At 51.9% G+C, this 1,081,367-nt stretch overlaps 20 protein-coding genes, 2 long non-coding RNA genes, 82 other non-coding genes and 1 pseudogene across 140 annotated transcripts; 51 read left to right on the forward strand and 54 right to left on the reverse strand.

The window, feature by feature from the left end:
- Positions 1–301: 301 nt before the first annotated feature.
- LOC142821591 (uncharacterized) lies at positions 302–94,504 on the reverse strand. Of its 4 annotated transcripts, none has more exons than XM_075912997.1 (10): positions 94,383–94,501; positions 92,658–93,117; positions 91,190–91,285; positions 90,382–90,600; positions 90,156–90,178; positions 89,339–89,454; positions 88,705–88,764; positions 86,165–86,365; positions 79,661–79,774; positions 76,194–79,371 (listed from the first exon to the last, which is right to left on the reverse strand). In XM_075912997.1, the coding sequence occupies exons 1-10, from the start codon at positions 94,394–94,396 to the stop codon at positions 78,188–78,190; spliced, it is 2,487 nt and encodes an 828-aa protein (XP_075769112.1). In that variant the 5' UTR covers positions 94,397–94,501; the 3' UTR covers positions 76,194–78,187. The 4 variants fall into 4 exon arrangements, with proteins under 4 accessions (XP_075769110.1, XP_075769113.1, XP_075769112.1 ...); XM_075912996.1 differs by having other exon boundaries at positions 76,194–79,374; positions 94,383–94,500; XM_075912995.1 differs by lacking the exons at positions 76,194–79,371; positions 79,661–79,774; positions 86,165–86,365; positions 88,705–88,764 and adding exons at positions 302–3,665; positions 5,293–5,493; positions 7,453–7,512 and having other exon boundaries at positions 94,383–94,504.
- On the forward strand, positions 23,535–40,587 carry LOC102462031 (uncharacterized). 6 transcript variants are annotated; one of them, XM_075913088.1, is made up of 10 exons: positions 23,733–23,803; positions 24,020–24,194; positions 25,195–25,671; positions 27,584–27,679; positions 31,262–31,492; positions 31,793–31,815; positions 32,493–32,608; positions 33,153–33,212; positions 34,616–34,720; positions 35,027–40,587. In XM_075913088.1, exons 2-10 carry the CDS (start codon positions 24,150–24,152, stop codon positions 36,115–36,117), a joined length of 2,244 nt encoding a protein of 747 aa, XP_075769203.1. In that variant the 5' UTR covers positions 23,733–23,803; positions 24,020–24,149; the 3' UTR covers positions 36,118–40,587. The 6 variants fall into 6 exon arrangements, with proteins under 6 accessions (XP_075769205.1, XP_075769202.1, XP_075769203.1 ...); XM_075913087.1 differs by lacking the exon at positions 24,020–24,194 and having other exon boundaries at positions 23,538–23,803; XM_075913089.1 differs by lacking the exon at positions 23,733–23,803 and having other exon boundaries at positions 24,010–24,194.
- Positions 42,932–43,004, reverse strand: TRNAK-UUU (transfer RNA lysine (anticodon UUU)). Its single transcript has one exon. It is a non-coding gene; the product is annotated as a tRNA-Lys (tRNA).
- Positions 51,470–51,551, forward strand: TRNAS-AGA (transfer RNA serine (anticodon AGA)). The gene has a single exon. It is a non-coding gene; the product is annotated as a tRNA-Ser (tRNA).
- On the reverse strand, positions 53,188–53,260 carry TRNAL-GAG (transfer RNA leucine (anticodon GAG)). Its single transcript has one exon. It is a non-coding gene; the product is annotated as a tRNA-Leu (tRNA).
- On the reverse strand, positions 67,694–67,775 carry TRNAS-UGA (transfer RNA serine (anticodon UGA)). Its single transcript has one exon. It is a non-coding gene; the product is annotated as a tRNA-Ser (tRNA).
- TRNAF-GAA (transfer RNA phenylalanine (anticodon GAA)) lies at positions 75,070–75,142 on the forward strand. Its single transcript has one exon. It is a non-coding gene; the product is annotated as a tRNA-Phe (tRNA).
- Positions 94,505–95,880: 1,376 nt separating the features above from the next.
- On the forward strand, positions 95,881–103,545 carry LOC142821640 (zinc finger protein RFP-like). Its single transcript, XM_075913222.1, has 4 exons — positions 95,881–96,565; positions 99,341–99,551; positions 100,251–100,310; positions 101,442–103,545. Exons 1-4 carry the CDS (start codon positions 96,314–96,316, stop codon positions 101,660–101,662), a joined length of 744 nt encoding a protein of 247 aa, XP_075769337.1. The 5' UTR covers positions 95,881–96,313; the 3' UTR covers positions 101,663–103,545.
- Positions 103,546–105,816: 2,271 nt separating this feature from the next.
- Positions 105,817–105,898, forward strand: TRNAF-AAA (transfer RNA phenylalanine (anticodon AAA)). The gene has a single exon. It is a non-coding gene; the product is annotated as a tRNA-Phe (tRNA).
- A 3,104-nt stretch (positions 105,899–109,002) lies between these two features.
- On the forward strand, positions 109,003–109,111 carry TRNAL-CAA (transfer RNA leucine (anticodon CAA)). The gene is made up of 2 exons: positions 109,003–109,040; positions 109,066–109,111. It is a non-coding gene; the product is annotated as a tRNA-Leu (tRNA).
- A 2,692-nt stretch (positions 109,112–111,803) lies between these two features.
- On the reverse strand, positions 111,804–111,875 carry TRNAG-UCC (transfer RNA glycine (anticodon UCC)). Its single transcript has one exon. It is a non-coding gene; the product is annotated as a tRNA-Gly (tRNA).
- Positions 111,876–132,215: 20,340 nt separating this feature from the next.
- On the forward strand, positions 132,216–159,479 carry LOC142821602 (uncharacterized). The gene is made up of 9 exons (XM_075913084.1): positions 132,216–132,434; positions 132,761–133,227; positions 135,650–135,880; positions 136,193–136,215; positions 136,915–137,030; positions 138,201–138,260; positions 140,201–140,401; positions 156,331–156,444; positions 156,734–159,479. Exons 1-9 carry the CDS (start codon positions 132,320–132,322, stop codon positions 157,741–157,743), a joined length of 2,337 nt encoding a protein of 778 aa, XP_075769199.1. The 5' UTR covers positions 132,216–132,319; the 3' UTR covers positions 157,744–159,479.
- Positions 159,480–178,451: 18,972 nt separating this feature from the next.
- LOC142821638 (zinc finger protein RFP-like) lies at positions 178,452–183,885 on the reverse strand. 2 transcript variants are annotated; one of them, XM_075913217.1, is made up of 6 exons: positions 183,139–183,885; positions 182,767–182,789; positions 181,937–182,049; positions 181,210–181,230; positions 180,935–180,961; positions 178,452–180,219 (listed from the first exon to the last, which is right to left on the reverse strand). In XM_075913217.1, the coding sequence occupies exons 1-6, from the start codon at positions 183,415–183,417 to the stop codon at positions 179,660–179,662; spliced, it is 1,023 nt and encodes a 340-aa protein (XP_075769332.1). In that variant the 5' UTR covers positions 183,418–183,885; the 3' UTR covers positions 178,452–179,659. The 2 variants fall into 2 exon arrangements, with proteins under 2 accessions (XP_075769332.1, XP_075769333.1); XM_075913218.1 differs by lacking the exon at positions 180,935–180,961.
- An 8,683-nt stretch (positions 183,886–192,568) lies between these two features.
- Positions 192,569–200,062, reverse strand: LOC142821643 (E3 ubiquitin-protein ligase TRIM39-like; annotated as a pseudogene).
- Positions 200,063–220,068: 20,006 nt separating this feature from the next.
- Positions 220,069–220,283, forward strand: LOC142821665 (small nucleolar RNA U3). Its single transcript, XR_012898353.1, has one exon. It is a non-coding gene; the product is annotated as a small nucleolar RNA U3 (small nucleolar RNA).
- Positions 220,284–236,980: 16,697 nt separating this feature from the next.
- Positions 236,981–251,843, reverse strand: LOC142821649 (uncharacterized). 2 transcript variants are annotated; one of them, XR_012898336.1, is made up of 3 exons: positions 251,765–251,843; positions 241,549–241,762; positions 236,981–241,353 (listed from the first exon to the last, which is right to left on the reverse strand). It is a non-coding gene; the product is annotated as an uncharacterized LOC142821649 (long non-coding RNA). The 2 variants fall into 2 exon arrangements; XR_012898337.1 differs by lacking the exon at positions 251,765–251,843 and adding an exon at positions 243,791–245,089.
- Positions 251,844–293,062: 41,219 nt separating this feature from the next.
- On the forward strand, positions 293,063–300,179 carry LOC112544309 (uncharacterized). Its single transcript, XM_075913111.1, has 3 exons — positions 293,063–293,827; positions 295,064–295,177; positions 295,475–300,179. Exons 1-3 carry the CDS (start codon positions 293,641–293,643, stop codon positions 297,244–297,246), a joined length of 2,073 nt encoding a protein of 690 aa, XP_075769226.1. The 5' UTR covers positions 293,063–293,640; the 3' UTR covers positions 297,247–300,179.
- Positions 300,180–329,115: 28,936 nt separating this feature from the next.
- LOC142821672 (small nucleolar RNA U3) lies at positions 329,116–329,331 on the reverse strand. The gene has a single exon (XR_012898360.1). It is a non-coding gene; the product is annotated as a small nucleolar RNA U3 (small nucleolar RNA).
- Positions 329,332–330,855: 1,524 nt separating this feature from the next.
- Positions 330,856–330,937, reverse strand: TRNAS-AGA (transfer RNA serine (anticodon AGA)). The gene has a single exon. It is a non-coding gene; the product is annotated as a tRNA-Ser (tRNA).
- A 512-nt stretch (positions 330,938–331,449) lies between these two features.
- Positions 331,450–331,521, reverse strand: TRNAG-UCC (transfer RNA glycine (anticodon UCC)). Its single transcript has one exon. It is a non-coding gene; the product is annotated as a tRNA-Gly (tRNA).
- Positions 331,522–388,989: 57,468 nt separating this feature from the next.
- Positions 388,990–389,071, forward strand: TRNAL-CAA (transfer RNA leucine (anticodon CAA)). Its single transcript has one exon. It is a non-coding gene; the product is annotated as a tRNA-Ser (tRNA).
- A 16,936-nt stretch (positions 389,072–406,007) lies between these two features.
- Positions 406,008–406,087, forward strand: TRNAT-UGU (transfer RNA threonine (anticodon UGU)). Its single transcript is given in 2 exon segments — positions 406,008–406,045; positions 406,052–406,087. It is a non-coding gene; the product is annotated as a tRNA-Thr (tRNA).
- Positions 406,088–408,852: 2,765 nt separating this feature from the next.
- TRNAS-AGA (transfer RNA serine (anticodon AGA)) lies at positions 408,853–408,934 on the reverse strand. The gene has a single exon. It is a non-coding gene; the product is annotated as a tRNA-Ser (tRNA).
- Positions 408,935–424,906: 15,972 nt separating this feature from the next.
- On the forward strand, positions 424,907–424,980 carry TRNAI-AAU (transfer RNA isoleucine (anticodon AAU)). The gene has a single exon. It is a non-coding gene; the product is annotated as a tRNA-Ile (tRNA).
- Positions 424,981–427,351: 2,371 nt separating this feature from the next.
- On the reverse strand, positions 427,352–427,445 carry TRNAI-UAU (transfer RNA isoleucine (anticodon UAU)). Its single transcript has 2 exons — positions 427,408–427,445; positions 427,352–427,387 (listed from the first exon to the last, which is right to left on the reverse strand). It is a non-coding gene; the product is annotated as a tRNA-Ile (tRNA).
- A 3,259-nt stretch (positions 427,446–430,704) lies between these two features.
- Positions 430,705–430,776, reverse strand: TRNAE-CUC (transfer RNA glutamic acid (anticodon CUC)). The gene has a single exon. It is a non-coding gene; the product is annotated as a tRNA-Glu (tRNA).
- A 3,548-nt stretch (positions 430,777–434,324) lies between these two features.
- On the reverse strand, positions 434,325–434,402 carry TRNAK-CUU (transfer RNA lysine (anticodon CUU)). The gene has a single exon. It is a non-coding gene; the product is annotated as a tRNA-Lys (tRNA).
- A 2,150-nt stretch (positions 434,403–436,552) lies between these two features.
- Positions 436,553–436,625, forward strand: TRNAV-AAC (transfer RNA valine (anticodon AAC)). The gene has a single exon. It is a non-coding gene; the product is annotated as a tRNA-Val (tRNA).
- Positions 436,626–441,588: 4,963 nt separating this feature from the next.
- Positions 441,589–462,869, reverse strand: LOC102450750 (E3 ubiquitin-protein ligase TRIM39-like). Its single transcript, XM_075913235.1, has 7 exons — positions 462,668–462,869; positions 453,091–453,216; positions 451,329–451,857; positions 447,240–447,335; positions 446,023–446,253; positions 445,329–445,497; positions 441,589–442,403 (listed from the first exon to the last, which is right to left on the reverse strand). Coding segments are annotated over exons 1-7 (1,710 nt in total). The 5' UTR covers positions 462,670–462,869; the 3' UTR covers positions 441,589–441,846.
- A 570-nt stretch (positions 462,870–463,439) lies between these two features.
- Positions 463,440–463,521, reverse strand: TRNAS-ACU (transfer RNA serine (anticodon ACU)). Its single transcript has one exon. It is a non-coding gene; the product is annotated as a tRNA-Ser (tRNA).
- Positions 463,522–477,975: 14,454 nt separating this feature from the next.
- On the reverse strand, positions 477,976–872,264 carry LOC142821626 (zinc finger protein RFP-like). 3 transcript variants are annotated; one of them, XM_075913185.1, is made up of 8 exons: positions 872,185–872,264; positions 870,188–870,623; positions 482,525–482,620; positions 481,878–482,108; positions 481,744–481,766; positions 481,010–481,125; positions 479,959–480,018; positions 477,976–479,070 (listed from the first exon to the last, which is right to left on the reverse strand). In XM_075913185.1, the coding sequence occupies exons 2-8, from the start codon at positions 870,608–870,610 to the stop codon at positions 478,556–478,558; spliced, it is 1,464 nt and encodes a 487-aa protein (XP_075769300.1). In that variant the 5' UTR covers positions 870,611–870,623; positions 872,185–872,264; the 3' UTR covers positions 477,976–478,555. The 3 variants fall into 3 exon arrangements, with proteins under 3 accessions (XP_075769300.1, XP_075769301.1, XP_075769303.1); XM_075913186.1 differs by lacking the exon at positions 872,185–872,264 and having other exon boundaries at positions 870,188–871,999; XM_075913188.1 differs by lacking the exons at positions 870,188–870,623; positions 872,185–872,264 and adding an exon at positions 484,552–485,130.
- Positions 486,307–500,787, forward strand: LOC102453250 (uncharacterized). Of its 3 annotated transcripts, none has more exons than XM_075913003.1 (10): positions 486,307–486,807; positions 487,223–487,678; positions 491,234–491,329; positions 491,880–492,110; positions 492,417–492,439; positions 493,130–493,242; positions 493,805–493,864; positions 495,819–496,019; positions 497,470–497,565; positions 497,850–500,787. In XM_075913003.1, exons 1-10 carry the CDS (start codon positions 486,703–486,705, stop codon positions 499,292–499,294), a joined length of 2,826 nt encoding a protein of 941 aa, XP_075769118.1. In that variant the 5' UTR covers positions 486,307–486,702; the 3' UTR covers positions 499,295–500,787. The 3 variants fall into 3 exon arrangements, with proteins under 3 accessions (XP_075769118.1, XP_075769117.1, XP_075769116.1); XM_075913002.1 differs by having other exon boundaries at positions 486,308–486,807; positions 497,452–497,565; positions 497,853–500,787; XM_075913001.1 differs by having other exon boundaries at positions 486,309–486,807; positions 497,452–497,565.
- On the reverse strand, positions 514,457–514,529 carry TRNAV-AAC (transfer RNA valine (anticodon AAC)). Its single transcript has one exon. It is a non-coding gene; the product is annotated as a tRNA-Val (tRNA).
- Positions 521,371–521,475, forward strand: TRNAR-UCU (transfer RNA arginine (anticodon UCU)). The gene is made up of 2 exons: positions 521,371–521,407; positions 521,440–521,475. It is a non-coding gene; the product is annotated as a tRNA-Arg (tRNA).
- On the reverse strand, positions 524,620–524,834 carry LOC142821662 (small nucleolar RNA U3). Its single transcript, XR_012898350.1, has one exon. It is a non-coding gene; the product is annotated as a small nucleolar RNA U3 (small nucleolar RNA).
- On the reverse strand, positions 533,175–533,246 carry TRNAG-UCC (transfer RNA glycine (anticodon UCC)). Its single transcript has one exon. It is a non-coding gene; the product is annotated as a tRNA-Gly (tRNA).
- On the reverse strand, positions 534,449–534,521 carry TRNAF-GAA (transfer RNA phenylalanine (anticodon GAA)). The gene has a single exon. It is a non-coding gene; the product is annotated as a tRNA-Phe (tRNA).
- TRNAC-GCA (transfer RNA cysteine (anticodon GCA)) lies at positions 536,539–536,610 on the reverse strand. Its single transcript has one exon. It is a non-coding gene; the product is annotated as a tRNA-Cys (tRNA).
- On the reverse strand, positions 536,956–537,027 carry TRNAG-UCC (transfer RNA glycine (anticodon UCC)). Its single transcript has one exon. It is a non-coding gene; the product is annotated as a tRNA-Gly (tRNA).
- TRNAI-AAU (transfer RNA isoleucine (anticodon AAU)) lies at positions 541,081–541,154 on the forward strand. Its single transcript has one exon. It is a non-coding gene; the product is annotated as a tRNA-Ile (tRNA).
- On the forward strand, positions 547,909–547,982 carry TRNAT-UGU (transfer RNA threonine (anticodon UGU)). Its single transcript has one exon. It is a non-coding gene; the product is annotated as a tRNA-Thr (tRNA).
- On the reverse strand, positions 556,680–571,521 carry LOC142821598 (uncharacterized). Its single transcript, XM_075913066.1, has 9 exons — positions 571,429–571,521; positions 570,074–570,518; positions 568,051–568,146; positions 567,242–567,472; positions 566,910–566,932; positions 566,090–566,205; positions 565,449–565,508; positions 560,053–560,166; positions 556,680–559,746 (listed from the first exon to the last, which is right to left on the reverse strand). Exons 2-9 carry the CDS (start codon positions 570,443–570,445, stop codon positions 558,329–558,331), a joined length of 2,430 nt encoding a protein of 809 aa, XP_075769181.1. The 5' UTR covers positions 570,446–570,518; positions 571,429–571,521; the 3' UTR covers positions 556,680–558,328.
- LOC142821616 (uncharacterized) lies at positions 570,951–585,180 on the forward strand. Of its 5 annotated transcripts, none has more exons than XM_075913156.1 (8): positions 570,951–571,130; positions 571,939–572,055; positions 574,794–574,816; positions 575,518–575,633; positions 576,203–576,262; positions 578,762–578,962; positions 580,197–580,310; positions 580,600–585,180. In XM_075913156.1, exons 1-8 carry the CDS (start codon positions 570,984–570,986, stop codon positions 581,451–581,453), a joined length of 1,632 nt encoding a protein of 543 aa, XP_075769271.1. In that variant the 5' UTR covers positions 570,951–570,983; the 3' UTR covers positions 581,454–585,180. The 5 variants fall into 5 exon arrangements, with proteins under 5 accessions (XP_075769271.1, XP_075769270.1, XP_075769272.1 ...); XM_075913155.1 differs by having other exon boundaries at positions 570,953–571,130; positions 580,597–585,180; XM_075913158.1 differs by lacking the exon at positions 570,951–571,130 and adding an exon at positions 571,138–571,391 and having other exon boundaries at positions 580,597–585,180.
- TRNAS-UGA (transfer RNA serine (anticodon UGA)) lies at positions 592,736–592,817 on the forward strand. The gene has a single exon. It is a non-coding gene; the product is annotated as a tRNA-Ser (tRNA).
- On the reverse strand, positions 602,395–602,467 carry TRNAF-GAA (transfer RNA phenylalanine (anticodon GAA)). The gene has a single exon. It is a non-coding gene; the product is annotated as a tRNA-Phe (tRNA).
- Positions 609,476–609,548, forward strand: TRNAK-CUU (transfer RNA lysine (anticodon CUU)). Its single transcript has one exon. It is a non-coding gene; the product is annotated as a tRNA-Lys (tRNA).
- On the forward strand, positions 622,539–622,620 carry TRNAA-AGC (transfer RNA alanine (anticodon AGC)). Its single transcript has one exon. It is a non-coding gene; the product is annotated as a tRNA-Ala (tRNA).
- TRNAS-GCU (transfer RNA serine (anticodon GCU)) lies at positions 634,639–634,721 on the forward strand. The gene has a single exon. It is a non-coding gene; the product is annotated as a tRNA-Ser (tRNA).
- Positions 653,090–667,539, forward strand: LOC102451259 (uncharacterized). Of its 7 annotated transcripts, none has more exons than XM_075913029.1 (5): positions 653,090–653,526; positions 654,129–654,188; positions 657,711–657,911; positions 662,167–662,367; positions 663,981–667,539. In XM_075913029.1, the coding sequence occupies exons 3-5, from the start codon at positions 657,725–657,727 to the stop codon at positions 666,011–666,013; spliced, it is 2,421 nt and encodes an 806-aa protein (XP_075769144.1). In that variant the 5' UTR covers positions 653,090–653,526; positions 654,129–654,188; positions 657,711–657,724; the 3' UTR covers positions 666,014–667,539. The 7 variants fall into 7 exon arrangements, with proteins under 7 accessions (XP_075769144.1, XP_075769143.1, XP_075769146.1 ...); XM_075913027.1 differs by having other exon boundaries at positions 653,103–653,229; positions 653,504–654,188; XM_075913028.1 differs by having other exon boundaries at positions 653,090–654,188; positions 663,984–667,539.
- Positions 675,238–675,319, reverse strand: TRNAS-GCU (transfer RNA serine (anticodon GCU)). Its single transcript has one exon. It is a non-coding gene; the product is annotated as a tRNA-Ser (tRNA).
- On the forward strand, positions 683,904–683,976 carry TRNAF-GAA (transfer RNA phenylalanine (anticodon GAA)). Its single transcript has one exon. It is a non-coding gene; the product is annotated as a tRNA-Phe (tRNA).
- Positions 690,125–690,197, reverse strand: TRNAK-UUU (transfer RNA lysine (anticodon UUU)). Its single transcript has one exon. It is a non-coding gene; the product is annotated as a tRNA-Lys (tRNA).
- Positions 694,567–694,640, reverse strand: TRNAI-AAU (transfer RNA isoleucine (anticodon AAU)). The gene has a single exon. It is a non-coding gene; the product is annotated as a tRNA-Ile (tRNA).
- TRNAS-AGA (transfer RNA serine (anticodon AGA)) lies at positions 700,277–700,358 on the forward strand. Its single transcript has one exon. It is a non-coding gene; the product is annotated as a tRNA-Ser (tRNA).
- TRNAL-CAA (transfer RNA leucine (anticodon CAA)) lies at positions 709,133–709,241 on the forward strand. Its single transcript has 2 exons — positions 709,133–709,170; positions 709,203–709,241. It is a non-coding gene; the product is annotated as a tRNA-Leu (tRNA).
- On the reverse strand, positions 711,747–711,820 carry TRNAR-CCU (transfer RNA arginine (anticodon CCU)). The gene has a single exon. It is a non-coding gene; the product is annotated as a tRNA-Arg (tRNA).
- TRNAA-CGC (transfer RNA alanine (anticodon CGC)) lies at positions 712,979–713,051 on the reverse strand. The gene has a single exon. It is a non-coding gene; the product is annotated as a tRNA-Ala (tRNA).
- TRNAC-GCA (transfer RNA cysteine (anticodon GCA)) lies at positions 718,421–718,492 on the forward strand. The gene has a single exon. It is a non-coding gene; the product is annotated as a tRNA-Cys (tRNA).
- On the forward strand, positions 726,461–726,565 carry TRNAK-UUU (transfer RNA lysine (anticodon UUU)). Its single transcript has 2 exons — positions 726,461–726,497; positions 726,530–726,565. It is a non-coding gene; the product is annotated as a tRNA-Lys (tRNA).
- LOC142821614 (uncharacterized) lies at positions 733,283–747,829 on the reverse strand. The gene is made up of 4 exons (XM_075913153.1): positions 746,120–747,829; positions 743,905–744,105; positions 740,221–740,421; positions 733,283–738,884 (listed from the first exon to the last, which is right to left on the reverse strand). The coding sequence occupies exons 2-4, from the start codon at positions 744,089–744,091 to the stop codon at positions 737,611–737,613; spliced, it is 1,662 nt and encodes a 553-aa protein (XP_075769268.1). The 5' UTR covers positions 744,092–744,105; positions 746,120–747,829; the 3' UTR covers positions 733,283–737,610.
- On the reverse strand, positions 765,513–765,593 carry TRNAS-GCU (transfer RNA serine (anticodon GCU)). Its single transcript has one exon. It is a non-coding gene; the product is annotated as a tRNA-Ser (tRNA).
- TRNAS-GCU (transfer RNA serine (anticodon GCU)) lies at positions 797,347–797,428 on the forward strand. Its single transcript has one exon. It is a non-coding gene; the product is annotated as a tRNA-Ser (tRNA).
- Positions 807,826–817,069, forward strand: LOC142818215 (uncharacterized). Its single transcript, XM_075913183.1, has 4 exons — positions 807,826–809,074; positions 811,040–811,240; positions 812,475–812,588; positions 813,470–817,069. Exons 1-4 carry the CDS (start codon positions 808,951–808,953, stop codon positions 814,510–814,512), a joined length of 1,482 nt encoding a protein of 493 aa, XP_075769298.1. The 5' UTR covers positions 807,826–808,950; the 3' UTR covers positions 814,513–817,069.
- Positions 826,885–826,966, reverse strand: TRNAF-AAA (transfer RNA phenylalanine (anticodon AAA)). The gene has a single exon. It is a non-coding gene; the product is annotated as a tRNA-Phe (tRNA).
- TRNAF-GAA (transfer RNA phenylalanine (anticodon GAA)) lies at positions 829,810–829,882 on the forward strand. The gene has a single exon. It is a non-coding gene; the product is annotated as a tRNA-Phe (tRNA).
- TRNAI-GAU (transfer RNA isoleucine (anticodon GAU)) lies at positions 840,736–840,808 on the forward strand. Its single transcript has one exon. It is a non-coding gene; the product is annotated as a tRNA-Ile (tRNA).
- TRNAS-GCU (transfer RNA serine (anticodon GCU)) lies at positions 852,026–852,107 on the forward strand. Its single transcript has one exon. It is a non-coding gene; the product is annotated as a tRNA-Ser (tRNA).
- On the reverse strand, positions 862,695–866,612 carry LOC142821648 (uncharacterized). The gene is made up of 3 exons (XR_012898335.1): positions 866,189–866,612; positions 865,355–865,470; positions 862,695–862,714 (listed from the first exon to the last, which is right to left on the reverse strand). It is a non-coding gene; the product is annotated as an uncharacterized LOC142821648 (long non-coding RNA).
- A 5,603-nt stretch (positions 872,265–877,867) lies between the features above and the next one.
- LOC142821625 (zinc finger protein RFP-like) lies at positions 877,868–888,186 on the reverse strand. Its single transcript, XM_075913184.1, has 7 exons — positions 887,701–888,186; positions 884,679–884,774; positions 884,028–884,258; positions 883,700–883,722; positions 882,867–882,982; positions 879,807–879,866; positions 877,868–878,910 (listed from the first exon to the last, which is right to left on the reverse strand). Exons 1-7 carry the CDS (start codon positions 888,127–888,129, stop codon positions 878,399–878,401), a joined length of 1,467 nt encoding a protein of 488 aa, XP_075769299.1. The 5' UTR covers positions 888,130–888,186; the 3' UTR covers positions 877,868–878,398.
- A 1,795-nt stretch (positions 888,187–889,981) lies between these two features.
- On the forward strand, positions 889,982–909,375 carry LOC142821600 (uncharacterized). Its single transcript, XM_075913077.1, has 9 exons — positions 889,982–890,971; positions 894,287–894,382; positions 894,925–895,155; positions 895,466–895,488; positions 896,176–896,288; positions 896,835–896,894; positions 898,806–899,006; positions 903,198–903,311; positions 903,608–909,375. Exons 1-9 carry the CDS (start codon positions 890,600–890,602, stop codon positions 904,765–904,767), a joined length of 2,370 nt encoding a protein of 789 aa, XP_075769192.1. The 5' UTR covers positions 889,982–890,599; the 3' UTR covers positions 904,768–909,375.
- Positions 909,376–912,266: 2,891 nt separating this feature from the next.
- On the forward strand, positions 912,267–912,339 carry TRNAK-CUU (transfer RNA lysine (anticodon CUU)). Its single transcript has one exon. It is a non-coding gene; the product is annotated as a tRNA-Lys (tRNA).
- Positions 912,340–918,703: 6,364 nt separating this feature from the next.
- TRNAL-UAA (transfer RNA leucine (anticodon UAA)) lies at positions 918,704–918,786 on the reverse strand. Its single transcript has one exon. It is a non-coding gene; the product is annotated as a tRNA-Leu (tRNA).
- A 7,448-nt stretch (positions 918,787–926,234) lies between these two features.
- Positions 926,235–926,308, forward strand: TRNAI-AAU (transfer RNA isoleucine (anticodon AAU)). Its single transcript has one exon. It is a non-coding gene; the product is annotated as a tRNA-Ile (tRNA).
- A 2,124-nt stretch (positions 926,309–928,432) lies between these two features.
- Positions 928,433–928,505, forward strand: TRNAK-CUU (transfer RNA lysine (anticodon CUU)). Its single transcript has one exon. It is a non-coding gene; the product is annotated as a tRNA-Lys (tRNA).
- A 2,777-nt stretch (positions 928,506–931,282) lies between these two features.
- Positions 931,283–931,364, forward strand: TRNAS-GCU (transfer RNA serine (anticodon GCU)). The gene has a single exon. It is a non-coding gene; the product is annotated as a tRNA-Ser (tRNA).
- Positions 931,365–937,885: 6,521 nt separating this feature from the next.
- Positions 937,886–937,967, forward strand: TRNAS-AGA (transfer RNA serine (anticodon AGA)). The gene has a single exon. It is a non-coding gene; the product is annotated as a tRNA-Ser (tRNA).
- A 3,650-nt stretch (positions 937,968–941,617) lies between these two features.
- Positions 941,618–941,833, forward strand: LOC142821677 (small nucleolar RNA U3). The gene has a single exon (XR_012898365.1). It is a non-coding gene; the product is annotated as a small nucleolar RNA U3 (small nucleolar RNA).
- A 2,284-nt stretch (positions 941,834–944,117) lies between these two features.
- Positions 944,118–944,199, forward strand: TRNAS-CGA (transfer RNA serine (anticodon CGA)). Its single transcript has one exon. It is a non-coding gene; the product is annotated as a tRNA-Ser (tRNA).
- A 1,046-nt stretch (positions 944,200–945,245) lies between these two features.
- TRNAF-GAA (transfer RNA phenylalanine (anticodon GAA)) lies at positions 945,246–945,318 on the reverse strand. Its single transcript has one exon. It is a non-coding gene; the product is annotated as a tRNA-Phe (tRNA).
- A 5,703-nt stretch (positions 945,319–951,021) lies between these two features.
- On the reverse strand, positions 951,022–951,130 carry TRNAL-CAA (transfer RNA leucine (anticodon CAA)). The gene is made up of 2 exons: positions 951,093–951,130; positions 951,022–951,067 (listed from the first exon to the last, which is right to left on the reverse strand). It is a non-coding gene; the product is annotated as a tRNA-Leu (tRNA).
- Positions 951,131–957,058: 5,928 nt separating this feature from the next.
- TRNAT-UGU (transfer RNA threonine (anticodon UGU)) lies at positions 957,059–957,132 on the forward strand. Its single transcript has one exon. It is a non-coding gene; the product is annotated as a tRNA-Thr (tRNA).
- Positions 957,133–957,841: 709 nt separating this feature from the next.
- TRNAS-AGA (transfer RNA serine (anticodon AGA)) lies at positions 957,842–957,923 on the reverse strand. Its single transcript has one exon. It is a non-coding gene; the product is annotated as a tRNA-Ser (tRNA).
- A 2,950-nt stretch (positions 957,924–960,873) lies between these two features.
- On the forward strand, positions 960,874–960,947 carry TRNAI-AAU (transfer RNA isoleucine (anticodon AAU)). Its single transcript has one exon. It is a non-coding gene; the product is annotated as a tRNA-Ile (tRNA).
- Positions 960,948–964,705: 3,758 nt separating this feature from the next.
- TRNAS-GCU (transfer RNA serine (anticodon GCU)) lies at positions 964,706–964,787 on the reverse strand. Its single transcript has one exon. It is a non-coding gene; the product is annotated as a tRNA-Ser (tRNA).
- A 5,166-nt stretch (positions 964,788–969,953) lies between these two features.
- TRNAF-GAA (transfer RNA phenylalanine (anticodon GAA)) lies at positions 969,954–970,026 on the forward strand. The gene has a single exon. It is a non-coding gene; the product is annotated as a tRNA-Phe (tRNA).
- Positions 970,027–971,035: 1,009 nt separating this feature from the next.
- Positions 971,036–971,144, reverse strand: TRNAL-CAA (transfer RNA leucine (anticodon CAA)). The gene is made up of 2 exons: positions 971,107–971,144; positions 971,036–971,074 (listed from the first exon to the last, which is right to left on the reverse strand). It is a non-coding gene; the product is annotated as a tRNA-Leu (tRNA).
- A 1,399-nt stretch (positions 971,145–972,543) lies between these two features.
- Positions 972,544–972,617, forward strand: TRNAT-CGU (transfer RNA threonine (anticodon CGU)). Its single transcript has one exon. It is a non-coding gene; the product is annotated as a tRNA-Thr (tRNA).
- A 1,402-nt stretch (positions 972,618–974,019) lies between these two features.
- Positions 974,020–991,885, reverse strand: LOC142821593 (uncharacterized). Of its 13 annotated transcripts, none has more exons than XM_075913004.1 (12): positions 991,441–991,885; positions 990,620–991,067; positions 990,187–990,282; positions 984,653–984,883; positions 984,291–984,313; positions 983,493–983,608; positions 982,880–982,939; positions 980,976–981,176; positions 978,258–978,371; positions 977,776–977,961; positions 975,954–976,061; positions 974,020–975,673 (listed from the first exon to the last, which is right to left on the reverse strand). In XM_075913004.1, exons 2-12 carry the CDS (start codon positions 990,989–990,991, stop codon positions 974,367–974,369), a joined length of 2,814 nt encoding a protein of 937 aa, XP_075769119.1. In that variant the 5' UTR covers positions 990,992–991,067; positions 991,441–991,885; the 3' UTR covers positions 974,020–974,366. The 13 variants fall into 13 exon arrangements, with proteins under 13 accessions (XP_075769119.1, XP_075769122.1, XP_075769121.1 ...); XM_075913007.1 differs by having other exon boundaries at positions 974,020–975,670; positions 991,441–991,882; XM_075913006.1 differs by lacking the exon at positions 991,441–991,885 and adding an exon at positions 991,354–991,432.
- Positions 991,886–995,680: 3,795 nt separating this feature from the next.
- Positions 995,681–1,001,152, forward strand: LOC142821473 (zinc finger protein RFP-like). Its single transcript, XM_075912472.1, has 3 exons — positions 995,681–995,930; positions 998,508–998,567; positions 999,457–1,001,152. Exons 1-3 carry the CDS (start codon positions 995,681–995,683, stop codon positions 999,981–999,983), a joined length of 837 nt encoding a protein of 278 aa, XP_075768587.1. The 3' UTR covers positions 999,984–1,001,152.
- Positions 1,001,153–1,005,107: 3,955 nt separating this feature from the next.
- Positions 1,005,108–1,005,323, reverse strand: LOC142821661 (small nucleolar RNA U3). The gene has a single exon (XR_012898349.1). It is a non-coding gene; the product is annotated as a small nucleolar RNA U3 (small nucleolar RNA).
- A 2,956-nt stretch (positions 1,005,324–1,008,279) lies between these two features.
- On the reverse strand, positions 1,008,280–1,008,362 carry TRNAF-AAA (transfer RNA phenylalanine (anticodon AAA)). The gene has a single exon. It is a non-coding gene; the product is annotated as a tRNA-Phe (tRNA).
- A 4,510-nt stretch (positions 1,008,363–1,012,872) lies between these two features.
- Positions 1,012,873–1,012,945, reverse strand: TRNAV-AAC (transfer RNA valine (anticodon AAC)). The gene has a single exon. It is a non-coding gene; the product is annotated as a tRNA-Val (tRNA).
- A 10,842-nt stretch (positions 1,012,946–1,023,787) lies between these two features.
- Positions 1,023,788–1,023,861, forward strand: TRNAT-CGU (transfer RNA threonine (anticodon CGU)). The gene has a single exon. It is a non-coding gene; the product is annotated as a tRNA-Thr (tRNA).
- A 608-nt stretch (positions 1,023,862–1,024,469) lies between these two features.
- LOC142821590 (uncharacterized) lies at positions 1,024,470–1,044,558 on the reverse strand. The gene is made up of 10 exons (XM_075912994.1): positions 1,044,159–1,044,558; positions 1,043,417–1,043,872; positions 1,037,363–1,037,458; positions 1,036,581–1,036,811; positions 1,036,252–1,036,274; positions 1,035,449–1,035,561; positions 1,034,826–1,034,885; positions 1,032,697–1,032,897; positions 1,031,356–1,031,469; positions 1,024,470–1,031,067 (listed from the first exon to the last, which is right to left on the reverse strand). The coding sequence occupies exons 2-10, from the start codon at positions 1,043,786–1,043,788 to the stop codon at positions 1,029,209–1,029,211; spliced, it is 3,069 nt and encodes a 1,022-aa protein (XP_075769109.1). The 5' UTR covers positions 1,043,789–1,043,872; positions 1,044,159–1,044,558; the 3' UTR covers positions 1,024,470–1,029,208.
- On the reverse strand, positions 1,025,414–1,025,498 carry TRNAS-UGA (transfer RNA serine (anticodon UGA)). The gene has a single exon. It is a non-coding gene; the product is annotated as a tRNA-Ser (tRNA).
- Positions 1,039,446–1,039,519, forward strand: TRNAT-UGU (transfer RNA threonine (anticodon UGU)). The gene has a single exon. It is a non-coding gene; the product is annotated as a tRNA-Thr (tRNA).
- Positions 1,041,073–1,041,157, reverse strand: TRNAS-UGA (transfer RNA serine (anticodon UGA)). The gene has a single exon. It is a non-coding gene; the product is annotated as a tRNA-Ser (tRNA).
- A 2,467-nt stretch (positions 1,044,559–1,047,025) lies between the features above and the next one.
- Positions 1,047,026–1,048,550, forward strand: LOC142821474 (butyrophilin subfamily 2 member A2-like). The gene has a single exon (XM_075912473.1). It carries the CDS (start codon positions 1,047,026–1,047,028, stop codon positions 1,047,596–1,047,598), a length of 573 nt encoding a protein of 190 aa, XP_075768588.1. The 3' UTR covers positions 1,047,599–1,048,550.
- A 9,459-nt stretch (positions 1,048,551–1,058,009) lies between these two features.
- On the forward strand, positions 1,058,010–1,058,118 carry TRNAL-CAA (transfer RNA leucine (anticodon CAA)). Its single transcript has 2 exons — positions 1,058,010–1,058,047; positions 1,058,073–1,058,118. It is a non-coding gene; the product is annotated as a tRNA-Leu (tRNA).
- A 1,440-nt stretch (positions 1,058,119–1,059,558) lies between these two features.
- Positions 1,059,559–1,059,631, reverse strand: TRNAA-AGC (transfer RNA alanine (anticodon AGC)). Its single transcript has one exon. It is a non-coding gene; the product is annotated as a tRNA-Ala (tRNA).
- A 954-nt stretch (positions 1,059,632–1,060,585) lies between these two features.
- TRNAM-CAU (transfer RNA methionine (anticodon CAU)) lies at positions 1,060,586–1,060,659 on the reverse strand. Its single transcript has one exon. It is a non-coding gene; the product is annotated as a tRNA-Met (tRNA).
- Positions 1,060,660–1,063,466: 2,807 nt separating this feature from the next.
- Positions 1,063,467–1,063,551, forward strand: TRNAS-AGA (transfer RNA serine (anticodon AGA)). Its single transcript has one exon. It is a non-coding gene; the product is annotated as a tRNA-Ser (tRNA).
- A 1,773-nt stretch (positions 1,063,552–1,065,324) lies between these two features.
- On the reverse strand, positions 1,065,325–1,065,398 carry TRNAT-AGU (transfer RNA threonine (anticodon AGU)). Its single transcript has one exon. It is a non-coding gene; the product is annotated as a tRNA-Thr (tRNA).
- Positions 1,065,399–1,069,370: 3,972 nt separating this feature from the next.
- On the reverse strand, positions 1,069,371–1,069,442 carry TRNAC-GCA (transfer RNA cysteine (anticodon GCA)). Its single transcript has one exon. It is a non-coding gene; the product is annotated as a tRNA-Cys (tRNA).
- Positions 1,069,443–1,071,295: 1,853 nt separating this feature from the next.
- On the reverse strand, positions 1,071,296–1,071,367 carry TRNAE-UUC (transfer RNA glutamic acid (anticodon UUC)). The gene has a single exon. It is a non-coding gene; the product is annotated as a tRNA-Glu (tRNA).
- Between the last annotated feature and the right edge of the window lie 10,000 nt (positions 1,071,368–1,081,367).

Below are 1,081,367 nucleotides of genomic sequence, written 5' to 3' on the forward strand. Positions count from 1 at the left end.
ATTGCTCAAAACCAGGACTGCTGACAGCCCTTGACTGGAGACCTTTCCAAAATAGGCCACAAACCAGTCACACTGAGCACTTCAGCTGCCAATCCAGCCTGCAGGAAGCCTCATGAGCAAAACACCTCAGATACCCCAGCTCTTTCTATGCCACAATAAGCCTTGGGCTTACACACAGGTGAGGGGTTATACAGCCCAACCTCTCCAACCCAGAACAGATGCATCCGGTTCCAAAGAACCAGCCATGAATTCCTGGTCAATTTATACTTTAGATCTTACTCACCAGATCACAGTGGACCAATCCTTTAGAATCTAAATGTTTATTAATAAAAGACAGAAAAGGTTGAGAGTAAGGCTGTTAAGGAGAATACATTATATACATCAATCAGCAAGTTCTTGTTGCAGTATCTTAGTGGAGATGTTACAAACTACTAGCATAAGTCTTTGGGGTACATCGTATGTCAGGATGGGTCAGCAATCCTTCCAGTGTCTCTGTCCTTAGAAAGACTACATCTGGGATAAGTAGCAAGACTGAAGACAAGATGGAGCCTCCCTCATGGCATTTGATATTCATTTCTGGTGTCTCCCAAGCTAAAGCTAGTTACATGATCAAGTGACCTGTTTCATATGCCAGCAGCCATTGTGCTCTGGCTGCTTTGCAGCTTTCCACACGCATTCTTCAGGTGTGTATTGGCCACCTTGAGAACTATTGTCTTTGGAGTTATACTGACTAGCATAGTCACTCATAGGACATTCCGCCCTCATGACAGGCAGTCCAGACACAGCATCAGCAGAGCCAATAGTCATAACTCCCCATGCAAACTCCAAACAAGTATACAAATACCATACACAGAATCACCACAATATCAGTTTTTGAATGACACCTCACACGGCCAACTTTGTACCAAATCTGGGGCAAACAGTCCCCCGTGATCACAGCAGTTATCTGTATGATCACCTTAAAATCCAATAACGTGACAGGGGCCTCAAGAAAGGGTTGGGGTCTTGAGGAAGGGTCTGGGATGCGGAAGCAGGCAGGTGTCTGGCCAGGGGGAAGATGCAATGTGTGGCCAAGAGAGAGGGTGCAAGAAAAAAGGAGGGTGTCAGTGCAAGCTGGGGGTGCTGGCTGCTGGGGGAAAGGGAATTGAGGTGATTGGGAGGGAGTGTCTGGGAAGGACAGCAAATATTACCTGGCTTTGGGCCCGCTTGCAGCAACATCTCCAGTCACACTGTCTTGGTCACCCCAGAGGGAGGCTCTACTGCTGCAGCAGCAGCCACACAGACTAGGACCAGCCCCAGACACCAGATGCATCACTACTGCACCCATTCAGTCCAGGGCTGGAGGTGTTGCTACTGCAGCCATGCAGCTCAGGAAAAGCCCCAGAGGCACCCCTGACATGGCCATGTGGTCCTGGAGGCCAGCAGTGCAGTGGCAGCAGTGCCTCTAGAGCCGGGCTCAGGTTGTGTGGCAAAGACTCAGCCTAGCACTGCCTCCTCTCTGGTGGCTACAAAGCACGAAGAGGGGATGGGGCTAAGCTCCTTCACCCTCAGCACATGCTCATTTTGAGATGGGGCCTGGCACTGCCTTGTGGACAGGATCAAAGTCTTAGGAAGGCTGGATTCTACTAACAGAAAATTTTGCTCACCCCCACTATAGGGTTTCTCACCTGTGTGGGATCAACTACATGCAAGAAGCCTTGAACTCTTGCTATAGCATATCCCAAAGTCAAAGCAGTTAAAGGATTTCTCTCCTGTGAGAGTTCTCATGGATAACAGGGTGTGACCTCTGACAAACATATTCTACAGTGAAAGCAGGTGAATAGCTTCTTCCATATGGGTTTTCCTATGTCTTACAAGGGTTGAGGTGTAACGGAAGCTTTTCCCACAATCAGAGCAGCTGAAGGGTTTCTCTCCTGTGTGGGCTCTCCTATGGCTAACAAGATATGACCTGTCACTGAAGCTTTTCCCACAGTCAGAGCAGCTGAAGGGTTTCTCTCCTGTGTGGACTCTCCTATGTCTAACAAGGTATGACCTGTGACTGAAGCTTTTCCCACAGTCAGAGCAGCTGAAGGGTTTCTCTCCCGTGTGAACTCTCATATGGATAACAAGGTGTGACCTCTGACTAAAGCTTTTCCCACAGTCAGAGCAGCTGAAAGGTTTCTCTCCTGTGTGAACTCTCCTATGGATAACAAGCTGTGACCGGTCATTGAATCTTTTCCCACAGTCAGAGCAACTGAAGGGTTTCTCTCCCTTGTGAGCTCTCCTATGGATAACAAGGCATGACCTCCGACTGAAGCTTCTCCCACAGTCAGAGCAGCTGAAAGGTTTCTCCCCTGTGTGGGCTCTCCAATGGATAACAAGGTGAGACCTCTGACTGAAACTTTTCCTACAGTCAGAGCAGCTGAAGGGTTTCTCTCCTGTGTGGGCTCTCCTATGGATAACAAGCTGCGACCTCCGACTGAATCTTTTCCCACAGTCAGAGCAGCTGAAAGGTTTCTCTCCTGTGTGGGCTCTCCTATGGATAACAAGCTGTGACGTGTCACTGAAGCTTTTCCCACAGTCAGAGCAGCTGAAGGGTTTCTCGCCTGTGTGGGCTCTCCTATGGATAACAAGGTGTGACCTCTGACTGAAGCTTTTCCCACAGTCAGAGCAGCTGAAGTGTTTCTCTCCCGTGTGAACTCTCCTATGGATAACAAGCTGTGACCGGTCATTGAATCTTTTCCCACAATCAGAGCAGCTGAAGGGTTTCTCTCCCGTGTGAACTCTCCTATGGATAACAAGGCATGACCTCCGACTGAAGCTTTTTCCACAGTCAGAGCAGCTGAAAGGTTTCTCCCCTGTGTGGGCTCTCCTATGGATAACAAGGTGTGACCTCTGACTGAAACTTTTCCCACAGTCAGAGCAGCTGAAGGGTTTCTCTCCTGTGTGGGCTCTCCTATGGATAACAAGCTGTGACCTGTCACTGAAACTTTTCCCACAGTCAGAGCAGCTGAAAGGTTTCTCTCTTGTGTGGGCTCTTCTATGGATAACAAGCTGTGACCTTCGACTGAAGCTTTTCCCACAGTCAGAGCAGCTGAAAGGTTTCTCTCCAGTGTGGGCTCTCCTATGTCTAACAAGGTTTGACCTATGACTGAAGCTTTTCCCACAGTCAGAGCAGCTGAAGGGTTTCTCCCCTGTGTGGGCTCTCCTATGGGTAACAAGCTGTGACCTCCGACTGAAGCTTTTCCCACAGTCAGAGCAGCTGAAGGGTTTCTCTCCTGTGTGGGATCTCCTATGTCTAACAAAGTTTGACCGGTCATTGAATCTTTTCCCACAGTCAGAGCAGCTGAAGGGTTTCTCTCCTGTGTGGGTTCTTTCATGTTTAATAGGAGTTACACAGTCACTCCAAGCACAAGTTGAATGTTGATGGGGGATTTTCTTTTGAACAGTTTCTGTGTTTGTTTTCAACCTTCTGCTCCTCTGACTGAATTTATCCTGTCCTGCTTCTAGATGGTTTCCCTGTTGCCTTTGTAGACTACACTGACTCTCACGAGTCTCTCCTTGCTCAGGACTCTGAGAAACATGCCCTTCAGATCTTTCCACTAACACCCCACATGGAGCCATTCGCTCAGGTCCTTCCTCCTGAAGACTCCTCTCAGTGTTCTCATTCAGCATCCCATCACCTGCTGGGATAGAGAGAGAAACCACACGGGAGTCTTTCCCTGTGCTGAGCTGAAATAAAAATTCTGAATGGTGAATAGAAAATGCGGGACAAGCCCAAAGAATGGTTGGAAACATACAATAATCATGAGCTGAGTTCACCCTGCACCCCCATAACTCTTTCCCCACCCAGCACTCTCAGCGTGGAGTTGAAGACAGGCTGAAGGGCCATTCAGACTTGATGAAAACACACAATCAACATCTGCTATGAGAACACAGAAATTGGTTTGAGTCAGTTTAGCTGATATCTCATCTGTGTGGGTGTCACTAATGATTTCCCCTCTCTCACAGCCTTGGAGATCCGGGATCTGCAGCTCTTCCCTTCGCACCACCCAGGAGAGCACATGAGCTTTGGAGACTGGAAATCCTATTTCGGGAGCAATTAACCAAGTACTGATCTTGTTCATTAAGGTCTGTGCCATTCCTGCTTCCAAAGCCAGGATCTGAGTCTCCTACCCAGACAGGCTCCTTCCCCACCTTCCAGAGACTGGTCTCTGGCTGGTACAAGATCCCAGGATACACTAATTCCATACTACCCCTGTACAACTACCATGTTGGGAATAGCCCAGCTGACTCCCGTGGGGAACTGAGCGCTCTGCTGCACTCTTACAGGATACAACTCAGTCTCCTTTAGGGCCTGTTCCATACTTGGGCAGGAGAGGAACACACTGCTCATAAGGGGAGAGCTCTAGGACTTTCAGGACTGACAGACGCCCCTAGCCAGGACTCATATTTGAGCTGACACGTCAGGTCTCTAGGGCAGGGAGGGAAAGGATCCAGCAGAGATCTAGAGCCCTATGGGCTCTACCTACAAAGCTCTTGGCTGGGGGATGGAATTGCCCTGCTCTTGGGCTCAGGTGCTCTACTTGAGCCAGAAGGAGGCAGGGGAATTGTCTGATCAGGAAAATGAATCCTTGGCTGGCCACTTCAAGCCCTGCCTATGGTCCATACTCCTGATCCTGACTGACTGTGCCATGGTGGGCCCTGTCAGCTGCCCACAATAGCGGACAGTCCTGCTGACAGCCAGGGCAGTGCTGGCCTGTTCCTGTGGCCAGCCAAGGTGGAGACAGGTTGGGCTGCTTCTCTGCTGCTTTTAGATGCTCCTGCAGCTCAGCTCCCCTTCTGCAGCCTTGGTTCTACTCTGCCAGCAGCAGTAGCCCTCCTCTTGTGGCCAGTCGAGCCTGCCATTTTGTGCCCCTCTGGCTTGCACAGAATCTACCAGAGGAAGGGAAGGACTCTGAGTTGGTGCCTTCCTTCCAGGGACTCAGCACAATAGCACAAGGGGACCCTGCAGACGCTAAGAGCAGCTGCGCCCAGCCCCACAACTCTGGTACCTGCCTGGGCCCTTCCACTGACACCTCCGGCCAAGGCACAACATGGGCAAGAGGGTTGGAACCACAATGAGACCTTGGCTGTGGGAAGAGCAGCACCACTATTATGTCACCGAGTCACCTCTCACGCAGGAGCCAGGATTACTGGGGCACATACTGCTGATATTGGGGGTTTGGGCAATAAAGGACCCTGAACCAAACCCAACCCAGCTGCTCCAGAGCCCACCCAGCTTTTGTTACACAAGGGGACAGGAATCCTCACCCAGCCAGCTCACAGCCTCGTAATTCTCCTGCATCACATCCCTGTAGAGGGCTCTCTGGCCTGGGTCCAACAGAGCCCATTCCTCCTCAGAGAAATACACAGCCACCTCCTCGAAGCTCACTGGCTCCACCACGGCCATTTCCTGTCCCTGGCTCTGCAGGCCAGGGGCTGAGCTGGCATCAGACATGGGTGTTCTGTAGCCTGTCAGGAGGAGAAGGGGAATTGAAGACATTTCAAAAAGGGTTTTAATCCTTTCCACACCCAATTCTGCCCAGACTCTGTCCCTGGTGGAAAACATGCTGGACTCTATGCTGAGTCTGGATATTCCATAAACACCACACACAAGTTAGATCCGAAAGCCGTATTTATTTCTCTCAATACCTGGCTTGAGTTACATTACTTTGCCTGCAACAATGGATTCAGTTCTCAGCACCCAGTGTTTCTGCTAAACAAGCCACATATTCATCTGCCTGGACATGGACATAGATTTAATTTAATTTGGGCTGCAGTATTTATAATCCTTCATCTTCCTACATTGATTTGCAGCCCAAACTTTGGTTCTCTCATCTGACACAGACTTTATAAACTCTCTCCACAACAGAGAGGAAGTGAAGTTAATATGAGTATTCATATACATATTATTAAACACATGTGCTGAATGTTTACAGGAGAAGACCTTAAAATTCATGGATTCATGGCATCAGAAGATATCCTTAGCCATGCAGTCTGTCCACTCTGTGGCACAAGCCATTACACCTAGCCCAGCTACCCATGCACAAAGCTCTGTTTCCCCACAGCATATTTTGTAGAAAGTTGCCCAGTGTTGATATGAAGACATCAAGAGATGGAGAACCCATCAGTTCTTTGCTCATGTGTTTCAGCAGCTAATCCTCTTACCCATCAAATAGTTGTGCCTCTTCTCTAGCCTGAAATTCTCTGACTGCAGCTTTCAGTTATTGACTCTCACTGAACTGTATCCACTAGACCAGGGGTGGGCAATTCATTTTATTTGGGGGGGGGGGGGGGGGCGGGGAGAGAGACTCCAAGATTTTGGAAAGTGGTTGAGAGCTGCACTCTTCCAAGACATTAAGTAGGAAATACAGTGTATGGGATGGATATTGGGAGAAGAAGGGAGCTATGGGTAAAGGGTTGGGATGCAGGAGTGAAAGAGGGTTCTGGGAAGGAGTTTGAGTGAAGAAGGCAGGTGTGATCTGGGGCACTGGATTAGCCAACTACTCATGAGATATTTAAAATAAAGTTAATTTAGAGAAGAAGCTAAGTGGACAAATAAGGGGATGAGGGTTACTTGGATGCAGGAAAAGAACAAAGAGTTTGGGTATGTGGAGTGGGAGGCAGGAGTGGGGGGGCAGAGAACTAGATGGGGAAGGGAGAGGTTGGGGTGCCAGAGGCAAGCTTTGGCCAGGAGACTTACCTGAGTGACTCCCGACCAGCAGCCAAGCACCTCTCTGAGGCAGGCAGGGAGCCTGCTCAACCCTCACACCGGCCACGGAGCCATGTGGGTGTGTGAATAACTATGAGCCGGAGCTGAGGGGGCACAGTGCTTCCTTTCTGGCCAGAAACCAGCCAATGAGATTGTCCTGGGGGTAGAAGCAGTGCCTGTAGCCTTCCCTCTTCACCTCTGGGCTCACCTTCACTTTGAGTGGCTTGCAGGTGGGAAGTGGCAAGCATGGAACTAGCCCATAGCTCGTTAAGCATCAGTGGGCCGCATCCGATGGCCTGGCGAGCTAGATAGGCTGTATTTTGCCCAGGCCTGCACTAGACTGAAGAGCCCTTGTGTATCCAGAAGTTTCTCGCCATGAACAAACTGATACTGTGGAAACCAGTCAGCTCTCAGCCTATTTATTGTTTGAAACCAACCCCATATTGAAACTGACTGAGCAGTGAAATCTGAGCCTGAAGGTGCCATCCGTTGTGTGCTTTAACTTCACCCATTTAGCATCACACCTTGTAGATCAGTGTTTCTCAAAGTGTCTGCAGGTCCCCATGCAGTGCCCCTGAGCTCCTCACTGATCACTGGGTGATTTAGGGCTGTGTGCACCGTGGTCACTGGGTTTGGTTGGTAACTTCAATGACAATCCCATGAAGATGTTTTCACAGGAATTTTCTCATCATTTAAAGAATTTCCACCAACAAACTCACCTTGTCTGAAAGCTCCCAGGGATTTTCCTCTTGCTCTCTCCAGTGCAGAGGGCAGAGTGTCTGGTGGGGGAAGGGATAAGAGAAGTGAGATTCCAGGCTCTCCTATTTATAATAATGTCCCCATTCTGAACTCTGCGTTTCAATTGTATCAGAGACCAGACAGACACACACTCAAATGTTTAGTATGAAAAGGTCTGAAACTTTCCGTGTCCTTTCTCGCTTGGGCACCTCCCAGCAATGGAGCCAACATCTCTGCAGCCACATCCCCGCCCCAGGAGACACAAACTGAAAGTGAGATTTACTTTTCCCTCCTCATCCCCTCCCACCTGGTTTCTCTCAGTCACTTACCACCTCTTGTCATAAGCTAGAGCTGCGCTGGGGGAAGATGTTGCCATGACATTAACTTTACCTATTTTGATCCCTTGACACCAACGGGAGGCTCAGAGTTTGTAAACCCCTGGCTCTATTTGCAAGCAGTTGACTCTGTTTGCTCAGTGCCTCTAAGGAGAGCAGCATGATGGGGCCGTCATTCTCCATGTGGGAATTGAGGCAGGGGATGGTTGGCTTCAGAGGCCAGATTCAATAGTTTCTAATAGTTAAACAACTTTCCCCTACTCCATCCCTTCTAGGTACTTTTGGATTCCCTCAGAGTCTCCGACAGCGCATATGTTTTCTGGGAGAAAGCATTAACTTGTTCTTTCAGTTCAGGGGAAATCTCTTCTGGCAGCTGGAACTGCCCCGTCTCACACCTGGACAGAAACAATTCAATGTGATTGTATTTCATTTACAGATGATAAGATTTGGCTAGTGAGTCTCAGTTCTAACAGGCCTGGACTTAGAATTCCTTGAATTCCTCCAGCCTGAGAGCAGGGGCAACACAGTCCATGGCTATGCAACCTTCGTCCCACTGCTGTTCTTCACCTCTGGCCCGGAGAGACGAGCTGGGGACAAAAGTGGAATTGAGTTTCAATGGCTAATTCACTCTTTAGCTTCCAGGCAATGAGGGACAGGATGTTCCCAGGTGAGGGGCGGCAGGAATCTGCTTACTAGGAACCATACTGAGACACCAGCTTCTCCCTCCCCTGCTCCTTCCACACATGTCTCCAAACAGCCCTCAGATAGGACAGACTCTGGGTCCCTGCTGTCCTGGTCTAAATGTGCCCAGTGCCCAGCAGACACAGACCCATATTCCAGCCCCACAGTCCTGAGGCAGCCAGTCCCCAGGGAGGTGACAGCTCTAGGAAATATCTGAAGTCAAACTGTGCCCCTGAATGGGGAATTCCAGAGTCTGCTGTGCAAGGATGAGACCCTCAGAATTAAGTGAGTCAGAGACATTTCTATCCAACATCTGGCTATAGAGCCCTGGGGAGATGTTGAACCAACATCAGCTCCAAGCTCTTTCCCAGCGCTGTACAGTATGACAGGAGTGCGAGCCACCTACCTGCTCAATCTGTTTCTGACACCCTAGAGAAAAGAGACAGAAAAGAATCTCAGCTGCACTGGACACATACAAGGAAGGCATTTTGCAAATATGAGGAAAACACGCCCTGGCCTGGCCCCAGGGCCATAGATTTTGTGGGGAAAATCAAATAACTCCAATTGTGTCTAAGGGGGGACTGTGCAGAAATCAAAACTCTCTAAAAGAAAACTGCTGTAAGGGTTAAGTTTTCCAGACCTCTCTCCCTGTATCGGAGTGAAATCAAATTAACTCTAATCAAAGACCCTTACAAATGCCTCTCTCAAATTCATGGATACTCCTAGTCTGTCACAAATTATCATGTATACTCTTATCTTTGTCACAGTTTGCCTTGTAAGACTACTCACTCCACATTCTTATGTGCCTTTGTTTTGTAAAACTTACTTCTAGCACTCCTGGGGTGAACAGAAGTCTCAGAGTGCTTCTGCTGAGACTTTGATATGTTAAAGAAAAACAATCCACAACTGAACTGTCTAAGCATTCTGTATAAAGGATCCAAAAACCTGTAACTCAGGGCTGACTGCTATTGCTCTGCTGCCAGCTTGCATGCATGCATAATAAAGTTTTCCCTTCTAGATTTCTCTCCTGCCTCACTGATTTGATTTGACCTCCGGCCTCGAACCCTTCTGGGGGCTCTGTACCCCAGGGGAGTGAGATTTCCCCCTCAATTTGGTGTCAGAAGTGGGATGGCTTGGAACTCCAGTTGGAAAGGCTGACGACGGGGAACGGGAATGGACTACAGCGCGCATCTGAAGGGTAAGGGATCCATTTAAAATCCCCCAGTCCGCCTCCCTGTTCTCGTCACCAGCTGGACCAGCTGGCGGTAAGAGTCATCTTTTATTTAAAATTTTTTTGTTAAGAGGCTTGGGGGAAAATTTAAAACGAAAACACTGGATATAGCCAAATAGGGGTTGGATTTTGTTGTTGTTGCTGACTGATTGGTGGCGAGTCCAAGTGCATGGTTTTGAGTGAGTGAAGTCCAGAAGGGGACCGCAGCCGCACCAGTGCTGTCAGTGTCACTGAACAGCTACTGAAAGCAAGGGCGGTTTCCCCCGGCACATAAGGAGTGTGAGTGAAGCTGACAGTTTGTGTGGACTCCCACGCTATCCTTGGAGAAGGTAGTACTGTTGGGCTCCTGTGCTGTTCTTCGATAGGACAGTGCTAACATGGGTGGGATTGCTCCCTCAAGTCTGTCTCCGACTGAAGGGAAAGGTTTCTCACAGCCTGGGTCTCCCTTGTCTCAGATGATAAGAATTTACAGTCAGCTAGGTAAATTGCCGGCAGGTTTGAAACTAAGGAGACTTAAGGAATTAATGAACATTTGGAATGGCTATACTCAGGGGAATTCCCAGAATACATGGCCACTGGAGGGTAGTTTTGATTTAACTAAGCTTGCTTATCTTAGAGTTTTCCTCGAGGAAAAACATCCTAACCAGATGGAATATTGGTGCCTCTGGGAGGATGTGGCAGTAAAAAAAAAAAAAAAAAAAAAAAAAGAATCAGAGCATTATGGGCTAGCCAAAAAGATTCTATTGAAATGCTGCAGCAAGAATTGGCTACTCTAAAGAAACAGCTTGATTCCCCAGATGTGCCATCTGCACCCCCACCCCCTTTGGACCCTTGTCAGCTGAACATTCTTTCCTGTTATCTCCCTGTTCTCTTGTAAACCTTATGGGATGTGACTTGTTGAGTAAATTGGGTGCAAACCTTCTCTGTAGAGAGGAAGGGATATTTGTTGACCTTTCCCCCCCCCCCCCCCCCCCGTCAGGCTCCAAATTTGATGGCATTACTACTCTCAGAGGAATCTGATGAGACCTCAGGACATACACCCCTCCTGGAGCTCTCAGATGTCCCAGAGACATTGTGGGCAGCCCACGCAAATGAAGTAGGGTTGCTAGCCTCTACAACACCAGTGCAAATAACATACAGACACAACAAGCCTTTCCCAAGGGTACCCCTGTATCTATTGTCTAGGGAGGCACAAGAGGGCATTAAGCCTGTAATCTCTTCCCTCCTTGAACAAGGGATACTTGTTTATACAACTTCACCATGTAATACACCTATACCTGTGAAAAAGAAAATCTATAGATTTGTACAAGACCTTAGAGCCATTAATAAATTTGTAATCCCTAGATTTCCAGTAGTACCTAACCTGGTTTTCTGTAATAGATTTATGTTCTGCCTTCTTTTCTATTCCAGTGCATAAGAATTCCCAATTTCTCTTTTTGCCTTTTCCTTTCAGGGTCATCAATTAACCTGAACATGTTTTCCCCAAAGTTATTGTGAAAACCCTACTCTGTTTTCTCAGGGTTTTTTTTTTTAAAGCTGACCTTAATTCTCTCTCTCTTCCCTGCAGTTCTGTGTTGGTTCAGTATGTTAATGATGTGTTAATTGCTAGTAAAACTGAGGGAGGATGTAAAACTGATACCTCGTATGTTTTAAAGTGTCATGCTGAAAAGGCTCACAAGGCTTCCAAAGCCAAATTGCAAGTTGTAAAACAAAGAGTTCAGTACTTGGGACATTTACTTGCTGCAGGATATTGCAGACAATGGATTCCTAACTTTTCTGAACTCACCAGACCCCAGAATGTGAATCTGCTTTCCTTTCCCTTAAAACTCTTCTGCACAGTGGGCTTATCTAATTATAGCAAGACCTTTACTCTGTTTTGTCATGAACAGGATGGAATTGCAGCTGGAGTTCTCTGTCAACCCTTTTGGACCCACACCTCGTCCAGTAGCTTATTTTTCTGCAACACTGGACTCAGTAGCCCGTGGGTTCCCACCTTGCCTGATGGCAGTTGCAGCTACTGCTGACCTTACAGGTCCTTCATGCTGTCTCTGCTCTCTTACAGCAATACCGCACCCAGCACCTGTCTGTTCAGAGACAAACCCTGTATAAGAATGCTATCCTCTCTTCCCCAAATGTGGTAATTCAAAGATGTAAGATGTAATGTACTTAACCCAGCTACTCTTTCTCCTTTACCCTCTAATGGTAAAGCACATACCCATAACTGTGAAGAATTGCTTGAGCACTGCGTAAAACCTCCCCAAAAAAATTTGTCTGATCAACCGCTGGAAAATACAAATCTTGTATTGTATACTGATGGCTCATGTAAAAGAAATTTAGTTGGTAAAGTAGAGGCTGGATATGCAGTGGTCTCAGATAATGATGTTTTAGAGGCCTTTTCTCTTCCAGGAATCAAAATCAGCTCAGTCTGCTGAGCTCATCGCTTTAATTCATGCTTGCCTTTTAGCTTCCGGACAGTCTGCTGCCATTTATACTGATTCAAAGTATGCTTTCTCTGTCATGCCACAGAACAAATTTGGAAACAACAAGGTTTCCTTACCTCTTCTGGCTCCCCTATCTCTCATGGTCCCCTTATCTCCCAACTCCTTGATGCCATTCAGCTACCCACATCCCTCTCTATTACCCATTGCCCGGCCCACACAGGTGCCACTGATCCTGTTTCTCTGGGTAATGGGAGTGCTGATGCAGCAGCCAGACATGCAGCAGCACATGGACCTCTGACTCCCTTTCAGATTCTGGTCTCTCTTTCTCTCCCTGTTTCTTTGCAGGACCTGATAGAACTACAGCAAGCTGCTCAACCTGCAGAGAAAAACCTTTGGGAGAAAACAGGCTGCTCCTTATCCCCAGCTGGGATGATTGCACCTGATGGCTGCCCAGTCACCCCAAAAATCTCTCACACGGCAGCTTGCTCAGGTGTCTCATCAAATGACACACATGAGTAAAAGGGGGGTGGCTTCACAGATCCTAAAACAATGGTACACCCCAGGCGTGCACCTAGAAGCTGCAAGGGTATCTAATTCATATGTGATGTGTAAGCAGTTTAATGTTGCAGGAGGAGAAAAAAAAAAACAGCTACAAGTGCCACCCCATAGCCAGAAGGACCATTTCAATTTTTGCAAGTACACTTTATTGAGCTTCCCAAGTGTATGAACTATCAGTATTGTCTTGTTATAGTATGCTTGTTTAGTGGCTGGATTGAAAGTGTTCCTTGCAGAAAAGCAGATGCTGTGACTGTAGCAAAGAAGTCACTAACTGAGATCATTCCTAGGTTTGGAATACCCTTACGAATTGATTCTGACAGAGGGAGCCACTTTACTGCATCCCTTATGATGGCCATCTGCAAGGCTTTAAATATCTCTCAACAGTTCCATACCCCATACCACCCACAGGCTAGCGGCCACACGGAAAGAAGAAACCTAGACATAAAACGACGGTTAGGAAAGGTCTGCGCTGACACTGGACTGAAGTGGCCAGAGGCCCTACCTTTAGTACTAATGCATCTTAGAAATACACCTAACAGAAAACACAATCTCACACCTTATGAAATAGCCCCACTGCCATGGGTTGGCCAAAGACTATCTTCCCCAAGAGTTGTAAAAAGCCTAAGTGAGGAGTTCGACTCCCTGACTGAGTATGTTATCCAACTAACTAAGCTTGCTTCTAGCTTGCACCTTCAGATGAAGGAAGCCCTCCCAGTACCTACTGATGTACCGTGCCACAACATCCAACCAGGCGACTACGTGTTCGTGAAGGAACATCGCAGAAAGAATTCCCTGACAGCCCGGTGGAAAGGACCGTTCCAATTGCTGCTCATCACCCACACAGCAGTAAAGATGAAGGAGTGCCCCTCGTGGATCCACGCAAGTCATGTACGCTGAACTGCAGATCCAACAGAGCTGATTGACCCCGTCACCCAGGACCCCTCCCCGGAGGAATCACCTGAGGACAAGGTTCAGCGGACCGAGGCGGCAGACTCTCAAACCAGACTGTCACCAAACTGGCCTCCACCAGGAGCTTCAAGATACAACCTGAGAGGTAGGACTGTGCCAGAAAAGACCTCCAGGTGAGCCTGGCGCCCTGTAGCTCTCACAAAGGGGAATCCATTCCAGTATTGAGTGAACTAAGAGTCTACGAAATCTCAAAGAGTGCCTGCAGAGGCAAGCCAAACAATACTAACTGATTAAGTTTAGTTAAAAGACTGCCTTGCTAGTTGCTAGCTAATTACTATATTATTATTATTATCCTTTCTACTTTAGAGATTTAAGATACTATAATAGGATGGAGATTGTTCTCCTTCTTTTAGTAGTCAGAATAGCCTTAGTATATAACTTTCCCCACCTTTATTGGGAAGCCCTGCAAAAGGTTGTGTCCCTCACCAATACAAGTGACTGTTGGATATGTGAACAGCTTATAAAAGGCTCTGAAGGCCTTTTACCATTACAGTTTATCCCAACTCCTGCCTCCCTGTGGACCAGACCCCTAAAATTCAGATTTACTGGTAGTCAGTACTCTACAGGAGAGCGGGAGTGGGTAGATGCCCAGAATGATAACACTGTACCAGAAGTACATAGTCATGGGGGAAACAGGCAGATTTGGCATAAAAATCTAATTGCCTCAGGAATTCCCCTAACTCAAGCATTACATCCATCAGGGACTATGTTTCCCTTATGTTTTGAAAACAAATTTGGCACTGGTAAAGATCTGGGGTGGATCCCAGAAAATACCTGCTATCGTAAAGTAAGGTTAAATCCAGGGAATGGGCAATGGGTCATTTACCCAGCAGATAAAGAAAACCTCCCTCTAAGGTGCAAATTACCCATCACCTTCCACATGACCAATACATATACCTATCCTCTGAACAACATTACTATCAAACCCATAAGTTTTAACTCCCCCTTGTGGGCAAATGAAACTCAAAATTGGTATAATCACTCCTTGTTCATAATTGTGGACAATGGAGCCGTATCTGCCAACTCCAGGAAGGCACCAGAATGCTCAAATGAGTCCCTAATCGATAGCACGGCCCTGGAACGGATTCATCTTGTCACCTTTTGTGCAAATAACCTGAGGCAGAGCCACAATGCCTCAGGATGGCCTCAGTTCCATAGGTGCTGTGATCCTCTCTATATAAAACAAGGCATAAGGATTGAAGGCACGTGGTATAGGGATAACATTTTAACTCTGATCCTCAGTGAGCCTGGTATGTTTTTCATATGTGGAAACTTTGCTTATAAGGCCTTACCACCTGGGTGGAAGGGCAGATGCATTATAGGCTACGTAGCCCCGGTAGCAGAATTAGTTAAAGATCTCCAGGCAGATACCATTACAAACCTAGGCAGTTTTGTACACAGAGTAAAGCGTGATACACCCAATGATATAAACCCATTAGTAGAACGGCCCACTCTTTTCCATTCCATTGTACGTGCTATACTTCCAGTCTTGGGTGTTAATGAATTGGAACGTGCCATTCGCAACATCTCTAGGGTACTGGAACAGAGCTTTAATGCTACCTCAGAAGCTATCCAATCCCTAGAAAGGGAAATAAATTCTGTAGCAAAACTAGCCATTCAAAATTGACAAGCACTGGACTTACTCCTGGCTCAGCAAGGAGGAGTGTGTGCTATTGTTAACACCTCCTGCTGTTTCTATGTTAATAAATCAGGCATTCTAGAACAAGATCTTTTGAAAATAAAGTCAGTAATCAAGGTGTTAAAAAGGACCGGTGAAATCCAAGAATGGGATCCCTTGAACTGGCTCCCAGATATTGGAGGGTGGTTTGGAGGAACCTTAAAAGCCTTGCTGAAATATCTGATAATCATTATTGTCATATTTGTGATAATATATGTGCTCATTAACTGTTGCATTACCTGCACCAAAGGTACTTTGAGACAGTGCAATAACATATCCCAAAGATATGCTCACAACCAAACCAGAGAGGTATTGAGGATGGAAAATTTGGGAGATGGGGATGGGCTAAGCATCCTAGCAGAAGAAGGATACCTAAGAATGTCCAGGATAAACTTTGAGTAATACTCCAATAGGAGTATTAAAGGGGGGAATTGTGGGGAAAATCAAATAACTCCAATTGTGTCTAAGGGGGGACTGTGCAGAAATCAAAACTCTCTAAAAGAAAACTGCTGTAAGGGTTAACTTTTCCAGACCTCTCTCTCTGTATCAGAGTGAAATCAAATGAACTCTAATCAAAGACCCTTACAAATGCCTCTCTCAAATTCATGGATACTCCTAGTCTGTCACAAATTATCACGTATACTCTTATCTTTGTCACAGTTTGCCTTGTAAGACTACTCACTCCACAATCTCATGTGCCTTTGTTTTGTAAAACTTACTTCTAGCACTCCTGGGGTGAACAGAAGTCTCAGAGTACTTCTGCTGAGACTTTGATATGTTGAAGAAAAACAATCCACAACTGAACTGTCTAAGCATTCTGTATAAAGGATCCAAAAACCTGTAACTCAGGGCTGACTGCTACTGCTCTGCTGCCAGCCTGCATGCATGCATAATAAAGTTTTCCCTTCTAGATTTCTCTCCTGCCTCACTGATTTGATTTGACCTCCAGCCTCGAACCCTTCTAAGGGCTCTGTACCCCAGGGGAGTGAGATTTCCCCCTCAATTCTGTGACCTAATGGGGCTTTCCCATCTCTAATAGCTCTGTGCCTGTGACTCTGCAAAGCACAACAGTCACTCACATGGCAGCAATGCACACGCCGAGTTACACCCAGATCGGATGGCTGGACCCCAGCACTTGTGCCTGCATAGTGGGTCTCCCTAGCTGAGGGGCAGAAGTTATGAGGTGTGGGAGAGGGGAGCTGTGAGGGGATGGGGGCAGGGCGAGAGGGGGAGGGATGAAGGAGGCAGGTGTCCAGTTTGGGACTGGAAGCCCCTGGCCCAACAGGCTCCTGGAGATGCCAGGCAGCGTCACTGGCCCAGGCTGTCAAACACCCAATTTGCAGCTCCACAGGCTCCCTACCAGCCCCTGTGCAGCCTATGTGGAAGTCCCTGGGTCGGCATGTCCAGCTCTTAGCGTTGGAGCAAATGGGGGGGGAGGAGATCAGCTGGGCCAGGGCAAGGCAAGAACCACTCTTGGGCAGCACGGTGAACAGGGTTGGCCACTGACCAGGTTCCCTAACTTTAATCCAAGCCCCTTCCCTTCTGCCTCCCCTCGCGCCCAGTTCCTCCAGTGCCTGGCTGGAACAGCTGCCCCACTGCCAGCCCTGCTGGTGCAGTCATGGGGCCAAGTGCAGGGGAATCCTCAGGTGTGGAGAGCAGATGGGGGCTGGATGCGGAGGCTGGAGTGCAGGGGCAGGAGAGAGGGATGGACCAGAGGATGTCTGTCTCGGGGGTGGAGTTACAGCTTCCCCTAGGATCCCCTCAATGTATTGTTCCCAGCATGGTATATCAATTGCGGGACATATTAATGTGGCTTGGGTTTTTTTTTTGGCGGGGGGGGGAGAGGAGGTGTCTTTCAATTGTGTTTTCAATTACAGGGTTTCATGTTGATAAGCTGAATTTCAGAAAACTAAAGACATCCCTGACAGCGATAACAACCGTGAAAAAATTGTACCAAAACACCTACATTGAGCCTGCCACTTGCAGAATCTAATTTCATTTATAGATGTGGTACAAGAAGAATCAAATGACATCTAACAAAAGATGGCCAGGCCCACTTTTGCCAGATGCTAAGCACTATAAATTAAAATTGAACACTCAGCAATTGGAGCAAAAATGGTGGAAGCAGAATGCAAGCCACAGTTCATTAGGCCATGCCAGAAAGAATGGAACTCTGTGTTCATGGCTGTGGAGAGAATTCGGTGCATACTGAATGAACGAGGAGAAGGGTCCATAAGAAATGTGTTCCCAGAACTCCAAATTAGTATGTAAGGCACAGTTCTTCACTTTATGCTTTTCTTTTTGTTAAAAAAAAACAAAAACAAAAACAAAAAAACGCTGATCCTTCAGGAAGGATGGGCTCCACCTAAACCAGAGTGGAACCAGACTGCTGGCACTAAACATTAAAAAGGCCGTAGAGCAGTTTTTAAACTACAAGATGGGGGAAAGCCGATTGGTGCGGAGATACACGTAAATCGGAGAGAGACTTCTCTTAGATGAGAATCCATTGATAGAGATTCTCTAAGCTGTAGTCAGAAAGAGAGGAGGGGAGAGCGCAAACCAAGTGCCAGAGCAGATAAACAACCACATACAAAGGAATCCAATGCATCAGGGAAGGGCAGACAAATAAGCAGTGGAAAATTTTTAAAGTGTTTGTACACAAATGCTAGGAGTCTGACTAATAAGATGGGTGAACTGGAGTACTTCATATTAAATGAGGAGATTGACATAATAGGCATCAGTGAAACCTGGTGGAATGAGGAAAATCTGTGGGACACAATCATACCGGGATATAAAATATATCGAAAGGATAGAGCAGGCCGGGTGGGTGGCGGAGTGGTACTGTATGTGAAAGACAATGTAGAATCAAATGAAATAAAAATATTAAGTGAATCAACATGTTCCATAGAATCGCTATGGATAGTAATTCCATGCTCCAATAGTAAGAAATTAGCAGTAGGGATATATTATCAACCACCTGACCAAGACAGCGATACGGATATGGAAATGCTGAGGGAGATTAGAGAGGCTACCAAAATAGAGAACTCTATAATAATGGGGGATTTTAATTACCCCCAGATTGACTGGACACATGTCACCTCAGGAAGAGAACCAGAGATAAAATTTCTCAATGGCTTAAATCACTGCTTCCTGGAGCAGCTGGTGCAGGAACCCACAAGGGGAGAGGCAATTCTCAATTTAGTCCTGAGTGGAGAGCAGGATCAGATCCAGGAAATAACCATTACAGGACCACTTGGGAATAGTGACCATAATATAATAACATTCAACCTTCCTGTGGCGGGAAGAACGCCTCAGCAGTCCAGCACCCTGGCATTTAATTTCAAAAAGGGGAATTACACAAAAATGAGGACGTTAGTTAAACAGAAATTAAAAGGCACAGTGACTAGAGACAAATCCCTGAAAGCTGCATGGAAACTTTTTAAAGACACCATAATAGAGGCCCAACTTAAATGTATACCCCAAATTAAAAAACATAGCAAGAGACCTAAAACAGTGTCACCGTGGCTTAACCACCATGTAAAGGAAGCAGTGAGGGACAAAAAGGTATCTTTTAAGAAGTGGAAGTCCAATCCTAGTGAGATAAATAGAAAGGAACATAAACACTGTCAAATCAAGTGTAAAACTGTAATAAGAAAAGCAAAAAAAGATTTTGAGGAACAGCTAGCCAAAAACTCAAAAAGAAATAAAATGTTTTTTAAGTACATTAGAAACAGAAAGCCTGTTAAAAAACCTGTGGGTCCCTGTAGATGATAGAGCTATAAAAGGAGCAATCAAGGACGATAAAGCCATTGCAGAGAAACTAAGTGATTTCTTTGCTTCAGTCTTCACGGCTGAGGACGTTGGGGAGATTCCCGAATCTGCACCGTCCTTTGTGGGTGATGAATCTGAGGAACTGTCCCGGATTGAAATGTCATTAGAGGAGGTTTTGGAACAAATAGAAAAACTTAATGTTAACAAATCTCCGGGACTGGATGGCATTCATCCAAGGGTTCTAAAAGAACTCAAATGGGAAATTGCTGAGCTATTATCTGTGGATACTAACTTATCCTTTAAATCGGCTTCCGTACCTAATGACTGGAAGGTAGCCAACGTGACACCAATATTTAAAAAGGGCTCTAGAGGCGATCCTGGCAATTACAGACCGGTAAGTCTAACTTCAGTACCGGGCAAATTAGTCAAAACAATAGTAAAGAATAAAATTGTGAAGCATGTAGAAGAACATAATTTGTTGGACAAAAATCAGCATGGTTTCTGTAAAGGGAAATCCTATCTTACTAATCTATTACAGTTCTTTAAAGGGGTTAACAAGCATGCGGATAAGGGTGATCCAGTAGATATAGTATACTTGGATTTTCAGAAAGCCTTTGACACGGTCCCTCACCAAAGGCTCTTGTGTAAATTACATGGCCATGAGATAAGAGGGAAGATCCTTTCTTGGATTGAGAACTGGTTAAAAGACAGGAAACAAAGAGTAGGAACAAATGGTAAATTTTCAGATTGGAGAGGGGTAACTAGTGGTGTCCTCCAAGGGTGAGTCATCAGACCAATCCTTTTCAACTTATTCATAAATGATCTGGAGAAAGGGGTAAGCAGTGAGGTAGTAAAGTTTGCGGATGATACCAAACTGTTTAGGACAGTCAAGACAGAAGCAGACTGTGTGGGACTCCAAGAAGATCTCACCAAACTGAGTGATTGGGCGGCAAAATGGCAAATGAAATTTAATGTGAATAAGTGTAAAGTAATGCACATCGGGAAAAATAACCCCAACTATACGTACAGTATGATGGGGGCTAATTTGGCTATGACAAATCAGGAAAGGGATCTTGGAGTTATCATGGACAGTTCTCTGAAAACTTCCACACAGTGTGCAGCGGCAGTCAAAAAGGCAAATAGGATGCTAGGAATTATTAGGAAAGGGATAGAAAATAAGACCCAGAATATCTTACTGCCCCTGTACAAAACTATGGTATGCCCACATCTTGAATATTGTGTACAGCTGTGGTCTCCTCACCTCAAAAAAGATATTTTGGCCTTGGAAAGGGTTCATAAAAGGGCAACTAAAATGATTAGGGGTTTGGAATGGGTCCCATATGAGGAGAGGTTAAAGTGACTGGGACTTTTCAATTTAGAAAAGAGGTGACTGAGGAGGGATATGATAGAGGTCTATAAAATCATGAGTGGTGTGGAGAGGGCAGATAAAGAAAAGTTATTTATTAGTTCCCTAAATAGAAGAACTAGAGGACACCAAATGAAATTAATAGGTAGCAGGTTAAAACTAATAAAAGAAAGTTCTTCTTCACACAGCGTGTAGTCAACCTGTGGAACTCCTTGCCAGAGGAGGCTGTGAAGGCTAGGACTATAATAGAGTTTAAAGAGAAGCTAGATAATTTCATGGCGGTTAGGTCCATAAAAGGCTATTAGCCAGGGGATAAAATGGTGTCCTTGGCCTCTGTTTGTCAGAGGCTGGATAGAGATGGCAGGAGACAAATGGCTTGATCATTGTCTTCGGTCCACCCTCTCTGGGGCACCTGGTGTTGGCCGCTGTCGGTGGACAGGATATTGGGCTAGAAGGACCTTTGGTCTGACCCAGTACGGCCGTTCTTATGTTCTTAAGTTATTCTGTATTTTTATTAACATTACGTATTAGCTGTTCGACAGGCTGAATCTAGCAGAGCTGGTTTTATTGGCAGAATATGCCATGGTTATGGGCCCATTGGTGAAAGCACTACATATTATGCAAGCACAGATAAGCACACTAATGGAATGGATGCTGCATAAATTATACCAACTTCAGGGGGTAGCAGAGTTTGTTTTTTTCACTTTATGCAGTACAGACTAACAGTCTGGTAGCACTTTATAGATTAACAAAACATATATGTGGTATCACGAGCTTTCGTGGGCACAGCCCACTTCTTCAGATGACTGGAGCTTTGAGTTTAGGCTGTGCAGAGCCAAAATAAATACATCTGTACAGCCTAAACTCACAACTCTGGTCATCTGAAGTAATGGGCTGTGCCCACGAAAGCTCATAATCCCATCTATATGTTTTGTTTTCTATAAAGTGCTACCAGACCATTTGTTGCTTTTTAAGTTTAAATTATACTTGATGGTTTCAAAACTGCAAAGGAACAAGATGCCCTCTTGAGGCCACTGGTAGATGGACTTTAGTGCACCATTCAGAAATGTTTGGTGAAATAATTGAAGACCTGGAGCTAATAGCAACGGACATCTTGATGCCAAATATTAGGACCACTTGGAACACGCATGAAACTGGGATTAGAAAAGGTAAGACTGTCATTTTAGACAAATGAAACTACAAAGAAGTTTGATGGGTATTTGGCTTCTTCAGGAGAGACCATGGAGCTGCTGCACTCTTTTTCTATAATTAGGGAGCTGTGCACCAGGGCCAACAGACCTCTGTCTCCATCAGCTGCCTGTGAGAGATTCTTCCGTGTATGGACTCATTTTTTCATAGACAAGCAAGGACTAGTCAATTTGAAAAAAGATGCTCCTATGGTTGAACAAATATTTTGGAAATTCATCATTACAAAGGAAAAAAGCACACTGTGAATGTGGACAAAATAAATACATTTCTGTAATCTGACTTGTATTTAATTTGGCCCCTCTTCATCTTTATAAATGAAGGCAGTGACTATCGTTAAATTCCATCATTGAAAAATTTATAGTATATGTGTACATATAACACAGAATTATTATAAGTGTTTATATAGCGTGTGTGTGTTAGTGGTGACCTGCAAGAACTCGGGTGGTTAGGCATAGCGTTCCATAGGACAACTACTTTTTACTTTTGCATACTTAATTACAATTAAGATATGATACTTTTGAACTTTCACTGAAGTAGTTTTACAGAATATTACTTTGATTTGTACTTACATTTGTTTCAAAGTAGCAGGACTTTCAGTTGCATTGCACAGAGTAGTTACAGTACAAGGCATTGCATTTGCACAGAGAAAAACAATGAAAATAGGTTGCAGAGACGGGAGAGCAATTCTGTGAATCCCGGGAATAAGACAAGAGAAAAGTGATGAGACTCTGTCCTGTCTTTAGCTCCCTTTTTATATTTTAAACAACAACTTTCAAATGCAGCAAGCACAAACATACACTCAGGACCAGGCGAAGTGCGGGGGGGGGGGGGTCTGCAGCAAGCACAAACATACACTCAGGACCAGGCGAAGTGCGGGGGGGGGGGGGGGTCTGCAGCCTCCTGAGCCTGCTCAGCACCTCCCAGGTGAATAAGGGATTAAAATAAATGTTGAAGCAAATAAAAAGGCCCCTCGTGCCTCATTCCCACTGGGGAAGCTGCTTTAACCCTCCTGCCCTGCACTTTTTCCCTGATGCCCACCCCCTCACCACTGTCTGCCCCTATTACCCTCATGCCCGTGCCCTCACACATGCCTTGCTCCATCCCCACCTTCCTCACACCCACCCCTCCTTTCGAGCCTTCTCCCAGCACCTCCCCCTCCCCCCTAACCCCCAATACCCTTCCCCTCTCCTCTCGCAGCATCACCCTGTCCCCCCTCCCACTAACACCACCCCGCCTGCCCTTTTCCTCAGTGTTTCCACTTGGGCATTTGTCCTCTTTCTCCTCCTAACCTCCCCTCAGACTTTGCTCTCGCTGTTCTAGAGTTTACCTGGCGCCCCTCCCCCCACCAGACCTGAGTCCACGTGGAGCCGCGATCCCCCTCGTGACACTCACAGCGCGCGGGCAAAGACGGTCAAGGGCTGCGCCAAAACAGCTGCGCATGCGCAGTGCCCGAGCAGGAGCCCACAGTGGCACCGCCTCTTAGGTGAGCATCCCCCGTCCCCCTCCGCGCGCAGCCCCGGGACCACGCTGGGCAGAAGCCGGGACTGGCCCATGGGGGCATCTCTCGGCCTCGGCCCCTGCCCCGCAACAAAGGGCCGATCCCAGCGCCCGCGCGCGCACCCGGCTCAGCCTCCCCGCGCAGCCACGTGGGGCCCAGAGCGAACCCTGCAACCCCAGCAGCGCGCGCCGGCCCCGCCCACCTCGGGACACGCCCCCGCTCCCAGCCCGGCAGGTAGGGAATCCCCCGGGTCGCTACACGCGCTGCACAAGCCCCGCCCCACCTGCGAGCCAGCCCGGGCTCCGGGAACCGGAAGTAGCCTCTGGCGGTGGGGGGGGGGCGTGGCGAAGCAGCGCCCGGTCTGAGCTAAGCCCTGGCGCTGGAGTCTGACGGGCCGCCCCATTCTACTCCGCCGCGGTCGGGTTTTCGGCGGGTCCCGCCCATCGCTCCGCGCGCGGTCAGGGAAAGGGACCAGACTTCGCCGCGGTTACTGCACATGCGCCGCGCTCCCTGGGCCGGGAGCCGTTGTGAGGGGCCGTTGGGACCGTTACTCGCTGCGGGGCGAGGGACTGTGACCCGCCGTCCTGCGCTGCTGGTGGGTCCGGCGCTGGGTATCGGGGGCGGGTCCGGCTGGGCAATGGCCCCCCCCCTTCGGGCTCTTGGCGCTTCCTGATGCTCGCCCTGGCCTGGGGGGGGAGCTGAGTGGTGCCGGGCGCATAGCCGGGCTGTGAGGGGGCTGCAGAGTGTGCGGTGGTGGGAGGGGCCCGAGCCTGAGGGGCACAGCGCTGGGGCTTAGCTCTCGGTGTTGCAGAGTTTACCTGGCGCCCCTCTCCCGACCAGACCTGAGTCTGCCCAGAGTCTGAGTCCACGCGAAGCCGCCTCGGGACACTCACAGCGCGCGGACAGAGAGACTGGCAAGGACTGCGCCAGAAGCGCCGCGCATGCGCAGTGCCCGGGCAGGGGCCCACAGGGGCACCACCTCTCGAGTGAGCATCCCCCCGCCCCCCTCCGCTCGCCGCCCCGGGACCAACCAATCGCGCTGGGCGGAAGCCGGGACTGGCCCACGTGGGCATCTTTTGCCCCCCCCCCAACAAAGGGCCGGTCCCAGCGCTCCGCGCGCGCACCCGCCGCAGCTTCCCCCCGCCCGCGCATCCACGTGGGGCCCGGAGCGAACCCTGCAACCCCAGCAGCGCGCGCCGGCCCCGCCCACCTCGGGGCGCCCCCAGCTCCCAGCCCGGCAGGGAGGGGAGGGAATCTCCCGGGTCGCTACACGCGCTGCAAAAGCCCCGCCCCACCTGCGAGCCGGCCCGGGCTCCGAGAAGCGGAAGTAGCCTCAGGCCGGGGGCGTGGCCAAGCAGCGCCCGGTCTGAGCTAAGACCTGGCGCTGGAGTCTGATCGGAGTCACGGACCTACTGCGCATGCGCGGTCTGACGGGCCGCCCCATTCTACTCCGCCGCGGCCGGGTTTCCGGCGGGCAAGGAAAGGGACCAGACTTCGCCGCGGTTACTGCGCATGCGCTGCGCTCGCTGAGCCGGGAGCCGTTGTGAGGGGCCGTTGGGGTCGTTATTCGTGGCGGGGCGGGGGAGGTCGCATCCCGGCGTGAGGGAGTTGGGGGGACGGGCTGTGACCCGCTGTCCTGCGCTGCTGGTGGGTCTGGCGCTGGGTATCGGGGGGGCGGGTCCGGCTGGGCAATGGCCTCCCCCGCTGCTGCGTCGCCCCCTCTCTCTCTTGGGCTGTTGGCGCTTCCTGATGCTCGGAGGGGGGAGCTGGGTGGTACCGGGCGCACAGCGGAGCTGTGAGGGGGGGCTGCAGAGTGCGGGGGGGGGGGGATTTGAACACAGGGTGGGGAGGGGTCCTGTCCTGAGGGGCGCAGTTCTGACAGGGGCAGTTAGCGGGGGAGGCCCAATGGAGACCCTGCAGGGGGGGAGCGAAGCTTTTGGGCCTTTTTCGGTTTTTAATTTTGATGGGGTTTTTTTTTGCCCTCAGTGCCGGTACCTCACGGCTCCGCCCCCCTGGACCTGCCCCCCCTCTCCCCCCATTGCTGAGCTCAGGAATGTGACACGGCCCCGGTCCCCCAGCCCAGAGGCAGCCATGGCTGCAGAGAGCCCCGTGGAAAGTGTCCGGGAGGAAGCGCCGTGTCCCGTCTGTCTGGAGGATTTCACAGCCCCTGTCACTCTGGAGTGTGGGCACAATTTCTGCCAGGCCATCCTCAGCCCTGAAGGCAGAGACACTGAGCAGCAGGGACCCCTCTGGCCCAAACGGCAGCTGGTAAACATGGTGGAACTAGCCAAGCCGCTGAGTTTCCAGTCATCAAAGAAAGCAAGATGGGACGGGGTGTGCGGGGAGCACCAAGAGGCTCTGAAACTGTTCTGTGAAGAGGATCAAACTCCCATCCGTGTGGTGTGTGACAGATCCCAGGCTCACATGGCGGTACCCTTACAGGAAGCTGCCCAGGAGTACAAGGTACAGAGTGGCTGTCCAGTGTGATGGGAAATAACATTAGGTTTTAATTACAGGCTAATTTCACTGACTGTTACCAGACACAGATGTGAACCAACCAGTGTAAAGCAGTGGTCTCCAGCCTTTTTAAAGTATCACTTTTTGAATTTAAGTGCAATCTAGGATCTACCTCAAACCCAAATACCCTTGCACCACCTCCTATGTGACCCTTTTCCGAGGCCCCGTCTCTGCTCACTGCATCCCTTCTCCCTCCCCGATCCTTTTTCCCTTTCATCAGGCAGGGGCCGAGGGTTGGAGTGCAGGAGGGGGTTCACGCTCTGTAAGGGAGTTTGAGTTCAGGGGGCTTAGGGTTAGAGAAGAGACTTGGGGTGCGGGAGAGGTACATGACTAGGACAGGTTTTCAGGATACAGGCTCCAGCTGCACACTGCTTACCACAGGTGGCTCCTCTGTGGTGGTGCAGTGGGCTAAGGAAGGCTCACCCCTGCACCACTCTCAAAAGCATCCTACAGACTCCCTCTGTTTGTGGAGGTAGACTGCAGGGTGGGAGAAGGAAACAGCTCTGAGGCAAAGGGCAGGAGATGTGCAGCAGCAGGGAGAGGGGGCAGCTGAAATGCTGCACTTGATAGCCTCTTAGCCAAACCAGTCAAGATCACCTGTCAGAGGCTCCAAGATCTACCTGTGGATCCCGATCTGCTGGTTGGTGACCACTTCTGTAAAGCCTTCATGATCCAAGAGATGCAGTAAAAAGTAAATGTTCTGGCTTTGTGGCAACTTATGTCAAGTCTTTACAGATACCTGATGTAGGAATTGTTTCTCTGAGGCTCTAAATCCTGAAACCTGACTCTCACTGGTGGCGAGAGGGGTGTTTGCACAAGGGAAGGTGTTAATAATCAGAGAGGTTTAGATTACAGGAGCTACAGGCCACTCTGTCAGTCAGCTGCCTTGGGACTGGAGAAGAGGAGGTCACAAGCTGCTACTGATTGGATGAACAGGAATAATAATCTGTCATTTGCCTTATAGATCCGCAATGACATCTGGGCCCTGCACAATAACCAGCACGGGAAAGTCCCTGCTCTGAGCAGGTCACAGTCCAGTTAGACAAACTGTAGGAAGGGAAGGTGGGGCAGCAAGTTGCTCATAGTCGCCAAACACATCAGGGGTAGAGTTTGGTCCTGAACCCTGGTCCAATTGTTAGACTACACTGCTCCCTGTCCCTCAGCATCACTGGACAGTGATGAAGTGTGGCTATTAGGAGAGAAAGATGCCTTGATAAAGCCCTGGGCTCAGCAGGAAGAAGAGGTTTCCCACTGGGATGCTGAACTTTAGGGCTGCTCCGTGAGGGGTTAAACTCTGATGCAGCAGTTGGCAGTAGATGAGGTTGCTGGGCTGGATGCTGTGTTCAAACTGGTTAACTGATGAGCTAATGTTTATCGGTGCCAATTACAAGTTAAACTCCCCACTGCCTCTGAAGTGCCCACTTGTCTCTGGCAGCTTACGTCAGTCTGCAGTTGCTGGGCGTTCCCATTGGCCAGCAGTTCTTGTGGCCACCCTGGCAGACCTCACAAGAGATCCCTGGCCCCAGGAGAGACCATTTCCGCTACCAACCCTGCTTGTCAGCAGGTTAAAAAATACTGTCACTGATAAAATTGTAATCGGTTACTTGATTAGTATTGTTAACCACCTGCATCATTCTTTATGAAGGTGCCACCACTGATCTGTCCTCCACCCTCACAGGTATCCTGCTGCATCCGCAGTCTCCTCCTGTGTATTTTTCTATGGACAAAGCTATGTCCAGGGCTGAGTCCCTACTGGACAGGGGCAGAGCTCCACAAAACTGGGACTCTATTAAAGGTAGACAAATAGGCTCCCAACATCTAATGTGGTTTGCCCTCGTGCTTATTTCTGTTTCTCCAGGAAAATTTGGAGACTCATTTGAAGACTCTAAGGAAGGAGAGAGAAAAGCTGCTGAGAAGGAAAACAACAGCAGAAGGGAAAAGCCAGGAGTATCTGGTAAGTGCTTGCGGCTATGAACCAGCAGGGACTGGCAGTGGGAGAGCTGTGTTAGGAGGCAGACTCCTGTGTGGCCTTGGTGAGGTTGGGCTCGTTTGTGTTTCTCCTGGATCATGAATTGCTGGGTGAGATCCATGTGTAGAAAGGCCTTGAGCATCCATGTCAGTGCATGAGTTAATGTCCAACCTTTGTGGCTTCCCCAGACATCCTCCCCAGGTGAGCTGAATGTGCCCCTGAAGGACTGTCTGCTCACTTGGAGCATTTATATGTTTTCTTCTTTTTCCTCCATGGGTATCTGTCAGGCTGGTACTGAGTCCTGCCTCCTGGTGCTCTGGATATGAATTCCCAGAGTCCATGAAGAACAAAAGATGCTGCCCATGATGGACATGGAAACATCCCTTTCAGAAGGACACGGGGCAAAGGAGATCATAGAATCATAGGACTGGAAGGGACCTCAAGAGGTCATCAAGTCCAGCCCCCCGCCCTCAAGGCAGGACCAAGCTCCATCTACACCATCCCTGACAGATGTCTATCTAACCTGTTCTTAAATATCTCCAGAGAGGGAGATTCCACCACCTTCCTGGGCAATTTATTCCAATATTTGACCACCCTGACAGTTAGGAATTTTTTCCTAATGTCCAATCTAAACCTCCCCTGCTGCACTTTAAGCCCATTACTCCTGGTCCTGTCCTCAGAAACCAAGAGGAACAAGTTTTCTCCTTCCTCCTTGTGACACCCTTTTAGATATTTGAAAACCGCTATCATGTCCCCCCTTAATCTTCTTTTTTCCAAACTAAACAAGCCCAGTTCATGAAGCCTGGCTTCATAGGTCATGTTCTCTAGACCTTTAATCATTCTTGTCGCTCTTCTCTGTACCCTTTCCAATTTCTCCACATCTTTCTTGAAATGTGGCGCCCAGAACTGGACACAGTACTCCAGCTGAGGCCTAACTAGTGCAGAGTAGAGCGGCAGAATGACTTCACGAGTTTTGCTTACAACACACCTGTTGATACAACCTAGAATCATATTTGCTTTTTTTGCAACAGCATCACACTGTTCACTCATATTCAACTTGTGGTCCACTATGACCCCTAGATCCCTTTCTGCCATGCTCCTTCCTAGACAGTCGCTTCCCATCTTGTATGTATGCAACTGATTGTTCCTTCCTAAGTGGAGCACTTTGCATTTCTCTTTATTAAACCTCATCCTGTTTACCTATGACCATTTCTCTAACTTGCTAAGGTCATTTTGAATTATGTCCCTATCCTCCAAAGAAGTCGCAACCCCACCCAGTTTGGTATCATCTGCAAACTTAATAAGCGTACTCTCTATCCCAATATCTACATCATTGATGAAGATATTGAACAGTACGGGTCCCAAAACAGACCCTTGAGGAACTCCACTTGTTATCCCTTTCCAGCAGGATTTAGAACTGTTAACAACAACTCTCTGACTACGGTTATCCAGCCAATTATGCACCCACCTTATCGTGGCCCTATCTAAGTTATCTTTGCCTAGTTTATCAATAAGAATATCATGCAAGACCGTATCAAATGCCTTACTAAAGTCTAGGTATATGACATCCACCGCTTCTCCCTTATCCAGAAGGCTCGTTATCTTATCAAAGAAAGCTATCAGATTAGTTTGGCATGACTTGTTCTTCACAAACCCATGCTGGCTATTCCCTATCACTTTATTACCTTCCAAGTGTTTGCATATGATTTCCTTAATTACCTGCTCCATTATCTTCCCTGGGACAGACGTTAAACTGACCGGTCTATAGATTCCTGGGTTGTTCTTATTCCCCTTTTTATAGATGGGCACAATATTTGCCCTTTTCCAGTCTTCTGGAATCTCCCCTGTCTGCCATGATTTTTCAAAGATCATAGCTAAAGGCTCAGATACCTCCTCTATCAGCTCCTTGAGTATCCTGGGATGCATTTCATCAGGACCTGGTGACTTGCTGACATCTAACTTTCCTAAGTGATTTTTAACTTGTTCTTTGTGTATCCTATCTTCTAAACTTACCCTCTCTCTCCTTGTATTCACTACGTTAGGCACACCTCCAGACTTCTCGGTGAAGACCGAAACACAGAAGTCATTGAGCATCTGCGCCATTTCCAAGTTTCCTGTTACTGCTTCTCCCTCCTCGCTAAGCAGTGGGCCTACCCTGTCCTTGGTCTTCCTCTTGCTTTTTATGTATTTATAAAAGGTCTTCTTGTTTCCCTTTATGCCTGTAGCTAGTTTGATCTCATTTTGTGCCTTTGCCTTTCTAATCTTGCCCCTGCATTCCCGTGTTGCTTGCCTATATTCATCCTTTGTTAGTTGTCCTAGTTTCCATTTTTTATATGACTCCTTTTTTATTTTGAGATCGTGCAAGATCTCCTTGTTAAGCCAAGCTGGTCTTTTGCCATATTTTCTATCTTTCCTACACAGCGGAATTGTTTGCTTTTGGGCCCTTAACAACGTCCCTTTGAAATACTTCCAACTCTCCTCAGTTGTTTTTCCCTTCAGTCTTGCTTCCCATGGGACCTTACCTACAAGTTCTCTGAGCTTATCAAAATCTGCCTTCCTGAAATCCATTACCTCAATTGTGCTGGTCTCCCTTCTACCTTTCCTTAAGATCATGAACTCTATTATTTCGTGATCACTGTCCCCTATACTGTCTTCCACTTTCAAGTTCTCAACTAGTTCCTCCCTATTTGTTAAAACCAAATCCAGAACAGCTTCTCCTCTGGTAGCTTTTTCAACCTTCTGAAACAAAAAGTTGTCTCCAATGCAGTCCAGAAACTTATTGGATAGCCTGTGCCTCGCTGTGTTAGTTTCCCAACATATGTCTGAATAGTTGAAGTCCCCCATCACCACCAAATCTTGGGCTTTAGATAGTTTTGTTAATTGTTTAAAAAAGGCCTCATCCACCTCTTCCACCTGGCTAGGTGGCCTGTAGTAGACTCCTAGCATGATATCACCCTCGTTTTTTACCCCTTTTAGCTTAACCCAGAGACTCTCTACACAGCTATCTCCTACGTTCATCTCCACTTCAGTCCAAGTGTGTACATTTTTAATATACAAGGCAACCCCTCCTCCCTTTTTTCCCTGTCTGTCCTTCCTGAGCAAGCCGTACCCTTCCATACCAACATTCCAATCATGCGTCCCATCCCACCAGGTTTCTGTAATACCAATGATGATATAGTTGTATTTATTGGTTAGCAATTCCAGTTCTTCCTGCTTATTACCCATACTTCTCGCATTTGTATATAGGCATCTAAGATACTGATTTGATCTTGCCTCCCTGTTGTGCCCTGACCCTCCTTTCTCCTTGCCATTATAGGCCGTAGTCCCCCCCATTTCCAACCTATCTCCCAGTCCCGCACATGCAGCACTTACCTGTGGGCTTTGTTCACCTGCCCCCGACAAACCTAGTTGCTGGAAGAGACACATCTGCCTAGTAATCACAAAGAGTCAAATGTTGCAAATTTTAGGGTTTTCCAAGCAATTCTCCCTACTGCACACTTAGCTCCCCGTGAAAGGGCCGTGGGCTCCATCCATGCCCCTGACTAGCCCTTTCCCTGTTTTACACAGAAATGGACCCAAGACAAGAGGCAGATGATTGTGGCTGAGTTTCAGCAGCTGCTGCAGTTTCTGGAGGAACAAAAGCAGCGACTCCTAGCCCAGCTGGAGAAATTAGATGAAGAGATTGGAAGGTTCCAGATTGACACTGTCAGGAACCTCTCTGTGCAGATTTCCTGCATCAGCGAGGGGATTGGGGAGCTGGAGGGGACATGTCAGAAGCCAGCAAGTGAATTCCTGCAGGTGAGACTGGGGGACAAACATCCCAGCTCCTCACACAGCGAAGGGGGGCTCCTGAATCACAAGTGCTGGGTCCCAGTTGTCAGATCTCAGTGTATCACCTTGTGCATTGCTGCCATGTGAATGACTCTTGTGCTTTGTACAGTTACAGGCACAGATCTATTGGAGATGGCAAAGCCCCATTCGCTCAGGGGATCCATGTTCCTTGGGCTAGGGCAGGGCCTCTTCCCATGTTTGCAAAATCCCTTCTGTGAAGTCCCCTGTGTGTGTCCAGTGGGGCTGAGATTCTTTTCTTTTTTCTAGGTCATAAGAAGCACCCTGAGTAGGTACGTGGCTCTCACTCTCCTCACACTGCACAGAGCAGGGAAAAGGCTTGGAGGAGATGTTAGCACCACATCTCCCCAGAGCTCTACAGCCAGATGTTAGACATGAATATCTCTGATACATTTGATTCCGAAGGTCTCATCCTCGCACTTGACACTCTGGAATTCCCCATTCAGGGCACAGTCTGACCTGAAGTGTTTCTTAGAGCTGTCACCTCCTTGGGGATTGGTTGCCACAGGACTGTCACTGCTGGGCACTGAGCACATTCAGCCCAGGACAGCAGGGATCAAGAGTCTATCCCACTCGAGGGCTGTTTGGAGACCAGTGTGAAGGGAGCTGGGTTGAGGGGAGCGGGTGTCTCAGTGTAGTCCCTAGTGGACAGATTCCTTCAGCCCTTCACATGGGAACCTCCTGTCCCTCAGCTTCTGGAGGCCGAGTGAGTTGGCCATGGAGACTCTATTCTCCTTTACTCCCCAAGCCAGTCTCCCCAGGCCGGAAGTGAAGAACTGAAATGGGATCTTTGAGGGGAAGGTTGCATGGCCATGGCATGTGTTGTCCCTGCTCTCAGGCTGGGAGAATTGGAGGAATTCTAACTCCAGGCCTGTTAGAGCTGAGACTTACTAGCCAGAACTTATCAGCAGTAAACGACGTACAATCACATGGAATTGTTTCTGTCCAGGTGTAAGATGGGGCAATTCCACCTGCCAGAAGAGATTTCCCCTGAACTAGAAGAACAAGTCAGAGGTTTCTCCCAAAAAACGATTGCTCTATCAGAGACTCTGAGGGAGTTCAAAGGTACCTGGAAGGGATGGATGAGGGGAAAGCGGTTCAAGTATCTGAGACTATTGAACCTGGGCTTTGAAGCCAACCTTCCCCTGCCTCAGTTCCCATGTGAAGAATGACGACCCCATCATTCTGCTCTCCTTAGAGGCACTGAGCGAACAGACCCAACTGCCTGCAGATAGAGCCAGGGGTTTGCAAACTCTGAACCTCCCATTCAGAGATCAAAATGGCTAAAGTTACTGTGATGGCCACATGTTCTGCCACCACAGCTCCAGGTTATGGTAAGAGGCAGTAAGTGAATGAGCAACCTAGTGGGAGGGGGTGAGCAGGTAAATCTCATTTACAGCTTGTCTCTCCTGGGACAGGTGTGAGGCTGCAGGGATATTGGCTCCATTGCTGGGAGGTGCCCCAGTGAGAGGAAATGAAAGTTTCAGACTCTTTCATACTAAATACCTGAGTGTGAGTCTGATAGAAATGAAATGCAGAGTTCAGAGTGGGACATTGTTATAAATAGGAGAGCCTGGAATCTCACCTCTCTTATCTCTTCCCCCACTAGACACTCTGCCCTCTGCACTGGAGAGAGCAAGAGGAAAATGCCTTGGAGCTTTCAGACAAGGTAAGTTTGCTGGTGGAAATTCTTTGTGATGTGAGAATTCCTGTGAAAACATCTTCATGGGATTGTCATTGTTGTTACCAACCAAACCCAGCGACCACAGTGCACAAAGCCCTAAATCACCCAGTGATCAGTGAGGAGCCCCAGGGGTGCTGCATGGGGATCTGTGGACATTTGGAGAAACACTGGTCTATAGGTTTGTGATGCTAAAGGGGTGAAGTTAAATCAGAAAACGGACAGCACCTTCAGGCTCAGATTTCACTGCTCAGTTTCAATATGGGGTTGGTTTCAAACAATAAATAGGGTGCAAGGCTCTGACACCCAATCTCCCTCCTAGACCCCTCTATCTGTCTGGCATCCCAAACCGTTACCAGAAGCATCCTCCTTCTCTCAATGCCCATCCCGGATCCTCCATTTCGTGCATTTATGTCATGGAAAAGTGCAGCTCTCAGCCACTTTCTATTTCCCCCCTGAAAATTTGGCCCACCTCTTTGAATGGATACAGCTCAGTGAGAGCCAGTAATTGAAAGCTGATGCCAGACTATTTCAGACAAGAAAAGAGGCACAAATGTTTGATAGGGAAGCGGTTTAGCTGCTAAAACAATTGAACAAAGAATTGGTGGATTCTCCCATCTCTTGATGTCTTCAAATCACTGGGAGACTTTCTAGAAAATATACTATGGGGAAACAGAGCTTTGTGCCTGGGTAACCGGACTAAGGGTAATGGCTTGTGCCACTGAGGGGGTCAGACTGCATAACTGAGGATATCTTCTGATCCCATGAATCTTAAGATCTCATCCTGCATACACTCAGCACAAGTGTTTAGTACTAAGCACACGTATTTAATAATAACACCACCATTCAGATGCTTAACTTCACTGATTCTCTGTTGTGGAAAGGGTTTATAACGTCTCTGTGAGATGAGAGCAAAGTTTGTGCTGCAAATCTGTGAATGAAGACTAAGGATTTTAAATACAGCAGCCTGCATTTAACCTATGTCCATGTTCAGGCAGATGAATATGTGGCTTGTTATCAGAAACACTGGGTGCTGAGAACTGGATCCCATTGTTGTAGACATAGTAATCTTGTAACTCAAGCCAGGTACGGAGGGAAATGAATATGGATTTGGGATCTAAGCTGTTAATGGAATATCTAGAGTACAGCAGAACGCTTAGCTGCCCTGGGGAATGAGCTGGGCCATTCCCAAGGTGGGGGAGTGATGCATCTTTACTGCAGGTGAGTGTGTCCTGGGATCTTGTACCAGCCAGAGCCCAGTCTCTACAAGGTGGGGAAATGAGCCTCTGTGGGTGGGTGACTGAGATCTCAGCTCTGGAAGCAGTATTGGGAAAGACCTTAATGAACAAGATCAGCACTTGGTTTTTTTGCTCTCCAAACACGATTTCCAGTCTCTGAAACTGATGTGATCTCCTGGGTGGAGCGAGAGGAGGAGTTGTGGGTCCCAGATCCTCTGAGCTGTGAGGAAGGGGAGATCATCAGCAACACCCAGACAGGTGAGCAATCAGTTAAACTGACTCAGAAGCCAATTTCTGTCTCCTTATAACAGATGTAACTTGTGTGTTTTCATGAAGTCTGACTGACTGTTCAGCTTGTCTTCAACTCCAGTCAGAGTGTGGTGAGCGAGGAAAGGCTGGGTTCTCTTCTCTGTGGAAGGGTTGTGAAGGAGGACAGCGAACTCAGCTCATGATAATTTGACCATTATTTGAGCGTGTATCCCCTTTTCTATTCCACTTTTAGAGTTTCCTTTCAGTTCATCGTGGAGAATAACTCCTGTCTGGATCATTTCTCTATTCCAACAGGTGACGGGACACTGACTGAGAACCATGAAAAGAGTCTTCAGCAGCAAGGACTGGAGCAAGTGTCTCCATGTGGACTAATATTGAGACGATCTGAAGGATATGTTTTCCAGATACGTGAGCAAGGAGAGAGCTGTGAGAGTCAGCATAGCCCAAAAGAGCAGCAGGGAAACTATCTAGGAGAGGGACAGGCTAACTCCGGTAGCAGGACCACAGGGGAGAAAAGAAACACAGAAACCATTCAACAGGAAATCCCCCATCAACAGTCACCCTGCACGTGTAGTGACTGTGAAATTCTTCCTGAACATCAAAGGGTCCATACGGGAGAGAAGCCCTTCAAGTGCTCTGACTCTGGGAAAAGCTTCAGTGAGCACTCACACTTTACAAACCATCAGAAAATACATACAAGAGACACACCCCATAACTGCTCTGACTGTGGGAAAAATTTTAGTACAAACTCACAATTTGTTATCCATAGGATGGCTCACACAGGAGAGAAGCCTTTCAATTGCTCTGTGTGTGGGAAAAGCTTCAGTCAGAAGTCAAACCTTGTTACCCATAGGAGGACCCACACAGGAGAGAAACCCTTCAATTGCTCTGACTGCGGGAAAAACTTCAGTAGTAGCTCATACCTTGTTACCCATAGAAGGAGCCACACCGGGGAGAAACCTTTCAATTGCTCTGACTGCGAGAAAAGCTTCACTCAGATTTCACACCTTGTTAGACATAGGATGACCCACACAGGAGAGAAACCTTTCTATTGCTCTGACTGTGGGAAAAGCTTCACTAGAGGCTCACACCTTGTTACCCATAGGAGGATCCACACAGGAGAGAAACCCTTCTATTGCTCTGACTGTGGGAAAAGCTTCACTAGAGGCTCATACCTTGTTACCCATAGGAGGATCCACACAGGAGAGAAACCTTTCAATTGCTCTGACTGCGGGAAAAGCTTCAGTCACCGCACAAGCCTTTTAAACCATAAGAGGACCCACACAGGAAAGAAACGTTTCAGTTGCTCTGACAGTGGAAAAAGCTTCAGTCAGTTTTCCTGCGTTACTAGTCATCAGAATACATACAAGAGAGTCGCCTTATAAAATCTCTGATTGCAGAAAAGGCTTCAAACACAGGTCAGACTTTGTTAAAGATTAGACAGTCCGCAGAGGGGAGAAAACCATTAAGTTATTTTTACTGTGGGGAAAGCTTCAGTCAGAGCTCAAATCATCTTAGCCTTTGTAGGACCCACAGAGGGGAGAAACGTGTAACCCGAGTTCCCTTTAAGCTGCCCAGCCAGGTGGCCTCCTGGGGTACTGACCTGTCCACTGCCACTCACCTTTCTGCTCTCTGGGGCTTCTCACCACCCGGTCCTGCTGGGGCAGCTCCTCAGTCTCCCCTGGCCAAGGCCCCGAGCTGAGATTCCCGCCCCCACCCCTGCCTCTGAGCAGCGGTACAGAGGCTGAACCTCTTCAGGTCTGAGGAGAGAGCAGTTTAGGGCCCAGCTTCCTGGGATAGCACTCCCCAAATGGGATCAAACCCCAAAGAATGGGGTAATCCCCATTTAGCAAAGAAAGGGGAATGCTCCCATAGGTATTGCTCCCATAGGTAGTAATTGTTTACACTAGGCTTGATAATAAGTAAAAGTGGTTTTATTAAGTATAAGCTGTAGGATTTAAGTGGTGATAAGTGAGAACAGGCAGAGCAAAGCAGATTACAAACTCAAAGGTAACAAATGCATCTGACAAAGTGGGTCTTTGCCCACAAAAGCTTATGCTCCAACACTTCAGTTAGTCTATAAGGTGCCACCGGACTCCTCGCCGCTTTTGCAGATTCAGACTAACACAGCTACCCCTCTGATAACTTATCAGAATGTTCATTGTATTTTAACCATATGCTAGCCTTTGCCACAAGCTCTGTGTGGAGTTTAAGCAATGACAGTGGTCAGTATTTCTCAGCAGTAGGGCTGGAGCAAAGGAAGGTGCGGGGGGGGGCATGACAGCTGCCCTGACACTGTGACATCTCCCCCTGCCCCCCAGAGATGCCCCTGTCTGCAGGTTTCTAGTCTCCCAGCCAAAGCCCTCCAGGCCAGGTACAGCTGAGCTGGGCCAGCTACAGCCTGGCCACTGGGCTGCTATCTCAGTGCAGACATACCCAGAGCGATTCCTTTTGAGTTGGTGTCTCAGGGAGTCTCTCCACTTTCCAGCCCCCCCATGTGTGAGTGCTGCTCTCTGGGGGCAGGGCCGACCTGAGCCATTCTTGCACCCTGAGCAGCGGGCGCGTGCTGCATGCACGCTTCCGCCCAAGGGTGGCAACCTATGGGGGGCACCTGATGCGGCGTCCCTTACTCCTTCAATCAGGTGCCTCCATAGGTTGGTGCTCATGCGTTAATCTGGCCCTGGCTGAGGGTGCAAGTGCCAGGCTGAGCGGGGTGGGGATGGGGGCAAGAGTTTGTATTTGTTTCTCCTTTGCAAATAAAGCAGATGGTTAGTTTCTCCCACTCCTGAGCGCCACTTGTGGCTTCTTGCACAAGAAAACATACACGCTGCCATGTGTGTGCTGTGCTTTTGTGCAAGAGTGCCCATGGCAGTGTAGGCGCTCTCTTGCGCAAGAAAGCTCTGATGGCCATTTTAGCCATAGGGCTTTCTTGCACAAGAAATCCCTGCTGAGCGTCCACACTGCCCTCTTGTGTAAGAGCTCCTGTGGAAGAGGGCTTACACCTGTTAAAAAGGAGCATTGCGCAAGAAGCCCTCTCTTACCACGCCGTATTGTAATTTTCCTTGAGCAAGAGCAGGTGGGCAGTGTGGACACTTTGCGGATTCTTTCCCAAGAACGGCTGTACTTGCTCAAGAAGCTGTGAGTGTAGACATAGCGCGGGTGTCCTTTGTTCTGCAGTAACTGGCTCCCACCATCCCATGGCTGCTGCCGGAGATTCCCAGCTGGGAACCCCTCTCCTGGAGGCTGGGGCTTGGGCCATTCTATGCAGGAAACCCAGGGCTGGATTAAGGCATGGGCTAGCCGGGCAGCTGCCCGGGGTGCCTGATATAAGGGGTGCTGTGTGCCCCTTACAGCTAATAACTGCCAGCAGGCACCACACGCCCCTATTGCGAGCTGCAGCAGGTCTCACTAGCCACCCTGCAGTGGTCACCTGAGGTTAACCCCCGCAGCGCTGGCCAGCAGCACCCTTCCCCCCGCGGCTGCGGGGCCCTGCATGGCCAGGCTCAGCCTGCTCCTGGCAGCACCAGGCTGAGCACTAGCAGCGGTGGCTGGGCAAGGCACGTGCCTCCTGCCGCTGCCAGCTCCACGTGCCTTCTCCCACATTACGGGGGCGGGGGGGGGGGGGAGAGCTGGGCCATGCATGTGCCCTTCCCCAACCCAGGGTGCTGGAATGGCTCGGTCTGGCCCCGAGGAAACCCCCTCCAAGGGGGAAGCAGGGATGTTGCTGTGGTGTCCCTGAGAACAGTCATCCCACTCATCTGTTGACCCAGTGGATAGCAGCCTGTGGCTCATTTCCCCTTCCTCACCTGGGCGGGGACACGGTCTCCTGTTTCTCAGGGGGCTCTGACCAGTGGGCTGAGACCGGGCTTGGCAGAAATCTTTCCCAGAGACACACAGGCTGGAGAGATGTTTGTGGGGAAGCATTTTGTAAATGTCGATGGAGGTAAACTATTCTTGCAAGTGGGGGGTTTGACGCTTTCAAGTACAAATTTCCTCTGTCCTATTGTTTCTACTCTGTGGTGTTATCCCATTTGTCTGCCATGCAAAAGGTCTGTGTCAAACCCAGGCGGAAAGAGCCCCCCTCTTTCTCCATTCAATTCCTTCTCTGATCCCTCAGGCCCACTCCTGTCTCTCTCACAGCCCCAGCTACTTTGCTTTCTGCTCTGGTGTGTACCCTTCCCTGGCGCTATAATACCATGGGAAGGGATCCTTTGCCAGCTTCTTAACTAGTAGCTCATTCAGGGCATGTTTACGCAGCAGGGCAAAAGTCAAACTAAGATGCACAACTTCAGCTACTTATTTGTGTAGCTGAAGTCAAAATAGCTTAACTTTCTTTTGGTGCCATTGACAGGAAGAGACCTTTCTCTTTGACTTCCCTTACTCTTCATGAAATGGGGGTTACTGGAGTGAGAGTAGGAAGTCTGCCAACTTGTACTTAATTGGAAATAACAGCTTGCTGTATAGACAGGCACTTTCTTTCCAAATAATACTCCAGTGTAGATATGCTCTAATTGTCCCATCACAGAGCTGATGCTGAAGGACAGGAAACTACAGAGTGCTGAAGGGGACTAATCAGATACTGAGGGGTTTTTCCCCTCCTCTTTTTTGGTTTTGGGAAATTGCTTCTGCTCTCCTACAAGGCTGGAAATGTCAGTTCATGTCCTCCCTCCTGGGTTCTACTAGAGAAATCAGAGACTTTTCCTATTTGAGAGCTGGAGAAAGCTAAGACTGAATTGCCTTGTATGCAGACTCTATAACTGAAGGGAGGGCATTGTCTAGTATAGGGCTTGAACCTATGACTCTGAAATTAAGAGTCACATATTCTACCAACTGAGCTAGCCACTCTGTGCGGTGTCCCTATTGCAATATCCTGTCACAGGATAGAGGATCAGAGTGTTCTCAAATGCTTGATTCAAGGCTCTGTCCTGTCCCCAATGGGGCGCTCTGGTCTGTGTGGGTAGGCCTAGGCACACTGGCCTCTTTTACCACAAGAATGGCCCCATTTCAGTCTCAGGTAACAGGAGTAGAGTCCGTAGCAGCAAGGAAAGGTTCCCTGAGTGAAACGAGGCAGAAATGCCATGTCTCACATCCTGCAGCAACCCTTTCTGCCCTGGCAGGCACTGCCCTTTCTCGCACTGGCCTGGGCCTGGCCTTCCTCTCCTCCCAGCACCACAGAAAGCCCCTTCGCATGAGCCTGGAAAAGCTAGAGGCCGAGGCCTGTTGCCCCCGAGAGGCTTGTGCCTTGGCCTCCTCTGCCCATGGCAACCAGGTCTCCCAGCTGCCCCCTGTGCGCTGCTGGCCAAAGGAGGCAGCAAGGCAGGAGTGGGAAGAAACAAGTCCTGCTGAGGCCAACAGCACAGGCTTAAGTATCCAGCCCCAGCACAAAATCTTCAGTCTGGCCTATGTTGCTAACTCCTGCTCCTGCACAAGCTCAGAAGGGAGGAGGAAGCCCTGTTGCCTCAGGCCGGAGGAGGTGACAGGAGGCCTCCTCTCACAGCCTTACACTTTGCTTCCATGTCGGCTAGGGTTGCCAGGTATCCAGTTCTGAACCGGACTGTCCAGTATTTGAGCTTTCGGTTCGGGAAACAAACTCAGAAAAAGTAATTGAGGAAATACAAATGTCGGGTATTTTCTAAATAAGCTGGAATGTAGATTGTGAGGTATTGTCAAGTGAGTCCAATATTTCTGTTGGACCATCTGGCAACCCTAATGCCAGCAATCGCAGGGGCCAGGGAGCTCCCTGATTGGCCGCAGCCTCAGCCACTTCCTGCTCCATGGCCCAGGCCCAGGCAGTCCAGGTGGGTCTCTGTGGGGCCCCGAGACATTTTGTTTGCTGTTGTCCAGGTGCAGGGGGCCCAGATTCTGCAACACTCACAGGCGGGGGCTGGTTTGATGCTATTTTAGCGGGTTTGAGGTTAGGTCAAGGTGGCTGGCGGTCGACATGGCGCACTGAGACCCAGGGGAAACAAGCAGCTGGAATCTCTTGCTGCCAGCATCTTGCCTCCTAGCTTCTGCCATGTCAGCAGCAGCCACAGCCCCTTTCATCCACTGGATCAGCACGGGAAGGGAGGCAGGAATGGGGCCAAGCCATTCCATTCACAGTGCACTACATCATACCCTGCACGTGCAGGCTGCCTGCACACAGTATCCCAGCCTGCACATGCTAGCCGCCAGCCGCTGAGCACAGGCAGTGGCTCCGGCAGCGCCGAGGGCTTCATGTGCGGTGGCAGCTCACATTTTCCTAAGTCCTTCTGGGACACTGACGAGGCCTCCCCTGGCCACCCATGGAACTGCTGATTCAGGAAAATCCTGATTGGGGAGGATTGTTGGGAAGAAGGAAACCACAAGCCTGGAGTAGGTGCAGAGGCTGCTGTGACTAGCACTGGCAAGGCAGGGCTCTGACTGCAATTGCTGGGACAGGAGAGCCAGCACCACATGCCCTTGTGATTCCCTGGGGGTATCAGCACCTGGAGAGCCTGAGGGTGCAACCTCTGCAGCTCCTGCAGCCATGGAGAGTGAGGTTCTGTGGGCATCAGGTGCTTCTCACTTATGGGTTCCTTCTTTCCAACACTTCTCCAATCAGCCTTTGGGGAGAGGCTCTAGCATGCACATCTCCCTGCTAGGGCTGTAGAGTTGCCTTTGAGGTTTGGCACAGTTGGGGGGAGGGAGAAGTGCAGCAAACATTGATCATCTAGCTTGTAAATTCCTTGGTCCTAGGGTTTGGGGTTGGAGTCCCCCGGAGGGGACCTGGCTTTCTTCAATTTGTTCCCTTCCTGAGGGCACAGAATTAAGGAGAGAGAATTTCTTAACCCCACAGCAATTGGAGTTGGCCAAGGAGTTAGTGTCAATATTTAAGTGGAGGCAAGGAAACCCTCAGGGGTGTTTCTGTGTGTTTGCAGACCGAAGTTCATTCAAGTGGTTTATTTTTTTCTGGACCTGCCCAGAGCACCCCCTAGAGACTCTGAAACAAAGAAGACATATGAGAAGAACCCAGCTTTCTTCCTTTTGCTGTGAAATGGATGGATCTAGCTCAGGTTTTACTCAAGGGATCCGTCTGTTTGTGAAGTACCTGTGACAGCACCACTGCTCCTCAGCCCCTCATCAGCAATGCCATGTACTTGGGGGAGCAGTTGCCCCGAGACTTGTAGAAGGGACAACCTGGACCAGCCACAGTTAGTCAGGCTCCCTTTGATAGCTCAGCTGGCAGAGCGGCAGACTGTAGTGTGTGCTTGACAAGTGGTTCTTAGGTCGCTGGTTCAACTTCAGTTTGAAGGAGTGATTGTTCTCCCTCTGGCCTGGCCTTAACAGAAAGCAACCAAGGTGGTTGCCTTGGGTCCATGTCTTCAGAGCCCTCCCCTTCAATTGACAAAAAGATTGTAGGTACAAGCTGCCAATTAAATTTCTTGGGCATGCAGGTTCTGTCCACACACAAAAGTTCTTTAGGAACAATGGCTGCTATTCCACAACAACAATGCAAGAGTCTACACAGCAATTCTGTTATTTTGAAATAATTCTGAAATAACGGCTTATTCCGACTTCTGCAAACCTCATTCTACGAAGAATAACACCTATTCCAATTAGCTATTTTAAGAAAAGGCCTGTGTAGATTTGCCATGGCTGATAGTTTGAAATAGCCCCTCCCTGGGGCCATTCTAAGTTATTCTTCCTGGGGCTCTAAATCGAGGTAGCTCGTCTACACTGGGGAGCCTGCCTCGGATTATTCTGAGGTTTCCCTGCAGTGTAGACGTGCTAGTTCGAAATAAGCTATTTTGGAATAACTATTCAAGAACAGCTTATTCCAAAATAAATGTTCAGTGTAGTCGTAGCCAGAAAGATGAAGCAGCAGGAGGGAAGCCAGGAGTCCAGAAGGCCAGCCTGAAAACTCTATTATTCCATATGGCTACACACAGAGATTTGTAGCTCAAAGCTGGAGCTGCTGTGGAAGGAGGTGAAGCTACAGAAGCTGACGGGGGACAATCAGTGGGCGGAGGGTTATTTTTTCTCCTCTCTGGGCTGATGTGGTGAGAACTGAAGAGAAGAAAATCCTCTTCCCTTCTCAGAGGATAGAAAGTACAGCTTGTTCCCCTCTTTCTGGTTCTACTAAAGCTGGACCCCAGGACTAGACTTTTTCTTTCTAAAACCCTGGTGAAAGCTGAATGAATTGCTTGTAGACTTAGAATGTGAGTTAAAGAACAGCATCACCTAGCATGGGGCTTGAACCCATGACCCTGAGATTAAAAGTTTCATGCTCTGCCAACTGAGCTACCCAGGCTCTATGCTGCAGTATTTCCCCATCACAGGGCCATCTCTCAAATGACAGGTAAAGAGGCCCATTGCAGGATTTCTTTTAGCGCAGCAGCAAGGGGAGATGGAGGAAAATCAACCCCCTTTCCAAGCTTTGTTCTCACGGCATCAAGTGTGCTGCAGAGAAAGCCCTTGTGTGTTAAAGGGCATTGGGGAGCCCAGAGCAGAGGAATCCCCTCAACACACGCAGTCCCAGCCCCCAGCCTCCTCCACATCCCGAATCCTGTGCCCTGACTTCTCTACCTTCCACATCCTCACCCCTTTCTTGCACAAGAGAGCATCCACACTGCCATGAGATCTCTTGCACAAAAGCACAGCGCGCACGTGGAAGTATGGATGTTTTCTTGCGCACAACTTGTTGCACAAGAACCCTTGCGCAAGATGTTCTTGCGCAAGAAGCCGCGAGTGTAGACATAGCCAATGGCAGCACCTCCAGCCTCTGGGAGGTCTGTATCCTTTGCTGCAAGGGGACACAAAACCAGGTAAGGTTCCCCTCCGATGCCCAGATCCCCCAAGACTCGGCAGCCCCAGCTTGCTCCAACACCTTCCGTTCTCCCCACCCTCTCTCCTGGTCACACACGGCACCTCTTGGTGCGTCTCAAGTCAGGCCCTGCAAGGAGCCACCGGGGCAGGAGCCAGCCCTTGGAGCTCGGCTTGTACCGGAACCAGCAGTTTCCCACCATGTCTCGCTTGAGAAGAGGTGACTTTTTTCCCTTCTTCTCACCTCACGTCTCCCTTGTCTCCGTTCCCTTCAAAGGTCTCCTCCACGTCAGGACCTGCCTCCTCATGGCACTGCCCCTCTGCCGCTGGGCTGGGAGTGGGAGATCCCACAGTCTGCATTTGGGCTGAGAAGTCTCACTGGGACTCATCTGTTGATGGGTTAGTCAGCCCGATGACCAGCTGGATCCATTCCGTAGTGCTGCCCGAGAGGGAACTTTCCCAATCTCCATTGGTGTTTCCTGGGGCTTTGTGTAGGGGATTGGGCTTGGCCATCTTCTCTGCTGGAAATGCCTCTTCTTTGGAAAGCAGCTCCCAGGAGTTCATGGAACTTCTTCTCAGCTTGGGAAAGGGACAAGCAAGGGGCGATGGGACAGGGGGTTATGTGATGATGACAGGGGTGCAGAATCTGGGAATGGAGGGATCACTCAATAACTGTCTGTCCTGAGGATTCCCTCGGGACAATGAAATTGGCTGCTGTTGTGAGACAGGATCCTGGGCTAGTTGGACAACTGGCATGGCCCATTCTGGCTGCTTTGATGTTCTATTTGGCTGTTAGTGTCCCCTCTGGGCAAGGGAGAATGGACCCTCCCCCCCACCCCGCCATCCTGAAGTGGATAGGAAATGACCTGTGAAAGGCTAGTGTAGGTGAGCAAAGTCCTTAGTTTTCTGTTTCCCTGATGGTCTAGTGGTTAGGGTTCAGCACTCTCACTGCTGTGGCCTGGGTTTGATTCTGAGTCGGGGAAACCAGCTGTAACTTTTGCAAAACACGTCCCTAGTCAATTTTCTTGCCACGTTACAGCAGCTGAGACCCAAGAGGTTAACTCAGGGCCCCTTTCCCACCTCTCCCTCACTGCTAAAAAATTGGTTTAATGGCACCAGCAGCCTTCCAGAACAACCCCCCCACCCCCAAGTACCAGCCCTTCCCTCCCCCTTGGTTGGGCACTGTGTGGACTCAGGCCTCCCTGGTGCCAACCTAAGGGCTCTGGAGAGGACAGGGCAGCTCCAGGGGCAGAGTCCTTTTTTCTGCAGTAGTTCAAAACCAGACCCTTGGTTTGAACTAAAGTTACTCCTCATTTTTTGCCCTCTGTGCCTCCCTCCCCTCCCCGAACACACCCAACACACTCCCTTCCCACTTTCTTCTCTCAGTTCTCCTGCTGGTAACACAAACAGGACTTTGCCCTGTTGAAAGAACAAACTCTGGCTGTGTCTACATTGGCACCCTTTTCTGTAAAAGGAATGCTAATGAGACACTTCGGAATTGAAAATGCCGCAGGGGATTTAAATATCCCCCGCGGCATTTGCATGAACATGGCTGCCGCTTTTTTCTGGCTCGGGGTTTTGCCGGAGAAAAGCGCCAGTCTAGACGGGATCTTGCGGAAAATAAACCCTTTTCCGGAAGATCCCTTATTCCTACTATCAAGTAGGAATAAGTAAGGGCTAAGGCTGGCACCTTCCTCTGATGGTCCCACTGCCTCATGTCAGCAGTGCTGAGGGGTGGCTCCAGGAGGAGAAGCTGGTTCAGGGGAACTTGAGCTGCTGGGCCACTGAAGCAGGCCACCAGCAGCAGCCCTCTGTGCAGGGGACATATGCTCCAGGCCTCCTGGTTATATTGAGTCTCCCCGTGTGGCTTGGGCTCCAGAGCCTGCCCCCCAGCTGGTGCCTTGAGGTAGCCACTGCAGCAGCAGGAATTTGGGCATCAGTTCCCCTGCTTTTGGGGACAGGAAGCCAGGCCAAGGCCCTTTTAGCCACTGGGGCTGTGCAGGCTGGAGCCACCCCCTACCCAATCTCTGCATTGCTACCTGCAAAGCACATATTTTTGCTTGTTTCTGCTTCCCTGTCCATAGCAAGCAACTAAAGGAAGGGAAGTCACCAAACCAAACACCCCTGTGGCCAGCACGGGCCTTGAACCCATGACCTCAGTGTTATTAGCACCACACTCTAACCAACTGAGCTTGCTGGCCTACAGAAATGCAATTCACCAGTGGCCCTTTCAAGAAAGGCGCCTGAGACTGCTGCTGGGCCTTCTCTGCAGCTGCCAATGGCTCTTCTCTGATAGGGCCACTAGCGACTCATTCTCGTGTGCTGGCTAGTCCGGCTGGTTTGAGGGTTGGTCAAGGTGGCTGGTGGCTGGCAGACCCTTGACACCAACCACCCCTCACTCAACTGGGCCAAACTGGTGCCCCAGTTCATGCTCACTGGGACCTGTTTTACTTGGTTTCCTTCCACCCAGATCCCCCTTCTTCTCCTGGGCTGCGAGGAGCATCACAGGGATCGTTTCTCATATCCTAGCACAGGGCCATCTGTCCAGTGACAGGAGACGGGGCTGGTTTCAGGATTTCTTTTAGCGCAGCATCAAGCAAGAGGAGATGGAGGAAAATCAACCCCGTTTGCAAGCTTTGTGTGACAGGAGGGGTGTGAGCTGCGGAGCCTGCCCCCCAGAAGGTGCGTTTGATTGCACCCAGCGGCAGCAAGAATTCAGGCCCTCAGGCCAGTGCATTGGGGACAACGTGTGAGCCCTTCCATGAGCATTTTCTGCTCCCACTGAGGAAGGCAGCTGAACAGGACTGGCCTGCAGCCCATGTCCCTTTCAGCCCCAGGTGCAGGAGGTAACAGAGCGGGGAGGACAGTCCATGGCCAGAGCCTCCTACCAGCAGTCTGGCCCTGCGCAGAGTCTGTGCATGACGAAGTTCTCCCAGCAGGGCGATGGCCTGTTCTCTGCAAAGTGCTCAGCCTGTTTCATTGCTTTGCAGGAACGAGTGGGATCTATGCGCCCTCTTCCTCACTGACAGGAGTGTCTTCCTCCCTTGGTTTCACACAGGGTCTGTTCTCCTTCTAGGGAGGAATGCAAATCCAGATGAGTGAAATTGCAAATGAAACATGGATTTGAACTTCCTGAGCTTCATTTGCATAATTTCAAACACCAAATCCAAGTGAGACCCACTAAATCAAACGCAGAGGCCACCCCCACCAGCACTGCATTGAAGCCTTTGCATTTCCATTTGTGCCACATTCTGGGTCCTGCCCAGCTGCCTTCCCCAGTGGGAGGAGAAAATGCTCATGGAAGGGCTTTTTCCAGAGGAGCAGTGTAGTGTAGACATAGCCTGAGTGTTGCTCAGCACTAGTAGGAGACAGGGAGGGGCAAAACGGTCTAACGGCACCTGCAGCCTTTCAGAACAACCCCCAGCCCCAACCCCAAGGACCAGCCCTTCCCTCCACCCTCCCTGGGATCTGTTGGACAGGTCCTGACGCAGGCATGGGTGAGCCCGGTAGCTGCCCAGAATGCCAACCAATGTGGGATGCCTGATGGCAGATGCATCCCTTACAGCTGCCATCAGGTGTCGTGTGCCCAGCTCCCGCAGCACCTTCTTACCCGCATCCCTGTGGTGCAGGCCAGCAATGCTCTCCCACCACAGACGCAGGCCCCACACGGGCCAGGCCTGCTGCTGGGAATTGTTTGGATTCAAGCCCACCCCAGTGTCAGCCTAAGGATTGCTGGTCTATAAAAGCTGCCTTGGAAGTGAGGAAGCAGTTAAAGTGACTCTGATGGGACTTGAAACCACAACCTTTGAATATCTAAATAGGCTTACCCCACCTCCCTGCAACTTAGAAGTCCAACATACTTTCCATTGCACCACAGAGCCTGAAGGATTGCTGAGCTTGATATCTCCACTTTGCTTTGTAGCATGTAAATTGCTGGGGGAAAAGAAATGGGAGGTAGGTCTGTCTCTTTTAGGAGAGCAGGTAGAAAGAGGGAGGGGGCCACTGAGCCCCCGCCAGAGAAAATAAGAGATAAGAACTGACCTGCACCTGGAGAATGTGATCCCACTGCATCTTGCAAGCTAAGCAAGTGCTCTACCTGCTGAACTAGCTCTCCTACCTGTGAGAAGTGTATCTGCCTCACCTACCTTGTTCCAGAGCTGCCCAAGGCTCCTTTCTGAAAGGGCCACTTGTGGGACTGACACACGTGTGCCGGCTAGCTCAGAGGTTTATGACGTGGTGCTCATACCACACAGACGTGTCTTAAGAGCAAGCCCCTTGTTTCAAACCATAACGGGCTCGCTATTCCGACGTCCCTGCAAACTTCATGGCACGAGGAGTGAGGGGCATTTCGGAATAGCAATTTATTTAGAAATAAGTGCTGTGTAGCCAGTGCTAAATTACAAAATAAACTATTTCAAAATTGACTCGAAATAAGCTACTTAATTACATCGCTTATTCTGAGCTATGGAACACACCCCTAGTGAGTTAGAGTCCAGCTCTGCCCCCAGCTCCCTGAGCACCCACCCACGTACTGACTCCCTCGCTGCCATGGGGCTGTTTGCATTGGCCTCTTCTCTCTGTAGCCAGGCTTCAGCCAGGACTGAGACCCAGGCAGGAGAATGTGATGCGGCTCCCTGCACCTGGGCCCTGTATTTCTCATCCCTTCAGAGACAGATGACTGTACATTATGAAATGTTGTTGTTGTTGCCTTGGAAACTCCCCACAGACCTTCCCCTGGGGGCCCTGGCAGCCGCTCACATTGCACAGCTTTCTTCAAGGTGAGGGTGCTGTGTAGATACAGCCAGCCTGTTGAGGACTAGCCTGCTGGGGGGAGGCTCTGGCCACTTCCTTTCCTTGTCTCTCTCAGACTGTGTCTACACTGCAGGGCTACGTCTATACTGCAGGCTTTTTGTGCAAGAGCAGCTGTTCTTGCCCAAAACCTTGCAGTGTTTACACTGCAGGCACATTTTTGCTCAAGTAAATTTATAGTTCAGCATCAGACAACAGGTCTTCTTGCGCAAGTTATTCCTCTCCCCATTGGGAATAAGCCCTCTTGCGCAATCACTCATCCACAAGGATTCAGTGTGAACAGGCAACAGGGGTCTCTTACTCAAGAAAGCCCTATGGCTAAAACGGCAATCAGAGCTTTCTTGGCAGGAGAGCGTCCACACTGCCATGGGCTCTCTTACAGAAAAGCACTTCTCTTGTGCAAAAGCATATGGCAGTGTGGACGCACTGTTACACAAGACCTTTTGCACAAGAATTCTTGCACAAAACAGTTCTTGAGCAAGAAGCCTGCAGGGTAGGTGTAGCCAGGGGGTGTCTGGGTTTGTTATGAGCACTGAGCTTTGTACAACAGCCCAGGGAACATTGTGAAAAGGCAAAACTTTCCCGTCCTGGGTGTCCCCGGCCAGCCAGCGAGTGGCACAAAGGTTCCTTGAAGCACTGACTTTAGCTGATTTGAAACAAACCCCTGCATCTGAGAGGTCATTAAGGCGATGGACTGTTCAAATCCCATTCTCACAATGTGCTTGCAGCCCTCTCTCTAGCCTCTCCCAGAGGTTCAGTGCCAGCTCCTTCTGAAACCCTGCCTGCCCCAGCCCCTCCCACTGCAGCCTGGGGAAAGGGGAAATCTCCACAGAGACACTCCCAGATGGGACCCTCAATCCCTTCTGCCCTCAAGGGGAAACCTCACAAAGGAGACTCCAGGCAGCCAGGCCATGGGGGGGGGTCTCTGAGATTCCTGCAGCCTGTCCCACCTGGCTGTTGCCATGGTCCCTCTGTGAGGTCACTGCCTCCCAACCAATGAGCTGAGGTGCTGCACAAGGCCCTTGTGATGTCACTGCTGCCTCCCAGGGCTCATGTCCTGCCCCTTGGCATGTGTGAGCTGCTCCTCCCCCCCTCACTCAGGGCTGGTTCTGGGGCTCAAGCAGGGAACATCAGAGGATGCTCAGGGGGCCACATTGCTAGGCCAGGGGCCCTCCTGTGGGGCTGTGAGTGTTGCTGTCCCTGCTGTACAGACACGGCCATAGAGCCTCAGGAGGCTGCAGTGGTGGGAGACACTTCCCTAGTTTCGGGAGGGAGACGAGATGTCAAGGCCCATGACTCAGAGCCAGCTACCCATGCCCATGGAAAGCTGATATTCAGAGGGGTGTGATCAGCCCTTCCTGTGTATCTGGCTTCTTCAAAGGGGCTTAATCAGGATCTAAAAGTTGAAGAAGGGACATTTAGAAGGGTGAATTTCTTTCCCTGACAATGTTTTCTGTGTGCCCTGGTGGCCTAATGGACAAGGCATTGGCCTCCTAAGCCAGGATTGTGGGTTCACCTGGGTGACAGTTTCCTGTCACTGACAAGGAGTTTACTCTTCTCTCAGCAAGGATGCTCCACAGTGGCTGTCTCCCTCTCAGCAGAAGCTGTTCAGACCCCTCACTAGCAAATGCTGGTGTTAGGTGCAGCTCTGAGTGCTTAAAGCCCTGGTATTCGAAGTCAGAATGAAGGGGCATGTTTTGCTCTGGAAGGCCCAGGAGTGACATCCAGAGGGAGGTGGCTGTAGCAGAGCAGGGTCTGTCTGGAGACAAAGCGGAGCCTGGGGATGAGAAGGCCCATGAGAGACAGACTCCAGAGCTGTGGGGGACTCTGCACTCAGAGAACATAACATATGAGCGGCAGTACTGGGGTCAGATCAAAGGTCCATCTAGCCCAGTAGCCTGTCTGCCTACAGTGGCCAGCACCAGGTGCCCCGGGGGGGGGGGGGGGGGGTGGGCCGAAGACAATGGTCAAGCGATTTGTCTCCTGCCATCCGTCTCCAGCCTCTGACAAACAGAGGCCAGGGACACCATTCCTACCCCCTGGCTACTAGCCTTTTATGGACCTAACCTCCATGAAATTATCTAACATATGGCCCAATGGCTGATGGCCTTGCAGAGAAAGGCCACTTCCCCCCTCCTGCATCCTAGACCAAGTCAGACCCAAAGTCAATGGCAGGGGTATGTGAGGGCAGGTCCTGCTCTGGGGAAGCACCGCAGCACTGTGCATACTGTGAGAAACTGGACTGAATCCCAGGGCGTGGGGAGCCCCCTGTCTCCAGGGAGAGTTGTGGAGTCTGGGATGGAGACACCTGGGCAGCAGTGGCTGCAGCTTCAGGATGACAATGCTGCTGACCTGCAGCACCAGGGGATGCAGGAGGACTCCCAAACGTTTTCAGGCAGTGGGGAGGGAACATCAGGTGAGTGCTGGGAGGTTGCAACACCCAGGACATGTCTATAATTGCACCCTCTTTTAGGAGAGGGATGTAAATGGAGACATTTGAAATTGTAAATGAAACCAGGATTTAAATATCCTGCGCTACATTTGCATAATCACATCTGGGCGCTGTTTCAAAATACTTTACATTGAAATAAAAAACATAGTTTAGGTGCAGTTATTTGGGGAGAAAACCCTTCTTCCGAAATAACCCTTAAACACTCCCCTCTGGTCTGTACCTAACGGCAGCATCAGCGTTTGCTAGTCGGGGCTCTGGACAGCACCTGCACAGAGGGAGATGGCAACTGCGGGACACCCTGACCAACTGTCCCAATGTCTCACAGCAGAAAAGAAAACAAAAGAGGCCAATGCAAACATCCCCAGGGCAGCCAGGGAGTCAGCACGTCGGTGGGAGGGGCAGGGAGCTGGGGGCAGAGCTGGGCTCTAACTCCCTGGATGATCTTGGACTGTTCAGTGAACCTCTCCCCGTCTCCATGACCCTGTCTGTACAGCAGGGACAGCAACACTCACAGCCCCACAGGAGAGGGTTGGTTTGGTGCTTAACCCCACGGCCCAGCAAGGAGCCCCAAACTCCCCCAGTGTGCTGGGAGCCAGGTTTGCTGTGTGAATTCTGTGGGGCAGGTGAGGTCAGGCCTGGGCACTGGGATTAGTTACCAGTTTCCCTGGCCCTGGGGCACTGTTGAGCTCACAGCTGTGGTGGCTGCGTGGTTAAGGAGTTGGACTAGAAATCCAATAGGGTTTCCCTGTGCAGGTTCAAATCCTGCTCACAGTGAGGCCTGTGTTTTGGCCACACCGCTAACCACGGCAACAAGCTGTACAACCCCTGAGCCACTCTCCTGGTCCCCAGTCAATCCCTTTCTGCACCTTTCTGAGAGGGACACGGGGCATGGTGCCTCATTGTGGGTCCCTGAGCTCTAGGGAAACTCAGCCTCTGCCCCTTGCCCAGCACCCCATGGCTCAGCCCTACCCCTGGGGGCTGCCCTGCTCCAGTGTGTGATAGGAGTTGAGTGAGAGGATGGAGCTTCTGCGCCTGCCCCCAAAGGTCCATCCATAAAATGTTGGGGATATGATGTGGGTCACTCCTCCCGAGGCACACAGCCCCCCACCCCCCACCCCGCCCTGTGTTGGGAGCAAAGGGTCTAAAGAAGTATTGCGGGGGGGGGGGGGGGGTCTTGTTTCCTGCTCTTGCTCTGCCTCTTACCCCAAGGCCTTGGCCAAAGAATTAGTAACAGAATATTTGTCCAAATTTATGTACAGAAAAAAACTGACAAGCATGTTTCTGTGGGGTAGTGGTTATTGTGTTTGCTTAATGTGCAGAAGGCTCCTGCTTCAAAGCCAAGCAGAAACTGGGAAAAGGGGTTCTGCTCTTATTTGTGGCTCCCCAGGTAAACACAGCTCTTGCTGCTTGGGATAAGCCCAACTCCAGGCTGAGTAAACCAAGGAACAGCAGGAGCCCTGTCCCAGGAGGGGAGGGTCCAGTGTGTGTGAGGTTGTTGCCCAGACAGACAGCCCCAGGCTGGGAGGACAGAGCTGCCTGAAATCTCGGCTACACCTAGATTGGCATGATTTTCCGGAAATGCTTTTAATGGAAAAGTTTTTCGTTAAAAGCATTTTTGGAAAAGCGCGTCTAGACTGGCACGGACGCTTTTCCGCAAAAGCACTTTTTGCGGAAAAGCGTCCATAGCCAATCTAGACGCGCTTTTGCGCCAAAAAGCCCCGCTCGTTATTTTCTCAATCGGGGCTTTTTTGCGGAAAACAAATCTCAGCTGTCTACACTGGCCCTTTTGCGCAAAAGGGACTTTTTCCTGAACAGGAGCAGCATAGTATTTCCGCAAGAAGCACTGATTTCTTACAGTAGGAACTCAGTGCTTTTGGGGGAAATTCAAGTGGCCAGTTAGACCAGTTAGACTGCTGGCAAGTTTTTCTGAAAAAGCAGCTGATTTTTTGGAAAAACTGGCCCATCTAGACACAGTCCTCCTCAGGCAGGCACACAGGTGTTAACAACATGCTCATGCAGTGCCATGTTCCAGCCAAGCAGGAGTGTTTCTTGTGGTGTCACCTGATTCCCCCAAACTGTAGCCTTTGTACCTGCCCCCTGACAGGGCACAGCTCCAGGCTGCAGCTCAGTTTTTCTCCTGCAGGGCACCTGCCTGACAGCTCTAGCACTCCTCACACCCAGGGGGGTACATTGGTGCTAACAACCTGCTCATGTGGTGCCATCTCCCAGCAAGGCCAACAGGGAGTGTTTCTTAGGGTACCACCTGATTTCCTGCAAGTGTAGCCCTTGTACCTTCCCCCTGGCAGGATAGATACCCAAGCTGTAGCTCAACTTTCCTCCTATAGGGTAGCTTGTGATGACAGCTCTAAGCAAACCCACCAACCCGAAGTTATTAACCCGTATTAGCATATGCCAAAGCCTGGGATTGAACGAGGGACCTTCAGTTTCTCAGTCTAACACTCTTCCAACTGAGCTACTTCAGCTGTTACAAAAAGCCTGTCTGGCCTGTAATTCTCTGTCTGGGATGTTTGGCAGCCGGGCCGCATGTCGTCATGCCCTGCCCAGGAAGGCGAGACTGGCCTTTCCACAGCGCCCCTCCCCCACAGCCAGAGCCAAGGTTCCCTCTAAGCCAGGTCTGGGCAATACAGGCTAGCGGGCTGGATCCAGCCCATTAAGACACTCCCTGCTTGCCCCACCCCCACACACTGCTGAGAACAGGGACTGCTGGGCCGTTGGTGTCCCTGCTCCCAGCACAATCCAATTGGTTGGCTTCTGGCCACATGAAGCACCGTCCCCCCGCCACTCAGGGTCTTATTCATCAACCCAAATGCCCCTGCAGCCTGTGTGGGGGCAGGGCAGACAGGCTGCCTGAGAAATCTGCTGGGCTGCTGGCCAGGAGTGAGCCAGGTAAATCTCCCAGTCAGAGCCTGACTCTGGAACCCCAGCCCCTCCCTTCCCTAAACCCATTGGTACCCCACGTAAACCAAACCCTCTGCCCCCCCCGAACCCTCACCCCTCCCAGATCCTGCACCCCAAACCTCTGCCCCCGGTCACAACCCAACCCTCTGCAACCGTCCCTGCACGCCAGTCCTCTGCCCCAAGCTCCTGTCTGCACCAACCTGCATCCCAGACCCCTACCTCCTCCGTTAATAGCATGGAAACCTGCAGCGTTCCTGCACAGGGAGCGGTTCCCAGTTCTTCCCCACCCCTGCTCTAACCTGTGCAGCAGCCCAGCCCCACAACTGCTTAATGAGCCCTGCCCATCTAGGGGCTCAGGACTCTGCCCACGGAGCTGCCATGTCCTCTCCAGAGCCCTTACACAGGCACCGGGGAGGCCTGAGTCCAGGCAGTGCCCAGAGGAGCCCAGCAGAGGCAGGGGGAAGGTCTGGTACTTAGGGTGGGGCCGGGGGCTGTTCTGAAAGGCTCAGTGTCAGTCTGAGCATCCGTCCTGCTCTGGGACATGTCTCTGTGGCAGGAACCTGCCCAGGCGGCTCTCGCAGTGAGGCCCCTCCCTGGCAGCACCGAGCAGTGAGAGCTGAGTGAAGGCTCCATGACTGTGTCAGAGGGAGGCTCCAAGGGGCCCAGGCCTGGTGGGTCATTTCTCCATGTTACTGAGTGGGGCCTGGGGCCAGTTCTGGGTTGTCTCCTTCAACAACCAAACTGAACCAATGGATCTTGTGCCGACCTGACACTGCGCTGGGCTAGTGCTGTGTGTGCCATAGAGCTTCCTGTAGCGCTGCCCATGCAGGAGAGGGGAGGAGCAGTTTGAGTCACCCAGCTCAGCCCCTTCTGAAAATGGCAGGTACTGTCTTAGCAGTGAGGGAGAGGTGGGAAAGGTGCCATGAGTTAACCTCCTGGGTCACAGCTGCTGTAACATGTGGTGAGAAAAATGACTAGGGAGCAGTTATGTGAAAGTTGAGGACAGTTTCCCTGACTGGGAATTGAACTCAGGCCACAACAGTGAGAGGGCTGGAGCCTAAGCACTAGACCACCAGGAACAAGCCGCTTTGCTCACCTACACTAGTCATTCACAGGCCATTTTCTGTCCACTTCAGGATTGGAACAGCCAAAAAGAAAATCAAAGCAGCCAGACTGGGCCATGCCAGTTGTCCAACTAGCCCAGGATCCTGTCTCATGACAGCAGCCAATTGCATAGTCCCAAGGGAATCCTCAGGACAGATGGTTATTAAGTGATCCCTCCATTCCCAGCTTCTGGAATACACCAGCTAGGGACACCTGCCCTGTCCATCCTGGTTAAATGCCATAGATTGACCTTTCCTGAATTAAATTATCCAGTTCTGTTTTGGACCTTGTAGATTTCACCTTTGCAACATCTTCTGGCAAGGAGTTCCACTGGGCACAAAAATGCTTCCTTTTTAATTTGGTTACTTACCAGTTTCATTCTGTCACCCTGGTTCTAAGTAGGTGAAAAATAATTTCTTATTTGCTTTCTGCACCCCTGTTATCATTACATAAACCCCTGTCCCATCGCCCCTTGCTTGTCCGATTCCCAAGCTGTAAAGAAGAAGTTCCATGAACTCATGGGAGCTGCTTTCCAAAGAAGAGGCATTTCCAGCAGAGAAGATGCCAACCCCAATCCCCCTACACAGAGCCCCAGGAAATACCAATGGAGATTGGGAAAGCTCCCTTTCGGGCAGCACTACACAATGGATCCATCTAGCCATCGGGCTGACTAACCCATCAACAGATGAGTCCCAGAGAGACTTCTCAGCCCAAGTGCAGAGACTGTGGAGTCTCCCACTCCCAGCCCAGTGGCAGAGGGGCAGCGCCCTGAGGAGGTGGGTCCTGAGGCAGAGGAGACCTTTGAAGGGAACAGAGACAAGGGAGACATGAGGTAGAAGAAGGGGGAAAAGTCACCTCTTCTCAAGCGAGATGTGGTGGGAAACTGCTGGTTCCTGTGCAAGCCGAGCTCCGAGGGCTGGTTCCTGCCCCTGGGTCTCCTTGCAGGGCCTGGCTTGAGAAGCACCAAGAAGTGCCGTGTGTGGCCAGGAGAGAGGGTGGGGAGAACGGAAGGTGTTGGAGCAATCTGGGGCTGCCGGGTCTTGGGGGATCTGGGAATCGGGGGGAACCTTACCTGGTTTTGTGTCCCCTTGCAGCAAAGGCTACAGACATCCCAGGGGCTGGAGGTGCTGCCATTGGCCTTGGACTATGTGGCTGCAATGCCCTGGTCCCTGCCAAGGCACCACTGAGGAGCCTCAACCCCAGCGCTGCCTCCTCCCATCTCAGCCTAACCTGCCTAGGGTTATGTCTACACTCGCGGCTTCTTGCACAAATAATATGCAAATGAGGCTAGGCGTGGAATATTGCCGAGCCTCATTTGCATACCTAATGAGCCACCATTTTTTTCAGAAGAGGCTCTTGTGCCAGAAGGAGCGTCTACACTGCCCCTTCTTGCGCAGGAAATACCTCTTGCACAATGCCGTTCTTCCTGAAAAGTAATAGGTGTAACGGCAACATGCAAGAGGGTTTTTCTTGCACCAGAAGGGACAGTGTAGACAGCTCCTTCTTGTGCAAGAGCCTCTTCCACAAAAATGGTGGCTCATTAGGTATGCAAATGAGGCTCAGCGATCTTCCATGCTTAGCCTCATTTGCATATTACGCAAGAAGCCGTGAGTGTAGACATAGCCTAGCTGTCTGCCCCGTTCTCCTGATGATCAGCATACACATACCACCCTGCACTAGGGGGCAAGCCCTGGGACTGTCTTGTGGGTACCAAAGGGAGCCGCAATAGGAGAAGATTTTTTGTTTCTGCCTGGCTTTGAGTCAGTGACTTTCTGCCCATTAAGCAAACATGAAAGCCACGACACCACAGAAACAGCCGTAAGTGCATCTTCTTCGGTACTTTAATGTAGATAAATATTCTGTTACTAAAGGTCTGTCTGCACTTGATTATGCCTTCGAGAGAGGAATGCAAATGTAGACATCCAAAGTTGCAAATGAAGTGGAGATTTAAATATCCCGTGTTTCATTTGCATAATCGTGGACTGGCGCTATTGCGAAATAGCACTATTGCGAGAGAAAAAACGTGGATATTTCGAAGGAAAATCCTTCCCTCAAAACAACCCTTACTCCTCAAAACATGAGGTTTCTAAGGAGTAAAGAGTCTGAAGAGTTCAGGTGCCTTCGATGGAACGTTTGGAGCCCTGTGCCGGGACCGTTCACAGCCGCTCTGCGCACAGGCCCCAGCGCCTGGAGGGACACACCCAGTGAGATTCAGGGCTTTACCCTCCACCCTGCTAGATTTATTCCCCTCGCTCTGCGGGAGGGAAAGGCTAGAGCAGGGGTCTGGGGGGTGCCTGGCTCCAGGGGAGGGTTAGAGCCAGGAACCGGGTATTCAAACTTCTGACGTCTTTCCTTCCCTGTGGGTGGGCAGTGGGTGCATTGGTCAGATTTGGGGCTTCAAGTGTCTCTGCTCTGTGAGGACTGTGGGAGCTGGTGTTTGGTGGGGTGGGCAGGGAAAGGAAGGGATTCTGGGAAGCAGGATTCCTGGGTTTCTTTTCTAGCCAGGCCACCTCTTCCCCCCGTGCCTTTAACTCCACATTGTTTACTTGTATTTCAGTTAATTTCCTATGGGCAGTTTTGTTTGATTTGTTAACATTGTGAAGCCAATTTCTGCTGAGACATGTTTTAGTAGTTAAATTCCTGGACTGCCATTGCTCATTAAAAGTGCTGTCATATGGTTGGAAATGGGGAAAATATTGCATTTTATTAACATCAGCAGAACTGACTTACATAGGGCGTGTGTGTTGTGTAGTCTTGCCTTAATCTTTGTATTCACACCCATCAGTGTGAAAGAAGATATTTGCATATATATTTGCATATACAGACAACTGTGGATAATTCCCTGTAATATTATCACTCTCATATAACTTTGTATTAAGATCGTCTCCTTTTAGATATATCTCTAAGTGTTCTTCTAGAATCTCGGTAACATTTCTCCTATAACTTTGTATTAAGAGAAACTTTCCTTTTTAAGAAAAAAATGTCTTTTGAGCTCTCCCCTTTCCTTGATTGCCCTGTTGAAATGAATGAGGTGTGAATGGAGAATGAAAGGGGAGCACCTCCAGCAGCAGTTGCCAGGGTGGAGAGGGTCTGGGAGCCAGATCCAAGACAATACCTGTAAAGTGAACTCATTAAGAAGACTGGACAGACAGACTCCTTGGGAGTCAAGCAGCAAGTGCCTGTCCTTGGAAGAACTCTCTCTGAAGCAGCATTAGGAAAGGCGAAGTGATGACTAATTGGCTGCATGGGAGGGATAAATAGGAAGTGTCTTGCAGAGCAACCCTGGGTTTTCGCCTTGTCAACATGGGAACATCGATCCGGATCAGCAGAATCCCGGCAGCACTTTTCCAATGGAGCTAATTCTACCCCACCTGCAACCTCTCTCCAGTGCTCCTACCACTGCCTGGCTCAGGAGGGCTGGTGTCCAGCAGTTCTCTGCCCCAGTGTAGCTGGCTTTTGGGGAGAGCAAGTAGGAAGTGAGAAGGGGGCTACTAGACCAGTAAAAAGCACATGGGGTCTAGTTCCATCACTGGAGAACATGAGCATTGATCCCACTACCTCTTGCACACAAAGTGAGCACTCTACCACTTGAGCTAATTCCACTGCTATATTAGACCTTGGGCCTTCTTGGAGGCTCTTCCCTTCTCCACAGGGATGTCTATCTTCTAGTTCAGATAGTCAAGGGAAAGGAGAAGGCTCCAACAAGGCTCCTCCTCACACTCATGCTTGTGACCCTCATTCTCTCTGGCTTTAAGGGCAGATCTCAGGAAGGAGACTCTTTGTAGCAAAGTCTCTGAGAGGGCCCCTGCCCTGCAGCCTGTCCCACCTGGCTACTATCTGTGATGTCATCACTTCCCAACCTCCTTTAGCCAATAAGCTGAGGGGCTGCAACAGGACCTTGTGATGTCACTGCCACACCCACCCCTGCCCTGAAGGGCTAATGTCCTGCCCCAGGCAGCCCCTTTGCATTTGTAGATTTGTAGAATAGTGATAGAAATGTAGCCGTGTTAGTCTGGGGTAGCTGAAGCAAAATGCAGGACAATGTAGCACTTTAAAGACTAACAAGATGGTTTATTAGATGATGAGCTTTCGTGGGCCAGACCCGGGACTGTTATATTTGGCACTATCCCTTGGGCAGGGGGAGGCTCAAGGAAGGAAGTGGCAGGAGGGGTTGTGATAGGACAGTACCTGTAAGAAATTACAGAGGAGAGTGGGAGGCTCAGGGAAGGGATTTGGGGGGCATATGGGTGAGGTAGGACTCAGAATACAGAAGTCAGGATTCAGGATGAGCACTGAGGGGATAAATGGGACTAGAATCCCAGCTCCCTCTGCTCTGGGCTCCCTGAGGCCTGTTATCAAACAAGGGATTTCTCTGCAGTGCACTGAGGAGAGAAACTCCTGAGAAGGTGACATGGACTGATCTGGGTGCAGACAACCAAGGGGGTGGGGGGGTGTTCAGTAAATCTACATGTGACTAGATCTGTCTAGCAGCCACCGGGGCAGGGTGCTTCATCCATGGCAGCAGTGACTCTGAGGAAGGGTTGGGGGCTAATCAGATGAACATGAGTGTCCAAGGCTGGGCAGAAATGGATGAGGGGATGTCACAGGCACTAACACATCAAGAGGTAGAGAGAGGCCCCTGCTGCACTTCCAGACATGCCACAGCCTGGATAGAACCAGGGATTTTAATCTAAGGCACTTGCCACTGAGCTGCTGCCAACAGGCCAGGGGAGGAAGGCCAGGACAAGGTCCTTTTAGCCACTGGGTCTGTGCAGGCTGGAGCCTCCTCCTACCAGATCTCTGGCCTGAGTCCTGCAAAGCCTCCAACAGGAGTCTGGGCCTGACTCATCTGGCTTCCCCAGGCTGGCACCCATGGGCATTCTCAGCTGATGTCACCCCCTCTGTCATGTGGGAGTTGGGCTCATCCTAGGCAGCAACACTTTCCTGGTTTCGGGAGGGAGACGAGACGTCAAGGCCCATGACTCGGAGCCAGCTACAGATGCCCATGGAAAGCTGATTTTCAGAGGGGTGTGATCAGTGCTTCCTGTGTATCTGGCTTCTTCAAAGGGGCTTAATTGGGACCTAAAAGTTGAAGAAGGGACATTTAGAAGGGTGAATTTCTGTCTCAAGAGCTGTTTTTTGTGTCCCCCAGTGGCTTAATGAATAGGGCACTGACCTCCTAAGCCAGGGATTGTGGGTTTAAGTCCCACCTGCGGTGGTTGTTGCCTCTCACTAACAAAGAGCTTAACTTATTCTGCTCTCTGAGACAATTTGCAAGGATGCTCAACAGTGGTGGTTCTCTCTCTATAGAAGCTTTTCAGACCCCTCACTAGCAAATGCTGGTGTTAAGTGCAGATCTGAGTGCTAAAAGCTGAGGTGTCAGAGTGAAGGTGCACATTTCTCTCTAGAAGGGCCAGGAGTGACAGCCAGAGGGAGGTGGCTGTAGCAGAGCAGGGTCTGTCTGGAGACAAAGCGGAGCCTGAGGGTGAGAAGGCCCATGAGAGGCAGAGACTCCAGAGCAGTGGGGGAGGGGGCTAGTGATCTGGTCTGGCAAATGGCCAAAAAATCCCCAGGCCCTGAGCATGGTGCGGGCGAGGCCCCGCCTGCCTGGTGGGGTTTGGGGGGTGGAGAAGCTGTGAAGCTCTGTGAGTGGATAAGGTCCCTGGCTGAGCTGCGCCACCTGCCGTGTGTGTGACTCAAACTGTCCCTTGTCCCCTTTTATGTGTCTGTTGCACTTCCAGCATCTTTCCTCAGGCACATTCATCCGGCAAAGACCCCCCCAGGGATCTTGTATCTTCCTTTGTGCCGCTCAGACACAGACACAGCACAAGGGTTTTCCTGCAGCCACCGGCCCCAGCCCCTCTCTCCAGGGAACTGCAGCCTCTCCGGCCAGGCAGCTGCTCCCAGCATTCAGGAGGCATCAGGCGGAGAAAAAACCGTCTGACACAGTGCTGCCCGGGAGGGGCCTCACTGCTAGTCGCTGTCACCAATATAGAAGGCGTGTGCCCGTTTGCTGGGGGGGAGAAGGGTCCCCTGACCCCATAGCTCCAAGTGGCGAGGGGTGGAGGGACATGGGACCCTATATCTTCTGATAGGAGGGACCCTGACCCCTCATCTCCTGATGCAGTTTCAGTTTTTCCCTGGCGGATGCTCCAGACATGAGGGATGCCAGCACACTGGCCCAGCCCAAGCCGGCAGTGATGGTTTTTACACATGCAGGGAAATGCCCCGGCTTCTTACCCTCATAGAGCTGCCGCCTCTCCGGGAGGCGGATGAACTGCAGGTGTGGGACAGCTCCCTGCCAGCAGGGACAGCAGCCAAGGCACCAAATATCGCTGGGTCTGCAACCAGTGTTGGGAACTGGGCAGGGAACAGGAGGATTTTGTGTCACACATGTCTCAGGTAGGACGGACCCTCACTGAGCCCAGACTGTGACTGGCCCTAGCCAGGAATGTGTCTGGGGATGGCTTGTGACACTCTAAGTCCATGTCTACACTGGGCGTAAGAGCGACGCTGCCACGGTCGATGTTCTGGGCTCTAGGGAAGACAGGCTGATTGGAACTGAGCTGTGCAGAGTCTTGTAAAGGGAACCGCAACTTCTCTGGGTATTTGTTGACTTTTATATGTGGGTTTATTAGAAGGGACCTTGTGGGCTCTGGAACAAGGTGGGTGGGGCAGGAAAAATGCTTACAGGTAGGGGAATTAGCTCAAGTGGTAGAGCACTCGCTTTGCATGTGAGAAGCAGTGCAATTGATACCCTCATTCTCCAGTAATAGATGTTTGCTGCTTCCTCCTTATTACAGGCAGAGCCAGCCAGGGGCTACTTCCCTCTTCCATAAGGCAAGGGGCTGCTTTCCACAGTGCAGGGGGTGTCATGTTTGCCTCACAGGGAGCAGTTTCTTGGCTAAAAGTCAGGCAGGCAAAGTCCAGCCTGTAACACCCAGTGGAGGGGATTCACCTGTCTGTGGAGGGCAGACTTGGGAACTTGGCTGCCAGCTGCTTAGCACATCCGGACACAGAAGAATCCCAAGATTTGGTTCTGCCAGGCTCCAGTTTCCCCTCTTCAGTTTCTTTTCAACTCCCTGCAAACTGCCTCCCAGCTGTGGGTGAGGCTGTGTGTGTGTGTGTGAAGCCAGCTGTGCTTTGGATGATTTTGTTAATTGTTTAAAAAGCCTCATGCACCTCTTCTGCCTGGGGAGGTTTCTCTAATAGATGCCTAGTGTGACATCACCCTGGGATTTTACCCCTTTAACCTCACCCAGAGACTCCCGGCAAGTACACTCCTGTGTCAAGTGTACGCATGTTTCATATCTAAGGAAACTCCTCCTCCCTTTTTCCTGCCAGTCCTTCCCGAGCAAGCTGTACCCTTCTGTGCCAATATTCCAATATAGTATTATCTCACCAAGTCCCTGTGATACCAACTTCTTCCTGCTTATTACCCATAGTCCTGTGTGTCTATACCAGCATCTAAGACACAGATTAGATTTTGCTTCCCAGTGGTCCCGCGTCCCTCCTTTATCTCTGCTGTTACAGCCCCTGCTCTCTCCCATTTCTGGCCCATCTCCCAGGTGTCCATGTTGTTCACTTCCTGTGGGCTTTGGGCACCTGCCCCCATCAAACCTAGTTTAAAGCCTCCTCACTAGGTTAGCCAGTCTGCACCCAAATACTCTTCCCTTCCTCGACAGGTGAACCCCGTCCCTGCTGAGCAGCCCTTCCTGCAACAGCATCCCATGGGCAAGGAAGCCAAAGCCCCCTGCCCATGCAGCTGTAGTTCTCTGTGCCCAGGGGGCCAGACACCACCTGGGCTCAATGGCAGGAGGGAAGTGGGGAATGGCTGCACGTTGGGAGTCAACACGTCTGGAACCACACACCTCTCCCCTCAGCCTTTTCCTGAACCAGCAGTTCCATGGGTGGCCAGGGGAGGCCTCTTCTGACACCCAGAAGGGCATAAGTAAATGTGAGCAAAGGTTACAACAAAACACCACTGGGAGTTGAACCCAGGATCTCCTGTTTAAGGAGTAGGTGCTTTAGCCAACTAAGCCATGATGCCTTCCTCCAAAGTCTTTTTAAAATGGCTGCAGCAGTAACTGAACCCAGGAGCTGCTGTTTATTAGGCAAGTGCTTTAGCCAGCTAAGCCAGGTGCCCTACTCAGACCCACCTCTAAACTGTTCTACTGCATGGTCCCAGACAACACCATTGTTTCACAAAGTTCGGCCATTCCCCATTTCCCTCCTGCCTTCCCACCCTGGTGGTGTCTGGCTCCCTGAGCACAAAAGGCTACAGATAAGTGGGCAGAGGCTCTAACATGCACATCTCCTCCAGCCGCTGGGACTATGGAGTTGCCTTTGAGGTTCTGCAGGGTTGGGGGAGGGTAAAATGCAGCAAACTTCTATTATCTGGCTTGTAAACACCTTGTTCTCAGGGTTTAGGTTGGAGTCCCCGGCTTCCTTCAGTTTGGTCCCTTCCTGAGGGCACAAAATTGACAACAGAGAATTCTTTTGCCCTACAGCAATCTCTGTTGGCCAAAGGGTTAGCAACCAAATATTTTCCCAAGTTTAAATGCAGAATCAGAAAACCCTACAAAGTGTGTTTCTGTGGTGTAGTGATTATCACATTTGCCTAACACTCCAAAGGTCCCTGGTTCAAAAACACAGGGTCTTCTCTTATCGCGGTTCCCCTTGGTGCCCACAATGCAGTACCAGGGCCTGTCCCCGGGTGCAGGAATGGGTGGCCTGTATGCTGGCTTTCAAGAGCATGTGGGAGACAGCTAAACAAGTTAGGCTGAGGAGGGAGGGTTGGGGCTGAGACTTCTCAGCAGTCCCTTACCAGGAACCAGGTAATTGCAGCCACCCAGTCCAGGGCCCACCCTCGAAGTGCAGCTGTGCACATGATGTCCTGCCTCATGCCCAGACCCCAGCCACCAAATTCCCCTCAATATCTTCCCACCCAGCACCCTCAACTTGCTTTGACACACTCCCTTGTTCCTGCTCCCTCTATCCTGGCCAGACACCCCACCCTGCTCCTTCATCCACGTTCCTTCTGCACGCTTTCTCCCGGCCACACGCAACTCCTTGGTGCTTCTCAAGCCAGGCCCTGCAAGGAGCCATCAGGCAGGAACCAGCCCTTGGAGCTCAGCTTGCACCGGATCTGGTAGTTTCCCACCACATCTCACCTGGGAAGAGGTGACTCGTTCCCCTTCCTTCTTACCTTACGTCTCCGTTCCCTTCAAAGGTCTCCGCTGCCTCAGGACCCACCTCCTCAGGGCGCTGCCCCTCTGCCACTGGGCTGGGAGTGGGAGACTCTACAGTCTCTGCACTTGGGCTGAGAAGTCTCACTGGGACTCGTCTGTTGATGGCGTTAGCCTGATGGCCAGCCGGGTCCATTCCGTAGCGCTGCCCGAGAGGGAGCTTTACAAGTGCCCAGTGTCCATTGGTATTTTCTGGGGCTCTGTGTAGGGGATTGGGCTTGGCCATCTTTTCCACGGGAAATGCCTCTTCTAAGAACAGCAGCTCCCAGGAGTTCATGGAACTTCTTCTTCTCAGCTTGGGAAAGGAATGACTAAGGGGCGATGGGACAGAGTTTTATGTAATGATGACAGGGGTACAGAAAGCAAGAAGAATTTTTTTCTCCTACTCAAGATCCCGGGTGACAGAATGAAACTGGTAAGTAACCAAATTAAAAATAAATCAAAAGGAAGCATTTTTGCACCCAGTAGAACTCCTTGCCAGAAGATGTTCTGAAGGTGAAATCTACAAGAAGGTCCAAAAAAGAACGGGATAATTTAATGCAGGAAAGGTCAATCAATGGCATTTAACCAGGATGGACAGGGAAGGTGTCCCTAGCTGGTGTATTCCGGAAGCTGAGAATGGGCAATGGAAATGGCTGCTGTCGTGAGACAGGATCCTGGGCTAGTTGGACAACTGGCATGGCCCAGTCTGGCTGTTCTGATGTTCTGTTTGGTTTCTGTTCTTGTCCTCTTTGGGCAATGGAAAATGGACCCTCATCCTGAAGGAGACAGAAAGTGGCCTGTGAAAGGCTAGTGTAGGTAAGGAAAGATGTCTATTTATGTGTCCCTGATGGTCTAGTGGCTAGGCTTCAGCACTGCCAGTACTGATGGCTGGGTTCAATTCCCAGTCACAGAAGCCAGCCTTGTTTTTCACATGACAAGGTTCACTCAGGGCCCCTCTCCCTCACTGCCAAGAAAGCACCTGCCATTTTCAAAAGCCCTTCAGAAGGGGCAGAGCTGGGTGACTCAAACGGCCCCTTCCCCTCTCCCATGTGGGCAGCCCTGCAGGAAGCTCTGTGGCGCACACAGAACTAGCCTAGCGCAGTTTCAGGTTGGCACAAGATCCATTGGTTCAGTTTTGTTTTTGAAGGAGACAACCCAGAACTGGCTCCTGCCCCCACTCAGTAACCTGGGGAAATGACCCACCAGGCCTGGGCACCTTGGAGCCTCCCTCTGACACAGTCATGGAGCCCCCCCCCCGGTCCTGCCTCCCCCCTTCACTCAGCCCATTAAGCAGCTGTGGGGCTAGGCTGCTGCACAGCTTAGGGCAGGGGTGCGCAATGACTTTTGATGGGGAACCGCTCCCAGGGCTGCACTTTTCCATGCTATTAACGGAGGAGGTGGGGGTCTGGGATGCAGATTGGTGCAGACAGGAACTTGGGGCAGAGGACCGAGGTGCAGGAACGGTTGCAGGGGGTTGGGTTGTGACCTGAGGCAGAGGATTGGGGTGCAGGATCTGGGAGGGGTGCGGTTTTGGGAGGGGGGCAGAGGCTTGCGTTTACATGGGGTACCAGTGGGTTGAAGGAAGGGAGGGGCTGGGGTGCAAGAGACAGGCTCTGGCTGAGAGAGTTACGTGGCTCATGGCCAGTAGCCCAGCACATTTCTCAGGTAGCTACTTCCCTGCCCCCACACAGGCTCCCAACCTCCATTAGCCAATAAGCTGAGGGGCTGCAAAAGGCCCTTGTGATGTCACTGCCACACACACCCCCTGCCCTCCAGGGCTAATGTTCTGCCCCAGGCAGCCCCTTTGCATGGGTGAGCTGCTCCCAGGGGTGAAAGTGACACATTTCTTACAGGGACTGTCCTTGGGTGGGGGGAGGCTCCACACAGAAATGTGGGGGGTTTTAGTAAAGCTATGTGTGAATGGATCCATCTAGCAACCACTGGGAGCCACACGCACAGGAGTTTTTTGTGCAAGCACAAGATGCAGTGGAGAGACCAGAGTATCCCATTGAGAGAAAGAGAGTTGCTTGAGTCTGGCGCCTTAGACCACTCAGCCACTCTGACACATGCAGCTGAAGTTTTCTTATATGTGTGAGCTGCTCGGTGAGGCTAAGGGGGCCCCTCTCTTTCCCCATCTAACAGCTGCTCTGCAGCACAGCTGGGTTAATCCACACTCACCTTCACTCACCATTGTGAGGTGTTTTGCAGTGAGCTGACAAGAAGGCTATGTCTGTACTCGTGGCTTCTTGCACAAGTAATATGCAAATGAGGCTAAATGTGGAATATCACCAAGCCTAATTTGCATAGTTAATGAGCCACCATATTTGCAGAAGAAGCTCTTGTGCCAGAAGGAGCTGTCTACACTGCCCCTTCTAGCGCAACGAAAACCCTCTTGTGGAATGCCGTTACACCGATTATTTTTAGGACATCACAAGGGCCTTTTGCAGCCCCTCAGCTTATTGGCCTAAATGAGATTGGGAGGCAGTGACCTCACAGAAAGTCCATGACAATGGCCAGGTGGGACAGGCTGCAGGGCAGGGGCCCTCTCAGAAATGCCCCCCAGACTTTGCTGCAGGGAGTCTCCTTTTTGAGATCTGCGCTTGAGGCCAGAGAGAAAATGAGGGTCACAAACAAGAGTGTGAGGAGGAGCCTCATTGGAGTGTTCTCCTTTCCCTCGACTAACTGACCTGGAAGACAGACATCCCCGTGGAGAAGGTCAGAGTCACCAAGAAATTTAGCATTTGCCTATCAGGGGAGTTAACTCAAGTGGTAGAATGCTTGCTTAGCCTGTGAGAGGCAGTGGGAATGATACCTGCATTCTCCAATGGTATGTGGTACCTATTTTTTTCACAAGCAGAGCCATTCAGAGGGCCAAGAGCCTCCAGTGGCCCCTCTCCTTTCCTACTCACTCACCCCAAAAGCCAGCCATGGCTTAGTTCCAAATCAGTAAATCTTATTGCACAAGGGATAAGGCCTCTTCCAAAATAGCTATTTTGAAATAGTGGTAGTGTGGATGCTCCACTGCTGCTATTTCAAAATAGCTCCTGCCCAGGGCCAATCAAAGTCATTACTCCCCAATGCCTCCTGGGGCTCTAAGTCGATGTAGAGCGGCCACTGGCAGTTTCTTGTGCAACAACTCTTTTGCGGAATAGTTCTTGTGCAAAAGGTCTTGCACAAGAGAGCATCCACACTGCCATGTGCTTTTGTGCAAGAGATGTGCTCTTCCGCAAGAGCATCCATAGCAATGTGGATGCTCTCTTGTGCAAGAAAGCGCTGATGGCCATTTCAGATAGGGGCTTCTTGTGCAAGAAATTCATGTTGCCTGTCGACACTGCCCTCTTGTGGAAGAGCTCTTGCACAAGAGGGTTTATTCCTCATTGGGAGAGGAATAATTCTTCTGGAAGAAGACCTGTTTTCTGATGCTGTACTGTAAATTTACTTGCACAAGAACATGCATGCAGTATAGACGCTCTGCAAGTTTTTGTGCAAAAAGCCTGCAGCATAGACATAACCCCCAAGATGGATTGCAGCAGAAATCTCCACCTGAGTGAAGACATGGCCTAATGGTGCAATTAGTTAGACATCAACACTAATAGTCCCACTGCTGGTAACTCACAGAGGCCCTTGTTGCCCTAGGAAGGGGTGTGGCCACAACAAAGAGCTTGTTGTAAGCAGGATTTGAACCTGTACCATGAAACCCTATTGGATTTCAAGTCCAATGCCTTAACCACTTGGCCATGACAGCTACATATAGCAGAGGATCAGAGAAATTGGTAAATAATTCCAGTGCGCAGTCCTAACGTCACCTGCCATAGAATTCACACAGCAAACCATTTCAACAGCTGTGCAGAGGAGTTCTGGCTTTTATCATCTTAGGCTGCCTTGGAGGTGAGTCTGCTTCAAGGTCTTCTCTCCTCCTCCTTGGTCTTCCTTTCCCTTTTCCTTCCTCTTCTCTTCTCCCCTTTTCCTTCTTCTTGCTGGTCTCCTTCTTGGACCCCAGTTTATATAGAGAAACTCAATACTGCTTAGTTCTTCCTTAACCAATTCTTTTAGTATAATTTCACTAACCAAACATAACATACTGTAACAGAATTACCTAACCAATTAAACTCACCGCCTTAGTTGATTTATACCTAGCAAAATCAATTATACAGCAGACAGAAACAGATCCAAACCAGACATTGATCACACAGAAAAACAACAGGAAAGTGAGGACAACAATCATAGAATGCCCATTTCACAACCACAACTATTGGTAAGCAGTCTTTTGCCAGACAAAATGCTGTTAAGTTTTCTCTACTCACCGTGAGATCTGTTTCCTGCCTGATGACAGTGGGTGCCACTAGGATAAGACCCCCCCCCAGCCTTGTGTAACACTATTTAAATGTCATATAGCTGGAATATGAGCATGTGACTCCAGGCTTTACAACTAATTGCTCCATCTGGCTGCAGAAGAAGGCTTCAGTTTAGACCTACTGAATACGTACACAACTTCCAATAGGGTTACAGAAAAACCACAGTGCTACATAGGACCTTTCCAGGCCAAAGATAGCAGGATCCACAAGCACAGACAAATGGAGGTAAGTACAACTGCGAAGGGACTCACAACCTTAATCTTTTGATCCGAAGTCAGACACCTTATCCTTTAGGGCACACAGTCTTGTGTTGGCTACGATTGGACTTCCTGAAATCTGTAAGTAGGGAGTAGTCTCCCTAGTCCATCAGGTTTTATTATTTTCCTTGTTTGGGGGTTTAGAAATCACGTCTGAGCTGGTGAATTATTCTTATTTTGTGTAACTAAGGATTGCAGCCCAGGGATTTTTCCTGAATCTATGTTACTTCATGGCTCTCTACCACCTAGGCTATCTCCATACTGCACCTCTCTTCTGCAAAAGTACATACAAATGAAGTACTGATTAGCATATTGCCATGCTCATTTGCATAATTAATTGGGGTCTGTTTTTGCACAAGAGGCTTTTGCACAAGAGGATCTGTGTAGACTGGGGCTCTTCCTGCTTCCCCTGGCTCCAGGCTGGCTTTGGGCCTCTTTCCTGTCAACCCCATGGGGCCAGGGGAAATGCAGGGGGCTATTTCAGAGTCTGGTTGGGGGCTGTGACCTGTCCATGCAGTGATGGGAGAGGGAAGAGTGTCACATGGCTTCTACTAGAGCTGGAGGGAGGGAGCCAGGAGAGCAGCGGCAGCCTGAGAGCTGAGAGTCCCAGGTGCCCACCAAAAACATCAGCTGTTTGTCCCATGCTGCAAGGGGCAGCACTCAGGGCTCTGAACTTTGCAGCCTGAGTTCAACTGTCAGTGGGATTTTCCTAGGCTGGTTGTTGCAAAGCCCTCCCGCTTTAGGTTTCTTGTTCTCAGGCTGGTGAGAAGAGATTTTTGTGCCTTCTTCTGGGTGTCTGGTGCCCACTGGCGCTCGGTCTCTCATCCGGCAGGCTCAGATGTGCTGGGGCCATGCCTGGCTAGAGATGCAGGGGGCTGAGTTTGTGTTTCTTGCTCCTTCCCCTGATGCCCTCAGGTCTGGTCCTGACCTGCCAGGCTCTGCTTATTGCCCCCTGGCCTCTGCTAACCCATCCATTGGGTGTGGACCTATTGGGATCTGTCTGGGAGAGTGAGCAGCACAAATGAGAGGCTGGCCCAAGATTCACTCAGTCTGTTTGTTTTTTTGTGGATCTGCTTCTCCTGCACCCCTAGAGAAATTGGGTGTGTCTAGACTACTGAGTTTTGTCGACAAAAGTGGACTTCTGTCGACAAAACTATACCTGCGTCTACACTACCGCTGAGTTCTGTCGACATAATGTCGACAGAACTCAGCAGTTTTGTCGACGCTGGTAAACCTCATTTTACGAGGCATTACACCTTCTGTCGACAGAGTTCTGTGGACAGAAGGTGTTATTGCCTGTAGGGTTGCGTATAGACTACAGGGTTTTGTCGACAAAGCAGCTTGCTTTGTCGACAGAACTACAAAACCCTGTAGTCTAGACGTACCCATTGAAACACAGGAGAAGCAGCCAACTATTTTACTTTTGCTGTAACATGAATGGATCTAGCTCAGGGGTCCTTCTGCACGTGAAGCACCCCTCTGCTCCTGGGTTCTTCTGCCCCTCACCTGCGAAACCATCCACTTGGGGGAGCAATTGCCCTGACACTTGTAGTTGGGCCATCATGGACAAACCAGTGGCACTCAGGCACCTTTTGATAGCTCAGATGGTAGAGTGGCAGACTGTAATGTGTGCTTAGCAAGTTATCCTTAGGTTGCACTGCAATTGACAAAAAGATTGTGGGTACGAGCTACCAATCACATTTCTTGGCCTGCACAGGCCTTGAGACACTTCCCAGACTGATGGGGAATGGCTGCACTTTGGAATTGAAAGGTGTTGTCTGGGACCATAAATTAGAACAGTTTTGGAGACTTTTCTTTTTTCAGAAAATGCTTTTCTGACATTTGGCTGGTCTACACGGGCCCAAATGTGGGGAAAATCTGCTCTTTGGGAAGAGCCCTTATTCCTAATAAAATGAGGAATACAGGGCTTCCGAAAGGACACACCCACTGTTTTGGAAACTGATCTCAAAAAGTTGACCCATTCAATGGACACGGCAGAGTTTTTCACAAATACAAAAGATATCCTGGAAAAGCTCGATATTTGGCATATAGCCAAGAAGGGTATCTGTATTGGAGGTGTAACCAAAGAGGGCACCATGGCTTAGCTAGCTAAAGCACCTGCCTTGTAAGAAGAAGATCCTGGGTTTAAATCCCAGTGATGCCTTGCTGTAGCTTTTGCTCATGTTTTCCTGCGTCCTTCTGGGGCCTCCCCTGGTCATCCGTGGAACTGCTGATTGGGGAGGGATATTGGGAAGAAGAAAAGCACAACCCTGGAGCGGGTGGAGAGGCTGCTGTGACTGGCACTGGCAAGGCAGGGCTCTGACTGCAATTGCTGAGACAGGAGAACCAGAGCCACACACCCTTGTGATTCCCTGGGGCTGTCAGCGCCCAGAGATCCTGCCAGGGCACGAAAGAGGGATTTAAATATGCTGCACTTCATTTGCATATTCGCACATCAGTGCTATTTGAAAATACTTTATTTTGAAAATATAGTATTAAATATGAAATAAGCGTATCTCAACAGCCTTTTGTATTTCAAAATAAAGTATTTTGAAATACAAAATGCTGTTGGGATATGCTTATATCAGGAGACAACGCTTCCTCAGAAATAACCCTTAAACCGCATTTTATAAGGATTAAGGGTGATTTTGAAAGAAGGGTTTTCTTTCGAAATAACTGCGTCTAGACAGCGCCTGTTCTTTTAAAATAGCGTGTTTTGAAATAGCAGCCAGATGTGATTATGCAAATCCCCACTTTATTTGCAATTTCACTCAGCTGAATTTGCATTTGTCTCTCAAAAGAGGAATGATGAGTAGACAAACCCTCACAAAGGGGAGATGCAGAGATCAGAATTTCCCACCTCCCTCAGCTTGTTTGGCTCCTTTGCCCCATTTCCTCCCTCCCTGCCTGAGCTGACCCAATGGCTGAAAGGGACAGCAGCTGCTGATTGGTCGGGGTGGAGGGAGAATATGGGCAAGAAGACCCTGGAAGCAAGACGGACCAAGGTCCAACTCTTTCTGTGCCACTCGGCCTTAGATCCTGGCCACCCAGCATTCACTCTGATGAGGCCATTATCTGTGAAGGGGGAATTTTCACTGATAGTCTCCTCTGAGCTGAAATCCCAGCTGCCACAGGATTTACTGGAAGGGGACAGCCCAGTAAGGACTGAAAACCACTGCTCTGGATGATGTTTGAATTCACAACCTCAGCATGTCTCCTATGCGCACTGCCTTATAAGTACTGTGCATTGATCCACTGCGCCACTGGAGCAGATGTTTGAGAGTTTTCTCCAAAATCCTTACATTGAAAAAGTTAGCACAAAGTAGAACTGAGCAAGAGAGGCAAGAAGATCAATATTCAAGGATTTACACAAACCAACACTTCCCCCGTAGGAGCCATTGAGATTTGAACTCAGCTTGTAGGATTCAAACTCCTGAACCCTGCCCCTTACACTAGGGGACCAACACAACACTCTGTGCTTGAGGTTCTCAGCTGGTAGCTGGTACCCTACTGTCCTTGCTTTTTCCATTCAGCTGCTTCACCTCTCCAGACCATGCCCCATTTGTATGCAGCCTCATGGGAATGAGCTGGCTCCCTCTCTGCAGAAGAAAGAGAAACATTGCCCTGTCCCTCCTGCTTAGCTGGCTGGCCCTAGATAAGGTCACATGAGATTATCCAAATACATCCCCATTGCCACTGTCCCATATCTAGGGCCAGCAGTAGGTGGGCATTAATCAAAGAGGCAACAACTCACAAGAAGGAATCAGGTGATCTTGATTTATCTTTGCCAAGCTGTGGCCATACCCAGCAAGGTAAGGATCAAACACAGGAATAACACCAGCTCAGCAGATATGTTCCTGTCCTAAGTTGTCACATGCTAAAGCCTGGGATTGAACCAGGGATCTTTAGATCTTCAGTGTAATGTTTTCCCCACTGAGCTACTTTGGCTGTTGGATGTGGATTTCTCTGGCCTCTAATTCTCTATCTGGGATGTTTGGCAGCCGTGCTGCACAAAACAGACATCATCATGCCCTGCCCAGGAAGGCCGGACTGGCCTTTCTACAGCATCCCTCCCCCACAGCCTACATTCCCTCTAAGCCAGGAAGCCAGGCCTGGGCAATATAGGCCAGTGGGCTGGATCCAGCCCATGAAGCCACCCAATATGGCAGCAAGACCCCTCAGGCAGATTCCCTGCTTCCTCTGCCCCCCACACACAGCTGAGAGAAGGGGCTGCATGGCCCTTTGTTTTTCATAGCTGAAGCCCTGGCACATCCCAACAAGCTCTTATTCACCCAGCCATACAACCTGTGCTGCCCATGCAGGGAAGGAGCTGCCTGAGAATTGTGCTTGGCAGGTCTCCCAGCCACAGCCTGCCTCTGGCACCCCAGCACCTCCACCTCCCTTCCCTCAACCCACTGGCACTCCCTGTGACAGAAAAGGGCAAAGACCAGACAGGTTTCATGACAAGGCTGGTTTCCCTGACTGGGAACCGAACCCAGGCCACAGCAGTGAAAGGGCTGAATCTTAGCTACTAGACCATCAGGAAGACAAGCACCTGCACAGCTTGCTCAGCTACACTGGCTCTTCTAAGGCCACTTTCTGTCCCTTTCAGGATGTGGGTCCATTCTCAGAGAAGGCGTGAGATGCCTACGTATTTTGCAGCTCCAGGTTCTACTAGAAGGTGCCTCCCAGCACTTTTCCCCTGACCTCATTCTCAGGGCTGGAGACGTGGACCTGCCCCTGTGCATCGTTGGGGATGCCGCCTGCCCTTTGCTCCCTGGGCTGATGAAGCCCTACAAAGGATAGCCCTAAAGCAAGGATCGTATCTCAGGCAGGCTCAGCAGGGCCCGTATTGGTGTGGAGGGTCCTTTAAAGAGAGATTCCGCTGTCTGCTCCCCTGGCTGGAGCTTGGCGAGTCGAACGTCCCCCAAGTGTCCTCCAGAATAATTGTGAGAACAAGGCGGAAACATTCCTGCCCCCCTGCACAGCTGGCCTGATCACTCCAACCCTGCTGCTTCAGCCCCCTGCCAGTCTCATTCCTACTCTTCCCTGCCGCCCCATCTTTTAAGTGGCATACCGGGCAATGTTCTCATGATGATCTGACAACCCTTCAATGACGGGAATGCCCAGCCTCTTCTTCTTAGTCACCCAGCCTGCCTCTTTCTAGTACAAACTCCCTGTGACAAAGGCAGAGTTACAAGCAGCTCAAACTCTGTGGCATTTAAGAGCAGCCTCTGGAGTCAGATCCTGCAGCTTTAAGCAGAGCTCCAGCATGAAATCCAGGGAGTTCAAACTCTCCCACTGCCTTGCCAGTCACAGTGGCCTCTGCAACCACTCCAGGCTTGTGGTTTCCTTCTTCTCAACATTCCTCCCCAATCAGCCTTTTCCTGAACCAGCAGTTCTATGGGTGGCCAGGGGAGGTCTTCTCTGTGTCTCAGAAGGACTTAGGAAAATGTGAACAAAGACTACAACAAGGTACCACTGAGAGTTGCATCCTAGATCTCTTGTTCACAAGGCAGGTGCTTTAACCAGCTAAGCCATGGTGCCTTCCCTGGACAAGGCTGTTCTGGTTTATGGTCCAGGACAACACTTTGGACTCAAAAAATGAGGAGTAACATTAGTTCGAACCAAGGGCTTTGGTTTGAACTACCGCGTTGAGGCACGCAATTCCTGGTTCAAATCAGCTGTAATTTGGACTAGCGAGCCGGGTGAGATCTTGCTAATGAAGCAGGGGATATTTAAATCTCCACTTCATTAGCAATTTTGGTCACCTACATTTGCATCTCTAGTGCGAACTAGGAAGCAAATGTAGACGTACCCAAACAGCCCTCCAAACTGAGCCCATTAAATAACAGAATATTTAATTTCCATCATAAAGTGTAACAACTATTTCATTTCATGTAGCAAAATGAATCATCATAGCTTGTTTGCTAAATCAAGATGGACAATTTTGTTTTATGTCTCAAAGGAACAATTCCCGTAAGATACAAAATAGCTATGGAATGTGTTGCAGTGTTAATGTTCTTTTTATTTGATTTCATACTAAATACACGAAGTCACGTACCTTGTTAACTATCCTTTGTTTCAGTATTTTTTCTTCTATCAAATTATAAAACTATATTTAGCTAAGCTCTTTGTGAGTAACTGGCAGGTACCACAGTAGCACACATCTGCACAAGCGCAAACAACCTCACTAGTGGCGCACATTGTGAAACTCACTTCACCCATTGGCAGCCGCAGTCCTTTCAGCCATTGGGACACCCTGAGAAAAGCAGCAGGAATGGGGTCAAGTGTGAGTCAGGCTGAGGGGGGCAGGCAAAACTCATCTTGCCTTGCAGGGCCTCAGAGAGCAGCATCTCTCTTGTATACTGCCACAGAAAAAAACATTCCTGAGAGAAGTGTTGGCCTTAGAAAACTGCAGGCAGTTGCCAAAGTAGTTCAGTAGAGAGAGTGTTAGACTGAAGATTTGAAGGGTCCTGGTTCAATCCCTGGCTTTGGCAGAAGCTTTTCTCGAGATGGCTTAGTCTGTTTTGGCAACTCTGGTAAGCAAACAACTGGGCTATGTCTACACTTTTGGGTTCTTGTGCAAGAAGTTTTGAGCAAGAACACGTCCACACTGCCTTGTGTGAGCTGTGCTTTTGTGCAAGAGCATACATGGCGGTGTGGATGCTCTCTTGTGCAAGAACTTTCCAATGGCCATTTTAGCCATAGGGCTTTCTTGCATAAGAAACCCCTGCCAAGCGTCCACACTGCCCTCTTATCCAAGAGCCCCTGTGCAAGAGAGCTTACACCTGTTAAAAAAGAGCACAGCTCTTGCACAAGAAACCCTCTCTTACCACACCATACTGTAAATCTTCTTGTGCAAGAGCAGGAGGGCAGCGTGGACGCTCTGCGGATTCTTGCACAAGAACAGCCATTCTTGCACAAGAACCCGCCAGTATAGACATAGCTCTACAGTCGAGTTCAAAGGCTGTATCAAGAGGCCGGGAATGAAATCATAAAGACGATATTTCAGGGTTAGAAACTGGAGAGGGGATTTTATGCCACCTCAGAGATTGTTGACACAGTAGAACAGGGCTCTTGGCTTCAGCTGCTCCCAGCTGTCGTGGAATAAACACACGCTAGCTTTAGGGTTCAAGACAGACAAAACCACCTTAATAATCCAGCTTGGGGGGGGGGGGGTTGTTACAGATGGAAGGGAGTCACCCCGTACCAATACAAGCCCCTTCCTCACACTCAAATGCCTGAGATATTTATACCTTCTTACAAAGTCACAGTGGAAATTTACAGAGAAAAGAGAATGTAAGGCACTTTATCCTTAAATGGTACTCTCTGCTTGACCCGATAAAGTGCAAACAGTGCGATTTTTTGTTTAACAGCATTGTGGTTTCTTGCTCAACTTGCTTAGGAAGCTCGCTTCTGATGCAGGACGCACGGTGTACGGTTCAATCTTTGGCCAGGCTAGCGAGGACTACCTCCACAGTATGTATTGGACTTAAATATTTTACTTAATTTAAAATAAAGTTTGATCAATTAACATGAGAAAGTTAAAAGGTTTAATCTCTTTAATAATTTAAATGCAACTACCCAGATGCAGACCTAGCAAAAAGGCTTGACTAATTATGTAATTAACAGTGAGTTTCCATTAGCAACAGTAATCTACAGAAGGTTTGCAGAGGGCAGGGCTGTGATTGGCCGGGTCGGGCCAGGCCAGGCCTAAGCACGGCTGAGGGAATCCACTCGGGAAATTGCTGACAGCCCTTGACTGAAGACCTTTCCAAAACAGGCCACAAACCAGTCACACTGAGCACTTCAGCTGCCAATCCAGCCTGCAGGAAGCCTCATGAGCAAAACCCCTCAGATACCTCAGCTCTTCCTATGCCACAATCAGCCCTGGGATTACACACAGGTGAGGGGTTATACAGCCCAATCTCTCCAACCCAGAACAGATCCACCCCATTCCAAAGAACCAGCCATGAATCCCTGGTCAATTTATACTTTAGATTTTACCCACAAGATCACAGTGGACCAATCCTTTAGAATCTAAAGGTTTATTAATAAAAGAAAGAAAAGGTTGAGAATAAGGCTGTTAAGGAGAATACATTGTATACATCAATCAGCAAGTTCTTGATGCAGAATCTTAGCAGAGATGTTACAAACTGCTAGCATAAAAGTCTTTGGCGCACATTGTATGTCAGGATGGGTCAGCAATCCTTCCAGTGTCTCTGTCCTTAGCAAGGCTGCATCTGAGATAAGTAGCAAGACTGAAGACAAGATAGAGCCCCCCTCATGGCATTTGATATTCATTTCTGGTGTCTCCCAAGCTGGAGCTAGTTACATGGTCAAGTGACCTGTTTCATATGCCAGCAGTAATTGTGCTTTGGCTGCTTTGCAGCTTTCCACACGCATTCCTCAGCTGTGTATTGGCCACCCTGAGAGCCATTGTCCTTGGAGCCATACGGATTAGCATAGTAACTCATTGCACATTCCTTCCTCATGACAGGCAGTCCATACACAGCGTCAGCAGAGCCCATAGTCATAACTCCCCATACAAACTCCAAACAAGTACATGAATACCACACATAGAATCAGCACAATATCAGCTTTCATTTGACACCTCGCATGGCCCACTCTATACAAAATTTGTGGCAAACAGTTTCCCGTGAGTATAGCAATGATCTTAAGGTGAGTATGCTCACCTTAAAATCCAATAAAGTGACAGGGGCCTCAAGAAAGGGTTGGGGTCTTGAAGAAGGATCTGGGATGCAGAAGCAGGCAGGTGTCTGGCCTGGGGGAAGGTGCAGTGTCTGGCCAGGAGAGAGGGTGCAAGAAAAAAGGAGGGTGTCAGTGCAAGCTGGGGGTCCTGGCTCCTGGAGGGAAGGGAATTGAGGAGATTGGGAGGGAGTGTCTGGGAAGGACAGCAAATATTACCTGGCTTTGGGACCCCTTGCAGCAACATCTCCAGCCACACTGTCCTGGTCACCCCGGAAGGAGGCTCTACTGCTGCAGCAGCAACCACACAGAATAGGACCAGCCCCGGACACCAGAGGTACCAATACTGCACCCATTCAGTCCATGGCTGGAGGTGTTGCTGCTACAGCCACGCAGCCCAGGAACAGCCCCAGAGGCACCCCTGATATGGCCATGTGGCCCTTGAGCCCAGCAGTGCAGTGGCAACAGTGCCTCTAGTGTTGGCCTCAGGTTGGGTGGCAAAGACTCATCTTAGCACTGCCTCCTCTCTAGTGGCCACAAAGCATGAAGAGGGGGTGGGGCTAAGCTCCTTCTCCCTCAGTACATCTTCATTTGGAGGTGGGGCCTGGCACTGCCTTGTGGACAAGATCAAAGTCTTAGGAAGGCTGGATTCTGCAAAAAGAGAAAATTTTGCTCACCTCCACTATAGTGCTTCTCACCTGTGTGGGTTCAACTATATGTAACAAGGCATGAACTCTCACTATAGCATTTCCCAAAGTCAGAGCAGTTAAAGGATTTCTCTCCTGTGAGAGTTCTCATAGATAACAAGGTGTGACCTCTGACTGCAGCATTTCCTACAGTGAGAGCAGGTGAATAGCTTCTTCCGTATGGGTTTTCCTATGTCTAACAAGGGTCGAGGTCTGACTGAAGCTTTTTCCACAGTCAGAGCAGCTGAAGGGTTTCTGTCCTGTGTGGGCTCTCCCATGTCTAACAAGATATGACCGCCGACTGAAGCTTTTCCCACAGTCAGAGCAGCTGAAGGGTTTCTCTCCTGTGTGGGCTCTCCTATGCCTAACAAGACTTGAGGCCTGACTGAAGTTTTTCCCGCAATCAGAGCAGATGAAGGGTTTCTCTCCCGTGTGAACTCTCCTATGGATAACAAGCTGTGACCGGTTACTGAATCTTTTCCCACAGTCGGAGCAACTGAAGGGTTTCTCTCCTGTGTGGGCTCTCCTATGGATAACAAGGTGTGACCGGTGACTGAAGCTTTTCCCACAGTCAAAGCAGCTGAAGGGTTTCTCTCCCGTGTGAACTCTCCTGTGGATAACAAGATGTGACCTTCGACTGAAGCTTTTCCCACAGTCCGAGCAGCTGAAGGGTTTCTCCCCTGTGTGGGCTCTCCTATGGATAACAAGGGTTGAGGTATCACTGAAGCTTTTCCCACAGTCAGAGCAGCTGAAGGGTTTCTCTCCCGTGTGAACTCTCCTATGTCTAACAAGGTGTGACTTGAGACTGAAGCTTTTCCTACAGTCAGAGCAGCTGAAAGGTTTCTCTCCCGTGTGAACTCTCCTATGAATAGCAAGGTGTGACAGGTCATTGAATCTTTTCCCACAGTCAGAGCAACTGAAGGGTTTCTCCCCTGTGTAGGCTCTCCTATGGGTAACAAGGGTTGAGGTATTTCTGAAGTTTTTTCCACAGTCCGAGCAGCTGAAGGGTTTCTCTCCTGTTTGGGCTCTTTCATGCTTAATACGAGTTGCACTGTCACTGCAAGCACAAGGTGAATGGGGGATTTTCTTTTGAACAGTTTCTGTGTTTGTTTTCAACCTTCTGATCCTCTGACTGGATTTATCCTGTCCTGCTCCTGGATGGTTTCCCTGCTGCCTTTGTAGACTACGCTGACTCTCACAAGTCTCTCCTTGCTCAGGACTCTGAGAAACATGCCCTTCAGATCTTTCCACTAATACCCCACATGGAGCCATTCGCTCAGGTCCTTCCTCCTGAAGACTCCTCTCACTGTTCTCATTCAGTATCCCATCACCTGCTGGGATGGAGAGAGAAACCACACAGGAGTCATTCCCTGTGCTGAGCTGAAAGAAAAATTCTGAATGGTGAACAGAAAATGGGGAACAAACCCAAAGAATGGCTGGAAAGATTCAATAATCATGAGCTGAGTTCACCCTGTTCCCCCATCACTCTTTCCCCACCCAGCACTCTCAGACTGGAGTTGAGACAGGCTGAAGGGCCAGTCAGACTTGATGATAACACACAACCAACATCTGCTATGCAAACACAGAAATTGGTCTGAGTCAGTTTAGCTGATTTCTCACCTGTGTGGGAGTCACTGATGATCTCCCCTTCCTCACAGCCTTGGAGATCCGGGGTCTGCAGCTCTTCCCTTCGCTCCACCCAGGAAAGCACATGAGCTTTGGAGACTGGAAATCCTATTTCGGGAGCAATTAACCAAGTGCTGATCTTGTTCATTAAGGTCTGTGCCATTCCTGCTTCCAAAGCTAGGATCTGAGTCTCCTATCCAGACAGGCTCCTTCCCCACCTTCCAGAGACTGGTCTCTGGCTGGTACAAGATCCCAGGATACACTAATTCCATCCTCCCCCCACCCTACCACCATATTGGGAATAACCCAGCAGACTCCCATGGAGAACTGGGCGCTCTGCTGCACTCATAGACTCAGACTTTAAGGTCAGAAGGGACCATTATGATCATCTAGTCTGACCCCCTGCACAGTGCAGGCCACAAAATCTCACCCACCCCTCCTAGAATAATCCTCTCACCTATATCTCAGATATTGAAGCCTTCAAATACTTTGAAGACCCCAAGATGCAGAGAATCCTCTAGCTGTGATCTGTACCCCATGCTACAGAGGAAGGCGAAAAACCTCCAGGGCCTCTGCCAATCTACCCTGGAGGAAAATTCCTTCCCGACCCCAAATATGGCGATCAGCTAAACCCTGAGCATGTGGGCAAGACTCATCAGCCAGACACCCAGAAAGTTCTCTATAATAACTCCTATCATCCCTCCATTGACCTATTTCCCACTGATAATGAATGGTCAATTAGATACCAAGATCCTGTTATCCCATCAAACCATCCCCTTCATAAACCCATCTAGTTTAATCTTGAAGCCAGATAGATCTTTTGCCCCCACTACCCTTGGAAGGCCGTTCCAGAACTTCACTCCTCTAATGGTTAGAAACCTTTGTCTAATCTCAAGTCTAAACTTCCTACTAGCCAGCTTATATCCATTTGTTCTTGTGTCCACATTGGTATTAAACTTAAATAATTCCTCTCCCTCCCTGGTATTTATCCCTCTAATATATTTAAAAAGTGCAATCATGTCCCCCCTCAGCCTTCTTTTGGTTAAAGTAAACAAGCCAAGCTCCTTGAGTCTCCTTTCATAAGACAGGTTTTCCATTCCTCGGATCATCCTAGTGGCCCTTCTTTGTACCTGTTCCAGTTTGAATTCATCCTTCTTAAACATGGGAGACCAGAACTGCACACAGTATTCCAAATGGGGTCTCACCAATGCCTTGTATAATGGCACTAACACCTCCTTATCCCTACTGGAAATACCTCGCCTAATACATCCCAAGATCGTATTAGCCTTTTTCACGGCCATGTCACAATGGCGGCTCATAGTCATTCTATAATCAACCAGGACTCCGAGGTCCTTCTCCTCCTCCGTTACTTCCAACTGATGTGTCCCCAGCTTGTAACTAAAATTCTTGTTATTAATCCCTAAATGCATAACCTTACACTTCTCACTATTAAATTTCATCCTATTGCTATCACTCCAATTTACAAGATCATCCAGATCTTCCTGTATGATATCCCGATCCTTTTCTGAATTGGCAATAGCTCCCAACTGTGTGTCATCTGCAAATTTTATTAGGACACTTCCACTTTTGGTGCCAAAATCAGCAATTAAAAGATTAAATAAAATTGGCCCCAAAACTGATCCCTGAGGAACTCCGCTAGTAACCTTCCTCCAACCTGACAGTTCACCTTTCAGTATGACCCGCTGTAATCTCCCCTTTAACCAGTTGCTTATCCACCTCTCAACTTTCATATTAATCCCTATCTTTTCCAATTTAACCAATAATTCCCCATGTGGTACTGTATCAAATGCCTTACTAAATTCAAGGTAGATTAGATCCACTGCATTTCCTTTATCTAAAAAATCTGTTACTTTCTCAAAAAAGGAAATCAGGTTGGTTTGGCACAATCTACCTTTTGTAAAACCATGTTGTAATTTGTCCCAATTGCCATTAGCCTCAATGTCTCTAACTACTTTCTCCTTCAAAATTTTTTCCAGGATCTTACATACTAGAGATGTCAAACTAACAGGCCTATAGTTACCCGGATCACTTTTTTTCCCCTTTCTTAAAAATCGGAACTATATTAGTACATGGTACAACCTCTGAGTTTAGAGATGTATTAAAATTTTTTGCTAATGGAGTTGCAAGTTCATGTGCCAGTTCCTTTAATATTCTTGGATGAAGATTATCTGGGCCCCCCGATTTACTCCCATTAAGCTGTTCAAGTTTGGCTTTTACCTCGGATATGGTAATATCTACCTCCATATCTTTAGTCCCATTTGTTAAGTTACCATTATCCCTAAGCTCTTCATTAGCCTCATTAAAGACTGAAGCAAAGTATTTGTTCAAATATTGGGCTATTCCTAGATTATCCTTAACCTCCACTCCATCCTTAGTAATTAGCGGTCCTACTTCTTTTGTTTTTTTCCTATTTATATGGCTATAAAACCTTTTACTATTGGTTTTAATTCCCTTTGCAAGGTCCAACTCTACGTGACTTTTAGCCTCTCTCACTTTATCCCTACATGCTCTAACCTCAATAAGGTAGCTTTCTTTACTGATCCCTCCCATTTTCCACTCCTTATATGCTTTCTGCTTTTTCTTAATCACCTCTCTGAGATGCTTGCTCATCCAGCTTGGTCTAACACACCTGCCTATAAATTTCTTCCCTTTTCTAGGGATACAGGCTTCTGACAGCTTCTGCAACTTTAACTTAAAATAATTCCAGGCCTCCTCCACTTTAAGATCCATAATTTTTTTAGTCCAATCAACTTCCCTAACTAATTTCCTTAATTTACTAAAGTTAGCCCTTTTGAAATCAAAAACCCTAGTCTCAGATTTATTTTTGTTTATCCTTCCATTTAATTTAAACTGAATTAGCTCATGATCACTTGAGCCAAGGTTGTCTCCTACAACCATTTCATCTATGAGGTCCTCGCTACTCACCAAAACCAAATCTAAAACAGCATCCCCCCTTGTTGAAGCAAAATGCAGGACAATGTAGCACTTTAAAGACTAACAAGATGGTTTATTAGATGATGAGCTTTCGTGGGCCTGACCCACTTCCTCAGATCAAATAGTGGAAGAAAGTAGTCACAACCATATATACCAAAGGATACAATTAAAAAAAATGAACAAATATGAAAAGGACAAATCACATTGCAGAACAGAAGGGGGATGCGGGGGGGTGGGAAGGGGGAGGAAGGAAGGTAAGTGTCTGTGAATTGCTGATATTAAAGGTAGGGAGAGTGGGATGTTTGTGAGTTAATGGTATTACAGGTGATAATTGGGGAAACTGTCTTGGTAATGGGTGAGAAAGTTCAAAGTCTTGTTAAGTCCTTGTTGACAAGTGTCGAATTTTAACATGAATGACAGTTCAGAGGATTCCCTTTCAAGTGCAGATGTAAAAGGTCTTTGTAGCAGAATGCAGGTGGCTAAGTCATTTAGAGAGTGTCCTTTCTGGTTAAAGTGGCAAGAAACTGTTTTCTCTTTGTGATCTTGTCTGATATCTGTTTTGTGGGCATTAATCCTTTGGCGAAGTGTCTGAGATGTTTGTCCAATGTACATAGCAGCCAACCAACCAACCCTTGTTGGTTCAGCAACTACTTGATGAAGAAATTCATCAGCTATCACATCTAGGAAAATCTGAGCCCTATTATTATTACTAGCACTTGTTCTCCAGTCTATATGTGGAAAGTTGAAATCTCCCAGGATTACACAGTTTCTATGAGTATTTACTTCATTAAAAACATTAAAGAGGTCTCTATCCATATCCAAATTGGATCCTGGTGGTCTATAACACACTCCAAGCACTATCCCAGGGGAGGATCTGATAGTTTTCTTCCCCAATGTGATTTCTGCCCAACGGACTCTGTCTTCTCCATTCCATCACTTTTTATTTCTTTACAATCTTCCTCATCTTTGATATACAATGTGACTCTACCACCTTTATTTCTGTCTTTCCTAAACAGCACATACCCTTCAATACCTGTACTCCAGTCATGCCTAGTATTCCACCATGTTTCTGTTATTCCTATAACATCTGGTTTCACTTCCTGGACCAATAGCTCTAGTTCCTCCTTTTTGTTACCTAGGCTCCTCACATTGGTGTACAAACATCTTAATTTTTGCTGTTTGGCCTCATTCACATTCTTTACCCAATTTGGCACAGACATTATACCTCCAATATGACCTATTAGACTAGTATCCACCCCACCCTTCCTCATTCAATTTGCAGGATACAACTCAGTCTCCCTTAGGGCCTGTTCCATACTTGGGCAGGAGAGTAACACACTGCTCATAAGGGGAGAGCTCTAGGATTTTCAGGAATGACAGATACCCCTAGCCAGGACTCAGATTTGAGCTGCCACATGAGGTCACTAGGGCTGGGAGGGAAAGGATCCAGCAGAGATCTAGAGCCCTATGGGCTCTGCCCACAGAGCTCTTAGCTTGGGGCTGGACTTGTCCTGCTCTTGGGCTCAGATGCTCTACTTGAGCCAGAAGGAGGCAGGGGAATTGTCTGATCAGGAGAATGAATTCTTAGTTGGCCACTTCAGGCCCTGCCTATGCTCCATATTCCTGATCCTGACTGACTGTGCCTGGGTGCCCACAACAGCTGTCAGCCCTGCAGACAGCCAGGGCAGTGCCGGCCTGTTCCTGTGGCCAGCCAAGGTGGAGACAGGCTGGGCTTCTTCTCTGCTGCTCATAGATGCTCCTGCTGTTCAGCTCCTTCTGCAGCCTTGGTTCGACTCTGCCAGCAGCAGCAACCCTCCTTTTGTGGCCAGTCGGGCCTGCCATTTGGTGCCCCCCTGGCTTGCACAGAATCTACCAGACGCAGGGAAGGACTCTGAGTTGGTGCCTTCCTTCCAGGGGCTCAGCACAATAACACAAGGGGCCCTGCAGACACAGAGGCTGTGTCTAGAGTGGCCAGTTTTTCCCGGATAATCAGCCACTTTTCCAGAAAAACTAGCCAGCTGTCTACACTGGCCGCATGAATTTCCACAAAAGCACTGACTTCCTACTGTAAGAAATCAGTGCTTTTTGCGGAAATACTATGCTGCTCCCGTTCGGGCAAAAGTCCCTTTTGCACAAAAGTTGTGCGCAAAAGGGTCAATGGAGACAGCTGAGTTTTGTTTTGCGCAAAAAAGCCCCGATCGCGAAAATGGCAATCAGGGCTTTTTTGTGCAAAAGCGCGTCTAGATTGGCCACGGATGCTTTTCCGCAAAAAGCGTCCGTGCCAATCTAGACACTTTTCCGAAAATGCTTTTAACGGAAAACTTTTCTGTTAAAAGCATTTCCGGAAAATCATGCCAGTCTAGATGTAACCTAAGGGTGTGTCTAAACTACATGGCTCTGTCAATGGAGACATGTAGATGAGGCTGATCGGCAAAGGGAAATGAAGCCACAATTTTAACAATCACGGATTCATTTAAATTTCAATGGCTGCCCCGCTCTGCTGATCAACTGCTTGTCAGCAGATCGGGGCAGTCTAGATGCTCCCCTGTTGACAGGAAAGCCCTTTGTCGACCTCCCCGGTAAACCTCATCCCACGAGGCATAACGGGGAGGTCGACAAAGGGCTTGCTTGTCAACAGGGGAGCATCTAGACTGCCCTGATCTGCTGACAAACAGCTGATCAGCAGAGCGGGGCAGCCATTGAAATTTAAATGAAACCGCTGTGACATAGTGTGGGTACCTTGTTGGTTGCTATGCTGGGCGGTGGGCTGTGGGTGACCCCCTGGCTGCTGTCTGTAGCACAGCCCAGCAGGGTAGGGGGTGAGTTATTATGCAAGGGGCGCCGAACCTGTCTGACCAGTTACCTCCCAGGGAGTGTAACTAAAGAAGGAGAGCGAAGTCAGCCCTGGCAGGGGGGCAGGGCTGGAGGAGAGTCAAGTAGTTTCTGTTGGGGATGATGGAGGCAGCCTAGGGAAGGAACTGGAATTTAGGAGCCCAATCTCCCCCATCTCTAGGGGGGCTGAGGCATCCTAGGCCTGCCCTGTAACCCGATTACATCTATGCTGTACTGTATCCTGGAGACACAATAAACTCCCTCTATTCTACTGGCTGGTGGAGTCTGTTTGTGCCACTAAGGGGGGGCAGCAGTCGGGGAAACGCCGATGCGTCGTAACAGCTGCGATTGTTTAAATCGCGGCTTCATTTCCCTCTGCCTATCAGCCTCATCTACATGGCTCCGTCGATGGAGCCATGTAGTTTAGACGCACCCTAAGAGCAGCTGCACCCAGCCCTACAACTCTGGTACCTGCCGTTCCTGCCTGGGCCCTTCCACTGACACCTCCGGCCAAGGCACAACATGGGCATGATGGTGGGAACCACAAAGAGACCTTGGCTGTGAGAAGAGCAGCACCGCTATTATGTCACCGAACCTCCTCTCACACAGGAGCCAGGATTACTGGGGCAATGAGGGACCCTGAACCAAACCCAACCCAGCTGCTCCAGAGCCCACCCAGCTTTTGTTACACAAGGGGACAGGAATCCTCACCCAGCCAGCTCACAGCCTCGTAATTCTCCTGCATCACATCCCTGTAGAGGGCTCTCTGGCCCGGGTCCAGCAGAGCCCATTCCTCTTCAGAGAAATACACAGCCACCTCCTCGAAGATCACCGGCTCCGCCACGGACATTTCCTGTCCCTGGCTCTGCAGGCCAGGGGCTGAGCTGGAGTCAGACATGGGTGTTCTGCAGCCTGGCAGGGGGAGAAGGGGAATTGGAGACATTTCAGAAGGGGCTTTAATCCTTTCCACACCCCCATTCCACTCAGACTCTGTCCCTGGTGACACATGTGCTAGATTCTGCCATTGTGGGCAAAAGCTTTCATCTAGATATTCCATGAACAGGAGTTAGATCCCAAATCCACATTCATTTCTCTCTGTACCTGACTTGAATTACAACATTACTGCATCTGTAACAATGGGATTTAGTTCTCAGCACCCAGCGTTTCTGATAACAAGCCACATATTCATCTGCCTGAACATGGACATAGGTTAAATGCAGGCTGCTGTATTTAAAACCCTTAGTCTTCATTCATGGATTTGCAGCACAAACTTTGCTCTCTTATCTGACAAAGACAATATAAAGCCTTTTCACAACAGAGTCAGTGAAATTACCACCACCATTCAAATACTTATTAAATACGTGCGCTGAGTGTTTGCAGGATGAGATCTTAAGATTCATGTGATCAGAAGATATCCTTAATCATGAAGTCGGACCCCCTGAGTGGCACAAGCCATTACACTCAGTCCAGTTATCCAGGCACAAAGCTCCATTTCGTTTAGAGAACATGACCTATGAAGCCAGGCTTCATGAACTGGGCTTGTTTAGTTTGGAAAAAAGAAGATTAAGGGGGGACATGATAGCGGTTTTCAAATATCTAAAAGGGTGTCACAAGGAGGAAGGCGAAAATTTGTTCCTCTTGGTTTCTGAGAACAGGACAAGGAGTAATGGGCTTAAAGTGCAGCAGGGGAGGTTTAGATTGGACATTAGGAAAAAATTCCTAACTGTCAGGGTGGTCAAATATTGGAATAAATTGCCAAGGGAGGTGGTGGAATCTCCCTCTCTGGAGATATTTAAGAACAGGTTAGAGAGACATTGTCAGGGATGGTGTAGACGGAGCTTGATCCTGCCTTGAGGGCGGGGGGCTGGACTCGATGACCTCTCAAGGTCCCTTCCAGTCCTATTATTCTATGATTCCCCAAAGTGTATTTTCTAGAAAGTCCCCATGATTTGAAGACATCAAGAAATGGAGAATCCACCAGTTCTTTGCTCATTTGTTTCAGCAGCAAATCTTCTTCCCTATCAAACATTCGTGCCTCTTTTCTAGCCTGAAATAGTCTGCCTTCAGCTGTCCCTTATTGGCTCTCACTGAGCCTTATCCACACGAGAGCATGGGTGATTCAATTTGATGGGGGGCCAAATGCAAAGTGGCTGAGAGCTGCACTCTTCCATGACATTAATGCAGGAAATGCAGAGTTTGGGATGGATGCTGGGACAAAGAGGAAGTTTGGGGCAAGGATTTGGGATGCAAGACAAGATAGAGGGGTCTAAGAGGGAGTTTGGGTGAAGGAGGCAGGCTGTGATCTAGGATACTGGATTAGCTAACTATTCATTATGTAAATTAAAGTTACTTTAAATATCTAAGTGGTTGAGTGGACAAATAAGGGGCTGTGGGTTTCTGACCACAGAGAGCTCTTGCATTGATAGCTGCAGCAGGAGGACAGAGTTTGGGTATGCAGAGTGTGGGGCAGGAGTGGGGAGCAGAGATTAGGAGGGGAAGGGAGAGGTTGGGGTGTCAGAGGTAAGCTCTGAACAGGAGCCTTATCTGAGTGACTCCTGAGCAGAGGCCAAGCACCTCAGGCAGGCAGGGAGCCTGCTCGACCCTCTCACAGACTGCAGGGCCCTGTGGGTGTGTAAATACTTATGACCCAAAGGGGAAGGGGCGCAGTGCTTTGTTTCTGGCCATAAACCAGCGAATAAGATTGTTCTGGGGGTGGAAGCAATGTCTGAACCCTTTCCTCCTCCCTTCTAGGCTCACAGTTTTTTTCTGAGTGGCTTGCAGATGGAGAGTGGCATCTGTGGGCTGGATCAAATGGCTTGGTCGGGTGGATCAGACCCATGGACTGTATTTTGCCCAGGCCTGCACTAGACGCAACAGCCCTTGGGAATCCAGCAGTTTCTTGCCTTGAACTACCTGATATAGTAGAAGCCTGGCAGCTCTCAGCCTTTCACCCTATTTATTGTTTGAAACCAATCCAATATTGAAAATGAGTAGTGAAATCTGAGCCTGAAGGCGTCATTCTTTGTGTGCTTTAACTTCACCCCTTTAGCATCACAAACCCATAGACCAGTGTTTCTCCAACTATCCACAGGCCCCCATACAGTGCCCCGGGGCTCCTCACTGATCAGTGTATGTGATTTAGGTCTGCGTCCACTATGGTCGCCGTTGTTGGTAACTTTATTGAAAACCCCATGAAGATGTTTCCACTGGAATTTTTTCATCATTTAAAGTCTCTCCACCTGCACACTCACCTTGTCTGAGAGCTCCCAGGGATTTTCCTCTTGCTGTCTCCAGTGCAGAGGGCAGAGTGTCTGGTGGGGGAAGGGATAAGAGAGGTGAGATTCCAGGCTCTCCTGTTTATAACAATGTCCCTATGCTGAACTCTGCATTTCAATTGTATCAGAGACCAGACAGAGACAATCACATTGAATTGTTTCAGGAATTTAATATGAAAGTCTAAACTTTCATTTCCTCTCTCACTCGGGCACCTCCCAGCTATGGAACCAACATCCCTGCAGCCTCACACCTGTCCCAGGAGAGAGAAGCTGTAAATGAGATTTACTCTTCTCTCCTCACCCCCTCCCACTTGGTTTCTCATTCACTTACTGCTTCTTATCATAACCTGGAGCTGTGGTGGTGGGACACATTGCCATCACAGTAACTTTGGCCATTTTGATCTCTGAATGGGAGGTTCAGAGTTTGCAGATCCCTGGATTTATCTGCAAGCAGTTGGGTCTGTTCGCTCAGTGTCTCTGCTGTCCTTAGTGTGATGGGGCCGTCATTCTCCATGTGGGAATTGAGGCAGGGGAAGGTTGGCTTCAGAGGCCAGATTCAATGATCTCAGATACTTGAACCACTTTCCTCTCATCCATCCCTTCTAGGTACCTTTGAACTGCCTCAGAGTCTCCGACAGAGCAATCGTTTTCAGGGAGAAACCTCTGACTTGTTCTTCCAGTTCAGGAGAAATCTCCTCTGGCAGCTGGAACTGCCCCATCTCACACCTGGACAGAAACAATTCAATGTGATTGTATTTCATTTACTGCTGATAAGTTCTGGCTAGTAAGTCTCAGCTCTAATAGGCCTGGAGTTAGAATTCCTGCAATTCTCCCAGGCTGAGAGCAGGGACAACATATCCCATGGCCATGAAACCTTCCCCTGAAAGGCCCCACTGCAGTTCTTCAGTTCTGGCCTGGGGAGACTGTCTGGGGGACAAAAGGGGAATTAAGTCTTCATGGCCAACTCACTCCTTGGCCTCCAGACACTGAAAGACAAGAGGTTCCCAGGTGAAAGGGTGAAGCAATCTGTCCACTAGGGACTAAAATGAGACACCAGCTCCTCCCTCCCCAGCTCCTTCCACACAGGTCTCCAAACAGCCCTCAGTTGGGACAGACTCTTGGTCCTTGCTGCCATGGGCTGACTGTGCCCAGTGCCCAGCAGCAACAAGCCCATGTTCCACACCACAGTCCTGAGGTAGCCAGTCCCCAGGGAGGGGACAGCTCCAGGAAACACTTGAGGTCAGACTGTTCCCTGAATGGGGAATCCCAGAGTCTGCTGTGAAAGGGTGAGACTCTCAGAATTCAATGCGTCAGAGATATTCGTATCTAACTTCTGCCTCTTAGAGCCCTGGGGAGATGTGGTGCTAACATCAGCTCCAAGCTCTTTCCCTGAGCTGTGCAGCGTGAGGGGAGTGAGAGCCACATACCTACTTAGGGTGCTTCTGATGTCCTAGAAAAAAAAAGACACAGAAAAGACTCTCAGCCCCATTGGACACACACACAGGGGACCTCAGGGAAGGGATTTTGCAAACATGGGAAGAGAGCCCCTGCCCTGGAGTTACACCCAGATCTGACAGCTGGACCTCAGCACTTGTGATATAGGAGCCTCCCTTCCCTGTGTGGAGAGCTGGGACCTTTCTCCCTCAGTCTCACCTGCAGGAATTCACTCGCTGGCTTCTGAGACATCCCCTCCCGCTCACTGATCCGGGAAATTTGCACAGAGAGTTTCCTGACAGTGTCAGTCTGGAGCCTCCCAATCTCCTCATCCAGCTTCTTCAGCTGGGCCAGCAGGAGTCTCTCTTGTTCCTCTAGGAACTGCTGCAGCTGCTGAAACTCAGCCACAATCATCTGCCTCTCTGCTTGGGTCCATTTCTGTATGAAAGCAGGGAAAGGGCTGGTCAGGGGCATGAATGGAGCCCAGGGCCCTTTCATGGAGAGCTGAGTGCGCAGCAGAGAGAATTTCTTGGAAAAGCCTAAAATGTGACACATTTGACTCTACTTTGTGGTTACTAGGCAGAGGTGGCTCTCCCAGCATCTCCTTTGGGCCCTGTGTCCCTCTGAAAGGGATGTTCCTATGTCTGTCATGGGCAGCAACTTTTATTATTCATGGGCTCTGGAAATTCAGACCCTGAGCAGCACGAGGCAGGACTCAGCACCAGCCTGACAGAGATAACCAGGAAGGAAAAAGAAGAAAACATGTTAATACACCAAGTGATCAGACAGCCCTTCAGGGGGACATTCAGCTCACTTGGGGAGGATGTCTGGGAAAACCACAAAGACTGGACATTAACTCATGCACTGACATGGAAGCTCAGGGCCTGTCTACACATGGATCTCACCCAGCAATTCACCATCCAGGAGAAACACAAACAAGCCCAACATTACCAAGGCCAAACAGGAGTCTGCCTCCTAACAGCCCTCCCACGGCCAGTCCCTGCTAGTTCAAACCGCAGGCACCTACCAGATACTCCTGGCGTTTCCCTTCTGCTGTTGTTCTCCTTCTCAGCAGCTTCTCTCTCTCCTCCCTCAGAGTCTTCAAATGAGTCTCCAATTTTTCCTGAAGAAACAGATATAAGCACGAGGGCAAACCCCATTAGATGTTGAGAGCCCATTTATCTGCCTTTAAGAGAGTCCCAGTTTTGTGGATCTCTGCCTTTGTCCAGCAGGGACTCAGCCCTGGACTTGGTTGTGTCCATAGAAAAAGACACAAGAAGCGACTGAGGATGCAGCAGGACACCTACGAGGGTAGGGGAAGGATCAGTGGTGGCACCTTTATAAAGAATGATGCAGGTGGGGAATAGGGAGGTAAAAATGCTTAACAATACTAATCATGTAACTGATTACAATTTTATCAGTAAAAGGAGTTTTTTAACCTGCTGACAGGTAGGGCTGGTAGCAGAAATGGGCTCTCCTGGGCCGGGGATCTCTCGCGAGGTCTGCCGGGGGTGGCCACAAGGACTGCTGGCTAATGGGAACTCCCAGCAGCTGCAGACTGATGTTAGCTGCCAGAGGGAAGCAGGCACTGCTGGGGCAGTGGGGAGTTTAACCAGTAACTAGCACTGATAAGCATTAGCTCTTCAGTTAACCAGTTTGAACTCTTGCTACAATCCAGTTGACTCCTAGTTGTGTCTGGCATGGACCTGCACTTCCTGAAGTTCTGCTATGGGTGGACTGAAGGCGCTCGGGGCCCCACACAGCATGCAGCCCAGCAACCTTATCTAGTGCAGACAGCTGCATTGGAGTTTAACCCCTCATACAGAACCTCAGAAGTTCGGCATCTCTATTAGAAACCTTCACTCCCTGCTGGACATAGGGCTTTATCAAGGCATCTTTCCCTCCTAAACGGCCACACTTCATCACTGTTCAGTGATGCTGAGGGGCAGGGAGCAGTGTAAGTCTAACAGGGTATGGGGCTAAACTCTATCCCTGATGTGCCTGGCGACTATGAGCGACTAGGTGCTGCCCCACCTTCACTTCCCACAGTCTGTCTAACTGGACTGTGACCTGCTCAGAGAAGGAACTTTCCCTTGCTGGATGTTGTGCAGGTCTCAGCTGCCATTGCAGGTCTATAAGGCCAATGACAGATTGTTCCACCGATCAATAACAGCTTGTAACCTCCTCTTCTCCAGTCCCAAAGCAGCTCACTGATAGAGTGGCCTGTACCTCCTGTGATCTAAACCTCTCTGATTGTTAACACCTTCCCTTGTGCAAACACCCCTCCTCTTACCAGTGAGGGCGGGGTTTCAGGATTCACAGCCCCAGAGAAACATTTCACACATCGGGTATCTTGACGTAAGTTGCCACAAAGCCAGAGCATTTACTTTTTACAGCATCTCTTGTAGGCTTTACTGAGCTGTGTCACAACGGTGCCCAGTAACTGTTAGTGAAATAATGCTGTAATTAAAACACACTGGACATTAACTCTGTACCTTGTACTCCTGGGCAGCTTCCTCTATGGGCACCACCGTGTGAGCCTGGGATCTGTCATACACCACACAGATGGGAGTTTGATTCTCTTCACAGAACCACTTCAGAGCCTCCTGGTGCTCCCCGTACACCCCATCAAATCTTGCTCTCTCTGCTGCCTGGAAACTCAGTGGCTTGGGTAGTTCCATCACATTTGCCAGCTGCCAGTTAGGTCGGAGGGGTCCCTGCTGCTCAGTGTCTCTGCCCTGAGGGCTGAGGGGGGCCTGGCAGAAATTGTGCCCACACTCCAGAGTGACAGGGGCTGTGAAATCCTCCAGACAGATGGGATGCGGCGCTTCCTCCCAGACACTTTCCACGGGGCTTTCTGCAGCCATGGCTGCCTCTGGGCTGGGGGACTGGGGCAGTGTCACTTCCCTGACCTCAGCAATAAAGGGGCAGGTCCAGGGATGTGAGGCACCAGCACTGAGGATTAAAAAAAAAAATAATCAAAATTAAAAAACGAAAAAGCCCCAAAAGCTTCGCTCAACCCCCACCGCCAGGGCCTCCCCTGGGCCCCTCATTCACTTGCCCCAGCCAGACCCCCGTCTCTGCGCCCCTCAGGGCAGGGCCCCTCCTCACCCTGTGTTAATATCTCCGCCCCCCGCACACTCTGCAGACCCCTCGCAGCCCCTATGTGCACCCCCGGTCCGCCCTGAGCCCGGCGGGAGAATCAGGAAGCCCGATGGAGGGACGGCGGGGGGGGGGGGGGGCGATGCCTAACGCCGCCTCCCCCCGTCGCTCACGCCGGGCCGCCCCCTCCGCGCTGGGCTAACCCCGCAGCAAGTAACGGCGCCAACGGCTCCTCACAACGGGTCCTGCCTCAGTGCGCGCGGCGCGTGACGTTAGTGCGGATGCCGCGCAATGAACAAGGGCTGAGCGGGGCGGGGACGCACTAAAATCCGGCTGCGGGGTGTAGAATGGAGCGGGCGCGGTCAGACCGCGCATGCGCAGCGGGCTAGTGACTCCGCTCAGAGTCCCGCGCCCGGGGTTTAGCTCAGCCCGCGAGCTGCCCGGCCACGCCCCCAACGCCGCGGGGCCCCACGTGGCTTCCGCGTCTGGGAGCCAGGCCGGGGCGAGATTCTCCAGGCCCCGGGGCAGCCGCTCCCCGCGTGTCTGTGCCGAGAGCAGCTCCCCTGGGGCGGGCACCGGCTCTGCGGGGGGAGCCTCCCGCGGGACAGCGGAGCGGCCCCGAACCAGCTGCTGCGCTGGGGGCCCGGAGGGGGGAGGGTCCAGAGCCCCGCGCTGGGGCCAAGGGCGCTGCAGATTGTGAGCCCGCGCTGCGAACGGGCTGCGGGTCCCCCCCGCACAGACCGACCCGGGCAGAGAGGATCGCGCGGCGCTTGGGGGGGGGGGTAGGAGTGGGGGGCGGGAGAATCGAGCGCAAGGGAACGTGCCGCCTCTGCAAAGGGAACTTGTATCCCCCTAATTTCCCCCTCCAACCTCCCTCTCCCGAGGTGTCCCCCCCGCAGTCTCGTTCCCTTGTAGCGGCCCCCGCCGCAGTGCAACCCCTGCCCCTCCCCCCGCCTCCTCCTGCGCCCCCAGCACGCCCCGTGGCAGCCACTGGCTCCCGCAGGAGCCCAACGGACCCCGCCCCCCACTGTGGTCCCTTGGGCTCTTGCTCTCGCTCCGACTGACAAAGGTTCCCCGGGCTGTCACGCTCCAGTGAAGCAGAATTGCCCCCTCCCCACCGTGGCCGCGTCATCAGTGACGTAAAATGCTCCGCCCTTTGCTCTCCCGCCTGGTGACGGGAATTCCCCGGCCCCGCTGTCCCGCCGGGAGTGACTGGGCCGCCCAGAGCCGCCGAGCGCAGGGGGCCAGGGACTCGGAAGGGGGCGGGGCCGGGGCTCCACCAACCAATGAGAGCGCGGTGGCTCAGTGACGCGCCTGCCCCCACCTCTGGCGCGAGACACGGACACGCCTCTCGGGCCGGTGGGACGGGAGCGCGCGGACTCGGCGGGGCCCGGGCCGCAGAACGTGTCACCTGAACGTTCCACCCAGGCCCAGGAGGAGCCGGGCTGCTTGAGAACTTCCTGTCCTTGTGGGGCCTCGGCTTGGCCTGTGGAGAGTCACAGAACAGTTTGTGGTTTAATAATAAAGATTTTCCTGTTTGAATCTCAGTGTCTGTCACTGAATAAAAACCAGGACTGTGCAGCACTTTAAAGACTAACAAGATGGTTTATTAGATGATGAGCTTTTGTGGGCCAGACCCACTTCCTCAGATCAAATAGTGGAAGAAAATAGTCACAGCCATATATACCAAAGGACACAATTTAAAAAAAATGGGACTACCTATAGATAACCACCTAACCTCAAGATGATTCTTACCAACATGCACAGGACATACCACACTAATACCAACCCTGGTACCTTCCCTTGCAACAAACCCCGTTGCCAGCTTTGTCCACATATTCACTCTGCTGATACCATTATTGAACCTAACCAAGTGAGTTATAAGATCAAGAACACATATTCCTGCGCATCCAGAAATATAATTTATGCTATCATGTGCCAAAAGTGTCCGTCTGCTATGTACGCTGGACAAACATCTCAGACACTTCGCCAAAGGATCAATGCCCAAAACAGATATTAGACAGGATCACAAAGAAAAAACAGTTTCTTGCCATTTCAACCAGAAAGGACACTGTCTCAACGACTTAATTACCTGCATCCTGCTTCAAAAGCCTTTTAAATCTGCACTTGAAAGGGAATCCTCTTAACTGTCATTCATGCTAAAATTTGACACTCTATGCGTGGGTCTCAACAAAGACACTAACTATTTTACCCATTACAAAGATAGCTTCCTCAATTATCACCTCTAATACCATTAGCTCAAAGACATTTACCTTTCCCCACCTCTAATACCATTAGCTCACAGACATTTACCTTCCCCCCCCCCCCGCATCCCCCTTCTGTTCTGAAATGTGATTTGTCCTTTTCATATGTGTTCATTTTTTAAAATTGTATCCTTTAGTATATATGGTTGTGACTATTTTCTTCCACTATTTGATCTGAGGAAGTGGGTCTGGCCCACAAAAGCTCATTATCTAATAAACCATCTTATTAGTCTTTAAAGTGCTACATAGTCCTGTATTTTGTTTCAGCTACACCAGTCTAACACGGCTACATTTCTATCACTATGTCACTGAATAGTTATTGTCTGAGCCGAGTATTGCCTGCCCCTCCCCCTAGCATTTCCCACCGCTGTGAAAATCGAGCATGGTAAAACTGCAACTGGGAGCATGTAACTAGATCCATATAAATACTCAACTGTTACTTTATCTGTCAACATCAGACATCAAACAATGAATTCTGCACAAGATTCACTCTCGCTCCTTATTGGCACAGTTCTGGGAACTGAGCAGCCCAGCCTGGTGGATTCTGGGGAACATGTGATGCCCCAGAGACTCGCCACACCAGATCAGAGGTAGGTGCTAGAGCCAGAGTGTGGGACATTGATCACCAAAGCCTCAGGGCTGGGATGTCTCCTGCTGGCTCTTCCCCTTCCAGGAAATAGCCTGAGTCAGCTCCACAGAGGAGAACAGCCCATTGTTGCTGGAGGCAGGTAGAGCCTGAGCGCAGGAAATCGAAACTGATCCTCTTCCCCAGCCCAGAGGGAGCCATGGCCGCAGTGAGCACTGTGGAAAGTCTCAGAATCGAAGTGACTTGTCCTGTTTGCCTGGAGTATTTCACGGATCCGGTGGTCACAGCCTGTGGGCACAATTTCTGTCGCGCCTGCCTCAGCCAGTGCTGGGAGGGACCCGGCCCAACTAACCTCTGCCCACAGTGCAGGGACCCTGTGCAGCAAGGACCTCTCCCGCCCAACAGGCAGCTGGCGAACGTGGTGGAACTAGTCAAACAGCTCAGTTTGCAGGTAATGAAGGGAGCGGGCATGGGCAGGATGTGTGGGGAGCACCAGGAAGTGCTGAAGCTGTTCTGTGAGGAGGATCAAGCCCCATCTGTGTAGTCTGCAGAGAGTCCTGGGGGCAGCAAGCGCACACGGTGCTGCCCATCTTCTGGGGAATTACTCTGAGTTTGAGTCACTGACTAATTTCCCTGACTGTTCTATGGCCCAGTGCGACTCACCAACCAGCTGAAGCCTGCCTGGCTCAGGAGAGGGTGGGACAAAAGAAATGCTCTGGCGGGGGGGGGAACGGCGGGCCAAATTCCAAGTCTTTAAAGACACCTGATGTGAGAAACTTCTCTGAGATGCTCAGCGGAATCCTTCTGAAACCAGCCCTCTATGGGGGAAATGAGAGCCTGTTACTGAATGGGAGGGATATGGATCAGTGGCAGGCTGGCTATGGGAATGTGCTGTCTTCAGACTGGAGAAGGGAGGTTACAAGCTGCTGTTGTTGTTACAAATGTGATGACTAGAATTTAATGTTATTACTTGTGTTTGCATCACAGTATCCCTTACAGGCCCCACATGAGATCCAGGCTCTGCACAAAACAAAACCAGGGACAATCCCTGCCCTGAGCTGTTTACAGTCTAGATAGACAAACGTTGGGAAGGAAAACTGAGGTACAAAGCAGGGGGAGAGGGGGTGAAAGAGAGGAAGAAAGGTGAATGAGCTAGGAGGTTAGTAGCTGATGTCAGTCTAGAACTATCCCCCCAATTTTTCCAGGTACATTTTATGATCCTAACCAATAGGCCATGCTGCCACCTCAGGTGCAGGGTTGAAACATATTTATTAGGAGAGAAAGATGCCCAGTAAGTTGAGGCAGTTTCCCACTGGGATGCTGAACTCCTGGACTGTGTCTAGACTGAAAAACTTGCCTGCTGTCTACATTGGCTGCTTGAATTTCTGCAAAAGCACTGACGATCTCATGTAAGATTGTCAGTGCATTTGCGGAAAAACTATGCTGCTCTTGTTCAGGCAAAAGTCTTTTTCCGAAAGACTTTTGCGCAAAAGGTCCAATGTAGACAGCAGAGATTTCCTTTCCGCAAAAAAGCCCGATCACGAAAATGGCAATCAGGGCTTTTTTGCGGAAAAGCGCATCTAGATTGGCCACGGACGCTTTTTCGCAAAAAGTGCTTTTGTGGAAAAGCATCCTGCCAATCTAGATGCTCTTTTCCAAAAATGCTTTTAACGGAAAACTTTTCCGTTAAAAGCATTTCCGGAAAATCATGCCAGTGTAGACGTAGCCTGTGTGGGACCATGAGCACCTTGAGTCCACCTTCAACAGGGTTCCAGGCAGCACAGGACCGTGCTGGGATCTGACTCGGTTGGAGCAAAACTACCCCCAGGCTGGAGCTGCCCGGTGCCAGTCTGACCTGTGCCAGGCAGCCTTTGGGAATCTCCCAGAATGCACTGCTGCCAGGAGCTGTACCAGGCACTGCGGCAGTGGGTACCTGCCCCGAGGGTATTACCACTGCAGGGCAACACTGGGGCAAACCCCAGCCACCCTGAACAGAAATCAGTGTGTTTAATTAAGGGAATTACTGACCCATCCCCAGAGCACAGGACATGCCCACGCCTGTCTGCTGGGCCTCCCCCACCTGCATTGGTCGGCCTCTGTGGGCCTGTCCCTGCCTCTGTCAGACCATCCCCACCTACATCATTCTGTGTGGAGGTGCCACCCCCTCCTGCCCCCACCCTCACAGGTGTCCTGCTGCAGCCTCAGTCTCCTCAGCTAAGGCTACACTGTAGCCTTCTTCTGGAAAAACTTATACAACTGAAGCACAGTGTGGAATATCGCTGTGCTTCATTTGCATAATTAATTAGCATCCGCTTTTGCACAAGAGGCTTTTGCGCAAAAAGGAGCTGTGTAGATAGCAGATAGAGGCAGCAAAGTGCGGGGGGGGGGGAAAAGGGGGACTTAAAAGCAGCAGAGATGCACAGCTAGGCCTGGTTTGAAACACCAAGGCAGCGTTCAAAGGGGCAGCACTGCTGAGCTCATCCCTGGCTCGGTGTTTCAAAGTGGCAGTGCTGCATAGCTGATTCCAGGCTCAGCTGAGCATCGCTGCGCATGTGGAGCCCGGGGTCAGCTGAGGACTCCTCAGCTGATCTCGGGTTCTACGTGGCATTTCAAAGCAGCAGTGCAGCATGGAGCCCGGGGTCAGCAGAGGACTCTGACTCCCGCTGGGGACTCTTGTGTATTTCAAAGCTGGCACCCACCTGCAGCCCGGAGTCAGCGGGACTTCCCACCTACCCTGGTCTGCATGCGGAGTTCTGCATTCCTCTTCTGAAATGTACTAGAACCGCAGCGGGAGCTCTTTTACATTTAACAGGAGGAATGCAGGAGTGCCTATCAACTAATCGAGTGGTCGATGGAAATTCCATCGACTACTCAACTAGACAATTAACCACTAGTTAACCACTAGTTAGCATCCTGAGTTTCTCCATGATCTTGGTGGTCCTTGTGGACAGGCCCTGAACTTCCATGGCAGGGGATAAGTTAATGTCCAGCCCTGGTGGCTTTCCCAGAAATCCTCCGCCAGCGGAAACATGGAAACATCTCTTTCAGAGGGATACAGGGGCCAAAGGGGAAACCGAGACGCCTCAGCCTAGTACCCATAGGGTGGAGCCAAGTGTCAGAAATCTGTTGGTTTGCTAAGTTCTCCCTGCTGCGCACTCAGCTCCTCATGAAAGGGCCCCGGGCTCCATCCATGTCCCCGACCAGCCCGTTCCCTGTTTTCACACAGAAACAGACACAAGTCGAGAGGCAGAAGATTGTGGCCGAGTTTCAGCAGTTGCCGCAGTTCCTGGGGAAACAAAAGCGACTCCTGCTGGCCCAGCTGGAGAAGCTGGACGAGGAGACTGGGAGGCTCCAGACTGACACTGAACTGGAAGAACAAGTCAGGTGTTTCTCCCAGAAAACCACTGCGCTGTCAGAGACTCTGAGGGAGTTCACAGGTACCTAGAAGGAATTGGGGAGGGGAGAGTCAATAAAGCATCTGAGGGGAAACAGTGATCTACAGAAACGCCCCTCTGTTCAATTAGCTGTTTTAACTCAACTGCTAATTCAAATCCTGGGAGATCGACAGCAGCAGCCTCGATCTTCTCTGCAGTGTAGACATGCCCCAAAGCTACTTCTAGACTGCCATGATTTTCCAGAAATGCTTTTAACAGAAAAGTTTTCTGTTAAAAGCATTTTTGGAAAAGAGTGTCTAGATTGGCACGGATGCTTTTCCTCAAGAGCACTTTTTGCGGAAAAGTGTCTGTGGCCAATCTAGATGCGCTTTTCCGCAAAAAAGCCCCGATCACCATTTTTGAGATTGGGGCTTTTTTGTGCAAAACAAATCTGAGCTGTCTACAGAAAGTTTTGCGCAAAAGGGACTTTTGCCTGAATGAGAGCAGCACGTTATTTCCGCAAAAAGCACTGATTTCTTACAGTAGGAAGTCAGTGCTTTTGCGGAAATTCAAGCGGCCAGTGTAAACAGCTGGCAAGTTTTTCCAGAAATAGGCTAATTTTCCGGAAAAACTGGCGAGTCTAGACACAGCCCAAGTGTGTGTCTGCTATAATGAAAACCCAGGTCTGTGTGTTAGTATTGGGGATGTTGTGCACAATATGGACTTGTGAAATCTCACCTCTCTTACTCCTTTCCCCACCAGACAAGCTGCCCTCTGTCCTGGAAGGAGGAGGAGGGAACTTCCTGGGAGCTTTCAGACAGGGTGAGGTTTTAAATGGAGACTGAAAACACCTTCCTGAGCTTGTAGCTCAAGTCACCAACCAAACCCCCAGCGACCATGACAGGCAGAGCCCCAAACCTGGCCACTGAGCGGTGAGGAGCCCCAGAGGCGGTGGATCAGAAGGACAAGGGGGCATGTCCTTTAAGAAATGGGATGGTTGGACTCCTCCACACATTTTAATATTGGCACAGTTTGCGGGCAGGGGACTTTGCAGGCAGGGGCTGCGCTTCGTGTCGGGGCAGCTGATCAGCGCAGCCCCTCCTTGGGCACCAGCCTCTGCCCTGTGCTGGCCCCTCCCAGAGACCCCACCCCAGATCCTCTTCCCCAGAGGCCCTGCCCCCGGCCAGGCCAGAAGCCAGAGCTGGGCTTCCCCCATTGAGCCCGGCTGCCCTGAAGAGCCTCCACTGCCCTGGGGGTGACTAATGCCCAGGCCCTGCTCTCTGGGGTGAGGCGGCTCTTCCCCCGCGCTGCTCCCTCCCTTCTGTGCCCTGGGCAGGGGGTGGAGGCTGCAGCAGGGGAGGGAGTTTCCCTCTGGGGGGTTAAAGCTGGTACCTGCCTCCTCTGTCCCCCTCCCCCACTGGACCCTCCTGCTCTAGGCCTGGCCCTGGGGATGGAGCAGCCCGAGCTGGGGGCAGGAGGCTGCAGCCTCTGCACACAAATGAGAAGCTAATGAAGCGGGTCCCATTGCCCAGGCTGAGGCCCAGTGACAGCTCGGCTTAGTCTCAGGCTAGGTCTTCACTACATTTTTTTTTCTTCAAAAAAGGTATGGAAACTGTGCTCTGCAATTTGTGCACATTTTTCCGATTGTTTTTTTGGAAGATGTTTTTCTGAAATTTGGCCTCCTACACGGAATGAAATGAGGAATGCAGGTCTTCCAAGAGATTGCATCTGCTCTTCCAACAAAAGTGTCAGAAGAGCAGACCTGTTTTCTGGATGCATCAGAGATAGAAAAACTCCATAGTCTAGACATAGCCTAGGGACCCACGTCAGAGGCAACTCCCTGGGGCCCAGGCCTGTCCCAGATACAACAGGGCTGCTGGGGAGGGTGAGAAATGGCCCCCGCTGCCCCCAGGGCTGAGCTCTGCCCCTCACACCCTGATTCTCTCTCCCCAGCAATGGTGACTCTGGATCCAGACACGGCAAATCCTGACCTCGTCCTGTCTGAGGATTGGAAAAGTGTGAAATGGGAACGTACATGTCAGCCACTGCTCGACAACCCGGAGAGATTTGACTCTGTGTACTGTGTGCTAGGTTGTGCTTGGGGAGACATTGCTGGGAGGTGGAGTCTGGGGATAGGAAAGATTGGGCTGTGGGGGTGGCCAGAGAGTCTGTAATCAGGAAGGGACGGATCAGTCGTAGCCCTGAGGGGGGGATCTGGGCTGTACAGTGGTGGGGGGGTTTCTTCCAGGCTCTCACTGACCCTGAGGTGACCCCACTGCAACTGAGCACTCCCCACAGGATCCGGGTTTGTCTGGACTGTGACCGGGGGCAGGTGACTTTTATCGATGCTGATGCTGAGGCCCCAATCTTCACTTTCCCGCCGGGCTCCCTCCCTGAGGAGAGAATCCGACCGTGGTTCTGGGTGGGGTTTAAATCCCAGCTCTGACTGTCCCTGAGATCAGCCTCTCTAGGCCTCACGCCGCCCAGTCTCTAGAACCTTGGAGTCCCATCTGCCTAGCCCCTGCTCCTCATCTCTATGACGTATGGAAGCTGCTCCCCTCCATCCCTGCAAGAGAAGACCCCCTCGGGCTCCAGGAGGAGCAGAGGAGCAAAGGTGGGGGCTGGGCAGGGGCAGAACTAACAGCCGGGCGGGGGACAGGCAGAGGTTGTAACAAGATGATTTTTCGGTAGCCGTATTGGAAAGCCTGTAGCTATTTGGTAGGTCTAGACTACCGCCTTCTTCTGCAGCCAGACTGAAGAGCAGCAGCCATTAGTTGTAAAGCCAGGAACCACATGCTCACATTCTGTCTAAATTTTATGCTATTACCAATAGTTGTGGTTGTGGAATCCTCATTCTATGATTCTTGTGCTCACTTTCCTATTGTTTGTCTGTGTGGCATCTGTCTGGTTTGTATCGGTTTCTTTGTGCTATATAGTTAATTTTGCTAGGTGAAAATCAACCAAGGTGGTAGAGTGTGATTGGTTAGGCAATTCTGTTACCATATGTTATTATTGGTTAGTAAAATTATACTAAAATAATTGGTTAAGGTGAGCAGGACTCAGATTTCACTATATAAACTGGGGTCCAAGAAGGAGACAAGCAAGTAAAAGTAATAGAAGCAAAAGGACAGAAGAAGAAAGGGAAAAAGCAAGAAAAGCAAAAGGGAAACAAGAACAGAGAGGAACACCCAGAAGAAGGGGGAAGACCTGGAAGACGAATTCCCCTCCAAGATATGGCGTCTAAGATGCGGTGGGCAAACATTTTTTGCTTTGGGCCACATCTGAAGGGCTGTGGCCTCAAGCAGAAGGGTCAAGATACTTCCCTGCTTCCCCATCCACAGACTATGATTGGTCTGGAGGTGGGGGAGAGCATAAAGTCTTTGTCCCCCCACAGAGGTTCCCCTAGGGGCCCATTTCCCGGTTCGGGAGGAGACTTCACACACGCTCCCTTCTGCCCCCAGGCCAATCAGGGCTTGGGGGCAGGGGAGCATGCAAAGACTCCTCCCATCCTGCCAGGAGCATGTGGTGCTTCTAAGCGCTGCACGCTCCTGACATGGGGAGGAAACTTCATGTGCTTCCCCCATCCCCAAGTCCTGATTGGCCTGGGGGCGGGGGAGTGGCAGGGACTCTGTGGGCCGAATCAACCCACTTGGTGGGCTGTATCTGGCCCACAGGGGCCCTTTTGCCCACCCCGACCTAAGACCAGAACTGCCAGGATTCTGCTGCACGACCGCGACATGTAGCAGCTAAGATCCAGAGTGACTGACCTTGCCTGGCCAACAGGGGAAGTCTGCCTGCCTGACACTGTATTCTGCTTGCTTGAGAATTGTCAATAAATAGAGGATAAGGATATTATTCTGTAAGGCTCTTTCAGTGGCAAAAGATCCTGCAAATCCGCAGGAAGTTCCACCCGTCACCCTGAGTGGGTGTGTAAATAAACAGGGTTGCACCTTTATCACATTATTGGATTTTAAGGGGAGCAGCCAGATCACTGCTGCGCCCACAGCGGGGTATTTGCCCCAAAGTCTGTACAAAGGGGGCCATGTGAGGTGTCAAATAAAAGCTTCTGTTTTACTGAGTCTATGTGTGCTCTTCATGTGCTTGTATGATCTCTGTATGCGGAGTTATGAATATGCTCTCTGTGCTGGTATTGGGCCTGGACTGCCTGTCATGAGGAAGGAATGACCAATGAATGATGATGCTAACTAGCACAACCGTAAGCACAATGGCTCTCAAGATGCCCAATACACACCTGAGGAATGCATCTGGGAACATGCAAACCAGCCAGGGCATAATGGATGCCAGTATGTGAAACAGACAGCTGGCAGTATGTGTTGTAGATATAGATCTTGTTGTTATAGTAACTGAGTTAGGTCACTTGGGCTTGTTCTAGTTAGTTCTGTGCTCTGCAATAAAATGGACACTAGCAACTACTCAAGCTCTCTGTATTTCCACTGATCTTAGTTTCAGTTTGCACAGTGTAGCTGTCAGTTCTTACCCCCACCTTCCAGAACAGCCAAAAAAATGTTTGTTTTCTTACATTGACTTCTACTTTTTTGTTCCTGGAGGCAGCACAGGTATCCTACCCTTGTTGCCACTTGTTATGTTGTGTGGAGTTTCACAGAATAGGAAGAAATCAGTGGAAATACAGAGAACTTGAGTAGGTGCTAGTGTTAGTAATTGCCTATGGAAATACAGCTCACAAGTGGCCCTTTCAAGAAAGGTGCCTCAGAAAGTTGCAGGGATGTCTCTGCAGGTGCCAAGGGCTCTTCTCTGACAGGGCCACTAGCGACTCACTGTGATGTGGGCTGGCTAGTCCAGCTGGTTTGAGGTTTGGTCAAGGTGGCTGGCGGTCGACATGGCGCACTGAGACCCAGGGGAAACCAGCAGCTGGAATCTCTTGCTGCCAGCATCTTGCTACCCAGCTTCTGCCCAGTCAGCAGCAGCCACAGCCCCTTTCGACCACTGGATCAGCAGGGAAAGGGAGGCAGGAATGGGGCCACGCCATTCTGCTCACAGCGCACATCATATCCTGCACATGCAGGCTGCCTGCACACAGTATCCCAGCCTGCACATGCTAACAGCCGGCCGCTGAGCCCAGGGAGTGGCTCCGGCAGCGGTGAGGGCTTCACATTTTCCTAGGTTCTCCTGGGATACAGAAGAGGCCTCCCCTGGCCACCCATGGAACTGCTGGTTCAGGAAAAGGCTGATTGGGGAGGAGCATTGGGAAGAAGGAAACCACAAGCCTGGAGCAGGTACAGAGGCTGCTGTGACTGGCACAGCAGGGCTCTGACTGAAATTGCCAGAATTTCTTGCACCAAAGACCCCTACAGCTACAATGGCCATTAGAGCTTTCTTTCACAATGTGCTCTTTATAAGGAGATAAACCAACTCATAGTGTAGCAGGAAATGAAACCAGTTTCCTGCTTGAGTAAGAATGTAGATATATATTTCACTTGTGAAAGGGTCAAGCAGGCAAGTAGGAAGTGTAACCCGCCTATTGTTAAGCAAGTGAATAAATGTAACAAACAACTGTAACCTCAGAGTCAGCAGGTTTGCATAGTGCAGCTAACCTTATTTGGAGATAAACCTGACTTCCAAGGATATTAGAAGCAAAATAAGGTAACCAATCATGTTAAGGCACATAAACCAGGAAGGATGTTAACCCTATAAGACCCCTTGCTTACCTGATGCTAGGGGTCGGCTTTGCTTTGAGCACTGGGCTCCTTAGCCGAACCTTGCTTGCAAGCAATAAAATTGAGTTGGACCCAGCCTGAAAGTGTGACTCTCTTCTGTGGGCAAATTAGACTAGCCTCCAGGGGACGAACCTTGCAAATTTATGCAACAATAGAGCAGAACAGTACCTTGAACCATCCCTGGCAGATTTGCCCCAGACTCCTAGGTAATCCCCTCTTGGGTTGAACTCACAGCTGTGGGTTTAGGAGGCCAATGCTCAAACCACTGACCTATTCCTCCCTTTTGGGCCAAAGCGCATGGCCGTGTGGATGTGCTCTTGAGCAAGAGCAGTTCTTGGGCCAGAAGTCTGCAGTGTAGATGAGGTCTAAAGTTGTTCAATGTGCCCCAGGCCTGGAATTGTGCTGCAGCTGCCTCCCTCGCTACTGTCGCTGGCTCCGTGTGCACTGGCTTTCTGTATGGGTGCTGGCAGGGGGTGGGAGGTGGCGGGTACCGATGGGTAATGGGTGCCAAGGCACATACAGAGAAGCCAGCGCCTGCATCTCTGCAAGTGACCTCACTGTGCACACCTCAGCCAAGGAGTTAGTAACAGAATTTTTCTCCACATTTATGTACTGGAGAAGAGTCTCTCACAGCTGTGGTGGCCGAGTGGTTAAGGTGTTGGATTAAAAATCCAATAGGGTTTCCCTGTGCAGGTTCAAATCTTGCTCACAGCGAGGCCTGTGTTTTGGCCGCACCCCTCACCAGGGCAACAAGCTGTACAACCCCTGAGATGCTCTCCCAGTCTGCCGCTGTCAGAGCGATGCCTGGGACGGTGCCTTGTGCTGCGGTCTCAGGCAAACTCTCTGGTCCTGCCCCTTCCCCACCACTGCATGGCTCAGCCCTATTCCTGGGGGCTGCTCTGCTCTGGAGTGTGACTGGAGCTGGGTGAGAGGTTGGGGAGTCTGGGCCTGTCCCCAAAGGTCCATCCATACAGGGAAGGTGACGTGGGTCACCCCTCCTGCATCACCAAGCCCCTGCCACCTTCCCAGTGTTGGGAGCAAAGGTCTAGAGAAGTAGCGGGGGGGGGGGGGGGGTGTCTTATTCCCTGCTCTTGCTCGGCCTTTTCCCCCAAAGCATTGGCCAAGAGTTAGTAGCAGACTATTTGTCCAAATTTAAGTCCAGCAGAACTTTTCCTAGGTGTTTCTGTGCTGTCGTGGTTATCGTCTTTGTCTAGGACACAAAAGGCCCCTGGTTGAAACGCAGGCTCTTCCCTTATTGCAGCTCCCCTGGGTGCCCAGGTAAGTGCAGCTGCTGCTGCCTGGGATGAGCCCAACTCCCACATGACAGAGGGGGTGACATCAGCTGAGAATGCCCATGGGTGTCAGCCTGGGGAAGCCCGATGAGTCAGGCCAGGCACCTGTTGGAGGCTTTGCAGGAAGGAAAGGTAGGAGGAGGCTCGAGCCTGCACAGACCAGTGGCTGAAAGGGCCTTGTCCTGGCCTTCCTCCCCTGACCTGTCAGCAGAAGCTCAGGGGCAAGTGCCTTAGATTAAAATCCCTGGTTCTATCCAGGCTGTGGCATGTCTGGAAGCGCAGCAGGGGCCTCTCTCTACCTCTTGATGTGCTAGTGCCTGTGACGTCCCCTCATCCATTTCTGCCCAGCCTCGGACACTCATGTTCATCTGATTAGCCCCCAACCCTTCCTCAGAGTCACTGCTGCCTTGGCTGAAGCCCCGTGATGGATCTAGTCACATGTAGATATATTGAACACCCCCCTCTCTTGGTTGCCTGCACCCAGATCAGTCTAATAAATAATTATTAGAGATTGCCTATCTCCTAGAACTGGAAGGGACCTTAAAAAGTCATCAAACCCTGTCCCCTGCCTTCACAGGAGGACCAAGTACCATTCCTGACAAATTTTTGCCTCAAATGGCCTCTGCAAGGATTGAACTCACAACCCTGGGTTTAGTAGGCCAATGCTCAAACCACTGAACTATCCCTCCCACCATTTTGGCATTTCAGGGGTTTCTCTCCACAGTGCCCTGCAGAGAAAGCCCTTGGTCCTGCTGTCAAGGCAGGGGACTGTACTTGTACTTAATGACCTTTCAAGGTCTCTTCCAGCTCTAGGAGACAGGCAATCTCCATTAATTATTATACGGGGAGATGGAGGGAATTCAACCCCCCCTTTGGAAGCTTTGTTCTCATGGCACCAAGTATGACAAGAGGGGTGTGAACTGGGGAGGGTGCCCCCCCACCCAGAAGGGAATTTGGGTGCCCCCGGGGGCAACAAGAATTCAGGCCCTCAGGGCCAGTGCATTGGGGACAATCTGTGAGCCCTTGCATGAGCATTCTCTCCTCCCACTGGGGAAGGCAACTGGGCAGGACCAGCCTGCAGCCCACGTCCCTTTCAGCCCCAGGTGCAGGAGGTAACAGAGAGGGGAGGAAAGTCCATGGCCAGAGTCTCCTCCCAGCAGTCTGGCCCTGCGCAGAGTCTGTGCATGATGGAGCCTCCCCCAGCAGGAATCTGGCCTGTTCTCTGCAAAATGCTCAGCCTGTTTCATTCCTTTGCAGGAACGAGTGGGATCCATGCGCCCTGTTCCCCAGTGACAAGTGTGTGTCCTCTCCCCCCTTTCCACAGACACAGCAGGCCAGGGGGTCATGCACCTGCAGTGGCCCCTTCCTACGTGGCCTCCTACAAAGCCAGGATGAAAAGCTGTTGGGTCCCAGCCCTCCTGGGCCAGGCCGTGGCAGGAGCACTGACTGGAGACAGGTTCCAGGTGGAGCAGAATTAGCTCAAATGGAAAAGTGTAGCTGACCCAGTGGCCAAAAGGGGCTGCACCTGCTGCTGGCAGGGAAGAAGCTGGGAGGGAAAGTGCTGGCAGCAAGAGATTCCTGCTGTCTCTTTGCCCTGGGTCTCAGTGCGCCATGCCGGCTGCCAGCCACCTTGACCAAACCTCAAACCCGCTGGACTAGCCAGCCCACGTCACAGTGAGTCGCTAGTGGCCCTGTCAGAGAAGAGCCATTGGCAGCTGCAGAGATATCCCAGTGGTCTGCGGTGCCTTTCTTGAAAGGGCCACTTGTGAGCTATATGTACATAGATGGGCTAGCTCAGTTGGTTAGTGTGTGGTGCTAATAATGCCAAGGTTGTGGGTTCAAGCCCTATGCTGGCCACAGGGTTGTTTGGTTTGGTGACTTGCTGAGTTTTGTTGTTAAAGGAGACAACACAGAACTGGCTCCAGCCCCCACTCAGTAACCTGGGGAAATGACCCACCAGGCCTGGGCCCCTCAGAGAGGCAATGATTCCCCACTGGCCAGGGCAGAGCCTCCTTCTCACACAGTTATGGAGCCTCCTCCCCCTTCACTCAGCTCTCACTGCTCGGTGCTGCCACGGAGGGGCCTCACTGCGAGAGCCACCTGGGCAGGTTCCTGCCACAGAGACACGTCCCAGAGCAGGACGGATGCTCAGACCGACACTGAGTGTTGCTCAGTGCTGGGGTGAGACAGGGAAGGAAAAAAGGGTCTAACGGCGCCTGCAGCCTTTCAGAACAGCCCCCGGCCCCATCCCAAGTACCAACCCTGCTCAGGATCCCCAAGGGCACTGACACAGACTCCCTGGCACAGGACAATCCCAGGCCTCGGTTCTGCCGGCCAGAGTTTTCCCCTCTTCTCTTTCCTGTCAGCTCCCTGTAAAACACCTCACAACGGTAGATGAGGGTGAGTGTGGATAAACCCAGCTGTGCTGTAGAGCAGCTGTTAGGTGGGGAAAGAGAGGTGCTCCTGCTGCTGCCCCGAGCAACTCACACACGTAAGAAAACTGCGGTTGAATATCTTTACACAGTTGTCAGGATGGCTGAGTGGTCTAAGGTGCCAGACTCAAGGTTCTGTCTTTCCCTCAGTTGGGTGTTCTGGTCTCCAAATGGAGGTGTGGTTTCAAATCCCACTCCTGACATATCTTCCTTTTTATAGCTAGAGAAATGATCTCATTTCAATGACTCCCCTGGCATTGCAGGATCCCTTGCTCAGCATTTCTCTCAGGCTGCATCTACACAGCAGCGTTCCTAGGGAATAATGGTCATTACACTGCAATAACAATGGAAGCGTCTACACAGCAATTCCATTATTCCGACTTCTGTAACGCTCCATCCAGACCAGTGGTCTGAGGAGCCAGGAGGTTTCCAGGCTGCAGACAGACAAGCCCACAGGCAAAGACAAAGTGGAGTCGTTGGGACTTCAGCCCAGCAGGGTCTCTGTGTGGCTCCCAGACCTTTTGTTTCCCATTTCCAGGGGCACACATTCAGCAACACTCACAGGCCCCACACCAGGGGGCTGGTTTGATGCTTCACCCCACGGCCTAGCAACGAGCCCCCAAACTTCCCCTGTTCTAAGAGCCCGGTTTGCTGTGTGAATTTTGTGTGGCAGGTGACATCAGGCCTGGGCATTGGGATTATCTGCCAGTTCCCCTGGCCCTGTGGCTTTGCTGTCTTCACATCTGTGATGGCCAAGTGGTCAAGGTGTTGATCTAGAAATCCAATAGGGTTTCCCTGAAAAAGTTCTAAGCCTGCTCATAACGAGGCCTGTGCTTTGGTCACTCCCCCTGCTAGTGTAACTCTTCTGCCAGGTAGTGTTGGCAGCAGCCAGGGCTGGGTTCGATGTCTAGGGGTTTCTCTTCGTTCATCTCACACAAAACTGGCTTGAGCCCCCACCCAGCAGCCTGGGAAATCCATCCCCTCCCCCCTGAGTACCTCGAGGAGGCGATGCTTCCCCACTCGCCAGCACAGAGTCTGAATGTAGAAAAGAAAGTTTTAATGAAAGAGGGTGAGAAGTAACGTGGCATTCACCTGGGAAAATAACACAAGCAGGGTTCAGAACCAACCCACAAATAAGTCTCGGCTCAAGTGGCTTGAGCAATGTCCTTTGCCAGCAATGTAAGTCCAGCCATGTACGTGTCCCACTCACATGCCCAAAGTTTCTCTATACCCCACTCACAGTTGCTGCCCTTGCTCAGGGCAGATAAGAGCTCAGGAATGATTTTCAGAGTTCACCTCCCACTCTTGGAGGGAGTGGGCATAGAAGGCATCTCACCCACTCTGCTGGCCACCCGCCACTGCTCCTACTGGCTTACCGCCAGCTACTCCCACCAGCTATCCTGCTGGCCACCTGCCACTGTTCCTACTGGCCACCCACCAACTACCTTTTCTTGCCCCTTGTCACTGTTCACCCTGCTGGCTGCTTGCTCCTGCCAGCTGCTGCTTCTACAATGGGGATGGGTCTGGCTCTGGGCTAAACCCAGTGATTTCTGCTCTTTGTCAGTTTCCTTGGTGATTTCAGTTCTTGGCCCCCCACTTAGGCTGGACAAAAGATTCCAGCCCCCACTGGAATAATATTTCAAAATAACAAAGAGATTCCTTAAGGAGTCTGTTCTAGGTCTATCATTAGAATGGGTAGTGGGGGAGGGAGAGGCAGAATGAACCCGTCTCATAGCTCATGGCTGGAGGACATGTGGGCTGCTGATTCATGCTCCTTCCCCCCACACCCAGAGTCCACTCCACTTGAGTCTGGAAGGGGAAGGCTCGTCCACCCCAGACTTTTTTCAATGACAGTGTCTCTCCTGCAAGCACTGGTGTCATATTTTACAATTCCTACAGTTAGAGATAAAATGGTTTGTGACCCCACGACAGCCAAATTAGTTACAATACTCCACATTCCATTCTCACAACTGATCCTCCATCAGGCCTACAGCACTGGCTGAACTGGATTTACATAGCCACAGCCCGGATTCCTTTCCCAGCCCAGCATGAGCTGTATTTACAAATCAACAGTTGATTATCTTGCAGGGCTACACAACTGAAGGAGTGTCTCCACACCTAGGACTGCTCTCCCCTTTCAGCTGGCTGTATTGGAAACAGTGGTTCAGACCTTGTTTACTTCTGCAGTGTAGACATACCATGAATGAGTGGGGGTGATACAGAGGGAGCAGCTCAAACATGCCAAAGGGTTGGCCAGTAGCGGACATGAGCTCTGCGAGGCAGCAGTGACATCACAAGGGCCTTGGGCAGCAACTCAGCTCATTGGTTGGGAGGCAGTGACCTCACAGAGGGTCCATGACAACAGCCTGGTGGGACGGCAATCTGAGACTACACACTACAGGGTGTTTGAGCTGCTCCCCATGAAAAGCGGTGAGAGGGAGCCCTTGGCTGTGGGACCCACTTGTGCCTGTTGTTCAGGGTTAAATAAGATCTCCCCCAGGAGGTTGCCTGTTCCCTTTCCACCTTGCATTGGCTGGGAATCAAATCAAGCAAGGGGCAGCAAATGCCAGGCACCGTCATTGTCTGGGCCACAGATAAAGACCCTCTTGGAGCTGTGATCTGAGGAGGAGTCTCTGCAGGCCCTGTAGTCCATGCGGAGGAATGTGGACATGTATTGCCAAATGGCTGATGGCCTTGCAAAGAAAGGCCACCTCCCTCCTACTCCCACATTCTAGACCAAGTCAGAGCCAAGGTCAAGGAATTGAATCAGGGGTATGTTAGGGAAGCACCCTTTACTGTGCATACTCTCAGGGTGAAAAGCGGTGAGGTGCAGCCTACAGCTGCAGGACCCATTAGTGCCTGTTTTTTCAGGGTTAAAGTAAAACCTCAACTTAGTGCATTGGCTGGGAATTGAACCCAGGTCAACTGTTGGGAAGGCAACTATGCTCACCACTATACCACCAATGCCTGTGCAAACAGCCATTTGCAAAACTAGTGAGGGAAACTCATATCTGCCATGACACGAGGTGGAGGTGAGAGGGTGCTTGTGTGCTTTGGGTAAAGCCTAACTTCTTGGCCGTTTGGCTAAGATCAGGAGTGGTGATGCTGGGGTAGTGGCTGCCCTGCACTCTCCGTGGTGTGAGGAGCCGGGTGGAAAAGGAGTCCCAGAGGTTGTTGGGTGGGAGAGTAGAGTTTGTCAGACTTAGGGCTAAGCTCTAGAGCAGCCAAGGGGGAAGTGGCTTCTGGATACTCTGTATGGCCCGGGAATCAGGACCAAGAGCTGTTCTCGTGTTTGTTGCTGTAAAATGTTTTCTCGGTTGTTTGCCTAAGATCGAGCGCTTCTGCCTTCTGGAGAGCCATGTCACAGGCACAAGCCTCCAGAGACCCCTTCAGGGACACATTACAGGACCAAGCAAGGGGCAGCAAATGCCAGGCACTGTCATTGTCTGGGCCAGAGATAAAGTCCCTCTTGGAGCTGTGATCCCAGGAGGAGTCCCTGCAGTCCAGGCGGAGGAATGCGGATATTTATGGCCGAATGGCTGATGGCCTTGCAAAGAAAGGCCACCTCCCACCCTGCATCCTAGACCAAGTCAGAGCCAAGGTTAAGGAATTGCAGGAGGGGTATATGGGGCCCCATGAGGGCAGGTCCCGCTCTGGGGAAGCACCGCAGCACTGTGCATACTGTGAGGAACTGGACTGAATCCTGAGGTGTGGGGAGCCTCTGTCTCCAGGGATAGTTGTGGAGTCTGGGATGGAGACACCTGGGCAGCAGCAGCTGCAGCTTCAAGATGATGACGCTGATGACCTGCTGCTCCAGGACGAGGAGGAGGATTCCAGAAGCTTTGTGACCTTCGCCCTGGAGCCGGTCCCCCAGACGCAGGAGGACTCCCAAACGTCTTCAGACAGCAGGGACGGAACATCAGGTGAGTGCTGGAGGTTGCAACACACAAGACATGTCTATACTTGCACCCTCTTTCCAGAGACGGATGCAAATTGAGACATTCAAAATTGTAAATGAAACCAGGATTTAAATATCCCGTGCTACATTTGTATAATTGCGTCCGGGCGATATTTCAAAATACTTTATTTTGAAATAAAAAACACTGTTTAGATGCAGTTATTTTGGGAGAAAACCCTTCTTCCGAAATAACTCTTAAACATTCCCCTCTGGTCTGGACCTAACAGCAGTGTCAGCGTTTGCTAGTCAGGGCTCAGGACAGCACCTGCACAGAGGGAGATGGCAACTGCGGGATGCCCTGGCTAACTGTGCCAATGTCTCACAGCAGAAAAGAAAACAGAAGAGGCCAATGCAAACAGCCCCTGGCAGAGAGGGAGTCAGCACATCAGTGGGTGGGGCAGGGAGCAGAGCTGGGCTCTAACTCACTGGGTGACCGTGGCCCATTCAGTGAACCTCTCCCTGTCTCCGTGGCCCTGTCTGTACAGCAGGGACAGCAACACTCACAGGCCCACAGGAGGGGGCTGGTTTGTTGCTTCACCCCATGGCTCAGCAACAAGCCCCCCAAACTCTCCCTGTGCTCAGTGAATTCTGTGGGGCAGGTGCTGTCAGGCCTGGGCACTGGAATTATTTATCAGTTTCCCTGGCCCTGGGGCAATGCCATGTTCACAGCTGTGATGGCCGAGTGGTTAAGACGTTGGATTAGAAAGCCAATAGGGTTTCCCTGCACAGCTTCAAATCCTGCTCACAACGAGGCCTGAGTTTCTAAGACAACCCCAACCAAGGCAACAAGCTTCACAACCCCTGAAACACTCTCCCTAGTCAATGCCTTTCTGAGAGGGGCATGGTGCCTCATTATGGGTCCCTGAGTTCTAGAGAAACTCTCAGCTCCTGCATCCCCTGCCCTGTGCCCAGCACTCCATGGCTCATCCCTGCCCCTGAAGGCTGCACTGCTCCAGTGTGTGATAGGAGTTGAGTGAGAGGATGGGGTGTCTGGACCTGCCCCCAAAGGTCCATCCATAAAATGTTGGGGATATGATGTGGGTCACTCCTCCCCAGGCAGACAGCTCCCCCTGCTCTCCCACTGTTGGGAACAATGATCTAGAGAAGTACTGCAGGGGGGGCTTGTGTTCCCTGCTCTTGCTCTGCCTCTTCCCCCAAGGCCTTGGCCAAAGAATTGATAACAGAATATTTGTGAAAGTTTCTGTGGGTAGTGGTTACCATGTTTGCTTAAGATGTATCTTCTTTAGAGCTCTTAGGCCTGAGTCCAGGCAGTGCCCGGTAGAGCCCGGGAAGGGCTGGGATGTGGGGGTGGGGCCGGGGGCTGTTCTGAAAGGCTCAGTGTCGGTCTGAGCATCCGTCCTGCTCTGGGACGTGTCTCTGTGGCAGGAACCTGCCCAGGCGGCTCTCGCAGTGAGGCCCCTCCCTGGCAGCACCAAGCAGTGAGAGCTGAGTGAAGGGGGAGGCAGGCCCAGGGGGAGAAGGCTCCATGACTGTGTCAGAGGGAGGCTCTACCCTGGCCAGTGGGGAATCGTTGCCTCTCCGAGGGGCCCGGGGCCCAGGCCTGGTGGGTCATTTCCCCAGGTTACTGAGTGGGGGCTGGAGCCAGTTCTGGGTTGTCTCCTTCAACAACCAAACTGAACCAATGGATCTTGTGCGCTGGGCTAGTGCTGTGTGTGCCACAGAGCTTCCTGCAGGGCTGCCCACATGGGAGAGGGGAGGGGCAGTTTGAGTCACCCAGCTCTGCCTCTTCTGAAAATGGCAAGTGTTGTCTTAGCAGTGAGGGAGAGGTGGGAAGGAGCCTGAAGTAACCTCTTGGGTCACAGCTGCTGTAACATGTGACAATGAGGTGAGAAAAACGACTAGGGAGCTGTTATGTGAAAGTTGAGGTTGGCTTCCCTGACTGGGAATCAAAACCAGGCCACAGCAGTGAGAAGGCTAGAGCCTAACCACTAGACCACCAGGGACACATGAAATATATTTCTTTGCTCACATGCACTAGCCTTTCATAGGTCATTTCCTGTCCACTTCAGGATGGCGGGGTCAGGGGGAGGGGGTCCATTCTCCCTTGCCCAGAGGGGACAAGAACAGCCAAACAGAGCATCAAAGCAACCAGACTGGGCCATGCCAGTTGTCCAACTAGCCCAGGATCCCGTCTCAAGACAGCAGCCAATTTCATTGTCCCAAGGGAATCCTCAGGACAGACAGTTATTAAGTGATCCCTCCCATTGCCCATTCCCAGCTTCTGGAATACACCAGCTAGGGACACCTGCCCTGTCCATCCTGGTTAAATGTCATTGATTGTGGCCCCCAGGGATTTCCAAAGTTGAGAACCCTGCTTTAAGGGTTCTTATTAATGTCAAGAACCTCAAACAATGTAAAGCCACAGTGTGATGGAACTGGAAAGGAAAATATTCCCACTAGAAGGAATTTCTTCCAAGGGGGAATCTTGGAGTTGAACGAAGGACCACTTGATGTGCAGTTAAACACTCTACCACTGGGATACACCCCCATAGAAGCAAGCTACTGCACACAGTATTGGGAACTGAGCAGGAAACAAGATGCTTTTCCATAACACACATCTCAGGTGGGAGGGACCCTCGCTGACCTCAGATTGTGACTGGTCCTAACAAGGGATTTGCCCTGGAAGCAGCAGAGCTGGGGCAGGACAGAGAGGCCTGAGCAATGAGGGGGCTGGAGGGAAAACAGGAGAACAGAGGCCAGCCTGAGCACTGAGAGACCCAGGTGCCACCCTTGGGTGTCAGCTGTAGGTGCTATGGTATAAGGGGCATTGTGGGATTAAAAGTTGGGGCAGCAGGAAAGGGGCCGGCCCCTCAGCACCAGCGAGCAGGTGGGAGAAGATGGGAGTGAATCCTGCTTCCTCTCATGGGCAAAGGCAGCACTTTTCCAATGGAGCTAATTCTGCCCCACCTGCAACCTGCCTCCAGTGCTCCTGCCACTTCCTGGCCCAGGAGGGCTGGTGTCCAGCAGCTCTCTGCCCCAACATTGCTGGATTTTGGGGAGAGCAAGTAGAAAGTCTGGGGGAGGTGCAACAGGAGCCAAATAGCCCCCTGGCTGACTCTGATGATAAAAAGAAAAATTGGGATTTTCCTCCTTATTGGAGAAGGGGGGCATCAATCCCACTATCTCTTGCATGCAAAGAAAGCAGTTTGAGCTAACTCCCCTGCTATACTAGCAGGGGCTTTCTTGGAAGCTCTTACCTTCTCCACAGAAACATCGGCCTTCTAGGTCAATTAGTTGTGAGAAAAAAGAAGGCTCCAAAAAGGCCACAAGGGCAACTCTCAAGGAGACTCCCTGCAGCAAAGCCATGGGGGGGGGGGGGGGCTCTGAGATGGCCCCTGCCCTGCAGCTGGTCCCACCTGGCCATTGTCATGGACTCTCTGTGAGGTCATCACCTCCCAACCTCCTTTAGCCAATAAGCTGAGGGGGCTGCAAAAGGTCCTTGTGATGTCACTGCCACACCCACCCTTGCCCTCCAGGGCTAATGTCCTGCCCCAGGCAGCCCCTTTGCATGGCCGAGCTGCTCCCAGGGGTGAAAGTGACAAATTTCTTACAGGGACTGTTCTATTGGGCACAACCCCTTGGGCTGGGGGAGGCTTAAGACAGGAAGTTGGGGGAGGGGTTGTGATAGGACAGTACCTGTAAGAAATTACAGTGTGGAGTGGAGTGTGGGAGGCTCAAGGCAGGGATCTGGGGATTGTGTGTTGGGGGTGGGGCTCAGGGCAGGGGTGAGGATGTGGAAGGGTAGAGAAGTCAGGGCACAGGATTAGGTATGTGGGGGGGGGGGCTTGGGGCTGGGATTGTGTGTGTGTGTTGAGGGGATCAATGGGTCTAGAATCCCAGCTCCCTCTGCTCCGGGCTCCCTGAGGCCCTTTAACACACAAGGGCTTTCTCTGCAGTGCACTGAGGAGAGGAACCCCTGAGCCAGTGATGCCGCTTTGCCCAGGTTGGCAGGGACAGAAAGCAGGCCGGGTGCCCAGTAACCCCAGACAGATGTGCACATCTGCATGTGAGCAGCAGCTTTTGTGGGACTCTAGAAATCTCCCCCTAGATCTAATTCCCCACGTGCCCGGCACCAGTCAAAGCCAGGGCTCCGGGGTCTCAAGCAGAACACAGGGGGAGGTGGATACGTGTCTATTTGAGGCAAGTTCCTCACTCCCACGTCCCAGACACGTACTGTGGCACAAAGACCAACGGTCCCTCCACAAAGTGTGTCACAGGGATAAGTGTTAGCCCGGGAACAAGTACAGCCCTGCAGAAGAGACACCCCTGGTATGGAGCCAACAAGCCCAGGAGCCGCACAACTCAGGATCCCCAGGCACACTGACACAGACTCCCTGGCACAGGACAATCCCAAGCCTCAGTTCTGCTGGCCAGCAGTTTCCCCTCTTCCGTTTCTTGTCAGCTCCCTGCAAAACACCTCACAAGGGTGAGTGGGGATAAACCCAGCTGTGCTGTAGAGTGGCTGTTAGGTGGGGAAAGAGAGGGGCCCCCTCCACCTCCCCGAGCAACTCACACATGTAAGAAAACTGCATTTGAGGTGTTTGTATGGGTGTCAGGATTGCAGAGTGGTTTAAGGTGCCAGACTGAAGGACCTGTCTTTCTATTTGTTGTGTGTTCTAGTCTCCAAATGGAGGTGTGGGTTCCAATCCCACTCCTGGCACATCCTCTGTTTTATATTTAGAGAGGTGACCTCATTTCCCCATCTCCCCTGACATTGTAGGAGCCCTTCCTCAGCATTTCTCTTAGGCTGCATCTACACAGCAGTGTTACTTGGGCATAACGGCCATTACATTGCAATAACAATGGGAGTGTCTACACAGCAATTCCATTATTCTGACGTCTGTAACGCTCCATCCAGACCAGTGGTCTGAGGAGCCAGGAGGTTTCCAGGCTGCAGACAGACAAGCCCACAGGCAAAGACAAAGCAAAGTACCAGCCACTTCCTGCTTAGCCCTGCAGGGTCTCTGTGTGGCCCCAGATCTTTTGTTTGTCATTCCCCAGGTGCAGGGGGCCAGATTCAGCAACACTCACAGGCCCCACAGGAGGAGGCTGGTTTGATGCTTCACCCCACGGCCCAGCAATGAGCCCCCAAACTCCCCCTGTGCTCGGGGAGCCAGGTTTGCCATGTGAATTGTGTGGGGGCAGGTAACATCAGGCCTGGGCACTGGGATTATTTACCAGTTTCCCTGGGGGCCCTGCTGTTTTCACAGCACAAATATCTTTCCCATCACCCCTTAGTCGTCCCTTTCCCAAGCTGAGAAGAAGAAGTTCCATGAACTCCTGGGAGCTGCTGTTCCAAAGAAGAGGCAATTCCTGTGGAAAAGATGGCCAAGCCCAATCCCTTACACAGAGCCCCAGAAAATACCAATGGACACTGGGCACTTGTAAAGCTCCCTCTCGGGCAGCGCTACGGAATGGATCCGGCTGGCCATTGGGCTGACTAATGCCATCAACAGACAAGTCCCCGTGAGACTTCTCAGCCCACGTGCAGAGACTGTGGAGTCTCCCACTCCCAGCCCAGTGGCAGAGGGGCAGCGCCCTGAGGAGACGGGTCCCGAGGCAGGGGAGACCTTTGAGGGGAACGGAGACGTAAGGTAAGAAGGAAGGAGAACAAGTCACCTCTTCTCAGGTGAGATGTGGTGGGAAACTACCAGATCCGGTGCAAGCTGAGCTCCAAGGGCTGGTTCCTCCTCCTGGTGGCTCCTTGCAGGGCCTGGCTTGAGAAGCACCAAGGAGTCGTGTGTGGCCAGGAGAAAGGGTGCAGAAGGAACGTGGATGAAGGAGCAGGGCGGCGGAGCAGGAAGAAGGGAGGGTGTCAAAGGAAGCTGGGGGTGCTGGGTGGGAAGAAAGTGAGGGGAACGGGGTGGCTGGGGTCTGGTCATGAGGTGGGACATTATGTGGCTTTGTGTCCACTTGCACCAAAGGCGACAGCCACACTGCCCCGAAGGTGCACAGCCACAGTAGTGGCACTTCCAGGGTGGGCCCTGGACTGTGTGGCCGCAATGACCTGGTCTCAGGCAAGGCACCGCTGAGAAGTCTCAGCCCCAGCCCTGCATCCTCCTATCTCAGCTTAACTTGTTTAGCTGCCTCCCACACGCTCATGAAAGCCAGCACACAGGCTGCCCAACTCTGCACCAGGGGGCAGGCCCTGGAACTGCTTTGTGGGCACCCAGGGGAACCGCAATAAGAGAAGACGCTGTGTTTCTGCCTCGTTTTGTACCAGGGACTTTTTGCGTGCTAGACAGCTGTGATAACCACTACACCACAGAAACACACTTAACAGTGTTTTCTGCTACTGCACTTAAGCTTGGGCAAATATTCGGTTCCTAACCCTTTGTCCAACAGAGATTGCTGCAGGGCAAAGGAATTCTCTGTTGTCAATTTTGTGCCCTCAGGAAGGGACCAAACTGAAGGACGCCGGGCCCCAGCCTGGGGACTCCAACCTAAACCCTGAGACCAAGGGGTTTGCAAGACAGATGATCAACATTTGCTCCATTTTGCCCTCCCCAAACCTTGCAAAACCTCAGAGGCAACTCTGCAGTCCAGGGCTGGGGGAGATGTGCATGTTAGAACCTCTGCCCACTGAGCTGTAGCTTTCTGTGCCCAGGGAGCCAGACACCAGCAGGGTGGGAAGGCAGGAGGGAAATGCGGAATGGCCGAACTTTGAGAGACAATGATGTTGTCTGGGATCATACAGTAGAACAGTTTAGAGATAGGTCTGAGTAGGGCACAGTGGCGTAGCTGGCTAAAGCACTTGCCTAATAAACAGCAGCTCCTCAGTTCAGTTACTTATGCCTTTCCGGGACACAGAAGAGGCCTCCCCTGGCCACCCATGGAACTGTGGGTTCAGGAAAAGGCTGACTGGAGAGGTATGTGGGGAAGAAGGAAACCACAAGCCCCAAGAGGTTTCTCCCTGACAGGTGAGAAGCTCATGATGCCCACGTACCCTGACTCTCCATGGCTGCAGGAGCTGCCGAGGTTGCACCCTCAGACTCTCTAGATGTTGATACCCCCAGGGAATCACAAGGGCACTTGGCACTGGCTCTCCAGTCCCAGCAATTGCAGTCAGAGCTCTGCCTTGCCAGTGCCAGTCACAGAAGCCTCTGCACCCGCTCCAGGCTTGTGGTTTCCTTCTTCCCAACACTCCTCCCCAATCAGCCTTTTCCTGAACTAGCAGTTCCATGGGTGGCCACGTCTGTGTCCCAGCAGGGCATAGGAAAATGTGAGCAAAGGCCACAAGGCACCACTGGAAGTTGAACCCAGGATCTCCTGTTTATGAGACAGGTGCTTTAGCTAACTAAGCCATGGTGCCCTCATCCAAGCTCTTTTTAAAATGGCTCTTTATGTTTCCACACAACACTTTTGACTCCCAAAATGTAGCCATTCCCCATTTCCCTCCAGCCATAGCGCCCAGGCCATGTCTGGCCACCTGGGCACAGAAAGCTACAGCTCCATCTGCAGGGGGCTTTGGCTTCCTTGCCCATGGGATGCTGTGGCAGGAAAGGCTGCTCAGCAGGGATGGGGTTCACCTGTGGAGGAAGGGAAGAGTATTTGGGTGCAGACTGGCTAACCTAGTGAGGAGGCTTTAAACTAGGTTTGATGGGGGCAGGTGCCCAAACCCCACATGTAAGTGAACAACATGGACACCTGGGGGATGGGCCAGAAATGGGAGGGAGCAGGGGCTGTAACTGCAGAGATAAAGGAGGGATGTGGGACCACTGGGAAACAAAATCTAATCTGTGTCTTAGGTGCTGGTACAGATACACAGGACTATGGGTAATAGGCAGGAAGAAGTTGGTATCACCGGGACTTGGTGGGATAATACAAGACTGGAATTTTGGCACAGAAGGGTTCAGATTGTTCAGTAAAGGTAGGCAGAGAAAAAGGGAGGAGGAGTTTCCATAGATATGAAACATGTGAACACTTGGCCTGAGGCAGAGATGGACACACACTCAGCCTCACCCACAGCCGGAAGGCAGTTTGCAGGGAGCTGAAAAGAAACAGAAGAGGGGAAACTGGAGCCTGGCAGAACCAAGTCTTGGGATTCTTCTGTGCCCAGATGTGCTAAGCATCTGGCAGCCAAGCTCCCAATTGCTGGTCTGTTCCTGCTATCCACAGGCAGGCCAATCCCCTCCTCTGGGTGTTACAGGCTGGACTTTGCCTGCCTGACGTTTAGCCAGGGAACTGCTCCCTGTACTGTGGAAACCAGCTCATTGCCTTATAGGAAGAGGGAAGGAGCCGTTAGAAGCACTTAGCCCCTGGCTCGCTCTGTCTGTGATAAAAAGGAACAAAGGTTTATAACTGAAGAATGTGGGTATCCATCCCACTGCCTCTTGCATGCAAAGTGAGCACTCTACCACTTGAGCTAATTCCCCCATCTGTGTGCACTTTTCCTGCCCCCACCCACCTTGTTCCAGAGTCCACAACATCCCTTCTGATAAACCCTCATATAAAACTCAGCAAATATCCAGAGAAATTGCGGTTCCCTTTACAAGAGTCTGCACAGCTCAGTTCCAATCAGCCGGTCTTCCCTAGAGCCCGGAACATCGACCGCGGCAGCGTCGCTCTTACGCCCAGTGTAGACACGGCCTTAGAGTGTCACAAACCAGCCCCGGGCACATTCCTGGCTAGGACCAGTCACAGTCTGGGCTTAGTGAGGGTCCGTCCTACCTGAGACGTGTGTGACACAAAAGCCTCCTGTTCCCTGCCCAGTTCCCAACATTGGCTGCAGACCCAGCGATATTTGGTGCCTTGGCTGCTGTCCCTGCTGGCAGGGAGCTGTCCCGCACCCGCAATTCATCCACCTCCCAGAGAGGCAGCAGCTCTGTGAGGGGGAGAAGCCGGGGAATTTCCCTGTGTGTGTAAAACCATCACTGCCGGCCCAGGCTGGGCCAGTGCGCTGGCATCCCTCATGTCTGGAGCATCCACCAGGGAGAAACTGAAACTGCATCAGGAGATAAAGGGTCAGGTCTCTCCTGGCAGAAGCTATAGGGCTTGGGGTCCATTCACCCCTCTCTAGAAGGAGCTATAGGGTCAGGGGTCTCCCCCAGCAGGAGCCAATGGGTGCCATGGGGGCTCTCACACACACACACAGGTGCACACACCCTCAATATCAGTGCCCAGGGCAAAACTCGCTCGGCTCCTGGAACAGGAACAGTGACTAGCAGAGAGGCCCCTCCCTGGCAGCACCGTGTCAGATGGTTTCTTCTCGGCCTGGTGCCTCCTGAATGCTGGGAGCAGCTGCCTGGCCCGAGGGGCTGCAGTTCCCTGGAGAGAGGGGCTGGGGCCGGTGGCTGCAGGAAAACCCTTCTGCTGTGTCTGCGGCTGAGCGGCACAAAGGAAGATACAAGATCCCTGGGGGGGTCTTTGCCGGATGAATGTGCCTGAGGAAAGACGCTGGAAGCGCAACAGACACACAAAAGGAGACGAGGGACAGTTTGAGTCACACACACGGCAGGGGGCGCAGCTCAACCAGGGACCTTATCCACTCACAGAGCTTCACAGCTTCTCCACCCCCCAAACCCACAGGCAAACTGCCCCATGGGTCTCGCCCGCACCATGCTCAGGGTCTGGGGATTCTCTGTCAGTTTGCCAGACCAAATAACTAGCTCCCCCCCCACTGCTCTGGAGTCTCTGCCTCTCATGGGCCTTCTCATCCTCAGGCTCCGCTTTGTCTCCAGACAGACCCTGCTCTGCTACAGCCACCTCCCTCTGGCTGTCACTCCTGGGCCTTCTAGAGCAAAACGCACCCCTTCATTCTGACTTTGGATACTGTCAGCCGACCGTCAGGCCAGTGAGTGATGTGTGTGTGTGTACTATACACCCGAGACTTCAACTGCTGAGACTGGGGTCCCTCGCAGTGGGCAACCTGGAAGAGGTTGATGGGCGCCCCAATGAGTGTACAGGAAGAGCTTATTACACTTCAGATTTCAGCTGCTAGAATTCATAATTCCTTTGCAGCGGGCAGCCTCGGGGAGGCTGAGAAGCGCCCCAACGGATTTTGCCACCTGGGTGTGACACAAATCCAAACGCCCAAGCTCTCCCTATATCTGTCCCTTTATGACCGGCTGAAGTTCTTTTAAATTGTGCTTGGTTCTATTACAGCAACTGAAGGAGTCAGGTTAAAGCTTAAACAGTTACAGGTTTATTTGAGGAAGCTTATAAATCATGTGGTTGCAATGGCTATTGTTCTATTTCTTAACTGCTGGCAAATATATATATATATATATATAGAGAGAGAGATCTTAAAAAAATGGTTACAAGGAAAATAAAGATAGAAAATAGAAAATAATGGTACCAAATGACAGCTTAATCTTTAAAGAGCTCTATTCTATGCATGCACTAAAACAAAAGGACACATATAGGTACAATTTTTACCCCTTTCTGCGTCACTCGGTCCCAGTGTGTCAGGCCAGGATCGGTCCCTCAATTCCTCGGAAAGACGAAAATACGAGGTGGGTGTCCCCGTGGACGTCAAACACCTAACCTGACCAGCAGATAGAGGGCAGATTGACACTCAAAGTGAGTGTGTGCTGGACCTATCTTATATACCCATTGGGTCACGTATTTTCTCTTTCTTGTCTGTAATGCCAAATGATGCTGGTCTGTCTTTTGTGAGACCAGTTCTTACAAGGGAGTTGTGAACTTAATTTACACTTGTAAGAGAGAATTGAGATGATTAAATTGGAAGTACTGGACGTTCTTTTCTCAGTGGGAAATTCCTCTCCCAGGGACTGTGTGTGTTCGAATCAACATAGGTGCCAGCCGGGCACTTCTTGCAGCCTCGAGCTTAGCTTATTTCCTTAATCATTACTCAGAGTCAGAGAACACTCGCATATCCTGGTCTCGCATCAAAGCAGATCAAAGCTTGATGGCTATGCTGATCTTCTTATTGTTCCTTCTCTGCTCTGTATACAGACATCTCAGAGGGCAAGCAAGATTGTTTGAGATGGGGGGGCTGTCTGGCTACATCTTGGGAATAGTGATCATAATATAATAACATTCAACATTCCTGTGGTGGGAAGAAAACCTCAGCAATCCAGCACCCTGGCATTTAATTTCAAAAAGGGGAATTACACAAAAATGAGGAGGTTAGTTAAACAGAAATTAAAAGGCACAGTGACTAGAGCCAAATCCCTGAAAGCTGCATGGAAACTTTTTAAAGACACCATAATAGAGGCCAACTTAAATGTATACCCCAAATTAAAAAACACAGCAAGAGACCTAAAACAGTGTCACCGTGGCTTGCCCGCCATGTAAAAGAAGCAGTGAGGAACAAAAAGGCATCTTTTAAAATTGGAAGTCCAATCCTAGTGAGATAAATAGAAAGGAACATAAACACTGTCAAATCAGGTGTAAAACTGTAATAAGAAAAGCAAAAAAAGATGAATCTGAGGAACTGTCCCGGATTGAAGTGTCATTGGAGGAGGTTTTGGAACACATAGAAAAACGTAATGTTAACAAATCTCCGGGACCAGATGGCATTCATCCAAGGGTTCTAAAAGAACTCAAATGGGAAATTGCTGAGCTATTATCTGTGGTTTTAACCTATCCTTTAAATAGGCTTCCGTACCTAATGACTGGAAGGTAGCCAACGTAACACCAATATTTAAAAAGGGATCTAGAGGCGATCCTGGCAATTACAGACCGGTAAGTCTAACTTCAGTACCGGGCAAATTAGTCGAAACAATCGTAAAGAATAAAATTGTGAAGCATGTAGAAGAACATAATTTGTTGGACAAAAATCAGCATGGTTTCTGTAAAGGGAAATCCTGTCTTACTAATCTATTAGAGTTCTTTGAAGGGATTAACAAGCATGCAGATAAGGGAGATCCAGTAGATATAGTATACTTGGATTTTCAGAAAGCCTTTTACTTACCAAAGGCTCTTGTGTAAATCACATGGCCATGGGATAAGAGGGAAGGTCCTTTCTTGGATTGCAAACTGGTTAAAAGACAGGAAACAAAGGGTAGGAATAAATGGTAAATTTTCAGATTGGAGAGGGGTAACTAGTGGTGTCCCCCAAGGGTTAGTCCTGGGACCAATCCTTTTCAACTTATTCATAAATGATCAGGAGAAAGGGGTAAGCAGTGAGGTAGTAAACTTTGCAGATGATACCAAACTGTTTAGGATAGTCAAGACAGAAGCAGACTGTGAGGGACTCCAAGAAGATCTCACCAAACTCAGTGATTGGGCAGCAAAATGGCAAATGAAATTTAATGTGGATAAGTGTAAAGTAATGCACATTGGGAAAAATAACCCCAACTATATGTACAGTATGATGGGGGCTAATTTGGCTACGACAAATCAGGAAAGGGAACTTGGAGTTATCGTGGACAGTTCTCTGAAAAATTCCACACAGTGTGCAGCAGTGGTCAAAAAGGCAAATAGGATGCTAGGAATTATTAGGAAAGGGATAGAAAATAAGACCCAGAACATCTTACCGCCCCTGTATAAAACTATGCCTGCCTGGCCATCCTGTGTGAGACTCTCCCACTGAGGCCCTGCCCCACAACCCCCCTCTCTCCACCGGGACACAGGTGCAGCCGCACACCCAGCAGGGGTCGCTCCACAGACATGTGGGGGGGGAGGAGGCGGGCCAGGATCGAGGGGCAGGGCCTCTGCAGCCATAGGCCCGCCCGCGAAACTCACGCATGCACGACGCGGGGCTCTCCCAGCCGCCGGGAGCAGCGGGAGCGCCCGGGAGCCAATGAGGCGCCGCGGAGGGAACAAACAAACAAACAGCCCCGCCCCCCGGGGAAGGCAGAGCCCCGCCCCCACGGCCAGAGAACCCCTCCCCTGCGTTAACTACCCAGCCCCGCCCACCTCGCTCCGCTCCACCGAAGCAGCACTGAGAACTGCCTGAGGGTGCGTGGTGCATGTGCAGTGACCGCAACAACATTCGCTGCCTCCCTCCACTCGCTCGCGGAGTGAGACGCTGCTGCGGGATGGGCGGGGCCTGAGCAGGGGCGGGGAGTGACGGGCGGGGGAGCACGAAAACCCGGCCCCGGCCGTATGGAATGGAGGAGGTCGCGCATGCGCAGGTCAGTGACTCTGCTGCGAATCCAGCACCAGGGCTTAGGTCAGACTGGGAGCTTCCTGGCCACACCCTCTCCTGCTGCTCTGCCCTGCTCCTGAGTTCTGCCCCACGCGTGTCCCTGACTGCATCCGCCCCTCCCCCCCCCCCCCGCTGCAGCTGCGGGGCGATGGCTCCAGCTCCTCTGGGTTCTTGTGGAGTCAGATTAACCTGCCCCGGGGCTGTAGCAACCCCCCCCCCCCATGATTCTCTGTTGGCCTGTTGCTGCTGGGGGCTGGGATCACACCTGCCCCCCCCCCTTTGCTGCTTCTCCTGTTCCTGCCCCCTCCTGCCTCTCTCCAGCTTTTCCTGCAGGGCTGGGTGCTCCTGGTGGGCTGGGACATTCCCATTCTCTGCCCCATGTGCTGCCCCCCCTCACCTGTCACCAGCCCCTAGGGCAGGGGTGCAATGTTCCCACGGATACGCCTGTCATAATGAGCGACCTCTGTTTTTGCCCATCCTCCTCGGGGGTACCAGCGCAGGAGGCCAAGGGCCCCTCCCACTGTTGAATGTGGACAGGTCTGGCCTGGCCTCTTTCTCCCCAGACACCCCTGCTCCTCCCCATTCCCCCTGGGCTCTGCCCCCCACCCTGGCCAGAAGCTGGAGCCCTGCCCAGACAGGAGAAGCCCAGGGGTGCCAATGCAGCTGGGGCCATCAGAGGACCATGCTTGGGGAAGGAGGGCTCAAAAGCTGCCCCTGGCTGATGGGCCAGACATAGCAGCCCCTGCCTAGCACAGATGGAGGGTCCATGAATCGCCACCACTGCCCAGACAGCTCTTACTGTGACGTGAATGGGGTCAGAACCACAGGGGCAGTTGGGGGGAGCCTCAGACTCTCCACCTGCCCTGGGTGGGGACATGGACTGGGGCTGCTCATGGGCCCCCCACCAGTGTTCCCTGTAAGCTGAGCACTTAGCCACTCAGGAGAGATTCAGGTGCTGCCCAGGTGATTAACAGAGCCCCCCCCCAGTCAGCAGCCTGTGTTTCTATGGGTGGTGCACATCTGCACCTACCTTGGTGCACACAACAGCATTTGTTCTACACATGTATGGAAACAAATTTGAGGGAACCCTCCTCCCCTCCCCCGCAGGACAGCCTGAGTGGCAGACAGCCTGCTCCCTCCCTAAGCTCCCCAACACTCTGGTATCTGCCCGTCCCAAAGCAGCGTTTGCCCCAAGTCACTGGCACCTCCCGGCTGAAAGCAAACCCAGCACCTGCAGCCTGTCCTATGGCACCGTCATGAATGATTTACTGGCCCAGAGAAGGGAAGGAGAGTTACTCACAGGGCGAACGCAGCAGCTGGACACACGCACATGGTGCTCTCCTGCCTGGCCCAAGGGAATAGAGGCGCCTCTGGTGAACCAGCTCCGTGTGTCTGTAGCTGGCTGCTGGCTTGGCATGTGCCAGTGCCCAGGAGGCCTGGGGACTGGGCATGAGCTGGCACCAGGATGGGCAGGGTCACCCAGGCCTACATGTCTATGGTGAGCAGTTGTGCAATGCACTGACCGTCATGGGGAGCCATGTCACATTGCTGGAGGGGCTCATGAATCCCTGGGGTGTGAGATCCTCGTCCACTCCTGTGCCTGCCTGGTGGGGGACTGAGCCAGGGTCTCCCTAGCTGAGGGGCAAAAGTTATGAGAGGTGGGAGAGGGGAGCTGTGAGGGGATGGGGGCAGGGCGAGAGGGGGAGGGATGCGGGAGGCAGGTGTCCAGTTTGGGACTGGAAGCCCCTGGCCCAACAGGTTCCTGGAGATGCCAGGCCGCACCACTGGCCCAGGCTGTCGAACATCCAGTTTGTGGCTCCATAGGCTCCCTACCAGCCCTTGTGCAGCTCATGGGGAAGTCCCTGAGTTGGCATATCCGGCTCTTAGCATTGGAGCAACTGGGGGTGGGGGAGGGGCATCAGCTGGGCTAGGGCAGAGCAAGAACTGCTCTTGGGCAGCACAATGAGTAGGGCTGGCCACTGACCAGGCTCCCTAACCCTATCCCGAGCCCCTTCCCTTCCCTTCCCTTCCCTTCTGTCTCCCCCCCCGCACCCAATTCCTCCAGAGCCGGGCTGGAACGGCTGCCCCACTGCCAGCCCTGCTGCTTGGCATGGTGCAGTCATGGGCCAAAGGGCAGGGGAGTACTCAGGTGTGGAGAGCAGATGGGGGCTGGATGGGGGGGCAGGGAGTGCAGGGGGCTGGAGAGATGGATGGCCCAGAAAGGCTGTGTTTACACTGGCATGATCTTGCACAAATACTCCTTTACGCAAGAGGTCTTGTGTTAAAGTATTTGCGCAAGAGAGCATCTACACTGGCATGTGCCTTTGCGCAAGAGATGTGCTTTTAGCCATCAGGCTTTCTTGCACAATAAATTCTTGTTGCCTGTCTACACTGGCCTCTTGCACAAGAAAAGTTGTGCAAGAGGGCTTATTCCTGAGCGGGAGCATCATAGTTCTTGCAGAAGAAGCACTGATTTCACACATTAGAACGTCAGTGTTCTTGTGCAAGAACTCCCCGCCAGTGTAGAGGCAGCATATTTTTGCGCAAAAGTGGCTGCTTTGGCGCAAGATCATGCCAATGTAGACACAGCCAGGATGTCTGGCTCAGAAGGGGGGGGGGGTGTCACAGTTTTCCCCAGGCTCTCCTCAATTTATTGTTCACAGCGTGGTACATCAGTTGGGGGACACATTAATGTGGCTTGGGGGTTTTTTGGGGGGGGGGAAGGAAGAAAGTGTCTCTCAACTGTGTTTTCAACAACAGGGTTTCATGTTGATAAGCTGAATTTCACAAAACTGAAGACGTCCCGGATAGAGATAACAGCCGTGAATACATTGTAGCAAAACACCAACATTGAGCCTGCCACTTGCAGAACCTAGTTTCATTTATAGATGTGGTACAGGAAGAATTAAATGACCCCTAACAAAAGATGGCCAGGTCCACTTTTGCCAGATGCTAAGCACTATGAAATAAAACTGAACACTCAGCAATTGGAGTAAAAATGGTGGAAGCAGAACACAAGCCGCAGTTCATTTGGCCAAGCCAGAAAAGATGGATCGCTGTGTTCTCATGGCTGTGGAGAGAATTTGGTGCATACTGAATGAACAAGGAGAAGGGTTCATGAGAAATGTGTTCCCAGAACTCCAAATTAGTATGTAAGGCGCAGTTCTTCACTTTATACTTTTCTTTTTGTTAAAAAAACAATCCCTGATCATTCTGTATTTTTATTAACATTATGTATTGACTGTTAGACAGACTGAATCCAGCAGGGCTGGTTTTATTGACAGAATATGCCATGGTTGTGGGCCCAGTGCTGAAGGCACTAAATATTCTCCAAGCACAGATATGCACAGTAATGGAATGGATGCTGTGTAAATTATACCAGCTCCAGGGGGTAGCTGAGTTAGTATGATTGTCAGTGTTCTTGTGCAAATACTATGCTGCTCCCATTCGGGCAAAAGCCCTCGGCCAGTGTAGACAGCTCAGGACTGCTTTGTGCAAAAAAGCCTCATGGCTAAAACGGCGATTGGGGCTTTCTTGCGCAAAACCACATCTGGATTGGCACGGACGCTTTTCCACAAAAAGTGCTTTTGCGCAAAAGCGTCCGTGCCAATCTAGACGCTCTTTTCCGCAAATGCTTTTAAAAGAAAAACTTTTCCATTAAAAGCATTTGCAGAAAATCATGTCAGTCTAGACGTAGCCGATGGTTTCAAACTGCAAAGGAACAACATGCCCTCTTGAGGACACTGGTAGATGGACTCCAGTGTGCCATTCAGAAATGTTTTGGTGAAATAATTGAGGACCTGGAGCTAATAAGAGCTGACATCTTGATGCCAAATGTTAGGACCACTTGGAACAAGCATGAAACTGGGATTAGAAAAGGTAAGAGACTATGTCATTTTAGACAAATGAAACTGCAAAGAAGCCTCATCAGGTGACACCATGGATCTGTTGCACTCTTTTTCTAGAATTAGAGAGCTGTGCACTGGGGCCAACAGAACTCTGTCTCCATCAGCTGCCTGTGAGAGAGTCTTCCGTATGATGGACTCATATTTTTTCATAGAAGAGCAAGGATTGGTACATTTGAAAAAAAAATGCTCATATAGTTGAACAAACATTTTGGAAATTAATCATTACAATGGAAAAATGCACACCGTGAATGTGGACAAAATAAATACATTTCTGTAATCTGACTTGTATTTAATTTGGTCCCTCTTCATCTTTATAAATGAAGGCAGTGAGTATCGTTAAATTCCATCATTGAAAAATGTATAGTATAGGTGTGCATATAATATAGAATTATATTATAAGTGTTTATATAGCGTGTGTGTGTATTAATGATGACCTGCAAGAACTCGGGAGGTTAAGCATAGGGTTCCATAGGACAACCAATTTTTACTTGTGCATACTTACGTACAATTAAGATATGATGCCTACACCCCACCATCAACCTCAGCCTGGACCATTCTACGTGAGAGATCCATTTCCTGGACACCACAGTACAAATCACCAATGGAATATTAGACACCACTCTCTACAGAAAACCCACTGACTCATAGTTACCTACATGCTTCCAGCTCCCATCCAGAACACACCGTACGATCCATCATCTATAGCCAAGCCCTTCGATACAACCGCATCTGCTCTAATGCCACTGACAGAGACCAGAAACTTCAGGATCTCTACCAAGCATTTATAAACCTAAACTACCCACCCGGAGAAATAAAAAAGCAAATTGAAAGAGCCAGACGAATACCTAGAAACCATCTACTTCAAGATAGACCCAAGAAAACCAACAATAGAACACCACTTGTCATCACCTACAACCCCCAACTTAAACCTGTCCAATACATTATCAATAAACTACAGCCTATACTGGAAGAGGATACCAAACTCCAAGAGGTTCTGGGAGATAGATCCATAGTCTCCTATAGACAACCACTTAACCTCAAGATGATTCTTACCAACAACCACAGGACATACCACACTAATACCAACCCTGGTACCTTCCCTTGCAACAAACCCCGTTGCCAGCTTTGTCCACATATTCACTCTGCTGATACCATTATTGGACCTAACCAAGTGAGTTATAAGATCAAGAACACATATTCCTGCGCATCCAGAAATATAATCTATGCTATCATGTGCCGAAAGTGTCCGTCTGCTATGTACATTGGACAAACGTCTCAGACACTTCGCCAAAGGATCAATGCCCACAAAACAGATATCAGACAGGATCACAAAGGAAAAACAGTCTCTTGCCATTTCAACCAGAAAGGACACTCTCTCAATGACTTAATTACCTGCATCCTGCTTCAAAAGCCTTTTAAAACTGCACTTGAAAGGGAATCCTCTGAACTGTTATTCATGCTAAAATTCAACACTGCATGGGGGTCTTAACAAAGACTCTAGTTATCTTACCCATTACAAAGATAGATTCTCCAATTATCACCTCTAATACCATTAGCTCACAGACATTTACCTTCCCCCCCACCCCCTTCTGTTCTGAAATGTGATTTGTCCTTTTCATGTGTGTTCATTGTTTTAATTGTGTCCTTTGGTATATATGGTTGTGACTATTTTCTTCCACTATTTGATCTGAGGAAGTGGGTCTGGCCCACGAAAGCTCATCAACTAATAAACCATCTTGTTAGTCTTTAAAGTGCTGCATTGTCCTGCATTTTGCCCCTTGGGAAAGGCAAAACTCACAGCGCGTGGGCAGAGACCGGCAAGGGCGGCACGAGAACCGCTGCGCACGCGCAGTGCCCAGATACGCGCTCACAGCGGTACAATCTCTCAGGGGAGCATCCCCCTCACCCTCCGCGGCGCCCCGGGACCAACCAGACCCGCTGGGCAGAAGCCGGGACTGGCCCACGTGGGCGCCTCTCGGCCCCGCCCCCGCAACAAAGGCCCTCCCCCGGCCCCTGCGCAGCCACGAGGGGCCCAGAGCGAACCCTGCAGCCCCAGCAGCGCGCGCCGGCCCCGCCCAATTCGGGACACCCCCTCCCCCCCACGTGCGGCCCAGCTCGGCACCTCCCCGCTCGGGACACCACCCTCAGGTCGGAGCCCGTCAGTGAGGGATCCCCCGCCCCCTGTGTTGTTACCCGCGCTGCAAAAGCCCCGCCCCTCATGCGGGCCGGCCCGGGCTCCGAGAGGCGGAAGTAGCCCGTTGATTTCCCCCCCCCTCCGAGGGGGCGTGACCAGGCAGCTCCCGGTCAGAGCTAAGACCTGCGGCAGGAGTCGGATCGGTTTTACGGACCTGCTGCGCATGCGCGGTGTGACGCCCCCCCCCCATTCGGCGTCGCCGCTGTCACTCCCGGCCCTGCTCAGGCCCCGCCGCTAAGGGGAAGGTAGCGGAGCTCGTTGCGGTTGCTGCGCATGCGCCGCGCTCCCTGGGCCGGGAGCCGTTGGGGCCGTTACTCGCTCGGGGAGGGGCTGAGGGAGGCCGCATCCCGGCGTCAGGGAGCTGGGAGAGGGGCCGTGCTGAGTTCGGGTGAGTCCGGCGCTGGGGATCGGGGCATCGCCTCGGGCCGGCCCCAGCGCTGCCCCCCCCCCCCCCCCCCCCCGCCTCTGCGGTCGCGTCACAAACATTCAGCCCCGCGCGTGTTGTTCCTCCTTCGGGCTGTTGGTGCCTCCTGATGCGGGGGGGGTGGGGGGGGATTTGAACACAGGGTGAGGAGGGGCCCTGGCATGAAGTGTGCAGAGACGGGGGGGGGGGGGGGCGCAGGAAGCTGAGGGGCCAAGGGGAGGCCCTGGAGGGTGAGCGAAGCTTTGGGGGATTTTTTCTGGTTTTAAATTTTGATTTTTTTGTATCCTCAGTGCTGGTGCCTCGGACAGCTGCTCCCCGGACCTGCCCCCCCATTGCTGAGCACAGGACAGTGACACGGCCCCGGTCCCCCAGCCCAGAGGCAGCCATGGCTGCAGAGAACCTCGTGGAAAGTGTCCGGGAGGAAGCGCCGCGTCCCGTCTGTCTGGAGGATTTCACAGCCCCTGTCACTCTGGAGTGTGGGCACAATTCCTGCCAGGCCCCCCTTAGCTCTCAGGGCAGAGACACTGAGCAGCAGGGACCCCTCCAGCCCAACTGGCAGCTGGTAAAGGTGGTGGAACTAGCCAAGCCGCTGAGTTCCCAGGCAGCAAAGAGAGCAACATGGGGCAGAGTGTGTGGGGAGCACCAGGAGGCTCCAAAGCTGTTCTGCAAAGAGGAGCAAGCTCCCATCTGTGTGGTGTGTGGCAGATCCCCAACTCACATGGTGGTGCCCTTTCAGAAAGCTGCTCAGGAGTACAAGGTACAAAGTTGCTGTCCAGTGTGATGGGAAATAACATTTGGTTTTAATTACAGGCTAATTTCACTGACTGTTACTGGGTACAGGTGTGACACGGCTCGTTAAAGCCTTCATGGTACAAGAAATGCTGTAAAAAGTAAATGCTCTGGCTTTGTGGCAAGTATGTCAAATACCTGATGTGGGAAATGTGTCTCTGAGGCTCTAAATCCTGAAACCCAGCCCTCACTGGTGACAGGAGGGGTACTTGTACAAGGTAAAGTGTTAACAATCAGAGCAGTTTAGATTGCAGGAGGTACAGGCCACTCTGTCAGTGAGCTGCCTTGGGACTAGAGAAGAGGAGGTTACAAGCTGTTACTGATTGGATGAACAGGAACAATAATCTGTCATTTGCCTTATAGATCCATAATGGAATCTGGGCCCTGCACAATACCCAGCAAGGGAAAGTCCCTGCTCTGAGCAGGTGTCAGTCCAGTTAGACAAACTGTGGGAAAGGAATGTGGGGCAGCAAGTTGCTCATAGTCACCAAACATGTCAGGGATAGAGTTCGGTCCTGAACCCTGGTTCAACTGTTAGACTACACTGCTCCCTGTCCCTCAGCATCACTGAATAGTGATGAAGTGTGGCCCTTTAAGAGAGAAAGATGCCTTGATAAAACCTTAGGCCCAGCAGGGAGAAGAGGTTTCCCACTGGGATGCTGAACTTCTGGGGGTTAAACTCCGATGCATGAACTGGCAGTAGATGAGGTTGCTGGGCTGGATGCTGTGTGGGGCCCATAGCAGGGCTTCAGGAAGTGCAGGTCCATGCCAAATACAACTAGGATTCAGTTGGATTGTAGCAAGAGTTCAAACTGGTTAACTGCTCATGTTTATCACTTCCAGTTACTGGTTAAACTTCCCACTGCCCCAGCAGTACCCCCTTGCCTCTGGCAACTAACATCAGTCTGCAGCTGCTTGGAGTTCCCATTGGCCAGGAGCAGTTCTTGTGGTCACCCCTGGCAGACCTCATGAGAGATCCCTGGCCCCAGGAGAGCCCGTTTCTTCTACCAGCTCTGCCTGGCAGCAGGTTAAAAAATACTGTCACTTGTAAAATTGTAATCTGTTACACCAGGGGTTCTCAAACCTTGTGATACCGTGACCCACTAAAAAAAAAAGTTGGGGGGGGGGGAGCCAAAGTTGTTAAGCAAAAATTGCACCAGTTTGTGACTGCACCCACCCCTCCCCTGAGCCAAGCCCCCCCAGCACCCTCCCATCCCAGTGCACTCCCTCCTCCCCCTGAGGCAGGTATCCTCAGTGTCTGGAGCTGCACTCCAATCAAATCTTCCCCCCTCCCCTCGTAGAGCCAGGCATGGAGAAAGAATCTTACTTTTAAAAGTGTCTGCTTCTGCCGCTGGCCCGCTGCCTCAGCTAGCAGCTTGCAGGGGAAGCATCATGTGGCAAGCTGCTGGTCTCTGCTGGTCAGGTGTTACCCAGCCCGGCACCAGGCAACTGCCCCCTTCTCCCCCTCCTCCTCTTCACTAGATTCTGTGGTACTCCTCACTCCCCTGCCAGATGTAGCTGGGGAAAATTGACTGGGCAGTGTCGGGAGATGCCGGGAAGACACAAATGGAAAAAAAACCAACCAACCAACCAACCAACCAAAAATCGGATCCAGCTGCGACCCCCCCCCCCCCGTAAGTTGGTCGCGACCCACAGTTTGAGAAACGCTGGGTTACATGATGAGGGTTGTTAACCACCTGCATCCTTGTGCCACCACCCTTGCAGGTGTCCTGCTGCATCCGCAGTCTCCTCCTGTGTCTCTTTCTATGGACAAAGCCACGTTCAGGGCTGAGTCCCTGCCGGTCGGGGCAGAGCTTCACAAAATTGGGACTCTCTTAAAGGCAGACAAAGGGGCTCCCAACATCTGATGGGGTTTGCCCTCATGCTGATTTCCATTTTTTCAGGAAAAATTGGAGACTCATTTGAAAACTATGAGGGAGGAGAGAGAAAAGCTACTGAGAAGGAAAACAACAGCAGAAGGGAAAAGCCAGGCCCTGAGCATCCGTGTCAGTGCATGAATTAATGTCCAGCCGTTGTGGCTTTCCCAGACATGCTCCCCAAGTGAGCTGAATGTCCCTCTGAAGGGCTGTCTGCTCACTTGGTTCATTAACATGTTTGCTGCTTTTTCCTCCGTGGGTATCTCTATCAGGCTGGTGCTGAGTCCTGCCTCCTGCTGCTCTGGTTCTGAATGGGAATATCCCTTTCAGAGGGACATGGGCCAGAGGAGATGCTGGGAGAGACGCCTCTACCTAGTAATCACAAAGTAGAGTCAAATGTTACAAATTGTAGGGTTTTCCAATAAATTCTTCCTGCTGCACACTCAGCTCCCCATGAAAGGGCTCTGGGCTCCATCCATGCCCCTGATCAGCCCTTTCCCTGTTTTCATACAGAAATGGACCAAAGCAGAGAGGCAGATGATTGTGGCTGAGTTTCAGCAGCTGTGGCAGTTCCTGGAGGAACAAGAACAACTCCTGCTGGCCCAGCTGGAGAAGCTGGATGAGGAGGTTTGGAGGTTCCAGACTGACACTGTCAGGAAACTCTCTGTGCAGATTTCCTGTCTCAGTGAGTTGATCGGTGAGCTGGAGGGGAAGTGTCAGAAGCCAGCAAGTGAATTCCTGCAGGTGAGACTGAGGGAGAAACATCCCAGCTCCTCACATAGGGAAGGGAGGCTCCTAAATCACAAGTGCTGGAGCCCAGCTGTCCAGATCTCAGTGTAACACCTTGTGCATTGCTGCCATGTGAATGACTCTTGTGCTTTGTAGAGTTACAGGCACAGATCTATTAGAGATGGCAAAGCCCCATTTGCTCAGGGGATCCATGTTCCTGGGGCCAGGGCATGGCCTCTCTTCCCATGTCTGTAAATCCCTTCCCTAAGATCCCCTGTGTGTCCAATGGGGCTGAGATTCTTTTCTGTGTCTTCTTTTCTTTTCTAGGACATCAGAAGCACCCTGAGCAGGTATGTGGCTCTCACTCTCTTCACACTTCATGGAGCAGGGAAAGGGCTTGGAGCGGATGTTAGCACCACATCTCCCCAGAGCTCTACAGCCAGATGTTAGACATGAATATCTCGGACTCATTTAATTCTGAGGGTCTCATCCTCGCACTTTAGACTCTGGAATTCCCCATTCAGGGCAGAGTCTGACCTCAAGTGTTTCCTAGAGCTTTCACCTCCCTGGAGACTGGCTGCCTTAGGACTGTGGGGTGGGACATGGGCCTGTCACTGCTGGGTATTGGGCACATTCAGCCCAGGGCAGCAGGGACTAAGAGTCTGTCCCTCCCGAGGGCTGTTTGGAGACCTGTGTGGAAGGAGCTGGGGAGAGGGGAGCTGGTGTCTCAGTCTAATCCCTACTGGACAAATTCCTTCAGCCCTTCATGTGGGAACCTCCTTTCCCTTAGTGTCTGGAGGCCAAGGAGTGAGTTGGCCATGGACACTATTCCCCTTTACTCCCCCAGCCAGTCTCCCCCGGGCTGGAAGTGAAGAACAGAAATGGGACCTTTGAGGGGAAGGTTGCATGGCTATGGGATATGTTGTCCCTGTTCTCAGGCTGGGAGAATTGGAGGAATTCTAATACCAGGCCTGTTAGAGCTGAGACTTACTAGCCAGAACTTACCAGCAGTAAACGAAATACAATCACATTGAATTGTTTCTGTCCAGGTGTGAGACGGGGCAATTCCAGCTGCCGGAAGAGATTTCCCCTGAACTAGAAGAACAAGTCAGAGGTTTCTCCCAGAAAACGATTGCTCTGTCGGAGACTCTGAGGCAGTTCAAAGGTACCTAGAAGGGATGGATGAGGGGAAAGAGGTTCAGGTATCTGAGACTATTGAATCTGGCCTCTGAAGCCAACCTCCCCCTGCCTCAATTCACACACAGAGAATGACGGCCCCATCACTCTGCTGTCCATAGAGGCTCTGAGCGAACAGACCCAACTGCTTGCAGATAGAGCCAGGGGTTTGCAAACTCTGAAGCTCCCATTCTGAGATCAAAATATTTAAAGTTACTGTGATGGCAACATGTTCCGCCACCACAGCTCCAGGTTATGATGATAAGCAATAAGTGTGTAGGGAATAATTCCAGACCTACTGGGTGCAGGTGAAAAAAAGCAGAGGATTTATTGTACATCAGCGCTGGTAGAGTACCACCTAGGGGTTAACCTGGTTAGCACTAACTTAATCAAAATATGCATTAGGTTATATAGGCAGCAGATGGACAGAGGGGAAGTGATTTGATATGTTTAGTGGCAGAAACATAATGAGCACGTAAGCTAATAAACTACAAGGTTATTCAGTATCTCCACTCATTGCCAATTAAACATGTTATCAATAATAGAAGTAGTTATTCCTAACATGCTAAATGAGCCAATATAAACAAAGGCCCGTTGGATGGCAACTCTGTCGGCTGGAAATATAATACGTCTACTGCAGGGGTGATATTTGGGATCTAAGCTTATTTTTAAGGAATAAAGAAGACAGTGAAAATAATTCCTGTGCAGTTTTAGGCATCAGTCTGGGCCTTATCAGAGTGAGGCCTTCTTGTAATGTGGTAGCCAGGGCGACCAGGGTCAAGTTAACTGCTTATGCAGTAAATTCTCAGGCCTTGAATTTAGGATTTGAATGGCGGTTCTCAGCAAGATACCATGGACTGCCTCAGTTTGCCCCTACAAAGGGAATGAGAAGCCAAGAGGGAGGGGGTGAGGAGGGAAGAGTAAATCTCATTTACAGCTTTTCTCTCCTGGGATAGGGGTGAGGCTGCAGGGATATTGGCTCCATTGCTGGGAGGTGCCCGAGTTAGAAAGCAAATGACAATTTCAGACTCTTTCATACTAAATACCTGAGTGTGGTTGTCTGGTCTCTGATACAAGTGAAATGCAGAGTTCAGCGTGGGGACATTGTTATAAATAGGAGAGCCTGGAATCTCACTTCTCTTATCCCTTCGCCCACTAGACACTCTGCCCTCTGCACTGGAGAGAGCAGGAGGAAAATCCCTGGGAGCTTTCAGACAAGGTGAGTTTGCAGGTGGAAGTTCTTTAAATGATGAGAAATTCCTGTGAAAACATCTTCATGAGATTGTCATTAAAGTTACCAACCAAACCCAGCAACCACGGTGCACACAGCCCTAAATCTCAGCCATTGATCAGTGAGGAGACCCAGAGGCACTGCATGGAGACCTATGGACACTTGGAGAAACACTGGTCTGGGTTTGTGATGCTAAAAGGGTAAATTTAAAGCACACAAAGGATAGCACCTTCCGGCTCAGATTTCACTGCTCAGTCAATTTCAATATGGGGTTGGTTTCAAACAATAAATAGGCTGAAAGGCTGAGAACTGACTGGCTTCCATGGTATCAGTTTGTTCAATGCAAGAAACTGGTGGATGCCCAAGGGCTGTTAAGTCTAGTGCAGGCCTGCACAAAATGGGTCCATGGGTCAGATCAGCCCATGGGTCAGATCCACCCCACCAAACCATCGGATCCAACCCACGAACACCACTCCCCATCTGAAAGCCACTCAGAAAGTGACTGTGAGCCCAGAGGGGAGGGGGGAAGGCTTCAGGCGCTGCTGCCACCCCCAGGACAATCTCATTGGCAGGTTTCTGACCAGAAACAAAGCACTGTGCCAGCTCCCCTCTGGATCATAATTATTCACACACGCACATGGCCCTGCAGCCTGAGAGAGGGTTGGACAGGCTCCCTGCCTGCCTGAGGTGCTTGGCCTGTGGCCAGGAGTCACTCAGATAAGTCTCCTGTCCAGAGTTTGCCTCTGACACCCCAACCTCTCCCTTCTCTTCCTCATCTCTGCTCCCCACTCCTGCCCCCCGCTTTGCATACCCAAACTCTGTCCTCCTCCTGCAGCTATATTTGCAAGACCTCTCAGTGATCAGAAACCCACAGCCCCTTATTTGTCCACTAAATGACTTCTCTAAATTAAAATTACTTTAAATATATAATGAGTAGTTGGCTAATCCAGTATCCTATATCACAGCCTGCCTCCTTCACCCAAACTCCCTCCTACATGCCCCTCATCTGTCCTGCATCCCAAACCCTTACCCCAAGGGTCCTCCTCCCAACACGCATCCCAGATCCTGCATTAATGTCATGAAAGAGTGCAGCTCTCAGCCACATTCCATTTGGCCCCCCATCAAAATGAATTGCTCACCCCATCGAGTGGATTGGCTCCCACAGAGCCATGTAAGTGAAAGCTGAAGCCAGACTATTTCAGACAAGAAAAGAGGCACAAATGTTTGATAGGGAAGAGAATTTGCTGTTGAAACAAATGATCAAAGACCTGGTGGATTCTCCATCTTTTGAGGTCTTCAGATCCCTGGGGGACTTTCTAGAAAATACACTGTGGGGAAACAGCTTTGTGCCTGGGTAACTGGACTGAGTGTAATGGCTTGTGACACTGAGGAGGTCAGACTGCATGACTAAGGATATCTTCTGATCCCATGAATCCATGAATTTTAAGATCTCATCCTGCTAACACTCAGCACGTGTTTAATAATAAGCATCTGAATGGTGATGTTAACTTTACTGACTCTCTGTTTTGGAAAGGGTTTATAACGTCTCTGTCAGATGAGAGAGCAAAGTTTGTGCTGCAAATCCATGAATGAAGACTAAGGGTTTTAAATACAGCAGCCTGCATTTAATCTATGTCCATGTCCAGGCAGATGAATACGTGGCTTATCAGAAACACTGGGTGCCGATAACTATATCCCATTGTTGCAGACACAGTAATGTTGTAACTCAAGCCAGATACGGAGAGAAATGAATATGGATTTGGGATCTAACTTGTGTGCGCTGTTTATGGAATATCTAGACTAAAGCTTTTGCCCACAATGGCAGAGTCTAGCACATGTCACGAGGAACAGAATCTGGGGAGAATTGGGGTGTGGAAAGGATTAAAGCCCCTTCTGAATTGTCTCCAATTCCCCTTCTCCCCCTCCAGGCTGCAGAACACCCATGTCTGATTCCAGCTCAGCCTCCAGCCTGCAGAGCCAGGGACAGGAAATGGCCGTGGCGGAGCCGGTGAGCTTCCAGGAGGTGGCTGTATATTTCTCTGAGGAGGAATGGGCTCTGCTGGACCCGGGCCAGAGAGCCCTCTACAGGGATGTGATGCAGGAGAATTATGAGGCTGTGACCTGGCTGGGTAAGGATTCCTGTCCCCTTGTGTAACAGAAGCTGGGTGGGCTCTGGAGCAGCTGGGTTGGGTTTGGTTCAGGTTAATTCATTGCCTCTGCCCCCAATGTCAGGAGTATCTGCCCCAATAATCCTGACAGTGAAATACTGTCCCTTCCGTTTCCCCTCCCAGGGAAAGCAGGTTCAGGGAGATAAGAATGATGCTGCTCTTCCCACAGTTAAGGTCTCAGTGCGCTTCCTTCCTGTCTTGCCCATTTTATGCCTTGACTGGAGGTGTGAGTAGAAAGGCTCAGGCAGGAACAGCAAGTACCAGAGTTCTGGGTCTGGCTGCTCTTAGTGCCTGCAGGTTCCCCTTGTTGGCAGTGTGCTGAGCCAATGGAAGCAGGGTGCAGGTCCCAGAGTCCTTCCCTACCTGTAGCTAATCTCTGACTTGCTGGTTCTTGCCAGTGGGAGGGGCTGGATGCTGGGGCTGAGGAAGGTTGGATGAGGCAGTTCATGCTCTGCAAGTGTTTTGTGGGAAGTGGCTCGATAGTAGATAAATGTGAGCAGGGCTCTGCTTGCATTTCAGGCACAGGCTGGGTTTCCTTACAAAAGTTCAGTTTCATTGTCTCTGGGGCTCACTTGCCTCTGCGTGCAATGGAAATAAATCACATCATCTGTTTTGTCTTTTTAGAGTGAAATATCTTCCAGTAGGGACTTTTTCTTCCTGTGTGAATGTCTGGCTTCATGCTCAGATGACCTGCGTTCAGCTCTCTGCCCGTCTCAGACTGCCTGTGTGACCTTAGAATCATAGAACCATAGAGGTGGAAGAGATCTCAGAAGGTCATCAAGTCCAGCCCCCTGCCCTGGGCAGGACCAGTCCTAGCTAAATCAACCTAGCCAGGGCTTTCTCAGGCCAGTCTTAAAAACCTCTAGGGATGGAGACTCCACTACTTCCCTAGGTAACCCATTCCAGTGCTTCACTACTCTTAGAGAAATAGTTTTTCCTCATATTCAACCTGGACCTCTCCCACCTCAACTTGAGACCATTGCTCCTTGTTCTGCCATCCGTCACTACTGAGAATATCCTTTCTCCAGCCTCCTTCAAACCTCCCTTCAGGAAATTGAAGGCTGCTGTTAAATCCCCCCTCACTCTTTGCTTCTGCAGACTAAACAGACCCAACTCCCTCAGCCTCTCCTCATAAGTCATATGCTCCAGCTCCCTAATCATTTTGGTTACCCTCTGCTGGACCATCTCCAATGTGTCCACATCCTTTTTGTAGTGGGGGGCCTAGAACTGGACAATACTCCAGATGTGGCCTCACCAGTGCCAAATAAAGGGGAATAATCACATCTCTGGATCTGCTGGCAATGCTCCTCTTAATGTAACCTAATACACCATTAGCTTTCTTGGCTACAAGGATACATTGTTGACTCTCATCCAGCTTTTCATCCACTGTAATCCCCAGGTCCTTTTCTGAAGAATTACTACTTAGCCGGTTGGTCCCCAGCCTGTAACAATGCTTCAGATTCTTCCGTCCCAAGTGCAGGACTCTGCACTTGTCTTTGTTGAACGTCATCAGATTTCTTGTGGCCCATACCTCCAATTTGTCTGGCACTCTGGACCCTATATCTGCCCTCGAGCATGCCTACCTCTCCCCCTAGCTTAGTATCATCTGCAAACTTGCTGAAGATGCAATCCATTCCCTCATCCAGGTCATTAATAAAGATGTTGAACAAAACCGGTCCTAGAACCAAACGTTGGTGCACTCTGCTAGTAAGTGACCGCCATCCTGATATTGAGCCGTTGATCACTACCCCCTGGGCCCGACCTTCTAGCCAGTTTTTTATCCATCTTGCCATCCATTTATCCAATTCACATTCCCTTAACATGGTGGCAAGAATATTGTGGGAGACTATATCAAAAGCCTTGCTAAAGTCAAGGTATATCACATCCACTGACTTTCCCATGTCTACAGAGCCAGTTACCTCATCATAGAAGCTTATCAGGTTGGTCAGGCACGACTTGCTCTTTGTGAATCCATGCTGACTATTCCTGATCACTTTCCCCTCTTTCAAGTGCCTAAAAATGGATTCCTTAAGGATCCCTTCCATGATTTTTCCAGGGACCGAGGTAATACTCGCCTATACTTCTCTGGATAGTCCTTCTTCCCTCTTTTGAAGATGGGCACTACATTTGCCTTTTTCCAATAATCCGGGATTTCTCAACCTCCACCTCTTTTTCAAAGATAATGGCCAAAGCCTCCTCAAAGACATTTGCCAACTCCCTCAGTACCCTCGGATGCATTAAGTCCAGACCCATGGATTTGTGTATGTCTAGTTTTTCTAAATAGTTCCTAACCTGTTCTTTACCCACCAAGGGCTGTCCATCTTCATCCCATCTTGCGTCACTTAGTGCATTAGTCTGGGAACTGACCTTGTCCGTGAATACAGAAGCAAAGAAAGCATTGAGTACTTCAGCTTACCTCTCATCATCTGTCACTAGATTACCTCCTTCATCCAGTAGGGGCCCCACACCTTGTCCGATCACCTTCTTGCTAACATGCCTGTAGAAATATTTCTTGTTATCCTTCACATCCTTTGCCAGTCACAATTCCAATGTGTTTTTGCCTTCCTGATAAACCCCTGGCATTCTCGAGCTATACATTTATTTCCCTACCTGGTCATTTGTCCAAGTTTCCACTTTTTGTAAGCTCCCTTTTTGTGCTTAAGTTCACCAAGGATTTCCCCTGTAAGCCAATCCGGTCTCCTACCATGTTTGCGTCTCTTGCTACACATCGGGATGGTTTCTTTCTGTGCCTTCAGTAAGGATTCTTTAAAATATTGCCAGCGCTCCTGGACTCCTTTCCCCTTCATGTTAGCATTCCAGGGGATTTCTGCCCATCAGGTCTCTGAGGGAGTCAGTCTGATTTTCTGAAGTCCAAGGTGTGTATTTTACTACTCTCTTTTCTTCCTTTGGTAAGGATACTGAAATCTACCATCTCATGATCACTGCTTCCCAGGTTGTCTGCCACCTCTACTTCCCCTATTACTTCCTCCCTGTTTGTGAGCAGAAGGTCAAGTTGTGCATGGCCCCTGGTTGGATTCTTCAGCACTTGTACCAAGAAGTTATCCCCAACATTCTCCAAAAACTTCCTGGATTGCCTGGATACTGCTATATTGGTCTCCCAGCAGATGTCAGGGTGATTAAAGTCCCCCATGAGAACCAGGGTCTGCGATCTGGAAGCTTCTCTCAGTTGTCCAAAGAGAGCCTCATCTACCTCATCCACCTGATTCGGTGGCCTGTAGTAGACCCCAACCACAACATCACTGCTGTTGTTTGCACCTTTAATCTTAACCCATAGACTCTCAACAGGCTTTTTTCCCCTCTATATACTGGAGTTCTGAGCAATCATAGTGCTCTTACATATAATGCAATTCCTCCTCCTTTTCTCCCCTGCCTGTTCTTCCTGAACAGTTTATATCCTTCCATGACAGTGCTCCAGTCAAGCGAGTCATCCCACCAAGTCTGTTATCCCAATTAAATCATATTTCTTGGACTGGGCCAGGACCTCCAGTTCTTCCTGTTTGTTGCCCAGGCTTCTCTCATTGGTGTACAACTCAGATAACCAGTTGATTGCCCTACCTTCTCCATTCGAATCAGGGGTCCTCCTTTGTTGCTCATTACTCTTTGCATTCCTTCCCAGTATCTGACTTTCCCACTCCACTCAGGGTTTTGGTCACCATCCCCCAATGAACCTAGTTTAAAGCCCTTCTCACTAGGTTTGCAAGCCTTCCCACGAAGATGCTTCTTCCTCTCTTTGTTAGGTGGATCCCATCTCTTCCTAATAATCCTTGTGCTCGGAACAGAGTCCCATGGTCGAAGAAACCAAAGCCTTCTCTCCGACACCACTTGCGCAACCATGCATTTACTTTCTCAATTCGAAGATCCCTGCCCAGTCCTTTCCCTTCAACAGGGAGGATGGACGAGAACACCACTTGTGCTCCGAATTCTCTGATCCTTCTTCCCAGTGCTACATAATCCACAGTAACCCGCTCAAGGTCATTCTTAGCCATATCATTAGTTCCCACATGGAGAAGCAGGAAGGGGTATGATCTGAAGGTTTGATCAGTTTTGTAAGACTCTTAGTTGCATCCTGAATTCAAGCTCCCAGTAAGCAGCACACCTCAGTCCCTCTTAGAAGAGACTCCCCAACCACCACCACCCGTCGTCTTCTTATGGGGGTGGTGGTTGTGGAACCCCCATCCCTAGGACTGTGCATCCCATGCCTTGCAGTAGATGGTGTTCTCTTCCTTCTTGTGAGGTCCCTTCCAAAGCATTCACCACCAAAGAGCCTGAAAGTGATTACTTACCTTTATAGCATTGGGGGATTCCTGTGCTGGCCTTTTTCCCCCTCCTAGACATTACATGCTGCCAGTTCTCTTTCTAGTTCTGTACTGCCCTCTTGACTCTTCCACCTGCCGTTTTTCCAGGATTAAATGCTGCCTTCTATCGAGGAAGTCTTCGTCCTCTCTGATCTAGCGTAGGGTCGACACTTGGGCCTTCAGTCTTCAAGTCCCATGGAGTACGTCTACACTTGCTCCCTATCTTAAGATAGGGATGCAAATGTAGGCGACCAAAATTGCTAATGAAGCTGGGATTTAAATATTCCGTGCTTCATTAGCATGATTACGCCCATGTGCTAGTTCGAATCACAGCTGGTTGGAACCAGGAGCTGGGATGTGGTAGTTCAAACCAAAGCCTTTGGTTCGAACTAACATTACTCCCTGTGTGCGATCACCTCTCTCTTTAATAGCTATTATAGTGCGTCCTTGTTTCTCAGGGCTGGGAAGGGTACCTACACTAAAGAGGGGTGATGCTTAGCTCCATATGAGCATCCCGATAGCACAATGGAGTCCTGATTTACACCAGAATTCCCAGGTGCTGCTGTGATTTGATAATTTTGCTTCCTGCAGCGCCATATGAATTGCTGCTAGTGCCACAGTGTTGTTATGGCTGTTCAGGGCAGCTCTTTCTGGAGCTCTGATGCCAGTGACACTGGCAGAGCGTGCGGCTTGCCCATGCAGCACAGCCTAGGGTTGCCACTAAGAAAAACCCAGACTCCATTCGGATGCTCAAAGCACTCAGCCAAGTTTGTGGAAAGGAGCAGGGTGCTAGTGTCCCAGCTCCTCAGGCACAAGTACAGTGAGACTTGTCCCAACCCAATAACAGTACCAGTACAGTCAGCAGTCGGAATGCTGCCTCTCAGCCAGTATCAACATGCCCCTTCTGTGACTTTTCTCATATAGTGTGTGACAAAGTCCCTTGGTAGCTCCCTGGGGTTCTGTGCTTCTTGGCAGATACTTGGGCACCTCAGAGACTCACAGGGCCCCCTTTGTTGCCCTGGGATTTCCCTAGAGGCAAGGGTCCCCACTTACCAAGTTATTCTCATCACAGGCTAGTCATTGGGGTTCAGCTTTGCTCTGCTCTCTTTGTGCCATGCCCCACCCCTCCTGCTGCCTGAGATGAATCCTTTTATGGGAACCCGGAGGCCTTAATTGGCAGCAGGTGCTTAATTAACTCCAGCTGCAAGCTGCCTCCCAATTAGGCCTCTATTTAATATCCTGGCTGCTGGGCTGTGTTCAGGTGAGGCTAATTTAGACACCAGAAGGCATTAACTCACCTTCTAGTATGGCTGCCTTCTGTAGGCTTTTGTAAACCTTCCATGAGGCCTCGGTAGCTCCCTGCTTTTGGGGTGCTGTATTTTCTCCTGCACTCCTCTGCTCTTCTTCCTTTTGGAGAGGGGATGTCTCTCCGTTAGTTCGATTAACTTTCATAGGCGCTACAATAGCGTTTCGCTAGTTCGAACTTAATTCGAACTAGCAGAGCGCTTAGTTCGAACTAGGAAAACCTCATTTTACGAGGATTAAGCCTAGTTCGAACTAGCTAGTTCGAATTAAGGGGTGTGTAGACACTTAATTCGAACTAGGGGGAGGCTAGCCCTCCCCAGGTTTCCCTGGTGGCCATTCTGGCCAACACCAGGGAAACTCGTCTGCCCCCCTCCCGGTCCCGGACCCCTTAAAGGGGCACGGGCTGGGTACGGTGCCCGTGCCAGGTGCAAGCCTGCCAGCACCCAGCCAGCAGACCCTGCACCTAGCACGGATCGAGCCACCCACCCGATGCCCCCCCAGCCCTCCCCCTCTTCCCGGGACCAGGCTGGTGGCTCCCGGGAGCTTTCCTGGGACCGCTAGAGGCGGGCACCCGCCTGGGCTAGTGCAGACATCGTGGACCTCGTCCACGATCTCCGCACTAGGCACAGGAAAGTGGCCGTCTAGGGCAGGAGAGCTGCCAGCCTGGCCACTCAGGAGCAGGTGTGCAAGAGAATCAAGGGGGTCCACTGAGACCCCCGACCCTGAGCCCTGAGCTTACAATGGCCGTCCTGGGTCAGACCAAAGGTCCATCTAGCCTAGTAGCCTGTCTGCTGACAGCGGCCAACCCTAGGGACCCTGGAGGGGATGGACCGAAGACAGTGACCAAGCCATTTGTCTCGTGCCATCCCTCTCTAGCCTTCCACAAACCTTCGCCAGGGACACCACTCCTACCCCCTGGCTAATAGCACTCCATGGACCCAACCTCCATGACTTGATCTCACTTCCCTTTAAACTCTTTTCTAGTTCTAGCCTTCACAGCCTCCTGCAGCAAGGAGTTCCACAGGTTGACTCTTCGCTTTGTGAAGAACAACTTTCTGTTACTAGTTTGAAGCCTGCTACCCATTCCTTTCCTTTGGTGTCCTCTAGCCCTTCTTTATGGGAACTAATGAAGAACTTTTCTGTATGCACCCTCTCCACCCAACTCCTGCTTTTAGAGACCTCTATCCTGTCCCCCCTCCGTCTCCTCTTTTCTAAGCTGAAAAGTCCCAGTCTCTTTAGCTTTTCTTCATATGGGATCTGTTCCCAACCCCTGATCATTTTAGTTGCCCTCCCCTCTCCCAGCCTCTCTCTTCCCCTCTCCCACCTCCTTTTCCCAGTCTCCCTCAGTTTTGTTCAATAAAGACATTCCATTTTGGAAGACACGTTATCTTTATTTTGTACATCAAGAAGAGGGGCTAGGGAAGGGTAAGTGGAAGGAGGTGAGGGAGGAATGGGGCATGAGCCCCCGATAGGGAGGACTGGGCTGGCTCTGTGGGCTTCTGGGGGTGGAAGCTCTCCTGCAGCCCCCCAACTGTCCCCCTCTCCCCAGATGGCAGCCTGCGGCAAGTGCCGCCGGGCTGATGGCCAAGTGCTGTGATGTGCCCAGTGTGGGTACTCCGGGCACTCCAAGCCAGGACTGCTTTGCAAGCGGGGCACCCCTGAGAACTGTCTGTCCGGGGTGGGGGTCGGGACCCTTTAAGCACAGCCCGTGGCTAGCCTGAGACAGCATCTCCACGCTCTAAGTCCTCCTCTGATGCCCTGCCGGCACTGCTTCCGGCCATCCTGGTTCAGGGTCCACTTAATGTGGACATGCTAGTTCGAATTAGCAAAACGCTAATTCGAGCTAGTTTTTTAGTCTGGATCCGTTAGTTCAAATTAGCTTAGTTCGAATTAACTAATTCGAACTAAGTTAATTCGAATTAACGTTGTAGTGTAGACATACCCTTCAGTACCAGGCAAAGTAGTCAAAATAATAGTAAAGAATACAATTATCAGGCACGTAGAAGAATATAATTTGTTGGACAAAAGTCAGCATGGTTCCTGTAAAGGGAAATCATGTTTTACTAATCTATCAGAGTTCTTTGAAGAGGTTAACAAACATGCAGACAAGGGGGATCCAGTAGATATAGTATATTTGGATTTTCAGAAAGCCTTTGATAAGGTCCCTCACCAAAGGCTCTTTTGTAAATTACATTGTCATGGGATAAGAGGGAAGGTCCTTTCTTGGATTGAGAACTGGTTAAAGACAGGAAACAAAGGGTAGGAATAAATGGTAAATTTTCAGAATGGAGAGGGGTAAATAGTGGTGTCCCGTAAGGGTCAGTCCTGGGACCAATGCAGTTCAACTTATTCATAAATGATCTTGAGAAAGGGGTAAGCAGTGAGGTGGTAAAGTTTGCAGATGATACCAAACTGTTTAAGATCGTCAAGACAGAAGCAGACTGTGAGGAACTCCAAAAAGATCTCACCAAACTGAGTGATTGGGCAACAAAATGACAAATGAAGTTTAATGTGGATAAGTGTAAAATGCACGTTGGGAAAAATAACCCCAACTATACATACAGTATGATGGGGGGCTAATTTGGCTATGACAGATCAGGAAAGAGATCTTGGAGTTATCGTGGACAGTTCTCTGAAAACTTCCACACAGTGTGCAGTGGCGGTCAAAAAGGCAAATAGGATGTTAGGAATTATTAAGAAAGAGGTAGAAAATAAGACACAGAATATCTTACTGCCCCTATATAAAACTATGGTGTGCCCACATCTTGAAGACTGTGTACAGATGTGGTCTCCTCACCTCAAAAAAGATATTTTGGCCTTGTAAAGGGTTCAGAAGAGGTCAGCTAAAATGATTAGGGGTTTGAAACGGGTCCCATATAAAAAGAGGTTAACGCGACTGGGACTTTTCAGTTTAGAAAAGAGGAGACTGAGGGGGGATATGATAGAGGTCTATAAAATCATGAGTGGTGTGGAGAGGGCAAATAAAGAAAAGTTACTTATTAGTTCCCATAATAGAAAAACTAGAGGACACCACGTGAAGTTAATGGGTAGCAGGTTTAAAACTAATAAAAGAAATTTGTTCTTCACACAGCGTGTTGTCAACCTGTGGAACTCCTTGTTAGAGGAGGCTGTGAAGGCTAGGACTATAACAGAGTTTAAAGAGAAGCTAGATAATTTCATGGAGGTTAGGTCCATAAAAGGCAATTAGCTAGGGGATGAATTGGTGTCCCTGGCCTCTGTTTGTCAGAGGCTGGAGAGGGATGGCAGGAGAAAATCGCTTGATCATTGTCTTCGGTCCACCCTCTCTGGGGCACCTGTTGGCAGACAGGCTACTGGGCTCGATGGACCTTTGGTCTGACCCAGTATGGCCGTTCTTATGACCTATCTCAGGGGGACGTGTCCCTTTCCCCTGCTCCCCAGTCCCCGTCCTCTCTTACCCTCCCACTGCTGCTCTTGTCCCCTGGCTCTTTCACCATTCAGGCCCAGCCCTTTTACTCCAAGGGTTGGGAACTTTCTATGAGGAGGTGCCGTAAGTATGCCCGGTGTTGTACCCCACCTACTGAGGGGGAGGACAACCTCTTTCAACCTATGGAAATGGACTCTGGAGCCATCCCTCCCTCTCAGCCCCTGGACACTTCACAGCACCGTGGGGCAGTTGAGGTGACCACGGAGGTTGCAGGAGAGGTGAACTCCCTCCCAGGGTCCCTACAAGAAGGGGAAGCCATGGAGGTGGCTCCCACTGTCCCCGCCTCCACTGAGGGGGCAGCAGCTGACCTTGACACCGACAAAGATCACCCTCTGGTGGCGGGCAGTGGGCTCGCCTTCCTCTGTTAGGAGATGGAGACTTTGAGGTTGACCCTGGTTGCCTCAGAGGGGGATTACCATGCCGTAGAAGGACAACAACAACTATCCTCTACTTTCCCCCTCCGACCCGCTGCTATCCCTTCTCCCTGCCTCTGAGTTACCCAAGGGTGCGACTGTCTGCTCGGCCATCAGCAACACTTTGGCTGTGACCATCAAAACCCTGGAGGTTCTCAGTCGGCAGGAGCAACCGTTACTGTCCATCACCCCCGACACTGAGGTCTCTGGTGCTGCACCTTCTGGCACTGGAGCCCAGCGCTGGGGAGATGTTACCTATCCCTACTGCTGCCATTGATTCACTGCCCTGCAAGGAGGCACCGCATCCTGGCACCTCCTCTGCTGAGGCTTCTTGCCCTGCTCCCTTTCCTAGCCCCTGCTGCACTCTTCTCCCTGTTCAGTCCCCCTTCCAATTGAGCTTCCAAGCCCTCTTCCTGCTCCTCTCGTCCTTGTCTTTTCCCTAATACCCCACCACTTCCTCCCACTACTCCCCTTCCTCCCTTTCCTGATCTTTTGCTTGACCTCTTTTCCTCCCCTTATTTTGTTGCTGCTGCCCCCAGGGTTGCCATGTTCAGTCCAGATACTGGCCCGCGAGAGGCGGTTTTCGTTGCTCCTGCTCCCAGCCCATTTGGGGCTGTTCTCCCTCTGCCACTGTCTTCTCAGCAGGAACTCCAGAGGCCCTGCATCCCTGTGTTGATGGGTTGTGGGGCTCACAGAGGGGTCTGGCCCCAAGGCGTTTGAGGGCCTGAAGCCAGACGTGCTGAAGGGCGAGATGCATGTTTTCTTGGAAGACATTAGTGGCTCCAAGAACAAGGTTGCTCTCACCCTTCAGCGCTGGGGAGATTTCTATCTTGCCTTACAAATGGTAAGGGCCCTCTTGGGGGAGGGTAAAGGGACTGGGCGGTGGGAGGCTACGCACTACCAGCGGGTCCGCAGCTTCCGTGACGCCCTACTCACTTTCGGATACGGTCATGGTTTCCTGCGGGGTCGAATCGGGGCCGCTGACACTCCTGCCGGCGAGGATCTTCCCCAGCCCTCTTGATGCTGGCGCTCATCCTTACCACTTTAAAAACCTGGGGCTGCGGGTTGGATCTCCACAGATGTCAGGTACACTCTTCCTTCGGGGGGGGGGGGGTACTCTGTCATGTTCTGCAGGAGACCCATACGATTCCAGCCGCCGAGGCTAGCTGGCAGCTGGAGTGGGGGGACAGGGTTTATTTCAGCCACCTGTCAGCCCGTCAAGCTGGGTTGGCTACCCTGTTGTTCCCGAACCTGCAGCCCTAGATACTACAGACCGCTGTGGTCATGCTGGGTCACCTGCTGCATCTCCGGGTTTGGACAGAGGGGCTGACATTAAATCTCGTTAACGTCTATGCCCCGATGTCCAGCCCAAAGAGGCTATGCTTCTATCAGTGGGCATCTGTCTTCCTTGAATCCTCGTGAATGCCTGGTCCTGAGTGGAAATTTCAACTGTACCTCAAGGATCGGGACCATATGGGGACCGAGCAGTGCCCAGCCACAACAGATGTCCTCAGGGAGATAATAGGCCATCACCCCCTGGTGGACATCTGGCGGGACCTCCACCTGGGCGGGGACATGGTGTTTACCTATGTCTGGGTGGTGGGTTATCGGTCTTTCCACTCCTAGTTGGACCACTTTTATCTTTCTTGTCGTCATCTCTTCCGGGCCCACTCCTGGAGTATTAGGCCGGCCCCATTCTCGGACCAGCAATTTGTGGCCATGACGGGCTCTCTTTCCTCAGAGAGGCCAGGGCTGGCCTACTGGCAATTCAATAACAGCTTGCTGGAGGATGCAGGCTTTGTAGCATCCTTCTGGGAGTTCTGGCTGGTCTGGCACTGGTGACAGTGCATCTGTTCCTTGGCACGGCAGTGGTGGAATGTGGGGAAGGTGCGCACATGGCTCTTCTGCCATGATTCCACTCGGGGGGGGGGGCAGCCAGGGGAGGGATGTGGCAATAGAGCAGTTGGAATGGGAGGTCTTTGAGCCAGAGAGGTGGCTGGCCACTGACCCTGGAGATCCATCCCTCTGTGGAGCATACCAGGAGAAGCAGGAGGAACTCCGGGCCCTCGAGGACCTTTGGCCCGGGGTGCCTTTGTTCATTCTTGCATCTCCTGAAGGAGATGGATTGTGGTTCCCTCTTCTTCTACACCCTGGAGAAAGAAGAGTGCTAAAAAGCACATTGTTTGCCTTCTGGCATAGGATGGCACCCCCCTCACTGATCCGGTGGAGATGCGCGAGAGGGCTCATGCCTTCTATCCCTCTCTGTTTTCCCCGGATCCAGCCAATGCCCACAGTGTTCTCTGGAATGAACTCCTGACGGTCAGCATGGGCAGTCGGGACCAGCTAGAGCTATGCCTCTCTCTGGCCCAGTTCTCGGAAGCCCTCCATCTCATGCCTACCTGTAAATCCCTGGACATGGATGGACTGACCATGGAGTTCTACCACGTGTTCTGGGACATCTTCGGCCCGTACCTTGCTAGCTTTTGGGCTCATTCCTTGGAGAACGGAGTCTTCCCTATATTGTGCAGGCGAGCCATGCTTGCCTTGCCTAAGAGGGGGGACCTCCACGATCTGAGGAATTGGTGTCCCATCTTGCTCCTCAGCATAGACTATAAAATCTTTGCCAAAGCCATTTCCCTAACACTAAAGTCTGTGCTGGTGGATGTGGTCCTTCCGGACAAGACCTACACCATCCGGGGATGTACCATCTGTTACAGCCTCTTCCTGGTCTGGGATCTTCTAGAGCTAGGGATTTGGGATGGTTTGTCGTTCATCCTCCTGTCCTTGGATCAGGAGAAGGTGTTCGACTGGATGAACCATGGGTCCCATTTTGTGGGGTTTCTCCAGGTGCTGTACGCCTCCGCAGAGTGCTTGGTCAAGCTCAGCTGGACCCTAACCACACTGGTCAGCTTCGAGGAGTATGTCACGGCTGTCTGCTGTCAGGCCAGCTGTACGGTCTGGCCCTGGAGCCCTTCCTCCGTTTCCTTTGCAAGAGGTCGATGGGGTTGGTGCTTCACGAGCCAGAGACGAGTCTGATCCTGTCGATGTATGCTATCAACATGCTCCTCTTGGTCCAGGATCCGGGCGACCTGGCAAGGGTGGAGGCTTGCCAAGCCATCTCCTTGATGGCCTCCTCTGCCCGGGTCAATTCAATCAAGAGCTCTGGCCTAGTGGTAGGGGCTGGGTGGTAGGCGGGCTCCCTCCCAACCATACTTCAGGCCATCAAGTGGAGCACGGGTCCGCTGCTCTATCTAGGTGTTTTTCTTTCTGCCATGCATACCTCTCTGCCGGAGAACAGGCAAGGTTTAGAGTTCAGCGTGGTTGAATGGTAGCAGAGATGGACAGGCCTCCTCTGGTTCCTCTCTGACCGTGGGAGAGCACTGGTGCTTAACCAATTGGGCAGTCCATGCTCTGGCACTGTCTCAACACCCTGGTCCCATCCCCAGGTTTCCTGGCTCATATCCAGCAGCTAATGCTGCATTTTTTTCTGGCCAGGACTGCACTGGATCTCTGCAGGGGTTCTCTATCTCCCCCTGGAGGAGGGAGGGCAGGGCCTGATGTGTTTTGCATACGTGGGTTCATGTCCTCCACCTCCGGACCCTGCAGAGACTCCTATTTGATTCAGGTAGTCCGGCGTGGAACACACTTGTGCATGCTTTCCTTTGCCACTTCTGAGACCTCCAATATGACAGGCAGCTCCTTTATTTGAGAAGTCTTCTGTGAGACCTCTCCAGGCTGCCGGCCTTCTACCAGGACCTCCTTTGAACCTGGAAGCTGTTTGTGGCAACCAGGTTCTTAGGAGCCACTATGGGGGCAGACCTCCTCGTGGAGCCCTTGCTACGCAATTCCCATCTACATGTGCAGGCTGCGGAGTTCCCCTCGGTGCACCAGAGTTTGGTCCTGGCAGAAGTCACCAGAGTCAGAGACCTCCTGGACTACGACCGGGGAGACTGGGTGGATCCTCGGGCGCTCGCTCAGCGCATGGGGCTCGCCACCTTATGTACTCTCCTGCGCATACTTCAGGGAGTAAAGGACACTTTGCTGCCCACTGCTCGGGTGTACCTAAGCAGGGTCCTGCGAAAGGGTGCACCCTGCCCACCTCTCACCCCCGGCCCTCCTGATTTCTCCATCAGCCCCCATCCACATGTGCCTTCCCGACCACCTCCCCCTTGTCACCCAAGCTGGCTGCACGTTGCAGCCGGTCCCCTTCTGAACCATGCCAAAGAATCACCTGTACACACTTATGCTTCACGCTTCACTTCCCCACCCTCATGTCCCACCCAGACACCAAGTGGCGGGAGCTCCTACCACCAATAGAGGGTGGGGAGCCCCAGTGGGCCAGCCTCTATTCGAGCTTGGTTCCATGGCCCCCTGGGGACATCAGCTGGAGAATCCTGCATGGTGTGGAGAGCACAGGCATGTACTTGGTGCGGTTCACCCCTGTTGCCAAGACTTGCCTCTTCTGTGGCATGAGTGAGACCTTGGCACGCATCTACCTCTAGTGTGCTAGGTTACAGCCCCTCTTTTGTTTCCTCTAGAACCTTCTGTTGAGGTTTGGGCTACACTTTTCACCCCACTGGTTAATTTATACGCACCCTATTCGTGGCCCCACAAAGCGGTGGGACCTCCTGTGCAACCTCCTCATGGCTATCGCCAATTTGGCAATCTACAAAACCAGGGAGAGGAGGTTGGCTGGTGGAGGGGTGTGTCACTGTGGGGCCTATTTCCATTCCTGTATCCGATGATGTATCCGGGCAGAGTTCCAATGGGCAGTGTCCACTGGCTGACTTGAGACCTTCGGAGGGCAGAGGGTGCTGTCTGGGGTTCTCTGCTAGGTATCCCCATATGGTTCCCTCTATTTTAGCCCTTTGACCCTCACACCCATCCCTGTTTTCTCATTATTTGTCCTGTGTAATCAGTTGGTTTTCTGGGCTCTATAAACCCTCCCTGTAGGCTGGGCGGAGGTCCTTTAGATGTGGGCATACTAACGCCAGTCCACCTTCCGGACACCAAATAGTATCAGTCATGTAGTTTGCAGGCTGTATTCTGACACATTTGACACAAGATGCATGTTGCATTCCGTGTGTTGCTACCCCCTTAGCCTTCTGCCTGTTTTTTTGAGCAAAACATCCATATCCATTATCCCCTCATCCTGCTCATGTGCGCAAGAGTCAGTGACTTTCTGAGCCATCTCTTAGGACTGTGTGTTTGCAGTTGCTGTGGAGATCTGTGTGTTGATTGGCCTCCTCCTGCTCAGGAATGTGCTTGCCTGGTTAGTTGGCACCCTTTGCCCCACCATTCTGCCAATGCCTGCCTATTCTAGTTCAAAAATAGGGACATAAACAAGATAATCATAGTCATCCCATTAGAACATTCACATTGACATGGCACATTTCAACAAAAGTTTCTTGCAGTTGTGTAACAGCAGTAGCACAATGATCTCCATAGTCACATCACAGGTGGATCATCTGAACACTAAATGAAGGTCCGAGAATGGGTGGGGCTGAAGCTATGAGGAACACACTCAGAAGGTGTAAAGGTGATAGATTCTGTTCAGCCCTGGAGGGGCACCAGATCAAAGGTCAGGCTCGCCACAAGAGCCCGACTGGGAAACCACACAAAGGCTGCTGCTGGCAGAGTAGAAGCGAGGCTGCAGAGGGGGAGCTGAGCAACAGCCGCAAGCACCAGAGAAGCAGCACGGCCCAGCTCTGCCCTGGCTTGCCCGGTGAGAAGCCTAGCACCACCCTGGGCAGCCATGGGAATGGCAGCTGTTGTGGACGCTGGCAGGGCCAACCAGATGCAGGCAATTGGGGTCAGGAGTGTGGCGCATAGGCAGGACCTGAAGCAACCAGCCAAGTTTCACTTAAATGCTCAGGCAACTTTCTCTGCCACCTCCTACCCCAAGTAGAGCATCTGAGCCAAAGATCAGGGCAAGCCCAGCCCACCAGCCAGGAGTCTTGTGGACAGAGGCTTGGGGAGCTAGAGATCTGCTGGGTCCTCTATGTGGCTGCTGCAGTCTGAGCCCTGCCTGGGGACCTTGGTGTCAGACCTGCAAGCCCTCACTAGAGCTCCCCTTCTGAGCAGTGTGTTCCTGTCCAGCCAAGCGGATGGAACGGGCTGTGAGGGGGACTGAGTTGTACCCTAGAGATTGCAGCAGAGTGCTCAGCTCCCCATGGGAATGAGCTGGGCCATTCCCAAGGCAGGAGGTAGGGGTGATTCACCTTTACTGCAGGTGAGTATGTCCTGGGCTCTTGTCCAGCCAGAGCCCAGCCTCTGCAAGGTGGGAAAGGAGCCGCTCTGGGTGGGTGACTCGGATCCTGGCTTTGGAAGCAGTAATGGCACAGACCTTAATGAACAAGATCAACACTTGGTTCATTGCTCTCCAAACAGGATTTCCAGTCTCTGAAACTGATGTGGTCTCCTGGGTGAAGCGAGAGGAGGAGTTGCGGGTCTCAGATCCTCAGAGCTGTCAGGAAGGAGAGAGCATCAGCCACACCCAGACAGGTGAGCAATCAGTTAAACTGACTCAAACCAATTTCTGTCTCTGAGATGTAACTTGTGTGTTTTTATGAAGTCTGTCTGTTAGCTTGTCTTCAACTCTAGTCAGCCTGTGGTGGGTGTGTCAAGGCTGGTTTCTCTCCTCTGTGGAAGGGTTGTGAAGGAGGAGGATGAACTCAGCTCATGATAATTCAACCATTATTTGAGAGTATCCCCCTTTTTTTATTCCTCTTTTTTTCCTTTGAGGTTATCATGGAGAATAACTCCTGTCTGGATTATTTCTCTATCCCAACAGGTGAGGGGATGCTGACTGAGAACTATAAGAGTCTTCAGCAGGAAGGACTTGAGCAAATGGCTTTATGTGGGATGTTATTGGGAAGATCTGAAGGACATGTTTTCCAGATATGTGAGCAAGGAGAGAGCTGTAAGATTCAGCATAGCCCAGAAAGACAGCAGGGAAACCATCCAGAAGAGGGACAGGGTAAATCCAGTCCTAGGAGTAGAGGGAAGAAAAGAAACACAGAAACTGTTCAACAGAAAATCCCCCATCAACAGTCACCCTGCTCTTATAGTGACTGTGAAACTCTTATTGAACATCAAAGAGCCCACACAGGAGAGAAGCCCTTCAAGTGCTCTGACTCTGGGAAAAGCTTCAGTGAGCACTCACACTTTATGAACCATCGGAAAATACATACAAGAGAGAGACCCCATCACTGCTCTGACTGTGGGAAAAGCTTCCATAGAAGCTCTTACCTTGTTATCCATAGGAGGACTCACACCGGAGAGAAACCTTTCAATTGCTCTGACTGTGGGAAAAGCTTCAATAGAAGCTCAAACCTTGTTACCCATAGGATGACCCACACAGGAGAGAAACCTTTCAATTGCTCTGACTGTGGGAAAAACTTCATTACCAGCTCAAATCTTGTTACCCATAGGAGGACCCACACAGGAGAGAGACCTTACAATTGCTCTGACTGTGGGAAAAACTTCATTAGCAGCTCAGACCTTGTTACCCATAGGAGGACCCACACAGGAGAGAAACCTTTCAGTTGCTCTGACTGCGGGAAAAGCTTCAATAGAAGCTCAAACCTTGTTACCCATAGGATGACCCACACAGGAAAGAAACCTTTCAATTGCTCTGACTGTGGGAAAAACTTCATTAGCAGCTCAAATCTTGTTACCCATAGGAGGACTCACACAGGAGAGAAACCTTTCAATTGCTCTTACTGTGGGAAAAACTTCATTAGCAGCTCAAAGCTTGTTACCCATAGGAGGACCCACATAAGAGAGAAACCTTTGCTCTGACTGCGGGAAAAGCTACAATAAAAGTTCAGACCTTGTTACCCATAGGAGGACCCACACAGAAGAGAAACCTTTCAATTCCTCTGATGGCAGGAAAAGCTTCAGTCAGAAGTCAAACCTTTTTAGACATAGGAGGACCCACACAGGAGAGAAACTCTTGACCTGCTCTGACTGTAGGAAAAGCTGCAGTAGAAGCTCATACTTTGTTAAACACAGGATGATCCACACAAGAGATAAACCTTTCAGTTGCTCTGATTGTAGAGAAAAGCTTCAGTAAAAGCTCAGATCTTGGTACCCGTAGGAGAACCCACACAGGAAAGAGACCCTTCAGCTGCTCTGACTGCAGGAAAAGGTTAAGTCAGTACTCCTGCGTTACTAGCCATCCGATAATATATACAAGAGTCACCTCATAACATCTCTGATTGCAGAAAAGGCTTCAAACACAGGTTAGACTTTGTTAAACATAAGACAACCCACAGAGGAGAGAAAATCATTCAGCTGCTCTGACTGGGGGGAAGCTTCAGTCAGAGCTCAAATCTTATTAGCCTTTGGAGGACTCATAGAGGGCATAAATCTGAGTTCCCTTTAGCCTGTGTGGCCGGTTGGCTGTGACACAGACTATTAAATGCCATGCAAGCTTATAGGGCTTTGGTGGGGAGAGATACCTCTATCTACTGGTCTCAACCTTGACCCAGACATGCCGTGGCTGGAGGACAGTTGGCTATCCCATGACCCCAGCCCCAGATCTGCCATGGCAGGGAGAAGTGTGTTTTTCTCCTCCTCCTTCACAGTAGCACTTAAGCTGGGGGAGCGAGAGCTTGTGGGAGTCTTCTCTCCTCATTATCGGCAAGGAATCCAGTGGCACCTTATAAACTAACAGAAGTGTTGGAGCATAAGCTTTTGTAGGCAGACCCAGTTCATCAGATGCATGTGATGAAGTGGGTCTTTGCCCACGAAAGCTTATGCTCAGTCTAACACTTCTGTTAGTCTATAAGGTGCCACAGGACTCCTTGCCGCTTTTGCAAATTCAGACTAACACGGCTACCCCTCTGATACTTCTCTCCTCATTGTAGCCTTTCAGTGACCTGCATGTCAATTCCCTCCTTCTTTGAGATCACACCCCCACCTGAAGCCCTCAACTAGTATTCCTTGTAAAATTTTCCATCCAGGAGTAGAGCGAGTTTTTTCTTGTGCACACTAAGTAACATTCTGTGCACTTGTTTGGGTGTGTGTCACTGTGGCACACGAGTTACTGAGAAGTTTTGCACACGCATGTATTTTATACACACACACACACACACACACTTCAAATTGTTATGGAAGAAAAATACTGAAACAAAAGGTAATGTAGAAGCTATTTTATGTTTAGCTAGAAGCCATCTTGTATATCAGAAACCATTTCAGCTTTTCTCTCAAGCGCGTAGACCAGAGTGAACTTTCTGTCACCCCGTGAGAAGAGGCCTACAGGATGGGCTATTGGTATGTGTTAATTGGGCTGGTTGGGACAGGAGATATACTCCCTCGTACCTGTCCGCCATCTTGTTGATAAGGCTTTGTTTTTCCAAATTTAATTGAGGATTTCTGTAATTGGATGCCCTGACATCAGACTGTTTGGCTAAGGGAATAAAGATACTAGGATTGATTGTATTAGCAGCCTTACTGGGCCCAGCTCTGCTGTGACCACGTTTGGCTCATGCTGTGCTTTATTAATTAATAAAGCTGTTTGTTAGCTGCCTAAACACAGAGGAGCGTGTTTTTGCTTCGACAGTAATTACCAATGTGCATGACCCTGAACACATGCACCCTGAAAACTTTCCCGCTTGGCGCCCGGTTTCATTCCCACCCAGCCTTGATCCACTGTTCCTGCATCCATGAGTTCCCCATCTGCTGCATCTGCACTCTTTACCACTAATCCTGCATTGTGCCCTCTTTGCCTGTAACTTCTGCAGTGTGCCCTTCATCCCAACCACTCCACTTTCCTCCCAGTCTAATCCAGTGAAAGTGTACTGATTTGTAAAGCATAAAAAATGAATGCACCATCCCTCGCCATTGACTCTAAAGCTCATTCTGCAGTTGCAAGTTAATGACACTCAGAAAGTGAATTTAAGGATATCACCAGAAAATTTCTTCCAGCTCTTTTTCTTCAGTCTACATTACTACACTGTATATAGGATGTAGAATCAATAATTAGATTTCTTATAGTATCTGCATGCTTTAGCCTTCTCTGAAACACAGAAAAGTCCCTTTAATATGTCATCAATAGAAAATAATCAACATCCATTAAGAAAGTTTTAGTTGCTTGTGTGAGAGAGAGGGAGATTGAGAGAAATAAGTTCCATGAGGAGAAAAATAGTCATTGGCACAATCAACGCTATTGACGTGACTGATGCCTTCACAAGTGACAAGACTATAGGGGATCAGAGAATTGTTCTTGAGATTATTTAGGCTCTTAAATATGAACAGGAGACAGAACACTTCTCTAGTCATTTGCTGCCTATTTTATCCCTCAGATAACCTGCAGATTTACATTTTGAGATCCCGAGATGGAACTCTTTAGTGAAGTGGAATTGGAACCAGACTTCCTCACCACTCGGCCCTGGTTGCTAGAGCAGCCCCGTCCCTCACCACCATGTGGCCCTGGCTTTGGCTGCTGGAGCAGCTACTGGAGTGACCCCCACCACCACGTGGCTCTGGGCTGGGGCCACTGAAGCACGTCCTGCCTGTGATGCCACTATGGCTCAAGCCCTGGCCAAGTCTGCCAAAGCATACACTGCCCACAACACAGCTATGGCTCTGGCTCCAGCCAGGCTGCTGGAGCAGGCCCTGACTGTGGCTCTTGCCCTTCCCTTGTCTGGGGCCGCTAAAACAAGCGCTGTCTCCCACAGAGCCCACCCTGGAGCAGTTCAATAGTCACTGAATGGCTTTGCTTTAGAGGTGGGTGGACCTCAACCTTAGAGGGAATCCTGCCCTCAGCCCTCCACACTCAAAACCTCTATTTCATCCCTGAGGTGCTCAACCCCAGGCCCACCCCAGAGCCAGCCCTCACTCCTCTGTTCTCCAACTCTTTGCCCCAACCCTAGATCCCTTCCCACAATCCAAATTCCCTGAGCCTCACTCCTGCTCCATGAACTTTCTTTTTTTGAACCAATACAGAGATTGTGTCTCTCATATTCCCTGCCTGTGGATACCCTGTCATGTGGTTGTGCTGTTTTCAGTTGTCCAGCAGAGCCACTTTTATTAACTAAACCCGGCTCCTTACTTAACAGAAGCATCACCACCTGAGCAAAAGTCTGAGAGTAGGGTCCTTGATTAACACAAGTCCCACCTTCTTCCAGCCAGGGCTCCCTAGTGAGGGGCTCAAATCAACAAACACATCCTGCCGGGCTAAGGTCCCCTGAGAAATGTCCTTAACAAGTGCACAGCCTTCTTGGCTCAAGTCCAATAACAGGGTACTCTTAGCCTGGGCTAGCAAAGGCGTAAGCCCCTGGGTTGGAAGGAGGGGGACATGGGCCCTTCCTTTCTACCGGGGCCCGAAGAGCAGGGAAATAGTCTGCTGACAGTGGCCAGCACCAGGTACCCCAGAGAGGGTTGACCAAAGACAATGATCAAGCGATTTGTCTCCTGCCATCCTTCTCCAAGCTTTGACAAACAGAGGCCAGGGACACCATTTCTATCCCCTGGTTAATAGACTTTTATGGATCCTAACCTCCATGAAATTATCTAGCTTCTCTTTAAACTCTGTTATAGCCCTAGCCTTCACAGCCTCCTTTGGAAAGGAGTTCCATAGGTTGACTACACGCTGTGTGAAGAACTTTCTTTTATTAGTTTTAAACCTGCTACCCATTAACTTCATTTGGTGTCCTCTAGTTCTTCTATTATGGGAACTAATAAATAACTTTTCTTTATTCGCCCTCTCCACACCACTCATGATATATCTCTATCATATCCCCTCTCAGTCTCCTTTTTTCTAAACTGAAAAGTCCCAGTCGCTTTAACCTTTCCTCATATGGGACCAGTTCCAAACCCCTAATCATTTTAGTTGCCCTTTTCTGAACCCTTTCCAAGGCCAAACTATCTTTTTTGAGGTGAGGAAACCACATCTGTACACAGTATTCAAGATGTGGGTGTACCATAGTTTTATATAGGGGCAGTAAGATATTCTGTGTCTTATTTTCTCTCCCTTTCTTAATAATTCCTAGCATCCTATTTGCCTTTTTAACTGCCCCTGCACACTGTGTGGAAGTTTTCAGAGAACTGTCCACAATAACTCCAAGATATCTTTCCTGATTTGTCATAGCCAGATTAGCCCCCATCATACTGTACATATAGTTGGGGTTATTTTTCCCGATGTGCATTACTTTACACGTATCCACGTTAAATTTCATTTGCCATTTTGTTTCCCAATCACTCAGTTTGGTGTGATCTTTTTGGAGTCCCTCACTGTCTGCTTCTGTCTTGACTAACCTAAACAGTTTGGTATCATCTGCAAACTTTACCACCTCACTGCTTAGCCTTTCTCCAGATCATTTATGAATAAGTTGAAAAGGATCTCAGCCTTCACCAGGGTCTTAGAAAGAAAAAGTCTAGTCCTGGGGCCCAGCTTTAGTAGAATCAAAGTGAGAACAAACTGCAATTTCCATCTTTTGTGGAGAAGGGAAGACAATTTTCTTTCTCAGTTCTATCCACATCAACCCAGGGAGGAGAAAAAATAACTCTCCACCAGCTGATTGTCCCGTCAGCTTCTGTAGCTTCACCTCCTTCTACAGAAGCTCCAGCTTTGAGCTACAGATATTAAGGGGCTGGTGAGGAAATGAGGAGCTGGCAGCTCAGGTTAGTCGCTTCCATGAGAACAAGAGGCGGAGTGTTCACAAGGTGCATTCCCCTCCCCAGCAGAGCAGGGTGTTAGAAAGAGCTAGTAACAGAATCGTCATCCACATTTTGCCCTCAGTTTGTTTCTGTGGTGTAGTGGTTATTATGTTTGCTTAACAGGTCAAGGGTCCCTGGTTTAAAGCCAGGCAGAAACAGGGTCTTCTCTTATTGCTGCTCCCCTTGGTGCCCAGGTAAGCATACCTCCTGCTACCTGGACTAAGCCCAACTTCCACGTGACAGAGGGGGGTGACATCAGCTGAGAATGCCCCTTGGTGCCAACCTTGGGAAGTGAGATGAGTTAGGCCAGGAACATGTTGGAGGCTTGTGTCTTGGCCTCTCCTGCCCTGGGAGGTTGGTGTATGGGGCTGGCTCCTGGTGCCTCCCTTATGCTCAAGGAGGAAGTGAGGCAGGAATGGGGCAGAGGAGGGAGGCCAAGCTGAGGGAGGCAGGAGAAAAGCTCAACATCTCAGTAAGACTTAGTAGGGTGAGCAGAGCCCCTCCCCCTTCCCCGCTTTGTTCTGCCAAAACCAGTGGGGTGGGGCTGGCTGTGGGGAGGCAGAGTCCTGTGCCTGTCTCAGGGTATCCCAGAGAGGCTCCTTGCAGCCCAGGAGAAGAAGGGGGCTCTAAGTGGAAGGAAAAGAAGCAAAGCTGGTCCCAGTGGGCCTGGGCTAGGGCTCCAGTTTGGCCCAGCTAAGTCACAGGTGTCTTGTGTTGGTCCCATGGTGTGAAAGGCAGCACTCAGGACTCTGAATCCTGCAATCAGAGTTCAAATCTCAGTGGGACCAGCTGATGCTGGGCTGGTTTCTATGCTCTTATTATTACAAACTCTTCAAAATCCATCTTTGGCTTCCTTTCCTGCAGGCTCCCTGCAGAGGAGTTTGTGCCCCCTGCTGTGAGCCTGAAAACACCTTCTCCCTTGGCAGGTCTGTCTCTTGTCTGGCAGCCTGTGAGGGGCTGGGGTTCTGGAGATGCAGGGTCAGGCCTATGCATGGATGCAGACAGCAAGGGCTCGTCTACATTGGCCCCTTTTCCAGAAGGGGCATGTTAATTTCACAGGTCGTAATAGGGAAATCCGCGGGGGATTTAAATATCCCCTGCGGTATTTAAATAAAAATGTCCGCCGCTTTTTTCCAGCTTTTAGAAAAGCCGGAAAAGAGCGTCTACACTGGCCCCAATCCTCCGGAAAAAAAGCCCTTTTCCGGAGAATCTTATTCCTACTTTGAAGTAGGTTACAGGCAGTCCCCGAGTTACCTGGATCCGACTTATGTCGGATCCGCAGTTACGAACGGGGCTTTTCTCGCCCCTGAGGATGGGAGCGGTGGGACGCCCAGATACGCCGCGTCCTCCGGGGCGAGAAAAGCTGCTCCGCGTCTCCCTGGTCTGCTGGGGGGGGGGCGCAGTTAGTGTGCCCCCTGGCCCCTCCCCCAGCAGACCAGGCTTTTCTTGCCAACGACGCCTGAGGTAGAGCAGCTGGGGCGCTGCCGGGTAGGTCCCTGCAGCGCCTCTCCTCGGTGCTACTGGACCAACCTGGCAGCACCCCAGCTGCTCTGCCCCAGGCGTCCCCAAGTCAGCTGCTGCTGAAACTGAGCAGCGGCTGACTACAGGAAGCCCGAGGCAGAGTTGCTCTGCCCCGGCTTCCTGGAATCAGCTGTTAATCAGTTTCAGCAGCGGCTGACTTGGGGACACCTGGGGTAGAGCAGCTGGGGTGCTGCCGGGTTGGTCCCCGCAGCGCTGAGGTGCGGCGCTGCGGGGACCTACTCAGCAGCGCCCCAGCTGCTCTGTCCCAGGCGTCCAAATTCAGCCGCTGTTGAAACTGATCAGCGGCTGATTCCAGGAAGCCCAGGGCAGAGCAACTCTGCCTCAGCCTGTTCTGTAAAAGGTGCCCTGGAAATAAGAAAGCAGCTAATGTGACTCGAACTCACAACCTTTGAATGTCTAGTTGGGCTCACACTGGGCATTACAACTTAGAAGTCCAACATGCTTTCCATTGCACCACAGAGCCTGACATGCTTCTAAGCTTGCTATCACCACTCTCTGCAGCATGACAATTGCTGGGGGGAAAAAAAGGGGAGGCGGGTCTATCTCTTTTGGGAGAGCAGGCAGGAGAATGTGACCTGGCTCCCTGCACCTGGGCCCTGCATTTTTCATCGCTTCAGAGACACTTGTTAGTGGAGGAATAAATCACAGTCACATGAGTGTAGATTAGGAAACTTTGTTGCTGTTGTTGTCATGGAAACTCCCCACAGACCTTCCCCTGGGCAGCCCACTCACATTGCACAGATTACTTCAAGATCAGGGTGCTGTGTAGATGCATCCAGCCTGTTGAAGGCCAGCCTCCTGCGGGGAGGCTCTGGCCACCTCCTTTCCTCTCCTCTCTCAGGCTGGGTCTATACTGCAGGCTTTTTGTGCAAGAGCAGCTGTTCTTGTGCAAAAATATGCAGAGCATCTACAGTGCATGCACGGTCTTGCACAAGGAAATTTACAGTAAAGCGTCAGAAAACAGGGTTTCTTGTGCAAGAGTTATTCCACTCCCCATGAGGAATAAGCCCTCTTGCACAAGAACTTGTCCACAAGGAGGCAGTGTGGACAGGCAACGGGTTTCTTGCTCAAGAAAGCCCTAGAGCTAAAATGGCCATCAGAGCTTTCTTGCGCAAGAGAGCATCCACACTGTCATGGGCGCTCTTGCAGAAAAGCACGTCTCTTGTGCAAAAGGACATGGCAGTGTGGACGTGCTGTTGCACAAGATCTTTTGCACAAGAACTCTTGCACAAAACAGTTCTTGCACATGAAGCCTGCAGGGTTGATTGTAGCCAGGGGGGATTTTGGGTTTGTTACCAGCACTGAGCTTTGTACAGTAGCCCAGGGAACATTGTGAAAAGGCAAAACCTTCCCACCCTGGGTGTCCCTGGCCAGCCAGTGAGTGGCAGAAAGATTCCCTGAAGTGATGACTTTGTGTGGTTTAAGCAAATTCTGCAGAACATAGATGTAGCCGAGTGGTTAAGGTGATGGATTGCTAATGCATTGTGCTCTGCATGCATGGGTTCAAATCCCATCTGAACTGAGTTTTGACATGACAGTTCTCTTTCTCTTGCTTCTCCCAGAAGTTCAGTGGCAACCCCTCCTGTACCCCTGCCTGCCCCAGGCCCTCCCACTGCAGCCTGGGGAAAGGGGAAATCTCCACAGAGACACTCCCAGATGGGACCCTCAATCCCTTCTGCCCTCAAGGGGAAACCTCACAAAGGACATGCCAGGCCATGGGGGCCTCTGAGATTGCCCCAGCCCTGCAGCCTGTCCCACCTGGCTGTTGCCAGGGACCCTCTGTGAGGTCACTGCCTCTCAACCAATGAGCTGAGGTGCTGCAAAAGGTCCTTGTGATGTCACTGCTCCCTTGCAGGCTCATGTTCCTGGGCAGCCGCTTGACATGTCAGCTGCTCTCCCTGTGTTCCCCAAGTCACTCAGGGATGGTTCTGGGGCTCAAACAGGGAACATCAGAGGCTGCTCATGGTGCCACATGCCCCCAAGGTCACTTTTTAAATGTCAGGGCAAGCCAGGATCTATCCTGTCCCTTCCCCAAGACCCCATCCCTTTGTTAAGCCCCTGCCCTGTCCAAACCTTTCCATGGACTATCCATTGCTAATGGACACTCACTACTAATGACATAATTACACCCGAGACATTTTGCTAGGGCTGCAGCTGGGGAGAAATAATTAAACAGATTAAGCATTTGAACTGTCTCATGTTAGCTGATCAAACTTTGTGTTAAATAAAGGAAAACATTACGGCTAGCACAAAACGTTTCAGTGTTGTTTTATTTATGGCAGGGGTGGGGAATGTTTTTTGAGTCAGGGGCCATTGATTCACAGAAAAAACAGGGGCCACAAAAGTGAGAAACAAAAAAAAACTCTTTCAAAGGCCCCCAGCGTTTACTGATGTGGCCCCCAACTTAGACACCTCACACCTCTGGTGTTCCAGCCCCCATGGCGTGAGGGGAAGGGACAGGGAGGACTGAGGTTCAGATTTACTTTTCTGGGGTTCCAGAGCCAATGGATTTTGTGGACCCGCTCAGGCTCTGGGTTGGGGACAACTCTGAGGGGTTCGATGGCCCAGGTTCCCTCTAAGTTGTGTGGCAGCTCAGCCCAGCAGCTGCTTAATGACCCCGCCAAGCCAGGGGCTCAGGACTCTGTGCATGGAGCTGCCTGCCTGAAGGAAAGACACTTCCCCCTCAGCTACAGCAGCAGCTAAACTCTCCCAGCCAGCCGGACCCTCCTGCCAGTCAAGTCTCACTGCCCGTTCTCTTCCCCCCCATTGGCAGCCACCCGGCCCACAGGAAACAGCCGCACAAGTGGCCCTTTCAGAAAGGAGCCTCGGGCAGCAGCAGGGGTGTTGTGGGCTCTGGAGCAAGGTGTGTGGGGCAGGACAGTGGTTTATACGTTAGGGAATTAGCTCAAGTAACAGAGCACTTGCTTAGTATGTGTGAGGTAGTGGGATCAATACCTGTATTTTCCAGGGTTAGTGGAATCCCTACTTTCCTGTTCACAGGCAGAGCCAGCTGGGTGGCCTAAAGGTTGCCAGTGGCCCCTTGGTCTCTCCAAAAGCCAGCCCCACTGAGGCAGGAAGCTGCTGGGCCATGTCCTGGAGACAATTTGCAGGTGGAGCAGAATTCCCCATTGGAAAAGTACTGCCTTTGTTCCATGGGCTGTGCTGTGTGGAACAAAACCCATGTCCAGCTGGGGAGGAACGGTGGCAATCCATCTTCTGGTGTTTGATTTAGCAAGTCCAACTAAGACTCACCAAATCAAACTCAGAGGGACAGGGCTCCCCCACCAGCTTCCAGCACTTCTGCTCTTTGCTCCCTTTGGCTTCCTGCTGGGGGGCACCGCTAAGCTGAACTGGAGGAAGTTGCCTCCAGCTACATACAGAGGGATGGTGGAAAGAGGAGACACATTGGCCAGACACCACTGGGGGCTGCCTCCCTCCCTCTGCTCTGCCCTCTGGCAAGGAGGGACAGTTCCAGCAGTGTCGCGGGGGGAGGAAGATGGGGATTTTATCATCTTCACCCCCACACACCCTGCCTGGAGCACCCATAGCCTGTGACTCCCCTTCACCCACCTGTCTGGGGCAGGGCCTGTGGGACTCTCCGGGCTCCTCCCCAAGGGCCCTAAATCAGTCTGAGGGTAGAAGGTCCTGCCCCCATCCCAGCACCATTGCCAAGCCCTCAAGGGAGAAACGGCCCAGTGCTCGGGTTCCTCTTATTATTTTAACACGCTGAGCCACAGGGTTTGATTTGGTGGGTCTGGGCTTCAAGCCCCTGTTTGCACTGCCACCAGCACATTAGCTACATTGGATTATCTCCCCATTTCTCCCTCTGCCCGAGGGAGCCTGGAACGGGCAGATGTGAAGAGTTGGGCTTTGGGTATGTGCATCTGGGTGAGCCACAAATTCAATGTCACATTCGCAGGACCGTGAATTCAGGTGAATTGGAACCTTAAGAAGCCGGCTGGGCTGAGTGACCTGCTGTGAGCAGAACCTACTGGGCTGGGTGCCACTCCGGCTTTCAGGCCAAAGGGGACTGTGTTAATGCCACAGTGAGAGTAAAGGCAGGAATAGGCCAATCTCATTCCTGGAGCCCCTGGGCAGTGAGAACAAGCCCTTTGGCTCAAACCAAAGAACCAAGCACAGGCCTTACGAACCTTGTGGTAGCGAGTGTTGAATTTGTAACAAGGAGCCTCTTTCTCCCAAGTGTTCATCTGGTATCATAATTTCATATGGAAACTACTCTGCATTGCTGCACAAGTGACACTACTTCCACCCGCTACTGTGCAGAACCTGGAGGATTTGCTGTAGGCTGCAAGACAGAGTCCTCAGTCGCCTCTACATCATCTCAAAAGGGTTCTCTGTGTGGCCCACTAGACTGTTTCCTATTGTCCACGGACAAGAGTAACCAAATTCCAGCACAATTACATGTCCCACAGGTGGGGGCTGGTTTGATGCTGAATCCTATGGATCAACTATGAGACCCCCACACTCTCCCTGAGCTCTGGGAGCCAGGTTTACAGGTTGAATTCTGTGTGGCAGGTGACTTCAGGGGAAAAAAAAAAAAAAAAAGAGAGAGAGAGAGAAAGAAGCCTTGCATCTCCCTGGTGGTCTAGTGGCTAGGATTCAGCACTTTCCCTGCTGTGGCCTGGGTTTGATTCCCAGTCATGGAAAACAAACTTATCTATTCCAATGCAAACTGGCAAGTCTTCCCTCTCCTTTAATGGGTGATGTTACACCACCTATGACACAATGGTGGCTCATGACTGTACCCCTTCCAACCTCACCCAGACAACACCTGTCATTGACACAGGCCTTTCAGAAAGGGCAGAGTTCTGTGATGCAAACTGCCCTTCTCCTCTCACATGGGGGCAGCCCTGCAGGAAGCTCTGTGGTGCACTAGCCCAGCGCAAGTCAGATTGGCATAAGATCCATTGGCTCAGATTGATTGTTGAAGGAGACAACACACAACTGGCTCCAGCCCCCACTCCGTAACCTGGGGAAATGACACATCAGCCCTGGCACCTTGGAGAGGCAACAATTCTCCACTGGCCAGGGCAGAGCCTCCCTTTGACACAGTCTTCTCCCCCTGGTCCTGCCTGCCTCTTTCCCCCTCTCTGAGCTCTCAGGGTATGTCTACATTACAGAGGTTTGTCGGAAAAACAGCCATTTTGCCCGACAAAACTTGAGGAACATCCACACTGCAACTGTGTTCTTCTGCAAGAAAATTGAAAGATCAGAGGGGCTTTTCTGGCATTGGTAATCCTCATTCTACGAGGAAGAAGCCTTTTTGTGACAGAGCGCTTTCAGAAAAAGACGTGTGCAGTGGGGGAAGAAAGTTCTTTCGGAAGAGGAGGAAAGGGGAAAAAGCACAGCTACCCTGGTGACAGCTCTGTCCTTAGTAATCACAACTGAAATGCGAGATAGCGTCCATCAACATGGACTCTCTCTGTTGAAAAAGCAGATTGCTTTTTCGATGCACTTTTGCAATGTGGATGTTCTCTTCCAGAAGAATTGGTTTTTTGGAAGATCCCTTCTGAAAAAAGCTTCTTCCAAAATAAGCCTGTAGTCGAGATGGAGCCTCAGGATTCATCTACAAAGCACACGTCAAAAAACACTATTTTGAAAAAAAAAATTCAATAGCTTGTTTTGAAACAGCACATCCATACTACAGGGAAGCCTCAAAATTAGTCCAAGGAAGGTTCCCTAATGTGGATGTGCTACCTCAACTTAGAGCTATAGGAAGCACTGGGGAGTAATTACTTTCAACGACCCTGGGCAGGAGCTATTTCCAAATAGCAGCAGTGAAGGATCCACACTACGGCTGTTTTGAAATAGCTATTTTGGAAGCGGCATTATTCCTCGTGCAATGACGTTTACAGGTTTGGAAATAAGCTATGGATGGCTTTTGGGGAGAGCAAGTAGGAAGAGGGCAGGGCCACTGGAGGCAGTTGGTGCTCTGGCTGGCTCTTCTGTGAAAAGGAAAAAAGGGAACTCCCCCCATGAATGGAGAACATGGATATCAAACCCCCTGCTTCTTATATACAAAGCAAGCACTTTACCACTCATGCTAATTCCCCAGCTCTACGACAACAAAGTTTTTTGGCGACTCTTAACTCCTCTACAGCGCCCTCTGTCTTCTAGGTTGGTGTTTCTCAACCAGTGGTATGAGTACCCTCAGAGGTACTTGAGACAAGTTTTTTTTTTGGAGGGGGGGAGGTGCCTTAACACAACCGAAATATGGAAAAAACTGAATTTTTGTTTTAAATTTTCCAGCACTTTATTATTTTTGTACTTTTTACACCCAAAAAGTTCATCACCAGCCCGGCTACAATAAAGTTGATTAAACAAATGTGTTGCAATGGTAGAAAAATTGTGTGTGTGTCTGAAAACTATAGCTACTGGGGGCACTCATAATTTTTTTGAGAAAGGGGATACTTACAATTTTTTTTAAAAAAGGGGTACATTATAAAAAAAGGTTGAGAAACACTGTTCTAGGTCAGTTAGTTGAGGAAAAGGAGAAGGCTCCAATGAGGCTCCTCCTCACACTCGTGCTTGGGACCCTCATTCTCTCTCTGGCCTCAAGGGCAGATCTCAAGAAGGAGACTCCCTGTAGCAAATTCATGGGGGGGTCTCTGAGATGGCCCCTGCCCTGCAGCCTGTCCCACCTGGTCATTGTTATGGACTCCGTGGCTATGTCTACACTGGCAGATTCTTGTGCAAGGAACCCAACGCAGTGCTTTACCACTCTTACTAGGGAAATAGCTTCTCCAACTGCAACCTCCTCACTGTAACTTGAGACCCTTGTTCTGCCATCTGTCACCACAACAGCCTCTTCAGATCCTCCCGATAAGTAGTTACAGGCTGCTATCAAATCCCCCCTCACTCTTGTCTTCTCTTGTCTTCTCTTCCCCAGACTAAACAAGCCCTTCTAACTTGTGTGGAGCCCTGAAGTGATTTCTCTGTGGGTCAGAAGCCCCCCAACCCAAAAAATGTTCCCCACCCCTGAATTGAAGGGAAGCCAGGAGTGCAACGTGTCACTCAGAGGTACCCATAGAATACCCTGATTGCAGGTACCATGGTGTAAGGAGCAGCTTTCAGGACTCCGAATCCTACAAGCTGAGTTCACATCTCAGTAGGACCTGCTGGTAAAATGTTAATTTGCTGCAAATCCTTGGGAATCAAAGGTTTTGGATTCCTTGTCATTAAATGCCCCAGAGTGAGTCTTTGCCCCCTGCTGGGTAACTGGTGCCCAGTAGAGTTAGGTGTTTGGTCCGGCTGGGTCAGTGAAAGGGGCGGGGTCAATTGATAATTGTCTGTTCTGAGGATTCCCTCCGGGGCAATGGAATTGGCTGCTGTCAGGAGACAGGATCCTGGGCTAGATGGAACTTTGGGCTGACCCAGTCTGGCTGTTCTGTTTGCTTTCTGGTCTTGTCCCCTCTGGGCCAGGAAGAACGGCTCTGCACAAGAGGGATTTTTCGCGCAAGAAGAAGCAGTGTAGACAGCGCCTTCTTGTGCAAAAGCCCGTGCTGCAAAAATGGTGACTCATTAGGTATGTAAATGAGACATGGCAATATTTATCCCTGCACCTCATTTGCATATCTGATTGCACAACAATACGCAGTGTAGACGTAGCCCAACTGATTTCATGAAGGATCAGTCTGACCTTCCTGGTCTTATGTAGACCAAGCCCAAAAGTGCAGCCCAAGAAACATGACTGGCAGTGAGTACCCACAATCATCTTGTCAATTACAGAGCAGGGCTGATGGACCTAAGGCCACCACCTTCATCACTTGGGCTGGAGGGAAAAAGAGCTGGAATCAAACCAGCAATCTACGGACACTTGCCAAGCACACACTACAGTCCTCCGCTCTGCCAGCTGAACTATCAAAGGGGGCATGGGCATTATTGGTTTGTCCAGGTTGGCCCTTCTACAAGTGCCAGGGCAAGTGCTCCCTCAAATGGACAGCATCACAGAAAGGGGCTGAAGAACTCAGCAGTACAGGGGTTGTCACAGGTACTTCACGTGCAGATGGACCCCCCTAAGCAAAACCTGACCTAGATCCATCCCTGTCACAGCAAAAGGAAGAAAGTTGGGTTCTTCTCATGTGACTGTTTTGTCCCAGAGTCTCTAGGGAAACAGGAGGGACAGACCACAAAAAACAAACCACTTGAGTGAACCTTGGTCCAGCCTCTCACTTGTGCTGCTCTCTCTCCCAGACAGTTCCTATGCCCAAGGCAATAGCTCCACAACCGACGTATGTTGAGGCGATTAACCTCAGCCTAGAGCCAGCACAGGGGCTACGTCTACACTGGCGCGTTCTCACACAAAAACTCTTTTGCGGAAGAGTTCTTCTGCAAAACCTCTTCTACAAGAGAGCATCTACACTGGCATGTGCCTTTGTGCAAGAGATGTGTTTTTGCACAAGAGCATCCATGCCAGTGTAGATGCTCTCTTGCACAAGAAAGCTCTGATGGCCATTTTAACCATAGGGCTTTCTTGCGCAAGAAATTCATGTTGGCTGTCTACACTGGCCTCTTCTGGAAGAGCTCTTGTGCAATAGGGCTTATTCCTGAGTGGGAGCATCAGAGTTCTTGCGCAAGAAGCCCTAATTTTATACATTAGAATGTCAGTTTACTTGCGCAAGAACACACGGCCAGTGTAGACAGGCAGCAAGTTTTTGCACAAGAGCAGCCACTTTTGCGCCAGAACACGCCAATGTAGACACAGCCCGGGAGTAGAACAGGTTTCTTTACCTTTCTCAGAAGCTGGGAACACACATTCTCTGAGGCCTGGTCCCGAGACTCCCTCCCTTTAGTGCCAGACCCAGGCAGCTGCTGGGACCAGACGTGAGGGCATCAGGGGAAGCTGCAAGAAACACATAGGGTACGTCTAGACTACAGGCTTTTGTCGACAGAAGTTTTGTCGACAGATTCTGTCGACAAAGATTCTGTCGACAAAGAGCGTCTAGACTACATTCAGTTCTGTCAACGAAGCAAGCTGCTTTGTCGACAAAACCCTGTAGTCTAGACGCAACCCTAAATGCAATAACACCTTCTGTCGACAGAACTCTGTCGACAGAATGCGTTATGCCTCGTAAAATGAGGTTTACCAGCGTCGACAAAACTGCTGAGTTCTGTCAACGTTATGTCGACAGAACACAGCGGTAGTGTAGACGCAGGTATAGTTTTGTCGACAAAAGTGGACTTTTGTCGACAAAACTCTATAGTCTAGACACACCCAAACTCAGCCCTCTGCATCTCTAGCCAGCCTGGCAGGTTCCACAGATCCAGCCTCAAGACCAAGCACCAGGGGGCATTAGACACCCAGCAGGGAACACAAAATTTTATTTTTTCACCAGCCCAGGGAAAAAGAAGCCAAAGCACATGAAGTAAGAGAGTTTTGTAGCAACCAGCCTAGGAAGGTCCCACTGAGAGTTGAACTCCAATTGCAGAGTTCAGAGCCCTGAGTGCTGCCCATTACTCCATGGGACCTACAGATGCTGTTTTTGATGGACACCTATGACTCTCAGCTCTCAGGCTGCCTCTGCTCTCCTGGCTTCCTTCCAGCTGCCCCATCCCAGCTGCTTGTTTATTTTTTGTTTTTATTTCAATACCAGCTCTAGTAGAAGCCGTGTGACACTCTCCCCTCCCCCATCATGGCATGCAAAGGTCGCTGCCCCCAACCAGACTCTGAAATGGCCCCCTGCTTCGCCCTGACCCAATGGGGCTGAGAGGAAAGAGACTGGAGCCAGGGGAAGCAGGAGGCAGGGAGATCCCCAATCTACACAGATCCTTCTTGCGCAAAAGGCTCTTGTGCAAAAACAGACCCCCCCAATAATATGCAAATGAGCATGGCAATATGTTAATCTGTGCTTCATTTGCATAAGCTTTTGCAGAAGAGAGCTGCAGTATGGCGATAGCCTAGGTGGTAGAGAGCCATGAAGACTCAGGAAAAATCCCTGGGTTGCAATCCTTAGTTTCACAAAATAAGAATAATTCACCAGCTCAGATGTGATTTCTAAACCCCCAAACAAGGAAAATAATAAAACCCGGTGGACTAAATAGACTTTTCCCTGCTCACACATTTCAAGAAGTCCAATTCCAAGCAAGCCAAGACTGTGTGGCCTAAAGGATAATGCATCTGATTTTAGATCAGAAGAGTGAGTGGCTGAGTCCTTTTGCACTTGCATTTACCTGGATTTGTCTGTGCTTGCAGGATTGGAAAGGTCCTCTGGAACAAGATGGCTTTTCTGTAGCCCTAATGGAAGGCCTGTAGCTATTCAGTAGGTCTAAACTAAAGCCTTCTTCTGCCGCCAGACTGAAGAGCAGCTAAATCAAAGCCAGAGGGTTCTTGCTGTTTGCTACCAGCCTACTTCCACTGTGAGGGCACCACCAAGCTCAAATGACCTTAAAACCAACTCCAGATACAGGTGGGGGGATGGTGGAAAGAAGAGACACATTGGCTTGGCAACAAGGTACCACTGGGAATTGAACCCAGGATCTTCTACTTAAAAGACAGGCACCTTAGCCAATTAAGCCATGGTGCCCTCCTTAAAAACAGCCCAAAAAGCTGTTCTACTTTATGGTCCCAGACACCTCCTTCCCATTCCAAAGTGCAGCCGTCACAGCCGGATTGAGAGGTGGGCAAGCCGGGCAGCTGCCTGGGGCACCAACTGATGAGGGGCGCCTGATGGCAGCTGTAAGGGGCACGCCACATCCCTTATAGCTGCCATCAGGCGCTGCATGCCCGGTTCCCGCAGTGCCGGCCCTCTCTCCCATCCCCGCGGCACCAACCAGCAGCACCCTTCCCCCCATGGCCACGGGGCCCTGCATGGCCTGGTGCGCACACCAACAGCAATGGCCGGGCCGGGCTGGGCAGTGCATGTGCCCTGCGCCCTGGGGGAAGGCCTGCGCACCCTGTGGAGGCGGGTCCGCACATGCACCGTGAGCCCGGGGGCGGCGCCACGCACCCAGGCCCGGGGCACCAAAATGGCTAGGGCCAGCCCTGGCAGCCGTTCCCCTCCAGCTCTTGCCATGACTCAAGGTCTGCGCAGCCCAAGACATTTGATTGGCAGCTGGTACCCAAAGGCTTTTTGTCAATTATAGCACCAGGCCCCACAGGGACAGACCCAAGGCAGCCGCCTGGTCCTAAGGCCGGGCCTGCAGCCAGGGGGAGGGAGAAGAATCTCTCCTTTCAGCAAGAGCCCCTGTTGCATAAATTTGCAAGGTTCGTCACCTGGAGGCTAGTCTAATTTGCCCACAGAAGAGAGTCACACTTTCAGGCTGGGTCCAACTCAATTTTATTGCTTGCAAGCAAGGTTTGGCTAAGGAGCTCAGTGCTCAAAGCAAAGCCGACCCCGGGCGTTGGCTAAACATCCTTTTTATACTTTCTTTAACTTTCTTATCTAACTTGGCATGTCTTGATTTGTTAGCTTAGCTTCGTGTTGCAGCATTATTGGTTAGCATACTTCAACTTTATTCCACTCAGTAACAACCACCAGTATAGCTTACTTAGGCAATTAGCAAATTCCCTGACTCATGTAGTACTTGAGAAATGGGTTTGAACAGCTAGTTCCTCTTTTACTACAGCTTCTAAAACATGCACAATCAGCTAAATGATACGTGCTGTTTCAAGCTTAAGCAATGGAAGGGGGAAGAAGCACACTTAGTTTTTACTACACCCCCGAAGGGGACGGCCTTCCAGGGGAGGGGCAGAGGAACCCAGCAGCACAGTCTCACCGGCGCTTCACGCACAGAAGGACCCTTGAGTGATCCAGGCAGAAACGCTGCATCTCGCTCCCTGCAGCTCCCCTTGCTGCCCTGGCAGGAGCTGAGCCTTCTCGCACCGGCCTGAGCCTGGCATCCCTACCCCACCTGGCACCACAGAAAGCCCCTTGGAGTGAGCCTAGGCAAGCTCTGAGAGGCTTGTGCCTTGGCCTCCTCTGCCCTTGGTGCCGGCTCTCCCGGCTGCCCCCTGAGCGCTGCTGGCCAAAGGAGGCAGCAAGGCAGGAGAGGGGGGAAGAAGCAAGTCCCACTAAGGCCGACAGCTCGGGCTTAAGCCTCCAGCCCCAGCACGAAACCTTCAGCTGGGCCTGTGTCGTTCTTTCCTGACCCCGCATAAGCTCACAGGGGGAATGTGCCCCATGTTCCATCCCTGCACCAGGCCTGGGCAGGCGGGCTCAGCCTCTCAAGCAGCCCACAGGGCCTGTAAGGGATGGACTGAGAGCAGGGCCCCACTGACACGCCCCCGTCCTGCCCCACTGGCCTGCGTGAAGTGCTGGCACGGGACAGGCAGGAACGGCAGCCAGGGAGAAAGCAGCTTGGACTGACGGGTGAGTCTCACTTGCTGACCAGACTCCCAGGCCCTGAGCTCTGGGGCCAGCCCGAGAGGGAGGGCATGAAGAAATTCCAGAGGGGGAGGGGGAAGAGGTGACCCAGCCCTCCCCCCATCAAGCTTTTTTCTTTTTTGCTCAAGTTTTGCTGTTATTTTGGAGGGGGGGGGCATGAGGGCATGATGCTGAAAGGTTTGGGAACCATTGCAAGGGGACAACCCAGCAGAGACTAAATGTGAGTGCTCCAGGTGAGGTTTGAACTCACAACCTCAGCATGTCTCCTACAAGTACTGCCTTATAAGTACTGTGCGCTGACCCATTGCACCACTGGAAAAGATACTTAAAATGTTTCTTCAAAGTCCTTAGATTGAAAAAGTCAAGAAGCACAAAGTGGAACTGAAGTTTTTGCTGTGCCCTCGTTCCTTCTTTTCACAGGCAGAGCCAGGGGGCTCCGTGCATCCAGAGACCCCTCCCTCTTCCTCACTGGTCTTTGAAAAAACCCCACCCTAGTGGGGCACAAGGCTGCTGGGTCTGGTGGAAGCCAGCGCACGAGAGATGAGTTGCAAGTGGGTTAGTGCTCCCTTTGCGCATGAGAGGTAGCAGGATTCACTCCCATCTTCTCCCATCTGCTCGCTGGTGCTCAGGGGCCGGCCCCTTTCCTGCTGCCCCAACTCTTATTCCCACAATATACTTTGTGCAGGGGCCATTGGTCTTTGCTCCAAGGCGTGTGGCTGGGAGCCAGGACCCAGGACCCTTCCCAAAATATACAAATCTTCCCTCCCCTCCTCTGTTCTGCTCACACTCTCTGGCTGCCTCCAGCATGGGCTGAGCTCAGGAGTCAGGCCACCTGCCCTGCAGCTGTGATGGCATCAGGCACCTGAGCATAAGTCTGCTAAGTCTGCTGACAAAGCTCTATTGGGCCTTAGACAAGCAAAACTGCCCTTAGTGAACCTCAAGACAAGGAAGCCAAAGAACATGGAACACAATGACCTCTCAACAACCACCCCAAGTGCTGCAGGTCCCACTGAGATTTGAACTCAGCTTGCAATGTTCAGAGACCCAAGTGTGGCCCCTTACACCATGGGACCTAGGCTGTAATAAACATCTGGGATACTCAGGTCTCAGACTGACCTCTGCACTTCTGGCTTCCCCCAAGCTTCTTCATCTCTCAGGACTCTCTGGCTACGTCTACATGGCTCATTTATTTTGGAATAAGCTATTCTGGAACAGCTTATTTCAAAATAGCACGTGAACACTGCAGGGAACCCTCAAAATGAGTCTGAGGAGGCTTCCCTAATGTAGACATGCTTCCCTGATTTAGAGCCCTAGGTGGAATAACTTAGAATGGCCCTGGGGAAGGGCTATTTCGAAATAGCAGAAGTGGAGCATCTACACAGGCCTCATTTTGAAATAGCTATTTTAGAATAGGCCTTATTCTTCGTACAATGAGGTTTACAGCAGTCAGAATATGCTGTCCGTTATTTCAGAGTTATTTCAAAATAATGGAATTGCTGTGTAGACGCTCACATTGTTATTTTGGAATAACGGCCATTGTTCCAAAATAACTTTTCTGTGTGGACAGAACCTCTGTCCTGCCCCAGCTCTGCTGCTTTCATAACAAACTCCTTGTTAGGACCAGTCACAATCTGGAGTCAGTGAGGGTCCATCCCACCCGAGACGTATGTTCTACAAAAGCCTCTTGTTTTCTACACACTTCTCAATACTGGCTGCAGACACCACTCTCACATGGGGGTGTAGCTCAGTAGTGAAGTGTTTGACTGCAGATCAAATGCCCCCTGCGAGAGTGCCTACTTAATGAGGACATTCACCTTTCCAGGATTTCCATTGTATGTGAACTCTTTAACTGAATCCAAACCCTTAGGCTACAGCTACACTGCAGGCTTTTTGCACAAGAACAACTGTTCTTGCACAAAAATGTGCAGAGCACTGCACGAGGGTTCTTGCACAAGTAAATTTACAATACAACGTTGGAAAACAGGGATTCTTCCAGAAGTTATTCCTTTCCCAACAAACAATAAACCCTCTTGCACAAGAGCTCTTCCACCAGAGGGCAGTGTAGACAGGCAACATGAATTTCTTGTGGAAGAAACCCGTATAGCTAAAATGCCCATCAGAGTTTTCTTGCACAAGAGATTGTCCACACTGCCATGGATGCTCTTGCACAAAAGCACATCTCTTGCACAAAAAGCACATGGCAGTGCTCTTGTGAAAGACCTCTTGCACAAGAATGCTTGTGCAAAGCAGTTCTTACACAAGAAGGCTGCAGTGTAGACGTAGCCGTTGTGTTATGATGGTGTTTAGGGTCAGTAACTGGGGCCACTAAATGGTGCCTGTGACCTGTGACCTAGGGATCCATGTTGGATCCCCTCAGGCACTGGCCACTCAGAGAATGGTCAGAACTGGATTGTCCTGCCAAGTGGCATGCAGGTTCCTGAAAATAAGTGGTGGAATGGGTCTGCACAAGAGGGTTTTTTGTGCAAGAAGGAGTAGTGCAAACAGCTCCTTCTTGCACAAAAGCCTGTGCTGCAAAAATGATGTCTCATTGGGTATGCAAATGAGGTGTGGCAATATTCATTCCCACACCTCATTTGCATATCTTATCGCACAACAGTGTGCAGTGTAGATACAGCCAAGGAAGCCAAACACTGGCATTACCTGTCTGTCTCTGTCTGTGGGGTCAGAGCAAATCCAGTTGTATCATAGGGCTTGGCCAAAGCGCCTTAAGTAAAGCACTTAGGTAACTCAGGAAACAACTAATAGTCTCGTAGCACCTCAGAGACTAACCAAACATGCAGATGGGATCATGAGCTTTTGTAGGCACAGCCCACTTCTCATGAAAGCACATGATCCCATCTACATGTTTGGTTAGTCTCTAAGGGGCTGCAAGACTATTTGTTGTTTTTTAAGTTTTTCCTAGTACAGACTAACTCGGCTCCCCCTCTGAAGCTTGTGGGTTATAATGGCCAGGTGAAGCTGACCATCTCCAAAGAAGCACTGCAAGCAGGGCCAGCCAGCTGGGCATTAGAGGGGTTGTAGCAGTTCCCCCAGCTCACAGACTACACCGTAGGAGTGACAATCCATTGCAGATGCCTTTCAGATCATCCCTATGAGAACAGGTCTGAGATCTGGTCAGCAGAAAGGCTCTGCCATGGGGGTCACTGTCAGGGACAGAGAATCCCTTCAGCCTCACCTAGGACTGGGCAGATTGTCAGGGGAGCTGCGTTTCTACCCTGAGCATTATGACCAGGATAGAAATAAGGGTGGAGCGTCCTGGAGAAGGTGTCGGCGAAGGTGAAGAGATGGGACCTGTCAGTCACATTGTAAAACGAGATCTCGCCCGCCTCGTAGTCCAGGAAAATCCCCACCTGGCTGGGCCTAGCGCTCACGGGGAGGGGGGTGAATGGGCAGGTGAGGGCCTCATATTCCCCGTTCCTCAGCCACACAGCCCAGTGTCCATCTTCAGGTGATAGTGTGACCGACTCCTTCCTGTTCACAGATTCCCTGCAAACCCCCAGAGTCCATCTAGGTTTGTCTCCCACCTCCACCTCCCAGTAATGCCTCCCGCCCGCGTACCCCTCGGCACCCAGGACACAAGCACAAGGATCAAATCTCCCAGGAGTGTCAGGCACAACGTGGCGCGTGTCTCCACATCTCACACGTTTCTGATCCTCCGACAGGATGAGTTTGGGATGGGCCGTGTCTGGATCCAGAGTCACATCCACTAAGGAAAGAGTCACAGAGTCAGGGCTGAGGGCAGGAGCTGGTCCCTCAGACCAAAGGGAAATTAACCTGCCTCCCCATTAATTGTGTCAGGAGTTGATACAACATAAAGAGAGGCAGGGGCAGCTGCCATAAGGAGGGGAAAGATAGATGGGGGGCAGGTGAGGAGGAGACCCAGAGGAACAATGGAAGGGGAGTGGAGACAGGAAGGGGAAGAGGGGCAGGACAAAGAGGAGAGAATGGGCAGGTGCCAGGAACATGGAAGAAGGGCGAGCACTAGAGGGAGCAGAAGGAAAGAGGAAGAAGACATTAGGGGACAAATGGACAAGCAGGCACCAGGAAGGAGAGGGGGCTAAAGAGAGGAGCAGGAACCAGGAGGGCAGAGGGGTAGTGAGGACAAGAGTGGGAACCAAAGGGCAGAGGTGATAGAACACAGGACGTTCCAAAGGACAGAGGGGACAGGTTCAGGGAGGACGGGGACTCACATCCCCAGGGCAAGGCTGGGATCATGATGCCACTCCGACCCCCTGTCTGTGGGGTCCCTGAACAGGGTGGGCCCAAGGGTCTGGTGTTATTGCTCCCCCTCCCCCAGGGGCCGGGCCATCTCCCAGGCCTGGGGCACTGGCAGAGCACTGGGGGGGCGGGGGGAGTGCAGGGAGTCAGTCTCGCCCCAGGGCAGGAGCTGGAGTCACTGACACCAGAGTGAGACCAGTTACCTGCAAATACTCGGGCTCGCCTGAGTCCTGGAACAAGCAGAGAGAGCGGTGAGAATTCCCACTGCACAGCCCTCAGAGCAGGAATGTCATGGCCCCTCCCTCTGCCCCAGTTCCCCACAGAGCAGGGTCCCACTGCCTCCGACTCCTCTCGGCTGCCCACGCTCCCCGGCTGGGCTCCCCTCGCGCCTGCTCAGCCCAGGGGCTGCTCTGGGCGGGGGAACAGGCTCCCAGCAGCTGCCGTGCCCGGCCCTAGGGCAGTGCCCCGGGATCCTCACCTGTATCCTCAGCCAGTGCCCCTGAAAGGGAAGAGAAAAACCCGTCACTGGCGGGGGCAGTGCCTAGGGATCACAGCCCAGCTCTGCCCCACGCTGCCAGAGGGCCCTGGGGAGTAAGGCCCGGGAGCCAGCTTCTCTCAGGCATTTCCCCCCTCCCAGCCATGCAGACAGGCCCCTGGGATTTCACATGCACCCACACAGGGGAGGTGCCCAACTCCTATGGGCACCAGTGGGAGTTAGGGGCCCAAGCTGTTCTGGGGCTTCTGAAACTCCCGCCAGGCACCTGCCTAGCTCTGAGCGTCTGGCCCAAGGGGTTCAGACACCGGGTCCAGGTGCGTGGCTGGTGTCAGCCAGGGAGGCTCCATGAACGTCCAGGGAGCTGGGACTCAGGCCCTGAGTCTGTGACAAAGTCTCTCATGGCAACCAGCTCCCAGGGTTCCCTGGAAAGCTTCCCTTGCCCCTCGGCCCACACAGGCTGGGCTGGGGGACCCTCTGCTTGGCAGCAGGAGGGGGTGGCCACAGGGTCCGGGGCAGCGGGGGAGGCACCTTCACTCCCCGTGAGTGTTCTCCGCCAGTCGCATCCCGCTGGGATCCTGCCGTTCTGCTCACAGCAGCCTCTGGACTCAGGAACTCGTCAGCCCCTCAGGAGCAGTCCCTGGGGTCCCAGCTGGGCCTTTCTACACCCCCATACAGTGAGAGAGGAACCCTCAACAGCACCGCCCCGTACCCAGGAATCCCGTCACGGCCCCCTGGAGACTGTTCTCTCCTGGGAAGTCCCGGATTCTCCGCTCCAGCTCCGGGCACTTGGGTGCCGGATGCAGCGACGTCGCCTCCTCGCCCCTGCAGAGACACGAGGGTGTTATTGGCCTCCTGTCTCGGCCCCTCAAAGCCAGACAGGGGAGCAGGTGGGGGCTGGGCCACAGGCAGAGCTCACAGGGCCCTGACCTCGGCTGCCCAGGGAGTTTTTCCTGCCATGCCTGGCCTGGGGCCTCTCTCCAGCCAGAGGGAAAACAGCCCAGGCAACACCAGGCCCAGCTCCCACACACCTGGCCCAGCCTATGTGCCCCAAAGAGGCCTGGCTGGGAGAGGGGCCCATTCTCCAGACCCAGCTGCTCCTCAGTTTCTCCGCTCGGCCCCCAGGGGCCTGGTCACTCCCCATGGAGTGGGGGCTCTGGGATGGGGACACTCTCCCCAAGGCCTATCCTGGGACATTCAGCTCTTTCCCCACAGCTCCCCCCTCCTCCACGAGCTATGCCAAAGCTGGGGGCAGGTCCCAGCTGGGTCCTTGGGGTGACCGGCCTCAGCTCTATTAATATTCCCCTGAGCCAGCGCAGCCCCCAGGGAGGGTTCCCCAGCCCAGAGCTTTGGGGGCAGTCCCCTCCCAGGGTGCCTCACACCCCCACAGTGGCAGTGGCCCTAGGACGGTGGGTACGGAGGAGGCAGGGTTCAGAGGGTGAGACAGGCCCATGGTGGCAGGCTGTGGCTGGATTCTCAGCCCGTGCTCTGAGCCTGCTACCAGCATGACGGGGGTGGGGGGTAGATGGAGCCCGGACGTACCTGCTCTCAGTGCTTCTCATGCCCTAGAGAGGAAGGAGACAGAGCAGAGAGTCAGTGCCCATGGCCCAGCCCAGCCCCAGAGGGCTCACGCTGCTCCCCTGCCCCACAGGCTGCTCCCCCAGGTGGGAGACCCACTGAAGGGCTGTGCTAGGAGCCAAGCCCTTTTCACCAGCTGCTTTGCAGGGGGCCAGGCCCACTTTTTCACCAGCCTTCCCAATGGGCCAAACTCCTGCCTCTCTGCAGCCCTGGAGCCCTGCCCCTGCAGCTGCCCCTGGGCCCTGCTCTCTGCGCTGAGTTACCCTGTGAGCCCCCAGTGACTCAGGGGCATCTCCTCCCCACACTGGTCTCCAGGCATGTCTGACCCCGTCTCACCTGAAGCAATTCCAGTGCCAGCTGCCAACACGTCTCCTCCAGCTCCGAGATCAGGGCGCTGAGCCGGGAAATCTCCTCGCCCAGGCGGCTGGCATGTTCCTCCCTCCTCCTCCCAATCTCCTCATCCAGCTCTCCCAGCTGGGTCAGCAGGAGGCACTCTCGCTCCGCCAGGAACTGCCGCAGCTGCTCCCACTCCCAGCCCACCAGCTGTCGCTCCACGTCCATCTGCCTCTGGGTACGCAGAGCAGGCGGGGCCAGGACGTGGGTGAGCTGGGCCATGGGAAGTGGCAGAGCCTTGTCCGGGCTGCAGGGAGCGTTTCACTCAGTGTCTTTTCCAGGCCGGCTGGGCCTGTCCCAGGGCTTGTCCCCAGGCAAAAGTGTCACCAAAAATCACCCCAACCCTCGTCACTTTACCAAAAAAATGAGGTGCAGCCCAGGCCTTGGGAAATAGTCTCCTCAGCCTGACCCAGCCACATCTGGGCACGCAGCAGTTTGACAGGCCTCGTTCCTGCCCTCCGCAGTAGAGAGGCAGAGCCAGAGGCTGCTCCCAGACAGGCAGGGATGAACCCACAGACACCAGTGGAAACTAACGCCATGACCCCCCAGGAGCCTGACCCCCTTCCCCTGTGCAAAGTGGCTGGGCAGGGCCGGGCACCTACCAGGAGCCTCTCGCTCTCCTTGGCCCAGTCAGATTCCAGGCCCCGGAGCGCGACTCTCTCCTCCCACAGATGCTGCAGGTGGCTCAGGATTTGCTCCTGCAAACACAGACAGCGGTGCTGGGGGCTGCTTGGGGCCACTGGCTCCTGCCCAGGGAGAACAGCACCACGAAGCAGTGAGGCTGGGGAAGCAGGTCCCCCCCTCTCCAGCCCACGGTAACTCCCCAGCAGCACTGCTGAGCCTGGCCCAGTGCCCATGTGGCTAGGACCTGCTCTCAAGCAGGCCCCTGGCTCTACGCAGGGCAGGGCAGGGCAGGGCAGGGCAGGGCAGGGCAGGGCAGACATATGCAGGGGGCTCTGCACTGCAGAGAAACTGCCCCTGTAACTCCCCACCCTGCAGAGCCTGGTCCCTACCTTGTACTCCTGGGCAGCCTCCTCGATGGGCACCACCGTGTGTGCGCGGTGCTCCCAGGACCTGTCACACACCACACAGATGGGGGCCTGATCCTCCTGGCAGAAGAGCTTCAGGGCCTCCTGGTGCCTCTCGCACGCTGGCTTCCCATCGGGCACTGGCCCTGCCGGGAGCCACAGGCATTTCACCAGCTCCACCAGGTTGCCCAGCTGGTAGTTGGGATGCAGGTGTCTCTGCAGGATGGTCTCTCTGCACTGGGGGCAGGAGAAGTTGGGCTCCAACTCCCCCCAGCACCGGCTGAGGCAGGTCTGGCAGAAGTTATGTCCACACTCGATGGTCACCGGGTCTGTGAAATACTCCAGGCAGATGGGACATGTTGCCCCGTCCTGGAAGCTCCCGGCCAGGTTGCTGGCAGCCATGGCCTCCCCCTCCCAGTGGGTTGGTTTCGTTTCCCGATCGGAAGAAGCAGTGCAGCCTGTTCCAGCTGCTTTTTTTTCTCCTAAATAGGTTGCACAACTGGGAGCCAATCACACTTGCCAGACAAAAATGAAGAAAGAAAAAAAGCTCCACAGAAGTCAGAGCCCCAGGCATGCCCCCAAACGAGCACAAAGCTACCTAAGAAAATTCCCGGGCAGATACAGACACAGAACCTTGCCTGTTTAAAAGTCTCAGGGGGAGCCGTGTTAGTCTGTAACTAAAAGAAACTTAAACATCAAGTTTTCATGGGCACCACCCACTGCTCCATGTTTGCCGTCTGAGGCAGTGGGCTGTGCCACAGAAGCTCATGACACTCTCCAGACTTTTTGCTAGTCTCTCAGGGTACGTCTACACTACAACGTTAATTCGAACTAACTTAGTTCGAATTAGTTAATTCGAACTAAGCTAATTCGAACTAACGGATCCAGACTAAAAAACTAGTTCGAATTAGCGTTTTGCTAATTCGAACTAGCATGTCCACATTAAGTGGACCCTGAACCAGGCTTAAGGATGGCCGGAAGCAGTGCCGGCAGGGCATCAGAGGAGGACTTAGAGCGTGGAGATGCTGTCTCAGGCTAGCCGAGGGCTGTGTTTAAAGGGTCCCGACCCCCACCCCGGACAGACAGTTCTCAGGGGTGCCCCGCTTGCAAAGCAGTCCTGGCTTGGATTGCTCGAAGTACCCACACTGGGCACATCACAGCACTCGGCCATCAGCCCGGCTGCACTTGCCGCAGGCTGCCATCTGGGGAGAGGGGGCAATTGGGGGGCTGCAGGAGAGCTTCCACCCCCAGAAGCCCGCAGAGCCAGCCCAGTCCTCCCCATCGGGGGCGCGTACCCCATTCCTCCCTCACCTCTTTCCACTTACCCTTCCCTAGCCCCTTTTCTTGATGTACAAAATAAAGGACAATTGTGTTCAAAAATGGAATCTGTCTTTATTGAACAAAACTGGGGGAGACTGGGAAAAGGAGGTGGGAGAGGGGAAGAGAGAGGGTGGGAGAGGGGAGGGCAACTAAAATGATCAGGGGTTGGGAACAGGTCCCATATGAAGAGAGGCTAAAGAGACTGGGACTTTTCAGCTTAGAAAAGAGGAGACGGAGGGGGGACAGGATAGAGGTCTCTAAAAGCAGGAGTTGGGTGGAGAGGGTGCATACAGAAAAGTTTTTCATTAGTTCCCATAATAGAAGGACTAGAGGACACCAAAGGAAAGGAATGGTTAGCAGGCTTCAAACTAGTAACAAAGTTGTTCTTCACAAAGCAAAGAGTCAACCTGTGGAACTCCTTGCTCCAGGAGGCTGTGAAGGCTAGAACTAGAACAGAGTTTAAAGGGAAGTGAGATCAAGTCATGGAGGTTGGGTCCATGGAGTGCTATTAGCCAGGGGGTAGGAGTGGTGTCCCTGCCCAAGGTTTGTGGAAGGCTGGAGAGGGATGGCATGAGACAAATGGCTTGGTCACTGTCTTCAGTCCATCCCCTCCAGGGTCCCTAGGGTTGGCCGCTGTTGGCAGACAGGCTACTGGGCTAGATGGACCTTTGGTCTGACCCAGGATGGCCATTGTAAGCTCAGGGCTCAGGGTCGGGGGTCTCAGTGGACCACCTTGATTTTCATGCACACCTGCTCCTGGGTGGCCAGGCTGGCAGCTCTCCTGCCCTAGCCGGCCACTTTCCTGTGCCTAGTGCGGAGGTTGTGGATGAGGTCCACGATGTCCGCACTAGCCCAGGCGGGTGCCCACCTCTTGCGGTCCTGGGCAAACTCCCGGGAGCCGCCAGCCTGGTCCCAGGAAGAGGGGGAGGGCTGGGGGGCATCGGGTGGGTGGCTCGATCCGTGCCAGGTGCAGGGTCTGCTGGCTGGGTGCTGGCAGGCTTGCACCTGGCACGGGCACTGTAGCCAGCCCGTTCCCCTTTAAGGGGTCCGGGGCCGGGAGGGGGCAGACAAGTTTCCCTGGTGTTGGCCAGAGTGGCCACCAGGGAAAGCTGGGGAGGGCTAGCCTCCCACTAGTTCGAATTAAGGGGCTACACACCCCTTAATTCGAACTAGCTAGTTCGAACTAGTCTTAATCCTCGTAAAATGAGGTTTTTCTAGTTCGAACTAAGCGCTCCGCTAGTTCGAATTAAATTCGAACTAGCGGAGCGCTAGTGTAGCGCCTATTAAAGTTAGTTCGAACTAACGTCTGTTAGTTCGAACTAACTTTGTAGTGTAGACATACCCTCAGATGCTACAGGGCCTGGGGTTTCTTAAGGCACCCAGAAGCCGGCGCTGCTCCCGTTTATAGGCGTAGGCAGGAGCTGAAGGATTGTCCCTTACAGTGAGCGGGGAGTGGGGCTTGGGGAGGGACCCTGGGGTGTCTATGTAGATAGTCTGCTCCTGCTTTGCTTGGGTGTGTCACTGTCTGGCGGATGCAGTGGGGTTTTGCTCAGTGTCATCAACAGGCTGGTCCCACGGCCATTGTCAGTTTCTGAGAGAAAATCCACTCAGGTTTGGGGGTTTCCTCACAACTTTTAAATGCAGCATCATCCCCTTTCTGGAGGGAAGCTGTTGTCCTGAATCATGCTCCTTGTTGGGGGGGGGGGGGGGGAGGAAGAGCTAAAGGGTAGGAGGATTAAACCCCTCCCCCCATTTATCCTTCATGTTTCACCATCAAATTCTGTTCCCTTTCGCACCCAAAAAAAGCAGGGTGCTGCTGAGGCATGTGACTCACCCCATCATCAATGATCATCAGAGCCAGGACCCATTTGGGGACCAGTGTCTCCCAGCTGCTAAGGCAGGACTGCCCCCCCCCCCCCAACTAGCTGTTTTACTTCCCCAGGTAGGTTGGAGAATGGGCATGTTAAGGGCACCAGCACTCCAGGGGGCTGCTCTCTGCTTTGTTGCCTTGTTTCCCTAGGCAGGACCCGGAGTGGCCACAGACGCCTGCTCCAGCCCCTCCTGTTCCCCTCCCCTCGGGCCCCACAAGCTCAGGACAGTGGGCCACAGGGAGTCGCTGCCCCAGCACTCAGACAGGCAAGTGGCCGCTCTGTGCCAGTGACCAAGACTCAGCTGCAATTTGCCCTTCCCAGTTGCTCCCCCCACCCCCGTCCAACCCCACCGCTGTTCCCCCCCAACTGCCCTGAAACCTTCTGGCTCCACCCCCCACCCCGTGATTATGGGACACCCCAGGGCTCCCTGCTGCCCAGGTTGGGGGGGGGCACTTCCCAGTGATGCACCTCATTGTGATCCGACCCCCCCTCAGTTTGCCCTTTTCCCGCCCCTCCAGCCTTGCCCCCCTCAGTTATCAGAGTCACTCTGTCCCCCCCATCTCCTCCTGACACGGGCTGTGACCCCGCTTTGGGTGAAAAAGTGTAGGGAGCCCTGAGCTAGAAGGTCCACAGGCAGCTGGGGAACAGCAATGGAGGGGGGGCTGGGTTGGGGGAGGGGGGCAGCAGTTGGGACAGGCAAACCCACAGAGCAGCCACATGCCCACGCAGCCCTGGGGCTACTGGTCCTGAGCTTGTGGGGCCAGACAGGAAGGGAACATGAGGGACTGGAGCAGGCGTGTGGCCACTCTGGGTCCTGCCCAGGGGAAGAGGGCAGTGAAGCAAAGAGCAGCCCCCTGGAGTGGCTCCCCTCACCCCCATTCTCCACCCCACCTGGGGCAGTAAAACAGCCTGTTGGGCTGGGCAGCCCGGCCTTAGCAGTTGGGAGACACCGATCCCCAAATGGGCTCCTGGCTCTGATGGTCATTAATGACAGGACGAATCACATTCCTCTGCAGTACACTGCTTTTGTTGGGTGCAAAGGGGAACAGAATTTGTTTCACAATCATTGGGGGCAATGGGGGGGGGTTAAGCCTTCTCTCTTCTCCCCCCAAGAAGGAAAATGAATCAGTGAAACAAAGTGCATGTTAATGGAGGCATGAACCAGGCCTGGATGTTTGTGACGAAGCCGACAATCCAGCAGGGTCTGTAAAGGAAGCCCGAGAAGGGGAGGCGCCTTCTCTGCAGCCCAGTTGCAAAACTGGGCCCAGGTTGCCAGGCCTGCCTGCCTGGTCACAGGATTTGGACTCCCTAGAGGAACTTGCTTCACCCTTCCAAACAGGCTGTTTCTGCGGAGGCAGCCAAGCAGCAGCTGCACCATGAGGTGGAGTGACACCAGCCTACGGTGCAACTGGAAATCGTGGTCATGAGAGAACAGGTCTGCACATTGCAGGATAGGACATGGAGGGAGATGCCGGACTCATCAGCAGCCTGTGCCAATCATGGCTCAGACACACCAGAGCCATCAGGATGAGCTGCATCTGGTCCAGCTGGATCTTCAGCTGGACCATGATGATGAGAGGGATCAAGAGGAACACAGACACCAGACCCCGCCCAAGAGAGGAAGCCGGCAATGGAGAGGAAGTCTTTGCTCAGACCCACAGCAAGCACCTGTCCCAGCTCACAACCCTTCTTCACCCAAACTCCTGCCCAGACCCCACCCTCCCTCCTGCACCCTAGTCTTCTGCCCTGAGCTCCCTTCTGCACCCAACCTCCATCCCATCCCCCAGCCCTTTACATAGAAAAGTGCAGCCCCTGACCAAAATCTTGGAGTGGCCGCTCCCATCAAAAATTATTGCCCACCCCAGGTTTGTTGCAAGGTGTAACCATGCATCACCGTACTGAGGACCCACTGATCTGATGTTAAGGACTCCCAGGCTGGGAGGAAGGGCAGCGCATGGTGAGTAAATGCAGAGAGGAAGGATCTGGGAGCAGAGTGATACGTCGTCCTCAGGGAGACCCTCAAAAAGGGCATTTGCCCAAAGGTTTGGGATGAGTCGAGCTTGACTGAACGGGAGCCTGGGGCTGTTTGCTCAGTCGCCTCCTGGCATGAGGCAGCTCCTGGCGGGCGCAGCCTCCTTGGCCTGGGCCGGCTGTAGCTTAAGCCGCTAACAGGAAGATCCAGGGATGTGTCCCAGCCCAGCATCCTCAGGGTTGTGTGGAAGTCTGTAAGGCCATGGAGCTTTGTATGGTTCGGCTCCGCAAACAGGGCTTGCCCATCACGGGGCAGGTTTTGCATTGATGGCTGGGCCTCTGCAGGGAGACCAGAGAGTAGCAGCCAAGATGACCACCATGGCCATGGTACAAGCCGCAAAGCCCACTGCTTCCAATGCGCCTGGAGCACCCCCCTTGCTGCTGGGTCCCCTCCTCAGAGAAAGCCCAGAATTCCTCCCCACAGGCTGCAGGGAGGGCAGGCTCACCCTGGGACATGGCCGGCCATGGATTAACCTTGCTGTGGATTAACCAAGGGGCCTGGTGGTTTGCGACCCAAACCTGTTGATGAATAAACTGTTCAGCCCGCCACGAGTCACCAGTCCTGGGAGTGCTGGAGTTCCAGTCCCCCGTATGGCGCTCCTGCTGGGGCGAGTGTCTCATTGGGGTACACCATGTCACTGGCAAGCCTCTGTGCCCTGCTGCCCCACCTGGGGCCCTCTCCTGGCTATGGGTCTTCTGCCTGCCTGCAGCATGTTGGCTACGAGGGGGACGTTCTGCCCATGATACTGCGTGTGAAATTACTAGGGGATGTTTGATTTAGGGATGGTGGGAGGCACAGGCAGAACACCGGGCGCTCTGTGGGAATGTGGCCTCACCCCTGGCTATGCAGAATCTAGTGTTTTTCCAGAGTAAAATCAGACACCTGCTTGCCACTCTGGGGCTGTCACTTCCTCACCGTGTTCCTTCTTCAGAGCCTCTGTCTCATCCTTCCTGAGCAAACCCAGGGCTTCCTGGAATGTCACCTGCAGGAGACAATGTCAGCAACAAGAGCCTGAAACTTACAGGGGTGAACAAAATATCCCCATGCAGATGTCATACCAGGGACATCTCCACCAGGGCAGAGATGGCAAAAGAGACCTGCAGGGTTCAATGATCCTTAATGAATATGGAGGGAACCCAGATTTCTATCTTGTACCCCTGGGCAGCCTCCTTCATAGGGACTGAGCCCCAAGACCTGCCCCGGCCTGCAGCCCACAGGGTTAGGAGCTGTAATGGACTGGTCTCTTGCACCCCGCCCATGTTTGGGGGGGGGCAATAAAGTCCCCTCGTACCGAGGGACCACTGACCCGCCTTTGGTATAGCGGCAGGGGCCAGTCGCAAGGTGGGTCGCACGGGGGGACCGGGGAGGGGACTTGGGCCCTCCCTCTCTCTGAGTCCCAGCCCAGGGCCCTAAGGCAGGGGAAGCTCTCCCTTGCCAATGGAGGGGGTTGAGTCCCCTTAACCCTCCATTCATGGGGTCCGCGGCCCTGCCTTGGGCCTTCTCTCCCCGGTTCGGGTCAGTCAACCCCCCATTGCGGTGAGAGACTCACTGCCCGCTGCCGCCTCCAAGCTTCCACTGGGGTTTTCGGCTCCTCCGGTGCCCCCCCCCCGACTCCTGTCCCTCCTGGCCCTTTTGAAAGGGCTGCCATTGCGTGTCCCCTCTAGGCTCCGCCCCCGGCTGCATCACCCAGCTCCCCAGGAGTCCCGAGGTGACATCACGGGTGACGTCATCTGAGCGCACCGGTCTGGGCTGCGGCCCCACCACCACAGCCGTATCCGCAGCGGGCGGAGCGGTCTCGGGCTCCCCCGCGGCTCCCCCGCTGCTCCTGACCATGCGGGGCAGCGGGATGAGACCGGCTGCCTCGTCACAGGAGCCGATCCGCGTCACAGCTGTTTTAAACTCCCATGGAATTTCTCACACAACTGTCCCTTCTGGGGTGACAGCTGGAGACAAGCCCTAGAACTGCTCCACCAGCTCCTAATGGGGTCAACCAGGAATAGGCAGCACAAGGCCAGCAGTGTTCCTGAGATGTGATTGGCCCAGCACAGCCAAGAAAACAACCCTCAGCTATTGCATTTCTGTTTAAAATCAAACTCACATTTCACATTGCAGAGGAAGATTCATACAATTGGGCTATGTCTACACACGTGGCTTCTTGCGCAAGTATGGCCATTCTTGCGCAAGAAGATTTACAGTACGGTGCGGTAAGAGGGGGCTCCTTGCGCAAGAGCTACGCTCTTTTTTTACAGGTGTAAGCCCTCTTGCACAGGAGCTCTTGCACAAGAGGGCAGTGTGGACGCTGGACAGGGACTTCTTGCGCAAGAGAGCGTCCACACTGCTATGGGCATTCTTGCGCAAAAACACAGCTCGCACATGGCAGTGTGGACGTTTTCTTGCACAAGACCTCTTGCACAAGAAACCTTGCGCAAGATGATCTTGCGTAAGAAGCCGCCAGTGTAGACATAGCCTTGCTTGCTGCCATATTTTCATATGCAAATATTCTTATCCAAGTATGGGCCTCGCATGCTGAAGACAGTTTTATGGGAAGAGTCTCTCTAAGAGGTTGTGGAATCTCCATCTCTGGAGATATTTAAGAGTAGGTTAGATAAATGTCTATCAGTGATGATCTAGACGGTATTTGGTCCTGCCATGAGGGCAGGGGACTGGACTTGATGACCTCTTGAGGTCCCTTCCAGTCTTAGTAATCTATGATTCAGCTTAATCTTCCCCTTTACGAAACAAGGGGAACAACAAGCAGCATCGGAACTTTGTGTCACCTAGAAACCAGTTCACTGGATGAACTAAACATGGCTCTATCTGCCGGTGATCGTAGGGGATTTATTTTCAAATAATCCAGGTCATTTTTGGGCATCATGTCAGAAACTGCCCATCGTGAATGAAACTTCTAAATTAAATTACGACTCGGAAAACAGAACCAAAGACTAACACGGCTACCCCTCTGATACTTGAGAACCAAAGCTGACCTTCCAATGCCGTGTGATACGTCTTCCCCCAGCCTTTGCTTGTTCGGTAGCCAATATCTCACTCAAGAAATTGGCCCAATCAGTCACTTTTATCACAGAGCATTGCAGGGGGGTGGGACCCGGAGCAATCTGGATGAATTTGTTTTAGACACTTTATTTTCTTTGTGCACTAAATAGCCATCTTGTTACCTTGTGACAACAATATATTGTAACCGGGACCATTGGTATTTCTGTCTATGTTACACGGGGATCCCACAATAGTAGAAAATTCTGACAGCAGGGTCCCAGTTTGTCACCATATGCTGCCCTGAGCCAGGGAGTGGGGAAGGGAAACAGGCAGAAAACTTGGACAGAGCAGAACAAAACAGCTGTAAAAGAGGGGAACAAAATCTGCTGGGCTCTGTCCCATGAGTGGGGGCTCCAGTGACCCAGCCTGGGCCCATCCCTCACCCAGCCCTTCACCAGCTCATCCCTCCCCTCCCTCCATCGTGTTGGGACCAGCTCCCCCAACACAGAGGTGAGTTCACAGCACAGAGCAGCCCCTACAGCAGCGGTTCCCAATCTTTCCCAGATGGAGACCTATTTTACCAATTTAGGAAGACTTTAGGTGACACTGGGCTCCTCTGCCCCGCTCTGTCATTTCTGCTGGGGCTCTTCCTCCTTGGGGGAGAGTTTACCCTCTCCCCATTGCTGGCCACAGCAGTTACCCCGACATTGTGTCCGCACGGATCTTGTCCCTACACCCACCACCACAGCCCCCGCACCCATACAGCCAGCTGCCTTCTCCTCCACTACCCCAGCTGCTGACTCTCCCACCCCCTTCTCTGCCCCTCTCCCCTCCCTCAGCTCACTGGCCTGGAGCTGGAAACAGAGAGGAAGGTGGTGGTGGAGGGGGGGAGGTGATGTCTCTGGTCCCATCTCCATGGGAACAGGCTTGGGGTCAGTGCTGAGAAGGGGGTTGCTGGTTCCAGCTACACAACAGCCTGGGGTCACACTCTGAGATCAACCCCCGGCACTGGATTTAGGGGGTGCGGTGAAGACCCCCCCAAATAGAATGCAGGCTGCTCTGCAGTCACCCCAGTGCTCTATCCAGATGGGAAGAGCAAAGGGAGCTGATTGGAGAATGTCTCCCATTGACTCCGCATGGTGCATACCCCCACCCAGGGCAGCGGGAGGGGAGAGTCTCAGTTGGCCGCACTGCCATTCCCTCGGGCCTGGGCCAGAATCGGCCAGATGGTCAGGGGAGCTGCATTTGCACCATTATCACTGTAACCAGTGTAGAAATACGGGCGGAGCATCCCGGAGAAGGTGTTGGTGAAGGTGGAGAGATGGAACCTGTCAGTCACATTGTAAAATGAGACCTCGCCTGCCTCGTAGTCCAGGAAAACCCCCACCCGACTGGGCCTGGCGCTCATGGGAAGGGGAGTGGAGGGGGAGGTGCAGGCCTCGTATTCCCCATCCCTCAGCAACATAACCCAGTATCCATTCCCAGGTGAATTTTCACTCTCCCCCTTCCTGCTCACAGATTCCCTGCAGACCCCCAGTTCCCACTCAGGCTTGTCTCCCACCTCCACCTCCCAGTAAAGTCTCCCGCCTGCGAACCCCTCGGTGCCCAGAACTTCAGGGTAAGTAACAAATCTCTCGGGGGTGTTGGGCAGAGCCTGGCGCCTGTTTCTGTGTCTCACACTTTTCCGATCCTCAGACAGGACGAGGTAGCGATTTGCCGTGTCTGGATCCAGCGTCACGTCCACTGGGGAGAGAGTCACAGGGTGTGTCTAGACTACATGCCTCCTTCGACGGAGGCATGTAGATTAGCCAGATCGGAAGAGGGAAATGAAGCCGCGATTAAAATAATCGCGGCTTCATTTAAATTTAAATGGCTGCCCCGATCTGCCGATCAGCTGTTTGTCGGCAGATCGGGGGAGTCTGGACGCGATGCCCCGACAAAGAAGCCTTTCTTCATCGACACAGGTAAGCCTGGTTTCACGAGGCTTACCTGTGTCGATGAAGAAAGGCTTCTTTGTCGGGGCATCGCGTCCAGACTCCCCCGATCTGCCGACAAACAGCTGATCGGCAGATCGGGGCAGCCATTTAAATTTAAATGAAGCCGCGATTATTTTAATCGCGGCTTCATTTCCCTCTTCCGATCTGGCTAATCTACATGCCTCCGTCGAAGGAGGCATGTAGTCTAGACACACCCACAGAGTCAGTGCGGGGGCAGGGGCTGGTCCCTGGGCTCAGAGTGAAATTAACCTGCCTCCCCATTAATTTCTCGGGGGGGGGGGTTGTCTGAGGGGAGTCAGGGCCCCTCTGCCTGTGAGGAGACAATGAGGAGGGGAAGGGCAGGAAAGGGGGGCAGGGTGGGAAGGAGACAGTGTGTGTGGGGGGAGGGAACTGGCTGATGCTGGGAGAGGGAAGGGGAGGGGCAGGTGACAGGAACAGAAGGGGGCCATGGGGCACAAGAGGAGCAGCACCATAAGGGCTGTGATGGGTGAAGGGATGGTGGGTTCCTAGACCCACTCCCCTGGAGGGTGAATTTCCTCAGAAACCACCCCCCCGAATTTCCTCAGAACCCCCCCCCCCCGTTACAGGCAGTGTTGCCTATTTAGAACAGACACAGCCTGTGGGAAAACACCTGTGGCTGAGAGTGCAGGGCGGGTGTGACAGCAGGGCCTGGACGAGCTCTCCCAGCTGCTGTCTGTGCCGGTACCAGTGGGGCTGGTCCGGATGCCCTGGACAATCGGCTCGTTTCCTGCTGGTTTGGAAGCAGGGTCTGCATGAGACCCCCTGACAGCCGGGTAGGGGAGGTGCCAGGTTCAGCCTGTGTTGCCAGGGACACACCTGCTCTGCCTGGGGCCCACCCCACAGAGCTGGGCTGCCCGGGGCTGGGCATAAACCACTGAGGTGCCATGTGGGGCCAGGAAATGTTGGGACCCTTTTAGTGTCTGAGTGACGGGCAGCAGCAGAGCTGGACTGGGCGTGCCTGGGGGAGGGGACCCACCCTCCAGCGTCTCATTTTTGCAATGGTTTGCCAGGGCTAAGCCCCGGCCCATCTGGACCCAGTGGTTCCCAGCCCTGCCCCAGGGTTCTTGCTGCATCAGTTCGGAAAATAACAAACGTGCTGGTGCCCGGCTCCTCTCCCCTGACATGTTAAGTCCTGGCCACCCCCAGCTGCCCTGTGCTGGGGGGGCGGGGCAGGGGGAGAAGTTCAGCCCCACCATCTACCCAGCCATGTTTAATGCTGCAAGACAAACCCCACCAGCTGGTGTCCATCATGCCGGCTCTGTGGCTCGCCAAGGAGGCTGACAGCAGCACGGCCCAGACACACTCCAGCCCGTGGGACATTCGCTCTCCCAAGCGGGTGTCTGGCCAGGAACCCAGCACACTGCACGGAAGAGGGTCAGAGGGAGAGGCCAGCCAGGGATTTCAGATGCCCCACGGCTTATCTGCAATACCTGACCCACCCCAGACTCACAGCTTGGCCGTTTGGGGCACTGGAGCGGCCTGAAAGGACTCCACTGAGAAATGATGCAGCCAGCAGTGCTAGGGCACAGCTGGCTCTCTGGGCCAGGGCTCTGGGGCAGAAGGTAAATGGGATTCAGCATTTCTGAGGGTCCCAGAAGCGGGGTATGACAGGAGCTCGGACTGGGCTAGTGAACAGCTCTGCCATGTGCAGGCCCACGTGCCAGGTTCTTACTGGACCTGCCCAAGCAAGAGGAGCAGCCCAGTGACAAGCTACGGGGGCCACTGGCAGAGCAGGACAGAAGCCCCCAGCTCCCGGAATGAAACAGCTCGATGTCCCAGGAGCTCCACTCACCTGCAAATCTGTTCAGAGCTTCCCTCATATCAAGACAAATTTTATATCCGTCCTGCAGGCCAGTAGAAACGGGTTAGGGTCCCTGGAGCTTCATGTTTTCACTCCTAGGAAGCAAATGTCCCAGCATCATCAGCTGCTCTGCACCGGCATCACCGCAGGGCCCCCACCAGGAATAGGAGGGCAGCAAAAATGGGACACGCACCTGCTCAATGTGCTTTTCACGTCCTGAAAGGAGAAAGAGAATCGATGCTCTGTATTAGCATTGGGGGCATGAAATGGAGCACTTTCCATTCTGGGCACCAACTTTTCATGGAGAAAATAAATTAACACTTTTGGGCTTCATTGGTTTGATGGGAAAATCTCCTCCACTGTTTTCCATTAGCACTTGTTTCATTTGTATAAGTGAGGCAGGAATTTAGCTCAGTAGCTTTCCTTCCTAGGGACCCAGCCCATCCGTATCTGTGTTTAGCGACTGTGCTGAGCTCATTGTTCTGGACTCACAGCAGGGATGGGTTTAGCCCCGTATCATTTTGCATCATCCACATAGCACATTTACTCTCACTCCTGGGCTCCAAACCCATGGATCCGAGCTGTAATTCTGGCTGGAGGAAGAGTTTTGACGCCGTCTCACCTTCAGCAGCTCAGCAACCGGCTGCTGACACTTCCCCTCGATCTCTGCGATCAGCTGCTGCAGAGAGGAGCTTTGCTGGGAGAGTTTGGAGACATTTTCCTGTAGCCACGGCAGAGTCTCCCTCTCCTCCTCCGCCAGCCTCTGCAGAAGCAGCTGCTCCTCCTCCTTCAGCAGCGCGTGCAGCTTGTTAAATTCACCGGCAATCGTCACTCGCTTTGCCTGCGCTGTCCTCTGGAGAAAGGAAAAGAGAGGAAACCACAGGCCAGATGCCCATGAAGCAGGGAGAATCAGATCTGTGAGAGGTTGTACAGATAATTACTTCTTTAGGAAACACACCAGGAGGTTTCAGCGAGGTAGCTGTGTCAGGCTGCTTCAGCAAACACAGCAAGGAATCCATATTCCTTGTTGTTTGTATCATAAAGGGCTGGTTTTAGCTCAGAGTGAAAGGGCCTGTTCCGCAGCTGGGTTGTCCAGGGGGCTAGGTAAAGCCACAGTCTGTTATTGCAGGTGGCATGGGATGGCCAGAGGGAGAGGGAAGAAATTGAGGGAACAGGAGAGATTTACAGGGGGCTGCACAGGGCATCCATGGGGAAGGAGAGTTGGGTGCACAGGGCTGGGCACACACACACCAAGAGGACCCGTCACAGCAGGATATGGGCGATGCTCATTCTTGACAACAGGCTCCCAGGGCTGCCATGTTCAGGTCATGGGGCTGGTGCCAATAGCTCTTTGGGTGTGGTCCAGGGGCTCACATGGGTGTTGGGCCTTTGTAGCATTGCCAGGGCTGGCTTTGGCCTCACCCAACCCAGCCATGTGCCCTGTGCCCATGCGTCCAGCAACCAGCCAGTGTCCTCCTCACACCCTACACCCCTAGCGGGGCTCTCTCTGTAACAGGCCGGGGAACCAGACGTTCATGCCCCGGCTACAGACAAGGCCAGGGAAGGTCACAGGAGCAGCAGCAGGTGACTGGGATGATGGGTCCACACGATGGCAGCAGAGGCTGGGATCCAACCTGTTCTGGTCACTCGGGAGGGGGGGGGGAGAAAGGGAAGAGGGTCCCATCGCAGTGGCCTTGATCTGCTAGAGTAGGTTCACAGGCTTGTCCTGGCTCTTTCTGTCTCCTTCACCCCTGGAGGTCCTGCCGGGGGAAGAGCTCGGGGAGAGAAACCCAGACACCCACCTGCCACTCTATGGTTTTTTCCTTCTCTTTAGACGTCAGCGCCTCGGCCTTCTTCAGCTGATTCCTGAGCAGGCCCAGGGCCCCCTGGAGTTTCTACTGCCGGGCACAAACAGCCAATGGGCAGCGAGCGCTGTACACACCGGCCTTCCACACACAAGTGGGGACCCAGCCTGGAACGAGGCAGCCACTCGGCTCTGCCATCCCCAAAGGCACCCTGGGAGCAGAGATACCCGGCTCCGAGCAGGGGCTCTGCTTCTTGCAGCCACTCAGGGCATCTCCATCCCCGGCTACGTCTACACTGGCCCCTTTTCCGGAAGGGGCATGTTAATTTCAGCGATCGCAATAGGGAAATCCGCGGGGGATTTAAATATCCCCCGCGGCATTTAAATAAAAATGTCCGCCGCTTTTTTCCGGCTTTTAGAAAAGCCGGAAAAGAACGTCTACACTGGCCCCGATCCTCCGGAAAAAGCACCCTTTTCCGGAGGATCTTATTCCTACTTCGAAGTAGGAATAAGATCCTCCGGAAAAGGGCGCTTTTTCCGGAGGATCGGGGCCAGTGTAGACGCTCTTTTCCGGCTTTTCTAAAAGCCGGAAAAAAGCGGCGGACATTTTTATTTAAATGCCGCGGGGGATATTTAAATCTCCCGCGGATTTCCCTATTGCGATCGCTGAAATTAACATGCCCCTTCCGGAAAAGGGGCCAGTGTAGACGTAGCCCCCGTGTGCCCAGGTTCCCAGAGGGCCTCCCTCACAACAAAGGTCTCTCACCAGTGCAGCCTCATTACCCGTGCAGGACGGCGCTGTGATGGGGCTGGAGACCGGCTAGGGACAAGGGAGCCCTCGGTCTGGGGGAGCAGAGATCTGTAACTGTGACTGCTCCTGGGCTGTGGTAACCTGACGTTCTCATCCCCTTGGGCGGCCCGTGATTCATTCGCTCAGCACAGCACCGTGCTGTGCGACGGCTGCAAAATCCCCATTAACCAGTGAAACATCCAGTTAACCTAACACTTGGCCAGTTAACCAGACTACGCGGGACCTCACTGCTGGCTCCGGCCCCTGCACCTACTGGGGACAGAGGCTGCTCCAGCAGGGACACTGAGGACGTCCCTGCTCCAACTCTGCCGCGCTATGGTCTTCCGGATAGCTGTGCCCAGCGTCACTGCGGTAGCAGAGTGACTCCGGCCACGGTTACTACACTTCTCCGTACCATGGAGAAGGGGGGGCCCCAGCTAAGAGAGGGTGGCAGGGCAGAGCAGGCTGCCGGGACACTTCAGATCCCACCACCACAGGAAGAGCGGGAATGCGGCCGACCCCCTGCTGTTGCCCCACATCAGACCACCCAGTGACACCTGGCTCATGTCAGAGGACAATGGGGCGGAGCAGGAGTTGGAATTGGGGGGAGGGGTGGAGCAGAGGCAGGATGCAGCTGGGGGGCAGGGGGTGTCCTAGATCCCATATCCCTTTGGGGACAGCCCTGGCTGTAGAGTCAGCACCGACATAATTAGGTTGATGTTATGGTGACATGGGCAGCTCACACCGCAGGGAGCGCCAAGGTCCAGAACCCGCCCCGCAGAGCCTGGTCCCTACCTTGCACTCCTGGGCAGCCTCCTCGATGGGCAACACCTTGTGCGCTTGGTGTGCCCGGGACTCTCTGCAGATCACGCAGATGGGGACTTGATCCTCCTGGCAGAAGAGCTTCAGGGCCTCCTGGTGCCTCTCGCACCCTGGCTGAGCCTCAGGCGCTGGCCCCGCCGGGAGCCGCAGGTGTTTCACCAGCTCCACCAGGTTCCCCAGCTGGTGGTTGGGCCGCAGGTGTCTCTGTGGTACAGTCTCTCTGCACTGGAGGCAGGAGAAGTTGGGCTCCGACTCCCCCCAGCACTGGCTGAGGCAGGCCTGGCAGAAGTTGTGCCCACACTCAATGGTCACTGGGTCTGTGAAATACTCCAGGCAGATGGGACACGTCACCTCGTCCTGGAAACTGCTGGCCAGCTACCCGGCAGCCATGACCCCTCCGCAACCATGCTCTGCAGGTTGGTTTTGTTTCCCAATCAGAGTAAGCAGCGTCTGGGATGTACATCCCCCACCAGGCAGTAGCTGCCCTTGATCTGACATTGGGGACACCCAAAGCGGGGTCACAGCCAGTGTCAAGGAGGCAGCTGGGGGGGCACAGAGCGAGTAGTAACGGGAGGGCAGGAGTATCCGACAGTCAGGCAGAAAAGGGCAAACTGCGGGGGGGTCGGATCAAAACAGAGTTAGTCACTGGGAACCGCTGAGATACCCACACCCCTCCCCCCATGCCTGGCTCAGCCTCTGACCCAGGCAGGAGGGAGCCCAGGGGAAGGGGGGGAGATGGATCCAGAAGACTCCAGGGCAGTGGGAGGAACAGCAGCGGGGGAGGGGCAGCAGCTGAGATGGGCAAAGTAGGGCTGAGTCTCAGTGGGGAGGGTGGCTCTGCCCTCAACCCCAGTGACCCAGTTGTGCCCTGTCGCTGGCACAGAACAGCCACGTGCCTGCCCAGGCACTGGCTGTGTCTGAGAACTGGGGGCAGCCACCCCCTGGTGCTGTGTGGCCTGAGGGCAGGGGAACGCGAGGGGCTGGAGCAGGTGTCTGTGGCCACTCTGGGTCCTGCCCAGGGAAACGGGGCAGCAAAGCAGACAGCAGCCAAATGTGGTGGTGGTGCCCTTATCACCCCTGTTCTCCACCCCACCTGAGGCAGTAAAACAGCCTGTTGGGGGGGGGCAGCCCTGCCTTAGCAGCTGGGAGACACTGGTCCCCAAATGGGTCCTGGCTTTGATGATTATTAGTGATGGGTGAGTCACATACATGCCTCAGCAGCACCCCAGTATTATTCGAACTAGGAGGGTAATGTAGGCATACCGCACTTGCAAATGAAGCCCGGGATTTGAATTTCCCGGGCTTCATTTGCATAAGCGGGGCTCTGCCATTTTTAAATCCCCGCTCGTTCGAACCCTGTGCCGTGCGGCTACACGCGGCACGAACTAGGTAGTTCGAACTGGGCTTCCTAGTTCGAACTACCGTTACTCCTCATTCCACAAACATCTCAGACACTTCGCCAAAGGATTAATGCCCACAAAACAGATATCAGACAAGATCACAAAGAAAAAACAGTTTCTTGCCATTTTAACCAGAAAGGACACTCTCTCAATGACTTAACCACCTGCATTCTGCTACAAAGACCTTTTACATCTGCACTTGAAAGGGAATCCTCTGAACTGTCATTCATGTTAAAATTCGACACTCTCCGGGAAGGAATGAACAAACACTCAAACTATCTTACCCATTACCAAGATAGCTTCCCCAATTATCACCTCTAATACCATTAGCTCACAAATATCCCACTCTCCTAACCTCTAATATCATCAATTCACAGACACTTACCTTCCTTCCTTCCCCCCCCCCGCATCCCCCTCCTATTCTGAAATGTGATTTGTCCTTTTCATATGTGTTCATTTTTTTTAATTGTATCCTTTGGTATATATGGTTGTGACTATTTTCTTCCACTATTTGATCTGAGGAAATGGGTCTGGCCCATGAAAGCTCATCATCTAATAAACCATCTTGTTAGTCTTTAAAGTGCTACATTGTCCTGCATTTTGCTTCAGCTATCCCAGACTAACACGGCTACATTTCTATCCCTGAGGAGGGCACCATGGCTCAGTTGGCTTTTCCTGATCCAGCAGTTCCATGGGTGGCCAGGGGAGGCCTCTTCTATGTCCCAGGAGGACCTAGGAAAATGTGAGCTGCCACTGCACATGAAGCCCTCGCCGCTGCCGGAGCCACTCCCTGTGCTCAGCGGCCGGCTGCTAGCATGTGCAGGCTGGGATGCTGTGTGCAGACAGCCTGCACGTGCAGGATATGATGTAGTGCACTGTGAGCGGAATGGCGTGGCCCCATTCCCGACTCCCTTCCTGCGCTGATCCAGTGGTCGAAAGTGGCTGTGGCTGCTGCTGACAGGGAAGTAGCTGGGAGGCAAGATGCTGGCAGCAAGAGATTCTGGTTGCCTCTTTTCCCTGGGTCTCACTGCGCCATGCCAGCCGCCAGCCACCTTGACTGAACCTCAGACCAGCTGGACTAGCCAGCCCACATCACAGTGAGTCGCTAGTGGCCCCGTCAGAGAAGAGCCATTGGCAGCTGCAGAGATTTCTCTGCAGCTGTGTGAGACACCTTTCTTGAAAGGGCCACTTGTGAGTTGCACTTTCGTTGGTCCGCTAGCTCAGTTGGTTAGAGTGTGGCACTACTAACACCAAGGTCAGGAGTTCAAGCCACAGCGTTGTTTGGTTTAGTGACTTGCCTCCTGCTATGGAGAGGGAAACAAGCAAAAGGTTCAGGTGTTTGCAGGACTCAGGCCAGAGAACTGGTAGGAGAAGGTTCCAACCTGCACAGACCCACTGGCTGAAAGGGCCTTGGCCTGGCTGGCTTCCCCCAATAGCAGGGAAAACTCTTTTTTTCCCTCCATTGTCCCCAGTGGGGTGACCTGATGCCCAAATTCCTGCTGTAGCAGTGGCTGCCCTAAGGCTCCCTGCAGGGGGCAGGCTCCCTAGCACAAGGCACAGAGGGAGACTCAATAGCTGTGTCTACGTTGGCCAGTTTTTCTGGAAAATCAGCTGCTTTTCCGGAAAAATTTGCCAGCTATCTACACTGGCCACTTGAATTTCCGCAAAAGCACTGACTTCCTACTGTAAGAAATCACTGCTTCTTGCAGAAATACTATGCTGCTCCCGTTCGGGCAAAAGTCCCTTTTGCGAAAAACTTTTGCACAAAAGGGCCAGTGTAGACAGTTGAGATTTGTTTTGTGCAAAAAAGCCCCGATCGCAAAAATGGCAATCGGGGCTTTTTTGCGCAAAAGTGCGTCTAGATTGGTCACGGACGCTTTTCTGCAAAAAGTGCTTTTGCAGAAAAGCATCCATGCCAATCTAGACCCTCTTTTCCGAAAATGCTTTTAACAGAAAACTTTTCCGTTAAAAGCATTTCCAGAAAATCATGCCAGTCTAGACGTAGCCCCAGCATGAGGTAAGAAATTGTCTCTCATGAATCTCATAGACTCATAGACTCATAGACTTTAAGGTCAGAAGGGACCATTATGATCATCTAGTCTGACCCCCTGCACAGTGCAGGCCACAGAATCTCACCCACCCCTCTTAGAATAATCCTCTCACCTATGTCTCAGATATTGAAGCCTTCAAATACTTTGAAGGCCCCAACATGCAGAGAGTCCTTCAGCTGTGATCTGTGCCCAATGCTACAGAGGAAGGCGAAAAACCTCCAGGGCCTCTGCCAATCTACCCTGGAGGAAAATTCCTTCCTGACCCCAAATATGGCGATCAGCTAAACCCTGAGCATGTGGGCAAGACTCACCAGCCAGACACCCAGAAAGTTCCCTATAGCAACTCCTATCATCCCTCCATTGACCTATTTCCAACTGATAATGAATGGTCAATTAGTTACCAAGATCATGTTATTTCATCCAACCATCCCCTTATCATAGAATCATAGAACTGGAAGAGACCTCAGAAGGTCGTCAAGTCCAGCCCTCCGCTCTAGGCAGGACCAATCCCATCTAAATCAACCCGGCCAGGGCTTTGTCAAGCCGAGACTTAAACACCTCTAGGGATAGAGACTCCACTACTTCCCTAGGTAACCCATTCCAATGCTTCACTACCCTCCTAGTAAAATAGTTTTTCCTAATATCCAATCTGGACCTCTCCCACCACAACTTGAGACCATTGCTCCTTGTTCTGCCATCTGTCACTACTGAGAACAGCCTCTCTCCATCCTCTTTGGAACCTCCCTTCAGGAAGTTGAAGGCTGCTATCAAGTCCCCCCTCACTCTTCGCTTCTGCAGACTAAACAGACCCAACTCCCTCAGCCTCTCCTCATAAGTCATATGCTCCAGCTCCCTAATCATTTTGGTTGCCCTCCGCTGGACCCTCTCCAATGCGTCCACATCCTTTTTGTAGTGGGGGGCCCAGAACTGGACACAGTACTCCAGAAGTGGCCTCACCAAAGCCGAATAAAGGGGAATAATGACATCTCTGGATCTGCTGGCAATGCTCCTCTTAATGCATCCTAATATGCCATTAGCCTTCTTGGCTACAAGGGCACACTGTTGACTCATATCTAGCTTCTCATCCACTGTAACCCCCAGGTCCTTTTCTGCAGAAATACTACTTAACTGGTTGGTCCCCAGCCTGTAACTATGCTTGAGATTCTTCCGTCCCAAGTGCAGGACTCTACACTTGTCTTTGTTGAATCTCATGAGATTTCTAGTGGCCCAATCCTCCAATTTGTCTAAGTCACTCTGGACCCTATCTCTGCCCTCAAGCGTATCTACCTCTCCCCCTAGCTTAGTGTCATCTGCAAACTTGCTGAGGGTGCAATCTATCCCCTCATCCAGGTCATTAATAAAGATATTGAACAAAACCGGTCCTAGAACTGAACCTTGGGGCACTCCACTAGAAACCGACCGCCATCCTGACATCGAACCGTTGATCACTACCCGCTGGGCCCGGCCTTCTAGCCATCTTTCTATCCATCTTACCGTCCATTTATCCAATCCGCATTCCCTTAACTTGCTGGCAAGAATATTGTGGGAGACCGTATCAAAAGCCTTGCTAAAGTCAAGGTATATAACATCCACTGACTTTCCCATGTCCACTGAGCCAGTTACCTCATCATAGAAGCTAATCAGATTGGTCAAGCACTACTTGCCCTTTGTGAATCCATGCTGACTATTCCTGATCACTTTCCTCTCATTCAAGTGTCTCAAAATGGATTCCTTTAGGATTCCTTCCATGATTTTTCCAGGAACTGAGGTAAGACTGACCGGCCTATAGTTCCCTGGATCGTCCTTCTTCCCTTTTTTGAAGATGGGCACTACATTTGCCTTTTTCCAATCATCCGGGATTTCGCCCGATCTCCACGACTTTTCAAAGATAATGGCCAAAGACTCCTCAATGACATTTGCCAACTCCTTCAGTACCCTTGGGTGCATTAAGTCTGGACCCATGGATTTGTGTACGTTTAGTTTTTCTAAATAGTTCCTAACCTGTTCTTTACCCACCAAGGGCTGTCCATCTTCTTCCCATCTTGCGTCGCTTAGCACAGAAGTCCAGGAGCCGACCTTGTCCGTGAATACAGAGGCAAAGAAAGCATTGAGTACTTCGGCTTTCCTCACATCCTCTGTCACTAGGTTACCTCCTTCATCCATTAGGGACTGCACACCCTCTCTGATCACCTTCTTCTTGTTGACATGCCTGTAGAAACCTTTCTTGTTATCCTTCACATCCTTAGCCAGTCGCAACTCCATTTGCGCTTTCGCCTTCCTGATAATCCCCCGGCATTCTCGAACTATACATTTAAACTCCTCCCTAGTCATTTGTCCAAGTTTCCACTTTTTGTAAGCTTCCTTTTTGTGCTTAAGTACACCAAGGATTTCCCCTGTAAGCCAATCCGGTCTCCTACCAGGTTTGCCTCTCTTGCTACGCATCGGGATGGTTTCTTTCTGTGCCTTCAATAAGGCTTCTTTAAAATACTGCCAGCTGTCCTGGACTCCTTTCCCCTTCATGTTAAAATCCCAGGGGATTCTTTCCATCAGATCTCTGAGGGAGTCAAAATCTGCTTTTTTGAAGTCCAAGGTGTGTATTTTACTACTCTCTTTCCTTCCTTTGGTCAGGATCCTGAAATCTACCATCTCATGATCACTGCTTCCCAGGTTGTCACCCACCTCTACGTCCCCTATTAGTTCCTCCCTGTTTGTGAGGAGAAGGTCAAGCTGTGCACGGCCCCTGGTCGGATCCTTCAGCACTTGTACCAAGAAGTTATCCCCAACATTCTCCAAAAACTTCCTGGATTGCCTGTGTACTGCCGTATTGGTTTCCCAACAGATGTCAGGGTGATTAAAGTCCCCCATGAGAACCAGGGCCTGCGATCTGGAAGCTTCGCTCAGTTGTTCGAAGAAAGCCTCATCTACCTCATCCACCTGGTTCGGTGGCCTGTAGCAGACACCAACCACAACATCACTGCTGTTTGCTCCTTTAAATCTGACCCATAGACTTTCAACAAGTTTTTCTCCCTCTTTATACTGGAGTTCAGAGCAATCATAGTGCTCTCTTACATATAGTGCAACTCCTCCTCCTTTTCTTCCCTGCCTATTCTTCCTGAACAATCTATACCCTTCCATGACAGCGCTCCAGTCATGCGAGTCATCCCACCAAGTCTCTGTTATCACAATTAAATCATATTTCTTGGTCTGGGCCAGGGCCTCCAGTTCTTCCTGCTTGTTGCCCAGGCTTCTTGCATTAGTGTACAAACACTTCAGGTAACCAGTTGATTGCACTATCTTCTCCATTTGAAACTGGGGTCCTCCTTTCTCGCTCCTTGCTCTATGCATTTCTTCCCGGTATCTGACTTTCCCACTCCCCTCAGGGTTTTGGTCACCGTCCCCCGACGAACCTAGTTTAAAGCCCTCCTCACTAGGTTTGGAAGCCTGCCCGCGAAGATGCTCCTTCCTCTCTTCGTTAGGTGGATTCCATCTCTTCCTAACAATCCTTGCGCCCGGAACAGAGTCCCATGGTCGAAGAAACCAAAGCCCTCTCTGCGACACCACCTGTGCAACCACGCATTTACGTCCTCAATTCGACGATCCCTGCCCAGTCCTTTCGCTTCAACAGGGAGGATGGACGAGAACACCACTTGCTCTCCAAAGTCTTGGATCCTTCTTCCTAGCGCTACATAATCCGCAGCAACCCGCTCAAGGTCATTCTTGGCCGTATCATTCGTTCCTACATGGAGAAGCAGGAAGGGGTAGCGATCTGAAGGTTTGATCAGCTTGCTAAGCCTCTCAGTGACATCCCGAATGTGAGCTCCCGGTAAGCAGCACACCTCTCGGGATTCCAGGTCCGGACGGCAGAGGGATGGCTCAGTCCCTCTTAGGAGGGAGTCCCCGACCACCACCACCCGTCGTTTCCTTTTGGGGGTGGTGGCTGTAGAACCCCCATCCCTAGGACTACGCATCCCATGCCTTTCAGTAGATAGTGCTCCCTTCTGGTTTCTACCTTGTGAGGTCCCTTCCAGAGCTTTCAGCACTGCAGAGCCTGTGGAGAGAGCTTGAAAGCGATTGCTTACCTCTATAGCATCGGGGGAATCCCGTGCTGGCCTTTTTCCCCTTCTAGAAGTTACATGCTGCCAGTTCTCTTCTTGGTCGCGTACTGCCCTCACTGGCTCCTCTGCCTGCCATGCTTGAAGGATCAATTGCTGCCTTCTATCGAGGAAGTCTTCATCCTCTCTGATCAAGCGTAAGGTCGACACTTGGGCCTCCAGTCCTCTAATTTTTTCTTCCAAAATCTCGACCAGCTTGCACTTGGTGCAGATGAAATCCGTTCTTTCTTCCGGGAGGAAGACAAACATGGCACACGCCGTGCAGGTAACAACAGCAGCAGACGCATCATCAACCATCGCTGCTGTCCTGGAGAAGGGATTTAAAAAGAAAGACAAGAGAACCTCCCGCCCTTCCCTCTCCCCTTGCGAACTCCCTCTCAAAACTCCCTGTTAGCAATCACCTGTTCGCAAGCTCCTTGGTCGCTTGCCCACTGCCTTATAAAGCCCCTCCCCCTACCAAGGCTCAGCCAATCAGCAGAGGCTTCTAGAATTCAACTTTAATTAGAAGCCAACAGTTTCCACCTGCCAATCACAGCCCCTACCAATCACAGCACAAACTCTATCAAGGGGAAGGGGGGAAGGGAAAAAAAAAAAACCACAAACCACCACACACCAAACAAACACAAGCTCTGCACACACTAAGAAAGCCCCAATAACAAAACACACTTCCCTCAAGAGTCCTGTATCTGCTTCTCCTTCACCTGGAGAACTCCCTCTCAAAACTCCCTGTTAGCAATCACCTGTTCGCAATCTAAGGGGAAGGAAGGCAAAGCAGTGGAAGTGGGAAGTGGGAGGGTTTTGCAGCCAAACACTAGCAGTCCCCACTGAGATTTGGACTCAGCTTGCAGGACTCCCAGGCCAAAGTGCTGCTCCTTACACCATGGGACCTACACTCAACACCACTTCCTCAGCTCATGCCCACTGGGACCAGCTTTGCTTGTTTTCCTTCCACCCAGAGCCCCCTTCTTCTCCTGGGCTGCAAGGGGCATCCCTCGGACAAACCCAGCCCCACCCCCACAGGATTTGGTAGAACAAGAGGGAGGGTTCTCCTCAACCACTGAGTCCCAGAGCCTCTGGTTTGCCTCCCTCAGCTTGGCTTCCATTCTCTGTCCTATTCCTGCCTTGCTTCCTCCTTGGGCCAATCTCACAAGGAGGCACCAGGAAGAGCTGTCCCCATACCTAGCCACAAGATGGGCAGCAAGACCTGAACTTTCCTGGGCACCAAGAGGAGCTGCAATGAAAGCAGACCATCTGTTCCTGCCTGGCTGTGAACCAGGGACTTTTTAACATGTGAGGCACATCATACCCGCTACTCCACAGAAAGCCACGAAAGTGCTTAAACTTGGATAACTATTCTGTTACTAACTCTTTTTCCAGCACCATGATGGGGAGGGGAAAACACCTTTGAATGGAAAATTGCTGTGAGCTCTGAGTCTGGCAATTAATCCCTATAATTAGTATAAACAATTAGTAACACACATACTAAATGGAAACAAATCTGCCTACAACAAGTCACAGCTAGAGAGATCTCTGAAAACATCCACTCCATGTGCAGCCACAAATGGGATGTTAGAAATTATTTTAAAAGGCCTTGACAATAAGACAGTGACTATCATATTACATCTCTATAAATCCATGCTGTACCCACAACTTGAGCACTGACTGGAAATGTGGTTGCCTTATGCCCCTCTCCCCCTGAAAAAAAACCATATCTTGGCATTGGAAACTTCAGACAAGCACAACAAAAATGATGAAAGGGTTGGATCAGCTGCCACATGAGGAGAGAGTGGGACTTTTCATCTTAGAAAGATGGAGACAAAGTGGAAATAAAATAGAGGTCTATAAATCATGGCTGTTGCTGAGACTGTAAATAAGCAAAGGTATTTTTCTTGTTCCCATAATAGAAGAACTAAGGATGCACCATGATATTAGCAGGTTAAAAACAAACAAAAGGAAGTATTTCTTCACACAACGCACAGTCAACCTGTGGAACTCCTTGTCAGAGGATGTTGTGAAGACCAGGACTATAAGGGCATGTGTATACTTGGAAACTATTTTGAAATTGCTTAAATCAATATAATAACTTCCAGTCTAAGAAAATAGAAATAGTGTGACCTCAGTATGGGGAAGCCTCAGATTTAGTCCGAGGCAGGCTCTGTTAATGTTCATTTCTGGGGGCATGGAATTAAAAACAGAGAAGCAAGGCTGGGAGCAGCTGAAGCCAAGAGCCCTGTTCTACTGCGGCAACAATCTCCGAGGTGGCATGAAATCCCCTCTCCAGTTTCTAACCCTGAAATATCATCATCTTTATTATGTCATTCCCACCCTCTTGATACAGTCTTTGAACTCTGACTGCAGATATTGGCCTGCCAGAGATGAAGAGATGCCAAAAGAGACTAAGCCTTCTGCCAGACCCCAGGATTGAACCAAGGACCTTTAGATCTTCAGTCTAATGCGCTCCCAACTGAGCTACTTCAGCAACTGCTTCAAGGGGTCTGAGGCCCATGCTTCTCTTAGGCATGTTCTCTCCGCACCAATATACAAGCGAGATGCTGCTGCCAGTAGCCCTGCAAGGCAATATGAGCTTTGCCTGCCCCCCTCAGACTGCCTTGCACTTGGCCCCATTCCTGCCTCTCTTCCCGGGGTGTTCCAGTGGCTGAAAGGGACTGTGGCTGCCAATGCAGGGAAGAAGATGCGTGGGGGGTCATGTTCCCTCTGAGACTTTCCATCCATGGGCGGAGTGAGTTTTCATAATGTGCACCACTAGTGAGGTTGTTTGGGCTTGTGCAGATGTGCAGATGTGGGCTACTGTGGTACCCGCAAGTTACTCAGAAACAGCTTAGCTAAATATAGCTTTATAATTTTATAGAAGAAAAAATACTGAAACAAGGGATGTCATTCCTGGCCACTTGGTACAGCCTTCGAACTCTGACTGCAGGGCTGGTCTACACTGGGAGGTTCTTGCGCAAGAAATCCTGAAACCGGCCCCTTCTCCTGTCACTGGAGAGATGGAAATGGGGCCGTTCCTTGTGGGGAAAGAAGTGGGTGTGTCAGGAGGGGGATTTGAGCTCAAACCTCTCCACTACCCATAGTCCTGTGTGTCTATACCAGCATCTAAGACACAGATTAGATTTTGCTTCCCAGTGGTCCCGCATACCTCCTTTATCTCTGCGGTTACAGCCCCTGCTCTCTCCCATTTCTGGCCCATCTCCCAGGTGTCCATGTTGTTTACTTACCTGTGCGCTTTGGGCACCTGCCCCCATCAAACCTAGTTTAAAGCCTCCTCGATAGGTTAGCCAGTCTGCACCCAAATACTCTTCCCTTCCTCAACAGGTGAACCCCGTCCCTGCTGAGCAGCCCTTCCTGCAACAGCATCCCATGGGCAAGGCAGCCAAAGCCCCCTGCACACGGAACTGTAACTTTCTGTGCCCAGGGGGCCAGATACAGCCTGGGCTTGATGGCTGTGGGGAATGGGGAACGTCTGCACTTTGGGAGTCAAAAGTGTTGTGTGGAAACATAAAGAACCATTTTAAAAAGACTTTGGAGGAGGGCATTATGGCTCAGTTGGCTAAAACACCTGCTTCATAAACAGGAGATCCTGGGTTCAAGTCCCAATGGTGCCTTTCTAGTACATAGAAGAGGCCTCCCCTGGTCACTGATGGAACTGCTGGCTCAAGAAAAGGCTGATTGGGGAGGAGTGTTGGGAAGAAAGAAACCACAAGCCTGGAGCAGGTGCAGAGGCTGCTGTGACTGGCACTGGCAGGCAGGGCTCTGACTGTACTTGCTGAGACAGGAAAGCCAGCCCCACACATCCTTGTGATTTCCTGAGGGGGTCAGGACCCAAGAGAGCATGAGGGTGCAACCTCTGCAGCCATGGAGAGTCAGGGTCTGTGAGCATGAGGAGCTTCTCACCTGGGGGGGAGAAACCTCTTGGGTCTTGTGGTTTCCTTCTTCTCCACTCAGCCTTTTCCTGAACCAGCAGTTCCGTAGGTGGCCAGGGGAGGAGGGGAAAACTCTGGCCGGAAGAACTGAGGCTTGGGATTCTCCTGTGCCAGGGAGTCTGTGTCAGTGCACCTGGGGATCCTTAGCAGGTGGCTCCTGGGCCTGTTGGCTCCAGACCAGGGGTGTCTCCTCTGCAGGGTGATGCTTGTTCCCAGGGCTAACGCTTATCCCTGGGACACACTTTGTGCAGGGACCGTTGGTCTTTGTGCCACAGTTTATGTCTGGGACATGGGAGTGAGGAACCTGCCTCAAATAGATACGTATCCGCCCCCCGCAGTGAGACTCCGGAGCCCTGGCTTTGACTGGTGCCTGGCTCGTGGGGAATTAGATCTAGGGGGAGATTTCTAGAATCCCACAATAGCTGCTGCTCACATGCAGATGTGCACATCTGACTGGGGTTACTGGGCACCCGGCCTTCCTTCTGTCCCTGCCAACCTGGGCAAAGCGGCATCACTGCCTCAGGGGTTCCCCTACTCAGTACGCTGGAGAGAAAGCCCTTGTGTGTTAAAGGGCCCCAGGGAGCCCAGAGCAGAGGGAGCTGGGAATCTAGTCTCATTGATCCCCTCAACACACACACACACACAGTCCCAGCCCCAAGCCTCCACCATATCCCTAATCCTGTGCCCTGACTTCTGTAACCTCCCACATCCTCTCCCCTGCCTGAGCCCCACCCCCCACTCACAAGTTCCCCAAACCCCTACTTTGAGCCTCCCATCTTCCACTCCACAATGTAATTTCTTATAGAGATAGAAATGTAGCCGTGTTAGTCTAGGGTAGCTGAAACAAAATACAGGACTATGTAGCACTTTAAAGACTAACAAGATGGTTTATTAGATGATGAGCTTTCGTGGGCCAGACCCGAAGTGTGTCTGGCCCATGAAAGCTCATCTAATAAACCATCTTGTTAGTCTTTAAAGTGCTATAGTCCTGTATTTAATTTCTTACAGGTACTGTCCTATCACAACCCCTCCCCCAACTTCCTGTCTTAAGCCTCACCCTCATGCAAGGGATGGTGCCCAATAGAACAGTCCCCGTAAGAAATGTGTCACTTTCACCCCTGGGAGCAGCTCAGCCAGGCAAAGGGGCTGCCTGGGGCAGGACATTAGCCCTGGAGGGCAGGGGTGGGTGTGGCAGTGACATCACAAGGGCCTTTTGCAGCCCCTCAGCTTATTGGCTAAAGGAGGTTGGGAGGTGATGACCTCACAGAGAGTCCATGACAATGGCCAGGTGGGACAGGCTGCAGGGCAGAGGAAACCTCAGAGATTTTGTTGCAAGGAGTCTCAGAGCCCCCCATGGCTTTGCTGCAGGGAGTCTCCTGGTTGAGATCTGACCTCGAGGCCAGAGAGAGAATGAGGGTCACAAGCACTAGTGTGAGGAGGAGCCTCGTTGGAGCCTTCTCCTTTCCCTCCACTGACTGATGTAGAAGTCAGACGTCCCCGTGGAGAAGGGAAGAGCCTCCAAGAGGGGCTATGTTGATACAGCAGGGGAATTAGCTCAAGTGGTAGAGTGCTTGCTTAGCATGCAACAGGCAGTGGGATCAATGCCCACATTCTCCACTAATGGGGCAAATCCCCATTTTTCTTCTCACACATAGAGCCAGCCAGGGGGCTAAATGTCTCCAGTGGCCCCTCCCTCTTCCTACTTTGTCTCCCCAAAAGCCAGTCAGGCTGGGGTAGAAAGCTGCTGGCACTCAGCCTTCCATTGTCTGGCGGTGACAGAAGCAATGGAGACAGGCCCCAGGGGGCAGAGTTGCCTCCTGGGAAAGTGCCTGCTACACAGGGGAGAGGCAGCAGCTCCCTCCACATGGTCTCCAGCTGGATCCCTGGGGGTGGAGCTTTGGCTGCTTCCTTGCTGGCCTAACAAGAGAGCTCTTTGCCCCGCCTCTATGAACTCCTCACAAAGCTGATTGGCTGGCTGAGAATGCCACTCAAGGACACAATCACTCAGCTCCCTGGCATGCTTTGAGTGATGGAGCAGACTGACAGGAGGTGTCGGTGGAGCAGGTCACCAGCCCAGCCCCTGAGCTCAGCCCATGCGGGAGGCAGCCAGGCAGGAGTCAGAGCTGGGCAGGGCCAGGGGATGGGAAAGGGGCGAGTCAGAGAACAGAGACAGGGCAGCAGTAAAGAACATCCACAAACCCAGCCCAACTGCTTGTCCGGCTGCCATGCGAACCACGACTCCATCCACCACCAGTCCACAGTGCTTTCCCCAGCCCCACTGGGCTACTGCTGAGTGCGCCACAGAGCGTCCTGTAGTGTTGCCCATGCAGGAGAGGGGAGGGGCAGTTTGAGTCACCCAGCTCTGCCCCTTCTGAAAATGACAAGTGTTGTCTTAGCAGTGAGGGAGAGGGGGAAAAGGGGCCCTGAGGTAAACTCTTGGGTCACAGCTGCTGTAACATTTGGTAATGAGGTGAGAAAAATGACTAGGCAGTTGTTATGTGAAAGTTCAGGCTGGCTTCCCTGACTGAGAATCAAACCCAGACCAGAGCAGTAAGAGTGCTGGATCCTAAACACTAGACCACCAGGGACACATGAAACAAGCTCCTTTGCTCACATACACTAGCCTTTCACAGGCCATTTTCTGTCCACTTCAGGATGCGGGAGAGGGTCCATTCTCCCTTGCCCAGAGGGGACAAGAACAGCCAAACAGAACATCAAAGCAACAAGACTGGGCCATGCCAGTTGTCCAACTAGCCCAGGATCCTGTCTCAGGACAGCAGCCAATTTCATTGTCCCAAGGGAATCCTCAGCACGGACAATTATTACATGATCCCTCCCATCACCCATTCCCAGCTTCTGGAATACACCAGCTAGGGACACCTGCCCTGTCCATCCTGGTGAAATGCCATTCATTGTGGCCCCCTGGGTTTCCAAAGTTGAGTAGCTCTGCATTAAGGGTTCTTATTAATGTCAAGAACCTCAAGCAATGTAAAGCCAGAGTGTGATGGAACTGGAAAGGAAAATATTGCCACTAGAAGGAATTTTCTCCAAGGTGGTACTTGGCTTTGAACCAAGGTCCGCTTGATGCGCAGTTAAACACTCTACCACTGAATTACACCCTCCACGGAAACAGATATATGCAGCCACTGTTGGGAACAGGGCAGGGAACAAGAGGCTTTTGTGTAACACACATCTCAGATGGGACAGATCCTCACTGACCCCAGATTGTGACTGGTCCTAACAAGGGATTTGCCCTGAAAGCAGCAGAGCTGGGGCAGGACAGAGAGTCCTGAGTGATGAAGGGGATGGAGGGAAGCCAGGAGAACAGAGACCAGCCTGATAGCTGAGAGCCCCAGGTGCCACCCTTGGGTGTCAGCTGTAGGTACCATGGTGTAAGGGGCATTGTGGGAATAAGAGTTGGGGCAGCAGGAAAGGGGCCAGCCCCTCACCACCAGCGAGCTGGTGGGAGAAGATGGGAGGGAATCCTGCTTCCTCTCATGTGCAAAGGCAGCACTTTTCCAATGCAGCTAATTCTGCCCTACCTGCAACCTGTCTCCAGTGCTCCTGCCACTGTCTGGCCCAGGAGAGCTGGTGTCCAGCAGCTCTCTGCCTCAACATGGCTGGATTTTGGGGAGAGCAAGTAGAAAGGGGGGGTGGCTATTGGAGCCACTTAGCCCCCTGGCTGGCTCTGACAATAAAAAGAAAAATTGGGATTTTCCCCCTTATTGGAGAATGGGGGCATAAATCCTAGTATTTCCTGCATGCAAAGAAAGCACTTTGAGCTAACTCTCCTGCTATATTAGCAGGGGCCTTCCTGGAGGTTCTTACCTTCTCTACAGAGACGTCTGCCTTCTAGGTCAGTTAGTCGTGGGAAAGGAGAAGGCTCCAAAAAGGCCACAAGGGCAACTCTCAAGGAGACTCCCTACAGCAAAGCCATGGGGGGGGGGGGGGTCTCTGAGATGGCCCCTGCCCTGCAGCCTGTCCCACCTGGCCATTGTCATGGACTCTCTGTGAGGTCACTGCCTCCCAAACTCCATTACCCAGTAAGCTGAGGGGCAGCAAAAGGTCCTTGTGATGTCACTGACACACCCCTGCCCTCCAGGGCTAATGTCCTGCCCCAGGCAGCCCCTTTGCCTGGCTGAGCTGCTCCCAGGGGTGAAAGTGACACATTTCTTACAGGGACTGTTCTATTGGGCACCACCCGTTGGGCGGGGGGAGGCAGGGAGTTACAGGCACATCGCTTGCTCCCAGAGCACTGGGACGACCATGGAGCAGGACTCAGTGGCCAGTTTGTGGTACCCAGGGCTTCAGAATGGAAGTCAGAGCCCTGCCTTGCTAGTGCCAGTCACAGCAACCTCTGCACCAGCTCCAGGCTTGTGGTTTCCTTCTTCCCAACGTTCCTTTCCAATCAGCCTTTTCCTGAACCAGCAGTTCCATGGGTGGTCAGGGGAGGCCTCTTCTGTGTTCCAGAAGGACATAGGAAAATGGGAGCAAAGACTACAACAAGGCATCAATTTCCCTCAGCCTAGAGCCAGCGAAGGGAGTAGAACAGGTTTCTTCACCTTTCTCAGAAGCTGGGAACACACATTCTCTGAGGCCCCGTCCTGAGACTCCCTCCCTTTAGTGCAAGGGAGCACTAGGCAGAGCCTGGCAGCTGCTGGAAACAGATGTGAGAACATCAGCGAGAAACACAAACTCAGCCCCCTGCATTTCTAGCCAGGCTGGTAGGTTCCATGGCCCCAGCACATCCCAGCCTTCTGCTGAGCCAGCCAGACACAACACCATGCGCCACTGGGCATTAGACACCCAGCAGGAGGCACAAAGTTCTCTTCTCATCAGCCTGAGTGCAAGGAAGCTAAAGCACATGGAATGGGAGGGTTTTGCAGCAACCAGACAATGAAAGTACCAGTGAAATTTGAACTCAGATTGTAGAATTCAGAGTCCTGAATGCTGCCCCTACACCATGGGACCAACAGAAAGCCTGTAAAGTGAAGAGGCCCAGGGCCAAACTGGAGTCAAGGGAAGCAGGAGTCAGGAAGAGCCCCAGTCTACACAGCTACTTTTTGTGCAAAAATGGACCCTAATTAATTATGCAACTAAAGCATGGCAATATGCTTAAGCATGGCAATCAGCGCTTAATTTCCATATACTTTTGTGGAAGAGAGGTGCAGTATAGAGATATCCTAGGTGGTAGAGAGCCATGAAGAGACATAGACTCAGGAAAAACCCTGTGCTGCAATCCTTAGTTAAACCAATTAAAAATAATTCACCAGTTCAGACATGATTTCTAAGCCCCCACACAAGGAAAATAATAAAACCAGATGGCCTCTCTAGACTACTCCCTACTTACACATGTCTAGCTACCCATTGCTAAGATGGCATGGCCTAATGGATAAGGTATCTGACTTTGGATCAGAAGATTGAGGGTATGTGCTCCTTTACAGTCGTGTTTTGTGTGCTTGGGGTCCTGCTACCTTGTACCTGCAACAATATGGTTTTTTTATAGTCCTCTTGCAAGGCCTGTAGCTATTTGGTGAGCCTAAACTAAAGCATTCTTCTGTAGCCAGACTGAAGAGCGGCAGCAATGAGCTGTAAAGTATAGAGTCACATTCAATCTAAATGACATTTAAATAGTGTCACACTAGACCATGAGATCTAGGGGTCCGATCCTAATGACACCCACTGTCACCAAGGAAGAAACAGATCTCAGGATGGGTAGAGAAAACTTAGGTAACAGCATTTTGTCTGGCATAAAATTGCTTATCAATAGTTGTGTTTGTGCAATTGGCATTCTAGGATTATTGTCCTCACTTTCCTATTGTTTGTCTGTGTGATCGCTGTCTGAATTGTAGCTGTTTCTGTCTGCTGTATAATTAATTTTGCTGGGGGAAAATCAATAAAGGTGATGGAGTATGATTGGTTAGGTAAATCATAATAGTATGTTAGCTTTGGTTAGTAAAATCATATTAAAAGAATTAGTTAAGCAGGACTCAATTTCCACTATATAAACTGGTGTCCAAGGAGACCAGGGAGAAGAAGGAAAAGAGGACAAGAGAAGAGGAAGAAGGAGGGAAAGGAAGGAAGAAGACCATGAAGGAGGGGGGAAGACCTGGAAGCAGAACTCACCTCCAAGTCAGCCTCAGACCAGAGCAGCCAGGACCTGCTGCATGACCATTGAAATGGTTTGCTGTGTGAATTCTGTGGGTCAGGTGATGTCAGGCCTGGGCACTGAGAATATTTACCAGTTTCCCGGGCTCATTTTTTCCTGCAGCTGTGATGGCTGAGTGGTTAGAGAAAAGAAACTGTACCCCCAGTAAAAAAGTTTGGCCAGGCCGCTTTTGTTATAGTGGGCTGCAGTACTCCTTGAGAGAAACCGGCCGCACCCTTCCTGCATACCATTGCCTTTAGAAAAAGGGAAGGTGTAAAAAGGGGAAAATAGCCTCAGATTCTCCTGCCTGTCACCTTGGTGTGAGAACTGCAGGGCTTACCTGGTCGCATGAAACCTGCAGTTTCGGCCCAACCCCTGGGACACAGACCCCCCCACTTGGTGACCATTGGGCCATATATGGTAATATGCAAGCACGGGAAAGCAATGTGCAGATTTGGGGATAAATACCCATCGCACAGTTCGCTCGAAGAGGTCTTCACAACACACGTACCACTGTGCATGTGCCTTCTCGTATACTTCAAAGCGCTGCCGGCTTGATCAACCGACCAGCCACCTCCCCCGACTCTCGGGCTTAACCAAGGACTTCGCAACCGAACCGATATCTGTGAAATGTTCCATGTGCTGTGTAAGTTGGTATGTATGATTTGATTTTTTCTTGTTGTATAAGCTTAGTGTTGTAGTTGTTTTTGGGTAGTACATAGAGTTTGTAGTTATCACTGTTATTTAATTAGAGTAGCTGGATATTTTAAGATTAGACACTATTTCCCTTGCCATTCCCATCCTTACATCTCTGACACGTTTAACTAGAAATCATAGAATAAATACTGTAAATTTATTATCAACACGGTCTATTAAAAATCTTAGAATAAATACTATAAATTCACCACTGTCATAAATAAATATTTTTTATTTGATAAAACTGTCCACCTGGTTCTGTCCTTCCCCCTTTGGGCATGCATCATCAGACCTGTGATTCTCACGACATGGTTAAGGCGTTGGACTCGAAATCCAATAAGGTTTCCCTGTGCAGGTTCAAATCCTGCTCACAGTGAGGCCTGTGTTTTGGCCACACCCCTTCCTAGGGCAAGATGGTACCCAAACCCTGAGAAGAACATGCCTGTCCCATCAGAAAGGACACATGGAGAAGGCAACAGAGGCTACAAAAGCAGGAGAGAACATGGATTGCAGGGTCCTGCCTAACAATAGGAAAACCAGTCTGGCTTTCAGCAGAGCCACCTCTCCATGGACACAGCCAGGGGACCAAGTGCCTCCAGTGGCCCCTTCCTCTCCCCAAAAGCCAGCCCTGGTTGGGGAGAAAGATGCTGGGCCCAGCGGCCTCCCTTCACCTAGCAGAGGTAGAAGTGATGGAGACAGGCCCCGGGGGCTGAGTTGTTCATGTGAGGAACAGAGACTGGGCAGCACAAAAGAACACCCATGAATGTCAGTGAGAGGCAGAGGTGGCAAAGTGGCAGCAGCATATTTCACCGTAAGGGACCTACAACTGGTGTCTTGGGCAACTGGGACACACTGCTCTCCTGCCTTCCCTCCATCAGCTTCATCTCAGGACTCTCCGTCCTGCCCCAGCTCTGCTGCTTTCAGGGCAAATCCCTTCTTAGGACCAGTCACAATCTGGGGGTCAGTGAGAGTCCATCCTACCTGAGGTGTGTGGGGTACGAAGGCCTCTTGTTCCCTTCTCAGCTCTTAACGCTGCAAACATCAGGGAGTGTAGCTCAGTGTTAGAGCGTTTGACTGCAAGTTGTAGGCTTGTTGGTTCAAATCCAACTGACCATTTATTTCTCCAATTCAATTATATTCTAGGTTTCTATTTTTTGGATTCTTTAAATGAATACAAATTCTTACTGCTGTCCTGTGCCAATGCACATAAACCAGACAAACCTGTCCCTCAGCTGGAGCCAGCTCAAACCTGCTGTGTGTCTGGATTCTGTTTCCATCCTTTCAACAAGGGTGTGATTTGGAAGCCCAATGGCAGGTCCTTGGTCTCCACAGGCTGTGCTGTGCAGAAGAACAAGAACCAGGGTCTGCAGAAATACTAGGTTTGAATGACAAGATGTTGATGCAGTTTATTAAAAGGCTTCTTCCTTGGCAAAGGCATTGTGTTTGTGGATTGGGTATTTTTTGGATGACTGGGTGCTTGCAGATGCAGCTGTGCTTTAGCAAATAAGAATGATACAAGTTGTGAGTAACCCAGCACTTCTGGAAATGGGAGTGGAGTAAAAAGTACAATATTTTCTAAAAAATCCCAACTTGATTAAACGTCAAAGTGTGACAAAAGTAAATTATTTGAGAAAAGTACAAATACCCAAAAAAGGTCTTGAGTCGTGTAATCAAGTATTTCTACTTACTTTCCACCTCTGCCTGGCATGCAGGGGTTCTTGGACCCTTGCTGGTCTGCAGATTGGCAGTTTGTTACCTCTGACTTAGAGGAGCCTCAGGAACTGCAGTTTCAGGAAGAAACAGCAAGAGATTTTGATTGGCTGCCAGGTGCTCCACATGCTAATCAGGAGGCATGTTTCTGTAAACAGGGACACAGAGCATATTCTAATATACAGATTTCTAAATCTGGTGGAGTGTGTTTGAATGGGACAAGCACTTTGCTAATATTATTTCTGTTCTTGAATTTTCTAAGTGTTCTGTGAAAACATTCCCCATGAGGAGAAAGTGAATGCACATGAGGGTGGGTGTGTTGCAAACAGAGGCCTGTTAAGACTGTACTTTCAAGGATCATTTCTATAGTTGGTAACTAAAGAAATATAGCTGAAAGTGATTGGTCTTGCTAACCATGAGAATGAGTGACAGTGTTTTCTTTGAGCAGGAAACAAGCAGACAGTGTTGCTTTAATGTAATAGTTGTCTGCTATTGATGATTGCTCATTCTTTCCTTTTGGGAAGCTGGAGGAAGAAAGAACAGGCTGAATGGTTGGTTATTGTCAAAAAGTTAAGTTAGTTTTGAAGTAGAGAAGAGCAGGGATTTCACTTTATCATTCTGTCCCAGCTTTTCTTTAATTCCTGGATTTAATTGTACTATTTGGCTATGTCTACACTGGCATGATTTTGTGCAAAACTTGCTGCCTGTCCACACTGGCAGGGAATACTTGCGCAAGAACACTGACATTCTAATGTGTGAAATCAATGCTGCTTGGACAAGAGCTATGAGGCTCCTGCTCTGGAATAAGCCCTCTTCTGCAAGTGTTCTTGCGCAAGAGGCCAGTGTAGACAGGCAACATGAATTTCTTGCGCAAAAAAGCCCCGTGGTTAAAATGGCACATTTTTTTTACACAAAGGCACATGCCAGTGTAGACCTCTTGCTCAAATACTCTAATGCAAAAATTCTTGTGTTAAAGAGTATTTGTGCAAAATCTTGCTGGCAGTAGCCAATTACTCTAATGCAGGGGTAAGGAATGGTGCCCCTGGCCTCTGTCAAAGGCTGGAGAAGGATGGCAGGAGACAAATTGCTTGATAATGATCTTTGGTCCACCCCCTCTGGGGCACCTGGTACTAGCCACTGTCGAAAAACAGGATACTAGGCTAGGTGGATCTTTGGTCTGACCCAGTATGGCCGTTCTTATGTTAAAGTTTGATCTGTGTTTGAAGCCTTTTCTGCAATCAGAGCTGTTATGAGGTGACTCTCTTGTATGTTTTATCTGATGGTTAGTAGGGCAGGAGCACCGACTAAAGATTTCCCTGCAGTCAGAGCAGGTAAAGGGTTTCTCTCCTGTGTGGTTTCTTCTATGTCTACCAAGCACTGACTTCTGACTGAAGCGTCTCCCGCAGTCAAAGCAGCTGAATGATTTCTCTCCTGTGTGGGTTCTCCTATGTCTAACAAGGTCTGATCTCTCCATAAAGCTTTTCCCACAGTCAGAGCAATTGAAAGGTTTCTCTCCTGTGTGCGTTCTTCTGTGGATAACAAGGTGTGAGTTGCAACTGAAGCTTTTCTTACAGTCAGAGCAATTGAAAGGTTTGTCTTCTGTGTGGGTCCTCCTATGTCTTACAAGCTGATTGCTTCTACTGAAGCCTTTCCCACAATCAGAGCAGTTATGGGGTGTCTCTCTTGTATGTATTTTCTGATGGTTTGTAAAGTGAGAGTGCTGACTGAGGCTTTTCCCAGAGTGAGAGAACTTAAAGGGCTTCTCTCTCATATGGGCTCTTTGAAGTTCAATAAGAGTTTCACCATCACTACAAATGCAGGGTGACTGTTGATAGGGGATTTTCTGTTCAACAGTTTCTGTGTTTCTTTTCTCCCCTCTGCTCCCGTGACTGGAATTACCCTGTCCCTCTCCTGGATGGTTTCCATGCTGCCTTTCTGGTCTATGCTGACTTTCTTAAGTCTCTCCCTGCTCATGTATCTGGGAAACATGCCCTTCAGATCTTCCCACTAACACCCCACATGGAGCCATTTGCTCAGGTCCTTCCTCCTGAAGACTCTGATCACTGTTCTCATTCAGCATCCCATCACCTGCTGGGATGGAGAGAGAAAGCACACAGGAGTCATTCCCTGAGCTGAACTGAAAGAAAAATTCTGAGTGGTGAACAGAAAATGGGGGAGAAACCCAAAGAATGGCTGGAAAGATTCAATAATCATGAGCTGAGTTCACCCTGCTCTCCCATAACTCTTTCCCCAACCAGCACTCTCAGACTGGAGTTGAGACAGGCTGAAGAACCAGTCAGACTTGATGAAAACACACAACCTACATCTGCTATGCAAACACAGACATTGGTTTGAGTCAGTTTAGCTGATTTCTCACCTGTGTGGGTGTCACTTATAATCTCCCCTTCCTCACAGCCTTGGAGATCTGGGATCAGCAGCTCTTCCCTTCGCTCCACCCAGGAGATCACATGAGCTTTGGAGACTGGAAATCCTATTCGGGGAGCAATTAACCAAGTGCTGATCTTGTTCATTAAGGTCTGTGCCATTACTGCTTCCAAAGCCAGGATCTGAGTCTCCTCCCCAGACAGGCTCCTTCCCCACCTTCCAGAGACTGGTCTCTGGCTGGTACAAGATCCCAGGACACACTAATTCCATCCTCCCCCCACCCACTACCATATTGGGAATAGCCCAGCTGACTCCCATGGGGAACTGAGCGCTCTGCTGCACTCTTACAGGATACAACTCAATCTCCTTTAGGGCCTGTCCCATACTTGGGCAGGAAAGGAACACACTGCTCATAAGGAGAGAACTCTAAGACTTTCAGGACTGACAGACGCCCCTACCCAGGACTCATATTTGAGCTGACACATGTTAGGTCTCTGGGGCTGGGAGGGAAAGGATCCTGCAGAGCTCTAGAGCCCTATTGGCTCTGCCCACAAAGCTCTTGGCTGGGGGCTGGAATTGCCCTGCTCTTGGGCTCAGATGCTCTACTTGAGCCAGAAGGAGGCAGGGGAATTGTCTGATCAGGAAAATGAATCCTTGGCTGGCCACTTCAGGCCCTGCCTATGGTCAACACTCCTGATCCTGACTGACTGGTGGGCCCTGTCAGCAGCCCACAACAGCTGTCAGTCCTGCAGACAGCAAGGGCAGTGCCGGCCTGTTCCTGTGGCCAGCCAAGGTGGAGACAGGATGGGCTGCCTCTCTGCTGCTTTTAGATGCTCCTGCAGCTTAGCTCCCCTTCTGCAGTCTTGGTTCTACTCTGCCAGCAACAGCGGCCCTCCTCTTGTGGCCAATCGGGCCTGCAATTTGGTGCTTCTCTGGCTTGCACAGAATCTACCAGAGGCAGGGAAGGACTCTGAGTTGGCGTCTTCCTTCCAGGGGCTCAGAACAATACCACAAGGGGACCCTGCAGACGCTAAGAGCAGCTGCAGCCAGCCCCACAACTCTGGTCCCTGCCGTTCCTGCCTGGGCCCTTCCACTGACACCTCCGGCCAAGGCACAACATGGGCAAGATGGCTGGACCCACAATGAGACCTTCGCTGTGGGAAGAGCAGCACCGCTATTATGTCACTGAACCACCTCTCACACAGGAGTCAGGATTACTGGGGCAGATAATGCTGATATTGGGGGTTCGGGCAATGAGGGAGCCTTAACCAAACCCAACCCAGCTGCTCCAGAACCCACCCAGCTTTTGTTACACAAGGAGACAGGAATCCTCACCCAGCCAGCTCACAGCCTCGTAATTCTCCGGCATCACATCCCTGTAGAGTGTTCTCTGGCCCGGGTCCAGCAGAGCCCATTCCTCCTCAGAGAAATACACAGCCACCTCCTCGAAGGTCACCGGCTCTGCCACGGTCATTTCCTGTCCCCACCTCTGCAGGCTAGGGGCTGAGCTGGAGTCAGACATGGGTGTTCTGCAGCCTGTCGGGGAGAAGGAGAATCGGAGACATTTCAAAAAGGGCTTTAATAATTTCCACACCAAAATTTACTCACACCAAAATAATTATACCCACCAGGAGACATTACATTGCTGGGGGAATATTATCAATGTCTCCCTTGGTCACAGACCTTTGTTTGGCATTAGTAATGCCTCTATTGTCTCCTTAAACTTTAGTCAGTTTCCAGAGAGCAGCGCCTGGTACAATAATTCCCTCTTTATAGTTCCCAGCACCAGACACATCTACCACCCCACACTGGTGTATAACAATAGCCTGCTACCTGGCCAGTGTGCTAGGGCAGACCTTTTTCGACCAGATCAGATCCTACAGGATCTGTTGTTCCCTCTCCAGTGCTCCATCATTAATAGCAGCTATTGTGCTGTGTACCATGCCCCTAAAGAAAGGCCCATGGGAAGGGGGTGGTATAAGGTACCATATTCCCCTATCCTTAACAAAGAACCTGGACTATTTTTCATCTGTGGGGTAAAGGCTTAGAAATACCTGCCAGTGGATTGGACAGGACGGTGTTCCCTAGGACATGCTGTGCCTGGAGGATTAACGGTACACCCAAACATTGCAGCTCCAGGTATTACAAACCTTGGAAGCTTCCTGCATCGATCCAAGAGGAAATTTACTATTAACCCTCTTGTGAGATGCCCCACAGGTTTTCATCGATTTACCCGTGCATTACTGCCTTGTTGTAGCTGAACTTGAAGAAGCCATAGAAAATTGGTTAGGGCAACTAGAAATAGCTTTCAATCACACTGCAGATGCCCTAGACCTGCTCAACGAGCAGATCCAATCAGTGGCCCGCTTTGCCCTGCAAAATAGGATAGCTTTAGATGCAATTTTGGCTCAACAAGGAGGAGTCTGTGCTGTAATTAATAAGTCTTGCTGTTTCTATGTAAATCATTCAGGGCAGATTGAACAGGATGTGTCTGCCATAAAAGGTGAAGTTAAAGTGTTACATGCCGTAACTAAAGATGGAGAAATCTCATGGCTAAGTTGGGGTATGTCTACACTACAAAGTTAGTTCGAACTAACGGACGTTAGTTCAAACTAACTTTCCTAGGCGCTACACTAGCGCTCCGCTAGTTCGAATTTGAATCAAACTAACGGAGCGCTTAGTTCGAACTAGGTAAACCTCATTTTACGAGGACTAACGCCTAGTTCGAACTAGCTAGTTCGAACTAAGGGCTGTGTAGCCCTTTAGTTCAAACTAGTGGGAGACTAGCCCTCCCCAGGTTTCCCTGGTGGCCACTCTGGCCAACACCAGGGAAACTCTATGCCCCCCTCCGGCCCCGGACCCCTTAAAGGGGCACGGGCTGGCTATGGTGCCCGTGCCAGGTGCAAGCCTGCCAGCACCCAGCTAGCAGACTCTGCACCTGGCATGGCACAGAGCCACCCACCCGATGCCCCCCAGCCCACCCCCTCTTGCCGGGACCAGGCTGGCGGCTCCCGGGAGCAGCAAGGAGTTCCGCAGGTTAACTATTTGCTTTGTGAACAACAACATTCTCTTACTAGTTTGAAGCCTGCTACCCATTCCTTTCCTTTGGTGTCCTCTAGTCCTTCTTTATGGGAACTCAGGAAGAACTTTTCTGTATGCACCCTCTCCACCCAACCCCTGCTTTTAGAGACCTCTATCCTGTCCCCCCTCCGTCTCCTCTTTTCTAAGCTGAACAGTCCCAATCTCTGTAGCCTTTCTTCATCTGGGACCTGTTCCCAACCCCTGATCATGTTAGTTGTCCTCCCTTCTCCCAGCCTTTCTCTTCCCCTCTCCGACCTCCTTTTCCCAGTCTCCCCCAGTTTTTTTCAATAAAGACAGAGTCAATGTTGGAAGAAACGTTATCTTTATTTTGTACATCAATAAGAAGGGGGGCTAGGGAAGGGTAAGTGGAAGGAGGTGAGGGAGGAATGGGGTATGAGCCCCCGATGGGGACGACTGGGCTGGCTCTGCGGGCTTCTGGGGGTGGAAGCTCTCCTGCAGCCCCCCGATTGCCCCCTCTCCCCAGATGGCAGCCTGCGGCAAGTGCAGCCGGGCTGATGTCCGAGTGGTGTGATGTGCCCAGTGTGGGTACTCCGGGCACTCCAAGCCAGAACTTCTTTGCAAGCGGGGCACCCCTTAGAACTGTGTGTCCGGGGTGGGGGTCGGGACCCTTTAAGCGCAGCCCTCGGCTAGCCTGAGACAGCAGCTCCATGCTCTAAGTCCTCCTTTTATGCCCTGCCGGCACTGCTTCCGGCCATCCTTAAGCCCTGTTCAGAGTCCACTCAATGTGGACTTGCTAGTTCGAATTAGCAAAACGCTAATTCAAACTAGTTTTTAGTTCTAGATGCGTTAGTTCTAATTAGCTTAGTTCGAATTAACTAATTCGAACTAAGTTAGTTCGAACTAGCGCTGTAGTGTAGACGTACCCTTGGTTAGCCCAACAGCTGGGACTCTCCTTAACTCCTTTCCTACATTCTATCATAACCACTGTTTTGATTATTTTGATTGTAGTAATTGCCTTTTGTATAATATTGTGTGTTGTAAGATACTAGGTTAATGCAGCCATTTCCTCTGCGCACATTCGATATACAGCGCTGGGAAAAGATCCCAGCCAATTCCTTGACCACAAGCACTCTAATCAGGCCATTGGGTACTTTTAGATTCCTCCAAGGTGGGCAAGAGGTGCTGGCACTCCATTGTCTTGCATTCCCAGGACTGGTGTGTCGTATCAGGGGATGGAATGTAGCTAGACAGCCCCCCCCCATCACATCCATCTTGTTTGCCCCTCTGATGTGCCTGGAGAATGCAGGGCAGAGATGAGCAATAAAATCAGCATAGCCTTTGAAGCCTCGATGCGAGGCCAGGCTATGCCGGCTCATCTGACCCTGGGTAAGCTGAAAACATAGATATGAGAAAGAACGATTAAGGCAATAAGTAACTAACTAACATCCGTTAGTTTGAACTAACTTTGTAGTGTAGACATACCCCCACCAGTGCAAATTTAGTTCACAACTCCCTTGTAAGAACTGGTGTCACAAAGACGGACCAGCACCATTTGGCATCACAGATAAGAAAGAGAAATACGGGACCCCATGGTTATAAAGATGGGTCCAGCAGCACACTCACTTTGAGCGTCAATCTACCATCTATATGCTGGTCGGGTTAGGTGATTGACCTCCCGAGGTCCACGGGGATGCACACCTCGTATTTCGTCTTTTCGAGGAATTGAGGGACCGATCCTGGCCTGACACGCTGGGATCGAGCGATGCAGAAGGGGGTAAAAATTGTACCCATATGTGTCCTTTTGTTTTAGTGCATGCATAGAATAGAGCTCTTTAAAGATTAAGCTGTCACTTGGTACCATTATTTCTATTTTCTATCTTCCTTCTTCCTATGTAACCATAAGATCTGTATTTGCTAGCAGTTAAGAAATAGAGCAATAGGCATTGTAACCATATGATTTATAAGCTTCTTTAATAAACCTGTAACTGTTTAAGCTGTAACCTGACTCCTTCAGTTGCTGTAATAGAACCAAGCACAATTTAAAAGAACTTGAGCAGGTCATAAGGGACAGATATAGGAAGAGCTGGGTCATTTGGATCATGTCGCTTCCAGAGGACAGATCTGTAGGGACATCTCTCAGTCTTCCCTAGGCTGCCCACTGCAAAGGGATCCTGTATCCTAGCAGTTAAAATCTGAGATGTAATAAGCTCTTCCTATAAACTCTGGGGCGTCTGTCAGCCTGTTGGCTGCCCTCCGCGAAGGGATCCCAATCCTAGCAGACTAAGACACGGATGTTAAACTCCTCGGGATGCCCGTCTGTCTCTACTAAACTGCTCACTATGCCGGGGCCTTGTGTCCCAGCAGTTGAAGACTCGAGTGTGACACGCACACACACACACACACACACACACACTGCCCTGACCATCGGCTGACACAGGCGGAGAAGGGGAATTGAAGACATTTCAAAAAGGGCTTTAATCCTTTCCACACCCCAATTCTGCCCAGGCTCTGTTGCTGGTGACACACATGCTGGACTCTGCAGTTTTGGGCAAATGCTGAGTCTAGATATTCCATAAACACCACACATGAGTTAGATCAGAAAGCCACATTTATTTTTCTCAATATCTGGCTTCAGTTACATTACCTTGCCTGCAACAATGGGATTCAGTTCTTAGCACCCAATGTTTCTGCTAACAAGCCACATATTCATCTGCCTGAACATGGACATAGGTTTAATTTAATTTGGGCTGCAGTATTTATAATCCTTACTCTTCATGCATTGATTTGCAGCCCAAACTTTGGTTCTCTCATCTGACAGAGACTGTATATACTCTCTCCACAACAGAGAAGAAGTGAAGTTAATATGAGTATTCAGATGCATATTATTAAAAACGTGTGCTGAGTGTTTGCAGGATAAGACCTTAAAATTCATGAATTCAAGGCATCAGAAGCTATCCTTAGTCATGCAGTCTGTCCCCTCTGTGGCACAAGCCATTACACTTAGCCCAGCTACCCAGGCGCAAAGCTCTGTTCCCCCACAGCATGTTTTCTAGAAAGTCGCCTAGTGTTGATATGAAGCCATCAAGAGATGGAGAACCCACCAGTTCTTTGCTCATTTGTTTCAGCAGCGAATCCTCTTACCCATCAAATATTTGTGCCTTTTCTCTAGCCTGAAATTTTCCAGCTGCAGCTTTCAGTTATTGGCTCTCACTGAACTATATCCATTAGACCAGGGATATAGTGGATGGCGGGGGAGGGGAGGGAAGAACTCCAAGATTTTGGAAAGTGGTTGAGAGCTGCACTCTTCCAAGACATTAAGCAGGAAATAAAGCGTATGGGATGGACAGTGGAAGGAGTTTGGGTGAAGGAGGCACATGTGATTTGGAGCACTGGATTAGCAAACTACTCATGAGATATTTAAAGAAAAGTTAATTTAGAGAAGTGGCTGAGTGGACAAATAAGGGCTGAGGGTTTCTGACCATGAAGAGCTTGCATACTTGAATGCAAGAAGAGAACAAAGCGTTTGGGTATGTGGAGTGGGGGGCAGGAGTGGGGGGCAGAAAATTAGGAGGGGGAGAGAGAGGTTGGGGTGCCAGAGGCAGGATTTAGCCAGGAGACTTACCTGAGTGACTCCCAGCCAGCAGCCAAGCACCTCTCTGAGGCAGGCAGGGAGCCTGCCCAACCCTCGCACAGGCTGCGGGGCCATGTTAGTGTGTGAATAACTATGAGCCGGAGGGGAGGAGGCACGGTGCTTCCTTTCTGGCCAGACACCAGCCAATGAGATTGTCCTGGGGGTGGAAGCAGTGCCTGAAACTTTCCCCCTTCACCTCCAGGCTCACCTTCGCTTTTAGTGGCTTGCAGGTGGGAAGTGGCAAGCACGGAAGAAGCCCATTGCTCGCCAAGCATCAGTGGGCCAGATCCGATGGCCTGGCGAGCTAGATACGGGGCTGTATTTTGCCCAGGCCTGCACTAGACTAAAGAGCCCTTGGGGATACAGCAGTTTCTTACCATGAACAAACCGATACCGTGGAAGCCAGACAGCTCCCAGCCTTTCAGCCTATTTATTGTTTGAAGCCAACCCCATATTGACACTGACCGAGCTGCGAAATCCGAGCCTGAAGATGCCGTCTGTTGTGTGCTTGAACTTCACCCCTTTAGCATCACACCCCGTAGATCAGTGATTATCAAAGTGTTCACAGGTCCCCATGCAGTGCCCCTGGGTCTCCTCACTGATCAGTGGGTGAGATTTAGGGCTGTGTGCACCGTGGTCACTGGGTTTGGTTGGTAACTTCAATGACAATCCCATGAAGATGTTTTCACTGGAATTTTCTCATTTAAAGAATCTCCACCTGCAAACTCACCCTGTCTGAACGCTCCCAGGGATTTTCCTCTTGCTCTCTCCAGTGCCAAGGGCAGAGTGTCTGGAGGGGGAAGAGATAAGGGAGGTGAGATTCCAGGCTCTCCTCTTTATAACAATGTCCCCATGCTGAACTCTGCATTTCACTTGTATCAGAGACCAGAGACAAACTCCAGTGTTTAGTATGAAAAGGTCTGAAACCTCCCGTGTCCTCTCTCGCTTGGGCACCTCCCAACAATGGAGCCAACATCTCTGCAGCCTCATCCCCGCCCCAGGAGACACAAACTGAAAGTGAGATTTACTTTTCCCTCCTCATCCCCTCACCTGGTTTCTCTGTCACTTACCACCTCTCGTCATAACCTAGAGCTGCGCTGGGGGAACACGTTGTTATGACATTAACTTTACCTATTTTGATCCCTTGACACCAAGGGGAGGTTTAGAGTTTGCAAACCCCTGGCTTTATTTGCAAGCAGTTGGGTCTGTTTGCTCAGTGCCTCTAAGAAGAGCAGCATGATGGGGCCGTCATTCTCCATGTGGGAATTGAGACAGGGGAAGGTTGGCTTTAGAGGCCAGATTCAATAGTTTCTAATACCTTTATTATTGAGTCTTGGGGGCCAATCCTTCACTCCTTGCCCTGGGCTGAATGTGCCCAGTGCCCAGCAGTGACAGACCCATATTCCAGCCCCACAGTCCTGAGGCAGCCAGTCCCCGGGTAGGTGACAGCTCTAGGAAATATCTGAAGTCAGACTGTGCCACTGAATGGGGAATTCCAGAGTCTGCTGTGTGAGGGTGAGACCCTCAGAATTAAGTGAGTGAGGGTATGTCTACACTACCCCGCTAGTTCAAACTAGCGGGCTAATGTATGCATACCGAACTTGCTAATGAAGCCCGGGATTTGAATTTCCCGGGCTTCATTAGCATAAAGCCGGCTCCGCCATTTTTAAAAGCCGGCTAGTGCGAACCCCGTGCCGCACGGCTACACGCGGCACAGGCTAGATAGTTCGAACTACGTAGCCATTCCAATCTATCTGTACACCTTGTTCCACGAGGCGTACAGATAGTTCAGAATAACTACGTAGTTCGAACTATCTAGCCCGTGCCGCATGTAGCCGCGCGGCACGGGGTTCGCACTAGCCGGCTTTTAAAAATGGCAGAGCCGGCTTTATGCTAATGAAGCCCGGGAAATTTAAATCCCGGGCTTCATTAGCAAGTTCGGTATGCATACATTAGCCCGCTAGTTCGAACTAGCGGGGTAGTGTAGACATACCCTCAGAGACATTTCTATCCAACATCTGGCTGTAGAGCCCTGGGGAGATGTGGTGCCAACATCAGCTCCAAGCTCTTTCCCTGTGCTGTGCAGTGTGACAGGAGTGCGAGCTACCTACCTGCTCAAGTTGTTTCTGACGTCCTAGAGTAAAGAGACAGAAAAGAATCTCAGCTGCACTGGGCACACACAGGGAAGGCATTTTGCAAATATGGAGAAGAGACGCCCTGACCTGGCCCCAGGGCCATAGATTCTGTGAGCTAATGGGGCTTTGCCATCTCCAACAGGTCTGTGCCTGTGACTCTGCAAAGCACAAGAGTCACTCGCATGGTAGCAATGCACATTCTGAGTTACACCCAGATCTGAGGGCTGGACCTCAACGCTTGTGATTCAGGAACCTCCCTTCCCTGGGTATGTCTACACTACAAAGTTAGTTCAAACTAACATCCGTTAGTTCGAACTAACTTTCATAGGCGCTACACTAGCACGCCGCTAGTTCGAATTTAATTCGAACTAGCGGAGCGCTTAGTTCGAACTAGGAAAACCTCATTTTACGAGGATTAAGCCTAGTTCGAACTAGCTACTTCGAATTAAGGGGTGTGTAGCCCCTTAATTCGAACTAGTGGGAGGCTAGCCCTCCCCAGCTTTCCCTGGTGGCCACTCTGGCCAACACCAGGGAAACTCTCTGCCCTCCTCCCGGCCCCAGACCCCTTAAAGGGGCACGGGCTGGCTACGGTGTCCGTGCCAGGTGCAAGCCTGCCAGCACCCACCCAGCAGACCCTGCACCTGGCACGGATCGAGCCACCCACCCGATGCCCCCCAGCCCTCCCCCTCTTCCCGGGACCAGGCTGGCAGCTCCCGGGAGCTTGCCCAGGACCGCAAGCGGCGGGCACCCACCTGGGCTAGTGCAGACATCTTGGACCTCATCCACGATCTCCACACTAGGCACAGGAAAGTGGCCAGCTATGGCAGGAGAGCTGCCAGCCTGGCCACCCAGGAGACGTGTGCAAGAGAATCAAAGGGGGCCACTGATACCCCCAACCCTGAGCTTACAATGGCCGTGCTGGGTCAGACCAAAGGTCCATCTAGCCCAGTAGCCTGTCTGCCGTCAGCGGCCAACCCTAGGGACCCTGGAGGGGATGAACTGAAGACAGTGACCAAGCCATTTGTATCGTGCCATCCCTCTCCAGCCTTCCACAAACCTTGGACAGGGACACCACTCCTACCCCCTGGCTAATAGCACTCCATGGACCCAACCTCCATGACTTGATCTCACTTCCCTTTAAACTCTGTTCTAGTTGTAGCCTTCACAGCCTCCTGCAGCAAGGAGTTCCACAGGTTGACTCTTTGCTTTGTGAAGAACAACTTTGTTACTAGTTTGAAGCCCGCTACCCATTCCTTTCCTTTGGTGTCCTCTAGTCCTTCTTTATGGGAACTAATGAAGAACTTTTCTGTATGCACCCTCTCCACCCAACCCCTGCTTTTAGAGACCTCTATCCTGTCCCCTCCTCCGTCTCCTCTTTTCTAAGCTGAAAAGTCCCAGTCTCTTTAGCCTCTCTTCATATGGGACCTGTTCCCAACCCCTGATCATTTTAGTTGCCCTCCCCTCTCCCACCCTCTCTCTTCCCCTCTCCCACCTCCTTTTCCCAGTCTCCCCCAGCTTTGTTCAATAAAGACAGATTCCATTTTGGAAGACACGTTATCTTTATTTTGTACATCAAGAAGAGGGGCTAGGGAGGGGTAAGTGGAAGGAGGTGAGGGAGGAATGGGGTATGAGCCCCCGATGGGGAGGACTGGGCTGGCTCTGTGGGCTTCTGGGGGTGGAAGCTCTCCTGCAGCCCCCCAATTGCCCCCTCTCCCCAGATGGCAGCCTGCAGCAAGTACAGCCTGTCTGATGACCGAGTGCTGTGATGTGCCCAGTGTGGGTACTCTGGGCACTCCAAGCCAGGACTGCTTTGCAAGCGGGGCACCCCTGAGAACTGTCTGTTCGGGGTGGGGGTCGGGACCCTTTAAGCACAGCCCTCGGCTAGCCTGAGACAGCATCTCCACGCTCTAAGTCCTCCTCTGATGCCCTGCCGGCACTGCTTCCTGCCATCCTTAAGCCCATTTCAGGGTCCACTTAATGTGGACATGCTAGTTCGAATTAGCAAAACGCTAATTCGAACTAGTTTTTTAGTCTGGATCCGTTAGTTCGAATTAGCTTAGTTCGAATTAACGTTGTAGTGTAGACATACCCCCTGTGTGGGAAGCTGGGATGTTTTTCCCTCTGTCTCTCCTGCAGGAATTCACTCGCTGGCTTCTGACACTTCCCCTCCAACTCACTGATCCGCTTGCTGTGACGGGAAATCTGTGCGGAGAGTTTTCCGTCAGCGTCAGTCTGGAGCCTTCCAATCTGCTCATTCAGCTTCTCCAGCCGGGCCAGCAGGAGTCGCTCTTGTTCCTCCAGGAACGGCCGCAGCTGTTGAAACTCGGCCACTATCTTCGGCCTCTCGGCTTGTGTCGAGCGAGAGCGTCTGGAAGCACGAACAACCAGAGACAGACGGGCCCGACAGGCCCTGCACAGAACGTGCAACATTCAGCCACAGAGGGGGCAGCAGCGAGCAGCCTGAGGCCCCTGCCCGGCCGGAGCAGCCCCCCACAGGCAGCACAGGAAGGTGGGTCACAGCACCGCCCCCCCAGCCCAGCTGTGCCTCTCCCCCAACTCCCATAAGCCGAGCTGCAGCCCCCCCTCACCATGCCTGGCCAACTCCCCCCCGCCTGTGTGAGCCCCTCTCACAACCCCCCCCCCACTGAGGCCCTGCCCCACAACCCTCCTCCCCTTGCCGGAACAAAGGCGCAGCCACGCACCCAGCAAGGGCCGCTCCACAGACACAGGAGGAGGCAGGTCAGGAGCAAGGCCCCCGGCAGCCATAGGCCCACCCGTGAAACTCATGCATGTGCGGCACGGGGTTCTTCCAGCCTCCGTGAGAAGCGGGAGCACCCGGGAGCCAATGAGGCACCGCGGAGGGAAACAAAGAAAGAAAGAAAGAAACAAACAGCCCCGCTCCCCCAGCCACACAGAGCCCCGCCCCCAGGGCACCCCCAGTGTTAACTACCCAACCCCGCCCACCTCGCTCTGCTCCCCGCTTCTCTGAAGCAGCGCGGCGAATAAGGGCACCAAGGACTGCCTGAGGGCACGTGGCGCATGCTCAGTGACCGTAGCAAAGTTCGATGCCTCCCTCTACTCACTCGCGGAGTCAGACGATGCTGCGGGCCGGGAGTGATGGGTGGGAAAGTACGAAAACTCGGCCCCGGCGCTAACGAATGGAGGGGCCTGATGAGATCGCGCATGTGCAGACAGTCAGTGACTCTGCTATGAGTCCAGTGCCAGCGCTTAGGTCAGACCGGGAGCTTCCTGGTCACTCACCCTCTCCCCAGCAAGTCCCTGGGGGTATGTCTACACTACAGTGCTATTTCAAATTAACTTAGTTTGAATTAGTTAATTCGAACTAAGCTAATTTGAAATAGCACATCTAGACTTAAAAACTAGTTCGAATTAGCATTTTGCTAATTCGAACTAGCGCGTCCTACCGGTTCCGGCAGGGCATCAGGTCAGTAGTTGCTTTGTGTGGCTGCTGTCTGAGGCTATCTGAGGCTCATGCTTAAAGGGACCCCCCTGGAGAGCCAGTTCTCAGCTTTTCCGCTTGCTTGCCTACCTTGCCGAGGGACAGGTGTGACGGACTGGGCCGTGTCTGGGCACTACTGAGGGCATCCGCTCAGGGCGAATTGCTCAAATCCGGGGCTCCTTACAGCCCCCAGACTGGTGACCTCTCCAAACAGGCCACAAACCAGTGCCACAGAGTGCTTCAGCTGCCTGCCTGAAGCCTCAAGAGCAAAACCCCTCCAACACCCCAGCAGTATCTGTGCCCCAGATGGCCCTGGGCCTATACACAGGTGGGGGGGTCCTAGCACCCAATCCCACCTACCCCGAACAAGTTCTGTCCAGTTCCAAGAAACCAGCCACAGATCCCTGGTCAATTTACCCTCTGGACCTTACCCACAAATCACGCTGGGCCAATCCTTTAGAATCTAAAACTAAAGGTTTATTATCACAAGAAAGAAAAGCCTGAGAGTCAGGTTGTTAAAGAATAGTACGTTACATGCACCGAATCTCCCAGGGTATGTCTACACTACAGCGCTAATTCGAACTAACGTAGTTCGAATTAGTTAATTTGAACTAAGCTAATGCGAACTAGCGCATCTAGAACTAAACACTAGTTCGAATTAGCGTTTTGCTAATTCGAACTAGCGCGTCCACACTGATTGGACGCAGGGGGGCATTTAAGGGCAGCTGAAACCGGTTCTGGCAGGGCATCAGGTCAGTAGTTGCTTTGTGTGGCTGCTGTCTGAGGCTCAGCTTAAAGGGACCCCCCCTGGACAGCCGGTTCTCCTCTTTTCCTGCTTGCTTGCCAACCTCGCCGAGGGACAGCAAAGCATTGGTCTCTGTGCCCGTCTGTGTCGGTGCTTCCCTTCAGGGGGGCCGCCGCAGGTGGCAACGTGGAGCCACAACTCGCCCTGCACCTTCTGGTGCACTTTCTGGACTTGCTGCTGCAAGCCTGCCAGCAATGGCTCGAGGCTGCCTGGCACCACCTGGTGCACGTCAGCCCCCTGCCTCTCCGCCTGGCCGCCCTGGGGGCCGTGGAGGAGCCGCGGCGGTGTCCCGGCACCGGCGTGCCCCGCCGCGTCTGGCGTCTGGACACCAGCACCGACTGGTGGGACTGCATCCTCCTGGAGTGCTGGGAGGACCGACAGTGGACCCAGAACTTCAGGATGAGGAGGGACACCTTCCTGGAGCTCTGCAAGTGGCTCGCCCCTGCCCTGCGCAGAAGGGACACTTGCATGAGGCCCGCCATCCCCCTCCAGAAGCGTGTGGCCATCGCCCTCTGGAAGCTCTCCATGCCGGACAGCTACCGATCCGTTGGGAACCAGTTCGGCGTGGGGAGATCCACCGTCGGAGCGGTGCTCATGCAGATATGGCACTCGTCGGCCACCGAGCCGGGGGGGAGGAGGGCTGCGAGGAGGGGATGGGCCGCCCCAGGGACAAAGGGGGGACGGGAGGAGGCGAAAGCGCCCCGCACCGGAGGGGTCAGGCTGTCCCGGCTGTACTACATGCCGCCAGGGGGGTTGCTACCGGGAGTGGGGCGCGGGGCACTGCCAGGGCACGAATGCTCCCAGCCACCCGGGCGCCCCACTGATTGGCGCTTTGCTGTGTCTCTCTCCGCAGGTGGTCAAGGCCATCAACCGGGTGCTGCTCTGCAGGGTGGTCCGCCTCGCCGACCCGGACGCCATCATCCGGGGCTTCGGCGCCCTCGGCTTCCCCAACTGCAGGGGGGCCGTCGACGGGACGCACATCCCCATCCGTGCCCTGGAACACCAGGCATCCTGGTACGTCAACCGCAAGGGGTACTTCTCTGTGATCCTGCAGGCCGACTGTGACCACCGGGGACAGTTCACGGACATTAATGTGGGCTGGTCTGGCAAAACACACGACGCCCGGGTATACTGCAACTCCTCCGTGTGCCAGGGGCTGCAGGCTGGGACCTTCTTCCCCGACCGCCACATCAGGGTCGGGGACGTGGACATGCCCGTGTGCCTGGTGGGGGATGCCGCCTACCCACTGCAGCCCTGGCTCATGAAGCCCTACACGGGGCACCTCAATCCCTCTCGCCAGGCCTTCAATGCCAGGCTGACCAGGGCCCACATCGTGGTGGAGGGGGCCTTCGGGCGACTGAAAGCCCGCTTTCGATGCCTCCTCACTCGTCTGGACCTGGCCGAGCACAACATCCCTCCTGTGGTGGCAGCATGTTGTGTGCTCCACAATTTGTGTGAGCAGAAGGGGGAGGCTTTCCTGCCAGCCTGGATGGCTGAGGCTGACCACGTGGCTGGACACTACGGTCAGCCCCGCACCGCCGCCATCCGGGAAGCCCAGCAGGGGGCCGTCCGGATCCGGGAAGCCCTGCGGGAGAGCTTCCTGGTGGAGGAGGAGGACTGACCTCTCCCTTGCATGCCCCACTGGGGCCTTCTTCCACCCTACCCCCCTTCCCCTTTCCCCTCCCTATCTACTGTAAAATAAAGACACCTGTTTTTCAAACAAAAACGTCTGTTTATTTAACATAAGTGGGGTGGGGGGAGAGAGGGGGGAGGGTGAGAGAGGGGAGGGGGAAATCTGGGACGAGGGAGCTGGAAGGGGAGGGAAGGGAGGAAGGGAAAGGAAAGCTCAGTGGTGGGAGTCCGGCTGCCTCTCCCGTCTCGCCACACTGCGGGTCCGGGGGCGTCGGTGGGAAATGGTTGTGGGGGGGGGGCAGGAGGGACAGGGGGTGTGGAGGAAGCAGGAGCGGGAGCAGGAGGGGGAGAAAGAGGAGCAGGGGGAGCAGGAGGAGAAGGGGGAGCAGGAGGAGCAGGGGGAGGAGGAAATGGGAAGCGGTCGAGCAGGCTCTGGAGGTGGCCTCGCAGGGCACGGCCCTGCTCCTCCAGGGCCTCCAGACTCCTCCGGCGCAGCCTCAGGTCCTCCTGGACCCAGTGGTCCTGGGTGCGGAGCTGGTGGTCCATGAACCGGAGGTGCCGCCTTTGGTACTCCTCCTCGTTCCTGGCTCTCCTGCTTGCCCGGGCACGGGCAGCTGCTGCAGGCAGTGTGGTGCACCCTGCAGGCCCAGGTGCTGCAGCTGTGGTGCAACAAGACCAGCGGTCAATTACCCCAGGGGCCCAGGTGTGTGAAACCCAGCTCCCCTCTGCAAGGCCAGGGCCCCTGCAGGATCCCCAGCTGCTGCTCCTTGGTGGGCAAGGCCCAGGCGCACGGTCCCGGGGCTCCCTCTCGCCCCAGCCCCCCGTACACATAAGGGGAACACGATGGTACTCACAGGTGGATGCCTCCCCAGCCTCGGACAACACAGGCGAACGGCTCTGTGGGGTGCCTCGGGGGTCCCGGGTCCTGGGCAGGCTGGCGGCAGGCTCCTGGCTCTTAGAGCCCTCCTCCTCCTCCTCCTCCGTCTCCAGGAGCGGGCCCTCTGCCCCGGGGTCTATCACGTCCCGGGGGGGCAGGGACGGCATGAGCCCCCAGAAGGCGGTCCAGGGCGTGGAAGTGGGGGCAGGCCTCCGGGTCGGCCCCTGGCTGGCAGGCCCGGGAGTAGGACTGCCGCAGGTCCTTAATTTTGCACCGGGCCTGCTCCCGGCTGCGCTAGTGGCCCCTGGCAGCCAGGCTGGCAGCCATGCGGCCATAGACGGCCGTGTTCCTGTGGCTAGTGCGGAGATTGTGGACATTGGAGGTTTCCCCCCAAACCTTGATGAGGTCCATGATCTCCGCACTTGACCAAGCGGGCGCCTGCCTTTTGCGCCCCCGGGCAGGCTCCTCGGAGCCGCCAGGCTGGTCCTGGGGAGCAGTGGAGGGCTGGGTGTCCTCGGGTGGCTGGCTCATGGTGTGGCCTTGCAACTGGCACAAATTGTGTAGCCAGCCCGTGCCCCTTTAAGGGCTCCGGGGCCGGGAGGGGGGCAATAGAGTTTCCCTGGTGTTGGCCAGAGTGGCCACCAGGGAAACCTGGGAAGTCTTAGCCTCCCACTAGTTTGAATTAAGGGTCTACACAGCCCTTAATTCGAACTAGGTAGTTCGAACTAGGCTTAATCCTCGTAAAATGAGGTTTACCTAGTTCGAACTAAGCGCTCCGTTAGTTCGAATTAAGTTTGAACTAACAGAGCGCTAGTGTAGCGCCTAGGAAAGTTAGTTCGAACTAACGGACATTAGTTCGAACTAAATTTGTAGTGTAGACATACCCCCAATCCTCGATGCAGGCTCTAGCAGAGATGTTACAGCTGCTGGTTTAAAAGTTCTTGTTGCACATCCTAGGGTCAGGATGGGTTCACAGGTCTTCCGGGCTCTTCGATCCCTGCAGTGCTGCCTCTGGGATGAAGTGCTGAGCTGAGAACAAAATGGCATCGACCACATGGCCTCTTTATACCTCCTTCCTGGCCTCTTCTTGTATGTAGCAGGTCACCTGGTCAGAGGCCAATCTCTGTGTTTCCTGCTGGCTGCTCTCAGGTGACAGCCCCCATTCTTTGGGTGTGTCCATAGCCCATTGAGAGCCATTGTTCCACAGGGCCTCAGTAATTAGCATGTCCACAGGCTCGGCCCTGCCCAATGCTTAACCACATGCAGGGAAATCTTCAGTGTCCATACAAGTACATGCTCATATTTGCACACACAAACATTATACAAACACAAGAACAGCATACATAGGATTATCAGATAATAAGTTTCTATTCAATACCTCACATGGCCCCCTCCTATACCATTTTTGGGGCCAACACTCCCACCTATGGGTGCATCAGTGATCTGGCTGCTCCCCTCAAGATCCAGCAACGTGACAACAGCAAAGCATTTTTTCTCTGCGCCTGTCTGTGTCAGTGCTTCCCTTTGGAGACGCCATCGCAGTTGGCAACATGGAGCCAGAGCTCGCCCTGGGCTTTCTGGTGCAGTTTTTGGACTTGCTGCTGCAAGCCTGCCAGCAATGGCTGGAGGCTGCCTGGCACCATCTGGTGCACGTCAGCCCCCTGCCTCTCCGCCTGGCCTCCCTGGAGGCCGTGAAGGAGCCGCAGCAGCACCCAGACGCCGGCGTGCCTGCCGCATCTGGCGTCTGGACACCAGCAGGGACTGGTGGGACCCCATCATCCTGGAGCGCTGGGGAGACAGATAGTGGACCCAGAACTTCAGGATGAAGAGGGACACCTTCCTGGAGCTCTGCGAGTGGCTCGCCCCTGCTCTGCGCAGAAGGGACACTCAGATGAGGCCTGCCATCCCCCTCCAGAAGCGTGTGGCCATCGTCCTCTGGAAGCTCTCCACGCTGGACAGCTACCGATCCGTCGGGAACCAGTTCGGCGTGGGGAGATCCACCGTCGGAGCAGTGCTCATACAGGTATGGTTCTCACCGGCCACTGGGCTGAGGGGGAGGGGGACTGCAAGGAGGGGATGGGCTGCCCCAGGGAAAATGGAGGGGAGGAGGCGAAAGTGCCCTGCACCGGAGGGGTCGGTCTGTCCCAGCCGTACTACATGCTGCCCGCGGGGGTTGCTTCTGGGAGTTGGGCGCGGGGCAGTGCCAGGGCACGAACAGTCCCAGCCACCTGGGCGCCCCAGTGATTCGCAGTTTGCTGTGTCCCTCTGCAGGTGGTCAAGGCCATCAACCGGGTGCTGCTCCGCAGGGTGGTCCGCCTTGCTGACCCGGACGCCGTCATCCGGGGCTTCGGCGCCCTCGGCTTCCCCAACTGCGGGGAGGGGCCATCGACAGGACACACATCCCCATCCGTGCCCCTGAACACCAGGCCTCCCAGTACATCAACCGAAAGGGGTACTTCTCCGTGCTTCTGCAGGCCGTGTGTGATCACCGGAGACAGTTCACAGACATTAATGTGGGCTGGTCCAGCAAGGGACACAATGCACGGGTGTACTGGAACTCCTCCGTGTGCCAGAGGCTGCAGGCCAGGACCTTCTTCCCCGACCGCCACGTCAGGGCCTACCCCCTACAGCCCTGGCTCATGAAGCCCTACACAGGGCACCTCAACCCCTCCTGCCAGGCCTTCAATGCCAGGCTCACCAGGGCCCGCATCGTGGTGGAGGGGGCCTTCGGACAATTGAAAGCACGATTTAGGTGCTTCCTCACCCGCCTTGACCTCGCCGAGCACAATATCCCTCCCGTGGTGGCAGCATGTTGTGTGCTGCACAATTTGTGTGAGAGGAAGGGGGAGGCTTTCCTGCCAGCTTGGATGGCTGAGGCTGACCTCATGACTGGCCACTATGCTCAGCCCTGCACCGCCGCCATCTGGGAAGCCCAGCGGGGGGCCGTCCGGATCCGGGAAGCACTGCGGGAGAGCTTCCAGGTGGAGGAGGAGGACTGAACTCTCCCTGCATGCCCCACTGGGGCCTTCTTCCACCCTTCCCTCCTTCCCCTCCCTAACCCCCCTTCCTAATGTCAAATAAAGACACCTGTTTTAACAATCAAAATCTCATTTTATTTTACATAACTGGGGTGGGGGGAGGGAGGAGTGAGTGTGGGAGAGGAGAGGGGAAACCTGGGAGGTAGGAGCTGGAAAGGGGGAGGAAGGGGAGGAAGGGAAGGGAAAGCTCAGGCATAGGAGTCCTGCTGGCTCTCCTGTCTCGCAGCACTGCAGGTGTGGGGGTGTCGGGGGGGATTGGGTGTGGAGGGTGGGGCAGGAGGGACAGGGGGTGCGGAGGAAGCGGGAGGGGGAGCAGGAGTGGGAGGAGGAGCGAGAACTGGGACGGCCGCAGGGGTCGGTGCAGGAGGAGGCAGGAACCTGTCCACCAGGGTCTGGAGGTGGCCTCTGAGGGCACGGCCCTGCTCCTCCAGTGCCTCCAAACTCCGCTGCCACAGCTGCAGGTCCTCCCGGACCCAGTGGTCCTGGGTGCGGAGCTGGTGATCCAGGAACCTCAGGCACTGCCGCTGGTACTCCTCCTGGTTCCTGGCATGCCTGCTGGCCCGGGTGCGGGTGACTGTTGCGGGGGAGGGGTGCGTGCTGCAGTCCCAGGTGCTGCGGCTGTGGTGAAAGAAGAGCAGCGGTCAATTCTCCCTGGGGACAAGGTGGGTGAAACCCAGCCCCACTCTACAAGGCCAGGGCCCCTGCATGACACCCAGCTGCTGCTCCATGGTGGGCAAGGCCCAGGTGCATGGTCCCTGGGCTCCCTCTCTGACCACCCCGCCATACACATAAGGGGAGCATGATGGTACTCACATGTGGAGGCCTCCCCGGCCTCAGATGACACAGGCGATGTGCTCTGTGGGGTGCCTCGGGGGTCCTGGGTCTTAGGCAGGCTCCTTGCAGGCTCCTGGCTCTTGGCGTCCTCCTGCTTCTCCTCCTCCATGTCCGGGACAGGTCCCTCTGCCCCAGGGTCGATCACCATCCGGGGGGCATGGACAGCGTAAGCCCCCAGGATGCGGTCCAGGGCCTGAAAGTGGGGGTAGGCCTCTGGGTTGGCCCCTGGCTGGCATGCCCTGGAGTAGGACTGCCACAGGTCCTTGATTTTACAGCGGACCTGCTCCCGGGTCCGCAGGTATCCTCTGGCGGCCAGGCTGTCAGCCATGCGGCTGTAGACAGCTGCGTTCCTGTGGCTAGTGCGGAGATCGTGGACATTGGAGGCCTCCCCCCAAACCTTGATGAGGTCCACGATCTCCGCACTTGACCAGGCGGGCGCCTGCCTCTTGCGGACCCGGGCAGGCTCCTGTGAGCCACCAGCCTGGTCCTGGGAAGAGGCAGAGGGCTGGGTGGCAACGGGTGACTGGCTCAGGAGTGCCAGGTGCAGGGTCTGCTGGCTGGGTGCTGGCAGGCTTGCAACTGGCACAAACACTGAAGCCAGACCGTGGCCCTTTAAGGGCTCCGGGGCCGGGAGTGGGGCAGAAGAGTTTCCCTGGTGTTAGCCAGAGTGGCCACCAGGGAAAGCTGGGAAGGGCTAGCCTCCCACTAGTTCGAATTAAGTGGCTACAGAGCCCTTAATTCAAACTACTTAATTCAAACTAGGCGTTAGTCCTCGTGGAATGAGGTTTACCTAGTTCAAATTAAGCGCTCCGCTAGTTCGAATTAAGTTCAAACTAGCCGTTTGTATGTGTAGCGCATATCAAAGTTAATTTGAACTAACGTCTGTTAGTTCAAATTAACTTTGTAGTGTAAACATACCCTGGCTTCTCTGCCTGGCTCCTGGGCTCTGCCCCACGTGTGTCCCTGGCTGCCCCCCCCCCCCCACGGGCCATGGAGCTGCGGGGCAATGGCTCCAGCTCCTCTGGGTTCCTGTGGAGTTGGATTGACCCACCCCCAGATGTGGGAACCGCCATTCCCCCAATAGCAACCCCCCCCCCCCCCGTGATTCTGTGCTGGCCTGTTGCTGCTGGGGGCTGGTATCACACCTGACCGCCCCCTTTGTTACTTCTCTTGTTTCCAGCCCCACAGCCCCTGGGCCGCGCTGGGACCTGGGACATTCCCACCCCAGTGCGGTCCCTCTCCCCTCTGGCCCAGGGACACAGGCTGGGGGGGGGGGGGGTCTGTTAGTTTCCCCTCCTGCCTCTCTCCAGCTTTTCCTCCAGGGATGGGTGGGCCTCATGTGCTGCTGCCCCACTCTGCCCCACCCCACACACTGGTCACCAGCCCCTAGGGCAGGGGTGCAATGTTCTGACGGATATGGGATACGCCTGTCACAATGAGCGACCTCTGCCTTTGCCCATAACCCTCGGGGCCTCGGGACCTCATTCTACGAGGTGTACAGATAGTTTAGATTAGAAGCCTAATCCGAACTATCTAGTCCGTGCCGCGTGTAGCCGTGCGGCACGGGGTTCGCCCTAGCCGGCTTTTAAAAATGGCGGCGCCGGCTTTATGCTAATGAAGCCCGGGAAATTCAAATCTCGGGCTTCATTAGCAAGTTCGGTATGCATACATTACCCCCCTAGTTCGAACTAGGGGGGTAGTGTAGACATACCCTTACTGTGATTTGAATGGGGTAAGAACCACAGGGGCAGTTGAGTGGAGCCTCAGACTTTCCACGTGCTCTGGCTGGGGGCGGGGACATGGGATGGGGCTGCTCATGGGCCCCCCTCCAGTGTTCCCTGTAAGCTGAGTGCTTGGGCAGCCACTCAGGAGCAATTCAGGTGCTGCCCAGCTGATCAGCAGAGTCCCCACAGCCAGCTGCCTGGGTTTTAGTGGTGCACATCTGCACCTGCCTTAGTGCATAGAACAACATTTATTCCGCACATATATGGAAATACATTTGAGGGAACCCTGCCCCTGCCCTAGCAGGACAGCCTGAGTGACAGATAGCCTGCTCCCTCCCCAAGCTCCACAACGCTCTGGTTTCTGCCCGTCCCAAAGGAGCATTTGCCCCAAGTCACGGGCACCTCCTGGCTGAAAGCAAACCCAGCGCCTGCAGCCAGTCCTATGGCACCATCACCAATGATTTACTGGCCCAGAGAAGGGAAGGAGAGTTACTCACAGGGCGAACGCAGCAGCCGGAAACAGGCACATGCACACGGCGCACTCCTGCCTGGCCCAAAGGAATAGAGGCGCCTCTGGTGAACCAGCTCGGTGCGTTCTGTAGCACCAGCCCACCAGCTGCAGATCTCTCAGTTTGTGCTCAACCCTCCTCTGACAGCCATACCCCTCCCTTCCTGCCCTACCCCCAGTGTCTAAGCCTGGGAGAGAGAAAGTTCTTTCTGCCCTGGCTCGTTCTTCCCTCCCCCAGAGCTCACACTGATAAGAGGGTTTGGGGCCGGCTCCTCTTCAAGGGCAGGCAGAGGAGGGGAGCAGCCAACAGAGTCTTATGCTCCAGGCTAGCTTGTCTGGTGTCTGGAGCTCCCTGTGCCAGGCAGGAGATGCCCCCTCCCCTGTCCCCTGGACACACCAGGGTCTCACACTTGGCTGTGCCCCTCTCCTGGCCTTGGGCTGCTCCCAGTGTCACAACAAACCCTCATCCAGCCTCTGAGAAACACCGAATCCTCGCCCAGCGCCACAGGCACAGCCAGTCCCAGGGGTCAGCACCGACAGCCACCCCCCAGTATTTCCCAGAGTATTTCCCAGCCCTGTCTCTGCCAGTCCAAGGCCTGTTTTAACCACATGGACACCCCAGGGAGCCAACTGGCTGCCGGCTGGCATGTGCCAGTGTCCAGGGAGGTTTGGGGCCTGGGCAGGAGCTGGCATCTGGACGGGGGGAGGAGGAGGCAGCATCACAATGTCCCTGCATATCAGGTCTACACCCACTGATACCCCATCAGCACAAAGTGTCTGTGCAGGCCCCACACCTGAGCCCCCTGCCCGCTGCTCCTATTTCAGTCACGTCCCCGCCCGCCTTCCCCTCGCTGTGTCTGCGCCAGAGTCGTGCCGGCGCCGGGCTCCCCAGAGGCTACAGAAGGGAAATAAAACCCCTGCGCAGCTGGGAGGAAAGGCCTGGGGGCCACATACACCAGCCCTGAGGGGCTGAGACCAATCGCCAGGCACCTCACTGACCAGCGCCTGCCCAGTCACAGGACGCGCCGGGACCCACCCAGCTTGAGCTGGGCCCATGAGCTCCCTGGGTAAGGAAACGGGAGAGACACCCCCTCAGAATGGGCCCCACACACACCAGCGTGCGAGCAGGGAGCCACCGGAGCCAGCCAACGGGAGCCCCCCACAGAGCATGTGACCTAAGTCCTGGCTCTCATGGAGCTTGGTGACTAATTCCCTGCTGCAATAGACAGGTGCTGAACTCAGCCTAGGAACCCCTCTCCTGGGGCCAGAGGCCTGTAGCCAGACATGATCCCCATCTTGTTCCTCCTCCCCCCTCTCCCCTCCCCAGAGAGCAAGAGAAAGGCAGTCAGCCTTTGATGCCCTGAGAACACAGATGTGCTGCCTGTCCCTGACTCTACTATAAATAGAAACCAGACAGTAAATGGGCTAGCTGACGACCCAGGGCCTCCCGCCACCCTGATGGTTAGTACCAGTAATTGACACGCCCGCACTGTCCCAGGAGAGGAATCTTTGCCCATCACATACCAGAAGTGCCTATTGTCCACACTTTCCCAGGTGTGAATTATGCTTTGCACCCTTCGTGGGAAACTTGGCATTCAAAGCCATTTTTCCTAATTGGCCACTTGAGACCAGGAAGAAGCCTACATGACCCAAGGGGTATAAAGAGGGCTTTAGTAGCCCACCCCATTTGAGCTCCAATCACCTACACCTGCTGGCAGGTATTGATTGTCTCCCGAGGTCCGTGGGATGCCCAACCTCACCCTACTTCTTCCCGAGGGATTGAGGGAAAGACGCTGGCCACGCCAAGTCTGGAATGCAGGGGTGAGAATTATACCTGCAATGTGTTTCTTTATGTGTACACTTTAATTGTTACTATGTTATAAGTTTAGTTCCTCTATTACAGTTTAAGTCAAACTGCTTCATCTCTATTGTAAAACTGCCTTTGGTAAGGTCACTTAGCTATAAACTGTGGAACCCAATTAACTTGTCAATCAAACTGCCGGGAGTCTTTGTATCTATCTGTAAACTGCAATAAACACTTAACTTCTATTAGAACCCCTGTTCCCTTCTATGTAAATGCCGGTATCTTGTTAGTCTGTCAATCACACTTAAGAAAACTTCCTCCTTAATGGAAGCACTCCGAGTGGCCATTTTGTTTCATTGGAAACTAGCAGTCAGCAATTATCCAATCAGACCACAGGAAAATCATTAGCTTGTCAATCAAAGGTGCAACAGCCATTTTGCTTCATTTATAAATTGGGCGGCCATTTATAAAGCCCCGAGAAACCATTTTTCTGTCAATCAAATCCCCGCGGTTTGCTTTCGGACCGCTGCGTAAATTAAAGTGAAAATAAGTTGGTGCCCTCATTCACTTTATATATATATATATATATATATATATATATATATATATATATATATATATATATATATATATATTGAACCAAGTTTTCTCTATTTTCTTTCTTCTTTCTCCTGCAAATAAGCCAGTGCATGTCAAGTTTCTGACTTTAACCCATGCTGCTGTACCTGAACCAAACAAAAACAAAAGAATTCCAGCCGGTCATAAGGGACAGATACAGGGAAAGCTTTAGCATTGGATCATGTCGCTTCCAGAGGACAGAGCCATTGGGGCATCTCTCAGCCTCCCTAGGCTACCCGCTGCGAAGGGATCGTGTATCCTAGCAATAAAAATCTGAGGTTTAATAAGCTCTCCCTGTAAACTTCTTGGGGCACCCATCAACCTTCTCCAGGTTGCCTGCTGTGAAGGGACCCCAGTCCCAGCAGTTGAAGTCTCGGGTGTATAACACACACACACACACACACCACTCACTGCCCTGACCACTGGCTGACCGGGGCCCAGTCACCCTCGCTGCACCCTGGGCCAAGGAATTAGGCTGGAGCCTCACACACCTGGAGTGGGCAGAGGAGGGAGTGGGGCCCACCTGAGAGCTTTCAGCCCCCGGATTAGCTCCTGGGGTGCAGGATCCTCATCTCCTTCTGTCTCTGCCGGGTGGGGAAACTGAGGCAGGGTCTCCGTAGCTGGGGGCAGAAGTTATGAGGGTGGTGGAGGAGTGTTGTGAGGGGATGGGGGCAGGGCAAGGGTGGGGGGAGGGATGAGGGAGGCAGGTGTCTGGTTTAGGACAGGAAGCCCCTGGCCCAACAGGCTCCTGGAAGCGTCAGGCAGCACCGCTGGCCGGGCTGTGGAATGTCTGGTTTGCGGTTCTTCAGGCTCCCTGCCAGGCCCTGCACAGCCTGTGGGCAGCCCCTGAGCTGGCATGTCTGGCTCTTTGCATTAGGACAATTGGGGGGTGGGGAATGTGCTACCCACTGCCTGCCCACAAGTACGGCCCCATCGACTGGGCCAGGGCTGGGCAGGAACTTCTCCTGTGCAGTGCGGCGAGCAGGGCTGGCCATTGGCGAGGCTCCCAGGGAGGCACCCCGGCCCCTCTCTTCTGCCCCCCGCCCATTCCCCCAGAGACTGGCTGGCGAGATTGCCCCAATGCCAGCCCCACTGCTCGGCGTGGTGCAGTCATGAGGCCAAGGGCAGGAGTGTCCTTGGATGTGGGGAGCAGATGGGAGTTGGGTGGGGGGCCTGGAGTGCGGAGGGAAGGATAGGGGGATGCGTCAGGCCATGTTTGGCTTGTGGGGGGGTACAGCCTCTCTCAGGCTTCTCTACCTGCCCCGCCCCTCAATTTCTGTTCCCAGCATGGCCCTTGGACCTAAAAGTTTTCCAAGCCCTGAACTAGCACCACTGGAGTGTTCAGAAGCGTGGCCCCTTCCCACCCCCGCTGAGTCACTCCTCCTCCCACCTCCTGCCCCACTCCCTCACTACTCATCCCACCTCCTGCCCCACCTTCCTCACTTCTTCTCCCTCCCTATTCTACCCCCTTCCTCACCCCCTCACTGCCTCCCTCCCTATCCAACCTCCTGTCCCATCTCACCCACTGTGTCTCTGCCTGTCCCCGCACTCTGAGATGCGGATTCACAGACCCCAAACTCCTGGGTGCTGGCAAAGGGGCAACAGACGCATGTGCCTTAACTCGTGCCCCAGCACACGACAAAAACGAGAAGGGGGCCAGGTGGCAGCTGGGGAGGGGCACCCCACACAGCCCTGAGCAGCCACCTGCTGAGCTCTGAGCAAGGCTAGTCCAGGGGTGGGCAAACTTCTGGCTTGTGAGCCACGTCGGGTACGGAAACTATGGAGAGCTGGGGGGGGGAGGCTGTTCCCCTCCCCAAAGAGCCAGGCTTATCATGGTCCCTCCCCCTGACTCCCTGGGGCCCCACCCTCTAGCCAATCCCCCCTGCACCCTCCGACTGCCCCCGAGATCCCCAAGTCCTACTGAGCCCCTGTACTCCAAGGTCCCTGACTGCCCCTTTGGGACCCCAGCCTGCTACCCATCCTGCTGTGCTCTTGGCCCTGTGACCACCACCCCTGGCCCCTGCTTCCTGTCCAGCCCCCTTCCCCTTCTCCTTGGCCCCCACCCATGGGAATCCTACTTCCTTTTCACACCCCCACGCCCTGCCCCTGATCATCCCAGAATCCCCACCCCCTCCCCCTGCGCACTGTGGGCCCTGGTCTCAAATTGGACACCTGGTCACTCTGGTCCCTGGTCAGTGCAAGGTGACCACCCTGTGTCCCCGTCACTCTGGGTTGGGAGAGGCCTCGCCGCTGTTCTCATTGCAGCCCAGCATGGGCTGCTGTTCCTGGACAGCCCCTGGCTGGAATGTGCCAGTCTCAGTCTTGGCTGAGCCCTGGCTACCGAGAGAAGAGGCCAACGCAAACAGCCCACAGGCAGCCAGGGAGTCAGCACATCGGGGGGTGGGGCAGGGAGCTGGGGGCAGAGCTGGGCTCTAACTCACTGGGGGTATGTCTACACTAGCCTCCTAGTTTGAACTAGGAGGGTAATGTAGGCATACCACACTTGCAAATGAAGCCCGGGATTTGAATTTGAATTTCCCGGGCTTCATTTGCATAACCCTGTGCCGCGCGCCTACATGCGGCACGAACTAGGTAGTTCGAACTAGGCTTCCTAGTTCGAACTACCGTTACTCCTCATTCCACGAGGAGCCTAGTTCGAACTTCCTAGTTCGTGCCGCATGTAGCCGCGCAGCACAGGGTTCGAACGAGCGGGGATTTAAAAATGGTGGAGCCCCGCTTATGCAAATGAAGCCCGGGAAATTCAAATCCCGGGCTTCATTTGCAAGTGCGGTATGCCTACATTACCCCGCTAGTTCGAACTAGCGGGGTAGTGTAGACATACCCATAAGGACTAAAGCAACAGAAGCAAAATGCAGGATAATGTAGCACTTTAAAGACCAACAAGATGGTTTATTAGGTGATGAGTTTTCGTGGGCTAGACCCATTTCCTCAGATCAAATAGTGGAAGAAAATAGTCACAACCATATATACCAAAGGATACAATTAAAAAAAATGAACACATATGAAAAGGACAAATCACATTTCAGAACAGGAGGGGAATGCGGGGGGGGGGGGGGTGGGAGGGAGGAAGGAAGGTAAGTGTCTGTGAATTGATGATATTAGAGGTGGGGAGAGTGGAATGTCTGTGAGCTAATGGTATTAGAGGTGATAATTGGGGAAGCTATCTTGGTAATGGGTAAGATAGTTTGAGTGTTTGTTCATTCCTTCCCGGAGAGTGTCCCCGCGGGTCCCTGCAGCCCCAGCCCCGCCCCTCAGACCGACCAGCACTGAGGCGGGAGGGGGTGGGGGCTGGTCACGTGTCAGTATCGGCACGCGCTGGGTGGGTGGAGGAGACCCCGCATGTCGACTGGCGGGAGCCGAACAGCAGCGCGCGCCAGCCCAGCCCCCCGGCACGTGGCGCTGCCTCCCCAGCCCGGCTGTGACGAAACCCCGCCCCCCATTGTTACATGCGGGGCGGGGCCGAGATGGGGGCGGGGTTGGGGCAGCCGCCGGGCCGGACCCACGCGAGGGGGGGGGCGTTTGCAGGGGCCGCAGCCAGCGCGGCTTGGGGGGGGGTCACACATCAGGGGGCGGGGCCAGGACATCGGGGTGCAGGGGGCGGGGCTGGGCTCTGGGAGCTCTGGTGCGGGAGGGGCTGGGGGTGCAGAGTGTGGGGCAGGAGCTGGGGGCAGGCTCTGGGCTGGGGGAGATATGGCGCGAGCGGTGCGGTACTTTCCTGCCCCCCCCGGTGAAGGGGGCAGTTTGGGGGAGTTTACAAAGGGGGCTGGGTCCATTTCACACCCGTTTCCAAGGCTCCCTCCCTGCTCCGGGCTCGGCTGCTCAGCCTGCCCCCCCCAACTCTTCACCCAGCCCCAGAATTATCCCCGCCCCGATTCCCCGCGCCCCACAGGCCCACAGCCCCGCCCCCTTCGCACCCGCCCTCCCCCAACTCTGCACCCAGCCCCACAATTATTCCCCGCCCCGATTCCCCGCGCCCCAAAGGCCCACAGCCCTGCCCCTTCACACTCTCCCCCCGCCGGTTCCCCTTCTCCCCAGGGGCTGCGAGGAGCGAGGGCGCCTGCAAGTCCCCGCCTGTGTCCCCGCTGCTCCGCCCGACGCCCCCTGGGTCCTAGCGCCCTGCGATCTCTGGGCTCTTTGCCCCACGCGTGTGCCTGGCTTCGCAGCTGCTCCCCCCTGCGGGCCATGGAGCTGCGGGGCGATGGCTCCTGCTCCTGTGGGTTCTTGTGGAGTCAATTAACCTGCCCCGGGCTGTAGGAACCCCCCCCCCAGTTCCTCTGCCCCCCAGGACTCCCTGCTGTGGGGGTTGCTACTGGGAGCTGGTATCACACCTGCCTCCTGCCCTTTGCTGATTCTGCTGGTCACTGCACCCTGCAGCCCCCTGGACAGTGCGCTGGGAGCTGGGACATTCCCACCCCAGTGGGGCCCCTCTCCCCACTCACTGGCCCAGGGGTACAGGTGGGGATGGGGAGGTGCATCTGTCAGTTTCCCCTCCTGCCTCTCTCCAGCCTTTGCTCCAGGGCTGGGAGCTGAGACATTACCAGCCCCACCTGCTGTTGCCCATCCCTGCCCCACCCCACATGTCGCTAGCCCCTAGGTCAGGGGGTGCAATGTTGCCATGGATACAGGACACTCCTGTCACAATGAGCAACCTCTGCCTTTGCCCATCCCCCGGGGGGGGGGCCCAGAACAGGAGGCCAAGGGCCCCCCCCCAGTGTTGAATGTGGACAGGTCTGGCCTGGCCTCTTCTTCCCAGACGCCCCTGCCCCTCCCCATTCCCCCTGCGCTCTGCCCCCGCCCCACCCTGGCCAGAAGCTGGAGCCCTGCCCAGAGAGGAGAAGCCCTGAGATGCCAATGCAGCTGGGGCCATCACAGGACCATCCACCTGGGGATGGGGGGGCTCAAAAGCTGCCCCTGGCTGATGGACCGGTCCTAGCAGCCCCTGCCCAGGGCACATGGAGGGTCCATGGATGCCCCCCACTGCCCAGCCAGCTCTTACTGTAATGTGAATGGGGTAAGGACCACAGGGGCAGTTGTAGGGAGCCTCAGACTCCACCTGCCCTGGGCGGGGGTGTGGACATGGGCTGGGGTTGCTCATGGGCCCCCCACCAATGTTCCCTGTAAGCTGAGCACTTTAGCAGCCACTCAGGAGAGATTCAGGTGCTGCCCAGGTGATTAGCAGAGCCTCCCCCCATCCCCCCACCCCAGGCAGCAGCCTGTGTTTCTATGGGTGGTGCACATCTGCACCTGCCTTGGTGCACACAACAACATTTATTCTACACATAGGGAGAAATAAATTCAAGGGAACCCTCCTCCCCCCACCCCAGCAGGACACCCTGAGTGAGAGACAGCCTGCTCCCTCCCCAATTCCCCCAACACTCTGGTTTCTGCCCATCCCAAAGGAGCATTTGCCCCAAGTCACTGGCACCTCCCGGCCGAAAGCAAACCCAGTGCCTGCAGCCAGTCCTATGGCACCGTCACCAATGATTTACTGGCCCAGAGAAGGGAAGGAAAGTTACTCACAGGAGAACACAGCAGCCGGACACGCACACACACACGGTGCGCTCCTACCTGGCCCAAGGGAATAGAGGCGCCTCTGGTGAGCCAGCTTGGTGTGGGGCCACTGCAGATCCCTCAGTTTGTACCTAACCCTCCACTCAGCACCATCCCCCTCCCTCCCTGGCCCACACCCAGCATCTAAGCCCAGTAGAGAGAAAGTTCTTCCTGCCCTGGCTTGTCCTTCCCTCCCCCAGAGCTCACACTGATAAGAGGAATGTTCGGGGCACGACTCCTCTTCTAGGGCACAAGGAGGAGGGAGGGAAGCAACCAACAGAGTATTTTGCTCACAATTCTCCTGCCTAGCTTCTCTGGGGTCTGGAGCTTCTTGTGCCAGGCAGGAGATGCCCCCTCCCTATCCCCACAGACACACCAGGGTCTCACACTTGGCTCTTCCCATCTCCTGGTCTTGGGCTGGTCCTGGTGTCATAACAAACCCTCGTCCAGCCCCTAAGAATCACCGAACTCTCACCTAGTGCCACAGGCACAGCCAGTCCCAGGGGGTCAGCACCAGCCGCCACCCCACAATATTTCCCACAGCCCAGCCCCAGCCCCATTTCTGCCAGAGCAATGCTTGTTTTAACTGCACGGACAGCCCAGGGAGCCAGCTGGCTGCTGGCCCCACATGTGCCAGTGACCAGCCTCTCTGCCCTCTCCCGAGTTAATGTCCCACATGTTGGGTTAATGCAACTGTAGGATAGTTGGGTTTGGTGGGGGCCAAACTAATCCCTGTTGGTAGGAGGATGGTGGGAAAAGCCCTTGGAGAGGGGTGACATGACACCGTTTACTTCTGGTCATGTGTCCATCTTGCTCCAGCGCCGGGCTCCCCAGCAGCTGCAGAAGGGAAATAAACCCCCGTGCACAGCCAGGAGGAAAGGCCAGGGGGCCACATTTTCTGCAAGAGCACACATAGCATTGTGGACGCTCTCCTGCGCAGGAAAGCTCTGATGGCCATTTTAGCTGTAGGGCTTTCTTGAGCAAGAAACCACTGTGGCCCGTCCACACTGCCTCCTTGTGGACGAGTTCTTGAGCAAGAGGGCTTATTCTTCATGGGGAGAGGAATAACTCTTGCGCAAGAAGCCCTGTTGTCTGATGCTGTACTATAAAGTTACTTGTGCAAGAACATCCCTGTAGTGTAGACGCTCTGCAAGTTTTTGGACAAGAACAGCTGCTCTTACGCAAAAAGCCTGCAGCGTAGACGTAGCCCTGCAGTGTAGACACAGCCTGAGAGAGATGAGGAAAGGAAGTGGCCAGAGCCTCCCCCCAGTAGGCTGGTCCTCAACAGGGTGGGTGCATTTACTTAGCACCCTCACCTTGAAGTGAGCTGTGCAATGTGAGCGGGCTGCCCAGGGTCCCCAGGGGAAGGTCTGTGGGAAGTTTCCAAGGCAACAGCAACAACAAAGTTTCATAATCTACACTCATGTGACTGTGATTTATTCCTCCACTAGCAAGTGTCTCTGAAGGGATGAGAAATGCAGGGCCCAGGTGCAGGGAGCCGGGTCACATTCTCCTTCCTGAGTCTCAGTCCTGGCTGAAGCCTGACTAATGAGAGAAGAGGCCAATGGAAACAGCCCCATGGCAGCAAGGGAGTCAGTATGTGGAGCAGGGAGCTAGGGGCAGATCTGGGCTCTAACTCACTAGGGGTGCGTCCCACAGCTCCACATAAGCAATGACATTGTGTAGCTTATTTCGAGTCAATTTTGAAATATCTTATTTTGTAATTCGGCGCTGCCTACACAGCACTTAGTTCGAAATAAATCGCAATTCCAAAACATCCCTCCCTCCTCGTGCCCTGAGGTTTACAGGGATGTCGGAATAGCGAGCCCCTTATGGTTTGAATAAGGGGCTTGCTCTTAAGACGTGTCTGTGTGATACGAGCACCACGTTCCAAACCTCCGAGCTAGCCGGCCCATGGGTGTCAGTCTCACAAGTGGCCCTTTCAGAAAGCAGCCTTGAGCAGCTGCAGGGATATTGAAGGGAAAGTACAGAGCAGGGATCGTCGAATTGAGGACGTAAATGCATGGTTGATCAGGTGGTGTAGCAGAGAGGGCTTTGGTTTCTTCGACCATGGGACTCTGTTCCAGACACAAGGATTGTTAGGAAGAGATGGAATCCACCTAACGAAGAGAAGAAGGAGCATCTTCGTGGGCAGGCTTGCAAACATAGTGAGAGGGCTTTAAACTAGGTTCGTCGGGGGACGGTGACCAAAACCCTGAGGGGAGTGGGAAAGTTGGATACCGGGAAGAAATGCAGAGAGGAAGGGGCAAGAAAGGAGGACCCCTGTTTCGAATGGAGGAGATAGGGCAATCAACTGGTTACCGGAAGTGTTTGTACACTAATGCGAGAAGCCTGGGCAACAAACAGGAAGACCTGGAGGCCCTGGCCCAGTCCAAGAAATATGATTTAATTGTGATAACAGAGACTTGGTGGGATGACTCGCATGACTGGAGCGCTGTCATGGAAGGGTATAGACTGTTCCTGAAGAACAGGCAGGGGAGACAAGGAGGAGGAGTTGCACTATAGGTAAGAGAGCACTACGATTGCTCTGAACTCCAGTATAAAGAGGGAGAAAAACCTGTTGAGAGTCTGTGGGTTAAGTTTAAAGGAGCAAACAACAGCAGTGATGTTGTGATTGGTGTCTGCTACAGGCCACCGAATCAGGTGGATGAGGTAGATTAGGCTTTCTTCGGACAACTGAGAGAAGCTTCCAGATCGCAGGCCCTGGTTCTCATGGGGGACTTTAATCACCCTGACATCTGTTTGGAAACCAATATGGCAGTACACAGGCAATGCAGGAAGTTTTTGGAGAATATTGGGGATAACTTCTTGACACAAGTGCTGAAGGATCTGACCAGGGGCCGTGCGCAGCTTGACCTTCTGCTCACAAACAGGGAGGAACTAATAGGGGAAGTGGAGGTGGGTGACAACCTGGGAAGCAGTGACCAAAGATGGTAGATGGTAGATTTCAGGATCCTGACCAAAGGAAGAAAAGAGACTAGTAAAATACACACCTTGGACTTCAAAAAAGCAGATTTTAACTCCCTCAGAGATCTGATGGGCAGAATCCCCTGGGATGCTAACATGAAGGGGAAAGGAGTCCAGGACAGCTGGCAGTATTTTAAAGAAGCCTTATTGAAGGCACAGAAAGAAACCATCCCGACGCGTAGCAAGAGAGGCAAACATGGTAGGAGACCGGATTGGCTTACAGGGGAAATCCTTGGTGAACTTAAGCACAAAAAGGAAGCTTACAAAAAGTGGAAACTTGGACAAATGACCAGGGAGGCGTTTAAAGGTATAGCTCGAGAATGCCAGGGGGTTATCAGGAAGGTGAAAGCGCAAATGGAATTGCGACTGGCTAAGGATGTGAAGGATAACAAGAAAGATTTCTACAGGCATATTAACAAGAAGAAGGTGATCAGAGAGGGTGTGTGGCCCCTCATGGATGAAGGAGGTAACCTAGTGACAGATGATGTGGGGAAAGCTCAATGCTTTCTTTGCCTCTGTATTCACGGACAAGGTCGGCTCTTGGACTTCTGAGCTAAGTGATGCAAGATGGAATGAAGATGGACAGCCCGTGGTGGGTAAAGAACAGGTTAGGAACTATTTAGAAAAGCTAAACGTACACAAATCCATGGGTCCAGACTTAATGCATCAGAGGGTACTGAGGGAGTTGGCAAATGTCATTGAGGAGCCTTTTGCTATTATCTTTGAAAAGTCGTGGAGATCGGGAGAAATCCCGGATGATTGGAAAAAGGCAAATGTAGTGCCCATCTTCAAAAAAGGGAAGAAGGACGATCCAGGGAACTATAGGCCCATCAGTCTTACCTCAGTTCCTGGAAAAATCATGGAAGGGGTCCTTAAGGAATTCATTTTGAGGCACTTGGATGAGAAGAAAGTGATTAGGAATAGTCAGCATGCATTCCCAAAGGACAAGTCGGGCCTGACCAATCTGATTAGCTTCTATGATGCGGTAACTGGCTCGGTGGACGTGGGAAACTCAGTGGATGTTATATACCTTGACTTTAGCAAGGCTTTTGATACGGTCTCCCACAATATTCTTGCCAGCAAGTTAAGGGAATGTGGACTGGATAAATGGACGGTAAGATGGATAGAAAGATGGCTAGAAGGTCAGGCCCAGCGGGTAGTGATCAACGTCTCGGTGTCAGGATGGCAGTCATTTTCTAGCGGAGTGCCCCAAGGTTCGGTTCTAGGACCGGTTTTGTTCAATATCTTTATTAATGACCTGGATGAGGGGATGGATTGCACCCTCACCAAGTTTGCAGATGACACGAAGCTGGGGGGAGAGGTAGATACACTTAAGGGCAGAGATAGGGTCCAGAGTGACTTAGATAAATTGGAGGATTGGGCCACTAGAAATCTGATGGGGTTCAACAAGGACAAGTGCAGAGTCCTGCACTTGGGACGGAAGAATCCCAAGCATAGTTACAAGCTGGGGACCAACCAGTTAAGTAGTAGTTCTACAGAAAAGGACCTAGGAGTTAAAGTGGATGAGAAGCTGGATATGAGTCAACAGTGTGCCCTTGTAGCCAAGAAGACTAATGGCATATTAGGTTGCATTAAGAGGAGCATTGCCAGCAGATCCAGAGATGTCATTATTCCCCTTTATTCGGCTTTGGTGAGGCCACCTCTGGAGTATTGTGTCCAGTTCTGGGCCCCCCACTACAAAAAGGATGTGGACGCATTGGAGAGGGTCCAGCGGAGGGCAACCAAAATGATTAGGGGGCTGGAGCATATGACTTATGAGGAGAGGCAGAGGGACTTGGGTCTATTTAGTCTGCAGAAGTGAAGAGTGAGGGGGAATTTGATAGCAGCCTTCAGCTTCCTGAAGGGAGGTTCCAAAGAGGATGGAGAGAGGCTGTTCTCAGTAGTGACAGATGGCAGAACAAGGAGCAATGGTCTCAAGTTGTGGTGGGAGAGGTCCAAGTTGGATATTAGGGAAAACTATTTCACTAGGAGGGTGGTGAAGCACTGGAATGCGTTACCTAGAGAAGTAGTGGAGTCTCCATCCCTAGAGGTGTTTAAGTCTCAGCTTGACAAAGCCGGGTTGATTTAGTTGGGATTGGTCCTGCCTAGATCAGGGGGCTGGATTTGATGGGTTTTACCCCTTGTAACCTCATCCAGAGACTCCCGACAAGTCTGTCTCCTATGTCCATCTCCGCCTCAGTTCAAATGTTCGCAATGCATGTACTGTGCGGCAGACAGGGGTGCTGGGATGCGGAGGCCTCACCCGTGGGCAGATGCTACAGTGTTGGGCAGAAGGAAACCACAAGCCTGGACCGGGTGCAGAGGCTGCTGTGACTGGCACTGGTAAGGCAGGGCTCTGACTGCAATTGCTGGGACAGGAGAGCAAGTACCACATACCCTTGTCATTCCCTGAGGGGATCAGCACCTAGAGAGCCTGAGGGTGCAACCTCTGCAGCTTCTGCAGCCATAGAGAGTCAGGGTATATGGGCATCAGGAGCTTCTCACTTGTGGGGGAAAAACCTCTTGGGACTTGTGGTTTCCTTCTTCCCCACACACCTCTCCACTCAGCCTTTTCCTGAAGCCTCTTCTATGTCCCATAAGGGCATAAGTAAATGTGAGCAAAGGGTCCAACAAGGCACCACCAGTAATTGAACCCAAGATCCCCTGTTTACTAGGCAAACACTTTAGCCAGATAAGCCATGGTGCCCTATTTTGAGCCACCTGTCAACTGTTCTACTGTATGGTCCCAGACAACACCATTGCATGGCAAAGTTCAGCCATTCCCCATTTCATTCCTGCCTTCTCACCCTGCTGCTGTCTGGCTCCCTGGGCACAGAAGGCTACAGCTCAGTGGGCAGAGGCTCTAACATGCACATCTCCCCCAGCCGCTGGGACTGTAGAGTTGCCTTTGAGGTTTTGCAGGGTTGTGTGAGGAAGAAATGGGGCAAACTTTGATTATCCAGCTTGTAGACCCCTTGGTCTCAGGGTTTAGGTTGGAGTCCCCAGGTAGGGGCCCGGCCTCCTTCAGTTTGGTCCCTTCCTGACAGCAGAGAATTCCTTTGCCCTGCACCAATCTCTGTTGGCCAAAGGGTTAGCAACCGAATATTTGCCCAAGTTTAAGTGCAGCAGCAGAAGATGGTGCTAAGTGTGTTTCTGTGGCGTAGTGGTTACCACATTTGCTGAACGTGGAAAAGGACCCTGGTTTAAAACCAGGCAAAAACATGGCGTCTTCTCTTATTGCGGTTCTACTTGATGCCCACAAGGCAGTTTCAGGGCCTGCCCTTTGGTGCAGGGATGGGCTGCCTGTGTGCTGGCTTTCAGGAGCATGTGGGAGTCAGATAAACAGGTTAGGCTGAAATTGGAGGAGGCAGGGATGGGGCTGAGACTTCTCAGCAGTGCTTGGCCTGGGACCAAGTGGTTGCAGCTGCATGGTCCAGGGCCCACTGTGGAAGTGCCACTAGTGTGGCTGTTGCTGTAAGGTGACACAAAGCCATATAGGTTGTGTCTACTACACCAGCACCATCAGCCCCATTGCTGGTAACTTTCAGAGGCCCTTGTTGCTTTAGGAAGTGGTGTGGCCTAAACACAGACCTTGCTGTGAGCAGGATTTGAACCTAGGCAGGGAAACTCTATTGGGCTTCTAATCCAGCACCTTAACCACTCAGCCATCACAGCTACAGTAAAACAAGCTGGTAAATAATCCCAGTGTGCAGGCTTAATGTCAACTGCCATAGAATTCACACAGCAAACCATTTCAACAGCTGTGCAGAGGAGTTCTGGCTGTTGTGGTGTTAGGCTGCCTTGGAGGTGAGTTCTGCTTCAAGGTCTTCTCTCCTCCTTCTTGGTCTTCCTTTCCCTTTTCCTTCCTCTTCTCTTCTCCCCTTTTCCTTCTTCTTGCTGGGCTCCTTCTTGGATCCCAGTTTATATAGAGAAACTCAATACTGCTTAGTTCTTCCTTAACCAATTATTTTAGTAAAATTTCACTCACCAAACATAACATACTGTATCAGAATGACCTAACCAATCATACCCCACTGCCTTAGTTGATTTACACCTAGCAAAATCAATTATACAGCAGACAGAAACAGATCCAAACCAGACTATCACACAGACAAACATCAGGAAAGTGATGCCAAGAAGCATAGAATGCCAATTGCACAACCACAACTATTGGTAAGCAGTCTTTTGCCAGACAAAAATGCTGTCAATTGAGTTTTTACTACCCACCTTGAGATCTGCTTCTTCCCTGGTGACAGTGGGTGCCACTAGGATAAGATCCCTTCTCACAGCCTAGTGTGCCACTATTTCAATGTCATTTAGATGGAATGTGAGCATGTGACTCCAGGCTTTACAGCTAATTGCTGCTGCTCTTCAGTGTGGCTGCAGAAAAAGGCTTCAGTTTAGATCCGTGGTCACCAACCCGTCGATTGCGATCTACTGGTCGATCACAAGGCCTCGACCAGTCGACGGAGAGGTGTTCGAACACTCCCACCTCCCATTTTCCCCCCACCTCTAAGAAGCCCCACTAACTACATCTAGTGTAGTTTGGCTTCCCGCGGGGTGGATGGAAGTCCTGTCTGAAGCCCACGTCACTTCCGGGGGTTCCAGAAGTGCTCGGGCTGCTCCCCTCCCACAGCTCTGTTGCGTGCTGGGGGAGGAGACGTCGGCCCTGGAGGAGGAGTGCAGCGGTTTCCCTGTGCCGTTAGTGCTGCAGGGGTGAGCAGAGCGCAGGGGTTTCCCTGCACTGCAGGAGCAGGGGGTCGGCCCTGGGGTTTGTCCACACTGCAGGAGGGGAGGGGGTTGGCCAAGCCATGCCATGCCGTGGGAGGGGGGTTTGGCCCCGGGGCAGGCGCCCATAGGAGTTGGGTTGGCCAGGCTGGGCCACACCGCGCTGCGGGAGGGGGTTGGCCCCGGGGCAAGTGCCTGCGGGGGTTGGCCGTGTTGTGGGAGGGAGCTGGCCATGCCGCACCGCACCATGGGAGAGGGGATTTGGCTCCGGGTCAGGCACACGCAGGGTTTCCCTGCACCAGAGGGACGGGGGGGAGTCGGGCCCGGAGAAGGCATGTGCTGGCTTCCCTCAGGGTGGGGTGGGGGAGAATCCTAGGAGGAGGCAGATTCAGGGGACTCTTTGCTGCCACTGGCCCCCCGCCCCCTGTCCACACTCCCCGCTCCCCAGAGCCCACTCCCCTTTCCTGAGCCACAGAACTGTCCCCACTCTCCTGTCCCCAGCTACAAAATTCTGTTCCCACTCCCCTGTCCCCAGCTACAGAACTCTGTCCCTATTCCCGTCCCCACAGGCACTCTGTCCCCTGCTGCAGAAACCTGTCCTCTGCCCTCCCAGCACCCTGTCCCCAGCCACAGAACTCTGTCCCCACAAAATGTATAATTATAAATGCTTCATTGTAGATTTAAATAGCATGAATAAAAACCAGACCATTTATTTCAAAACTATAAACACGTGATTTTAATTTTATATATCGCATAATTTAAAAATAAACTGTTTATCAGAGTGTGTCAGTGGGGGCTAGGGATAGCAAGTGATGGACAGTAGGAGAATAGAGAGGGCAGGGCTTCAAGGAAGGGGCGGGGTGGTAGATCTTTGCCTGTTCTGAGATTTAAAAAGTGATATTGGTTGTAAGAAGGTTGGAGACCACTGTTTTAGACACAGGGCTTCCAATAGGGGTACAGAAAAGCCACATTGTTATATAGAACCTTTCAAGGTCAAAGACAGCAGGATCCAGAAGCACAGACAAAGGTAGGTAAACATAACTGCAAAGGGAGTTGAACCTTCAATCTTTTTATTCAAAGTCAGACACCTTGTCCTTTAGGCCATGAAGTCTTACCTTACTTAGGAATGAACTTCTTGAAATGTGTAAGTAGAGAAACATCTCCCAACTCCATCAGGTTTTATCATTTTCCTTGTTTGGGGGTTTAGAAATCACGTCTGAGCTGGTGAATTATTCTTATTGTGTGTAACTAAGGATTGGAGCCCAGGGATTTTTCCTGAGTCTATGTTACTTCATGGCTCTCTACCACCTAGGCTATCTCCATACTGCATCTCTCCTCCGCAAAAGCTTATGCAAATGAAGCACAGATTAGCATATTGCATAATTAATTGGGGTCTGTTTTTGCACAAGAGGGTTTTGCACAAGAAGGAACTGTGTAGACTGGGGCTCTTCCTGCTTTCTGCTTCCCCCGGCTCTAGCCTGGCCTTGGCCTCTTTCCTGTCAGCCCCATGGGACCAGGGGAAATGCAGGGGCCATTTCAGAGTCTGGTTGGGGGCAGCGATCTGTCCGTGCTGTGATGGGGGAGAGGAGTGTGTCACACGGCTTTTGCTAGAGCTGGTATTTAAATAAAAAACAAAAAATAAACAAGCAGCTGGGATGGGGCAGCTGGAGGGAGCCAGGAGAGCAGAGGCAGCCTGAGAGCTGAGAGTCCCAGGTGATCACACAAAGCATCAGCTGTTTGTCCCATGGCACAAGGGGCAGCACTTAGGGATCTGAACTTTGCAACTTGAGTTCAACTGTCAGTGGGATTTTCCTAGGCTGGTTGTTGCAAAACCCTCCTGCTTTAGGTTTCTTGTTCTCAGGCTGGTAAGAAGAGATTTTTGTGCCTTCTGCTGGGTGTCTAATGCATATTGGCGCTCGGTCTCTCATCCGGCTGGCTCAGATGAGCTGGGGCCAGGAAACCTAACAGGCTGGCTAGAGATTCGGGGGGCTGAGTTTATGTTTGTCACTGCTTCCCCTGATGCCCTCAGGTCCGGTCCCAGCAGCTGCCAGGCTCTGCCTATTGCCCCCTGGCCTCTACTAACCCACATGTTGGGTGTGGAGCTATTGCCTTGGGCGTAAGAACAGTCTGGGAGAGTGAGCAGCACAGGTGAGAGGCTAGAACAAGATTCACTCAACTGGTTTGGTTCTTTTGGGTCTGCCCCTAGAGACATTGAAAGAAAATGATCCAGGAGAAGAACCCAGCTATTTTACTTTTGCTGTGACATAAATGGATCTAGCTCAGGGGTCCTTCTGCATGTGAAGCACCCCTGTGCTCCTGGGTTCTTCTGTCCCTCGCCTGCGATGCCATCCACTTGGGGGAGCACTTGCCCTGACACTTGTAGATGGGCCAACATGTATAAATGAGCATTACTCAGGCACCCTTCGGTAGCTCAGCTGGTACACTTGCAGACTGTAGTGCCTGCTTCGCAAGTGATCTTTAGATAGCAGTGAAACTGACAAAAAGATTGTGGGTGCCAACTGCCAATCACATTTCTTGGGCTGCACAGGTCTTGAGACCCCCTCCAAGGCTGGAGGAAAATGGGGAATGGCTGTACTTTGGGATGCAAAGGTGTCTGCAACCATCAATTAGAACAGTTTTAGAGACACTTATCGTTTTTCAGAAGAAGCTTTTCTGACATTTGGCCCATCTACAAAACCTCCTCTTTGAGAAGAGCCCTTATTCCTAATAAAATGAGAACACCGAAAGAACACGCCCACTGTTTTGGAAACGGATCTCAAAAAGTTGACCCATTCCATGGACGCGGCAGAGTTTTTCACAGATACAAAAGGTATCCTGGAAAAGCTCAATATTTGGCATATAGCCAAGAAGGGTATCTGTATTGAGGCTGCAGCTAAAAAGGGCAGCGTGGCTTAGCTGGCTAAAGCACCTACCTTGTAAGCAAGAGATCCTTGGTTCAAATCCTAGTGGTACCTTGTTATAGCCTTTGCTTGTGTCTTTCTGGGACTCAGAAGAGACCTCCCCTGGCCACCCATGAATTCCTGCTGGCAAGGGAGGGGTTGCTGATATCAGGATGTTTCCCTCCCCAACCCTGGAACTCTTGCCCCCCAGCTTCACAGAGAGGGGGACACAACAGGGCCTGGAATAGAAGGAGCAGCCTGGCAGCTCTGATTATGCTCAGCAACCTTATAGGGGCACCAGACATCCTGTCACTCATGCACTGCATGTGCCTGTCACTCACACACACACTGTCTTGTCACATGTTCTGCCCCAACACACACTTGGGTGAAGGTGTTACTTTTTTATTGCTGCCTCCATCACTTCTGCCTCTGCCAGGTGAAAGGAGGCTGCTTGGGCCCTGCCGAGCGTCCACGCTGCCCTTTTGCGCAAGAGCTCCTGAGCAAGAGGGCTTACACCTGTTAAAAATGAGCATTGCTCTTACACAAGAAGTCCTCCCTTACCACACCGTACTGTAAATCTTCTTGTGCAGGAGCAGACGGGCAGTGTGGACGCTTTCCGGAAGAACAGCTGTTCTTGTGCAATAATCCGCCAGTGTAGACGTAGCCCAGGTGTTCCTGCAGATGGGACGGGAGGGTTCTATGCTGTGCCAGGGGGTGGGTAGCTTTGTTACCTCAGTTTGTGTGTTTATTGGTTGTGTGGAGGGGAAATTGTGAAGTAGTGTGTTATGAGTCCTGATTAAACCAGACTAAGGCAGTTGGTTCAAACCATCTATCTTAGTTCAAAGCAAGAAAGTTTGCCAGTTGGAAGTTTACTGCCTTTCCAAATTGTACATGGTACTAGTGCTCTGCACCCCATTCTAATTCTTTGCACTCGGTACCAAATGTTGTGCACACGGCACAAATTGCTCTGCACTTGGCTCAAAATAGCTGCACACGGTTCAGAATGTTATGCACCCCACCCGCAAAAGAGTGCACTCAGCACCTTTGGAATCTTCCCGCCGGAGAGTGCTTAAATACCCCAGTTCAGTAGTGGTTCAGGTTCCTTTTTTCTTGCTGGGTTCCTGATTGTGTTTGGTTCTGTAGAATGTCTCTCTGTGGTAGCGTAAATGGTAGAATTAGTGAGAGAGTGTGAGCTTAGTCAGTGTAGTGTTTGTGTGAGTGTGGTGGGATCTATTTTTGGGTTTTTTATGCCTGTGGAGAATTCCTGGGTGAAAACCATTTGGATCCCATTGGATTATTACCGGAGAGTGGAAGGCCTTCGACTTATAGTCCATATCCCGTCCATCATCAGACCAGAGGGCCTGATCCTGAAGGGATCTCCTCGCTGTTCCTCTGCCACGACTTGCAACTAGCCAAGGCATAGAGGTCGTGAGTGCCTCAGCTGTTCTAGGCCACGTGAATGTAATGTATAGTCCTATTGTTTAGGGGTCTTTACTATCTACTTTGTCTTCGGGGATAGGGAGGATTATAGAGTTATTGTTACATGCTGTTCCATCTTAAATTTATAATATATGGTTTGGACCCAAATTGTGACTCGGCGTTTTATTTGGAAAACCACGCGACGGTGATAGATATGGCCACGAGTAATTGGCCTCAGGTGATCCTTTTTTTGGGACTTGGGATATTTACCATCTGCACTACAAATCAGGGCATGTCTAATATTAGGTTTAAATTAATCGTTACTGCGTCCCATGGTAACACTGCAGAGACGTCGCTGCAGGTGCCTGAAGAGCCTTTCTGAAAGGGCCACTTATGAGCTGGCTTTCACTAGATGCCCTACCTCAGTTGGTTAGAGCATGGTGCTAATAATGCCAAGGTTGTGGGTTCAAGCCCCATGCTGCCCACAGGCACATTTGTCTACTTTTAGCTGTCTGCTATGGACAGGGAAGTAGAAAGCAGGCCAGAGAGCTGGTAGGAGGAGGCTTGAGCCTGCACAGACCCAGTGGCTAAAAGGACCTTGTCCTGGCCTGCTTTCCCCAATAGGAGGGAAAACTCTTCTCTTCCCTCCATTGTCCCCAATGGGGTGGCCTGATGCCCAAATTCCTACTGCTGCAGTGGCTGGCCCAAGGTTCTTCAGCACAAGTCACAGAGGGAGGCTCAATATTTCCAGAAGGCCTGGAGCACGTGCCTGGCACACAGAGCTGCTGCCAACTGCCTGGTCACCTGCTTCAGTGGCCCAGCAACCCCCCGAATCCAAACTGCTCCTGCTCAGGTCCCTCCTGAACCTGCACCTGCCCCTGCTCCTGCGGCTTCTCCTCCTGGAGCCTCCCCATGGCTGCTGAGGCCCCTGCACACGAGGCAGTGGGACCACCCAAGGCTGACGCCAGTCCCAGCACCATCCCTGAGCCCCACATCCCCTTCCTCCCCTTTCCGCCATCCTCCTCCCCAGTTCTACATTCCCCACATCAAAATCAGAGAGTTTGTTCTTTGCACAGGGAGAAGTCCTGTTTGTGTTACCAGCAGGGGAAGGGGGAGAGGAAAGTGGGAAGAGCGGGCAGGAGAAAGGGGGGGGGGTAGGGGAGGCACAGAGAAATATGCCGGCATCACGCTCCTTCTCTGAGAATGGCCCCACGTTCTGAAGGGAACAGAAAGTGGCCTGCGAAGGGCGAGTGTAGCTGAGCAAATAAGTGTGCTTCTTGTTTCCCTGGCGGGTTAGTGGCTAGGGGTCAGCACTTTGCGTGCTGTGGCTGGGCTTTGATTCCCAGTCAGGGAAAACAGCCTCATCTGTAGTCATAAAATTGGCCAAGTATTTGCTCTTCCCATCAATGCTGGGGGGGTGGGAGGGCCTGGGGTGCCAAAGACAGGCTCTGGCTGGGTGACTCCTGGCCAGCAGCCAAGAACATTTCTGAGGCAGCTGCTTCCCTCCCTCTGCTGTGCAGAGACTTGTAGTTCCTGGAAGTGGGGCTGTCTCCCCTCCTTTGCCTTGGGCCCATTTGGCCATGGTTCAAGGGGGTTGCTGATTCTGTAAAAGCCGACTGGCTGGGATCTTTGGGAGATCCTCAAGCCACATGTAGCCAGCGTACCCCCGCCCCCTTGTCCTGTCCTGGGGAGCCAGACACTGCCAGGGCTGGAAGGAAATGGGGAATGGCTGCACATTGGGAGTCAAAGGTGTTGTCTAACACCATAGGGTAGAAAAGTTTCACCAAACTGCAAGAAGAGAGCACCATGGCTTAGCTGGCTCAAGTTATTGTTCAGCAAACACAAGATCCTGGGTTCAACTCCCAGTGGTGCCTGTTGGAAGCCCTTGCTCACATTTTCCTATGTGCTTCTGGGACACAGAAGAGGCCTCCCCTGGCAACCCATGGAACTGCTGGTTCAGGAAAAGGCTGATTGGAGAGGAGTATTGGGAAGAAGGAAACCACAAGTGAGAAGCACCTGATGCCCACAGACCCTCACTCTCTGGAGCTGCAGAGGTTGCACTTGCAGGATCTCTGGGCACTGACACCCCCAGGGAATCACAAGGGTGTGTGGTGCTGACTCTCCTGTCCTACCAATTGCAGTCAGAGCCCTGCCTTGCCAGTGCCAATCACAGCAGCCTCTGCACCAGTACCAGGCTTGTTGTTTCCTTCTTCCCAACACTCCTCCCCAATCAGCCTTTTCCTGAACCAGCAGTTCCATGGGTGGCCAGGGGGAGACCTCTTCTGTGTCCCAGAAGCACATAGGAAAATGTGAACAAAGGCTTCCAAAAGGCACCACTGGGAGTTGAAGCCAGGACTTTCAACTTACAAGGTAGGCACTTTAGCCAGCTAGGCTATGATGCCCTTTTTGGCAGCAGTCCCAATACAGATACCTTTCTTTGCTATATGCCAAATATTGAGCTTTTCCAGGTTACCTTTTGTATCTGTGAAAAACTTTGCTGCGTCCATGGAATGGGTCGACTTTTTGAGATCAGTTTCCAAAAAAGTGAGCGTGGTTTTTGGAAGGCCTGTATTCCTCATTTCATTAGGAGTAAGGGCTCTTCCCGAAGAGGAGGTTTTCCCTACATTTGGGCCTGTGTAGATGGGCCAAATATCAGAAAAGTCTATTTTGAAAAAAGTGTCTCTAAAACTGTGCTAATTTATGGTCCCAGACAACACCTTTGAATTCCAAAGTGCAGCCCTTCTTTATTTTAATCCAGCCTTCACGGGGTCTCAAGGCCTGTGCAGCCCAAGAAATGCGATTAGCAGCTCAGACGCACAATCTTTTCGTCAATTGCAGTACAACCTAAGGATTACTTGCCAAGCACACACTACAGTCTGCAACTCTACCAGCTTGGCCCGTGTACAAGTGTCAGGGCAAGTCCTCCCCCAAGTGGAACACAGGGAAACTTCCCATGCAGAAGGACCCTGAGCTACATCCATTCATGTCACAGCAAAAGTAAAATAGTTGGGTTCTTCTCCTGGGTCTTTTTTTGTTTCAGTGTTTCTAGAAGTGCAGGAGGGGCGGATCCAAAAAAACCAAACTGATTGAGTAAATCTTGTTCTACCCTCTCATTTGTGCTGCTCACTCTCCCAGACTGTTCCTACGCCCAAGGCAATAGCTCCACACCCAACATGTGGGTTAGCAGAGGCCAGGGGGCAATAGGCAGAGCCTGGCACCAGCTGGGACTGGACCTGAGGGCATCAGGGGAAGCAGAGAGAAACACAAACTCAGCCCCCTGCAGCTCTAGCCAGCCTGGTAGGTTCCAGGGCCCCAGCTCATCTGAGCCAGCCGGATGAGAGACCGAGCGCCAATATGCATTAGACACCCAGCAGAAGGCACAAAAATCTCTTCTCACCAGCCTGAGAACAAGACACCAGAAACAGGAAGGTTTCGCAACAACCAGCCTAGGAAAATCCCACTGACATGTGAACTCAGGTTGTGAAGTTCAGAGCCATGAGCACTGCCCTGTAGGACAAACAGCTGATGTTTTTGGTGGGCACCTGTGACTCTCAGCTCTCAGGCTGCCTCTGCTCTCCTGGCTCCCTCCAGCTGCCCCATCCCAGCTGCTTGTTTATTTTTTGTTTTTTATTTAAATACCAGCTCTAGCAAAAGCCGTGTGACACACTCCTCTCCCCCATCACAGCACGGACAGATCGCTGCCCCCAACCAGACTCTGAAATGGCCCCTGCATTTCCCCTGGTCCCATGGGGCCGACAGGAAAGAGGCCAAGGCCAGTCTAGAGCCGGGGGAAGAGCCCCAGTCTACACAGTTCCTTCTTGTGCAAAACCCTCTTGTGCAAAAACGGACCCCAATTAATTATGCAAATGAGCATGGCAATATGCTAATCTGTGCTTCATTTGCATAAGCTTTTGTGGAAGAGAGGTGCAGTATGGAGATAGCCTCGGTGGTTCATAGCCATGAAGTAACATCGACTCAGGAAAATCCCTGGGCTGCAATCCTTAGTTACACAAAATAAGAACAATTCACCAGCTCAGACGTGATTTCTAAACCCCCAAACAAGGAAAATAATAAAACCTGATGGACTAGGGAGATGTTTCTCTACCTACACATTTCAACCCTAAGTAAGGCAAGAGTGTGTGGCCTAAAGGACAAGGTGTCTGACTTTACATTAAAAAAAATTGAGGGTTGAAGTCCCTTTGCGGTTGTGTTTACCTACCTTTGTCCGTGCTTCTGGATGCTGCTGTCTTTGGCCTGGAAAGGTTCTATATAACAATGTGGCTTTTCTGTAACCCTGTTGGAAGCCCTGTAACTATTCAGTAGGTCTAAAGCAGTGATCTCCAACCTTCTTACACCCAAGATCACTTTTTAAATCTCAGAACAGGCGACGATCTACAGCCTTCCTTGAAGCCCCGCCCTCTCTATTCTCCTGTCCATCACTTGCTATCCCCAGCCCTCACTGACACACTCTGATAAACAGTTTATTTTTAAATTATGCCATACATTAAATTAAAATCAGGTGTTTATAGTTATGAAATAAATGGTCTGTTTTTTATTCATGATATTTAAATCTAAAATGAAGCATTTATAATTATACATTTTGTGGGGACAGAGTTCTGCGGCTGGGGGCAGAGTAGAGGAAACAGGGTGCTGGGAGGGCAGAGGACAGGGTGCCAGTGGGGACAGAGTTCGGGGAGTGGGGATGGGAATGGGGACAGAGTTCTGTAGCTGGGGACAGGGGAGTGGGGTCTGGGGAGGGGTAGTGTGGACAGAGGGCGGGGGGGCCAGTGGCAGCAGAGAGTCCCCTGCATCTGCTTCTTCCTAGGATTCTCCCCCCCCCCCCCGCCCCGAGGGAAGCCAGCACGTGCCTCCTCCAGGCCCGACACCCCCCTCCCTTGTGGTGCAGGGAAACCCCGCGTGTGCCTGACCCGGAGCCAAATCCCCTCTCCCACAGCATAGCCAACCCCCTACCACAGTACGGCCAACCCCCACAGGCACCTGCCCCAGGGCCAAACCCCCCTCCCGCAGTGCGGTCTGGCCTAGCCTGGCAAACCCAACCCCCATGGGCACCTGCCCCGGGGCAACCCCTGCGCTCTACTCACCTCTCCAGTGCTAGCAGCACAGGGAAACCGCCGCACTCCTCTCCCAGGGCCGACGCCCCATACCCCAGCATGCAACAGAGCTGTGGGAGGGGAGCAGCCCGTGCACTTCTGGAACCCTCGCAAGTGACATTGGCTTCAGACAGGACTTCCATCTACTCTGCGGGAAGCCAGCACTACACTAGAGGTAGGTAGTGGGGCTTCTCAAGGGTGGGTGGAAAGTGGGGATGGGGGTGCCCAAACACCTCACAATCAACTGGTTGAGGCCTTGTGATCGACCAGTCGATCGCAATCGACGGGTTGGTGACCACGGATCTAAACTGAAGCCTTTTTCTGAAGCCACACTGAAGAGCAGCAGCAATTAGCTGTAAAGCCTGGAGTCACATGCTCACATTCCATCTAAATGACATTGAAATAGTGGCACACTAGGCTGTGAGAAGGGATCTTATCCTAGTGGCACCCACTGTCACCAGGGAAGAAGCAGATCTCAAGGTGGGTAGTAAAAACTCAATTGACAGCATTTTTGTCTGGCAAAAGACTGCTTACCAATAGTTGTGGTTGTGCAATTGGCATTCTATGCTTCTTGGCATCACTTTCCTGATGTTTGTCTGTGTGATAGTCTGGTTTGGATCTGTTTCTGTCTGCTGTATAATTGATTTTGCTAGGTGTAAATCAACTAAGGCAGTGGGGTATGATTGGTTAGGTCATTCTGATACAGTATGTTATGTTTGGTGAGTGAAATTTTACTAAAATAATTGGTTAAGGAAGAACTAAGCAGTATTGAGTTTCTCTATATAAACTGGGATCCAAGAAGGAGCCCAGCAAGAAGAAGGAAAAGGGGAGAAGAGAAGAGGAAGGAAAAGGGAAAGGAAGACCAAGAAGGAGGAGAGAAGACCTTGAAGCAGAACTCACCTCCAAGGCAGCCTAACACCACAACAGCCAGAACTCCTCTGCACAGCTGTTGAAATGGTTTGCTGTGTGAATTCTATGGCAGTTGACATTAAGCCTGCACACTGGGATTATTTACCAGCTTGTTTTACTGTAGCTGTGATGGCTGAGTGGTTAAGGTGCTGGATTAGAAGCCCAATAGAGTTTCCCTGCCTAGGTTCAAATCCTGCTCACAGCAAGGTCTGTGTTTAGGCCACACCACTTCCTAAAGCAACAAGGGCCTCTGAAAGTTACCAGCAATGGGGCTGATGGTGCTGGTGTAGTAGACACAACCTATATGGCTTTGTGTCACCTTACAGCAACAGCCACACTAGTGGCACTTCCACAGTGGGCCCTGGACCATGCAGCTGCAACCACTTGGTCCCAGGCCAAGCACTGCTGAGAAGTCTCAGCCCCATCCCTGCCTCCTCCAATTTCAGCCTAACCTGTTTATCTGACTCCCACATGCTCCTGAAAGCCAGCACACAGGCAGCCCATCCCTGCACCAAAGGGCAGGCCCTGAAACTGCCTTGTGGGCATCAAGTAGAACCGCAATAAGAGAAGACGCCATGTTTTTGCCTGGTTTTAAACCAGGGTCCTTTTCCACGTTCAGCAAATGTGGTAACCACTACGCCACAGAAACACACTTAGCACCATCTTCTGCTGCTGCACTTAAACTTGGGCAAATATTCGGTTGCTAACCCTTTGGCCAACAGAGATTGGTGCAGGGCAAAGGAATTCTCTGCTGTCAGGAAGGGACCAAACTGAAGGAGGCCGGGCCCCTACCTGGGGACTCCAACCTAAACCCTGAGACCAAGGGGTCTACAAGCTGGATAATCAAAGTTTGCCCCATTTCTTCCTCACACAACCCTGCAAAACCTCAAAGGCAACTCTACAGTCCCAGCGGCTGGGGGAGATGTGCATGTTAGAGCCTCTGCCCACTGAGCTGTAGCCTTCTGTGCCCAGGGAGCCAGACAGCAGCAGGGTGAGAAGGCAGGAATGAAATGGGGAATGGCTGAACTTTGCCATGCAATGGTGTTGTCTGGGACCATACAGTAGAACAGTTGACAGGTGGCTCAAAATAGGGCACCATGGCTTATCTGGCTAAAGTGTTTGCCTAGTAAACAGGGGATCTTGGGTTCAATTACTGGTGGTGCCTTGTTGGACCCTTTGCTCACATTTACTTATGCCCTTATGGGACATAGAAGAGGCTTCAGGAAAAGGCTGAGTGGAGAGGTGTGTGGGGAAGAAGGAAACCACAAGTCCCAAGAGGTTTTTCCCCCACAAGTGAGAAGCTCCTGATGCCCATATACCCTGACTCTCTATGGCTGCAGAAGCTGCAGAGGTTGCACCCTCAGGCTCTCTAGGTGCTGATCCCCTCAGGGAATGACAAGGGTATGTGGTACTTGCTCTCCTGTCCCAGCAATTGCAGTCAGAGCCCTGCCTTACCAGTGCCAGTCACAGCAGCCTCTGCACCCGGTCCAGGCTTGTGGTTTCCTTCTGCCCAACACTGTAGCATCTGCCCACGGGTGAGGCCTCCGCATCCCAGCACCCCTGTCTGCCGCACAGTACATGCATTGCGAACATTTGAACTGAGGCGGAGATGGACATAGGAGACAGACTTGTCGGGAGTCTCTGGATGAGGTTACAAGGGGTAAAACCCATCAAATCCAGCCCCCTGATCTAGGCAGGACCAATCCCAACTAAATCAACCCGGCTTTGTCAAGCTGAGACTTAAACACCTCTAGGGATGGAGACTCCACTACTTCTCTAGGTAACGCATTCCAGTGCTTCACCACCCTCCTAGTGAAATAGTTTTCCCTAATATCCAACTTGGACCTCTCCCACCACAACTTGAGACCATTGCTCCTTGTTCTGCCATCTGTCACTACTGAGAACAGCCTCTCTCCATCCTCTTTGGAACCTCCCTTCAGGAAGCTGAAGGCTGCTATCAAATTCCCCCTCACTCTTCACTTCTGCAGACTAAATAGACCCAAGTCCCTCTGCCTCTCCTCATAAGTCATATGCTCCAGCCCCCTAATCATTTTGGTTGCCCTCCGCTGGACCCTCTCCAATGCGTCCACATCCTTTTTGTAGTGGGGGGCCCAGAACTGGACACAATACTCCAGAGGTGGCCTCACCAAAGCCGAATAAAGGGGAATAATGACATCTCTGGATCTGCTGGCAATGCTCCTCTTAATGCAACCTAATATGCCATTAGCCTTCTTGGCTACAAGAGCACACTGTTGACTCATATCCAGCTTCTCATCCACTTTAACTCCTAGGTCCTTTTCTGCAGAACTACTACTTAACTGGTTGGTCCCCAGCTTGTAACTATGCTTGGGATTCTTCCGTCCCAAGGGCAGGACTCTGCACTTGTCCTTGTTGAACCCCATCAGATTTCTAGTGGCCCAATCCTCCAATTTATCTAAGTCACTCTGGACCCTATCTCTGCCCTTAAGTGTATCTACCTCTCCCCCCAGCTTCGTGTCATCTGCAAACTTGGTGAGGGTGCAATCCATCCCCTCATCCAGGTCATTAATAAAGATATTGAACAAAACCGGTCCTAGAACCGAACCTTGGGGCACTCCGCTAGAAAATGACTGCCATCCTGACACCGAGACGTTGATCACTACCCGCTGGGCCTGACCTTCTAGCCATCTTTCTATCCATCTTACCGTCCATTTATCCAGTCCACATTCCCTTAACTTGCTGGCAAGAATATTGTGGGAGACCGTATCAAAAGCCTTGCTAAAGTCAAGGTATATAACATCCACTGAGTTTCCCACGTCCACCGAGCCAGTTACCGCATCATAGAAGCTAATCAGATTGGTCAGGCCCGACTTGTCCTTTGGGAATGCATGCTGACTATTCCTAATCACTTTCCTCTCATCCAAGTGCCTCAAAATGAATTCTTTAAGGACCCCTTCCATGATTTTTCCAGGAACTGAGGTAAGACTGATGGGCCTATAGTTCCCTGGATCGTCCTTCTTCCCTTTTTTGAAGATGGGCACTACATTTGCCTTTTTCCAATCATCCGGGATTTCTCCCGATCTCCACGACTTTTCAAAGATAATAGCAAAAGGCTCCTCAATGACATTTGCCAACTCCCTCAGTACCCTCTGATGCATTAAGTCCGGACCCATGGATTTGTGTACGTTTAGCTTTTCTAAATAGTTCCTAACCTGTTCTTTACCCACCACGGGCTGTCCATCTTCATTCCATCTTGCGTCACTTAGCTCAGAAGTCCAGGAGCCGACCTTGTCCGTGAATACAGAGGCAAAGAAAGCATTGAGCTTTCCCCACATCATCTGTCACTAGGTTACCTCCTTCATCCATGAGGGGCCACACACCCTCTCTGATCACCTTCTTCTTGTTAATATGCCTGTAGAAATCTTTCTTGTTATCCTTCACATCCTTAGCCAGTCGCAATTCCATTTGCGCTTTCACCTTCCTGATAACCCCCTGGCATTCTCGAGCTATACCTTTAAACGCCTCCCTGGTCATTTGTCCAAGTTTCCACTTTTTGTAAGCTCTGGCGGTGTCTGGCCCCCTGGGCACAGAAAACTACAGCTCGGTGGGCAAGGGGCTTTGGCTTCCTTGCCCATGGGATGTTGTTGTAGGAAGGGCTGCTCAGCAGGGACGGGGTTCACCTGTCGAGGAAGGGAAGAGTATTTGGGTGCAGACTGGCTCACCTAGTGAGGAGGCTTTAAACTAGGTTTGATGGGGCAGGTGCCCAAAGCCCACAGGTAAGTGAACAACATGGACACCTGGGAGATGGGGCAGAAATGGGAGAGAGCAGGGGCTGTAACCGCAAGATAAAGGAGGGACGCGGGACCACTGGGAAGCAAAATCTAATCTGTGTCTTAGATGCTGGTATAGGCACGGGAACTATGGGTAATAAGCAGGAAGAAGTTGGTATCACAGGGACGTGGTGGGATAATACAGGACTGGGATATTGGCACTGAAGGGTACAGATTGCTCAGGAAGGACTGGAAGCGAAAAAGGGAGGAGGAGTTTCCTTCTCTATGCATATAGCCAAGAAGGGTATCTGTATTGAGACTGATCACCACAGACATGCAGGCCTGTGTGATGCTGCTCCCCCTCCTGCACGGGTTCCTATGGGCGGCAGGTTTGTATAATTTTTGGTAGTGCCTCATTAGCCACGCCTCTGGAGATAACACGCTTGGGGCAAGATGGACACATGACCAGAAGTAAACGGTGTCATGTCACCCCTCTCCAAGGGCTTTTCCCACCATCCTCCTACCAAAAGGGATTAGTTTGGCCCTCACCAACCCCCCCTCATGCAACTATCCTACAGTTGCATTAACCCAACGTGTGGGACATTAACTTGGGGGAGGGCGGAGAGGCTGGGGCAAGTGTTCTGTCTGAGGCTATGTCTACACTCGCGGCTTCTTGTGCAAGTACAGCCGTTCTTGTGCAAGAAACCACAGAGTATCCACAGTGCCTGCCTGCACTTGAGCAAGGAAATTTACAGAGAGGGCATCTTCCATAAGAGCTACGCTCTTTTCTAACAGGTGTAAGCTCTCTTACGCAAGAGGGCAGTGTGGATGCTCGGCAGGATTTCTTGCGCAAGAAACCTCTATGGCTAAAATGGACATCGCTTTCTTGCGCAAGAGAGCGTCCACACTGCCATGGATGCTCTTGTGCAAAAGCACAATTTGCACATGGCAGTGCGGATATGTTCTTGTGCAAGACTTCTTGCACAAGATCCCTTGCGCAAGATGTTATTGTGCAAGAAACCTCCGGTGTAGACATAGCCTAAGAGTTTCCTCCCATGAGCAGAATGAATTTTGTGTTGTGCACCAGTACTGAGGTCATGTGGCTTGTTTGGATGTGCCACTGTGGCACCCAAGTTATTAATACATATTTTTAAACCTTTCCCTTTTCTCGCTGCTGCCATGTCTCCTCCCCTTGTTCCATCAGTTCCCCTGGTGCCTACTGCCACCCCCCCCCAACCCCTCATCCTCCTATGCTGTCCTGACTCCTTCCCTTCTCACTGCCTTCGGCCTGCCCCCCTCCACCAGCCCTTCTCTGCCCCTTGTTCCCACTCTTCCAGTAGCCCCACTCTGACCATGTGAGCTACCCCTCCTCATCCTCTCTCCTACCACCTCCCTCTACACACCTGCCCTGCCTCTCTCCTATGGTGCTGGTCCCTCCCTGCAGGTGTCTGCCCTTCTGCTTCACCCCCAGAATCCCCTGGCACCTGCACCCTCCTGGTGCCTCCCCCTTCCCTCACTGCCCGTGCCCACTTTGTCCTATTTTTCCCTGATGCCCAACCCCTCACCACCCTCTGTCCCCATTCCCCTCATGCCCCTGTGCTCTCACACATGATTTGCTCCATCCCTGCCTTCCTCATGCCCACTCCCTCTTTCAAACCGTCTCCCAGCACCTGCCTCTCCACCTCCAGCCCCCAATACCCTTCCCCTCTCCTCTCCCAGCATCACCCTGTCCCCCTCCCACTGACACCTCCCCTCCTGCCCTTTCCCTCATTGTCTGCACTTGGCCCCCTGGAATTTGTCTCTTCTCCACCCTGTCCTTTGGTACCTTCCCCTTTCGTCTCCTGACCTGCCCCCTTCCCCTCAGCACAAGCCCCTTCCTCTCCCAGCCCTTCCCCCTATTTTTCCCCTTCCCCTACCTTCTGCCTTCCAGTTTGCGGGGTAGCAGGGCTGGAGTCTGCAATCAGGCCCTGCTGCCCCACTGTCTGTCAAGGGGACATAGGCCGTTCCTTCTAGGGCTGCAGAGTCTGGGTGTCCGCTCAGCAGGGTTGCTTGCCGGGTCCTGGCAGAAGAGTGGGCACTTCCCTGAGCTCACCCCACAGGCCCGGGGCCTGGGTGGACTCCCTTGCCCTTGACTGCCATGTCACCGGCGTTTAAAATACCCGGCATTGCGTGAGCATGCACCGCAAAGGTGCGGGGCTGCCCGCCGTGCCCACTCACTGTAGCATCTGCCCACGGGTGAGGCCTCCGCATCCCAGCACCCCTGTCTGCCGCACAGTGCATGCATGCACAGCAAGGGCACAGGGGCAGGGCCAGCCTGCCGCGACAGCTTGCCGTGGCGTGACCAGTGTCCTCCATCACATTGGGGCTGTGGGCGCCCTGTTACAAGTCTCCTCCTGGGATGCTCTGGGGCTGGGGGTGGGGGGAGGAGCAATATTCAGAGCCAGGGGAGAGACCCAGCTCCAAATATTGCTGGAGCACGGCCACCACGAGCCCATATAACTTGCCACCCATGCGGGTGCCAGCTTATGTCTCTCTGGTCACTGGCACATGTGGGGCCAGCAGCCAGGTGGCTCCCTGGGCTGTCCGTGCAGTTAAAACAAGCATTGCACTGGCAGAAACGGGGGAAGGGGCTGGGCTGTGGGAAATATTGGGGGGTGGCTGCCAGTGCTGACTCCCTGGGACTGGCTGTGCCTGTTGCACTGGGTGAGAGTTCAGTGTTTCTTAGGGGCTGGACGAGGGTTTGTTATGACACCAGGACCAGCTCAAGGCCAGGAGAGGGGCAGAGCCAAGTGTGAGAACCTGATGTGTCTGTGGGGGTGGGGGTGGGGGGCATCTCCTGCCTGGCACAAGAAGCTCCAGACCCCAGAGAAGCTAGGCAGGAGAATTGTGAGCAAAATTCTCTGTTGGTTGCTTCCCTCCCTCCTCCTTGTGCCCTGGAAGAGGAGCCGTGCCCCAAACATTCCTCTTATCAGTGTGAGCTTATCAGTGGGAGGGAAGGACAAGCCAGGGCAGGAAAAACTTTCTCTCTACTGGGCTTAGATGCTGGGTTTGGGCCAGGGAGGGAGGGGGATGGTGCTGAGGGGAGGGTTAGGTACAAACTGAGGGATCTGCAGTGGCCCCACACCGAGCTAGCTCACCAGAGGCGCCTCTATTCCCAAGGACCAGGCAGGAGCGCACCGTGTGTGTGTCCAGCTGCTGCGTTCTCCCTGTGAGTAACTCTCCTTCCCTTCTCTGGGCCAGTAAATCATTGGTGATGGTGCCATAGGACTGGCTGCAGGCGCTGGGTTTGCTTTCAGCCCAGAGGTGCCAGTGACTTGGGGCAAATGCTCCTTTGGGATGGGCAGAAACCAGAGTGTTATGGGGCTTGGGGAGGGGCAGATGTTATGAGGGCAGGGGAGGGGAGCTGTGAGGGGATGGGGGTAGGGGGAGGGATGAGGGAGGCAGGTGTTTGGTTTGGGACTGGAAACCCCTGGTCCAACAGGCTCCTGGAGGCGCCAGGCAGCACCGCTGGCCGCGGTGTTGAATGTCTGGTTTGTGGCTCCGCAGGCTCCCTGCCAGCCCCTGCACAGCCCATGGGGCAGCCCCTGAGCCAGCATGGCCAGCTCTTAGCATTGGGGTAGCTGGAGCGGGGGGCATGTGCTCCCCATTGGCTGGGCCAGGGCCAGGCAGGAACTGCTCCTGGGCAGTGTGGTGAGCAGGGCTGGCCCCTGTCCAGGCTCCCTGGGGAGGCACCTCCAGCCCCTCCCCTTGCACCCAGTTCCCCCAGAGCCTGGCTGGCATGGCTGCCCCACTGCTAGCCCCACTGCTTGGCATGGTGCAGTCATGGGGCCAAGGGAAGGAGTGTCCTTGGGTGTGGGGATCAGATGAGAGTTGGAGGGGGCCTGGAGTGCAGAGGGCAGGACGGAGGGATACGGGATGTTCCAGGCCATGTCTGGCTTTAGTCACAGGTATCCCCAGGCTCCCTGACCTGCTCTGCACCCCATTTCTGCTTCCAGCATGACCCTTGGTCCAAAAAGTTTGTCAAGCCCTGAACTAGCACCATGCTCATCCCCTTATGACCCACAGTGCACCCCCCCCCATCCTACCCCACCCCCTCTCTGCCTGCTGGGATGTCCTGAGACAGGCACAGGACTCTGCCTCCCTGCAGCCAGCCCCATCCCACGGGGTTCTGGCAGAACAAAGGGGGGGCTCTGGTCACCCCCCTGAGTTTCTGCCCCCCCTCAACTTGGCTTTCCTCCTCTCCCCCGCTCTTCTTTGGGCAAGTTCCTTGCGAGGAGCCAGCCCCATCTGCCAGCCTCCCAGGGCAGGAGAGGCCAAACCACAAGCCTACCACAGGTGCCTGGCCTGACTCATCTCATTTCCCCAGACTGGCACCCAGGGGCATTCTCAACTCATGTCACCCCCTCTATCACACAGGAGTTGGGTTTATCCCAAGTGCAGGCTGGGCAGCAGGAGCTGCCCTTACCTGGGCACCAAGGGGAGCCACCACAAAGGAAGACCCTGGCTATGTCTAGACTGGTATGATTTTCTGGAAATGCTTTTAACGGAAAAGTTTTCCATTAAAAGCATTTTCAGAAAAGTGTGTCTAGATTGGCACAGACACTTTTCTGCAAAAGCACTTTTTGCGGAAAAGTGTCTGTGGCCAATCTAGATGCGCTTTTCCTCAAAAAAGCCCCGATCGCCATTTTCGTGATCGGAGCTTTTTTGCGGAAAAGAAATCTCTGCTGTCTACACTGGCCCTTTTGCGCAAAAGTCTTTCGGAAAAAGACTTTTGCCTGAACGGGAGCAGCATAGTATTTCTGCAAAAGCACTGACAATCTTACACGAGATCGTCAGTGCTTTTGCGGAAATTTAAACGGCCAGTGTAGACAGCTGGCAAGTTTTTCCACAAAAGCAGATGATTTTGCAGAAATCTTGCCAATCTAGACACAAGCCCTGTGTTTATACCTGGCTTTGAACCAAGGACCTTTTGCATATTAAACAAATATGATAACCACTACACCACAGAAACACACTTTGGCTATGTTTAGACTGGCATGATTTTCCACAAATGCTTTTAACGGAAAAGGTCTTCCGTTAAAAGCATTTGCAGAAAAGAGCATCTAGATTGGCACGGACATGCCAATCTAGACGCGGTTTTGCACAAGAAAGCCCTGATCGCCATTTTAGCCATCGGGGCTTTTTTGCTCAAAACACTTCTTAGCTGTCTACACTGGCCCTCTTGCGCAAATACATTTGCACAAGAGGGCTTTTTCCTGAACGGGAGCAGCATAGTATTTGTGCAAGAACACTGACAATCTTACATGAGATCGTCAGTGTTCTTGCTGACGTCAGTGTTCTTGCGCAAATTCAAGAGGCCAGTGTAGACAGCTGGCAAGTTTTTCCGGAAAAGCGGCTGTTTTTGCGGAAAAGCTTGCCAGTCTAGACGCAGCTTTGGGTGTCAAGAAACACCCCTTTATGGCCTTCTACTGCTGGATTTAAATTTGGACTAATATTCTGTTACTAATTCTTTGGCCAAGGTCTTGGGGAGAAGAGGCAGAGCAAGAGCAGGGAACAAGAAACCCCCTCACCCCCACTACTTCTCTAGACATTCACTCCCAACACTGGGGAGGGGGGGGCGCATGTCATATCCCCATCATTTTCCCCTTGCAGGGATGGACCTTTGGGGCAGGCCCAGACTCCCTGGCCTCTCACTGACCTTCTGTCACCTGCACAGAGAAACCCTGCTGGATTTTTAGTCACACACCTTAACCACTTGGCCAGCACAGCTGTGAATGCAACAGGGCCCCAGGGCCAGGGAAACTGGTAAATAATCCCAGTGCCCAGGCCTGACGTCATCTGCCCCACAGAATTCACACAGCAAACCTGGCTCCCAACACACAGGGGCAGTTTGGGGGCTCGTTCCTGGGCCATGTGGGTGAAGCATCAAACCAGCCCCCTCCTGTGGGGCTGTGAGTGTTGCTGTCCCTGCTGTACAGACAGGGACATGGAGGCAGGGAGAGGTTCACTGAACAGACCAAGGTCACACAGTGAGTTAGAGCCCAGCTCTGCCCCCAGCTCCCTGCCCCACCCACCGATGTGCTGACTCCCTCGCTGCCAGGGGCTATTGGCATTGGCCTCTTCTCTCGGTAGCCAGGGTTCAGCCAGGACTGAGACTGGCACATTCCAGCCAGGGGCTGCCCAGGTCTGCAATGAGAACAGCGGCCAGGCCTCGCCCAACCCAGAGTGACGGGTGCAGGCCTTAGGCCTGCTGACTCCATGTTTCTGACCCTCGAGTGCCGTACCTCGGTGTTTTCGTACCTCAGTACCTTCGGTGGTCTGGACTGTCAGTGTCAGCGTCGTCTGGTCAGGGTTGTCCTGGTGCGCTCCTGACAGGACCTTTACTCCATCGGTGATAATAAACTTTCGGCTGCGTGCGTAACAATCGGTACTCCCTTTATCTAGAGTGTTAGACCCCGTGCACTTGGGTCAACACAAGAGATATCTGAGAGGCCCCGGAAACCACAGATGCAGGCAAGGATTGAAATCAATCGAGCAGGTTTATTGTCAAATGCGAAGCTCTACCAGTTGGTAACAGAGATCAGTACAATGTTACACCACTGGGCACTATGGCCCACGTTGACAAGGTACCAACACCAGGCAGGCCTATTGCCATATAACAGGTATTAACAGCAGTTAGTCAAAGTTAAGCTACTGTGCATTCTGTAAGTTTAGGCAATGACACCTGCAGTTCAGGCGCCTAGTGCGCCCCCCCGCTCCCCCCCCAAGGTCGGCCGGAGAGCACCCTCTGCGGTGTCCTTTTATAGACAGGTACAAAAAACTTTCATCATTTCTTTACGTACCAGGTTACCACCCTCTGTTGCCTAGTTACTGTTGCATAAATTGCAAGGTTCGTCCCCTGGAGGCTAGTCTAATTTGCCCACAGAAGAGAGTCACACTTTCAGGCTGGGTCCAACTCAATTTTATTGTTTACAAACAATGGTCAGCCAAGGAGCTATTGCTCAAAGCAAAGCCGACCCCGGGCGTTGGCTAGTTAACTTCTTATATAGACTCTTAAAACTGTCGCGTATGGTGTGCTAAAACATAATTGGCTATTTTAACTTTGCTCTTAACTTCCTTCTCAAGCTTGGTTCATTACCAAATAAGGCTTGGTACAGCATACAATAGCGCTTATAGAACAAGTATAGCAATTCTCGGAAGTTGCAGACTTAACAAGTACAACAATTCTCAGAAGTTGCAGACTTAAACGTGGAGCGTGCAGTTCTATTTTTACTCAATGGAGATGGGTTTAGCTTTCTGCTACATTACCACCCCTCATCTTATGGAAGGGGGGCTTACTTACTATCCTTCATGCTGTCAATCTCGACCCGGTCCTGAACCTAGGTCGGTATGTGCATTAGTTTTTAGGGAGTTTTTGTACCAAGACATTTCTTATTAAGATGTTCCATTACTCCCCTCTGGCTTACAGTCTGTACCCAGTGCCTCCCTGTGTCCTTCCATGCTCGACCTAACTTACACAATTGCACAGTTATCAATAGGGCTTCTTTCTTGGCTCCTGTTACTGAACCAAAGTCTTGCTCACTAAATTGCAGGCCTGTTGCTGTTTTAGGCCTGCTGACTCCATGTTACTGACCCTCAACTTACTACGTTCCCCCACTTTTTGTCCTTTTATGGGGAGGATGTTTACCCATCGTCCCGGAAAAGCATAATGTATGAACTGAAGGTGACCCAGTGGGCTAAACACTGTCATGTGGACACCTTTGTTGGACCATTCACACACTCATGCCCCATCTGTCCCTTAGTCTGCACATTCCCTCGTACGACTGATGGACAGATTTTATTTTCCAATTCTGTTAGGTCCCTTATGGTGGGCTTGGGAATGTTAGACCCGGGACCATACTGAAGAATGCAGGGTTTTTGTTTTGTTTTGGTTTGGTTTTTTTACTGAGTTTTAACAGGTCTCAAATAATTAATATGGAAATGGTGTATTTTTTGTAGAATATTTAGGCATATTTACACAGTGTGTATATGTATAAAAGGCATAACCTTATAACCATTTGTAACTTGGTATTGTGATTTGGCTCGTGTGGTATTGCTGATAGCCACACACACCAATTAGGGCATGTATAGTTACCGTTTTTACTATTCTTAATAATAGACTGAGTGTTTTTTAGTGATTTTAAATGTTGGTATAAGCATTGTTAGAGTGTGTCTCACAAGATTATATATATAAGAAGCAAAACAGAAATTTGGAGTAGTGACATTATAAATGAGGCCTTTTATAATAAATGTTTTGTACTCCATTACTACCCAGTGCTGTCCATTCATGTTATACATCAGCCTTACTGCTGGTGGTCACCCTCTGCAATAGACTTTTCTATGCAGGAACCAGGAATGGCTAGCATCTCTGTTCCAGTGGTTGCAGTGCTCTGTGACACCAGTCAATTGTTTCTTATGGATTATGTCTTCCAGACAACTTACTGAATGGACAGTAACCTGTTTATTAATTATTGCTGTGTCAGGATTCGGTATTGGTCCCAGACACCGAACAAAATTGTTTGGAATAATATGTGCCTCAGTTTGGGTCCAATGTCACTGATCCAAATCATGACGGGTAATAACAGGGTTTTATTTTTTAACTCAAGTTGTAGTTTTATACACTTAATTTTCTTTTGTGATTCTTTCTCTATTTTTTTAAACCCTTTTTTATGTTTGCTTCTAGTTGTTGATTTTTCACCTATTATGGCTAAACAATTTAGTAGTGCTATGCACATTGTAAATTATGTACAGCAAAAAAAAAAAAATACAATAATAATACAGTGATACAGCAACAATAGTGGTACAGCAAACAACAATTGGTTTTACATAATAGCTAAGTTTAAATGAACTAACAATGATTTCGAGCTGATTGCCAACTTAATTGTCCATATATGGGACATTGAAGTGAACCATCTTTTATTTATAAAGTACTTCATTTTTCTTCTCTTTTCTTGATGCTTAGGCATTTCTTCACTGTGTCCTGGTATCTTTTAGGGTATGTCTACACTACAATGTTAGTTCGAACTAACGGACGTTAGTTCGAACTAACATTCATAGCCGCTACACTAGCGCTCCGCTAGTTCGAATTTGAATCGAACTAGCGGAGCGCTTAGTTCGAACTAGGAAAACCTCATTTTACGAGGATTAAGCCTAGTTCGAACTTACTAGTTCGAATTAAGGGGTGTGTAGCCCCTTAATTTGAACTAGTGGGAGGCTAGCCCTCCCCAGGTTTCCCTGGTGGCCACTCTGGCCAACACCAGGGAAACTCTATGCCCCCCTCCCGGCCCCAGACCCCTTAAAGGGGCACGGGCTGGCTACGGTGCCCGTGCCAGGTGCAAGCCTGCCAGCACCCAGCCAGCAGACCCTGCACCTGGCACAGCACAGAGCCACCCACCCGATGTCCCCCAGCCCACCCCCTCTTCCCGGGACCAGGCTGGCGGCTCCCGGGAGCTTGCCCTGGACCGCAAGAGGCGGGCACCTTCCTGGGCTAGTGCGGACATCGTGGACCTCATCCACGATCTCCGCACTAGGCACAGGAAAGTGGCCGTCTAGGGCAGGAGAGCTGCCAGCCTGGCCACCCAGGAGCAGGTGTGCATGAAAATCAAGGGGGTCCACTGAGACCCACGACCCTGAGCCCTGAGCTTACAATGGCCGTCCTGGGTCAGACCAAAGGTCCATCTAGCCCAGTAGCCTGTCTGCCGACAGCGGCCAACCCTAGGGACCCTGGAGGGGATGGACCGAAGACAGTGACCAAGCCATTTGTCTCATGCCATCCCTCTCCAGCCTTCCACAAACTTTGGGCAGGGACACTACTCCTACCCCCTGGCTAATAGCACTCCATGGACCCAACCTCCATGACTTGATCTCACTTCTCTTTAAACTCTGTTCTAGTTGTAGCCTTCACAGCCTCCTGCAGCAAGGAGTTCCACAGGTTGACTCTTTGCTTTGTGAAGAACAACTTTCTGTTACTAGTTTGAAGCCTGCTACCCATTCCTTTCCTTTGGTGTCCTCTAGTCCTTCTATTATGGTAATTAATGAAGAACTTTTCTTTATGCACCCTCTCCACCCCACTCATGCTTTTATAGACCTCTATCCGATCCCCCCTCAGTCTCCTCTTTTCTAAGCTGAGAAGTCCCAGTCTCTTCAGCCTCTCTTCATATGGGACCTGTTCCAAACCTCTGATCATTTTACTTGCTCTCCCCTCTCCCACCCTCTCTCTTCCCCTCTCCCACATCCGCTTCCCAGTCTCCCCGAGTTTTGTTCAATAAAGAGAGATTCTATTTTTGACCACACATTTTCTTTATTTCGTACATCAGGAAGGGGGGCTAGGGAAGGGTAAGTGGAAGGAGGTGAGGGAGGAATGGGGTACGAGCCCCCGATGGGGAGGACTGGGTTGGCTCTGTGGGCTCCTCGGGGTGGAAGCTCTCCTGCAGCCCCCCAATTGCCCCCTCTCCCCAGATGGCAGCCTGCGGCAAGTGCAGCCGGTCTGATGGCCGAGTGCTGTGATGTGCCCAGTGTGGGCACTCACGGCACTCCAAGACAGGACTGCTTTGCAAGCGGGGCAACCCTGAGAACTGTCTGTCCGGGGTGGGGGTCGGATCCCTTTAAGCACAGCCCTCGGCTAGCCTGAGGCAGCAGCTCCATGCTCTAAGTCCTCATCTGATGCCCTGCCGGCACTGCTTCCGGCCATCCTTAACCCCGGTTCAGGGTCCACTTAATGTGGACATGCTAGTTCGAATTAGCAAAACGCTAATTCGAACTAGTTTTTTAGTCTGGATGCGTTAGTTCGAATTAGCTTAGTTCGAATTAGCACTGTAGTGTAGACATACCCTGAGCGAACAGATCCAACTGCTTGCAAATAGAGATAGGGGTTTGCAAACTCTGAACCTCCCCTTGGTGTCAAGGGATCAAAATAGGTAAAGTTAATGTCATAACAACGTGTTCCCCCAGCGCAGCTCTTGGTTATGACGAGAGGTGGTAAGTGACTGAGAGAAACCAGGTGAGAGGGGATGAGGTGGGAAAAGTAAATCTCACTTTCAGTTTGTGTCTCCTGGAGCGGGGATGAGGCTGCAGAGATGTTGGCTCCATTTCTGGGAGGTGCCCAAGCGAGAGAGGACACAGGTTTCAGACCTTTTCATACCTAACACTTGTCTGGTCTCTGATACAAGTGAAATGCAGAGTTCAGCGTGGGGACATTGTTATAAAGAGGAGAGCCTGGAATCTCACCTCCCTTATCCCTTCCCCCACCAGACACTCTGCCCTCGGCACTGGAGAGAGCAAGAGGAAAATCCCTGGGAGCTGTCAGACAAGGTGAGTTTGCAGGTGGAGATTCTTTAAATGAGAAAATTCCAGTGAAAACATCTTCACGGGATTGTCATTGAAGTTACCAACCAAACCCAGTGACCACTGTGCACACAGCCCTACATCTCACCCAGGGTATGTCTACACTACCCCGCTAGTTCGAACTAGGTGGAACGAGGTGTACCGGTAGTTCGGAATAGGAAGCCTAGTTCAAACTACCTAGTTCGAGCCCCATGTAGCCGCGCTGCACGGGGTACGAACCAGCGGGGTTTTAAAAATGTCGGCTCCCCGCTTATGCAAATGAAGCCCGGGAAATTCAAATCCCGGGCTGCATTTGCAAGTGCGGTATGCCTACATTACCCTCCTAGTTCGAACTAGGAGGGTAGTGTAGACATACCCCCACAGATCAGTGAGGAGCCTCAGGGGCACTGCATGGGGACCTGCAGACACTTTGAGAATCACTGATCTACGGGGTGTGATGCTAAAGGCGTGAAGTTAAACCATACAACGGATGGCACCTTCAGGCTCAGATTTCACTGCTCGGCCAGTTTCAATATGGGGTTGGTTTCAAACAATAAAAAGGCTGAAAGGCTGAGAGCTGTCTGGCTTCCATGGTATCAGTTTGTTCATGGTGAGAAACCGCTGGATCCCCAAGGGCTCTTCGGTTTAGTGCAATCCTGGGCAAAATACAGCCCATGGGCCGTATCTAGCTCGCCAGGCCATTAGATCTGGGCCACTGATGCTTGGCGACCCATGGGCTTCTTCCATGCTTGCCACTACCCACCCTCAAGCCACTAAAAGCGAAGGTGAGCCTGGACGTGAAGCTGGAAGGCGGCAGGCACTGCTTCCACCCCCAGGACAATCTCATTGGCTGGTTTCTGGCCAGAAAGGAAGCACTGTGCCCCCTCCCCTCCGGCTCATAGTTATTCACACACCCACATGGCCCTGCAGCCTTTGCAAGGATTGGGCAGGCTCCCTGCCTGTCTCAGAGAGGTGCTTGGCTGCTGTTCGGGAGTCACTCAGGTAAGTCTCCTGGCTAAAGCCTGCCTCTGGCACCCCAACCTCTTTCTGCCCCCTCCCCACTCCTGCCCCCCACTCCACATACCCAAACTCTTTGTTCTCTTCCTGCATTCAAGTATGCAAAAAACTCTTCATGGTCAGAAACCCTCAGCCCCTTATTTCTCCACTCAGCTGGTTCTCTAAATTAACTTTTCTTTAAATATCTCATGAGTAGTTTGCTAATCCAGTGCTCCAAATCACACCAGCCTCCTTCACCCAAACTCCTTCCCAGACCCCTCTTTCCCTCCTGCATCCCAAACCGTCACCCAAAACTCCCTTCTTCTTTCACTGTCCATCCCATACGCTGTATTTCCTGCTTAATGTCTTGGAAGATTGCAGCTCTCAACCACTTTCCAAAATCTTGGAGTTCTTCCCTCCCCTCCCCCATCATCAAAATGAATTGCTCACCTCTGGTCTAGTGGATATAGTTCAGTGAGAGCTAATAACTGAAAGCTACAGCCGGAGAATTTCAGGCTAGAGAGGAGGCACAACTATTTGATGGGTAAGAGGATTAGCTGCTGAAACAAATGAGCAAAGAAGTGGTGGGTTCTCCAGCTCCTGATGTCTTCATATCAACACTGGGTGACTTTCTAGAAAACATGCTGTGGGGGAACAGAGCTTTGTGCCTGGGTAGCTGGGCTACGTATAATGGCTTGTGCCACAGAGGGGACAGACTGCATGGCTAATGATTGCTTCTGATGCCATGAATTCATGAATTTTAAGGTCTTATCCTGCAAACACTCAGCACACGTGTTTAGTATCTCTGGATACTGACTAAAGTTTAAGGAGACAATAGAGGCATTACTAATGCCAAACAAAGGTCTGTGACCAAGGGAGACATTGATAATAATCCCCCAGCAATTTAATGTCTCCTGGTGGGTATAATTATTTTGGTGTGAGTACATTTTGGTGTGGAAAGGATTAAATCCCTTTTTGAAATATCTCCGATTCTCCTTCTCCCCGACAGGCTGCAGAACACCCATGTCTGACTCCAGCTCAGCCCCTGGCCTGCAGAGCCAGGGACAGGAAATGGCTGTGGCAGAGCCGGTGAGCTTCAAGGAGGTGGCTGTGTGTTTCTCTGAGGAGGAATGGGCTTTGCTGGACCTGGGCCAGAGAGCCCTCTACAGGGATGTGATGCAGGAGAATTATGAGGCTGTGAGCTGGCTGGGTGAGGATTCCTGTCCCCTTGTGTAACAGAAGCTGGGTGGGCTCTGGAGCAGATGGGTTGGGTTTGGTTCAGGGTCCCTCATTGCCCAACCCCCCAGTATCAGCAGTATCTGCCCCAGTAATCCTGGCTCCTGTGTGAGAGGAGGTTCAGTGACATAATAGTGGTGCTGCTCTTCCCACAGCCAAGGTCTCATTGAGGTTCCCACCATCTTGCCCATGTTGTGCCTTGGTCAGAGGTGTCAGTGGAAGGGCCCAGGCAGGAATGGCAGGTATCAGAGTTGTGGGGCTGGGTGTAGCTGCTCTTAGTGTCTTCAGGTCCCCTTGTGCTTGTGCCGCAGAGGGGACAAACTGCATGACTAAGGACCGCTTCTGATGCCATGAATTCATGAATTTTAAGGTCTTATCCTGCAAACACTCAGCACACGTGTATAATAATATGCATCTGAATATGCGTATTAACTTCACTTCATCTCTGTTGTGGAAAGAGTTTATAAAGTCTGTGTCAGATGAGAGAACCAAAGTTTGGGCTGCAAATCAATGCACGAAGACTAAGGATTATAAATACTGCAGCCCAAATTCAATTAAACCTATCTCCATGTTCAGGCAGATGAATATGTGGCTTGTTAGCAGCAACATTAGGTGCTGAGAACTGAATCCCATTGTTGCAGGCAGGGTAATGTAACTGAAGCCAGATATTGAGAAAAATAAATATGGCTTTCCGATCTAACTCATGTGTGGTGTTTATGGAATATCTAGACTCAGCGATTGCCCAAAACTGCAGAGTTCAGCATGTGTGTCACCAGCAACAGAGCCTGGGCAGAATTGGGGTGTGGAAAGGATTAAAGCCCTTTTTGAAATGTCTCCAATTCCCCTTCTCCCCCTGTGTCAGCCGATGGTCAGGGCAGTGTGTGTGTGTGTGTGTGTGTGTGTGTGTGTGTGTGTGTGTGTGTGTTACACCTGAGTCTTCAACTGCTGGGACACAAGGCCCTGTCACAGTGGGCAGTCTAGGAGAGACTGACGGGTGCCCTGAGGAGTTTAACATCCGTGTCTTAGTCTGCTAGGATCGGGATCCCTTCGCAGAAGGCAGCCAACAGGCTAACAGATGCCCCAGAATTTATAGGAAGAGCTTATTAACATCTCAGATTTTAACTGCTAGGATACAGGATCCTGTCGCAGTGGGCAGCCTAGGGAAGACTGAGAGATGCCCCTACAGATCTGTCCTCTGGAAGCGACACGATCCAAATGCCCCAGCTCTTCCTATATATGTCCCTTATGACCGGCTGAAGTTCTTTTAAATTGTGCTTGGTTCTATTACAGCAACTGTGGGCGTCAGGTTACAGCTTAAACAGTTACAGGTTTATTAAAGAAGCTTATAAATCCTATGGTTACAATGGCTATTGCTCTATTTCTTAACTGCTAGCAAATACAGATCTTATGGTCACACAGGATCAGTAAAGAAAGCTACCTTGTTGAGGTTAGAGCATGCAGGGACAAAGTGAGAAAGGCTAAAAGTCAGGTAGAGTTGGACCTTGCAAAGGGAATTAAAACCAATAGTAAAAGGTTTTATAGCCATATAAATAGGAAAAAAAACAAAAAAAGAAGAAGTAGGACCACTAATTACTAAGGATGGAGTGGAGGTTAAGGATAATCTAGGAATGGCCCAATATTTGAACAAATACTTTGCTTCAGTCTTTAATGAGGCTAATGAAGAGCTTAGGGATAATGGTAAGTTAACAAATGGGACTAAAGATATGGAGGTAGATATTACCATATCCAAGGTAAAAGCCAAACTTGAACAGCTTAATGGGAGTAAATCGGGGGGCCCAGATAATCTCCATCCAAAAATATTAAAGGAACTGGCACATGAACTTGCAAGTCCATTAACACAAATTTTTAATAAATCTCTAAACTCAGGGGTTGTACCATTTGACTGGAGAATTGCTAATATAGTTCCGATTTTTAAGAAAGGGAAAAAAAGCAACCCGGGTAACTATAGGCCTGTTAGTTTGACATCTGTAGTATGTAAGATCCTGGAAAAAATTTTGAAGGAGAAAGTAGTTAGAGACATTGAGGCTAATGGCAATTGGGACAAATTACAACATGGTTTTACAAAAGGTAGATTGTGCCAAACCAACCTGATCTCCTTTTTTGAGAAAGTAACAGATTTTTTAGATAAAGGAAATGCAATGGATCTAATCTACCTCGACTTTAGTAAGGCATTTGATACAGTACCACATGGGGAATTATTGGTTAAATTGGAAAAGATAGGGATTAATATGAAAGTTGAGAGGTGGATAAGCAACTGGTTAAAGGGGAGACTACAGCGGGTCATACTGAAAGGTGAACTGTCAGGTTGGAGGAAGGTTACTAGCGGAGGTCCTCAGGGATCAGTTTTGGGGCCAATTTTATTTAATCTTTTTATTGCTGATCTTGGCACCAAAAGTGGAAGTGTCCTAATAAAATTTGCAGATGACACAAAGTTGGGAGCTATTGCCAATTCAGAAAAGGATCGGGATATCATACAGGAAGATCTGGATGATCTTGTAAATTGGAGTGATAGCAATAGGATGAAATTTAATAGTGAGAAGTGTAAGGTTATGCATTTAGGGATTAATAACAAGCATTTTAGTTATAAGCTGGGGACACTTCAGTTGGAAGTAACGGAGGAGGAGAAGGACCTCAGAGTCCTGGTTGATTATAGAATGACTATGAGCTGCCATTGTGACATGGCCGTGAAAAAGGCAAATATGATCTTGGGATGTATTAGGCGAGGTATTTCCAGTAGGGATAAGGAGGTGTTAGTGCCATTATACAAGGCACTGGTGAGACCCCATTTGGAATACTGTGTGCAGTTCTGGTCTCCCATGTTTAAGAAGGATGAATTCAAACTGGAACAGGTACAAAGAAGGGCCACTAGGATGATCCGAGGAATGGAATACCTGTCTTATGAAAGGAGACTCAAGGAGCTTGGCTTGTTTACCTTAACCAAAAGAAGGCTGAGGGGGGACATGAGTGCACTCTTTAAATATATTAGAGGGATAAATACCAGGGAGGGAGAGGAATTATTTAAGTTTAATACCAATGTGGACACAAGAACAAATGGATATAAGCTGGCTAGTAGGAAGTTTAGACTTGAGATTAGATGAAGGTTTCTAACCATTAGAGGAGTGAGGTTCTGGAACGGCCTTCCAAGGGAAGTAGTGGGGGCAAAAGATCTATCTGGCTTCAAGATTAAACTAGATGGGTTTATGAAGGGGATGGTTTGATGAGATAACATGATCTTGGTAACTCAGGGTATGTCTACACTACCCCCGTAGTTTGCCTCGTGGAACGAGGTGTACATCTAGTTCGGATTAGGAAGCCTAATCCAAACTAGCTAGTTTGTGCCGCGTGTAGCCGCGCGGCACGCAGTCTGAACTAGCCGGCATTTAAAAATGGCGCCGGCCGGCTTTATGCAAATGAAGCCCGGGAAATTCAAATCCCTGGCTTCATTTGCAACTCTGTATGACTACATTACCCCCCCTAGTTCGAGCTAGGGGGGTAGTGTAGACATACCCTAATTGACCATTAATTATCAGTGGGAAATAGGTTAATGGAGGGATGATAGGAATTACTAGAGAACTTTCTGGGTATCTGGCTGATGAGTCTTGTCCACATGCTCAGGGTTTAGCTGATCGCCATATTTGGGGTCGGGAAGGAATTTTCCTCCAGGGTAGATTGGCAGTGGCCCTGGAGGTTTTTCGCCTTCCTCTGTAGCATGGAGTACAGATCACAGCTAGAGGATTCTCTGCATCTTGGGGTCTTCAAAGTATTTGAGGGCTTCAGTACCTGAAATATAGGTGAGAGGATTATTCTGGGAGGGGTGGGTGAGATTCTGTGGCCTGCACTGTGCAGGGGGTCAGACTAGATGATCATAATGGTCCCTTCTGACCTTAAAGTCTATGGCTATGTCTATACTGGCATGAATTTCCGGAAATGCTTAAAACAGAATAGTTTTCGTTATAAGTATTTCCAGAAAAAGAGCGTCTACATTGGCAGGCTGCTTTTCCGGAAAAGCCCTTTTTCCGGAAAAGCATCTGTGGCCAATGTATACGTGCTTTTCCAGAAAAGAGCCCCGATCGTCATTTTCGCGATTAGGGCTTTTTTCCGGAAAAGACTACTGGGCTGTCTACACTGGCCCTTTTCCGGAACAGTGTTCCGGAATAAGGACTTATGCCCGAGCGGGAGCAGCGTAGCTTTTCCGGAATAGCGTCTGATTTTGTACAGTAGAGCGTCGTTGCTTTTCCGGAAATTCAAGGGCCAGTGTAGACAGCTCGCAGCTTATTCCGGAAAAGCGGCTGATTTTCCGGAGTAAGTGGCCCAGTGTAGACACAGCCCCCGTGTCTATGAATCTATGAGGAAGAAGGAAGATAGAAAATAGAAATAATGGTACCAAGTGACAGCTTAATCTTTAAAGAGTTCTATTCTATGCATGCACTAAAACAAAAGGACACATACGGGTACAATTTTTACCCCTTTCTGCATCGCTCGGTCCCAGCGTGTCAGGCCAGTATCGGTCCCTCAATTCCTCAGAAAGACGAAATATGAGGTGGGCATTCCCGTGGACCTCGGGAGGTCAATCACCTAACCCGACCAGCAGATAGATAGATGGTAGATAGATGCTCAAAGTGAGTGTGCTGCTGGACCCATCTTTATACCCATTGGGTCACGTATTTCTCTTTCTTATCTGCGATGCCAAATGGTGCTGGTCCATCTTTGTGACACCAGTTCTTACAAGGGAGTTGTGAACTAAATTTGCACTTGTAAGAGAGAGAACTAAATTAGGAGAACTGGGCATTCTTTTCTCAGTGGGAGATTCCTCTCCCAGGGACGACTGTATCTGATCGTATGACTATAGGTGCCAGCCAGGGCAGTTCTCGCAGCCTCAAGGTCAGCTTATTGCCTTAATCGTTCTTTCTCATATCTATGTTTTCAGCTTACCCAGGGTCAGATGAGCTGGCATATCCTGGCCTCGCATCAAGGCTTCAAAGGCTATGCTGATTTTATTGCTTCTTTCTGCCCTGCATTCTCCAGGCACTTCAGAGGGGCAAACAAGATGGATGTGATGTGGGGGCCTGTCTGGCTACATTCCACCCCCTGATACAACACACCAGTCCCGGGAATGCAAGATGATGGTGTGCCAGCACCTCTTGCCCACCTTGAAGGAATCTAAAAGTACCCAGTGGCCTGATTAGAGGGCTTGGGGTCGAGGAATTGGCTGGGATCTTTTCCCAGCGCTGTATATCAAATGTGCGCAGAGGAAATGGCTTCATTAACCAAGCATCTTACAACACACAATATTATACAAAAGGCAATTACAACAATCAAAATAATCAAAACAGTGGTTATGATAGAATGTAGGAAAGGTGTTAAGGAGAGTCCCAGCTGTTGGGCTAAGCAACTTAGCCATGAGATTTCTCCATCTTTAGTTACAGCGTGTAACACTTTAACTGCATCTTTTATGGCAGACACATCCTGTTCAATCTGCCCTGACTGATTTACATAGAAACAGCAAGACTGATTAATTACAGCACAGACTCCTCCTTGTTGAGCGAAAATTGCATCTAATGCTATCCTATTTTGCAGGGCAAAGTGGACCACTGATTGGATCTGCTCGTTGAGCAGGCCTAGGGCATCTGCAATGTGGTTGAAAGCTATTTCTAGTTGCCCTGACACATTTACTATGGCTTGTTCAAGTTCAGCTACACCAAGGCAGAAATGCACGGGCAAATCGAAGAAAACCTGTGGGGCGTCTCACAAGAGGGTTAATAGTAAATTTCCTCTTGGATCGATGCAGAAAGCTTCCAAGGTTTGTAATACCTGGAGCTGTAATGTATGGGTGTACCGTTAATCCTCTAGGCACCGCATGTCCTAGGGAACACCAACCTGTCCAACCCACTGGCAGGTATTTCTAAGCCTTTACCCCACAGATGAAAAAGAGTCCAGGTTCTTTGTTAAGGATAGGGGAATATGGTCCCTTATACCACCCTCTTCCCATGGGCCTTTCTTTAGGGGCATGATACACAGTACAATAGCTGCTATTAATGATGGAGCACTGGACAGCGAACAACAGATCCTGTAGGATCTGATCTGGTTGAAAAAGGTCTGCCCTAGCACACTGGCCAGGTAGCAGGCTATTCTTATATACCAGTGTGGGGTTGTAGATGTGTCTGGTGCTGGGAACTATAAAGAGGGAATTATTGTACCAGGCACTGCTCTCTGGATACTGACTAAAGTTTAAGGAGACAATAGAGGCATTACTAATGCCAAACAAAGGTCTGTGACCAAGGGAGACATTAATAATATTCCCCCAGCAATTTAATGTCTCCTGGTGGGTATAATTATTTTGGTGTGAGTAAATTTTGGTGTGGAAAGGATTAAAGCCCTTTTTGAAATGTGTCCAATTCCCCTTCTTCCCGACAGGCTGCAGAACACCCATGTCTGACTCCAGCTCAGCCCCTGGCCTGCAGAGGCGGGGACAGGAAATGGCTGTGGCAGAGCCAGTGACCTTCGAGGAGGTGGCTGTGTATTTCTCTGAGGAGGAATGGGCTTTGCTGGACCTGGGCCAGAGAGCCCTCTACAGGGATGTGATGCAGGAGAATTATGATGCTGTGAGCTGGCTGGGTGAGGATTCCTGTCCCCTTGTGTAACAGAAGCTGGGTAGGCTCTGGAGCAGCTGGGTTGGGTTTGGTTCAGGGTCTCTCATTGCCTGAACCCCCAATATCAGCAGTATCTGCCCCAGTAATCCTGGCTCCTGTGTGAGAGGCCGTTCAGTGACAAATAGTGGTGCTGCTCTTCCCACAACCAAGGTCTCATTGTTGTTCCAGCCATCTTTCCCATGTTGTGCCTTTGCCAGAGGTGTCAGTGGAAGGGCCCAGGCAGGAATGGCAGATATCAGAGTTGTGGGGCTGGGTGCAGCTGCTCTTAGTGTCTGCAGGGTCCACTTGTGCTATTGTGCTGAGCTCCTGGAAGGAAGGTACCAACTCAGAGTCCTTCCCTGCCTATAGTAGATTCTGTGTAAGCCAGAGAGGCACCAAATGGCAGGCCCAACTGGCCACAAGAGGAAGGCTGCTGCTGCTGGCAGAGTAGATTCAAGGCTTCAGAAGGGGAGCTGAGCTGCAGGAGCATCTACGAGCAGCAGAGAAGCAGCCCATCCAGTCCCCACTTTGGCTGGCCACAGGAACAGACCAACACTGCCCTGACTGTCTGCAGGACTGACCGCTGTTGTGGGCAGCTGACAGGTCCCACCATGGCACAGTCAGTCAGGATCAGGAGTGTGAACCATAGGCAGGGCCTGAAGTGGCCAGCCAAGGATTCAATTTCCCGATCAGAGAATTACCCTGGCCTCCTTCTGGCTCAAGTAGAGCATCTAAGCCCAAGAGCAGGGCAAGTCCAGCCCCCAGCTAAGAGCTTTGTGGGCAGAGCCCATAGGGATCTAGAGCTCTGCTGGATCCTGTCCTTCCCAGCACTAGAGACCTGACATATCGCAGCTCAAATATGAGTCCTGGCTAGATGCGTCTGTCAGTCCTGAAAGTCTTAGAACTCTCCCCTTATGAGCAGTGTGTTCCTGTCCTGCCCAAGTATGCAACAGGCCCTAAGGGAGACTGAGTTGTATCCTGCAGAGTGCAGCAGAGCACACAGTTCCTCATGGGAGTCTGCTGGGCTATTCCCAACATGGTAGTGGTGCAGGGGGAGGATGGAATTAGTGTGTCCTGGGATCTTGTACCAACCAGAGACCAGTCTCTGGAAGGTTGGGAAGGAGCCTGTCTGGATAGGAGACTCAGATCCTGGCTTTGGAAGCAGGAATGGCACAGACCTTAATGAACAAGATCACCACTTGGTTAATTGCTCCCCAAATAGGATCTCCAGTCTCCAAAGTTCATGTGCTCTCCTGGGTGGAGCAAAGGGAAGAGATGCAGATCCTGGATCTCCAAGGATGTGAGGAAGGGGAGATCATCAGTGACACCCACACAGGTGAGAAATCAGCTAAAGTGACTCAAACCAATTTCTGAGTTTGCATAGCAGATGTTGGTTGTGTGTTTTCATCAAGTCTGACTGGCCCTTCAGCCTGTCTTCAACTACAATCTGAGAGTGCTGGGTGGGGAATGAGTTATGGGGGTGCAGGGTGAACTCAGCTCATGATTATTGAATCTTTCCAGCCATTCTTTGGGTTTGTACCCCATTTTGTCCCCCCAGCTGTTCACCATTCAGAATTTTTCTTTCAGCTCAGCTCAGATAATGACTCCTGTGTGCTTTCTCTCTCCATTCCAGTAGGTGATGGGATACTGAATGAGAACAGTGAGAGGAGTCTTCAGGAGGAAGGACCTGAACAAATGGCTCCATGTGCGGTGTTAGTGGGAAGATCTGAAGGGCATGTTTCTCAGAGTCCTGAGCAAGGAGAGACTTGTGAGAGTCAGCGTAGTCTACAAAGGCAGCAGGGAAACCATCCAGGAGCAGGACAGGATAAATCCAGTCACAGGAGCAGAAGGTTGAAAACAAACACCGAAACTGTTCAAATGAAAATCCCCCATCAACATTCACCTTGTTCTTGCAGTGACTATGCAACTCTTATTAAACATGAAAGAGCCCACACAGGAGAGAAACCCTTCAGCTGTTCTGAGTGTGGGAAAAGCTTCTGTCACAAGTCACAGCTTGTTATCCATAAGAGAGACCACACAGGGGAGAAACCCTTCAGATGCTCTGACTGTGGGAAAAGATTCAATTACCGGTCAGATCTTGTTAGACATAGAAGAGTTCACACGGGGGAGAAACCCTTCAGTTGCTCTGACTGTGGGAAAAGCTTCAGTCGGAGGTCACACTTTGTCATCCATAGGAGAGTTCACATGGGAGAGAAACCCTTCATCTGCTCTGACTGTGGGAAAAGCTTCAGTCAGCGGTCATATCTTGTTAGACATAGTAGAGTTCACACGGGAGAGAAACCCTTCAGCTGCTCTGACTGTGGGAAAAGCTTCAGTCTCAAGTCACACCTTGTTAGACATAGGAGAATCCACACAGGAGAGAAACCCTTCAGCTGCCCTGACTGTGGGAAAAGCTTCAATCAGATCTCAACCCTTGTTATCCATAGGAGAGTCCACACCGGAAAGAACCCCTTCATCTGCTCTGACTGTGGGAAAAGCTTCAGTCGGAGTTCACACCTTGTTATCCATACGAGAGTTCACACGGGAGAGAAACCCTTCAGCTGCTCTGACTGTGGGAAAAGCTTCAGTCACAAGTCACACCTTATAATTCATAAGAGAGACCACACAGGGGAGAAACCCTTCAGATGCTCTGACTGTGGGAAAAGTTTCAATCACCGGTCAGAGCTTGTTAGACATAGAAGAGTTCACACGGGGGAGAAACCCTTCAGCTGCTCTGACTGTGGGAAAAGCTTCAGAGTCAAGTCACACCTTGTTAGACATAGGAGAGTCCACACAGGAGAGAAACCCTTCAGCTGCTCTGACTGTGGTAAAAGCTTCAGTCGGCAGTCATACCTTCTTACCCATAGGAGAGCCCACACAGGAGAGAAACCCTTCAGCTGCTCTGACTGTGGGAAAAGCTTCAGTCACAAGTCACACCTTCTTATTCATAAGAGAGACCACACAGGGGAGAAACCCTTCAGCTGCTCTGACTGTGGGAAAAGTTTCAATCACCGGTCAGAGCTTGTTAGACATAGAAGAGTTCACACGGGGGAGAAACCCTTCAGCTGCTCTGACTGTGGGAAAAGCTTCAGAGTCAAGTCACACCTTGTTAGACATAGGAGAGTCCACACAGGAGAGAAACCCTTCAGCTGCTCTGACTGTGGTAAAAGCTTCAGTCGGCAGTCATACCTTCTTACCCATAGGAGAGCCCACACAGGAGAGAAACCCTTCAGCTGCTCTGACTGTGGGAAAAGCTTCAGACTCAAGTCACACCTTGTTATCCATAGGAGAGTTCACACAGGAGAGAAACCCTTCAGCTGCTCTGACTGTGGGAAAAGCTTCAGTCACAAGTTACACCTTCTTATTCATAAGAGAGACCATACAGGAGAGAAACTCTTCAGCTGATCTGACTGCGGTAAAAGCTTCAGTCAGACCTCAACCCTTGTTATCCATAGGAGAGCCCACACAGGCGAGAAACCCTTAAGCTGATCTGACTGTGGGAAAAGCTTCAGTCAGAATTCATACCTTGTCATCCATAGGAGGAGTCACACAGGGGATAAACCGTTCAGCTGCTCTGACTGTGGGAAAAGCTTCAGTCAGACCTCAACCCTTGTAAGACATAGGAAAACCCATACGGACGAAGCTATTCACCTGCTCTCACTGTAGCAAATGCTGCAGTCATAGGTCACACCTTGTTATCCATGAGAACTCTCACAGGAGAGAAATCCTTTAACTGCTCTCACTTTGGGAAATGCTATAGCGATAGTTCAAGCCTTGTTGCATGTAGTTGAATCCACATAGGTGAGAAACCCTATAGTGGTGGTGAGCAAAATTTTTCTCTGTTGACAGAATCCAGCCTGCCTAAGGCTTTGATCCTGTTCACAAGGCAGTGCCAGGTCCCACCTCCAAATGAAGATGTACTGAGGGGGAAGGAGCTTAGCCCCACCCCCTCTTCATGCTTTGTAACCACTAGGGTGTGTCTAGACTACAGGATTTTGTCGACAAAAGTGGACTTTTGTTGACAAAACTATACCTGCATCCACACTGCCTTTGAGTTATATCGACATAACATTGACAAAACTCAGCAGTTTTGTTGACGTATGTAAACCTCATTCTACAAGGAATACTGCCTTTTGTCGACAGAGTTCTGTCGATAGAAGGCATTATTGCATCTACACTGTCCTTTGCGTCCACACTGTTATGTCAACAAAGCAGCTTGCTTTGTCGACAGAACTGGATGTAGTCTAGACACTCTATGTTGACATAAGTTTTGTCGACAGATTCTGTCGACAAAACTTATGTCGATGTAAGCCTGTAGTCTAGACATACCCTTAGAGAGGAGGCAGCGCTTGGCTGAGTCTTTGCTATACAACCTGAGGCCAGCACTAGAGGCCACATGACCATGTCAGGGGTGCCTCTGGGGCTGGTCCTGGGCTGCATGGCTGAAGCAGCAATACCTCCAGCCCTGGACTGAATGGGTGCAGTAGTGGTGCCTCTGTTGTCCTGGGCTGGTTGTAGTCTGTGTGGCTGCTGCTGCAGCAGTTGAGCCTCCCTCCAGTGTGACCAGAACAGTGTGACTGGAGATGTTGCTGCCAGGAGGCCCAAAGCCAGGTAATATTTGCTGTCCTTTCCAGACACTCCCTCCCAATCACTTCAATTCCCTTTCTCCCAGCGGCCAGCATCCCCAATTTGCACTGACACCCTCCTTTTTTCTTGCACCCTTTCTCCTGGCCACACATTGCATCTTCCCCCTGGCCAGACACCTGCCTGCTTCTGCATCCCAGATCCTTCCTCAAGTCCCCAACCCTTTCTTAAGGCCCCTGTCACATTATTAGATTTTAAGGTGAGCATACTCACTTTAAGATCATTGCTGTGCTCACGGGAAACTGTTTGCCCCAAATTTGGTACAGAGTGGGCCATGCGAGGTGTCAAATGAAAGCTGATATTGTGCTAATTCTATGTGTGCTATTCATGTACTTGTTTGGAGTTTGTATGAGGAGTTACGACTATGGGCTCTGCTGATGCTGTGTATGGACTGCCTGTCATGAGGAAGGAATGTCCAATGAGTGACTATGCTAATCAGTATGGCTCCAAGGACAATGGTTCTCAAGGTGGCCAGTACACAGCTGAGGAATGCGTGTGGAAAGCTGCAAAGCAGCCAGGGCACAATGGCTGCTGGCATATGAAACAGACAGGACACTTGAACATGTGATTATCTCCAGCTTGGGAGACACCAGAAATGAATATCAAACGCCATGAGGGGGGCTCCATCTTGTCTTCAGTCTTGCTACTTATCCCAGAGGCAGCCTTGCTAAGGACAGAGACACAGGAAGGATTGCTGACCCATCCTGACATACGATGTACACCAAAGACTTTTATGCTAGCAGTTTCTAACATCTCTGCTAAGATCCTGCATCAAGAACTTGCTGATTGATGTATACAATGTATTCTCCTTAACAACCTTACTCTCAACCTTTTCTTTCTTGTATTAATAAACCTTTAGATTCTAAAGGATTGGTCCACTGTGATCTGGTGGGTAAGATCTAAAGTATAAATTGACCAGGGATTCATGGCTGGTTCTTTGGAATGGGGTGGATCTGTTCTGGGTTGGAGAGATTGGGCTGTATAACCCCTCACCTTTGTGTAATCCCAGGGCTGATTGTGGCATAGGAAGAGCTGGTGTATCTGAGGGGTTTTGCTCATGAGGCTTCCTGCAGGATGGATTGGCAGCTGAAGTGCTCAGTGTGACTGGTTTGTGGCCTATTTTGGAAAGGTATCCAGTCAAGGACTGTCAGCAGTTCTGGTTTTGAGCAATTTGCCCTGAGTGGATTCCATCAGCAGTGCTCAGGCCTGGTCCGGCCCAGCCAATCACAGCCCTGCCCTCTCCAAACCTTCTGTAGATTACTGTTGCTAATGGAAACTCACTGTTAATTACATAATTAGTCAAGCCATTTTGCTAGGACTGCATCTGGGCAGTTGCATTTAAATTATTAAAGAGATTAAACTTTTTAACTTTCTCATGTTAGTTGATCAAACTTTATTTTAAATCAAGTACAATACATACTGTGGAGGTAGGCCTCACTAGCCTGGGCAAAGACTGAACCGTACGCAGTGCATCCTGCATCAGAAGTGAGCTTCCTAAGCAAGTTGAGCAAGAAACCACAATGCTGTTAAACAAACAAACAAAAAATCGCGCTGCTTGCACTTTGTTATCGGGTCAAGCAGATGTTACCATCTAAGAGTAAAGTGCCTTACTTTCTCTTTTCTCTGTAAATTTCCACTGTGACTTTGTAAGAAGGTATAAATATCTCAGGCGTTTGAGTGTGAAGAGGGGCTTGTATCGGTAAGGGGTAACTCCCTGCCATCTGCAACACCCCCCCCCCCAGCTGGGATATTAAAATGGTTTTGTCTGACTTGAACCCTAAAGCTAGCGTGCGTTTATTCCATGACAATTCTGATGCCATGACTCAGATCCACACATCCTGCTTTTCGCTCGGGAAAAACCATAGGCACTCTCTACCTAACTCCAGGCACTGCAAGCAAGGTGAGGGCCTTTTAAATCCCTACTTTGAGAATCAGTAGAGGGTTTCCTGTTGGCTTCAGGAGCTTGGTGGAATTGCTGGATCTGAACTTTTAAACTCAGGTCAGTTCAAAACCAGTGTGCCTGCTTAAAGAATCCCCACAGTTCTGTCAGGAATTTGGAAATTAGAACATTCTGGAGGGAGAGTCTGGTATATAAATCCGGTTGTTAAATCATGCATTTGTTGAGTGTGTGAATGTATCTGACTGAGTGCATGATTCCTGAGAAATGAGTGTTGAGTCTTATCACCTCCCTGGAATAGACTCCTGGGGCATCCATCAGCCACCGTGGCTGCCCGCTGCGAAGGAGCAACCAGCTCTAGCAGTTGAAGTCTTGGATGGTATGAGGTCTCAGTGGTGACTAACCCCATTTACCCCTCCCTGTCTCTAGCTACATCCCGTTACCGGGGGGTCAGGATCACCTCAGCGACAGAAATCGCGAGATTTTGCCTTGGTAGTGATGGGTCAGGATCACCTCAGTGACAGAAATCACGGGATGATGCCTGGACACTGCAGACTTCCCCACTATTGTAGCTATGTTTCCCTGTGTAAATGAGGTAATAGGTACTGGACAGTCAAAGGAGATTCCCATTCCCCCTTAAGGGGACTCCAGCATACTATATGTATGTGCATTGCTCTCCTAAAACTTGCAAGTTCCTGGATAAGTGGGATGTGTACACATAAAATGATTCATCTAGACAGTTTCTGGTGAAAGGTACTTTTAATATAGGTAAAATAGTGCACTTGAAGGGTGCCTTGGATTCCAGAGGATCTAAGATACCCAGGTTCAATGGGATGCCTTTTTCAATTGGTATGAGGAGGTGTCCAAAAGGAAAACTGAATCTCAAATTAGGAGTATAAAAGACTCAGAAAAAAACAAAACAAAAAATAAAAAAGAAATCTTAAATTACATTTAAAACAAATCAAGAAAAATTGGCTACTCTTTGAAATCCGATCTGCAGTGGTATAAGAAAACATCCAAGCGCTTAAATAAATCCCAGGTAGGGAGTCTAAAGGACTCTCCCCAAAAATTAAAAAGTCAATTGAAATCTTTTAAAACAATCAAATTTAAACATTTGGCTACAGACAATTTGTTAAATCTACTAAAAAAAAGAGAGATAAGAAGAAATTCTATTAACACTTACCTTTGCTGGTTTCCCCATCTACAATAGCTGTTATGTAAATGTACTTCTTTGTGCTTTCCTTTACCCTCCTCCTTGTCTATTGTCAAGTACACTTGGTCCCTTCTGATGAAGTTACCAATAAAAATGCCTTTGCTGATCAATCAGCAAAGAATGCGGCCCTTTCTGGACTTCAGGCTCCTAAACGTGTTCTTGTCTGCCCTTCTGTAGCCCAGCCAATGTAGGCGTCCCTCACAGAACTGGCTGGGCTACGAGACAAGGCACCTGAGACTGAAAAAGCTGACTGGCTGTGGCGGGGCTTCTTGTTGCACCCTGACTCACTCCGGCTGCCTGGTTGTGCCTCAAACCCTCCTGCTCTACCTTGTTCGTGTGCCCCACTTGGTGGCCCACACGAACACAGGGGGGATGATTGCCACGGTGCAGCAGGATTGGTTCGCCCCGCATTTCCCTGCTGTGGCGACACAGTACTGCAATACTTGCTCTATCTGTTTAGCTCATAACATTGGACAAAGGGTAAAAACTAAAATTGCAGCACACCCCTCACTGTGGGGACCCTTTGTGAATTTACAAATGGATTTTGTACAAATGCCTACATCTTGTGGATATGAGTACCTTCTTGTAATCATTAATATGTTATCGGGATGGGTAGAAGCTTATCCTTATAAACATGCTGATGCTACTATGGTTGCCAAGAAACTCCTCAGAGAATTAATCCCCCGGTTCGGAGTGCCTCTTTCTTTAGACAGTAACTGGGGAACTCATTTCACAAGACAAGTAGTTCAAAAGGTATGTGCTGTTCTAGGAATCCAACAGCATTTACACTGTATGTACCATCCACAGTCCAGTGGAGCGGTAGAAAGAAAAAACTCTGACCTAAAGACCAAATTAGCTAAAATCTGTGAGGACTCTGACCTTAATTGGCCAGATGCATTACCTTTGGCCTTAATGTATATCGGGGTACAGGGAATAGGAAACATGGGTTATCTCCCCACAAAATTTTAACCTGTAGACCTGTGAGATTATTTCACTGTAAAGCCTTAATGAAATGTGTAGGGTCTATTCACACTCAGGCCAAGGAAGCCCTTCTTGAACCTGCATCGGAGCCATGTCATCCTTTAGAGCGTGGAGACTGGGTCTACATCAAGGCACACCAGCGGAAAAATGCCCTCCAACCTCACTGGAAAGGGCCTTACCAAGTCCCACTAACACTGCTGTAAAATGTGAAGGACTCCAGAGCTGGGTACATGCATTGCACTTCAAAGAGATACCTCCCCCGGTTGATCTACATCCGTTCTCAGCTACTGCACCTCCAATTGCAGCAGACTCAGTTATACATTCTACAGAGACAGAGTCTCCACAATATAACTTATGATCACGAAGGAAAGAGGACTTAATAATCCCCACGACTGAATTGTTTGGTACAAGATTTGTCATTTTCATGATTCTGGGAGTTATAGGAGTTTATTATTGGAATATATATATTCCATATATATATACATATATATATTTCAATAACAAACTCCTATATCTCCCAGAATCATGAAAACGACAAATCTTGTACCAAACAATTCAGTCGTGGGGATTATTAAGTCCTCTTTCCTTTGTGGATATAAATATATATTCCACATGCAGGGCCACGTAGGCAAGCAGAGCTTCAGAGTCTCAACGTGTGGATGAGACGATGGTGTAGGCAAGAGGGGTTTGGATCTATTAGGCACTAGGGACACTTTTGGGAGAGGGGGGAGCCAATAAAGGAAGGTTGGGCTCCATCTAAACCAGGGTGGAACCAGACTGCTGGCACTAAACATTAAAAAGGCCATAGAGCAGTTTTTAAACTAAGAGATGGCGGAAAGCCGATTGGTGCGGAGATGCATGTAAATTGGATGGAGAATTCTCTTAGAGAATCCATTGATAGAGATTCTCTAAGCTGTAGTCAGAAAGAGAGGAGGGGAGAGGACAAACCATGGGCCATAGTAGACAAACAACTACATATAAAGGAATCCAATGCATCAGGGAAGGGCAGACAAATAAGCAGTGGCAAATTTTTAAAGTGCTGTTACACAAATGCTAGGAGTCTGACTAATAAGATGGGTGAACTAGAGTACCTCGTATTAAAGGAGGAGATTGACATAATAGGCATGACTGAAACCTGGTGGAATGAGGAAAATCTGTGGGACACAATCATACCAGGATATAAAATATATTGGAAGGATAGAGCAGGCCGGGTGGGTGGCGGAGTGGCACTGTATGTGAAAGATAATGGAGAATCAAATGAAATAAAAATATTAAATGAAGTAATAGGTTCAATAGAATCGCTATGGATAGTAATTCCATGCTCCAATAATAAGAAATTAGCAGTAGGGATATATTATCGACCACCTGACCAGGACAGCGATACTGGCATTGAAATGCTGAGGGAGATTAGAGAGGCTACCAAAATAAAGAACTCTATAATAATGGGGGATTTTAATTATCCCCATATTGACTGGATACATGTCACTGCCGGAAGAGAAGCAGAGAGAAAATTTCTCAATGGCTTAAATGGCTGCTTCTTGGAGCAGCTGGTACAGGAACCCACAAGAGGAGAGGCAATTCTTGATTTAGACCTGAGCGGAGCGCAGGATCAGGTCCAGGAGATAACCGTTACAGGACTGCTTGGGAATAGTGAAGGGGAAATCTCGCTCCCCTGGGGTACAGAGCCCCCAGAAGGGTTCGAGGCCGGAGGTCAAATCAGTGAGGCAGGAGAGAAATCTAGAAGGAAAAACTTTATGATGCATGCATGCAGGCTGTCACACCAAGAGTGAAAAGCAGCCCTGAAATACAGGTTTAGGTATCCTATATACAGAATGCTTAGACAGTTCAGTTGTTGATTGTTATTCTTTAACATATCAAAGTCTCAGCAGAAGTACTCTGAAACTTCTGTTCACCCCAGGAGTGCTAGAAGTAAGTTTTACAAAACAAAGGCACATGAGAATGTGGAGTGGAGAAGTCTACAAGGCAAACTGTGACAAAGATAAGGGTTTACATGACAAATTGTGACAGACTAGGAGTATCCATGAACTTGAGATAGGCATTGTAAGGGTCTTGATTAGAGCTAATTTGATTTCTCTGTTACAGGGAGAGAGGCCTGGAAAACTTTTTAACCCTTACAGCAGTTTTCTTTTAGAGAGTTTTGATTTCCTGCACAGTCCCCCCTTAGACACAATTGGATTTATTTGATTTTTCCTCCCACAATTTTTTGATTTCCTGCACAGTCCCCACTTAGACACAATTGGAGTTATTTGATTTTTTCTCCCACAATAGTGACCATAACATAATAACATTTAACATTCCTGTGGTGGGAAGAACACTTCAGCAGTCCAGCACTCTGGCGTTTAATTTCAAAAAGGGGAATTACACAAAAATGAGGAGGTTAGTTAAACAGAAATTAAAAGACACTGTGACTAGAGCCAAATCCCTGCAAGCTGCATGGAAACTTGTTAAAGACACCATAATAGAGGCCCAACTTAAATGTATACCCCAAATTAAAAAACATAGCAAGAGACCTAAAAAAGAGTCACTGTGGCTTAACCACCATGTAAAAGAAGCAATGAAGGACAAAAAGGCATCTTTTAAGAAGTGGAAGTCCAGTCCTAATGAGATAAATAGAAAGGAACATGAACACTGTCAGATCAAGTGTAAAACTGTAATAAGAAAAGCAAAAATAGATTTTGAGGAACAACTAGCCAAAAACTCAAAAGGAAATAACAAAATGTTTTTTAAGTACATTAGAAGCAGGAAGCTTGCTAAAAAAAACCTGTGGGTCCCCTAGATGATTGAGATATAAAAGGAGAAATCAAGGACCCTAAAGCCATTGTGGAGAAACTAAATGATTTCTTTGCTTCAGTTTTCATGGCTGAGGATGTTAGGGAAATTCCCAAATCTGTACCATCCTTTGTGGGTGATGAATCTGAGGAACTGTCCTGGATTGAAGTGTCACTAGAGGAGGTTTTGGAACAAATAGAAAAACTTAATGTTAACAAATCTCCGGGATTGGAATGCATTCATCCAAGGGTTCTAAAAGAACTCAAATGGGAATTTGCTGAACTATTATCTGTGGTTTGTAACCTATCCTTTAAATCGGCTTCCGTACCTGATGGCTGGAAGGTAGCTAATGTGCACCATTAACATATCGCTACATGAAATGAAATGGAAATTAAATATTCTGTTATTTAATGGGCTCAGTTCAGAGTGCTGTTTGGGTATGTCTACATTTGCTCCCTAGTTCGGACTAGAGATGCAAGTGTAATCGACTGAAATTGCTAATGAAGCAGAGAATTAAATATCCCCTGCTTCATTAGCAAGATCTCTCCCGGCGCGCTAGTCCAAATCACAGCTGATTTGAACCAGGAAGTGCGTGCCTGGACGCAGTAGTTCAAACCAAAGCCCTTGGTTCGAACTAATGTTACTCCTCATGTTTTGAGTCCAAGGTGTTGTCCTGGACCATAAACCAGAACAGCCCTGTCCAGGGAAGGCACCATGGCTTAGCTGGCTAAAGCACCTGCCTTGTGAACAAAAGATCTGGGGTGCAACTCTCAGTGGTACCTTGTTGTAGTATTTGCTCACGTTTTCTTAAGTCCTTCTGAAACAGAGAAGAGGCCTCCACTGGCCACCCTTAGAACTGCTGGTTCAGAGAAAGGCTGATTGGGGAGGAATGTTGGGAAAAAGGAAATCACAAGCCTGGAGTGGTTGCAGAGGCCCCTCTGACTGGCAAGGCAGTGGGAGAGTTTGAGCTCCCTGGATTTCATACTGGAGCTCTGCTTAAAGCTGCAGGATCTGACTCCAGAGGCTGCTCTTAAATGCAACAGAGTTGAGCTGCTTGCAGCTCTGCCTTTGGGAGAGGGAGTTTGTACTAGAAAGAGGCAGGCTAGGTGACTAAGAACAAGAGGCTGGGCATTCCCGTCATTGAAGCATTGTTAGATCGTCATGAGAACATTGCCCGGTACACCACTTAAAAGATGGGACCTCAGGGAAGAGTAGGAATGAGACTGGGAGGAGGCTGAAGCAGCAGGGTTGGCGTGACCAGGCCACCTGTGCTGGGGGCAGGAATGTCTCCGCCTTGTTCTCACAACTATTCTGGAGGACACTTGGGTGATGTTCGACTTGCCAAGGTGCAGCCAGGGGAGCAGACAGCAGAATCTCTCTTTAAGGGGCCTGAAGGCCCCTCCACACCAATGCGGGCCCTGCTGAGCCTGCCTGAGAAACGTTCTTTGCTTTAGGGCTGTCCTGTGTAGGGCTTCATCAGCCCAGGGAGCAAATGGCAGGTGGCATCCCCCACTATGCACAGGGGCAGGTCCACGTCTCTGGCCCTGAAAGTAGGGTCAGGGGAAAAGTTCTGGGAGTCATCTTCTGGTAGAACATGGAACTGCAAAATACGCCGGCATCACGCGCTTTCACTGAGAATGGACCCATGTCCTGGAGGGGGACAGAAAGTGGCCTGAGAAGAGCTAGTGTAGCTGAGCAAGCAGCATAGCTCCTTGTCTCCCAGTGGCTAAGATTTGCCACTTTTGCTGCTGTGGCCTGGGTTTGATTCCTAGTCAGGGAAACCAGCCTTGTCATGAAACCTGCCTGGCTTTTGTCCTTCCTATCATAGGAAGTGCCAGTGGGTTGAAGGAAGGGAGAGGCTAGGGTGCCAGCGGCAGGCTCTCACTGGGAGACCTGCCAAGCACAATTCTCAGGTAGCTCCTTCCCTGCGTGGGTGGTGCAGGTTGTATGCCTGGGTGAATAAGAGCTTTCTGGGATGTGCCAGGGCTTCAAGCAGGCAGCTCCCATTGACTGCAAGTGGGGACCAGACATGAAGCCTTTTCTTTTACAGCTGTGAAAAACAAAGGGCCCTGCAGCCTCTTCTCTCAGCTGTGTGTGGCGGGCAGGGGAAGCAGGGAATCTTGTCTGAGGCTTCTTGCTGCATTGGCAGGCCAGATCTGGTGGCTTGATGGTGGCTTGATGGGCTGGATACAGCCCACTGGCCTATACTGCTTAGGCCTGGCTTAGAGGGAGGGCTTGGTTCTGCACTGTGAGGGAGGGGTGCTGTGGAAAGGCCAGTCTTGCCTTCCTGGGCAGGGAATGACAATGTCCATTTTGTGCAGCTCAGCTGCCCAACATCCCAGATAGAGAATTAGAGGCCAGAGGGGTCCCTATCCAGCAGCCAAAGTAGCTCACTTAGGAGAGCATTATGCTGAAGATCTAAAGGTCCCTGGTTCAATCCCAGACTTTAGTATATGACAACATAAGGAAGGAACACATTTGCTGAGGTGGTGTTACTCCTTACTCCTGTGTTTGATCCTTCCCTTGCTAGCTATGGCCACAGCTTGGCAAGGACAAATCAAGTTCATCTGATTAGCCCTGTCCCTGACTTCTTCCTGTGAGTTGTTGCCTCTTTGACTAATGCCCATCCACTGCTGGCCCTAGATATGGAACAGTGGCTATGGAGATGTATTTGGATAATCTCATGTGACCTTATCTGGGGCCAGCTAGCTAAGTAGGAGGGACAGGGCAATGTTTCTCCTTCTGCAGAGAGGGAGCCAGCTCATTCCCATGAGGCTGCATACAAATGGAGCAGGGTCTGGAGAGGTGAAGCAGCTGAATGGAAAAAGCAAGCGCAGTAGAGTATCAACTACCAGCTGAAAACCTCAAGCACAGCACAGTGTGATGGTCCCATAGAGTAAGGGGCAGGGTTCAGGAGTCTGAATCCTACAAGCTGAGTTCAATTCTCAGTGGGTCCCACTGGAGAAAGGTTGGTTTGTGTAAATCCTTGAATATTGATCTTCTTGCCTCTCTCACTCAGTTCTACTTTGTTCTTCTTCACTTTCTCAATGTAAGGACTTTGGAGGAAACTCTCAAACATCTGCTCCAGTGGCGCAATGGGTCAGTGCACAGTATTTATAAAGCAGTGCGAATAGGAGACATGCTGAGGTTGTGACTTCAAACCTCACCCAGAGCAGTGGTTTTTAGTCCCTACTGGGCTGTCCTCTTCCAGTGAACCCTGTGGGAGCTGGGATTCCAGCTCAGAGGAGACTCAGTCAAAATTCCCCCTTCACAGATTATGGCCTCAGAGTGAATGCTGGGTGGCCAGAATCTAAGGCCAAGTGACACAGAAAGAGTTGGACCTTGGTCCTTCTTGCTTCCAGGGTCTTGTTGCCCATCTTCTCCCCCAACCCCCTACCCATCAGCAGCTGCTGTCCCTTTCAGCCATTGGGTCAGCTCAGGCAGGGAGGCAGGAAATGGGGCAAAGGAACCAGACAAGCTGAGGGAGGCAGGAAAATTCTGATCTCTGCATCTCCCTTGCGTGAGGGTTTCTCTACACGTCATTCCTCTTTTGAGAGAGAAATGCAAATTCAGCTGAATTAAATTGCAAATGAAGCAGGGATTTGCATAATCACGTCTGACCGCTATTTTGAAGTACCCTATTTTGAAAGAACAGGCTCTGTCTAGATGCAGTTATTTTGAAAGAAAACCCTTTCAAAATCACCCTTACTCCTTATAAAATGTGGTTTAAGGGTTATGTCTGAGGAAGGGTTTTCTCCCAAAATAAGCGTAGGCTGGTGCTATTTTGAAATACTTTATTTTGAAATACAAAACGCTGTTGAGATACGTTTATTTCGTATTTAATACTATATTTTCAAAATAAAGTATTTTCAAATAGCACTGGAGTGTGAATATGCAAATGAAGTGCAGGATATTTAAATCCCAGTTTCATTTACAATTTCATGTGTCTACATTTGCATCCTTGGCAGGATCTCAGGGCGCTGAGAACCCCAGTGAATCACAAGGGTGTGTGGCGCTGGCTCTCCTGTCCCAGCAATTGCAGTCAGAGCCCTGCCTTGCCAGTGCCAGTCACAGCAGCCTCTGCACCGGCTCTAGGCTTGTGGTTTCTTTCTTTCCAACATCCCTCCCCAATCAGCAGTTCCATGGGTGGCCAGGGGAGGCCTCTTCTGTGTCCCAGAAGGACGCAGGAAAACATAAGCAAAGGCTACAGCAAGGCACCACTGGGATTTGAATCCAGGAGTTCCTGCTTACAAGGAAAGCATTTAAGCCTGCTAAGCTATGGTGCCCTTTTTGGCTAGTTCCTTTCCCCCCCAAGACAAATTCCCTTCTTGGCTATATACCAATTATCGAGCTTTTCCGGGATATCTTTTGTATCTGTGAAAAACGCTGCCGTGTCCATGGAATGGGTCAACTTTTTGAGATCAGTTTCCAAAACAGTGGGCATGTGCTTTTGGAAGCCCTGTATTCCTCATTTTATTAGGAATAAGGGCTCGTCCCAAAGAGAAGGTTTTCCCCACATTTGGGCCCATGCAGATGGGCCAAATGTCAGAAAAGCCTCTTCTGAAAAAAGAAAAGTGTCTCTAAAACTGTTCTAATCCATGGTCCCAGACAACACTTTTGAATTCCAAAGTGCAGCCATTCCCCGTCAGTCTGAGAGGGGAATGAAGGCCGATGCAGCCCAAGATATGCAATTGATAGCTCATACCCACAATCTTTTTGTCAATTGCAGTGCAACCTAAGGATAACTTGCTAAGCACACACTACAGTCTGCCGCTCTACCAGCTGAGCTATTGAAGGGTGCCCAAGTGCCACTGGTTTGTCCATGTTGGCCCATCTACAAGTGTCAGAGCAAGTGCTCCCCCAGGTGGATGGTATCACAGGCGAGGGGCAGAAGAACCCAGGAGCACAGGGGTGCTTCACATGCAGAAGGACCCCTGAGCTAGATCCATTCATGTCACAGCAAAAGTAAAATAGTTGGGTTCTTCTCCTGTGTCTTTTTTTGTTTCAATTTCTCTAGGGGTACAGGAGGGGCAGATCCACAAAAAAAAATGGATTGAGTGAATCTTGGGCCAGACCCTCACTTGTGCTGCTCGCTCTCCCAGACAGATCCCAAGGCAATAGCTCCATGCCCAATGGATGGGTTAGCAGAGGCCAGGGGGCAATAGGCAGAGCCTGGCAGCTGCTGGGAACAGACCTGAGGGCATCAGAGGAAGCAGCAAGAACCACAACCTCAGCCCCCTGCATCTCTAGCCAGTCTGGTAGGTTCCAGGGCCCCAGCTCATCTGAGCCAGCCAGATGAGAGACCAAATGCCAGTGGGCACCAGACATCCAGAAGGCACAAAAATCTCTTCTCACCAGCCAGAGGACAAGAAACCTAAAGCAGGAGGGTTTTGCAACAACCAGCCTAGGAAAATCCCACTGACAGTTGAACTCAAGTTGCAAAGTTCAAAGCCCTGAGTGCTGCCCCTTGCAGCATGGGACAAACAGCTGATGTTTTTGGTGGGCACCTGTGACTCTCAGCTCTCAGGCTGCCTCTGCTCTCCTGGCTCCTTCCAGCTGCCCCATCCCAGCTGCTTGTTTATTTTTTGTTTTTATTTAAATACCAGCTCTAGTAAAAGCCGTGTGACACTCTTCCCTCCCCCATCACAGCATGGACAGGTCACTGCCCCCAACCAGACTCCGAAATGGCTCCCTGCATTTCCCCTGACCCCATGGGGTTGACAGGAAAGAGGCCCAAGGCCAGCCTGGAGCCAGAGGAAGCAGGAAGAGCCCCAGTCTACACAGATCCTCTTGTGCAAAAGCCTCTTGTGCAAAAACAGACCCCAATTAATTCTGCAAATGAGCATGGCAATATGCTAATCAGTACTTCATTTGTATGAACTTTTGCAGAAGAGAGATGTAGTATGGAGATAACCTAGGTGGTAGAGAGCCATGAAGTAACATAGACTCAGGAAAAATCCCTGGGCTGCAATCCTTAGTTACACACAATAAGAATAATTCACCAGCTCAAACGTGATTTCTAAATCCCCAAACAAGGAAAATAATAAAACCTGATGGACTAGGGAGACTACTCCCTACTTACACATTTCAAGAAGTCCAATCCTAAAGAACCCAAGAGTGTGTGGCTTAATGGATAAGGTGTCTGACTACAGATCAAAAGGTTGAGGGTTCAAGTCCCTTTGCTGTTGTGTTTACCTCCATTTGTCTGTGCTTGTGGATCCTGCTATCTTTGGTCTGGAAAGGTCTTATGGAGCACTGTAGTTTCTCTGTAACCCTGTTGAAAGGCCTTTAGGTATTCAGTAGGTCTAAACTGAAGCCTTCTTCTGCAGCTAGATGGAAGAGCAGCAGCAATTAGCTGTAAAGCCTGGAGTTACATGCTCATATTCCAGCTAAATAACACAAGAGGGGGGGGGAGTGTTTTATCTTAGTGGCGCCCACTGTCATCAGGCAAGAAGCAGATCTCAAGGTGTATGGAGAAAACTTAACAGCATTTTGTCTGGCATAAGACTGCTTACCAGTAGTTGTGTTTGTGCAATGGGCATTCTCTGATTCTTGTCCTCACTTTCTTGTTGTTTGTCTGTGTGATAGTCTGGTTTGGATCTGTTTCTGTCTGCTGTGTCCCGGTGCCAACCCCCGACCCACGCAGGGAAGCCCCGTGTGAATGCCTGGCCCGGGGCCAACCGCCCTGCACGCCTCCTGCGGGGCTGACTCACCCCTCCTGTGTGGTGCAGGGAGCCGATGCTCCCTCCCACAGTACACCCTGCAGAACAGCTAGCGCACTTCTGGAATCGACGGAAGTGGCGCTAAGCTGCGGGACTTCTGTCCATCCCCGGGAAGCTGACGCTACCTCCATTTTCACTTGAGGTAAGTAGTGAGGCTTTTCTGGGGTTGGAGGGAAATGGGGACGGGGCAGACAGGAAGCCTCACGAGCGACTGGTCAAGGCCTTGCGATCAACCAGTAGATCGACCTGTTGGTGACCATTTTCAGGGCACCTTTTACAGACCAGGCAATCCTTAGGGTGACACTGGGGTAGGCTTGAGTCCAGACAGTTCCCAGCAGCAGGGCCGGCCCTTGTGGGGATGCGCGGTTGTGGGAGGAGGGCATTGCTGGCCTGTGGTGCAGGGATGCAGGCAGGCTGGGGCTGTGGGAGCTGGGCACAAGACACCTGATGACAGCTCTAATGGATGCCGCATGCCCCTTACATCTGCCATCAGGCGCCCCATCAGATCCATTCACATATAGCTTCACTGAAGCCCCCCTCATTGGCCTGCACCCAGGTCAGTCCATATCACTGGCTCAGGGGTTTCTCTCCCCAGCGTGCTGCAGAGAAAGCCCTTGTGTGTTAAAGGGCCCCAGAGAGCCCAGAGCAGAGGGAGCTGAGATTCTAGTCTCATTGATCCCCTCAACACACACATACAGTCCCAGCCCCAAGCCTCCCCCATATCCCTAGTCCTGTGCCCTGACTTCTCTACCCTCCCACATCCTCACCTCTGCCCTGAGCCCCCCCTCACTCTCACACATGCCCCAAATCCCTGCCCTGAGTCACTCTGAGTTACTCACACTCCACATTTTAATTTCTTACAGGTACTGTCCTATCACAACCCCTCCCCCAACTTCCTGCCTTGAGCCTCCCCCCGCCCAAAGGGCGGTGCCCAATAGAACAGTCCCTGTAAGAAATGTGTCACTTTCACCCCTGGAAGCAGCTCAGCCATGCAAAGGGGCTGCCTGGGGCAGGGCATTAGCCCTGGAGGGCAGGGGTGAGTGTGGCAGTGACATCACAAGGGCCTTTCGCAGCACCACATCTTATTGGCTAATGGAGGTTGGGAGGTAATGTCCTCACAGAGAGTCCATGACAATAGCCAGGTGCGACAGGCTGCAGGGCAGGGGCCATCTCAGAGCCCCCCCATGGCTTTGCTGCAGGGAGTCTCCTTGAGATCTGCCCTTGAGGCCTTTTTGGAGCCTTCTCCTTTCCCACGACTAACTGACCTAGAAGGCCGACATCCCTGTGGAGAAGGGAAGAGCCTCCAAGAAGGGTGGCTCTACCATAGCAGGGGAATTAGCTCAATTGGTAGCATGCTCACTTCGCATGTGATAGGTAGGGGGATCAATGCCCACATTCTCCAGTGGTGGGGGCAAGCCCCATTCTACTCCTTACTGGCAGAGCCAGCCAGGGGGCTAAGTGGGTCCAGTAGCCCCATTTCCTACTTACTCTTCCCAAAAGCCAGCCATGCTGGGGCAGAGAGCTGCTGGAGGACACCAGCCCTCCTGGGCCAGACAGTGGCAGGAGCACTGGAGACAGGTTGCAGGTGGGGCAGAATTAGCTCCCCTGGAAAAGTGCTGCCCCTGCGCATGAGAGGTAGCAGGATTCACTCCCACCTGCTTGCGGGGCCAGCCCCTTTCCTGCTTCCCCAACTCTTATTCCCACCATGCACTTTGTGCAGGGGCCAAGGCACCTGGCTGGGAGCCAGGACTCAGTACCTTTTCCCAAAATATACGAATCCCCTCCGCCCCCAATCCTCTGTTCTGCTCACACAGGAGGCACAATGATTCCCACAGCACATGCCAAGGGCTGCAACTTAACTGTGGTTGTGTTATGCTTAAAAAAAGCACCCGGGATTTTTTTCAGAGGGATAAGGCAACATGCCACATTTATTGAACATACATAGATTAATCAATGTTTATCATATGCATATGACACATCACACTCATGCACTCTCACACACATACAAGCACACTCTGTCTGGTTCTGTGGTCACCAAAAGGTGGATCGCGATCTACTGGTCGATTGCGAGGCCTCGACCAATCGCCCGTGAGGCGTCCTGTCTGCTCCACCCCCATTTCCCTCCCACCCCTGAGAAGCCCCAATACTTACCTCAAGTGAAAATGGAGGTAGTGTCGGCTTCCCGGGGATGGACAGAAGTCCTGCAGATTAGCGCCACTTCCGGTGATTCCAGAAGTGTGTTAGCTGCTCTGCCGGGTGTACTGCGGGAGGGAGCATCGGCTCCCTGCACCGCACAGGAGGGATGAGTCAGCCCCGCGGGAGGCACGCAGGGGGTTTCCCGGTGTGCGCAGGGTGGTTGGTCCCGGGGTAGGCGTGCGCGCACGGGGCTTCCCAGCACGGGGTGGGGGGTTGGCGCCAGGACAAGCATGCACGGGTTTTCCCTGCACCGGGGAGTGCGTTCTTGGTGAGTGACCCTTAGGCTGCTCTGCAATTGACAAAAAGATTGTGGGTATGCGTTGCTAACCACATTTCTTGGGCTGCACACGGCTTGAGACTCCTTCAAGGCTAGTGGGGAATGGCTGCACTTTGGAATTCAAATGTGTTGTCTGGGACCATAAATTAGAACAGTTTTGGAGACACTTTTTTTTTCAGAAGAGGCTTTTCTGACATTTGGCCCATCTACACAGGCCCAAATGTGGAGAAAACCTCCTCTTTCAGAAGAGTCCTTATTCCTAATAAAATGAGGAATACAGGGCTTCCAAAAGAACACGCCCACTTTTTTGGAAATAGATCTAAAAAGTTGACCTGTTCCAGAGTTTTTCCCAGATACAAAAGTTATCCTGGAAAAGCGCTATATTGGGGCTGTAGCCAAGAAGGGCACCATGGTTTAGCTGGTTAAAACCCTTGCCTTGTAAGCAAGAGATCCTAGGTTTAAATCCCTGTGGTGCCTTGCTATAGCCTTTACTCAAGTTTTCCTGTCCCCTTCTGGGACACAGAAAAGGCCTCCCCTGGCCACCCATGGAACTGCTGGTTCAGGAAAAGGCTGATTGGGGAGGAGTTTTGAGAAGAAGGAAACCACAAGCCTGGAGCTGGTGCAGAGGCTGCTGTGGCTGGCACTGGCAAGGCAGGGCTCTGACTGCAATTGCTGGGACTGGAGAGCCAGCGCCAAGTGCCTTTGTGATTCCCTGGGGGTGTCAGTGCCCAGAGAACCTATGAGGGATGCAAATATAGACACTCAAAATTGTAAATGAAGCTGGGATTTAAATATCCTGCACTTCATTTGCATATTCACAGACCGGTGCTATTTCAAAATACTTTATTTTGAAATAAAAAACACTGTTGAGATACGCTTATTGCGGGAGAAAACCCTTCGTCAGAAATAACCCTTAAACATCATTTTATAAGGAGTAAGGGGGATTTTAAAAGAAGGGTTTTCTCTTGAAAGAACTGTGTCTAGACAGCGCCTGTTATTTCAAACTAGCATATTTCAAAATAGCAGCCAGAGATGATTATGCAAATCCCCACTTAATTTGCAATGTCACTCAGCTGAATTTGCATTTCTCTCATGAAAGAGGAATGACGTGTAGACAAATCCTCACATGGGGAGATGCAGAGATCAGAATTTTCCTGCTTCCCTCAGCTTGTCCCATTTCCTGCCTTCCTGCCAGAGCTGACCCAGTGGCTGAAAGGGACAGCAGCTGCTACTGACGACTGGGAAGAGGAGAAGATGGGCAACAAGACCCTGGAAACCACTTGGCCTTACATCCTGGCCACCCACCATTTAGTCTGATGAGGCAATAATATGTGAAGGGGGAATTTTGACTGACAGACTCCTCTGAGCTGGAATCCCAGCTCCCACAGCAATCAGTGGAAAGGGGCAGCCCAGTAGGGACTGAAAACCACTGCTCCAGGGGAGGTTTGAATTCACAACCTCAGTATGTCTCCTATACGCACTGCTTTATAAATACTGTGCACTGACCCATTGCATCACTGGAGCAGATGTTTGAGAATTTCTCCAAAGTCCTTACATTGAGAAAGTGAAGAAGCACAAAGTAGAATTGAGCCAGAGGGGCAAGAAGATCAATATTCAAGGATTTACACAAACCAACCATTCCCCAGCAGGTCCCCCTGAGAATTGAACTCAGCTTGTAAGATTCAAGCTCCTGACCCCTTCCCCTTACACTATGGGACCATCACATAGTGATGTGATGCTTGAGGTTCTCAAGCATAGTGATGTGATGCATAGTGTGCTTGAGGTTCTCAGCTGGTAACTGATACACTGATCACCTTGTTTCTTCCATTCAGCTGTGTCACCTCTCCAGACCCTGCCCCATCTGTATGTGGGCTCATGGGAATGAGCTGGCTCCCTCTCCGGCAGAGGAAAGAGAAACGTTGCCATGTCCCTCCTCCTTAGCTGGCTGGCCCCAGGTAAGGTCACATGAGATTATCCAAACACATCTGCATCAGCCCACAGCCCTGTTCCATAACAGGGCCAGCACTGGGTGGGCAGTAGTCAAGGAGAAAGTGACTCACAGGAAGAAGTCAGGGGCGGGGCTAATGAGGTGATCTTGATTTGTCAATGCCAAGTCCGAACTAGGGAGCAAATGTAAACGTACACAAACAGCACTCCGAACTGAGCCCATTAAATAACAGAATATTTAAGTTCCATCATAAAGTGTAACAACTATTTCATTTCATGTAGCGATATGAATCATCATAGCTTGTTTGCTAAATCAAGAAAATGGACAATTTTGTTTTATGCCTCAAAGGAACAGATCCGTGTAAGATACCGAATGGCTACGGAATGTGTTGCAGTGTTAATGTTCTTTGTATTTGATTTCATATTAAATACATAAAGTCATGTACCTTGTTAATTATCCCTTGTTTCGATATTTTTTCTTCTATAAAATTATAAAACTGTATTTAGCTAAGCTGTTTGTGAGTAACTGGTGGGTACCACAGTAGCACACATCCGCACAAGCCCAAACGACCTCACTAGTGGCACACATTATGAAACTCACTCCGCCCATGGATGGAAAATCTCACAGGGAACACTGCCCTGCACCCATCCCCGTTGGCAGCTACAGTCCCTTTCAGCCACTAGGACACCCCGGGGAGAGAGGCAGGAATGGGGCCAAGTGCAAGTCAGACTGAGGGGGGCAGGCAAAACTCATCTTGCCTTGCAGGACCACTGGCAGCAGCATCTCTCTTGTATACTGCTGTGGAGAAAAACGTGCCTGAGAGAAGTGTCAGCTTCAGACTCTTTGAGACAGTTCCTGAAGTAGCTCAGTTGGGCGAGAGTTAGACTGAAGATCTAAAGGTCCCTGGTTCAATTCTGGGCTTTGGCAGAAGCCTTTGCCAATATGGCTTAGTCTATTTTGACATCTCTCCATGGGCTCATCTACACTGGCCCTTTTTCCGAAAGGGGCATGCTAATTTCACAGGTCGTAATAGGGAAATCCGCGGGGGATTTAAATATCCCCTGCGGCATTTAAATAAAAATGTCCGCCGCTTTTTTCCGGCTTTTAGAAAAGCCGGAAAAGAGCATCTACACTGGCCCCGATCCTCTGGAAAAAAGCCCTTTTCCGGAGGATCTCTTATTCCTATTGGCAAGTTGAACATCCCCCAAGTGGTGGTGGCCTGCAGTGTCCTCCAGAGTAGTTGTGAGCACAAGGGGGAGTCATTCCTGCCATGGTGTGGGCCAGAGGCTGAGCAGCTCGCAAGGGCCCTTCAGCAGCACACTGCTGCCATCCAGCAGGACCATCGAGGGCTTGTGCATCCGAGGCCCTGACGGAGAGTTCCAGACAAGGACAACTGAGACTCTCCTCCTAACAGTTCTCTGGCCTGAGTCCTGCAAACCCCTCAGCCTTTTGCTGCTTCCCTGGCCATAGCAGGAGGCAAAATCAGGGCAAGTCAACAAATCAAGCAACCTTGTGGTCAGCACAGGGCTTGAATCCACAACCTTGATGTTATTAACACCATGCTCTAACCAACTCAGCTAGGCAACCCTATGGGAACATCAGCAATGCAAGAGTCTACACAGCAATTCCGTTATTTTGAAACAATTCTGAAGTAACAGACGGCTTATTCCGACTTCTGCAAACCTCGTTCTACGAAGAATAACGCCTATTCCAAATTAGCTATTTCAAAATAAGGCCTGTGTAGATGCACCACTGCTGCTAATTTGAACTAGTCCCTCCGCAGGGCCATTCTAAGTTATTCTTTCTGAGGCTCTAAATCGAGGTAGCTCGTCTACACTGGGGAGCCTGCCTCTGACTATTCTGAGGTTTCCCTGCAGTGTAGATGTGCTAGTTCAAAATAAGCTATTTTGGAATCACTATTCAAGAACAGCTTATTCCAAAATAAATGTGTGGTGTAGTCATAGCCAGTTATAGCCTTCATCTGTGTAAGGTGTGGTACCAGTTACGGCACAGGAGAAACTGAAGGGTTGCTCTTCAGTGTGGATTCTCCTAAGTCTAAAACGGTCTGAACTGTCACTGAAGGTTTTTTCATACTCAGGACAGTTACAGATTATTCCACTGAATTTTTGCCACACGTGTGCAGAATGAGTTTTGTTAAGGGTAAATGAGGGGGGTTCTTGCACCCTGCACTGTGGTCGGCAGAGGCATAACATTCTGGGGTGAGACGGCCTCACTGCATCAGCCCTGCTGTGTGTGCTCCCAGGCAGTGGAGGCAAATCTACCTCCTTTTAGGACCTCGGGAAGGATGGTGGCAGGAAAGCATGTGTGCATGCCTGGTTATGTTCAGCCATGCTGGCGTTCTCCTGGCAGGAACTATAAATGTTCCCAGACTGCTGGGAGAGGAGAGTCAAGAGGAGGCACATTCAGCATAGAGGTGGAAAGGATATGGCGGCCTGCCTTTAGCAAGCTGGTCCACCAACCCCGAGCAGGGATTGCCTGGCGAGGAATGCCATGGGTGCAGTTACACAAAGTGTTCCATTGAATTTTTCCCACAAATGTGCAGCATGAGTTTTGTTAGGGGTAATCATAGGGAGGGAATGTGTGACACACCATTTCTGTATTGGTACAAAAAAGGAAGCTTATGTGACAGGCTCAAAGGTTTGGATTGTGGGAAGGGATTTAGCGCTGAGGCAAAAAGTTGGGATGCAGAGGTGTGAAGGCTGGCTCTGAGGTGGGACTGGGGATGAGAGTCTCACAGATGAGAGAGTAACATTCCACAAGGAGTAACAGCTAATTTGAGTTAGGGGTTTACTTTGAACTCCTGTTTCACTGCTGCATGTAGATGCAGGTAGTTATTCTGGACTAGTCGGTTTCCAAAATGGCGACCTCCTGGGAACATGCTAATGAAGCGTGGGATATTTAAATCCTGTGCTTCATTTGCAATTTTGGTTGCCAGGAGCTAGTGTAGACATACCCAGAGAGAGTTGCAGTGTGGAGAGTTGAGGGCACTGTTCCCTCTAAGGTTGAAACCCACCCACCACGGAAACAGAGCCACGCAGTGGCTACTGAACTGCTCCAGGGCAGGCTGTGTGGCAGACAGCACTTCTTATAGCAGCCCTGGCCCGGGGCCAGGCCCAGGGCAAAAGCAGCAGTGTGCGCTTGCCCCAGCAGCCTCACTGGAACCAGAGCTGCAGCTGTGTTGTGGGTGGTGTGCACTTTGGTGGCCTTGGCCAGGGACTGGGCTGCAGCAGCATCACAGACAGTGAGAGCTTCAGCGGCCCTGGCCCAGAGACATGAGGTGGTGAAGTCACTCCAGCAGTCACACATGGTGGTGAGGCACTGATCTGCTCTAGCGACTGGGGCCATGTGTTGAGGAAGTCTGGTTCCAGCTCCACTTCACTGAAGAGCTCCATCTCAGGATTTGAAAATGTAAATCTGCAGATTACCTGAGGGATTAAATAGATGGCAAAAGACTAGATAAATGTTCTGTGCCCCATTCATATTTAAGAGCCTAAACCATGTCAAGGAGAACAATTCTCTCTGACCCTCTCGAGTCCTGTCACTTGCGAAGGCATCAATCACATCAAGAGTGTTGATTGACGACTATTTTTCTCCCCATGGAAGTTATTTCCCTCAATCTCACTCTCACATACACACACTGTGTAGAAGCAACTAAAACTTTCTTAATGGATGTTGATTATTTTCCATTGATGCTAAATCAATATGCAATTGATGATGACATATTAAAGGGACTTAATATGACTTCGATGATTCACATGTGTCTAAAGCATGCAGATACTATAAGAAATAATCCAATTATTGAGTACAGGCAGTCCCCGGGTTACGTACAAGATAGGGACTGTAGGTTTGTTCTTAAGTTGAATTTGTATGTAAGTCGGAACTGGTACATATTGTAGGGGAAACTCTAGCCAAACATTTTTTTTAGTTTTGGATAGCATAGGGAAAGGTTAACTCCCCTCTAATGTTTGTTTTGCTGTCTGTTCCCCTGTTCAGAAGATTTCACATCTATTTCTGTCCCTGTGACAAACTCAGGACTAAAGGAGTAACTCATCAAATACCAAACAGCTCTGCACCATGCTTTGAGCTAATAGCTTTATTTCCACATACCACCCAGGGTTCTAGGAGGAGGGTCCTTTTTTTGCTAACACAATGAGGCCAGCACTTTGTTTGTTTTGGTGGAGTCTTTGTTTGCCCAGGGAGCCCAGCATGTATAGGGGGAGGAGGGGCGGAGAGGCTGCTTTTGTCTGCTGTTCGGCAGCCTGTTGCTCAGGGGAGGGGGCAGCCTGTTGCTGGCAGGGGGGGAGAGGGGAGGCGTGCAGGATGCGAGGCCGCGGGGGGGGGGGGCAGCGGGCGTGGGGAGGCACTTTTCCTCTGCCCGGCAGCTCTGCGGGATCCCTGTCCCTGTGGCCAGCTGCTGCAGGCAGAGGCCAGTTGGAGCCGGCCGAAGAGGAGGAGGAGGTGGATTCTAGGACCCAGGTGAGCGAGCCCCGGGGACGCTGCTGCGCTCCGGGAGCCAGCATGTATAGAGGGGAGGAGGGGCAGAGAGGCTGCTTTTGTCTGTTCGGCAGCCTGTTGCTCAGGGGAGGGGGCAGCCTGTTGCTGGCAGGGGGGTGGGGGGGGGCAGCGGGCGTGGGGAGGCACTTTTCCTCTGCCCGGCAGCTCTGCGGGACCCCAGTCGGAGCCGGCCCGAGGAGGAGGAGGATCCTAGGACCCAGGTGAGCGAGCCCCGGGAATGCTGCTGTGCATGTGCGGGAGTTGCCTCACCCCGTTCGTATCTAGGGATCCGACGTAAGTCGGATCCACGTAAGTCGGGGACTGCCTGTATATGTTCTATATACAATGTAGTAATGTGGACTGAAGAAAAAGAGCTGGATGAAGTTTTCTGGTGATATCCCTAAATTCATCTTCTGAATATCATTAACTTGCAACTGCAGAATGAGCTTTAGAGTCCATGACGAAGGATGGTGCATTAATTTTGTATGCTTTACAAATTACTACACTTTGACTGGATTAGACTGGGAGGAAAGTGCAGGGGCTGGGTTGAAGGGGACACTGCAAAAGTAGGGGCAAAGGGCTAGTGGTAAAGGATGCACAGGATGGGGGGCTCATGGATGCAGGAACGGTGAAGCAAGGCTGGGTGGGAATGAGACTGGGTGCCAAGCTGGGAAGTCTTCAGTGTGTGTGCGCGCGCGCGCAGGGTCATGCACCTTGTTAATTTTCCTTTGTTTCAGGATTTTTCCTTTCTTAATTGATCTTTTGTGTGTGTACACACACACACATGTACACACACACACACACGTACATCTGTGTGCAAAAATTCTCAGTAACTCGTTGGTTCCACAGGGCCACAAATCAGAACAAGTGCACAGAATGTCACTATGTCATTGTTGGTGCACAAGAAAAAAACCTCACTCTACTCCTGCATGGAAAATCTTAGAGGGAATACTGGTTGAGGGCTCCAGCTGGGGGTGTGATCTCAAAGATGGAGGGGACTGACAGTTAGGTCACTGAAAGGCTACACCGAGAACAGAAGAATTCCATGAGCTCTTGCTCCCACAGCTTAGGTGCTATTGTAAAGCAGGAGGAGGGAGACACACCTCTCCCTGCCATAGTAGCTCTGGGGCTGGTGCCAGGGCTGTGGGATAGCCAACTGTCCTCTGGTCATGGCAGGTTTGAGGCAAGATTGAGACCAGTGGGTTGAAGTACCTCTCCCCACCAAAGCCCTATAAGCTTGCATGGCATTTAATAGGCACAACCACCTGATCAATAGCTTAAAGGGAACTCAAGTGATAGGTTTCTCCCCTCTGTGGTTCTCCAATGGCTAACAAGATTTGAGCTAACTGAAGCTTTCCCCACAGTAAGAGCAGCAAAATAGTTTTCTCTCCTCTGTGTTAAACATTGTCTTATGTTTAACAAAGTCTGACCTGTGTTTGAAGCCTTTTCTGCAATCAGAGCTGTTAAGAGGTGAGTCTCTTGTATGTATTATCTGATAGCTAGTAACACAGGAGCACTGACTGAAGCTTTTCCTGCAGTCAGAGCAGCCGAATGATTGCTATCCTGTATGGATTCTCCCATGACTAATAAGATGAGAGCTCCTCCTGAACCTTTTCCCAGTCAGAGCAAACCTTTTCCCAGTCAGAGCAGATGAAGGGTGTCTCTCCTGTGTGGTTTCTTTTATGTCTAACAAGGTGTGAGCTTCTACTGAAGCTTTTCCCACAGTCACAACAATCAAAAGGTTTCTCTCCTGTGTGGGTCCTCCTGTGTTTAACAAAGCTTGAACTCGTACTGAAGCTCTTCCCACAGTAAGAGCAGGTAAAGGGTTTCTCTCCTGTGTTTACCAAGGTCTGATCTTATACTGAAGCTCTTCCCACAATCAGAGCACGTAAAGGGTTTCTCTCCTGTGTGGGTCCTCCTGTGGTTACCAAGGTTTGAACTCGTATTGAAGCTTTTCCCACAGTCAGAGCAGGTAAAGGGTTTCTCTCCTTTATGGATTCTGCTATGTCTACCAAGCTGTGACCTACGCCTGAAGCTTTTCCCACAGTCAGAGCAGGTAAAGGGTTTCTCACCTGTGTGTGTTCTCCAATGGATAACAAGGTTTGACTTGCAGCTGTAGCTTTTCTCACAGTTAGAGCATGTTGAACAAGGTGTGAGTTTTTACTGAAGCTTTTCCCACAGTCAGAGCAGGTAAAGGGTTTCTCTCCTTTATGGATTCTGCTATGTCTACCAAGCTGTGACCTACGACTGAAGCTTTTTCCACAGTCAGAGCATTTGAAGGGCTTCTCTCCTGTGTGGGTTGTTTGATGTTCAATAAGAGTTTCACAGTCACTACAAATGCAGGGTGACTATTGATGGGGGATTTTCTGTCGAATGGTTTCTGTGTTTCTTTTCTCCCCTCTGCTCCTGTGACTGGCATTACACTGTCCCTCTCCTGGATGGTTTCCCTGCTGCCTTTCTGGGCTATGTTGACTCTCACATCTCTCTCCTTGCTCACGTATCTGGAAAACATGCCCTTCAGATCTTCCCAATAACATACCACATGGAGCCACTTGCTCCAGTCCTTCCTGCTGAAGACTCTTCTCATAGTTCTCAGTCAGCATCCTCTCACCTGCTGGGACAGAGAGAGAATCCAGACAGGAGTTATTCTTCATGATGATCTAAAAGAGAAAACTAAAAGAGGAATAGAAAAAGGGACACTCTCAAGTAATGGTTGTATTATCAGGAGCTGAGTTCATCATTCTTCACAACACTTCCACAGAGGAGAGAACCCAGCCTTTCCCCATCCACCACGCATTGACTTGAGCTGAAGACAGGCTGAATAGTCAGACTTCATGAAAACACACAAGTTAGACCTGCTATAAACCAGTTTCTGAGTCAGCCCTAGGGAGGGCTGGCAGGGCTGACACCAAGGCCTCCAGACAGGGCTCAGACTGTAGCGGCCACATGCCAGGTCACTAGGTCTTGGAGAGGAAGGACTAGCTCTAGCCCCCCAAGGCTTTGTCCACAAAGCTCCTGGCTGGTGGGCTGGGCTCCCCCTGCTCTTTGGCTCAGATTTTCTACTTGGGCCAGGAGGAGGTAGAGGAAGTTCTCTGAGCAGCTAAGTTCCCGCGGCTGCCCAGGGTGGCGCTAGGCTTCTGCAGCAACAAGCCAGGGTGGAGCTGGGCCGTGCTGCTTCTCTGATGCTTATGGCTGTTACTCAGCTCCCCATCTGTAGCCTTGGTTCTACTCTGGGAAACCACACAAAGGCTGCTGCTGGCAGTCTGCCTCTTCTGGTGGGCCTGCCCTTCGATTTGGGGCTGCTCCAGGAAGGCACAGAATCTACCACATTTGCACCTTGTGAGCACCTTCCCCTCAGCTATGCCTCCACCCCTTCTCGGACCTGAATTTAGTGTTCAGAACAGCCACCTGTGATGTGACCATGGAGATCATTGTGCTACCACTGTTACACAATCGCAAGAAAGCTTGTGCGAAGTGTGCTGTGTGCCGAGTCAATGGGAAAATTCCGATCTGATGACTATGATTATCTTGTTTATGTCCATTTTTTAATTAAAACAAGCCAGACTTTGGCAGAATGGTGGAGCACTGGTACCACCTAACCAAGAAATCACATTCCTGAGCAGGAGGAGGGCAAACAACACACGGCTCTCTGCAGTAACTGCAAACACACAGTCCTAACAGATAGCTCACTGACCCTTGTGCACATGAACAGGATGAGGGGATAATGGATATGGATGTTTTGTTCAAACAAACAGGCAGAAGGCCAAAGGGGGTAGAAACACATGGAACGCAATATGCATTTTGTTTGCGTCAATGTGAGAGGAGGGGAAAAGTCACAGGAGGGGCATGTTGATACTGGCTGAGGGGCAGTGTTCTAGCTGGTGACTGAGCTGGTACCATTATTGGGTTGAGACAAGTCTCACTATACCTGTGCCTGAGGAGCTGGGACACTGGCACCCTGCTCCTTTCACAATAAACCTGGCCGAGTGCCTTAGTCTCCGAATGGAGCCTGGGTCTTTCTTAGCGGCAACCCTGTGGTATGCTGCATGGATACGCTGCACGCTCTGACAGTGCCGCTGGAATCAAGGCTCCAGAAAGAGCCGCCCTGAATAAGCCATATAAATGCTCCGTGGTGCTAGCAGCAATTCTAATGGTACTGCAGTCACTGAAGGAAGCAAAATTATCAATCACAGCACCACCTGGCAACTCTGGTGTAAATCAGGACCCCATTGTGCTATCGCAGTGCTCATATGGAGCTAAGCATCACCCCTCTTTAGTGTAGGTATCCTTCCCAGCCCTGAGAAACAGGGACACTCTATAAAAGCTAGTAAAAGAAATGACCACACGCAGAGAGTCTAAGAGACTTGATCAAGGTCACACAGGAAGACTGTGATGGGCAGAGAACTGAACACAGGTCTCCTGAGCACAAAGCCAGACATTCACACAAGAAGAAAAAATCCCTACCCGAAGATATTTCACTCTAGAAACACAACACAGATGACGTGATTTATCTCCATTGCACATAGAAACAAGTGAGCCCCAGAGAGAATGAAGCTGATCTTTTGAAAGGAAACCCAGCCTGTGCCTGAAATGCAAGGAGAGCTCTGCTCACGTTTCTCTACTACAGAGCTACCTCAAACAAAATACTCACAGAGCGTGAACTGCCTCACCCACTCTCCCTCAGCCCCAGCATCCAGCCCCTCCCACTGGCAAGTACCAGCATGTCACAGAGATTAGTTACAGGCAGGGAAGGACTCTAGGAACTGCACCCTCCTTCCAGTGGCTGAGCTCACTGCCACATGGGGACCCTGCAGCCACTAACAGCAGCCAGACCCAGACCTCTGGTACCTGCTGTTCCTGCCTGAGCCCTTCCACTCACACCTCTGGTCAAGGCACAAGATGGGCAAGCTAGGGGGAAGCGCAGCGAGACCTTAGGTGTGGGAAGAGCCACACCATTGTCACATCCCTGAACCTGCTTTCCCTGGGAGGGGGTACGGAGGGGACAGTCTTTCATACAAGAGCCAGGATTATTATGGCAGATACTCCTGACATTGGGGGCAGAGGCAATGAATAACCCTGAACCAAACCCAACCCAGATGCTCCAGAGCCCACCCAGCTGCTGTTACCCAAGGGGACAGGAATCCTTACTCAGCCAGTTCACAGCCTCATAATTCTCCTGCATCACATCCCTGTAGAGGGCTCTCTGGCCCGGATCCAGCAGAGCCCATTCCTCCTCAGAGAAATACACAGCCACCTCCTCGAAGCTCACAGGCTCCGCCATGGCCATTTCCTGTCCCTGGCTCTGCAGGCCAGGAGCTGAGCTGGAGTCAGACATCGGTGTTCTGCAGCCTGGCAGGGGGAGAAGAGGAATTGGAGACAGTTCAGAAGAGGCTTTAATCCTTTCCACGCCCCCATTCTGCCCAGACTTTGTCCGTGGTGACACACATGCTAGACTCTGCCATTGTGGGCAAAAGTTTTAGTCTAGATATTCCATAAACAGCACACAGGAGTTAGACCCCAAATACACATTCATTTCTGTCTGTACCTGGCTTGTGTTACAACATTACTGCGTCTGTAACAATGGGATTTAGTTCTCAGCACTCAGTGTTTCTGATAACAAGCCACATATTCATCTGCCTGACCATGGACGTAGGTTAAATGTAGGCTGCTGTATTTAAAATCCTTAGTCTTTGATTCATTGATTTGCAGCACAAACTTTGCTCTCTCATCTGAAAGACACAACAGAGTCAGTGAAATTAACACCACCATTCAGATGCTTACAGGCAGTCCCCGGGTTACATACAAGTTGAATTTGTACGCAAGTCGGAACTGGCGTCCAGATTCAGCCGCTGGTTGCTCTGCCTCGGGCTTCCTGGAATCAACTGCTGGTCAGTTTCAGCAGCGGCTGACTTTGGGACGCCTGGGGAAGAGCAGCTGGGGTGCTGCCGGGTTGGTCCAGTAGCACCAAGGAGCGGCACTGCGGGACCAACCAGGCAGCCCCCAGCTGCTCTTCCTGGTCTGCTGGGGGGGGGCGGGCTTCTTCATAGAATGAGGATTACCAGTGCTGGAAAAACCCCTCCGTTCTTTCAATTTTCTTACAGAAGAACGTGTTTGTAGTGTGGACATAACTCAAGGTGTGTTGGAAAAATGGCTGTTTTTCTGACAAAACTCTGTAGTGTAGATGCACTCATAGTGGGGAGGGGTAACAGCTCCTTGGGGATGGCAAATGGGCTTCTGTAGCCACATACACCCTAGCATGTATGTTCTAGAGCAGGGCTACTCAACACGAAGTCGGTGGGCAGCCTCTTTGTTTGCGGCCCTCAGCGGGGCTCAACACATGGCCTGCTGTTGGGAGCCAAAACAAAAAAGTAGTCCCTCCCTCCAGCCCCAGGGATGGGAGGAGGAAGAACCCCTGGGGCTGCAGCAGGAGCAGATGTGAGGGCTGGGCAGGGACAGAACTAACAGCCGGGCTGGGGACAGGTGGAGGTGGGGGCTGAGCAGGGACAGAACTAACAGCCGGGCTGGGGACAGGCGGAGGTGGGGGCTGAGCAGGGACAGAACTAACAGCTGGGCTGGGGACAGGCGGAGGTGGGGGCTGAGCAGGGACAGAACTAACAGCCAGGCTGGGGACAGGTGGAGGTGGGTGTTGGGCAGGGACAGAACTAACAACCGGGCTGGTGACAGGCAGAGGTGAGGGCTGGGCAGGGACGGAACTAACAGCCAGGCTGGGGACAGGCAGAGGTGAGGGTTGGGCAGGGATAGAACTAACAGCCGGGCTGGGGACAGGCGGAGGTGGGGGCTGAGCAGGGACAGAACTAACAGCTGGGCTGGGGACAGGCGGAGATGGGGATGGCAGGACACAGAATTAGTCAGTTCTTGTTTGGGAGGTTGGGGAGAAGCTGAAAGCTCTGCAGCTGCAGGGAATGATTTGTACCAATCTGTGTCCTGAGATCTCATTGACAGGGCTTGACAAACCCCGGCAAGAGCCACTTGCCAGCGCCGCACGGCGCATGTGCCAGACCAGCACTGTGCAGGCGCAAAGCCCAGTGAATGGAGCGCATGGAGCGACCAGCTGAAATCCATGCACCATGGATGAGTAGATTCAGCGGTTTGTCTAGCCCTGCTCATTGGGGTCTCCCAGCCAGATGTTTGGGGGGGTTGGCAGGGTTCAAAGGGAGGGGGCTTGGCAATAGTAGCGAGCAGGGGGCACAGCCCACTAGTTTAATCATAAAATGTTATTTGAGTGTCAGAATGAGTGCAAATAGCAAGGAAAGAATGTGTTCTTTTAAGGAGGCTTTGCAAAAGGAATATCCTTTTTTAAAGAAACTTGCCAATCCACACAACATTTTGCAGCTGTTATAGTTGTAAGGAAAGATTGCTTATGGTGAGAAATTTGACATCACCTTTATATTCAATGAAAGATACATCAGTTAGTTGTCCGCTCTGTAGCTTCCAGTGCTTCAGTGAAGAAATGTATTATAAAAGATGATTCTGTTAAAATTGAGTTTGTGGCAATGCCAGGAGCAGGAGCGGCCCGAGGCCGGCTGTAGCAGCTGGCGCCCCAGGCAGAAAGCACAATCAACGCTCCCACCTGCACGGCTGTCAACTGCCATGACGTCATCATCAGGTGCCCGGGCCAGCAACACTCTAGGCAACTGCCTAGTCTGCCAAGGCTCATGGGCCGCCCTTGGCCAGGAGTAATTATATAACAGACCATAACACACTATCAGTTTCAGATCTTTTGAGTGGACCGCTAAGATAACTTCCCCAAACAATGGTCTTGCACAAGAGACCAGTGTAGACAGGCAACATCAATTTCTTGCACAAGAAAGCCCGATGGCTAAAATGGCCATCAGAGCTTTTTTGAGCAAGAGAGCATCTACACTGGCACATGCCAGTGTAGATGCTCTTTTGTGCAAATGTTTTAATGCAAAAACTCTTGCATTAAAAGTATTTGTGCAAAATCATACCATTGTAGATGTAGCCTACAAGTAAATCCAGGAATTAAACAGAAGCTAAGACAAGATGATGAAGTGAAATCCCTGCTCCTCTCTACTGCAAAACTAATTTTGAACTTTTTGACAATAGCTAACCACTCAGTCTGTGCTCTCTTGCTCCAGCTTCCCAACAGGAAAAAAGGAACAATCATCAAAAGCAGACAACAATTATAGTAAAGCAACACTGTCTGCTTGCTTTGTACTCAGCAGACAACATTATCACTCATCCCCACGGTTAGCAAGACCAACTACTTTCAGCTGCATTTCTCTAGTTACCAACTATAGAAATGATTCCTGAAAGTACAGTCTTAACAGCAGCCTGCTCGCTACACACCCACACTCATGTGCATTCACTTTCTCCTCATGAGGAATGTTTTCACACAACACTTAGAAAACTAAAGAACAGAAATAATCTCAGCAAAGTGCTTGTCCCATTCAAACACACTCCACCAGGTTTAGAAATCTGTATATTAGAATATGCTCTGTGTCCCTGTTTACAGAAACATGCCTCCTGATTAGCATGTGGAGCACCTGGCAGCCAATCAAAATCTCCTGCTGTTTCTTCCTGAAACTGCAGTTCCTGGGGCTCCTCTAAGTCAGTGGTAACAAACTGCCAGTCTGCAGACCAGCAAGGGGCCAAGAACCCCTGCCTGCCGGGCAGAGATGGAAAATACTAAGTAGAAATACTTGATCACACTACGCAAGACCTTTTTTGGGTATTTGTACTTTACTCAAGTAATTTATTTTTGTCACACTTTGATTTTTATTCAAGTTATTTTATTTTTTTAGACAATATTGTACTTTTTACTCCACTCCCATGTCCAGAGGCGCTGGGTTACTCACGACTCGCATCGTTCTGATTTGCTAAAGCCCAGCTGCATGTGCAAGCACCAGTCATCCAAGAAATAGCCAATCCACAAGCACAATGCCCCTGCCAAGGAAGAAGCCTTTTAATAGCTGCTCCAACACCTTGTCATTCAAACCCAGTATCCCTGCAGGCCCTGCCAGCCTGAGACCTGAGCGAGCAGGGCGGCTGCCCAGGGCTCCGTGCTGAGGGGGTGATATGAGCAGTCTCATGTGACCTTACCTGGGGCCAGGCAGCTAAACAGGAGGGAACCCAGCAGCCGGGGTCAGGGGGGACAGAGGCACTTACTTGTGTCGGGTGAATCCTCTGCTCTGGTGGGAGCAGCAGCAGGGTGGGTGGGTGCCGGGGGCAGGGGCTCCCCATTCTCCCTGGGACAGAGGCCCCTGTGGAAGCCCTGTGGGGGGAGGTGGGGCAGGCTGTGCTGGAAGAGGCTGGGGGTGGCCGGCTGAGAGGGGTGGGGATTGAAGAAGCGTCTGTGTGGGCACTTGGGCAGCCAGCTCGTCAGTGAGCAGCAGAGCACACGGGCCCGTCGCCCCCCAGCTGAGCCCCTCAGCTGCTCTCCCAGGGCTGTGGATGACCAGCCTGCACTGCTGCCAGCCCGGGCTCAGCTCTGTCCGTGACCTGCCCAGCCGCCTCCCTGCCAGGGGCTGCAGACGTGTCTGCTGGGGTAGAGAGGAGGGACATGTCTGCCCCGCCAATGTGAGGCGTGCGCCTTTGGGACAGAGAATTTCTGTCCCGTCTCCTTGTTTCTTGCTTGGGGACGGGCACTGATGACAGGTGCTGTGGAGGTTAATGCAGCCCCAGGGAACTGCTGCAGCCTGCCAGGAACCAGACACACAGGAAGTGCCTGATGGCAGCTGCCCCACTAGCTCACCCCTTAATCCAGTCCTGATGCCAGCAGTAACAGCCCCACTGCTGGTAACTCATAGAGGCCCTTGCTGCCCGAGGAAGAGGGCAAAACACAGACCTCGCTGTAAGCAGGATTTAAACCTGCACAGGGAAACCCTATTGGATTTCTAGTCCAACACCTTAACCACTCAGCCATCACAGCTCTGGGCAAAGTGAAGCCAGGGAAACTGGTAAATAATCCCAGTGCACAGGCCTAACGTCACCCACCATAGAATTCACACAGCAAACCCTTTCAACAGTTGTGCAGTGGAGTCCTGACTGTTTTGGTCTTAGGTTGCCTTGGAGGTGAGTTCTGCTTCAAGGCCTTCTCTCCTCTTTCTTGGTCTTCCTTTCCCTTTTCCTTCCTCTTCTCTTCTCTCCTTTTCCTTCTTCTTGCTGGTCTCCTTCTTGGACCCCAGTTTATAAAGAGAAATTCAAGTACCGCTTAGTTCTACCTTAACCAATTATTTTAGTATAATTTCACTATCCAGTCATAACTTACTGTAACAGAATTACCTAAAAAGCATTGCTTCTTGGCCGTTTGGCTAAGATTGAGCACTTCCTGCCTCTCAGAGAGGAATAAAAGTGGCAAGAGGCAGCAGGACCCACTTGTGCCTGTTGTTTCAGGGTTAAAGTAGAAGGTATGCAAGGAATTGTGCAGCTACTGCCCCACATTGCATTGCCTGGGAATTGAACCCAGGTCAACTACTTGGAAGGTAGCTATGCTCACCACTATACCACCAATGCCTGTGCCAACCATGTCTGTAAAAATTAGTGAGGGAAGTCCACATCTGCCATGAAGCGCACTTGAGGGAAGAGGGTGCCCATGTGGTCTGGGGTAAAGCATAACCTCTTGCCCGATTGGCTAAAATCGGGGGGGGGGGGGGTGATGTTGGGCAGTAACAGCCTTGTGGCTCTCTGTGGTGTGAGGGATTGGCTGGCATAGGAGTCCCAGAGGTTTCTGGGTGGGCAAGTACAGCTTCTTGTCCCTTGGGCTAAGTTCAAGAGCAGCAAAGGGAGGTGGCTGCCAGACACTCTGCATGGCCCAGAGGTACAGACCAAGAGCTGCCCTCATGTTTTTTGTCATAGTGTTTCTCGGCCATTTGGCTAAGATGGAGCGCTTCCTGCCTCTTGCAGAGCCATGTCACAGGCACAAGCCCCCAGAGACCCCTCTGGCCCTTCCATGGACACAGCACAGGACCAAGCAAGGGGCACCAAGTGCCAGGCACTGTCATGGTCCAGGCCAGAGATAAAGCTGTGGTTCAAGGAGGAGTCTGCAGACCTGGCAATCCAGGTGGAGGAATGTGGATATTTATGGCCAAATGGCTGATGGCCTTGCAAAGAAAGGCCACCTCCCCCTCCCCAGACCAAGTCAGAGCCATGGTCAAGGAATTGTAGCAGGGGTACGTGAGGACCCGTGAGCACAGCTCCTGCTCTGGGGAAGCACCACAGCACTGTGCATACTGTGAGGAACTGGACCAAGTCCTGGGGGTTGGAGAATCCTGTCTCCAGGGACAGTTGTGGAGTCTGGGATGGAGACACCTGGGCAGCAGCAGCTGCAGCTTCAGGACAACAACCCTGCTGACCAGCAGCTCCAGGATAAGGAGGAGAATTCCAGGAACGTTGTGACCCTCACCCTGGAACTGGTCCCCCAGATACAGGAGGCTTCCCAAATGTCTTTGGGCACCCAGGAGGGAACATCAGGTGAGTGCTGTGAGGTGGCAACACACACAGGGCAGGCGGGAGCACAGAGGATGATGCGCTATCATGACACGTCATGCTGATCGTAGGTTGGGGGACACCACACATGTCTGACCCCATAGAGGGCCGTCCCCCCCCCCCCCATGTGTGCAAGGCACCACCTGCTCCTGCAGAAAGTGCTGCCAGCGGCTAATTTCCTAACACTGGATGCAAGCAAGCAAGTGTAATGGGGATGTAGCTCAGTGGTAAAGTATTTGACTACAGGCAACGTGATCCCTGGTTTAACTCCAAGTGCCCCCTGAATGGTTGATCAACTTCATTGAAACTTGTGCATCTCCAGTTGTATCACAGTCTAGATTTCTGCGGTGCAGAGATTACTACAACCCCCAATGTGTTCCTGTGTCAATGCACATAAACCAGGCAAACCCATCTCAACTGAAACAAGTTCAAATCTGCTTTGTGTCTCATTTCTATTCCCATCAATTCAGCAAGGGTGTGATCTGAAGGTCCTTGGTCTACCTGGGCTATGCTGCGCAGAAGAACAAGAATCACACCCAGTGGGGGAGGAATGTCCACAATCAATCTTCTGGAGTTTGATTTAGCAAGTCCAACTAAGACTCACTAAATCAAATCCAGAGGGTACCCCACCAGTTTCCAGGACTTCTGCTCTTTGCTCCGTTTGGGTTCCTGCAGTAGGGACACAACCAGACTCAACTAACAGAGGCCAACTCTAGCTATGTAGGGTATGTTTACACTTGTACACTCTTTCCAAAAAGAGATGCAAATGTAAAGATTGGAAATTGTAAATGAAGCCACCAGGGACACATACAATGGGCCTGCAGAAAAATGAAAGAGCTGAGCACTTTGCAGAGAACAGGCCAGAGCCCTGCTGGGAGAGGCTCTGCTGGGAGAGGCTCCATCATGCACAGACTCTGCGCCGAGCCAGACTGCTGGAGGAGGCTCTGGCCATGGACTTTCCTCCACTCTGTTACCTCCTGCACCTGGGGCTGAAAGGGACGTGGGCTGCAGGCTGGTCCTGCCCAGCTGCCTTCCCCAGTGGGAGCAGAAAATGCTCATGGAAGGGCTCACACGTTGTCCCCAATGCACTGGCCTGAGGGCCTGAATTCTTGATGCACCTGGGTGCACCCAAATTCCCCTTCTGGGGGGGCAGGCTTCCCAGCTCACACCCCTCCTGTCACACAAAGCTTGCAAACGGGGTTGATTTTCCTCCATCTCCCCTTGCTTTCTGCTGCGCTAAAAGAAATCCTGAAACCAGCCCCGTCTCCTGTCACTGGACAGATGGCCCTGTGCTGGGATATGAGAAACCATCCCAGTGATGCTCCTCGCAGCCCAGGAGAAGAAGGGGGCTCTGAGTGGAAGGAACCCAAGTAAAACAGGTCCCAGTGGGCATGAGCTGGGGCACTAGTTTGGCCCAGTTGAGTGAGGGGAGGTTGGTTCCATGGTGTCAAGGGCAGCGCTTAGGACTCTGCTGCTGCTGACAGCGAAGAAGCTGGGAGGCAAGGTGCTGGCAGCAAGAGATTCCGGCTGCCTCTTTGCCCTGGGTCTGCCGGCCGCCAGCCACCTTGACCAACCCTCAAACCAGCTGGACTAGCCAGCCCACGTCACAGTGAGTCACTAGTGGCCCTGTCAGAGAAGAGCCATTGGCAGCTGCAGAGACGGCCCTTCAGCTGCCTACGGCGCCTTTCCTCAAAGGGCCACTGGTGAGCTCTAGGTCTGTTGGCCAGCTAACTCAGTTGGTTAGGGCATGGTGCTAATAATGCCAAGGTGATGGGTTCAAGCCCCATGCTGGCCACAAGGGTGTTTGGTTTGGTGACTTCCCTTCCTTTAGCTGCCTGCTATGGACAGGGAAGTAGAGACAGGCAAGAGGCTGAGACCTTTTCAGGAAACAGGCCAGAGAGCTGGTAGGAGGAGGCTTGAGCCTGCACAGACCCAGTGGCTAAAAGGGCCTTGCCCTGACCTGCTTTCCCGAATAGGAAGGAAAATCTTTCTCCTCCCTCCATTGTCCTCAATGGCGTTGCCTGATGCCCAAATTCCTGCTGCTGCAGTGGCTGGCCCAAGGCTCTTCATCACAAGTCACAGAGGGAGGCTCAATATTTCCAGAAGGCCTGGAGCACGTGCCTGGCACACAGAGCTGCTGCCAACTGCCTGGTCACGTGCTTCAGTGGCCCAGCAGCCTCCCTGAACCCAAACTGCTTCTGCTCAGGTCCCATCTGAACCTGCCCTTGCCCCTGCTCCTGCGGCTTCTCCTCCTGGAGCATCCCCATGGCTGCCGAGGCCCCTGCACATGAGGCAGTGGGACCACCCAAGGCTGACGCCAGTCCCAGCACCATCCCTGAGCCCCACTTCCCCCTTCTTCCCCTTTCTGCCATCCTCCTCCCCAGTTCTACATTCCCCACATCAAAATCAGAGAGTTTGTTCTTTGCACAGGGAGAAGTCCTGTTTGTGTTACCAGCAGGGGAAGGGGGAGAGGAAAGTGGGAAGAGCGGGCAGGAGAAAGGGGGGGGGGGTAAGGGAGGCACAGAGAAATACGCCGGCATCACGCGCCTTCTCTGAGAATGGCCCCACGTTCTGAAGGGAACAGAAAGTGGCCTGCGAAGGGCGAGTGTAGCTGAGCAAATAAGTGTGCTTCTTGTTTCCCTGGCGGGTTAGTGGCTAGGGGTCAGCACTGTGCGTGCTGTGGCCGGGCTTTGATTCCCAGTCAGAGAAAACAGCCTCATCTGTAGTCATAAAATTGGCCAAGTATTTGCTCTTCCCATCAGTGCTGGGGGGGTGGGAGGGCCTGGGGTGCCAAAGACAGGCTCTGGCTGGGTGACTCCTGGCCAGCAGCCAAGAATATTTCTGAGGCAGCTGCTTCCCTCCCTCTGCTGTGCAGAGACTTGTAGTTCCTGGAAGTGGGGCTGTCTCCCCTCCTTTGCCTTGGGCCCATTTGGCCATGGTTCAAGGGGGTTGCTGATTCTGTAAAAGCTGCCCTGGTAATGAAGAAACAGCTAAAGTGACACTGGCAAGAATTTGAACCTTTGAATGAGTAACTGGCCTAGCTCACACTGAATGGTGTGGCTTAGACTTGCCCCACACTGCTACACAGCCCACAACCCTCTTGTGCTGCTTCACAGCCCGGTGATGACTGGGGTAGAGGAAAGGGATGCCCTGAGCCAGAATCTGTGTTGGGGAGAAACTGAACTGAGCCCGCTTGCCCAGCGCTGCTCATGCCCCCAGGCCCTGCCTCCTGCCCTCCACTCTTAACTTTCTTACAGATGCTGTTTTATCACACCCCTCTCACCCCCAGCCTGACCGTCCTGCCCCACTTCCCAAAGGAGCCCTTGTGTGGCCATGGACAGAGGCTGCACTGGGGGATTGGCCCTGACTGCCCAGTATCTTGTGATGCCGGTGGCAGAGCACAATCTGGTCTGGAAGCAGCTGTAGCAGACATTAGGGGGTGCAGGAGTGGTCTGAGGCCGGTTGCGGCAGCTGACGCCCCAGGCAGAAGGTGCGATTGGCACCCGTGCCTGTACAGCTGTGATGTAATCACAGGGCGCCCTGGCAGTCATGACATCATCATCGTGCGCACGGGCTGGCAGCGCTCTAGGCAACTGCCTATTTCCCCAGGCTCACGGGCTGTCACTGAGGGGGTACAGAGCTGACTGGCTGGGATTTTTGTGAGATCCTCAAGCCACATGTAGCCAGCTTCCCCCCACCCCCTTGCCCTGTCCTGGGGAGCCAGACACTGCCAGAGCTGGAAGGAAATGGGGAATGGCTGCACGCTGGGAGTCAAAGGTGTAGTCTGGGACCATAGAGTAGAAAAGTTTCACCAAACTGCATGCAGAGAGCACCATGGCTTAGCTGGCTCAAGCTACTGTCTAGCAAACACAAGATCCTGGGTTCAACTCCCAGTGGTGCTTGTTGGAAGTGTTTGTTTACATTTTCCTATGTGCTTCTGGGACACAGAAGAGGCCTCCCCTGGCCACCCATGGAACTGCTGGTTCAGGAAAAGGCTGATTGGAGAAGAGAGTTGGAAAGAAGGAAACCACAAGTGAGAAGCACCTGATGCCCACAGACCCTCACTCTCCATGGCTGTAGGAGCTGCAGAGGTTGCACTCACAGGATCTCTGGGCACTGACACCCCCAGGGAATCACAAGGGAGTGTACTGCAGGCTCTGCTGTCCCAGCAATTGCAGTCAGAGCCCTGCCTTGCCAGTGCCAGTCACAGCAGCCTCTGCACCCGTGCCAGGCTTGTGGTTTCCTTCTTCCCAACACTCCTCCCCAGTCAGCCTTTTCCTGAACCAGCAGTTTGATCAGTGGCCAGGGGAAGCCTTTTCTGTCACAGGAAGAAAATGTGATCAAAGGCTACAACAAGTCACCAATGGGATTTGAACCCAGGATTGCTTGTTTATAAGGCAGCTGCTTTAGCCAGCTAGGCCACAGTGCCCTCTGGAGCAACATCCCCAACACAGATACCCTTCTTGGCTATATGCCAAATATTGAGTTTTTCCAGGATACCTTTTGTATCTCTGAAAAACCTCTGCCACATCCATGGAGATCAGTTTCCAAAAAAGTGGGCGTGTTTTTTGGAAGGCCTGTATTCCTCATTTTAGTAGGAATAAGGGCTCTTCTGAAAGAGGAGGTTTTCCCTACATTTGGGCCTGTGTAGATGGGCCAAATGTCAGAAAAGCCTATTCTGAAAAAAGTGTCTCTAAAACTGTGCTAATTTATGGTCTCAGACAACACCTTTGAATTCCAAAGTGCAGCCCTTCTTTATTTTAATCCAGCCTTCAAGGGGTCTCAAGGCCCGTGCATCCCAAGAAATGCAATTAGCAGCTCAGACCCATAATCTTTTTGTCAATTGCAGTACAACCTAAGGATTACTTGCCAAGCACGCACTACAGTCTGCAACTCTACCAGCTGAGCTAGTGAAGGACGCCTGAGTGAGGCCACTGGTTTGTCCATGTTGGCCCATCTACAAGTGTCAGGGCAAGTGCTCCCCCAAGTGGATGTCGTCGCAGGCGAGGGGCAGAAGAACCCTGGAGCACAGGGGTGCTTCACATGCAGAAGGACCCCAGAGCTAGATCCATTTATGCCACAGCAAAAATAAAATAGCTGGGTTCTTCTCATGGGTCTTTTTTTGTTTCAATGTCTCTAGGGGTGCAGAAGGGGCAGACCCAAAAGAACCAAACCATTTGAGTGAATCTTGGTCCAGCCTCTCACTTGTGCTGCTCGCTCTCCCAGACTGTTCCTACGCCCAAGGCAATAGCTCCACACCCAACATGTGGGTTAGCAGAGGCCAGGGGGCAATAGGCAGAGCCTGGCAGCTGCTGGGACTGGACCTGAGGGCATCAGGGGAAGCAGCAAAAACACAACCTCAGCCCCCTGCATCTCTAGCCAGGCTGGTAGGTTCCAGGGCCCCAGCTCATCGGAGCCTGCTGGATGAGAGACCAAGCGCCAGTGGGCAGTAGACACCCAGAGGAAGGCACAAAAATCTCTTCTCACCAGCCTGAGAACAAGACACCTAAAGCGGGAGGGTTTTGCAACAACCAGCCTAGGAAAATCCCACCGACAGTTCAACTCAGGTTGCAAAGTTCAGATCCCTGAGTGCTGCCCCTTGCACCATGGGACAAACAGCTGATGCTTTTGGTGGGCCCCTGGGACTCTCAGCTCTCAGGCTGCCTCTGCTCTCCTGGCTCCCTCCAGCTGCCCCATCCCAGCTGCTTATTTATTGTTTTGTTTTTATTTAAGGCTTGTTTATTTTTTGTTTTTATTTAAGTACCAGCTCTAGAAGAAGCTGTGTGACACTCTTCCCTCCCCCATCACGGCATGGACAGGTTGCCACCCCTAACCAGACTCTGAAATGGCCCCTGCATTTCCCCTGGCCCCATGGGGCTGTCAGGAAAGAGCCCAAGGCCAGGCTGCAGCCAGGGGAAGCAGGTGGCAGGAAGAGCCCCAGTCTACCTAGCTCCTTTTTGTGCAAAAGCCTCTTGTGCAAAAATAGACCTCAATTAATTATGCAAATGAACATGGCAATATGCTAATCTGTGCTTCATTTGCATAAGCTTTTGGGGAAGAGAGATGCAGTATGGCGATAGCCTAGGTGGTAGAGAGCCATGAAGTAACATAGACTCAGGAAAATCCCTGGGCTGCAATGCTTAGTTACACACAATAAGAATAATTCATCAGCTCAGACGTGATTTCTAAACCCCCAAACAAGGAAAATAATAAAACCTGATGGACTAGGGAGACTTTTCCCTACCTACACATTTCAAGAAATTCAAGCCTGAGTAGCACAAGACTGCATGGCCTAAAGGACAAGATGTCTGGCTTCATGTCAGAAGATTGAGGGTTTGAGTCCCTTTGCAGTTGTATTTATCTACCTTCATCTGTGCTTCTGGATCCTGCTGTCCTTGGCCTGGAAAGGTCCTATGTAACACTAAGGCTTTTCTGTAACTCAATTGGAAGCCCTGTAACTATTCAGTAGGTCTAAAGCAGTGGTCTCCAACCTTCTTACACCCAAGATCACTTTTTAAATCGCAGAACAGGTGAAGATCTACCGCCCCGCCCCTTCCTTGAAGTCCCGCCCTCTCTATTCTCCACCTGTCCATCACTTGCTATCCCTAGCCCTCACTGACACACTCTGATAAAGTTTATTTTTAAATTATGCGATATATAAAATTAAAATCAGGTGTTTATAGTTATGAAATAAATGGTCTGTTTTTTATTCATGCTATTTAAATCTAAAATGAAGCATTTATAATTATACATTTTGTGGGGACAGAGTTCTGCGGCTGGGGGCAGGGGAGAAGGAACAGGGTCCTGGGAGGGCAGAGGACAGGGTTCTGCAGCAGGGGACAGGGTGCCAGTTGGGACAGAGTTCAAGGAGTGGGGACGGGAATGAGGACAGAGTTCTGTAGCTGGGGACAGAGGAGTGGGGCCAGAGTTCTGTGGCTCGGGACAGGGGAGTGGGTTCTGGGGAGCGGGTAGTGTGGACAGGAGGTAGGGGGCCAGTGGCAGCAAAGTCCCCTGCATCTGCCTCCTCCTAGGATTCTCCCTCCCCCCCACCCCGGCTCCAAGGGAAGTCAGCACGTGCCTCCTCTGGGCCCGACTCCCCCCCGCCCCTGTGGTGCAGGGAAACCCCACGTGTGCCTGACCTGGAGCCAAATCCCCTCTCCCATGGCGTGGTGCGGCATGGCCAACCCCCTCCCACAGCACGACCAACCCCCATGGGTGCCTGCCCCTGGGCAACCCCTGCGCTCTACTCACCCCTCCAGCGCTAGCAGCACAGGGAAACTGCCGTACTCCTCCTCCAGGGCCGATGCCCCCTCCCCCAGCACGCAACAGAGCTGTGGGAGGGGAGCAGCCCGTGCACTTCTGGAACCCCCGGAAGTGACGTGGGCTTCAGACAGGACTTCCATCCACTCCACGGGAAGCCAGCACTACACTAGAGGTAAGTAGTGAGGCTTCTCAGGGACGGGGGGAAAATGGGGGTGGGGGTGCCCAAACACCTCGCAATCAACTGGTCGAGGCCTTGTGATTGACCAGTCGATCGCGATTGACGGGTTGGTGACCACGGGTCTAAACTGAAGCTTTTTTCTGCAGCCACACTGAAGAGCAGCAGCAATTAGCTGTAAAGCCTGGAGTCACATGCTCACATTCCATCTAAATGACATTGAAATAGTGTCACACTAGGCTGTGAGAAGGGATCTTATCCTAGTGACACCCACTGTCACCAGGGAAGAAGCAGATCTCAAGGTGGGTAGAGAAAACTCAATTAACAGCATTTTGTCTGGCAAAAGACTGCTTACCAAAAGTTGTGGGTGTGCAATTGGCATTCTATGCTTCTTGGCCTCACTTTCCTGTTGTTTGTCTGTGTGATAGTCTGGTTTGGATCTGTTTCTGTCTGCTGTGTAATTGAGTTTGCTAGGTGTAAATCAACTAAGGCAGTGTGGTATGATTGGTTAGGTAATTCTGTTACAGTATGTTCTGATTGGTGAGTGAAATTTTACTAAAATAATTGGTTAAGGAAGAACTAAGCAGTATTGAGTTTCTCTATATAAACAGGGGTCCAAGAAGGAGATCAGCAAGAAGAAGGAAAAGGGGAGAAGAGAAGAGGAAGGAAAAGGGAAAGGAAGACCAAGAAGGAGGAGAGAAGTCCTTGAAGCAGAACTCACCTCCAAGGCAGCCTAAGACCAGCACAGACAGGACTCCTCTGCACAGCTGGGGCTCGTCTACATTGGCCCCTTTTCCGGAAGGGGCATGGTAATTTTTGAGATCGTAATAGGGAAATCCACGGGGGATTTAAATATCCCCCGCGGCATTTAAATAAAAATGTCCGCCGCTTTTTTCCAGCTTTTAGAAAAGCCGGAAAAGAGCATCTACACTGGCCAGATCCTCCGGAAAAAAGCCCTTTTCCGGAGGATCTCTTATTCCTACTTCAAAGTAGAATTGGATTTCTAGTCCAACACCTTAATCACTTGGCCATCACAGCTATGGGTAAACAAACTGGTGAATAATCCCAATGTGCAGGCTTAACATCACCTGCCACAGAATTCACACAGCAAACCATTTCAACAGGGCTACGTCTACACTGGCCCCTTTTCCGGAAGGGGCATGGTAATTTTTGAGATCGTAATAGGGAAATCCGCGGGGGATATTTCAAAGTAGGAATAAGAGATCCTCCGGAAAAGGGCTTTTTTCCAGAGGATCTGGCCAGTGTAGACGCTCTTTTCCGGCTTTTCTAAAAGCCGGAAAAAAGCGGCGGACATTTTTATTTAAATGCCGCGGGGGATACTTAAATCCCCCGCAGATTTCCCTATTACGATCTCAAAAATTACCATGCCCCTTCCGGAAAAGGAGATGTGCATGTCAGAGCCTCTGCCCACTGAGCTGTAGCCTTCTGTGCCCAGGGAGCCAGACAACAGCAGGGTGAGAAGGCAGGAATGAAATGGGGAATGGCTGAACTTTGCCATGCAATGGTGTTGTCTGGGACCATACAGTAGAACAGTTGACAGATGGATCAATATAGGGCACCATGGCTTAGCTGGCTAAAGCATTTGCCTAGTAAACAGGGGATCTTGGGTTCAATTGCTGGTGGTACCTCGTTGGAGCCTTTGCTCACATATACTTATGCCCTTCTGGGACACAGAAGAGGCCTCTACTGGCCTCTCATGGAACTGCTGGCTCAGGAAAAGGCTGAGTGGAGAGGTGTATGCGGAAGAAGGAAACCACAAGTCCCAAGAGGTTTCTCCCCCACAGGAGAGAAGCACCTGATGCCCACAGATCCTGACTCTCCATGGCTGCAGGAGCTGCAGAGGTTGAATCCTCAGGCTCTCTAGGTGCTGATCCCCTCAGGGAATGACAAGGGTGTGTGGTGCTGGCTCTCCTGACCCAGCAATTGCAGTCAGAGCCCTGCCTTGCCAGTGCCAGTCACAGCAGCCTCTGCACCCGCTCCAGGCTTGTGGTTTCCTTCTGCCCAACACTCCTCCACAATCAGCCTTTTCCTGAACCAGCAGTTCCATGGGTGGCCTGAGGAGGCCTCTTCTGTGTCCACAAGGACATAGGAAAAGGTGAACAAAGGCTGCAACAAGGTACCACTGGGAGTCAAACCCAGACTGTTCTGTTTACAAGGCAGATGCTTTAGCCAACTAAGCCATGGTGCCCTCCTCCAAAGTCTCTTTAAAATGGCTCTTTATGTTTCCAGTCAACACCTTTGCCTCCCAAAGTGCAGCCATTCCCCATTTCCCTCCAGCCCTGGCGGTGTCTGGCTCCCCGGGCACAGAAAGCTACAGCTCTGTGGGCAGGGGGCTTTGGCTTCCTTGCCCATGGGATGCTGTTGCAGGAAGGGCTGCTCAGCAGGGACGGGGTTCACCTGTCGAGCAAGGGAAGAGTATTTGGGTGCAGACTGGCTCACCTAGTGGGGAGGCTTTAAACTAGGTTTGATGGGGGCAGGTGCCCAAAGCCCACAGGTAAATGAACAACATGGACACCTGGGAGATGGGGCAGAAATGGGAGAGAGCAGGGGCTGTAACAGCAGAGATAAAGGAAGGATGCGGGACCACTGGGAAGCAAAATCTAATCTGTGTCTTAAATGCTGGTATATACACACGGGAACTATGGGTAATAAGCAGGAAGTAGTTGGTATCACAGGGACGTGGTGGGATAATACACGACTGGAATATTGGCACAGAAGGGTACAGATTGCTCGGGATGGACTGGCAGGGAAAAAGGGAGGAGGAGTTTCCTTATCTATGAAACGTGCGAACACTTGAGCTGAGGCGGAGATGGACACAGGAGACAGACTTGTCGGGAGTCTCTGTGTGAGGTTACAAGGGGTAAAACCCAATAGTGATATATCACGCTAGGCATCTATTACAGACACCTCCCCAGGCAGAAGAGGTGTTTGAGGCTTTTTAAACAATTAACAAAATCATCCCAAGCGCAGCTGGTTTCACACACACTCAGCCTCACCCACAGCTGGAAGGCAGTTTGCAGGGAGCTGAAAAGAAACTGGCTGGTAGAACCAAGTCTTGGGATTCTTTTGTGTCCAGATGTGCTAAGCAGCTGGCAGGCAAGATCCCAAGTGCTGGTCTGTTCCCACCCTCCCCAGGCAGGCGAATCCCCTCCCCTGGGTGTTACAGGCTCCACTTTACCTACGGAGCTGTTGCATGTGAGGCAAACGTGACACCCACTGCACTGCAGAAAGCAGCCCCCTGCCTTTTGGGAAGAGACCCCTGAAAGCGCTTAGCCCTCTGGCTCACTAAACAGCTTAGCCCTGTGGCAGCTAAACAAGTTAGGCTGAGAGTGGAGGAGGCAGGGCTGGGGCTGAGACTTCTCAGTGGTGCCTTGCCTGAGACCAGATTGTGGTGGCCACACAGTCCAGGGCCCGCCCTGAAGTGTCACTGCTGTGGCTGTGCACCTTCGGGGCAGTGTGGCTGTGGCCTTTGCTGCAAGGGGACACAAAGGCACAGCATGTTCTGCCTCATGCCCAGACCCCAGCCACCCCATTCCCCTCACTTTCTTCCCAACCAGCCCCTCCAGCTTGCTTGCACACCGCCCCTTTTTCCTGCTCCCTCAATCCTGGCCAGACACTCCACCCTGCCCCTGCATCCACGTTCCTTCTGCACCCTTCACCTGGCCACACACGGCTCGTTGGCGCGTCTCAAGCCAGGCCCTGCAAGGAGCCACCAGGCAGGAACCAGCCCTTGGAGCTCATCTTGCACCGGATCTGGTAGATTCCCACCACATCTCACCTGAGAAGAGGTGACTTGTTCTCCTTCCTTCTGACCTTACGTCTCCATTCCCTTCAAAGGTCTCCGCTGCCTCGGGACCCGCCTCCTCAGGGCACTGCCCCCCTCTGCCACTGGGCTGGGAGTAGGAGACGCCACGGTCTCTGCACTTGGGCTGAGAAGTCTCACTGGGACTCGTCTGTTGATGGGTTAGTCAGCCCGATGGCCAGCTGGATCCATTCTGTAGCGCTGCCCGAGAGGGAGCTTTACAAGTGCCCAGTGTCCTCTGGTATTTCTGGGGCTCTGTGTAGGGGATTGGGCTTGGCCATATTTTCCATGGGAAATGCCTCTTCTTTGGAACAGCAGCTCCCAGGAATTCATGGAACTTCTTCTTCTCAGCTTGGGAAAGAGACGACTCAGGGGCGATGGGACAGAGTTTTGTGTAATGATGACAGGGGTGCAGAAAACAATAAGAATTTTTTTTCTCCTACTGAAGATCCCGGGTGAGAGACTGAAACTGGTAAGTAACCAAATTAAAAATAAACCAAAAGGAAGCATTTTTGCACCCAGTGGAACTCCTTGCCAGAGGCTGCTGCGAAGGTGAAATCTACAAGAAAGTCCAAAACAGAACTGGATAATTTAATGCAGCAAAGGTCAATCGATGGCATTAAACCAGGATGGACAGGGCAGGTGTCCCTAGCTGGTGTATACCAGAAGCTGAGAATGGGTGACGGGAGGGATCACTTAACAATTGTCTGTCCTGAGAATTCCCATTGTGCAATGAAATTGGCTGCTGTCATGAGACAGGATCCTGGGCTAGTTGTGCAACTGGCATGGCCCAGTCTGGCTGTTCTGTTTGGTTTTTGTTCTTGTCACCTCTGGGCAATAGAAAATGGACCCCTGTCCTGAAGGGGACAGAAAGTGGCCTATGAAAGGCTAATGTAGGTAAGGAAAGAAATGCATTCATGTGTCCCTGATGGTCTAGTGGGTAGAATTTGGTGTGCTCACTACTGAGGTCTGGGTTCAATTCCCAGTCAGGGAAACCAGTTTCACATGACAACTGCCCACTCATTCATCTTACCTCATTGTTACAGCAGCTGTGACCCAAGAGATTAATTGAGGGCCCTTTTCCCACCTCTCTGTCTTCTAGGTTGTTTAGCTGGTGGGAGAGGAGAGGAGAAGGCTCCAACCAGGCTCCTCCTCACACTCATACTTGTGACTCCCATTCTCTCTCTGGCCTCAGGAGTAGACTCCTTGCAGCAAAGCTGTGGGGGTGTCTCTTAGATGGCCCCTGCCCTGCAGCCTGTCCCACCTGCCCATTGTCATGGACTCTGTGAGGTCATCACCTCCCAACATCCTTTAGCCAATAAGATGAGGGGCTGCAAAAGGCCCTTGTGATGTCACTGCCACACCCACCCCTACACTCCAGGACTAATGTCCTGCCCCATGCAGCCCCTTTGCATGGCCGAGCTGCTCCCAGGGGTGAAAGTGACACATTTCTTACAGGGACTGTTCTACTGGGCACCAGCCCTTGGGCTGGGGGAGGTTCAAGGCAGAAATGAGGGGGGGGTTCAGTAAAGCTACATGTGAATGGATCCATCTAGCAACCACTGCCAGCCACACGCGGGGGAGGGGGGGAAGGTTTTTGTGCAAGTGAAACATGCAGTGGAGACATACTGGGAGAGAAGGGCAAGGGCAAGGGGTGGAAGGCAGGTATAGTTGGTGCCAAAGTAGCTCAGTTGGGTGAGCATTAGACTGAAGATCTAAAGATACCTGGTTCTATCCTGGACCTTGGCAAAATCCTTTGTTCTTGAGGCAGCCCAAGGGAGGGCTCTGGGGTCTCAGACTGGGGGGCTCTCAGCAAACTGGGCTCTCAGAGCACAGGGGAAGTTTGGGGGTTTGTTGCTTGTCTTCTGAGTTTGTCCCATTTCCTGCCTCTTTTTCTGAGCTGACCCAGAGGCTGAAAGGGACGGTGGCTGCTGATGGGTGGGGAAGGGGGGAGAAGATGGACAGGAAGGACCCAGCAGAAAGAGGGTCAAGGGTCCAAACCTCTCTGTGCCAGTTGGCCTCACATCGTGGCCACCCAGCAATCGCTCTGATGAGGCCATCACTGTGGGCCTAGGTGAGCTAGGCAGCTGCCTATGGCACCACTAACCAGGGTGCCCGATGATGACATCACAGGCATTGACAGCTGTGCAGGCAGGGGGGCCGATTGCACCGCCCCGCCCAGGGCACCAGCTGCTGCAGCTGGCTTCCGGCTGCTCCTGGAGGCCATAACATGTGAAGGGGGAATTTTCACTGCTCCTGTCCTCTGGGGTGAAATCCCAGCACCACCAGGGTTCAATGCTAGAAGACAGCCCAGCAGGGGCTGAAAACCACTGCTCCAGGTGAGGTTTGAATTCACAACCTCAGTATGTCCCTTGGGTGCACTGCAGGCCGACCCATTGTGCCACTGGAGCTGCTTTTGGAAACAGTTTCTTCAAAGTCCTTAGATTGAAAAAGTAAAGAAGCACAATGTGGACTTGAAGGAGAGGGGCAAGAAGATTGACTCTCACAGATTTGCACAAACCAACACCTCACCAGTAGGCCCCACTGTTGATGGGTTAGTCAGCCCAATTTGGACTCAGATTGCAGAAATCAAAGTCCTGCTCCTTACACCATGGGACCATTATACTGCCCCATGTTTGAGTTTCTCAGCTGATAGCTGATACTCTGCTCTCTTTGCTTTCTCCATTCAGTGGCTTCACCTCTCCAGACCCTGCCCATCTGTATGTGGTCTCATGGGAACTATCTGGCTCCATCTCCAGGCTCCATCTCCAGCAGAGGAAGGAGAAATGTTGCCATGTGTTATACCCGTTGGCAGCATACAGACCCCAGCCCTAGGTCCCCCCTGCCCTGAGCTCCATGGAACAGGGAGAAACTCCAGGAGATGGTTCCCCTGGGATCATATCTCACATGGATCCAAAGGCTGAGAGGACCCAGACCCACCCTGTGGCCAGGAATGCTTGTTCCTAGAAGCTCCCACCTAGAAAGGACTCAGCTGGGGGGGGGGGGGGGGGGGGGGGCAGGTGTCAGGAAGAAACTGGGGAGGAATTGGATGGCAGAGGAGTTACAGAAGTTTCTGAGAGAGAGCAGGTGCAGCTTCTTGGCTCTTGGGCTAAGTTCAAGAGCAGGAAACTGGCTCCCAGACACTCTGCATGGCTCATGGCCAAGAGCTGTTCTCATGTTTCAGGTGGTCAAGTGTAGCTTCTCCACCATTTGGCTGTGATCAAGCACTTCCTGCCTATTGGAAAAGCAGTTCCCAGCTGTGGGACCCACTTGTGGGGGTTAAAGTGAAACCTCTGTAAGTGGCTTCATTGCTCCTTCTTCCCTTTGCATTGGCTGGGAATTGAACCCAGGTCAACTGCTTGGAAGGCAGCTTGGCTCATCACTATACCACCAATGCCTGTGCTTGTTTCCTGCCATGGTTGTGGAGTCTGGGATGGAGATTCAGGACGACAACCCTGATGACCAGCAGTTCCAGGATGAGGATTCCAGGAACGTTGTGACCCTCACCCTGGAACCGGTCCCCCAGATGCAGGAGGCCTCCCAGACATCTTCGGGTATGCGGGAGGGCACATCAGGTGAGTGCTGTGAGGTGGCAACACACACAGGGCAGGGAGGCGGGAGCTCAGGGGGTGATGCGCTATCGTGAGGCATCATGCTGATCATAGGTTAGGGAACACCACACATGACCAACCCCATAGAGGGCCGACCTCCCCCCGCCATGTGTGCATGGCACCACCTGCCCCTGCAGACAGTACTGCCAGAGAGTAATTTCCCAAGACTTGAGGTAAAGATAGATGGGAAATAGGGGTGTAGTTCAGTGGTAGAGTGGTAGAGGAGAGCAGTGTGGACATACCCTGTGTGAAAAGGAGGGAAGAGGACACTGCTGTCAGTGAGGAGCAGGGCGCATGGATCCCATTCCTTCCTGCAAAAAACTGAACCAGCTGAGCACTTTGCAGAGAACAAACCAGAGCCCTGCTGTGAGAGGCTCCATCATGCACAGACTCTGTGCAGAGCCAGACTGCCGGTAGGAGGCTCTGGCCATGGACTTTCCTCTCCCTTCTGCCCCCTGCACTCCAGGTCCTCCCATCCAGCCCCGGTCTGCTCCCCACACTTGACAGCTCCCCTGCCCTTGGCCCCATGACTGCACCAGCCAGGCTCTAGGGGGAAGTGGGTCTGAAGGGGGCAGAAGGGGAGGGTCTAGGCGCTTCCATTCTCAAACTGGACACCTGCCCCCCTCCCCTGCCATCATAACATCATAACATCTGCCCCACAGCTAGGGAACCCTGGCTCACTCCCCCCAGCACAGCCAGGAGGGGACAAGGACCCCACACTCCAGAGGCTAATCCAGGGGCTGAAAGCTCTCACGTGGGCTCCACCCCCTCTGCTCACTCTGGGTCTGTGAGGCCCCAACCTTGCTCCTTGGCCCAGGGGGCAGCGAGGGGCCAGAGCCGCCTGGCCCCAGGAGGGGGGTTCTTAGGCCGAGCTCAGCACCTGCCTGTAGCGGGGAATTAGGCAACAAGCTCCATGAGAGCCAGGACTTAGGTCACATGCTCTGTGGGGGGCTCCCATTGGCTGGCTCCGGCGGCTCCCTGCTCGCACGCTGGTGTGTGTGGGGCCCATTCTGAGGGGGCATCTCTCCCCTTTCCCTGCCCAGGGAGTCCACAGGCCCAGCTCAGGCTGGGTTGGTCCCGGCGTGTCCTGTGACTGGGCAGGTGCTGGTCAGTGAGATGCCTGGCGATCAGTCTCAGCCCCTCAGGGCCGGTGAATGTGGCCCCCAGGCCTTTCCTCCCAGCTGCTCACGGGGGTTTATTTCCCTTCTGCAGCCTCTGGGGAGCCCGACGCCGGCGCGACTCTGGCGCAGACACAGCGAGGGGAAGGCAGGCGGGGACGTGACTGAAATAAGAGCAGCGGGCAGGGGTCTCAGGCGTGGGGCCAGCGCAGACACTTTGTGCTGCGGGGGTGTTAGTGGGGGTAGCCCTGGCAATGTGGCAACGGGGCGGTGTGAGGAACAAGGGGAGATTTTCCGCCCAAGAGCCTGTTGGGAAGGGATTCGTCAGCCCATCCAGTGCTGTAACATGGCTCCCCGTGACGGTCAGTGTGCGGTGTGTCGCACAGCTGCTCACCACAGACATGCAGGCCTGTGTGATGCTGCTCCCCCTCCTGCACGGGTGCCCATGGGCGGCGGGTTTGTGTAATTTTTTTGTGTAATGTAGTGCCTCATTAGCCACGCCTCTGGACGTAACACGCTTGGGGCAAGATGGACACACGACCAGAAGTAAACGGTGTCATGTCACCCCTCTCCAAGGGCTTTTCCCACCATCCTCCTACCAACATAGATTAGTTTGGCCCCCACCAAACCCCCCTCATGCAACTATCCTACAGTTGCATTAACCCAACATGTGGGACATTAACTCGGGGGGGGGGGGGGGGGAGGACGGAGAGGCTGGGGCAAGTGTTCTGTCTGAGGCTATATCTACACTCACGGCTTCTTGTGCAAGTACAGCCGTTCTTGTGCAAGAAGCCACAGAGTATCCACAGTGCTTGCCTGCTCTTGAGCAAGGAAATTTACAGTACGGCGTGGTAAGAGAGGGCATCCTGCACAAAAGCTACGCTCTTTTCTAACAGGTGTAAGCTCTCTTGTGCAAGAGGGCAGTGTGGATGCTTGGCAGGGATTTCTTGCGCAAGAAACCTCTATGGCTAAAATGGACATCGCTTTCTTGCGTAAGAGAGCGTCCACACTGCCATGGATGCTCTTGTGCAAAAGCACAATTCGCACAATGCAGTGCAGATATGTTCTTGTGCAAGACTTCTTGCACAAGAACCCTTGCGCAAGATGTTATTGTGCAAGAAACCTCTGGTGTAGACATAGCCTAAGAGTTTCCTCCCATGAGCAGAATGAATTTTGTGTTGTGCACCAGTACTGAGGTCATGTGGCTTGTTTGGATGTGCCACTGTGGCACCCAAGTTATTAATACATATTTTTAAACCTTTCCCTTTTCTCGCTGCTGCCATGTCTCCTCCCCTTGTTCCATCAGCTCCCCTGGTGCCTGCTGCCCCCCCCCCCAACCCCTCATCCTCCTCTGCCGTCCTGACTCCTTCCCTTCTCACTGCCCTCAGCCTTCCTGAGACCTGCCCCCCTCCACCAGCCCTTCTCTGCCCCTTGTTCCCACTCTTCCAGTAGCCCCACTCTGACCATGTGAGCTACCCCTCCTCATCCTCTCCTACCACCTCCCTCTACACACCTGCCCTGCCTCTCTCCTATGGTGCTGGTCCCTCCCTGCAGGTGTCTGCCCTTCTGCTTCACCCCCAGAATCCCCTGGCACCTGCACCCTCCTGGTGCCTTCCCCTTCCCTCACTGCCTCTGCCCCCTTTGTCCTATTTTTCCCTGATGCCCACCCCCTCACCACTCTCTGCCCCCATTCCCCTGTGCCCTCACACATGACTTGCTCCATCCCCGCCTTCCTCATGCCCACTCCCTCTTTCAAACCGTCTCCAGGCACCTCCAGCCCCCAATACCCTTACCCTCTCCTCTCCCAGCATCATCCTGTCCCCCTCCCACTGACACCTCCCCTCCTGCCCTTTCCTTCATTGTCTGCACTTGGCCCCCTGACATTTGTCTCTTCTCCACCCTGTCTCTTCGTACCTTCCCCTTTCTTCTCCTGACCTGCCCCCTTCCCCTGAGCACAAGCCCCTTCCTCTCCCAACCCTTCCCCCTATTTTCCCCCCTCCCCTACCTTCTGCCTTGGGGTGTATGGGGTGTTCAGGGAGGGGTAGCACCTCTGATGTACGGGCATGTCGTGTCCTTTTAGGGCAGCTCGTCCACCTTTGGTCCCCACTTGTCACTCAACTCTCACCTGTGGCTCCTAGTAGCTGTAGCATGTGCAGCGGCCACACCCCGGGCAACAGCTTCGACAGGCTGGCTAAACCAGGTTGAGAGTAGCCGTCGGGTCATCGACCTTCGGTGAGATAGGGACTTGTCTGTCCCGAGCATGTGAAGACAGACTCCGGCGGATCGAGCAGATGAGACCTACTAGAATAGGACCAACGGTCATGAAGGTGGTTTCTGCAAGCGATGTGGTACGCTAAGAGCACGGCAAGACATGAAAGATGCCCTGGTCAACCACTGCGCCCAGCCCATCTCCAACCGTCTCGACTTTAGTCCTGCCATTGGAGTAAGATGGAATCTGGGAAGAGAGAGTGAGGCTGACTATGCGCACCTCTCCCTCACTTTAATCCAATTCACGCGCAAGTCTTGACATCTTGACATCTCCTAAGTCCTGTGGCGACGGGCGAGCGACGAAGCAGCAGGTGTGGATACACTGGGAGCTGTAGCCGCGGACCTGCACACAGGCGGCTCAGGTCTAATGGTCGTCTTCTTGCTGGTGGAAGCAACAGCTGGATTCGGCGTCTACCTGAGTGACTGAGCAGCCCTCTTTAGGATTGCACTGCTCACCTCCGTAGTAAGAGGAAGGGGCTAGAAAAGGTGCCCTAAACATTGTTTGCTTCACAGAACCCTGGCCAGCTTACCGCGGCTGGAGGGGATCCCATCTCATGCGGTCGAACAATAAAATTTCGAACAAAATGCAAGATGACACCACTCACTATTGGCACATGGAACGTACGCACGCTTCAGGACAACCCTTCAGCAGACCGCCCAGAAAGAAGAACAGCCCTGGTCGCCAGAGAGCTCACAAGATTTAACATCGATATTGCGGCACTGTGTGAAACTCGTCTAGCAAATGAAGGTCAGCTCATGGAAACAGGAGGTGGTTACACATTCTTCTGGCGTGGACGCAGCAGTGACGAACGTCGTGAATCTGGAGTTGGCTTTGCGGTTAAGAATCATCTTGTCCGCAAACTTGCCAGTCTTCCCAAGGGCGTGAATGACCGACTCATGACACTGCATCTTCCACTACCGAGAGGAAAGCAAGCCACACTGATCAGCGCTTACGCGCCCACAATGACGAATCCGGATGAAGTAAAGGACAAGTTTTATGAAGATCTCGATGCCCTACTCTCATCCGTGAAGCGCACTGACAGGCTAATTCTACTTGGCGATTTCAACGCGAGAGTAGGATCTGATCACACTGCCTGGGATGGCGTCATTGGAAAAAATGGAATCGGTAAATGTAACAGCAATGGCCTACTATTACTGAAGACATGTGCGGCTCATGATTTGATCATCACCAATACCATCTTCCGCCTGCCCACTCGCAAAAAGACGTCCTGGATGCACCCACGCTCTAAGCACTGGCATCTCATTGATTATGTCATTGTGCGGAGGAAAGACAGACAGGATGTAAGGGTGACCAAGGCCATGCCGAGTGCTGACTGTTGGACTGACCACAGACTTATCATCTCCAAATTAAGCTTTCGCATCAAGCCAAAGAGACGTCCGCAGGGAAACAAAGCTGTGATGAAAAAGACCAATGTCAGTAGACTAAGGAACCCCAACACAGCAACTTTACTAGCAGAAGATCTTGGCAACCAACTTTTAGAGCTGCAATTAGAAGAAAATGCTGAGAAGGACTGGGAACGCTTCCGGGATATTGTGCACTCTTCTGCACTAAAAGTTCTTGGACCCTCACACAGGAAACAGCAGGACTGGTTTGATGAAAACGATGAAGAGATCAAGGCCATACTTGCTGAAAAGCATCGCCTTCACCGTGCTCACCAGAATGACCCATCGTCAACAGCTAAGAAAAATGCCTTCAACAACATTCGCAGGATCGTACAGAACAAGCTTCGTAAGATGCAGGACTCCTGGTTGAGTGCCAAAGCAGATGAAATCCAGGAGTTTTCTGATAGAAACGATGCCAAACGGTTCTACGAAGCCCTTAGATCCTTGTATGGACCTCAGCCCTCAGGGAGTTCCCCTCTACTGGACTCAGATGGTGCAACTCTCATTACTGAGAAGGCTCTGATTTTACAGCGTTGGGCTGAGCACTTCCAATCAGTACTGAACCGCCCATCTTCCATCAATAACGAGGCGATTGATAGAATGCCCCAGGCGGATATCAACCACAGCCTGGATGTCTCACCATCAGAGACTGAAACCTTACAGGCCATCAGCCAGCTGTCCAGTGGCAAGGCCCCAGGATCTGATGCGATTCCAGCGGAAGTCTATAAGGGTGGTGGTGCAGTGCTTGTCAACAAACTCACTCAGCTGTTCCAGTCCTTCTGGAATCAAGGATCTATTCCTCAGGAACTGAAAGACGCGTCTATCGTACACCTCTACAAGAGGAAAGGAAATCGACAAGTTTGCGATAATCATAGAGGGATATCACTGCTTTCCATCGCAGGTAAGATCCTTGCACGAGTGTTGCTGAATCGTCTGATTAACCACCTGGAACAGGGTTTATTACCCGAGACACAGTGCGGCTTCCGCAAAGAGCGTGGCACGGTGGATATGATCTTCGCTGCCCGACAGCTTCAAGAGAAGTGTCAAGAGCAGAATCGTGAACTGTACACCACCTTCGTGGATCTCACCAAGGCTTTTGACACTGTCAGTCGCGAAGGTCTGTGGCGCATCATGTCGAAGTTTGGGTGCCCTGACAGATTCATCTTGATGGTACGTCAGTTCCACGACGGCATGACGGCTCGTGTTTTGGATGATGGAGAAGCTTCAGAGGCCTTTCCCGTCACAAACGGCGTCAAGCAAGGGTGTGTGCTGGCACCGACCCTGTTCAGCATAATGTTTTCAGCCATGCTGTCAGACGCCTTTCAGAACAGTTCCTTGGGAATCAGACTGAGATACAGGACCGATGGGAAATTGTTTAACCTGCGAAGACTCCAGGCTGTCACCAAGATAAAAGAGACTGTGTTACGAGATCTCCTTTTTGCTGATGACTGCGCCCTGAATGCTGGATCAGAGCAGGAAATGCAAGCCAGCATGGACAAATTTGCAGCAGCATGCGACAACTTCGGCCTTCTCATCAACACAAAGAAAACCGAAGTGATGCACCAGCCAGCTCCAAAAGCTCAGCATCAAGTGCCCACCATCACAGTGAAGGGACAAAAGCTGCAAGCAGTGGACCAATTTACATATCTTGGCAGCACCCTCTCCCGCTCAGTGACAATTGACATCGAGGTCAACTGCAGAGTCGCCAAGGCAAGCTCTGCGTTCGGCAGACTGTTGACCAAAGTGTGGGACCGCCGTGGAATAAGCCTTGCTACAAAGCTTAAAGTCTATCGAGCAGTAGTGTTAACTACCCTGATGTACGCCAGTGAGACTTGGACTGTATACAGGAGGCACGCTAGGCAACTGAACCACTTCCACACGATTTGCCTCCGCAGACTTCTGAGGATCCGGTGGCAGGATAAGGTGCCAGACACAGAAGTCCTTTCTAGAGCAGGTCTGCCGTCAGTTTACACCCTGCTGATGAAAGCTCAGACACGCTGGGCAGGCCATGTTGCAAGGATGCCAGATCATCGCATCCCTAAACAGCTCTTCTATGGTGAGCTGTTTCAAGGGAAGCGATCGCACGGGGGACAAAAGAAGCGATACAAAGATACGCTTAAAGTCTCTCTCAAGTCCCTGGATATTGACACCACCTCCTGGGAGACCCTGGCACAAGACCGATCAACATGGCACACGCTGATCTACCAAGGCTGTCAAACATCTGAAGCCAGAAGGACAACCATAGCACAAGAGAAGCGAGCACTCCGTAAAGCCAGAGTTGCAAAAGCTGCAACAGTGGTGCCCACACATGTCTGCCCGACCTGTGGTAGAACATTCCGTGCCCGTATCGGCCTTATCAGCCATTTGCGGACACACCATGAACAGTCCATAACCTGTTAGATGTCAAGGTCCTCTTCGAATACGATGGACGAACAACAACAACCTTCTGCCTTCCAGTTTGCAGGGCAGCAGGGCTGGAGTCTGCAATCAGGCCCTGCTGCCCCACTGTCCGTCAAGGGACATAGGCTGTTTCTTCTAGGACTGTGGAGTCTGGGTGTCCGCTCAGCAGGTTTGCCTGCCGGGTCCTGGCAGGAGAGTGGGCACTTCCCTGAGCTAACCCCACAGGCCTGGACCTGGGTGGACTCCCTTGCCCTTGACTGCCACGTCGCCGGCATTTAAAATACCCGGCATGCACTGCAAGGGTGCAGGGGCGGGGCCAGCCTGCCGCGACAGCTTGCCGTGGCGTGACCAGTGGTGGAGCCCATGTACTCCATCACACTGGGGCTGTGGGCGCCCTCTTACAAGTCTTCTCCTGGGATGCTCTGAGACTGGGGGGGAGGGAGCAATATTCAGAGCCAGGGGAGAGACCCAGTTCCAAATATTGGTGGAGCACGGGCACCACGAGCCCATATAACTCGCCACCCTTGCGGTGCCAGCTCATGTCTCTCTGGTAACTGGCACATGTGGGTCCAGCAGCCAGCTGGCTCCCTGGGCTGTCCGTGCAGTTAAAACAAGCATTACACTGGCAGAAACGGGGGCAGGGGCTGGGCTGTGGGAAATATTGTGGGGTGGCTGCCAGTGCTGACCCCCTGGGACTGGCTGTGCCTGTGGCACTGGGTGAGAGTTCGGTGTTTCTTAGGGGCCGGACAAGGGTTTGTTGTGACACCAGGACCAGCCCAAGGCCAGGAGAGGGGCAGAGCCAAGTGTGAGACCCTGGTGTGTCTGTTGGGGTGAGGAGGGGCAACTCCTGCCTGGCACAAGAAGCTCCAGACCCCAGAGAAGCTAGGCAGGAGAATTGTGAACAAAATACTCTGTTGGTTTCTTCCCTCCTCCTTGTGCTCTAGATGAGGAGTCGTACCCCAAACATTCCTCTTATCAGTGTGAGCTTATCAGGGGGAAGGAAGGACAAGCCAGGGCAGGAAAAACTTTCTCTCTACTGGGCTTAGATGCTGGGTGTGGGCCAGGGAGGGAGGGGGATGGTGGCGGGGGGAGGGTTAGGTACAAACTGAGGGATCTGCAGTGGCCCCACAACGAGCTAGCTCATCAGAGGCGCCTCTATTCCCTTGGGCCAGACAGGAGAGCACCATGTGCGTGTGTGTGTCCGGCTGCTGCATTCTCTCTGTGAGTAACTCTCCTTTCCTTCTCTGGGCCAGTAAATCGTTGTTGACGGTGCCATAGACTGGCTGCTGGCGCTGGGTTTGCTTTCAGCCAGGAGATGCCAGTGACTTGGGGCAAACACTCCTTTGGGACGGGCAGAAACCAGAGTGTTGTGGAGCTTGGGTAGGGAGCTGGTATCTGTCACTCAGTGTCCTGCTGGGGTGGGGGGAGGAGGGTTCCCTTGAATTTGTTTCTAAGTGTAGAATAAATGTTGTTGTGTGCGCCAAGGCAGGTGCAGATGTGCACCACCCATAGAAACACAGGCTGCTGCCTGGGGTGGAGGGGTGGGGGAAGGCTCTGCTAATCACCTGGGCAGCACCTGAATCTCTCCTGAGTGGCTGCCCAACTGCTCAGCTTACAGAGAACACTGGTGGGGGGCCCATGAGCAGCCCCACCCCATGTCCACACCCCCGCCCAGGGCAGGTAGAGTCTGAGGCTCCCCCCAACTGCCCCTGTGTTTCTTACCCCATTCACGTCACAGTAAGAGCTGGCTGGGCAGTGGGGGCATCCATGGACCCTCCATGTGCCCTGGGCAGGGGCTGCTAGGACTGGTCCATCAGCCAGGGGCAGCTTTTGAGCCCCCCCAATCCCCAGGTGGATGGTCCTGTGATGGCCCCAGTTGCATTGGCACCTCAGGGCTTCTCCTCTCTGGGCAGGGCTCCAGCTTCTGGCCAGGGTGGGGCAGGGGCAGAAACCAGGGGGAATGGGGAGGGGCAGGGAGTGTCTGGGGAGAAAGAGGCCAGGCCAGACCTGCCCACATTCAACAGTGGGAGGGGCCCTTGGCCTCCTGTTCTGGTGCCCCTGAGGGGGATGGGCAAATGGGGTTGCCCATTGTGACAGGAGTGTCCCGTATCCATGGCAACTTTGCACCCCCTGCCCTAGGGGCTAGCGACATGTGGGGTGGGGCAGGGCAGGGATGGACAACAGCATGTGGGGCTGGTAATGTCTCAGCCCCCAGCACCTCCCAGCCCTGGAGCAAAGGCTGGAGAGAGGCAGGAGGGGAAACTGACAGATGCACACACACCCCCATCCCCACCTGTACCCCTGGGCCAGTGAGTGGGGAGAGGGGCCCCACTGGGGTGGGAATGTCCCAGCTCCCAGCGCACTGTCCAGGGGCTGCAGGGTGCAGTGACCAGCAGAATCAGCAAAGGGCAGGAGGCAGGTGTGATACCAGCTCCCAGTAGCAACCCCCACAGCAGGGAGTCCTGGGGGGCAGAGGAACTGGGGGGGGGGTTCCTACAGCCCGGGGCAGGTTAATTGACTCCACAAGAACCCAGAGGAGCAGGAGCCATCGCCCCGCAGCTCCATGGCCCGCAGGGGGGAGCAGCCGCGCAGTCAGGGACACGCGTGGGGCAAAGAGCCCAGGGATCGCAGGGCGCTAGGACCCAGGGGGCGTCGGGCGGAGCAGCGGGGACACAGGCGGGCGCCCTCGCTCCTCGCAGCCCCTCGGGGAGAAGGGGAGCCGGCCGGGGGAGGGCGGGTGCGAAGGGGGCGGGGCTGTGGTCCTTTGGGGCGCGGGGAATCGGGGCGGGGATAATTCTGGGGCTGGGTGCAGAGTTGGGGGGGGGGGCAGGCTGAGCAGCCGAGCCCGGAGCAGGGCGGGAGCCTGGGAAATGGGTGTGAAACGGGCCCAGCCCCCTTTGGAAACTCCCCCGAACTGCCCCTTTCGCCGGGAGGGGGGGGGGGCAGGAAAGTACCGCACCGCTCGCCCCATATCTCCCCCAGCCCGGAGCCTGCCCCCAGCCCCTGCCCCACACTCTGCACCCCCGGCCCCTCCCGCACCAGAGCTCCCAGAGCCCAGCCCCGATGTCCTGGCCCCGCCCCCCGCTGGGTGATCCCCCCCCCTTCCCGCCGCGCTGGCTGCGGCCTCTGCAAACGCCCCCCCGCGAGGGTCCGGCCCGGCCCGGCGGCTGCCCCAGGCCCCGCCCCGCGTGTAACAATGGGGGGCGGGGTTTCGTCACAGCCGGGCTGGGGAGGCAGCGCCACGTGCCGGGGGGCGGGGCCGGCGCGCGCTGCTGTTCGGCTCCCGCCAGTTGACATGCGGGGTCTCCCCCGCCCACGCGGCTTTCCTGGTCGGTCCGAGGGGCGGGGCTGGGGCTGCAGGGACCCGCGTGGGGCCCACGTGGGTGCCCGGGGGGGCGGGAGAGGCTGTTGCGGGTTTGCGCGCGGCTCCCTCTCCCCCAGCCCCACAGCTCTTGTGCGTTTCCCGGGGGGGCACCAGGGAGCCCGCACCAGTGGGGCTGTTCCTGTCCCTGCTGGGCCCCCTGCCCCCTCGCGTGGGAGCACACGCGCCTCGGGGAGCTCCTGTACGGGGCAGCGGGGCAGGGCAGCGGGAGAGCGAGCCCCTCCCCCCCCCCCTCAATCCAGAGTGACAGGAGCTCTGTCTACACTTGTTGCATAAATTGCAAGGTTTCGTCCCCTTGGAGGCTAGTCTGATTTACCCCAAGAAGAGAGTCACACTTTCAGGCTGGGTCCAACTCAAGTTTATTGGTTGCAACCACGGTAGGCTAAGGAACTCAATGTTCAAATCAGAGCCGACCCCCAACAGCTCATATGCAGGGGTTTTTATAGGGTTAACATCCTTCCTGGTTTAGGTGCCTTAACATGATAGGTTACTTCATTTTTGACGTTTAGCATTCCTATAGGTCAGGTTAATTTTCCAAACGAGGTTAAATACAGTGCCTACTTGCTGACTTTGCGGTTACAGCTGTATTACATTCATTCACTCTTGCTGAACAATGGGCAAGCCATACTTCCCTTTTCCCTTTCCTGCTTGAGCCGGTCACAAGTTTAAAGGATGTGGAATCTATCCATATCTCTACTTAACAGAAGACTGGTTTCACCTCCCCTCGTCTCCTTATTATAAGTTATTACCTGTGACAGGCCTTGACCTTTGTCATGTCTTACTCCTATACAAATAGCAAATATATCTAAGCATTAGCAATGTATGTATATTGTACGTGCCCCTCATAGGGGAATCAATGGCTCCGGGGGATTTGACTTCCCTTTTACACATCAATTCCCCCCTCAAGAGGCTTTCTCTTTCTTATACCTCATCAGTTTCTTCTTTGGCTAATCTTTGGTAATGTACAAGCATTTCACGGTTGACAGTAGTCAATACAGTGCGACATATAGAGGCAATTATACAAGGTATAAAACAGGGCATTAAGCATAATATAATCACAACAAAACAAAACTAAACAGGAATGTGTACTAACATAGCACAACAAGAGTTTTCCTCTTTTTCTTTGAAACAGTCGTGGTTCAGCATCATGCAGGGGAGAGGTTACTAGCACATCACCCTGTAATATTTCGATTCTTCTGGTGTCCAACAGGTGGGAAAGCAGGACCAGAAGAGAGAGGCTTATCAGCAGTCGGGGTAGGATCATTTTGCAATGGGAAGCATTGGCTAACAGTCAGTTCTTGGCACTTCACAGCGCTGATGGACATAAGAGTCTTTATTCTCTGAGCCAAAAGCCAGCTAGCTCTTTTGGAACCAAGGTTATTTCCTAGGAATAAAGCAAACCATAAAAACAATCCCACGCGGTTGCTTGATACCGGCCTTATCAAAGTGAGGCCTTTTTGGCATGTGGTTGCCAGGGGAACCAGGGTCGCAGTTACTGCTGTAGCATACGCTTCTCAGGCTGACTTAATGATTTGAGTTTGTCAGTCCTTAGCAAGATACCATGGACTGCCTCAGTTTACTCCTATAGTTCTTTTCTCTTGACTTTGGGGTTCTTCTTAATCTACTAGGTTAAATACAACAATTTAAGGGATTTTAATTTACTCTGGAAGTGCTGGTACAGCACTATCATTATTATAAATGTTAACATTTAAACTCTCTACATAATTTGGCAAACACTATTCAAATCCATCCCCAAGATATTTCGTCGCCTTACTGGCACTGCCCATGATTATAGGTTTGACCTCTACTGCCTGGTTGAGTGCTGCAGAGATAGGTGTTTGGCATGGTCCACGGTGTTTCCCTATCTGTGTGTACCTCAGACGGCTAGCCCCAATATATCTTTGGGCATTGGCCACCAACTTCTTGATCTTTGCCTGCAGGGCCAGTAAACCCTCCTCTTGGTACTTACTTCCGCCATGCCACTCAGCATCTCATGTGTAGTTATCTCCACTACCAAAGTGCGATATGTCCACATTCTATTGACGGTTAGGCCGCTTGATGAGGGACCGTTATGCACACAGACGGATATACAGAGGGGCAGGATGGAGTGATCTGTCTGGGTAGTCAAACACCAGTAGGTACCGTTCATTTGGACCAGCTCGATGTTCATTTGTTTTTCTATGACAACCACATCAAGCCTAGGCAGATTCGTCATGATGTTAAATGGGCAGGTACATAAAATTTCCTTATCAAAGTGGGTACAACAATCCCTGGGTATAGGGAGGCTCCCACACCTTCAGAATAAGCAATGCCTTCTATTCTATCTATATGCCCTTGCTTTGGTACAGGCAGGGAGGTTACCATTCTGATCTGATCTGAGTGAGGAATCCTCAGAGGGACCAAAAACAAATGGTTGTACTATGCCCTGTCCAGGTGGGCCTTTGGGTCCTCATGGATTCTCTCTTTCCCTACTCCCATGGGTAGGCACAGGGGAGATTGGGGACTCACCACCATAAGAACTAAGTGGTAGTGGCTAAAGCTTACCTTATTCTTCAATACTGGCCTTCTAATTTCTTTATTTTACTTCCAATCCAATTAGCTTCTGGTCCAAACATCAGGTTAGGTCTACAGAGCTGGACAGATCCTTCAAACTATTTAGGATCAATTGATTAGCTTGGCTGGTGTGTAGGCCTTTACGGGCACTGGATATTACTGCATTTACAAGTCTGGATTCTCATACAATTTCTGGGCTATGACATAAGTGTTGCTGATAGGGTTACCAGGCTCAAACCAATCTGCGATGGTATCTGCTAAGCCTTGTCATTGCCTAATCAGGCATTTGCCAATTTGATTAACCAGTCTAGCACACAGCTGGTCTGTACCAGTGTGGAACATCATCAAGGTAAGGATCAGTGACAGTTGTCCTGGTTCTGGAACAGGGGCCTGTTCAGGGCATGGTGCACAACTGGGAGGCTCCATTTTGTCCTTAAAGTCCTGGTTGATGATATCCAAATGAGGGCAAGTTAGCAATGGCCATTAAAGCAAAACTAGTCTGGTGGGAAGGAGCTAGTCCTGTCTCCCATCCTTCTGTTCACGTGATGTACTCCTTGCTTCCTTCCAGTTCTTTTTGTTCACCTGTGGAGACATTGTTAACATTCTCCTAGCCTAAACAATTTTCTATTCACAACATTTGCAATACGTATTACAATTAAGACACACAAGACAAACTTGGACAGAACACAAACACATGTCATGACACAGAACCATGGCATTTTGTTGTTGTTTTTCTTCAACTGGCGCCAGCGCTTTCTGATGATCTGAAAGACAAGAAAACATTTCTTCCCCCCCATCGGGGTGGCCTATTATAACTTAAAATACTGCCTAAGATCTGCAAGGGGAACAGGTTACAGCTAGTTCCTTACCATTTTCATGTACGAGTGAGCTGCAACTTTCTGAGAACAAGAGCGCTTCATCGGTACTCGTGACCTTCCACTCCCTTGAATTACCTTAGAGTTGCTAGCCCTCCCCAACAGTGGCATGGTTCAGTTTCCCTCTTGTATTGCAGACCGGGCTCTTTTTTTTCCTCTTATGATCTGTCTTGATCCTGCTAAATTACTTTTCTTAATTACACAGATTTGTCTAGCATTAATTTGGTAAGGAGAGTGGGCTTTCTAATTAGCCCCCACACTTCCTAATTCTTTTCAGTATATGATTTTCATAAAATCCAGGCTGCAGCAGTTGAGTTATGCTGCTGGCTCTGGGGTGAATCACTTGCTCATGTTCTGTAAGGAGATTTATGTTGCAGAATGTGTCTCCTTGTTAGGGCAGATTTAGTTTTTAGTGATTACATCTTCACATTCAATTTCTACTGGTTGACATCTGGGTGGCTTTTAAGTTACCTTCCCCCACGCCCTCAAGCCAATTATAACGGCGTGTGAGGGAAAGGTTTTAACTGTTTGTTATGTTTTTTTCCTCTGGATGGCCCCCACTCATATGTTGTGAAACATCTTTGGGTTGCCTGCGTTTCTAGCCGTAGAGGCTGTCGTTATCTATTTGCTAAGAAGGGCTTGAGAATTTCCTGAAGTTGCTTGGATTCGATCCTTGCTCAAAGCCCGCATTCCCTTTTCAATCTCATAGCTTAGGAAGGTGCATATTTGGGCCTTCTCTTGTGAAACTTTATATCCCTTCTTCCCTAGGGCATTCAACAGGGGTTCCGTTGCCCTTTTTCCCTTTTGCATATCAGGACTGGTAATCAACAAATCATCAATATACTGGAGGAGAGCTACCTCAGGGTGCTGCCCCCTCCAGTCTTCTAAGTCTTTTTGCAATGTCGTCCCAAAAATATGGGGGGATGACACAAAACCCTGGGGCAACACAGTCCACAACAGCTGGGTTTTGTGATGGGTGTCCGGGTCTTCCCATTCAAAAGCAAATAATTTCCAACTACTTTTGTGTAAAGGTATAGAAAAGAAAGCATCTTTCAAGTCTAATACCGTAAACACTGTTGTGTCTGCTGGAATTTGTGTTAAGATAGTGTGTGGGTTGGGGACCATAGGATGGTCTACAAGAACTTTCTTATTTATTGCCCGTAAGTCTTGCACGAGTCTATAAGAGACGCTATCCGGTTTTGGCATCCCTAAAATAGGGGTGTTGAAGGGAGAGGAACTTTCTACTACCTAGCCATATCTTTTGAATTGTTCGATTAATGGCTTTAAGCCTATCCAGGTGGCTCTTTTTTTTTCTCTCTCAGGGGATATGGCTTTACACCCACAGAGCCTTCTTCTTCAATGAGAGGAATTCTTACTGGAGTCACAAACTTTGCTCGGGCAGGGGTCTCATCTGCCCATACACATGGATTGACTCCTTCTAAGACCTCAGTCCCTTTTGTCTCTAACAGCATTTCAGCTGCACAGAGAGCCATCTGGTAATTTGAGCCCTGTTTCACCGGCAGCTGCACTACATTCTGATCACTACGGAAGAAAATTTCAGCTTGCAGCTTAATTAGCATATCTCGCCCTAGCAGGGCAACTGGGCATGCAGATGAAACAACAAAGGCATGCTCTAACATAATTTTTTTCTAATCTTCGTGAGGAGGGGTCTACATACGGGTAGCCTGCTTCTCTTTCCCTCAATTCCTTCTATCGTCACATGCTTTCCACTTTCTTTAGCTGAAGGGGGTTTTATGGGGATCATAGAGAACGTGGCACCAATATCCACCAGAGCCTCATAGTCCCTGCCACCCACCCTTATTTTTACCATGGGATCCTTTCGAGCTTTAGCTCGTAGGGTGGTGGCCTTAGATTCCCGTCCCCTTCAACTAGATTCTTCTCCGGAGGATTCTGCCCGCATCTGGCGGTTCTCCGGTTGTCTTTTCTTCCCCTTTGCCTTCAATTTTAGGGCAGTCTCTCTTCCAATGTCCTTTTTCCCCATCAGTGCACACATTCATCAACTGCTACCCGTCCCTTTCCTTTCTGAGGGGGCCCCTTATGGTCCGGCCTCTGGTTGCTGGAGAGTGCTGCAGCCAGCACTGCCATCTGCTTCTGCGCTCTCTTATCTTCCCTCCTCTATTACTTCTCTAAGGGGGTACTGATGGTATGATGATCCCGGATCTGATGGGCCTTTTCGCAAGAAGTATTTTTTTTGCCTGAATTGAGTAGTCCACCCTGTTGGCTCAGCCCCCCTCACTTCAGCCTCTGCAGGGGGGGCTGAAGTGAATCCAGGACCAGCAGGAGTCTGATAAGGGGGGGGTAACTTTTCAGATGTAAGTTCACTTATGATTTCAGAGTTACTGTTTCCTCCTGAAGTGGCAGGAGAGGAACAATTCTCATTCTCTCTAATAGGGCTAGACCCTCCTGAAGAAGAAGGGGTTTTCCTCTTCTTTCCATAGGACTCAAATTCCTCATCACTAGAGGGAGCCAGTATTTCAGGGCTTTTACCTCTCAAGGTCTTTGCCTTTGCAGCCATGACCTTACACACACCCATACTACATTTTAATATCCATTTTGGTCGATCCTGGACGTGGAATAACCAACAATCAATATATGGGAAGTGATCCCACTGTCCGTCCCGCGTCACAACGCTACGTGTTAGGGATACCAGGTTTACATCAAAGGAGCCCGTATCTGGCCATCCGACACCAAAAGTAGGCCACTCAAGTTGACAAAATTTAATTAACTCATCTTTTGCCATTTTTACTCTATAGTCACTTTTAAAATTACTAAAATTCTGTAACATGCATCCCCAATGGGGTTGCGGAGTTTTCTATCCGGGAACTTCCCGAACCCATATCTATCTATTTATATATATTGCGCGCGCACACACACACACAGTCAACAAGCTTTTATCGCGGCTCCGTGTGTCGATGGAATGACACCACACCAGCTTTTAGCGTCCGAACTCAGAGAGGGTCCAGCGCTTGGCTGCCTCACTAGAGACACCGGTGTGCCCTTGTGGAGCCGTGACACTTAAGACGGGCCTATTAGACAGCAACAAATATAGACAAACAGGGGGCTTGGAGACTCGCTGGGTCACGAGGTTCGGCTGACCCCCCTTGCAATCAAGAAATCCTGGTCATCGGGTTTCCCCTTGCAGGATTCTTGGGGCGGCTGGAGTCAGCTTAAGTCTCAGACCTGGTCAGCGACAGTCATGCTTACACACAAACCTGTGGTTTCACAATTTAGGTTTCCAACAAATCATTAAAACAAAGAACAAGAGTACTCCTACTAAAAACAAAAGCAATCCACTGGAGTTTTCCTAACTCCTCATAACTTCCCCACGCAACCCACGGGTTCATGGTGTTCCTTCTGGGGCTTACAGAGGCTTTTACCATTCGGGTGCGACCCGCCTACCCTATACGTGTTTTCCTACCGGATACACCGTGTTTATTCGAAGTTCCTACTGTCCTCGAAGGACAGTTCTCGAATTACCAACACTACCCAAAACACAGGGAATTATCGGTATACTCACTCTGTCTCTGCCCCGGCGCCTTCTCTTCGGACCTTACAGCCTAGTTGACTCATTCAATAGAGACTCCTTTAACTTTCCGGATGTCCCGACTCACGCTTTCGGTGCCGTGACGGACTCAAACAGTCCGGTGCGCACTTCACGGTCACCTACGGCGAATCTTGTCGTCCGACTCCGGAGTAGTCCAAGGGAGGTCCCATCTGGGTCGCCAATTTGTTGCATAAATTGCAAGGTTTCGTCCCCTTGGAGGCTAGTCTGATTTACCCCAAGAAGAGAGTCACACTTTCAGGCTGGGTCCAACTCAAGTTTATTGGTTGCAACCACGGTAGGCTAAGGAACTCAATGTTCAAATCAGAGCCGACCCCCAACAGCTCATATGCAGGGGTTTTTATAGGGTTAACATCCTTCCTGGTTTAGGTGCCTTAACATGATAGGTTACTTCATTTTTGACGTTTAGCATTCCTATAGGTCAGGTTAATTTTCCAAACGAGGTTAAATACAGTGCCTACTTGCTGACTTTGCGGTTACAGCTGTATTACATTCATTCACTCTTGCTGAACAATGGGCAAGCCATACTTCCCTTTTCCCTTTCCTGCTTGAGCCGGTCACAAGTTTAAAGGATGTGGAATCTATCCATATCTCTACTTAACAGAAGACTGGTTTCACCTCCCCTCGTCTCCTTATTATAAGTTATTACCTGTGACAGGCCTTGACCTTTGTCATGTCTTACTCCTATACAAATAGCAAATATATCTAAGCATTAGCAATGTATGTATATTGTACGTGCCCCTCATAGGGGAATCAATGGCTCCGGGGGATTTGACTTCCCTTTTACACATCACACTGGCCAGGGGTTTTCTTGTGCAAGAAGGGGCAGTGTAGACAGCTCCTGGCACAGGACCCTCTCCTGCAAAAATGGTGGCTCATTAGCTATGCAAATGAGGCTCAGGATAGTCCACCTTAGCCTCATTTGCATATGTCTATCACAAGAACAGTGTAGACCAGTGTTTCCCAATTTTATTTGGCTGAGGAACCCTTTTCAGAATTTCGAGGAACCCCTAGGCTTGTCAAGCAAAAAAAAAAACAAAAAACAAAAAACAGGAGGCAGGGGAGGAGAGAGGGACCCATCAATTCATGAAAATCACATTCCTTCCCCAAACCCCTCCCCGCCTCCCATCTCCCTTCTATGAGGCCTCATCCGCTCTGTTCCCCTCCTCTCCATCACTTGCTATCCCCAGCCCTTATACCTGTCTCAGCCTAGTGAGAGTGAGGTGTGGGGTGGGAATGAGGGATTTGGGTGTGGGAAGGGGTGAGAAGTACAAGCTCTGGGAGGGAATTTGGATGCAGGAGAAGGGGCTGTTCACTCAGGGAGGGGGCTCTAGGCTGGGGAGTGTTGGGCTCAGGTGGAAGGTTGGGGTGCTAAGCAAGCCATGGGCTTGTGGATGTGGGGGTGCAGGAATTTGGGCTGGATATGTGAGGGACTCAGGGCAAGAAGGTTGTGAGTATGATGGGCTCAGGACACAGATTTGTGATGTGTGGATGGTGGAGGAATGTTATGGCAGAAGACTGAGGATGTGGCGATGCAGGAGTTCGGGGATGTAAGAGGCTCAGGATGGGGGTTCCAGTGTATGGATAGGCTCAGATTTGGGGTCATGTGGTGCAGGAGTGTTATGATGCTGCAGTGAAATGGGGGTTTGGCCCCAATTGGGGGCTTGTTGGCCTGTCTTCATTTTTAAATAAAATATTATGTCAAACTCAAAAGGTTTTAGCATTGTCTTTATATATGAGAGGGGTGAGGAAACTGTTTTGAGTCAAAGGTCACTGACCCACAGAAAAGTCAGTTGGGGCCACACAAGTGAGATGCAAAAAATAAAAAAAAAAGCTCCTCCAAAACCCCCCAAGCCTCACTAATGTGGTCCCATATGTGCTGGTGGAGGTAGGGGACAGAGTGCTAGTGGGTGCTGGGGCTGGGCTGGGGCTGGGGAGAGGGTGCTGCTGGGTGGAAGGATGCTGGCTCAGGTGGCAGGGTGCTGGGGCAGGCAGGTGGCAGGGTGCTGGGGTCAGGGATATGGTCCTGCTGGGTACTAGGGTGACTGGCAGGGTGCTGGGACAAGGAACAGGGTGCTGCTGGGTGCTAGCATGGATGGCAGGGTGCCGGGGCCGGGGCTAGGGCCGGGGCAGTGCTGAGTCCTGGGGTGTGAGGCAAGGTGCTGGGGCCAGGGCGGTGCTAGGGTGGATGGCAGGGCTGCAAAGGAGCGGGATAGGGATGGGGTGCAGGATCTGGGAGGGAGCTGGGGGGTGGAAGGGGACAAGGTCTGGGCGGTAAGTAGGGTGCTGAGGCAGGCTGGATGTAGGTTGTCTGGCTACGAGGGAGGGTGCGAGGAGGGGACTTGGGTAGGAGTTGGACCTCCCTGATCTGGCACCCTCTAGACCTGACTGGTCCCAGATGAAGAATTTTTGGACCAGGGGAGGTCATTTCAGGGCTCCTGGTTCCCTCCCTCCCCCCCCCCCCGTTCCCCACTAGGCTTCTTTGCACCTCTATCCCCTGCAATGGAACTAAGCTGCCCACCCCTGCTGGTTCCCTGCACTTCCCCCAAAACCATCCCTCACAATCCAAGGGAGTGCAGCACCAGTTCCCTGCAGCCCCTCACAGCCCAGCTGAGCTGCCCATCTGTTCTGTATGCCCTCCCCCATCCCCCTCAGCCCAGCTGAGCCCTGCACTGGTTCCCTGCATGCCTCCCCCACAGCACAGCTGAGCCCCGTTTCCCTGCACCTCCTCCAAGCCCCACAAAACTGCTGAGCCAAGAGCCCATTCCTTGTCCCTCCCTCCCCTTGAGTCTAGCCCCAGTTCCCGGCACCTCCCTCCTCCTGCAGTCAAACTGAGCTCTGAGCTCCACACACACAAACACACACACACACACCCCACCCCATAGCCCAGCTCCCCAGACCTCCCCACTCTGCAACCCAGCTGAGCTCAGTTTCCCTGCACCTTCCCCCAAACCATGTAGACATGCTGAGCCAGCGCTGATTCCCTGACCCTGCCTTCCTCCCTCCCCTTGGCTGTGTCTGCACTGGCACGATCTTGCGCCAAAGCGGCCGGTCTTGCGCAAAAATTTGCTGCCTGTCTACACTGGCCGTGTGTTCTTACGCAAGTACACTAACGTTCTCATGTATGAAATCAAGGCTTCTTCTGCAAGAACTATGATGCTCCCACTCAGGAATAAACCCTTTTGAGCAACTATTCTGGAGCAAGAGGCCAGTGTAGATAGGCAACATGAATTTCTTGAGCAGAAAGCCCTATGGCTAAAATGGCCATCTGCACTTTCTTGGGCAAGGAGTGTCCACACTGCCATAGATGCTCTTGTGCAAAAGCACAGCTCATACATGGAAGAGTGGATGTGTTCTTGCACAAGAAACAAGCAGTGTAGACATAGCCTAAGAGTTTCCTCACATGAGCAAAATGTATTTTGTGTTGTGCACCAGTATTGAGTTCATATGGCTTGTTTGGATGTGCCACCCAAGTTATTAATAAATATTTTTAAACCTCTACCTTTTCCCTCTGCTGTCATGTCAGCTCCCCTGGTGCCTGCTACCCCCCCCCCCCGACTCCTCACCCTCCTCTGCTGTCCTGACTCCTGCTCTTCTCACTGCCCTCAGCCCTCCTGCAACCTGCCCCCCTCCACTTGCCCCCCTCTCTCTTCCTTGTGCCCACTTATCCAGTCGCCTCACTCTGATCATGTGAGCTACCCCTCCTCATCCCCTCTTCTAACACCTCCCTCTACAAACCTGCCCTGCGTCTCTCCTCTGATGGTGGTCCCTCCACTGCAGGTGTCTGCCCTTTTGCTTCACCCCCAGAATCCCCTGGAACCTGCACGTTCCCTTACCCCTGCACCCTCCTGGTGCCTCCCCCTTCCCTCACTTCCCCTGCCCCCTTTGCTCCATTTTTTCCTGATGCCCACCCCTCACCACCCTCTGCCCCCATTTCCCTCATGCCCCTGTGCCCTCTCACATGACTTGCTCCATCCCAGCCTTCCTCATGCCCACCCCTTCTTTCAAGCCTTCTCCCAGCACCTCCCCTCACCCTTCTGGCCCCCAATGCCCTTACCCTCTCCCCTCCCAGCATCACCCTGTCCCCCTTCCCACTGACACCTCCCCTCCTGCCCTTTTCCTCATTGTCTGCACTTGGCCCCCTGCCGTTTCTCTCCACCCTTGTCCCTTTGGTGCCTTCCCCTTCCCCTCCACCTCCGCACAAGCACCTTCCTCTCCCAGCCCTTCCCCTTTCCCTCTGCACAAGTCCCTCCCACTCCCTCTCTTTCTCCCTCTCCCGTACCTTCTGCCTTCCACTTTGTGAGGCCGGAGTCTGCGCTCTGTCCCCAGACTCCGAACCCGCAACTCAGCCATGCGGCGCATCACAGCGCTCAGCAGGTTTAAAATCCCGGGCCGTGACATTATGTCCAGGCGCCTCCCCACCCGCTGGTTTGAGCGCGCTGCACAGGGCAGCAGCAGCCAGCCAGGGGCAGCTCAGGGAAGGTTGTGCACGGCGGGGACGGTTCCGGGGACGGGGGAGAGACACTCTGGGACCGGGCTGGAAGGACACGTGCGGGGGGGTCGGGACCTGCTCCAGCTCCAAATATTGCTGGAGCGTGAACACCACACAACTCGCCGCCAATGCCTCTGCTGGCTAGCTGGCTCTCTCTCTCTCTTTTTCAGAGGGGGCGGGGGAGCGCCTGCTCCTCGCGGAACCCCTCGTTGTGCTCCGCGGAATCCCAGGGTTCCGCGGAGCACCAATTGGAAAACACTGGTGTAGACATAGCCAAGGTGAATGACAGAGCACTAGAAAGCCTGTTGCCTGCCTATTGTACCCTGACAAAATCACTGAGGGTATGTCTACACTACAAAGTTAGTTCGAACTAACGGATGTTAGTTCGAACTAACTTTCATAGGCACTTAGTTCGAACTAGGTAATCCTCATTCCACGAGGATTAAGCCTAGTTTGAACTAGCTAGTTCGAATTAACGGATGTGTAGCCCCTTAATTCGAACTAGTGGGAGGCTAGCCCTCCCCAGGTTTCCCTGGTGACCACTCTGGCCAACACCAGGGAAACTCTACTGCCCCCTCCCGGCCCCGGACCCCTTAAAGGGGCACGGGCTGGCTACGGTGCCCATGCCAGGTGCAAGCCTGCCAGCACCCAGCCAGCAGACCCTGCACCTGGCACGGCTTGAGCCACCCACCCGATGCCCCCCAGCCCTCCCCCTCTTCCTGGGACCAGGCTGGTGGCTCCCGGGAGCTTGCCCGGGACCCCAAGAGGCGGGCACCCGGCCGGGCTAGTGCGGACATCGTGGACCTCGTCCACAATCTCCGCACTAGGCACAGGAAAGTGGCCGGCTTGGGCAGGAGAGCTGCCAGCCTGGCCACCCAGGAGCAGGTGTGCAAGAGAATCAAGGGGGTCCACTGAGACCCCCGACCCTGAGCCCTGAGTTTACAATGACCGTACTAGGTCAGACCGAAGGTCCATCTAGCCCAGTAGCCTGTCTGCCGACAGTGACCAACCCTAGGGACCCTGGAGAGGATGGACCGAAGACAGTGACCAAGCCATTTGTCTCGTGCCATCCCTCTCCAGCCTTCCACAAACCTTGGGCAGGGACACCACTCCTACCCCCTGGCTAATACCACTCCATGGACCCAACCTCCATGACTTGATCTCACTTCCCTTTAAACTCTGTTCCAGTTCTAGCCCTCACAGCCTCCTGCAGCAAGGAGTTCCACAGGTTGACTCTTTGCTTTGTGAAGACGAACTTTCTGTTACTAGTTTGAAGCCTGCTACCCATTCCTTTCCTTTGGTGTCCTCTAGTCCTTCTTTATGGGAACTAATGAAGAACTTTTCTGTATGCACCCTCTCCACCCCACTCATGCTTTTAGAGACCTCTATCCTATCCCCCCTCGGTCTCCTCTTTTCTAAGCTGAGAAGTCCCAGTCTCTTTAGCCTCTCTTCATATGGGACCTGTTCCAAACCTCTGATTATTTTAATTGCCCTCCCCTCTCCCACCTCCTTTTCCCAGTCTCCCCGAATTTTGTTCAATAAAGAGAGATTCTATTTTTGACCACACGTTTTCTTTATTTTGTACATCAGGAAGGGGGGCTAGGGAAGGGTAAGTGGAAGGAGGTGAGGGAGGAATGGGATACGAGCCCCCGATGGGGAGGACTGGGCTGGCTCTGTGGGCCTCTGGGGATGGAAGCTCTCCTGCAGCCCCCCAATTGCCCGTTCTCCCCAGATGGCAGCCTGCAGCAAGTGCAGCCGGTCTGATGGCCAAGTGCTGTGATGTGCCCAGTGTGGGCACTCAGGGCACTCCAAGCCAAGGCTGCTTTGCAAGCGGGGCACCCCTGAGAACTGTCTGTCCGGGGTGGGGGTCGGGTCCCTTTAAGCACAGCCCTTGGCTAGCCTGAGACAGCATCTCCATGCTCTAAGTCCTCCTCTGATGCCCTGTCGGCACTGCTTCCGGCCATCCTTAAGCCCTGTTCAGGGTCCACTTAATGTGGACATGCTAGTTCGAATTAGCAAAACGCTAATTCGAACTAGTTTTTTAGTCTGGATGCGTTAGTTCGAATTAGCTTAGTTCGAATTAACTAATTCGAACTAAGTTTGTTCGAATTAGCGCTGTAGTGTAGACATACCCTATGAGAGGGCCTGATTCTGTGCTACAAATATATGAAGGAAAACCAGGTAGACTCAGCATCTGCGCACAATGGCAGACTCTAGTGTGTCGGGGGCATCGCCTGTCTCGCACAGGAAGCTACAGACAAGACTCTGTTCATTGCTCCCCTCCTCCACGTGCCCTTTGAAGAGGAGCCAGCCCCAAATCCTCGTATCAGTGTGAGCTGTGGGGGAGGGAAGGATGAGCCAGAGTAGGAAGAACTTTCTCTCTCCCAGGCTTAGATGCTGAGAGTGGGGCAGGGAGGGAGGGGGATGGTGGAGGGGGGAGGGATAGGAACAAACTGAGGGATTTGCAGCTGGTTCTACAGGACACAGGGAGGTGCGTCTATTCCCTTGGGGCCAGGCAGGAGCGCTCTCTGGGCCAGTAAATCGTTGGTGACAGTGCCATAGGACTGGCTGCAGGCGCTGGGTTTGCTTTCAGCCCAGAGGTGCCAGTGACTTGGGGCAAATGCTCCTTTGGGATGGGCAGAAACCAGAGTGTTATGGGGCTTGGGGAGGGGCAGATGTTATGAGGGCAGGGGAGGGGAGCTGTGAGGGGATGGGGGTAGGGGGAGGGATGAGGGAGGCAGGTGTTTGGTTTGGGACTGGAAACCCCTGGTCCAACAGGCTCCTGGAGGCGCCAGGCAGCACCGCTGGCCGGGGTGTTGAACGTCTGGTTTGTGGCTCCGCAGGCTCCCTGCCAGCCACTGCACACCCATGGGGCAGCCCCTGAGCCAGCATGGCCAGCTCTTAGCATTGGGGTAGCTGGAGCGGGGGGCATGTGCTCCCCATTGGCTGGGCCAGGGCCAGGCAGGAACTGCTCCTGGGCAGTGTGGTAAGCAGGGCTGGCCCTTGTCCAGGCTCCCCGGGGAGGCACCTCCGGCCCCTCCTCTTCCACCCAGCTCCCCCAGAGCCTGGCTGGCACGGCTGCCCCACTGCTTGGCATGGTGCAGTCATGGGGCCAAGGGTAGGGGAGTCCTTGGGTGTGGGGATCAGATGGGAGTTGGAGGGGGGGGGGGCCTCCTAATAGAAGTAAAGTGTTTTTTGCAGTTTACAGATAGATACAAAGACTCCCTGCGGTTTGATTGACAAGTTAATTGGGTTCCACAGTTTATAGCTAAGTGACCTTACCAAAGGCAGTTTTACAATAGAGATGAAGCAGTTTGACTTAAGAAACTATAATAAAGTAACTAAACTTATAACATAGTACCAATTAAAGTGTACACATAAAGAAACACATTGCAGGTATAATTCTCACCCCTGCATTCCAGACTTGGCGTGGCCAGCGTCTTTCTCTCAATCCCTTGGGAGGAAGTAGGGCGAGGTTGGGCATCCCATGGACCTCGGGAGACAATCAATACCTGCCAGTAGGTGTAGGTGATTGGAGCTCAAATGGGGTGGGCTACTAAACCCACTTTATACCCCTTGGGTCACGGAGGCTTCTTCCTGGTCTCAAGTGACCAATTTAGGAAAAATGGCTTGAACGCCAAGTTTCCCACGAAGGGTGCAAAGCATAATTCACACCTGGGAAAGTGCGGGCAATGAGCACCTCTGGTATGTGATGGGCGAAGATTCCTCTCCTGGGATACTGCAGGCATGTCAATTACTGGTACTAGCCATCAGGGTGACGGGAGGCCTCCCAGTCGTCAGCTAGCCCATTTACTGTCTGGTTTCTGTTTATAGTAGAGTCAGGGACAGGCAGCACACCTGTGTTCCCAGGGCATCAAAGGCTGACTCCCTTTCTCTTGCTCTCGGGGGGAGAGGGGGAACAAGATGGGGATCATGTCTGGCTACAGCCCTCTGATCCCAGGAGAGGGGTTCCTAGGCTGAGCTCAGCACCTGTCTACTGCAGCATGAGTCACCAAGCTCCATGAGAACTGGGACTTAGGTCACACACTCTATGGAGGTCTCCCATTGGCTGTCTCCAGTTGCTCCCTGCTTGCACGCTGCCGTGTGTGGGGCCCATTCTGAGGGGGCGTCTCTCCCCTTTCCTTGCCCAGGGAGCCCTCAGGCCCAGCTCAGGCTGGGTGGGTCCCGGAACGTCCTGTGACTGGGCAGGTGCTGGTCAGTGAGGTGCCTGGCGATCAGTCTAAGGTCTTCAGGGCCGGTGAATGTGGCCCCCAGGCCTTTCCTCCCGGCTGCGCACGGGGGTTTATTTCCCATCTGCAGCCGCTGGGGAGCCCGACGCCAGCGCAACTCCGGCTCAGACACAGCGAGGGGAAGGCAGGCGGGGACGTGACTGAAATAGGAGCAGCGGGCAGGGGGCTCATGTGTGGGGCCTGCACAGACACTTTGTGCTGCGGGGGTGTCTGTGGGGGAAGCCCTAGCAACGGGTCGGGTTGGTGTGAGGAGCAAGGGGAGATTTTCTGCCCAAGAGCCTGTGTTGGGAAGGGATTTGTTAGCCCGTCCAGCGCTGTGACAAAGCTCCCCGTGACAGTCGGTGTGCGTCACACGGCCATTCACCACAGATGTGCAGGGCCATTGTGATGCTGCCTCCTCCTCTCCCCTCCAGGTGCCAGCTCCTGCCCAGGACCCAGACCTCGCTGGACACTGGCACATGCCAGCCGGCAACCAGTTGGCTCCCTGGGGTGTCCATGTGGTTAAAACAGGCCTTGGACTGGCAGAGATGGGGGCAGAGGCAGGACTCTGGGAAATGCTGGGGGGTGTCTGCCGGTGCTGACCCCCTGGGACTGGCTGTGACTGTGGCGCTGGACAAGGGTTTGTTGTGACACCAGGAGCAGCCCAAGGCCAGGAGAGGGGCAGAGCCAAGTGAGAGACCCTGGTGTGTCCAGAGGGCGGGGGAGGGGGCATCTCCTGCCTGGCACAGGGAGCTCCAGACACCAGACAAGCTAGCCTGGAGCATAAGACTCTGTTGGCTGCTCCCCTCCTCCACCTGGCCTTGAAGAGGAGCTGGCCCCAAACCCTCTTATCAGTGTGAGCTCTGGGGGAGGGAAGGAGGAGCCAGGGCAGAAAGAACTGCCCTGTCAGTAACTCTCATTCCCTTCTCTGGGCCAGTAAATCATTTGTGACGGTGCCATAGGACTGGCTGCAGGCGCTGGGTTTGTTTTCAGCCAGTGACTTGGGGCAAACGCTCCTTTGGGATGGGCAGAAACCAGAGTGTTGTGGGGTTGGGGAGGGAGCAGGTCTCTGTCACTCAGGCTGTCCTGCTAGGGCAGGGGCAGGGTTTCCTCAAATTTGTTTTCATATATGTGTGGAATAAATATTGTTCTATGCACTAAGGCAGGTGAGATGTGCACCACTCAAACCCAGGCAGCTGGCTGTGGGGACTCTGCTAATCAACTGGGCAGCACCTGAATTGCTCCTGAATGGCTGCCCAAGCACTCAGCTTACAGGGAACATTGGTGAGGGGCCCATGAGCAGCCCCATCCCATGTCCCCACCCCCACCTAGGGCAGAGTAAGAGTCTGAGGCTCCCCCCAACTGCCCCAGTAAGAGCTGTCTGGGCAGTAGTAGCATCCATGGACCCTCCATCTGTTCTGGACAGAGCCTGGGGCAGCTTTTGAGCCCGCCCTCCCCCCGCTTCCAGGGGACTGGTTCTGTGATGGCGCCAGCTGCATTGGCACCCCAGGGCTTCTCCTCTCTGGGAAGGGCTAATAGGAAGCCTAATCCGAACTACCTAGTCCGTGCCATGTGTAGCCGCGGGCACAGAGTTCGGACTAGCCAGCATTTAAAAAATGGAGGCACCCGACAACATGCAAATGAAGCCCGGGATATTCAAATCCCGGGCTTAATTTGCAAGTTCGTATGACTACATTAACCACCCTAGTTCGAACTAGGCTGAGTTTCAGCAGCTGCGGCAGTTCCTGGAGGAACAAGAGCGACTCCTGCTGGCCCGGCTAGAGAAGCTAAATGAGCAGATTGGGAGGCTCCAGACTGACGCTGACGAGAAACTCTCCCCGCAGATTTCCCGTCTCAGTGAGCTGGAGGGGAAGTGTCAGAAGCCAACGAGTGAATTCCTGCAGGTGAGACTGAGGGAGAAACGTCCCAGCTCCCCACACAGGGAAGGGAGGCTCCTGAATAACAAGTGCTGAAGTCCAGCCGTCAGATCTGGGTGTAACTCAGCGTGTGCATTGCTGCCATGCGAGTGACTGTTGTGCTTTGCAGAGTCACAGACACAGACCTATTAGAGATGGCAAAGCCCCATTCGCTCAGGGGAACCATGGCCCTGGGATCAGGGCAGGGCCTCTCTTCCCATGTTTGCAAAATCCCTTCCCTGTGTGTGTCCAGTGCAGCTGAGATTCTTTTCTGTCTCTTTTCTCTAGGACATCAGAAACAGCTTGAGCAGGTAGGTGGCTCGTGCTCCTGTCATACTGCACAGCGCAGGGAAATAGCTTGGAGCTGATGTTGGCACCACATCTCCCCAGGGCTCTACAGCCAGATGTTGGATAGAAATGTCTCTGACTCACTTAATTCTGAGGGTCTCGCCCTTGCACATCAGACTCTGGAATTCCCCATTCAGGGGCACAGTCTGACTTCAGATATTTCCTAGAGCTGTCACCTCCCTGGGGACTGGCTGCCTCAGGACTGTGGGGCTGGAATATGGGTCTGTCACAGCTGGGCACTGGGCACATTCAGCCCAGGGCAAGGAGTGAAGGACTGGCCATCAAGACTCAATAATAAAGGTATTAGAAACTATTGAATCTGGCCTCTGAAGCCAACCTTCCCCTGCCTCAGTTCCCACATGGAGAATGACGGCCCCATCATGCTGCTCTACTTAGAGACACTGAGCAAACAGATCCAACTGCTTGCAAATAGAGCCAGGGGTTTGCAAACTCTGAGTCTCCCCTTGGTGTCAAGGGATCAAAATAGGTAAAGTTAATGTCATAACAACGTGTTCCCCCAGCGCAGCTCTAGGTTATGATGAGAGGTGGTAAGTTACAGAAAAACCACGTGGGAGAGATGAGGAGGGAAAAGTAAATCTCACTTTCAGTTTGTGTCTCCTGGGGCGGGGATGAGGCTGCAGAGATGTTGGTTCCATTGCTGCGAGGTGCCCAAGCGAGAGAGGACACGGAAGGTTTCAGACCTTTTCATACTAAACAGTTGCGTGTGTCTCTGTCTGGTCTCTGATACAAGTGAAATGAAGAGTTCAGTGTGGGGACATTATTATAAAGAGGAGAGCCTGGAATCTCACCTCCCTTATCTCTTCCCCCTCCAGACACTCTGCCCTCGGCACTGGAGAAAGCAAGAGGAAAATCCCTGGGAGCTTTCAGACAGGGTGAGTTTGCAGGTGGAGATTCTTTAAATGAGAAAATTCCAGTAAACACATCTTCATGGGATTGTCATTGAAGTTACCAACCAAACCCAGCGACCATGGTGCACACAGCCCTAAATCTCACCCACTGATCAGTGAGGAGCCCCAGGGGCACTGCATGGGGACCTGCAGACACTTTGAGAATCACTGATCTATGTGCTGTGATGCTAAAGGGGTGAAGTTAAAGCACAAAACGGACAGCTCCTTCAGGCTCAGATTTCACTGCTCAGTCAGTTTCAATATGGGGTTGGTTTCAAACAATAAATAGGCTGAAAGGCTGAGAGCTGATTGGCTTCCATGGTATCAGTTTGTTCATGGCGAGAAACTGCTGGATCCCCAAGGGCTCTTCGGTCTAGTGCAGGCCTGGGTAAAATACAGCCCATGGGCCGTATCTAGCTCTCCAGGCCATCGGATCTGGCCCACTGATGCTTGGAGACCCATGGGCTTCTTCCGTGCTTGCCATTTCCCACCTGCAAGCCACTAAAAGCGAAGGTGAGCCTGGAGGTGAAGTGGGAAGGCTACCGGCACTGCTTCCACCCCCAGGACAATCTCATTGGCTGGTTTATGGCTGGAAAGGAAGCACCGTGCCCCCTCCCCTCCGGCTCATAGTTATTCACACACCCACATGGCCCCGCAGCCTGTGCGAGGGTTGGGCAGGCTCTCTATCTGCCTCAGAGAGGTGCTTGGCTGCTGTTCGGGAGTCACTCAGGTAAGTCTCCTGGCTAAAGCCTGCCTCTGGCACCCCAACCTCTCTCTTCCCCTCCTAATTATCTACCCCCCCCCCTCCTGCCCCCACTTCACATACCCAAACTCTTTATTCTCTTCCTGCATTCAAGTATGCAAAAAGCTCTTCATGGTTAGAAACCCTCAGCCCCTTATTTGTTCACTCAGCCACTTCTCTAAACTAACTTTTCTTTAAATATCTCATGAGTAGTTGGCTAATCCAGTGCTCCAAATCACACCTGTCTCCTTCACCCAAACTCCTTCCCAGACCCCTCTTTCCCTCCTGCATCCCAAACCGTCACCCAAAATTCCCTTCTTCCAGTGTCCATCTCATTCGCTGTATTTCCTGCTTAATGTCTTGGAAGAGTGCAACTCTCAACCACTTTCCAAAATCTTGGAGTTCTCCCCTCTCCTCCCCCGCCTCAAAATGAATTGCTCACCCCTGGTCTAGTGGATATAGTTCAGTGAGAGCCAATAATGAAAGCTGCAGCCGGAGAATTTCAGGCTAGAGCGGAGGCACAAATATTTGATGGGTAAGAGGATTCACTAATGAAACAAATGAGCAATGAAGTGATGGGTTCTCCGTCTCTTGATGTCTTCATATCAACACTGGGTAACTTTCTAGAAAAGATGCTGTGGGGAAACAGAGCTTTGTGCCTGGGTACCTGAGCTAAGTGTAATGGCTTGTGCCACAGAGGGGACAGACTGCATGACTAAGGATAGCTTCTGACGCCATGAATTCATGAATTTTAAGGCCTTATCCTGCAAACACTCAGCACACGTGTTTAATAATATGCATCTGAATACGCATATTAACTTCACTTCCTCACTGTTGTGCAGAGAGTTTATAAAGTCTGTCAGATGAGAGAACCAAAGTTTGGGCTGCAAATCAATGCATGAAGACTAAGGATTATAAATACTGCAGCCCAAATTCAATTAAACCTATCTCCATGTTCAGGTAGATGAATATGTGGCTTGTTAGCAGAAACATTAGGTGCTGAGAACTGAATCCCATTGTTGCAGGCAAGGTAATGTAAATGAAGCCAGATATTGAGAAACATAAATATGGCTTTCCGATCTAACTCATGTGTGGTGTTTATGGAATATCTAGACTCAGCGTTTGCCCAAAACTGCAGAGTCCAGCATGTGTGTCACCAGCAACAGAGCCTGGGCAGAATTGGGGCGTAGAAGGGATTAAAGCCCTTTTTGAAATGTCTCCAATTCCCCTTCTCCCCCTGTGTCAGCCGATGGTCAGGGCAGTGTGTGTGTGTGTGTGTGTGTGTGTGTGTGTGTGTGTGTGTGTGTGTGTGTGTGTTACACCCGAGTCTTCAACTGCTGGGAAACAAGGCCCCGTCACAGTGGGCAGTCTAGGGGAGACTGACAGGTGCCCTGAGGAGTTTAACGTCCTTGTCTTAGTCTGCTAGGATCGGGATCCCTTCGACGAGGGCAGCCAACAGGCTGACAGACGCCCCAGATTTTATAGAAAGATCTTATTACATCTCAGATTTTAACTGCTAGGATACAGGATCCCTTCGCAGTGGGCAGCCTAGGGAAGACTGAGAGATGTCCCTACAGATCTGTCCTCTGGAAGTGACACAATCCAAATGCCCCAGCTCTTCCTATATCTGTCCCTTATGACCGGCTGAAGTTCTTTTAAATTGTGCTTGGTTCTATTACAGCAACTGTGGGAGTCAGGTTACAGCTTAAGCAGTTATAGGTTTATTAAAGAAGCTTATAAATCATATGGTTACAATGGCTATTGCTCTATTTCTTAACTGCTAGCAAATACAGATTTTATGGTTACACAGGAAGAAGGAAGATAGAAAATACAAATAATGGTACCAAGTGACAGCTTAATCATTAAAGAGCTCTATTCTATGCAGGCACTAAAACAAAAGGACACATACAGGTACAATTTTTACCCCCTTCTGCATCACTCGGTCCCAGCGTGTCAGGCCAGGATCAGTCCCTCAATTCCTCGGAAAGACGAAATATGAGGTGGGCATCCCCGTGGACTTCGGGAGGTCAATCACCTAACCCGACTAGCAGATAGATGGTAGATTGACGCTCAAAGTGGGTGTGCTGTTGGACCCATCTTTATACCCATGGGGTCACGTATTTCTCTTTCTTATCTGTGATGCCAGATGGTGCTGGTCCGTCTTTGTGACACCAGTTCTTATAAGAGAGTTGTGAACTAAATTTCCACTTTAAGAGAGAGAACTAAATTGGGAGAACTGGGCATTCTTTTCTCAGTGGGAGATTCCTCTCCCAGGGACGACTGTGTGATATCATATCAATATAGCTGTCAGCCAGGGCAGTTCTCACAGCCTCGAGGTCAGCTTATTGCCTTAATCGTTCTTTCTCATACCTATGTTTTCAGCTTCTCCAGGGTCAGATGAGCTGGCATATCCTGGCCTCGCATCAAGGCTTCAAAGGCTATGCTGATTTTATTGCTTCTCTCTGCCCTGCATTCTCCAGGCACCTCAGAGGGGCAAACAAGATGGATGTGACGGGGGGGCCTGTCTGGCTACATTCCACCCCCTGATACAACACACCAGTCCCAGGAATGCAAGATGGTGGTGTGCCAGCACCGCTTGCCCACCTTAGAGGAATCTAAAAGTACCCAATGTCCTGATTAGAGGGCTTGGGGTCGAGGAATTGGCTGGGATCTTTTCCCAGCGCTGTATATCGAATGTACGCAGAGGAAATGGCTGCATTAACCAAGCATCTTACAACACACAATATTATACAAAAGGCAATTATTACAATCAAAATAATCAAAACAGTGGTTATGATAGAATATAGGAAAGGTGTTAAGGAGAGTCCCAGCTGTTGGGCTAAGCAACTTAGCCATGAGATTTCTCCATCTTTAGTTACAGCGTGTAACACTTTAACTGCATCTTTTATGGCAGACACATCCTGTTCAATCTGCCCTGAATGATTTACATAGAAACAGCAAGACTGATTAATTACAGCACAGACTCCTCCTTGTTGAGCCAAAATTGCATCTAATGCTATCCTGTTTTGCAGGGCAAAGCAGGCCACTGATTGGATCTGCTAGTTGAGCAGGCCTAGGGCATCTGCAGTATGGTTGAAAGCTATTTCTAGTTGCCCTGACACATTTACTATGGCTTGTTCAAGTTCTGCTACACCAAGGAAGAAATGCACGGGTAAATCGATGAAAACCTATGGGTCGTTTCGCAAGAGGGTTAATAGTAAATTTCCTCTTGGAGCGATGCAGGAAGCTTCTAAGGTTTGTAATACCTGGAGCTGCAATGTGTGGGTGTACCGTTAATCCTCCACGCACAGCATGTCCTAGGGAACACCGTCCTGTCCAGCCCACTGGCAGGTATTTCTAAGCCTTTACCCCACAGATGAAAAATAGTCCAGGTTCTTTGTTAAGGATAGGGGAATATGGTCCCTTATACCACCCCCTTCCCATGGGCTTTTCTTTAGGGGCATGGTACACAGCACAATAGCTGCTATTAATGATGGAGCACTGGAGAGTGAACAGCAGATCCTGTAGGATCTGATCTGGTCGAAAAAGGTCTGCCCTAGCACACTGGCCAGGTAGCAGGCTATTGTTATATACCAGTGTGGGGTTGTAGATGTGTCTGGTGCTGGGAACTATGAAGAGAGAATTGTTGTACCAGGGCGCTGCTCTCTGGATACTGACTAAAGTTTAAGGAGACAATAGAGGCATTACTAATGCCAAACAAAGGTCTGTGACCAAGGGAGACATTGATAATATTCCCCCAGCAATTTAATGTCTCCTGGTGAGTATAATTATTTTGGTGTGAGTAAATTTTGGTATGGAAATGATTAAAGCCCTTTTTGAAATGTCTCCGATTCTCCTTCTCCCCGACAGGCTGCAGAACACCCATGTCTGACTCCAGCTCAGCCCCTGGCCTGCAGAGCCAGGGACAGGAAATGGCCGTGGCAGAGCCGGTGAGCTTCAAGGAGGTGGCTGTGTATTTCTCTGAGGAGTAATGGGCTCTGCTGGACCCAGGCCAGAGAGCCCTCTACAGGGATGAGATGCAGGAGAATTACGAGGCTGTGAGCTGGCTGGGTGAGGATTCCTGTCCCCTTGGTTAAGAGAAGCTGGGTGGGTTCTGGAGCAGTTGGGTTGGGTTTGGTTCAGAGTCCTTCATTACCCGAACCCCCAGTATCAGCAGTATCTGCCCCAGTAATCCTGGCTCCTGTGTGAGAGGAGGTTTAGTGACATAATAGTGGTCCTTCTCTTCCCACAGCCAAGATCTCATTGTGGTTCCCACCATCTTGCTCATGTTGTGCCTTCGCCGGAGTGTCAGTGGAAGGGCCCAGGCAGGAACGGTAGGGACTAGAGTTGTGAGGCTTGGTGCAGCTGCTCTTAGCATCTGCAGGGTCCCTTTGTGCTATTGGGCTGAGCTCCTGGAAGGAAGGCACCAACTCAGAGTCCTTCCCTGCCTCTGGTAGATTCTGTGCAAGCCAGAGAGGCACCAAATGGCAGGCCTGATTGGCCACAAGAGGAGGGCTGCTGTTGCTGGCAGAGTAGAACTAAGGCTGCAGAAGGGGAGCTGAGCTGCAGGAGCATCCACAAGCAGCAGAGAAGCAGCCCATCCTGTCTCCACCTTGGCTGTCCACAGGAACAGGCCGGCATTGCCCTGGCTGTCTGTAGGACTGACCGCTATTGTGGGCAGCTGACAGGGCCCACCATGGCACTGTCAGTCAGGATCAGGAGTGCAGACCACAGGCAGGGCTTGAAGTGGCCAGCCAGGGATTCATTTTCCTGATCAGACAATTTCTCTGCCTCCTTCTGGCTCAAGTAGAGCATCTAAGCCCAAGAGCAGGGCAAGTCCATCCCCCAGCCAAGAGCTTTGTGGCTTTAGACCTCTGCTGGATCCTTTCCCTCTCAGCCCTAGAGACCTGACATTTGTCAGCTCAAATATGAGTCCTGGCTAGAGGCGTCTGTCAGTCCTGAAAGTCTTAGAGCTCTCCCCTTATGAGCAGTGTGTTCCTGTCCTGCCATAGTATGGAACAGGCCCTAAGGGGGTATGTCTACACTACCCCCCTAGTTCGAACTAGGGGGGGTAATGTAGTCATTCGGAGTTGCAAATGAAGCCTGGGATTTGAATTTCCCGGGCTTCATCTGCATGATGCTGGCTGGCGCCATTTTTAAATGCTGGCTAGTTCAGACTGCGTGCTGCGCGCCTACACGCGGCATGGACTAGCTAGTTCGGATTAGGCTTCCTTTTCCGAACTAGCTGTACATTAGGAAGCCTAATCTGAACTAGCTAGTCCATGCCGCGTGTAGGCGCGCGGCACGCAATCCGAACTCGTCTCGAATGTCATACAAGTCTCGAATGGTATGAGTTCTCAGTGGTGACTCACCCCATTTACCCCTCCCTGTCTCTGGCTACATCCCATTACCGGGGGATCAGGATCACCTTGGCAACAGAAATCATGGGATGATGCCTGGGTAGTGATGGGTCAGGATCACCTCAATGACAGAAATCATGGGATGATGCCTGGACAGTGCAGACTTCCCCACTAGTGTACCTGTGTTTCCCTGTGTAAATGAGGTAATAGGTACTGGTCAGTCAAAGGAGATTCTCGTTCCCCCTTAAAGGGACTCCAGCATACTATATGTATGTACATTGCTCTCCTAAAACTTGCCAGTTTCTGGATAAGTGGGATGTGTACACATAAAATGATTCATCTAGACAATTTCTGGTGAAAGGTACTTTTAATATAGGTAAAATAGTGCACTTGAAGGGTGCCTTGGAATCCAGAGGATCTAAGATAGCAATTGAAAAAGGCATCCCATTGAACCTGGGGTATGAGGAGGTGTCCAAAAGGAAAAGTGAATCTCAAATTAGGAGTCTAAAAGACTCGCAAAAAACAAAAAAAAATTTTAAAATCTTAAATTACATTTAAAACAAATCAAGAAAAATTGGCTATTCCTTAAAATCCAATCTACAGTGGTATAAGAAAATGTCCAAGCGCTTAAATAAATCCCGGGTAAGGAGTCTAAAGGACTCCCCCCAAAAATGAAAAAGTCACTTGAAATCTTTTAAAACAATCAAATTTAAACATTTGGCCACAGACACTTTGTTAAATCTACTAAAAAAAAGATAAATTCTATTAACACTTAACTGGGTAACTGCATAAAAGAATGGAATGTATACATTGTACATTTATAAAAGCTGCACCCTTAAAGGTTAAATTTGCTCTCTAAGAAAACAAATCATACACTTTTGGCTTGCTTTCAGATCCAAGGTTGTATGAATAACAAACTGCCTGTTTATTTCAGAAGAATGTGTGGCCCGCTGTAACATTGTATATGATTCTTTTCCAGAAAAAAGAATCTTTTTGATTGCTGGAATAGTAACTAGCAAATGCCTTGTTTTTAAAAAAAGAGTTTCTAGCAGTAAATTCTCTCATCACAATAATTTGAAGCTTCACACGTTAAAAACCCTAATCAGCAGTACAAGAGAGAAACTAAAACATGCCACCTTTAACTTAATAATTGAACAATAAAGTAATCCACTCAAACCCTTTAAAACTGGTGTGCAAAACAGAAGCATACCATTGAGTAACAACAGGCTAATCAAAATTAGCAAAGACATCTGTAAAGTATTCTAAAATATAATGTGCCACCCCCATGGTGGTAGAAATATTATCTTTGTCTTTCAGAACATCAAAGCGCGCTGGTACCAGGTTAAAAAACAAGCAACAACCATGGTTCTTTGTCATGACATAATGTTGTTTTTGTGGTGTTTTGTGTTGTTTTAATGTTTTGCAAATGTGTATAGAATATTGTTTTTAAATAAAAAATATTTTAAGTAAAGCAAAACTGTAACATTAAACAAAACAAATTTAATAATTGGGCCCAATCAATTGGCAACTCAAAATTTAGTAAAAAATAATAGTGTAAAAATTGTTTAAGCTAAAAGAATGTAACAATGTCTCCACTGCTCCTGCTACTCTTACGGAGCTGAAGGAAAACAACAAAATTTGCACTGTGAAAAGGAATATTGAAAGTGGGGTACCAATCCCTTCCTCTGGATTTGCTTTGCTTAAATTGCCATACTAAAGAAATATTTAGCTTTTGCAACTTGCACACTAATTATAAAAGTGGTTTATCCAGAGATGACAAAGAATCTCTAAGTAACACAACATGGGCAAGTGAGACATCAAAATATTTAAATACAATGAGGAAACTAGTAACCCCACCACTGCAATAATGGCCACTTGCCCTGCTATTCATTGGTGCTGGACACCTTAAAAGGCTTTAAAAATCATTAAATTAAATGATCTTTTGCTCACCTTTCTTACCTTTAAAGCTTGTAAATAAGATTCCCTTGTTCTCTTGACTGCACTAACTCTCACCTGTATTTTAGTTAAAGGACTGTCTGCCGATATTTATACTGACTCCCAATATGCCTTTGGTGTTGTCCATAATTGTAGACAGTTGTCAAAGCAACGTGGCTTCCTTAACTTCTCTGGTTTCCCCATCTACAATAGCTGTTATGTAAATGTACTTCTTTGTGCTTTCCTTTACCCTCCTCCTTGTCTATTGTCAAGTGTCAAGCACACTTGGCCCCTTCTGACGAAGTTACCTATAAAAATGCCTTTGCTGATCAATCAGCAAAGAATGCGGCCCTTTCTGGCCCTCGGACTCCTAAACATGTTCTTGTCTGCCCTTCTGTAGCCCAGCCAATGTAGGCGTCCCTCACTGACCTGGCTGGGCTATGAGGCAAGGCACCTGAGACTGAAAAAGCAGACTGGCTGCGGCGGGGCTTCTTGTTGCACCCCGACTTGCTCCGGCCACCTGGTTGTGCCTTAAACCCTCCTGCTCTACTTTGCTCGTGTGCCCCACTCGGTGGCCTACACGAGCACAGGGGGGATGACTGCAGCGGTGCAGCAGGATTGGTTCGCCCCACATTTCCCTGCTGTGGCGGCACAGTACTGCAGTACTTGCTCTATCTGGGTACGTCTAGACTACATGCCTCTGTCGCCAGAGGCATGTAGATTAGGCTACCCGACAGAGTAAAATGAAGCGGCGATTTAAATAATCGCCGCTTCATTTAAATTTACATGGCTGCCGCGCTGAGCCGACAAACAGCTGATCAGCTGTTTGTCGGCTCACCGCGATAGTCTGGACGCTCCCCTGCCGACATCAAAGGGAGCTGTCGACAACCCAGGTATGCCTCCTGGGATGAGCTGTTTGTCGGCTCAGCGCGGCAGCCATGTAAATTTAAATGAAGCGGCGATTATTTAAATCGCCGCTTCATTTTACTCTGTCGGGTAGCCTAATCTACATGCCTCTGGCGACAGAGGCATGTAGTCTAGACGTACCCTCTTCTGTTTAGCTCATAACATTGGACAAAGGGTAAAAACTAAAATTGCAGCACCCTCCCCCCCCCACTATGGGGACCCTTTGTGAATTTACAAATGGATTTTGTACAAATGCCTACATCTTGTGGATATGAGTACCTTCTTGTAATCATTAATATGTTTTCGGGATGGGTAGAAGCTTATCCTTATAAACATGCTGATGCTACTATGGTTGCCAAGAAACTCCTCAGAGAAGTAATCCCCCGGTTCGGAGTGCCTCTTTCTTTAGACAGTAACCGGGGAACTCATTTCACAGGACAAGTAGTTCAAAAGGTATGTGCTGCTCTAGGAATCCAACAGCATTGACACTGTGCGTACCATCCACAGTCCAGTGGAGCGGTAGAAAGAAAAAACTCTGACCTAAAGAGCAAATTAGCTAAAATCTGTGAGAACTCTGACCTTAATTGGCCAGATGCATTACCTTTGGCCTTAATGTATATCAGGGTACAGGGAATAGGAAACATGGGTTATCTCCCCACAAAATTTTAACCGGTAGACCTATGAGATTATTACACACTCTGCCTAGAGCCCCGCATCAATTTGATCTACATATAATAAATGATGTTATGTTAAGTTACTGTAAAGCCTTAATGAAATGTGTAGGGTCTATTCACACTCATGCCAAGAAAGCCCTTCTTGTACCTGCATCGGAGCCATGTCATCCTTTAGAGCCTGGAGACTGGGTCTACATCAAGTCACACCAGTGGAAAAATGCCCTCCAACCTCACTGGAAAGGGTCTTACCAAGTCCCACTCACACTGCTGTAAAATGTGAAGGACTCCAGAGCTGGGTACATGCATTGCACTGCAAAAAGGTACCTCCTCCAGCTGATCTACATCAGTTCTCAGCTACTGCACCTCCAGTTGCAGCAGAATCAGTTACACATTCTACAGAAAGAGCCTCCACGATATAACTTACGATCACGAAGGAAAAAGGACTTAATAATCCCCATGATTGAATTGTTTGGTACAAGATTTGTCATTTTCATGATTCTGGGAGTTATAGGAGTTTGTTACTGGATAGATATATATTCCATGAGTAGGGCCAGGTAGGGAGGCAGGGCTTCAGAGTCTCAATGCAGGGATGAGACGATTGTGTAGGGAAGAGGGGTTTGGATTTATTAGGAACTGGAGACACTTTTGGGAGAGGGGGAGCCTATACAGGAAGGATGGGCTCCATCTAAACCAGGGTGGAACCAGACTGCTGGCATTAAACATTAAAAAGGCCGTAGAGCAGTTTTTAAACTAAGAGATGGGGGAAAGCCGATTGGTGCGGAGATGCATGTAAATCGGATGGTGACTTCTCTTAGAGGAGAATCCATTGATAGAGATTCTCTAAGCTGTAGTCAGAAAGAAAGGAGGGGAGAGGACAAACCATGGGCCAGAGTAGACAAACAACCACATACAAAGGAATCCAATGCATCAGGGAAGGGCAGACAAATAAGCAGTGGCAAATTTTTAAAGTGCTGCTACACAAATGCTAGGAGTCTGACTAATAAGATGGGTGAACTAGAGTACCTCATATTAAAGGAGGAGATTGACATAATAGGCATGACTGAAACCTGGTGGAATGAGGAAAATCTGTGGGACACAATCATACCGGGGTATAAAATATATTGGAAGGATAGAGCAGGCAGGGTTGCTGGTGGAGTGGCACTGTATGTGAAAGATAATGTAGAATCAAATGAAATAAAAATATTAAATGAAGCAATAGATTCAATAGAATCTCTATGGATAGTAATTGCATGCTCCAATAATAAGAAATTAACAGTAGGGATATATTATCGAGCACCTGACCAGGACAGCGATACTGACATTGAAATGTGGAGGGAGATTAGAGAGGCTACCAAAATAAAGAAGTCTATACTAATGGGGGATTTTAATTATCCCCATATTGACTGGATATGTGTCTACCTCAGGAAGAGAAGCTAAGATAAAATTTCTCAATGGTTTAAATGACTGCTTCTTGGAGAAGCTGCTACAAGAACCCACAAGGGGAGAAGCAATTCTCGATTTAGTCCTGAGTGGAGCGCAGGATCAGGTCCAGGAGATAACCGTTACAGGACCGCTTGGGAATAGTGACCATAACATAATGACATTTAACATTGTTGTGGTGGGAAGAACACTTCAGCAGTCCAGCACTCTGGCATTTAATTTTAAAAAGGGGAATTACACAAAAATGAGACAAATTACATTTGTCTGTGCTTGTGGATCCCGCTATCTTTGGCCTGGAAAGGTCCTATGTAGCACTGTGGTTTTTCTGTAACCCTATTGGAAGGCCTGTAGGTATTCAGTAGGTCTAAACTGAAGCCTTCTGCAGCCAGATGGAAGAGCAGTAGCAATTAGTTGTAAAGCCTGGAGTCACATGCTCATATTCCAGCTATATGACATTTAAATAGTGTTACACATGGCTGGGGAGTGGAGGGAGGTGTCTTATCCTAGGGGCACCCACTGTCACCAGGCAGGAAACAGATCTCACGGTGAGTAGAGAAAACTTAACAGCATTTTGTCTGGCAAGACTGCTTACCAATAGTTGTGTTTGTGCAATGGGTATTCTATGATTCTTGTCCTCACTTTCCTATTGTTTGTCTGTGTGATAGTCTGGTTTGGATCTGTTTCTGTCTGCTGTATAATTGATTTTGCTATGTGTAAATCAACTAAGGTGGTGGGGTATGATTGGTTAGGTAATTCTGTTATATTTGATTAGTGAAATTATACTAAAATAATTGGTTAAGGAAGAATTAAGCAGTATTGAGTTTCTCTATATAAACTGGGGTCCAAGAAGGAGACCAGCAAGAAGAAGAAAAAGGGGAGAAGAGAAGAGGAAGAAAAAGGGAAAGGAAGACCAAGAAGGAGGAGAGAAGACCTTGAAGCAGAACTCACCTCCAAGGCAGCCTAAGACGACAACAGCCAGAACTCCTCTGCAGAGCTGTTGAAATGGTTTGCTGTGTGAATCCTATGGCAGGTGATGTTAGGACTGTGCACTGGGATTATTTACCAGTTTCCCTGGTTCCCCAATGCATGCAGCTGTGATGGCCGAGTGGTTAAGGCGTTGCACTCGAAATCTAATAGGGTTTCCCTGTGCAGGTTCAAATGCTGCTCATAGCGAGGCCTGTGTTTTGGCCATACCCCTTCCTATGGCAACAAGGGCCTCTCTAAGGGTACGTCTAGACGACAGGCTTTTGTCGACAGGTACTGTCGACAAAGCTTCTGTCGACAAAGAGTGTCTAGACTACATTCAGTTCTGTCGACAAAGCAAGCCGCTTTGTCGACAAAACCCTGTAGTCTAGACACAACCCTAGATGCAATAACACCTTCTGTCGACAGAACTCTGTCAACAAAAGGCGTTATGCCTCGTAAAATGAGGTTTACCAGCGTCGACAAAACTGCTGAGTTCTGTCGACGTTATGTCGACAGAACTCAGTGGTAGTGTAGACGCAGGTATAGTTTTGTCGACAAAAGTCCACTCTAGACACACCCTTAGTTACCAGGAGTGGGGCTGTTAGTGTCGACATCTAACTAATTGCACCATTAGGCCCTGTCTTCACTCAGGTAGAGATTTCTGCTGCAATCCATCTCGGGGGTTACGTCTACACTGCAGGCTTTTTGCACAAAAACTTGCAGAGCATTTATACTGCACTCATGTTCTTCCGCAAGTAAATTTACAGTACAGCATCAGAAAACAGTTCTTCTTCCGGAAGAGTTATTCCTCTCCCCACGAGGAATAAACCCTCTTGTGCAAGAGCTCTTCCACAAGAGGGCAGTGTCAACAGGCAACATTAATTTCTTGCGCAAGAAGCCCGTATCTGAAGTGGCCGTCAGCGCTTTCTTGCGCAAGGGAGCGTCCACACTGCTATGGATGCTCTTGCGGAAAAGCACATCTTTTGCACAAAAGCACATGGCAGTGTGAACGCTCTCTTGTGCAAGACCTTTTGCACAAGAACTATTCCGCAAAAGAGTTGTTGCACAAGAAGCCACCACTGGACGCTCTACCTCGACTTAGAGCCCCAGGAGGCACTGGGGAGAATGACTTTGAATAGCCCTGGGCAGGAACTATTTTGAAATAGCAGTAGTGGAGCATCCACACTACCACTATTTCAAAATAGCTATTTCGGAAGAGGTGTTATCCCTTGTGCAATAAGATTTACTGATTTGGAACTAAGCTGTGGCTGGCTTTTGGGGTGCGTGAGTAGAATCAGAGAGGGGCCACTGGAGGCTCTTGGCCCTCTGGATGGCTCTGCTTGTGAAAAAAATAGGGACCACACATTATTGGAGAATGTAGGTAAGGATCCCACTGCTTCTCACATGCTGAGCGCTCTACCACTTGAGCTAATTCCCCTGCTATGCAAGTGCTAAATCTCTTGGTGACTCTGCCCTTCTCCACAGGGACGTCTGTCTTCCAGGTCAGTTAGTTGAGGGAAAGGAGATGGATCCAATGAGGCTCCTCCTCACACTCGTGCTTGGGACCCTCATTCTCTCTCTGGCCTCAAGGGCAGATCTCAAGAAGGAGACTCCCTGAAGAAAAGCCGGGGGAGGGGGGGGGGGGGGGGCTCTGAGATGGCCCCTGCCCTGCTGCCTGTCCCACCTGGCCATTGTCATGGATTCTTTGTGAGGTCATCGCCTCCCAACCTCCTTTAGGCCAATAAGCTGAGGGGCTGCAAAAGGCCCTTGTGATGTCCTGAAAATAATCAGCGAAACGGCATTCTGCAGGAGGGTTTTCGTTGCGCTAGAAGGGGCAGTGTAGACAGCTCCTTCTGGCACAAGAGCTTCTTCAGCAAATATGGTGGCTCATAAACTATGCAAATGAGGCTCGGCGATATTCCACGTTTAGCCTCATTTGCGTATTACTCGTGCAAGAAGCCGCAAGTGTAGACATAGCCTTCTTGTCAGCTCACTGCAAAACACCTCACAACGGAGAGTGAGGGTGAGAGTGGATAAACCCAGCTGTGCTGCAGAGCAGCTGTTAGATGGGGAAAGAGAGGGGCCCCCTTGGCCTCACCGAGCAACACACACATATAAGAAAACTTCAGTTGTGTCAGGATGGCCGAGTGGTCTAAGGCGCCAGACTCAAACCATCCCTCAGTGGGGTGCTCTGGTCTCTGAATGGAGATGTGGGTCTCCCCTGCCATTGTAGAAGCTCTTGCTTAGGATTTCTCTGAGGCTGCATCTACACAGCAGCGTTCCTTGGGAATAACGGCCATTATACTGCAATAACAATGGAAGCATCTACACAGCAATTCCATTATTCCGACGTCTGTAACGCTCCATCCAGGCCAGTGGTCTGAGGAGCCAGGAGGTTTCCAGGCTGCAGACAGCCAAGCCCACAGGTAAAGACAAAGCAAAGTCCCAGCCACTTCCTGCTCAGCCCAGCGGGGTCTCTGTGTGGTCCCCAGACCTTTTGTTTGCTGTTGCCAAGTTGCAGGGGCCCAGATTCTACAACACTCACGGGCCCCACTGGAGGGGGCTGGTTTGATGCTTCACCCCTCCGGAGACCCCAAACTCCCCCAGTGCTCTGAGAGCCCAGTTTGCTGAGACCCTCCTCCCCCCTGCCTGGGACTCTGTTTGCTTGAGACCCCAGAGCCCTCCCTTGGGCTGCCTGGCATGTGGGGACTCAGGTCTAGTGGTGGATTTGCAGAGTCCCACAACAGCTGCTGCCAGCTGTGGATGTGCACGTCTGTCTGGGGTTACTGGGCACCTGGCTTGATTGGGTGAGTCCCGGATATTGTTCCTGCCAGGATGGACAAAGCAGCAGTGAGAAAGGAGCTTCAATAGGTCAGCTGGCAGAGCAAGGGCAGGTGTTCTGAGGGGGCTGGCTTGATTCTGCTCTAAGGAGAGCTCCTTCTTCCTTCCCTGGCAGAGGAGAGGAAGGATTTGCCGGCTCCTGGCTTCCAGGAGGCACAGCTGGGCTCTTCTCAGAGGAGCCAAAGAAGGGATAAGCATCAAGAACAAGAACTTTTCACAAAGCCTGAGATTGAACCAGGGAACCTTCAAATCTTGAGTCTAACACTCACCCCACTGAGCTACTTTAGCAGCTGACACATTGGCTGTTCTGAGCCTGCCACTTCTCTCCCAGTATGTCCCCACTGAGCTACTTTGGCACCACATGTAATTGCCTTCCCGCCTGCCTGTCAGCTCGCCTGCCCCCCTGTATGTCTCCACTGCATGTTGTGCTTGCACAAAAACCTCCCCCTGTGCGTGTGGTTGGCAGTGGTTGCTAGATGGATCCATTCACATGTAGCTTCACTGAAACCCCCCTTGTTTCTGCCTTGAGCCTCCCCCTGCCCAAGGGGTGGTGCCCAGTAGAACAGTCCCGGTAAGAAATGTGTCACTTTCACCCCTGGGAGCAGCTCAGCCATGCAAGCCAAATCCTACCCACTAGACCATCAGGGACACGTGAATGCATTTCTTTCCTTACCTACATTAGCCTTTCATAGGCCACTTTCTGTCCCCTTCAGGACATGGGTCCATTTTCCATTGCCCAGAGGGGACACGAACAAAAACTTTCACCCCTGGGAGCAGCTCAGCCATGCAAAGGGGCTGCCTGGGGCAGGACATTAGCCCTGGGGTGGGTGTGGCAGTGACAACACAAGGGGCTTTTGCAGCCCCTCAGCTTTCTGGGCCAAGTCAGCTGCCCAACTAGCCTAGGACCCTGTCTCACAACAGCAGACAATTTCATTGCCCAGTGGGAATCCTCAGAACAGACAATTAAGTGATGCCTCCTGTCGCCCATTCCTAGCTTCTAGAATACACCAGCTAGGGACACCTGCGCTGTCCATCCTGGTTAAATGCCATTGATTGACCTTTCCTGCATTAAATTATCCAGTTCTTATTTGGACCTTCATGTAGACTATACCTTCACAAGATCCTGTGGCAAGCAGTTCCACTGGGCACAAAAATGCTTCCTTTTAGTTAATTTTTAATTTGGTTACTTACCAGTTTCATTCTCTCACCCAGTAACTTGAGTAGGAGAAAAAAAAATGCTATTTGCTTTCTGCACCCCTGTCATCATTACATAAAACTCTGTCCCATCGCCCCTGAGTCGTCCCTTTCCCAAGCTGAGAAGAAGAAATTCCATGAACTCCTGGGAGCTGCTGTTCCAAAGAAGAGGCATTTCCTGTGGAAAAGATGGCCAAGCCCAACCCCTACACAGAGCACCAGAAAATACCAATGGACACTGGGCACTTGTAAAGCTCCCTCTCAGGCAGCGCTACGGAATGGATCCAGTTGGCCATCGGGCTGACTAACGCCATCAACAGACGAGTCCCAGTGAGACTTCTCAGCCCAAGTGCAGAGACTGTGGAGTCTTCCGCTCCCAGCCCAGTGGCAGAGGGGAGCGCCCTGAGGAGACGGGTCTCGAGGCAGCAGAGACCTTTGAAGGGAACGGAGACGTAAGGTCAGAAGGAAGGAGAACAAGTCACCTCTTCTCAGGTGAGATGTGCTGGGAAACTACCAGATCCGGTGCAAGCTGAGCTCCAAGGGCTGGTTCCTGTCTTGGTGGCTCCTTGCAGGGCCTGGCTTGAGAAGCACCAAGGAGCTGTGTGTGGCCAGGAGAAAGGGTGCAGAAGGAACATGGATGAAGGAGCAGGGTGGGGGAGCAGGAAGAAGGGAGGGTGTCAAAGGAAGCGGGAGGTGCTGGGTGGGAAGAAAGCAAGGGGAATGGGGTGACTGGGGTTCATGAGGTGGGACATTATGTAGTTTTCTGTCCCCGTGTGGCAAAAGCACCAGCCACAGTACCCTGAAGGTGAACAGCCAATATAGTGGCACTTCCAGAGTGGAACCTGGACTGTGTGGCCACAACCACCTGGTCTCAGGCACGGCATCTCTGAGATGTCTCAGCCCCAGCCCTGCCTCCTCCAATCTCAGCCTAACCACATGCTCCTGAAAGCCAGCACACATGCCACCCATCCCTACACCAGGGGGCAGGCCCTGGAACTGCCTTGTGGGCACGCAGGGGAACCGCAATAAGAGGAGACCCTGTGTTTCTGCCTGGCTGTGAAGCAAGGACTTTTTGCGTGTTAGGCAAATGTGATAATCACTACACCACAGAAACACACTTAACAGTGACTTCTGCTGCTGCAGTTAAACTTGGGCAAATATTCGGTTGCTAACCCTTTGGCCAACAAAGATTGCTGCGGGGCAAAGGAATTCTCTGTTGTCAGTTTTGTGGCCTGAGGAAGGGACCAAACTGAAGGAGGCCCGGCCCCAGCCTGGGAACTCCAACCTAACCCCTGAGAGGCTGCTGTGCCTGACACTGGCAAGGCAGGGCTCTGACTGCAATTGCTAGGACAGGCGAGCCAGCGCCAAGTGCCCTTGTGATACCCTGGGGGTGTCAGTGCCCAGAGACCCTGCAAAGCGAAGAGTCAACCTGTGGAACTCCTTGCTGCAGGAGGCTGTGAAGGCTACAACTAGAACAGAGTTGAAAGGGAAGTGAGATCAAGTCATGGAGGTTGGGTCCATGGAGTGCTATTAGCCAGGGGGTAGGAGTGGTGTCCCTGCCCAAGGTTTGTGGAAGGCTGGAGAGGGATGGCACGAGACAAATGGCTTGGTCACTGTCTTCGGTCCATTCCCTCCAGGGTCCGTAGGGTTGGCCACTGTCGGCAGACAGGCTACTGGGCTAGATGGACCTTTGGTCTGACCCAGTACGGTCATTGTAAGCTCAGGGCTCAGGGTCGTGGGTCTCAGTGGACCCCCTTGATTTTCATGCACACCTGCTCCTGGGTGGCCAGGCTGGCAGCTCTCCTGCCCTAGCCGGCCACTTTCCTGTGCCTAGTGCGGATATTGTGGACGAGGTCCACGATGTCCGCACTAGCCCAGGTGGGTGCCTGCCTCTTGCGGTCTCGGGCAAGCTCCCGGGAGCCGCCAGCCTGGTCCCGGGAAGAGGGGGAGGGCTGGGGGGCATCGGGTGGGTGGCTTGATCCGTGCCAGGTGCAGGGTCTGCTGGCTGGGTGCTGGCAGGCTTGCACCTGGCACGGGCACCGTAGCCAGCCTGTGCCCCTTTAAGGGGTCCGGGTCCGGGGCCGGGAGGGGGGCAGACGAGTTTCCCTGGTGTTGGCCAGAGTGGCCACCAGGGAAACCTGGGGAGGGCTAGCCTCCCACTAGTTCGAATTAAGGGTCTACACAGCCCTTAATTCGAACTAGTAAATTTGAAGTAGGCTTAATCCTCGTGGAATGAGGATTACCTAGTTCAAACTAAGCGCTCCATTAGTTCAAATTAAATTCGAACTAACGGAGCGCTAGTGTAGCACCTACGAAAGTTAGCTCGAACTAACGTCTGTTAGTTCGAACTATCTTTTTAGTGTAGACATACCGTGGGTGTGTTGGGAGTGGAGTTCAAGTTCAAACCTCTCCACAGAGCAGAAATCCATGTTAGGGGCAAGAAAGAGCCTTGTGTCAGGCGGTGGAGAACACTTGGCTCCTGTTATGCTGTGATGGGATATTAGGAAGCTTTTTGCACATAGTCTGGCTAGCTCAGTTGGTAGAGCTTTTAATTTCAGGGTCATGGGTTCAAGCCCCATGCTGGGCAGTCCCCTTCTTTAACTCAACTTCTCAGTCTACAAGCAATTCCCCCTCAGCTTTCACCAGGGTTTTAGAAAGAAAAAGTGTAGTCCTGGGCTCCAGCTTTAGTAGAACCAAAGAGAGAACCAACTGCAATTTCCATCTTCTGAGGGAAAGGGAAGAGGATTTCCTTCTCCTCCGTTCTAGCCACATCAGCCCAGGGAGGAGAAAAAAAATAACCCTCCGCCCGCTGATTGTCCCCTGTCAGCTTCTGTAGCTTCACCTCTTTCCACAGTAGCTCCAGCTTTGAGCTACAAATCTCAAGGGGCTGGTGAGGAAATGAGGAGCTGGCAGCTCGGGTTAGTCGCTTCCCTGAGAACAAGAGGTGGAGTGTTCACAAGGTGCATTCCCCTCCCCCGCAGAGCAGGGTGTTAGAAATGGCTGGGAACAGAACAGTCAGCCAAGTTCCACTAGCAAAGTGTGTTTCTGTGGTGTAGTGGCACAGCTCACACATGGCAGTATGGCAGAACATCTTGTGAAAGAAGCCGTGAGTGTAGACATAGCCTTGGTGAGGGTGCTTCACAGTTGCCATCTCCTGTTGTTCAGGCCCCTCCTTAGTAGAGGCTGCTGTTAGGGGCAGATGGCATGAGGGGTGGGGTTGCTTAAAACCTCAGGTGTCCTCAGTGAGAGCCAAGGGGCCTACTCTCCTATCAGGCCTAGGAGTCAGACAGAGCATAGCCTGAGGATAAGAACTCCTACCAAAGGCAGAGGCTCCAGAGGAGGGAGGGGCTAATTATTTGCTGGGGAAAACTGACAGAAAATCCCCAGGCTGGGAAGACACAGTGCTGCCAGGGAGGGGCCTCACTGCTAGTCGCTGTTCCTGTTCCAGGAGCGGAGAAGGTGCGTGCACCTGTGTGTGTGTGAGCCACATGGCACCTGTGGCCTCTTGCTGAGGGGGGGGCTCCCTAGGCTCCATAGCTCCTTCTGTGGAGGGGTGGAGGGACCCCTGGTCTGGTATTTCCTGCTGGGGAGAAGTAGAGGCCCCAAGCCCTATAGCTCCTGCTGGTGGGGACCCTGACCCCTCATCTCCTGACACAATTTCAGTTTTTCCCTGGTGGGATGCTTCAGACAGGAGGGATGTCGATGCCAACACACTGGCCCAGCCTGGGCCGGCAGTGACACTTTTTATGCATGCAGGGAAATGCCCCAGCTTGTCCCCATCACAGAGCTGCTGCCACTCTGCTCTTTCCAACTCTTCTCTCCACTCAGCCTTTTCCTAAACCAGCAGTTCCATGGGTGGCCAGGGGAGGCCTCTTCTGTGTCCCAGAAGCACACAGGAAAATATGATCAGAGGCATCCAAAAGGCATCACTGGGAGTCTAACCCAGGATCACCTGTTTACTAGGCAAGGGGCTTTAGCTAGTTAACCCATGGCACTCTCTTGAAGCACCTTACTGAAACTGTTCCATTGCATGGTCCCAGACAACACCTTTGACTCCCAAAGTGCAGCCATTCCCCATTTCCCTCCCGCCCTGGCAGTGTCTGTTTCCCTGGGCACAGAAGGCTACAGCTCAGTGGGCAGAGGCTGTAACATGCACATCTCCCCCAGCCGCTGAGACTGCAGAGATGGCCTTAAGGTTTAGCACAGTTGAGGGGAGGGAAAAGTGCAGAAAACTTTGATCATCTGGCTTGTAAACCCCTGGTTCTCAGGGTTTGGGTTGGAGTCCCAGATGGGGGCCCGGCCTGCTTTTGTTTGGTCTCTTCCTGAGGGCACAGAATTAACAAGAGAGAATTCCTTCCCTGGCAGCAATCTGAGTTGGCCAAAGGGTTAAGTTTACGTACAAGCAAGACAAGCATCTGTGGTGTAGTCGTCATTGTGTTTGCTTAATATTCGGCAAGTCTTTAATTCAAAGCCAGGTAGAAACACAGGCTGGTCAGGTGTCCCTTCTAATGAGACAGGAATGTTCTACTGTGAGACAGGGGTTTCAGTGCTTGTGTAGCTTGTTGCCCTACTCAGGCTTGTGCAGAGGTGTCCTAGAAGCTCTGGTTGAAGGTTCTTTCACAGGTGAGTTTTCTTCTTGCTGGTCTCCATCTTGGACCCCAGTTTATATAGTGAAAATTGAGCCCTGCTTAGCAATATCTTAACCAATTATTTTAGTATAATTTTGCTAACCAGTCATAAGATACTATTGTGATTTACCTAACCAATCGTACTCCACCACCTTAGTAGATTTACATCTAGCAAAATTAATTTTACAGCAGACAGAAACAGATCCAAACCAGACAGCAACTACACAGACAAACAATAGGAAAGGGAGGACAATAATCATAGAATGCCCATTGCACAACCACAACTATCGGTAAGCAGTTTCTTGCCAGTCAAAATGGTGTTTAAGTTTTCTCTACCCATCTTGAGATCTGTTTCTTAGCTGGTACCAGTGGGTGCCATTAGGACAGGATCCCCTTCTCACAGCCTAGTGTGACACTATTTCAGTGTCATTTAGCTGGAATGTGAGTATGTGACTCCAGGCTTTACAGCTAATTGCTGCTGCTCTTGAGTCTGGCTGCAGAAGAAGGCTTTAGTTTAGACCTACTGAATAGCTACAGGCCTTCCAATAGAGCTACAGAGAAACCATATTGTTACAGATGACCTTTCCAGGCCAAAGATAGAAGGAAACCTTCAGAGGTGTTTCTAGACCAAGGTTCATTCAAGTGGTTTGTTTTTTTGTGGACCTGCCCCTATCGCACCCCTAGAAACTCTGGAACAAAGAAGACACATGAGAAGAACCCAATTTTCTTCCTTTTGCTGAGACATGGATGGATCTAGCTCAGGTTTCACTCAGGGGATCCGTCTGCATGTGAAGTACCTGTGACAGCACCTGTACTCCTCTGCCCCTCATCAGCAATGCCATGTACTTGGGGGAGAAGTTGCCCTGAGACTTTCAGAAGGGACAACCTGGACAAAGTTGCATTGTTCAGGCACCCTTTGATAGCTTAGCTGGTAGAGCGGAGGACTGTAGTGTGTGTTTGGCAAATTATCCTTACGTTGCTGGTTCAACTTTGGCTTGAAGGAGCCATTCTTTTCCCCCCAGAGTGGCCTTAGCAGAAAGCAACCAAGGTGGTTTCCTTGGGTCCATGTCTTCAGAACCCAGCACTTCAATTGACAGAAAGATTGTGGGGAGGAGCTGCCAATCATATTTCTTGGGCTGCGCAGGTTTTGTCCACACACAAAAGTTCTTTTGGAACAATGGCCGTTATTCCACAACAACAATGCAAGAGTCTACACAGCAATTCCGTTGTTTTGAAATAATTCTGAAGTAACAGGCCGCTTATTCCGACTTCTGCAAACCTCATTCTACGAAGAATAACGCCTGTTCCAAATTAGCAATTTCAAAATAAGGCCTGTGTACATGCACCACTGCTGCTAGTTTGAACTAGCCCCTTCCCGGGGACATTCTAACTTATTCTTCTGAGACAGCTCGTCTACACTGGGGAGCCTGCCTCGGACTATTCTGAGGTTTCCCTGCAGTGTAGACGTGCTAGTTTGAAATAAACTATTTTGGAATCACTATTCGAGACCAGCTTATGCCAAAATAAATGTGCCATGTAGTCGTAGCCAGAGAGATGAAGCAGCAGGAGGGAAGCCAGGAGTCCAGAGGCCAGCCAGAAAACTGAGTGTCCCTGATGCCCATGCATAGCTCAGCAGATAGGTCCCATGGTGTAAGGCGCAGCACTCAGGACTTTGAATCCTGCAATGTGAATTCAAATCTCAGTGGGACCTGCTGGTTTGAGCTTGTTATTGTGAGGTTCTTCACACTGCATGGTTATATCTATGCTGCAGGCTTTTTGCACAAGAATGGCAATTCTTGTGCAAAAACTAGCGGAGTGTTTACCCTGCATGTGCATTCTTGCACAAGAAAATGTACAGTAAACCATTGGAAAAGAGGGCTTCTTGCACAAGAAGGCAGTGTGCACAGGCAAGAGGGATTTCTTGTGCCTAAAACAGCCCTTAGAGCTTTCTTGCACAAGAGAGTGTCCACAGATGCTCTTTATAAGGAGATACATCATCTCATAGGGCTGGAGGGAACTTTGAGGGGTTATCTAGTCCAGTCCCCATGCTCATGGCAAGGTGACATGCATACCTGACAAATTTGCCTCAGATGTCTCTAAACAGCTCTTTCAAGGATTAAACTCATAACCCTGGGTTTAGCACACTAAGGCTCAAACCACTGAACTATTCCTTCCTCTTGGATCACGCTGCATGGCAGTGTGGATGTGCTCTTGAGCCGAGAACAGTGCTTCATGTGCACTGGCCTTTTGTTTGGGTGCTGGGAGGGGGGTACCTATGGATAATAGGTGCCAAGGCGCATACAGAGAAGCCAGCTACTGCATCTCTGCAAGTGACTTCAGTTTGCACATCTCGGCTTTTCAGAAAGACTCTCCTCCTCTTCGCGCCTAACACCACTGTTAGTGTTTGCTACTGAGGGGTCCTGTCTGGGGGGAAATGGCAGTTCCACGGGACACTTGTCCAGTGTTCATACATCTCACCGATAACATGGTGAAAAGGAAGCCAAAGAGACTTGAACCTACTAGGAAACATCACAACTACCACATCAGACGGGACTCAAACCCACAATCTCTGGATTAGAAAACCAATGATTTGTCCATTAGGCCACACTAGTGACACCAGAAAAACAGAAATTCCCTCTTTCAAATATACTTTCCTCAACTTTTAGATGACAGATTCAAGGCATTGGAAGGAGCCAGAAACACAGGGAGGGCTGATCACCCCCCTCTGAAAATCAGCTCTCAGGAGGCACCTCCAGCTGTCCCCAGAGTGTAGGTCACCCCACACTAGCCATGGCCGAAACTCAACACCTGGACACCTCAATTTCATTATTCTGACTTCTGTAACTCTCCATCCAGACTAGTGGTCTGAGGAGCCAGGAGGTTTCCAGGCTGCAGACAGACAAGCCCACAGGCAAAGACAAAGCAAAGTCCCAGCCACTTCCTGCTCAGCCCAGCGGGGTCTCTGTGTGGCCCCCAGACCTTTTATTTGCTGTTGCCCAGGTGCAGGGGCCCAGATTCAGCAACACTCACAGGTCCCACAGGAGGGGGCTGGTTTGATGCTTCACCCCTCCGGAGACCCCAAACTCCCCCAGTGCTCTGAGAGCCCAGTTTGCTGAGACCCTCCTCCCCCGCCTGAGACTCTGTTTGCTTGAGACCCCAGGGCCTTCCCTCGGGCTGCCTGGCATGTGGGGACTCAGGTCTAGTGGGGGATTTGCAGAGTCCCACAACAGCTGCTGCCAGGGTGCAGATGTGCACATCTGTTTGTGGTTACTGGGCACCGGCCTGATTGGGTGAGTCCCGGATTCTCTTCCTGCCAGCATGGACAAAGCAGCAGTGAGAGAGGAGCTTCAATAGGTCAGCTGGCAGAGCCAGGGCAGGTGTTCTGAGAGGGGTGGCTCAACGCTGCTCTAAGGAGAGCTCCCTTTTCCTTCTCTGGCTGAAGAGGGGCAGGATTTCTGGCTCGGAGGTGGAGCAGCAGGGCAGAGAGGGCCCAGCTGGGCTCTTCACAGAGGATCCAAAGAAGGGACAAGCCTCAAGAACAGAGGCTTTTGCCAAAGCCTGGGATTGAAGCAGGGACCTTCAGATTTTCAGTCTAACGCTAGCCCCACTGAGCTATTTTGGCACCTCATGTAATTGCCTTCCCGCCTGCCTGACAGCTCTCCAGCCCCCCCAGTATGTCTCCACTGCATGTTGTGCTTCCACAAAAACCTCCCCCTATGCATGTGGCTGGCAGTGGTTGCTAGATGGATCCATTCACATGTAGCTTTACTGAAATCCCCCTCGTTTCTGCCTTGAACCTCCCCCAGCCCAAGGGATGGTGCCCAATAGAACAGTCCCTGTAAGAAATGTGTCACTTTCACCCCTGGGAGCAGCTCAGCCATGCAAAGGGGCTGCCTGGGGCAGGACATTAGCCCTGGAGGGCAGGGGTGGGTGTGGCAGTGACATTATAGGGGCTTTTTCAGCCCTTCAGCTTATTGGCTAAAGGAGGTTGGGAGGAGGTGACCTCACAGAGAGTCCATGACAATGGCCAGGTGGGACAGGCTGCAGGGCAGGGGCCATCTCAGAGCCCCCCCATGGCTTTGCTGCAGGGAGTCTCCTGGACATTTGTTCCTGAGGCCAGAGAGAGAATGGGAGTCACAAGAATGAGTGTGAGGAGGAGCCTTGTTGGAGCCTTCTCCTCCCCCACCTAGAAGACTAACTGACCTAGAAGACAGACATTCCTGTGGCAAAGGGAAGAGTCACCAAAAGGTTCAAAAAGTTGACAGCAGGGGAATTAGCTGAAGTAGTAGAGTGCTTGCTTAGCCTGTGAGAAATACTGGGATGACATTCTCCAATGACCAGCAGGTTCCCTATTTTTTCTTTTTTGCAAGCAGAGGGCCAAGTGGCTGCAGTGGCCCCTCCCTCTTCCTATTCACTCACCTCAAAAGCCACCACGGCTTAGTTCCAAATCTGTAAACCGCATTGCCCGAGGGATAGCGCCTCTTCCGAAATAGCTATTTTGCAATAGCCGGAGTGTGGCTGCTCCATTGCAGCTATTTCGAAATAGCTCCTCCCCAGGGCCATTCAAAGTAATCACTCCCCAGTGCCTCCTGGGGCTCTAAGTCGAGGCTTCCCTGCAGCGTGGACGTGCTACTTTGAAACAAGCTATTGAAAAACAAGCGCACTGTGTAGACGAACCCTGAGAGCTGAGTGAAGCTGTTAGTGTTAGTGTCCCCGCTCCTGGCACAATCCCATTGGCTGGTTTCTGGCCATGTGAAGCACCATCCCCCCTCCACTCAGGCTCTTATTCACCAACCCACATGGCCCCTGCAGCCTGTGTGGGGGCAGGGCAGGCTGCCTGAGAAATGTAGCTGGGCTGCTGGCCGGGAGTGAGCCAGGTAAGTCTCCCAGCCAGAGCCTGCCTCTGGCACCCCAGCCCCTCCCTTCCCTCAACCCACTGGTGCCCCACGTAAACCAAACCCTCTGCCCCCCACCTGACCACACTGAACACACACCCCCCTCCCAGATCCTCCCACGGAGCTGCCATGTCTTCTCCAGAGCCCTTAGGCTGGCACCGGGGAGGCCTGAGTCCAGGCAGTGCCCAGTGGAGCCCTGTGATGGTGGAGGGAAGGACTGGGCTGGTACTTGGGGTGGGGCCGGGGGCTGTTCTGAAAGGCTGCAGGCACTGTTAGACCCTTTTTTCCTTCCTCACCCCAGCGCTGAGCAACACTCAGTGTTGGTCTGAGCATCCCTCCTGCTCTGGGATGTGTCTTTGTGGCAGGAACCTGCCCAGGCAGCTCTCGCAATGAGAGCTGAGTGAAGGGGGAGAAGGCTCCATGACTGTGTGAGAGGGAGGCTCTGCCCTGGCCAGTGGGGAATCGTTGCCTCTCCAAGGGGCCCAGGCCTGGTGGGTCATTTCCCCAGGTTACTGAGTGGGGGCTGGAGCCAGTTCTGGGTTGTCTCCTTCAACAACCAAACTGAACCAATGGATCTTGTGCCAACCTGACTGTGTGCTGGGCTAGTGCTGTATGTGCCACAGAGCTTCCTGCAAGGGCTTGCAAGGGCTGCCTGCATGGTAGAGGGGAGGGGCATTTTGAGTCACCCAGCTCTGGGCCTTCTGAAAATGGCAGGTGCTGTCTTGGCAGTGAGGGAGAGGTGGGAAAGGGGCCCTGAGTGAACCTCTTGGGTCACAGCTGATGTAAGATGAATGAGTAGGCAGTTGTCATGTAAATACTGGGGCTGGTTTCCCTAATGGGGAATTGAACCCCAGCCTCAACAGTGAAAGTGCTGAATCCTAACCACTAGACCATCACAGACACCTACCTATATGGTCTTTCCTTACCTTCACTAGCCTTTCACAGGCCACTTTCTGTCCCCTTCAGGATGGGGGTCCATTTTCCCTTATCCAGAGGGGACAAGAACAGAAACCAAACAGAACAGCAGAACAGCCAGACTGGGCCATGCCAGTTGCCCAACTAGCCCAGGATCCTGTCTCATGACAGCAGCCAATTTCATTGCCAAGTGGGAATCCTCAGAACAGACAATTAAGTGATGCCTCCTGTCGCCCATTCCTAGGTTCTAGAATACACCAGCTAGGGACACCTGCCCTGTGCATCCTGGTTAAATACCATTGATTGACCTTTCCTGCATTAAATTATCCAGTTCTGTTTTGGACCTTCTTGTAGATTTCACCTTCACAACATCCTCTGGCAAGAAGTTCCACTGGGCGCAAAAATGCTTCCTATTGGTTTATTTTTAATTTGGTTACTTAGCAATTTCATTCTGTAACCCAGGATCTTGAGTACGAGAAAAAAAAACTTATTTGCTTTCTTCACCCCTGTCATCATTACACAAAACTCTGTCCCATCGCCCTTTAGTCGTCCCTTTCCCAAGCTGAGAAGAAGAAGTTCCATGAATTCCTGGGAGCTGCTGTTCCAAAGAAGAGGCATTTCCTGTGGAAAAGATGGCCAAGCCCAATCCCCTACACAGAGCCCCAGAAAATACCAATGGACACTAGGCACTTGTAAAGCTCCCTCTTGGGCAGCACTACGGAATGGATCCGTCTGGCCATCGGGCTGACTAACGCTATCAACAGACGAGTCCCAGTGAGACTTCTCAGCCCAAGTGCAGAGACTGTGGAGTCTCCCGCTCCCAGCCCAGTGGCAGAGGGGCAGCGCCATGAGGAGGCAGGTCCGGAGCAGCAGAGACCTTTGAAGGGAACGGAGACGTAAGGTCAGAAGGAAGGAGAACAAGTCACCTCTTCTCAGGTGAGATGTGGTGGGAAACTACCAGATCCAGTGCAAGCTGAGCTCCAAGGGCTGGTTCCTGCCTGGTGGCTCCTTGCAGGGCCTGGCTTGAGAAGCACCAAGGATCCGTGTGTGGCCAGGATAGAGGGAGCAGGAACAAGGGAGGGTATCAAAGTAAGTTGAGGGTGCTGGGTAGGAAGAAAGTGAGGGGAATTGGGTGGCTGGGGTCTGGGCATGATGTTATGTGGCTTTGTGACTCCTTGCAGTGAAAGGGACAGCCACAGTGCCCTGAAGGTGCACAGCCACAGTAGTGGCACTTCCAGGGTGGGTCCTGGACTGTGTGGCCATAGCAACCTGGTCCCAGGCAGGGCACTGCTGAGAAGTCTTAGGCCCAGCCCTGCCTCCTCCTATCTCCGCCTAACCTGTTTAGCTCTCCCACATGCTCCTGAAAGCCAGCACACATGCCATCCATCCCTGCACCAGGAGCAGGCCTTGGAGTCACCAAGGAGAACTGCTGTAAGAGAAGACACCATGTTTTCTACCTGACTTTGAACCAAGGATCTTTCACAGGGTAGGCAAACATGATAACCGCTACACCACAGAAACACACATGCAGAGGAGTGATAGAAATGTAGCCATGTTAGTCTGGTCTACCTGAAACAGAAAACAGGACTAGTCATGTTTTTTGTTTCAGAACCACACACAACACTGCCTTCTGCTGCTGCACTTAAACTTGGGCAAATATTCGGGTGCTAACCCTTTCGCTAACAGAGATTGCTGTTGTTAATTTTGTGCCCTCAGGAAGGAACCAAACTGAAGGAGGCCAGGCTCCCACCTGGGGACTCGAACCAAAACACTAAGACCAAGGGGTTTACAAGCCAAATGATCAATGTTTGCTGCATTTTGCCCTCCCCAAACCTTGCAAAACCTCAAAAGCAACTCTGCAGTCCAGCGGCTGGGGGAGATGTGCATGTTAGAGCCTCTGCCCACTGAGCTGTAGCCTTCTGTGCCCAGGGAGCCAGCTCTGGATGCCCATTGGCAAGTCTCTTGTCTGCATGGGCTGTGCTATGCAGAAGAACAAGAACCACGTCCAGCTGGGGAGGAATGGCCATGCAGAGCGTCCAGTCGCCACTTCCCTGTTTGCTGCACTCGAACTTAGCCCAAGAGCCGAGAAGCTGCTCTCTCCCACCCAGAAACCTCTGGCCTCATCTCTCCCCAGCTTCTTCCTGACCCCTCAGTTGAGTCCTTTCCAGGGGGGAGCTTCTAGGAACCGGCATTCCTGGCTGCAGGGTGGGTTTGGGTCCCCGCAACCTTTGGATCAATGTGAGACATGATCCCAGGGGAACCATCTCCTGGAGCTTCTCCCTGTCCCAAGGAGCTCGGGGCAGGGGATACAGGGCCAGTGTCTGTGCGGTGCCAACATCAGTAACACATGGCAACATTTCTCCTTCCTCTGCTGGACAGGGAGCCAGATCGTTCCCATGAGGCCACATTCAGATGGGGCAAGGTCTGGAGAAGTGAAGCTGTTGATTGGAACAAGCAAGGGGAGCAGAGTATCAACTAGCTGAGAGCCTCAGGCACAGAGCGAAACTTTGACTCTTGCAAGCTGAGTTCAAATCTCAGTGAGACCCTCTGGCTAGGTGTTGGTTTGTGCAAGTCCTTCAGAATTGATCTTCTTGCCCCACTTTTTCAAGTCCACTTTGTGCTTCTTGACTTTTTCAATCTAAGGACTTTGAAGCAGCCTTTGGCAGAGCTGCTCCAGTGGCGCAATGGGTCAGTGCGCAGTACTTGTAGGAGATATGCTGAGGTTGTGAGTTCAAATCTCACCTGGGGCAGTGGTTTTTAGTCCCTGCTGGGCTGGCCTCTTCCAGTGAACAGGCAGGAGAAGGGATCAGTGAAATTTCCCCCTTCACATATTATGGCCTCTTCAGAGTGAATGCTGGGTGGGCAGGATCAGAGGCCAAGTTGCACAGAGAGGGTTCAAAAACCATTGCACAGGGACAACCCAGGTAGGACAGAAAACCATTGCTACAGGGAAGGTTTGAACCCACAACTGTAGCATATCTCTTCTGAGTACTATCTTACACATACTGGGTGCTGACAAGTTGCACCACTAGAGTAGATGTTCAGAATGTTTCTTCAAAGTCCTTAGATTGAAAGAGTCAAGAAACACAAAGTGGAATTGAAGTTTCTGCTGTGCCCTTGTTCTTTCTTTTCACAGGCAGAGCCAGGGGTTCTGCACATCCAGAGACCCCTCCCTCTTCTTCCATGGTCACTGAAAAGCCCCACCTCCAATCTCTGTTACCTCCTGCACCTGGGGCTGAAAGGGACGTGGGCTGAAGGCGGGTCCTGCCCAGCTGCCTTCCCCAGTGGGAGGAGAAAATGCTCATGGAAGGGCTCACACGTTATCCCCAATGCACTCGCCTGTGGGCCTGAATTCTTGCTGCCCCTGGGTGCACCCAAATGCCCCTTCTGGGGGGCAGGCTCCCCAGCTCACACCCCTCCTGTGACACAAAGCTTGCAAAGGGGTTTGAATTTCCTTCATCTCCCCTTGCTGCTGCACTAAAAGAAATCCTGAAACCAGCCCCTTCTCCTGCCACTGGAGAGATGGAAATGGAGCCGTTCCTTGTGGGGAAAGAAGTGGGTGTGTCAGGAGGGGATTTGAGTTCAACCTTCCCCACAGAGCAGAACCCCCCCATTAGGTGCAAGAAAGAGCCTTGAGTCAGGCAGTGGAGAACACTTGGCTTCTGCTACCATGTGATGGTGTGTGAGAACACTTATTGCACAAAACCTGGCTAGCTCAGTTGGTAGAACATGAGATTCTTAATTTCTGGGTCATGGGTTCAAGCCCTATGCTGGGCAATGTCTTTCTTTAACTCACATTCTCAACCTACAAGCAATTCACTTTCAGCTTTCACCGGGGTTTTAGAAAGAAAAAGTCTAGTCCTGGGCTCCAGCTTTAGTAGATGCAGAGAGAGAACCAACTGCAATTTCCATCTTCTGAGGAGAAGGGAAGAGGATTTTCTTCTCAGTTCTAGCCACATCAGCCAGGGAGGAGAAAAAATAACCCTCCGCCTGCTGATTGTCCCCCATCAGCTTCTGTAGCTTCACCTCCTGCCACAGCAGCTCCAGCTTTGAGCTACAAATCTCAAGGGGCTGGTGAGGAAATGAGGAGCTGGCAGCTCGGGTTAGTGGCTTCCCTGAGAACAAGAGGTGGAGTGTTCACAAGGTGCATTCCCCTCCCCTGCAGAGCAGGGTGTTAGAAAGAGCCAGGAACAGAACAGTCAGACAAGTTCCACCAGCCCCAAAGTGTGTTTCTGTGGCGTAGTGGTTATCATGTTTACTTAACACACAAAAGATCCCTGGTTCAAAGCTGGGCATAAACACAGCATCTGCTCTTACTGCTGCCCCTCGGGGTGCCCAGGTAAGCACAGCTGCTGTTGATGTGTGTACCTGGGATGAGCCCAACTCCCATGTGACAGAGAGCAGTGACATCAGCTGAGGAGTGTTGGGATACATTCACATCCCTTGCAGGAGGGAACCACAAGTGAGAAGCACCTGATGCCCACATACCCTAACTCTCCATGGCTGCAGAGGTTGCACTCACAGGATCTCTGGGCGCTGACCCCCTCTGGGAATCACAAGGGCATGTGTTGCTGGCTCTCCTGTCCCAGCAATTGGAGCAAAAGCCCTGCCTTGCCAGCACTAGTCACAGGAGCCTCTGCACCTGCTCCAGGCTTGCGGTTTCCTTTTTCCCAACACTCCTCCCCAATCAGCCTTTTCCTGAACCAGCAATTCCATGGGTGGCCAGAGGAGGCCTCTTCTGTGTCCCAGAAGGACGCAGGAAACATGAGCAAAGGCTACAGCAAGGCACCACTGGGATTTGAAGCCAGGATCACCTGCTTACAAGACAGGCACTTTAGCCAGCTAAACCACAGTGCCCTTTTCAACTACCCAACCAGGGCTGGCTTTTGGGGAGAACAAGCAGGGAGGGGCCACTGGAGCCCCTTACCCCCCTGGCTGTCTCCATGGGGAGTTGGCTCTGCTGAAAGCCCAAGTAGTTGCCTTATCAGTTAGGAAGGGCTCTGTTATCTGTGTTTCCACCTGATTTTTGTAGGCTCCTTTGCCTTCTTCAGGGCTATGTCTACACTGGCAGCTTCTTCACGCAAGAAAATGTCCACACTGCCATGAGCGAGATGTTCTTTTGTGCAAGAGCATCCGTGGCAGCATGGACACTCTCTTCAACAAGAAAGCTCTGGTGGCCATTTTAGCCATCAGGCTTCCTTGTGCAAGAAATTCCTGCCGAGCATCCACACTGCCCTCTTGTGCAAGAGCTCCTGTGCAAGAGGGCTTACACCTGTTAAAAATGAGCGTAGTTCTTATGCAAGTCCTCTATTACCACACCGTACTGTAAATCTTCTTGTGCAAGAGCAGGCGGGCGGTGCGGACGCTTTCCGGAAGAACAGCTGTTCTTGTGCAATAATCCGCCAGTGTAGACGTAGCCCAGGTGTCCCTGTAGATGGGACGGGAGGGTTCTATGCTGTGCCAGGGGTTGGGTAGCTTGTTGCCCTAGCAGCAGGTGTTGGCAAAAGCCAGGTTTCACTGTGAACAGGATTTGAATCTGTGCAGGGAAACCCTAGTGGATTTCTAGTCCAACACCTTAACCACTCAGCCACCACAGCTGTAAGTGCAACAATATCCCAGGGTCAAGGAAACTGGTAACTAATCCCAGTGCCCAGGCCTGACCTCACCTGCCCCACAGAATTCACACGGCAAACCTGGCTCCCAGAGCACAGGGGGAGTTTGGGGGCTCGTTGCTGGGCCGTTGGGTGAAGCATCAAACCAGCCCCCTCCTGTGGGGCCTGTGAGTGTTGCTGACTCTGGGCCTTGTGCCTCGGCAACAGCAAACAAAAGGTCCGGGGGCCACACAGTCGCTCCCTTCAGAGGGGCCCTGTTAGTCTGGAGCTGTGACAGGTTAAATACCAACAAATGGTCCTAGAACCAGAGAACCCGGCCTTGTGTCTGGTGCAAACCACCTTGGTGCTGCTAAGAGACTTGTAGCTCTTGGAGGCAGCCCTGTGTCTTTTCCCTTGTCCTCATTCAAAGGATGGCCTGTTCTGTAAAAGCTGCCCTGGGACTCAGAGAGCAGCTCAAAGATTTGAGCCCACAAGCTTTGAACAACTGACCGGGCTCACACTGCGCACCACAGCTTAGACATGCAACAGACTTTCCATTGCACCACAGAGCCCTGTGCGTAGCCCCCTCCCACATCTCCTCTCTCCGCTTTGCAACGTGGCCATTGCTGGGGTAGGAGGGAGGGTAGAGCCGGGCCAGCGCCTGGGTTGGCTGAGCCAAGTCAATGAGGGTTTGGTTTTATTTTTCCACTTCTCTCCTGTGTTCAGCCCCCAGCTGATTTCTCGGTGGGTCTGCGTCCGCCCAGCTAAGAAATGGTTCCCACCCCTGAGCTGGACCCCAGAGCTGCAGGGAAGCCAGGAGCGCAGGGTGTCGGCTGCCAGCCCAGAGTCCCAGGTGCCCTGAGAGCAGCCTCCCTGCAGGTCCCATGGTGCGTGCTCTGTGGCCAGCATCACAAGCTGCCTGACAACCAGGGCCAATCCCCCGGTGGGGTCTCTGCCCATGGGCACATGAGGGCTCCTTTGGGGGATGGGGCAGCACAACCTACCCCCTGGGGGGCCGAGGCTGGCGTGAGAGGGTTGTGATAAAACAGCATCTGTAAGAAAGCTACGTGTGGGGGTGCAGGCTGGGAGGCTCAGTGCAGTGTGTGGGGCTGACGGAGGAGGGCCGGGGGCCAGGGACGCAGAACCAGGGGGTGGTGTGTGGATACGTGTCTGTTTTGGGCAGGTTCCTCACTCCCACGTCCCAGACACATAATGTGGCACAAAGACCAGCAACGGTCCCTGCACAAAGTGTGTCCCAGGGATAAGCGTTAGCCCGGGAACAAGCATCACCCTGCAGAGGAGACACCCCTGGTACAGAGCCAACAAGCCCAGGAGCCGCCTGCTTAGGATCCCCAGGGGCATTGACACAGACTCCCTGGCACAGGAGAATCCCAACCTCAGTTCTGCCAGCCAGCGGTTTCCCCTCTTCCGCTTCTTGTCAGCTCCCTGCACAACACCTCGCTAGGATGAGTGGGGATAAACCCAGCTGGGCTGTAGAGCTGTTGTTAGGTGGGGAAAGAGAGGGGCCCCCTTGGCCTCCCTGAGCATCTCACACATGTACGAAAACTGCACTCAAAGATCCTCACATGGGTGTCAGAAAGGCCGAGTGGTCTAAGGTGCCAGACTCAAGAGCCTGCCTTTCCTTCAGTTGGGTGTTCTGGTTTCTGAATAGAGTTGTGGGTTCAAATCCCACTCCTGACATGTCTGCTTCTTGATAGCTAGAGAAGTGACCTCATTTCCCTGTCTTCCCCTGCCATTGTAGAAGCATTTTTCTTAGGATGCATCTACACAGCAGCGTTCCTTGGGAATAACGGCCATTATACTGCAATAACAATGGGAGCATCTACACAGCAATTCCATTATTCCAACTTCTGTAACGCTCCATCCGGACCAGTGGTCTGAGGAGCCAGGAGGTTTCCAGGCTGCAGACAGACAAGCCCACAGGCAAAGACAAAGCAAAGTGCCAGCCACTTCCTGCTCAGCCCAGCGGGGTCTCTGTGTGGCCCCCAGACCTTTTGTTTGCCGTTCCCAGATTCAGCAACACTCACAGGCCCACACGAGGGGGCTGGTTTGATGCTTCACCCCACGGCCCAGCAACGAGCCCCCAAACTCCCCCTGTGCTCTGAGAGCTCGGTTTGCTGTGTGAATTCTGTGGGGCAGGTTATGTCAGGCCTGGGCACAAGCAGGGTTCAGAACCAACCCACAAGTAAGTCCCTGCTCAAGGGGATTGAGCAGTGTCCTTTGCCAGCAATGCAAGTCCAGCCATGTAAGTGTCCCATTCACATGCCCAGACTATCTTCATACCCCACTCACAGTTGCTGCCCTTGCTCAGGGCAGTTAAGAGCTCACAGGTGGTTTTCAGAGCTCACCTCCCACTCTTGGGGGGGTGGGGATAGGAGGCATCTCACCCACTCCTTTGGCCACTTGCCACTGCTCCTACTAGCCTCCCGCCAGCCACTCCCTCCAGCCACCCCGTCCATGCTGCTGTGGGTGCCAGTGTCTCAACACATGGTAAAATCAGACCAGAGACAGACACTGTCAGTAAAAGCTTCTCTTGGAAATGCTCCTTTGGATGCTGGGCCTCCCTCCCCAGCCCACCAGAGCCGTGTGCCGCTGTCATACGCCTGCCCCATGGACATCTTCCCATTGCAGAAAGCACGCCGAGCCAGACTGTGACTAGCCAGCCCATCTCTGGGCACCCAGGGGCTACGTCTACACTGCAGGCTTCTTATACAAAACTTGAGGAGTATCTATAATGCACGCGCATTCTTGTTGCAAGTAAATTTATGGCAAAATGTAGGAAAGGAGGGCTTCTTGCGCAAGAATTATTCCTCTCCCCATGAGGAATAAGCCCTCTTGTGCAAGAGCTGTTGCACAAGAAGTCAATATGGATGGGCAACAGGGGTTTCTTGCATGAGAGAGCGTTCACACTGCCATGGATGTTCTTGAGCAAAACCACATGGCAGTGTGGACATGCTGTTGCACCTAACAGTTCTTGCACAAAAAGCCTGCAGGGTAGATGTAGCCAGGGGTGTTTGGGTTTGTTACCAGCACTGAGCTTTATACAACAGCCCAGGGAACATTGTGAAAAGCCAAAACCTTCCAGCCCTGGGTATCCCTGGCCAGCCAGAAAGAAAGGGAATTTCGGTTTCCATATCATTGCTCATGTGCCCCAGTGGCCTAACGGACAAGGTGTTGGCTTCTGAAGCCAGGGATTGTGGGTTCAAGTCTCATCTGGGATGACACTTGTGATGTTTCCTAGTTGAGTCTCTTTGTCTTCTTCTTTACCATGTTAGCTGTGAGGGTCCCCTGGAATTGCCATTTTCCCCCAGACAGGACCCCTCAGGAGCAGACAGTAACACTGGTGTTAGGCTCAGACAGGAGGAGAGTGTTTGTTAAAAGCTGAGGTGTGCACAGTGAGGTCACTTGCAGAGATGCAGGCGCTGGCTTCTCTGTATGCACCTTGGCACCTGTTACCCATCGGTACCTGCCACCTCTCACTCCCCTGCCAGCACCCAGACAGAAGGCCAGTGCACATGGAGCCAGCGACCGTAGCGAGGGAGGTGGCTGCAGCACAATTCCAGGCTTGGGGCACATTGAACAACTGTTTGAAATATTTTTAAAACAAAAAATATGAAAAACTTTAGGCTCCATCTACACTGCAGGCTTCTTGCCCAAGAACTATTTTGTGCAAGAGTTCTTGTGCAAGAGCATATCCACACATCCATGTGCTTTGGCACAACAGAGAGGGAGAGCTGAGTGGTTTGAGTATTAACTTGCTAAACCCAGGATTCTGAATTCAATCCTTGAGGGGGCCATTTAGAGATCTGGGGCAAATCTGTCAGGGCTGGTTCTTGTCCTTGCTATGAGGGTAGGGGGCTGGACTATCTGACCTCTCAAAGTCCCTTCCAGCTCTATGAGGTGGTTTATCTCCTCATAAGGAGCATCTACAGCAGCATAGATGCTCTCCTGTGCAAGAAAGCTCTAATAAGCCCTCTTGCCTGTGCACACTGCCTTCTTGTGCAAGAGGGCTTATTCGTAATGGGGAGAGGAATAACTCTTGCACAAGAAGCCCTCTTTTCTAATGGTTTACTGTACATTTTCTTGCACAAGAATGCACATGCAGGGTAGACACTGTGCTAGTTTTTGCACAAGAACTGCCATTCTTGTGCAAGAAGCCTGCAGCATAGCCAGGAAGTGTGAAAAACCTCACAACAATAATCCCCAACGCAGCAAATCCCACTGAGGTTTGAACTCAGATTGCAAGACTCAAAGTCCTGCCCCTTACACCATGGGACCTAAACAGGTGACTGTGTGTAGCTATATCGAATACTGAGCTTTCAGACTGGCCTCTGCACTCCTGGCTTTCCTCCTGCTGCTTCTTCCCTCTGGCTACGACTACACGGCACATTTAGTTTGGAATAAGCTGGTCTCTAATAGTGATTCCAAAATAGCTTATTTCGAACTAGCATGTCTACACTGCAGGGAAACCTCAGAATAGTCTGAGGCAGGCTCCCCAGTGTAGATGAGCTATCTCGATTTAGAGCCCCAGGAAGAATAACTTAGAATGGCCCCGGGGAGGGGCTAGTTCAAACTAGCAGCAGTGGCGCATCTACAGACACCTTATTTTGAAATAGCTAATTTGTATTACGTGTTATTCTTCGTAGAATGAGGTTTGCAGAAGTCGGAATAAACCGTCTGTTACTTCAGAATTATTTCAAAATAACGGAATTGCTGGGTAGACTCTTGCATTGTTATTTTAGAATAACGGCCATTGTTCCAAAAGAACTTTTGTGTTTGTGGATATAACCTGCGCAGCCCAAGAAATGTGATTGGCAGCTCCTCCCCACAATCTTTCTGTCAATTGCAGTGGAAGACTCTGAAGACATGGACCCAAAGCAACCACCTTGGTTACCTTCTGCTAAGGCCAGGCCGGAGGAAAAATAATCGCTCCTTTGAGCAAGAGTTGAACCAGCAACCTAAGGATCACTTGCCAAACACACACATTACAATCCTCTGCTCTGCCACCTGAGCTATCCAAGGGAGCCTGACTGGTACTGGCTTGTCTAGGTTGTCGTTGCTACAAGTCTCGGGGTACATGCTCCCCCAAGTAGGTGGCATTGCTGATGAGGGGCAGAGGAGCACAGGGGCTGTCACAGGTACTTCACATGCAGACAGACCCCCTGAGTGAAACCTGAGCTAGATCCATCCATGTCACAGCAAAAGGAAGAAAGTTGGGTTCTTCTCATGTGTCTTTGTTCCAGAGTCTCTAGGGGTGCGGTCGGGGCAGGTCCACAAAAAAACAAACCACTTCTTCTCACGTGTCTTCAGCAGGGGAGGCAGGAGCTGAAAGTGGGAAGGGCGGGCAGGGGAAGGGTGTGTGCGGTGGTGGTGGGGGAGGCACAGGGGAAATACAGAGGCCCCTTGTGGGGGCACCCAGGGGAGAGTCTCACAGGTGTCCTTGTCTGGAACTCTCCCTCAGGGCCTCTCAGATGCACAAGCCCCCGGAAGGGCCTGCTGGATGGCAGCCGTGTGCTGCTGCTGAAGGGCCTTTTGCGGAAAAGGGATGCAGATTAGACACAGCGCAATTGCAAATGAAGCGGGGATTTAAATCTCCCCCGCTTCATTTGCATGAACATGGCTGCTGCTTTTTTCCAGCTCGGGGCTTTGCCGGCAAAAAGCGCCAGTCTAGACGGGGATCTTTTGGAAAATAAAACCTTTTCCAAAAGCTCCCTTATTCTTAGCAATGTGGCCCCCTGAGCAGCCCCTGATATTCCCTGCTTGAGCCCCAGAACCAGCCCTGAGTGTTGGGGGCAGAAGGGGAGCAGCTCACACATGCCAGGGGCTGGCCGGGGGCAGGACATGAGCCTGCAAGGCAGCAGTGACATCACACAGAACTTTTGCAGCACTTCAGCTCATTGGTTGCCAGGCAGTGACCTCATAGAAGACCCCTGGCAACAACCAGGTGGGACAGGGGCAATCTCAGAGACCCCCATGGCCTGGCTGCTTGGAATCTCCTTTGTGAGGTTTCCCCTTGAGGGCAGAAGGGATTGAGGGTCCCATCTGGGAGTGTCTCTGCCAAGATTTCCCCTGGCTGCAGTGGGAGGGGGCTGGGGCAGGCAGGGCTGCCACTAAACCTCTGGTAGAGGCAAGAGAGAAGGGGGGGGGTTTGTTTCAAATCACCTGAAGTCAGCACTTCAGGGAACCTTTCTGCCACTTGCTGACTGGCCAAGGACACCCAGGGCGGGAAGTTTTTGGCTTTTCACAATGTTCCCTGGGCTGTTGTACAAAGCTCTGTGCTGATAACAAACCCAAACACCCCCTGGCTACATCTACCCTGCAAACTTCTTGCTCAAGAACTGTTTTGTGCAAAAGGTCTTGCCCAACAGTGTGTCCACACTGCCATGTGCTGTTGCACAAGAGAAGTGCTTTTCTGCAAGCGTGCCCGTGGCAGTGTGGACGCTCTCCTGCGCAGGAAAGCTCTGACGGGCATTTTAGATATAGGGCTTCCTTGAGCAAGAAACCCCTGTTGCCCGTCCACACTGACTCCTTGTGGATGAATTCTTGCACAAGAGGGCTTATTCCTCGTGGCGAGAGCAATAACTTCTGTGCAAGAAGCCCTGTTATCTGATGCTGCACTATAAAGTTACTTGCACAAGAACACTTACCTGCAGTGTAGATGCTCTGCAAGTTTTTACACAAGAACAGTTGCTCTTGCGCAAAAAGCTGGCAGCGTAGATGTAGCCCTGCAGTGTAGACACAGTCTGAGGGAGACAAGGAAAGTAAGTGGCCAGAACCTCCCCCCAGCAGGCTGGCCCTCAACAGGACAGGCACGTCTACACAGCACCCTCACCTCGAAGTGAGCTGTGCAATGTGAGCGGCTGCCCGGGACCCCAGGGGAAGGTCTGTGGGAAGTTTCCAAGGCAACAACAACTACAAAGTTTCATAATCTACACTCATGTGAATGTGATTTATTCCTCCACTAGCAAGTGTCTCTGAAGGGATGAGAAATGCAGGGCCCAGGTGCAGAGCGCCGGGTCACATTCTCCTGCCTGAGCCTCAGTCCTGGCTGAAGCCTGGCGACAGAGAGAAGAGGCCAATGCAAACAGCCCCATGGCAGCGAGGGAGTCAGTACGTGGTTGGGTGGAGCAGGGAGCTGGGGGCAGAGTTCAGCTCTAACTCACTAGGGGTGCATCCCATAGTTCAAAATAATCAATGCGCCTATTTTGAAATAGCTTATTTTGTAATTTGGGGCTGGCTACACAGCACCTAGTTCCAAATAAATATTCCAAAACGTCCCTCCCTCCTCCTGCCATGCAGGGACGTCAGAATAGCAAGCCCGTTATGGTTTGAAATAAGGGGCTTGCTCTTACGACGTGTCTGTGTGATATGAGCACCACATCCCCTAAACCTCCGAGCTAGCCAGCCCACGGGTGTCAGTCTCACAAGTGGCCCTTTCAGAAAGGAGCCTTGGGCAGCCGCAGGGATGTTGTGGGCTCTGGAACAAGGTGGGTGAGGAAGCAGGGGTTGTCACAGGCAGGGGAATTAGCTGGAGTGGTAGAGCACTTGCTTAGTATATAAGAGGCAGTGGGTTCAATGTCTCCATCTGCATCTCAGCTCTTATCCTTTAATTTCAGTGGCCCCCTCCCTCTTCCTACCTCCTCTCCCAAAAGGGACAGACCCCCCCCCCCCCCCAGCAATTGCCATGCTGCAAAGTAGAGAATGGAGATATCAAACTCAGTAGCCCATCAGGCTCTGTGGTGCAATGGAAAGCATGTTGGACTTCTAAGCTGCATTGGTTAATGTGAGCCCAGCTAGATGCTCAAAGGTTGAGGGCTCAAGTCTTATCAGAGTCACTTTAGCTGCTTCCTCATTTCCAGGATGCAGCTTTTACAGACCAGTCAATCCTTAGGCTGACACTGGGGTGGGCTGGCATCCAGGCAATTCCCAGCAGACACCAGTAAGGGTGGAGGGAAGGGCTAGGACTTGGGGTTGGGGCTGGGGGTTGTTCTGAAAGGCAGCAGGTGCCTTTAGACAGTTTTGTCCCTCCCTGTCTCCTACGAGTGCTGAGCAACACTCAGGCTATGCCTACACTGCACTGTCCTTCTGGAAAAACCTATGCAAATTTCAAAACCCAATGGCTGTGTCTACATTGGCACCCTTTTCCAGAAAAGGGATGCTAATGAGACACTTCAGAATTGCAAATGCCGTGGGGATTTAAATTTTCCCAACAGCATTTGCATGAATATGGCTTTGCCAGAAAAAAGCACCAGTCTAGACAGACCCCCCCCCCCCAGGGATCTTTCGGAAAATAAACCTTTTCCGGAAGATCCCTTTTTCCTTATTCTTCTTAAAATCAGGACCTTATTTCTGCTCCCTTGGGTGCCCAGGTACGCGCAGGTGCTGCTGACCAGCCTGTACCTGGGATGAGCTCAACTCCCACGTGACAAAGGGGGGTGACATCAGCTGAGAATGCCCCTTAGTGCCAGCCTGGGGAAGTCATGACTCGGAGCCAGCTACTGATACCCATGGAAAGCTGATTTTCAGAGGGGTGTGATCAGCCCTTCCTGTGTATCTGGCTTCTTCAAAGGGGCTTAATAAGGAGCTAAAAGTTGAAGAAGGGACATTTAGAAGGGTGAATTTCTGTCTCTGGCATTATTTTCTGTGTTCTCCCCGTGGCCTAATGAACAAGCCACTGGCTGCCTAAATTAGGGATTGTGGGTTCAAGTCCCATCTGGGGTGGCAGTTTCCTTTCTTCAACAAATAATTTGCCTTCCTTGGCTCTCTGAGACAGTTGGCCAGGATGATCCATGGTGGCTCTCTCTCTACAAAAATTGTTCAGACCCCTCCCTAGCAAATGCAGGTGTGTTTGCTAAAAGCCCAGGTATTCACAGTCAGAATGAAGGGGCTTTTTTGGCTCTGGAAGGCCCAGGAGTAACAGACAGAGGGAGGCGGCTGTGGCAGAGCAGGGTCTGTCTGGAGACAAAGCGGAGCCTGAGGATGAGAAGGCCCATGAGAGGCAGAGACTCCAGAGCAGTGGGGGGAGGGGGCTAGTTATTTGGTCTGGCAAAGTGACAGAAAATCCCCAGGCCCTGAGCATGGTGCAGGCGAGGGCCATGGGGCAGTTTGCCTGGTAGGGTTTGGGGGGGTGGAGAAGCTGGGAAGCTCTGTGAGTGGATAAGGTCCCTAGCTGAGCTGTGCCCCCTGCCGAGTGTGTGACTCAAACTGTCCCTGGTGCCCCTTTTGTGTGTCTGCTGCGCTTCCAGCGACTTTCCTCAGGCACATTCATCTGGCAAAGACCCCCCCAGGGATCTTGTATCTTCCTTTGTGCCGCTCAGCCACAGACACAGCAGAAGGGTTTTCCTGCAGCCACCGGCCCCTGCCTCTCTCTCCAGGGAACTGCAGCCCCTCGGGCCAGGCAGCTGCTCCCAGCATTCAGGAGCCACCAAGCCGAGAAGAAACCATCTGACACGGTGCTGCCAGGGAGGAGCCTCACTGCTAGTGACTGTTCCTGTTCCAGGAGCAGAGCAAGTTTTGTCCTGGGCACCGATATTGAGGGCTCCAGACAGGAGGGATTCCAGCGCACTGGCCCAGCCCGGGCCGGCAGTGATGGTTTTTCCACATGCAGGGAAATGCCCCGGCTTCTCACCCTCACAGAGCTGCTCCCTCTCCAGGAGGGGGATGAACTGCAGGTGCGGGACAGCTCCCTGCCTGCAGGGACAGCAGCCAAGGCACCAAATATCGCTGGGTCTGCAGCCAGAGTTGGGAACTGGGCAGGGAACAGGAGGCTTTTGTGTCACACATGTCTCAGGCAGGACGGACCCTCACTGAGCCCAGACTGTGACTGGTCCTAGCCAGGAATGTGTCTGGGGCTGGTTTGTGACACTCTAAGGCCGTGTCTATACTGGGCGTAAGAGCGACGCTGCCGCGGTCGATGTTCCGGGCTGTAGGGAAGACCGGCTGATTGGATCTGAGCTGTGCAGAGTCTTGTAAAGGGAACCACAACTTCTCTGGATATTTGCCGAGTTTTAGATGAGGGTTTATCAAAAGGGACGTTGTGGGCTCTGGAACAAGATGGGTGGGGCAGGCAAACTCTTTCTAGGCAGGGGAGTTAGCTCAAGTGGTAGAGCACTTGCTTTGCATGCGAGAGGTAGTGGGCTCAATACCCACATTCTCCAATAAGAGATGTTTGCTACTTCTTCTTTCCACAAGCAGAGCCAGCCAGGGGCTAAGTGCTTCCAGGGGCTCCTTCCCTCTTCCATAAGGCAACAGGCTGGTTTCTGCAGTGCAGGGGGTGTCCTGTTTGCCTCACAGGGAGCAGTTCCCTGGGTAAAAGTCAGGCAGGCAAAGTCCAGCCTGTAACACCCAGCAGAGGGGATTTTCTGGCTTGTGGAGGGCAGACACAGACCAGCACTTGGGAGCTTGGCTGCCAGCTGCTTAGCACATCTGGACACAGAAGAATCCCAAGACTTGGTTCTGCCAGGCAGCTGTTTCCCCTCTCAGTGGGCAGAGGCTCTAACATGCAAATCTCCCCCCAGCCGCTGGGACTGGGACTGGGACTGCAGAGTTGCTTTTGAGATTCTGCAGGGCTGTGGAAGGGAGAAACGCAGCAAACTTTGATTATCTGGCTTATAAACCCCTTGGTCTCAGGGTTTAGGTTGGAGTCCCCAGGTGGGGGCCCGGCCTCCTTCAGTTTGGCCCTTCCTGAGGGCACAAAATTGACAACAGAGAATTCCTTTTTCCTGCAGCAATCTCTGTTGGCCAAAGGGTTAGCAACCGAATATTTGCCCAAGTTTAAGTACAGCTAACTGTGTTTCTGTGGTGTAGTGGTTATCACATTTGCCTAACATGCAAAAGATCCCTGGGTGCCCACAAGGCAGTGTCAGAGCCTGCCCCCTGGTGCTGGCTTTCAGAAGCATGTGGGAAACAGCTAAACAGGTTAGGCTGAGATGGGAGGAGGTAGGGCTGGGGCTGAGACATCTCAGCAGTCCCTTACGTTGGACTAGGTCATTGCAGCCACTCAGTCCAGGGCCCACCCTCGAAGTGCCACTACTGTGGCTGTGCACCTTCGGAGTAGTGTGGCCGTCACCTTTGCTGCAAGGGGACACAAAGCCACATAATGTCCCGCCTCATGCCCAGACCCCAGCCATCCCATTCCCCTGGCTTTCTTCCCACCCAGCACCCCCCGCTTCCTTTTACACCCTCCCTTGTTCCTGCTCCCTCTATCCCGGCCAGAAACCCCACCCTGCTCCTGCATCCACGTTCCTTCCGCACCCTTTCTCCTGGCCACACACGGCTCCTTGGCACTTCTCAAGCCAGGCCCTGCAAGGAGCCACCAGGGCAGGAACCAGCCCTTGGAGCTCGGCTTGCACCGGATCTGGTAGTTTCCCACCAAATCTCACCTGAGAAGAGGTGACTTGTTCTCCTTCCTTCTGACCTTACGTCTCCGATCCCTTCAAAGGTCTCTGCTGCCTCGGGACCCGCCTTCTCAGGGCACTGCCCCTCTGCCACTGGGCTGGGAGCGGGAGACTCCACAGTCTCTGCACTTGGGCTGAGAAGTCTCACGGGGACTCGTCTGTTGATGGCGTTAGTCAGCCCGATGGCCAGCCGGATCCATTCCGTAGTGCTGCCCAAGAGGGAGCTTTCCCAATCTCCACTGGTATTTACTGGGGCTTTGTGTAGGGGGATTGGGCTTGGCCATCTGCTCTGCTGGAAATGCCTCTTCTTGGGAAAGCAGCTCCCAGGAGTTCATGGAACTTCTTCTTCTCAGCTTGGGAAAGGGACAAGCAAGGGGCGACGGGTCAGGGGTTTATGTGATGATGACAGGGGTGCAGAAAGCAAATAAGAAATTATTTTTTCACCTACTTAAGAACCAGGGTGACAGAATGAAACTCGTAAGTAACTGAGTTAAAAAGGAAGCATTTTTGCACCCAGTGGAACCCCTTGCTGGAGGATGTTGCGTAGGTGAAATCTACAAAAAGGTCCAAAACAGAACTGGAAAATGTAATGCAGGAAAGGTCAATCAATGGCATTTAACCAGGATGGACAGGGCAGATGTCCCTAGCTGGTGTATTCCAGGAGCTGGGAATGGAGGGATCACTTAATGAAATTGGCTGCTGTCATGAGACTAGATCCTGGGCTAGCTGGACAATTGGCCTGGCCCAGAGTGGTTGCTTTGATGTTCTGTTTGGCTGTTCTTGTCACCTCTGGGCAAGAGAGAATGCACCCCCTCCCGCCCCGCCCTCTGATCCTGAAGTGGACAGAAAATGGCCTGTGAAAGTCTAATGTAGGTGAGCAAAGAGGCTTGTTTTTCCTGTGCCTGATGGTGTAGTGGCTAGAGTCCAACACTTTCACTACTGTGGCCTGAGTTTGATTCCCAGTTAGGGAAACCAGCTGCAACTTTATTGCCTTACTGCAGCTGTGACCCAAGAGATTACTTCAGGCTCCTTCCCACCTCACCCTCACTGCTAAGACAGCACTTACCATTTTCAGAAGGGGCAGAGCTGGGTGACTCAAACTGCCCCTCCCCTCTCCTGTATGGGCAACACTGCAGGAAGCTCCTTGGCACACACAGCACTAGCCCAGCGCAGTGTCAGGTCGGCACAAGATCCATTGGTTCACTTTTGCTGTTGAAGGAGACAACCCAGAACTGGCTCCAGCCCCCACTCAGTAACCTGGGGAAATGACCCACCGGGCCTGGGCACCTTGGAGCCTCCCTCTGACCAGTCATGGAGCCTTCTCCCCCTGGGCCTGCCTCCTCCCTTCACTCAGCTCTCACTGTTCGGTGCTGCCAGGGAGGGGCCTCACTGCGAGAGCCGCCTGGGCAGGTTCCTGCCACTGAGACATGTCCCGGAGCAGGACGGATGCTCAGACCGACACTGAGTGTTGCTCAGCGCTGGGGTGAGACAGGGAAGGACAAAAGGGTCTAACAGCGCCTGCAGCCTTTCAGAACAGCCCCCGGCCCCACCCCAAGTACCAGCCCTTCCCTCCCACTTGGGTGGGCACTGCCTGGACTCAGGCCTCCCCAGTTCCAGCGTAAGGGCTCTGGAGAGGACAGGGCAGCTCCAGGGGCAGAGTCCTTTTGTCTGCAGCAGTTCAAACCCAGCCCCTTGATTCCAACTAATGTTACTCCTCATTTTTTGCCCTCTGTGCCTCCCCCCCAACACATCCCAACACACACCCTTCCCTCTCCCTCTCCCCCTTCCCGCTTTCTTCTCCCCCTGCTGGTAACGCAAACAGGACTTTTCCCTGTTGAAAGAACAAACTCTCTGTTTTTTATGTGGGGAATGTAGAACTGGGGAGGGGCTGGGGAAAGGACCTGGGAGGGGGAAGAGGCTGGGAGGAAGGGCTAAGGCTGGCACCTTCCTCTGATGGTCCCACTGCCTCATGTCAGGGGCCTCAGCAGCGCTGGGGTCTGGCTACAGAGGGAGAAGCTGGTTCAGGGGAATTTGAGCTGCTGGGCCACTGAAGCAGGCCCCCAGCAGCAGCCTCTGTGCAGGGCTCACACGCTCCAGGCCTCCAGGTCGTATTGAGTCTCCCCGTGTGGCTTGGGCTCCAGAGCCTGCCCCCCAGCTGGTGCCTTGAGGTAGCCACTGCAGCAGCAGGAATTTGGGGATCAGTTCCCCTGCTTTTGGGGACAGGAAGCCAGGCCAAGGCCCTTTTAGCCACTGGGGCTGTGCAGGCTGGAGCCTCCCCCCTACTTCCTGCAAAGCTCTCAGCCTTTTGCTTGTTTCTGCTTCCCTGTCCATAGCAGGCAACTAAAGGAAGGGAAGTCACCAAACCAAACACCCCGGTGGCCAGCATAGAGCTTGAACCCATGACATGGGTGTTATTAGCACCACGCACTAACCAGCTGAGCTAGCTATCCAGTCTATAAAAATGCAGCTCACCAGTGCCCCTTTGAGGAAAGGCGCCTTAGGCAGCTGCAGGGCCGTCTCTGCAGCTGCCAATGGCTCTTCTCTGACAGGGCCACTAGCGACTCGCTGTGACGTGGGCTAGCTAGTCCAGCTGGTTTGAGGGTTGGTCAAGGTGGCTGGCGGCCGGCAGACCCAGGGCCAAGAGGCAGCCGGAATCTCTTGCTGCCAGCACCTTGCCTCCCAGCTTCTTCCCTGTCAGCAGCAGCAGAGTCCTGAGCGCTGCCCTTGACACCATGAGACCAACCTCCCCTCACTCAACTGGGCCAAACTGGTGCCCAGTTCATGCCCACTGGGACCCGTTTTACTTGGTTTCCTTCCACCCAGAGCCCCCTTCTTTTCCTGGGCTGTGAGGAGCATCACTGGTATGTTTCTCATCTCCCAGCACAGGGCCATCTCTGCAGTGACAGGAGACGGGGCTGGTTTCAGGATTTCTTTTAGCGCAGCAGCAAGCAAGGGGAGATGGAGGAAAATCAACCCCGTTTGCAAGCTTTGTGTGACAGGAGGGGTGTGAGCTGGGGAGCCCACCCCTTCAGAAGGGGAATTTGGGTGCACCCGGGCACAGCAAGAATTCAAGCCCTTAGGCCAGTGCATTGGGGACAACGTGTGAGCCCTTCCATGAGCATTTTCTGCTCCCACTGGGGAAGGCAGCTGGGCAGGACCAGCCTGCAGACCACGTCCCTTTCAGCCCCAGGTGCAGGAGGTAACAGAGAGGGGAGGAAAGTCCATGGCCAGAGCCTCCTCCCAGCAGTCTGGCCCTGCGCAGAGTCTGTGCATGATGGAGCCTCCCCCAGCAGGGCTATGGCCTGTTCTCTGCAAAATGCTCAGGTGGTTCATTTTCTGCAGGAACAAGTGGGATCCATGTGCCCTGTTCCCCAGTGACAAGTGTGTGTCCTCTCCCCCCTTTCCACAGACACAGCAGGCCAGGGGGCTATTCACCTCCAGTGGTTCCTTCCTACTTGACCTCCTACAAAGTCATGGGCTACGTCTAAACTGGCATGATTTTCCAAAAATGCTTTTAACAGAAAAGCACTTTTTGCGGAAAAGCCTCCATGCCAATATAGACACGCTTTTGCGCAAAAAAGCCCCGATCACCACTTTCGCCAGCTTGTTTGTGCTGTCTACACTGGCTTTTGCCCGAACGGGAGCAGAATAGGATTTCTGCAAGAACACTGGCAATCTTACACGAGATCGTCAGTGTTCTTGCGGAAATTCAAGCGGCCAGTGTAGACAGCTGGCAAGTTTTTCTGCAAAAGCAGCTGATTTTGCGGAAAAACTGGCCAGTCTAGACACAGCCATGGAGAAAATCTACTGGGACCCAGTCCTCCTGGGATAGACTATGGAAGGAGCACTGACTGGAAATAGGTTGCAGTGGAGCAGAATTAGCTTAACTGGAAAAGTGCAGCTGACCCAGTGGTTAAAAGGGGCTGCAGCTGCTGCTGGGTGGGAGGCAAGGTGCTGGCAGCAAGACATTCCGGCTGCCTCTTTGCTCTGTGTCTTATTAGTGCGCCATGCCGGCTGTCAGCCACCGTGACCAAACCTCTGAGAAGGAAAATATATTTTGTTAAGAGGAACAATGTGAAGTGTGTATGCAACTGACTGAACCTGACCTTGCATTGTGTGTGAGCGATAGTGAACCTACTAAAACCAGCCTGATCTAGCTTTTCTGATGCAAGGAGCTACACCCATGTAACTAAGTTTATCTCTGCATATTGAGATAAAAGTAGCTTTAAGCATTAAGCCAATCGTAACGCTGTTACTAGTTTATGTGATGTCTATTCTATTTTCTGTGCAACCATGAATGTATATAAGGTTTCCAGGGACATTTGATTTTGGAAGTCTTCCTTTTGAAACTTCCCACAGCTGTGTCTTAATAAAAGTGTTTCTCTCCTTCCAACCCTGAGTCTGGATTTCCCTGACACCTCAAACCAGCTGGACTAGCCAGCCCACATCACAGTGAGTCGCTAGTGGCCCCGTCAGAGAAGAGCCATTGGCAGCTGCAGTCATCCCTGCAACTGCTGGAGGCACCTTTCTGAAAGGGCCATTTGTGAACTGTACTCTGGTAAGCTGGCTAGCTCAGTTGGTTAGAGTGTGGTGCTAATAACACCAAGGTCATGAGTTCAAGCCCCATGCTGGCCACAGAGATGTTTGCTGTGGTGACTGTTCCTAGCTACCTGCTATGGTCAGGGAAGCAGAAACAAGGAAAAGGCTGAGACCTTTGCAGGAAGCAGAGAGCTGATAGGAGGAGGCTCCATCCTGCACAGCCCCACTGACTAAAAGGGCTTGGCCTGGCTGGTTTCCCCCCAATAGCAGGGAAAACTCTTCTCTTCCCTCCATTGTCCCCCATGGGGTGACCTGATGCCCAAATTCCTGCAGTGGCTGGCCCAAGGCTCCCTGCAGGGGGCAGGTTCCTCCAGCCCAAGCCACAGAGGGAGGCTCCATATATCCAGGAGGCCTGGAGCAGGTGCCTGGCCCACAGAGCTGCTGCCAACTGCATGGTCCCTCTGCTTCTTTCTGGCTAAGCTTAAAAAAATTTCTGTGAAGCAGGGAGATTCTAGAACCTTCCTTGGCAAGTGAGTCTGAATCCTGGACCTTGACCTCAGTGGGACCTGATGGTGAGATGGTGAGATGTTGGGTTGCTGCAAACCCTTGGTAATGCCAGTGTTTGGCTTCCCTGGCTGTGTCTACGCTGCACATTGCTGAGCAATAAGATATGCAAATGAAGTGTGAGGATGAATATTGCTACACCTCATTTGCATACCTAATGAGCCATCATTTTTGCAGCACAGGCTTTTGTGCAAGAAAGAGCTGTCTACACTGCTCCTTCTTGCACAAAAAACCCCTCTTGTGCAGAGCCATTCCACTGCTTATTGTCAGGAACCCTCATGCCACTTGGCAGGAAAATCTAGTTCTGACCAGTCTCTGAGCGGACGGTGCCTGAGGGGATCCAACATGGATCCCTAGGTCACAGGTCACAGGCACCATTTAGTGGCCCCAGTTACTGCCCTTAACACGACGGCTACGGCTACACTGCAGCCTTCTTGTGTAAGAACTGTTTTGCGCAAGAGTTCTTGTGCAAAAGGTCTTCCACAAGAGCACGTCTACACTGCCAAGTGCTTTGCACAAGAGATGTGCATGGCAGTGTGGTTGCTCTCTTGTGCAAGAACACTCTGATGGGCAATTTAGCTATATGGGTTTCTTGCATAAGAAATTCATGTTGCCTGTCTACACTGCCCTCTAGTGGAAGAGCTCTTGTGCAAGAGGACTTATTCCTTGGGCGGAGAGGAATAACTCTTCTGCAAGAAGCACTGTTTTCCAAAGCTGTAGTGCAAATTTACTTATGCAAGAACACTTGTTCTGTGCTCTGCACGTTTTTGTGCAAGAAGATTGCGCAAAAACTCTGCTGTGTAGATGTAGCCTACAGGTTTGTAATGATTCAAAGAGTTCACATACAATGGAAATGAAAATGTCTCTGTTACATAGACACTTTTGCAGGGGGTACTTGGATTTGAACCAAGGGATCTGTAGTCAAACGCTCTGCCACTGAGCTACACCCCATGTGCGATAAGTGTTTGCAGCCAGTATTGAGAAATGGGTAGATAACAAGAGGCTTTTGTAGAACATACATCTCATCCCAGATTGTGACTGGTCCTAACAAGGAGTTTGTCCAGAAAGCAGAAGAGCTGGGGCAGGACAGAGGTTCTGTCCAGACAGAAAAGTTATTGTAGAGCAGTGGCTGTTATTCCAAAATAACAATGTGAGCATCTGCACAGCAATTCCGTTATTGTGAAATAACTCTGAAATAACGGACAGCATATTCCAACTTCTGTAAACCTCATTGTACAAAGAGTAACACCTATTCTAAAATAGCTATTTCAAAATGAGGCCTGTGTAGATGCTCCATTTCTGCTATTTTGAAATAGCCCCTTCCCAGGGCCATTCAAAGTTATTCAACTTGGGTCTCTAAATCAAGGTAGCACCTCTACATTAGGGAAGCCTCCTTGGACTCATTTTGAGGTTTCCCTGCAGTGTAGACATGCTATTTTGGAATAACTATTCCAGAAGAGCTTATTCCAAAATAAATGTGCCGTGTAGATGTAGCCAGAGAGTCCTGAGAGATGAAGCAGTTGGAGGGAAGCCAGGAGAGTAGAGGCCAATCTGAGAGCTGAGTGTCCCAGGTGTCTACGCCACCCCAATGTCTAGGTCCCATGGTGTAAAGAGCAGCACTAAAGAGCAGCACTCATAACTCTGAGTCTTGCCATCTGAGTTCAAGTCTCAGTAAACCTGCAGGCCTTGGGTGGTTGCTGGGAGGTCCACGTGCTCCAGGCTTTTTGGCTTCCTTGTCCTGAGGTTCACTAAGGGCCTCCAATTCCCGCCACCCATCATTCACTCTGAGGAGGCCATAATATGTGAAGGGGAATTTTCACTGATCCTGTCTCCTCTGAGCTGGAATCCCAGCTCCCCCCAGCATTCACTGGAAGGGGCCAGCCCAGCAGGGATTAAGATACACTGCTCCAGGTGAGGTTTGAACTCACAACCTCAGCATGTCTCCTACAAGTACTGCCTTATAAGTACTATGCGCTGACCCATTGCGCCACTGGAGCAGGTCTACCAAGTGCTTCTTCAAAGTCCTTAGATTGAAAAAGTCAAGACGCACAAAGTGGACTTGAACAAGTGGGGAATGAAGATCAATTCTGAAGGATTTGCACAAACCAACACCTCACCAGAAGGTCTCACTGAGATTTGAACTCAGCTTGCAGGAGTCAAAGTTCTGCTTGTGCCTGAGGCTCTCAGCTAGTTGACACGCTATTCTCCTTGCTTGTTCCAATTGACGGCTTCACCTCTCTGGACCCTGCCCCTTCTGCATGTGGCCTCATGGGAACGACCTGGCTCCCTCTCCGGCAGAGGAAGGAGAAACGTTGCCTTGTGTTACACACGTTGGCACCGCACAGACACCAGTCCTGTATCCCCTGCCCTGAGCTCTATGGGACAGGGAGAAGCTCCAGGAGATGGTTCCCCTGGATCAGGAGTGGACCGAGGCCGGCTGCAGCAGCTGGCGCCCTAGTTGGGGAGCTGGCTGCGACACCCCTGCCTGCACGGTCATCAATGACCTTGACATCATCATGGGTGCCCGGGCCAGCGGTGCCCTAGGCATCTGCCTAGCTTGCCCAGGCTCACGGGCCACCCCTGCCTGGGATCATGTCTCACATGGATCTGAAGGTTGTGGGGACCCAGACCCACCCTGCAGCCAGGAATGCCAGTTCCTAGAAGCTCCCCCCCGAGAAAGGACTCGACTGAGGGGTCAGGAAGAAGCTGGGGAGAGATGAGGCCAGAGGTTTCTGGGTGGGAGAGAGCAGCTTCTCGGCTCTTGGGCTAAGTTCGAGAACGGCAAACAGTGAAGTGGCTACTGGATGCTCTGCCTGGCCATTCCTCCCCAGCTGGACATGGTTCCTGTTCTTCTGCATGGCACAGCCCATGGAGACCAGGGACTTGCCAATGGGCATCCAGATCACACCCTCACTGAACTGATGGGAATAGAAACCAGACACACAGGTTTGGACTGGTTTCAGCTGAGTGGTGGGTTTGTCTGGTTTATGGGCATTGGCACATCAAAGCATTATGGGTCTGTACTCATTTTAAGAATCCCTGTACAACAGAATCCAAACTGTGCCACCCCTGGAGATGCAATTGTTCCATTTAAGATAATCAGTTTTTAAAGGGGGCATTTGGAGTTGAAGCAAGGACCACTGGAGCTGCAGTGAAACACTCTACCACTGAGCTACACACCTATAGCGATCATGCCTTTGTGTCCAGTGGTGGGAAATTAGCACCTGGCTGCACTGTCTGCAGGAGCAGGTGGTGTATCACACACATGGCGGGGGGGAGGGCACAGGGGATATCTGGTGGAGATCTCTGGCAGAGGGGGCACTGGGCACGGTGGTTGCTGGGTATCAGCTCTGCGGGGCAGGGGCCAGTGTGGTGGACTCACTAGCAGTGCAGGGATGGGGCAGGGATGCAGGTGGAAGGAGAGTGCATGGGTGGTGTGACAGACTGGGCCGTGTCTGGGCACAGCTGAGGGCGTCCGCTCAGGGCGAATTGCTCAACTTTGGGGCTCCTTACATCCCCCAGACTGGTGACCTCTCCAAACAGGCCACAAACCAGTCCCACAGAGCGCTTCAGCACCCTGCCTGAAGCCTCCCGAGCAAAACCCCTCCGACACCCCAGCAATATCCGTGCCTCAGATGGCCCCGGGCCTATACACAGGTGGGGGAGTCCTAGCACCCAATCCCACCTACCCTGAACAAGTTCTGTCCGGTTCCAAGAAACCAGCCACAGATCCTTGGTCAATTTACCCTCTGGACCTTACCCACAAATCACGCTGGGCCAATCCTTTAGAATCTATATCTAAAGGTTTATTATTACAATAAAGAAAAGCATGAGAGTAAGGTTGTTAAAGGATAGTACATTACATGCACCGAATCTCCCAGTCCTCGATGCAGGCTCTAGCAGAGATGTTACAGCTGCTGGTTTAAAAGTTCTTGTTGCACATCCTATCATCAGGATGGGTTCACAGGTCTTCCGGGCTCTTCGATCCCTGCAATGCTGCCTCTGGGATGAAGTGCTGAGCTGAGAACAAAATGGCATCGACCACATGGCCTCTTTATACCTCCTTCCTGGCCTCTTCTTGTATGCAGCAGGTCACCTGGTCAGAGGCCAATCTCTGTGTTTCCTGCTAGCTGCTCTCAGGTGACAGCCCCAATTCTTTGGGTGTGTCCTCGGCCCATCAAGTGCCATTGTCCAACAGGGCCTGGCTAATCAGCCTGTCCATAGCAATGCTTAACCACATTCAGGGAAATATTCAGCTTCCACACAGATTACAGATTCCTACCTACACACACAGACATTATACACTCACATAAATAGCATACATAAGATCAGCAAACAATGAGCTCCCATTCAATACCCCACATGGCTCCCTTTTATACCACTTTATCATCCTGTCCTGGCTTTTCTTGAATTCCTGGTTGTACATGTGCTACTCTGGTCCTGATCCTGATGTCTTTATGCTGTTCTCTCACTTGCTTTTGGTTTTTTTATCCATGTGCTTCTCACACTGGACTTAGCCAGCCTCTTGGATCTGCTTCAGGCCTTGTCCCTCATCTGTTCCCTAGTGGCCTTGGGGGAGACTGATACTAGCTGCAGCCAGGTGATAATTATCCCTTGGATTAGTGTCGTTCTCCCATAACTTGTAGCTAAGATATTTGTTAGTAACTGGCAGACGCCGCGGGGGCTCACCCCCAAACAAGCGCCCACAAACTCAATATTGGTGCACAAGACAAAACTCACCCTGCTCCTGGAACAGGAACACTGATGAGCAGTGAAGCCCCTCCCTGGCAGCACCGAGCAGTGAGAGCTGAGTGTAGGAGGGAGGCAGGACCAGGGGGAGAAGGCTCCATGACTGTGTCAGAGGGAGGCTCTGCCCTGGCCAGTGGGGAATTGTTGCCTCTCTGAGGGTCCCAGGCCTGGTGGGTCATTTCCCCAGGTTACTGAGTGGGGGCTGGAGCCAGGTCTGTGTTGTCTCCTTCAGCAATCAAAGTGAACCAATGGATCTTGTACCGACCTGACACTGCGCTGGGCTAGTGCTGTGTGTGCCACAGAGCTTCCTGCAGGGCTGCCAACATGGGAGAGGAAAGGGGCAGTTAGAGTCACCCAGCTCTGCCCCTTCTGAAAATGGCAAGTGCTGTCTTAGCCGTTAGGGAGAGGGAGGAAGGATCCTGAAGTAATCTCTTGGGTCACAGTTGCTGTAACATGTGATAGTGAGAAAAATGGCTAGGCAGTTGTCATGTGAAAATTGAGGCCACCTTCCCTGACTGGGAATCGAACCCAGGCCACAGCAGTGAGAGTGCTGGATCCTAACCACTAGACCACCAGGGACACATGAAGTAGGCTTCTTTGCTCACCTACACTAGTCTTTTGCCAGCCATTTTCTGTCCACTTCAGGATGGGGGGACCATTGTCCCTTGTCCAGAAGGACAAGAACAGCCAAACAGAACATCAAAGCAGCCAGACTGGGCCATGCCAGTTGCCCAACTAGCCCAGGATCCTGTCTCAGGACAGCAGCCAATTTCAATCCTCAGGACAGACAGTTATTAAGTGATCCTTCCCATCTCCCATTCCCAGCTTCTGGAATACACTAGCTAGGGACACCTGCCCTGTCCATCCTGGTTAAATGCCATTGATTGACTTTTCCTGCATTAAATTATCCAGTTTTGTTTTGGGGCTTCTTGTAGATTTCACTTTTGCAACATCCTCTGGCAAGGAGTTCCACTCGGTGCAAAAATGCTTCCTTTGGGTCTATTTTTAACTTGATTACTTATCAGTTTCATTCTGTCACCCTGGTTCTTTAGTAGGAGAAAAAATAATTTCTGCACCCGTCATCATCACATAAACCCCTGTCCCATCGCCCCTTGCTTGTCCCTTTCCCAAGCTGAGAAGAAGAAGTTCCATGAACTCCTGGGAGCTGCTTTCAAAAGAAGAGGCATTTCCTGCGGAGAAGATGCCAAGCCCAATCCCCTACACAGAGCCCCAGGAAATACCAATGGACATTGTATACAATGGGGTTGTAATAGGACAGTACCTGTAAGAAATTAAAATGTGGAGTGTGGGAGGCTCAGGGCAGGGATTTGGGGATTGTGTGAGAGTGGGGGGGGGCTCAGGGCAGGAGTGAGGATGTGGAAGGGTAGAGAAGTCAGGGCACATGCAGCCTTTGTTACTCACCCGGGTCGGCTGGCACTCTGCTCCTCGTTTCCCTTCTGCTACTTCATCTCTTAGGGTGCCTCCACCTGCCCCGTGCTGAGATCCAGGCCCAAGCAGGAAAGAGGCGGGTGGGCCCTCTTGGCATCAGGGTCTCACCCCCCATCTTCTTCCCGCTGTCGGCTGCCACAGCCCCTTTCAGCCACTGGGTCAGCCCAGGAAGGGGGGCAGGAAATGGGGCTAAGTAGCGAGTCAGGCTGTGAGGGGCAGGCAAAGCTCATCTTGCCCTGCAGGGCCACCAGCAACAGCATCTCTCTTGTGCGCTGCTGTGGAGTAAAGCATCCCTGATGCAGAACCAGTGCCATCAATGTACTCACTGTAGCTGCTGAAGTAGTTTAGGGAGGAGTGCATTAGTGAGAAGAGTTAAGAGTCTCTGGCTCAATCCCAGTCCTTGGTGGAAATCTTTGCTCCTGTAGCTGAGCCCTTGTGTGGGTCTATCTATACTAGTAATGCCTGTGGGTGCCATGGCACCTGCTGGGCCATTTATGTGTGCCTGCTGAGAGACTGAGACTGGCCCTGCCCCCAGGTGTATAGAGCAAGTGCTGAGCTGGCCCTGGGCACATGGTGTATAGGTGTGGTGCTGGCCCTGGGTGCATGGCAAAGGGGTGGTGCCAGCGCTGGGGGTGTGGTGCATGGGTGGCACTGGTACTGGGCACATGGGCTGTGTCTACACTGGCCACTTATTCCGGAAAATCAGCCACTTTTCCAGAATAACTTGCCAGCTGTCTACAGTGGCCCCTTGAATTTCTGGAAAAGCACTGACGATCTACTGTAAAATCATCAGTGCTTTTCCAGAAAAACTATGCTGCTCCCGTTCAGGTAAAAGTCCTTTTCCGGAAAATTGTTCTGGAAAAGGGCCATTGTAGACAGCCCAGATTTCTTTTCCGCAAAAAAACCCCGATTGCGAAAATGACTATCGGGGCTTTTTTGCGGAAAAGCACGTCTACATTGGCCACGGACGCTTTTCCAGAAAAGCATCCTGCCAATGTAGAGGCCCTTTTAGACACTGGGTCTGTGCAGGCTGGAGCCTCCTACCAGATCGCTGCCCTGCTTCCTGCAAAGCTCACATTTTTGCTTGTTTCTGCTTCCCTGTCCATAGCAGGCAGCTGAAGGAAGGGAAGTCACCAAACCAAACACCACTGTGACCAGCATGGGGCTTGAACCCATGACCTTGGCCTTATTAGCACCACACTCTAACCAACTGAGCTAGTCAGCCTCAGGTGGATGCATAGATGTTTCTGCAGCTGCCAAGGGCTCTTCTCCGATGGGGCCACTAGCGACTCACTGTCATGTGGGCTGGCTAGTCCAGATGCTTTGAGGTTTGGTCAAGGTGGCTGGTGGCCGGCATGGCGCACTGAGACCCAGGGTAAAAAGGCAGCCAGAATCTCTTGCTGCCAGCACCTTGCCTCCCAGCTTCTTCCCTATCGCTTCTTCCCTGTCAGCAGCAGCCACAGCCACAACCCCTTTCGGCCACTGGGTCAGCCCGGGAAGGGAGGCAGGAAAGGGGCCTCAGATTGCAGGATTCAGAGTCCTGAGCACTGCCTTTGTCACCCTGGGACCTCACTCAACTGGGACCTCACTCAACCACCCACCCCTCACTCAACTGGGCCGAACTGGTGCCCCAGTTCATGCCCACGGGGACCTGTTTTACTTGTTTTCCTTCCGACTTCTTCTCCTGGGCTGCAAGGAGCATCCCTGGGATTCCCTGGGACAGGCACAGGACTCTGCCTCCCCACAGTCGGCCCCACCCCAAAGGCTTTGGCAGAACAGAGGGGAGGGGCTCTGCTCACCCCACTGAATCCCACAGAGGTGCTGAGCTCACACCCTGCCCCCCTCAGCTTGGCTTCCCTCCTCTGCCCCATTCCTGCTTCATTTCCTCCTTGGGCCAGTCACACAAGGGAGGCAGGAGGAGGAGCCAGCCCCATACGCCAGCCTCCAAGGGCAGGGGAGGCCAAGCCTCAAGCCTCCAGCCTAACCCATCTGGTTTCCCCAGGCTGGCACCAAGGGGTGTTCTCAGCTGATGTCACTCCCCTCTGTCACATGGGATTTGGCTCATCCCAGGCAGCAGGAGCTGCACTTACCTGGCCACCAAAGGGAGCTGCAATAAGAGAAGATGCTGTGTTTCTGCCTGGCTTTAAACTAGAGACCTTTTGCATGTTACACAACCATGATAACCACTACACCACAGAAATACACATGGTGGGGCAGGTGGGGCGGGGGGAGGGGGGGTCGAACTTGTCTGACTGTTCTGTTCCTGGCTCTTTCCAACACCCTGCTCTGCAGGGGAGGGGAATGCACCTTGTGAACACTCCACCTCTTGTTCTCAGGGAAGCCACTAACCCGAGCTGCCAGCTCCTCATTTCCTCATCAGCCCCTTGAGATTTGTAGCTCAAAGCTGGAGCTGCTGTGGAAGGAGGTGAAGCTACAGAAGCTGACAGGGGACAATCAGCGGGCAGAGGGTTATTTTTTCTCCTCCCTGGGCTGATGTGGCTAGAACCGAGGAGAAGAAAATCCTCTTCCCTTCTCCTCAGAAGATGGAAACTGCAGTTGGTTGTGTCTCAGGTTTTACTGAAGCTAGAGCCCAGGACTAGACTTTTTCTTTCTAAAACCCTGGTGAAAGCTGAAAGTGAATTGCTTGCAGACTGAGAATGTGAGTTAAAGAAGGGCATCACACAGCATGGGGCTTGAACCCATGACTCTGAGATCAAGAGTCTCATGCTCTACCAACTGAGCTATCCAGCCTGTGTACAAAAAAATTCCTACTATCCCATCTCAGGGTAACAGAAGCCAAGTGTTCTCCATTCCCTGACTTGAGGCTCTTTCTTGCCCCTAATGGGGGGTTCTGGTCTGTGGAGAGGTTCGAGCTCAAACCCCACTCCCAACACACCCTCTTCTTTCCCCACAAGGAATGGCCCCATTTCTATCTCTCCAGGGACAGGAGAAGGGCTCTGGCCTGTTCTCTGCACAATGCTCAGCCTGTTTCATTTTCTGCAGGAATGAGTGGGATCCATGCACCCTATTCCCCAGTGACAAGTGTGTGTCCTCTCTCCTCTTTCCACAGACACAGCAGGCCAGGGGGCTATGAGCCTCCAGTGGCCCCTTCCTACTTGGCCTCCCACAAAGCTGGGGTGTAAAGCTGCTAGACCCCAGCCCTCCTGGGCCAGGCCATGGCAGAGGTAGCAGAATTCACTCCCGTCTTCTCCTGCCTGTGCCCTGGTGCTGAGGGGCCGGCCCCTTTCCTGCTTCCCTAACTCTTATTCCCACAATGCACTTTGTGCAGGGGCTGTTGATCTTTGTGCCAAGGTGCGTAGCTGGGAGCCAGGACCCAGGACTCTTCCCCCAATCCTCCCTCACACTGTCTGGCTGCCTCCAGCATAGGCTGAGCTCAGGGGCCAGGTGAGTGACCTTCCCTGCAGCTGTGATGGCATCAGGCCCTTCCCACCCACCTGCTCAGTCTGGAGATGGAGCTTCAGGGGGCCTCAGACACCCAGCAAGAGGAACAAAACTCTCTTTGTTGAACGTCAGTGCATGGAAGCCCAAGCACCTGGAGCTTGTAAGAACCAGCTGAGCCTCAGCAGGTCCCACTGAGATTTTAACTCAGATTGCAGGATTCAGAGTCCTGAGTGCTGCCCCTTACACCATGGGACCTGTGGTGGGAAAGTGGAGTGGGCACCTCTGACTCTCAGCTCTCAGGCTGGTCTCTGCTCTCCTGGCTCCCTCCAGCTGCTTCATCTCCCAGGACTCCCTGTCCTGCCCCAGCTCTGCTGCTTTCAGGGCAAATCCCTTGTTAGGACCAGTCACACTCTGGGGGTCAGTGAGGGTCCCTCCCACCTGAGATGTGTGTTACACAAAAGCCTCGTTCCCTGCTCCATTCCCAACACTGGATGCAAACACATGGTTTCTCTGAGGGGTGTAACAAGTGCCCCCTTAAAAAGCTCATCGATTGAAATGAAACATTTACATCTCCAGGCGTGTCACACTTTGGATTTCTATTGAACAGGGATTCTTCAAATGACCACAAACCCCTCACGTGCTCTAGTGCCAATGCACATAAACCAGACAAACCCTCCCTCAGCTGGAACCAATTCAAACCGGCTCTGTGTGTGTCTGGTTTCTGTTTCCATCCATTCAACAAGGGTGTGATCTGATCTGGATGCCCATTGGCTCGTCCTTACTCTCCTTTGGCCGTGTCCTGCAGAAGAACAAGGACCACGTCCAGCTGGGGATTAATGGCCACAATTGATCTTACAGCGTTTGATTTAGCAAGTCCAACTAAGACTCACTAAATCAAACCAGAGGCCACCCCCACCAGCGTCCAGCACTTCTGCTCTTTGCCCCCTTCGGCTTCCTGCTGTGGGGACATGGCTAACTCCAGCTACGTAGCGAGGGATGTCAGGAATAGCAGACACGTTGGCCAGGCACCACTGGGGGCTGCCTCCCTCACCTCCCCCATACCCAGCAACTGCTTGGCCAGCTTAGCCTTGGGGCCGCTCTCTGGGACTTCTCTCCCAGCTCCTCCACCTGTTGCCATTGCCCATCCCAAGGGAGGGGGGATGAGAGTCACTTTCCATGGTTGCAGGAGCTGCAGAGGTTGCACTTGCAGGGTCTCTGGGCACTGACACCCCCAGGGAATCACAAGGGTACTTGGTGCTGGCTCGCCTGTCCCAGCAATTTCAGTCAGAGCCCTGCCTGCCAGTGCCAGGCACTGCAACCTCTCAGGGTTTAGGTTGGAGTCCCCAGGTTGTGGCCCGGCCTCCTTCAGTTTGGTCCCTTCCTGAGGCCACAAAACTGACAACAGAGAATTCCTTTGCCCTGCAGCAATCTCTGTTGGCCAAAGGGTTAGCAACTGAATATTTGCCCAAGTTTAAGTGCAGCAGCAGAAACCTCTGCTAAGTGTGTTTCTGTGGTGTAGGGGTTATCACATTTGCCTAACATGCAAAGGGTCCCTGGTTTGAAGCCAGCCAGAAACACAGGGTCTTCTCTTATTGAGGTTCCTCTGGGTGCCCACAAGGCAGTTCCAGGGCCTGCCCCCTGGTGCAGGGCTGGGTGGCCTGTGTGCTGGCTTTCAGGAGCATGTGGGAGACAGGTTAGGCTGAGATGGGAAGAGGCAGGGTTGGGGCTGAGACTTCTCAGTGGTGCCTTGCCTGGGACCAGCTATTGCAGTCAGAGCCCTGCAGTGCCAGTCACAGCAGCCTCTGCACCTGCTCCAGGCTTGTGGTTTCCTTCTTCCCAACACTCCTCCCCAATCAGCCTTTTCCTGAACCAGCAGTTCCATGGGTGGCCAGGGGAGGCCTCTCCTGTGTCCCGGGAGGACCTAGGAAAATGTGAGCTGCCACCACACATGAAGCCCTCGCCGTGCACGTGAGGCTGGGATACTGTGTGCAGGCAGCCTGCATGTGCAGGATATGATGTAGTGCGCTGTGAGTGGAATGGCCCCATTCCTGCCTCCCTTCCCGCGCCGATCCAGTGGCCGGAAGGGGCTGCGGCTGCTGCTGACAGGGAAGAAGCTGGGAGGTAAGGTGCTGGCAGCAAGAGATTCCTGCTGCCTCTTTGCCCTGGGTCTCAGTGCGCCATGTCGACCACCAGCCACCTTAACCAAACCTCAAACCAGCTGGACTAGCCAGCCCACGTCACAGTGAGTCACTAGTGGACCTATCAGAGAAGAGCCCTTGGCAGCTGCAGAGATGGCTCTGCAGCTGGCTGAGGCACCTTTCTTGAAAGGGCCACTTGTAACCTGTGAGCTATAGGTCTGTAGGCCAGCTAGCTCAATTGGTTAGAGCATAGTGCTAATAATGCCAAAGTCATGGGTTCAAGACCCATGCAGATCACAGGGCTCTTTTGTTTGTGGACTTACCCTGATTTTGCCTCCTGGTATAGACAGGGAAGACCAAGGAAAGGGGGGTTCAGGGCCTATGAGCTCCCCCGTTGAGGAATAAGGCATTCTGCTCTTAGGATACGTGTTAGCACAGGTCATGCCATGTTGTATCTCTGAGAAGCAATAAAACTTTCTACTCTACTGGCTGGCTGAGTGTCACATTTGGCTGTGGATGGGGGTGCAAGGTTGGAGGCTCCCCGACATGCCATCTGGAACTTTCTGATCCAAAACATTTGTGATCTGGCAGAACCAAGGATCTTCCAGGAGGAGAGTGTCTTGGTGCTATGCCAAGGGAAGGGGGTGTGCACAGCTGGGCTGCATGGTGCAGGGGAAAAGCTGGGAAGCGCAGCACGGGGTGCTTGGGAGCTGGTGCATGGCTCAGTTGGGCTGCGGGGGGAAGCAGCTCCAGAGCTGGCACATGGTCAGCTGGACGGCTGGAGGTGGGAGCCCAGGGGGCGGAGGGAGGAGCTGGAAGCAGAAGGGCTGGAAATTACCTCCCCTGGGCCAGAAAAATCCCTCAGCTGGAACCAGACAGGTCCCAAGGGTGCCAGAGCAAGGAGGCCCAACCTGTACCTAGGTGTCCTGTGCTACTGGTCACACGGGGGTCGGTGCACACTGCATCATTCTGCACATGGACAAACAATGAGGGACCACTGGTCCTGGGGCTGCTTCAACATCTTCACTAATGAGCTGGGATGGGGATGGGTTTGTGGCTGACACTGAGCTGGGGGGGGGGGGGGGGTAGATACGCAGAGGGGCAGGGATTGGGCCCAGAGTGACCTGGAGAGATTAGAGGATTGGTTCACAAGAAATCTGCTGATGTTCAACAAGAACAAGTGCAGAGTCCTGCCCTTGGGACGGAAGAATCCCAAGCATTGCTACAGGCAGGGGAGCGACTGGTTAAGTAGCAGTTCTGCAGAAAAGGCCCTGGGGATTCCAGTGGATGAGAAGCTGGAGCTGAGTCAACAGGGCGCCCTTGTAGCCAAGAGGGCTAACGGCATATTAAGGTACAATAGGCGGAGCATTGCCAGGCGATCCAGAGAAGTGATTATTCCCCTTTAGTCAGCTCTGGTGAGGCCTCTCTTCCAGCTCTGTGAGGCTATGATTCTAGGAGGACAGGACAGGGGAACAGGACACCAGTGGGGCAGGGGGCAAAAAACATCATTTTGTGGACAAAAGAAATGAAGCCGGGGGTGGGGGGCGCACACTGGTTTTTGAAGAGCATCTTGGCAGCCCCGGTCTTGAGAAAGACGTTCTAATGGAGCAGGTTAGACTGACATTTAATTTGAGTGTGGCTCATGTGTAAAAGCCCTTGCAAAATACAAAATACTGCTGTGTTTTGGCTGTGCAACATTTACAAGCCAACACACAGCTAAACATCAACAACCGAGGATATGTCTACACTGCAATGCTATTTTGAAATGACTAGCGCAATTCCAAAATCACTTTGTTCGCGTCTACGCAGCAGGCCATTATTTCAAAATAGTGTTGAAATCCTGTCAAGCTGGAGGATTTCTTACCCCGACTCCTGTAACCCTCATTGTATGTGGAGGAAGGGAAGTCAGAGGAAGAGGGCTCTATATCGAAGTAAGTGCAATGTAGACACTCCCTATTTTGATACAAGCTATTTCGAAAGAGGCTATGCAATTGATGTAGCTCAAATTGCATCGTGATTTTGAGTTCAGCCCTGGAGTGTAGATGCCCCCTTTGGATAAATTGGCTACCATCCATTCAATAGGTTATCAGGAAATAAATCGGTCTATCTCACCTACGGGAAAGGGAAACTTACTAGGGGTTGACAACCAGCATGAAGGGCAACCTATTGTATGGCTGGAGGGACGATTCACAACATAAAATTATATGGAAAGGCCTCGTTTATGGTGTCACTTCTCCAAGTTTCTGTTTTACTTCTGTGCATAGCTCTGCGGGACCCTCTGTACTAATACTTACCCCGGTCTTTCAGAACACTCGGCCTACTACGAATGAGGTGACAGATCATAATGGCAATGGCCTGAATAGGAGCCTGCTATTCTCCACGACACCCCAGTAAAAGGACCAGACTTCCACGCCACAGCGGGAAAGGACTGTTCTATAGTTGGGTATAAGGCAGTGTCCTATGCACGGTTCCCTGTAAGCCCGTTCTCTGCCCGCCAGAACACCTACTATGCACCCTCCTGCCTCCCTGTGGCACAGCCCCACCTCCCCGTGGTGATGCATGGAGGCTTGGCTCCTGTGGGGCTGGGCCTAGGCAGCAAGGGGCAGGGTTAGGGCCGGGGCTTGTTTTCTCCAGCCCTACTTTCACCCACGGTGCCTGCTACTGGGAAGGCAGCTGGCCAGCCCCCACTGAAGAAAGTAGCTGAGAGAGGGAGGAAAGGAGGAAGCCAGAGCCCCCTCCCAGCAGGCTGGCCCTGCACATCCAAGGCCCCAGTCCCACCCTACTGCGCCCTGAAAACCACTTAACCTGTCTCCGTTTGGGGACGACTGGCCATGGCAGTCAGCTGAATGAAGACAGGCTGGGTTGCTGAGAGCGTCCAGTGGCCAGCACTCGAACACAGCACCCTGGTATGATGAGCACCACACTCAAGCTCGCCAGCCCACAGCAAACAGCCCCACCTGTAGCCTTCTCAGAAAGGAGCCCGGGGCAGCAGCAGGGACATTATGGGCTCTAGAAAAAGGTGGGTGGGGCAGGAAAACTGCTCAGAGGTAGAAGAATTAGCTCAAGTGATGGAGGGCTTGTTTAGCCTGCAGAAGGCAGGGGATTGATACCCATGTTCTCCAGTGATGGAGATTCCCCATTTTTCTTTCCCCAGGGGGCTAAGAGCTTCCAGTGGCCCCTCCCTGGGTGTACTTGCTGTTCCCAAAAGCCAGCCACGCTGGGGCAGAAAGCTACTGGGTCCCAGCTCTCCTTTCCCTTCAAGATTTGTATTTAAAAAACAAGGTGAATCTGAGTAACTTTCTCCTAGATTGCCCACCTTGGGCTGGACCAAGATTCATGCAAGTGGTTTGTTTTTTGTGGCTCTGCACCTCCTGCACCCCTAGAGACTCTGGGACAAAAAAGCACATGGGAAGAACCCAATTCTTTCTTTCTTCTCCCCTCTCTTCTTTCTTTGTCTTTCCTTCTTTTTCTCCCCTCTCTCTTCTTTCTTAACACATTCAGAATTAAAACCAGATTCACATTTCATGTGTCTAGCTTCACATTCAAGAATGATACAGACACACACAGAGGACAAACTGATTCCGCAGGTCATAAGTGTCAGATCGATCTGTTACGGGAGGCACCAAGTCTGAAGCATCTTTGGGTTATGCACGTTCATATTCAGAAGCCACTTTTCATAAACCCTGGGGAGGCCATGAGAGGGGGCTTCTCCTAACTGTTGCTGTGGTGTGATGCACCACACAACTCACCACCATGCTAAGGCAGACCTGGGCAGAATACGGCCCACAGACCAGATCCAGCCTGCGGAGGCAGCGGGGAGCCCCAGGCAGACTCCCCAGCTTGCCCCTTGCCATGCAGGGCTCTGTTTCTGTCTTAAAACTGGAGGGGGGGGGGGAGTTTTAGGAGCTGTCCTGCCCCCAGCACATTCCCATTGTCCAGATTCTACATTTGTTGTGTATTTATAACCAAGGACATGAAAAGCCCAACACTGCACTGAAATCAACAGCGGACACTGACAGTACATTGGCTGTGAATAAAATTTCTACAGAAAAATAAACTAAAAAGAGGATATTGCAGCAGAGATGTCTATGGACAGGAAGACAGGATGTGATGTGAGGTTGGGGACTGAGTGCTGTTAATTGATGCAGGAGCAGGCAAGGAGGGGCCATGTCTTGATTACCAATGATATGTAGTTAGAAAGTTGAAGATCACATGAATTAATGCAGCCAAAAGCCCAAAGAATGTTACGAAATTGCATGGATCTAATTAGATTGGTTAATTCATTCTACAGTTTTTTTCACCTATCAATGTTCGAAGATGCAGTGCAGCAGGGGTGTATGAGCCCTGCTTTCTAGAGAGCCAGTCAAGACGAGAGAGCGAGGGAGCAGCTGCACACATGTCACTGTGCTGGTTATGACACATGGACATTGTCACTGAACAGTCTGACACTGCCATAAAGAATTAGGTTCAGAGAAAGGTTTTGGATTGCTTGAAGTGCCACAGCTGAAATACACACAATGCTCTGTGTCAAATATTGATATAGAAGTGAGGGAAGAAAAAAGACAAAAATTCCATTTCTAAAAATGAATTTTTAATAAGAAGCTGTTGAACGATAAAGGAAAATGTTCTTGTGCTGACAGCTTGTTACAGTGACAGGTTTCTAAGTTAGAAGACTTTTTTCTTTCGTATTTGACACTGAGATGCTCAGGGGAGCTGCGTTGGTGCCCCCAGTGTTAAGACCGGGACAGAAGAAAGGGCGCAGCGTCCCGGAGAAGGTGCAGGTGAAGGTGAAGAGATGGGACCTGTCAGTCACATTGTAAAACGAGACCTTGCCCACCTCGTAGTCCAGGAAAATCCCCACCCGGCTACGCTTGGTGCTCACGGGGAGAGGGGTCGGGGTGGAGGTGCCAGCCTTGTATCCCCTGTTCCTCAGCCACACGGCCCAGTATCCATCCCCAGGTGTGAGTGTGACGTTCCCCTTCCTGCTCACAGATTCCCTGCAGACCCCCAGAGTCCAGCCTGTCTTGTCTCCCACCTCCACCTCCCAGTAACACCGCCCGCCCGCGAACCCCTCGGCGCCCAGCACATTGATACAAGGGTCAAATCTCTCCGGGGTGTCGGGCAGATCCTGGCGCCTGTTTCCGTGTCTCACACATTTCCGATCCTCAGACAGGACGAGTTTGGGATTTGCCGTGTCTGGATCCAGCGTCACGTCCACTGGGGAGAGAGTCACAGAGTCAGGGCAGGGGCGGGTCCCTGGGGTCAGCGGGAAATTAACCTGCCCCCCGGTTAATCGCTGTGCGGGGGGGGGGGGTATTATTGTCTGAGTGGAGTCAGGGCCCCTCTGCCGGTGAGGAGACACAGAGCGGGAAAAGGGCAGGAGGAGCGGGGGAGGGGTGGGAAGCTGTCAGTGGGGGGAAGGGAGGAGGGAGGGTAATGCTGGGAGAGGAAAGGGGAGGGGCAGATGATGGGGCAGAGGGGGAGGGGAGGGAGCAAGCATAGGGCCAATGTGGAGCAAGAGGAGCAGGCACAAGGGGATAGAGGGTTGAGGGAAGGGGCAGTCCCCAGGAGGGCTGGGGGGCTGGGTGGAGGGGCAGATGCAAGGAAGGCAGTGAGGGAAGGGCAGGCACCAGGGTAGAATGAGAAAAGGAAAGACACCAAGGGGTGGGGGGGGGGGGGGAAGAGACAAATGCCGGGGGACAGGGATGGGGAAGGCACCAGGGCAGATGTGGGGGAGGGAGGGTTTGATCCTCAGTGGGTGGGAAGGTGTGGGAAGAGTGGGTACCAGGGGGCTAGAGAGGTACCAGGGGAGAGTGAAAGGCAGGGGGCAGACGAGGGTGAGCACACGATGACGGGCAGGCCGGGTGCAGGGCACCAGCTGGGACACTCCAGAGCGACTGTGAAACGTGCCCTGGCCAGGAAACCCCTCTTTCCCCCAGCCCAGATCTCAGCCCACAGACCCGGCTGCCAGTGGAGACTCGGCTCCAGCCTGAACTCTCTGCCCAGAGCGACGTGTCCCCTGGGCCCTGCGAGTGGCACAGACCCTCTGACACTGCCCCGGCGTCTCCTAGCACCGGCACTGGCTACAGAGCCCCTCCCAGAGCCCCAGGGGCGCAGGTGTCCCCAGCTAGCAACTGCCCCAGCCTCCCCCTGGCTCCTCCTGCCCAGCCCTGGGGCAGACGCACTAGGGGTCTCACACCCGGCTCTGCAGGCACAGCAGGTTCGGCTACACAGCCAGGCAGCACCTCCCAGAGCCAGAGGGGGCGGGCAGACCAAGGTTTGTGGGGCTCCTGCTACAGCACAAAACCAGCCGTAAAGACCTTCCGGCTCAGGCTGGAGCGGGGGTTCTGAAGCCCGGGGACTGCAGGGGAAGTTCAAACCCAGGCTCCAGCCCTAACCCCAGCATCTATCCAGCCATGTTTAATGCTGCAGGACAAACCCCACCAGCTGGTGTCCATCTTGCTGGCTCTGTGGCTCACCAAGGAGGCTGATGGCAGCACGGCCCAGACACACTCCAGCTCGTGGGACATTCGCTCTCCGAAGCTGGTGTCTGGCCAGGAACCCAGCACACTGCACGGAGGAGGGTCAGAGGGAGAAGCCAGCCAGGGGTTTCAGATGCCCCATGGCTTATCTGTGATACCTGAGCCCCACCCCCAGACTCACAGCTTGGCCGTCTGGGGCGCTGGAGCGGCTCCCTGCAGGACCCTGAAAGGACACCCCTGGGAATGATGCAGCCAGTGGTGCTAGGGCACAGCCGGCACTTTGGGCCAGGGCATTGGGGCAGAAAGTAAATGGGATTCAGCATTTCTGGGGGTCCCGGGAGCGGGGTGTGACAGGCACTCAGACGGGGGGGCTAGTGAACAGCTCTGCCATTTGCAGACCTAGACCCAGGCTTCTTAATGGACCTGCCCAAGCAAGAGGAGCAGCCCAGTGACAGGCTGCAGGGGCCACTGGCAGAGCAGGACAGAAGCCCCCAGCATATGGCCCTAGATAGCAGTCGGGACCAGACACTGACAAAGCCCAGGGGTCAGCAGAGGAAATTCTGCTCCAGCTCCCCAGAGGCCTGGCAGCCACGGACGACAAAGCTCCAGGACCTGGTGAGACACCCACGGCTCCTGCACGTACCGAGCGCCCAGCACTGCCCCACAGGGAGCAAGCGGCAGCTGGAAGGGCCCAGACCCCTGGCCAAGGAGCCTGACCCCGGAGGAGCAGCCCAGATGGAGACTAGAATCGCCCCAAGCTGCTTCCTTCACAGCCTGGGCCTCCTGCTCCCCAGAGCTCCTGGCCCTGTAGCGACCACCTACTGTGCAGCCTCCATCGGCCCGGACACACAAACCGGGCGGGGCCCCTTTGACTGCCCCTGCTTGAGGGCGGAGGGGAGGGCAGAGCGGCAGGGGTAGGATGAAGGGGCCTGAGCACCACTCCCAGCCAGAGCTCTCCGACCCCTCCCAGCCCCCCTCCCTCTGCTGGAGCTTCCTCTCTGCCCCCCTCGCTGCCATGTGTCTGCCTTTGCCCCGGGGCTCTACGCTGGGCACGGGGGGGGGGGGGGGGAGGAGGGGCTGGATGGGGGCAGCTCAGGCTCAGACAGCGCCAGGGTCACACTGGAGAGGGAGTCTCACCCGCCGAGCAGCAAATCACTGACCAGCCTCACACTGGGCAGATGAGGGGCCCGCAGGGCTCAGCTTGCCCCCCCGGAACACACAGGACATGGCAGAGTGCAGCAGCCAGACCATTCCCTCCCCAACCCAGAGAGTTTGGCTGGCCTGGGCTAATGGGGCTGTGGCAATGCTGAGCAGGGGCCATCCAGCACAGCTCTCAGCATGTGCCAGGAGAGAGGCTCAGACACGCTCCAGGACCCATCTGTGCAGCCCCCCCAGCACGTGGGCCCAGGCCAGGCCTCCCAGCACCTGCTCAGTGGCAGCAGGCAGTGAACTGTCAGGATGTTGGGGTGATGGGGCCAGGTCAGATTCCTGGCAAGAACCAGCAGGTGAGTGTGAGCAGCAGGCAAACTTCCCAGCACTGAGCCCATCTGCCCCCAGCTACCGCACAGCTCCCAGCTGGGTCCACGTGTGTCCTGGGGCCCCAGGCTCTGCCCAGAGCCCCCGGCACCAAACAGCTCGATGTCCCAGAGTCTCCACTCACCTGCAAATCTGTTCAGAGCTTCCCTCAGGTCCAGACACATTCTATACCCATTCCTCAGATCAGTGCAAATAGGTTCGGGTCCCGGGAGTTTCATGTTTTCACTCCTAGGATCATTACAGGGCCCCCCCAGGAATATGAGGGCAGTGAAAATAGGACACTGCTCAACGTGCTTTTCACGTCCTGAAAGGAGAAAGAGAATCAATGCTCTGTGTTAAACCGGGGGCATAAACCAGAGCGATTTCCCAGCAGCCTTTCATCTAGAGAACAGATTCATTCCCCCCCACCCTCCTGGGCTTCACTGTTCTGTGGCAAAACGTCCTGCATTGTTTTGCATTTACACTCGATTCATTGTTTGTAGGTCAGACGGGAATTTAATTAAATGGTTCTTCCTCCTAGGGACCCCACCCCTGTATCTGTGTTTAGCCACTGTGTTGAGTCCAGTGCTCTGGAGTCACAGCAGGGATGGGCTTAGCCCAGTATCATTTTTGCACCAAACATTTAAATCTCCCAGGGACTCCATGAATCTCTGTGATTCCCCTCCCACCCAAACTGCACCGTTTGGAATCGAGGGAGCCCTTGGCTGGATATTGTCTGTGAGCACGGTACACAGCACGTTTATTCTCATCCTGGGGATCCAGGCCCATGGGTCTGAGCTGTGATTCTGGGTGGGTGCAGTGTTTTGATGCCGTCTCACCTTCAGCAACTCCAAAACTGGCTGCTGACACTTCCCCTCGATCTCTGCGATCAGCTGCTGCAGGGAGGCACTTTGCTGGGAGAGTTTGGTGACCTTTTCCTGTAGCCTCTGCAGAGTCTCCCGCTCCTCCTCCGCCAGCCTCTGCAGAAGCAGCTGCTCCTCCTCCCTCAGCAGCGTGTGCAGCTTGTTAAATTCACCCGCAATCATCTCCCGCTTCGCCTGCACTTTCCTCTGGAGAAAGGAAAATAGGAAAGACACAGAGAAAACACCAGTCCAATGCTGAGTTACAGACTGGGCCTCTGCCCCTGAAGCAGGGAGAATCAGCTCTGTGTGAGGTTATAAGGACAGTTACTTCTTTGGGAAACACACCAGGAGGTTTCAGTGAGGTAGCTGTGTCAGGCTGCTTCAGCAAACACACCAAGAAGACCAGACTCCTTGTTGTTTGTACCATAAAGGGCTGGTTTTAGCTCAGAGTGAACAGGGCCAGTCCCGTGGTGGGGTTGCCCAGGGTGCTAGGTAAAGCTGCCATCTGTTATTGCAGGTGGCATGGGATGGACACGGCAGAGGGAAGAAGTCGAGGGAACAGGAGAGATGTACGGAGGTGTGGGGGGGAGCACAAGGCATCTGCAGGGAAGGAGAGTTGGGTGCGCAGGGCTGGGCACTCACACCCCAAGAGGACCCGTCACAGCAGGCTGTGGGCGATGCTCATTCTTGACAACAGGCTCCCAGGGCTGCCAAGTTCAGCATTGAGGGCTGGTGCCAACAGCCCTGTGGGTGTCCTCCCGAGGCTCACGTTGGTGTTGGGCCCTCAGGGCATTGCCAGGGCTGGCTTTGGCCTCACCCAGCCTGGCCATGAGCCCAGTGACCAGCCAGTGTCTTCCTCACAGCCCTATATCCTCAGCGGGGATCTCGCTATAACAGGCCGGGGAACCAGAACGGACGTTCATGACCCAGCTACAGACAAGGCCAGGGAAGGTCACAGGAGCAGCAGCAGGTGACTGGGATGAGGGAACCACATGACGGCAGCAGAGGCTGGGACCCACCCTGGCTTTGGTTGGTCAGGGGGTATCCCTGTGATGGCACCATGTGCAGACACACCTCAACTAACTTTGATCTGCCAGAGCAGATTCATACCCTCATCCTGGAGCTTTCTGACTCCTTCACCCCTGGGAGCGCTGCCGGGGGAAGGGCTCCGGGAGAGAAACCCAGACACCCACCTGCCACTCTGTGGTTTTCTTCTCCTCTTTAGACGTCAGCGCCCGGGCCTCCTCCAGCTGCTTCCTGAGCGGGCCCAGGGCCCCCTGGAGTTTCTCCTGCAGGGCATCATGGGTAACAAACAGCCGTTATCTGCCTGTCCAAGGGGCGGCGAGTGCCGTACATACACGAGGGACCCGGCCTGGAGGGAGGCAGCCGCTCGGCTCTGCCAGCCCCAAAGGCACCGTGGAGGCAGAGATGCTCAGCTCCAAGCAGGGGCTCTGCCTCCCACAGCCACCCCCATGTGCTAGCTCAGGTGCCATGTCCCTGCATGTGGGCCAGAGGGGAAATGGCTGGGGAGCCCCTGAACGGTCCCTCCAGCCAGTGAGAGTGAGGAGCTGGGGCAGGAACATCACTGCATCACGCTGCAGACCCAGACCCAACTCGAGACACCTCCCCTCCTTCCAGGCCAGCCCTGCCTCTTCCCACCCCTGCTCTGCTCCCACCCCACTCCCTGCCCCCAAGCCCTGCCCCTCACATGCTCCCTCCCTCCCCATTCACCCCTTCCCACAGGCCATCTGAGTGGATAATGGGGGGGACTGGTGCTGGCAGCAAGTTTCAGTTACCCCCCCCCCCAAACTCAACATGGCGACAGAAAGTGGAGTGACCTGGTCTGAGTCCTACTTGCACTGCGGGGGTGGGGGGAGTGGAGTGGGCTGGGGGCTTCACCTCCTGCCACCCCAGTGAAGTGGGGTGATCTGACTGGGAGAGGGCAGAGCATTGAAGGCTGCTGGGTTGCTCCATGTGCCATGGCTCCCGCCTAGGGTTGCCAGGTGTCATGTGGGAGCGGGGGGGTTGAGTGGCAGGGGAGCGGCCCAGCAATTAAAGGAGCTGCGACTGCATATCAGTGGCCCAGCAGGTTTTTTTGGGGGGTCCCAACCCTACTCCTGCCAGTGCCAGCCTCCCCCCCCCCCAGTAATTTCACAGGCCTCTCTGGACTTCTTTCTCCTCCCTCCCCCCCACAAAGCACAGAGCCCAGGGTGCTGCCCCGAACAGTCCTATGGATGGGACAGCTTTGCCCTCACCCAGGCGGGAGCCAGACCCACACTCCGCTCTCCTCTGGCGGCCCAGGCTTTCACAACACCAGGGCACCAGGCCCTATAGCTGCACAGGGCGGAGCTGTGATGTGGCTGGAGACCAGCAAGGCCCAGGGGACACACTCGCTCTGGGGGAACAGTCACCGATAACTGCTCCTGGGCTGCCATAACCCTGGGTCCCCTTCCCCTTTGACAGTCACCCGGCAGAGCGACGTGCTCCTGTCCTGTCGGCCCCGCTCTGGGCAGCCCCTCACGCCCCTTCCTCAGCCCCCTCCAGGCTTCCCTGTTTCACTTTTTTCACTGAGCCCTCGAGCTCCCTCCTCTCCCTGCCCAAGGGCCCAGACCGCGGCTTCTCACACCCCTGCAGTGCTGCTGCAGGGACACCCTGAGCCAGGGAGCCAGCAGGGGCTGGGGAGAGACGGGGGGGTATGTCTACACTGCCACCCTAGTTCGAACTAGTGTGGCTAATGTAGGCATTTGAAGTTGCAAATGAAGCCCGGGATTTAAATATCCCAGGCTTCATTTGCATCTTCCCAGGCGCTGCCATTTTTAAATCCCCCTTAGTCCGAACTCTGTGCAGTTCTACATAGCAGTTATTTCGAAATAAAGCATTCCCCCTCCCCCTGCAACTTCTCTCACTCTTCATATGAGGTTTACAGAATGAGGTTTACAATGAGGTTTACAGAAGTTGGAGTAAGAAGCTCGCTATATCAAATTTATTTTGAAATAACTGGATTGCTGTGCGGACACACAGTACGTTATTTCAGAATAACTGACGTTTTTGCAAAAAAATGCTGCTGTGAAGACATGCCCTGAGTGAAACAGTAAGGAAACGACATCTGAAATTGATTGGAAGAGAACATGTGATTTATGGTCTCTGATAATGGGGAAATTCTCTTCCCACTGTGCTGAATCAGTAAAGATGCCACTGAGTGAATCTGTTTGAACTCTAAAGTACATGCATATGTAAGCGGGGGAATGGTCCCGCTATTGTGGGGAACTTTCCTGGCTTCTATACCACCCTGGTGAAATGGACCAGCAAAAGGATCTGAGTCCCCGCTCCCACTTCCTTTACCCCACGGCTTCCCTGATCCTGAGGGCTCCCCCTCCACTCTCCTGAGTAGCAGAGTCCTCGAAACCCCAACAAGGCTGGGCCCAGGTTTCCTGGGGCTTAATCCCCGACCTTGTAATCACTAGGGGCAGGAGTTAGGGTGTCCCCACTCCGAGGGGCTCTTTTACACTGCAGGCCTTCTTGGCCCAGTGATCATTTCATAAGGTTCTAAGCAAATACAATTTATTAAACATCAACTGATTAAAGAGAAAAACTGATTAAATAAGAAAAAAATGAGAATGGTTAAATGAGAACACCCAGCCCTGCGCTGTAGCACAGGGACATCAAAACAGCAGTCTGCAGAGTGTAAGGACAGTCCACAGTCTCTTCCTTAGAGGCCCTGGATGTGCTGCAGGGGGCTGCAGGCTTGCTCTGGCAGTGACTACACGGCCTCAAGCTCTAAGTGGCCAGACCCCTCTCCCAGTCTGGCCTGCTGGACCTCTTGGCTAGTGATATCTCCCTGCCCAGAGCCTCTCCCCGCACTTTGCTGGTCCCAGCTGCTCACCACACCCAGCTGCAGGCTGAGCTGCTTTGCCAGTGTCCAGCTCCTTGCGTTGCTTCTCTGTCCCTTTTGGCTCTCTGAGCACTGCCAGTCTGCTGCTCAACACAGGGTCTGCACTCCTTGGGCTGTGTATGCCTGGCTCTGTTGCTGCAAAACTGCCCCTCAGCACAGCTTGCACTCCTTGGGCTGTCTGTGCCTGGCTCTGATGCTGCAGGACTGCCCCTCAGCCTAGCTTGCACTGCTCTTAGCTGTCTCTCAGCTCTCTCCTTGCTCAGAGAGACCCAGAACAATCCCAGCTCCCAGGGAGGACGGGGCCTGGCCTCTCACTTTCCTCACTGGCCTGTCCAACCTGTCAATCAGGCTGAGCTGGCTTGTTGGCTGCTTTCCATTGTCTCTGGGGTCCGTCAGTCTCAGGCCCCTGATTTCTCATGGACCCTTCCCCTTTTGATAGTGGGAGCTGGCAAACCAAAAACTCTCACAGAGTTTTAGTAAGGGGCTAACAGTCCCCTTACACATATGGAGGTGAAATGCAAAAATCCGAGGTCAGAGAACTGAACTGAACCACAGGAAAATGAACATTGTTTTGGTTGAGTGAATCAGAATTAAAAACCCAGTATCATCTAGTCCTGTTTAAAATAATATCTCAGAGAAGGACCACATGGCTATATTAGAAATGGCTTCAGCTCTGGTAGCCACCTGCCATGCGGCCCACCCCAAGAGCAGCCGGGCAGCCACCATGTGGAAACTGGGGCCAGGTCTGCATGATGGCTGCCCAGTTGCTCCTGGGAGTGGATTCGTGGTAGGTGGCTGCCCCAGGCGCCAGCTCCAGGTCCAGCCCAAGCCCCAGCATATGGCATCACCCCAGAAGCAACTGAGCAGCCACCATGTGGCCCTGGCCCCCCACTCTCCCACCAAGCCCACTGCCAGCAGCAGTTTACCCTCCACGTCCCAGTTAAGGGAGTGCTGGGGGGCTCTGCTGAGCCGGTGGGTGGGATCAGAATTCTTTGTGAGCGCCCACGGAGGGAACTTAGCTCAGGGGAGGGGTGTAATTTGCCTGAGTTACTGGGGGGTGGGGGGGATTTGAGCCAGTTCCATGTTGTATTGTTGAAAGGGAACCCCCAGATATTGAGCCCAGCCCTGGTTGCTGCCCACTCCCCGTGGCAGGCGGGTGATAGGTGCACAGAGAGCAGCCAGCCCTGTTCTCTCTGTCAGGGTGTGGGGACTTCCAGTGTTGGGCCAAAACAATCTGGATCTTTTCCCACTGCCCCTCTGAAAACCAGACTCTTTCATTTAGCTGCCTCCCTTACAGCAGCCGGCTGTGAACTGTTGTCCCTGTATTGGGAAGGGGATAAACCTGGGGTCTGTAGGGCTTTAATTAGGCACAGTCAGCAGCGTCTCCTACCTTGTACTCCTGGGCAGCCTCCTCGACGGGCACCACCGTGTGGGACTTGTGGTCCCGGGATTTCTCACACACCAAACAAATGGCAGCTCCATCCTCCTGGCAGAAGAGTTTGAGACGCTCCTGGTGTCTCTCACACAGACCCTCCGTTCGCCCTGCCCCGGGCTGTGGGCCCAGCTGCTGCAGCTTCTGTACAATGTTGCTCAGCTGGGTGTTGGGATTGAACTGCCCCTTCTGGAATGGGGCCCTGCACTGGGGGCAGGCTGGGGGGGTCTTTGCTCCCTGTTGCTCACAGTGCTGGGTGAGGCAGGCTCGGCAGAAGTTGTGCCCACAGGCGACTGTTACCGGCTCGGTCAGATACCCCAGGCAGATGGGGCAAGTGGCTTCTTCTTGCAATTCCCCTGCTGTCGCTGTGGAGGCCATGGCCGTCGGGCGTGTGTCTGCTCTGCCGGGCGCGGGCTTGTGCTGACACTGAGGGAGAAGAAGAAAGAGGAGGCGGAAGGAAGGGGAAGGGCAGAACCTGAAAGTGAAACTGAAAAGAGGGGGCAGGGCAGAGAGAAGGTGGGAGGGAAACAGAACAGGAATGGAGGGAGATTGGAGGGAACAGGGGAAAGGAGAGGGGGGGAAGAATAGGATCACATCTGGTAGGTATTGCTGTAAGTCTGGCAGGGACAGCATATCCCCTGCTCCACAGGCAGCTTTGTGTGTCTAACCCACGGACGTGGGGCCTAGAGTGCTGAGCACACATCTTCCCAGATGCTCCCTGTAGGGGCCAAAACACTAGCTCAGGGCCTGTGTTTTTGCAGTAAACATTTCCCCAGACCCTGTGTTGCTGCCTCTGGCTGTGTGTAGGCGGCTTCCCTCTCCCTGTCCCACACCCCTCTCCAGTCTGTGCCGGGAGCTAGTCACAAGCCAGGGGAAGATGAGTGGTTGGCAGCTGGCCGGCCGGTGTCCCTCTGGCAGGGGTTCACACAAAGAGAGGCCTTTGCTCTGAACCTGCATGCAGGTGGTTTGGGAACTTTGGGCAGTGGGAGCCCCCCCCCATTCCAATCACCCTTGTGCATGGGGGGTAGAAGGGATGTGACCTGGGACTTGCCACCTATGAGGTAGAGCTTTAACCAGAAGGGCCACTGGAGATGTTGGTGTGGGGGGGCGGAGGGTGGTAATTTTAACCATGATTCCAAGTGTGGGCAGTGACTGAAGCTGACACTTGGGCTGTGTCTAGACTACATGCCTCTGTCGGCAGAGGCATGTAGATTAGACAGATCAGCAAAGGTAAATGAAGCCGCAATTTAAATGATCGCAGCTTCATTTACATTTACATGGCTGCCACGCTGAGCCGACAAACAGCTGATCAGCTGTTTGTCGGCTCGCCGCTAGTCTGGACGTTCCCCCTGTCGACATCAAAGCCCTTTGTTGGCAGCCTCGTTATTCCTCATGGAATGAGGTTTACCGGGGCTGCCGACAAAGGGCTTTGATGTCGACAGGGGGAACGTCCAGACTAGCAGCGAGCCGACAAACAGCTGATCAGCTGTTTGTCGGCTCAGCACGGCAGCCATGTAAATGTAAATGAAGCCGCGATCATTTAAATCGCGGCTTCATTTACCTTTGCTGAACAAACAAATCTACATGCCTCTGCCGACAGAGGCATGTAGTGTAGACGTACCCTTGGAGAGGCAGCAGCAACCCTGCCCAGGCCCCGCACCCTTCCACTGTCTCCCTCATCTCTCCCCTCCCCTACTTGCCAGGCCGGGGCACTGCTCACCTGTGGGGACGCTCTGAAGGGCCCTGGCCCACATGGAAGGGGATCTGTTCCTCCGGGCCATTTACTGCTCTGCCCAGGGTTGCCAGGAGTCCGGTTTTGAACTGGACAGTCCAGTATTTGAGCTTCCTGCCCGGGAAACAAATTGAGAAAATATCAATGTCCAGTATTTTCTAAACAAGATGGAATGTCGATTGGGATGTCATGTCACGTGTGTCCGGTATTTTTGTTGAAACCATCTGGCAACCCTACGGGCCACTTAGCCGGCCCTGAGGACAGGCCGGCACAGGGGGCCTGCTGCCGCAAATGAGCCAGCCCCACCGCAGCACACACACTTACTGCACACACAGCACAAGGCTGGCTGGCCTAGCTGCCTCTTTGTCTAGCCCTTTGTAAAGTGAGGATGGAAGAGGCCGGGTGGGACCCTGCTCTCTCTACCCGTCTCTTCCAGCAAACAGCTCCAGCGTCACACAGTGGGAGGAGGAGTTCTCCCATAAAGTCCCCTCTTGACATTCTCTGGCCGTCCAGGAGCAGCGGCTGCTGCAAGAATGAAGCAGAAAGGTTTTGGAATTGTCAAAAAACCAGTTCCCAAAAGTGCCCTTCTCAGCACTTTCCTTCTGCTGACCTCAAAGCACCTCACCCAGACCAATGGATTTACACACTCCTGTGAGGCAGGCAATGTTATTATTATACCCTTTACAAATATCAGTGGAAAAGCTCCCCTTGAGATTAAGCTTTAGATGATGGGCCCAACGTTACCCGGTGTAGTAAGTTGAGGGTCAGTAACATGGAGTCAGCAGGCCTAAATAGAAGCCTGTAACATGAAAACAGCAACAGACCTGCAATCTAGTGAGCAAGACTTTGGTTCAGTAACAGGAGCCAAGAAAGAGGCCCTATTGATAAATTGTGTGATTGTGTAAGTTATGTCGAGCATGGAAGGACACAGGGAGGTATTGGGTACAGACTGTGAGCCAAAGGGGAGTATTGGAACATCTTAAGAAGAAATGTCGTGGTACAAAAACTCCCTAAAAACTAATGCAGATATCGACCTAGGTTCGGGACTAGGTCGAGATTGACAGCATGAAGGATAATAAGTAAGCTCCCCTTCCATAAGGTGAGGGGTGGTAACTAGGCAACAGAGGGTGGTAACCTAGTACGTAAAGAAATGATGTAAGTTGTTTGTACCTGTCTATAAAAGGACACCGCAGAGGGTGCTCTCCGGCCGACCTTGGGGGGGGTGCGCTAGGCGCCTGAACGGCAGGTGTCATTGCCTAAACTTACAGAGTGCACAGTAGTTTAACTTTGACTAACTGCTGTTAATATCTGTTATATGGCAATAGGCCTGCCCGGTGTTGGTACCTTGTCAACGCGGGCCATAGTGCCCAGTGGTGTAACATTGTACTGATCTCTGTTACCAACTGGTAGAGCTTCGCATTTGACAATAAACCTGCTCGACTGATTTCAAAGCTTGCCTGCATCTGTTGTTTCCGGGGCCTCTCAGAGATCTCTTGTGTTGACCCAAGTGCACGGGGTCTAACACTCTAGATAAAGGGAGTACCGATTGTTACGCACGCAGCCGAAAGTTTAACAACGGAGTAGAGGTCCTGTCAGGAGTGCGCCAGGACAACCCTGACCAGACGACGCTGACACTGACAGTCCAGACCACCGAAGGTACCGAGCTACGAAAACACCGAGGTACGACACCCGGGAAGTCTGGGACAGGAAACCCATTGAGAAGACCCCAGATCTTCCCATTTCTAGCAGAGGGGAGCACAGGCCACTGGCTGCACTGAGGTGGGGAGATCTCCCTGAAACCCCAGCTTCCCCAGTACAGGGACTCGACAGTGTGACGGCACCTGGCCCTGACAGAGGAAGGGCCGGCCCTGCCCCTCTGTGCCAGGCATAGTAGGTGGGGCTGGGCAGTGATTGGGGTGTTGGGGCTATTCTGACTCTGGTGGGCAAGGAAGCCTCGGCCTCTTATGGGGCCCAGGAAGAGGGTTTCCCCAAATGGGAGAGCAGGGGGAGCACATCCTCGGTGCCAACTCTGCCCACATATATACACCGGCAACACCATCACAGGACCTAACCAGATCAGCCATACTGTCACTGGTACATTCTCCTGCACATCCACCAACGTAATATATGCCATCATGTGCCAACAATGCCCCACTGCTATATACATCGGCCAAACAGGACAGTCCCTACGTAAAAGAATCAATGGACACAGATATGATATTAGGAATGGCAACATACAAAAACCTGTAGGGGAACACTTCAATCTTCCTGGACACACAATTGCAGATCTAAAAGTAGGCATCCTGCAGCAAAAACACTTCAGGACCAGACTTCAAAGAGAAACTGCTGAGCTACAGTTCATCTTTAAGTTTGACACAATCAACTCTGGATTAAACAAAGACTGTGAATGGCTTGCTAACTACAAAAGCAGCTTCTGCTCTCTTGGAATTCACACCTCCAGATCAGCTGCTAGAAGTGGGCCTCAACCTCCTTGATTGGATCCACCTCGCCATCTCCAGCCTGATCCTGGCCTGCATATTTATTCCTGCCTCTGGAAATTTCCACTACATGCATCTGACGAAGTGGGTCTTTGCCCACGAAAGCTTATGCTCCTACACTTCAGTTAGTCTATAAGGTGCCACAGGACTCCTCATCGCTTTTGCAGATTCAGACTAACACGGCTACCCTTCTGATACAAGTCAGGGAAAAAGACTCATTCTGGGGGCATCGAAGGACAAGGAATTAGCAGGGATTGGCAGCCAAGCAAGACTTCACCAGGCAGGGCCCACTGACATTTGAACTCAGGCTGCAAAACCCTGAGTACTGCCCCTTACACCATGGGCCCTGCAGTTCCTTTTCTCAGGGCCTAAGTGGTGATGGGTTCAAGGCCCAAGAGGCCTGGCTGTGCACATGTTGTCTGTTAGCTCATAGAAAGGCGAGTTTGGGGAGCACAGAATGAACGTGAGTCCGGGGGACTCAGGCTCCAAGTGCAAAGGCCAGGCTGGGCTCTGGGCTCTGCTTGAGGGAGCCTGGCACAGGGGCAGGTGGGGAACAAAGGAGGGTGGATTTGTGGATTTTGACCAACACTCTGGGGCTACATCTAGACTGGCATGATTTTCCACAAATGCTTTTAACAGAAAAGTTTTCCGTTAAAAGCATTTGCGGAAAAGAGCGTCTAGATTGACACGGACGCTTTTCCGCAAAAGTATTATTTGTGGAAAAGCGTCCGTGCCAATCTAGATGCGCTTTTCCGCAAAAAAGCCCCGATCGCCATTTTCGCGATCGGGGCTTTTTTGCGCAAAACAAATCTGAGCTGTCTACACTGGCCCTTTTGCGCAAAAGCTTTGCACCAAAAGGACTTTTGCCCAAACGGGAGCAGCATAGAATTTCTGCAAGAAGCACTGATTTCAGACAGTAGGAAGTCAGTGTTCTTGCGGAAATTCAAGCGGCCAGTGTAGACAGCTGGCAAGTTTTTCCGCCAAAGCAGCTGCTTTTGTGGAAAAACTTGCCAGTCTAGACACAGCCTGGGTGAGGAGATAAGAAACGAAGGGGCATTTTAACTGCTCCCTTCCTCAATGTCCTCTAGGCTGGGATTCCAGCTTCGACAAGCCCAGTGTGTGGATAAAGCTGCTGTGTTATTGAATGCCAGGGCTCCAAGGGTACGTCTACATCACGTGGCTAATTCAAGTTACCGAAATAGATACCCTGCATCTTAACAAGCCACCTGTTGATGGAAAATATTTTTTGAAATAACCTGTGGCAGCAAGAATTTGGGCCATCAGGTTATCCCATTAGGGACAATGGAGGCAAGACAAGTCTTCTCTGCCAGGACATCTGAGTGTGTGTGGCTATGTCTACACTACAGACTTCTTGCACAAAGAAGTTTTTTGCAGAAGAAATCTTCCACAAAAAGTTCTTGTGCAAGAGAGCATGCACTCTGCAAAAGTGCATTGGAAAAGCAATATACTTTTGTGCAAGAGAGTGTCCAGACTGCTTGGATGCTCTCTCTCAAGTAAGCTGTGATTGCTATGGACAGAATGGCCACCAGGGCACCTGTGCTTTTTCCTCTTTCTTCTTCTTGCAGAAAGAAACCCCTGTTGCCCATCCACACAAGCCTTTTAACACAAGAGCTCTGACTTGCTGTGCTCCTGCAGCGCTGGGGGCTGCACCAAGCAGCTCCAGGCTGGGGGGGAGGGAGGGAGGACAGGGAATGAGGTGGTCCAGGGCAGGCTACAGCACCCACCGGAGGTTTTAGTGCCCTCGTGTTAGGGTACGTCTAGACTACATGGCTCCCTCGACGGAGCCATGTAGATTTGTTGTTTTGGCAAAGGCAAATGAAGCCGCGATTTAAATGATCGCGGCTTCATTTACATTTACATGGCTGCCGCGCTGAGCTGACAAACAGCTGATCAGCTGTTTGTCGGCTCGCTGCTAGTCTGGACGTTCCCCCTGTCGACATCAAAGCCCTTTGTCGGCAGCCCCGGTAAACCTCATTCCATGAGGAATAACGAGGCTGCCAACAAAGGGCTTTGATGTCGACAGGGGGAACGTCCAGACTAGCGGCGAGCCGACAAACAGCTGATCAGCTGTTTGTCGGCTCAGCGTGGCAGCCATGTAAATGTAAATGAAGCTGCGATCATTTAAATTGCGGCTTCATTTACCTTTGCTGATCTGTCTAATCTACATGCCTCTGCCGACAGAGGCATGTAGTCTAGACACAGCCCAAGTGTCAGCTTCAGTCACTGCCCACACTTGGAATCATGGTTAAAATTACCACCCTCCGCCCCCCCACACCTCATGGGATGAGGTTTACTGGGGCTGCCGACAAAGGGCTTTGATGTCGGCAGGGGAGCGTCCAGACTAGCGCGCTGAGCCGACAAACAGCTGATCAGCTGTTTGTCAGCTCAGCGCGGCAGCCATGTAAATGTAAATGAAGCCGCGATCATTTAAATCACGGCTTCATTTGCCTTTGCATCTAATCTACATGCCTCTGCCGACAGAGGCATGTAGTCTAGACACAGCCTTAGTGTCAGTGGGGTGCTGAGTGCAGCAACCGGGATGAGGAGCCTCCTGCCCTGCCCTGCCCTGCCCTGCCCTGCGCGGAGCAGCCAGAAAGGAGGAGCCCTTGGTCCCAGCAGGCTGGATTCCCGTCAGTCATGTGCATCCTCCTTGCCCCCAGCTCCTTGTGAAAAGGAACCGCTGGAGCAGGGAAGGGGGATTGATCACCCATCTGGTGCCTGCCCCTGCTGCTCAGCACAGCCCATCCCAGCCACGGACCCCTCTGCAGCCACCCCCATCTCCCCACCCACTGCCCCAGCAGCATTCCTGGGAACAACGTGGTGGTTGGACTGGGAGGCGTTGCAGGATCAGGCCCTGCCTGGCTTTCTCATCCCGCACGGCTCCATATTCCATATAGCAGAAGCAGGGAATCTGGAGGGGTCTGAGCCAGAGAAGGGGGGGACCCCAGCACCCGAGCCCTGGCAGGGCAGGGGCTGAGATCAAGGCAGCTGAAGTTGGCCAGTGTGTCAGGAACTTCTCCCCATCCCAATGTGCTACCAGTAGCAAGAGCCTAAGCGCCCCTGTCACTAGGGGTGTCCAAGGGGACCCGTGTGTGACCAGTGAGCGCTGGGTTAGCTGGGGTGCTGACCAGCTCACCAGTTTGATTGCTGACTCTGGTAGATTAGAGCAGCCCTGTCTGAGCCCAGTCTGCTACGGGGAAGGTGGGGCAGGCAGGGCTGCGCCTGTGTCAGCCACTGGGGCTCTGCCTGCATGGGGGCAGCTGGCAGTATCCTGGCCACTCTGTGTCAGCATGGAACAACCTTGCCATGTCCTGCTCTCCCCCTCGCCCCCCACCAACCCTTGGCCACACAGGATGGCCTGGTGGGGCTCCTGTCCCCCTGGTCATGTGGGGCAGCCTGGTGTGACTCTGCCCCCCAGGCCCAGTGGTGTCCCACCCCTTCACCTCACAGGAGCAGTCCAACACAACCCCACTCCAACCGTTTGGAGCAGCCTAGCACGACTCCAGCCTCAGTCACAGGGGCCAGGCAGGTGGGTCTTTGGCCCTGGCCGGCCCCAATGTCAGCAGGTCCAAGTTGGCCAGGGCAGGCCAGCAGGAACCCACCCCCAAAGCATCAGAGCAGCCCAGGCAGTTAACCAGTTAAATGTCACTATCGTAGTGTCACTGTTGTAGTGTTAAATGTCACTATCATAGTGTCTCTATTGTAGTGTTAAATGTTACTATTGTCATTTAACCAGTTAACCATTGAAACGCTCTTTTACATTCCGACTTGGCACCTACAGTTTTGCAGCAGCAGCGATCCTCTAAGGACCGTGATTCTGCCTCTAGACAGGGCACTGCTGCCTGCTGCCAATACTGCCCCTTCCACTCCCCCCCCATCTCCTGCCCACTCCTTAGCATGAGCCTTAATGGAGGGCAGACAGCTGCTCCTCTGCTTGCCTTGCCTTCAGGGCCTGATTCAGCAGGTCAGCGTGGAGGCAGAGCAGCAGAGCTGGGCCTGTTCAAAATTAGAGGCAACTCATCACAGTCAGCCTGGTGATTAAAGTGCTCACCTGCAGCCTGAAGAGAGACAGCCCAGCACTGGCAGCCGGGGGAGGGAGAACTGTGAGGGGAAAAGCTGTGGCAGGGGCCAAGGGTTGCCAGCTTGCATGGACCAGATGACATTGTCTGCAACAGCGTCCAGTCCAGGAGAGCTGGCAGTCCTTGGGCAGGGCAGGTGGGTGTCGAGGACTCAGGAGGAGCAGGGGTGGCCGCAGTGCTGGCCAGAGAGAAGTGGCACTTTGAAGGCACCTGTTCTCCTAACCCTGCCTCCTTCACTCTCTGGTTACATCTGCCCCGTCACGTTACTGGATTTCAAGGGGATCAGACAGGTCACTGCTGCACCCGAGGGGGAGAGGGCTGCCCCAAAGTCTGTACAAAGGGGGCCATGTGAGTGTCCAATGAAAGCATATGGTCTACTGATTCTAGGTATGCTACTCATGTACTGGGGTGATATCTGTATGTGGAGTTATAAATATGGACTCTGTGCTTATGCTGGAAGATTCTCTGTCTGAGACAGAGCAGTGGGCCAGGAATATTCAGTCAGTGTCTATGCTAATTAGCAAGGCTCTCAGAGAGGTCAGTACATACCTGAGGAATGTGTCTGGGACCTGCAAACCAGCCAGTATCATGACTGCTGACATGGGACACAGCAATAGGTCACTGGGCCATGTGACCTGCTCCAGCTTGGAAGATACCAGGGATGGATATAAAATGCCATGAGGCAGACTCCATCTTGCCTTCAATTCTGCTACTGATTCCAGATGCAGTCTTGCGAGGGACAGAGAGATGGGAAGAATCGTTGGCCCATCCTGAGATAGGATGTACACCAGAGATGTTTAAGATAGCCGTTTGTAACACCTCTGCTGAGAGCCTGCACTGAGAACTTGGTCAGTCGATGCATGTCATGTATTTTCTTTAACAGCCTTATTCTCCACCTTTTCTTTCTTTTATTAATAAACCTTTAGATTTTAGATTCTAAAGGACTGGCCTAGCCAATTACATCCAGGCTGTGTCTACATTAGCACACTTTCCGGAAAAGGGATGCTAATGAGACGCTTCGGAATTGCAAATCCGCGGGGGATTTAAATATCCCCTGCGGCATTTGCATTTACATGGCTGCCGCTTTTTTCCGGCTCAGGGTTTTTGCCGGAGAAAAGCACCAGTCTAGACGGGATTTTCCGAAAAATAAATCCTTTTCCAGAAGATCCCTTATTCCTACTTTCAAGGCTGTCTGTCTTCAGGCTTTCAAGTAGGAATAAGGGATCTTCCGGAAAAGGGTTTATTTTCCGGAAAAATCCCGTCTAGACTGGCGCTTTTCTCCGGCAAAAACCCTGAGCCGGAAAAAAGCGGCAGCCATGTAAATGCAAATGCCGCGGGGGATATTTAAATCCCCCGCGGATTTGCAATTCCGAAGCGTCTCATTAACATCCCTTTTCCGGAAAGGGGTGCCAATGTAGACGTAGCCCCAAAGTGTAAATTGACCAGGGATTTGTGGCTGGTTCTTTGGGACTGGAAAGACCCATTTGGGGTAAGTGAGATTGGGTTCTGTATCCTTCACCTGGGTGTTAGGCCTGGGGCTGATTGTGGCACAGGGAGAGCTGGGGTGTCAGAGGGGTTTTGCTCGTGAGGCTTCCTGGTGGCCGGATTGGCAGCTGAAGCGCCCCATGTGACTGGTTTGTGGCCCTTTGGGAATAGCCTCCAGTCAGGGGCTGTAAGGAGCCCTGAGTTTGAGCAATTTGCCCTGAGCGGAGACCCTCAGTGGTGCCCAGACCTGGCCCGGTCCATCACACCCACGCCTCCTCATTCCCCTGCCCCCACTAGTACACCTGCTGAGTCAGCAAGCCACGTAGGGACATGTGATGTGAGGCTTGTGTTTGGGACAAAGGAAGTGCAAGTCTCATGGCAAAAGAATATAAAATGCACCTGCCTGATCCCTGTCGTGTTTTCACCCCTGCCTCTCAGCTCTGCCATAACTGGGCTACAAGCCAAGTGCTGAGCAAACCCATTGACCCATCCAAGCTGGGCACCCAGGCAGATTTTCAAGCCAGCAAACTCTAAGAACCTGATACATAGATGTGGGTGCAAAGGGGATCACACTGCACCCCTCGTTCAGCACCTTGGCCACCCTTTCAGTGAGTCAGGGACACTTCAATCTGGTGCAACACCTGGGCTCTTTCCCACCACCGGTTCCCAGCTACATAAATGCTTCACAGCTACACTGCATACAACAGGCGCCTGGCCAACAACAAACTAGTATGCCTGTCTGCTTGCTTGCTTGCTTGCTCTCACACACTTATTGAGGCTGACACGTGTTGCCAGGTATCAGGTGGTCACAGGGTCCTTGACTCAGCCTCATCCTGTTACCCTGGGACACAGTAACGATTAATTTAAAACCTAATTGGACATGCCCTGACTTGTAATGGAGATGGTAAATATCCCAAGTCCCAGAAGAAGAGATCTCCTGAGGCCGATTACTCATGGCCGTATCTATCACCGGCATGTAGTTTTCCAAATAAAACTCTGAGTCACAATTTGGGGCCAAACCATATATTATAAATTTAAGATACAGGCAGTCCCCGGGTTACGTACAAGATAAGGACTGTAGGTTTGTTCTTAAGTTGAATTTGTATGTAAGTCGGAACTGGTACATATTGTAGGGGAAACTCTAGCCAAACATTTCTCCAGAGCTCAGTTTTATTCTCCCACACCTCACTTCCCTCAGTCCTTTATTCTCAAGCTGAGGTGTCTGCTGAGAAAAGCCGCTCCGCATCTCCCTGGTCTGCTGGGGGCGGGTGCTAGCTTCGCATCTCCCTGGTCTGCTGGGGGGAAGCAGCTAGTGCAGGGTTGCCTCACCCCGTTTGTAAGTAGGGATCCGATGTAAGTAGGATCCATGTAACCCGGGGACTGCCTGTATAGAACAGCATGTCACAATAACTCTATAATCCTCCCTATCCCTGAAGACAAAGTAAATAGTAAAGACCCCTAAACAATAGGACTATACATTACATTCACGTGGCCTAGAACAGCTGAGGCGCTCACAACCTCTATGCCTTGGCTAGTTGCAAGCCGTGGCAGAAGAACAGTGAGGGGATTCCTCTATGTCACTGCAGAATCAGACCCTCTGGTTTGATGATGGACGGGATATGGACTATAAATTGAAGGCCTTCCGCTCTCCAGTAATAATCCAATGGGATCTAAATGGTTTTCACCCAGGAATTCTCCACAGGCATAAAAAACCCAAAAATAGAACCCACCACACTCACACAAACACTACACTGATTAAGCTCACACCCGAACCTCTATTTAAGCACTCTCCAGAGGGAAAATTCTAAAGGTGCTGAGTGCACTCTTTTGAGGGTGGGGTGCATAACATTTTGAACCATGTGCAGCTATTTTGAGCCGAGTGCAGAGCAATTTGGGCTGTGTGCACAACATTTGGTACCGAGTGCAAAGGATTAGAATGGGGTGCAGAGCACTAGTACCATGTGCAACTCAGAAAGGCAGGAAACTTCCAAGTGGCAAACTTCCTTAGTTCGAACTAAGATAGATGGTTTGAACCAATTGCCTTAGTCTGAGTTAATCAGGACTCATAACACTCTACTTCACCATTTCCTATCCACACAACCAATAAATATATAAACTGAGGTAACACTGGAAGTGTCTCTGTGGAGATTTCCCCTTTCCTCAGGCTGCAGTGGGAGGGGCTGGGGCAGGCAGGGGTACAGGAGGGGCTGGCACTGAACTTCTGGGAGAAGCAAGAGATAGGGCTGCAAACAGCCAATGAGGATGAGATTTGAACCCATGCATGCAGAGCATAATGGATTAGTAGTCCATTGCCTTATCTGCTCAGCCACCTCATCTGAGCTGTGGGATATTTTGTTTCAAACCACCTGAAGTCAGCACTTCAGGGAACCTTTGTGCCACTTGCTGGCTGGCCCTAATGAGCCACCATTTTTTTCAGAAGAGGCTCTTTCATAAGAAGGAGCATCTACACTGCCCCTTCTTGCACAAGAAAAACCCTCTTGCGCAATGCTGTTCTTCCTGAAAAGTAATGTGTGTAACAGCATTGCGCAAGAGGGTTTTTCTTGTGCAAAAAGGGGCAGTGTAGATGCTCCTTCTTACACAAGAGCCTCTTCTGAATAAAATGGTATATCATTAGGTATGCAAATGAGGCTCAGCAATATTCCACCCTTAGCCTCATTTGCATATTACTCCCGCAAGAATCTGCGAGTGTAGACATAGCCTGTGTTTCTGCTTGGCTTTGAATCAGGAACCCTTCTGTGTTAGGCAAACATGATAACCACTGCACCACAGAAACACAACTTGGTAATGAAACTTGGATAACTGTTCTGTTCCCAGCCATTTCTAACACCCTGCTCTGCGGGGGAGGAGAATGCACCTTGTGAAGACTCCACCTCTTGTTCTCAGGGAAGCCACTAACCCGAGCTGCCAGCTCCTCATTTCCTCACCAGCCCCTTGAGATTTGTAGCTCAAAGCTGGAGCTGCTGTGGAAGGAAATGAAGCTACAGAAGCTGACGGGGATAATCAGCGGGTGGAGGGTTATTTTTTCTCCTCCCTGGTCTGATGTGGCTAGAACTGAGGAAAAGAAAATCCTCTTCCCTTCTCCTCAGAAGATGGAAATTGCAGTTGGTTCTCTCTTCGGTTCTACTAAAGCTGGACCCCAGAACTAGACTTTTTCTTTCTAAAAGCCTGGTAAAAGCTGAGAGTGAATTGTTTGCAAACTGAGAATGTGAGTTAAAGAAGGGACTTGCCCAGCATAGGGCTTGAATCCATGACCATGTAATTAAGAGTCTTATGCTCTACCAACTGAGCTAGCCAGGCTATATACTGTTTTGTTCCCCCATAAAAGAGTCAACTCTGTAGTGACAGACGAAGGGGCCAGGTTCAGGATTTCTTTTAGTGCTGCAGGTTCTCACGGCACCAAGTGAGACAGGAGGGGTGTGAGATGAGGAACCTGCTCCCCCAGAAGGAGTATTTGGGTGCACCCAGGGGCATCAAGAATTCAGGCCCTCAGGCCAGTGCATTGGGGACAATTTGTGAGCCCTTCCATGAGCATTTTCTGCTCCTATTGGGAAAGGCAGCTGGGCAGGACCAGCCTGCAGCCCACGTCCCTTTCAGCCCCAGGTGCAGGAGGTAACAGAGAGGGGAGGAAAGTCCATGGCCAGAGCCTCTTCCCAGCAGTCTGGCCCTGCGCAGAGTCTGTGCATGATGGAGCCTCTCCCAGCAGGATTCTGGCCTGTTCTCTGCAAAGTGCTCAGCTGGTTCATTTTCTGCAGGACAGAGTGGGATCCATGCGCCCTGCTCCTCAGTGACAGGAGTGCCCTCTTCCCTTCTTTTCACACAGGGTATGTCCACACTGCTCTCCTCCTTTGAGGGAGGAATGACTAAGGGTACGTCTGGATGCTCCCCTGCCGACATCAAAGGTATTTGTCGACCACCCAGGTATGCCTCATCCCAGGAGCGTCCAGACTATCGCGCTGAGCCGACAAACAGCTAATTAGCTGTTTGTCGGCTCAGCGCGGCAGCCATGTAAATTTAAGTGAAGCGGCGATTATTTAAATCACCGCTTCATTTTACTATGTCCGGTAGCCTAATCTACATGCCTCTGTCGCCAGAGGCATGTAGTCTAGACGTACCCTAAGACTCACTAAATCAAACCAAGAGGGCATCTCCACCAGCTTCCAGTACTTCTGCTCTTTGCTCCCTTTGGCTTCTCACTGCGGGGACACGGCCAAGCTCGACTGAAGGAAGCCGACTCCAGCTATGTAAGGCGGGATAGTGGGAAGAGCAGAGACATTGGCCAGGCACCACTGGGGGCTGCATCCCTCACCTCCCCCAAACCTGGCAGGTGCCTGGGCAGCTTAGCCATGGGGCCACTCTCTGGGACTTTTCTCCCAGCTGCTCCATGTGTTGCCATTGCCCATTCCAAGGGAGGGAGGAGAAGAATCACTCTCCATGGCTGCAGGAGCTACAGAAGTTGCACCCTCAGGCTCTCTGAGCACGGACACCCCCAGTGAATCACAAGGGTGTGTGGTGCTGGCTCTCCTGTCCCAGCAATTGCAGTCAGAGCCCTGCCTTGCCAGTGCCAGTCACAGCAGCCTCTGCACCTGCTCCAGGTTTGTGGTTTCCTTCTTCCCAACACTCCTCCCCAATCAGCCTTTTCCTGAACCAGCAGTGCCATGGGTGGCCTGGGGAGGCCTATTCTGTGTCAAAGAAGGACACAGGAAAATGTGAACAACGGCTGCAACAAGGCACCAGGGGGAATTGAATCCAGGATGTTTTGCTGACAACTCAAGTGATGTAACCAGCTAAGCCATCACACCAAGCTCAACAAACACACAAATACACACAAAAAAGCAGTCATAAAATTGTTCTACTCTATGGTCCCAGACAACACCTTTGACTTACATTTCCCACCAACCCTGGCAGTGTCTGGCTCTCTGGGCACAGAATGCTACAGCTCAGTGGGCAGAGGCTCTAACATGCACATCTCCCCCAGCCACTGGGACTCCAGAGTTGCCTTTGAGGTTTGGTAAAGTGGAGGGGAGGGAAAAGTGAAGCAAGCATTGATGATCTGGCTTGGTAACCCCTGGGTCTCAGGGTTTGGGTTGGAGTCCCCTGGTGAGGACCTGGCCTCTTTCTGTTTGGTCCCTTCCTGAGGGCACAGAATTAATAACAGAGAATTCCTTTGCCCTGCAGCAATCTGAGTTGGCCAAAGAGTTAGTAACAGAATTTTTGTCCAAGTTTAAGTACAGGAGAAGAGTCCCCTTCAAAGCTGTTTTTGTGGCATAGAGCTTATCCTGTTTGCCTTATCCCCAAAGGGTTTTTGGTTCAAAGCCAGGCAGCGTTACAGCCTTTTCTCCTATTGTGGCTTTCCTTGGTGCCCAGATAAGTGTGGCTCCTGTACTTGCAATGAGCCCAATTCCTATGTGATGGGGGGCGGGTGACATCAGCTGAGGATGCCCCTGGGTGCCAGCCTGGGGAAGTAAGGTGAGTCAGACCAGGCACCTATGGGAGGCATGTGGCGTGGCCTCCCCTGCCCTGGAGGTTGGGTGATGGGGTGGGTTCCTCTTGCTGCCTCCCTGGTGTGACTTATCCATTATAAAAAGAGGTTTAATGGTTATTTTGGAAAAAGGGGTTTCTTTCGAAATAACTGCATCTACACAGCCTTTTTATTTTGAAATAGCACCATCATGTGATTATGCAGATGAGGTGTGGGATATTTAAATCCCGGCTTCATTTACAGTTTTGAATGTTTACATTTGCATCCCTTTTTGAAAAGAGGGTGCAAGTGTAAACATACCCTACGTAGCGAGAGTTGGCTTTCTTCACTTGAGCCTGGCTATGTCCCTGCTGCGGGAACCCAAAGGAAGCAAAGAGCAGAAGTACTGGAAGCTGGTAGGGTACCCTCTGGATTTGATGTCGTGATTCTTAGTTGGACTTGCTAAATCAAACTCCATAAGATTGTTCGTGGCCATTCCTCCCCCGCTAGGCGTGGTTCTTGTTCTTCTGCACAGCCCAGCCCATGGAGACCAAGGACCTGCCAATGGGCATTCAGATCTCAGCCTTGTTGAATTGATGGGAATACAAACCAGACACACAGCAGGTTTGAACTGGTTTTAGTTGAGCGATGGGTTTGCCTGGTTTACATGCATTGACACAGGAACGCGTTAGGGGTTTGTGGTCACAGTTTAAGAATCCCTGCACAATAGAAATCCAAAATGTGACACATGCAGATGCAAAGGTTTAAATGAATTTGCTAAATCTCTTAAGGGGGCACTTAGGAATTGACATAAGGTGTTATTGCCTGTAGGGTTGCGTCTAGACTACAGGGTTTTGTCGACAAAGCAGCTTACTTTGTCGACAGAACTGAATGTGTCTAGACGCTCTTTGTCAACAGAAACTTCTGTCGACAAAACCCTGTAGTCTAGACGTACCCTTAGACTCTGGTATAGATACACAGGAAGGATGGTTACAGCCACCTCCCCAGGCAGAAGAGGTGCATAAGGCTTTTTAAACAATTAACAAAATCATCCAAAGCGCAGCTGGTTTCACACACACTCAGCCTCACCCACAGCTGGGAGGCAGTTTGCAGGGAGCTGAAAAGAAACAGAAGAGGGGAAACTGGAGCCTGGCAGAACCAAGTCTTGGGATTCTTCTGTGTCCAGATGTGCTAAGCAGCTGGCAGCCAAGCTCCCAAGTGCTGGTCTGTTCCTGCTCTCCCCAGGCAGAGGAATCCGCTCTGCTGGGTGTTACAGGCTGGACTTGGCCTGCCTGACTTTTAGTCAGGGAACTGCTCCCTGGGAGGCAAAAGGGACACCCCCTGCACTGCAGAATCCAGCCTGTTGCCTTATGGAAGAGAGAAGGAGCCCCTGGAAGCACTTAGCCCCTGGCTGGCTCTGCCTGTGGAAAATGGAATCGATTGCTGGAGAACATGGGTATCAATCCCACTGCCTCTTATATGCAATGCAGGCACTCTACAACTTGAGCTAACTCCCCTATCTCTGACCAGGTTCCCTGTCCCACCCACCTTGTTCCAGAGCCCACAACGTCCGTTCTGATAAACCCTCATATAAAACTCAGCAAATATCCAGAGAAGTTGCAGTTCCCTTTACAAGACTCTGCACAGCTCAGTTCCAATCAGCTGTTCTTCCCTAGAGCCCAGAACATCGACTGCGGCAGCGTCGCTCTTACGCCCAGTGTAGACACAGCCTTAGAGTGACACAAACCAGCCCCAGACACATTCCTGGTTAGGACCAGTCACAGTCTGGGCTCAGTGAGGGTCCATCCTACCTGAGACGTGTGTGACACAAAAGCCTCCTGCTCCCTGCCCAGTTCCCAACTCTGGCTGCAGACCCAGCGATATTTGGTGCCTTGGCTGCTGTTCCTGCTGGCAGGGAGCTGTCCCGCACCTGCGGTTCATCCCCCTCCAGGAGAGGCAGCAGCTCTGTGAGGGGGAGAAGCCGGGGAATTTCCCTGCATGAGTAAAAACCATCACTGCTGGCCCAGGCTGGGCCAGTGCGCTGGCATCCCTCCTGTGTGGAGCATCTGCCCAGGAAAAACTGAAACTACATCAGGAGATAAGGGGTCAGGGTCCCTCCTGGCCGGAGCTATAGGGCTTGGTGTCCCTCCACTGCTCCCCAACAGGACATATAGGATCAGGGGTCCCTCCACTTCTCCCCACCAGCAGCTATGGGGCCAGGGGACCCTTCATCCCTCAGAGGGCTGCCTCCCTCACCACCACCGTATCTGGCAGATGCCTTGACCAGCTTAGCCATGGGGCTGCTTTCTGAGAGTTTTCTCCAGCTGCTCCATGTGTTGCCATTGCCCATCCCAAGGGAGGGGAGAGTCACTCTCCATGGCTGCAGGAGCTGCAGAGGTGGCACTCGCAGGTTCTCTGGGCGCTGACACCCCCAAGGAATCACAAGGGCGTGTGGCGCTGGCTCTCCTGTCCTAACAAAAGACAGGACTGTGCAGCACTTTAAAGACTAACAAGATGGTTTATTAGGTGATGAGCTTTTGCGGGCCAGACCCACTTCCTCAGATCAAATTCTGGAAGAGAATTGGCATGACCATATATCCCAAAGGAATACAATGGGAAAAAAAGCAAACACTGATGAATCAGATTTAGAACAGAAGGGGGATAAGGGGGAGAGTGGGATAGTAGCTTTGAGATAATGATACTCTGGGTGATAATTGGGGAAGCTATCTTTGTAATGGGTAAGGGAATTAGCATCTTTTTAAGGCCCATTTGTAAGGTGTCAAATTTAAGCATGAATGACAGCTCAGAGATTTCTCTTTGTAGTCTGGTGTTAAAGTCTCTTTGAAGTAAGATACGTGTAGTAAGGTCATTAAGACTATGCATAGGCTGGTTGAAATGAAAGGAAACTGTTTTTTCCTGGTGAAAATGTCTGATTTGTGGCCATTAATTCTTTGGCAGAGTCTCTCAGAAGTTTGTCCAGTAAACACAGCAGAAGGACACTTTACTTTCCCTTGCAACAAACCCTGTGGCCAACTTTTTCCTCATATTTACTCTGCTGACACCATCACTGGACCTAACCATGTTAGTTACAAGATCAAAGACACATATTCCTGCTCATCCAGAAATATAATTTATGCTGTCATGTGGCTAAAGTGCCCAGTGGGCATTAGACACCCAGCAGAGGGCACAAACTCATTTTTCACCAGCCTAGGAACAAGGAAGTCAAAGCACATGAAGTGAGAAGATTTTGCAGCAATCAGCCCAGAAAAGTCCCACTGAGCTTTGAACTCAGCTTGCAGGGCTCCAAGGCTAGAGTGTTTCCCATTACACCATCAGACCTACAGCTTGTGCTCTTGGTGAGACCCTGTGACTCTCAGGCTGCCTCTGCTCTCCTGGCTTCCATCCAGCTGCCCCATCCCCGCTGCTCTAGTAGAAGCCATGTGACACTCTCCCCTCCCCCATCACAGCATGAACAGGTCACCGCCCCCAACCAGACTGTGACATGGCCCCCTGCATTTCCCCTGGCCCCATGGGGTTGACAGGAAAGAGGCGGTGGCCAGGCTGCAGCCAGGGGAAACAGGAGGCAGGAAGAGCCCCAGTCTACCCAGCTCCTTTTTGTGCAAAAGCCTCTTGTGCAAAAACGGACCCCAATTAATTATGCAAATGAGCATGGCAATATGATAATCTGTACTTCATTTGCATGAGCTTTTGGGGAAGAGAGATGCAGTATGGAGATAGCCTAGGTTGTAGATAGCCGTGAAGTAACATAGACTCAGGAAAAATCCCTGGGCTGCAATCCTTAGTTACACAAAATAAGAATAATTCACCTGCTCAGACGTGATTTCTAAACCGCCAAACAAGGAAAATAATAAAACCTGATGGACTAAGTAGACTTTTACCTACCCACACACTTCAGAAAGTCCAATGCTATGTAAGGCAACACTGTTTGGCCTAATGGATAATGCATCTGACTTTGACTTGGAAGTTTGAAGGTTCAAGTCCCTTCACAGTTGTGTTTACCTTACTTTATTGGTGCTTGTGGATCCTTCTGTCTTTGGCCTGGAAAGGTCCTATGTAATAATGTGGTTTTTCTGTAACCCTATGGAAAGGCTTGTAGCTAGTCAGTAGGTCTAAACTGAAGCCTTCTTCTGCAGACATACTGAAGAGCAGCAACAATTAGCTGTAAAGCCCGGAGTCACATGCTCACATTCCAGCTAAATAACATTGAAATAGTGTCACACTAGGATGTGAGAAGGGATCTTATTCTAATGGCACCCACTGTCACCAGGAAGGAAACAGATCTCAAGGTAGGTAGAGAAAACTTAATCAACAGTGTTATGTCTGGCATAAGACTGCTTACCAATAGTCGTGGATAATTCTGTGACAGTATGTTATGATTGGTGAGTGAAATTATACTAAAATAATAGGTTAAGAAAGAACTAAGCAGTATTGAGTTTCTCTATATAAACTGGGGTCCAAGAAGGAGATCAGCAAGAAGAAAAAAAGGGGGAGAAGAGAAGAGGGCGGAAAAGGGAAAGGAAGACCAAGGAGGAGAGAAGACCTGGAAGCAGAACTCACCTCCAAGGCAACCTAAGACCAGAACAGCCAGGACTCCTCTGCACAACTGTTGAAATGGTTTGCTGTGTGAATTCTGTGGCAGGTGACGTTAGGACTGAGTACTGGCATTATTTACCAGTTTACCTGGTCTCCCAAGACAGGGAGCTGTGATGGCTGAGTGGTTAAGGCATTAGACTTGAAATCAAAAAAGGTTTCCCTGTGCAGTTTCAAATCCTACTCACAGTGATGCCTGTGTTTTGGCCATACCCCTTCCTAGGGCAACAAGGGCCTCTGTGAGTTACCAGCAGTGGGGCTGTTAGTATCGGCATCTAACTAATTGCAGCATGAGCCCTGTCTTCACTCAGTTGGAGATTTCTGCCGCAATCCCTCTCGGGGGCTACATCTACACTACAGGCTTTTTGTGCAAAAACTTGCAGAGCGTCTACACTGCACACACATTCTTGCACAAGTAAATTTACAGTAGAGCGTTGGAAAACAGGGCTTCTTCCAGAAGAGTTATTCCTCTCCCATGAGGAATAAGACTTCCTGTGCAAGAGCTCTCCCACAAGAGGGCAGTGTAGACAGGCAACATGAATATCTTGCGCAAGAAGCCCCTATTGTTAAAATGCCCATCAGAGCTTTCTTGTGCAAGAGAGCATCCACACTGCCATGGATGCTCTTGCACAAAAGCACATCTCTTGCACAAAAGCATGTGGCAGTGTGGACGCGTTCTTCTGCAAGAGCTTTTGCACAAGAACTCTTCCACAAAAGAGTTGTTGCACAAGAAACCGCCGGTGGATACTCTACCTCGAGTTAGAGCCCCAGAAGGCACTGGGGAGTAAGTACTTTGAATGGCCCCGGGCAGGAGCTATTTTGAAATAGCAGCAGGGGAGCGTCCACACTACCACTATTTCAAAATAGCTATTTCGAAAGGGGCGTCATCCCTTGTGCAATGAGGTTTCCAGATTTGGAAATAAGCCGTGGCTGGCTTTTGAGGTGAGTGAGTAGGAAGAGGGAGGGGCCACTGCAGGCATTTGGTCATCTGGCTGGCTCTGCTTGTGAAAAAAAAATAGGGACCACACATCACTGAAGAACATGGGTATTGACCCCACTGCCTTTCACATACTAAGTAAGTATTACTACTTGAGCGCATTCCCCTGGGCTGTGTCTAGACTAGCAGCAGTGTTCCTGGAAAAACTTGCCAGCTGTCTACACTGGCTGCTTGAATTTCCGCAAAAGCACTGACTTCCTACTGTAAGAAATCAGTGCTTCTTGTGGAAATACTATCCTGATCCCATTCGGGCAAAAGTCCTTTTGTGCAAAACTTTTGCGCAAAAGGGCCAGTGTAGACAGCTCAGATTTGTTTTCCGGAAAAAAGCCCCGATTGCGAAAATGGCAATCGGGGCTTTTTTGCAGAAAAGCGCGTCTAGATTAGCCACAGACGCTTTTCCACAAAATGTGCTTTTGCGAAAAAGTGTCCGTGCCAATCTAGACGCTCTTTTCTGAAAATGCTTTTAATGGAAAACTTTTCCGTTAAAAGCATTTCTGGAAAATCATGCCAGTCTAGACATAGCCCTGCTGTGTCATTACCCACCTTCTTGATGACTCTTTCCTTCTCCACAGGGACGTCTGTCTTCTAGGTCAGTTAGTCGTGGGAAAGGAGAAGGCTCCAACAAGGCTCCTCCTCACACTCGTGCTTGTGACCCTTGTTCTCTCTCTGGCCTCAAGGGCAGATCTCAAGAAGGAGACTCCCTGCAGCAAAGCCATGGGGGGCTCTGAGATGGCCCCTGCCCTGCAGCCTGTCCCACCTGGCCATTGTCATAGACTCTCTGTGAGGTCATCACCTCCCAACCTCCTTTAGCCAATAAGCTGAGGGGCTGCAAAAGGTCCTTGTGATGTCACTGCCACACCCACCCCTGCCCTCCAGGGCTAATGTCCTGCCCCAGGCAGCCCCTTTGCCTGGCTGAGCTGCTCCCAGGGGTGAAAGTGACACATTTCTTACAGGGACTGTTGTATTGGGCACCACCCTCTGGGCGGGAAGTTGAAGGGCGGGGGGAGAGGTTGTGATAGGACTTTACCTGTAAGAAATTAAAGTGTGGGAGGCTCAAAGCAGGGATGTCAGGAGTGTGGAGCTCAGAGCAGGGGTGAGGATGTGGGAGGGTACATAAATCAGGGCACAGGATTAGGGATGTGGCCCGCCTTGGGTTGTGTGTTGAGGGGATCAATGGGACTAGAATCCCAGCTCTCTCTGCTCTGGACTCCTTGAGCCTTTCTCTGGGCTTTCTCTGCAGTGCACTGGGGAGAGAAACCCCTGAGCCAGTGACATGGACACTCCTGGGTGCAGGCGAATGAGGGGGGTTTTAGTAAAGCTGAATCCGGAACTCAGCAAAGCAGGCCAGATGCCCAGTAACCCCAGACAGACATGCACATCAATGAGCCCCCAAACTCCCCCTGTGCTTGGGGAGCCAGGTTTGTCCTGTGAATTCTGTGTAGCAGGTAAGGTCAGGCCTGGGCACTGGGATTAGTTACCAGTTTCCCTGACCCTGTGTAGCCAGACAGGAACCCCCCCTTGTAACATCCATTTTTGCTTGCAGGCTCATTGACTTTGAAAGGCTGTAAACAGAGATATGCCAATTGCTGACCAAGAGGCTGCCGAGGAGTGCCCTTGACTGAAACCCATATTGATACGAACACACAGCCATCCGCGGGGGGAGGAATCTCTCGCCCAGTAAAAAAATGTCTAGTACTCAACATGTAGTTCTCTCTCTTGCAAGTGTAAATTATTTGAAACTTGCTTCTAAGAACTGGCGCCACAAAACAGACCAGTACAATTTGGCATCTTAAGATAAGAAAGAGGATACAGGCCCCCAGGGGTATAAAGATGGGTCCAGCAGCACATTTACTCTGAGTGTCAACCTACCATCTATCTGCTGGTCGGGTTAGGTGTTTGACCTCCCGAGGTTCCACGGGGATGCCCACCTCGTATTCGTCTTTCCTAGGAATTGAGGGACCGGCCCTGGCTTGACCCGCTGGAGTCGAGAGGCACAGAAAGGGGTAAAAATTGTACCTGGATGTGGTCCTTTGTCTTAAGTGTACACATAGACTTAGAGCTCTTTAAAGATTAAGCTGTCACTTGGTACCATTATTTCTATTTTCTATCTTTATTTTCTTTGTAACCATTTTTAAAATCTATATTTGCTAGCAGTTAAGAAATAGAGCAATAGCCATTTGTAACCATATGCTTTTATAAGTCTTTTTAATAAACCTGTAACTGTTTAAGTTTTTAACCTGACTCCTTCAGTTGCTGTAACAGAATCAAGCACAATTTAAAAGAACTTCAGCCGGTCATAAGGGACAGGTATAGGAAGCTTGGGTGTTTGGATCGTGTCACTCCCAGGTGACAGATCCTTTGGGGCATCTCTCAGTCTTCCCTAGACTGCCCGCTGTGCAGGGATCCTGTATCCTAGAAGCTAAAATCTGAGATGTTATAAGCTCTTCCTATTAACTCAAGGCATCTGTCAGCCTGTTGGCTGCCCTCCATGATGGGACCCCAGTCCCAGAGGTAAGGGCATGGACGTTAAACCTTTTCTCGGTAACACACACACACACACACACACACACACACACACACACACTGCCCTGACCGTCAGCTGACATCCTGGGGGCACACTGCCCTGACCATCAGCTGACACCCTGGGGGCACTGATGTGCTCACAGCTGTGCTCATAGCTGTGATGCCCGAGTGGTGAAGGTGTGGGACTTGGAACCCTGTAGGGTTTCTCTGTGTGTGTTCAAATCCTGCTCACAGCAAGACTTGTGATTTGGTCAAGTTACACAACCTGAGCCTCAATCCCCTTCTGCTCCTGTCAGAGGGAGGCCTGGGATGGTGGCTTGTGCTGGCTCCCTCAGGTTTCAGCTTCTGCAGTCCTTGCCCAGTGCCCCATGGCTCAGCCCTAGAGTGTGACAGGAGCTGGGCAAGAGGCTGGGGCCCCAGAGCTCAGTTATTTCAATCCCCAGTGATGCTGTGTCACCAGGCAGCACAGAATGGCTGTGGACCCTTCTCCATTTGGGTGTCTTCCTGGGGGCTCTTCTGGCTGCGGGACCTGGGCCTACAGGGCAGCCTGTGGCAGAGGTAGGTCCCCTTGTGTTGGCAAATTTGTGCATGTGGCTCTGGCTCTGGCCTGCTGGAGTCCTGGAGCCCATTTCTCAGCCTGATGGTGGCTGGTAGGTAGGGATTGGGTTGGGTATCCCCCACTGGCTGGAAGATCAACATGGCCATCCCAGTGATCACATGTCAGCTTCTCAGAGGCCCTGCAACAGCCTTTACCTGGACTCACTCACAGACAGCTCCCTCCCCCCACTACCCCAGGTTGCCTGGTCACCAGGCTGGCCTGCTTGTGTCACAGCCAGCCCCTTACACTGATGGTCACAGCAGGGGTCAAGGGATGCTCAGGCCCAAAGGCCCAGCCCCTCACCTAGGGCATTGCACACCCCAGGATGACAGAGGCCGGAGGGAAGAGGCTCATTACTCTGTGAACAGATATTTTCACATATATCCTTCCCGGAGCTGGTTAATGACTGAACACTCAGAGGCTTGTGTGCTGTGTAAAGTATCAAACCACGAGCCCGAGATCAGAAAAGTCGGCAAGGCAAAGCAAGGCCACAGATCGTCCGGTCATCTGAAGTAGTGGGCTGTGCCCACAAAAGCTCATGATACTATCTATATGTTTTATTAGTCTTTAAAGTGCTACCAGACTATTGTTTTAGTTTTTACTGAAAGATAAGATCTGCGTCTTAATTTCTTTATTAACGAATCTGCTGTAAGTAGGACTATTAGCGTATGTCTACACTGTCACCCTAGTTTGAACTAGGGTGACTAATGTAGTCATTCGAAGTTGCAAATGAAGCCGGGGATTTAAATATCTTGGGCTTCATTTGCATCTTGCCGGGCGCCGCCATTTTTAAATCCCCCTTAGTGCGGACTCTGTGCCCGCAGCTACACGCAGCATGGAGTAGGAAGTTCGAATTAGGCTCTCTAATTCGAACTACCGGTACACCTTGTTCCATGAGGAGTAACGGTAGTTCCCAATGTTTCACCTTGAGCCCAGGGACAGGTCACAACCTCAGTTCCCTCCAGGGGGCGCACAAAGAATTTGAATCCCACCCCCTCCTCAGTAGAACCACTGTGCAGCACCCCCCTCCCTTGGAAAGTAAGTTGGAGGTGGTGGTGGGCTGGGTGGGAGAGTGGGGGCCAAGCCCACATGGTGGCTACGCTTGGGGCCAGGGCTGAGTCTGTGGTGCATGGACAGAACCTTATTGTGCCTAACACACTTTCAAGTGACGGTTGGATGAGGGCTCTCGTTTGTGTGTGTTTCACTGGCTTGGTTCTGTCCAAAGCACGTTAGCGGTTTGGTTTTGACTAAAGGCTCCTCAACGTCCTTGTTTATTATAGATCTTCTCACACAGCCGTAGCCCGTGAGAGACACTGGAGGAAAAGGGGTGGCCCCCACTCAGGTCCCACTGATGCCATATCCACCGTTCAGTCTGGCCTCAGTAGGAGATGTGTCTGAGCCAAGGAGAGTAACAAAAAAAACCCTCGTGGATGGGGGACGTGGCTCAGCTGATTCTCAGCCACCTAGGAACAGGCTGTTTTTCTAACTCAACATTTTTCTACTCTGAATCATAGAATCATAGGACTGGAAGGGACTTCGAGAGGTCATCGAGTCCAGCCCCCCACCCTCAAGGCAGGACCAAGCTCTGTCTACACCATCCCTGACAGATGTCTATCTAACCTGTTGAAACAAATAAACAAAAAACAGTTTCCCTCCAGCTCTACCTCAACAAGCATTTGGAAGAGGTGACCTAGGGCCTCTAAATACCTTGCAAAACAAGCCAAGCTCCAGCAAGATGACCAGGCCACACCAGGTGCAAGCTCCGTTGCTGCTCAGCACAGTGGGCCCATCAGAATTTCCCTGTGGTGGAGCGTGGCCATGCCTTCCTGCTACAGGAGTCCAGTGGGGACATGCTACATGTTATCCTTTGGGAAGTGTCTCCTGTATAGTACAACACTAACAGCATCTTGCCCCTGTTCTTACGTTGTATCGGAGGAGTTTGTGGATCACCGTGGGGGGTGCTGTTACGTTCGTGTCATAGATCTGTATTATGTAAAATTACAAGCACTATTTTAAAGACAAATTTCTGGACCACAGTACAGACCTCCTGTAAACATTTAAGCTGTGTCTATAGAGCACCCTTAGCTTGAAATAAGCTATGCAATACACATTAAGCAAATTGCATAGCTTATTTTGAGGCTATTTCAAAATAGCTTATTTTATAATTTGGTGTTATATTCACAGAACCAAATTTCAAAATAACTCGCTATTCCGAAATGCCCTTAAGACTGGTGGAACGAGGGTTACCAGGACGTTGGAATAACCTGCCCTTATTTTGAAATCTATTTCAAAATAATGGGCTGCTTGAATAGACACAGAATAGCTATTTTGGGATACTGCCGGTATCCCGAAATAGCTCTGCAGTATAGACGTAACCTTTAGAGAGCAGCAAATATTAAAGTGAGCCCTCAACAGGGGAGAGGAACCGAGACTTGCATTTTGTGGTACATGTGGGGTTTGGACAAAAGCGATTTGTTTTGTTTTGGAACATGTCTCAGTTTTGGAAATCTATCAGCAGTATTCTTCAAAGGAACTTCCATGAAAACGCCCATTTTAAGGGAAATACCCACATGAACCAAACAGAAATGAATAACATTTATTAAAAAGTTATTTGTGCAGAAGTAACAAGACTCATGTTTGAATATGAATGTTCATGGCACACGTCCCAACAAGTGCCCATAACCTCAGTGTTGGTGCACAAGACCAAACTCCCTCCACTCAGGGATGGAAAAACTTAAAGGGACACTGGTTACAAGTGTTGCTGGCTACCCCACAGTCACAGGGGAAGGCGACTTTTGCTCCTGCAGCAGGAGCTCTGGCTGGAGATACCAATGAGATCTCAGGGCACAGATTGGTACAAATGGCTCCATGCTGCTGAGCAGCCTCTCCCCAAACCCCCAAACCCTGATTGGTTAATTCTGCATCCCGCCACCCCCACCTCCACCTGTTCCCAGCCCAGCTGTTAATTCTGCCTCTGCCCAACCCCCACCTCTGCCCCTGTAGCAGCCCAAAGGAGCCTTCTCCTTTCCCCTTCTATCTCTGGGGCTGCAGGGAGGGAGGGGGAGAAGCTTTCAGGCATCAGAGATGAGGGGCCAGGGGCTGGGTGAGGGGAGTCCTGTGAGGTAACAGAGCCTGGGCTATGTGAGGCCAGAGAGGCTGATTTCAGGGGCACAGGCTGAGCGGGGATCCCCACCCGACCCAGATCCAGGGTCGGATTCTCTCCTCAGGGAGGGAGCCCGGCGGGAAAGTGAAGATCGGGGCCTCGGCACCAGCATCAATAAATGTCACCTGCCCCCGGCCACAGTCCAGACAAACCCGGATCCTGCGGGGGGGGGGGCTCAGGGACAGGGGAGTCACAGGGGAGGTGAGAGCCCGGAACTGAACCCCCCACTGCTCCACAGCCCAGATCCCCCCCTCAGGGCTAAGGCTGATCTGTCCCTTCTTGCTCACAGACTCTCTGGCCACCCCCACAGCCCAGTAACACCCATCCCCCACCTCCACCTCCCAGCAATGTTTCCCCGAGATGAATCCCTCATGGCCCAGCACACAGGGCACAGGGTCAAATCTCTCCGGGCTGTCGGGCAGTCGCTGCTGTGTTTGTTCCCATCTCACATGTTTCTGATCCTCAGACAGGACGAGGTCGAGATTCGCCGTGTCTGGATCCAGAGTCACAGTCGCTGGAGAGAGAGAATCAGGGTGTGAGGGGCAGAGCTCAGCCCTGGGGGTGGCTGGGGCCATTTCTCACCTTCCCAGCAGCCCTGTTGTGGCTGGGACAGGCCTGGGCCCCAGGGAGCTGCCTCTGCCCTGGGCCCTGAGACTGAGCCGAGCTGTCACTGCAGCACCTCAGCCTGGGCAATGGGACCCGCTTCATCAGCTTCTCATTTGTGTGCAGAGGCTGCAGCCTCCTGCCCCCCAACTCGGGCTGCTCCATCCCCAGGGCCAGGCCCAGAGCAGGAGGGTTTGGGAGAAGCGGGGGCAGAGGAGGCAGGTTCCAGCTTTAACCCCCAGAGGGAAACTCCCTCCCCTGCTGCAGCCTCCACCCCCCGCCAGGGCATAGAGGGGAGGGGGCAGCGCGGGGGAAGAGCCGCCTCACCCCAGAGAGCAGGGCCTGGGCATTAGTCACCCCCAGGGCAGTGGAGGGTCCAGGGATCCTCAGGGCAGCCGGGCTCAATGGGGGGAGCCCAGCTCTGGCTTCTCGCCTGGCCGGGGGCAGGGCCTCTGGGGAAGGGGATCTGGGGTGGGGTCACTGGGAGGGGCAGCACAGGGCAGAGGCTGGTGCCCAAGGAGGGGCTGCACTGATCAGCTGCCCCGACACAAAGCGCAGCCCCTGCCTGCAAAGCCCCCTGTCCGCAAACTGTGCCCATAGTGAGAAGTGGGGAGTCCGACCATCCCATTGCTTAAGGGGCAGGACACGGCCCCTCGTCCTTCTGATCCAGTGCCCCTGGGGTGCCTCACCGCTCAGTGGTCAAGTTTGGGGCTCTGCCTGTTGTGGTCACTGGGGGTTTGGTTGGTGACTTGAGGTACAAGCTCAGGAAGGTGTTTTCAGTCTCCACGTGAAACCTCACCCTGTCTGAAAGCTCCCAGGGACTTTCCTCTTGCTCTGTCCAGTGATGAGGGCAGCGTGTCTGGTGGGGGAAGGGGTAAGAGAGGTGAGAATTCAGGAGTCCGTATTGCCCACGACATCCCCAACCCTAACACACAGACCTGGGTTTTTGTTATAGCAGAGACACATTTGGGTGTGTCTACACTGCAGAGAAGACTGCCACTGTTGATCTCCCAGGGTTCGAATTAGTGGTCGAGTGAAGACAGCAAATCTAACTGAGGGGTGAGTCTGTACGTGCCAGTAGCCCTCATTTCACGAGGAATAAGAGAAGTCAGAGGCAAAGTGCTTTTCCCTCCACTGCCTTTGTGGTTCAGCGCCAACAGCCTAGTTAATCTACTTCAAATTCAGCTACACAATTAACACAGTGGAAGTTGTGTAACTTAATTTGACTTTCTTCTGCAGTGTAGATGTACCCTTAGGAATTTAATATACAAAGGTCTGGAGCCTCCTACTTCCTCTCTCACTCAGGCCTCTCCCAGCAAAGGAACCAACGTCCCTGCAGCCTCACAGCCAGCCCAGGACAATCTGTGAAGAGATTCGCTTTCTCCTCAACATACCCCCCTCCCTGCAGACTCCACTGGGTTTGGCTCATTCACTTCCTGACATTTGTCACAGCCTAAGCCCAGATCCTGCCAAAACGTTGGTCTCAAAGTAACTTCACCCACTTTGGTCCCTTTGATTCTAGTGGGAAGTTCATTGTTTGCAAACTCCTGGCTCTGCCTGTGAGCCGTGGAGTCTGTGTACTCAGCGTCTCTACAGAGAGCAGCACGGAGCTGGGCGTGTTTCTGTCTGTGTGTCGGCCATTTTGTGCTCTAACCATTGCTGTAATTACAAAACGGCGTTTGGAACAGATATGGTTCAATGAATCAACCTGGTACAGCAAGTGGGCACCATTCTCACCTCACAAGTCAACAGAAGCTTTGTCTAGCTAGGAACCAAATGACCAGCATCAGTCTCTTTCCATGGCCTCAGACGCTTCACTCACTCTCCCCTCCCCCGTCCCTTCTCGGTACCTGTGAACTGCCTCAGCGTCTCCGACAGCGCAGTCGTTTGCTGGGAGAAACCCCTGACTCGCTCGTCCAGTTCAGGAGAAATCTCCTCTGGCGGCTGGAACGGCCCCGTCTCACACCTGGGGAGAGACAACGTCACATGGGGACACTGCACCGAGTGACTCAGTTCTCCAGCTCTGGCCAGTGAGTCGCTGCTCTGCTGGGCCTGGAGTTCGAATCCCTCCAGTTCTCCCAGCCCCAGAGCAGGGGCAGTGCAGCCCTTGGCCCTGCAACATCCCCTCAAAGGTCCATGAACAGTCTGCAGCTCTGGCCTGGGGAGACCAGCTGGGGCACAAAAGGGGAATTGAGTCTCCACGGCCAACTCACCCCATGGCCTCCAGGCGCTGAGGGACAGGAGGTTCCCAGGGGAAGGGCTGTAGGAATCTGCCCACTAGGGACTAGACTGAGACACCAGCTCCCCTCTCCCCAGCCCATTCCCACAGGTCTCCTATCAGCCCTCAGGTGGGACAGACTCTGGGTCCCTGCTGCCCTGGGCTGAATGTGCTCAGTGCCCAGCAGTGACAGGCCCATGTCCCACCCCACAGTCCTGCCTCAGGCTGAAACTGATCAGAGATTTGTGCCCAGCCTGTGACCTTCCCCTCGTATCTGGCTGCAGGGCCCTGGGGAGTTGTGGTGCCACCACCAGCTCTAAGCCCTTTCTCTGCGCTGGGCAGTTGAGGGGAGCTAGAGCCACCTACCTGCTCAAGGTGCTTCTGACGTCCTAGAGGGGAGAGAGAGAAAAGAAGCTCAGCCCCATCGGACACACACACTTGTGATTCAGGAGCCTCCCTTCCCTGTGTGAGGAGCTGGGATATTTCTCCCTCAGTCTCACCTGCAGGAATTCACTCGCTGGCTTCTGACACTTCCCCTCCAGCTCACCGATCTGCTCACTGAGATGGGAAATCTGAGTGGAGAGTTTCCTGACAGTGTCAGTCTGGAGCCTCCCAATCGCCTCGTCCAGCTTCTCCAGCTGGGCCAGCAGGAGTCGCTCTTGTTCCTCCAGGAACTGACGCAGCTGCTGAAACTCGGCCACAATCTTCTGCCTCTCGGCTTGTGTCTGTTTCTGTGAAAACAGGGAAAGGGCTGGTCAGGGGCGAGGGCAGAGCCTGAGAACCTGTAATACCATCTGTGGGTACTATGCTGAGCCATCCCTCAGTTTCCTGTTTGTCCCGTATCCCTCTGAAAGGGACGATTCCCTGCCTGCCATGGGCAGCAAGTTCTGTTATTCTTGGGCTCTGGGAAATCACACCCAGAGCTGCAGGGGACAGAACTCAGCACCAGTGTTCTCTTTAATCTTCTCCATCCATGTGTGGAATAAATTTGTCAATGTGCACCGAGGCATGTACATGTGCACCACCAGTTGAAACAAAATGCAGCTGTGAACATTCTGCTAATCAGCTGGGCAGCATTTGAATCTCTCCTGAGCTGCTGCCCAACATTCAGACCTCCCCCTGCTGGTCCATAGCCACTTGCACCTACCAGATACTCCTGACTTCTCCTCTCTCCCGTTGCTTTCCATCCCAGCAGCTTTTCTCTCTCTTCCCGCAGAGTCTTCAAATGGGCCTGGATTTTCCCCTGAGGAAACAGAAATGGGCTGGGAGGTTTCATTGTGAGGCTGAGAGGGGTGGGGAATGGGGGGCGTTTTCCCACCCACAGCCCCAGTGACTGTTGGTCCCAGTCGCTGTGTGACATCAGAGCCCCCAAGCAGATGAAACGTTATTAATACAGCCTGGGAGCGTATCAGAATCTGTCTGTTACCAGGCAGGTTGAGTCTGTTTAGTAGTTCGAGAGAGAGCTCAGTTATCAGCGCGCGTTGTTGGTGTGTGAAATGATTGGCGGCGCAGCCCGGGACCGGCCCTGACTCGCACTGGGGGTGAATCAACACATCTCCGTGTGAGGCGATTGAAATAACTAAGTGATGCCAAACCCAGGAGCCACCAGGGTTTAAACAGGGGCTGGGAGCTCAGCTCTGGGGGCTGCGCTGGTTGGACACAGCTGGGCTTGGCACCACGGCCAGCCCATTAGTTGTAGGGAGGCTCAGCAGAGCAACGTCAACGGGCCCCTGGGCAGATCACCAGGCTCTTCTGTCTCCCTCCCTTTCCCCGTCTGAGGGCCTGGAGAGGCCTTTTGTCCGGCTTTATGCTGCACAGTCCAGTTCTGTGGGGCTCTGTCCCTGCCCAGTGGGGACTCAGCCCTGGCCGTAGCTTTGTCCGGTAAGAAAGGGACAAGAGGAGACTGAGGCTGCAGCAGGAGGAGGTGGCACCTCCACGCAGAATGACGTAGGTGGGGATGGTCTGACCGAGGCAGGGACAGGCCCACAGAGGCCGACCAAGCATTGAGGGTGGGTCTGGGCAGGTAGACGTGAGCATGTCCTGTGCTCTGGGGATGGGTCAGTGGTCCCCGTAATTAAACAGGCTGATTTGTAGTAAGTAGGGTTCAGGTTTGCCCCAGTGCTGCCCTAAACCCTTTTTAGAGCAACACCCTCTGGGCAGGTACCCGCTGCCCCAGTCCCTGGTACAGCTCCCAGCAGCAGTGCATTCTGGGAGATTCCCACAGGCTGCCTGGTGGGACTAATAGAACCTTGCTGGCTGGTCTGTGCCCAGGTACCCACTGGCACAGGTCAGACCGGCACCGGGCAGCTCCAGCCTGGGGGTAGTTTTGCTCCATTCCAGTCTGATCCCAGTGGTGCCTGGCATGGCCCTGCACTGCCTGTAGCCCTGTTGTGGGTGGACTCAAGGCGCTCCAGATCCCACACAGCATCCAGCCCTGTGACCTCCTCTAGCGCTGGCTGCAGCATCTGAGTTTAACCCCTCCTGGAGCAGCCCAGGAGTTCAGCATCCCAGTGGGAAACCTCCTCTCCCTGTTGGGCCCGGGCTCGTAGCAAGGCGTCTTTCCCTCCTAACCCACACATTCATCACTGTAGTTGAGGTAGCAGCATTCCCTAGTGGTTAAACTCATGGACTGGGTCTGGAGAAACTGAGGTTCCATGCTGAACTCAGCCACTGACCTACTCTCAAGCCTTTGTGCCTCAGTTTCCCACTCCGTCTTTTGTCTGCCTAGACTGTAAACTACTCAGGGCAGGGATTGGCTCTGGCTGGGTTTTGTGCAGAGCCTGGATCTCACATGGGGTCTGTCAGGGCAACTATGATGCAAATACAAGTAATAACCATAAATTTTAGTCCTCAAATCTGTAGTAACAGCCGCTTGTACCACACCACCCCCTTCTCCAGTCTGAAGGCAGCACATTCCTATAAGCCAGCCTCCCATTGGATAACGGCCCCTCATTTCCCCGGAGGGGGGGGGAGGGCTGGGTCCAGAAGGATTCCGCTGAACATCTCAGAGAAGTTTCTCTCAGCTGGTGTCTTTAAGGACTTGCTCTATTGCCTCAGCTGCTCCTTGGCCAGAGCATTTCTTTTGTCACAGCCTCTCCCAGGAACAGTCGGGGAAATTAGCCAGTGAGTAAAACCCAGAGTAATTCCCAGCAGAAAGGGCAGCATTTTCCCTACCTTGTATTCCTGGGCTGCCTCCGCTATGGGCAGCACCGTGTGCGCGCGGTGAGCCCAGGACTCTCTGCAGATCACGCAGATGGGGGCTTGATCCTCCTCGCAGAACAGCTTCAGCACCTCCTGATGCTCCTCACACACCCCGTCCCCGCCTGCTCCCTTCACTACCTGCAACCTCAGCTGTTTGACTAGTTCTACCACATTTGCCAGCAGCCTGTTGGGCAGGAGGGGGCCCTGCTGCACCGGGTCCCTGCACTGCGGGCAGGAGGGGACTGGGTTGGGTCCCTCCCAGCACTGGCTGAGGCAGGCGCGGCAGAAATTGTGCCCACAGGCTGTGACCACCGGGTCTGTGAAATACTCCAGGCAGAGGGGACACGTCACTTCCTCCTGCAGGCTTTTTACAGGGCTCGCTGCAGCCATGGCTCCTCTGGGCTGGGGAACAGAGATAGTTTCAATTTCCTGAGCTCAGACTTTGCCCTGCCTCCAACTACAACTGGCAGTGCCCCTCCCTGGAGCTGACTCAGGCTGTTTGCTGGATTGGAAGGAGCCAGTGAGGACAACACAGCCCTGGAGGCTTTGGTGAGCAATGTCCTACTAGGGCTCTGGCCCTGGCACCCACCCCTGGGCTGGTGTGGAGAGTCCCTGGGGCATCACACATTCCCCAGAATCCACCAGGCTGGGCTGATCAGCTCCCAGAACTGTGCGTGTAAGGAGAGAGCGTGAGGCTTGTGCAGAATTCATTGTGTTTGATGTGTGATGTTGACAGATAAAGTAAAAGTTGAGTATTTATATGGATCTAGTTACATGCTCCCAGTTGCACAGTTGTCCCATGTTCAATTTTCACAGCAGTGGGAAATGCTAGGGGGAGGGGCAGGCAGTACTTGGCTCAGACAGTTATTATTCAGTGACAGACACTGAGATTCAAACAGTAAAATCTTTATTATTAAACCACAAATTGTCGATGTGACTCCCAAGACAGACTAATTCAAGTCCTTGAACTCTAAGAAGTTCTCAAGCAGCCTCAGTTCTTTCTGGGCGTGTGTGGAACTTTCAGTTCCTATGAATGGAAAGATTTTTTCCTGGGTTTGTAAGTGGACAGTGAAATCGAGGTTCCCTGGCATCTAAGGATAAAGGTCTGCTCCCTCCAAGCCCAGTGACATTCAGGTCACAGGCCAAACGCTTATTCCAGCTGGAATCCATGTTTCAGGGGCCTGATCCTGACGTGCGCTAAGGCTGCTCTGGCTCCTTCTAAAGGAGCCTCAGTGTCACTAGCGCTGCCGATATTAATGACTTTACGGGTCTCCCACACAGGAGTGACCAGGCCGGGTCAGAGCAAAGGCCCCTCCAGCCCAGTGTCCTGTCTGCCCAGTGGCCAATGCAGGTGCCCCAGAGGAAATGAACAGAACAGGGATCCCCCAGTGAGAGCCCAGGACACTTCTGTCAAAGCCCCATGGGATGAAGTGCGAGGTTCGGAGGGAGTGTGGCGGGCTCACAGGGAGGGCTGTGGGGGGCCCCATAGGGAGGATTGTAAGGGGCTTGCAGGGGGGGCTGTGAGAGCTTGCAAGGGAGCTGTGGGGTGGGGCTCGCAGACGGGGTGTCACGATCGCAGGGGAGGTTGCGGGGGGCTCGCAGGGGGTGTCACGGTCGCAGGGGAGGTTGTGGGGGGGCTCGCAGGAGGGTGTCACTGTCGCAGGGTGTTGCGGGGGGGGGTCCCATGAGCTGTCTGCCCCGGCCCAGGGCCCGGCCCCCCCGCACGTGCCGCGGGTCGGTGTCTCGCGCCAGGAGGCGGGGCCCGGTGACGTCGCTGTGGCTCCGCGCTCTGATTGGTTCGTGGAGCCCCGGACCCGGACCCCTTCCGAATCCCTCCCCCGCCCTCAGTGTCCCTGGGGCGGCCCGTCACTCCCAGCGCCACAGCGGGGTCAGGGGAATCCCCGTCACCCAGGCGGGAGAGCAAGGGGGGGGGCAATCAACGTCATTGATGACGCCATACGGGGGCGGGGAAATCGCACGTCACTCGGGGCTGACAGCCGGGGGTTCCCTTGTCACTCGGGCTTCAGAGCAAGGGGCGGAGCGAGCAACGTCACTGAGGGGAGCCCCTCGGTCTGAGCTAAGCCCTGGCGCTGGATTCTCATCGGAGTCATTGACTCGCTGCGCATGCGCGGTCTGACCGCGCTCGCCCCATTCCCTGAGTTCCCGGCCGTGCTCAGGCCCCGCGCCGCGCCGTTGGGAGGGGCCGTTGGCGCCGTTACTCGCTGCAAGGTTAGTCCAGCGCGGGGGAGGCCTCAGCGCAGCGTGAGGGAGCGGGGCGGGGCTGTGACCCCCCCCCCCCGTCCTGCGCTGCTGGTGGGTCCGGCGCTGGGGATCGGGGCGCTCTGGGGGCGTCTCCGGCCGGGCAATGGCCTCGGCCCCCCCCCCCCCGCCTCTGCGCTCGCGTCACAAACACCCCGCGCGTGTCCCCCCCCCCCCCCGGCTCTCAGCGCCTCCTGATGCTCCCGGCGGGGGGGGGGGATTTGCACACTGGGAGAGGGGCCCTGGCATGAGGGGCGCAGAGACGGGGGGGGGGGTCTGGCTGGGCAGGAGGCTGAGGAGCCCAGGGGAGGCCCTGGGAGGGCAGGGGGTGAGCGAAGCTTTGGGGCTTTTTTGGTTTTTAATTTTGATTTTTTTGTATCCTCAGTGCTGGTGCCTCACGACTCCCCCCCCCCCCCCTCCCCCCCCATTGCTGAGCGCAGGGAAGTGGCTGCCCAGCCCAGAGGCAGCCATGGCTGCAGAGCGCTCCCTGGAAAGTGTCCGGGAGGAAGCGCCACGTCCCATCTGTCTGGAGGATTTCACAGCCCCTGCCACTCTGGAGTGTGGGCGCAATTCCTGCCAGGCCCCCCTCAGCCATCGGTGCAGAGACACTGAGCAGCAGGGACCCCTCCGGCCCAACCGGCAGCTGGCAAACGTGGTGGAACTAGCCAAGCCGCTGAGTTTCCAGGCAGCACAGAGAGCAAGATGGGACGGGGTGTGTGGGGAGCACCAGGAGGCTCTGAAGCTGTTCTGTGAAGAGAATCAAACTCCTATCTGTGTGGTGTGTGACAGATCCTGGGATCTAACAATGGCGCCTATACAGGAAGCTGCCCAGGAGTACAAGGTACAGAGTTGCTGTCCAGTGTGATGGGAAATAATGTTGGGTTTTAATTACAGGCTAATTTCACTGACTGTTACCGGGCACAGGTGTGGCACAGCTCTGTGAAGCCTTCATGGTACAAGTGATGCTGTAAAAAGTAAATGCTCTGGCTTTGTGGCAACTTACATCAAGTCTTTACAGATACCTGATGTGGGAAATGTTTCTCTGAGGCTCTGAATCCTGAAACCCACCTTCACTGGTGACAGGAGGGGTGTTTGCACAAGGGAAGGTGTTAACAATCAGAGAGGTTTAGATCACAGGATCAACAGGCCACTCTGTCAGTGAGCTGCCTTGGGACTGGAGAAGAGGAGGTTGCAAGCTGTTACTGATTGGAGGAATGGGACTAATAATCTGACATTTGCCTTATAGACCCGCAGTGGCATCAGGGCCCTGCACAACACCCAGCAAGGGAAAGTCCCTGCCCTAACTGGTAGGGACCCAGCTCCTTGCCCCTCAGCATCACTGAACAATGATGAAGTGTGGCCCTTGTGAGGGAAAGATGCCTTGATAAAGCCCCAGGCCCAGCAGGGAGAGGAGGTTTCCCACTAAGATGCTGAACTCCTGGGCTCCTCCATGAGGAGTTAAACTCTGATTCAGCAGCTGGCACTAGATGAGGTTGCTTTGTGGAACCCCAAGCACCTTCACTCCACCCATAGCAGGGCTTCAGGAAGTGCAGGTCCATGCCAGGCAGAACTGGGATTCAACTAGATTGTAGCAAGAGTTCTAACTGGTTCACTGATGAGCTAATGTTTATCGGTGCCAGTTACCTGTTAAACTCCTCACTGCACCTGCAGTGCCCGCTTGCCTCTGGCAGCTAATGTCAGTCTGCAGCTGCTGGGAGTTCCTATTGGCCAGCAGTTATTGTGGCTGCCCCCAGCAGACCTTGTGAGAGATCCCCGATCTCAGGAGAGCCTATTTCCACTACCAGCCCTACCTGTCTGCAGGTTAAAAAATACTAGAGGGGTAGCCATGTTAGTCTGAATCTGCAAAAGCGACGAGGAGTCCTGTGGCACCTTATAGACTAACTGAAGTGTAGGAGCATAAGCTTTCGTGGGCAAAGACCCACTTCGTCAGATGCATGTAGTGGAAATTTCCAGAGGCAGGAATAAATATGCAGGCCAGGATCAGGCTGGAGATGGCGAGGTGGATCCAATCAAGGAGGATGAGGCCCACTTCTAGCAGCTGATCTGGAGGTGTGAATTCCAAGAGAGCAGAAGCTGCTTTTGTAGTTAGCAAGCCATTCACAGTCTTTGTTTAATCCAGAATTGATTGTGTCAAACTTAAAGATGAACTGTAGCTCAGCAGTTTCTCTTTGAAGTCTGGTCCTGAAGTTTTTTTGCTGCAGGATGGCTACTTTTAGATCTAAAAGTCTATAAGGTGCCACAGGACTCCTCGTCGCTTTTAAAAAATACTGTCATTGATAAAATTGTAATCGATTACATGATTAGTATTGTTAAGCATTTTTTCCTCCCTAATCCCCACCTCGTTTTCCTCACCGATCCGTTCTCAGCCTTTGCAGGTGTCCTCCAGTATCCTCAGGGTATGTCTACACCACAGTGTTTATTTGAGTTATCTTAATTCGAAATAGCTTAATTCGAATTAACTAACTTGAATTAATGCGTGTACACACACAATGCAGTTGGAATTAGCGTTTTGCTAATTTGAACTACGGCATCCACGCTGAGTAGACACAGAATCAGATTTAAGGCTGGTTGGAACCAGGTCAGGGGTATCTTTGTGTGGCTGTTGCCTGAGGCTGAGGCTTGTGCTTAAGGGGACACACACATGACCCACCCCTCCCCACTCCCCATTCCCCCTGGGCAGCCAATGCTACAGTGTCCCTGCTGGCTTTCCTGCCTTGCTGTGGGACAGCAAAAGCATTTGTGTCTCAGAGTGCTCTGGTTGCTCTCACTCAAGACACCATGGCACTCTGCAACATGGAGCCAGAGCAGCCCCTGGGCACCTGGGTGCATCTCGTGGATGCGTTGCTACCAGCCTGGCTGCACCTGCTGCAGGCTGCCATCCGGGATATCCACAGGGGGGCTGTCAGTATCCAGGAGGCCCTGTGGGAGAGCGTCTACCCTGAGGAGCACTCAGAGCCTCCCTGGTCTGCCCCACTGGGGGCTTGTGCCTCATTCCTCTCTCACGTCCTTCCGCTCTACCACTCCCTAACCCCCCTTCCTGATGTCCAATAAAATACCTGTATTTTCATGAACAAAAACTCTTTATTTAACAAAACTGGGGGGGGAGGAAACCCTGGTGAGAGTTGGGAAAGGAGGCTGGAGAAGGGAGGAAGGAGAGGGACACCTGGGAGGAAGGATCTGGAAGGGGAAGGCAAGTGAAAGAAGGGGGACAAGAACCTCAGGGTTGGGGGTCTTGCCAGCCCTCCTGTCTCCCAGCGCTGCGTGTGCGGGGCCCTTGGCATCCCCGAGGCAAGGAAGGGGGAACAGGTGGTGGGGGAGGAAGAAGAAGCAGGGAGGGGGAGCAGGAGTGGGAGGAGGAGCGATAGCTGGGGCAGCCACAGGGGCTGGAGTGGCAGCCAGCACCAGTCTCTGCACCAGGGTCTACAGGTTGTCGTGGATGGCACGGCCCTGCTCCAGCAGCTCCTGCAAGCCCTCCTGCTGCAGGTCTTCCTCCACCCAGCGCTCCTGGCAGCAGACCTGCCTGGCATATGGTGCCAGGTGCTGCCGGTGGTGGTACTCTAGGTGCTGGGTCATCCTGCTGGCCCGGGTGCAGGAGGCTGTCCTGAGTGGGGCGGAGCGCCCTGCTCTCGCAGCTGGTGCAGCTGTGGAGAAACAAGAGACCTGCTCAGTTATCCCTGGGGACACAGTGGGTGAAACCCTGCCCCGCTTTGCAAGGTGAGGACGGCAGGTCTCCGCACCATCATGTCCTGCTATCCCTGGGAGTGTGAGCTGGCCCAGGACTGCATCGATGCTCCTGTGCTGTATATTGTGTGGGGGTTGTTGGGGGGGGGGGGGATGTGCCCTGCCTCTGCATAGAGGGAGCTTCTGGAGAGAGGGCATTGTGCAGTGTCTCTCCCCGGGGTCAGGAGCATGTCATGTACCTTCATACATACATGTGTGTGGGTAACAGGCCAGGGCCCCTGTGTGGCACATGCACAGGTTGCTGCGTGATCTGTGGTCAGCAAGGACCACACGCGCAGTCCCTAGGCTCCCCCCCACACCCTTCTCTCCTCCCCCCCCCCCCCCCCACATTAGGGGACAGTGATGGCACTCACATGTTGAGGCCTCCCTGGCCTCGGACAACACTGGCTACAAGCTTGCTGGGATGGCTCTGGGTGCCAGGCTCGTGCCAGGCTGTGATTCCAAATTAACTTTGCTGTGTAGTCATACCCTCAATCTTCTCCTGTCTCTTTTTCTATGGACAAACCCACGTCCTGGGCTGAGTCCCTGCTGGACAAGGGCAGAGTTCCACAAAACTGGGACTCTCTTAAAGGCAAATAAATGGGCGCCCAACATCTAATGGGGTTTGCACTTGTGCTTATTTCTGTTTCTTCAGGAAAAATTGGAGACTCATTTGAAGATTCTGAGGGAGGAGAGAGAGAAGCTGCTGAGAAGGAAAACAACAGCAGAAGGGAAAAGCCAGGAGTATCTGGTAAGTGCTTGTGGCTATGGACCAGCAGGGACTGGCAGTGGGAGAGCTGTGTTAGGAGGCAGACTCCTGTGTGGCCTTGGTGAGGTTGGGCTTATTTGTGTTTCTCCTGGATCATGGATTGCTGGCTGAGATCCATCTGTAGACAGGCCCTGAGCATCCATGTCAGCATGAGTTCATATCCAGCCTTTGTGGCTTTCCAAGGGAGCTGAATGTCCCCTGAAGGGCTGTCTGCTCACTTGGTGCATTAACATGTTTGCTTCTTTTTCCTCCCTGGGTATCTCTGTCAGGCTGGAGCTGAGTCCTGCCTCCTGCTGCTCTGGGTCTGAATTCCCAGAGCCCATGAATGACAGAAGATGTTGCCCATGACTGAGGGACATGGGTCAAAGGAGATGCTGGTAGAGATGCCTCTGCCGAGTAACCACAAAGTAGAGTCAAATGTCACACATTTTAGGTTTTTCCAAGAAATTCTTGCTGCTGCGCACTGTTCTCCATGAAAGAGCCCTGGGCTCTGTCCATGCCCCTCACCAGCCCTTTCCCTGTTTTCACACAGAAATGCACCCAAGCCAAGAGGCAGATGATTGTGGCCGAGTTTCAGCAGCTGCAGCAGTTCCTGGAGGAACAAGAGCGACTCCTGCTGGCCCAGCTGGAGAAGTTAGATGAGGAGATTGGGAGGTTCCAGACTGACACTGTCAGGAAACTCTCCATGCAGATTTCCCGCCTCAGCGAGCAGATCGGTGAGCTGGAGGGGACGTGTCAGAAGCCAGCAAGTGAATTCCTGCAGGTGAGACTGAGGGAGAAACGTCCCAGCTCCTCACACAGGGAAGGGAGGCTCCTGAATCAGAAGTGCTGGGGTCCAGCATTCAGATCTCAGTGTAACACCTTCTGCATTGCTGCCATGCGAGTGACTTTTGTGCTTTGTAGAGTTACAGGCACAGAGCTATTAGAGATGGCAAAGCCCCATGTGCTCAGGGGATCCATGTTCTTGGGGCTAGGGCAGGGCCTCTTCCCATGTTTGCAAAATCCCTTCTGTGAGGTCCCCTGTGGGTGTCCAATGAGGCTGAGATTCTTTTCTGTGTCTTTTTTCTAGGACGTCAGAAGCGCCCTGAGTAGGTACGTGGCTCTCACTTCCCTCACACTGCAGAGCGCGGGAAAAGGGCTTGGAACTGATGTTAGCACCACATCTCCACAGGGCTCTACAGCCAGACGTTCGATACAAATATCTCTGACTCCTCTAATTCTGAGGGTCTCATCGTCGCACTTTAGACTCTGGAATTCCCCATTCAGGGCACAGTCTAACCTCAGGTGTTTGCTAGAGCTCTCACCTCCCTGGGGCCTGGCTGCTTCAGGACTATGGGGTGGAACATGGGCCTGTCACTGCTGGGCGCATTCAGCCCAGAGCAGCAGGGACCAAGAGTCTGTCCCACCTGAGGGCTGTTTGGAGACCTGTGTGGAAGGAGCTGGGGAGGGGGGAGCTGGTGTCTCACTGTAGTCCCTAGTGGACAGATTCTTTCAGCCCTTCACATGGGAACCTTCTGTCCCTCGGCGCCTGGGCCAAGGAGTAAGTTGGCCATGGAGACTCAATTCCCCTTTAGTCCCCCAGCCAGTCTCCCCAGACCAGAAGTGAAGAACAGCAATGGGACCTTTCAGGGGAAGGTTGCACGGTCATGGAATGTATCGTCCTTGCTCTCAGGCTGGGAGAATTGGAGGATTCTAACTCCAGGCCTATTAGAGCTGAGACTTACTAGCCAGAACTTATCAGCAGTAAACTAAATACAATCACATGGAATTGTTTCTGTCCAGGTGTGAGACGGGGCAGTTCCAGCTGCCAGAGATTTCCCCTGAACTGGAAGAACAAGTCAGCACCTTCTCCCAGAAAACGATTGCGCTGTCGGAGACTCTGAGGGAGTTCAAAGGTACCTGGAAGGGACGGATGAGGGGAAAGTGGTTCAAGTATTTGAGACTACTGAATCTGGCCTCTGAAGTCAATCTTCCCCTGCCTCAATTCCCACGTGAAGAATGATGGCCACATCACTCTGCTCTCCTTAGAGACACTAAGCGAACAGACCCAACTGCTTGCAGATAGAACCAGGGGTTCGCAAACTCTGAACCTCCCATTTAGAGATCAAAATGGCCAAAGTTACTGTGATGGCCACGTGTTCTGCCACCACAGCTCCAGGTTATGATAAGAGGCAGTGAGTGAATGAGAAACCAAGTGGGAGGGGGTGAGGAGGGAAGAGTAAAGCTCATTTACAGCTTGTCTCTCCTGGGATGGGTGTGAGGCTGCAGAGATATTGGCTCCATTGCTGAGAGGTGCCCGAGTGAGAGAGGAAATGAAAGTTTCAGACTCTTTCATACTAAATACCTGAGTGTGTGTGTATCTGATCTCTGATACAATTGAAACACAGAGTTCAAAGTGTGAACATTGTTATAAATAGGAGAACCTGGAATCTCACCTCTTATTCCTTCCCCCACCAGATACTCTGCCCTCTGCACTGGAGAGAGGAAGATTAAAATCTCTGGGAGCTTTCAGACAAGGTGAGCTTGCAGGGAGAGATTCTTTAAATGATGAGAAAATTCCTCTGAAAACATCTTCATGGGATTGTCATTGAAGTTACCTATCAAACCCAGTGACCATGGTGCACACAGCCCTAAATCTCATACACTGATCAGTAAGGAGCCCCAGGGGCGCTGCTTGGGGACCTGCAGACACTTTGAGAAACACTGATCTACAAGGTGTGATGCTAAAGGGGTGAAGTTAAAGCACACAATGGACGGCACCTTCAGGCTCATATTTCACTGCTCGGACAGTTTCAATATGGGATTAGTTTCAAACAATAAATAGGCTGAGAGCTGACTGGCTTCCACGGTATCAGTTTGCTTATGGTGAGAAACTTCTGGATACACAAGGGCTCTTCAGTCTAGTGCAGACCTGGGCAAAATACAGCCTATCTAGCTCACCAGGCCATTGGATGCAGCCCACTGATGCTTTGCGAGCCATGGGCTAGTTCCATGCTTGCCACTTTCCATCTGCAAGCCACTTCACCGGAGGTGAAGCGGAAAGGCTACAGGCACTGCTTCCACCCCCAGGACAGTCTCATTGGCTGGTTTCTGGCCAGAAAGGAAGCACTGTGCCCCCTCCCCTCTGGCTCAGTTATTCACTCACCCACATGGCCCCGCAGCCTGTATGAGGGTTGAGCAGGCTTCCTGCCTGCCTCAGAGAGGTGCTTGGCTTCTTTTCGGGAGTCACTCAGATAAGTCTCCTGGCCAAAGCCTGCCTCTGGCACCCCAACCTCTATTTTCCCCATCTAATTCTCTGCCCCCAACTCCTGGCTCCCACTCCACATACCCAAACTCTTTGTTCTTTTCCTGCATCCAAGTAACCCTCGTCTCTTTATTTGTCCACTTAGCCTTTCCCCTAAATTAACTTTACTTTAAATATCTCGTGAGTCGTTGCTAATCCAGTGCCCCAAATCACACTGCCTCCTTCACCCGAACTCCTTCCCAGATCCCTCTTTCCCTCCTGCATCCCAACCCCTTACCGAAAGCTCCCTTCTTCTCGCAATGTCCATCCCATACGCTCTATTTCCTGCTTAATGTCTTGGAAGAGTGCAGCTCTCAACCACTTTCCAAAATCTTGGAGTCTTTCCCCCCGCTCCCCAAACAAAATGAATTGCCTACCCCTGGTCTAGTGGATACAGTTCAATGACAGTCAATAACTGAAAGCTGCAGTCAGAATTTCAGGCTAGAGAAGAGGCACAAAGTATTTGATGGGTAAGAGGATTAGCTGTTGAAATAAATGAGCAAAGAACTCCATCTCTTGATGTCTTCATATCAACACTGGGCGACTTTCTACAAAATATGCTGTGGGGAAACAGAGCTTTGTGCATGGGTAGCTGGGCTAGGTGTAATGGCTTGTGCCACAGAGGGGACAGACTGCATGGCTAAGGATATCTTCTGATGCCATGAATCCATGAATTTTAAGGTCTTATCCTGTAAACATTCAGCACACGTGTTTAATAATATGTATATGAATACTCATATTATTGTTGTGGAGAGAGTTTATAAAGTGTTCTCTGTTGTGGAGAGAGTTTATAAAGTCTGTGTCAGATGAGAGAACCAAAGTTTGGGTTGCAAATCACTGCATGAAGACTAAGGATTATAAATACAGCAGCCCAAATTAAATTAAACCTATGTCCATGTTCAGGCAGATGAATATGTGGCTTGTTTAGCAGAAATCCTGGGTGCTGAGAACTGAATCCCATTGTTACAGGCAAAGTAATATAACTCAAGACAGGTATTGAGAGAAATAAATACAACTCTCAGATCTAACTTGTGTGTGGTTTTTATGGAATATCTAGACTCAACGTTTGCCCAAAACTGCAGAGTCCAGCATGTTTTTCACCAGGGACAGAGTCTGGGCAGAATTGGGTGTGGAAAGGATTAAAAGCCCTTTTTGAAATGTCTCCAATTCCCCTTCTTCCTCTGCCAGGCTGCAGAACACCCATGTCTGACTCCAGCTCAGCCCCTGGCCTGCAGATCCAGAGACAGGAAATGGCCGTGGCGGAGCCGGTGAGCTTTGAGGAGGTGGCTGTGTATTTCTCTGAGGAGGAATGTGCTCTGCTGGACCCGGGCCAGAGAGCCCTCTACAGGGATGTGATGCAGGAGAATTACGAAGCTGTGAGCTGGCTGGGTGAGGATTCCTGTCCCTTTGTGTAACAGAAGCTGAGTGGGCTCTGGAGCAGCTGGGTTGGGTTTGGTTCAGGGTCCTTTATTGCCCAAACCCCCAATATCAGCAGTATGTGCCTCAGTAACCCTGGCTCTTGCGTGAGAGATGACTCGGTGACATAATAGTGGTGCTGCTCTTCCCACAGCCAAGGTCTCATTGTGGTTCCAACCATCTTGCCCATGTTGTGCCTTGACCGTAGGTGTCAGTGGAAGGGCCCAGGCAGGTACCAGAGTTGTCGGGCTGGGTGCAGCTGCTCTTAGCGTCCGCAGGGTCCCCTTGTGCTATTGTGCTGAGCCCCTGGAAGGAAGGCGCCAACTCAGAGTCCTTCCCTTCCTCTGGTAGATTCTGTGCAACCCAGAGGGGCACCAAATGGCAGGCTCAACTGGCCACAAAATGAGGGCTGCTGCTGCTGGCAGAGCCGAACCAAGACTGCAGAAGGGGAGCTGAGCTGCAGGAGCATCTACGAGCAGCAGAGAAGCAGCCCAACCTGTCTCCACGTTGGCTGGCACAGTCAGTCAGGATCAGGAGTATGGACCATAGGCAGGGCTTGAAGTGGCGAGCCAAGGATTCATTTTCCTGATCAGACAATTCCCCTGCCTCCTTCTGGCTCAAGAAGGGCATCTGAGCCCAAGAGCAGGGCAATTCCATCCCCCAGCCAAGAGCTTTGTGGGCAGAGCCCATAGGGATCTAGAGCTCTGCTGGATCCTTTCCCTCCCAGCCCTAGAGACCTGACGGCTACGTCTACACTGGCCCCTTTTCCGGAAGGGGCATGTAAATTTCACGAGTCGTCGTAGGGAAATGCGCGGGGGATTTAAATATCCCCCGCGGCATTTAAATAAAAATGTCCGCCGCTTTTTTCCGGCTTTTAAAAAAGCCGGAAAAGAGCGTCTAGACTGGCCCCGATCCTCCGGAAAAAGTGCCCTTTTCCGGAGGCTCTTATTCTTACTTCAAAGAAATTACTCCCGTGAAATTTACATGCCCCTTCCGGAAAAGAGGCCAGTGTAGACGTAGCCGACATGTGTCAGCTCAAATATGAGTCCTGGCTAGGGGCGTCTGTCAGTCCTGAAAGTCTTAGAGCTTTCCCGTTATGAACAGTGTGTTCCTGTCCTGCCCAAGTATGGAACAGGCCCTAAAGGAGACTGAGTTGTATCCTGTAAGAGTGCAGCAGAGCACTCAGTTCCCCATGGGAGTCAGCTGGGCTATTCCCAACATGGTAGTTGTACAGGGGTATTATGGAATTAGTGTATCCTGGGATCTTGTACCAACCAGAGACCAGTCTCTGGAAGGTGGGGAAGGAGCCTGTCTGGGTAGGAGACTCAGATCCTGGCTTTGGAAGCAGGAATGGCACAGACCTTAATGAACAAGATCAGCACTTGGTTAATTGCTCCCCAAATAGGATTTCCTATTTCCAAAGCTCATGTGCTCTCCTGGGTGGAGCGAGGGGAAGAGCTGCAGATCCCGGATCTCCAAGGCTGTGAGGAAGGGGAGATCATCAGTGACACCCACACAGGTGAGAAATCAGCTAAACTGACTTAAACCAATGTCTGTGTTCTCATAGCAGATGTTGGTTGTGTGTTTTCATCAAGTCTGACTGGCCCTTCAACCAGTCTTCAACTCCACGCTGAGAGTGCTGGGTGGGGAAAGAGTTATGGTGGTGCAGGGTGAACTCAGCTCATGATTATTGTATCTTTCCAGCCATTCTTTGGGTTTGTCCCGCATTTTCTGTTCACCATTCAGAATTTTTCTTTCATTTCAGCACAGGGAATGACTATGTGCTTTCTCTCTCTATCCCAGCAGATGATGGGATGCTGAATGAGAACAGTGAGAGGAGTCTTCAGGAGGAAGGACCTGAGCGAATTGCTCCATGTGGGGTGTTAGTGGAAATATCTGAAGGGCATGTTTCTCAGAGTCCTGAGCAAGGAGAGACTCGTGAGAGTCTGCATAGTCTACAAAGGCAGCAGGGAAACCATCCAGAAGCAGGACAGGATAAATTCAGTCAGAGGAGCAGAAGGTTGAAAACAAACAAACAAACTGTCCAAAAGAAAATCCCCCATCAACATTCAACTTGTGCTTGGAGTGACTGTGTAACTCCTATTAAACATGAAAGAGCCCAAACAGGAGAGAAACCCTTTAGCTGCTCTGACTGTGGGAAAAGCTTCAGTCAGAGGTCACACCTTGTTATCCATAGGAGAGCACACACGGGAGAGAAACCCTTCAGCTGCTCTGACTGTGGGAAAAGATTCAATGACCGGTCACAGCTTGTTATCCATAGGAGAGTTCACACGGGAGAGAAACCCTTCAGCTGCTCTGACTGTGGGAAAAGCTTCTGTCGGAGGTCACAGCTTGTTATCCATAGGAGAGCACACACAGGAGAGAAACCTTTCAGCTGCTCTGACTGTGGGAAAAGCTTCAGTCGGAGGTCACACCTTGTTATCCATAGGAGAGCCCACACAGGGGAGAAACCTTTCAGCTGCTCTGACTGTGGGAAAAGCTTCAGTCGGAGGTCATGCCTTGTTATCCATAGGAGAGTTCACACGGGAGAGAAACCCTTCAGCTGCTCTGACTGTGGGAAAAGATTCAATGACCGGTCACAGCTTGTTATCCATAGGAGAGTTCACACGGGAGAGAAACCCTTCAGGTGCTCTGACTGTGGGAAAAGATTCAATGACCGGTCAAAGCTTGTTATCCATAGGAGAGCCCACACAGGGGAGAAACCCTTCAGCTGCTCTGACTGTGGGAAAAACTTCAGTCAGAGGTCACAGCTTGTTATCCATAGGAGAGCCCACACAGGAGAGAAACCTTTCAGCTGCTCTGACTGTGGGAAAAGCTTCAGTCGGAGGTCATGCCTTGTTAGACATAGGAGAGCCCACACAGGAGAGAAACCCTTCAGCTGCTCTGACTGTGGGAAAAGTTTCAGTCAGAGGTCACACCTTGTTATCCATAGGAGAGCCCACACAGGGGAGAAACCTTTCAGCTGCTCTTACTGTGGGAAAAGCTTCAGTCAGAGGTCAAACCTTGATACCCATAGGAGAGCCCACACGGGAGAGAAACCCTTCAGCTGCTCTAACTGTGGGAAAAGCTTCAGTCACGGGTCATGCCTTGTTAGACATAGGAGAGCCCACACAGGAGAGAAACCCTTCAGCTGCTCTGATTGTGGGAAAAGCTTCAGTCAGTCCTCAGCCCTTGTAAGACATAGGAAAACCCATAAGGAAGAAGCTATTCACCTGCTTTCACTGTAGGAAATGTTTCAGTCAGAGGTCACACCTTGTTATCCATGAGAACTCTCACAGGACAGAAATCCTTTAACTGCTTTGACTTTGGGATATGCTATAGCGAGAGTTCAAGGCTTGTTGCATATAGTTGATCCCACACAGGTGAGAAACCCTATAGTGGGGGTGAGCAAAATTTTCTGTTAGTAGAATCCAGCCTTCCTAAGACTTTGATCCTGTCCACAAGGCAGTGCCAGGCCCCACCTCAAAATGAGCATGTGCTGAGGGGGATGCAGCTTAACCCCATCCCCTCTTCATGCTTTGTAGCCACTAGAGAGGAGGCAGTGCTAGGCTGAGTCTTTGCCACACAACCCGACCCCGGCACTAAAGGCACTGCTGCCACTACACTGCTGGCCTCCAGGGCCATATGGCCATGTCAGGGGTGCCTCTGGGGCTGTTCCTGATCTGCATGGCTGCAGTAGCGACACCTCCAGCCCTGGACTGAATGGGTGCAGTAGTGGGGTGTCTGGTGTCCGGGGCTGGTCCTAGTCTGTGTGGCTGCTGCTGCAGAAGTAGAGCCTCCCTCTGTGGTGACCAAGACAGTGTGACTGGAGATGTTGCTGCAAGAGGGCCCAAAGCCAGGTAATATTTTCTGTCCTTCCCAGACACTCCCTCCCAATCACCTCAATTCCCTTTCCTCCAGCAGCCAGCATTCCCAGCTTTCACTGACACCCTCCTTTTTTCTTGCACCCTCTCTCCTGGCCACACATTGCATCTTCCCCCTGGCCAGACACCTGCCTGCTTCTGCATCCCGGATACTTCCTCAAGACCCCAACCCTTTCTTGAGGCCCCTGTCACGTTATTGGATTTTAAGGTGATCATACAGATAACTGCTGTGATCACGGGGAACTGTTTGCCCCAAATTTGGTACAAAGTGGGCCGTGTGAGGTGTCAAACAAAAGCTGATATTGTGCTGATTCTGTGTATGGTATTTGTGTACTTGTTTGGAGTTTGCATGGGGAGTTATGACTATGGTCTCGGCTGATGCTGTGTATGGACTGCCTGTCATGAGGACGAAATGTCCTATGAGTGACTATGCTAGTCAGTATAGCTCCAAGGACAATAGTTCACAAGGTGGCCAATACACACCTGAAGAGGAAAGCTGCAAAGCAGCCAGAGCACAATGGCTGCTGGCATATGAAATAGGTCACTTGACCATGTAACTAGCTCTAGCTTGGGAGACACCAGAAATGAATATCAAATGCCATGAGGGGGGCTCCATCTTGTCTTCAGTTTTGCTACTTATCCCAGATGCAGCCTTGCTAAGGACAGAGACACGGGAAGGATTGCTGACCCATCCTGACATACGATATACCCCAAAGACTTATGCTAGTAGTTTGTAACATCTCCACTAAGATACTGCATCAAGAATTTGCTGATTGATGTATATAATGTATTCTCCTTAACAGCCCTACTCTCAACCTTTTCTGTCTTATATTAATAAACTTTTAGATTCTAAAGGATTGGTCCACTGTGCTCTGGTGGGTAAGATCTAAAGTATAAATTGACCAGGAATTCATGGGTGGTTCTTTGGAACCGGGTGGATCTGTTCTGGGTTGGAGAGATTGGGCCCTCACCTGTTTGTAATCCCAGGGGTGATTGTGGCATAGGAAGAGCTGGAGTATCTGAGGGGTTTTGCTCATGAGGCTTCCTGCAGGCTGGATTGGCAGCTGAAGTGCTCAGTGTGACTGGTTTGTGGCCTATTTTGGAAAGGTCTCCAGTGAAGGGCTGTCAGCAGTCCTGGTTTTGAGCAATTTGCCTTGAGTAGATTCCCTCAGCAGTGTTCAGGCCCGGCCCAGCCAATCACAGCCCTGCCCTCTCCAAACCGTCTGTAGATTACTGTTACTAATGGAAACGCACTGTTAATTACATAATTAGTCAAGCCATTTTGCTAGGGATGCATCTGGACAGTTGCATTTGAATTATTAAAGAGATTAAACCTTTTAAATTTCTCATGTTAGTTGATCAAACTTTATTTTAAATTAAGTAAAATATTTATGTCCAATACATACTGTGGAGGTAGGCCTCACTAGCCTGGCCAAAGACTGAACTGTACGCAGTGTATCCTGCGTCAGAAGGGAGCTTCCTAAGCAAGTTGAGTAAGAAACCATAATGCTGTTAAACAAACAAACAAAAACTCGCACTGCTTGCTGTTTATCGGGTCAAGCAGATGTTACCATCTAAGAGTAAAGTGCCTTACTTCCTCTTTTCTCTGTAAATTTCCACTGTGACTTTGTAAGAAGGTATAATTATCTCAGACGTTTGAGTGTGAGGAGAGGCTTGTATTGGTAAGGGGTAACTCCCTGCCATCTGCAACACCACCACCCCCAGCTGGGATATTAAAATGGTTTTGTCTTACTTGAACCCTAAACCTAGGGTGTGTTTATTCCACGGCAGTTCTGATGCCGTGACTCAGATCCACACATCCTGCTTTTCGCTCGGGAAAAACCATGGGCCACTCCCTACCTAACTGCAGGCACCACAAGCAAGGTGAGGAGCCTTTTAAATCCCTACTTTGAGAATCAGTAGAGGGCTTGCAGTTGGCTTCAGGTGCTTGGTGGAATTGCTGGATCCGAACCTTTAAACTCAGGTCAGTTCAAAACCAGTGTGCCTGCTTAAAACCACAGTTCTGTCAGGAGTTTGGAAATAAGAACATTCTGGAGGGAGAGTCTGGTATATAAGTCCGGTTGTTAAATCATGCGTTTATTGAGTGTGTGAATGTATGTGACTGAATGCATGATTCCTGAGAAATGAGCATTGAGTCTTGTTACCTCCCTAGGATAGACTCCTGGGGCATCCATCAGTCACCCTGGCTGCCCGCTGCAAAGGAGTAACCAGCTCTAGCAGTTAAAGTCTCGGATGGTATGAGGTCTCAGTGGTGACTAACCCCATTTACCCCTTCCTGTCTCCAGCTACATCCTGTTACCGGGGGGTCAGGATCACCTCAGAGACAGAAATCATGGGATGATGCCTGGACAGTGCAGACTTCCCCACTAGTGTACCCATGTTTCCCTGTGTAGATGAGGTAATAGATACTGGACAGTCAAAGGAAATTCCCGTTCCCCCTTAAGGGGACTCCAGCATACTATATGTATATGCATTGCTCTCCTAAAACTTGCAAGTTTCTGGATCAGTGGGATGCGTACACATAAAATGATTCATCTAGACAGTTTCTGGTGAAAGGTACTTTTAACATAGGTAAAATAGTGCACTTGAAGGGTGCCTTGGAGTCCAGAGGATCTAATATACCCCAGGTTCAATGGGATATCTTTTTCAATTAGTATGAGGAGGTGTCCAAAAGGAAAACAGAATCTCAAATTAGGAGTCCAAAAGACTCGCAAAAAACAAAAATAAAATCTTAAGATGACATTTAAAACAAATCAAGAAAAATTGGCTATTCCTTGAAATCTGATCTGCAGTGTTATAAGAAAACGTCCAACTGCTTAAATACATCCTGGGTAAGGAGTCTAAAGGACTCCCCCCAAAAATTAAAAAGTCAATTGAAATCTTTTAAAAATCAAATTTAAACATTTGGCTACAGACACTTTGTTAAATCTACTAAAAAAAAGAGATAAATTCTATTAACACTTAACTGGTTAACTGCATAAAAGAATGGAATGTATACATTGTAAATTTATTGTAAAAGCTGCACCCTTAAAGGTTAAATTTGCTCTCTTAAGAAAACAAATCATATACTTTTGGCTTGCTTTCAGATCCAAGGTTGTATGAATAACAAACTGCCTGTTTAGTTCAGAAAAATGTGGGGCCCACTGCATATGATTGTAAGCTTGTAACACTGTATATGATTCTTTTCCAGAAAAAAAATCTTTTTGATTGCTGGAATAGTAACTAGCAAATGCCTTGTTTTAAAAAAGAGTTTCTAGCAGTAAATTCTCTCATCACAATAATTTGAAGCTTCACACATTAAAAACCCTAATCAGCAGTACAAGAGAGAAACTAAAACATGCCACCTTTAAGTTAATAATTGAACAATAAAGTAATCCACTCAAATCCTCTAAAACTGGTGTGCAAAACAGAAGCATACCATTGAGTAACAGCAGGCTAATCAAAAATAACCACTGGGATTGTTTACCTGTTTCCCTGGCCCTGGGGCCTTGTTGAGCTCACAACTGTGATGGCCAAGTGCTTAAGGCATTAGACTCGAAATCCAATAGGGTTGCCCTGTGCTGGTTCAAATCCTGCTCACAGCGAGGCCTGTGTTTTGGCCAGACCCCTTGGTAGAGCAACATGGTTGAGACCCCTGGCCCAGAATAAAACACGCCTGTCCCATGAGAAGGGACTCCTGGCAAAGGGGGGCTACACAAAGCAGCTGGAAACATAGATAATAGGGCCCTGCCTAACTGATAGGCGGAGCAGTCTGGCTTTCAGCAGAGCCATCTCCTCATGGACACAGCCAGGGAGCTAAGGGCCTCGAGTGGGCCCCTCCCTCTCCTATTTGCTCTCCCCAGAAGCCAGCCCTGGTTGGGCAGAAAGAGGCTGGGTCCCAGTGGCCTTCCTTTGCCTGGCTGAGGCAGAAGCCATGGAGACAGCTGAGCTGTTCACTGGGGGAAGTGCCTGGAGGCAGCCAGACAGCTGGGAGGGAGCCAGAACCGGGCAGAACCAGGGGAGGGGAAAGGGGTAAGGCAGAGAACAGAGACAGGGGAGCAGAAAAGACCATCCACGAAAATCAGAGAGGGGCAGAGAAGTCAAAATGGCAGCAGCATTTCCCCCAGTGACACTTCTGGAAAGGGGCAGCTGGACTTTCTTTTGCTCCTCCCCACTTTTCACTTGCGTGTGTGAGGCAGAGGGTGCAAGCACGTCTCCCTGGGGTGCCCGGATTCAGCTGCTGGTGGCCTGCCCTGTGCTTCTGCCATTGTCCTGTGCCCCATTGGCCACACACAAGGGCTATGTCTACACGGGCAACATCTTGCACAAGGTTTCTTGTGCAAGAAGCCTTGCAAAAGAACACGTCCGCACTGCCGTGTGCGAGATGTGCTTTTGCACAAGCGTGCCCATGGCAGTGTAAAATAGCCATAGGGCTTTCTTGCGCAAGAGAGCATGCACACTTGTGCTTCTTTTCTTACAAGTGTAAGCGCTCTTGCGCAAGAGCTGTTGTGCAAGGGAGCTTACACGTGTAAGAAAAAAGCATAGCTCTTGCGCAAGAAGCCCTCTCTTACCACGCCGTATTGTAAATCTTGTGCAAGAGCAGGCAGGCAGTGTGGATGCTCTGAAGTCTTGCACAAGAACAGCCAGTCTTGTGCAAGAACCCACCAGTGTAGACATAGCCAAGGGGTTGCTTCTGGGGAGCAGGTCGGTAAAGTGACAGGGGGGGATTTGAACCCATATGACTGGCCTGACTCACACTAAGCACCACAGCTTCGATGTCCAACACACTTTCGCATTCCATTGTGCCACAGGTTGCCCAACCGGACGTCCCCTCTCTGCTTCACAGCACTTGGATTTCTTTTTTGGGAGGCCCAGCAGGAAGAGGGAGTGGAAGGGAGGGGCTATTGGACAAACTTAGACCCCCCTAGGCTGGCTCTGCCCGTTAAATAGAGAACGTAGCATCAAGCCCCCTGCATGCTAAGCAAGCGCTCTGCCACTTGAGCTAATTCCCCCGTGGCCCTGGGTTGCTTCAGAGCCAGCTCATTCCACAACCTTCCTGCAGCTACCTCCAGCTCTTCTGTGGAAGGGCCCTTAGTCAGTCACTTTGCTATGGACTGGCAGGCTCAGCTAATTAATGTTTGGTGCTAATAATGTCAGGGTGCTGAGTTCAAGCCCTTGCTGGGCAGTGTTGGCAGGGTAGCCTGTTCTTCTTCAGCTGCCTGCTCTGGGAGGGCAGGTTGCAAGGAACAGGCAGGAGCCCTAGTTTGGAGGTGGGACCAGCAGACACAGATCCTGTGCAGCCCCAGCCTGGTGCCAGGGGACTCTGGCAACATCCTTTCTTCTAGAGGCTGAAAAGGCCTTGGACCCTGAGCCACAGCCCTTGTGCCAAGCTCTACAGCCAGCACTGGGTGGGCATTAAGCCAAGGAAGCAGGCTTCTGTGGAAGAGGTGCAGGGAGGGGGTGAATCCCATGAATGCGATGGCTACATCTACACTGTCAGCTTCTTGTGCAAAAACTCTTTTGTGGAAGAGTTCTTGTGCAAAAAGTCTTCCACCAGAGAGCATCTACACTGCCATGTGGTTTTGTGCAAGAGCATCCATGGCAGTGTAGACGCTCTCTTGCTCAAGAAAGCTCTGATGGCCATTAGGGGCTTCTTGTGCAAGAAATTCATGTTGCCTGTCTACATGGGCCTCTTCTGGAAGAGCTCTTGCACCAGAGGGCTTCTTCCTGAGAAGGAGCATCAGAGTTCTCACGCAAGAAGCCCTGATTTTCTACAGTACAATGTCAGTTTACTTGCACAAGAACAAGCAGCATGTTTTTGTGCAAGAGCTGCTCTTTTCAGGCAAGAGTAGACACAGCCAATTTGTCAGCTCCAAACAGTAACTGAACCTACAAACATGACGATTAAACACAAGAGTAATCTTGGGATTGAACCAGGAACCTTCAGATGTTCAGTCTAATGCTCTTCTAACTAAGCTACACTGACTGCTGTAAAGAAGCCTGTCTGCACAAAATGGACGTCATCATGCCCTGCCCAGGAAGGAGAGACTGCCTTTCCACAGCACCCCTCCTCCACAGCCCAGAGCCAAGGTTCCCTCTAAGCCAGGCCTGGGCAATACACCAGCCCATCAAGCCACCGGATCTGGCCTGCAAACTCAACGAGAAGCCTCGGTCAGATTCCCTGCTTCCCCCGCCCCCGCACTCTCCTGAGAAAAGGGGGTACTGCTCTTTCACAGTGGTAGGGGAGGGCTCCTTGTGCTGTACCTGCACCTAAGTCTCCTCTGGCACCCCAGCCCTTCCCTTCCTCCACCCACTGGCACTCCCATGTGTAGTTAAAGGCAGGAAGTTGGGGGAGGGGGTGTGATAGGATAGTACCTGTAAGAAATTAAAGTGTAGTGTGTGAGAGGCTCAAGGCAGGGATCTGGGGAGCTCGAGTGGGGTGGAGGGCTCATGGCAGGGATGAGGATGTGGGAGGGTACAGAAGTCAGGGCACAGGATTGGGGGTCTTGGGGCTGGGACTGTGTGTTTGTGTTGAGGGGCTCAATGGGACTAGATTCCCAGCTCCCTCTGCTCCGAGCTCCCTGAGGCCCTTTAACACAGAAGGGCTTTCTCTGCAGCGCGCTGAGGCGAGGAACCCCTGAGCCAGTGACACGAAATAGCCGTAGTATGGACGCTCCACTGCTGCTATTTCAAACACACTCCTCCCCAGAGCCACTGAAAATCATTACTCCCCAGCACTTCTTGGGGCTCCAAATCGACATAGAGCACGTCCCCATTAGATTGCTGGTAGAGGGGCCACTGACAGTCAAGAGAACCGAGGGGTTTTCTGATGGCGGCAAACCTCTTTCTACGAGGAAGAAGCCTTTTCTCTAAAGAAGCGTTTTTGGGGAAAGGTGAGTGTGGACACGGAAGAGGGAGTTCTTTGGAAAGAAGAGGCCTTCAGGAAATAACACAGGTGGTCACTCCAGCCACAGTAATCCCAAGTGAAATTCAAGACAGCGTCCATCAATGTGGACATTATCTTTCCAAGAAGCTTTTGGAAATCACTTTTTGGAGATCACTTTTTCCGTGTAGACGTTCTTTTTCGAAATAAGCATTTCCAGAAGATCTCTTCCAGAGGTCATATTTTGCTCCAGCCCCATTTTCACTGGCTTGTCTGTGAGCACACAGTCCCCTCACACAGCGACTTGTGGGCCCTGGTGACCAGCCCTGTGTGTCTTTCCCTGTTCCCAGACTCAAGGGCTATGTCTAGACTACATCCTTTTTCCGTAAAAGGGATGTAAATTAGACGTATCGCAATTGCTAATGAAGCGGGAATTTAAATCTCCCCCGCTTCATTAGCATAAAAATGGCTGCCGCTTTTTTTCCTCACGGAGCTTTGTCGGAAAAAAGCACCAGTCTAGACGCTGATCTTGTGGAAAATAAAGCCTTTTCCGAAAGATCCCTTATCCCTCTATGACTGTGTCAGAGGGAGGCTCTGCCCTGGCCAATGGGGAATCCTTAATGAGCCCTGGCCAGCCTTAGGCTGTAACTGGGGAGGCCTGAGTCAAGACAGTTCCCAGCAGAACCCAGCAAAGGTGGAGGGAAGGGCTGGTACTTGGGGTGGGGCCGGAGGCTGTTCTGAAAGGCTGCAGGTGCCGTAAGACCCTTTTGTCCTTCCCTGTCTCACCCCAGCGCTGAGCAACACTCAGTGTCGGTCTGAGCATCCGTCCTGCTCTGGGACGTGTCTCTGTGGCAGGAACCTGCCCAGGTGGCTCTCGCAGTGAGGCCCCTCCCTGGCAGCACCGAGCAGTGAGAGCTGAGTGAAGGGGGAGGCAGGCCCAGGGGGAGAAGGTTCCATGACTGTGTCAGAGGGAGGCTCTGCCCTGGCCAGTGGGGAATTGTTGCCTCTCCAAGGGGCCCAGGCCTGGTGGGTCATTTCCCCAGGTTACTGAGTGGGGGCTGGAGCCAGTTCTGGGTTGTCTCCTTCAACAACCAAAGGGAACCAATTGATCTTGTGCCGACCTGACACTGCGCTGGGCTAGTGCTGTGTGTGCCACAGAGCTTCCTGCAGGGCTGCCCACATGGGAGAAGCAGTTTGAGTCACCCAGTTCTGCCTCTTCTGAAGGGCTTCTGAAAATGGCAGGTGCTGTCTTGCAGTGAGGGAGAGGTGGGAAAGGGGCCCTGAGTGAACCTCTTGGGTCACAGCTGCTGTAACAATGAGGTAAGATGAATGACTTGGCAGTTGTCATGTGAAAACTGAGGCTGGTTTCCCTGACTGGGAATTGAACCCAGACCACCACAGTTAAAGTGCTAAATCCTAACCACTAGACCATCAGGGACACATGAATAAACATCTTTCCTTACCTATACTAGCCTTTCACAGGCCACTTTCTGTCCCCTTCAGGACGGAGGTCCGTTTTCCATTGTCCAGAGGGGACAAGAACAGAAACCAAACAGAACATCAGAACAGCCAGACTGGGCCATGCCAGCTGCCCAACTAGCCCAGGATCCTGTCTCACGACAGCAGCAAATTCCATTGGCCAGTGGGAATCCTCAGGACAGACAATTGTTAAGTGATCCCTCCTGTTGCCCATTCTCAGCTTCTATAATACACCAGCTACGGACACCTACCCTGTCCATCCTGGTTAAATGCCATTGATTGCATTAAATTATCCAGTTCCGTTTTGGACCTTCATGTAGATTTCACCTTCCCAACATCCTCTGGCAAGGAGTTTCACTGGGCGCAAAAATACTTCCTTTTCATTTACTTTTAATTTGGTTACTTACCAGTTTCATTCTGTCACCTGGGATCTTGAGTAGGAGAAAAAAATCTTATTTGCTTTCTGCACCCCTGTCATCATTACACAAAACTCTGTCCCATCACCCCTTAGTCGTCCCTTTCCCAAGCTGAGAAGAAGAAGTTCCATGAACTTCTGGGAGCTGCTGTTCCAAAGAAGAGGCATTTCCCGTGGAAAAGTTGGCCAAGCCCAATCCCCTACACAGAGCCCCAGAAAATACCAATGGACACTGGGCACTTGTAAAGCTCCTCTCGGGCAGCGCTATGGAATGGATCCGGCTGGCCATCGGGCTGACTAACGCCATCAACAGACGAGTCCCCGTGAGACTTCTCAGCCCAAGTGCAGAGACTGTGGAGTCTCCCACTCCCAGCCCAGTGGCAGAGGGGCAGCGCCCTGAGGAGGCGGGTCCCGAGGCAGCGGAGACCTTTGAAGGGAACGGAGACGTAAGGTCAGAAGGAAGGAGAACAAGTCACCTCTTCCCAGGTTAGATGTGGTGGGAAACTATCAGATCCGGTGCAAGCTGAGCTCCAAGGGCTGCTTCCTGCCTGGTGGCTCCTTGCAGGGCCTGGCTTCAGAAGTGCCAAGGAGCTGTGTGTGGCCAGGAGAATGGGTGCAGAAGGTACGTGGATGAAGGAGCAGGGTGGGGGAGCAGGGACAAGGGAGGGTGTCAAAGGAAGCTGCGGGTGCTGGGTGGGAAGAAAGCAAAGGAAATGGGGTGGCTGGGCTCTGGGCATGAGGCAGGATTTTATGTGGCTTTGTGTCCGCTTGCACCAAAGGCGACAGCCACAGTAGTGGCACTTCTGGGGTAGGCCCTGGACTGTGTGGCCACAATGACCTGCTCCCAATCCAGGCACTGCTAAGAAGTCTCAGCCCCAGCCCTGCCTCCTCCTATAGACTCATAGACTCATAGACTCCAGGATCAGAAGGGACCATTATGATAATCTAGTCTGACCCCCTGCACAGTGCAGGCCACAAAATCTCACCCACCCCTCCTAGAACAATCCTCTCACCTATATCTCAGATATTGAAGCCTTCAAATACTTTGAAGACCCCAAGATGCAGAGATCCTCTAGCTGTGATCTGTACCCCATGCTACAGAGGAAGGCGAAAAACCTCCAGGGCCTCTGCCAATCTACCCTGGAGGAAAATTCCTTCCCGACCCCAAATATGGCGATCAGCTAAACCCTGAGCATGTGGGCAAGACTCATCAGCCAGACACCCAGAAAGTTCTCTATAATAACTCCTATCATCCCTCCATTGACCTATTTCCCACTGATAATGAATGGTCAATTAGATACCAAGATCCTGTTATCCCATCAAACCATCCCCTTCATAAACCCATCTAGTTTAATCTTGAAACCAGATAGATCTTTTGCCCCCACTACTTCCCTTGGAAGGCCATTCCAGAACTTCACTCCTCTAATGGTTAGAAACCTTTGTCTAATCTCAAGTCTAAACTTCCTACTAGCCAGCTTATATCCATTTGTTCTTGTGTCCACATTGGTATTAAACTTAAATAATTCCTCTCCCTCCCTGGTATTTATCCCTCTAATATATTTAAAAAGTGCAATCATGTCCCCCCTCAGCCTTCTTTTGGTTAAAGTAAACAAGCCAAGCTCCTTGAGTCTCCTTTCATAAGACAGGTTTTCCATTCCTCGGATCATCCTAGTGGCCCTTCTTTGTTTGAATTCATCCTTCTTAAACATGGGAGACCAGAACTGCACACAGTATTCCAAATGGGGTCTCACCAATGCCTTGTATAATGGCACTAACACCTCCTTATCCCTACTGGAAATACCTCGCCTAATACATCCCAAGATCGTATTAGCCTTTTTCACGGCCATGTCACAATGGCGGCTCATAGTCATTCTATAATCAACCAGGACTTCGAGGTCCTTCTCCTCCTCCGTTACTTCCAACTGATGTGTCCCCAGCTTATAACTAAAATGCTTGTTATTAATCCCTAAATGCATAACCTTACACTTCTCACTATTAAATTTCATCCTATTGCTATCACTCCAATTTACAAGATCATCCAGATCTTCCTGTATGATATCCCGATCCTTTTCTGAATTGGCAATAGCTCCCAACTTTGTGTCATCTGCAAATTTTATTAGGACACTTCCACTTTTGGTGCCAAGATCAGCAATAAAAAGATTAAATAAAATTGGCCCCAAAACTGATCCCTGAGGAACTCCGCTAGTAACCTTCCTCCAACCTGACAGTTCACCTTTCAGTATGACCCACTGTAGTCTCCCCTTTAACCAGTTGCTTATCCACCTCTCAACTTTCATATTAATCCCTATCTTTTCCAATTTAACCAATAATTCCCCATGTGGTACTGTATCAAATGCCTTACTAAAGTCGAGGTAGATTAGATCCATTGCATTTCCTTTATCTAAAAAATCTGTTACTTTCTCAAAAAAGGAGATCAGGTTGGTTTGGCACGATCTACCTTTTGTAAAACCATGTTGTAATTTGTCCCAATTGCCATTAGCCTCAATGTCTCTAACTACTTTCTCCTTCAAAAATTTTTCCAGGATCTTACATACTACAGATGTCAAACTAACAGGCCTATAGTTACCCGGGTTGCTTTTTTTCCCTTTCTTAAAAATCGGAATTATATTAGCAATTCTCCAGTCAAATGGTACAACCCCTGAGTTTAGAGATTTATTAAAAATGTTTGCTAATGGACTTGCAAGTTCATGTGCCAGTTCCTTTAATATTCTTGGATGAAGACCATCTGGGCCCCCCGATTTACTCCCATTAAGCTGTTCAAGTTTGGCTTTCACCTCGGATATGGTAATATCTACCTCCTTATCCTCGGTCCCATTTGTTAACTTACCATTATCCCTAAGCTCTTCATTAGCCTCATTAAAGACTGAAGCAAAGTATTTGTTCAAATATTGGGCCATTCCTAGATTATCCTTAACCTCCACTCCATCCTTAGTAATTAGTGGTCCTACTTCTTCTTTTTTCGTTTTTTTCCTATTTATATGGCTATAAAACCTTTTACTATTGGTTTTAATTCCCTTTGCAAGGTCCAACTCTACCTGACTTTTAGCCTTTCTCACTTTATCCCTACATGCTCTAACCTCAATAAGGTAGCTTTCTTTACTGATCCCTCCCATTTTCCACTCCTTATATGCTTTCTGCTTTTTCTTAATCACCTCTCTGAGATGCTTGCTCATCCAGCTTGGTCTAACACACCTGCCTATAAATTTTTTCCCTTTTCTAGGGATACAGGCTTCTGACAGCTTCTGCAACTTTAACTTAAAATAATTCCAGGCCTCCTCCACTTTAAGATCCATAATTTCTTTAGTCCAATCAACTTCCCTAACGAATTTCCTTAATTTACTAAAGTTAGCTCTTTTAAAATAAAAAACCCTAGTCTCAGATTTATTTTTGTTTATCCTTCCCGTTAATTTAAACTGAATTAGCTCATGATCACTCGAGCCAAGGTTGTCTCCTACAACCATTTCATCTATGAGGTCCTCGCTATTCACCAAAACCAAATCTAAAATAGCATCCCCCCTTGTTGGTTCAGCAACTACTTGATGAAGGAATTCATCAGCTATCACATCTAGGAAAATCTGAGCCCTTTTACTATTACTAGCACTTGTTCTCCAGTCTATATCTGGAAAGTTGAAATCTCCCATGATTACACAGTTTCCATGAGTATTTACTTCATTAAAAACATTAAAGAGGTCTCTATCCATATCCAAATTGGATCCTGGTGGTCTATAACATACCCCAAGCACTATCCCAGGGGAGGATCTGACAGTTTTCTTCCCCAATGTGATTTTTGCCCAAACGGACTCTGTCTTCTCCATTCCATCACTTTTTATTTCTTTACAATCTACCTCATCTTTGATATACAATGCGACTCCACCACCTTTACCCTTATTTCTGTCTTTCCTAAACAACACATACCCTTCAATACCTGCACTCCAGTCATGCCTAGTATTCCATGTTTCTGTTATTCCTATAATATCTGGTTTCACTTCCTGGACCAATAGCTCTAGTTCCTCCTTTTTGTTACCTAGGCTCCTCGCATTGGTGTACAAACATCTTAATTTTTGCTGTTTGGCCTCATTCACATTCTTTACCCAATTTGGCACGGACGTTATACCTCCAATATGACCTATTAGACTAGTATCCACCCCTCCCTTCCTCATGTTCATTCTCCTACCCCCAGCTATATCCTTTCTTACTTTGTTTTCCTCCCTCTCAGTGTTAAAATCTGGCGTAGAGATTACCTTGGCATCTCCCAACCATCTCCCCCAAATTCCTAGTTTAAAGCTGTCTTAATAAGTTGAGCCAGCCTCCATCCTAGAAGTCTATTTCCCTCCCTACTTAGGTGAAGTCCATCCCTAGAGAACAGTCCTCTGTCCATAAATGCCTCCCAGTGACCATACATCCCAAAGCCCTCCTTATAACACCACTGCCTAAGCCATCTATTGATCATCATAATCCTGTCACATCTTTGTTGCCCTTCTCTAGGAACAGGCAGAATTCCACTAAAGATCACCTGAGCCTCAATTTCCTTGAGCATCCTCCCCAGCCTAGCATAGTCTCCCTTAATTCATTCCAGCGAGAATCTAGCCGTATCATTTGTTCCTACATGAAGGATGATCAATGGATTCCTTCCTGCTCCCTTAATAATTCTCTTCAACCTCAGTTCCACATCTCGTATCTTAGCACCTGGCAGACAGCACACCCTTCTATTCTCTGGATCAGCTCTGGTTACAGGCCTATCTATTCTTCTCAATAAGGAGTCCCCAATCACATAGACCTGCCTTTTCTTAGTGACAGTGAAATTCTCTGGTCTATCTCTAGCTTCCTCTGGCTGCAAGTCCTTACCATTCCTATTTTCCCTTGTAAACCTAATGCTCATTATTGGTGTTGTCTCCATTAAGTCTTCCCCTTTATCTATGGGACTAGCCACTCTTCTCTTCTTCCTTATCCTTCCATCTTCATTATCTACCTGCTGTACCTCTTCTTCATTTTCCAACACCACATACCTGTTCTTGAGCTCTATTTTTCCTTCACTGACCTGGTCCTCTGCCTGGTCCTCTGAGTCACATGCTTCCACTGTCCATTTTCTTTGCCCAGCAGTCCCCCCTCTGAGGCCCTTGATCCTGCTTCCATCTCCATATCTAAGCTTTCCCCTTTAGCCACGTCATGCCTTTGCCCCATCATCTGCTCAAACCCCCTTCTAAGCTCAACCAGAGTTTCCACCTGCATCTCCAGTCCTCGGATCTTTTCTTCCATCAGTTCTATCAGGCGGCACTTCATGCAAACAAAACTCCTTTCAGGTACCCCCTCCAGAATCATGTACATACCGCAGCTACCACATCCAATCATCCTCCTTGTGTTCTCTACTACTTGGGCCATGGCCACTAATGCCTCTATGTTTTATCTACTTTCTCACCAAAATCCTATTAGTCCGGTGAACACAAAAACAAACCAAAACACCCCCTCCACAGCAAAAACAAACTCCAAACAAGTTCCAATATCCAAACTCCCCTTACAAACTCCCATTCAAACTCCCCTGTTTACAGCTCTGTTTGCTTGGCTCCTGTGCCGCTGCAGCTATCTGCCTAACCTATCTGCCTAACCTGCTGAGTTGTCTCCCACATGCTCCTGAACGCCAGCACACAGGCCGCCCATCCCCGCACCGGGGGGGCAGGCCCTGGAACTGCCTTGTGGGCACCCAGGGGAATCGCAATAAGGGAAGACCCTGTGTTTCTGCTTGGTTTTGAACCAAGGACCTTTTGCCTGTTAGGAAAATGTGATAACCACTACACCACAGAAACACACTTGAAAGTATTTTCTGCTGCTGCACTTAAGCTTGGGCAAATATTTGGTTGCTAACCCTTTGGCCAACAGAGATTGCTGCGGGCCAAAGGAATTCTCTCATGTCAATTTTGTGCCCACAGGAAGAGACCAAACTGAAGGAGGCCGGGCCCCCACCTGGGGACTCCAACCTAAACCCTGAGACCAAGGGGTTTACAAGCCAGATAATCAAAGTTTGCTCCATTTTGCCCTCCCCCAACCCTGCAGAACCTCAAAGGCAACTCCACAGTGCCAGCATCTGGGGGAGATGTGCATGTTAGAGCCTCTGCCCACTGAGCTGTAGCTTTTTGTGCCCAGGGAGCCAGACACCGCCAGGGTGGGAAGGCAGGAGGGAAATGGGGAATGGCCGAACTCTGCGAGACAATGGTGTTGTCTGGGACCATACAGTAGAACAGTTTATAGGTGGGTCGGAGTAGGGCACAGCGGCTTAGCTGGCTAAAGCACATGCCAAATAAAAAGCAGCACCTGGATTCAGTTACTGCTGCAGCCTTTGCTCACATTTACTTATACTGGGACACAGAAGAGGCCTCCCCTGGCCACCCATGGAACTGCTGGTTCAGGAAAAGGCTGAGTGGAGAGGTGTGTGGGGAAGAAGGACATAGGAAAATGTGAGCAAAGGCTGCAACAAGGCACCACTAGGAGTTGAACCCAGGATCTCCTGTTAATGAGGCAGGTGCTTTAGCCAGCTAAGCCATGGTGCCCTCTGCTGAAATGGCTCTTTATGTTTCCAGACAACACTTTTGCCTCCCAAAGTGCAGCCATTCCCCATTTCCCTCCAGCCATTGAGCCCAGGCAGTGTCTGGCTCCCTGGGCACAGAAAGCTACTGCTCCGTGGGCAGGGGGTTTTGGCTTCCTTGCCCATGGGATGCTGTTGCAGGAAGGGCTGCTCAGCAGGGACGGGGTTCACCTGTGGAGGAAGGGAAGCGTATTTGGGTGCAGACTGGCTAACCTAGTGAGGAGGCTTTAAACTAGGTTTGATGGGGGCAGGTGCCCAAAGCCCACAGGTGAGTGAACAACATGGGCACCTGGGAGATGGGCCAGAAATGGGAGAGAGCAGGGGCTGTAACTGCAGAGATAAAGGAGGGACGTGGGACCACTGGGAAGCAAAATCTAATCTGTGTCTTAGATGCTGGTACAGACACACAGGATGATGGGTAATAAGCAGGCAGAAGTTGGTATCACAGGGACTTGGTGGGATAATACACTTTATTGGAATATTGGCACAGAAGGATACAGCTTGCTCTGGATTTGCAGGAAAAAGGGAGAAGGAGTTTCCTTAGATATGAAACATGCAAACACTTGGCCTGAGGTGGAGATGGACACAGGAGTGGACTTGTCGGGAATCTCTGGGTGAGGTTAAAGGGGTAAAACCCCATGGTGATGTCACACTAGGCGTCTATTACAGACATCTCCCCAGGCAGAAGAGGTGCATGAGGCTTTTTAAACAATTAACAAAATCATCCAATGTGCAGCTGGTTTCACTCACACTCAGCCTTACCCACAGCTGGGAGGCAATTTGCAGGGAGCTGAAAAGAAACTGGCTGGTAAAACCAAGGCTGAGGATGCTTCTGTGTCCTGATGTGCAAACAGCTGGCAGCCAAGTGCTGGTCTGTTCCTGCCCTCCCCAGGCAGGCAAATCCCCCCGCTGGGTGTTACAGGCTGGACTTTGCCTGTCTGGATTTTAGCCAGGGAACTTTTCTATGCCCGGCAAACGTGACACCCCCTGCACTGCAGAAACCAGTCCACTGCCTATTGCAAAGAGGCCCCTAGAAGCACTTAGCTCCCCTTATTGTCTCTGCCTGTAAAGCAAAGGAAAAAGCAAATATCTATCACTAGAGAATGTGGGTATCGATCCCACTGCCTCTCACATGCAAAGCAAGCGCTCTACCACTTGAGCTAATTCCCCTCTGTGGGAGTAGGTTTCCTGCCCCACTCACCTTGTTCCAGAGCCCACAGGACAAGTGGCTTTGACATTCCCGTTAGGGCAAAAGCACTTTTCCGGAAATGTTTTTCCACAAGAGGGCCAGTGTAGACAGCTAAAAACTGTTTTGCACAAAAAAGTCGCGATGGTGAAAATGGCGATCGGGGCTTTCTTGCACAAAACTGCTTCTAGATTGGCACGGACATTTTTCCGTAAAAGCATTTGCGGAAAATGGTGCCAGTCTAGATGCAGCCCTGGGCTTTTAGAACTCAGACGTGCACCTAACACCAGCATTTGCTATTGAAGGGTCTGAACAACTTCTGTAGAGAGACAGAGCCAGTAAGGAGCATCCTTGCCAACTGTTTCAGAGAGCAAAGAAAGATAAGTTTTTTGTCAGTAAGAGGAAACTATCACCCCAGGTGGGACTTAAACACATTACCCCTGACTGAGGATGCCTCTGCCTTGTCCATTAGGGCAAAGGAGAACACAGAAAACACTCCCAGAGACAGAAATTCACCCTTCTAAATGTCCTAAATGTCCCTTCTTCAACTTTTAGCTCCTGATTAAGCCCCTTTGAAGAAGCCAGATGCACAGAAAGGACTGATCACACCCCTCTGAAAATCAGCTTTCCATGGGTATCTGTAGCTGGCTCTGAGTCATGGGCCATGACATCTCACCTCCCTCCTGAAATCAGGGAAGTGTCTCCCACCGCTGCAGCCTCCTGAGGCTCTATGGCCCTGTCTGTACAGTAGGGACAGCAACACTCACAGCCCCACAGGAGGGCCCCTGGCCTAGCAATGTGGCCCCCTGAGCAGCCTCTGATGTTCCCTTCTTGAGCCCCAGAACCAGCCCTGAGTGAGGGGGGCAGAAGCTCACACATGCCAAGGGGCTGGCCAGGAGCAGGACATGAGCCTGCAAGGCAGCAGTGACATCACAAGGAACTTTTACAGCACCTCAGCTCATTGGCTGGGAGGCAGTGATCTCACAGAGCATCCTTGGCAACAGCCAGGTGGGAATGCAACAATCTCAGAGACCCCCATGGCCTGGCTGCCTGGAATTCCTTTGTGAGGTTTCCCCTTGAGGGCAGAAGGGATTGAGGGTCCCATCTGGGAGTGTCTCTGTGGAGATTTCCCCTTTCCCCAGACTTCAGTGGGAGGGGCTGGGGCAGGCAGGGTAACAGGAGGGGCTGGCACTGAACCTCTGGGAGAAGCAACAGAGAGGGTCATTAACACCTAACAACAATGGGATTCGAACCCATGCATGCAGAGCACAACACATTAGCAGTTCAGCCCCTTAACCACTTGGCCACCTCAACTGAGTGGTAAAAATTTATTTCAATCCACCTGAAGTCAGCACTTCAGGGAACCTTTGTGCCACTCACTGGCTGGCCAGGGACACCCAGGGCAGGAAGGTTTTGCCTTTTCACAATGTTCCCTGGGCTGTTGTACAAAGCTCAGTGCTGCTAACAACCCCAAACAACCCTGGCTACATCTACCCTGCAGACTTCTTGCTCAAGAACTGTTTTGTGCAAGAATTCTTGTGCAAAAGGTCTTGCACAACAGAGTCTCCGCACTGCCATGTGCTGTTGCACAAGAGAAGTGCTTTTCTGCAAGAGTGCCCATGGCAGTGTGGACACTCTCCTGCCAAGTAAGCTCTTATGACCATTTTAGCCATAGGGATTTCTTGAGCAAGTGGCCCTTTCAGAAAGGAGCCTCGGGCAGTCGCAGGGATGTTGTGGGCTCTGGAACAAGGTGGGTGGGGCAGTAGAGACTTTCGCAGGCAGGGGAATTAGCTGAAGTTGTAGAGTGCTCACTTATCATGTGAGAGGCAGTGGGAGGATTGATGCCCACATTTTCCAACTACAGCTCAGTTTTCATCCCCTATTTTGACTCATCTCAGTGGCCCCTCCCTCTTCCTACCTGCTTTCCCAAAAGAGACAGACCTGGCTCCCCTTTCTTTTCCCCCAGCAATTGCCATGCTGCAAAGCAGAGAGTGGAGATATCAAGTTCAGCAGTCCATTGGTTTCTGTGGTGCAATGGAAATTATGTTAGACTTTTAAGCTCCACTGGTTAATGTGAGCCCAGCTAGACATTCAAAGGTTGTGGGTTCAAGTGTCACTTTAGCTACTTTCTCATTTCCAGGGCACCTTTTACAGAACAGGCAATCCTTAAGATGACACTGGGGTGGGATTGAGTCCAGACAGTTCCCAGCAGACCCCAGTGAGGGTGTCCTCTTCCCTCCTGCCTTCCAGCCCTGGTGGGGTCTGGCCCCCTGGGCACAGAAAGCTACAGCTCCGTCTGCAGTGGGCTTTGGCTTCCTTGCCCATGGGATGCTGTGGCAGGAAGGGCTGCTCAGCAGGGATGGGGTTCACCTGTGGAGGAAGGGAAGAGTATTTGGGTGCAGACTGGCTAACCTAGTGAGGAGGCTTTAAACTAGGTTTGATTGGGGCAGATGCCCAAAGCCCACAGGCAAGTGAACAACATGGACACCTGGGAGATGGGTCAGAAATGGGAGAGAGCAGGGGCTGTAACCGCAGAGATAAAGGAGAGACGTGGGACCACTGAGAAGTAAACTCTAATCTGTGTCTTAGATTCTAGTATAGACACACAGGAAGGATGGTTACAGCCACCTCCCCAGGCAGAAGAGGTGCCTGAGGCTTTTTAAACAATTAACAAAATCATCCAAAGTGCAATTGGTTTCACACACACTCAGCCTCACCCACAGCTGGGAGGCAGTTTGCATGGAGCTGAAAAGAAACAGAAGAGGGGAAACTGGAGCCTGGCAGAACCAAGTCTTGGGATTCTTCTGTGTCCAGATGTGCTAAGCAGCTGGCAGCCAAGCTCCCAAGTGCTGGTCTGTGTCTGCCCTCCCCTGGCAAGCAAATCCCCTCCTCTGGGTGTTACAGGCTGGACTTTGTCTGCCTGACTCTTAGCCAGGGAACTGCTCCCTGTGAGGCAAACGTGATGCCCCCTGCACTGCTGAAACCAGCCCATTGCCTTATGGAAGAGGGAAGAAGGCCCTGGAAGCACTTAGCCTGTGGCTGGCTCTGTCTGTGGAAAAGAGGAAGCAGCAAACATTTACAACTGGAGAATGTGGGTATCAATCCCACTGCCTCTCACGTGCAAAGCAAGCGCTCTACCACTCAAGCTTATTCTCCTACCTGTGAAGAGTTTTTCTGCCCCATCCACCTTGTTCCAGAGCCCACAACGTCCCTTCTGATAAAACCTCATATAAAACTCAGCAAATCTCCAGAGAAGTTGCGGTTCCCTTTATAAGACACTGCACAGCTCAGTTCTAATCAGCCGGTCTTCCCTAGAGCCCGGAACATCGACTGCAACAGCGTCGCTCTTACGCCCAGTGTAGACACGGCCTAAGAGTGTCACAAACCAGCCCTGGACACATTCCTGGCTAGGACCAGTCCCTAAAGCTCAGTGCTAGTAAAAAACCCAAACAGCCCCTGGCTACACCTACCCTGCAGACTTCTTGCTCAAGAACTGTTTTGTGCAAAAGGTCTTGCACAACAGTGTGTCCACACTCCCATGTGCTTTTTCACCAGAGAAGTGCTTTTCTGTAAGAGCGCCCATGGCAGGGTGGACGCTCTCCTGCGCAGGACAGCTCTGATGGCCATTTTAGCTATAGGGCTTTCTTGAGCAAGAAACCCCTGTTGGCTCTCCACACTGCCTCCTTGTGGATGAGTGATTGCGCAAGAGGGCTTATTCCTCGTGGGGAGAGGAATAACTCTTGTGCAAGAAGCCCTGTTATCTGATGCTGTACTATAAATTTACATGTTCAAGAACATCTGCTCTTGCACAAAAAGCTTGCAGTGTAGACGTAGCCCTGGAATATAGACATAGTCTGAGAGAGACAAGGAAAGGAAGTGGCCAGAACCTCCCCCCGGCAGGCTGGTCCTCAACAGTATGGGCACATCTACACAGCACTCTTACCTCCAAGTAACCTGTGCAGTGTGAGCAGGCTTCACAGGGCCCCCAGGGGAAGGTCTGTGGGGAGTTTCCACGGCAACAACAACATTTCATAATCTACACTCATGTGAATGTGATTTATTCCTCCACTAGCAAGTGTCTCTGAAGGGAGAGAAATGCAGGGCCCAGGTGCAGGGAGCCGGGTCACATTCTCCTGCCTGAGTCTCAGTCCTGGCTGAAGCCTGGCTACAGAGAGAAGAGGCCAATGCAAACAGCCCCGTGGCAGCGAGGGAGTCAGTACGTTGCTGGGTGGCTGGGTGAGTGGAGCTGGGGACAGAGCTGCGCTCTAACTCACTAGGGTTGTGTCCCATAGCTCAAAATAAGCAATGAAATTGTGTAGCTTATTTCCAGTCAATTTTGAAATAGCTTATTTTCTAATTTGGTGCTACTGCACAGCACTTATTTCAAAATAAATCGCTATTCCGAAATGCCCCTCACTCCTCGTGCCATGATGTTTGCAGGGACGTCAGAATAGTGAGCCCGTTATGGCTTGAAACAAGGGGCTTGCTCTTAAGACACGTCTGTGTGATTTGAGTACCACGTCCTAACCGGCCCACGGGTGTCAGTCCCACAAGTGGTTCTTTCAGAAAGGAGCCTCAGGCTGCCACAGAGATGCTGTGGGGTCTGGAACAAGGTGGATGTGGCAGAGGAGGTGTTCACACACAGGGGAGCTAGCTCAAGTGAGAGGCCCCTTGCTTTGTGTGGAAAAGGAAGTGGGATCAATGCCCATGTTCTCCAACTGCAGCTTTGTCCTAGTTCCTAATTTTCACTGTTGGGGGCTCAGTGACCCCCCCCTCTCTTCCTACCTGCTTGCCCAAAAGAGACACACCTGGCTTCCCTTTCTTTTCCCCCAGAAATTGCCATGCTGCAAAGCAGAGAGTGGAGATATCAAACCTATCAGGCTCTATGGTGCAATGGAAAGCAGGTTGGACTTCTAAGCTGTAATGGTTAATGTGAGCCCAGCTAGACATTCAAAGGTTGTGGGTTCAAGTCCCACTGGAGTCATTTTAGCTGCTTCCTCATTTCCAGGATGCAGCTTCTACTGACCTGTCAATCCTTAGGCTGACACTGGGGTGGGCTGGCATCCAGGCAATTCCCAGCAGACCCCAGTAAGAGAGGAGGGAAGACCTGGTACGTGGGGGTTGGGACAGGGGTTGTTCTGAGAGGCTGCAGGTGTCGATAGATGCTTTTGTCCCTCCATATCCCCTACCAGTGCTGTGCAACTTGCAGGCTGTGTCTACACTACACTGTTCTTCTGGAAAAAGCTATGCAAATTGTGAACCCCAATTTGCATAGCTTTTTCTGCTTCTTTTTTTGGAAGAGGCTTTTCTGACATTTGGCCTGTCTACACTGGGCCAAATTTCGGGAAAAAAAACCCTTTTTGGAACATCCCTTCTTCTTCATAAAATGAAGTTCACAGAGATGCCAAAAAAGCATGTCTGCTCTTCCGAAAAATTTTGTGGAAGAGCAGATGTGTTCTTTACACTAAAGCGTTGTCTCTGTAGTGTAGACAGAGCCCTGATGTAGTATCTTATTTCAAGTTTAGGGTTCAGTGTAGACAGAGGGTTGACATATGGTAAACAAGTTGAGCTACAGAAGTTGTCATTTTGATCTTATTTTGAAAAATGCTTTGGTGTTTACACAGCACCAAATTTTGAAATAACCTGCTATTCTGAAATGTCCCTTACGCCTCATGGAATGAGGTTTACAGGGATGTTGGAATAGCGAGCCCATTGTATTTCAAAATAATGGGACACTGTTAACATGCAGGATGGACGTTAAAGATGCCTTCATGCCCCAAAAGATAGCTATTACAGATGCCTTAGTACCCCAAAATAGCACTGTGTTGTTGCCTTACAGGGCCACAGCAGGGGGCAGGTTTGAGGCTGAATTTTCAGCCTTTTGCTTTTGGGACTCTCTGTTGCTGTCTACAGCCACGCATAGGCCTGACCCTGTATCTCCAGAGCCCCAGCCCCTCACAGGCTGCCAAACAAGGCTAACAGGGGGGGTGTTTTCAGACTCACAGCAGGAGGCACACATTCCCCTCTAGGGAACCTGCAGGAAAGGAAGCCAAAGAAGATGGATTTTGAGAGGTTTGTAGCAGCCAGCCCAGCCACAGCAGGTCCCACTGAGATATGAACTCAGATTACAGGATTCAGAGTCCTGAATGCTGCCCCTTACACCACAGGACCTACACAAGACACCTGTGACTCATCTGGGCCAACTGGAGCCCTGGCCCAGGCCCACTGGGACCAGCTTTGCTTGTTTTTCTTCCACCCAGAGCCCCCTTCTTCTCCTGGGATGCAAGGAGCCTCCCTGAGATGCCCTGAGACAGGCAAAGGACTCTGCCTCCACTCAGCCAGCCCCACCCCACTAACTTTGGCAGAAGAAAGGGGTTGGGGGGGCCTTTGCTCACCCTACTCAGTTTTACTGAGATATTGAGCTTTTGTTCTGCCTCCCTCAACTTGGCTTCCCTCCTCCGCCCCATTCCTGCCTTACGTCTTCCTTAGGCCAGTCACACAAGGGAGGCAGCAGGAGGAGCCAGCCCCATACACCAACCTCCCAGGGCAGGGGAGGCCAAGCCACAAGCCCCCAACAGGTGCCTGGCCTGACCCATCTCCCTTCCCCAGGTTGGCACCAAGGGGCATTATCAGCTGATCTCACCTCTTTCATGTGGGAGTTGGTCTTATCCCAGGCACAGGCCAGGTAGCAGGAGCGGCACTTACCCGGGCACCAAGGGGAGCTACAATAAGGGAGGACACTGTGGCTATGTCTACATTTGCGGCTTCTTGCACGAGTAATATGCAAATGAGGCTAAGCATGGAATATTGCCAAGTCTCATTTGCATACCTAATGAGCCACCATTTTTTTCAGAAGAGGCTCTTGCGCAAGAAGGAGCGTCTAAACTGCCCCTTCTTGCACAAGAAAAACCCTCTTGCCCAATGCCGTTACACACATTACTTTTCAGGAAGAACGGCATTGCGCAAGAGGGTTTTTCTTGTGCAAGAAGGGAGATCATTTTCCAAAAAGGTGGGATGTTTTTTCAGAAGGCCTGTATTCTTCATTTTATTAGGAATAAGGGCTCTTCCGAAAGAGGAGGTTATCCCCATATTTGGGTCCATGTAGATGGGCCAAATGTCAGAAAAGCCTCTTCTGAAAAAAAGCAGTGTCTCTAAAACTGTTCTAATGCATGGTTGCAGATAACATCTTTAAATTACAAAGTGCAGCCATTCCCTATTTCCCTCCAGCCTTCCAGGGTCTCAAGGCCTGTGCAGCCAAAGAAACATGATTGGCAGCTGGTATCCACAATCTTATTGTCAATTGAGTGCAGCGCTCTGAAAACATGGACTCAAGGGAACCAGCTTGTGCAAAGGGTGGGCTCTAGGGCTCTAGGCTCTCTTCTTCAAGCCAGAGTCAAATCAGCAACCTAAGGATAACTTACCAAGCACACACTACAGCCTTCCACACGACCAGCTGAGCTAGCAAAAGGTGTCTGAGAAACGTTGGTTTGTTGGGACTGGTACTTCTACTACTGTCAGGGCACGTGCTACCCCAAGTTGGTGGCATCATAGATGAGGCGCAGAAGAACCCAGTGTCACATTACCTAATTGGAGGGAAGCAGCCAGATCGCTGCTGCACCCCTAGGTGGGGGTGTTGGCCCCAGAAATTGAAATTCCTCCTCCTCCTCTCTACTTCAAAACTAATTGGCTGTGACTACACTGGGCCACTTATTCCGGAAAAGCAGCCGCTTTTCCGGAATAACTTGCCAGCTGTCTACACTGGCTGCTTGCTTTTCCGGAAAAGCAATGACGATCGACTGTAAAATTGTCAGTGTTTTTCCGGAAAAACTATGCTGCTCCCGTTCGGGCAAAAGTCCTTTTCCAGAAAAATTATTCCGGAAAAGGGCCAGTGTAGACAGCACAGTAGTCTTTTCCGCAAAAAAGCCCCGATCGTTAAAATGACGATCGGGGCTTTTTTCCGGAAAAGCGCATCTACATTGGCCACAGACGCTTTTCCGGAAAAGCATCCTGCCAATGTAGACGTGCTTTTTCCGGAAATACTTATAACAGAAAACTGTTCCATTTTAAGCATTTCCGGAAAAGGATGCCAGTGTAGACATAGCCATTTTGAACTTTTTGACAGTAGCCAGCCACGCAGCCTGTGCTCTCTACCTCCAGCTTCCCAACAAGAAAAAAGAAACAATCATCAACAGCAGACAGCAATTACATTAAAGCAACACTATCAGCTTGCTTCATGCTCAGAAGAGAACATTGTCACTCATCCTCATGCTTAGCAAGACCAACCACTTTCAGCTGCATTTCTCTAGTTCAAACTATAGAAATGATCCCTGAAAGTACAGTCTTAACAGCAGCCTGCTCCTACACACCCACACTCACGTGCATTCACTTTCTCCTCATGAGGAATGTTTTCACACAACACTTAGAAAACTAAAGAACAGAAATAATCTCAGCAAAGTGCTTGTCCCATTCAAACACACTCCACCAGGTTTAGAAATCTGTATATTAGAATATGCGCCGTGTCCCTGTTTACAGAAACACGCCTCCTGATTAGCATGTGGAGCACCTGGCAGTCAATCAAAATCTCCTGCTGTTTCTTCCTAAAACTGCAGTTCCTGGGGCTCCTCTAAGTCAGTGGTAACAAACTGCCAGTCCGCAGACCAGCAAGGGGCCAATAACCCCTGTCTGCTGAGCAGAGGTGAAAAATAACTAAGTAGAACTACTTGATTACACTACTCAAGACCTTTTTTGGGTATTTGTACTTTACTCAAGTAATTTATTTTTGTCACACTTTGATTTTTATTCAAGTTATTTTATTTTTTTAGACAATATTGTACTTTTTACTCCACTCCCATTTCCAGAGGTGCTGGGTCACTCACGACTTGCATCGTTCTGATTTGCTAAAGCCCAGCTGCATGTGCAAGCACCAGTCATCCAAAAACAGCCAACCCACAAGCACATTGCCCCTGCCAAGGAAGAAGCCTTTTAATAGCTGCTCCAACACCTTGTCATTCAAACCCAGTATCCCTGTAGGCCCTGCCAGCCTGAGACCTGAGCAAGCAGGGCGGCTGCCCAGGGTGCCGTGCTGCGGGGGTGATATGAGCAGTCTCATGTGACCTTACCTGGGGCCAGGCAGCTAAACAGGAGGGGACCCAGCAGCCGGGATCAGGGGGGACAGAGGCACTTACTTGTGTCAGGTGAATCCTCTGCTCTGGTGGGAGCAGCAGCAGGGTGGGTGGGTGCCGGGGGCAGGGGCTCCCCATTCTCCCTGGACAGAGGCCCCTGTGGAAGCCCTGTGGGGAAGAGGTGGGGCAGGCTGTGCTGGAAGAGGCTGGGGGTGGGTGACTGGGGGGGGGACTGAAGAAAAGGACCCAGAAGCCTGATGCTGAAACTCCCCCTCAGTCTGGAGTTTCACACCCTGACAGATCAGAATAAAGTATCTCAAAGGAGCTACAGCCCCACAGCCCAGCCTAGGGATGGCTCAGCCAGTGGGTTAGAAGCACCGGGACACAGAGAGACTCAGGAGCTGCTCAGAGACAGCCACTGGCGAGAAGCAGAACAATTCCCCGAGCAGACGAGTGGTTCTGGCTCATTTGCTGGGACTTAAGGAGAACAACAAAGTCCTGAGTCTCCTCCCTGTGACTGGCCCCTGCTCAGCCAATCAGAACTGGGACTAGAACTGGAAGGCTGTGTCTGCAGTGGTGGGTTATTGCACAAGAAGGTTTACTGTAAAGCGAGGTAAGAGAGGGCTTCTTGCACAACAGCTCTGCTCTTTTCTACCAGGTGTAAATCCTCTTGCAGAAGAGCGCTTGAGTAAGAGGGCAGTGTGGACACTGGACAGGGGTTTCTTGTATAAGAAAGCCCTATGGCTAAAATGGCCATCAGAGCTTTCTTGCACAAGAGAGTATCCACACTGCCATGGATGCTCTTGCTCAAAAGCACATCTCGCACATGGCAGTGTGGGTGTTTCTTGCACAAGAAGCTGCCACTGCAGACATAGCCAAAAAGACCTTTGGAGCTGAAGTCCAGTCCCCTTCCTCACAGCAGGACAAAACACCACCCACATCAATGTTTCTCCAAATCAGAGAGCTACCAGGAGTGGGGTTTGAACCCACGGCTTAACCACGCAACCATCCTGGTGGCATGAAGCAATGCAGAAGGGTGAAAGTTCTCTCTCCAAACAGCCCAGGGACTCCCTCTCAGAGCATCTGCCCATCCCATCTCTGTGCCAGGGCTTCCCACCGCGAGGCTGAGAGAGCCGCCCCCTCCTTGCCAGTGAGGAGGAAAACAGGGAAAAGGGAAACCAAACAAGACAAAACCCAACATCCCTGGGGATTCTGAGGGACAAAGTCCTGGTGGGAAACCCCCCACTCCCACAGACCTTCACCCAGTATTTTCCCCACCTTGCATTGGGCCAGCCCCCCATGGATCAAGCCAATATTTCCAGCCTTTGTTTTTACAGCATGGACAGCCAAACCCATTCACAAACTTTCACCAGACCAGTAGCATTACATTTCCATGTCTGCAGGGCTTGCCAAGGAGCTGCGAACCCCGCTCACCAGCCGCACAGAATCGCACACTGCACATGCGCAGACTGCACTGAGCAACACACCGGGCTAAAATCTACTCACCACGGGCAGATTGCCCTAATTGCCAAGCCCTGCATATCTGCATACACATTATGCAAATAAGTGTAGATCTCTGCAAACAGTGATCTGCTCACTCCCCCAACTCACACGTGCTGGGAGCAGTTTCCCTGGACCCAGGCTGGGATCAAACCCCCTCTGCTAGGAACAGCCCAGGGCCAGATCCTCCTCCTATAGCCCCAGGGGGGCTTCTGTCTGGGGAAGGGAGGGTCTCTCTTACCTGCCTCTGCAAGGGGCAGGGACTGGGATGGGGGCACTGCCCTGGGAGAGGTTCCTGGGGAGAAGGTTTCCCCTTCCCTGCAGCCAACACTGGGGGAGCTCTGAGACTCCAGGGCAAAGGCCTCTGGCCCTGCAGCCCTGGGGTTAGTTGGCCCTGGAACCAGGCCCCCTGGAGTAGCATTGTGGCCAGGGGGCTCTGACCCACAGGGGGGCTGGCCCCAGAGCCCATGGCCTGGTAGTCTGGTCAGCAAGTGAGACTCACCCGTCAGTCCAAGCTACTTTCTCCCCGGCTGCCGTTCCTGCATGTCCCATGCCAGCGCCGCACGCAGGCCAGTGGGGCAGGACGGGGGGTGTCAGTGGGGCCCTGCTCTCAGTCCATCCCTCACAGGCCCTGTGGGCTGCTCGAGGGCTGAGCCCGTCGCCCAGGCCTGGCGCGGGGATGGAACATGGGGCACGTTTCCCCCTGTGAGCGTGTGCGGGGGCAGGAGGGAGCCACACGGGCCCGACTGAAGGTTTTGTGCTGGGGCTGGAGGCTTGAGCCCGAGCTGCCGGCCTCAGCGGGACTTGCTCCTCCCCCCTCTCCTGCCTTGCTGCCTCCTTTGGCCAGCAGCGCTCAGGGGCAGCCGGGAGAGCCGGCACCAAGGGCAGAGGAGGCCGAGGCACAAGCCCCTCAGAGGGGACAGGCCTGAGGCCTCTGGCTTGCCCAGGCTCATGCCAAGGGGCTTTCTGTGGTGCCGGCCGGGGGAGGGAGGCCAGGCCCAGGTCGGTGGGAGAAGGGGCAGCGCCTGCCAGGGCAGCAAGGGAAGCTGCAGGGAGTGAGACGCGGCGTTTCTGCCTGGATTCACTCAAGGGTCCTTCTGCGGGTGAAGCGCCTGTGACTCCCCTGGGAGGCCGTCCCCTTTGGGGGCTCTTGCCCTGGCACTCGTCAAAAGCCCACCTGGGCAAAGCAGCCTGCCCCAGGTACCTTCCATAGCTCAGCTGGCAGAGCAGAGGCCTGTAGCGGGTGCTCGGCAAGTGACCTTAGGTTGCTGATTCAACTCCAGCTGAAAAGAGAGATTCTTCTCCCTCCCCCTGGCTGCAGGCCCAGCCTTAGGACCAGGCGGCTGCCTTGGGTCTGTCCCTTTGGGGCCTGGTGCTACAATTGACAAAAAGGTTTTGGGTACCAGCTGCCAATCTAATGTCTTGGGCTGCTCAGGCCTTGAGTCATGGCAAGAGCTGGAGGGAAATGGGGAACGGCTGCACTTTGGAATGGGAAGGGGGTGTCTGGGACCATAAAGTAGAACAGTTATAAGGCTGCTTTTATGGAGGGCACCATGGCTTAGTTGGTTAAAGTGCCTGCCTTGTAAATAGGAGATCCTGGGTTCAACTCCCACTAGTGCCTTGCTGCCAGGTCAGTGTGTCTTTTCTTCCCACCATTCTTCAACATGTATCTGGAATTGGTTTTACCTTCAGCTGAGCTTGATGGTGCTCTCACAGTGGGAGTAGGATAGTAGCAAAGAGCAGGAGGTACCGGGGTTTGATTTAGTGAGGCTTAGCTAGACTTGCTAAATCAAGTTCTGGAAGATGGATTGCAGCAGCGATCCCCACCTGAGTGAAGACATGGTCTAATGGTGCAATTAGTTAGATGCCGACACTAACAGCCCCACTGCTGGTAACTCACAGAGGCTACATCTACACTAGAAGTTTTCTCCTTAAAAAAATATGTTAATGAGGGATTCAATTGCATGAGTCACGATCTCATTTGCATATTTTCTACCAATGGGATTGTTGTGCAAAAACAAGCAGTGTGAACATTTTTTTTTGCACAAATCCCTCTTTTTTCACAAGATTCTTATGCCCCCCCCCCAAGAGGTATCCTGATCTTGCAGAAAAAGGGGGTTTTGCACAAAAAGAAAACTTCCACACTGCTTGTTTTTGCACAACAACCCCAGCGCGAAATCAGTTAGCCAGAAAATATGCAAATAAGATCATGACTCATGCAAATGAGACCCTCGTTAGCACCTTTTTTGCTGAGAAAATTCGTAGTGTAGACATAGCCGGAGATTCTGGTGCTGAGCATGCAATAGAAGCACATTATGTTTAAACAGCTGCCATATGAATGTACCTGAAAGTCACAAGGATCAATGATCTGTGTGAAAGGCAGATGGCCAGTAATGAGAGCCCCAGGTATGTTGTGTGCACAAAGGAAGATAGGAATATGCACAGGGCAGTCTGATAATGAGCTGGGTCTACACAGGGCCACTTATTCCGGAAAAGCGGCTGCTTTTCCGGAATAAGCTGCGAGCTGTCTACACTGGCCCCTTGAATTTCCGGAAAAGCACTGATGATCTACTTGTAAAATTGTCATTTTTTCCAGAAAAACTATGCTGCTCCCGCTTGGGCAAAAGTCCTTTTTCCGGAAAAGCTCAGGGCTTTTTTCTGGAAAAGCTCGTCTACATTGGCCACTGTTCTGTTTTAAGCATTTCTGGAAAAGAGTGCCAGTGTAGACGTAGCCATGGTGTTTAGTGTGTGTGTGTAACAGGCTCCTGCCCATCTCCGGTAGATTTGGGCAACTCCTCCACCAATTGCAATACACACTAGGCCGTTCCTTACCCGCTGGGTGTGGTTCTTGTTCTTCTGCACAGCACAGCCCATGGAGACCAAGAACCTGCCATTGGGCTTCCAAATCACACCCTTGTTGAATGGATGGAAACAAAAACCAGACACACAGCGGGTTTGAGCTGGCTCCAGCTGAGGGACAGGTTTGCCTGCTTTATGTGCGTTGGCAGAGGACAGCAATAAGGATTCATTTCATTTAAAGAATCCAAAGAATAGAAACCTAGAATGTAATGGAATTGGAGAAATAAATGTTTCCACTGAATGGTCAGTTGGATTTGAAGTAACACTCATATAATTTGTAGTCTATCACTGAGCTACTCTCCCTGATGTTTGCACTGTTAGGAGTTGAGAAGGGAACAAGAGGCTCTTGTAGCCCACACACCCGTGGGCCTGTCTCCATCACTTCTGCCTCTGCCAGGTGAAGGGAGGCCGCTGGGCCCAGCATCTTTCTACCCAACCAGGGCTGGCTTTTGGGGAGAGCAAGTGGCCACTGGAGCTGCTTGGTCCCCTGGCTGTGTCCATGGGGAGGTGGCTCTGCTGAAAACCAGACTGGTTTTCCTATTGTTAGGCAGGAACCTGCAATCCATGTTTTCTCCTGCTTTTGTAGCCTCTGTTGCCTTCTGCAGTTGTCCCTTCTAATGGGACAGGCATGTTCTTCTCAGTGTTTGGGTACCATGTTGCCCTTACGAAGGCATGTGGCCAAAACACAAGCCTAGCTGTGAGGAGGATTTGAACCTGCACAGGTAAACCCTATGGGATTTCTAGTCCAACACCTTAACCACTCAGCCATCACAGTCCTAAATAACAGTGGGCCAGGGAAACTGGTAAATAATCTCAGTGCCCAGGCTTGATGTCACCTGACACAGAATTCACACGGCAAACCATTTCAATGGTCATGCAGAGGAGTCCTGGGTGCTCTGGTCTGAGGCTGCCTTAGAGGTGAGTTCAAGGGGAAACCTCACAAAGGAGATTCCAGGCAGCCAGGCCTTGGGGGTCTCTGAGATTGCCCCTTTCCCTCCTGGCTGTTGCTAAGGATGCTCTGTGAGGTCACTGCCTCCCAACCAATGAGCTGAGGTGCTGCAAAAGTTCCTTGTGATGTCACTGCTGCCTTGCAGGCTCATGTCCTGCCCCCTTGGCATGTGTGAGCTGATCTCCCTGCCCCCCCTCACTCAGGGCTGGTTCTGGGGCTCACACAGGGAACATCAGAGGCTGCTCAGGGGACCACATTGCTAGGCCAGGGGCCCTCCTGTGGGGCTGTGAGTGTTGCTGTCCCTGCTCTACAGACCCGGCCATAGAGCCTCAGGAGGCTGAAGCGGTGGGAGACACTTCCCTGGTTTCGGGAGGGAGACAAGATGTCAGGGCCCATGACTTGTAGCCAGCTACAGATACCCATGGAAAGCTGATTTTCAGAGGGGTGTGATCAGCCCTTCCTGTGTATCTGGCTTCTTTAAAGGGGCTTCATCAGGAGCTAAAAGTTGAAGAAGGGACATTTAGAAGGGTGAATTTCTGTATCCAGCAGTTTTTGTTTCCTGTTCTCCACAGTGGCCTAATGGACAAAGAACTGACCTTCGAAGCCAGGAGTTGTGGGTTCAAGTCCCACCTAGGGTCACAGTTTTTTCTCAGTGACAAAGAGTTTACCTTCCTCTGCTCCCTGAAACAGTTGGCAAGGATGCTCTACAGCAGGCTGTCTCCCTCTCTGCAGAAGGTGTTCAGACCCCTCCCTAGCAAATGCTGATGTTAGATGCAGATCTGAGTGCTAAAAACCCAGGTATTCAAAGTCAGAATGAAGGAGCACATTTTGCTCTAAAAGTGACAGGCAGAGGGAGGTGGCTGTAGCAGAGCAGGGTCTGTCTGGAGACAAAGCGGAGCCGGAGGATGAGTAGACCCATGAGAGGTAGAGACTCCAGAGCAGTGGGGGGCTAGTTATTTGGTCTGGCAAAGTGACAGAAAATCCCCAGGCCCTGAGCATGGTGCAGGCGAGGCCCATGGGGCAGTTTGCCTGGTGCGGTTTGGGGCATGGAGAAGCTGGGAAGCTCTGTGAGTGGATAAGGTCCCTGGCTGAGCTGTGCCCCCTGCCATGTGTGTGACTCAAACTGTCCCTCGTGCCCCTTTTATGTGTCTGTTGCGCTTCCAGCTTCTTTCCTCAGGCACGTTCATCCGGCAAAGACCCCCCCAGGGATCTTGTATCTTCCTTTGTGCATCTCAGCCACAGACGCTGCCAGAGCTGGAAGGAAATTGCTGCACTTTGGGAGTCAAAGATGTTGTCTGGGACCATAGAGCAGTTTCACTTTTCTGAAAGGGCTATTTGTGAGCTGTGTTTTGGTCAGCTGGCTAGCTCGGTTGGTTAGTGCATGGAGCTAGTAATGCCAAGGTCATAGGTTCAAGTTCTGTGCTGGCCACAGGTAAGTTTGCTGTGGCTACTGTTCTATCCCTGTGAGTGTGTGCACCACCACCCTTTAGCTGTCTGCTATACACAGGGAAGCAGAAATAGGCAAAAAAAACTGTGAGCTTTTCAGGCAACAGGACAGAAAACTGGTAGGAGGAGGCTCCGGCTTGCACAGACCCAGTGGCTAAAAGGCCCTTGGCCTGGCCGGCTTTCCCCAATAGCAGGGAAAACTCTTCTTTTCCCTATATTATGGGGCTACTAATGGGCCTGCTGGCTCAGCTGTTTAGAGCTTGATGCTAATAATGCCCAGGTCACGGGTACAAGCCCCATTCAGACCCCACAACAGCCAAATTAGTTTTGTTTGAGCTGCTCCCCATGAAAAGCGGTGAGAGGGAACCGTTGGCTGTGGGACCCACTTGTGCCTGTTGTTCAGGGTTAAATAAGATCTCCCCCAGGAGGTCACCTGTTCCCTTCCCACCTTGCATTGGCTGGGAATCAAATCAAGCAAGGTGCAGCAAACGCCAGGCACTGTCATTGTCTGGGCCACAGATAAAGACCCTCTTGGAGCTGTGGTCAAATGAGGAGTCTCTGTAGGCCCTGCAGTCCATGCGGAGGAATGCGGACATTTATGGCCACCTCCTCCTACCCCTGCATCCTAGACCAAGTCAGAGCCAAGATCAAGGAATCACAGCAGAGGTATGTGAGGGAGGCACCGCATGATCTAGGAGCGGATGAAGAGCCGTGAGAGGAAGCCCACAGCTGCAGGACCCATTTGTGCCTGTTTTTCAGGGTTCAAGTAAAAGCTCAGCATGGAGCTTTGATGCTCCCTCTTTACACTGCATTGGCTGGGAATCAAACCCAGGTCAACTGCTTGGAAGGAAGCTATGCTCACCACTATACCACCAATGCCTGCCTGCAAAGCTGCTGGGAAAATTAGTGAGGGAAACCCACGACTGCCATGAGGCTAGCCAGAGGCGAGAGGGTGCCTGTGTGGTTTGGGTAAAGCATAACTTCTTGGCCATTTGGCAAAGATCAGGAGTGGTGATGCTGGGGTAGTAGCTGCCCTGTACTCTCCGTGGTGTGAGGAGCCGGGCGGGAGAGGAGTCCCAGAGGTTGTTGGGTGGGAGAGTAGAGTTTATCAGACTTTGGGCTAAGCTCTAGAGCAGCCAAGGGAGAGGTGTGGAAGTGACTTCTGGATACTTTGTGTGGCCGGGGGATGAGGACCAAGAGCCGTCCTCATGTTTTTTGCCATAAAGTGTTGTTTCTGGGTCGTTTGGCTAAGATCAAGCACTTCTGCCTTCCAGAAAGCCATGTCACAGGCACAAGCCCCAGAGACCCCTCCAGGGACACATCACAGGCAGGGCCGGACCGTGCCATTCCGGTGCCCCGGGCTGACAGTTCAATTGTGCCCTGGGGTTGAGGGAGGGCGCATGCGCGGAGTTGGTGGCAGCAGGATGCATGTGCCTGACCCAGCCCGGCTACCAGTGCGCAGCCTGAGGCAGGCCAAGCCTGGCCACCACCAGGTACCCTGGAGAGGGTGGACCGAGGACAATGATCAAGCGATTTGTCTCCTGCCATTGTTCTCCAGCCTCTGACAAACAGAGGCCAAGGACACCATTTTATCCCCTGGCTAATAGCCTTTTATGGACCTAACCTCCATGAAATTAAATTATCTAACATATGGCCCTGCAGAGAAAGGCCACCTCCCCCCACCTAGAACAAGTTAGACCCAAGGTAAATGAATTCCAGGAAAGGTATGTGAGGGCCAGCGCCCCTCTGGGGAAGCACTGAGCATACTGTGAGGACCTGGACCCAATCCCAGGGTGTGGGGAGCCCCAGAGATAGTTGCGGAGTCTGGGATGGAGACACCTTGGCAGCAGCAGAACAAGGCTGATGACCTGCCATGTTCCAGCCAGGCCAACAGGGAGTGTTTCTTGTGGTGTGATCTGACTTCCCACCCCCACCCCTGTAGCCGCCCTGCTTGAGACCAGGGCCAAGGGAAAGCAGGAAGAGCCCAGGCTGCAGCTGCAGCACAGCTCCCCTTTCACCCCTGCAGGGCAACTTGTGACCACAGCTCTAAGCAAACACACCAACTTGAAGTTATTAGCACCTGCCAAAGCCTGGGATTGAACCAGGGACCTTTACATCTTCAGTCTAACATTCTCCCCACTGAACTACTTTGGCTGCTGCAAAAGCTTGTCTGGCCTGTAATTCTCTGTCCGGGATGTTTGGCAGCTGGGCCACCCTCACAGCCCAGAGCCAAGGTTCCCGCTAAGCCAGGCCTGGGCAATACAGGCCAGTGGGCTGGATCCAGCCCATGAAGCCACCCAATATGGCAGCAAGAAGCCTCAGGCAGATTCCCTGCTCGCCCTGCCCCCATGCACAGCTGAGAGAAGGAGCTGCTGGGCCCTTTGTGTCTCAGCTGTAGAGGAAAAGGCTTCATGCTTGGTCCCTGCTCCAAGCTTGTTTGTGGCCAATGGGAGCTGCCTGCTTGAAGCCCTGGCCAGTCCCCACAAGCTCTTATTCACCCAGGGGTATGATCTGTGCCAAAGAAGGAGCTGCCTGAGAAATGTGCTTGGCTGCTGGGAGTGTCTCCCAGTCAGAGCCTGCCTCTGGCACCCCAGCCCCTCCCTTCCCTCAACCCACTGGTACCCCACTTAAACCAAACTCTCTGCCTCCCTGAACGCCCAACCCTCCCAGATCCTGCACCCCAATTCTCTGCCCCAGATCACAACCCAACACGCTGCAACCGTTCCTGCACCCCAGTCCTCTGCCCCAAGCTCCTGTCTGCACCAACCTGCATCCCAGACCCCCACCTCCTCCGTTAATAGCATGGAAAAGTGCAGCCCTGGGAGTGGTTCCCCATGACAACTCATTGCCCACCCCTGCCCTGAAGTGTGCTGCCATGTCTCCCCAGAGCCCTTAGGCTGGCACCGGGGAGGCCTGAGTCCAGGCAGTGCCCAGGGGAGCCCAGCAAGGGTGGAGGGAATGGCTGGAATTTGCGGGTGGGGCCGGGGACTGTTCTGAAAGGCTGCAGGTGCAATTAGACCCTTTTGTCCTTCCCTGTTTCACCCCAGCGCTGAGCAACACTCAGTGTCGGTCTGAGCATCCGTCCTGCTCTGGGACGTGTCTCTGTGGCAGGAACCCGCCCAGGCGGCTCTCGCAGTGAGGCCCCTCCCTGGCAGCACCGAGCAGTGAGAGCTGAGTGAAGGGAAGAGGCAGTACCTGGGTGCGGGAAGGGGGGTGAGAGGAAGGGAAGACTCCATGGACATGTAAGAGGGAGGCTCTGCCCTGGCCAGTGGGGAATCGTTGCCTCTCCGAGGGGCCCAGGCCTGGTGGGTCATTTCCCTAGGTTACTGAGTCGGGGCTGGAGCCAGTTCTGTGTTGTCTCCTTCAACAACCAAACTGAACCAATGGATCTTGTGCCCACCTGACACTGCGCTGGGCTAGTGCTGTGTGTGCCACAGAGCTTCCTGTAGCGCTGCCCATGCAGGAGAGGGGAGGGCAGTTAGAGTCACCCAGCTCTGCCCCTTCTGAAAATGGCAAGTGTTGTCTTAGCAGTGAGGGAGAGGTGGGAAGGAGCCTGAAGTAATCTCTTGGATCACAGCTGCTGTAACATGTGGCAGTGAGGTGAGAAAAATGACTAGGCAGTGTCTATGTGAAACATCAGGCTGGTTTCCCTGAGTGGGAATCAAATCCAGGCCACAGCAGGGAGAGTGCTGGATCCTAACCACTAGATCACCAGAGACACAAGAAGTATACCTTTTTGCTTACCCACATTAGCCTTTCACAGGCTATTTTCTGTCCACTTCAGGATGGGGGGAGGGTCCATTCTCCGTTGCCCAGAGGGGACAAGAACAGCCAAACAGAACATCAGAACAGCCAGACTGGGCCATGCCAGTTGTCCAACTAGCCCAGGATCCTGTCTCACAACAGCAGCCAATTTCATTGTGCCAAGGGAAGCCTCAGGACAGACAGTTATTAAGTGATCCCTCCATTCCCAGCTCCTGGAATACACCAGCTAGGGTCACCTTCCCTGTCCATCCTGGCTAAATGCCATTCATTGTGGCCCCCGAGACTTCCAAAGTTGAGTAGTTCTGAATTAAAGGTTCTTATTAATGTCAAGAACCTCAAGCAATGTAAAGCCAGAGCGCGATAGGACTGGAAAGGAAAATATTTTCATGAGAAGGAATTTTTTCCAAGGGGGAACTTGGAGTTGAACCAAAGACCACTTGATCTGCTGTCAAACACTCTACCACTGAGCTATACCCCCATGGAATTTGGTTTCTACATCCAGTGTTGGGAACTGAGCAGGAAACAAGGCTTTTGTGTAACACGTCTCAGGTGGGAGGGACCCTCACTGACCCCAGATTGTGACTGGTCCTAACAAGGGATTTGCCCTGAAAGCAGCAGAGCTGGGGCACAACAGAGAGTCTTGAGCAATGAAGGGGCTGGAGGGAGCCAGGAGAGAAGAGGCCAACCTGAGAGCCCAAGGGGCCCCCATTAGGTGTCAGCTGTAGGGACCAAGGTGAGAGGCAGCAGGACCCACTTGTGCCTTTTTTTCCCCCAGGGTTAAAGTAAAAACTCTGCAGAGAATCATAATCTAACCTCTCCACATTGCATTGACTGGCAATTGAACCCAGGTCAACTGCTTGGAAGACAGCTATGCTCACCACTATACCACCAATGCCCATGCTGAGCATGCCTGTGAAAATTAGTGAGGAAAGTCCATATCTGCCATGAAGCACACTTGAGGCGAAAGGGTGCCCATGTGGTCTGGGGTAAAGCATAACTTCTTGCCCGATTGGCTAAAATCATGGGGAGGACGAGGGGGGGGGGGTGATGCTGGGGCAGAAACAGCCCTGTCGCTCTCTGTGGTGTGAGGGATTGGGTGGCATAGGAATAGCAGAGGTTTCTGAGTGGGCGAGTACAGCTCCTTGTCTCCTGGGCTAAGTTCAAGAGCAGCCAAGGGGGAGGCAGGGAAGTGGCTGTCAGACACTGTGGCTATATCTACACTCGTGGCTTCTTGCGCGAGTAATATGAAAGAAAAACCCTCTTGCACAATGCCGTTCTTCCTGTCAAGTAATAGGTGTAACTGCCCCTTTTTCTTGCGCAAGAAGGGGCAGTGTAGATGCTCCTTCTTACGCAAGAGCCTCTTCTGAAAAAAATGGTGGCTCATTAGGTATGCAAATGAGGCTCAGCGATATTCCACGCTTAGCCTCATTTGCATATTACTCGCTCGAGAAGCCGCGAGAGTAGACATAGCCTCTGTGCGGCACAGGGATACAGACCAAGAGCTGCCCTCATGTTTTTTGTCATGAAGTGTTTCTCGGCCGTTCAGCTAAGATCGAGTGCTTCCAGCTACTCAGAGATCCATGTCACAGGCACAAGCCCCCAGAGACCCCCTCTGGCCCTTCCAGGGACACATCGCAGGACCAAGCAAGTGGCAGCAAGTGCTGGGCACTCTCATGGTCCAGGCCAGAGATAAAGCTGTGGTCCGAGGAGGAATCTCTGCAGGCCTGGCAGTCCAGGCAGAGGAATGCAGATATTTATGGCCGTATGGCTAACGGCCTTGCAAAGAAAGGCCACCTCCCCCCACCCCAGACCAAGTCAGAGCCAAGGTCAAGGAATTGCTGCAGGGGTATGTGAGGACCTGTGAGCATAGCTCCCACACTGGGGAAGCACCATAGCACTGTGCATACTGCGAGGAACTGGACCAAGTCCTGGGGAACCCCTGTCTCCAGGGTCAGTTGTAGAGTCTGGGATGGAGACGCCTGGGCAGCAATGGCCGTAGCTTCAGGATGACAACCCTGATGACCAGGAGCTCCAGGATGAGGAGAAGGAGGATTCCAGGAACGTTGTGACCCTCACCCTGGAACATGTCCCCCAGATACAAGAGGCCTCCCAAATGTCTTCGGGCACTGGGGAGGGAACATCAGGTGAGTGCTGTGAGGTTGCAACACACAAAGGGCAGGCAGAAGCACAGGGGATGATGCGCTATCGTGACACATCATGCTGATCGTAGGTGGGGGGACACCACACATGTCTGACCTCATAAAGGGCCGTCCCCCCACACCATGTGTGCAAGGCACCACCTGCTCCTGCAGAATGTGCTCCCAGTGGCTAATTTCCTAACACTGGATGCAAACAAGCAAATGTAATGGGGGTGTAGCTCAGTGGGAGAGTGTTTGACTACAGACAAAGTGGTCCCTGGTTCAACTCCAAGTGCCCCCAAAAGGTTGATCAACTTCAATGAAACCTTTGTATCTTCGGGTGTGTCACATTCTGGGTTTCTCTTGTGCAGCGATTACTATAAACACCTAATGTGTTAATGCCTGTAAACCAGGCAAACCCATCTCTCAACTGAAACAAGTTCAAACCTGCTGTGTGTCTGATTTCTATTCCCATCAATTCAACAAAGCTGAGATCTGAATTCCTGTTGGCAGGTCCTTGGTCTGCATGGGCTGTCCTGTGCAGAAGAACACGAATCACACCCAGTAGAAGAGGAATGGCTGCAATCAATCCTTTGGAGTTTGATTTAGCAAGTCCAACTAAGACTCACTAAATCAAATCAAATTCAGAGGGTACCCCACCAGCTTCCAGTAGTTCTACTCTTTGCTTCCTTTGGGTTCCTGCAGTAGGGACACAGCCAGGCTCAACTGAAGGAAGCCAACTCTCGCTACGTAGGGTATGTTTACACTTGTACCCTCTTTCCAAGAAGGGATGCAAATGTAAAGATTGAAAACTGTAAATGAAGCCACCAGGGACACATGCAATGGGCCTGCAGAAAAATGAAACATGAAACAGCTGAGCACTTTTCAGAGAACAGGCCATAGCTCTGCTTGGAGATGCTCCATCATGTATAGATTTTGTGCCAGGCCAGACTGCTGGGAGGAGGCTCTGGCCATGGACTTTCCTCCCCTCTCTGTTACCTCCTGCACCTGTGGCTGAAAGGGACGTGGGCTGCAGGCTGGTCCTGCCCAGCTGCCTTCCCCAGTGGGAGCAGAAAATGCTTCTGGAAGGGATCACACACTGTCCTCAATGCACTGGCCTGAGGGCCTGAATTCTTGCTGCCCCTGGGTGTACCCAAATGCCCCTTCTGTGACCAACTGGGCCGTATCTGGGCACAGCTGAGGGCGTCCGCTCAGGGCGAATTGCTCAACTTCGGGGCTCCTTACTGCCCCCAGACTGGTGACCTCTCCAAACAGGCCACAAACCAGTCCCACAGAGTGCTTCAGCTGCCTGCCTGAAGCCTCACGAGCAAAACCCCTCTGACACCCCAGCAATATCCATGCCCCAGATGGCCCCTGGCCTCATACACAGGTGGGGGGGGTGTCTTAGAACCCAATCCCACCTACCCCGAACAAGTTCTTTCTGGTTCCAAGAAACCAGCCACAGATCCCTGGTCAATTTACCCTTTGGACCTTACCCACAAATCACACTGAGACAATCCTTTAGCATCTAACATCTATAGGTTTATTACTACAATAAAGAAAAGCATCAGAGTAAGGTTGTTAAAGGATAGAATCTCCCAGTTCTCAATGCAGGCTCTAGCAGAGATGTTACAGCTGCTGGCTTAAGTCCTTGTTGCGCATCCTAGGATCAGGATGGGTCCGCAGTTCTTTCCAGCTCTTCGATCCCTGCATTGCTGCCTCTGGGATGAAGTGCTGAGCTGAGTACCAAGATGGAGTCAGCCACATGGCCTCTTTATACATCCTTCCTGGTCTCTTCTTGGCTGCAGCAGGACACCTGGCCAGCAGCCTATCCCCTTGTTCCTTGCTGGCAGCCCTTAGGCTCAGCCCTCATTCTTTAGGTGTGTCCTTGGCCCATTGAGTGCCATTGTCCAAAAGGGCCTCTCTAATTAGCATGTCCATAGGCCGGGCTCTGCCCACTGCTCAACCACATGCAGAGAAATATTCAGTATCCACACAGATTACAGATTCCTAACTACACACACAGACATTATACAATCACATGACTAGCGTACATATGATTAGCAGACAGTGAGCTTCTATTCAACACCCCAGATGGCCCCCTTTTATACCATTTTTGGGGCCAACATCCCCACCTATGAGTGCAGCAGTGATCTGGCTGCTTCCCTCAAATTCGGTAACGTGACTCTTTAGAAGAGGCAGGCTCCTCAGCTCACACCCCTCCTGTCACACAAAGCTTTCAAACGGCGTTGATTTTCTTCCATCTCCCCTTGCTTGTTGCTGGGCTAAAAGAAATCCTGAAACCAGCCCCGTCTCCTGTCACTGGACAGATGGCCCTGTGCTAGGATATGAGAAAGGATTCTAGTGATGCTCCTCGCAGCCCAGGAGAAGAAGGGGGCTCTGGGTGGAAGGAAACCAGGTAAAGCTGGTCCCAGGGGGCATGAGCTGGGGCACCAGTTTGGCTCAGTTGAGTGAGGGGTGGTTGGTTCAGATCCCATAGTGTCGAGGGCAGCGCTCACAACTCGGAACCCTGGAATCTGAGGCCCTATTCCTGCCTCCCTTCCTGGGCTGACCCAGTGGCCGAAAGGGGCTGCGGCTGCTGCTGACAGGGAAGAAGCTGGGAGGCAAGGTGCTGGCACAAAGAGATTCTGGCTGCCTCTTTGCCCTGGGTCTCCATGTGCCATGCCAGCTGCCAGCCACCTTGACCAACCCTCAAACCAGCTGGACTAGCCAAGCACATCACAGTTATGTCCCTGCAGGTGTCTGAGGCACCTTTCTTGAAAGGGCCACTGGTAAAGTGCATTTTGGTAGGATGGCTAGCTCAGTTGGTTAGAGCATGGTGCTAATAATGCCAAGGTCATGGGTTCAAACCCCATGCTGGCCATAGGCGTGTTTGGTTTGGTGACTTCCCTTCTGTTAGCTGCCTGCTATAGAAAGGAAACGGAAGCAGAAATAAGCAAAATGTGAGCTTTGCAGGAAGCAGGGCAGAGATCTGGTAGGGGGAGGCTCCAGTCTGCACAGCCCCAGTGGCTAAAAGGGCCTGGGCCTGGCTTCCTGTCCCCAAAAGCAGGGGAACTGATGCCCAACCACAACATCACTGCTGTTGTTTGCTCCTTTGCTCCTTTAAACTGATGCTGCAGTGGCTACATCAAGGCACCAGCTGGGGGGCAGGCTCTGGAGCCCAAGCCACATGGGGAGACTCAATATGACTGGGAGGCCTGGAGTGTGTGTGTCCTGCACAGAGGCTGCTGCTGGTGGCCTGATTCAGTGGCCCAGCAGCTCAAGTTCCCCTGAACCAGCTTCTCCCCCTGGAGCCACCCAGCACTGCTGAGGCCCCTGACATGAGGCAGTGGGACCATCAGAGGAAGGTGCCAGCCTTAGCCCTTCCTCCCAGCCTCCTCCCCCTCCCAGGGTCTTTCCCCAGCCCCTCCCCAGTTCTACATTTCCCATTTCCCACATAAAAAACAGAGAGTTTGTTCTTTCAACAGGGCAAAGTCCTGTTTGTGTTACCGGGAGGGGGAGAGGAAAGTGGGAAGGGGGTGTTGGGGTGTGTTTGGAGCGGGGGAGGCACAGAGGGCAAAAAATGAGGAGTAATGTTAGTTCGAACCAAGGGGCTGGGTTTGAACTACTGCAGAAAAAAGGACTCTGCTCCTGGAGCTGCCCTGTCCTCTCCAGAGCCCTTAGGCTGGCACAGGGGAGGCCTGAGTCCAGACAGTGCCCAGCGAGGGAGGAGGGAAGGGCTGGTGGCTGTTTTGGGTGCAGCTGGTGGCTGTTCTGAAAGGCTGCAGGAGCCGTTAGACCCTTTTGTCCTTCCCTGTCTCACCCCAGCTCTGAGCTACACTCAGTGTCGGTCTGAGCATCCGTCCTGCTCTGGGACGTGTCTCTGTGGCAGGAACCTGCCCAGGCGGCTCTCGCAGTGAGGCCCCTCCCTGGTAGCACCGAGCAGTGAGAGCTGAGTGAAGGGGGAGGCAGGACCAGGGGGAGAAGGCTCCATGACTGTGTCAGAGGGAGGCTCTGCCCTGGCCAGTGGGGAATCGTTGCCTCTCCAAGGGGCCCAGGCCTGGTGGGACATTTCCCCAGGTTACTGAGTGGGGGCTGGAGCCAGTTCTGGGTTGTCTCCTTCAACAGCAAAACTGAACACTGCACTGGGCTAGTGCTGTGTGCGCCTATGCAGGAGAGGGGAGGGGCGGTTAGAGTCACCCAGCTCTGCCCCTTCTGAAAATGGCAAGTGTTGTCTTAGCAGTGTGGGCGAGGTGGGAAAGAGGACTTGAGTTAACCTTTTGGGTCACAGCTGCTGTAACATGTGGAGAGAAAAATGGCAAGGGAACTGTTACGTGAAAGTTGAGGACAGTTTCCCTGAGTGGGAATTGAACCAAAGCCACAGCAGTGGGAGAACTGGAACCTAACCACTAGAGCATCAGGGACACAAGGCACAAGCATCTTTGCTCACCTACACTAGCCTTCCACAGGACATCAAAGCAACCAGACTGGGCCTTGCCAGTTGTCCAGCTAGCCCAGGATCCTGTCTCATGACAGCAGCCAATTTCATTGTCCCGAGGGAATCCTCAGGACAGACAGTTATTAAGTAATCCCTCCATTCCCAGCTTCTGGAATACACCAGCTAGGGACACCAGCCCTGTCCATCCTGGTTAAATGCCATTGATTGACATTTACATTAAATCATCCAGTTCTTTTTTGGACTTTCTTATAGATTTCATCTTCACAACATCCTCTGGGAAGGAGTTCCACTGGGAGCAAAAATGCTTCCTTTTTAACTTGGTTACTAACCAGTTTTATTCTGTCACCCTGGTTCTTAAGTAGGTGAAAAAATAATTTCTTATTTGCTTTCTGCACCCCTGTCATTATCACATAAACCCCTGTCCCATCGCCCCTTGCTTGTCCCTTTCCCAAGCTGAGAAGAAGAAGTTCCATGAACTCCTGGGAGCTGCTTACCAAAGAAGAGGCATTTCCAGCAGAGAAGATGGCCAAGCCCAATCCCCCTGCACAAAGCCCCAGGAAATACCAGTGGAGACTGGGAAAGCTCCCTCTCAGGCAGCGCTACGGAATGGATCCGGCTGGCCATCGGGCTGATTAACGCCATCAACAGACGAGTCCCAGTGAGACTTCTCAGCCCAAGTGCAGAGACAGTGGAGTCTCCCACTCCCAGCCCAGTGGCAGAGGGACAGCGCCCTGAGGAGGTGGGTCCTGAGGCAGAGGAAACCTTTGAAGGGAATGGAGACAAGGGAGACGTGAGGTAGAAGAAGGGGAACAAGTCGCCTCTTGTCAAGTGAGATGTGGTGGGAAAGTTCCGGTTCCGGTGCAAGCCGAGCTCCAAGGGCTGGTTCCTGCCCTGGTGGATCCTTGCAGGGCCTGGCTTGAGAAGCGCCAAGAAGTGCCGTGTGTGGCCAGGAGAGAGGGTGGGGAGAACAGAAGGTGTTGGAGCAAGCTGGGGCTGCTGGGTCTTGGGGGATTTGAGCATCGGGGGGGGGGGGGTCTTACCTGGTTTTGTGTCCCCTTGCAGCAAAGGCCACAGATGTCCCAGAGGCTGGAGGTGCTGCCATTGGCCTTGGCCTATGTGGCTGCAATGCACTGGTCCCTACCAAGGCACCACTGAGGAGCCTCAACCCCAGCGCTGCCTCCTCCCACCTCAGCCTAACCTGCCTAGGGCTATGTCTACACTCGCGGCTTTTTGTGTGAGTAATATGCAAATGAGGCTAAGCATGGAATATCGCTGAGCATCATTTGCATACCTAATGGGCCACCATTTGTTTCAGAAGAGGCTGTTGTGCCAGAAGGAGCATCTACACTGCCCCTTCTGGCACAAGAAAAACCCTCCTGTGCAATGCCGTTCTTCCTGAAAGGTAATAGATGTAACGGCATTGCACAAAAGCGTTTTTCTTGCGCAAGAAGGGGCAGCGTAGACAGCTCCTTCTTGAGCAAGAGCCTCTTCTGCAATTTCTGCTGAGATGTGTTTTAGTAGTTAAATTCCTGGATTGCCCTTGCTCATTAAAACTGCTGTCATATGGTTGGAAATGGGGAAAATATTGCATTTTATTAACATCAGCAGAACTGATTTACTTAGGACCTGTGTGTTGTGTAGTCTTGCCTTAATCTTTGTATTCATGCCCATCAATGTGAAAGAAGATATTTGCATCTATATTTGCATATACAGACAACTGTGTATAATTCCCTGTAATATTATCACTCTCATATAACTTTGTATTAACATCTTCTCCTTTTAGATATATCTCTAAGGCTATGTCTACACTCGCGGCTTCTTGCACAAGAACATCTTGTGCAAGGATTCTTGTGCAACAAGTCGTGCGCAAGACAACATCCACACTTCCACGTGCACGCTGTGCTTTTGCGCAAGAGCTCTCATGGCAGTATGGACGCTCTTTTGTGCAAGACGGGTGAGGATGTGGAAGGTAGAGCAGTCAGGGCACAGGATTTGGGATGGGGGGAGTCTTGGGGCTGGGACTGTGTTTGTGTGTCGAGGGGATCCCTCTGCTCTGGGCTCCCCGACGCCCTTTAACACTCAAGGGCTTTCTCTGCAGCGCACTTGGTGCCGTGAGAACAAAGCTTGGAAAGGGGGTTGATTTTCCTCCATCTCCCCTTGCTACACTAAAAGAAATCCAGAAACGGGCTTCTTTACCCATCACTAGAGAGATGGTCCTGGGATGGGGGACTACTGCAGCATAAAGCTTGGCTAGCTCAGTTGGTAAAGCATGACTCAGGGTCATAGGTTCAAACCCCATGCTAGGTGGTGACCTTCTTTAACTCACAGTCTACAAGCAATTCGCTTTCACCAGGGTTCTAGAAAGAAAAAGTCTAGTCCTGGGGTCCAGCTTTAGTAGAACCGGAGAGAGAACAAACTGCATTTTCCATCTTCTGAGGAGAAGAGAAGAGGATTTTCTTCTCCTCAGTTCTAGCCACATGAGCCCAGGGAGGAGAAAAAACAACCCTCCACCCGCTGATTGTCCTCTGTCAGCTTCTGTAGCTTCACCTCCTTCCACAGCAGCTCCAGCTTTGAGCTACAAATCTATGTGTGTAGCCATATGGAATACTGAGTTTTCAGGCTGGCCTCTGCACTTCTGGCTTCCCTCCTTCTGCTTCATCCTTCTGGCTACGACTACATGGCACATTTATTTTGGAAAAAGCTGGTCTTGAATAGTTATTACAAAATATCTTATTTCGAACTAGCACGTCTACACTGCAGGGAAACCTCAGCATAGTCCGAGGCAGGCTCCCCAGTATAGACGAGCTACCTCGATTTAGAGCCCCTGGAAGAATAACTTAGAATGGCCCCGGGGAGGGGCTAGTTCAAACTAGCAGCAGTGGCGCAGCTACACAGGCCTTTTTTTAAAATAGCTAATTTGGAATAGGCGTTATTCTTTGTAGAATGAGGTTTGCAGAAGTCGAAACAAGCCATCTGTTACTTCAGAATTATTTCAAAATAACGGAATTGCTGTGTAGACTCTTGCATTATTATTGTGGAATAACGGCCATTGTTCCAAAAGAATTTTTGTGTGTGGAGAGAACCTGTGCAGCCCAAGAAATGTGATTGGCAGCTTGTACCCACAATCTTTCTGTCAATTGCAGTAGAGAGCTCTGAAGACATAGACCCAAGGCAACCACCTTGATTGCCTTCTGCTAAGGCCAGGCTGGAGGAACAACAATCACTCCTTTGAGGTGGAGTTGAACCAGCAACCTAAGGATCACTTGCTAAGCACTGACTACAGTCCACTGCTCTGCCAGCTGAGCTATTGAAGGGAGCCTGACTAAAAGTAGCTGGTCCAGGTTGTCCCTTCTACAAGTCTCGGGGCACATGCTCCCCCAAGTATATGGCATTGCTGATGAGGGGCAGAGGAGCCAGGTGCTGTCACAGGTGTTGTACCAATAAAAGCAAGCAGGATCTTATGAGGGGGATAAGGCAAAAAGCCACATTTATTGTAAAGATAATAATAAAGAATAAAGAAAAGAGAGAAGCAAACAATGTGGTTTAGCTACTTATTCCTATCACTACTTAACCCTTATACACTTTATATATATATATATATATATATATATATATATAAACATTCATTCATTCAATCATTCATCCATTCATTCAGGTTCTATGTAGTTGTTATAGTTACCAGCCTGAAAGTTGCTTATGACAGAATACTGGCTGGGTATTCTGTACACAAGTGAGGGTAGTGGGGAGCAAAGTCCTGATCAGATGCGCATCTGAAGCTCCTGGTGGGCTGGCAGCAGAACCTTGGACTCTGACTCCATAGTCTTTTAGTCCAGTTCTTATAGGAATTTCTTCCTATGCCAGTCTATGGGAATTGCTGCATCATGCTGATGTCCAGGGTGGCTGTCAGGTGTTCGTCAGTGATCTCATAGGGTGGGCCTCCAGTACTTGGTTTTCTCCACTTGACACCTTTTTGTTGCACTGGCACCTGATGCCTTCTTCAGCCCTTTGATGCTGCATTCTCAGGCTGGCACCTCTCAAAACCATTCATTCATCGTCCAAGCACTCTCTTTCTTACATGCATTCCCTAATTAATGTTTCCCATACAGTATTTTGTATAATAACTACTTTACATATACAAGAGTTGTAGTTACAAAAAGTCACAAGTTTCTGGGTGGCATTTCTTAAAACATTCTCTCTCTGAGTGCTGAGTTACTGTTATAGTTACAATGTTTCACTTTGTGATTAGGGTTAATTGCTTCACAATGCTTTGAAGAGAATGGGCGTCAATTGTGTAACAATAAGTTTGAGCGTGCCCTGGGACACAGAGAAGGGGAGCTGTTTCTGGCTACATAGTATTATATTTTTAACAGTTTTAAGTTACATGACCTAATATTACATTTAACAATCTTTAAACATTTAACAATCTTAAGAAATAATAATAATAATAAATCTAAACACTTTAAGTTGTGGAGAACAAATTATGGGGAGTCACTTCCACTTGGAGGAATCATTTTTAATACCTTTATATGTTATCCCTACACAGGTACTTCACATGCAGACGGACCCCTTGAGTGAAACCTGAGCTAGATCCATCCATGTCACAGCAAAAGGAAGAAAGTTGGGTTCTTCTCACGTGTCTTCTTTGTTCCAGAGTCTCTAGGGGTGCGGTCAGGGCAGGTCCACAAAAAAACAAACCACTTGAATGAACCTTGGTCTAGAAACTCACAGAAACACCCCTGAGAGTTTCCTTGCCTCTACTTAAATGTTGACAAAAGTTTTGTTACTAACTCCTTGGACAACTCCAATTGCTGTGGGGTTAAGAAATTCTCTTTCCTTAATTCTGTGTCCTCAGGAAGGGAGCAAATTGAAGAAGGCCACGTCCCCTTCTGGAGGCTCTAACCCAAACCCTAGGGCCAAGGGATTTACAAGCCAGCTGATTAATGTTTGTTGCACTTCTCCCTCCCCACATCTAGGCCAAACCTCAAAGGCCACTCTACAGCCCCAGCAGCTGGGGGAGATGAGCATGTCAGAGCCGCTGCCCACTGAGCTGTAGCCGTCTGTGCTCAGCGAACCAGACACTGCAAGGGCTGGAGGGAAATGGGGATTGGCTGCACTTTGGGCGTCAAAGATGTTGTCTGGGACCATACAATAGAACAGTTTCACCAAGCTTTCTGGGGAGGGTACCATGGCTCAGTTGGCTACAGCACCTGTCTTGTAAACAGGAGATCCTGGGTTCAATTCCCAGTGGTGCCTTGCTGTGGCCTTTGATCACATTTTCCTATGTGTTTCTGGGATACAGAAGAGGCCTCCCCTGGCCACTTATAGAACTGTTGGTTCAAAAAAAGGCTGATCAGAGAGGAGTGTTGGAAAGAAGGAAACCACAAGTGAAAAGCACCTGATGCCCAAGTACCCTAACTCTCCATGGCTGCAGAGGTTGCACCCTCAGGCTCTCTGAGCACAGGAACCCCCAAGGAATTACAAGGGCACTTGGCGCTGGCTCTCCTGTCCCAGCAATTGCAGTCAGAGCCCTGCCTTGCCAGTGCCAGACACAGCAGCCTCTGCACCCGCTCCAGGCTTGTGGTTTCCTTCTTTGCGACACTCCTCCCCAATCAGCCTTTTCCTGAACCAGCAGTTCCATGAGTGACCAGGGGAGGCCTCTCCTGTGTCCCAGGAGGACCTAGGAAAATGTGAGCTGCCACCGCACATGAAGCCCTCGTCGCTGCTGGAGCCAGTCCCTGTGCTCAGCAGCCAGCTGCTAGCATGTGCAGGCTGGGATGCTGTGTGCAGGCAGCCTGCACATGCAGGATATGATGTAGTGTGCTGTGAGCGGAATGGCATGGCCCCATTCCTGCCTCCCTTCCCGTGCTGACCCAGTGGCCGAAAGGGGCTGCGGCTGCTGCTGACTGGGCAGAAGCTGGGTGGCAAGATACTGGCAGCAAGAGATTCTGGCTGCCTCTTTGCCCTGAGTCTCAGTGCACCATGTCGACTGCCAGCCATCTTGACCAAACCTCAAACCAGCTGGACTAGCCAGCCCATGACAGTGAGTTGCTAGTAGCCCTATCAGAGAAGAGCCCTTGGCAGCTGCAGAGATGTCACTGCAACTGTCTGAGGCACCTTTCTTGAAAGGGCCACTTGTGACCTTCTCATTTAACAGGGCTGGCTAATAACACCAAGGCCATGGGTTCAAGTCCCATGCTGGCCACGGGGTTGTTTGATTTCTTGACTTGCCCTAATTTTGCCACCTGCTATGGCCAGGGAAGCAGAAACAAGCAAAAGGCTGAGAGCTTTGCAGGACTCAGGCCAGAGAACTGGTAGGAGGAGGCTCCAGCCTGCACGGACCCAGAGGCTAAAAGGGCCTTGGCCTGGCCAGCTTCCCCCAATAGCAGGGAAACTCTTCTCTTCCCTCCATTGTCCCCAGTGGGGTGACCTGATGCCTGAATTCCTGCTACAGCAGTGGCTGCCCCAAGGCTCCCTGTGGGGGGCAGGCTCCCCAGCACAAGGCACAGAGGGAGGCTCAATATGTCCAGGAGGCTTAGAGCATGTACCCAACCCACAGTGCTGGTGCCAACCACCTGGTCGCCTGCTTCAATAGCCCGGCAGCTCCCCCCAACCCAAACCCAAATTCTCTCCTGTTCAAATCCCCTCCTGAACCCACACCTGTCCCTCTTCCTCCAGCTTCTCCCCATGGCTGCCGAGCTCCCTGCGTATGAGGCAGTGGGACCACCTGAGTCAGTGGCTAGTCCCAGCCCCATCACTGAGACTTCCTCCCCTTTCCACCAGCCGCCTCCCGTTTTCCAGGTTCTTTCTCCAGCTCCTCCCCAGTTTTACATTCCCCACATAAAATCCAGAGAGTTTGTTCTTTCAGCAGGGTAAAGTCATGTTCGTTTTACCAGCAGAGGAGGCGGGAACAGAAAGTGGGACGGGTGGGCAGGGGAAGGGGGGGTGTGGAGCGGAGGGTGGGAGGCACAGAGGGGCAATACAGAAACCCCTTGTGGGGGCACCCAGGGGAGAGTCTCACAGGTGTCCTTGTCTGGAATTCTCCCTCAGGGCCTCTCAGATGCACAAGCCCCCTGACAGGCTGCTGGATGGCAGCTGTGTACTGCTGCTGAAAGGCCCTTGCGAGCTGCTCAGCCTCTGGCCCCCACCCTGGCAGAAACATCTCCCCCTTGTGCTCACAACTATTCTGGAGGCCACCCCAGGCCACCACCACTTGGGAGACATTCGACTCGCCAAGGTCCAGCCAGGGGAGCAGACAGCGGAACCTCCCTTTGAGGGGCCCGAAGGTGCCTCCACACCAATGCGGGCCCAGCTGAGCCTTCCTGGGAAACGTTCCTGGCTTTAGGCAGCATGTCCTGTCTAGTGCTTCATCAGCCCGGGAGCAAAGGGCAGGCAGCATCCCCCATGATGCAGAGGGGCAGGTCCACATCTCCAGCCCTGAGCGTGCAGCCAGGGGAGAAGTGCTGGGGAGCATCTTCTGGTAGAGCCTGGAGCTACAAACTATGCCGGCATCATGCGCCTTCTCCGAGAATGGACCCACGTCCTGAAAGGGAGAGAAAGTGGCCTGGGAATGACTAGTGTAGCTGAGCAAACACTGCAGGTTTGTGTCTGTCAAGTGGCTAGGATTGAGCACTTCCACTGCTGCGGCCGGGGTTGGGCTCCCAGTCAGGGAAAATAGCCTCCTCTGTATTCATGAATTCTGCTAAGTCTTTGCTCTTTCATCATGGGAAGGGGCAACGGATTGAGGGAAGGGAGGGGTTGGGGTGCCAGAGGCAGGCTCTGTCTGGGAGACTCACCTGGCTGAGTCCTGGCCAACACCCCAGCACATTTTCCAGGCAGCTCCTTTCTTACACAGGCTGCAGGTGTCAAGTGCCTGGGGGAATAAGAGCCTGAGTGGAGGGGGGAGGGCTTCAGGCAGGCAGCTCCCATTGGCACTGGAAACAGTCCAGAAAAGCACAACAAAAATTATGAAAGTTTGGATCAACTGCCATATGAGAAGAGATTGGGACTTTTCACCTTAGAAAAATGGAGACAAAATGGAGATAAAATAGAGGTCTATACATCATGGCTGTTGTTGAGACTGTAAATAAGGAAAGAGATTTTTCTTCTTCTCATAATAGAAGAACTAAGGGTGCGCCATGATATTAGCAGGTTGAAAACAAACAAAAGGAAATATTTCTTCACACAGTCAACCTGTGGAACTCCTTGCCAGAGGATGTTGTGAAGACCAGGACTATAAGGGCATGTCTATACTTGGAAACTATTTTGAAATTGCTTAAATCGACTTAATAACTTACAGTCTAAGAAAACAGAAATAGCATGTCCTCAGTATGGGGAAGCCTCAGAATTAGTCCGAGGCAGGCTCTGTTACTGTTCCTTTCTGGGGGCATGGAATTAAAAACAAAGAAGCAAGGCTGGGAGCAGCTGAAGCCAAGAGCCCTGTTCTACTGTGTCAACAACCTCGGAAGTGGCATGAAATCCCCTCTCCAGTTTCTAATCCTGAAATATCATCGTCTTTATGATGTAATTCCGGGCCTTTTGGTTCAGCCTTTGAACTCTGACTGCAGATGTTTGCTTACCAGAGATGGAGAGATGCCAAAACAGACTATGCCATATTGGCAAAGACTTCTGCCAAAGCCAGGAATTGAACCACAGACCTTTAGTCTAATGATCTCCCAACTGAGCTACTTTGGCAACTGCCTCAAGGACTCTAAGCAATTATCCAAAATAGCAGCAAAACTTGTTGAGCAAAAAAAAAAATAAATAAACAACTTGATGGGAGGAGGGCTGGGTCACCTCATGTGCCCTCCAGGGGCATCCCCCCTCCCAGTTTGGGAACCCATGCCTTGCAGCGAACTCTGGGAGAGCTGGGATTCCACCCCAAAGGAAGGGATCAGTGAAAATTCCCACTTCACATATTATGGCCTCATCAGAGTGAATGCTGGGTGGCTAGGGTCTTGTTGCACATCTTCCCCACCCCCGGCAGCAGCTGCAGCCCCTTTCAGCCACTGGGTCAGCCCAGGAAAAGAAGTGGGAAATGGAACAAAGTAGCTTGTCTCTGTTCATGAGCTTCTCCAATGGCTGAAAGGGACAGCAGCTGCTGATGGGGGTGGGGGGAGAAAATGGGCAACAAAGACCCTCCAATGAGCTGGAATCCCAGCTCCCCCAGCATTCACTGGAAGGGGCCAGAGCAGCAAGGTATAAAAACCATTACTCCACATGAGGTTTGAACTCACAGCCTCAACATGTCTCCCACAAGTGCTGCCTTATAAGTACTGTGCATTGGACTTTTGCACCACTGGAGCAAGTGCCATAGCTCCTGGAGCTTTGCACTTATAGGATTTCTGGGTGCTGACCCCCCACCCAGGAATCACAAGGACATGTGCTGCTGGCTTTTCTGTCCCAGCAATTGCAGCAAGAACCCTGCCTTGCCAGTGCCAGTCACAGTAGCCTCTGTACCCACTCCAGGCTTGGGATTTCCTTCTTCCCAACACTCCTCCCCAATCAGCCTTTTCCTGAACCAGCAGTTCCATGGGTGGCCAGGGGAGGCCTCTTCTGTGTTCCAGGAAGACATAAGAAAATGTGAGCAAAGGCTACAGCAAGGTACCACTGGGAATTGAACCCAGGATCTCCTGTTTATGAGGCATGTGCTTTAGCCAGCTAAGCCATGGTGCCCTCCTCAGGAAGCTTGGTGAAACTGTTCTACTCTATGGTCCCAGACAACACCTTTGACTCCCAAAGTGCAGCCATTCCCCATTTCCCTCCAGCCCTGGGGGTGTCTGGCTCCCTGGGCACAGAAAGCTACAGCTCAGTGGGCAGAGGCTCTAAAATGCACATCTCCCTCAGCCGCTGGGACTGTAGGATTTACCTTGAGATTTAGTGTTGCTGGGGGGAGGGAAAAGTGCAGCAAACATTGATCATCTCGATTATAAACCCCTGGATCTCAGGGTTTGGGTTGGAGTCCCTGGGACTGAAAACCACCCCTGAGCTCTTATCTGCCCTGAGCAAGGGCAGCAACTGTGAGTGGGGTATGGAGAAAGTTTGGGCATGTGAGTGGGACACTTATATGGCTGGCAAACAACACCACTCAATCCTCTTGAGCGGGAATTTACTTGTGGGTTGGTTCTGAACCCTGCTTGTGCCCAGGCCTGACATAACCTGCCCCACAGAATTCACACAGCAAACAGGGCCCTCAGAACACAGGGTTAGTTAGGGGGCTTGTTGCAGGGCTGTGGGGTGAAGCATCAAACCAGCCCCCTCCTGTGGGGCCTGTGAGTGTTGCAGAATCTGGGCCTCCTGCGCCTGGACAACAGCAAACAAAATGTCTCGGGGCCCCACAGAGACCCACCTGGACTGCCTGGGCCTGGGCCATGAAGCAGGAAGTGGCTGAGGCTGCGACCAGCCTGGGAGTTCCCTGGCCCCTGCCATTGCCGGCATTAGGGTTGCCAGATGGTTCCACAGAAATACTGGATTTACTTGACACTACCTCGCAATCTACATTCTACATTCCAGCTTATTTAGAAAATACCCGACATTTCTATTTCCTCATTTACACTCTCTCAGTTTGTTTCCCAAACAGAAAGCTCAAATACTGGACAGTCCGGTTCAGAACTGGACCCCTGGCAACCCTAGCCGGCATGGAAGCAAAGTGTAAGGCTGTGAGAGGAGGCCTCCTGTTGCCTCCCCCGGCCTGAGGCAACAGGGCTTCTTCCTCCCCTCTGAGGAGGGAGCAACAGAGGCCGGGCTGAAGGTTTTGTGCTGGGGCTGGAGGCTTAAGCCTGAGCTGTCGGCCTCAGTGGGACTTGCTTCTTTTCCCCACTCCTGCCTTGCTGCCTCCTTTGGCCAGCAGCGCTCAGGGGGCAGCCGGGAGAGCCGGCCGCCATGGGCAGAGGAGGCCAAGGCACAAGCCTCTTGGGGGCAACAGGTCTGGGGCCTCTAGCTTTCCCAGGCTCATGCCAAGGGGCTTTCTGTGGTGCTGGGAGGAGAGGGATGCCAGGCCCAGGCCAGTGCGAGAAGGGGCAGTGCCTGCCAGGGCAGAAAGGGTTGCTGCAGAACGTGAGACGTGGCGTTTCTGCCTGGTTTCACTCAGGGGACCTTCCCTTGCTGCTACGGACTCTTCTCCTATTACTTGAGAGACTGAAATGGGGCCATTCTTGTGGTAAAAGAGGCCAGTGTGCCTAGGCCTCCCCACACAGACCAGAGCACCCCACTGGGGACAGGACAGAGCCTTGAATCAAGCCTTTGAGAACGCGCTGATCCTCTATCCTGTGACAGGGTATTGCAGGAAGGACACTGCACACAGAGTAGCTAGCTCAGTTGGTAGAGTATGTGACTCGTAATTTCAGAGGCATAGGTTCAAGCCCCATACTAGACAATGACTTCCCTTCAGTTACATGGCAATTCAGTCTTAGCTTTCTCCAGCTCTCAGGTAGGAAAAGTGTCTGATTTCTCTAGTAGAACCCAGGAGGGAGGACACTGACTGACATTTCCAGCCTCATAGGAGAGCAGAAGCAAATTCCCCCCCCACCCCCAACCAAGAAGGGGGGGGGAACACCTCAGTATCTGATTGCTCCCCTTCAGCACTCTGTAGCTTCCTGTCCTTCAGCATTGGCTCTGTGATGGGACAATAAGAGCATGTCTACACTGGAGTGTTATTTGGAAATAAAGTGCCTGTCTACACAGCAAGCTGTAATTTCCAATTAAGTACAAGTTGGCAGATTTCCTACTCTGACTCCAGTAACCCCCATTTCAAGGAGAGTAAGGGAAGTCAAAGGGAGAGTTCTCTTCCTTCCACTACCTGCTGTCAAAAGAGAAGTTCAGCTACACAAACAAGTAGTTGAAGTTGTGTATCTTAGTTTGACTTTTGCCCTGCGATGAAAACATGCCCTAACTGAGCTACTAGTTAAGAAGCTGGCAAAGGATCCCTTCCCATGGTATTAGAGTGCCAGGGAAGGGTACACACTGGGGCAGAAGGCAAAGCAGCTGGGGCTGTGAGAGACAGGAGCGGGCAGAGAAGGAATTGAATGGAGAAAGAGGGGGGCTCTTTCCGCCTGGGTTTGACACAGACCTTTTGCATGGCAGACAAATGGGATAACACCACGGAGCAGAAACAACAGGACAGAGGAAATTTTTAAACCAAAGCTTCAACCCCCCCACTTGCAGGAACAGTTTACATCCATCCACATTTACAAAATGCTTCCCCACAAACATCTCCCCAGCCTGTGTCTCTGGGAAAGATTTCTGCCAAGCCCAGTCCCAGCCCACTGGTCAGAGCCCCCTGAGAAAGAGAACACCCTCACTCCCAGCCGTGTCCCCGCCAAGGTGAGGAAAGGGAAATGAGCCACAGGCTGCTGCCCCCTGGGTCAACAGACAAGTGGGTTGACTGTTCTCAGGGACACCACAGCAGCATCCCTGCTTCCCCTTGGAGGGGTTTTCCTCAGGGCCAGACCGAGCCATTCTGGCACCCTGGGTTGGGGAAGGGCACATGCGTGGCCCAGCCCCTGCCCGGAATGTGGGAGAGGGCGCAGGGAGCTGGCAGCGGCAGGAGGCATGTGCCTTGCCCAGCCACCACCGCTGGTGCTCAGCCTGGTGCCACTGGGAGCAAGCTAAGGCTGGCCGTGTAGGACCCCACAGCCGCGGGGGGAACGGTGCTGCTGGCCAGCGCTGCAGGGGTTAACACAGCCCCTGCCTCAGGCAACCGCTGCAGGGTGGCTGGTGGGAGCTGCTGCAGCTCGCGATATGGGGGCGTGGTGCCTGATAGCAGTTATCAACTGTAAGGGGGCACAAAGCCCCTTATATCAGGCGCCCCAGGCAGCTGCCTGGCTAGCCCATGCCTTAATCCAGCTCGCCCATGCCTTAATCCGGCCCTGGGGTTCCTGCATAGAATGGCCCAAGCCCCAGCCTCCAGGAGAGGGGTTCACAGCTGGGGATCTCCGGCAGCAGCCATGGGATGGTGGGAGTCAGTTACTGCAGAACAAAGGACACCAGGGCTATGTCTGCATTCGCGGCTTCTTGCGCAAGTACAGCCGTTTTTGGGCAACAATCCGCAGAGCGTCCTCACTCCGTGCCTGATCTTGCGCAAGTAAATTTACAGTACGGCGTGATAAGAGAGGGCTTCTTGCGCAAGAACTACGCTCTTTTTTAACAAGTGTAAGCCCTCTTCCACAGGAGCTCTTGCGCAAGAGGGCAGTGTGGACGCTCGGCAGGGATTTCTTGCACAAGAAAGCCCTATGGCTAAAATGGCCATCAGAGCTTTCTTGCGCAAGAAAGCGCCTACACTGCCATGGGCGCTCTTGCACAAAAGCACAACTCGCAGATGGCAGTGTGGACGTTTTCTTGCGCAAGAAGCCACGAGTGTAGACATAGCTCAGGAGTGGGAGAAACTAACCATCTGCTTTATTTGCAAAGGAGAAACAAAGATAAACTCTTGTCCCCATCTCCACACCGCTGACCCTGGCACTTTGCACCCCCAGCCAGTGCCAGATTAATTCATGGGCTAGCAGGGGTGCCAACCTATGGAGGCACCTGATTGAAGAGGTAAAGGATGCCACATCAGGTGCCCCTATAGGTTTCCGCCATGGGGCAGAGGCATGCATGCAACATGCGCCCGCTGCCCAGTGTACAAGAATGGCTCGGGCCGGTCCTGCCCCCAGCCCAACTCTTCCAGGAACCCCCAGAGAGCAGCACTCACATATAGGGGGCTGGAAAGTGGAGAGACTCCCTGAGACACCAACTCAAAAGGAATCACTCTGGATATGTCTGCACTGAGATAGCAGCCCGGTGGCCAGGCTGTAGCTGGCCCAGCTCAGCTATACCGGGCCTGGAGGGCTTTGGTTTGGAGATTAGAAACCTGCAGACAGAGGCATCTCTGGGGGGCAGGGGGAGGATGTCACAGTGTCAGGGCAGCTGTCATGCCCGCCCGCCCCCCCCCAATCTTCCTTTGCTACAGCCCCACTGCTGAGAGACACTGACCATTGTCATTGCTTAAACTGCACACAGAGCTTGTGGCAAAGGCTAGCATATGGTTAAAATACAATGAACATTCTGGTAAGTTATCAGAGGGGTAGCCGTGTTAGTCTGAATCTGCAAAAGCGGCGAGGAGTCCTGTGGCACCTTATAGACTAACTGACGTGTTGGAGCATAAGCTTTCGTGGGCAAAGACCCACTCCCTCAGATGCATTATTCTGGTAAGTTCTCATTTGTGTTGTGCTGTCTGCACATCTAACTAACCAGAGATCAAAGTGCATGACCCAATGGCCTTCACAGAGAGACAAAACCCACAACACAGGGTAGGTTATTCAACACGTTCACATTTATAAGAGTGAAACATAAGGAAATCTTTTAAGACTCAGAATCTAGGAAATAAATAAACTTACTTGTTTTCTTCTGCAGTGGCTAAACCTGCTTTATTTCTTTCCTCATTACATGTCTGTGTTAGTTAAAAAGTTCTATATGTCATTCTACTAAAACAAAAACACAAGTTCACCTGAATAAATGATCTGGAGTAGTCCAAAAAGGCCCAGCAGGAACTATACCCAGAGACGGAACCAGGGCTCTGAGATGGTACCAGTCACGCTCTGCCGGGAGGTTCATTGGGATTTCCCTGTCCACACCAGGTCTTTCTCCTGCAGCCCTCAGAAGCCGGACTTAGGACCACAGAAACCACACTGGGATTCATGAATCTGGGGAGCCCAGGCCACTGGTGAGTGACCCTTGGGATGCATCTACAGAGCAGCCTTATTTCGGAATTACAGTGCATGTCTACACAGCAAGCCGTTATTTGGAAATAACAACCACCTGGAGTACTTCGTCTTTTGGCTGGGCCGCATCTGAAGGAAGGAGCCAAAGACCCCAGGGTGGGAGAGAGCCCTGGTTTGGAGGGGCAGCTGGAAAAGAGGTTTTAGGGGGACTTTGTAGAAGTTTGTACTGAAGTTTCAGTGTAGCACTAACAAAGCATTTTTTTTTACCTTTGAGTTTGTAATCTGCTTTGCTCTGCCTGTTCTCACTTATCACCACTTAAATCCTACAGCTTGTACTTAATAAAACCACTTTTACTTACTATCAAGCCCAGTGTAAACAATTACTACCTATGGGAGCAATCAGTGTGCACATTCCCCTTTCATTGCTAAATGGGGCTTACCCCGTTTTTTGGGGAGTGCAATCCCAGGAAGCTGGGCCCTAAACTGCTCTCTCCTCAGACCTGAAGAGGTTCAGCATCTGTACCGCTGCTCAGAGGCAGGGATGGGGGCAGGAATCTCAGCTCAGGGCTTTGGCCATGGGAGACTAAGGAGCTGCCCCAGCAGGACCGGGTGATGAGAAGCCCCAGAGAGCAGAAAGGTGAGTGGCAGAGGACAGGTCAGTACCCCAGGAGGCCCTCCCCAAGGGGTCTTCTGGGACCACAGCCACCTGGCCAGGCAGCTTAAAGGGAACTCAGGGTATACGTTTCTTCCCTCTGTGGGTCCTCCAAAGGCTAAGAAGATTTGAGCTCTGACTGAAGATTTCCCCACAGTCAGAATAACTGAATGGTTTTCTCCCCTCTATGGACTGTCTAATCTTTAACAAAGTCTGACCTGTGTTTGAAGCCTTTTCTGCAATCAGAGCTTTTATAAGGCAACACTCTTGTATGAATTCTGATGGCTAGTAACGCAGGAGCACTGACGGACGCTTTTCCCGCAGTCAGAGCAATTGAAAAGTTTCTTTCCTGTGTGAGTCCTCTTATGGTATAAAAGACTTGCGCGGTGACTGAAGCTTTTCCCGCAGTCAGAGCAATTGTAAGGTTTCTCTCCTGTGTGGATCCTGCTATGGGTAACAAGCTCTGAGTTTCTTTTGAAGCTTTTCCCGCAGTCAGAGCAATCGAAAGGTTTCTCTCCTGTGTGGGTCCTCCTATGGTCAAAAAGGCTTGAGCTGTGACTGAAACTTTTCCCGCAGTCAGAGCAATTGAAAGGTTTCTCTCCTGTGTGGCTCCTCCTATGGGTAACAAGGTTTGAGCTTCTACGGAAGCTTTTCCCACAGTCAGAGCAGTAGAAGGGTTTCTCTCCTGTGTGGGTCATCCTATGACTAACAAGGCTTGTGCTGATACTGAAGCTTTGTCCACAGTCAGAGCAATGGAAAGGTTTCTCTCCTGTGTGGCTCTTCCTATGGGTGACAAGGTTTGACTTCTGACTGAAGCTTTTTCCGCAGTCAGAGCAATTGAAAGGTTTCTCTCCTGTGTGGATCCTCCAATGGGTAATAAGTTCTCCATTACTACTGAAGCTTTTCCCGCAGTCAGAGCAGTAGAAGGGTTTTTCCCCTGTGTGGGTCCTCCTATGTCTAACAAGGTGTGAAATCTGACTGAAGCTTTTCTCGCAGTCAGAGCAACTGAAAGGTTTCTCCCCTGTGTGGCTCCGCCTATGGGCAACAAGGCTTGAGCTACTACTGAAGTTTTTCCCACAGTCAGAGCAATGGAAGGGTTTCTCTCCTGTGTGGCTCTTCCTATGGGTAACAAGGTTTGACTTCTGACCGAAGCTTTTCCCACACGCAGAGCAATTGAAAGGCTTCTCTCCTGTATGAGCCATCCTATGGATAACCAAGTGTGAATTTGTATTGAAGTTTTTCCCACAGTCAGAGCAGTTATGGGGTGCATCTCTTGTATGTATTTTCTGATGGTCTGTAAAGTGTGAGTGCTCACTGAAGCTTTTCGCAGAGTCAGAGCACTTGAAGGGCTTCTCTCCCGTATGGACCCTTTGATGTTCAAGAAGAGTTACACAGTCACTACACGTGCAGGATGACTGTTGATGGGGGATTTCCTGTTGGACGGTTTCTGTGCTTCTCTCCCCTGTGCTTCTGCTACTGGAGTTACCCTCTCCTAGATGGTTTCCCTGCTGCTTTTTTGGGCTATACTGACTCTCACAGCTCTCTCCTTGCTCACGTATCTGGAAAACATGTCCTTCAGATCGTCTCAGTAATAGTCCACATGGAGACACTTGCTCCAGTCCTTCCTGCTGAAGGCTCTTCTCATGGTTCTCAGTCAGTGTCCCGTCACCTGTTGGAACAAAGGAATGATCCAGACAGGAGTTATTCTCCACGATGAACTGCAAGGAAACTCTAAAAGCGGAATAGAAAAGGGGATACACGCTCAAATAATGGTCAAATTATCAGGAGCTGAGTTCGTTGTCCTCCTTTACAACCCTTCCACAGAGAAGAGAACCCAGCCTTTCCTCGCCCACCACACTCTGACTGGAGTTGAAGACAAGCTGAACAGTCAGTCAGAGTTCATGAAAACACACAAGTTACATCCGCTATAAGGAGACAGAAATTGGTTTCTGAGTCAGTTTAACTGATTGCTCACCTGTCTGGGTATTGCTGATGATCTCCCCTTCCTCACAGCTCGCAGGATCTGGGACCCGCAGCTCCTCCTCTTGCTCCACCCAGGAGAGCACATCAGTTTCGGAGACTGGAAATCCTGTTTGGAGAGCAATGAACCAAGTGCTGATCTTGTTCATTAAGGATTTTGCCATTACTGCTTCCAGAGCCAGGATCCGAGTCCCCCACCCAGAGAGGCTCCTTTCCCCACCTTGCAGAGACTGGGCTCTGGCTGGTACAAGATCCCAGGACACACTCACCTGCAGTAAAGATGCATCACTCCCCCACCTTGGGAATGGCCCAGCTCATTCCTCAGGGCAGCTATGCGCTCTGCTGCACTCTCTAGGGTACAACTCAGATCCCCTCACAGCCTGGTCCATCCGCCCAGAATCCCACAGCTGGACAGCAACACACTGCTCAGAAGGGGAGTTCTAGTGAGGGCATGAAGGTGTGACACCAAGGTCCCCAGGTAGGGCTCAGACTGCAGCTGCCACATGGCAGGTCACTAGGACTTGGAGATGAAGGACCCAGGAGATGTCTAGCTCCCCAAGTCTCTGTCCACAAAACCCCTGGCTGGTGGACTGGGCTTGCCCTGATCTTTGGCTCAGATGTTCTACTTGGGCCAGGAGGAGGCAGAGGAAGTTGCCTGAGCATCTAAGTGAATCCTTGGCTGCTTGCTTCACGCCCTGCTTATGTGCCACACACCTGATCCCAAATGCCTGTGTCTGGGTGGGCCCTGCCAGCTGCCCACAACAGCTGCCATTCTCATGGCTGCCCACGGTGGTGCTGGGCTTCTGTTGGAGCAAACCAGGGCAGAGCTGGGCCGTGCTGCTTCTCCGGTGCTTGTGGCAGTTGCTCAGCTCCCCCTCTGCAGCCTCCGTTCTACTCTGCCAGCAGCAGCCTTTGTGTGGTTTCCCAGTCCGGCTCTTGTGGCCAGCCTGGCCTTTGATTTGGTGCCCCTCCAGGGCTGCACAGCATCTATCACCTTTACACCTTGTGAGCGTGTTTCCCTCAGCTTTGGCCCCACCCCTTCTTGGAACTTCATTTTCTCTTCAGAAGATCCACCTGTGACATGACCATGGAGATCACTGTGCTACTGCTGTTAAATAAAATAATCATAGTCATCACATCAGAACATTCACATTGACGTGGTACTCAGCACAATTCGCAAAAGGTTTATTGCAGCTGTGTATGTCCATTCTTTTTGAACTAGAACAGGCTGGGCTTTGGCAGAATGGTGGAACACTGGGGACCAACTAACCAGGAAAGCGCATTCCTGAGCAGGAAGAGGCCAATCAACACACATCTCCACAGTAGCTGCAAACACAATCCTAAGAGATGGCTCAGAAAGACACTGACCCTTGTGCACAAGAGCGGGATGAGGGGATAATGGATATGGATGTTTTGTTCAAACAAACAGGCAGAAGGCTAAGGGGGTAGAACACATGGAACATGCATCTTGTTTGTGTCAATATATGAGAAGTCACAGGAGGGGCATGTTGATGCTGGCTGAGGGGCAGCATTCTCACTGCTGACTTATTGGTACCGTTATTGGGTTGGCACAAGTCTCACTATACCTATGCCTAAGGAGCTGGGACACTAGCATCCTGCTCCTTTTCACAATAAACTTGGCCAAGTGCCTTAGCCTCCAAATGGAGCCTGGATCTTTCTTAGCGGCAATCCTGAACTGTGCTGCATGGATAAGCCGCAGGCTCTGCCAGTGCTGCTGGCATCAGAGCTCCAGAAAGAGCCACCCTGAACAGCCATAACAACGCTCTGTGGCACTAGCAGCAATTCTAATGGCATTGCAGTTGCTGCGGGAAGCAAAACTATCAATCACAGCAGCACCTGGGAACTCTGGTATAAATCAGGACCCTACTGTGCTAAGCATTATCCCTCTTTAATGTAGGTATATTTCCCAGCCCTGAGAAACAGGGACACACTATAATAGCTATTAAAGAGAGAGGTGACTGCACACAGAGGCTGCGTCTAGACTGGCATGATTTTCCACAAATGCTTTTAACTGAAACGTTTTTCCGTTAAAAGCATTTGCGGAAAAGAGCATCTAGATTGGCACAGATGCTTTTGTGCAAAAGCATCAGTGCCAACCTAGACGTGGTTTGGCGCAAGAAAGCTCCGGTGGCCATTTTCGCCATTGGGGCTTTTTTGCGCAAAACAGTTTTTACCTATCTACACTGGCTCTCTTGCGCAAAAGCATTTGTGCAAGAGGGCTTTTTCCCGAGAGGGAGCGTCAGTGTATTTGTGCAAGAAAGCTGACAATCATACATTAGATCGTCAGTGTTCTTGCGCAAATTCAAGGAGCCAGTGTAGACAGCTGGCAAGTTTTTGCGCAAAAGCGGCCACTTTTGTGCAAAATCTTGCCAGTCTAGACACAGCTAGAGAGTCTAAGGGATTTGATCAAGGTCACACAGGAAGACTGTGATGGGCAGAGAAGTGAACACAGCTCTCCTGAACATGAAGCCAGACATTCACACAGGAAGAAAAAGTCCCTACCCAAAGATATTTTACTCTAAAAAGACAACACAGATGATGTGATTTAGCTCCACTGCACACAGAGGCAAGTGAGCCCCAGAGAGTGTGAAGCTGAACTTTTGAAAGGAAACCCAACCTGTGCCTGAAATGCAAGGAGAGCTCTGCTCATGTTTCTCTACTACAGAGCTACCTCGGATAAAATACTCACAGAGCGTGAACTGCCTCACCCACCCTCCCTCAGCCCCAGCATCCAGCCCCTCCCACTGGCAAGAACAGCATGTCATAGGGTATGTCTACACTACCCCGCTAGTTCGAACTAGCGGGGGTAATATAGTCATCCGCAGTTGCAAATGAAGCCCAGGATTTGAATTTCCCAGGCTTCATTTGCATGAAGCCGGCCGGCGCCATTTTTAAATGCCGGCTAGTTCGAACCCTGTGCCGCACGGCTAGACGCGGCACGGAGTAGCTAGTTCGGATTAGCTACTCCGTGCCGCGTCTAGACGCATGGCACGGGGTTCGAACTAGCCGGCATTTAAAAATGGCGCCGGCCGGCTTCATGCAAATGAAGCCCAGGAAATTCAAATCCTGGGCTTCATTTGCAACTGCAGATGACTACATTACCCCCGCTAGTTCGAACTAGCGGGGTAGTGTAGACAAACCCATAGAGATTAGCTACAGAAAGAAAGGACTTAGGGAACTGCACCCACCTTCCACTGGCTCAGCCCACTGCCACAAGGGGAACCTGCAGCCACTAACAGCAGCCAGATCCAGAGCCAGACCTCTGGTACCTGCTGTTCCTGCCTGAGCCCTTCTACTCACACCTCCAGTCAAGGCACAAGACAGGCAAGATAAGGGGGAAGCGCAGCGAGACCTTAGCTGTGGGAAGAGCAGCTCCGCTGTTAAGTCCCTGAACCTGTTTTCCCTGGGAGGGGCCACGGAGGGGACAGTCTTTCACAGAAGAGCCAGGATTATTGGGGCAGATACTCATGACATTGAGGGCAAAGACAATGAATGACCCTGAACCAAACCCAACCCAGCTGCTCCAGAGCCCACCCAGTTTTTGTTACCCAAGGGGACAAGAATCCTTATTCAGCCAGTTCACAGCCTCATAATTCTCCTGCATCACATCCCTGTAGAGGGCTCTCTGGCCCGGGTCCAGCAAAACCCATTCCTCCTCAGAGAAATACACAGCCACCTCCTGGACGCTAACCGGCTCCGCCATGGCCATCTCCTGTCCCTGGTTCTGAAGGCTGGGGGCTGAGCTAGGGTACGTCTAGACTACATGCCTCTGTCGCCAGAGGCATGTAGATTAGGCTACCAGACATAGTAAAATGAAGCGGCGATTTAAATAATCGCAGCTTCATTTAAAATTACATGGCTGCCGTGCTGAGCCGACAAACAGCTGATCAGCTGTTTGTCAGCTCAGCGCGGCAGCCATGTAAATTTAAATGAAGCGGCGATTATTTAAATCGCCGCTTCATTTTACTATGTCTGGTAGCCTAATCTACATGCCTCTGGAGACAGAGGCATGTAGTCTAGACGTACCCCTAGAGACAGACATGGGTGTTCTGCAGCCTCGCAGGGGAGAAGGCCAATTAAAGACATTTCAGAAGGGGCTTTAATCCTTTCCACACCCCCATTCTCCCCACAGTCTGTCCCTAGTGACGTGACACACGTTAGACTCTGCCACTGTGGACAAAAGTTTTAGTCTACATATTCCATTAACAGCACACGGGACTTAGATCCCAAATCCATATTCATTTCTCTTTGCACCTGGCTTGAGTTACAAGATTACTGCATCTGCAACAATGGGATTTAGTTCTCAGCACCCAGTGTTTCTGATAAGGCACATATTCACCTGCCTGAACATAGACATAGGTTAAATGCAGGCTGTTGTATTTAAAACCCTTAGTCTTCATTCACAGATTTGCAGCACAAACATTGCTCTCATCTCACAGAGACGTTATAATCCCTTTCCAAAATAGAGAATCAGTGATGTTAAGCAGCTGAATAGTGGTGTTATTATTAAATACGTGTGCTTATTATTAAACACTTGCACTGAGTGTTTGCAGGATGAGATCTTAAGATTCATGAGATCAGAAGATATCCTCAGTCATGCAGTCTGACCCCCTCTGTGGCACAAGCCATTACACTTAATCCGGTTACGAAGGCACAAAGCTGTTTCCCCACAGTGTATTTTCTAGAAAGTCCCCCAGTGATTTGAAGACATCAAGAGATGGGAGAATCCACCAGTTCTTTGTTCATTTGTTTCAGCAGCTAATCCGCTTCCCTATCAAACATTTGTGCCTCTCCTCTAGTCTGAAAGAGTCTGGCTTCAGCTTTCAATTATTGGCTCTCACTGAGCCATATCCATTCAAAGAGGTGGGCCAAATTTTCATGGGGGGCCAAATAGAAAGTGGCTGAGAGCTGCACTTTTCCATGACATAAATGCAGGAAATGGAGGATCCGGGATGGGCATTGGGAGAAGGAGGATGCTTGGGGTAACGGTTTGGGATACAGGACAGATAGAGGGGGTCTAGGAGGGAGTTTGGGCGAAGGAGTCTTTCAGCCTATTTATTGTTTGAAACCAACCCCATATTGAAACTGAGCAGTGAAATCTGAGCCTGAAGGTGCCGTACGTTTTGTGCTTTAACTTCACCCCTTTAGCATCACAAACATATAGACCAGTGTTTCTCCAAATGTCCACAGGTCACCATGCAGCACCCCTGGGGCTCCTCACTGATCACTGGGTGATTCAAGGCTCTGTGCACCATGCTCGCTGGGTTTGGTTGGTAACTTCAATGAAAATCCCATGAAGATGTTTTCACAGGAATTCTCACATCACTTAAAGAATTTTCTCATTTAAAGAATCTCCACCAGCAAACTCACCCTGTCTGCAAGCTCCAAGGGACTTTCCTCTTGCTCTCTCCAGTGCAGAGGGCAGCGTGTCTAATGGGGGAAGGGAGAAGAGAGGTGAGATTCCAGGCTCTCCTTTTTATAACAATGTCCCACTCTGAACTCTGCGTTTCAATTGTATCAGAGACCAGATACACACACTCAGGTATTTAATATGAAAGAGTCTGAAACTTTCATTTCCTCTCACTGGGGCACCTCCCAGCAATGGAGCCAATATCCCTGCAGCCTCACACCTGTCCCAGGAGAGACAAGCTGTAAATAAGATTTACTCTTCCCTCCTCACCCCCGCCCACTTGGCTTCTCACTCACTTACTACCTCTTATCATATCCTGGAGCAGTGGTGGTGGGACACGTGGCCATCACAGTAACTTTGGCCATTTTGATCTCTGAATGGGAGGTTCAGAGTTTGCAAACCCCTGGCTCTATCTGCAAGCAGTTACATAAGAACATAAGAACAGTTGGGTCTGTTCGCTCAGTGTCTCTAAGGAGAGCAGTGTGATGGGGCCGTCATTCTCCATGTGGGAATTGAGGCAGGGGAAGGTTGGCTTCAGAGGCCAGATTCAATGGTCTCAGATACTTGAAACACTTTCCCCTCATCCATCCCTTCTAGGTACCTTTGAATTCCCTCAGAGTCTCCGACAGAGCAATCGTTTTCTGGGAGAAACCTCTGACTTGTTCTTCTAGTTCAGGGGAAATCTCTTCTGGCAGCTGGAATTGCCCCGTCTCACACCTGGACAGAAACAATTCACTGTGATTGTATGTCACTTACTGCTGGTAAGTTCTGGCTAGTGAGTCTCAGCTCTAACAGGCCTCCAATTCTCCCAGCCTGAGAGCAGGGACAACACATCTAATGGCCATGCAACCTTCCCCTCAAAGATCCCATTTCTGTTCTTCACTTCTGCCCTGGGGAGACTGGCTGGGGGAGTAAAGGGGAATAGAGTCTCCATGGCCAACTCACTCCTTGGCCTCTAGATGCTGAGGGAAAGGAGGTTCCCACGTGAAGGGCTGAAGGAATCTGTCCATTAGGGATTAGACTGAGACACCAGCTCCCCTCTCTCCACTAGGGACTTGACTGAGACACCAGCTCCCCAGCTCCTTCCGCACAGGTCTCCAAACAGCCCTCAAGTGGGACAGACTCTTGATCCCTGCTGTCCTGGACTGAATGTGCTCAGTGCCCAGCAGTGACAGGCCCATGTTCCACCCCACAGTCCGGCGGCAACCAATCCCCAAGGAGGTGACAGCTCTAAGAAACACTTGATCCTGAATGGGGAATTCCAGAGTCTAAAGTGCGAGGATGAGACCCTCAGAATTAAATGCGTCAGAGAAATTCATGTCTAACATCTGGCTGTAGAGCTCTGGGGAGATGTGCTGCTAACATCCGCTCCAAGCCTTTTCCCTGCTCTGTGCAGTGTGAAGAGAGTGAGAGCCACGTACCTACTCAGGGCGCTTCTGACGTCCTAGAAAAAAAGACACAGAAAAGAATCTCAGCCCCATTGGACACACACAGGGGACCTCTGAGAAGGGATTTTGCAAACCTAGGAAGAGAGGCCCTGCCCTGGCCCCAGGAACATGGATCCCCTGAGTGAATGGGGCTTTGCCATCTCTAATAGATCTGTGCCTGTAACTCTACAAAGCACAAGAGTCATTCACATGGCAGCAATGCACAAGGTGTTACACTGAGATCTGTCAACTGGGACCGAGCACGTCTGATTCAGGAGCCTCTCTTCGCTGTGTGAGGAGCTGGGATGTTTGTCCCTCAGTCTCACCTGCAGGAATTCACTTTCTGGCTTCTGACATGTCCCCTCCAGCTCCCCGATCCCCTCGCTGATACGGGAAATCTGCACAGAGAGGTTCCTGACAGTGTCAAACTGGAACCTCACAATCTCCTCATCTAATTTCTCAAGCTGGGCTAGGAGTCGCTGCTTTTGTTCCTTCAGAAACTGCAGCAGCTGCTGAAACACAGCCACAATTATCTGTCTCTTGGCTTGGGTCCATTTCTGTGTGAAAACAGGGAAAGGGCTGGTCAGGGGCATGGATGGAGCCCACGGCCCTTTCACGGGGAGCTGAATGCGCAGTAGGGAGAATTTCTTGGAAAGCTCTAAAGTTTGCCTCTTTGTGATTACTAGGTAGATGTGTCTCTCCCAGCATCTCCTTTGCCCCGTGTCCCTCTGAAAGGGATGTTCCCATGTCTGTCATGGGCAGAATCTTTTGTTATTCACGGGCTCTGGGAATTCATATCCAGAGCACCAGGAGGCAGGACTCAGCACCAGCCTGACAGAGATACCCAGGGAGGAAAAAGAAGCAAACATATAAATGCACCAAGTGAGCAGACAGTCCTTCAGGGGCACATTCAGCTCACCTGGGGAGGATGAGTGGGAAAGCCACAAAGGATGGACATTAACTCATGCACTGACACGGATGCTCAAGGCCTTTCTACACATGGATCTCAGCCAGCAATTCATGATCCAGGAGAAACACAAACAAGCCCAACCTCACCAAGGCCACACAGGAGTCTGCCTCCTAACACAGCCCTCCCACTGCCAGTCCCTGCTGGTCCATAGCCACAAGCACTTACCAGATACTCCTGGCTTTTCCCTTCTGCTGCTGTTTTCCTTCTCTGCAGCTTTTCTCTCTCCTCCCTCAGAGTCTTCAAATGAGTCTCCAATTTTTCCTGAAGAAACATATAAGCACGAGGGCAAACCACATTAGATGTTGGGAGCCCATTTATCTGCCTTTAAGAGAGTCCCAGTTTTGTGGAACTCTGCCCTTGTCCAGCAGGGACTCAGCCCTGGACATGGCTTTGTCCATAGAAAAATACACAGGATAAGACTGCGGATGCAGCAGGACACCTACGACCATGGGGGACAGATCGGTGGTGGCACCTTCATAAAGAATGATGCAGGTGGTTAATAATTCTAATCACGTAACCGATTACAATTTTATCGGAGACAGTATTTTTTAACCTGCTGACAGGCAGGGTTGGTAGCGGAAATGGGCTCTCCTGGGGCCAGGGATCTCTTGTGAGGTCTGCCCGGGTGGCCACAAGAACTGCTGGCCAATGGGAACGCCCAGCAGCTACAGACTGACGTTAGCTGCCAGAGGCAAGTGGGAACTTCAGGGGCAGTGGGGAGTTTAACCGGTATTTGGCACCGATAAACATTAGCTCATCAGTTAACCAGTTTGAACTCTTGCTACAATCCAGTTGAATCCCAGTTCTGCCTGGCATAGACCTGTGCTTCCTGAAACCCTGCTATGGGTGGAGTGAAGGTGCTCGGGGCCCCACACAGCATCCAGCCCAGCAACCTCATCTAGTGCCAGCTGCTGCATCAGAGTTTAACCCCTCACAGAGCAGACCAGAAATTCAGCATGCCAGTGGGAAACCTCTTCTCCCTGCCGAGCCTAGGGCTTTATCAAGGCATCTTTCTCTCCTAACAGCCACACTTCATCACTGTTCAGTGATGCTGAGGGACAGGGAGCAGTGTAGTCTAACAATTGGATTAGGGTCCAGGACCGAACTCTATCCCTGATGTGTTTGGCGACTATGAGCAACTTGCTGCCCCACCTTCCCTTCCCAGTTTGTCTAACTGGACTGCGATCTGCTCAGAGCAGGGACTTTCCCATGCTGGGTATTGTGCAGGGCCCAGATGTCATTGCGGCTCTATAAGGCAAATGACAGATTATTATTCCTGGTCATCCAATCAGTAACAGCTTGTAACCTCCTCTTCTACAGTCCTAAGGCAGCTCATTGACAGAGTGGCCTGTAGCTCCTGCAATCTAAACCTCTCTGATTATTAACATCTTCCCTAGTGCAAACACCCTTCCTGCCACCAGTGAGAGCTGGGTTTCAGGATTTAGAGCCTCAGAGAAACATTTCCCACATCAGGTATCTGTAAAGACCTGACATAAGTTGCCACAAAGCCAGAACATTTACTTTTTACAGCATCTCTTGGATCATGAAGGCTTTACAGAAGTGGTCACCAACCAGCCACCAATCAGCTGCCCCCTCTCTCTGCTGCTGCATATCTCCTGCCCTTTGCCTTGGAGCTGTTTCCTTCTCCCACCCTGCAGTCTATCTCCAGAAACAGAGGGAGTCTGTAGGCTGCTTTTGAGAGTGGTGCAGGGGCGAGCCTTCCTTAGCCCCACTGCACCTCCACAGAGGAGCCACCTGTGGTAAGCAGTGTGCAGCTGGAGCCTGTATCCTGAATCCCTGTTCTAGTCATGTACCTCTCCCACACCCCAAGCCCGTTCTCTAACCCTGAGCCCCCTGAACTCAAACTCCCTTACAGAGCCTGAACCCCTCCTGCACTCCAACCCTCTGCCCCTGCCTGATGAAAGGGAGATAAGATGGGGGAGGGAGAAGGGATGCAATGAGCAGAGGCGGGGCCTCGGAAAAGGGTCACAAAGGAGGTGGGGCAAGGGTATTTGGGTTTGAGGTAGATCCTGGATTGCACTTAAATTCAAAAAGTGTTACTTTAAAAGGCTGGAGACCACTGCTTTACACTGGTTGGTTCACATGTGTGGCTGGTAACAGTCAGTGAAATTAGCCTGTAATTAAAACACAATGTTATTTCCCTTCACACTGGACAGCCACTCTGTACCTTGTACTCCTGGGCAGCTTCCTGTAAGGGCACCACCATGTGAGCCTGGGATCTGTCACACACCACACAGCTGGGAGTTTGATCCTCTTCACAGAACAGCTTCAGAGCCTCCTGGTGCTCCCCGCACACCCCGTCCCATCTTGCTCTCTTTGCTGCCTGGAAACTCAGCGGCTTGGCTAGTTCCACCACGTTTGCCAGCTGCCGGTTGGGCCGCAGGGGTCCCTGCTGCTCAGTGTCTCTGCCCTGAGGGCTGAGGGGGGCCTGGCAGGAATTGTGCCCACACTCCAGAGCGACAGGGGCTGTGAAATCCTCCAGACAGACGGGACGCGGCGCTTCCTCCTGGACACTTTCCACGGGGCTCTCTGCAGCCATGGCTGCCTCTGGGCTGGGGGACCGGGGCAGTGGAGGGGCAGGTCTGTGGGGGGACGGGGGTAAGTTACCAGCACTGAGGGGGAAAAAAACATCTAAATTAAAAACAGAAAAAGCCCCAAAAGCTTCGCTCCCCCCATGCAGGGTCCATTGGGCCTCCCCCGCTAACTGCCCCTGCCAGAACCGCCCCCCATCGCTGCGCCCCTCAGGCCAGGGCCCCCCCCCCCCGCACACTCTGCAGCCCCTCACACCCCTAGCACCACCCCCCGCCAGCCCAGCGCGAGCATCAGGAAGCGCCAAGAGCCCGAGGCGGGGGGGCGACCGCAGCGGCGGGGGGGCCATTGCCCAGCCGGACCCGCCCCTAGCGGGCGATACCCAGCGCCGGACCCACCAGCACGGCCCCTCCACCCGGGAGCGAATAACGGCCCCTCACAACGGCTCCCGGCTCAGGGAGCGCGGCGCATGCGCAGTAACCGCGGCGAAGTCTGGTCCCTTTCCCTGCCCGCGCGCGGAGCCGGAAACCCGGCCGCGGCGGAGTAGAATGGCCCGTCAGACCGCGCATGCGCAGCAGCTCCGTGACTCCGCTCAGACGCCGGCGCCAGGTCTTAGCTCAGACCGGGCGCTGCTCGGCCCCGCCCCCCCGGGCCAGAGGCTACTTCCGCTTCTCGGAGCCCGGGCCGGCTCGCAGGTGGGGCGGGGCTTTTGCAGCGCGTGTAGCGACCCGGGGGATTCCCTCCCTGCCGGGCTGGGAGCGGGGGCGTGTCCCGAGGTGGGCGGGGCCGGCGCGCGCTGCTGGGGTTGCAGGGTTCGCTCTGGGCCCCACGTGGCTGCGCGGGCGGGGAGGCTGCGGCTGGTGCGCGCGCGGGGCGCTGGGACCGGCCCTTTGTTGCGGGGGCGGGGCCGAGAGATGCCCACGTGGGCCAGTCCCGGCTTCTGTCCAGCGCGTCTGGTGGGTCTCGGAGTGGAGGGGGGCGGGGGATGCTCACCTGAGAGACCACTGTGGGCTCCTGCCTGGGCACTGCGCATGCGCAGCGGTTCTGGCGGAGCCCTGGCCCGTCTCTCTGCCCGCGCGCTGTGAGTGTCTCGAGGGGGAAGCGGCTTCACGTGGACTTGGCGGGGGACGGGGCAGATGCAGGGGGCGGAGTCTGGGCAGACTCAGCTCTGGTGAGGGGAGGGGCGCCAGGTAAACTCTGCAACACCGAGAGCAAAGCCCCAGCGCGGTTAATGCAGCTTCCCCAGTGGGGATGAGGCGCGAGTCACAGAGTGGCCCTGGCCAGGGGCCTTTGTATTTCCTTCAACATTTATTTTAATCCCTTATTCACCTGGGAGGCGCTGGGCAGGCTCAGGAGGCTGCAGACCCTCCCGCACTTCGCCCAGCCCACTCGAGTTGTGTGTTTGTGCTGCTGCATTTGAAAGGTGTTTGCAATGTAAAAAGGGAGCTAAAGACAGGACAGAGTCTCATCGCTTTTCTCTTGTCTTATTCCCGGGACTCACAGAATCGCTCTCCCGTCTCTGCAACCCATTTTCATTGTTTTCCTCTGTGCAAATGCAATGCCTTGTACTGTCACTACTCTGTGCAATGCAACTCAAAGTCCTGCTACTTCGAAACAAATGTAAGTAAAAATCAAAGTAATCTTCTGTAAAACTACTTCAGTGAAAGTACAAAAGTATCCTATCTTAATTGTACTTAAGTATGCAAAGGTAAACATTAGTTGTCCTATGGAACCCTATGCTTAACCACCCGAGTTCTTGCAGGTCACCATTAACACACACACACGCTTATATAAACACTTATAATATAATTCTATATTATATGCACACCTATACTATACATTTTTCAATGATGGAATTTAACGATACTCACTGCCTTCATTTATAAAGATGAAGAGGGACCAAATTAAATACAAGTCAGATTACAGAAATGTATTTATTTTGTCCACATTCACGGTGTGCATATTTCCGTTGTAATGATTAATTTCCAAAATGTTTGTTCAACCATAGGAGCATCTTTTTTCAAATTGATCAATCCTTGCTTGTCTATGAAAAAATGAGTCCCATCACACGGAAGAATCTCTCTCAGGCAGCTGATGGAGACTGAGGTCTGTTGGCCCTGGCGCACAGCTCCCTAATTCTAGAAAAAGAGTGCAGCAGCTCCATGGTCTCTCCTGAAGACGCCAAATACCCATCAAGCTTCTTTGTAGTTTCATTTGTCTAAAATGACAGTCTTACCTTTTCTAATCCCAGTTTCATGTGTGTTCCAAGTGGTCCTAATATTTGGCATCAAGATGTCAGTTGCTATTAGCTCCAGGTCCTCAATTATTTCACCAAAACATTTCTGAATGGTGCACTGAAGTGCATCTACCAGTGGCCTCAAGAGGGCATCTTGTTCCTTTGCAGTTTTGAAACCATCAAGTATAATTTAAACTTAAAAAACAACAAATGGCCTGGTAGCACTTTATAGACAAAACAGATAGATGGTATCATGAGCCTTCGTGGGCACAGCCCACTACTTCAGATTACCAGAGTTTTGAGTTTAGGCTGTACAGACCTATTTATTTTGGCTCTGCACAGCCTAAACTCAAAACTCCAGTCATCTGAAGTAGTGGGCTGTTCCCATGAAAGCTCGTGATACCACATATATGTTTTGTTAATCTATAAAATGCTACCAGACTGTTGGTCTGCACAGGATAAAGAGACAAAAAAAACTCTGCTATCCCCTGAAGCTGGTATTATTTACGCAGCTGCACTCCATTCCATTAGTGTACTTCTCTGTGCTTGGATAATATTTAGTGCTTTCACCAATGGGCCCATAACCATGGCATATTCTGCCAATAAAACCAGCTCTGCTAGATTCAGCCTTTTGAACAGCCAATATGTAATGTTAATAAAAATACAGAAAGATCAGCGGGGGGTGGGGGGAGGGCTTTAACAAAAAGAATAGCATAAAGCGAAGAACTACTTCTTGCATACTAATTTGGAGTCCTGGGAACACATTTCTCATGGACCTTTCTTGTTCATTCTGAATGCACCGAGTTCTCTCCACAGCCGTGAACACAGAGTTCCATCCTTTCTGGCATGACCAAATGAACTGTGGCTTGCATTCTGCTTCCACCATTTTTGCTCCAATTGCTGAGTGTTCAATTTTAATTTATAGTGCTTAGCATCTGGCAAAAGTGGGCCTGGCCATCTTTTGTTAGGGGTCATTTGATTCTTCATGTACTACATCTATAAATGAAACTAGATTCTGCACGTGGCAGGCTCAGTGTTGGTGTTTTGGTACAATTTATTCACGGTTGTTATCACTGTCGGGGACGTCATCAGTTTTCTGAAATTCAGCTTATCAACATGAAACCCTGTTGTTGAAAACACAGTTGAAAGACACCTCCTCCCCCTCCCTCCCCAAAAAAAACCCAAGCCACATTAATATGTCCCCCAATTGATATACCATGCTGGGAACAATACATTGAGGGGATCCTGGGAGAAGCTGTGACTTCACCCCCGAGCCAGAAATCTTCTGGCCCATCCCTCTCTCCTGCCCCCTGCACTCCAGGCCCCCCATCCAGCCCCAACTGTTCTCCACACCTGAGGATTCCCCTGCTCTTGGCCCCATGACTGCACCATGCCAAGCAGCAGGGCTGGCAGTGGGGCAGCCGTTCCAGCCAGGCACTGGAGGAACTGGGTGCGAGAGGGGGGCAGAAGGGAAGGGGCTTGGATTAAAGTTAGGGAGCCTGGTCAGTGGCCAACCCTGTTCACCGTTCTGCCCAAGAGTGGTTCTTGCCCTGCCCTGGCCCAGCTGATTTCCCCCGCCCCCCCCCCCCCCAGTTGCTCCAATGCTAAAAGCCGGATATGCCGACTCAGGGACTTCCCCACAGGCTGCACAGGGGCTGGTAGGGAGCCTGTGGAGCCACCAACTGGGTTTTTGACAGCCTGGGCCAGTGGCGCTGCCTGGCATCTCCAGGAGCCTGTTGGGCCAGGGGCTTCCAGTCCCAAACTGGACACCTGTCTCCCTCAACCCTCCCCCTCTCGCCCTGCCCCCATCCCCTCACAGCTCCTCTCTCCCACCCCTCATAACTTCTGCTCCTCAGCTAGGGAGACCCACTATGCAGGCACAAGCGCTGGGGTCCAGCCATCCGATCTGGGTGTAACTCGGCGTGTGCATTGCTGCCATGCAAGTGACTGTTGTGCTTTGCAGAGTCACAGGCCCCAAGCTATTAGAAATGGCAAAGCCCCATTAGATCACGGAATCTATGGCCCTGGGACCAGGTCAGGGCGTCTCTTCCCCATATTTGCAAAATGCCTTCCCTGTGTGTGTCCAGTGCAGCTGAGATTCTTTTCTGTCTCTTTTCTCTAGGACATAAAAAACACCTTGAACTGGTAGGTGTCTCGCACTCCTTTCACACTGCACAGTGCAGGGAAAGAGCTTGGAGCTGATGTTGGCACCACATCTCCCCAGGGCCCTACAGCCAGATGTTGGATAGAAATGTCTCTGACTCACTTAATTCTGAGGGTCTCACCCTTGCACAGCAGACTCTGGAATTCCCCATTCAGGGGCACAGTCTGACTTCAGATATTTCCTATGGCTGTCACCTCCCTGGGGACTGGCTGCCTCAGGACTGTGGGGCTGGAATATGGGTCTCTCACCGCTGGACACTGGGTACATTTAGACCAGGGCAGCAGGGACACAGAGTCTGTCCTACCTGAGGGCTGTTTGGAGACCTGTGTGGAAGGAGCAGGGGAGGGAGAAGCTCGTGTCTCAGTCTGGTTCCTAGTGGGCAGATTCCTGCAGCCCTTCACCTGGGAACATCCTGTCCCTCATTGCCTGGAAGCTAAAGAGTGAATTGGCCATTGAAACTCAATTCCACTTTTGTCCCCAGCTGGTGTCTCCGGGCAAGAGGTGAAGAACAGCAGTTGGACCTTTCAGGAGAAGGTTGCACAGCCATGGACTGTGTTGCCCCTGCTCTCAGGCTGGGGGAATTCAAGGAATTCTAACTCCAGGCCTGTTAGAGCTGAGACTTCCTAGCCAAATCTTATCATCTGTAGATGAAATAGAATCACATGGAATTGTTTCTGTCCAGGTGTGAGACGGGGCAGTTCCAGCTGCCAGAGGAGATTTCCCCTGAACTGGAAGAACAAGTCAATGCTTTCTCCCAGAAAACGATTGCTCTGTCGGAGTCTCTGAGGGAATTCAAAGGTACCTAGAAGGGATGGAGTAGGGGAAAGTTGTTTAACTATTAGAAACTATTCAATCTGGCCTCTGAAGCCAACCATCCCCTGCCTCGATTCCCACATGGAGAATGACGGCCCCATCATGCTGCTCTCCTTAGAGGCACTGAGCAAACAGAGTCCACTGCTTGCAGATAGAACCAGGGGTTTACAAACTCTGAGCCTCCTGTTGGTGTCAAGGGATCAAAATAGGTAAAGTTAATGTCATGGCAACGTCTTCGCCCCAGCACAGGTCTAGGTTATAACAAGAGGTGGTAAGTGACTGAGAGAAACCAGGTGGGAGGGGATGAGGAGGGAAAAGTAAATCTCACTTTCAGTTTGTGTCTCCTGGGCAGGGATGAGGCTGCAGAGATGTTGGCTCCATTGCTGGGAGGTGCCCAAGCGAGAGAGGACACAGAAGGTTTCAGACCTTTTCATACTAAACACTTGAGTGTGTCTCTGGTCTCTGATACAAGTGAAATGCAGAGTTCAGCTTGGGGACATTGTTATAAATAGGAGAGCCTGGAATCTCACCTCTCTTATCCCTTCCTCCACCAGACACTCTGTCCTCTGCACTGGAGAGAGCAAGAGGAAAATCCCTGAGAGCTTTCAGACAAGGTGAGTTTGCAGGTGGAGATTCTTTAAATGATGAGAGAATTCCCGTGAAAACATCTTCATGGGATTGTCATTGAAGTTACCAACGAAACCCAATGACCACGGTGCTCACAGCCCTAAATCTCACCCACTGATCAGTGAGGAGCCCCAGAGACACTGCATGGGGACCTGCAGACACTTTGAGAAACCCTGATCTACGGGTGTGATGCTAAAGAGGTGAAGTTAAAGCACACAACAGATGCCAGCTTCAGACTCAGATTTCACTGCTCAGTCAGTTTCAATATGGGGTTGGTTTCAAACAATAAATAGGCTGAGAGCTGACTGGCTTCCACGGTATCAGTTTGTTTATGGTGAGAAACTGCTGGATACGCAAGGGCTCTTCGGTCTAGTGCAGGCCTGGGCAAAATACAGCCTATCTAGCGCGCCAGGACATCGGATGCAGCCCACTGATGCTTGGTGGCCATGGGCTAGTTCCATGCTTGCTACTTCCCATCTGCAAGCCACTCAAAGCGAAGGTGAGCCCGGAGGTGAAGTGGAAAGGCTACAGGCACTGCTTCCACCCCCAGGACAATCTCATTGGCTGGTTTCTGGCCAGAAAGGAAGCACTGCCCCCTCCCCTTTCGCTCATACTTATTCACATGCCCACATGGCTCCGCAGCCTGTGTGAGGGTTGAGCAGGCTCCCTTCCTGCCTCAGGGTATGTCTACACTGCCACCCTCGTTCAAACAAGGGTGGCTAATGTAGGCATTTGAAGTTGCAAATGAAGCCTGGGATTTAAATATCCCGGGCTTCATTTGCATCTTGCCAGGTGCCGCCATTTTTAAATCCCCCTTAGTGCATACTCCGTGCCCGCGGCTACATGCGGCACGGAGTAGATAGTTCGAATCAGGATCTGTAATTTGAACTACTGTTACTCCTCATGGCTCCCACTCCACATACCCAAACTCTTTCTTCTCTTCCTGCATCCAAGTAACCCTCAGCCCCTTATTTGTCCACTTAGCCGCTTCTCTATATTAACTTTACTTTAAATCTCATGAGTAGTTGCTAATCCAGTGCCCCAGATCACACCTGCCTCCTTCACCGAAACTCCTTTCCAGACCTCTCTTTCCCTCCTGCATCCCAACCCTTTATCCAAAGCTCCCTTCTTCTCCCAATATCCATCCCATACGCTCCATTTCCTGCTTAATGTCTTGGAAGAGTGCAGCTCCCAACCACTTTCCAAAATCTTGGAGTGCCCTCCCCTTCACCCAATCAAAATGAATTTCCCACCCCTGGTCTAGTGGATACAGTTCAGTGAGAGTCAATAACTGAAAGCTGCAGCCGAAGAATTTCAGGCTAGAGAGAAGGCACAACAATTTTATTGGTAAAAGGATTAGCTGCTGAAACAAATGAGCAAAGTTCTCCATCTCTTTATGTCTTCCAATCAACACTAGGCAACTTTCTAGAAAACATGCTGTGGGGAAACAGCTTTGTGCCTGGGTAGCTGGGCTAAGTATAATGGCTTGTGCTGCAGAGGGGACAGACTGCATGGCTAAGGATATCTTCTGATGCCATGAATCCATGAATTGTAAGGCCTTATCCTGCAAACACTCTCGGCACACATGTTTAATAATATGCATTTGAAACCTCATATTAACTTTATTTCCTCTCTCTTATGGAGAGGATTTATAAAGTCTGTGTCAGATGATATATCCAAAGTTTGGGCTGCAAATCAATGTATGAAGACTAAAGATTATAAATACAGCAGCCGAAATTAAATTAAACCTATGTCCACATTCAGGCAGATGAATATTTGGCTTGTTAGCAGAAACACTGGGGCTGTGTCTACATTGGCACCCTTTTCCAGAAAAGGGATGCTAATGAGACACTTCGGAATTGCAAATGCCGCAGGGACTTAAATTTTCCCTGCAGCATTTGCATGAACATGGCTGCTGCTTTTTTCCGGCTTGGGGCTTTGCCGGAAAAAAGCACCAGTCTAGACAGGGATCTTTCGGAAAATAAAGCCTTTTCCGGAAAATCCCTTATTCCTGATTTTAAGAGGAATAAGGGATCTTCCAGAAAAGGCTTTATTTTCTGAAAGATCCCTGTCTAGAATGGAGCTTTTTTCCGGCAAAGCCCCAAGCCGGAAAAAAGCGGCAGCCATGTTCATGCACATGCCGCGGGGAAAATTTAAGTCCCTGCGGCATTTGCAATTCCGACTGGTCTCATTAGCATCCCTTTTCCGGAAAAGGGTGCCAATGTAGACACAGCCTGGGTGTTGAGAACTGAATCCCATTGTTACAGGCAAAGTAATGTAACTCAAGCCAGGTATTGAGAGAAATAAATACGGCCTTCAGATCTAACTCGTATGTGGAGTTTATGGAATAGCTAGACTCAACGTTTACCCAAAACTGCAGAGTCCAGCATGTTTTCCACCAGGGACAGAGTCTGGGCAGAATTGAGGTGTGGAAAGGATTAAAACCCTTTTTGAAATGTCTCCAATTCCCCTTCTCCCCCTGACAGGCTGCAGAACACCTATGTCTGTCTCCTGCTCAGCCCTCGGCCTGCAGAGCCAGGGACAGGAAATAGCCATGGTGGAGCCAGTGAACTTTGAGGAGGTGGCTGTGTATTTCTCTGAGGAGGAATGGGCTCTGCTGGACACGGGCCAGAGAGCCCTCTACAGGGATGTGATGCAGGAGAATTACGAGGCTGTGAGCTGGCTCGGTGAGGATTCCTATCCCCTTGTGTAACAGAAGCTGGGTGGGCTCTGGAGCAGCTGGGTTGGGTTTGGTTCAGGGTCCCTCATTGCCCGAACCCCCAATATCAGCAGTATCTGTCCCAGTAATCCTGGCTGCTGTGTGAGAGGAGGTTCAGTGACATAATAGCGGTTCTGCTCTTCCCACAGCCAAGCTCTCATTGTGGTTCCCACCATCTTGTCCATGTTGTGCCTTGGCCGGAGTGTCAGTGGAAGGGCCCAGGCAGGAACAGCAGGGACCAGAGTTGTGAGGCTGGGTGCAGCTGTTCTTAGCGTCTGCAGGATCTCCTTGTGCTATTGTACTGAGTCTCTGGAAGGAAGGTGCCAACTCAGAGTCCTTCCCTGCCTCTGGTAGATTCTGTGCAAGCCAGAGGGGCACCAAATGGCAGGCCCAATTGGCCACAAGAGGAGGGCTGCTGTTGCTGACAAGACTGAAACAAGACTGCAGAAGGGGAGCTGAGCTGCAGGAGCATCTACAAGGAGCAGAGAAGCAGCCCATCCTGTCTCCACCTTGGCTGGCCAAGGAACAGGCCGGCACTGCCCTGGCTGTCTGCAGGACTGACAGTTGTTGTGGGAAGCTGACAGTGCCCACCCTGGCACAGTCAGTCAGGATCAGGAGTGCAGACCATAGGCAGTACCTGAAGTGGCCAGCCAAGGATTCATTTTCCTAATCAGACAATTCCCCTGCCTCCTTCTGGCTCAAGTAGAGCACCTGAGCCCAAGAGCAGGGCAAGTCCAGCCCCCAGCCAAGAGCTTTGTGGACAGAGCCCATAGGGCTCTAGAGCTCTGCTGGATCCTTTCCCTCCCAGCCCTAGTGACCTCACATGTGGCAGCTCAAATATGAGTCCTGGCTAGAGGTGTCTATCAGTCCTGAAAATCCTAGAGCTCTCCCCTTATGAGCAGTGTGTTCCTGTCCTGCCCAAGTATAGAACAGGCCCTAAGGGAGACTGAGTTGTATCCTGGAGAGTGCAGCAGAGCGCTCAGTTTCCCATGGGAGTCAACTGGGCTATTCCCAATATGGTGGTGGGGCGGAGGGAGGATGGAATTAGTGTGTCCTGGGATCTTGTAGCAGCCAGAGACCAGTCTCTGGAAGGTGGGGAAGGAGCCTCTCTGGGTAGGAGACTCAGATCCTGGCTTTGGAAGCAGGAATGGCACAGACCTTAATGAACAAGATCAGCACTTGGTTAATTGCTCCCTGAATAGGATTTCCAGTCTCCAAAGCTCATGTGCTCTTCTGGGTGGAGCAAAGGGAAGAGCTGCAGATCCTGGATCTCCAAGGCTGTGAGGAAGGGGAGATCATCAGTGACACCCACACAGGTGAGAAATCAGCTAAATTGACTCAAACCAATGGCTGTGTTCTCATAGCAGATGTTGGTTGTGTGTTTTCATCAAGTCTGACTGGCCCTTCAGCCTGTCTTCAACTCCAAGCTCAGAGTGCCGGATGGGAAAAGAGTAATGGGGGAGCAGAGTGAACTCAGCTCATGATTATTGTATCTTTCCAGCCATTCTTTGGCTTTGTCCCCATTTTCTATTCACAATTCAGAATTTTTATTTCAGCTCAGCACAGGGAATGACTCCTGTGTGGTTTCTCTGTCTATCCCAGCAGGTGATGGGATGCTGAATGAGAACAGTGAGAGGAATCTTCAGCAGGAAGGACCTGAGCGAATGGCTCCATGTTGGGTGTTAGTGGAAAGATATGAAGGGCATGTTTCTCAGAGTCCTGAGCAAGGAGAGACTCGTGAGAGTCAGCATAGTCTACAAAGGCAGCAGGGAAACCATCCAGAAGCAGGACAGGATAAATCCAGTCAGAGGAGCAGAAGGTTGAAAACAATCACAGAAACTGTTCAAAAGGAAATCCCCCATCAACATTCACCTTGTGCTTGCAGTGACTGTGTAACTCCTATTAAACATGAAAGAGCCCAAACAGGAGAGAAACCCTACAGCTACTCTGACTGTGGGAAAAGCTTCAGTCACAAGTCACACCTTGTTATCCATAGGAGAGTCCACACAGGAGAGAAACTCTTCAGCTGCTCTGACTGTGGGAAAAGGTTCAGTCACAGGTCAACCCTTGCCAAGCATAGGAGAGCCCACACAGGAGAGAAACCCTTCAGCTGCTCTGACTGTGGGAAAAGCTTCAGTCAGCGGTCATACCTTGTTACCCATAGGAGAGCCCACACAGGAGAGAAACTTTTCAGCTGCTCTGACTGTGGGAAAAGCTTCAGTGACATTTCAACCCTTGTTATCCATAGGAGAGCCCACACAGGGGAGAAACCTTTCAGCTGCTCTGATTATGGGAAAAGATTCAGTGACCGGTCACAGCTTGTTATCCATAGGAGAGTTCACACGGGAGAGAAACCCTTCAGCTGTTCTGACTGTGGGAAAAGCTTCAGTCAGACCAATACCCTTGTTAGACATAGGAAAACCCATACGGAAGAAGCTATTCAACTGCTCTCACTGTAGGAAATGTTGCAGTCAGAGGTCACATCTAGTTATCAATGAGAACTCTCACAGGAGTGAAATCATTTAACTGCTCTGACTTTGGGATATGCTATAGTGATAGTTCAAGCCTTGTATATAGTTGAACCCACATAGGTGAGAAACCCTATAGTAGTGGTGAGCAAAATGTTCTCAGTTGGCAGAATTCAGCCTTCCTAAAACTTTGATCCTGTCCACAAGGCAGTGCCAGGCCCCACCTCCAAATGAGCATGTGCTGAGGGGGAAGGAGCTTAGCCCCACCCCTCTTCGTGCTTTGTAGCCACTAGAGAGGAGGCAGCACTAGGTTGAGTCTTTGCCACAGAACCTGAGGCCAGCACTAGAGGCACTGCTGCCACTGCACTGCTGGCCTCTAGGGCCACATGGCCATGTCAGGGCTGCCTCTGGGGCTGGTCCTGGGCTGCATGGCTGCAACAGCAACACCTCCAGCCATGGAGTGAATGGGTGCAGTAGTGGTGCCTCTGGTGTCCGGGGCTGGTCCTAGTCTGTGTGGCTGCTGCTGCAGCAGTAGAGCCTCCCTCCAGTGTGACAAGGACAGTGTGACTGGAGATGTTGCTTCAAGGGGGCCCAAAGCCAGGTAATATTTGCTGTCCTTCCCAGACACTCCCTCCCAATCTCCTCAATTCCCTTCCCCCCCAGCAGCCAGCACCCCCAGCTTGCACTGACACCCTCCTTTTTTCTTGCATCCTCTCTCTTGGCCACACACTGCACCTTCCCCCAGGACAGACTCCTGCCTATTTCTGCATCACAGATCCTTCTTCAAGAACCCAACCCTTTCTTGAGGCCCCTGTCACGTTATTGAATTTTAAGGTGAGCAAACTCACCTTAAGATCATTGCTGTGCTCACGGGAAACTGTTTGCCCCAAATTTGGTACAAAGTGGGCCATGCGAGGTGTCAAATGAAAGCTGATATTGTGCTGATTCTATGTGTGGTATTCATGTACTTGTTTGGAGTTTGTATCAGAGTTATGACTATGGGCTCTGCTGATGTTGTGTATGGACTGCCTGTCATGAGGAAGGAATGTCCAATGAGTTACTATGCTAATGCGTATGGCTCCAAGGACAATGGGTCTCAGGGTGGCCAATACACAGCTGAGGAATGTGTGTGGAAAGCTGCAAAGCAGCCAGGGCACAATGGCTGCTGGCATATGAAACAGGTCACTTGACCATGTGACTAGCTCTAGCTTGGGAGACACCAGAAATGAATATCAAATGCTATGAGGGGGGCTCCATCTTGTCTTCCGTCTTGCTACTTATCCTAGATGCAGCCTTGCTAAGGACAGAGACATGGGAAGGATTGCTGACCCATCCTGACATAGGATGTACGCCAAATACTTATGCTAGTAGTTTGTAACATCTCCACTAAGATACTGCATCAAGAACTTGCTGATTGATGTATATAATGTATTCTCCTTAACAGCCCTACTCTCAACCTTTTCTTTCTTTTATTAATAATCCTTTAGATTCTAAAGGATTGGTCCACTGTGATCTTGTGGGTAAGATCTGAAGTATAAATTGACCAGGGATTCATGGCTGGTTCTTTGGAACTGGGTGGATCTGTTCTGGGTTGGAGAGATTGGGCTCTATAACCCCTCACCTGTGTGTAAGCCCAGGGCTGATTGTGGCATAGGAAGAGCTGGGATATTGGAGGGGTTTTGCTCATGAGGCTTCCTGCAGGCTGGATTGGCAGCTGAAGTGCTCAGTGTGACTGGTTTGTGGCCTATTTTGGAAAGGTCTCCAGTCAAGGGCTGTCAGCAGTCCTGGTTTTGAGCAATTTGCCCTGAGTGGATTCCCTCAGCTGTGCTCAGGCCCGGCCCTGCCCAGCTAATCACAGCCCTGCCCTCTGCAAACCTTCTGTAGATTACTGTTGCTAATGGAAACTCACTGTTAATGACACAATTACTCAAGCCATTTTTCTAGGGCTGCATCTGGGCAGTTGCATTTAAATTATTAAAGAGATTAAACCTTTTAACCTTCTCATGTTAGTTGATCAAACTTTATTTTAAATTAAGTAAAATATTTATTTCCAATACATACTGTGGAGGTAGGCCTCACTAGCCTGGACAAAGACTGAACCATACGCAGTGCATCCTGCGTCAGAAGCGAGCTTCCTAAGCAAGTTGAGCAAGAAACCACAATGCTGTTAAACAAACAAACAAAAATTGCACTGCTTGAAATTTGTTATCAGGTCAAGCAGAGATTACCATTTAAGGATAAAGTGCCTTCCTTCCTCTTTTCTCTTTAAATTTCCACTGTGACTTTGTAAGAAGGTATAAATATCTCAGGCATTTGAGTGTGAGGAAGGGGCTTGTATTGGTAAGGGGTGACTCCCTGCCATCTGTGACAACCCCCCCCCCCCCAAAGCTGGATTATTAAGGTGGTTTTGTCTGTCTTGAACCCTAAAGGTAGCGTGTGTTTCTTCCACGATAGCTGGGAGCAGCTGAAGCCAAGAGCCGTGTTTTGTGTCAACAATCTCTGAGGTGGCATAAAATCCCCTCTCCAGTTTCTAACCCTGAAATATTGTCTTTATAATGTCATTCCCGGCCTCTTGATACAGTTTTTAAACTCAACTGCAGAGCTATGTCTACACTGGCGGGTTCTTGTGCAAGAATCCGCAGAGCGTCCACGCTGCCCGCTTGCTCTTGCGCAAAAAGATTTACAGTGCGGCATGGTAAGAGAGGGCTTATAGTGCAAGAGCTATGCTCTTTTTTTAACAGGTGTAAGCCCTCTTGCACAGGGGCTCTTGCACAAGAGGGCAGGGTGGATGCTCGGCAGGGGTTTCTTGTGCAAGAAAGCCCTATGGCTAAAATGGCCATTGGAAAGTTCTTGCACAAGAGAGCATCCACACCGCCATGGATGCACTTGCACAAAAGCACAGCTCACACATGGCAGTGTGGACGTGTTCTTGTGCAAAACTTCTTGCACAAGAACCCAAAAGTGTAGACATAGCCCAGATGTTTGCTTACCAGAGTGTAGCCAGACAGGAACCCCCCTTGTAACATCCATTTTTGCTTGCCTGGAGCATACAGGGCACACAGAGCAAAAGGCCCAGGCTGTGTGACCGTGAATGGCTGTAAACAGAGATATGCCAATTGCTGACCAAGAGGCTGCCAAGGAGTGCCCTTGACTTAACCCATATTGATACGAACACACAGCCGTCCGCAGGGGGAGTAATCTCTCGCCCAGTAAAAAATGTCTGGTACTCACAATCTCTCTTGCAAGTGTAAATTAACTTGAAACTTGCTTGTAAGAACTGGTGCCACAAAACGGACCAGTAGAATTTGGCCTCTTAGATAAGAAAGAGGATACGGACCCCCAGGGGTATAAAGATGGGTCCAGCAGCACATTTACTTGGAGAGTGTCAATCTACCATCTATCTGCTGGTCGGGTTAGATGTTTGATCTTCCAAGGTGATTGAGAGACCAGCCCTGGCCTGACACGCTGGAGTCGAGAGGCACAGAAGGGGGTAAAAATTGTACCTGGATGTGGTCCTTTGCCTTAAGTGTACACATAAACTTAGAGCTCTTTAAAAATTAAGCTGTCACTTGGTACCATTAATTCTATTTTCTATCTTTATTTTCTTTGTAACCATTTTTAAAATCTGTATTTGCTAACAGTTAAAGAGAGCAATAGCCATTGAACCATATGCTTTTATAAGTCTTTTTAATAAACCAGTAACTGTTTAAGATTTTAACCTGACTCCTTCAGTTGCTGTAACAGAACCAAGCACAATTTAAAAGAACTTCAGCCGGTCATAAGGGACAGGTATAGGAAGAGCTTGGGCATTTGGATCTGTGTCACTCTCAGGTGACAGGTCCGTTGAGGCACCTCTCAGTCTTTCCCAGGCTGCCCTCTGCGAAGGAATCCTGTGTTCTAGCAGCTAAAATCTGAGGTGTAATAAGCTCTTCCTATAAATAAGGGGCATCTGTTGGCCTGCTGGCTACCCTCTGCGACGGGACCCTGGTCCTAGCAGTAAAGACACGGACGTTAAACCTTTTCTCGGAAACACACACACACACGCTGCCCTGACCGTCGGCTGACACAGAGATGCCAAACTAGACTAAGCCATCTCGATAAAGGCTTCTGCCAAAGCCAGGGATTGAACCAGGACCTTTTAAAACTTCAGTCTAACACTCTCTCAACTGAACTACTTTGGCAAGTGTCTGCAGCTTTCTAAGGCTGATGCTTCTCTCAGGCACATTTTTCTGTGGCAGTATACAAGAGAGATGCTGCTCTCTGTGGCCCTGCAAGGCAAAATGAGTTTTGCCTGCCCCCCTTAGCCTGACTTGCACTTGGCCCCATTCCTGCTGCTTTTCTCAGGGTGTTCCAGTGGCTACCAATGGGCAGAGTGAGTTTCATAATGTGCACCACTAGTGAGGTTGTTTGCGCTTGTGCAGATGTGGGCTACTGTGGTACCCACCAGTTACTCACAAAGAGCTTAGCTAAATATAGTTTTATAATTTGATAGAAGAAAAAATTCTGAAACAAGGGATAGTTAACAAGGTACATGACTTCATATGTTTAGTATGAAATCAAATAAAAAGAACATTAACTCTGCAACACATTCCATACCTATTTGGTATCTTACAGGGACTGTTCCTTTGAGCCATAAAACAAAATTGTCCAGCTTCTTGAGTTAGCAAACAAGCTATGATGATTCATATTGCTACATGAAATGAAATTGTTGTTACACTTTATGATGGAAATTAAATATTCTGTTATTTAATGGGCTCAGTTCGGAGTCCTGTTTGGGTACATCTACATTTGCTCCCTAGTTCGGACTAGAGATGCAAATGTAGGTGACCAAAATTGCTAATGAAGTGGAGATAAATATCCCCTGCTTCATTAGCAAGATCTCGCCTGGCTCGCTAGTCCAAATCACAGCTGATTTGAACCAGTAAGTGTGTGCCTGGACACGGTAGTTCAAACCAAAGCCCTTGGTTCGAATTAATGTTACTCCTCATTTTTTGAGTCCAAGGTGGTGTCCTGGACCATAAACCAGAACAGCCCTGTCCAGGGAAGGCACCATGGCTTAGCTGGTTAAAGCACCTGCCTTGTGAACAAGATATCTAGGATGCAACTCTCAGTGGTACCTTGTTGTAGTCTTTGTTCATATTTTGCTAAGTCCTTCTGAAACACAGAAGAGATCTCTCCTGGCCACCCATAGAACTGCTGGTTCAGGAAAAGGCTGATTGGGGAGGAATGTTGGGAAGAAGGAAACCACAAGCCTGGAGTGGTTGCAGAGGCCACTGTGACTGGCAAGGCAGTGGGAGAGTTTGAACTCCCTGGATTTCCTACTGGAGCTCTGCTTAAAGCTGCAGGATCTGACTCCAGAGGCTGCTCTTAAATACAACAGAGTTTGAGCTGCTTGTAGCTCTGCCTTTGGGACAGGGAGTTTGTACTAGAAAGAGGTAGGCTGGGTGACTAAGAACAAGAGGCTGGGCATTCCCATCATTGAAGGGTTGTCAGATCATCATGAGAACATTGCCCGGTATGCCACTTAAAAGATGGGGCGGCAGGGAAGAGTAGGAATGAGACTGGCAAGGGGCTGAAGCAGCAGGGTTTGCGTGACCGGGCCAGCTGTGCAGGGAGCAGGAATGTCTCTGCCTTGTTCTCACAACTATTCTAGAGGACACTTGGGGGACGTTCAACTCACCAAGATCCAGCCAGGGGAGCAGACAGTGGAATCTCTCTTTAAAGGGCCCGAAGGCTCCTCCACATCAATACGGGCCCTGCTGAGCCTGCCTGAGAAACGTTCCTTGCTTTAGGGCTGTCCTGTGTAGGGCTTCATCAGCCCAGGGAGCAAAGGGCAGGTGGCATCCCCAACGATGCACAGGGGCAGGTCCACGTCTCCGGCCCTGAGAGTGCGGTCGGGGGAAAGAGCTGGGAGGCACCTTCTGGTAGAACCTGGAGCTGCAAAATACGCCGTCATCACGCGCCTTCTCTGAGAATGGACCCATGTCCTGAAGGGGACAGAAAGTGGCCTGAGAAGAGCTAGTGTAGCTGAGCAAGCAGTGCAGGTGCTTGTCTCCCTGGTGATCTAGTGGCTGGGATTCAGCACGGTCACTGCTGTGGCCTGGGTTCGATTCCCAGTCAGGTAAACCAGCCTTGTCATGAAACCTGCCTGGTCTTTGCCCTTCTCTATCACAGGGTGTGCCAGTGGGTTGAGGGAAGGAAGGTGGAGGTGCTGGGGTGCCAGAGGCAGGCTCTGGCTGGGAGACCTGCCAAGCACAATTCTCAGGCAGCTCCTTCCCTGCATGGGCAGCACAGATTGTATTCCTTGGTGAATAAGAGCTTGTTGGGATGTGCCAGGGCTTCAGCTGTGAAAAACAGAGGGCCCTGCAGCTCCTTCTCTCAGCTGTGTGTGGGGGGCAGGGGAAGCAGGGAATCTGCCTGAGGCTTCTTCGGTGGCTTCATGGGCTGGATCCAGTCCACTGGCCTATATTGCCCAGGCCTGGCTTAGAGGGAACCTTGGATGTGGGGGAGGGACGCTGTAGAAAGGCCAGTCTTGCCTTCCTGGGCAGGGCATGATGATGTCTATTTTGTGCAGCACGGCTGCCAAACATCCCAGATAGAGAATCACAGGCCAGAGAGGTCTGTATCCAGCAGCCAAAGTAGCTCAGTTGGCAGAGTATTATACTGAAGATCTAAAGGTCCCTGATTCAATCCCAGGCTTTAGCATGTGACAACATAGGGCAGGAACATATCTGCTGAGCTGGTATTATTCCTGTGTTTGATCCTTACCTTGCTGGTTATGGCCACAGCTTGGCCAAGTCAAGACCATCTGATTAGCCCTGTCCCTGACTTCTTCCTGTGAGTTGTTGCCTCCTTGATTAATGCCCACCCACTGCTGGCCCTAGATATAGAACAGTGGCTATGGGGATGTGTTTGGATAATCTCATGTGATCTTATCTGGGGCCTATAAACTAAGCAGGAGGGACAGGGCAATTTTTCTCCTTCTTCTGCAGAGAGGGAGCCAGCTCATTCCCGTGAGGCTGCATACAAATGGAGCATGGTCTGGAGAGGTGAAGCAGCTGAATGGAAAAAGCAAGGACAGTAGAGTACCAGCTACCAGCTGAGAACCTCAAGCACAGCACAGTGTGTTGTTCCCATAGAGTAAGGGGCAGGGTTCAGGAGTTTGAATTCTATAAGCTGAGTTCAAATCTCAGTGGGCCCTACTGGGGAAATGTTGGTTTGTATAAATCCTTGAATACTGATCTTCTTGCCTCTCTCACTCAGTTCTACTTTGTGCTTCTTCACTTTCTCAATGTAAGGACTTTGGAGAAAATTCTCAAACATCTGCTCCAGTTGCGCAATGGATCAGCACACAGTACTTATAAGGCAGTGTGCACAGGAGACATGCTGAGGCTGTGAATTCTAACGTCACCCAGAGCAGTGGTTTTCAGTCCCTACTGGGCTGTCCCCTTCCAGTGAGCCTTGTGGGAGCTGGGATTCCAGCTCAGAGGAGATTCAGTCTAAATTCCCCCTTCACAGATTATGGCCTCATCAGAGTGAATGCTGGGTGGCCAGGATCTAAGGCCAAGTGGCCCAGAAAGAGTTGGACCTTGGTCCTTCTTGCTTCCAGGGTCTTGTTGCCCATCTTCCCCCCGCCCCGCCCCAACCAATCAGCAGCTGTTGTCCCTTTCAGCCATTTGGTCAGCTCAGGCATGGAGGCAGGAAATGGGGCAAAGGAGCCAAACAAGCTGAGGGAGGCGGGAAATTCTGATCTCTGCATCTCCCCTATGTGAGGGTTTGTCTACTCGTCATTCCTCTTTTGAGAGACAAATGCAAATTCAGCTGAGTGAAATTGCAAATTAAATGGGGATTTGCATTATCACGTCTGGCCGCTATTTCAAAATGCGCTATTTAGAAAGAACAGGCGCTGTCTAGACGCAGTTATTTCAAAAGAAAACCCTTCTTTCAAAAGTACCCTTACTCCTTATAAAATGCGGTTTAAGGGTTATTTCTGAAGAAGGGTTTTCTCCCGAAATAAGCGTATCTCAACAGCATTTTGTATTTCAAAATACTTTATTTTGAAATACAAAACGCTGTTGATACGCTTATTTCATATTTAATACCATATTTTCAAAATAAAGTATTTTCAAATAGCACTGGTGTGTGAATATGCAAGTGAAGTGCAGCATATTTAAATCCCTCTTTCATTTTCAATTTCATGTGTCTACATTCACATCCCTGGCAGGTTCTCTGGGCGCTGACAGCCCCAGGGTATCACAAGGGCGTGTGGTGCTGGCTCTCCTGTCCCAGCAATTGCAGTCAGAGCCCTGCCTTGCCAGTGCCAGGCACAGCAGCCTCTGCACCCTCTCCAGGCTTGTGGTTTCCTTCTTCCCAATGCGCCTCCCCAGTCAGCCTTTTCCTGAACCATCAGTTTCATGGGTGGCCAGGGGAGGCCTCTTCTGTGTCCCAGAAGGATGCAGGAAAATATGAGCAAAAGCTACAGCAAGGTATCACTAGGATTTAAACCCAGGATCTCCTGCTTACAAGGTAAGTGCTTTAGCCAGCTAAGCCACGGTGCCCTGTCTGGCAATACCTCCAATACAGATACCCTTCTTGGCTATATTCCAAATATCAAGCTTTTCCAGGATATCTTTTGTATCTGTGAAAAACTCTGCCGTGTCCATTGAATGGGTCAACTTTTTGAGATCAGTTTCCAAAACAGTGGGCGTGTCCTTTCGGAAGGCCTGTATTCCTCATTTTATTAGGAATAAGGCTCTTCCCAAAGAGAAGATTTTCCCCACATTTGGGCCCGTGTAGATGGGCCAAATGTCAGAAAATCATCTTCTGGAAAAAAAAAAAAAAGTGTGTCCAAAACTGTTCTAATTTATGGTCCCAGACAACACCTTTCAATTCCAAAGTGCAGCCATTCCCCATCAGTCTGGGAGGGGTCTCAAGGCCTGTGCAGCCCAAGAAATGTGATTGGTAGCTCGTACCCACAATCTTTTTGTCAATTGCAGTGCAACCTAAGGATAACTTGCTAAGCACACACTACAGTCTGCCGCTCTACCAGCTGAGCTATCGAAGGTGCCTGAGTGTCACTGGTTTGTCCATGTTGGCCCATCTACAAGTGTCAGGGCAATTGCTCCCCCAGGTGGATGGCATCGCAGGCGAGGGGCAGAAGAACCCAGGAGCACAGGGGTGCTTCCCATGCAGAAGGACCCCTGAGCTAGATCCATTCATGTTACAGAAAAAGTAAAATAGTTGGCTGCTTCTCTTGTGTTTCAATTTCTCTTGGGGTGCAGGAGGAGCAGATCCACAAAAAACCAAACAGTTTGAGTGAATTTTGGGCCAGCCTCTCACTTGTGCTGCTCGCTCTCCCAGACAGATCCCAAGCCAGTAGCTCCACACCCAATGGATGGGTTAGCAGAGGCCAGGGGGCAATAGGCAGAGCCTGGCAGGTGCTGGGACCAGATCTGAGGGCATCAGGGGAAGGAGCAAGAAACACAAACTCAGCCCCCTGCATCTCTAGCTAGGCTGGTAGGTTTCATGGCCCCAGCTCATCTGAGCCAGCCGGATGAGAGACCGAACGCCAGTGGGCACCAGACACCCAGCAGAAAGCACAAAAATCTCTTCTCACCAGCCTGAGAACAAGAAATCTAAAGCAGGAGGGTTTTTCAACAACCAGCCTAGGAAAATCCCACTGACAGTTGAACTCAGGTTGCAAAGTTCAGAGCCCTGAGTGCTGCCCCTTGCAGCATGGGACAAACAGCTGATGTTTTTGGTGGGCACCTGGGACTCTCAGCTCTCAGGCTGCCTCTGCTCTCCTGGTTCCCTCCAGCTGCCCTATCCCAGCTGCTTGTTTATTTTTTGTTTTTACTTAAATACGAGCTCTAGTAGAAGCCGTGTGACACTCTCCCCTCCCCCATCACGGCATGGACAGGTCGCCACCTCCAACCAGACTCTGAAATGGCCCCCTGCATTTCCCCAGCCCCATGGGGCTGAGAGCAAAGAGATCCAAGGCCAGGCTGGAGCCAGGGGAAGCAGGAAGAATGCCAGTCTACACAGACCCTCTTTGCGCAAAAGCCTCTTGTGCAAAAACAGACCCCAACTAATTATGCAAATGAGCATGGCAATATGCTAATCAGTACTTCATTTGTATGAACTTTTGCAGAAGAGAGATGCAGTATGGAGATAGCCTAGGTGGTAGAGAGCCATGAAGTAACATACACTCAGGAAAAATCCCTGGGCTGCAATAAGAATAATTCACCAGCTCAGACGTGATTTCTAAACCCCCAAACAGGGAAAATAATAAAACCTGATGGACTAGGGAAACTACTCCCTACTTACACATTTCAGGGTGTCCAATCGTAGCCGACACAAGAGTGTGTGGCCTAAAGGATAAGGTGTCTGACTTTGGATCAAAAGATTAAGGGTGTGAGTCCCTTTGCAATTGTATTTACCTCCATTTGTGAGTGCTTGTGGGTCCTGCTATCTTTGGCCTGGAAAGGTCCTATGTAGCAATGTGGTTTTTCTGTAACCCTATTGGAAGGCCTGTAGGTATTCAGTAGGTCTAAACTGAAGCCTTCTTCTGCAGCCAGATAAAAGAGCAGCAGCAATTAGTTGTAAAGCCTGGAGTCACATGCTCATATTCTAGCTATATGACATTTAAATAGTGTTACACAAGGCTGGAGGGGGGGGGGGGTCTTATCCTAGTGGCACCCACTGTCACCAGGCAGGAAACAGATCTCATGGTGAGTAGAGAAAACTTAACAGCATTTTGTCTGGCAAAAGACTGATTACCAATAGTTGTGGCTGTGAAATCGACATTCTATGATTCTTGTCCTCACTTTCCTGTTGTTTGTCTGTGTGATCGCTGTCTGGTTTGGATCTTTTACTGTCTGCTGTATAATTGATTTTGCTAGGTGTAAATCAACTAAGGTGGTGGGGTTTGATTGGTTAAGTAATTCTGTTACAGTATGTTATGTTCGGTTAGTGAAATTATACTAAAAGAATTGGTTAAGGAAGAACTAAGCAGTATTGAGTTTCTCTATATAAACTGAGGTCCAAGAAGGAGACCAGCAAGAAGGAAAAGGGGAGAAGAGAAGAGAAAGGAAAGGAAGAGGAGAGAAGACCTTGAAGCAGAACTCACCTCCAAGGCAGCCTAAGACGAGAACAGCCAGAACTCCTCTGCACAGCTGTTGAAATGGTTTGCTGTGTGAATTCTATGGCAGGTGATGTTCGGACTGTGCACTGGAATTATTTACCAGCTTCCCTGGTCCTCCCTAATACATGCAGCTGTGGTGGCCGAGCAGTTAAGGCATTGGACTTGAAATCCAATAGGGTTTCCCTGTGCAGGTTCAAATCCTGCTCACAGTGAGGCCTATGTTTTGGCCATACCCCTTCCTAGGGCAACAAGGGCCTCTCTGAGTTACCAGCAGTGGGACTGTTAGGGTATGTCTAGACTACAGGGTTTTGTCGACATAGAGCGTCTAGACACATTCAGTTCTGTTGACAAAGCAAGCTGCTTTGTCGACAAAACCCTGTAGTCTAGACGCAACCCTACAGGCAATAACACCTTCTGTCGACAGAACTCTGTCGACAGAAGGTGCTATGCCTTGTAAAATGAGGTTTACCAGCATTGACAAAACTGCTGAGTTCTGTCGACGTTATGTCGACAGAACTCAGCGGTAGTGTAGACCCTGGTATAGTTTTGTTGAGAAAAGTCCACTTTTGTCGACAAAACTCAGTAGTCTAGACACACCCTTAGTGTTGACGTCTAATTAATTGCAGCATTAGTCCATGTCTTCACTCAGGTGGAGATTTCTGCTGCAATCCATCTCGGGGGTTACGTCTACACTGCAGGCTTTTTGCACAAAAACTTACAGAGCATCTATACTGCACGCATGTTCTTGCACAAGTAAATTTACAGTACAGCATCAGAAAACAGGTCTTCTTCCGTAAGAGTTATTCCTCTCCCCACGAGGAAAAATCCTTTTGTGCAAGAGCTCTTCCACAAGAGGGCAGTGTCGGCAGGCAACATTAATTTCTTGTGCAAGAAACCCCTATCTGAAATGGCTATCAGTGCTTTCTTGTGCAAGAGGGCGTCCACACTGCTATGAATGCCCTTGCGGAAAAGCACCTCTCTTGCACAAAAGCACATGGCAGTGTGGATGCTCTCTTGTGCAAGACCTTTTGCACAAGAACTATTCTGCAAAAGAGTTGTTGCACAAGAAGCCACTAGTGGATGCTCTACCTCGACTTAGATCCCCAGGAGGCACTGGGGAATAATGACTTTGAATGGCCTTGGGCAGGAGATATTTTGAAATAGCAGCAGTGGAGCATCCACACTATGGCTATTGCAAAATAGCTATTTCGGAAGAGGCATTATCCCTCATGCAGTGAGGTTTACAGATTTGGAACTAAGCCATGGCTGGCTTTTGAGGTGAGTGAGTAGAAAGAGAGAGGGGCCACTAGAGGCTCTTCGCCCTCTGGATGGCTCTGCTTGTGAAAAAAATAGGGACCCCACACCATTGGAGAACGTGGGTATCAATTTCAATGCCTCTCTCATACTAAGCGAGCCACTGACTAGGCTCCCTAACTTTAATCCAAGCCCCTTCCCTTCTGCCCCCCCTCTCACTCAGTTCCTCCAGTGCCTGGCTGGAACGGCTGCCCCACTGCCAGCCCTGCTGCTTGGCATGGTGCAGTCATGGGGCCAAGAGCAGGGGAATCCTCAGGTGTGGAGAGCAGCTGGGGGCTGGATGGGGGGCCTGGAGTGCAGGGGGCAGGAGAGAGGGATGGACCAGAGGATGTGTGGCTCGGGGGTGGAGACACAGCTTCTCCCAGGGTCCCCTCAGTGTATTATTCCCAGCATGATATATCAATTGCGGGACATATTAATGTGGCTTGGGGTTTTTTTTGGGGGGGGAGGAGGAGGTATCTTTTAACTGTGTTTTCAACAACAGGGTTTCATGTTGATAAGCTGAATTTCAGAAAACTGAAGATGTCCCTGACAGCGATAACAACCATGAAAAAATTGTACCAAAACACCAACATTGAGCCTGCCACTTGCAGAATCTAGTTTCATTTATAGATGTGGTACAAGAAGAAACAAATGACACCTAAAAAAAGATGGCCAGGCCCACTTTTGCCAGATGCTAAGCACTATAAATTAAAATTGAACACTCAGCAATTGGAGCAAAAATGGTGGAAGCAGAATGCAAGCCACAGTTCATTCGGCCATGCCAGAAAGGATGGAACTCTGTGTTCGTGGCTGTGGAGAGAATTCGGTGCATTCGGAATGAACAACAAAGGTCCATGAGAAATGTGTTCCCAGGACTCCAAATTAGTATGCAAGAAGCAGTTCTTCGCTTTATGCTATTCTTTTTGCTAAAAAACTCCCCCTGCTGATCATTCTGTATTTTTATTAACATTACTTATTGGTTGGTCAAAAGGCTGAATCTAGCAGAGCTGGTTTTATTGGCAGAATATGCCATGGTTATGGGCCCATTGGTGAAAGCACTAAATATTATCCAAGCACAGATAAGTACACTAATGGAATGGAGTGCAGCTGCGTAAATTATACCAGCATTAGGGGGTAGCAGAGATTTTTTTTTTCAGTTTATCCTGTACAGACTAACAGTCTGGTAGCACTTTATAGATTAACAAAATATATATGTGGTATCACGAGCTTTCATGGAAACAGTCCACTTCTTCAGATGACTGGAGTTTTGAGTTTAGGCTGTGCAGAGCCAAAATAAATAGGTCTGTACAGCCTAAACTTAAAACTCCGGTCAGCTGAAGTAGTGGGTTGTTCCCACGAAAGCTCATGATACCATCTATCTGTTTTGTTGTCTATAAAGTGTTACCAGACCATTTGTTGTTTTTTAAGTTTAAATTATACTTGATGGTTTCAAAACTGCAAAGGAACAGGATGCCCGCTTGAGGCCACTGGTAGATGCACTTCAGTGCACCATTCAGAAATGTTTTGGTGAAATAATTAAGGACCTGGAGCTAATAGCAACTGACATCTTGATGCCAAATATTAGGACCACTTGGAACACGCATGAAACTGGGATTAGAAAAGGTAAGACTGTCATTTTAGACAAATGAAACTAAAAAGAAGCTTGATCGGTATTTGGCATCTTCAGAAGAGACCATGGAGCTGCTGCACTCTTTTTCTAGAATTAGGGAGCTGTGCACCAGGGCCAACAGACCTCTGTCTCCATCAGCTGCCTGTGAGAGATTCTTCCATGTGATGGACTCATTTTTTCAGAGACAAGCAAGGATTGGTACATTTGAAAAAAGAAGCTCTTATGGTTGAACAAACATTTTGGAAATTAATCATGACAACGGAAAAATGCACACCGTGAATGTGGACAAAATAAATACATTTCTGTAATCTGACTTGTATTTAATTTGGTCCCTCTTCATCTTTATAAATGAAGGCAGTGAGTATCGTTAAATTCCATCATTGAAAAATGTATAGTATAGGTGTGCATATAATACAGATTTATATTATAAGTGTTTATATAGCACGTGTTTGTGTGTGTTAGTGGTGACCTGCAAGAACTCGGGTGGTTAAGCATAGGGTTCCATAGGACAAGTAATTTTTACTTTTGCATACTTAAGTACAATTAAGATAGGATACTTTTGTACTTTCACTGAAGTAGTTTTACAGAAGATTACTTTGATTTTTACTTACATTTGTTTCGAAGTAGCAGGACTTTGAGTTGCATTGCACAGAGTAGTGACAGTACAAGGCATTGCATTTGCACAGAGGAAAACTATGAAAATGAGTCGCAGAGACGGGAGAGCAATTCTGTGAGTCCCGGGAATAAGACAAGAGAAAAGCGATGAGACTCTGTCCTGTCTTTAGCTCCCTTTTTATATTTTAAACATCTTTCAAATGCAGCAGCACAAACACACAACTCGAGTGGGCCGGGCGGGGGGGGGGGGGGGGGTCTGCAGCCTCCTGAGCCTGCCCAGCGCCTCCCAGGTGAATAAGGGATTAAAATAAATGTTGAAGCAAATACAAAGGCCCCTGGCCAGGACCACTCTCTGACTCGCGCCTCATCCCCCTGGGGAAGCTGCTTTAACAGCCCTGTCCCCCGCACTGGGGCTTTGCTCTCGGTGTTGCAGATTTTACCTGGCACCCCTCCCCCCACCAGACCTGAGTCTGCCCCGACCACCCCCCCCAGCCCCGCCTCCTGCCTCCCCGTCGGGACACTCACAGCGCGCGGGCAGAGACACGGGCAAAGGCTGCGCCAGAAACGCTGCACATGCAGTGACCAGGCAGGAGCCCACAGTGGCACCGCCTCTCAGGTGAGCATCCCCCGTCCCCCTCCGCCCCGGGTCCAACCAGACGCGCTGGGCAGAATCCAGGACTGGCCCACCTGGGCATCCCTCGACCATGCCGCCGCCGCAGCCTCCCCGCCCGCGCAGCCACGTGGGGCCCAGAGCGAACCCTGCAACCCCAGCAGCGCGCGCCGGCCCCGCCCACCTCGGGACACGCCCCCGCTCCCAGCCCGGCAGGGAGGGAATCCCCCGGGTCGCTACACGCGCTGCAAAAGCCCCGCCCCACCTGCGAGCCGGCCCGGGCTCCGAGAAGCGGAAGTAGCCTCTGGCCCGGGGCGTGGCCAAGCAGCGCCCGGTCTGAGCTACGACCTGGCGCTGGAGTCACGGGCCTGCTGCGCATGCGCGGTCTGACGGGCCATTCTACTCCGCCGCAGTCGGGTTTTCGGCTCACGGGCAGGGAAAGGGACCAGACTGCGCCGCGGTTACTGCGCATGCGCCGTGCTCCCTGAGCCGGGAGCCGTTGTGAGGGGCCGTTGGGGCCGTTACTTGCTGCGGGGCTGTGACCCGCCGTCCTGCGCTGCTGGTGGGTCCGGCGCTGGGTATCGGGGAGCTCCCGCTAGGGTCCCTTGGGCTTGGCGCTTCCTGATGCTCGCGCTGGCCTGGCGGCAGGTCTCAGTGGCCCAGGGACTCTCTCCTGTGAGCTGTGACCCCCTCCAGCGGTCTTGGGATCACAAGCTCCCTGTCATCTTGCAACAGGGGCAGGTCTGTTCTGTAAAAGCTGCCCTGGAAACCAGGGAGATTTGAACCCACAATCTTTAAATGGCTGGTCTGGCTTATACTGATGGCTACAGCTTAGAAATCCAACACCCTTTCCATTGCACTGCAGCTCACAGCACCAGTCATCTCTTCTCTCTGCTTTGCAGCAGGGCAATTGCTGGGGTAGAATAAAGGGAAAAGCTGAGCCAGAGGAACACACGCTCCCCGTCCCACACTCAGACCCCCCCCCCCCCCCCCCGCCCCCTGCCCAGAGCCTCAGCCGTGGCTTAACCCTGGTTTCAGAACAGCGAGGCCAATGCAAACAGCCCCATGGCAGACAGGTAGTGAGAGCTTCAGTGGGTGGGGCGGGGAGCTGGGGGCAGATCTTGGCTCTAACTCTCTGAGTGACCTTGGCCTCTTTAGTGAATGGCTCCCTGGCCCTGTCTGTACAGCAGGGACAGCAACACTCACAGCCCCACAGAAGGATGCTGGTTTGACGCTTCACCCCACAGCCCAGCAATGAGCCCCCCAACTTCCCCTGTGCTCTGGGATCCAAGTTTGCCGTGTGAATTCTGTGGGGCAGGTGCCATCAGGCCTGGGCACTGGGATTATTTACCAATTTACCTGGCCCTCTGACACTGCTAAGATCAGGGCTGAGTGGTTCAGGTTTTTGATTAGAAACCAATAGACTAAGCAGGTCCACAAAATCCACTAGTTCTGCAGCCCGAGAAAAGTAAATGTGAACCTCAGTCCTGCCTGTCCCTCCCCTCACGCCATGGGGGCTGGAACGCCAGAGGCCTGAGGTGTCTTAGTTGGGGGCCACATCAGAGAGGGCTGAGGGCCTTTAGAAGAGGTTTTTTGTTTCTCACTTTTGTGCTCCCCGATTTTTCTGCGGGTCAGTGGCCCCCGACCCACAAAAGGTTCCCTACCCCTGCCATAAATAAAGCAACATTAAAACCTTGTGTGCTGGCCGTAATGTTTTCCTTTCTTTAAAATGAAGTTTGATCAACTAACATGAGACAGTTCAAATGCTTAAACTGTTTATTTAAATTAAACTGTTCTCCCCAGCTGCAGCCCTAGCAAAATGGCTGGGGTGTGATTATGTCATTAGTGGCGAGTGTCCATTAGTAACCAAGAGTCCATGGAAAGGTTTGGGGAGGGCAGGGGCTCAGCAAAGGGGTGGGGTCTTGGGGAAGGGACGGGATAGATCCTGATATTTAAAAGGTGACCTTGGGGGCATGTGGCCTCCTGAGCAGCTTTTGATGTTCCCTGCTTGAGCCCCAGAACCAGCCCTGAGTGACGGGGGCAGGGAGAGCAGCTCACACATGCCAAGGGGCTGGCCAGGGGCAGGACATGAGCCCTGGGAGGCAGCAGTGACATCACAAGGGCCTTTTGCAGCACCTCAGCTCATTGGTTGAGAGGCAGTGACCTCACAGAGGGGCCATGGCAACAGCCAGGTGGGACAGGCTGCAGGGCATCTCAGAGACCCCCATGGCCTGGCTGCCTGGAGTCTCCTTTGTGCCCCTAATGTGGGGTTCTGGTCTGTGGAGAGGTTTGAACTCGAACCCCCCTCCCGACACACCCACTTCTTTCCCCACACGGAACGGCCCCATTTCCATCTCTCCAGGGACAGGAGAAGGGCTCTGGCCTGTTCTCTTTAAAATGCTCAGCCTGTTTCATTTTCTGCAGGAACTAGTGGGATCCATGCGCCCTGTTCCCCAGTGACAAGTGTGTGTCCTCTTCCCCCCATTCCACAGACACAGCAGGCCAGGGGGTTGTGAACCTGCAGTGGCCCCTTCCTACTTGGCCTCCCACAAAGCTGGGGTGAAAAATTACTGAACCCCAGCCCTCGTGGGCCAAGCCATGGCAGAGGTAGCAGGATTCACTCCCACCTTCTCCTGCCTGTGCCCTGGTGCTGAGGGGCCGGCCCCTTTCCTGCTGCCCCAACTCTTATTCCCACAATGCACTTTGTGCAGGGGCTGTTGGTCTTTGTGCCAATGTGCATGACTGGGACCCAGGACCCTTCCCCCAATCCCCCCTCTAACCCGCTCACACTGTCTAGCTGCCTCCAGCAGGGGCTGAGCTCAGGGGCCGAGCGGGTGACCTGCTCTTCAGCTATGATGGCATCAGGCCCTTCCCGCCTGCCTGCTCAGTCTGGAGATGGAGCTCCAGTGGGCCTCAGACACCCAGCAAGAGGAACAAAATTTTCTGTGTTGAACCTCAGTGCATGGAAGTTGAAGCACCTGAAACTTGTACCAATCTGCTCGGCCCCAGCAGGTCCCACTGAGATTTGAACTCAGATTGTAGAATTCAGAGTCCTGAGTGCTGCCCCTTACACCATGGGACCTGTGGTGGGAAAGTGGAGTGGGCACCTCTGACTCTCAGCTCTCAGGCTGGCCTCTGCTCTCCTGGCTCCCTCCAGCTGCTTCATCTCCCAGGACTCCCTGCCCTGCCCCAGCTCTGCTGCTTTCAGGGCAAATCCCTTGTTAGGACCAGTCACACGCTGGGGTCAGTGAGGGTCCCTCCCACCTGAGATGTGAGTCACACAAAAGCCTCGTTTCCTGCTCCGTTCCCAACACTGGATACAAACACACGGTTGCTCTGGGGGTGAAACAAGTGCCCCCTTAAAAAGCTCATCAATTGAAATGAAACTTTTACATCTCCAGGTGTGTCACACTTTGGATTTCTATTGAACAGGGATTCTTCAAATGACCACAAACCCCTCACATGCTCTAGTGCCAATGCACATAAACCAGACAAACCCGTCCCTCAGCTGGAACCAATTCAAACCGGCTCTGTGTGTGTGTCTGGTTTCTGTTTCCATCCATTCAACAAGGGTGTGATCTGATCTGGATGCCCATTGGCTAGTCCTTACTCTCCTTTGGCCGTGTCCTGCAGAAGAACAAGGACGTGGGGATGAATGGCCACAATCGATCTTACAGCGTTTGATTTAGCAAGTCCAACTAAGACTCACTAAATCAAACCCAGAGGCCACCCGCACCAGCTTCCAGCACTTCTGCTCTTTGCCCCCTTTGGCCTCCTGCTGTGGGGACATGGCCAACTCCAGCTACGTAGGGAGGGATGGCAGGGAGAGCAGACACATTGACCAGGCACCACTGGGGGCTGCCTCCCTCACCTCCCCCATACCCAGCAGCTGCTTGACCAGCTTAGTCATGGGGCTGCTCTCTGGGACTTCTCTCCCAGCTCCTCCACCTGTTGCCATTGCCCATCCCAAGGGAGGGGGGACGAGAGTCACTCTCCACAGTTGCAGGAGCTGCAGAGGTTGCACTTGCAGGGTCTCTGGGCACTGAAACCCCCAGGGAATCACAAGGGCACTTGGCACTGGCTCACCTGTCCCAGCAATTGCAGTCAGAGCCCTGCCTGCCAGTGCCAGGCAAAGCAACCTCTGCACCTGCTCCAGGCTTGTGGTTTCTTTCTTTCCAATGTTCCTCCCCAATCAGCCTTTTCCTGAACCAGCAGTTCCATGGGTGGCCAGGGGAGGCCTCTTCTGTGTCCCAGAAGGAAATAGAAAAATGTGAGCAGAATCTACAAGATGGTACCAGTGCGAGTTGAACCCAAGATTTCTTACTTGTAGCACAAGTATCGTAGCCAGCTAAGCCAGGAGGACCTAGGAAAATATGAGCTGCCACCGCACATGAAGCCCTCGCCGATGCCAGAGCCACTCCCTGTGCTCAGCAGCCAGCTGCTAGCATGTGCAGGCTGGGATGCTGTGCGCAGGCAGCCTGCACGTGCAGGATATGATGTAGTGCGCTGTGAGCAGAATGGCCCCATTCCCACCTCCCTTCCCGCGCTGATCCAGTGGTCGAAAGGGGCTGTGGCTGCTGCTGACTGGGCAGAAGCTGGGCGGCAAGATGCTGGGAGCAAGAGATTCCTTATGCTCACAACTATTCTGGAGGCCACCGCAGGCCACAACTATTCTGGAGGCCACAACTATTCTGGATGCCACCGCAGGCCACCCCCACTTGGGGGATGTTGGACTTGCCAAGGTCCAGCCAGAGGAGGGGCTGGGGTGCCAGAGGCAGGCTCTGGCTGGGAGACTCACCTGGCTGAGCCCTGGCCAACAGCCCAGCACATTTCTCAGACAGCTGCTTCTCTGCACAGGCTGCAGGTGTCAAGTGCCTGGGGGAATAAGAGCCTGAGTGGAGGGGGGAGGGCTTCAGGCAGGCAGCTCCCATTGGCATTGGAAACAGTCCAGAAAAGCACAACAAAAATGATGAAAGTTTGGACCAGCTGCCATATGAGGAGAGATTGGGACTTTTCACCTTAGAAAAGTGGAGACAAGGGGAGATAAGATAGAGGTCTATACATCATGGCTGTTGTTGAGACTGTAAATAAGGAAAGGGATTGTTCTTGTTCCCATAATAGAAGAACTAAGAGTGCGCCATGATATTAGCAGGTTGAAAACAAACAAAAGGAAGAATTTCTTCACACAAGCGCAGTCAACCTGTGGAACTCCTTGCTAGAGGATGTTGTGAAGACCAGGACTATAAGGGCATGTCTATATTTGGAAACTATTTTGAAATTGCTTAAATTGACTTAATAACTTCCAGTCTAAGAAAATAGAAACAGCATGTCCTCAGTATGGGGAAGCCTCAGAATTAGTCCGAGGCAGGCTCTGTTAATGTTCCTTCCTGGGGGCATGGAATTAAAAACAGAGAAGCAAGGCTGGGAGCAGCTGAAGCCAAGAGCCCTGTTCTACTGTGTCAACAATCTCTGAGGTGGCATGAAATCCCCTTTCCAGTTTCTAACCCTGAAATACCATCAGCTTTATGACATCATTCTTGGCCTCTTGATTCAGCCTTTGAACTCTGACTGCAGATGTTTGCTTACCAGAGATGGAGAGATGCCAAAAGAGACTAAGCCATAAATCGGCAAAGGATTCTGCCAAAGCCTGGGATTGAAACAGGGACCTTTAGATCTTCAGTCTAACACTCTCCCCACTGAGCAACTTCAGCAACTGCTTCAAAGACTCTGAAGCTGCCACTTCTCTCAGGCATGTTTTTCTCCACAGCAGTATACAAGAGAGATGCTGCTGCCAGTGGCCCTGAAAGGCAAGATGAGCTTTGCCTGCCCCCCCTCAGACTGACTTGCACTTGGCCCCACTCCTGCCTCTCTCCCTGGGGTGTCCTAGTGACTGAAAGGGACTTTAGCTGCCAATGGGGGGGAAGCAGATGGGCGGGGGGCCGTGTTCCTGTGAGATTTTCCATCCATGGGTGGAGTGAGTTTCATAATGTGCACCACTAGTGAGGTCGTTTGCGCTTATGCGGATGTGTGCTACTGTGGTACCCACCAGTTACTCACAAACAGCTTAGCTAAATATAGTTTCATAATTTTATAGAAGAAAAAATACTGAAAAAAGGGATAATTAACAAGACCATTAACACTGCAATACATTCCGTAGCCATTCGGTATCTTACACTGATCTGTTCCCTTGAGGCATAAAACACAATTGTCCATCTTCTTGATTTAGCAAACGAGCTATGATGATTCATATCACTACATGAAATGAAATAGTTGTTACACTTTATGATGGAACTGAAATATTCTGTTATTTAATGGGCTCAGTTCAGAGTGCTGTTTGTGTACGTCTACATTTGCTCCCTACTTCGGACTAGGGATGCAAATGTAGGCAACTGAAATTGCTAATGAAGCAGGGATTTTAATGTCCCATGCTTCATTAGCAAGATCTCGCCCGGCGCACTAGACCAAATCACACCTGATTTGAACCAGGAAGTGTGTACCGGGACGCGGTAGTTCGAACCAAAGCCCTTGGTTCAAACTAACGTTACGCCTCATTTTTTGTGTAAAAGGTGTTGTCCTGGACCATAAACCGAGCAACCCTGTCTGGGGAGGGCACCATGGCTCAGCTGGCTAAAGCACCTGCCTTGTGAACAGGAGATCCTGGATGCAACTCGCAGTGGTGCCTTGTTGTAGCCTTTGCTCACGTTTTCCTAGGTCCATCTGGGACACAGAAGAGGCCTCCCCTGGCCACCCATGGAACTGCTGGTTCAGGAAAAGGCTGATTGGGGAGGAGTCAACCACAAGCCTGGAGTGGCTGCAGAGGCCACTGTGACTGGCAAGGCAGTGGGAGAGTTTGAACTCCCTGGATTTCATACCGGAGCTCTGCTTAAAGCTGCAGGATCTGACTCCAGAGGCTGCTCTTAAATGCAACAGAGTTTGAGCTGCTTGCAGCTCTGCCTTTGGGACAGGGAGTTCGTACTAGAAAGAGGCAGGCTCTGCAGGGGCGGATGAGAGTGCCGCGGGGCTCCGGGCAGCAAAATTTCGCAGGGCCCCCTCTTTGACACAGCGCATGCACTGTGGTGCCAAGGCGCATGCGTAGGGCCTTGGGAAGCGTGGGGCCCAGGGCAGCTGCCCCGCTCGCCCTGCCCTAAATCCGCCGCTGAGGCTCGGTGACTAAGAACAAAAGGGTGGGCATTCCCGTGATTGAAGGGTTGTTAGATCATCATGAGAACGTTGCCTCGTACGCCACTTAAAAGATGGGGCAGCAGAGAAGAGTAGGAATGAGACTGGCAGGGGGCTGAAGCAGCAGGGTTGGAGTGACCAGGCCAGCTGTGCAGGGAGCAGGAATGTCTCCGCCTTGTTCTCATAACTATTCTGGAGGACACTTGGGGGACGTTTGACTCACCAAGGTCCAGCAAGGGGAGCAGACAGCGGAACCTCCCTTTAAGGGGCCCGAAGGCGCCTCCACACCAATGTGGGCCCTGCTGAGCCTGCCTGGGAAATAAATGTTCCTGGCTTTAGGGCTGTCCTGTGTAGGGCTTCATCAGCTCAGGGAGCAAAGGGCAGGCACATCCCCCACGGTGCACAGGGGCAGGGCCACGTCTCTGTCCCTGAGAGTGCGGTCGGGGGAAAGAGCTGGAAGGCATCTTCTGGTAGAGTCTGGAGCTACAAAATATGCCTGCATCACACGCCTTCGCAGAGAATGGACCATGTCCTGAAGGGGAGTGAAAGTGGCCTGAGAAGAGCTAGTGCAGCTGAGCAGAGAGCTCAGGTTTTTGTCTCCCTGGTGGTCTAGTGTTTAGGATTCAGCACTTTCACTGCTGCAGCCTGGGTTTGATTCCCAGTCAGGGAAACCAGCCTCTTCTGTAGTCATGAAATTTGCAAAGTCTTTGCCCTTTTCCATCATCAGGAGTGCCAGCAGCCTGAAGGAAGGGAGGAGCTGGGGTGCCAGAGTGGTAGTGAAAATCTAAAGGTCCCTGGTTCAATCCCAGGCTTTGGCAGGTGCTAACATATGGCAAGAACTTCCATGGTGTTACTCCTATGTTTAATCCTTGCCTCACCCTTTTTGGCCACAGCTTGGCATTGACAAATCAAGATCATCTCATTAGCCCCGCCCCTGACTTCTTCCTGTGAGTCGCTGCCTCCTTGACCACTGCCCACCCAGTGCTGGCCCTAGATATGGAACAGGGCTGTGGGCTGATGGGGATGTGTTTGGATAATCTCATGTGACCTTACCTGGGGCCAGCCAGCTAAGCAGGAGGAACATGGCAATGTTTCTCCTTCCTCTGCCGGAGAGGGAGCCAGCTCATTGCCATGAGCCCACATGCAGTTGGAGCAGGGTCTGGAGAGGTGACGCAGCTGAACGGAAAAAGCAAGGAGAGCAGCGTTTCAGCTACCAGCTGAGAACCTCAAGCACAGAGCCGTGTGATAGTCCCATAGGCTACGTCTAGACTGGCATGATTTTCCGGAAATGCTTTTAATGGAAAAATTTTCCGTTAAAAGCATTTTCGGAAAAGAGCATCTAGATCGGCATGGACGCTTTTCTGCAAAAGCACTTTTTGTGGAAAAGCATCCATGGACAATCTAGACGTGCTTTTCTGCAAAAAAGCCCCGATTGCCATTTTTGCGATCCGGGCTTTTTTGCGGAAAACAAATCTCTGCTGTCTACACTGGCCCTTTTGCACAAAAGTTTTGCACAAAAGGGACTTTTGCCCAAAGGGGAGCAGCACAGTATTTCCACAAAAAGCACTGATTTCTTACAGTAGGAAGTCAGTGCTTTTGCAGAAATTCAAGCGGCCAGTGTAGACAGCTGGCAAGTTTTTCTGGAAAAGCGGCTGATTTTCCAAAAAAAATGGCTAGTCTAGACACAGCCATAGTGTAAGGGGTCAGGAGTTTGAATCTTACAAGCTGAGTTCAAATCTCAATGGGACCTGCTGGGGAATTGTTGTTTTGTGTAAATCCTTGAGAATTGATCTTCTTGCCCCTCTGACTCAATTCTACTTTGTGCTTCTTCACTTTCTCAATGTAAGGACTTTGGAGAAAACTTTCAAACATCTGCTCCAGTGGCACAATGGGTCAGTGCACGGTATTTATAAAGCAGTGTGAATAGGAGACATGCTGAGGTTGTGAATTCAAACCTCCCCTGGAGCAGTGGTTTTCAGTCCCTACTGGGCTTCCCCTTTCCACTGACTGCTGTGGGAGCTGGGATTCCAGCTCAGAGGAGCCTGTCAGTCAAAATTCCCCCTTCAGACTCACCAGACTGAACGGTGGGTGGCCAGGGAAGGCCCTTCTTGCTTCCAGGGTCTTGTTGCTGGTCTTCTCCCCCCACCCCCTACCCATCAGCAGCTGCTGTCCCTTTCAGCCATTTGGTCAGCTCAGGCAGGGAGGCAGGAAATGGGCAAAGTAGTCAGACAAGCTGTGGCAGGCAGGGAAATTCTGATCTCTGCATATCCCCTATGTGAGGGTTTGTCTACACACCATTCCTCTTTCCAGAGAGCAATGCAAATTCAGCTGAGTGACATTGCAAATGAAGCGGAGATTTGCATAATCATGTCTGGCTGCTATTTCAAAATATGCTATTTTGAACTAACAGGTGCTGTCTAGGCAGTTCTTTGGAAAGAAAACCCTTCTTTCAAAATCACCCTTACTCCTTATGAAATGAGGTTTAAGGGTTAGTTCTGACGAAGGGTTTTCTCCCGCAATAAGCGCATCTCAACCGCGTTTTGTATTTCAAAATAAAGTATTTTGAAGTAGCACCAGTCAGTGAATATGCAAATGAAGTGCAGGATATTTAAATCCCAGCTTCATTTCCAATGTTGAGTGTCTACATTTGCATCCCTCGCAGATTCTCCAGGCAGTGACACCCCAAGGAAATGACAAGGGCATGTGGAGCTGGAGCTGGCTTTTCTGTCCCAGCAATTGGAGGCAGAGCCCTGCCTTGCCAGCACCTGTCACAGCAGCAGCTACACCCCCTCCAGGCTTGTGGTTTCTTTCTTCCCAATGCACCTCCCCAATCAGCCTTTTCCTGAGCCAGCAGTTTCATGGGTGGCCACAGGAGGCCACTTCTATGTCCCAGAAGCACAGAGGAAAACATGAGCAAAGGCTACAACAAGGCACCACTGGGATGAGAACCCACAATCTCCTGCTTACAAGGCAGGCGCTTTAACCAGGTAAGCCATGATGCCCTCCTTAGTGATAATGCCACTAGGGAGCTTTTCCAGGATAGCTTTTGTATCTGTAAAAAACTCTGCTGCGTTCACGGAATGGGTTGACTCTTTTAGATCAGTTTCCAAAAAAGTGGGCGTGTTCTTTCAGAAGGCCTGTATTCCTCATTGTATTAGGAATAAGGCTCTTCCCAAAGAGAAGGTTTTCCCATTTGGGCCCGTGTAGATGGACCAAATGTCAGAAAAGCCTCTTCTGAAAAAAGAAAAGTGTCTCCAAAACTGTTCCAATGCATGGTCCCAGGCAACACCTTTGAATTCCAAGTTGCAGCCATTCCCCATTTCCCTCCAGCCTTGGAGGGGTCTCAAGGCCTGTGCAGCCAAGAAATGGGATTGACAGCTCATACCCACAAACTTTTTGTCAATTGCAGAGCAACCTAAGGATTACTTGCCAAGCAGGCATTACAGGCCAAGGTCAGGCTGAAGCCAGGGGAAGCAGGAGGCAGGGAGATCCCCAGTCGACACAACTCCTCTTTGCGCAAAAGCCTCTTGTGCAAAAACGAACCCCAATTAATTATGCAAGGAAAATCCCTGGACTGCAATGCTTAGTTACACACAATAAGAATAATCCACCAGCTCAGACGTGATTTCTAAACCCCCAAACAAGGAAAATAATAAAATCTGATAGACTAGGTAGTCCCCATAGGCTTCGCCCGCACCATGCTCAGGGCCTGGAGATTTTCTGTCAGTTTGCCAGACCAAGTAACTAGCCCCCCGCTGCTCTGGAGTCTCTGCCTCTCATGGGCCTTCTCATCCTCAGGCTCCGCTTTGTCTCCAGACAGACTCTGCTCTGCTACAGCCACCTCCCTCTGTCTGTTACTTCTAGAGCAAAATGCTTCCCTTCATTCTGACTTTGTACCCCTAGGCTTTTAGCACTCAGACCTGCACCTAACACCAGCATTTGCTAGTGAGAGGTCTGAACAGCTTCTGTAGAGAGAGGGAGACAGCCACTGTGGAGCATCTTTGCCAACTGTCTCAAGAAGCAGAGGAATGTAAATTCTTTGTCAGTGAGAGGAAACTGTCACCCCAGGTGGGAGAGTGCCAGAGACAGAAATTCACCTTCTAAATGTTCCTTCTTCAACTTTTAGCTCCTGATTAAGCCCCTTTGAAGAAGCCAGATACACAGGAAGGGCTGATCACACCCCTCTGAAAATCAGCTTTCCATGGGTATCGGTAGCTGGCTACGAATCATGAGCCTTGACATCTCGTCTCCCTCCCAAAACCAGGGAAGTGTCTCCCACTGCTGCAGCCTCCTGAGGCTCTATGGCCGTGTCTGTAGAGCAGGGACAGCAACACTCACAGCCCCACAGGAGAGCTCCTGGCCTAGCAATGTGGCCCCCTGAGCAGCCTCTGATGTTCCCTGCTTGAGCCCCAGAACCAGCCCTGAGTGACGGGGGCAGAAGGGGAGCAGCTCACACATGCCAAGGGGCTGGCCAGGGGCAGGACATGAGCCTGCAAGGCAGCAGTGACATCACAAGGGCCTTGCGCAGCACCTCAGCTCATTGGTTGGGAGGCAGTGACCTCACAGAGGGACCATGGCAACTGCCAGGTGGGACAGGCAGCAGGGCTGGGGCATCTCAGAGACCCCCATGGCCTGGCTGCCTGGAATCTCCTTTGTGAGGTTTCCCCTTGAGGGCAGAAGGGATTGAGGGTCCCATCTGGGAGTGTCTCTGTGGAGATTTCCCCTTTCCCCAGGCTGCAGTGGGAGGGGCTGGGGCAGGCAGGGGTAACAGGAGGGGCTGGCACTGAACTTCTGGGAGAAGCAAGAGGAACGGCTGCAAACACACAATGAGATTGGGATTTGAACCCCTGTGTGCAGAGCACAATAGATTAGCAGTCCATCGCCTTAGCCACATCTGAGCTGAGAGAGCTTGTTTCAAACTATCCAAAGCCAGCACTGCAGGGAACCTTTGTGCCACTTGCTGGCTGGCCGGGGACACCCAGGGCTGGAAGGTTTTCCCTTTTCACAATGTTCCCTGGGCTTTTGTACAAAGCTCAGTGCTGGTAACAAACCCAAACACCCCTTGGCTACATTTACCCTGCAGGCTATTACACAAGAACTGTTTTGTGCAGGAGTTCTTGCACAAAATGTCTTGTGCAAGAGCACGTCCATACTGCCCTGTCTTCTGATGCCGTACTGTTAATCTCCTTGCGCAAGACTAGGAGGGCGGTATGGATGCTCTGAGGATTCTTGCGCAAGAACAGCCATTCTTGAGCATGAGCCCTCCGGTGTAAACATAGCCTTTGTGTGTTAGGCAAATGTGAGAACCACTACGCCACAGAAACACCTATAAATCCATTTTCTGATGGACTTAAACTTGGACAAATATTCCACAAGGTTCTCCAATACTCCAATAGGTTCCTGGCCTCACTCATCTCTCTTCCCCAGGGTGGCACCAAGACTCTTGGTCACTGAGGGCAAAAAAAAGACTTGTCAGGCAGTGGTGAACACTTGGCTCCTGATGCCCTGTAATGGGGTGTGAGAAGGCTTTTTGGCACCCAGTGTGGCTAGCTCCGTTGGTAGAGCATGAGACTCTTAATCTCAGGGTCATGGGTTCAAGCCCTATGCTGGGCAATGCCCTTCTTCAAGTCACATTCTCAGTTTGCAAGCAATTCACTCTCAGCTTTCACCAGGGTTTTAGAAAGAAAAAGTGTAGTCCTGGGTTTCAGCTTTAGGAGAACCAGAGAGAGAACAAACTGCAACTTCCATCTCCTGAGGAGAAGGGAAGAGGATTTTCTTCTCCTCAGTTCCAGCCACATCAACCCAGGGAGGAGAAAAAATAACCCTCTGGCTGCTGATTGTCCCCTGTCAGCTTCTGTAGCTTCACCTCCTGCCACAGCAGCTCCAGCTTTGAGCTCCAAATCTCAAGGGGCTGGTGAGGAAATGAGGAGCTGGCAGCTCGGGTTAGTGGCTTCCCTGAGAACAAGAGGTGGAGTGTTCACAAGGTGCATTCCCTTCCCCCGCAGAGCAGGGTGTTAGAAAGAGCCAGGAACAGAACAGTCAGACAAGTGCCATGTATGCCAGAGTGTGTTCCATCCCCATTGAGTTATGTTTCTGTGGTGCAGTGATTATCACATTTGTATAACATGCAAAAGGTCCCTGGTTCAAAACCAGGCAAAAACACAGGTTTTGCTCTTATTGCTGCTCCCCTGGGTGCCCAGATATGTAAAGCTGCTGCTGACCAGCCTGTAACTGGGATGAGCCCAACTCCCCACGTGACAAAGGGGGAACAGAACAGTCAGCCAAGCTCCCCCCCCCCCCCCCACTGCCCACCAATGTGTGTTTCTGTGGTATAGTGGTCATCATGGTTACCTAATATGCAAAAGGTCTCTAGTTCAAAGCCAGGTAGAAACCCAGGGTCTTCTTTTATTGCAGCTCCCCTTGGTGGCCAGGTAAGTGCAGTTCCTGCTGCCAGGCCTGTGCCTGAGATGAGCCCAAATCCCATGTGACAGGGGAGTGACATCAGCTGAGAATGCCCCTTGGTGCCAGCCTGGGGAAGCCAGATTGGTCAGGCTGGAGGCTTGTGGCTTGGCCTCCCCTGCCCTTGGAGGCTGGCGTATGGGGCTGGCTCTTCCCGCTGTCTCCCTTGTGTGACTGGCCCAAAGAGGAAATGAGGCAGGAATGGGGCAGAGGAGGGAAGCCAAATTGAGGGGGGCAGGGCACGAGCTCAGCACCTCTGTGGGATTCAGTGGGGTGAGCAGAGCCCCTCCCCTCCGTTCTGCCAAAGCCTTTGGGGTGGGGCTGACTGTGGGGAGGCAGAGTCCTGTGCCTGTCCCAGGGAATCCCAGGGATGCTCCTTGCAGCCAAGGAGAAGAAGTCGGAAGGAAAACAAGTAAAGCAGGTCCCCGTGGGCATGACCTGGGGCACCAGTTTGGCCCAGTTGAGTGAGGGGTGGTTGGTTCAGGTCCCATGGTGTCAAGGGCAGTGCTCAGGACTCTGAATCCTGCAATCTGAGGCCCCATTCCTGCCTCCCTTCCCGGGCTGACCCAGTGGCTGAAAGGGGCTGCGGCTGCTGCTGACAGGGAAGAAGCTGGGAGGCAAGAGATTCTGGCTGCCTTTTGACCCTGGGTCTCAGTGCGCCATGTCAACTGCCAGCCACCTTGACCAAACCTCAAACCAGCTGGACGAGCCAGCCCACATCACAGTGAGTCACTAGTGGCCCCATCAGAGAAGAGCCCTTGGCAGCTGCAGAGACATCCTAGCATCTAGTTGAGGCTGACTAGCTCAGTTGGTGAGAGTGTGGTGCTAATAACACTAAGGTCATGGGTTCAATCCCTATGCTGGCCACTGGGGTGTTTGGTTTGGTGACTTCCCTTCCTTTAGCTGCCTGCTATGGAAAGGGAAGCCGAAACACGCAAAAATGGGAGCTTTGCAGGAAGCAGGGCAGAGAACTGGTAGGAAGCTCCAGCCTGCACAGACCCAGTGGCTAAAAGGGCCTTGTCACCTGTCTTCCTTTCCTGAAAAGCAGGGGAACTGATGCCCAAATTCCTGCTGCTGCAGTGGCTATCTCAAGGCACCAGCTGGGGGCAGGCTCTGAGCCCAAGCCACATGGGGAGACTCAATATGACCGGGAGGCCTGGAGCGTGTGCGCCCTGCACAGAGGCTGCTGCTGGTGGCCTGCTTTAGTGGCCCAGCAGCTCAAATTCCCTTGAACCAGCTTCTCCCCCTGGACCCACCCCCCAGCGCTGCTGAGGCCCCTGACATGAGGCAGTGGGACCATCAGAGGAAGGTGTCAGTCCTAGCCTTAGCCCTGAGCCCCACCTCCCCTTCCCCCCCACCCCAGCCTCCACCCAGGTTCTTTCCCCAGCTCCTCCCCAGTTCTACATTCCCCACATTCCCCAGGGAGTTTGTTCTTTTAATAGAGAAAAGTCCTGTTTGTGTTTCCAGTAGGGGAAGGGGGAAAGGAAAGTGGGAAAGGGGTGTGTTGGGGACAGGTTGGGGGGGGATTGGGGTATGTTGGTGGGGGGGGAGGCACAGAGGGCAAAACATGAAGAATCACGTTAGTTCAAACCAAGGGGCTTGAACTAGCAGCCCCAGATGCTCTTTCACTTTCCCAACAGCACATGGGTGAGAGTATGCAAATGAAGCACATGCTATTTAAATCCCTGCTTCATTTGCAACTCTGGTGTCTCTACTTTCTCTACTTTGCATTCTTTGCTAGAAATAACAACACAGTCTAGACCAGTGGTCCCCAACCTTTTGGAGCTGCCCAGCGGCCAGGGGCAGGGTCACGCCCACACCCAGGGGAAGAGCCACCCTTACATCATGCGCCCAGGGCCAGTGCCACCCATGCACCACACCCCCAGGGCTGGCACCACCCCTGTGCCATGCACCCAGGGCCAGCACCACACCCATACACCATGTGCCCAGGGCCAGCTCAGCACTTCCTCTATGCACCTGGGGGCAGGGCCAGCCTCAGTCACTTGGCAGGCACACGTAAATGGCCCAGCAGGCGCCATGGCACCCACAGGCACTACCAGTATAGATAGACCCACACAAGGGCTCAGCCACAGGAGCACCACCAAGATTTCCACCAAGGACTAGGACTGAACCAGGGACTCTTAACTCTTCACACTAATGCACTCCTCCCTAAACTACTTCAGCAGCTGCAGTGAGTACATTGATGGCACTGGTTCTGCATCAGGGATGCTTTACTCCACAGCAGCGCACAAGAGAGATGCTGTTGCTGGTGGCCCTGCAAGGCAAGATGAGCTTTGCCTGCCCCTCACAGCCTGACTCACTACTTGGCCCCATTTCCTGCCCCCCTTCCTGGGCTGACCCAGCGGCTGACAGGGGCTGTGGCTGCCAATGATGGGAAGATGGGTGGTGGGATCCTGATGCCAAGAGGGCCCAGCCACCTCTTTCCTGCTTGGGCCTGGCTCTCAGCATGGGGCAGCTAGAGGCACCCTAAGAGATGAAGCAGCAGAAGGGATGCGAGGAACAAAGTGTCAGCTTCAGCCGAGCCAGGTGAGTAACAAAGGCTGCATGTGCCCTGACTTCTCTACCCTTCCACATCCTTACCCCTGCCCTGATCCCCCCCCCACTCTCACACACTCCCCAAATCCCTGCCCTGAGCCTCCCACACTCCACATTTTAATTTCTTACAGGTACTGTCCTATCACAACCCCTCCCCCAATTTCCTGCCTTGAGCCTCCCTCCGCCCAAGGGATGGTGTCCAATAGAACAGGCCCTGTAAGAAATGTGTCATTTTCACCCCTGGGAGCAGCTCAGCCAGGCAAAGGGGCTGCCTGGGGCAGGACATTAGCCCTGGAGGGCAGGGGTGGGTGTGGCAGTGACATCACAAGGGCCTTTTGCAGCACCGCATCTTATTGGCTAAAGGAGATTGGGAGGTGATGACTTCACAGAGAGTCCATAACAATGACCAGGTGGGACAGGCTGCAGGGCAGGGGTCATCAAAGAGACCACACTCTTCCACCGCCTTCCCCGCCCATGGCTTTGCTGCAGGGAGTCTCCTTGCTGAGAGTTGCCCTTGTGGCCTTTTTGGAGCCTTTTCTTTTCCCAGGACTAACTGACCTAGATGACAGACGTCCCCGTGGAGAAGGGAAGAGCCTCCAAGAAGGCCAAACTTAACACAGCAGCGGAATTAGATCAAGTGGTAGAGCGCTTGCTTTGCATGTGAGAGGCAGTGGGATCAATACTCATGTTCTCCAGTGTTCAGGGAGGTCGTTGTCTTTTTACTGGCAGAGCCAGCCAGGGGCTAAGTGGCTGCACTAGCCCCCTCCCCCCCCCCCCACCACCACTTCCTACTTGCTCTCCCCAAAAGCCAGCCACACTGGGGCAGAGAGCTGCTGGACACCAGCCCTTCTGGGCCAGGCAGTGGCAGGAGCACTGGAGGCAGGGGGCAGGTGGGGCAGAATTAGCTCTACTGGAAAAGTGGTGCCTTTGTGCCTGAAAGGGAACTTTCCCAATGTCCATTGGTATTTCCTGGGGTTTGTGTAGGGGATTGGGATTGGCCATCTTCTCTGCTGGAAATGCCTCTTGTTTGGTAAGCAGCTCCCAGGAGTTCATGGAACTTCTTCTTCTCAGCTTGGGAAAGGGACAAGCAAGGGGCGATGGGACAGGGGTTTATGTGATGATGACATGGGTGCAGAAAGCAAATAAGAAATTATTTTTTCTTCTAGTAAAGAACCAGGGTGACAGAATGAAACTGGTAAGTAACCGAGTTAAAAAGGAAGCATTTTTGTGTCCCGTGGAACTCCTTGCCAGAGGATGTTGCAAAAGTGAAATCTGCAAGAAGGCCCAAAACAAAACTGGATAATTTAATGCAGGAAAAGTCAATCAATGGCATTTAACCGGGATGGACAGGGCAGGTGTCCCTAGCTGGCATATTCCAGAAGCTGGGAATGGGAGATGGGAAGGATCACTTAATAACTGTCTGTCCTGCGGATTGAAATTGGCTGCTGTCCTGAGACAGGATTCTGGGCTAGTTGGGCAACTGGCATGGCCCAGTCTGGCTGCTTTGATGTTCTGTTTGGCTGTTCTTGTCCCTCTGGACAAGGGACAATGGTCCCCCCCATCCTGAAAATGGCTGGCAAAAGGCTAGTATAGGTGAGCAAAGAGGTATGTTTCATGTGTCCCTGGTCATCTACTGGTTAGGATACAGCACTCTCATTGCTGTGGCCTGGGTTCCATTACCAGTTGGGGAATGTAGCCTCAATCTTTATATGACAACTGTCTAGCCAGTTTTCTCACTATCAGATGTTACAGCAGCTGATTCCCAAGAGGTTACTTCAGGCTCCTTCCCCCCTCTCCCTCACTGCTAAGACAACACTTCCCATTTTCAGAAGGGGCAGAGCTGGGTGACTCAAACTGCCCTCCTCTCTGCTGCATTGGCAGTGCTATAGGAAGCTCTGTGGTGCACACAGCACTAGCCCACTAAGTCAGTGGTAACAAACTGCCAGTCTGCAGACCAGCAAGGGGCCAAGATCCCCTGCGTGCTGGGCAGAGGTGGAGAATAACTAAGTAGAAATACTTGATCACACTACTCAAGACCTTCTTGGGGGGGTTTGTACTTTACTCAAGTAATTTATTTTTGTCACACTGATTTTTATTCAAGTTATTTTTTTTTAGACAATATTGTACTTTTTACTCCACTCCCATTTCCAGAGGCGCTGGGTTACTCACAACTTGCATCATTCTGCTTTGTCTGTGCAAGCACCAGTCATCCAAAAAATAACCAATCCACAGGCACAATGCCCCTGCCAAGGAAGAAGCCTTTTAATAGCTGCTCCAACACCTTGTCATTCAAACCCAGTATCCCTGCAGGCCCTGCCAGCCTGAGACCTGAGCGAGCAGGGCGGCTGCCCAGGGCTCCGTGCTGAGGGGGTGATATGAGCAGTCTCATGTGACCTTACCTGGGGCCAGGCAGCTAAACAGGAGGGAACCGAGCAGCCAGAGTCAGGGGGGACAGAGGCACTTACTTGTGTCGGGTGAATCCTCTGGTGGGAGCAGCAGCAGGGTGGGTGGGTGCCGGTGGCAGGAGCTCCTCATTCTCCCTGGCACAGAGGCCCCTTTGGAAGCCCTGTGGGGGGGCGGGCAGGCTGTGGGGATGGGGGTGGGCAGCTGAGGGGGGTGGGGATTGAAGAAGAGTCTGTGAGGGCACTTGGGCAGCCAGCTCGTCAGTGAGCAGCAGAGCACACGGGCCCGTCGCCCCCCAGCCGAGCCTCCCAGCTGCTCTCCCAGGGCTGTGCCCCACCATCCTGCATTGCTGCCAGCCCGGGCTCAGCTCTGCCAGTGACCTGCCCAGTCGCCTCCCTGCCAGGGGCTGCAGATGTGTCTGCTGGGGTAGAGAGGAGGGACGTGTCTGCCCCACCAATGTGAGGGGTGCGCCTTTGGGACAGGGAATTTCTGTACCATCTCCTTGTTTCTTGCTTGGGGAAGGGCACTGCTGACAGGTGCTGTGGAGGTTAATGCAGCCCCAGGGAACTGCTGCAGCCTGCCAGGAACCAGGCACACACTGCCTGATGGCAGCTGCCCCACTAGCTCATCCCTTAATCCAGTCCTGATGCCAGCAGTAACAGCCCCACTGCTGGTAACTCGCAGAGGCCCTTGCTGCCCGAGGAAGAAGGCAAAACACAGACCTCGCTGTAAGCAGGATTTGAACCTTTGCAAGGAAACCCTATTGGATTTCTAGTCCACTATCTTAACCACTCAGCCATCAAAGCTCTGGCCGAAGTAGAGTCAGGGAAACTGGTAAATAATTCCAGTGCACAGGCCTAATATCACCCACCATAGAATTCACACAGCAAACCCTTTCAACAGTTGTGCAGTGGAGTCCTGGCTGTTTTGGTCTTAGGTTGCCTTGGAGGTGAGTTCTGCTTCAAGGTCTTCTCTCCTCCTTCTTGGTCTTCCTTTCCCTTTTCCTTCCTCTTCTCTTCTCCCCTTTTCCTTCTTCTTGCTGGTCTTCTTCTTGGACCCCAGTTTATAAAGAGAAATTCAAGTACCGCTTAGTTCTACCTTAACCAATAATTTTAGTATAATTTCACTATCCAGTCATAATTTACTGTAACAGAATTACCTAAAAAGCATTGCTTCTTGGCCATTTGGCTAAGATTGAGCACTTCCTGCCTCTCAGAGAGGAATAAAAGTGGCAAGAGGCAGCAGGACCCACTTGTGCCTGTTGTTTCAGGGTTAAAGTAAAAAGTCTGCAAAGAATTGTGCAGCTACCTCCCCACATTGCATTGCCTGGGAATTGAACCTAGGTCAACTACTTGGAAGGTAGCTATGCTCATCACTATACCACCAATGCCTGTGCTAACCACCCCCGTAAAAATTAGTGAGGGAAGTCCACATCTGCCATGAAGCGCACTTGAGGGAAGAGGGTGCCCATGTGGTTTGGGGTAAAGCATAACCTCTTGCCCGATTGGCTAAAATCAGGGGGGGGGGGCGGTGATGTTGGGCAGTAACAGCCTTGTGGCTCTTTGTGGTGTGAGGGATTGGCTGGCATAGGAGTCCCAGAGGTTTCTGGGTGGGCGAGTACAGCTTCTTGTCCCTTGGGCTAAGTTCAAGAGCAGCAAAGGGAGGTGGCTGCCAGACATTCCGCATGGCCCAGAGGTACAGACGAAGAGCTGCCCTCATGTTTTTTGTCATAAAGTGTTTCTCAGCCATTCGGCTAAGATGGAGCGCTTCCTGCCTCTTGCAGAGCCATGTCACAGGCACAAGCCCCCAGAGACCCCTCTGGCCCTTCCATGGACACAGCAGAGGACCACGCAAGGGGCAGCAAGTGCCAGGCACTGTCATAGTCCAGGCCAGAGATAAAGCTGTGGTTCAAGGAGGCGTCTGCAGACCCGGCAGTCCAGGTGGAGGAATGTGGATATTTATGGCCAAATGGCTGATGGCCTTGCAAAGAAAGGCCACCTCCCCCCTCCCCAGACCAAGTCAGAGCCATGGTCAAGGAATTGCGGCAGGGGTACGTGAGGACCCGTGAGCACAGCTCCTGCACTGGGGAAGCACCGCAGCACTGTGCATACTATGAGGAACTGGACCAAGTCCTGGGGGTTGGGGAATCCTGTCTCCAGGGACAGTTGTGGAGTCTGGGATGGAGACACCTGAGCCGCAGCTTCAGGACAACAACCCTGCTGACCAGCAGGTCCGGGATAAGGAGGAGGATTCCAGGAACATTGTGACCCTCACCCTGGAACTGGTCCCCCAGATACAGGAGGCCTCCCAAATGTCTTTGGGCACCCGGGAGGGAACATCAGGTGAGTGCTGTGAGGTTGCAACACACACAGGGCAGGCGGGAGCACAGGGGATGATGCGTTATCGTGACGCGTCATGCTGATCATAGGTTGGGGGACACCACACATGTCTGACCCCATAGAGGGCCGTCCGCCCCCCACCATGTGTGCAAGGCACCACCTGCTCCTGCAGAAAGTGCTGCCAGCGGCTAATTTCCTAACACTGGATGCAAGCACCTAAGTGTAATGGGGATGTAGCTCAGTGGTAAAGTATTTGATTACAGGCAAAATGATCCCTGGTTTAACTCCAAGTGCCCCCTGAATGGTTGATCAACTTCCTTGAAACTTCTGCATCTCCAGTTGTATCACAGTCTAGATTTCTGCTGTGCAGAGATTACTACAAATCCCTAATGTGTTCCTGTGTCAATGCACATAAACCAGGCAAACCCATCTCAACTGAAACAAGTTCAAATCTGCTTTGTGTCTCATTTCTATTCCCATCAATTCAGCAAGGGTGTGATCTGAAGGTCCTTGGTCTACCTGGGCTATGCTGGGCAGAAGAACAAGAATCACACCCAGTGGGGGAGGAATGGCCACAATCAATCTTCTGGAGTTTGATTTAGCAAGTCCAACTAAGACTCACTAAATCAAATCCAGAGGGTACCCCACCAGTTTCCAGGACTTCTGCTCTTTGCTCCCTTTGGGTTCCTGCAGTAGGGACACAACCAGGCTCAACTGACAGAGGCCAGCTCTCGCTATGTAGGGTATGTTTACACTTGTACCCTCTTTCCAAAAAGGGATGCAAATGTAAAGATTGGAAACTGTAAATGAAGCTACCAGGGACACACAATGGGCCTGCAAAAAAATGAAACAGCTGAGCACTTTGCAGAGAACAGGCCAGAGCCCTGCTGGGGGAGGCTCCATCATGCACAGACTCTGCGCCGAGCCAGACTGCTGGGAGGCTCTGGCCATGGACTTTTCTCCACTCTGTTACCTCCTGCACCTGGGGCTGAAAGGGACGTGGGCTGCAGGCTGGTCCTGCCCAGCTGCCTTCCCCAGTGGGAGCAGAAAATGCTCATGGAAGGGCTCACACGTTGTCCCCAATGCACTGGCCTGAGGGCCTGAATTCTTGATGCACCTGGGTGCACCCAAATTCCCCTTGTGGGGCGGCAGGCTTACCAGCTCACACCCTTCCTATCACACAAAGCTTGCAAACGGGGTTGATTTTCCTCCATCTCCCCTTGCTTGCTGCTGCGCTAAAAGAAATCCTGAAACCAGCCCAGTCTCCTGTCACTGGAGAGATGGTCCTGTGCTGGGATATGAGAGAGTATCCCAGTGATGCTCCTCGCAGCCCAGGAGAAGAAGGGGGCTCTGAGTGGAAGGAACCCAAGTAAAACAGGTCCCAGTGGGCATGAACTGGGCACTAGTTTGGCCCAGTTGAGTGAGGGAAGGTTGGTTCCATGGTGTCAAGGGCAGCGCTCAGGACTCTGCTGCTGCTGACAGCGAAGAAGCTGGGAGGCGAGGTGCTGGCAGCAAGAGATTCCGGCTGCCTCTTTGCCCTGGGTCTGCTGGCCGCCAGCCACCTTAACCAACCCTCAAACCAGCTGGACTAGCCAGCCCACGTCACAGTGAGTGACTAGTGGCCCTGTCAGAGAAGAGTCATTGGCAGCTGCAGAGACGGCCCTGCAGCTGCCTAAGGCACCTTTCCTCAAAGGGCCACAGGTAAGCTCTAGGTCTGTTGGTCAGCTAGCTCAGTTGGTTAGAGCATGGTGCTAATAACATGTAGGTCATGGGTTCAAGCCCCATGCTGGCCACAAGGGTGTTTGGTTTGGTGACTTCCCTTCCTTTAGCTGCCTGCTATGGACAGGGAAGTAGAGACAGGCAAGAGGCTGAGACCTTTTCAGAAAACAGGCCAGAGAACTGGTAGGAGGAGGCTTGAGCCTGCATAGACCCAGTGGCTAAAAGGGCCTTGCCCTGGCCTGCTTTCCCCAATAGGAAGGAAAATCTTTCTCCTCCCTCCATTGTCCTCAATGGCGTGGCCTGATGCCCAAATTCCTGCTGCTGCAGTGGCTGGCCCAAGGCTCTTCAGCACAAGTCACAGAGGGAGGCTCAATATTTCCAGAAGGCCTGGAGCACGTGCCTGGCACACAGAGCTGCTGCCAACTGCCTGGTCACGTGCTTCAGTAGCCCAGCAGCCTCCCCGAACCCAAACTGCTCCTGCTCAGGTCCCTCCTGAACCTGCACTTGCCCCTGCTCCTGCGGCTTCTCCTCCTGGAGCATCCCCATGGCTGCCGAGGCCCCTGCACATGAGGCAGTGGGACCACCCAAGGCTGACGCCAGTCCCAGCACCATCCCTGAGCCCCACGTCCCCCTTCTTCCCCTTTCTGCCATCCTCCTCCCCAGTTCTACATTCCCCACATCAAAATCAGAGTTTGTTCTTTGCACAGGGAGAAGTCCTGTTTGTGTTACCAGCAGGGGAAGGGGGAGAGGAAAGTGAGAAGAGCGGGCAGGGGAAGGGGGGGCGGGGGAGGCACAGAGAAATACGCCGGCATCACGCGCCTTCTCTGAGAATGGCCCCACGGTCTGAAGGGAACAGAAAGTGGCCTGCGAAGGGCGAGTGTAGCTGAGCAAATAAGTGTGCTTCTTGTTTCCCTGGCGGGTTAGTGGCTAGGGGTCAGCACTGTGCGTGCTGTGGCCGGGCTTTGATTCCCAGTCAGGGAAAACAGCCTCATCTGTAGTCATAAAATTGGCCAAGTATTTGCTCTTCCCATCAGTGCTGGGGGGGGTGGGAGGCCCTGGGGTGCCAAAGACAGGCTCTGGCTGGGTGACTCCTGGCCAGCAGCCAAGAACATTTCTGAGGCAGCTGCTTCCCTCCCTCTGCTGTGCAGAGACTTGTAGTTCCTGGAAGTGGGGCTGTCTCCCCTCCTTTGCCTTGGGCCCATTTGGCCATGGTTCAAGGGGGTTGCTGATTCTGTAAAAGCTGCCCTGGTAATGAAGAAACAGCTAAAGTGACACTGGCAAGAATTTGAACCTTTGAATGAGTAACTAGCCTAGCTCACACTGAATGGTGTGGCTTAGACTTGCCCCACACTGCTACACAGCCCACAACCCTCTTGTGCTGCTTCACAGCCCGGTGATGACTGGGGTAGAGGAAAGGGACGCCCTGAGCCAGAATCTGTGTTGGGGAGAAACTGAACTGAGCCCGCTTGCCCAGCGCTGCTCATGCCCCCAGGCCCTGCCTCCTGCCCTCCACTCTTAAATTTCTTACAGATGCTGTTTTATCATACCCCTCTCACCCCCAGCCTGACCGTCCTGCCCCACTTCCCAAAGGAGCCCTTGTGTGGCCATGGACAGAGGCTGCACTGGGGGATTGGCCCTGACTGCCCAGTACCTTGTGATGCCAGTGGCAGAGCACAGTCTGGTCTGGAAGCAGCTGTAGCAGACATTAGGGGGTGCAGGAGTGGTCTGAGGCCAGCTGCGGCGGCTGATGCCCCAGGCGGAAGGTGCGATCCGCACCCGTGCCTGTACGGCTGTGATGTAATCACAGGGCGCCCTGGCAGTCATGACATAATCATCGTGCGCACGGGCTGGCAGCGCTCTAGGCAACTGCCTATTTCCCCAGGCTCACGGGCTGTCACTGAGGGGGTACAGAGCTGACTGGCTGGGATTTTTGTGAGATCCTCAAGCCACATGTAGCCAGCGTCCCCCCGCCCCCTTGCCCTGTCCTGGGGAGCCAGACACCGCCAGAGCTGGAAGGAAATGGGGAATGGCTGCACGCTGAGAGTCAAAGGTGTAGTCTGGGACCATAGAGTAGAAAAGTTTCACCAAACTGCATGCAGAGAGCACCATGGCTTAGCTGGCTCAAGCTACTGTCTAGCAAACACAAGATCCTGGGTTCAACTCCCAGTGATGCCTGTTGGAAGCCTTTGCTTACATTTTCCTATGTGCTTCTAGGACACAGAAGAGGCCTCCCCTGGCCACCCATGGAACTGCTGGTTCAGGAAAAGGCTGATTGGAGAAGACAGTTCTCAGGGGTGGGGGGAAAATGGGGGTGGGGGTGCCCAAACACCTCGCGATCAACTGGTCGAGGCCTTGTGATTGACCAGTCGATCGCGATCAACGGGTTGGTGACTACGGGTCTAAACTGAAGCTTTTTTCTGCAGCCACACTGAAGAGCAGCAGCAATTAGCTGTAAAGCCTGGAGTCACATGCTCACATTCCATCTAAATGACATTGAAATAGTGTCACACTAGGCTGTGAGAAGGGATCTTATCCTAGTGGCACCCACTGTCACCAGGGAAGAAGCAGATCTCAAGGTGGGTAGAGAAAACTCAATTAACAGCATTTTGTCTGGCAAAAGACTGCTTACCAATAGTTGTGGGTGTGCAATTGGCATTCTATGCTTCTTGGCCTCACTTTCCTGTTGTTTGTCTGTGTGATAGTCTGGTTTGGATCTGTTTCAGTCTGCTGTGTAATTGATTTTGCTAGGTGTAAATCAACTAAGGCAGTGTGGTATGATTGGTTAGGTAATTCTGTTACAGTATGTTCTGATTGGTGAGTGAAATTTTACTAAAATAATTGGTTAAGGAAGAACTAAGCAGTATTGAGTTTCTCTATATAAACAGGGGTCCAAGAAGGAGATCAGCAAGAAGAAGGAAAAGGGGAGAAGAGAAGAGGAAGGAAAAGCGAAAGGAAGACCAAGAAGGAGAAGAGAAGACCTTGAAGCAGAACTCACCTCCAAGGCAGCGTAAGACCAGAACAGCCAGGACTCCTCTGCACAGCTGTTGAAATGGTTTGCTGTGTGAATTCTGTGGCAGGTGACGTTAAGCCTGCACATTGGGATTATTCACCAGCTTTCTTAGCCAGAGCTGTTGTGGCCGAGTGGTTAAGGTGTTGGGCTAGCAATCCAATAGGGTTTCCCTGCGCAGGTTCAAATCCTGCTCTCAGCGAGGCCTGTGTTTTGGCCACACCCCTTTCTAGGTCAACAAGGGCCTCTCTGAGAATTACTAGCAGTGGGGCTGATGGTGCCAGTGCAGACACAGCCTATATGGCTTTGTGTCCCCTTTCAGCAAAGGCAACAGCTGCACTAGTGGCACTTCCACAGAGGGCCCTGGACCATGCTGCTGCAACCACTTGGTCCCAGGCAAAGCACTGCTGAGACGCCCCAGCCCTGCCTCCTCTAATCTCAGCCTAACCTGTTTATCTGACTCCCACATGCTCCTGAAAGCCAGCACACAGGCCGCCCAGCCCTGCACCAAAGGGCAGGAACTGAAACTGCCTTGTGGGCATCAAGTGGAAATGCAATAAGAGAAGACACCATGTTTTTGTCTGGTTTTAAACCAGGGTCCTTTTCCATGTTAAGCAAATGTGATAACCACTACGCCACAGAAACACACTTAACACCATCTTCTGCTGCTGCACTTAAACTTGGGCAAATATTCGGTTGGCAACCCTTTGTCCAACAGAGATTGCTGCAGGGTAAAGGAATTCTCTGTTGTCAGTTTTGTGCCTTCAGGAAGGGACCAAACTGAAGGAGGCCGGGCCCCCACGTGGGGACTCCAACCTAAACCCTGAGACCAAGGGGTTTACAAGCCAGATAATCAAAGTTTGCCCCATTTCTTCCTCCCATAACCCTGCAAAACCTCAAAGGCAACTCCACAGTCCCAGCGGCTGGGGGAGATGTGCATGTTAGAGCCTCTGCCCACTGAGCTATAGCCTTCTGTGCCCAGGGAGCCAGACACCGCCAGGGTGAGAAGGCAGGAATGAAATGGGGACTGGCCGAACTTTGCCATGCAATGGTGTTGTCTGGGATCATACAGTAGAACAGTTGACAGGTGGATCAAAATAGGGCACCATGGCTTAGCTGGCTAAAGCATTTGCCTAGTAAATAGGGGATCTTGGGTTCAATTACTGGTGGTGCCTTGTTGGAGCCTTTGATAACATTTACTTATGCCCTTCTGGGACACAGAAGAGGCCTCTCCTGGCCTCTCATGGAACTGCTGGCTCAGGAAAAGGCTGAGTGGGGAGGTGTATGCGGAAGAAGGAAACCACAAGTCCCAAGAGGTTTCTCCCCCACAGGTGAGAAGCACCTGATGCCCATAGACCCTGACTCTCCATGGCTGCAGGAGCTGCAGAGGTTGCACCCTCAGGCTCTCTGGGCACCGACACCCCTAGGGAATCACAAGGCTGTGTGGTGGTGGCTCTCCTGTCCCAGCAATTGCAGTCAGAGCCCTGCCTTGCCAGTGCCAGTCACAGCAGCCTCTGCACCTGCTCCAGGCTTGTGGTTTCCTTCTGCCCAACACTCCTCCCCAATCAGCCTTTTCCTGAACCAGCAGTTCCATGGGTGGCCTAAGGAGGCCTCTTCTGTGTCCACAAGGACATAGGAAAAGGTGAACAAAGGCTGCAACAAGGTACCACTGGGAGGCAAACCCAGGCTGCTTTGTTTATAAGGCAGACACTTTAGCCAACTAAGCCATGGTGCCTGCCTCCGAAGTCTCTTTAAAATGGTTCTTTGTGTTTCCAGACAACACCTTTGCCTCCCAAAGTGCAGCCGTTCCCCATTTCCCTCCAGCCCTGGCGGTGTCTGGCTCCCTGGGCACAGAAAGCTACAGCTCAGTGGGCAGGGGGCTTTGGCTTCCTTGCCCATGGGATGCTGTTGCAGGAAGGGCTGCTCAGCAGGGCTGGGGTTCACCTGTGGAGGAAGGGAAGAGTATTTGGGTGCAGACTGGCTCACCTAGTGAGGAGGCTTTAAACTAGGTTTGACTGGGGCAGGTGCCCAAAGCCCACAGGTAAGTGAACAACATGGACACCTGGGAGATGGGCCAGAAATGGGAGAGAGCAGGGGCTGTAACCGCAGAGATAAAGGAAGGACGCGGGACCACTGGGAAGCAAAATCTAATCTGTGTCTTAGATGCTGGTACAGACACACAGGACTATGGATAATAAGCAGGAAGCAGTTGGTATCACAGGGACGTGGTGGGATAATACAGGACTGGGATATTGGCACAGAAGGGTTCAGATTGCTCGGGAAGGACTGGCAGGGAAAAAGGGAGGAGGAGTTTCCTTAGATATGAAACGTGCGAACACTTGAACTGAGGCAGAGATGGACACAGAAGACAAGACTTGTCGGGAGTCTCTGGATGAGGTTACAAGGGGTAAAACCCAATAGTGATATATCACGCTAGGCATCTATTCCAGACACCTCCCCAGGCAGAAGAGGTGTTTGAGGCTTTTTAAACAATTAACAAAATCATCCAAAGCGCAGCTGGTTTCACACACACTCAGCCTCACCCTCAGCTGGGAGGCAGTTTGCAGGGAGCTGAAAAGAAACTGGCTGGCAGAACCAAGTCTTGGAATTCTTCTGTGTCCAGATGTGCTAAGCAGCTGGCAGGCAAGCTCCCAAGTGCTGGTCTGTTTCCGCCCTCCCCAGGCAGGCAAATCTCCTCTGCTGGGTGTTACAGGTTGCACTTTACCTACAGAGCTGTTGCATGTGAGGCAAACGTGACACCCACTGCACTGCAGAGACCAGCCCCCTGCCTTTTGGGAAGAGACCCCTGAAAGCGCTTAGCCCTCTGGCTCACTAAACAGCTTAGCCCTGTAGCAGCTAAACAGGTTAGGCTGAGAGTGGAGGAGACAGGTCTGGGGCTGAGACTTCTCAGCGGTGCCTTGCCTGAGACCAGATTGTGGTGGCCACATAGTCCAGGGCCCACCCAGAAGTGTCACTGCTGTGGCTGTGCACCTTCGGGGCAGTGTGGCTATGGCCTTTGCTGCAAGGGGACACAAAGGCACAGCATGTTCTGCCTCATGCCCAGACCCCAGCCACCCCATTTCCCTCACTTTCTTCCCAACCAGCCCCTCCAGCTTGCTTGCACACCCTCCCTTTTTCCTGCTCCCTCAATCCTGGCCAGACACACCACCCTGCCCCTGCATCCACATTCCTTCTGCTCCCTTTCTCCTGGCCACACACGGCTCCTTGGCGCTTCTCAAGCCAGGCCCTGCAAGGAACCACCAGGCAGGAACCAGCCCTTGGAGCTCTGCTTGCACCGGATCTGGTAGTTTCCCACCACATCTCGCCTGAGAAGAGGTGACTTGTTCCCCTTCCTTCTGACCTTACGTCTCCGTTCCCTTCAAAGGTCTCCGCTGCTTCGGGACCCGCCTCCTCAGGGTGCTGCCCCTCTGCCACTGGGCTGAGAGTGGGAGACTCCACAGTCTCTGCACTTGGGCTGAGAAATCTCACTGGGACTCGTCTGTTGATTGGTTAGTCAGCCAGATCCATTCCGTAGCGCTGCCCAAGAGGAGCTTTACAAATGCCCAGTGTCCATTGGTATTTTCTGGGGCTCTGTGTAGGGGTTTGGGCTGGGCCATCTTTTCCACGGGAAGTGCCTCTTCTTTGGAACAGCAGCTCCCAGGAGTTCATGGAACTTCTTCTTCTCAGCTTGGGAAAGGGACGACTCAGGGGCAACGGGGCAGAGTTTAGTGTAATGATGACAGGGGTGCAGAAAACAATAAGAATTTTTTTTCTCCTACTGAAGATCCCGGGTGAGAGAATGAAACTGGTAAGTACCCAAATTAAAAATAAACCAAAAGGAAGCATTTTTGCACCCAGTGGAATTCCTTGCCAGAGGATGTTGTGAAGGTGAAATCTATAAGGTCCAAAAAAGAACTGGATAATTTAATGCAGGAAAGGTCAATCAGTGGCATTTAACCAGGATGGACAGGTAAGGTGTTCCTAGCTGGTGTGTTCTAGAAGCTAAGAATGGGCGATGGGAGGGATCACTTAATAACTGTCTGTCCTGAGGATTCCAACTGGGCAATGAAATTAGCTGCTGTCATGAGACAGGATCCTGGGCTAGTTGGGCAACTGGCATGGCCCCATCTGGCTGTTCTGATGTTCTGTTTGGTTTCTGTTCTTGTCCCCTCTGGACAATGGAAAATGGACCCCTGTCCTGAAGGGGACAGAAAGTGGCCTGTGAAAGGTTAATGTAGGTAAAGAAAAAAATGCATTCGTGTGTCCTGATGGTCTAGTGGATAAGATTTGGTGCTTTCATTACTGAAGTCTGGGTTCAATTCCCAGTCAGGGAAACCAGCCTCACTCTTCACATAACAACAGCCTACTTGTTCATCTTACCTCATTGTTACAGCAACAGTGACCCAAGAGATTAATTCAGGGCCCTTCTCCCACCTCTCTGCCTTCTAGGTCATTTAGCTGGTGGGAGAGGAGAAGGCTCCTTCCCACACTCATTCTTTGGACTCCCATTCTCTCTCTGGCCTCAGAAACAGATCTCAAAGAGACTCCCTGCAGCAAAGCAATGGGGGGGGGGGGGGTCTCTGAGATGGCCCCTGCCCTGCAGCCTGTCCCACCTGGCCATTGTCATGGACTCTCTGTGAGGTCATCACCTACCAACCTCCATTAGCCAATAAGCTGAGGGGCTGCAAAAGGTCCTTGTGATGTCACTGCCACACCCACCCCTGCCCTCCAGGGCTAATGTCTGGCCCTAGGCAGCCCCTTTGCATGGCTGAGCTGCTCCCAGGGGTGAAAGTGACACATTTCTTACAGGGACTGTTCTATTGGGCACCAGCCTTTGGGCTGGGGGAGGCTCAAGGCAAAAACAAGGGGGTTTCAGTAAAGCTACATGTGAATGGATCCATCTAGCAACCACTGCCAGCCACACGCACAGTGGGGAGGTTTTTGTGCAAGTGAAACATGCAGTGGAGACATACTGGGAGAGAAGGGCAAGGGCAAGGGGTGGAAGGCAGGTATTTCAGGTGCCAAAGTAGGTCAGTTTGGAGAGCATTAGACTGAAGCTTTAAAGGGCCCTGGTTCAATCCCAGACATTGACAAAAGCTTTTGTTCTTGAGGCAGTCCAAGGGAGGGCTCTGGGGTGTCAGGCAGGGGGGGCTCTCAGCAAACTGGGCTCTCAGAGCACAGGGGAAGTTTGGGGGTTTGTTGCTTGTCTCCTGACTTTGTCCCATTTCCTGCCTCTTTTCCTGATCTGACCCAGAGGCTGAAAGGGACGGTGGCTGCTGATGGGTGGGGTGGGGGGGGGGAGAAGATGGACAGGAAGGACCCAGCAGAAAGAGGGTCAAGGGTCCAAACCTCTCTGTGCCAGTTGGCCTCACATCGTGGCCACCCAGCAATCGCTCTGATGAGGCCATTGCCTGTGGGCCTAGGTAAGCTAGGCAGCTGCCTAGGGCACCACTAACCAGGGCACCCGATGATGCCATCATGGGCATTGATAGCTGTGCAGGCAGAGGCACCGATTGCGCCGTCCCGCCCAGGGCGACAGCTACTGCAGCTGGCCTCCGGCCGCTCTTGGGAAGGGGGAATTTTCACTGCTCCTGTCCTCTGGGGTGAAATCCCAGCACCAGCAGGGTTCAATGCAAGAAGACAGCCCAGCTGTGACTGAAAACCATTGCTCTAGGTGAGGTTTGAATTCACAACCTCAGTAGGTCTCCTGGGTGCACTGTCGTATAAGTACTGCAGGCCGACCCATTGTGCCACTGGAGCTGCTTTTGGAAACAGTTTTTTCAAAGTCCTTAGATTGAAAAAGTAAAGACACACAATGTGGACTTGAAGGAGAGGGGCAAGGAGATTCACTCTCACAGATTTGCACAAACCAACACCTCACCAGTAGGCCCTACTGAGATTTGAATTCAGACTGCAGAAATCAAAGTCCTGCTCCTTACACCATGGGACCACCACACTGCCCCATGTTTGAGTTTCTCAGCTGATAGCTGACACTCTGCTCTCCTTGCTTTTTCCATTCAGTGGCTTCACCTCTCCAGACCCTTCCCATCTGTATGTGGTATCATGGGAACTATCTGGCTCCCTCTCCGGCAGAGGAAGGAGAAATGTTGCCATGTGTTACACCCGTTGGCAGCATACAGACCCCGGCCCTGGGTCCCCCTGCCCTGAGATACATGGGACAAGGAGAAACTCCAGGAGATGGTTACCCTGGGATCACGTCGCACATGGATCCAAAGGCTGAGAGGACCCAGACCCACCCTGTGGCCAGGAATGCCTGTTCCTAGAAGCTCCCACCTAGAAAGGACTCAGTTGAGGGGGGAGGGGCAGGTGTCAGGAAGAAACTGGGGAGGAATTGGATGGCAGAGGAGTTACAGAAGTTCCTGGGAGGGGGCAGGTGCAGCTTCTTGGCTCAAGTTCAAGAGCAGCAAAGGGGCTGCCAGACATTCTGCATGGCCCATGGCCAATAGCTTTTCTCATGTTTCAGGTGGTCAAGTGTAGCTTCTCCACCATTTGGCTGTGATCAAGAACTTCCTGCGTATTGAAAAAGCAGCTCCCAGCTGTGGGACCCACTTGTGCCCATTTTTTGGGGTTAAAGTAAAACCTTTGTAAGGGGCTTCATTGCTCCTTCTTCCCTTTGCATTGGCTGGGAATTAAACCCACATCAACTGCTTAGAAGGTAACTATGCTCAGCACTATGCCACCAATGCCTGTGTCTGTTTCTTACCATGGTTCTGGAGTCTGGAATGGAGACACCTGGGCAGCAGCAGCTGCAGATTCAGGACGACCCTGATGACCAGCAGTTCCAGGATGAGGATTCCAGGAACGTTGTGACCCTCCCCCTGGAACTGGTCCCCCAGATGCAGGAGGCCTCCCAGACATCTTCAGGCACGCGGGCGGGAACATCAGGTGAGTGCCGTGAGGTTGCAACACACACAGGGCAGGGAGGCGGGAGCACAGGGGATGATGCACTATCGTTAAGCGTCATGCTGATCGTAGGTTGGGGGACACCACACATGACCAAGCCCATAGAGGGCCGTCCTCCCCCCGCCATGTGTGCATGGCACCACCTGCTCCTGCAAACAGTACTGCCAGAGAGTAATTTCCCAAGACTTGAGGTAAAGATAGATGGGAAATGGGGGTGTAGCTCAGTGGTAGCGGAGAGCAGTGTGGACATACCCTGTGTGAAAAGGAGGGAAGAGGATACTCCTGTCAGTGAGGAGCAGGGCGCATGGATCCCACTCCTTCCTGCAAAAAACTGAACCAGCTGAGCACTTTGCAGATAACTGGCCAGAGCCCTGCTGGGAGAGGCTCCATCATGCACAGACTCTGCGCAGGGCCAGCCTGCTGGTAGGAGGCTCTGGCCATGGACTTTCCTCCCCTCTCTGTTACCTCCTGCACCTGGGGCTGAAAGGGACGTGGGCTGCAGGCTGGTCCTGCCCAGCTGCCTTCCCCAGTGGGAGCAGAAAATGCTCATGGAAGGGCTCACACATTGTCCCCAATGCACTGGCCCAAGGCCCAAGTCATATACCTAGACTTTAGTAAGGCATTTGATACGGTCTCGCATGATATTCTTATTGATAAACTAGGCAAATATAACTTAGATAGGGCCACGATAAGGTGGGTGCATAATTGGCTGGATAACCGTAGTCAGAGAGTAGTTGTTAACGGTTCTAAATCCTGCTGGAAAGGGATAACAAGTGGAGTTCCTCAAGGGTCTGTTTTGGGACCCGTACTGTTCAATATCTTCATCAATGATGTAGATATTGGGATAGAGAGTACGCTTATTAAGTTTGCAGATGATACCAAACTGGGTGGGGTTGCAACTTCTTTGGAGGATAGGGACATAATTCAAAATGACCTTAGCAAGTTAGAGAAATGGTCAGAGGTAAACAGGATGAGGTTTAATATAGAGAAATGCAAAGTGCTCCACTTAGGAAGGAACAATCAGTTCCATACATACAAGATGGGAAGCGACTGTCTAGGAAGGAGCATGGCGGAAAGGGATCTAGGGGTCATAGTGGACCACAAGTTGAATATGAGTCAACAGTGTGATGCTGTTGCAAAAAAATCAAATATGATTCTAGGTTGTATCAACAGGTGTGTTGTAAGCAAAACTCGTGAAGTCATTCTGCCACTCTACTCTGCACTAGTTAGGCCTCAGCTGGAGTACTGTATCCAGTTCTGGGCGCCACATTTCAAGAAAGATGTGGAGAAATTGGAAAGGGTACAGAGAAGAGCGACAAGAATGATTAAAGGTTTAGAGAACATGACCTATGAAGCCAGGCTTCATGAACTGGGCTTGTTTAGTTTGGAAAAAAGAAGATTAAGGGGGGACATGATAGCGGTTTTCAAATATCTAAAAGGGTGTCACAAGGAGGAAGGAGAAAATTTGTTCCTCTTGGTTTCTAAGGACAGGACAAGGAGTAATGGGCTTAAAGCGCAGCAGGGGAGGTTTAGATTGGACATTAGGAAAAAATTCCTAACTGTCAGGGTGGTCAAATATTGGAATAAATTGCCAAGGGAGGTGGTGGAATCTCCCTCTCTGGAGATATTTAAGAACAGGTTAGATAGACATCTGGCAGGGATGGTGTAGACAGAGCTTGGTCCTGCCTTGAGGGCGGGGGGCTGTACTCGATGACCTCTCGAGGTCCCTTCCAGTCCTATTATTCTATGATTCTATGGTCCTGAATTCTTGATGCACCTGGGTGCACCCAAATACTCCTTCTAGGAGGGAAGATTCCTCAGCTCACACCCGTCCTGTCTCACTTGGTGCCCTGAGAACAAAGCTTGCAAAGAGGTTTGAATTTCCTCCATCTCCCCTTCCTGCATCGCTAAAAGAAATCCTGAACCCGGACCCTTCACCTGTCACGGGAGAGATGGCCCTGTCATGGGGTAAGACATAGTATGCAGCCTGGCTAGCTCAGTTGGTGAAGCCTGAAACTTTTAATCTCAGGGTTGTGGGTTCAAGCCCCATGCTGGACAAGGTCCTTTAACTCACGTTCTCAGTTTGCAAACAATTCACACACTGCTTTCACCAGGGTTTTAGAAAGAAAAAGTCTAGTCCTGGGGCCCAGCTTTAGTAGAACCAGACAGAGAACCAACTGCAATTTCCATCTTCTGAGGAGAAGGGAAGAGGATTTTCTTCTCCTCAGTTCTAGCTACATCAGCCCAGGGAGGAGAAAAAATAACCCTCCGCCCACTGATTGTCCCGTCAGCTTCTGTAGCTTCACCTCATGCCACAGCAGCTCCAGCTTTGAATTACAAATATCAAGGGGCTGGTGAGGAAATGAGGAGCTGGCAGCTCGGGTTAGTGGCTTCCCTGAGAACAAGAGGTGGAGTGTTCACAAGGTGCATCCCCCTCCCCCACAGAGCAGGGTGTAAGAAAGAGCCAGGAACAGAACAGTCAGACAAGTCCCATCCACAGGAAAGTGTGTTTCTGTGGTGAAGTGGTTATCACAGTTGCTTCACCTGCAAAAGGACCCTAGTTCAAAGCCAGGCAGAAACAAGGTATCTTCCCTTATTGCTGCTTCCCCTGGGTGCCCAAGTAACTGCAGCTGCTGCTGACCAGCCTGTGCATGGGATGAGCCCAACTCCATGTGACAGAGGGGGGTGACATCAGCTGAGAATGCCCCTGGGTGCCAGCCTGGGAAAGGGAGATGAATCAGCCCAGGCAGGTGCTTGGGGCTTGTCCTCCCCTGCCCTGGGAGGCTGGTGCATTGGGCCAGCTCTGCCTCCTTCCTCCCTTGTGTGACTTTCCCAGTGTACACCGCCCAAATGTTGGAAAAGCCTCTTCCAAGAAAAAGCTGCACAAATTGGGTTTTGAAATTTGCATAGCTTTTTCCAGAAGAGCAGTGCAGTGTAGACATAGCCTGAGTGTTGCTCAGCACTAGTAGGAGACAGGGAGGGACAAAAGGGTCTAATGGCACCTGCAGCCTTTCAGAACAACCCCGAGCCCCAACCCAAGTACCAGCCCTTCCCTCCACCCTCACTGGGGTCTGCTGGGAACTGTCTGGACTCAAGCCCACCTGGGTATCAGCCTAAGGATTGCCTGTTCTGTAAAATGTGCCCTCAAAATGAGAAAGCAGCTAAAGTGACTCTGGTGGGATTTGAACCTATAACCTTGAAATATGCAACTGGGCTCATATTAGCTACTTGTTACTGAGAAGTCCAACATGCTTTCCATGGCACCACAGAGCCTGCTAGACTTCTGAGCTTGATATCTCAACTCTCTACTTTGCAGCATGGCAATTGCTGGGGGAAAAGACAGGCAAGCTGGATCTCTCTCTCTTTTGGGAAAGCAGGTAGGAAGAGAGAGAGGGCCAGTGAAGATAAAGAATGAGAACTGAGCTGTATTTGGAGAATGTGGGCATCGATCTCACTGCACCTAGCATGCTAAGCAAACACTCTACAACCGTGGTCCCTAACCCGGTGCCCGTGGGCACCATGGCGCCCTCCGGGCTCTTTACATGCGCCCGCGGAGCAATCTGGGCTGGCAGGTGCCAGCCCCGGGCACATGGCCGGTCCCGGCCCCGGGGGCGCCACGCGTACCCTTGCCAGCTCCGGCGCCGGCCTTGGCCCCGCCCCCAGGAGCACCGCGCATGCCCTTGCCAGTTCTGGCCTTGGCCCCGCCCCCGGGGGCACCGCGCGTGCCCTGGCCCCGGCCCCGGCCTTGGCCCCGCGGCGCTTACGGGGGGAGCGCCAGCCCCGGTCGCACAGCGCTTGCCAGGGGGCGCGCGGCTATGGGGGGGGCCCCGGCCCCGTGGCTATGAGGGGGGGCATGCGGCTGGGGGGGTCCGCCCCCGGGCGGGCAAGTGTCCCCGCCCCCTGGCGCCCGGCGGGCGAACGGCCACGCTCCCTGGCGCCTGCCAACCTGAAAAGGTTGGGGACCACTGCTTTAAACTTGAGCTAATTCCCCTACCTGCAAGACCATCTGCTGCCCCACCCTCCAACTTCCAGAGCCCACAACATTGCTGCAGCTGCCCAAGGCTGCTTTCTGAAAGGGCCACTTGTGAGACTGACACCCGTGGGCCGGCTAGCTCGAAGGTTTCGAATGTGGTGCTCATATCACACAGACACGTATTAAGAGCAAGCTCCTTGTTTCAAGCCATAACTGGCTCGCTGTTCCGACGTCCCTGTAAACCTCAGGGCATGAGGAGTGAGGGATATTTTGGAATTGCGATTTATTTCGAAGTAAGTGCTGTGTAGCCAGCGCCAAATTACAAAATAAGCTATTTCAAAATAGACGCAAAATAAGCTACACAATTGCATTGCTTATTTGGAGCTGTGGGACAAACCCCTAGTGAATTAGAGCCCAGCTCTGCCCTCTGCTCCCTGCTCCACCCACCCACGCACTGACTCCCTTGCTATCATGTGGATGTTTGCATTGGCCCCTTCTCTCTGTAGCCAGGCTTCAGCCAGGACTGAGACTCAGGCAGGAGAATGTGACCCAGCTCCCTGCACCTGGGCCCTGCTTTTCTCATCCCTTCAGAGACACTTGCTAGTGGAGGAATAAATCACAATCACATGAGTGTAGATTATGAAACTTTGTTGTTGCTGTTGCCTTGGAAACTTCCCACAGACCTTCCCCTGGGGGCTCTGGGCAGCCGCTCACATTGCACAGCTTACTTCGAGGTGAGGGTGCTGGGTAGATGCACCCACCCTGTTGAGGACTAGCCTGCCGGGGGGAGGCTCTGGCCGTTTCCTTTTCTTGTCTCTCTCAGCCTGTGTCTACACTGCAGGGCTACGTCTACGCTGCAGGCTTTTTGCGTAAGAGCAGCTGTTCTTGTCCAAAAACTTACAGAGCGTCTACACTGCACGCACGTTGTTGCACAAGTAAATTTATAGTACAGCATCAGATAACAGGGTTTCTTGTGCAAGAGTTATTCCTCTCCCCACGAGGAATAAGCCCTCTTGCTCAAGAACTCTTCCACAAGGAGGCAGTGTGGATGGGCAACAGAGGTTTCTTGCTCAAGAAAGCCCTACAGCTAACATGGCCATCAGAGCTTTCCTGCGCAGGAGAGCGTCCACAATGCTATGCGTGCTCTTGCAGAAAAGCACTTCTCTTTTGCAAAAGCACATAGCAGTGTGGACACACTGTTGCACAAGACCTTTTGCACAAGAACTCTTGCACAAAACTGTTCTTGCACAAGAAGCCTGCAGAGTAGATGTAGCCAGGGAGTGTCTGGGTTTTTTACAGCACTGAACTTTGCACAACAGCTCAGATGAGGTGGCCGAGTGGTTAAGGCGATGGACTGCTAATCCATTGTGCTCCGCACACATGGGGTTCAAATCCCATCCTCATTGGGTGTTTGCAGCCCTCTAACTTGCTTCTCTTCAGTTCATTGCCAGCCCCTCCTGTAACCCTGCCTGCCCCAGCCCCTCCCACTGCAGCCTGGGGAAAGGGGAAATCTCCACAGAGACACTCCCAGATGGAACCCCCAATCCCTTCTACCCTCAAAGGGAAACCTCACAAAGGAGGTGCCAGGCAGCTGGTCCATGGGGGTCTCTGAGATGCCCCAGCCCTGCTGCCTGTCCCACCTGGCTGTTGCCATGGTCCCTCTGTGAGGTCACTGCCTCCCAACCAATGAGCTGAGGTGATAGGGGTGGGAAGCCTGGGGGAAACTGTGACTCCCCATCCCCCAAAACCTAGACATGGCCTTGTCCATTTCCCTCCCTTCTGCCCCCTGCACTCCAGGTCCCCCCATCCAGCCCGGGTCTGCTCCCCACACTTGACAGCTCCCCTGCCCTTGGCCCCATGACTGCACCAGCCAGGCTCTAGGGGGAAGTGGGTGTGACAGGGGTAGGAGGGGAGGGTCCAGGCGCTTCCATTCCCAAACTGGACACCTGCCCCCCTCCCCTGCCATCATAACATCTGCCCCCCAGCTAGGGAGCCCTGGCTCACTCCCCCCAGCACAGCCAGGAGGGGACAAGGACCCCACACTCCAGAGGCTAACCCGGGGGCTGAAAGCTCTCATGTGGGCTCCACCCCCTCTGTCCACTCTGGGTCTGTGAGGCCCCAACCTTGCTCCTTGGCCCAGGGGGCAGCGAGGGGCCTGAGCCGCCTCGCCCCAGGAGGGGGATTCCTAGACCGAGCTCAGCACCTGCCCGTAGCGGGGAATTAGGCACCAAGCTCTGTGAGAGCCGGGGCTTACATCACACGCCCTGTGGGGGGCTCCCATTGGCTGGCTCCGGCAGCTCCCTGCTCACACACTGGCGTGTGTGGGGCCCATTCTGAGGGGGCGTCTCTCACCTTTCCCTGCCCAGGGAGCCCACGGGCCCAGCTCAGGCTGGGTGGGTCCCGGCGCGTCCTGTGACTGGGCAGGGCAGGCGCTGGTCAGTGAGGTGCCTGGGGATCGGTCTCAGCCCCTCAGGGCCGGTGAATGTGGCCCCTAAGCCTTTCTTCCCAGCTGCACACGGGGGTTTATTTCCCTTCTGCTGCCGTTGGGGAGCCCGGCCCGGCACGACTCTGGCGCAGACACAGCGAGGGGAAGGCGGGCGGGGACGTGACTGAAATAAGAGCAGCGGGCAGGGGGCTGAGCTGTGGGGTCTGCACACAGACTTTGTGCTGAGGGGGTGTCAGTGGGTGTAGGCCTGGCAACAGGGTGGGTCGGTGTGAGGAGCAAGGGGAGATCTGCCCAAGAGCCTGTTGGGAAGGGATTCGTCAGCCCATCCAGTGCTGTAACATGGCTCCCCATGACGGTCAGTGTGCGGCGTGTCGCACAGCTGCTCACCACAGACATGCAGGCCTGTGTGAAGCTGCTCCCCCTCCTGCACGGGTGCCCATGGGCGGCAGGTTTGTATAATTTTTGGTAGTGCCTCATTAGCCACGCCTCTGGAGGTAACACGCTTGGGGCAAGATGGACACACGACCAGAAGTAAACAGTGTCATGTCACCCCTCTCCAAGGGCTTTTCCCACCATCCTCCTACCAACAGGGATTAGTTTGGCCCCCACCAAACCCCCTCATGCAACTATCCTACAGTTGCATTAACCCAACGTGTGGGACATTAACTCGGGGGGGGGGGGGGAGCGGAGAGGCTGGGGCAAGTGTTCTGTCTGAGGCTATGTCTAGACTCACGGCTTCTTGTGCAAGTACAGCCGTTCTTGTGCAAGAAGCCACAGAGTATCCACAGTGCCCACCTGCTCTTGAGAAAGGAAATTTACAGTACGGCATGGTAAGAGAGGACATCTTGCACAAAAGCTACGCTCTTTTCTAACAGGTGTAAGCTCTCTTGCGCAAGAGGGCAGTGTGGATGCTTGGCAGGGATTTCTTGCGCAAGAAACCTCTATGGCTAAAATGGACATCGCTTTCTTGCGCAAGAGAGCCATGGATGCTCTTGTGCAAAAACACAATTCGCACAATGCAGTGCGGATATGTTCTTCTGCAAGACTTCTTGCACAAGAACCCTTACGCAAGATGTTATTGTGCAAGAAATCTCCGGTGTAGACATAGCCTAAGAGTTTCCTCCCATGAGCAGAATGAATTTTGTGTTGTGCACCAGTACTGAGGTCATGTGGCTTGTTTGGATGTGCCACTGTGGCACCCAAGTTATTAATACATATTTTTAAACCTTTCCCTTTTCTCTCTGCTGCCATGTCTCCTCCCCTTGTTCCATCAGCTCCCCTGGTGCCTGCTGCCCCCCCCCCCAACCCCTCATCCTCCTCTGCTGTCCTGACTCCTTCCCTTCTCACTGCCTTCGGACTTCCTGAGACCTGCCCCCCTCCACCAGCCCTTCTCTGCCCCCTGTTCCCACTCTTCCAGTAGCCCCACTCTGACCATGTGAGCTACCCCTCCTCATCCTCTCTCCTACCACCTCCCTCTACACACCTGCCCTGCCTCTCTCCTATGGTGCTGGTCCCTCCCTGCAGGTGTCTGCCCTTCTGCTTCACCCCAGAATCCCCTGGCACCTGCACCCTCCTGGTGCCTCCCCCTTCCCTCACTGCCTGTGCCCACTTTGTCCTATTTTTCCCTGATGCCCACCCCATCACCACCCTCTGCCCCCATTCCTCTGTGCCCTCACACATGATTTGCTCCATCCCCGCCTTCCTCATGCCCACTCCCTCTTTCAAACCTTCTCCCAGCACCTCCCTCTCCCCCTCCAGTTCCCAATACCCTTCCCCTCTCCTCTCCCAGCATCACCCTGTCCCCCTCCCACTGACACCTCCCCTCCTGCCCTTTCCTTCATTGTCTGCACTTGGTCCCCTGACATTTGTCTCTTCTCCACCCTGTCCCTTGGTGCCTTCCCCTTTCTTCCCCTGACCTGCCCCCTTCCCCTCAGCACAAGCCCCTTCCTCTCCCACCCCTTCCCCCTATTTTTCCCCCTCCCCTACCTTCTGCCTTCCAGTTTGCGGGGCAGCAGGGCTGGAGTCTGCAATCAGGCCCTGCTGCCCGTCAAGGGACATAGGCCGTTCCTTCTAGGGCTGTGGAGTCTGGGTGTCCGCTCGACAGGGTTGCCTGCCGGGTTCTGGCTGCCGCAGGAGAGTGAGCACTTCCCTCAGCTCACCCCCTGGGCCTGGACCTGGACCTGGGTGGACTCCCTTGCCCTTGACTGCCACGTTGCTGGCATTTAAAATACCCGGCATGGCGTGAGCATGCGCTGCAAAGGTGCAGGGGCTGCCCGCCGTGCCCACTCGCTGTAGCATCCGCCCAGGGGTGAGGCCTCTGCATCCCAGCACCCCTGTCTGGCGCGCAGTGTGTGCATTCACTGCAAGGGCCCAAGGGCGGGGGCAGCCTGCCGCGACAGCTTGCTATGGCGTGACTTGTGGTGGAGCCCGTGTGCTCCATCACACTGGGGCTGTGGGCGCCCTGTTACAAGTCCTCTTCTCCTGGGATGCTCTGGGGCTGGGGGGGGGGGGGGGGAGGAGCAATATTCAGAGCCAGGGGAGAGACCCAGCTCCAAATATTGCTGGAGCACGGGCACCACGAGCCCATATAACTTGCTGCCCATGCGGGTGCCAGCTCATGTCTCTCTGGTCACTGGCACATGTGGGGCCAGCAGCCAGCTGGCTCCCTGGGCTGTCCGTGCAGTTAAAACAAGCATTACACTGGCAGAAACGGGGGCAGGGGCTGGGCTGTGGGAAATATTGGGGGGTGGCTGCCAGTTCTGACCCCCTGGGACTGGCTGTGCCTGTGGCGCTGGGTGAGAGTTTGGTGTTTCTTAGGGGCTGGACAAGGGTTTGTTATGACACCAGGACCAGCCCAAGGCCAGGAGATGGGCAGAGCCAAGTGTGAGACCCTGGTGTGTCTGTAGGGGTGGGAGGGGCATCTCCTGCCTGGCACAAGAAGCTCCAGACCCCAGAGAAGCTAGGCAGGAGAATTGTGAGCAAAATACTCAGTTGGTTGCTTCCCTCCCTCCTCCTTCTGCCCTAGAAGAGGAGCCGTGCCCCAAACATTCCTCTTATCAGTGTGAGCTCTGGGGGAGGGAAGGACAAGCCAGGGCAGGAAGAACTTTCTCTCTACTGGGCTTAGATGCTGGGTGTGGGCCAGGGAGGGAGGGGGTTGGTGAGGGGGGGAGGGTTAGGTACAAACTGAGGGATCTGCAGTGGCCCCACACCGAGCTTGCTCACCAGAGGTGCCTCTATTCCCTAGGACCAGGCAGGAGCGCACCGTGTGCGTGTGCGTGTCCAGCTGCTGCGTTCTCCCTGTGAGTAACTCTCCTTCCCTTCTCTGGGCCAGTAAATCGTTGGTGACGGTGCCATAGGACTCGCTGCAGGTGCTGGGTTTGCTTTCAGCCAGGAGGTGCCAGTGACTTGGGGCAAACGCTCCTTTGGGATGGGCAGAAACCAGAGTGTTGTGGAGCTTGGGGAGGGAGCAGGTATCTGTCACACAGGGTGTCCTGCTGGGGTGGGGGGAGGAGGGTTCCTTTGAATTTGTTTCTATGTGTAGAATAAATGTTGGTGAGTGCACCAAGGTAGGTGCAGATGTGCACCACCCATAGAAACACAGGCTGCTGCCTGGGGTGGGGGGCAGGGGGAGGCTCTGCTAATCACCTGGACAGCACCTGAATCTCTCCTGAGTGGCTGCCCAAGTGCTCAGCTTACAGGGAAAACTGGTGGGGGGCCCATGAGCAGCCCCAGCCCATGTCCACACCCCCGCCCAGGGCAGGTGGAGTCTGAGGCTCCCTACAACTGCCCCTGTGGTTCTTACCCCATTCACGTTACAGTAAGAGCTGGCTGGGCAGTGGGGGGCATCCATGGACCCTCCATGTGCCCTGGGCAGGGGATGCTTGGACCAATCCATCAGCCAGGGGCAGCTTTTGAGCCCCCCATCCCCAGGTGGATGGTCCTGTGATGGCCCCAGCTGTATTGGCACCTCAGGGCTTCTCCTCTCTGGGCAGGGCTCCAGCTTCTGGCCAGGGTGGGGCGGGGGCAGAGCGCAGGGGGTTTGGGGAGGAGCAGGGGCGTCTGGGAAGAAGAGGCCAGGCCAGACCTGTCCACATTCAACAGTGGGGGGGGGGGGCCTTGGCCTCCTGTTCTGCCCCCCCCCGGGGGATGGGCAAAGGCAGAGGTTGCTCATTGTGACAGGAGTGTCCCGTATCCATGGCAACATTGCACCCCCTGACCTAGGGCCTAGTGACATGTGGGGTGGGGCAGGGATGGGCAACAGCAGGTGGGGCTGGTAATGTCTCAGCTCCCAGCCCTGGAGCAAAGGCTGGAGAGAGGCAGGAGGGGAAACTGACAGATGCACCCTTATCCTCCCCTGTACTCCTGGGCCAGTGAGTGGGGAGAGGGGCCCCACTGGGGTGGGAATGTCCCAGCTCCCAGCGCACTGTCCAGGGGGCTGCAGGGTGCAGCGACCAGCAGAATCAGCAAAGGGCAGGAGGCAGGTGTGATACCAGCTCCCAGAAGCAACCCCCACAGCAGGGAGTCCTGGGGGGCAGAGGAACTGGGGGGGGGGGTTCCTACAGCCCGGGGCAGGTTAATTGACTCCACAAGAACCCAGAGGAGCAGGAGCCATCGCCCCGCAGCTCCATGGCCCCCAGGGGAGAGCAGCCGTGCAGCCAGGGACACATGTGGGGCAAAGAGCCCAGGGATCGCAGGGCGCTAGGACCCAGGGGGTGTCGGGCGGAGCAGCGGGGCACAGGCGGGGACTTGCAGGCGCCCTCGCTCCTCGCAGCCCCTGGGGAGAAGGGGAGCCGGTGGGGGGTGCGAAGGGGGCGGGGCTGTGGGCCTTTGGGGCGCGGGGAATCGGGGCGGGGATAATTCTGGGGCTGGGTGCAGAGTTGGGGGGGGGGCAGGCTGAGCAGCCGAGCCCGGAGCAGGGAGGGAGCCTGGGAAATGGGTGTGAAATGGACCCAGACCCCTTTGGAAACTCCCCCGAACTGCCCCTTTTGCCCGGGGGGGGGGGCAGGAAAGTATCGCACCGCTCGCCCCATATCTCCCCCAGCCCGGAGCCTGCCCCCAGCCCCTGCCCCACACTCTGCACCCCCGGCCCCTCCCGCACCAGAGCTCCCAGAGCCCAGCCCCGCCCCCTGCATCCCGATGTTCTGGCCCTGCCCCCCGCTGGGTGACCCCACCCTGCCGCGCTAGGTGCGGTCCCTGCAAATGCCCCCCCACCTCGCGAGGGTCCGGCCCGGCGGCTGCCCCAACCCCACCCCCATCTCGGCCCCGCCCTACGTGTAACAATGGGGGGCGGGGTTTCCTCACAGCCGCGCTGGGGAGGCAGTGCCACGTGCCGGGGGGCGGGGCTGGCGTGCGCTGTTGTTCGGCTCCCGCCCGTCAACATGCGGGGTCTCCCCTGCCCACCTGGCGCGTGACGGTGCTGACACGTGACCAGCCCCCGCCTCTTTGCTGGTCGGTCGAGAGGCGGGGCTGGGGCTGCAGGGACCCGCGTGGGCGCCCAGGGAGGAGATTGCGGGTTCGTGTGCGGCTCCCCTTCCCTCTCCCCCACGGCTCTTGTGCATTTCACGGGGGGACACCAGGGAGCCCACACCAGTGGGGCTGCTCCTGTCCCCGCTGGGCCCCCTGTCCCCTCGCGTGGGAGCACACCCACCTCCGGCAGCTCCTGTGTGGGGCAGCGGGGCAGGGGCAGCGGGAGAGCGAGCCCCCCCCCCATCAATCCAGAATGACAGGAGCTATGTCTACACTGGTGAGGGTTTGTCTTGCGCAGGAAGGGGCAGTGAAGACAGCTCCTGGCACAGGACCCTCTCCTGTAAAAATGGTGGCTCATTAGATATGCAAATGAGGCGCAGGACAGTCCATGCTCAGCTTCATTTGCATATTTCTGTCACAAGAACAGTGTAGACACAGCCAAGGTGAATGCCAGAGCACTAGAAAGACTGTTGGCTGCCTACTGTACCCTGACGACATCACTGAGCTAGCAGCCTTGCAGACTGTGGGGCTGCATCTAGATTGGCAAGATTTTGCGCAAATATTTTTATCAGGAAAGTGGCAGGGGAGACAGAGGCATGGAGGAGAACAGGGTGAACCAGGAATCACATATCCAGGCTCATAGCCAGTCCCAGATGCTGTGCCTCTGCTTTTTAAAGGGAGGGGCATTTCAAAAGAAGAGGTGCAGCATCTGGTACCGAGCCTGAGACTGGACAGCTGATTCCCAGCTCGCACCCAGTCCCAATTGCACCTCTGCCTTTGAAATGGAGTAAGGGCCGGTGAGGGGCGTGTGCAGGGCAGGGCAGCCAGCCCTGGGGTGGAGATCGGGAAGGAGCTGAAGAGGGGAACAGGGATATGTGAGGCTGGGGCAGGAGAGGCATGCAGGAGGTGTGAAGAGAGATGGGGGGATTCAGGGAACACTTATGGGGTGAATGGGAGCAGGGGTGCAATGGAACAAAACTCTGAGGGGTGTCACAGGCAGGGAAAGGGGGATGTGGGAGGGGAGGCAGGGGCGTGACTATGGGAGCAAGAGCAGCCTGGCTGGGGAAGGGGAGACACAGGGCAGGGGTTGTACAGCCGGGGCGGGGGAGATACAATGGCAGCTCCCCCACCTCATGGAGCAGGGGGGACAGGGCAGAGGTGACTGACTGGTGGTAGCAATAGGGGGCATCAGCTCCTGGGCCCCAAAAATATTTGCTACTAAATAGGGAGTCCCAAATGCCCCTGCCCCGGCGGATGCCCCTCCCTGCACCAGTCGCCCACTCAACAGCGAGGCGGGAATTCCTTCTTCTGAATTTTTTTTTTTATGTTGTAGATATTGGCAAACTCTGATCCATCACGGACTGGCACATTTCATTTGCATAGTCGTTATTTGCATAAAAAAATATGCAAAGAAAATCTTGCCTGTCTGCCAAGGGTTTGTGAATGGCTTTACCGGTCCGCTGTATAAAACAAGGTTGGGAGCCACTGGTCTAGTGGACAGGGCTCAGTGTGGAAGCTGAAGCCAGACAATTTCAGGCTAGAGAGGAGGCACAAATGTTCCCTAGGGTCGATGATGAGCCACAGAAACCAGTGGCCACAGGAAGTGGTGGATTCTCCATCTCCTCATACTGTCAACTCAGCACTGGGCAACTTAGTAGAAAACATTCTGTGGGGAAACAGCTTTGTGCCTGGGTAGCTGGGCTAAGTGCAATGGCTTGTGTCACAGAGGGGGTCAGACTGCAGGGCTAACGTTCCCCTTGGATACTGCAAATCTACAAATTTCAGGGTCTCATCCTGCAAACACTCACCACACGGGAAATTCAAATCCCGGGCTTCATTTGCACGTTCGGTATGCATACATTACCCCGCTAGTTCGAACTAGCGGGGTAGTGTAGACATACCCTATGAGAGGGCCTGAGTCTATGCTACAAATATATGGAGGAAAACCAGGTATTTTAGCTGCAGGAACCTAAATTTAGGCAGCTGTAGCCATGATTAGTGGCTTGTTTCTGGAAAACACTGGGTGCTCAGAATTGAATCCCATTGTTGCGGGTGCAGGGATGTTGAAACTCAAGCCAGGTGTTAAGAGAAACGAATGTGGATTTGGCATCTAACTTGGTTGTGGAGTTTATGGAAAAGCTAGACTCAGCATCTGCGCACAATGGCAGAGTCTAGTGTGTCGGGGGCATCGCCTGCCTCGCATAGGAAGCTCCAGACAAGACTCTGTTCATTGCTCCCCTCCTCCACATGCCCTCTGAAGAGGAGCCAGCCCCAAACCCTCGTATCAGTGTGAGCTCTTGGGGAGGGAAGGACAAGCCAGGGCGGAAAGAACTTTCTCTCTCCCAGGCTTAGATGCTGAGAGTGGGGCAGGGAGGGAGGGGGATGGCGGTGGGGGGAGGGATTGGAACAAACTGAGGGATTTGCAGCTATCCTGTGTGGGATGGTTCTATAGGACACTGGGGCTACGTCTTCACTGGTATGAATTTCCGGAAATGCTTTTAACGGAAAAGTGTTTCGTTAAAAGCATTTTCGGAAAAGCGCGTCTAGATTGGCAGGACACTTTTCCGCAAAAGCACTTTTTCCAGAAAAGCGTCCGTGGCCAATCTAGATGCGCTTTTCCGCAAAAAAGCCCCGATCATCATTTTCATGATCGGGGCTTTTTTGCGGAAAACACTACTGTGCTGTCTACACTGGCCCTTTTCTGGAACAGTTCTCTGGAAAAAGACTTTTGCCCGAATGGGAGCAGCATAGTTTTTCCGGAAAAGCACTGATGATTTTACATTAGATCATCAGTGCTTTTCCGGAAATTCAAGCGGCCAGTGTAGACAGCTAGCAAGTTTTTCCGGAAAAGCGTCTGATTTTCCAGAATAACTTGCCAGTGTAGACACAGCCAGTGAGCTGGCTCACCAGAGGTGTGTTTATTCCCTTGGGCCAGGCAGGAGCGCACTGCATGGCTACATCTACACTGGCATGATTTTTCGGAAATGCTTAAAACAGAACAGTTTTCCGTTATAAGTATTTCCGGAAAAAGCGCGTCTACATTGGCAGGATGCTTTTACGGAAAAGCACTTTTTCCAGTAAAGCGTCCGTGCCAATGTAGACGCGCTTTTCCACAAAAAAGCCCCGATCGCCATTTTCACGATTGGGGATTTTTTGCGGAAAAGAAATCTGTGCTGTCTACACTGGCCCTTTTCCAGAACAGTTTTCCAGAAAAGGCCTTTTGCCCGAATGGGAGCAGCATAGTTTTTCCGGAAAAGCACTGATGATTTTACAGTAGATCGTCAGTGCTTTTCTGGAAATTCAAGCGGACAGTGTAGACAGCTGGCAAGTTATTCCGGAAAAGTGGCTGATTTTCCGGAATAAGTGGCCAGTGTAGACACAGCCCCAGGGTTTGCCTTAGTTGGGACTTGTCCCGAGGTGAAGGTGCCTGGCTCAGTTCCTGTACAGTGTCATCAGGCACCGACCTCCGCCCTCCCATCCAGACAGCACCCAGGAACTTCACCTCATGAGAGGTTCCCTGGCACTTATCTGGGGGTAAAGCTAACCCAAGATTTTCTAAGGCAGTCTTTACTAAATCCACAGCCTGCTGCACTTCTTCAGCAGTATCCCCTCCTATCACAATGTCATCTATATATTGCAGCATTTGGATACTAGGTGGCATGGTTAAACCATCTAGGACCTTTGACAGTGCCCCATGGCAAATAGTGGGCGAATGCTTGAACCCTTGGGGCATACATGTGAAAGTGTATTGGACACCCTTCCATGTAAAAACAAATCTGTTCTGGTCTGCAGGCTGTAAAGGGACCATGAAAAACATGTCCTTTATATCTAGCACGGCTAGCCATTGCTTGTTCCAAGTCTGTATGGTATTTACAATGCTTGCTATGTTGGGGACTGCTGTTGTTAGGGGCCCTATGTTACACTTTAATTTTCTGTAATCAATTGTAAGCCTCCATTTACCATTAGGTTTCTTTACCGGCCATTCTGGGGAGTTGTATGGGGAGTGAGTGCGAATTAAAACTCCCCGGCTGTGTCTAGACTGGCAAGTTTTTCCGCAAAATCATCTGCTTTTGCAGAAAAACATGCCAGCTGTCTACACTGGCTGCTTTAATTTCCGCAAAAGCACTGATGATCTCATGTAAGATTGTCAGTGCTTTTGTGGAAATACTATGCTGCTCCCGTTCAGGCAAAAGTCTTTTTCCGAAAAACTTTTGCGCAAAAGGGCCAGTGTAGACAGCAGAGATTTGTTTTCCGCAAAAAAGCCCCCATCGCGAAAATGGTGATTGGGGCTTTTTTGCAGAAAAGCGTGTCTAGATTGGCCACGGACACTTTTCTGGAAAAAGTGCTTTTGCGGAAAAGTGTCCTGCCAATCTAGATGCACTTTTCCGAAAATGCTTTTAACGGAAAACTTTTCCGTTAAAAGCATTTCTGGAAAATCATGCCAGTCTAGACACAGCCCCCGTGTTTCCAGATCTTTAATTAGCTCAGTGACAGGCGCTATAGCTTCAGCTGGGACATTGTATTGTTTTACATGAGTCACAGCTGATGGTGGGAGAGCAGGAGCTTGGGCTAGTAACCTGACACTATAGAGGGGAACTTTCCCTTCCTCCAGGATTGCTGTGCTGGGTTTGCAGCCGGCTCCGAATGCCCACCTTTCCCCACCAATGATTCCTTCCTTGCCCTTTAGGATGTCCATGCCCAGTGTATTGACATTCCCAAGTATCAATTCATGTTTCCTGGGCTGCTGGTAGGGGTTTAAAGGGATATCCAGCTTTACTTTGACCAGCGGGTAAGACACAATAGTGCCGTTCACTCCTGTGACCAAAACCTGCTTTCGGCCAGAAGGTGGAGGTCCGAAAAAGTTTTCTCTTTTATTCATGGATAATTGGGCTCCAGTGTCTACCAAGAAAGAGACAGCAGTCTTATCATTAACTGTTACTAAGATCCGGGGGTCGTTGCTAGGATTTTCCCTCTCTGCCTGCTCAAGTTTATTTATACAGAGAGAGATCCCACTCCCGCTTGTCAGTTTCCCTGGTTAGTTTCAATTAGCGGCAGCAGCTCATGTAATTGCTGCCTTAGCTGTGCGTGTGGAGGCTCGGAGCTGAAGCAGGGAGCACTAGGAGTGACTGCTGCTTTCTCCTGCTCAACCCCCTTCGAGGCAGCCAGAAGCTTTAGCTTATCGGTTGCCAGCCCATGTAATAGATCTCAGGTGAACCCTAGATCCAAGTACCGTTTCCACAATTTAGTCCTAAATTCCCTCTCCTGTGGTGTTACTTCATGTCTAGGCTTAAAACCTTCCTGCTTGCTCTTGCTCCTTTTAAGTTCTGCATCTTAACTTTAACCTGCAGTGCCTCAGTTTCCCCAAATTCTTGGCGATCTCACAGCATAAAATCAAATAAGTTCTGATAGGTCAGGTGGTGGTTCTGAGCATGATTTCTTCTGGCTAGCGCTATAGCCTTATAGGATCCGGGAGCCCCTTTTAGCACTGGTCTTAAATCTCCTGTTACTACCTGTTGTTCCCAAGGGTTCTCTTCCTGCCTCCTATTCTGGGGACCCCCTTGATAAAGCATAGCTATTATAGCAACAGTTTGTAGGGCTCCTTTAAGTTCATCCCCATTAATCCATGGGATGCTAGTGGGTTCACCTCTATCAGTGTGGTGAATTCCCCGAGCCCATCTATAGGCAAAGGTCCATATAAACTTTGGACCCTCCTGATTCCTGGGGCTAAGGAATATTCCTGCACCCAGATTTACCCTGCCACACTCCCAGGAGGACAGTTGGATACAGCCAGCTCCTGTATCCCATATCCTAGCCAGCCACTCTATCACGCCTTCCCCAGGTCTCTTGGCAAATTCATCCTTTTTCCTCCTCAACTCTGCAGGCTCATAACTGCGAGTAATAATTCGGGTAGGTCGGGGTTCTGTCCTTTTGCCAATGGAGGGGTTATCTTCATCCACCTCACCCTCTTCCTTCTCAGTTAAATCCATTTGGTATGTGATGGTGGGTCTCATGTGGACAGGGGGATTCCCTAACTCAGGGGAGGTGGAACACTCATCATCGGAGGAGTCCCAGATGTCTCCATCCCAATCCTCCGGATCTACCCAGAGAGCAGCCTCTACTTTGGCTTGATTAATTTTTCGGGGCTTGCTCTCTAATCTCGCTCTCCTTTCTGCTCCCTCCCTTTTTATTATTGGAGCAAGACATTGTTCTAATTGGTGCACATCATTGCTTAGCAAGTCGCCCAGATGTCTAGGTTCATCCCTTTCCTTCTGTACCCTTTCACGCTCCAGTTCCAATTTTAAATGGCTTTTACATGCTGTCTGCAGGGCACCTTTAAATAGCCAAATACATGCTCCTTTCCCCTTTTCATTTTACAAGCTGTTCTCCAGTTACAGAACTGCAACCACAGTTCCTCAGGATTTCCCCACTCCTCCTCTAACATTTCTTTATCCCATTTAAGGTCAGCCCAACCTTCCTGGGTGAAACTCTTTTCTACCTTGCTAGAATCAGTGACTGGCTTCATGCTGCTGTATTTTGAACCGATATCACAAATCCTGCCGACTACGCCAATTCTGTCAGCAGGTGGTCAGGGCAGTGAGTGGTTGGTGTGTATGTGTGTGTGTGTGTGTGTTAGTCATACAGCTGAGACTTCAACTGCTGAGACCAGAGTCCCTTCGCAGCGGGCAACCTGGAGAAGATTGTCGGGCACCCCAAGAAGTTTACAGGGAGAGCTTATTACACCTCAGATTTTTACTGTTAGGATACACGATCCCTTCGAAGCGGGCAGCCTGGGGAGGCTGAGAGATGCCCCAACGACTCTGTCATCTGGAAGCGACACAATCCAAATGCCAAGCTCACTGTATCTGTCCCTTATGACCTGCTGGAGTTCTTTTGTTTGTGTTCGGTTCGGGTACAGCAGCACGGGTTCAAGTCAGAAACTTGACACGCACTGGCTTATTTGTAGGAAAAAGAAGAAAGAAAATAAAGACAACTTGGTTCAATATATAAAGTGACTGAGGACACCAACTTATTTTCACTTTAATTTAGGCAGCTGTCCGAAAGCAAACCGCGGCGATTTGATTGACAGGAAAATGATTTCTCGGGGCTTTAAAAATGGCCGCCCAATTTATGAATGAAGCAAAATGGCTGCTGCACCTTTGATTGACAAGCTAATGATTTTCCTGCAGTCTGATTGGATAATTGCTGACCGCAGGTTTACAATGAAACAAAATGGCCACTGGGAGTGCTTCCATTAAGGAGGAAGTTTTCTTAAGTGTGATTGACAGCCTAACAAGATACTGGAGTTTACATAGAAGGGAATGGCCGTTCTAACAGAAGTTAAGTGTATATTGCAGTTTACAGATAGATACAAAGACTCCCTGCGGTTTGATTGGCAAGTTAATTGGGTTCCACAGTTTATAGCTAAATCACCTTACCAAAGGCAGTTTTACAGTAGAGATGAAGCAGTTTGACTTAAGAAACTATAATAAAGTAACTAAACTTATAACATAGTAACAATTAAAGTGTACACATAAAGAAACACATTGCAGGTATAATTCTCACCCCTGTGTTCCAGACTTGGCGTGGCCAGCGTCTTTCTCTCAATCCCTCGGGAAGAAGTAGGGCGAGGTTGGGCATCCCACGGACCTGGGGAGACAATCAATACCTGCCAGCAGGTGTAGGTGATTGTAGATCAAATGGGGTGGGCTACTATACCCCTCTTTACACCCCTTGGGTCACGTAGGCTTCTTCCTGGTCTCAAGTGGCCAATTTAGGAAAAATGGCTTTGAACACCAAATTTCCCACGAAGGGTGCAAAGCATAATTCACACCTGGGAAAGTGCGGACAATGGGCACCTCTGGTATGTGATGGGTGAAGATTCCTCTCCTGGGACAGTGCGGGCGTGTCAATTACTGGTACTAGCCATCAGGGCAGCAGGAGGCCCCGGGTCATCAGGTAGCCCATTTACTGTCTGGTTTCTGTTTATAGTAGAGTCAGGGACAGGCAGCACACCTGTGTTCCCAGGGCATCAAAGGCTGACTGCCCTTCTCTTGCTCTCTGCGGGAGGGGAGGGACAAGATGGGGATCATGTCTGGCTACAGCCCCCTGCCCCCAGGAGAGGGGTTCCTAGGCTGAGCTCAGCACCTGTCTACTGCAGCATGAGTCACCAACTCCATGAGAGCCAGGACTTAGGTCACACACTCTATGGGGGTCTCCCATTGGCTGGCTCTGGCTCGCATACTGGCATGTGTGGGGCCCATTCCAGGGGGGCGTCTCTCCCCTTTCCCTACCCAGGGAGCCCATGGGCCCAGCTCAGGGTGGGTGGGTCCCAGTGCGTCCTGTGACTGGGCAGGCGCTGGTCAGTGAGGTGCCTGGCGATCGGTCTCAGCCCCTCAGGGCTGGTGTATGTGGCCCCCAGGCCTTTCTTCTCGGCTGTGCACGGGGGTTTATTTCCCTTCTGCAGCCACTGGGGAGCCCGGCACCGGCGCGACTCTGGCGCAGACACAACAAGGGGAAGGTGGGCGGGGACGTGACTGAAATAAGAGCAGCGGGCAGGGGGCTGAGCTGTGGGGCCTGCACAGACACTTTGTGCTGCGGGGGTGTCAGTGGGTGTAGCCCTGGCAACGGGGTGGGTCGGTGTGAGGAGCAAAGGGAGATTTTCTGGCCAAAAGCCTGTTGGGAAGGGATTTGTTAGCCCATCCAGTGCTGTGACATGGCTCCCCGTGATGGTCAGTGTGTGGTGTGCATTGCATGGCCGCTCACCACAGACATGCAGGGCCATTGTGATGCTGCCTCCTCCTCCTCCCTCCAGGTGCCAGCTCCTGCCCAGGCCCCAGACCTCCCTGGACACTGGCACATGCCAGCCGGCAGCCAGTTGGCTCCCTGGGGTGTCCATGTGGTTAAAACAGGCCTTGGACTGGCAGAGACAGGGCTGGGAAATACTCTGGGAAATACTGGGGGGTGGCTGCCGGTGCTGACCCCTGGGACTGGCTGTGCCTGTGGCGCTGGGCGAGGGTTCAGTGTTTCTCAGGGGCTGGTGGAGGGTTTGTTGTGACACCGGGAGCAGCCCAAGGCCAGGAGAAGGGCAGAGCCAAGTGTGAGACCCTGGTCTGTCCAGGGGACGGGGGAGGGGGCATCTCCTGCCTGGCACAGGGAGCTCCAGACACCAGACAAGCCACTGTGGAGCATAAGACTCTGTTAGCTGCTCCCCTCCTCTGCCTGCCCTTGAAGAGGAGCTGGGCCCCAAACCCTCTTATCAGTGTGAGCTCTGGGGGAGGGAAGGATGAGCCAGGGCAGGAAGAACTTTCTCTCTCCCAGGCTTAGACAGGGGGGTGGGGCAGGGAGGGAGGGGGATGGTGGAGGGGAGGGTTTGGCACAAACTGAGGAATCTGCAGCTGGTGGGCTGGTGCTACAGGACACACTGAGCTGGTTCACCAGAGGCGCCTCTATTCCCTGGGCCAGGCAGGAGTGCACCATGTGCGTGTGCGTGTTTCCGGCTGCTGCGTTTGCGGTGTGAGTAACTCTCCTTCCCTTCTCTGGGCCAGTAAATTGCTGGTGACGGTGCCATAGGACTGGCTGCAGGTGCTGGGTTTGCTTTCAGCCAGGAGGTGCCAGTGAGTTGGGGCAAACGCTCCTTTGGGTTGGGCAGAAACCAGAGTGTTGGGGGGCTTGGGGAGGGAGCAGGCTATCTGTCACTCAGGCTGTCCTGCTAGGACAGGGGCAAGGTTTCCTCAAATTTTTTCCATATATGTGTGGAATAAATGTTGTTCTATGCACTCTGGCAGGTGCAGATGTGCACCACTCAAACCCAGGCAGCTGGCTGTGGGGACTCTGCTAATCAGCTGGGCAGCACCTGAATTGCTCCTGAGTGGCTGCCCAAGCGCTCAGCTTACAGGAAACACTGGTGGGGGGCCCATAAGCAGCCCCAGCCCATGTCCACACCCCCAGCCAGAGCACGTGGAAAGTCTGAGGCTCCACTCCACTGCCCTTGCGGTTCTTACCCCCTTCACGTCACAGTAAGAGCTGGCTGGGCAGTGGTAGTATCCATGGATCCTACATCTGTCCTGGGCAGAGCCAGGGGCAGCTTTTGAGCCTCCCCCTCCCCCCTGCTGCCAGGGGAATTGTCCTGTGATGGCCCCAGCTGCATTGGCACCCCAGGGCTTCTCCTGTCTGGGCAAGGCTCCAGCTTCTGGACAGGGTGGGGGGGCAGAGCCCAGGGGGAATGGGGAGGGGCAGGGGGAACTGGGGAGAAAGAGGCCAGGCCAGACCTGTCCACATTCAACAGCGGGAGGGACCCTTGGCCTCCTGTTCTGAGGCTCCGAGGGGGATGGGCAAAGGCAGAGGTTGATCATTGTGACAGGCGTATCCTGTATCCATGGCAATATTGCACCCCTGCTCTAGGGGCTGGTGACAGGCCAGGTGGGGCAGGGAGGGGCAGCAGCACATGGGGCTGGGAATGGGAATGTCCCAGCCACCAGGACCACCCAGACCTGGAGGAAAAGCTGGAGAGAGGCAGGAGGGGAAACTGACAGACCCCTCCCCTATTCCAGCCTGTGTCCCTGGGCCAGTCGGAGGGGAGAGGGGCCGCACTGGGGTGGGAATGTCCCGGCTCCCAGCGCACTGCCAGGGGCTGCGGGGCGGGGAACAGGAGAAGCAGCAAAGATGGGACAGGTGTGATACCAGCCCTCAGCAGCAACAGGCCGGCAGAGAATCATGGGGGGGGGGCGGTTGCTATTGGGAGGGTGGCGGTTCCTACAGCCGGGGGGGGGGGTCAATCCGACTCCACAGGAACCCAGAGGAGCTGGAGCCATCACCCCGCAGCTCCATGGCCTGCGGGGGGGAGCAGCCCGGCAGCCAGGGACAGGCATGGGGCAGAGCCCAGGAGCTGGGCGGAGCAGCCAGGGACTTGCCGGGAAGAGGGTGCTTGACCAGGAAGCTCCTGGTCTGACATAAGCGCTGGTGCTGGACTCATAGCAGAGTCACTGACCTTCTGCGCATGCGCGATCTCATCGGGCCCCACCATTCGGTACCGCCCGTCACTCCCGGCCCGCAGCAGCATCTGACTCCGCGAGCGAGCAGAGGGAGGCAGCGAACTTTGCTGCGGTCACTGCGCATGCGCCGCGCGCCCTCAGGCAGTCCTTGGTGCCCTTATTCACGGCGCTGCTTCGGGAGAGCGGGGAGCAGAGCGAGGTGGGCGGGGCCGGGTAGTTAATGCTGGGGGGGCCCTGGGAGCGGGGCTCTGCGTGGCTGGGGGAGCGGGGCTGTTTGTTTGTTTCCCTCCGCGGCACCTCATTGGCTCCCAGGCGCTCCCGCTGCTCCTGGTAGCTGGGAGAGCCCTGCGCCACGCTTGTACGAGTTTCACCTATAGCTGCCGGGGGCCTTGCTCTTGACCCGCCTCCTCCTGTGTCTGTGGAGCGGCCCCTGCTGGGTGCGTGGCTGCGCCTTTGTTCCAGCGGGGGGAGAAGGGTTGTGGGGCAGGGCCTCAGTGGGGGGGGAGGTTGTAGGAGGGGCTCACACAGGCGGGGGGGGGGGGGAGTTGGCCAGGTGGAGTGCGGGGGGGCTGCAGCTCGTCTTGTGGGAGTTGGGGAAGGGGCACAGCTGGGCTGGGGTCAGGGCTGTGACCCACCTTCCTGTGCTGTCTGTGGGGGGCTGCTCCGGCCGGGCAGAGGACTCAGGCCGCTCACTGCTGCCTCTCTGTGGCTGAATGTTGCACGTTCCGTGCAGGGCCCATTGGCCCATCTGTCTCTGGCTGTCGGTGCTTCCAGACGCTCACGCTCGACACAAGCCGAGAGGCGAAGATTGTGGCCGAGTTTCAGCAGCTGCAGCAGTTCCTGGAGGAACAAGAGCGACTCCTGCTGGCCCAGCTGGAGAAGCTGAACGAGCAGATTGGGAGACTCCAGACTGACGCTGACGGGAAACTCTCCGCACAGATTTCCCATCTCAGCGAGCGGATCAGTGAGCTGAAGGGGAAGTGTCAGAAGCCAGGGAGTGAATTCCTGCAGGTGAGACTGAGGGAGAAACATCCCAGCTCCCCATGCAAAGAAGAGAGGCTCCTGAATAACAAGTGCTGGAGTCCAGCCATCAGATCTGGGTGTAACTCGGTGTGTGCATTGCTGCCATGCGAGTGACTGTTGTGCTTTGCAGAGTCACAGGCACAGACCTATTAGTATCTATGGCCCTGGGGCCAGGTCAGGGCGTCTCTTCCCCATATTTGCAAATTGCCTTCCCTGTGTGTGTCCAGTGCAGCTGAGATTCTTTTCTGTCTCTTTTCTGTAGGATGTAAGAAACAGCTTGAACAGGTAGGTGGCTCGCACTCCTGTCACACTGCACAGCGGAGGGAAAGAGCTCGGAGCTGATGTTGGCACCACATCTCCCCAGGTCCCCAACAGCACCACATCTCCCCAACAGCCAGATGTTGGATAGAAATGTCTCTGACTCAGTTAATTCTGAGGGTCTAACCCTTGCACAGCAGACTCTGGAATTCCCCATTCAGGGGCACAGTCTGACTTCAGATATTTCCTAGAGCTGTCACCTCCCTGGAGAATGATGGCCCCATCGTGATGCTCTCCTTAGAGACACTGAGCAAACAGACACAACTGCTTGTAAATAGAGCCAGGGGTTTGCAAACTCTAAGCCTCCCGTTGGTGTCAAGGGATCAGAATAGGTAAAGTTAATGTCATGGCAACGTCTTTCCCTAGCGCAGCTCTTGGTTATGACAAGAGGTGGTAAGTGACTGAGAGAAACCAGGTGAGGGGATGAGGAGGGAAAAGTAAATCTCACTTTCAGTTTGTGTCTCTTTGGGCGGGGATGAGGCTGCAGAGATGTTGGCTCCATTGCTGGCAGGTGCCCAAGCGAGAGAGGACACAGAAAGTTTCACCTCCCTTATCTCTTCCTCCACCAGACACTCTGCCCTCTGCACTGGAGAGAGCAAGAGGAAAATCCCTGGGAGCTTTCAGACAAGGTGAGTTTGCAGGTGGAGATTCTTTAAATGATGAGAAAACTCCAGTGAAAACATCTTCATAGGATTGTCATTGAAGTTACCAACCAGACCCAGTGACCACGGTGCTCACAGCCCTAAATCTCACCCACTGATCAGTGAGGAGCCACAGGGGCACTGCATAGGGACCTGCAGACACTTTGAGAATCACTGATCTACGGGGTGTGATGCTATAGGGGTGACGTTAAAGCACACAACGGACGGCACCTTCAGGCTCGGATTTCACTGCTTGGTCAGTTTCAATATGGGGTTGGTTTCAAACAGTAAATAGGATGAAAGGCTGAGAGCTCACTGGCTTCCATGGTATCAGTTTGTTCATGACGAGAAACTGCTAGATCCCCAAGGGCTCTTCGGTCTAGTGCAGGCCTGGGCAAAATACAACCTATGGGCCGGATCTAGCTCGCCAGGCCATCGGATCTGGCCCACTGATGCTTGGCGAACCATGGGCTTCTTCTGTGCTTCCCACTTCCCACCTGCAAGCCACTAAAAGCGAAGGTGAGCCTGGAGAGGAAGTGTGAAGGCGGCAGGCAATGCTTCCACTCCCAGGACAATCTCATTGGCTGGTTTCTGTCCAGAAAGGAAGCATCGTGCCCCCTGCTCTCCAGCTCATAGTTATTCACACACCCACATGGCCCTGCAGCCTTTGCAAGGATTGGGCAGGCTACCTGCCTGCCTCAGAGAGGTGCTTGGCTGCTGGTCGGGAGTCACTCAGGTAAGTCTCCTGGTTAAAGCTTGCCTCTGGCACCCCAACCTCTCTCTTCCTCTCCTAATTCTCTGCCCTCCCCACTCCTGCCCCCCATTCCACATACCCAAACTCTTTGTTCTCTTCCTGCATTCAAGTATGCAAGAAGCTCTTCATTGTCAGAAACCCTCAACCCCTTATTTGTCCACTCAGCCACTTCTCTAAATTAACTTTTCTTTAAATATCTCATGAGTAGTTGGCTAATCCAGTGCTCCAATTCACACCAGCTTCCTTCACCCAAACTCCTTCCCAGACCCCTCTTTCCCCCCTGCATCCCAAACCATCACATAAAACTCCCTTCTTCTTCCGGTGTCCAGCCCATATGCTGTATTTCCTGCTTAATGTCTTGGAAGAGTGCAGCTCTCAACCACTTTCCAAAATCTTGGAGTTCTCCCCTCCCCTCCCCCGCCATCAAAATGAATTGCCTACCCCTGGTCTAGTGGATACAGTTCAGTGAGAGCCAATAACTGAAAGCTGCAGCTGGAAAATTTCAGGCTAGAGAAAAGGCACAACTATTTGATGGGTAAGAGGATTAGCTGCTGAAACAAATGAGCAAAGAACTGGTGGGTTCTCCATCTCTTGATGTCTTCATATCAATACTGGGTGACTTTCTAGAAAACATGCTGTAGGGGAACAGAGCTTTGTGCCTGGGTAGCTGGGCTAAGTGTAATGGCTTGTGCCACAAAGGGGACAGATTGCATGACTAAGGATAGTTTCTGATGCCATGAATTCATGAATTTTAAGGTCTTATCCTGCAAATACTCAGTACACGTGTTTAATAATATGCATCTGAATACTGGTTATGATAGAATGTAGGAAAGGAGTTAAGGAGAGTCCCAGCTGTTGGGCTAACCGAGGGTACGTCTATACTACAGCACTAATTCGAACTAACTTAGTTCGAATTAGTTAATTTGAACTAAGCTAATTTGAACTAACGCATCTAGAACTAAAAACTAGTTCGAATTAGCGTTTTGCTAATTCGAACTAGCATGTCCACATTAAGTGGACCCTGAACCGGGGTTAAGGATGGCCGGAAGCAGTGCCGGCAGGGCATCAGAGGAGGACTTAGAGCGTGGAGATGCTGTCTCAGGCTAGCCGAGGGCTGCGCTTAAAGGGTCCTGACCCCCACCCCGGACAGACAGTTCTCAGGGGTGCCCCACTTGCAAAGCAGTCCTGGCTTGGAGTGCCCGGAGTACCCACACTGGGCACATCACAGCACTCAGCCATCAGCCCGGCTGCACTTGCCGCAGGCTGCCATCTGGGGAGAGGGGGCAATTGGGGGGCTGCAGGAGAGCTTCCACCCCCAGAAGCCCACAGAGCCAGCCCAGTCCTCCCCATCGGGGGCTCGTACCCCATTCCTCCCTCACCTCCTTCCACTTACCCTTCCCTAGCCCCTTTTCTTGATATACAAAATAAAGGACAATTGTGTCCAAAAATGGAATCTGTCTTTATTGAACAAAACTGGGGGAGACTGGGAAAAGGAGGTGGGAGAGGGGAAGAGAGAGGCTGGGAGAAGGGAGGGCAACTACACTGATCAGGGATTGGGAACAGGTCCCATATGAAGAGAGGCTAAAGAGACTGGGACTTTTCAGCTTAGAAAAGAGGAGACGGAGGGGGGACAGGATAGAGGTCTCTAAAAGCAGGAGTTGGATGGAGAGGGTGCATACAGAAAAGTTCTTCATTAGTTCCCATAAAGAAGGACTAGAAGACACCAAAGGAAAGGAATGGGTAGCAGGCTTCAAACTAGTAACAGAAAGTTGTTCTTCACAAAGCAAAGAGTCAACCTGTGGAACTCCTTGCTGCAGGAGGCTGTGAGGGCTAGAACTGGAACAGAGTTTAAAGGGACGTGAGATCAAATCATGGAGGTTGGGTCCATGGAGTGCTATTAGCCAGGGGGTAGGAGTGGTGTTCCTGGCCAAGGTTTGTGGAAGGCTGGAGAGGGATGGCACGAGACAAATGGCTTGGTCACTGTCTTTGGTCCATCCCCTCCAGGGTTCCTAGGGTTGGCCGCTGTTGGCAGACAGGCTACTGGGCTAGATGGACCTTTGGTCTGACCCAGGATGGCCATTGTAAGCTCAGGGCTCAGGGTCGGGGGTCTCAGTGGACCCCCTTGATTCTCTTGCACACCTGCTCCTGGGTGGCCAGGCTGGCAGCTCTCCTGCCCTAGCCGGCCACTTTCCTGTGCCTAGTGTGAAGATCGTGGATGAGGTCCATGATGTCTGCACTAGCCCAGGCGGGTGCCCGCCTCTTGCGGTCCCGGGCAAGCTCCCGGGAGCTGCCAGCCTGGTCCCGGGAAGAGGGGGAGGGCTGGGGGGCATCGGGTGGCTGGCTTGATCCGTGCCAGGGGCAGGGTCTGCTGGCTGGGTGCTGGCAGGCTTGCACCTGGCACGGGCACCGTAGCCAGCCCGTGCCCCTTTAAGGGGTCCGGGGCCGGGAGGGGGGCAGACGAGTTTCCCTGGTGTTGGCCAGAGCAGCCACCAGGGAAAGCTGGGGAGGGCTAGCCTCCCACTAGTTCGAATTAAGGGGCTACACACCCCTTAATTCGAACTAGCTAGTTCGAACTAGGCTTAATTCTCGTAAAATGAGGTTTTCCTAGTTTGAACTAAGCGCTCCGTTAGTTCGAATTAAATTCGAACTAACGGAGTGCTAGTGTAGCGCCTATGAAAGTTAGTTCAAACTAACGTCCATTAGTTCGAACTAACTTTGTAGTGTAGACATACCCCGATTCTCCTTCTCCCCGACAGGCTGCAGAACACCAATGTCTGACTCCAGCTCAGCCCCTGGCCTGCAGAGCCAGGGACAGGAAATGGCCGTGGCAGAGCTGGTGAACTTCAAGGAGGTGGCTGTGTATTTCTCTGAGGAGGAATGGGCTCTGCTGGACCCGGGCCAGAGAGCCCTCTACAGGGATGTGATGCGGGAGAATTACGAGGCTGTGAGCTGGCTGGGTGAGGATTCCTGTCCCCTTGTGTAACAAAAGCTGGATGGGATCTGGAACAGCAGGATTGGGTTTGGTTCAGGGTCCCTCATTGCCCGAACCCCCAATATCAGCAGTATCTGCCCCAGTAATCCTGGCTCTTGTGTGAGAGGAGATTCAGTGACATAATAGTGGTGCTGCTCTTCCCACAGCCAAGGTCTCGTGGTTCCAGCCACCTTGCCCATGTTGTGCTTTTGCCGGAGTGTCAGTGGAAGGGCCCAGGCAGGAACGGCAGGTATCAGAGTTGTGTGACTGTGTGCAGCTACTCTTAATGTCTGCAGGGTCCCCTTGTGCTTGTGCTGCAGAGGGGACAGACTGCATGCGTAAGGATAGCTTCTGATGCCATGAATTCATGAATTTTAAGGTCTTATCCTGCAAACACTCAGCACACGTGTTTAATAATATGCATCTGAATACTCATATTAACTTCACTTCCTCTCTGTTGTGGAGAGAGTTTATAAAGTCTGTGTCAGATGAGAGTACCAAAGTTTGGGCTGCAAATCAATGCATGAATACTAAGGATTATAAATACAGCAGCCCAAATTCAATTAAACCTATGTCCATGTTCAGGCAGATGAATATGTGGCTTGTTAGCAGCAACATTAGGTGCTGAGAACTGAATCCCATTGTTGCAGGCAGGGTAATGTAACTGAAGCCAGATATTGAGAAAAATTAATCTGGCTTTCCGATCTAACTCATGTGTGGTGTTTATGGAATATCTAGACTCAGCGTTTGCCCAAAACTGCAGAGTCCAGCATGTGTGTCACCAGCAACAGAGCCTGGGCAGAATTGGGGTGTGGAAAAGATTAAAGCCCTGTTTGAAATGTCTCCAATTCCCCTTCTCCCCCTGTGTCAGCCGAGGGTCTGGGCAGTGTGTGTGTGTGTGTGTGTGTGTGTGTGTGTGTTACACCCGAGTCTTCAACTGCTGGGACATAAGGCCCCATCGCAGTGGGCAGTCTAGGAGAGACTGACAGGTGCCCTGAGGAGTTTAACGTCCGTGTCTTAGTCCGCTAGGATCGGGATCCATTCGCGGAGGGCAGCCAACAGGCTGATAGACACCCTAGAGTTTATAGGAAGAGCTTATTACATCTCAGATTTTAACTACTAGGATACAGGATCCCTTCGCAGCGGGCAGCCTAGGGAAGACTGAGAGATGCCCCTACAGATCTGTCCTCTGGAAGCGACATGATCCAAATTCCCCAGCTCTTCCTATATCTGTCCCTTATGACTGGCTGAAGTTCTTTTAAATTGTGCTTGGTTCTATTACAGCAACTGAGGGAGTCAGGTTACAGCTTTAACAGTTACGGGTTTATTAAAGAAGCTTATAAACCATATGGTTACAATGGCTATTGCTCTATTTCTTAACTGCTAGCAAATACAGTTCTTATGGTTACACAGGAAGAAGGAAGATAGAAAATAGAAATAATGGTACCAAGTGACAGCTTAATCTTTAAAGAGCTCTATTCTATGCATGCACTAAAACAAAAGGACACATTCGGGTACAATTTTTTCCCCCTTCTGCATCACTCGGTCCCAGTGTGTCAGGCCAGGATCGGTCCCTCAATTCCTCGGAAACACGAAATACGAGGTGGGCGTCCCCGTGGACCTCGGGAGGTCAATCACCTAACCCGACCAGCAGATAGATGGTAGATTGATGCTCAAAGTGAGTGTGCTGCTGGACCCATCTTTATACCCATGGGGTCACGTATTTCTCTTTCTTATCTGTGATGCCAAATGGTGCTGGTCCATCTTTGTGACACCAGTTCTTACAAGGGAGTTGTGAACTAAATTTGCACTTGTAAGACTTACTTACTTACTTACTGCCCGTTACGCCAATGGCGCATAGGGCAGCAACAAAGTCCTTCCACTTCTGTCGGTCACAGGCCAAAGCGCCTATTGTTCCCCAAGTGTGATGATGGTCTTTTAATTCTTGTTCTACCGTTTGGCGCCAGGTTGTTTTTGGTCTTCCTCTCTTTCTCTTCCCATCTGGTTTCCAGTGGAGTGCAATTTTCGTAATAGATCCGTCTTCTCTTCGTAACATATGACCTATCCATCACCAGCGTCTTTTCATAATTATAGTGGCCATATCTTCTTGTTTACACAGAGACAATAGGTCTTTGTTGGAAATTTTATTTGGCCAAAATATCCTGATTATTCTTCTAAGATTCTTGGTATGGAATGTAGACAATTTAGTAAGGTCTCGTTGTATCATGCGCCAACATTGTGCTCCATAGAGAAGCACTGGAAGAACACAGCTGCTGTATAGTTTCATATTGGTGCACACGCTATACTTTGAGGATTTCCAGATGTTATTCATACTGATAAAGGCATTTTGTGCTTTACTCAGTCTATTTTGAATGTCTTGCTTACTTCCACCATCTGGGGTGATGATACTACCCAAAGCTGAACTATGCTGGCTGGAGCTTTGTGCTCCTGGTAGGCTTTTCCATGCCAGACAGGTCGAAGGGTAGAGATAAGACAAAGTGTGGTCCCTGGTCCTCCAGGTTGGGGGTTTGGCACAGGGCTAACCACCCTGTCCTAGGAAACATTTGGGGTTACGGAAACAGCACTTGTAAGAGAGAGAACTAAATTGGGAGAACTGGGCATTCTTTTCTCAGTGGGAGATTCCTCTCCCAGGGACGACTGTGTGTGATCATATCAATATAGGTGTCAGCCAGGGAAGTTCTTGCAGCCTCGAGGTCAGTTTATTGCCTTAATTGTTCTTTCTCATATCTATGTTTTCAGCTTACCCAGGGTCAGATGAGCCGGCATATCCTGGCCTCGCATTGAGGCTTCAAAGGCTATGCTGATTTTATTGCTTCTCTCTGCCCTGCATTCTCCAGGCACCTCAGAGGGGCAAACGATGGATGTGACGGGGGGGGGGCCTGTCTGGCTACATTCCACCCCCTGATATGACACACCAGTCCCGGGAATGCAAGACGGTGGTGTGCCAGCACCTCTTGCCCACCTTGCAGGAATCTAAAAGTACCCGATGGCCTGATTAGAGGGCTTGGGGTCGAGGAATTGGCTGGGATCTTTTCCCAGCGCTGTATATCGAATGTGCGCAGAGGAAATGGCTGCATTAACCAAGCATCTTACAACACACAATATTATACAAAAGGCAATTACTACAATCAAAATAATCCAAACAGTGGTTATGATAGAATGTAGGAAAGGAGTTAAGGAGAGTCCCAGTTGTTGGGCTAATCAACTTAGCCATGAGATTTCTCCATTTTTACCTACAGCATGTAACACTTTAACTGCATCTTTTATGGCAGACACATCCTGTTCAATCTGCCCTGAATGATTTACATAGCAACAGCAAGACTGATTAATTACAGCACAAACTCCTCCTTGTTGAGCCAAAATTGCATCTAATGCTATCCTGTTTTGCAGGGCAAAGCAGGCCAATGATTGGATCGGCTCGTTGAGCAGGCCTAGGGCATCTTCAATGTGGTTGAAAGCTATTTCTAGTTGCCCTAACACATTTACTATGGCTTGTTCAAGTTCAGCTACACTAAGGCAGAAATGCACGGGCAAATCGATGAAAACCTGTGGGGCGTCTCACAAAAGGGTAAATAGTAAATTTCCTCTTGGATGGATGCAGGAAGCTTCCAAGGTTTGTAAAACCTGGAGCTGTAATGTGTGGGTGTACCGTTAATCCACCAGGCACAGCATGTCCTAGGGAACACCGTCCTGTCCAACCCACTGGCAGGTATTTCTAAGCCTTTACCCCACAGATGAAAAATAGACCAGGTTCTTTGTTAAGGATAGGGGAATATGGTCCCTTATACCACCCCCTTCCCATGGGCCTTTCTTTAGGGGCATGGCACAATAGCTGTTATTAATGATGAAGCACTGGAGAGCAAACAACAGATCCTGTAGGATCTGATCGGGTCGAAAAAGGTCTGCCCTAGCACATTGGCCATGTAACAGGCTATTGTTATATACCAGTGTGGGGTTGTAGATGTGTCTGGTGCTGGGAACTATAAAGAGGGAATTATTGTACCAGGCACTGCTGTCTGGATACTGACTAAACTTTAAGGAGACAATAGAGGCATTACTAATGCCAAACAAAGGTCAGTGACCAAGGGAGACATTGATAATATTCCCCCAGCAATTTAATGTCTCCTGGTGGGTATAATTATTTTGATGTGAGTAAATTTTGGTGTGGAAAGGATTAAAGCCCTTTTTGAAATGTCTCCGATACTCCTTCTCCCCGACAGGCTGCAGAACACCAATGTCTGACTCCAGCTCAGGCCCTGGCCTGCAGAGGCGGGGACAGGAAATGGCCGTGGCAGAGCCGGTGAGCTTCAAGGAGGTGGCTGTGTATTTCTCTGAGGAGGAATGGGCTCTGCTGGACCCGGGCCAGAGAGCCCTCCACAGGGATGTGATGCGGGAGAATTACGAGGCTGTGATCTGGCTGGGTGAGGATTCCTGTCCTCTTGTGTAAAAGAAGCTGGGTGGGTTCTGGAGCAGCTGGGTTGGGTTTGGTTCAGGGTCCCTCATTGCCCAAACCCCCAATATCAGCAGTATCTGCCCCAGTAATCCTGGTTCCTGTGTGAGAGGTGCTTCAGTGACATAATAGCAGTGCTGCTCTTCCCACAGCCAAGGTCTCATTGTGGTTCCAGCCATCTAGCCCATGTTGTGCCTTCGCCGGAGTTTCAGTGGAAGGGCCCAGGCAGGAACGGCAGGGACCAGAGTTGTGGGGCTGGTTGCAGCTGCTCTTAGTGTCTGCAGGGTCCTCTTGTGGTATTGTTCTGAGCCCCTGGAAGGAAGGCGCCAACTCAGAGTCCTTCATGCCTCTGGCAGATTCTGTGCAAGCCAGAGAGGCACCAAATGGCAGGCCTGATTGGCCACAAGAGGAGGGCTGCTGTTGCTGTCAGAGCAGAACCAAGGCTGCGGAAGGGGAGCTGAGCTGCAGGAGCATCTACAAGCAGCAGAGAAGCAGCTCATCCTGCCTCCACCTTGGCTGGCCACAGGAAAAGGCCGGCACAGCCCTGGCGGTCTTCAGGACTGACAGTTGTTGTGGGAAGCTGACAGGGCCCGCCATGGCACAGTCAGTCATGATCAGGAGTGTGGACCATAGTCAGGACCTGAAGTGGCCAGCCAACGTTTCATTTTCCTGATCAGACAATTCCCCTGCCTCCTTCTGGCTCAAGTGGAGCATCTGAGCCCAAGAGCAGGGAAAGTCCAGCCCCCAGCCAAGAGCTTTGTGGACAGAGCCCATAGGGCTCTAGAGCTCTGCTGGATCCTTTCCCTCCCAGCCCTAGAGACCTGACATGTGTCAGCTCAAATATGAGTCTTGGCTAGAGGCGTCTGTCAGTTCTGAAAGTCTTAGAGCTCTCTCCTTATGAGCAGTGTGTTCCTGTCCTGCCTAAGTATGCAACAGGCCCTAAGGGACACTGAGTTGTATCCTGTAGAGTGCAGCAGAGTGCTCAGTTCCCCATGGGAGTCAGCTGGGCTATTCCCAACATGGTAGTGATGCAGGGGGAGGATGGAATTAGTGTGTCCTGGGATCTTGTAGCAGCCAGAGACCAGTCTCTGGAAGGTGGGGAAGGAGCCTCTCTGGGTAGGAGACTCAGATCCTGGCTTTGAAGCAGGAATGGCACAGACCTTAATGAACAAAATCAGCACTTGATTAATTGCTCCCCGAATAGGATTTCCAGTCTTCAAAGCTCATGTGCTCTCCTGGGCGGAGCGAAGGGAAGAGCTGCAGATCCCGGATCTTCAAGGCTGTGAGGAAGGGGAGGAAGGGGAGAAATCAGCTAAACTGACTCAAACCAATTTCTGTGTTTGCAGCAGATGTTGGTTGTGTGTTTTCATCAAGTCTGACTGGCCCTTCAGCCTGTCTTCAATTCTAGTCTGAGAAAACTGGGTGGGGAATGAGTTATGGGGGTGCAGAGTGAACTCAGCTCATGATTATTGTGTCTTTCCAGCCATTCTTTGGGTTTGTCCCCCATTTTCTATTCACTATTCACAATTTTATTTCAGCAGAGCATAGGGAATGACTCCTGTGTGATTTCTCTCTCTATCCCAGCAGGTGATGGGATGCTGAATGAGAACAGTGAGAGGAGACTTCAGGAGGAAGGACCTGAGCAAATGACTCCATGTGGGGTGTTAGTGGGAAGGTCTGAAGGGCATGTTTCTCAGAATCCTGAGGAAGGAGAGACTTTTGAGAGTCAGCGTAGTCTACAAAGGCAGCAGGGAAACCATCCACGAGCACGACAGGATAAATCCAGTCACAGGAGCAGAAGGTTGAAAACAAACAAACAAACTGTTCAAAAGAAAATACCCCATCAACATTCACCTTGTCCTTGCAGTGACTGTGCAACTCTTATTAAACATGAAAGAGCCCAAACAGGAGAGAAACCCTTCAGCTGCTCTGACTGTGGGAAAAGCTTCCGTCAGAGGTCACGCCTTGTTATCCATAGGAGAGTTCACACGGGAGAGAAACCCTTCAGCTGCTCTGACTGTGGGAAAAGCTTCAGTCACAAGTCACACCTTGTTATCCATAAGAGAGACCACACAGGGGAGAAACCGTTCAGCTGCTCTGACTGTGGGAAAAGATTAAATCACCAGTCAGAGCTTGTTAGACATAGAAGAGTTCACACGGGTGAGAAACCCTTCAGCTGCTCTGACTGTGGGAAAAGCTTCAGTTACAAGTCACACCTTGTTATCCATAAGAGAGCCCACACAGGAGAGAAACCCTTCAGCTGCTCTGACTGTGGGAAAAGATTAAATCACCAGTCAGAGCTTGTTAGACATAGAAGAGTTCACACAGGGGAGAAACCCTTCAGCTGCTCTGAATGTGGGAAAAGCTTCAGTCGGAGGTCACACCTTGTTATCCATAGGAGAGTTCACACGGGAGAGAAACCCTTCAGCTGCTCTGACTGTGGAAAAAGCTTCAGTCACAAGTCACAGCTTGTTATCCATAAGAGAGATCACACAGGGGAGAAACTCTTCAGCTGCTCCGATTGTGGGAAAAGCTTCAGTCTCAAGTCACACCTTGTTAGACATAGGAGAGTCCACACAGGAGAGAAACCCTTCAGCTGCTCTGACTGTGGGAAAAGCTTCAGTCGGCAGTCATACCTTGTTACCCATAGGAGAGCCCATACAGGAGAGAAACCCTTCAGCTGCTCTGACTGTGGGAAAAGCTTCAGTCGGCAGTCATATCTTGTTAGACATAAGAGAGACCACACAGGGGAGAAACCTTTCAGCTGCTCTGACTGTGGGAAAAGATTAAATCACCGGTCAGAGCTTGTTAGACATAGAAGAGTTCACACGGGGGAGAAACCCTTCAGCTGCTCTGACTGTGGGAAAAGCTTCAGTCTCAAGTCACACCTTGTTAGACATAGGAGAGTCCACACAGGAGAGAAACCCTTCAGCTGCTCTGACTGTGCGAAAAGCTTCAGTCAGCAGTCATACCTTGTTACCCATAGGAGAGCCCACACAGGAGAGAAACCCTTCAGCTGCTCTGACTGTGGGAAAAGCTTCAGTCTCAAGTCACACCTTGTTAGACATAAGAGAGACCACATAGGAGAGAAACCCTTCAGCTGCTCTGACTGTGGGAAAAGATTAAATCACCAGTCAGAGCTTGTTAGACATAGAAGAATTCACACAGGGGAGAAACCCTTCACCTGCTCTGACTGTGGGAAAAGCTTCAGTCTCAAGTCACACCTTGTTAGACATAGGAGAGTCCACACAGGAGAGAAACCCTTCAGCTGCTCTGACTGTGGGAAAAGCTTCAGTCTCAAGTCACACCTTGTTAGACATAGGAGAGTCCACACAGGAGAGAAACCTTTCAGTTGCTCTGACTGTGGGAAAAGCTTCAGTTGGCAGTCATACCTTGTTACCCATAGGAGAGCCCACACAGGAGAGGAATCCTTCACCTGCTCTGACTTTGGGAAAAAATTCAATGACAGGTCACAGCTTGTTATCCATAGGAGAGTTCACACAGGAAAGAAACCCTTCAGCTGCTCTGACTGTGGGAAAAGGTTCAGTCGGACCTCAACCCTTGTTAGACATAGGAAAACCCATATGGAAGAAGCTATTCACCTGCTCTCACAGTAGGAAATGCTGCAGTCAGAGGTCACACCTTGTTGTCCATGAGAACTCTCACAGGAGAGAAATCCTTTAACTGCTCTGACTTTGGGAAATGCTATAGTGAGAGTTCAAGCCTTGTTGCATATAGTTGAATCCACATCAGTGAAAAACCTTATAGTGGTGGTGAGCAAAATTTTTCTCTGTTGACAGAATCCAGCCTGCCTAAGGCTTTGATCCTGTCCACAAGGCAGTGCCAGGCCCCACCTCCAAATGAAGATGTACTGAGGGGGAAGGAGTTTAGCCCCACCCACTCTTCATGCTTTGTAACCACTAGAGAGGAGGCAGTGCTAGGCTGAGTCTTTGCTACACAACCTGAGGCTGGCACTAGAGGCACTGCTGCCACTGCACTGCTGGCCTCCAGGGCCACATGGCCATGTCAGGGGTGCCTCTGGGGCTGGTCCTGGGCCGCATGGCTGCAACAGCTACACCTCTAGCCCTGGAGTGAATGGGTGCAGTAGTGCTGCCTCTGGTGTCTGGGGCTGGTCCTAGTCTGTGTGGCTGCTGCTGCAGCAGTAGAGCCTCCCTCCGGGGTGTCCAGGACAGTGTGACTGGAGATGTTGCTGCAAGGGGGCCCAAAGCCAGGTAATATTTGCTGTCCTTCCCAGACACTCCCTCCCAATCACCTCAATTCCCTTTCCCCCAGCAGCCAGCACCCCCAACTTGCACTGACACCCTCCTTTTTTCTTGCACCCTCTCTCCTGGCCACACACTGCACCTTCCCCCAGGCCAGAATCCTGCCTGTTTCTGCATCCCAGACCCTTCTTCAAGACCCCAACCCTTTCTTGAGGCTCCTGTCACGTTATTGGATTTTAAGGTGAGCATAATCACCTTAAGATCATTTCTGTGCTCATGGGAAACTGTTTGCCCCAAATTTGGTACAGAGTGAGCCATGCGAGGTGTCAAATGCAAGCTGATATTTTGCTGATTCTATGTGTGGTATTCATGCACTTGTTTGGAGTTTGTTTGGGGAGTTATGACTATGGGCTCTGCTGATGCTGTGTATGGACTGCCTGTCATGAGGAAGGAATGTCCAATGAGAGACTATGCTAATCAGTATGGCTCCAAGGACAATGGTTCTCAAGGTGGCCAGTACACACCTGAGGAATGTGTGTGGAAAGCTGCAAAGCAGCCAGGGCACAATGGCTGCTGGCATATGAAACAGGTCACTTGACCATGTGACTAGCTCTAGCTTGGGAGACACCAGAAATGAATATCAAATGCCATGAGGGGGGCTCCATCTTGTCTTCAGTCTTGCTACTTATCCCGGATGCAGCTTTGCTAAGGACAGAGACAGGGGAAGGATTGCTGACCCATCCTGACATACGATGTACCCCAAAGACTTATGCTAGCAGTTTGTAACATCTCTGCTAAGATCCTGCATCAAGAACTTGCTGATTGATGTATACAATGTATTCTCCTTAACAGCCTTACTCTCAACCTTTTCTTTCTTTTATTAATAAACCTTTAGATTCTAAAGGATTGGTCCACTGTGATCTGGTGGGTAAGATCTAAAGTATAAATTGACCAGGGATTCATGGCTGGTTCTTTGGAACTGGGTGGATCTGTTCTGGGTTGGAGAGATTGGGCTCTATAACCCCTCACCTGTGTGTAAGCCCAGGGCTGATTGTGGCATAGGAAGAGCTGGGGTATTGGAGGGGTTTTGCTCATGAGGCTTCCTGCAGGCTGGATTGGCAGCTGAAGTGCTCAGTGTGACTGGTTTGTTGCCTATTTTGGAAAGGTCTCCAGTCAAGGGCTTTCAGCAGTCCTGGTTTTGAGCAATTTGCCCTTAGTGGATTCCCTCAGTGGTGCTCAGTCCTGGCCCTCCCAGCTAATCACAGCCCTGCCCTCTGCAAACCTTCTGTAGAGTACTGTTGCTAATGGAAACTCACTGTTAATTACATAATTAGTCAAGCCATTTTGATAGGGCTGCATCTGGGCAGTTGCATTTAAATTATTAGACATTAAACCTTTTAACTTTCTCATGTTAGTTGATCAAACTTTATTTTAAATCAAGTAAAATATTTCTGTCCAATACATACTGTGGAGGTAGGCCTCACTAGCCTGGCCAAAGACTGAACCATACGCAGTGCATCCTGCGTCAGAAGCGAGCTTCCTAAGCAAGTTGAGGAAGAAACCACAATGCTGTTAAACAAACAAACAAAAAAATCGCACTGCTTGCAATTTGTTATTGGGTCAAGCAGAGATTACCATTTAAGGATGAAGTGCCTTACTTCCTCTTTTCTCTGTAAATTTCCACTGTGACTTTGTAAGAAGGTATAAATATCTCAGGCATTTGAGTGTGAGGAAGGGGCTTGTATTGGTAAGGTGTGACTCCTTGCTATCTGTGACAAAAAACCCCTGCCCCCAGCTGGGTTATTAATTTGGTTTTGTCTGTCTTGAACCGTAAAGCTAGCATGTGTTTATTCCACGACAACTGGGAGCAGCTTAAGCCAAGAACCCTGTTCTACTGTGTCAGCAATATCTGAGGTGGCATAAAATCCCCTATCCAGTTTCTAACCCTGAAATATCATCATCTTTATGATGTCATTCCCGGCCCCTTGATACAGCCTTTGAACTCAACAGCAGAGCTATGTCTACCCTGGCGGGTTCTTGTGCAAGAATGGCTGTTGTTGTGCAAGAATCCGCAGAGCGTCCACACTGCCGGCCTGCTCTTGCGCAAGAAGATTTACAGTACGGCGTGGTAAGAGAGGGCTTCTTGTGCAAGAGCTATGCTCTTTTTTTAACAGGTGTAAGCCCTCTTGCACAGGGTCTCTTGCACAAGAGGGCAGTGTGGATGCTCGGCAGGGGTTTCTTGTGCAAGAGAGCCCTATGGCTAAAATAGCCATTGGAAAGTTCTTGCACAAGAGAGCATCCACACCGCCATGGATGCTCTTGCACAAAAGCACAGCTCACACATGGCAGTGTGGACGTGTTCTTGCGCAAAACTTCTTGCACAAGATCCCAAAAGTGTAGACATAGCCCAGATGTTTGCTTACCAGAGATGCCACAATAGACTAAGCCATCTCAAAAAAGGCTTCTGCCAAAGCCAGGGATTGAACCAGGGCCCTTCAAACCTTCAGTCTAACACTTTCTCAACTGAACTACTTTGGCAACTGTCTGCAGCTTTCTAAGGCTGATACTTCTCTCAGGCATGTTTTTTTCCGTGGCATTATACAAGAGAGATGCTGCTCCCTGTGGCCCTGCAAGGCAAGATGAGTTTTGCCTGCCCCCCTCAGCCTGACTTGCACTTGGCCCCATTCTTGCCGCTTTTCTCAGGGTGTCCCAGTGGCTGAAAGGACTGCGGCTGCCAATGGGCGGAGTGAGTTTCATAATGTGCACCACTAGTAAGGTTGTTTCCACTTGTGCGGGTGTGTACTACTGTGGTACCCACCAGTTACTCACAAACAGCTTAGCTAAATATAGTTTTATAATTTGATAGAAGAAAAAATTCTGAAACAAGGGATAGTTAACAAGGTACATGACTTCATATATTTAGCATGAAATCAAATGAAAAGAACATTAACACTGCAACACATTCCATAGCTATTAGGTATCTTACAGGGATTGTTCCTTTGAGGCATAAAACAAAATTGTCCATCTTCTTGAGTTAGCAAACAAGCAATGATGATTCATATTGCTACATGAAATGAAATAGTTGTTACACTTTATGATGGAAATTAAATATTCTGTTATTTAATGGGCTCAGTTCAGAGTCCTGTTTGGGTACATCTACATTTGCTCCCTAGTTCGGACTAGAGATGCAAATGTAGGTGACCAAAATTGCTAATGAAGCGGAGATTTAAATATCTCCTGCTTCATTAGCAAGATCTCGCCCTGCTTGCTAGTCCAAATCACAGCTGATTTGAACCAGGAAGTGCGTGCCTGGATGCGGTAGTTCAAACCAAAGCCCTTGGTTCGAACTAATGTTACTCCTCATTTTTTGAGTCCAAGGTGTTGTCCTGGACCATAAACCAGAACAGCCCTGTCCAGGGAAGGCACCATGGCTTAGCTGGTTAAAGCACCTGCCTTGTGAACAAGATATCTAGGATGCAACTCTCAGTGATACCTTGTTGTAGTCTTTGTTCACATTTTCCTAAGTCCTTCTGAGATACAGAAGAGACCTGCCCTGGCCACCCATAGAACTGCTGATTCAGGAAAAGGCTGACTGGGGAGGAATGTTGGGAAGAAGGAAACCACAAGCCTGGAGTGGTTGCAGAGGCCACTGTGACTGGCAAGGCAGTGGGAGAGTTTGAACTCCCTGGATTTCATACTGGAGTTCTGCTTAAAGCTGCAGGATCTGACTCCAGAGGCTGCTCTTAAATGCAACAGAGTTTGAGCTGCTTGTAGCTCTGCCTTTGGGACAGGGAGTTTGTACTAGAAAGAGGCAGGCTGGGTGACTAAGAACAAGAGGCTGGGCATTCCCATCATTGAAGGGTTGTTAGATCATCATGAGAACATTACCCGATACGCCAATTAAAAGATGGGGCGGCAGGGAAGAGTAGGAATGAGACTGGCAGGGGGCTGAAGCAGCAGGGTTGGAGTGACCAGGCCAGCTGTGCAGGGGGCAGGAATGTCTCCGCCTTGTTCTCACAACTATTCTGGAGGACACTTGGGGGACGTTCGTCTCGCCAAGGTCCAGCCAGGGGAGCAGACAGCAGAATCTCTCTTTAAAGAGCCCGAAGGCTCCTCCATACCAATACGGGCCCTGCTGAGCCTGCCTGAGAAACGATTCTTGCTTTAGGGCTGTCCTGTGTAGGGCTTCATCAGCCCAGGGAGCAAAGGGCAGGCGGCATCCCCAACGATGCACGGGGCAGGTCCACGTCTTCGACCCTGAGAGAGCGGTCGGGGGAAAAGTGCTGGGAGACACCTTCTGGTAGAACCTGGAGCTGCAAAATACCCCGGCATCATGCGCCTTCTCCGAGAATGGACCCATGTCCTGAACGGGACAGAAAGTGGCCTGAGAAGAGCTAGTGTAGCTGAGCAAGCAGTGTGGCTGTTCATCTCTCTGCTGGTCTAGTGGCTTGGATTCAGCTCTTTCACTGCTGTGGTCTGGGTTTGATTCCCAGTTATGGAAACCATCCTTGTCATGAAACACATCTGCTCTTTGCCCTTTTTAATCACAGGGAGTGTCAGTGGATTGAGGGAAGGGAGGTGCTGGGGTGCCAGAGGCAGGCTCTGGCTGGGAGACCTGCCAAGCACAGTTCTCAGGCAGCTCCTTCCCTGCACCAGTCTGGCCTTCCTGGGCAGGGCATGATTATGTCTACTTTGTGCAGCACGGCTGCCAAACATCCCAGATAGAGAATTAGAGGCCAGAGACATCTACAGCCAAAGTAGCTCAGTTAGCAGAACATTACACTGAAGGTCTAAAGGTCCCTGGTTCAATCCCAGGCTTTAGCGTGCCACAACATGGGACAGGAACTTATCTGCTGAGCTGGTGTTATTCCTGTTTTTGATCCTTACCTTGCTGGTTATGGCCACAGCTTAGCAAAGATAAATCAAGATAATCTGATTAGCCCTGTCCCTGACTTCTTCCTGTGAGTTGTTGCCTCCTTGCTTAATGCCCACGCACTGCTGGCCCTAGATATGGAACAGTGGCTATGGGGATGTATTTGGATAATCTCATGTGACCTTACCTGAGGTCTGCCAGCTAAGTAGGAGGGACAGGGCAACGTTTCTCCTTCTTCTGCAGAGAGGGAGCCAGCTCATTCCCGTGAGGCTGCCTACAAATGAAGCAGGGTCTGGAGAGGTGAAGCAGCTGAATGGAAAAAGCAAGGACAGTAGGGTACCAGCTGAGAACCTCAAGCACATCATGGTGTGTTGGTCCCATAGTGTAAGGGGCAGGGTTCAGGAGTCTGAATTCTACAAGCTGAGTTCAAATCTCAGTGGGCCCTACTGGGGAAATGTTTGTTTGTGTAAATCCTTGAATATTGGTCTTCTTGCCTTTCTCACTCAGTTCTACTTTGTGCTTCTTCACTTTCTCAATGTAAGGACTTTGGAGAAAACTCTCAAACATCTGCTCCAGTAGCACAATGGGTCAGTGCACAGTACTTATAAGGCATTGCTGAGGTTGTGAATTCAAACCTGATCTTGAGCAGTGGTTTTCAATCCCTGCTGGGCTGTCCCCTTCCAGTGAACTCTGTGGGAGCTGGGATTCCAACTCTTAGGAGACTATCAGTCAAAATTCCCCCTTCACATATTATGGCCTCATCAGAGTGAATGCTGGGTGGCCAGGATCTAAGGCCGAGTGGCACAGAGAGAATTGGACATTAGTACTTCTTGCTTCCAGGGTCTTGTTGCCCATCTTCTCCCCTCACCCCCTACCCATCAGCAGCTGCTGTCCCTTTCAGCCATTGGGTCAGCTCAGGAAGGGAGGCAGGAAATGGGGCAAAGGAGCCAGACAAGCTGAGGAAGGCAGGAAAATTCTGATCTCCGCATCTCCCCTATGTGAGGGTTTGTCTACATGGCATTCCTCTTTCGAGAGAGCAATGCAAATTCAACTGAGTGAAATTGCAAATGAAGCGGGAATTTGCATAATCACGTCTGGCCGCGATTTTGAAATCTCCTAGTTTGAAAGAACAGGTGCTGTCTAGATGCCAGTCTAGACGCAGCCAGGTGTCCAAAGTCAGAATGAAGGGATGCATATTGCTCTAGAAGTGACAGAGGGAGGTGGCTGTAGCAGAGCAGGGTCTGTCTGGAGATAAAGTGGAGACTGAGGAAGAGAAGGATGAGAAAACCCTTCTTTCAAAATCACCCTTACTCCTTATAAAATGCAGTTTAAGGGTTATTTCTGAAGAAGGGTTTTCTCCGGAAATAAGCGTATCTCAACAGTGTTTTGTATTTCAAAATAAAGTATTTTGGAATACAAAACGCTGTTGAGATACGCTTATTTTGTATTTAATACTATATTTTCAAAATAAAGTATTTTCAAATAGCACTGGTGTGTGAATATGCAAGTGAAGTGCAGCATATTTAAATCCCCATTTCATTTTCAATTTCATGTGTCTACATTCACATCCCTGGCAGGATCTCTAGGTGCTGACACCCCCAGTGAATCACAAGGGCATGTGGTGCTGGCTCTCCTGTCCCAGCAATTGCAGTCAGAGCCCTGCCTTGCCAGTACCAGTTACAGCAGCCTCTGCACCTGCTCCAGGCTTGTGGTTTCCTTCTTCCCAATGTGTCTCCCCAATCAGCAGTTCCATGGGTGGCCAGGGGAGGCCTCTTCTGTTTCCCAGAAGGACGCAGGAAAACATGAGCAAAGCTACAACAAGGCACCCCTGGGATTCAAACCCAGGATTGCCTGCTTATAAGGCACATGCTTTAACCAGCTAAGCCACAGTGTCCTTTTTGGCTATAAGCCCAATATTGAGCTTTTCCAGGATACCTTTTGTATCTGGGAAAAACTGTTCTTTCAGAAGCCCTGTATTCCTCATTTTATTAGGAATAAGGGCTTTTCCCAAAGAGAAGGATTTCCCCACATTTGGGCCCATATAGATGGGCCAAATGTCAGAAAAGACTCTTCTGAAAAAAGAAAACTGTCTCCAAAACTGTTCCAATTTATGGTCCCAGACAACACCTTTGAATTCCAAGATGCAGCCATTCCCCATTTCCCTCCAGCCTCAGAAGGGTCTCAAGGCCTGTGCAGCCAAGAAATGTGATTGACAGCTCGTACCCACAAACAGTTTCTCAGTCGCAGAGCAACCTAAGGATTACTTGCCAAGCATGCACTACAGGCCAAGGTCAGGCTGGAGCCAGGGGAAGCAGGAGGCAGGAAGAGCCCCAGTCTGCACAGCTCCTCTTTGTGCAAAAATGGACCCCAATTAATTATGCAAGGAAAATCCCTGGGCTACAATCCTTAGTTACACACAATAAGAATAATCCACCAGCTCAGACGTGATTTCTAAACCCACAAATAAGGAAAATAATAAAATCTGATGGACTAGGTAGTCCCCATGGGCATCACCTGCACCATGCTCAGGGCCTAGGGATTTTCTGTTACTTTGCCAGACCAAATAACTAAGCCGCCTCTCTCCCTCCACCCTACTCTGGAGTCTCTACCTCTCATGCACCTTCTCATCCTCGGTCTCCACTTTATCTCCAGACAGACCCTGCTCTGCTACAGCCACCTCCCTCTGTCACTTCTAGAGCAATATGCATCCCTTCATTCTGACTTTGTACACCTGGCTGCGTCTAGACTGGCAAGTTTTTCCGCAAAAGTGATTGCTTTTGTGCAAAAACTTGCCAGCTGTCTACACTGGCCGCTTGATTTTGCACAAAAGCACTGACATGCTACTGTCCAAAATAAGTGCTTCTTGTGCAAATTATTTGACGTTCCCATTAGGGCAAAGCACAGGCCCTTTTCTGGAAATGTTTTTGCGCAAGAGGGCCACTGTAGACAGCTAAAAACAGTTTTGCGCAAAAAAGCCCCGGTGGCAAAAATGGCGATTGGGGCTTTCTTGCACAAAACCGTGTCTAGCACAAAACCATGTCTAGATTGGCACAGATGCTTTTCCAACTGAAATTCACCCTTCTTCAACTTTTAGCTCCTGGCTAAGCCCCTTTGAAGAGGCCAGATACACAGGAAGGGCTGATCACACCCCTCTGAAAATCAGCTTTCCATGGGTGTGTATAGCTGGCTTGGAGTCATGGGCCCTAATGTCTCGTCTCCCTCCTGACACCAGGGAAGTGTCTCCCACTGCTGCAGCCTCCTGAGGCTCTATGGCCCTGTCTGTACAGCAGGGACAGCAACACTCACAGCCCCACAGGAGGGCCCCTGGCCTAGCAATGTGGCCCCCTGAGCAGCCTCTGATGTTCCCTGCTTGAGCCCCAGAACCAGCCCTGAGTGATAGGGGCAGAGGGGGAGCAGCTCACACATGCCAGGGGCTGGCCATGAGCCTGCCAGGCAGCAGTGACATCACAAGAGCCTTGCACAGCACCTCAGCTCATTGGTTGGGAGGCAGTGACCTCACAGAGCATCCATGACAACTGCCAGGTGGGACAGGCAGCAGGGCTGGAGCATCTCAGAGACCCCCATGGCCTGGCTGCCTGGAATCTCCTTTGTGAGGTTTCCCCTTGAGGACAGAAGGGATTGAGAGTCCCATCTGGGAATGTCTCTGTGGAGATTTCCCCAGGCTGCAGTGGGAGGGGCTGGAACTGAACCTCTGGGAGAGGCAAGTGCAAAGGTTTCTAACACCCGATGAGGATGGGATTTGAACCCATGCATACAGAGCACAATGGATTAGCAGTCCATCACCTTAACCACTCGGCCACCTTATCTGAGCTTCTAAGGTTAGTTTCAAATCACCTGAAGTCAGCACTTCAGGGAACCTTTCTGCCACTTGCTAACTGGCCAAAGATACCCAGGGCAGGAAGGTTTTGGCTTTTCACAATGTTCCCTGAGCTGTTGTACAAAGCTCAGTGCTGGTAACAAACCCAAACACCCCCTGGCTACATCTACCCTGCAAACTTCTTGCACAAGAACTGTTTTGTGCAAGAGTTCTTGTGCAAAAGGTCTTGCGCAACAGTGTGTTCAGACTGCCATGTGCTTTTGCACAAGAGAAGTGCTTTTCTGCAAGAGCGCCCATGGCAGTGTGGACGCTCTCCTGCGCAGGAAAGCTCTGACAGGCATTTTAGATATAGGGCTTTCTCGAGCAAGAAACCCCTGTTGCCTGTCCACACTGCCCCTTTTGGACGAGTTCTTGAGCAAGAGGGTTTATTCCTCATGGGGAGAGGAAAAACTGTGCAAGAAGCCCTGTTGTCTGATGCTGTTCTATAAATGTACTTGTGCAAGAACGTGCCTGCAGTGTAGACGCTCTGCAAGTTTTTACACAAGAGCAGTTACTCTTGCGCAAAAAGCCTGCAGTGTAGATGTAGCCCTGCAGTGTAGACACAGCCTGAGAGAGGCAAGGAAAGGAAGTGGCCAGACCCTCCCCCTGGCAGGCTGGCCCTCAACAGGACGAGCACGTCTACACAGCACCCTCACCTCAAAGTAAGCTGTGCAATGTGAGTGGGCTGCCCGGGACCCTAGGGGAAGGTCTGTGGGGAGTTTCCAAGGCAACAACAACTACAAAGTTTCATAATCTACACTCATGTGACTGTGATTTATTCCTCCACTAACAAGTGTCTCTGAAGGGACGAGAAATGCAGGGCCCAGGTGCAGGGAGCTGGGTCACATTCTCCTGCCTGAGTCTTAGTCCTGGCTGAAGCCTGACTACAGAGAGAAGAGTCCAATGCAAACAACCCCATGGCAGCGAGGGAGTCAGTAGGTAGGTGAATGAAGCAGGGAGCTGGGGGCAGAGTTCAGCTCTAACTCACTAGGGGTGCGTCCCATAGTTCAAAATAATCAATGCGCCTATTTTGAAATAGCTTATTTTTTAATTTGGTGCTGGCTACACAGCACTTAGTTCGAAATAAATCGCTATTCCCAAACCCCTCCCTCCTCCTGCCATGCAGGGATGTCGGAATAGCAAACCCATTATAGCTTGAAACAAGGGGCTTGCTCTTAAGACGCGTCAGTGTGATATGAGCACCACATCCTAAACCTCCGAGCTAGCCGGCCCACGGGTGTCAGTCTCACAAGTGGCCCTTTCAGAAAGGAGCTTTGGGCAGCTGCAGGGACGTTGTTGGCTCCGGAACAAGGTGATTGGGGCAGCAGTACTTCTTGTAAATAGGGGAATGAGCTCAAGTGGTAGAGCACTTGCTTAGTGTGTGAGAGACAGTGGGATTGATGCCCATGTTCTCCAACCGCAGTTTAGTTCTTAACCTTTAATTTCAGTGCCCCCCTCCCTCTTCCTACCTCCTCTCCCAAAAGAGACAGACCCCCCAGCAATTGCCATGCTGCAAAGCAGAGAGTGGAGCTATCAAACTCATTAGTGCATCAGGCTCTGTGGTGCAATGGAAAGCATTTTGGACTTCTAAGCTGTAATGGTTAACGTGAGCCTAGCTAGACATTCAAAGGTTGTGGGTTCAAATCGCACCGGAGTCACTTTAGCTGCTGCCTCATTTCCAGGATGTAGCTTTTACAGACCAGACAATCCTCAGGCTGACACTGGGGTGGGCTGGCATCCAGGCAATTCCCAGCAGACCCCAGTGAGGGTGAAGGGAAGGGCTGGTTCTTGGGGTTGGGGCTGGGGGTTGTTCTGAAAGGCTGCAGGTGCTGTTAGACCATTTTGTCCCTCCCTGTCTCCTACTAGTGCTGAGCAACACTCAGGCAATGTCTACACTGCACGGCTCTTCTGGAAAAACCTATGCAAATTTCAAAACCCAATTTGTGCAGCTTTTTCTTCTGCTTTTTTTGGAAGAGGCTTTTCCAACATTTGGCCTGTGGACACTGGGCAAGTCACACAAGGGAGGCAGCAGGCAGATCCAGCGCACTACACCATCCTCCCAGGGCAGGGGAGGCCAAGCCACAAGCCTCCAGCAGCTGCCTGGCCTGATTCATCTCTCTTCCCCAGGCTGGCACCAAGGGTCATTATCAGCTGATGTTACCCACCCTCTGTCACATGGGGAGTTGGGCTCATCCCAGGTACAGTCTGGTCAGCAGCAGCTGCACTTACCTAGGCACCCAGGGGAGTAGCAATAGAAGCAAATGCTGTGTTTTTGAACCAGGGACCTTTTGCATGTTAGACAAACATGATAACCACTACACCACAGAAAAATATCTTAATGTGGGTGGAACTTGTCTGACTGTTCTGTTCCTAGCTCTTTCTAACACCCTGCTCTGCAGGGGAGGGAAATGCACCTTGTGAACACTCCACCACTTGTTCTCAGGGAAGCCACTAACCCGAGCTGCCAGCTCCTCATTTCCTCACCAGCCCCTTGAGATTTGTAGCTCAAAGCTGGAGCTGATGTGGAAGGAGGTGAAGCTACAGAAGCTGACAGGGGACAATCAGCGGGCAGAGGGTTATTTTTTCTCCTCCCTGGGCTGATGTGGCTAGAACTGAGAAGAAAATCCTCTTCCCTTCTCAGAAGATGGAAATTGCAGTTGGTTCTCTTTTTGGTTCTACTAAAGCTGGACCCCAGGACTAGACTTTTGCTTTCTAAAACCCTGGTAAATCTAAGAGTGAATTGCCTGTAGATGGAGAGTGTGAATTAAAAATGGGCAAGGAGGCTTCCCTAATGTAGACAAGTTTTCTCCATTACAGAGCCCCAAGAAGAATAACTTAGAATGGCCCTAGGAAGGGGCTATTTTGAAATAGCAGAAGTGGAGCATCTACACAGGCCTCATTTTGAAATAGCTATTTTTCTTCGTACAATGAGGTTGACAGAAGTTGGAATTAGCTGTCTGTTATTTCAGAGTTATTTCAAAAGAAGGGAATTGCTGTGTAGACTCTTGTGTTGTTATTTTGGAATAACGGCCATTGTTCCAAAAGAACTTTTCTGTGTGGACAGAACCTCTGTCCTGCCCCAACTCTGCTGCTTTCAGGACAAACTCCTTGTTAGGACCAGTCACACCCTGGGGTCAGTGAGGGTCCGTCCTACCTGAAATGGGTTGTCTACAAAAGCCTCTTGTTCCCTGCCCAGTTCTCAATACTGGCTGCAGACACGTGTTTTGCATGAGGGTGTAGCTCAGGGTTAGAGTGTTTCACTGTAGTCCTTGATTCAAACCCAAGTGCCCCCTGTAAGAGTGTCTATTTAATGGAGTCATTCACCTTTCCTGGACTTCCATTGTACGTTAAATGAATATAAACCCTTAGTCTACACCTACATTGCAGGTTTCTTGAGAAAAAATGTTCTTGTACAAAAATGTGCATATCATCTACACTGCACTAGTGTTCTTGCACAAGTAAATTTACAGTACAGCATTGAAAAACAGGGCTTCTTCCAGAAGAGTTATTCCTCTCCCCATGAGCAATAAGCTCTTCCACAAGAGGGCAGTGTAGACAGGCAACATGAATTTCTTGTGCAAGAAACCCATAATAACATAAGAACGGTAGTACTGGGTCAGACCAAAGGTCCATCTAGCCCAGTAGCCTGTCTGACAACAATGGCCAGCACCAGGTGTCCCAGAGAGGGTGGACCGAAGACAATGATCAAGCGATTTGTGGAGGCGGGAGCACAGGGGATGATGCGCTATCATGAAGCGTCATGCTGATTGTAGGTTGGGGGACACCTCACATGACCGACCCCATAACGGGCCATCCTCCCCCCACCATGTGTGCAAGGCACCACCTGCTCCTGCAGATAGTGCTGTCAGAGGCTAATTTCCTAACACTGAGTGGAAATATGCAACTGCAGCAGGGGTATAGCTCAGTGGTAGAGTGATTGACTACAGCTCAGTTGGTCCTTGGTTCAACTCCACATGCCCCCTTAAAAGTTTGACCAAACTCATTTAAACCTTTACATCTCCAGGTGTGCCACATTTTGGATTTCCATTGTACTGGGATTCTTGAAATGACCACAAACCCCTAACGTGATCTTGCATCAATGCATGTAAACCAGGCAAACCCATCTCTCAACTGAAACAAGTTCAAACCTGCTGTTTGTCTGGTTTCTATTCCCCTCAATTCAACAAGGGTGTGATCAGAATGCCCATTGGCCGGTCCTTGGTCCCATGGGCTGTGCGGTGCAGAAGAACAAGGACCGCATCCAGCGGGGGAGGAATGGCTGCAATCAATCCTATGGAGTTTGATTTAGCAAGTCCAGCTTAGACTCACTAAATCAAATTCAGAGGGTACCCCACCAGCTTCCAGTACTTCTACTCTTTGCTCCCTTTGGGTTCCCGCAGTAGGGACACAGCCAGGCTCAACTGAAGGAAGCCAACTCTAGCTACGTAGGGTATGTTTACACTTGTACCCTCTTTCGAAAAAGGGATGCAAATGTAAAGATTCAAAACTGTAAATGAAGCCACCAGGGACATATACAATGGGCCTGCAGAAAAATGAAACAGCTGAGCACTTTGCAGAGAACAGGCCAGAGCCCTTCGGGTCGGGGGGGGGGGGTGCTCCCTTGCTCACACCCCTCCTGTCACACAAAGCTTGCAAAGGGGTTTGCCCGCTGATTGTCCCGTCAGCTTCTATAGCTTCACCTCCTTCCACAGCAGCTCCAGCTTTGAGCTACAAATCTCAAGGGGCTGGTGAGGAAATGAGGAGTTGGCAGCTTGGGTTAGTGGTGTGGAAGAAAACGTTGTCCTCACTCTGAGTTTGTAAGCAACAAGTAGCCAGAGGCAGTTTTATTACGAGCTGCAGCAAGGGAAAAACTGGTTCGGACGGGGGGGGAGCCTTCGAATACAAGCAATTATGAAGCAGTTTATATACTGTCAATTAGTCTCCTTCCCATTACAAACACCAATGGCTAACAGTTATTTAGTTCCACCCAGATGCTCCTTATCTCAAGGTCCCTACCAGAGTCAGCATTCTATCCTTATCTCCGTATGGAGGCGAGAGGCGAAGGCAGTGTCTAATTACAGATCTCGCGTTGTCAGGCCACAGACTTAGCCTGACTCTTGCTCTCTTGTTAACAAGACCAAGATGGCTGAACACAAATTCCCTTATTCCCTTTTCCTGCCTCCACAGTGGCTTCCCTGAGAACAAGAGGTGGAGTGTTCACAAGGTGCATTCCCCTCCTCTGCAGAGCAGGGTGTTAGAAAGAGCTAGGACAGAACAGTCAGACAGGTTCCACCACTGAACTGCGGTGTAGTGGTTATCATGTTTGCCTAACATGTAAAAGGGCCCTGGTTCAAAGCCAGGCAGCAATATAAGGTCTCATCTTATTGCCGCTCCCGTTGGTGCCCAGGTAAGTGCAGCTCCTGCTGCCCGGCCTGTGCCTGGGATGAGCCCAGGTAACAGAGGGGAGTGGTATCAGCTGAAAACGCCCCTTGGTGCCAGCCTGGGGAAGCCAGAGAGGTCAGGCAGGGCATGTATAGGCTTGTGGCTTGGCCTCCCCTGCCTTTGGAGACTAGCATATTGGGCTGGATCTTCCTGCTGCCTCCTTTGTGTGATTTGCTCAAGGATGAAATGAGGCAGGAATGCGGCAGAGGAGGGAAGCCAAGCTGAGGGGCTCAGCGCCTCTGTGGGATTCAGTGGCATGAACAGAGCCCCTCCCCTCCCGTTCTGCCAAAGGCAGTGGGAGTGGGGCTGGCTGCGGGGAGGCAGAGTCCTGTGCCTGTCTCAGGGGGTCCTAGGGATGCTCCTTGCAGCCCAGGAGAAGAAGGGGGCTCTGGGCAGAAGGAAAGCAAGTAAAGTAGGTAAAGTAGCCACGCAGGGAGACTCAACAAGACCGGGAGGCCTGGAGTGTGTGTGCCCTGCACAGAGGCTGCTGCTGGGGGCCTGCTTCAGTGGCCCAGCAGCTCATGTTCCCCTGAACCAGTGTCTCCCCCTGGAGCCACCCCCCAGTGCTGCTGAGGCCCCTGACGTGAGGCAGTGGGACCACCTGAGGCAGGAGCCAGCCCCATCCCTGAGCCCCACCACCCCCTTCTTGCCAGAGGAAGGTGCGAGTGCCAGTCCTAACCTTAGCCATGAGCCCCACCTCCCCAACCCCCATCCCCATCACAGGTTCTTTCCCCAGTCCCTCCCCAGTTCTACATTCCCCACATAAAAAAACCCAGAGGCTGCATCTAGACTGGCATGATTTCGCACAAATACTTTTAATGGAGAAGTTTTTCCGTTAAAAGTATTTGTGCAAGAGAACGTCTATACTGGCATGTGCCTTTGCGCAAAATCTTGTCAGTCTAGACGCAGCCAGAGAGTTTGTTCTTTCAACAGGGAAAAGTCCTGTTTGTGTTACCTGAAGGGGAAGGAGGAGAGGAAAGTGGGAAGGGGGTGTGTTGGGGTGTTTTGGGGAGGGGAGGCACAGAGGGCAAAAAATGAGGCGTAATGTTAGTTCGAAACAATGCAAAGAAGACACACCAAAGTTGCAAATGAAGCAGGGATTTAAATAACATGTGCTTCATTTGCATACTCTCACCCATGTGCTGTTTTGAAAGTGAAAGGGCATCTGGGGCTGAAGCAGTAGTTCAAACCAAGCCCCTTCTTTGGAAAGCAGCTCTCAGGAGTTCATGGAACTTCTTCTCAGGTTGGGAAAGGGATGAGCAAGGGGTGATGGGACAGGGGCTTATGTAATGATACAGAGATGCAAAAAGCAAATAAATTATTTTTTCTCCTACTCAGGAACCAGGGTGACAGAATTAAATTGGTAAGTAAACAAGTTAAAAATAAACCAAAAGGAAGCATTTTTGCGCCCAGTGGAACTCCTTGCCAGAGGATGTTGTGGAGGTGAAATCTACAAAAAGGTCCAAAAAATAACTGGATAATTTAATGCAGGAAAGGTCAATCAATGGCAATGGCAGGATGGACAAGGAAGGTGTCCCGAGCTGGTGTTTACCAGAAGCTGGGAATTGGCGATGGGAGGGATCACTTAATAATTGTCTGTTCTGAGGATTCCCACTGGGCAATGGAATTGGCTGCTGTCCTGAGACAGGATCCTGGGCTAGTTGGGCAACTGGCATGGCCCAGTCTGGCTGTTCTGCTGTTCTGTTTGGTTTCTGTTCTTGTCCCCTCTGGACAATGGAAAATGGACCCGCGTCCTGAAGTGGACAGAAAGTGGCCTGTGAAAGGCTAGTGTAGGTAAGGAAAGAGGTTTATTCATGTGTCCCTAGTGGTCTAGTGGTTAGGATTTTGCACCTTCATTGCTAAGGCCTGGGGTCAATTCCCAGTCAAAGAAACCAGCCTCACTCTTCACATGACAACTGCCTACTTGTTCATCTTACCCCATTGTTACAGCAGCTGTAACCCAAGAGATTAACTCAGGGCCCTTCTCCCACCTCTCTGTCTTCTAGGTCTGTTAACTGGTGGGAGAGGAGAAGGCTCCTTCTCACACTCATTCTTGTGACTCCCATTCTCTCTCTGACCTCAAGAACAGAACTCAAGGAGACTCCCTGCAGCAAAGCCATGGGGGGGGGGGGGTCTCTGAGATGGCCCCTGCCCTGCAGCCTGTCCCACCTGGCCATTGTCATGGACTCTCTGTGAGGTCATCACCTCCCAACCTCCTTTAGCCAATAAGCTGAGGGGCTGCAAAAGCCCCTTGTGATGTCACTGCCACACCCACCCTGCCCTCCAGGGCTAATGTCCTGCCCCAGGCAGCCCCTTTGCATGGCTGAGCTGTTCCCAGGGGTGAAAGTGACACATTTCTTACAGGGACTGTTCTATTGGGCACCACCCCTTAGTCCAGGGGGGAGGCTCAAGGCAGAAAGTTGAAGGGCAGGGGAGTTATGATAGGAAAGTACCTGTAAGAAATTAAAGTGTGGGAGGCTCAAGGCAGAGATTTGACAGGGAGAGCTCAGGGCAGGGGTGAGGATGTGAGAGGATACAGAAGTCAGGGCATCTTGAAATGTGTAAGTAGGGAGTAGTCTCCCTAGTCCATCAGGTTTTATTATTTTCCTTGTTTTGGGGTTAGAATCACATCAGAGCTGGTGAATTATTCTTATTTTGTGTAACTAAGGATTGCAACCCAGGGATTTTTCCTGAGTCTATGTCACTTCATGGCTCTCTACCACCTAGGCTATCTCCATACTGCATCTCTTTTCTGCAAAAGCTCATGCAAATAAAGTGCAGAATAGCATATTGCCATGCTCATTTGCATAATTAACTGGGGTCCGTTTGTGCACAAGAGGCTTTTGCGCAAAGAGGAGCTGTGTAGCCTGGGGCCATAAACAAGCTTGGAGCAGGAACCAGGCATGAAGCCTTTTCCTCTACAGCTGTGAGACACAAAGGCAGGAATGGGGCCAAGTGCAAGTCAGGCTGAGGGGGGCAGTCAAATCTCATCTTGCCTTGTAGGGCCACTGGCAGCAGCATCTCTCTTGTGCACTGCTGCGGAGAAAAACATGCCTGAGAGAAGTGTCGGCCTCAGAAGCCTTGAGGCATGTGCAGAAATAGCTCAGTTGCAAGAGCGTTAGATTGAAGCTCTAAAGGTCCCTGGTTCAATCCCAGGCTTTGGCAGAAGCCTTTGCCAATATGGCTTAGTCTGTTTTGGCATCTCTCCATCTCTGGTAAGCAAACATCTGCAGTCAGAGTTCAAAGGCTGAACCAAAAGGCCAGGAACGATGTCATAAAGATGATGATATTTCAGTGTTAGAAAGTGGAGAGGGGATTTCATGCCACCTCAGAGATTGTTACCTCAGTAGAACAGGGCTCTTGGCTTCAGCTGCTCCCAGCCTTGCTTCTGTTTTTAATTCCATGCTCCCAGGAAGGAACATTAACAGAGCCTGCCTCGGACTAATTCTGAGGCTTCCCCATACGGAGGACACACTATTTCTATTTTCTTAGACTGGAAGTTAAGGCGATTTAAGCAATTTCAAAATAGTTTCCAAGTATAGACATGCCCTTATAGTCCTGGTCTTCACAACATCCTCTAGCAAGGAGTTCCACAGGTTGACTGTGCTTGTGTGAAGAAATTCTTCCTTTTGTTTGTTTTCAACCTGCTAATATCATGGCGCACCCTTAGTTCTTCTGTTATGGGAACAAGAAAAATCCCTTTCCTTATTTACAGTCTCAACAACAGCCATCATGTATAGACCTCTATCTTATCTCCACTTTGTCTCCACTTTTCTAAGGTGAAAAGTCCCAATCTCTCCTCATGTGGCAGCTGATCCAAACCTTTCATCATTTTTGTTGTGCTTTTCTGAAGTTTCCAATACCAAAGAATGGTTTTTTGGGGGGCAGGGGATAAGGCAACCACATTTCCAGTCAGTGCTCAGATTGTGGGCACCACGTGGATTTATAGAGATGTAATATGATAGTCACTGTCTTCTTGTCAAGGCCTTTTAAAATAATTTCTAACATCACATTTGTGGCTGCACATGGAGTGGATGTTTTCAGAGATCTCTCCAGCTGTGACTTGTTGTAGCATATTCGCTTTCATTTAGTATGTGTGTTATTAATTGTTTATACTAACTATGGCAGCTGATTCAAACTTTCATCATTTTTGTCGTGCTTTTCTGGACTGTTTCCAATGCCAGTGGCAGCTGCCTGCATGAAGCCCTCCCCCCTCCTCCACTCAGGCTCTTATTCCCCCAGAAACCTGACACCTGCAGCCTGTGCAGGAAAGGAGCTGCCTGGGAAATGTGCTGGGCTGTTGGCCAGGGCTCAGCCAGGTGAGTCTCCCAGTCAGAGCCTGCCTCTGGCACCCCAGCCCCTCCCTTCCCTCAGTCCGTTGCCCCTTCCCATGATGAAAAAGCAAAGACTTGGCAGAATTCATGAATATAGAGGTGGCTATTTCCCCTGACTGGGAGCCCAACCCCGGCCGCAGCAGTGGAAGTGCTCAATCCTAGCCACTCAACAGACACAAACCTGCAGTGTTTGCTCAGCTACACTAGTCATTCCCAGGCCACTTTCTCTCCCTTTCAGGACGTGGGTCCATTCTCGGAGAAGGAGCGTGATGCCGGCATAGATGCGTATTTTGTAGCTCCAGGCTCTCCCAGAAGATGCTCCCCAGCACTTCTTCCCTGGCTGCACCCTCAGGGTTGGAGATGTGGACATGCCCCTCTGCATCATGGGGGATGCTGCCTGCCCTTTGCTCCCGGGCTGATGAAGCCCTAGACAGGACACGTTGCCTAAAGCCAGGAACATTTCCCAGGTGACAGCTCACATTTTCCTAGGTCCTTCTGGAACACAGGAGAGGCCTCCCCTGGCCACCCATGGAACTGCTGGTTCAGGAAAAGGCTAATTGGGGAGGAGTGTTGGGAAGAAGGAAACCACAAGCCTGGAGCAGGTGCAGAGGCTGCTGTGACTGGCACTGGCAAGGCAGGGCTCTGACTGCAATTGCTGGGACAGGAGAGCCAGCACCACACACCCTGGTGATTCTCTGGGGGTGTCCATGCTCAGAGAGTTTGAGGGTGAAACCTCTGCAGCTCCTGCAGCCATGGAGAGTTAGGGCCTGTGGGCATCAGATGCTTCTCACTTGTGGTTTCCTTCTTTCTAACACTGCTCTCCAATCAGCCTTTTCCTGAACCAGCAGTTCCATGGGTGGCCAGGGGAGGGCTCTTCTGTGTCCCAGAAACACATAGGAAAATGTGATTAAAGGGTGTCAAAAGGCACCACTGGGAGCTGAACCCAGGATCTCCTGTTTACTAGACATGTGCTTTAGCCAACTGAGCCATGGCACCCTCCCTTGGAAGTTTGGTGAAACTATTCTATTGCATGGTCCCAGACAACATCTTTGACTCCCAAAGTGCAGCCAATCCCCATTTCACTCCAGCCCTCGCAGTGTCTGGCACCCTGGGCACAGAAAGCTACAGCTCAGTGGGCTCTAACATGCTCATCTCCCCCAGCCACTGGGGCTGTAGAGTGGCCTTTGCGGTTTGGCCCAGATGTGGGGAGGGAGAAGTGCAACAAACATTAATCAGCTGGCTTGTAAATCCTTTGGTCCTAGGGTTTGGGTTGGAGCCCCCAGGAGAGGACCTGACCTTCTTCAATTTGCTCCCTTCCTGAGGACACAGAATTAAGGAGAGAGAATTTCTTAACCCCAGAGCAATCGGAGTTGGCCAAGGAGTTAGCAACAAAATTTCTGTCAACATTTAAGTACAGGCAAGGAAACTCTCAGGGGTGTTTCTGTGAGTTTCTAGACCCGTGGTCACCAACAGGTCGATTGCAAGCTACTGGTCGATCTCAAGGCCTCGACCAGTAGCTCGCGAGGTGTCCTGTCCGCCCCACCCCCATTTCCCTCCCACCCCCCAGAAGCCCCACTACTTACCTCAAGAGGTAGTGTCGGCTTCAGAAGTCCCGCAGCTTAGCGCCACTTCCAGCAATGCCAGAAGTGCGCTAGCTGCTCTTCCATCCCCCTGCACCGCACAGGAGGGGTGAGTCAGCCCCGCGGGAGGTGTGCAGGGGGTTTCCGGCGCGCGCGGGGGGTTGGCCCTGGGGTAGGTGTTCGCGTGGGGCTTCCCTGAATGGGGGGGAGTGCTGGCTCCAGGGCAGTCGTGCGCTGCTTTCCCTGGGCTTGTGGGACGGTCGGCTCCCTGGGCAAGCGCGCGCACGGGGTTTCCCTGCACGGGGGGAAGGGGGGTTGGCCCCGTGGCAGGCGTGCGCTGGTTTCCCTGGGGAGGGGAAGAATGCTGGGAGGAGGGAGATGCAGGGGACTCTCTGCCTCCACTGGCACCCCACTCCCCAACCCCCACTCCCGAGTCACAGAACGCTGTCCCCACTCCTGTCCCCAGACACAGAATTCGGTCCCCCTTCCTGTCCCCTCTCCCCAAACTCTGTCCCCACTCTCCTGTCCCCAGCTACAGAATTCTATTTCCATCCCCACTCCCCGAACTCTGTCCCCAGCCCCGTCCCCACTCCCCGAACTCTGTCCCCACTGGCACTCTGTCCCCTGCCCTCCCAGCACCCTGTTCCCTCTCCCCTGCCCCCAGCTGCAGAACTCTGTCCCCACAAAATGTATAATTATAAACACTTCATTTTAGATTTAAATAGCATGAATAAAAAACAGACCATTTATTTCATAACTATAAACAGGTGATTTTAATTGTATGTATCGCATAATTTAAAAATAAACTGTTTATCAGAGTGTGTAAGGGCTGGGGATAGCAAGTGATGGACAGGCGGAGAATAGAGAAGGCAGGGCTTCAAGAAGGGGCGGGGCTTCAAGGAAGGGGCGGGGAGATAGATCTTCGCCTGTTCTGAGATTTAAAAAGTGATCTTGGGTGTAAAAAGGTTGGAGACCACTGTTCTAGACCAAGGTTCATTCAAGTGATTTGTTTTTTTGTGGACCTGCCCCGACCACACCCCTAGAGACTCTGGAACAAAGAAGACACGTGAGAAGAACCCAACTTTCTTCCTTTTGCTGTGACATGGATGGATCTAGCTCAGGTTTCACTCAAAAGGTCCGTCTGCCTGTGAAGTACCTGTGTAGGGATAACATATAAATGTATTAAAAATGATTCCCCCAAGTGGAAGTGACTCCCCATAATTTGTTCCCCACAACTTAAAGTGTTTAGATTTATTATTATTATTATTTGTTAAGATTGTTAAATGTTTAGATTTATAATTATTGCCCCTCTCGAATATAATTTGTTAGGAATGTAATATTAGGTCATGTAACTTAAAACTGTTAAAAATATAATACTATGTAGCCAGAAACAGCTCCCCTTCTCTGTGTCCCAGGGCACGCTCAAACTTATTGTTACACAGTTGACGCCCATTCTCTTCAAAACATTGTGAAGCAATTAACCCTAATCGCAAAGTGAAACATTGTAACTATAACAGTAACTCAGCACTCAGAGAGAGAATGTTTTAAGAAATGCCACCCAGAAACTTGTGACTTTTTGTAACTACAACTCTTGTACGTGTAAAGTTATTATTATACAAAATACTGTATGGGAAACATTAATTAGGGAATGTATGTAAGAGAGAGAGAGTGCTTGGATGATGAATGAATGGTTCTGAGAGGTGCCAGCCTGAGAATGCAGCAACAAAGGGCTGAAGAAGGCGTCAGGTGCCAGTGCAACCAAAAGGTGTCAAGTGGAGAAAACCAAGTACTGGAGCCCCACCCTATGAGATCACTGACGAGCACCTGACAACCCTGAACATGATGCAGCAATTCCCATAGACTGGCATAGGAAGAAATTCCTATAAGAACTGGACTAAAAGACTATGGAGTCAGAGTCCAACTTTCTGCTGCCAGCCCACCAGGAGCTTCAGATGCGCATCTGATCAGGACTTCGCTCCCCACTACCCTCACTTGTGTACAGAATACCTGGCCAGTATTCTGTCACAAGCAACTTCAAGGCTGGTAACTATAACAACTACACAGAACCTGAATGAATGGATGAATGATTGAATGAATGTTTATATATATAAAGTGTATAAGGTTAAGTAGTGATAGGAATAAGTAGTTAAGCAACATTGTTTGCTTCTATCTCTTCTTTATTCTTTATTATTATCTTTACAATAAATGTGGCTTTTTGCCTTATCCCCTTCATAAGATCCTGCTTGCTTTTATTGGTACAACACCTGTGACAGCACCTGGCTTCTCTGCCCCTCATCAGCAATGCCATATACTTGGGGGAGCACGTGCCCCGAGACTTGTAGTAGGGAAAACCTGGACCCCCCACCCTTAATCAGGCTCCCTTTGACAGCTCAGTTGGCAGAGCAGAGGACTGTAGTGTGTGCTTGGCAAGTGATCCTTAGGATGCTGGTTCAACTCCAGCTTGAAGGAGCCATTCTCTTCTCTCCAGCCTGGCCTTAGCAGAAGGCAATCAAGGTGGTTGCCTTGGGTCCATGTCTTCAGAGCCCTGCACTGCAATTGACAGAAAGATTGTGGGTATGAGCTGCCAATCACATTTCTTGGGCTGCACAGGTTCTGTCCACACACAAAAGTTCTTTCGGAACAATGGCCGTTATTCCACAATAACACTGCTAGAGTCTACCCAGCAATTCCGTTATTCTGAAATAATTCTGAAGTAACAGATGGCTTATTTCGACTTCTGCAAACCTCATTCTACAAAGAATAACGCCAGTTCCAAATTAGCTATTTTAAAAAAAGGCCCGTGTAGCTGCGCCACTGCTGCTAGTTTGAACTAGCCCCTCCCGGGGGCCATTCTAAGTTATTCTTCCAGGGGCTCTAAATCGAGGTAGCTCGTCTACACTGGGGAGCCTGCCTTGGACTATTCTGAGGTTTCCCTGCAGTGTAGACGTGCTAGTTTGAAATAAGATATTTTGTAATAACTATTCAAGACCAACTTATTCCAAAATAAATGGGCCGTGTAGTCGTAGCCAGAAGGATGAAGCAGGAGGGAAGCCAGAAGTGCAGAGGCCAGTCTGAAAGCTCAGTATTCCATATGGCTACACACAGAGATTTGTAGCTCAAAGCTGGAGCTGCTGTGGAAGGAGGTGAAGCTACAGAAGCTGACGGGGGACAATCAGCGAGCGGAGGGTTATTTTTTCTCCTCCCTGGGCTGATGTGGCGAGAACTGAAAAGAAGAAAATCCTCTTCCCTTCTCCTCAGAAGATTGAAAATGCAGCTTGTTCCCCTCTCTCTGGTTCTACTAAAGCTGGACCCCAGGACTAGACTTTTTCTTTCTAGAACCCTGGTGAAAGATGAAAGTGAATTGCTTGTAGACTTAGAATGTGAGTTAAAGAACAGCATCACCTAGCATGGGGCTTGAACCCATGACCCTGAGATTAAAAGTCTCATGCTCTGCTAACTGAGCTAGCCAGGCTCTATGTTGCAACATTCCCCCATCACAGGAGCATCTCTCCAGTGACAGGTAAAGAGGCCCATTTCAGGATTTTTTTTAGCGCAGCAGCAAGGGGAGATGGAGGAAAATCAACCCCCTTTCCAAGCTTTGTTCTCACGGCACCAAGTGCGCTGCAGAGAAAGACCTTGAGTGTTAAAGGGTTCAGGGAGCCCAGAGCAGAGGGATCCCCTCGACACACAAACACAGTCCCAACCCCAAGACTCCCCCCATCCCGAATCCTGTGCCCTGACTTCTCTACCTTCCACATCGTCACCCTTGTCTTGCACAAGAGAGCGTCCACACTGCCATGAGAACTCTTGCGCAAAAGCACAGCGTGCACATGGAAGTGTGGACGTTTTCTTGCGCACGACTTGTTTCACAAGAACCCTTGCGCAAGATGTTCTTGCGCAAGAAGCCGCGAGTGTAGACATAGCCTTAGAGATATATCTAAAAGGAGAAGATGTTAATACAAAGTTATATGAGAGTGATAATATTACAGGGAATTATACACAGTTGCCTGTATATGCAAATATATATGCAAATATCTTCTTTCACACTGATGGGCATGAATACAAAGATTAAGGCAAGACTACACAGCACACAGGCCCTATGTAAGTCAGTTCTGCTGCTGTTAATAAAATGCAGTATTTTCCCCATTTCCAACCATATGAGAGCAGTTTTAATGAGCAAGGGCAATCCAGGAATTTAACTACTAAAACACATCTCAGCAGAAATTGCAGAAGAGGCTCTTGCGCAAGAAGGAGCTGTCTACGCTGCCCCTTCTTGCGCAAGAAAAACGCTTTTGTGCAATGCCGTTACATCTATTACCTTTCAGGAAGAACGGCATTGCACAGGAGGGTTTTTCTTGTGCCAGAAGGGGCAGTGTAGATGCTCCTTCTGGCACAAGAGCCTCTTCTGAAAAAAATGGTGGCTCATTAGGTATGTAAATGATGCTCAGCGATATTCCATGCTTAGCCTCATTTGCATATTACTCACACAAAAAGCCGCGAGTGTAGACATAGCCCTAGGCAGGTTAGGCTGAGATGGGAGGAGGCAGCACTGGGGTTGAGGCTCCTCAGTGGTGCCTTGGCAGGGACCAGTGCATTGCAGCCACATAGGCCAAGGTCAATGGCAGCACATCCAGCCTCTGGGACGTCTGTGGCCTTTGCTGCAAGGGGACACAAAACCAGGTAAGACCCCCCCCCAATGCCCAGATCCCCCAAGACCCAGCAGCCCCAGCTTCCTCCAACACCTTCCGTTCTCCTCACCCACTCTCCTGGCCACACATGGCACTTCTTGGTGCGTATCAAGCCAGGCCCTGCAAGGAGCCACTAGGGCAGGAACCAGCCCTTGGAGCTCGGCTTGCACCGGAACCGGCAGTTTCCCACCACGTCTCGCTTGAGAAGAGACGACTTGTTCCCCTTCCTCTCACCTCATGTCTCCCTTGTCTCTGTTCCCTTCAACAGTCTCCGCTGCCTCAGGACCCGCCTCCTCAGGGCGCTGCCCCTCTGCCACTGGGCTGGGAGCGGGAGACTCCACAGTCTCTGCACTTGGGCTGAGAAGTCTCACGGGGACTCGTCTGTTGATGGCGTTAGTCACCCCAATGGCCAGCCGGATCCATTCCATAGCGCTGCCCGAGAGGGAGCTTTCCCAGTCTCCACTGGTATTTCCTGGGGCTTTGTGTAGGGGGATTGGGCTTGGCCATCTTCTCTGCTGGAAATGCCTCTTCTTTGGAAAGCAGCTCCCAGGAGCTCATGGAACTTCTTCTTCTCAGCTTGGGAAAGGGACAAGCAAGGGGCGATGGGTCAGGGGTTTATGTGATGATGACAGGGGTGCCAAAAGCAAATAAGAAATTATTTTTTCGCCTACTTAAGAATCAGGGTGACAGAATGAAACTGGTAAGTAACCGAGTGTGACGGACCGGGCCGTGTCTGGGCACAGCTGAGTGCGTCCGCTCAGGGTGAATTGCTCAAATCCGGGGCTCCTTACAGCCCCCGACTGGCGACCTCTCCACACAGGCCAAAAACCAGTCTCACAGAGCGCTTCAGCAACCTGCCTGAAGCCTCCCGAGCAAAACCCATCCGACACCCCAGCAATATCCGTGCCCCAGATGGCCCCAGGCCTCATACACAGGTGGGGGGTCCTAGCACCCAATCCCACCTACCCCGAACAAGTTCTGTCCGGTTCCAAGAAACCAGCCACAGATCCCTGGTCAATTTACCCTCTGGATCTTACCCACAAATCATGCTGGGCCAATCCTTTAGAATCTATAGCTAAAGGTTTATTATTACAAGAAAGAAAAGCATGAGAGTAAGGTTATTAAAGTACAGTACGTTACATGCACCGAATCTCCCAGTCCTCGATGCAGGCTCTAGCAGAGATATTGCAGCTGCTGGTTTAAAAGTTCTTATTGCACATCCTGCGATAAGAATGGGTTCACAGGTCTTCCGGGCTCTTCAATCCCTGCAATGCTGTCTCTGGGATGAAGTGCTGAGCTGAGAACCAAAATGGCATCGACCACATGGCCTCTTTATACTCCTTCCTGGCCTCTTCTTGTATGCAGCAAGTCACCTGGTCAGAGGCCAATCTCTATGTTCCCTGCCGGCTGCCCTCAGGTGACAAATCCCATTCTTTGGGTGTGTCCATAGCCTATTGAGAGTCATTGTTCCACAGGGCTTTGCTACTCAGCCTGTCCATAGCCATGCTTAACCACATTCACAGAAATATTCAGCTTCCACACAGATTACAGATTCCTACCTACACACATAGACATTATACACTCACATAAATAGCGTACATAAGATCAACAAACAATAATCTCCCATTCAATACCCCACATGGCTCCCCCCACACCAATTTCTGGGGCCAATACCCCCACCTAGGGGTGCAGCAGCGATCTGGCTGCTTCCCTCCAATTCAGCAACGTGACACCGAGTTAAAAAGGAAGCATTTTTGCACCCAGTGGAACTCCTTGCCAGAGGATGTTGCGAAGGTGAAATCTACAAGAAGGTCCAAAAAAGAACTGGATAATTTAATGCAGGAAAGGTCAATCAATGGCATTTCACCAGAATGGACAGGGCAGGTGTCCCTAGCTGATGTATACCTGAAGCTGGGAATGGAGGGATCACTTAATAACTGTCTGTCCTGAGGATTCCCTCCGGACAATGCAATTGGCTGCTGTTGTGAGACAGGATCCTGGGCTAGTTGGACAACTGGCATGGCCCAGTCTGGCTGCTTTGATGTTCTATTTGGCTGTTCTTGTCCCTTCTGGGCAAGGGAGAATGGACCCCCCGCATCCTGAAGTGGACAGAAAATGGCCTGCGAAAGGCTAGTGTAGGTAACTTGTTTTATGTGTCCCTGATGGTCTAGTGGTTAGGATCCAGCACTCTCACTGCTGTGGCTTGGGTTTAATTCCAAGTAAGGGAAACCAGCTGCAACTTTCCCAAAACATGTCCCTAGTCAATCTTCTTCCCACATGTTACAGCAGCTGACACCTCGCATGGGGCTAACCCTAACCCCTCCCCCTTGGCTGGGCGCTGCCTGGATTCAGGCCTCCCCAGTGCCAGCCTAAGGGCTCTGGAGAGGAGGCTCTGGCTCTGGAGAGGACAGGGCAGCTCCAGGGGCAGAGTCCTTTTTTCTGCAGTAGTTCAAACCCAGCCCCCTTGGTTTCAACTAACTAATATTACTCCTCATTTTTTGCCCTCTGTGCCTACCTCCCAACTTCAACATACCCCAACACATCCTCTTCCCTCTCCCTCTCCCCCTCCCGGTAACAGAAACAGGACTTTTCCTTGTTGAAAGAACAAACTCTCTGGTTTTTATGTGGGGATTGTAGAACTGGGGAGGGGCTGGGGAAAGACCCTGGGAGGGGGAGGAGGCTGGGAGGAAGGGCTAAGGCTGGCACCTTCCTCTGATGGTCCCACTGCCTCATGTCAGGGGCCTCAGCAGCACTGGGGGGTGGCTCCAGGGGGAGAAGCTGGTTCAGAGGAACTTGAGCTTCTGGGCCACTGAAGCAGGCCCCCAGCAGCAGCCTCTGTGCAGGGCTCACACGCTCCAGGCCTCCCGGTCATATTGAGCCTCCCGTTGTGGCTTGGGCTCCAGAGCCTGCCCCCCAGCTGGTGCCTTGAGGTAGCCACTGCAGCAGCAGGAATTTGGGCATCAGTTCCCCTGCTTTTGGGGACAGGAAGCCAGGCCCAGGCCTTTTTAGCCACTGGAGCTGTACAGGCTGGAGCCTCCCCCTACCAGATCTCTGCCCTGCTTCCTGCAAAGCTCTCAGCCTTTTGCTTGTTTCTGTTTCCATGTCCATAGCAGGCAACTAAAGGAAGGGAAGTCACCGAACCAAACACCCCTGTGGCCAGCATGGGGTTTGAACCCATGACCTTGGCATTATTAGCACCATACTCTAACCAGCTGAGCTAGCCGGCCTATAAAAGTACAGGTCACCAGTGGCCCTTTCAAGAGAGGCGCCTCAGGCAGCTGCAGGGACGTCTCTGAAGTTGCCAATGGCTCTTCTCTGACAGGGTCACTAGCGACTCACTGTGACATGGGCTGGCTAGTCCAGCTGGTTTGAGGGTTGGTCAAGGTGGCTGGTGGCCGGCAGACCCCGGACAAAAAGAAGCCGGAATCTCTTGCTGCCAGCACCTTGCCTCCCAGCTTCTTCCCTGCCAGCAGCAGCAGAGTCCTGAGCGCTGCCCTTGACACCATGGGACCAACCTCCCCTCACTCAACTGGGCCAAGCTGGTGCCCAGTTTATGTCCACTGGGACCTGTTTTACTTGGGTTCCTTCCACCCAGAGCCCCCTTCTTTCCTGGGCTGCGAGGAGCATCACTGGGATACTCTCATATCCCAGCACAGGGCCATCTCTCCAGTGACAGGAGACGGGGCTGTTTTCAAGATTTCTTTTAGTGCAGCAGCAAGCAAGAGGAGATGCAGGAAAATCAACCCCATTTGCAAGCTTTGTGTGGCAGGAGGGGTGTGAGCTGGGGAACCTGCCCCCCCAGAAGGGCGTTTGGGTGCACCCAGGGGCAGCAAGAATTCAGTCCCTCAGGCGAGTGCATTGGGGACAATGTGTGAACCCTTCCATAAGCATTTTCTGCTCCCACTGGTGTCAAGTATCAGAGGGTTAGCCATGTTAGTCTGAATCTGCAAAAGCGACGAGGAGTCCTGTGGCACCTAATAGACTAACTAAAGTGTAGGAGCATAAGCTTTCGTGGGCAAAGACCCACTTTGTCAGATGCATGTAGTGGAAATTTCCAGAGGCAGGAATAAATATGCAGGCCAGGATCAGGCTGGAGATGACGAGGTGGATCCAATCAAGGAGGCTGAGGCCCGCTTCTAGCAGCTGATCTGGAGGTGTGAATTCCAAGAGAGCAGAAGCTGCTTTTGTAGTTAGCAAGCCATTCACAGTCTTTGTTTAATCCAGAGTTGATTGTGTCAAACTTAAAGATGAACTGTAGCTCAGCAGTTTCTCTTTGAAGTCTGGTCCTGAAGTTTTTTTGCTGCAGGATGGCTACTTTTAGATCTGCAATTGTGTGTCCAGGAAGATTGAAGTGTTCTCCTACAGGTTTTTGTATGTTGCAATTCCTAATATCAGATCTGTGTCCATTGATTCTTTTACGTAGGGACTGTCCTGTTTGGCCGATGTATATAGCAGTGGGGCATTGTTGGCACATGATGGCATATATTACATTGGTAGATGCGCAGGAGAATGTACCAGTGACAGTATGGCTGATCTGGTTAGGTCCTGTGATGGTGTTGCTGGTGTATATATGTGGGCAGAGTTGGCACCGAGGTTTGTTGCAAGGACTGGTTCCTGAGTTAGAGTTATTATGGTGCGGTGTGTAGTTGCTGGTGAGAATGTGCTTCAGGTTGGTGGGTTGTCTGTGGGCAAGGACCGGCCTACCTCCCAAGGCCTGTGAAAGCGAGGGATCATTGTCCAGGGTGGGTTGAAGATCACTAATGATGCGTTGGAGAGGTTTTAGCTGGGGACTGTAGGTGATGGCCAGTGGTGTTCTGCTGGTTTCTTTCTTGGGCTTGTCCCGTAGCAGGAGGCTTCTGGATACACGTCTGGCTCTGTCAATCTGTCTCCTCACTTCCTCGTGTGGGTATCGCAGTTTACAGAATGCTTGTTGAAGATCTTGTAGGTGTAGGTCTCTGTCTGAGGGGTTGGAGCATATGCGGTTGTACCTCAGTGCTTGGCTGTAAACAATGGATCGTGTGGTGTGTCCGGGATGGAAACTGGAAGCATGCAGGTAAGTATAGCGGTCGGTAGGTTTTCGGTATAGGGTGGTATTGATATGACCGTCACTTATTTGTATCGTGGTGTCCAGGAAATGGACCTCCCGTGTAGATTGGTCCATGCTGAGGTTGATGGTGGGGTGGAAGCTGTTGAAATCATGGTGAAATTCTTCCAGAGTCTCCATCCCATGGGTCCAGATGATGAAGATGTCATCAATGTAGCATAGGTAGAGAAGGGGTGTGTCATGGCTCCTTCCCCACTCTGGCATGATAAATGCAGAAGTGGGGGCCAGCAAGTGTACCCCAAAGCCTTATCTACCAGGCTTTGGTATAAAACTTCCCCCAAGATCTTAAAAACCTAGATCTTGGGAATAAAACTTCCGCTGCCACCACCCAAATGATGCTAAAGAAACCAGGGGAAAGATCATTTGGGAAATCTTCCCCCTAAAACAAAAATCAGGGCACACCATTAACCACTGCCAGGTTAATAAAAGAAAAGAAAGAACTTTTATTATTACAACAATATTCTGGTTGCAAGTATAATGACTAGAGAGGAAGGTAACAAAATATACTCATGGAGAAACTCTATGGGCCTAGAACTGAGTTACAAAGAAAAGCCAAAACATCTTTTAAGCAGTGCCAGATCTCAGATCCCATACCCAATCCATAACACAATAAAACCTAGCGAAACTACCTAAACTTTACCCTACTTACAGAAAATGAAGAATGGTGTCTTGGAGAGAGAGACATGCTTGTCCCTCTCTGTAGCTGCAGAGAACTCTCAGAGAGACAAAAGGGAGAAAAAAGAAAAAACCCAAATTCCTTTGTCCCAGTTTGAAAAGTCCCACCTACATTCCTATTGGTCACTCCTCCTGGCTAGGTGTAGTTAACCCCTTAATCCCCAGGCTGCTGGCTAACCCTCATAATCATGACAGGGTGTAAGTGGACGAGAGCTGAGGAAGCGTTGTTCCAGGTCAGCCATAAAAATGTTGGTGTATTGTGGGGCCATGCGGGTGCCCATAGTAGTGCCACTGGTCTGGAGGTATATGTTGCCACCAAATCTGAAATAGTTGTGTGTGAGGATAAATTCACAGAGTTCAGCCACCAGTTGTGACGGTCATATCAATACCACCCTATACCGAAAACCTACCAACCGCTATACTTACCTGCATGCCTCCAGTTTCCATCCCGGACACACCACACGATCCATTGTTTACAGCCAAGCACTGAGGTACAACCGCATATGCTCCAACCTCTCCAGCCTGATCCTGGCCTGCATATTTATTCCTGCCTCTGGAAATTTCCACTACATGCATCTGACGAAGTGGGTCTTTGCCCACGAAAGCTTATGCTCCTACACTTTAGTTAGTCTATAAGGTGCCACAGGACTCCTCGTCGCTTTTGCTCCCACTGGGGAAGGCAGCTGGGCAGGACCAGCCTGCAGCCCACGTCCCTTTCAGCCCCAGGTTCAGGAGGTAACAGAGAGGGGAGGAAAGTCCATGGCCAGAGTCTCCTCCCAGCAGTCTGGCCCTGCGCAGAGTCTGTGCATGATGGAGCCTCCCCCAGCAGGGCGATGGCCTGTTCTCTGCAAAGTGCTCACCTGTTTCATTTTTTTGCAGGCCCATTGTATGTGTCCCTGGTGGCTTCATTTACAGTTTTCAGTCTTTACATTTGCATCCCTTTTTGGAAAAGAGGGTGCAAGTGTAAACATACCCTACATAGCGAGAGTTGACCTCCGTCAGTTGAGCCTGGCTATTTCCCTACTTCAGGAACCCAAAGGGAACAAAGAGCAGAAGTCCTGGAAACTGGTGGGGTACCCTCTGAATTTGATTTAGTGAGTCTTAGTTGGACTTGCTAAATCAAACTCCAGAAGATTGAATGTGGCCATTCCTCCCCCACTGGGTGTGATTCTTGTTCTTCTGCACAGCAAAGCCCAGGTAGACCAAGGACTTTCAGATCACACCCTTGCTGAATTGATGGGACTAGAAACCAGACACAGCAGATTTTAACTTGTTTCAGTTGAGATGGGTTTGCCTGGTTTATGCGCATTGACACAGAAACACATTAGGGCTACATCTACACTGGCACCCTTTTCCAGAAATGCTTAAAATGGAACAGTTTTCCGTTATAAGGATTTCCAGAAAAAGCGTGTCTACATTGGCAGGATGCTTTTCCAGAAAAGCACTTTTTCCGGAACAGAGTCCGTGGCCAATGTAGATGCGCTTTTCTGGAAAAAAGCCCCGATCGTCATTTTTGCGATCGGGGCTTTATTGCGGAAAAGACTACTGGGCTGTCTACACTGGCCCTTTTCCGGAACAGTTTTTCCGGAAAACGACTTTTGCCCGAACAGGAGCAGCATAGTTTTTCTGGAAAAACACTGACAATTTTACAGTATATTGTCATTGCTTTTCTGGAAAAGCAAGCGGCCAATGTAGACAGCTGACAAGTTATTCTGGAAAGGCGGCTGCTTTTCCGGAATAAGTGACCCAGCATAGACACAGCCCAGGGGTTTGTGGTAATCTCTGCACATCATAAATGCAGAGTGAGATGCAACTGGAGATGCAAAGGTTTCAAAGAAGTTGATCAACCTTTCAGGGGGCACTTGGAGTTGAAACAGGGATCCTTTTGCCTATAGTCAAACACTTTACCACTGAGCTACACCCCCATTACACTTGCTTGTTTGCATCCAGTGTTAGGAAATTAGCCGCTGGCAGCACTGTCTGCAGGAGCAGGTGGTGCCTTGCACACATGGCGGGGGGAGGACGGCCCTCTATGGGGTCAGACATGTGTGGTGTCCCCCAACATACAATCAGCATGACACGTCATGATATCGCATCATCCCCTGTGCTCCCGCCTGCCCTGTGTGTGTTGCAACCTCACAGCACTCACCTGATGTTCCCTCCCCGGTGCCCGAGGACATTTGGGAGGCCTCCTCCATCTGGGGGACTGGTTCCAGGGTGAGGGTCACGACGTTCCTGGAATCCTCCTTTTCCTCATCCTGGAGATGCTGGTCATCTGGGTTGTCATCCTGAAGCTGCAGCCGCTGCTGCCCAGGTGTCTCCATTCCAGACTCCACAACTGTCCCTGGAGACAGGGTTCCCCAACCCCCAGGACTTGGTCCAGTTCCTCACAGTATTCACAGTGCTAAGGTGCTTCCCCAGTGCGGGAACTGCGCTCACAGGTCCTCACATACCCCTGCCGCAATTTCTTGACCTTGGCTCTGACTTGGTCTGGGGTGGGGGGAGGTGGCCTTTCTTTGCAAGGCCGTCAACCATTCAACCATAAATATCTGCATTCCTCCGCCTGGACTGCAGGGCCTGCAGAGACTCCTCCTTGGACCACAGCTTTATCTCTGGCCCCTACCATGAGAGTGCCCAGCATTTGCTGCCACTTGCTTGCTCATGCAAAGTATCCCTGGAAGGGCCAGAGGGATCTCTGGGGGCTTGTGCCTGTGACATGGCTCTCCGAGAGGCTGGAAGCACTCGATCTTAGCCGACTGGATAGTGAAATTATACTAAAATAATTGGTTAAGGTAGAACTAAGCGGTACTTGAATTTCTCTTTATAAACTGGGGTCCAAGAAGGACACCAATAAGAAGAAGGAAAAGGGGAGAAGAGAAGAGGAAGGAAAAGGGAAAGGAAGACCAAGAAGGAGGAGGGAAGACCTTGAAGCAGAACTCACCTCCAAGGCAGCCTAAGAGCAGAATGGCCGGGACTCCTCTGCACAGCTGTTGCAATGGTTTGCTGTGTGAACTCTGTGGCAGGTGACATTAGGGCTGTGCACTAGGATTATTTATCAGTTTCCCTGGATCCACTTTGCCCAGAGCTGTGATGGCCGAGTGGTTAAGGCTTTGGACTAGAAATCCAATGGGGTTTCCCTGCGCAGGTTCAAATCCTGCTCACAGTGTGGTCTGTGTTTTGCCCACACCTCTTCCTCGGGCAGCGAGGGCCTCTGTGAGTTACCAGCAGTGGGGCTGTTACTGTTGGCATCAGGACTGGATTAAGGGTTGAGCTAGTGGGGCAGCTGCCATCAGGCCCTGGCTCCTGGCAGGCTGCAGCAGTTCCCTGGGGCTGCATTAACCTCCACAGCACCTGTCAGAAGTGCCCTTCCCCATGCAGCTGTGGGGCTCTGCATGGCCTGCCCCAGGGGACCCTGGGTTGCACGCCAGCGGTGGTGGCAGGGCCAGGCTGGGCAGCACAAGAGCATCCTGCCACCACAACCTCCACGCATGGAGGGGGAGGGGCTGTATATGCACTGTGCACCCAGGGTGGAGCCGCACATGCACCATGAGCCGGGGGGCAGTGCCACATGCCCGGAGCACTAGAATGGCTCAGACTGGCTGTGGTCAGCATCTAACTAATTGCACCATTAGGCCATGTCTTCACTCAGGTGGAGATTTCTGCTGCAATCCATCTCCCAGAGTTTGATTTAGCGAGTCTAGATAAGACTCTCTAAATCAAACCCAGAGGGCACCTGCACCAGTACACACTGCACCAGCTCTTTGCTGCCATCCTACTTCCACTGTTAGGACACCAGCAAACAGTAAAACCAACTCCAGCTATGTGTTGGGATATGGTGGAAAGAAGAGACACATTGGCCTCACCACAAGGGACCACTGGGAGTTGAACCCAGGATCTTCTGCTTACAAGGCAGCTGCTTTAGCCAACTAAGCCATGGTGCTCTCATTCACAACAACCCTCAAACTGTTCTACTTTATGGTTCCAGAGAACATGTTCCCATTCCAAAGTGCAGCCGTTCACCGTTCCCCTCTAGCTCCTGCCGTGTCTTGAGGTCTGCGCAGCCTAAGACGTTAGATTGGCAGCTGGAACCCAAACCCTTTTTGGCAATTGTAGCCCCAGGCCCCAAAGGGACAGACCCAAGGCAGCCGCTTGGTCCTATGGCCTGGCCTGCAGCCAGGGGAGGGAGAAGAATCTCTCCTTTCAGCTGGAGTTGACTCAGCAGGCTAACTAGCTCAGTTGGTTAGAGCCTGGTGCTAATAATACCAAGGTCATGGGTTCAAGCCCCATGCTGAGTACAGAGATGTTTGGGGAGGGATAGCTCAGTGGTTTGAGCATTGGCCAGCTAAACCCAGGGTTATGAGTTCAATCCTTGCAGAGGCAGTTTCAGGCAAAAATTAATTGGGGATGGTACTTGGTCCTGCTGAGAAGTCAGGGGACTGGACTTGATGACCTTTCAAGGTCAGTTCTAGAAGATAGGCAATCTCCATTATTCTTTTTAAAAACAAAAAAAAAAGGAACCTAAGGGCCTTTGCTGATCCCCAGCCACAGGCCTCTGCTCTGCCAGCTGAGCTTTGGAAGGGGGCCTGGGGCAGGCTGCTTTGCTTTGCCCAGGTAGCCCTTGGATGAGTGTTGGGGCAGGCGAACCCAGCAACACAGGGGGCTCTAATGGGTGCTTCACCTGCAGAAGGACTCTTGAGTGAAACCAGGCAGAAATGCAGTGCCTTGCTGCCCTGGCAGGTGCTGCCCCTTCTCCTGCCTGGGCCTGGCCTCCCTCCCCTGCTCGGCACCTCGGCACCACAGAAAGCCCCTTGGCAGAGGCCTCAGGCCTGTCCCCTCTGAGGAGTTTGTGCCTTAGCCTCCTCTGCCCTTGGTCCTGGCTCTCCTAGCTGCCCCCTGAGCGCTGCTGGCCAAATGAGGCAGCAAGGCAGGAGACGGGGGAGGAGCAAGTCCCGCTGAGGCTGACAGCTCAGGCTCAAGCCTCCAGCCCCAGCACAAACCTTCAGCTGGGCCCGTGTGGCTCCCTCCTGCCCCCGCACACGCTCACAGGGGGAAACGTGCCCCATGGTCCATCCCTGCGCCAGGCCTGGGCGACGGGCTCAGCCCTCGAGCAGCCCACAGGGCCTGTGAGGGATGGACTGAGAGCAGGGCCCCACTGACACCCCCCGTCCTGCCCCACTGGCCTGCGTGCGGCACTGGCACGGGACAGGCAGGAACGGCAGCCGGGGAGAAAGCAGCTTGGACTGACGGGCGAGTCTCACTTGCTGACCAGACTCCCAGGCCCTGGGCTCTGGGGCCAGCCCCCATGTGATCAGAGCCCCCCGGCCACAATGCTACTCCAGGGGGCCTCGTTCCAGGGCCACCTAATCCCAGGGGCTGGGGGCCACCTAATCCCAGGGGCTGGGGGCTGGAGGCCTTTACCCTGGAGTCTCAGAGCTCCCGCAGTGGCGGCTGCCACTGGCCTGAATGGTGCTGGATGCTCCTGCTCCCCTAACAGCAGGCTGGCCCTGCGCAGGCTCTGTGCTCACTGGAGCCTCCTCCTGCCAGGTCCCCGGCCTGCTCCCTGCAAAGCCTCAGCCTGGCTCCTTTCCTGCCCTCTGCTTGCAGGGCCCCTGGAAATGGCTCTGGGCAGATCCCTGAGCCCCAGCATTGGGTGCAGCACTGCTGGGCCCCCGGAGCGTGGGCTGCAGCCAGGAAGGGGAATCTCCCGCAGGGCTGGTGGGATGTAGAAAGCTGCTCCCTGGGAACCTTTCCCATGGCAGCGCCCCCAGCCTGGCCAGTCCCTGCCCGGCCCGGCCCTCAGCCCGGCCCCCCCCCAGGGTGGGCAGCATTTGAGGGGGCAGGTAGGAGAGGCCCCCCTCCCCTTCACAGAAGAGCAGACCCCCCCAGGGTGGCAGTGGGGGTATCTGGCCCAGGGCTGCTCTCAGCAGAGGGGGCTGTGATCCCAGCCTGGGGCTAGGCAGGGAGAGCCACCCCAGAGAGGGTGGGGAGGGGGATCAAGTGGGGTGGGGGAAGATAAGAGAGGTGAAGGGGAACAGGGATGTGTGAGGTGGGGGCAGGAAGGGGAGGCAGGAGGTGCTGAAGGGAGGTTGGGGGGATCATGCCAGTCAGTGGGTGGCTGGGAGTAGGGGTGCAATGGAGGGAAACTTCGGGGGGTCACAGGAAGGGAAAGGGGGCAGGGGAGGTTGGGAGGAGACAGGGGGAGCAAGAGCAGCCTGGCTGGGGAAGGGGAGACACAGGGCAGGGCTTGTACAGGAGATGGGGAAAGATACAACGGCAACTCCCCCACCCCCGTGGGGTAGGAGGGGAGGGCAGAGGTGACTGGTGGTGGCACTTGAGGGCACCAACTTCTCTGCCCCAACAACATTTCTGAAGTTTATAACCAGGGTGTCCCAAATGCCCCCTGCCTCTGTGGGTGCCTCTTCCTGCGCCCCTCCCTCTGCAGGCTCCAGTCCTCCCGGGGGGGGAAAGCTGCCCCCCCCAGGACCCTGAGGGGAATTTCTTCTGTGAATTTTTAAGTGTAGATAACTGCAAACACTGATCTGTTAGGGACTGGTAATGGTTTATTTCCATATTTGCATATTTGTTATTTGCATAATGTATATGCAGATATGTAAATATGTTACCAGTCTGGCAAAAGCTTGTGAATGGGTTTGGCTGTCCATGGTATTAAAAAAAGATTAGCAATCACTGGCCTGATCCATGGGGGGTGGCTAAATGCAAGGCAGGGAAAACACTAGGGCTACGTCTACACTGGCCCGTTCTTCGGAAAGCGGGAATAGGGAAATCCATAGGGGGATTTAAATAAACAAGTCCGCCGCTTTTTTTCCGGCTTGGGGAAAAGCCGGAAAAAAGCATCTAGACTGGCCCGATCCTCTGGAATAAAGCAGTTTTCCGGAGGATCTCTTATTCCTACTTTGAAGGAAGAAGTTCATGGAACTTCTTCTTCTCAGCTTGGGAAAGGGATGACTAAGGTGCGATGGGACAGGGTTTTATGTAATGAAGACCGGGGTGCAGAAAACAATAAGAATTTTTATTCTCCTACTCAAGATCCTGGGTGACAGAATGAAACTGGTAAGTAACCAAATTAAAAGTGAATCAAAAGGGAACATTTTTGCGCCCAGTGGAACTCCTTGCCAGAAGATGTTGTGAAGGTGAAATCTACAAGAAGGTCCAAAAAAGAACTGGATAATTGAATGCAGGAAAGGTCAATCAATGGCATTTAACCAGGATGGACAGGGCAGGTGTCCCTAGCTGGTGTATTCTAGAAGCTGGGAATGGGTGACAGGAGGCATCACTTAATTGACTGTCCTGAGGATTCCCACTGGGCAATGAAATTGGCTGCTGTCGTGAGACAGGATCCTGGGCTAGTTGGGCAACTGGCATGGCCCAGTCTGGCTGTTCTGCTGTTCTGTTTGGTTTCAGTTCTTGTCCCCTCTGGACAATGGAAAATGGACCCGTGTCCTGAAGGGGAGAGAAAGTGGCCTGTGAGAGGCTAGTGCAGGTAAGGAAAGACCCCATGTGCAGGTGTCCCTAATGGTCTAGTGGTTAGGATTCAGCACTTTCACTGCTGACGCCTGGGTCCAATTCCCAGTCAGAGAAACCAGCCTCACTTTTCACTTGACATCTGCCTACTCATTCATCTTACCTCATTGTTACAGCAGCTGTGACCCAAGAGGTTCACTCAGGGCCCCTTTCCCACCTCTCCCTCACTGCCAAGACAGCACCTGCCATTTTCACAAGCCCTTCAGAAGGGGCAGAGCTGGGTGACTCAAACGGCCCCTCCGCTCTCCCATGTGGGCAGCCCTGCAGGAAGCTCTGTGGCACACACAGCACTAGCCCAGCGCAGTGTCAGGTCGGCACAAGATCCATTGGTTCAGTTTGGTTATTGAAGGCGACAACACAGAACTGGCTCCAGCCCCCACTCAGTAACCTGGGGAAATGACCCACCAGGCCTGGGCCACTTGGAGAGGCAACGATTCCCCACTGGCCAGGGCAGAGCCTCCCTCTGACACAGTCATGGAGCCTTCTCCCCCTGGTCCTGCCTCCCCCTTCACTCAGCTCTCACTGCTCGGTGCTGCCAGGGAGGGGCCTCACTGCGAGAGCCGCCTGGGCAGGTTCCTGCCACAGAGACACGTCCCAGAGCAGGACGGATGCTCAGACCGACACTGAGTGTTGCTCAGCGCTGGGGTGAGACAGGGAAGGAAAAAAGGGTCTAACGGTGCCATCAGCCTTTCAGAACAATCCCTGGCCCCACCACCACATCCCAGCTCTTCCCTCTGCCCTTGCTGGACTCTGCTGGGCACTGTCTGGACTCAGTCCTCCCCGGTGCCAGCCTAAGGGCTCTGGAGAAGACATGGCAGCTCCATGGGCAGAGTCCTGAGCCCCTGGCAGGGCAGGGCTCATTAAGCAGTTGGGGGGGGGGGGGCTGGGTTGCTGCACAGGTTAGGGCTGGCCTGGGCAATGACTTTTGATGGGGAACCACTCCCAGGGCTGCACTTTTCCATGCTATTAATGGAGGAGGAGGGGGTCTGGGATGCAGGTTGGTGCAGACAGGAGCTTGGGGCAGAGGACTGGGGTGCAGGAACAGTTGCAGGAGGTTGGGTTGTGACCTGGGGCAGAGGATTGGGGTGCAGGATCTGAGAGGGGTGAGGGTTCAGGATGGGGGCAGAGGGTTTGGTTTACATGGGGTACCAGTGGGTTGAGGGAAGGGAGGGGCTGGGGTGCCAGAGGCAGGCTCTGGATGGGAGACTTACCTGGCTCACTCCCGCCTCTCAGCCCAGCACATTTCTCAGGCAGCTACTTCCCTGCCCCCACACAGGCTCTCAACCTCCGTTAGCCAATAAGCTGAGGGGTTGTGAAAGGCCCTTGTGATGTCACTGCCACACCCACCCCTGCCCTCCAGGGCTAATGTCCTACCCCAGGCAGCCCCTTTGCATGGCTGAGCTGCTCCCAGGGGTGAAAGTGACACATTTCTTACAGGGACTGTTCTATTGGGCACCACCCCTTTGGCAGGGGAAGGCTCAAGGCAGGAAGTTGGGGGAGGGGTTGTGATAGGACAGTACCTGTAAGAAATTAAAGTGTGGAGTGGAGTGTGGGAGGCTCAAGGTAGGTACTTGGGGAGCTTCTCAGTGGGGTGTGGGGCTCAGGGCAGGGGTGAGGATGTGGGAGGATATGGGAATCAGGGTACAGGATTAGGGATGTGGGGGGGTGCTTGGGGCTGGGACTGTGTGTGTGTGTTGAGGGGATCAATGGGACTAGATTCCCAGCTCCCTCTGCTCTGGGCTCCCTAAGGCCCTTTAACACAGAAGGGCTTTCTCTGCAGTGTGCTGAGGAGAGGAACCCCTGAACCAGTGATGTCGCTTTGCCCAGGTTGGCAGGGACAGGAAGCAGACTGGGTGCCCAGTAACCCCAGACAGATGTGCACATCTGCATGTGAGCAGCAGCTGTTGTGGGGCTCTAGAAATCTCAAAATAAAAAAGGAGTCCTATAAAAAATGGAAACTAGGACAAATAACAAAGGATGAATATAGGCAAGCAACACGGGAATGCAGGGGCAAGATTAGAAAGGCAAAGGCACAAAATGAGATCAAACTAGCTACAGGCATAAAGGGAAACAAGAAGACCTTTTATAAATACATTAAAAGCAAGAGGAAGACCAAGGACAGGGTAGGCCCACTGCTTAGTGAGGAGGGAGAAGCAGTAACAGGAAACTTGGAAATGGCAGAGATGCACAATGACTTCTTTGTTTCGGTCTTCACCGAGAAGTCTGGAGGTGTGCCTAACGTAGTGAATAGAAGCAGAGAGAGGGTAAGTTTAGAAGATAGGATACACAAAGAACAAGTTAAAAATCACTTAGGAAATTTAGATGTCAGCAAGTCACCAGGTCCTGATGAAATGCATCCCAGGATACTCAAGGAGCTGATAGAGGAGGTATCTGAGCCTTTAGCTATGATTTTTGAAAAATCATGGCAGACAGGGGAGATTCCAGAAGACTGGAAAAGGGCAAATATTGTGCTCATCTATAAAAAGGGGAATAAGAACAACCCAGGAAACTACAGACAGGTCAGTTTCACATCTGTCCCAGGTAAGATAATGGAGCAGGTAATTAAGGAAATCATATGCAAACACTTGGAAGGTAATAAAGTGATAGGGAATAGCCAGCATGGGTTTGTGAAGAACAAGTCATGCCAAACTAATCTGATAGCTTTCTTTGATAGGATAACGAGCCTTGTGGATAAGGGAGAAGCGGTGGATGTCATATACCTAGACTTTAGTAAGGCATTTGATACGGTCTCGCATGATATTCTTATTGATAAACTAGGCAAATATAACTTAGATAGGGCCACGATAAGGTGGGTGCATAATTGGCTGGAAAACTGTAGTCAGAGAGTTGTTGTTAACGGTTCTAAATCCTGCTGGAAAGGGATAACAAGTGGAGTTCCTCAAGGGTCTGTTTTGGGACCCGTACTGTTCAATATCTTCATCAATGATGTAGATATTGGGATAGAGAGTACCCTTATTAAGTTTGCAGATGATACCAAACTGAGTGGGGTTGCGACTTCTTTGGAGGATAGGGACATAATTCAAAATGACCTTAGCAAGTTAGAGAAATGGTCAGAGGTAAACAGGATGAGTTTTAATAAAGAGAAATGCAAAGTGCTCCACTTAGGAAGGAACAATCAGTTCCATACATACAAGATGGGAAGCGACTGTCTAGGAAGGAGCATGGTGGAAAGGGATCTAGGGGTCATAGTGGACCACAAGTTGAATATGAGTCAACAGTGTGATGCTGTTTCAAAAAAAGCAAATATGATTCTAGGTTGTATCAACAGGTGTGTCGTAAGCAAAACTCGTGAAGTCATTCTGCCACTCTACTCTGCACTAGTTAGGCCTCAGCTGGAGTACTGTGTCCAGTTCTGGGCGCCACATTTCAAGAAAGATGTGGAGAAATTGGAAAGGGTACAGAGAAGAGCGACAAGAATGATTAAAGGTTTAGAGAACATGACCTATGAAGCCAGGCTTCATGAACTGGGCTTGTTTAGTTTGGAAAAAAAGAAGATTAAGGGGGGACATGATAGCGGTTTTCAAATATCTAAAAGGGTGTCACAAGGAGGAAGGAGAAAATTTGTTCCTCTTGGTTTCTGAGGACAGGACAAGGAGTAATGAGCTTAAAGTGCAGCAGGGGAGGTTTAGATTGGACATTAGGAAAAAATTCCTAACTGTCAGGGTGGTCAAACATTGGAATAAATTGTCAAGGGAAGTGGTGGAATCTCCCTCTCTGGAGATATTTAAGAACAGGTTAGATAGACATCTATCAGGGATGGTGTAGACAGAGCTTGGTCCTGCCTTGAGGGCGGGGGGCTGGACTCGATGACCTCTCGAGGTCCCTTCCAGTCCTATTATTCTATGATTCTATCTCCCCTGAGATCTAATTCCCCACGTGCCAGGCACCAGTCAAAGCCAGGGGTCCGGGGTCTCAAGCAGAACACTGCTGGGGGCGGATATGTGTCTATTTGAGGCAGGTTCCTCACTCCCACGTCCCAGACACATACTGTGGCACAAAGACCAATGGTCCCTGCACAAAGTGTGTCCCAGAGATAAGTGTTAGCCCCGGGAACAAGCATCGCCCTGCAGAAGAGACACCCCTGGTATGGAGCCAACAAGCCCAGGAGACACTCAGCTCAGGATCCCCAGGTGCACTGACACAGACTCTCTGGCACAGGAGAATCCCAAGCCTCAGTTCTGCCGGCCAGAGTTTTCTCCTCTTCTGTTTCTTGTCAGCTCCCTGCAAAACACCTCACAACGTTAGATGAGGGTGAGTGTGGATAAACCCAGCTGGGCTGTAGAGCGGCTCTTAGATGGGGAAAGAGAGGTGCTCCCGCCGCCTCCCTGAGCAACTCACACATGTAAGAAAACTGCCATTAGAGGCCTCTGTATAGGTGTCAGGATGGCCTAGTGGTCTAAGGTGCCAGACTCAAGGGCTTGTCTTTCCCTTAGTTGGGTGTTCTGCTCTCCAAATGGAGACGTGGGTTCAAATCCCATTCCTGACACATCATCTTTTCTTATATCATCTCTTTTATGTCTAGAGAGGTGACCTCATTTCCCCATTTCTCCTGACATTGTAGGAGCCCTTGCTCCTCCCACATGCTCATGAAAGCATTTCTTTTAGGCTGCATCTACACAGCAGCATTCCTTGGGCATAACGGCCATTACACGGCAATAACAATGGGAGCATCTACACAGCAATTCCATTATTCCGACGTCTGTAACGCACCATCCAGACCAGTGGTCTGAGGAGCCAGGAGGTTTCCAGGCTGCAGACAGCCAAGCCCACAGGCAAAGACAAAGCAAAGTGCCAGCCACTTCCTGCTCAGCCCAGCGGGGTCTCTGTGTGTGACCCCCAGACCTTTTGTTTGCCTTTCCCCAGGTGCAGGGGCCCAGATTCACCAACACTCACGGGCCCCACTGGAGGAGGCTGGTTTGCTGCTTCACCCCACGGCCCAGCAATGAGCCCCCAGACTCGCCCTGTGCTCGGGGAGCCAGGTTTGCTGTGTGAATTGTGTGGGGGCAGGTAACATCAGGCCTGGGCACTGGGATTATTTACCAGTTTCCCTGGGGGCCCTGCTGTTTTCACAGCACAAATATCTTTCCAATCACCCCTGAGTCTTCCCTTTCCCAAGCTGAGAAGAAGAAGTTCCCTGAACTCCTGGGAGCTGCTGTTCCAAAGAAGAGGCATTTCCCTTGGAAAAGATGGCCAAGGCCAATCCCCTACACAGAGCCCCAGAAAATACCAATGGACACTGGGCACTTGTAACGCTCCCTCTCGGGCAGTGCTACGGAATGGATCCAGCTGGCCATCGGGCTGACTAACCCATCAACAGACGAGTCCCTGTGAGACTTCTCAGCCCAAGTGCTGAGACTGTGGAGTCTCCCACTCCCAGCCCAGTGGCAGAGGGGCAGCGCCCTGAGGAGGCGGGTCCCGAGGCAGCAGAGAACTTTGAAGGGAACGGAGACGTAAGGTCAGAAGGAAGGAGAACAAGTCACCTCTTCCCAGGTGAGATGTGGTGGGAAACTCCCAGATCAGGTGCAAGCTGAGCTCCAATGGCTGGTTCCTGTCCTGGTGGCTCCTTGCAGGGCCTGGCTTGAGAAGCGCCAAGGAGCCGTGTGTGGCCAAGAGAAAGGGAGCAGAAGGAACGTGGATGAAGGACCAGGGTGGGGGAGCAGGAACAAGGGAGGGTGTCAAAGGAAGCTGGGGGTGCTGGGTGGGAAGAAAGTGAGGGGAACGGGGTGGCTGGGGTCTGGGCATGAGGCAAGCCATTATGTGGCTTTGTGTCCACTTGCACCAAAGGCGACAGCCACACTGCCCTAAAGGTGAACAGCACAGTAGTGACACTTCCAGGGTGAGCCCTCCACTGTGTGGCTGTGATCACCTGGTCCCAGGCAAGGCACCACTGAGAAGTCTCAGCCCCAGCCCTGCATCCTCCTATCTCAGCCTAACCTGCTGAGCTGTCTCCCACACGCTCCTGAAAGCCAGCGCACATGCCGCACATCCCTGCAACAGGCCCTGGCACTGCCTTGTGGGCACCAAGGGGAACCGCAATAAGAGCAGATCCGGTGTTTCTGCCTGGCTTTGAAGCAGGGACTTTTTGCGTGTTAGGCAAATGTGATAACCCCTACACCACAGAAACACACACAACAGTGTTTTCTGCTACTGCACTTAAGCTTGGGCAAATATTCTGTTGCTAACCCTTTGGCCCACAGAGATTGCTGCAGGGCAAATGAATTCTCTGATGTCAATTTTGTGCCCTCAGGAAGGGACCAAACTGAAGGAGGCCGGGCCCCCACCTGGGGACTCCAACCTAAACCCTGAGACCAAGGGGTTTACAAGCCAGAGAATCAACGTTTGCTGCATTTTGCCCTCCCCTAACCCTGGAGAACCTCAAAGGCAACTCTGCAGCCCCAGCAGCAGGGGGAGATGTGCATGTTAGAGCCTCTGCCCACTGAGCTGTAGCTTTCTGTGCCCAGGGAGCCAGACACCACCAGGGTGGGAAGGCAGGAGGGAAATGGAGCAGTCCTGGGGCAGAGCAGCTGGGGTGCTGCCGGGTTGGTCCAGTAGCACCCAGAGTGGCGCTGCAGGACCAACCGGCAGCGCCCCAGCTGCTCTACCACAGGCATCCGGAGAAAAGCCTGGTCTGCTGGGGGGGAGGGGGTGCACTAGCTGCGCCCCCCCCCCCCCCCAGCAGACCAGGGAGACACGGGCGGCGGGATGGAGACGCACCGCGGTCCCGCTGCCTGGGTCCTCCGCAGCTTTGCTCCCCGTCTCCCTGGTCTGCTGGGGGGAGCGGCGAGTCAGGGTATGTGGGGATCAGTCAGAGCCCTGTCGTGCCAGTGCCAGTCACAGCAGCCTCTGCACCCACTCCAGGCTTGTGGTTTCCTTCTTCCCAACACTCCTCCCCAATCAGCCTTTTCCTGAAGCAGCAGTTCCATGGGTGGCCAGGGGAGGCCTCTTCTGTGTCCTAGAAGGACCTAGGAAAATGTGAGCAAGGGTTACAAAAAGGCACCACTGAGACTTGAACCCAGGATCACCCATTTAGGAGACAGGTGCTTTAGCCAGCTAAGCCATGGTGCCCTCTTCCACAGTTTCTTAAAAATGGCTCTTTATGTTTCCAGACAACACTTTTGACTCCCAAAGTGCAGCCGTTCCCCATTTCCCTCCAGCCATCGAGCCCAGGTGGTGTCTGCCCCCCGCCCCCCGTGCACAGAGAGCTACAGCTCCGTGGGCAGGGGTCTTTGGCTTCCTTCTCCATGGGATGCTGTTGCAGGAAGGGCTGCTCAGCAGGGATGGGGTTCACCTGTGGAGGAAGGGAAGAGTATTTGGGTGCTGACTGGCTAACCTAGTGAGGAGGTTTAAACTAGGTTTGACGGGGGCAGGTACCCAAAGCCCACAGGTGAGTGAACAACATGGACACCTGGGAGATGGGCCAGAAATGGGAGAGAGCAGGGGCTGTAACTGCAGAGATAAAGGAGGGATAAGGGACCACTGGGAAGCAAAATCTAATCTGTGTCTTAGATGCTGGTACAGACACACAGGACTATGGGTGATAAGGAGGAAGAAGTTGGTATCACAGGGACTTGGTGGGATAATACACTTTATTGGTATATTGGCACAGACGGGTAGAGCTTGCTCGGGAAGGACTGGCAGGAAAAAGGGAGCAGGAGTTTCCTTAGATATGAAACATGTGAACACTTGACACAGGAGTGGACTTGTTGGGAGTCTGTGGGTGAGGTTAAAGGGGTAAAACCCCAGGGTGATGTCACAATAGGCATCTGTTCCAGACACCTCCCCAGGCAGAAGAGGTGCCTGAGGCTTTTTAAACAATTAACAAAATCATCCAAAGTGCAGCTGGTTTCACACACACTCAGCCTCACCCACAGCTGGGAGGCAGTTTGCAGGGAGCTGAAAAGAAACAGAAGAGGGGAAACTGGAGCCTGGCAGAACCAAGTCTTGGGATTCTTCTGTGTCCAGATGTGCTAAGCAGCTGGCAGCCAAGCTCCCAAGTGCTGGTCTATTCCTGCCCTCTCCAGGCAGGTGAATCCCCTCTGCTGGGTGTTACATGCTGGACATTGCCTGTCTGATTTTAGCCAAGAAACTGCTCCCTGTGAGGCAAACCTGACACCTCCTGCCCTGCGGAAACCAGACCCTTGCCTTATGGAAGAAGCCCCTGGAAGCACTTAGCCCCTGGCTGGCTCTGCCTGTGGAAAAAAGGAATCAGCAAACATCTATCACTGGAGAATGTGGGTATTGATCCCACTGCCTCTCGCATGCGAAGCGAGCGCTCTACCACTTGAGCTAATTCCCCTGTCTGTGAGTAGTTTTTCCTGCCCCCCCCCCCCCCATCTTGTTCCAGAGCTCACAACATCCCTTCTGATAAACCCTCATCAAAAACTCAGCAAATCTCCAGAGAAGTTACGGTTCCTTTACAAGACTCTGCACAGCTCAGTTCCAATCAGCCGGTCTTCTCTAGAGCCCGGAACATCAACTGCAGCAGCGTTGCTCTTACGCCCAGTGTAGACACGGCCTGAGAGTGTCACAAGCCAGCCCCAGACACATTCCTGGCTAGGACCAGTCACAGTCTGGGCTCAGTGAGGGTCCGTCCTACCTGAGACATGTGTGACACAAAAGCCTCCTGTTCCCTGCCCAGTTCCCAACACTGGCTTCAGACCCAGTAATATTTGGTGCCTTGGCTGCTGTCCCTGCTGTTAGGGAGCTGTCCCGCACCTGCAGTTCATCCGCCTCCCGGAGAGGCAGCAGCTCTGTGAGGGGGAGAAGCCGGGGAATTTCCCTACATGCGTAAAAACCATCACTGCTGGCCCGGCCTGGGCCAGTGCGCTGGCATCCCTCCTGTCTGGAGCATCTGCCAGGGAAAAACTAAAACCACATCAGGAGATAAGGGGTCAGGGTCCCCCCCAGCAGCAGCTATAGGAAATGGGGTACCTCTACTTCCCCACAGCAGGAAATACTGGACCAGGGGTCCATCCACCTCTCCCCAGGGGGAGCTATGGCACCAGGGGACCCTCCCCCCCCAGCAGGAGCCAATGGGTGCCATGGGGGCTCACACACAAACAGGGGCACACGCCCTCAATATCGGTGCCCAGGACAAAACTCGCTCCACTCCTGGAACAGGAACAGTGACTAGCAGTGAGGCCCCTCCCTGGCAGCACCATGTCAGATGGTTTCTTCTCGGCCTGGTACCTCCTGAATGCTGGGAGGAGCTGCCTGGGTCGAGGGGCTGCAGTTCCCTGGAGAGAGGGGCTGGCTATACCTACGCTGCAGACTTCTTGCTCAAGAACTGTTTTGTGCAAAAGGTCTTGCACAACAGTGTGTCCACACTCCCATGTGCTTTTGCACAAGAGAAGTGCTTTTCTGCAAGAGCGCCCATGGCAGTGTGGACGTTCTCCTGAGCAGGAAAGCTCTGATGGCCATTTTAGCCATAGGGCTTTCTTGAGCAAGAAACCCCTGTTGCCTGTCCACACTGCCTCCTTGTGGATGAGTTATTGGGCAAGGGGCCTTATTTCTCGTGGGGAGAGGAATAACTCTTGTGCAAGAAGCCCTGTTTTCTGATGCTGTACTATAAATTTACATGCGCAAGAACGTGCCTGCACTGTAGACGCTCTGCAAGTTTTTGCGCAAGAACATCTGCTCTTGCACAAAAAGCCTGCAGTGTAGATGTAGCCCTGGAATGTAGACACAGTCTGAGACAGACAAGAAAAGGAAGTGGCCAGAACCTCCCCCCGGCAGGCTGGTCCTCAACAGGATGAGCACGTCTACACAGCACCCTCACCTCGAAGTGAGCTGTGCAATGTGAGTGGGCTGCCCGGGACCCTAGGGGAAGGTCTGTGGGGAGTTTCCAAGGCAACAACAACTACAAAGTTTCATAATCTACACTCATGTGACTGTGATTTATTCCTCCACTAACAAGTGTCTCTGAAGGGATGAGAAATGCAGGGCCCAGGTGCAGGGAGCTGGGTCACATTCTCCTGCCTGAGTCTCAGTCCTGGCTGAAGCCTGGCTAAAGAGAGAAGAGGCCAATGCAAACAGCCCCATGGCAGCGGGGGAGTCAGTACGTGGGTGCGTGGAGCAGGGAGCTGGGGGCAGAGCTGGGCTCTAACTCACTAGGGGTGCGTCCCATAGCTCAGAATAAGCGATGCAATTGTGTAGCTTATTTCAAGTCAATTTTGAAATAGCTTATTTTGTAATTTGGCGCTGGCTACACAGCACTTAGTTGCAAATAAATGGCTGTTCTGAAATGCCCCTCGCTCCATGAGGTTTGCAGGGACGTCAGAATAGGGAACCCGTTATGGTTTGAAACAAGGGGATTGCTCTTAAGACGCATCAGTGTGATATGAGCACCACGTCCTAAACCTCCGAGCTAGACGGGCCACGGGTATCAGTCTCACAAGTGGCCCTTTCAGAAAGGAGCCTCAGTTCGCCACAGAGACCTTGTAGGATCTAGAACAGGGTGGGGTGGGGTGGGAGAGATGCTCACATGCAGGGGAGTTAGCTCAGATGGGAAACCCCTTGCTTTATATGCAAAAAGTAGTGGGATTGATGCCCATGTTCTCCTACTGCAGCTTTGTCTTGGTTCCTAGTTTTCACTGTTGGGTGCTCAGTGGCCCCTCCCTCTTCCTACCTGCCCTCCCAAAAGAGACAGACCTGGCTCCCCTTTCTTTTCCCACAGCAATTGCCATGCGGCAAAACAGAGAGTGGAGATATCAATCCTAGCAGTCCATCAGGCTGTGTGGTGCACTAGAAAGCACATTGGACTTCTTAGTTATACTGGTTAATGTGAGCCCAGCTAGACATTCAAAGGTTGTGGGTTCAAGTCCCACCAGAGTTGCCTTAGCTGCTTCCTCATTTCCAGGATGCTGCTTTTACAGACCAATCAATCCTTAGGCTGACACTGGGGTGGGCTGGCATTCACGCAATTCCTAGCAGACCCCATTAAGGGTGGAGGTAAGGGCTAGGAGTTGGGGGTCTGGTCTGGGGTTGTTCTGAGAGGCTGCAGGTGCTGATAGATCCTCCATGTCTCCTACCAGTGCTGTGCAACACGCAGGCTCAAAGCTTTGCTGGAAAAGAGCGCCAGTCTAGACGCGGATCTTTTGGAAAATAAAACCTTTTCTGAAAGATCCCTTATTCCTTATTTTAAGAGGAATAAGGCCCCAAAGGGACAGACCCAAAGCAGCCGCCTGGTCCTAAGGCCGGGCCTGCAGCCAGGGGGAGGAAGAAGAATCTCTTCTGTCAGCTAGAGTTTAATCAGCAACCTAAGGTCACTTGCCGAGCACCCGCTACAGGCCTCTGCTCTGCCAGCTGAGCTATGGAAGGTGCCTGGGGCAGGCTGCTTTGCCCAGGTGGGCCTTGGACGAGTGCCAGGGCAAGAGCCCCCCGAAGGGGACGGCCTCCCAGGGGAGGGGCAGGAGAACCCAGCAGAAGGACCCTTGAGTGATCCAGGCAGAAACGCCGCATCTCACTCCCTTCAGCTCCCCTTGCTGCCCTGGCAGGCGCTGCCCCTTCTCCCACCGACCTGGGCCTGGCCTCCCTCCCCCACCCGGCACCACAGAAAGCCCCTTGGCGCGAGCCTGGGCAAGCCAGAGGCCTCAGGCCTATCCCCTCTGAGGGGCTTGTGCCTCGGCCTCCTCTGCCCTTGGTGCCAGCTCTCCCGGCTGCCCCTGAGCGCTGCTGGCCAAAGGAGGCAGCAAGGCAGGAGAGGGGGGAGGAGCAAGTCCCGCTGAGGCCGACAGCTCAGGCTCAAGCCTCCAGCCCCAGCACAAAACACTTCAGCTGGGCCCGTGTGGCTCCCTCCTGCCCCCGCACACACTCACAGGGGGAAACGTGCCCCATGTTCCATCCCCGCGCCAGGCCTGGGCGACGGGCTCAGCCCTCTAGCAGCCCACAGGGCCTGTGAGGGATGGACTGAGAGCAGGGCCCCACTGACACCCCCCGTCCTGCCCCACTGGCCTGCGTGCGGCGCTGGCACGGGACAGGCAGGAATGGCAGCCAGGGAGAAAACAGCTTGGACTGACGGGCGAGTCTCACTTGCTGACCAGACTCCCAGGCCCTGGGCTCTGGGGACAGCCTGGGGGGGGGGCAGGGAGGAGAGAGTGTGTGATGAAATTCCAGGGGGGGCATGAGGGTTTTTACAAATCAAAAAGCAGGGGGGGAGTGATGCCGAAAAGTTTGGGAACCACTGCATGGTGACAACAAGTGAGATTTGAACTCACAACCTCAGCATGTCTCCTACAAGTACTGTTTTATAAGTACTGTGCACTGACCCATTGCACCACTGGAGCAGACATTTGAAGTGCTTCTTCAAAGATTGAAAAAGTCAAGAAGCACAAAGTGGAATTGAAGTTTCTGCTGAGCCCTTGTTCTTTCTTTTCACAGGCAGAGCCGGGGGACTCCGCACATCCAGAGACCCCTCCCTCTTCCTCTCTGGTCTCTGAAATAACCCACCCTAGTGGGGCACAAAGCTGCTGGAGGCCAGAGCACGAGAGATGAGTTGCACGTGGGTTAGTGCTCCCTTTGCACATGAGGTGTAGCAGGATTCACTCCCATCTTCCCCCACCTGCTCGCTGGTGCTGAGGGGCCGGCCCCTTTCCTGCTGCCCCAACTCTTATTCCCACAATGCACTTTGTGCAGGGACCGTTGGTCTTTGTTGCAAGGCATGTGACTGGGAGCCAGGACCCTTCCCAAAGTATACAACTCCCCCGCCCCCCCATTCTGCTCACATTCTCTGGCTGCCTCCAGCATGGGCTGAGCTCAGGGGTCAGATGGGCGACCTGCCCTGACGCTGTGATGGCATCAGGCACCTGAGCACAAGTCTGCTCACAAAGCTCTAATGGGCCTCAGACAAGCAAAACCACCTTAGTGGACCTCAGGACAAGGAAGCCAAAAAGCCTGGAGCACAAGGACCTCCCAGCAACTGCCCCAGCCCGTCCCACTGAGATTTAAACTCAGATTGGAGAATTCAGAGTCATTAGTGCTGCCCCTTACACCTGGGACCTAGACAGAAGGCCTGAGGTAGACACCTGGGACACTCAGTTCTCAGTCTGGCCTCTGCTCTCCTGGCTTCCCTCCAGCTGCTTCATCTCTCAGGACTCTCTGGCTACGTCTACACGGCACGTTTATTTTGGAATAAGCTATTCTGGAACAGTTATTTCAAAATAGCACGTCTACACTGCAGGGAAACCTCAAAATGAGTCTGAGGAGGCTTCCCTAATGTAGATGTGTTACCTTGATTTAGAGCCCCAGGAGGAATAACTTAGAATGGCCCTGAGAAGGGGATGTTTTGAAATAGCAGAAGTGGAGCATGTACACGCGCCTCATTTTGAAATAGCTATTTCAGAATAGTTATTTTTCTGCGTACAGTGAGGTCTACAGAAGTTGGAATTAGCCGTCCGTTATTTCAGAGTTACTTCAAAATAACGGAATTGCTGTCTAGACTCTTGCCTTGTTATTTTGGAATAATGGCCATTGTTTCAAAATAACTTTTCTGTGTGGACAGAACCTCTGTCCTGCCCCAGTTCTGATGCTTTCTGGACAAACTCCATGTTAGGACCAGTCACAATCTGGGGTCAGTAATGGTCCGTCCCACCTGAGATGTGTGTTCTACAAAAGCCTCCTGTTCCCCACCCACTTCTCAATACTGGCTGCAGACACTTTTTTTTATATGGGGGTGTAGCTCAGTGGCAGAGTGTTTGACTGCAGGTCACATGGTCCTTGGTTCAAATCCAAGTGCCCCCTGCAAGAGTGTCTATTTAATAGAGACATTTCCTTTGTATGAACTCTTTGAATGAATACAAACCTGTAGGCTACATTTACATGGCAAGGTTTTTGCTCAATGTTCTTGCACAAAAATGTGCAGAGCACAGCACGAGTGTTCTTGCATAAGTACATTTGCACTACAGCGTTGGAAAACAGTGCTTCTTCCAGAAGAGTTATTCCTCTCCCCATGAGGAATAAGCCCTCTTGCACAAGAGCTCTTCCACAAGAGGGCAGTGTAGACAGGCAACATGAATTTCTTGTGCAATAAACCCGTGTGGCTAAAATGCCCATCAGAGTTTTCTTGCACAAGAGAGCAACCACACTGCCATGGACGCTCTTGCACAAAAGCACGTCTCTTGTGCAAAGCACTTGGCAGTGTGGACGTGCTCTTCTGGAAGACCTTTTGCACAAGAACGCTTACGCAAAACAGTTCTTACACAAGAAGGCTGCAGTGTAGACGTAGACGTCGTGTTATGATGGTGTTTAGGTCAGTAACTGGGGCCACTAAATGGTGCTTGTGACCTGTAACCTAGGGATCCATGATGGATCCCCTCAGGCACCAGCCACTCAGAGACTGGTCAGAACTGGATTTTTCTGCCAACTGGCACGAGGATTCCTGAAAATAAGCGGCGGAACAGCTCTGCACAAGAGGGTTTTTTTGTGCAAGAAGGAGCAGTGTAGACAGCTTCTTCTTGCACAAAAGTCTCTGCTGCAAAAATGATGGCTCATTAGGTATGCAAATGAGGGCATGCCCTTCTTTAACTCACATTCTCAGACTACAAGCAATTCACTATCAGCTTTCACCAGGGTTTTAGAAAGAAAAAGTCTAGTCCTGGAGTCCAGCTTTAGTAGAAGCAGAGAGAACAAAATGCAATTTTCATCTTCTGAGGAGAAGGGAAGAGGATTTTCTTCTCCACATCAGCCTAGGGAGGAGAAAAAATAACCCTCCGCCCGCTGATTGTCCCCTGTCAGCTTCTGTAGCTTCACCTCTTCCACAGCAGCTCCAGCTTTGAGCTACAAATATCAAGGGGCTGATGAGGAAATGAGGAGCTGGCAGCTCGGGTTAGTCACTTCCCTGAGAACAAGAGGTGGAGTGTTCACAAGGTGCATTCCCCTCCCCTGCAGAGCAGGGTGTTAGAAAGAGCTAGGAACAGAACAGTCAGCCAAGTGCCATGTATGCCAGAGTGTGTTTCTGTGGTGTAGTGGTTATCAAAGTTATGTAACAGATGAAAGATCCCTGTTTCAAAGCCAGGTAGAAACACAAGGCCTTCTCTTATTGCTACTTCCCTGGGTGCCCAGGTAAACGGAGCTGCTGCTGACCAGCCTGTGCCCGGGATGAGCCCAACTACCATGTGACAGAGGTGGGTGACGTCAGCTGAGAATGCCCCTGAGTGCCAGCCTGGGGAAGGGAGATGAAACAGGCCAGGCAGCTGCTGTGTGATTTGCTCAGTGTTCACAGGCCAAATGTCGGAAAAGCCTCTTCCAAAAAAAGCAGAAGAAAAAGCTGCACAAATTGGGTTTCGAAATTTGCGTAGGTTTTTCCAGAAGAAGTGCGGTGTAGACATAGCCTGAGTGTTGCTCAGCACTAGTAGAAGACAGGGAGGGACAAAATGGTCTAACGGCAATTGCAGACTTTCAGAACAACCCCCAACCCCAAGAACCAACCCTTCCCTCCACCCACACTAGGGTCTGCGGGGAAGTGTCTGGACTCAAACCCACCCCACTGTCAGCCTAAGAATTGCCTGGTCTGTAAAAGGTGCCCAGGAAATGAGGAAGCAGCTAAAGTGACTCTTGCAGGACTTGAACCCACAACCTTTGAATGTCTAGCTAGGCTTACATTAGCCATGGGCACTTAAAGTCTAACATGCTTTCCACTGCACCACAGAGCCTGAGGGACTGCTGGGCTTGATATCCCCACTCTCTGCTTTGCAGCATGGCAATTGCTGGGGGAAAAGAAAGGGGAGCCAAGTCTGTCTCTTTTGGGAAAGCAGGTAAGAAGATGGAGGGGGATCACTGAGCCCCCACCATGGAAAGTAAGGGCTAAGAATTGAACTACAGATAGAGAATGTGGACATTGATCCCACTGCCTCTTGCATGCTAAGCAAGTGCTTTACCACTTGAGCTAACTCCCCTGCCTGAAAGAAGTATATCTGCCTCACCCACCTTGGTCCAGAGCCCACAACCTCCCTGTGGCTGCCCAAGGCTCCTTTCTGGAAAGGCCACTTGTGAGCCTGACACCCGTGGGCCGGCTAGCTCGGAGGTTTAGGACGTGGTGCTCATATCACACAGACGCGTCTTAATAGCAAGCCCCTTATTTCAAACCATAATGGGCTCGCTATTCAGACATCCCTGAAAACCTCATAGCACGAGGAGTGAGGGGCGTTTTGGAATAGCAATTTATTTGGAAATAAGTGCTGTGTAGCCAGTGCCAAATTACAAAATAAGCTATTTCAAAATTGACTCAAAATAAGCTGTACAATTGCATCGCTTATTCTGAGCTATGGGACACATCCCTAGTGAGTTAGGGCCCAGCTCTGCCCCCAGCTCCCTGCCCCACCCACCAATGCGCTGAGTCTCTCACTGCCATGTGGCTGTTTGCATTGGCTCTTCTCTCTGGATCCAGGTTTAAGCCATGACAGGGGCTGGGTTTGGGGGGGTCTGAGTGTGGGAGGGGGAGCATGTGTTCTTTTGGCTCAGCTTTTCACTTTCTTCTGTAAACCCAGGCGCTCCTGTTTATATGGCGGGTGCTTTAGGCACCTAAGCCATGTTGCCTGCCATAAGGGCCCCTTTAATACAGTGTCTGTTATTTCGAAATAGCGCTATTTTGAAATCGTGCCATAACGCAAATATGCAAATGAAGCACAGGATATTTAAATCCCAACTTCATTTACTATTTTGAATGTCTTCATTTGCATCCCTCTCTCAAAAGACGGTGCACATATAGACGTACCCGAACTGCCTTGTGGGCACCAAGGGGAGCTGCAAGAGGAGAAGACCCTGTGTTTCTGCCTGGTTGCGAACCAGGAACTTTCCATGTGTTAAGCTAAGCCATGGCGCCCACCCACAAACTTGCTTTAAAACTCTTCTGCTTTATGGTCCCAGACAACACCTTTGACTCCCAAAGTGCAGCCATTCCCCATTTCCCTCGAGCCTTCCAGCCCTGGTGGGGTCTGGCCCCCTGGGCACAGAAAGCTCCATAGGCCGGGGGCGTTGGCTTCCTTGCCCATGGGATGCTGTTGCAGGAAGGGCTGCTCAGCAGGGACGGGGTTCACCTGTGGAGGAAGGAAAGAGTATTTGGATGCAGACTGGCTAACCTAGTGAGGACACTTTACAGTAGGTTTGATGGGGGCAGGTGCCCAAAGCCCACAGGTAAGTGAACAACATGGACACCTGGGAGATGGGGCAGAAATGGGAGAGAGCAGGGGCTGTAACAGAAGAGATAAAGGAGGGATGAGGGACCACAGGGAAGCAAAATCTAATCTGTGTCTTAGATGCTGGTATAGACACACAGGAATGATGGGTAATAAGCAGGAAGAAGTTGGTATCACAGGGACTTGGTGGGATAATACACGACTGGAATATTGGTACAGAAGGAAAGGTAAGCAGGGAAAAAGGGAGGAGGAGTTTCCTTAGATATGAAACATGCGAACACTTGGCCTGAGGTGGAGATGGACACAGGAGACAGACTTGTCGTCAAGCCCTGGGTGAGGTTAAAGGGGTAAAACCCCAGGTTGATGTCACACTAGGCGTCTATTACAGACACCTCCCCAGGCAGAAGAGGTGCCTGAGGCTTTTTAAACAGGCTCCCAAGTGCTGGTCTGTTCCTGCCCTCCCCAGGCAGGAGAATCCCCGCCGCTGGGTGTTACAGGCTGGACTTTGCCTGCCTGACTTTTAGCTAGGGAACTGCTCCCTGTGAGGCAAATGGGACACCCCCTGCACTGCAGAAACCAGCCCATTGCCTTATGGAAGAGGGAAGGAGCCCCTGGAAGCACTTAGCCCCTGGCTGGCTCTGCCTGTGAAAAGAAGGAAGCTGGAGGCATTTATCACTGGAGAATGTTGGCATCAATCCCACTGCCTCTCACATGCGAAGCGAGCACTCTGCCACTTGAGCTAATTCCCCTGTCTGTAGAGAGTTTTCCTGTCCCACCCACCTTGTTCCAGAGCCCACAACGTCCCTTCTGATAAACCCTCATATAAAATTCGGCAAATATACAGAGAAGTTGCGGTTCCCTTTACAAGACTCTGCACAGCTCAGTTCCAATCAGCTGGTCTTCCCTAGAGCCCGGAACATCGACCACGGCAGTGTCGCTTTTACACCCAGTGTAGACACGGCCTTAGAGTGACACAAACCAGCCCCGGGCACATTCCTGGCTAAGACCAGTCACAGTCTGGGCTCAGTGAGGGTCCGTCCTACCTGAGACGTGTGTGACACAAAAGCCTCCTGTTCCCTGCCCAGTTCCCAACACTGGCTGCAGACCCAGCAATATTTGGTGCCTTGGCTGCTGTCCCTGCTGGCAGGGAGCTGTCCCGCACCTGCAGTTCATCCGCCTCCCGGAGAGGCAGCAGCTCTGTGAGGGTGAGAAGCTGGGGCATTTCCCTGTATGCGTAAAAACCATCACTGCCGGCCAAGGCTGGGCCAGTGCGCTGGCATCCCTTGTGTCTGGAGCATCTGCCAGGGAAAAACTGAAACCGCATCAGGAGATAAGGGGTCAGGGTCCCCCCGGCAGGAGCTATAGGGAATGGGCTACCTCCACTTCTCCACAGCAGGAAATACTGGACCGGGGGTCCCTCCACCTCTCCCCAGGAGGAGCTATGGCACCAGGGGACCCTCCACCCCCCAGCAGGAGCCAATGGGCACCATGGGGGCTCACACACAAACAGGTGCACATGCTCTCAATAATGGTGCCCAGGGCAAAACTCGCTCCGCTCCTGGAACAGGAACAGGAACAGTCACTAGCAGTGAGGCTCCTCCCTGGCAGCACCATGTCAGACGGTTTCTTCTCAGCCTGGTGCCTGCTGAATGCTGGGAGGAGCTGCCAGGTCCGAGGGGCTACAGTTCCCTGGAGAGAGGGGCTGGGGCCGGTGGCTGCAGGAAAACCCTTCTGCTGTGTCTGCGGCTAAGCCGCACAAAGGAAGATACAAGATCACTGGGGGGGGGGGGGGGAGTCTTTGCCCGATGAACGTGCCTGAGGAAAGATGCTGGAAGCGCAACAGAGACATAAAAGGGGACAAGGGACAGTTTGAGTCACACACACGGCAGGGGGCACAGCTCAGCAAGGGACCTTATCCACTCACAGAGCTTCACAGCTTCTCCACCCGCCAAATCTCACCAGGCAAACTGCCCCATGGGCTTCACCCGCACCATGCTCACGGCCTGGGGACTGTCTGTCAGTTTGCCAAACCAAATAGCAAACACTCCAGCATTTGCTAGGGAGGGGTCTGATCAGTTTTTGTAGAGAAAGAGAGAGACAGCCACCATGGCTGATCCAACTGTCTCAGAGAGCCAAGGAAGGCAAATTGTTTGTCAATGAGAGAGAACTGTCACCCCAAGTGGGACTTGAGCCCACAATCCCTGGCCTAGGAAGCCAGTGCCTTGTCCATTAGGCCACCAGCACACACAGAAAACACTGCTAGGGACAGAAATTCACCCTTCTAAATGGCCCCTCTTCAACTTTTAGATCCTTATTAAGCCCCTTTGAAGAAGCCAGATACACAGGAAGGGCTGATCACACCCCTCTGAAAATCAGCTTTCCATGGGTATCAGTAGCTGGCTCCGAGTCCTGGGCCTTGACGTCTCGTCTCTCTGTCTGAGGGCCTAAACACCAATTGCACCCTCTCCACTGTGGAATATCAGAACTAATTTGGATTCCATTAGGAGTCTAGTTGTCAGCTGTGGAGTTAACTTCACTGTGGGTCAGTGGTGCACTAGCATTGAGGCTCATCTGTTATGAGCTGAAGAGCTGAAATCACTGTATGTTGTGGGGAGCCCGGCGCTATACTATGGAAGAGCTGAAATCACTGTTGCTGAGGGGAGCCTGGCGCTAAGCTACCAGCAGAGCAGCTTGCAGGGGACAACCAGCAAGCGCAGGCGGACAGTAGAGCCGTTTGCTGGGACCACCGGTGGGTGCAGGCAGACGGCAGAGCAGCTGGTGGGGACGACCTGCGGCTGGTAGGAGCCGCAGCAGACAGCCAGTGGAGCAGCAGCAGGAGCAACCAGGACTGAGATGGCTGACGGAGCTGGACAGTTCATGGGGCAGCTGAGGTGGCTCACAGGACGACAGGTGGAGTGCGGCAGAGTGACTCACATTGACGGCGGCGGCAGAACACTACGGAGAGGCGGAGCCATCGGCGGACCACGTAAGGCGTATCGATCCCTGCCCCTCTGGGTTGGGATGGTAAAACCCTGCCGGGTGAACTTTTGAACCCTGGGGCGGCACTGACCCCAGGGCAGATACTTTTGGGTTGCTGGACTTAAGAGACTCTTGGGGTGTTGGACTTTTGGGACTTTGGGAGGATTTGTGGCTGGGGGGAGGGCCTTTGCTCATGTTTGGTCTGTAAATCCGAGTTGTGGTGTTTTCCCAATTTAATGCTGATGTCGGTTACCTCATGTTATTAAAGGTTTGCTGCTATACTGAGGCTCTGTGCTTGCAAGAGGGGAAGAATTGCCTCTTTGAGGCACCCAGAGGTGTGTGTGACATTTCCCAGGTCACTGGGTGGGGGCTTGAGCCGGTGTTGTGAGGAGACCCCAAGATACTGAACACGGCCCTTTACTTGGCCTGGCAGAAGGGTTACATGAGGCTTCCCCTTGAGGACAGAAGGGATTGAGGGTCCCATGTGGGAGTGTTTCTGTGGAGATTTCCCCTTTCCCCAGGCTGCAGTGGGAGGGGGCTGGGGCAGGCAGGGGTACAGGAGGGGCTAGCACTGAACTTCTGGGAGAAGCAAGAGAGAGGGCTATTAACACCCTATGAGGATGGGATTTGAACCCATGTGTGCAGAGCACAATAAACTAGCAGTTCATCCCCTTAACCACCTCAACTGAGCTGTAAAAAATTGTTTCAATCCACCTGAAGTCAGCACTTCAGGGAACCTTTGTGCCACTCGCTGGCTGGCCAGGGACACCCAGAGCGGGAAGGTTTTGGCTTTTCACAATGTTCCCTGGGCAGCTGTACAAAGCTCAGTGCTGGTAACAAACCCAGACACCCCCTGGCTACATCTACCCTGCAGACTTCTTGCTCAAGAACTGTTTTGTGCAAAAGGTCTTGCACAACAGTGTGTCCACACTCCCATGTGCTTTTGCACAAGAGAAGTGCTTTTCTGCAAGAGCGCCCATGGCAGTGTGGACGTTCTCCTGCGCAGGAAAGCTCTGTTGGCCCTTTTAGCCATAGGGCTTTCTTGAGCAAGAAACCCCTGTTGGCTCTCCACACTGCCTCCTTGTGGATGAGTTATTGCGCAAGAGGGCTTATTCCTCATAGGGAGAGGAATAACTCTTGTGCAAGAAGCCCTGTTTTCTGATGCTGTACTATAAATGTACATGTGCAAGGGGCTTGCTCTTAAGATGCATCTGTGTGATATGAGCACCACGTTCTAAACCTCCAAGCTAGCCGGCCCACAGGTGTCAGTCCCACAAGTGGCTCTTTCAGAAAGGAGCCTCAGGCCACCACAGAGACGTCATGGGGTCTGCAACGAGGTGGGTGGGGCAGGAGAGGTATTAATAGGCCAGGGAATTAGCTCAAGGCAGAGACCCCTTGCTTTGTGTGTAAAAGGCAGTGTGATCAATGCCCACATTCTCCAACTGCAGTTTGTTCCTAGTTTTCACTGTTGGGGGCTCAGTGGCCCTCTTCCTACCTCCTCTCCAAAAAGAGACAGACCTGGATCCCCTTTCTTTTCCCCCAGCAGTTGCCATGCTGCAAATCAGAGACTGGAGATATCAACCCCAGCAGTCTATCAGGCTCTGTGGTGCAATGGAAAGCACATTGGATTTTTAAGGTGTAATGGTTAATGTGAGCCCAGCTAGACATTCAAAGGTTGTGGGTTCAAGTCCCACCAGAGTCACTTTAGCTGCTTCCTTATTTCCAGGATGCAGCTTTTACAGACCAGTCAATCCTTAGGCTGACACAGGGGTGGGCTGGCATCCAGGCAATTCCCAGCAGACCCCAGTAAGGGTGGAGGAAAGGGCTAGTACTGGGGGGTTGGGACGGGGGTTGTTCTGAAAGGCTGCAGGTGCCGATAGACCCTTTTGTCCCTCCATGTCTCCTACCAGTGCTGTGCAACACGCAAGCTATGTCTACACTACACTGTTCTTCTGGAAAAAGCTATGCAAATTGTGAACTCCAATTTGCATAGCTTTTTCTGCTTCTTTTTTTGGAAAAGGCTTTTCTGACATTTGGCCTGTCTACACTGGGCCAAATTTGGGGAAAAAAAACCTTTTTTGCAACATCCCTTCTTCTTCATAAAATGAAGTTCACAGAGATGCCAAAAAAGCATGTCTGCTCTTCTGAAAAATTTTGTGGAAGAGCAGATGTGTTCTCCGGACTAAAGCGTTGTCTCTGTAGTGTAGACAGAGCCCTGATGTAGCATCTTATTTTAAGTTTAGGGTTTGGCGTAGACAGAGGGTGGACATATGGTAACCAATTTGAGCTACAGAAGTTGTCATTTTGATCTTATTTTGAAAAACACTTTGCTGTTTACACAGCACCACATTTTGAAATAACCTGCTATTCTGAAATGTCCCTTACGCCTCATGGAATGAGGTTTACAGGGATGTTGGACTAGCGAGCCCATTGTATTTCAAAATAATGGGACTCTGTTAACATGCAGGATGGACGTTAAAGATGCCTTCATGCCCCAAAAAATAGATATTACAGATGACTTAGTACCCCAAAATAGCACTGTATTGTTAAGGTCACCTTACAGGCCCACAGCACGGGGCACATTTGATGCTGAATTTTCAGCTTTCTGCTCTTGGGACTTTCTGTTGCTGTCTCCAGCCACATGTAGGCCTGAGCCTGCATCTCCAGAGCCCCAGCCCCTCACAGACTGCCAGACAAAGCTACCAGGGGGACAGGTGTTTTCAGACTCACAGCAGGAGGCACAAATTCCTCTCTAGGGAACCCACAGGAAAGGAAGCCGAAGAAGATGGGTTTTGAGAGGTTTGTAGCAACCAGCCCAGCCACAGCAGGTCTCACAGAGATTTAGGATTCAGAGTCCTGAGTGCTGCCCCTTACACCATGGGACCTACACAAGACACCCCTGACTCATCTGGGCCAAACTGGAGCCCATGCCCATGCCCACTGGGACCAGCTTTTCTTGTTTCCTTCCACCCAGAGCCCCCTTCTTCTCCTGGGATGCAAGGAGCCTCCCTGGGATGCCCTGAGACTAATTTGCCCGGTACTGAAGTTAGACTTACCAGTCTGTAATTGCCAGGATCGTCTCTAGAGCCCTTTTTAAATATTGGTGTCATATTAGCTACCTTCCAGTCATCAGGTACAGAAGCCGATATAAAGGATGGGTTACAAACCACAGATAATAGTTCAGCAATTTCCCATTTGAGTTCTTTTAGAACCCTTGGATGAATGCCATCCAATCCCGGAGATTTGTTAACATTAAGTTTTTCTATTTGTTCCAAAACCTCCTCTAATGACACTTCAATCCGGGACAGTTCCTAAGATTCATCACCCACAAAGGACGGTGCAGATTTGGAAATTTCCCTAACTTCCTCAGCTGTGAAGACTGAAGCAAAGAAATAATTTAGTTTCTCCGCAATGGCTTCATGGTCCTTGATTGCTCCTTTTATATCTCGATCATCTAGGGGACCCACAGGTTTTTTATGAGGTTTCCTGCTTCTAATGTACTTAAAAAACATTCTGTTATTTCTTTTTGAGTTTTTGGCTAGCTGTTCCTCAAAATCTTTTTTTGCTTTTCTTATTACAGTTTTACACTTGATTTGACAGTGTTTATGTTCCTTTCTATTTCTCTCACTAGGATTGGACTTCCACTTCTTAAAAGATGCCTTTTTGTCCCTCACTGCTTCTTTTACATGGTGGTTAAGCCACAGTGACTCTTTTTTAGGTTTCTTGCTATGTTTTTTTAATTTGGGGTATACATTTAAGTTGGGCCTCTATTATGGTGTGTTTAACAAGTTTCCATGCAGCTTGCAGGGATTTGGCTCTAGTCACTGTGCCTTTTAATTTCTGTTTAATTAACCTCCTCATTTTTGTGTAATTCCTCTTTTTGAAATTAAATACCAGGGTGCTGGACTGCTGAGGTGTTCTTCCCACCACAGGAATGTTAAATGTTGTTATGTTATGGTCACTATTCCCAAGCGGTCCTGTAATGGTTATCCTCTGGACCTGATCCTGCACTCCACTCAGGACTAAATCGAGAATTGCCTCTCCCTTTCTGGGTTCCTGTACCAGCTGCCCCAAGAAGCAGTCATTTAAGACATTGAGAAATTTTATCTTAGCTTCTCTTCCTGAGGTGACATGTATCCAGTCAATTTGGGGATAATTAAAATCCCCCATTATTATAGACTTCTTTATTTTGGTAGCCTCTCTAATCTCCCTCAGCATTTCAATGTCAGTATCGCTGTCCTGTTCAAGTGGTCGATAACATATCCCTACTGCTAATTTCTTATTATTGGAGCATGGAATTACTATCCATAGTGATTCTATAAAACCTATTGCTTCATTTAATATTTTTATTTCATTTGATTCTACATTATCTTTCACAGACAGTGCCACTCCACCATCCACCTGGCCTGCTCTATCTTTCCAATATATTTTCTACCCCGGTATGATTGTGTCCCACAGATTTTCCTCATTCCACCAGGTTTCACTGATGCCTGTTATGTCAATCTCCTCCTTTAATACAAGGAATTCTAGTTCACCCATCTTATTAGTCAGACTCCTGGCATTTGTGTAGAAGCACTTTAAAAATTTGCCACTACTTATTTGTTTGCCCTTCCCTGATGCATTGGATTCCTTTATATGCAGTTGCTTGTCTACTCTGGCCCATGGTTTGTCCTCTCCCCTCCTCTCTTTCTGACTACAGCTTAGAGAATCTCTATCAACGGATTCTCCTCTAAGAGAAGTCTCCATCTGATTTACGTGCATCTCCACACCAATCGGCTTTCCCTCATCTCTTAGTTTAAAAACTCCTCTACGGCCTTTTTAATGTTTAGTGCCAGAAGTCTGGTTCCACCCTGGTTTAGGCGGAACCCATCTTTCCTGTATAGGCTCCCCCTCTCCCAAAAGTGTCCCCAGTTCCTAATAAATCCAAACCCCTCTTCCCTACACCATAGTCTCATCCCTGCATTGAGACTTTGAAGCTCTCTCTGCCTCCCTACCTGGCCCTGCGCGTGGAGTATATATATATATATATATATATCCAATAACAAACTCCTATAATTCCCCAAATCATGAAAACGACAAATCTTGTACCAAACAATTCAATCGTGGGGATTATTAAATCCTCTTTCCTTCGTGATCTTAAGTTATATCGTGGAGACTCTGTTTCTGTAGAATGTGTAACTGATTGTGCTGCAATTGGAGGTGCAGTAGCTGAGAACGGATGTAGATCAGCCAGGGGAGGTTCCTTTTTGCAGTGCGATGCATGTACCCAGCTCTGGAGTCCTTCACATTTTACAGCAGTGTGAGTGGGACTTGGTAAGACCCTTTCCAGTGAGATTGGAGGGCATTATTCTGTTGGTGTGCCTTGATGTAAACCCAGACTCCAGGCTTTAAAAGATGACATGGCTCTGATGCAGGTTCAAGAAGGGCTTTCTTGGCCTGAGTGTGAATAGACCCTACACATTTCATTAAGGCTTTACAGTAACTTAACATAACATCATCTATTATATGTAGATCAAATTGATGCAGTGCTCTAGGCAGGGTGTGTAATAATCTCATAGGTCTATCGGTTAACATTTTGTGGGGAGATAACCCATGTTTCCTATTCCCTGTACCCCAATATACATTAAGGCCAAAGGTAATGCATCTGGCCAATTACGGTCAGAGTCCTCACAGATTTTAGCTAATTTGGTCTTTAGGTCAGAGTTTTTTCTTTCTACCGCTCCACTGGACTGTGGATGGTATGCACAGTGTAAATGCTGTTGGATTCCTAGAGCAGCACATACCTTTTGAACTACTGTGAAATGAGTTCCCCGGTTACTGTCTAAAGAAAGAGGCACTCCGAACCGGGGGATTAATTCTCTGAGGAGTTTCTTGGCAACCATAGTAGCATCAGCATGTTTATAAGGATAAGCTTCTACCCACCCCGAAAACATATTAATGATTACAAGAATGTACTTATATCCACAAGATTTAGGCATTTGTACAAAATCCATTTGTAAATTCACAAAGGGTCCCCCACAGTGGGGGGAGGGGTTAAGGGGGTGTTGCAATTTTAGTTTTTACCCTTTGTCCAATGTTATGAAATAAACAGATAGAGCAAGTACTGCAGTACTGTGCCGCCACAGCAGGAAAATGCGGGGCGAACCAATCCTGCTTCACTGCTGCAGTCGTCCCCCCTTTGCTCATGTGGGCCACCGAGTGGGGCACACGAGCAAGGTAGAGCAGGATAGCTTGAGACACAACCAGGTGGCCGGAGCGAGTCAGGGTGCAACAAGAAGCCCCGCCGCAGCCAGTCTGCTTTTTCAGTCTCAGGTGCCTTGCCGTGTAGCCCAGTCAGTTCTGTGAGGGACACCTACATAGGCTGGGCTACAGAAGGGCAGACAAGAACATGTTTAGGAGCCTGAGGGCCAGAAAGGGCTGCATTCTTTGCTGATTGATCAGCAAAGGCATTTTTATAGGTAACTTTGTCAGAGGGGGCCAAGTGTGCTTGACACTTGACAATAGACAAGGAGGAGGGTAAAGGAAAACACAAAGAAGTACATTTACATAATAGCTATTGTAAATGGGGAACCAGCAAAGGTAAGACGTTGCTTTCACAACTGTCTACAATTATGGACAATGCCAAAGGCATATCGGGAGTCAGTATAAATATTGGCAGACAGTCCTTTAAGTAAAATGCAGGCGCAAGTTAGTGCACTTAAGAGAACAAGGGAATCTTATCTACAAGCTTTAAGGTTAAGAAAGGTGAGCAAAAGATCATTTAATCTAATGATTTTTTTATGGTGTCCGACACCAACAAATAGCAGGGCAAGTGGCCATTATTGCAATGGTGGGGTTACTAGTTTCCTCGCTGTATTTAAATATTTTGATGTCTCACTTGCCCGTGTTGTGTTACTTATAGATTCTTTGTCATCTCTGGCTAAACCACTTTTATAATTAGTGTCAAGTTGCAAAAGCTAAATATTTCTTTAGTATGGCAATTTAAGCAAAGCAAACCCAGTGGAAGGGAATTGGTACCCCACTTTCAAACCTCCTTTTCACTGTGCAAATTTTGCTTTTTTCCTTCAGCTCCATAAGAGTAGCAGGAGCAGTGGAGACATTGTTAACATTCTTTTACTTAAACAATTTTTACACTATTATTTTTTACTAAATTTTGAGTTGCCAATTGATTGGGCCCAATTATTAATTTTGTTTTGTTTAAAGTTACACTTTTGCTTTACTTAAAATATTTTTTATTTAAAAACAATATTCTATACGCATTTGCAAAACATTAAAACAATACAAAACACCACAAAAACAACATTATGTCATGACAGAGAACCATGGTTGTTGCTTTTTTTTTTAACCTGGTACCAGTGCTTTTTGATGTTTTGCAAGACAAAGAAAATATTTCTACTTCCGTGGGGGTGGCACATTATATTTTAGAATACTTTACAGATGTCTTTGCTAATTTTGATTAGCCTGCTGTTACTCAATGGTATGCTTCTGTTTTGCACACTAGTTTTAGAGGATTTGAGTGGATTACTTTATTGTTCAATTATTAAGTTAAAGGTGGCATGTTTTAGTTTCTCTCTTGTACTGCTGATTAGGGTTTTTAACGTGTGAAGCTTCAAATTATTATGATGAGAGAATTTACTGCTAGAAACTCTTTTTTTAAAAACAAGGCATTTGCTAGTTATTATTCCAGCAATCAAAAAGATTTTTTTTCTGGAAAAGAATCATATACAATGTTACAAGCTTACTTATGGGGGACAGCGGGCCCCACATTTTTCTGAAATAAACAGGCAGTTTGTTATTCATACAACCTTGGATCTGAAAGCAAGCCAAAAGTGTATGATTTGTTTTCTTAGGGTAAGTCTACACTACAGCACTAATTTGAACTAACTTAATTCGAATTAGTTAATTCGAACTAAGCTAATTCAAACTAGTGCATCTAGACCTAAAAACTAGTTCGAATTAGCATTTTGCTAATTCGAACTATCATGTCCACATTGAGTGGACCCTGAACCGAGGTTAAGGATGGCTGGAAGCAGTGCCGGCAGGGCATCAGGTTAGGCCTGAGAGTGTGGAGCTCCAGTCTCAGGCTAGCCGAGGGCTGTGCTTAAAGGGACCCAACCCCCACCCCGGACAGACAGTTCTCAGGGGTTCCCTGCTTGCAAAGCAGTCCTGGCTTGGAGTGCCCTGAGTGCCCACACTCGGCACATCACAGCACTCGGCCATCAGCCCGGCTGCACTTGCCGCAGGCTGCCATCTGGGGGGGTGTCAATCGGGGGGCTGCAGGAGAGCTTCCACCCCGAGGAGCCCGCAGAGCCACACCAGTCCTCCCCATCGGGGGCTCGTACTCCATTCCTCCCTCACCTCCTTCCACTTACCCCTCCCTAGCCCCCCTTCCTGATGTACAAAATAAAGGGCACGTGTGTTCAAAAATAGAAACTCTCTTTATTGAACAAAACTCGGGGAGACTGGGAAAAGGAGGTGGGAGAGAGGAAGAGAGAGGGTGGGAGAGGGGAGGGCAACTAAAATGATCAGGGGTTTGGAACATGTCCCATATGAAGAGAGGCTAAAGAGACTGGGACTTTTCAGCTTAGAAAAGAGGAGACTGAGGGGGGATATGATGGAGGTCTATAAAAGCATGAGTGGTGTGGAGAGGGTGCATAAAGAAAAGTTCTTCATTAGTTCCCATAATAGAAGGACTAGAGGACACCAAAAGAAATGAATGGGTAGCAGGCTTCAAACTAATAACAGAAAGTTCTTCTTCACAAAGCAAATAGTCAACCTGTGGAACTCCTTGCTGCAGGAAGCTGTGAAGGCTAGAATTATAACAGCGTTTAAAGAGAAGTTAGATCAACTCATGGAAGCTGGGTCTATGGAGTGGTATTAGCCAGGGGGTAGAAATGGTGTCCCTGGCCTCTGTTTGTGGAAGGCAGGAGATGGATGGCACGAGACAAATGGCTTGGTCATTGTCTTCGGTCCATCCCCTCCAGGGTACCTAGTGTTGGTCGCTGTCGGCGGACAGGCTACTGGGCTAGATGGACCTTTGGTCTCACCCAGTGCGGCCATTCTTATGTTTTTATGTTCTAAGATCAGGGCTCAAGGTTGGGGGTCTCACTCGACCATCTTGATTTTCATGCAAACCTGCTCCTGGGTGGCCAGGCTGGCAGCTATCCTGTCCTAGATGGCCACTTGCCTGTGCCTAGTGCGGAGGTCGTGTACATTGGAGGCTTTCCCCCAAACCTCGATGAGGTCCATGATGTCTGCACTAGACCAGGTGGGTGCCCACCTTTTGCAGTCCCGGGCAGGCTCCCGGGAGCTGCCAGCCTGGTCCTGGGAAGAGGTGGAGGGCTGGGTGGCAGCAGGTGGCTGGCTCATGCCGTGCCAGGTGCAGGGTCTGCTGGCTGGGTGCTGGCAGGCTTGCACCTGTCACGGGCACCGTAGCCAGGCCCTGCCCCTCTAAGGGCTCTGGGGCCGGGAGGGGGGCAGACAAGTTTCCCTGGCGGAGCCCAGAGTGGCCACCAGGGCAAGCCAGGGAAGGCTAGCCTCCCACTAGTTCGGATTAAGTGGCTACACAGCCCTTGATTCGAACTACTTAATTCGAACTAGGCGTTAGTCCTCGTAGAATGACGTTTACCTAGTTCGAATTAAGTGCTCCATTAGTTCGAATTAAGTTCGAACTAGTGGTTTGCATGTGTAGCACCTATCAAAGTTAATTTAACCTTTAAGGGTGCAGCTCTTACAATAAATGTACAATGTATATATTCCATTCTTTTATGCAGTTAACCAGTTAAGTGTTAATAGCATTTCTTATCTCTCATTTTTTTTAGTAGATTTAACAAAGTGTCTGTAGCCAAATATTTCAATTTGATTGTTTTAAAAGATTTCAATTTAATTTTGGGGGGGAGTCCTTTAGACTCCTTACCCAGGATTTATTTAAGTGCCTGGACGTTTTCTTATACCACTGCAGATTGGATTTCAAGGAGTAGCCAATTTTTCTTGATTTGTTTTAAATGTAATTTAAGATTTTTTTTATTTTTGTTTTTTGTGAGTCTTTTATACTCCTAATTTGAGATTCAGTTTTCCTTTTGGACACCTCCTCATACCAATTGAAAAAGGCATCCCATTGAACCTGGGGTATCTTAGATCCTCTGGATTCCAAGGCACCCTTTAAGTGCACTATTTTACCTATATTAAAAGTACCTTTCACCAGAAACTGTCTAGATGAATCATTTTATGTGTACATATCCCACTTACCCAGAAACTTGCAAGTTTTAGGAGAGCAATGCACATACATATAATATGCTGGAGTCCCCTTAAGGGGGAACGGGAATCTCCTTTGACTGTCCAGTACCTATTACCTCATTTACACTGGGAAACACAGGTCCACTAGTGGGGAAGTCTGCACCGTCCAGGCATCATCCCGCGATTTCTGTCGCCAAGATGATCCTGACCCATCACTACCCAGGCATCATCTCGCAATTTCTGTCACTGAGGTGATCCTGACCCCCCGGTAATGGGATGTAGCTCAAGATAGGGAGGGGTAAATGGGGTTAGTCACCACTGAGACCTCATACCATCCAAGACTTCAACTGCTAGAGCTGCTTGCTCCTTCGCAGCAGGCAGCCACGGTGGCTAACGGATGCCCTAGGAGTCTATCCCAGGGAGACAAGACTCAATGCTCATTTCTCAGGAATCACAAACTCAGTCAGATACATTCACACACTCAACAAACGCATGATTTAACAACCGGACTTATATACCAGACTCTCCATCCAGAACGTTCTTATTTCCAAATTCCTGACAGAACTGGGTTTTTTTAAGCAGGCACACTGGTTTTGAACTGACCTGAGTTTAAAAGTTCGGATCCAGCAATTCCACCAAGCACATGAAGCCAACTGGAAGCCCTCTACTGATTCTCAAAGTAGGAATTTAAAAAACTCTCACCTTGCTTGCGGTGCCCAGAGTTAGTTAGGGAGTGGCCTATGGTTTTTCCCAAGCGAAAAACAGGATGTGTGGGGATCTGAGTCACGGCATCAGAACTGTCATGGAATAAACACATGCTAGCTTTAGGGTTCAAGACAGACAAAACCATTTTAATATCCCAGCCTAATCCGAACTAGCTACTCCGTGCCACGTGTAGCCGCACGGCACGGGGTTCGAACTAGCCGGCATTTAAAAATGGCGCCGGCTGGCTTCATGCAAATAAAGCCCAGGAAATTCAAATCCCGGGCTTCATTTCAACTGCGGATGACTACATTACCCCCGCTAGTTCGAACTAGCAGGGTAGTGTAGACATACCCTTAAAGAGAATACATTGTATACATCAATCAGCAAGTTCTTGATGCAGGATCTTAGTGGAGATGTTACAAACTGCTAGCATAAAAGTCTTTGGCATACATCGTATGTCAGGATGGGTCAGCAATCCTTCCCGTGTCTCTGTCCTTAGTAAGGATGCATCTGGGATAAGTAGCAAGACTGAAGACAAGATGGAGCCTCCCTCATGGCATTTGATATTCATTTCTGGTGTCTCCCAAGCTGGAGCTAGTGACATGGTCAAGTGACCTGTTTCATATGCCAGCAGCCATTGTGCCCTGGCTGCTTTGCAGCTTTCCACACGCATTCCTCAGATGTGCATAGGCCACCCTGAGAACCATTGTCCTTGGAGCCATACTGATTAGCATAGTAAGTCATTGGACATTCCTTCCTCATGACAGGCAGTCCATATGCAGCATCAGCAGAGCCCATAGTCATAACTCCCCATACAAAATCCAAAAAGTACATGAATACCACACATAGAATCAGCACAATATCAGCTTGCATTTGACACCTCGCATGGCCCACTCTGTACCAAATTTGGGGCAAACAGTTTCCCGTGAGTACAGCAAAGATCTTAAGGTGAGTATGCACACCTTAAAATCCAATAAAGTGACAGGGGCCTCAAGAAAGGGTTGGGGTCTTGAAGAAGGATCTGGGATGCAGAAGCAGGCAGGTGTCTGGCCTAGGGGAAGGTGCAGTGTGTGGCCAGTAGAGAGAGAGTGCAAGAAAAAAGGAGGGTGTCAGTGTAAGTTCGGAGTGCTGGCTGCTGGGGGAAAGGGAATTGAGGAGATTGGGAGGGAGTGTCTGGGAAGGAAAGCAAATATTACCTGGCTTTGGGCCCCCTTGCAGCAACATCTCCAGCCACACTGTCCTGGTCACCCCGGAGGGAGGCTCTTCTGCTGCAGCAGCAACCACACAGACTAGGACCAGCCCTGGACACCAGCGGCACCACTACTGCACCCATTCAGTCCAGGGCTAGAGGTGCTGCTGCAGCCACGCAGCCAAGAAAAAGCACCAGAGGCACCCCTGACATGGCCATGAGGACCTTGAGGCCAGCAGTGCAGTGGCTCAGTGCCTCTAGTGCCGGCCTCAGGTTGGGTGGCAAAGACTCAGCCTAGCGCTACCTCCTCCCTAGTGGCTACAAGGCATGAAGATGGGGTGGGGATTAGCTCCTTCCCCCTCAGTACATCTTCATTTGGAGGTGGGGCCTGGCACTGCCTTGTGGACAGGATCAATGTCTTAGGAAGGCTGGAGTCTGCCAACAGAGAAAATTTTGCTCACCCCCACTATAGGGTTTCTTACCTGTGTGGGATCAATTATATGCAACAAGGCTTGACCTCTAGGTATAGCATTTCCCAAAGTCAGAGCAGTTAAAGGATTTCTCTCCTGTGAGAGTTCTCATAGATAACAAGGTGTGACCTCTGACTGCAGCATTTCCTAGTGTGAGTGTAGGTGAATAGCTTCTTTCATATGGGTTTTCCTATGTCTAACAAGGATTGAGGTCTGACTGAAGCTTTTCCCACAGTCAGAGCAGCTGAAGGGTTTCTCCCCTGTGTGGGCTCTCACATGTCTAACAAGATGTGACCTGTGACTGAAGCTTTTCCCACAGTCAGAGCAACTGAAGGGTTTCTCTCCTGTGTGGGCTCTCCTATGGCTAACAAGGGTTGAGCTCTGACTGAAGTTTTTCCCACAATCAGAGCAGCTGAAGGGTTTCTCTCCCGTGTGAACTCTCCTATGCATAACAAGCTGTGACCGGTCACTGAATCTTTTCCCACAGTCAGAGCAATTGAAGGGTTTCTCTCCTGTGTGGGCTCTCCTATGGATAACAAGGTATGACCTGTGACGGAAGCTTTTCCCACAGTCAAAGCAGCTGAAGGGTTTCTCTCCTGTGTGGGCTCTCCTATGGATAACAAGCTGTGACTTGTCACTGAAGCTTTTCCCACAGTCAGAGCAGCTGAAGGGTTTCTCTCCTGTGTGGGTTCTCCTATGGGTAACGAGGTTTGACCGCCGATTGAAGCTTTTCCCACAGTCAGAGCAGCTGAAGGGTTTCTCTCCCGTGTGAACTCTCCTATGGATAACAAGGTATGACTGCCGACTGAAGCTTTTCCCACAGTCAGAGCAGCTGAAGGGTTTCTCTCCCGTGTGAACTCTTTTATGTCTAACAAGTTCTGACCGGTGATTGAATCTTTTCCCACAGTCAGAGCAGCTTAAGGGTTTCTCCCCTGTGTGGTCTCTCTTATGGATAACAAGTTGTGACTTGTGATTGAAGCTTTTCCCACAGTCAGAGCAGCTCAAGGGTTTCTCCCCTGTGTGGTCTCTCTTATGGATAACAAGTTGTGACTTGTGACTGACGCTTTTCCCACAGTTAGAGCAGCTGAAGGGTTTCTCTCCTGTTTGGGCTCTTCCATGTTTAATAAGAGTTGCACAGTCACTGCAAGAACAAGGTGAATGTTGATGGATTTTCTTTTGAACAGTTTCTGTGTTTGTTTTCAACCTTCTGCTCCTGTGACTGGATTTATCCTGTCCTGCTCCTAGATGGTTTCCCTGCTGCCTTTGTAGACTATGCTGACTCTCACAAGTCTCTTCTTGTTCAGGACTCTGAGAAACATACTCTTCACATCTTTCCACTAACACCCCACATGGAGCCATTTGTTCAGGTCCTTCCTCCTGAAGGTTCCTCTCACTGTTCTCATTTAGCATCCCATCACCTGCTGGGATAGAGAGAGAAACCACACGGGAGTCATTCCTTGAGCTGAGCTGAAAGAAAAATTCTGAATGGTGAACAGAAATTGCAGGACAAACCCAAAGAATGGCTGGAAAGATTCAATAATCATGAGCTGAGTTCATCCCCTTCACCCCCATAACTCTTTCCCCATGCAGCACTCTCAAACTGGAGTTGAAGACAGGCTGAAGGGCCAGTCAGACTTGATCTCTGGTCTCTGGCTGGTACAACATCCCAGGACTCACTAATTCCATCCTCCTCCCACCCACAACCATGTTGGGAATAGCCCAGCTGACTCCCATGGGGAACTGAGCGCTCTGCTGCACTCTGCAGGATACAACTCAGTCTCCCTTAGGGCCTGTTGCATACTTGGGCAGGACAGGAAGACACTGCTCATAAGGGGAGAGCTCTAAGACTTTCAGGACTGACAGATGCCTCTAGCTAGGACTCAGATTTGAGCTGACGCATGTCAGGTCTCTAGGTCTGGGAGGGAAAGGATCCAGCAGAGCTCTAGAGCCCTAGGGGCTCTTCCCATAAAGCTCTTAGCTGGGGGCTGGACTTGCCGTGCTCTTGGGCTCAGATGCTCTACTTGAGCCAGAAGGAGGCAGGGGAATTCTCTGATCAGGAAAATGAATCCTTGGCTGTCCACTTCAGGCCCTGCCTATGGTCCACACTCCTGATCCTGACTGACTGTGCCATGGTGGGCCCTGTCACCTGCCCACAACAGCGGTCGGTCCTGCAGACAGCCAGGGCAGTGTTGGTCTGCTCCTGTGGCCAGCCAAGGTGGAGATGGGATGGGATGCTTCTCTGCTGCTCGTAGATGCTCCTGCAGCTCAGCTCCCCTTTTGCAGCCTTGGTTCTACTCTGCCAGCAGCAGCAGCCCTCCTCTTGTGGCCAGTTGGGCCTGCCATTTGGTGCCTCTCTGGCTTACACAGAATCTACCAGAGGCAGGGAAGGACTCTGAGTTGGTACCTTCCTTCTAAGGGCTCAGCACAATAGCTCAAGGAGACCCTGTGGACAATAAGAGCAGCTGCACTCAGCCCCACAACTCTGATACATGCTGTTCCTGCCTGGACCCTTCCACTGACACATCTGGCCAAGGCACAACATGGGCAAGATGGCTGGAACCACAATGAGACCTTGGCTGTGGGAAGAGCAGCATCACTATTATGTCACTAAATCTCCTCTCACACAGGAGCCAGGATTACTGGGGCAGATACTGCTGATACTGGGGGTTCGGGCAATGAGGGACCCTGAACCAAACCCAACCCAGCTGCTCCAGAGCCCACCCAGCTTCTGTTACCCAAGGGGACAGGAATCCTCACCCAGCCAGCTCACAGCCTCGTAATTCTCCTGCATCACATCCCTGTAGAGGGCTCTCTGGCCCGGGTCCAGCAGGGCCCATTCCTCCCCAGAGAAATACACAGCCACCTCCTCGAAGCTCACCAGCTCTGCCACGGCCATTTCCTGTCCCCGCCTCTGCAGGCCAGGGGCTGAGCTGGAGTCAGACATGGGTGTTCTGCAGCCTGTCAGGGAAAAGGAGAATCGGAGACATTTCAAAAAGGGCTTTAATCCTTTCCACACCAAAATTTACTCACACCAAAATAATTATACTCAACAGGAGACATTAAATTGCTGGGGGAATATTATCAATGTCTCCCCTGGTCACAGACCTTCGTTTGGCATTAGTAATGCCTCTATTGTCTCCTTAAACTTTAGTCCGTATCCAGAGAGCAGCGCCTGGTACAATAATTCCCTTTTTATAGTTCCCAGCACCAGACACATCTACAACCCCACACTGGTATATAACAATAGCCTGCTACCTGGCCAGTGTGCTAGGGCAGACCTTTTTTGACCAGATCGGATCCTACAGGATCTGTAGTTCGCTTTCCAGTGCTCCATCATTAATAGCAGCTGTTGTGCTGTGTACCATGCCCCTAAAGAAAGGCCCATGGGAAGGGGGTAGTATAAGGTACCATATTCCCCTATCCTTAACAAAGAACCTGGACTATTTTTCATCTGTGAGGTAAAGACTTAGAAATACCTGCCAGTGGGTTGGACAGGATGGTGTTCCCTAGGACATGCGGTGCCTGGAGGATTAACAGTACACCCACACATTACAGCTCCAGGTATTACAAACCTTGGAAGCTTCCTGCATCGATCCAAGAGGAAATTTACTATTACCCCTCTTGTGAGACGCCCCATAGGTTTTCATCGATTTACCCGTGCATTTCTGCCTTGGTGTAACTGAACTTGAACAAGCCATAGTAAATGTGTCAGGGCAACTAGAAATAGCTTTCAACCACACTGCAGATGCCCTAGGCCTGCTCAACGAGCAGGTCCAATCAGTGGCCTGCTTTGCCCTGCAAAATAGGATAGCATTAGATGCAATTTTGGCTCAACAAGGAGGAGTCTGTGCTGTAATTAATCAGTCTTGCTGTTTCTATGTAAATCAGTCAGGGCAGATTGAACAGGATGTGTCTGCCATAAAAGATGCAGTTAAAATGTTACATGCTGTAACTAAAGATGGAGAATTCTCATGGCTAAGTTGGTTAGCCTAACAGCTGGGACTCTTCTTAACTCCTTTCTTACATTCTATCATAACCACTGTTTTGGTTATTTTGATTGTAATAATTGCCTTTTGTATAATAATGTGTGTTGTCAGATGCTTGGTTAATGCAGCCATTTCCTCTGCACACATTCGATATACAGCGCTGGGAAAAGATCCCAGCCAATTCCTCGACCCCAAGCCCTCTAATCAGGCCATTGGGTACTTTTAGATTCCTCCAAGGTGGGCTAGAGGTGCTGGCACACCACCATCTTGCATTCCTGGGACTGGTGTGTCGTATTAGGAGGTGGAATGTAGCCAGACAGGCCCCCCCTGTCACATCCATCTTGTTTGCCCCTCTGAAGTGCCTGGAGAATGCAGGGCAGAGAGAAGCAATAAAATCAGCATAGCCTTTGAAGCCTCGATGCGAGGCCAGGATATGCCGGCTCATCTGACCCTGGGTAAGCTGAAAACATAGATATGAGAAAGAACGATTAAGGCAATAAGCTGACCTCGAAGCTGTGAGAACTGCCCTGGCTGACACCTATATTGATACGATCACACACAGTTGTCCCTGGGAGAGGAATCTCCCACTGAGAAAAGAATGCCCAGTTCTCCCAATTTAGTTCTCTCTCTTACAAGTTTAAATTTAGTTCACAACTTCCTTGTAAGAACTGGTGTCACAAAGACGGACCAGCACCATTTGGCATCACAGATAAGAAAGAGAAATACGTGACCCCATGGGTATAAAGATGAGTCCAGCAGCACACTCACTTTGAGCATCAATCTACCATCTATCTGCTGGTCGGGTTAGGAGATTGACCTCCCGAGGTCCACAGGGACGCCCACCTCGTATTTCGTCTTTCCGAGGAATTGAGGGACCGATCCTGGCCTGACACGCTGGGACCGAGCAATGCAGGAGGGGGTAAAAATTGTACCCGTATGTGTCCTTTTGTTTTAGTGCATGCATAGAATAGAGCTCTTTAAAGATTAAGCTGTCACTTGGTACCATTATTTCTAATTTCTATCTTCCTTCTTCCTGTGTAACCATAAGATCTGTTATTACTAGCAGTTAAGAAATAGAGCAATAGCCATTGTAACCATATGATTTATAAGCCTCTTTAATAAACCTGAAACTGTTTAAGCTGTAACCTGACTCCTTCAGTTGCTGTAATAGAACCAAGCACAATTTAAAAGAACTTCAGCCAGTCATAAGGGACAGATATAGGAAGAGCTGGGTCATTTGACAGATCTGTAGGGGCATCTCTCAGTCTTCCCTAGGGCTGCCCGCTGCGAAGGGATCCTGTATCCTAGCAGTTAATATCTGAGATGTAATAAGCTCTTCCTATAAACTCTGGGGCATCTGTCAGCCTGTTGGCTGCCCTCCGCGAAGGGATCCCGATCCTAGCGGACAAAGACATGGACGTTAAACTCCTCGGGGTGCCCGTCAGTCTCTCGTAGACTGCCCACTGCGACGGGGCCTTGTGTCCCAGCAGTTGAAGACTCGGGTGTAACACACACACACACACACACACACACACACACACACACACACACTGCCCTGACCATCGGCTGACACAGGGGGAGAAGGGGAATTGGAGACATTACAAAAAGGGCTTTAATCCTCTCCACACCCCAATTCTGCCCAGGCTCTGTTGCTGGTGACACACATGCTGGAATGTGAAGTTTTGGGCAAACGCTGAGTCTAGATATTCCATAAACACCACACATGAGTTAGATCGGAAAGCCATATTTATTTTTCTCAATATCTGGCTTCAGTTACATTATCTTGCCTGCAACAATGGGATTCAGTTCTCAGCACCCAATGTTTCTGCTAACAAGCCACATATTCATCTGCCTGAACATGGAGATAGGTTTAATTTAATTTGGGCTGCAGTATTTATAATCCTTAGTCTTCATGCATTGATTTGCAGCCCAAACTTTGGTACTCTCATCTGACACAGACTTTATAAACTCTCTCCACAACAGAGATGAAGTGAAGTTAATATGAGTATTCAGATGCATATTATTAAACACATGTGCTGAGTGTTTGCAGGATAAGACCTTAAAATTCATGAATTAATGGCATCAGAAGCTATCCTTACGCATGCAGTCTGTCCCCTCTGCGGCACAAGCACAAGGGGACTCTGCAGACACTAAGAGCAGCTGCACCCAGCCCCACAACTCTGATACCTGCCGTTCCTGCCTGGGCCCTTCCACTGACACCTCTGGCCAAGGCACAACATGGGCAAGATGGCTGGAACCACAATGAGACCTTGGCTGTGGGAAGAGCAGCACCACTATTATGTCACTGAACCTCCTCTCACACAGGAGCCAGGATTACTGGGGCAGATACTGCTGATATTGGGGGTTCAGGCAATGAGGGACCCTGAATCAAACCCAACCCAGCTGCTCCAGAACCCACCCAGCTTCTGTTACCCAAGGGGACAGGAATCCTCACCCAGCCAGCTCACAGCCTCATAATTCTCCTGCATCACATCCCTGTGGAGGGCTCTCTGGCTCGGGTCCAGCAGAGACCATTCCGCCTCAGAGAAATACACAGCCACGTCTTTGAAGGTCACTGGCTCCAACATGGCCATTTCCTGTCCCCGCCTCTGCAGGCCAGGGGCTGAGCTGGAGTCAGACATGGGTGTTCTGCAGCCTGTCGGGGAAAAAGAGAATCGGAGACATTTCAAAAAGGGCTTTAATCCTTTCCACACCAAAATTTACTCACACCAAAATAATTATACTCACCAGGAGACATTAAATTGCTGGGGGAATATTATCAATGTCTCTCTTGGTCACAGACCTTTGTTTGGCATTAGTAATGCCTCTATTGTCTCCTTAAACTTTAGTCCGTATCCAGAGAGCAGCGCCTGGTACAATAATTCCCTCTTTATAGTTCCCAGCACCAGACACATCTACAACCCCATACTGGTATATAACAATAGCCTGCTACCTGGCCAGTGTGGTAGGACAGACCTTTTTCAACCAGATCAGATCCTACAGGATCTGTTGTTTGCTCTCCAGTGCTCCATCTTTAATAGCAGCTATTGTGCTGTGTACCATGCCCCTAAAGAAAGGGGGTGGTATAAGGGACCATATTCCCCTATCCTTAACAAAGAACCTGGACTATTTTTCATCTGTGTGGTAAAGGCTTAGATATACCTGCCAGTGGGTTGCACAGGATGGTGTTCCTAGGATATGAAGTCTGTACCCTCTGTGGCACAAGCCTGTGAAGTAGTGGGGGGGAACTTGCTAACTCACTGGCCACTGTCTCTAGCAGCACCGAGCAAGACAGGCGATGAGTCACTATGCAAAAAGGGTATCTCAACCTGTCTGACCAGCTACCCCCCATGGAGAGGAACAAGGAAGGTGGATGCTGCCCTGGCTGGGGGGCAGGGCTGGAGGAGAGTTAGTTTAGTTTCTGTCTGGGAGCATGGAGAAAGCAGCCTCAGCAACAAGCTGGGGGGTATAGAAGCCGGACCCCCCCCATATCAAGGGGGGCTGAGGCATCCTAGGCCTGTCCTGTAACCTGGTGATATCTGGGCTGTGCTGTATTCTGGAGAGGCAATAAACTCCCTCTGTTCTACCGGCTGGTGGAGTCTGTTCGTGCCCTTTCGGGGGTGCAGGAGGCAGGGGACCCCAACGCGCCATCACACTCATTACACTTAGTCCAGCTACCCAGGCACAGAGCTCTGTTCCCCCACAGCATGTTTTCTAGAAAGTCGCCCAGTGTTGATATGAACACATCAAGAGATATTTAAAGAAAAGTTAATTTAGAGAACCAGCTGAGTGGACAAATAAGGGGCTGAGGGTTTCTGACCATGAAGAGCTTTTTGCATACTTGAATGCAGGAAGAGAACAAAGAGTTTGGATATGTGGAGTGGGGGGCAGAGAGAGGTTGGGGTGCCAGATGCAGGCTTTAGCCAGGAGACTTACCAGAGTGACTCCCGACCAGCAGCCAAGCACCTCTCTGAGGCAGGCAGGGAGCCTGCCTAATCCTTGCAAAGGCTGCGGGGCCATGTGGGTGTGTGAATAACTATGAGCCAGAGGGGAGGGGGCACATTGCTTCCTTTCTGGCCAGAAACCAGCCAATGAGATTGTCTTGGGGGTGGAAGCAGTCCCTGATGCCTTCCCGCTTCACCTCCAGGCTCGCCTTCGCTTTTAGTGGCTTGCAGGTGGGAAGTGGGAAGCACGGAAGAAGCCCATGAGTCACCAAGCATCAGTGGGCCAGATCCGATGGCCTGGCGAGCTAGATACGGCCCCTGGGCTGTATTTTGCCCATGCCTGCTCTAGACTGTAGAGCCCTTGGGGATCCAGCAGTTTCTCGCCATGAACAAACTGATACCGTGGAAGCCAGACAGCTCTCAGCCTTTTTATTGTTTGAAACCAACCCCAGATTGAAACTGAGCAGTGAAATCCTAGCCTGAAGGGTGCCGTCCGTTGTGAGATTGAACTTCACCCCTTTAGCATCACACTCTGTAGATCAGTGATTCTCAAAGTGTCTGCAGATCCCCATGCAGTGCCCCTGGGGCTCCTCACTGATCAGTAGGTGAGATTTAGGGCTGTGCTCACCATGGTCACTGGGTCTGGTTGGTAACTTCAATGACAATCCCATGAAGATGTTTTCACTGGAATTTTCTCATTTAAAGAATCTCCACCTGCAAACTCACCTTGTCTGAACGCTCCCAGGGATTTTCCTCTTGCTCTCTCCAGTGCAGAGGGCAGAGTATCTGGTGGGGGAAGGGATAAGAGAGGTGAAATTCCAGGCTCTCCTCTATATAACAATGTCCTCACACTGAACTCTGCATTTCACTTGTATCAGAGACCAGACAGACACACACACAAGTGTTTAGTATGAAAAGGTCTGAAACCTTCCGTGTCCTCTCTCGCTTGGGCACCTCCCAGCAACGGAGCCAACATCTCTGCAGCCTCATTCACGCTCCAGGAGACACAAACTGAAAGTGAGATTTACTTTTTCCTCCTCATCCCCTCCCACCTGGTTTCTCTGTCACTTACCACCTCTCCTCATAACCTAGAGCTGCGCTGGGGGAACACGTTGTTATGACATTAACTTTACCTATTTTGATCCCTTGACACCAACGGGAGGTTTAGAGTTTGCAAACCCCTGGCTCTATTTGCAAGCAGTTGGGTCTGTTCGCTCAGTGTCTCTAAGAAGAGCAGCATGATGTGGCCGTCATTCTCCATGTGGGAATCGAGGCAGGGGAAGGTTGGCTTCAGAGGCCAGATTCAATAGTTTCTAATACCTTTATTATTGAGTCTTGATGGCCAATCCTTCACTCCTTGCCCTGGGCTGAATGTGCCCAGTGCCCAGCAGTGACAGACCCATATTCCAGCCCCACAGTCCCGAGGCAGCCAGTCCCCAGGGAGGTGACAGCTCTAGGAAATATCTGAAGTCAGACTGTGCCCCTGAATGGGGGATTCCAGAGTCTGCTGTGCAAGGGTGAGATCCTCAGAATTAAGTGAGTCAGAGACATTTCTATCCAACATCTGGCTGTAGAGCCCTGGGGAGATGTGGTGCCAACATCAGCTCCAAGCTCTTTCCCTGCGCTGTGCAGTATGACAGGAGTGTGAGCCACCTACCTGCTCAAGCTGTTTCTTAAGTCCTAGAGAAAAGAGTGAGAAAAGAATCTCAGCTGCACTGGGCACACACAAGGAAGGGATTTTGCAAACATGGGAACAAGGGGCCCTGCCCTGGCCCCAGGGCCATGGATCCCCTGAGCGAATGGGGCTTTGCCATCTCTAATAGCTCTGTGCCTGTGACTCTGCAAAGCACAAGGGTCACTCGCATGGCATCAATGCGCCCACTGAGTTACACCCAGATCTGACGGCTGGACTCCAGCGCTTGTTATTCAGGAGCCTATCGTCCTTGTGTGGGGAGCTGGGGATGTTGCTCTCTCAGTCTCACCTGCAGGAATTCACTCCCTGGCTTCTGACACTTCCCCTCCACCTCACTGATCCACTCGCTGAGATGGGAAATCTGCGCAGAGAGTTTCCTGACAGTGTCAGCCTGGAGCCTCCCAATCTGCTCATTCAGCTTCTGCAGCTGGGCCAACAGGAGTCGCTCTTGTTCCTCCAGGAACTGCCGCAGGTGCTGAAACTCGGCCACAATCTTCGGCCTCTCGGCTTGTGTCAAGCGTGAGCGTCTGGAAGCACCGACAGCCAGAGACAGACGGGCCAACAGGCCCTGCGTTGAATGTGCAACATTCAGCCACAGAGAGGCAGCAGCGAGCTGGTCTGAGGCACCCGCCCGGCTGGAGCAGCCCCTCACAGGCAGCACAGGAAGGGGGGTCACAGCCCTGACCCCAGCCCAGCTGTGCCCCTCCCCCAACTCCCACAAGCCGCACCCCAGCTGGCCAACTCCCCCCTCCCGCCTGTGTGAGCCCCTCCCACAAACCCCTCCCACTGAGGCCCCGCCCCACAACCCTCCTCCCCCCACCGGAACGAAGGCGCAGCCGCGCACCCAGCAGGGGCCGCTCCACAGACACGTGGGCGGGGGAGGAGGGGGCGGGTCAGGAGCGAGGCCCCCGGCAGCCATAGGCCCGTCCGCAAAGCTCGCACATGCGCACCGCAGGGCTCTCCCAGCTGCCGGGAGCAGAGGGAGCGCACGGGAGCCAATGAGGCGCCGCAGAGGGAAACAAACAAACAAGCAGCCCCGCCCTCCCGGCAACGCAGAGCCCCGCCCACCTCACTCTGCTCCTCGCTCCCCCGAAGCAGCGCGGCGAATAAGGGCACCAAGGCCTGCCTGAGGACGCGCGGCGCATGCGCAGTGATCACAGAGAAGTTCACTGACTCCCTCTGCTCGCTCGCGGAGTCAGACGCTGCTGCGGGCCGGGAGTGACGGGCGGGGAAGCACGAAAACCCGGCCCCGGCCGTACTGAATGGAGGGGCCTGATGAGATCGCGCATGCGCAGAGGTTCAGTGACTCCGCTGGGAGTCCAGCGCCAGGGCTTAGGTCAGACCGGGAGCTTCCTGGCCACGCCCCCTCTTCCCGGCAAGTCCCTGGCTGCTCCGCCCGGCTCCTGGGCTCTGCCCCACGCGTGTCCCTGGCTGCCGGGCTGCTCCCCCCCGCGGGCCATGGAGCTGCGGGGCGATGGCTCCAGCTCCTCTGGGTTCCTGTGCAGTCGGATTGACCCCCCCCCCCCCGGCTGTAGGAACCGCCCCCCCCGTGATTCTCTGCCGGCCTGTTGCTGCTGGGGGCTGGGATCACACCTGCCCCCCCCCCCCTTTGCTGCTTCTCCTGTTCCCGGCCCGGCAGCCCCTGGCAGTGCGCTGGGAGCCGGGACCTTCCCACCCCGGTGCGGCTCCTCTCCCCTCCGACTAGCCCAGGGACACAGACTGGAATAGGGGAGGGGTCTGTCAGTTCCCCTCCTGCCTCTCTCCAGCTTTTCCTCCAGGGCTGGGTGGTCCTGGTGGCTGGGACATTCCCATTCTCAGCCCCATGTGCTGCTGCCCCTCCTCCACCTGTCACCAGCCCCTAGGGCAGGGGTGCAGTGTTCCCACGGATACGGGATACTCCTGTCACAAGGAGCCACCTCTGCCTTTGCCCATCCCCCTCGGGGGCCCCAGAACAGGAGGCCAAGGGCCCCTCCCACTGTTGACTGTGGGCAGGTCTGGCCTGGCCTCTTTCTCCCCAGTTCCCCCTGCCCCTCCCCATTCCCCCTGGGCTCTGCCCCCCACCCTGGCCAGAAGCTGGAGCCCTGCACAGAGAGGAGAAGCCCTGAGGTGCCAATACAGCTGGGACCGTCACAGGACCATCCCCCTGGAAGTGGGGGGGGGATCAAAAGCTGCCCTGGCTCTGCCTAGGACAGATGTAGGGTCCATGGATCCCCCGCTGCCCAGACAGCTCTTACTGTGACGTGAATGGGGTAAGAACCACAGGGGCAGTTGAGGGGAGCCTCAGACTTTCCACGTGCTCTGGCTGGCGGGGGAGGACATGGGCTGGGGCTGTTCATGGGCCCCCCCACCAGTGTTCCCTGTAAGCTGAGCGCTTGGGCAGCCACTCAGGAGCAATTCAGGTGCTGCCCGGCTGATTAGCAGAGTCCCCACAGCCAGCTGCCTGTGTCTGAGTGGTGCACATCTGCACCTGCCTTATTGCATAGAACAACATTTATTCCACACATATATGGAAACAAATTTGAAGGAACTCTGCCCCCACCCCAGCAGGACACCCTGAGTGACAGATAGCCTGCTCCCTCCCAAAGCCCCACAACACTCTGGTTTCTGCCCGTCCCAAAGGAGCGTTTGCCCCAAATCACTGGCACCTCCGGGCTGAAAGCAAACCCAGCGCCTGTAGCTAGTCCTATGGCACCATCACCAATGATTTACTGGCCCAGAGAAGGGAATGAAAGTTACTCACAGGGCGAACACACCAGCCGGACATGCACACGGTGCGCTCCTGCCTGGCCCAGGGAATAGAGGAGCCTCTGGTGAACCAGCTTGGTGTGTCCTGTAGCACCAGCCCACCAGCTGCAGATCTCTCAGTTTGTGCCTAACCCTCCCCCCGCTATCCTCTTCACTCCCTGCCCCACCCCCAGCGTCTGAGCTTGGGAGAGAGAAATTTCTTCCTGCCCTGGCTTGTCCTTTCCTCCCCCAGAGCTCACACTGATAAGAGGCTTTGGGGCCCAGCTCCTCTTCAAGGGCAGCTGGAGGAGGGGAGCAGCCAACAGAGTCTTATGCTCCACAGTGGCTTGTCTGGTGTCTGGAGCTTCCTGTGCCAGACAGATGCCCCCTCCCCCGTTCCCTGGACACACCAGGGTCTCACACTTGGCTCTGCCCCTCTCCTGGCCTTGGGCTGCTCCCAGTGTCACAACAAACCCTGGTACAGCCCCTGAGAAATCCCTTCCCAACAGGCTCTTGGCCAAAAAATCTCCCCTTGCTCCTCACACCGACCTGCCCTGTTGCCAGGGCTACCCCACTGACAGCCCCGCAGCACAAAGTGTCTGTGCAGGCCCCACACCTCAGCCCCCTGCCCGCTGCTCTTATTTCAGTCACATCCCCGCCTGCCTTCCCCTCGCTGTGTCTGCGCCAGAGTCGCGCCGGCGCCGGGCTCCCCAGAGGCTGCAGAAGGGAAATAAACCCCCGTGCGCAGGCAGGAGGAAAAGTCTGGGGGCCACATTCACCAGCCCTGAGGGGCTGAGACCCATCGCCAGGCACCTCACTGACCAGCGCCTGCCCAGTCACAGGATGCACCGGGAACCACCCAGCCTGAGCTGGGCCCATGGGCTTCCTGGGCAGGGAAAGGGGAGAGACGCCCCCTCAGGATGGGCCCCCTCAGGATGGGCCCCACACACGCCAGTGTGCTAGCTGGGAGCTGCTGGAGCCAGCCAATGGGAGCCCCCCAAAGAGCGTGCGGCCTAAGCCCCGGCTCTCATGGAGCTTGGTGACTCATGCTGCAGTAGACAGGTGCTGAGCTCTGCCTAGGAACCCCTCTCCCGGGGCCAGGGGCCAGTAGCCAAACATGAACCCCATCTTGTTCCCCCCCTACCCTACCCCACCCCACCCCGGAGAGCAAGAGAAAAGCAGTCAGCCTTTGATGCCCTGGGAACGCAGGTGTGCTGCCTGTCCCTGACTCTACCATAAACAGAAACCAGACAGTAAATGGGCTAGCTGACGACTGGGCGGCCTCCCACCGCCCTGATGGCTAGTACCAGTAATTGACACGCCTGCACTGTCTCAGGAGAGGAATCTTCGCCCATCACATACCAGAGGTGCCCATTGTCTGCACTTTCCCAGGTGTGAATTATGCTTTGCACCCTTCGTGGGAAACTTGGCGTTCAAAGCCATTTTTCCTAATTGGCCACTTGAGACCAGGAAGAAGCCAACGTGACCCAAGGGGTATAAAGTGGGTTTAGTAGCCCACCCCATTTGAGCTCCAATCACCTACACCTGCTGGCAGGTATTGATTGTCTCCCCAGGTCCGTGGGATACCCAACCTCGCCCTACTTCTTCCCGAGGGATTGAGAGAAAGACGCTGGCCACGCCAAGTCTGGAATGCAGGGGTGAGAATTATACCTGCAATGTGTTTCTTTATGTGTACACTTTAATTGTTACTATGTTATAAGTTTAGTTCCTCTATTATAGTTTCTTAAGTCAAACTGCTTTATCTCTATTGTAAAACTGCCTTTGGTAAGGTCACTTAGCCATAAATTGTGGAACCCAATTAACTTGTCAATCAAACCGCAGGGAGTCTTTGTATCTATCTGTAACTACAAAAAAACACTTAACTTCTATTAGAACGGCCGTACCCTTTTTTGTAAACTCCAGTATCTTGTTAGGCTGTCAAAAACACTTAAGAAAACTTTCTCCTTAATGGAAGCACTCCGAGTGGCCATTTTGTTTCATTGGAAACCTGCGGTCAGCAATTATCCAATCAGACCGCAGGAAAATCATTAGCTTGTCAAACAAAGGTGCAACAGCCATTTTGCTTCATTCATAAATTGGGTGGCCATTTTTAAAGCCCTGAGAAATCATTTTCCTGACAATCAAATCGCCGCGGTTTGCTTTCGGACAGCTGCCTAAATTAAAGTAAAAATAAGTTTGTGCCCTCATTCACTTATATATATTGAACCAAGTTTTCTTTATTTTCTTTCTTCTTTCTCCTACAAATAAGCCAGTGCATGTCAAGTTTCTGACTTGAACCCGTGCTGCTGTACCCGAACCGAACACAAACAAAAGAACTCCAGCCGGTCATAAGGGACAGATACATGCAGAGATGGGCATTCGGATAGTGTCGCTTCCAGAGGACAGAGCCGTTGGGGCATCTCTCAGCCTCCCCAGGGTGCCCGCTGCGAAGGGATCATGTATCCTAGCAGTAAAAATCTGAGGTGTAATAAGCTCTCCCTGTAAACTTCTTGGGGTGCCCGTCAAGCTTCTCCAGGTTGGCCGCAGCAAAGGGACCCCGGTCCCAGCAGTTGAAGTCTCGGGTGTATAACACACACACCTCCGTGACCACTGGCTGACAGGGGCCCAGGCACCCTTGATGCACCCTGGGCCAAGGAATTAGGCCGGAGCCTCATGCACCTGGAGTGGGTAGAGGAGGGACAGGGGCCCACCTGAGAGCTTTCAGCCCCCGGGTTAGTGCCTGGGGTGCAGGATCCTCATCCCCTCCTGTCTCTGCCAGGTGGGGAAACTGAGGCAGGGTCTCCGTAGCTGGGGGCAGAAGTTATGAGGGTGGGGGAGGAATGTTGTCAGGGGATGGGGGCAGAGGGAGGGATGAGGGAGGCAGGTATCTGGTTTGGGACTGGAAGCCCCTGGCCCAACAGGCTCCTGGAGGCGCCAGGTTGCACCGCTGGCCGGGCTGTGGAATGTCCAGTTTGCAGCTCCTCAAGCTCCCTGCCAGCCCCTGCACAGCCCGTGGGGCAGCCCCTGAGCCGGCATGTCCGGCTCTTTGCATTGAGACAATTGGGGGGTGGGGAATGTGCTACCCACTGCCTGCCCACAGGTACGGCCCCATCGACTGGGCCAGGGCTGGTCAGGAACTTCTCCTGGGCAGCGCGGCGAGCAGGGTGGCCACTGGCGAGGCTCCCAGGAAGGCACCCCTGGCCCCTCTCTTCTGCACCCCCCCGTTCCGCCAGAGACTGGCTGGCGAGGCTGCCCCAATGCCAGCCCCACTGCTCAGTGTGGTGCAGTCATGGGGCCAAGGGCAGGAGTGTCCTTGGGTGTGGGGAGCAGACGGGAGTTGGGTGGGGGGCCTGGAGTGCAGGGGGAAGGAGGGAAAGATAGGGGAATGGGCCAGGCCATGTTTGGCTTGTGGGGGGTACAGCCTCTCTCAGGCTTCTCTACCTGCCCCACCCCTCAATTTCTGTTCCCAGCGTGGCCCTTGGACTGAAAAGTTTGCCAAGCCCTGAACTAGCACCACATGAGTGTCCAGAAGCGTGGCCCCTTCCCACCCCCGCTGTGTCGCTCCTTCTCCCACCTCCTGCCCCACCCCCTCACTACCCATCCCACCTCCTATCCCACCCCCTCACTGTGTCCCTCCCCATTCCACCTTCTGCTCCACCCCTCACTACTTCTTCCCTCCCTATTCTACCCCCTTCCTAACCCCCTCACTGCCTCCCTCCCCAGCCCACCTCCTGTCCCATCTCACCCACTGTGTCTCTCCCTGTCCCCGCGCTCTGAGATGGGGATTCACAGACCCCAAACTCCTGGGTGCTGGCAATGGGGCAACAGACGCATGTGCCATAGCTCGTGCCCCAGCACACGACAAGAATGCGAAGGCGACCAGGTGGCAGCGGGGGAGGGGCATCCCACACAGCCCTGAGCAGCCACCTGCTGAGCTCTGAGCACAGCTAGTCCAGGGGTGGGCAAACTTCTGGCTTGTGAGCCACGTCGGGTACAGAAACTGTACAGAGAGCTGGGGAAGGGGGGGTCCTGTTCCCCTCCCCGAAGAGCCAGGCTTGTCCTGGTCCCTCCCCCTGACTCCCTGGGGCCCCACCCTCTATCCAACCCCCCTGCACCCTCTGACTGCCCCCTGAGATCCCCAAGTCCTACTGAGCTCCTGTACTCCAAGGTCCCTGCCTGCCCCTTTAGGACCCCAGCTGCTACCCATCCTTCCATGCTCTTGGCCCTGTGACGACCACCCCTGGCCCCTGCTTCCTGTCCAGCCCCCAGCCCCTTCTCCTTGGCCCCCACCCAGGGGAATCCCACTTCCTTTCTACACCCCCCACTCTCTGCCCCTGATCATCCCAGAATCCGCTACCTCCTCCCCCTGCGCACTGTGGGCCCTGGTCCCAAACCGGACACCCGGTAACTCTGGTCCCTGGTTGGTGCAGGGCAACCTCCCTGTGTCCCCGTCACTCTGGGTTGGGTGAGGGCTGGCCGCTGATCCCATTGCAGCCCAGCGCAGGCTGCTGCTCCTGGGCAGCTCCTGGCTAGAATGTGCCAGTCTCAGTCCTGGCTGAGCCCTGGCTACTGAGGGAAGAGGCCAATGCAAACAGCCCCTTGGCAGCCAGGGAGTCAGCATGTGGGTGGGTGGGTGGGTGGGGCAGGTTGCTGGGGGCAGAGCTGGGCTCTAACTCGCTGGGTGACCCTGACCCATTCAGTGAATCTCTCCCTGGCTCTATGGCCCTGTCTGTACAGCAGGGACAGCAACACTCACAGCCCCACAGGAGGGGGCTGGTTTGATGCTTCATCCCCATGGCCCAGGAACGAGCCCCCAAACTGCCCCTGTGTGTTGGGAGCCAGGTTTGCTGTGTGAATTCTGTGGGGGCAGGTGATGTCAGGCCTGGGCACTGGGATTATTTACCAGTGTCCCTGGCCCTGGGGCTCTTTTGCACTCACAGCTGTGCTGGCTGAGTGGTTAAGGTGTGTGATTAAAAATCCAGCCAGGTTTCCCCGTGCAGGTTCAAATCCTGCTCACAGTGAGGCTTGCGTTTTGGCCACCCCCTAACCAGGCAACAAACTGCACAACCCCTGAGACACTCTCCCCGCATCAATTCCTTTCTGCTCCTGTCAGAGAGACGCCTGGGATGGTGCCTCATGCCGAGGTCTTGGGCAAACTCTCAGCTCCCGCAGCCCCTGCCCTTCACCCAGTGCCCAATGGCCCAGCTCTACCCCAGGGGGCTGCTCCACCCTAGAGTGTGACAGAAGGTCGGTGAGAGGCCAGGGAGTCTGGGCCTGCCCCAAAGGTCCATCCCTGCAGGGGGAAAATGCTGGGGTTGTGACATGCATCCCCCCCTCCCCAGTGTTGGGAGTGAAGGGCTAGAGAAGTTGTGTAGGGGGGGGGGTGTCTTGTTCCCTGCTCTTGCTCTGCCTCTTCCCCCAAAGACCTTGGCCAAAGAATTAGTAACAGAATATTAGCCCAAATTTAAGTCCAGCAGGAGAAGGCCATAAAGGGGTGTTTCTTGACACCCAAAGCTGCATCTAGACTGGCAAGTTTTTCCACAAAAGCGCCTGCTTTTGTGGAAAAACTTGCCAGCTGTCTACACTGGCCGCTTGAATTTGCGCAAGAACACTGACGATCTCATGTAAGATTGTCAGTGTTCTTGTGCAAATACTATGCTGCTCCCATCTAGGAAAAAGCCCTCTTGCGCAAATGTATTTACGCCAGAGGGCCAGTGTAGACAGCTAAAAAGTGTTTTGCACAAAAAAGCCCCGATGGCTAAAATGGCGATTGGGGCTTTCTTGCACAAAACCACGTCTAGATTGGCATGGATACATTTCCGTAAAAAGTGCATTTGCACAAAAGCATCCGTGCCGATCTAGACGCTCTTTTCCGCAAATGCTTTTAACGGAAAACCTTTCCATTAAAAGCATTTGTGGAAAATCATGCCAGTGTAGACACAGCCAAAGTGTGTTTCTGTGGTGTAGTGGTTATCGTGGTTGTTTAATATGCAAAAGGTCCTTGGTTCAAAGCCAAGTATAAACACAGGGTCTTCATTTGTGGTGGCTCCCCTTGGTGCCCAGGTAAGCGCAGCTCCTGCTGCCCAGCTTGCACCTGGGATAAACCCAACTTCTATGTGATAGAGGGGGTGACATGAGCTGAGACTGCCCCTGGGTGCCAGCCTGGGGAAATGAGATGAGTCAGGCCAGGCACCTGTGGTAGGCTTCTGGTTTGGCCTTTCCTGTCCTGGCAGGATGGGGCTGGCTCCTCGCAAGGAATATGCCCAAAGAAGAGCAGGGGGCAGAGGAGGAAAGCCAAGCTTGTGGGGGGAGGCGGGCTCCCCCCTTTGTTCTGCCAGAACCCTGGGGAGTGGGGATGGGGCTGGCTGCAGGGAGGCAGAGTTCTTTGCCTGTCTCAGGACATCCCAGCAAGCAGTGAGGGGGTGGGGCAGGATGCTGTGAAGTGAGGGAGGGTGCACTGTGGGGTCAGAAGGGGATGAGCATGGTGCTACTTCAGGGCTTGACAAACTTTTTGGACCAAGGGTCATGCTGGAAGCAGAAATGGGGTGGGGAGCAGGTCAGGGAGCCTGGGGGAACCTGTGACTAAAGCCAGACATGGCCTGGCACATCCCGTATCCCTCCCTCCTGCCCTCTGCACTCCAGGTCCCCCTCCAACTCTCATCTGATCCCCGCACCCAAGGACTCCCCTGCCCTTGGCCCCATGACTGCACCATGCCAAGCAGTGGGGCAGCCGTGCCAGCCAGGCTCTGAGGGAACTGGGTGCAAGGGGAGGGGCCGGGGCTGCCTCCCCGGGGAGCCTGGACAGTGGCCAGGCCTGCTCACCACACTGCCCAGGAGCAGTTCCTGCCTGGCTCTGGCCCAGCCAATGGGGAGCACATGCCCCCCGCTCCAGCTACCCCAATGCTAAGAGCTGGCCATGCCGGCTCAGGGGCTGCCCCATGGGCTGTGCAGGGGCTGGCAGGGAGCCTGCGGAGCCACAAACCAGACGTACAACACCCCGGCCAGCGGTGCTGCCTGGCGCCTCCAGGAGCCTGTTGAACCAGGGGTTTCCAGTCCTAAACCAAACACCTGCCTCCCTCATCCCTCCCCCCTCACCCTGCCCCCATCCCCTCACAGCTCCCCTCCCCTGCCCTCATAACTTCTGCCCCTCCCCAAACCCCATAACACTCTGGTTTCTGCCCATCCCAAAGGAGCGTTTGCCCCAAGTCACTGGCACCTCTGGGCTGAAAGCAAATCCAGCACCTGCAGCCAGTCCTATGGCACCGTCACGAATGATTTACTGGCCCAGAGAAGGGAATGAGAGTTACTCACAGGGCGAATGCACCAGCCAGACACACACACACACACACACACACACACGCGTGCAGCGCGCTCCTGCCTGGCCCAAGGGAATAGACGCACCTCTGGTGAGCCAGCTCCCTGTGTCCTGTAGAACCATCCCACACAGGATAGCTGCAAATCCCTCAGTTTGTTCCCATCCCTCCTCCCACCACCATCCCCCTCCCTCTCTACCCCACGCTCAGCATCTAAGGATATGACAGAGGCATGTAGATTAGGCTACCAGGCATAGGAAAGTGAAGCGGCGATTTAATTAATTGCCGCTTCATTTAAATTTACATGGCTGCCGCGCTGAGCAGATCGCTGTAGTCTGGACGCGCGGGTGTCGACATCAAAGGCATTTGTCGACCACCCAGGTATGCCGAGGTAGCCTACCTGGGTAGCCTAATCTATGCCTGGTAGCCTAATCTGTCGCCAGAGGCATGTAGTCTAGATGTACCCTAAGCCTGGTAGAGAGAAAGTTCTTTCTGCCCTGGCCAGTCCTTCTCTCCTCCAGAGCTCACACTGATAAGAGATTTTGGGGCTGGCTCCTCTTCAAAGGGCACGTGGAGGAGGGGAGCAATGAACAGAGTCTTGTCTGGAGCTTCCTGTACGAGGCAGGCGATGCCCCCGACACACTAGACTCTGCCATTGTGCGCAGATGCTGAGTCTACCTGGTTTTCCTCCATATATTTGTAGCACAGACTCAGGCCCTCTCATAAGGACTAAAGCAACAGAAACTTTATAACCTGTCCCCACAGCAGAGATGCAGGGAAGTTAATGCCAGTCAAATGCTTATTAAACACGTGTGGTGAGTGTTTGCAGGATGAGACCCTGAAATTTGTAGATTTGCAGTATCCAAGGGGAACGTTAGCCCTGCAGTCTGACCCCCTCTGTGACACAAGCCATTGCACTTAGCCCAGCTACCCAGGCACAAAGCTGTTTCCCCACAAAATGTTTTCTACTAAGTTGCCCAGTGCTGAGTTGACAGTATGAGGAGATGGAGAATCCACCACTTCCTGAGGCCATTGGTTTCTGTGGCTCATCTTCGACCCTAGGAAACATTTGTGCCTCCTCTCTAGCCTGAAATTGTCTGGCTTCAGCTTCCACACTGAGCCCTGTCCACTAGACCAGTGGCTCCCAACCTTGTTTTATACAGTGGACCGGTAAAGCCATTCACAAACCCTTGGCAGACAGGCAAGATTTTCTTTGCATATTTTTTATGCAAATAACGACTATGCAATGAAATGTACCAGTCCGTGATGGATCAGAGTTTGCCAATATCTACAACATAAAAAAAAATTCAGAAGAAGGAATTCCCGTCTCGCTGTTGAGTGGGCGACTGGTGCAGGGAGGGGCATCCGCCGGGGCAGGGGCATTTGGGACTCCCTATTTAGTAACAAATATTTTTGGGGCCCAGGAGCTGATGCCCCCTATTGCTACCACTAGTCAGTCACCTCTGCCCTGTCCCCCCTGCTCCATGAGGTGGGGGAGCTGCCATTGTATCTCCCCCTCCCCTTCTGTATAACCCCTGCCCTGTGTCTCCCCTTTCCCAGCCAGGCTGCTCTTGTTCCCATAGTAACGCCCCTGCCTCCTCCCACATCCCCCTTTCCCTGCCTGTGACCCCTCAGAGTTTTGTTCCATTGCACCCCTGCTCCCATTCACCCCATAAGTCTTCCCTGAATCCCCCCATCTCCCTTCACACCTCCTGCATCCCTCTCCTGCCCCAGCCTCACATATCCCTGTTCCCCTCTTCAGCCCCTTGCCTATCCCCACCCCAGCGCTGGCTCCACGGCCCTGCACACGCCCCACACCTGCTCTTCCTCCATTAAAAAGACAGAGGTGCAATTGGGACCGAGTGCGAGCTGGGAATCAGCTGTCCAGTCTCAGGTTCGGTACCAGATGCTGCACCTCTTCTTTTGAAATGCCCCTCCCTTTAAAAAGCAGAGGCACAGCATCTGGGACTGGCTATGAGCCAGGATATGTGATTCCTGGTTCACCCATGTTCTCCTCCATGCCTCTGTCTCCCCTGCCACTTTCCCGATAAAAATATGTGCGCAAAATCTTGCCAATCTAGACGCAGCCCCACAGTCTGCAAGGCTGCTAGCACAGTGATGTCGTCAGGTTACAATAGGCAGGCAACAGACTTTCTAGTGCTCTGTCATTCACCTTGGCTGTGTCTACACTGTTCTTGTGACAGAAATATGCAAATGAGGCTAAGGTGGACTATCCTGAGCCTCATTTGCATATCTAATGAGCCACCATTTTTGCAGAAGAGGGTCCTGTGCCAGGAGCTGTCTACACTGCCCCTTCTTGCACAAGAAAACCTCTGGCCAGTGTAGACAGAGCTCCTGTCGCTCTGGATTGATGGGGGGGGGAGGGGCGCGAGAGCTCGGTCTCTCGCTGCCCCGCACAGGAGCTGCCTGAGGCGCGTGTGTTCCCACGCGAGGGGGCAGGGGGTGCCAGCAGGGACAGGAGCGGCCCCACTGATGCGGGCTCCCTGGTGTCCCCCCGTGAAATGCACAAGAGCCGTGGGGTAGGGGGAAGGGGAGCCGCACACGAACCCGCAACAGCCTCCCCCGGGCACCCACGTGGGTCCCTGCAGCCCCAGCCCCGCCCCTCGGACCGACCAGCGAAGAGAAAGGGTCTGGTCACGTGTCAGCACCAGCACACCCCGCGTGGGCGGGGGAGACCCCCACATGTCGACAGGCGGGAGCCGAACAGCAGCGCGCCCCGGCCCCGCCTCCCGGCACGTGGCGCTGCCTCCCAAGCCCGGCTGTGAGGAAACCCTGGCCCCCATTGTTACACGCGGGGCGGGGCCGAGATGGGGGCGGGGCCTGGGGCAGCCGCCGGGCCGGACCCTCGCGGGGGGAGGGGGTTTGCAGGGGCCGCACCCAGCGCGGCGGGGGGGCGGGGCCAGGACATCGGAGCCCCTCCCCTTTCCCCCTGGGCTCTGCCCCCGCCCCACCCTGGCCAGAAGCTGGAGCCCTGCCCAGAGAGGAGAAGCCCTGGGGTGCCAATGCAACTGGGGCCATCACAGGACCATCCACCTGGGGATGGGGGGCTCAAAAGCTGCCCCTGGCTGATGGACCGGTCCTAGCAGCCCCTGCCCAGGGCACATGGAGGGTCCATGGATGCCCCCCACTGCCCAGCCTGCTCTTACTGTGACATGAATGGGGTAAGAAACACAGGGGCAGTTGGGGGGAGCCTCAGACTCCACCTGCCCTGGGCGGGGGTGTGGCCATGGGCTGGGGCTGCTCATGGGCCCCCCACCAGTGTTCCCTGTAAGCTGAGCACTTGGGCAGCCACTCAGGAGAGATTCAGGTGCTGCCCAGGTGATTAGCAGAGCATCCCCCAGCCCCCCACCCCAGGCAGCAGCCTGTGTTTCTATGGGTGGTGCACATCTGCACCTGCCTTGGTGCACACAACAACATTTATTCTACACATAGAAACAAATTCAAGGGAACCCTCCTCCCCCCAACCCCAGCAGGACACTGAGTGACAGACACCTGCTCCCTCCCCAAGCTCCACAACACTCTGGTTTCTGCCCGTCCCAAAGGAGCGTTTGCCCCAAGTCACTGGCACCTCCTGGCTGAAAGCAAACCCAGCGCCTGCAGCCAGTCCTATGGCACCGTCACGAACGATTTACTGGCCCAGAGAAGGGAAGGAGAGTTACTCACAGGGAGAACGCAGCAGCTGGACACACACACGGTGCACTCCTGCCTGCCCCAAGGGAATAGAGACGCCTCTGGTGAGCCAGCTCAGTGTGGGGCCACTGCAGATCCCTCAGTTTGTACCTAACCCTCCTCTCACCACCATCCCCCTCCCTCCCTGGCCCACACCCAGCATCTAAGCCCAGTAGAGAGAAAGTTTTTCCTGCCCTGGCTTGTCCTTCCCTCCCCCAGAGCTCACACTGATAAGAGGAATGTTTGGGGCACGGCTCCTCTTCTAGGGCACAAGGAGGAGGGAGGGAAGCAACCAACAGAGTATTTTGCTCACAGTTCTCCTGCTTAGCATCTCTGGAACTTCTTGTGCCAGGCAGGAGATGTCCCTTCCCCCCCCCCCCCCCCGACACACCAGGTTCTCACACTTGGCTCTGCCCCTCTCCTGGCCTTGGGCTGGTCCTGGTGTCATAACAAACCCTCGTCCAGCCCCTGAGAAACACCGAACTCTCACCCAGTGCAACAGGCACAGCCAGTCCCAGGGGGTCAGCACTGGCAGCCACCCCCCAATATTTCCCACAGCCCAGCCTCTGCCCCCATTTCTGCCAGTGCAATGCTTGTTGTGCCAGTGACCAGAGAGACATGAGCTGGCACCCGCATGGGTGGCGAGTTATATGGGTTCGTGGTGCCCGTGCTCCAGCAATATTTGGAGCTGGGTCTCTCCCCTGGCTCTGAATATTGCTCCTCCCCCCCAGCCCCAGAGCATCCCAGGAGGAGACTTGTAACAGGGCGCCCACAGCCCCAATGTGATGGAGGACACTGGTCATGCCACGGCAAGCTGTCACGGTAGGCTGGCCCCGTCCCTGCGCCCTTGCGGCGCATGCACGCACTGCACGCCAGACAGGGGTGCTGGAATGCGGAGGCCCCACCCGTGGGCGGATGCTACAGCGAGTGGGCACGGCGGGCAGCCCCGCACCCTTGCGGTGCATGCTCACACCATGCCGGGTATTTTAAATGCCGGCGATGTGGCAGTCAAGGGCAAGGGAGTCCACCCAGGCCCCGGGCCCGTGGGGTGAGCTCAGGGAAGTGCCCACTCTTCTGCCAGGACCCAGCAGGCAAACCTGGCGAGCGGACACCCAGACTCCGCAGCCCTAGAAGGAACGGTCTATGTCCCCTTGACAGACAGTGGGGCAGCAGGGCCTGATTGCAGACTCCAGCCCTGCTACCCCGCAAACTGGAAGGCAGAAGGTAGGGGAAGGGGAAAAATAGGAGTCAGGGCTGGGAGAGGAAGGGGCTTGTGCTGAGGGGAAGGGGGCAGGTCAGGAGAAGAAAGGGGAAGGTACCAAGGGACAGGGTGGAGAAGAGACAAATGAAGGGGGCCAAGTGCAGACAATGAGGAAAAGGGCAGGAGGGGAGGTGTCAGTGGGAGGGGGACAGGGTGATGCTGGGAGAGGAGAGGGGAAGGGTATTGGGGGCTGGAGGGGGAGAGAGAGTGCTGGGAGACGGTTTGAAAGAGGGAGTGGGCATGAAGAAGGCAGGGATGGAGCAAATCATGTGTGAGGTCACGGGCATGAGGGGAATGGGGGCAGAGGGTGGTGAGGGGTTGGGCATCAGGGAAAAATAGGACAAAGTGGGCACGGGCAGTGAGGGAAGGGGGAGGCACCAGGAGGGTGCAGGTGCCAGGGGATTCTGGGGGTGAAGCAGAAGGGCAGACACCTGCAGGGAGGGACCAGCACCATAGAAGAGAGGCAGGGCAGGTGTGTAGAGGGAGGTGGTAGGAGAGAGGATGAGGAGGGGTAGCTCACATGGTCAGAGTGGGGCTACTGGAAGAGTGGGAACAAGGGGCAGAGAAGGGCTGGTGGAGGGGGGCAGGTCTCAGGAAGGCCGAAGGCAGTGAGAAGGGAAGGAGTCAGGACAGCAGAAGAGGATGAGGGGTTGGTGGGGGGGGGGGGGGGGGGGCAGCAGGCACCAGGGGAGCTGATGGAACAAGGGGAGGAGACATGGCAGCAGCGAGAAAAGGGAAAGGTTTAAAAATATGTATTAATAACTTGGGTGCCACAGTGGCACATCCAAACAAGCCACATGAACTCAGTACTGGTGCACAACACAAAATTCATTCTGCTCATGGGAGGAAACTCTTAGGCTATGTCTACACCGGAGGTTTCTTGCACAATAACATCTTGCGCAAGGGTACTTGTACAAGAAGTCTTGCACAAGAACATATCCGCACTGCCATGTGCGAATTGTGCTTTTGCACAAGAGCATCCATGGCAGTGTGGACTCTCTCTTGCACAAGAAAGCAATGTCCATTTTAGCCATAGAGGTTTCTTGCACAAGAAATCCCTGCCGAGCATCCACACTGCCCTCTTGCACAAGAGAGCTTACACCTGTTAGAAAAGAGCATAGCTCTTATGGAAGATGTCCTCTCTTACCACGCCATACTGTAAATTTCCTTGCTCAAGTGCAGGCAGGCACTGTGGATACTCTGTGGCTTCTTGCACAAGAACGGCTGTACTTGCACAAGAAGCCACGAGTGTAGATATAGCCTCAGACAGAACACTTGCCCCAGCCTCTCCGCCCCCCCCCCCACGTTAATGTCCCACATGTTGGGTTAATGCAACTGTAGGATAGTTGCATGAGGGGGGGTTGGTGAGGGCCAAGCTAATCCCTGTTGGTAGGAGGATGGTGGGAAAAGCCCTTGGAGAGGGGTGACATGACACCGTTTACTTCTGGTCGTGTGTCCATCTTGCCCCAAGCGTGTTACGTCCAGAGGCGTGGCTAATGAGGCACTACCAAAAATTATACAAACCTGCCGCCCATGGTCACCCGTGCAGGAGGGGGAGCAGCATCACACAGGCCTGCATGTCTGTGGTGAGCAGCTGTGCGACACACCGCACACTGACCATAACGGGGAGCCGTGTCACAGCACTGGATGGGCTGACGAATCCCTTCCCAACAGGCTCTTGGGCAGAAGATCTCCCCTTGCTCCTTACACTGACTCACCATGTTGCCAGGGCTACACCCACTGACACCCCCGCAGCACAAAGTGTCTGTGCGCTGGCCCCACACCTGAGCCCCCTGCCCGCTGCTCTTATTTCAGTCACGTCCCTGCCCGCCTTCCCCTCGCTGTGTCTGCGCCAGAGTCACTCCAGCACCAAGCTCCCCAGCGGCTGCAGAAGGGAAATAAACCCCCGTGCACAGGCGGGAGGAAAGGCCTGGGGGCCACATTCACTGGCCTGAGGGGCTGAGACCGATCCCCAGGCACCTCACTGACCAGCGCCTGCCCAGTCACAAGACGCGCCGGGACCCATCCAGCCTGAGCTGGGCCCATGGGCTCCCTCGGCAGGGAAAGGGGAGAGACGCCCCCTCAAAATGGGCCCCACACACGCCAGCGTGTGAGCAGGGAGCCGCCGGAGCCAGCCAATGGGAGCCCCCCACAGGGCGTTTGACCTAAGTCCCGGCTCTCACAGAGCTTGGTGCCTAATTCCCCGCTGCAGGCAGGTGCTGAGCTCTGCCTAGGAACCCCCCTCCTGGGGCCAGGCAGCCCAGGCCCCTCGCTGCCCCCTGGGCCAAGGAGCCAGGCTGGGGCCTCACGGACCCAGAGTGGGCAGAGGGGGTGGGGCCCACCTGAGAGCTATTAGCACCTGGGGTGCGGGGTCCTTGTCCCCTCCTGTCTGTGCTGGGGGGGGGGGGTGAGCCCGACTCCCTAGCTGGGGGCAGATGTTAGGATGTTATGATGGCAGGGGAGGGTGGCAGGTGTCCAGTTTGGGAATGGAAGCGCCTGGACCCTCCCGTCCTGTCCCCTTCATACCCACTTGCCCCTAGAGCCTGGCTGGTGCAGTCATGGGGCCGGGGGCAGGGGAGCTGTCAAGTGTGGGGAGCAGACCGGGGCTGGATGGGGGGACCTGGAGTGCAGGGGGCAGAAAGGAGGGAAATGGACATGTCTAGGTTTTGGGCAGGGGGGGTCACAGCTTCCCCCAGGCTTCCCACCCCTATCACCTCAGCTCATTGGTTGGGAGGCAGTGACCTCACAGGGTCCATGGCAACAGCCAGGTGGGACAGGCTGCAGGGCTGGGGCATCTCAGAGACCCCCATGGCCTGGCTGCCTGGAGCCTCCTTTGTGAGGTTTCCCCTTGAGGGCAGAAGGGATTGAGGGTCCCATCTGGGAGTGTCTCTGTGGAGATTTCCCCTTTCCCCAGGCTGCAGTGTGTAGAAGCTATTTTATGTTTAGCTAGAAGCCATCTTGTACATCAGAAACCATTTCAGCTTTTCTCTCAAGCACGCAGACCAGAGTGAACTTTCTGTCACCCCGTGAGAAGAGGCCTACAGGATGGGCTATTGGTATGTGTTAATTGGGCTGGTTGGGACAGGAGATGTACTCCCTTGTACCTGTCCGCCATCTTGTTGATAAGGCTTTGTTTTTCCAAATTTAATTGAGGATTTCTGTAATCGGATGCCCTGACGTCAGACTGTTTGGCTAAGGGTATAAAGATACTAGGATTGATTGTATTAGCAGCCTTACTGGGCCCGGCTCTGCTGTGACCACGTTTGGCTCATGCTGTGCTTTATTAATTAATAAAGCTGTTTGTTAGCTGCCTAAACACAGAGGAGCGTGTTCTTGCTTCGACAAGTGGGAGGGGCTGGGGCAGGCAGGGTGACAGGAGGGGCTAGCACTGAACTGAAGAGAGACCTGGGAGAAGCAAGAGGGAGGGTTGCAAACACCCAATAAGGATGGGATTTGAACCCATGGTGCAGAGCACAATGGATTAGCAGTCCATCGCCTTAACCACTTGGCCACCTCATCTGAGTTGTTGGGGTTTGTTTCAAATGACCTGAAGTCAACACTTCAGGGAACCTTTGTGCCACTTGATGGCAGTCCGGGGACACCCATGGTGGGAAGGTTTTGGCTTTTCACAATGTTCCCTGGGTTGTTGTGCAAAGCTCAGTGCGGTAAAAAATCCAGACACCCCCGGGCTACATCTACCCTGCAGGCTTCTTGTGCAAGAACAGTTTTGTGCAAGAGTTCTTGTGCAAAAGGTCTTGCACAACAGTTTCCTGCACAGGAAAGCTCTGATGGCAATTTTAGCTGTAGGGCTTTCTTAAGCAAGAAACCGCTGTTGCCCGTCCACACTGCCTCCTTGTGGACGAGTTCTTGCACAAGAGGGCTTATACTTCAGTGGGAGAGGAATAACTCTTGCGCAAGAAGCCCTGTTTTCTGATGCTGTACTATAAATTTACTTGTGCAAGAACGTGCCTGTAGTGTAGACGCTCTGCAAGTTTTTGCACAAGAACAGCTGCTCTTACGCAAAAAGCCTGCAGTGTAGACACAGCCTGAGAGAGACAAGGAAAGGAAATGGCCAGAGCCTCCCCACAGTAGGCTGGTCCTCAACAGGGTGGGTGCATCTACTCAGCACCCTCACCTCAAAGTGAGCTGTGCAATGTGAGCAGGCTGCCCAGGGTTCCCAGGGGAAGGTCTGTGGGAAGTTTCCAAGGCAACAGCAACAACAACATTTCATAATCTACACTCACGTGACTGTGATTTATTCCTACACTAGCAAGTATCTCTGAAGGGATAAGAAATGCAGGGCCCAGGTCCAGGGAGCCGGGTCACATTCTCCTGCCTGAGTCTCAGTCCTGGCTAAAGCCTGGCTACAGAGAGAAGAGGCCAATGCAAACAGCCCCATGGCAGCAAGGGAGTCAGTACATGGGTGGGTGGAGCAGGGAGCTAGGGGCAGATCTGGGCTCTAACTCACTAGGGGTGCGTCCCACAGCTCCAAATAAGCAATGACATTGTGTAGCTTATTTTGAGTCAATTTTGAAATAGCTTATTTTGTAATTCGGTGCTGCCTACACGGCACTTAGTTTGAAATAAATCGCAATTCCAAAACATCCTTCCCTCCTCGTGCCCTGAGGTTTACAGGGACGTCGGAAAAGCGAGTCCATTATGGTTTGAATAAGGGGCTTGTTCTTAAGATGCGTCTGTGTGGTACGAGCACCACGTTCCAAACCTCCAAGCTAGCCGGCCAATGGGTGTCAGTCTCACAAGTGGCCCTTTCTGAAAGCAGCCTTGGGCAGCTGCAGGGATGTTGAAGGGAAAGGACTGAGCAGGGATCGTTGAATTGACGATGTAAATGCATGGTTGAGCGGGTGGTGTAGCAGAGAGGGCTTTGGTTTCTTCGACCATGGGACACTGTTCCGGGCACAAGGATTGTTAGGAAGAGATGGGATCCACCTAATGAAGAGAAGAAGGAGCATCTTCGTGGGAAGTCTTGCACACCTAGTGAGGAGGGCTTTAAACTAGGTTTGTCGGGGGACAGTGACCAGAACCCTGAGGGGAGTGGGAAAGTTGGATACCAGGAAGAAATGCAGAGAGGAAGGGGCAAGAAAGGAGGACCCCTGTTTCGAATGGAGGAGATAGGGCCATCAACTGGTTACCGGAAGTGTTTTTACACTAATGCGAGAAGCCTGGGCAACAAACAGGAAGATCTGGAGGCCCTGGCCCAGTCCAAGAAATATGATTTAATTGTGATAACAGAGACTTGGTGGGATGACTCGCATGACTGGAGCACTGTCATGGAAGGGTATAGACTGTTCAGGAAGAACAGGCAGGGGAGAAAAGGAGGAGGAGTTGCACTATATGTAAGAGAGCACTACGATTGCTCTGAACTCCAGTATAAAGAGGGAGAAAAACCTGTTGAGAGTCTGTGGGTTAAGTTTAAAGGAGCAAACAACAGCAGTGATGTTGTGATTGGTGTCTGCTACAGGCCACCGAATCAGGTGGATGAGGTAGATGAGGCTTTCTTCGGACAACTGAGAGAAGCTTCCAGATTGCAGGCCCTGGTTCTCGTGGGGGACTTTAATCACCCTGACATCTGTTGGGAAACCAATATGGCAGTACACAGGCAATGCAGGAAGTTTTTGGAGAATATTGGGGATAACTTCTTGACACAAGTGCTGAAGGATCTGACCAGGGGCCATGCGCAGCTTGACCTTGTGCTTACAAACAGGGAGGAACTAATAGGGGAAGTGGAGGTGGGTGACAACCTGGGAAGCAGTGATCATGAGATGGTAGATTTCAGGATCCTGACCAAAGGAAGAAAAGAGACTAGTAAAATACACACCTTGGACTTCAAAAAAGCAGATTTTAACTCCCTCAGAGATCTGATGGGCAGAATCCCCTGGGATGCTAACATGAAGGGGAAAGGAGTCCAGTTTCCAGTGGAAACTTGGACAAATGACCAGGGAGGAGTTTAAATGTATAGCTCAGGAATGCCAGGGGGTTATCAGGAAGGTGAAAGCACAAATGGAATTGCGACAGGCTAAGGATGTGAAGGATAACAAGAAAGATTTCTACAGGCATATTAACAAGAAGAAGGTGATCAGAGAGGGTATGCGGCCCCTCATGGATGAAGGAGGTAACCTAGTGACAGATGATGTGGGGAAAGCTGAAGTACTCAATGCTTTCTTTGCCTCTGTATTCACAGACAAGGTTGGCACCTGGACTTCTGAGCTAAGTGACACAAGATGGGATGAAGATGGCCAGCCCGTAGTGGGTAAAGAACAGGTTAGCAACTATTTAGAAAAGCTAAACGTATACAAATCCAAGGGTCCGGACTTAATGCATCCGAGGGTACTGAGGGAGTTGGCAAATGTCATTGTGGAGCCTTTGGATATTATCTTTGAAAAGTCGTGGAGATCGGGAGAAATCCCGGATGATTGGAAAAATGCAAATGTAGTGCCCATCTTCAAAAAAGGGAAGAAGGATGATCCAGGGAACTATAGGTCTGTCAGTCTTATCTCGGTTCTTGGAAAAATCATGGAAGCGATCCTTAAGGAATCCATTTTGAGGCACTTGGATGAGAGGAAAGTCATTAGGAATAGTCAGCTTGGATTCACAAAGGGCAAGTCGTGCCTGACCAATCTGATTAGCTTCTATGATGCGGTAACTGGCTCAGTGGACATGGGAAAGTCAGTGGATGTGATATACCTTGACTTTAGCAAGGCTTTTGATACGGTCTCCCACAATATTCTTGCCAGCAAGTTAAGGGAATGTGGATTGGATAAATGGACGGTAAGATGGATAGAAAGATGGCTAGAAGGCCGGGCCCAGCAGGTAGTGATCAATGACTCGGTGTCAGGATGGCGGTCATTTTCTAGCGGAGTGCCCCAAGGTTCGGTTCTAGGACCGGTTTTGTTCAATATCTTTATTAATGACCTGGATGAGGGGATGGATTGCACCCTCACCAAGTTTGCGGATGACACTAAGCTGGGGGGAGAGGTAGATACACTTAAGAGCAGAGATAGGGTCCAGAGTGACTTAGACAAATTGGAGGATTGGGCCACTAGAAATCTGATGAGGTTCAACAAGGACAAGTGCAGAGTCCTGCACTTGGGACGGAAGAATCCCAAGCATAGTTAAAAGCTGGGGACCAACCAGTTAAGTAGTAGTTCTACAGAAAAGGACCTGGGGGTTACAGTGGATGAGAAGCTGGATATGAGTCAACAGTGTGCCCTTGTAGCCAAGAAGGCTAATGGCATATTAGGTTGCATTAAGAGGAGCATTGCCAGCAGATCCAGAAATGTCATTATTCCCCTTTATTCGGCTTTGGTGAGGCCACCTCTGGAGTATTGTGTCCAGTTCTGGGCCCCCCACTACAAAAAGGATGTGGACGCATTGGAGAGGGTCCAGCAGAGGGCATCCAAAATGATTAGGGGGTTGGAGCATATGACTTATGAGGAGAGGCTGAGGGACTTGGGTCTATTTAGTCTGCAGAAGTGAAGAGTGAGGGGGAATTTGATAGCAGCCTTCAACTTCCTGAAGGGAGGTTCCAAAGAGGATTGAGAGAGGCTGTTCTCAGTAGTGACAGATGTCAGAACAAGGAGCAATGGTCTCAAGTTGTGGTGGGAGAGGTCCAAGTTGGATATTAGGAAAAACTATTTCACTAGGAGGGTGGTGAAGCACTGGAATGGGTTACCTAGAGAAGTAGTGGAGTCTCCATCCCTAGAGGTGTTTAAGTCTCGGCTTGACAAAGCCAGGTTGATTTAGTTGGGATTGGTCCTGCCTAGGGCAGGGTGCTGGACTTGTTGACCTTCTGAGATCTCTTCCAGTTCTATGGTTCTATGATTCTAAGTCCCACCAGAAGCACTTCAGCTGCTTTCTCATTTCCAGGGCACCTTTTACAGACCAGGCAATCCTTAGGCTGATTCTGGGGTGGGCTTGAGTCCAGACAGTTCCCATCTGACCCCAGTGAGGGTGGAGGGAAGGGCTGGTTCTTGGGGTTGGGGCTGGGAGTTGTTCTGAAAGGCTGCAGGTGCCGTTAGATCATTTTGTCCTTCCCTGTCTCCTACTAGTGCGGAGCAACACTCAGGATATGTCTACACTGCACTGCTCTTCTGGAAAAAGCTATGCAAATTTCAAAACCCAATTTCTGCAGCTTTTTCTGCTGGTGGTTTTTTTTTTTTTTTTTTTGGAAGAGGCTTTTCCAACATTTGGCCTGTGGACACTGGGCAAGTCACACAAGGGAGGCAGCAGGCAGAGCCGGCCCAATGCACCAGCCTCCCAGGGCAGGGAGGCCAAGCCACAAGCCTCCAGCAACTTCCTGGCCTGATTCATCTCACTTCCCCAGGCTGGCAGCAAGGGGCATTCTCAGCTGATGTCACCCCTTTCTGTCCCATGGGAGTTGGGATCATCCCAGGCACAGGCTGGTCAGCAGCTGCACTCACCTGGGCACTCAGGGGAGCAGCAATAAGAGAAGACTTTGTGTTTTTGCCTGGCTTCAAACCAGGGACCTTTTGCGCATTAGACAAAAGTGATAATTACTATACCAGAGAAGTAAATCTTGCTGCTAGAACTTGTCTGACTGTTCTGTTCCTGGCTCTTTCTAACACCCTGCTCTGTGGGGGAGGGGAATGCACCTTGTGAACACTCCACCTCTTGTTCTCAGGGAAGCCACTAACCCGAGCTGCCAGCTCCTCATTTCCTCACCAGCCCCTTGAGATTTGTAGCTCAAAGCTGGAGCTGCTGTGGAAGGAGGTGAAGCTACAGTAGCTGATGGGAGACAATCAGTAGGCGGAGGGTTATTTTATTTTTTCTCCTCTCTGGGCAGATGTGGCTAGAACTGAGGAGAAGAAAATCCTCTTCCCTTCTCAGAAGATGGAAATTGCAGTTGGTTCTCTCTTTGGTTCTACTAAAGCTGGACCCCAGGACTAGACTTTTTCTTTCCAAAACCCTGGTGAAAGCTGAGTGTAAATGGTTTGCAAACTGAGAATGTGAGTTAAAGGACCTCTATCCAGCATAGGGCTTGAACCCATGACCCTGAGATTAAAAGTTCCATGCTTTACCAACTAAGCTAGCCAGGCTGCATCCTATGCCTTACCCCATGACAGGGTCATCTCTCCCGTGACAGGTGAAGGGTCCGGGTTCAGGATTTCTTTTAGCGCTGCAGGAAGGGGCGATGGAGGAATCAAACCCCTTTGAAAGCTTTGTTCTCAGGGCACCAAGTGAGACAGGAGGAGTGTGAGCTGAGGAACCTGCCCCCCAGAAGGGGCGTTTGGGTGCACCCAGGTGCATCAAGAATTCAGGCCCTCAGACCAGTGCATTGGGGACAACGTGTGAGCCCTTCCATGAGCATTTTCTGCTCCCACTGGGGAAGGCAGCTGGGCAGGACCAGCCTGCAGCCCACGTCCCTTTCAGCCCCAGGTGCAGGTGGTAAGAGAGAGGGGAGGAAAGTCCATGGCCAGAGCCTCCTACCGGCAGGCTGGCCCTGTGCAGAGTCTGTGCATGATGGAGCCTCTCCCAGCAGGGCTCTGGCCTGTTCTCTGCAAAGTGCTCAGCTGGTTCAGTTTTTTGCAGGAAGGAGTGGGATCCATGAGCCCTGCTCCTCACCGACAGGAGTGTCCTCTTCCCTCCTTTTCACACATGGTATGTCCACACTGCTCTCCTCTACCACTCTACCCCTGAGCTACACCCCTATTTCCCATCTATCTTTACCTCAAGTCTTGGGAAATTACTCTCTGGCAGTACTGTCTGCAGGAGCAGGTGGTGCCGTGCACACATGGCGGGGGGAGGACGGCCCTCTATGGGCTTGGTCATGTGTGGTGTCCCCCAACCTATGATCAGCATGACGCTTCACGATAGCGCATCATCCCCTGAGCTCCCGCCTCCCTGCCCTGTGTGTGTTGCCACCTCACAGCACTCACCTCATGTTCCCGCCCGCGTGCCCAAAGATGTCTAGGAGGCCTCCTCCATCTGGGGGACCAGTTCCAGGGTGAGGGTCACAACGTTCCTGGAATCCTCATCCTGGAACTGCTGGTCATCAGGGTTGTTGTCCTGAAGCTGCAGCTGCTGCTGCCCAGGTGTCTCCATCCCAGACTCCAGAACCATTGTAGGAAACAGACACAGGCATTGGTGGTATAGTGGTGAGCATAGCTATCGTCTAAGCAGTTGATATGGGTTTAATTCCCAACCAATGCAAAGGGCAGAAGGAGTAATGAAGCCCCTTACAAAGGTTTTACTTTAACCCCAAAAAATGGGCACAAGTGGGTCCCACAGCTGGGAGCTGCTTTTCCAATAGGCAGGAAGTGCTTGATCACAGCCAAATGGTGGAGAAGCTACACTTGACCACCTGAAACATGAGAACAGCTCTTGGCCATGAGCCATGCAGAATGTCTGGCAGCCCCTTTGCTGCTCTTGAACTTGAGCTAAGAAGCTGTACCCGCCCCCTCCCAGAAACTTCTGTAACTCCTCTGCCATCCAATTCCTCCCCAGTTTCTTCCTGACACCTGCCCCCCACCCCCCTCAGCTGAGTACTTTCTAGGTGGGAGCTTCTAGGAACAGGCATTCCTGGCCACAGGGTGGGTCTGGGTCCTCTCAGCCTTTGGATCCATGTGCGATGTGATCCCAGGGGAACCATCTGCTGGAGTTTCTCCTTGTCCCATGGATCTCAGGGCAGGGGGACCCAGGGCCGGGGTCTGTATGCTGCCAATGGGTGTAACACATGCCAACATTTCTCCTTCCTCTGCCGGAGAGGGAGCCAGATAGTTCCCATGAGACCACATACAGATTAGCAGTGTCTGGAGAGGTGAAGCCACTGAATGGAAAAAGCAAGGAGAGCAGAGTGTCAGCTATTAGCTGAGAAACTCAAACATGGGGCAGTGTGGTGGTCCCATGGTGTAAGGAGCAGGACTTTGATTTCTGCAGTCTGAGTTCAAATCTCAGTGGGGCCTGCCAGTGAGGTGTTGGTTTGTGCAAATCTGTGAGAGTGAATCTCCTTCAAGTCCACATTGTGTGTCTTTACTTTTTCAATCTAAGGACTTTGAAAAAACTGTTTCCAAAAGCAGCTCCAGTGGCACAATGGGTCGGCCTGCAGTACTTATAAGACAGTGCACCCAGGAGACCTATTGAGGTTGTGAATTCAAACCTCATATGGAGCAGTGGTTTTCAGTCCCAGCTGGGCCGTCTTCTTGCATTGAACCCTGGGGGGGTGCTGGGATTTCACCCCAGAGGACAGGAGCAGTGAAAATTCCCCCTTTACATGTTATGGCCTCCAGGAGCGGCCGGAGGCCGGCTGCAGTAGCTGGCGCCCTGGGCGGGGCGGTGCAATTGGTGCCCCTGCCTGCACAGCTGTCAATGCCCATGATGTCATCATCGGGCGCCCTGGTTAGTGGTGCCCTAGGCAGCTGCCTAGCTCCCCTAGGCCCACAGGCCACCGGTGATGGCCTCATCAGAGCGATTGCTGGGTGGCCATAATGTGAGGCCAACTGGCACAGAGAGGTTTGGACCCTTGACCCTCTTTCTGCTGGGTCCATCTTCTCCCCCCTGCTCCACCCATCAGCATCCACCGTCCCTTTCAGCCTCTGGGTCAGCTCAGGAAAATAGGTAGGAAATGGGACAAAGTCAGGAGACAAGCAACAAATCCCCAAACTTCCCCTGTGCTCTGAGAGCCTCCCTGCCTGAGACCCCAGAGCCCTCCCTTGGGCTGCCTCAAGAAAGCTTTTGTCAATGTCTGGGATTGAACCAGGGACCTTTAGAACTACTGTCTAATGTGCTCCCAACTGACCTACTTTGGCACCTGAAGTAACTGTTTTCCACCTCTTGCCCTTGCCCTTCTCTCCCAGTATGTCTCCACTGCATGTTTCACTTGCACAAAAACCTCCCCCCTGTGCGTGTGGCTGGCAGTGGTTGCTAGATGGATCCATTCACATGTAGCTTTACTGAAACCCCCCTTGTTTCTGCCTTGAGCCTCCCCCAGCCCAAAGGCTGGTGCCCAATAGAACAGTCCCCATAAGAAATGTGTCACTTTCACCCCTGGGAGCAGCTCAGCCATGCAAAGGGGCTGCCTGGGGCCGGACATTAGCCCTGGAGGGCAGGGGTGGGTGTGGCAGTGACATCACAAGGGCCTTTTGCATCACCTCAGTTTATTGGCTAATGGAGGTTGGGAGGCAGTGACCTCACAGAGAGTCCATGACAATGGCCAGGTGGGACAGGCTGCAGGGCAGGGGCCATCTCAGAGCCTCCCCCCCCCCACCCCCACGGCTTTGCTGCAGGGAGTCTCTTTGAGATCTGTTTCTGAGGCCAGAGAGAGAATGGGAGTCCAAAGAATGAGTGTGAGAAGGAGCCTTCTGCTCTCCCACCAGCTAAAAGACCTAGAAGACAGAGAGGTGGGAGAAGGGTCCTGACTTAATCTCTTGGATCACAGCTTCTGTAACAATGAGGTAAGATGAATGGGTAGGCAGTTGTCATATGACAACTAAGGCTGGTTTCACTGACTGGGAATTGAACCCAGACATCAGCAGTGAAAGCACCACACCCTACCCTCTACACCATCAGGGACACATGGGTGCAGTTCTTTCCTTACCTACATTAGCCTTTCACCGGCCACTTTCTGTCCCCTTCAGGACAGGGGTCCATTTTCCATTGTCCAGCGGGGACAAGAACAGAAACCAAACAGAACATCAGAACAGCCAGATGGGGCCATGCCAGTTGCCCAACTAGCCCAGGATCCTATCTCACAACAGCAGCCAATTTCATTGCCCAGTAGGAATCCTCAGGACAGACAATTGTTAAGTGATCCCTCCCGTCACCAATTCTCAGCTTCTAGAATACACCAGCTTTGGATACCTTCCCTGTCCATCCGGGTTAAATGCCATTGATTAACCTTTCCTGCATTAAATTATCCAGTTCTTTTCTGGACCTTCTTGTAGATTTCACCTTCACAACATCCTCTGGCAAGGAATTCCACTGGGTGCAAAAATGCTTCCTTTTGGTTTATTTTTAATTTGGGTACTTACCAGTTTCATTCTCTCACCCGGGATCTTCAGTAGGAGAAAAAAAAATTCTTATTGTTTTCTGCACCCTTGTCATCATTACACTAAACCCTGCCCCGTCGCCCCTGAGTCGTCCCTTTCCCCAGCTGAGAAGAAGAAGTTCCATGAACTCCTGGGAGCTGCTGTTCCAAAGAAGAGGCATTTCCCGTGGAAAAGATGGCCCAGCCCAAACACCTACACAGAGCCCCAGAAAATACCAATGGACACTGGGCACTTGTAAAGCTCCTCTCGGGCAGCACTACGCAATGGATCCGTCTGGCCATCGGGCTGACTAACCCATCAACAGACGAGTCCCAGTGAGACTTCTCAGCCCAAGTGCAGAGACTGTGGAGTCTCCCACTCCCAGCCCAGTGGCAGAGGGGGGCAGCGCCCTGAGGAGGCGGGTCCCGAGGCAGCGGAGACCTTTGAAGGGAACGGAGACGTAAGGTCAGAAGGAAGGAGAACAAGTCACATCTTCTCAGGTGAGATGTGGTGGGAAACTACCAGATCCGGTGCAAGCCGAGCTCCAAGGGCTGGTTCCTGCCTGGTGGCTCCTTGCAGGGCCTAGCTTGAGAAGCGCCAAGGAGCCGTGTGTGGCCAGGAGAAAGGGTGCAGAAGGAACGTGGATGCAGGAGCAGGGTGGAGGGTCTGGCCAGGATTGAGGGAGCAGGAAAAAGGGAGGGTGTGCAAGCAAGCTGGAGGGGCTGGTTGGGAAGAAAGTGCGGGAAATGAGGTGGCTGGGGTCTGGGCATGAGGCAGAACATGCTGTGTCTTTGGCTACGTCTACACTGGCATGATTTTCCGGAAATGCTTAAAACGGAATACTATTCCATTTTCAGTTTTTCCGGAAAAGCGCGTCTACATTGGCCCCGGAGTTATCGTCATAACGAAGCGCTTTTCCGGAAAAGCGCGTCTACATTGGCGGCGCGCTTTTCCAGAAAAGCAGAAGCCCGGAGCCATTTTGAAGAGGGCAAAGGCCACCAGCCCTTTCTGGGGGCGGGGCCACAGCACCGTTCAGACACGTGCTTAAAGGGGTCTCGCCGGGCAGCCGTTGGTCTCCTGCTCCCGTGCCTTGGGGCCTCTGCCAGGGACTGACACCCTTCGCAGGTCTGTGGGTGCCCTTTGACTTTTGGGGACACCACCCTTTGGCCCCCAACAGCTTTTCCCTGCGGTTTTTTTTTCTGCCCTGCTCTGTCTACTATGGAGCCACGGGTGGCCATGTGCCTCGTCGGGCCCCTCTTGGGGCTGTTCCGCTGGCTGCAGCTCGTGCTGCAGGCCGGTGCCATGCTGTTCATGGACCAGGAGGCAGAGATCACCTTGGACACCCTCACCAGGGGGGCCCTGGCAACCCTGTCTCATCAGCACCCCACCGTATACTGGCCACTCTGGAGTTTGGACATCAGCACCGACTGGTGGGACCGTGTGGTCCTCTGACTATGGGATGACCACCAGTGGGTCCGGAATTTTCGGATGAGGAAGCAGACCTTCTTGACGCTGTGCACCTGGCTCACCCCCGCGCTGCAGAGAACCGCCACCCGGCTGCGGGCACCCATCCCCGTCAACAAGAGGGTTGCCATCGCGCTGTGGAAGCTGGCCACACAGGACAGCTACCGCTCGGTGGCACACCAGTTCGGGGTGGGAAGATCCACCGTGGGAGTGATCGTCATCCAGGTAAGTCCCAGGGGGAGTGGGATGGGGGGAGGGTGCTCCACTCCAGGCCCAGGGATACCCAAGACTCCAGAATGGGTCGCCCAGGGGTTTCGGCCGTCCCTCCCTTGCACAGGCCCGCTGGTGGGGGGGAGTCATGGGGGGCCCTGGGGTGTGTGTGTGTGTGTGTGTGTGTGTGTGTGTGTGTGTGTGTGTGTGAACAGAGGGAATCAAGGGGGGGACCCAAGGGAGCACACGCTCACCCCTGGCTGTATGTAATGTGTTCCCTTGTGTTTCCCTGCACCCTTCTGCAGGTTGTCCATGCCATCAATGACGTCCTGCTGCTGAGAATCATCCGCCTGCGCGACGTCGATGAGACCATGGCCGGCTTCGCTGCCCTCGGGTTCCCCAACTGCGGGGGAGCCCTGGACGCCACCCACATCGCCATCCGGGCCCCAGAGCATCGAGCAGCCCACTTTATGAACAGAAAGGGGTACTGCTCCATCGTCCTGCAGGCCCTCGTGGATCACCGGGGCCGCTTCCTGGACATCTACGGCGGCTGGTCCGGCCGGGCACATGACGCCCGCATCCTCCGGAACTCAGGACTATTTCAGAGGTTGGAGGCGGGCACCTACTTCCCCCGGCGGGACTTGACTGTTGGGGATGTGCCGATGCCCATCTGCATCGTTGGGGACGCGGCCTACCCCCTGATGCCCTGGCTCATGCGGCCCTACACAGGGCAGCCGGACCAGAACCGGGCCCGGTTCAACGACCGCCTCAACCGGGCCCGAAACCCAGTGGAGCTGGCATTTGGACGCTTAAAAGGCCGCTTCCGTTGTTTGCTCACCCGTCTCGACATGGGTGAGCAGAATGCAATGGAGGTGCTGGCCGCGTGCTGCGTGCTCCACAATATTGTGGAGCGCAGTGGGGAGGCCTTCCTCCCTGCATGGGTGGCAGCTGAGGCACAGACCTTGGACCAGCCCGCCACAGCTGCCATCCGCCAGGCGCGCCAGGAGGCGGTGCGCATTAGAGGGGCCCTGGTGGACATGTTTGCCCAAGCCCCCTAGCAGGGTCGCTTGGGTCACCCCAGAGTACTCCGTCCCAGCTCCTACCCTTCCCCACCTCCTCCCCTTACCTCCCCCCCCCCCAATAGTATAGTAAAGCGTCGGGTCACAGCACATCGCGGCCGTCATCGAGTCTGTTCGTCGGGCGTAGTTAGGGTTTTTCTTTTAAGTTAGGCTAGGGTTTAGGCCACCATCGCCGTCCTGAAGAACAGCCAACAGGATTTGGGACTTGTGCAGAAGGCTCACATCAGTGACATCTTCGATGGATCTCCTGGCTCTTCCTCTCCTGAGGCCCGGAAGACCCAAAGGACTGACATGGCCAGCAAACCATTTCAACAGCTGTGAAGAGGAGTTCTGGCTGTTCTGGTCTTAGGCTGCCTTGGAGGTGAGTTCTGCTTCAAGGTCTTCTCTCCTCCTCCTTGGTCTTCCTTTCCCTTTTCCTTCCTCTTCTCTTCTCCCCTTTTCCTTCTTCTTGCTGGGCTCCTTCTTGGACCCCAGTTTATATAGAGAAACTCAATACTGCTTAGTTCTTCCTTAACCAATTATTTTAGTATAATTTCACTCACCAAACATAACATACTGTATCAGAATGACCTAACCAATCATACCCCACCGCCTTAGTTGATTTACACCTAGCAAAATCAATTACACAGCAGACAGAAACAGATCCAAACCAGACTATCACACAGACAAACATCAGGAAAGTGAGGCCAAGAATCATAGAATACCAATTGCACACCCACAACTATTGGTAAGCAGTCTTTTGCCAGACAAAATGCTGTTAATTGAGTTTTCTCTACCCACCTTGAGATCTGCTTCTTCCCTGGTGACAGTGGGTGCCACTAGGATAAGATCCCTTCTCACAGCCTAGTGTGACACTATTTCAATGTCATTTAGATGGAATGTGAGCATGTGACTCCAGGCTTTACAGCTAATTGCTGCTGCTCTTCAGTGTGGCTGCAGAAAAAGGCTTTAGTTTAGATCCGTGGTCACCAACCCGTCGATCGCGATCGACTGGTCGATCACAAGGCCTCGACCAGTCAATGGAGAGGTGTTTGAACACTCCCACCTCCCATTTTCCCCCCACCTCCAAAAAGCCCCACTACCTACCTCTAGTGTAGTGCTGGCTTCCCGCGGGGTGGATGGAAGTCCTGTCTGAAGCCCACGTCACTTCCGGGGGTTCCAGAAGTGCTCGGGCTGCTCCCCTCCCACAGCTCTGTTGCATGCTGGGGGAGGAGACGTCGGCTCTGGAGGAGGAGTGCAGCGGTTTCCTTGTGCCGTTAGCGCTGCAGGGGTGAGTAGAGCGCAGGGGTTTCCCTGCACTGCAGGAGCAGGGGGTCGGCCCTGGGGTTTGTCCACACTGCAGGAGGGGAGGCGGTTGGCCAAGCCATGCCGTGCCATGGGAGGGGGGTTTGGCCCTGGGACCAGCGCCCATGGGAGTTGGGTTGGCCAGGCTGGGCCGCACTGTGCTGCGGGAGGGGGTTGGCCCCAGGGCAGGTGCCTGCAGGGGTTGGCCGTGCTGTGGGAGGGAGCTGGCCACGCCGCACCGCACCATGGGAGAGGGGATTTGGCTCCGGGTCAGGCACACGCAGGGTTTCCCTTCACCAGAGGGGCGGGGGGAGTCGGGCCCGGAGGAGGCACGTGCTGGATTCCCTCAGGGTGGGGTGGGGGAGAATCCTAGGAGGAGGCAGATTCAGGGGACTCTTTGCTGCCACTGGCCCCCCGCCCCCTGTCCATACTCCCCGCTCCCCAGACCCCACTCCCCTTTCCTGAGCCACAGAACTGTCCCCACTCTCCTGTCCCCAGCTACAGAACTCTGTCCCTATTCCCGTCCCCACAGGCACTCTGTCCCCTGCTGCAGAAACCTGTCCTCTGCCCTCCCAGCACCCTGTCCCCAACCACAGAACTCTGTCCCCACAAAATGTATAATTATAAATGCTTCATTGTAGATTTAAATAGCATGAATAAAAACCAGACCATTTATTTCATAACTATAAACACGTGATTTTAATTTTATATGTCTCATAATTTAAAAATAAACTGTTTATCAGAGTGTGTCAGTGGGGGCTAGGGATAGCAAGTGATGGACAGGAGGAGAATAGAGAGGGCAGGGCTTCAAGGAAGGGGCGGGGCGGTAGATCTTCACCTGTTCTGAGATTTAAAAAGTGATCTTGGTTGTAAGAAGGTTGGAGATCACTGTTTTAGACCTACTGAATAGTTACAGGGCTTCCAATAGGGTTACAGAAAAGCCACATTGTTATATAGAACCTTTCCAGGTCAAAGACAGCAGGATCCAGAAGCACAGACAAAGGTAGGTAAACACAACTGCAAAGGGACTTGAACCTTCAATCTTCTGACCAAAAGTCAGACACCTTGTCTTTTAGGCCATGAAGTCTTACCTCACTTAGGAATGAACTTCTTGAAATGTGTGAGTAGAGAAACATCTCCCAACTCCATCAGGTTTTATCATTTTCCTTGTTTGGGGGTTTAGAAATCACGTCTGAGCTGGTGAATTATTCTTATTGTGTGTAACTAAGAATTGCAGCCCAGGGATTTTTCCTGAGTTTATGTTACTTCATGGCTCTCTACCACATAGGTTATCTCCATACTGCATCTCTCCTCCGCAAAAGCTTATGCAAATGAAGCACAGATTAGCATATTGCCATGCTCGTTTGCATAATTAATTGGGGTCTGTTTTTGCACAAGAGGCTTTTGCACAAAAAGGAGCTGTGTAGACTGGGGCTCTTCCTGCCTCCTGCTTCCCCTGGCTCCAGCCTGGCCTCGGCCTCTTTCCTGTCGGCTCCATGCGGCCAGGGGGAAGCAGAGGGCCATTTCAGAGTCTGGCTGGGGGCCGCGACCTGTCCATGCCCTGATGGGGGAGGGGACAGTGTCACACGACTTCTACTAGAGCTGGTACTTAAATAAAAACAAGCAGCTGGGATGGGGCAGCTGGAGGGAGCCGGGAGAGCAGAGGCAGCATGAGAGCTGAGAGTCCCAGGTGCCCACCAAAAGCATCAGCTGTTTGTCCCATGGCACAAGGGGCAGCCCTCAGGGCTCTGAACTTTGCAACTTGAGTTCAACTGTCATTGGGATTTTCCTAGGCTGGTTGTTGCAAAACCCTCCTGCTTTTGGTTTCTTGTTCTCAGACTGGTGAGAAGAGATTTTTGTGCCTTCTGCTGGGTGTCTAATGCATATTGGCGCTCGGTCTCTCATCCGGCTGGCTCAGATGAGCTGGGGCCAGGAAACCTATCAGGCTGGCTAGAGATTCAGGGGGCTGAGTTTGTGTTTGTCACTGCTTCCCCTGATGCCCTCAGGTCCGGTCCCAGCAGCTGCCAGGCTCTGCTGATTGCCCCCTGGCCTCTGCTAACCCACATGTTGGGTGTGGAGCTATTGCCTTGGGCATAAGAACAGTCTGGGAGAGTGAGCAGCACAGGTGAGAGTCTAGAACAAGATTCACTCAACCGGTTTGGTTCTTTTGGGTCTGCCCCTTCTGCACCCCTGGAGACATTGAAACAAAATGACCCAGGAGAAGAACCCAGCTATTTTACTTTTGCTGTGACATAAATGGATCTAGCTCAGGGGTCCTTCTGCATGTGAAGCGCCCCTGTGCTCCTGGGTTCTTCTGCCCCTCGCCTGCGATGCCATCCACTTGGGGGAGCACTTGTCCTGACACTTGTAGATGGGCCAACATGTATAAATGAGCATTACCCAGGCACCCTTCGGTAGCTCAGCTGGTACACTTGCAGACTGTAGTGCCTGCTTCGCAAGTGATCCTTAGATAGCAGTGAAACTGACAAAAAGATTGTGGGTGCCAGCTGCCAATCACATTTCTTGGGCTGCACAGGTCTTGAGACCCCTCCGAGGCTGGAGGAAAATGGGGAATGGCTGCGCTTTGGGATGCAAAGGTGTCTGCAACCATCAATTAGAACAGTTTTAGAGACACTTATCATTTTTCAGAAGAGGCTTTTCTGACATTTGTCCCATCTAGAAAACCTCCTCTTTGAGAAGAGCCCTTATTCCTAATAAAATGAGAACACCGAAAGAACACGCCCACTGTTTTGGAAACTGATCTAAAAAAGTTGACCCATTCCATGGACGCGGCAGAGTTTTTCACAGATACAAAAGGTATCCTGGAAAAGCTCAATATTTGGCATATAGCCAAGAAGGGTATCTGTATTGAGACTGCAGCTAAAAAGGGCACTGTGGCTTAGCTGGCTAAAGCACCTACCTTGTGAGCAAGAGATCCTTGGTTCAAATCCTAGTGGTACCTTGTTATAGCCTTTGCTCATGTCTTTCTGGGACTCAGAAGAGACCTCCCCTGGCCACCCATGAATTCCTGCTGGCAAGGGAGGGGTTGCTGATATCAGGAGGTTTCCCTCCCCAACCCTGGAACCCTTGCCCCCCAGCTTCACAGAGAAGGGGACACAACAGGGTCTGGGATGGAAGGAGCAGTCTGACTGTGCTCAGCAACCTTATAGGGGCACCAGACATCCTGTCACTCACTCACACATGCTGTCTTGTCAGGTGTTCTGCCCCAACACACACTTGGGTGAAGGTGTTACTTTTTTATTGCTGCCTCCATCACTTCTGCCTCTGCCAGGTGAAAGGAGGCTGCTTGGGCCCTGCCGAGCATCCACACTGCCCTCATGCGCAAGAGCTCCTGTGCAAGAGGGCTTACACCTGCTAAAAACGAGCATTGCTCTTACACAAGAAGTCCTCCCTTACCGCGCCGTACTGTAAATCTTCTTGTGCAGGAGCAGACGGGCAGTGTGGACGCTTTCCGGAAGAACAGCTGTTCTTGTGCAATAATCCACCAGTGTAGACGTAGCCCAGGTGTCCCTGCAGATGGGACGGGAGGGTTCTATGCTGTGCCAGGGGGTGGGTAGCTTTGTTACCTCAGTTTGTGTGTTTATTGGTTGTGTGGAGGGGAAATTGTGAAGTAGTGTGTTATGAGTCCTGATTAAACCAGACTAAGGTAGCTGGTTCGAACCATCTATCTTAGTTCAAAGCAAGGAAGTTTGCCAGTTGGAAGTTTCCTGCCTTTCCAAATTGCACATGGTACTAGTGCTCTGCACCCCATTCTAATTCTTTGCACTCGGTACCAAATGTTGTGCACACAGCCCAAATTGCTCTGCACTTGGCTCAAAATAGCTGCACACGGTTCAGAATGTTATGCACCCCACCCGCAAAAGAGTGCACTCAGCACCTTTGGAATCTTCCCGCCAGAGAGTGCTTAAATACCCCAGTTCAGTAGTGGTTCAGGTTCCCTTTTTCTTGCTGGGTTCCTGATTGCGTTTGGTTCTGTATAATGTCTCTCTGTGGTAGCGTAAATGGTAGAATGAGTGAGAGAGTGTGAGCTCAGTCAGTGTAGTGTTTGTGTGAGTGTGGTGGGTTCTATTTTTTGGGTTTTTATGCCTGTGGAGAATTCCTGGGTGAACACCATTTGGATCCCATTGGATTATTACCGGAGAGCGGAAGGCCTTAGACTTATAGTCCATATCCCGTCCATCATCAGACCAGAGGGCCTGATCCTGAAGGGATTTCCTCACTGTTCCTCTGCCACGGCTTGCAACTAGCCAAGGCATAGAGGTGGTGAGCGCCTCAGCTGTTCTAGGCCACGTGAATGTAATGTATAGTCCTGTTGTTTAGGGGTCTTTACTATCTGCTTTGTCTTCGGGGATAGGGAGGATTATAGAGTTATTGTTACATGCTGTTCTATATCTTAAATTTAAAATATATTGTTTGGCCCCAAATTGTGACTCGGAGTTTTATTTGGAAAATCACGCGCCGGTGATAGATACGGCCACGAGTAATCGACCTTAGGGGATCCCTTCTTTTGGGACTTGGGATATTTACCATCTGCACTACAAGTCAGGGAGTGTCTAATATTAGGTTTAAATTAATCGTTACTGCGTCCCATGGTAACACTGCAGAGACGTCGCTGCAAGTGCCTGAAGAGCCTTTCTGAAAGGGCTACTTACGAACTTGCTTTCACTAGATGCCCTAGCTCAGTTGGTTAGAGCATGGTGCTAATAATGCCAAGGTTGTGGGTTCAAGCTCCACAGGCACATTTGTCTACTTCTAGCTGTCTGCTATGGACAGGGAAGTGGAGAGCTGGTAGGAGGAGGCTTGAGACTGCACGGACCCAGTGGCTAAAAGGGCCTTGTCCTGGCCTGCTTTCCCCAATAGGAGGGAAAATCTTTCTTCTCCCTCCATTGTCCCCAATGGGGTGGCCTGATGCCCAAATTCCTGTTGCTGCAGTGGTTACCGCAAGGCTCTTCAGCACAAATCACACAGCGCTGCTTCCAACTGCCTGGTCACCTGCTTCAGTGGCCCAGCAGCCCTTCTGAACCCAAACTGCTCCTGTTCCTGTGGCTTCTCCTCCTGGAGCCTCCCCATGGCTTCCGAGGCCCCTGCACATGAGGAGGCAGTGAGACCATCCAAGGCAGATGCCAGTCCCAGCACCATCCCTGAGCCCCACTTCCCCCTTCTTCCCCTTTCCGCCATCCTCCTCCCCAGTTCTACATTCCCCACATAAAAACCAGAAAGTTTTTTCTTTGCACAAGGAGAAGTCCTGTTTGCATTCCCGGAAGGGGGAGAGGAAAGTGGGAAGAGCGGGCAGGGAAAGGGGGGCGGGGGAGGCACAGAGAAATACGCCAGCATCACGCGCCTTCTCTGAGAATGGACCCACGTTCTGAAGGGAACAGAAAGTGGCCTGCGAAGGGCGAGTGTAGCTGAGCAAATAAGTGTGCTTCTTGTTTCCCTGATGGGTTAGTAGCTAGGGGTCAGCACTTTGCGTGCTGTGGCCGGGCTTTGATTCCCAGTCAGGGAAAACAGCCTCATCTGTAGTCATAAAATTGGCCAAGTATTTGCTCTTCCCATCAGTGCTGGGGGGGGGGGGGGGGGTGGGAGGGCCTGGGGTGCCAAAGACAGGCTCTGGCTGGGTGACTCCTGGCCAGCAGCCAAGAACATTTCTGAGGCAGCTGCTTCCCTCCCTCAGCTGTGCAGAGACTTGTAGTTCCTGGAAGTGGGGCTGTCTCCCCTCCTTTGCCTTGGGCCCATTTGGCCATGGTTCAAGGGGGTTGCTGATTCTGTAAAAGCTGCCCTGGTAATGAAGAAACAGCTAAAGTGACACTAGCAAGAACTGAACCCACAACCTTTGAATGAGTGACTGGCCTGGCTCACACTAAATAATCCAGCTTCAACTTGCCCCACGTGCTATGCAGCCCACAACCCTCTTGGGCTGCTTCACAGCCTGGTGATGACTGGGGTAGAGGAAAGGGAAGCACTGAGCCAGAATCTGTGCTGGGTAGAAACTGAACTGAGCCCGCTTGCCGGGAGCTGCTCCTGCCCCCAGGCCCTGCCTCCTGCCCTCTGTCCTCCACTCTTAACTTTCTTACAGATGCTGTTTTATCACACCCCTCTCACCCCCAGCCTGACTGTCCTGCCCCACTTCCCAAAGGAGCCCTTGTGTGGCCATGGACAGAGGCTGCACTGGGGGATTGGCCCTGACTGCCCAGTACCGTGTGATGCTGGCGGCAGAGCACAATCTGGTCTGGGAGCAGCTGTAGCAGACATTAGGGGGTGCAGGAGTGGTCTGAGGCCGGCTGCGGCAGCTGACGCCCCAGACAGAAGGTGCGATCGGCACCAGTGCCTGTACGGCTGTGATGTAATCACAGGGCGCCCTGGCAGTCATGACATCATCATCGTGCACATGGGCTGGTGACGCTCTAGGCAACTGCCTATTTCCCCAGGCTCACAGGCTGTCACTGAGGGGGTACAGAGCCAACTGGCTGGGATTTTTGTGAGATCCTCAAGCCACATGTAGCCAGCGTCCCCCAGCCCCCTTGCCCTGTCCTGGGGAGCCAGACACTGCCAGGGCTGGAAGGAAATGGGGAATGGCTGCACGTTGGGAGGCAAAGGTGTTGTCTGGCACCATAGGGTAGAAAAGTTTCACCAAACTGCATGCAGAGAGCACCATGGCTTAGCTGGCTCAAGCTACTGGCTAACAAACACAAGATCCTGGGTTCAACTCCCAGTGGTGCCTGTTGGAAGCCTTTGCTCACATTTTCCTATGTGCTTCTGGGACACAGAAGAGGCCTCCCCTGACCACCCATGGAACTGCTGGTTCAGGAAAAGGCTGATTGGAGAGGAGTGTTGGGAAGAAGGAAACCACAAGTGAGAAGCACCTGATGCCCACAGGCCCTCACTCTCTGGAGCTGCAGAGGTTGCATTTGCAGGATCTCTGGGCACTGACAGCCCCAGGGAATCACAAGGGTTTGTGGTGCCTGGCTCTCCTGTCCTACCAATTGCAGTCAGAGCCCTGCCTTGCCAGTGCCAGTCACAGCAGCCTCTGCACCAGCTCCAGGCTTGTTGTTTCCTTCTTCCCAACACTCCTCCCCAGTCAGCCTTTTCCTGGACCAGCAGTTCCATGGGTGGCCAGGGGAGGCCTCTTCTGTGTCCCAGAAGCACATAGGAAAATGTGAACAAAGGCTTCCAAAAGGCACCACTGGGAGTTGAAGCCAGGACTTTCAACTTACAAGGTAGGTGCTTTAGCCAGCTAGGCTATGATGCCCTTTTTGGCAACAGTCCCAGTACAGATACCCTTCTTGGCTATATGCTAAATATTGAGCTTTTCCAGGATATCTTTTGTATCTGTGAAAAACTTTGCTGCGTCCATGGAATGGGTCGACTTTTTGAGATCAGTTTCCAAAAAAGTGGGACTTGTCTGTTGATGGGTTAGTCAGCCCGATGGCCAGCCAGATCCATTCTGTAGCGCTGCCCGAGAGGGAGCTTTACAGGTGCCCAGTGTCCATTGGTATTTTCTGGGGCTCTGTGTAGGTGATTGGGCTTGACCATATTTTCCACGGGAAATGCCTCTTCTTTGGAACAGCAGCACCCAGGAATTCATGGAACTTCTTCTTCTCAGCTTGGGAAAGAGACGACTCAGGGGCGATGGGACAGAGTTTTGTGTAATGATGACAGGGGTGCAGAAAACAATAAGAATTTTTTTCTCCCACTGAAGATCCCGGGTGAGAGAATGAAACTGATAAGTAACCAAATTAAAAATAAACGAAAAGGAAGCATTTTTGCACCCAGTGGAATTCCTTGCCAGAGGATGTTGTGAAGGTGAAATCTACAAGAAAGTCCAAAACAGAACTGGATAATTTAATGCAGGAAAGGTCAATCGATGGCATTAAACCAGGATGGACAGGGCAGGTGTCCCTAGCTGGTGTATACCAGAAGCTGAGAATGGGTGATGGAGGGGATCACTTAACAATTGTCTGTCCTGAGGATTCCCATTGTGCAATGAAATCGGCTGCTGTCATGAGACAGGATCCTGGGCTAATTGGGCAACTGGCATGGCCCAGTCTGGCTGTTCTGCTGTTCTGTTTGGTTTTTGTTCTTGTCCACTCTGGGCAATGGAAAATGGAGCCTTGTCCTGAAGGGGACAGAAAGTGGCCTATGAAAGGCTAATGTAGGTAAGGAAAGAAATGCATTCATGTGTCCCTGATGGTCTAGTGGGTAGACTTTGGTGTGCTCACTACTGAGGTCTGGGTTTAATTCCCAGTCAGAGAAACCAGCTTCACATGACAACTGCCCACTCATTCATCTTACCTCATTGTTACAGCAGCTGTGACCCAAGAGATTAATTGAGGGCCCTTTTCCCACCTCTCTGTCTTCTAGGTTGTTTAGCTGGTGGGAGAGGAGAGGAGAAGGCTCCAACCAGGCTCCTCCTCACACTCATACTTGTGACTCCCAGTGACTCCCATTCTCTCTCTGGCCTCAGGAGTAGACTCCTTGCAGCAAAGCTGTGGGGATGTCTCTGAGTGACCCTGCAGCCTGTCCCACCTGGCCACTGTCATGGACTCTCTGTGAGGTCATCACCTCCCAACATCCTTTAGCCAATAACATGAGGGGCTGCAAAAGGCCCTTGTGATGTCACTGCCACACCCACCCCTGCCCCAGGCAGCCCCTTTGCCTGGCCGAGCTGCTCCCAGGGGTGAAAGTGACACATTTCTTACAAGGACTGTTCTACTGGGCACCAGCCCTTGGGCTAGGGGAGGTTCGAGGTTCAAGGCAGAAATGAGGGGGGGTTCAGTAAAGCTACATGTGAATGGATCCATCTAGCAACCACTGCCAGCCACACGCGGGGGGGGGGGGGGGGGGAAGGTTTTTGTGCAAGTGCAACATGCAGTGGAGACATACTGGGAGAGAAGGGCAAGGGCAAGGGGTGGAAGGCAGGTATATTAGGTGCCAAAGTAGCTCAGTTGGGTGAGCATTAGACTGAAGATCTAAAGATAGCTGATTCTATCCTGGACCTTGGCAAAATCCTTTGTTCTTGAGGCAGCTCATGGGAGGGCTCTGGGGTCTCAGGCTGGGGGGCTCTCAGCAAACTGGGCTCTCAGAGCACAGGGGAAGGTTGGGGGTTTGTTGCTTGTCTCCTGACTTTGTCCCATTTCCTGCCTCTTTTTCTGAGCTGACCCAGAGGCTGAAAGGGACGGTGGCTGCTGATGGGTGGGGCGGGGGGGAGAAGATGGACAAGAAGGACCCAGCAGAAAGAGGGTCAAGGGTCCAAACCTCTCTGTGTCAGTTGGCCTCACATCGTGGCCACCCAGCAATCGCTCTGATGAGGCCATCGCCTGTGGGCCTAGGTGAGCTAGGCAGCTGCCTAGGGCACCACTAACCAGGGTGCCCGATGATGACATCACAGGCATTGATAGCTGTGCAGGCAGGGGGGCCGATTGCACCACCCCGCCCTGGGCGCCAGCTGCTGCAGCCGGCCTCCGGCCGCTCTTGGAGGCCATAACATGTGAAGGGGGAATTTTCACTATTCCTGTCCTCTAGGGTGAAATCCCAGCACCACCAGGGTTCAATGCAAGAAGACAGCCCAGCAGGGGCTGAAAACCACTGCTCCAGGTGAGGTTTGAATTCACAACCTCAGTACGTCCCTTGGGTGCACTGCAGGCCGACCCATTGTGCCGCTGGAGCTGCTTTTGGAAGCAGTTTCTTCAAAGTCCTTAGATTGAAAAAGTAAAGACACACAATGTGGACTTGAAGGAGAGGGGCAAGGAGATTCACTCTCACAGATTTGCACAAACCAACACCTCACCAGCAGGCCCCACTGAGATTTGAACTCAGATTGCAGAAATCAAAGTCCTGCTCCTTACACCATGGGACCATCACACTGCCCCATGTTTGAGTTTCTCAGCTGATAGCTGATACTCTGCTCTCTTTGCTTTCTCCATTCAGTGGCTTCACCTCTCCAGACCCTGCCCATCTGTATGTGGTCTCATGGGAACTATCTGGCTCCATCTCCAGCAGAGGAAGGAGAAACGTTGCCATGTGTTATACCCGTTGGCAGCATACAGACCCTGGCCCTGGGTCCCCCTGCCCTGAGCTCTCTGAGCTCCATGGGACAGGGAGAAACTCCAGGAGATGGTTCCCCTGGGATCATGTCGCACATGGATCCAAAGGCTGAGAGGACCCAGACCCACCCTGTGGCCAGGAATGCCTGTTCCTAGAAGCTCCCACCTAGAAAGGACTCAGATGGGGGGGGGGAGGGGACAGGTGTCAGGAAGAAACTGGGGAGGAATTGGATGGCAGAGGAGTTACAGAAGTTTCTGGGAGGGGGCAGGTACAGCTTATTGGCTCTTGGGCTAAGTTCAAGAGCAGAAAAGGGGCTGCCAGACACTCTGCATGGCTCATGGCCAAGAGCTGTTCTCATGTTTCAGGTGGTGAAGTGTAGCTTCTCCACCATTTGGCTGTGATCAAGCACTTCCTGCCTATTGGAAAAGCAGCTCCCAGCTGTGGGACCCACTTGTGGGGGTTAAAGTGAAACCTCTGTAAGTGGCTTCATTGCTCCTTCTTCACTTTGCATTGGCTGGGAATTGAACCCAGGTCAACTGCTTGGAAGGCAGCTTGGTTCACCACTGCACCACCAACACCTGTGCTTGTTTCTTGCCATGGTTGTGGAGTCTGGGATGGAGAGTCAGGACGACAACCCTGATGACCAGCAGTTCCAGGATGAGGATTCCAGGAACGTTGTGACCGTCACCCTGGAACCGGTCCCCCAGATGCAGGAGGCCTCCCAGACATCTTCGGGCACGCGGGAGGGAACATCAGGTGAGTGCTGTGAGGTGGCAACACACACAGGGCAGGGAGGCGGGAGCTCAGGGGGTGATGCGCTTTCGTGAAGCGTCCTCCCCCTGCCATGTGTGCACGGCACCACCAGCCCCTGCAGACAGTACTGCCAGAAAGTAATTTCCCAAGACTTGAGGTAAAGATAGATGGGAAATAGGGGTGTAACTCAGGGGTAGCGGAGAGCAGTGTGGACATACCCTGTGTGAAAAGGAGGGAAGAGGACACTCCTGTCAGTGAGGAGCAGGGCGCATGGATCCCACTCCTTCCTGCAAAAAAATGAACCAGCTGAGCACTTTGCAGAGAACAGACCAGAGCCCTGCTGTGAGAGGCTCCATCATGCACAGACTCTGCGCAGGGCCAGCCTGCCGGTAGGAGGCTCTGGCCATGGACTTTCCTCCCCTCTCTGTTACCTCCTGCACCTGGGGCTGAAAGGGACGTGGGCGGCAGGCTGGTCCTGCCCAGCTGCCTTCCCCAGTGGGAGCAGAAAATGCTCATGGATGGGCTCACACGTTGTCCCTAATGCACTCAACTGTGGGCCTGAATTCTTGCTGCCCCTGGGTGCACCCAAACGCCCCTTCTGGGTGGGCAGGTTCCTCAGCTCACACCCCTCCTGTCTCAGTTGGTGCCCTGAGAACAAAGCCCACATCAGCCCAGGGGGGAGAAAAAATAACCCTCCGCCCGCTGATTGTCCCCTGTCAGCTTCTGTAGCTTCACTTCCTGCCACAGCAGCTCCAGCTTTGAGCTACAAATCTCAAGGGGCTGGTGAGGAAATGAGGAGCTGGCAGCTCGGGTTAGTGGCTTCCCTGAGAACAAGAGGTGGAGTGTTTACAAGGTGCATTCCTCTCCCCCGCAGAGCAGGGTGTTAGAAAGAGCTAGGAACAGAACAGTCAGACAGGTTCCACCACTGAACTGCGGTGTAGTGGTTATCACGTTTGCCTAACATGTAAAAGGGCCCTGGTTCAAAGCCAGGCAGCAATATAAGGTCTCATCTTATTGCCGCTCCCGTTGGTGCCCAGGTAAGTGCAGCTCCTGCTGCCCGGCTTGTGCCTGGGATGAGCCCAGGTAACAGAGGGGAGTGGTATCAGCTGAAAAAGCCCCTTGGTGCCAGCCTGGGGAAGCCAGAAAGGTCAGGCAGGGCACGTATATGCTTGTGGTGTGTTTCTGTGGTGCAGTGGTTATTACAGTTACCTCTTATGCAAAAGGTCCCTGGTTCAAAAGCAGGCAAAAACATGACGTCTTCCCTTACTGCTGCTCCCCTGGGTGCCCAGGTAAGTGCAGCTGCTGCTGACCAGCCTGTGCTTGGGATGAGCCCAACTCCCAGGTAACAGAGGGGAGTGACATCAGCTGAGAATGCCCCTGGGTGCCAGCCTGGGGAAGGGAGATGAATCAGACCAGGCAGCTGTGACAGACCGGGCCGTATCTGGGCACAGCTTAGGGCGTCCGCTCAGGGTGAATTGCTCAAATCCGGGGCTCCTTACAGTCCCCCTGACTGGCGACCTCTCCACACAGGCCAAAAACCAGTCTCACAGAGCGCTTCAGCAACCTGCCTGAAGCCTCCCGAGCAAAACCCCTCCGACACCCCAGCAATATCCGTGCTCCAGATGGCCCCGGGCCTCATACACAGGTGGGGGGTCCTAGCACCCAATCCCACCTACCCCGAACAAGTTCTGTCCGGTTCCAAGAAACCAGCCACAGATCCCTGGTCAATTTACCCTCTGGACCTTACCCACAGATCACGCTGGGCCAATCCTTTAGAATCTATATCTAAAGGTTTATTATTACAAGAAAGAAAAGCCTGAGAGTAAGGTTATTAAAGTACAGTACGTTACATGCACCAAATCTCCCAGTTCTCGATGCAGGCTCTAGCAGAGATGTTGCAGCTGCTGGTTAAAAGTCCTTATTGCACATCCTACGATCAGGATGGGTTCCCAGGTCTTCCGGGCTCTTCAATCCCTGCAGTGCTGCCTCTGGGATGAAGTGCTGAGCTGAGAACAAAATGGCATCGACCACATGGCCTCTTTATACTCCTTCCTGGCCTCTTCTTGTATGCAGCAGGTCACCTGGTCAGAGGCCAATCTCTATGTTTCCTGCTGGCTGCCCTCAGGTGACAAATCCCATTCTTTGGGTGTGTCCATAGCCTATTGAGAGCCATTGTTCCACAGGGCTTTGCTACTCAGCCTGTCCATAGCCATGCTTAACCACATTCACAGAAATATTCAGCTTCCACACAGATTACAGTTTCCTACCTACACACATAGACATTATACACTCACATAAATAGCGTACATAAGATTAACAAACAATAATCTCCCATTCAATACCCCACATGGCTCCCCCCATACCAATTTCTGGGGCCAACACCCCCACCTAGGGGTGCAGCAGCGATCTGGCGGCTTCCCTCCAATTCAGCAACGTGACAGTAGCTGCTTGGGGCTTAGCCCCCCTTGCCCTGGGAGGCTGGTGCATTGGGCAGGCTCTCCCTGCTCCCTCCCCTGTGTGACTTGCCCAGTGTACATAGGCCAAATGTCGGAAAAGCTTCTTGAAGAAAAAGCTAAACAAATTGGTTTTTGAAATGTGCGTGGGTTTTTCCAGAAGAGCAGTGCAGTGTAGACACAGCCTGAGTGTTGCTCAGCACTAGTAGGAGACAGGGAGGGACAAAAGGGTCTAACGGCACCTGCAGCCTTTCAGAACAACCCCCAGCCCCAACCCCAAGGACCAGCCCTTCCTTCCACCCTCACTGGGGTCTTCTGGGAACTGTCTGGACTCAAACCCACCCCAGTATCAGCCTAAGGATTGCCTGTTCTGTAAAAGGTGCCCTCAAAATGAGAAAGCAGCTGAAGTGCTTCTGGTGGAACTTAGAATCATAAAACCATAGAGCTGGAAGAGACCTCAGGAGGTCATCAAGTCCAGCCCCGTGCTCTAGGCAGGACCAATCCCAACTAAATCAACCCAGCTAGGGCTTTGTCAAGCCGAGATTTAAACACCTCTAGGGATGGAGACTCCACTACTTCCCTAGGTAACCCATTCCGGTGCTTCACCACCCTCCTAGTGAAATAGTTTTTCCTGATATCCAACTTGGACCTCTCCCACCACAACTTGAGACCATTGCTCCTTGTTCTGCCATCTGTCACTACTGAGAACAGCCTCTCTCCATCCTCTTTGGAACCTCCCTTCAGGAAGTTGAAGGTTGCTATCAAATCCCCCCTCACTCTTTGCTTCTGCAGACTAAACAGACCCAAGTCCCTCAGCCTCTCCTCATAAGTCATATGCTCCAGTCCCCTAATCATTTTGGTTGCCCTCAGCTGAACACTCTCCAATGCGTCCACATTCTTTTTGTAGGGAGGGGAGGCCCAGAACTGGACACAATACTCCAGAGGTGGCCTCACCAGAGCCGAATAAAGGGGAATAATGACATCTCTGGATCTGCTGGCAATGCTCCTCTTAATGCAACCTAATATGCCATTAGCCTTCTTGGCTACAAGGGCACACTGTTGACTCATATCCAGCTTCTCATCCACTGTAACTCCCAGGTCCTTTTCTGCAGAACTACTACTTAACTGGTTGGTCCCCAGCCAGTAACAATGCTTGGGATTCTTCCATCCCAAGTCCAGGACTCGGCACTTGTCCTTGTTGAACCCCATCAGATTTCTAGTGGCCCAATTGTCCACTTTGTCTAAGTCACTCTGTACCCTATCTCTGCCCTTAAGCGTATTTACCTCTCCCCACAGCTTAGTGTCATCCGCAAACTTGCTGAGGGTGCAATCCATCCCCTCATCCAGGTCATTAATAAAGATATTGAACAAAACCGGTCCTAGAACCGAACCTTGAGGCACTCCACTGGAAACCGACTGCCATCCTGACATCAAGCCGTGGATCACTACCCGCTGGGCCCGACCTTCTAGCCATCTTTCTATCCACCTTACCGTCCATTTATCCAATCCACATTCCCTTAACTTGCTGGCAAGAATATTGTGGGAGATCGTATCAAAAGCCTTGCTAAAGTCAAGGTATATAACATCCACTGAATTTCCCACGTCCACCGAGCCAGTTACCTCATCATAGAAGCCATTCAGATTGGTCAGGCATGATTTGCCCTTTGGGAATCCATGCTGACTATTCCTAATCACTTTCCTCTCATCCAAGTGCCTCAAAATGGATTCCTTAAGGACCCCTTCCATGATTTTTCCAGGAACCGAGGTAAGACTGATGGGCCTATTGTTCCCTGGATCGTCCTTCTTCCCTTTTTTGAAGATGAGTGCTACATTTGCCTTTTTCCAATCATCCGTGATTCCTCCCGATCTCCACGACTTTTCAAAGATAATTGCCAAAGGCTCCTCAATGACATTTGCCAACTCCCTCAGTACCCTTGGATGTATTAAGTCCAGATCCATGGATTTGTGTACGTTTAGCTTTTCTAAATAGTTCCTAACCTGTTCTTTACCCACCATGGGCTGTCCATCTTCATTCCATCTTACGTCACTTAGCGCAGAAGTCCAGGAGCCGACCTTGTCCATGAATACAGAGGCAAAGAAAGCATTGAGTACTTCAGCTTTCCCCACATCATCTGTCACTAGGTTACCTCCTTCATCCATGAGAGGCTGCACAACCTCTCTGATCACCTTGTTCTTGTTAACATGCCTGTAGAAATCTTTCTTGTTATCCTTCTCATCCTTAGCCAGTCGCAATTCCATTTGCGCTTTCGCCTTCCTGATACCCCCCAGGCATTCTTGAGCTATACATTTAAACTCCTCCTGGTCATTTGTCCAAGTTTCCACTTTTTGTAAGCTTCCTTTTTGTGCTTAAGTTCACCAAGGATTTCCCCTGTAAGCCAATCCGGTCTCCTACCATGTTTGCCTCTCTTGCTATGCGTTGGGATGGTTTCTTTCTGTGCCTTCAGTAAGACTTCTTTAAAATACTTCCAGCTGTCATGGACTCCTTTCCCCTTCATGTTAGCATCCCAGGGGATTCTGCCCATCAGATCTCTGAGGGAGTTAAAATCTGCTTTTTTGAAGTCCAACGTGTGTATTTTACTACTCTCTTTTCTTCCTTTGGTCAGAATCCTGAAATCTACCATCTCATGATCACTGCTTCCCAGGTTGTCACCCACCTCCACTTCCCCTATTAGTTCTTCCCTGTTTGTGAGCAGAAGGTCAAGCTGCGCACGGCCCCTGGTCAGATCCTTCAGCACTTGTGTCAAGAAGTTATCCCCAACATTCTCCAAAAACTTCCTGCATTGCCTGTGTACTGCTGTATTGGTTTCCGAACAGACGTCACGGTGATTAAAGTCCCACATGAGAACCAGGGCCTGCGATCTGGAAGCTTCGCTCAGTTGTCCGAAGAAAGCCTCATCTACCTCATCCACCTGATTCGGTGGCCTATAGCAGACACCAATCACAACATCACTGCTGTTGTTCGCTCCTTTAAACTTAACCCATAGACTCTCAACAGGTTTTTCTCCCTCTTTATACTGGAGTTCAGAGCAATCGTAGTGCTCTCTTACATATAGTGCAACTCCTCCTCCTTTTCTCCCCAGCCTGTTCTTCCAGAACAGTCTATACCCTTCCATGACAGTGCTCCAGTCATGCGAGTCATCCCACCAAGTCTCTGTTATCACAATTAAATCATATTTCTTGGACTGGGCCAGGGCCTCCAGGTCTTCCTGTTTGTTGCCCAGGCTTCTCGCATTAGTGTACAAACACTTCCGGTAACCAGTTGATTGCCCTATCTCCTCCATTCGAAACAGGGGTCCTCCTTTCTTGCCCCTTCCTCTCTGCATTTCTTCCCGGTATCCAACTTTCCCACTCCCCTCAGGGTTTTGGTCACCGTCCCCTGACGAACCTAGTTTAAAGCCCTCCTCACTAGGTGTGCAAGACTGCCCACGAAGATGCTGCTTCCTCACTTCGTTAGGTGGATCCCATCTCTTCCTAACAATCCTTCTGCCCGGAACAGAGTCCCATGGTCGAAAAAACCAAAGCCCTCTCTGCTACACCACCCGCTCAACCATGCATTTATGTCCTCAATTTGACGATCCCTGCCCAGTCCTTTCCCTTCAACATCCCTGCAGCTGCCCAAGGCTGCTTTCTGAAAGGGCCACTTGTGAGACTGACACCCATGGGCCGGCTAGCTCGGAGTTTGGAATGTGGTGCTCGTACCACACAGATGCATCTTAAGAACAAGCCCCTTGTTTCAAACCATAACTGGCTCGCTGTTCCGACGTCCCTGCAAACCTCAGGGCACAAGGAGGGAGGGATGTTTTGGAATTGCGATTTATTTCGAACTAAGTGCTGTGTAGGCAGCGCCAAATTACAAAATAAGCTATTTCAATATTGACTCGAAATAAGCTACACAATTTCATTGCTTATTTGGAGCTGTGGGACAAACCCCTAGTGAGTTAGAACTGAACTCTGCCCACAGCTTCCTGCTTCACTCACCCACCAACTGATTCCCTCGCTGCCATGGGGCTGTTTGCACTAGCCTCTTCTCTCATTAGCCAGGCTTCAGCCAGGACTGAGACTCAGGCAGGAGAATGTGACCCGGCTCCCTGCACCTGGGCCCTGCATTTCTCATAAATCACAGTCACATGAGTGTAGATTATGAAACTTTGTTGTTGCTGTTGCCTTGGAAACTTCCCATAGAACTTCCCCTGGGGGCCCTGGACAGACTGATCACAGTGCACAGCTTACTTCGAGGTGAGGGTGCTGGGTAGATGCACCCACCCTGTTGAGGACTAGCCTGCTGGGGGGAGGCTCTGGCCACTTCCTTTCCTTGTCTCTCTCAGGCTGTGTCTACAGTGCAGGGCTACGTCTACACTGCAGGCTTTTTGTGTAAGAGCAGCTGTTCTTGTGCAAAAACTTACAGAGCGTCTACACCGCACTCACGTTCTTGCACAAGTAAATTTATAGTACAGCATCAGATAACAGGGCTTCTTGTGCAAGAGTTATTCCTCTCCCCATGAGGAATAAACCCTCTTGCTCAAGAACTCATCCACAAGGAGGCAGTGTGGATGGGCAACAGCGGTTTCTTGCTCAAGAAAGCCCTACAGCTAAAATGGCAATCAGAGCTGTCCTGCGCAAGAGAGCGTCCACAATGCTATGCGTGCTCTTGCAGAAAAGCACTTCTCTTTTGCAAAAGCACATAGCAGTGTGGACACACTGTTGCACAAGACCTTTTGCACAAGAACTCTTGCACAAAACTGTTCTTGCACAAGAAGCCTGCAGGGTAGATGTAGCCAGGGGGTGTCTGGGTTTTTTACAGCACTCAGCTTTGCACAACTGCCCAAGAAACATTGTGAAAAACCAAAACCTTCCCACCTTGGGTGTCCCGGGACTGCCATCAAGTGGCAGAAAGGTTCCCCGAAGGGTTGACTTCAGGTTATTTGAAACAAACACCAATAGCTCAGATGAGGTGGCCGAGTGGTTAAGGCGATGGACTGCTAATCCACTGTGCTCTGCATGCATGGGTTCAAATCCCATCCTCATCGGGTGTTTGCAGCGTTCTCTCTTGCTTCTCCCAGATCTCTCTTCAGTTCAGTACCAGCCCCTCCTGTACCCCTGCCTGCCCCAGCCCCTCCCAGTGCAGCCTGGGGAAAGGGGAAATCTCCACAGAGACACTCCCAGATGGGACCCTCCATCCCTTCTGCCCTCAAGGGGAAACCTCACAAAGGAGATTCCAGGCAGCCAGGCCATGGGGGTCTCTGAGATGCCCCAGCCCTGCAGCCTGTCCCACCTGGCTGTTGCCATGGACCCTGTGAGGTCACTGCCTCCCAGCCAATGAGCTGAGGTGAGTGGGGGTGGGGAGCCTGGGGGAAGCTGTGACCCCCCCCCCCCGAAACCTAGACATGACCATTTCCCTGTTTCTGCCCCCTGCACTCCAGGTCCCCCCATCCAGCCCCGGTCTGCTCCCCACACTTGACAGCTCCCCTGCCCTTGGCCCCATGACTGCACCAGCCATGCTCTAGGGGGAAGTGGGTCTGAAGGGGACAGGAGGGGAGGGTCCAGGTGCTTCCATTCCCAAACTGCACACCTGCCACCCTCCCCCGCCATCATAACATCTGCCCCCAGCTAGGGAGTCAGGCTCACCTCCCCCAGCACAGACAGGAGGGGACAAGGACCCCGCACCCCAGGTGCTAAAAGCTCTCAGGTGGACCCCACCCCCTCTGCCCACTTTGGGTCCCTGAGGCCCCAGCCTGGCTCCTTGGCCCAGGGGGCAGCGAGGGGCCTGGGCTGCCTGGCCCCAGGAGAGGGGTTCCTAGGCCGAGCTCAGCACCTGCCTGCAACGGGAAATTAGGCACCAAGCTCTGTGAGAGCCGGGGCTTAGGTCACACGCCCTGTAGGGGGCTCCCATTGGCTGGTTCCGGCGGCTCTCTGCTCGCACGCCTGCGCTTGTGGGGCCCATTCTGAATGGGCGTCTCTCCCCTTTCCCTGCCGAGGGAGCCCACAGGCCAAGCACAGGCTGGGTGGGTCCCGGTGCGTCCTGTGACTGGTCAGGCGCTGGTCAGTGAGGTGCCTGGCGATCGGTCTCAGCCCCTCAGGGCCAGCGAATGTGGACCCCAGGCCTTTCCTCCCGGCTGCGCACGGGGGTTTATTTCCCTTCTGCAGCCGCTGGGGAGCCCGGCGGTGGAGCGACTCTGGCGCAGACACAGCGAGGGGAAGGTGGGCGGGGACGTGACTGAAATAGGAGCAGCGGGCAGGGGGCTCAGGTGTGGGGCGAGCGCACAGACACTTTGTGCTGCGGGGATGTCAGTGGGTGTAGCCCTGGCAACGGGGCAGGTCGGTGTGAAGAGCAAGGGGAGATCTTCTGGCCAAGAGCCTGTGTCGGGAAGGGATTCGTCAGCCCATCCAGTGCTGTGACATGGCTCCCCGTGACGGTCAGTGTGCGGTGTGTCGCACAGCTGCTCACCACAGACATGCAGGCCTGTGTGATGCTGCTCCCCCTCCTGCACGGGTGACCATGGGCGGCAGGTTTGTATAATTTTTGGTAGTGCCTCATTAGCCACACCTCTGGACGTAACACGCTTGGGGCAAGATGGACACACGACCAGAAGTAAACGGTGTCATGTCACCCCTCTCCAAGGGCTTTTCCCACCATCCTCCTACCAACAGGGATTAATTTGGCCCTCACCAACCCCCCCTCATGCAACTATCCTACAGTTGCATTAACCCAACGTGTGGGACATTAACGCGGGGGGGGGGGCGGAGAGGCTGGGGCAAGTGTTCTGTCTGAGGCTATGTCTACACTCACGGCTTCTTGTGCAAGTACAGCCGTTCTTGTGCAAGAAGCCACAGAGTATCCACAGTGCCCACCTGCTCTTGAGAAAGGAAATTTACAGTACGGCGTGGTAAGAGAGGACATCTTGCACAAAAGCTACGCTCTTTTCTAACAGGTGTAAGCTCTCTTGCGCAAGAGGGCAGTGTGGATGCTTGGCAGGGATTTCTTGCGCAAGAAACCTCTATGGCTAAAATGGACATCGCTTTCTTGTGCAAGAGAGCGTCCACACTGCCATGGATACTCTTGTGCAAAAGCACAATTCACACATGGCAGTGCAGATATGTTCTTGTGCAAGACTTCTTGCACAAGAACCCTTGCGCAAGATGTTATTGTGCAAGAAACCTCCGGTGTAGACATAGCCTAAGAGTTTCCTCCCATGAGCAGAATGAATTGTGTGTTGTGCACCAGTACTGAGGTCATGTGGCTTGTTTGGATGTGCCACTGTGGCACCCAAGTTATTAATACATATTTTTAAACCTTTCCCTTTTCTCTCTGCTGCCATGTCTCCTCCCCTTGTTCCATCAGCTCCCCTGGTGCCTGCTGCCCCCCCCCCCCAACCCCTCATCCTCCTGTGCTGTCCTGACTCCTTCCCTTCTCACTGCCTTCGGACTTCCTGAGACCTGCCCCCCTCCACCAGCCCTTCTCTGCCCCCTGTTCCCACTCTTCCAGTAGCCCCACTCTGACCATGTGAGCTACCCATCCTCATCCTCTCTCCTACCACCTCCCTCTAGACATCTGCCCTGCCTCTCTCCTATGGTGCTGGTCCCTCCCTGCAGGTGTCTGCCCTTCTGCTTCACCGCCAGAATCCCCTGGCACCTGCACCCTCCTGGTGCCTCCCCCTTCCCTCACTGCCAGTGCCCACTTTGGCCTATTTTTCCCTGATACCCAACCCCTCACCACCCTCTGCCCCCATTCCCCTCATGCCCCTGTGCTCTCACACATGATTTGCTCCATCCCTGCCTTCCTCATGCCCACTCCCTCTTTCAAACCTTATCCCAGCACCTGCCTCTCCACCTCCAGCCCCCAATACCCTTCCCCTCTCCTCTACCTGCATCATCCTGTCCCCCTCCCACTGCCACTTCGCCGGCATTTAAAATACCCGGCATGGTGTGAGCATGCACCACAAGGGTGCGGGGCTGCCCGCCATGCCCATTCGCTGTAGCATCCGCCCACGGGTGAGGCCTCCACATCCCAGCACCCCTGTCTGGCTCGCAGTGCGTGCATGCGCCGCAAGTGTGCAGGGACGGGGCCAGCCTGCCGCGACAGCTTGCCGTGGCATGACCAGTGTGCTCCATCACACTGGGGCTGTGGGCGCCCTGTTACAAGTCTCCTCCTGGGATGCTCTGGGGCTGGGGGGGAGGAGCAATATTCAGAGCCAGGGGAGAGACCCAGGTCCAAATATTGGAGGAGCGGGGCCCCCGGCTCCAAATATTGCTGGAGCACGGGCACCACGAGCCCATATAACTTGCCACCCATGCGGGTGCCAGCTCATGTCTCTCTGGCCACTGGCACATGTGGGGCCAGCAGCCAGCTGGCTCCCTGGGCTGTCCATGCAGTTAAAACAAGCATTGCACTGGCAGAAACGGGGGCAGAGGCTGGGCTGTGGGAAATATTGTGGGGTGGCTGCCAGTGCTGACCCCCTGGGACTGGCTGTGCCTGTGGCACTGGGTGAGAGTTCGGTGTTTCTCAGGGGCTGGACGAGGGTTTGTTATGACACCAGGACCAGCCCAAGGCCAGGAGAGGGGCAGAGCCAAGTGTGAGAACCTGGTATGTCTGGGGGGGGGGGGGGGGGAGGGACATCTCCTGCCTGGCACAAGAAGCTCCAGACCCCAGAGAAGCTAGGCAGGAGAATTGTGAGCAAAATACTCTGTTGGTTGCTTCCCTCCCTCCTCCTTGTGCCCTAGAAGAGGAGTCGTGCCCCAAACATTCCTCTTATCAGTGTGAGCTCTGGGGGAGGGAAGGACAAGCCAGGGCAGGAAAAACTTTCTCTCTACTGGGCTTAGATGCTGGGTGTGGGCCAGGGAGGGAGGGGGATGGTGCTGAGGGGAGGGTTAGGTACAAACTGAGGGATCTGCAGTGGCCCCACACTGAGCTGGTTCACCAGAGGCGCCTCTATTCCCTAGGACCAGGCAGGAGCGCACCGTGTGTGTGTCCAGCTGCTGCGTTCTCCCTGTGAGTAACTCTCCTTCCCTTCTCTGGGCCAGTAAATCGTTCATGACGGTGCCATAGGACTGGCTGCAGGTGCTGGGTTTGCTTTCAGCCAGGAGGTGCCAGTGACTTGGGGCAAACGCTCTTTTGGGATGGGCAGAAACCAGAGTGTTGTGGAGCTTGGGGAGGGAGCAGGTATCTGTCACTCGGTGTCCTGCTGGGGTGGGGGGAGGAGGGTTCCCTTGAATTTGTTGCTATGTGTAGAATAAATGTTGTTGTGTGCACCAAGGCAGGTGCAGATGTGCACCACCCCATAGAAACACAGGCTGCTGCCTGGGTTGGGGGGACGGGGGACGGGGGGGGGGGAGGCTCTGCTAATCACCTGGGCAGCACCTGAATCTCTCCTGAGTGGCTGCCCAAGTGCTCAGCTTACAGGGAACACTGGTGGGGGGCCCATGAGCAGCCCCAGCCCATGTCCACACCCCCGCCCAGGGCAGATGGAGTCTGAGGCTCCCCCCAACTGCCCCTGTGTTTCTTACCCCATTCATGTCACAGTAAGAGCTGGCTGGGCAGTGGGGGGCATCCATGGACCCTCCATGTGCCCTGGGCAGGGGCTGCTAGGACGGGTCCATCAGCCAGGGGCAGCTTTTGAGCCCCCCATCCCCAGGTGGATGGTCCTGTGATGGCCCCAGTTGCATTGGCACCCCAGGGCTTCTCCTCTCTGGGCAGGGCTCCAGCTTCTGGCCAGGGTGGGGCGGGGGCAGAGCGCAGGGGAAAAGGGGAGGGGCTCCCAGAGGCCAGCCACGCCCCCTGCACTCCAATGTCCTGGCCCCGCCCCCCGCTGGGTGACCCCCCCGCCGCGCTGGGTGCGGCCCCTACAAACGCCCCCCCCCGCGAGGGTCCGGCCCAGCGGCTGCCCTAGGCCCCGCCCCCATCTCGGCCCCGCCTTGCGTGTAACAATGGGGGGGGTGGGGTTTCCTCACAGCCGGGCTCGGGAGGCAGCACCACGTGCCGGGGGGCAGGGCCGGCGCGCGCTGCTGTTCGGCTCCCGCCTGTCGACATGTGGGGGTCTCCCCCGCCCACGCAGCGTGTGACGGTGCTGACATGTGACCAGACCTCTTCTCTTTGCTGGTCGGTCCGAGGGGCGGGGCTGGAGCTGCAGGGATCCACGTGGGTGCTCGGGGGAGGCTGTTGCGGGTTTGCGTGGTTCCCTCTCTCCCACGGCTCTTGTGCGTTTCACGGGGGGACACCAGGGAGCCCGCATCAGTGGGGCTGTTCCTGTCCCTGCTGGCGCCCCCTGCCCCCTCGCGTGGGAGAACACCCGCCTCAGGCAGCTCCCGTGCGGGGCAGCGGGAGACCGAGCTCCCCCCCATCAATCCAGAGCGACAGGAGCTCTGTCTACACTGGCCAGGGGGTTTCTTGTGCAAGAAGGGGCAGTGTAGACAGCTCCTGGCACAGGACCCTCTTCTGCAAAAATGGTGGCTCATTAGATATGCAAATGAGGCTCAGGATAGTCCACCTTAGCCTCATTTGCATATTTCTGTCACAAGAACAGTGTAGACACAGCCAAGGTGAATGACAGAGCACTAGAAAGTCTGTTGCCTGACTTTTGTCCCTATTGTACCCTGACGACATCACTGAGCTAGCAGCCTTGCAGATTGTGGGGCTGTGTCTAGATTGGCAAGATTTTGCGCAAATATTTTTATCGGGAAAGTGGCAGGGGAGACAGAGGCATGGAGGAGAACAGGGTGAACCAGGAATCACATATCTTGGCTCATAGCCAGTCCCAGATGCTGTGCCTCTGCTTTTTAAAGGGAGGGGCATTTCAAAAGAAGAGGTGCAGCATCTGGTACAGAGTGTGAGCCTGGACAGCTGATTCCCAGCTCACACCCGGTCCCAATTGCACATCTGCCTTTTAAATGGAGGAAGAGCAGGTGTGGGGCGTGTGCAGGGCCGGGGAGCCAGCGCTGGGGTGGAGATAGGCAAGGGGCTGAAGAGGGGAACAGGGATATGTGAGGCTGGGGCAGGAGAGGGGTGCAGGAGGTGTGAAGGGAGATGGGGGGATTCAGGGAAGACTTATGGGTTGAATGGGAGCAGAGGTGCAATGGAACAAAACTCTGAGGGGGGGGTCACAGGCAGGGAAAGGGGGATGTGGGAGGAGGCAGGGGCGTGACTATGGGAACAAGAGCAGCCTGGCTGGGAAAGGGGAAACACAGGGCAGGGGTTGTACAGACGGGGCGGGGGAGATACAATGGCAGCTCCCCCACCTCATTGAGCAGGGGGGACAGGGCAGAGGTGACTGACTGGTGGTAGCAATAGGGGGCATCAGCTTCTGGGCCCCAAAAATATTTGTTACTAAATAGGGAGTCCCAAATGCCCCTGCCCCGGCGGATGCCCCTCCCTGCACCAGTCGCCCACTCAACAGCGAGACGGGAACTCCTTCTTCTGAATTTTTTTTTATGTTGTAGATATTGGCAAACTCTGATCCATCACGGACTGGCACATTTCATTTGCATAGTCGTTATTTGCATAAAAAATATGCAAAGAAAATCTTGCCTGTCTGCCAAGGGTTTGTGAATGGCTTTACCGGTCCACTGTATAAAACAAGGTTGGGAGCCACTGGTCTAGTGGCTAGGGCTCAGTGTGGAAGCTGAAGCCAGACAATTTCAGGCTAGAGAGGAGGCACAAATGTTTCCTAGGGTCGAAGATGAGCCACAGAAACCAATGGCCACAGGAAGTGGTGGATTCTCCATCTCCTCATACTGTCAACTCAGAACTGAGCAACTTAGTAGAAAACATTCTGTGGGGAAACAGCTTTGTGCCTGGGTAGCTGGGCTAAGTGCAATGGCTTGTGTCACAGAGGGGGTCAGACTGCAGGGCTAACGTTCCCCTTGGATACTGCAAATCTACAAATTTCAGGGTCTCATCCTGCAAACACTCACCACACGTGTTTAATAAACATTTGACTGGCATTAACTTCCCTGCATCTCTGCTGTGGGGAGAGGTTATAAAGTTTCTGTTGCTTTAGTCCTTATGAGAGGGCCTGAGTCTGTGCTACAAATATATGGAGGAAAACCAGGTAGACTCAGCATCTGCGCACAATGGCAGAGTCTAGTGTGTCGGGGGCATCGCCTGCCTCACACAGGAAGCTCCAGACAAGACTCTGTTCATTGCTCCCCTCCTCCACGTGCCCTTTGAAGAGGAGCCAGCCCCAAAATCTCTTATCAGTGTGAGCTGTGGGGGAGAGAAGGACTGGCCAGGGCAGAAAGAACTTTCTCTCTCCCAGGCTTAGGGTACATCTAGACTACATGCCTCTGGCGACAGATTAGGCTACCAGGCATAGATTAGGCTACCCAGGTAGGCTACCTCGGCATACCTGGGTGGTCGACAAATGCCTTTGATGTCGACACCCGCGCGTCCAGACTACCGTGATCGGCTCAGCGCGGCAGCCATGTAAATTTAAATGAAGCGGCAATTATTTAAATTGCCGCTTCATTTTCCTATGCCTGGTAGCCTAATCTACATGCCTTTGTCGTATCCTTAGATGCTGAGCGTGGGGCAGAGAGGGAGGGGGATGGTGGTGGGAGGAGGGATGGGAACAAACTGAGGGATTTGCAGCTATCCTGTTTGGGCTGGTTCTACAGGACACAGGGAGCTGGCTCACCAGAGTTGCGTCTATTCCCTTGGGCCAGGCAGGAGCGCACTGCACGCGTGTGTGTGTGTCTGGCTGGTGCATTCGCCCTGTGAGTAACTCTCATTCCCTTCTCTGGGCCAGTAAATCGTTCGTGACGGTGCCATAGGACTGGCTGCAGGCGCTGGGTTTGCTTTCAGCCCAGAGGTGCCAGTGACTTGGGGCAAACGCTCCTTTGGGATGGGCAGAAACCAGAGTGTTATGGGGCTTGGGGAGGGGCAGAAGTTATGAGGGCAGGGGAGGGGAGCTGTGAGGGATGGGGGCAGGGTGAGGGGGGAGGGATGAGGGAAGCAGGTGTTTGGTTTGGGACTGGAAACCCCTGGTTCAACAGGCTCCTGGAGGCGCCAGGCAGCACCGCTGGCCGGGGTGTTGAACGTCTGGTTTGTGGCTCCGCAGGCTCCCTGCCAGCCCCTGCACAGCCCATGGGGCAGCCCCTGAGCCGGCATGGCCAGCTCTTAGCATTGGGGTAGCTGGAGCGGGGGGCATGTGCTCCCAATTGGCTGGGCCAGGGCCAGGCAGGAACTGCTCCTGGGCAGTGTGGTGAGCAGGGCTGGCCACTGTCCAGGCTCCCCGGGGAGGCACCCCCGGCCCCTCCCCTTGCACCCAGTTCCCTCAGAGCCTGGCTGGCACGGCTGCCCCACTGCTTGGCATGGTGCAGTCATGGGGCCAAGGGCAGGGGAGTCCTTGGGTGCGGGGATCAGATGGGAGTTGGAGGGGGACCTGAAGTGCAGGTGGCAGAAGGGAGGGATACGGGATGTGCCAGGCCATGTCTGGCTTTAGTCACAGGTTCCCCCAGGAGGTGGGATGGGTAGTGAGGGTGTGCGGCATGAGGTGGGAGGAGGAGCGACACAACTGCCCCTGTGATTCTTACCCCATTCATGTCACAGTAAGAGCTGTCTGGGCAGCGGGGGATCCATGGACCCTCCATCTGTCCTGGGCAGAGCCAGGGGCAGCTTTTGATCCCCCCCCCCCTTTCAGGGGAATGGTTCTGTGATGGCCCCAGCTGCTTTGGCACCCCAGGGCTTCTCCTCTCTGGTCAGGGCTCCAGCTTCTGGCCAGAGTGGGGGGCAGAGCCCAGGGGGAATGGGGAGGGGCAGGGGTGTCTGGGGAGAAAGAGGCCAGGCCAGACCTGTCCACATTCAGCAGTGGGAGGGGCCCTTGGCCTCCGGCTCTGGGGCCCCTGAGGGGGATGGGCAAAGGCAGAGGTCGCTCATTGTGACAGGTGTATCCCGTATCTGTCAGAACACTGCACTCCTGCCCTAGGGGCTGGTGACCAGTGTGGGGGGTGGGGCAGAGTGGGGCAGCAGCACATGGGGCTGAGAATGGGAATGTCCCAGCCACCAGGACCACCCAGACCTGGAGGAAAAGCTGGAGAGAGGAAGGAGGGGAACTGACAGACCCCTCCCCTATTCCAGTCTCTGTCCCTGGGCCAGTCGGAGGGGAGAGGAGCCGCACTGGGGTGGGAAGGTCCCGGCTCCCAGCGCACTGCCAGGGGCTGCGGGGCTGGGAACAGGAGAAGCAGCAAAGGGGGGGGGGTGACAGGTGTGATCCCAGCCCCCAGCAGCAACAGGCCGGCAGAGAATCACGGGGGGGGGTTGCTATTGGGGGGGGCGGTTCCTACAGCCGGGGGGGGGGGGGTCAATCCGACTGCACAGGAACCCAGAGGAGCTGGAGCCATCGCCCCGCAGCTCCATGGCCCGCGGGGGGAGCAGCCCGGCAGCCAGGGACACGCGTGGGGCAGAGCCCAGGAGCCGGGCGGAGCAGCCAGGGACTTGCTGGGAAGAGGGTGCTTGGCCAGGAAGCTCCCGGTCTGACCTAAGCCCTGGCGCTGGACTCCCAGCAGAGTCACTGAACCTCTGCGCATGCGCGATCTCATCGGGCCCCTCCATTCAGTACGGCCGGGGCCGGGTTTTCGTGCTTCCCCGCCCGTCACTCCCGGCCCGCAGCAGCGTCTGACTCCGCGAGCGAGCAGAGGGAGTCAGTGAAAGTCTCTGTGATCACTGCGCATGCGCCGCGCGCCCTCAGGCAGCCCTTGGTGCCCTTATTCGCCGCGCTGCTTCGGGGGAGCGAGGAGCAGAGTGAGGTGGGCGGGGCTCGGCGTTGCCGGGAGGGCGGGGCTCTGTGTTGCTGGGAGGGCGGGGCTGCTTGCTTGCTTGTTTCCCTCTGCGGCTCCTCATTGGCTCCCGTGCGCTCCCGCTGCTCCCGGCAGCTGGGAGAGCCTTGCGGTGCGCATGTGCGAGCTTTGCGGACGGGCCTATGGCTGCCGGGGGCCTCGCTCCGGATTCGCCTCCTCCTCCCCCGCCCACGTGTCTGTGGAGCGGCCCCTGCTGGGTGCGCGGCTGCGCCTTCGTTCCGGTGGGGGGAGGAGGGTTGTGGGGCAGGGCCTCAGTGGGAGGGGTTTGTGGGAGGGGCTCACACAGGCGGGGGGGGGGAGTCGGCCAGCTGGGGTGCGGGGAGTCTGCAGCTCGGCTTGTGGGAATTGGGGGAGGGGCACAGCTGGGCTAGGGTCAGGGCTGTGACCCACCTTCCTGTGCTGCCTGTGGGGGGCTGCTCCAGCCGGGCAGGGGCCTCAGACCAGCTCACTGCTGCCTCTCTGTGGTTGAATGTTGCACATTCAACGCAGGGCCTGTTGGCCCGTCTGTCTCTGGCTGTCGGTGCTCCAGACTGACACTGTCAGGAAACTCTCTGCGCAGATTTCCCGTCTCAGCGAGTGGATCAGTGAGGTGGAGGGGAAGTGTCAGAAGCCAGGGAGTGAATTCCTGCAGGTGAGACTGAGAGAGCAACATCCCCAGCTCCCCACACAAGGACGATAGGCTCCTGAATAACAAGTGCTGGAGTCCAGCCGTCAGATCTGGGTGTAACTCGGCGGGTGCATTGATGCCATGCGAGTGACCCTTGTGCTTTGCAGAGTCACAGGCACAGAGCTATTAGAGGTGGCAAAGCCCCATTTGCTCAGGGGATCCATGGCCCTGGGGCCAGGGCAGGGCCCCTTGTTCCCATGTTTGCAAAATCCCTTCCTTGTGTGTGCCCAGTGCAGCTGCGATTCTTTTCTCACTCTTTTCTCTAGGACTTAAGAAACAGCTTGAGCAGGTAGGTGGCTCACACTCCTGTCATACTGCACAGCGCAGGGAAAGAGCTTGGAGCTGATGTTGGCACCACATCTCCCCAGGGCTCTACAGACAGATGTTGGATAGAAATGTCTCTGACTCACTTAATTCTGAGGATCTCACCCTTGAACAGCAGACTCTGGAATCCCCCATTCAGGGGCACAGTCTGACTTCAGATATTTCCTAGAGCTGTCACCTCCCCGGGGACTGGCTGCCTCGGGACTGTGGGGCTGGAATATGGGTCTGTCACTGCTGGGCACTGGGCACATTCAGCCCAGGGCAAGGAGTGAAGGATTGGCTATCAAGACTCAATAATAAAGGTATTAGAAACTATTGAATCTGGCCTCTGAAGCCAACCTTCCCCTGCCTCAATTCCCACGTGGAGAATGACAGCCCATCATGCTGCTCTCCTTAGAGACACTGAGCGAACAGACCCAACTGTTTGCAAATAGAGCCAGGGGTTTGCAAACTCTGACTCTCCCGTTGGTGTCAAGGGATCAAAATAGGTAAAGTTAATGTCATAACAACGTGTTCCCCCAGCGCAGCTCTAGGTTATGAGGAGAGGTGGTAAGTGACAGAGAAACCAGGTGGGAGGGGATGAGGAGGGAAAAGTAAATCTCACTTTCAGTTTGTGTCTCCTGGAGCGGGAATGAGGCTGCAGAGATGTTGGCTCCGTTGCTGGGAGGTGCCCAAGCAAGAGAGGACACGGAAGGTTTCAAACCTTTTCATACTAAACACTTGTGTGTGTGTCTGTCTGGTCTCTGATACAAGTGAAATGCAGAGTTCAGTATGGGGACATTGTTATATAGAGGAGAGCCTGGAATTTCACCTCTCTTATCCCTTCCCCCACCAGACACTCTGCCCTCTGCACTGGAGAGAGCAAGAGGAGAATCCCTGGGCGTTTTCAGACAAGGTGAGTTTTTCATGTGGCGATTCTAAAAATGAGAAAATTCCAGCAAAATCATCTTCATAGGACTGTCATTGAAGTTACCAACCAAACGCAGTGACCATGGTGCACACAGCCCTAAATTGAGATCAGTGAGGAGCTCCGGGGACACTGCATGGGGACTTGTAGACACTTTGAGAATCACTGATCTATGGGGTATGATGCTTAAAGGGGTGATGTTAAAGCACACAATGGATGGCACCTTCAGGCTCAGATTTCACTGGTCAGTTTCAATACGGGGTTGGTTTCAAACAATAAATAGGCTGAAAGGCTGAGAGCTGGCTGGCTTCCATGGTATCAGTTTGTTCATGGTGAGAAACTGCTGGATATGCAAGGGCTCTTCAGTTTAGTGCAGGCCTGGGCAAAATACAGCCCATGGGCCGGATCTAGCTCGCCAGGCCATCGCATCCGGCCCTCTGATGCTTGGCGAGCTATGGGCTAGTTCCGTGGTTGCCACTTCCCACCTGCAAGCCACTCAGAAAGTGAAGGTGAGCCCAGAGATAAAGCAGGAAGGCATCCACTCCCAGGACAATTGGATGGTTTCTGGCCAGAAAGGAAGCACTGTGCCCTCTCCCCTCTAGCTCATAGTTATTCAAACACCCACATGGCCCCACAGCCTGTGCGAGGGTTGGGCAGGCTTCCTGTGTGCTTCAGAGAGGTGCTAGGCTGCTGGTCGGGACTCACTCAGGTAAGTCTCCTAGGCAAAACCTGCCTCTGGCACCCCAACCTCTCTCTTCCCCTCCTAATTCTCTGCCCCACACTCCTGCCCCCAACTCCACATACTCAAACTCTTTGTTCTCTTCCTGCATCCAAATATGCAAGGAGCTCTTCATGGTCAGAAACCCTCAGCCCCTTTTTTGTTCACTCAGCCACTTCTCTAAATTAACCTTACTTTAAATATCTCATGAGTAGTTGGCTAATCCAGTGCCCCAGATTACACCTGCTTCTTTCACCCAAACTGCTTCCCAGACCCCTCTTTCCCTCCTGCATCCCAAACCCTCACCCAAAGCTCCCTTCTTCTCCCAGTGTTCATCCCATTCGCTGTATTTCCTGCTTAATGTCTTGGAAGAGTGCAGCTCTCAACCACTTTCCAAAATCTTGGAGTGCCCCCCCACATCAAAATGAATTGCCCACTCCGGTCTAGTGGATACAGTTCAGTGAGAGTCAATAACTGAAAGATGCAGCCAGAGAATTTCAGGCTAGAGAGGAGGCACAAATATTTGATGGGTAAGAGGATTCGCTGCTGTAACCAATCATCAAAGAACTGGTGGGTTCTTCGTCTCTTGATGTCTTCCAATCAGCACTGGACAACTTTCTAGAAAACATGCTGTGGGGGAACAGAGCTTTGTGCCTGGGTAGCTGGGCTACGTATAATGGCTTGTGCTGCAGAGGGGACAGACTGCATGGCTCGGGATATTTTCTGATGCCATGAATCCATGAATTTTAAGGTCTTATCTTGCAAACACTCAGCACACGTGTTTAATAATATGCATCTGAATACTCATATTAACTTCACTTCATCTCTGTTGTGGAGAGAGTTTATAAAGTCTGTGTCAGATGAGAGAACCAAAGTTTGCAAATCAATGCATGAAGACTAAGGATTATAAATACTGCAGCCCAAATTAAATTAAACCTATGTCCATGTTCAGGCAGATGAATATGTGACTTGTTAGCAGACACTGGGTGCTGAGAACTGAATCTCCATTGTTGCAGGCAAAGTAATATAACTCAAGCCAGGTATTAAGAGAAATAAATACGGCTTTCGGATCTAACTTGTGTGTGGTGTTTATGGAATATCTAGACTCAGCGTTTGCCCAAAACTGGAGAGTCCAGCATGTTTTTCACCGGGGACAGAGTCTGGGCAGAATTGGGGTGTGGAAAGGATTAAAGCTCTTTTTGAAATGTCTCCAATTCTCCTTTTCCCCCTGCCAGGCTGCAGAACACCCATGTCTGTCTACAGCTCAGCCCCTGGTCTGCAGAGCCAGGGACAGGAAATGGCTGTGGAGGAGCCTGTGAGCTTTGAGGAGGTGGTTGTGTATTTCTCTGAGGAGGAATGGGCTCTGCTGGACCCGGGCCAAAGAGCTCTCTACAGGGATGTGATGCAGGAGAATTACGAAGCTGTGAGCTGGCTGGGTGAGGATTCCTGTCCCCTTGTGTAACAGAAGCTGGGTGGGCTCTGGAGCAGCTGGGTTGGGTTTGGTTCAGGGTCCTTCATTGCCTGAACCCCCAATATCAGCAGTATCTGCCCCAGTAATCCTGGCTCCTGTGTGAGAGGAGGTTCAGTGACATAATAGCGGTGCTGCTCTTCCCACAGCCAAGATCTCATTGTGGTTCCCACCATCTTGCCCATGTTGTGCCTTGGCTGGAATGTCAGCGGAAGGATCCAGGCAGGAACGGCAGGGACCGGAGTTGTGGGGCTGGGTGCAGCTGCTCTTAGCATCTGTAGGGTCCCCTTGTGCTATTGTGCTGAGCCGCTGGAAGAAAGGTGCCAACTCAGGGTCCTTCCTTGCCTCTGGTAGATTCTGTGCAAGCCAGAGAGTCACCAAATGGCAGGCCCGACTAGCCACAAGAGGAGGGCTGCTGCTACTGGCAGAGTAGAATCAAGGCTACAGAAGGGGAGCTGAGCTGCAGGAGCATCTACAAGCAGCAGAGAAGCAGCCCATCCTGTCTCCACGTTGGCTGGCCACAGGAATAGGCTGGCACTGCCCTGGCTGTCTGTAGGACTGACCGCTGTTGTGGGGAGCTGACAGGGCCCACCATGGCGCAGTCAGTCAGGATCAGGAATGTGGACCATAGGCAGGGCCTGAAGTGGCCAACCAAGGATTCATTTTCTTGATCAGACAATTCCCCTGCCTCCTTCTGGCTCAAGTAGAGCATCTGAGCCCAAGAGCAGGGAAAGTCCAGCCCCCAGCCAAGAGCTTTGTGGGCAGATCCCATAGGGCTCTAGAGCTCTGCTGGATCCTTTCCCTCACAGCCCTAGAGACCTGACATATGTCAGCTCAAATATGAATCCTGGCTAGAGGTGTCTGTCAGTCCTGAAAGTCTTAGAGCTCTCTGCTTATGAGCAGTGTTTTCCTGTCCTCCCAAGTATGCAACAGGCCCTAAGGGAGACTGAGTTGTATCCTGCAGAGTGCAGCAGAGCGATCAGTTCCCCATGGAAGTCAGCTGGGCTATTCCCAATATGGTGGTGGGGCGGGGGAAGGATGGAATTAGTGTGTCCAGGGATTTTGTACCAGCCAGAGACCAGTCTCTGGAAGGTGGGGAAGGAGCCTGTCTGGGTAGGAGACTCAGAACCTGGCTTTGGAAGCAGGAATGGTACAGAATTTAATGAACAAGATCAGCACTTGGTTAATTGCTCCCTGAATAGGATTTCCAGTCTCCAAAGCTCATGTGCTCTCTTGGATGGAGCAAAGGGAAGAGCTGCAGATCCCGGATCTCCAAGGCAGTGAGGAAAGGGAGAGCGTCAGTGACACCCACACAGGTGAGAAATCAGCTAAACTGACTCAAACCAATTTCTGTGTTCTCATAGCAGATGTTGGTTGTGTGTTTTCATCAAGTCTGACTGGCCCTTCAGCCTGTCATCAACTCCAGTGTGAGAGTGCCAGATGGGGAAATAGTTATGAGGAAGCAGGGTGAACTCGGCTCATGATTATTGAATCTTTCCAACCATTCTTTGGGTTTTTCCCCCATTTTCTGTTCACCATTCAGAATTTTTATTTCAGCTCAGCACATAGAATCATAGAATGATAGGACTGGAAGGGACCTCGAGAGGTCATCGAGTCCAGTCCCCTGCCCTCAAGGCAGGACCAAGCTCCGTCTACACCATCCCTGACAGATGTCTATCTAACCTGTTCTTAAATATCTCCAGGGAGGGAGATTCCACCACCTCCCTTGGCAATTTATTCCAATATTTGACCATCCTGAGAGTTAGGAATTTTTTCCTAATGTCCAATCTAAACCTCGCTTGCTGCACTTTAAGCCCATTACTCCTTGTCCTGTCCTCAGAAACCAAGAGGAACAAATTTTCTCCTTCCTCCTTGTGACACCCTTTTAGATATTTGAAAACCGCTATCATGTCCCCCCTTAATCTTCTTTTTTCCAAACTAAACAAGCCCAGTTCATGAAGCCTGGCTTCATAGGTCATGTTCTCTAGACCTTTAATCATTCTTGTCACTCTTCTCTGTACCCTTTCCAATTTCTCCACATCTTTCTTGAAATGTGGTGCCCAGAACTGGACACAGTACTCCAGCTGAGGCCTAACTAGTGCAGAGTAGAGCGGCAGAATGACTTCACAAGTTTTGCTTACAACACACCTGTTGATACAACCTAATGACTCCTGTGTGGTTCCTCTCTCCATCCCAGCAGGTGATGAGATGCTGAATGAGAACAGTGAGACGAGTCTTCAGGAGGAAGGACCTGAGCAAATGGCTCCATGTGGGGTGTTAGTGGAAATATCTGAAGGGCATGTTTTTCAGAGTCCTGAGCAAGGAGAGACTTGTGAGAGTCAGCGTAGTCTACAAAGGCAGCAGGGAAACCATCCAGGAGCAGGACAGGATAAATCCAGTCACAGGAGCAGAAGGTTGAAAACAAACACAAAAACTGTTCAAAAGAAAATCCCCCATCAACATTCACCTTGTTCTTGCAGTGACTGTGCAACTCTTATTAAACATGAAAGAGCCCACACAGAAGAGAAACCCTTCAGCTGCTCTGACTGTGGGAAAAGCTTCAGTCGGAGATCATACCTTGTTAGACATAGGAGAGTTCACACGGGAGAAAAACCCTTCAGCTGCTCTGACTGTGGGAAAAGTTTCAGTCAGACCTCAACCCTTGTTATCCATAGAAGAGCCCACACAGGGGAGAAACCCTTCAGCTGCTCTGACTGTGGGAAAAGCTTCAGTCAGACCTCAACCCTTGTTATCCATAGGAGAGCCCACACAGGAGAGAAACCCTTCAGCTGCTCTGACTGTGGGAAAAGCTTCAGGCACAGTTCACACCTTGTTAGACATAGGAGAACCCACACAGGAGAGAAACCTTTCAGCTGCTCTGACTGTGGGAAAAGCTTCATTCGATGGTCTCAGCTTATTAACCATAGGAGAGTCCACACAGGAGAGAAACCCTTCAGCTGCTCTGACTGTGGGAAAAGATTCAGTCAGACCTCAGCCCTTGTTATCCATAGGAGAGTCCACACAAGAGAGAAACCCTTCAGCTGCTCTGACTGTGGGAAAAGCTTCAGTCAGAACTCAACCCTTGTTATCCATAGGAGAGTCCACACAGGAGAGAAACCCTTCAGCTGCTCTGACTGTGGGAAAAGCTTCAGGCACAGTTCACACCTTGTTAGACATAGGAGAACCCACACAGGAGAGAAACCTTTCAGCTGCTCTGACTGTGGGAACAGCTTCATTTGATGGTCACAGCTTATTAGCCATAGGAGGAGTCACACGCGGGATAAACCGTTCAGCTTCTCTGACTGTGGGAAAAGCTTCAGTCAGACCTCAACCCTTGTTAGACATAGGAAAACCCATACGGAAGAAGCTATTCACCTGCTCTCACTGTAGGAAATGCTGCAGTCAGAAGTCACACCTTGTTATCCATGAGAACTCTCACAGAAGAGAAATCCTTTAACTGCTCTGACTTTGGGAAATGCTATAGCGACAATTCAAGTCTTGTTGCATATAGTTGAACCCACATAGGTGAGAAACCGTATAGTAGTGGTGAGCAAAATTTTTCTCTGTTGACAGAATGCAGCCTGCCTAAGGCTTTGATCCTGTCCACAAGGCAGTGCCAGGCCCTACCTCCAAATGAAGATGTACTGAGGGGGAAGGAGTTTAGCCCAACCCCCTCTTCATGCTTTCTAACCACTAGAGAGGAGGCAGCGCTAGGCTGAGTCTTTGCTATACAACCTGAGGCCGGCACTAGAGGCACTGCTGCCACTGCACTGCTGGCCTCAGGGGCCACATGGCCATGTCAGGGGTGCCTCTGGGGCTGGTCCTGGGCTGCATGGTTGCAGCAGCAACACCTCCAGCCCTGGACTGAATGGGTGCAGTAGTGGTGCCTCTGGTGTCCGGGGCTGGTCCTAGTCTGTTTGGCTGCTGCTGCAGCAGCAGAGCCTCCCTCCAGGGTGACCAGGACAGTGTGACTGGAGATGTTGCTGTACGAGGGCCCAAAGCCAGGTAATATTTGCTATCATCCCCCATATATCCCCTCCAAATATCCTCAATTCCCTTTCTCCCAGCAGCTAGCACCCCCAGCTTGCGCTGACAGCCTCCTTTTTTATTGCACCATCTCTCCTGGCCACATACTGCACCTTATTTCTGACCAGACACCTGCCTGTTTCTGCATCCCAAATCCTCAAAACCCCAACCCTTTCTTGAGGCCCCTGTCACATTGGATTTTAAAGTGAGCATACAGGTAACTGCTGTGATCACGAGGAACTGTTTGCCCCAAATTTGGTACAAAGTGGGCCGTGTGAGGTGTCAAACGAAAGTTACTATTGTGCTGATTCTGTGTGTGGTATTTGTGTACTTGTTTGGAATTTGTATGGGGAGTTATGACTATGGGCTCTGCTGATGCTGTGTATGGACTGCCTGTCATGGGGACGGAATTTCCAATGAGTGACTATGCTAACCAGTATAGCTCCAAGGACAATGGTTCTCAGGGTGGCCAATACACAGCTGAAGAATGCGTGTGGAAAGCTGCAAAGCAGCCAGAGCACAATGGCTGATGGCATATGAAACAGGTCACTTGACCATATGATTAGCTCCAGCTTGGGCGACACCAGAAATGAATATCAAATGCCATGAGGGGGGCTCCATCTCGTCTTCAGTCTTGCTACTTATCCGAGAAGCGGCCTTGCTAAGGACAGAGACACGGGAAGGATTGCTGACCCATCCTGACATATGATGTACCCCAAAGACTTATGCTAGTAGTTTCTAACATCTCCACTAAGATCCTGCATCAAGAACATGCTGATTGATGTATATAATATATTCACCTTATTCTCAGCCTTTTCTGTCTTTTATTAATAAACATTTAGATTCTAAAGGATTGGTCCACTGTGATCTGGTGGGTAAGATCTAAAGTATAAATTGACCAGGAATTCATGGCTGGTTCTTTGGAACCGGGTGCGTCTGTTCTGGGTTGGAAAGATTGGGCTCTATAACCCCTCACCTCTCGGTAAGCCCAGGGCTGATTGTGGCATAGAAAGAGCTGGGGTATCGGAGGGGTTTTGCTCATGAGGCTTCCTGCAGGCTGGATTGGCAGCTGAAGGGCTCACTGTGACTGGTTTGTGGCCTATTTTGGAAAGGTCTCCAGTCAAGGGCTGTCAGCAGTCCTGGTTTTGAGCAATTTGCCCTGAGTGGATTCCTTCAGCAGTGTTCAGGCCTGCCCCGGCCCGGCGCAGCCAATCACAGTCGTGCCCTCTCCAAACCTTCTGTAGATTACTGTTGCTAATGGAAACTCACTGTTAATTACATAATTCGTCAAGCCATTTTGCTGGGGCTACATCTGGGCAGTTGCATTTGAATTATTAAAGAGATTAAACCTTTTAACTTTCTCATGTTAGTTGATCAAACTTTATTTTAAATTAAGTAAAATATTTATGTCCAGTACACACTGTGGAGGTAGGCCTCACTAGCCTGGCCACAGACTGAACTGTACGCAGTGTATCCTGCATCAGAAGCGAGCTTCCTAAGCAAATTGAGCAAGAAACCACAATGCTGTTAAACAAACAAAAAATCGCACTGCTTGCATTTTGTTATCGGGTCAAGCAGATGTAACCATCTAAAAGTAAAGTGCCTTACTTCCTCTTTTCTCTGTAAATTTCCACTGTGACTTTGTAAGAAGGTATAAATATCTCAGGCAATTGAGTGTGAGAAGGGGCTTGTATCGATAAGGCGTAACTCCCTGCCATCTGCAACACCCCCCCCCCCAACTGAGATATTAAAATGGTTTTGTCTAACTTGAACCCTAAACCTAGCATGTGTTTATTTCACAACAATTCTGATGCTGTCACTCAGATCCACACATCCTGCTTTTCTTTCGGGAAAAACCATGGGCCACTCCCTACCTAACTCCAGGCACCACAAGCAAGGTGAGGGGCCTTTTAAATCCCTACTTTGAGAATCAGTAGAGGGCTTCCGGTTGGCTTCGGGTGCTTGGTGGAATTGCTGGATCCGAACCTTTAAACTCAGGTCAGTTCAAAACCAGTGTGCCTGCTTTAAAAAATACCAGTTCTGTCAGGAATTTAGAAATAAGAATGTTCTGGTGGGAGAGTCTGGTATATAAGTCCGGTTGTTAAATCATGCGTTTGTTGAGTGTGTGAATGTATCTGACTGAGTGCATGATTCCTGAGAAATGAGCATTGGGTCTTGTCACTTCCCTGGGATAGACTCCTGGGGCATCCGTCAGCCACCCTGGCTGCCCGCTGAGAAGGAGCAACCAGCTCTAGCAGTTAAAGTCTCGGATGGTATGAGGTCTCAGTGGTGACTAACCCCATTTACCCCTCCCTGGGTATATCTACACTACCCTCCTAGTTCGAACTAGGAGGGTAATGTAGGCATACCGCACTTGCAAATGAAGCCCGGGATTTGAATTTCCCGGGCTTCATTTGCATAAGCGGGGAGCCGCCATTTTTAAAACCCCGCTGGTTCGAACCCCGTGCAGCGTGGCTACACGGGGCACGAACTAGGTAGTTCATACTAGGCTTCCTAGTTCAACCTACCATTACTTCTCATTTCAAATCCCGGGCTTCATTTGCAAGTGCGGTATGCCTACATTACCCCGCTAGTTCGAACTAGCGGGGTAGTGTAGACATACCCCCTGTCTCTAGCTACTTCCTGTTACTGGGGGGGGGGGGGTCAGGATCACCTTGGTGACAGAAATCGCGGGATGATGCCTGGACAGTGCAGACTTCCCCACCTGTGTTTCCCTGTGTAAATGAGGTAATAGGTACTGGACAGTCAAAAGAGATTCCTGTTCCCCCTTAAGGGGACTCCAGCATACTATGGCTGTGTCTACACTGGGCCACTTATTCTGGAAAATCAGCCGTTTTTCCGGAATAAGCTGCGAGCTGTCTACACTGGCCCTTGAATTTCTGGAAAAGCAACGATGCTCTACTGTACAAAATCAGCCGCTATTCCGGAAAAACTATTCTGCTCCCGCTCGGGCATAAGTCCTTATTCCGGAACACTGTTCCAGAAAAGGGCCAGTGTAGACAGCCCAGTAGTCTTTTCCGGAAAAAAGCCCCGATCGCGAAAATGGTGATTGGGGCACTTTTCCGGAAAAGCGCGTCTACATTGTCCACAGACGCTTTTCCGGGAAAAGGGCTTTTCCGGAAAAACAGCCTGCCAATGTAGACGCTCCTTTTCCGGAAAAACTGAAAACGGAATAGTTTTCCATTTTAAGCAGTTCCGGAAATTCATGCCAGTGTAGACACAGCCCTCATGTATGTGCATTGCTCACCTAAAACTTGCAAGTTTCTGGATAAGTGGGATGTGTACACACAAAATGATTCATCTAGACAGTTTCTGGTGAAAGGTACTTTTAATATTGGTAAAATAGTGCACTTGAAGGGTACCTTGGAATCCAGAGGATCTAAGATACCCCAGGTTCAATGGGATGCTTTTTTCAATTGGTATGAGGTGGTGTCTAAAAGGAAAACTGAATTTCAAATTAGGAGTCTAAAAGACTTGCAAAAAACAAAAACAAAAAAAAAAATCTTAAATTACATTTAAAACAAATCAAGAAAAATTGGCTATTCCTTGAAATCCAATCTGCAGTGGTATAAGAAAACATCCAAGCACTTAAATAACGTCCAAGTGCTTGGTCTTCCTCTTGCTTATAATGTTCTGCTTTCTGTTAAAAGCATTTTTGGAAAAAAGCATCTAGATTGGCACGGATGCTTTTCCACAAAAGCACTTTTTACAGAAAAGCGTCCGTGCCAATCTGGACATGCCTTTGCGCAAAAAAGCCCTGATCGCCATTTTAGCCATCGGGGCTTTTTTGTGCAAAACAGTACTGTGCTGTCTATACTGGCCGTTTTGCGCAAATGATTTTCGCAAGAGGGCTTTTGCCCGAACGGGAGCAGCATAGTATTTCTGCAAGTACACCGACAATCTTACATGAGATAGTCAGTGTTCTTGCGGAAATTCAAGCGGCCAGTGTAGACAGCTGGCAAGTTTTTCCGGAAAAGTGGCTGATTTTCCGGAAAAACTGGCCAGTCTAGACAAAGCCCCTAGTGTAGATGTAGCCTCTGTGAGTTACCCACAGTGAGGCTGTTAGTGTCGGCATCTAACTAATTGTATCATTAGGCCATGTCTTCACTCAGGTGGAGATCGCTGCTGCAATCCATCTTCCAGAACTTGATTTAGCAAGTCTAGCTAAGCCTCGCTAAACCAAAGCCCTAGGGCACCTCCTGCTCTTTGCTACTATCCTACTCCCACTGTGAGGGTACCACCAAGCTCAACTGAAGATAAAGCCAACTCCAGATACAAGTTGAAGAATGGTGGGAAGAAAAAACCCATTGACCTGGCAACAAGGCACCACAGGGAGTTGAACCCAGGAGCTCTATTTACAAGGAAAGTGCTTTAGCCAACTAACCCATGGTGCCTGCCTTGAAAAGGGCTTTAAAACTGTTCAACTTTATCGTGCCAGACACCCCCTTCCCATTCCAAAGTGCAGCCGTTCCCCATTTCCCTCCAGCTCTTGCCGTGACTCAAGGCTTGCTCAGCCCAAGATATTTGATTGGCAGCTGGTATGCAAAACCTTTTTTCAATTGTAGCACCAGGCCCCAAAGGGACAGACCCAAGGCAGCTGCCTGGTCCTAAGGCCGGGCCTGCAGCCAGGGGGAGGGAGAAGAATCTCTCCTTTCAGCTGGAGTTAAATCAGCAACCTAAGGACACTTGCTGAGCACCCGCTACAGGCCTCTGCTCTGCCAGCTGAGCTATGGAAGGGTGCCTGGGGCAGGCTGATTTGCCCAGGTGGGGCTTTTTGATGAGTGCCAGGGCAAGATCCCCCCGAAGGGGACAGCATCCCAGGGGAGGGGCAGGAGAACCCAGCAGCACAGGGTGTCACGGGTACTTCACGCACAGAAAGACCCTTGAGTGAAACCAGGCAGAAACGCTGCATCTCACTCCCTGCAGCTCCCCTTGCTGCCCTGGCATGCGCTGCCCCTTCTCCCACCGGCCTGGGCCTGGCATCCCTCCCCCGCCCAGCACCACAGAAAGCCCCTTGGCGTGAGCCTGGGCAAGATACAGGCCTCAGGCCTGTCTCCTCTGAGGGGCTTGTGCCTCGGCCTCCTCTGCCCTTGGTGCCGGCTCTCACGGCTGCCCCCTGAGCGCTGCTGGCCAAAGGAGGCAGCAAGGCAGGAGAGGGGAGGAGCAAGTCCCACTGAGGCTGACAGCTCAGGCTTAAGCCTCCAGCCCCAGCACAAAACCTTCAGTCGGGCCCGTGTGGTTCCCTCCTGCCCTCACACACGCTCACAGGGGGAAACGTGTCCCATGTTCCATCCCCGAGCCTGGCCTGGGTAACGGGATCAGCCCTCCAGCAGCCCACAGGGCCCCACTGACACGCCCCTTCTTGCACAACAAAAACCCTCGTGCACAATTCTGCTATGATGATTGTTTTCAGGAATAGAGGCATTGCACAAGAGGGGTTTTCTTGCACAAGAAGGGGCAGTGTAGACAGCTCCCTCTGGAGCAAGAGCATCTTCTGCAAAAATGGCGGCTTATTAGGTATGCAAATGAGGCTCCATGATATTCCACACTTAGGCTCATTTGCATATTTCTCGCGCAAGAAGCTGGGAGCATAGACATAGCCTAGGTGAATGTGGTGGGTGTATTTTCCCCACCAGGCCTTTGTCCCTTGGAATCCCTTGGGACGTTGGGTTTTGTCTTGTTTGGTTTCCCTTTTCCCTGCTTCCCTCCTCACTATGGGGGAGGGGGAGGCTCTTTCACCCTTTCAGTGGGAAGCCCTGGCACAGAGATGGGACGGGCAGATACTAGGAGATCGAGCCCCTGGGGTATTTGGGGAGAGAACTTGCACACGTCTGCCCTTTCACCCATAGCCAAGATGGCTGAGTGGTTAAAATGTTTGACTTATGCTCAAATGGATGTTTGTCTGTGTGGGTTCCCACCCTGCTCTTGGTAGCTTCTTCTTTTGGAGAGACATCGATCTGGATGGTGCTTTGTTCTGCTGTGAGGCAGGGGGCTGGACTTCATCTCTGAAGGTCACTTTGGCTATGTCAGCAGTGGCAGCATCTTGTGCCAGAACACATCCACCCTGCCATGTGCTAGATATGCTTTTGCTCAAGAGCATCCATGGCAGTGTGGACACTCCCTTATGCAAGAAGCCCTTTCTTACCATGCTTTACTGTAAAACTTCTTGCACAAGAGCGAGTGGGCAGTGTGGCCCTTCTTGCACAATAGCCCACCAGTGTAGACACAGCCCACCAGTGTAGACACAGCCTTCCAGTTCTAGTCCCAGTTCTGATTGGCTGAGCAGGGGCCAGTCACAGGGAGGAGACTCAGGACTTTGTTATTCTCCTTAAGTCCCAGCAAATGAGCCAGAACCAATCGACTGCTCGGGGAATTGTTCTGTTTCTTGCCAGTGGTTGTCTCTGAGCAGCTCCTGAGTCTCTCTGTGTCCTGATGTTTCTAAAGTACTGGCTGTAGCTCCTTTGAGACACTTAATTTGGATCAGTCAGGGTCTGTTCTGAGGGTGAGCTTCAGCATCAGGGCTTCTGGGTCCTGTTCTTCAATCCCCACCCCACTCAGCCGCCCACCCCCAGCCTCTTCCAGCACAGCCTGCTCCCTCCCCACAGGGCTTCTACAGGGGCCTCTGTCCCAGAGGGAATGGGGAGCCCCTGCCCCAGGCACCCACCCACCCACCCACCCTGCTGCTGCTCCCACCAGAGCAGAGGATTCACCAAGCACAAGTAAGTACCTCTGTTCTCCCTGACGTTGGCTGTTGGTTCCCCTCCTATTTAGCTGCCTGGCCCCAGGTAAGGACACATGAGACCTTTCTTCCCACCCAGCCCCTGCCCTGCTCCCCCCCACCCTTTCTCCAGGGCTTGCTTTGACACCCTCTGTCACGTTGCTGAATTGGAGGGAAGCAGCCAGATCGCTGCTGCACCCCTGGGTGGGGGTGTTGGCCCCAGAAATTGGTATGGGGGGATTGAATGGGGATTGAATTGTTTGTTGATCTTATGTACGCTATTTATGTGAATGTATAATGTCTATGTGTGTAGGTAGGAATCTGTAATATGTGTGGAAGCTGAATATTTCTGTGAATGTGTTTGAGCATTGCTATGGACAGGCTGGGTAGCAAAGCCCTGTGGAACAATGGCCCTTGATGGCCCAAAGACACACCTAAAGCAGGAGGGCGGAGACCCAAGGGCTGCCAGCAGAGAGAGGCCAGGAAGGAGATAAATAGGCCAGATGGTCGAGGCCATTTTGGTTCTCAGCTCAGCACTTGATCCCAGAGGCAGCACTGCAGGGATTGAAGAGCCCGGAAGACCTGGGAACCCATCCTGATCGTAGGATGTGCAATAAGGACTTTTAACCAGCAGCTGCAACATCTCTGCTAGAGCCTGCATCGAGAACTGGGAGATTCGGTGCATGTAACGTACTGTACTTTAATAACCTTACTCTCAAGCTTTTCTTTCTTGTAATAATAAACCTTTAGATATAGATTCTAAAGGATTGGCCCGGCGTGATTTGTGGTAAGGTCCAGAGGGTAAATTGACCAGGGATCTGTGGCTGGTTTCTTGGAACCGGACAGAACTTGTTCGGGGTAGGTGGGATTGGGTGCTAGGACCCCCCACCTGTGTATAGGCCCAGGGCCATCTGGGGCACGGATATTGCTGGGGTGTCGGAGGGGTTTTGCTCGGGAGGCTTCAGGCAGGCTGCTGAAGCGCTCTGTGAGACTGGTTTGTGGCCTGTTTGGAGAGGTCGCCAATCAGGGGGACTGTAAAGAGCCCCGGATTTGAGCAATTCGCCCTGAGCGGACGCCCTAAGCTGTGCCCAGACGCGGCCCAGTAAGTACCTCTGTTCTCCCTGACGTTGGCTGTTGGTTCCCCTCCTATTTAGCTGCCTGGCCCCAGGTAAGGACACATGAGACCTTTCTTCCCACCCAGCTCCTGCCCTGCTCCCCCCCACCCTTTCTCCAGGGCTTGCTTTGACACCCTCCCTTGTTCTTTCTCCTTCATCCATGTTCCTTCTGGACATGCACATGCACAGCACTCCTTTGTGCTTCTCAAGCCAGGACCTGCACGGAGGAGCCAGTCCTTGGAGCTCAGCTTGCACAGCATCTGCTAGTTTCCCACCACATGTCACCTGAGTGTTAGGAAAATGGTGGGCCTATAAGGAGCCCAAGGCAAGAAAGGTATGGAGGAACTGAACTTCTCCCGACACCCCCCCTTATTTCCCCTAATAGCTGCTTCTGATAAGATAAAAGATAAAAGTGTGGTCTAGCTTGTACATTCCTGCCTGGCGGGAAGCCATAAATTAATATCGTCAGAATTGTTGAGTCAAAGGCTCAGGTCATGTCACTGCCCAAAACAGCACAAGAAAAGAGAAGTCAGGCAGATGCATCCTGTTTTTATGGTGAGACAAGATATGAAAAATGATTACGCTAGTGGTTCTGCGCAGACTGGCTTGCTTATTTCAGGATATAAAAATACGCTGTATGCTTAACCCAGTGTGCCTCTCCTTCTGGCATGAGTCGAGGGGAGCACCCGCTCAGCTGACCGACAAATAAAGGGCTTGGTGTTTATCCTTTTGTCTTCTGTGCCTCCTTGGGGTAAGTGAGTAGCTCCAGGGGGAAACGAGCCCGTTTGGCTAACATGAGAAGAGGAGACTTGTTCTCCTTCCTTCTTACCTTACGTCTCTGTTTCCTTCAAAGGTCTCCGTTGCCTCGGGACCCGCCTCCTCAGGGCGCTGCCCCTCTGCCACTGGGCTGGGAGTGGGAGACTCCACAGTCTCTGCACTTGGGTGAGAAGTCTCATGGGGACTCGTCTGTTGATGGCGTTAGTCAGCCCGATGGCCAGCTGGATCCATTCCGTAGTGCTGCCCGAGAGGGAGCTTTACAAGTGCCCAGTGTCCATTGGTATTTTCTGGGGCTCTGTGTAGGGGTTGGGCTTCGCCATCTTTTCCACAGGAAATGCCTCTTCTTTGGAACAGCAGCTCCCAGGAGTTCACGGAACTTCTTCTCAGCTTGGGAAAGGGACGACTAAAGGGTGATGGGACAGAGTTTTATGTAATGATGACAAGGGCGCAGAAAGCAAATAAGAATTTTTTTTCTCGTACTCAAGATCCTGGGTGAGAGAATGAAACTGGTAAGTAACCAAATTAAAAGTAAACCAAAAGGAAGCATTTTTGCACCCAGTGGAACTTCTTGCCAGGAGATGTTGTGAAGGTGAAATCTACAAGAAGGTCCAAAACAGAACTGGATAATTGAATACAGGAAAGGTCAATCAATGCCATTTAACCAGAATGGACAGGATAGGTGTCCCTAGCTGGTGTATTCTAGAAGCAAGGAATGGGCGACAGGAGGGATCACTTAACAATTGTCTGTCCTGAGGATTCCCACTGGGCAATGAAATTGGCTGCTGTCATGATGATCATAATGGTCCCTTCTGACCTTAAAGGCTATGAGTCTATGAGACAGGATCCTTGGGCAACTGGCATGGCCCAGTCTGGCTATTCTGATGTTCTGTTTGGTTTCTGTTCTTGTCAATGGAAAATTGACCCGTGTCCTGAAGGGGACAGAAAGTGGCCTTTGAAAGGCTAGTGTAGGTAAGGAAAGAGGCTTATTCATATGTCCTTGCTGGTCTAGTGGCTAGGATTCAGCACTTCCATTATTGAGATTGGTTTCAATTCCCAGTCAGAGAAACCAGTCTTGGTTTCACATGATAATGGACCATGCATTCATCTTACCTCATTGCTACAGCAGCTGTGGCCCAAGAAGTTAACTGAGGGCCCCTCTCCATCACTGCCAAGACAGCACCTGCCATTTTCACAAGCTCTTCAGAAGGGTCAAAGCTGGGTGACTCAAACTGCTCCTCCCCTCTCCCATGTGGGTAGCCCTGCAGGAAGCTCTGTGGCACACACAGCACTAGCCCAGTGCACAGTCAGGTCTGCACAAGATCTGTTTGTTCCCTTTGGTTGTTGAAGGAGACAACACAGAACTGGCTCCAGCCCCCACTAAGTAACCTGGGGAAATGACCCACTGGGCCCCTTGGAGAGGCAACAATTCCCCACTGGCCAGGGCAGAGCCTCCTTCTCACACAGTCATGGAACCTTCTCCCCCTGGTCCTGCCTCCCCCTTCACTCAGCTCTCACTGCTCGGTGCTGCCAGGGAGGGGCCTCACTGCGAGAGCCTGGGCAGGTTCCTGCCACAGAGACACGTCCCAGAGCAGGACGGATGCTCAGACCGACACTGAGTGTTGCTCAGCGCTGGGGTGAGACAGGGAAGGACAAAAGGTTCTAACGGCACCTGTAGCCTTTCAGAACAGCCCCCGGCCCCACCCCCATGTACCAGCCCCTCGCTGGTCTCCACTGTGCACTATCTGGACTCAGGCCTCCCTGGTGCCAGCCTAAGGGCTCTGGAGAAGACATGGCAGCTCCATGGTTAGAGTCCTTAGCCCCTTGCTGGGCTCATTAAGCAGCTGTGGGGCTGGGCTGTTGCACAGCTTAAAGCAGGGATGGGCAAGAACTGGGAACCGCTCCCAGGGCTGCATGTTTCCAAGCTATTAACGAAGGAGGTGGGGGTCTGGGATTCAGGTTGGGTGCAGACAGGAGCTTGGGGCAAAGGACTGGGGTACAGTATCTGGGAGGGGTGAGGGTTCAGAAGGGTGGGGGGGCAGAGGGTTTGGTTTACGTGGGGTCCCAGTGGGTTGAGGGAAGGGAGGGGCTGGGGTGCCAGAGGCAGGCTCTGGCTGGGAGACTTACCTGGCTCACTCCCGGCCAGCAGCCCAGCACCTTGCTCAGGCAGCTACTTCCCTGCCCCCCCACAGGCTGCAGGGGCCATGTGGGTTGGTGAATAGGAGCCTGAGTGGAGGGGGGATGGTGCTTCACATGGCCAGAAACCAGCCAATGGGATTGTGCCAGGAGCAGGGACACTAACAGCTTCACTCAGCTCTCAGGGTTCATCTACACAGTGCGCTTGTTTTGCAACAGCTTGTTTCAAAGTAGCACATCCACACGGCAGGGAAGCCTCGACTTAGAGCCCCAGGAGGCACTGGGCAGTGATTACTTTGACTGGCCCTGGGGAGGAGCTATTTCGAAATAGCTGCAGTGGAGCATCCACACTCCGGCTATTGCAAAATAGCTATTTTGGAAGAGGCGTTATCCCTCGGGCAATGGGGTTTACAGATTTGGAGCTAAGCCATGGCTGGCTTTTGAGGTGAGTGAGTAGGAAGAGGGAGGGGCCACTGCAGGCACTTGGCCCTCAGCTTGCAAAAAAAAAAAAAAAAACCTTGTCCAAGAAGCCCCTATGGGGCGAGGAATAACTCTTCTGGAATAGGCCCTGTTTTCCGACGCTGTACTGTAAATTTTCTTGCACAAGAACATGCGTGCAGTGTAGACGCTCTGTAAGCTTTTGTGCAAGAAGCCTGCAGTATAGCCATAGCCCTGGAGAGGGATTGCAGCAGAAATCTCCCCCTGAGTGAAGACATGGCCTAATGGTGCAATTAGTTATACTCTGACACCAACAGCCCCACTGCTGGTAACCCATAGAGACCCTTGTTGCCTTAGGAAGGGGTGTAGCCAAAACACAGGTCCCGCTGTGAGCAGGGTTTGAACCTGCACAGGGAAACCCTATTGGATTTTTAGTCCAACAGCTTAACCACTCAGCTATCACAGCTGCAGGTGATAGTAAGCCAGAGAAACTGGTAAATAATTCCAGTGTGCAGGCCTAACATCACCTGCCACAGAATTCACACAGCAAACCATTTCAACAACTGTGCAGAGGAGTCCTGGCTGTTCTGGTCTTAGGCTCCCTTGGAGGTGAGTTCTGCTTCAAGGTCTTTCCTCCTCCTTCTTGGTCTTCCTTTCCCTTTTCCTTCCTTTTCGCTTCTCCCCCTTTTCTTCTTCTTGCTGGTCTCCTTCTTGGACCCCAGTTTATATGGAGAAACTCAATACTGCTTAGTTCTACCTTAACCAATTATTTTAGTATAATTTCACTAACCAATCAGAACATACTGTATCAGAATTACCTAGCCAATCAAACCCCACCGCCTTAGTTGATTTACACCTAGCAAAATCAATTATACAGCAGACAAAAAACAGGACTGTATAGCACTTTAAAGACTAACAAGATGGTTTATTAGATGATGAGCTTTCGTGGGCCAGACCCACTTCCTCAGATCAACTAGTGGAAGAAAATAGTCTCAACCATATATACCAAAGGATACAATTAAAAACAATGAACACATATGAAAAGGACAAATCAAATTTCAGAACAGAAGGGGGATGGAGGTGGGGGGAAGGGAGGGAGGTAAACGTCTGTGAGCTAATGATATTAGAGGTGATAATTGGTGAAGCTATCTTTGTAATGAGTAAGATAATTAGCGTCTTTATTCAAATTTGCATGTAAAGTGTCAAATTTAAGCATGAATGACAGTTCAGAGGATTCTCTTTCAAGAGCAGTCTTAAAAGGTCTTTGAAGCAGGATGCACGTAATCAAGTCGTCAAGACAATGTCCTTTCTGGTTGAAATGGCAAGAAACTGTTTTTTCTTTGTGATCCTGTCTGATATCTGTTTTGTGGGCATTGATCCTTTGGCGAAGTGTCTGAGATGTTTGTCCAATGTACATAGCAGGCGGACACTTTCAGCACATGAGAGCATAAATTATATTGCTGGATGCGCAGGAATATGTGTTCTTGATCTTATAACTCACTTGGTTAGGTCCAATAATGGTATCAGCAGAGTGAATTTGTGGACAAAGCTGGCAACAAGGTTTGTTGCAAGGGAAGGTACCAGGGTTGGTATTAGTGTGGTATGTCCTGTGGTTGTTGGTAAGAATCATCTTGAGGTTAGGTGGTTGTCTATAGGAGACTATGGGTCTGTCTCCCAGAGCCTCTTGGAGTTTAGTATCCTGTTCCAGTATAGGCTGTAGTTTATTGATAATCTGTTGGACAGGTTTAAGTTGGGGGCTGTAGGTGATGACAAGTGGTGTTCTATTGTTGGTTTTCTTGGGTCTGTCTTGAAGTAGATGGTTTCTAGGTATTCGTCTGGCTCTTTCAATTTGCTTTTTTATTTCTCTGGGTGGGTAGTTGAGGTTTATAAATGCTTGGTAGAGATCCTGAAGTTTCTGGACTCTGTCAGTGGGATTAGAGCAGATGCAGTTGTATTGAAGGGCTTGGCTATAGATGATGGATCGTATGGTGTGTTCTGAATGGGAGCTGGAAGCATGTAGGTAACTGTATGAGTCAGTGGGTTTTCTGTAGAGAATGGTGTCTAATTTTCCACTGTTGATTTGTACTGTGGTGTCCAGAAAATGGATCTCTCGTGTAGAATGGTCCAGGCTGAGATTGATGGTGGGGTGTAGGTTGTTGAAATCTCTGTTGAATGTCTCCAGTGTTTCTTGGCCATGCGTCCAGGTCATAAAGATGTCATCGATGTAGCATAAGTAGAGACGGGCTAAAAGGGGACGGGAGTTGAGGAAACGTTGTTCTAGGTCAGCCATAAAGATATTAGCATACTGTGGGGCCATGCGTGTACCCATGGCTGTGCAACTGATCTGGAGGTATAAGTTGTTCTCAAACTGGAAATAATTGTGGGTGAGAACAAAGTTACATAGGTCTGCTATCAGGTTGGCAGTGATGTCCTCTGGGATAGTGTTTCTAATTGCTTGTAATCCGTCTTCTTGTGGGATGTTGGTGTATAGAGCTTCTACATCCATGGTGGTAAGGATGGTGTTATTGGGGAGGTTATCGATGTTTTGTAGTTTCCTTAGGAAGTCAGTAGTGTCTCGGAGATAGCTGGGGGTGCTGGTTGCCTAGGGTTTGAGAAGAGAGTCTACATAGCTGGATAGACCAGTAGTGAGAGTGCCAATACCAGAGATGATGGGACATCCAGGGTGACCAGGTTTATGGATCTTGGGAAGCAGATAGAATAATCCTGGTCGGGGGTCAGAAGGTGTTTCTGTGTGGATTTGTTCCCGAGTAGCTGTGGGGAGGCTTTTAAGGAGACAGTGTAATTTCTTTTGGTATTCTGAGGTGGGATCAGAAGAGAGAGGTTTGTAAAATGTGGTGTTGGAGAGTTGTCTGGTTGCCTCCTGGTTATAGTCGGCCTTATTCATAATGACCACAGCACCCCCTTTGTCAGCTGGTTTGATTATAATGTCCAGGTTGTTTTTGAGACTCTGTATGGCATGGTGTTCAGCAAGGCTGAGATTGTGTGTCGCTTGTTGTCGTTTGCGAATAATGTCAGTTTTGAGTTGTTGCGGAAGCTTTGTATATAGAAATACAGATTGTAATTCCGACCATCAGGGGGAGTCCATATAGAATTATTTTTCCTTTGGTGTTGATGGGGGGATCTGGTAGGTCAGATTGATGTTCATTGGTGGTTTGGAAATATTCTCGGCGGCGGAGGCGGTGAAAAAAAGCCTCAAGGTCGCCACAAAATTGTATCTAGTTTGTGAGGGATGTGGGACAGAAAGAGAGACCCCAGGACAAGACAGAACTCAGGAAGATTGAAGCAGTTGCCAAACTAGCTCAGTTGGGAGAATGTTAGACTGAAGATCTAAAGGTCCCTGGTTCAATCCCAGGCTTTGGCAGAAGCTTTAGTCAATTATGGTGTTCCTCCATCTCTGGCAAGCACACGTCTACAGGTAAAGCTCAAAAGCTGTACCAAGAGGCCAGGAATGATGTCATAATGATTATAGATAGAAATGTAGCTGTGTTAGTCTAGTGTAGCTGAAACACAGTCCTGTGTTTTGTTTCATAAAGATGATGATATTTCAGGGTTAGAAACAGGAGAGGGGATTTCATGCCACCTCAGAGATTGTTGCTACAGTAGAACAGGGCTCTTGGCTTCAGCTGCTCCCAGCCTTGCTTCTGTTTTTAATTCCAAGTTCCCAGGAAGGAACATTAACAGAGCCTGCCTCGGACTAAATCTGAGGCTTCCCCATAGTGAGGACACACTATTTCTATTTTCTTAGACTGGAAGTTATTAAGTTGATTTAAGCAATTTCAAAATAGTTTCCAAGTATACACATGCCCTTATAGTCCTGGTCTTCTCAACATCCTCTGGCAAGGAGTTCCACAGGTTGACTGTGCTTTGTGTGAAGAAATACTTCCTTTTGTTTGTTTTCGACCTGCTAATATCATGGTGCATCCTTAGTTCTTCTATTATGGGAACAAGAAAAATACCTTTGCTTATTTACAGTCTCAACAACAGCCATGATTTATAGACCTCTATTTTATTTCCACTTTGTCTCCATCTTTCTAAGATGAAAAGTCCCAATCTCTCCTCATGTGGCAGCTGATCCAAACTTTTCATCATTTTTGTTGTGCTTTTCTGAAGTTTCCAATGCCAAGGTATGGGGTTTTTTTTCAGGGGCGGGGGTGGGGAGGTAGGGGATAAGGCAACCACATTTCCAGCCAGTGATCAAGTTGTGGGCACAGCGTGGATTTATAGAGATGTAATTTGATAGTCACTGTCTTATTGTCAAGGCCTTTTAAAATAATTTCTAACATCCCATTTGTGGCTATACGTGGAGTGGATGTTTTCAGAGATCTCTCCAGCTGTGACTTGTTGTAGGCAGATTTGTTTCCATTTAGTATGTGTGTTACTAATTGTTTATACTAATTATAGGGATTAATTGCCAGACTCAGAGCTCACAGCAATTTTCCATGAAAAGGTGTTTTCCCCTCCCCATCATGGTGTTGGAAAAAGAGTTAGTAACAGAATAGTTATCCAAGTTTAAGCACTTTTGTAGCTTTCTGTAGTGTAGTGGTTATGATGTTTGCCTAACATACAAAGGGTTGCTGGTTCACAACCAGGCAAAAACAGAGAGTCTGCTTTCATTGCAGCTCCCCTGGGCACCCAGGAATGTGTATCTCCTGCTGTCCAGTCTGTGCCTAGGAAGTAAGGTATGGGGCCAGCTCTTCCTGCTGCCTCCTTGCACAACTGGCCCAAGGCAGGAATGGGACTCAGTGGTTGAGGAAAGCCCTGTACCCCTTGTTCTTGCCAAATCCTGTGGGGATGCAGAGTCCTGTGCCTGTCTCAGGGCATCCCAGGGATGCTCCTTGCAGCCCAGGAGAAGAAGAGGGCTCTGGGTGGAAGGAAAACAAGCAAAGCTGGTCCCAGCAGGCATGAGCTGGGGCTCCAGCTGAGGAAGTGGTGCTGGGTGTAGGTCACATGGTATAAGAAGCAAGCAGGCCTTGGGCCCAGGAGTCTTGCAAGCTGTCTGTGTCTAGACTGGCATGAATTTCCGGGAAATGCTTAAAATAGTTATCGTTATAAGTATTTCCAGAAAAAGAGCGTCTACATTGGCAGGCTGCTTTTCCGGAAAAACCCTTTTTCCGGAAAAGCATCTGTGGCCAATGTAGATGCGCTTTTCCGGAAAAGACTACTGGGCTGTCGACTACTGGGCTGTCTACACTGGCCCTTTTCCAGAACAGTGTTCCGGAATAAGGACTTATGCCCGAGCGGGAGCAAAATAGTTTTTCCAGAATAGTGGCTGATTTTGTACTGTAGAGCATCGTTGCTTTTCCGGAAATTCAAGGGCCAGTGTAGACAGCTCGCAGCTTATTCCGGAAAAGCGGCTGATTTTCCGGAATAAGTGGCCCAGTGTAGACACAGCCGCTGAGTTCAAATCCCAGTAGAACCTGCCACAGTTTGGCTGCAAAACGCTCCCACTGCTTTGCCTTCTTTCCACTTAGGTTCATGAGAGACCATTTCTTACCTCACGCTGGGTGTCTGATGCTCAGTGGGTGGCTGGGATGTGCTGGGACTGGGACCCTGGGCTTGCAGGATGCTGAGGTTTCATGTTTCTTGCTGCTGCCCCTGATGGCCTCTTGGTTGGTCCCAGTAGGTGCCAGGCTCTGCCTCTTGCCCCCGTGGTGCTCAAGGAAATGCGCATCAGGCCAGGCTGACTGGCTAAGGGACAGCAGGAGCCCTGTCTAGGGCAGGGAGGGAGGGGAATTGTGTATGAGGGCGTTGCCCAGACAGGCAGCCCCGGGCTGGGAGGACAGAGCTGCCCCACATTGGTGAACTGAAGCACAAAAAGGAAGCTTACAAAAAGTGGAAACTTGGACAAATGACCAAGGAGGGGTTTAAATGTATAGCTCGAGAATGCCAGGGGGTTATCAGGAAGGCGAAAGCACAAATGGAATTGCGACTGGCTAAGGATGTGAAGGATAACAAGAAAGGTTTCTACAGGCATGTTAACAAGAAGAAGGTGATCAGAGAGGGTGTGCAGCCCCCTAATGGATGAAGGAGGTAACCTAGTGACAGATGATGTAGGAAAAGCTGAAGTACTCAATGCTTTCTTTGCCTCTGTATTCATGGACAAAGGCGGCTCCTGGACTTCTGTGCTAAGTGACGCAAGATGGGATGAAGATGGACAGCCCTTGGTGGGTAAAGAACAGGTTAGGAACTATTTAGAAAAGCTAAACGTACACAAATCCATGGGTCCGGACTTAATGCACCCAAGGGTACTGAGGAAGTTGGCAAATGTCATTGAGGAGCCTTTGGCTATTATCTTTGAAAAGTCGTGGAGATCGGGAGAAATCCCGGATGATTGGAAAAAGGCAAATGTAGTGCCCATCTTCAAAAAAGGGAAGAAGGATGATCCAGGGAACTATAGGCCGGTCAGTCTTACCTCGGTTCCTGGAAAAATCATGGAAGGGATTCTTAAGGAATCCATTTTGAGAAACTTGGATGAGAGTAATAGAAATATAGCCATGTTAGTCTGGGGTAGCTGAAGTGCTACATTGTCCTGCATTTTGGATGAGAGGAAAGTGATTAGGAATAGTCAGCATGGAATCACAAAGGGCAAGTCATGCCTGACCAATCTGATTAGCTTCTATGATGAGGTAAATGGCTCGGTGGACGTGGGAAAGTCAGTGGATGTTATATACCTTGACTTGAGCAAGGCTTTTGATACGGTCTCCCACAATATTCTTGCCAGCAAGTTAAGGGACTGTGGATTAGATAAATGGACGGTAAGGTGGATAGAAAGATGGCTAGAAGGCCGGGCCCAGTGGGTGGTGATCAATGGCTCGATGTCAGGATGGCAGTCAGTTTCTAGCGGAGTGCCCCAAGGTTCGGTTCTAGGACCAGTTTTGTTCACTATCTTTATTAATGATCTGGATGAGGGGATGGATTGCACCCTCAGCAAGTTTGCGGATGATACTAAGCTCGGGGGGGAGGTAGATACGCTCAAGGGCAGAGATAGGGTACAGAATGACTTAGACAAATTGGAGGATTGGGCCACAAGAAATCTGATGAGGTTCAACAAGGACAAGTGTAGAGTCCTGCTCTTGGGACGGAAGAATCCCAAGCATAGTTACAAGCTGGGGACCAACCAGTTAAGTAGTAGTTCTGCAGAAAAGGACCTGGGGGTTACAGTGGATGAGCAGCTAGATATGAGTCAACAGTTTGCCCTTGTAGCCAAGAAAGCGAATGGCATATTAGGTTGCATTAAGAGGAGCATTGCCAGCAGATCCAGAGATGTCATTATTCCCCTTTATTCGGCTTTGGTGAGGCCGCATCTGGAGTATTGTGTTCTGGGCCCCCCACTACAAAAAGGATGTGGACGCATTGGAGAGGGTCCAGCGGAGGGCAACCAAAATGATTAGGGAGCTGGAGCATATGACTTATGAGGAGAGGCTGAGGGACTTGGGTCTGTTTAGTCTGCAGAAGCAAAGAGTGAGGGGGGATTTGATAGCAGCCTTCAACTTCCTGAAGGGAGCTCCCAAGTGAAAGGCTGTTCTCAGTAGTGACAGATGGCAGAACAAGAAGCAATGGTCTCAAGTAGTGGTGGGAGAGGTCCAGGTTGGATATTAGGAAAAACTATTTCAGTAGGAGGGTGGTGAAGCACTGGAATGGGTTACTTTGGGAAGTAGTGTAGTCTCCATCCCTAGAGGTGTTTAAGTCTCGGCTTGACAAAGCCCTGGCCGGGTTAATTTAGTTGGAATTGGTCCTGCCTAGACTTGATGACCTTCTGAGGTCACTTCCAGTTCTATGATTCTATGACTAGACTTCTTCTTTCTAAAACTGTGGTGAAAATTTAGAGTGAATTGCTTACAGGCTGAGACTGTGAGTTAAAGAAGGGCATCACCAGGAATGGGGCTTGACCCCATGACCCTGAGTTTAAGAGTCTCATGCTGTACTAACTGAGCTAGCCAGACTGCATGCAAAAAGTTTCCTAATATCCCATCACAGCATAACAGCAGCCAAGTGTTCTCCACTGCCTGACTCAAGGCTCTTTCTTGCCCCTAATGGGGGGTTCTGGTCTGTGGAGAGGTTTGAACTCGAACCCCACTCCCAACACACCCACTTCTTTCCCCACAAGGAACGGACCCATTTCCATCTCTCCAGGGAAAGGAGAAGGGCTCTGGCCTGTTCTCTGCAAAATGCTCAGCCTGTTTCATTTTCTGCAGGAACGAGTGGGATCCATGCGCTCTGTTCCCCAGTGACAAGTGTGTGTCCTCTTCCCCCTTTCCACAGACACACACACTTCCACAGGCCAGCCCCTTTCCTGCTGCCCCAACTCTTATTCCCACAATGCACTTTGTGCAGGGGCCGTTGGTCTTTGTGCCAAGGTGCATGGCTGGGAGCCAGGACTCAGGACCCTTCCCCCAATCTGGCCTGCTCACACTGTCTGGCTACCTCCAGCACAGGCTGAGCTCAGAGGCCAGGTGGGTGACCTGCCGTGCAGCTGTGATGGCATCAGGCCCTTCCCGCCCGCCTGCTCCATCTGGAGATGGAGCTCCAGTGGCCTCAGACACCCAGCAAGAGGAACAAAACTCTCAGTGTTGAACCTCAGTGCATGGAAGCTGAAGCACCTGAACCTTCTTACAACCAGCAGGTCCCACTGAGATTTGAACTCAGATTACAGGACCCAGAGCGCTGCACCTTACACCATGGGACCTGTGGTAGGAAAGTAGAGTGGGCACCTCTGACTCTCAGTTCTCAGACTGGCCTCTGCTCTCCTGGCTCCCTCCAGCTGCTTCATCTCTCAGGACTCCCTGTCCTGCCCCAGCTCTGCTGCTTTCAGGGCAAATTCCTTGTTAGAGCCAGTCACACTCTGGGGGTCAGTGAGGGTCCCTCCCACCTGAGATGTGTGTTACACAAAAGCGTCATTTCCTGCTCCGTTCCCAACGCTGGATGCAAACACATGGTTGCTATGGGGGTGTAACAAGTGCCCCCTTAAAAAGCTCATCAATTGAAATGAAACTTTTACATCTTCAGGTGTGTCACACTTTGGATTTCTATTGAACAGGGATTCTTCAAATGACCACAAACCCCTAACGTGCTCTAGTGCCAATGCACATAAACCAGACAAACCCGTCCCTCAGCTGGAACCAATTCAAACCGGCTCTGTGTGTGTGTCTGGTTTCTGTTTCCATCCATTCAACAAGCTGTGATCTGATCTGGATGCCCATTGGCTCGTCCTTACTCTCCTTTGGCTGTGTCCTGCAGAAGAACAAGGACCACGTCCAGCGGGGAGGAATGGCCACAATCGATCTTACAGCGTTTGATTTAGCAAGTCCAACTAAGACTCACTAAATCAAACCCAGAGGCCACCCCCACCAGCTTCCAGCACTTCTGCTCTTTGCCCCCTTCGGCTTCCTGCTGTGGGGACATGGCCAACTCCAGCTACGTAGGGAGGGATGACAGGGAAAGCAGTCACATTGGACAGGCACCCCTGGGGGCTGCCTGCTTCGCCTCCCCCATACCCAGCAGCTGCTTGGCCAGCTTAGTCATGGGGCTGCTCTCTGGGACTTCTCTCCCAGCTCCTCTACCTGTTGCCATTGCCCATCCCAAGGGAGGGGGGACGAGAGTCACTCTCCATGGCTGCAGGAGCTGCAGAGGTTGCACTTGCAGGGTCTCTGGGCACTGACACCCCCAGGGAATCACAAGGGCACTTGGTGCTGGCTCACCTGTCCCAGCAATTGCAGTCAGAGCCCTGCCTTGCCAGTGCCAGGCACAGCAGCCTCTGCACCTGCTCCAGGCTTGTGGTTTCCTTCTTCCCAACACTCCTCCCCAACCAGCCTTTTCCTGAACCAGCAGTTCCATGGGTGGCCAGGGGTGGCCTCTCCTGTGTCCCAGAAGGAAATAGAAAAATGTGATCAAAATCTACAAGATGGTACCAGTGGGAGCTGAACCCAAGATTTCTTACTTGCACCACAGGTGTTGTAGCCAGCTAAGCCAGGAGGACCTAAAAAAATGTGAACTGCCACCGCACATGAAGCCCTCTCCACTGCCGGAGCCACTCCCTGTGCTCAGCAGCCGGCTGCTAGCATGTGCAGGCTGGGATGCTGTGTGCAGGCAGCCTGCACGTGCAGGATATGATGTAGTGCGCTGTGAGCGGAATGGCCCCATTCCCGCCTCCCTTCCCACGCTGATCCAGTGGTCGAAGGGGGCCTGTGGTTGCTGCTGACTGGGTAGGAGCTGGGCGGCAAGATGCTGGCAGCAAGAGATTCCAGCTGCTTGTTTCTCCTGGGTCTCAGTGCGCCATGTCGACCGCCAGCCACCTTGACCAAACCTCAAACCAGCTGGACTAGCCAGCCCACATCACAGTGAGTCGCTAGTGGACCTATCAGAGAAGAGCCCTCGGCAGCTGCAGAAATGTCTCTGCAACTGTCTGAGGCACCTTTCTTGAAAGGGCCACTTGTGACCCCCATTTCCATAGGGCTGGCTAGCTCTGTTGGTTATATTGTGGTGCTAATAACTCCAAAGTTGTGTGTTCAAGCCCCATGCTGGCCACAGGGGTGCTTGGTTTGGTAACTTCCCTTCCTTGTGTCACAGAGTCAGCTGTCCCTGTGGAGAAGGGTTGTTTGATTTATTGACTTGCTCTAATTCTGCCTCTTGCTATGGACAGGGAAGCAAAAACAAGGGGAAAGGCTGAGAGTTTTGCAGGACTCAGGCCAGAGAGCTGAGTTTATGCTCACAACTATTCTGGAGGCCACTGCAGGCCACCACCACTTGGGGGATGTTGGACTTGCCAAGGTCCAGCCAGAGGAGGGGCTGGGGTGCCAGAGGCAGGGTCTGGCTGGGAGACTCACCTGGCTGAGCTTGGCCAACAGCCCAGCACATTTCCCAGGCAGCTCCTTCCCTGCACAGGCTGCAGATGTCAGGTGCCTGGGGGAATAAGAGCCTGAGTGGAGGAGGGGGGAGGGCTTCATGCAGGCAGCTCCCATTGGCATTGGAAACAGGCCAGAGAAGCACAACAAAAATTATGAAAGTTTGAATCAGCTGCCATATGAGGAGAGGTTGGGACTTTTCACCTTAGAAAGTGGAGACAAAGTGGAGATAAGATAGAGGTCTATACATCATGGCTGTTGTTGAGACTGTAAATAAGGAAAGGGATTGTTCTTGTTCCCATAATAGAAGAACTAAGGGTGCACCATGATATTAGCAGCTTGAAAACAAACAAAAGGAAGAATTTCTTCACACAATGCACAGTCAACCTGTGGAACTCCTTGCCAGAGGATGTTGTGAAGACCAGGACTATAAGGGCATGTCTATACTTGAAAACTATTTTGAAATTGCTTAAATTGACTTAATAACTTCCAGTCTAAGAAAATAGAAACAGCATGTCCTCAGTATGGGGAAGCCTCACAATTAGTCCGAGGCAGGCTCTCTTAATGTTCCTTCCTGGGGGCATGGAATTAAAAACAGAGAAGCATGGCTGGGAGCAGCTGAAGCCAAGAGCCCTGTTCTACTGTGGCAACAATCTCTGAGGTGGCATGAAATCCCCTCTCCAGTTTCTAACCCTGAAATACCATCAGCTTTATGACATCATTCCTGGCCTCTTGGTTCAGCCTTTGAACTCTGACTGTAGATGTTTGCTTACCAGAGATGGAGAGATGCCAAAACAGACTAAGCCATATTGGCAAAGGCTTCCGTCAAAGCCCAGGACTGAACCGAGGACCTTTAGATCTTCCATCTAACACTCTCCCAACTGAGCTATTTCAGCAACTGCTGTAAGGATTCTGATGCTGTCTCTTCTCTCAGGCATGTTTTTCTCCACAGCAGTATACAAGAGAGATGCTGCTGCCAGTGGCCCTGAAAGGCAAGATGAGCTTTGCCTGCCCCCCCTCAGACTGACTTGCACTTGGCCCCACTCCTACCTCTCTTCCCGGGGTGTCCTAGTGGCTGAAAGGGACTGTAGCTGCCTATGTGGGGGGAAGAAGATGGGCAGGGGGCCGTGTTCCCTGTGATATTTTCCATCCATGGGTGGAGTGAGTTTCATAATGTGCACCACTAGTGAGGTCGTTTGCGCTTGTGTGGATGTGTGCTAATGTGGTACCCGCCAGTTACTCACAAACAGCTTAGCTAAATATAGTTTCATAATTGTATAGAAGAAAAAATACTGAAAAAAGGGATAATTAACAAGGTACATGACTTCATGTATTTAGTATGAAATCAACTACAAAGAACATTAACACTGCAACACATTCCGTAGCCATTCGGTATCTTACACGGATCTGTTCCTTTGAGGCATAAAACAAAATTGTCCATTTTCTTGATTTAGCAAATGAGCTATGAAGATTCATATCACTACATGAAATGAAATAGTTGTTACACTTTATGATGGAACTTAAATATTCTGTTATTTAATGGGCTCAGTTCGGAGTGCTGTTTGTGTACGTCTACATTTGCTTCCTACTTCGGACTAGGGATGCAAATGTAGGTGACTGAAATTGCTAATGAAGCGGGGATTTTAATGTCCCATGCTTCATTAGCAAGATCTCGCCCGGCCCACTAGATCAAATCACACCTGATTCAAACCATGAAGTGCGCATCGGGACGCGGTAGTTCGAATCAAAGCCCTCAGTTCAAACTAACGTTACGCCTCATTTTTTGTGTAAAAGGTGTTGTCCTGGACCATAAACCGAGCAGCCCTGTCCAGGGAGGGCACCATGGCTCCGCTGGCTAAAGCACCTGCCTTGTGAACAGGAGATCCTGGGGGCAACTCGCAGTGGTGCCTTGTTGTAGCCTTTGCTCACATTTTCCTAGGTCCATCTGGGACACAGAAGAGGCCTCCCCTGGCCGCCCATGGAGCTGCTGGTTCAGGAAAAAGCTGATTGGGGAGGAGTCAACCACAAGCTTGGAGTGGTTGCAGAGGCAACTGTGACTGGCAAGGCTGTGGGAGAGTTTGAACTCCCTGGATTTCATACTGGAGCTCTGCTTAAAGCTGCAGGATCTGACTCCAGAGGCTGCTCTTAAATGCAACAGAGTTTGAGCTGCTTGCAGCGCTGCCTTTGGGACAGGGAGTTTGTACTAGGAAGAGGCAGGGTGTGAGACTAAGAACAAGAGGCTGGGCATTCCCGTCATTGAAGGGTTGTTAGATCATCGTGAGAACATTGCCCGGTGCACCACTTAAAAGATGGGGCGGCAGGGAAGAGTAGGAATGAGACTGGCAGGGGCCTGAAGCAGCAGGGTTGGAGTGACCAGGCCAGCTGTGCCGGGGGCAGGAATGTCTCCGCCTGGTTCTCACAACTATTCTGGAGGACACTTGGGGGACGTTCGACTCGCCAAGGTCCAGCCAAGGAAGCAGACAGCAGAGCTGCCCTTTGAGGGTCCCGAAGTTGTCTCCACACCAATGCGGGCCCAGCTGAGCCTGCCTGGGAAACGTTCCTGGCTATAGGGCTGCCCTGTGTAGGGCTTCATCAGCCCAGGTAGCAAAGGGAGGCGCACCGCCCATGATGCACAGGGGCAGGGCCACGTGTCTGCCCTGAGAATTAGTGTAGCTGAGCATACACGTCAGGTACTTATCTCCCTTGTGGTCTAGTGGCTAGGATTCAGCACTTTCAGTGCTCTGGGGTGGGTTCAATTGCCAGTCAGAAAAACCAACCTCATCTGTATTAATGAAATCTGCCTGGTCTTTGCCCTTTTCCATCACAGGGAGGGCCAGTGGGCTGAGGGAAGGGAGGGGTTGGGGTGCCAGAGGCAGGCTCTGACTGGGAGTCACTCCCAACAGCCAAGCACATTTCTCAGGCAGCTCCTTCCCTGCGCAGGGGGTACAGGTCACACGCCTGGGTGAATAAGAGCTTGTGGGGACTGGCCAGGGCTTCAAGCAGGCAGCTCCCATTGGCCACAAACAAGCTGGGAGCAGGGACCAGGCCTGAAGCCTTTTCCTCTACAGCTGAGAGACACAAAGGGCCCAGCAGCCCCTTCTCTCAGCTGTGCGTGGGGGCAGGGCGAGCAGGGAATCTGCCTGAGGCTTCTTGCTGCCATGTTGGGTGGCTTCATGGGCTGGATCCAGCCCACTGGCCTGTATTGCCCAGGCCTGGCTTAGAGGGAACCTTGGCTCTGGGCTGTGGGGGAGGGGCGCTGTGGAAAGGCCAGTCTGGCCTTCCTGGGCAGGGCATGACGACGTCCACTGTGTGCAGCACGGCTGCCAAACATCCCAGACAGAGAATTACAGGCCAGAGAATTCCATAGCCCTCAGCCAAAGTAGCTCAGTGGAGAGAGTTTTAGACTGATATTCTAAAGATCCCTGGTTCAAACCCAGGCTTTGGCAGGTACCAACAGATGGCAGGATCCTTCGTAGGTTTGATCCTTACCTCACCCTTTTTGGCCACAGCTTGGCATTGACAAATCAAGATCATCTCATTAGCCCTGCCCCTGACTTCTTCCTGTGAGTCGCTGCCTCCTTGACCATTGCCCACCCAGTGCTGGCCCTAGATATGGAACAGGGCTGTGGGCTGATGGGGATGTGTTTGGATAATCTCATGTGACCTTACCTGGGGCCAGCCAGCTAAGCAGGAGGGACATGGCAACGTTTCTCCTTCCTCTGCAGGAGAGGGAGCCAGCTCATTCCCATGAGCCCACATACAGATGGGGCAGGGTCTGGAGAGGTGACACAGCTGAATGGAAGAAACAAGGTGATCAGTGTATCAGCTACCAGCTGAGAATCTCAAGCACAGAGCTGTGTGATGGTCCCATAATATAAGGGGAAGGGATCAGAAGCTTGAATCTCACAAGCTGAGTTCAAATCTCAGTGGGACCTGCTGGGGAATTGTTGGTTTGTGTAAATCCTTGAATATTGATTTTCTTGCCCCTCTGGCTCAATTCTAGTTTGTGCTTCTTCACTTTCTCAATGTAAGGACTTTGGAGAAAACTCTCAAATGTCTGCTCCAGTGATGCAATGGATCAGGGCACAGTGTTTATAAAGCAGTGCATATAGGAGACATGCTGAGGTTGTGAATTCAAACCTCCCCTGGAGCAGTGGTTTCTAGTCCCTACTGGGCTGCCCCTTTCTGCTGATTGCTGTGGGAGCTGGAATTCTAGCTCAGAGGAGGCTGTCAGTCAAAATTCCCCCTTCAGATATTATGGCCTCATCAGAGTGAATGGTGGGTGGCCAGTATTGAAGGCCAAGTGGTTTCCAGGGTCTTGGTGCCCATCTTCTCCCCTTACCCAGTAGCAGCTGCTGTCCCTTTCAGCCATTGTGTCAGCTCAGGCAGGGAGGCAGGAAAGGGGGCAAAGTAGCAGACAAGCTGAGGGAGGCAGGAAAATGCTGATCTCTGCATCTCCCCATGTGAGGGTTTGTCTACACGTCATTCCTCTTTTAAGACAGAAATGCAAATTCAGCCTTCTTTCAAAATCCCCCTTACCCCTTATGAAATGAGGTTTAAGGGTTATTTCTGACGAAGGGTTTTCTCCCGCAATAAGCGTATCTCAACAGCATTTTGTATTGCAAAATAAATATTTTGAAATTGCACCGGTCTGCAAATATGCAAATGAAGTGCAGGATATTTAAATCCCAGCTTCATTTCCAATGTTGAGTGTCTACATTTGCATCCCTCGCAGGTTCTCTGGGCACTGACATCCCCAGGGCATCACATGGTGCTGGCTCTCCTGTCCCAGCAATTGCAGCCAGAGCCCTGCCTTGCCAGTGCCAGTCACACCAGCCTCTGTACCTGCTCCAGGCTTGTGGTTTCCTTCTTCCCAATGCTCCTCCCCAATCAGCCTTTTCCTGAACCCGCTTTTCCATGGGCAGCCAGCGGAGGCCTCTTCTGTGTCCCAGAAGGGGACAGGAAAACTTGAGCAAAGGCTACAGCAAGGTAGACACCCAGCAGAAGGCACAAAAATCTCTTTTCACCAGCCTGAGGACAAGAAACCTAAAGCGGGAGCGTTTTGCAACAACCAGGCTAGGAAAATCCCACTGACAGTTGCAAAGTTCAGAGCCCTGAGTGCTGCCCCTTGCAGCATGGGACAAACAGCTGATGTTTTTGGTGGGCACCTGGGGCTCTCAGTGCTCAGGCTGCCTCTGCTCTCCCGGCTCCCTCCAGCTGCCCCATCCCAGCTGCTTGTTTATTATTTGTTTTTACTTAAGTACCAGCTCTAGTAGAAGCCGTGTGACACTCTCCCCTCCCCCATCACGGCATGGACAGGTCGCTGCCCCCAACCAGACTCTGAAATGGCCCCTGCATTTCTCCAGGCCCCAAGGAGCTGGCAGGAAAGAGGCCCAGGGCCAGGCTAGAGGTAGGGGAAGCAGGAGGCAGGGAGATCCCCAGTCTACCTAGCTCCTTTTTGTGCAAAAGCCTCTTGTGAAAAAACAGACCCCAATTAATTATGCAAATGAGCATGGCAATATGCTAATCTGTGCTACATTTGCATGAGCTTTTGGGGAAGAGAGATGCAGTATGGAGATAGCCTAGGTCAGTGGTCCCCAACACGGTGCCCGCGGGCGGTATGGTGCCCACGGGGGCATTTGTGTGCGCCCGCCAAGTGCTCGGGGCTGACCTGGCCCCGGGCACGTGGTGCACAGTGAGCACCGGCCCCGGGAGCGCCGCAGATTGGCCGCCTGCGCACTGGGTGCACAGCACTTGGGGGGGCACTAGGCCCGGGCACGCTGCGCTTTGGGGGTGGGTGCTGGTCCCGAGCGTGCAGCCCTTGGAGGGAGCACTGGTCCCAGGCATGCGGCTATGAGGGGGGGATCCTCTGGTGCCTGGCGGGCGAACGGCCATGCCCTCTGGTGCCCGGCAACCTTAAATGGTTGGGGACCACTTCTGTGAAGTAACGTAGACTCAGGAAAAATCCCTGGGCTGCAATTCTTAGTTACACACAATAAAAATAATTCACCAGCTCAGACGTGATTTCTAAACCGACAAACAAGGAAAATAATAAAACCTGATGGACTAGGGCAGTGGTCCCCAATGCAGTGCCCGTGGGTGCCATGGAGCCCGCTGAGCCATTTATGTGCGCCCGTGGAGCAATCCGGGCTGGCCCCACCCCCGGGTGTGCAGCAGATGCCAGCCCCAGGCGCATGGGCAGCCTCTGCCCCGGGGTCGTGGCACATGCTGGTGCCGGACCTGACCCTGGGGTCCTGGCACAAGGTGGTGCCAGCCCCGGGTGCGTGGCGCATACTTGGCCCCGGCCCCAGGCTCGTGGCCTGTGAGTGACCCCGCCCCTGGATGCACGGTGCGTGAGCGGCCCTACCCCCAGGTGCCCGGCAGCCCCAAAATGTTGGGGACCACTGGACTGGGGAGACTTTTCCCTACCCACACATTGCAAGAAGTCCAATCCTTGGCAAATCAAGACTGTGTGGCCTAATGGATAATGTGTATGACTTCGGCTCAGAACATTGAGGGTTTGAGTCCCTTCACACTTGCATTTACCTGCCTTTGTCTGTGCTCATGGATCCTGTTGCTGCCCTGGAAAGGTCCCATGTGACAATGTGGTTTTTCTATAACCCCATTGGAAGCCCTGTAGCTGTTCAGTAGGTCTAAAGTATGGGGGATATTGTGTGTGGGGGGGTGTTATTGGCTGGTGAAAGCAGAGCTGGTGGTGGCTTTTAAATATCCCCACTGCTGACAGTGAGGTTTAAGGCACTACAGTGTGTCAGAATGGAGAGAGCCTGGTGCATTCACCATCCAGAATGAGAATATGGATAAAAAATTCCAAAGATGGTGTCGCCTTTCTGAAAATAAATGACCTTTTCAGTACACGATGTGGTGGTGCAGGGTTTATTGGATTACTCTGGTTCTGCTGGGGTTCTAAGTCGAGACTACCCTACAGTGTGGATGTGCTACTTTGAAACAAGCTATTGAAAAACAAGTGCACTGTGTAGACGAACCCTGAGAGCTGAGTGAAGCTGTTAGTGTCCCTGCTCCCGGCACAATTCCACTGGCTGGTTTCTGGCCACGTGAAGCACCATCCCCCCTCCACTCAGGCTCTTATTCACTGACCCACGTGGCCCCTGCACCCTGTGCGGGGGCAGGACAGGCTGCCTGAGAAATGTGCTGGGCTGCTGGCTGTGAGTGAGCCAGGTAAGTCTCCCAGCCAGAGCCTGCCTCTGGCACCCCAGCCCCTCCCTTCCCTCAACCCACTGGTACCCCACAGAAACCAAACCCTCTGCCTCCCTGAACGCCCACCCCTCCCAGATCCTGCACCCCCGTCCTCTGCCCCAAGCTCCTGTCTGCATCCCAGACCCCCACCTCCTCCATTAATACCATGGAAAAGTGCAGCTCTGGGAGCGGTTCCCAGTGGGAAAGGGGCCTTAAGTGAACCTTTTGAGTCACAGCTGCTGTAACAATGAGATAAGATGAATGAGTGGACAGCTGTCATGTGGAAAGCAAGGCTCCTTTCCCTGACTGGGAATCAAACCCAGGCCCCAGCAATAATAGTGTTCAATCCTAAGCACTAGACCATCAGGGACACAGGAACATGGCTCTTTCCGTACCTACACTAGCCTTTTACAGGCCACTTTCTGTCCCCTTCAGGATGCGGTCTGTTTTCCATTGTCCAGAGGGGAGAAGAGCAGAAACCAAACAAAACATCAGAACAGCCAGACTGGGCCATGCCAGTTGCCCAACTAGCCCAGGATCCTGTCTCACGACAGCAGCCAATTTCATTGCCCCGTGGGAATCCTCAAGACAGACAATTGTTTAGTGATGCCACCTGTCGCCCATTCCCAGCTTCTAGAATACACCAGCTAGGGACACCTGCCCTGTCCATCCTGGTTAAATGCCATTGATTGACCTTTCCTGCATTAAATGATCCAGTTCTGTTTTGGACTTTCTTGTAGATTTCACCTTCACAACATCCTCTGGCAAGGAGTTCCACTGGGCACAAAAATGCCTCCTTTTTAACTTGGTTACTTAACAGTTTCATTCTATCACCTGGGATCTTGAGTAGGAGAAAAAAATTCATATTTGCTTTCTGCACCCTGTCATCAGTACATAAAACTCTGTCCCATTGCCCCTTTCCCAAGCTGAGAAGAAGTTCCATGAACTCATGGAAGCTGCTGTTCCAAAGAAGAGGCATTTCCCATGGAAAAGATGGCCAAGCCCAATCCCCTACACAGAGCCCCAGAAAATACCAATGGACACTGGGCACTTGTAAAGCTCCCTCTTGGGCAGCGCTACCGAATGGATCCGGCTGGCCATCGGGCTGACTAACGTCATCAACTTCTCAGCCCAAGTGCAGAGACTGTGGAGTCTCCCGCTCCCAGCCCAGTGGCAGAGGGGCAGTGCCCTGAGGAGGCGGGTCCCAAGGCAGCGGAGATCTTTGAAGGGAGCGGAGACGTAAGGTCAGAAGGAAGGGGAACAAGTCATCTCTTCTCAGGTGAGATGTGGTGGGAAATTACCAGATCCGGTGCAAGCCGAGCTCCAAGGGCTGGTTCCTGTTCTGGTGGCTCCTTGCTGGGCCTGGCTTGAGAAGCGCCAAGGAACCGTGTGTGGCCAGGAGAGAGGGAGCAGAAGGAACGTGGATGAAGGAAGAGGGTGGGGGAGCAGGAACAAGGGAGGGTGTCAAAGGAAGCTGGGGGTGCTGGGTGGTAAGAAAGTGAGGGGAATGGGTGGCTGGGGTCTGGGCATGAGGCGGGACATTAAGTAGTTTTGTGTCCCCGTGCAGTAAAAGCACCAGCCACACTGCCCCAAAGGTGCACAGCTGCAGTAGTGGCACTTCCAGGGTGGGCCCTGGACTGAGTGGCTGCAATGACCTGGTCCCAGGCAAGGGACTGCTGAGAAGTCTCAGCCCCAACCCTGCCTCCTCCCATCCCAGCCTAACCTGTTTAGCTTTCCCACATGCTCCTGAAAGGCAGCACACAGGCCACCCATCCCTTAACCAGGGGGCAGGCCCTGGCACTGCCTTGTGGGCACCAACGGGAACCGCAATAAGAGAAGACCCTGTGTTTCTGCCTGGCTTCGAACCAGAAACACATGGCTTCTGCTGGCCTGGCTTCTGCTGCTGCACTTAAACTTGGGCAAATATTCGGTTGCTAAGCCTTTGGCCAACAGAGATTGCTGCAGGGCAAAGGAATTCTCTGTTGTTAATTTTGTGCCCTCAGGAAGGGACCAAACTGAAGGAGGCCGGGCCCCCACCTGGGGACTCCAACCTAAACCCTAAGACCAAGGGGTTTACAAGCCAGATAATCAATGTTTGCTGCATTTTGCCCTCCCCAAACCTTGCAAAACCTCAAAGGCAACTCCACAGTCCCAGCGGCTGGGGGAGATGTGCATGTTAGAACCTCTGCCCACTGAGCTGTAGCCTTCTGTGCCCAGGGAGCCAGACACCCCCAGGGTGGGAAGGCAGGAGGGAAATGGGGAATGGCTGAACTTTGTGAGGGAATGGTGTTATCTGGGACCATACATAGAATGCTTTACAAATGGGCTTGAGTAGGGCACCATGGCTTGGCAGGCTGAACACTTGTGTAATCAACAGTGTATCCTGGGTTCAATTTCTGGAGTTGCCTTGTTGCAGCCTTTGCTCACATTTTCCAACACCCTTCTGGGACACGGAAGAGGCCTCTCCGGTCACCCATGGAACTGCAGGTTCAGGAAAAGGCTGATTGGAGAGGAGTGTTGGAAAGAAGGAAACCACAGATGAGAAGCAACTGACTCCCACATACCCTGACTCTCCATGGCTACAGGAGCTGCAGAGGTTGCACTCTCAGGCTCTCTAGGTGCTGATACCCCCAGGGAATCACAAGGGTGTGTGGTGCTGGTTCTCCTGTCCCAGCAATTGCAGTCAGAGCCCTGCCTTGCCAGTGTCAGTCACAGCAACCTCTGCACCTGCTCCAGGCTTGTGGTTTCCTTCTGCCCAACACTCCTCCCCAGTCAGCCTTTTCCTGAACCAGCAGTTCCATGGGTGGCCACGGGAGGTCTCTTCTGTGCCCCAGAAGGACATAGGAAAATGCCAGCACATGCTGCAATAAATCCTCACTGGGAGTTAAACCCAGGACCTCCTGTTTATGAGGCAGATGCTTTAGCCAGCAAAGCCATGGTGCCTTCCTCCAAAACCTCTTTACAATGGTTCTTTATATTTCCAGACAACACCTTTGATTCCCAAAGTGCAGCCATTCCCCATTTCCCTCCCGTCTTCCAGCCCTGGTGGGGTCTGGCCCCCTGGGCACAGAAAGCTACAGCTCCATGGGCAGGGGGCTTTGGCCTCCTTCATGCTGTTGCAGGAAGGGCTGTTCAGCAGGGATGGAGTTCAAATGTTGAGGAAGGGAAGAGTATTTGGATGCAGACTGGTGAGGAGGCTTTCAAGTAGGTTTGCTGGGGGGCAGGTGCCCAAAGCCCCCAGGTAGGTGAACAACATGGAAAGCCGGGAGATGGGTTAGAAATGGGAGAGAGCAGGGGATGTAACAGCAGAGCTAAAGGAGGGATGCGGGACCACTGGGAAGTAAACTCTAAACTGCTCCCTGTGAGGCAAAAGGGACGCCCCCAGCACTGCGGAAACCAGCCCGTTGCCTTATGGAAGAGGAAAGGAGGCCTAAGGAAGCACTTAGCTCCTGGCTGGCTCTACCTGTGGAAAAGAGGAAGCAGCAAACACCTGTCACTGGAGAATGTGGGTATTGATCCCACTGCCTCTCACATGTGAAGCGAGTGCTCTACCACTTGAGCTAATTCCCCTGCTGTAAAGAGGTTTTCTGCCCCACCCACCTTGTTCCAGAGCCCACAACGTCCCTTCTGATAAACCCTCATCTAAAACTCAGCAACTATCCAGAGAAGTTGTGGTTCCCTTTACAAGACTCTGCACAGCTCAGTTCCAATCAGCCGGTCTTCCCTAGAGCCCGGAACATCGACCGCGGCAGCATCGCTCTTACGCCCAGTGTAGACACGGCCTGAGAGTGTCACAAACCTGCCCCGGACACATTCCTGGCTAGGACCAGTCACAGTCTGGGCTCAGTGAGGGTCCGTCCTACCTGAGACGTGTGTGACACAAAAGCCTCCTGTTCCCTGCCCAGTTCCCAACACTGGCTGCAGACCCAGCGATATTTGGTGCCTTGGCTGCTGTCCCTGCTAGCAGGGAGCTGTCCTGCACCTGCAGTTCATCTCCCTCTCGGAGAGGCAGCAACTCTGTGAGGGGGAGAAGCTGGGGCATTTCCCTGCATGTGTAAAACCATCACTGCCGTCCCGGCCTGGGCTAGTGCGCTGGCATCCCTCATGTCTGGAGTCCTCGATATTGGTGCTCAGGACAAAACTCGCTCCACTCCTGGAACAGGAACAGCGACTAGCAGAGAGGCCCCTCCCTGGCAGCACCGTGTCAGATGGTTTCTTCTCGGTCTGGTGCCTCCTGAATGCTGGGAGCAGATGCCTGGTCCGAGGGGCTGCAGTTCTCTGGAGAGAGGGGCTGGGGCCGGTGGCTGAAGGAAAACCCTTCTGCTGTGTCTGTGGCTGAGCTGCACAAAGGAAGATACAAGATCCCTGGGGGGGGGGGGTCTTTGCCAGATGAACATGCCTGAGGAAATAAGCTGGAAGCGCAACAGACACATAAAAGGGGATGAGGGACAGTTTGAGTCACACATATGGCAGGTGGCGCAGCTCAGCCAGGGACCTTATCCACTCACAGAGCTTCACAGCTTCTCCACCCCCCCAAACCCCACCAGGCAAACTGCCCCATGGGCCTCGCCCGCACCATGCTCAGGGCCTGGGGATTTTCTGTCAGTTTGCCAGACCAGATCACTAGCCACCCCCACTGCTCTGGAGTCTCTGCCTCTCATTGGCCTTCTCATCCTCAGGCACCGCTTTGTCTCCAGACAGACCCTGCTCTGCTACAGGCACCTCTCTCTCGCTGTCACTCCTGGGCCTTCAAGTGCAAAAAATGCCCCTTTGTTCTGCCTGTGAATACATGGGCTTTTAGCGCAAACGCCTGTATTTGCTAGAGAGGGGTCTGAACAGTTTTTATAGAGAGAGAGAGACAGCCACCATGGATCATCCTTGCCAAATGTCTCAGAGAGCCAAGGAAGGCAAATAATTTGTTAATGAGAGGAAACCAGTACCTTGTCCATTAGGCCACCGGGGCACACAGAAAATAGTGCCAGGGACAGAAATTCACCCTTCTAAATGTCCCTTCCTTGGCTTTTAGCTCCTTATTAAGCCCCTTTGAAGAAGCCAGATACACAGGAAGGGCTGATCATACCACTCTGAAAATCAGCTTTCCATGGGTATCTGTAGCTGGCTCCAAGTCATGGCTTCCCCAGGCTGGCACCCAGGGGCATTATCAGCTGATGTCACACCCCCTTTGTCACATGGGAGTTGGGCTCATCCTAGGTACAGGCTGGTCAGCAGCACCTGCACATACCTGGGCACCCAGGGGAGCAGCAATAAGGTCCTGTTTTTAAGAGGAATAAGGGATCTTCCGGAAAAGGTTTATTTTCTGAAAGATCCCTGTCTACACTGGTGCTTTTTTCTGGAAAAGCCCCAAGCTGGAAAAAAGCGGCAGCCATATTCATGCAAATGCCGCGGGGAAAATTTAAATCCCCGTGGCATTTGCAATTCCGAACTGTCTCATTAGCATCCCTTTTACGGAAAAGAGTGCCAATGTAGACACAGCCATTGGGTTTCGAAATTTGCGTAGGTTTTTCCAGAAGGACAGTGCAGTGCAGACATAGCCTGAGTGTTGCTCAGCACTGGTAGGAGACAGGGAGGGACAAAACAGTCTAAAAGCACCTGCAGCCTTTCAGAACAACCACCAGCCCCAACCCCAAGGACCAGCCCTTCCCTCCGCCCTCACTGGGTCTGCTGGGAATTGCCTGGATGCCAGCCTACCCCAGTGTCAGCCTAAGGATTGACTGGTCTGTAAAAGCCACATCCTGGAAAGGAGGAAGCAGCTAAAGTGACTCTGGTGGGACTTGAACCCACAACCATTGAATGTCTAACTGGGCTTACATTAATCCTGACAGCTTAAAAGTCCAACATGCTTTCTATTGCACCACAGAGCCTGATGGATTGCTGGGGTTGATATGGCCACTCTCTGCTTTGCAGCATGGCAATTGCTGGGGGAAAAGAAAGAGGAGCCAGGTCTGTCTCTTTTGGGAGAGGAGGTAGGAAGAGGGAGGGGGCCACTGAAATTAAAAGATAAGAACTAAGCGAGTGCTGTACCACTTAAGCTAATTCCCCTGCCTACAAACAGCCCTGCTGCCTCACCCACCATGTTCCAGAGCCCACAACATCCCTGCAGCTGCCCAAAGCTCCTTTCTGAAAGGGCCACTTGTGAGACTGACACCCATGGGCTGGCTAGCTTGGAGGTTTAGGGGACGTGGTGCTCATATCACACAGACGTATCTTAAGAGCAAGCCCCTTGTTTCAAGCTAAAATTGGGCTCACTATTCTGACGTCCCTCCATGGCAGGAGGAGGGAGGGATGTTTTGGAATAGCGATTTATTTGGAACTAGGTGCTGTGTAGCCAGCCCCAAATTACAAAATAAGCTATTTCAAAATAGGCACATTGATTATTTTGAAGTATGGGATGCACCCCTAGTGAGTTAGAGCTGAACTCTGCCCACAGCTTCCTGCTCCACCCACCCACGTACTGACTCCCTCGCTGCCATGGGGCTGTTTGCATTGGCCTCTTCTCTCTGTCGCCAGGCTTCAGCCAAGACTGAGACTCAGGCAGGAGAATGTGACCCGGCTCCCTGCACCTGGGCCCTGCATTTCTCATCCCTTCAGAGACACTTGTTAGTGGAGGAATAAATCACAGTCACATGAGTGTAGATTATGAAACTTTGTAGTTGTTGTTGCCTTGGAAACTCCCCAGAGACCTTCCCCTGGGGTCCGGGGCAGCCGCTCACATTGCACAGCTCACTTCGAGGTGAGGGTGCTGTGTAGACGTGCCCGTCCTGTTGAGGGCCAGCCTGATGGGGGGAGGCTCTGGCCACTTCCTTTCCTTGTCTCTCTCAGGCTGTGTCTACACTGCAGGGCTACGTCTATACTGCAGGCTTTTTGCACAACTGCTCTTGTGTAAAAACTTGCTGAGCGTCTACACTGCAGGCACGTTCTTGTGTAAGTAAATTTGTAGTACAGCATCAGATAACAGGGCTTCTTGCACAGAAGTTATTGCTCTCGCCATGAGGAATAAGCCCTCTTGTGCAAGAACTCATCCACAAGGAGTCAGTGTGGATGGGCAACAGGGGTTTCTTGCTCAAGAAAGCTGTGTATCTAAAATGCCCTTTAGAGCTTTCCTGCGCAGGAGAGCGTCCACACTGCCATGGGTGCTCTTGCAGAAAAGCACTTCTCTTGTGCAACAGCACATGGCAGTGTGGACACACTGTTGCGCAAGACCTTTTGCACAAGAACTCTTGCACAAAACAGTTCTTGCGCAAGAAGTTTGCAGGGTAGATGTAGCCAGGGGGTGTTTGGGTTTGTTACCAGCTTTGTACAACAGCCCAGGGAACATTGTGAAAAGCCAAAACCTTCCCGCCCTGGGTGTCCTTGGCCAGTCAGCAAGTGGCAGAAAGGTTCCCTGAAGTGCTGACTTCAGGTGATTTGAAGCAAAGCCTACCAGCTCAGGTGAAGTGGTTGAGTGGTTAAGGCGATGGACTGCTAATCCATTGTGCTCTGCATGCAGGGGTTCGAATCCCATCCTCATCAGGTGTGAGTAGTCTTCTCTCTTGCCTCTCCCAGAGGTTTAGTGGCAGCCCTGCCTGTCCCCCCCCCCCACTGCAACCGAGGGAAATCTCCACAGAGACACTCCCAAATGGGACCCTCAATCCCTTCTGCCCTCAAGGGGAAACCTCACAAAGGAGATTCCAGGCAGCGAGGCCATGGAGGTCTCTGAGATTGCCCCTGTACCAGCTGGCTGTCACAAGGGGTCCTCTATGAGGTCACTGCCTCCCAGCCAATGAGCTGAGGTGCTGCAAAAGTTCCTTGTGATGTCACTGCTGCCTTGCAGGCTCATGTCCTGCCCCTTAGCATGTGTGAGCTGCTGTCCCTGTCACTCAGGGCTGGTTCTGGGGCTCACACAGGGAACATCAGAGGCTGCTCAGGGGGGCACATTGCTAAGAATAAGGGAGCTTTTGGAAAAGGTTTTATTTTCCAAAAGATCCCCGTCTAGACTGGCGCTTTTTGTCGGCAAAGCCCCGAGCTGGAAAAAAGCAGCAGCCATGTTCATGCAAATGAAGCGGGAGAGATTTAAATCCCCGCTTCATTTGCAATTGCGCTGTGTCTAATCTGCATCCCTTTTCCGCAAAAGGCCCTTCAGCAGCAACACACGGCTGCCATCCAGCAGGTCCTTCCAGGGGCTTGTGCATCTGAGAGGCCCTAAGGGAGAGTTCCAGACAAGGACACCTGGGAGAATCTCCCCTGGGTGCCCCCACAAGGGCCTTCTGTATTTCCCCTCTGTGCCTCCCCCACCACCACCGCACAAACACCCTTCCCCTGCCCGCCCTTCCCACTGTCTGCTCCCGCCTCCCCTGCTGAAGACAAGTGATGTTTGGTTCGTGAGCGGCCAGTGCCTGAGGGGATTCAACATGGATCCACAAGTGATGTTGTAGACGGAGCGTGGTCCTGCCTTGAGGGCGGGGGGCTGGACTCGATGACCTCTTGAGGTCCCTTCCAGTCCTATTATTCTATGATTCTATGATAACATGGGGGCTAATGTCATGATTTATTTTCGGGGTGGGGGGGAGGGGCTGACTCATGAAAAGCCCCACAGGGCCATTGACATGGGGTGGCAACTACACCTGGACCTCAGGATTTCCCCAGACTGTGCCCATTTGTGCACCAGACCCTGCAGCCGCTGACTAGGGGAGTCACAAACTCGGTTCCTTTGCCAGCACAAGAGTGAATCAGACCCATTGAGCCAACCAGCCCTGTCTCAGTTTCCACTTCTATAAATAAATGTTTGTAGTTTGATTAGTAGAGGGTGAGGACCCCCTTGTGCAGAGCTCTGCACAGACACTGGTATCCCAAGGGCATAGTTAGCAAACACAGTTACAAATGCAGCTTGGTGCCCTTGTCGGAAGTCCAGGATGGGCTCCCCCATTGGGGTCTATCTCCTGTGAATTAATCACTGAAGTGGATCCTTCCCCTCCCTCCAGGGTGGGTGCAATAAAGGAAGAAGAGGGGATATACAGGTGCAAACCTGGTAACATGTTATTTCGGGATTAATTACAAAAAAGGAAGAACTGGTGAGATAACCTGACTCAGATACAGGAAACAAAGCAAACTGGTCATAGTGGCAGCACAAATAAGGGCTTGAACCCCAGACCCACAAAATCAAACCTTGTGGCTCAGTGTGTTATAATGGTAAGAATAACCCCTTTCTCTTGAGGACTTGGCAGTGGCATTGGGGTGCCCAGGACCTTCTAACCTCAGGCTGATTTGGGGCCTTTGGGGAGGAGCCCTGGGGAGTCCCACAGGCCCTGCCTCAGACAGGTGGGGGGGTGAAGGGGTTTCTCAGGCTGTGGGTGCTACAGGCAGGGTGTGTGGGTGGGTGAGGATGGTATAACCCTTCTCTCCCCCGCAGGTGCTGCTGGGCAGAGCAGAGGGACCTGGATGCTGCTGCCAAGAGGGGGGCAGCCCTGAGGCTGAGGTGACTCAGCCCTTATAAAGCTGCCAGGGCGGGACCAGTCTGAGGAGAATGGAACCCTCATGCCGCTTGGTGGGAAAATCCGGTTCCGACCGGTCTCTGAGCTGCCAGTGCCTGAGGGGATCCAACATGGATCCATAGGTCACGGGTCACTGACTCCACTTAGTGGCCCGAATTACTGACCTACACACCATCATAACATTACATGTAAATGAGGTAGAACAATTAAACCAAACACAAAACAAACTCCCTCACACAGGGGAGTTGAACCCCGGATCTCCTGTTTAGTAGGGAGGCACATTAGAAAGTTAAGCCATAGTGGCCTCCTGGGTCAGTTTTGTAAAATGGATTTTATGGTCCCAGACAACACCATTGAATCCAAAGTGCAGCCATTCCCCATTTCCCTCCAGCCTACCCAGCCTGGCGGTATCTAGCTCCCTGGGCACAGAAAACTGCAGCTCCGTGGGCTGAGGCTCTAACATGCACGTCTCCCCCAGCCACTGGGACTGTAGAGTTGGCCTTGAGGTTGGGCAGTGTTACGGGGAGGGAGAAATGCAGCAAACATTGATCATCTAGATTGCAAACCCCTGGGTCTCAGGGTTTGGGTTGGAGACCCCAAGTGGGGGTCCTGCCCCCACCCCCTTGATTTGGTCCCATCCTGAGGGCACAGAATTAACAAGAGAGAAGCAAGGGCAGGAGGCCGCTTAAGCCAAGAGCCTGTTCTACTGTGTCAGCCTCCTCCCAGGAGCCATGAAACCCTCTCTCAGTTCCTGCCCCAGAAATACTCTTGGCTGCAGGGTTCCTGTCCTGGGAGGGCCTCCTGGTGCAGACTTTGAACTCTCCTTGCTGGTGCTGACTGACCAGAGCCAGAGAGATGCCAAACAGAGCTCTCTGGGGCCTGCAGGGACCCTGGTCTCAGGGACTCTGAATGCAGACAGGACCCTGCCAGAGGAAAAAGCCTTTGGGCAAGACCCTCCTGCCCCTAGCTGGGGGGCACAGAACTCAGTGCTGTGGCTGCAATTATGTCTCCTTTGCCTTGTCTCCAGATTTCTCATGTTCCTCCACGTGGCACCTGTCAGAAGCAGCAGCCAGTGTCATTTGCCGACATTTGCATGGCCAGGCCCAGGCAGCTTCTCTGCTTCCTCCAGAGACTGACCAGAGTGAGGGAGGAGCAGCCACATTCAGCCCAGCACCACTTGGTGCCGCATCACTCACCTCCCCTGGGCCTGGCAGGTGCCTTGGCCATGAGCAAACAACAGGGAGCTTCAAACTCCTGCAGCCTGGGCCACAGAGCCAAGTACCCCCCACCCACCAGCATGCGGGCGGCTGCTGACACTCTGTGACCAGTGTGAGAAGGTGGCAGGAAAGCAGGGCCTGGCCCCCTCACCCTCCCACTCCAGGGGCTCAGTGTGGTCGGGGGGCAGAAGATGTCTCAAGAGGCTTCTCCCCCACAAGTGAGAAGCAGACACACCCCCAGGGTCCAGATGTACTATTGAATAAGCCCTCTCAAGCCCAGGGGCCCATTTAGGAGAGAGAAACTGCCCCACACTCTGACCTGGCCACCCCCTTCTCTCTCTGGCAAAGGCTCCAGTGGGAGCAAACTACCTGCCCAGCGACTCCTTTTCAGAGCCCAGCTGGAGCCAAGAGGAGGTTTCCAGGCTGAAGATGGCAGGGCCACAGGCACAGCAAAGCCACTGCCATGGAACTCAAACCCTCAGGCTTCTGATCACAAGTCTGACCCCTTCTCCCTCAGGCCACGCAGCCCCCGTTCCCTTAGGCAGCCCTTCGGAAGCACCATGGAGGCTCAGACCCACAGCAAATGGCCTGGAACATGCAGTGTCTACCAGGCAGGAAGGGCAGTGGGGCCGGGGGCTGAGGAAGCCAGGGGAAGAGAGGGGGGAGTTCTGGGAAACCCAGTGGCTGTGGGGAAGCAATAAGGGCTGAGCACCTGGAAGCCACCTGAGGGGAAAGGTGCCCAGAGAGAGCAGGGCCAGCCAGGCCACCAGTATCACGTCAGCACTCAGGGCTCCTCCTCCTGTCCCCTGAGCTCAGACCTCCCTGGGCCCCTCCTAGTGCTGCCTTTGCCTCCGGCAAAACCCTAAAGTTCTGGTTGGGCTACTCCCCCCCAGTCCGCGGTGAGAGCAGGTGTCTCAGGCCCTAGAGCAAGGGCTCAGGGCAGCTGGCCTGAGGTGACAGGTGCAGGGGCTGTGCCTTGGAGCTCTGCTGCTTGTGTGAGCGGAGGGGGGCGGGGGAAGGCCTGGGGCAGCCTCCCTGCAAACACCATTTCTCTCTCCTGACAGAGAGGCTGCTGGTCCCAGGGCTGGGCTGCATCCCGGCTCCCCATCAGCTCTAGGCCTGGGGCAGGGAGATGCACCTTCGAACCCTGCTCCCAGGCACAGACTGTTCTCCTGGCCCCAGAGGGGCAGCACGTGGCCGGGTTTGTATCACACACAAAATGTTGCGCTGCCCCCGCCTGTCAGTGTCTGAGCCTAAAGGTTTGTTCTCAAGGGGAGAAAGGCCCAAGCAGGGCCATGTTCAATGGCCAGTTACAGACACACAGAGATGTCAGACCCACCCGATTCCCAGAAGCTCGGGGGAGTCTGCAGGTGTGAGAGTCCCTCTGACGCCCACTGCGTGGCTGAGCCACTCGGCTTTTGGGTTTAGCCCTGCCATGTAGACATACCCACAGTGAAGAACAAAAGGGTGAAATGGTGCCTGCAGCCTTTCAGAATGACCCCTGGACACCACCACCAAGTACCAATGTCACTGCTTATTAGAGAAGATCTCCTCACACAACCGTAGCCAATGGAGTGTTCTCGCGAGAGACACTGGAGGAAAAGGGGCGGCCCACACTCCGGTCCCAGTGATGGTGTATTCACCGTTCAGTCTGGCCTCAGGACGTGTTTGAACCGAGGAGAGTTAAAACCCCTCGGGGATGGAGGACGTGGCTCAGCTGATTCTCAGCCATCTAGGAACCGGCTGTTTTTCTAACTCAGTATTTTTCTACTCTGTTGAAACAAATAAACAAACAACAGTTTCCTTCTGTTATGTCATGGGGAGTTTCACAGCATAGGAAGAAATCAGTGGAAAGGCAGAGAGCTGGAGTAGGTGCAAGTGTCCATTTTATTGCATAGCACAGAACTCACTAGAACAAGCCCAGACTAGCTGGGCTGACCCCAGTGACCTACTCAGTTACCATAACAACAAGATCTATATCTACAACCCAATATACAACCCCTTCCAGCTCTACCTCAACGAGCATTTGGAAGAGGTGACCTTGGGCCCTGTAAATACCTTGCAAAACAAGCCAAGCTCCAGCAAGACAACCAGCTCCATTGCTGTTCAGTACAGTGGGCCCGTCAGGATTTCTCTGTGGTGGAATGTGGCTGTGACCTCCTGCTACAGGAGTCCAGGAATGACATGCAACACTTTAGCCTTTGGCAAGTGTCTCTTGTATAGTGCAACATTAACAGCCTGTTGCCCCTCTTTTTTACCTTGTATCTGAGGAGTTTCTGAATCACGAAAGGGAGTGCGGTTATGTTTGTGTTATAGGTTTGTGTTATGTAAAATTAAAAGCACTATTTTAAACACACATTTCTTGACCATATTGCAGATCTCCTGTAAACATTTTGGGTGCATCTGCACAGGACTCTTAGCTTAAAATAACCTACGCAATATGCTCTAAGGCTACGTCTACACTGGCATGATTTTCCGGAAATGCTAAAAACGGAACAGTTTTCCATTATAAATATTTCCCGAAAAAGCACGTCTACATTGGCAGGATGCTTTTCCGGAAAAGCACTTTTTCTGGAAAAGCATCCGTGCCAATCTAGACGCGCTTTTCTGCAAAAAAGCCCCGATCGTCATTTTCGCGATTGGGGCTTTTTTGCGGAAAACACTAATGTGCTGTCTACACTGGCCCTTTTCCAGAACAGTTTTCCGGAAAAAGGACTTTTGCCCGAGAGGGAGCAGCATAATATTTCCGGAAAAGCGGCTGATTTCTTACAGTAGATCATCAGTGCTTTTCTGGAAATCCAAGGGGCCAGTGTAAACAGCTGGCAAGATATTCCGGAAAAGTGGCTGATTTTCCGTAATAAGTGGCCAGTATAGACACAGCCTAAGCAAATTGTGTAGCTTATTTCGATGCTATTTCAAAAGAGCTTATTTTGTAATTTGGCACTGTTTGTACTGCCAAATTCTGAAATAGTGAACTATTCCAAAATGCCCCTTAACCCTTGTTTAATGAGTGTTTAACCCCCTTTTCCCTCCCCAGGTTACTCGGGAGCACGTCACACTCATAGGTGTGCCTGGGCACCTAATGGTTTTAACATAAAAGGAGATCCTGAGTATTCCAGTGGTGATGTTGTTTAGTTGGGGAAACCCTATCCAGCCCCTTGCTGCTGTCCCTTGCTCATAAAGAACTTATAATGGCAGTGCCTCCACCTGGCTGCCCCTGTAACACACTTACTGGTGTGCCTTGGGAACCTCCAGGAATAAACTTATTCCAACAATAACCTGGATCTAACTCCAGAACAACAATTACAAATCATAAATAATATACATCTAATAGATTGCATTAGAATGAACAACCTTTACTTAACTTAAAGAAACAGGATTTAACAAATTAACAGTGAATAACATCAATTAACAAAGCACACAGAAGTAAAAGGAACTTATCTAGCTGCCATTTGCACTGCCAATATTTATCCCACCCCAGAGTGTGCACACTGCTGGACTCAGAGCCCCAGACTCTCGCTTGCACGGGCGCTTGAAGAACTGCAGCTGTAATGGAGATTCTCTGTAGGTAGTGTGTATGTGGGTCCCAGCTGTGCAGCAGCTCTGCTTCACTGAACTGGCCTCTCTTTGAACCCAGAGTTAGTCTGAATCTCTGAGGTCTGGCTCAAGCAGCATTTTCCCAACGATGCCCAGTTACTCACAGTCTCCTTCTGTGTGCTGGATGCAGAGTAGCTTCTAGCCACAAGTACAGCCAAAGAGCCTCCCCTCTAGAGCAATCAGAAGCAGCCTGCTAGATCCCAGTTCCAAAAGGTTTTCTGTTAAAAGTATTTCCAGAAAAGTGCGACTAGATTGGTCCCGGAGTTATCGTTATAACAATGTGCTTTTCTGGAAAAGCGCGTCTAGATTGGCGGCGCGCTTTTTCAGAAAAGCAGAAGCCCGAAACCATTTTGAAGAGGACAAAGGCCACCAGACCTTTCTGGGGGCGGGGCTGGAGCTCCATTCAGACACGTGCTTAAAGGGGTCTCGCCGGACAGCCGTTTGTCTCATGCTCCCGTGTGTTGGGACCGCTGGCAGGGAGTGACACCCTTAGCAGGTTTGGTGGTTGCCCTCTGACTTTTGGGGACACCACTCTTTTGCCCTCAACGGCTTTTTCCTGCGTTTTCTTTCTTCTGCCCTGCCCTGTCTACCATAGAGCCGTGTGTGGCCAGGTGCCTGCTCGGGCTCCTGTTAGAGATGTGCAAGTGCCTGCAGCTCGTGCTGAAGGACAGTGCCCTGCTGTTCATGGACCAGGAGGCAGCGATTGCATTGGACTCCCTCACCAGGGAGGCCATGGCGGGCCTGTGGCATCAGCACCCCACCGTTTGGACACCAGCACCGACTGGTGGGACCGGCTGGTCCTCGGGCAATGGGACGACCAGCAATGGATCCGGAATTTCCACATGAGAAAGCGGACCTTCCTGCAGCTGTGTGCCTGGCTCACCCCCGCGCTGCAGAGAGCCGCCATCCGGCTGCGGGCACCCATCCCCGTCAACAAAAGGGTCGCCATCGCACTGACCGTCAGTGTGATCATCGTGGAGGTAAGTCCCAGGGGGAGTGGGGTGGAGGGAGGGTGCTGCACTCCATGCCCAGGAGCAGCCAAGACTCCAGGCTGGGGTTTGGGCCGTCCCTCCCTTGCACAGGCCCGCTGGTGGGGGGGGGCCCATGGGGTGAGGGGGGCCCTGGTGTGTGTGTGTGCGTGCGAGGACAGAGGGAATCAAGGGGGAGGCCCAAGGGAGTGCACATTCACCCCTGCCGTATGTGATGTGTTCCCTTGTGTTTCTCTGCACCCTTCTGCAGGTCATCCATGTCATCAATGACGTCCTGCTCCCAAGAGTCATCCGCCTGCGCAACGTGGATGCTACCATGGCCGGCTTCACTGCCCTCGGGTTCCCCAACTGCGGGGGAGTCCCCATCCGGGCCCCAGAGCATTGAGCAGCCCATTTCATGAACCGGAAGGGGTACTGCTCCATTGTTCTGCAGGCCCTCGTGGACCACCGGGGCCACTTCCTGGACATCTATGGGGGCTGGTCCGGCCGGGCACACGACGTCCGCATCCTCCACAACTCCAGACTCTTTCGCAGGTTGGAGGCAGGCATCTACTTCCCCCGGTGGGACTTGACTGTCGGGGATGTGCCTATGCCCATCTGCGTCATTGGGGACGTGGCCTACTCCCTGCTGCCCTGGCTAATGCGGCCCTACAGGGGGCAACCGGACCAGAACTGGGCCCAGTTCAACGACTGCCTCAACCGGGCCCAAAATCCGGTGGAGCTCGCCTTCAGACGTTTGAAAGCCCACTTCCGTTGTCTGCTCACCCGTCTCGAGATGGGTGAGCGGAAGGCAACAGAGGTTCTGGCCGCATGCTGCGTGCTCCACAATATTGTGGAGTGCAGTGGGGAGGCCTTCCTCCCTGTATGGATGGCAACCGAGGCACAGACGTTTGACCAGCCCCACACAGCTGCCATCCGCCAGGAGCGCCAGGATGCGGTGCGCATCAGAGAGGCCCTGGTGGACATGTTTGCCCAAGCCCCATAGTAGGGTCGCCTGGGTCTCCCCAGACTACTGCCTCCCATCCCATACCCTTCCCCACCCCCTCCCCTTACCTTCCCCCAATTGTAAAGCGTTGGTTCAAAGCACATCGGCCGTCATCGTGACTGTTCATCGGGTGCGTCGGGCGTAGTTAGGGTTTTTCTTTTTAGTTTAGGCTAGGGTTTAGGCCACCATCGCCTGTCCTGAAGAACAGGGAAGAGGATTCGGGGTTCGTGCGGAAGGCTTAAGTCAGGGTACCTGATTCTAGTTGTCTTCGAGGGATCTCCTGGCTGTTCCTCTCTCAAGGCCCGGAAGGTCCAAAGGATTGAGGTTGCCAGCAACACCACCAATCATCCTCCCTGTGCCTAGACTATGTTACATAATCTTTAGTGTGCATCTTTTAACCGTTCTTGCTTTGTTATCTATGTTAAATATAGTTTGTGGTTTAAATTTTACTGAGAAGTCTCAGTATTTATTTATACACCACAAACCAATGACCACTTAAAAAGGGACCCCTGGTGATAGAATACAGAATTTGGTGTCCACAGTTTGTAACCCTTTTAAATTTAGGTGGCTAATTGGCATCTCAAATCATTTCTTACAGTTACCCTCGAGTAACACAATAACCAACACAAGAATCAACTGAACAACAGACTTTTTATTTACAAGGGGGAGGGGGGAAAGACCTTCAACTGGGATGGGGAGGGGGGAAAGACTTTCAACTGGGACGGGGAGGGGGAAGAGATCTTCAGCTGGGACGGGGAGGGGAGAGAGATCTTCAACTGGGACGGGGAGGGGGGAAAGACCTTCAACTGGGACGGGGAGGGGGAGAGATCTTCAATTGGTCATGTTTCCGATCCCCAGACAGGACGAGCTGGGGATTTGCCGTGTCTGGAGCCAGAGTCACCATCACTGGGGAGAGAGAATCAGGGCGTGAGGGGTAGAGCTCAGCCCTGGGGTCAGCTGGAGCCATTTCTCACCTTCCCCAGCAGCCCTGTTGTGGCTGGGACAGGCCTGGGCCCCAGGGAGCTGCCTCTGCCCTGGGCCCTGAGACTGAGCCGAGCTGTCACTGCAGCGCCTCAGCCTGGGCAATGGGACCCGCTTCATCAGCTTCTCATTTGTGTGCAGAGGCTGCAGCCTCCTGCCCCCCAGCTCGGGCTGCTCCACCCCCCAGGGCCAGGCCCAGAGCAGGAGGGTCCAGTGGGGGGAGGGCGGGAAGAGGAGGCGGGTTCCAGCTTTAACCCCCAGAGGGAAACTCCCTCCCCTGCTGCAGCCTCCACCCCCCGCCCAGGGCACAGAGGGGAGGGGGCAGCGCAGGGGAAGAGCCGCCTCACCCCAGAGAGCAGGGCCTGGGCATTAGTCACCCCCAGGGCAGTGGAGGGTCCAGGACTCCTCAGGGCAGCCGGGCTCAATGGGGGGAGCCCAGCTCTGGCTTCTGGCCTGGCCGGGGGCAGGGCTCTGGGGAAAGGGATCTGGGGTGGGGTCACTGGGAGGGGCCAGCACAGGGCAGAGGCTGGTGCCCAAAGAGGGGCTGCGCTGATAAGCTGCCCCGACACAAAGCGCAGCCCCTGCCTGCAAAGCCCCCTGCCTGCAAACTGTGCCCATATTGAGAAGTGGGGGGTCCGACCATCCCATTTCTTAAAGGGGCAGGACACGGCCTCTCGTCCTTCTGATCCAATGCCCCTGGGGCTCCTCACCGCTCAGTGGGCAGGTTTGGGGCTCTGCCTGTCATGGTCGCTGGGGGTTTGGTTGGTGACTTGAGCTACAAGCTCAGGAAGGTGTTTTCAGTCTCCACTTGATACCTCACCCTGTTTGAAAGCTCCCGGGGACTTTCCTCCTGCCCTCTCCAGTGCAGAGGGCAGCGTGTCTGGTGGGGGAAGGGAGAAGAAAGGTGAGATTTCAGGAGTCCATATTGCCCACAACATCCCCAATCCTAACACACAGACCTGAGTTTTCATTACAGCAGACACACACTTGGATACGTCTACCCTGCAGAGAAGACTGAGGCTGCCGCTGTCAATTTCCAAGGGTTCAAATTAGCAGTCGAATTTAGACAGCTCATCAAACTGAGGGGCATTTCTGTCGGTGCCGGTACCCCTCATTTCACGAGGAGTAAGAGAAGCCGGAGGGAGAGTGCTCTTCCCTCCACTGCCTGCTGCGTGGACAGCGCCAGCAAGTAAGTTACGCTACTTCGACTGCAGCTAGGCAATTATGGTTAGGTCCATAAAAGGCTATTTACAGTATGATGGGGGCAACTTTGGCTACGACAAATCAGGAAAGAGATCTTGGAGTTATCGTGGACAGTTCCCTGAAAACTTCCACACAGAGTGCAGCGGCGGTCAAAAAGGCAAAAAGGATGCTAGGAATTATTAGGAAAGGGATTGAAAATAAGACCCAGAATATTTTACTGCCCCTGTATAAAATTATGGTACGCCCACATCTTGAATACTGTGTACAGATGTGGTCTCCTCACCTCAAAAAAGATATTTTGGCCTTAGAAAGGGTTCAGAAAAGAGCAACTAAAATGATTAGGGGTTTGGAACGGGTCCCATATGAGGAGAGGTTAAAACGACTGGGACTTTTCAGTTTAGAGAAGAGGAGACTGAGGGGGGATATGATAGAGGTCTATAAAATCATGAGTGGTGTGGAGAGGGCCGATAAAGAAAAGTTATTTATTAGTTCCCTAAATAGAAGAACTAGAGGACACCAAATGAAATTAATGGGTAGCAGGCTTAAAACTAATAAAAGAAAGCTCTTCTTTACACAGCATGTAGTCAACCTGTGGAACTCCTTGCCAGAGGAGGCTGTGAAGGCTAGGACTATAATAGAGTTTAAAGAGAAGCTGGATAATTTCATGGAGGTGAGGTCCATAAAAGGCTATTAGCCAGGGGATAAAATGGTGTCCTTGGCCTCTGTTTGTCAGAGGCTGGAGAGGGATGGCAGTAGTCAAATCGCTTGATTATGTCTTTGGTCCACCCTCTTTGGGGCACCTGGTGCTGGCCACTGTCGGCAGAAAGGATACTGGGCTAGAAGGACCTTTGGTCTGACCCAGTACGGCCGTTCTTATGTTCTTATGTTAAGTTGTGTAGCTTAATTCGACTTTGTCCTACAGTGTAGACGTACCCTCACGTATTTAATATAAAAAGGTCTGAAGCCTCCTACTTCATCCCTCATTCAGACCTCTCCCAGCAAAGGAACCAACCTCCCTGCAGCCTCACAACCAGCCAGGACAGTCTGTGAAGAGATTCGCTTTCTCCTCAACATCCCCTCCCACCCTGCAGGCTCCACTGGGATTGGCTCATTCACTTCCTGACATTTGTCACAGATCCTGCAAAGACTTTGATCTCAGAGTAACTTCACCCAGTTGGGTCCTTTTGACATGAGCGGAAGGTTCAGAGTTTGCCAACTCCTGGCTCTACCTGTGAGCTGTGGGGTCTGTGTACTCAGCGTCTCCACAGAGAGCAGCACGGAGCTGGGCGTGTTTCTGTCTGTGTGTCGGCCATTTTGTGCTCTAATGTCACTGCCATTACACAGCAGCTTTTGGAACAAATCATAGAATCATAGATTACTAGGAATGGAAGGGACCCCGAGAGGTCATCGAGTCCAGTCCCCTGCCCTCGTGGCAGGACCAAATACTGTCTAGACCATCCCTGATAGACATTTATCTAACCTACTCTTAAATATCTCCACAGATGGGGATTCCACAACCTCCCTGGGCAATTTATTCCAGTGTTTGATCACCCGACAGTTAGGAAGTTTTTCCTAATGTCCAACCTAAACCTCCCTTGCTGCAGTTTAAGCCCATTGCTTCTTGTTCTATCCTCAGAGGCCAAGATGAACAAGTTTTCTCCCTCCTCCTCATGACACCCTTTTAGATACCTGGAAACGGCTATCATGTCCCCCCTCAATCGTCTCTTTTCTAAACTAATCAAACCCAATTCTTTCAGCCTCCCCTCCTAGCTCATGTTCTCTAGATCTTTAATCATTCTTGTTGCTCTTCTCTGGACTCTCTCCAATTTCTCCACATCTTTCTTGAAATGCAGAACTGGACACAATACTCCAACTGAGGCCTAACCAGCGCAGAGTAGAGCGGAAGAATGATTTATCGTGTCTTGCTCAGAACGCACCTGTTAATGCATTCCAGAATCATGTTTGCTTTTTTTGCAACAGCATCACACTGCTGACTCATAGTCAGCTTGTGGTCCACTATAACCCGTAGATTGCTTTCTGCCATACTCCTTCCCAGACAGTCGCTTCCCATTCTGTATGTGTGAAACTGATGGCTCCTTTGGAAGTGGAGCACTTTGCATTTGTCTTTATTAAACTTCATCCTGTTTAATAAGGTTCAATGAATCACCTGAGTGTCTGGGATGGCAAGTGGGCGCCATTCTCACCTCACAATTCGAAAGAAACTTCATCTAACGAGGAACCAAATGACCAGCATCGGTCTCTTTACATGGGCCCTGGCGCTTCACTCGCTCTCCCCTCCCCCATCCACTCTCGGTACCTGTGAACTGTCTCAGTGTCTCCGACAGCACAGTCGTTTGCTGGGAGAAACCCCTGACTCGCTCATCCAGTTCAGGAGAAATCTCCTCTGGCGGCTGGAACGGCCCCGTCTCACACCTGGGGAGAGACAACGTCACATGGGGACACTGCACAGAGTGACTCAGTTCTCCAGCTCTGGCCAGTGAGTCGCTGCTCTGCTGGGCCTGGAGTTCGAATCCTCCAGTTCTCCCAGCCCGAGAGCAGGGGCAGCGCAGCCCTTGGCCCTGCAACGTCCCCTCAAAGGTTCCATGAACAGTCTGCAGCTCTGGCCTGGGGAGACCAGCTGGGGGACAAAAGGGGAATTGAGTCTCCACGGCCAACTCACCCCTTGGCCCCCAGGCGCTGAGGGGCAGGAGGTTCCCAGGGGAAGGGCTGGAGGAATCTACCCACTAGGGACTAGACTGAGACACCAGCTCCTCCCTCTCCAGCCCATTCCCACAGGTCTCCAAACAGCCCTCGGGTGGGACAGACTCTGGGTCCCTGCTGCCCTGGGCTGAATGTGCCCAGTGTCCAGCACTGACAGGCCCATGTCCCACCCCACAGCCCGGAGGCAGCCAGTCCCCAGGGAGGTGACAGCTCCAGGAAACACTTGAGCTCAGACTGTGCCCTGAATGGGGAATTCCAGAGTCTGCTGGGCCAGGGGAGAGCCGCAGGCTGACGCTGATCAGAGATTTGTGCCCAGCCTGTGACCTTCTCCTCACATCTGGCTGTAGGGCCCTGGGGAGATGTGGTGCCAACATCAGCTCCAAGCTCTTCCCCTGCGCTGGGCAGTGTGAGGGGAGCGAGAGACACCTACCTGCTAAAGGTGCTTCTCACGTCCTAGAGAGGAGAGAGAAAAAAGAATCTCAGCCCCATCCGACATACACGCGGGATCCAGGGAAGGGATTTTGGATACATGGAGAAGAGAGGCCCCAGGGCCATGGATCCCCTGAGCGAATGGGGCTTTGCCATCTCCAACAGGTCTGTGCCTGTGACTCTGCAAAGCACAATAGTCGCTCACATGGCAGCAATGCACCCGCTGAGTTACACCTAGATCTGACGGCTGGACCCCAGCGCTTGTGATTCAGGAGCCTCCCTTCCCTGTGTGGGGAGCTGGGACGTTTCTCCCTCAGTCTCACCTGCAGGAATTCACTCACTAGCTTCTGACACGTCCCCTCCAGCTCACCGATCTGCTCACTGAGATGGGAAATCTGTGCAGAGAGTTTCCTGACAGTGTCAGTCTGGATGGGCCACAATCTCCTGCCTCTTGGCTTGTGTCTGTTTCTGTGTGAAAACAGGGAAAGGGCTGGTCGGGGGCATGGGCAGAGCCTGAGAACCTGTAATTCCATCTCTGGGTATTAAGCTGGGGCATCCCTCAGGTTCCCCTTTGGCCCCGTGTCCCACTGGAAGGGACGGTTCCCTGCAACATGTTCTGTTGTTCACGGGCTCTGGGAATTCAGTCCCAGAGCATCAGGGGGCAGGACTCAGCACCAAGGTTCTCTTTAATAGTCTCCATCCAGGTGTGGAAAAAAATTCTATATATACTGAGGCATGTGCAAATGTGCACCACTTAGCTGTGGACATTGTGCTAATCTAGCTGGGCAGCATTTGAATTTCTCCTCCTCTGCCGCCCAATCACTCAGTGTCCTGGGAACACTGCTCAGCCCCACCCTGACACAGATACCCAGGGAGAGAACAGAAGCAAACCTGTTAATGCAGCAAAAGAGCAGACCCAGCAGACAGCCCTTCCCAGGGACATGCAGGTCACTGGAGGAGGGTTTCTGGAAAAGCCACAAGGGCTGGACATTAACTTATCCCCTGACATGGCAGCTCAGGGCCTGTCTACACATGGATCTAATTCAGCAATCCATGGTCATGGAGCAACTCGCCATCCCACCTTCCCAAGGCCACACAGGAGCCTGCCTCCAAACAGCCCCTCCCCCTGCTGGTCCATAGCCACAGGCACCTACCAGATACTCCTGACTTCTCCCCTCTCCTGTCGCTTTCCATCCCAGCAGCTTTTCTCTCTCTTCCCACAGTGTCTTCAAATGGGCCTGGATTTTCCCTTGAGGAAACAGAAATGAGCCGGGAGGTTTCATTGTGAGGCTGAGAGGGGTGGGGAACGGGGCGTTTTCCCACTCACAGCCCCAGTCACTGTTGGTCCCAGTCGCTGTGTGACATCAGGGACCCCAAGGAGATGAAACCTTATTAATACAGCCTGGGAGTGTGCCAGAATTTGACTGTTTCCAAGTCAGCTTGAGTCTTTTTAGTAATTAGCATGAGATCTCATTTATCAGAGAGCTCATTATCAGGCACAACCCCTATCCAGCCCTGACTCTCACACTGGGGGCCATCAATACATCTCTGTTTGGGAAGATTTAAATAACTAAGTGGTACCAATCCCAGAAGCCTCAGGGTTTAAAGAGGGGCTGTGGACTGCACTGGTTGGTCAGAGCTGGGCTAAGCACCAGGGCAAACCCATCAGTTACAGAGAGGCTCAGGGTATGTCTACATTGCAGGATTTTTCCAGAAAAATGGCCATTTTCCTGGAAAAATGACACTTACATCCATACAGCTATTGCATTCTTTTGACAGAAAGTTGAAAGAACAGAGGGGTTTTCTGACAGCGGTAAACCTCTTTCTACAATGAAGAAGCCTTTTTCTGAAAAAGCTTTGTTGGAACAAGGTGTGTGTGGACACAGGAGAGAGTGTTTTTTTGAAAAAAGAGGCCTTCAGGAAAAAGCACCGGTGGCCACTCCGTCCACAGTAATCACAACTGAAATGCGAGATAGCATCCATTCAATGTGGATCTTTTGAAAACGCAGAATTGATGGAGGTCCCAGCAGGCCGGCGTGGGCATGTTCTGTGCTCTGGGGATGGGCCAGTGACTCCCTTAATTAAAAGGCTGATTTCTGTTCAGGATGGTTGGGTTTGCCCCAACGCTGCCCTGCAGTGGCAACGCCCTCTGGGCAGGTATCCGCTGTCTCAGTCCCTAGTACAGCTCCCGGCAGCAGTGCATTCTGGGAGATTCCCACAGGCTGCCTGGTGGGACTAACAGAATTCTAGGGCTAGAAGAGACCTCAGGAGGTCAAGTCCAGCCCCCTGCCCAGGGCAGGACCAATCCCAACTAAATCATCCCAGCCAGGGCTTTGTCGAGCCAAGACTTAAAAACCTCTAGGGATGGAGACTCCAACCCCTCCCTAGGGAACCCATCCCCGTGCTTCCCCACCCTCCTAGTGAAATAATTTTTCCTAATATCCAACCTAGGCCTCCCCCACTGTAACTAGGACAGGTCAGACCAGCACCGGGCAGCTCCAAACTGGGGTAAGTTTTGCTCCAACCCAGTCTGATCCCAGTGGTACCTGGCATGGCCCTGTGCTGTCTGGAGCCCTGTTGTGGGTGGATTCAAAGCCCACACAGCATCCAGCCCAGCCCAGATCTCTTCTAGTGCTGGCCCCAGCATCTGAGTTTAACCCCTCCTGGAGGAGCCCAGGAGTTCAGCATCCCAGTGGAAAACCTACTGGGCCTTTATGAACACATCTTTCCCTCCTAAGGGCCATGCTTCATCACTGTAGGACTGATGCTGAGGTAGCACCATCAGGTAGAGACCTGGAATGAATCGAGGAAGACCTGTTTTAATCCCATTTTTATCACTGAACTATTGACTGACCCTGGGCAGCTCTTGGTGCCTCAGTTTCCCTCCTTGCCTTTGTTTGTCTTAGTTATGCTGTAACCTGCTCAGGGCAAGACTTGTCCCTCGCTGTGTTTTGTGCAGGGACCAGATCTCCTCTAGGGTCTCTAAGGGCGACTGTGATGCAAATCCAGGTAACAACAACGCATTGTTAGACAAATTCATAACAGCAACAAGAGCCTGGAACTTCCCCTTTTCCAAGCTGCAGGCAACTGGCTCAGATAAGTCAGTGGCAGCTCTTCTGAGTTACGACACAGCCTCCACTGGGAAAAAAGAGCTTTTAAACCTCGCTGGGTTCCAGAAGGACTCAGCATCTCTCAGGAAAGTTTCTAACGTCTGGCAGCTTTAAAGACTTGAGATTTTGCCTGCGATGCCAGAGCACGGATTTTATTACAAGATTGAACTGACGTTGCTTGAGGCCTGAACTCAATTTGTATAGTTTGGAGAATAACATGAGAATGTCCGAGCTTCATTCCAGCCATTGCTCTGGGGTGGGGCTGGGCAAGAGGGGGTCAGGGTGCAGGGTCCCCCGGGGAGAGAGCACTACCCCAGCTCTCTGTCATCCAGCAGCTTGGGGCCAGGTGAGGAGCCTCACCATGGTCGCTGCAGCTCCAGGGGCCCAGCTGGGAGAGGGGTACATGTCCCCTGGCTCAGGCAGGTCCAGGTTTGTCTGCCCCCTGCACTCCCCAGCCAGAGTGAGGAATGCAGCAAACTGGGCATTATCCCCTCACGCCCTGGTGAAGTCTCCAATGTCTCCACAGGAATGTTGGGAGGGGGCTTCAGCCCACCCTTCCTAAAGGGCCCATGGGTGGGGAGAGGGTTGGGACAGGGGCAGTCCCAGACAGAGAAAGGTGTGTGCCCCCAGCCAGCCCTGTTCACATCCCCACTGAGTCTGTCTCTTATCTGTATGGTTTGATGAGAAGCCCCCATCCCAGGCTCCTCCCATCGCCCTGGCACAGCCAAACCCGTGTGTGGCTTTAAGTTATCATCAGAGGAAGCCACACGCTGAATGCCACGGCCCTGGCTCTCACTGCTTAGTGCTTGAACAAACAGGCGAACACACAGACACGGGCAGATAAACACTCTCAAATAGACAGTAGATTCAAGGTGGCAGCAACTCCCTACCTGGTACTCCTGGGCCGCTTCCTGTATGGGCAGCACCCTGTGAGCGTGGTGAGCCTGGGACAGATGGCAAATCACACAGATCGGAGTCTGATCCTCGTCGCAGAACAGCTTGAGAGCCTCCTGGTGCTCCCCACACACCCCCTGGTGCTCCCCTCCTGCTCCCTTTGGTGCCTGCAGGCTCAGCCGCTTGACTAGTTCTACTATGTTTGCCAGCTGCCTGGTGGGCCGAAAGTTTCTCTGCTGCACAGTTTCTCTGCACTGCGGGCAGGTGATGGCTGGGCTGGGTCCCTCCCAGCACCGGCTCAAGCAGGCCCGGCAGAAACTGTGCCCGCAGTCGGTGATCACCGGGTCCGTGAAATACTCCAGGCAGAGGGGACACGTCGCTTCCTCCCGGAGACTCTCCAAGGGGCTCTCTGCAGCCATGGCTGCCTCTGGGCTGGGGAACAAGGTTAGTTTCACTTTCCTGAGCTCACACTGTGTCCCGCCCTTGACAGCAATGGGGCGTTTCCCTTCCTGGAACTGACTCAGGCTGTTTGCTGAGCTGGAAAGGCCCCAAAGGAAACAATTCAGCCCTGGAGGCTTTAGTGAAAAATGTCCCACTAGGGCTCTGGTCCTAAAATCATCACCTAGGAGAGATCGCAGGGGGCTGTAGGTATGAGCCAGGGCCTTCTCTTGCTTTCCTGCTTGGGTCTGTCCTGTAGCACATGACTTTTGAGGCACACAGACCCCCTGCAAGCGCAATAGGGGAGGAGGATGCCGATGTCCCTGTAAAACCCCAGTGATGCTCCCTCCACCCCCAGCACAGGGGCTGGAATGTGCCCGGAGCCAGGTGGTGGTCCCAGCAGCAAATGAGCAGAGCCCCCCTGACTTGGGAGTGAGCTAAACAGAGACATGAGAACGTGCATTTGTTCAGGTCTGTCCGTGGAGCCGTTTGCTGGAGCAGCCAGGCTGAAAAGCATGAAGTGATCAGAGCCAGGCAGCACCAGCAACACCCTGTAGTCAGAGACCTTGCAACTAGCTGCAGGAGAGACGAGGGGCTTTTCTTCTACACATAAAACAGTCCAGGGGGTTTGTTTCTTTCCAAGGACTCACTCTGGTCACATTCCCAACCTGTTTTCACTACTAAATGAAGGGAAGTTGCACAAGGGCACAGGGAGGACTGGACCCCCCGGGTCTCCAGCACAGACACCCCAGGCCTTAGCTGCTCAGCCCAACTGCCGAAGGGGTGGGGGGGAGGTAGCACCAAACCCCTGCTCATTGGTGCTTCTGTCCCTAAGAGTCCCACCCCAGCAGAGCAGCCCTGGGAGCCCAGGGCACAGATATTCCACTGGTGCCTGGCCAAGCCCTGCAGTGCAGTGGCTGCAGAGACAGATTCAAACCCTGCAGCAGGGTGGGCGGGGGAGCCAGGCAGCTCCCTATATTTTGTGTTTGTATTGCGGGTTGGTGATTGGGCTCCCCAAACCCTCAGCCAGTCCTGGGGGGGGGGCACAGGCTGGGGGCTGCTGGAGGCTCCCTGGACCCCCTGCCCAGGGCAGATGGGGAGTTTGGGGCTCCCCATAATAGGCGGGGCTCCCTAGGCAGCTCTTCCCACGGCCCAGCTCTGGCTTCCAGCCTCACTCTCCCTAACCCCATGATCCCTCCCCTCTCAGCCTGATTCCCCTGCAACGCCCCCCTCCTGCCCGCAGTGCAACCCTGCCCCCTCCCATCCTCCTTCGGCCCCCGCTGCCCCCACATCCCTGTGCCCTCAGTGCACACAGCGACAGAGCAGCAGCCTCGCCCCCTCCCAAAGGAGACGCAGACTGCGGGGGGGGGGGGGGAGGAGGGGAGTTAACCCCTTAGTTCCCGGAGCCGCACTCGCAGGCCGGGCAGGGGCAGCCCCAGGGACGCGGGGCCCAGCTCAGGCTCGGGGCAGCCCCTGGGGAGCGGGGCGAGGGCAGGAGGCAGCGACTCCGCGCGCCGGGCGCTGCTGGGGGGGGGGGGGGGGGGCTGCCGCTCACACGCTGCTGCTGCCTCCGTGGGACGCCGGACCGAGCCCGGGACAGCTGCACCCAGCGCTCTAGCCCCTGCCCGCCTGCGCACTAAGAGAGGGCAGCGGCCTCAGCAGCGGCTACTGCGCATACTCCGTTCGGGGGGGCCCGTGCGTGTGCAGCCAGGTGCGCGCGGGGCGGGGGGCTTAGAGCCAGAGGATGCTGGGGGGGTGCGGGGGAAGGAGGATACGGGGGTGGGGTTGCACTGCGGGGGTCGTGGGGCAGAGGGGAGGGGGGGGTTACAAGCTCCCTGTGCAGACAGGGCACTTTCCCTTGCTCCCGCTTCCCCCTCCCCCCCAGCGCCGCGCGATCCTCTCTGCCCGGGTGGGTCCGTGGGGGGGACCCGCGGGCCCGTTCGCAGCGCGGCAGGGAGCGGGCGGGTCCGCGCGTGGCTCAATCTGCAGCGCCCCTTGGCCCTAGCGCGGGGCTCTGCCCCCCCCCCCCCCCCACCCGGGCCCCCAGCGCAGCAGCTGCTGTTAATGCCGGAGCGTGTTTCCGCGGGCAGCGCAGACCCTCGTTCGGTGTTTCCCACAGAGCCCCGATCTGTGTCTGTCTGGGGCTCGTGGCTTTTCCTTTCTCAGCCTCCTCCAGCCCCTGGTCTTTCTGCCCCTCAGTTACGGATAACAACTCCCTGGGATTGCCAGAAAACAAGCCGCGTGTGTGTGTTTAATACCAGGAAATTCTGGACCGCACTTTGTTTCTGACAGTTTCAGCAGTGCCCTGGGCCAGTGCTTCCGTCTGTGCTGCAGCTTCAGATCTTTGCTCATTGGGCCCATGTGATGTCCAGGCTGATAGCTTTCCTGGGGCGGCTTCAAAACTCCTTCCCTTTCCTTTCATCCTCCAATGGGGGTGACTTTTGCCAGCTGCTGTTTTGCTTCTCCACCCAGCACTTTAGGGCTTTGTCACAGGTCACCACTTGGGTAGATCTTGGATCCCAAATACTCACCATGGGCCAGATTTGTAAATGTGAAAGCAACAGATACTTTGGAAAATCCTTTTGTAACTGACAATGTATTAAAAACCCTTCTTTCCCTAAAAACCAGTGGTGCTGTAGCACTTTAGAGACGGAGAAAAAAATAGGTAGTAGCATGAGCTTTCAAGGGCACAGCCCACTTCCTCAGAGGAGCAGTGGTCCTATGGCAGTGGATTGTGCCCACGAAAGCTCAGGATACTAGCTATAGACTTTTGTTAGTCACTGAGGTACTACACGACCATTCGTCCTTTTTAAAGTTCCACACTCATACGGCTCCCCCGTGAAACGTCTTTCTGTAAGCAATTCCCTGTCCGGCAAACACAGAAGTGCGCACTTTACTTTCCTCTTACTTTATGTGTTGCAAGTATAAACGTCGGCGGGTTTCCACATTTATCTGTACCTCTGATTGCACGTTTTAATGTCACAGATTTTCATATAGGTTATATCTACAGTTATGATACATTTGCTTGGTGCTCTTTCTGACAAGCCTACACTGCTGTGTTGCCAGAATCCAAGATTTTGAAACCAATAACCCTTCTTTGCATTGGCTGGGTGTCTGGCCTAGTGCTGACCTGGCCCTATCTCTCTTTTCCCCCTTTGTTTCTACAGGAGAATAGTTGGTGCTCACTCGTCACTCGTAAAACAGATGTTTTCTTAGCACTGAGGACACAGACTATAATGCTGACTCAGATGTGAAGTTAAACATTTTTATGACACCTCTGATCCAGATTGTGGGGCTAACAGTGCGACTTTGCGTCTAAATGGCTGCAGCTGCTCATATATGAAGTTGTTACGGAAAAGCAGTTAATGCATTTGAAACGGAAGGAGGTAGATGGTTTTCTAGGACACATGCTTTGTGGAAATACAGGATTGCTAGGGGATAAATGGATTAAATGTGACATAGATGAGACCGGACTACAAGATCTAATGATCCCTCCTGATCTTATGAATCTATGAATCTTAGGATCTCCTTGTGTAACCATTCAGCAGGTGCGTTCAATTTTAAGCATCTGAATGGTCCCCTTGATTTCACTTAATCTCTGCTGGTTTAGTTTTGATGAGAGGGACTAGGTCTGGGCTGCAATTAAATGAATGAAGTGGATTGAAATACAGGAGCCTAAGTATAGACACCTACATCCATATTCAGGCAGCTGAATTTACGACTTGTTTAATGGAAACTCTGGGCACTCGGAACCGAATCCCATTGTTACAGGTGCAGTAATATTGAAACTCAAGCCAGGTATTGAGAGAAATGAATGTGGTGTTGGGATCTAACTTGTGTGGTGTTAGGGAATATCTAGACTCAACGTTTGCCCAGAAGGATAGTCTAGCATGAGCATTACAGGGGAGAGAGTTTGGGGAGAATGGGGGTATAGAAAGGATTAAAGTCTCTTCTGAAATGTCTCCAATTGCCCTTCTCCCCCATGTCTGTCTCCAGCTCAGCCTATGGCCTGCAGAGCCAGGGACAGGTGTCTCTCTGAAAGGAACAGAAGGAGATTGACAGGTGGTGGGTCTCAGGAGTTGTATAGCTTGTTGCAGGATTTGAACCGGCACAAAAAAACCCTGTTAGATTTTTAGTCTAACTCCTTAACCACTCAGGCATCACAGCTGTGAACTCAACAGTGTTCCAGGGCCAGGGAAACTGGTAACTAATCCCAGTGCCCAGGCCTGATGTCACCTGCCCCACAGAATTCACACAGCAAACCTGGCTCCCCGAGCACAGGGGGAGGTTGGGTGCTCATTGCTAGGCCGTGGGGTGAAGCATCAAACCGGGCACCTCCTATGGGGCCAGTGAGTGTTGCTGTCCCTGCTGACCAGACAGGGACATGGAGGCAGGGAGAGGTTCACTGCATTGGCCAAGGTCACCCAGCGAGTTAGAGCCCAGCTCTGCCGCCAGCTCCCTGCCCCACCCACCGACGTGCTGACTCCCTCTCTGCCATGGGGCTGTTTGCATTGGCCTCTTCTCTCTGTAGCCAGGGCTAAGGCTGTCAGGCAGGAGAATGTGACCTGGCTCCCTGCACCTGGGCCCTGTCTTTGTAGCAGGGACAGCAACAGTTACAGGCCCCCAGGAGGGGGCTTGGTTGAACTTTCAGCCTTCGCCTTAAAAACATTAAAAGCATTTCCGGAAAATCATGCCAGTCTATACGTAGCCTCTCTGCTTCTTTCAGAGATACGCCTGGGGTGGTGTCTCATGCTAGGTCGCTGGGGTGCATGTTCACTGCACTGTATCTTGAAATAAGATACGCAATATGAGCTATGCAAATTGTGTATCTTATTTCAATGCTATTTCAAAATTGCTTATTTTATCATTTGGCGCACAGCACCAAATTTCAAAATAACGCGCTATTTGGAAACATCCCTTACTCCTTGTAGAATGAGACTTACAGGCACGTCGGAATAGCGAGCCTGAAATAATGTGCTTCCTGTGAAGATGTGAGGTAGCTATTTTGAGATACTCTGGTATCCCAAAATGGTGTTGCAGTGTAGATGTACCCTGAGAGTGCACTTAGGTGGACCCCTTGGGCAGCAAGAATTTAGGCCATTAGTCTCCTGGAACTGAAAGGGACCTTGAGAGATCATCAAGTCCAGTCCGTGAGAGCAGGACCTAGCATTGTCTAGATCATCCTGACAGGTGTCTGGCCAACCTGCTCCTAAATATCTCCAGAGATGGAGATTCCACAAACTCCCTGGGCAATTTATTTCAGTGTTTAACCACCTTGATAGGCAGGAAGTTTTTCCTAATGTCCAACCTAAACCTCCCTTGCTGCAGTTTAAGCCCCTTGCTTCTAGTCCTGTCCTCAGAGGCCAAGGAGAATAATTTTTTTCCTTCCTCCTTGTGAGACCCTTTGAGATACTTGAAAACTATCTGGGTGCGTCGAGACTGGCAAGCTGTCTACACTGGCCACTTGAATTTGCGCAAGAGCACTGACTTTGTAATGTACAAAATCAGTGCTTCTTGTGCAAATACTTTCACGCTCCTGCTCGGGAAAAAGCCCTCTTGCGCGAGAATACTTGCGCAAGAGGGCCAGTGTAGACTTGGAAGGACTGTTTTGCACAAAAAAGCCACAATGGCGAAAATGGCCACCGGAGCTTTCTTGCGCAAAATCACGTCTAGACTGGCCACGGATGCTTTTGTGCAAAAGCACTTTTTGTGCAAAAGCATCCGTGCCAATCTTGACACGCTTTTGCAGAAATACTTTTAACAGAAAAACGTTTCCATTAAAAGTATTTCCGCAAAATCATGCCAGTCTAGACGCAGCCTCTATGGTCAACCCAATGTGGGCAAGATGAGAGTCCAGACATAAGTTCCTTATACTACTGGAGAAGGGAGCTGGGCAGGCTTGGCCCAGGGCCCAAGTCCCTTTCAGCCCCCCGCTGGGCTCAGTAGTCCCCTGTGAACAGAGGGGACTGTATTACTGCCACTGTAAGATCACAGAAAGAACACGGGGATTCCCCTGAGCACACTGACACTATGTCTACCCTGCCTGTTTTCTGCAGAAGAGGCAATGCAAATGAAGCGCTCAAGAATCTGTAAACATTTTTTGAGGAATATGGGCTCTTGTGCAAAAGGGTTTTTTTTGTGTGCAAAATGGACCCATCTACACAGCTTTTTTTTTTTTTTTTTTTTTTGCACAGAAACCTCTTCTGCAAAAAGCATCGGAAGAGAATATGCAAACGAAGTACGAGAAGTTGCTAATGAGCGCTTCACTTGCATTGCTTCCTCCACAAAAAAGAGGCGGCGTAGACATAGCGTGAGTCTCTGTAGCAGAGCACCTGGGAAGCGAGAACAAGCCCTTTGCCCCCCGCCCAAGAGTCAAGCCCAATCTTTACGGAATGTGTGGTGCTCAGTGCGGTGTTCAGGGGGCTCCTGTTCTCTGCTGCCTGGTCAGAATGCCCCCAGCCCTGCCTTGGGACACGCTTCCATACGCTGCTCCTGCTCTAGTCAGAAGGTGCAGGGGGATGAGAAAATTAGCAGCCACGAGGCGTATTATCTAGGTATGTCCAGAAAGGCCTGGTGTGACTACGGGGACAAGCCTGCAAACAGCTGTGTGAGGGCAGTCAGCTGGCACCGGGCAGAGCCCATCACACCAGTTGCTGTTTGCTGGATTGGGGCCTACATTAGGAAGAAAGAAGTGGGACTCTCAACACAGTCACCTGCCCCTCCTAGCTCACATGTGCCCCCGTGTGCTGCGAACTGGTGCTGTCACTCCTGCCTCCCTTGACAGAGAAACTCAAAGATGCCTGTTCCAGTGCAAACAGACAATTGTCAGTGCTACCTGCCTCGTCCCTTTTAATACATGTGTTGTCATCACAGGCACTCGCAGCTTCCTGCTGCCTCAGGCCTGGATTTAGCCCCTTGTTTGCCTTTCCGGGTAACCGAGCTCTTCCTGAGCAGGGAGATGGGTTACTTGGGGTTTCCAAAACACATAAAGGATGTGGGAGCACAAATCTCACCAAAAGCCCAGGGAGCTGCTTACGCCCCCAAGTCCCTTGGGTGTAGATACACGACAGCTGCAAGGAAGCCAGATGGCACCAGTGCCACTGTAGCCGGGGAATGGTGTAGTCATTGCAGCCTGGGCTCTCCAGTCTTCCGGAGACCCAGGTTGGCACTGGCTAGCTGGGGTCTCTGCCACGATGCTCAGCGCTGAATTTTAACAAGGAGCCTCTTTCTCCCAAGGGTTCATTTGGCACCAGAGTTTAATGTTCACCTTTCTCTGCACTGTTGCACAAGGGACGCTGCTACAACCCAGGGCCTGCAGCACCAGGAGAATTTGCTAGAGGCAAAGGGCTGCCTAGATCAGTGGGTTTCAAACGGCAGCTCACAACCCAGTACTGGTTCGAGGAATGTCAGGCATTGGGACTTGTTTCTGCAGGGTGATAGGCGGGGGTGCTAAGGCAGATGCCTGCATCTCCTGGCACTGTAGCAGTACTGTGCCCAAAAGGGCCCAGCAACAGGCCCAGCTCCTAGATGAGTACAGAGGGTGGCTGCAGAGCCTCTGCCTGTCTCCAGCCCCAGCTGTTAGATCTACCCCTGCCCAGCCCAAACCTCTGCCCCTCCTAGGGTGTCTTCTTATCCCTCCCATCTCTGGGGCTGGAGGGAGGGAGGGGAGGAGCTTTAAGGCATCATAGAGATGAGGAGTCTGGGGCTGGGTACATGGGATTCTTCCAGGGTCACAGAGACCGGCATGTCTGAGGCCAGAGAGGCTGATTTCAGGGGCGCAGGCTGAGCTGGGATCCCATCCCCACCCAGAGCCAGGGTCGGATTCTCTCCCCAGGGAGGGAGCCCGGTGGGAAAGTGAAGATCGGGGCCTTGGTTCCAGCATCAATAAATGTCACCTGCCCCCGGTCACAGTCCAGACAAACCCGGATCCTGTGGGGGGAGCTCAGTGGCAGGGAGGTCACAGGGGAGGTGAGAGCCCGGAACTGACCCCCCAACCACTGCACAGCCCAGATCCCCCCCTCAGGGCTACGGCTGATCCCTCCCTTCCTGCTCACAGACTCTCTGGCCACCCCCACAGCCCAGTCTCGCTCATCCCCCACCTCCACCTCCCAGCAATGTCTCCCCGAGGTGAATCCCTCATGGCCCAGCACACAGGACACAGAGTCAAATCTCTCCGGGTTGTCGGGCAGTGGCTGCCGTATAGGTTCCCATCTCACATGTTTCCCGTCCTCAGAAAGGACGAGTCGGGAATGAGCTGTGTCTGGATCCAGAGTCACAGTCACTGGGGAGAGAGAATCAGGGCGTGAGGGGCAGAGCTCAGCCCTGGGAGCGGCTGGAGCCATTTTTCACCCTCCCCAGCAGCCCTGTTGTGGCTGGGACAGGCCTGGGCCCCAGGGAGCTGCCTCTGCCCTGGGCCCTGAGACTGAGCCGAGCTGTCACTGCAGCACCTCAGCCTGGGCAATGGGACCCGCTTCATCAGCTTCTTATTTGTGTGCAGAGGCTGCAGCCTCCTGCCCCCCCAGCTCGGGCTGCTCCACCCCCCAGGGCCAGGCCCAGAGCAGGAGGGTCCAGTGGGGGGAGGAGGGGAAGAGGAGGCGGGTTCCAGCTTTAACCCCCAGAGGGAAACTCCCTCCCCTGCTGCAGCCTCCACCCCCTGCCCAGGGCACAGAGGGGAGGGGGCAGCGTGGGGGAAGAGCCGCCTCGCCCCAGAGAGCAGGGCCTGGGCATTAGTCACCCCCAGAGCAGTGGAGGGTCCAGGGATCCTCAGGGCAGCCGGGCTCAATGGGGGGAGCCCAACTCTGGCTTCTGGCCTGGCCAGGGGCAGGGCCTCTGGGGAAGGGGATCTGGGGTGGGGTCACTGGGAAGGGCAGCACAGGGCAGAGGCTGGTGCCCAAAGAGGGGCTGCGCTGATCAGCTGCCCCGACACAAAGTGCAGCCCCTGCCTGCAAAGCCCCCTGCCTGCAAACTGCGCCCATAGTGAGAAGTGGGGGGTCCGACCATCCCATTTCTTAAAGGGGCAGGACACGGCCCCTCGTCCTTCTGCTCCAGTGCCCCTGGGGCTCCTCACCACTCAGTGGGCAGGTTTGGGGCTCTGCCTGTCGTGGTCACTGCGGGTTTGTTTGGTGACTTGAGCTACAAACTCAGGAAGATGTTTTCAGTCTCCACTTGAAACCTCACCTGGTTTGAAAGCTCCCAGGGACTTTCCTCTTGCTCTCTCCAGTGCAGAAGGCAGAGTATCTGGTGGGGGAAGGGAGAAGGGAGGCGCAAAAACACATGATTGGAATGTTTGTATGGAAGGGTACAGCTTGCTCAGGAAGGTTAGGCAGGGAAAAAAGGGAGGAGGTGTTGCCTTATACATTAAAAATGAACACACTTGGAGTGAGGTGGAGATGGACATAGGAGACGGAAGTGTTGAGAGTCTCTGGGTCAGGCTAAAAGGGATTAAAAACAAAGGTGATGTCATGCTAGGAGTCTACTACAGGCCACCTACCCAGGTGGAAGAAGTGAATGAGGCTTTTTTTAAACAACTAACAAAATCATCCAAAGCCCAAGATTTGCTGGTGATGGGGGACTTCAACTATCCAGATATATGTTGGGAAAATAACACTGCAAGACACAGACTATCCAATACGTTCTTGGACTGCATTGGAGACAACTTTTTATTTCAGAAGGTTGAAAAAGCTACCGGGGGGAAGCTGTTCTAGATTTGATCCTAACAAATAGGGAGGAACTGGTTGAGAATTTGAAAGTGGAAAGCAGCTTGGGTGAAAGTGATCATGAAATCACAGAATTCACAATTCTAAGGGAAAACAGCAAAATAGAGACAATGGATTTCAGGAAGGCGGATTTTGGTAAGCTCAGAGAGCTGATAGGTAAGGTCCCATGGGAATCGAGACTGAAGGGAAAAACAACTGAGGAGAGTTGGCAGTTTTTCAAAGGGACATTGTTAAGGGCCCAAAAGCAAACTATTCCGATGTGTCAGAAAGGACCACCTTGGCTTAACCACAAGATCTTGCATGATCTAAAAATAAAAAAGGAGTCATATAAAAAATGGAAAGTAGGACAAATTACAAAGGATGAATATAGGCAAACAGCACAGTAATGCAGGGGCAAGATTAGAAAGACAAAGGCACAGAATGAGCTCAAACTAGCTACCGGAATAAAGGGAAACAAGAAGACTTTTTATAAATACATTAGAAGCAAGAGGAAGACCAAGGAGAGGGTAGGTCCACTGGTCAGTGAGGAAGGGAAAACAGTAACAGGAAACTTGGAAATGGCAGAGATGCTCAATGATTTATTTGTTTCGGTCTTCACCGAGAAGTCTGTAGGAATGCCTAACATAATGAATGCTAGTGGGAAGGGGGTAGTTTTAGAAGGTAAAATAAAAAAGAACAAGTTAAAAATCACCTAGAAAAGTAAGATGCCTGCAAGTCACCAGGGCTGATGAAATGCATCCTAGAATACTCAAGGAGCTGATAGAGGAGGTATCTGAGCCTCTAGCTATAATCTTTGGAAAATCATGGGAGACAGGAGAGATTCCAGAGGACTGGAAAAGGGCAGATCTAGTGCCCATCTATGAAAAGGGAAATAAGAACAACCCAGGAAACTACAGACCAGTTAATTTAACTTCTGTGCCAGGGAAGATAATGGAGCAAGTAATTAAGGAAATCATCTGTAAACACTTGGAAAGTGGCAAGGTGATAGGGAACAGCCAGCATGGATTTGTAAAGAACAAATCATGTCAAACCAATCTGATAGCTTTCTTTAATAGGATAATGAGTCTTGCGGATAAGGGAGAAGCGGTGGATGTGGTATACCTAGACTTTACTAAGGTGTTTGATACGGTCTCGCATGATAGTCTCATAAATAGACTAGGTAAATACAACTTAGTTGGGGCTACTATAAGGTGGGTGCATAAGTAGCTGGATAACCGTATTCAGAGAGTTGTTATTAATGGTTCACAATCCTGCTGGAAAGGCATAACAAGTGGGGTTCCGCAGGGGTCCGTTTTGGGACTGGCTCTGTTCAATATTTTCATAAACGATTTAGATATTGGTATAGAAAGTACACTTATTAAGTTTGCAGATGATACCAAGCTGGGAGGGGTTGCGACTAATCTGGAGGATAGGGTCATAATTCAAAATGACCTGGACAAACTGGAGAAATGGTCTGACGTAAATAGGATGAAGTTTAATAAAGACAAATGCAAAGTGCTCCACTTAGGAAGGAACAATCAATTTCATACATACAGAATGGGAAGCGACTGTCTGGGAAGGAGTACGGCAGAAAGCAATCTAGGGGTTAGAGTGGACCACAAGTTGAATATGGGTCAGCAGTGTGATGCTGTTGCAAAGAAAGAAAACATGATTCTGGGATGCATTAACAAGTGTGTTGTGAGCAAGACACGAGAAGTCATTGTTCCGCTCTACTCTGCGCTGGTTAGGCCTCAATTGGAGTATTGTGTCCAGTTCTGGGCACCGCATTTCAAGAAGGATGTGGAGAAATTGGAGAGGGTCCAGAGAAGAGCAACGAGAATGATTAAAGGTCTAGAGAACATGACCTATGAGGGAAGACTGAAGGAATTGGGTTTGTTTAGTTTAGAAAAGAGAAGATTGAGGGGGGACATGATAGCAGTTTTCAGATATCTAAAAGGGTGTCATAAGGAGGAGAGAGAAAACTTGTTCATCTCCCAGCAAAGGAACCAACGTCCCTGCAGCCTCACAGCCAGCCCAGGACAGTCTGTGAAGAGATTTGCTTTCTCCTCAACATCCCCTCACCCCCACCCTGAAGCCTTCACTGGGTTTGGCTCATTCACTTCCTGACATTTGTCACAGCCTAGGCCCAGATCCTGCAAAGATTTTGGCCTCAAAGTAACTTCACCCACTTGGGTCCCTTTGACACGAGCAGAAGGTTCAGAGTGTGTGAACTCCTGGCTCTACCTGTGATCCATGGGGTCTGTATACTCAGCGTCTCTGCAGAGAGCAGCACGGAGCTGTGCGTTTGTCTGTCTGTGTCGGCCATTTTGTGCTCTAACAGTTGCTGTTATTACAAAGTGGCTTTTGGAACAAATAAGGTTCAATGAATCACCTGAGTGTCTGGGACGGCAAGTGGGTGCCATTCTCACCTCACAATTCAACAGAAACTTCATCTAACTAGGAACCAAATGACCAGCATCGGTCTCTTACCCTGGGCTCAGATACTTCACTCACTTTCCCCTCCCCCATCCATTCTCGGTACCTGTGAACTGCCTCAGCATCTCCGACAGCGCAGTTGTTATCTGGGAGAAACCTCTGACTCGCTCGCCCAGTTCAAGAGAAATCTCCTCTGGTGGCTGGAACGGCCCCATCTCACACCTGGGAAGAGACAACGTCACATGGGGACACTGCACCGAGTGACTCAGTTCTCCAGCTCTGGCCAGTGAGTCGCTGCTCTGCTGGGCCTGGAGTTCGAATCCTCCAGTTCTCCCAGTCCAAGAGCAGGGGCAGCGCAGCCCTTGGCCCTGCAACGTCCCCTCAAAGGTCCATTAACAGCCTGCAGCTCTGGCCTGGGGAGACCAGCTGGGGCACAAAAGGGGAACTGAGTCTCCACGGCCAACTCACCCCTTGGCCTCCAGGCGCTGAGGGGCAGGAGGTTCCCAGGGGAAGGGCTGGAGGAATCTGCCCACTAGGGACTAGACTGAGACACCAGCTCCCCCCTCCCCAGCCCATTCCCACAGGTCTCCAAACAGCCCTCGGGTGGGACAGACTCTGGGTCCCTGCTGCCCTGGGCTGACTGTGCCCAGTGTACAGCAGTGACAGGCCCATGTCCCACCCCACAGCCCTGAGGCAGCCAGTCCCCAGGGAGGTGACAGCTCCAGGAAACACTTGAGCTCAGACTGTGCCCTCAATGGAGAATTCCAGAGTCTGCTGGGCCAGGGGAGAGCCGCAGGCTGACGCTGATGAGAGATTTGTGCCCAGCCTGTGACCAACCCCTCACATCTGGCTGCAGGGCCCTGGGGAAATGTGGTGCCAACATCAGCTCCAAGCTCTATCCCTGCGCTGTGCAGTGTGAGGGGAGTGAGAGACACCTACCTGCTCAAGGTGCTTCTGACATCCTAGAGGGGAGAGAGAAAAGAATCTCAGCCCCTATCGAGACACACAGGACCCAGGAAAGGGATTTTGCAAACATGGGAAGAGAGGCCCTGCCCTGGCTCCAGGGCCATGGATCCCCTAAGCAAATGGGGCTTTGCCATCTCTAATAGCTCTGTGCCTGTGACTCTGCAAAGCACAACAGTCACTCACATGGCAGCAACGCACCCGCTGAGTTACACCCAGATCTGACAGCTGGACTCCATCACTTGTGATTCAGGAGCCTCCCTTCCCTGTGTGGGGAGCTGGGATGTTTCTCCCTCAGTCTCACCTGCAGGAATTCACTTGCTGACTTCTGACACTTCCCCTCCAGCTCACCGATCTGCTCACTGAGATGGGAAATCTGCACAGAGAGTTTCCTGACAGTGTCAGTCTGGAGCCTCCCAGTTTCCTCATCCAACTGCTCCAGCTGGGCCAGCAGGAGTCGCTCTTGTTCCTCCAGGAACTGCCGCAGCTGCTGAAACTCTGCCACAATCTTCTTCCTCTCAGCTTGTGTCTGTTTCTGTGTGAAAACAGGGAAAGGGCTGGTCAGGGGCATGGGCAGAGCCTGAGAACCTGTAATACCATCTCTGGGAACTAGACTGAGGCATCCCTCAGTTTCCTGTTTGGCCCATGTGTCCCTCTAAAGGGGACGGTTCCCTGCCTGCCATGGGTAGCAAGTTCTGTTATTCTTGGGTTCTGGAAAATCACACCCAGAGCTGCAGGGGACAGATCTCAGCATCAGTGTTCTCTTTAATCTTCTCCATCCATGTGTGGAATACATTTTTCAGTGTTCACCAAGGCATGTAAATGTGCACCACCAGTTGAAACAAAATGTAGCTGTGAACATTCTGCTAATCAGCTGGGCAGCATTTGAATCTCTCCTGAGCTGCTGCCCAACATTCAGACCTCCCCCTGCCGGTCCATAGCCACAGGCACCTACCAGATACTCCTGACTTCTCCCCTCCCCCGTCGCTTTCCATCCCAGCAGCTTTTCTCTCTCTTCCCACAGAGTCTTCAAATGGGCCTGGATTTTCCCCTGAGGAAACAGAAATGAGCCGGGAGGTTTCATTGTGAGGCTGAGAGGGGTGGGGAACGGGGCGTTTTCCCACCCACAGCCCCAGTGACTGTTGGTCCCAGTCGCTGTGTGACATCAGGGCCCCCAAGCAGATGAAACCTTATTAATACATCCTGGGAGTGTGTCAGAATCTGTCTGTTACCGAGGCAGGTTGAGTCTGTTTAGTAGTTCGAGAGAGAGCTCAGTTATCAGCGCGCGTTGTTGGTGTGTGTGAAACAATTGGCAGCGCAGCCCAGAACCGGCCCTGACTCGCACTGGGGGTGAATCAACACATCTCTGTGTGAGGGGATTGAAATAGCTAAGAGACGCCAATCCCAAGAGCCACCACAGCTTAAACAGGGGCTGGGAGCTCAGCTCTGGGGGCTGCGCTGGTTGGACACAGCTGGGCTTGGCCCCAGGGCCAGCCCATTAGTTGTAGGGAGGCTCAGCAGAGCAACGTCAATGGGCCCCTGGGTAGATCACCAGGCTCTTCTGTCTCCCTCCCTTCCCCCGTCTGAGGGCCTGAGGAGGCCTGTCAGGGGTCGACCACCCCCCCTACCCTCTTAGCCCCGGAGGATTGTGGGGCAGGGCAGGTTCGCGTTAAGTTCACGGAGGGGCTCTCCCCTGCCCACTGACGGTTTGCTCTAGGCCTGTAGGGCATGCTGGGTTCCCCTATATCGGGGTGGCCCCGATATGACCAGAATCCTCCCGCTTTCACCCAGGGCCCATTGAGTTCTCAGTCCCTGTCCCCAAAGTCTATCTCTCGCCAATCCTCCTGTGGGCGGATCGCCTCCCACACTACGGGCGTGGTGTAGGGGTGCTTGGGCTCTCCTGTACCCCTGAGCGTCTTCTCTTCCTCAGGACCAGAAGGGTACGATGTCCGGCCTTTACCTGGCTGGCGAGGTCCTAAATGTCTGTTCCTTGCCGCCCTTCTCAGGGCTACTGCTGGAAGTCGCTCCTCCTACAGGTGCTCCTCTATCCGGGCCCCTTTCCTACCTCTACTACAGGCTGTTTCGGCGATGTTGGGTGCCCTTTGCTCCATGGATCTAGGTGTCGTCGCGTCCCAGCGCTCTGTTCGGAGGAGGGGGCTAGTCACCTCTTCCGGCCGTGGGGGTTCCTCGGGATTCGGGCGACTTCCGCTCGCCTCCTGGCTGGTGCCCCTTCGCTGAGCCTTTACAGCCTTGGCCCCCTCCGGTTCTGGCTCTGGCTCCATGTCGCCGCCTCCTGCGTGCCCTCTGTCTTCTTGGGGACGGAGCAGGACGATTGTGGGTTCGGCTGCCCTGGCTCTCCTGCCGTGTTCCTGTGGTGCCCTCTTCTGCCTCTGGTGGGTTGCCCCCATCCTCCCAATGCCTCGGCCTCTTCTGCCCCGCTCTGCTCCCCGCAGGCACACCCCCACCCCCAGGTGTGCCGGTGCCGCACTTAAAAGCAGCCGCCGGCTTACCATGCATGCGCGGCAACATAGCCAGCACTTGCCTGGGCTCAGCAAGGGTGACGGGACCAGCCCGTCACAAGGCCATTTGTCAGGCTTTACGCTGCACAGTCCCGGTTCTGTGGGGCTCTGTTCCTGCCCGGAGGGGACTCAGCCCAGGCCGTGGCTTTGTCTGGTGAGAAAGGGACAGGAGGAGACTGAGACTGCAGCAGGACACCTGTGAGGGTGGGGGCAGGAGGGGGTGGCACCTCCACACAGAATGACGTAGGTGGGGATGGTCTGACAGAGGCAGGGACAGGCCCACAGAGGCCAACCAAGCGTTGAGGGTGGGCCTGGGCAGGTAGACGTGAGCATGTCCTGTGCTCTGGGGATGCTTCAGTGGCCCCCGTAATTAAATAGGTTGATTTGTAGTAAGTAGGGTTCAGGTTTGCCCCAGCACTGCCCTAAACCCTTTTTAGAGCAATGCCCTCTGGGCAGGTACCTGCTGCCCCAGTCCCTGGTACAGCTCCCGGCAGCAGTGCATTCTGGGAGATTCCCACAGGTTGCCTGGTGGGACTAACAGAACCTCGCTGGCTGGTCCGTGCCCAGCTACCCACTGGCACAGGTCAGACTGGCACCGGGCAGCTCCCGCCTGGGGGTAGTTTTGTTCCATCCCAGTCTGATCCCAGTGGTGCCTGCCATAACCCTGTGCTGCCTGGAGTGGTGCTGTGGGTGGACTCAAGGCGCTCCAGATCCCACGCAGCATCCAGCCCTGTGACCTCATCTAGTGTCGGCTGCAGCATCTGAGTTTAACCCCTCATGGAGCAGCCCAGGAGTTCAGCATCCCAGTGGGAAACCGCCTCTCCCTGCTGGGCCTGGGCCCATAGCAAGGCGTCTTTCCCTCCTAACTCACACATTTCAACACTGCAGTTGAGAAAGCAATATGGCCTAGTGGTTAAACTCATGGACTCGGTCTGGAGAAACTGGGGTTCCATGCTGAACTCTGCCACTCACTCACTGAGTGACTCCTGAGCCTTTGTGCCTCAATTTCCCTCTCCACATTTTGTCTTCCTAGATTGTAAACTGCTCAGGGCAGGGATTGTCCCCGGCTGGGTTTTGTGCAGAGCCCGGATCTCACGTGGGGTCTGTCAGGGCGACTGTGATGCAAATACAAGTAACAATAAATTCTAGCAATAAATCTGTAGCAACAGCCGCTTGTAACCCCCCTTCTCCAGTCTGAAGGCAGCACAGTCCCATAGCCAGCCTGCTGCTGACCCATACCCCTCCCATTGGGTAACGGCCCCTCATTTCCCCAAGGAACTGGGGATTCTGCTGAGCATCTCAGAGAAATTTCCCTCAGTCGGTGTCTTTAAGGACTTGCTCTGTTGCCTCAGTTGCCCCCTGACCAGAGCATTTCTTTTCTTCCAGGAAGAGTCAGGGAAATTAGCCAGTGACTAAAACCCAGAGTAATTCCCAGCAGACAGGGCAGCAGTTCCCTACCTTGTACTCCTGGGCAGCCTCCGCTATGGGCAGCACCGTGTGCGCGCGGTGAGCCCGGGACTCTCTGCAGATCACGCAGATGGGGGCTTGATCCTCCTCACAAAACAGCTTCAGCGCCTCCTGATGCTCCTCACACACCCCGTCCCTGCCCGCCCCTTTCACTGCCTGCAGGCTCAGCTGTTTGACTAGTTCTACCATGTTTGCCAGCTGCCTGTTGGGCCGGAGGGGGCCCTGCTGCACCGAGTCCCTGCACTGCAGGCAGGAGGCGGCTGGGTTGGGACCCTCCCTGGGACCCTCCCAGCACCGGCTGAGGCAGGCGCGGCAGAAATTGTGCCCACAGGCTGTAACCACCGGGTCCGTGAAATACTCCAGGCAGAGGGGACAGGTCGCTTCCTCCTGCAGGCTTTTCACCGGGCTCGCTGCAGCCATGGCTCCTCTGGGCTGGGGAACAGAATTAGTTTCAATTTCCTGAGCTCAGCCTTTGCCCTGTCTCCAGCTACAACTGGCTGTGCCCCTCCCTGGAGCTGACTCAGGCTGTTTGCTGGATTGGAAGGAGCCAATGAGGACAACACAGCACTGGAGGCTTTGGTGAGCAATGTCCCACTAGGGCTCTGGCCCTGGCACCCACCCCTGGGCTGGTGTGGAGGGTCCTGGGGCATCACGTTTCCCAGAATCCACCAGGCTGGGCTGATCAGCTCCCAGAACTGTGCATGTAAGGAGCCAGAGTGAGGCTTATGCAGAATTCATTGTGTTTGATGTGGACACACAAAGTAATAGTTGAGTATTTATATGTATCTAGTTACATGCTCTGGGTTGCACAGTTTTACCATGTTCAATTTTCACAGCAGTGGGAAATGCTAGGGGGAGGGGCAGTCAATACTCAGCTCAGACAGTAACTATTCAGTGACAGACACTGAGATTCAAACAGTACAATCTTTATTATTAAACCACAAATTGTCAGTGTGACTCCCAAGACAGACTAATTCAAGTCCTTGAACTCTAAGAAGTTTTCAAGCTGCCTCAGTTCTTTCTGGACGTGTGTGTAACTTTCAGTTACTATGAATGGAAAGATTTTTTTCCTGGGTTTGTGAGTGGACAGTGAAATCAAGGTTCGCTGGCATCTGCTCCCTCCAAGCCCAGTGACATCCAATTCTCAGGCCAAACACTTATTCCAGCTGGAATCCATGTTTCAGGGGCCCGATTCTGATGTGTGCTAAGGCTGCTCTGGCTCATTCTAAAGGAGCCTCAGTGTCAATAGAAGTGACCAGGCTGGGTCAGATCAAAAGCCCCTCCAGCCCAGTGTCCTGTCTGCCCAGTGCCCTATGCAGGTGCCCCAGAGGAAATGAACAGAACAGGGATCTCCCAGTGAGAGCCCAGGACACTTCTGTCAAAGCCCCATGGGATGAAGTGCAAGGTTTGGAGGGAGTGTGGCGGGCTCACAGGGAGGGCTGTGGGGGGCCCCATAGGGAGGATTGTAAGGGGCTCGCAAGGGGGGCTGAGAGCTTGAATGGGAGGTGTAGGGTGGGGCTTGCACGGGGAATTTCATGATCGCAGGGGAGGTTGCGGGGGCTCGCAGGGGGGTGTCACAGTTGCAGGGGAGGTTGCGGGGGGGCTCGCAGGGAGTGTCACAATCTCAGGGGAGGTTGTGGGGGGGTTGCAGGGGGGTTGCAGGGGGCTCACAGGGGGTGTCACAGTCTCAGGGGAGGTTGCGGGGGGCTCACAGGGGGTGTCACGTTCGCTGGGGAGGTTGTGGAGGGTCAGGGGGGTGTCACGGTCGCAGGGGAGGTTGTGGGGGGCTCACAGGGGGTGTCACGGTCGCAGGGGAGATTGTGGAGGGTCAGGGGGGTGTCACGGTCACAGGGGGGGTTGTGGGGGTGTCACGGTTGCATGGAGGGTTTGGGTGGGGGTAGTCCCAGGCGCTCCCTGCCCCCCCCCGCACGTGCCGCGTATCTCGGCCCAGCCGGGGTGATACGTTCTGGGCCCGGGCTCCGCGCGCGCCTGCAGGTTCTGGGCGGGGGGGCGGGTCCGTGTCTCGCGCCAGGAGGCGGGGCCCGGTGACGTCGCTGAGGCTCCGCGTTCTGATTGGTTCGTGGAGCCCCTGCCCCGGCCCCTGCCGAATCTCTCCCCCGCGCCCTCAGTGTCTCTGGGGCAGCCCGTCACTCCCGGGCGGGAGAGCAAGGGGCGAGGCAATAAACGTCATTGATGACGCCGTACGGGGGCGGGGAAATCGCACGTCACTCGGGGCTCACAGCCGGGGGTTCGCTTGTCACTCGGGCTTCAGAGCAAGGGGCGGGGCAAACAACGTCACTGAGGGGAGCCCCTCGGTCTGAGCTAAGCCCTGGCGCTGGGCTCTCATCAGAGTTATTGACCCGCTGCGCATGCGCGGTCTAACCGCGCCCGTCCCAGTCCCTGCGTTTCCGGCCGTGCTCGGGCCCCGCGCCGCGCGCTCTGAGGCGGGAGCCGTTGACAGGGGCCGTTGGCGCCGTTACTCGCTGCGGGGTTGGCCCAGCGCGGGGGAGGCCGCAGCGCAGCGCGAGGGAGCTGGAGGGGGGGCTGTGACTTCCCGTCCTGCGCTGCGGGTGGGTCCGGCGCTGGGCCTCGCCCCCCCTCCCGCGTCTGATGCTCCCGCCGGGCGGGGGGGCTGCAGAGTGTGCGGGGGGGGATTTGAACACAGGGAGGTGGGGCCCTGGCATGAGGGGCGCAGAGACCGGGGGTCTGGCTGGGCAGGAGGCTGAGGGGCCCAGGGGAAGTCCTGGGAGCGGGCAGGGGGGCAGCGAAGCTTTTGGGGCTTTTTTGGTTTTTAATTTTGATTTTTTTTGTATCCTCAGTGCTGGTGCCTCCCCCCCCCCCCCCCCCATTGCTGAGCGCAGGGAAGTGGCTGCCCAGCCCAGAGGCAGCCATGGCTGCAGAGCGCTCCCTGGAAAGTTTCCGGGAGGAAGCGCCGCGTCCCGTCTGTCTGGAGGATTTCACAGCCCCTGTCACTCTGGAGTGTGGGCACAATTCCTGCCAGGCCCCCCTCAGCCATCGGTGCAGAGACACTGAGCAGCAGGGACCCCTCCGGCCCAACCGGCAGCTGGCAAACGTGGTGGAACTAGCCAAGCCCCTGAGTTTCCAGGCAGCACAGAGAGCAAGATGGGACGGGGTGTGCGAGAAGCACCAGGAGGCTCTGAAGCTGTTCTGTGAAGAGGATCAAACTCCCATCTGTGTGGTGTGTGACAGATCCTGGGATCAAACGGTGGCGCCTATACAGGAAGCTGCCCAGGAGTACAAGGTACAGAGTTGCTGTCCAGTGTGATGGGAAATAACGTTGGGTTTTAATTACAGGCTAATTTCACTGACTGTTACCGGGCCCAGGTGTGGCACAGCTCTGTAAAGCCTTCATGGTACAAGTGATGCTGTAAAAAGTAAATGCTCTGGCTTTGTGGCAACTCACATCAAGTCTTTACAGGTACCTGATGTGGGAAATGTTTCTCTGAGGCTCTGAATCCTGAAACCCAGCCCTCACTGGTGGCAGAAGGGGTGTTTGCACAAGGGAAGTTAACAATCAGAGAGGTTTAGATCACAGGAGCAACAGGCCACTCCGTCAGTGAGTTGCCTTGGGACTGGAGAAGAGGAGGTTACACGCTGTTACTGATTGGAGGAACAGGACTAATAATCTGGCATTTGCCTTATAGACCCGCAGTGGCATCTGGGCCCTGCACAACACCCAGCAAGGGAAAGTCCCTGCCCTAACTGGTAGGGACCTAGCTCCCTGCCCCTCAGCATCACTGAACAGTGATGAAGTATGGCCCTTATGAGGGAAAGATGCCTTGATAAAGCCCCAGGCCCAGCAGGGAGAGGAGGTTTCCCGCTAAGATGCTGAACTCCTGGCCTCCTCCATGAGGGGTTAAACTCTGATTCAGCAGCTGGCACTAGATGAGGTTGCTGGACTGGATGCTGTGTGGGGCCCCGAGCGCCTTCACTCCACCCATAGCAGGGTTTCAGGAAGCACAGGTCTATGCCAGGCAGAACTGGGATTCAACTGGATTGTAGCAAGAGTTCAAACTGGTTAACTGATGAGCTAATGGTTATTGGTGCCAGTTACTGGTTAAACTTCCCACTGTCCCAGCAGTGCCCGCTTGCCTCTGGCAGCTACTGTCAGTCGGCAGCTGCTGGGAGTTTCTATTGGCCAGCAGTTATTGTGGCTGTCCCCAGCAGACCTTGTCAGAGATCCCCGATACCAGGAGAGCCTATTTACACTACCAGCCCTGCCTGTCAGCAGGGTAAAAAATACTGTCATTGATAAAATTGTAATCGGTTACATGATTAGTATTCAGTATCGGGGGTAGCCGTGTTAGTCTGAATCTGCAAAAGCGGCATGGAGTCCTTATAGACTAACTGAAGTGTAGGAGCATAAGCTTTCATGGGCAAAGACCCACTTCGTCAGATACATGTAATGGAAATTTCCAGAGGCAGGTAGAAATATGCAGGCCAGAATCAGGCTGGAGATGACAAGGTGGTGATTAGTATTGTTAAGCATTTTTACCTCCCTAATCCCCACCTGCGTCGTTCTTTAGGAAGGTGCCACCACCGATCCGTTCTCAACCTTTGCAGGTGTCCTCCTGCATCCTCAGAGTATGTCTACACCACAGCGTTAATTTGAGTTATCTTAATTCGAAATAGTTAATTCGAATTAAGCTAACTTGAATTAACGTGTGTACACACAAAATGCAGTTTGAATGAGCGTTTTGCTAATTTGAACTACTGCATCCACGCTGAGTGGACACAGAATCGGATTTAAGGCCGGCTGGAACCAGGTCAGGGGTATCTTTGTGTGGCTGTTGCCTGAGGCTGAGGCTTGTGCTTAAGGGGACACACACATAACCCCCCTTCCCCCCCCTTCCCCTCCTCCCCAGGCAGCCAATGCTCAGGTGTCCCTGCTTGATTTCCTGCCTTGCTGCGGGACAGCAAAGCATTTGTTTCTCAGAGTGCTCTGGTTGCTCTCACTCAAGACACCCTGGCACTCTGCAACATGGAGCCAGAGCAGCCCCTGGGCACTCGGGTGCGTCTTGTGGATGCGTTGCTGTCAGCCTGGCTGCACCTACTGCAGGCTGCCATCCAGGACATCCATCGGGGGGCTGTCAGTATCCAGGAGGCCCTGCGGGAGAGCGTCCACCCTGAGGAGCACTCAGCCTCCCTGGTCTGCCCCACTGGGGGCTTGTGCCTCATTCCTCCCTCATGTCCTTCCGCTTACCCCTCCTTAACCCCCCTTCCTGATGTCCAATAAAATACCTGTATTTTCATGAACAAAAACTTTATTTAACAAAACTGGGGGGGATGAAACCCTGGTGAGAGTTGGGAAAGGAGGCTGGAGAGGGGAGGAGGGAGAGGGACACCTGGGAGGAAGGATCTGGAAGGGGAAGGCAAGGGGAAGAAGGGGGAGGAGAACCTCAGGGTTGGGGGGTCTTCCCGGCCCTCCTGTCTCCCAGCACTGCGTGTGGGGGGGCCTTGGCGTCCCCGAGAGGGCGGGAGGGGGAACAGGTGGGGGGGGGGAGGAAGAAGAAGCAGGAGGGAAAGCAGGAGTGGGAGGAGGAGCGATAGCTGGGGCAGCCACAGGGGCTGGAGCGGCAGCCAGCACCAGTCTCTGCACCAGGGTCTACAGGTTGTCATGGATGGCACGGCCCTGCTCCAGCAGCTCCTGCAAGCCCTCCTGCTGCAGCTGCAGGTCTTCCTCCACCCAGCGCTCCTGGCAGCAGACCTGCCTGACATATAGTGCCAGGTGCTGCCAGTGGTACTCCTCCAGGTGCCGGGTCATCCTGCTGGCCTGGGTGCGGGAGGCTGTCCTGGGCGGGGTGCTGCGCCCTGCACTCGCAGCTGGTGCAGCTGTGGAGAAACAAGAGACCTGCTCAGTTATCCCTGGGGACACAGTGGGTGAAACCCTGCCCTGCTCTGCAAGCTGAGGACGGCAGGTCTCCGCACCATCATGTCCTGCTATCCCTGGGAGTGTGAGCTGGCCCAGGACTGCACCCATGCCCCTGTGCTGTATATTGTGTGGGGGAGTGGTGGGGGGAGGAGGGGAGATGTGCCCTGCCTCTGCATAGAGGGAGCTTCTGGAGAGAGGGCATTGTGCAGTGTCTCTCCCCGGGGTCAGGAGCATGTCATGTGCCTTCATACATACATGCGTGTGGGTAACAGGCCAGGGCTCCTGTGTGGCACATGCACAGGTTGCTGCATGATCTGTGGTCAGCAAGGACCACACGCGCAGTCCCTAGGTTCCCCCCCCCCCACATAAGGGGACAGTGATGGCACTCACATGTCGAGGCCTCCCTGGCCTTGGACGACACTGGCGACAAGCTTGCTGGGATGGCTCTGGGTGCCCGGGGTGCATGGCAGGCTCCCTCCAGGCTGTGATTCCAAATTAACTTTGCTGTGTAGACATACCCTCAGTCTTCTCCTGTCTCTTTTTCTATGGACAAACCCATGTCCAGGGCTGAGTCCCTGCTGGACAAGGGCAGAGTTCCACAAAATTGGGACTCTCTTAAAGGCAGATAAATGGGCTCCCAACATCTAATGGGGTTTGCCCTCGTGCTTACATCTGCTTCCTCAGGACAAATTGGAGACTCATTTGAAGACTCTGAAGAAGGAGAGAGAAAAGCTGCTGAGAAGGAAAACAACAGCAGAAGGGAAAAGCCAGGAGTATCTGGTAAGTGCTTGTGGCTATGGACCAGCAGGGACTGGCAGTGGGAGGGCTGTGTTAGGAGGCAGACGCCTGTGTGGTCTTGGGCTTGTTTGTGTTTCTCCTGGATCATGGATTGCTGGATGAGATCCATGTGTAGGCAGGCCCTGAGCATCCATGTCAGCATCAGTTCGTGTCCAGCCTTTGTGGGTTTCCCAAGGGAGCTGAATGTCCCCTGAAGGGCTGTCTGCTCACTTCGTGCATTAACATGTTTGCTTCTTTTTCCTCTCTGGGTATCTCTGTCAGGCTGGTGCTAAGTCCTGCCTCCTGCTGCTCTGGGTCTGAATTCCCAGAGCCCATGAATGACAGAAGATGTTGCCCATGACTGAGGGACATGGGTCAAAGGAGATGCTGGGAGAGTCGCCTCTGCCGAGTAACCACAAAGTAGAGTCAAATGTCACACATTTTAGGTTTTTCCAAGAAATTCTTGCTGCTGCGCGCTGTTCCCCATGAAAGAGCCCTGGGCTCTGTCCATGCCCCTCACCAGCCCTTTCCCTGTTTTCACACAGAAATGGACCCAAGCAGAGAGGCAGATGATTGTGGCCGAGTTTCAGCAGCTGCAGCAGTTCCTGGAGGAACAAGAGCGACTCCTGCTGGCCCAGCTGGAGAAGTTAGATGAGGAGATTGGGAGGTTCCAGACTGACACTATCAGGAACCTCTCCATGCAGATTTCCCGCCTCAGTGAGTGGATCGGTGAGCTGGAGGGGACGTGTCAGAAGCCAGCCAGTGAATTCCTGCAGGTGAGACTGAGGGAGAAACGTCCCAGCTCCTCACACAGGGAAGAGGAGGCTCCTGAATCACAGGTGCTGGGGTCCAGCTGTCAGATCTCAGTATAATACCTTGCGCATTGCTGCCATGTGAGTGACTCTTGTGCTTTTTGTAGAGTTACAGGCACAGAGCTATTAGAAATGGCAAAGCCCCATTCGCTCAGGGGATCCATGTTCCTGGGGCCAGGGCAGGGCCTCTTCCCATGTTTGCAAAATCCTTTCTGTGAGGTCCCCTGTGGGTGTCCAATGGAGCTGAGATTCTTTTCTCTGTCTTTTTTTCTAGGACGTCAGAAGCGCCCTGAGTAGGTACGTGGCTCTCACTCTCCTCACACTGCAGAGCGCAGGGAAAGGGCTTGGAACTGATGTTAGCCACATCTCCACAGGGCTCTACAGCCAGGTGTTAGATACAAATATTTCTGACTCATTTAATTCTGAGGGTCTCATCCTCGCACTTCAGACTCTGGAATTCCCCATTCAGGACACAGTCTGACCTCAGGTGTTTCCTAGAGCTCTCACCTCCCTGGGGACTGGCTACTTCAGGACTGTGGGGTGGAACATGGGCCTGTCACTGCTGGGCACATTCAGCCCAGAGCAGCAGGGACCAAGAGTCTGTCCCACCTGAGGGCTGTTTGGAGACCTGTGTGAAGGAGCGCGGGAGGGGGGAGCTGGTGTCTCACTGTAGTCCCTAGTGGACAGATTCTTTCAGCCCTTCACATGGGAACCTTCTGTTCCTCGGCACCTGGGCCAAGGAGTAAGTTGGCCGCAGAGACTCAATTCCCCTTTAGTCCTCCAGCCAGTCTCCCCAGACCAGAAGTGAAGAACAGCAATGGGACCTTTCAGGGGAAGGTTGCACGGCCATGGGATGTGTTGTCCCTGCTCTCAGGCTGGGAGAATTGGAGGATTCTAACCCCAGGCCTGTTAGAGCTGAGACTTACTAGCCAGAACTTATCAGCAGTAAACTAAATACAATCACATGGAATTGTTTCTGTCCAGGTGTGAGACGGGGCAGTTCCAGCTGCCAGAGATTTCCCCTGAACTGGAAGAACAAGTCAGCAGTTTCTCCCAGAAAACGATTGCTCTATCGGAGACTCTGAGGCAGTTCAAAGGTACCTGGAAGGGAAGGGTTCAAGTATCTGAGACTATTGAATCTGGACTCTGAAGCCAACCTTGCCCTGCCTCAATTCCCACATGGAGAATGACGGCCACATCACTCTGCTCTCCTTAGAGACACTGAGCGAACAGACCCACCTGCTTGCAGATAGAGCCAGGGGTTTGCAAACTCTGAACTTCCCATTTAGAGATCAAAATGGCCAAAGTTACTGTGATGGCTACGTGTCCCACCACCACCGCTCCAGGATATGATAAGAGGCAGTGAGTGAATGAGAAACCAAGTGGGAGGGGGTGAGGAGGGAAGAGTAAATCTCACAGCTTCTCTCTCCTGGGATGGGTGTGAGGCTGCAGGGATGTTGGATGCATGGCTGGGAGGTGCCCGAGTGAGAGAGGAAATGAAAGTTTCAGACTCTTTTATACAAAATACCTGAGTGTGTGTGTATCTGGTCTCTGATACAATTGAAATGCAGAGTTCAGAGTGGGGACATTGTTATAAAGAGGAGAACCTAGAATCTCACCTCTCTTATCCCTTCGCCCACTAGACACTCTGTCCTCTGCACTGGAGAGAGGAAGATTAAAATCCCTGGGAGCTTTCAGACAAGGTGAGTTTGCAGGTGGAGATTCTTTAAATGATGAGAAAATTCCTGTGAAAACATCTTCATGGGATTGTCATTGAAGTTACCAACGAAACCCAGTGACCATGGCATGCACAGCCCTAAATCTCACCCACTGATCAATGAGGAGCCCCAGGGGTGCTGCATAGGGACCTGTGGACACTTTGAGAAACAGTGGTTTGTGAGTTTGTGATGCTAAAGGGGTGAAGTTAAAGCACACAATGGACGGCACCTTCAGGCTCAGATTTCACTGCTCAGTCAGTTTCAATCTGGGGTTGGTTTCAAACAATGCATAGGCTGAAAGGCTTGTAGCTGACTGGCTTCCACTGTATCAGTTTGTTCAAGGCAAGAAACTGCTGGATCTCCAAGGGCTGTTAAGTCTAGTGCAGGCCTGGGTAAAATACAGCCCATGGTCCAGATCCACCCCACGGATGCCACTCCCCATCTGCAAGTCATTCAGAAAGCGACTGTGAACCTGGAGGGGAAGGGAGAAGGCTTCAGGTGCTGCTTCTACCCCCAGGACAATCTCATTGGCTGGTTTCTGGCCAGAAACAAAGCACCGTGCCCCCTCCCCTCTGGATTATAATTATTCACACACGCATATGGCCCTGCAGCCAATGAGAGGGTCGGGCAGGCTCCCTGCCTGCCTACGATGCTTGGGCTCTGGCCAGGAGTCACTCAGATAAGTCTCCTATCCAGAGCTTGCCTCTGCCACCCCAACCTCTCCCTTCCCCTCCTAATCTCTGCTTCCCACTCCTGCCCTCTGCTCTGCATACCCAAACTCTGTCCTCCTCCTGCAGCTATATATGCAAGAGCTCTCAGTGGTCAGAAACCCACAGCCCCTTATTAGTCCACCAAGTCATTTCTCTAAATTAAAGTTACTTTAAATATCTAATGAGTAGTTGGCTAATCCAGTGTCCTAGATCACAGCCTGCCTCCTTCACCCAAACTCCCTCCTAGACCCCTCTACCTGTCCTGCATCCCACACCATTATCCCAAGCTTCCTTCTTCTCCCAATGTCCATCCAAGACCCTGCATTTTGTGCATTAATGTCATGGAAGAGTGCAGCTCTCAGCCACTTTCCATTTGGCCCCCATCAAAATGTATTGCCCACCCCATCGGGTGGATACGGCTCAGTGAGAGCCAATAAGTGAAAGCTCAAGCCAGACCATTTTAGGCTAGAAAAGAGGCACAAATGTTTGATAGGGAAGCAGATTAGCTACTGAAACAAATGAACAAAGAACTGGTGGATTCTCCCATCTCTTAATGTCTTCAAATCACTGGGGGACTTTCTTGAAAGTACACTGTGGGGAAACAGCTTTGTGCCTGGGTAACTGGACTAAGTGTAATGGCTTGTGCCACAGAGGGGGATTGCATGACTAAGGATATCTTCTGATCCCATGAATCCATGAATTTTAAGAGCTCTTCCTGCAAACACTCAGCACACATGTTTAATAATAAGCATCTGAATGGTGGTGTTACCTTCACTGACTCTGTTGTGGAAAGGGTTTATAACGTCTCTGTCAGATGAGAGAGCAAAGTTTATGCTGCAAATCTATGAATGAAGACTAAGGGTTTTAAATACAGCAGCCTGCATTTGGTCTATGTCCATGTTCAGGCAGATGAATATGTGGCTTGTTATCAGAAACACTGGGTGCTGAGAACTAAATCCCATTGTTGCAGACGGAGTAATGTTGTAACTCACGCCAGGTAGAGAGAGAAATGAATATGGATTTGGGATCTAACTTCTGTTTCTGGAATATCTAGACTAAAACTTTTACCCACAATGGCAGAGTCTAGCATGTGTCTCACCACGGACAGAGTCTGGGAAGAATGGGGGTGTGGAAAGGGTTAAAGCCTCTTCTGAAATGTCTCCAATGCCCCTTCTCCCCCTACCAGGCTGCAGAACACCCATGTTTGTCTCCAGCTCAGTCTCTGGCCTGAGGAGCCAGGGACAGGAATTGGCCGTGGCGGAGCCTGTGAGCTTCGAGGAGGTGGCTGTGTACTTCTCTGAGGAGGAATGGGCTCTGCTGGACCCGGGCCAGAGAGCCCTCTACAGGGATGTGATGCAGAAGAATTATGAGGCTGTGAACTGGCTGAGTAAGGATTCCTGTCCCCTTGGGTAACAGCAGCTAGGTGGGCTCTGGAGCATCTGGGTTGTGTTTGGTTCAGGGTTATTCATTGCCTCTGCCCCCAATGTCAGGACTATCTGCCATAATAATCCTGGCTCTTGTGTGAAAGACTGTCCCCTCCATGCTCCCTCCCAGGGAAGGCAGGTTCAAGGATATAACAATGGCTCTTCCCACACCTAAGGTTTCGCTGCGCTTCCCCCGCTATCTTGCCCATCTTGTATTTTGACCAGACGTGTGAGTGGAAGGGCTCAGGCAGGAACAGCAGGTACCAGAGGTCTTGATCTGACTGCTGTTAGGGGCTTCAGGGTCCCCGTGCGGCAGTGTGCTCAGCGATTGGAAGGAGGGTACGGTTCCCAGAGTCCTTCCCTGCCTGTAGCTAATCTCTGTGACATGCTGGTATTTGTCAGTGGGAGGGGCTGGATGCTGGCGCTGAGGGAGGATGGATGAGGCAGTTGATGCTCTGCGAGTATTTTGTCTGAGGTAGCTCTGTAGTAGAGAAACGTGAGCAGAGCTCTCCTTGCATTTCAGGCACAGGTTGGGTTTCCTTTCAAAAGTTCAGCTTCATTCTCTCTGGGGCTCACTTGCCTCTATGTGCAGTGGAGATAAATCAGGTCACCTGTCTTGTCTTTTTATATCTTCAGGTAGGAACTTTTTTTTCCTGTGTGAATGTCTGGCTTCATGATCAGGAGACCTGTGTTCAGTTCTCTGCCTCTGTCATAGACTTCCTGTGTGACCTTGATCAAGTCCCTTAGACTCTCTGTGTGCGGTCGCCTCTCTCTGTAATAGCTATTATAGTGTGTCCTTGTTTCTCAGGGCTGGGAAGGATACCTACACTAAAGAGGGGTGATGCTTAGCTCCATATGAGCATCCCGATAGCACAGTGGGGTCCTGATTTACACCAGAGTTCCCAGGTGCTGCTGGGTTTGATAATTTTGCTTCCCATAGCGACTGCAGTGCCTTAAGAATTGCTGCTAGCACCACAGAGCATCGTTACAGCTGTTCAGGGTGGGTGGCTCTTTCTGGAGCCTTGATGTCAGCAGCACTGTCAGAGCGTGCAGCTTATCCATGCAGCACACCACAGGGTTACTGCTAAGAAAGACCCATGCTCCATTCGGAGGCTAAGGCACTCGGCCAGGTTTATTGTGAAAGGAGCAGGGTGCTAGCGTCCCAGCTCCTCAGACACAGGTATAGTGAGACTTGTTCCAACCCAATAATGATACCAGCTCAGTCAGCAGCTAGAACACTGCCCCTCAGCCAGTATCAACATGCCCCTTCTGTGACTTCTTTTCTCACATTGACACAAACAAAATTAATGTTGCATTCAATGTGTTGCTATCCCCCTTGGCCTTCTCCCTGTTTGTTTGAACAAAACATCCATATCCATTATCCCCTCATCCCGTTCATGTGCACAAGGGTCAGTGAGCTATTTGGTAGGACTGTGTTTGCAGTTCCTGCAGAGAGCGGTGTTGATTGCCCTCCTCCTGCTCAGGAATGTGATTTCTTGGTTAGTTGATAGCAGTGCTCCACCATTCTGCCAAAGCCTGGCTTGTTTTAGTTAAAAAATAATGGACATAAACAAGATAATCCTAGTAATCAGATCAGAATTTTCCCATTGACTCGGCACACAGCATGCTTCGCACAAGCTTTCTTGCGATTGTGTAACACTGGTAGCACAATGATCTCCATGGTCATATCACAGGTGGCTCTTCCAAACACTAAATGCAGGTCCAAGAAGGGGTGGAAGCAAAGCTGAGGGGAAGGCGCTCACAAGGTGCAAATGTGGTAGATTCTGTGTCTCCCTGGAGCGGCCCGAAATCAAAGGCCAGGCTCACCGGAAGAGGGAGGCTGGGAAACCACACAAAGGCTGCTGCTGGCAGAGTAGTACCAAGGCTACAGACGAGGAGCTGAGTAACAGCCACAAGCATCAGAGAAGCATCATGGCCCAGCTTTACCCTGGCTGGTTGCTGGAGAAGCCTAGCGCCACCCTGGGCAGCCACGGGAACGGCAGCTGTTGTGGGCAGCTAGCAGGGCTCACCCAGACACAGGTAGTTGGGATCAGGGCTCAAGAGCATAGGCAGGGCCTGAAGCAGCCTGCCAAGGATTCACTTAGCTGCTCAGGCAACTTCCTCTGCCTTAGAATCATAGAATAATAGGACTGGAAGGGAACTCAAGAGGTCATCGAGTCCAGCCCCCCGCCCTCAAGGCAGGACCAAGCACCGTCTACACCAGGGGTGTCCAAACTTTTTTCAAAGAGGGCCAGATTTGATGAAGTGAACATGCGTGAGGGCCGACCATTTTGCCTGACATTCTTTGAACCATTAAAATTAAATGCAAATTAACTATTTTATGCAAAGTTTATTGCAAACGGCATACTTTTCATTTCGTCACATGGATGACAAATCTAAACAGGTGTTAAATCACTCTGCCTTTCATATCTGAAGGCCAGATGAAAAAAAAAATCCAGGAAGCTGAAATATATGTCAGGAACATTGTAAAGTACATTACATATTATTGGTAATAAAGGTTGTCTGTCAACTTTTAAGTGCAAAAAATATGAACAGGAACATAACACCAAGTATACATGTTGTGTCCAAATATATTTATAACTGATTTAGACCAACTGACATTAACTGAGATTTTACAGTGTATTCATCTCAATACATATGGATTCGTTGGGGGCCATAAAAGATAGATATTGCCAAATTATCTGGGGGGCCGTATTAAACCAGAAACCGGGCCACAATTGGCCCACGGGCCGGACTTTGGACATGCCTGGTCTACACCATCCCTGACAGATGTCTATCTAAGCTGTTCTTAAATATCTCCAGAGAGGGAGATTCCACCACCTCCCTTGGCAATTTATTCCAATATTTGACCACCCTGACAGTTAGGAATTTTTTCCTAATGTCCAATCTAAACCTCCCCTGCTGCACTTTAAGCCCATTACTCCTTGTCCTGTCCTCAGAAACCAAGAGGAACAAATTTTCTCCTTCCTCCTTGTGACACCCTTTTAGATATTTGAAAACCGCTATCATGTCCCCCCCTTAATCTTCTTTTTTCCAAACTAAACAAGCCCAGTTCATGAAGCCTGGCTTCATAGGTCATGTTCTCTAAACCTTTAATCATTCTTGTCACTCTTCTCTGTACCCTTTCCAATTTCTCCACATCTTTCTTGAAATGTGGTGCCCAGAACTGGACACAGTACTCCAGCTGAGGCCTAACTAGTGCAGGGTAGAGCGGCAGAATGACTTCACGAGTTTTGCTTACAACACACCTGTTGATACAACCTAGAATCATATTTGCTTTTTTTTGCAACAGCATCACACTGTTAACTCATATTCAACTTGTGGTCCACTATGACCCCTAGATCCCTTTCTGCCATGCTCCTTCCTAGACAGTCGCTTCCCATCTTGTATGTATGGAACTGATTGTTCCTTCCTAAGTGGAGCACTTTGCATTTCTCTTTATTAAACCTCATCCTGTTTACCTCTGACCATTTCTCTAACTTGCTAAGGTCATTTTGAATTATGTCCCTATCCTCCAAAGAATTTGCAACCCCACCCAGTTTGGTATCATCTGCAAACTTAATAAGCATACTCTCTATCCCAATATCTATCTTGGGCCTTCTTCTGGTCCAAGTAGAACATCTGAGCCAAAGAGCAGGGGGAGCCCAGCCCACCTGCCAGGAGCTTTGTGGACAGAGCCTTGGGGAGCTAGAGCTAGTCCTTCCTCTCCAAGTCCTAGTGACCTGGCATGTGGCCGCTACAGTCTGAGCCCTGTCTGGGGGCTTTGGTGTCAGACCTGCCAGCCCTCCCTAGGGCTCCCCTTCTGAGCAGTGTGTCCCTGTCCTGCCCTGAGATACTGGGGATGAGGAGGATGGAATGGGCTTTGAGGGGGACTGAGTTGTACCCTAGAGAGTGCAGCAGAGTGCTCAGCTCTCCTGGGGAAAGAGCTGGGCCATTCTCAAGGTGGGGGGAGGGGATGCGCCTTTACTGCAGTTGTGTGTGTGTCCTTGGCTCTTGTACCAGCCAGATCCCAGTCTCTGCAAGGTGAGGAAAGGGGCCTCTCTGGATGGGTGACTCAGATCCTGGCTCTGGAAGCAGTAATGGCAGAGACCTTAATGAACAAGATCAGCACTTGATTACTTACTCTCCAACAGGATTTCCACTCTCTGAAGCTCATGTGATCTCCTGGGTGGAGCGAGAGGAGGAGTTGCAGGTCCCAGATCACCAGAGCTGTGAGGAAGGGGAGATCATCAGTGGCATCCACACAGGTGAGCAATCAGTTAAATTGCCTCAGAAACTAACTTATAACAGGTGTTACTTGTTTGTTTTCATGAAGTCTGTCTGACTCTTCAGCCTGTCTTCAACTTGAGCCAGAGTGTGGTGGATGAGGAAAGACTGGGTTTTCTCTTCTGTGGAAGAGTTCTGAAGAAGGAGGGTGAACTCAGCTCATGATAATGCAATCATTATTTGAGCGTGTGTCCCCTTTTCTATTCCTCTTTCAGAGTTTTCTTTCAGCTCATCATAGAGAATAACTCCTGTCTGGATTATTTCTCTATCCCAACAGGTGATGGGATGCTGACTGAGAACCATGATCTTGTGCAGCAGGAGGGATCGGAGCAAGTGTCTCCATGTGGGATGTTACTGGGAAGACCTGAAGGGCATGTTTCCCAGATACGTGAGCAGGGAGAGACTTGTGAGAGTCAGCATAGCCCAGAAAGGCAGCATGGAAACCATCCAGGAGGGGGACAGGATAAATCAAGTCACAGGAGCAGAGGAGAGAAAACAAACACAGAAACCATTCAACAGAAAATCCCCGATCGACAGTCACCCTGCACTTGTAGTGACTGTGAAACTCCTATTGAACATCAAAGAGCCCACACAGGAGAGAAGCCATTCAAGTGCTCCGACTCTGGGAAAAGCTTCAGTCAGCACTTGCACTTTACGAACCATCAGATACTACATATAAGAGAGACACCCCATAACTGCTCTGACTGTGGGAAAAGCTTCAGTAGAAGTGAACACCTTGTTAGACATAGGAGAACCCACACAGGAGAGAAAACTTTCAATTACTCTGACTGTGGGAAAAGCTTTCTGAGCAGCTCACACCTTGTTACACATAGGAGAGCCTGTACAGGGGAGAAACCCTTCAACTGCTCTGACTGTGGGAAAAGCTTCCGTCAGAATTCATGCTTTGTTAACCATAGGAGGACCCACTCAGGAGACAAACCTTTCAATTGCTCTGAGTGTAGGAAAAGCTTCAGTAGAAGTGAACACCTTGTTAGACATAGGAAAACCCACACGGGAGAGAAACCTTTCAATTGCTCTGACTGCGGGAAAAGCTTCAATGAGAATTCAGAGCTTGTTATCCATAGGAGGATCCACACAGGGGAGAAACCTTTCAATTGCTCTGACTGTGGGAAAAGCTTCAGGAAGAGGTCAAACCTTGTTACACATAGGAGGAGACACACAGGAGAGAAACCTTTCAATTGCTCTGACTGTGGGAAAAGCTTTATCGGGAGATCAGACCTAGTTCTCCATAGGAGAACTCACACAGGAGAGAAACCTTTCAATTGCTTTGACTGCGGGAGATGCTTCAGTCAGAAGTCAGTGCTTGTTAGACATAGAACAACCCACACAGGAGAGAAACCTTTTACTTGCTCTGACTGTGGGAAAAACTTCAGTAGAAGCTCACACCTTGTTAGACATAGGAGAACCCACACATGAGAGCTACCCTTCACGTGCTCTGACTGCAGGGAAAGCAATAGTCGGTGCTCCTGCCTTACTAACCATCAGATAAAACATACAAGAGAGTTGCCTCATAACAGCTCTGATTGCAGAAAAGGTTTCAAACACAGGTCAAACATTAACATAAGAACGGCCATACTGAGTCAGACCGAAGGTCCATCTAGCCTAGTATCCTGTCTTCCAACAGTGGCCAGTACCAGATGCCCCTGAGGCAGTGGACCGAAGATCATGCTCAAGCAATTTTTCTCCTGCCATCCTTCTCCAGCCTTTGACAAACAGAGAGCGAGGGGCACCATTCCTTACCCCCTCGCTAATATCCTTTTATGGGGGACCTAATCTCCATGATTTTATGTAGCTCTTTTTTAACCTCTGTTACAGTCCTAGCCTTCACAGCCTCCTCTGGCAAGGAGTTCCACAGGTTGACTGTGCTGTGTGAAGAAGAACTTTCTATTATTACACTGCTTTACAGCCAAAATGCTTCTGAAATAACTGTAGTCAAACTTTACTAATTCTGGGTCACAGAACGAAAATGATGCTTAAAATTGTTGATTGGCTCTAGTTTTCAAGATATGCTATTGGGTCAGTATATACGACCTTTGACTTGTGAATGGCGGAGGATAAGTGAGTTATAAAGGGAAGGGATCTCAATTTAAACCAGAAATGACTAAAATACACCTTTGACTGGATCTATGAATAAATCTATGACTGGGTTTGGACAGTACTTGCTTTTTAGGCAAAACAATGAATGATGCAATCTGAAGCTGGTATTGCGTCATACATGATATGAATTTCATCATGTTATTCCTAGAAGTCATGGATGTTTGGCCGCATAATGGCAATGTTTTGCCATCATTTCCTGTTGGTCATGTAGTCCATATGAAGGAAACCTATGACAACATGAAACAACTTTTGAGGTGCATAAACTATGACCAACATCAGTGGCAGCTTTGTGGCGATTTGAAGGATGTTGCTCTCTTGCTTGGTCTGCAGACTGGATACACAAACTTTCAAGTACCTCCGTAGAAAATTTTCAAGGTTAAGTGAAGCTAAGATAAAGGAAGGTGTCTTTGTTGGTCCTCAGATTCGTGAACTTCTTCGAGATGGTGCATTTGACCATGCACTGCATGGCAAGGAAAACCTTCCAGTTAATGGCAATAAATTTTCTCAGAAACAACAAGGCAGACAACTACAGGTTGTTGGTGGAAAACCTCCTCAAGGCATACAAAAGCCTTGGTTGCAACATGTCACCAAAGATACATTTTTTGCACTCTCAGTTAGATTTTTTTCCACTGAACTGCGGAGCAGTGAGCAACGAGCACGGCAAGCGATTTCACCAGGACATTGCAACAATGGAGAAACGCTATTAGGGCAAATGGAGCCCATCAATGCTTGCAGACTATTGCTGGACAGTGACAAGAGATGCTCCAATTAATGAATACAATAGACAAGCCAAGAAACGCCGCGTAGACACTGAATAGGACTAAACTATGTACATAATAGTTTTTTGCTTTTTGTTTCATAATACATTTTATTGCTATAACCCTTTTGCTGATTTTTAAAGTGTTACATAAACAGGACAGGTGAAATATTATCATGTAAAGCAAACATAAACACATGAAAAGACCTAGGTTTACAATTTATGATTAAAATGCTACTATCTACACAATATACATAGACATAAAATGTAAAAACTTAAATATCTTGGAAACAGTAGCCAATCAGTTGTTTTAATTGTCATTATTGAATTTAGCACATCAAAATACATAATAAATAGCACATTTTATCTCTGAAGCAGACGACTTCTTAAAAAAGTGTAGACCAGTGTTAGTTTTAAACCTGCTACCCACTAATTTCATTTGGTGTCCTCTAGTTCTTATATTATGGGAACAAGTAAATAGTTTTTCTTTATTCATCCTTTCCCCAGCACTCATGATTTTATACACCTCTATCATATCCCCCTCAGTCCCTTCTTTCTGAACTGAAAAGTCTCAGTCTCTTTAGCCTCTCCTCATATGGGACCCATTCCAAATCCCTAATCATTTTAGTAGTTCAGAAAAGAGCAATTTTAATGCCAAAATATCTTTTTTGAGGTAAGGAGACCACATCTGTTCACAGTATTCAAGATGTGAGCGTGCTGTAGATTTATATACGGGCGGTAAGATATTCATCTTATTTTCTGTCCCTTTTTTAATAATTCCTAGCATCCTATTTGGTTTTTTGACTGCCGCTGCACACTGAGGTCATTTTCAGAGAACTATCCACAATAACTCCAAGATCTCTTTCCTGATTAGTTGTAGCTAAATTAGCCCTCATTATATTGTATGTGTAGTTGGGTTTATTTTTTCCAATGTGCATAACTTTACACTTATCCACATTAAATTTCATTTGCCATTTTGTTGTCCAGTCACTCAGTTTGGTGAGATCTTTTTTTGAAGTTCTTCATAGCCTGCTTTGGTCTTGACTATCTTGAACAGTTTAGTAACGTCCGCAACCTGGCTACCTCACTTCTCACCCCTTTCTCTAAATCATTTATTAATAAGTTGAATAGGATTGGTCCTAGGACTGACTCTGGGGGAACACCACTAGTTACACTTCTCTATTCTGAAAATTTACCGTTTATTCCTACCCTTTGTTTCCTGTCTTTTAACCAGTTCTCAATCCATGGAAGGATCTTCCCAATTATCCCATGATAACCTAATTTCCACAAGAGCCTTTTGTGATGTACCCTGTCAAGGCTTTTTGGAAATCTAAGTACACTATATCTACTAGATTCCCCCTTGTCCACGTGTGTGTTAAACATAAGACAACCTACAGACGAGAGAGAACTATTCAGCTGCTCTGACTGTGGGGAAAGCTTCAGTCAGAGCTCAACTCTTGTTAGCCATTGGAGAACCTACAGTGGGAAGAAACCTAGAACCTGAGTTCCCTGTAAGCTATGTGGCTAGGTGGCTGTGCCTCAGCCTATTAAATGCCATATGAGCTTATAGGGCTTTGGTGGGGAGAGAGACCTCTACCCACTGGTCTCAACCCCAGCCCAGTCCTGCTGTAGCCAGAGGACAGTTGGCTATCCCATGGCCCCAGGCCCAGAGTTACCATGGCAGGGAGAGGTGGGTCTCCCTCCTCCCCCTTCACAGTAACACGTGTGCTGGGGCAGGGAGAGCTCGTGGGAGTCTTTTCTCCTTGATGTAGCCTTTCAGTGGCCTACATGTCAGTCCCCTCCATCTTTAAGATCACAGCCCCAGCTAGAGCCTTCAACCAGTAGTCCTAAGATTTTCCATCCATGAGTAGAGTGAGTTTTTTCTTGTGCACAAAGAGTGACATCCTGTGCACTTGTTCAGATGTGTGCCTACATGGCACCCACAAGTTAATGAGTTTTACACACACACACACACACACACACACATATGCAATTTAAATTATGGAACAAATATACTAAACCAAAGGATAATTAGCAAGGTGCGTGACCCTGCACGCATGCACCCTGAAAACGTACCAGCTTGGCACCCAGTCTCATTCCCACCCAGCCTTGCTCTATTTTTCCTGCATCCATGAGCTCCCCATCTTCTGCACCCCCATCCTGTGCACCCTTTGCCACCAACCCTGCCTTGTGCCCCTAACTTCTGCAGTGTCCCCTTCATCCGAACCCCTGCACTTTCCTCCCAGTCTAATCTAGTAATTTGTAAAGGATAAAAAATGAATGCACCATCCCTAGCCATTGACTCTAAAGCTCATTCTGCAGCTGCAAGTTAATGACATTCAGAAGATGAATTTAGGGATATCACCAGAAAACTTTATCCAGCTCTTTTTCTTCAGCCCACATTACTTCACTGTATATAGGACACAATCTAATTATAGATTATATTTCTTATAGTATCTGCATGCTTTAGACCCATCAGTCATAGAAAAGTCCCTTTAATATGTCATCAATTGCATATTGATTTAGCATCAATAGAAGATAATCAACAGCATTAAAGTTTTAGTTGCCTCTACACAGTGCACGTGGGTGTGTGAGAGTGAGAGAAATAACTTCCACGGGGACAAAAATAATCATTGGCACCATCAACATTATTGATGTGATTGATGCCTTCACAAATGACAAGAATATTGAGGGTCAGAGAGAATTGTTCTCCTTGACATGATTTAGGCTGTTAAATATGAACAGGGCGCAGAACATTTCTCTAGTCATCTGCCATCTATTTTATCCCTCAGATAACCTGCAGATTTACCTTTGAGATCCCAAGGTGGAGATCTTTAATGAAGTGGAGTTGGAACCAGACCTCTACCACATGGCCCCAGTCTCTAGAGCAGCCAGTCCTTCACCACTCTGGGTCCTTGGCTTTGGCTGCTGGAGCAGCTGCTGGAGTGAGCCCTCCCACCACATGGCTCTGGGCCGGGGCTGCTGAAGCCCTCACTGCCTGTGATGCTGCTGCGGCTCAGACCCTGGCCAAGTCTGTCAAAGTATGCAGTACCCACAACACAGCTACAGCTGAAGCAGGCCCCCATTCTGGCTCTGGCTCTGGCCCTGCCACTGTCCAGGACTGCTAGAATAAGCCCTGTCTGCCGCACAGCCCACCCTGGAGCAGTTGAGTAGTCACTGCGTGGCTCTGCTTTGGAGGTGGGTGGGCTTCAGCCTGAGGGAACCCTGCCCTCAACCCTCCACACTGCAAACCTCATCCCTGAGGCTCATCCCCAGCACCACCCCAGAGCCAGACCTCACACCTTTGTTCTCCAACTCTTTGCCCCAACCCTATATCCCTTCCCACAATCCAAATCCCCTGAGCCTCACTCCGGCCACATGAGCTAACGTTTTTGTACCAATACAGAGATTGTGTGTCTCACATTCCCTCCGTGTGGGTACCCTGTCACACAGTTGGGCTGAGCCCAAGCTGTGTCCTGGAATCCCTGAAAAACAAATCCTAATATCCTGTTTCCAATTGTCCAGCAGAGACCCTTTTATTAATGAAACCCAGCCCCTTAACAGAAGTATCAGCATCTGGGCTGAGGTCTATGGGTAGAGTCCTTGATTAACACAAGCCTTGCCTTCTCCAGGCTGGGGCTCCCCCAGTGAGGGGTTTGGATCAACAGAAACGCAGCCTTCCAGGCTAAGGTCCCGCAAGACATGTCCTTACTTAGCAAGTGCACAGCCTTCTTGGCTCAAGTCCACAGGTAAGTGTCTCTAGTTCACCAGTGCACAGCCTTCTCAGCTCAAGACCAATGACAGGGAACTCTTAGCGTGGGCTAGCAAAGGGGTCGGCCCCTGGGTTGGAGATAGCGGGACCCAGGCCCTCTTTCTCCACTGGGTCCCAAATCAGAGCCCTAAGCGCAGGGAAACAGTCCACTGACTGGGTTGGTGCGAACGAGCCAAAACTCACCAACCCCCACTGGGCCATTCAGGTATTCCCTCCCCGAGCCACTTTCTTCTATGCAGCAGCTGCCCTACCTGGGCTGGGGCCACCGAAGAACTCGGTGCCCATGATGCCACCAGGAGCCCATTGGGGGCTTGTATCTCCAAGAGGCTCTGGAGGAGAGTTTCAGATAAGGACACCTGTGAGACTCTCCCCTGGGCATCCCCACAAGGGGCCTCTACATTGCCCTCTGTGCCTCTCTCCCCCCCACTTTTCTCTCCCCCTGCCCTTGCCGGTAAAACAAACTTGACTTTTCCCTGCTGAAACAATGAACTGTGGTTTTCATGTGGGGAATGTAGAAGTGGGGAGGGGCTGGGTAAAGAACCTGGGAGGGAGTGGGAGGCTGGTGGAGAGGTGAGGCTCAAAGATGGGGCTGGAACTGGAGCCTGCCTCTGGTGGCCCCACTGCTTCATGGGCGGGGGCCTCAGCAGCCATGGAATGGCTCCAGGGGAAGAAGCCAGAGGAGCAGGGGCAGCTGCAGGCTCAGAGGTAACTGGAGCGAGATTGAGTTTGGGTTGGGGAGGGCCAGTTGCCAGGCCACTGAAGCAGACAACCAAACAGTAGGCAGCAGCACTATGTGCCTAGTACATGCTCCAGGCCACCTGGAAATATTGAACCTTTCTCTGGCTTGGGTGCCTCCTCCCTGCAGGGTGCCTTGGGATAGCCACTGTGGCAGCAGGAATTTGGACATCAAGTCACCCCATTGGGAACAATGGAGGGAAGAGAAGAGTTTCCCTGCTACTGGAGAAAGCAGGCCAGGCCAAGGCCGTTTTAGCCACTGGGTCGGTGCAGGCTGAAGCATCCTCCCACCAGTTCTCTGGCCTACTTGCAAAGCTCTCAGCCTTCTCTTGTTTCTGCTTCCCTGTCCATAACAGGCAGCTAAACAAGGGCAAGTCACCAAACCAAACAGCCCTGTGGCTAGTATGGGGCTTGAAACCACAACCTTGGTGTTATTAACACCACACGCTAACCAACTGCGCTCACCAGCCTACAGAAACCTAGCTTGTAAGTGGCCTTTTCAGGGGGGCATCTCAGGAAGATGCAGGGACATCTCTGCAGCTGCTAAGGGCTCTTCCCTGGCAGGGTCACTAGTGACTCACTGTGATGTGGGCTGGCTAGTCCAGATGCTTTGAGGTTTGGTCAAGGTGCCTGGTGGCCGGCATGGCGCACTGAGACCCAGGGCAAAGAGGCAGCTGGAATCTCTTTCTGCCAGCACCTTGCCTCCCAGCTTCTTCCCTGTCAGCAGCAGCCGCAGCCCCTTTCAACCACATGGTCAGGCCAGGAAGGGGGGCAGGAATGGGGCCAAGTAGCAAGTCAGTCTGAGGAAGGCAGGAAAAGCTCATCTTGCCTTGCAGGGCCGCTGGCAACAGCTTCTCTCTTGTGTGCTGCTGAGGAGAAAAATGCACTGAAAGGGACTATAAAGACCCATTTAGATGAGCATTAGAGGTGGGCACCTGTTAGCGCCATGGGGGCAAGAGTTGGAGTCTTGCTGCTGCTGGAACCACACATGAAAACAGCCAGATTATAAGTTCCAGGGCCCATCCAAACCAGAGACTGAGCTCCGGGTGTGTCAGACATCCATCAGGAGGCACAAAATTCTCTCTGGGGAGCCTGTGGAAAAGGAAGTCAAAGCACAGGAACTGGAAGGGCTTACACTTGTCAGAAAAGAGCATAGCTGTTGCACAAGAAGCCCTGTCTTCTGACGCCGTACTGTTAATCTCCTTGTGCAAGAGTAGGTGGGTGGTATGGATGCTCTGAGGATTCTTGTACAAGAACAGCCATTCTTGAGCAAGAGCCCTCCAGTGTACACATAGCCTGTGTGTTAGGCAAATGTGAGAACCACTACGCCACAGAAACACCTATAAATCCATTTTCTGATGGACTTAAACTTGGACAAATATTCCACAAGGTTCTCCAATACTCCAATAGGTTCCTGGCCTCACTCATCTCTCTTCCCCAGGCTGGCACCAAGACTCTTGGTCACTGAGGGCAAAAAAAAGACTTGTCAGGCAGTGGCGAACACTTGGCTCCTGATGCCCTGTAATGGGGTGTGAGAAGGCTTTTTGGCACCCAGCCTGGCTAGCTCAGTTGGTAGAGCATGAGACTCTTAATCTCAAGGTCATGGGTTCAAGCCCTATGCTGGGCGATACCCTTCTTCAAGTCACATTCTCAGTTTGCGAACAATTCGCTTTCCTCAGGTTTTTAGAAAGAAAAAGTGTAGTCCTGGGGTTCAGCTTTAGGAGAACCAGAGAGAGAACAAACTGCAATTTCCATCTTCTGAGGAGAAGGGAAGAGGATTTTCTTCTCCTCAGTTCTAGCCACATCAACCCAGGGAGGAGAAAAAATAACCTCCTGCCTGCTGATTGTCCCTGTCAGCTTCTGTAGCTTCACCTCCTTCCACAGCAGCTCCAGCTTTGAGCTAGAAATCTCAAGGGGCTGGTGAGGAAATGAGGAGCTGGCAGCTCGGGTTAGTGGCTTCCCTGAGAACAAGAGGTGGAGTGTTCACAAGGTGCATTCCCCTCCCCTGCAGAACAGGGTGTTGGAAAGAGCCAGGAACAGAACAGTCAGCCAAGTTCCACCCCTATTGAGTTATGTTTCTGTGGTGTACTGGTTATCACATTTGTTTAACATGCAAAAGGTCCCTGGTTCAAAACCAGGCCGAAACACAGGTTTTCCTCTTATTGCTGCTCCCCTGGGTGCCCAGGTAGTAAAGCTGCTGCTGACCAGCCTGTACCTGGGATGAGCCCAACTCCCCACGTGACAAAGGAGGAAACAGAACAGTCAGCCAAGTCCTACCCCCACCAATGTGTGTTTCTGTGGTATAGTGGCCATTATGGTTACCTAACATACAAAAGGTCTCTAGTTCAAAGCCAGGTAGAAACACAGCATCGTCTTTTCTTGCAGCTCCCCTTGGTGGCCAGGTAAGTGCAGCTCCTGCTGCCAGGCCTGTGCCTGAGATGAGCCCGAATCCAATGGGACAGGGGAGTGACATCAGCTGAGAATGCCCCTTGGTGCCAGCCTGGGGAAGCCAGATGGGTCAGGCTGGAGGCTTGTGGCTTGGCCTCCCCTGCCCTTGGAGGCTGGTGTATGGGGTTGGCTCTTCCCACTGTCTCCCTTGTGTGACTGGCCCAAAGAGGAAATGAGGCAGGAATGGGGCAGAGGAGGGAAGCCAAGCTGAGGGGGGCAGGGCACGAGCTCAGCACCTCTGTGGGATTCAGTGGGGTGAGCAGAGCCCCTCCCCTCCGTTCTGCCAAAGCCTTTGGGGTGGGGCTGACTGTGGGGAGGCAGAGTCCTGTGCCTGTCCCAGGGAATCCCAGGGATGCTCCTTGCAGCCCAGGAGAAGAAGTCAGAAGGAAAACAAGTAAAGCAGGTCCCAGTGGGCATGACCTGGGGCACCAGTTTGGCCCAGTTGAGTGAGGAGTGGTTGGTTCAGGTCCCATGGTGTCAAGGGCAGCGCTCAGGACTCTGAATCCTGCAATCTGAGGCCCCATTCCTGCCTCCCTTCCCGGGCTGACCCAGTGGCTGAAAGGGGCTGCGGCTGCTGCTGACAGGGAAGAAGCTGGGAGGCAAGATGCTGGCAGCTAGAGATTCTGGCTGCCTTTTTACCCTGGGTCTCAGTGCACCATGTCGACCGCCAGCCACCTTGACCAAACCTCAAACCAGCTGGACGAGCCAGCCCACATCACAGTGAGTCACTAGTGGCCCCATCAGAGAAAAGCCCTCGGCAGCTGCAGAGACATCCTGACTAGCTCAGTTGGTTAGAGTGTGGTGCTGATAACACTAAGGTTGTGGGTTCAAGCCCCATTGGGATGTTTGGTGTGGTGACTTCCCTTCCTTTAGCTGCCTGCTATGGACAGGGAAGCAAAACGAAGCAAAAATGGGAGCTTTGCAGGAAGCAGGGCAGAGAACTGGTAGGAAGCTCCAGCCTGCACAGATCCAGTGGCTAAAAAGGGCCTTGTCACCTGTCTTCCTTTCCTGAAAAGCAGGGGACCTGATGCCCAAATTCCTGCTGCTGCAGTGGCTACCTCAAGGCACCAGGTGGGAGGCAGGCTCTGAGCCCAAGCCACGTGGGGAGACTCAATATGACCGGGAGGCCTGGAGCATGTGTGTCCTGCATAGAGGGCTGCTGCTGGTGGCCTGCTTCAGTGGCCCAGCAGCTCAAATTCCCTTGTACCAGCTTCTCCCCCTGGAGCCACCCCCCACCATTGAGGAGGCCCCTGACTTACGACAGTGGGATCACTAGAGGAAGGTGTCAGTCCTAGCCTTAGCCCTGAGCCCCACCTCCCTTTTCTCCCCAGCCTCCACCCTCCTCCCAGGTTCTTTCCCCAGCCCCTCCCCAGTTCTACATTCCCCACATTCCCCAGAAAGTTTGTTCTTTCAATAGAGAAAAGTCCTGTTTGTGTTACCAGTAGGGAAAGGGGGAGAGGAAAGTGGGAAAGGGGTGTGTTGGGGACAGGTTGGGGGGGGATTGGGGTATGTTGGTCGGGGGGTGGCACAGAGGGCAAAAAATGAAGAATCATGTTAGTTCAAACTAAGGGGCTTGAACTAGCAGCCCCAGACGCCCTTTCACTTTCAAAACAGCACATGGGTGAGAGTATGCAAATGAAGCACATGCTATTTAAATCCCTGCTTCATTTGCAACTCTGGTGTCTCTACTTTCTCTACTTTGCATTCTTTGCTAGAAATAACAACACAGTCTAGACCAGTGGTCCCCAACCTTTTGGAGCTGCCCAGCGGCCAGGGGCAGGGCCACGCCCACACCCAGGGGAAAAGCCACCCTTACATCATGCGCCCAGGGCCAGTGCCACCCATGCACCACACCCCCAGGGCTGGCATGACCCCTGTGCCATGCACCCAGGGCCAGCACCACACCCATACACCATGTGCCCAGGGCCAGCTCAGCACTTGCTCTATGCACCTGGGGGCGGGCCTGCCTCAGTCACTCGTCAGGCACACATAAATGGCCCAGCAGGCACCATGGCACCCACGGGCACTACTAGTATAGATAGACCCACACAAGGGCTCAGCCACAGGCGCACCACCAAGATTTCCACCAAGGACTAGGACTGAACCAGGGACTCTTAACTCTTCACACTAATGCACTCCTCCCTAAACTACTTCAGCAGCTGCAGTGAGTACATTGATGGCACTGGTTCTGCATCAGGGATGCTTTGCTCCACAGCAGCGCACAAGAGAGATGCTGTTGCTGGTGGCCCTGCAAGGCAAGATGAGCTTTGCCTGCCCCTCACAGCCTGACTCGCTACTTGGCCCCATTTCTTGCCCCCCTTCCTGGGCTGACCCAGCGGCTGACAGGGGCTGTGGCTGCCGATGGCGGGAAGAAGATGGGGGTGGGACCCTGATGCCAAGAGGGCCCAGCCACCTCTTTCCTGCTTGGGCCTGGCTCTCAGCATGGGGCAGCTAGAGGCACCCTAAGAGATGAAGCAGCAGAAGGGAAACGATGAACAGAGTGTCAGCTGCCAGCCAACCCAGGTGGGTAACAAAGGCTGCATGTGCCCAGACTTCTTTACCCTTCCACATCCTCACCCCTGCCCTGAGCCCCCCCCCCCCCCACTCTCACACACTCCCCAAATCCCTGCCCTGAGCCTCCCACACTCCACATTTTAATTTCTTAGAGATACTGTCCTATCACAACCCCTCCCCCAACTTCCTGCCTTGAGCCTCCCTCTGCCTAAGGGGTGGTGCCCAATAGAACAGTCCCTGTGAGAAATGTGTCACTTTCACCCCTGGGAGCAGCTCAGCCATGCAAAGGGGCTGCCTGGGACAGGACATTAGCCCTGGAGGGCAGCGGTGGGTGTGGCAGTGACATCACAAGGGCCTTTTGCAGCACCGCATCTTATTGGCTAAAGGAGGTTGGGAAGTGATGACCTCACAGAGAGTCCATGACAATGGCCAGGTGGGACAGGCTGCAGAGCAGGGGTCAGCACAGAGACCATACCCCGCTGCTGCCCCCCCATGGCTTTGCTGCAGGGAGTCTCCTTGCTAAGAATTGCCCTTATGGCCTTTTTGGAGACTTCTCCTTTCCCAGGACTAACTGACCTAGATGACAGACGTCCCCGTGGAGAAGGGAAGAGCCTCCAAGAAGGCCAAACTTAACACAGCAGGGGAATTAGCTCAAGGGGTAGAGCGCTCGCTTTGCATGTGAGAGGTAGTGCGATCAATGCCCACATTCTCCAGTGTTCAGGGAGATCATCATTGTTCTTTTACTGGCAGAGCCAGCCAGGGGCTAAGTGGCTGCACTAGCCCCCCCCCCCCCCCCCCCACTTCCTAGTTGCTCTCCCCAAAAGCCAGCCACACTGAGGCAGAGAGCTGCTGGACACTAGCCCTCCTCGGCCAGGCAGTGCCAGGAACACTGGAGGCAGGGTGCAGGTGGGGCAGAATTAGCTCCATTGGAAAAGTGCTGCCTTTGTGCCCAAGAGGGAGCTTTCCCAATCTCCACTGGTATTTCCTGGGGCTTTGTGTAGGGGGATTGGGCTTGACATTTTCTCTGCTGGAAATGCCTCTTCTTTGGTAAGCAGCTCCCAGGAGCTCATGGAACTTCTTCTTCTCAGCTTGGGAAAGGGACAAGCAAGTGGCGATGAGAAAGGGGTTTATGTGATGATGACAGGGGTGCAGAAATTATTTTTTCTCCTACTAAAGAACCAGGGTGACAGAATGAAACTGATAAGAAACCAAGTTAAAAATAGACCAAAAGGAAGCTTTTTTGCACCCAGTGGAACTCCTTGCCAGAGAATGTTGCAAAACTGAAATCTGCAAGAAGGCCCAAAACAAAACTGGATAATTTAATGCAGGAAAAGTCAATCAATGGCATTTAACCAGGATGGACAGGGCAGGTGTCCCTAGCTGGTGTATTCTAGAAGCTGGGAATGGGAGATGGGAAGGATCACTTAATAACTGTCTGTCCTGAGGATTGAAATTGGCTGCTGTCCTGAGACAGGATTCTAGGCTAGTTGGACAACTGGCATGGCCCAGTCTGGTTGCTTTGATGTTCTGTTTGTCTGTTCTTGTCCCTCTGGACAAGGGACAATGGTCCCCCCATCCTGAAGTGGACAGAAAATGGCTGGCAAAAGGCTAGTGTAGGTGAGCAAAGAAGCATATTTCATGTATCCCTGGTGATCTAGTGGTTAGGATATAGCACTCTTGTTGCTGTCGTCTGGGTTCAATTCCCAGTCAGAAAAGGTGGCCTCAATCTTCACATGACAACTGCTTAGTCATTTTTCTCACTATCACATGTTACAGCAGCTGTGACCCAAGAGGTTACTTCAGGATCCTTCCCACCTCTCCCTCACTGTGAAGACAACACCTGCCATTTTCAGAAGGGGCAGAGCTGGGTGACTCAAACTGCCCCTCCCATGTGGGCAGCCCTGCAGGAAGCTCTGTGGCACACACAGCACTAGCCCAGCGCAGTGTCAGGTGGGCACAAGATCCATTGGTTCAGTTTAGTTGTTGAAGGAGACAACCCAGAACTGGCTCCAGCCCTCACTCAGTAACCTGGGGAAATGACCCACCAGGTCTGGGCCCCTCGGAGAGGCAACGATTCCCCACTGGCCAGCGCAGAGCCTCCCTCTGACACAGTCATGGAGCCTTCTCCCCCTGGTCCTGCCTCCCCCTTCACTCAGCTCTCACTGCTCGGTGCTGCCAGGGAGGGGCCTCACTGCTTGTCAGTGTTCCTGTTCCAGGAGCAGGGTGAGTTTCGTCTTGTGCACCAATATTGAGTCTGTGGGCGCCTGTTCGGAGGTGAGCCCCTGCCAGTTACTAACAAATATCTTAGCTACACGTTATGGGAGAAAGACACTAACCCAAGGGATAATTAACACTTGGCTGCAGCTAGTATCTGTTTCCCCCCAGGGCCACTGGGGAACAGATGAGGAACAAGGCATGAAGCAGATCCAAGAAGCTGGCTAAGTTGAGTGTGAGAAACACATGGAAAAAGACCCAAAAGCAGGTGAGAGAACAGCATGAAAACATCAGGATAAGGAGAACAAGGAAGTCCTGAGTCTCCTCCCTGTGACTTCCTCCCAGCTCAGCCAATCAGAACTGGGACTAGAACTGGAAGGCTGTGTCTACACTGATGGGATATCTCTACACTGATGGGCTGTGTCTACACTGGCAGGTTATTGTGTAAGAAGGGCCGTTCTTCCGCAGAGCATCCACACTGCCCACTCGCTCTTGTGCAAGAAGTTTTACAGTAAAGCGTGGTAAGAAAGGGCTTCTTGCGCACGAGCTACGCTCTTTTCTAGCAGGTGTAAGTCCTCTTGCACAAGAGGGCAGTGTGGATGCAGGACAAGGGTTTCTTGCCCTATTGCTAAAATGGCCATCAGAGGTTTCTTGCACAGGAGAGCATCCACACTGTCATGGATCCTCCTGCACAAATGCACATCTCACACATGGCAAGATGCCACCAGACAGACCTTCAGAGATGAAGTCCAGTCCCCTGCCCTCCCAGCAGGGCAAATCACCATCCAGATGGATGTCTGTCCAAAACAGGAAGCGACCAGGAGTGGGATTTGAACCCACACAGACAAACATCTATTGGATCTTAAGTCCAACGCCTTAACCACTCGGCCATTCTGGTAAGAGAGGAAAGGCTAGATGTGTGCAAGTTCTCTCCCCAAATAGCCCAGGGACTCGCTCTCAGAGCATCTTCCTGGCCCATCCCTGTGCCAGGGCTTCCCACCGAAAGGGTGAGAGAGCCGCCCCCTCCCCCCCAGTGAGGTGGGAAGAAGGGAAAAGGGAAACCAAACAAGAGAAACCCAAGGTCCCCAGAGAGTCCGAGGGACAAAGGCCTGGTGGGGAAAATACCCCCCCACACACACATTCACCGGGCTATGTCTACACTCCCAGCTTCTTGCATGAGAAATATGCAAATAAGCCTAAGTGTGGAATATCATGGAGCTTCATTTCCACCATCTTTGCAGAAGAGGCTCTTGTGCTAGAAGGAGCTGTCTACACTGCCCCTTCTTGCACAAGAAAACCCCTCTTGTGCAATGTCACTATTCCTGAAAATAATCGTCATAGCATCATTGCACAAGAGGGAGTTTTTCTTGTGCAAGAAGGGGCAGTGTAGACAGCTCCTTCTGGAGCAAGAGCCTCTTTTGCAAAAATCGCAGCTCATTAGGCATGCAAATGAGGCTCAGCGATATTCCATGCTTAGCCTCATTTGCATATTTCTCATGCAAGAATCTGTGGCTGTGTCTACACTGGGCCACTTATTCCGGAAAATCAGCCTCACGTAAGATTGTCAGTGCTTTTCCGGAAAAACTATGCTGCTCCCGTTCGGGCAAAAGTCTTTCTCCAGAAAACTGTTCCGGAAAAGGGCCAGTGTAGACAGCAGAGATTTCTTTTCCACAAAAAAGCCCTGATCGTGAAAATGACGATCGGGGCTTTTTTTTGCAGAAAAGCACTTCTAGATTGGCAAGGATGCTTTTCCGCAAAAAGTGCTTTTCCAGAAAAGCATTCTGCCAATGTAGACGCGCTTTTTCCAGAAATGCTTGTAACGGAAGAGTTTTCTGTTATAAGCATTTCCGGAAAATCATGCCAGTGTAGACGTAGCCTGTGAGAGTAGACAGAGCCCTCGTGTTTTCCCGACCTTGCATTTGGCCAGCCCCCGTGGATCAGGCCAGTGATTACTAACCTTTTTTTTATATACCATGGATGGCCAAATCCATTCACAAACTTTTGCCAGACTGGTAACATTACATTTACATATCTGAATATCCATTATGCAAATAACAAATCTGCAAATATGGAAATAAACTGTTGCCAGTCCCTAACAGATCAGTGTTTGCAGGTATCTACACTTAAAAAAATTCACAGAAAAAATTCCCCTCAGGCTGCTGGAGGGGGCAGCTCCTCCCCCGGGGAACTGGAGCCTGCAGAGGGAGGGGCGCAGGGAGAGGCACCCACAGAGGCAGGGGGCATTTGGGACACCCAGGTTATAAACTTTAGAAATTTTGTCAGGGGCAGAGAAGTTGGTGCCCCGAAGTGCCACGACCAGTCACCTCTGCCCCCCCTCCTGGCCGATGGGTGTGGGGGAGCTGCCGTTGTATCTCCCCCCCTCTCCTGTACAAGCCCTGCCCTGTGTCTCCCCCTCCCCCAGCCAGGCTGCTCTTGCTCCCCCAGTCTCCTCCCAACCTCCCCTGCCCCCTGTGACACCTCCCCCGAGTTTCCCTCCATTGCACCCCTGCTCTCAGCCACCCCATGCCTGGCATGATCCCCCCAACTACCCTTCAGCACCTCCTGCCTCCCCTTCCTGCCCCACCTCACACGTCCCTGTTCCCCTTCACCTCTCTTATCTGTTCCACCCCTCTTGAGCTCCGTCCCCACCCTCTCTGGGATGGCTCCCCCCACCCCGCACGAGCTGGTAGCAGCTTCCCTGGCCCCAGGCTGGGATCACAGCCCCCTCTGCTGAGAGCAGCCCTGGGCCAGATCCTCCCACTGCAGCCCTGGGGGGGTCTGCTTTCTGGGAAGGGAAGGGGGGGGTCTTTCCTACCTGCCCCCCCAAACGCTGGGTTGGGCCAGGCAGGGGCTGTCCAGGCTGCGGGTGCTGTCATGGGAAACGTTCCCAGGGAGCAGCTTTCTACATCCCACCGGCCCTGCGGGAGATTCCCCCTCCTGGCTGCAGCCCAGGCTCCGGGGGCCCAGCAGTGCTGCACCCAATGCTGGGCCTCAGGGGATCTGCTCGGAGCCGGCCCCAAAGGCCCTGCAAGCAGAGGGCAGGAAAGGAGCCAGGCTGAGGCTTTGCAGGGAGCAGGCCGGGGACCTGGCAGGAGGAGGCTCCAGCGAGCACAGAGCCTGCGCAGGGCCAGCCTGCTGGGAGGGGAGCAGGAGCATCCAGCACCATTCAGGCCAGCGGCAGCCGACACTGGGGAGCTCTGAGACTCCAGGACAAAGGCCTCCAGCACCCCATGCCCTGGGGTTAGGTAGCCCTGGAACCAGGCCCCCTGGAGTAGCATTGTGGCCAGGGGGCTCTGACCCACAGGGGGGCTGGCCCCAGAGCCCAGGGTCTGGGAGTCTGGTCAGCAAGTGAGACTCGCCCGTCAGTCCAAGCTGCTTTCTCCCCGGCTGCCGTTCCTACCTGTCCCGTGCCAGCGCCGCACGCAGGCCAGTGGGGCAGGACGGGGGGTGTCAGTGGGGCCCTGCTCTCAGTCCGTCCCTCACAGGCCCTGTGGGCTGCTGGAGGGCTGAGCCCATTGCCCAGGCCTGGCGCGGGGATGGAACATGGGGCACGTTTCCCCCTGTGAGCGTGTGCGGGGGCAGGAGGGAGCCACATGGGCCCGGCTGAAGGTTTTGTGCTGGGGCTGGAGGCTTGAGCCCGAGCTGTCGGCCTCAGCGTGACTTGCTCCTCCCCCCTCTCCTGCCTTGCTGCCTCCTTTGGCCAGCAGCGCTCAGCGGCAGCTGGGAGAGCTGGCACCAAGGGCAGAGGAGGCCGAGGCACAAGCCCCTCATAGGGGACAGGTCTGAGGCCTCTGGCTTGCCCAGGTTCACTCCAAGGGGCTTTCTCTGGTGCCGGGCGGGGGAGGGAGGCCAGGCCCAGGCCGGTGGGAGTAGGGGCAGCACCTGCCAGGGCAGCAAGGGGAGCTGCAGGGAGCGAGACGCAGCATTTCTGCCTGAATCACTCAAGGGTCCTTCTGCGGGTGAAGCGCCTGTGACACCCCTGTGCTGCTGGGTTCCTCTGCCCCTCCCCTGGGAGGCCGTCCCCTTTGGGGGGGCTTTTGCCCTGACACTCGTCCAAGGGCCACCTGGGCAAAGCAGCCTGCCCCTTGCACCTTCCATAGCTCAGCTGGCAGAGAAGAGGCCTGTAGTGGGTGCTTGGCAAGTGTCCTTAGGTTGCTGATTCAACTCCAGCTGAAAGGACCTGGTGGCTGCCTTGGGTCTGTCCCCCTCAGAGCTCGATGCTACAATTGACAAAATGGTTTTGGGTACCAGCTGCCAATCAAATGTCTTGGGCTACATAGGCCTTGAGTCATGGCAAGAGCTGGAGGGGAACAGCTGAACTTTGAAATGGGAACATGTTCTCTGGAACCGTAGAGTAGAACAGTTTGAGGGCTGCTTTCAAGTAGGGCACCATGGCTTAGTTGGCTAAAGCAGATGATCCTGGGTTCAACTCCTGGTGGTGCCTTGTGGTGAGGCCAATGTGTCTCTTCTTTCCACCATGTCCCAACATGTATCTGGAGTTGGTTTTACCTTTTGTTGAGTTTTCTGGTGTCCTCACAGTGGAAGCAGGATGGCAGCAAAGAGCAGGAGCAGTGTGTACAGGTGCAGGTGCCCTCTGGGTTTGATTTAGAGAGTCTTATCTAGACTTGCTAAATCAGGATCTGGAAGATGGATTGCAGCAGAAATCTCCACCTGAGTGAAGACATGGCCTAATGGTGCAATTAGTTAGATGCTGACCATGGCTGCCCTGAGCCATTCTAGTGCCCCGGGCATGTGGCACTGCCCCCCGGCTCATGGTGCATGTGCGGCTCCACCCTGGGTGCACAGTGTATATACAGCCCCTCCCGCTCCATGCGTGGAGCTTGTGGTAGCAGGATGCTCTTGTGCTGCCCAGCCTGGCCCTGCCACCACCACTGGCATGCAGCCCAGGGTCCCCTGAGGCAGGTCATGCAGAGCCCCACAGCTGCATGGGGAAGGGCACTGCTGACAGGTGCTGTGGAGGTTAATGCAGCTCCAGTCCCAGGGCAGCTGCTGTAGTCTGCCAGGAGCAAGGCAGGCAGTGCCTGCTGGCAGCTGCCCCACTAGCTCACCCCTTAATCCAGTCCTGATGCCAACAGTAACAGCCCCACTGCTGGTAACTCACAGAGGCCCTTGCTGCCCGAGGAAGAGGTGTGGGCAAAACACAGACCTTGCTGTGAGGAGGATTTGAACCTGCGCAAGGAAACCCTAATGGATTTCAAGTCCAACACGTTAACCACTCGGCCATCACAGCTCTGGGCATAGTGAAGCCAGGGAAACTGGTAAATAATGCCAGTGCACAGCCCTAATGTCACCTGCCACAGAGTTCACACAGCAAACCATTGCAACAGCTGTTCAGAGGAGTCCCGGCCATTCTGCTCTTAGGCTGCCTTGGAGGTGAGTTCTGCTTCAAGGTCTTCTCTCCTCCTCCTTGGTCTCCTTTTGCCTCTTCTCTTCTCTTCTCTTCTCTTCTCTTCTCTTCTCCCCTTTTCCTTCTTCTTGCTGGTCTCCGTCTTGGACCCCAGTTTATAAAGAGAAATTCAAGTACCGCTTAGTTCTACCTTAACCAATTATTTTTAGTATAATTTCACTATCCAGTTGGCTAAGATGGAGTGCTTTCAGCCTCTCAGAGAGCCATGTCATAGGCACAAGCCCCCAGAGATCCCTCTAGCCCTTCCAGGGACACATTGCAGGACCAAGCAAGTGGCAGCAAGTGCTGGGCACTGTCATGGTCTGGGCCAGAGATAAACTGTGGTCCAAGGAGGAATCTCTGCAGGCCCTGCAGTCCAGTCGGAGGAATGCAGATATTTATGGCCAAAGAAAGGCCACCTCCACCCACCCCAGACCAAGTCAGAGCCAAGGTCAAGGAATTGCGGCAGGGGTATGTGAGGACCCGTAGTGCAGCTCCTGCACTGGGGAAGCACCTTAGCACTGTGCATACTGTGAGGAACTGGACCAAGTCCTGGGGATTGGGGAACGCTTGTCTCCAGGGACAGGTATGGAGTCTGGGATGGAGACACCTGGGCAGCAGCGGCCGCAGCTTCAGGACAACAAACCTGCTGACCAGCAGCTCCAGGATAAAGAGAAGGAGGATTCCAGGAACGTTGTGACCCTCCCCCTGGAACTGGTCCCCCAGATGCAGGAGGCCTCCCAAATGTCTTCGGCACCAGGGAGGGAACATCAGGTGAGTGCTGTGAGGTTGCAACACACACAGGGCAGGCGGGAGCACAGGGGGTGATGCGCTATTGTGACGTGTCATGCTGATCGAAGGTTGGGGGACACCACACATGTGTGACCCCATAGAGGGCCGTCCTCCCCCCACCATGTGTGCAAGGCACCACCTGCTCCTGCAGAATGTGCTGCCAATGGCTAATTTCCTAACACTGGATGCAAGCACGCAAGTATAATGGGGGTGTAGCTCAGTGGTAGAGTGTTTGACTGCAAGCAAAGTGGTTCCTCGTTCAACTCCAAGTGCCTGTCGAAAGGTTGGTCAACTTCATTGAAACCTTTGCATCTCCAATTGCATCACATTCTGAATTTTTGCTGTGCAGAGATTCCTAAATTACTGCAAACCCCTAGGCTGTGTCTACACTGGGCCATTTATTCCAGAAAAGCAGCTACTTTTCTGGAATAACTTGCCAGCTGTCTACACTGGCCCCTTGAATTTCTGGAAAAGCACTGGCGATCTACTGTAAAATTGTCAGTGTTTTTCCAGAAAAACTATGCTGCTCCCGTTCAGGCAAAAGTCCTTTTCCGGAAAAACTGTTCCGGAAAAGGGCCAGTGTAGACAGCATAGTAGTCTTTTCCGCAAAAAAGCCCCGATCGCGAAAATGACGATCGGGGCTTCTTTGCGGAAAAGCGCGTCTACATTGGCCACGGACGCTTTTCCGGAAAAAGTGCTTTTCCGGAAAAGCATCCTGCCAATGTAGATGCACTTTTTCCGGAAATACTTATAATGGAAAACTGTTCCGTTATAAGCATTTCCAGAAAAGGCTGCCAGTGTAGACGTAGCCTTAATGTGTTCCTGTGTCAATGCACATAAACCAGGCAAACCCATCTCAACTGAAACAAGTTCAAATCTGCTGTGTGTCTGGTTTCTATTCCCATCAGTTCAGCAAGAGTGTGATCTGAAGGTCCTTGGTCTACCTGGGCTTTGCTGTGCAGAAGAACAAGAATCACACCCAGAGGCGGAGGAATGTCCACAATCAATGTTCTGGAGTTTGATTTAGCAAGTCCAACTAAGACTCACGAAATCAAATTCAGAGGGTACCCCACCAGTTTCTAGTACTTCTGCTCTTTGTTCCCTTTGGGTTTCTGCAGTAGGGACACAGCCAGGCTCAACTGAAGGAAGCCAACTCTAGCTACGTGGGGAAGGTTTACTCTTGCACCCTCTTTCCAAGAAGGGATGCAAATGTAAAGATTGAAAACTGTAAATGAAGCAACCAGGGACACATACAATGGGCCTGCAGAAAAATGAAACAGCTGAGCACTTTGCAGAGAACAGGCCATCTCCCTGCTTGGAGAGGCTCCATCATGCATATTTTGTGCCAGGCCAGACTGCTGGGAGGAGGCTCTGGCCATGGACTTTCCTCCCCTCTCTGTTACCTCCTACACCTGGGACTGAAAGGGACATGGGCTGCAGGCTGGTCCTACCCAGCTGCCTTCCCCAGTGGGAGCAGAAAATGCTCATGGAAGGGCTCACACATTGTCCCAATGCACTCACCTGAGGGGCCTGAATTCTTGCTGCTCCTAGGTGCACCCAAATGCCCTTCTGGGGGGGGGGCAGGTTCCCCAGCTCACACCCCTCCTGTCACACAAAGCTTGCGAACGGGGTTGATTTTCATCCATCTCCCCTTGCTGCTGCGCTAAAAGAAATCCTGAAACCAGCCCCGTCTCCTGTCACTGGAGAGATGGCCCTGTGCTGGGATATGAGAAAGGATCCCAGTGATGCTCCTCGCAGCCCAGGAGAAGAAGGGAGCTCTGGGTGGAAGGAACCCAAGTAAAGCAGGTCACAGAGGGCATGAGCTGGGCACCAGCTTGGTGCAGTTGAGTGAGGGGAGATTGGTCCCATGGTGTCAAGGGCAGTGCTCAGGACTCTGCTGCTGCTGGCAGGGAAGAAGCTGGAAGGCAAGGTGCTGGCAGCAAGAGATTCTGGCTTCCTCTTTGCCCTGGGTCTGCCGGCCGCCAGCCACCTTGACCAAACCTCAAACCAGCTGGACTAGCCAGCCCACGTCACAGTGAGTCGCTAGTGGCCCTGTCAGAGAAGAGCCATTGGCAGCTGCAGAGACGTCCCTGCTGCTGCCTGAGGCGCCTTTCTTGAAAGGGCCACTGGTGAGCTGCATTTCTCTAGGCTGGCTAGCTCAGTTGGTTAGAGTGTGGCGCTAATAATGCCAAGATCATGGGTTCAAGCCCCATGCTGGCTGCAGGGGTATTTGGTTTGGTGACTTCCCTTCCTTTAGCTGCCTGCTAGGGACAAGGAAGCAGAAACAAGCAAAAATGTGAGCTTTGCAGGAAGTAGGGCAGAGATGTGGTAGGGGGAGGCTCATCCTGCACAGCCCCAATGGCGGAAAGGGCCTTGGCCTGGCTTCCTGTCCCCAAAAGCAGGGGAACTGATGCCCAAATTCCTGCTGCTGCAGTGGTTACCTCAAGGCACCAGCTGGGGGGCAGGCTCTGGAGCCCAAGCCACAGGGAGAGACTCAATATGACCAGGAGGTCTAATTCCAACTTCTGTAGACCTCACTGTATGCAGAAAAATGCCTATTCTGAAATAGCTATTTCAAAATGAGGTGTGTGTACATGCTCCACTTCTGCTATTTCAAAATATCCCCCTTCCCCCCTCCCCCAGGGCCATTCTAAGTTATTGAACCTGGGGCTCTAAATCAAGGTAGCACGTCTACATTAGGGAAGCCTCCTTGGACTCATTTTGAGGTTTCCCTGCAGTGTAGACGTGCTATCTTGGAATAACTATTCCTGAAGAGCTTATTGCAAAATCAATGTGCCGTGTAGATGTAGCCAGACAGTCCTGAGAGATGAAGCAGCTGGAGGGAAGCCAGGAGAACAGAGGCCAGTCAGAGACCTGAGTGCCCCAGGTGTCTACCCCAGGCCTTCTGTCTAGGTCCCAGGTGTAAGGGGCAGCACTAATGACTCTGAATCCTCCAATCTGAGTTGCTGGGAGGTCCTTGTGCTCCAGGCTTTTTGTCTTCCTTGTCCTGAGGTTCACTAAGGGGGGTTTTGCTTGTCTGAGGCCCATTAGAGCTTCGTGAGCAGACTTGTGGTCAAGTGCCTGAGGCCCATCTCACCCCCGAGCTCAGCCCATGCTGGAGGCAGCCAGAGAGTGTGAGCAGAATGGGGGCGGAGGAGTTGTATATTTTGGGAAGGGTCCTGGCTCCCAGCCACACACCTTGAAACAAAGACCAACGGTTCCTGCACAAAGTGCATTGTGGGAATAAGAGTTGGGGCAGGAGGAAAGGGGCCAACCCCTGAGCACCAGCGAGCAGGTGGGAGAAGATGGGAGTGAATCCTGCTACCTGTCACATGCAAAGGGAGCACTAACCCACGTGCAACTCATCTCTAGTGCTCTGGCCTCCAGCAGCTTTGTGCCCCACTAGAGTGGGTTATTTCAGAGACCAGAGAAGAAGAGGGAGGGGTCTCTGGTTGTGCAGAGCCCCATAGCTCTGCCTGTGAAAAGAAAGAACAAGGGCACAGGCAGAAACTTCAATTCCACTGTGTGCATCTTGACTTTTTCAATCTAAGGACTTTGAAGAAATACTTCAGATATCTGCTCCAGTGGCACAATGGGTCAGCACACAGTACTTATAAAGCAGTATTTGTAGGAGACATGCTGAGGTTGTGAGTTCAAATCTTACCTGGAGCACTCACTTTGAGTCACTGCTGGGTCATCCTCTTGCAGTGGTTCCCAAACTTTTCAGCATCACTCCCCCCCCTTTTTGATTTTTGAAAACCCTCACGCCCCCCCCCCCCCAAAATAGAAGCAAAACTTGTTTTAGCAAAAAAGAAAAAAAAATTGATGGGGGGAGGGCTGGGTCACCTCTTCCCCCTTCCCTGGAATTTCTTCACACCCCCTCTCCCTCCTGCCCCGGGCTGGCCCCAGAGCTCAGGCCCTGGGAGTCTGATCAGCAAGTGAGACTCGCCCGTCAGTCCAAGCTGCTTTCTTCCCAGCCACGTAGGAAGGGGCCACTGCAGGTGCACAACTCCCTGGCCTGCTGTGTCTGTGGAAAGGGGCCAGAGGACACATACCTCTCACTGGGGACAGGGCGCATGGATCCCACTAGTTCCTGCAGAAAATGAAACAGGCTGAGCATTTTGCAGAGAACAGGCCAGAGCCCTTCTCCTGTCCCTGGAGAGATGGAAATGGGGCCGTTCCTTGTGGGGAAAGAAGTGGGTGTGTTGGGAGTGGGGTCTGAGCTCAAACCTCCCCACAGAACAGAACCCCACATTGGGGGCAAGAAAGAGCCTTGAGTCAGGCAGTGGAGAACACTTGGCTCTTGTTATGCTGTGATGGGATATTAGGAACCTTTTTGCACACAGCCTGGCTAGCTCAGTCGGTAGAGCATGAGACTCTTAATCTCAGGGTCATGGGTTCAAGCCCCATGCTGGGCGATGCCCTTTTCTAACTCACATTCTCAGTCTGCAAGCAATTGGCTCAGCTTTCATTAGGGCTTTAGAGAAAAAAAAAGTCTAGTCCTGGGGTCTACTTCAGTAGAACCAGAGAGAGAATGAGAACCAACTGCAATTTCCATCTTCTGAGGAGAAGGGAAGAGGATTTTCTTCTCCTCAGTTCTAGCCACATCAGCCCAGGGAGGAGGAAAAATAATCCTCTGCCCACTGATTGTCCCTGTCAGCTTCTGTAGCTTCACCTCCTTCCACAGCAGCTCCAGCTTTGAGCTACAAATCTCAAGGGGCTGGTGAGGAAATGAGGAGCTGGCAGCTAGGGTTAGTGGCTTCCCTGAGAACAAGAGGTGGAGTGTTCACAAGGTGCATTCCCCTCCCCTGCAGAACAGGGTGTTGGAAAGAGCCAGGAACAGAACAGTCAGCCAAGTTCCACCCCCTGAAGAACAGTTGTGTGTTTTTGTGGTGTAGTGTTTATCACATTTGCCTGACGTGCAAAAGTTCTTGGTTCAAAGCCAGGCAGAAACACAGCATCCTCTCCTATTGCAGCTCCTCTAGGTGCCCAGGTAAGTGCAGCTCCTCCTGCCTGGGATAAGCCCAACTCACATGCGACGGAGGAGTGGCGACGGAGGAGTGGGGGGTGACATCAGCTGAGAATGCCCCTTGGTGCCAGCCTGGGGAAGCCAGATGGGTCAGGCCAGGCACCTGATGGACACTTCTGTCTCAGCCTCCCCTGCCCTCGGATGCTGGCGTATGGGGCCAGCTCCTCCTGCTGCTTCCCTTGTGTGACTTGCCCAAGAAGGAAGTGAGGCAGGAACGGGGCAGAGGAGGGAGGCCAAGCTGAGGGGGGCAGGACAAAAGCTCAACGTTTCAGTGGGACCCAGTAGGGTGAGCAGAGACACCCCCCCCCTTGTTCTGCCAAAGCCTGTGGGGTGGAGCTGGCTGTGGGGAGGCAGAGTCCTGTGCCTGTCTCAGGGCATCCCAGGGAGGCTCCTTGCAGCCCAGGAGAAGAAGGGGGCTCTGGGTGGAAGGAAAACAAGCAAAGCTGGTCCCAGTAGGCTTGAGCCTAAGGGCTCCAGTTTGGCTCAGCTGAGTCACAGGTGTCTTGTGTAGGTCCCATGGTCTAAGAGGCAGCACTAAGGACTCTGAGTCAACCCTCTATCTACGCTGCACCTAAACTTGAAATAAGATGTTACATCAGGGCTCTGTCTACACTACAGAGACAACGCTTTAGTCCAGAGAACACAGCTGCCGAATTATTTTCAGAAGAGCAGACCATGCGTTTTTGGTGTCTTTGTGAACCTCGTTTTATGAAGAAGAAGGGATGTTACAAAAAAAGGTTTTTTTCCCACTTTTGGCCCAGTGTAAACAGGCCAAAAATTGGAAAAGCTTCTTCCAGAAAAAGCTATGCAAACTAGGGTTCACAATTTACCTAGCTTTTTCAGAAGAACAGTGTGTGTAGACATAGCTTGAGTGATGCACAGCACTGGTAGGTGACATGGAGGGACAAAAGGGTCTGGTGGCAACTGTAGCCTTTCAGAGCAGCCCTTGCCTGCACCCTCGCTGGGAACTGTCTGGACTAAAGCCCATCCTGGGGTCAGCCTAAGGATTGCCTGTTCTATAGAAGCTGCTCTGGAAACGAGGAAGCAGCTAAGGTGACTTTGGTGGGATTTGAACCTACAACCTTTGAATGACTGACCTAAATCACAGTGAGCACTAAAGCTTAGAAGTCCAACATGCTTTCCATTGCGCCACAGAACCTCACGGAATATTAGCTTTGCGGTCTCTAATATCTGCTTTGCAGCCTGGCAATTGCTGGGGGAAAAGAAAGGGGAGCCAGGTCTGTCTCTCTTGGGAGAGCAAGTAGGAAGAGGGAGGGTCCACTGAGCCCCCTGACAGTGAAAACAATTGGGCTATGTCTATGCTGGCAGGTTCTTGCACCAGAAATATGCAAATGAGGCTAAGCGTAACAACATTGCACAAGAGGGGTTTTTCTTGCACAAGAAGGGGCTGTGTAGATGCTCCTTCTGGCACAAGAGCCTCTTCCACAACAATGGTGGCTCATTAGATATGCAAATGAGGCTCACCCACTCCCTTGGCCACTTGCCACTGCTCCTACTGGCCGCACGCCAGTCACTCCCTCCAGCCACCCCATCCATGCTGCTGTGGGTGCCAGTGTCTCACCTCACTGTGAAGTCAGACCAGAGACGGACACTGTCAGTAAACACTCATATTGGAAACGCTCCTCTGGATGCTGGGCCCACCAGAGCCGTGTGCTGCTGCCATCTGCCTGCTCCGTGGACATCTTCCCATTGCAGAGCGCGCCGAGCCAGACTGTGACTAGACAGCCCCTCTCTGGGCACCCAGGGGCTACGTCTACACTGCAGGCTTCTTGCTCAAGAATGGCCGTTCTTGCGCAAAAACTTGAGGAGCATCTACACTGCATGCATGTTCTTGAGCAATTACTGTACACACTGCCATGGACATTCTTGTGCAAAAGCACATGGCAGTGTGGACATGCTCTTGCACAAGACATTTTGTGCAAGAACTCTTGCACAAAACAGTTCTTGTGTAGGAAGCCTGCAGGGTAGATGTAGCCAAGGGGTGTTTGGGTTTGTTAACAGCACTGAGCTTTGTACAACAGCCCAGGGAACATTGTGAAAAGCCAAAACCTTCCAGTCCTGGGTGTCCCTGGCCAGCCTGCGAGTGGCACAAAGGTTCCTGGCAGTGACGGCTTTGGGTAATTGGTAAGAAATCCTAGCAAATCAGATGAGGTGGCCAAGTGGTTAAGGCTATGGACTGCTAATCCATTGTGCTCTGTACACAGGGGTTCAAATCCCATCCTCATCAGGTGTTTGCAGCTGTTCCTCTTGCTTCTCCCAGATCTCTTTTCAGTTCAGTGGCAGCTCCTCCTGTGCCCCTGCCTGCCCCAACCCCCTCCCACTGCAGCCTGGGGAAAGGTGAAATCTCCAGAGACACTCCCAGCTGGGGCCCTCAAGGGGAAACCTCACAAAGGAGATTCCAGGCAGCCAGGCCATGGGGGTCTCTGAGATGCCCCAGCCCTGCAGTCTGTCCCACCTGGCTGTTGCCATGGTCCCTCTGTGAGGTCACTGCCTCCCAACCAATGAGCTGAGGTGCTGAAAAAGTTCCTTGTGATGTCACTGCTGCCTTGCAGGCTCATGTCCAGCCCCTTGGCATGTGTGAGCTGCTCCCCCTCTGCCCCCCTCACTCAGGGCTGGTTCTGGGGCTCACACAGGGAACATGAGAGGCTGCTCAGGGTGCCACATGCCCCCAAGGTCACCTTTTAAATGTCAGGGCAAGCCAGGATCTATCCCATCCTTTCCCCAAGACCCCACCCCTTTGCTGAGCTCCTGCCCTCCCCAAACCTTTCCATGGACTCTTGGTTACTAATGGACACTCACCACTAATGACATAATCACACCCCAGCCATTTTGCTAGGGCTGCAGCTGGGGAGAAACGTTTAATTTAAATCATTAAATGATTAAGCGTTTGAACTGTCTCATGTTAGTTGATCAAACTTCATTTTAAATAAAGGAAAAACATTACGGCCAGCACAAAAGGTTTTGGTGCCACACCCCTAGAGACTCTGGAACAAAGAAGACACATGAGAAAAACCCAACTTTCTCTGTGACATGGATGGATCTAGCTCAGGTTTCACTCAGGGGGTCTCTCTGCATGTGAAGTACCTGTGACAGCCCCTGTGCTCCTCTGCCCCTCATCAGCAATGCCATCTACTTGGGGGAGAAGTTGCCCTGAGACTTGCAGAAGGGACAGCCTGGACAAACTAACACTGCACAGGCACCTTTGATAGCTCAGCTGGTGGAGAGGAGGACTGTAGTGTGTTTTTGGCAAATGATCCTTCGGTCGCTGGTTCATCTTTTCCCTCCAGCGTGGCCTTAGCAGAAAGCAACCAAGGTTGTTACCTTGGGTCCCTGTCTTCAGAGCCCTGCATTTCAATTGACAAAACGATTGTGAGGAGGAGCTGCCAATCATATTTCTTGGGCTGCGCAGGTTTTGTCCACACACAAAAGTTCTTTTGGAACAATGGCCGTTATTCCACAATAACACTGCAAGAGTCTACACCGGAACCGGCAGTTTCCCACCACGTCTCGCTTGAGAAGAGGCAACTTGTTCCCCTTCCTCTTACCTCACGTCTCCCTTGTCTCTGTTCCCTTCAAAGGTCTCTGCTGCCTCGGGACCCGCCTCCTCATGGTGCTGCCCCTCTGCCACTGGGCTGGGAGTGGGAGACTCCACAGTCTCTGCACTTGGGCTGAGAAGTCTCACTGGGACTCGTCTGTTGATGGGTTAGTCAGCCCGATGGCCAGACGGATCCATTTTGTAGCGCTGCCCGAGAGGGAACTTTCCCAACCTCCATTGGAATTTCCAGGGGCTTTGTGTAGGGGGATTGGGCTTGGCCATCTTCTGTGCTGGAAATGCCTCTTCTTTGGAATGCAGCTCCCAGGAGCTCATGGAACTTCTTCTTCTCAGCTGGGGAAAGGGACAAGCAAGGGGCGACGGGACAGGGGTTTATGTGATGATGACAGGGGTGCAGAAAGCAAATAAGAAATTATTTTTTGCCTACTTAAGAACCAGGGTGACAGAATGAAACTGGTAAGTAACAGAGTTAAAGAGGAAGCATTTTTGTACCCAGTGGAACTCCTTGCCAGAGGATGTTGCAAAGGTGAAATCTACAAGAAGGTCCAAAAAAAAAAAAAGAATTGGATAATTTAATGCAGGAAAGGTCAATCAATGGCATTTAACGAGGATGGACAGGGCAGGTGTTCCTAGCTAGTGTATTCCAGAAGCTGGGAATGGAGGAATCACTTAATAACTGTCTGTCCTGAGGATTCCCTCGGGACTATGCAATTGGCTGCTGTCATGAGACAGGATCCTGGGCTAGTTGGACAACTGGCATGACCCAGTATGGCTGCTTTGATGTTCTTTTTGGCTGTTCCGATCCTGAAGTGGACAGAAAATAGCCTGTGAATGGCTAGTGTAAGTGAACAATGTAGCCTGTTCCGGATGGTTTAGTGGTTAGGATCCAGTACGTTCACTGCTGTGGCCTGAGTTCAATTCCAAATCAAGGAAGCTATCATCAACTTTCACATAACTGCTCCCTAGTCATTTTTCTCACCACATGTTACAGCAGCTGTGATCCAACAGGTTCACTCAGGGCCCCTTTCCCACCTCTCCCTCGCTGCTAAGACAACACTTGCCATTTTCAGAAGGGGCTGAACTGGGTGACTCAAACTGCCCCTACCCTCTCCTGCATGGGCAGCTACAGGAAGCTCCCTGGTGCACACAGCACTAGCCCAGCGCAGTGTTCAGTTTTGCTGTTGAAGGAGACAACACAGAACTGGCTCCAGCCCCCACTCAGTAACCTGGGGAAATGACCCACCAGACCTGGGCCCCTCGGAGAGGCAACGATTCCCCACTGGCCAGGGCAGAGCCTCCCTCTGACACAGTCATCGAGCCTTCTCCCCCTGGTCCCGCTTCTCCCCCTTCACTCAGCTCTCACTGCTCAGTGCTGCCAGGGAGGGGCCTCACTGCGAGAGCCACCTGGGCAGGTTCCTGCCACAGAGACACGTCCCAGAGCAGGACGGATGCTCAGACAGACACTGAGTGTTGCTTAGCACTGGGGTGAGACAGGGAAGGACAAAAGTGTCTAACAGTGCATGCAGCCTTTCAGAACAGCTCCCGCCCCACCCCAAGTACAAGCCGTGCCCTCCCCCTTCACTGGGCACTGTCTGGACTCAGGCTTCCCCGGTGCCAGTCTAAGGGCTCTGGAGAGGACAGGGCAGCTCCAGGGGCAGAGTCCTTTTTTCTGCAGTAGTTCAAACCCAGCCCCTTGGTTCGAACGAACTTTACCCCTCATTTTTTGCCTTCCCCACCCCCAAAAACACACAACACACCCCCTTCCCCTGCTTTCCCTGCAAACACACCCAACACACCCCCTTCCCACTTTCCTCTCGCCCTTCCCCTGCTGGTAACACAATCAGGACTTTTCCCTGTTGAAAGAACAAACTCTCTGGTTCTTATGTGGGGAATGTAGAACTGGGGAGGGGCTGGGGAAAGATCCTGGAAGGGGGTTGGAGGCTGGGAGGAAGAGCTAAGGCTGGCATCTTCCTCTGGTGGTCCCACTGCCTCATGTCAGGGGCCTCAGCAGCACTGGGGGGTGGCTCCAGGGGAGAAGCTGGTTCAGGAGAACTTGAGCTGCTGGGCCACTGAATCGGGCCACTGAATCAGGCCACCAGCAGCAGCCTCTGTGCAGGGCACACACGCTCCAGGCCTCCCGGTCATATTGAGTCTCCCCGTGTGGCTTGGGCTCCAGAACCTGCCCCCCAGCTGGTGCCTTGAGGTAGCCACTGCAGCAGCAGGAATTTGGGCATCAGGACCCCTGCTTTTGGGGACAGGAAGTCAGGCCAAGGCTCTTTCAGCCACTGGGGCTGTGCAGGCTGGAGCCTCCCCCTACCAGATCTCTGCCCTGCTTCCTGCAAAGCTCTCAGCCTTTTGCTTGTTTCTGCTTTCCTGTCCATAGCAGGCAGCTAAAGGAAGGGAAGTCACCAATCCAAACACCCCTGTGGCCAGCATGGGGCTTGAACCCATGACCTTATTAGCAACACACTCTAACAAACTGAGCTAGCCAGGCTACAAAAATGCACCTCACCAGTGGCCCTTTCAAGAGAGGCGCCTCAGACAGCTGCAGCGACATCTCTGTAGCTGCCAATGGCTCTTCTCTGACAGGGCCACTAGTGACCCACTGTGACGTGGGCTGGCTCGTCCAGCTGGTTTGAGGGTTGGTCAAGGTGGCTTGTGGCCAGCAGACCCAGGGCAAAGAGGGAGCCGGAATCTCTTGCTGCCAGCACCTTGCCTCCCAGCTTCTTCCCTGCCAGCGGCAGCCGCAGCCCCTTTCGGCCCCTGAGTCAGCCTGGAAAGGGAGGCAGGAATGGGGCCTCAGATTCCAGGGTTCAGAGTCCTGAGTGCTGCCCTTGACACCAACCACCCCTCACTCAACTGGGCCAAACTGGTGCACAGTTCATGCCCACTGGGACCTGATTTACTTGGTTTCCTTCCACCCAGAGCCCCCTTCTTCTCCTGGGCTGCGAGGAGCGTCACTGGGATGGTTTCTCATATCCCAGCACAGGGCCATCTCTCCAGTGACAGGAGACGGGGCTGGTTTCAGGACTTCTTTTAGCCCAGCAGCAAGCAAGGGGAGATGGAGGAAAATCAACCCCGTTTGCAAGTTTTATGTGACAGGAGGGTTGTGAGTTGGGGAGCCTGTCCACCCCCCCCCCCCCAGAAGGGACATTTGGGTGCACCCAGGGCCAGCAAGAATTCAGTCCCTCAGGCCAGTGCATTGGGGATAATGTGTGAGCCGTCCAATAAGCATTTTCTGCTCCCACTGGGAAAGGCAGCTGGGCAGGACCAGCCTGCAGCCCACGTCCCTTTCAGCCCCAGGTGCAGGAGGTAACAGAGAGGGGAGGAAAGTCCATGGCCAGAGCCTCCTCCCAGCAGTCTGGCCCTGCGCAGAGTCTGTGAATGATGGAGCCTCTCCCAGCCGGGCTATAGCCTGTTGTCTGCAAAGTGCTCAGCTGTTTCATTTTTTTGCAGGCCCATTGTATGTGTCCCTGGTGGCTTCATTTACAGTTTTCAATCTTTACATTTGTATCCCTTTTTGGAAAGAGGGTGCAAGTGTAAACATACCCCTATAAACATACCCTACGAAGCGAGAATAGTCCCTACTGCAGGAACCCAAAGGGAGCAAAGAGCAGACATACTGGAAACTGGTGGGGTACCCTCTGAATTTGATTTAGTGAGTCTTAGTTGGACTTGCTAAATCAAACTCCAGAAGATTGATTGTGGCCAATCCTCCCCCTCTGGGTGTGATTCTTGTTGTTCTGCATTGGTAGACCAAGGACCTTCAGATCACACCCTTGCTGAATTGATGGGAATAGAAACCAGACACACAGCAGATTTGAACTTGTTTCAGTTGAGAGGGGTTTGCCTGGTTTACATGCATTGACACAGGAACACATTAGGGATTTGTAGTAATTTTAGGAATCTCGGCACAGCAGAAATCCAGAACATGATGCAACTGTTTCAAGGAAGTTGATTAACCTTTTCAGGGGGCACTTGGAGTTGAACAAGAAACTACTTTGCCTGCAGTCAAACACTTTACCAATGAGCTACACCCCCATTACACTTGTTTGCATCCAGTGTTAGGAAATTAGCCACTGGCAGCACTGTCTGCAGGAGCAGGTGGTGTCTTGCACACATGGCGGGGGGAGGACGGCCCTCTATAGGGTCAGACATGTGTGGTGTCCCCCCACCTACAATCAGCATGACGCGTCACGATAGCGCATCATCCCCTGTGCTCCCGCCTGCCCTGTGTGTGTTGCAACCTCACAACACTCACCTGATGTTCCCTCCCCGGTGCCCGAAGACATTTGGGAGGCCTCCTGCATCTGGGGGACCGGTTCTAGGGTGAGGGTCACAACATTCCTGGAATCCTCCTTCTCCTCATCCTGGAGCTGCTGGTCATCTGGTTTATCGTGCTGACGTTGAGGCTGCTGCTGCCCAGGTGTCTCCATCCCAGACTCCACACCTGTCCCTGGAGACAGGGGTTCCTCAATCCCCAGGACTTGGTCCAGTTCCTCACAGTATGCACAGTGCTAAGGTGCTTCCCCAGTGCAGGAGCTATGCTCACGGGCCCTCACATACCCCTGCCGCAATTCCTTGACCTTGGCTCTGACTTGGTCTGAGGTGGGTGGAGGAGGCCTTTCTTTGCAAGGCCATCAGCCATTTGGCCCTAAATATCCGCATTCCTCCACCTGGACTGCTGGGCCTGCAGAGACTCCACCTCGGACCACAGCTTTATCTCTGGCCCAGACCATGACAGTGCCCGGCACTTGCTGCCACTTGCTTGGTCCTGCGATGTGTCCCTGGAAGGGCCAGAGGGGTCTCCGGGGGCTTGTGCCTGTGACATGGCTCTCCAAGAGGCTGGAAGCGCTCGATCTTAGCCGACTGGATAGTGAAATTATACTAAATAATTGGTTAAGGTAGAACTAAGCGGTACTTGAATTTCTCTTTATAAACTGGGGTCCAAGAAGGAGACCAGCAAGAAGAAGAAAAGGGGAGAAGAGAAGAGGAAGGAAAAGGTAAAGGAAGACCAAGAAGGAGGAGGGAAGACCTTGAAGCAGAACTCACCTTTAAGGCAGCCTAAGAGCAGAACGGTCGGGACTCCTCTGCACAGCTGTTGCAATGGTTTGATGTGTGAACTCTGTGGCAGGTGACATTAGGGCTGTGCACTGGAATTATTTACCAGTTTCCCTGGATCCCCTTTGTGCACAGCTGTGATGGCCGAGTGGTTAAGGCGTTGGACTAGAAATCCAATAGGGTTTCCCTGCGCAGGTTCAAATCCTGCTCACAGTGTGGTCTGTGTTTTGCCCACACCTCTTCCTCGGGCAGCAAAGGCCTCTGTGAGTTACCAGCAGTGGGGCTGTTACTGTTGGCATCAGGACTGGATTAAGGGTTGAGCTAGTGGGGCAGCTGCCCTCTGGCACTGCCTGCCTGGCTCCTGGCAGGCTGCAGCAGTTCCCTGGGGCTGCATTAACCTCCACAGCACCTGTCAGCAGTGCCCTTCCCCATGCAGCTGTGGGGCTCTGCATGGCCTGCCCCAGGGGACCCTGGGTTGCACGCCAGCGGTGGTGGCAGGGCCAGGCTGTGCAGCACAAGAGCATCCTGCCACCACAAACTCCATGCATGGAGGGGGAGGGGCTGTATATGCACTGTGCACCCAGGGTGGAGCTGCACATGCACCATGAGCCGGGGGGCAGTGCCACATTCCCGGAGCACTAGAATGGCTCAGACTGGCTGTGGTCAGCATCTAACTAATTGCACCATTCGGCCATGTCTTCACTCAGGTGGAGATTTCTGCTGCAATCCATCTCCCAGAGTTTGATTTAGCAAGTCTAGATAAGACTCTCTAAATCAAACCCACAGGGCACCTGCACCAGTACACACTGCGCCTGCTCTTTGCTGCTATCCTACTTCCACTGTTAGGACACCAGCAAACAGTAAAACTTACTCCAGATATGTGTTGGGATATGGTGGAAAGAAGAGACACATGGGCCTCACCACAAGGCACCACTGGGAGTTGAGCCCAGGATCTTCTGCTTACACGACAGCTGCTTTATCCAACTAAGCCATGGTGCCCTCCTTCAAAACAACCCTCAAACTGTTCTACTTTATGGTTCCAGAGAACATGTTCCCATTCCAAAGTGCAGCCGTTCACCGTTCCCCTCTAGCTCCTGCCCTGTCTTGAGGTCTGCGCAGCCTAAGACGTTAGATTGGCAGCTGGAACCCAAAACCTTTTTGGCAATTGTAGCCCCAGGCCCCAAAGGGACAGACCCAAGGCAGCCGCCTGGTCCTAAGGCCGGGCCTGCAGGCAGGGGTAGGAAGAAGAATCTCTCCTTTCAGGTGGAGTTGAATTAGCAGCCCAACTAGCTCAGTTGGTTAGAGCCTCGTGTTAATAATGATAAGGTCATGGATTCAAGCCCCATGATGACTACAGAGATGTTCGGAGAGGGATAGCTCAGTGGTTTGAGCATTGGCCTGTTAAACCTGGTGTTGTGAGTTCAATCCTTGTAGAGGCCATTTGGGGCAAAAATTCATCAGGGGTGGTACTTGGTCCTGCTGAGAAGTCAGGGGACAGGACTTGATGACCTTTCAAGGTCCCTTCCAGTTCTAGGAGATAGGCAATCTCCATTATTTAAAAAAAAAAAAGCAAATTAAGGGCCTTTGCTGATCCCCAGCCACAGGCCTCTGCTCTGCCAGCTGAGCTTTGGAAGGGGGCCTGGGACAGCTATAGGGCAAGAAACCCTTGTCCTGCATCCACACTGCCCTCTTGCACAAGAGGACTTACACCTGTTAGAAAAGAGCAGTGAGGAGTGGTGTGAGGGTGTTGCTAGCAGCAGTGAGTACTAGGAGGTGTCCTGTCACCTGGGCTCCATGTAGGGCTGCCAGATGGTTTCTACAAAAATACCGGACACACTTGACATGACATCACAATTGACATTATTGTTATTATTTAGAAAATACTGGACATTTCCATTTCTATTTTCTCAGTTTGTTTCCTGAACAGAAAGCTCAAATACTGGACTGTCTAGTTCAAAACTGGACACCTGGCAACTCAGCTCCATGTCAGCAGGGAAATGCAGTCCAACACCTCCCTCCATATGCTGGCCCAGCCTTGTGCCTGCTGGTGGGGCTGCCTCCCCCCACATCAGTGGGGCCTCCTGCCCCTGTGCGGCTGCAGCAACTTCCAGTCTGCCCACACAGAGGCCTGGCAGCCATGTCTTCTGGGGGCAAGAGCAGGGAGAATGGCGCCTTGCTAGCCCAGCACAGCCCCCTCATCCTATCGCTGAGGGAACTTTCCCCCAATGCCAGCCCCATGCTCAAGGGCTTTGTAAAAGGGCCAGGCCAAAGTAGCTCCCCCCTTGCACCTACTGAGCATCTGCCCTGTCACCAGACAGACCCTGCTCTGCTCCAGCCCCCTCGCTCTGTCTGAGTCACTCCTGGAGTTGGTGGGACTAGACAGCTGCTGTCCTATGGGATGTGGCATTTCTTGGGGAACCATTTCTCATGGGGAAAAAAGCAAGCCAAAGCTTCCAATCAACCCTCAGAAGGTCACAGTTCTATACCCCAGGTGGGACTTGAACCCACAACCCTTTGCTCCAGAGACTAGTGCCTTGTCCATTAGGCCACTGGAGCCAGACAAGAAACAAGGAGATGGGACAGAAATTCTCTGTCCCAAAGGCTCACCCCTCACAATGGCTGGGCAGACACGTCCCTCCTCTCTACTCCAGCAGACACGTCTGCAGACCCTGGCAGGGAGGCAGCTGGGCAGGTCGCTGCAGGGCTGAGCCCGGGCTGGCAGCAGTGCAGGCTGGTCGGGCACGGCCCTGGGAGAGCAGCTGGGGGGCTTGGCTGGGGGGCGATGGGCCCATGTGCTCTGCTGCTCACTGGCAAGCTGGCTGCCCAAGTGCCCACACAGACGCTTCTTCAATCCCCACCCCCCCTCAGCCGCCCACCCCCAGCGTCTTCCAGCGCAGCCTGCCCCCCCCCCCCCACAGGGCTTCGATAGGGGCCTCTGTCCCAGGGAGAATGGGGAGTCCCCGCCCCAGGAACCCACCCATCCTCCTGCTACTCCCAAGAGCAGAGGATTCACCCGACACAAGTAAGTGTCTCTGTCCCCCCTGACCCCGGCTGCTGGGTTCCCTCCTGTTTTGTTGCCTGGCCCCAGGTAAGGTCACATGAGACTGCTCATATCACCCCCTCAGCACGGAGCCCTGGGCAGCTGCCCTACTCGCTCAGGTTTCAGGCTGGCAGGGCCTGCAGGGATACTGGGTTTGAATGACAAGGTGTTGGAGCAGCTATTAAAAGGCTTCTTCCTTGGCAGGGGCATTGTGCTTGTGGATTGGCTATTTCTTGGATGACTGGTGCTTGCACATGCAGCTGGGCTTTAGCAAATCAGAACGATGCAAGTCGTGAGCAACCCAGAGCCTCTGGAAATGGGAGTGGAGTAAAAAGTACAATATTGTCTAAAAAAATAAAATAACTTGAATAAAAATCAAAGTGTGACAAAAATAAATTACTTGAGTAAAGTACAAACAACCAAAAAAGGTCTTGAGTAGTGTGAGCAAGTATTTCTACTTAGTTATTTTCCAGCTCTGCCCGGCAGGCAGGGGTTCCTGGCCCCTTGCTGGTCTGCAGACTGGCAGTTTGTTACCACTGACTTAGAGGAGCCCCAGGATCTGCAGTTTCAGGAAGAAACAGCAGGAGATTTTGATTGGCTGCCAGGTGCTCCACATGCTAATTAGGAGGCGTGTTTCTGTAAACAGGGACAGGGAGCATATTCTAATATGCAGATTTCTAAACCTGGTGGAGTGTGTTTGAATGGGACAAGCATTTTGCTGAGATTATTTCTGTTCTTTAATTTTCTAAGTGTTGTGTGAAAACATTCCTCATGAGGAGAAAGTGAATGCACATGAGTTTGGGTGTGTAGTGAGCAGGGACCTACTAAGACTGTACTTTCACAGATTGTTTTTAAAGTTGGTAGCTAGAAAAATGTACTTGAAAGTGGTTGGTCTTACTAGCTATGAGAATGAATCACAATGTTCTCTTCTGAGCATGAAGCAAGCAGACAGTGTTGTTTTAATGTAATTACTGTCTGCTGTTGGTGATTGTTCCTTTTTTCCTGTTGGGAAGCTGGAGGAAGAGAGCACAGGGTGAGTGCTTGGCTACTGTCAAAAAGTTCTAAATTAGGTTTGAAGTTGAAAGGAGCAGGGATTTCACTTTATCATCCTGTTCTGGCTTTTCTTGAGTTCCTGGTTTTACATGTGCTACTATGGTCCTGATCCTGATGTTTTCATGCTGTTCTCTCACCTGCTTTTGGGTCTTTTTCCATGTGCTTCTCACACTGGGTTTAGCCAGCCCCTTGGATCTGCTTCACGCCTTGTCCCTCATCTGTTCCCTAGTGGCCCTGGGGGAGACAGATACTAGCTGCAGCCAGGTGTTAATTATCCCTTGGGGTAGTGTCTTTCTCCCATAACATGTAGCTAAGATATTTGTCAGTAACTGGCAGACGCTGTGGGGGCTCACCCCCGAACAGGCGCCCACAAACTCAATATTGGTTCACAAGACGAAACTCACCCTGCTCCTGGAGCGGGAACACTGACAAGCAGTGAGGCCCCTCCCTGGCAGCACCGAGCAGTGAGAGCTGAGTGAAGGGGGAAGCAGGACCAGGGGGAGAAGGCTCCATGACTGTGTGAGAGGGAGGCTCTGCCCTGGCCAGTGAGGAATTGTTGCCTCTCCGAGGTGCCCAGGCCTGGTGGGTCATTTCCCCAGGTTACTGAGTGGGGGCTGGAGCCAGTTCTGGGTTGTCTCCTTCAACAACTAGCTGGGCTAGTGCTGAGTGCGCCACAGAGCTTCCTGCAGGTGGGGAGGGAGAGGCTGGGAAGGGAACTCTAAGTAACCTGTTGGGTCACAGCTGCCATAACATCTTTCAGTGATGACAGAGCAATACTTGGTCGTTTTCCTGGAAAAAGTCAGAGCTCTTGTGCAAAAAGGCTTATTCCTCATAGAAAGAGGAATAACTCTTGCACAAAAAGCCCTCTCTTCTGATGAGCTGTAAATTTACTTGTGCAAAAACACGCTCATAGGCTGTGTCTAGACTGGCATGATTTTCCGGAAATGCTTTTAATGGAAAAGGTTTCCATTAAAACCATTTTTGGAACAGAGCATCTAGATTGGCATGGACGCTTTTGCGCAAAAGCACTTTTTGCAGAAAAGCGTCCCTGGCCAATCTAGACGCGCTTTTGCGCAAAAAAGCCCCGATCGCCATTTTCGCGATTGGGGCTTTTTTGCAGAAAATAAATCTCATCTGTCTACACTGGCCCTTTTGCACAAAAGTTTTGCGGAAAAGGGACTTTTGCCCAAACGGGAGCATCATAGTATTTCCGCAAAAAGCACTGATTTCTTACAGTAGGAAGTCAGTGCTTTTGCGGAAATTCAAGCGGCCAGTGTAGACAGCTGGAGCTGGCAAGTTTTTCCGGAAAAGCGGCTGATTTCCGGAATAAGTGGCCAGTCTAGACACAGCCATAGTGCAGATGCTCCAAGGCCATGTCTACACTGCAGGCTTTTTGAACAAGAACACCTGTTCTTGCCTCAAAACTTGCAGAGCATCTACACTGCATGAGCGTTCTCTCCCCTGTGGCTACGTCTACACTGGCATGATTTTCCGCAAGAACGCTTTTGCGGAAGAGTTCTTCTGCACAAACTCTTCCAGACAAGAGCATCTACACTGGCATGTACCTTTGCGCAAGAGATGTGTGTTTTTGCACAAGAGCATCCATGCCAGTGTAGACACTCTCTTGTGCAAGAAAGCTCTGATGGCCATTTTAACAACAGGGCTTTCTTGCACAAGAAATTCATGTTGCCTGTCTACACTGGCCTCTTGCGCAAGAACAGTTGCACAAGAGGGCTTATTTCTGAGTGGGAGCATCATAGTTCTTGTGCAAGAAGCACTGATTTCACACATTAGAACGTCAGTGTCCTTGCGCAAGAACTCCCCACCAGTGTAGACAGGCAGCAAGTGTTGTACTTAAAAGAAGTACTAAGGATCTTTTTCAGAGGGATAAGGCAACACGCCACATTTACTGAACACACATAGAATAATCAATACTTATGATATGCATATGATATATATATATATGTCACTCCTACACTCACACACACACAGGCTGGCTGTGTCTACGTTGGCACCCTTTTCTGGAAAAGGGATGCTAATGAGACCAGTGAATCTATGGCCCTGTCTGTACAGCAGGGACAGCAACACTCACAGGCCCACAGGAGGGGGCTGGTTTGATGCGTCACTCCATGGCCCAGCAATGAGCCCCCAGGCTCCCCCTGTTCTCGGGGAGCCAGGTTTGCTGTGTGAATTCGGTGGGGGAGGTGATGTCAGGTCTGGGCACTGGGATTAGTTACCAGTTTCCCTGGCCCTGGGGCACTACTCACTTCATAGCTGTGATGGCCGAGTGGTTAAGGTGTTGGACTCGAAATCCAATAGGGTTTCCCTGCGCAGGTTCAAATCCTGCTCACAGTGAGGTCTGTGTTTTGACCACACCCCTAAGCAGACAACAAGCTGCACAACCCTGAGCTACTCTCCCCATCCCCCGTCAATCCCTTTCTGCGCCTTTCCGAGAGAGACACGGGGCATGGTGCCTCATTATGGGTCCCTGAGCTCTAGGGAAACTCTCAGCTCCTGCAGCCTCTGCCCCTTGCCCAGCACCCCATGGCTCAGCCCTACCCCATGGTGCTGCCCTGCTCTAGTGTGTGATAGGAGCTGAGTGAGAGGATGGAGCGTCTGGGCCTGCCCGCAAAGATCCATCCATGAAGGGCAGAAATGTTGGGGATATGATGTGGGTCACTCCTCCCGAGGTGCACAGCCCCCTCCCACCCCTCCCCGTGTTGGGAGCAAAGGGTCTAGAGAAGTATTGGGGGGGGGGGGGGTCTTGTTCCCTGCTCTTGCTCTGCCTTGGGCAAAGAATTAGTAACAGAATATTTGTCCAAGTTTATGTACTGAAAAAAACTGACAAGAATGTTTATGTGGGGTGGTGGTTATCGTGTTTGCTTACTGTGCAAAAGGCTCCTGGTTCAAAGCCAAGCAAAAAGTGGGAACAGGGGGTTCTGCTGCTATTTGTGGCTCCCCAGGTAAACACAGCCCCTGCTGCTTGGGGATAAGCCCAACTCCCAGGCTGAGTAAAGCAAGGAACAACAGGAGCCCTGTCCTAGAAAGGGAGGGGCCAGTGTGTCTGAGTGCATGGCCCAGACAGACAGCCCCAGGGTGCAAGGGCAGAGCTGCTGGACATCTCTAGTGGCCCTGAGGCCAGGGAGGGGGCACATGGGTGTTAACAACATGCTCATGTGGTGCCATGTTCCAGCCAGGCCAACAGGGAGTGTTTCTTGTGGCGTCACCTGTTTTCCCCCCAACTGTAGCCCTTGTACCTGCCCAGATAGGGGCCCAGGGCCAGGGGAAAGCAGGAAGAGTCCCAGGCTGCAGCTCAGCTCCCCTTTCCTCCTGCAGGGCAGCTTGGGATGACAGCTCTAAGCAAACCAATCAACTTCAAGTTATTAGCCCCTATTAGCACCTGCCAAAGCCTGGGATGGTACCAGGGACCTTTAGAGCTTCAGTCTAACGCTCTCCCCATTGAGCTACTTTGGCTGTTGCAAAAGGCTTCTCTGGCCTGTAATTCTCTGTCCAGGATGTTTTGCCGCATGTCGTCATGCCCTGCCCAGGAAGGCCAGACTGGCCTTTCCACAGCGCCCCTCCCCCACAGCCCAGAGCCAAGGTTCCCTCTACGCCAGGCCTGGGCAATACAGGCCAGCGGGCTGGATCCAGCCCATGAAGCCACCCAACATGGCAGCAAGAAGCCTCAGGCAGATTCCCTGCTCGCCCTGCCCCCACGCACAGCTGAGAGAAGGGGCTGCTGGGCCCTTTGTGTCTCTCAGCTGTAGAGGAAAAGGCTTCATGTCTGGTCCCTGCTCCAGGCTTGTTTGTGGCCAATGGGAGCTGCCTGCCTGAAGCCCTGGCCAGTCCCCACAAGCTCTTATTTACCCAGGGGTATGAGCTGTACCCCCTGTACCCCCTGCCCAGGGAAGGGGCTGCCTGAGAAATGTGTTTGGCTGCTGGGAGTGTCTCCCAGCCAGAGCCTGCCTCTGGCACCCCAGCCCCTCCCTTCCCTTAGCCCACTGGCCCTCCCTGTGATGGAAAAGGGCAAAGACTCGGCAGATTTCATTAATACAGATGAGGCTGGTTTCCCTCACTGGGAATCAAACTCAGGCCTCAGCAGTGAAAGTGCTGAATCCTAGCCACTAGACCATCAGGGACACATAAACATGGGTCTCTCCTTAACTACCCTAACCTTTCACAGGCCACTTTCTGTCCCCTTCAGGACAAGGCTCCATTTTCCATTGGCCAGTGGGGACAAGAACAGAAACCAAACAGAACATCAGAACAGCCAGACGGGGCCATGCCAGTTGCCAAACTAGCCCAGGATCCTGTCTCACAACAGCAGCCAATTTCATTGTCCCGAGGGAATCCTCACACAGACAGTTATTAAATGATCCCTCCCGTCACCCATTCCCAGCTTCTGGAATACACCAGCTAGGGACACCTGCCCTGTCCATCGTAGTTAAATGCCATTGATTATAGCTGCCAGGGATCCCAAAGTTGAGTAGCTCTGCATTAAGGCTGTGTCTACACAGGTAGGAATAAGAGATCCTCTGGAAAAGGGCTTTATTCTGGAGGATCGCGCCAGTCTAGACGCTTTTTTCCCGGCTTTTCCCCAAGCCGGAAAAAAAGCGGCGGATATGTTTATTTAAATCCGCGGGGGATATTTAAATCCCCTGCGGATTTCCCTATCCTGACTTACCTGATTTGAATGGCTGTTCTGTTTCTAGGGGCCAGTGTAGACACAGCCTAAGGGTTCAAAGTAGGAATAAGACCCTCCAGAAAAGGGCACTTTTTCCGGAGGATCGGGGCCAGTGTAGACGCTCTTTTCCGGCTTTTTTAAAAGCCGGAAAAAAGCGGCGGACATTTTTATTTAAATGCCGCGGGGGATATTTAAATCCCCCGCGGATTTCCCTACGACGACTGGTGAAATTTACATGCCCCTTCCGGAAAAGGGGCCAGTGTAGACGTAGCCAGCCTGAGTGTTGCTCAGCACTAGTAGAGACAGGGAGGGACAAAACGGTCTAACGGCACCTGCAGCCTTTCAGAACAACCCCCAGCCCCAACCCCAAGAACCAGCCCTTCCCTTCACCCTCACTGGGGTCTGTTGGGAACTGTCTGAACTCAACCCCACCCCAGTTTCACCCTAAAGATTGCCTGGTCTGTAAAAGGTGCCCTGGAAATGAGAAAGCAGCTAACATGACACTCATGGGACTTGAACCCACAATCTTCAAATGACTTGCTAGGTTCACATTAACTATTGCAGCTTAAAAGTCCAACATGTTTTCCATTGCACCACAGAGAGTGCTGAACTTGATATCTCCATTCTCTAGAGCAGGGGGCTGGACTTGATGGCCTTCTAAGGTCTCTTCCAGCTCTACGGTTCTATGATTCTATGACTCTCTGCTTTGCAGCATGGCAATCCCAAGACTTGGTTCTGCAGGCTCCAGTTTCCCCTCTTCTGTTTCTTTTCAGCTCCCTGCAAACTGCCTCCCAGCTATGGGTGAGGCTGAGTGTGTGTGAAACCAGCTGCACTTTGGATGATTTTGTTAATTGTTAAAAAAGCCTCAGGCACCTCTTCTGCCTGGGAAGGTGTCTGGAATAGACGCCTAGTGTGACATCACCCTGGGGTTTTACCCCTTTAACCTCACCCAGAGACTCCTGACAAGTCTCCTGTGTCCATCTCCACCTCAGGCCAAGTGTTCGCATGTTTCATATCTAAGGAAACTCCTCCTCCCTTTTTCCTGCCAGTCCTTCCCAAGCAAGCTATACCCTTCTGTGCCAATATTCCAATAAAGTGTATTATCCCACCAAGTCCCTGTGATACCAACTTCCTGCTTATTACCCATAGTCCTGTGTGTCTATACCAGCATCTAAGGGTACGTCTAGACTACCGCGTTTTGTCGACGGAAGTTTTGTCGACAGATACTGTCGACAAAACTTCCGTCGACAAAGAGCGTCCAGACACATTGAGTTCTGTCAACAAAGCAAGCTGCTTTGTCGACAGAACTCCATAGTCTGGACGCAACGTTACAGGCAATAACACCTTCTGTCGACAGAGTTCTGTCGACAGAAGGCGTTATGCCTCGTAAAATGAGGTATACCAGCGTCGACAAAACTGCTGACTTCTGTCGACGTTATGTCGACAGAACTCAGCATTAGTGTTGTCGCTGGTATAGTTTTGTCGACAAAAGTCCACTTTTGTCGACAAAACTAGGTAGTCTAGACACACCCTAAGACACAGATTAGATTTTGCTTCCCAGTGGTACCATGACGCTCCTTTATCTCTGCTGTTACAGCCCCTGCTCTCTCCCATTTCTGGCCCATCTCCCAGGTGTCCATGTTGTTCACTTACCTGTGGGCTTTGGTCACCTGCCCCCATCAAACCTAGTTTAAAGCCTCCTCACTAGGTTAGCCAGTCTGCACCCAAATACTCTTCCCTTCCTCGACAGGTGAACCCTATCCCTGCTGAGCAGCCCTTCCTGCTACAGCATCCCTGCCCATTGAACTGTAGCTTTCTGTGCCCAGGGGGCCAGACACTGCCTGGGCTCGATGGCTGTGGGGAATGGGGAACGGCTGCACTTTGGGAGTCAAAAGTGTTGTGTGGAAACATAAAGAGCCATTTTTAAAAGACTTTGGAGGAAGGTACTATGGCTCAGTTGGCAAAAGCACCTACTTCATAAACAGGAGATCCTGGGTTCAAGTCCCAGTGGTGCCTTTCTAGGACACAGAAGAGACCTCCCCTGGCCACCAATGGAACTGCTGGCTCAGGAAAAGGCTGATTGGGGGAGTCTTGGGAAGAAAGAAACCACAAACCTGGAGCTACTGCTGTGACTGGTGCTGGCAGGCAGGGCTCTGACTGCACTTGGTGAGACAGAAAAGCCAGCTCCACGCATCCTTGTGACTTCCTGAGTGGGTCAGGGCCATGAGGGTGCAACCTCTTCACCTCCTGCAGCCATGGAGAGTCAGGGTCTGTGGGTGTCAGGAGGAGCTTCTCACCTGGTGGGGGGAGAAGTGTCTTGGGGCTTGTGGTTTCCTTCTTCTCCACTCAGCCTTTTCCTGAACCAGCAGTTCCATGGGTGGCCAGGGGAGGCCTCTTCTGTGTCCCAGAAGGGCATAAGTAAATGTGAGCAAAGGCTGTTTATTAGTCAAGTGCTTTAGCCAGCTCTAAATTGTTCTACTGTATGGTCCCAGACAACACCATTGTCTCACAAAGTTCATTCATTCCCCATTTCCCTCCTGCCTTCCCACCCTGGCGGTGTCTGGCTCCCTGGGCACAGAAAGCTACAGCTCAGTGGGCAGAGGCTCTGACATGCACATCTCCCCCAGCCGCTGGGACTGTAGAGTCACCTTTGAGGTTCTGCAGGGTTGTGGGAGGGAGAAATGCAGCAAACTTTGATTTTCTGGCTTGTAAACCCCTTGGTCTCAGGGTCTAGGTTGGAGTCCCCAGGTGGGGGCCTGGCCTCCTTCAGTTTGGTCCCTTCCTGAGGGCACAAAATAGACAACAGAGAATACCTTTGCCCTGCAGCAATCTCTGTTGGCCAAAGGGTTAGCAACCGAATATTTGCCCAAGTTTAAGTGCAGTAGCAGAAAATATTTTTATGTGTGTTTCTGTGGTGTAATGGTTATCACGTTTGCCTAACACACAACAGATTCCTAGTTCAAAGCCAGGCAGAAACAGAGGGTCTTCTTTTATTGCAGTTCCCCTGGGTGCCCACAAGGCAGTTCCAGGGCCTGCCACTTGGTGCAGGGTTTGGCAGCATGTGTTCTGGTTTTCAGGAGCATGTGGGAGACAGCTTAGGAGGTTAGGCTGAGATAGGAGGACGCGGAGGGGGGGCCTAAGACTTCTCAGTGGTGCCTTGCCTGAGACCAGGTCATTGCGGCCACGCAGTCCAGGGCCCACCCTCGAATTGCCACTACTGTGGCTGTGCACCTGTGGGGTAGTGTGGCTGTCACCTTTGGGGCAAGTGGATACAAAGCCACATAATGTCCCACCTCATGCCCAGACACCAGCCATCCCATTCCCCTCGCTTTCTTCTCACCCAGCACCCCCTGCTTGCTTTGTTCCTGCTCCCCCACCCTGCTCCTTTATCCACGTTCCTTCTGCACCCTTTCTCCTGGCCACACACGGCTCCTTGGCGCTTCTCAAGCCAGGCCCTGCAAAGAGCCACCAGGCAGGAACCAGCCCTTGGAGCTCAGCTTGCACCGGATCTGGTAGTTTCTCACCACATCTCACCGGGGAAGAGGTGACTTGTTCTCCTTCCTTCTGACCTTACGTCTCCGTTCCCTTCAAAGGTCTCTGCTGCCTCGGGACCCGCCTCCTCAGGGCGCTGCCCCTCTGCCACTGGGCTGGGAGCGGGAGACTCCACAGTCTCTGCACTTGGGCTGAGAAGTCTCACGGGGACTCGTCTGTTGACGGCGTTAGTCAGCCCAATGGCCAGCCGGATCCATTCTGTAGCGCTGCTCGAGAGGGAGCTTTACAAGTGCCCAGTGTCCATTGGTATTTTCTGGGGCTCTGTGTAGGGCATTGGCTTGGCCATCTTTTCCACGGGAAATGCCTCTTCTTTGGAACAGCAGCTCCCAGGAGTTCAGGGAACTTCTTCTTCTCCGCTTGGGAAAGGGACGACTCAGGGGGTATGGGAAAGATATTTGTGCTGTGAAAACAGCAGGGCCCCCAGGGAAACTGGTAAATAATCCCAGCGCCCAGGCCTGATGTTACCTGCCCCCACACAATGCACACGGCAAACCTGACTCCCCGAGCATAGGGCGAGTCTGGGGGCTCGTTGCTGGGCCGTGGGGTGAAGCAGCAAACCAGCCTCCTTCTGTGGGGCCTGTGAGTGTTGCTGAATCTGGGCCCCTGCACCTGGGGAAAGGCAAACAAAAGGTCTGGGGGCCACACACAGACCCTGCTGGGCTGAGCAGGAAGTGGCTGGCACTTTGCTTTGTCTTTGCCTGGCTCCTCAGACCACTGGTCTGGATGGAGCGTTACAGACGTCGGAATAATGGAATTGCTGTGTAGACACTCCCATTGTTATTGCAGTATAATGGCCTTTATGCCCAAGGAACGCTGCTGTGTAGATGCAGCCTCAGAGAAATGCTTTCATGAGCATGTGGGAGGAGCAAGGGCTCCTACAATGTCAGGAGAAATGGGGAAATGAGGTCAGCTCTCTAGACATAGATATAAAAGAGATGATGTGTCAGGAGTGGGATTTGAACCCACACCTCCATTTGGAGACCAGAACACCCAACTAAGGGAAAGACAGGCCCTTGAATCTGGCGCCTTAGACCACTCGGCCATCCTGACACCTATGTAGAGACTTCTAATGGCAGTTTTCTTATATGTGTGAGTTGCTCGGGGAGGCGGCAGGAGCACCTCTCTTTCCCCATCTAACAGCCGCTCTACAGCCCAGCTGGGTTTATCCCCACTCACCCTCATCTAACGTTGTGAGGTGTTTTGCAGGGAGCTGACAAGAAACAGAAGAGGAGAAAACTCTGGCCGGCAGAACTGACGCCTGGGATTCTCCTGTGCCAGGGAGTCTGTGTCAGTGCACCTGGGGATCCTGAGCTAGGTGTCTCCTGGGCTTGTTGGCTCCATACCAGGGGTGTCTCTTCTGCAGGGCGATGCTTGTTCCCGGGGCTAACGCTTATCTCTGGGACACACTTTGTGCAGGGACCATTGGTCTTTGTGCCACAGCACGTGTCTGGGATGTGGGAGTGAGGAACCTGCCTCAAATAGACATGTATCCGCCCCCTGCAGTGTGCTGCTTGAGACCCCGGAGCCCTGGCTTTGACTGGTGCCTGGCACGTGGGGAATTAGATCTAGGGGGAGATTTCTAGAGCCCCACAACAGCTGCTGCTCACATGCACATGTGCACATCTGTCTGGGGTTACTGGGCACCCAGCCTGCTTCCTGTCCCTGCCAACCTGGGCAAAGCGGCATCACTGGCTCAGGGGTTCCTCTCCTCAGTGCACTGCAGAGAAAGCCCTTGTGTGTTAAAGGGCCTCAGGGAGCCCAGAGCAGAGGGAGCTGGGAATCTAGTCCCATTGATCCCCTCAACACACACACACAGTCCCAGCCCCAAGCACCCCCACATCCCTAATCCTGTACCCTGATTCCCATATCCTCCCACATCCTCACCCCTGCCCTGAGCCCCACACCCCACTGACAAGCTCCCCAAGTACTTACCTTGAGCCTCCCACACTCCACTCCACACTTTAATTTCTTACAGGTACTGTCCTATCACAACCCCTCCCCCAACTTCCTGCCTTGAGCCTTCCCCTGCCCAAGGGGTGGTGCCCAATAGAACAGTCCCTGTAAGAAATGTGTCACTTTCACCCCTGGGAGCAGCTCGGCCATGCAAAGGGGCTGCCTGGGGCAGGACATTAGCCCTGGAGGGCAGGGGTGGGTGTGGCAGTGACATCACAAGGGCCTTTCGCAGCCCCTCATCTTATTGGCTAACGGAGGTTGAGAGCCTGTGTGGGGGCAGGGAAGTAGCTGCCTGAGAATGTGCTGGGCTGCTGGCCGGGAGTAAGTCAGGTAAGTCTCCCAGCCAGAGCCTGCCTCTGGCACCCCAGCCCCTCCCTTCCCTCAACCCACTGGTACCCCATGTAAACCAAACCCTCTGCCCCCATCCTGAACCCTCACCCCTCCCAGATCCTGCACCCCAATCCTCTGCCCCAAGTCACAACCCAACCTCCTGCAACTGTTCCTGCACCCCAGGCCTCTGCCCCAAGCTCCTGTCTGCACCAACCTGCATCCCAGATCCCTTCCTCCTCCATTAATAGCATGGAAAAGTGCAGCCCTGGGAGTGGTTCCCCATCAAAAGTCATTGGCCAGGCCAGCCCTAACCTGTGCAGCAACCCAGCCCCCCCCCCAATTGCTTAATGAGCCCTGCCCTGCCAGGGGCTCAGGACTCTGCCCATGGAGCTGCCATGTCTTCTCCAGAGCCCTTAGGCTGGCACCGGGGAGGACTGAGTCCAGACAGTGCCCAGCAGAGTCCAGCAAGGGCAGAGGGAAGAGCTGGGATGTGGTGGTGGGGCCAGGGGTTGTTCTGAAAGGCTGCTGGCACCGTTAGACCCTTTTTTCCTTCCCTGTCTCACCCCAGTGCTGAGCAACACTCAGTGTCGGTCTGAGCATCCGTCCTGCTCTGGGACGTGTCTCTGCGGCAGGAACCTGCCCAGGCGGCTCTCGCAGTGAGGCCCCTCCCTGGCAGCACCGAGCAGTGAGAGCTGAGTGAAGGGGGAGGCAGGCCCAGGGGGAGAAGGCTCGATGACTGTGTCAGAGGGAGGCTCTGCCCTGGCCAGTGGAGAATCGTTGCCTCTCCGAGGGGCCCAGGTCTGGTGGGTCATTTCCCCAGGTTACTGAGTGGGGGCTGGAGCCAGTTCTGGGTTGTCGCCTTCAACAACCAAACTGAACCAATGGATCTTGTGCCGACCTGACACTGCGCTGGGCTAGTGCTGTGTGTGCCACAGAGCTTCCTGCAGCGCTGCCCACATGGGAGAGGGGAGGGGCAGTTTGAGTCACCCAGCTCTGCCCCTTCTGAAGGGCTTGTGAAAATGGCAGGTGCTGTCTTGGCAGTGAGGGAGAGGTGGGAAAGGGGCCCTGAGTGAACCTCTTGGGTCACAGCTGCTGTAACAATGAGGTAAGATGAATGAGTAGGCAGATGTCAAGTGAAAAGTGAGGCTGGTTTCTCTGACTCTGAATTGGACCCAGGCCTCAGCAGTGAAAGTGCTGAATCCTAACCACTAGACCATCAGGGACACCTGCACATGGGGTCTTTCCTTACCTGCACTAGCCTTTCACAGGCCACTTTCTCTCCCCTTCAGGACACGGGTCCATTTTCCATTGTCCAGAGGGGACAAGAACAGAAACCAAACAGAACAGCAGAACAGCCAGACGGGGCCATGCCAGTTGCCCAACTAGCCCAGGATCCTGTCTAATGACAGCAGCCGATTTCATTGCCCAGTGGGAATCCTCAGAACAGACAATTAAGTGATGCCTCCTGTCGCCCATTCCCAGCTTCTAGAATACACCAGCTAGGGACACCTGCCCTGTCCATCCTGGTTAAATGCCATTGATTGACCTTTCCTGCATTAAATTATCCAGTTCTGTTTTGGACCTTCTTGTAGATTTCACCTTCACAACATCTTCTGGCAAGGAGTTCCACTGGGCGCAAAAATGCTCCCTTTTGATTCACTTTTAATTTGGTTACTTACCAGTTTCATTCTGTCACCCAGGATCTTGAGTAGGAGAATAAAAATTCTTATTGTTTTCTGCACCCCTGTCATCATTACATAAAACCCTGTCCCATCACCCCTTAGTCGTCTCTTTCCCAAGCTGAGAAGAAGTTCCATGAACTTCTTCCTTCAAAGTAGGAATAAGAGATCCTCCGGAATAGGGCTTTATTCCAGAGGATCGGGCCAGTCTAGACGCTTTTTTCCGGCTTTTCCGCAAGCTGGAAAAAAAGTGGAGGACTTGTTTATTTAAATCCCGCAGGGGATATTTAAATACCCCGTGGATTTCCCTATTCCCACTTTCAAAATTAGCATGCCCCTTCCAAAGAATGGGCCAGTGTAGACGTAGCCCTAGTGTTTTCCCTGCCTTGCATTTGGCCACCCCCTATGGATCAGGCCAGTGATTGCTAACCTTTTTTTAATACCATGGACAGCCAAACCCATTCACAAGCTTTTGCCAGACTGGTAACATATTTACATATCTGCATATACATTATGCAAATAACAAATATGCAAATATGGAAATAAACCATTACCAGTCCCTAACAGATCAGTGTTTGCAGTTATCTACACTTAAAAATTCACAGAAGAAATTCCCCTCAGACTCCTGGAGGGGGCAGCTCTTCCCCCGGGGGGACTGGAGCCTGCAGAGGGAGGGGCGCAGGGAGAGGCACCCACAGAGGCAGAGGGCATTTGTGACACCCTGGTTATAAACTTCAGAAATGTTGTTGGGGCACAGAAGTTGGTGTACCCAAGTGCCACCACCAGGCACCTCTGCCCCCCCCTCCTGCCCCACGGTGGTGGGGGAGTTGCCGTTGTATCTTTCCCCATCTCCTTCTGTACAAACCCTGCCCTGTGTCTCCCCTTCCCCAGCCAGGCTGCTCTTGCTCCCCCTGTCTCCTCCCAACGTCCCCTGCCCCCTTTCCCTTCCTGTGACCCCCCCCCAAGTTTCCCTCCATTGCATTCCTACTCCCAGCCACCCACTGACTGGCATGATCCCCCCAACCTCCCTTCAGCACCTCCTGCCTCTCCTTCCTGCCCCCACCTCACACATCCCTGTTCCCCTTCACCTCTCTTATCTGCCCCCACCCCCACCCCTCTCTGGGGTGGCTCTCCCCACCTGGCCCCAGGCTGGGATCACAGCCCCCTCTGCTGAGAGCAGCCCTGGGCCAGATACCCCTACTGCCACCCTGGGGGGTCTGCTCTTCTGGGAAGGGGAGGGGGGGCCTCTCCTACCTGCCCCCACAAATGCTGCCCACCCTGGGGTGGGGGCCAGGCTGGGGGCCAGGCCGGGCAGGGACTGGCCAGGCTGGGGGCGCTGCCATGGGAAAGGTTCCCAGGGTCAGCTTTCTACATCCCACCGGCCCTGCAGGAGATTCCCCCTCCAGGCTGCAGCCCAGGCTCCAGGGGCCCAGCAGTGCTGCACCCAATGCTGGGGGTCAGGGATCCGCCCAGAGCCATTTCCAGGGGCCCTGAAAGCAGCGGGCAGGAAAGGAGCCAGGCTGAGGCTTTGCAGAGAGCTGGCCGGGGACCTGGCAGGAGGAGGCTCCAGCGAGCACAGAGCCTGCGCAGGGCCAGCCTGCTGGGAGGGGAGCAGGAGCATCCAGCACCATTCAGGCCAGCGGCAGCCAACACTGGGGAGCTCTGAGACTCCAGGGTAAAGGCCTCCAGCCCCCAGCCCCTGGGATTAGGTGGCCCCCAGACCCTAGAACCAGGCCCCCTGGAGTTTCATTGTGGCCGGGGGGCTCTGACCACAGCGGGGCTGGCCCCAGAGCCCAGGACCTGGGAGTCTGGTCAGCAAGTGAGATTCGCCCGTCAGTCCAAGCTGCTTTCTCCCCGGCTGCCGTTCCTGCCTGTCCCGTGCAGGCGCCGCGCAGGCCAGTGGGTGTCAGTGGGGCCCTGCTCTCAGTCCGTCCCACCCAGGCCTGGCACGGAGATGGACCATGGGGCACGTTTCTCCCTGTGAGCGTGTGCAGAGGCGGGAGGGAGACACACCAGCCCGGCTGAAGGTTTTGTGCTGGGGCTGGAGGCTTGAGCCCGAGCTGTTGGCCTCTGCTGGACTTGCTCCTCCCCCCTCTCCTGCCTTGCTGCCTCCTTTGGCCAGCAGCGCTCAGGGGCAGCCAGGTCCTAGGCACAAGCTCCTCAGAGGGGACAGGCCTGAGGCTTCTGGCTTCTGCCAAGGGGCTTTCTGTGGTGCAGAGCAGGGGAGGGAGGCCAGGCCCAGGCAGGAGAAGGGGCAGCAAGACACTGTGTTTCTGCCTGGTTTCACTCAAGGGTCCTTCTGCAGGTGAAGCTCCCATTAGAGCCCCCTGTGTTGCTGGGTTCTCCTGCCCCAACACTCACCCAAGGGCCACCTGGGCAAAGCAGCCAGCCCCAGGCCCCCTTCCAAAGCTCAGCTGGCAAAGCAGAGGCCTGTGGCTGGGGATCAGCAAAGGCCCTTAGGTTGCTTTTTTAAAAAAAAAAATTAATGGAGATTGCCTATCTCCTAGAGCTGGAAGAGACCTTCAAAGGTCATCAAGTCCAGCCCCCTGACTTCTCAGCAGGACCAAGCACCTTCTCTGATGAATTTTTGCCCCAAATGGCCTCTGCAAGGATTGAACTCACAACCCTGGGTTTAGCAGGCTCCCTCCCCAAACAGTGCTGTAGTCAGCATGGGGTTTGAACCCATGACCTTGGTATTATTAGCACCAGGCTCCAACCAACTGAGCTAGCTGGGCTGCTAATTCAACTCCAGCTGAAAGGAGAGATTCTTCTTCCTCCCCCTGCCTGCAGGCCCGGCCTTAGGACCAGGCGGCTGCCTTGGGTCTGTCCCTTTGGGGCCTGGGGCTACAATTGCCAAAAAGGGTTTGGGTTCCAGCTGCCAATCTAACGTCTTAGGCTGCGCAGACCTCAAGACACGGCAGGAGCTAGAGGGGAACGGTGAACGGCTGCACTTTGGAATGGGAACATGTTCTCTGGAACCATAAAGTAGAACAGTTTGAGGGCTGCTTTGAAGGAGGGCACCATGGCTTAGTTGGCTAAAGCAACTGCCTTGTAAGCAGAAGATCCTGGGTTCAACTCCCAGTGGTGCCTTGTGGTGAGGCCAATGTGTCTCTTCTTTCCACCATATCCCAACACATATCTGGAGTTGGTTTTACTGTTTGCTGGTGTCCTAACAGTGGAAGTAGGATGGCAGCAAAGAGCAGGCGCAGTGTGTACTGGTGCAGGTGCCCTGTGGGTTTGATTTAGAGAGTCTTATCTAGACTTGCTAAATCAAACTCTGGGAGATGGATTGCAGCAGAAATCTCCACCTGAGTGAAGACATGGCCGAATGGTGCAATTAGTTAGATGCTGACCACAGCCAGTCTGAGCCATTCTAGTGCTCCGGGCATGTGGCACTGCCCCCCGGCTCATGGTGCATGTGCGGCTCCACCCTGGGTGCACAGTGCATATACAGACCCTCCCCCTCCATGCATGGAGCTTGTGATGGCAGGATGCTCTTGTGCTACACAGCCTGGCCCTGCCACCACCGCTGGCGTGCAACCCAGGGTCCCCTGGGGCAGGCCATGCAGAGCCCCACAGCTGCATGGGGAAGGGCACTGCTGACAGGTGCTGTGCAGGTTAATGCAGCCCCAGGGAACTGCTGCAGCCTGCCAGGAGCCAGGCAGGCAGTGCCAGAGGGCAGCTGCCCCACTAGCTCAACCCTTAATCCAGTCCTGATGCCAACAGTAACAGCCCCACTGCTAGTAACTCACAGAGGCCCTTGCTGCCCGAGGAAGAGGTGTGGGCAAAACACAGACCTCACTGTGAGCAGGATTTGAACCTGCGCAGGGAAACCCTATTGGATTTCTAGTCCAACACCTTAACCACTCGGCCGTCACAGCTCTGGGCAAAGTGGGTACAGGAAAACTGGTAAATAATCCCAGTGCACGGCCCTAATGTCACCTGCCACAGAGTTCACACATCAAACCATTGCAACAGCTGTGCAGAGGAGTCCTGGCTGTTCTGCTCTTAGGCTGCCTTGGAGGTGAGTTCTGCTTCAAGTTCTTCCCTCCTCCTTCTTGGTCTTCCTTTACCTTTTCCTTCCTCTTCTCTTCTCCTCTTTTCCTTCTTCTTGTTGGTGTCCTTCTTGGATCCCAGTTTATAAAGAGAAATTCAAGTACCGCTTAGTTCTACCTTAACCAATTATTTTAGTATAATTTCACTATCCAGTCGGCTAAGATCGAGCGCTTCCAGCCTCTTGGAGAGCCATGTCACAGGCACAAGCCCCCAGAGTTCCCTCTGGCCCTTCCAGGGATACATCGCAGGAGCAAGCAAGTGGCAGCAAGTGCTGGGCACTCTCATGGTAGGAGCCAGAGATAAAGCTGTGGTCCAAGGAGGAGTCTCTGCAGGTCCTGCAGTCCAGGCGGAGGAATGCAGATATTTATGGCTGAATGGCTGACGACCTTGCAAAGAAAGGCCACCTCCTCCCACCCCAGTCAGAGCCAAGGTCAAGAAATTGCGGCAGGGGTATGTGAGGACCTGTGAGCGCAGTTTCCGCACTGGGGAAGCATCGCAGCATGGTGCATACTGTGAGGAACTGGACCAAGTCCTGGGGGTTGGGGAACCCTGTCTCCAGGGACAGTTGTGGAGTCTGGGATGAAGACATCTGGGCAGCAGCGGCCGCAGCTTCAGGACGACAACCCAGATGACCAGCAGTTCCAGGATGAGGAGAAGGAGGATTCCAGGAACGTCGTGACCCTCACCCTGGAACCGGTCGTCCAGATGGAGGAGGCCTCCCAAATGTCCTCAGGCACCCGGGAGGGAACATCAGGTGAGTGTTGTGAGGTTGCAACACACACAGGGCAGGTGGGAGCACAGGGGATGATGCGCTATTGTGACGTGTCATGCTGATTGTAGGTGGGGGGACACCACACATGTGTGACCCCATAGAGGGCCGTCCTCCCCCTACCATGTGTGCAAAGCACCACCTGCTCCTACAGACAGTGCTGCCAGCGGCTAATTTCCTAACACTGGATGCAAACAAGCAAGTGAAATGGGGGTGTAGCTCAGTGGTAAAGTGTTTGACTATAGGAAAAATGGTCCCTGTTTCAACTCCAAGTGCCTCCTGAAAGGTTGATCAACTTCTGTCTACATTGGCTGCTTGCTTTTCCAGAAAAGCAATGACGATCTACTGTAAAATTGTCAGTGTTTTTCCAGAAAAACTATGCTGCTCCTATTCGGGCAAAAGTCATTTTCTGGAAAAACTGTTCCAGAAAAGGGCCAGTGTAGACAGCCCAGTAGTCTTTTCAGCAAAAAAGCCCCCATCGCAAAAATGACGATCGGGGCTTTTTTCCGGAAAAGCGCGTCTACATTGGCCACGGACGCTGTTCCGGAAAAAGTGCTTTTCTGGAAAAGCATCCTGCCAATGTAGACGCGCTTTTTCCGGAAATCCTTATAACGGAAAACTGTTCCATTTTAAGCATTTCTGGAAAAGGGTGCCAGTGTAGACGTAGCCCTAATGTGTTTCTGTGTCAATGCGCATAAACCAGGCAAACCCATCTCAACTGAAACAAGTTAAAATCTGCTGTGTCTGGTTTCTATTCCCATCAATTCAGCAAGGGTGTGATCTGAAAGTCCTTGGTCTACCTGGGCTATGCTGTGCAGAAGAACAAGAATTCCTCCCAGTGGGGGAGGAATGGCCACTATCTTTCAATCTTCCGGAGTTTGATTTAGCAAGTCCAACTAAGACTCACTAAATCAAATTCAGAGGGTACCCCACCAGTTTCCAGTACTTCTGCTCTTTGCTCCCTTTGGGTTCTTGAAGTAGGGACATAGCCAGGCTCAACTGATGGAGGCCAACTCTCGCTATGTAGGGTATGTTTACACTTGCACCCTCTTTTCCAAAACGGGATGCAAATGTAAAAACTGAAAACTATAAATGAAGCCACCAGGGACACATACAATGGGCCTGCAAAAAAATGAAACAGCTGAGCACTTTGCAGAGAACACGCCATCGCCCTGCTGGGAGAGGCTCCATCATGCACAGACTCTGCTCAGGGCCAGACTGCTGGGAGGAGGCTCTGGCCATGGACTTTCCTCCCCTCTCTGTTACCTCCTGCACCTGGGGCTGAAAGGGACGTGGGCTGCAGACTGGTCCTGCCCAGCTGCCTTCCCCAGTGGGAGCAGAAAATGACCATGGAAGGGCTCACACATTGTCCCCAATGCACTCGCCTGAGGGCCTGAATTCTTGCTACCCCTGGGTGCACCCAAATGCCCTTCTGGGGGGGCAGGCTCCCCAGCTCACACCCCTCCTGTCACACAAAGCTTGCAAACGGGGTTGATTTTCCTCCATCTCCCCTTGCTGCTGCGCTAAAAGAAATCCTGAACCCGGACCCTTCTCCTGTCACTGGCGAGATGGCCCTGTGCTGGGATATGAGAGAGTATCCTAGTGATGCTCCTCGCAGCCCAGGATAAGAAGGGGGCTCTGGGTGGAAGGAACCCAAGTAAAACAGGTCCCAATGGGCATGAACTGGGCACCAGCTTGGCCCAGTTGAGTGAGGGGAGGTTGGTCCCATGGTGTCAAGGGCAGCCCTCAGGATTCTGCTGCTGCTGGCAGGGAAGAAGCTGGGAGGCAAGGTGCTGGCAGCAAGAGATTCCGGCTTCTCTTTGTCCTGGGTCTGCCGGCCACCAGCCACCTTAACCATCCCTCAAACCAGCTGGACTAGCCAGCCCATGTCACAGTGAGTCACTAGTGACCCTGTCAGAGAAGAGCCATTGGCAGCTGCAGAGACGTCCCTGCAGCTGCCTGAGGAGCCTTTCTTGAAAGGGCCACTGGTGAACAGCACTTGTGTAGGCCGGCTAGCTCAGCTGGTTAGAGCATGGTGCTAATAACGCCAAGGTCATGGGTTCAAGCCCCATGCTGGCCACAGGGGTGTTTGGTTTGGTGACTTCCCTTCCTTTAGCTGCCTGCTATGGACAGGGAAGCAGAAACAAGCAAAAGGCTGAGAGCTTTGCAGGAAGCAGGGCAGAGATCTGGTAGGGGGAGGCTCCAGCCTGTACAGCTCCAGTGGCTAAAAGGGCCTGGGCCTGGCTTCCTGTTCCCAAAAGCAGGGGAACTGATGCCCAAATTCCTGCTGCTGCAGTGGCTACCTCAAGGCACCAGCTGGGGGGCAGGCTCTGGAGCCCAAGCCACATGGGGAGACTCAATATGACCGGGAGGCCTGGAGCATGTGAGCCCTGCACAGAGGCTGCTGCTGGTGGCCTTCTTCAGTGGCCCAGAAGCTCAGGTTCCTCTGAACCAGCTTCTCCCTCTGGAGCCACCCCCCAGCGCTGCTGAGGCCCCTGATGTGAGGCAGTGGGACCATCAGAGGAAGGTGCCAGCCTTAGCCCTTCCTCCCAGCCTCCTCCCCCTCCCAGAGTCTTTCCCCAGCCCCTCCCCAGTTCTACATTCCCTACATAAAAACCAGAGAGTTTGTTCTTTCAACTGGGAAAAGTCCTGTTTGTGTTACCGGGAGGGAGGGGGGGAGGGGGGAAGGGAGAGGGAAGGGGATGTGTTGGGGTATGTTGATGTTGGGAGGGAGACACAGAGGGCAAAAAATGAGGAGTAATGTTAGTTAGTTGGAACCAAGGGGCTGGGTTTGAACTACTGCAGAAAAAAGGACTCTGCCCCTAGAGCTGCCCTGTCCTTTCCAGAGCCCTTAGGCTGGCACTGGGGAGGCCTGAGTCCAGGCAGTGACCAGCCAAGGGGGAAGGGTTAGGGTTAGCCCCATGCTAGGTCTCAGCTGCTGTAACATGTGGCAAGAAGATTGACTAGGGACATGTTTGGGAAAGTTGCAGCTGGGAAGGGAACAGAGACAAGGGAGACGTGAGGTGAGAGGTCGCCTCTTCTCAAGCGAGACGTGGTGGGAAACTGCCGGTTCCGGTGCAAGCCGAGCTCCAAGGGCTGGTTCCTGCCCCAGTGGCTCCTTGCAGGGCCTGGCTTGAGACGCACCAAGAAGTGCCATGTGTGGCCAGGAGAGAGGGTGGGGAGAACGGAAGGTGTTGGAGCAAGCTGGGACTGCTGGGGGATTTGAGCATCAGGGGGGAACCTTACCTGGTTTTGTGTCCCCTTGCAACAGAGGCTACAGATGTCCCAGAGGCTGGACAGGACTCAATTTTCACTATATAAACTGGGGTCCAAGAAGGAGACCAGCAAGAAGAACTCGCCTGTAAAAGAGCCTTCGACCAGAGCTTCCAGGACACCTCTGCACAACCCTGAGTAGGGCAACAAGGGATCCAAGCCCTGAGACCCCCAGCTCAGAGTAGAACATGTCTGTCCCATCAGAGAGGACACCTCAAGAACCTGTGTTTCTATAGGGCTTTGAACTAAGGAGCTGCTGTATGTTAAAAAAACACAGTGATTGCTACACCACGGAGGCTTTTCTTTCCTCTATTTAAACTTGGGAAACTATTCTGTTACCAACTCTTTAGCCAACTCAGATTGCTGGAGGGGAAGGAATTCTCTCTTGTTAATTCTGTGCCCTCAGGAAGGGACCAAACCCCGCTCCCCCGTCCCAGGGACTCCAACCCAAACCCTGAGACCCAAATCCTGCCCTGGGGGAGCTCTGCAATGTGACCCTGGCTCCCAAGGCAGCAAGTGCAGAATCCCCCTTGGTGAGCGCAAGAGGCTCCAACCAGCCTGGTCTGAATCCAGCTGAAAGGCTGGACGGCCCCGCTGCTGGAGTGTCACAGCCCCTGTCAACCAGCCCAGTGTTTGCCCCGTCTCTTTCAAGGAAGGGCACGGCAGGGCCCACACACCCACCAGGAGTCTCAGGCACGTCTCTCGCACCCAGCTGACCATGGAGCAGGTCTCCGTGGCCCGTGTGTGGTACCCAGGAGCTCTCTCCTGTGAGCCCCCCCAGGGGAGTCTCATACAGAGGTCTTGGGATCACAAGCTTCCTGACACTCTCATCATGCAACAGGGGCAGGTCCAGCCTGTTCTGTAAAAGCCGCTCTGGAAATCAGAGAGCACCTAAAGTGACTCCAGTGGGATTTGAACCCACAACATTGGAATGACTAGTCTAGCTCACACTAATGGCTACAGCTTAGAAGTCCAAGACCCTGATTATTGCACCGTAGCTCACAGCAACCCTCATTTCTTCACTCTGCTTTGCAGCAGGGTAATTGCTGGGCTAGAATAAAGGGAAAAGCTGAGCCAGAGGAACACACGCTCCCCCTCCCACACTCAGACCCCCCATACCCAGCCCCCTGCCCAGAGCCTCAGCTGTGGCTTAAACCTGGTTCCAGAGAGAAGAGGCCAATGCAAACAGCCCCATGGCAGCGAGGGAGTCAGCACGTCCGTGGGTGGGGAAGGGAGCTGGGGGCAGATCTTGGCTCTAACTCGCTAGGCGACCTTGGCCTGTTCAGTGAATCTCTCCCTGTCTCCATGGCCCTGTCAGTACATCAGGGACAGCAACACTCACAGCCCCACAGGAGGGGGCTGGTTTAATGCTTCACCCCATGGCCCAGCAATGAGCCCCCAACTCCCCCTGTGCTCTGGGAGCCAGGTTTGCTGTGTGAATTCTGTGGGGCAGGTGCCGTCAGGCCTGGGCACTGGGATTATTTACCAATTTCCCCAGCCCTCTGACACTGCTAAGATCAGGGCTGAAGCGGCTGAGTGGTTCAGGTTTTTGATTAGAAACCAATAGACTAAGCAGGTCCACAAAATCCACTAGTTCTGCTTCCCCAGAAAAGTAAATGTGAACCTCAGTCCTCCCTGTCCCTTCCCCTCACGCCATGGGGCTGGAACGCCAGAGGCGTGAGGTGTCTTAGTTGGGGGCCACATCAGAGAGGGCTGGGGGCCTTTGGAAGAGGTTTTTTGTTTCTCACTTTTGTGGCCCCCAATTTTCTGTGGGTCAGTGGCCCCCCAACCCAGAAAAGGTTCCCCACCCCTGCCATAAATAAAGCGACACTGAAACCTTGTGTGCTGGCCGTAATGTTTTCCTTTATTTACAATGAAGTTTGATCAACTAACATGAGACAGTTCAAACGCTTAATCTGTTTATTTAAATGAAACTTTTCTCCCCAGCTGCAGCCCTAGCAAAATGGCTGGGGTGTGATTATGTCATTAGTGGCGAGTGTCCATTAGTAACCAAGAGTCCATGGAAAGATTTGGGGCGGGCAGGGGCTCAGCAAAGGGGTGGGGAAGGTGGGGTCTTGGGGAAGGGACAGGATAGATCCTGGCTTGCCCTGACATTTAAAAGGTGACCTTGGGGGCATGTGGCCCCCTGAGCAGCCTCTGATGTTCCCTGTGTGAGCCCCAGAACCAGCCCTGAGTGACGGGGGCAGGGAGAGCAGCTTACACATGCCAAGGGGCTGGCCAGGGGCAGGACATGAGCCCTGGGAGGCAGCAGTGACATCACAAGGGCCTTCTGCAGCACCTCAGCTCATTGGTTGGGAGGCAGTGACCTCACAGAGGGTCCATGGCAACAGCCAGGTGGGACAGGCTGCAGCATCTCAGAGACCCCCATGGCCTGGCTGCCTGGAATCTCCTTTGTGAGGTTTCCCCTTGAGGGCAGAAGGAATTGAGGGTCCCAGCTGGGAGTATCTCTGTGGAGATTTCCCCTTTCCCCAGGTTGCAGTGGGAGGGGCTGGCACTGAACTGAAGAGAGGTCTGGGAGAAGCAAGAGGAAGGGTTGCAAACATCCAACGAGGATGGGATTTGAACCCACGCATGCAGAGCACAATGGATTAGCAGTCCATCACCTTAACCACTCTGCCACCTCGTCTGAGTTGTAGGAGTTTGTTACCAATTACCCAAAGCCATCACTGCCAGGAACCATTGTGCCACTTGCTGGCTGGCCAGGGACATCCAAGGCTGGAAGGTTTTGGCTTTTCACAATGTTCTCTGGGCTGTTGTACAAAGCTCAGTGCTTGTAAGAAACCCAAACACCCCTTGGCTACATTTACCCTGCAGGCTTCTTACACAAGAACTGTTTTGTGCAAGAGTTCTTGCGCAAAATGTCTTGTGCAAGAGCATGTCCACACTGCCATGTGCTTTTGCGCAAGAATGTCTGTGGCAGTGTGCACGCTCTCTTGTGCAAGAAAGCTCTGATGGCCATTTTAGCCATAGGGATTTCTTGCACAAAAAAAACCCTCTTGCCCATTCATACTACCTTCTTCTGCAAGAGCTCTTGCACAAGAGGGTTTATTCCTCATGGGGAGAGGAATCACTCTTGCCCAAGAAGCCTTCTTTTCCTACGTTTTGCCATAAATTTACTTGTGCAAGAACACGCATGCAGTGTAGATGCTCCTTAAGTTTTTGCGCAAGAACGGCTGTTCTTGAGCAAGAAGCCTGCAGTGTAGATGTAGCCCCTGGGTGCCCAGAGAGGGGTGTCTAGTCACAGTCTGGCTCGGCGCGCGCTGCAATGGGAAGATGTCCACGGAGCAGGCAGATGGCAGCGGCGCAGGACTCTGGTGGGCCCAGCATCCACAGGAGCGTTTCCGATATGGGTGTTTACTGACAGTGTCCATCTCTGGTCTGATTTCACAGTGTGGTGAGACACTGGCACCCACAGCTGCATAGATGGGGTGGCTAGAGGGAGTGGCTGGCGGGCGGCCGGTAGAAGCAGTGACAAGTGGCCAAGGGAGTGAGTGAGCCTCATTTGCATACCTAATGAGCTGCCATTGTTGTGGAAGAGGCTCTTGTGCCAGAAGGAGCAACTACACAGCCCTTTCTTGTGCAAGAAAAACCCTCTTGTGCAATGCCGCTACGCTTAGCCTCATTTGCATATTTCTGGCACAAAACCCACCAGTGTAGACATAGCCCAATTGTTTTCACTGTCAGGGTGCTCAGTGGTCCCCCCCCCTTCTTACTTGCTCTCCCAAAAGAAACAGACCTGGCTCCCCTTTCTTTTCCCCCAGCAATTGGCATGCTGCAAAGCAGATATCCGAGACAGCAAAGCTAACAGTCTGGGAGGCTCTGCCTCACAACAGGAAATGTGTTGGATTTATAAGCTGTGGTGCTCTGGGTGAACCAGGGCAGTGATTTAAAGGTTGTGGGTTCAAATCCCATCAGAGTTACTTTAGCTGCTTCTTCATTTCCAGGGCAGCTTTTACAGAACGGGCAATCCTTAGGCTGACACTAGGATGGGCTTTAGTCCAGCAGACCCCAGCGAGGGTGGAGGCAAGGGCTGCTCTGAAAGGCTGCAGATGCCCATGGACCCTTTTGTCCCTCCATGTCTCCTACCAGTGCTGTGCAACACTCAAGCTATGTCTACACTACACTGTTCTTCTGAAAAAGCTAGGCAAATTGTGAACCCCAGTTTGCATAGCTTTTTCAGCTTCTTTTTTTGGAAGAGGCTTTTCTGACATTTGGCCTGTCTACACTGGGCCAAATGTGGGGGAAAAAACCCTTTTTTGGAACATCCCTTCTTCATAAAATGAAGTTCACAGAGATGCCAGAAAATCATGTCTGCTCTTCCGAGAAATTTTGTGGAAGAGCAGATGTGTTCTCTGGACTAAACAGGGCAAACAGAGCCCTGATGTAGCATCTTATTTCAAGTTTAGGGTTCAGAGTAGACAGAGGGTTGACATATGGTAAACATTTTGAGCTACAGAAGTTGTCATTTTCATCTTCTTTTGAAAAACGCTTCGGTGTTTACACAGCACCACATTTCGAAATAACCTGCTATTCCAAAATTTCCCTTCCTCCTCATGGAATGAGGTTTACAGGGATGTTGGAATAGCGAGCCCATTGTATTTCAAAAGAATAGGGCACTGTTAACACACGGGATAGATATTACAGATGCCTTAGTACCCCGAAATAGCGCTGCATTGTCAAGGTCGCCTTACAGGACCACAGTAGGGGGCACGGTTGATGCTGAATTTTCAGCTATCTCCTCTTGGAAGTCTTTGCTGCTGTCTACAGCCACGCGTAGGCCTGACTCTGCATTGCCAGGGCCCCAGCCCCTCCCAGACTGCCAGACAAGAGACAGAGCTGCCAGGGGGCAGGTGTTTTCAGACTCGCAGCAGGGGGCACAAATCCCTCTCTAGCGGGCCTGCAGGAAAGGAAGCCAAAGAAGGTGGATTTTGAGGACTCTGCCTCCCCACAGCCAGCCCCACCCCCACAGGATTTGGCAGAACAAGGGGGTGGAGGTCTCTGCTCACCCTACTGAGTCCCACTGAAATTTTGAGCTTTTGTCCTGCCCCCCTCAGCTTGGCCTCCCTCCTCTGCCCCATTCCTACTGCACTGCCTCCTTGGGCAAGTCACACAAAGGAAGCAGCAGGAAGAGCCAGCCCAATACGCCAGCATCCGAGGGCAGGGGAGGCTGAGACACAAGTGTCCATCAGGTGCCTGGCCTGACCCATCTGGCTTCCCCAGGCTGGCACCAAGGGGCATTCTCAGCTGATGTCACCCCCACCTGTCGCATGGGAGTTGGGTTTATCCCAGGCACAGTCTCAGTACCAGGAGCTGCCCTTACCCAGGGCACCAAGGGGAGCGGCAATAAGAGAAGATGCTGTGTTTTTGCCTGACTCTGAACCAGGGACCTTTTGCATATTAGGCAAATGTTATAACCACTGCACCAGAGAAACACACATCAACTGTGAAACTTGTCTGACTGTTCTGTTCCTAGCTCTTTCTACAACTGCTCTGTGGGGGAGGGAAATGCACCTTGTGAACACTCCACCTCTTGTTCTCATGGAAGTCAATAACCCGAGCTGCCAGCTCCTCATTTTCTTCTCCTCAGTTCTAGCCACATCAGCCCAGGGAGGAGAAAAAATAACCCTCCACCCGCTGATTGTCCCCGTCAGCTTCTGTAGCTTCACGTCCTTCCACAGCAGCTCCAGCTTTGAGCTACAAATCAAAGCTACTAGGGCATTGCAGCCGCATAGGCCAACAACAGGACCTCTGGGACATCTGTAGCCTTTGCTGCAAGGGGACACAAAATCAGGTAAGGTTCCCCCCTGATACCCAGATCCCAGCCACCCCAAGACTCGGCACCTCCAGCTTGCTCCAACACTTTCCCTTTCTCCTGCACCCTTTCTCCTGGCTACACACAGGGCACTTTTTGTTGCTTCTCAAGTCAGGCCTTGCAAGGACCCACCATGGCAGGAACCAGCCCTTGGAGCTCAGCTTGAGTTTCACACCTCGTCTTGCTTGAGAAGAGGCGACTTGCTCCCCTTCTTCTCACCTCACGTCTCCCTTTTCTCTGTTCCCTTCAAAGGTCTCCTCTGCCTCAGGATCTGCCTCCTCAGGGTGCTGCCCCTCTGCCACTGGGCTGGGAGTGGGAGACTCCACAGTCTCTGCACTTGGGCTGAGAAGTCTCATTGGGATTCTTCCATTGATGGCGTTAGTCAGCTGGACCCCAGCCAGATCCATTCAGTAGCGCTGCCTGAGAGGTAGCTTTCCCAATGTCCATTGGTATTTCCTGGGACTTTGTGTAGGGGAATGCCTCTTCTTTGGAAAGCAGCTCTCAGGAGTTCATGGAACGTCTTCTTCTCAGCTTGGGAAAGGGACGAGCAAGGGGCGATTGGACAGGGGTTTATGTAATGATACAGGGATGCAAAAAGCAAATAAGAAACGATTTTTTCTCCTACTCAGGAACCAGGGTGACAGAATGAAATTGGTAAGTAGTCAAGTTAAAAATAGACCAAAAGGGAACATTTTTGTGCTGAGTGGAACTCCTTGCCAGAGGATGTTGTGAAGGTGAAATCTATAAAAAGGTCTGAAAAAGAACTGGATAATTTAATGCAGGAAAGGTCAATCAATGGCATTTAACCAGGATGGACAAGGAAGGTGTCCGTAGCTGGTGTATACCAGAAGCTGGGAATTGGCGATGGGAGGGATCACTTAATAATTGTCTGTCCTGAGGATTCCCACTGGGCAATGACATTGTCTGCTGTCGTGACACAGGATCCTGGGCTAGTTGGGCAACTGGCATGGCCCAGTCTGGCTGTTCTGATGTTCTGTTTGGTTTCTGTTCTTGTGACTCCCGTTCTCTCTCTGACCTCAAGAACAGATCTCCAGGAGACTCCCTGCAGCAAAGCCATGGGGTGTGTGTGTCTCTGAGATGGCCCCTGTCCCACCTGGCCATTGTCATGGACTCTCTGTGAGGTGACCGCCTCCCAAACTCCTTTAGCCAATAAGCTGAGGGGCTGCAAAAGGCCCTTGTGATGTCACTGCCACACCCACCCCTGCCCTCCAGGGCTAATGTCCTGCCCCAGGCAGCCCCTTTGCATGGCTGAGCTGCTCCCAGGGCTGAAAGTGACACATTTCTTACAGGGACTGTTCTATTGGGCAACACACATTGGGCGGGGGGAGGCTCAAGGCAGAAATGAGGGGGGTTTCAGTAAAGCTATATGTGAATGGATCCATCTAGCAACCACCTTGTGATGTAGTGTTGGGACCTTGCTGGTTTCTATGCTGGGGCTGTGGGTGACCCCCACTGGCTGCTGTCTGTAGCATGGTCCAGCAGGGCAGGGGCTGAGTCACTAGACAAGGGTCTCTCAACCTGTCCGACCAGCTACCCCCCAGGGAGAGAAACAAAGGAAGGTGGAATGCTGCCCGTCTGGGGGGCAGGGCTGGAAGAGAGTTGGTCTCTGTATGGGAAGCAGGGCAGAGGGAGCTGGGGAGGGGACTGGGATTGTAGGGCCCAGCCACCCCCCATCTCAAGGGGGGGGGCACTGAGGCCTCTTAGCTCCAGTTCCTGTAACCAGATGACATCTGTGCTGTATCCTGGAGAAGCAATAAACTCCCTCTATTCTACTGGCTGGTGGAGTCTGTTCATGCCATTTTGGGTGGCAGGAGTCGGGGGAACCCCAACATGCCATCACACACACAGGGGGAGGTTTTTGTGCAAGCACAACATGCAGTAGAGACATATGGGGGGCTGGGGGAGCGTGCGGGTGAGCTAGCGAACTGACAGGTGGGCGGGAAGGCAATTATATCAGGTGCCAAAGTAGCTCAGTGGGAACAGTGTTAGACTGAAGATCTAAAGGTCCCTGGTTCAAGCCCAGGCTTTGGCAAAAGCCTTTGTTCTTGAGGCTTGTCCCTTCTTTGGCTCCTCTGTGAGGACCCCAGCTGTGCCTCCTGGAAGGGCCTTGCCTGTCCTGTTGCTCCATCTAGGAGCCAGCAAGTCCTGCCCCTCCTCTGCCAGGGAAGGATAAAGGAGCTCTCCTTAGAGCAGCATCAAGCCAGCCCCCTAGGAACACCTGCTGAACACCAATACAGCCCTTGCTCTGCCAGCTGAGCTATTGAAGCTCCTCTCTCACTGCTGCTTTGTCCATCCTGGCAGGAACAGAATCCGGGACTCACCCAATCAGTCCGGTGCCCAGTAACCCCAGACAGACGTGCACATCCGCACACTGGCAGCAGCTGCTGTGGGACTCTGCAAATCCACCACTAGAACTAATTCCCCACATGCCAGGCAGCCCAAGGGAGGACTCTGGGGTCTCAAGCAAACAGAGTCTCAGGCGGGGGGCGGGGGGGACTCTCAGCAAACTGAGCTCTCAGAGCACAGGCGGAGTTTGGGGGCTCATTGCTGGGTCGTGGGGTGAAGCATTAAACCATCCCCTTCACACAGCAAACCTGGCTCCCTGAGCACAGAGGGAGTTTGGGGGCTCGTTGCTGGGCTGTGGGGTGAAACAGCAAACCAGCCCCAGCCTGTGAGTGTTGCTGAATCTGGGCCCCTGAACCTGGGGAATGGCAAACAAAAGGTCTGGGGGCCACACAGAGACCCTGCTGGGCTGAGCAGGAAGTGGCTGAGATTTTGCTTTGTCTTTGTGCTTGTCTGTCTGCAGCCTGGAAACCTCCTGGCTCCTCAGACCACTGGTCTGGATGGACCATTACAGAAGTTGGAATAATGGAATTGCTGTCGATGCTCCCATTGTTATTGTTATTGCAGTATAATGGCTGTTATTCCTAAGGAACGCTGCTGTGTAAATGCAGCCTTAGAGAAATGCTGAGCAAGTGCTTCTACAATGTCCCAGGAGAGAGGGAAATGAGGTCACTTCTCTAGATACAAAATGGAGGATGTGTCAGGAGTGGGATTTGAACCCACACCTCCATTCAGAAACCAAAACACCCCACTGAAGGAAAGATAGAACTTTGAGTCTAGTGCCTTTGACCACTCAGCCATCCTGACTCCCGTACAAATACTTTCAACTGCAGTTTTCTTACATGTGTGAGTTGCTCAGGGAGGCCAAAGGAGCCCATCAATTTCCACACCGAACAGCTGCTCTACAGCACAGCTCTGTCTATCCACACTCCCCCTCACCTTCCGTTGTGAGGTGATTTGCAGGAAGCTGACAAGAAGTGGAAGAGGCTACAATAAGGCACCACTGAGAGCTGGACTCAAGATCTTCTGTTTACAAGGCAAGTGCTTTAGCCAGCTAAGCCGTAGTATCCCCCTCGCACACTGCTGTAAAATTGTTCTACTTTAAGATTCCAGACAACACCTTTGACTCCCAAAATGCAGCCATTTCCCTCCAGCCTTCCCGCCCTGGCAGTGTCTGGCTCCCTGGGCACAGAAAGCTACAGCTCAGTGGGCAGGGGGCTTTGGCTTCCTTGCCCATTGGATGCTGTTGCAGGAAGGGCTACTCAGCAGGGGTGGGGTTCACCTGTGGAGGAAGGGAAAGAATATTTGGATGCAGACTGGCTAACCTAGTGAGGAGGCTTTAAAGTAGGTTTGACAGGGGCAGGTGACCAAAGCCCACAGGTAAGTGAATCACATGGACACTTGGGAGATGGGCCAGAAATGGGAGAGAGCAGGGACTGTAACAGCAGAGATAAAGGAGGGACGTGGGACCACTGGGAAGCAATATATAATCTGTGTCTTAGATGCTGGTATAGACACACAGGACTATAGGTAACAAGCAGGAAGAAGTTGGTATCACAGTGACTTGGTGGGATAATACACGACTGGAATATTGGCACAGAAGGGTAGAGCTTGCTCAGGAAGGATTGGCAGGGAAAAAGAGTTTCCTCAGATATGAAATCATGCACACACTGGGACTGAGGTGGAGAGGGACACAGGAGACAGACTTGTTGGGGGTGTCTGGGGGAGGTTACAAAGGGTTTCTAATCAAACTCCTTAACCACTTGGCCACCACTACGGTGGTAGGCTGATCTCCTGTACTTGTATATGTGAACAAAAATTTTGTTACTTACTCTTTGGCCAACTCAGGAGACTACAGGGCAAAGGAATTCTCTCTTAATTCTGGGCCCTCAGGAAGGGACCAACCCAAAGGAGGCTGGGCCCCCACCCCAAACCCTGAGCACCAAGGGTTTACATACAGATGATCAATGTTTGCTACACTTTTCCCTCCCCCCAACAACACTAAATCTCAAGGTAAATTCTACAGCCCCAGCGGCTGGGGGAGATGTGCATGTTAGAGCCTCTGCCTACTGAGCTGTAGCCTCCTGTGCCCAGGGAGCCAAACACCGCCAGGGATGGAGGGAAATGGGGAATGGCTGCACTTTGGGAGTCAAAGGTGTTGTCTGGGACCATAGAGTAGAACAGTTTCACCAAATTCCCTGTAGAGGGCACCATGGCTTAGCTGGCTAAAGCACCTGTTTTGTAAACAGGAGATCTTGGGTTCAACTCCCAGTGGTGCCTTGCTGTGGATTTTGTTACATTTTCTTATGTCTTTCTGGCCTCCCCTGTCCCCCCATGGAACTGCTGGTTCGGGAAAAGGCTGATTGGGGAGGAGCATTGGGAAGAAGGAAACCACAAGCCTGGAGCGGGTGCAGAGGTGACTGGCACAGGCCAGGCAGGGCTCTGACTCCCACTGTGAGCCCCTGGGTACCACACACTGGCCACTCAGTCCTGCTCCATGGTCGTCCCCGTGTTCTGGGTGCAAGCGACGGGCCTGGAACTCCCTCCTGGGACTCCTAGTAGAAGCGTGGGCCCTGCCCTGCCCTGCCTGGTGGGGGAGGGGACAAACATGGGGCCGGTTGACAGGGGCTCTGACACTCCAGCACTGGGGAATTTGGGCCCTTCAGCCGGATTCAGACCAGGCCGGTCGAAGCCTCTTGTGCTCACCGAGGGGGATTCTGCACTTGCTGCCTTGGGAGGCAAGGTCACATTGCAGAGCTCCGCCAGGGACAGGGACAGGGACGTCCCACGGCACCACCAGCCAGCACCAGCTGCTCTCCCTGCCCTCAGCAATGTGGCTGCATTTTATCCTTCCCCTTCTGTGACAACTGCCCATTCCCCACCAGCCCCAGCCCCTGTGGCACCCGTTCCTTTCCCCAGGAGCAGCGTGAGCACCAGTGCGGCTCCTTGCTGAGGCTGCGGCTGTGGGAGACAAGCCCCTGGCTTTAGGAGGGAGATGAGATGTCAAGGTGTTGAGTTTTGCCCATGGCTAGTGTGGGGTGAGCCACACTCTGGGGGCAGCTGGAGGTGCCTCCTGAGAGCTGATTTTCAGCCCTTCCTGTGTTTCTGGCTCCTTCCAACAGCTCGAATCATCATCTAAAAGTTGAAGAATGTGTAGTTGGAAGAGGGAATTTTTGTATTTTTCCTTTCTTAATTGATCTTTTGTGTGTACACACACACACACACACACACACACACACACACACACACACACACACGTCTGTGTGCAAAAATTCTCAGTAACTCGTTGGTTCCACAGGGCCACAGATCTGAAATAGTGCACAGAATGTCACTATGTCATTGTTGGTGCACAAGAAAAAAAACCTCACTCTACTCCTGCATGGAAAATCTTAGAGGGAATACTGGTTGAGGGCTCCAGCTGGGGGTGTGATATCAAAGATGGAGGGGACTGATAGTTAGGTCACTGAAAGGCTACACCGAGGACAGAAGAATCCCATGAGCTCTTGCTCCCACAGCTTAGGTGTTATTGTAAAGCGGGAGGAGGGAGACACACTTCTCCCTGCCATAGTAGCTCTGGGACTAGTGCCAGGGTTGTGGGATAGCCAACTGTCCTCTGGTCATGGCAGGTTTGGGGCAAGATTGAGACCAGTGGGTTGAGGTACCTCTCCCCATCAAAGCCCTATAAGCTTGCATGGCATTTAATAGGCACAACCACCTGATCACATAGCTTAAAGGGAACTCAAGTGATAGGTTTCTCCCCTCTGTGGTTCTCCAATGGCTAACAAGATTTGAGCTAACTGAAGCTTTCCCCACAGTCAGAGCAGCACAATAGTTTTCTCTCCGCTGTGGATTGTCTTATGTTTAACAAAGTCTGACCTGTGTTTGAAGCCTTTTCTGCAATCAGAGCCGTTAAGAGGTGACTCTCTTGTATGTATTATCTGATGGCTAGTAACGCAGGAGCACTGACTGAAGCTTTTCCTGCAGTCAGAGCAGCCGAAGGATTGCTATCCTGTATGGATTCTCCCATGACTAATAAGATGAGAGCTCCTCCTGAACCTTTTCCCAGTCAGAGCAGATGAAGGGTGTCTCTCCTGTGTGGATTCTCTTATGTCTAACAAGGTGTGAGCTTCTACTGAAGCTTTTCCCACAGTCACAACAATCAAAAGGTTTCCCTCCTGTGTGGATCCTCCTGTGTTTAACAAAGCTTGAACTCGTACTGAAGCTCTTCCCGCAGTCAGAGCAGGTAAAGGGTTTCTCTCCTGTGTGGATCCTCCTGTGTTTACCAAGGTCTGATCTCATACTGAAGCTCTTCCCACAATCAGAGCACGTAAAGGGTTTCTCTCCTGTGTGGGTCCTCCTGTGGTTACCAAGGTTTGAACTCGTATTGAAGCTTTTCCCACAGTCAGAGCAGGTAAAGGGTTTCTCTCCTTTATGGATTCTGCTATGTATACCAAGATGTGACCTACGACTGAAGCTTTTCCCACAGTCAGAGCAGGTAAAGGGTTTCTCACCTGTGTGGGTTCTCCAATGGATAACAAGGTTTGACTTGCAGCTGTAGCTTTTCTCGCAGTCAGAGCAATTGAAAGGTTTCTCTCCTGTATGGGTCCTCCTGTGTTGAACAAGGTGTGCTTTTCTACTGAAGCTTTTCCCACAGTCAGAGCAGGTAAAGGGCTTCTCTCCTTTATGGATTCTGCTATGTCTGCCAAGCTGTGACCTACGCCTGAAGCTTTTCCCACAGTCAGAGCAGGTAAAGGGTTTCTCACCTGTGTGCGTTCTCCAATGGATAACAAGGTTTGACTTGCAGCTGTAGCTTTTCTCACAGTCAGAGCAATTGAAAGGTCTCTCTCCTGTGTGGGTCCTCCTGTGTTGAACAAGGTGTGAGTTTCTACTGAAGCTTTTCCCACAGTCAGAGCAGATAAAGGGTTTCTCTCCTTTATGGATTCTGCTATGTTTACCAAGCTGTGACCTATGACTGAAACTTTTTCCACAGTCAGAGCATTTGAAGGGCTTCCCTCCTGTGTGGGTTGTTTGATGTTCAATAAGAGTTTCACAGTCACTACAAATGCAGGGTGACTGTTGATGGGGGATTTTCTGTCGAACGGTTTCTGTGTTTCTTTTCTCCCCTCTGCTCCTGTGACTGGCATTACACTGTCCCTCTCCTGGATGGTTTCCCTGCTGCCTTTCTGGGCTATGTTGACTCTCACATCTCTCTCCTTGCTCACGTATCTGGAAAACATGCCCTTCAGATCTTCCCAATAACATCCCACATGGAGCCACTTGCTCCAGTCCTTCCTGCTGAAGACTCTTATAGTTCTCAGTCAGCATCCTCTCACCTGCTGGGACAAAAAGAATCCAGACAGGAGTTATTCTTCATGATGATCTAAAAGAGAAAACTAAAAGAGGAATAGAAAAAGGGACACTCAAGTAATGGTTGTATTATCAGGAGCTGAGTTCATCATTCTTCACAACACTTCCACAGAGGAGAGAACCCAGCATTTCCCCATCCACCACGCATTGACTTGAGCTGAAGACAGGCTGAATAGTCAGACTTCATGAAAACACACAAGTTAGACCTGCTATAAACCAGTTTCTGAGTCAGTTTAGCTGATAGCTCACCTCTGTGGGTGATGATCTCCCCTTCATCACACCTCTGGGGATCTGGGACCTGCAACTCCTCCTCTGGCTCCACCCAGGAGATCACATGAGCTTTATTGACAGGAAATCCTGTTTGGAGAGCAATTAACCAAGTGCTGATCTTGTGCATTAAGGTCTGTACCATTACTGCTTCCAGAGCCAGGATCTGAGTCTCCCACCTCGAGAGGTTCCTTCCCCACCTTACAGAGATTGGGATCTGGCTGGTATAAGAGCCCAGGCTACAGTCCCCTGCAGTAAAGGTGCATCCCCCCCAACTTAGGAAAGGTCCAGCTCATTCCACAGGGGGGTTGAGCACTCTGCTGCACTCTAGGGTACAACTCAGTCCCCCTCACAGCCCATTTCAACCCCCTGGCATTCCAGGGCAGGACAGAAACACACTGCTCAGAAGGGGAGCTCTAGGAAGGGCTTACAGGTCTGACACCGACGTCCCCAGGCAGGGCTGACTGTAGCAGCCACATGGCAAGTCAGTAGGACTTATAGAGCAAGGACCAGGAGACATCTAGCTCCACAAGGGCTCTGTCCACAAAGCTCCTGGCTGGGTGCTGGCCATGCCTTGATCTTTGTCTCAGATGCTCTACTTGGGCTGGTTGCTTCAGGCCCTGCCTATGCTCCACATTCCTGATCCCAATTGCCTGTGTCTGGGTGGACCCTGCCAGCTGCCCATAACAGCTGCTGTTCCTGTAGCTGGCCAGGCTGGCGCTGGGCTTCTCTTGTGGCCAACCAGGGCAGAGCTGCTTCTCTGGTGCTTGCAGCTGTTGCTCAACTCCCTCTCTGCACATCTACTGTGTGAGCAGCAGCCTTTGTGTGGTTTCCCAGTCTGCCTCTTGTGGCGAGCCTGGCCTTTGAATTGGTGCCCCTCCAGAGCTGCACAGAATCTACCACCTTTACCCCTTGTGAGTGCGTTTCCCTCAGCTTTGGCCCTACCCCTTCTCGGACCTTCAATTAGTGTTTGGAAAATCCACCTGTAACATGACGAATCATTGTGCTACCACTGTTACACAACTGCAAGAAACCTTGTGCAAAGTGTGTTGTGTGCCATGTCAATGGAATGTTCTGATGGGATGACTATGATTATTTAGTTTATAGCTATTATTTGGCAGAATGGTGGGGCAGTGGGTACCAACTAACCAGGCAAGCACATTCCTGAGAAGCAGGAGGCCAATCAACACACAGAACTCTGCAGTAACTGCAAACACACAGTCCTAAGAGATAGCTCAGAAAGACATTGACCCTTGTGCACATGAGCGGGATGACCGGATAGTGGATACAGATGTTTTGTTCAAACAGTCAGAAGGCTAAGGGGGTCGCAACACATGGAACGCAATATGCATCTTGTTTGTGTCAATGTGAGAGGAGAAGTCACAGGAGGGGCATGTTGATGCTGACTTAGCTGGTTGGAACAAGTCTCATTATACCTGTGCCTGAGAAGCTTGGACACTAGCACGCTGCTCCTTTCACTATATGGCCGAGCGCCTTAGCCTCCAAATGGAGACTAGGTCTTTCTTAGCAATAATCCTGAGCTGTGCTGCATGGATAAACTGCACGCTCTGCCAGTGGCACTGCATCAGAGCTCCAGAAAGAGCCACCCTGAACAGCCGTAGCACCCTGAACAGTGGCGCTAGCAGCAATTCATACGGCACTGCAGTCGCTACAGAAAGGTTTCTCTCCTGTGTGGGCTCTTTGATGTTCAATAGGAGTTTCACAGGTGACTGTTGATGGGGGATTTTCTGTTAAATGGCTTCTGTGTTTCTTTTCTCCCCTCTGCTCCTGTGACTGGATTTACCCTGTCCCCCTCCTGGATGGTTTCCATGCTGCCTTTCTGGGCTATGCTGACTCTCATAAGTCTCTCCCTGCTCACATATCTGGGAAACATGCCCTTCAGGTCTTCCCAGTAACATCCCACATGGAGACACTTGCTCCGAGCCCTCTTGCTGCACAAGATCGTGGTTCTCAGTCAGCATCCCATCACCTGTTGGGATAGAGAAATAATCCAGACAGGAGTTATTCTCTATGATGAGATAAAAGAAAACTCTGAAAGAGGAATAGAAAAGGGGACACACGCTCAAATAATGATTGAATTATCATAAGCTTAGTTCACCTTCCTTCTTCAGAACTCTTCCATGGAAGAGAAAACCCAGCCTTTCCTCATCCACCACACTCTGGCTCAAGTTGAAGACAGGCTGAAGAGTCAGACAGACTTCATGAAAACTCACAAGTAACACCTGCTATAAGCTGGTTTCTGAGGCAATTTAACTGATTGCTCACCTGTGTGGATGCCACTGATGATCTCCCCTTCCTCACAGCTCTGGTGATCTGGGACCTGCAACTTCTCCTCTCGCTCCACCCAGGAGATCACATGAACTTCAGAGAGTGGAAATCCTGTTTGGAGAGCAATTAATCAAGTGCTGATCTTGTTCATTAAGGTCTGTGCCATTACTGCTTCCAGAGCCAGGATCTGAGTCACCCATCCAGAGAAGCTCCTTTCCCCACCTTGCAGAGACTGGGATCTGGCTGGTACAAGAGCCCAGAACACACACACACCTGCAGTAAAGGTGCACCCTCCCCCCCCCACACACACACACCTTGAGAATGGCCCAGCTCTTTCCCCAGGGAAGCTGAGCACTGCTGCACTCTCCAGGGTACAACTCAGTCCCCCTCAAAGCCCATTCCATCCCCCTCATCCCCAGTATCTCAGGACAGGACAGGAACACACTGCTCAGAAGGGGAGCCCTAGGGAGGGCTGGCAGGTCTGACACCAAGGCCTCCAGACAGGGCTCAGACTGTAGCGGCCACATGCCAGGTCACTAGGTCTTGGAGAGGAAGGACTAGCTCTAGCCCCCCAAGGCTCTGTCCACAAAGCTCCTGGCTGGTGGGCTGGGATCCCCCTGCTCTTTGGCTCAGATTTTCTGCTTGGGCCAGGAGGAGGCAGAGGAAGTTCTCTGAGCAGCTAAGTTCCCGTGGCTGCCCAGGGTGGCGCTAGGTTTCTCCAGCAACAAGCCAGGGTGGAGCTGGGCCGTGCTGCTTCTCTGATGCTTGTGGCTGTTACTCAGCTCCCCATCTGTAGCCTTGGTTCTACTCTGGGAAACCACACAAAGGCTGCTGCTGGCAGTCTGCCTCTTCTGGTGAGCCTGGCCTTTGATTTGGGGCTGCTCCAGGAAGGCACAGAATCTACCACATTTGCACCTTGTGAGCGCCTTCCCCTCAGCTTTGCCTCCACCCCTTCTCGGACCTGAATTTAGTGTTCGGAACAGCCACCTGTGATGTGACCATGGAGATCATTGTGCTACCACTGTTACACAATCGCAAGAAAGCTTGTGCGAAGTGTGCTGTGTGCCGAGTCAATGGGAAAATTCTGATCTGATGACTAGGATTATCTTGTTTATGTCCATTTTTTAACTAAAACAAGCCAGACTTTGGCAGAATGGTGGAGCACTGGTACCACCTAACCAAGAAATCACATTCCTGAGCAGCAGGAGGGCAATCAACTCAACACTCTCTGCAGTAACTGCAAACACACAGTCATAACAAATACCTCACTGACCCTTGTGCACATAAACAGGATGAGGGGATAATGGATATGGATGTTTTGTTCAAACAAACAGGCAGAAGGCCAAAGGGGGTAGAAACACATGGAACGCAATATGCATTTTGTTTGCGTCAATGTGAGAGGAGAGGAAAAGTCACAGGAGGGGTATGTTGATACTGGCTGAGAGGCAGTGTTCTAGCTGCTGACTGAGCTGGTACCATTATTGGGTTGAGACAAGTCTCACTATACCTGTGCCTGAGGAGCTGGGACACTGGCACCCTGCTCCTTTCACAATAAACCTGGCCGAGTGCCTTAGCCTCCGAATGGAGCCTGGGTCTTTCTTAGCAGTAACCCTGTGGTATGCTGCATGGATAAGCTGCACGCTCTGCCAGTGCCGCTGGAATCAAGGCTCCAGAAAGAGCTGTCCTGAATAAGCCATATCAATGCTCTGTGGCGCTAGCAGCAATTCTAATGGCACTGCAGTCACTGAAGGAAGCAAAATTATCAATCTCAGCAGCACCTGGGCACTCTGATGTAAATCAGGACCCCATTGTGCTATCGCAGTGCTCATATGGAGCTAAGCATCACCCCTCTTTAGTGTAGGTATCTTTCCCAGCCCTGAGAAACAGGGACACTCTATAAAAGCTAGTAAAAGAAATGACCACACACAGAGAGTCTAAGAGACTTGATCAAGGTCATACAGGAAGACTGTGATGGGCAGAGAACTGAGCACAGGTCTCCTGAGCACAAAGCCAGACATTCACACAAGAAGAAAAAATCCCTACCCGAAGATATTTCACTCTAGAAACACAACACAGATGACGTGATTTATCTCCATTGCACATAGAAACAAGTGAGCCCCAGAGAGAGTGAAGCTGAACTTTTGAAAGGAAACCCAGCCTGTGCCTGAAATGCAAGGAGAGCTCTGCTCACGTTTCTCTACTACAGAGCTACCTCGAACAAAATACTCACAGAGCGTGAACTGCCTCATCCACCCTCCCTCAGCCCCAGCATCCAGCCCCTTCCACTGGCAAGTACCAGCATGTCACAGAGATTAGTTACAGGCAGGGAAGGACTCTAGGAACTGCACCCTCCTTCTACTGGCTGAGCTCACTGCCACATGGGGACCCTGCAGCCACTAACAGCAGCCAGACCCAGACCTCTGGTACCTGCTGTTCCTGCCTGAGCCCTTCCAGTCACACCTCTGGTCAAGGCACAAGATGGGGGGAAGCGCAGCGAGACCTTAGGTGTGGGAAGAGCCACACCATTGTTACATCCCTGAACCTGCTTTCCCTGGGAGGGAGCACGGAGGGGACAGTTTCACACAAGAGCCAGGATTATTATGGCAGATACTCCTGACATTGGGGGCAGAGGCAATGAATAACCTGAACCAAACCCAACCCAGATGCTCCAGAGCCCACCCAGCTGCTGTTACCCAAGGGGACAGGAATCCTTACTCAGCCAGTTCACAGCCTCATAATTCTCCTGCATCACATCCCTGTAGAGGGCTCTCTGGCCCGGGTCCAGCAGAGCCCATTCCTCCTCAGAGAAATACACAGCCACCTCCTCGAAGCTCACAGGCTCCGCCACGGCCACTTCCTGTCCCTGGCTCTGCAGGCCAGGGGCTGAGCTGGAGTCAGACATGAGTGTTCTGCAGCCTGACAGTGGGAGAAGAGGAATTGGAGACATTTCAGAAAAGGCTTTAATCCTTTCCACGCCCCCATTCTGCCCAGACTCTGTCCATGGTGACACACATGCTAGACTCTGCCATTGTGGGCAAAAGTTTTAGTCTAGATATTCCATAAACAGCGCACAGGAGTTAGACCCCAAATACACATTCATTTCTGTCTGTACCTGGCTTGTGTTACAACATTACTGCGTCTGTAACAATGGGATTTAGTTCTCAGCACTCAGTGTTTCTGATAACAAGCCACATACTCATCTGCCTGACCATGTACGTAGGTTAAATGTAGGCTGCTGTATTTAAAATCCTTAGTCTTTGATTCATTGATTTGCAGCACAAACTTTGCTCTCTCATCTGAAAGTCGGTATAAACCCTTTCCGCAACCGAGTCAGTGAAATTAACACCACCATTCAGATACTTACAGGCAGTCCCCGGGTTACGTACAAGTTGAACTTGTACGCAAGTCGGAACTGGCATCCAGATTCAGCCACTGCTGAAACTGACCAGTGGCTGACTACAGGAAGCCCGAGGCAGAGTTGCTCTGCCTCGGGCTTCCTGGAATCAGCCGCTGGTCAGTTTCAGCAGCGGCTGACTTGGGGACGCCTGGGGCAGAGCAGCTGGGATGCTGCCGGGTTGGTCCAGTAGCGCCGAGGAGCAGCGCTGTGGGACCAACCAGGCAGCCCCCAGCTGCTCTACCCCAGGCGTCATCCGCGAGAAACACCTGGTCTGCGGGGGAAAGGGGGCGGGCGCACTAGCTGCGGCCCGCCCCCCCCAGCAGACCAGGGAGACCTGGGTGGCGGGACTGCCAAGACGCGCCACGGTCCCGCCTGCATCCTCCGTGGCTTTGCTCCGCGTCTCCCTAGTCTGCTGGGGGGAGCTCTTGCATATATAGGTGCAGGAGAAGGACAGAGTTTGGGTATGCAGAGTTGGGGGCAGGAGTGGGGAGCAGATATTAGGAGGGGAGGGAGAGGTTGGGGTGGCAGAGGCAAGCTCTGGACAGGAGATTTATCTGAGTGACTCCTGGCTAGAGGCCAAGCACCTCAGGAAGGCAGGGAGCCTGCCTGACCCTCTCACAGGCTGCAGGGCCATGTGGGTGTGTGAATAATTATGACCCAGAGGGGAGGGGGCACAGTGCTATGTTTTTGGCCAGAAACTGGCCAATGAGATTGTCCTGGGGGTGGAAGCAGCGCCTGAAGCCTTCTCCCCTTTCCTCCAGGCTCACAGTTGCTCTGTGGGCTGGATCAAACGGCTTCGTCGATCCGACCCATGGGCTGTATTTCGCCCAGGCCTGCACTAGACATAACAGCCCTTGGGGATCCAGCAGTTTCTTGCCTTGAACAAACTGATATAGTGGAAGCCAGTCACCTACAAGCCTTTCAGCCTATTTATTGCTTGAAACCAATTGACTGATCAGTGAAGTCTGAACCAGAAGATGCAGTCCATTGTATGCTTTAACTTCACCCCTTTAGCATCACAAACCCATAGACCAGTGTTTCTCCAAGTGTCCACAGGGCCCCATGCAGTGCCCCTGGGTCACCTCACTGATCAGCGTATGAGATTTAGGACTGTGCTCGCCGTGGTCACTGGGTCTTGGTTGGTAACTTCAATGACAACCCCATGAAGATATTTTCACTGGAATTTTTTCATCATTTAGAGACTCTCCACCTGCAAACTCACCTTGTCTGAAAGCTCCCAGGGATTTTCCTCTTGCTCTCTCCAGTGCAGAGGGCAGAGTGTCTGGTGGGGGAAGGAATAAGAGAGGTGAGATTCCAGGCTCTCCTATTTATAACAATGTCTCCTCTCTGAACTCTGCATTTCAATTGTATCAGAGACCAGACAGAGACACACTCAGGAATGGAGTATGAAAGAGTCTGAAACTTTCATTTCCTCTCTCACTTGGGCACCTCCCAGCAATGGAGCCAACATCCCCATAACCTGTCCCAGGAGAGAGAAGCTGTGAGATTTACTTTTCCCTCCTCATCCCCTCCCACTTGGTTTCTCATTCACTTACTGCCTCTTATCATATCCTGGAGCTGTGGTGGTGGAACACATGGCCATTACAGTAACTTTGGCCATTTTGATTTCTCAATGGGAGGTTCAGAGTTTGAAAACAAGTGGCTCTATGTGGACGTAGTTGGGTCTATTCAAGCAGTGTCTCCAAGGACTGCAGAGTGATGTGGCCATCATTCTCCATGTGGGAATTGAGGCAGGGGAAGGTTGGCTTCAGAGGCCAGATTCAATGGTCTCAGATACTTGAACCACTTTCCCCTCATCCATCCCTTCTAGGTACCTTTGAACTGCCTCAGAGTCTCTGACAGAGCAATCGTTTTCTGAGAGAAGCCTCTCACTTGTTCTTCTAGTTCAGGGGAAATCTCCTCTGGCAGCTGGAAGTGCCCCGTCTCACACCTGGACAGAAACAATTCCATGTGATTGTATTTCATTTACTGCTGATAAGCTCTGTCTAGTGAGTCTCAGCTCTACCAGGCCTGGAGTTAGAATCCTCCAGTTTTCCCAGCCTGAGAGCAGAGGCAACACAGTCCATGGCCATGCAACCTTCCCCTGAAAGGCCCCACTGCTGTTCTTCACTTCTGGGCTGAGGAGACTGGCTGGGGGACAAAAGGGGAATTGAGTCTTCATGGCCAACTCACTCCTTGGCCTCCAGGCACTGAGAGGCAAGAGGTCCTCAGGTGAAGGGCTAAAGGAATCTGTCCAATAGGGACTAGACAAAGACACCAGCTCCTCCCTCCCCAGTTCCTTCCACACAGGTCTCCAAACAGCCCTCAGGTGGAACAGACTCTTGGTCCTTGCTGCCCTGGGCTGACTGTGCCCAGTAGTGACAGGCCCATGTTCCACCCCACAGTCCTGAGGTAGCCAGTCCAAAGGGAGGCGACAGCTCCAGGAAACACTTGAGGTCAGACTGTGCCCTGAATGGGGAATTCCAGAGTCTGCTTTGCGAGGGTGAGACTCTCAGAATTAAATAAATACAAAATATTCATATCTAACATCTGGCTGTAGAGCCCTGTGGAGATGTGGTGCTAACATCTCTTTCCCTGAGCTGTGCACCGTGAGAGGAGTGAGAGCCACGTACCTACTCAGGGTGCTTCTGACGTCCTAGAAAAAAAGACACAGAAAAGACTCTCAGCCCCATTGGACACACACAGAGGACGTCAGGGAAGGGATTTTGCAAACATGGGACCTCAGAGAAGGGATTTTGCAAACATGGGAAGAGAGCCCCTGCCCTGGCCCCAGGAAAATGGATCCCCTGAGCGAATGGGGCTTTACGATCTCTAGTAGCTCTGTGCCTGTAACTTTACAAAGCACAGCAATTACTCATATGACAGCAATGCACATGGAGTTACACCCAGATCTGACAGCTGGACCTCAGCACTTGTGATTCAGGAGCCCCCCTTCCCTGTGTGGGGAGCTGAAACGTTTCTCCCTCAGCCTCACCTTCAGGAAGACATTTGGTGGCTTCTGACACTTCCCCTCCAGCTCACCGATCCACTCACTGATACGGGAAATCTGCGCAGAGAGTTTCCTGACAGTGTCAGTCTGGAGCCTCCCAATCTCCTTGTCCAGCTTCTCCAGCTGGGACAGCAGGAGTCGCTCTTGTTCCTCCAGGAACTGCCACAGCTGCTGAAACGCGGCCACAATCATCTGCCTCTCAGCTTGGGTCCATTTCTGTATGAAAACAGGGAAAGGGCTGGTTAGGGGCATGAATGGAGCCCAGGGCCCTTTCATGGAGAGCTGAGTGCGTAGCAGGGAGAATTTCTTGGAAAACCCCAGTATTTGTGACATTTGACTCTACTTTGTGGTTACTAGGCAGAGGTGGCTCTCCCGTGGCTCTCCTAGCATCTCCTTTGGCCCCTGTGTCCCTCTGAAAGGGATGTTCCCATGCCTGTCATGGGCAGAATCTTTTGTTATTTATGAAGCAAAATGCAGGACAATGTAGCACTTTAAAGACTAACAAGATGGTTTATTAGATGATGAGCTTTCGTGGGCCAGACCCACTTCCTCAGATCAAATAGTGGAAGAAAGTAGTCACAACCATATATACCAAAGGATACAATTTAAAAAAAATGAACAAATATGAAAAGGACAAATCACATTGCAGAACAGAAGGGGGATGCGGGGGGGTGGGAAGGGGGAGGAAGGAAGGTAAGTGTCTGTGAATTGCTGATATTAAAGGTAGGGAGAGTGGGATGTTTGTGAGTTAATGGTATTACAGGTGATAATTGGGGAAACTGTCTTGGTAATGGGTGAGAAAGTTCAAAGACTTGTTAAGTCCTTGTTGGTAAGTGTCGAATTTTAACATGAATGACAGTTCAGAGGATTCCCTTTCAAGTGCAGATGTAAAAGGTCTTTGTAGCAGAATGCAGGTGGCTAAGTCATTTAGAGAGTGTCCTTTCTGGTTAAAGTGGCAAGAAACTGTTTTCTCTTTGTGATCTTGTCTGATATCTGTTTTGTGGGCATTAATCCTTTGGCGAAGTGTCTGAGATGTTTGTCCAATGTACATAGCAGACGGACACTTTCGGCACATGATAGCGTAGATTATATTTCTGGATGCGCAGGAATATGTGTTCTTGATCTTATAACTCACTTGGTTAGGTCCAATAATGGTATCAGCAGAATGAATATGTGGACAAAGCTGGCAACGGGGTTTGTTGCAAGGGAAGGTACCAGGGTTGGTATTAGTGTGGTATGTCCTGTGGTGGTTGGTAAGAATCATCTTGAGGTTAGGTGGTTGTCTATAGGAGACTATGGGTCTGTCTCCCAGAGCCTCTTTGAGTATGGTATCCTGTTCCAATATAGGCTGTAGTTTATTGATAATATGTTGGACAGGTTTAAGTTGGGGGTTGTAGGTGATGACAAGTGGTGTTCTATTGTTGGTTTTCTTGGGTCTGTCTTGAAGTAGATGGTTTCTAGGTATTCGTCTGGCTCTTTCAATTTGCTTTTTTGTTTCTCTGGGTGGGTAGTTGAGATTTATAAATGCTTGGTAGAGATCCTGAAGCTTCTGGTCTCTGTCAGTGGGGTTAGAGCAGATGCGGTTGTATCGAAGGGCTTGGCTATAGACGATGGATCGTGTGGTGTGTTCTGGATGGGAGCTGGATGCATGTAGGTAACTGTATGAGTCAGTGGGTTTTCTGTAGAGAGTGGTGTCTAATTTTCCATTGTTGATTTGTACGGTGGTGTCCAGGAAGTGGATCTCTCGTGTAGAATGGTCCAGGCTGAGGTTGATGGTGGGGTGTAGGTTGTTGAAATCTCTGTGGAATATCTCCAGTGTTTCTTGGCCATGTGTCCAGATCATAAAGATGTCATCGATGTACCGTAGGTAGAGGAGGGGTGAAAGGGGACGGGAGTTGAGGAAACGTTGTTCTAGGTCAGCCATAAAGATGTTAGCATACTGTGGGGCCATGCGTGTACCCATGGCTGTGCCGCTGATCTGGAGGTATAAGTTGTTCTCAAACCGGAAATAATTGTGGGTGAGAACAAAGTTACATAGGTCTGCTATCAGGTTGGCAGTAGTGTCCTCTGGGATAGTGTTTCTAATTGCTTGTAATCCGTCTTCATGTGGGATGTTGGTATATAGAGCTTCTACATCCATGGTGGCAAGGATGGTATTATTGGGGAGGTTATCGATGTTTTGTAGTTTCCTTAGGAAGTCAGTAGTGTCTCGGAGATAGCTGGGGGTATTGGTTACGAAGGGTTTGAGAAGAGTGTCTACATAGCTGGATAGACCAGTAGTGAGCGTGCCAATACCAGAGATGATGGGACGTCCGGGGTGCCCAGGTTTATGGATCTTGGGAAGTAGATAGAACAATCCTGGTCGGGGGTCAGAAGGTGATTCTGTGAGGATTTGTTCCCGAGTAGCTGTGGGGAGGCTTTTAAGGAGACAGTGTAGTTTCTTTTGGTAGTCCAAGGTGGGATCAGAGGGGAGAGGTTTGTAAAATGTGGTGTTCGAGAGTTGTCTGGTTGCCTCCTGGTTATAGTCGGCCTTATTCATAATGACCACAGCACCCCCTTTGTCAGCTGGTTTGATTACAATGTCCAGGTTGTTTTTGAGACTCTGGATGGCATGGTGTTCAGCGCGGCTAAGATTGTGTGTCGCTTGTTGTCGTTTGCGAATAATGTCAGTCTGTGTGTTGTTGCGGAAGCTGTGTATATAGAAATCCAGATTGTAATTCCGACCGTCAGGGGGAGTCCATATAGAATTATTTTTCCTTTGGTGTTGGTAGGGGGGATCTGGTAGGTCAGATTGATGTTCAGTGGTGGTTTGGAAATATTCTCGGAGACGGAGGCGGCGAAAAAAAGCCTCAAGGTCACCACAAAATTGTATCCAGTTTGTGGGGGACGTGGGGCAGAAAGAGAGACCCCGGGACAAGACAGACTCTTCTGCTGGATTGAGTTTGTAGCTGGAGAGGTTAACAATATTATCCGGTGGGTTGAGGCAGTTGCTGTTGTAGCCAGTGGTATGGACCCAAGAAAACCAACAATAGAACACCACTTGTCATCACCTACAACCCCCAACTTAAACCTGTCCAACATATTATCAATAAACTACAGCCTATATTGGAACAGGATACCATACTCAAAGAGGCTCTGGGAGACAGACCCATAGTCTCCTATAGACAACCACCTAACCTCAAGATGATTCTTACCAACCACCACAGGACATACCACACTAATACCAACCCTGGTACCTTCCCTTGCAACAAACCCCGTTGCCAGCTTTGTCCACATATTCATTCTGCTGATACCATTATTGGACCTAACCAAGTGAGTTATAAGATCAAGAACACATATTCCTGCGCATCCAGAAATATAATCTACGCTATCATGTGCCGAAAGTGTCCGTCTGCTATGTACATTGGACAAACATCTCAGACACTTCGCCAAAGGATTAATGCCCACAAAACAGATATCAGACAAGATCACAAAGAGAAAACAGTTTCTTGCCACTTTAACCAGAAAGGACACTCTCTAAATGACTTAGCCACCTGCATTCTGCTACAAAGACCTTTTACATCTGCACTTGAAAGGGAATCCTCTGAACTGTCATTCATGTTAAAATTCGACACTTACCAACAAGGACTTAACAAGTCTTTGAACTTTCTCACCCATTACCAAGACAGTTTCCCCAATTATCACCTGTAATACCATTAACTCACAAACATCCCACTCTCCCTACCTTTAATATCAGCAATTCACAGACACTTACCTTCCTTCCTCCCCCTTCCCACCCCCCCGCATCCCCCTTCTGTTCTGCAATGTGATTTGTCCTTTTCATATTTGTTCATTTTTTTTAAATTGTATCCTTTGGTATATATGGTTGTGACTACTTTCTTCCACTATTTGATCTGAGGAAGTGGGTCTGGCCCACGAAAGCTCATCATCTAATAAACCATCTTGTTAGTCTTTAAAGTGCTACATTGTCCTGCATTTTGCTTCAACTACCCCAGACTAACACGGCTACATTTCTATTGTTATTTATGGGCTCTGGAAATTCAGACCCTGAACAGCATGAGGCAGGACTCAGCACCACCCTGACAGAGATACCCAGGGAGGAAAAAGAAGGAAACATGTTGATGCACCAAATGATCAGACAGCCCTTCAGGAGGACACTCAGCTCCTTTGGGGAGGATGTCTGGGAAAGCCACAAAGGCTGGGCCCATGCAGGGCCGCATTATGACTTTCGTGGGCCCTAGGCACTTTTGTCTTCATGGGCCCCTTCCTCCATAAAAATTGTATTTATTTATATTATATATATAAATTATATTTTACAGCTGCATTGGTATAAAGACGAATATAATCCAGGCTGGATTATATTTGTCTTTATACCAACACAGTCGAAATATCTATCTCGCTTATTGAGAAAAGTAAACTGCACTGAGGCTAAGTGGGCCTCCTATCTGCCATCATTCAGTTGGCGTCTATGGCCAAGGCCATATTGGACATACAGTTTAGTCACTAAGCTTCTCACTACAAAATAATAGTGCATATATCAAAGCGTTCTCCGTTTTGATTACTTAAAAGGTACGTATTATAAGTAATTTCATTAGTAAGTTATCATCTATTTAGGTTAGTGATGACCTTATATAAATAATTTATTAATTTTGCAAATACGGGATTGTTATTCACTAAATACAGGTGAATACATTTGAATGGAATGAAGTGCACATGTATATTTATTGTATTTATATTGGGTGCTTAATTATAACATTTGAAAAAAACCATTACATCTCAAATATACTCACCTTATTTCATAATTGATAAGTAGTTCCATAAAATTATATGTATACGTGTGCAAGAAAGTAGTCAGTAATAATGCAAATATATATTACTGATGGAAATTCCGTTATGGTGTAATATCCGATTGTTGAGTTGAGCTCTAACTTTCTATTTGAATTATTGCAATTAATAATATAATAAAAACAATTAATTTTTTAAATCCTGTGTTTTTTTGTATTTTAATAAACATCTTTGTGAGCCCTAAAAATTTCGTGGGCACGAGGGACTTATGCCTTCATGGGCCCCTCCCACCATAATAGTATCAATATTAAAATTATTTTTGATATAACTTTAAATACTTCAACATTTTATTTTTCTGTTTTAGGCACAATTTAATAGATTTTCGTGGGCCCTAAAAGTTTCATTTTTATCTGATGTGAGAAAAAAGTTAAAACATTTTCTTCGATCCTAAAAGTTCATGTTTTTCCTTCTGATTTTAAAAGAAATTAAAACATTTTTGTGGGCCCTTAAAAGTATCGTGGGCCCTAGGCACTGTGCCTAATGAATAAGTCGGCCCTGGACTCATGCACTGACATGGATGCTCAAGGCCTTTCTACAAATGGATCTCATCCTGCAATCCACGATCCAGGAGAAACACAAACAAGCCCAACCTCACCAAGGCCACACAAGAGTCTGCCTCCTAATACAGCCCTCCCACTGCCAGTCCCTGCTGGTCCACAGCCACAGGCACCTACCAGATACTCCTGGCGTTTCCCTTCTGCTGTTGTTTTCCTTCCCAGCATCTGCTCTCTCTCTTCCCTCAGAGTCTTCAAATGGGCCTCCAATTTTTCCTGAAGAAGCAGATATAAAAGCACAAAGGCAAACCCCATCAGATGTTGGGAGCCCATGTGTCTGCCTTTAAAATAGTCCCGATTACAATTTTATCAGTGACAGGAGTTTTTTAACCTGCTGACAGGCAGAGCTGATAGCAGAAATGGGCCCTCCTGGGCCAGGGATCTCTCTCGAGGTCTGTCTGGGGTGGCCACAAGGACTGCTGGCTGATGGGAACTCCCAGCAGCTGCAGACTGACGCTGGCTACCAGAGGGAAGCAGGCACTGGTGGGGCAGTGGGGAGTTTAACCAGTAACTAGCAGCGATAACAAAAACGCATTGGACAGCAACTCTGTACCTTGTACTCCTGGGCAGTTTCCTTTATGGACAGCTCCCTGGGAGCCTGGGATCTGTCACACACCACACAGATGGGAGTTTGATCCTCTTCACAGAACAGCTTCAGAGCCTCCTGGTGCTCCCTACACACCCCGTCCCATCTTGCTCTCTGTGCTGCCTGGAAACTCAGCGGCTTGGCTAGTTCCACCACGTTTGCCAGCTGCCGGTTGGGCCGGAGGGGTCCCTGCTGCTCAGTGTTACTGCACCGATGGCTGAGGGGGGCCTGGCAGGAATTGTGCCCACACTCCACAGTGACAGGGGCTGTGAAATCCTCCAGACAGACGGGACACGGCGCTTCCTCCTGGAGACTTTCCAGGGAGCGCTCTGCAGCCATGGCTGCCTCTGGGCTGGGCAGCCACTTCCCTGCGCTCAGCAATGGAGGGCAGGTCCGGGGGCCTGAGGCACCAGCACTGAGGATACAAATAAATCAAAATTAAAAACCAAAAAAGCCCCAAAAGCTTCACTCACAGCCACCCCTCCGCCCCCGCGCCAGGGCCTCCCCTGGGCCCCTCGGTCCCCTACCCCAACCAGAGCCTCCTCCCGCCCGTCTCTGCGCCCCTCAGGCCAGGGCCCCCCTCACCCTGTGTTCAATTCCCCCCCCCCCGCACACTCTGCAGCCCCCTCACAGCCCCCACCCCGCACCCCCCAGCCCGACGGGAGCATCAGGGAGCCCAACGGGCGCGCCCCGAGACCCACAAGCAGCACAAGGACGGTGGGTCAGAGCCCCCCTCGCGCCCCGCAGAGCGTAACGGCGCCAACGGTCCCCCCCGCAACGGCTCCCACCTCAGGGCGCGCGGCGCGTGACGTTACTGCGAGGCCGCCGCGGAGTGGGCGGGGCGGGGAGTGACGGGCGGGGACGCACTAAAATCCGGCTGCGGGGTGTAGAATGGGGCGGGCGCTGTCAGACCGCGCATGCGCAGCGGGCTAATGACCCCGCTCAGAGTCCCGCGCCCGGGGTTTAGCTCAGCCCGCGAGCTGCCCGGCCACGCCCCCAGCGCCGCGGGGCCCCACGTGGCTTCCGCCTGTGGGAGCCAGGCCGGAGCGAGATTCTACAGGCCCCGGGGCAGCCGCTCCCCGCGTGTCTGTGCCGAGAGCAGCTCCCCTGGGGCGGGCACCGGCTCTGCGGGGGGAGCCTCCCACGGGACAGCGGAGCGGCCCCGAACCAGCTGCTGCGCTTGGGGCCCGGGGGGGGGGAACCAACGGGCTGCGGGTCCCCCCCCTCCAGCCCCCTCCCCATGGCCCTGCCGCAGTGCAGCCCCTGCCCCTCCATCGCCCCCACAGCCCGGCGTCCCAGCACGCCCCGTGGCACCAATGGCCGCAGCGGGAGCCCACGGACCCCGCCCCCCACTGTGACGTTGCTTGCTCCGCCCCTTGCTCTCGCTCCGATTGACAAGGGTTCCCCGGGCTGTCACGCCTCCGTGGCCGCATCATCAGTGACGTAAACTGCCCCGCCCCTTGCTCTCCCGCCCGGGTGACGGGGATTCCTCTGGCCCCGGTGTCAGGCCGGGAGTGACGGGGCTGCCCAGAGACGCTGAGGGCGGGGCAGGGACTCGGAAGGGGCCACTGGGGCGGGAGCGCGCGGACTCTACCGGGCTCGGGCCCCGGAACGTGTCACCTGCGGGGGCGCCGGGTCCTCGCCCTGGGCAGGCAGCTCCCGCGGCCCCCGTCTGTGACCGTGACAATTCCCCTGCGAGCCCCTCACAGCCCTTCCTGCGAGCCCGCCCCCCTTCAAACATCCCTCTTCATCCCACGGGGCTTTGGCAGACACCCCAATACCCGGCACTGAAGTGTCCCTCAGCTCTGTTTGCAGGACGCTGGGAACGGGCCGCAGGGGGTGGGTCATTTGGGGATCCCTGTTTTGTTCATTCCCTGTGGGGCACCTGCATTGGGCACTGGGCAGACAGGACACTGGGCTGGGGGGGCCTTTGTCTGACCCGGCCAGGTCGCTCCTGCGTGCATGAGACCCATTAATTTTGGCAGCGCTATTGACACTGAGGGTCCTTTAGAACGAGCCAGAGCAGCCTTAGCGCACGTCAGGATCAGGCCCTTGAACCATGGATTCCAGCTGGAATACGTGTTTGGCCTGAGAATTGAATGTCACTGGGCTTGGAGGGAGCAGATGCCAGCGAACCTCGATTTCACTGTCCACTCACAAACTGAGGGGAAAAATCTTTCCCTTCATAGTAACTGAAAGTTCCACACAGGCCCAGAAAGAGCAGGGCTGCTTGAGAACTTCTTATCCTTGAAGGACTGTTACTTTATCTGTCAACATCACACATCAAACACAATTAATTCTGCACAAGATTCACTCTCACTCCTTATAGGCACAGTTCTGGGAGACTCGCCCCAGAGACTCGCCACACCAGCCAGGGGCAGGTGCCAGAGCCCGAGTGTGGGACATTGATCACCAAAGCCTCCAGAGCTGGGATGTCTCCTGCTGGCTCTTCCCCTTCCAGGAAACAGCCTGAGTCAGCTCCAGGGAGGGGAACAGCCCATTTTTGTTGGAGACAGGTAGAGCCTGAGCTCAGGAAATTGAAACTGATCCTCTTCCCCAGCCCAGAGGGAGCCATGGCCGCAGCGAGCACAGTGGAAAGTCTCAGAATGGAAGTAACTTGTCCTGTCTGCCTGGAGTATTTCACCCAACAGGCAGCTGGCGAACGTGGTGGAACTCGTCAAACAGCTCAGTTTGCAGGTAATGAAGGGAGCAGGCAGGGGCGGGGTGTGCATGGAGCAACAGGCAGCACTGAAGCTGTTCTGCCAGAATGATCAAGCCCAATCTATGTGGTCTGCAGAGAGTCCTGGGTGCACCAAGCACACACGGTGCTGCCCATCTGGCTAATTTCCCTGACTGTTCTCTGGCCCAGTGCAACTCACCAGCCAGCTGAAGCCTGCCTGGTCCAGGAGAGACTGTGACAAAAGAAATGCTCCGACCAGGGGGCAACAGAGGCCAAATTCCAAGTCTTTAAAGACACTGGATGTGAGAAACTTCTCTGAGATGCTCAGCGGAATCCTTCTGAACCTACCCCCCTCCTCCCGGGAGAAATGAGGGCCCATTACCGCATGGGAGGGGTATGGATCAGCAGCAGGCTGGCCTCTGGGAATGTGCTGCCTTCAGACAGGAAAAGGGAAGTTACAAGCTGCTGTTGTTGTTACAGATTTGATGACTAGAATTTAATGTTATTACTTGTATTTGCATCGCAGTTGCCATGTGAGATCCGGGCTCTGCACAAAACACAACCAGGGACAATCCCTGCCCTCAGCAGTTTACACTCTAGATAGACAAAAGTTGGGAAGGAAATTGAGGCACAAGGGGAGGGGGGAGAGAAAGGAGACAGTAAATCAGCCAGGTAGTTCATGGGTGAGGTCTGTTTAGAACCTCAGTTTCTCCAAACACAGTTCATGATCCTAACCACTAAGCCATCCTTCCACCTCAGTCCCAGGACTGAAACGTGTTGGTTAGGTGAGAAAGATGCCCAACAGAGAGAGGCGGTTTCCCACTGGGATACTGAACTCCTGGGGTGCTCCAGGAGGGGTTAAACTCAGATGCTGTGACCGGCACTAGAGGAGATCGCTGGGCTGAACACTGTCTGGGACCCAAGAACCTTGAGTTCACCCACAGCAGGGCTTCAGGCAGCGCAGGGCCACGCCAGACACCACTGGGAGCAGACTGGGTTGGAGCAAAACTACCCCCAGGCTGGAGCTGCCCAGTGCGACTCTGAGCTGTGCCAGGCAGCCTTTGGGAATCTCCCAGGATGCACTGCTGCCAGGAGCTGTACCAGGCACTGGGGCAGTGGGTACCTGCCCAGAGGGAATTACCACTGCAGGGCAAACCCCAGCCATCCTGAACAGAAATCAACCTGTTTAATTAAGGGAGTCACAGACCCATCTGCAGAGCACAGGACATGCCCATGCCTGCCTGCTGGGCCTCCCCCACCTGCATTGGTTGGCCTCTGTGGGCCTGTTCCTGCCTCTGTCAGACCATCCCCACCTACATCATTCTGCATGGAGGTGCCGCCCCCTCCTGCCCCCACCCTCACAGGTGTCCTGCTGCAGCCTCAGTGTCCCTCAGCTACGGCTACACTGTAGCCTTCTTCCAGAAAAGCTTATGCAAATGCAGCACAGTGTGGAATATCGCCGTGCTTCATTTGCATCAGTAAATAGCATCTGCTTTTGATCAAGAGGCTTTTGCGCAAAAAGGAGCCATGTAGACAGCAGATAGAGCAGCAAAGTGGAGGGGGAAAAGGAGGTACTTGAAAGCGGCAGCGATGCACAGCTGGGCCTGGGATCAGTTGTGTGACACTGTTGCTTTGAAATGCCAAGGCACCGTTCAAAGGGGCAGCACCGCTGAGCTCATCCCTGGCTCGGTGTTTCAAAGTGGCAGCACTGCACAGCTGATTCCAGGTTCAGCTCTGCATCTCTGTGCTTGTGGAGCCCGGGGTCAGCCGGGGACTCCCCAGCTGATCCCGTGTTCCACGTGGCATTTCAAAGCAGCAGCGCAGCATGGAGCCCGGGATCAGCAGGGGACTCTGACTCCTGCTGGGGACTCTTGTGCATTTCAAAGCTGGCACCCACCTGCAGCCCGGAGTCAGCAGGACTTCCCACCTGCCCTGGGCTGCATGCGGAATTCTGCATTCCTCCTTTGAAATGTACTAGAACCCCAGCGGGAGCTCTTTTATATTTAACAGGAGGAATGCAGAAGTGCCTATCGACTAATCGAGAAGTCGATGGAAATTCCATCGACTACTCGACTAGACAATTAACCACTAGTTAGCATCCTGAGTTTCTCCATGATCTTGGGTGTGGATAGGCCCTGAACTTCCATGGCAGGGGATGAGTTAATGTCCAGCCCTGGTGGCTTTCCCAGCAATCCTCTGCCACTGACAGACATGGAAACATCCCTTTCAGAGGGACACAGGGGACAAAGGGGAAACAGTGATGCCTCAGCTTAGTACCCATAGGGTGGAGTCAAGTGTCAGAAATCTGTGGGTTTGCCAAGTTCTCCCTGCTGCGCACTCAGCGCCCCATGAAAGGGCCCTGGACTCCATTCATGTCCCCGACCAGCCCTTTCCCTGTTTTCACACAGAAACAGACACAAGCCGAAAGGCAGAAGATTGTGGCCGAGTTTCAGCAGCTGCGGCAGTTCTTGGAGGAACAAGAGCGACTCCTGCTGGCCCAGCTGAAGAAGCTGGACGAGGAGACTGGGAGGCTCCAGACTGACACTGAACTGGAAGAACAAGTCAGGGGTTTCTCCCAGACTCTGAGGGAGTTCACAGGTACCTAGAAGGGATGGGGAAGGGGAGAGTGAGCGAAACATCTGAGGCCATAGAAAGAGACCATTGATGGTCATTTGGTTCCTAATTTGATGAAGCTTCTGTTGGATTATGGGGTCAGAATGGTGCCCACTTCCTGTCCCAGAAACTCAGGTGGATTAATTGAACCTTATTTGTCCCAAAAGCCACTTTGTAATTGCACTGACAGAGCACAAAATGGCCAATTCACAGACAGAAAGGCACCCAGCTCCGTGTTGCTCTCTGCAGAGACGCTGAGTACACAGACCCCACGGCTCACAGGTAGAGCCAGGAGTTCGCAAACTCTGAACCTCCCGCTCTTGTCAAAGGGACCCAAGCAGGTGAAGTTACTTTGACGCCAAAGTCTTGGCTGGATCAGGGCCTAGGCTGTGACAAATGTCAGGAAGTGAATGAGCCAAACCCAGTGGAGTCTGCAGTCGGGGAGGGGTTGTTGAGGAGAAAGCGAATCTCTTCACAGATTGCCCTGGGCTGGCTGTGAAGCTGCAGGGACGTAGGTTCTTTTGCTGGGAGAGGCCTGAGTGAGACAGAAAGTAGGAGGCTTCAGGACTTTTTAATTGCATTAATGCCTAGCTGAAGTCCAAGTAGCTTAATTCAGCTTTTAGAACCATAGAATCATAGGGCCGGAAGTGACCTCAGGAGATCATTGAGTCCAGCTACCTGCCGAAAGCAGGACCAACCCCAGTTAAATCTTCCTAGCCAGGGTTTTGTCAAGCCAAGACTTAAAAATCTCTAGGGATGGAGATTCCACCATCTCCCTAGGGAACTCATCCCAGTGCTTCACCTCCCTCCTAAGATAATAGTTTTTCCTAATATCCATCCTAGACCTCCCCCACTGCAACTTGAGACCATTGCTCCTTGTTCTGCCATCTGTCACTACTGAGAACAGCCTCTCTCCATCCTCTTTGGATCTTCCCTTCAGGAAGTTGAAGGCTGCTATCGAATTCCCCCTCACTATTCTCTTCTGCAGATTTCTTCTTCTTAAACGTTTGTACTCCAAGTGGAGCATAGGTCATCTACAAGTCTCCACCTCACTGTGTCTTGAGACAAAACTTCTAGGTGACTCCAGGAGTACCCCAGTTGTCGTCCTTCAGTCTCAGTAGATCTTGTCCACGTTATCTGAGGTCTTCTCTTTTGCATTTTCCTTGCGGGTTCCATGTGAGAGTTTGACAGGCTATGCTGGATGGTGGTTTACTGAGTGTGTGGCCTACCCATCCCCACTTTCTTCTCTTGATTTAAACTTCAAGTGTTTATTGTCCTGCTCTGTTCCTGAGCTCCTCATTTGGGACAAAGTCTTGCCATTTGATGCGAAGGATGTACCTCAGGCACCTGTGTAGGAATGTCTGTAGCTTGTGATTTGAAGTCTTGTTAGTACGCCCGGCCTCGCATCCATACAAGAGCACACTCTTCACATTTGTTTTGAAGACCTGCAGTTGAGTCTTTGCAGATATTATTTGTGAGCTCCTTATGGGACAAAGAGTTTTAAATGCAGCTGCTGCTTTCCTTATCCTAGCATTGATATCCTTGTCTGTTCCTCCATCTCTGCCCATAATACTCCCCAAGTAGGTTCCACATCTTCCAAGTCATCCCCTCCCAGTGTGATGATATTGTTGCTGGATTGGTTCATCCTCGTTGTCTTGGTCTTTCCCTTGTTAATGCTCAGTCCAATCATTAAGGCAGTTTTGTTTAGTGTTGCAACCTTTTCCTCCATGTTTTCATGTTGGTGTGAAAGGAGGGCGACATCATCAGCAAAATCAACGTCCTCTAGATGTATGAAAGGTGTCCACTGAATGCCCCGCTGATGGCCATCTGTTGTCCTGCTCATAATCCAGTGCATTGTGATCAAGAACAGGAAAGGTGACAACAGGCACCCTTGTCGCACTCCTCAGAGTACGCTGAAGGATTCTGTCAAGACACCATTGTGAGCAGACTGAATAAGTCCAAATCCCTCAGCTTCTCCTCGTAGGACAAGTGCTCCAACCCCCTCATTATTCTGGTTGCCCTCTGCTGGACCCTCTCCAATGCATCCACATCCTTTTTCTAGTGGGGGCCCCAGAACTGGACACAATACTCCAGATGTGGCCTCATTAGTGCCAAATAAAGGGGAATAATCACATCTCTAGATCTGCTGGCAATGCTCCTCCTATTGCATTCTAATATGCCATTTGCCTTCTTGGCTACAAGGCCACCCTGTTGACTCATATCCAGCTTCTCATCCACTGTCATCCCCACATCCTTTTGGAGCTGTTCACATTGCAGGCAGTGGAGGGAAGAGCACTCTCCCTCCCACTTCCCTTACACCTTCTGCAAGTAGGTCTACCAGCATCTACAGAAATGCCCCTCTGTTCGATTAACTGTTTTAACTCGACCGCTAATTCGAACCCTGGGTGATTGACAGCAGAAACCTCTATCTTCTCTGCAGTGTAGATGGCCCCAAGTGTGTCTCTGCTGTAATGAAAACCCAGGTCTGGGTGTTAGGATTGGGGATGTCGTGGGCAATATGGACTCCTGAAATCTCACTTTTCTTCTCCCTTCCCCCACCAGACACGCTGCCCTCTGCACTGGAAGGAGCAGGAGGAAAGTCCCTGGAAGCTTTCAGACAGGGTGAGGTTTCAAATGGAGACTGAAAATATTTTCCTGAGCTTGTAGCTCAAGTCACCAACCAAACCCCCAGCGACCACGACAGGCAGAGCCCCAAACCTGCCCACTGAGCGGTGAGGAGCCCCAGGGGCAGTGGATCAGAAGGACGAGGGGTTGTGTCCTGCCCCCCTTTAAGCAATGGGATGGTCGGACCCCCCACTTCTCACTATGGGCGCAGTTTGCAGACAGGGGGCTTTGCATGCAGGGGCTGCGCTTTGTGTCGGGGCAGCTGATCAGCGCAGCCCCTCCTTGGGCACCAGCCTCTGCCCTGTGCTGGCCCCTCCCCGTGATCCTGCCACAGATCCCCTTCCCCAGAGCCCTGCCCCAGGCCAGGCCAGAAGCCAGAGTTGGGCTTCCCCCATTGAGCCCGGCTGCCCTGAGGAGCCCTGAACCCTCCACTGCCCTGGGGTGACTAATGCCCAGGCCCTGCTCTCTGGGGTGAGGCGGCTTTTCCCCCGCGCTGCCCCCTCCCCTCTGTGCCCTGGGTGGGGGGTGGAGGCTGCAGCAGGGGAGGGAGTTTCCCTCTGGGGGTTAAAGCTGGAACCTGCCTCCTCTGCCCCCACTTCCCCCGAACCCTCCTGCTCTGGGCCTGGCCCTGGGGGTGGAGCAGCCTGAGCTGGGGGGCAGGAGGCTGCAGCCTCTGCACACAAATGAGAAGCTGATGAAGCGGGTCCAATTGCCCAGGCTGAGGCGCTGCAGTGACAGCTCGGCTCAGTCTCAGGGCCCAGGGCAGAGGCAGCTCCCTGGGGCCCAGGCCTGTCCCAGCCACAACAGGGCTGCTGGGGAGGGTAAGAAATGGCCCCAGCACCCCCAGGACTGAGCTCTGCCCCTCACGCCCTGATTCTCTCTCCAGTGACTGTGACTCTGGATCCAGACACGGCTCATCCCCAGCTCGTCCTGTCTGAGGATGGGAAACGTGTGAGATGGGAACCTACACGGCAGCGACTGCCCGACAACCCGGAGAGATTTGACTCTGAGAAATGTGTGCTGGGTCATGAAGGATTCACGTTGGGGAGACATTGCTGGAGGGTGGAGGTGGGGGATGGGCGATACTGGGCTGTGGGGGTGGCCAGAGAGTCTGTGAGCAGGAAGGGAGGGATCAGTCGTATCCCTGAGGGGGGGATCTGGGCTGTGGAGAGGTGTGGGGACAAGTTGTGGTGTGTGCGAGGGCATCTCACTGTCCCTCTGGTCAGCCTTTGCTGGGACCCTCTCCCCAGCAGGATCCGCGTTTGTCTGGACTGTGACCGATGGCAGGTGACATTTATTGATGCTGATGCCAAGGCCCCAATCTTCACTTTCCTGCCAGACTCCCTCCCTGGGGAGAGAATCCGACCCTGGCTCTGGGTGGGGCCAGGACCCTGGTTCAGACTGTATCCCTGAGACATCCCAGGTGGGTGGGTGCAGAACATGCATTAGGGACCCTGTGACCAGCCTCCTTAGATTCACATCCCCTAGTCTGCCTGTGCATTTTCTATCTGTAACCCTGATGTTGTTTCTAGCCTCAGCTCTGTGCAGCCTCTGGACAGTCCAACCCCAGAGAGCACTGAATGAGTGAGGCAGAGACGCCAGTCGCATGGCCCCACAGATTGTGCAGCCTGTTTGCCACTGTTCTCTATGGTCCGGGGGACCCTGGGATTTGAGGTCAGACTGTGTCACTGGGACATAGGCTTCATCTACACTGCAGGCTTCTTGTGCAAGAAGCTTCATTCGAAAGAGATCTTTTGCAAAAACTGCTTGTGCAGGAGAGTGTCCACACTGCAAAAGCGCATCTGCTTTTTTGACCGATAGCATCTACACTGAATGGACTCTATCTTGCATGTAAGCAGTGATTGCTATGGATGGAGTGGCCACTGGGGAACCTGTGCTTTTTCCTCTTCCTTCTTCTTTTGAAAGAACTCCCTCTTCTCTGTCCACACGTGCCTTTTTCCAAAAGAGCTCTTCTGGAAAAAGGCTTCTTCATAGAATGAGGATTACCAGTGCTGGAAAAACCCCTCCGTTCTTTCAATTTTCTTACAGAAGAACATGCTTGTAGTGTGGACATAACTCAAGGTGTGTTGGAAAAATGGCTGTTTTTCAAAACTCTGTAGTGTAGATGCACTCATAGTGGGGAGGGGGAACAGCTCCTTGGGGATGGCAAATGGGCTTCTGTAGCCGCATACACCCTAGCATGTATCTTCTAGAGCAGGGCTACTCAACACGAAGTCCGTGGGCAGCCTCTTTGTTTGCGGCCCTCAGCGGGGCTCAACACATGGCCTGCTGTTGGGTTCCAAAACAAAAAAGTAGTCCCTCCCTCCAGCCCCAGGTATGGGAGGAGGAATAACCCCTGGGGCTGCAGCAGGAGCAGATGTGAGGGCTAGGCAGGGACAGAACAGCCGGGCTGGGGACAGGCGGAGGTGGGGGCTGAGCAGGGACAGAACTAACAGCTGGGCTGGGGACAGGCAGAGGTGGGGGCTGAGCAGGGACAGAACTAACAGCTGGGCTGGGGACAGGCAGAGTGGGGGTTGGGCTGGGACAGAACTAACAGCCGGGCTGGGGACAGGCAGAGATGCGGGTTGGGCAGGGACAGAACTAACAGCTGGGCTGGGGACAGGCGGAGGTGGGGGTTGGGCAGGGACAAAACAGCCGGGCTGGGGGCTGAGCAGGGACAGAACTAACAGCCAGGCTGGGGACAGGCGGAGATGGGGATGGCAGGACACAGAATTAGTCAGTTCTTGTTTGGGAGGTTGGGGAGAAGCTGAAAGCTCTGCAGCTGCGGGGAATGATTTGTACCAATATGTGTCCTGAGATCTCATTGACAGGGCTTGACAAACCCCAGCAAGAGCCACTTGCCAGCGCCGCACAGCGCATGCGCCAGACCGGCACTGTGCAGGCGCAAAGCCCAGTGAATGGAGCGCATGGAGCAACCGGCTGAAATCCATGCACCATGGATGAGTAGATTCAGCGGTTTGTCTAGCCCTGCTCATTGGGGTCTCCCAGCCAGATGTTTGGGGGGGTTGGCAGGGTTCAAAGGGAGGGGGGTTGGCAATAGTAGCAAGCAGGGGGCACAGCCCACTAGTTTAATCATAAAATGTTATTTGAGTGTCAGAATGAGTGCAAATAGCAAGGAAAGAATGTGTTCTTTTAAGGAGGCTTTGCAAAAGGAATATCCTTTTTTAAAGAAACTTGACAATCCACACAACATTTTGCACCTGTTATAGCTGTACGGTAAAGATTGCTTATGGTGAGAAATTTGACATCAGCTTTATATTCAATGAAAGATACGTCAGTTAGTTGTCCGCTCTGTAGCTTCCAGTGCTTCAGTGAAGAAAGGTATTATAAAAGATGATCCTGTTAAAATTGAGTTTGTGGCAATGCCAGGAGAGGAGTGGCCCAAGGCCGGCTGTAGCAGCTGGCGCCCCAGGCAGAAAGCACAATCGATGCTCCCACCTGCACGGCCATCAATGGCCATGACGTCATCATCGGGTGCCCGGGCCAGCAGCGCTCTAGGCAACCGCCTAGTCTGCCAAGGCTCACAGGCCGCCCCTGGCCAGGAGTTGTTATATATCAGACCATAACACACAATCACAGTTTCAGCTCTTTTGAGTGGACCGCTAAGATAATTTTCCCATTGTTTGAACTTAAATTTTCTTCAGTTTAAGGGAAAAGTGAAGCAATTGTGAAAAATGTTTTCATTCCAGAAGCTCATAAGATTTTGCAACAGGAATTGAGTGAAACCTCATGTCTCAAGATTGTTACATTCATCAACCACACCGATTAATAAGTTGTTTCTATCTTAATAAGATATTTTCATGAAAGTACTGGAGTTAATGTGAAAGTTCTGAAACTTGACGTCCTGCCAGGTGAGACAAGTGACCAACTTAGTGATTATGTTTTCTTTGTTTTGAACCACAGCAGACTTATGGCTAAGATTGTTGGCATGTCTGTTGTACTTGAAGTACTACACAGGATCTTTTCAGAGGAAAAGGCAAAATGCACATTTATTGTTAGAACATGTAGCAATCAGCACTTATCATATGCATATGATATATCACACACATACACAAGCACACCCTGTCTTGTTGTTACCAGTAGTTGCTCCCCCTTATTGCAATGGCCAGGTGAGTTGGGAAGGGGGGGGAAAGGTGGAGCCAGGCTTCTGCTGATCCGCATCGGTGCTCCCATGTTGACAAGAGGAAACCCGGGGTCCCCCTTGCAAGATACCTTAGATTTATAGTATTTTCCCTCTCCTGTAGTTCTACACCAGTTAGTCAGCATATGCATAGTCATCATCTTTGAGAATAATTATCTGCATATGCAATTAGATATTTGTGGCACCTTCTTCTGGGGGGTGTCTCAATGCGGCTACCTTCATATTCAAAGAAGGATCCCGCAAAAGCAAGCGCTTGCTCCTGACTCCCAAGGCCTCCATAGATCCAGTCTTCTTTCAGTGAGCCCATTTCACAGGTCTCATTGTTCTCAGATCTGGCTCCCATCCCCTCTCCAACCATTGCAACTGTCCGGAGGTGCTCCTCTTTCTCACCTTATCCATTCACACCTCATTCATTCAGTAGGAACATTCTCTTAACCTTACTCATTCTTAGGGACTACTCTACCAAGACTTAATGCAAAAGAATTAATACAAATTTTGTATCAAAATTAATACAAAAAAGATTTTGATACAAAGTTAAAAACTTCAATGAAAAAATGATTAATACAGAGATTTATGATTAATACAGAGATTTTTCTACAAGTCATCTGATAATATTAATACTGACTTCAGAGGTGCAAAATTTAAAGGTTCTAAGAATCTTTTCCAGAAATTGTTGGCTAGCTGCAACAGAACATTGGTGGACTTTCCCAGGAAAACTCCCAAGCATTGCTCTGTGATCACTGAAAGATGTTAAAGTAGCTGTGAACCAACAGATTACTATGGGTGTGTCTAGATTACAGAGTTTTGTCGACAAAAGTGGATTTTTGTCAACAAAACTATACCTGCGTCTACACTACCGCTGAGTAACGTCGACAGAACTCAGCATAACGTCGACAGAACTCAGCAGTTTTGTCGACGCTGGTAAACCTCATTTTACGAGGCATAACACCTTTTGTCGACAGAGTTCTGTCGACAGAAGGTGTTATTGCATGTAGGGTTGTGTCTAGACTACAGGGTTTTGTCGACAAAGCAGCTTGCTTTGTCGACAGAACTGAATGTGTCTAGACGCTCTTTGTCGACAGAAGTTTTGTCGACAGATACTGTTGAAAAAACTCTGTAGTCTAGACGTACCCTTAGAGTCCCCTTCCCAGCCTCTCCCTCCCCACCAAGACAGCACCTGCTATTTACACAGGCCTTTCAGAAGGGGCAGAGCTGGGTGACTCAAACTGCCCCTCCCCTCTCCCATGTGGGCAGCCCTGCAGGAAGCTCCGTGGCACACACGGCACTAGCCCAGCGCACAGTCAGGTCGGTACAAGATCCATTGGTTCAGTTTGGTTGTTGAAAGAGACAACCCAGAACTGGCTCCAGCCCCCACGCAGTAACCTGGGGAAATGACCCACCAGGCCTGGGCCCCTTGAAGAGGCAACGATTCCCCACTGGCCAGGGCAGAGCCTCCCTCTGACACAGTCATGGAGCCTTCTCCCCCCGTTTTTACCTCTCCCCCCAACTCAGCTCTCGCTGCTTGGTCCTGCCAGGGAGGGACCTCATTGCTAGTCAGTGTTCCCATTCCAGGAGCAGGGTGAGTTTTGTCTTGTGCACCAATATTGAGGTCGTGTGTCTTTGGTCAGGTGTGAGCCCCTGCGGCGCCTGCCAGTTACTAACAAATATCTTAGCTACACGTTATGGGAGAAAGATACTAACCCAAGGGATAATTAACGCTGGGCTGCAGCTAGTCTTTGCTTCCCGCAGGGTCACTAGGGAACAGATGGGGGACAAGGCATGAGGCAGATCCAAGGGGCTGGCTAAATCCAGTGTGAGAAGCACATGGAAAAAGACCCAGCAGCAGGTGAGAGAACAGCATGAAGACATCAGGATCAGGACCAAAGCAGTACGGCTATGTCTACATTGGCAAGATTTTGCACAAAAGCAGATGCTTTTGCGCAAAATCTTGCCACCTGCCTACACTGGCCATGAGTACTTGAACAAGAACATTGACGTTCTAATGTATGAAATCAGTGCTTCTTGCTCAAATACTCTGACGCTCCCGCTCAGGGGTAAACCCCCTTGTGCAACTGGTCTTGTGCAAGAGGCCAGTGTAGACAGGCAACATAAATTTCTTGTGCAAGAAAGCCAAATGGCTAAAATGGCCATCAGACCTTTTTTGCACAAGAGAGCATGCCAGTGTAGATGCTATCTTGTGCAAATGCTTTAATGCAAAAGCTCTTGCGTTAAAAGTATTTGCACAAAATCATACCAGTGTAGATGTAGCCTACAAATAAACCCAGGAATTAAACAAAAGCCAAGACACGATGATAAAGTGAAATCCCCATTTCTCTTTACTGCAAAACTAATTTTGAACTTTTTGACAATAGCTAACCACTCTGCCTGTGCTCCCTTCCTTCAGCTTCCTAACAGGAAAGAAGGAACAATCATCCATAGCAGACAGCAATTACAGTACAGCAACACTATCTGCTTGTTTCAAGTTCAGAAGAGAACACTGTCACTCATCCCCATGGTTAGCAAGACCAACCACTTTCAGCTGTATTTCTCTACTTACCAACTATAGAAATGATCCCTAAAAGTACAGTCTTAATAGCAGCTGACTCGCTACACACCCACACTCATGGGCATTCACTTTCTCCTCATGGGGAATGTTTTCACATAACACTTAAAAAACTAAAGAACAGAAATAATCTCAGCAAAGTGCTTGTCCCATTCAAACACACTCCACCAGGTTTAGAAATCTGCATATTAGAATATGCTCCCTGTCCCTGTTTACAGAAACACGCCTCCTGATTAGCATGTGGAGCACCTGGCAGCCAATCAAAATCTCCTGATGTTTCTTCCTGAAACTGCAGTTCCTGGGGCTCCTCTAAGTAACAAACTGCCAGTCCACAGACCAGCAAGGGGCCAAGTACCCCTGCCTGCCGGGCTGAGGTGGAAAATAACTAAGTAGAAATACTTGATTACACTACTCACTACCTTTTTTGGGTATTTCTACTTTACTCAAGTAATTTATTTTTGTCACACTTTGATTTTTATTCGTTTTTTTAAAGACAATATTGTACTTTTTACTCCACTCCCATTTCCAGAGGCGCTGGGTTACTCACGACTCGCATCATTCTGATTTGCTAAAGCCCAGCTGCATGTGCAAGCACCAGTCAACCAAGAAATAGCCAATCCACAAGCACAATGGCCCTGACAAGGAAGAAGCCTTTTAATAGCTGCCCCAGCACCTTGTCATTCAAACCCAGTATCCCTGCAGGCCCTGCCAGCCTGAGACCTGAGCGAGCAGGGCGGCTGCCCAGGGCTCCGTGCTGAGGGGGTGATATGAGCAGTCTCATGTGACCTTACCTGGGGCCAGGCAGCTAAACAGGAGAGAACCCAGCAGCCGGGGTCAGGGGGGACAGAGGCACTTACTTGTGTCGGGTGAGTCCTCTGCTCTGGTGGGAGCAGCAGCAGAGTAGGTGGGTGCCGGAGGAGGGGCTCCCATTCCCCCTGGCACAGAGGCCCCTGTGGAAGCCCTGTGGGGGGAGGTGAGGCAGGCTGTGCTGGAAGAGGCTGGGGGTGGGCGGCTGAGGGGGGTGGGGATTGAAGAAGAGTCTGTGTGGGCACTTGGGCAGCCAGCTCGTCAGTGAGCAGCAGAGCACACGGACCCGTCCCCCCTCAGCCGAGCCCCCCAGCTGCTCTCCCAGGGCTGTGGCCGACCAGCCTGCACTGCTGCCAGCCCGGGCTCAGCTCTGCAGCGACCTGCCCAGCCGCCTCCCTGCCAGGGGCTGCAGACGTGTCTGCTGGGGTAGAGAGGAGGGACGTGTCTGCCCAGCCAATGTGAGGGGTGAGCCTTGGGGACAGAGAATTTCTGTCCCTTCTCCTTGTTTATTGTCTGGCCCCAGTGGCCTAATGGACACAGCACTGTCTTGTGGAGCCAGGGGTTGTGGGTTCAAGTCCCACCTGGGGTATAGAACAGTAACCTTCTGTGGGTTGATTTTGAAGCACTGGCTTGCTTTTCCCCATGGGAACTGAGAGATGGTTCCCCAAGAAGTGCCACATCCCTATACAGCAAGTGTCTAGTCCCACCAGCTCCAGGTGTGGAGCAGAGCAGGGTCTGTCTGGTGACAGGGCAGAGCCTGAGTAGGAGCAAGGGGGAGCTACTTTGGCCTGGCCTTTTTACAAAGCCCTTGAGCATGGGGCTGGCATTGGGGGAAAGTTCCTTCAGCGATGGGATGGGGGGGCCGGGTTGGGCTAGGAAGGCGCTGTTCTCCCTGCTCTTGCCCCCAGACGACATGGCTGCCAGGCCTAGGTGCAGGCAGACTGGCAGTTGCTGCAGCAGCACAGGGGCAGGAGGCCCCACTGATGGGGAGAGGCAGCCACAGCAGCAGGCACAAGACTGGGCCAGCTTATGGGGGGAGGTGTTCGATGGCGTTTCCCTGCTGACATGGAGCTGGGTTGCCAGGTGTCCGGTTTTGAACCAGACAGTCCAGCATTTGAGCTTTCTGTTCAGGAAACAAACTGAGAAAATAGAAATAGAAATGTCCAGTATTTTCTAAATAATAATAATGTCAATTGTGATGTCATGGCAAGTGTCTCTGGTATTTTTGTAGAAACCATCTGGCAGCCCTACATGGAGCCCAGGTGACAGGACACCTCCTAGTACTCATTGCTGCTAGCAACACCCTCACACCACTCCTCACAGCTCCCCCCACCATGGGGCAGGCAGGAGGGGATTGTTCCCCTCAACTGACAGAGGGAGGGACAAAGGCTGAGAAAGGCAAAGGGCCTTGTCTGACCTCACACTGCAAGTCTGGGACAGCACTGGGCACAGGATCTAGATGCTGAAACTCCCCCTCAGTCTGGAGTTTCACACCCTGACTGATCAGAATAACGTGACCTCCAGTGAGATACAGCCCCACAGCCCAGCCTAGGGATGGCTATGCCAGTGGGTTAGAAGCACCGGGACACAGAGAGACTCAGGAGCTGCTCAGAGACAAGCACTGGCAAGAAACAATTCCCTGAGCAGATGATAAGTTCTGGCCCATTTGCTGGGACTTGAGGAGAACAAGGAAGTCCTGAGTCTCCTCCCTGTGACTTCCTCCCAGCTCAGCCAATCAGAACTGGGACTAGAACTGGAAGGCTGTGTCTACACTGATGGGCCACGTCTACACTGGCGGGTTATTGTGTAAGAAGGGCCGTTCTTCCGCAGAGCATCCACACTGCCCACTCGCTCTTGTGCAAGAAGTTTTACAGTAAAGCGTGGTAAGAAAGGGCTTCTTGCGCACGAGCTGTGATCTTTTCTATAAGGTGTAACTCCTCTTGCGCAAGAGGGCAGTGTGGATGCAGGACAAGGGTTTCTTGTCCTATAGCTAAAATGGCCATCAGAGGTTTCTTGCACAGGAGAGCATCCACACTGTCATGGATCCTCCTGCACAAATGCACATCTCCCACATGGCAAGATGCCGCCAGACAGACTTTCAGAGATGAAGTCCGGTCTCCTGCCCTCCCAGCAGGGTAAATCACCATCCAGGTGGATGTCTCTCCAAAACAGGAAGCTACCAGGAGTAGGGCTTGAACCCACACAGACAAACATCTATTGGATTTTTAGTCCAACGCCTTAACCACTCGGCCATCCTAGTAACAGAGTAAAAGCTAGACGTGTGCAAGTTCTCTCCCCAAATAGCCCAGGGACTCGCTCTCAGAGCATCTTCCTGGCCCATCCCTGTGTCAGGGCTTCCCACTGAAAGGGTGAGAGAGCCGCCCCCTTCCCCCCCAGTGAGGTGGGAAGAAGGGAAAAGGGAAACCAAACAAGAGAAAACCCAAGGTCCCCAGAGAGTCCGAGGGACAAAGGCCTGGTGGGGAAAATACCCCCCCACATTCACCAGGCTATGTCTACACTCCCAGCTTCTTGCACGAGAAATATGCAAATAAGCCTAAGTGTGGAATATCATGGAGCTTCATTTACATACTTAACGAGCCACCATATTTGCAGAAGAGGCTCTTGTGCTAGAAGGAGCTGTCTACACTGCCCCTTCTTGCACAAGAAAACCCCTCTTGTGCAATGTCACTATTCCTGAAAATAATCGTCATAGCGGCATTGCACAAGAGGGAGTTTTTCTTGTGCAAGAAGGGGCAGTGTAGACAGCTCCTTCTGGAGCAAGAGCCTCTTTTGCAAAAATTGCAGCTCATTAGGCATGCAAATGAGGCTCAGCGATATTCCATGCTTAGCCTCATTTGCATATTTCTCATGCAAGAATCTGTGGCTGTGTCTACACTGGGCCACTTATTCCGGAAAATCAGCCTCACATAAGATTGTCAGTGCTTTTCCGGAAAAACTATGCTGCTCCCGTTCGGGCAAAAGTCTTTCTCCGGAAAACTTTTCCAGAAAAGGGCCAATGTAGACAGCAGAGATTTCTTTTCCACAAAAAAGCCCCAATCGTGAAAATGACGAACGGGGCTTTTTTGCGGAAAAGCGTGTCTAGACTGACAAGGATGCTTTTCCGCAAAAAGTGCTTTTCCAGAAAAGCATTCTGCCAAGGTAGACGCGCTTTTTCCAAAAATGCTTGTAACGGAAAAGTTTTCTGTTATAAGCATTTCCGGAAAATCACGCCAGTATAGACATAGCCTGTGAGAGTAGACAGAGCCCTAGTGTTTTCCCAGCCTTGCATTTGGCCAGCCCCCATGGATCAGGCCAGTGAACGCTAACCTTTTTTTTTATATACCATGGACAGCCAAATCCATTCACAAACTTTTGCCAGACCAGTAACATTATATTTACATATCTGCATATCCATTATGCAAATAACAAATCTGCAAATATGGAAATAAACTGTTGCCAGTCCCTAACAGATCAGTGTTTGCAGATATCTACACTTAAAAAAATTCACAGAAAAAATTCCCTTCAGGCTGCTGGAGGGGCCGGTCCTCCCCCAGGGGACTGGTGCGTGCAGAGGGAGGGGTGCAGGGAGAGGCACCCACAGAGGCAGGGGGCATTTGGGACACCTTGGTAATAAACTTCAGAAATTTTGTTGGGGCAGAGAAGTTGGTGCCCCAAAGTGCCACCACCAGTCACCTCCGCCCCCCTCCTGCCCGATGGGGGTGGGGGAGCTGCCATTGTATCTCCCCCCACTCCTTCTGTACAAGCCCTGCCCTGTGTCTCCCCCTCCCCCAGCCAGGCTGCTCTTGCTCCCCCAGTCTCCTCCCAACCTCCCCTGCCCCCTGTGACACCTCCCCCCAGTTTCCCTACATTGCACCCCTGCTCTCAGCCACCCCATGCCTGGCATGATCCACCCAACCTCCCTTCAGCACCTCCTGCCTCCCCTTCCTGCCCCCACCTCACACATCCCTGTTCCCCTTCACCTCTCTTATCTGCCCCACCCCATTTGAACCCCCTCCCAACCCTCTCTGGGATGGCTCCCCCCGCCCTGCACGAGCTGGTAGCAGCTTCCCTGGCCCCAGGCTGGGATCACAGCCCCCTCTGCTGAGAGCAGCCCTGGGCCAGATCCTCCCACTTCAACTCTGGGGGGGCTGCTTTCTGGGAAGGGAAGGGAGGGTCTCTCCTACCTGCCCCCCTGAGCGCTGCCCACCCTGGGGTGGGGGCTGGGCTGGGCAAGGACTGGCCAGGCTGGGGGTGCTGCCATGGGAAAGGTTCCCAGGGAGCAGCTTTCTACATCCCACCGGCCCTGCGGGAGATTCCTCCTCCTGGCTGCAGCCCAGGCTCCGGGGGCCCAGCAGTGCTGCACCCAATGCTGGGGCTCAGGGGATCTGCTCAGAGCCGGCCCCCAAAGGCCCCACAAGCAGAGGGCAGGAAAGGAGCCAGGCTGAGGCTTTGCAGGGAGCAGGCCGGGGACCTGGCAGGAGGAGGCTCCAGCGAGCACAGAGCCTGCGCAGGGCCAGCCTGCTGGGAGGGGAGCAGGAGCATCCAGCACCATTCAGGCCAGCGGCAGCCGACACTGGGGGAGCTCTGAGACTCCAGGGCAAAGGCCTCCAGCCCCTCAGGCACTGGGGTTAGGTGGCCCTGGAACCAGGCCCCCTGGAGTAGCATTGTGGCCAGGGGGCTCTGACCCACAGGGGGGCTGGCCCCAGAGCCCAGGGTCTGGGAGTCTGGTCAGCAAGTGAGACTCGCCCGTCAGTCCAAGCTGCTTTCTCCCCGGCTGCCGTTCCTGCCTGTCCCGTACCAGCGCTGCACGCAGGCCAGTGGGGCAGGACGGGGGGTGTCAGTGGGGCCCTGCTCTCAGTCCGTCCCTCACAGGCCCTGTGGGCTGCTCGAGGGCTGAGCCCGTCGCCCAGGCCTGGCGCGGGGATGGAACATGGGGCACGTTTCCCCCTGTGAGCGTGTGCGGGGGCAGGAGGGAGCCACACGGGCCCGACTGAAGGTTTTGTGCTGGGGCTGGAGGCTTAAGCCCGAGCTGTCGGCCTCAGCGGGACTTGCTCCTCCCCCCTCTCCTGCCTTGCTGCCTCCTTTGGCCAGCAGCGCTCAGGGGCAGCCGGGAGAGCCAGCACCAAGGGCAGAGGAGGCCAAGGCACAAGCCCCTCAGAGGGGACAGGCCTGAGGCCTCTGGCTTGCCCAGGCTCATGCCAAGGGGCTTTCTGTGGTGCTGGGCAGGGGAGGGAGGCCAGGCCCAGGCCGGTGGGAGAAGGGGCAGCGCCTGCCAGGGCAGCAAGGGGAGCTGCAGGGAGCGAGACGCGGCGTTTCTGCCTGAATCACTCAAGGGTCCTTCTGCGGGTGAAGCGCCTGTGACACCCCTGTGCTGCTGGGTTCTCCTGCCCCTCCCCTGGGAGGCCGTCCCCTTCGGGGGGCTCTTGCCCTGGCACTCATCCAAGGGCCACCTGGGCAAAGCAGCCTGCCCCTTGCACCTTCCATAGCTCAGCTGGCAGAGCAGAGGCCTGTAGCAGGTACTCGGCAAGTGCCCTTAGGTTGCTGAAGCAAAATGCAGGACAATGTAGCACTTTAAAGACTAACAAGATGGTTTATTAGATGATGAGCTTTCGTGGGCCAGACCCACTTCCTCAGATCAAATAGTGGAAGAAAAGTTTTCTTCCACTATTTGATCTGAGGAAGTGGGTCTGGCCCACGAAAGCTCATCATCTAATAAACCATCTTGTTAGTCTTTAAAGTGCTACATTGTCCTGCATTTTGCTTCAACTACCCCAGACTAACACGGCTACATTTCTATCACTATTCTACATGCTTAGGTTGCTGATTCAACTCCAGCTGAAAGGAGAGATTCTTCTTCCTCCCCCTGGCTGCAGGCCCGGCCTTAGGACCAGGCGGCTGCCTTGCGTCTGTCCCCTCAGAGCCTGATACTACAATTGACAAATGGATTTGGGTACCAGCTGCCAATCAAATGTCTTCGGCTGCGCAGACCTCAAGACACGGCAGGAGCTGGAGGGGAATGGTGAGTGGCTGCACTTTGGAATGGGAACATGTTCTCTGGAACCATAAGATCAAACAGTTAAGGAGGGCATCATGGCTTAGTTGGCTAAAGTACTTGCCTTGTAAGCAGAAGCTCTTGGGTTCAATTCTCAGTGGTACCTTGTGGTGAGACCAATGTGTCCCTTCTTTCCAACACATATCTGGAGTTGGTTTTACCTTTTGTTGAGTTTGCTGGTGTCCTCACAGTGGAAGTAGGATGGCAGCAAAGAGAAGGAGCTGTGTGTACTGGTGCAGGTGCTCTCTGGGTTTGATTTAGAGAATCCAAAATGTGTGTGGCCAGGAGAAAGGGTGCAGAAGGACCGTGGATGCAGGAGCAGGGTGGGGGAGCACGAACAAGGGAGGGTGTCAAAGGAAGTGGGTGGTGCTAGGTGGGAAGAAAACGAGGGGAAGTAGGTGGCTGGGGTCTGGGCATGAGGTGGGACATTATGTAGTTTTGTGTCCCCGTGTGGCAAAAGCACCAGCCACACTGCCCCAAAGGTGAAGAGCCACAGTAGTGGCACTTCCAGGGTGGGCCCTGGACTGTGTGGCTGCAATGACCATGTCTCTGAGAAGTCTCAGCCCCACCCGTCTCCTCCAATGTCAGCCTAATCTGTTTAGCTGTCTCCCACATGCTCCTGAAAGCCAGCACACAGGCTGCCCAGCCCTGCACCAGAGGGCAGACCCTACTACTGCCTTGTGGGCACCCAGGGGAACCACAATAAGAGAAGACCCTGTGTTTCTGCCTGGCTTCGAACCAGGGATCTTTTGCGTGTTAGGCAAACGTGATAACCACTACACCACAGAAACACACTTAACAGTGATTTCTGCTGCTGCACTTAAACTTGGGCAAATATTCGGTTGCTAACCCTTTGGCCAACAGAGATTGCTGCGGGGCAAAGGAATTCTCTGTTGTCAGTTTTGTGGCCTCAGGAAGGGACCATACTGAAGGAGGATCCTTGTGTGAGTAATATGCAAATGAGGCTAAGCGTGGAATATCTCTGAGCCTCATTTGCATAGCTGATGAGCCACCATATTTGCAGAAGAGGCTCTTGCCTCAGAAGGAGCTGTCTACACTGCCCCTTCTTGTGCAATGCTGTTGCACCCATTACTTTCAGGAAGAACGGTATTGCGCACGAGGGTTTTTGATACGCAAAAAGGGGCAGTGTAGACAGCTCCTTTTGAGGCAAGAGTCTTGTCGCGAGAATCACAGGTCCGATAATGAATACCCAAGGGGGGAAGGACAGAACCAGGTGGACAGTTTTATCAAATAAAAAATATTTATTTATGACAGTGGTGAATTTATAGTATTTATTCTAAGATTTTAATAGACCGTGTTAATAATGAATTTACAGTATTTATTATATTTATTCTATGGTTTCTAGTAAAACGTGTCAGAGATATAGGGATGGGAATGGCAAGGGGAATAGTCTCTAATCTTAAAATATCCAGCTACAGTAATAAAATAACAGTGATAACTACAAACTCTTATGTACTACCCACAAACAACTACAACACTAAGCTTATACAACAAGAAAAAATCAAATCATACATACCAACTTACACAGCACATGGAACATTTCACAGATATTGGTTCGGTTGCGAAGGCCTTGGTTACGCCCGAGAGTCAGGGGAAGTGGCTGGTCGGTTGATCAGGCCAGCAGCGCTTTGAAGTATACGAGAAGGCACACGCACGGTGGTACGTGTGCTGCGAAGACCTCCTAGAGCAAACTGTGCCACGGGTTTTTATCCCCAAATCTGCACATCGCTTTCCCGCGCTTGCATATTACCATATATGGCCCAATGGTCACCAAGTGGGGGGGTCTGTGTCCCAGGGGTTGGGCCGAAACTGTGCAGGTTTCATGCGACCAGGTAAGCCCCGCAGTTCTCACACCAAGGTGACGGGTGGGAGAGTCTGAGGCTATTTTCCCCTTTTCACACCTTCCCTTTTTCTAAAGGCAATGGTATGCAGGAAGGGTGTGGCCGATTTCTCTCAAGGAGTACTGCAGAACAAGAGCGGCCTGGCCAAACTTTTTTACTGAGGGGGGCAGTTTCTTTTCTCTGACAAGTCTCTTCCGCAAATATGGTGGCGCATTAGCTATGCAAATAAGGCTCAGCAATAGTCCACGCTTAGCCTCATTTGCATATTACTCACACAAGACGCCACAAGTGTAGACATAATCATGGAATGTGAGGACCTCACACCAATCCAGCCTGCCCCAGCAAGTCCTACTGAGATTTCATCTCAGATTGCAGGATTCAGAGTCCTGAGCGCTGCTCCTCACACCATGGGACCTAGACAGGAAACCTGTGTTGGGTACCTGGGGCCCTCAGGTCTCAGACTGGCCTCTGCTCTCCTGGCTTCCATCCAGCTGCTTCATCTCTCTGGCTACTTCTACATGGCACATTTACTTCGGAATAGGCTATTCTGGAATAGTTATTCCAAGATCGTGTTTTTCGAAATAGCATGTCTGCACTGCAGGGAAACCTCAGAATAGTCCGAGGAAGGCTCCTCTAATATAGAAGAGTTATCTCAAGTAAGAGCTGCAGGAGGAATAACTTGCAATAGCCCTAGAGAGGGGCTATTTTAAAATAGCAGCAGTGAAGCATCTACAGACGCCTTATTTTGAAATAGCTAATTTGGAACAGGCTTTATCCTTCGTAGAATGAGGTTTGCAGAAGTCGGAATAAGCCGTCTGTTATTTCAGAATTATTTCAAAATAACGGAATTGCTGTGTAGACTCTGGGGGCTTGTGCCTGTGACATGGCTTTCCGAGAGGCAGGAAGCTCTCGATCTTAACCAAATGGCCAAGGAGCAACGCTATACAGCAAAAAACACGAGAACAGCTCTTGGGCTGGATCCCCAGGTCACTCTGCGTGCCCAGTAGCCACTTCCGCCTCTCCCTTTGCTGCTCTTGAACTTAGCCCAAGAGTTGAGAAGCTGCACTCGCCCACCCAGAAACCTCTGGGACTTCTCTCCCGCCCAGCTCTTCACGTCACGGAGAGCGCAAGGCAGCCGCTCGCCCCCATCATCACTTCCGATCTTATCCAAATGGCCAAGAAGTTATGCTTTACCCCAAACCACGCAGGCACCCTCTCGCCTAGAGCGCAAAGGTGCAGGCATGGGTGGTATAATGGTAAGCATAGCCCCCTTCCAAGATGTTGACCTACATTCAATTGCCAACCAGTGCACTCTGAGGAGGAAGCAGCAAAGCTCCTCAGGGACATTTCCCTTTAACCCCCCAAGATGGGCCTGAGTGGGTGCTGCATCTGTAGGCTGCCTTGCACTGTTTCCCATCCTCTCCTGGAGGCAGGAAGCCCTCGATCTTAGCCAAACTGCCCAGAAGCAAAGCTTTATGGCAGAAAACATGAGCACAGCTCTTTGTCCGGATCCCTGGGCCATGCAGAGCATCCGGCAGCCGCTTCTCTGACTCTCCCTTTGCCTCTCTAATACTTCAGAACTGAGCTTCTGGCCCCACTTGTTCAATTCCACTTTCTGCTTCTTGACTTCATCAATCTAAGGACTTCGAAGAATCAACTTTGAAAGCTGCTCCAGTGGTGCAATGGGTCAGCGCACAGTACTTATAAGGCAGTACTTGTAGGAGACATGCTGAGGTTGTGAGTTCAAACCTCATCTAGAGCCCTCACTTTGAGTCCCTCCTGGGCTGGCCCCTTCCAGTGAATGCTGGGATTCCAGCTCAGAGGAGGGTCTCTGTTGCCCATTTTCTTCCCCTCCGCCCCCATCAGCAGCCACCGTCCCTTTCAGCCACTGGAGTAGCTCATGAACAGGGACAGGCGACTTTGTCCCATTTCCCACTTCTTTTCGTGGGCTGACCCAGTGGCTGAAAGGGGCTGCAGCTGCTGACGGGGGTGGGGAAGATGGGCAACAAGACCCTAGCAGAAAGCGGGTCAAGGGTCCAACCCTCTCTGTGCCCCTTGGCCTCAGATCCTGCCCACCCAGCATTCACTGTGATGGGGCCATAATATGTGAAGTGGGAATTTTCACTGATCCCATCCTCTGGGGTGGAATCCCAGCTCCCCCAGCGTTCACTGCAAGGCATAAAATCCCAAACTGGGGGGTGCCCCCAGGGTGTGCGTGAAGAAATTCCAGGGGGGGCATGAGATGACCCAGCCCTTCCCCCCAACAAGTTCTTTTTTTTCTTTTTTTCCCCCCTCAAGTTTTGCTGCTATTTTGGAGGGGGCGTGAGGGTTTTCAAAAATCAAAAGCGGGGGGCATGATGCCAAAAAGTTTGGGAACCACTGCAAGGGGACAAGCCAGCAGGGACTAAAATCCACTGCTCCAGGTGAGATTCAAACTCACAACCTCAGCATATCTCCTTCAAGTACTGCCTTATAAGTACTGTGTGCTGACCCATTGCACCAATGGAGCAGATGTTCAAAATATTTCTTCAAAGTCCTTAGATTGAAAAAGTCAAGAAGCACAAAGTGGAATTGAAGTTTCTGCTTGTGCCTTTGTTCCTTCTTTTCACAGGCAGAGCCAGGGGGCTCCGCACATCCAGAGACCCCTCCCTCTTCCTCCCTGGTCTCTGAAATAACCCACCCTAGAGGGGCACAAAGCTGCTGGAGGCCAGAGCACTAGAGATGATTTGCACGTGGGTTAGTGCTCCCTTTGCATGTGAGAGGTAGCAGGATTCACTCCCATCTTCTCCCACCTGCTCGCTGGTGCTGAGAGGTTGGCCCCTTTCCTGCTGCCAACTCTTATTCCCACAGTGCACTTTGTGCAGGGTCCCTTGCTCTTTGTTCCAAGGTGTGTGGCTGGGAGCCAGGATGCTTCCCAAAGTATACAACTCCCCCCTGCCCCTCCTCCCCTCTGTTCTGCTCACACTCTCTGGCTGCCTCTAGCATGGGCTGAGCTCAGGGGTCAGATGGGCGACTTGCCCTGCAGCTGTGATGGCATCAGGCACCTGAGCACAAGTTGGCTCACAAAGCTCTAATGGGCTTCAGACAAGCAAAACCCCCCTTAGTGAACCTCAGGACAAGGAAGCTGAAAAGCCTGGAGCACAAGGACCTCCCAGCAACCACCCCAGCCCGTCCCACTGAGATTTAAACTTAGAGGCTGTGTCTACACTGGCCACTTATTCTAGAAAATCAGCTGCTTTTCCAGAATAACTTGCCAGCTGTCTACACTGGCCCCTTGAATTTCCGGAAAAGCACTGACGATCTACTGTAAGAAATCAGCTGCTTTTCCGGAAATACTATGCTGCTCCCGTTCGGGCAAAAGTCCTTTTTCCGGAAAACTGTTCCGGAAAAGAGCCAGTGTAGACAGCACAGTAGTGTTTTTCGCAAAAAAGCCCCGATCGTGAAAATGATGATCGGGGCTTTTTTGCGGAAAAGCGCGTCTAGATTGGCCATGGACGCTTTTCCGGAAAAAGTGCTTTTCCGGAAAAGCATCTTGCCAATATAGATGCACTTTTTCCGGAAATACTTATAACGGAAAACTGTTCCGTTTTAAGCATTTCCGGAAAAGGGTGCCAGTGTACACGTAGCCAGAGTGTAGAGTCCTGAGTGCTGTGCCTTACACCATGGGACCCAGCAGTGAGAGCTGGGATAAACACCTGGGACACTCAGGTCTCAGACTGGCCTCTGCTCTCCTGGCTTCCCTCTGGCTGCTTCATCTCTCAGGACTCTCTGGCTATGTCTACACGGCACATTTATTTTGGAATAAGCTCTTCTGGAATAGTTATTCCAAACTAGCACATCTACACTGCAGGGAAACCTCAAAATGAGTCCAAGGAGGCTTCCCTAATGTAGAGGTGCTACTTTGATTTAGAGCCCCAGGAGGAATAACTTAGAATGGCCCTGGGAAGGAGCTATTTTGAAACAGCAGAAGTGCAGCATCTACAGACGCCTTATTTTGAAATAGCTGTTCCAGAATAGGTATTTTTCTTCATACAATGAGGTTTACAGAAGTTGGAATCAGCCATCCGTTATTTCAGAATTATTTCAAAATAACGGAATTGCTGTGTAGACTCTTGCATTGTTATTTTGGAATAACGGCCATTGTTCCAAAAGAACTTTTCTGTGTTGGCAGAACCTCTGTCCTGCCTCAGTTATGCTGCTTTCAGGACAAACTCCTTGTTAGGACCAGTCACAATCTGGGGTCAGTGAGGGTCCGTCCCACCTGAGATGTGTGATACACACAAGTCTCTTGTTCCCCACCCACTTCTCAATACTGGCTGCAGACACACCTTTCACGTGGGGGTGTAGCTCAGTAGCAGAATGTTTGACTGCAGATCAAGTGGTCCTTGGTTCAAATCCAAGTGCTCCCTGAGTGAGTGTTGATTTAATAGAGACATTCACCTTTCTTAGATGTCCTAGAATAATAGGACTGGAAGGGACCTCAAGAGGTCATCGAGTACAGCCCCCTGCCCTCAAGGCAGGACCAAGCTCCATCTACACCATCCCTGACAGATGTCCATCTAACCTGTTCTTAAATATCTCCAGAGAGGGAGATTCCACCACTTCCCTTGACAATTTATTCCAATGTTTGACCACCCTGACAGTTAGGAATTTTTTCCTAATGTCCAATCTAAACCTCCCCTGCTGCACTTTAAGCCCATTACTCCTTGTCCTGTCCTCAGAAACCAAGAGGAACAAATTTTCTCCTTCCTCCTTGTGACACCCTTTTAGATATTTGAAAACCGCTATCATGTCCCCCCTTAATCTTCTTTTTTCCAAACTAAACAAGCCCAGTTCATGAAGCCTGGCTTCATAGGTCATGTTCTCTAAACCTTTAATCATTCTTGTCGCTCTTAGAATCATAGAATCATAGGACTGGAAGGGATGTCGAGAGGTCATCGAGTCCAGCCCCCCGCCCTCAAGGCAGGACCAAGCTCCATCTTCTCTGTACCCTTTCCAATTTCTCCACATCTTTCTTGAAATGTGGCGCCCAGAACTGGACACAGTACTCCAGCTGAGGCCTAACTAGTGCACAGTAGAGCAGCAGAATGACTTCACGAGTTTTGCTTACAACACACTTGTTGATACAACCTAGAATCATATTTGCTTTTTTTGCAACAGCATCACACTGTTGACTCATATTCAACTTGTGGTCCACTATGACCCCTAGATCCCTTTCCACCATGCTCCTTCCTAGACAGTCGCTTCCCATCTTGTATGTATGGAACTGATTGTTCCTTCCTAAGTGGAGCACTTTGCATTTCTCTTTATTAAACCTCATCCTGTTTACCTCTGACCATTTCTCTAACTTGCTATGTCCATTGTATGTGAACTGTTTAAATGCATACAAACCCTTAGGCGACTTCTACACTGCAGGCTTTTTACGCAAAAATGACTGTTCTTGCACAAAAATGTGCAGAGCATCTACACTGCACGAGTGTTCTTGCACAAGTAAATTTGCAGTACAGCATTGGAAAACAGGGCTTCTTCCAGAAGAGTTATTCCTCTCCCCATGAGGAATATGCCCTCTTCCACAAGAGTTCTCCCACAAGAGTGTACACCTGCAACATTAATTTTCTGTGCAAGAAACCCGTCCTTCTAAAATGCTCATCAGAGATTTCTTGCGCAAGAGAGCAACCACACTGCCATGGACGCTCTTGCACAAAAGCACATCTCTTGTGCAAAGCACTTGGCAGTGTGGACGTGCTCTTGTGGAAGACCTTTTGCACAATACCGCTTGCACAAAACAGTTCTTACACAAGAAGGCTGCAGTGTAGCCATAGCCGTCGTGTTATGATGGTGTTTAGGTCAGTAACTGGGGCCACTAAATGGTGCCTGTGACCTGTGACCTAGGCACTGGCCGCTCAGAGACTGGGTTTTCCTGCCAACTGGCACGAGGATTTCTTAAAATAAGCGGCGGAAAGGCTCTGCACAAGAGGGTATTTGTGCAAGAAAGAGCAGTGTAGACAGCTCCTTTTTGCACAAAAACCTGTGCTGCAAAAATGATGGCTCATTAGGTATGCAAATGAGGTGTGGCAATATTCATCCCCACACCTCATTTGCATATCTTATTGCACAACAATGTGCGGTGCAGACATACCCAAGGAAGCCAAATACTGGCATTACCAAGGGTTTGCAGCAAACCAGCATCTCACCAGCGGGTCCCATTGAGATCGTGGTGCAGGATTCAGACTCACTTGCCTAGGAAGGTGCTAGAATCTCCCTGCTTCACACAAAATTTTTTAAGCTTAGACAGAAAGCAGAGGGGTGTGTTTACACTGATGGGTTCTTGTGCAAGTGAGGCTAAGCGTGGACTATCACATTGCTCCTTCATGCACAAGAAAACCCCTCTTGAAAATAAGCAGTGGAACCGCTCTGCACACGAAGGCTCTGTCTGACGGCTTCTTGCGCAAGAACACAGCCACACTGGGCCGCTGACACAGGTGACCAGGTGGTTGGCAGCAGCTCTGTGGGCTGGGCATATGCCCCAGGCCTCCTGGACATATGGAGCCTCCCTCTGTGGCTTGGGCTGGAGGAACCTGCCCCCTGCAAGGAGCCTTGGGCCAGCCACTGCAGCAGCAGGAATTTGGGCATCAGGTCACCCCATTGGGGACAATGGAGGGAAGAGAAGAGTTTTCCTTGCCATTAGAGAAAGCAGGCCAGGCCAAGGCCCTTTTAGCCAGTGGAGCTGTGCATGCTGGAGCCTCCTCCTGCCAGTACTCTGCCCTGCTTCCGGCAAAGCTCTCAGCCTTTTGCCTGTTTCTGCTTCCCTGTCCATAGCAGGCAGCTAAAGGGTGGCTGGGGACATTCACCACAGCAAACAACTCTGTGCCCAACATAGGACTTGAACCCATGACCTTGGTGTTAGTAGCACCAGCTGCTAACCAACTGAGCTAGCCGGCCTATCAAAGCTAAGCTCACAAAGCTCAGAAAGGAATGACTGCAGCTGCCAATGGCTCTTCTCTGACAGGGCCACTAGTGACTCATTGTGATGTGGGCTGGCTAGTCCAGCTGGTTTGAGGTGTCACAGAAATCCAGACTCAGGGCTGGAAGGAGAGAAACACTTCTATTAAGACACAGCTGCGGGAAGTTTCAAAAGGAAGACTTCCAAAATCAAATGTCCGTGGAAACCTTATATACATTCATGGTTGCCCACAAAATAGAATAGACATCATATATGCTAGTGACAGCGTTACGATTGGCTTTTTGATTTGTGAAAACCCTCATGCCCCCCCTGGAATTTCTTCACACTCTCTCTCCTCCCAGCCCCAAGGCTGTCCCCAGAGCCCAGGGCACGGGAGTCTGGTCAGCAAGTGAGACTCGCCCGTCAGTCCAAGCTGCTCTGTCCCGGCTGCCATTCCTGCCTGTTCTGTGCCAGCACCGCACGCAGGCCAGTGGGGCAGGACGGGGGGTGTCAGTGGGGCCCTGCTCTCAGTCCGTCCCTCACAGGCCCTGTGGGCTGCTGGAGGGCTGACCCCGTCGCCCAGGCCTGGCGCAGGGATGGAACATGGGGCACGTTTCCCCCTGTGAGCGTGTGCGGGGGCAGGAGGGAGCCACACGGGCCCGGCTGAAGGTTTTGTGCTGGGGCTGGAGGCTTGAGCCCGAGCTGTCGGCCTCAGTGGGACTTGCTCCTTCCCCATCTCCTGCCATGCTGCCTCCTTTGGCCAGCAGTGCTCAGGGGCAGCCGAGAGAGCCAGCACCAAGGGCAGAGGAGGCCGAGGCACAAGCCCCTCAGAGGGGACAGGCCTGAGGCCTCTGGCTTGCCCAGGCTCACGCCAAGGGGCTTTCTGTGGTGCCGGGCGGGGGAAGGAGGCCAGGCCCAGGCCAGTGGGAGAAGGGGCAGCGCCTGCCAGGGCAGCAAGGGGAGCTGCAGGGAGCGAGACGCGGTGTTTCTGCCTGGATCACTCAAGGGTCCTTCTGCGGGTGAAGCGCCTGTGACACCCCTGTGCTGCTGGGTTCTCCTGCCCCTCCCCTGGGAGGCCGTCCCCTTCAGGGGGCTCTTGCCCTGGCACTCGTCCAAGGGCCACCTGGGCAAAGCAGCCTGCCCCAGGCACCTTCCATAGCTCAGCTGGCAGAGCAGAGGCCTATAGCGGGTGCTCGGCAAGTGCCCTTAGGTTGCTGATTCAACTCCAGCTGAAAGGAGAGATTCTTCTCCCTCCCCCTGGCTGCAGGCCTGGCCTTAGGACCAGGCGGCTGCCTTGGGTCTGTCCCTTTGGGGCCTGGTGCTACAATTGACAAAAAGGTTTTGGGTACCAGCTGTCATGGCTCCTTACCCAGTCTGGCATGATAAATGTAGAAGTGGGGCCAGCAAGTGTACCCCAAAGCCTTATCTACCAGGCTTTGGTATAAAACTTAAAATCTTAAGAACCTAGATCTTGTGAATAAAACTTCCGCTGCCACCACCCAAATGTTGATAAAGAAATCAGGGGGAAGATCATTTGGGAAATCTCACCCCTAAGCTAAAAGTCAAGGCACACAATTAACCACTGCCAGGTTAATACAAAGAAAAGAAGAACTTTTATTATTATAACAATATTCCTGTTGAAAACATAATGACTAGCTAGGGAGGTAACAAAATATACTCATGGAGAAACTCCATGGGCCTAGAACTTAGTTACAAAGAAAAGCCAAAACATCTTTTAAGCAGTGCCAGATGTCAGATCCCATACCCAATCCTTAAAACAATAAAACTTAATGAAACTACCTTAACTTTACCCTACTTACAGAAAATGAAGAATGGTGTCTTGGAGAGAGAGAGAGACATGCTTGTCCCTGTCTATAGCTGCAGAGAACTCACCCAGAGAGACAAAAGGGAGGAAAAGAAAAAAAAAAACAAATTCCTTTGTCCCAGTTTGAAAGTCCCACCTACATTCCTATTGGTCACTCCACCTGACTAGGTGTAGTTAACCCCTTAATCCCCAGGCTGCTGGCTAACCCTCATAATCATGACATGCCCACCAAATCACAGACGGTGCTGGACAGCCTCTGGCCACATTGGTTGTGATTTCTTCCTGTACGTCTGAGATAAAACATAGTAAATACATTATTGCCCACTTGACTAGACTATTGAATACATGAAAAGTAAACAAACTGCTTTCATATACATGGAGTATCATAACAGACATATGTATACTGGTGAGGTGGGCCAGCAGTTTGCTGTGCCTGAGGGGGGTAAAAGTGACTTGGAGTTAGAAAGGTCCAGTGGGGACAAGGGTAAGGAAGTTGCAGAGGGATTGGAGGTTGTTTCAGATGGGGTGGGGATAGCCAGGAAGATGAACCAGCCCTCTGGTAACCAAGTGACTGTGTACTGTCTGGACAGATTGCTTCATGATTAGTGGAGGAAAAAAACCCCTACTTTACCGAAAATGAAGAATGGTGTCTTGGAGAGAGAGAGAGAGAGACATGCTTGTCCCTCTCTATAGCTGCAGAGAACTCACCCAGAGAGACAAAAGGGAGAAAGGAAAAAACCCAAATTCCTTTGTCCCAGTTTGAAAGTCCCACCTACATTCCTATTGGTCACTCCACCTGACTAGGTGTAGTTAACCCCTTAATCCCCAGGCTGCTGGCTAACCCTCATAATCATGACACCAGCTGCCAATCAAATGTCTTGGGCTGCGCAGGCCTTGAGTCATGGCAAGAGCTGGAGGGAAATGGGGAACGGCTGCACTTTGGAATGGGAAGGGGGTGTCTGGCACCATAGAGTAGAAAAGTTTGACAGTTGTTTTCAAGGAGGGCACCATGGCTTAGTTGGCTAAAGCACCTGCCTCGTAAGCAGGGGATCCTGGGTTCAACTCCCAGTGGTGCCTTGTCACCAGGTTAATGGGGCTTTCCTTTCTTCAATATGTATCTGGTGTTGATTTTACCTTCAGTTGAGCTTGGTGGTGCCCTCACAGTGGGAATAGGATAGTAGCAAAGAGCAGGAGGTGCCCTCGGGGTTTGGTTTAGTGAGGCTTAGCTAGGCTTGGTAAATCAAGCTGTGGAAGATGGATTGCAGCAGCCATCTCCACCTGAGTGAAGACATGGCCTAATGGTGCAATTAGTTAGATGCTGACACTAACAGCCCCACTGCCGCTAACTCACAGAGGCTACATCTACACTAGAAGCTTTCTCCTTAAAAAATATGTTAATGATGGACTCAATTGCACAAGTCATGATCTCATTTGCATATTTTCTGCCAATGGGATTGTTGTGCAAACACAAGCGGCGTGAACATTTTTTTTGCACAAAATCCCCTTTTTTCACAAGATTCTTATGCCCCCCCCAAAAGAGATATCCTGATCTTGCAGAAAAAGGGGGTTTTGCACAAAAAGAAAACTTCCATACTGCTTGTTTTTGCACAGCAACTCCAGCACAAAATCAGTTTGCCAGAAAATATGCAAATAATTTCATGACTCATGCAAATGAGACCCTCATTAGCACCTTTTTTGCTGAGAAAATTCGTAGTGTAGCCATAGCCGGAGATTCTGGTGCTGATCATGCAATAGAAGCACATTATGTTTAAACAGCTGCCATGTGAATGTACCTGAAAGTCACAAGGATCAATGATCTGTGTGAAAGGCAGGTGGCCAGTAATTAGAGCCCCAGGTATGTTGTGGGCACCTCCTCCACCAATTGCAATACACACTAGGCCGTTCCTCCCCAGCTGGGTGTGGTTCTTGTTCTTCTGCACAGCACAGCCCATGGAGACCGAGGACCTGTCATTGGGCTTCCAAATCACACCCTTGTTGAATGGATGGAAACAGAAACCAGACACACAGCGGGTTTGAGCTGGCTCCAGCTGAGGGACGGGTTTGCCTGGTTTATGCACATTAGAACAGGACAGCAGTAAGGATTCGTCTTCATTTAAAGAATTTAAAAAAATAGAAACCTAGAATGTAATGGAATTGGAGAAATAAATGTTTCCACTGAATGGTCAGTTGGATTTGAAGTAACACTCATATAATTTGTAGTCTATCACTGAGCTACTCTCCCTGATGTTTGCACTGTTAGGAGTTGAGAAGGGAACAAGAGGCTTTTGTAGCCCACGCACCCCTGGGCCTGTCTCCATTACTTCTGCCTCTGCCAGGTGAAGGGAGGCCGCTGGGCCCAGCATCTTTCTACCCAACCAGGGCCGGCTTTTGTGGAGAGGGAGGGGCCACTGGAGGCACTTGGTCCCCTGGCTGCATCCATGGGGAGGTGGCTCTGCTGAAAGCCAGACTGGTTTTCCTGTTGTTAGGCAGGACCGTGCAATCCATGTTCTCTCCTTGCTTTTGTAGCCTCTGTTACCTTCTGCAGGTGTCCCTTCTGATGGGACAGGCATGTTCTTCTCAGGGTTTGGGTTCCATGTTGCCCTAGGAAGGGGTGTGGCTAAAACACAAGCCTGGCTGTGAGCAGGATTTGAACTTGCACAGGGAAACCCTATTGGATTTCAACTCCAACACCTTAACCACTCAGCCATCACAGGTATAAGTAAGAGCAAACCAGGGAAACTGGCAAATAATCTCAGTGCCCAGGCTTGATGTCACCTGACACAGAATTCACACGGCAAACCATTTCACCCGTCATGCGGAGGAGTCCTGGGTGCTCTGGTCTGAGGCTGGCTTAGAGGTGAGTTCAAGGGGAAACCTCACAAAGGAGATTCCAGGCAGCCAGGCCATGGGGGTCTCTGAGATGCCCCAGCCCTGCAGCCTGTCCCGCCTGGCTGTTGTCATGGTCCCTCTGTGAGGTCACTGCCCCCCAGCCAATGAGCTGAGGTGATGAAAAAGTTCCTTGTGATGTCACTGCTGCTTTGCAGGCTCATGTCCTGCCCCTGGCCAGCCCCTTTGCATGTGTGAGCTGCTCCCCCTCTGCCCCCCTCACTCAGGGCTGGTTCTGGGGCTCACGCAGGGAACATCAGAGGCTGCTCAGGGGGCCACATTGCTAGGCCAGGGGCCCTCCTGTGGGGCTGTGAGTGTTGCTGTCTCTGCTGTACAGACACGGCCATAGAGCCTCAGGAGGCTGAAGCGGTGGGAGACACTTCCCTGGTTTCGGGAGGGAGACGAGACGTCAGGGCCCATGACTTGGAGCCAGCTACAGATACCCATGGAAAGCTGATTTTCAGAGGGGTGTGATCAGCCCTTCCTGTGTATCTGGCTTCTTTAAAGGGGCTTAATCAGGAGCTAAAAGTTGAAGAAGGGACATTTAGAAGGGTGAATTTCTGTCTCCAGCAGTTTTTTCTTTATGCCCCAGCGGCCTAATGGATAAGGCACTGGCTGTCTAAACCAGGGATTGTGGGTTCAAGTCCCACCTGGTGTTACAGTTCTTTCTCAGTGACAAAGAGTTTATCTTCTTCTGCTCACTGAAACAGTTGATAAACACACCCTAGGTTTAGGGTTCGAGTCAGACAAAACCATTTTAATATCCCAGCTGGGGGTGGTGGTATTGCAGATGGCAGGGAGTTACCCCTTACCAATACAATCCTCTCCTCACACTCAAACGTCTGAGATATTTATACCTTCTTACAAAGTCACAGTGGAAATTTATAGAGAAAAGAGGAAGTAAGGCACTTTACTCTTAGATGGTAACATCTTCTTGACCCAATAAACAGCAAGCAGTGCGATTTTTTCTTTGTTTGTTTAACAGCATTGTGGTTTCTTACTCAACTTGCTTAGGAAGCTCCCTTCTGACGCAGGATACACTGCGTACGGTTCAGTCTTTGGCCAGGCTAGCGAGGCCTACCTCCACAGTATGTATTGGACATAAATATTTTACTTAATTTAAAATAAAGTTTGATCAACTAACATGAGAAATTTAAAAGGTTTAATCTCTTTAATAATTCAAATGCAACTGTCCAGAGGCATCCCTAGCAAAATGGCTTGACTAATTATGTAATTAACAGTGTGTTTCCATTAGCAACAGTAATCTACAGAAGGTTTGGAGAGGGCAGGGCTGTGATTGGCTGGGCCGGGCCTGAACACTGCTGAGGGAATCCACTCAAGGCAAATTGCTCAAAACCAGGACTGGTGACAGCCCTTCACTGGAGACCTTTCCAAAATAGGCCACAAACCAGTCACACTGAGCACTTCAGCTGCCAATCCAGCCTGCAGGAAGCCTCATGAGCAAAACCCCTCAGATACCCCAGCTCTTTCTATGCCACAATCAGCCCTGGGCTTACACACAGGTGAGGGGTTATACAGCCCGATCTCTCCAACCAAGAACAGATGCATCCAGTTCCAAAGAACCAGCCATGAATTCCTGGTCAATTTATACTTTAGATCTTACCCACCAGATCACAGTGGACCAATCCTTTAAAATCTAAATGTTTATTAATAAAAGACAGAAAAGGTTGAGAGTAGGGCTGTTAAGGAGAATACATTATATACATCAATCAGCAAGTTCTTGATGCAGTATCTTAGTGGAGATGTTACAAACTACTAGCATAAGTCTTTGGGGTACATCGTATGTCAGGATGGGTCAGCAATCCTTCCCGTGTCTCTGTCCTTAACAAGGCTGCATCTGGGAGAAGTAGCAAGACTGAAGACAAGATGGAGCCCCCCTCATGGCATTTGATATTCATTACTGGTGTCTCCCAAGCTAGAGCTAGTTACATGGTCAAGTGACCTGTTTCATATGCCAGCAGCCATTGTGCTCTGGCTGCTTTGCAGCTTTCCACACGCATTCTTCAGGTGTGTATTGGCCACCTTGAGAAATATTGTCCTTGGAGCTATACTGACTAGCATAGTGTGACGGCGCGTTGGGGGTTCCCCGTCTCCTGCACCCCGAAATGGCACAAACAGACTGCACCAGCCAGTGGAATTGAGGGTGGTTTATTGCTCCTCCAGCACAGCGCAGCGCAGCACAGATGTAATCTGGTTACAGGAACTGGGGGCTAATAGGCCTCAATGCCCCCCTTGAGATAGGGGAGTCCCAGCCCCCTCCCCAGCTCCTTCTTCCCTGTCTTCCAGAAGGAACCAACTAACTCCCTTCCCGCCCTGCCCCCCAGCCAGGGCAGCATTCCACCTTCCTTTGTTCCTCTCCATGGGGGGTGTCTGGCCACTGGTTCAACAAGTTTGGCATTACCTTTGCATAGTGAGGCTTTCCCTGCTGGGTCTTGCTCCAGACAGCAGGGGTCACCACAGCCCAGCCAGGTACCCCCACTATGTCACACATAGTCACTCATTGGACATTCTGTCCTCATGACAGGCAGTCCATACACAGCATCAGCAGAGCCCACAGTCATAACTCCCCATGCAAACGCCAAACAAGTACATGAATACTATACACAGAATCAGCACAATATCAGCTTTTGTTTGACACCTCACACGGACCACTTTGTACCAAATTTGGGGCAAAAAGTTCCCCGTGATCACAGCAGTGATCTGTATGATCACCTTAAAATCCAATAACGTGACAGGGATCTGGGATGCAGAAGCAGGCAGGTGTCTGGCAAGGGGGAAGATGCAATGTGTGGCCAGGAGAGAGGGTGCAAGAAAAAAGGAGGGTGTCAGTGCAAGCTGGGGGTGCTGGCTGCTGGAGGAAAGGGAATTGAGGAGATTGGGAGGGAGTGTCTGGGAAGGACAGCAAATATTAGCTGACTTTGGGCCCTCTTGCAGCAACATCTCCAGTCACACTGTCTTGGTCACCCCAGAGGGAGGCTCTACTGCTGCAGCAGCAGCCACACAGACTAGGACCAGCCCCAGACACCCCACTACTGCACCCATTCAGTCCAGGGCTGGAGGTGTTGCTCCTGCAGCCATGCAGCTCAGGAACAGCCCCAGAGGCACCCCTGACATGGCCATGTGGCCCTGGAGGCCAGCAGTGTAGTGGCAGCAGTGCCTCTAGTGCCGGGCTCAGGTTGTGTGGCAAAGACTCAGCCTAGCGCTGCCTCCTCTCTAGTGGCTACAAAGCACGAAGAGGGGATGGGGCTAAGCTCCATCCCCCTCAGCACATGCTCATTTTGAGGTGGGGCCTGGCACTGCCTTGTGGACAGGATCAAAGTCTTAGGAAGGCTGAATTCTACTAACAGAAAATTTTGCTCACCCCCACTATAGGGTTTCTCACCTGTGTGGGATCAACTATATGCAACAAGCCTTGAACTCTCGCTATAGCATATCCCAAAGTCAAAGCAGTTAAAGGATTTCTCTCCTGTGAGAGTTCTCATGGATAACAAGGTGTGACCTCTGACTGAAACATTTCCTACACTGAAAGGAGGTGAATAGCTTCCTCCTTATGGGTTTTCCTATGTCTTACAAGGGTTGAGGACTGACTGAAGCTTTTCCCACAGTAAGAGCAGCTGAAAGGTTTCTCTCCCGTGTGGGCTCTCCTATGGATAACAAGGTTTGACCTCTGACTGAAGCTTTTCCCACAGTAAGAGCAGCTGAAAGGTTTCTCCCCTGTGTGGGCTCTCCTATGGATAACAAGGTGTGACCTCTGACTGAAACTTTTCCCACAGTCAGAGCAGCTGAAGGGTTTCTCTCCTGTGTGGGCTCTCCTATGTCTAACAAGGCATGACCTCCGACTGAAGCTTTTCCCACAGTCAGAGCAGCTGAAAGGTTTCTCTCCTGTGTGGACTCTCCTATGGATAACAAGCTGTGATCTCCGACTGAAGTTTTTCCCACAGTAAGAGCAGCTGAAGGGTTTCTCCCCTGTGTGGGCTCTCCTATGGATAACAAGCTTTGACCGGTCATTGAATCTTTTCCCACAGTCAGAGCAGCTGAAGGGTTTCTCTCCTGTGTGAACTCTCCTATGGATAACAAGCTGTGACCGGTCATTGAATCTTTTCCCACAGTCAGAGCAGCTGAAGGGTTTTTCTCCTGTGTGAACTCTCCTATGGATAACAAGGCATGACCTCCGACTGAAGCTTTTCCCACAGTCAGAGCAGCTGAAAGGTTTCTCCCCTGTGTGGGCTCTCCTATGGATAACAAGCTGTGACCTCCGACTGAAGCTTTTCCCACAGTCAGAGCAGCTGAAAGGTTTCTCCCCTGTGTGGGCTCTCCTATGGATAACAAGCTGTGACCTCCGACTGAAGCTTTTCCCACAGTCAGAGCAGCTGAAAGGTTTCTCTCTTGTGTGGGCTCTCCTATGGATAACAAGCTGTGACCTCCGACTGAAGCTTTTCCCACAGTCAGAGCAGCTGAAGGGTTTCTCTCCCGTGTGAACTCTCCTATGGATAACAAGCTGTGACAGGTCATTGAATCTTTTCCCACAGTCAGAGCAGCTGAAGGGTTTCTCTCCCGTGTGAACTCTCCTATGGATAACAAGGCATGACCTCCGACTGAAGCTTTTCCCACAGTAAGAGCAGCTGAAAGGTTTCTCCCCTGTGTGGGCTCTCCTATGGATAACAAGCTGTGACCTGTCACTGAAGCTTTTTCCACAGTCAGAGCAGCTGAAGGGCTTCTCCCCTGTGTGGGCTCTCCTATGGATAACGAGGTGTGACCGCTGACTGAAACTTTTCCCACAGTCAGAGCAGCTGAAGGGTTTCTCTCCTGTGTGGACTCTCCTATGTCTAACAAGGTTTGACGTGTGACTGAAGCTTTTCCAACAGTCAGAGCAGCTGAAGGGTTTCTCTCCTGTGTGGACTCTCCTATGTCTAACAAGGTGTGACAGGAAATTGAATCTTTTCCCACAGTCAGAGCAGCTGAAGGGTTTCTCCCCTGTGTAGGCTCTCTTATGGATAACAAGGGTTGAGGTCTTTCTTTTCCCACAGTCGGAGCAGCTGAAGGATTTCTCTCCTGTATGGGCTCTTTCATGTTTAATAGGAGTTGCACTGTCACTGCAAGCACAAGGTGAATGTTGATGGGGGATTTTCTTTTGAACAGTTTCCGTGTTTATTTTCAACTTTCTGCTCCTCTGACTGGATTCATCCTGTCCTGCTCCTGGACGGTTTCCCACCTGCCCTTGTAGACTACGCTGACTCTCACAAGTCTCTCCTTGCTCAGGACTCTGAGAAACATGCCCTTCAGATCTTTCCACTAACACCCTACATGCAGCCATTTGCTCAGGTCCTTCCGCTTGAAGACTCCTATAACTGTTTTCATTCAGCATCCCATCGCCTGCTGGAATGGAGAGAGAAACCACACAGGAGTCATTCTCTGTGCTGAGCTGAAATAGAAAATCTGAATGGTGAACAGACAATGGGGGACAAACCCAAAGAATGGCTGGAAAGATTCAATAATCATGAGCTGAGTTCACCCTGCTTCCCCCATAACTCTTTCCCCACCCAGCACTCTCAGACTGTAGTTGATGACAGGCTGAAGGGCCAGTCAGACTTGATGAAAACACACAGCCAACATCTGCTATGCAAACACAGACATTGGTTTAAGTCAGTTTAGCTGATTTCTCACCTGTGTGGGTGTCACTGATGATCTCCACTTCCTCACAGCCTTGGAGATCCGGGATCTGCAGCTCTTCCCCTCGCTCCACCCAGGAGAGCACATGAGCTTTGGAAATAGGAAATCCTATTCAGGGAGCAATTAACCAAGTGCTGATCTTGTTCATTAAGGTCTGTGCCATTTCTGCTTCCAAAGCCAGGATCTTAAGTCTCCTACCCAGACAGGCTCCTTCCCCACCTTCCAGAGACTGGTCTCTGGTTGGTACAAGATCCCAGGATACACAAATTTCATAATACCCCTGTACAACTACCATGTTGGGAATAGCCTAGCTGACTCCCATGGGGAACTGAGCGCTCTGCTGCACTCTTACAGGATACAACTGTCTCCTTTAGGGTCTGTTCCATACTTGGGCAGGACAGGAACACACTGCTCATAAGGGGAGAGCTCTAAGACTTTCAGGACTGACAGATGCCCCTAGCCAGGACTCATATTTGAGCTGACACATGTCAGGTCTCTAGGGCTGGGAGGGAAAGGATCCAGCTGAGCTCTAGAGCCCTAGGGGCTCTGCCCACAAAGCTCTTGGCTGGGGGATGGAATTGCCCTGCTCTTGGGCTCAGATGCTCTACTTGAGCCAGAAGGAGGCAGGGGAATTGTCTGATCAGGAAAATGAATCCTTGGCTGGCCACTTCAAGCCCTGCCTATGGTCCATACTCCTGATCCTGACTGACTGTGCCATGGTGGGCCCTGTCAGCTGCCCACAACAACTGTCAGTTCTGCAGACAGCCAGGGCAGTGCTGGCCTGTTCCTGTGCCCAGCCAACGTGGAGACAGGTTGGGCTGCTTCTCTGCTGCTTGTAGATGCTCCTGCAGCTCAGCTCCCCTTCTGCAGCCTTGGTTCGACTCTGCCAGCAGCAGCAGCCCTCCTTTTGTGGCCAGTTGAGCCTGCCATTTGGTGCCCCTCTGGGTTGCACAGAATCTACCAGAGGAAGGGAAGGACTCTGAGTTGGCGCCTTCCTTCCAGGGGCTCAGCACAATAGCACAAGGGGACCCTGCAGACGCTAAGAGCAGCTGCACCCTGCCCCACAACTCTGGTACCTGCCTGGGCCCTTCCACTGACACCTACGGTCAAGGCACAACATGGGCAAGATGGTTGGAACCACAATGAGAGCTTGGCTGTGGGAAGAGCAGCACCACTATTATGTCACCGAGTCATCTCTCACGCAAGAGCCAGGATTACTGGGGCACATACTGCTGATATTGGGGGTTTGGGCAATAAAGGACCCTGAACCAAACCCAACCCAGCTGCTCCAGAGCCCACCCAGCTTCTGTTACACAAAGGGACAGGAATCCTCACCCAGCCAGCTCACAGCTTCGTAATTCTCCTGCGTCACATCCCTGTAGAGGGCTCTCTGGCCCGGGTCCAGCAGAGCCCATTCCTCCTCAGAGAAATACACAGCCACCTCCTTGAAGCTCACTGGCTCCGCCACGGCCATTTCCTGTCCCTGGCTCTGCAGGCCAGGGGCAGAGCTGGAGTCGGACATGGGTGTTCTGCAGCCTGGCAGGGGAAGAAGGGGAATTGGAGACATTTCAAAAAGGGCTTTAATCCTTTCCACACCCAATTCTGCTCAGACTCTGTCCCTGGTGAAAAACATGCTAGACTCTGCAGTTTTGGGCAAACACTGAGTCTAGATATGCCATAAACACCACACACAAGTTAGATCTGAAAGTTGTATTTATTTCTCTCAATATCTGGCTTGAGTTACATTACTTTGCCTGCAACAATGGGATTCAGTTCTCAGCAACCAGGGTTTCTGCTAAACAAGCCACATATTCATCTGCCTGAACATGGACATAGGTTTAATTTAATTTGGGCCGCTGTATTTATAATCCTTAGTCTTCATGGATTGATTTGCAACCCAAACTTTGGTTCTCTCATCTGACAGAGACTTTATAAACTCTCTCCACAACAGAGAACACTTTATAAACTCTCTCCACAACAATAATATGAGTATTCAGATACATATTATTAAACACGTGTGCTGAATGTTTACAGGATAAGACCTTAAAATTCATGGATTCATGGCATCAGAAGATATCCTTAGCCATGCAGTCTGTCCCCTCTGTGGCACAAGCCATTACACCTAGCCCAGCTACCCATGCACAAAGCTCTGTTTCCCCACAGCATATTTTGTAGAAAGTCACCCAGTGTTGATATGAAGACATCAAGAGATGGAGAACCCATCAGTTCTTTGCTCATTTATTTCAGCAGCTAATCCTCTTACCCATCAAATATTTGTGCCTCTTCTCTAGCCTGAAATTCTCTGACTGCAGCTTTCAGTTATTGACTCTCACTGAACTGTATCCACTAGACCAGGGGTGAGCAATTCATTTTGTTTGGGGAGCGGGGGGAGAGACTCCAAGATTTTGGAAAGTGGTTGAGAGCTGCACTCTTCCAAGACATTAAGCAGGAAATAGAGCGTATGGGATGGACATTGCGAGAAGAAGAGAGCTTTCAGTAAGGGGTTGGGATGCAGGAGGGAAAGAGGGATCTGGGAAGGAGTTCGGGTGAAGGAGGCAGTGTGATTTGGGGCACTGGATTAGCAACGACTCATGAGATATTTAAAGTAAAGTTAATTTAGAAAAGCGGCTAAGTGAACAAATAAAGAGACGAGGGTTACTTGGATGCAGAAAAAGAACAAAGAGTTTGGGTATGTGGAGTGGGAGCCGGGAGTGGGGGGCAGAGAATTAGATGGGGAAAGGAGAGGTTGGGGTGCCAGAGGCAGGCTTTGGCCAGGAGACTTATCTGAGTGACTCCCAACCAGAAGCCAAGCACCTCTCTGAGGCAGGCAGGAAGCCTGCTCAACCCTCATACCGGCTGCGGGGCCATGTGGGTGAGTGAATAAATGAGCCAGAGGGGAGGGGGCACAGTGCTTCCTTTCTAGCCAGAAACCAGCCAATGAGACTATCCTGGGGGTGGAAGCAGTGCCTGTAGCCTTTCCGCTTCACCTCCGGTGAAGTGGCTTGCAGGTGGAAAGTGGCAAGCATGGAACTAGCCCATGGCTCGCAAAGCATCAGTGGGCTACATCCAATGGCCTGGTGAGCTAGATAGGCTGTATTTTGTCCAGGTCTGCACTAGACTGAAGAGCCCTTGTGTATCCAGAAGTTTCTCACCATAAGCAAACTGATACCGTGGAAGCCAGTCAGCTCTCAGCCTATTTATTGTTTGAAACTAATCCCATATTGAAACTGCCCGAGCAGTGAAATCTGAGCCTGAAGGTGCCGTCCATTGTGTGCTTTAACTTCACCCCTTTAGCATCACACCTTGTAGATTAGTGTTTCTCAAAGTGTCTGCAGGTCCCCAAGCAGCGCCCCTGGGGCTCCTTACTGATCAGTGTATGAGATTTAGGGCTGTGTGCACCATGGTCGCTGGGTTTGATAGGTAACTTCAATGACAATCCCAGGAATCTCCCCCTGCAAACTCACCTTGTCTGAAAGATCCCAGAGATTTTAATCTTCCTCTCTCCAGTGCAGAGGGCAGAGTGACTGGTGGGGGAAGGAATAAGAGAGGTGAGATTCCAGGCTCTCCTATTTATAACAATCTTCCCACTTTGAACTCTGTGCTTCAATTGTATCAGAGACCAGATACACACACACTCAGGTATTTAGTATGAAAGAGTCTGAAACTTTCATTTCCTCTCTCACTCGGGCACCTCTCAGCAATGGAGCCAATATCTCTGCAGCCTCACACTCATCCCAGGAGAGACAAGCTGTAAATGAGATTTACTCTTCCCTCCTCACCCCCACCCACTTGGTTTCTCATTCACTCACTGCCTCTTATCATAACCTGGAGCTGTGGTGGCGGAACACGTTGCCATCACAGTAACTGGCCATTTTGATCTCTCAATGGGAGGTTCAGAGTTTGCAAACCCCTGGCTCTATCTGCAAGCAGTTGGGTCTGTTCGCTCAGTGTCTCTAAGGAGAGCAGAATGATGGGGCCGTCATTCTCCATGTGGGAATTGAGGCAGGGGAAGGTTGGCTTCAGAGCCCAGATTCAATAGTTTCAGATACTTGAACCGCTTTCCCCTCATCCATCCCTTTCCAGGTACCTTTGAACTCCCTCAGTGTCTCCGACAGCGCAATCGTTTTCTGGGAGAAGGTGCTGACTTGTTCTTCCAGTTCAGGGGAAATCTCTGACAGCTGGAACTGCCCCGTCTCACACCTGGACAGAAACAATTCAATGTGATTGTATTTACTTTACTGCTGATAAGTTCTGGCTAGTAAGTCTCAGCTCTAACAGGCCTGGGGTTAGAATCCTCCAATTCTCCCAGCCCGAGAGCAGGGACGATACATTCCATGGCCATGCAACCTTCCCCTGAAAGGTCCCATTGCTGTTCTTCACTTCTGGTCTGGGGAGACTGGCTGGGGGACTAAAGGGGAATTGAGTCTCCGTGGCCAACTTACTTCTTGGCCCAGACGCCGAGGGACAGAAGGTTCCCAGGTGAAGGGCTGAAAGAATCTGTACACTAGGGACTACAGTGAGACACCAGCTCCCCTCTCCCCAGCTCCTTCCACACAGGTCTCCAAACAGCCCTCAGGTGGGACAGACTCTTGGTCCCTGCTGCTCTGGGCTGAATGTGCCCAGCAGTGACAGGCCCATGTTCCACCCCACAGTCCTGAAGCAGCCAGGCCCCAGGGAGGTGAGAGCTCTAGCAAACACCTGAGGTTAGACTGTGCCCTGAATGGGGAATTCCAGAGTCTAAAGTGCGAGGATGAGACCCTCAGAATTAGAGGAGTCAGAGATATTTGTATCTAACGTCTGGCTGTAGAGCCCTGTGGAGATGTGGTGCTAACATCAGTTCCAAGCCCTTTCCCTGCGCTCTGCAATGTGAGGGGAGTGAGAGCCACGTACCTACTCAGGGCACTTCTGACGTCCTAGAAAAAAGACAGAGAAAAGAATCTCAGCCCCATTGGACACCCAAAGGGGACCTCACAGAAGGGATTTTGCAAACATGGGAAGAGGCCCTGCCTTAGCCCCAGGAACATGGATCCCCTGAGCAAATGGGGCTTTGCCATCTCTAATAGCTCTGTGCCTGTAACTCTACAAAGCACAAGAGTCACTCACATGGCAGCAATGCACAAGGTGTTACACTGAGATCTGAATGCTGGACCCCAGCACTTGTGATTCAGGAGCCTCCCTTCCCTGTGTGAGGAGCTGGGACGTTTCTCCCTCAGTCTCACCTGCAGGAATTCACTTGCTGGCTTCTGACACGTCCCCTCCAGCTCACCGATCTGCTCGCTGAGGCGGGAAATCTGCACAGAGAGTTTCCTGATAGTGTCAGTCTGGAACCTCCCAATCTCCTCATCTAACTTCTCCAGCTGGGCCAGCAGGAGTCGCTCTTGTTCCTCCAGGAACTGCTGCAGCTGCTGAAACTCGGCCACAATCATCTGCCTCTTGGCTTGTGTCCATTTCTGTGTGAAAACAGGGAAAGGGCTGGTGAGGGGCCTGGACAGAACCCAGGGCTCTTTCATGGGGAACAGCGCGCAGCAGCAAGAATTTCTTGGAAAAACCTAAAATGTGTGACATTTGACTCTACTTTGTGGTTACTTGGCAGAGGCGTCTCTCCCAGCGTCTCCTTTGACCCATGTCCCTCAGTCATGGGCAACATCTTCTGTCATTCATGGCCTCTGGGAATTCAGACCCAGAGCAGCAGGAGGCAGGACTCAGCACCAGCCTGACAGAGATACCCAGAGAGGAAAAAGAAGCAAACATGTTAATGCACCAAGTGAGCAGACAGCCCTTCAGGGGACATTCAGCTCACTTGGGAAAGCCACAAATGCTGGACATGAACTCATGCTGACATGGATGTTCAGGGCCTGTCTACAGATGGATCTCAGCCAGCAATCCATGATCCAGGAGAAACACAAACAAGCCCAACCTCACCAAGGACACGCAGGAGTCTGCCTCCTAACACAGCCCTCCCACTGCCAGTCCCTGCTGGTCCATAGCCACAAGCACTTACCAGATACTCCTGGCTTTTCCCTTCTGTTGCTGTTTTCCTTCTCAGCAGCTTTTCTCTCTCTTCCCGCAGAGCCTTCAAAGGAGTCTTCAATTTTTCCTGAAGAAACAGATATAAGCATGAGGGCAAACCCCATCGGATGTTGGGAGCCCATTTATCTGCCTTTAAGAGAGTCCCAGTTTTGTGGAACTCTGCCCTTGTCCAGCAGGGACTCAGCACTGGACGTGGGTTTGTCCATAGAAAAAGAGACAGGAGAAGACTGAGGGTATGTCTACACAGCAAAGTTAATTTGGAATCACAGCCTGGAAGGAACTCCGGCATCCAGAGCCATCCCAGCAAGCTTGTCACCAGTGTCATCCAAGGCCAGGGAGGCCTCAACATGTGAGTATCATCAATGTCCCCTTATGTGGGGGATGGGGGGGGGGGAGAAGGGTGTGGGGGGGAGCCTAGGGACTGCGTGTGTGGTCCTTGCTGACCACAGATCACGCAGCAACCTGTGCATGTGCCACACAGAGGCCCTGGCCTGTTACCCACACGCATGTATGTATGAAGGCACATGACATGCTCCTGACCCCGGGGAGAGACACTGCACAATGCTCTCTCTCCAGAAGCTCCCTCTATGCAGAGGCAGGGCACATCTCCCTTCCCCCCCACCACACCCCCACACAATATACAGCACAGGGGCATGGAAACAGTCCTGGGCCAGCTCACACTCCCAGGGATAGCAGGACATGATGGTGCGGAGACCTGCCGTCCTCACCTTGCAGAGGGGGGCAGGGTATCACCCACTGTGTCCCCAGGGATAACTGAGCAGGTCTCTTGTTTCTCCACAGCTGCACCAGCCGCGGGTGCAGGGCGCACCAGCCGCGGGTGCAGGGCGCACCAGCCGCGGGTGCAGGGCGCACAACCCCACCCAGGACAGCGTCCCGCACCCGGGCCAGCAGGATGACCCGGCACCTGGAGGAGTACCACTGGCAGCACCTGGCACTATATGCCAGGCAGGTCTGCTGCCAGGAGCGCTGGGTGGAGGAAGACCTGCAGCTGCAGCAGGAGGGCTTGCAGGAGCTGCTGGAGCAGGGCCGTGTCATCCACAACAACCTGTAGACCCTGGTGCAGAGACTGGTGCCGGCTGCCGCTCCAGCCCCTGTGGCTGCCCCAGCTATCGCTCCTCCACCCACTCCTGCTCCTCCTCCCGCTTCTTCTTCCTCCCCCGCCACCTGTTCCCCCCCCCTTCTCGGGGACGCCAAGGCTCCCGCACACACAGTGCTGGGAGACAGGAGGGCCAGCAACACCCCCAACCCTGAGGTTCTCCTCCTCCTTCCCCTTGCCTTACCCTTCCAGATCCTTCCTCCCAGGTGTCCCTCTCCCTCCTCCCCTCTCCAGCCTCCTTTCCCAACTCTCACCAGGGTTTTATCCCCGTTTTTGTTTATGAAAATACATGTATTTTATTGGACATCAGGAAGGGGGGGTTAGGGAGGGGTAGAGCAGAAGGACGTGAGGGAGGAATGAGGCACAAGCCCCCAGTGGGGCAGACCAGGGAGGCTCTGAGTGCTCCTCAGGGTGGACGCTCTCCCGCAGGGCCTCCTGGATACTGACAGCCTCCCCGATGGATGTCCCGGATGGCAGCCTGCAGCAGGTGCAGCCAGGCTGATAGCAATGCATCCATGAGACACACCTGGGTGCCCAGGGGCTGCTCTGGCTCCATGTTGCAGAGTGCTATGGTGTCTTGAGTGAGAGCAACCAAAGCACTCAGAGACACACATGCTTTGCTGTCCCGCAGCAAGGCAGGAAAGCAAGCAGGGACACCGGAGCATTGGCTGCGCCGGAGGGGGGGGGGGTTATGTGTATGTCCCCTTAAGCACAAGCCTCAGCCTCAGGCAACAGCCACACAAAGATACCCCTTAATCCCCAGGCTGCTGGCTAACCCTCATAATCATGACACCAGCTGCCAATCAAATGTCTTGGGCTGCGCAGGCCTTGAGTCATGGCAAGAGCTGGAGGGAAATGGGGAACGGCTGCACTTTGGAATGGGAAGGGGGTGTCTGGCACCATAGAGTAGAACAGTTTGATGGTTGCTTTCAAGGAGGGCACCATGGCTTAGTTGGCTAAAGCACCTGCCTTGTAAGCAGGACATGCTGGGTTCAGCTCCCAGTGGTGCCTTGTCACCAGGTTAATGGGGCTTTCCTTTCTTCAATATGTAGCTGGTGTTGATTTTACCTTCAGTTGAGCTTGGTGGTGCCCTCACAGTGGGAATAGGATAGTAGCAAAGAGCAGGAGGTGCCCTTGGGGTTTGGTTTAGTGAGGCTTAGCTAGGCTTGGTAAATCAAGCTGTGGAAGATGGATTGCAGCAGCCATCTCCACCTGAGTGAAGACATGGCCTAACGGTGCAATTAGTTAGATGCCGACACTAACAGCTCCACTGCTGGTAACTCACAGAGGCTACATCTACACTAGAAGCTTTCTCCTTAAAAAAATATGTTAATGATGGACTCAATTGCACAAGTCATGATCTCATTTGCATATTTTCTGCCAATGGGATTGTTGTGCAAACACAAGCGGCGTGAACATTTTTTTTGCACAAAATCCCCTTTTTTCACAAGATTCTTATGCCCCCCCCAAAAGAGGTATCCTGATCTTGCAGAAAAAGGGGGTTTTGCACAAAAAGAAAACTTCCATACTGCTTGTTTTTGCACAGCAACTCCAGCACAAAATCAGTTTGCCAGAAAATATGCAAATAATTTCATGACTCATGCAAATGAGACCCTCATTAGCACCTTTTTTGCTGAGAAAATTCGTAGTGTAGCCATAGCCGGAGATTCTGGTGCTGATCATGCAATAGAAGCACATTATGTTTAAACAGCTGCCATGTGAATGTACCTGAAAGTCACAAGGATCAATGATCTGTGTGAAAGGAAGGTGGCCAGTAATTAGAGCCCCAGGTATGTTGTGGGCACCTCCTCCACCAATTGCAATACACACTAGGCCGTTCTTCCCCAGCTGGGTGTGGTTCTTGTTCTTCTGCACAGCACAGCCCATGGAGACCAAGGACCTGCCATTGGGCTTCCAAATCACACCCTTGTTGAATGGATGGAAACAGAAACCAGACACACAGCGGGTTTGAGCTGGCTCCAGCTGAGGGACGGGTTTGCCTGGTTTATGCACATTAGAACAGGACAGCAGTAAGGATTCGTCTTCATTTAAAGAATTTAAAAAAATAGAAACCTAGAATGTAATGGAATTGGAGAAATAAATGTTTCCACTGAATGGTCAGTTGGATTTGAAGTAACACTCATATAATTTGTAGTCTATCACTGAGCTACTCTCCCTGATGTTTGCACTGTTAGGAGTTGAGAAGGGAACAAGAGGCTTTTGTAGCCCACGCACCCCTGGGCCTGTCTCCATTACTTCTGCCTCTGCCAGGTGAAGGGAGGCCGCTGGGCCCAGCATCTTTCTACCCAACCAGGGCCGGCTTTTGTGGAGAGGGAGGGGCCACTGGAGGCACTTGGTCCCCTGGCTGCATCCATGGGGAGGTGGCTCTGCTGAAAGCCAGACTGGTTTTCCTGTTGTTAGGCAGGACCGTGCAATCCATGTTCTCTCCTTGCTTTTGTAGCCTCTGTTACCTTCTGCAGGTGTCCCTTCTGATGGGACAGGCATGTTCTTCTCAGGGTTTGGGTTCCATGTTGCCCTAGGAAGGGGTGTGGCTAAAACACAAGCCTGGCTGTGAGCAGGATTTGAACCTGCACAGGGAAACCCTATTGGATTTCAACTCCAACACCTTAACCACTCAGCCATCACAGGTATAAGTAAGAGCAAACCAGGGAAACTGGCAAATAATCTCAGTGCCCAGGCTTGATGTCACCTGACACAGAATTCACACGGCAAACCATTTCACCCGTCATGCAGAGGAGTCCTGGGTGCTCTGGTCTGAGGCTGGCTTAGAGGTGAGTTCAAGGGGAAACCTCACAAAGGAGATTCCAGGCAGCCAGGCCATGGGGGTCTCTGAGATGCCCCAGCCCTGCAGCCTGTCCCGCCTGGCTGTTGTCATGGTCCCTCTGTGAGGTCACTGCCCCCCAGCCAATGAGCTGAGGTGATGAAAAAGTTCCTTGTGATGTCACTGCTGCTTTGCAGGCTCATGTCCTGCCCCTGGCCAGCCCCTTTGCATGTGTGAGCTGCTCCCCCTCTGCCCCCCTCACTCAGGGCTGGTTCTGGGGCTCACGCAGGGAACATCAGAGGCTGCTCAGGGGGCCACATTGCTAGGCCAGGGGCCCTCCTGTGGGGCTGTGAGTGTTGCTGTCTCTGCTGTACAGACACGGCCATAGAGCCTCAGGAGGCTGAAGCGGTGGGAGACACTTCCCTGGTTTCGGGAGGGAGACGAGACATCAGGGCCCATGACTTGGAGCCAGCTACAGATACCCATGGAAAGCTGATTTTCAGAGGGGTGTGATCAGCCCTTCCTGTGTATCTGGCTTCTTTAAAGGGGCTTAATCAGGAGCTAAAAGTTGAAGAAGGGACATTTAGAAGGGTGAATTTCTGTCTCCAGCAGTTTTTTCTGTATGCCCCAGTGGCCTAATGGACAAGGCACTGGCCGTCTAAGCCAGGGATTGTGGTCTCAAGTCCCACCTGGGGTTACAGTTCTTTCTCAGTGACAAAGAGTTTACCTTCTTCTGCTCACTGAAACAGTTGATAAACACACCCTAGGTTTAGGGTTCGAGTCAGACAAAACCATTTTAATATCCCAGCTGGGGGTGGTGGTATTGCAGATGGCAGGGAGTTACCCCTTACCGATACAAGCCTCTCCTCACACTCAAACGTCTGAGATATTTATACCTTCTTACAAAGTCACAGTGGAAATTTATAGAGAAAAGAGGAAGTAAGGCACTTTTCTCTTAGATGGTAACATCTGCTTGACCCGATAAACACCAAGCAGTGCGATTTTTTGTTTGTTTGTTTAACAGCATTGTGGTTTCTTACTCAACTTGCTTAGGAAGCTCCCTTCCTAAAGAACGACGCAGGTGGGGATTAGGGAGGTAAAAATGCTTAACAATACTAATCACGTAACCGATTACAATTTTATCAATGACAGTATTTTTTAACCTGCTGACAGGCAGGGCTGGAAGTGGAAATGGGCTCTCCTGGTATTAGATCTCTCACAAGGTCTGCTGGGGGCAGCCACAAGAACTGCTGGCCAATGGGAACGCCCAGCAGCTGCAGACTGAGGTTAGCTGCCAGAGGCAAGTGGGCACTGCTGGAGCAGTGGGAAGTTTATCAGGCACCGAGAAACATTAGCTCATCAGTTAACCAGTTTGAACTCTTGCTACAATCCAGTTGAATCCCAGTTCTGCCTGGCATGGACCTGCACTTCCTGAAGCCCTGCTATGGGTAGAGTGAAGGTGCTCGGGGTCCCACACAGCATCCAGCCCAGCAACCTCATCTACTGCCAGCTGCTGCATCAGAGTTTAACTCCTCACGGAGGAGCCCAGGAGTTCAGCATCCCAGTGGGAAACCTCCTCTCCCTGCTGGGCCTGGGGCTTTATCAAGGCATCTTTCCCTCATAAAGGCCACACTTCATCACTGTTCAGTGATGCTGAGGGGCAAGGAGCTGGGTCCCTACCAGTTAGGGCAGGGACTTTCCCTTGCTGGGTGTTGTGCAAGGCCCAGATGCCACTGCGGGTCTATAAGGCAAATGCCAGATTATTAGTCCTGTTCCTCCAATCAGTAACAGCTTGTAACCTCCTCTTCTCCAGTCCCAAGACAGCTCACTGACCGAGTGGCCTGTAGCTCCTGTGATCTACACCTCTCTGACTGTTAACAACTTCCCTTGTGCAAACATCCCTTCTGCCAGCAGTGAGGGCTGGGTTTCAGGATTCAGAGCCTCAGAGAAACATTTCCCACATCAGGTATCTGTAAAGACTTGATGTACGTTGTACCACTTGTACAACTTGTACCATGAAGGCTTTACAGAGCTGTGTCACACCTGTGCCCGATAACAGTCAGTGAAATTAGCCTGTAATTAAAACCCAACGTTATTTCCCATCACACTGGACAGCAACTCTGTACCTTGTACTCCTGGGCAGCTTCCTGTATAGGCGCCACCGTTTGATCCCAGGATCTGTCATACACCCCACAGATGGGAGTTTGATCCTCTTCACAGAGCAGCTTCAGAGCCTCCTGGTGCTCCCCACACACCCCGTCCCATCTTTCTCTCTTTGATGCCTGGAAACTCAGCGGCTTGGCTAGTTCCACCACGTTTGCCAGCTGCCGGTTGGGCCGGAGGGGTCCCTGCTGCTCAGTGTCTCTGCCCTGAGGGCTGAGGGGGGCCTGGCAGGAATTGTGCCCACACTGCAGAGCGACAGGGGCTGTGAAATCCTCCAGGCAGACGGGACGCGGCGCTTCCTCCCGGACACTTTCCACGGGGCTCTCTGCAGCCATGGCTGCCTCTGGGCTGGGGGCCGGGGCCGTGTCACTGTCAGCAATTGGGGGGCAGGTCCGGGGGGGGGGCCTGAGGCACCAGCACTGAGGATACAAAAAAATCAAAATTATAAACCAAAAAAGCCCCAAAAGCTTCGCTCACCCCCCCCCCCCCCGGGGCCTCTCAGCCCCCTGCCCAGCCAGCCCCGCCCCGCGCTCCTCATGCCAGGGCCCCCCCTCTCCGCACACTCCGCAGCCCCCCCCCGCACGGAGACAGGGCGACACGCGCGGGGTGTTTGTGACGCGAGCGCAGAGGCGGGGGGGGGGGGGCGAGGCCATTGCCCGGCCGGAGCCGCCCCCAGAGCGCCCCGATCCCCAGCGCCGGACCCACCAGCAGCGCAGGACGGGGGGGTCACAGCCCCGCAGCGAGTAACGGCACCAACGGCCCCTCCCAACTCCGGGCGCGCGGCGCGGGGCCTGAGCACGGCCGGGAACTCAGGGAATGGGGCGAGCGCGGTCAGACCGCGCATGCGCAGCAGGTCAATGACTCCGATGAGAATCCAGCGCCAGGGCTTAGCTCAGACCGAGGGGCTCCCCTCAGTGACGTTGCTCGCTCCGCCCCTTGCTCTGAAGCCCGAGTGACAAGGGAACCCCCGGCTGTGAGCCCCGAGTGACGTGCGATTTCCCCGCCCCCGTACGGCGTCATCAATGACGTTGATTGCCCCGCCCCTTGCTCTCGCGCCCGGGTGACGGGGATTCCCCTGACCCCGCTGTGGCGCTGGGAGTGACGGGCCGCCCCAGGGACACTGAGGGCGGGGGAGGGATTCGCAAGGGGGCCGGGTCCGGGGCTCCATGAACCAATCAGAGCGCGGAGCCACAGCGACGTCACCGGGCCCCGCCTCCTGGCGCGAGACACCGACCCGCGGCACGTGCGGGGGCGCCGGGCCCTGGGCCGGGGCAGACAGCTCATGGGACCCCCCCCCCGCAACACCCTGCGACCGTGACACCCCCCTGCGAGCCCCCCACAACCTCCCCTGCGACAGTGACACCCCCCTGCGAGCCCCCCACAACCTCCCCTGCGATCGTGACACCCCCTCTGCGAGCCCCACCCCACAGCTCCCTTGCAAGCTCTCACAGCCCCCCCTGCAAGCCCCTTACAATCCTCCCTATGGGGCCCCCCACAGCCCTCCCTGTGAGCCCGCCACACTCCCTCCGAACCTCGCACTTCATCCCACAGGGCTTTGACAGAAGTGTCCTGGGCTCTCACTGGGGGATCCCTGTTCTGTTCATTCCCTCTGGGGCACCTGCATTGGCCACTGGGCAGACAGGACACTGGGCTGGAGGGGCCTTTGCTCTGACCCGGCCTGGTCACTCCTGTGTGGGAGACCCGTAAAGTCATTAATATCTGCAGCGCTAGTGACACTGAGGCTCCTTTAGAAGGAGCCAGAGCAGCCTTAGCGCACGTCCGGATCAGGCCCCTGAAACATGGATTCCAGCTGGAATAAGCGTTTGGCCTGTGACCTGAATGTCACTGGGCTTAGAGGGAGCAGACCTTTATCCTTAGATGCCAGGGAACCTCGATTTCACTGTCCACTTACAAACCCAGGAAAAAATCTTTCCATTCATAGAAAGAACTGAGGCTGCTTGAGAACTTCTTAGAGTTCAAGGACTTGAATTAGTCTGTCTTGGGAGTCACCTCGACAATTTGTGGTTTAATAATAAAGATTTTCCTGTTTGAATCTCAGTGTCTGTCACTGAATAGTTACTATCTGAGCCAAGTACTGCCTGCCCCTCCCCCTAGCATTTCCCACTGCTGTGAAAATTGAACATGGGAAAACTGTGCAACTGGGAGCATGTAACTAGATCCATATAACTACTCAACTTTTACTTTTTCTGTCAACATCACACATCAAACACAATGAATTCTTCAAAGTAGGAATAAGAGCCTCCGGAAAAGGGCGCTTTTTCCAGAGGATCGGGGCCAGTGTAGACGCTCTTTTCCGGCTTTTCTAAAAGCCGGAAAAAAGCGGCGGACATTTTTATTTAAATGCCGCGGGGGATATTTAAATCCCCCGCAGATTTCCCTACGACGACTGGTGAAATTTACATGCCCCTTCCGGAAAAGGGGCCAGTGTAGACGTAGCCCTTGTGCAATGAGGGCTACCGGCATTGACAGAAGCGCCCCTCAGTGCGATTAGCTGTCTTCACTCGACTGCTAATTTGAACCCTGGAAGATCGACAGCAGCAGCCCTCATCTTCTCTGTAGTATAGATGCACCCAAGTGTGTCTCTGCTATAACAAAAACCCAGGTCTGTGGGTTAGGGTTGGGGATGTTGTGTACAATATGGACTCCTCTCACCTGTCTTCTCCCTTCCCCCACCAGACACGCTGCCCTCTGCACTGGAGAGAGCAAGAGGAAAGTCTCCGGGAGCTTTCAGACAGGGTGAGGTTTCAAGTGGAGACTGAAAACACCTTCCTGAGCTTGTAGCTCAAGTCAGCAACCAAACCCCCAGCGACCACGACAGGCAGAGCCCCAAACCTGCCCACTGAGTGGTGAGGAGCCCCAGGGACACTGGATCAGAAGGACGAGGGGCCGTGTCCTGCCCCCTTTAAGCAATGGGATGGTCGGACCCCCCACTTCTCACTATGAGCACAGTTTGCAGGCAGGGGCTGCGCTTTGTGTCGGGGCAGCTGATCGGTGCAGCCCCTCCTTGGGCACCAGCCTCTGCCCTGTGCTGGCCCCTCCCAGTGACCCCACCCAGATCCCCTTCCCCAGAGGCCCTGCACCCAGCCAGGCCAGAAGCCAGAGCTGGGCTCCCCCCATTGAGCCTGGCTGCCCTGAGGAGCCCTGGACCCTCCACTGCCCTGGGGGTGACTAATGCCCAGGCCCTGCTCTCTGGGGTGAGGCGGCTCTTCCCCCGCGCTGCCCGCTCCCCTCTGTGCCCTGGCGGGGGGTGGAGGCTGCAGCAGGGGAGGGAGTTTCCCTCTGGGGGTTAAAGCTGGAACCTGCCTCCTCTGCTCCCTCCTCCCCACTGAACCCTCCTGCTCTGGGCCTGGCCCTGGGGGTGGAGCAGCCCGAGCTGGGGGCAGGAGGCTGCAGCCTCTGCACACAAATGAGAAGCTGACGAAGCGGGTCCCATTGCCCAGGCCGAGGCGCTGCAGTGACAGCTCGGCTCAGTCTCAGGGCCCAGGGCAGAGGCAGCTCTCTGGGGCCCAGGCCTGTCCCAGCCACAACAGGGCTGCTGGGGAGGGTGAAAAATGGCCCCAGCCGCCCACAGGGCTGAGCTCTGCCCCTCACACCCTGATTCTCTCTCCCCAGCGACTGTGATGCTGGATCCAGACACGGCGAATCCCCTGCTCATCCTGTCTGGGGATCGGAAACGTGTGAGATGGGAACCTACACGGCAGCGACTGCCCGACAACCCGGAGAGATTTGACACTCGGCCCTGTGTGCTGGGCCGTGAGGGGTTCACCTCGGGGAGACATTGCTGGGAGGTGGAGGTGGGGGATGGGCCATGCTGGGCTGTGGGGGTGGCCAAAGAGTCTGTGAGCAGGAAGGGAGAGATCAGCCTGAGCCCCGAGGGGGGGTTCTGGGCTGTGGAGCGGTGGGGGGTTCAGTTCCGGGCTTTCACCTTCCCTGAGACCCGCCTGCCTCTGAGCCCCCCCCACAGGATCCGGGTTTGTCTGGACTGTGACCGGGGGCAGGTGACATTTATCGATGCTGGAACCGAGGCCCCGATCTTCACTTTCCCGCCGGGCTCCCTCCCTGGGGAGAGAATCCGACCCTGGCTCTGGGTGGGGTGGAAATCCCAGCTCAGCCTGTGCCCCTGAAATTAGCCTCTCTGGCCTCACACACTCCAATCCCTGTGACCCTGGAGGACTCCATTGTACCCAGCCTCCTCATTTCTGTGATGCCTGAAAACTCCTCCCCCACCCTCCTCCAGTCCCAGGGATGGGAAAGGTAAGCAGAAGACCCGTTGGGGCTGCAGGAGGGGCAGAGGTGGGGGTTGAGCAGGGGGAGAACTAACAGCCAGGCTGGGGACAGACAGAGGTGGGGGTGGCAGGACACAGAATTAACCAATCAGGGTTTGGTGGGTTGGAGAGAAGCTGGAAGCTGCGCAGCAGCAGGGAGCGATTTGTACCAGTCTGTGTTCTGAGATCTCATTGGGGTCTCCAGCTGCAGCTCCTGCCACCCAAGCCAAAGTCACCTTCCCCTGTGACTGTGGGACGGCCGGCAACACTTGTCATCAGTATCCTCCTAAGTGTTTCCATCCATAAGTGGAGGGAGTTTGGTCTCATGCACCAATACTGATGTCATGGGCTCTTGTTGGGACGTGTGCCATGAACATTCATATTTAAACACAAGTCTCATTACTTTTGTGCAAATAACTTTTTAATAAATATTATTTGTTTATATTGTGTATGGAACATGACTTTCAGTCTGTCTCCCTGAATCCATGTGGGTATTTTCCTTAATATGGGCATTTTCATTAAAGTTCCTTTGAAGAATACTGCTGTTAGATTTCCTAAGCTGTGACATGTTCCAAAACAAAACAAATCACTTTTGTCCAAGCCCCACATGTATCATAAAATGCAAGTCTCAGTTTTTTCTCCCCTGTTGAGGGCTTAGTGCCTTCCCGCTACCTAAGGGTATGTCTACACAGCAGAGCTATTTTGGGTTACCAGAAGTATTTTGAAATAGATATTCTGCATCTATTGAAGCAGACAGTTATTTTAAAATAGATTTTGAAATATTGGGTAGCTTATTCCGACATCCCAGTAACACTTGTAGTCCCCTTACTAAAGGTGCCTCTGATTATTCTCAGGGAAGATCCTATGTGCTGTAATCTAGCCCCAGAGACTACAATTCCCATGAGCCCTGGAGGAAACCAGGAAGGAAGTGGCTTTTGTTTGGGAGATTTGAATCTCTCCACATGTGTGGAGGAAGACTCAGCAGTCTGTGGATTCTTCCCTGTTTTGGGAGCAGAAAGGGAACCAGGCTGCTGTGGGGGAGTTTGATCCAGTTCAGGAGCTGTTATGTGGCAGTTACAGACTGGGACAGCGAGCCTTTGGAACTGGGATCTAGCAGGCTGCTTGTGATTGCCCTAGAGCCGTGGTCACCAACCAGTAGATCACGATCTACCGGTAGATCTCAGGGGCTCTCAGAGTAGCTCTTGAGCCCTCTCTGAACTGCATATCTGTGCAGTACATTTACATTAGATTTCCTCATTTGAGGAGCAGCTACTCACCGAGCAACAACACAGGTGAGTAGCTGCGAGTAATGGTGGGAGTTGGGAGGTCTGGAGGCCTGAAACACCCGACCCAGCTGACCGTGGCTTTCAGCTGAAAGAGGCTGCCCCCCGCTCCAACTGATCGGCGGCTTCTCCTCTGCGCCTGCCCATGTGGAGCTTGGTGCATCCTGGCTGAGCACCATGGCCAGCTGGCCAGGCAGCCACTTCTCTTCTCTCCAGCCCGGCTGCCCTGCGCTCAGCCCAGGGAGGCTGTGTCTAGCTCCAGCTGTGCTGGAGCAAGCTTCCCAGGCTGAGCGCAGGATCACAGATGCCCATCTGATGGACTGTATACGACTAGAAATCTCAGACTACAACCCAGACTTCAAAACACTGGCAGATACTGTTCAGTCACAGGTGTCACATTGAGACTTTGTTATTGGAAGAAAAAATAAATAATTATCAATACTTGATTTTAGATTTACAAAATAGCAGAGAACAAAATGTATAATTGTAAATGCTTCATTTGACATTTAAATAGCATGAATTAAAAACAGACCATTTATTTCATAACTATAAACATGTGATTTTAATTTTATATATTGCATAATTTAAAAATAAACTGTTTAACAAAGTGTATAAGGGCTTGGGATAGCAAGTGATGGAAAGGAGAATAGAGAGGGCGGGGCTTCAAGGAAGGGGTGGGGCGGTAGATCTTCGCCTGTTCTGAGACTTAAAAAATGATCTTGGGTGTAAAAAGGTTGGAGACCACTGCCCTAGAGGGGAGGCTCTCTGGCTGTACTTGTGGCTAGAAGCTACTCTGCATCCAGCACACAGAAGGAGACTGTGAGTAACTGGGCATCGTTGGGAAAATACTGCCTGGGACAGACCTCTTTGAACTAACTCTGGGTTCAAAGAGAGGCCAGTCCAGTGAACTAGAGCTGATGCATAGCTGAGACCCACATACACACTACCTACAGAAGCAAAATGCAGGACAATGTAGCACTTTAAAGACTAACAAGATGGTTTATTAGATGATGAGCTTTCGTGGGCCAGACCCACTTCCTCAGATCAAATAGTGGAAGAAAGTAGTCACTACTTTCTTCCACTATTTGATCTGAGGAAGTGGGTCTGGCCCACGAAAGCTCATCATCTAATAAACCATCTTGTCAGTCTTTAAAGTGCTACATTGTCCTGCATTTTGCTTCAACTACCCCAGACTAACACGGCTACATTTCTATCACTATACTACCTACAGAGAATCTCCATTACAGCTGCAGTTCTTCAAGCGCGCCCGCGCAAGCAAGAGTCTGGGGCTCTGAGTCCAGGAGTGTGCACACTCTGGGATGGGATAAATATTGGCAGTGCAAATGGCAGCTAAATAAGTTCCTTTTACTTCTGCGTTCTTTGTTAATTGATATTATTCACTGTTAATTTATTAAATCCTGTATCTTTAAGTTAAGTCAAGGTGTTCATTCTAATGCAATCTATTAGATGTATATTATTTATGATTTGTAATTGTTGTTCTGGAGTTAGATCCAGTTTATTGTTGGAATAAGTTTATTCCTGGAGGTTCCCAAGGCACACCAGTAAGTGTGTTACAGGGGCAGCCAGGTGGAGGCACTGCCATTATAAGTTCTTTATGAGCAAGGGACAGCAGCAAGGGACTGGATAGGGTTTCCCCAACTAAGCAACATCACCACTGGAGTACTCAGGATCTCCTTTTATGTTAAAACCATTAGGTGCCCAGGCACACCTGTGAGTGTGACGTGCTCCCGAGTAACCTGCGGAGGGAAAAGGGGGTTAAACACTCATTCAACAAGGGTTAAGGGGCATTTTGGGATAGTTCATTATTTCAGAATTTGGCAGTACAAACAGTGCCAAATTACAAAATAAGCTCTTTTGAAATAGCATTGAAATAAGCTACACAATTTGCTTAGGCTGTATCTATACTGGCCACTTATTACGGAAAATCAGCCACTTTTCCGGAATAACTTGCCAGCTGTTTACACTGGCCCTTTGAATTTCCGGAAAAGCACTGATGATCTACTGTAAGAAATCAGCCGCTTTTCTGGAAATATTATGCTGCTCCCGCTCGGGCAAAAGTCCTTTTTCTGGAAAACTGTTCTGGAAAAGGGCCAGTGTAGACAGCACATTAGTGTTTTCCGCAAAAAAGCCCTAATCGCGAAAATGACGATCGGGGCTTTTTTCCGGAAAAGCGCGTCTAGATTGGCACGGATGCTTTTCCGGAAAAAGTGCTTTTCCGGAAAAGCATCCTGCCAATGTAGACGCGCTTTTTCGGGAAATACTTATAACGGAAAACTGTTCCGTTTTAAGCATTTCTGGAAAATCATGCCAGTGTAGACGTAGCCTTAGTGCATATTGCGTAGGTTATTTTAAGCTGAGTCCTGTGCAGATGCACCCAAAATGTTTACAGGAGATCTGCAATATGGTCAAGAAATGTGTGTTTAAAATAGTGCTTTTAATTTTACATAACACAGACCTGTAACACAAACATAACCGCATTCCCTTTCGTGATTCAGAAACTCCTCAGATACAAGGTAAAAAAGAGGGGCAACAGGCTGTTAATGTTGCACTATACAAGAGACACTTGCCAAAGGCTAAAGTGTTGCATGTCATTCCTGGACTCCTGTAGCAGGAGGTCACAGCCACATTCCACCACAGAGAAATCCTGACGGGTCCACTGTACTGAACAGCAACGGAGCTGGTTGTCTTGCTGGAGCTTGGCTTGTTTTGCAAGGTATTTACAGGGCCCAAGGTCACCTCTTCTAAATGCTCGTTGAGGTAGAGCTGGAAGGAAACTGTTGTTTGTTTATTTGTTTCAACAGAGTAGAAAAATACTGAGTTAGAAAAACAGCCGGTTCCTAGATGGCTGAAAATCAGCTGAGCCACGTCCTCCTTCCACAAGGGGTTTTAACTCTCCTCGGTTCAAACACGTCCTGAGGCCAGACTGAACGGTGAATACACCATCACTGGGACCGGAGTGTGGGCCGCCCCTTTTCCTCCAGTGTCTCTCACGAGAACACTCCATTGGCTACGGTTGTGTGAGGAGATCTTCTCTAATAAGCAGTGACGTTGGTACTTGGTGGTGGTGTCCAGGGGTCATTCTGAAAGGCTGCAGGCACCATTTCACCCTTTTGTTCTTCACTGTGGGTATGTCTACACGGCAGGGCAATAGCCAAAAGCCGAGTGGCCCAGCTGAGCGGTGGGCGTCAGAGGGACTCTCAGGCCTGCAGACTCCCCTGCACTGCTGGGAATCGGTTGGGTCTGACATCTCTGTGTGTTTGTGACTGGCCATTGAACATGGCCCTGCTTGGGCCTTTCTCCCCTTGAGAACAAACCTTTAGGCTCAGACACTGACAGGCGGGGGCAGCGCAACATTTTGTGTGTGATACAAACCCGGCCACGTGCTGCCCCTCTAGGGCCAGGAGAACAGTCTGTGCCTGGGAGCAGGGTTCGAAGGTGCATCTCCCTGCCCCAGGCCTAGAGCTGATGGGGAGCCGGGATGCAGCCCAGCCCTGGGACCAGCAGCCTCTCTGTCAGGAGAGAGAAATGGCGTTTGCAGGGAGGCTGCCCCAGGCCTTCCCCCGCCCCCCTCCGCTCACACAAACAGCAGAGCTCCAGGGCACAGCCCTTGCACCTGTCCCCTCAGGCCAGCTGCTCTGAGCCCTTGCTCTAGGGCCTGAGACACCTGCTCTCACCTGGGCCTGGGGGGACAAAGGGGGGGGAGTAGCCCAGCCAGAACTTTAGGGCTTTGCCGGAGGCCAAGGCAGCCCCAGGAGGGCCCAGGGAGGTCTGAGCTCAGGGGGCAGGAGGAGGAGCCCTGAGAGCTGACGTGACACCGGTGGCCTGGCTGGCCCTGCTCCCTCTGGGCACCTTTCCCCTCAGGTGGCTGCCAGGCACTCGGCCCTTATTGCTTCCCCACAGCCACTGGGTTTCCCAGAACTCCCCCTCTCCTCCCCTGGCTTCCTCAGCCCCCGGCCCCACGGCCCTTCCTGCCTACCGGGCACTGCATGTTCCAGGCCATTTGCTGTGGGTCTGAGTCTCCATGGTGCTTCCTAAGGGCTGCCTGAGAGAACGGGGGCTGCGTAGCCTGAGGGAGAAGGGGTCAGACTTGCGATCAGAAGCCTGAGAGTTTGTGTTCCACGGCAGTGGCTTTGCTGCGCCTGTGGCCCTGCCATCTTCAGCCTGCAAACCTCCTCTTGGCTCTGGCTGGTTCCTGCAAAAACCTCCCACTTCCTGTGCTTTGGCTTCCTGGTCCTCAGGCTGGTGAGAAGAGAATTTTGTGCCTCCTGCTGGGTGTCTGATGCCCACTGGCGCTTGGTCTCTTATCTGGCTGGCTCAGCAGGAGGCTGGGATGTGCTGGGGCCATGGAACCTACCAGCCTGGATAGAGATGCAGGGGGCCGAATCTTGCTGCTTCCCCGGCTGCCCTCATGTTTGGTCCTAGCAGCTGCCAGGCTCTCCCTATTGCACCCGGCACGAAAGGCAGGCAGTCTCAGGCCCAGGCCTCAGGGAATGTGTGTTCACAGCTTCTGAGAAAGGTGAAGAAACCTGTTCGACTCCCTGCGCTGGCTCTAGGCTGAGGGAAATTGTCACAACATAATTTGGCTGCGGAGCTATTGCCTTGGGTGTAGGAACTGTCTGGCAGAGAGAGCAGCACAAGTGAGAGGCTAGACCAAGATCCACTCAAGTGGTTTGTTTTTTGTGGCTCTGCCCCTCCAGCGCCCCTAAAGATCCTGGAACAAAAAGGACCCACAATAGGAGCCCAACATTTTATCTTCTGCTGTGACATGGATGGATCTAGCTCAGGTTTCACTCAGGGGTCCTTTTCCATGAGACATACCTGTGACAACCCCTATACTCCTGAGTTCTTCAGCCCCTGGCCTGTGATGCTGCCCACTTGGGTGAGCACTTGCCCTGACACTTGTAGAAGGGCCAAGCTGGCCAATCCAGCATCTCTCAAGCTTCCATTGGTAGCTCAGCTGACAGAGCAGAGACCTGTAGTGTGTGCTTGGCTAGTGAGTTTTAGGTTGCTGGTTCAACTCTAGTTTGAAGAAGAGAGTCTTTCCCCTCCAGCCCAGCTTTAGTGCAAGGCAAGCAAGATGGCTGCCTTGGGTACAAACTGTCAGAGCCCTGCACTGCAACTGACAATAGGATTGTGGGTACCAGCTGCCAATCACATTTCTTGGGCTACACAGGCCTTGAGACCCTGCCAGGGCTGAAGGGAAATGGGGAATGGCTGCACTTTGGAATTGAAAGGTGTTGTCTGCAACCATAAATTAGAACAGTTTTAGAGACACTTTTTTCAGAAGAGACTTTTCCAACATTTGGTCCATCTACACGGAGCCAATCCGTGGGGAAAACCTCCTCTTTCAGAAGAGCCCTTATTCCTTATAAAATGAGGAATACAGGTCTTCCGAAAGATCATGCCAACTTTTTTGGAAAGTGATTTGAAAAAGTGGACCTGTTCCCTGGATGTGGCAGAGTTTTCCTGGGCTAAGAGAGTTATCCTGGAAAAACTCTGTAATGTAGACCTAACTAAGGAGGGCACCATGGCTCAGCTAGCTAAAGTACCTACCCCCTAAATAGAAGATCCTGGGTTCAACTCCTGGTGGTGCTTTGTTGTAGCCTTTGCTCACATTTTCCTGTGTCCTTCTGGGACACTGAAGAGGCCTCCCCTGGCCACCCATGGAACTGCTGGCTCAGGAAAAGGCTGGTTGGATAGGAACATTGGGAAGAAGGAAACCACAAGCTTGGAGTGAGTGCAGAGGCAACTGGCAAGGCAGGGCTCTGGCTACAATTCCTGGGACAGGAGAGCCAGTGCCAAGTGCCCTTGTGATTCCCTGGGGGTGTCAGCTCCACCCAGAGATCCTGCAAATGTAACCTCTGTAGCTCCTGCACCTGCTCCTGTGTTTTATATTGAGGAAAAGCACAAGGCCTTGTAAATTAAGCCCTAATCAAACAAATCACACTGAGACTGGAGCCTCCAGCATTCCTCTAATCTCGTTAACATGGACACAAGACAAGATTCTGTCTCTCACTTACTAAACCTTAGAACAAAGAAATAGATATTGAACCAAAGGCCTAAAACTCTATCCCTGCCTTAACAGAAATCCCACATTGCTACATCATTAAACCAGAAATACAAATGTAAACAGATATCAAACTCTTACTCCAGCCGGACCCAGGCCAGGGCTGCAACTCAGGAGCGAGGGCACCACAGGGCCAGGCTGGCAGGGGCTGCACAACAGGAGTCAGGAGAATCATGGATCCTGGAGGTGCCCAGGCAGGGAGCAGGGGGCTGCACATGAGGAGTGAAGGCCCTAGAGGGCTCAGTTGGCAGGGAAGCAAGTAGCACCAGGAGTCTTCCCAACAGGGTCTAGCTGCCCAATTTCCTCCCCACCATGCCGACCACTTCAGCCACTGGGTCAGCCCAGGAGCTAAGGCACAAAACGGGGGAGAGAGCGAGTCATATGGGGGGGGGGGAGAGAAATGCTGGTCTTGCCTTCCTGGGCAGTGCACTGCGACAGCTCTTGTGTGGGGCAGAGCTGCCAAGCACCTGGGAAAGAGAATTAGAGGCCAAGAAAACCAGCTTGTAGCAGCCACAGTAGCTCAGCTCAGTGAACATTGGCCTGGAAATCTAAAGGTCCCAGCTTCAGTCCCATGTTTTGGCATTTCTCTAGGTGCAGCAGGCTCCTCTCTGTGCCCGTTGAAATGCTGGAGGGCTCTGGAAAACACATGGCAGCTCCGTGGGCAGAGTCCTGAGCCCCAGCCCCTGGCTGGGCAGGGCTCAGTGAGCAGCTGTGGGGCTGGGCGGGGAAAGCGCTGTGGGATGGCGGCAGATGGCGGCAGATGGAGTCGTGGTTCACATGGCAGCCGGCCAAGGAGTTAGGCTGGGTTTGTGGATGTTCTTTACTGCTCCCCTGTCTCTGTTCTCTGACTCGCCCCTTTCCCGTCCCCTGGTCCTGCCCTGCTCTGACTCCCTCCCAGCTGCCTGGCTGTCTCCCGCATGGGCTGAGCTCAGGAGCCAGATGGCTGACTTGCTCCACTGACACCTCCCATCAGTCTGCTCCATCACTCAGAGCATCCCAGGCAGCTGAGCGATTGTGCCCTTGAGTGGCATTCTCAGCCAGCCAATCAGCTTTATGATGAGGATCATGGAGGCAGGGCAAAGAGCTCTCTTGATCTCTCTTGTTAGGTCAGCAAGGAAGCAGCCAAGGCCCCACCCCCAGGGATCTGGCTGGAGACCATGTGGAGGGAACCACTGCCTCTCCCCTGTGTAGCAGGCACTTTCCCAGTGGGGCAACTCTGCCCCCTGGGGCCTGTCTCCATCACTTCAGTCACTGCCAGGCTGAGTCCCAGCAGCCTTCTGCCCCCAGCCTGGCTGGTTTTGGGGGAGACAAAGTAGGAAGCAGAAGGGGGCTACTGGAGACATTTAGCCCTCTGGTTGCCTGTACCTTTGTGAGAAGAAAAATGGGACTTTTTCCCATTAGTGGAGAATGTGGGTATCAATCCTACTGCCTCTCACATGCTAAGCAAGTGCTCTATCACTTGAACTAATTCTCCTGCTGTAGCAGCATAACCCCTCTTGGAGGCTCTTACCTTCTCCACGGGGACGTCTGCCTTCTAGGTCAGTTAGTCGCAGGAAAGGAAAAGGCTCCAAGGAGGCTCCTCCTCACACTCATGCTTGTGACCCTCATTCTCTCTCTGGCCTCAAGGGCAGATCTCCAGAAGGAGACTCCCTGCAGCAAAGCCATGGGGGGCTCTGAGATGGCCCCTGCCCTGCAGCCTGTCCCACCTGGCCATTGTCATGGACTCTCTGTGAGGTCATCACCTCCCAACCTCCTTTAGCCAATAAGCTGAGGGGCTGCGAAAGGCCCTTGTGATGTCACTGCCACACCCACCCCTGCCCTCCAGGGCTAATGTCCTGCCCCAGGCAGCCCCTTTGCATGGCTGAGCTGCTCCCAGGGGTGAAAGTGACACATTTCTTACAGGGACTGTTCTATTGGGCACCATCCCTTCGGCCAAGGGGGAAGTTCAAGTCAGGAAGTTGGGGAAGGGGTTGGGATAGGACAGTACCTGTAAGAAATTACAGTGTGGAGTGGAGTGTGAGAGGCTCAAGGCAGGGATCTGGGGATTGTATGTTGGGGGTGGGGCTCAGGACAGGGGTGAGGATGTGGGAGGATAGAGAAGTCAGGGCACAGGATTAGGGATGTGGAGGTGCTTGGGGCTGGGATTGTGTGTGTGTGTGTGTGAGTGGTGAGGGGATCAATGGGACTAGATTCCCAGCTCCCTCTGCTCTGGGCTCCCTGAGGCCATTTAACACACAAGAGCTTTCTCTGCAGCGCGCTGAGGAGAGGAACCCATGAGCCAGTGATGCCGCTTTGCCCAGCTTGGCAGGGATAGAAGGCAAGTGCCCAGTAACCCCAGACAGATGTGCACATCTGCTAGCGAGCAGCAGCTGTTGTGGGGCTCTAGAAATCTCCCGCTAGATCTAATTCCCCATGTGCCAGGCACCAGTCAAAGCCAGGGCTACGGGGTCTCACTGCGAAGGGTGGATACGTGTCTATTTGAGGCAGGTTCCTCACTCCCACATCCCAGACACGTACTGTGGCACAAAGACCAGCAACTGTCCCTGCACAAAGTGTGTCCCAGGGATAAGTGTTAGCCCTGGGAAGAAGCATCACCCTGCAGAAGAGACACCCCTGGTATGGAGCCAACAAGCCCAGGAGCCACCCAGCTCAGGATCCCCAAGGGCAGTGACACAGACTCCCTGGCACAGGAGAATCCCAAGCCCCAGTTCTGCCGGGCAGAGTTTTCCCCTCTTCCGCTTCTTGTCAGCTCCCTGCAAAACACCCCACAAGGGTGAGTGGGGATAAACCCAGCTGTGCTGCAGAGCGGCTGTTAGATGGGGAAAGAGAGGTGCTCCTGCTGCCTCCCTGAGCAACTCACACATGTGAGAAAACTGCCATTGGAGGTACTTGCATGGATGTCAGGATGGCCGAGTGGTCTAAGGCGCCAGACTCAAGGACTTGTCTTTCCCTTAGTTGGGTGTTCTGGTCTCCAAATAGAGACGTGGGTTCAAATCCCACTCCTGACACATCATCTGTTTTATATCTACAGAGGTGACCTCATTTCCCCATCTCTCCTGACATTGCAGGAGCCCTTGCTGAGTCCTTGCTCAGCCCTTTCTCTTAGGCTGCATCTACACAGCAGTGTTATTTGGGAATAACCGTCATTATTCTGAAATAACAATGGGAGCGTCTACACAGCAATTCCATTATTCCGACTTCTGTAACGCTCCACCCAGACCAGTGGTCTGAGGAGCCAGGAGGTTTCCAGGCTGCAGACAGCCAAGCCCACAGGAAAAGACAAAGCAAAGTCCCAGCCACTTCCTGCTCAGCCCAGCGGGTTCTCTGTGTGGCCCCCAGACCTTTTGTTTGCCATTCCCCAGGTGCAGGAGCCCAGATTCAGCAACACTCACAGGCCCCACAGGAGGAGGCTGGTTTGCTGCTTCACCCCGCAGCCCAGCAATGAGCCCCCAAACTCCCCTGTGCTCGGGGAGTCAGGTTTGCCATGTGAATTGTGTGGGGGCAGGTAACATCAGGCCTGGGCACTGGGATTATTTACCAGTTTTCCTGGGGGCCCTGCTGTTTTCACAGCACAAATATCTTTCCCATCACCCCTTAGTCGTCCCTTTCCCAAGCTGAGAAGAAGATCCATGAACTCCTGGGAGCTGCTGTTCCAAAGAAGAGGCATTTCCTGTGGAAAAGATGGCCAAGACCAATCCCCTACACAGAGCCCCAGAAAATACCAATGGACACTGGGCACTTGTAAAGCTTCCTCTCGGGCAGCGCTACAGAATGGATCTGGCTGGCCATCGGGCTGACTAACGCCATCCACAGACGAGTCCCAGTGAGACTTCTCAGCCCAAGTGCAGAGACTGTGGAGTCTCCCGCTCCCAGCCCAGGGACAGAGGGGCAGCGCCCTGAGGAGGCGGGTCCCGAGCAGCAGAGACCTTTGAAGGGAATGGAGATGTAAGGTAAGAATGAAGGAGAACAAGTCACCTCCTCCCAGGTGAGATGTGGTGGGAAACTACCAGATCTGGTGCAAGCTGAGCTCCAAGGGCTGGTTCCTGCCTGGTGGCTCTTTGCAGGGCCTGGCTTGAGAAGCACCAAGGAGCCATGTGTGGCCAGGAGAAAGGGTGCAGTGCAGAAGGAACATGGATGAAGGAGCAGGGTGGGGGAGCAGGAACAAAGCAAGCTGGGGGTGCTGGGTGAGAAGAAAGCAAGGGGAATGGGGTGGCTGGGGTCTTGCATCAAAGGTGCACAGCCAGGGTGGGCCCTAGACTGTGTGGCCGCAGTGACCTGGTCTCAGGCAAGGCACCACTGAGAAGTCTCAGGCCCCCCCCCCCAGCCTAACCTGCTGAGCTGTCTTCCACAAGCTCCTGAAAGCCAGCACACATGCTGCCAAACCCCTGCACCAGGCCCTGGAACTACCTTGTGGACACCCAGGGGAACTGCAATAAGGGAAGACCCTGTGTTTCTGCCTGGCTTTGAACCAGGGACCTTCTGCATGCTAGGCAAATGTGATAACCACTACACCACAGAAACACACATAAAAATGTTTTCTGCTACTGCACTTAAGCTTGGGCAAATATTCGGTTGCTAAGCCTTTGGCCAACAGAGATTGCTGCGGGGCAAAGGAATTCTCTGTTGTCTATTTTGTGCTCTCAGGAAGGGACCAAACTGAAGGAGGCAGGGCCCCCACCTGGGAACTCCAACCTAGACCCTGAGACCAAGGGGTTTACAAGCCTAATAATAAAAGTTCGCTGCATTTCTTCCTCCCACAACTCTGCAGAACTTCAAAACCTACAGTCCCAGAGGAGATGTGCATGTTAGAACCTCCACCCACTGAGCTGTAGCCTTCTGTGCCCAGGGAGCCAGATACTGCCTGGGTGGGAAGGCAGGAGGGAAATGGGGAATGGCCGAACTTTGTGAGGCAATCGTATTATCTGGGACCGTACATAGAACCGTTTACAAGTGGGTCTGGGTAGGGCACCATGGCTTGGCAGGCTGAAGCTTTGTGTAATAAACAGGGTATCCTGGGTTCAATTTCTGGAGTTGCCTTGTTGCAGCCTTTGCTCACATTTTCCTACACCCTTCTGGGACACGGAAGAGGCGTCTCCGGTCACCCATGGAACTGCTGGTTCAGGAAAAGGCTGATTGGGGAGGAGTGTTGGGAAGAAGGAAACCACAGATGAGAAGCACGTGACACCCACATACCCTGACTCTCCATGGCTGCAGGAGCTGCAGAGGTTTCACCCTCAGGCTCTCTAGGTGATGACACCCCCAGGGAATCACAAGGGTGTGGGGTGCTGGCTCTCCTGTCCCAGCAATTGCAGTCAGAGCCCTGCCTTGCCAGTGCCAGTCAAAGCAGCCTCTGCACCTGCTCCAGGCTTGTGGTTTCCTTCTTCCTAACACTCCTCCCACATCAGCCTTTTCCTTGAAGCCGCAGTTCCATGGGTCCCAGAAGGACCTAGAAAAATGTGAGCAAAGGTTACAGCAAGGCACCACTGGGAGTTGAACCCAGGATCTCCTGTTTATGAGGCAGGTGCTTTAGCCAGCTAAGCCATGGTGCCCTCCTCCAAAGTCTTTTTAAAATGGCTCTTTATGTTTCCAGACAACACTTTTGACTCCCAAAGTGCAGCCATTCCCCATTTCTCTGCAGCCATCGAGCCCAGGTGGTGTCTGGCTCCCTGGGCACAGAAAGCTACAGCTCTGTGGGCAGGGGCCTTTGGCTTCCTTGCCCATGGGATGCTGTTGCAGGAAGGGCTGCTCAGCAGCGATGGGGTTCACCTGTGGAGGAAGGGAAGAGTATTTAGGTGCAGACTGGCTCACCTAGTGAGGAGGCTTTAAACTAGGTTTGATGGGGGCAAGTGCCCAAAGCCCACAGGTAAGTGAACAACATGGAGACCTGGGAGATGGGCCAGAAATGGGAGAGAGCAGAGGCTGTAACTGCAGAGATAAAGGAGGGATGCGGGACCACTGGGAAGCAAAATCTAATCTGTGTCTTAGATGCTGGTATAGACACACGGGAACTATGGGTAATGAGCAGGAAGAAGTTGGTATCACTGGGACTTGGTGGGTTAATATACTTTACTGGAATATTGGGATAGAGGGGTAGAGCTCACTCAGGAAGGATTGGCAGGGAAAAAGGGAGGAGGAGTTTACTTATCTATGAAACATGCGAACACTTGGCCTGAGGCAGAGTTGGACACAGGAGCGGACTTCTCAGGACTCTCTGGGTGAGGTTAAAGGGGTAAAACCCCAGGGTGATGTCACTAGGCCTCTATTCCAGACACCTCCCCAGGCAGAAGAGGTGCCTGAGGCTTTTTAAACAATTAACAAAATCATCCAAAGTACAGCTGGTTTCACACACACTCAGCCTCACCCACAGCTGGGAGGCAGTTTGCAGGGAGCTGAAAAGAAACAGAAGAGGGGAAACTGGAGCCTGGCAGAACCAAGTCTTGGGATTCTTCTGTGTCCAGATGTGCTAAGCAGCTGGCAGCCAAGCTCCCAAGTGCTGGTCTGTTCCCGCCCTCCCCAGACAGGCAAATCCCCTCTTCTGGGTATTACAGGCTGGACTTTGCCTGCCTGACTTTTAGCCAGGGAACTCCTCCCGCACCTGCAGTTCATCCACCTCCCAGAGAGGAAGCAGTTCAGGAGAAGTGCCGTGTGTGTGTGGGAGGTGTGGGGTGTTCAAGGGGGGCATTTCCCTTCATGTGTAAAAACTAGCACAGCCATGGGGACTCACACACACACAGGTGCACACGCCCTCAATATTGATGCCCAGGACAAGACTTGCTCTGCTCCTGGAACAGGAACAGCGACTAGCAGTGAGGCCCCTCCCTGGCAGCACCGTGTCAGACGGTTTCTTCTTGGCCTGGTGCCTCCTGAATGCTGGGAGCAGCTGCCTGGCCCGAGGGGCTGCAGTTCCCTGGAGAGAGGGGCTGGGGCCTGTGGCTGCAGGAAAACCCTTCTGCTGTGTCTGTGGCTGAGCGGCACAAAGGAAAATAAAAGATCCATTGGTGGATGGACGTGCCTGAGGAAAGAAGCTGAAAGCGCAATAGATACATAAAAAGGGCACTAGGAGCAGTTTGACTCACACACACGGCAGGGGGCGCAGCTCAGCCAGGATCTTATCCACTCACAGAGCTTCACCACCCCCCAAACCGCCCCATGGGCCTTGCCCGCACCATGCTCAGGGCCTGGGGATTTTATGTCCGTTTGCCAGATCAAATAACTAGGGCCCCCCCCCCGCTCTGGAGTCTCTGCCTCTCATCCTCCACTTTGTCTCCAGACAGACCCTGCTCTGCTACAGCTGCCTCCCTCTGCCTGTCACTTTTAGACCAAGATGTGCCCCTTCATTCTGACTTTGAATACCTGGGCTTTTAGCACTCAGATCTGCACCTAACATCAGCCAGATATCATCAGCATTTGCTAGGGAGGGGTCTGAACAGCTTCTGCAGAGAGGGAGACAGCCACTGTGGAGCATCCTTGCCAACTGTTTCAGTGAGCAGAGGAAGGTAAACTCTTTGTCACTGAGAAAGAACTGTCACCCCAGGTGGGACTTGGACCCACAATCCCTGGCTTAGGAGGCCAGTGTCTTGTCCATTAGGCCACTGGGGCACACAGAAAAAACTGTTGAAGACAGAAATTCACCCTTCTGAATGGCCCTTCTTCAACTTTTAGCTCCTGATTAAGCCCCTTTGAAGAAGCCAGATACACAGGAAGGGCTGATCACACCCCTCTGAAAATCAGCTTTCCATGGGCATTGGTAGCTGGCTCCAAGTCATGAGCCTTGACGTCTCGTCTCCCTCCCGAAACCAGGGAAGTGTCTCCCACCACTGCAGCATGCTGAGGCTCTATGACCCTGTCTGTACAGCAGGGACAGCAACACTCACAGCCCCACAGGAGGGCCCCTGGCCTAGCAATGTGGCCCCCTGAGCAGCCTCTGATGTTCCCTGCGTGAGCCCCAGAACCAGCCCTGAGTGAGGGGGGCAGAGGGGGAGCAGCTCACACATGCCAAGGGGCTGGCCAGGGGCAGGACATGAGCCTGCAAAGCAGCAGTGACATCACAAGAAACTTTTGCAGCACCTCAGCTCATTGGCTGGGAGGCAGTGACCTCACAGAGGGACCATGGCAACAGCCAGGTGGGACAGCCTGCAGGGTTGGGGCATCTCAGAGACCCCCATGGCCTGGCTGCCTGGAATCTCCTTTGTGAGGTTTCCCCTTGAACTCACCTCTAAGCCAGCCTCAGACCAGAGCACCCAGGACTCCTCCGCATGACGGGTGAAAGGGTTTGCCGTGTGAATTCTGTGTCAGGTGACATCAAGCCTGGGCACTGAGATTATTTGCCAGTTTCCCTGGCTTGCTGTTACTTATACCTGTGATGGCTGAGTGGTTAAGGTGTTGGACTAGAAATCCAATAGGGTTTCCCTGTGCAGGTTCAAATCCTGCTCACAGCCAGGCCTTGGTTTTACCAGTTTCCTTGGCTTATTGTGAGTTAGAGCTGTGATGGCCGAGTGGTTAAGGTGTGGTACTAAAAATCCGATGGTTTTTCCCTGCGCAGGTTCAAATGCTGCTCGCAGTGAGGCCTGTGTTTTGGCCACACCCCTTCCTAGGGCAACATGGTATCCAAACCCTGAGAAGAACATGCCTGTCCCATCAGAAAGGACACGTGGAGAAGGCAAGAGGCTACAAAAGCAGGAGAGAACATGGATTGCAGGGTCCTGCCTAACAACAGGAAAACCAGTCTGGCTTTCAGCAGAGCCACCTCCCCATGGATGCAGCCAGGGGACCAAGTGCCTCCAGTGGCCCCTCCCTCTCCACAAAAGCCGGCCCTGGTTGGGTAGAAAGATGCTGGGCCCAGCAGCCTCCCTTCACCTGGCAGAGGCAGAAGTGATGGAGACAGGCCCAGGGGTGTGTGGGCTACAAAAGCCTCTTGTTCCCTTCTCAACTCCTAACAGTGCAAACATCAGGGAGAGTAGCTCAGTGATAGACTACAAATTATATGAGCGTTACTTCAAATCCAACTGACCATTCAATGGAAACATTTATTTCTCCAATTCCATTACATTCTAGGTTTCTATTTTTTGGATTTTTTAAATGAATATGAATCCTTACTGCTGTCCTCTGCCAACGCACATAAACCAGGCAAACCCGTCCCTCAGCTGGAGCCAGCTCAAACCCGCCGTGTGTCTGGTTTCTGTTTCCATCCGTTCAACAAGGGTGTGATTTGGAAGACCAATGGCAGGTCCTTGGTCTCCATGGGCTGTGCTGTGCAGAAGAACAACAACCACACCCAGCTGGGGAGGAACGGCCTAGTGTGTATTGCAATTGGTGGAGGAGTTGCCCAAATTCACCGGAGATGGGCAGGAGCCTGTTACAAACATACAGTAAACACCATTATCAGACTGCCCGGTGCACATTCCTACCTTCCCTTGTGCACACAACATACATGGGGCTCTAATTACTGGCCACCTGCCTTTCACACAGATCATTGATCCTTGTGACTTTCAGGGACATTCATACGGCAGCTGTTTAAACATAATGTGCTTCTATTGCATGATCAGCACCAGAATCTCCGGCTATGTCTACACTACAAATTTTCTTAGCAAAAAAGGTGCTAATTAGGGTCTCATTTGCATGAGTCATGATCTTATTTGCATATTTTCTGACAAACTGATTTCACGCTGGGGTTGTTGTGCAAAAACAAGCAGTATGGAAGTTTTCTTTTTGCACAAAACCTCCTTTTCTGCAAGATCAGGATACCTCTTTTTGGGGGCCATAAGAATCTTGTGAAAAAAGGGGGGTTTGTGCAAATAAATGTTCACACTACGTATTTTTGCACAGCAATCCCATTGGCTGAAAATATTCAAATAAGATTGTGACTCATGCAATTGAGTCCCTCCTTAACATATTTTTTTAAGGAGAAAACTTCTAGTGTCGATGTAGCCTCTGTGAGTTACCAGCAGTGGGGCTGTTAGTGTCGGCATCTAACTAATTGCACCATTAGGCCATGTCTTCACTCAGGTGGAGATGGCTGCTGCAATCCATCTTCCACAGCTTGATTTACCAAGTCTAGCTAAGCCTCACTAAAGGAAACCCCTAGGGCACCTCCTGCTCTTTGCTACTGTCTTACTCCCACTGTGAGAGCACCAGCAAGCTCAACTGAAGGTAAAACCAACTCCAGATACATGTTGAAGAATGGTGGGAACAAGAGACCCATTGACCTGGCAACAAGGCACCACTGGGAGTTGAACCCAGGATCTCCTGCTTACTAGGCTGGTGCTTTAGCCAACTAAGCCATGGTGCCCTCCTTGGAAGCAACCTTAAAACTGTTCTACTTTATGGCGCCAGACACCCCCTTCCCATTCCAAAGTGCAGCTGTTCCCCATTCCCCTCCAGCTCTTGCCCTGACTCAAGGCCTGCGCAGCCCAAGACATTAGATTGGCAGCTGGTACCCAAAACCTTTTTGTCAATTGTAGCACCAGGCCCCAAAGGGACAGACCCAAGGCAGCCGCCTGGTCCTAAGGCCGGGCCTGCAGCCAGGGGAGGGAGAAGAATCTCTCCTTTCAGCTGGAGTTGAATCAGCAACCTAAGGGCACTTGCCGAGCACCCGCTACAGGCCTCTGCTCTGCCAGCTGAGCTATGGAAGGTGCCTGGGGCAGGCTGCTTTGCCTATATTGGCCCTCCCATGAGTGCCAGGGCAAGAGCCCCCCAAAGGGGCCGGCCTCCCGGGGGGGGCAGGAGAACCCGGCAGCACAGGGGTGTCACAGGCGCTTCACCCGCAGAAGGACCCTTGAGTGATTCAGGCAGAAACGCTGCGTCTCGCTCCCTGCAGCTCCACTTGCTGCCCTGGCAGGCGCTGCCCCTTCTCCCACCGGCCTGGGCCTGGCCTCCCTCCCCTGCCCGGCACCACAGAAAGCCCCTTGGCGTGAGCCTGGGCAAGCCAGAGGCCTCAGGCCTGTCCCCTCTGAGGTGCTTGTGCCTCGGCCTCCTCTGCCCTTGGTGCCGGCTCCCCCGGCTGCCCCTGAGCGCTGCTGGGCAAAGGAGGCAGCAAGGCAGGAGAGGGGGGAGGAGCAAGTCCCGCTGAGGCTGACACCTCGGGCTTAAGCCTCAAGCCCCAGCAGCCTGGCTGGGGAAGGGGAGACACAGGGCAGGGCTTGTACAGAAGGAGAGGAGGGAGATACAATGGCAGCTCCCTCACCCCATCGGACAGGAGGGGGGGCAGAGGTGACTGGTGGGAGCACTTGGGGGCACCAACTCCTCTGCCCCAACAGAATTTCTGAAGTTTATAACCAGGGCGTCCCAAATGCCCCCTGCCTCTGTGGGTGCCTCTCCCTGCGCCCCTCCCTCTGCAGGCTCCAGTCCCCCGGGGGGAGGAGCTGCCCCCTCCAGCAGCCTGAGGGGAATTTCTTCCGTGATTTTTTTTTAAGTGTAGATATCTGCAAACACTGATCTGTTAGGGACTGGCAACAGTTTATTTCTATATTTGCATATTTGTTATTTGCATAATGTATATGCATATATGTAAATATAATGTTATTGGTCTGGCACAAGTTTGTGAATGGGTTTGCCTGTCCATGGTAGATAAACACAAAGGCTGGAAACAAGGGCCTGATCAATGGGGGCTGGCCAAATGCAAGGCAGGGAAAACACTGGGGCTACGTCTACACTGGCCCCTCTTCCGTAAGGGGCATGTAAATTTCAAGAGTCGTCGTAGGGAAATCCGCGGGGGATTTAAATATCCCCCGCGGCATTTAAATAAAAATGTCCGCCGCTTTTTTCCGGCTTTTAAAAAAGCCGGAAAAGAGCGTCTAGACTGGCCCCGATCCTCCGGAAAAAGTGCCCTTTTCCGGAGGCTCTTATTCTTACTTTGAAGTAGGAATAAGAGCCTCCGGAAAAGGGCACTTTTTCCGGAGGATCGGGGCCAGTCTAGACGCTCTTTTCCGGCTTTTTTAAAAGCCGGAAAAAAGCGGCGGACATTTTTATTTAAATGCCGCGGGGGATATTTAAATCCCCCGCGGATTTCCCTACGACGACTCTTGAAATTTACATGCCCCTTACGGAAGAGGGGCCAGTGTAGACGTAGCCTGGGTGAAGGGGGGGGGGATATTTTCCCCGCCAGGCCTTTGTCCCTCGGAATCCCTGGGGACGTTGGGTTTTGTCTTGTTTGGTTTCCCTTTTCCCTGCTTCCCTCCTCGCTGTGGGGAGGGGGCAGATCTCTCCCTGGCACAGAGATGGGATGGGCAGATGCTCTGAGAGCGAGTCCCCAGGCTGTTTGGGGAGAGACCTTTCACCCTTCCACTCTCCTCCGCACCACCAGGATATCTGAGTGGTTAAGGTGTTGGACTTAAGCTCCAATAGATATTTGTCTGTGTGGGCTCAAACCCCACTCCTAGTAGTTCCCTGCTTTGGAGAGACATCGATCTACAGGGTGCTCTGTCTTGCTAAGAGGACAGGACAGGGGTCCCTGCCAGTTCTAGTGCTCTGTGATTAGGGTCTCAGTTCTGATTGGCTGAGCAGAGGCCAGTCACAAGGAGGAGACTCAGGACTTTGTTGTTCTCCTTCAGTCCCAGCAAATGAGCCAGAACCAATTGTTTGCTCAGGAAATTGTTCTGCTTCTCACCAGTGGTTGTCTCTGAGCAGCTCCTGAGTCTCTCTGTGTCCTGGTGCTTCTAACCTGCTGGCTGAGCTGAGCTATCCCTCTGTGGGGCTGTAGCACCTTTGAGACACTTTATTCTGGTCAGTCAGGGTGTGAAACTCCAGACTGAGGGGGAGTTTCAGCATCAGGGTCCTGTCCAAGACTGGCTGTGTGAGGTCAGACAAGGCCCTTTGCCTTTCTCAGCCTTTGTCCCTCTGTCAGTTGGGGGGAACAATCCCCTCCTGCCTGCCCCATGGTGGGGGGAGCTGTGAGAGGCTGTTGCTAGCAGCAGTGAGTACTAGAAGGTGTCCTGTCCTCTGGACTCTGTGTGGGGTTGCCAGCTGGTTTCAACAAAAATACCGGACACACTTGACATGACATCACAATCACAATCTACATTATTGTTGTTATTGTTATTTAGAAAATACTGGACATTTCTATTTCTATTTTCTCAGTTTGTTTCCTGAACAGAAAGCTCAAATAATGGACTGTCTGGTTCAAAACCGGACACCTGGCAACCCAGCTCCATGTCAGCAGGGAAACGCCGTCAAACACCTCCCCCCATATGCTGGCCCAGCCTTGTGCCTGCTGCTGGGGCTGCCTCCCCCCACATCAGTGGGACCTCCTGCCCGTGTGTTGGTGCAGCAACTGCCAGTCTGCCCGTACCCAGGCCTGGCAGCCATGTTGTCTGGGGGCAAGAGCAGGGAGAACGGCGCCGTCCTAGCCCAGCCCGCCCCCCCCCCCATCCCATTGCTGAGGGAACTTTCCCCCAATGCCAGCCCCATGCTCAAGGGCTTTGTAAAAGGGCCCGGCCAAAGTCGTTCCCCGCTTGCTCCTACTGAGCTGCTGCCAGAGCTGCCCCTCCTCAGGCTCTGCTCCAGACAACTCCCTCGCTCTGAGTCACTCCTGGAGCTGGTGGGACTAGACAGCCGCTGTCCTATGGGATGTGGCACTTCTCCGGGAACCATATCTCAGTTCCCATGGGGAAAAAGCAAGCTAGGACTTCCCAAACAACCCTCAGAAGCGCACAGTTCTATACCCCAGGTGGGACTTGAACCCACAGCTCCTGGCTCTGGAGGCCAGTGCCTTCTCCATTAGGCCACTGGGGGTCACAGCTGCTGTTACCTGTGACACTGAGGTGAGAAAAAGTACTAGGCAGCTATCACATGACTGGGAAGCAAACCCAGGCTACAGCAGTGAGAGTACTGGATGCTAACCGCTAGACCATCAGGGACATATGCAGAATTCCTCTTTAAAATCAGGAATAAGGGATCTTCTAGAAAAGGCTTTATTTTCTGCAAGATCCCTGTCTAGACTGGCGCTTTTTTCTGGCAAAGCCCCGAGCCGGAACAAAGTGGTGGCCATGTTCATGCAAATGCCGCGGGGAAAATCTAAATCCCTGGGGCATTTGCAATTCCGACTGGTCTCATTAGCATCCCTTTTCCAGAAAAGAGTGCCAATGTAGACACAACCAGCAGGTTTGAGCTGGTTCCAGCTGAGGAACAGGTTTGCCTGGTTTATGTCTATTGGTGCCAGAAAACATTAAGGGCTTGTATTCTTTTAAAGTGTGCACATACAATAGAAATCCAGGATGCAATAGAAGTGGTGAGGTAAATGTTTCTATAGGAGAAAGATTTCCAAAGAGGGCACTTGGGTTTGAACCAAGGACCACTTGATCTGCAGTCAAACACTCTGCCACTGAGCTACACCCCCATGCAAAAGGGCTGCCTGTAGCCAGTGTTGGGAGCTGAGCAGGAAACAAGAGGCTTTTGTGTGACACATCTCAGGTGGGACAGACCCCCCCACTGACCCCAGATTGTGATGGACCCTAACAAGGAATTTGTCCTGAACGCAGCAGAGCTGGGGCAGGACAGAAGTTCTGTCTACACAGAAAAGTTATTTTGGAATAACAGCCATTTAGAATAACAATGCCAAAGTCTGTGCAGCAAATCCGTTAATGTGAAATAATCTGAAGTAACAGACGGGTTATTCCAACTTCTGCAAACCTCACTCTATGAGGAATAACGCCTGTTCCCAATTAGCTATTTCAGAATAATGCGTGTGGAGATGCTCCACTTCCGCTATTTCAAAATGGCCCCATCCCTAGGCCCATTCTAAGTTATTTCTCCCAGGGCTCTAAATCGAGGTAGCTCGTCTGCATTAGGGGAGCCTGACTCGGACTCATTCTGAGGTTTCCCTGCAGTGTAGATGTGCTATTTCGAAATAAGATATTTTGGAATCACTATTCAAGACCAGCTTATTCCAAAATCAATGTGCCATGTAGACGTAGCCAGAAAGTCCTGAGAGATGAAGCTGTTGGTGGGAAGCAAGGAGAGCGGAGGCCAGTCTGAGACCTGAGAGTCCCAGGTTCCCAGCAGAAACTGTATATGTAGGTCTCATGGTGTAAGGGACAGCACTCAGGACTCTGAATCCTGCAATCTGAGGTCAAGTCTCAGTAGTGTTAGGGTGTGTCTAGACTACAGGGCTTTGCTGACAAAAGTGGACTTTTGTCGACAAAACTAAACCTGTGTCTACACTACCGCTGAGTTCTGTCAACATAATGTCGACAGAACTCAGCAGTTTTGTCGACGCTGGTAAACCTCATTTTATGAGGAATAACACCTTCTGTCGACAGAGTTCTGTCGACAGAAAGCGTTATTGCATCTAAACTGCCCTTTGTGTCTACACTGCCATGTCGACAAAGCAGCTTGCTTTGTCGACAAAACTGGATGTTGTCTAGATGCTCTTTGTTGACAGAAGCTTTGTTGACAGTATCTGTCGACAAAACTTCTGTCGACAAAAGCCTGTAGTCTAGACGTACCCTTAGGCCCTAGAAAATTAGGCCTAGGGCAGTTATGCTAAAGCAGATGTAACAGATTTCTGGGTAGTCCCTGGACAGAACTGGAGATAGGTTCAAGCAGGAACGCACCCTACACGCTTGTTCAAGTTGCAAAATGAGATAAGTAAGAAGCTGCATTTTTGTACCTGCTGTGATGAGGAACAGTTTGTTTGAGAACTGATAAAGAGACTCCCTGTTTCTGCTCTCCCCGTTTTGTTCTAAACTCCCTGTTTATGTTCTCCTTTGGCCATAACAAACTGTCTCCTTGTTGCCCAGTACCTGTCTTTTGGGCTGATAAGAAATTGCTGATGCATTATGAATTGCTTAAGGCCATGATGTATAGTTGGCCAGGTGTGCATGGATATTAGAAGTTTCTAACCGATAAAGGGGGGTTGGTTGCTTGGGCAAATAGTCTATGACGTGATGGAACTGTCTATATAAGCCTACCTGTAAATAAAATCAGGGCTGGTTCTCTTTGGGCCGCTCTCTATTGTAAGTGCACACTATTTAATAAAGAGCTTGTGATTGGATCTTGCTGGTGTTGCCTGTCTCTTTGCGGTCAGACAACGAACAAAGGCAGTCCACGTTTGAGTCCCTGACAGAGATAGGCTGGTTGCTGTGAGCTTCTTGGGCTCTGTGGGTTTTACATTCCTTGTCCTGAGGTTCCCTCCCCATGATGGAAAAGGGCAAAGGCTAGGCAGATCTCATGAGTACAGAGAAGGTTGGTTTCCCTGACTGGGAATCAAACCCAGGCCACAGCAGTGAAAGTGCTGAATCCTAACCACTAGACCATCAGTGAGATGCCTTTAGAGTTCTCAAAGGGAGGTTTCTCTGTCTCCTCCCCTGGCTGGAGCTTGGCAAGTCGAACATCCCCCAAGTGTCCCCCAGAATAGTTGTGAGCACAAGGCAGAGACGATCCTGCCAGGGTGGGGGCCAGAGGCTGAGCAGCTCGCAAGGGCCCTTCAGCAGCAGCACACGGCTGCCATCCAACAGCCCATCATGGGGCTTGTGCATCTCCCCCCTCCCACCGCCCTGCTGGGAACACAAACAGGACTTTTCCCTGTGGAAAGACCAAACTCTCTGGTTTCTCTGTGGGGAATGTAGAACTGGGGTGGGGCTGAGGGAAGAGCCTGGGAGGGGGAGGAGGCAGGCGAAAAGGGGAGGAAGAGCTCAGAGATGGGGCTGGGACTGGCCCCTGCCTCAGATGATCCCACTGCCTCATGCGCAGGGACCTCAGCAGCCGTGGGACGCATCAGGGAGAGAAGCTGGAGGAGTAGGAGCAAGTTTGGGTTCAGAGGGCAGCTGCTGGGCCACTGAGGCAGGCAACGAGCAGTTGGCAGCAGCAGCTCTCTGTGCCGGGCACGTGCTTCAGGCCTCCTGGAGATATTGAGCCTCCCTCTGTGGCTGGGAGTTGAGCCCAGGATCTCCTGTTTATTAGGCAGGTGCTTTAGCCAGCTAAGCCATGGTGCACTCTGGTGGCCACTTGGTAAAAGTGTTCTATTCTATGGTCCCAGACAACACCTTTGACTCCCAAAGTGCAGCCAATCCCCATTTCCCTCCAGCCCTGGTGGTGTCTGGCTCCCTGGGCACAGAAAGCTACAGCTCAGTGGGCAGAGGCTCTAATGTGCACATCTCCCCCAGCCGCTGGGACTGTAGAGTTGGCCTTGAGGTTTGGCACAGTTGGGAGAGGGAGAAATGCAGCAAACATTGATCATCTGGCTTGTAAACCCCTGTGTGTCAGGGTCTGGGTTGGAGTTGTGGAAACCATTTCATATTTAGCTAGAAGCCATTTTGTATAACAGAAACCATTTCAGCTTCTTGCTTCTGCACGTAGACCAGAGTGAACTTTCTGTCACCCTGTGTGAGAGGCCTACAGGATGGGCTACTGGAATGTGTTAATTGAGCTGGTTGAGAGAGATGCTTCACTCCCTCGCACCTGCCCTCTATTTTGCTGAGAACTGGTTCACTTTTTTAAGTTTCATTGATGATTTCTGTAATTGGATGCCTTGACGTCAGACTGTTTGGTTAAGGGTATAAAGATACTAGGATTGATTGTATTAGCAGCCTTACTGGACCCAGCTCTGCTGGGAACACGTTTGGCTCACTTTGTGCCTTATTGAGCAATAAAGCTGTTTATTAGCCGCCAAACCAGAGAGGACCTTTTGCTTCAACAGAGACCCCGGGGAGGCCGGCCTCCTTTGGTTTGGTCCTTTCCTGAGGGCACAGAATCAACAAGAGAGAATTCCTTAACCCTGCAGCAATCTGAGCTGGCCAAAGGGTTAGTAACAGAATAGTTTCCCAAGTTTAATCTCAGGTAAAAAAAAACTCTCTGTGGTGTTGTGGTCATTGTGTTTTCTTAACATGCAGCAAGTCCTTAGTTCAAAGGCAAGTAGAAACACGGGCTCTTGAGGTGTCCTTTCTGATGGGACAGGCATGTTCTACTCTGAGCTGGGGGTCTTCGGGCTTGGGTAGCTTTCCTTCTTCTTGCTGGTCTCCTTCTTGGACCCCAGTTTATATAGTGAAAATTGAGTCCTGCTTAGCAATATCTTAATCAATTATTTTAGCATAATTTTACTAACCAGTCATAAGATACTATTGTGATTTACCTAACCAATCATACTCCACCACCTTAGTTGATTTACATCTAGCAAAATTAATTATACAGCAGACAGAAACAGATCCAAACCAGACAGCGACCACATAGACAAACAATGGGAAAGGGAGGACAAGAATCATAGAATGCCCATTGCACAACCACAGCTATTGATAAGCAGTTTCTTGCCAGTCAAAACGGTGTTTAACTAAGTTTTCTCTACCGATCTTGTGATCTGTTTCTTATCTGGTAACAGTGGGTGCCATTAGGACAGGATCCCCTTCTCACAGCCTAGTGTGACACTATTTCAGTGTCATTTAACTAGAATGTGAGTATGTGACTCCAGGCTTTACAGCTAATTGCTGCTGCTCTTCAGTCTGGCTGCAGAAGAAGGCTTTAGTTTAGACCTACTGAATAGCGACAGGCCTTCCAATAGGGTTACAGCGGAACCACATTGTTACAGATGACCTTTCCAGGCCAAAGATAGAAGGAAACCCTCAAAGGTGTTTCTAGACCAAGGTTCATTCAAGTGGTTTGTTTTTTTGTGGACCTGACCTGAACGCACCCCTAGAGACTCTGAAACAAAGAAGACACACGAGAAGAACCCAACTTTCTTCCTTTTGCTGTGACATGGATGGATCTAGCTCAGGTTTCACTCAGGGGGTCTGTCTGCATTTGAGGTACCTGTGACAGCCCCTGTGCTCCTCTGCCCCTCATCAGCAATGCCACCTACTTGGGGGAGCAGTTGCCCTGAGACTTGCAGAAGGGACAACCTGGACAAAGGAGTACCATTCAGGCACCCTTCAATAGCTCAGCTGGTAGAGCAGAGGACTGTAGTGTGTGCTTGGCAAGTGATCCTTAGGTTGCTGGTTCAACTTTGGCTTGAAGGAGTGATTCTTTTCCCTCCAGCCTGGCCTTAGCAGAAAGCAACCAAGGTGGTTGCTTTGGGTCCATGTCTTCAGAACCCTACACTGCAATTGACAAAACAATGGTGGGGAGGAGCTGCCAATCACATTTCTTGGGCTGCGCAGGTTCTGTCCACACACAAAAGTTCTTTTGGAACAATGGCCGTTATTCCACAATAACAATGCAAGAGTCTACACAGCAATTACGTTATTTTGAAATAATTCTGAAGTAACAGACGGCTTATTCTGACTTCTGCAAACCTCATTCTACAAAGAATAACACCTGTTCCAAATTAGCTATTTCAAAATAAGGTCTGCGTAGCTGCGCCACTGCTGATAGTTTGAACTAGCCTCTTCCTGGGGACATTCTAATTTATTCTTCTGAGACAGCTCGTCTACACGAGTGACAGATGGCAGAACAAGGAGCAATGGTCTCAAGTTGTGGTGGGAGAGGTCCAGGTTGGATATTAGGAAAAACTATTTCACTAGGAGGGTAGTGAAGCACTGGAATGGGTTACCTAGGGAAGTAGTGGAGTCTCCATCCCTAGAAGTGTTTAAGTCTCGGCTTGACAAAGCCCTGGCCGGGTTGATTTAGATGGGATTGGTCCTGCCTGGAGCGAGGGGCTGGACTTGATGACCTTCTGAGGTCTCTTCCAGTTCTATGATTCTATGATAAGGGGATGGGTTGATGAGATAATATGATCTTGGTAACTAATTGACCATTCATTTTCAGTGGGAAATAGGTCAATGGAGGGATTATAGGAGTTACTATAGAGAATTTCTGGGTGTCTGGCTGGTGAGTCTTGCCCACATGTTCAGGGTTTAGCTGATCGCCATATTTGGGGTCGGGAAGGAATTTTCCTCCAGGGTAGATTTGCAGAGACCCTGGAGGTTTTTCGCCTTCCTCTGTAGCATGGGGTGCAGATCACAGCTGGAGGATTCTCTGCATTTTGAGGCCTTTAAAGTATTTGAAGGCTTCAATATCTGAGATATAGGTGAGAGGATTATTCTGGGAGGGGTCGGTGAGATTCTGTGGCCTGCACTGTGCAGGGGGTCAGACTAGATGATCATAATGGTCCCTTCTGACCTTAAAGTATATGAGTCAATGAGTACACTGGGGAGCCTGCCTCGGACTATTCTGAGGTTTCCCTGTAGTGTAGACATGCTAGTTCGAAATAAGCTATTTTGGAATCACTATTCGATTCCAGCTTATTCCAAAATAAATGTGCTGTGTAGTCATAGCCAGAGGGGTGAAGCAGCAGGAGGGAAGCCAGAAGTGCAGCGGCCAGATGGAAAACTGAGTATCCCAAGTACCCACACACACTGGGCCATGGTGGTCCCATGGTGTAAGGGGCAGCACTCAGGACTTTGAATCCTGCAATCTGAGTTCAAATCTCAGTGGCACCTGCTGGTTTGAGCTTGTTAATGTGAGGTTTTTTGCACGTCTATGCTGCAGGCTTTTTGCACAAGAACAGGAGATCAGTCTCCCAAAGTAGAGATGGCCAATTGGTTAAGGAGTTTGATTAGAAACCCCTTGTAACCTCACTCCTGTAACAAGTCTGTCTCCTGTGTCCCTCTCCACCTCAGTCCCAGTGTGTGCATGATTTCATATCTGAAGAAAGTCCTCCTCCCTTTTCCCCTGCCAATCCTTCCCTAGCAAGCTGTACCCTTCTGTGCCAATATTCCAGTCGTGTATTATCCCACCAAGTCCTTGTGATACCAACTTTTTCCTGCTCATTACCCATAGTCCTGTGTGTCTATACCAGCATCTAAGACACAGATTAGATTTTGCTTCCCAGTGGTCCCGCATACCTCCTTTATCTCTGCTGTTACAGCCCCTGCTCTCTCCCATTTCTGCCCCATCTCCCAGGTGTCCATGTGATTCACTTACCTGTGGGCTTTGCCCCCATCAGACCTACTCTAAAGTGTCCTCACTAGGTTAGCAAGTCTGCACCCAAATACTCTTCCCTTCCTCAACAGGTGAATCCCACCCCTGCTGAGCAGCCCTTTCTGCAACAGCATCTCATGGGTAAGGAAGCCAAAGCCCCCTGCCCACTGAGCTGTAGCTTTCTGTGCCCAGGGTGCCAGACACCGCCAGGGCGGGAAGGATGGAGGGAAATGGCTGCATGTTGGGAGTCAAAAGTGTTGTCTGGAACCTTAAAGTAGAACAATTTTACAGTAGCGTGTGAGGGTGATGCCACGGCTTAGCTGGCTAAAGCACTTGTCTTATAAACAGGAAATCCTGAGTTCAGCTCTCAGTGGTGCCTTATTGTAGCCTCTTCCACTTCTTGTCAGCTCCCTGCAAAACATCTCACAACAGTCAGCGAGGGGGAGAGTGGATCAACAGAGCTGTGCTGCAGCTGTTAGGTGTGGAAATTGATGGGCTCTTTTGGCCTCCCTGAGCAACTCACACATGTAAAAAAACTGCAGTTGAAGGTGCTTGTATGGGAGGCAGGATGGCTTAGTGGTCTAAGGTGCCAGGTACAAAATTCTATCTTTCTCTACATGAGATGTTCTGGTCTCTGAACAGAGATGTGGGTTCAAATCCCACTCCTGATGCATCCTCCTTTTTGTATCTAGAGAAGTGACCTCATTTCCCTCTCTCCCATGACATTGTAGAAGCACGTGCTCAGCATTTCTCTTAGGCTGCATCTACACAGCAGTGTTACTTGGGCATAACGGCCATTACTCTGCAATAACAATGGGAGCGTCTACACAGCAATTCCATTATTCCGACGTCTGTAACGCTCCATCCAGACCAGTGGTCTGAGGAGCCAGGAGGTTTCCAGGCTGCAGAATTAGTAACAGAATATTAGCCCAAATTTAAGTCCAGCAGGAGAAGGCCATAAAGGGGTGTTTCTTGACACCCAAAGCTGCGTCTAGACTGGCAAGTTTTTCCACAAAAGCGACTGCTTTTGTGGAAAAACTTGCCAGCTGTCTACACTGTCTACACTGGCCGCTTGAATTTGCGCAAGAACACTGACGATCTCATGTAAGATTGTCAGTGTTCTTGCGCAAATACTATGCTGCTCCCATTTGGGAAAAAGCCCTCTTGCGCAAATGTATTTACGCAAGAGGGCCAGTGTAGACAGCTAAAAAGTGTTTTGCACAAAAAAGCCCCGATGGCTAAAATGGCGATTGGGGCTTTCTTGCACAAAACCACGTCTAGATTGGCACGGATACTTTTCCGTAAAAAGTGCTTTTGCACAAAAGCGTCCATGCCGATCTAGACGCTCTTTTCCGCAAATGCTTTTAACTGAAAACCTCCAACTCTCATCTGATCCCCACACCCAAGGACTCCCCTGCCCTTGGCCCCATGACTGCACCATGCCAAGCAGTGGGGCAGCCGTGCCAGCCAGGCTCTGAGGGAACTGGGTGCAAGGGGAGGGGTCGGGGGTGCCTCCCCGGGGAGCCTGGACAGTGGCCAGCCCTGCTCACCACACTGCCCAGGAGCAGTTCCTGCCTGGCCCTGGCCCTGGCCCAGCCAATGGGGAGCACATGCCCCCCGCTCCAGCTACCCCAATGCTAAGAGCTGGCCATGCCGGCTCAGGGGCTGCCCCATGGGCTGTGCAGGGGCTGGCAGGGAGCCTGCGGAGCCACAAACCAGACGTTCAACACCCCGGCCAGCGGTGCTGCCTGGCGCCTCCAGGAGCCTGTTGAACCAGGGGTTTCCAGTCCCAAACCAAACACCTGCCTCCCTCATCCCTCCCCGCTCACCCTGCTCCCATCCCCTCACAGCTCCCCTCCCCTCCCCTGCCCTCATAACATCTGCCCCTCCCCAAGCCCCATAACACTCTGGTTTCTGCCCATCCCAAAGGAGCGTTTGCCCCAAGTCACTGACACCTCTGGGCTGAAAGCAAACCCAGCGCCTGCAGCCAGTCCTATGGAACCATCACCAACGATTTACTGGCCCAGAGAAGGGAATGAGAGTTACTCACAGGGCGAATGCACCAGCCAGACACACACACACGCACACACACGTGCAGTGCGCTCCTGCCTGGCCCAAGAGAATAGACGCACCTCTGGTGAGCCAGCTCCCTGTGTCCTGTAGAACCAGCCCAAACAGGATAGCTGCAAATCCCTCAGTTTGTTCCCATCCCTCCTCCCACCACCACCCCCCTCCCTCTCTGCCCCACGCTCAGCATCTAAGGATACGACAGAGGCATGTAGATTAGGCTACCAGGCATAGGAAAATGAAGCGGCGATTTAAATAATTGCCGCTTCATTTAAATTTACATGGCTGCCGCGCTGAGCCGATCACGGTAGTCTGGACGCGCGGGTGTCGACATCAAAGGCATTTGTCGACCACCCAGGTATGCCGAGGTAGCCTACCTGGGTAGCCTAATCTATGCCTGGTAGGCTAATCTGTCGCCAGAGGCATGTAGTCTAGATGTACCCTAAGCCTGGTAGAGAGAAAGTTCTTTCTGCCCTGGCCAGTCCTTCTCTCCCCCACAGCTCACACTGATAAGAGTTTTTGGAGCTGGCTCCTCTTCAAAGGGCACGTGGAGGAGGGGAGCAATGAACAGAGTCTTGTCTGGAGCTTCCTGTGTGAGGCAGGTGATGCCCCCGACACACTAGACTCTGCCATTGTGCGCAGATGCTGAGTCTACCTGGTTTTCCTCCATATATTTGTAGCACAGACTCAGGCCCTCTCATAAGGACTAAAGCAACAGAAACTTTATAACCTCTCCCCACAGCAGAGATGCAGGGAAGTTAATGCCAGTCAAATGTTTATTAAACACGTGTGGTGAGTGTTTGCAGGATGAGACCCTGAAATTTGTAGATTTGCAGTATCCAAGGGGAACGTTAGCCCTGCAGTCTGACCCCCTCTGTGATACAAGCCATTGCACTTAGCCCAGCTACCCAGGCACAAAGCTGTTTCCCCACAGAATGTTTTCTACTAAGTTGCCCAGTCCTGAGTTGACAGTATGAGGAGATGGAGAATCCACCACTTCCTGTGGCCATTGGTTTCTGTGGCTCATCTTCGACCCTAGGGAACATTTGTGCCTCCTCTCTAGCCTGAAATTGTCTGGCTTCAGCTTCCACACTGAGCCCTGTCCACTAGACCAGTGGCTCCCAACCTTGTTTTATACAGTGGACCGGTAAAGCCATTCACAAACCCTTGGCAGACAGGCAAGATTTTCTTTGCATATTTTTTATGCAAATAACGACTATGCAAATGAAATGTACCAGTCCGTGATGGATCAGAGTTTGCCAATATCTACAACATAACAAGAAATTCAGAAGAAGGAATTCCTGTCTTGCTGTTGAGTGGGCGACTGGTGCAGGGAGGGGCATCCGCCAGGGCAGGGGCATTTGGGACTCCCTATTTAGTAACAAATATTTTTGGGGCCCAGGAGCTGATGCCCCCTATTGCTACCACTAGTCAGTCACCTCTGCCCTGTCCCCCCTGCTCCATGAGGTGGGGGAGCTGCCATTGTATCTCCCCCTCCCTTCTGTACAACCCCTGCCCTGTGTCTCCCCTTTCCCAGCCAGGCTGCTCTTGTTCCCATAGTCACGCCCCTGCCTCCTCCCACATCCCCCTTTCCCTGCCTGTGTCCCCCCTCAGAGTTTTGTTCCATTGCACCTCTGCTCCCATTCACCCCATAAGTCTTCCCTGAATCCCCCCATCTCCCTTCACACCTCCTGCACCCCTCTCCTGCCCCAGCCTCACATATCCCTGTTCCCCTCTTCAGCCCCTTGCCTATCCCCACCCCAGCGCTGGCTCCACGGCCCTGCACACGCCCCACACCTGCTCTTCCTCCATTTCAAAGGCAGAGGTGCAATTGGGACCGGGTGTGAGCTGGGAATCAGCTGTCCAGTCTCAGGCTCGGTACCAGATGCTGCACCTCTTCTTTTGAAATGCCCCTCCCTTTAAAAAGCAGAGGCACAGCATCTGGGACTGGCTATGAGCCAGGATATGTGATTCCTGGTTCACCCTGTTCTCCTCCATGCCTCTGTCTCCCCTGCCACTTTCCCGATAAAAATATTTGCGCAAAATCTTGCCAATCTAGACGCAGCCCCACAGTCTGCAAGGCTGCTAGCTTAGTGATTTTGTCAGGGTACAATAGGTAGGGAACAGACTTTCTAGTGCTCTGGCATTCACCTTGGCTGTGTCTACACTGGTCTTGTGACAGAAATATGCAAATGAGGCTAAGGTGGACTATCCTGAGCCTCATTTGCATATCTAATGAGCCACCATTTTTTGCAGAAGAGGGTCCTGTGCCAGGAGCTGTCTACACAGCCCCTTCTTGCACAAGAAAACCCCTGGCCAGTGTAGACAGAGCTCCTGTCACTCTGGATTGATGAGGGGGGGAGTCTCCCGCTGCCCCGCACAGGAGCTGCCTGAGGCGCGTGTGTTCCCACGCGAGGGGGCAGGGGGGCCAGCGGGGACAGGAGCCGCCAACTGGTGCGGGCTCCCTGGTGTCCCCCCGTGAAACACACAAGAGCTGTGGGGGAGGGGGAACCGCACGCAAACCCGCAATATCCCCCACGGCATTTAAATAAAAATGTCCGCCATTTTGAAGTAGGAATAAGATCCTCCAGAAAAGGGCTTTTTTTCCGGAGGATCGGGGCCAGTGTAGACGCTCTTTTCCGGCTTTTTTAAAAGCCGGAAAAAAGCGGCGGACATTTTTATTTAAATGCCGCGGGGGATATTTAAATCCCCCGCGGATTTCCCTATTACGGCTTCTGAAATTAACATGCCCCTTCCGGAAAAGGGGCCAGTGTAGACGTAGCCGAGGGGGAGGGGGAGCCACGCGCAAACCCGCAACATTCTCCCCCGGGCACCCACGTGGGTCCCTGCAGCCCCAGCCCCGCCCCTCGGACCGACCAGCCAAGAGAAGGGGTCTGGGCATGTGTCAGCACCGTCACGCGCCTCGTGGGCGGCGGAGACCCCGCATGTCGACAGGCGAGAGCAGAACGGCAGCGCGCGCTGGCCCCCCCGGCACGTGGCGCTGCCTCCCAGCCCGGCTGTGAGGAAACCCCGCCCCCCATTGTTACACGCGGGGCGGGGCCGAGATGGGGGTGGGGTTGGGGCAGCCGCCAGGCCGGACCCTCGCGAGGGGGGTGTTTGCAGGGGCCGCACCCAGCGCGGCGGGGCCCCCACCCAGCGGGGGGCGGGGCCAGGACATCGGGGCTGGGCTCTGGGAGCTCTGGTGCGGGAGGGGCCAGGGGTGCAGAGTGTAGGGCAGGAGCTGGGGGCAGGCTCCGGGCTGGGGGAGATATGGGGCGAGCGGTGCGGTACTTTCCTGCCTCCCCGCCCCCAGGCGAAAGGGGCAGTTCGGGGGAGTTTCCAAAGG

Source organism: Pelodiscus sinensis, chromosome 31, assembly GCF_049634645.1.
Source record: "Pelodiscus sinensis isolate JC-2024 chromosome 31, ASM4963464v1, whole genome shotgun sequence".
In the NCBI taxonomy this organism is placed as follows: Eukaryota; Metazoa; Chordata; order Testudines; family Trionychidae; genus Pelodiscus; species Pelodiscus sinensis.

What these genes read in the sequence shown, in the direction of transcription:
- LOC142821616 (XM_075913155.1), top strand. Translation starts at nt 570,984, where the DNA reads ATGGCCCGTCAGACCGCGCATGCGCAGCAGCTCCGTGACTCCGCTCAG. An exon ending in CGAGGCTGTGAGCTGGCTCG is followed by an intron (nt 578,963 to 580,196) that starts GTGAGGATTCCT and finishes CTCCCTGAATAG; the next exon opens with GATTTCCAGTCTCCAAAGCT. An exon ending in CATCAGTGACACCCACACAG is followed by an intron (nt 580,311 to 580,596) that starts GTGAGAAATCAG and finishes TGTCTATCCCAG; the next exon opens with CAGGTGATGGGATGCTGAAT.
- LOC142821591 (XM_075912995.1), bottom strand. An exon ending in CCTGGGAGCTTTCAGACAAG is followed by an intron (nt 5,494 to 7,452) that starts GTGAGTTTGTTG and finishes TCCTCCTGACAG; the next exon opens with GCTACAGAACACCCATGTCT. An exon ending in CGAGGCTGTGAGCTGGCTGG is followed by an intron (nt 3,666 to 5,292) that starts GTGAGGATTCCT and finishes TCTCTATCCCAG; the next exon opens with CAGGTGATGGGATGCTGAAT.
- LOC142821614 (XM_075913153.1), bottom strand. Translation starts at nt 744,091, where the DNA reads ATGTCTGACTCCAGCTCAGCCCCTGGCCTGCAGAGGCGGGGACAGGAA. An exon ending in TGAGGCTGTGAGCTGGCTGG is followed by an intron (nt 740,422 to 743,904) that starts GTGAGGATTCCT and finishes TTTCCCTGACAG; the next exon opens with GCTGCAGAACACCCATGTCT. An exon ending in CGAGGCTGTGAGCTGGCTGG is followed by an intron (nt 738,885 to 740,220) that starts GTGAGGATTCCT and finishes TCTCTATCCCAG; the next exon opens with CAGGTGATGGGATGCTAAAT.
- LOC102453250 (XM_075913001.1), top strand. Translation starts at nt 486,703, where the DNA reads ATGCGCGGTCTGACCGCGCTCGCCCCATTCCCTGAGTTCCCGGCCGTG. An exon ending in GCGCCGTTACTCGCTGCAAG is followed by an intron (nt 486,808 to 487,222) that starts GTTAGTCCAGCG and finishes TTGTATCCTCAG; the next exon opens with TGCTGGTGCCTCACGACTCC. An exon ending in GACTCTGAGGGAGTTCAAAG is followed by an intron (nt 493,243 to 493,804) that starts GTACCTGGAAGG and finishes TTCCCCCACCAG; the next exon opens with ATACTCTGCCCTCTGCACTG.
- LOC112544309 (XM_075913111.1), top strand. Translation starts at nt 293,641, where the DNA reads ATGTCTGACTCCAGCTCAGCCCCTGGCCTGCAGAGGCGGGGACAGGAA. An exon ending in TGATGCTGTGAGCTGGCTGG is followed by an intron (nt 293,828 to 295,063) that starts GTGAGGATTCCT and finishes CTCCCCAAATAG; the next exon opens with GATCTCCAGTCTCCAAAGTT. An exon ending in CATCAGTGACACCCACACAG is followed by an intron (nt 295,178 to 295,474) that starts GTGAGAAATCAG and finishes TCTCCATTCCAG; the next exon opens with TAGGTGATGGGATACTGAAT.
- LOC142821600 (XM_075913077.1), top strand. Translation starts at nt 890,600, where the DNA reads ATGGCTGCAGAGCGCTCCCTGGAAAGTTTCCGGGAGGAAGCGCCGCGT. An exon ending in GGAAAAGCCAGGAGTATCTG is followed by an intron (nt 894,383 to 894,924) that starts GTAAGTGCTTGT and finishes GTTTTCACACAG; the next exon opens with AAATGGACCCAAGCAGAGAG. An exon ending in GTCAGAAGCGCCCTGAGTAG is followed by an intron (nt 895,489 to 896,175) that starts GTACGTGGCTCT and finishes GTTTCTGTCCAG; the next exon opens with GTGTGAGACGGGGCAGTTCC.
- LOC142821590 (XM_075912994.1), bottom strand. Translation starts at nt 1,043,788, where the DNA reads ATGGCTGCAGAGAGCCCCGTGGAAAGTGTCCGGGAGGAAGCGCCGCGT. An exon ending in AAGCTGCCCAGGAGTACAAG is followed by an intron (nt 1,037,459 to 1,043,416) that starts GTACAGAGTTGC and finishes CTGTTTCTTCAG; the next exon opens with GAAAAATTGAAGACTCCTTT. An exon ending in GACACTGAGGGAGTTCAAAG is followed by an intron (nt 1,034,886 to 1,035,448) that starts GTACCTGGAAAG and finishes TTCCCCCACCAG; the next exon opens with TCACTCTGCCCTCTGCACTG.
- LOC142821638 (XM_075913217.1), bottom strand. Translation starts at nt 183,417, where the DNA reads ATGGCCCAGCTCACCCACGTCCTGGCCCCGCCTGCTCTGCGTACCCAG. An exon ending in GGCCGTGACGGGATTCCTGG is followed by an intron (nt 181,231 to 181,936) that starts GTACGGGGCGGT and finishes CTTCCCTTTCAG; the next exon opens with GGGCACTGGCTGAGGATACA. An exon ending in GCGAGCCCGAGTATTTGCAG is followed by an intron (nt 180,220 to 180,934) that starts GTAACTGGTCTC and finishes CTCTTTCCTTAG; the next exon opens with TGGATGTGACTCTGGATCCA.
- LOC142821640 (XM_075913222.1), top strand. Translation starts at nt 96,314, where the DNA reads ATGGCCGCAGTGAGCACTGTGGAAAGTCTCAGAATCGAAGTGACTTGT. An exon ending in TCAAACAGCTCAGTTTGCAG is followed by an intron (nt 96,566 to 99,340) that starts GTAATGAAGGGA and finishes GTTTTCACACAG; the next exon opens with AAACAGACACAAGTCGAGAG. An exon ending in GACTCTGAGGGAGTTCACAG is followed by an intron (nt 99,552 to 100,250) that starts GTACCTAGAAGG and finishes TTTCCCCACCAG; the next exon opens with ACAAGCTGCCCTCTGTCCTG.
- LOC102462031 (XM_075913087.1), top strand. Translation starts at nt 23,705, where the DNA reads ATGCGCCGCGCTCCCTGGGCCGGGAGCCGTTGTGAGGGGCCGTTGGGA. An exon ending in CCCGCCGTCCTGCGCTGCTG is followed by an intron (nt 23,804 to 25,194) that starts GTGGGTCCGGCG and finishes TTTTGCCCTCAG; the next exon opens with TGCCGGTACCTCACGGCTCC. An exon ending in CAGCAAGTGAATTCCTGCAG is followed by an intron (nt 31,493 to 31,792) that starts GTGAGACTGGGG and finishes TCTTTTTTCTAG; the next exon opens with GTCATAAGAAGCACCCTGAG.
- LOC142821474 (XM_075912473.1), top strand. Translation starts at nt 1,047,026, where the DNA reads ATGGCCCCAGCCGCCCACAGGGCTGAGCTCTGCCCCTCACACCCTGAT.
- LOC142818215 (XM_075913183.1), top strand. Translation starts at nt 808,951, where the DNA reads ATGGGGACATTGTTATATAGAGGAGAGCCTGGAATTTCACCTCTCTTA. An exon ending in CCTGGGCGTTTTCAGACAAG is followed by an intron (nt 809,075 to 811,039) that starts GTGAGTTTTTCA and finishes TCCCCCTGCCAG; the next exon opens with GCTGCAGAACACCCATGTCT. An exon ending in CGTCAGTGACACCCACACAG is followed by an intron (nt 812,589 to 813,469) that starts GTGAGAAATCAG and finishes TCTCCATCCCAG; the next exon opens with CAGGTGATGAGATGCTGAAT.
- LOC142821598 (XM_075913066.1), bottom strand. Translation starts at nt 570,445, where the DNA reads ATGGCTGCAGAGAGCCCCGTGGAAAGTGTCCAGGAGGAAGCGCCGCGT. An exon ending in CCTTGGAGCTTGCAGACAGG is followed by an intron (nt 560,167 to 565,448) that starts GTGAGTTTGCTG and finishes CTCTCCAAACAG; the next exon opens with GATTTCCAGTCTCCGAAACT. An exon ending in CATCAGCAATACCCAGACAG is followed by an intron (nt 559,747 to 560,052) that starts GTGAGCAATCAG and finishes TTGTTCCAACAG; the next exon opens with GTGACGGGACACTGACTGAG.
- LOC142821625 (XM_075913184.1), bottom strand. Translation starts at nt 888,129, where the DNA reads ATGGCTGCAGCGAGCCCGGTGAAAAGCCTGCAGGAGGAAGCGACCTGT. An exon ending in GGAGAAGTCAGGAGTATCTG is followed by an intron (nt 884,259 to 884,678) that starts GTAGGTGCCTGT and finishes GTTTTCACACAG; the next exon opens with AAACAGACACAAGCTGAGAG. An exon ending in CCTGGGAGCTTTCAAACCAG is followed by an intron (nt 878,911 to 879,806) that starts GTGAGGTTTCAA and finishes CTCTCTCCCCAG; the next exon opens with TGACTGTGACTCTGGATCCA.
- LOC142821593 (XM_075913004.1), bottom strand. Translation starts at nt 990,991, where the DNA reads ATGGCTGCAGAGCGCTCCCTGGAAAGTCTCCAGGAGGAAGCGCCGTGT. An exon ending in CACCAAATGTCTTCCTGAAG is followed by an intron (nt 984,314 to 984,652) that starts GTGAGGCTGAGG and finishes CTTTTTTTCTAG; the next exon opens with GACGTCAGAAGCACCCTGAG. An exon ending in CATCAGTGGCATCCACACAG is followed by an intron (nt 977,962 to 978,257) that starts GTGAGCAATCAG and finishes CTATCCCAACAG; the next exon opens with GTGATGGGATGCTGACTGAG.
- LOC142821602 (XM_075913084.1), top strand. Translation starts at nt 132,320, where the DNA reads ATGCGCCGCGCTCCCTGGGCCGGGAGCCGTTGGGGCCGTTACTCGCTC. An exon ending in AGGGGCCGTGCTGAGTTCGG is followed by an intron (nt 132,435 to 132,760) that starts GTGAGTCCGGCG and finishes TTGTATCCTCAG; the next exon opens with TGCTGGTGCCTCGGACAGCT. An exon ending in CATCAGCCACACCCAGACAG is followed by an intron (nt 156,445 to 156,733) that starts GTGAGCAATCAG and finishes CTATCCCAACAG; the next exon opens with GTGAGGGGATGCTGACTGAG.
- LOC142821473 (XM_075912472.1), top strand. Translation starts at nt 995,681, where the DNA reads ATGAAAGGGCCCTGGACTCCATTCATGTCCCCGACCAGCCCTTTCCCT. An exon ending in GACTCTGAGGGAGTTCACAG is followed by an intron (nt 995,931 to 998,507) that starts GTACCTAGAAGG and finishes TTCCCCCACCAG; the next exon opens with ACACGCTGCCCTCTGCACTG. An exon ending in CCTGGAAGCTTTCAGACAGG is followed by an intron (nt 998,568 to 999,456) that starts GTGAGGTTTCAA and finishes TTCTCTCTCCAG; the next exon opens with TGACTGTGACTCTGGATCCA.
- LOC102451259 (XM_075913027.1), top strand. Translation starts at nt 654,035, where the DNA reads ATGAGGCTGCAGAGATGTTGGCTCCATTGCTGGCAGGTGCCCAAGCGA. An exon ending in CCTGGGAGCTTTCAGACAAG is followed by an intron (nt 654,189 to 657,710) that starts GTGAGTTTGCAG and finishes TCTCCCCGACAG; the next exon opens with GCTGCAGAACACCAATGTCT. An exon ending in CGAGGCTGTGAGCTGGCTGG is followed by an intron (nt 657,912 to 662,166) that starts GTGAGGATTCCT and finishes TCTCCCCGACAG; the next exon opens with GCTGCAGAACACCAATGTCT.
- LOC102450750 (XM_075913235.1), bottom strand. An exon ending in AGGCTGCCCAGGAGTACAAG is followed by an intron (nt 447,336 to 451,328) that starts GTAGGAGACGCT and finishes GATGCCCTGCAG; the next exon opens with GAGAAACTCCAGGGGGCCCT. An exon ending in CAGTTTTGGAGTTGCTGAAG is followed by an intron (nt 445,498 to 446,022) that starts GTGAGACGGCAT and finishes GGACGTGAAAAG; the next exon opens with CACGTTGAGCAGTGTCCTAT.
- LOC142821626 (XM_075913185.1), bottom strand. Translation starts at nt 870,610, where the DNA reads ATGGCTGCAGAGAGCCCCTTGGAGAGTCTCCGGGAGGAAGCGACGTGT. An exon ending in AAGCGGCCCAGGAGTACCAG is followed by an intron (nt 482,621 to 870,187) that starts GTAGGGAGTTGC and finishes CTGTTTCCTCAG; the next exon opens with GGGAAAATCCAGGCCCATTT. An exon ending in CAGCGAGTGAATTCCTGCAG is followed by an intron (nt 481,767 to 481,877) that starts GTGAGACTGAGG and finishes TCTCCCCTCTAG; the next exon opens with GACGTCAGAAGCACCTTGAG.